Source organism: Ursus americanus, chromosome 11 (assembly GCF_024610735.1).
Source record: "Ursus americanus isolate L20-20 chromosome 11, mUrsAme1.1.p, whole genome shotgun sequence".
In the NCBI taxonomy this organism is placed as follows: domain Eukaryota; kingdom Metazoa; phylum Chordata; class Mammalia; order Carnivora; family Ursidae; genus Ursus; species Ursus americanus.
In genome coordinates this window covers 50,821,859-51,975,291 of record NC_142137.1, presented here as the reverse complement: position 1 = coordinate 51,975,291, position 1,153,433 = coordinate 50,821,859, and the positions used below count along the sequence as shown (strand labels likewise).

At 40.0% G+C, this 1,153,433-nt stretch overlaps 9 protein-coding genes, 2 long non-coding RNA genes and 1 pseudogene across 25 annotated transcripts in view; 5 read left to right on the top strand and 7 right to left on the bottom strand.

Annotated features, from left to right (window-relative positions):
* Positions 1-233,470: 233,470 nt before the first annotated feature.
* On the bottom strand, positions 233,471-247,944 carry LOC123800428 (uncharacterized). The gene is made up of 9 exons (XR_006781917.2): positions 247,899-247,944; positions 245,179-245,452; positions 239,849-239,989; positions 238,514-239,319; positions 237,262-237,346; positions 236,458-236,527; positions 235,664-235,742; positions 234,272-234,339; positions 233,471-233,900 (listed from the first exon to the last, which is right to left on the bottom strand). It is a non-coding gene; the product is annotated as an uncharacterized LOC123800428 (long non-coding RNA).
* Positions 247,945-288,673: 40,729 nt separating this feature from the next.
* Positions 288,674-289,181, top strand: LOC123800437 (large ribosomal subunit protein eL21 pseudogene; annotated as a pseudogene).
* A 60,520-nt stretch (positions 289,182-349,701) lies between these two features.
* LOC148109284 (uncharacterized) lies at positions 349,702-360,741 on the bottom strand. The gene is made up of 3 exons (XR_015726014.1): positions 360,615-360,741; positions 352,287-352,346; positions 349,702-349,807 (listed from the first exon to the last, which is right to left on the bottom strand). It is a non-coding gene; the product is annotated as an uncharacterized LOC148109284 (long non-coding RNA).
* Positions 360,742-391,346: 30,605 nt separating this feature from the next.
* Positions 391,347-393,764, top strand: CITED2 (Cbp/p300 interacting transactivator with ED-rich tail 2). The gene is made up of 2 exons (XM_045814746.2): positions 391,347-391,597; positions 392,064-393,764. The coding sequence occupies exon 2, from the start codon at positions 392,072-392,074 to the stop codon at positions 392,891-392,893; it is 822 nt and encodes a 273-aa protein (XP_045670702.1). The 5' UTR covers positions 391,347-391,597; positions 392,064-392,071; the 3' UTR covers positions 392,894-393,764.
* A 54,665-nt stretch (positions 393,765-448,429) lies between these two features.
* On the top strand, positions 448,430-491,919 carry TXLNB (taxilin beta). The gene is made up of 10 exons (XM_045814730.2): positions 448,430-448,588; positions 450,854-451,294; positions 459,293-459,384; positions 464,471-464,641; positions 468,012-468,206; positions 470,049-470,168; positions 473,941-474,015; positions 480,219-480,311; positions 489,389-489,484; positions 490,753-491,919. Exons 2-10 carry the CDS (start codon positions 450,868-450,870, stop codon positions 491,545-491,547), a joined length of 2,064 nt encoding a protein of 687 aa, XP_045670686.2. The 5' UTR covers positions 448,430-448,588; positions 450,854-450,867; the 3' UTR covers positions 491,548-491,919.
* A 37,172-nt stretch (positions 491,920-529,091) lies between these two features.
* On the bottom strand, positions 529,092-581,656 carry HECA (HECA ribonucleoprotein granule regulator). Of its 2 annotated transcripts, XM_045814713.2 has the most exons (7): positions 581,575-581,656; positions 579,785-579,948; positions 579,552-579,661; positions 575,614-575,767; positions 543,137-544,177; positions 535,741-535,895; positions 529,092-532,720 (listed from the first exon to the last, which is right to left on the bottom strand). In XM_045814713.2, the coding sequence occupies exons 4-7, from the start codon at positions 575,687-575,689 to the stop codon at positions 532,556-532,558; spliced, it is 1,437 nt and encodes a 478-aa protein (XP_045670669.2). In that variant the 5' UTR covers positions 575,690-575,767; positions 579,552-579,661; positions 579,785-579,948; positions 581,575-581,656; the 3' UTR covers positions 529,092-532,555. The 2 variants fall into 2 exon arrangements, with proteins under 2 accessions (XP_045670669.2, XP_045670668.1); XM_045814712.2 differs by lacking the exons at positions 575,614-575,767; positions 579,552-579,661; positions 579,785-579,948; positions 581,575-581,656 and adding an exon at positions 574,877-575,446.
* A 55,870-nt stretch (positions 581,657-637,526) lies between these two features.
* Positions 637,527-649,613, bottom strand: ABRACL (ABRA C-terminal like). Its single transcript, XM_045814747.2, has 3 exons — positions 649,451-649,613; positions 644,074-644,140; positions 637,527-638,124 (listed from the first exon to the last, which is right to left on the bottom strand). Exons 2-3 carry the CDS (start codon positions 644,132-644,134, stop codon positions 637,940-637,942), a joined length of 246 nt encoding a protein of 81 aa, XP_045670703.1. The 5' UTR covers positions 644,135-644,140; positions 649,451-649,613; the 3' UTR covers positions 637,527-637,939.
* A 27,913-nt stretch (positions 649,614-677,526) lies between these two features.
* On the top strand, positions 677,527-758,686 carry REPS1 (RALBP1 associated Eps domain containing 1). 5 transcript variants are annotated; one of them, XM_045814702.2, is made up of 20 exons: positions 677,527-678,297; positions 718,986-719,109; positions 720,675-720,871; positions 721,001-721,154; positions 721,663-721,724; positions 722,300-722,462; positions 722,744-722,807; positions 724,013-724,167; positions 735,007-735,128; positions 738,493-738,573; positions 744,335-744,422; positions 745,818-745,919; positions 747,690-747,762; positions 749,247-749,365; positions 750,372-750,436; positions 752,336-752,521; positions 753,389-753,484; positions 755,337-755,485; positions 756,344-756,449; positions 758,418-758,686. In XM_045814702.2, the coding sequence occupies exons 1-20, from the start codon at positions 678,145-678,147 to the stop codon at positions 758,484-758,486; spliced, it is 2,328 nt and encodes a 775-aa protein (XP_045670658.1). In that variant the 5' UTR covers positions 677,527-678,144; the 3' UTR covers positions 758,487-758,686. The 5 variants fall into 5 exon arrangements, with proteins under 5 accessions (XP_045670658.1, XP_045670657.1, XP_045670655.1 ...); XM_045814701.2 differs by having other exon boundaries at positions 721,663-721,787; positions 747,693-747,762; XM_045814699.2 differs by having other exon boundaries at positions 721,663-721,787.
* A 1,608-nt stretch (positions 758,687-760,294) lies between these two features.
* On the bottom strand, positions 760,295-825,577 carry ECT2L (epithelial cell transforming 2 like). Its single transcript, XM_087865528.1, has 21 exons — positions 825,457-825,577; positions 824,187-824,299; positions 805,517-805,679; positions 802,070-802,322; positions 801,042-801,210; positions 800,159-800,297; positions 798,351-798,519; positions 794,368-794,496; positions 789,212-789,304; positions 787,442-787,624; positions 785,802-785,905; positions 783,874-783,999; positions 779,217-779,303; positions 776,614-776,828; positions 775,432-775,579; positions 773,753-773,826; positions 773,498-773,654; positions 772,534-772,599; positions 771,057-771,145; positions 762,518-762,690; positions 760,295-761,072 (listed from the first exon to the last, which is right to left on the bottom strand). Exons 1-21 carry the CDS (start codon positions 825,556-825,558, stop codon positions 760,945-760,947), a joined length of 2,880 nt encoding a protein of 959 aa, XP_087721654.1. The 5' UTR covers positions 825,559-825,577; the 3' UTR covers positions 760,295-760,944.
* A 10,846-nt stretch (positions 825,578-836,423) lies between these two features.
* CCDC28A (coiled-coil domain containing 28A) lies at positions 836,424-848,832 on the bottom strand. 2 transcript variants are annotated; one of them, XM_087865527.1, is made up of 6 exons: positions 848,563-848,832; positions 846,503-846,702; positions 845,642-845,805; positions 842,513-842,667; positions 840,427-840,449; positions 836,424-837,033 (listed from the first exon to the last, which is right to left on the bottom strand). In XM_087865527.1, the coding sequence occupies exons 1-6, from the start codon at positions 848,815-848,817 to the stop codon at positions 836,934-836,936; spliced, it is 897 nt and encodes a 298-aa protein (XP_087721653.1). In that variant the 5' UTR covers positions 848,818-848,832; the 3' UTR covers positions 836,424-836,933. The 2 variants fall into 2 exon arrangements, with proteins under 2 accessions (XP_087721653.1, XP_045670678.2); XM_045814722.2 differs by having other exon boundaries at positions 836,424-836,988.
* Positions 848,833-848,874: 42 nt separating this feature from the next.
* NHSL1 (NHS like 1) lies at positions 848,875-1,138,949 on the top strand. 9 transcript variants are annotated; one of them, XM_087865523.1, is made up of 10 exons: positions 848,875-849,104; positions 915,291-915,364; positions 917,387-918,643; positions 1,075,102-1,075,254; positions 1,099,270-1,099,397; positions 1,117,488-1,117,680; positions 1,121,914-1,122,045; positions 1,127,935-1,131,177; positions 1,131,679-1,131,811; positions 1,136,158-1,138,949. In XM_087865523.1, the coding sequence occupies exons 3-10, from the start codon at positions 918,361-918,363 to the stop codon at positions 1,136,891-1,136,893; spliced, it is 5,001 nt and encodes a 1,666-aa protein (XP_087721649.1). In that variant the 5' UTR covers positions 848,875-849,104; positions 915,291-915,364; positions 917,387-918,360; the 3' UTR covers positions 1,136,894-1,138,949. The 9 variants fall into 9 exon arrangements, with proteins under 9 accessions (XP_087721649.1, XP_087721652.1, XP_087721650.1 ...); XM_087865526.1 differs by lacking the exon at positions 1,121,914-1,122,045; XM_087865524.1 differs by lacking the exon at positions 848,875-849,104 and having other exon boundaries at positions 915,272-915,364.
* Positions 1,138,950-1,152,539: 13,590 nt separating this feature from the next.
* HEBP2 (heme binding protein 2) overlaps positions 1,152,540-1,153,433 on the bottom strand; it is an 8,673-nt gene continuing 7,779 nt past the window's right edge. Inside the window, exon 4 of the mRNA XM_045814745.2 lies at positions 1,152,540-1,153,335. Coding sequence (XP_045670701.1) covers positions 1,153,137-1,153,335 — 199 coding nt within the window. The 3' untranslated portion in view covers positions 1,152,540-1,153,136. The remainder of the gene's footprint in view (positions 1,153,336-1,153,433) is intronic.

Below are 1,153,433 nucleotides of genomic sequence, written 5' to 3'. Positions count from 1 at the left end.
TCTTTAAGAGAGAAGCTAATACAAGTAGAAATATAAAGTAAAAAGAGAAGGCTTTATTGGAGTGGAGGAGAGCAAATCATTTATTAATTGTATAAATAGTAGGTATGAGCTGGGGTAATTTATTGACAGACAGCCCTTAGTGGAAACATGAGAAAATGAGGGGTAAAGAAACTCAACAAAGAACTGGAGTGACCAGGACTGTGCTAGTTAGTCAGGATTTCTGTGTTGTGGGGAAGAGAGGTGCAACCTTTGAACTCGATAAAAAGGGGAATGTGAAGAATCCACATAGAAAAGATCTTGGCTTTTGGTTCTGTAAGAAATCGTCTGTCAGGTACCAGGTGCTTTTTTGTATGTCTTGCATATGATTCTCACTCAATGCTTATAGTTACAGCTAATACATACTACTTAATGTGCCAGGCATTTTTCTATGGGCTTTCTATGTATTAAGTCATTCATAACTTTTCTACAATGTCAACGTTACTCCCTTCCTAAAGTAAGAATAATGAAAGAGTTCAGTTGGGTTAAGTAATTTGCTGAGAGTCACAAACTAATAAACAGCACATCTGGGTTTCAACTCCCTGAGTCCAAAGTCCATGCCATTTCCATCCTATCGGATTACTTGGCTTGAATAAGGAAGAGGAGCAAAACAGAACTAGGAAGTGAAATCAGAGATAACCGTCAAATGTTTAATTTAATAAATGCGCCAGTCTCATTTTGGCTTAGATATGCACAGACAGTGTCCTGAAAATAGCTTTGCCTAAAATTGGCTAAGGACTAGTGGATTCTGCTGAAGCCAATATTTCAAGGAAAAAGAGAGACTAAGACCCCGTAACTGTGATTGTGAGTGAGAGAACTCTCTCTCCTTCAATTTGTTTAAGTGGTGGGGATTATTTGAAGCACTGGGAACACTGGATCTTACCCCTCTTTCCGTCTCTTTTCCCCAGCACATTGAAATACCTCTGCTCAATGTTCACACTCAGAAACACTCACTTGAATATGAGGTTTTTTTGCAAAAAGAAAGAACAATCATATAGCCAAAAGAGAAGATCAGGTCTACTTTTTACTCTAATTCACTTAAATATTTGCTTTTTGGTTTTTTTGATCTGCAGCTAATTTCTACCATGGTTACCTCATAGGTTCATGGTGAAAATTCAGTAAAACAATATATGCATAAATACTTTATAGACTATAAAGTGATATACGAATGGGATATTCTTAGTCCCCTGAATATTCAGATTCTAAGAGACTGTCCCACACTCCATGAGTTCACTAACTTTCTTTTCAACTTTCTCCATTTCACATCCAGCTCTCACTATTTCCCAGAAGGGACATACTCTATGCTCACCAGTGATTATTGCTGATTGCTAAAGGCTAGGTGGCAAAGAATTGTAGAGATATATTATTGATATCAAAACTCAGGGAAAGCCAAAGGACCTAATACTCAATAATATCGAGGTAACAATCACATTTCAATCTTAGATGAACATATTTCTATATTCTAACATCTCTGAAATCTAGATGCCATCTTGTATTAATGTGATAAGAAACCATAATGTGGTATAGATCAAATCCAGCCTACCACTTGTTTTTGTATGGTTCTAGAAATAAGAGGTTTTCAGTTTTAAAAGGTCGAAAAAAATTCAAGAGACAAATAATGGTTCATGACATATGAAAGTTTTATGAAAGTTAAATTTCAGCATCCATAAATAAAATTTTACTGAAACACAGACATGTCCATTTGTTTTTGTGTTGTCTATGGCTGCTTTCTTGCTACCATGGCAGAATTCACTCCCTGCAACAGAGACCTTATAGACCTCAGAGCCTACTATCTGGTCATTTACAGAAAAAATTTGCCAATTCCTTCATATTTAAATTGACAGCATTTTATCTTTCTCAGTGGTAGTACTAGTCAGGATTCTTTAGTGAAACTGACACAATAAGAGATATGTAGAGAGAGATCTGCATCTATCTACCTATCAATCGATTGAGAGATGGCGAGAGGGAGTGGGAGACTTACTATGTTTATTATGAAGAACTGGTTCACACAAAGGAAGCTGAAAAGTTTCTTGATCTACTATCTGCAAGGCTGGAGACCCAGGAAAGCTGATGGTGTAGTTCAGTCTGAGTCCAAGGGCCCGAGACCTGGGGGAGCCAGTGGTGAAAGTCTGACTGTAAGGGCGGGACAAGACTAATGCTCTAGCTCAAGCAATCAAGGGGGAGAATTGTCCCTTTTCTACCTTTTGTTCTATCCAGTCCCTCAATGGATTGGATGATGCCCTCCACATCAAGGAGGGCAATCTGCTTTACTCCGTCTACCGACTAAAGTGCTCATGTCATTCAGAAACACTCTCACAGGCAATAACATTCAGCCAAATATCTGCGTACCCATGATCCAGTCAAGGTGACACCTAAAATTAACCATCATAGGAGTGATACAATAATGGTGCATTTTATAACTGAGGGCCTCTTATAGTCAGTGAAATATGGTAGATTCTCCATGCTAGTAGCTTTTACTGAAAGTTAACTTTTCTTTTACTCAGGGTATGGTTTACTCATCTGAGGAAATAAAAAAATGACTGGGCTTGATTGACTTCAAGTCCTCCACTTTTTTTTTACCTGACAGTATGGTGATAATATTGGGAAATTTATTTTTCTAGACATTTCCAAAGCACAATAGCTGATTTCATGTGTTCCTCTTCCTTAGAGTTCTTATTCAGATGTATATACTTTTCCACACGTTAGAGTAGAAAAGTTGGACTTGGCAATCAGAGAGATGTAGTCTTGAATCCTCACCTTATCCCTGACACACTAAGTGGCTGAGGAGCTATTCAACTTTTCTGAGTTTCCCTCATAGAAATTGGGGTTTGACACGTGTATAGACAAATCTCTCAGATTTTCCAGTGTCTAAATGGTGATAACAGGGCCCCCAAGAAAAAATATTTCTTAGGAAAGAAATCTGGCATAAGAAAATCATTTCCACAGTGTGCCCTGGAGTTTGAGAAAGAGCACAAATTATAAAATTAGTGTGTCAGTTGAATCCATACCAATCCAAGCTAGTTTGCCTGAGTTAACCAAGATGATAAATGGAAAACTAAAAGAATGTTCTCATTAAGTGAAGGCCCACACCACCCAGCTAGTGGACGCTCTCTCTGAGTATTACATCAGAGGCAGGGAGTATTTGTGTTTATCGATTGCAGAAGACAGCAGAGCAGTTTCAGCCTGGGATGGAGAGCTCAGAGGCTGGGCCATCAGGAAGAATCTGCACCTTGGAGCAAAAACACAAAGGCACTGTGAAAGGACAAAGGAAGGACAAAGGATTTTCAAATGGAGACTACATATATTATTTAGAACTCTTTTGATTACATATGAAAGAAACCTTTTAAATAAAAACGTGAGTTTATTGGCTCCCATGACCAAATTATAGCAAGAACAAGGAAAGCAGAAAATAAGAGGCTCTCCTACTTTCAGGACTCCTGAGGGAATAACTCTTTATGTTTGGTTTCATTTTTCTCAACGTTCTCTTCTCAGTGTTTGAAGTGCCTTCTAGGCTTCTAAGTCCCTCTCTCCTTTGGCTCAGATTTAGGAAAATCCCAGCGGAAGCCTCTGATTGGCTGATTTAGGTCACATTCTCACTTCCTGAATGGATCTTCTGGGTAGGAGGTAAGTCTCTCAGTGGGACCGTGGAGAGCACGTACTCTAAAACCCCCAAATGTTGTTAGGCGGGCAGGCTGGAGGAACTCCTGTTTGGACCTCATGCATGTCCAGATGGAGAGCAGCTGAGGAAGAAAGGATACTCCCCAAAAGGAAAGAGGCACAGATACCGTCCAATGTAAAGGAAGGCCAATGTCCATGTTCACGACAACAGGATCTTTTTAAAATTTAGGGTAATGGGAAACAACTTCATTGATATGGTAAAAATGGCGTGTAGAAGATATCTACTGTGTAGAGGGCTCATCTATGCTACCCTAATCCTATAACCATTAAAAACATACTTTTTCACTAAGACGAATTTACAAATTGTAGAAAGGAGATTTAATAGAGAAACAATTTGTAGTTGTGGTAGTTGCTCATGATTCAGATTTCCTGGTGTTCATCAATGGATACTCTAGTAGTCTATGAGCTCTGTTTATGAGAATTAAGGACCCCTGCCTTAAGCACAGTGCAGACTGCATCAATGGATGACAAAAAAACAAACAAAAACAAAAATAAAAACGAAAAAACACCATGAAAAATTTTAGGATCAGTGAAGGGAAGCTAGGGCCACTCCTGAGCTTCTCTCTTTGTGTTGAGGAGACTTGTCCGTCGACACATCATTAGAAGGATCTCTGGGAGGTTTCGGCTTCTGGTCAAGGGATGACTCAGCCCTTATACCATCTTGGTCCCTCAACTCTAATACACAGAGGATGTTGCCCTTTTGTTAGTATAAGAAGGACCCAATATACAAATATTTTAAACAAGACTCATTTCTAAACTGCTCAGAGACATTTTTTTCCTTATTTTTCTTTCCATAGCTCTCTAATTTCTTCTTAACATATTTTCCTCTAAGCCTCTTTATTTTTAGTTTCAATGCCATAATTTTTTCCTACTTAGTGATTAATTCTTACTAATCCTTAGTTTTATCTATTTTTACACTTAAACTTTTTATCTTTTGGGTTTAAGTATTTTATCTTATTCTTTAATCATCTCTAGTTTTATAATTTTAATGATCCATCCTTTTATCTTTTATTTTAAATCTCATTTGTTTAATCTTATTTTCAAATTCAACATTTTATTCTACTGGAATTTTAATTCTCTCATACCCACTCTTACTTTATTCTCTTTTCTACTATTCTCAATTTTTACATTTGATTTTCTTCTGTAAGCCTCTACTGCCTTAACATTTTTTTTTACCTTTTTTCTTCTACTTTCTCTGTTTCTTTTTAAAAACATATTTTTATAATGGCTGACAAGATAAGTGCCAAAATAACAATAATGATTATGATGATGAAATTGATAATTAATAATAATGATGACATAATAATAATAGAGGGCTGAGATTGAAGCCCTTCTTTTTCTACATGCCTCTTTAGGCCTCCACCTTTTCCTCCAGGTGAATCCCTAAGTCTCTTTCAAGGTGATCTCCCTTGAGATATATACATATACTCATACAAAAAACTTACTTCAGGAGATTGGAAATATCTTTAATCAATATCCTCAAGATTATTATTTTCTCTACATAGAAAGAGCAACTCATCTATTGAGATATTTGTATTTTCTGAGATCTTATACCATGTTGGTTTTGGCAATTTGCAAGCTTTGGCAGGCAAGTGAAAATGGTTGGTGAGACATCTTGCCTGAGGCAACATCCACTATGCAGTAACTCTAGCCTGAGCTTCTTATAAACACTTGGCCACCACCAAACCTTCCTATACCTGCACATGAAAAGACACCTAGTGAATAATTCATAGCTGGGCTCCTGCCTCTGCTTGGACAGACTGCCCTCAGAAATGGCAGTGCCTACCTTCTACACTTTTATGACGGTTAAGTGAGTTGGTGTTCATAGACCCCTCAGAAATATGCCTGACATAGAGTAACTGCTATATGTTAATTAAATTTTAAACATGTCCATTTAAAAATGGATCCCACATGTTCAGTGGTATCATAGACAAATCCTCTCTTGGGTCAGGGAACTCAAGTTCTATTTTGTCACTGTGAGGATTAAGGAAAAGCTAATCAAAGCAATAGTCAAGAGGTTTGTTGTTGTTATTTGTTTTGTTTTTGTAATGGGGTCACCTGGCTTCTCTGGACAACCTTCATAGCTTTTTAGAACCTATATTATTCAGATCAGACAGTTCTTACTTTTTCATCTTTTTTCCCTTGGGCACAGGTAAGTGCCTGAGGCTGACTTTCTTTAAGGATCTTTTCTGTCTCCTTATGGTACGTGTGAGACCAGTAACTTGGGGAATTTAGACAATCTAAAGAAAGAACAAATGACCATTTATCTACCTCATAGAGATGGTGCCCTGTGAGTTTGAACTGATTATATTACTACTAAATGAAATTTTCCCCCATCAGGGATCTAGTTGGGGATCCTTATAATGCCCCAACTAGAAAGAATTCTCTCCCTACAAGGGCTTTGTCACTTTATTATTGGGTGCCTCCCTCCCCAGCCTTTAGGGAATTGACATTTCTATCTTTTTCTGCATGAAAACTGGACCCTCGGGTCTTTCTCAACCATTATTAAACACTCTCAGGCAACAAATAACTCTTCAGCTGATTTGCCAATAAACCCTACCTCAACACAGATGACCTACTCTTGAACACCTGTAGAATGCTCATTTCCAGAAGGTACTATCTTGTATATATAGGTTGTCAGGTCTGGGTAATTCTTCTCTGCTTAGGACAGTTCTTTACCTGGTGATAATCTACCTACAAATATTGACAGTTACCCTTTTTCAATTAAGTAAATTTCCTATGACTTTTTCTCTCAAAAGCAGTGTTTTGTTTTGTTTTTCTCTTCTGAGACTCAGTGCCTCAGATCTTACAGTCTTCTGTATTGTGGTAAAACCATTTCTTTGGAAGAGAGCTGAATTTTAAAACATCCATCAACCCATATCTACAGTTTCTGAATCATTTCTTTTTCTGGTAGATTTGTCATAATACTTATCTTTATTTTCATACATATATTCCCCAGTCAAGGCTCACTCTGTGTGGATATATGATTGTCGTTGAACGTTCCTCTGTACTATCTACAGCAGAGTCAGGCACCTTGGATATGAACACCAAGACTGCTGGTGGCTCACATGTGGAACACCAGGGCCACTGGAAAGTGAATGGATTGCTTCTCCATGCTTCCCCACCTGTTAAAGACCAATTTATTTATGAAAATATTTTTAAAATCACTAAAATTATGTATGAACAGAATACCGGTGGTGCTGAGTGGTAACATATGGAATAAAACCAGAGTTTTCATTTTCCCCACATTTTAACTTCTGGAGTGGCTCTGACGCAGTATGTCTGTGATCCTGGTTGGACAGCAGGAAGTAAGGAGACTGAAAAGTGAAAACTTTACAGATGAGGAAGTTGCTCTCTAAGCAACGTTAAAAGCTAAGCATTGACACCATGAAGAAGAGATTGCTTCTCCTATTAATGAATAGTTGATAACTTATGCTGTTTATACTAAAATAACAGGAGTAAAAGAATAATATCTTTTCCCCCTTCTAGCAAAATTACTACTAAGGGAGTGTCTTTGATTAAGAAAATATTTTATTATATCATTTAAAGTATCCTTTAAGAAAAGAGCTCATGAGAAGGTTTGAAGACTTTGTTTTTGTTCTGGAAAGGTGTGGGAGAGAAGAGCCAGAAAAACTGGGGGAGATTGCAGCCTGTGTACAGAGGGAGCAGCCAGGAAACCCCTCTGGAGACACACAGTGGCTTAGTCAAACACCTGCTATAATTTAATCTCCATGAAGGTAGGAATCTTCGTCAGTTTCATTCACTAGTAAACCCCCAAGCATCTTGAACTGTGCCTGGCACAATGTAAGGACTTAATAAATGTTGTAGAAATGAATGAATGAATGAGTCGGAATTTTCAGTGTCCAACTTGAAATCATTTGTGTTGTTGGAATGTAAACTCTTCCCCAATCAAAAAAAAAAGGTCAAATTTACTATATTCCAAAATTCTTCATGCATTAGGAATTTGCAGAGGAGATTGAGGCTGAATTTCACATCTGGTGAAGTGGTGAGCAAGAGAGACACCATATGTGGGAGAGCGGAATGATCTCAACCAAATTAATTCAGTGAAGGCAGGGACCCTAAGTCTGAGGTAACTGTGAGAAATAAAACTTGAATGCACACACAGAAAGAGTGAGGACAGTTTTGGAATACCACAGGCCACAGAATCAGGCTTCAGGCTGATCTTCGGTAGAAACTAAGGGATCTCAAGTTCCCACCAGATACCTAAATTCCACCCATGGGGACTAGATCAGGACTTCAAGAAACAACAACATAAAAACACATAAACATACACACACACCACCAAAAAAAAAAAAAAAAAAAAATGATAAAGTTAGTGTCGTGACTTCAAAGAGAAAGGTTTCGGAGTTCATTATCCCAAGAAAGCATTAATTGAAACCATACTAGTCTAATGAAAATATATTTTGTCTTTTTAAATCCTTAGAAAAAAGAGTTTTCCTTTTAATTGGATGTTCTCCCACTGTGTTCAGGTAATTCCCGCCACTTCCCTTCCCCCCCCCCCCCCGCCAGAAGAATAGCCACACTTTCTAAACACCAAGACATTCAACATCCTTGTCTTTCTTCTGTCTCTGTGGGATTCTCAAGGTGGAACTGAGGTTGGGGTTGACAGATGGGGGTGGGAAGAGCCATCTCACACATACATACAGCTCTGCCCTCCTCCCTCAGATTGGCATTCTGCTCATCTGGGTTGAGGCTGACCTTACATGGAAGTAAACAATGTTCACAGCCCTATGTTGGCCCTTGGGCTGCTGTCCATGCTGATGCAAAATACCTCGTCACCTACAGACTCTGCCCAGACCACGAGTCACGGCCCCATTTGTGACACTAATTCACCCATGACCTCCAATCTCTCCATGGGGGACAGAGCATTCTGCTGCCAGTGACCAATGTTCCTCTTAGTTGATCTCACAGTCTCTGCTGTTTACTTCTCCAGATGTTGGGGAAATGTCACACTTTTCTTACATTTGCCCTTCTGAAGAGATGCCACTAGATCTGAGAGTCTTTCGGGCCCTAATGATACTCTTTGATTCGCCCCTCAGCAATCTGACGTCTGGTCTTATAAATCTTTAATGTTTTCTGTGTCCCTTAATTTCTTGGGGCACAAACATTTTTCTCCCCAAGGCCCATGGGAAGGGGAAACTGAGTCTATGCATTACCATTTATACACGATTTAGTGTGAAAAGAGCACTTGCTAAACACTGTTCCCATAAAACACAAACTACCTCTTCCCGGCTTCCTCTTATTTTTATATCCCTATTTTCCTTGGGTCTTTTCCTCCATCCGCTTATTTTCAATTGATGTTATCTAGCTGTATTAAATATAATTAAAGTGTTCTCCAGCTATTTCTAGAACAAGATGGTATAAAATTAAATAAACATATCCATACAGGCATATGCTCATGCCAAATGCAGCCAGGCTTTTCACTGAATCACTGGGGAGCGGGACATCGTCTTCACTACAGCTTCACTACAGGTTCATCAGATGGTCTTGACTAGCTTGCTTCCCCCCCTTTGTTTTCATTTACTCTGGCGTAAAGGGGTATCATAGCAGTTAACCTATCTCCGGGGTGTGTTCAGGTTTAATGAATAAATGTGTATAATGTCTTCAGAGTGCCTCACGTGAGATGTGCTGTAACTGCACGTTATTAGTGCTGCTATTACAGCACCGCCTTGGGACCCTCAGCCTCTAAGCTGGCTCGAGACAGGAGGTCTCGGAAATAATAACAACTCTTCTCCCAATGTGCCTTTCTCCCTGAAACCTCAGAGAACTTAAAGGCATTACCTTATTAATGTAAAACCCAGCACGAGATGGATGGGAATGACTACTGAGTATTTCCCGTTTCCAGGTGGGAGACATTAAGGCAACCCTTTCGCGTTTACACGCAGCTCACCTGTAATGGAAGCACTTACCGACATTCTTCACGCAAGAGACACAGCCTACTTCACTCTTTCTCCACCGAGGCATGGCACTGGGTAACGCTGCTGGGAAAAATGGGTTCCAGTCTGCTATTCTTTAAGTTTCTCAAGATAGTGATGAGAGAATCAAGCCACATTTGCATATAAAGAAACCTAATGGTGATCATATATTTTTATTTAGCCATGGTTTGGTTAGCTAAAGAAAGCATCCAATTTCTCTTTTTTTTTTCCCCTATAGTGATCTCAGTGAAATGAACGAGACACCTCTATTTGTGGTTCTATAGATTAATTTAAAATGACTGACACATTGGTGTTAACGGGCACCATTTGGTAATCAAAATATTTAGTTGATAAGAGACATTTAAAAGATAAGAAATCACCGGCTGGGGATCGAGTGTGTTTGCCTATAACTCCACCACTTGAAGGATGAGGAAGCTGAAGACTTTGGTTAAAATCAGCCTGCTTAAAAGTAATTCAACGACACTTCTTAAAACTATAAACGAGACAGCCCTTTCCTGCAATTAGTTTAAACTGGGAAGCAATAATAATATGATTTTCAGCCTCAGTATTGTGCTATCCTTGATACCTGTTATGATCTATCCTGATGAGTCAAACTCCCTTACAGCAGTAGTGTTCTTTGGGCTCTTCAGTGATGAAGTCTGTTGGAATTGGGCTGCAAAGGACCCGGTTGGATTGGTCTCTTCAAGGGTACAATTACTACCCCTCCTATTTGTCATGGTGAGCCCTTTTTACATTAAATTTCCTCCAACATTTTTATAAGTGATTTTTCAAGTAAACTCCATAATTTCACTGTAGAAAAACTGGCATTACATACTGAGATGATGGGGATTTTAGTGAGTTGTCTGCTCATGCCAATATGTATTGGAAATAGAATGAGCCCCTGGGCTCTCTGTCACTTGGTTAAACCTCGGGCATTTAGCTGACATCATTCTTTGGCATTTGCCTTTCTTCTCTCACTCCTGTACCAAAGGGTAATGGAAATACAGTTGTCAGCTTCAAATTATTCAAATGTGAAGAAACTAACATTCTGCCTTCCCCATCCGAGCCCCACCCAGCCCCACCCAGACCTGGCACCTCTATTCTTTAATAGCTAGTGGGAAAAGAGCCCAGACAATCTCCATGTCAGACATTTAACTTAGTCTTAGGCCACTTGCACTGACCAATTCCTCATGCTTCACGTAAAAGCAGAAATAGATGGGAATTTGCCTGGGCCGGTTATAATGATGTACGTAATGGAAACATTCCTTTTTGACACCTGAAGCAACTAGCTTCAGCTTTGAAGCATGAGATTTGCTTTCCCCATTTTAGCATACAAGCTTACAAATACTGTTATTGATCATAAAATTATCCAATCTTTTTAAAATACAGCTATGCTCTTTGATTAAAGTGCTTTCTACTGCCATAAATTTCAGACTGACTCCCCCTCGGTGCAGAATTTTCTTTCCACTTAGTTTTTTAAAGCGTCGGCCATTAATTTTGTTGAGCAATTCTTTAGTCTCATGTCAGTGGATGGCTTAAGCAGGTGGAATTGGCAGGTTCGTTTTACTCTCAGCTTAGCAGGGTACCAAACTGTCTTCTCTAGGAAAATACTGAGTTATGCTGCTCTCTGACTTTCTGGAGAAAAGTGCATCCTGCCTTCTATTGGGCCTGGGAACTGGAACTATAGCAAATCCTGTTGTGATTCAGACTTGGTCACATCACTCACTCCTGTGCTGACATGACTCAGCTCTTCCTGGGTCCTGACAAGCACACTCGCTTCTCCCATGTCAAAAAGAATCAGTTCACCCAACTGGGCCGCCAGTTGTCTGCATGTGGCCGAAGGGAACCGTTATTGTTTGCTGAGAGCCGATTGTAGTACTTGTGTTACAAATCAGTTCAAGCCGACTCACAGCTTTCTCTCATTCCAAAGAAAGATATTGAGGCCAGTGCATTGTCAAGTAGATTTCGAATTTTCCTAGGTTATAACCCCCATTCACCGCTAGCCAAATCAGAACACTCCAGATTATTTTTAAGATCAGTACTTTTATTAAAACAATTAGAACAATGTCCGAGTAATTTGCATTGAAGGATATGATTTCCTCGGGAATATTTTGAAAATTAGTTTTTAGCATTATTGGGGTAAGTTTTTATTTTTTTCCACTGTGCTATTTTAGATTTGGCCTGAGGAAATCTTTTGGAACATCGCTCTTGAAAAAATTCACTCCTAGCCAGCGATCAATCACAATTTCAGAGTGCTTGATTACCAAAAAGACCGAGATAGAAAAACCTGTCATTACTCTTCATGTGAGCACGTGTCACTGCTGACAGCAGTTGCTGCCTATGTTATTGGGGGTGATTGAAAAGATAGATTTGATAACAACATTTTTTTCCCAATGTTTTGGACATGGAAAAATGGCCTTCGATTTGTGGCTATGGAACTTATTTGATGGACCCTGTATTGCTTTCAGTGAAAAAGGAGCAGTAGTTAGTAATAATCAATGTGATTTTAACCCCCAGTGTTTTTATTTATCCCAGAGATCAATATCTCTATAGGAGCACTCCCTTCAATCAAATACACTATGGAGAAACTCTGTTCATCATCTTAACCATATCCATTTCTCAGAACCAATGATTAAATAACTTCAGCATGTATGAATTTGTTTGGGGTGTCCTTAAAGTAGGCTAATTCTGTTCCAGTTGAATGTCCTTGATTATATGGTACTCAGAAGGAGATTACAAAACATTAGAAACTGTTCAAATGTCTTTGTGTTAATTAAATTGCCAGAAATTTTATCATGAAGCTGTAATGATTCCAAGGCCTGGCAGGATGTAGCTCCTTTAAAAGGAGCAACACACTGGAAAGGCAGCTTCCCTTCGCTGGCTTAGCAGGGCTGAAATCAGCCTGCCTGCTAGAGCCCCCGGGGACTGGGCAAAACAGCCCTTTGGTACTAAATCGATGTATGAAAGTTTTGCAAGGAAATTTTAAAAATGCGTGCAGCACATCAGACCTTGAATCTGCTCAAATCAGGACAAGGTTTTCTACCTTTTTTATTTCAAAGTCCAGAACTACTATTAGAACTTGGCAATGTGACTTCTCTCCTCACCTTCATAGCCTGCTAGAACTCATTTCATGAATAATATTTTGGGGACTTTCTCTTGATTCTTATCATCGTACTTTTTCTTCCACTCTTTGGAACTTGATGGGAAATGTCCCATGCATTATTCTCTTTCGTGTGAACTTTGCAAAACCCTCTGGGAGAGTGTTTTCCCATCGCTTGGCTTTGAATGTGGGAACCTTATGATACGATGTGATAATGAACAATGTAAAATTGTTGGTACAGTGATAGCATCCAGGTCCATTGAAAACTCCTGTGTGTTTTAAGGAGTCTGGATGGGTTTCCATGAAATGTGTCTCCCTAGAGGTTTTATTCTCAGTCAACTGTCTCTTCCAATAAATTACCAAAATCAGAACCTGGAATTTTCCTCAAAATTACAAGGAGCTTTCTGGCTTGGCCTGCTGAAACTTTAACACTTGAAATTTGAATCCAGGTAAAACTTACAGCTTTCTTTTGGAATCTGACACTGCCCAGTTTACTAAGAGATTTGCCAAGATTTGATGAACCTTTCTATGAACCTCGGGAAATTTCACGCTAGGGCTGAAACCGGAAACAAAGCACATTTCACTAGGTGTCAGATTTCATCCTGACCAGCTCACCAGGCTCTCCCCCAGGTTGTATTAATTATTTCCTGCCTCAAGATGAGGGAGAAAGATTAACTGGCCTCACACTACAAAATAAAATAGTCCAAGGAAAAAGGAGTCCCATCGAATATTATCTGAAGAAGTTGACATCACAATATGTCATCACAATATGTCATTTTCATCTGAACTCATTATTTGACCAGTGGCTTTGTCACAATGCAGATAGTGTTTGTGAAAATAAAAGCATAGAGAAGGACTAAAATTATGACTCATAATGAAAATAACAACAAGCTCCACAATGATAGTTTCAGAAGGAAAGAAGAAAGGAGTAAAGAACTTTAACCCCATAAAGCCCTTGATGTGGAAGAGGGAATTCAAAGGCAAACATGCAGTGTATAAAACTTCACAAACTTGGTATATCTCGGCTAGTAATTGTGTATAATTCTCTTTTCAAATAATAAATTTCTATGTGCCTAAATAAATGATACTTCTTCCTTAAATATGTTACTCAAGCTTTCTCAACCTCAGCAATATTGACATCTTGGACTGGATAATTCTTTGGTGTGGGGGCTTTGTCCTGTCCACATTGAGCAGCACCCCTGCCTTCTATCCACCAGATACCAGAAGCAACTCCCCTACGGTCATGATAATCAAAAGACATCTCCAGACATAGCCAAATGTCCCCTGTGGGGCAAAATCACTCCCAGTTGAGAACTGTTTGTGTGCCCTGTGTCTTCAAATACCTCCAAATTCAGCAGTTTGTTTCTTTCCATGAGTTCAAAACACTATACACATCAAGACCACAATTGCTAAACAACTTCAAGGAACATCTAGGCACAATCATAGAGTCAATGAATTGGAAGGGATCTTAGAAAAAAAGGGGGATCATAACAACAGCAGCAGCCACAATAAAGTAAATTCTAAAGTGCATATCTATTAATAAGGAAACAAAAATGTCCTAAAAAGAAAATGCAAAGATTAAGTCCTTTTAAACTTTTTGAAGAGTCAGCGTATGAAAATGGTTGCTGGCTCACTCTGCAAAATGTTAGAGCTGCATTGTTTAATACAGTAGCCATTTACCATATGTGATTACTTAAGTTCAAATTTAAAAGAAGTAAAATTAAATTGAAAATTCGTTCTCTTAAGTCACTAGTGCCCAAAGCTAAATAGTGGCTAGCGGTTACCATATTGGACAGTGCAGATAGAAAACACAAAAAAGAATTCTACTGAAGAATGTTTCTTAGATGCAGGGGCAGTGGGTAGAAGTTCCTGTAAGGTAAGTTTCAATTTAATAAAGAAAAAACATTACAAAATTAGAGCCTTGCAACAGTTATCTTCCCAAGAGCATGAACAAAGTTTGAGCAGATGCCAAGAAGGAATTTTTGCTGGGTAGACTACTACACCAAATGAACAGAATCCTCTAACTCAGACTCAAAAGGGCCTATGTATGAGTTTTTATAATGTTTCATGTAATACGATTTTCATCATTTCCAAACACAACCTCATGGAACCAGAAGAAACATTCATATTTTAAAATTGAGACACTGCAAATATTACATAACTTCTAGGGCAAAACTATATTCACAAATTGAAGACTGCTTCACTTTGTTCTGTGGTGAGTTCTGTTCCCTACTTATGTGCCTTCAATTTTTTTTAAGTGTATATTATTACATCAATATTTTCAAATTAATTCCTGACATTTATAAAGAATGAACCTTAGTCATATGCCATTTTAGTTCATACAATATTCAAATGCAAGATTTAGTTCTGTGTTGCAGGGAGTGAGAGACAAGGGCTTAGGATCCTCAGAGCATGAGAGGGAATTTGAGTGGAAATCCAAGGCCACAGCTCCTCAATGGAAAAGGTATTGCTCTTATATTTGCCAAACAATTTCCAGTTAAAGGAAGGAGTACTCTGGGAAGAAATTAAAATTCAGGTAATAATTGAGGATAAATTCTCAGAAAAATCCAAAATAAACTATATATAGTCATCTGCTTATCTATGAGCCTTTTCCCCCCAAAGCAAAAAGTCCAGTCATACACACACACACACACACACACACACACACACACACACACACACACATTTACAAATCCAGTTCACTTAATTTCAAGGAATCAACTAGTACCTATTGAGAACTTTGTTTTACTTATGGTCTTTATTTATTGTGCTTTGCTCTATTGGTTAAGACAAAGAGAAGACACAATCAGCATTCTAGGAAGCTCAGTAGCCTAAGACAAATTAAGGCAACACACAAATACAATGAGAGAGTGATGGTAGGTAATACTGACCACAAGGACAATTCTCGTTAACACCGTAAAGTGACTGCTACAGCTAGAGCAGTCAATGAAGGCTTCAAGGAGAGCATGACAGGAGGAGAATTTAGATAAGTAGATGAAGAGGTGGAAAGGAAACCCTGGGTAAAAAGTGGAAAGTGCAAAAGCAAAGCAATATCTTGATGAAGGCAAAAAAAAAAAAAAAAAAAAACCCTGCACATTAGGATGGGGGTTATGATAATGAAATAATGGTTGAATAATGAGCAGAGTCTAAGTGTGGGTGACCTTGAAATCCAGGCAGAGAATCATAGACCAGACATGCTGTGAAACTGGAAAACAGGAAGTCTTTACACACTGTACAAAATCAAGTGGCACATGATCTTGCTTAAGGAAGATCACTGGATGCAGCCTGCAGAATGAATTGGGCAGAGTGGGTTGAGGAGGAGGAGAGGAATTATGATAACAGCCTTGTCAGAGGGCTGATTGAGGCACAGCATGATGAGTGCTGGGATATGGTTGTGGATATGGCAAAGTCTGAGGAAGAACGTTCTAGTAATGAAGAATGTTAAACATTTGGTATGGATTATAGTCAGGAACTTGACATCTCTACTGGATAAATTCACATACAGGCTTCACTACAAAGAGATAGTGGGCTGTTAGGTTCTCAGAGAATCTTTCAGCCCTATGGTGCTCTGATCCTCAGCAAAAGAGAATCACAGAGGAATTAGGTTATTTCTTTTCTTGATCTTTATTCTGCTGTTCCTTGCTGAGCTGCTGGAGGGCCAAAGGAGATCACATGCTTTCTCTGTGCCTCAGTTTTAGTATCTATAAAATATAAATTGGTTTGTTACCCATCTCATGGTGATGCCGCAGGGTTTGTGAAATATTGGACCCTGGAAAATATTGGGCATTTGGAAAAAAAAACTTGTGATAAATAGTAGACAGAAGCCATCTAAAATTAGATATAGACTTTTATCTTTGAGAGCTGCATATTTCTTACTCTGAAGGTTCCTAGAGTCCATCATGAACAAATATATTCGCATATACACACTATGAACAGTATAGAATATTAAAGTCCACAAATCTTTTAAAGTTCCAGAATCTAAATGACAAGTTATACATGCAAAAGCTTAAAAAGAATCTCTTCAAGCTAAGTGATTTTTCTATGCATTTAATACTCTAAAAAGGAATATGTGAAACAAATGTTAAGACAAAATGAAAAATCTTCATGAGCAGTCAGTAGGAGGTGAAAAGAAGTAAATCATTCTCTTATAAACAACACCACCGAAAAATCAATTACCATCTCCTGGTCATCAAGCACAATGCTTCCAACCAAGGAGAAGACTATGTGTGATACCAAAAAGCCACACAGGAAATGCCTTATTAATGGCTGGAATTAGCTGATGTAAAAATATGAAAAAACCTTGGGGAACAGCTAGTTCCACCCCTTCACTTTCAAAGGATGAAGAATCTGATGCTCACAGGATTATGTGGTAACCGTAAGGTCACATGGCTAATTTGTGAGAGCTGAGACTTGGACTCCCAGTCCAAGGACACACTATTCACTTTTCATGGCTCAGAACTGGTCTTGGAGCCATATAGAGAGTAATCGTGGGTATATAATGCTTTAGATAAAGTGATAATATTTTTCTCTCGGGGGTTCCAATCTTGCCAGAAGACCAAAACTGAACACTGGCAGCAAAGGGATGGAAAAGAATGAGTAAGAAAAAGATCTGGAACATTCAGATTAAAGGTCTCTTTTGAGTCATCTCCACTATTTGTCCTCACTACAACAGCTGGTCTTAAAGGCCAGCAGGAAGGAAAGGGAGGAGATACATTATAACTTGTAGATAACATATATCCTAGAAAAAAAGACGAACATTAAGGGAAATTTTCCATTTTTTGATGTATTAGAAAGTATGAGAGGTTGCTACCGAGAAAGCAGAAAGACCGATCAAAATTGAACTGAAGAAGTGAAATTAACCTCAAGACTTTGGAGAACAGAATATGTAACAAAGAGGAGGAGAAAACCTATGTGATTAGATCCACATATTGGGCATGAGAAACTTTCCCAATAAAGCGAACCAGGATCTTCTAAAGAAATATGTTGCTAGGTTCACACAACATTAAGAATGCTTAACAAGTTCAAGATACCTTTGAAATGAAATGAGGTATGTCTGTTGTCTAATAGTGACGGATAACCCTCAGAAGATGAATTTAGACCGGTTCATGTGTCAAGTTGATATAAAATAAAGTAGAAGTAAAATAATGTGTAACATCTGGTGGAAATCTTGCTTGTATTTCCGGAACCCACCAACCTCTACCAGTTGTGCTTATTCACACGAAGCAAATAATAAGGGGGACAAATAATAAGGCAAAACATATTGGGAGAGACAGAATCTATATCTGGTGATTTTGATTCCATGAGGAGAAAGATAAAAATGTGAAGACCCGGAACACCTGGATGGCTCAGTTGGTTGAACGACCCACTCTTGATTTTGGCTCAGGTCATGATCTCAGTGTTGTGAAATGGAGCCCTGCCTCAGGCTCCATGCCCAGCAGGGAGTGTGCTTGAGATTCTCTCTCTCCCTCCCCCACTGCCCCTCCCCCTACTCTTTCTCCTTCTCTCTCTAAAATAAATAAATAAAATTTTTTTTTTAATGTGAAGCCCCATGGACTATTTGCAAATTTTCTTCAAGTTGAGTCTCATGGCTTAATAAAAGAAAGTATTTAGATGATGTTGAATAACTACTTGTTTTTTCAGAAGCCTATCACCCATTATGTTAAAACGGGCAAAAAAAAAAAAAAAGGTTGGGAGTATTTATTGAATTATTATAAAGAAAAAGAACATTGTGGCTTCAGAACACTGGAATAGAAATAAAAAATCTGGATTTAAGTCATGCATTTCTTCTTCTATAAAGAAGAAATAATTATACTTCTTCAGCCTTTCTCAGGAGTTGTTGGAACACTCGAATGCAAATATAAAAGCAATTTTGCATGTATGAAGTATTAAACAAAAGCAATTTAATATAATTATTTGTAGACTTGATCTGAAAAGTGTTAACCCAAAATTTGAAAAAGAGAGATAATTACTCAGATAAATTGATGAAGCTGGGAATAATCAAAAGCAGCAGATATATACGGGAAGCATATGTTTTCAAGAGCAAAGTATATTTTCAAGAGAAAAGCGTAACACCAGGGTAATACTAACAGTTTCAGATGATTATATTCTAAGTCCAGAGAATGCTATAGGAAGTCAAACTTGAAATTTTTACAAAAGACAGTATGCGAACCTGGTGTGTTAATAAGATTTGAAATAGAGCAATGAATGGTGTGTTTACCAAAAGCGTACTTATTAAAAGTAATTAGATTGTAATACAATAGACCAAGACTTGTGAAATTACATAAAATTCCATGAACTGCCAGAGTAAACTAGAGAAGAGACCACTTAGGTGAGAATTTAAAAAGAGAGAGAGAGAGAATGTAACAGAATGGGAGGACACTTCTGATGTAGGAAGACAACTTGTCCTTGTTAGCCTTAATAATCCCAGTGTATGTCTGTTTTCCAAGTGTAATTGCTAATAGCACATCTTCCGCTCTCAGAAGTGTCCTGATTTAAATAAAAAGCATGTGGTGCTCCTGGTGGAGTGTAAATATAGACTGCAAACTTAGATTACATTTATAAATGCATAGTGTGCCAATGAAAAAAAGAAAAGAGGCTTATTGTATTTGAGCCACACGCACAGTGCTGTGTTAAAACCTGGTTCCTATACATTAAAACAAACAACAAACAAACAAACAAACAAAAACCCCTAGGGTAACTAGGCTAGTAAAGGGCTGCAAATTCTATCATAAGATAATCAATTTAAGAACTAAAACAAGAAAAGACTTAAGTCTAACATGATAGTGTCTTCAGTGTTTTATTGGTGTTTCATGAAATAATGGTGATTCGGCTTCATCTCTAACAGTGTAATAGGAAGATGTAGGATTAATAGGTAGAATTTCTGGAAAGGTCGATTTCAATGGACTGTGAGCAAGCTCTTTCTAACACTGAGAATTGTTCTAAAAGGGAATGAACTGCTTTGATAGCTAGTGAGCATCCTGTCCCTTGTTGAGTTTAATCAGAGGCTGGACGTCTGCCAGTCGTGCGTGATATAGAAGCAAATCTCACTTTCCTAGGAGTCTGGACTTGAGTTCTCATAAGACTCCATGTATCCATAGCTTAAGTCTTCAGCAAATGAAGTGTGCTGCTTCTTTGAGCTCTCAGGAGCTCAGGAAAGGCAGATGGCCAATAGCCACTTAGAGCTGTAGATTCATAAACAAATGAAGTTATTGTTTATAAATGTACAAGTAAATAGTTTTTATTAAATACCCACTTTATACCAGAGCTTTTCACCTGCAGTAAGACTTTTGATTCTCATCATAAACACATGAGAAAATCACAGTTATCCCTTCCAAATAGAGAAGGAAAATGAGGTTCAGAAAGCTTCTGATGTGCCCAAGGTTATTCAGTTAAAAACTGGTAGAATTGGGATTCTAGTAAATGTCATGTGAAACACATCTATTCAAGCTGATTTTTATTTTCTGCTCCGAATGCCCCAGCAGTGTACCCTCCTGGAAGAGCGCTGAAATGCTCTATTGTTTTACCTCTTTCTGTATTTTCCACAAAATCAGTACAGCATCACTCTTTGCAACAGAAAATTAAATACCAGATGATACCAGAGGAATGTGCTATGGAAAGAGTCTTTCTCCCCCTCTCTGTGTATGTCACCTCTTTTGGTGATACACCTCTCCTCTCTCCTACAGCTAAAATTAAACCAGTGGAAAATGTTTGCCTCAAAGTACATGGCCTCTCTTAATGAAACGCAACTGTAGTTAAAGGTCAATAGATTAACAAGGGAACACAAACAGACAGTGTTCCTTATCGGGAGGACAACGAGATGGTGCTAGTATTGGCATTTGGGGAATAAGAGAAATAGGATTTTGGTGGGGGGCGGGTAACATAGAACAGGAATAGCAGGTGAGGTGAGAGAACACTGAGGAGACAGTTGAACAGGGTAAGTGAAAGTCATATTCAGCCTAATAGGAATTCAGGGCCCCGCAATGATATGGTTTAAGAAATCATTTGTCCTAGAATTACAGCAAAATTAAAAAATAAACTTCATATGTGTGCAGCATTTTATGCTTTACAGGACACGTTCACTTGCATTATCTCACTGGATTGTCATGGTATTTGAGAAAAATAAGTGTAATTGTCTCCCATTTTAAACCAAAGAGGGAACTGGGCTCCAGAGACACAAATGACTCAGCAATGTCCATAATTTGGGAGCAGTCTAGTGATAATGCTTTTCCACTACATTCCTTTTATTCCACAAATACATTATTTGCTCCTTTGGAGATCATTTTGTCTGCCTGTTATAGAGTTGCATATAAAAATAGAGTTTTGACTCTTATTAGACATTCTGAGCAAACAGATGTTAATAAAGGGACCTAGGTACCACCTCTATTTTTAATACCACATAGATTTGCTTTTGAATTAATGTTTCTTTTCTCTGTGTATAATTATACTGAATGAATACTTTTACTTGGTGGTTACAGATTAAAATCTTACGGACTTATAAAGAAAAAAGTATTGAAATGAGCTGGAGGATTATCTTCTGGTTAGACTCTTGATGCATTCATTCCAAGATGATCTATCTCTTGCCTGCCAAACCAATCTTTGCTGGTTTAAATTTTCATTATTGAACCAAGTCATTTAAAGTACTCCATACCAAGGATCAATGAAAGTCACAGTTTCCTTGTCAAGAGCAGCTTTAGGGAGCAAAACACAATTGGACTATTTTTACAACCAAGAAATGATTTGTCAGCCAACAATGTGATTCACTGAGTTGAGCCATATGATTTCCAGCAATATTTTGTCAAGATTTTCTTCCATCCCTAAATTATCTTGTAAATGTCAACATAAATAGCAATATAAATAGGATAAATTTGACAGTGATTTCTACCCGTCCTTTTGCAAAGGGAGAAAAAATAGAGTCATTGTCCTGCACATTGACTAAGAGGCATGACACCAAGGACTTTGAGACAATTGAGTACCCTTCCCAAATAAGATGAATGGAGTCAAATTAGAAGGGGTTTTTTTTGGTGTATCATGATTTTTCTGAGTTTATTCTGTCACGTGTAGCACCTTCTCGTGACCTTCAGATGGAATCATCTGAGAATCAGCGGTGTTTACCAAACCACCTTACATTGTTAGTACTGGAGCATTAAAAGTTTTAATGTGCTTTATAAGAGCTTCCAGTGGAACCCTGGAGATGGGGATGAGAGATGTAGCTTTATCTTGGCATAATTCTATAACGGCCTTTCCACATGCACAAATGTATTCTAACACAGAACATTCATTCTTGTAGTGATTCAGAGATTGTGGAGGAAACTGCAAATTGCCCACCAAAATATACTCTTCCCTTCTTCCATAAATTAGTCCATGACTGCATTGCTGCCCCTGTTTCCCAGCCTCCCTTGCAGTTAGATATGGGCAAGAGCTGCATTTCTCACAAATGGATTATTAGGGGAAGTGACGTCTGCCTTTGCCAGGTCTGAATTTTAAAATATTGACTGTGACTTTTCTATGCTCTCTTTCTTCTACCTGCTAGCTGGAACTCAGAACATGGCAGAACCTTGGACTTGACCATGCAGGCTTGGAAAATGCCCAGATGATGGCGGATCTCCCCACTCCCGCCCCCCACCCCTGGTCACCTAAATTGGTCACGTTTTGCTTAAAAGCAAAGCTAGCACATAAAAAGACACTCCAATTCTTCACAAAATCTGTGTATCTTTCTTTTCCGTGTACGAGAACTATGGCCATTTTGAAACATAGACTGATGGTGGGTGGAATCCTCTGCTTCTGGGTGAGTAGTGGCCAACTGCTCTTAGGCTGTCTGCGCTATTTTGCCAGATGCTGGAAACAGCACCGTGACCCAGTCTTCAATGGAGACATTAACTAAATTGAAGGTGATGGCATAGAACATTATTTCCTAATGAGGTTTCCTTAAAATGAGTATGGGCCAGGTATTTTTTCACAGAAGCAGAGGAATGTCCTTGAGTTAGGAAAGTGCTGAGGTAATGTGACTTATGTATAAGACCTGACAGATCACTTTTTATATTCTTAACTGCACTGGAAAAGTCAACAAGCAGTTTTCAGCCACCTACTATGTGTAAGGGCTACACGGACAAAAACAAAAACAAAAACAAAAAACAAAAACAAAAAAACCCACCAAGCCTACCTTAAAGAATTTATAGATATTACATTTTCTCCACAGCAGAGCTACATATCAATCCGTGTTTCCCAATTCTGACATCAACACTCAACCTACCCTGTTCTACATCTCCATTTTCCAAAGTACTATTATCTTTTAACATATTATGTAATTTACCTGTCGCATATATTGCTTTGTCCCCCATCCCACTAGAATTTAACCCCAAAAGGACAGAACTCTGGTTTGTTCACTTAGGTATCTCAAGAATTAAAACCGTGCCTGGGACACAATAGGCACTCCGTAAATATTTGTGAAATAGTGTTGCCCAAAGTGGGTGACAGATACAAATGACTGGCGCCAAATGGTATAGATACAGGACTTTTTGGGATGGCAAGGAATTACAAGCAGAGAAATAGTAGAGTGCAAGCAATCATCTGACCTCCCTGACCTTGCCACTTAGGACAGTCACAAATGATCCTTATTTACGTCCTCTGGCTAACATTCTAGTAGAGAGGGTCCCCCACTCCATAAAGCGTCATGTAGCAATGGCTGCAGAAGCAGCCATGTTAAAAAGTGGTGCTTTTTCAGCCTGTGATTGCTATCCTATTTAAGTCTAACTCAAACCTGCTGAGCCAACCCTCAGCCAAACTACCAAAAGTGGGAAGAATTGGAACCTCCAGAGCATCCGATTTTCCTCTCACTAACAAATATACAAATAAATAATAAAACAAAGAAAAATTTGATCTCTTTAATCTACTGATACATGGGCAATGGTTTTTAGTCTATTTCAGGCTGTTTGAGCGAAACAGGGAAAGGTTTAAGGAATCCTTAGAAAACTCGTACCTGTTTCCTGGCTCCATAGGAAATGAAGACCAGCGCCCATACTTACCATCATGGATCATGACCAGGCTTTTTTTGGATAAAGACCCGTTTCATTGCCGATATATTGAGGGCCCCATACTCAATGCCTGTCTTAGAGAACTAGCAAAATGTGGATCTGATGGTGATGTTTCTTTTAACTTCATTTTACAGATTTCAGTGATCTGCCCATAAAACAAAAAAGGTAGCAGGGGCTTTATTTGAAGATGTTACTCTATCAGATCAAAGAAAAATGGCTACGTATGTAAAAATAAGATCAAAAGGAATGAATTTAGTTTGATTTCCAGAATTCAAGGAATAAAATATATACTGAAGTCCATCAATGATTTTCAGTGAATTTAGTACTACTATTGTGTATACAGGTCAAAAATTATTAAAATCAAATCTTAATTTTATCTTTTCTCCCTTTTTGGAGTTTCCCATTCAATCTCTACCATTAAATTTTGTATTATTACTATATGAGGGAAGGCAAAAGTGGCTACATTACAAAAAAATCTGGAGATAGACCTTTTACTTACAGAGGTAGGAGGGTGTAACTTGTATGAAGAAGGAAAATTTATTTTTAAATAATTCAATGATTCTACTATGGTGTGAAAAATAAACCCCCTCCTAAAACATGATCTGGAAGAAAACTGTAAAACAAAAAGATAATCAAGAAAATTAAGTTCCTATTGGCAGCACACACAAGAGAATAAGGGGCACATGAATAGTAAGAATTGGTGAGAAGGAGCCAGAGAGACAGGTCGGTACCAGCAACAAGGAGGAGACAACAGCAGATGGAGGGACATGACCGGTGAAAAGTTCCCAAGATGGGAGATGCTCAGTACATTTCTGCTATCCTATTTGACATCAAATCTGAAAATAATGCTGCTTTATCAATTAAATAGCCTCACCAACCACAAACTTGTAGTAAAAAGTATGCTCTATGCCTTCTGTTAATGCTGAACTTATTTTCTGCCCGGTGCTATCTGTCTTCAAACATTCGGGTAAGCCACATTGATACTCCACGTCTTGGGTTAGTGGTACCTAAGAGTAATGCAAGAATGAGGGCCGGGGGATGAGTGAAGAAAGCAGACGCTGAAGGATATTTGCAAAGTAGGAAGCGGACTGCAGAATAATCTCACCAGAAGAACATAGAAATAAATTCACAGAGACATGCTTCACCATGTTGGATATTAAAGTCAGGGGTAACCTCTGAGGGTTACAGGACACCTGAATGTTCTGAATCATACCTGGCAAATTTGTCCGGAACTGCCTTAAGCACCGGTGAGGACTCTCCAATATCCTGAACCAAACAATACCCAAGATTTGAGCCAGAAGTGTATCCTTACCACAGTTACAAACCGGGAGCTGAATGGTCTAGGAAGTGGTATCACCCAGCAATCCGGGGATGGTGTCGGCATCTTCCTTATCAGGCCAGAATTGGCACATTGTTTTAGAAGTTTTTTTCCTAAAGGCTTAGCCTCTATCTTGTAACACCAGTCCTTCCAAGGATTCCAAGAGCCACCCTCCTTGTGTAACTAGGTAGAGTGGATTCTGATGTTTCCAGGTAGGAAGCTTGACAAACATAACAGCCTAATCCTGAACTTTAAAAAAAAAAAAAATATTATTATGGTGAAATACACATAAAATTTAGCATGTTAATCATTTGGAAGAGTATAGTTAGGTGGTATTAAATATATTCATAAGACTGTGCAGGCATCACCACTGTCTCCATAATTCATTCATCTTCTAAAACTTCAACGATACCCATTAAAGACAAACTCTCCTTTATCCCTTCCTCCCAGCCCCTGGCAATCACCATTCTACTTTCTGTCCCTATGATTTGGACTACTCTAAGTACCTCCTGTAATTGGGGTCATGCAGTATTTGTCTTTTTGAGACTGGCTTGTTTCACTTAGCATAATGTCCTCCAGCCTCATTCTTGTTGTAGCATATGTCAGAATTTCCTTCCTTTTTAAGTCTGAATAATATTTTATTGTATGTGTATATCACATTAAAAAAAATCTGTTCACCCATCGATGGACACTTGAGTTGCCTCCACGTCTTAGTCCTTGTGGACAGTGCTGCTATGAACCTAGATGTACAAATACCTCTTCAAGCCTGTGCTTTCAATTCTTTTGATATATACCTAGAAGTGGAATTACTGGATCACAACTCTGAGCATTCTGCATAAGAGAAGTCTTCATTTGATTAAGGTCTGGTGGTTAGACTTCTGAGATAAGCAGAAACCCTGGTTATTTGGCTTCTATCATAAGCAGATACTGTGGAAACCATTAGATAGAAACCATGTAAAATGTTTTAAATTATGCACCAAAGAGAGGGAGAAGAAGTCTTCCTAATACGCTAATATTAGAACACAGCTAATATTAGAACAAGTCATGTCCCAGGCTTATTTTCCTCCAAGTTCACCATATTTTCATAGTTCACTTTTAAAAACATTATAAAATATGACCTTCTCTAAGCCATGTTAACTACATATGCTCCTTCCCCTCATTTTCTCACCCTTCTGCTTTTATTAGTTATATCATTTCTACAATTTCATGGTGTAAAATTGTCATAGTTAGTTCCATAAGCATAATTCCCACAGTTGTTAGCATTAGCTGAACATTTAAATGGATTCACTGCTCACCATGACTCCATGTATCTTGACTTATAAATTTATATTTTGGTTGGCTGAAGTCTGTCCTCCAGTAGTTTTTACAAGAATGTTTATGGAAACAATATTTCTTGATTTCTTGTGTGTTTGAAAAGACTTTCCCCTGGTTTTTATTATTGCACAGCAGTATAGCTGCATATAAAATATGATGATGTTCCTTTTCATCAGAACTTTGTAGACATGGCTCCATACTTGTTAGCATTGGATGTGATTCTGGAGAAGTTTAAATCCAATCTTACTGGTTTTCCTACCTAAATATCAAGCTCTATTTTTCCTGCCTTTGCCAGAGGCTCACAGGAGCGTTCTGATATGGTTACATCCAATAGCTTTTCTCAGGAAAGACTTGGAGTTGATCAACCTGCATGAGTTTTTCCTGTGACATGTTTTGCTCTCAACTGGAGAATGTCTTCGATTATTCCAGGAAATTTTTTTTAAGGTATTAGTGGAAATTTTGTCTTTTTATTGGGTATGGACAGTTTCCATTCTGTTGGTACTTCAGAGATTTTCACATTTTCCTGCTAATTCTTTGAAATTGTCTTTTTTTTCTACCTAATTTTGCTCATTTTTAAAATCAAATATCTGCTTTCCCTAATTGTATTTTTAGCTATGTCTATAATTTTATCTGTTTCCAAAATATAGTTTGGATCTAAGGTGGTTTTATTTTTTCCCTTCCATTTTTCATTTGGTGGTGGTTGTAATTGTTTATGACCTCTGTGTTTACATTTTGAATAGGTAATGCATGAACAGTGTTCAAGCTTTAAGCAGCAGAAGCTCTATCCCCCAGGACTCTCATTCTAGTCCCCATCCCTACAGTGAATGCAGGTCTGTATTTTCCCTGATGTGCAGCAATAAAAATATATATCATTTCCCTCTTTACACAAATAGTGGCACACCCTATACATACTATTCTAAGTTTTGATTTTGTGTATATTTTAAATTTATCTTGGAGATCTGTATTAATATATTAACAGCTTCTTTTCCTTTCCTTTTTTCTTTCATTTTTTTTCTTTTCTTCTCTTTAATTCTTTCTTTCCTTTTACAGCTGTATAGCATTCTTCGTATTTAATTTATTCAGACTCCTGTAGGCAGATATTCAGGTGGTTTTTATTCTTTTGTTATTATAAACAATGCTGTACTGAATAACTCAGTAGGTATGTTATTTCATAAATGTGCACACATATTTGTTAGGTGCATTCTCAAAGGTGTAACTGCCGACCTAAAAGGTATTTGTTTTAATAATTTGTATAAATATTGCCAGGTTGTGATCAGTAAGAGCTGCCCTAATTCACACTCCCACCAGAAACATACCAGTTTTCTCACACCCATGCTAACACGTGTTATGAAATGTTTGCTCTTTGCCAATCTGATAGGTAAAAGATGGTTTTTATTGTTGTGTTTATTTGCATTTCTCTTATGAGTGAGTTGAGTACCTAGTCACATGCTTAAGAGTCAATTGTATTTTCTTTTTCTTGAATTTTTCCTAATATCCCTCATTCATTTTAATTGGCTTATTGATTTTTCTTATTTTCTAAATACATTATAGAAATTATAAATAGTAAAAAGTTTTCTGCAAGTTTCTTTTTTGTCTTTTAATTTGATTAATGGTGATTTTTCTCTAAGTATACTTTGTATGCCAAATAATCTTGCAATCTTCATCTTTTTATGATTGTTGAAATTTATATCTTACTTAAAAGTTCTTGCCACGCTAACATCATTATAATTTATTTCCATATGGCTATCCTTTTTTCAAGCACAATTTATTCAGTAATAAAAACTCAAGACTTTATTCAGTTTGTGCATCTGCACTGAGATGCTAGGCTGTGCATTGAACTATTTCTGGACTTTTATTTCTGTTCCATTGATCTATACACTTTTTTTTTTTTACCATTGCCATGTAGTTTTGATTTAGATAACCACATAATATGTTATTCTTTTATTCAGAATTTTCTCTGCTTATTTGTTTTTTAATATTCATTCAAGATTCATGTTGTCTACATCCCCCACTTAACATTTTACTGCTATTGTATTATATTTACTTAGAGCCGAGATGCCATTCAACAGATGCCTGGATTAAGAAGTTGTGGTCCATATATACAATGGAATATTACTCAGCTATCAAAAAGAACAATTTCTCAACATTTGCTGCAACATGGATGGCACTGGAGGAGATAATGCTAAGTGAAATAAGTCAAGCAGAGAAAGACAATTATCATATGGTTTCTCTCATCTATGGAACATTAAGAACTAGGAAGATCGGTAGGGGAAGAAAGGGATAAAGAAAGGGGGGTAATCAGAAGGGGGAATGAAGCATGAGAGACTATGGACTCTGAGAAACAAACTGAGGGCTTCAGAGGGGAGGGGAGTGGGGGAATGGGATAGTCCGGTGATGGGTAGTAAGGAGGGCACGTATTGCATGGTGCACTGGGTGTTATACGCAACTAATGAATCATCAAAATTTACATTAAAAACCAGGGATGTACTGTATGGTGACTAACATAATATAATAAAAAAATATTATTATAATATAAAATAAAATAAAATAATAAAACGAAAACTGATGTTTATATTATATTGATCTTCCTATCTAAAAATGTCATGAGGTTCACTGCATCACTCAGGAAAATGCCCAAGATTTCTTTATAAAGATCTTACACATTTCTTACATTTATTCTACATATAGAAATCTCTGTCCAATCATTTGATGATCACTAATCTAACCCAACAGACTTCAGTAGCCACACCCATCAGAGAAGGCAGATTTTACAGAGTTGGGTTAGTTGAGTCATTCAGAAAACAAACAACAACAACAAACTCTGAAGAGGGGAGTATTTAAGATATATCTTTTATTTCTGAACAAAATTGTGAGGCACGCAAAGAAACAAGCAAGTATGGACCATAAACTGGACAGAAAAAAAATAGTCAATAGACTTCTGAGTCTCACAGGGAACCCTGAGGAACTCACAGGGAAATGAAGAATAGAAAATGGAAAAGAAGAATAAAAAGACATAAGACACATAGCAAACAAATAGAAAAATGGCATATGTAAATCATACCTTATCAATAACTAAATTAAGTACAAATGGATTAAATATTCCTATCTAAACTCAAGATTGGCAGAATAGACTAAAAATATGATCCAAGTATATGCCATCCATACAAGACGTAATTCAGATTCAAAGACACATACTTTAGATTCAAATACACAAAAAAAATTGAAAGTAAAAGGATAGAAAAAATACATCATGTAAATAGTAGCCAAAAACTATCTGAAATATTATATGGATATTATATAACATATACTTGAAGACAAAAATGATGACTGGAAACAAAACAAAAAAGGACATTTCATAATGATAAAGGTTCGATCCATCAAGAAGATATAACTTTAATAAACATATATTCACTTACCCAAAGAATCACAAAATGCATGAAGCAAAAGTTGACAAAACTGAAGGTAGAAAAAGACAATTCAGTAATAATATTTGAAGGTTTCGGTAGCTCACTTTCAATAGTGGATTGAACAACTACATAGAAGATCAACAAGTAAGACCTGAACAACATTTTTAACCAACTAGTCTTAATAGACATCTATAGAACACTCCACCTAAAAATAACAGGTTACATACTCTTTCTCAGTGCACATCGAGCATTTCCCATAGTTTAGGCCATAACATAAGACAATAATTGTACAAATATTCAAATCATACAAAAAGCAATGAATTAGAAATTAATAACAGAAGAAAATTGGGGAAATTCACAACTAGGTAAATTAAACAATATGCCAGAAAAAAACAACTGGTTAAAGAAGAAATCACAAGGGATATTAGAAAGTATTCTGAGATGAATGGAAATGCAGACATAACAGAACAAAATGTAAGAGATATAGCTAAAGTATTGCTTAGAGGTAAATCTGGAGAGCAAACTAGATCCCAGTAAAGTAGTAAGAAACAAATAATAAATATCATGGGAAAAATAAATTAAATAAAGAATTAAAAAATGGAGAGAAAATCAATGAGTCCAAGTTTGTTCTTTGAAAAAGTTAACTAACAAAACTAAAAACTTTTAGGTAGACTGACCAAGAAAGGGGAGTGAAGACTCAAATTACAAAGATCAGGAATGAAAAGGGGGGACATTACTACTGACCATACAGAAATAACAGATTATACGAACAATTGTGTAGTAACAAATTAGATAACCTAGATGAAATAGACAAATTATGAGAAAGGGAGAAACTGCTGAAACTTACTACAGAATAAACAAAAATTTTGATGGTGCACCTGGGAGGTTCAGTCGGTTAAGCATCTGCCTTTGGCTGAGGTCATGATCCCAGGGTCCTAGGATTAAGCCCCGCATCCGGTTCCCTGCTCAACAGAGAGCCTTTACACTCACAAAGGAAACTCTTCCAAAAAATAGAAGAGAAGGTAACCCTTCCCAATTATTTCTATGAAGCAAGTATTATCTGGATTCCAAAACCAAAGACATACAAGAAAACTACTGCTCAATGTACTTTAGGAATATAGACACAAAAATCTTCCACAAAATACAAATTAAATACAGAAACACATAAAAAATTATACACTATGAAATAAAATTTATCCCAGCAATGCAAGATTTATTAAGTATATGAAAATTAATCAATGTAATAAGCTGTGTTAATAGGATAAAGAATAAACTACATGATTGATAAGATCGCAATAATGCCCAATAGGGATTCAATGAAATGTCTATCAAAATCCTGGTTGCTCTTTTTTGTAGAAATGTATACACTGATCTTAAAATTCATATGGAAATGCTAGGGACCCAGAATAGCCAAAATAATCCTGAAAAGAACAAAGTGGGAGGACTCACATTTCCTGATTTAAAATTTACCACAATGCAACCGTAATCAAGATAATATAACATTGGCATATGGGTCAATGGAATAGAATAAAGAGTATAGAGGGGAAAACCCTTACATTTATGGTCAATTGATTTTTGGCAACGGTGTCAAGACAATTCAATGGGGGGAAGAACAGTCTTTTCAACAAATGATACTAGAAATAATGGATATCCGAATGCAAAATGGATATCCAAATGCCCCCAACTCATACCATACACACAAATTAACTCAAAATGGATCAAAGATCTAAATGTAGATAGCTAAAAGTGTACAGTTCTTAGAAGAAAACATAAGCATAAATCTTTGTAATTTTGGATTAAATACTGATTTTTTTTAGATACAATAACAAAAGCAAAGTAACGAAAGAAAATCTTTATTTTTTTAAAAAGATTATTTATTCGGTGGGGAGGGACAAGAGAGAGGGAGAAAGAGAATCTCAAGCAGACTCTACACTGTGCGTAGAGCCCCACACGGTGCTGGATCTCATGACTGAGATCATGACCTGAGCCAAAACCAAGTGTTGGATGCTTAACTAACTGCGCCACCCAGGTGCCCCCAAAAGAAAAACTTTAAATTGGACTTCATGAAAATGTAAAACATTGTGTATTAAAGGACACCATCAAACAAGTGAAAAGACAACTCAAAGAATGGTGCAAATTATTTGCAATCGTATATCTCATAAATGAACAATACCTAAAATATACAAAAACTCCTATAACTCAGCAATAAAAAGACAACACATTTTTTTAAATAGGCGAAGCATTTGAATGGATATTTCTCTGAAGAGGATTTATAAATGACCAATAAGCACATGAGAAGAGGGAAACACAAACAAAAAGTATAATAAACAGAAATAAAAAGTACTGCCTGACACCTACAAGGATGCCTATAATTTAAAAGATGGATAATAACAAGTGTTAGTGAGGATGCGAAGAAATTGGAACTCTCATTCATCGCTCAGAAATGTGAAATGAGGGGCGCCTGGGTGGCACAGCGGTTAAGCGTCTGCCTTCGGCTCAGGGCGTGATCCTGGCGTTATGGGATCGAGCCCCACATCAGGCTCCTCCGCTATGAGCCTGCTTCTTCCTCTCCCGCTCCCCCTGCTTGTGTTCCCTCTCTCGCTGGCTGTCTCTATCTCTGTTGAATAAATAAATAAAATCTTTAAAAAAAAAAAAAAAAGGAAATGTGAAATGACATAGATGCTTTGGAAACATTTTTTTAGTTTCTCAAAAAGTTAAACAGAGTTATCATAGGATTCAGAAAATCCATACCTAGATGCATACACAAGAGAATTAAAAACATGTCCATGGAAAAATTCATACTCAAATGCTCATCGCAGCATTATTCATAATAGTTTAAAAAAAAGAAACAGAAACAAGCTAGCCAATTAATGGATAGACAAAATGTGGTATATCCATACAATAGAATATTATTTTGCCAAGAAATGAATGACAAACTGACACATACTACAACATGGATGAGTTTTGAATATGTTATAATATAAATATATTGTAAAAAAACTAATCCAAACACAAAGGTTACATATTATATGATACCATTTATATAAAATATCTAGAATAAGCAAAACCATAGAGGTAGAAAGCAGATTAGAGGTTGGGGAGAATGGGGTGTGCCCGCTAATAGGTACAAGTTTCTTTTGGTGACCAAAATATTCTAGAATTAGATGGTGGTGATGGTAACACAAGCTTGTGAATGTACTAAAACCACTGAATTGTAGACTTTCAAAAGGTGAATTCTATGGCATATGAATTATATCACAATAGAAGATAAGTTAAGGTGTGCTACCTTTTAGGAGAATTGTGTATTTCACCATCTTGGCCCAATGTTTTCAGCAGCAGCCCTCTTGTGGTGTCACTTTCTCTTCTGTTATGCTAGTCCACCTTTCACTGTGCTTAGCCATTCTTCTTCAAATGTTTTAGATCAGAATTTTAGGTTTTCCATAATTTCGTGGAATATAGAGCCTCCAGTTTTGTTTCTCACTCTTTTTCATTTTTCAATCTATTTTTAAGGAAAAACAAAAGCTAATTTATAACCTTCTTCTCTTATATTCTAACAAATGTCTGAAAAATTCTTTTCCTTTAATATTATAAGGCATCAGTTCTCATTTTTTTTTTTATCTCAGGACCCCTTTGTGATCTTAAAAATTATTGAAGACCCCAAGGAACTTTTATCTCTATATGTTATATGTTATTATAACATAGCAGAAATTAAAACAGAATATAAAAAAATAATTTATTAATTTGTCTTTAAATAACTCTAACAAGCACATTACCTATAACATTTTTTTTACAAAAATAGGTATATTTTTTAAAAATAGTGAGAAATGTGGCATTATGTTACATTTCTACAAATACCTTAAATGTCTTGCATAATAGAAGCAGCTGGATCCTCATCTGCATTCCATCTGTTGCAACAGCAAACATCTTGTCAAGCCACTGGAAAATTCCAACAACCATTTATGAGAGAATACATGAAAAAAGTAAATGACAATTTAGTATTATAATAAAGATAGTTTTGATAGCATGGTGTCCCAAAATGGTCTGGAGGAGCCCTCAGAGTCCCCAGACCATACTTGATGAACTGCTGTTCTAAATTATATTTATTGTACCATATACTTCTTCCCAAGCCTATAAAATTCCATTCTCAAAATTCAGGGATTCTGTGTCTCCCCTGATTCCCCATCTCATGTTCTCCCTATCTCCTTGGACATATCAGAAAAGCAGGAGAAATACCCCCAGCAGTGAAATTCTTATGGTGAATTGGTCCTGTCAGCAAAAGATATTTTGTCACCTCTGCAACTACTATGTCAGACATAATCCTGGCATAACAGGAGACTCTCCCAAGGGTAAGAGGCATCCTTTCACATTGCTTAAGCACTCACTGGCTTCTCGGATAATATGCCAGACCGTGGGATATATTTCTCAAACATACTCTCTGCTCCAGTGTTTTGAGTCAACTCTGCCACTCTTTGCTCTTCCCCATCCTGGAAGCCTCTACTCTGCTGCCAGAAGAAAAAGAAGTGAAGGCTTCTTCCAAAAATGTATTCTTTCCAGAATCATTTTGCTTATTGCATGTTTTTTCAGGTAAAATACACTTGACCCAATTACTTTAGGTTTTGTGACTTGACAACATCTTTTCAGAAAGCTAAGGGGGTTGGGGGAAGAGAGACTAGCATGTACTGCTACCCTGCTATTTTTACGTGGCTATGAGAATACAAGCTCGTACCTAGTGGTGCTGTGCCTCAGCACCTAGGACAGCATCTTACATATGGCAGGACCTCAACACATGTTTGTTGAATGACTAAGTGAATGAATGATGGTCTCCCAGCACCAAAATTTGGCCTCTCCTTCCAATAAAATGGCATAGCTTTCTGGCTTTTTATTCTGCCTTTTCTTACATTAATGCAATGTACTCCTCTCCCTTACTAGCTGTGATTTTAAAAATCTTGTATTGATTTATATACAATATAGATATCCATAGAGGCAAGAGGATACTTTTATGAATTTTCATGGAAACAATACCGTCAATCCATGAAAATAAAGTCTAACAATGAAGACAGCAGTCACTGCAAATGGCAAAAATAGTCCAGACAGGGGAGTTATTTCTTGTACCTCATAAATCATGAGAGAGAAAAAATATCTTGTCCACCTCTGGATAAAACAGTTGCAGCTAAATCCTGTGCCTTGGAAATCTGATGGTGTTTTCTTTTTAGTTATATATTTCTCCTAACTCTTTTGTGGAATGTATGTCAAGGACGCTGCAGTGACATTTCTCTTTAAATATTATCTCTCCCCATTTTAATATTCCAATTAGGATATCCTTACCAGACTAAGAGGCAGATGTTGATCTTCTCCATGAATTATTTTCATAATTCAAATTTTCATAGAATATTTTAGGTGCCATGTAGCCCAAAGCCTACCAGGATTGCCTTTTGATCTATTTATTTACAAAAGGGGAATAAACAACAGTAACTTAAATTTATATTTAGTCCACAGGGGCACACACATGCTTGATTTTGATAACTGTGATGTTTACATTTGGAAGCAATGAAATGTAGTGGATATGCTAAGGGGACCTTAAGTCAGAAGCCTGAGTTTTACCTTGGGTCTGTGTCTAACCAGCTGTCCAAACTTAGGCAATTTATTCAGCACTCCTCCTTCTCAATTTCCCCATTTATAAAGTGATGATAGTAATAATAACACCATCTCACAGTAATATTATGAGTTTTGAAGGAAATAAAAAATGTGAATATGCCTTGTAAACTATGCAGCATCTCATGGATATGATTTGGTGTTATCTATCCCGATCCATAGCTCAGCCATTCTTGACCTTACTTCTGCTGTACCACTGGAGATGGGTGATGTTCACGTACACGATGCTCTCCCCTGTTCAGGCTTCAGGATTGGACAGAACTGCATTAGAATCTTTGATCTGCCATCAATTTATCATCCCAAAGTGTTCATTTCCTATATAAAACATGGCAAAATAATAATATTTAATTAATAAATTTCAGTGAGAAATAAATGAAATAACGTATAGAAAACATAGTGATTGGCACATAATGAGGACCAACAGATGTTTAATTACCACTTTAATTCCAACCACACTTCCTTTAACTCTATCCATTCTCCCCTATGCATTAAAAAAAAAAAATGCCACAGTAAAAGTGGCACGATTTTTCAATACACCACCAAAATGTGCCCAATTTAGACTTTATTTGATCAGTCCCAAATCTGGCACTTGATTCTTTTAAAAATATGATTTCTGATACATCTCTTGATCAACTTTTGTACACCAATTTTATACAACTGACCGTGAAGAGTCGAGTTGTATGTCTCTGACTGATGAAAGAGCTGTAAAATTATTGAAACATGCCCTAAGTTTTAACTGTAAACTAACTAAATAAAAATAAGACTATTATTAAATGGGAGTTCACCACATATTTTAACATTTAACCTGGTTAAAAATTAAAATATGAAGAGGCTTGGAGGCAATACCTTTCAGAAAATTTCCAAATGACTGAAACATAGCCAATTAATTTACATCATCAAAATTCTAACACTGTTGTAGGCTGGGGGAATACTTAATCAGTGTTGCTTGATGATGGTTTGATGGAACAATGCGAGATGAGAACAAAATTAGGAACCTGAAAATTAGAGGTGATGAATTCTGACCTAGATGTCTTTTCTGGTAAGCATTATGCTTCTCTAAAATGTTGAATTCTTGATTGAGACAGCCTCCACTAAACTCCTCCTGGTCAGAATTATTATTATGTTGTCAAGGTGCTGCTAATGGATCAGTGGACAGATGCTTACTTAGATGAACACTCATTTTCATGATAAGAGATTATGATAAATATAAGATAAGCAGAAGCCAGTCTGAAGATGCCAGAAATGATGGTAAGGTTAGCTATACATTATTACATCTGCACAAACATGTTTGTTTGAAGTTAGAAGTAAAAAGAGGAAAATCAAGGGAAGTGTTCTAGGAGAATTTTTCGATACACCTAAATAACTACTTTGATTACATTTTTCTTCCTTTTTTTCAAATCAATTGCCAAATCAATTTTGTCAAATCAATTGTGTGTTGACTGAGATTCAAAGCAATAAATCTTTCTATAGATATATAGAAGAATAGATAGATCAATCTATGTATATCACATTGGATTGGGGATCGGAAATTTGCTGACGTTTGTGGGACTGGACAAGTGAAGTTGAAGGAGAATATATGGGAAAAAAGAACAGATGGACAAAGCTGAGTCAAAAACTTGTCTAAGTTATATGAACTCAATTTTACTGATGGTGAATTTCTGATGCTTAACCCAACTGTTGCTTTCAACAGTCAAAACCTTTGCATGGCAGCCAGAATTAAATCTTCTGAATCAAAAGAATGAAACTCTAACCATCTCAGTCAAAACTTTTTCATTTTGTCAGCTCACAGCAGATTGAAAATGTTACCAAAACACAATTTTCCTGCCATCAGCCCACTTGACACAAAGATTATCTCACTTAAGCCTTACCACAATTCTGTGAAGTAGGGATTAATACTATTCCCATCTTATACACGAAGAAGCCAAAGAACAGAGAATAAATTGCCTGCAGTCACATAGCTCACAAGCTTCAGAGCTGACATCTGAACCCAGGGAAGCTCATGAGCACACTTGTACTCTTAATCACTGTATCTATACTTCTTCCAAGAATAAAGTGCTTAACAATAGGATCCTTGGTATATAGATGCATATTTATGTTACTACAATTACCTGGAAAAAGTTTGGAACTCTTTTTGGAATTATATTTATAGTAGTTCAGCAGATCTTTATCTATATATCTATATTTTTTATCTGTATCTAACTATAAAAGAAATTCTCATTACTTTCTTGTTACAAAGAAGTGAAAGTTCCTTTTTTCTCCTCCTTTCTTTCTTAACTTTCTCAGTTTGATTTGCTTAACTCCATAATACAGAGCTTAATAATAATAATTTTAAAAAAGGTAGGTGGGAAAGGTAACATAGCATAAAGAAAGAAGTTGTATGGTTAACTAAAGATTAGAAGTCAGAAGGTCAGAGGTTGGTCTCTCACCTGCTGAACATGCTCTGACAACATGGATGTGAGTATAATGAATGGGAATATTTAGGAGATCACACTAAGGCAAGTACTAATCTTCTACACACTATGTGATTAAATGCTGATATGCACAGAAAGAAAAAATATCAGTCCAGATTAGAGAAAGATCAATGTTAGAATCTCTCTATTGTAAATGGAAATTAAACTGGATTTTACAAGAATGGGGTCCATTTGAAAAAGTAGAGAAAATGAAGGTGGGACCTCCAAGCAGAAGGGATACCATGAATTAGTGTGATATGTTCACAAGACACTGAAGAGAAACCATGTACTAGAATGTTGTGGGCATTTTTTTGGAAATAGAAGATAAAGTTAGGATTGGAAGATAAAAAGCTGGTCAGAGCTGAATTATTTAATGTTAAATATTCTGGTATAACTCTTTACACTTTAATTTGTAAGCATGGTTAGGCAATGAATGACATTTTGTGCCAGTTGAACTGATGTGAGGAGAAACTAGAGTAGAGAAAGAATTATGAAATACTTGCATATTGAAAATGTGAGATGACAAAGTTCTTGACTACAATGGTGGCAAAAGATATAGGGACAGCAAAACAGCTGTGAAAAAATTTTTTAAAGATTTATTGTTTATTTTTGAGAGAGAGAGGGGAGAGCACACATGAGTGGGAGAGGAATGGAGGGAGAGAGAGAGGGAGAGAAATCTCAGGCAGACTCCCTGCTGAGCATGGAGCCCAACGCAGGGCTCTGTCTCAGGACCCTGAGATCATGACCTGAGCTGAAATCAAGAGTTGGATGCTTAACCAGCTGAGCCACCCAGGGGACCCCATGACAGATGGGAAATGTTAAAAGAATCTGCAGGATTAGTGACAGATGATCCATGGGAAGTGAACAAGCAATAAGGATTCAAAAATAACTTTCATACTAAGACCCTGAATATCTGGTAAAAATATAATAGTGCCTTTGGTGGACCGTAGGAAAACAGAAAGAGGCTGTCAATTTTGACAAGAAAGAAAGAAACTCACGTGGAATTGTCCAACATGCAGTTAGAAATCTAACAATAGCGCTGAGTGGGAGGTCATAGATTGAGTTCATCTTTAGGAGTTAGGCCCACAAAGTTAAATACTGTGTTTGTATGAATGATAGGTCCTTCAGGAACAGTTGAGAAATGTTCTTCTGACCATGATGAATAAACAGAGATCGGATTTATACTTCTATCTTAAACAACTAAATAATATGAAACAAGAATTCTGAAACATTTGACAGCACACATTTCAAGACTATGATCCCTGAAAAAAAGGAAACACATGAAGTGAACCCTACAATTGTCCCCACATTTCTGCCTGCAGTTCAAATAGGCTAAAGTAGCTACAATCTATAGTTCAGACTATCAGAGAGGAAGGCACAAAGAGATTGCTCACAAGGACCGTGTGAGTACTGCTCTGCACGTACAGAGCAGAAACTACCGAAGGCTGAAGAAAAATCTACTGGAAATCAGTAGGTTGCACCAAACTCCCAAAAAGTTTCAAATGAAGCTTAAAACTATCAATTTGATTCCAGTAAATGTTCATCAAGAAAAGTAGAAAACAAATGAATGTCCAACATTTATTAATATAACATTCACAATATATGACATCTAATTGAAAATTTGCCGGATCTAAAAAAAAGCAAGAAAATAATGACCAGTAGAAAAAATAAATCAGTAGAAACAGACAGAGATTTCATACATGTAATAAAATTAATGGACCAAGAATTTATAATAACTCATATATATATACTCAAATATTTTAAACATATGTATATATTCTCTATATTAAAGAAGGTAAAGCATGAAAGTGATAAGGTAAAAAATGAAAGTGATCTAAAAAAACAAAGCCTTATGCATGTGCAGGGTAGAAGGTACATGGGAAATCTGTACCTTCTGCTCGATATTGCTGTAAACCTAAAACTGTTCTAAAAATAGCCTGCTCAGAACAAAACAATAAGAATTAAAATAAACCCCAAACTTCGACGTGAAAACTACAATATCTGAAATAAAAAACACACCGAATGAGTTTAATAGTAGATAAATGTTGTAGAGGAAATGATCATTAGCTCAAAGATGTAACAATAGAAACTATCCAAAACGAATTGAGAAAAAGAATACAAGCCTTTAAAAAGCCCCCCAAAACCAGTTTCAGCAATGTGTGGGACAATACCAAGCAAACGAATGTACATAAAATTGGAGTACCCAAAAGACAAGAAGAGATACTAAAAAATATTTTAAGAACTATTGGCCCCAAAAGCTCCAAATTTGATGAAAACTACACAGATAACTACACATAAACTACACAGATCCACAAATCCAAGGTCAATGACCATCCAGAAGTCAGAGAAGAAAAGACACATTATGGAGGGAGGAGTGAAGACCACTAACTTCTCATCAATAGCAGCATTAGCCAGGAGCAATGAAGTGATACTGTCAAAGTACTCTAAGGAAAAAAAAAAAAAAAACTGTAAACCTAGAATTCTGTATCCAGCAAAAATATCAATCAAAAGTAAAAATGAAATAAAGACTTTTTTCAGACAAATAAAGGTTGAGAAAATTAATTATCAAAAACTTGCAGTAAAGGTATATTAAAATTATTTGGGCAGAAGTATAACTAAAAAGCCAACTATAGAAATAAAAAGGATTCACAAAAATAATCCAATAGAAGGGAGCAGAAAAAAAGGCTGGGGGGGGGAAGGGATAAAGAACAATCAAAATAAAAAGAAAATAAATAGCAAGATGTTTTAAATTCAATCACATTGATAAGTATATTGAATGAAAATGATCTAAGTGCTCCAACTAAAGGCAAATATGTCAGAGAGGGTAAGAACGCTAGGCCCAGGGGCGCCTGGGTGGCGCAGCGGTTAAGCGTCTGCCTTCGGCTCAGGGCGTGATCCCAGCGTTGTGGGATCGAGCCCCACATCAGGCTCCTCCGCTATGAGCCTGCTTCTTCCTCTCCCACTCCCCCTGCTTGTGTTCCCTCTCTTGCTGGCTGTCTCTATCTCTGTCGAATAAATAAATAAAATCTTTAAAAAAAAAAAAAGAAAGCTAGGCCCAATTACATATTATCAACAACAACAACAACAAATATTTTCAAAACATACAGCTCACAAAGGACTCCCATCGAGTATATATAAAGAATTCATACAACTCGTTAATAAGACAAACAATCCAATTAGAGAATGGATAAAAGATTTAAAGAGACACTTCTCCAGGAAAAAAAAGAGAGAGAAAAACATGAACTGATACTCAATATTAGTTACCATTAGAAAAAATGCAAATTAAAGCCACCATGAGATACCATCATAGGCCCACTAGCATAGCTCAAATTCAAAAGGATTGACAATACCTAGAGTTGGTGAGGATATAGATTAGAATTCATGCACTGCTTGCGTGAGTTCAAAATGGTACATCCACTTTGAAATAGATTTGGCAATCTCTTATGATGAAAATATATATGGCATATACCAACAGTACCTCTTATAGGTATTTACCCAAGAGAAATAAAAATATATTTTAGCTGTTCAGAATACCTTTATTCAAAATAGGTCAAAAATGTAAACACCCCAGTGTCCATCAAGGAGTGAATGGATAAATAGACTTGGTATATCTTAAAATTAAATACTACTTATCAACAAATTACTACTCAGGAACAAATCAGCAAAACACCCACAACATGGATGGATATCTAAAACATTACTTTAAGTTAAAGGAGCCAGACCTACAACACTAAATGCTGTATGATTAAACTTATAAGAAATCTTATAGCAGGTGAAACTCTAGGCACAGAAGACTGGTGATTGGCAGGGGCTAGGCTCATGGAAAGGAGATTAAGTGTAAAGAAGCAGAAGAAACCTCTTGGAGTGACAAAAATATTCTATATCATGATTGTGGCGATGGTTGTAGGGCTGTGTGCATTTAAGTGTGCACTGCACACTTCGAATCAGTAAACCATACTGTATATAAATGATGCCTCAATGAAGCAAAGCAGAAGATAGGGAAAGAGGTGGGGGTGGGGGGCGAGGGAGTAATAGGTAACCCAGGACCATGCCTTGAAGAATGGCCATGGTTGAAAGTGCATAGGAGAAAGGAGACAATAGCCCATTGAAAGAAAAAGAGGGATCAGATAAGCAGGAAGGGAAAGAGAAATGCCACTTGAGCTGAAGATGAGATAATCTAGAATACTGGTTCTTAGGAGGCCCCACACCACCCAGTGAGGGGGATTTTAGAAATTTTTGGTTGATGGCAAGAGTGGAGGATATTTTTACATCGTGTGTAGTGATGGGAGTTGGGGGAAGAACGCTAGACATCTTGCAATGACTGAGACAGTCACACATAATGAAGAATATCTTGAAGATATTATCTTGTATCAAACAAACTTTTGAATGATTCATGAAAATTTACATACGTGAAAAAAAATGTTTACATTATTTCAGGATAGGACCTAATCTATTTCATAAAAATACAAAGGTTTTTGCATATTGTTAAATACACAACTACTGTGTTGTTCTTTATTTTTCTTCTTTTTAATTTTTTTTTTTTGAGAGATTGAATGCATGAGTGAGGTGGGAGAGGGAGAGAGAGAATCACAAGCAGGTTCCATCCCCAGTGCAGAACCCAATGTGGGGCTCAGTTTCACAGCCCTGAGATCATGACCTGAGCTGAAATCAAGAGTCGGACCCTTCACCACCCAGGTACCCCTTTATTTTTCTTTATTGAAACCATTATCAAAGTTCGTTCATCAGTGCATGAATCATATTTTTGATGGTGGTGCTGCTAATGATATTTGAATCACGTTTATATCAATCTGCATTTTTATCTTGTATTAATGGTGATTCTGTGTATAGATGCATATAATTTTATTATGTTACTTTCCTTTAATTTTCATTTATATACATTGAAGGCACTATGCTGAATTATTAAAATTACATGAGTAGGAAAGTTACATTGTCAATGCATTTTATTTCAGGACTTAAAGCAGCATTACAAGCATCTGTTCTAAAAGGAATTGAAGGTCTGGTGGGATTGAGAGTGATTATTCTAGAAGACAAGATTGTTAGAAGAGCTGAATTTCAAAAAGACATCAAGAAGAATCAGGACTTAATATTTAATATCAGGACAAGAACTTTTGTCTATCTGAAGCTAATCAAACTTTTAAAAAATGAGCAGTTACTGAGAAACAGAGAGAGAACATATAGAAGATGCACTTAAAGTCTGGTCAGTAAAAGAGGAGAGATAAACAGAATCATTCAGCATATGCAACAGAATCAAAGGAAGAATTATCAAGTTGAATGAACTTATGTATCCTCAGCCATGGGGAGTAAAGAAGTAGAGAAGAAAAAAAGCCAGAGAATGTGCCAGAAAATCACAAGAACAAGGTCTGTCCTGAGGTGAAGGGAATGGGAGAATCTCTTTAGTTTGAAGATTTGGCTTTGAGCCAATCCGCAGGGCAGGCTGTCCATGTACAGAGACGACCAACCCATGAGCTGGTGTGATTTGAGGGCTGTTGCTCTCCAAATGCCTTAGTCCTTTTGCACAGTGCCTGGTATCCCACGATTATAAATGTGTTTCATTGATATCTGGATTTTTGATCCTATTATATAAAAATTTTAAAAGTCCTGTACTGAGAAAAATAACACTGCGCCTTAAAGATTTTTACAATTCCATGTTTCTTAGGCCCTTCTCTGAGCTCAGATTTTCACTGAGGAATGTAGGGTAGTGTATGGAACCCGGACTTCTGAAACAGAATGAGGGGAACCCTGAAAGCTGAGAAGGACAGCAGCGCCCAAAGCAACCCCTCCGCAGTCCTACCAGTGAGCGTAGGGAAGTCAGTGAGGGGCAGCTCTTCCGGCTTTGGGCAGGGCAGTGAGGGAGCTGGGAGTGGGGAGGTAGAATTTACTCAGGTGAAAAGGTGGTATCGCATGTCAGCTGATGTCAGTGTTTTTACTGGGATCTAAAATGGTATCGTTTACCAACTGCATTGAGGACTTGGAAGAGAGAATGCCTGGAATGGCTCCTGAGAGTCTCAGAAAGAGGTGCCTGGCCCTGTCAGCAAGCAGATATGACCGCTCAGTTATCGCCGGGGGCCTTGACGCTGCTGATGGCCAGAGCCGCGCCGGCCTCCATCTTGCTCGAGGTCTCCTCTAGAAAGCAAGAGGAAAAGCAAATAGAGGGGGTGTGATAAGTGTGACCAACCCAACAGAAGGAACGCTGGGCTGGGCTTCAGAAGACAAATTGTGATCTCCTGTCTGTAAATAAGAACTTACTTGGCCTGAGGCAAGCCACCACTAATATTTCTTCTAGAAATAAAGTTTTATTACTGATTTGACCATGAAATCTGTCAAGGGAAGGAAATCTAAATACAGAGTAAGTGGCCGATAATTCAACTGAAACAGAAACAGATAAGGACCTGGAAGTTTCAGTGAAGACAAGTAGAGAAATCACTTAGCAAAGGGGAAGGAGAGAGATGCCAGGCTTCAGAGCGTCTTCCTTTCATTCTTTTGCCAAGCAGGTTGGGGAAGCGGTGAAGAGTAAATAATTTGAAAGTCTAAAATCCTGCTCTGCCTCTTTTAACTATGTGACTCTGGGCAAGTTACTTATCTCTCTGGGCTCCAGTTTCTTCGTCTATTAAATGGGGGTGATAATAATACAACTTGGTACACACTCGATGTGCCACGATGCACGGCACATGTCAGATCTTTCGAAAAGGGCTTAGTACTCCAAGCATAAATTGTTCCCTTTCTCTACTCTGTGTTCAAAAAAATTTTAGCTCGAATTCCCTTTTTCTGAATTCCTATATAGTACTTCTCGTTTCTGCTCCCATAGTTACTCATTAAACAAAATGCTCTGTTGCCTTTGTTCCTGAGAAGATCCGTGTATGCATTTATCTGTCTGTCTGTCTGTTTTCTCAGCCAGACTGCAAGCTTTTGGAAGTAGCAAGATATGTGTTAGATCCCTTGTGTATCCCTTTCAGCTTCTAGAATATACTGTAGCATTCAGCAAATACTTGTTAAACAAATGAGGCTGTAAGTCCTAGAGAGAAAACTTCCCTGTGCTCCATATCAATTACCCAGCTTAGGAAGAGGCAGGTGTAGAATAATTTAGCTAGGGTTTGGTGTTTTTGTTTGTTTCCAGTTGGTCTGTGACTATACATAGATTCAATCATAATGAAGCTGACAAAGGAGAGATGACATTTTGGAAACAGAAAAGGAATTTGGGATATTACAGCCCAACATTTGTCACCTCCCTGGCTGATAGCAGCACACGTTCCTTCGTTCCCTTTGGCTAAATTTGGATCAAATGCTGGCTGAGTGCGCTAAGCAAGCCAGAACCACATTGTACCTCTATTTTGTGACATATGAGCTCCCTGCTCTAATCTCCCCTCTACTGTATAAAAGAGGATCTGAGGCTGTTAGACTTCAATCCGGTGATTCATGCAGCTGGTACACAATAGATTCCACCTCTCTCCTCACTGCTGCACAATATCAGGCTAAACAAAATGTCTTAGAAAGCTTCAGTACATGTAGTTAGCCTGTCACGGATCTCCCCCTCCCCACACACACGCTCTCCTTTTTTTTTTTTTTTTTTCCTTCTGCGGAGCAAAAGAGTCCAAATGCCCAGCACCTGCGTTTTTACTGACATTTCCACAAAGGTAAAGGAATGAACCTTTTGTCAATTCCAACCCAACGATCTGTTTTGAAACAATGAGATGAAAAGCCTGGGCCCCTCTCCTTGCTACTGGATTACAGTGCTGAGGCTTAAAATAAAGGACACTTGATTTTATTGATTTAATGAGGGATGGAGGCTTTTGCCGAGCAGCCCTCGTGCCAGAGGAACAAGTCTCGTTGGCAGGTACCTCCACTGAGCCACTTCTCCTCCATTTGTTTGGTTTTGCGATGGTGCTTGTTTATGGGCTTGGCTGTGATGACCCACAGGGCTCCTTCCGGTGCCGCACGAAGCAGTCGAATGCCTGCAGTGATTTCGGTGTGTGTCTCTAGACAGGGAGACCGGAGGGGAGGCAGCACCGGCTGCAGGATGAAGCTGCAGGAAGAGGTGACAGGGGGAAAGCACATCTTTGAAAAAAAAGAAGAGTCAAATAAAACAGACTGGAAAAGAAATAGCACTTCTAGCTGCAAAAGAGATTGTGCTCAAAACCTATTATTTCTCGGCAGAGCTGTTTCAGCTAGGTTTCTAACCCCCTCTCTGTCCACACCGCTGATTCCCCCACCCCCCACTCTTCTCCCTCCCCCTCCATTTCCCAAGTTTGAATAGTGAGGAGGCTAATGGGGTTCATGCGTGAATCTTTTTTTTTTTTTTTTTTTAATTGTGGACGGGTCCAGACACAGCTAGATAATCTTTTTGCTTTTGTTCTCTTCTTCTTTGGGGTCTCTTGTGATATTATTATTGACATGTTCATATGGAAATTTTTGCAGTTTCTTCCTTTATATTTGCCCTATTTTTTTCCATACAGTCTGACTTCATTGTCCCCCGCGCCGTGTGAAAGGGACATTGCCAGTCACCTGCTGACCAAATGTAAGCAGCGATCTACTTTTAATACCGAATTGGACTGCCTGTTTGTTAATAGACATGTGTACGGCCAGGATTCCTGTTAATATGAGCATGTGTCTCTATCCACGGTGTACATTTATCTCAGCGTATTTATACAGTGCACCCATAGAGGAAACCCCCCAATTCCCTCTGGTGTTACTGTCTTTCTGATTGCCAGCTTAAAGAGAAACAGTTCCTAGGAGCATATGGTTTCCAAAACCCAGCCCTTCCCCCTCCTTTTCAGTTTACACAAAATGAGCCGCTGCCCCTCCCCCGACATCCCCCGACAGTTTCTCCGCTCTCTGCCCAGAGTGAGTCTGAAACCGAGGAGGGGGGGGGGGGGCAAAATCATTAGTTCCCAATTACCTTAAGCCATGCAAGATAACCTCTCTCAAGGGTTGTTGGTAAAATATGCACATGGTCCCAGTGTCTAGACAGTTATGAAATATAGGTGTGGGGCTCAGCCACCACGGAACGCCAATGCATCTCAAATGAAGTGCTTTTATTAAAGAAGTATAATCACCGGGATAACTAATTACGTCAATACCACATAGTTAATTAAACCCATTATAGTTACGACTCCCATGGAGAGGAGGTCAAATAAAGGCACCATCTTCTTGATTCTACTGTCCAACAAAAGAAAAAGAAATTAAATAAAACACAACACAGACCTCTTCATTTTCGATCTTTTCCTTAGATGCTTGATAACTACCTCGTGTGTCATCCAGGAAGATCTTCAAGTGCAAGCCGTACCCAAAGATTGCTGGATTGTTCAGAAGACCGCTTCCAAACTTCCCTCTACTTCAATTAAGCGATTACCAACTGTTTGCTTGATGGGTGCAAGAAGTGACAAGTAAAAGTGAAAAACAGAATGAACAGCCACTGTGTTTTTATTACTATCTTGCAGGGAAACATGATGGAGGGCAGTGCTTATGTTTCAGTTCAGTCTGGCTTCATGACTGACGACAGGGAGGGGCCCGTGTACCCCTCCTGACCCTAGCCAGGGACCGCCAGAGTGACGCACTAAGGTGAGGTATGAAAGCTCATCGACCAGGCAGAAGTCACACAGCTCCGTATCCTACAGTTTCAAAAACAAAGCTTCCTTGCGCTGACACTCAAATATTAAGGATCATTCAAATGTGAACATGGAAAAGGAGAGAATTCAAGAACTCTCTACATAGGCTGTTTGCCAGAGGAAGAACATGGGCAAAAAGACACACATCTCCACACCCACAAACACACACACACACCCCCTTCAAATACTAATCTCTGGAAAATAAAGCCAAGATATTTTGATTTTCCTTGCCTGAAAATTCACCAGGTCATTATATCACTGTCACACCTTCCTCTCAAAGCCGTTCATTGTACATAGAGAGGATTTGCATGTACTTCTGATTAACAAAGAAAACTTTGTATAAAAGGGCTATGCACTGAGACGTGCAAATGTGGCCAGCCTGACCCCCTGCAGGAGAAGGCAGACAAGCAGTAGGGAGAAGAGGTAGATGAGGAAGGGGAAAGAATGCTTTGATCCCAGTGCGGCACACACAATGGAGCCGGCGGCACCCCCAGCAAGCCCTGACCCTGGGCAGGCTGAAGTTTGGCATGGAGTCACCGGGCGGGAAGCAATATAATGAGGAGCGTTTCATGTGATGGTGAGCAACAGAAGGCTGTGAAATCCCTGGCCTTGCTGGATTTTCTCGCCACCGTGGCGGCCACGGCGGCCACGGCATTGCTGTGGTGCTGGTGCTGCTGCTTTCCCCGCTCAGGAAATTAGAATATTGTGACAATCGCAAGGGAGGCCTACTTATTTTTCAGTGAGGACATGCTCATGAAATCCAGGCCCTGAGCAAAAGGCAACACCATCCCATAGGCCGCATGAAAACCAAAAGGTCAGGTGTTAAATCTTCTATTTGTCCAGTGGTTTAAGCTGACATATGTGGCATTTAGTTTAGATGTAAAACCATCTTTTATTCACCATCCACAACCCTCACCCCTTCCCCAAATCTCCTCCTCGGACTTCTTTGTTGTTCCCGTGGAGCCACCAGGCTACCAGTCTGTCCCTCCCCCAGAAACACTAGGGAGGGGTCTCGTCCCTTTTTTTATTTTTTTAACTTCTCCTTTGCTCCTTTCTCAAATCAGTTGCCAAGTCGAGGGAATCTCTTGCCATCAACCACTTCTTTCTAAAGCCCCTTCCATCACCACCCTCAACACATCTTTTTTCTCTCTGCCCTCCCAGTCTCCACTCACATTCCCCTTTCGGTTCCTGTTATACAACTCACCAGATTGATCTTTCTAAAGTAGTCTTCTCATCGGGTCGCTCTTTGGCTCAAGAGCACACATTGATCGCCCAGGGCTGTTTGACAGAATAAATTGTAAATTCTCACTTTGCCTTTAGGGATGTCTCCATTCTATTTCTGTTCGCTGGGCAGATTTGCCTCTCAGGACTTTCCTACCTGTGACCTTTGCCCCTTCCCTGATCTGGTCTCACACTCCAGAGACTCGAGGCCTTTGCCCTATATATGCGCTTCACCCCCAGTCTCCTCCACCTCACATCCTTAAATTCCTACACAGTGTTCCATGTTCATCTTAATGCCTCCACCAGGAAGCCTTTTCTGATGTGCCTAAACTACAGATGCTGCTATCACTCTGATTTTCCAGAACATGTTTTTTTTTTCATAATATGTATTTGATGACCATTATCATAATCTGCCTGTAATAATAAGGATTGATCATATCATTTCTTCAGATTTTAAACTCTAAAAATTTGGAGACCATCTCTTACTGATCTCTCTAAGAGCATAGCTAAGTATCTGTCTACTGGAATTGAATTAAGATTATGAAGTCTTCTCAAAAGCAGGGTAGGTAGCCATCTACTTGGAAAAGTTTTGTACTATCATACTTCAAGGGAGTGAAATAAATGGTCAGGGCTTTCCATCTCCATCATTTTATGATATAAAGAAAATGAGTTTCATTATTCTAGTTAATTCTTAAAAGAAGTGGGGTGGCCAAACTAACCCATAAATTATCCAAAACTTATTTTGACCCACTAAAATATTTTGTAATTTTGTTTGAAAATTTGTGTTGATAAATTGTTAAATTCCAGGACTTATACCTTGATACCTGAGCAGACACAAAAAACCCACCTTGTGACTACAAAATTTGTAATAGTTCTCCACCTCCCCTGATCTGTGCCTTCACAACTTTCATGTTGAGCTAAATTCACACCCTGAAATTATTTTACTCAAACTTCAGAGACCAAGGCAATTGATTGGGTATGTTAATTATACAAAAGGCAGAATAATAGAGAAGAAAGATCAGTGTACAGACATCCCCAAGTTAAAATGGTTCAACTTATGATTTTTTGACTTTACGGTGGTAGAAAAATGATACGCATTCAGTAGAAACCGTACTTTGAATTTTGAATTTTGACTTTTCCGGGGTTAATAATATGCAGTGTGCCCCTCCTTTTGTGATGGCAGGCAGCTCACAGCCAGCCATTCGATCAGGAGGGTAAACAACAAGTACACTTACAACTATTCTGAGCCCGTATACCCATTCTGTCTTTCACTTCAATATAGTATTTGAGAAATTACATGAGATATTCAACACTTTATTATGGAATAGGCTTTCTGTTAGATAATTTTACACAATTGTAGTCTAAAGTAAGTGTTCTGAGCATGTTTAAAGCAGGCTCAGCTGAGCTACAATGTTCCACAGGTTAGCTGTATTCAATACATTCTCAACTTCTGACATTTTCAACATGCAACGGGTTTATCAGGACATAATCCTACTGTGAGTTGAGGAAGATTTGCATGAAGACTTGTGAGATCTGCATTCTAGTTCTGACTCAGCCTCCTCACAGATTGGACAAACCACATAATATCTAGAAATCATTATGAGATTCCACACACACACACACACACACACACACACACACACAAACACACACACACAAAGCCATAATGCTGGACTTTCTACACTTTATAAAAGAAAATACAATAGCCTTAAGATTATTAAAGTAAGCAAGCTGAAAATAAAGAACACATTTATTCATCATTTTAAATTGCATAATTTTATAATTTCATATTATTTTGGACAACCACACAATTTTCTGCCCCTTTGTTATTATACGTATATGATTGATTCAAAGAAAAAAGGCAAAATATAATTAGAAAAAAGAACCATAATACAAACCTGAAACAATACAAAACTAAAAACAATATAATGTGATACAAACTCAGAACAATAACCATGTCATGTCACCACTACCACTTGTATGTAACTACAGAAGAATGTAAAATAATAACTAAATAAACCAAGGGCTGCATTGTGGATACATGATGATAGTAAAACAAATCCAAGTGATTCTGAACCAACACGGTAAACCATGGGCTGTTCAACAGTTTACTGCTTATAGAATTTCATTTATGGGGCTCTTGGGTGGCTCAGATGGTTAAGCGTCCGCCTTCGGCTCAGGTCATGATCTCAGGGTCCTGGGATCAGGTCCCACATCGGGCTCCCAGCTCAGCAGAGAGTCTGCTTCTCTCCCTCTCCCTCTGCCTCTCCTCTTACTCATGCTCTCTCTCTCTCTCTCTCTGTGTATCTCTCTGTCTCAAATGATTAAATAAAATCTTTTAAAAAAATTTTCATTTAGTGATTGAAAAAGCAATTATTTGGGTTGATAATGATTTCATTGTTTGAAAACTGACTTCTCTTCCTATTGAAAAAATTAGGTACAAGCTACTGAAATACAAAAAGAAAAAAAAATTCTGAGTCTACATGCTTAGAATTCTGACTCTGTCACAGCTTGAAATGAGCCCCCAGATAGTTCAGGGTTTACCAGTGAAAATGGTAATGATACAGAATATGAATTGCTATAACCCCCTCTTCACCCAAAAAGATCTGCTAGAAGGGAACAAAAATATAGAACTAGTCTCTGTATTGAAGGAAAGAAAGAAGAAAAGAGGCAGGAATGGAAGGAAGAAAAGAGGGAAGGAAGGAAGAAAGGAGAGAGGGAGGGAGGAAGGGAAGAAGAGAGGAAGGGAGGAAGGGAGGGAGGAAGGAGGGAAGGAAGGAAATAATGGGCAGGGAAAGAGAAAGACAGAGAATGAGGAAAAAGAAAGAAAGAGGGAGGCAGAAGGTGGGGAGAAAAGAGAAGAAACAATATATAAAGGAAAATCTGAAAGAATGTTGAGAGATTGACAAATCTGGAGAACATTTAAGTGACTCCCCTAAATTTCTTTCAGGGTCTTCACCTTTTCTTTTCTTCCCTACCTGGATTCTGGGCATCTCACTCTGATAATAGCCTTACTAGCAAAATGGTAGTGCATGGATGAGGAATGGCCATGGATAAAAACAAATGGCAGCCCTAAGCCTAATTACAATAAAACCTTTTCCTATGAATGTCCAACAAGCCCATGTACTTAATCTATTCAGGAATACGCTAATACACTTAAGGCATCACCACTACTACACATAAATATTTCCTTCCAATGGCTCCCCATTTTCTGCAAGATCTATGATCCATAGGCTCTGTAAAAACCAAGCACAGCTGAACTCTGAAACCTCTTTCTCTGCTACACCTCCACTCTCAAAATATTCTGTAGAAGTACAAAAAAACAAAAACAAACAAAACAAAACCTTACAATTTCCTGTGGACGTTCATCAGGGAACAAAGGAGAGATGGTCATTTTAAGCAAGGGATTCAGTGTTGACTCGGAGGTGTCAGAGGGTCTAATCCGTCCTCTGTGAAGCCTCCCTTGACCTCCTGCGTGAGGTGGACACTCCCCTACTAGAAAACCTCTGACCTGTAGCTTTCTTCTCTTAAAGCACTTGCCTCACTCTATTGGGTTTCTCTTTTATGTTTATGCCTTCCCTACCAAACCAGAAGTTCTGAGAGAGGTGGGATGTTTAATCATTCCTGAAATCGGAAACCCTCACAATGTGCCTGATAGATACGAACAGCCATCGTAGTTACTATATGCCTCGGGCCTTCAGAAGAATTCTGCTCTCGTGAAACTTGTACTGAGCTATAATAGAAAAATCCCCTCACTGCTTAAAATTCTCTCACAGATATTGTCATATTTTATCTTTAGGTCCATGAAGACATTTTTTATCCTCAATTTCATGTGGACGAAAGTATTCCAGAGCCCAATTAACTAGCCGGATGAGCTGAGATTAACTAATTGTAGAATTTTTAGAAAACTACTTAACTTTTCTAGGTCTCAATTTCTCTACTTGTAAAATTAAAATATTTGATGTGATTCTCTTTAAAGTCCCCTTTACCTCTGTGTTATTGCTTATTTGATTTTAGAATGTAAGAACCATCTGTAAAGAACTAGTTCTTAATCTAATTCAATTTCAAAAACACTGGTAGGCTGAACTCTAAGGTACTGCTTATACACAAAACTGAAGGTGCTCTGAACACGTAAGAAGAGACAATTTAAAGAATTAACAAAGAACAGAAGTCTCCTGGAGCAAACAGCCAAATGGAAAAAATACAAACAGCCAAGATTGCATTGTATTAATGTAACAGAAGAAGGGTCACACAAACTCACAGAAGGGACAACAATTATAATTTCCTACAGTTGCTCGCTCTTCCTGTAATCCTACAGATGCTAAACAAGAAAGGGAGGTTTTTAGATTTGGGGAAGGACCGAGGAAGCATGAAGGAGGACCAAGGAGTTGTAAAGAGTAAAAAAGAGTTGAAGATGAATAAACTTGACATACAGCTGTCTGGAAATCTTTTCACTCGACAGAGACTGGCCACTTCTTTTTTTTTTTTCTCCAGATATCCATGGGCTATCCAAAAAAATCCACTGAGTAATAGGTTACAAAATAACTTCAATAAATCCCCCCCAAATCAATATCATATTGACCTTTTGATCTGATTGCAATGCAATAAAATAAAAAAATTACTAAATGACAACTTTCAAAATTCCATGTTACTGGAAACTATAGAACACATTACCCAAAAATGCAATGTAAATGTAATATGAAGAGAAAGACACGTGAAAAATTGTGAACATTTACAGTTAAATAACTGAAAATTTAACAGGTCAAATTCAGGAAGTAGTACTGAGAGACAAGTTTTCATCTTAAATACATTTATCAGGAACCAAGAAAGATTTAAATAAATGAGGTACGTGATTACTCAAAGCATAGTAAAAGACTGACCAAGTAAACCACGGAAACAAGAAGGAAATAATAAAAGATAACAGCAGGGAATTCCAGTTAAAGATGGGGGATTGGATGTGTGCCTTTTATCCACCCCCTCCATAAACCCCATAAAACAATGGTGAAGGGATCTTTTGAGGCATAAATCTACAAAGACAAAGAGAACAGAGGATGAAAGAATAGCAATAAAGCTTCAGATGATGGGAAACAGAAGAATGTGTATTAAATGGCTTAGCAAACTAAAAAAGAGAATCCTAAACTGGTAGCAGAGAAATCTGAGAAACTTTCATGTGTCTCACAAAACCTCCCTTACACTCAGATATTTTCAGCACCTGCATCTCTAAAAGTGAGGGTGAAGGTAGAACCAAACAAAAACAAAAGATGACTGATTAACACTGTTTATGAAACAGATGTCTCTATGGCCTCCTCCGCTCTGTGTAAGAATCCCTACTCCACCCAACAGAAGAACTGGAAGCCCATTCTCTAGAGATAGGAAAACAAAGATTCCCTGACTTTGGGAGCATAACATCTAATGGAAAAAAAAAAAAATGTGCATGCTTCAAATAGTGGAATTAAAGGAAAGTTTATACACTGAATTTGAGATCTTCATTCCTCTCTGTACTTAGTTACTTAGTGAAGGATGCTAATAGCCCAGCCTTATAATACTGAGGCTAGAAATTAGAAGATTTTTCCCTGGGAAAACTGATAAACCAAAGAGGAAAGGCATTAAGATTTTGGTATTGCAGGTTCCCTGACAAGAGAGCCAGTAGGCTACATTAAATCCCACAGTTGACAAGTTCCAATCATCTTTACAAAACACCACTCTTAAATAGGACAGGCCTGGGAGATGAGAGAGATGAGAAGCAAGTTGGAGGAAGAGGGACTTTGTGAGGAGAAGAAAACTCAACAAAGAAAGAAAGCTACTGTTACTTTTAATGAGGTAAGAGAAGGTATTGCACCTGTGAATCAAGAGGAAGATTTTCGTCACAAAGGAACAATGTGAAAATATAACAGAGATCTTGGCTATTAAAATTATAACAGTCAATATAAAAATGCAACTGAAGATCTGACATGTATCGTTGGCAAAATCTAAGGGACAGTAGAGTAGACTAAGAGATGGAGAAGAGGAGAAAAATTATTAAAATATTAGAGGATCAGTTGCTAAATAATAGCTGAAGTCTAGTAAAAATACTATAAACAGGGGCGCCTGGGTGGCACAGCGGTTAAGTGTCTGCCTTCGGCTCAGGGCGTGATCCCGGCGTCATGGGATCGAGCCCCACATCAGGCTCCTCCACTATGAGCCTGCTTCTTCCTCTCCCACTCCCCCTGCTTGTGTTCCCTCTCTCGCTGGCTGTCTCTATCTCTGTCGAATAAATAAATAAAATCTTTAAAAAAAAATACTATAAACACCCATGAACATCTAAAACAATATCAGGGGAAGAAGCAAAGTCATAATATCTCATGATGACTGTGCAGCAGCCAATACCAGTGGAAGAGAATGTAGAGCCCAAGAAGAGTCTCTGGTTTATATGGACTTGGTATATGATACAGGTTGGCACCACTCATTTAATCAAGGAGTAGATACACACATATACAGAAAACATTGCATATTTTTCAATTATATATATATACATATATATATAATTAATAACAAATATGGATTGGAAAGAAAGATTTGGTTGAATGGCATGAAATTGCTGATATTTGACAGTTTTTGACCTACATAAATATCAATTTCAGAAAGTTCAATCTAATACACTGAACGATTAATGATTCCCTGTAAAAGAAGAGATACAGAGGAATGGACTAAAGAATATAACAAAACAAAAGGATGGCCTTTTCTGGATGTGTGAGAAGCTATGAAGCGGAAATAAGAATAACTGAGTTCTATGCACCAAGAGGTAATGATGGTTGTAGGTTTGCAGACTAACTTACAAAATTCTAACAGATGGAAAAATTATCAAGATGGAGTTCAAAGTTATTATGTGAAAAAAAAACAGCAAAAATGTGAAAGAGAGAAGACAGATGAGATAAGAAATGATAAAGCTGTCTGGGCAGAGGAAGAGATATTTAAAAGACGGATAGTCGTAACTAAAAGAAAGGGTAAAATCAGCTAAGTATGCTTTCAGGGAACAACAACAACAAAAAAGCAGAAAACTCAGAGGACAAAAGGAGAGTTAGACCCAAGAATTTTTAGTAACACTTCAGGATACTCCCTAACCAGAACTGAAAGACAGACTGTCACACTTTCCTCAGTGAGCTAGTGGTACTAGTGAAAGCAAGGCAGATGTCCAACACTTTTTTTCCACCTCCTACCACCGTGGCCATCATACTCAGCATCGTGTCCAACACATGCTAAGTTCACAAACTGTGCTTGGTGAAATCTAGGGGGAGGGGGCATTGCAAATGATTTGATTTTTCCCCTTGAGAGGGATTTTCCTTTGGATTGTACAATTCTTAAGCTCCAGATTTAGAAAAAGACACATGCTTCCCATATTTGTCTGGATAAGAGTGATTTTTCTTGCCCTCTTCAACAGACACTTCTGACAGTGAGAATTAAGCCTGTAAATTACATATATTAGACTTGATCATGACATGATACATCTTCTACTTATAATTTAGATGATCTTATATAATGTGCCAGACAGTAATGTTATCATTATTTACAGAACCTTGAATGCAGCAGTAATCATCAATCTAAATGTCCGTGCATTATTTTTAACAGAGAAGCACAGTGATCTATTCCAGGTTAATGCACAGTGAGTAGGACGAGGGGATTAAACCAGGAGATAGAGATTTCTCTGCAGCTACAATAATGATCTTCTGAGTACTCACCTACTCCCCACCCTTCCCTGGACCACTCTTTCCTCACTTTGGTGATCCATTAAGTCAACTTCTTCAAATATCCATTTACAGTAATCCTTTACAATTTTCATGAATAAAGTAAAAGGTGTGGTAAATTACCAAGAACATTAATTATACAGGCAACCTAAAATGTTTGCACATCATATTCAATAATCTCTCAAATGAAGACAAAATTGTTGCACTTGCACTTACCCATACTGAAACTCAAATTCTTTTACAGTTTTAATAGGCTTTAACATTTAATTTGCTTAAATTATTACTTTGTTGATATAAATAGGATGTTTATTTACTCTAGCCTAGCAATAACTGAAAGAGGAAGCCTCTAAAGACAAAATATTCAATTACGTTCCATACCAGGAATCTATGAATCATAACATAATAATTGAGGCAAGTGTCTTCCATCAATCTCAGAGTTGCTGTCCATTTGCAGCGTGAGACCAAAATGAAAAAGGTAGGTAGCTCTCCAGTTCCTCTTGGATCATTTTGGTGTATAAAACCTGGTTATCTTGATGGAACTGCCAGAGTATCTGACCTTCCCCAATTTTGTGTTCAAAGTCACTCTCCAGCCATGATAGAAAATGCAGATACTCATAGATACTTGTTGACTGAATCAAATGAGTCTAACACTTCCAGCTACTTACACCATTTTTGCTCACATTAACCACAGACTGACCCTTCCTTACCTTTAAGATAAATAATAATACCCCCAAAATAGTGTGAATTCTCTGAATATCTACTATGAACATATTAACCAAAACACAAATGAATTTGTGTTTTCTTTTAGGCGGGGATTTTCCTGTGTCATTTCTTTTTACATATGCACACATGAACTTTTCTGTGTCCAAATAATTAAGTTCTAGCTCTATGTCTTTAAAAATTACAAAAGGTGTTCTAAATTCCAGAGCCAGAGGAAAAAGGTGAGTGATGGGAATCCAATACCTTGAAAGAAATTAAATATATTTTTAAAAGTCTTCTAATTAAGGTCTCATCAAACAAAATTTAAGATGGAATTTATGGAATTTATATTTAATTTATGGAGTTCATATTATATGAATACATTTTTGGGGAAAAATATATAGATATATATTCAGGCCCTGCTAATTGCTATATGATCTTTGGCAGCATACTTAATCTCTCCAAACATTAATTTCCTGGCTGATAAAATAGAAATAGCAACAGTTAACTTGACGGGGTTGTGGTGAAGTTCAAAGGCAAGAAGGAACGTAGAAGTAACTTGTTCATTTTTAAAGTCTTATACAAATGAAATTAGTGTTTGTATGCACCACCTGCTATGGACCCAACAGGCATCTTGAAGTTTGGAGAAAATATAAGAGGAGCACAAGGTAGAGGCTCTTCCCACAACCATCCTAACAGCCACTTGGAATCAGGAAATAATTAGAAAATGAGATGAGACGGTATAAAACTAAGCTGTGTGGCCCAGGCTGTGTGTGCAGTAACAACTCTAAGAAGGGAGAACTTAAAATGGGCTGGAAGTGATGAATATTTTCTTTCTAAATGGAACAGGCTACGCTTTGCCTGAACAAAGAGGCAGAGATATCTGACAGCTGCTTACCACTCTCTGTTGCTTAAAATATCAGAGCAGTATGAGGTTTAGGCAGCTCTGAGGGCTGAGTCATCTTCCTCCTTACTTGGTATTTATTCAGGACGCAGCTCTAACCCTGATGACAACAGCATTCCTGACCTCTGAGCTGCTCAGAATGCTGAGATGTTTCCCAAGGTGAAACGGACGCCGCATCCAGATTCCCGTGTGGTCGCCGGTCCCGGTGAGGCTTCTGCGGCCTCCTTGTTTGGTCGCGGCCGTCGTTCGAGGTGAGGGAGTTCCGGACAGCTGAAGAAGAGGAACGAAGGCCCAGTGAGAAATATTCGAGATTTTCTTCTCATGACAATGCTCAGGGCTCACAGCTGAGGTAATTCTAGAAAGAGCCGGAGCCTGGGCCTCAACCTCGTACCTTTGGAGCTTGTATATCATCTGGTTTGATCAATTCAGTTCAGTTGCTCAAGTTCTGGGAGGGCCTATTTGGGACAAAGCTCTGTAAGTGTTGGATCCGGGAAATTCAGCAGGGGAGAGAAAAGATAAAAAGATATTTATTGTGACAGACAATCCCACATATATTTTAGGTCCTCATCTGATCCGGTACTCTGTGTAGACGGGGCTTTTGTCACTATTTTTTTCTAGGTGAGGAGGCCGAGGCCTAGAGAGTTTCCATAACTTGCCCAAGATCCCGCAATTTCTAAACTACAGAGAGAAAGTTCAAACCCAGAAAATCCCCGCTCTAAAGCCTGTGCTCATTACACTTAAATTGTCAGAGGGAGAAATACGAATAAATACAGGAAAGTAAAAAAAAAAAAAAAAAAAAAAAAGGAGGCAGGCTCAGGGAGTAGGATATTTCCACTCTTCTAGATGATGGGACATTTTCACAACGGAGGAACTGTGGAGGAGGAGGCTGAAAAGAGGTTGAGGCCATTGATGGAGAACTTTGTTAAGGGCCATCGCTTTGCACTCAATTATGTCAACCATGGGGAGTTACCAGTGGCTGACTAACTGTGGAGTTGTTGGGAGTAGTCCTGGGTACAGGCAATAGGTGTGTGGGGCAACAACCCTGTGCATAGAAAATTTTGAACTACAATAATAAAACCTAGCCATTCTGATTTTAATCATCACCTCATGCCTATAATTCTAAACAAGGAAGTGATCAAATACTCCTCCTTTTCAAAAAAAAAAATATATTGTGTAAATTTTCATTTTAAACAATTGCTGCCATTAATGTTGAGTTTTAAGAATACACTGTAAGGTTTGAATTACCACATTTCAATTATTATCCTTTACTAATCACTGTGTTCTTCATGGAAGTTATTTCAACAAACTCCCAGTTACACGGTTGGCCCCCAACACACCCACGGGCTCAGCTGCATGAATCCAAGAGTAAACTGGGAATTTTTTAGTTTGCCTTGGGCAGGCACAGCTGGGATTGTTGTGTCAAAAAATCAGAACTTGAGTTACTTCACTTATGTCCTTCTATGGGACCACTTGGACTTTTCTACTTTTATTTAAACGCAAAATACAAGTGTAATAGTTTTCCCTGAAAAATGCATTTTAGTTCATACATACAATATCCCATGAATTTGAGTCATCTTTAAAATTAAAATCATTCATTTTGTGTGTTGTTTTAAAACAAAAGGTGAAAAAAACGATGTTGACTATTATTTACCACATGAAAATAATTTCATCACACAGCAGGGCTGGGGAAAGGGTGTTATAAAAATGACCCAGTCTAGGTGTCAAATATGTTAGGAATGCCACTGGGAGTCACTGAATGTCTTTCATGGGCGGAGTCACAAAAGAATGGCCAGTGTGAATCATAAAAGACACCATCGCCTATCTCTACGTGCTCCTTGTAGCGAGACAAGGAAAAGCAAGGCCTATGCTATAGAAACGATACAAATATTGGTCGTGGAGAGTATTCTGCGCGGGCTCTTGATAGGCTGCTGCATCGTCCGGGTGGGGTATCAACTCTACCTCCAGCCGGTCTGTCCTTGAAAGCAGACAGCTCTCGTTTTTAACTGCCAGCAGAGAACACTGATTTCAAGGAGTCAGTAGGAAATAAGGCAATTTGGAGGCTTTTGTCACCCAATATCTTGGGTAATGTCCACTGAGAAAATCATTCTTTAGAGTTTTGTGTTAAGGATGCACGGTTGTCAGACCTTGTACTGCTGTTCTCGATATTCCACGCACGTCCCTATGGGAAGACTACACTTCCCCATCCTAGAGAAGACCGGCCTGGCTCCGTAGCTGACTTGCTTCCGCTAGTAAAATGTCAGTAGATGGAACAAGTGTTTGGGGCAGTTTTAAGAGTCAGTGAGTGGTTTGCAGTGTATTTTCCACCAGTCTCTGTGCTCGTGAAAGCATGGAGTCGCTCGTCACCTGGGTTCCTGAACGACTGCAGTGGGCAGTACTCCCACGTCAAACTCTGATGAACATACAGCTTGGACAAGAAATAAACATTGATATTTTCAACCGCTAAGATGGCCTGGTTGTTTGTCATCCCAACACTAACTGGCCCAACTGAACTGACAGAGCAGTTCTTCCATTTGGGCAGATACTCTCAAATCTCTACCCCAATGTAGCCAGACCAGGAGAAATTACATTCGTGGCGCTTGCTGGGTAGATATCAGTAGAATTGCTTTGACTGAACAACCGTTGACGTGAGGATCATTCATACTGAAAGCCACTATAAACACGCCTCCTAAAACTCATCCTGGGACACACGGGAGGATGTCGTCATGGTTTAAGGGCATTTTGCTGATGGAACTTGCTGAACAACCTCAGAAGAAGCTCTAAGCTTCCTGGCAATCGACCTGAAAAAGATGAACTTGATCAAGTCTACGACACGCAGTACTGAAGACAGAAATAGTTGATTTGGCTCAGGAGAACTTCAGCAATCCTCAACACAAAGCCGAGGCGGAGGGGGAGAAATGTCGAGCCAGGTCTATTCATCACTATTCCTTCAAAGCTTCCCTTATCACACGTTCCTCCCCCTCCTCCCTTAAACATGAAAAAAAAAAAAAAAATCCAGCAATTAAAATGTCTGGCCCAGGGAGACAGAGAGCTGAGCCCCAGTGCCTACCTAAAATTGGGCCTCAGGACCCCTAAGGCTCCATTCTGGTGTAGGTGCCGATCTGCCATTTGCTGACAGACCCTTTCCCAGCACCAAGTATGTTGGGGTCACTGGGAAAGAGGAAACTTATGAATAAATCTGAAAGGGGGTCTGAAAATTTAGATGAATGCCAAAGGAGTCCTTTGTGAATAAAATTAAGCAGTCATCGCCACAGAGGACACACATTGTAGCTGGCTCGGCTTCACGGCTACCTCCCAAGGCTTCCTCCGGGAGGCAGACGCATGGGTCTGTGTTAAATGGCTTAATTTTCTTAATCAACTATTTCATTGTGAGTTTTTAATTTCATTCCCATGCTTATTTTTTTTTTTCATTTTGCCATAATACAGCTCTAAGTACCGTGGCAAACATTTGACAGTTTGCTCAGCAGGTGCTGGGCTCTGCAGAGCTTACAGAGCTCTACCTTTTATTAATTGGGTTTCAAAATGTGTTCCTGTGTGAACAGAAGCTAAGATGGGACTATTGTACCTGTCAACATGAAGCTGGGCGAAATAAAATATTTGGAATGTGTTTTAAAATAACTCATTGTGAGCTTGATTGGTTGAGAATTTAAAAGCAGAAATATTTCTTAATGTTGAAATAAATAATCACGCAATCAAAACGGCAATAAAATTAAAGAAACAATGGGGTTTGTTCAAGGTGCTTCAGTATTTGATAACGATGAGAACATTTTCTTTATGCCCACTCGGTTATGCATTGAAAAGGTAGTTCTGAAAAAGCATTTTAATAAAAACTCTAGGGGCCTGGGGAGGTAGTTCCTACTTTGAAAACCAACAAGGAAGGCTCTCTAAATACTTCTGATGTTTCCAATTTAATTTTTGTTTCAGTTTGGAAGGGTTTTTTTTTCCCCCTCATCAAGAAAGACTCTCAATCCGAAATTTCAAATTTTAGTCTAAAAGAAACCCTGCCAAGCACTGACGTTCCGAGGAATGTGTCTCTCTTTTGATGAAGCAGAAGTACTTTTGTGACTCTTTTCTCCCTTTTTCATGTATGTACTTCATAATTCAATGAACTCTCACGACATATATTCTAAGACTTCCACTCAAGGCAGAAGATAAGAGGGAGGGGAAGAGAGCACAGTAAAAGTTGACCAAAAAAAAATCTCAGTCCCTCTCTTGTCATTAGCACAGTTATTTCCATCATTAATTTTGCTCAACTCTGAAATAATGAATGTTCTCTGTGGCTTCCCAAGGGTCTATCTATAGGCAGTTCCCCTAAAAAGGGTTGTGTTCTGAAGTTTAAGCATGAGGAAAATAAAATGAAGCCACAACAGTCATAAGACAAAAGCCTAGAGAAATAATATATATATAGTCATGCTTGTTTCTGATTTTAAAAAAATACATATCATCATTGTAAAAATCTTAAAAAGTTGTGGCAATGGGCAAAGTGAAAAATGAAAAAGCCCTGAAATTTTGCTCCCAGAGATGGCCACTGTTTAGTCTATTCCTTACTGGACTCATTCCATGCATTTACACACACACACACACACACACACACACACACTTTTTTATTGAAAAACAAAAATAGAACCATGTCAAACAGTGTGTTTCAACTTGCTTTATACACTTGTCAATATATCAAGGACAATGTTTTTGTTTGATGTATAGAACTGCCACATTCTTTTGATGTCTGTCCAGTATTTCACTGAAATCCAATATGTAGATGGAATGTAATTTTTTAACCAATTCCTATTAACAAATGTTTCCAATGTTTCTGATATGTCAATATTACAGTCAATGGGTTGGATATTCCCAGAGGATAGATTTCTAAAAACAGAACTAAGAAGTTAAAGTTAAAATATTGCTACATATTTCCAAGTTTCCTCCAAAAAATGTTGTAGCAATTTACATTCCTATTGACAATGTATGAGAAAATATGTCACGCCACCTATTTTTAAGCTTTGCTAATCTGAAAGATAAAATGTATCTCATTGAGTAAATTTGCATTTTTAGTTATCCTGAGGTTATTTACACATATTTACTTGGAATCTTCACAATATTGTGTCATCTAACCAAGGAATACAGGACAGCTTTATTAAGTCTTCCTTATTCTTTCAGGAAAGCTATATTATTTTTCTGATAGATCTCTTGCAAATTTCTTATTAAATTTCTATGTATTATATATATTTTATTATTGATGAACTAGGATTTTTTTCATTATATTTTCAAGTGATTTTACAAATATAATAAAGCCTATTGATACTTGAATTCCTATTTTATTTCTAGCCGCTTTCCTAAACTCTATTAGTTTTAGTAAAGTTTCGTTTGTTTTAAGCTGTTGTTTTTCGATGTTGTCCTTCAGTAAACTGTCATACTGCCACTGGTCATACGTTTTGCTTTTTATCTTCCAATAAGGATGCAGTAATAGCAATGGCCATTCTCATCTTATTTCAGAATTCAGTGAGAAAGCCTTTAGTTTCTCATTAGAACATTTTAGAATTTGGACCACTTTAGGAATCTAATAAAAGTTATAGACCCTCTTTCTCCTTCCTTCAAATGCATGTGCTGCACAAACAATAAAAAATTTCATATATTTTTAGTTGATTCCTACACCCCTTGAGGCTGATGAATACACTCGCACAAAAACACACCACAGGACAGGCTCGACTGACATAACTAAAGTTGCTTCAACAGGGACCGGCCAAAGGGAAAACTTCCAAGTAGGCGAAGGGTGTCGATGTAATGCAGCAAGCGTTTGTTGAGCTCTCATTAGGGGTTCTAGTTACCCAACAGAAGGGTTAGCTTTCCAATGCAATTAAAAACAGACACTCTGCAAAACACTGGCTATAAATCCTCCTTGAATTACTCTCTGTCTCTCCAGAGAGAGACAGATAAGTAAGCAAAACAACACAAAAAAAGGTGGTATTAAAGATGTATGGTTCTGGGGGAGAGCATACCTGAATGCCGTTTTCATCAACTACGGGAAGTTTTACAGAGAATGTGCCTTTTGGAGTGAGATTTTAAAGATGGTTTTGAAGGGGCAAAGACATTCCAAAAAGAAAAACAAGGAGAGCAAAGGTAGTTTGGCCTCAGATATTTGTAGAATGGTGGGTAGTCCCCTACGCTTGGAACACAGAAAAAGTGCAAAGACTTTCATTGCATGGTTTGAAATGACTTTGTTTTGATGGTAGCCTCAGCCAAAATAACATAGTGTTACCAATCTTGCAAAATAAAGATTCCTCAGAAACCTCACACAAATTGCATAACTCTTGAACTATTTTTGTTTCAGGGTAGAAACCTCATAGATATGCTCAGTCTTACCAATGGTTTACCAATTTAGTCCTATTGTTCCTTTCTTACTTAATTGATCCAGAATATTGTGGCCTGCTGAGAATGCCTGAGGGCTTTCTTTGTCTGGTACCAATTTCAGAGACTTCTAACTGAATGCGTAGTGGAAGTTGTTAGCAGTTGTTGGAAATTTAGTGTGAAAAAGCTGGCTTTGGGGAGCTTAACCTAGAAACCAATTATCTAGTTTACATCCATACATAGAAAAAATATGTCTCTTAGAAATATTCACTTACATTCTACTCATTTTAATTAAATTCCTTGGACATATTTATCCATGAATGGCATGCTTTTCCCCCCATTGTTTCTGTCAATCCATTGTCTTTTCTATCTTGTCCCCTCTATATTATAATTTTCTCGTTGGCTTTTCCTCTCATTCAGTATTTCTAGGTCATCTCCAGTGCTGGTCACCAGACCAGAGTTTGCAAACTGAACATCTGCTCCTCTGATTTTGCCCAAAGATGGCATTTTGTTTGTCCTTCAGTCTCAACTGAATCAGAATATGCCAGATCAAGGTTGTTTGGGGGCATGGGGAACAGGGGGAACGTGGGTATAGTGGACATCAGTCTTTTTTAAAAGCTTCTCAGATGATTCTCATGAACAGTCAGAATGAAGAACTACTGGAACCAAGAGCATCTTCCTCGACCTCTGCCACTCATCCCCAAATAGGCTTTAACTAACTACATCTAGCTAATCTGGAAAACAATCAATAGTTGTGTTCTATGGAAATGACAACTTCTGCATTAAATTTTCTCATAATTATGACGTCCATTGATTTTCACAGTTGCTATGCCAAATCTACATATGTAAAGGAAAAACATCTTTAATAAAAATATAGTTTCCTCTTGGTTCTTTTCCCTACCTCTAGCTCCCCAGTGTAAAACCACTCTGTTCTCTTTATGCACTATCGGTTGGTCGTTTGTCTTGTTGTCTTGTCTTTGATTTGTGAAGTCATGCAACTGGGAACATATCTATAAAGTATGACTACAATGGCACCAATTCTCACAGCAATTTTGGTGTTCAGAGCATATTAAGGAAAGAAAAAAGTAACAATAATGCCTAGAAACTCCCTAAAGAATTAGTTGGTCTTTAGAAAATGCTTCAATGTAAAATATTGCCTAAAGGATTCTATGCCAGACACAAACTGCCGCTATTTGGGTATTCTTTCTCCTATTATTTCCTTAGCTTTATCTTTCCCTTTAAATCAATGTTGCTTTGATAAACTCTTCATTAGTATTTGTCAAATTATTGTTATATTCAGCTACCTTCTGTTTGGTTATTAATATAGTTATATCCTCAAAGTGTATTTGTAATGCATTCTTCACAGATGATCCTAAAACAAGCTGTTTTTAAGCATATCATTACAGCACACACACCAGAAAATTTATTTGCAGAAAATGTCAAATAGCTCAAGAGGCCTCTGGAGAATTCTTAAAGATATAATCCAAAGCCATCGTAAACCTGTTCTTTTCTTTTCAGAGCTTGTACCTCTTGGTTCTAGTCACTCCCTGACCCCTTTTTCGCCAACCATCACGCAGGAAGTTCCCACTGGACTTGTGGTGAACATGTGATTGGAGGGTCAAATTTGGTCGTGTTCACTCCATCAAACTCTATCCTGCTCCCAGTCTATTACTAAGCTCGTTGAATGAATTCCAATTGGATGATATTGCTTTAAGGGCAGTAAGTTTCCCCCAAACCAAAATGTCATATTTATGCTTTAAAGCAATTTAAAATAATTAAAAATAATGGTAGGTCAAAAACAATTTTCCTAATCTTAATTGATGTCATGCCCACAAATAGCAATAATTTATTTCTATGCAAAAGCTCTTCAACCCTGCACTAAGAGCTAAAAGACCTGAATTCTATTTTTGGCTCTAGTACTGATTTCCTGCTATAAGTCTTTCAGTTTCCACGTTTATGAGACCAGCAAGCTAGAGAAAAATAAACTGTTGTGTCCTTGGGGCATAAGGACCTCAGGAATTAATGAGTTAATAATTTACACACAGCACGTGTACCTTAGGGGGGAATAACACAACAAGTATAAAGTTGAAATAACTAAAGATGATAGACATAGCTAACTCCATTTATTTTCTAATGTGTATGGTATTGTGATTCTAAAAATTCTGCCCTAACATGTGGTAGCATTTAGCCAATACTCCTAATAATATTTATAAGTAGATTGAGAATTAGCCCGCATACAATTCAGGAAGTTTATTCTGGTGATTTGTTTTTCATGTTCTGTAAAATGAATTGCATTAAAGGTCAGAAAAAGTGCCTGAAAGAACACTTCTTTAATATTTAAAGTGCAGTTCATCTTGTTGAACATTATAATAAGATACACATAATTGGCTTCTCTCCTGGGAGTCAAACTCAGTAACTTTCTGCCCGATTAGCCAAACTGTTGCATAATACACAGAAAGATGGCAGAATGCAGAGCAAATGGTTTCTGTATTTACTGTTGCTCATTTTTAGCCACAGGAAAGAGGTAAAGAAACTACTGTATGTGTTGACAAAGCAGGAATCAGGACCTAACTCCGTCGCGGGCTAGATGCTCTGTTCCCACAGATCTTCGCAACATGAACGCAACTCCCACCAAGTGTATTTAATTTGATCCTGCGACCTCTTGACGTGTTAGCGATTTTTTTAGAAAAAAAAAGAAAGAAAAGAAAAAAAGAGAAATAACTGTTGTCAGTCAAACTGAAGGCAATTGACTTCCAAGGTTGACATCAGCTCCCTGAACACATCACCACAAACACACCTCCAAACCTCCATTTTCTCCTTCAAGACCCACCCTCCATATTCCAGCCATTCCACCCACAACACACACACACACACACACACACACACACACACACACACAGGCAGATGGAACCCTACAAGTATGTCAACAGCCTTGATACAATTTAGCAACTTAGAAAAAAATGTAGAAAATGTGAAAGAGGAATCAACTTGACAAGATAGTTTTTTTTTTTAAGGGAATACAAATTCACATATATTTTTCTAGGGAAATTTTCTGAGTCATGACTTTGCAAAATTTCTATTTGAAAAGGAAACAATGTACTTCATACATTGTTTTTCAACTTTAGTAACCACTTGAACATGCTCTTAATTTCAAAATGCAATTAAAGTTCAAGTTTACTTGTGACCTACTTAAAGAAGCTTCCTGGATCCGAAGTAAAAGAATGCAAATGCTTCTTGAGAAGTCTGTAATATGCCTTAGACATCAGATATCCTAGGATTTTTGGATGAAGTGCTCTCTTATAATGAAAAAACTATTATATTGAGTGTAAGTCAAAAACACACATTAAATGTTTACTTTGCTCCACAAGAGGGGAAAATTTTAAATCAAGTGGATAAACATTTTTTTAATAACTCAGCAAGAGATTTCATGGACTCCTCCCATATTTATAAATATTTTGAGATTTTGACATCCCTCTATATGGCAATAAGTTGTCCATCTCTAATTTTCATTTAATTTATTCTTTTCTCTGCCAATGAATTTTGGCTTAAAGCTTCCTTTTAGAATGTGTAAACAGAAACAAATAAGCAGATGATTGTTATTGGACCTACTCTAACTAAAAATAACTAAGTTAATATTAAAATAAAACATATACACCACAATTTTTATGTGTCAACCTTTTTAGCATTCACTTTCTGACACATTTTCCCCACACTGCAACTACCTGAGACTATATGCTAGAATGTACACTTTGCATGCCTATAAGAGCCCTTAAGTATTAGAAGTATATTCATTCTACACTCACCAGAGTATCAAAGCACTTGGAACATTAGCGGTAGAGTTACGCAGATATCAAAGAATTTCCCCACAAAAAGAGTCTAATGTCATCTGAAAACAAATAATTTTCATCCCTCAATTACATAAGCAAATAAGCCCTCCGGGGAACTGAAATAGTTTTCCTGACATCCAGGTGGTAAAGCCCATTCACTTCATAAGGCATTATTCTCCTGTTTCCAATTTTAAGAATGTTAGCTATGTACTTCCTAGACCGCGGTAGTTTAGTAGCTGTAAATGGAAAAGGGATAGAACTGAGTAACAGAGCAAGCACTCCAACAATGACAAGGATAAATAGCTAACAGAAAAACTACTAAAAGCAGACAAATAAAATATAGTAATTTGAGATGATGTAGAGATTTACTGAAAGGCAAAACTTCTGCAAACTTTTAATGGGTCGTAAGTGCATTGGTACATTTATATTTATAGTTATACTTGAGTCCTAAGACATTATATTTAATATGCTCTTTAATATGTTTAAGAAAGCAGAAAGATTTCAAATATAATTATAAATGTTTTCAATAAAAATAATCAGAATTTTTTAAAGTTTTAAAGTTAAAAAGTATAACTTTTAGATATTGAGGAAATTTATTTTTTCAGAACACCTCTTTTTAGGGCAGCCACAGAAGTACATAAGATATTTGGCATGGATGTAATTTTAAAGTTCAAATGATTACTTTGTTGAGGTAAAAAGTTATCAGAAGTTCAAGTAAAAGACTAGAAGTTTTATCTAGAAGAGAATAATCCCATTGTCACACTGAGAATGTTTTGCTGGTCACAAGACAAACGCAATGAGTAAGGCAGAATTTTGTTGACTATCCTGGTTTTATTGTTTTTTTAACCAATTAGCAATGTTTACAGAGAGAGGACAATAGCTAAGTGAATCAAAAAGATATGAGGGTTAAGTCAGAACAGGGTGCCTGGCTGCTGACTTCATTTCCAGGTTTGGCTAGAGCCTGCATTCTTCTAGTCTCAGAAGATTCTTTTTATTTTATTTTATTTTATTTTATTTTATTTTATTTTATTTTAATTAGACAGACAGAGAGACAGCAAAAGAGGGAATACAAGCAAGGGGAGTGGGAGAGGGAGAAGCAGGCTTCCTGCTGAGCAGGGAGCCCAATGAGGGGCTCCATCCCAGGACCCTAGGATCATGACCTGAGCCAAAGGTAGACGCTTAACCGACTGAGCCACCCAGGTGCCCTAGTCTCAGAAGATTCTTTTATTTTCAAAACCTATTGGTTCTTTTCACGCAATCCACTGATACATAAATAAGTGCTATGCCAAAATGGAAGTATAAACCACTCTTGGTCTTACGTTTTTCCAAGGGGCCAGGAAGGAAAGTTTGGGCAGGATGGTAGTTTTTAGGTTAGGCACTTTAGAAAGCAAGCAAAACTGGTTAAATATGAGTTTTACTGAGCATAGCAATCAGAAAACACTTTAGTTAGCTGCTGAACCCGGTCCATGGTAAACATTCACTAGCTACTTTTTGATTTGGTCATGTTCTCTCCGATGCGACACCTCTGTTGTGGTCACCATTACTCCATGCCGTTACGGTGCGTGTGCTATCGCCCCTCAAGCTCTGCAGCAGAGGGGCAAACAGATATCACAAAGTTTCAGTAACATAATAACACTGAAGGTCTACTGCTCAAAGGGGGCCGAATACTCAGTGCCAGTTGGGTCTCACTGGCCAAGCCGATGGCTTACATCTGATCCAGATGTCTGAAGCCATTTATAGCCAGTTCTCTCGTCTAGCCAATTAGTCTTAACATTGAAACAATTGACTTACCTGCTGACAGCCTGAATCAACAGATAATTTATGGCTTGAACTTCTGTAATTATTTTAATAGCCTTTTTATACCCTTTCCATTCTATTTATCATAATAAGAGTATTTAAAATGAGAACTCCTCACTAAAGGGAAGAGATGTGACGGTCTTAAAGAAACATTTTATTAAAGAAATCAGAGACCTGCCCTTTTAAGAGGGTCCATATTGGAAAAATTCCCCTCTTCTTTCTTTCAATTCATCCATGGAGAAATAGACTGGACTCTTTTTTCACCATTTTAAATCATTACTATCTCTTAAATTCCGACTTGTTTATTGCCTGTGCTAAGACCTTCAAATATCTCAAAGTCAACCTGCTGTGCATTGTCTTGCTATTATTAACAATGGCGGCTGAAAGAGAAGCCATTCCGTGAAGCCTGATTTCTCCTCCCTAATCAGGCCGAGGGATCTTAACTTCAAGAGGCCCGTTTGTCGCCAAGATAGTGCCAGCCTGTCTTCATTCTGTGTGCGTGCACTTTCTGCTGCTCACCACAACCTGCAGGAGGGTCCTCCCCACATCGCTAACATTGATGACAGACAAATGTCATGGCCATCAGACGTGGGCTAAGGAAGAACACAGAACAAGGCAAATTTTGTGAAGAAACATGAATAAACAGTTTTAGTCTACTTAGCTAAGGAGAGAAACTATGGCTCAATATTGAACTGCTATACTTTACAACATACCATAGAGGATACCAAAAAAAATATTGCCTGGGGAGATACATGCTCAAACCTTCCCATCTGCAGCTGCTATCAATTATTCTGCCCTGATGTGACCAGAAATCTCAGTTTTCAATAGAGAAATATGAGTTGTAAAAGAATCCTTATTGGCCAACCTTACATTCCCCTCCCCACCCCCACCTCCTGATTCTGTTTTGCTTTTCAAACATTTGAAATGTCCACATACTTTGTATCCTCGCCCACTGGGAAGTTAGAAAAGCAAACTTAGCTAGTTTCAGGGCAGAGGAGAGATTTTGTGGCTTTCCGAGAATCTCCATTGGATTACAAAGGCTCATAAAAGGGTACCTTCACCCTAAATGTTATATAAACAGAAGTCTGTCTGTGAGTGATTTACACTCTTATTGAAGATCTTGAATCTTCCTTCTCTTCATGCTAGAAGATAAGTGAAGGACAAAAAGCCTATTTAGAACAGTTAACCTGATCATTTTTTAAAAGATGTGTGCAAATCACTGGGGCTGGGATCCCGTTTGTCAACCAAATTGTCAGGAAATAATTTATTACCGACAAGAACAAAGTGTGCAGCTGGATACCCCCAAACAACGGCATGCTAAATGAGCCAGAGACTTGTTATAAATATCTTCCCCGGGACTGCATTTCCTATAGTCTAAAATTATTCTAGAAGCAGCGTGGTATTCATGGAAAAAATAGTTGTACTGGGCATCACGGTGTCAGAGTTTCTTTTGCCTGTTCTAGTAACTAGCTTTGCTTATCAAGTTAGGCCACTTTCAGATTTTTGTGAATAATAATAATAATAATAATAATAAAGTAAAAAAAGACAAAGAAAGAAAAGAAAAGAAAAAAAGAAGAGAAGAGAAAGAGGGAATTTATACTGGATGACCTCTGAATTTCTTTTGAGCTCTAAAATTCTACACTGACATCACTGATATCCTATCATTGAACCCAAATGCTCTACCAATTAGTCTAGGCTCATTCAAAAGATGAGAAAACTGCATTTAGAAAAAGGGAAACAAAGGACTGTAGTAAAATAGGTGTTTGATTTCTGTGTGAATTATATCATCAAGAAATTGTTCTTCAGGCACGATTAATATAGTTAACTTCGAGAGGTGAAAAAAGTTAATAACAAATCAAAAAAGACAAAGTAATTGGGAATAAGACTTCACTTTAAAAAATAAATGTTTAAAAAGAAATGGTAATAAATGAAATCCCTCTTCTTTAGAACTCCCAGTCTTTTCACTTTTGTTATATTCCACCCTGTGTTAAAAGTTCCTATGTGTCTGTCTTCTCTGTTAGACTATAAGTTCCTAGATGTCAGGGGCCATAATTTATTCATGTTTGTATCTGCCATGTTGATTTGCCCAGAAAGACACTCAGCAAATGTTTGTTGAATTGAATCCTATTTTCAATATATTTGATAAAAGTGGAAAATACTGAGATGGAATAATTAATCAAACTTCACTGGTAAATCTAAATCTTATTTTTTTTTTAAGATTTTATTTATTTATTTGACAGAGATAGAGACAGCCAGCGAGAGAGGGAACACAAGCGGGGGAGTGGGAGAGGAAGAAGCAGACTCATAGCGGAGGAGCCTGATGTGGGCCTCGATCCCATAACGCCGGGATCACGCCCTGAGCCGAAGGCAGACGCCCAACCGCCATGCCACCCAGGCGCCCCAGTAAATCTAAATCTTAGATGAATCTCCAAACTTCCTTCTTTTACAAATGACTTGGGAGACAATGATGTCATGTAGAATCTGTGAGATATCTAAGCAACTGGAGAAGACTTCGTATCTTGAAAGAAAGAAAAATATCAAATTGCAAGTATGTAATTTTTTCCTTATCTATCAGTATTTCTCGATGGCTCATTCATTTTTTTATCCATTCCTCACATATTTAGTGGGTATCCAATAGTCTGGTTGTACAACTATGATTAAGATGTGGTTTCTGCTTTCAATACAATGTTTCTCGCTTATGGAGAGAGGTCAATTACAATACAGTGGGGCAATTGTGATATTCGCATGTATACAATAATACATTGATAGCACATAAAAGGGATGCCTGAATGAATGTTTAGGGTTATTTAAAGCTTCTCAGAAGACAAGATGCACGGCTACACTGAATAACGAAGGGTAATTCTGAGTCAGTCAGGGCAGAGATCTAAGACCTGTAGACAAAGAGGGTGGCATTTTATATTTAGTTAGGAAATTTTAGGTAGTACTTATTGTATGCCAGGCATTTTTTCCGATCACTTCAAAAACAGTAATTCCTTTAATGCAACATCTCTATGCAGGAACTATTATCATACCCATTACAAATGAGGAAGCCAGGGCACAGAAAGAATAAGTAACTTCACTAGGTCAATTAGCTAGTAGGTGACAGTGCTGAGATTTGAACCCAGGCGCTGTGGGGTCAGAAGTTATGCTTTTAATCCTCTTGGTTATATGTTGTTGCTCTATGGCTGGGGGGCAGAGAGCCTGGCTCCTCCCCACTCACCTCTTCTTCCTTTATTCTCCGCCTCAGCATTCTATACATCCGATTTTGTAAGGACTTGTGGTGTACTTGCGTGCTTCTGTCTTCCTCATTACGCTGCAGCCCTGCCGGGGTCCTCATTGAGGGGTTCAAAGCAGGAGAGTCATGCGGTCATATGGGTATTCTAAAAAAGAGCACTCTGATTAAAGCAGAGGGAAAAGATGTCATTTTGGTTAGAATATCTATGATGTACCTGATATTAAAATAGAGTTTCAGCCCAGGCACATTTCAAAACAGGGAAATAGACTAAGAAGTAAAAATGTTTCAAAGTAAGAGGCTAAAGTCTGCTTTAGATGACTCTTAGATGTGTCAACCACATTAAAGTATAAAAGGGTCTAGCTGGAGATTAGAAGAGAATTTTTGGAGAGGAGAAGATTTATTTGAAGAAGCCTTTGCTCTGAGTCACAACCGCCCCACCTCTGGTCCAAGAGAGCAGGAGACAGCCCTAACTTCAAACCTAGTCAGAGAGGTTCAGGTGATAACTCAAGAAGAATTTTCTGGAGAGAACAGTAGAAGAGACTGACCCTAACTCATACTGAAGAAAAGCAACTTTACTAGGACTACTCCAAGCACTTAATGTTTGTCCTCTGCAGGTTAGGGGCTGTCTGACTCCCACCCAAAGCCCTAAGGACAAGATGGGCTGGTCCCCTACAGAGATGTAAAGCAGCCTGCTGTACTGAGATGGGGAAGCAGGCCCGCCATGCTGGACAGGAATATATGAGTGTGGACCAAAGACTGAGGGAAGCATGCAGAAGTCAGCACAGTGGTGAGCCAGCAAAGGGCTTTCATAGGTCCCTGCAGGAGGAGCGTCCAGAGGGTCACTCGGTGTTGGCAGGAGCTGGAGCTTATGCCGGATGCATCGGGACTAAGGGATGAGTATGTAATCAGGCTAAGTTTTCTCAAGAGGAAGCACAGGTGAAAGACCCTCACTGATTTGGGGGTGAGGCGGGGAGGAGCGTCTTCTACGAATGTATGAAAGTGTCCATGATAGAATGAGCTCCTTTCACCCACCTGCCGAGTGCAGACAGAGGGTAATGCCCGATCATCAGGAGAGGGTCAGGTGAGTGAGGACTTTTCCTCTCCACTTTCCCTCATCCCCAGTATGGGAGGGATTCAGAATCTGAAGGTAGCCAAAGAGGGAAGAGAAGTAGAAATCACTGCATGATGAAAGAATGAAGAAGCCAACCTTACTCCCCTTACCTAATAGCAAATTTTACATGGGACGTCTTGATGATTCCAATTTGATAGTGTTTGGTGACTTAAAGTAAAGGTAAGTCTCTTTATTATCTAAATGTGACCACAGGATTTTATGGAGGCTGCCAGGCACTGTAAAGGGAAGAGCTTCCCTCACTGAATCAATTTAAAGGGATTAAAATGCAAATGCTTGGTGATACATGACCATCACAACTGGTATTCACCAGAAAGAAGAGATCCACTCACAGTATGCTGCCCTAACCCAGCAGGAGCCAGATCTAGGGCTTACAAGAGCTTCCCGTACACCAGTCACCCTTGAACTGTCCGGGGAATCCCAGGTCCCACTCTAGGTTACCCACAAAGCACATTTAAGTCCATTGTTTTCCTGTGGCAAATTACCATGCCACCTGTAGCTTTGCAGCCTACGTGTTCTGTCTCAGTCCCAGCCTCAGGGCCTGACGAAGCAGGTTTCTCCATGACGTCCCCACTGAAGGCTGAGGATGCTTACACTGCTATTTGGCCCAACCACAAGAAACAGGATTTCAGCCGCACACCTGCTGGGTTCTTGATCCCTCGCCATGACAGTATCTTCAGCCTCGTCTTCTGCCACGTCTCCTACTTTGCTCCTACAATACAAGTACTGGTACTACTCATAGTTCCATCAACAGAAGACGAGCTTCAGTTCCTCCACATGTCATGCTCCTTCACCCTTGGGGGAATTTACAGTGCTGTCCCCACATCTAGAACCCTCTCTGATCATTTCCTGCCCTGTATATGGAAGTCGAATGTATGATTAAGAACATGACTCTGGAATAAAACACGCTGGCTCTGAAACTGACTTTTTCTACTGAGTAACTTTTTGACCTCGGATGACGTACTTAGTTGTTCTAACCTCAACTTCCTCATCTGTAAAATGAGCGTAATGATATTATTTACCTCATAAAGTTGTGATGAGGATTACATGACATAATGAACAAAAAATATTCAGCCTATGGTCTGGCACATATAAAGTACTAAGAAATAAAGATTTGTTGAAAAAATTGAATAACTGGGTCCTGACACATCCAGTTTCCTCGTGTTGGAAAGCCACTCCCTCCACCATCTGCCTGGCAAGCTCCTACTGACCCTGCAAAACCTAGGGCAAGTGACGAGGATTATTACAGAGAAGGAGTAACTTCTCCTGGTATCAATGCCAGGATACACCGTTAGGTGAGAAAAGCAAAATGCTTAACAGCGCACATGGCACCTTTTGTGAGAGAAAGTTATGTTAGCTTTTGTGTAGAAAGAAGGGGAAAGAGGGGCGCCTGGGTGGCTCAGTTGTTGAGCGTCTGCCTTCGGCTCAGAGCGTGATCCCAGAGTCCTGGGATCGAGCCCCACATTGGGCTCCTCCGCTGGGAGCCTGATTCTTCCTCTCCCACTCCCCCTGCCTGTGTTCCCTCTCTCGCTGGCTGTCTCTCTCTCTGTCAAATAAATAAATAAATAATCTAAAAATAATTTTTTTTTTAATTTAAAAAAGAAAAGAAAGAAGGGGAAATAGCACATACCAGGGACTTGTGTGAATTTCTGCCAAGTAGAAACACTGAAAAAATAAGCTAGAACCTACAAGTAGTGATATTTGAATTGAGCCTCGCAAACAACAAGGTCCTCTTTGTCCGTGCACGTAAGTGATGCAGATTTTCACGCACTGATGGCAGTCATTAGCTAAGATTCTAATTCTGTGCGAACCAAGCCACTAGCTGACTCAGTTAAATTCATTCTAGAAACCTATATTCCAAGCAAGAAAGGAGAAAGAGAAGAGAAAAAGACCTTGGCTTGTGCCAGGCACAAGTTCAGCACTTCCTGTACGTTAATTCATGTGATCTTCACAAACCTACCAGGTGGTTACTTTGCAAAGGAGGCAACTGGAGGCCAAGGGCCAGACAACTGGAGACAGAAATGGAGCTGAAATTCAAATTCACCTCTGAGTCCCAAGCCCTGCCCCCCTCAGCCACACAGTATAGACTCCATATATCACCCAGTCTGGTGAATGACAGAGAATTGGTAAACATGACTCACCCCTACTTCTTCCCTGAACTTGTTAATAAAGATAATCAACAGTGCCAGCCAAGTACAGACTCCTGTTGCACACCCATAGGGACCCTCCCCATGGAGCATAGATTATTTTATGACCCTTCTTCCACGCAGCTCTTCAAACAGTTATGAATTCACATAAACACGCTCTCCCCTGACTTGAGTTCCACATATTTCTACATGTATAACCTAATATTCCATTAAATTTCACACTGAGGACTGAAGACTATAAAAATGCAATGAGTTTATTTTGGCACGAATTATTTTAATAAGTCAGTGCTGATTTCTAATTATCATTGTTTTCTACTCCCAATACTTCCAAGTCATGAAAACAAGCTGATATGCTTAGTATAATTTTCTAGAAAGTCTTTAGAAAATTATATTAAGGTCATCATCTTCTCTTTATTTTCTAGAGTTGCCAGGAAGGGGGGGAGGCATTGCCCATAGTTTTCCATATCAGACACACTTTGTGAGGCAATATTAAAAATTTTTGTGTTCCAAAAATGTACTTTTCTGAGTTTAGAGACTTAACATGATTTTTAAAAGATATCTCCTTACCATCACTTTACCAGTTTAAGGCCTCAGTTGAATCATAACAGTGATGTGCGTTCATGACTTTCCAACGTGAAGATCCTTGATATCTCCGAGAAGATGTCAATAGAACTAATTAGCTAGTTCTGCTTTCTCTGTGACATTCATTAAGGTTACACTATTTGTGCCATGACTAGGTCTCCATTACTCTTCTTTCTCTCAATATTGCGTCTGAAGTCATTTTTGTATTAATTAGTATTTTTCACAAGCCTCAGCTCATTCTCAACTTAGACTTCTTAACAGTTTTGAGCTACTTTTGCTGTTGGTGATGGTGGTCAGTGATACAGTGTCCCTCCTCCCACCTTATTTACACACCCTTTTGAACTCTGGCATCGAGAATGGGTGAAGTCACACAAGTGAAAATATTTCTGTAAGCCAATGTTATTACAGTCTTAAATTTAAATGACATGGTCTGATTGGTAGAAAAATTTAGGGTTTGAAAATATTATCAAAACATCATAACATTAGCACATCCTTCACTGCTTTCCTTCCTCCTGTTTTTCATTCCCTGTAATTCATGAATGATGACATTGAGAATTAATCTTCCAAACAGAGCCTATCAACACAAACATCACATGGGAAGAGGGTATCTCTGTTTCCATAACCCAGACACTCACTCATCTGGTGCATGCAGACTGGGGCATTTTTGTAATTGCCAGTTGGAAAGTTGGTATTCTTTTTTCAGGGATAGATTAATTTGTTTTGGAAATCAGATTTTGGGAGGGTCAGAATATAGGATAGAAACAAATCATTTGCTGCACTGGAGAGATTATTCGCTCTCCTGGGACAATTTTCATTTGCCTGTCCTTTGTCTTCCTGTGTCAGATGGGATTCAGTTCATCTTTCCTCGCTTGTGCAGAATGTATGTGGAAATTTTAATGTAAAAGGAGATCAATGGGAAGTCAGTAGCTTTAAGCACAGAAAGCCATCACTTTGTTCACGTAATTATTTTGGGGGGGGGGAGGTCACTTTGCCTTTAGGAAAAAAAAGAGTTCAAAGGGGGCATGTTTCCTAGACCAAACCTAAATGAAAATTTCTTTTTTATTATTATTAAGAGACAGTTCTCTTTGCTGTACTTTATCCAAGTGACCACAAGTTCTTTCTCAGCTGAGACATCATCTGCTCTTCTTTGACTTGTCTTACAACCAAGCAAGTGTTTGCAAAAGGATTAAGAGCCTTCAAGACATTACAAGAAGCATGGGGAGCCAACCTGACACAGCACTGACTTTGACACCCAGTTTTCCGGACTGTGCTATTACGAGCACTGTCTTTTTCTAAACCTTTTTCCACATCCATGCACAGATGGAAAGCGAATTTCTAAGACAGAATCTGTTTATTTCATGAAAGAAGAAATTGACAGCAGTTAATGTCCAAAGGAGGAAACTGTTCTTTGGCCGGTGCTGCATCAAGGCTGCTATAAGAATGAGTCATGAATCAAACTCCTCTTTCTTATATATGTGTATATCTTTACAATGTGTTGTCTTTTCGTGACTAAGAAGCTTGCTAAACATCAACAATGTGAAGTAATGAAAAAGAAACCTCTCCAAGGGCAGCACGTACCTTGCGGCAAGTTTGTAAAACCAATGCCCAGCCATGGACAGCACCTGGCTGGCAATATGTTTACGAAATTAATTCTTTTCTAGATTCATTTTGTTTCTACTGAATTAAATGAAAGGGCATTAAGAAGGCCATCTAAAACTAAGACATTCATAAAATAAAATTACCTTCTGTCACTTAAACTAAAAAATAAGCAAAATAGGTCAGAACAGAGAGACAAATTCCCCAATGGCTCACAGCCTTGCAAATCTGGTTCTAGCCCTCTCATAAATTACATAATTTTGAAGAATTCACATAACTTCTGTGAGACTTACTTTCCCACCTACAAAATTAAGAGGTTAGCCTAAAATATCTCTAAGCTCCCTCCCAATTCAAACATACCATGTATCCTAAACAACTCCTATAAATGCCTCAACAAGCATTGTCCAGCACCAGCTTTTATGGGAATTCTATCCCTTTGAGGGGAATCGATGTGGGGAGCCAGGAATTTCAGGATGCCCTGCATTTCAGAGTGCTGTATTTCCCATCTATTGGCTCAACAATTTTTACTCTTCCTATTACATCCCTCCCCTCCTTTGTGAGCATTTGGTTCTTTTCATAAGTTGATCAAAGAGCTGAAAGGGGTAACGTGACCTACCCAAAGTCACACAAAGTATCTAGAAATGAAGTCTAGATTTTTTGTTTTTCTTTCCCAGGTTTCTCTTTGTGTTAAACGTGGTTTTATTTTATGGTACCTTATTTATCACTATCATAAGACTTTTTGGGTTCCTGCTGGGTGCACAGCAAGGTACCAGACCCCATGGGATTTATGTGGCTCACAAAGGCACGACTCCTACACATGCACCTTCAATCTAAAATAATCCCGTCTGTTTGACCTTTAGAGTGTAGTACATAAACATCTCTTTGTCCTCCAGTAAGCAAATAATACCACTCTAGCTCAATTTGAATGGTATTTACAGATGAAGAAACAGAGATTCAAAAGAAGTGAATTAATTGGTTCAAGACCATATGGCTAGAAATTGGTAGAATTGGAATGAGAATTCAGGGTCTTCTTTCTTCTTGTTCCATTTATTTTAATCTAAACCATTTTACTTCTGAGCCGTGTGGTACAGAAAAAAAAAATTCAGAATTCTGCACAACTCAAAATTCTTATTCTTACACATTAAAATGACCTTCCCAGGTCTCAGAGATCATAGCAGAGACATTTTAGATCAAGCACAGTGAGCATTACAACCTGTCCTGGATGAAATGGTGGACTTCAATCATTAACTAGCATCTTCTAAGGCTGGGCAAAAAACTAGAATCCCTGAGAGTCACGAGTAAGAAAAGGTTAGCCATGAACCATGCCCTCCATTTGAAAAGGCAAGGCAAATGAACTCTTAATAAGATACCTTGTCATGTAAGGTAGTAAACGAATGGAAAGTGGCAATCTTCCAGGTTCACTTATTCACATATTTAGTGCCTTCTATATTTAAGTTACTGGGTGTACTAAAGGCTGCTGAACATCTTTTAACAGTGTTAAATAATCCCTAAGAGAAAACTAAAGAAATAAGCAAGCCAGTTCTTGACAAAAGGGCATTATACAGGGGTTCCATGAGCCTGTGTATGCACCTGTGTACATTTGTTCAATCTTCTCACTCTTGCTGCTTGTAGGTATCTTAGTAACCCTGTCAGGGGTACTAACATAGTGGCAGAACTGCCCAGAGACCCATAAAACATTACAGATGAGAAGGACCTTATTGGAGACTTAGCCTACACTTCTGCCCTTCCTTCATATAGAATTATTTTCCTCACATCCTTCACATGGGTGTTGAGCCTCTGTGTGCCTGTTTCCTTTGGAAAGAGGTTATTCTTTCTTGAGCTACGTCATTCCCCTTGAGACTAACTCTAATTATTAAAACATTTTCTTTATGTAGCAGGAGTCTTAAATTGAGCACTGAGCTATAGCAACCCTAGGCTTCAGATGTGCTTGTCAAGCCAGTAGAGGCAGTGGGGTCAGGCTAACCAATAGAAGAGTGAGTCAAGAAACATAAATTTGACCCAAAGGCAATAGTGGGTGTCAGACATAAGGCCATTTTGAATAGAGCACATTGTCAGTCTTCCATGTTTCCCTCTAGCCCAGTGGACTCTGATAGACTCAATGAATAGACTGAGTCCTTTGAAGCAGTAAGTGCACTGAAGAAAAGAAAAAAATAAAACAGATCTCTGTGTAAGACATTAAGATCACAGGGTAACATTGGCTGATTCAGCTTGCACTGAGGGTAAGACGCCAGTTGACCCTAGGCAGCACACCAGGGCTGAGATTCCTTCTTGAGAGAGAACAAGACCAGACCACAGCTGGGGTGGAAAAGAAGGACATAAAATCATCAAGTTCCTCTGTGCGTCTGACCAAACTTTGGCCTCAACGGTAGATATTGCCATCATGAATCAGATCTAGACAGGGTTTAGAAATAGATCAGACTCTTCACTACATCATGCTGTGTCCTAGAGTAGCATGCAAAACATAGGTTACATAAATAGTAAATCAAAATCTGCCTCCCTAATATTCCACCCACCCTCCTGAGTTCTGGCTTTGGAAACAAATACTGTTTGTGGGCTACTCCTTCTGCCATGTGGCAGCTACTGAGGGGCTGAAAAATTCTTATCAAGGACTGCACTGAATCTTCCTCTTGACCTTAGGTAGCCCAGAGTCCAATCTCAATCAACCTTGTGTTCCTCCACAGGGAAGTCTAGTTTGTCAGTGTCCCCAGCATTCTAGATGTTCTCAGATTTCTGCTAAAAACAACTTTCCCACTCTACCATCGTGCTCCCCTGAGCTCTCAGGACTTCTGCATGTTGCAACAATTCCCCATTTTCCCGAAGTTTGACATGAGACACCGACTGCCATCCTAATGTACACGCTATGATAAAATATTAAACTTTATGCATAATTGATGATTACTTTATAGTCATTCAGTGTCTTGATTACATAAAATTCACTTTTTACAATTTTCTACTATACTAGAAACAAATTGTCTTTGTTAATATCTCTCTGTAACTGCTTGACCATAGACACATTTTCCTAGGCAGCATTCAAATGTTTAGATTCTTCTTGGTTTACAATTAGCATCAAAATTTTTGATAGATGGTGTTTGTTATAAATATCCTTTTGCGTAACGAAAAATGTCTACATCTATATTACTCAGAGATATTTATAGACTGATACAGTCAGCCTACACTGTGCCCTATCCATCCTAGCAGGAAGCCCAAGGTATAGATTCCACATAGCTGAACTCTGCTACCATCTGTTCAGGGCTCTGAGAGGCTGTGGCCTGTGCTTACAGACTAAAGAAGATGTAAAAATGGAATACATTTTTCTATAAATAAAAAATTAACATAATTTGAATTTTTTACATTATTTACATTGAGGAACAATAGAAAGGTTGGAAAGTTCTACCCTTAGCACATGTACCTGTATGTTGAAGGAGAAAGGATGGTAAACTGACATAATCTAGAAAACTTGCCAAGTCATCCACTCAGTGAAGAGAAGAGTGCATAAGAAGATCTCCTTTGTTCACTGCTGCACTAATGTATAAACTCCCTCAAAGAGAAGAGAACAGGGGCAGCCCATTTCTGCCCATCCAGGAGAACATGCAATTTCTAGATTTAAAAAAAAGGACACTCATGCTTACTAATGTGAGTAAAGTTCTTTCCTACCAGTCCTAAGCTTTCTGAGGAGCTTTCTGATACCCTATCAACCTATGGGGTAGATAACTCAACAACTAATAAAGACTAACAGCCACACAATTTCACCAAAAAGAAACTTATTTTAAGGAAGACATTACATTTTCTGACACTTGTTCAGCTATAAATGAACTGGGAAATTAGTCATGACAAAAAATTACAAAAGGATTCCTGATAATTTCTTAAATCTGTGTATGCAGAAGATATCATTATTAACAGTCCGTTGTTTTACTGATTTTTAAAAAATCATGACACAAAACCACATAATTTAATCATGAAAAAGTACATCTGAGCCATTTGGTATCTTACTTTCCCAGTATCTTTTGATTTCCAATGAAAGAAGCAACCCCTAAGGCATTAATTGCATGCTACCCTTTATTTAACAAGCACATTGAACCATCTGACATCAATTGCTGTCTTTTTTAGTTTTTAAATATGCACTGTTAATTAGCTTTTTACATTACAATTATTCATAAAATCTTTAAGGGCAAATACCATTTCTCATCCTGTTTTCTGTCTTTCCAGAGCACCTAAAATAGTGCCTTCAATAATTACTCATTCACTTATTCATTCAACGGTCTACATGTTCACTGTGTGCCAGTGGCTGGGGATACAACACCTGCCCTCAAAAAGCTCTCAGCAAATAATCTCCTCTGAAACAGACAGGAGAGGCCTGAGCCCAGGTCACCTGGAGCAGGGGAGGGGGGAGACTGAAGAAAGCCGAAGACACGGAAGTAAGGGAAGTGAGGCTTGATCCTCTCTAGGACAGATGAATAGGAATTTCCTGTGGAAAGCAGGTAGGCAACTGATGCAAAGGGGGTTTTACACATAGTAGGCACTCAACAATTGTCTTCTTGTTCCTGAAAAAGTGGTATTGACTTGAAATTAGTGACCTCTCAACCCTAAGATTCTATGGGTCTCTGACTTTCTTAAACCATGAGAGGCCTATTTATTAAGTCAGTGCTTCAGGCTTTCTTTTCTCCCAGGACAACAGACCAGAAAACAGGACAGCTTTTTCAGAAAAGTTAGGGGGGGAAAAAAACCCTCCTCAGGCTCGATGTCCATATGTCCATTCTAAAAGTAATATACACTAATTATGGTATTTGGAAAATGAAGAAAAATGAAAGGAAGGAAAGAATCACACATCCCTCCACTGAGAGTCAACCATTGTTAACAAAATGGTGGATTTCTTTCCAGTCTTTTTTGATTTTGCGAAGTTTGGGGCTTATTATTTTGTTTGACATAGTTACGATCGTATTAATTAACAGTGCATATTTAAATACTAAAACCCACAGTACTAGATGTCACATGGCACAATGTGCTGAATTGTTAAATAAATGCTAGCACGTTATAAATGTTAGGAGTTGCTTCTTTCACGGGAAACCAAAAGCAAGCTTGTTAACATTACAACAAAGCATTATAACTATCAGTTTTATTGCCTCCACATCCCATGGAGATGCACATAATTTAATCAGTAATTCTGTTGTTAGACATGTAGGTTATTTCCATGAGTTCAGTGTTCTAGATAATTCTGCAATGAGCATATTCGTATAAATGATCTTTTCCCCGATATTTTGGATTCTCTTTTAGGATCGAGTCCTAGAATTAGAATCAATGGATCAAAGACGATGGGGTTTTTTAAGGTTCTTGATACATAGTTCCAAATCTCTTTAAAAAAGATTATACCAATTTTCACTCCTGCCATCCATGAGAGTGTTTTTCGACGGCTATCCGCGCTGAATATGATCACTTAAATCTTTAATTTGATAGCTTCAAGAAAGACTTGTTCAAATTTCCGTCTATTCGTTTACTAGTGAAGTTGAGTATTTTCCCCTTTGTCACTTAGTTTTATTTATTTGGGGGAATCTAAGGTGGAACTGACACTAAGTCAAAATCGATAGCTCAGGTCCTTTTCGTACAGAACAGCATGAAGGGTTCCGCTGACTGCTATACCACCACCCCATGTGAAAACTAAAATAATCTCTTTGACCACAATGTTGCTCACTCACTCCATGTTTCAAAAGCACTCCGGGCCAGGTACAATTTACACCAGAGCCTGTCATAGTTTCCTAGACTTCTACTTGTATAAAACTACTTGCATAAAAGTCCTCTCTTGGTGCTTATTTTTAAAGATATGTATTTCCTGCTAGACTCCATGCTTCACAACGCCCAGCACTTGGCAGTTTTGTTCACTGCTGTGTCCCCAGTGCACCATGCAGTGCCTGGGAGACAGCACCAGCTTCCTCTGTTCGTCAGACTTAATGTCATGTGGGAGAAGTCAGTCTGGAATAGGACAGAGAAGCATCTCCAGAGAGGCTAACGTCCTGAATTTCACCTCCCCCACAGACATACCCTACAATAACTTCTATTAAGTGTTCACTGCTTGGGAGCACTTTTGTCCTTCCTTGAAGAGGTATTTTGGCACATTGAATGCTCCCTCTATTTATCTGTAAATTTAACTTGACCTTCCTAATCATTAGGCACAAAGCAATCATCTCTGTGTTGCTGCTCAGGACATGAGATAATTAGCAAAGAGAAATTCCTCCTGCCAGTGTGTGCTATGAATAGAAAACTTTTATTTGACTTCCTGAGTTCTATCCAATTGTGATCCATCTGAGTTTGCATCTTAACTTCATGAAAATTCATATACAATTCATGATCTTAACCTCAGATTTATGTAGGATATACTATTTGGCAAAAATGCATTGGTTATAGCAAAAGAATCTATTTCCAGTTTCAATAAATACTGTCTCACTCTGTGATTTTCTGGTGGGCTGTGCATGAAATTACTTCTTGGGAAGATCTATTCTATCAAACTATTCATATGTCTCAATGATTTAACTAACATTTACTAAGCTTTTGTGCATGCCTTTCACTGTGCTAGTTGCTCGCACATGCTGTTCTATTCAATTTAAAAAATAAACCATATGATTATTTTTCCTATTTATTTTAGATGTGGTTAAATGACCTCCCCTGCCTCATCCAACCAGATAGCATCCAAGAGAGAACGTAAACTTAGATCTCCCAATCCTTAGGCCAGAATATTTTTTTTTTTTTGAAATTAGGCATGATTACTCCCCATGAACCTTTGTATGGTGATATCTCTCCACTGTGTGCCATAATGTGCTATGTATGGTATGGAATATTAATGGTAGTGTTCATTACACCGAAGTTACCGAATTACTTGCCCACCTCCCACTGTAGGCTACAAGTTCATTAGGGCAGAAATCATGTTCTATTTGATGTTGTAGCCCCCAAGCCAAGCAGACTACCTAGAATTAGTATGTTTCATAATATTTTTAACTAATGCATACTTAAATCAATAGACGACTAGATAAATCACGGAGATGGTAATATTTGGGTTACGTGCTGCTATGTTTTACACATAGAAATGTCTAAGAACAACTCATAGTTCCCTTCTTTTCATCTATATAAAGTTTATTTTACATTGAGTGTCTATTAATTAAAACACATCTCCAACCTCAGTTATCCTACTCGGCCTTTGCTAATTTCAACCTCCAACAAGTTGTAGAAAATTTCTTACAAGTACCCCACTGTTGTTTTTACTTTTTCTTTTTTTACTGCTTCATGTGAATTATCACCAAAATCAACCGATTCATCTATGTATAACAGAGTACAAGCAACAGAATTATTCAACATTCCTCCCTCTTTTTCCTCTACCTCCATTCTTAAATTGGAAAGGAATTCTGAAACTTCACTGACACTTCAAATACTCAACTAGATTTCCCTGGATAATATCCCATCCAAGTAACTTTCCAACACCTAAGGAACATGGAACGCACTTCCTCTTAATGGAATTTGTTCCATATTTAGTTTTCTCAGACAAGAAACCGGGAAGCAATGAAACATGTTAATTGGTAGATGTGTGAAATTGGTACAAACTTTCACAATGTAAATCATGAGACTTTAAAGTGTGCATACTTTTTAAATCAGGTAATCCTAAAAGTCTATCCAAAGGAAATTACCAAAGATATACGTCATGATGCATATTCCAGGTTGTCCTTTGCAATGTTATTTATAATAATAAAAAAGAAAGAAAACCGAAAAACCACTTGATTGCTCAACTATAAAAATGGTTATAATGAATGATGGTACATGTTTATAAGAGTACTGGGCAGTTCTTTTAAAATTATACTTTATATAATATTTCATGGTATATTGGTAAGTAAAAAGTTAAGTTACAGGACAGTATAACAATATCTGCACAACACAAAATATTTTTTAATGATATTCACGTGCACAGAAAAAAGTCTGGAAACTTACAGAAAGTGTTAATAGTTACTTTTGAGCAGTGGGATTATGAGTAGTATATTTTATTTATACTTTACTCTTTCCTTACACACTTTCTAAAAAAATTGTTACTTCTGTATTCAGAGAAAAAGTAAATTTAGAGTAGGTCCTTCTTTGAATTGAACTAAAATTTCTCTTTTTTAAAATAACTTCAGCATATTTTATTTGAGGATATAAAAAAGAAAAAAAATCCTTCCTACTCATAAAAGCACTTTAAACATTTGAAGCAACTGCAATGCTCCTCTCCCTACCCCTCACCTTCGTTTCCCAGTTGAGCATCCATGGTGTCTTCAAGTCCGACCCTCCCCACCGCACCTTCTCTGCATAGCAGCTAGAGTGGTCCTGTGAAATAGAGAAGTCATTTCCCTGCTCATAACCTCCCAACACCTTCCTATCAGTCTTAGAACAAAAGCAATGCTCATTTCAGGGCCCACAAGGCTACCTCTCCAATCTCACTTTCTATCACTGTTAATTTCCTGTTCTGCTTTAATCTCAAAGTTTTGTTACTCCTATGTTCCCACCGTCTTAACCCATTTGGACAGCTATAACAAAATAGCATAGACTGGGTGACTTATAAACAACAGAAACTATCTCTCACAGTTCTGGAGGCTGGGAAGTCCAAGATCAGGTCACCAACAGATCCGGTGTCTGGTGAGAGTCTACTTTCTGGTTCAGAGACAGCTGTCTTCTCACTGTGTCTTCACATAGTGGAAGGATGAGGGAGCTTTCTGAGTTCTCTTTTATAAGGGCTCTAATATTATTCATAAGGGCTCCCCCTCATGACCTAATCATGTCCAAAGGCCACCTCCAAATGCCACCACATTGGGGATCAGGTTTCAACATTTGAGTTTTGGAAGACACACACCATCTCAGAGTCTCTTGATACGCTTCAGGGAACCCATAGCTCCTTCCCTCGCTTCATTCGGGTGTCTATTCAGCGTCACCTCATCAGAATGGCCTTCCCTGAACACTCTCTATAGCACCCCCATTACTCTCAGTCCCCTTATTCAACCTATTTCTCTTCCTAGCAGGTATCACTACATAATAGCTTCATGTTGATTTGTCTGATCGTTTATGGTCTGTCACCCCAACTAGCATGTAAGTTCCATAAAGACCAGTTTTCTTTTTCTCACTGCTATAATCCCCATTGCCTACAGAAGTCTTAGGAGCACAATACATATGATTAAATTAATGAGGGAAGCAGTTTCAGGTTTCCTCACCCAGCTCCTGGGATTCCAAGCCCCCTGCTCTGAAGTCAAGGTGATGCCAGGTAAGCCCACCATGCTCCAGGTTTGGTCTGGCTATAAAGAGTAGCATGTCCCTCCCTCCTCCTCTCTCCTCTCCCATGTGGTTCTCCCACATGCCATCTAAAGTCCAGTAACATCCCCAGCAGCCACATCACCCTTCTCACTCACACCAAGCATCTAATGAGCACAACTGCGGCAAAACAGGTACGAACCACAGCTCCCAATATTTATGTGCTCTGGCAACAAATAAAGGGAACTGAAAATACATATTTTATTCTCGTGGGAAATTTACACAGAGAGATCTTTCCTTTTAGAAAATTATGTGGAAGACATTCTCTCTGAAGTCAAAAACATTTAAAAAGGAACGACGAGAACGAGAGCGTAGAACTGAATACCTGAAGCTCTTAGAAGCTTTAAGCCCTGGCCCCACTGACAGATTAAACAATGAACAACTTGTTTGTGCACCGTCTTGGCAAAAACACACAGTTGGGGAAGGGATGACTCAGAGAACAAGGAACAGGACATGCAACAGTTATTCAGGCAGATCCACCCCAGGCAGGCCGACGGGCACCCAAGTAGCTAGTATTTCGTCAATAATGTGGAACAAACAGGTATATGGGGATGAGGACACTATCTAAAAGAAAATATGCACTAATTAGATGACAAGCTTAAATAAGTGTTCTTTTCCTTTGCTGGTGCTCCTGGGTCTCTGAGTGGGCTGTCCTAGTAGGGGAAAACCCTAGTGATGTTTTCTGTGACTCTTTCATATGATCTTAAAATGTCTCCATTGAATAAAAATGAATCAGTCACCAAAGTAATGTGAACAGAAAAATGTATTCATTTTGCAATAACTTGTGAGATGATGTCATTTAAAAAAGTGGAGCTGTTAGCCACTATTACTAATGGGATTCTTTGTGAAGAAGTCTTGTTTTGATCAAAATGGGCCTGCCTTTCTCCCAAAGTCTATAACTGCATTTAAGGTTACAGTGCTATGAAAGACTACGCAAAAGACCAACCAGGCTTGGGAAGGAAAGTAGGATTGAGGATAGATAAAGGGGAGATTTTCATTCTTATTCCATTAACTTCACAAAAATTTTTAAACAAATTTTCTTTTGATAAAATCCATGTAACAAAAAATTTCACCATCTTACCCATTTTTAAGTGTACAGTTGAGTAGTGTTAAGCACATTCACATTGTGGTGCAAGCAATCTCCAGAGCTCTTTTCATCTTGGAAAACTGAAACTCTATACCCATTAAACAATGACTTTTCCATTAGCTTTTGTATGGCTAGAATTTTTTAAAATTAGAATATGTTTTTATTGTAAAAAATAGAGAAGGGAAATCTTGTATTCCCAAAGTGAAAGAAGATAACATTTAATTCATATTTACATAGGAAATTCAATCCTGAAATAAAAGGGCTAGTCAAAAGTCTGGGAAGACAACAAATTAACAAAATTTTTTTAAAAGTTGGTTTCGTAAATATATTTACCAAGGAAAAGTTATCTGGCTGATGAACAAATATTTGAACTACAGGTTTAGAGGCAGAATAAATACTAAGCAGTTGTTCCAGTCTTCAGAATGCAATGCCAAATCCATCCCCTTGTTACTCACTAGCAATTTCCATTGACGGCAAGTACTCACAGACAGATATTTGAATAAAAGCCTATTACTAGTAGTAACATGAGCTCTCCAGCCAAAGGCAGCAGAAGCATAGTCAAAATCTCCTCTTGGCCATGCACATACTGCCTTTGAAAGGACATCTGAGTATCAGAGGACACTGTTGACTTATCCTTCCAAGGAACTTGGCTTGGGAGCCTAAGGACTAGCAGTGGCCCTGGATTCAAATACCTATCTATGGGTTTTCCCTTAATATCCAATTTGCCTGGAATTTCCCCAAACACTGAACAGTCATTTTCTTACTGTATTATCTCTGCCAAACTCTCTCTATTCATAGTTACATTACTTTGTTAGGGTGGGGGAGGGAGTAGAATGTCTAAATATATCCCTAGAATTCTGCCATTTTATTATCTGTTCATGTATCATTTTTGTACTTACAGCCATGGTCAGATCCATGCTATTGAAGAAAAATCATTTTTCACTGCCCCCTTTCCTGCCACCTGAAAAGAACAGTTGGATAATAAAACTGCATTTCCTCTGTGACGGACTGGAAGAAGGGGAAAATGTGTGGGGAGGGGCAATTATAATTTATTACCAGCTACCTAAGCTTCTATACCTAAGAGATAATCGTATACAACATCCCAATCTAATTAACAAGTACTCTTTGCCAAATTCAAAGGATAAAAAAATGTTTAAACTTCATGAGAACCTCACACTCACTTAATCTCAGGAACTCTTAGTTTAATTTACAATTAACAAAGTTAAAAAACTAGCACCTCATATTTAGATAGAGTTTTAGAGGGTTTGCAGTGTTTTCATGAACATTGTCTCATTTTGATCTTCAGAACAATTCAGGGTGGTACATATTGTTATTTCCATTTTACAAATAAAGCAATTAAGATGCAGACTATTCAAGTAAATTGCCCTAAATTATACAGTAAGCATGTGCAAAGCCAGGACTTAAACCCAGGTCTTCCGGAAGCAATTCTATCTCTTACCCCAATATGAGACTTTCTTGCAGGTCCACTCAGTAAACATTCATTTTTGGCACATTCCAACACTGTTTTTAATCCGTAGGAAAAAAATATATAGACTTTTTTCCCTTGGGCTAAATCACCCCATTCATATGCAAACATTAGATTTATAAAATGATTGGTGTAGATCCCATTAATACTTCCTTTTTTTCTTTCTTTAATATAGGCTGTCCACACAGCTGATTTATGCAGATGTTATGATTTTATCATCTCTGTACATTTGAAATTAGTTTGAAATGTCAAAGAGATTTGATATTTTAGGTTTTACACTTCGTGTATTTCTCCCTGTGTATTATGGTTTCTGCCAAGCACCAAATTTAGCAGCTTTTCAGAGCTTTTTCTAGCCTGCCCCAAACAAGAAGCACTAGAAATTACTGAAGACAAGTTGGCCTTGTAAGATTTCCAAACTAGTTTCTAAACCAAAGAAATTGAGTGAGATAAATTTAGAACACTTGGGAGCTTTGAAAGTCTATTTGGATAAATTTCGGTTACTGCCAATGAACAAGCATGTCCTAGAAACAGAAAAGGTGATCAAAGTCTCACCTCCCAGTAACATTCATCCCTCACAAAATGCACAGGGCAGACTTTGCTTTGTTAGAAAATAACACATTGTTTATTCAGAAACCAAACACATTTAGATGGTTGGAAAGAGGGATTTGGAGTTGATTTTATTGTCATTATTACAGTTTTTGTTATTTGGAGTATTTTTCTGTTTTTCATCAATTTATATTATCCTGGGGTTTTATCTACACCTACAATCAGATCCATTTTTTTAAATTATTTTTATTCTGGCCAGTAACTGTTTTACGAATTGCAGGTTGAATAGAGAATGTATTGCACTTGAGTCATTTATGATAGTGAATTCATTATAAGCTGATCAATAAAGCACTATATCTGTGGCCCATTAATCAAGGCAGGGAATATTTTCGTTAAAGTAAACTCTTTGTAGAATACCAGAAATGCCATGGATTTTTTTTTTGGAAAGCAAAATGTCAATATGCTGAGGGTTCATTCCTTTTGACCCAATAATGAATTCTAGGAAACTGTTGTAATACATCAGCCCTAAATACTAGATATAACATAGACTCCAAAGATGTTCATTACTGGCATTATTTATAACAGTGACAAGTTGTAAACACCCTAATTATCCAATAATAGAGAAATATTTAAGTAAATTATAGTATATTCGTAATAATGAAATATCATAATGTAGCAATTAAATACCATTATGAAGGTTTATGAAGTCATAAGGATGTCCTTTGAGTCAGACAGATTGGAGTTGGAATCCTGATTCTAATACTTTATTTAGTTCTATGAAAAAAATCTCAGCTTTCTAATTTGTCATGATATTTCCAAAGGCATAGTCATTTAGAAATAATATACATAACAAGTAGTACAAAGTCTGACACATTGCAAACACTCCGCAAAGTGTATTTACTATAGAATATTAAGGTGAAAGAAGGAATTCAAATACATTTACATATTATAATCTATTTATATAAAAATGCATGTGGATATAGGAAAAAGACTGGAAAGAAATATTGAAATATTAAAAAAATAGAGATTAACTCTAGAAAGGACAGCTATAAACTATACATATTTATAACAGATGTGTGTTGTACACTTACATATACATACACATATATATACATACATACTTTCTATATTTTTTCAGATTTTCCCTAAAAAGTATTCATTTCTTTTATAACAAGAATAAAGAGATGCTATAACCATTTAAAGAAATATGTTCATTCAACATTTTGGGCTTTAAAATTAGCATAGAGAATATATTTTTTAAATTTCCAACTTCAGATGATTTCCCATCCCACTCAAACTCCATTTGCCTTAGAACATTTTCTGAACATGCTCATTTAGTCTTCTGTACCTACCATCCATAAGCTCCATGACAATCCCTGCTCATCTTTAAAGGCCAGCTGAAATATTTCCTTCTTTGTGAAGCAATTTTAAACTTTCTGAAGCAGTATTAGGTCCTTTTGCCTCTGTGTCCCGGAGTATTCTGCTTGGTATACAGCCAATGCAGGGTGTCATCATCATTACCATCACACATTAAACATTTACTAACGTTTTACCCTCTAATACGTATACCATAGTATTAAATTCTCACAGAAGTTCTGTGAGTCAGATAGCGTCATTGTCGAACGGACACTCAAAGAGAGTTGGAATATTCTGATTCCAAATCCCATACTTTTAGCCACAGTGCTATAGGCTCTTAATTCTCCTTACACCCTTAAGCTTGATATTTTGGCAAGTAGAAGAGATTAGTGGCATCTCCAGTCTATGTAAACCAGTAAATATCACTGGTTTACTTTAATAGGATTTTCCCTGTATATATCCTCTATCATCTCTGTCCCTTAAAACCTTTATACCTATTTTTTTTCCTTAATTACTTCTTTGTGATCTCCTTCCTATGGAGAAATGTTGCTTTGAGGAAGTGAACATGAAACTGAGGTCTAATAGGGTGAAGAGAGGGAACCATCAGGATCTGAGTTGTGAACATGTAAATGTGAGCTGATTGCTTATCATTGAGAAAGCCAATGGATATATTAATCTTTAATTCAGTAAAAATTAGCTGGCCTAGAGATAGAAATTGATGAATGGTCAACATGTAAAAGCATTTAAAGCATTAGACTAGAAGAGACCTTCGCAGAAGTTAGTGTAGGTAAGAGAAAGGGGATATCCAAGATCTTAAGCCTGTAGCAGCTCGACAAGTAAATATCAGGGACATGAGGCGGAATGAGCAAGAGAAATTCAGGAGAGACCGTGAAGTCAAGTGAATGCAGAAGACTGAATTCTGGCCACTGAGTGAAGCAAGTTTTTCAAAAATGAGTGAGTGACCAGGGAGGGGGGAAGGGTGTCAAACACTGTTGATAAGTCAAATGAGATAGGAACTGAAGATTGACCACTTTATTTCACAACATGACTGAATCTGAGTTCGAGAGTGAATGAAAGGAGATGAATTAGTGTTGTGAATGTAGAAAATGCTTTTGAGTAATTTGGCTATGAAAGGGAGAAGAAAAATGGAGTTGTGGCCTGGGGGGCAAATAGGAAGGGAAGAAAAGATTTTTTTCTAAGGATGGAAGAAATAGTAGCATGTTTTTATGCTGATCAGAATAATCCAATAGATTGCCTATCAATGACACTGTGAGACAGAGAAGGGAGAGATGCTGGGGCAATGTCTCTGACTAGGCAAGAAGGGATGGGATTGATCAACTACAGAAAGAAAAGGGAGTAGCCTTTGGAGCACAGATGGCTCATCCATAGCAACAGAAGAAAAGGAAGGGGAAATAGGCACAAATATACTAAGTGAGTAGAATGGAATGGCAGAGCTTGGGGAAGTTTTCTTGTGATCGCTGCTATTATCTTGGTAAAATCAGCAAATGAGAGTGAAGTCTTGAAGATAAAAGAGACTACGTGAAACAGTCATCCAAGAGAGAGACAATGGATGTACAGGGGGATGTAGCTTGATTGCCTGGCAAAACTGAGGGATCATGTTAAGTTAGCAGACCTAAATTTAAAATGAGAAGGTTGGGTGCTTTTTTTCAAGCCTGTATTGGAGCCAGTGCAGAGTTGACAAGGTAGTTAGATGGCAACATGGTTGGTTTTGCCGGAAGAGTATAAGGAAGAGAGAATGAGGCAAATGGAGTTGATGGAAGGTAAGAAGTGAGAATACAAGGGAATAATGGATAGTGGGAAAAGGTGGATTAGAGTTCCTACAGTACTGTTGGAGTAAGACCATTAGAGAAAATGAGAAGGAAGGTAGGCGGTAGTAACTGGAGACGAGGATGCTTGAAATGGTAGTTAGGGAAGGGTTACAGGTATTAAAATGACAAAGTACAGTCAATTATTAAAGTTGAAAGTGGACAAGGAACTGAAAGGCCAGGAATTGAAGAATCATCTGTGTGGTATAGAAGCCATAAGGAATTATGATGAGAGTAGTGCTAGAGAGAATATAGGAGTGAGCTAAAACCTCTCACATCAAGGAGCATCAGAGAAGATGTGATAGTAAACAAGGGTTCTATGTGTGAGGCAACAAGGAAAGGCAGAGGGAGTATGGTCAAACAACTTGGGATTCAAAGGTGTGATTTTAGGGAGGAAAAGGAGAAATAATGGCTTGAAGTTGAAGTGAGGAGCAAGGAGAACGCCTATTGTAACCTTCCGCATCCTATTTATGCAGGGGTGTGGTAAAGAAAAGAGCTACCTCCTGAGGAAGTTGCAAAGGAATCACTATTCTCAAGAATCATGGTCCTTTCAAGCTGAACTTTCAAGTACTAGTTCATTTGTGTTTCTCAAGTTGAACTGGAGACTGATAATCAGCTGAGCTAAAAAGGCACCCTCTTCTCAATTTTGAAAAAGGAAAAAGAAATTGCAACAGAATGGTAGTTGAAAAGCACTCTAAAATTGTGAGTGAATATCCTGGTGTGCTGATAAGCCACAATATATCACAGATGGAAAACACAATGAAAAGCCAAAGAATGTTAACAATCATCCATTAAATAAGTCAAAGACTACAAGCAAAGTCTTTTCAGGAAAGAACTCAGGAAGTGAAATGGGGAACAAAAATGAATACCTCTATTATTAATAAAATAATGACAGTTGAAGCCAGATTAATGGTTAAGGATCTGGCTGGCAGAATCCTAGGTTTCCAAGAAGCTAGGATAACACTCTGAATATAGGCAATACTTTGACTCTAGTATTTCCTTTATTTTTCCCAATTCTCATCACTTGTTTCCATGCCAAACAGAAGGAGTTATGGGATATTACAGAGCAGGGTAATACAATAGGAATGTCAGTGATGATGGAAATGTTTTAAACCCACACTGTCAACACAGTAGCCATTAGTCACACATGGATATTGAGTCCTTGAAATGTGGTTAAAATGACTGCAGAACTGAATTTTAAATTTTATTTAATTTTAATTAAATTTAAATACCCAGATGACTTCCAGTTTCTAGTCCTAAGAAGCTTGAAACAACAAGTAAAAACAACAAGTAAAAAGCTGAACAAACAGAAATCAACAAGTCTTCTTAGATCCCTAAGAGAAGTGACATTGCAAGGCAAACTGCTGCCCTCTAAATTGGAAAGACTGACAGGAGGATACAGAGAATCACAACTTACCTGAGCAGAACCAAGTAGTTGCAACCTCTGTGGAAACCAGTATTCAAGTAGGAAATTGTAAACTATAATTGACAAATTGCTGGAGACTCAATGCGAACAAGTCTGAGAGAAAAAAACTCTAAGGGGACCCAGTCCCTGGGAGTGAGGGGGAACCCAGTCACTGGAGGGAAGGGGGGCACACTTGTAAGTTTTTACCCCCGGGGGGCTCTACTAGGTTCTCACACTGAATATCAGAGAAATATCCCTTCATGCTTCCAGCATGGGGAGGAGAATTTTGAATTCTGCCAGAGTATTCTCTTCTTGACAAGGTCTGCCCTCAGAAAAAACTATTTAACCAGAGCCTAACCTGCCAGGGCTTTATCAGAGCTAATGATCTGGAGGAGGGCAAATACCCAACTTCAGCTGACTCCAGTCTTCCATATGGAGGCAGGGAAATACCCCAACTCCAGTAGCGATCCTGCTGAGAAACAGTAAGGCTCACAGTCAAGAGGCACAGATTCACTAAAAGACTGAGACTTAATCATAATACTATAGAACACCTCCCTTGCCCCCACACCTTACTACCATATTACTAAAAAATTATTTAGAGCAGTTCTTTTTACCCAGTACACCATGTCTAGCCATCAAGAAAAAGCTGTAGTGCATAATAAAAAGCAAAAAGCACAATTTGAAGAGATAGAGAAACATTAAAACCAGAACTCAGATATGGCAGAGATGTTGGAATTATCACACCAGGAATTCAAAACAACTATGATTAATATGTTAAGGTCTCTAATGGATATAGTAAACAGCATGCAAGAACAGATGGGCAATGTAAGCATAGAAATGGAAATTCTAAGAACAAAGCCAAAAAAATTGCTAGAGATTAAAAATACTGTAACGGAAATGAAGAATGCCTTTGATGGGCTTATTAGTAGACTGGACATGGCTGAGGAAAGAACCTCATAGCTTGAGGATATCTCAATAGGAAAAAAAAAAAAAAAAAGGAAACAAAAAAAGAAAAGGAAAAGGAAAAAGTCTGACAGAATAGAATAAGGACTTGGTACAACTATTAAAGGGGTAACATAGGCATATCAAAAGGGGAATATCAAAATACTTTTTGGTAGATATTTTCTACAAAATACCTGTTAGGAATACCAAAAGGAAAAAAGAGAGAGAAAGAAACAGAAGATGTATTGAAAGCAATAATGACTGAGAATTTCCCCAAATCAATAATGTCAGATACCAAATTGCAGATCCAGGAAGTATATTCAATTATGTATGCATATGTATAAGTGTGTATATATATATATATATGTGTGTGTGTGTGTGTATATATATATATTTATTTATTTATTTATTTATTTATAAGTGAAATGAATTACAACAATGATACAAGAAACAGGAGGGAAGAATTAGGATTATATTGTCATTAGAAGGTACTTGCCCTACCCATGAAATGGTATAATGTTATCTGAAAGTAGACTTGGATTGGTTATAAATTTTGCAATATTTAGGGCAACTACTAAAAATAAGAGAAAAATAAAACAGATGCTAAGGAGAGAAAATGGAATCACATAAAATGCTCAGTTAGAACCACAAACAGTAGCAAAATGTTGGAAGAAGAAAATAGGAAAAAAAAATAAGGGCAACAAAGAGAATACAGTAACAAATACAGTAGATATTAATCCAAATATATCAATAATTACTTTGAACATCAGTGGTCTATATGCACCAATTAAAAGACAGAAATGGTTAGAGCGGATCACAAAACAAGACCTAACTATTAGTTGTCTACAAGAAATCCATTTTCAGGGGCGCCTGGGTGGCACAGCGGTTAAAGCGTCTGCCTTCGGCTCAGGGCGTGATCCCGGCGTTCCGGGTTCGAGCCCCACGTCAGGCTCCTCCTCTGTGAGCCTGCTTCTTCCTCTCCCACTCCCCCTCCCCCTGCTTGTGTTCCCTCTCTCGCTGGCTGTCTCTATCTCTGTCAAATAAATAAATAAAAAATCTTTAAAAAAAAAAAAAAAGAAAGAAAAAAAGAAATCCATTTTCAATATGAAGACACATACAGAATAAAAGGATTAAATGGATGGAGGATTCTAACACTAATCAAAAATAAATAGGAGGAGCTACATTAATTTCAGACAAAGATTTCATAGCAAAGAAGGTTTTCAGAGATAAACGGGACATTACAAAATGATTAAGGGATCAATTCTCCAAGAAGATGTAACAATCCCGAACATGGGTGCATCTAATGGAAGAGTGTCACTGTATGTGAGGCAAAAAGTGGTAGAAATGCAAGAAGAAATAAATAAATCCACTAATATAGTTGGGAACTTTAACTCACTTGTATCAGAAATGGACAGATCCAGAAGGCAGAAATCCAGTAAAGACATGGTGGAACTCAACAGCACCATCAATCAACTGGATATCATGGACATATACAGACTACTTTATAAAACAGCAGAATACACATTTTTCTCAGGTTCATCTGAATGTACACTAGGATAGACCACATTCTAGGCCATAAAATATACCTTAACAAATTTAAAAGAATAGAAATCATAACATGTCTTCTCTCGGACTACAATGAAATTAAACTAGAAATCAGTAACAGAAAGATAGCTAAAACCCCAAAATACTTGGAGGGTAAATAACACTCTTCTAAATAACACATGGGTCAAAGAAGAAATCTCAAGAGAAATTTTAAAAATATTTTTAATTAAATAAAAACAAAAACAAAATTTTGGAAGTGCAGTGAAAGCAGTGCATAGAAGGAAATTTATAACATTGAATGCATATATTAGAAATGAAGAAAGATCTAAAATCAATCATGTAAGCTTCCACCTTAGGAAACTAGAAAAACAAAGAACAAATTAAATCCAAAGTAAGGAAAATAAAGGAAATAACAAAATTAGAGCAGATATCAATGAGGTTGAAAAGAGGGAATCAATAGAGAAAATCAATGAAACCAAAAGCTGCTTCTTTAAAAAGATTAATAAAATTGATAAGCCTCTAGGCAGGCTAGGAAAAAAAGAGAGGACAGAAATTACTAATATCAGCAATGGAAGAAGGGATGGATATCACCACAGATCCCATGGACATTAAAAGCAAAACAAACAAATAATATAAATAAATCTATGATTACAAATTTTATAACCTAGATGAAAAGGACTGATTCCTTGAAAGATACCATCTGCTAAAATTCATACAAGAAGAAACAATCTGAATAGGATTATATCCATTAAAGTAATTGAATCAGTAATTGACAATCTTTCAAAACAGAAAACACCAGGGACACCTGGGTGGCTCAGTCGGTTAAGCATCTGCCTTCGGCTCAGGTCATGATCCCAGGGTCCTGGATCAAGCCCCACATCAGGCTCCCTGCTCAGCAGGAAGCCTGCTTCTCCCTCTGCCTGCAGCTCCCCCTGCTTGTGATCTCTCTCTGTCAAATAAATAAAATCTTTAAAAAAAAACAACACAAAAAACAGAAAACACAAGGCTCAGATGAGTTCACCGATGAATTCTAAACATTTAAGGAAGAAATTATGCCAATTGTCCAAAATCTCTTTCAGAAGATAGAAGCTGACAGGGTACTTTGCAACTCATTCTATAAGGCCGGCATTACCCTAATACCAAAATCAGACGAAGACATTACAAGAAAAGGAAACCACAGACCAATATGTCCGATAAAAATAGATGCAAAAATCCTCAACAAAATATTAGCAGATCAAATCAAATAACATTAAAAAAAAAGAATTATATGCCATGACCAAGTGGAATTTATCCCAGGTATACAAGACTAGCTCAACATTTGAAAATCTATGTATATAATTTATTACATCAACAAACTAGGGAATAAAAATTACATGGTCAAGGAGGGCACGTATTGCATGGTGCACTGGGTGTTATACACAACTGATGAATCATCGAACTTTACATCAGAAACCAGGGATGTACTGTATGGTGACTAACATAATATAATAAAAAAACATTTAAAACAATTACATGGTCATATTAATAGATGCAGAGAAAGCATTTGAGAAAATTCAACACCCACTCATGATAAAAAATTCTTGATAAACTAGGAATTAAGGGGAAATTCCTCAACTTAATAAAGAAAGCTGTCAAAAATCTACAACTAGCATCACACTTGATGAGAAACTCAAACCTTCCCAACTAAAATGAGGAGAACAAGGCGACGGTGCCTCTTCTCACCACTGATTTTCAATATTGTATAGAAGTCTTAGATAATGCAATATGAAAAAAAGGGGAAATAAAAGATATACAGGTAGGGAAGGAAGAAATAAAACTGCCTTTTTTCACAGGTGACATGATCATGCATGCAGAAAATCCAAAAGAATTGACAAAACATGGGGTACTTGGGTGGCTCAGTCGGTTGGGCATCCATCTCTTGGTTTTGGCTCAGGTCATGATCTCATGGGTCATGGGATGTAGCCCTGAGTGGGGCTCTGCACTCAGTGGGGAGTCTGTTTGAAGATTCTCTTCCTCTGCCCCCTCCTTGTGTGAGTGTGTACATGTGTGCATGTTCTCTCTCTCTCTCAAATAAATAAGTAAATTTTAAAAAAATTGACAAAACAAAAAACAGAAAACAACTCCTTTAACTAATAATTATAGCCAGGTCGGAGGATACTGGGTTAATATACAAAAAGCAACTGCTTCCCTATACACCAGCAATAAACAAATGGAATTTGACATTTAAAACACAATACCATTTATATTAGCACCCCCAAAAGTGAATTATTTAAATATAAACCTAGCAAAGTATGTATAAGATCTATATGAGGAAAACTACAGAACTCTGATGAAAGAAATTAAAGAACTAAATAAATGAAAAGATATTCCATATTCATAGATAGGAAGACACAATATTGTCAAGATGTCAGCACTTCCCAACTTGATCTGTAGAGTCACTCAGGTTCAGTAAAAATTCTCTGTTTTGTGGTATTGACAAACTGATTCCAAAGGAAAGGCAAAAGATCCAGAATACCCAACACATACTGGAGGAGAAGAACAAAGTTGGAAGAGCAGCACTACCCAACTTCAAGACTTACCATGAAGCTCCAGTAATCAAAACAGGGTGGTATCCATGAAAGAATAGACAAAGAGATCGATGGAATAGAATAGAGGGGCAGAAGCAGACCCATGTAAGTAAAGTAACCAATCTTTGACAAAAGAGCAAGGCAATGTATTAGACAAAAGATAGTTTTTTCAACAAACGGTGCTGGAACAACTGGACATTTACATGAAAAAAAATTAATCTATCCACAGAACTTGCATCTGTTATTGCAAAATAACCCTCAAAATTGAACACAGACCTAAATTAAAATGCTAAACTATAAAAGTCCTAGAAGATTAAATTGGAGAAAAACTAGATGACCTTGGTTTGATAAGGACTTGGTACAATGCATGAAAGAATTGAGAAGGATTTCATTAAAATTAGAAGTTTCTGCTCTTTGAAAGAAAGACACTGTCAAGAGAATAAAAAAGACAAACCACAGAATGGGAAAAAAAATTTGCAAAGACCTATCTGATAAAGGACTATTATCAAAAATATACAAAGAATACTTAGAATTCAATAATAAGAAAACAAACAACCCAATTAAAAATGGGCCTATGACCTAAATGGACCACACACCAAAAAAGATACACAGATGACAAATAAGCATGTGAAAAAATGCTCTGTCATGTGTTATCAGGGAAATGCAAATTAAAACAACAATGAGATTCCATTACACACCTGGTAGAATGGTCAAAATCCAGAACATGAGCACCAAATGCCAAACAACTGGAACTCTCTTTCATTATTAGTAGGAATACAAAATGATGCAGCCCCTTGGGAAGACAGTTTTGCAGTTTCTTACAAAACTATATAGACTCTCATGCAATCCAGCAATTGTGCTTTGGTGCAAAATTGACAAAATTTGGAAGTAACAAGTCCTTCAGGAGGTGAATGGATAAATAAAGTATGACTCATCCAGACAACGGAATATTATTCAGCACTAAAAAAGAAATGAAGTATCAAGCCATGAAAAGACTTGGAGAAAACTTACATGCATATTACTAAGTAGAAGAAACCAATCTGAAAAGGCACCCTACAATTTGATTCCAACGATATGACACTCTGGAAAAGGCAAACTATGGAGACAGTAAAAAGATCAGTGGTTGCCAAAGTTAGGGGTGAGGGAGAGCTGAATAGTCATGTACGGAGGATTTTTAGAACAGTGGAAGAGTTTTGTATGATAACATAATTCATTTGTCCGTGCCATTACACATTTGTCCAAACCTACAGTAGGCGCAACAGCAAGACTAAATTGTAATGTGAACTATGGACTTCGGGTGATAACGATGTGTCAGTCAATGTAGGTTCATCAGTCGTGAAAACGTACCGCTCTGAGGAGTGAGATGGATATTGGGAGGCTATGCACGTAGGGGGCAGGGGAATGCGAGAACTCTCTGCGCCATCCTCTCAGTTTTGCTGTGAACTTAAAGCTGCTGTAAAATATAAAGTCTATTAAAAACAACAGCCACAGATTGGCTGCTATGGTGGACAGTACATTTTCAGAGCTTTTCAGCAAAAGCAGGATAGAAAGCAGTTTGGGGGCTAGGTCAGAAAAGTCTAAAGAGATAAATAGGACTAACTTCCTATCTTCCTCCTTCTTGAGGCTTATTTGTTAGCCATGTTAGCTGAAGAGCCCCCAGGCTCCAGAACACGCACCTCTCAGGAAACTGTTTTTATCCTCACTCATCGTCCTATAAGATCACTACCAAGGATATCTTTATTAAATAGATACGTTTAAAACCTCAGCCTAGGTTAACAAAGCTATGGTATGATCTTATTTTAAACTAAGTTACTCTGAAACTACAAGAAGCTCAAAATGAATGGAGAAACTAAACAGTTAATTTCGTAGGAAGATTATTTATTTTACAAATGGATAGATTATTCATATGAGTTATTAGGAAAATACTCTAATTTGACTGGTGGTGGGGGAAAGTCATTTTTTAATGATGGAAATGGAAAAAACAATACAGATTTTTTAATGAGAGTTTATTTGATTTTCCTTTTGCATAAATGGATTTTACGTACTGAAAAAGTAGCTAATTTTGATAGATATGACTAGAATTGGTTTTACAACTGATGGCTATTGGAGCCAGCTTTCTCATTCTAATTTCTTTTCTGAAACTTTCAATTGAAGATGACATCAATATTTATGTGAACTGGGAAAAAGAACCAAGGCACAAGGTACATAAAACTGATTAATGTAAATGGGAGAGGAAAACCCTAAAACCAAATCTAATGATCCATCAAACAACAGTCAGTCTTCTTAACACTGTGAATGCTGCCAATTTAAAGTAGCAGCTTACATCACATAAGATACCAGAGGATAGCAAATATGTTGCTCTCAAGAAATAAAGTATAAAATCTTATTAAAATAAAAAAAGCAAAAGAATAAGAGTGAACTCTTAGAACAAAACTGGCATCATTTTCCAATTAACTGAATACCTTAGAGAGGATTGTGTGCCTGTGTGCTATATTTAAATTAGCTTTACTTGTAAAATCGCTACATGCCACAATTCAAAATGCAGCTGAGAAATCACCCTGTTTGACGTACAGATGATAACCTAATTCCAACTATTTTTATCTACTTTGTAATTCAAGTGATGCATGCTGTATATTATTTCCCTACGAGTCAAAATTATATTTAGAATTAAAATTGGTTTTATGTAGTTCAGGTTATTGCACCCGAAAGCAATGAGTCATGCACCAGAAGTACACAGATTTGGGAGGCAAATATGGAACCATTAACTGCTCAGCGAGAGCTTGCTCAGCCCCTCAGCTCTAAGAATAAGCTTTAAAAATACTGTATAGTTAATGTGGGTTGTAAGAAGGTCACCTCTGTTCCTTTTCAAAGGTGCCATGGGCTTTTTTGTCTTCTACCTTAAAGCCATGGGACAGAATCAGGCTTGAAGAAAGTGTCAAACAGCTTTGCGTTATGTCCTATTCCACACCTCGTACGTGAAGGTGATGGTACGGACCCACCTTCCAGGCACAGTTTTAACTTATTTTTCCTTGCCATGGAGGTAGGTATTCATGGTCCTTAGGCACAAATTTTCCTCTGTTACCTCATAAATACAATATAGAGGCCATTTTATTTTATTTTATTTTTAATTTTTTTATTTAAGTTCAATTTAGTTAACATCTAGTGTATTATTAGTTTAAGGGGTAGAATTTAGTGATTTATCCGTTGCATATAATACCCAGTGCTCGTTACATCCAGGGTGTAGAGGCCATTTTAAAAGATGATGAGGGAGAAAGGGAGGGAGAGAGAGAGTAAGAAACAAGAGAGAGCTGGCTGGCTCACACAGATTCTTAACCCATGACCCAGGCCTCATTGTCACATAGTTCTAACCAACTGGACTGAACTACCAGCTGTCAAACAGCCTGCAGTGATATATGTACCTTTCACAATAGTCACTTTTCACTGTCACAGCGACACAGTGGAACAGAAGATGGGGAGAATTCACGTTCATCAGGCACCTACTCTGTGCTATATACATTGTGCTCATTTCTTTTTATGGGTCTTTCATTTAATCCTCACAAAAGTCTTGTGAGGAACAGCCACTTCACAAATGTGAAAATAGAAGCCTGAGTCACTAAATGTCTTTTCCTAAGCCACATAACTGTTAGGAAAAGGGGCCAGGACTGGAAGACAGGTGACTATGACCATGAAGCCACTGTTCTGTTGTCTAAGCTCACGGGTAGCTTCTAATCACTCCCACTTGTTTTGTTCTCCACAGTGCTTACAAAGAAGGAGGGGATTTTTACCAAGAGTGAGATCTCTGGTGCTCGTGTTAGACACAAGTTCCTGGGAAAACTTTATCAAGAGCTTTGAAAACCCAAAGGGTTTCATAAAATCATATATTATTTGGGGAATTACCAAAAAAAAAAAAAAAACCTAATTTCTTACACTAATTTCAAAATACCTTTATTTCCCACAATCTTAGATAAGATGCCTCAATATTTGATCATTAAGACCAAATCACATAAGGATATGCATAATTATTTCCAGTTGATGAGAACTAAGAAAAAAGTAGGAAACCACACTCAAGCTAAGTCATACTCCAAATCATGAAAAAAAGAGTCAAATATGAGAGATTTATCTCTGGAAAGCAGCACTCAAAAGTGCTCGATATGAAAAATGTTACTTTCAACTGTGACAGAGCTCCTTGTCAGAATAATTTTCCTATCCAAAACAGACCAATTCTACTCAAAAAAAAAAAAAAATAGGTAACACTACAAACAAAAATGTTTGAAGATATCAGAGATTCACCAAGACATCAGGACTTGAGGGCAATATTCTGGAGAGAAAGCAAAGCACAGAGGTGAATGTGATCTTCGCTACCACATTTCTTCTTAAAATATTTGTCTATTAGTGAGTGGCATGGGGCTAAGAAACCAAGCAGAAAATAGCAGCCTAGAGGTTTAAGCAAATCCACAAGTCTGTAGGGACAAAAATGTATTACAAGGCTACTAAGCTGGTCAAAAATAAGGGACCTAGGTTCTGGAGAAAAGGGAACCACGTGGAAGGAAATTCAATATTTTGACATTTTTCACCACATATTCTCTCTTTAGCATTTAAAAAATACTAAGCTACATAAGGTGAGAGCCAGAGAAGTCACACAGAAATCTATAGCTAAGAGGTTAAAAGCTATTTGAAGATTTCTCTAATAGTATCATGCTGGAGAGACAAAAATTGAATACTACATATTGAAGACAAGAGACTATAAAAAATTCCCCAAACTTTCAGTTGGGACGTATAAGGGAAGAGATCCAGGAGTAAAGGTAAATCAGAAGTACATCCGCACAAGAGGCACAAACAGGACCTGGAATCATCTTAACCCTTGATTGAACTGAGATGATCTTCCATGCCTCTAACTACCAGGCAAAAGTAAAACCAGTTCTCCCTGGAAGAAAATAAAATAATGTAGTCACAGAATGTCTGGCATTCAATCCAAATTTACCAGGCATACCAAAGGACAGGTCCAAATAGCCAAAATCTAAAATAAAAACACAGACAGTAAAAACAATCACACTACAAATAAACATGAATTTGGAGTTAATCAGACACTGATTTTAAAATCATTGTGGTTAGTATATTTGAGAAAGTAAGTAAGAAGATAAAGAATGCACCAAGGAATTAGAATCTATAGAAATGAGACAATAAACTTTTAGAAGTAAACAATAAAATAACTAAAAATAATAATTCATTAAATAGATCTCATAACATATTACATACATCAGGTATGAGGAATAATAAAGACCAGTAAAATATTTCCAGTAAGAAAAAGGATGGAAAATATGAAAGAGAGTATAGGTACATGAGGAAAGAGTCTAACATGTCTCTAATTGGAATCCCAGAAGAAACTACAGAAAGAATAGAGCAGAAGCAATATTTGAGAAGGGGTTGCCAAAATTACATGATATCATCAAGTCACAGATTCATTAAACCCTAAGCAGGACATATGTAAAAAAACAACAGCAACAACAAAACACATAATTAGACACCAAATATTTGAACTACCAAACAATGAGGATAAAGAATATTTTAAAAGGAGCCAGAGAAAAAATTATCTTACTTGAAAGGAGAAATAATAAAACTGACAGTTAACTTTTCAACAGAAACTAAATGAACTAGGGTGGAAAAGAATTAACAACCTTCAAATGTTGAAAGAAGATAACTGTCAACCTGAATTCTATACCAGCAAAAATAAAGGCCATATTTACAGACCAAAAAAAAAAAAAATCTGAGAAAATTTATCTCCAGGAAATCCACATGAAAAGTACATTTTCATGGCAAAAGAAAAATAATCTCAGAGACAGGAAAATGCAGGCAGAAATGAAGACCAAGGAAAAAACAAATAAGTGGGTAAGTATAAATGAATACTGATTGTTTGAGACAGTATTAATGCTTCACGAAGTTTAAAATATATAGCTATCTACTTAAAGCACAAAGGTAAGAGGAAGTAAATGACATGAAAATGATTAAAGGACCTCATATCTTCTATAAAGTGGCAAAAGTACTAAATTATAGTAGACTATAATAAAGAAAGAATGTTGTGTTCCTAGTCACTAAACCTCTTAAGTAATTATTTAAAAAGCACAACTAAAATATAGCTAACTAATAGAGACAGAAGTATAATCATAAAAATTTTTTTTTATTAATACAAAAGAAAAGAAAAGTTAAAAAAAAACACAAATGGGAAAACGGATATAAAATAGTAACATGGTCAATTTAAACCCAAATGTATCAAATTATATAAAGTATAAATGAACTAAAAATTCCAATTAAAATACAAAGATTATCAGACTAGATTTTCTTTAAAAAGCCAACTTTATGCAATTTAGAGAGACACCTTTAAATATAAGGACACGGAATATTAACCATAAAAAGATGAAAATTCTCTATCATGAACACACTGACCAAGATTAAATCAACCTAACTTTGCTATTATCAACCAAAGCAAACTTTAAGGCAAGAATTGCTAGAGATAGATCATGTCATGAAAATAAAAGATTAAATCCATCAAAAAGATGTAACATTCTATAAATGTATACATATAGATTAAAAATTTATAAAGCAAATATTAATAGACTGAGAAAAAATAGAAAAATTCACAAAATTAGTTGGACCATTTAGTATATTTCTTTCAGTATATGATAGAATAAGAAGACCCCCCCCAAAAAAAAATAATTTATAGAGATACAGAAGATTCGAATAACAAACTGGGCCTAACTGACCTATAACACTATTCCCCCCTACTCTAGAGCCCACTTTTTTTTCCCCCCAAATCCACATGAAACATTTGCCAAAGGGGACCATATGCTCAGAAGAAAAATTCTCAAACATTTCATTAGATATAAATTATGCCAACTATATTTACTGAGTGGACTAAAATTAAGCCAGAAATCAATAGGAAAGAGAATTAAAACATTCTGAAATGTTTGGAAACTCACCAAAACTTTTCTAAAATAATCTAAACTAAAGAAATAATTTAAAAGGAAATTAGAAAATATGTTGAATTGAATAATATCAAAAAAGTGACACATCAAACCTTGGATAATGCAGCCATAGTGCTTTGAGGGAGATTTCTGATAATAAGCACATATATTAAAAAAGAAGAAAGGCAAAACAACAACAACAACAACAACAACAACAACAATAAAAACCAGTGATCCAGGAGTCTACTTCAAGAAGTAAGAAAAGCACAGCCAATTAAATGTAAAGAAAGTATAAGCAAAGAGGGCGCCTGGGTAGCTCAGTCAGTTATGCGTCTGCCTTCGGCTCAGGGCCCAGGTCGTGATCTCAGGGATTGAGATCTGCTTCGGGCTCCCTGCTCGGGGGGAGTCTACCTCTCCCTCTGCCTCGACCTGGACTCATACTTGTGTGTTCTCTCTCTCATTCTCAAATAAATAAATAAAATCTTTAAAAAAATGATAAAGAGCACAAATTAATAAAATAGAAAACAAATGTACAACAGGGAAAACCAATGAAATTAAAACTTACTTTCCTGAAATGATACACTCTAGCAGGAGTGAAAGAGAGGGGGGGAAAAAGAAATGACACAAATTACCAAATTGCAGGAATAAAAAGGGAAACATCACTACATGCCTTAAAACCATTACAAATAATAAGAAGAATATTATGAGCAATTTAATGCCAATACATTTGAATAAATAGCTAAAATAAAGCAAAAAATTCTTTGGAGAACACAACTCACCCAATCTCACACAGAAAAGAGAGAGCAAATATGAATAGCCCTTTAAATAAAATATATCTGTAATAAAAAAAAAACCTCTGGCAAAGAAAATTCAAGGTGCAGGTATCTTCACTATTGCATTATTTCCAACATTTCAGAAGGGAAAAAAGAAAGAAAAAAACAAAACAAAACAGCAATTTTACACAAACTAATGAACAGAACCAAAAAAATGGAGAACGTTTTCCAAGTTGCTTTATTCGGCTGGCATGATTTTGACATCAACACCTGGCAAAGACATTTAAGGAAAGGAAAATTATAGTCCAATTTTTCTCATGAATATGGGTGAAAAGTCTTGAACAAAATATTGGCAAATTAAATCCAGCTATGTATAAAAGGGATTATAAATCACAACCTTTTTATTACAGAATGTAATATTTTAATATTCAAAAAGTTAATGTTGCTCATGTGTTAACAGAATAAAGGAGAAAAATATAACCATCTGAAATGATACAATTCAATTGGAAAAATTCAACATGTTCATGTCAAAAATGTATGGCAAGTTAGGAATAGAAGGAAACTCTCAACCTGATTGAATATATCACTAAAACTCCTACTGCAAAAATCAGACTTAGCTAAATATTAAAAGCTTTATTTTTTTCCATTCAGATACAAAAGATAAGGATGTCCGCCACCAACTTCTGTAAATTATTTTACCATTATTACTAATCAATATGATAAGGTAAGGAAAAGGCATAAAGTGTATAAAGATGAAAAATGAAGAAACAACTATCCCTATTCATGGTGCTATGCTTGTGGACTTAGAAAATCCAAAAGCATCTACAGTAAGCTATTAAAACTACTACATGCCTTTGGCAAGGTTGCTAGATGTTAAAAACATATAAAAATAACATTTGTATATACAAATAATATATACACAAATAATGAAAGTGAAATATTAAGTTGATACTATCTACAATGCATTAAAAATATCAAATACTTAGAAATCAAATACTTATTGAAATAAAGAAAAGCCTTTACATTAAAAATAACAAAAGGTTACTGCAGGAAACTCTGAAGGGTTAAGTAAATGGAGGGATACCATTAAATAAATGCTTGGGATACCATTTAATTTGTAATAATGTCAACTTCCCCCAAGTTAATTTATACATTTAAGAAAAATGCAGTCAAATCCCAGTAGGACATTGAGTGGGTGTGGAAATCAACAAGCTAATTCTAAAACTCACATGAGCGTATGAAGAGCCAAGAATGACCAAGATAACCCTGAATAAGAAAAACCTGGGAGAATTTAATCTACTAGGTATCAAGACTTACTCTAAAGCTCTTGTAATTAAGACAGTAAACACTATGACATTGGGACAAAGATAGATATTAGATCCATTAATCAGAATAGAGTCTAATACTAGACTTGCTGAATTAGAGTGTAGAGAATGGATAATCTTTCCAAAAATTGGTGCTGAGTTAATTTTCTCTCTGTATGGGACAAAAGTAATGACCTCTACAATACTCTACAGACAAAAATCAATGCCAGGGGATTGCAGAGCTAAATTTCACCTTTCAAGCAAAATAAAAAGCCTTCTAGGATAAAACATTGAGGAATATTTCCATAATCTCAGGCTAAACAAAGATTTCTTAAACATGACACAAATAGCAATAACTATAAAGGAAAAGATTGAAAAATTGGTCTTCATTAAAATTAAGAATTTCTATTCATCTACAACTACCATTAGATGAATAAAAAAGCAAGGCACTGAGAGGGGAAAGATATTTGTAATAATATTCAACAGGAGATTCTTATCCAGATAGATGCATTATTTACTTACACACTCAGGTATGTGTATGTATGCATATGTATGTATGTTTCTTACTTCAGAATAGCAAGGTAAAACAGAAAATTGTCTTAACTCCATAACTTAGAAATTCCTCTACTACATATATGCCCAATCAATGAATACATATGTGTACCCAAAGGTAAATACAAGAAGGTCCACGGTGCGTTATCCATAGTAGCCAAAAACTTTTTAAAAATCGATCAAAAGTGGGATCTATAAATAATAATAGGATACTATACAATGATTAAAATAAAGGAAATACTGTTCTATGCAACTACATGGATGAATCGCATTCATGTAATATGGAACAAAAAAGCCAGGCATAAATCAGTATGTAGTATACGACTCCATGTATATAAAATTCAGAAGTAGCTGTAAAAATATGTGGTGGTAGAAGTCAGAAGAATACATCCATGAAGTACAAGATGAAGTATGACTGGTAGAAGGACAAGGGAAGCTTCTCGGTACAGACACTTCTTTTTCTTGATCTACATGTTGTTTGCATAGGTATGTTCACTGTAAAACTTCATTGAGTTGCTCACTTACGATTTGTGTATTTTGCTGAATAAATATTATACTAAAAAGTATACTTTTATGAAACTATGCATCAACACATATGTGCACATCTATATACATAAACAAAGTTTATGAGGATGTCTCACAATAATTTAATTGTTTATCCACATTAATAGTTGGTCGAATAACACTATCAGTCAATGGCTAGAGTAAGAACGGTAATATCTTTATTATGAGAGGGCTGTCTGTTCAATCTCATTACATCTCATTATTAAAGAACTTCATTTCATTTAATCCTTACACCAAACCTCTGATTGTTTTTTCCATATCATAGATGAGTAACAGTAAACAGAGTAGGAAGAGTTTAAGGAATTTGTCCATGATCACACAGTCATGAAGTGGTGGAAGTGAGATTCAAGTAGCAAAAATCAATCAGCCAACTTTTATGAGGCAAGTCCCTTGTCTTGTACAAAGAACTTCTTACTGAAAAAGTGTCTCTGGATCAATACCCCATAATACCCAGTAATTGAAAGGTTATAGTTGTTGACCTTTAGATACGTTAAAAGCAACAAGTATTTACTGGGCTTATATTAAGTACCAAGGCTTGTCTGAGGTCCCAAGACCTCACAATTAAATAAGACACCATTTTATCCTCAAATACCTTACAGATCCAGTAGAGAATATATATAAAAAGAAAGTTCAGATCAGTGCGGCAATTTTTAAACATGGCCTCCAATGTTTTTGATACTTCTCTTCATTGAGTGGTGGGGTCTCCAGACACATACCTTGAATATGAATGGACTTGCAATTGTTCCAACCATGCAAAAACAAGGGAAATGAAGGTAAAGGCCATATAGCTTTTGTCTAGTTCTTTGGAATGCTTGCTTACCTGGAAGTCTCCCGTTCAACGACCAGATGCCATGCTGTAAGAGGTCCAAGCCACATGTAGGTTCTCGTGTTGACAGTCTCAGCCAAACCCAAACTTTGAGTCATCCTGGCCAAGGAGCCAGGCATGTGAGTGAGAAAACCACAATGCAAGAGATCCTGTGGCCTATCTATTCCAGCCCAGAGCCATTCAAGTCACCCTAGACCTCTGGGTCTTCCTCACTGAGACCCCAGCTAGCAAGAAACAGAGCCAAGTCATCCCTGCTGTGTCTTATAAAAATTGTTGACCTTCAGCATCCATGGGCATAATAAAACAGTTGTTTTTTTATGCCTCTAGGTAGTTTGTTTATGTTACCAAGGGTAGTTGGTCATACAGTAGTAAATAACTGGAACGGTCATTTCTCCAAAGTTTGTTCCTCATACATCTGCATCACAGTTATCTGGAGTGCCTATCAAATTGGCAGTTTTCTGGATTCCTTCCTCAGTATCTTTGAATCAGAGATTTGATTTACTTTGGGCTTCTAGTAATTTGAGTATTTTCCACACCTGGGCAATCCTTACGTTCAGTAAGTTTGAGCACCACTGCCCTAAACTGAGCTTGTGATCAGCCCCAATAAGAGCAGGACAGATATTTATTGATCTCTAAATCTGTCAGACATCAGTATACATAAAAAGAAAAAGACACCTGGTTCATGTATTAAATATGAAGAGTTAAATCTGTACAGACTAGTGGTTATAAACAATTTGTACCATAATATTTCACAGGACACATAAAAGACTTGTGCACAAGGAGGCAAAAGAAGAGAGTGGTTTTGTCTTCCCATGGGTTCAGGAAAGTCTTGAGAGAGGAAAGTCTTGGGCTTATCCTGAATCCTAAAAGATGTGTTTTCATGTATTCTTTAAGAAAGTAAGGCCAGAAAGTCTCTAAGTCGAGGAACCAGATTCAGCAGCAGCAAGTGGGCGATCACCTGAGGCTACCTGAGGGCCTCCACCACCAGACCAAGAGATGAGACTACAAAAGTGACATCGTGAAAGACCATCTTTGCCAGGGAAATTGTGCTCATGCCTCAGGGCAATAAAGCCTCGGAGGGTTTTTAATTGGGGGAAACTGTGACCAAATTTGCACTTTTCAAAAGCTTTGTGGTGACTGCGAAAAAAAATTAGGCAAAACAATCAGAATGTTATTATAATAGCTCGGGCAAGAAAAAACTACGACTAGTTGTCAAAGTAGAGAAGAAATAGTGAAATGATACACCTCAAAAAGGAAACCCCACAGGTCTCCACTCGGTCTCTGACTGAATGAGGAAGGCCAGGCTAGGGTCTATGATGATTTCTAGGTTTGTCATGAAATTTTTAAAAAAGAGAGAGAAAGAGAAGGTATCACTCTCCTTCTTGAGACTATAATCCCATAAGTAAAGGAACCAGATTAGCTCACGCCTCTTCCAAAAATAAGAAGATGTGGGAACTATTTATTAATACCAAGTGTCGTTGTTATACCACGAGCTCCCCTTAGATGCTTCTTTTGGAGAATTTTCAACATAACTGAAAAAGAGGTACGGCTTTTTGCAGATTCCTGACCACTATGTCTAACAGAGCTCATTTACTCTGCAGCCCAATTTGGAATTAGAAAGAGAAGTAAATATGCTAACTTTGGATGGCTCCATTTAACTGTTCACCCAGCTGCTGCCTTCCTGGTGTGCAAAGTGGGACGCTACTGGGGCTGTGGTTGAAATTGCACAACAACAAGGGAGAGATGATGAAATACATATCGTTCTTGATTGGGCTGTCCACTCAGATAACTAAAGACAGGATATGTGTGATAATAAAATCTTAAATCTGTGAAAGTAATTGCTCCTGACATCTCCGGCTAGGCAGCAGACTGCTCAGACAGTGCTGTTCAGTCACAGATTCTAAGCCTAATGAAGTGAGAAGACCACAGTATAGAGACAAATTAAAATCTACTTACCACGAAGAGTCAGTATTTTTTTTTCTTTTTTTGCTTTTTTGTATACTTCCTTGTTTTATGGAGAAGGAGGAAATATCTGTTAGGAATGATCACCCTTTTATGTTTTAAGTCAACACAATATACCTGCTATTAACCACAGGAAATAGCCATCCAGTAAGTCTAATCTATTATTGAAAACTTTGGCTCCTCTAGAACTATTTTAAGATTTTTAAATGATTATTGTTAAGCAGGTGAAATACATTTGTGAGAGAAAAAAAAAAGGACCTGCTTAAAATAATAGCCAACCTATTGCTTTGGTATTTTTGACCTTTTTCTCCAGCACATTTGAAATTTTTGAAGGCACAATTTTCCTATCAACTACACTGCAACTGATATTGTACATCTGAGAGGAGCCGGAACTTTAGGACGGGGAATGTAACATGAATGTAACTGAATTGTAATGAACTCTGATGTAAATAACTAAAGATTGTGAACAGCCATGAATTCCCTTTCCAATGATCATATGTTCTGCTTCTGATGTGAATTGTGAGTAACCTTGTTGTTAGCTTAGGAAAAAAAAAAAATAGAAAGCCTCCTACAATATATGACTCAACCTAAAACCTTGCTCAAATTCTTTTATACCACCTCTGAGTAAAATAGACATTGAGATGCATCTTCTGTGACATGGAACCTTTGGTAAGGAAACAAGGCGTCATTAAACATAGCAATAAGTCATCTATCATTCGAAGACCAATTATATGTTGGCAGCTCTAACTTAGACTTTTGTGGCTCAAATAAGTCTCTCTGGTTTTGAGAAATCAGATGAAAATTCATACAAACAATTCTACTTTTGTTAGTGCAAGGAGGGGAGCTCTGTTATAACTGTTTTCCAAACTGTGGAAGCAACACTACACGTGCAGGGCATTTTTCAAATACAAGAGTGATTCTTGCATTGCAAGTAAGAAAGATAGCATGGTCTGAGAAAGAAAAAATGGAATTGGGACCAGATGGCTTGGGTTTGAATCATTGCTTCACTAGTGCCGTAGTTACTCTGAGAAAGTCAATTACACTCTGATATTAGTTGTCTCATCCTTAAAATTAAAAAAAAAAAAAAAAGGTGCTTCCCTACATACTCTGTATCAAACTTCAGTGAAATGATGACATGAGCGCATCTGGTACAGAACTGGCTCTTTAAAAATCCTAGTATCAGTGGAACAGCCTGGAGGGGATCCTAGAACAGAAAAAGGAAATTAGGTCAAATCTAAGGAAATTTAAATAAAGTATGGACTTGAGTTAATAATAATGTATCAATATCGGTTCATTAATGATGACAAATGTATGTGCTAATGTAAGATGGCAATAATGGAGGAAACTGGGTGAGGGGTTATGGGATTCTCTGTCTATCTTTGCAATTTTCCTGTAAACCTAAATCTATTCGAAAATTAAAAGTATTATTTAAAAGGAAAAAAAACAAAAAAACAAAGCCACCTAGTATCCATCCCCTTTTCTTCCCTTTTCAATGTTAACCCCTTAAAGTCTAGATTCTCTTCACTGGCAGTGTTATGTATGTACATTAAGTTCAATTCTACAGGAAAAAAAAAATACGTCACATATTGGCCTTTCCATCAAGACTGAAGGATGTCTTCCATTTCTCCTGATACGTAAGGAACTCAGGGGAATTAGAAAACTAACCAGTCCTAACCATCCCTTTAACTAAGGAGACTTCTTTTGTCTCTTCAAACAGCCAGAAGTTGGACCTGGAATCTCACGCAGGCTTTGCCATAACAAAGAGAAACACTTGCTTTCTGGCCACCACAGAGCTGCTGTGGCTCGTTTGCCCTGGACATTACCTTTCTTCAACCCCCTTCCTTGCCTCTACTCCACATCATGAATACTGCTGTCAAAATTGCATAGACACATGTCTCAGTTTCAATCAGGATTTTATCAATAACAATAAAATTGCAAAGATAGAGGGAGCCTAGACATGGCCCTCAGGCAGATTATTAAGATACATGAAGTGCTCACCTTAACTAGGAAGACACAAAGAACACCAGGAAGAGAACTCTCTGCCTAAATGCATTTGAGTACTTTTTTTTAATGACTACTGTCAAAAGTTCTAATGATAATGAAATCTAATTTTTAAGAGACCCTACCAGATGCTGACATTAAAAAAAAAAAAAAACTTCTAATATTTTTCTATGTTCTATGACTTCCTACCAAATGTAAAGAGAATGGAGGGCTTCAAATAAGAAGAAATCAGTGTCACTGGGAAGAGAGCAGGATAATTGCAAAAGAAAAAGCAAGAGTTAGCAAGTATTTATTGACTAACTGCTATGCCCTTGGCATTCTTGTTGACATGAGAAATGTAAAACAAAATGAGCTATGACCTCTCCTTTCAGTAAATTTGCAATACCATTCACAAACACAGTGAATAATACCATAGAATAGTTCTTCAGTTCTTCCTACTTTTTAGTGTCCCAAGGGCACAGCATACATGATCTTTTTCAACATACCATTCAACGGTCTGGAATGTTATTCTACCCATCTTCCACATTACAAAGCTGAGGCTCAAAAAGACAACGACAATGACTCCGGGTCCACACCAGCTAGTAAGAGGCAGGGCTGGATCAAAACCCAGGACTATGATACCAAAGCTTATATCCTTAATCATTATGATATAGCACCTCATTTTCAAAAGTTAAATCCAGCCACTTCTTTGTAAACAACTTTCAACAGCTTCCCTGAAACCCAAATAAGAACATAAGCAACATATCTCAGTAGCAATGAGAGAATATACACAAAGAGGAAAGTATCAGCTGCCCAGAGCCTTGTTAGCCAACACCTTGAACTGCCCTTGAGAGTGACGTGGTCATGAACGTCAGTTCTCCTGCACCATAGGTGGTAAAACAGTCTTCTAACGATTGACACAGTGAGCTGGTTTCAAGGGCCCAGAAAAGTTGAAACTGCCATGGCATTCAAGCTCCTTAACCATTCTGCACATTCCTAAAGTGTTACCATGATAAAGTGTTCACTGATGCACAGATAACGCCAAAGCCGGCAAGGGAAACATGACTTTTAGAACAACATTTCAAGGTCAAATGTTACCCAATTGTGCAGGACCATGTTCAACTCTTAGATTATAAAAATGCAGATCCAGTTTCTCAAGGTCTCTAGGATAAAGTTCAAATTAGGCTGTTTAAGAGAGGGCCCTTATCAGTTGTATGAGCAGCTTTCTCCAGAATTTAGCTAACTCATTTGATAACATTGGACAAGAGGAATTTTCCAGGAGTAGACCCAGTAACCAAACAGTGATGAATTAAGAGCTATATTCTGTCCTGATGCAGACGTAACATTTATTTATCCCATGAAGCTCTTCTCCAAGGAGATTAGAGTATACAATTGCCTCTTGGGACTCACTCCAAACCCACTGGGGAATCCCCTGAAGGGCCACCAACCCTCATGCTCCCTTACTCTTAACATAAAAATGGTATTGGTTCATCCTCCCTAAAGGAATTTTGCCCAGAGTTAGGAGTGTGGCCAAATAGTATTTATGAAGAATTTATAGCTACTATTTAACAAGTGAACTTTCACAGTTCTGGAGCCAATCTGAATATGGCTAGTGAATTGTTACTTATTTGGCATCCCTTTGCCAGGAATCTTTACCCTCATAATAAGGCGGGTTAATACCTTGAGATATTAATTTGGATTTTGTTTATCCCTGATTTTTGTTCACATTTCCCTTTTTTTTTTTTTAAGATTTTATTTATTTATTCGACAGAGATAGAGACAGCCAGCGAGAGAGGGAACACAAGCAGGGGGAGTGGGAGAGGAAGAAGCAGGCTCATAGCAGAAGAGCCTGATGTGGGGCTCGATCCCGGATCGCCGGGATCACGCCCTGAGCCTAAGGCAGACGCTTAACCACTGTGCCACCCAGGCACCCCTGTTCACATTTCCCTTATTCCAAAAAGGCAGCAAGGCCTTTGTGCTGCTTACCTCAAAGATTTTTGTTGTAGAAGTTTCCTGAAAACATCTCTGCCCACTTTCTGACTTTTGCATTCAGAAAGCTTGGATTCCTTAAAGAGATTAAGCTAAGGGTCACAGAGGGGTAAAGAGGTGAGTGCTTTTGATGGGTAAGGTGTGGAAGCAGCTGTGGGAAGCTGGACACTGCCCTGGAAAGGGAATGGAGTGGAGGGTCCCCTTGGTGGTAAGGCTACATGCCTCACTTTCTGGCAGTACTTTGAAAGGTAGCAAAACTTTTTAAAGAAATGGCTCCCTTGTATATCTAGAATCCTGGGTCCTAGGAAGTGCGGCTCCCAGCTGAAGCAAACGTCATCATAGCCTACTTGGCATTAGGACAGCAGAGCCATCCACATTCAAGGACCAGTAAGGCACAGACAGTGAGGATCCTAGTAGCAGCCGTGAGGCTCTTTCACAATTTTTTAAGCCCCATTTTAGCTTTTTGATGACCCTAGAGTCCCAAAATGACTGAGATAGAATCTTTCGCCCAATTGGAGAGAGTTTTAATTTGACTTAGAGGCATGTGACTCTTCTTTTCCACCTAAATTCCAGCTGTAACAATAATTTGAGCTTCAATACTCTTCCGGTTCCATTCTGTGCCCCTTCCCTTCCTGACCCCAACTCTACCCCTTTACCTCCCCATCTTCCACACAAGTCATCAGAGATCTGTCTATACCATTTTTGCTTGTGGATGATAGAGGGATTTTTAATTTCCAGTAAAAGGAAGTAGTCACCCAAAACTTCTCAATATGAAAACCATAAAGATTTATCTTCACTTAAATATGCAACTAGAAATGGCAAATAATTTGCCAATTCATTACCTTTTGAAGAATATCCTGGAAAATTTGAGCTGAAATTAAGTGAAACTTTGGCCAAAAGGAACATTTGAATTTTGCTTTATTGAGCTATTAAGCTAACATATTCTCTTCTTTAAAGTTTCTGCTGTGGTATGTTTGATTCAAAGCAATCTTCCAATTGTTTTACCATTAGCTTGAAGCAAAGGAAAATGAAAAGCATGACAAGGCATAAAATTGGCCTTAGAAATATCTAAGCTTGGTTCAGCCGTGACCATTATCCTCAGTGCTCTTACAGTCTGAGCAAAACAGCCATAAAATCGGGTTATTGTTTTTAATTTTACAACCCATGATTTATTTTGTTTAACTTTAGTGACAGCCTGTGATCTCAGTAAGTGTCTTCAGTTAGGAAATGCAAGCAGGAAATCAAGGCCCAGAAGTCATTAGTCGTAGCATGTAGTCATGTCATTTATCTTCCTGTATCACCACCAAAGTGTGATCCATGTGATTCCTATTATATAAACTAACACTAGAAATTCTGAAATCAGAATAGCTCATAGAATGAAACAGAGTTCACATGGTCAGCTTCAACTTCCCCTGCACTCTGACTTAGACCCTGGACAGCTAGAACTTGTGTTCTATAATTTACCTTCAAGCCCCTCCGCCAAAACAAAATGTTCAAATAAGGGGTTATAAGCTTACTGGTTAGGAAATAACACAGCTTACAAATTGTCAGGAAGACCTGACCTTTAACAGCTGTATACTCTTGGGGCACTATATTTAACTCTTTGAATCTCAATTTCCTCATCCAAAAAAAGTAGGAATCATAACATTATCTGCCTCATATGGTTATTTTGAGAAATAAATTACATAATACCTGCAAAGTATTTAACAAAGTAAAGGTTTGCCATTATTATTACTCATTTTTTTGTGATGATGACAATGAATGAATGAATTTCTAATCCTTTGTAAATGTCAAATTAACCAGTTCTTTAATAGAAAGGATATTCCCTTTTCCCATTACAATGGTGGTGTTTGTGGCATCATATGGGACTGTGATCCAAACTTATCTGCCTATTATTCTGAATTCGTTTTAAGTAAACGAGAAAATTTATTCATCTTTATACCCCCATGTGACTTATCCAGTATATAACAAATCACCCCAATGTTTCATGGCTTAAAATAATAATATTCACCTACCCAAGGTTTCTCTGGGTCAGAGTTCAGGAGTGGCTCAGTCAGGTAGCTACAGATCAAAGTTTCTCATGAGGTTGCAGTCACAGGTCACCGGGAGTTGCAGTCCCCCAACAGAAATGGAGGAACCAGTTTCAATGTGGCTCACTCACGTGGTTGGTAAGCTGGTGTTGGCAAGGTAAGTCCTCTCTAGGTGGGCCTCTCCACAGGGCTGCTTGAGGGCCCTTACGCAATGCCAGCTAGCTTCCCACAGAGTTGCAAGGCCTCTTAAGATCTAACCTCAGAAGATGTACACCATCTTCTCTGCCACAATTTATTGGCCATACAGGCCAGCCTTGATTCAGCGTGGAAAGGTGCTATGGACTGAATATTTGTGTGCCCCGCCCCCAAACTTCCAATGTTGAAACCTAATCCCCAGTGTGATGGTATGTTGAGGTAAGAACTTTAAGAGGTGATTAGCCATGAGATGGAGCCCGCATGAGTTAGAGCCCTTATAAAAGAGACCTCAGAGCGCTCCTTCTCCCCTTCCACCACGTGAGCACGTAGTGAGAGACTTCTGTCCGCGAACCAGGAAGCAGGCGCTCACCAGACATCAAATCTGCCAACATCTTGATCTTAGACTTTTCAGGCTCTGAAACTGGGGAAAATAATTTTCTGTTCTTTAGAAGCCACTCAAGTCTATGTTGTTCTTTTATAGAAGCCCAAACAGATTGAGACAGAGACGACTGCAGAAGGGTATGAATAGCAGGAAATGCGGATCTGAGGCACGCACGTGGAGGCAAGCTCCCACAGCCCAATACCAGACTCTCAGTGATCCACACACTCACTCTCCTCACCCCAAGGCCACTGAAGTTCTCATCCCATTACAGCATTAGGTCAGGCTCAAGGTCCAGGATCTCATTCTCTAGCACACATGCTAACTCCTTGATTGGAGCATAATCCTACTTCCGTCAGGGAAGGTTTTTCAATGGTTGCTGGCTCTTCTCTCTGGGCTCTCAGTTTTGGGATTTTGTGCTTTGTTTTTTTGTTTTTGTTTTTATTTTGTCTTTGTTGGTGTGTGTGTGTGTGTGTGTGTGTGTGTGTGTGTGTGGTTTTTATAGCATCACTCTAGGGTACCAAGTGCTATATTAGTTATTTACTGCTGCATAATAAGTCACTTCAAGTCTTAGTGGCTTAAAACAACAATAATCACTTACACTCTCTTATGGTTTTCTTATATCATGAAGTCCAGAGCAGCTTGATTGGGCATTTTTAATCCAGAGGCATTCCTAAGGTTATATAGTCTTATGTTAGCTGGGGTTACAGGTGCCTGAAAGCTTAACCAAAACTAAACGATCTATTTCTAAAATGGCTCCATCACATGGCTGTCAAGTTATGGGCCTCTTGGCAGGACTACTTGGGTGTCCTCATGATACGGTGGCTGGCTTTCTCCAGACTGGGTGATCTGAGAGAGTCAGATGGAAGCCACAGTGCATTTTATGAATCACTCTTAAAAATCACACATGTTCATTTCAATCCATATTTTATTTGTCACACAGAACAGCCCTTATCCACCTGAAAGGCATTACAAAGAGGAATGAACACTGATGCTCACTGGAAGCAGGCTACCACATATCCCTTCCAGAGAGAAAATATTTTTAAGACTTTTCCCTAAATTGAACTATAACTATACATTTATATTTCATAAACAGGCCTACTAACAAATCAAATTTCTATATACAACTACCAGGAATTGTATTTCTGTAAAGGAACTTTCTACCCATAACCATATTGAAGCAGTTTGAAGAAAGGTAGGCTGCAAAGTCTCATGTCTTGGGGTAAACTGGCCACTCAGTGAGGAGTCACAAAGCCGGCATCAAATTGGGGAATTCATCAGAGTCTAGGGTCTGACCATTAGGCCTTATGGTATGGAAATTAAATTTTCCATCCCATTAAGAAATAGTTCACCTTTCTAAGGTTGCTAAAGATTGAATTTCCATACCCTCCCCCTCAAATTCATCTGTTGAAATGTAATCTCCAATGTGCTGGTATTTGGAGGTGAGGCCTTTGGGACGCAATTGGATCATGAGGGCAGAGCCCTTATAAATGGGATTAGTACCCTTATAGGAAAGGACCCCAGAGAGCTCACTTTCCCCCTCCACCATGTGAGGACATAGACATCTGTCTATGAGCCTTACCAGACATGCAATATGTCAGTGCCTTGCTCTTGGACTTCCAGCATTCAGGTCGGTAAGAAATAAGTTTCTGTTGTTTGCATGTTACCCAATCTACGGCATTTTGTTCTAGTTGGACAAATGGACTAAGACAAGGGTAGATTTACATTAACAAAGCTCCCAAAGACTAATGTACAGAAAATCACAATAGCCTATTTGTTTATTTCAGATGAGGCCCCGAATCATTAGACTATGTATGCTCAATAGGGTTCACTCCATAGACATATCTACATGGGAAATAAAAGGATTACTAGAAAAAATGTTATTATTTGTTGAGCATGGAGCCACATACAGCAAGGGGATTTAGTTGGACCATCATCAAACTCTCAGAGCTGTATGCTTTTATCTCCGCTTACGGGGACAGATTTGCCACGCTGGCAAGCAGTTCAGTCCTAGGTCAGGTTGCCCGGAACCATGCTTGGATGAAGACCATTGGTCTTACCTCTGTCCCTCAACCTTTTCAATGTTTCCATAGCTGACCAATTTCTATTACTTTCTGTCCTCACATCTATTATCTTTCTTCTTTTTATGGACAATTTTGCAACCATTCAGTCACTTGAAGACAGGGAGATTCACATTTTTTTCCACCCCAGCATACTTGAGAGGAGTGATGTGTTATCACCAATAACTGTGGCTAAATGACAGTACTGAATTTAGGCGGGGGTGAGGTAGAGGTGATTTTAAAAATAAGATCATTCTACTATGGTCATGGTAAAGAGATAAGCCCGCTATTGCCACCATTTTGAGAATTGCAGTTAAGATAAATTAACGTATTTCTGATGTGATCCGTTGAATGTGTTTATAGTTCAGCTGTTAGAGATATTTCCTTATATTCACATTTTAATAGGGCACCTCATTTTTGCTTCCAGATCTTACCTACAAGCCCCCATTTTTGGCTTGAGCTTGGAAATAGGCACATATTTTCTTCCATCAAACTGGATTACATACTGGTTCAGTGTGCTAACTTTAGAAGCAGAAATCTGCCAATTGACCCTGTCTCAGAAGCTTCAAATTATCCATTTCACTGACTGACATATAACCACTTACACCCGGGTGTTTTGTGAGCTTGTTCCTATAACTCACCTACTTCGTGGTCTTGGGAACTACTTCATTTTCTGCTGCCCTTTCTGCTAGAAAGCAGACCAGCCACGATCCTCCATCCAATTTCTAACCAGAGCAAGAAGTCATCGAATTCTCTGTGTTTCCTGGAGTTTCCACTCATCCCACATGGCATCCTTTTCTGTTTCCCAATTGAAAGTCAAGTATAAGCTCTCCCTGGCCTTATACATTTATGAGAGTTCTGGTATCTTTCAAACATTTAATTTAATTGGTGTTAAGATTGTAAAATTGCAATAAATTTACATGAACACTTCCCTCATTCTCTTTTTCTCTCTCTTTTTTTAAGTTAAATATGTGATCTTTAAAATAAATGTATATAGTACTTTGTTACCAGTTGGCCTCTCCTCCTTTCTAATTTCATTGGCCCCACCCCACCCCTGCCTCATTGCCCGGGAATAATATTCTCCCATTTTGAATAGCAGCAAAAATAACAATTTACAATTATGTAACTTTGCTATGAAAGTTACATAAGTAGACCTAACAACCATTAATAGGAAACAAAATTCCAGACTACTAGGTGTTATTTCATTAAGAAATGTCCACTGTGGTTACTTATTTAAATGTTTGTTTTCATTCTTCCTAGATATAAGGCATATTTCAAGACACCTCTACAGAAATACTAAGTTCTCCTTGTTACGAGTACAGGGCGAGGTGCTGAAGTCAAGGAAGGGCTCAGGGACTAGGTCTGCATATTGCCTTGCAGCATAATCAGACCATTTAGCAGGGGATGTCAATACTGTTTTAAGGAAATGCGCAGTGTTCACACTGAACTTCTGGCCGGTCATCATCTACACAATTGTGAACCTCTCCCAGGCAGAAGTCTGTTGTGTGTTTACACCCCACCGTTTCCCAAGTTGCTTAGAAGGGCTCAGCACCCTCTAATCTGTCTCACTAGTCCCACAACCAGCAAGGTCCACTCTAGTTGCTCAACACAGATTTGATAGAGGACCCGCTGTACCCTGGCTCAGTGGAAATTTCTCAAGGACTGGAAAAGAATTCCACAGCATCTCTGACTGTCAGGAATGGTGGGGCCTTTTATATTGATAGAATGACTTACATAAAAAGTCCAGAAAGCAATAAAACTTTAAAAGTCAGCTAGCCTGTGACATAGATCTATCAGTCCAGTCCCATGAGAAAGCTCTGTTTTGGCAATTTGGAGGCTGAACTCTCATGATGGGTCCTGTCTAAATGCTGGATTTCATTTATTCTCAGCTTCATTCAAATGTCCAATTTTCACAAATGAAGTTCAAATTACCATACCATTCAGTCCCTGTTTGTTAATGCAAGATCTCAGCTTTAACCTTCCCTTTAACACCACCACCAAATCTGTTTAGGATTGTTTATGGAGCTTCCAGGGAGATAGGGGGATCATGAGTTCTCAGGATGATTATGTTGTTGTTTCCCTCCAAGAAAGCACTACCAGCTCTTGATGGTGATGGTCCAGAGCCTTAGAGGCAAAGCTGTGCCCTTGGTGGTGGTAGACAGGGAAGCTTTATGTGGGTGTGTGATATGTGCTCTGTGTGTGTGGTAGCAATGGGGTATGTATGGTACGTGTGTGTGATATTCATGTGTGATACATGGTGTGTGAGTGTATGTATGATATGAGTAGTACGTGTAAAATGTGTTATGTGTGTGGGTGGTATGTTTGTGTGTGATGCATTGTGTGTGTGTGTGGCATGTGGCATGACTGGTGTGTGTGAAGTGTGGTGTATGTGTGTGGTATGTGTGGTATCAGGGAATGTATGTGGCTCCCTATTTCCAAGACTCCATCTGCTTTACATCTGCCCTTGAACGTCTGTGACTTGGACGAAACTCCCTCTACTACCTCTCTGTCTGCTCATGCTCCAGGTCAGTCCCTCTGGTCCAGCTAGGCAGGAATGCGAACATTTCTCTAATCCTGTAAGTTCTCGTTCCTTTGCCTCCTTCTTAGGTGGCCCTACACTCCTCCCCACAACCAAATCTCAGTACTCCCTTAGTCAAAAAAACAAAACAAAACAAAACAAAAAAACAAACCCCACATTGATAGATACAAGGTGGGCTGGAGAAGGGGATAACCCAATACCAGATGCATCAAAGTCTCCGTTCCAGCCCAGCGAGGGCTTTGTGTTACATCAATCTATCCATTGATGAAATAATTTAATTCCTCAATAAATAATTCTGAGCTCTTAACATATGCTCAACAATGAGCTGAAAACTGAGATACAACCATAAGTAAGATAAATGAGAGGAGTCTGTGGACACTGAACCCAGTTTAAAGGGAGATACACACGAGGAAGAGACAGTTACGACGCCGTGCTCTCTGCACCTGGCTGGAGGAGGCAGGACCCTAATGCAGGGCACTGAGAAGACATCAAGCCCATTAGCAGCTTCAGCAGAGGCTTCCTGGGGAACAGGATGTCTGGGTCGAAATCTGATTGGCAAACAAAGATGAAAGAGAAGGCTGCAGGTAGAAGACCCAACATTTGTGTGAGGGCCTGACACATTGAAAAGTTTAAGTAAGTTACAGTAAGCTCCGAGAATAAAGTGGAAGGGGAGAGTGCAAGAGATAAATCTAAAAAAGGAAACAGGAACCAGGTTGGTTTTCTCAAAATATAGTCCAAGGACCTCCTGAAAGAAATTACCTACTCTAACTTTTTTTTTTTTTTTTAATGCTTTTAGCTCCACACCAGATTCATTCCCTTTGAATCAGGGGCACAGGAATGTGCATTTTAAACAAATTTTTTCAGTGTTTCTTCCAAGAGTAAAGTTTGAGAACCACTGACTACACCAAGCAAGGCCAGTTGAGTCACTTTCAAGAGTTTGGACTTACCCAAAAATAAATGGGAAGCCTTGTTATGCAATGCAGTGACGTGATTAAGATGTGTGCTTTCGATAGCTCTTTAGAGAAGCAATTAGAGAATGGACAAGTTGACCAACAGAGACCTCTTTGCCCATTTTTAGCTGTGGTCATTAGGTTGAAGTCCAAGATTTCAGCATATTTGAATATTTGGATGACCAAATTATATACCCAACTAAAATCCTATCCATTTACATTCTCAATTTATGTTAGCCTGCTGTAGGGTGATCAACTGTCCTGTTTGCCCAGATCTGAGGGATTTCCCAGGAAGTGGGACCTCAGTGCTAAAAACAGAAAAGTCTCAGGCAAACTGAGATGAATTAGTTACCCTGTAATTACCAAGAATAATCCCCACAATAATCTATCAGGTCACACAGAGTTCTCATTATAGCGCTCTTCTTTAAAAAAAAAAAAAACAAAAACAAAAACAAAAAACCCTGAGATTAAAAGCATCTTTTCGAAAGTGAGAAGAGAAGGTATTAAAGAGAATGGAATTAAAACAATCATTTGTATTTTAAAAATAATAATAATCCCACACACACTGTTGCTTGAATGCGAATTTAAAGCACAAATAAAAATTCTGGCAGCACCTTTTAATTTGTAAGAGCAGAGGCTCTCAACCATGGTGTTGCAATCAGTAGAGGGGCGTGTTGCAAGGAAATTGTTTTTTACTATTCATAATTAAAGGACTGAGTTTGTAAATGATTTACTCTTAAAAATACAGCGAATCAAGGTTGCCTCACTTGCATTCTGTTATACTTTCTTCAGCAAGAGAGCAAGTGGTGGAGTTATGGCACACCCAGGCAGAGAGCTAATGATCATTCATCCTTTCTACATGGAGAAAAGGGGATTGAGAAGTACTTCTTAAGGGGTCAGTTGACAAGTCAGTTCACCGTTTGCAAACTTTAAAAAGGAAAAAAAGAAAAAAAAAGATTAAAAAAAATTAAAAATACTTTCCCTTTAAATGCCCAGTCGTTATACCAGGAGAGTTTTTACCCAAATATTGGTAATCCGGTTGATTTTAGGTGGTACAAAGATAAAGCATTTCGAATTGTAACACTGTAAAGGGAGTAAGGGGTAATGGGAAAATATTGAATTAGTACATGACATCTGTCATTTCACAAATATTGTTGCTTAAAAATGGTTAAGTACAAACGTAAGTCAATGAGAAAGATATTTAGTAAACAATAGGACAGGTGGCAGACAACAGAAATTTGTGAAAGTGCTATGGGAACACTCAAGTGTAGGTAATGCTATACTTGTCTAAGTAAAAGCAGAGAAAAATGCTACATCTTCATCTTATAAAGGGAAAGCAACACAAAATTCACATTTCAAGGCAGAATCACTTAACTTTTACATAGTAGAGATGTCAGCTCATATATTTCCACCAGTTTCAGTTGTTACCACAGATAGTTTCAAAACAACTGTCCAATTGAAAAAAGAACAGATCAAAATGAAAGGAAGCATGACTCTACAACAGAAATTTTAAATTATGATTTTAGCACCAATCAAATCATAAAGAATATCATTTCACAGCAACTGTGTGTCATCATCAAAATATAATAGCAGCTCAAACTTTCAATCCATTTGATTGCCTGAATGGATAGCAGCCATCCAAATAGGTCAGAAAACAAAAATTTTTGAGTCAAAAACAAAGAAAAACAGACAATTGTTAAAAAAATTAAAGTACTTTGACTATTGTATATAATATAGCTCATCTCTACCACACACGTTTGTTGGGCAACAAAACCCATTACATTTGTTAACAACTATGATTTAAAATCATTCCTAATATTTCTCCAAGTATCTTATAAATTTTTCTAAAACTCTATTGCAAAACTCTACAATGCAAAAAATAAGCTTTAAAATGCCTGCTGTCAGATTTTATTTTCTCCCCTTTACAATCTAATTATTTATCATGAGACCACATTTTTCAGTTGAACTCTACTTTATGATTTGACGGTTGGATAAATGCAGTTCTCCTGGATTTGAGCAAAACATATCAGACTGGACTTTGAGACTCAAAATGTATTTTCTTAAGTTAACTGGATTTTTCTTCCTGGAAAAGGTAGCATTTAAAAAAATGAATAAATAAAAGAAAATGAAAACATAAACCATTGCAATTCAACCTAACGTCTGTTCTCTAACTGGTCCCATGTGCAATTGTACAGTTCCAGAAATTACATTTTCATGATCTATAGGAAGTCAGCAATTAAACTGTGATTCTAAATCCTTTGTCGATTTATTTCTAATAAACTTCAATGTTCCTATGGAGTTAGAATGCTTCTCATGTCAGATCATCCCTGAGAAGGTTCTGAGACCTTAGGGCATCAGGTTTTATACACATATCTCTGCCATAAATAAAGTCTCCAAGAAATATTCTTATTTCCACTGACTACAACAGTCTCTCTTCTAGAAAAGAAAAGCATAGTATAGCATAATAGTGAAGATGCCAAGTGTTGGAAGCAGATGCTTTGGTTTGAATTCCACCTCTTGCACTCACTAACTGTTGACCTTGGGCTATTTACTTAACCTCTCTTTTCCTCATCTGGAGAAAAAGGATTATAATAGTACCTGCCTCCTAAGTTGTTATGAGAATTAAAGAGACAATGCTCATAAAGTAGTAGGAAAGTGTCTAGCACATAGTTTACTCAATAAATTAGCTTTTATCATAATTACTAACCCATCACTCACCACCCTTGTACAAACTGTCCAAGGACTTCTCTGGAACACTATTTTCAAAGACCCATTTCCTTGAAAATACACTGGGAAATACTAACAGGAGATTTTTATTTAAGGCAGTAAATGTGCACTAAATATATGACAATTAGATGACCCTAAAGTCTTCTCAACATTGAAATTAAATTAATATGGACTGTTGTTAAAGGAGAGTAAAAGGGCTTTCCTTTAATTTTCTACACCTAATTATTCTTGGTCTCAATATCATCAGTATGGCGCTCACTAGCAAGGTAGTAGAATTACTTATCCTTTGGGGGTAGGGGTGAGGAGATACCCGGGAAGGTCCCCAGAAACCAGATTGGAGATTACAGAAGCCAAGACTGCCCCCATTTCTCAGGAACAAGCAGACTCACATTAGCCGAAATGTGAAAACCAGAAGGACTAAAAGGATTGAAATATTAGAGAGTTTATTAATAAATTCATGACATCAATAAGCTGAAGTTGATGTATGGAAAGAGCTGAACAACTCTCGGTGAGTCATTATTCTTTAGTAAATGAGGATTAAAATAGCTACTTTTAAAGATAACTCTGTGCAAGAGCGAGAAACCTACGTCATTTCATATTTCTACACTGAATATAGAGGAGCCATGGAGATTTGCTGTTTAAATAAAATGGTATTTAGAAATAAAATTTCAGGTGATATTATTAGACTTTTATCAAAGGATCATCAGCACAAAGTACATATTTGGCGCTTTGTGCTATGAAGTGAATTGTCTCCACAAATATCTATTTCTTCTATTTCTTTATCTCCAGTCAAATATTACCATACTTCTCAGCATCTTACAATCATAGTAACAAGGATCTCTTAGTTCCTTTTTACCGTAGACGGGGTTCAAGATGGGTCTACTCCATGGTGCATTCTAAGGATAGCAGAACATATGTTATGGCGTTATTATTGCAAGTTCTCATGGCTTTTTCCCCCTTTGTTGGAATATAGAATAAAGAACAGAAATACTCTTTTCATATGAGTGCCCTTTGAAATGAGGACTGTTGCTCCACAGAGCTTTTTCTTGCATGTGAAAAGTTTAAATAAAGAACAAAAAAAACTGTTCTCATGCATTCCACATTAAAACAACAATAGAAATAAAAATAATTCTATCCCATCGAGGCATTTCAGAGTCTCAGCCTTTGATTCAGTTGAAACCTAGTTTTGGTGCCAAGAGATTTCAGGCTCCAGTGAAGGGAGATAATCAGAGCCCATCACTGATTCTGGGTAATCTGGATAATCTTGGATGAGGTTCAAAGTATTCAATTGGATCTAAGATTGGAATACAGGATTATGCAGCCAATATCTTGTTTAAAAGCAATATTTTAAAAATTATTTCTTCCATTTTAGAAAAGCTGCAGACCATGCAGCATTAAGGCTAGCTAGGTACAAAGTTACGTTCCCGTCACGACACCGCGCGCCTACACTTTCCTCAGAAAATGAAGGTATGAAGCCCGCAATGATACCTGTAAATAATCCAGAGAAAACGGATTTTTTAAAAACCTGTGCCTTGTCCTCAATTAACTAAATAATTCAAAATACTCACTTTCACCTGAAGTAGTGGGGCTAATTAGAGCCTAAAATAGGTTTGGCTTCAATTACCTAGATAATCTACTTGTGTGTTTATTTAGTCTGAAATTAGAAGCTTAAAAATGAATCAACTTTCAAGCGAAAGCTACATGACTTTGAAAACTCACTTCCAGAACAGTTTGACTTTAAAATGACCTCTCTGGGTGGCGTAATTGTAAATATACGTAATAAACACTGGTCTTACTTATTTTCGCCTTCACTTCAAAACATTAAAATATTAACAAATTCAAAAGCACCTCCTAACCTGCCCATCATGAATAATTTTACACACACACACACACACACACACACACACACACACACACACACTGTATGCCCCCATCCTCCTGCTCACCTTAGCCTCCTTCTGACGGAAGCACAACATTCTGCGAATGTGTGGGATTAGGAGTCTCAGTTTGTCTGTACATTAGAATCACCCGGGGGCTAATACTTAGGCTACACTGAACACCAATTAAATCAAAGTTTCTATCCCTGGGACCCAGGCGCCATGTTTGTAAAAACTTTCCAGGTGAATCCAAAGTTGAGGGCCACTGTTTTAAGAATTGAATAATTTTTCTATAAAATAGCCTGGAAAAGACAAGTCAAAGCACCAGATTTTTCCTCCCCACCTTTGCCTCCATTTTTTCTCCTTTTCTCCTCTACTGTGCTTAACCGAACTCAATCATTCTAGATATAGAACAGACAAGAAAGTAAAAAAGGCCCTACATCACTTCAATTTCTTTTTCATTTATTCAATCAATAAATATTTCCTACATATCTACTATACAAGTTAGGCTTTATGAGAATTTATTAAAGCATAAGCTTTTCCCTCAGGGATCTCACAGCATAATAGGGAAGATGGTCAGGAACACAATTAAGTATGGTATTGGGTCATAAGTGCCAATACTGAGGTAAAAAGGAGGCATAAAGAACTGTTTTCCTCGTAGGCATCGTGAACAGCTTTACAGAAAAACTGCATTGGACTTGGTCAGGAAGGCAGAGTTGGGGCCCTTAAGCAAACAGAGGGGGAAATGGAGCGGCATTCCAGGCAGAGAGAAAATCTATGTAAAAGCATAAAAGCATGAACAAGTCGGGTGAGTCAGGAACCCTAACTAGATTGGTGTGGCTGGAGGGCAGTGGGCTCTGTGTGTGTGTGTGTGTGTGTGTGTGTGTGTGTGTGTGTGTGCGCGCGCGCGCGCATGTGTGTGATAGAGACAGAGACAGAAACAGAGACAGAGAAATTATGGCACTCTTGTCCAAAACAAATACTTACAAGAGAATACTTACAATTAGAAATCGGGTGATTCTTCGGATTTTAAGTATGCAATTGGACTAGAAGGTAGAAAGAAAAATGCAGTCCTTTTAGATGTTAGATATTGGGTGAACTGACTATGGTTTCAGATCAAAAGTTATTGTCTTAAATCCCACAGCACACACTGAGAAGACAGAGACAGCAGCACATTTGTAATATCCCCCTCAACATACAGGGTATGTGTGCACGGGCGGCTAACTAGTTAAACTTTGTATTTACTACTTGTGATCTCACCTTACTTAGGATCTTGCTTCTATTTCAACCATCCTTATCCATTTCCTCTTGTGTAAACCATATCCTGTTCAAATCCCAGTTCCCCTAGCATTTTCTCAATCCCTGCTCCCATCACATATCCTGAATACAATCTCTCCCTGGACTCTACCAGCATCCGGGTATCTGTATCTCTTCTTGCCTGGTACCATTCGCATATATCATCTCATTTAATCCTAACAAAAGCCAGTACTGTAACTTAGAAACTACTATCCAAATATTCAGATGATGAAACTGAAGCTCAAAGAGTTAAATGACTTCTCCAAGATTTTACAACTAGAAAGTGTATGAAGCACTTTCTAAATCAAATTTGGAAACAGGTTCTCTTATCCCAACTATAATGCACTCCTTAATCTTACTGAAAGAAAGAGTCCAGCACCATGTTTTGAACAGAAAAGATAAACAATAAATACGTGTTTAAAGAATTGCTTCTGTCTTGCTTTGGCTGTATTTATATGAGTGTATGTCTAAATATGCAAAATACACCCACGCTCATTCTCTATGTAGATTTATTCAGGTGCACCAATAATTCCCACTTTACAAACTGGATATGTCCCAGATGTTTGATTACAAGTCAATTTTTGAGATGCAAAACACCTTTTCTGCAGAAACAATGTCATACAAAGAAGGTAAGACATGACGTGAACCCACAAAATGCCTTCTGAATACAGAAAGTATCAGAATGCAAGTAGCCACCATATGTACAATCCTTCACTTGAAAGTATATTCATAGTTTTATTTTCTCCTAAACCAGGAGCTGGGAGTTCCCATCATCCATACTCTCCAGCTTGTGAAGATGTGAGAAGGGGACTCTTTTCCGATGTGTAAATGCTCCAGATTATAGACTGTAAATAATGCCACACGATGCATATAATATATGGATATCTGTCATGTACACTCCAAAAAAACAGAGATTCTTCTTTTGTTCACTGACATAACCCAAACACTGGAATGGTACCGAGCACATAATAGACTCTTCATAAATATTTTTAAATAAAAAAATGAATACTCCATGGGTCTTGTTAGCAGCTTCTTCCCTTTTCACACTACCAGGTGAAAGGCAGTACTTAAACACTAGATTTAATCATTTCAAAGCAAAGTCTTAAAAATGGAAGGTCAGTCTTTCTGGCTTGTCCTAGAATTAGAACATAAAAGGCAATGTACATTTGACCCAACAGGGTTCAGACCAACTCATGGCCACATAAAATCTTAGCATTCACAGTTTTAGGATGAATAAGATACAAAAATCTAAGAGCTCCATTAACGTGGCTTATAAGAATGGAAAATTAAACCCAGAAGATAAATGGTCTTTAAACATAAGTATTTGGTCTTGTTGAGAGCTAACCTTACATAGGTATAGAATCTATGAGTCATCTTGGCACAGAGATGGCTGACTATCTGAGCTTTCTCTCCAGTGGAGACAGGACACAAAGTTCTAGATTGAAATTGCCACATGAGCACGGAAAAAGATTAATTTAAGTTGGATGGAAGGATGTGTTTCAGTGTAGAAACTATGATCTGGAGATTTAGGTTACCAAGATAAATTGTGGATTTTAAGAATAGCAAAAATGTTCTTTTTAAAATTACATAGACACCACACGATTTAGAGGCAGGGGCGGGAGGAGGTGATCTTTCAGGGCATTCACTAGCCCATGAAACTAGGAATAAAGCCAAGTTTTAATGAAATCTCACATAGCTTTGTTCTTATTTCCCTGGAATTAATATATTAAGTGAAAACCTGCATATATGTGATGTCTTATCAATATAGAGATCTGAAATAATTTCTCCAGGGAACAAGTAGCATTTCACTGAGTTCCTGGGGCAACAGGAAGTGAATACATAAAAAGAATTACCAGATTGAAAAGCTCTTCCCCTAACCTCTTGTAAATCCAAAGTAGTACTTATAATGAGAATGTTCTTACAATTCTCTAAAATGATGTATTATTTACCTACCGGGGAGAAAATTAATTGGATATGAAAATAAATTTTGAACTTCAACTTATTCTTAGTTTTTTATCTGATTGTTTCACTGTTGTCATAAAGAAATTAATGTAAAATACAATAATGTAATCAGGTTAGATTCGTAGCATGCTTCTGTACCCTGAGCTGTCTGTAATGGGACTTGGAACATGGGGAAAATCACAGTTTAAAAAAAAAAATCCTTCTTTCAAATGCTTTCGGGTTAGAATAAATTCAGGAAAACGGGCATGATAAAAAAGGGACTGGATTGGCAGTCAAAAGTCTTGGATTCAAGTTGAGGTTCCATAACACAGGAGCAGAACTTAATTTTCTTCATCTGCAAAATAAAGGTAATACTATCACAAGAAGTTATTGCAATAATTTTCAAATAAGTGTGTGAATGTGTCTAGTAGAGAGGATACTTGATGTTGGAGTGCTGTTGTAAATTATTTTCTTACTTTGCTTGAAAAATTACAACCTCCTTTAATAACAAAAGCAGAGAGAAGTGATAAGAAATCGGCAGGGATTTTGTGGAATTGTACAGTGATGCAGTTGGAGGGTCAGTTTACCAACCCAGTACATACACGCAAGTTCACGGGTCCCATGTTCTGTGTCTCTACCCAGTGCTTCCTGAGCCATCAACCAACCATCTACCCCAAGCAGTTTGGGGTCCAGGGAGCATCATCTTGCTGATTCTACCCCAGAAACACCTCAGAACCAATTGCAACCACGGTGCCCTCCCCCCAGTTCTCTAGCCACCTGGTGTAACTCTTCAATCTCCAAATAAAGTGACCCAAGCCCCATTTCTGGTACTATGGAAATTCTGGCACCGTTTTTAACATGTCTTAGAATATCTGAAGCATGGAATTAGGGATGTACTCATTTTTCTATCGTGTTCACTGGGAATTTCTGCTCCCAACTCCATTTCCTGCACTCTCCATCTCCCTTCTCTGAGCTGTTCTTTCCTCTCTAGGTCTGATTTACACTAGTTTGGCCTGGTCTCTTCTGCTCCCTCAAAGAACCTTTAACACAAAGCTGTTTTGCCTAACAGACTTCACCCAAGTTTAAGGATAACAGGAATAATTACAACACAGAACTGAAAATATCTGCATAGTGAATTTCAGATGTTAATTTTCCTAGATATCTATTTGTCCTCACTTCATAGAAATTTATCACTGACTATAAAAAGGGGTTTATAGTCTGCATCCAGGCTGCTGGGATCTCTTCTTCCTAAATCTTCAACTTTCTTCTCCTTTCATCTTTTCCAGAGTCAACAACAGAGAAGCCCTAAATTCCTGCCATAGCAGAGCAGTTGATCCTCTATTTCATAGAGCGCTCTCCCATCTAGACTGACACAAGGGCCTTTGGCCTACTTTTCATGGTCAGGAGAGCCATTAAGATATTTTCTTACGGAAAGAAAAAAAATCTCCCTAAGGGGAATTCTTCTGGAACAAACAGCTCAAACAAGAGTGAAATTAAAAAAAGAAGAAGAAGAAGAAGAAGAAGAAGAAGAAGAAGAAGAAGAAGAAGAAGAAGGAGGAGGAGGAGGAGGAGAAAGGAAAAAGAAAAAAGGAAAGAGAAAGAAAGAAAGAAGAAAGAAAGAAAGAAAGAAAGAAAGAAGAAAGGAAGGAAGAAGGAAGGAAGGAAGGAAGGAAGGAAGGAAGGAAGGAAGGAAGGAAGGAAGGAAGGAAGGAGAAAGAAAGAAAGAAAGAAAGAAAGAAAGAAAGAAAGAAAGAAAGAAAGAAAGAAAGAAAGAAAGAAAGAAAGAAAAAGAAAGAAAGAAAGAAAGAAAGAAAGAAAGAAAGAAAGAAAGAAAGAAAGAAAGAAAGAAGAAAGAAGAAAGAAAAGAAAAGAAAAGAAAAGAAAAGAAAGGAAAAGAAAAATGAAAAAAAGCTTCTTCCTACTTTGCACAATTTAGGGTAATAGTGTCCTATTATCAGATTTAGGCAGAAGGGATACACTAATCAGGCATGTCTGCCAAGGGAAAACATTGCTGCCAGGAGGGAAGAGTAGAAAGGTCGTAGGTAAATGTTTTCTTTAGCTTTTGTTTTTCACAGAAAAGATAATGTTCTCCAAGGTTTTCCATTACCTCCACATACTCCAACAATTCTGGTTATAAAGAGCACATGACTAAGCCCAATATGGGCAGAATAGAGAGTACAGATCGCAGAAAATGGAAATAACCACGAAGTGCCCTCCAGATAGTAGAGACAAGCTTTGCCATGCAGTTTCTGAAAGAGCCAGATCAACCCATGTAAAACCAGAGGACTCTGGCTCAGAACCCCCCATGTCCAAAAGCCAAGGTGGAGAAGGCAAAAGTGATGAATAAGGAAAGTTGTGGAGAACCCATTTTATTTCCTACCCTATCAGGAGTCCATACATGGAAAGAGAAATGTTCCAATTAAGTGTAGGAGCTGCCAGTAAAGCTGCTTTAATGAAATATACATACACTTTGCCAGATAATTGCTAAGAAAATCTAATCACTCCCTCAGCCCCGGAAATTTGGCCACTTCTTTTTACATCCACGTGGCATCACCTTCCTAGTCCAAATTCACATGAACTTTCTCCTGGAGTTCCGCAATCATCTATCTAATCTACCCACATCCAAACTGGCCTCCTTCCCATCTGTTTTCCAAACTGAAGCTGGTGTGATCTTTCCAAATCCTGACTATGATCAAGATCAAGCTCCCACCTTGCTACAAACCATTGCTTAAAAGCTTCAGTGGCTTAGTATACCTATTAAGATAAAGGCAAATCACCATAACATGGTGTACCAGCCCATGGATGGTCTAGCCTTCACCTGCCTCACAAACGTTGTGCCTCCATGCTCCTGTTGGTCTGTTCAGGCTACAGAGGCCCTTCCTCACTCCCTCTCATTCACTGCACCTCAGCCTGCCACAGTCCGCTCTGCTAGGAACACTCTCTCTTCCCTCTTTTCCTTGTTAACTTCTATTCTTCCTTCAGGTGTCAGCCCAGGTATCACTTCTCAAGGAAGCCTCCCCTATCTGCCTTGAAGGATCTGCTGACATCACAGTTGCAATTTTACATTTGTTTGGGTATTAGTTTGATAAATATCTTGCCCTCTCACAAGACTGTAAGGTTCATGAAAATGAGACTGTGTCTGATTTTTTTATCAATGTATTCCTTTGTTCAACGAATGAACAGCAGCTCAGTAGTCAACAGAACTTTTTTCTGTATCTAAGAAATTATGAAATTTCTCAATTTGATCACTTTTCAAACAGCCGTAATGTTTTAGAGTTATGAATGACGAGTGCTGTCGATATGAAGATTTGCTATGATTAGGTTTATTACTATTATTATCATCATCATAACTAGTTTATTGCCAATAACATTGCCTTCGTAACTCAACATTTTATAACCATTATTACATTCATTAATTAGATCTTATCCTTCAATTATTTATCAAATGTTTTTTGTGAAAGCCAAATGCCATTGAAAAGAGAATATATGAAGGCTCCAGAAGTGCCCTACTGTGGCTGGCGGGTCACTTTACAATGAAGAGTTGTCTCTGGATCCACTTGATTAGGATTTCCAGGATGTATACACCATTTGGAAAATTAAGGCCTTGAGAGAGATCAAAGCAACATTTATAGTCACTTAAGGAGTAACCCTTTCTAATGATAAACTCATCACATTAGATTTGGATGGGACCTTAGTGGTCCTTTACGCACATTCCTTATTTTCTACACAATAAAGCAAACCCTGGACTTCCATAAGGTAATATAGCCAAGGCAAGCCCTGGGTCTACTTTTTCAAGTCCTCTACCATATATTAAATTAATTCCAAGCCTGTTACAACCAAAGATCTTAACTGTTCATATCCCACTGTCATAGCTAGAATGTGAAGAGCTTTCCGGGTTATCTGGCTAGAGTTCCACATAAATGGACACTCATCTTTGTTATTTAATTCCAGTCTACATTTAGAAACTGGCTTCACAATATAATTCTGCACATGAAGAAAAAGATATTTCAAGATCATTTATATAAGTCACTTTCTTTAAAAAGCCTTCCACTTTAAATAAGTATGCTCCTACACTATGAAAAGGGTATGTTCCAGTATGACCCCAAGGTCAGCTGCACACTCCCCAAGGTCAGTTCCTCTGTCTGCTGTTTTCATCTACATCCACGTGTGGAACTCAACACCTATTTGATGTCACCCAGAAGAATGCTTTTGCTCTAATGTTAATGAGCAGTGCAGACTTTATTGAAGATCCTGGAAGAGGAAGAAGGTGGCAATAATCCTCACTAGTCTCTGCAAACTAACTTAAAACCTTAGCATAAATATCCTTCCCTCTAAGTACCTCTCCAGCCAAGTTGCACTGGGTTTTTTTTTATGTTTTCTCTTCCCTTTTACAGTGTGCAACCTCATTTCTCCTCTCCTCCCGTCCAAATTTTCCCTTCGCTCAGGAATGCTGAATTCATTTCCCACCCATCCATCCCCTTTTCTTTTCAGAGCAATGTACCTGCAGCCTAACTACTTTCAACTTTCCTATCCAACTCACCAAGGAATGCCACAAACCAAAGGGACTTCTGGTTAACAGGACCCACTTTCTTAGAAGACCATTTAGGTCTTTTGTTACTTGAATATATATATATATATATATATATATATATATATATATATATATATATATATATATATATATATATATATATATTTTTCCCCCTGTTCTTTTTTTTTTTTTTTTTCCCAAAAATTTTCCCTTGGAGGAATCCCAGCAGTTGAAATTTCCCCATCCTATTGGAGCAGTAAACAGAAACCCTCCAGTAGTGATCTGAGCTGATTCCTATCAGGGCCACTGCTGAGATAGAGGAGTTTTCTATAGTTATTTTGGTTTTTAATGAAAATTTTTTTAACTTAAAAATTCCTCAAAGGGAAATAAAAAATAACAAAAAATCTTCTAATTTCTTCTCCCCAGGCTTTCAGAGTCCCAGTGCCTTTGGAAAAAAATTCACTAAGTCTCATAATTGACACACAAAAAAACAATTGCTTCCCCTTCGGAATCTTAGTCTTAGGAAATGATTTTAAGAGTTGAAAAGGTAGACACACGGGGCCTAGAATCCAGTAGTTTCACTTCTCACTCCTTTCACATGCTTTTCCCTTAATAAAATGATAAGGAAATGATTAGCTTAAAATCCAATACCTGTCTTTGTCAACAGCACAAATAGCAGCGACCTTTATCCCATAACCAGAGGACTTCAAGCCATCAAGAAAGTTTCTAATGAAACTTGGAGGGAAAAAGTCTCTTACAAGCAAATGGTATGCTGGCAACCTTTGCAGTCCAAGAATCTGCTCTCATAAATGCTAACAGGACAAGAATAGGGGATAAAATAGATAATATTGACAGAAAAAAAAAATGTTCTTTTTTAGTTCTCTGAGGAATTTTTAAATTATAAGTTTTCCTTAAAAACACAGATACCTTGGAGAACTCCTTTCACAAAATATAAACATTAGCATCAGTACTACTATTTTTGAAAGTAGAGGATAGGCCTTAAGGAGATGGAAAAATTGGGGGAGGGGGAGAATGAGTTAGATAAATAAAATCCTTAGTTTCTATTTTATGCCACTTTTTAAAAAATATTTTTAGATAGATTATAAGTGGAAATAAATATTAATAATCTATGAAGGTAAGAATGAGACTTGTTCATACTTTATCTTCTTATAGAATAGAGTTTTACACTGGATTATCTTTATGTGGCCAAATGCTTTTTTTTAAATTCTAAGATTATTAAGACTTCAAGATAAAAATTCTTCTATGTGCTTCTGCTAATAATATTTTATTATAATACTTTAAAGACAAATGGATTTTTTTTCTTATTTTTCTATGTAGAAAGCATTTTTAAACTTATTTTTACTTATTTCTTCAAAATGTATAAGAATAAAACGTATAATTTTTAACTACAAAATTGAAATTCCAAATTAAGTAAATGCATTTCATTTCTTTATGGATAACATTCCAAACTCATCATTCTACTTTGCAAATTTTGAAAAACATTTGTTTCAGTCATCCCTTCGTGTAACATTACTTCACAGCACCAAAAAACCTGAATGGGCCAAATTTGTTAATCAAGAAGGATAGCTAATTTGAAATGAGTCCTAAAGTTTTCAATATTCTATCCTCCATAGCAACATAGAGTCATTCCTATTTAATTAGGGGAGCCAATGTATTTGCAAAACAATTAAGAATGCAATTTAACTTAGGGATTTAGTAAACATCTAGGAATTCATTCATTATGACCTCCACATTGGGTTTACTTTGTAAAGCAGCATAAAATTAATCATTTAGAACTCTAACACATAAGACCCTTTTTTATCCATAGGCCTTATACATTATATGTGCCTTCCATGCTTACGCTGATTCTGTTTATTTCACTGCCTTTCAAAACTACAGTTTGAGTGAGTTAATAAATTACAGCCATAGCAGAGATGCCAGGAGCGACTGGCAAGCCCCGAGTGGCTGTGAGGAGGGAGGCGGGGACACCAGGAACCCTGGAGCACAGCTGTCAGCATGTCCCAGCAGCACTAATCTGTAACCCACCTGCTGACCCGGTGCTGGGATTTTCCTCCGGAGAAACAACCATCATCTGACTTGAATCAAACTATTTAAAGTATGTGTTGTTCTAAACCAGAGGAGGGAGCGGGAAACCAGTCTACCACAAACATCTCAGCACTGGGTTCATTTTGAGACAGATGTTTATGTAAACTCCCAGGTCGAGATGCTAACTCCTAGTGAATTAATCTACGATGCCACCTACCCCCTCATACTGATGAGTCATTATTTTCATCCGATGAAATCAGAATATGGGCCCAGAGGCCACGCACTTTCGTACTGTGAGACAATTCAAGTGTCTTCTTGTTCTCAGATGCTCTCCTGACTACTATTCATGTCTGAACATTGTGAAAAAGGAATTGTTTTCAAATGATCACTGCAATGGACATTTGAAATCAGCTCATGTATCTGGAGCCAGAGACCAAAGTTACAAAGTTGGAACAACAATCCATGAAGGGTGACTTTGAATTCAGATGCAGAATAACTCTATATTGCTATTAGACAGCTAATAAATAACACAAATATAGATCATAATATACCAGCCTGAACAATGACTGTTTTATTTCTTTGCTTCATTATATTAAATTTAGAAGTAGATGAAAACAAATTTTTTTTAGAAATAACTAGCTAAGAAAATAGAATAAAGGCTGAGAAACTTACTCAACATCCGTGATTAATGGCGAATATGTATAGAGAAGAAAATCTTACACTGCCCTTATTAACACAATGTCATATACCCTTAGATGATCAATTTATGAACTGAATCTCTGGAGCGCAACTCCTCATGTTTTGCAAGTCAACTTTGGAAACATTGCCTATTTTGCATACCAATAATACCCCTTTAAATATTTTGCTTTACTACCAACCATGGTTTGTTTGGTTAGGCTGTAGCAAACATAATCTAGGATATAAAATACGTCTAATGGTACAACAGCATCGTACCTTCACATAGTATCATTATCAGGCCAATCAGCAATTAATTACTCATTGTCTATAGTCATACACATAAAGTTAACATCCACATGGCTACACACATTGTATTTCTACATGTACACACTGGAATGCATGTGTTTGTGTTTACATAAATGATTCATTCACCCAAATTGGCCTTATGAAGCAGGCTTGTCTACTTAGACTAGAGTCAAGAGCCCAAAAAGATGCCACTAGACTGTAAATTATGTAAGTCCAGGAATTTTGTCTTATTGTCCATTGCTGTATTTTTCTAGAACCCAGAATAGAGTCTGGCATGAGATAGGAAATTGCTAAATGTTTATTAAATAAATGAATGTTACATTGCCTATGCACAAAAGGTCATACATTTTGCTCATAGGGGAGTGCCCCAGGCCCAAATCTGGAGACTGCTTGTCTTATGCAACATTTTAGCAAGCTTAGTTTCCTGGTTTCCCAGGCTACCAAAAATAAAATGCAGCAAATTACAAGGGCATGGGGGAGTACTGCTAGAAGCATACTCAACATAATGAAAAATGAAAACTGACATCCTATAGCCAGAGAAAGAGGCAGAGAAACTATAAAACTTAGCTACAAGTCCTAGGAAGAAAGAGAGAGAAAGAAAGAAAGAAAGAAAAAGAAAGAAAGAAAGAAAGAAAGAAAGAAAGAAAGAAAGAAAGAAAGAAAGAAAGAAAGAAAGAAAGAAAGAAAGAAAGTATGTTTAACATTTGAATTCTTCAGTGTTCCGGCATGTATATAATTTTACCATATGTATGTGTCCAAACACACTGCAGGTTTGTTTTGGCATGTTTCTGAACCTTATATAAATAGAATCACACTGTATGAAGTCTTTCAGGACTAGCTTTTATCATTCAAAATTATTTTTGAGATTCATCTGTTTTGATGCATTTAGTTTATTTTCACTACATGTGAAAAGACAACAATTTATCCATTCTCATACCAATAGACATTTAACCACTATTTCCAATCCTTTGCCTTTACAACCAATGTTTTGGTGAACATTCCTATATATGCATGCTGCACATATACAATGCAAAAGTTCCCAGGTCTTTACCTAGAAGGGAAATAGCTGGATTGCAGGAACGGCACATTTTCAGTTTCATATGTTCTACCAAATCAATTTTCTAAATGCTTGTACCACTTTGCAATCACACCAGCAGTTGAGTTCCCAAAACTCCACATTCTTGTCAACATTTTATATTTACCCAATTTTTTATTGACCAATCTTGGTTATGGAATAGTATCTCATTGTGTTTTAAGTTTGATTTCTCGGGTTCTTTTTTTTTTTTTTTTTAAGATTTTATTTATTTATTCGATAGAGATAGAGACAGCCAGCGAGAGAGGGAACACAAGCAGGGGGAGTGGGAGAGGAAGAAGCAGGCTCATAGCGGAAGAGCCTGATGTGGGGCTCGATCCCATAACGCCGGGATCACGCCCTGAGCTGAAGGCAGACGCCCAACCACTGTGCCACCCAGGCGCCCCTGATTTCTCAGGTTCTTAATGCTGTTGGGCATCTTTTTTTTTTTTTTTAAGATTTTATTTATTTATTTGACAGAGATAGAGACAGCCAGCGAGAGAGGGAACACAAGCAGGGGGAGTGCGAGAGGAAGAAGCAGGCTCCCAGTGGAGGAGCCTGATGTGGGGCTCGATCCCAGAGCTCCGGGGTCACGCCCTGAGCCGAAGGCAGACGCCTGAGCCAGGCGCCCCTGTTGGGCATCTTTTCACACACATATTAACCATTTTTCTTTCCTCTTTGCGATATACCTCTTAATGTATTTTGTATATTTTTATCCCAAGTACTTAAACTCACTTTTATTGATTCTTAGGAGTTCTTTAAAATGCTCCATGTTAATCCTTGGTCATTTATATTTTTACAAATTGTGGCCTTTCTTTTCATTTTCAAGGCAGCATTTGTAAACAGAAGTTGTTAGTTTCTGTAAGGTACAATTTATCATATGCATACCTTCATAGTATGCTCTCTTTTTGTCCAGTTTCAGAAGTCATTACTTATCTAAAGTCACTAGATAATTTTTTTCTTCTAAATATTGTAGAGTTTTCCTTTTACATTAAGACATTGGCCCATCTAGAGTTGATTTTTTATACATGATATGAGAGAGATTTCACAGGGTTTTTAAATAAACTTTCAATTCAGAATACTTTTACATTTACAGAGAGGCTGCAAAGATAATAGAGTTCTCCAGATAGCCCACACCCAGTTTCCTCTCATCAAATTCTTTAATTTGTATCCTTCCGTCACAACAAATGAACCAATATCGATATTTGTTATTCACTCAAGTCCATATTTCATTCAGATTTATTTCATTTGTATCCAATATCCTTTTCCTGTTCCAGAATCCCATCTGAGATGCCACATTATCTCTGGTCTATGTCTCCTTAGGCAACTCTAGACTGTGACAGTTTCTCAGACTGTCCTCGTTTTTGACGAACCAATTTTGAGGGGTATGGTGAAATATTTTGTAGAATGTCTCTCAGTTTGGATTGGTCCAATGTCTTTGGCATTGGCATGATTAGTCTGAGGTTGTGGATTTGGAGGAGAAAGACCACGGAGGTAAAGGGCCATTCTCATCACACAATATCAGGGGTACACACTTAGTATACTAACATGACTAACGCTGTTGAGAAGTGATCGCCTGGCTGAGGTAGGTTTGCCAGTAAAGTTACCCTTTTTTTCCTCCTTCCCATAGCTGTGCTCACTGAGAGAAAATCGCTGTGTGCAGTCTGTGCTGAAGGGTGGAATTCATGCTCCACGGCCTTGACGGAGACATGGCTGCCTAAGTTATTTGGAAATCTTCTGTATGGGAGATGTGTCTACTACTCTCACCCAACTTATGTATTTATTCAATAATTACTTATGTCAGTATGTGTTCACAGGCATTTTATTTTATATTTTGGATTATAATGTAATACTATATTATTAATTTTTTTTTCTCAAATTATGCCACACTTGGCAATTGGGTGTTCTTTCAGTTAACTTTGGTTTGGTGTCTGTCACTAATTTTTTGAAGTTCTCTGCCATTATTACTTCAGATATTTCTTTTATGCAGTTTTCTCTTTCTTTCTTTCTGGTATTCCAATTATGCTTATGTTACACCTTTTGATATTGTCCCACAGTTCTTGAGGTTTCTGTTTTTCTGAGTTTTTCCCCTCATTATCTTCTCTCCTTGCATTTCAGTTTGGGAAGTCTCTATGAACCCATCTTTTTTTTTTTTTTTTTTAAGATTTATTTATTTATTTGAGAGGGAAAGCAAGAGACAGAGCATGAGCAGGGGAAAGGGGAGGGGGAGGGGCAGAAAGAGAAGCAGACTCCCCGCTGAGGGAGGAGCCAGAGGCAGGGCTCAATCCTAGGACCCTGGGATCATGACCTGAGCCTAAGGCAGATGCTTAACTCACTGAGTTACCCAGGCGCCCCTATATTAACCTATCTTTAAGCCTACTTATTCTTTCCTTGGCCATAGCTTGCATTTCTCTTTCATTCTTTCTTACAGTTTTCACCTCTTGGTTTATATTATCCACCTGGTACTACATAGTGTGAGAGACGAGGAGAGTTCTATAATTATTTTATTTAGTCTCAAACTTTTAGTAGGCTTGTGTCTCCAGCCTGTGGCCCTCATGAACATCTCTGTCTCTACTCCACTGCTGTAGATTTTTCCCCCACCCTAGCAGCCCCTCCTCTGGCTGTAATATTCCCATTTCTTTGAAGAATTTCTTGTGTTGACTATGTTTTCTTTTTTTCTTCACAGGTAATACAGGAGGGCTGGTGGAGAGTAAGAGCGGGGAGGAATTCTTTCCACAATTTGGGATAAGGTTTCAGAATTGTGCTCTGGCAAAATGTCCTTTTATGTGGAGAGTAGGCCCTTGAGATGGAAAAGCTTGAGACATGTTTTACAATAGTTACATTTCCCCATTCTCTGCCAGTGCCTTGAGGGGATCTTTCTCACATAAGGTTTCTCACATAAGAGGTTCTCACTCTGAGAACCTTGTGAGGTTCCTGGAGGGAAAGCCCACAGCAAAAGTATGCCTGCCCCAAAGACTGCAGCCTACCCCCCCACCCCCCACCCCCACCCCCACCAAGAAGGTTTTCACTCCAAAGCTGGTCTAAATACAGCTTCCAGCAATTCGTCAAACTTACCATTTAAGTATTCCTACAAGTTCATGGGTCTCTTGACTTCTGCTCTAGGTCATCAGATCTCAATGGCTGTAACCCTTTGGATGCATCTGTGTCTCCAGTTTTCAAGGTGGCTGTTAACTCTACAATCTCATTTCTCTGATTCTTTTTTTAAGGTTTAATAATATATATACACACATGCAATAGAGTATTAAATGTGTGTGTATATATGAATACACACACAGACACATTACACTTTCTTTATCCACTTATCCATCAGTGAATGGTTAGGTTGCTTCCAACTCCTAGGAATCGGATTCCTACCACCACTGCTTGAGGGTACCAATTTCTCCCCATCTTTACCCACACCTGTTATTTTTCATTTTTATGATAGTGGCCACCCTAAGAGGTATGATATAATATCTCATTGTGATTCTGATTTGCATTTCAAGGATTACTAATGATGCTAAGCATTTTTTATATACTTGTTGATCACTTGTATATCTTTTTTAAAGAAATGTTTATTTGAGTTCTTTACCCATCTTTTAATTGCATTGTTTGGGGAGTTTGTTGTTGTCATTATTGTTAGATTGAAGGAGTTCTTTATATTTCCTGGATATTAATCCCTTACCAAATATATGGTTTGCAAATATATTCTCCCATTAGGTTCCCTTTTGGCCTGCTGATTGTTTTTGTTTGTTTGTTTGTTTGTTTGTTTTCTACACAGAAGTTTCAAAGTTCAATCAAGTCTTATTTGTCTATTTACTTTTGTTGTCTACACTTTTGGTATCATCTAAAAAATCATTGCCAAATTCAATTTCATGAAGCTTTCCCCTGTATTTTCTTTCAGAAGTTTCATAGTTTCAGGTCCTGTATTTAGGATTTTAATTCATTTTGAGTTACTTTTGCTATATTCTGTATTAGAAGGGTCCAATTTTTTCTTTTGCATGTGGATATCCAGGTTTCCCAACATCATGTCAAAACACTATCTTTTCCTCATTGAGTAGCTTTGACCTCCTTGTCAAAGACCATTTGATCATATACATGAAGGTTTATTTCTGGGCTCTCTATTCTGTTCTATTGTTCTAGATGTCTGTCTTTATGGTAGTACCGTATGGTTTAGATCACTAAAGTTTTGTAATATGCTTTGAAATCAGGATGTATGAGGCCTCCAGCTTTGTTTTTCTTTCTCAAGATAATTTTAGCTATTTGAGGTCCTTTGAAATTCCATATAAATTTTAAGGTTTTTTTCTGTTTTTCAAAAAAAATGCCATTATGATTTAGGTAGTTATTGTTTTGAATCTGTGGATTGCTTTGGGTAGTATGGACATTTTAACAATATTAAGTCTTCCAATCCATAAACATGGAAATTTTTTCCATTTATTGTGTCTTTTTAAATTTCATTCACCATGCTTTGTAGTTTTCAGTCTACAAGTCTTTCATCTCCTTGGCTAAGTTTATTCCTTCATATTTTATTATTTTTAATGCTATTATAAATGGGATTGTTTTCTTAATTTCCTTTTTGGATTGTTAATAACATGTAGAAACACAACTGATTCTTTATCACAACTGGTTTTATATCATGAAATTTTATTGAATTTGTTTTAGTTCTTGTGTGTGTGTGTGTGTGTGTGTGTGTGTGTGTGTGTAAAGTCTTTAGGGTTTTCTCTATATGATTAGATTATCTACAAACAGAAATTTTACTTTTTCTATTCTAACTTGGATGCCTTGTTTTTTCTTGTCTGATGGCTATGGCTAAGATTTTCTATACTATGCTGAATAGAAGTGATGGAAGTGGGCATCTTGACCTTGTTTCTTTTTCACCATTGAATATGATGTTAGCTATGAGCTTCTCATATATGACCTTTATTATATTGAGGTAATTCCCTTCTATTCCTAGTTTGTTTACTTTTTTCATAATGAAAGTGTGTTGAATTTTGCCAAATGCCTTTCTACATCAGTTGAGATTTTCATGTGGTTTTTGTCCTCTATTCTGTTAATATGGTGTATCACATTAATTGATTTTCATATGTTGAACTATCCTTGCATTCCAGACATAAATCCTGATTGATCATAGTGTAAGATCCTTTTAATGTACTGTTGAATTTGGTTTGCTAGTATTTTACTGAGGATTTTTACATCAATATTTATTAGAGATATTCATCTATAATTTTCTTTTCGTGTAGGTCTTTCTCTAATTTTGGTACCAGGATAATGCTGGCCTCATAGAGTGAATTTGACAGTATTCTCTCATAGTCAACTTTTTGGAAGAGTTTGAGAATTGTTATTTCTTCAAATGTTTGGTAGAATTCTCCAGCAAAGCAATCTGGCCCTGGGCTTCTCATTGTTGGGAGGTTTTAGATTACTGATTCAATCTCCTAACTAGTTATAAATTTGTTCAGATGTTATATTTCTTCATGATTCAGTCTTGGTAGTTTGTGTATTTCCAGAAATGTATTCATTTCTTCTAGGTTATCCAATTTGTTGGTATATCTCTACAGGTTTTTGAAACTAATATTCTGTTCCTGGCAATATATGAAACTACTTGTATCATTGCCCTTCTCATTAGTATTTAATTTTTAATTTTTTACAATTTATTAAAATTTAATAGGTGAAAAAAGTTGTACTTTGTAGCACTACTTTAAGCAAATGTGAACCTTTTTTCCTCCTTCTATACTTGTTTCAAATGTCCTAAATATACACTATCACTTTATAGAATAGAAGTGAGAAAATGTGGTAGTGGTGGTATAATATACCAGGTGATAGCTTTTAAACAGTGTTTGGACAACATTTTCTTTAAGTATCAGATATTTCCTGAAGTATCATCACCAAGTATACTTTCCTCAGAATGCTTTTCTGAGTTAGAAATGAAGCAGGAAAAATTGCTTTTTGACAGAAAAAATAAATAAATTATGGCATAAGTATGGCAGATAACAAAAATCAAATTCATCCATAATATTTAATTTGCTTATAAATTATAGACATATATAAGTTAATACACATTAAACTCAGTGTTTCTAATTCAAATACACTTTTGTTAGGAGTCAAAAGCCTTAATTAGGCAATAATATCAGGAATGGAGGAATCACTGTGCATCACACACAAAGTAAATATTCCACAGATAATCTTTAAAATTTTAGGATTATAGACATACACAAATATGCATATACATACATAGGAAGAGAAGGAAGAAGGTAGAAGGCACATCTTAAAACTCAGATTTTTATAAATTAAAACTATACCTTCAGGCTTAAAGGAAATTTTTAACTATACTGGCATGAAGAAATCAGAGAATCCTCTCTTCATAAGACATATATAAGCTGGACAAAACTGTCATAAACAACCATATCAGAGGTCTGGAAAGTGACCAAAGAAAGACAACAAATTGAGAAGCATTTATTCTTGAGCTTTGGGTAAAAGCAGCTGTAGTCTGTGACCTTCTTGCCTGGGGATATTCCCATTTTTGCCCTCTTCCCTTGCTCATTTGGTGACTAAAGCAGAGCTGGGCAGAAAATCAGCAGCTTTGCTACCAGAAGAAGGAAATTTGCTTTGGAACAGGGGAAAAACTAATTACTCTGGCAAACAATATAAAGAATAAATGAGAAAAACCCACATCTCTACTAGCTTGAGGCTGTGGTCATGTTTGGGGCAAGCAGTGAATAGACAGAAATTATATGGGGAGATCCTGGAAAAGAGAGCACCAGTTACAGACGAGATAAGCCTTCTGCATGCTCACAGTTGACTGGGAAACTACAGGTATACATAGGGGAAACTGGAGAGAGCCCAGCTCAAAGTTAAAACCAAGGGTGACTTGAGAACCAGCTAGATCATGAACATGCTCCCTAAACCACATGCACATTGATTGCCAGAAGGTGGATATCTTATGGGCTGACAGTGTTTGAGTATAAATTCTAGCCAAATTATTGACTGTCCCCTAAGTTATGCAGATAAAAAGGTAACACCTATGAAGCCAGGCTAAAAAAATCAAAGAATAAAAAACTAAGTAGAGACACTAGCAGCTCCCTATAGGGGGAGAGATTTTGCATTTTAAACCCAGACAAGGTACAAGGTACACAAAGGGGAAAAAAAGCAGAAAAGTAAATCAGAACCCAGAGTTGCTACAATATGTTATCAACTACAGTATATAAAATGTCAAGTTTTCAGCCAAAAATTATAAGATAATCAAAGAAAATTTGATCCATGCATGGGGGGGAAAAGGGGATGCCATCAATACAGCCTAATTCTGAGTGGGCACAAACATTGAGTTTAACTCATGTGCAATTAATTAAGGTAAACTATAAGAATAATGCATCAACAAATAGGAAATCTTAGAAGTAGAGAAGTAGAGAAAGGTGTACCAAAAAAAAAAATGGCGATTGGAAACTTAAGAATTGGAAATATAGTAATTAAAATGAAAAATACCTTACATGGGCTCAAGAGCAGATTTGAGGTGACAGAGAATCAATGCTTGAAGATAGATTAATAGATAGCAGAGCCTGGGGGGCTCAGTCAGTTGAGTGCCTGACTCTTGATTTCGGCTCAGGTCATGATCTCAGAGTCATCAGACAGAGCCCCATGTTGGGCTCCATGCTCAGCATGGAGTCTGCTTGTCTCTCTCCCTCTGCTTCTTCCCCCAGCCCCACTCTCTCTCTCTCTCTCAAATCAATCAATCAATAAAATCTTTTTTAAAAAAAAATGAATAAATTTTATTCAAACTAAAGAATAAATAGGGAAAAAAAACACCAAAGACAAACCCTAAATAGAGTGTCAAAGACTAATTGGTAATGCCAAGCATAATAATCTTCATGTAATTGGATTCTTAAAAGCATAGGAGAGAAAAAGGCAGAAATCCCTATCAAAATCACAGCTGGTTTACTGAAAAAGTTGACAAACGAATCCTAAAAATGATAAGGTAATACAAAGCAACTAGAATAACCAAATCAATTTTTTTTAAAAGGACCAAATTGGAGAGCTTATACTGACTGATTTTAAAACTTTTGATAAAAGCTACAATAATCAAGACAGTGTGGTATTGGCCTAAGGACAGACATAGCAATCAGTGCAACTGAATAGACAGAAATAAACCCTTACTCTGTCGACTGATTTTTGACAAAATACTAAGACAATTCAATGAATAAGGTGCAGTCTTTTCAACAAGCAGTGTTGAAACAATTGGATATCCAGGTATTAAAAAATGAATTTAGACCCTTTATTCACCCCAGACACAAAAATTAATTCAAAGTATAAGAGCTAAAGCTATAAATATTCTAGAATACGACATAAGAGATAATTTTTGTGACCTTTTGTCAAGCAAAGATTTCTCAGATATGACACCAAAAACATAATCCATAAAGAAAAATATAATAAATAAATAAATAAAAAATAAGCCACAGACCAGGAAAAAATATTTGCAAACCATATATTTTATAAAAATATTTGTGCAAAGAAAACATAGAGAATTCTTCCAACTTAATAATACAAAGAGATAAAAATGAAAAAAAATGAAAAAAGATTTGAGTAGATATTTTAGCAAAGAAGACATTTAAATGGTTAATTAGCTCATGAAAAGACACTCAGCATCATTAGTCATCAGGGAAAGGCAAATTAAAATCACAATGGATTATACTACACATTTACTAGAATGGCTACAATCCAACAGACTGATAATACCAAGCATTGACTAGGGTGTGAAAAAACAGGATCCCTTATATATTGCTGGAAGAAATGTAAAATGGTACAGACACATCAGAAAATAACTTGCTAGTTTCTTAAATAGTTAAACACACTTACCACATAACCTCGCGGTTCTACTCCTAGATATCTGTCCAAGAGTATTAAAAACACATGTCTATACAAATACTTGTACACGAATGTTTACAAAAGCACTCTTGATAATAACCCCAAACTGGAAACAATTCAAATGTTCATCATCTAGTGAATGGATTAACAAAATGTGGGATATCTTTTCAATGGAATATTATTGGCAATAAAAATGAACACTGATACACCTACAATATTAATAAACCAACAAACCATTACGTTAATTGAAAAACAAGTCATACACAAGACTATATATTATAAGATTCCTTTTGTATGAACTTTCAGAAAGGCAAAACTGGGGTGCCTGGGTGGCTCAGTCTTAAGGATCTGCCTTCGCTAAGAGCCCTGAGTCAGGTTCTCTTCTCGGTGGGGAGTCTGCTTCTCCCTCTCCCTCTGCCACTTCTACTTGTCCTTGCTCTCTCTCTGTCAAATAAATAAATCTTAAAAAAAAAATTTTTTTTTAATATTAAAAAAAGAAAGGCAAAACTGTAGAGACGAAAAGCAGACAGTGATTGACGAGAGCTACGATCTGGGCAGAGATGGACCACTGAAGGAGCCATGGAAGCTTTTTGTTTGTGGTGGTGGAAGTGCTTTGAGACTGGATTGTTGAGATAGTTGAAATTTTAAGATTCTTAAGAAATCATCAAACTGTACTACAGTGGGTAAATTATATGATACAAAACTATACCTCAGTAACACTATTATATATGTTTACACAGTTTGACCCTTGAACGACGCGGAGGTTATGACCCCCCTCACAGCTGAAAATCTTCTAACTTTTGACTCGTCAGAAACTTAACTACTAATAGCTTGCTGTTGACCAGAAGCTTTACTGATAACAAAAACAGTCACTCATCATAGATTTTACATGTTATATGTATTATTATATACTGTATTCTTACAACAAAGTGAGCTAGAGAAAAGAAAATTTTATTAAGAAAATCATAAGGAAGAAAAAATGCATTTACAATACTGTAATACAGTTATCAAAAAAGATCTGCATATAAGTGGACCTGAGAAGCTCGAGGACCTATGTTGTTCAAGGGTCAACTGTATATGAATATTCATATTTTACTACTGGCCTTACTGTTATCACATTACTCAAGGTCAATCAAAGAAATTCTCTCTCAGCTCCTCCAATTATTAACATTTCCCACAGCCCTACACTTCCAATTCTGTCTCAAGCACCATGAAAGAATTCATGACAGTATCACTATTCTTTTTCATTTCTCTTCTGGCTGGTCCACTTCATCCTTTTTAAAGTTAAGACATTTTTCTTAGCAGAAGAAAAAGAGGATTCCCTACTACCTGAGTGCCAAGTTGAGTATCAGTGTTTTTTCATGTCATTTTTTCATATGATATTTGTAGTGTGATATCAAGTTATAACAGATTCGATAAGGCCTTTAAGAAGTACTGTCAGGGCGCCTGGGTGGCTTAGTGGGTTAAGCATCTGCCTTCAGCTCAGGTCATGATCTTGAGGTCTTGGGATCCAGTCTCATGTGGGGCAGGAAGTCTGTTTCTCACTCTCCCTCTGCCCCTTCCCCCACTCATGAGCTCTCTCTTTATCTCTCCCAAATAAATGGATAAAATCTTAAAAAAAAAAAAAAAAAGGATTGTCTACAAACAATAACAATGAGTACCAGAGCTTATATTAAAAGCCAAGTCTGGCTGACTACATACCTCTTGCCTTTAACTTTTACTTTATCTGTTCATTCAGTTTCCTCCTTCCCATGTTTTTGCCGTGGCCCCACTTGTAGCCCTCCATATCACAAGGGAGATGAGAGAGGAAATTTTTACTTACAAACCCCTAAGTATATAGTTTCAGGACCTGCAAACCATAGAAAATACCTCTGAACTCTCATTTTTTAAAAAAATTGAAAATAAGTATCTTTATATTTGAGTTTTTTTGCTCAAGGCCAAATTTAACCTGGGTGGATGAATTCCTGATTAAAAGTAACTTTTGCAAACACCACAAATTGATCTCAATTTCAGTGGTAATTAAGAAAGACTAGGATAATATTTTACTAATTTACAAATTTACTTTATTTTGTGATTTACAAAGTGATTTTTCGTGTAATGTTATTAATTTTTCAAAGGCGTCCTGTGAAGTAGTTACCAGTAGCCGGGTTTCACAGGCAGAAATAATAAGTTTAACACATCATCCAAAGATGCATAAAAGTAAATGGTAGATTTGTCTCCTAACTCCAAATTCACTCTTCTTAAAATTAAACCATTAGACTGATTCATTGTTTCTCATCAAAAAATTGGGTAAATCACAATGGCTGTCTTCCCTACTGGAAGTAGGAAGAAGATTGAAATAGCTCTGTTCTACAGTGCAACTCCAAATTTTGATAAGCAGAGAGGCTGTTTATACTGGAACATCTGGTGAAACCTGCGTTTGTGATCCCACGAGCACAGTAGCACGAGCGACAAAGGTGCAACAGTATCTGGTTACTCCAAGGAGATTCTGTTGACCAAATGTTATCATCTTGATAGATCTGTGAACATTTCCTAACATGGAAACATATCATCTTGATGGATCTGTGAACATTTCCTAACATAAGACTGAAAGGTCTTTTGGGAATACTGTTTATCTTCAACGAATTTTAAAGGTGAAATTTAGCATGCACTGTACTTTCTTATTTTAAAAGATACAAGTCAATTCTTCCAACTGAGAAAAGCAATTAGGAAATTTAGTAATCATGACCTGCTATGGGGCTAATTACTTGTTTGTACTAATATTCCAGTCTTCTTTAGAGATGCTACCTGTCAGTCAACAAATGTGTGAGTATTTGATAAGTATGTATAATTTTGTATCTTTTCTCCAGTTGGATGGCCAATTTGTGCTTTGCAAGAGCCTACAAAATCCATTATTTGATTGCATCCTTCCAATAGGAATGGCATGCCAGAACACAGTCAAAGAGGTAGATTTCTTCTTGGATTAGGAAACTCTGGGTCAAGAAGTTCATTATTTGCTCAAGTGCTTATATTTCTCAGAAGAGGCATGAATTAGTAAAGTTTTCACATGGCAGTTATAATTAAGGAATGATGTATTACTTAAGCTACCAAATGATTATTCTATAAAATAGAAATCAAAGCAGGACATTGAATAATGAAGCTGAAAACCAGTTTTCCTTGCTATAGACATTATTTTAATTACTTGTTTTATTTATTTACTATTATTAATAGCTCTATAAATTGAGAGATTAATATGTGTTAAACATTTTACTATGCATTTTACTTGTAATATTTTACATGAATCCTTTCTACAAAAGATTATAAAAGTATGTTTATCCCCATTTTAAATATGTCCCCTAAGATTGGGGGGTGGGAAGACTTGTCTAAAATCACATAACCAGGGCACCTGGGTGGCTCAGTCAGTTAAGCAGCCGACTCTTGGTTTTGGCTCAGGTCATGATCCTAGGGTCCTTGGATTAAGCCCCGCACTGGGCTTTGTGTTCAGTGGGGAGTCTGCTTCAGGATTCTCTTTCTCTCCCTCTGTCCCTCCCCTGCTCTCTCTCTCTCTCTCTCTCTCTCAAATAAATAAATAAATCTTAAAATAAAATAATATGAAATAAAATAAAATCACATAACCAGTAAAATAGCACAGTCAGGATTGAAAGTCAAGTATTTCAGATTCCAAAGAACTTACTTCTAGCCAGTAAGTTATAATATAGCAAACACCAGTTTTTAAAACACCACACACACCTATGCACAATGGGTATGTACACATTGCATCCACATACATTTGTGCACATGTATGTACACATATCTATAAACAACTTTAAAGTGTCAATTGTTATGTGTGCAAACTGCCTTTTCTTCTTGCTGTTTTATTCCCCAAACAGGCATAGCTATTTTAGAATTATAATGGCTTTACTCTCTGAGAGCCATGATACAAGGGACTGCAAAGACTCTAAAGGAGCTCTTTCATTCCACAGAGACCATATTATGCATGTTACGAGTGTTTAAGATAGAGTGCACAGTCTGTCATGTCAACTCTCATCCACTTCAATGACAGATTATTTTTCTTCCAGCACTAGTGGTTTGAATACATCAGCTACCAAAGAGGGGACATTTTTCTTGGAGTTCAAACACACACCAAAAATCATGAATTCAAGTAGCATTAAAACGCTAACTTAGACCCACAAAAACAGGGAAATGTAGCATTTCACCAAACAATTCAGTGAGCATCAGAGTCCTTAATTCACCCTCGATAATATCAGCTACACACAACACACATGAACTCACATCTATTATTACTATACGCCAGATACTATGTTAAGTGCTGCACATGAATTATCTCATTCACTCTTCACCGGAACCCTGTAAGATAGAAATGATTATTATTTCCTTTTTTCAATCAGAAGAAACTGAAGCTGTGAAAGATCATGTTAACCTGTTCAAAGGCATTCAGCTAGAAAGAGACTGAGCTGGGATTCCAATTCTGGTTCCAGAAACTGAGCTCATAATCTCTGCGTATAGGTACACATACATTTGCATTAGAACTAAGAAACCAAATTTTAGCACCAGAGAAATTCAAATTTACAAAGGGGCAAACATCAAAATGTCCAGAAGTCAATTTGTTTGACAAAATATTCAAAAAATGAAATCCATTCACGAGACATATCTGGCTTCTAAAACATCTTTTTTAGACTATGACTTCAAGTAACATTTGTCTATTTCTGCTGGAGGCTCTTGCTGAGATCAAAACAGCAAGGGGGAAACGTTTGGAAAGAATAAAGGAAGTACACTTTCTAGAATACTTAAAACTTTTTTTTAATGGAAAGCCATATTTGATCCATTCGTATCCTAGATTTGTTTTGGCGAATAGCTCTCATCACTTGTGCCAACTCTAACTAACCCATGCACCTTGAAACAAATCCTGAGATTGTGCCCAAAAAGCAGTGATTGATTAGCACTGTCTGTCATGGCAGGGGTGTGGCAGTGTGCATGACCTGTATTTGACAACCCTCCCTGCCTTAGACAAATAAATCCACCCCTCCTGAAATATACTCCAAAGTAGTCTGTCTACAACAGGCGCAGTGGAAGGGGGCGGGGGGAGGAGGAAGGCAGGAAGGCAGGAAGGAAGGAAGGAGGGAAGGAGGGAAGGGGGAGAGGAAGGGAGCCAGGCAGCAGGGAGGGGGAGAGGCAGAAGGAGGGAAATAAGGAAAGAAAGTCTTAGGATGACTACGTCTGTAATTTGAATAGATTTTAACCTGAAATGTCCAGACTGACTAACTACATGGATAACATTGATTTAATAATTGCTGAGCATTCCACACATTTTGTTTTGTATCTATCTATCAAACGTCTCCTTACAGTCCTGTATGAAGAGCACACTGGCCCTTGCCACCATAACTTTGCTCAGTCTATTTTTCCTTGTTAGTATATCCCTTCTACTTTTCTTCCATGTAGCTATAGTCTCCCCATTCAAGTCCTGCCTCCATGATGAATCCTGGCACAGGTGTTCTTGGGGAGAAGAGCCGCTCTCTGTCAAGTGGCCTCAGAGAGGCTTCATCTTGGTGATTTCACCACAATTCCCAGGGAGGGGCAGGGTGGAGGGCGGGGGGAGGCTTACAGCTCTACAGATAAGAACTCTGAAGGTCAACTAGCTGGCTAGCCACGGAACTGAGTATCAAAACTCAACTTTTCCACATTTGGATGATACCAGACTATTGCTTCTTAACCAACCAAATATAATCCTTCACTAGCAACTGGAATTCTGGCTTTCATTCTCTAAATAAATCCCTTTAATTTCTTCTTATTATTCCCTGGCTCTTCCATGTGAATCGATTGTCTTCCCAGGGAGACTGTAAAACTCTGTGGGCTGAATAGTTCGAGCAGGAGTGTGGAGCAGTGTGGAAGGAAAACTGGGTTAGCCATCAGAAGATCTAGCTCTGGTTCCAGCTCGGCCACATTCTAACCATGGGACCTCGGTTAAGTCATTTCTCTAAAATTGAGCTTCCTCATCCTTAAATTGGAATGGATAATTACCTCGTCTATTGCCCAAGACTGTTGGAAGAACCAAGTTTATTAAATACCATACACATTGAGGCAATCTGATATTTCCTTTATGCCTTCCTGAGCCTTAGCTGCATTGAGGGGGCAGACATCAGCGTCCTGGACTTCTGTCCTTGAGCCTCTAAGGACCGTTCCACACATGAGCCCTAATCAGCCTGGGCCTTCCCTCTGGGCCCAGTCCCAGGATCCTCACCCAACAAAACTCTTCACAATGTCAATATGACCTCTGATACAATATCTGTGGGGATTTTATTTTGTTTTCTAGTCTTTGTCAATGTTTACATTCATCAGAAGAAGGACTGTTTTAATACTTACTTAATACCATGTGGCATATGATGAAACTCCATCACCACCATTTATAAGTTTATTCTGAAGAAAATGCAGTTCTCTACCTGCCAACATCTGAAAGCTATAAATAGTGAGAAAAATAGAGAAGCCTTAAAAGTCCATTGAAAAGTATTGGATTTGGAGAGTTTCTTGGATGGCCAGAGTGGAAAAATATTTTGCTAAAAAATTGGGAGTGTTGCTCCTACTGGCATACAGGCAGACAGTTTAGTTAGTATTTACCCAGCCTGTGGCGAGGGAACACTTGGCTGTTTATTTCAGTGGAAGGGATGTTGGGAGATGCTGTTTGTCTAGTCAGAAATGCCCTTTGAGACTGCAAGGCTACCTGTGACCAATTTTCAACTAAATTTATCTTTGGACTTTGTGTAAGTAATCCAGCCTTAACCAAATCCATTTGGTTTTCTCTATAACCATGTCACAGAATCTTTACCAAAAAATCTCCCTGCTTTGGTCCATAATGATGGCTTCTGATTACTCAGCCAAAGCTGGATTTGAAACTTAAATGTGAGTTCTGGATAAGTAGGCTAAGTTTTATTTAATGTAGGAAATAACTATCACTTATTAAATAAAATGGACTGATATTTAACCATTTTCAAACATCTCTGCCCTTTGCTCCATGGTAGAATAAAGAACACATACTATTGACTATTAATCACTTAGCTAGCTTTATTTCACGAAGCAATTTATGTTTTATTTCATTTCTTCTTTGCAAGCACAGCTCAGGTTTAATAACTACCCTCATTGCCAATCTGATGCTGACATGGTGAAAACGTGGGAAATGTATTATTTTTCCATCTCAAACATTTCAAGTTTTATGCTCTTTTGATAAAACTCAATAATTTCAAAGACGGAATGGCTGTAATAAAGTGCAAACACCTGTTTCCCAGAATGTGATTAAGTAGTGATTTACTATTTGTTAATCGGCTTTGCTTATTTCCATTGGCTTTAATTTTCATGTGCAATCCCACAGGTTTGTTTGTGCTTCGTTTTTTGCTTTTGTTTCCGTTTTGGCCATTATATCAGGCTGCTCAATTTGAAAGACAGTTTTTCTGAGCCTGGCAAGATAATGAGGCTCAGACCGTATCTCCTTAACAGTTCAGAGTTGTTTGACCAGTGTAAAAATCAAGCATAAAGATTTGTGAAGCAGAGCCTTGATTCGGGGATTTTCACCCCTTATTGGTTCCTATTTTCCTGTTTACTTCCACATCCTTGTTTCTGCATCATTAACCATTCAATCTTCTCAAACTTCTTGTGAATAGTTATTATGACCCCATTTTATAGATGATAAAGTATAGTCAGATGATAAAGATCCTAGCATGGTAAGTTACATGGCTAGGACTTGCTCTGCTCTGAGTTTGACTTTTATGCCCAGGCTCTTTCTGCAAGGCCTCAGAAGCTCATGAGGGCAGAATCTGCAGCCCCAGCTTCCTGTCAAGTTGACAAATGTGTTAAATCAAAGATAAAAGCCTCCATGTTAGGCTGTCAAGGGGTCAGTTCGCCAAAACCTTAATGTCCCCCTTAGCTCTGTTCCCATACAATATAATTCAAATGTGGGGAGTCCCAACTTCAAGGATTTGGGCAATCGTGCTAAAGCCCACGTAGGATGGGCTCTGCGCGTGCGGGTCGTAGGAGCTGTTTAACTCATACCATACCAGAGGAACGAGGCATCCTAATTAAGAACTACTGCCTGGTGGGACACACAGAGGGAAACTACTACTCGGGAGGAATCCATGCAGAAGAACGGAGAATTCCACACAAAAGAAGAAGGTGTACACTGCAAATAAATGAAATTTGGAGAACCTAAAATTGGAACAGCACTGAATCAGGTTACTTCCAATTTGTTGTTCCGTTGTCTCCCATTAGCTTCTTACTGAAAGCCTCATACTATACATTTCAAAAATAGTCATCTTTAGGGGTGCATGAGTGGCTCAGTCAATTAAGCATCCAACTCTTGATATCAGCTCAGGTCATGATCTCAGAGTCGTGAGATCCAGCCCACATCAGGCTCCCCATGAAGCAGGGAGTCTGCTTGAGATTCTCTCTCTCCCTCTCCCACTGCTACCTCCCCAAAGAAAAAAGTGATCTTTAGATACTTAATCTTAAGATTTCCCTAGACACTGATCACTAAAAGTTTTTTTTATTATTATAACCCCTTCAACTATGTTGAGATAATGGTAATAATAATAATTATTGGCACTACTATCCAGGAGTCAGTCATCTATTTCTTTGGCTTTGAATGTCAATATCAAGAATTCAATAAAAGCCAGATATGTCACCAGAAGCCACTGTTGCATAAGTTATGGGAAGGAAAGGAAAGGAGAGGAGAGGAGAGGAGTAGGGAAATACACAGAAAGAAGAGAGAAAGTGAGGCAAGGAGCACAGAATCATGGTGTCAGGAAATAGCATGTCATTGCAGAACGCTGGGGGCTTTGGGGCCAAGCAGATCTAGGCTCAAGTCCCAGCTCAGAAACTGCACAAGATCTGGGTTATTCAGCAAATGATCTAACCTGTCTGAGCATCAGCCTCTTCCTGGGTGAGAAATAATACCCATCTCATGGAGGTATTGTGAATAATGAAGAAGTAAAAGCAACAGGTTTGATCAGTACAGCTTCCAGCCTGGAAAGGCACACTAGACGTCACCGGTGAGGCTCCCCACTGTGTGTAGGCACTCAGATGTCCCGCACTCTATCAGAGGAAAGGCCCCTGAGAAAGAATGGCCTTGTTTTTCTCTGCTATACTCATTTGAAATGTATTCTTAAAATTAAGTCGATTTTCCCTTCACCCTAACTTCAAAATAAGCCTCTTAAAAGGTGGGACTGGGACTGCGCACACTGTGCCAGAGGGTCTGCATCCCCCCTGTTCTGGAAGCTCTGGTCCATGTCCTGGGGAACCCTACGCAGTGGTGCACAATCAGCTCAGCTCCTGAGCATTTCCTGACCCTGAAAGCTCGCAGGCTGTCATCTCTCCCCCATCCTATAAGTGTGTAGTTGATTTGTATAATTTTGTTTTCTACTCACAAAAGTCATCAAGGCGGCACAGTTTAAAAACAGAGAAAAAGAAAAAGAAAAGCCTAAAATTTCACTTTCGGTATTAACATTTTGGTATATGTCCACCTGCTATTTTTCTTCCATGCACGAATATTTATTTTTCACTGCGGTACGATGGTGTCGTGCTACCAACACCATTTGATAGCCTTGTTACTCTGTTCAGTTAACTAGAAGATGGAGATACCAGAGCTCAGGGGTTCATCACCCTCCAGGATGAAGCGACAGAGACTGATTGAAAGGGAAGTGAAGGAATTAGACACCCCCTACATAATCAAGTCTGTTTATACGGATGGGTTAATTTGGGGATTCAGTCTTCCAACTATGAATCTTGACTACAATTTGTAATCTTAAGAGTGCTTTTGGAGCTGAGAAAATACTGGGAGTTTTTTAGGTTTACCTAGCGAAATAGTCATTAATGTCAAAGAGGCATAATCTTACATTCATCTCTAAGGTTCACACAAAAAAATCAAAAAAGGCTGTCATATTCTCTACTGAAATTCAGAGATACTAAGTATCTATAACATACCTACAAATACTTGACTAATAGCTCCATCCATAAAAGGAAATTAGGTTAGTTTTGTAATCCTGGAGGTTGTCATTGTGCCTTGGCTGTTTATTCACAATAAGACAAGGCAATGTGGATAATCAGGCCCAAGAAGGTGACCCAAGTACTGGGTGTGACGGGCCCTTGGGAGCGTCTGGCTCTCAGAAGAGGTTCAGCAGGGCAGGGGAGGTGTGGTGTCCAAAACACCCTACGTCTCTAATCCTCGTTCAGACAAAGCAACTGAGCACTTTGGGAAAAAGGACTGTGTTAGAATCATCTCTGTGTTCCCATGGCCTTTCTTAGAGACTAGCATATCATAATAAGCCCAACTGGGAGTTACTGTGTGTCTTTTCTATTCCCTGCTCTGCTCCAGATAACTTACCTGTGTAATTTCATTCAACTCTCACAAAATCCTGATGAGACGGGAATTGCTAACCACATGGTAGAGATAGGGATTAAAGCCCATGGAGGCAATTAATGTATGGCCATGTAGCCAGTAAGTACAGAACAAAGATCCATTCAGTCATTCATTCCAACATTTATTGAGCACCTACCATACACCAAGAACTATCCAGGCGCTGGGGATAGAGCCCTGCTTTCATGAAGATTACATTCTGGGAGTCAAGAAAAGGGAAATAAACAAGGGAAGCAAATAAATACACACAGTATTCTTGAGGGTATTTATTAAGTGCTAGGAAGACAAAAAAAAAAAAAAAAACACCATATTGATGAGGACTGAGCGGTGGTGGCGAAGAGGGCTGATTTAGACAGGGTAGTCAGGAAGGTTTCTTGCTAGAGGTTACATTTAAACTGAAACCTGCATGAAGTGAAAAATCCAGAAATGTGAAGATCTAAGGGAAGAGAGCAGGCAAGTTCAAAGGCCTTGAGGCAAGAACAAGTCCGACTCGTTGAAGAACAGAAGTAGGCTGTGGCCACATTATGTTGATCTTTGCAAGCCATGGAAGAGAGTTGAGATTTTATTCTAAGTGTGATGTAAAGCCTTTAGAAGATTTGAAGCAAGAGAGAGAGATGATCTGACTTCTATTTTTTAGAGATAAAAATCTCCGTCATTCTTATCCTGCTCTTCACCCTAAGGCAATAATGTGTTTCAAAGAGTTGGTGTCCAATTATCATAGAATAAAGGAATTACAGTGACATAGGTCAAAAAGCTTCTGCACAGCCAAGGAAACAGTCAAAAAAACTAAGAGGCGGCCCACGGAATGGGAGAATATATTTGCAAATGATGCTACAGATAAAAGACTGGTTGGTATCCAAGATCTACAAAGAACTTCTCAAATTCAATACGCGAGAAACAAATAAACAAATCATAAAATGGGCAGAAGATATGAACAGACACTTTTCCAATGATGACATACAAATGGCTAACAGACACATGAAAAAATGTTCAAAATCATTAGCCATCAGGGAAATTCAAATCAAAACCACACTAAGATACCAGTTAGAATGGCAAAGATTGGCAAGGCAAGAAACAACAATTGCTGGAGAGGATGTGGAGAAAGGGGATCCCTCCTACATTGTTGGTGGGAATGCAAGTTGGTACAGCCACTCTGGAAAACAGTGTGGAGTTCCCTTAAAAAGTTAAAAATTGAGCTACCCTATGATCCAGCCATTGCACTACTGGGTATTTACCCCAAAGATACAGACGTAGTGAAGAGAAGGGCCATATGCACCCCAATGTTCATAGCAGCATTGCCCACAATAGCTAAATCGTGGAAGGGGCCGAGATGCCCTTCAACAGATGACTGGATTAAGAAGTTGTGGTCCATATATACAATGGAATATTACTCAGCTATCAGAAAGAATGAGTTCTCAACATTTGCTGCAACATGGACGGCACTGGAGGAGATAATGCTAAGTGAAATAAGTCAAGCAGAGAAAGACAATTATCATATGATTTCTCTCATCTATGGAACATAAGAACTAGGGAGATCGGTAGGGGAAGGAAGCGATAAAGAAAGGGGGATAATCAGAAGGGGGAATGAAGCATAGAGACTATGGACTATGAGAAACAAACTGAGGGCTTCAGAGGGGAGGGGGGTGGGGGAATGGGATAGACTGGTGATGGGTAGTAAGGAGGGCACGTATTGCATGGTGCACTGGGTGTTACACACAACTGATGAATCATCGAACTTTACATCAGAAACCAGGGATGTACTGTACGGTGACTAACATAATATAATAAAAAAATTAAAAAAAAAAAAAAAGCAGGAATGATCCCACTGGGGGGAGAAGAGTATGAGAATCCAAAGCAGATGTAGTCCATAAAAGTAGTCTGCATCTGAAGGAGGACCACGCGGAGGTTTCTTGGTCCCACCCATCACGCAAGGATGCAGACCCTAGAGACATCACTGGACAAAAGCAAGCCAGCAGCCAGTTCTCGGATGGGCAAGGTTCTCAGAACAGGACCAAAGGGAATGTGGCTAACTCAGAAGCCCAGGATGTATGGGTACTGAAAGGAGACAAAGCCAGTTAAGGAGGCGTCAGGATGGGGAACTTGGAGAGCAAAAAGTGCAACTCAGGGACTGACAGGGAGCACCACGACCAGTGCTTCCCGTTCTCCTGGTAGGATTGACTTCCGGAGAATGGTGTGTAGAGCTTGGAGACTGACCGTCACATTCTGTCTCGTATGGGTGGTGCTGCATCTCTGGGTGACATGAGGGTGGATTCCACTCTGGGGAAATGAGAAAAGACAAGGCAAAGGAAATTGAAAAGGAAGGGCGCTCCAAGTTGAGCATGATTTTTTTTTTTCTTAATTAACCTTCTCTGGTTCTTATTAGTCATCTCCTTTATTTTGTCAAGGCATACATTATGTTGACTTAATAGCCCGTCCTGAAATTTTGCAGGATTATTGAGGTCACAACTGCAGGCAAATTGAGTCGTGTGTACTCTGCAAACTTCAGGTAATTTTCATAAATCGAAGGAACCTCTTACTCTCTCTTCTTGTTTTTTTCTGCTCTAGTCTCCCTTCTCTTTTCTTTGTCCCTCTAACTCTCCCTTCCTTCATTTTTCTCTTTGCCCCTCCCTGCCTCCTTTCTCCTTTGTATTTTTGTATACGGATAGACAAAATAAAATTTAAGAAAAAAGTCTGCAAGGAATCAACATGAACTTGCACTTTCTGTGAGTTTATCTTTTGTATTTCTTTCAATATGAGAGCAACGTTTGTTCTTCTCCAGGCTTCAGGCACATTTCATATTATCCAAAATTTCTTAAAAAACAAACAAACAAACAAAAAACTGAAAATAATTTCTCCTCAGTGGTTTATCGGTCATTTCTGCAAGTTCTTTCAATATTGGGATTTAATTCACTTAGACCTGAAAACATGAAATCATTTCTATCAGCCGGGGGTTCCTTCCCTGACTATTTTTTCCACGGACCTGTGTTTCAATTTCCCTTTATTAATAGTTCATTTGATGCTATTTAGTGTGAAGAGTGTTGCTGGACCGTGTGGGGTGGGGGGGGGGGGGGAGGCGGGAGCTGGGAGTTCTGCTTTCTGCCTGTCTGCTAACATTGCACCATCTGCCCCAGGCAACTGGCCTAGTCCTTCCCTGTTCTCTTCTGCCGAGTAAACAAATTTACTCAAAGGAAAAAAGATAAAAGGTAGGAGAGAACAAAAGGTGTGCTACAAAGAGGTGGGGAGGGGGAATGGTGCGACACCCTTTGGCGCAGGGTCAGAGGCTGTTTACCCGCTCCCGTCAGGCCCCACAGCCACCTGCTCGCTTCCATATCTGCGGCAGCCTCTCTGCACTGCTCCCGCCAAAAGTCATTACGAGGAAACGGGGGTAATATTGCACAGTAGTTGGCTTTATCTGTGAATGCCATAACTGCCGCACAGAGAGATCAGTCTTAATCATCTTGCGCTTTCAAAACCTAGCTCAAACAGTTTCTTCACTCGGCAACCTTCACCATACAGCACCCCCACCCCACTCCACCCCACCCCAGCCTGTGTACACGTCCACAAAACTCACAGCCTTCTCTGGGCTGCATCTGGACCTTGTACATGTCTCTGCTATGAGTCCCATCACATTAGAACATCCTATTCTTATGTCTGTCTCGGAGTTGATTAGGATTAGTGTATTACTTCGCTAGGGTTGTCATAACAAATTACTACAAACTGAGTGGCTTAACCACAGAAACTTATTGTCTCATAGCTCTTGAAGCTACAAGCCTGAGATCAAGGTGTCAGCAAGGTTGATGCCTTCTGAAGGCTGTGAGAAAGAATCTGTTCCATGCCCTTCTCCTAGCTTCTGCTAGCTTGCTGGCAATCTGTTGAGGTACCCTGTTTGTACCCCCATCTCCACCTTCACATTCTTGTGCCCTTCTCCCTGTGTGGAGGCCTGTCTTTGTATGGCATTCTTTTTATAAGGACACCAGTCGGTGGGGTTGGGGCCCATCCTACCCTAGTTATGATGTCATCTTAACTAATTACATGTGCAATGAACCCTCCAAATAGGGTACTGAAGGTTAGGATTTCAACATATGAATTTGGGGGGAGCATAGTTCAAATCATAACAATCCGTTTCCATGCTTTATTCATCTTTGCATACCTGATACCTAGCACAGTGCCAGGTCTTGGCCAGGTCCAAGGCCTTCCCTAATATATGTTTAATTGGCTTAAATATCTCACCCACTTTTGTTTTATTTTAAGATTTTATTTATTTATTTGAGAAAGAGACAGAGAGAGTGACAGAGATAGCAAGGGAGAGCATGAGCAGGGAGGAGAGGGAGAAGGAGACCCCCCACTGAGCAGGGAGCTGACGCTGGGCTCCATCCCAGGACCCTGGGATCATGACCCGAGCCAAAGGCAGGTGCTTAACTGACTGAGCCCCCCAGGCGCCCCGCTCTGGCACTTTTGTTGTAGATGTTGGCCACATTGAACATGGGATCGACTTTTTTTTCTGAAAGGTAAAACCATCAGGAAGCCAGAAAATCTCTGATAAGAGAATGGGTCCCTCTGATCTCCAGAGACATCGACGTAATCATCCGAGGCTTGGATAATAACATTCCCCTCAGTCCTCATGTAGGGGGCACTTCATGTGACCATGTACCTTTAGCCCTTTATTTGGCACACAGAGCTGACCAACCCTCTGCCTGGCTCCCATGATCTAACCCATAAAGAATGAGGCTTTTGAAACCTGCAGACCACATTCATTCTGCAGATACCTGCAAAGACAGATCCCCACTCCTCCTTCATTTCACCTTGTCTTCTATTAGAATCCAAAAATGATGAGATCAGAGATGAACAGGGCACACGGCTCTCTTAAAGAGAAATGCCTGATGGGGAAATAAAACGGTCTGGTGGGGAAATAGAATGGGACAAATCTAACAGTGTGAGGCCAGAGTGTAGTGGGAAGTCAGAGGCCATGAAGATTAGGAGGGATCTTCAAAGGAGAGTAACAGTGAGCCAGGTGAGGAGATGGACGAAGGTCTTTCCAGTCAGGGAGCATCGCTTTACAAAATCCCAGAGGTCAGAGGACAGCAAGGACTACCACAGGGCTGTCAGGTGCCCGTCCTAGGAGGCTGGGGTCAGGGATCAGAGCATCAGGCAAGCCATGTTAAGCAGGCAATACTGAAGGGTTTTAGGCACCAGACTAGCACTACTAGATTTGCAATTTGGAAAGATCACTGAACACAAGGATTGACTAGAGGAGGCCTGTGGGAATCCAAGAATATAGGCTGGGAACCCATGACATCTTCCGAAAGAGAACCAGCCACAGGGACGTGAATTAAAGGTGGACCGTGGTGGGCAGAGAGCAACAGGAAGAGGTTGTGGACACTTCCTGTGTCCACCCAGATCCCCAGTCATCCTTGGTAACACTTCCTGGGTACCCCCTCTTGCTGTACATGGGCTTGGATGCCCACATCCTCCCCTCCCCACCTGTGCTTCTCCTTTAGAGACACTGCTTGGCCACTGGAGGGGTTGCTTACAGGCATCAAGAGCTCAAAGTGACTACAAATTTACCCTCCATCCCCCCCCACCGTGACTGCCACCAACCCTTCAAATCCCACAGTCCTCAGCCAGTGACTATAAAATATAAAACATAAAAGCCTAGTTGCTTTGATTCTGCTTGGGACAAATTCCAAGGCATAAGTTACACTTCAAAATTCTCCCTGGCACCAGCTGAACCCATGCCCTTCCCTGTCTTTACTTCCCTTATGCCCCTACCTGCTTCTCCTGGAAGAACCTCCGTAATGAATCACTCACCCAGGAATCTTTCCCCCGAGATGGCCTTCTGGTGAACTTGTCCTAACACAGAAGATTTGAAAGCTATCAAAAAAACACGTAAAGTACAGAGCTCAGCAAGTGGATAGAGGTAGGAAACTCTGATATGAACTAGAAGAAAAACATGCAGTGAAACACAAACTTATGTTTACAAACATGTATTTGGGGATGAAAAGGACAAATGCTATTGAGGTAGAAAGTTAATTTCACACGTCTAATTTTTATTCTTCCATGAACTCTCTGGGGGGAGAAAATAAAGGCTTTTGATCATTAAACTGCTTGGGCTTTGTTACTCCAAATTTAGGGCACCGAATAGGGCGCCATGGAAATCCATATGTCTTTAGTAGGCTTTAAGCGTAATTGCCTGTGCATCCAGAAGGGGAGAACGTGCCAGCTGCCCGCCGGCCCCATGGTGTTGTCCCTCCTTGCCCCACTGCTCACTGTCCCTCCTCCCCTTCTCATGTTCCTCGTGTCCCGGGAGTTGGCTCTGCACAGCGTTCAGCACTGACTGTTCCCGTTCTGGCTCCCCTTGCCCTGCTTTTAATTCTGAGCAATGTACTTTCTCTTTTTTTGTTTGTTTGGTTTTTTTTTTTAATTTGTGAACGAATGAAGGTGGAACATGTCCTACCTTCTATGAAGTCTGAGCTCCTGAGGTCTGACGCCGCAGCCCTAGAAGGGCTTCTGTGGGATCGTGCGTAAGCTTCATAGTCTGTAAATGTATCTGAAGCCTAAATGAAGTTCACTATTGCAGTCAAACAAAAGTTACAGCAGACTCCATCTGATATAAATGGAATGACAAGGATAATAATATGTTGCCAGGTGTTAATAAACCAGAAGCAGCTCCCATAAATGTCTCTTAATATCTAATTTTTACATAGGCAAAGTAAATAGGTTGTTTTTAAGCTTCTTTTAGAGAGGCTGTAACCAGGATTCAGGTGAATCAACAGCCTTCCAGTCACATACATGATTTAAACAACACAGTTCCCAGATTTTACCCTCCAGTTATCATTACCCAGCTACAGTTGAGAGCCTGCCCTATGTCAAATGCCGTGCAAGGTGCTAAAGACACAAGGAAAATGGCAGCATGGTGTCCATCATCAAGCAACCTGGGTTCTCTAATTTTCACTCCCAGCCCCCAACATCTAGGACCGACATTTCTTGGGTTCTGCTCCTACCCTTCTGTCTCCCCAGTTCTCTCATTACAAGACTATTCCCTCCCTCAGAACAGTCCCGGTCCACTGCCTCCTTGGTGTCTGTCCACAAACTCCACCCTAAGGCCTCAAGTCTATGGAAACTCCATCCATTAGTTCGTGGCTTCTCTGCTAAGCCAAGTGAGTGTCTGCGGGATTGTTACTCTGTTAGTCTCGGGATGGAGTGGGCACACAAAAAAAGACAAGGCACAGTGAAAAAGGGTTCAGATCCTTAGAGGTGAGAAGTACAGGGTGAGAGGTGGCAGGGCTATGAGAATAGCGAAGAGAAAGGATGGGAAAGTAAAAGGTCAGGTGGTCACATAGATGCAAGCTTTGCCAAGTTCCCCCTGGAACCCAGGAGCTGTCCTCACTGGCCAAGGTTAACAGGGCTTTTCTGAGGAGAACTGAAAGGAATCGAAAAGTGAGTGCCGGGTTGATAGAACAGTAACAGTAGTGTGTATTCAGGGCTTGCTATGAGCCAGAGACCTAGCCAAACCCTAAATTCATTATCTGTTTAATTCTCACAGCCACACTCTGAAGGAGTTACTACTGCCATTTTGCAGATGGGAAAACTGAGACTAAAAACCATGCCCTGAATCCAACGGGTAGTGAGTGGCAAAACAAGGCTTTGAAACCAGCTTTTCCTAAATTCAAGTCAAAATTCCTGTTTCACTTGACTGCCTTCATAAAAGACACCCAGGTCTACTCGTCCTGCTTGAACTTATATCAAACTACAGCACGAATGTTGACACAAAGAAATGGCGTCCCTTTTCTTATTGTTGGCTTTCTGGTCCCAAAATAAAATTAAGGAAGAAATATTTCTTAAATAAGAGGGAGTTTGAGAGAAGTAACGCATCAGTGTTAATAAGATTTGATCAAAATATAAATGGCAAGATGAGAGGTACTGAGATCAGGAAGGACACCATCTCTAGTGAAAAGGACTCAGAAAGCAGAGATTGGCGATGTCAAGCTACATGTCACTGAGCTGGTTCTTTGGCCAAGCCTGGTCATATGTCTATGCAGCCAAACACAGGCAAACAGAGGCTGCATCCAGAGGTTCTTCATGCTTCCCTGGGCCCCGGGACCGCAGACTCTGGTGCGGGCCCCTGCTGAGGAGCTTGCTGTGACTCTGGAGGCAGACAGGGAGAGCTCCACTCAGCTTTAGGGGTGAGGGGAGGCATCCCATGAAGAGAAAACACCACCGTTTCTCCTTGTGTCCCCATGTTAACACCCGTTCCAGCAGAGGCACTACAAGGACGAATAAGCCTGAGACCTAAACTTTTAATACTTGTCCCCCAAGTTCATTATCCTTCTGCTGAGAGGGAAGGATAGTGACTTGGGCTTCACCTATACCCATCCTTCTGGGACAGAGAGACTGAGAAAACTGCACTCAGTTAAGTAACTAATTCGGAGATATAGATATATTCAAAATTTCAAATACCATTTTTGGTTGAGCACGTGTGCCGCAAGGTCATTCATCATCCTGGTGAATTGACTGGGACCCAGAGCATTGCCAGGAACCCAGCCAGCACCGATGTATGAATTGTCAGCACATCTCCTGCAGGGACAGTTCACATTTACCAAGTTCACAGGATAGATATATAAACCTGAAAGCAATTTATTAATTATGTGGAATGAGCAATGGCCATCGCAGGGACTGAAAGTCTTCAAGTCCACACGGCTGGGACATCTCCTGTGGTGGGCACACCTCTGTGGAAAACCAAATCACACTGCAAAGTTTGCCTGGGGCCCTGGGAAGCCAAATGCAGAGAGTTAAGGAAGGAAATACTTAATGGCATCAGGCTGAGATGGCCAGACGCAACCATCTCTCAGAACAGAGGCCCGTTAGCTCGGATTCCCTCTCCCTAGAGGCCTGGTACTTGGGTGTGTCGACAGGCACTGGCCAGTCAGCAACCAAGACTTTTTTTTTAATGTGTTCATGGCTAACCAACATTTTTGTCTTCTTCTTTTAAAATAATACATTATATCTGTTATCAATCAAATCGTATAGGCCTAGGAGCCATTCTGTCTTTTTTAAAGTTACTTCCATTCTTAGTTGTTCTCATTTGTTTCTTTTAGAAGTAAATTCTCTGACAATCTTACATTCCCCTTAGAGAAAGCCTTTCCGAGCTCATAGAAAAAGTTTTACGTAAACCCCTACACATGGACAACAGTATGCCTTTTAATATTGTTGGCGAACAGAAAGAGGATGAGAGGCAGAATAGTAAGACCAAATAACTTTCCCTAGGACACCAAGAATTCAATCCTGGCAGACTATATCTATATTGTATAGCACATTAATTCATTCATTCCACAAGCATTTAGTGAGAACCTACCATTGGCTGGCCATGTTCTAGAAACAGGGCAACAGTAATGAACCAGACTGACAAAGTGGCCACCTCCACGGGCCTTCAATTCAAGTGAGAGGCAGGGAGACAGACCACAAACAAAATAGAAAATAAAAGAAAATAGCAGGCAGTAGCCAATGTTCTGATAAAAATAAAACGTGTCTTACACGGTGACTGGGCCACGTGGTCAGAAAAGCTCACGAGGTAATGACACATAAACTAAGACCTACATAACAAGAAGGAAACAGCTACATGTCAGTCTGGGAGAAGAGCTTTCCACACATCAGGTACATCTGGTTCAAGGCACACATCTGTCTTTATGCTAAACATCTCTCATTAATGGGACTTTCACAAAAAAATTCTGTAGGCAGCAATTGCATTGCAGATATTCTCTGGAACACTGAGAAGAGAGAGCCTAAATGTCAGATGCTTTTTGGTTCCAGGATACCAGCCGTGAAACTTCTAACTGTTGAGACAGAACAATTTTCTCTTTATTCACCCAACTATTCTACACATGGTAGATGATAAAGACGAGAAAAGAGACCTGTACCCGATTTGGCTGCTTTCCTGCAGCTCAAGCTCTGCTTCCCCAACCAAGAGCCTTAAAAACCTGGCAAGATGCCAACACTGTTCCGAAGCCTGTATGCGATACTGATACAAAGTAGCGATACGGACCATCGGCGCTCTCATCTAAGCACTGAATTTTCTGAGCAAGGAGAGACTTCCTTGGTTAGATGTGAATCATCTTCATGACCTCTCTCTCCCTGTGATGGCACCAAAAAGACAGCAAACGCTACCAGCTTGGGGCACCATCCTCTTGACAGGCAGTCTTACTTCAGCTTCTTGCTCCTGATTTACAATAACTGAGGTCGTGTTTCGTTCTTGTTTTTCACGTAGGGTTGTAGTGGCCAAGAAAGAAAACAGACACTAGGAAGAAAACGTAGCTACATTTTTAGTGCCCTGACTTTTTTATGGCAATGATATTTAGTGCTGGGCTGAAAGCAGCCCTCGTGAGGGCACAGGGAGTGAGCATTTTGTCGTGGTCAGTCCACATGGTGACAATGTCTTAGCTTGTGGTTTGTGGGTTTCCTTTGGCATATTCTGTCCCTCTAGATACTTTGCTGTTGTTTCCTAATTTAAAACTTACCATTTTAAAATGCTCTATGTTTTCCTACTTAATGTAGGAAAAGACCCAAAATATTCTAGTTTAATAGCAATTTGTTCTCAAAACATGCAAACTCGTGGTTTAGGAGCGCACTTCACAGACATCCACATTGTGTCACTTATAGTCAGATTTTAGCACAATATTCCCCAAATACATTCCTGTTGCATTTGTGTGATGGAATTCACCTTACCCAAACATCTCCAAGTATCTCCATAAGTGATACTCCAAAGGGAATTAGCCATCACCATCAGAATGAGAAAACATTATAAAACCAGATACAGACCATAGATTTCCAAGTCTTTCCCTACACTCACCCTTTACTCTTACGTAACAAGATATAACTTTGTTTACTTCAGCTGTAGCGAACTGAAATTTTACTGGGACTACACTTGCATTTCCTTCCGTTACATAAACCATCCTTCTCTACTTGTGTGCCTCTCTGACTTCTCCTTTAACAGCTAGGACTGTGGTAAGCAGTGGCAGAGTGTTTCTAAACCGCCTCTGGAGTGCTTAGGGCCGGACTTTCTATAAGAAGTAACAATGGTTTGAATATTCTTTCCCAAGAACTGCAGAGGAAGTTCCTAAAACTTCTTGCAAAACATTGTCACCTCAGTCAAATAACTCAATTATATATTTAGTAATTAAATAAAAGTGGTTAAACCTAAAAATCTGCAAACAAATATCCTCAGTTGGTCTTTATCTGAATCTTCAACAACTAAGTTGTTTTATAAAAGATCCAGATTTTCTGCACAAGGCACAGATGCAAAGATTTCAATATTAGAGAATTTTGAAAGCCATGACAGAATTGTTAATGAAATGTATAAAATTTATATCCAACTTAGATATGTAGACATCAATTTAGAGTATCGATATAGCTTTGATATCTCCTCTTGAGAAATTTTAAAACTATTTGGGAATATCCATTTACTTTCCTTTGCTTCGAGTGATTTACTAAGACCTTGGGCAAGTCAATTTCCTTCTGAATACCTCAGCTTATTTCCATTTGTGAAACAGAATGGAAACAGCTCTAAACAGATCTGTCCATCAAGTTCTGAAATTGCTTCAAATGGAGTTACGTAAGAAGGAAGAGTCTCTGTTGTTGTTTTTATTGAGTGATCCCAGAAAAGCACTTTCGATGACCACAGTACAATCTCTTATCAGACACTGCAAGATATTGCCAACATGACTGGGTGTTGAACTCCAGTTTGGGTGGGTCTATCTCCTTAGCTCCTAGTTTATTAGCACATTACTTAGAGAAGCCCATCAACTCTTTCAAAGGGAGTGATACATTAAATGGAAATTAAGTAACCCATGTGAGTAAGTGGAACACCTCACTGAATAAGAAAAACACTGCGCACCCTGAGCCTGATTCTGTTCTTGCCTTTGATCCCAACTGCCTGCTGTGGTTCCTGACGGAGCTCTACTCTGTATCTCAAGTATCTGGCTCTGCCTCCCAGAATCCTTCAAAATGCCTACATGTGTGAAGCCTCTTTACCTACCCAGCCCTCCCATGACGCTGCCTTTTGGAGTTCACGCTCCCCTACCCAGAAACTTGACAAACAACTCAAATTCTGGATCAAAAGTTTTAGGTTTTTTTTTTTTAATTTGACTGATGAAGTTTATTCCAATTAATACAGTTCAATACATTATTGTACTCTTAGGATATATGTATTTCCTGCATATTAACAAATACTGAAAGGGCATCTACCATATGCTAAGCACATACAGTAAGTTTCTCTCCCTAGTCTGTATCCATGTAACATTTTCTATCTTTCGAGCGGGGTTTATCTTACTCTGTCTTTTCCATTCAGTATTAAAGTAGGCAGAATGCCGAAATGACCCACAATGACCCACACTCTCATAAAATCTCTTCTCCTTGAGTGTGGGTAGGACCTGTGGCTATGGTGGGATACCCTTCCCATGCTTAGGTCATATTCTATGTCACAGTTGACCTTATCTGACCTCCTCAGTGAGACCATAAAAGGGACAGGTGAAAGCGATTTGAAAAGTGAGAGGGATTTGACCCAAGGGGGGATTCTCTGATGCTGGCTTTGAAGATGGAGAGGGGCTCATGGCAAAGACCTGAGAGTGGCCTCTAATTGCTGAGAACCATCCCTGGCAGTCAGGAAGAAAATAGGGACTCCGTCCTACAACTGCCTGGAACTGAGTGAGCTTGGAAGAAGGCTCCAAGCCCCCAGATAAGAACTCAGTTCAGCCAACACCTGGAGTATGAGACCCTGACACAGAGAACACGGTTGAACCACATGACTGCTAAATACAGAACTGTGAGTTGATAAATGGCTGTTGTTTTAAGCTGCCAAGGTCCTGGGTAATTTGTTACACAACAATAGAAAATTAATATAAGTGCCATATCCCATAACCAGACTGTAAACCATTTTAAACCAAGCTTTTGTATATATCTATATATCCCCTAGATACCTTTCGGAAATAAATGCTCTAGGTTGACAGTGAGAACCACTTCCTACGTTTTTTAACTGGCTTATATAGAGAGCACTTAAAAGTCCTACTAGTATAGAATCATTGCTTTTAGACCTAGATTCTTGTTCTGGTTTCAGAGAGACATGGATCAACTTTTTCAAGAATAAAAGAAAAGGTCTTTAGTGTTTCCAAGTCCTGCAATAAAAAAAAACAAAAACAAAAACAAAACAAAACAAAACAAAAAAAACACAAACAGGCAAAAGGCAAGGAATTGGAGGGCTTCTGAAACTTGTATTTCTTCCCCATGATTGTTTTGTTTCTCCTGCCGGTTTTGACATTATATAGGAGGAACACTCACAGAGTTTTCAAAGACTCAGGACTTAATTGGATGTAAGAGTTAGCCAGCTGGAAGTTAGCCAGGAACAAAGAGGGGGAAGAGCATTCCAAAGAAAAGGGATATTTTGTGAAATATCTGGAGAAAGAAAAATCAGACCTGTGCAAGAACTCTCAGCATTTCAGGATGACTCCAATCTAGAGTAGAAGGGGAGAGGGCAAGTTCTGGGGCACGAGAAATAAACAGGAACCAGAAGACTTTGACTTTTCCTTTGGCCCTAAGACCACCTTTTAGTGCTCTCCAAAGCCCAAATATGTGTCTACTCTGGTGTCAGGTAAGAGCTGATGAGCTTGAGTCTGCTCATGGGTGGGTGATCAGTGCAGGAGCTTCTTGGGGTTTTGGTGGCCTCATGAGAATGTCTTACTTGGGTCCAAACAGCACTGATCAAAATCCCAGAGAACCATTCCCAAGTGAAGCCCTACCATGAGTGCCTTCTATCTTGGCAAATGGCAAGAAATAAATAGGTTTAGATTCCCAAGATCTGCCAGAAGGTCAAGAGCAGTAATGGGTTTCAGGGTTCCCCAACCTTAGAAGAGTAGGAACATGGTAGCAACATGGAGAGCTTTCTTTGTGTCCAGCTAAATTACCTATCAGTTCTATTGGAAAAATATATCAGGAGACAGTCCATAGATTCAAGACAAGTTAATTTGTACTCACTCATTCCTTAGAAATTCTTCTAAATTAGCCCAGGATGGATTTACCTGGTTGTGTATAACAGTGTTAGCATTTCCATTTTTCCCAAGGAAAACCTACAATTTCACTGAAGAATAACTCTTATTTCTATGTTTACTTCAAGAGATGGTGATCTTTCTTACAAGTTGATATTTTCAAGGGCAATTAGACTGCTCTTATCCTTCACAGAAAGAAGCAGATTTTTTTTTCTGTGGTTTTGATTTCTAAATAAGGTTCTGCTCCTTGCTATCGCTAATGTGGAACAGGGCTGGGGAGGATGGGGTTAAGGTAAGTCAGGCACAAAGCAGGCAAGGGGGTGGAAGAAAAAGTAGCTCTCTCTCCAGAGAGGTCTTTGACATGGAAATGTGCCTCCTGAAGACAATGGGGAGGGGAGGAGCCCTGCTAGTTCAGGGGTTGAGGAAGATGAGCCCCCCAAAACAAACGCCATATACCTCCCTAAAACAAACAGTAAGAATGAAAGAATTCACTGTTGTGCTCCTCACAACCTCCTCAAAGGAGAGAGGAGGTGACAGGGCACTTGCTCTGCACCAAGCCCTTCGGAAAAGATACTGAGGCTACACTCTCAGATGACAGCATCTCGCACACAATTAGCACAGTGTAAAGCTTAGGTAAGTTGGATTTCTTACTTTTCACATTCAGATTGTGAATAAAGGGGGCCCTGAGAGGCGAAAAATAGACTTCTGTTATTTTATCAATGGTTAATCAGTGAAATTCTAGAAAGAGTTTCCCACACTTCGTTCCACCCCACTTAGGATTTTCTGGCTTTGACCAGCTCCTTGTCACTGTTGTTTAAATTATACTGTGGCCTGCTGTTTCTTCCCTTCTTCAGAAGGGGCCCAAATAATGTCAGTTGATGAGCAAACACGGGAACCTGCCTGAAATTTCCTCACCTTCTCTTGTGTAAGTGTAACTGTTACTTATGTTGTCGGTTTAAAAGTCAGCTTTTCAGAGAAAAATTTATCACAGCAAGTACACAGGCTGTTGGTCATGGAAAACCAAGGAGGGCCAAAGACTGGAAGCTGACTAACCCTGTGACATTACTGATGGAAAGTGGTTAGGATGGAACAGGACACATACTAAGGACAGATTCTTCTAGCACGCACCCTCCACACCCCTACTCAGCACTTCCACTGAAATCACAGGCACCCTTGCAGGGAATGGGATATTTCTCCAAGTGTTAGAAGTTCAGTCCATTTTCCCCTTCCTCCTAAAGGAATATTGGCAGGAAGATGGGGGAGGGGTAGTTTGTGCAGGAAGCTGATTGGCACATGGAAATCCGGGGTGGGGGAGAGAGGGGGGGCTCTCTTCAACTTCTCCTTTTCTGGATTGTTCAGTCACTTACATTCCAGGATCCTTCTTAGGGAAGGAGAAGATTGCTACTCCCTACTTTCTGTGCAAAAAAATGAAAAGACCACGGTAGAAGGCAAAAGGGAAATGAAGACTGCATTATTTCCCAGATCTCTTCACATTTATATAAACCAGATTCTAAGGGATATCTGGGGAGGCTCTACTCTAACCACTTAGCTGCTGTGGGTTTCGGGGTTAGTATCTTTCTTATTTTGAAAGCTAAAAACGATTTTCATTGATAGAAAAAAATAAATACACGCACACACTTTTTTTATATGCAGCAAACCCCATATTTCCTCCCCAATAGAGGCGGCCAAGGTTAAACTTGGTTCAGCTTCCCAGTGTGCATGTGTGATGTGTATGGTTGATTCCATTTGGCTCACAAGTAGAGATCATACTGTACACAATATTTGTTACATGCCTTTGCACTTAACAGCATTTCATGAACAAATTTTCCTGCCAGTAAATATTCTTCTATATTTATTTTTAAAGGCTGCATGTGAATTAATCTCTTTCTGATGCTGGATAACTCCTCCTCACCAGAGTTGAGAGGAATGCATCAGCGGCATGTCTAGAATCCCGTAATTGCTTTGTCTCTGACATTGACTCACCTGAATCAAGAGTGCATTCAGGGTGAGCACTAAGGCAAGTCCCTGCTCCTTCAACCTCTTCCTCAGTCTGATGTGGGAAAGGAGGCAGCCAGGAGTCTGTTGCCAAGTGGGGCTCCCTGATATGGGAAGGCCAAAGGGTGCCCAGAGATGTGAACCATAAGAACTTCCCATACTCTTATTCTTCCCTTAGAGGTGCGTTGGGTTTTTTTGCCAACCCACTGACACTTAACCTATGATTCCTTTCCTAGGTCCTGAATTATTATTAAAGCCCAAAATAGATCAAGATAAACATTTTACAGTTAGAAGTTGACTGCAGATGTCTCTGTTATCATGACCTTCATATTTTCAGTGCGGTCTAGACCACAGATAAGTCCACTTCAGAATGCACAGGAAACAGTGAAGAAAAATTGCTTATCTCTCTGTATTTTCCTCTTTTCCTGGTCCTGAACAAGGAGAGCTGCTTCTCTGCCCACTGTTGTCAGCCTCAATTTGCCTTACGCCTTTTCCCCAAGGTCCCAAAGCAGCATACAGGGCAACCTGAGAAGGCCTTCTCCAGCTCCCCCCATAGCTCCTGAATGACATCTCCAGGACAGGAGCTCCCTCGTTCTGCAGCCATGATTTAGGCACTGGAGGTAGGGCAGAGGGAGGAAAGGAAGGCAGGGCAGGGGTTGGTCAGACTATCATTCTAAACCTTAATTAACACATTCTCCCAACTTCAAAGAGGTTATGAAGGTTACATGGTTCTATCTTCAAAAGATCTTAGATTTTTAAGTTCTCATAGGTTGGGTGCAATGTAAGAAAGTATTAATTAATTAAATAATTAATTAATGACAGATAGAAGAAAATAGATGTTCAAACATTGATTACGACTAACTGACCACATAACTCAACTGGCCCTATTACATTTCCAAGTTCCTTTTTAAAACTGATAGATCTCAGGGGCAACTTCATACATTATCTCAAAGTCTGAGACATAGTAGAAGAAATCAGTCACAAGAAATAAAATATAATAAATGCTGTGGTAACAGCTTGATTTCTTGCTTTGCTTACTAAATGACAGAATTACGTTCCATAGGCAAATAGCTGAAAATAACTCCAATATAAATAATGACATAATTATATAGTATAATAACTTTCAAATCCACTCCTTATTGTCTCTTCTTACCGCTGCCCTACTAATAATACATAACATTATTGAGTGCTTATGGTTTGCAAGACACAGATCTCAGGGTTTTACACATATAAATTCATTTAATCTTTACAACCCAATGAAATAGCTGCTATTTTGATCCTTGATTTATAGAGGAGGAAACTGAAGCATAGAGAAAGTAAGAAACTTCCCCCAAGGTCATGACTTGGAAGTCCAGGATTCTGAGTCACATCATGAAGCTTCCTGGGTGCTCTGCTGCACCTCTCACTAAGAATTGGCTCTTATTCCTCCTCCCCTTTCCTGATTGATCTCCCTGCCTCTGCTCTCTCTAGCCCACCATTACAGAGCTACCAAGGTAGTTATCCATATGCAAAATTACACCATGTTATCATGCCTGGCTAGAGCTCGTCAATGATTGCCTTTCTCCTACAGAACAAAGTCCAGCCTGCTTAGTGTAGACCCCAGCATGTTTCCTATTCTCACCTGAAATGTCCTTTCAGTGTCATTGTCTTTCCACCACTCACTGCATACATGTTCTCCACATTTTCTTATCTCTAAGATTTTACATAACATTCTCTTCCTCAATCTTTGTCACTATTTGGAATCCAGATGAAATTCTAGCTCCTCCATGAAGCCTCCCTCTATCTCAAAACAAGAAACAACTTCGCACTCCTCTAGGCCCTCACTATACTACATTCATTTCTTATGATCTTTTTTTTTTTTCTTTTTTACAACCTTCATTATAACTCTTTAGGTGCTTATATGGATTACAGCTCCTAAAAATTAAAGACCTGGTCTGTGCAACTTTCAACTTAACCATCCCTTATAATGCCTTGTGCACAGTAGATGCTCAACAGATGTTCCTTGAATGGAAATTCCCTTAGATTCTGTATGGGACAAGAATATCCTGTTTGCCACTTGGGTCTGTTTTAGCCCACGGAGCAGGGTGGGAAAAGTTTGTTGCGGCCATGCAAGAAGGAAAATTCCCAAAGTTGAGAGGAGACCATGACTCAAAATATAATGTCACTGAGTTATCAGTTGTGGTCTTATATTTCTGCTGCGTGAGTAAGAAGGGGAAACTACTCTGCAGATGGCATGGCTTTTTTTCTTCCACCGCTGTTTACTCCTCTTCTGAATGGCCCCATCATGATTAAGCCTAACCGACCACTTACAAAAATGTCTCCCCATTCTATACAATGCATATTGGCTGTCGCGGAAAAAGCAAATTCAGTCATGGCCCCATCCCTCTGCTCCTTCTACCTGTCCAAAATTCTCTTTGCTCCCAAGAAGGCACTGTTTGCAAGGGTGACCAGTAGCATGTTATTAGAAGGAGATAGCACAGGTAACAAAACATTTAAAAAAGAAAAAAAAGAAGAAACAAAATATTAAAAATATTGGGCATGGGGAAGAAACAAAAATTGTAAGAAGTGATTTAAAAAGCAAAAATGAAAAAGCAATGGGGCACCATCTAAGGAAAAAAAGAAAACCCACTCCTCCTTTTTTTCCTTAAAATAGTATTCTGTCCTTTGCTGAAACCCGGAGCACTCCATCTGCCTTTACTTCCCTAAACTACACTTTCTCAGATGTAGCAATAATAAACACGTATATCCCCAGGATACCTGGGTGGCTCAGTCAGTTAAGCATCTCACTCTTAATTTCAGCTCTCAGGATCTCAGGGTCATGAAATGGAGCCCTGCATCGGATTCCCCACTCAGCGCTAGTCTGCCTGAGATTATCTCGCTTTCCCTCTTCCCCTCCCCCTACTCGTGCGCATCCACCCACTCTCTCTAATAAATAAATAAATTAAAAATCTTAATAAAAACAAACCCTGATATCCCCAATATCCCAAAGAGTTGAAATGCTTGCCTCCAAATTACCAAACAGCTTCATAAAGACCCTTATCTCCCACTTAGATAAGTTCCTACATTTTATTGCTTGGTCATGGGTAAACTTTGCATTGATATTATACAGATTAATGGAAAAAATGACACTGCTTCCATTAAGACAATATAACTGGGTCTTACCTTTTCCCCACTCCCTCTTCACCAGCATAACATGTTCCTCTAATTTTGTCTCCTGTCAACCATCATAAACAGTAGCTACACATTATACAAATAAATTTTAGTTCAGTTGAATAACACTAAGATAGTCATCATAGATAAGATGTAGAAAATCTCAACAAAAATCTTCACATTTATGCAATCCTCCTGGCATAGGTTCAAAACATTAATGGTTCTTTCCAGCAATTCTTTTTCATCACTTTACTTTAACCCAGGGACTCTCTATGTCTTTGTTTCAGAGCCTGCAAACCAGTACATTCGCGTTCCACACCAAGAGTGCAGTATTTTCTTAAAATATTTGGCGTGCTCATGTCAGCTAGGTCTTTACTAGTTGAAGGTTTTTGTTAATATTCTTTTCTTTCCTTTTCTTTCTTCTTTATTTTCTTTTCTTCCTTCCTTTCCTTCTTCCCTTATTACAACCATCATATTTTCCCTCTACATCATCAACTTGATTGATCTTTCCTAAGGTCTATTCCTAGAAACCTGATTTTCTCCCTACTCTTTCTTCCAGACTTTGATTCTAGGTACCTCCTAAAATCTGTTAGTCCATTGCGAACTAGTGAGCCCTGGTTAAAATCTAACCAAGTGAAATTCAATTTAAAAAATAAATTAAAATTCAGCAACTAAAAAGAAAAAATATAAACAACTGCACAGACACAAGATGGGGGCATAGCTTACAGCTACATGCGTAAGGAATATGGGGAGATTTTACTACTTTGCACGCACTATGACAGGCCGCAGTGTGGGGAGCCTGATGGAAAGGAATGTGTTTTTATGCTACATTCATAGGAGCATCAAGACTAGATTAGAAGAGGGAAAGTTCTACTTTACTCTGCATTTTTCCAAAATTACCTGTAATATTGTCTTCTGGTAAAGTTAATACATTTGAAGAGGTATAAAGGCAAACTAGAGAATTCCCAGTGCAGAGAGTAATGAGTAAGAAGTAACAGATAAATTGTTCTGACCCAGATGGAGTAACAGGGAGCAGATTTGCCATCCTGCCCAAAACAAAACCCAATAAACTAGATAAAATATATGACACAAATTTTTAAGACAATGGACCTCAGGTAACAAAGGACAGTGATTTTTGAGAGATGATAGGGGGGAAAAAGGTAAATTCTATCATTATTCCTGGTTACTGTCTTGAGAGCAATATCAGCTAGTGGCTCAGGGTGAGGAAAGCCAGATGAAACTTGATGGACACCCTGAGTTGAGGATATAGGACTGAGAGTCAATGAGATCACAGTAGCTAGAGTTCACAGAACAACGTACTAGAGAGGAAAGTGATGAAAAGAAAGAAACTCCTGGACCTTCAGAAGATCCTCCTCAAGTACTGAGCAGACTACTAACCAGATTATACACGTGAGGAAACTACTTGATGTTGAGGAAAGAACCATTTGAAAGGATTAGAGCAAACAGTTTCCAGTGTTCATAGTTGGCTGGGAAAAGTGCCTGTTCCCATGAACCAGACTAGAAAATCTTAGAACTTATAGGGCATGGGTAAATTCAAAGGGTCCCAACTCAGTAATAGGGAATAAATAACCTCAGAGTAAATGTTACTCTGCTTCTGACTAACAGATCATAAAAGAAAGACCAAATAGATACAAACTGTTTCCACATTATTTAGCTGCATCCCAGAACAAAGCCCAAGAATATTTTTAGTAATATAAAATTATGCAGCACCCAGGAAAGTAAAATTCACAATGTCTGGCATTCAGTCAAAGATTACCAGATATGCAAAGAAGGAAAATAGGATAAAACAAGGGGGAAATGCCATTGAAACATTCCTAGAATTAATGACAGATGTTAGAATTAGCAGAAAAGGACACTGAAACAGTCATGATGAATGCATTCAACATGCTAAGAATTTATGTAAAGGCATAACAAACTTGAAGAAATGAGAACTATATAATGCCTTAGGTAAAAATACAATGAATGAGATTTGCAAACTTGTAGATGTAACAATAGAAACTTCCCATATGAGGCACAGAGAAAAAAAAATAATTAAAAAAAGAAAAGAAAAACAAAGTGTATAACAATATCACAAAGGTCAGGAGGAGTGAAATGGAAGTACACTATATTAAAGTCTTCATATTATTTATGAAATGGTAAAAATCACTTAAATGTAGACTGAAATAAGTTAAATCATATACAATAAATCATTAAGCAACAACTAAAATAACAAAGCAATTATAATAAGCCAACAAAGGAGATAAAATGAAATCATTAATAATATTGATACAAAAGAAGGCAAAAAAGAGGAGAAAGAAAGGGGAAAACTCCATTGAAAAATACTTAGAACTAATGGCAGATGTTAGAATTAGCAGAAAAGAACATTCCAATTAAAAAGTAAAGATTGTCAGATGTACCAAAAAAAAAAAAAATAGCTAATTATATGCTACCTATGAGAAACATCCTTTAAATATAAAGGCACAAATATGTTATAAATAAAAGTATGGAAAAGGTTATAGTATGGTAACACTAACCAAAAAGAAAACTGAAGTGGTTATATTAATATAAGACAAAGTGGATATTAAATTAAAAAATATTAAATAAAAAATTTAATAATTAAATAAAAAAATATTTAAAAATGAGGATAAAAATCATCATTTCTTAATGGTTCATCCAGAGGACATAAAAGTGTTAATATTTATGCATTCAATAACAGAGCTTCAAAATATATGAAGTGAAATCTAATAGAACTGCAAGAAAAAAATGGAGAAATATAAATTATAGTTGAAGATTTAAATTTACTTCTCTCAGTTAGTATCCAAAATATAAAAGGAACTTATAAAACTAAACACTGAAAAATCAAATAATCCAAATTAAAAATAGGCAGAAGACATGAACAGACATTTTTTTCCAAAAAAGACATACACAAGGCCAACAGACACATGAAAAGATGCTCAACATCACTCATCACCAGGGAAATACAAATCAAAACTGCAATGAGGTATCACCTCACACCTGTCAGAATGGCTAACATCAACAACACGAGAAACAACAGGTGTTGGTGAGGATGTGGGGAAAGGGGAACCTCTTACACTGTTGGTGGGAAAGCAAACTGGTGTAACCACTCTGGAAAACAGTATGGAAGTTCCTGAAAAAGTTACAAATAGAACTACCCTATGATCCAGCAATTGCACTACGAGGTTATTTACCCAAAAAATACAAAAATACTAATTCAAAGGGATACATGCACCTTGATGTTTATAGCAGCATTATCTACGATACCCAAATTATGGAAACAGCCCAAGTGTCCATTACCTGATGAATGGATAAAGAAGATATAGTATATATGGAATACACACACACACACACACACACACACACACACACACACAGGAATATTACTCAGCCATAAAAAAGAATGAAATCTTATCATTTACAATGTGGACAGAGCTGGAGTATTATGCTAAGCAAAATAAGTCAGTCAGAGAAAGACAAATACCATGATTTCATCCATACATGGAATTTAAGAAACAAAACAAATGAGCAATGGGAAAAAAAAGAGAGAAGAGGAAAACCAAGAAACAGACTCTTAACTATAGAAAACAAACTGATGGTTACCAGAAAGGGGGGGGGATGGATGAAATAGGTGATGGAGATTAAAGAGGGTACCTATGATGAGCACTGGGTGTTGTATGGAAGTGTTGAATCAGTATATTGTACACCTGAAACTAATATTACACTGTATGTTAACTGGACTTCAAAACTTTTTTTAAAATTTTAAAATATACATAAATAAAATAAAAATAAATTTACTTCTCTCAATATTTGATAGAACAAATAGAGAGAAAATTATCTAGGACATGGGATACTTGAACAACACTATCGGTCAAATTTACCTAACTGACACCTATAGAACACTTCTCTCAACAGTAGTAGAATACACATTCTTTTTTTTTTTTCCTTTTTTTTTTATTATTTTTTTTTTAATGATTTTTTATTATATTATGTTAGTCACCATACAGTACATCCCCGGTTTCCGATGTAAGGCTCGATGATTCATTAGTTGTGTATAACACCCAGTGCACCATGCAATACGTGCCCTCCTTACTACCCATCACCAGCCTATCCCATTCCCCCACCCCCCTCCCCTCTGAGGCCCTCAGTTTGTTTCTCATAGTCCATAGTCTCTCGTGTTTCATTCCCCCTTCTGATTACCCCCCTTTCTTTATCCTTTTCTTCCCCTACCGATCATCCTAGTTCTTATGTTCCATAGATGAGAGAAATCATATGATAGTTGTCTTTCTCTGCTTGACTTATTTCACTTAGCATTATCTCCTCCAGTGCCGTCCATGTTGTAGCAAATGTTGAGAATTCGTTCTTTCTGATAGCTGAGTAATATTCCATTGTATATATGGACCACAACTTCTTAATCCAGTCATCTGTTGAAGGGCATCTCAGCTCCTTCCACGATTTAGCTATTGTGGATATTGCTGCTATGAACATTGGGGTGCATATGGCCCTTCTCTTCACTACGTCTGTATCTTTGGGGTAAACACCCAGTAGTGCAATGGCTGGATATAGGGTAGCTCAATTTTTAACTTTTTAAGGGACCTCCACACGGTTTTCCGGAGTGGCTGTACCAACTTGCATTACCACCAACAATGTAGGAGGGATCCCCTTTCTCCACATCCTCTCCAACAATTGTTGTTTCTTGCCTTGTCTATTTTTGCCATTCTAACTGGCGTAAGGTGGTATCTCAGTGTGGTTTTGATTTGAATTTCCTTGATGGCTAATGATTTTGAACATTTTTTCATGTGTCTGTTAGCCATTTGTATGTCTTCATTGGAAAAGTGTCTGTTCATATCTTCTGCCCGTTTTTTGATTTGTTTGTTTCTTGTGTATTGAGTTTGAGAAGTTCTTTGTAGATCTTGGATACCAGTCCTTTATCTGTAGTGTCCTTTGCAAATATATTCTCCCATTCTGTGGGCTACCTGAATACACATTCTTTTTAATTGCACAGGAAACATTTAACAAAGCAAACCATATCCTGGGCCATAAATTTAGTCTCAATAAATTTAAGAGGATTGGGGAATCTGGGTGGCACAGTTGGTTGAGCAACTGACTCTTGGTTTTGGCTCAGGTCATGATAAAGCCCCTCATCAGGCTCTGTGTTCAGCACAGAGTCTGCTTAAGTTTCTCTCCCCCCTCCTCCTGCCCCTCCCCCTCTCTAAAATAAATAAATAAATCTTTAAAAGCAAAACTTAAAGAGTAAATAAATAAATAAATAAATTTAAGAGGATTTAGGTCATACAAAATGTCTGCTCTGACTACAGAGGAATTAAATTAGAAATCAAAAACAGAGCTCTAGAAACTAAGTAACAAGCTTCTACATAACCCAAAGGGCAAAGAAGAATTACAAAAGCAAATGAAGAAGTATTTTAAGCTAAAAAAAAAATATGACATATGAAAATTTACAAGATGCTGCTAAAATATTTTTATGGGGAAATTTATAGTGCTGAATGACTATATTAGAAAATAAGGTTTCAAACCAATTTACTTAGTTCCAACCGTAAGAAATCAAAACAGGGTTTGGCAAACTATGGCTCTTGGGTCAAATCAAGATCACTGACTGTTTTCGCAGAAATAAAGTTTTCTTAGAACACAGCCATGCTCATTCTTCTATATTCTGTGGCAGCACACATGCTGTGATGGTGGAGTTGAGTAGATGGACAGAGAATGTAGGGCTCACAAAACCTAAAATATTGCATCTAGTCCTTTGCACAAAAAGTTCATTCAACCCTGAACTAGAAAAAAACCAAAGTAGATGGAAGAAAATGAATAATAAGGATCCCAAAGAATTCAGTGGAATTTAGAAAACAAAATGAAAAGTCCATACTTCTTGGAGAAAATGTATAAAAGTAATTAACTATTAGCCAGATTTATCAGAAAAATGAGGGAAGATACAAATTACCATTATGAGAAATGATAGAAGTCATATCATATAGATTCTACAGATAAAAGGAAACTAAAATATTTTTAACTTTGTGCTAACAAATTCAACAACAGATGAAATGGACAAATTTCTTGAAAAACATAGGTGACTAAAGGTCACTGAAGAAATAGGTAATCTGAATAATACTGTACTTATTAAAGAAAATAAATTTGTAATTTAAAATCTCTCAAAAGAAAATTCCATGCCTACATGGCTTCACTGGAGAATTCTTTCAAATTTTAAGAAAGAAATAATAACAATTTCATAAAATTCTTCTAGAAAATTGAAGAAGGATTCTTCTCATATCAATCTGTGAGGCTATCTCCCCCCAATACCAAAAGCAGACAAAGATGCGAAGACCAAAAAATTCTATACCAATATCCCTCACAAATAAAAATGCAAAAATACTTTTAAAAAACTAGCAAATCAAGTCTAATGATATATTTAAAAAGATAACACATCATGATAGAGTGGAGTTCATCCCAGGAAAGCAATGTGAATGAGCAACTTTTATCTAAAATGTGAAAGTCAATTAATTTAATTTATCAAATTAATATGCTAGAAAATAAAAACCATATGATTATTTCTCTCAAAAGAAGCAGAAGTAACATTTAACAAAACTTAACATACATTTCTGTTAAAAACTCTCAGAAAATTAGAAATAGAAGGGAACTTGCTCAATTTAATAAAAGGCATCCATGAAAACCTACTACTAATATCATACTTAATGATGAAGAAATAAATCTTTCCCCCTAAGATCAGGAAAAATATAGGGATGTCTGAACTTATTATATTTATTTAACCTTATATTGAAGGTTCTACATAGTACAATTAGGAATGAAAAAGAAATAAAGGCACCAGATTAGAAAGGAAGAAAAAAGTTCTCCTTACTGTTAAACAACATGAGTGTGTAAAAAATCCCTTGGAACCTATAAAAAAGCTGCTATACTTAATAGTATGTTTATCAAGTTTGCAGAACACAAAATAAAAAATCAACTGTGTGTTCAATATTTTGGCAAAAAATTGAAAATTAAATTTTTTAATATTTTATTTATTTACTTGAGAGAGAGAGAGAACGTGAGTGAGAGAGAGAGATCACAAGCAGTGGGGAGGGATAGAGGGAGAAGCAGAGTCCTTGCTGAGCAGGGAGCCAGATGCAGTACTTGATCCCAGGACCCTGGGATCATGACCTGAACCGAAGGCAGATGCTTACCTGACTGAGACACCCAGGTGCCCAAAAATTAAAATTTTAAAAATAATTTAAAAATACAAATCTTGTAGGAGTAAATTTGACAATACATATGCAAGACTGATATGTGAGTATCTACAAAACACTGCTAAAACAAACTGAAGAAGACCCAAGTAAATGAAGAGATAGCAACCCTCCATTACGATGTCAATTCTCCCCAAATTGGCCTAGATTCAGTGCAACCCCAATCAAAATCCCAGCAGGCTGTTTTTGTAGATATTGACAAACATTCCAAAATTCATATGAAAATGTGATGGACCTAGAATAATCAACACAACTTGAAAAATGTAGAATAAAGTTGGAGAACTAATTCTACCTGATTTCTTCTTATTGACTTATTATATTTTTATAAAAGATTTATAAAACTACAGTAATCAAATTGATATGGTAGCCATTTAAAGACAGATAAATCAGTGAAATAGAGTTAAAAAATAGAGCTTTACATATAGGAATAACTGATTTTTAATCGAGTTGCAAAGACAATTCAGTAGCAAAAGGATATTCTTTCAATAAATTGTGCAAGAATAATTGAATATCCATATGCAAAATACAATGAACTTCCATCTTATCCAAAGGCATATATAAAAATTAATTCAAAATTGATTATAGATCCAAATGTGAAATCTAAAAGTATAAAACTTTTAGAAGAAACTGTAGCAGAATTTCTTTGTGAACTTTGGTAAAGAGAAGATTTCACAGATAAAATACCAAAAACATGATCCATAAAATAAATAATTGATAAGTTGGATTTTGATAAAGTTAAAAATCATTTTCAAAAAACACTGATAAAAGATGAAAAGACAAACCACAGACTAGAGAAAATATTTTCAAATCGTATGTCTGATAAAAGAACTGTATCCAGAGAAGAAAAAGAACTTTTAAAACAAAAATCCAGTTTAAAAAGATGGACAAATAGTGGAACAGATATTCACCAATGGAAGTATACAAATGGCAAAAAAAGCACATGAAAAGATGTTTAAAATTATTAGTCATTAGAGAAATGCAAATTAAAACCACAAATAGCACTAGACATCTATTATAATCACAGACTGATCCATCCAAGTGTTGGTGGGGATGCAGAGGAAGTGCAACTCTCATAAACTGCTGGTAGGAGTTTTTTAAATGGTACAACCACTTTGGAAAGTTGTTTGGCAGGGTTTGTTGTTGTTGTTGTTGCTAAGTTAGATCATAAGTACATATGACCTAATCATACAATCCTAGTTATGTATCCAAGAACAATGAAATCTTATGTCTATACAAAGACTTGTATATGAATGTTCAAAACAGTTTTATTTGTAATAACCAAAAACTGGCAAAAGCTCAAATTCCATCAACAGGTGAATGAACAAACACATGAGGTATAGCCATACAACAGAACGTTATTCAGCAGTACAAAAAAATAAACTACTGGTATACCCTACAACAGGACTAGATCTCAAAATAATTATTCTGAGTGAAAGAAGCCAGACTTCCCAATCCACCCTCCTCAAAATAGTACATATTGATTGATTCTACTTATATGAAACTCTAGAAGGTACAAAATAATCCACAGTGACAGAAAGCAGGTCAGTCATCTCCTGGGGACTGAGACAGGCTAGAAGGAAGAGGGAAAGTATTAACAAGGGTCATAAGGAAAGTCTTGAGGGTGATGGATATGTGCACTATCTTGACTGTGAGGATGATGTGTGCATATATACATAGGACAAAACTAACCTAGTTGTACACTTTTAACATGTTTAGTTTATGGTATATCAATTATACCCAATAAGCTGTTTTTTTAAAGGAAAAAAGAAATAACTGTTAGAAATGTTTGGCCAAGAAGAGAGAAAATTTAAGATGAATAGGATAAGCATCCTTAAAAACTTGAAAGGCTATCTCTGAGCCAGATGGCTCTAGAAGAACTTAACAGGAAGAAAAATTGGGGTTATACAGATGTGTAACCCTGCTAAATCCATGCTCTACATAGTCGAGTGTTAGAATGGTGCCATAATCAAGAGACATAGTCCAGCTAACAAAAAGGAACATAAGAATAATTCCATTTCCTCCCTTGCATTTCTTGCACGATATGAAGTATATAATCTCCAGTGATTCTTCTTAAAATTTCCTTTTTCCCTCCAACATTTTTCTCATACTCTGTTGGTTCTGTGCCATATTCCCCTAGCCCATCTGCTTTTTATTCTTCTCTTTACTGTTCCTCATTCTGCATCACAAAAGTCTAAACAAATAGTCTGGCAACAGCAGATCTGTCCTTGGACAATGAAGAAGGGGAAAAAACTGAGTGAGTGACCCTAGAATCTACTTGACCAATCTAAGGGTGAGAAAAACTTTGGAACGTTCACTCAGTGAGGGGAAGAACACTGATGAAGTTAAGAGCATGGCCTCCAGAGTTAGAATTTTGGGGTCTTGTGCCCTGCTCTATTATGTACCAGCTGTGTGTGACATTGACAAGTCTATCCAACCTCTCTGAGTTTCATTTACCTCATCTGTGAAATAGAGATAATAATAGCCTCCGAAGGAATCTTTGAGCATTAAATGATTTAATACATGTAAGACACTTGAACTAAACCTGGCAATAGGAAGCTCTCTGTAAGTACGAGTTATTCATATTGTATATTAATAATCTTGACCCTTTCACACCGAAGATATTTTTGGAAATCAGTGCTTAGCCAAAACGGAATGGGCAGCCTCAAGTGGCAGTGAGCTCCCTCTTTCTAAAGGTGGTCAAACTGATGCTACATGAGTACTCCACAGGGAAACTGCACATCGGATTAATTCATGTGATACTGACTAGACCAGGAACCACTGAAGTCTCTTTCATATGAGAGTCTGTATCTCCCTGCAGCTTTTTCTGTCTTGGTTATTTTTTTCCTGCTTTCCCAATTCACCCACCCTACATCAGAACATCCTGAATTCTCTTGATCCTAGATTTTTTATTTTAGCTTGAAGGTGTTTCATAAAAAGCCTTCTTTCAGATGACAAAACTGACAATTCATAAAAGAGAGAAATAAAAATATGAAAAATGTTAACCTCACAGGAAATCAAATATTTGATAATATGAAGAATGTCCCTGCCTTGTGTATACACAAGTTTTTAAACCACTTAGATTTTTATAAAAAATGTAAAGTGTTTTCAGCCAACTGACACCTACACGAAACAAATCTTTTTGCAAGATGGATGAAACAGAAAAACAAATTTGAAGTTAATATCTTCCAAGTAGAGAATTGACAGGTATTTAACTACAAAATTCATTTCCCTGTTTTCTTTCTTTTTTTTTTTTTTTCCTACTTCTTCTGCATTCAGGAAAATTCTAAGTAAACAAACAGGTTTTTCTACACTGGTGTTCAAAGGAAAATCCATTTTCTAATCAGAGTGAAATCAGTAATAATTATCAGACTTTGTCCCCACATCTGACTCTCTCTAGCCCCAGAATGTGGGTGGGGTGCTTTTCCTTCAGTTAAAGGCTATCACCACCTCCTCTGAGCACTCATTCCCCCTTTCCTATGCCTTCGATTTTTCTCTCTATTCTGACATTCCCCCAAACCTGCAAATAACTCCATGTTCCTCCCATTCATTAAAAATCCTCCTTTAACCTTGGCTCCATCTCCAGCTACCAAGCAATCTATTATTTCTGCATCTTTGCTCATTTTGTCTGTCCACTACCTCCCTCTTCTCCTCTTTAATTCTGCTGACTGTTATTCCTTTGTAAGAATGATTTCAGATTCATGTCCTAACTATGATACCAGACACTACTCCAACCCACCAAGAGCGTTAGATGTCTCAGGAGGGCTCCAATAATACCCCAACATACTCCAGTGAAATTACCAGTTTACTTCAGTAGCCTTGAGAGTAGGGCTACTAGGCTTGGCCCATAGTAAATAAAGAGATATACACAGACTTTTTACAGAAGGAATGAATGCCCCAATCCTGGACAAAATGCATATGAAAAGGAACTGATGTAAATTTTTGCTCTAACTTTAATATACAGTCTTGGCTATTGGGGTTTTAAAATTTTCAGATCCAAAGGGAAAGTAGTCAGTAATCTGTTTAGCCCTGAGTTCTGTTTCTGTATGCAACAATGTGTAAGCTCCAAATACTCGTCATTTTTTGGTCCCCACCAATCAGTAATTCAATCATGAATACACATTTTTCCCTAGGCCATTTGGGCTAATCTTGCTGTGATCTACAAAACTCCTTTGACCTTGTCCTCCACATTCATATACCAGTGTACTGCCATGGGCATCCCCGGATTGTCAATTACTCCCTGGCTGGCATAGAATCGACCAAAGTAATATACGCCTTCATACTCAACATCATAGACTTTGAGATATAGGATTATCTGGAGATAATATTTAAGCTTTATTTATCCGAGGCCACATAATTTGATTTTTTTTATTTGGAGACTTTTGAAAGTTTAAACATTTTCATTTCATGTATCTTATTTTTAAAATGTCCCTTCTTGAGGTTCATTGTGGAACAGAACTATCTAAAGAGCTTTGCTTACATTTTCTTATTTAATATTTACAAGAACCTTATCAAGTTTACATTATAATCATAAATTTATGCCCATTTTACAGTTGAGAAAACTGAGGTGTAAAGAGATCAGGAAAGTTAATTTAAGCCATATAGCCTGTGAGGCTTGAGTCAGGAGAGGCTGTTTCTGCGGCCCACGCTCTTAACCAGTACTCCACACTGTCTCCTGGCAAATCCAGGAAGAGATCCTCAGAGAAAAACTGACTATAGATACTTAAGTGTGTAGTTGAAAAGAGAATAAAGACTGAGAATATATTTCTTTATTATTAATAGAGTGCGTATGTTTTTTAAAAGATAGAGTGACATGGGGAAAGAAGAAAAAAACCGAAAGATCTCAAAAGTAACACTTTGGTCTAAAGAGGCTCCTCAAAGCAAGTACTTGACTCTCTCAGACCATTAGTCATGGATTTAGATTTTCTTTCAAGCTATTGATAGCAAGTGAAATGGCAGTTTACAGATTTAGTTAATCATTGTTCTCTCAGTGAGCAAATTTTTCAACCTCTTTTAAAAACAGTCAAGTAATAGAACTAAAACATATTAAGCCAACTTGGATGGGAAAGGAGAGTCTTAAAACATTTGCACTGACATCATTGCTTACCTAGTAGAGACCCTCCTAATATTCTAGGAAAAACAACTCCTTGAGGAAGGGTTTCAGTTCTCAGAGAACATTCCACAAACCTTTATAATTAAGAAGAAAATGCAAGGCCCAAGAGACTTTACCCTACCAACAAAATCATCCTAAACATACATGAATTTATTTTCTAAAATAATAAAAATAAGATAATTTAAATATGAATAAATGGAGGAGCGCTGTTGTCTGTTTTCCTGTTATATGAACCCATCTCTGTCTTCTCTTTGAGTTAATCGTCATCAAATTACACTAAATCAGAGATGGCAGGGGCTGTAACTGGCTGGATACCAGTGTTTCTCATTGTTTGGTTATCCTGGAAAGTCTTTGGAATGAGCTTAATCTGAAAGACTTTTAAACCAGCAATTCTCTTGGACTTCTAAACGTCAGAGGTTTGGGGGCTTCTGTTTATTTATTTTTTGGGTTCTGGTGGAGAAGACATGAAGGGAGGAGTGTGTTTATGTGTGATATATTTTTTTTTCTTAAATTAAAAATAAGACAATAGTAAGATTCTTTCTCTTTCTCCCAGCCCCCTTCACACACACACACACACACACACACACACACACACACACACACACACACCCTCTTTCCCTTACACAATTTGTGTTGCTTGGAAGCCTAAAAGAATGGGAAAGGGGCTCAGGGGTGTGAAGATGGAGATGTTCAATTTTAATTTCATACATTTCTGCTTGTTTGCTTTTTTTAACCATGTTTGTGTGGTATTTTCAGTTAAAATAACCTTTCTGGACGCTGAACAAAATGAAAAGGCTCAACACACACATACACAGGCAGCTGTTAAATAAAGAAGGAAGAAGGGAAGTACAAGCAAAATATTCCAAGATGGCAGTGCCGTTAGTATTATTCTCTGGCTGAAAAGTGAAGTTTTTCCTGCGGGTTTAGGTTGTTTTCCCTCACTCAGGGGTGGGGTGAGGGATAAGGAAGGCAGATTTGCATCTGCAGCTGATTGGCAGGTTCTGTGAGAAATTATCCACTCCAATAAGTTTTGTTATTTTGGCAAATTGATGGTGCCCTTTACTTTCGGGCGGGGCGGGGTGGGGGGGAGGGGAATGGGATGTTGTTTCTAGTGACTGCTGGGAGAAGGGAGTGGGGGGCAGCTGTCTGACTGAGAGACTGAAAAGGTTCCGGGAGAATGGAATGTTGTTGTTTCTCAGTTTTTGAAGCCACTTTTCTTTTTGATCATGTTTGTACTTTAAAATCTCACACCGTGGTCAAACTAGGCAAGATATAACTTCACATGTCCCCCATAAACACTGGACAGCCACACCTGTCCTGTGTGCACACAGGCACACAATTCTTATGGACATTTAAGGTGAGTACCTTGGTCAGGAGGGAAATCACATTTTAATAACCAAAACGTGACAGTCAAATATTTTAAATGCAGCCTCTTTTTTGCCTTTCCTATAGAGTCTTCTTACTTTTTAAGAGGTAACACATAAATCCAAGCGCTATCCTTCTCCACTATAGTTTAGAGTTACACTGAAGAAGACGGTTATAAATAAAATAAAGTTAAAATATATATTTCAGATGAAGCATTCCACTGAGACATAAAAAAGCAAGCTTTAAGTTTACTAAAAAGGAATATTCCAGCAATTACCAAAAGATTCCACAGCTGCTAAACTAGAGAAACTATTTTTCTTTCTTTGAGGCTAACTCATCATCTCTCACAATTACCTCATAACTAATCAAAGCTTTTATGAAAACGTTAGTAGCCAAAAGAGCCACTTTGATTGCCTTCATTCCATTGGAGCACTATTTACAGGCCTGTTTACTGCCACTAATAACTTTTTTTTTATTTTAAAATTTGCTCTCCTGAAATCTGCTTTAACAACAACAATAAAATATGGTCTGAAGTATTAACATAGTATATGGATAGAGCATCAATTTTCTTAAGCATTTCTTTACAACATATAATAAAAAAGTACTCTGGGGAAAAGAAAGAATGCTAGTTGTTGATCTTGATGACTGCTGTATCCAGGTTTGGTGGAACCTCTTCATGTTATTTGAGGAAACATGCTTGGAGGAGCTATTATGAGAATATATGTGCAACGGGGTGCCTGAGTGGCACAGTCAGTTAAGCGTCTGACTTTTGATTTCAGCTCAGGTCGTGATCTCAGGGTCATGAGACCGAGCCCAGCATAGGGCTCTGCACTGGGTGTGGAGCCTGCTTAAGATTCTCTCTCTCTCCCTCTCCCTCTGCCCCTCTTCCCCTTAAAAAAAAAAAAAAGGAATATATGTTCATGACTTATAGAAATTCACGATCAATAGCCATACCTACATTAGATTGTGATCCAGGCCTGTATTCATGAGATGTTTGACCGAGCCTTTACGTTAGGTTTTGCTAATACAGTCATGTATCAGAGATAGATACTGCTCTTAAAATGCATATAAGGATTTTAAGGAATTGTTCCTTTCTAGTAGATCCTAGACCCTCATACCAGTCAGCTATTACCAAAACAATGCTGCATAATTAAACTAAAAATCTTCACATTTTGTTGGCTTATAAAAATAAGCTTTTTTTTTTCCTTGCTCATAGATCTGTAAATTAGGCTCAACTGATATAGGCCAGTCTTAGCTGGGTTTGGCCCCACACTCTGGGTTAGGCACAAATCTGCTAATCTCTCCATGAACCTGTGGCTATGGAAGGCATGTTTTCAAAGCAAAAGAAAAGAGCACAAAAGGGAAAGTTCCTCCACATATTTTAAGCACCTGCGACCGTCACATCTGCTGACAACTCATTGGTCAATAAAAAATCACATGGCCAAGGCCAGCACCAAGGGGACAGGAAAGTAGACTTCTCTCATAGAAAAAAAAGAAGAGAGTTACACTTGCTAGACAAAAATCCAATCTCCCAAGACCCTCTTTTCTTTTCATATCATTCTTTCTTTCTCTACAGGTCTCACCAAACGCAGAGATATCCTTCTTATCTATGGATTATCTATGGATAATTCACTAATTATATGTCTAGGGTAGAACTCTCATCTTAGTTCCAGAGGTTTATGACCAAGGAACCACTTGGCAACCATACTTGGATGTTTTTAAAGACAGTTCAAATGTAATATGTCTTAAATAAAGGACTCTGATAGACCTCTGATAGACCAAAATTGACATTCTTCTAGCATTCTCCATACCACTGAATACCACAATATCCATCTATGCGAACCAGAAATCTAGGAATCTATAATATTCCTTCTCCTTCAACTGCCAAGTCCAATTAATTGTTAAGATTCATTTTACCTTCTGCATGTATCTTGAAACTTTCACTTCTGCTTCTCTTCATCTCTACCAGCAACCTGTTCCACCCTAGCATCAATTTATATCTGCTAATATCTATTAGAGGCCAAGACTGGCCCTATTTAATTTGGTTTCCACTTAGAGCAATATTTTTGAAAAGCAATCTGATTATGTCACCATTCCTGTTTAACACCATTTAATGGTTTTTGTGATTTTAAAATATGTCCCAAATTCCTTGACACTACTTCTTTCAAAAAGTGGAGCTTAACTGCTCTCCCTTTGAATGTTCAGAGGAATTAGTGATTTACTTCTAACAAATAGAACATGATGGAAATCCTATGTGACTTCTGAGACTAGCTCGTGCTCTCTCTTGCTTGCTCGCTCTCTCACTCTCTCCCTCTCATCAGTTGCTCTGGGGAAGACAGCTGCCACGGCATGTGGATACTCGAGCAGCCTTGTGGAGAGTTGGATATAAAAAGGGCTGACACATCCCACCAAGAGCAGTACCAATGTGCCAGCTACGTAGGGGAGCCACTGTGGAGACCCTCAGCTCCAGCCAAGATTCCAGATAACTGTAGAGCTTTGGCCCACATGTTGACTGCAACCTCATGAAAGGCCTGAGCCAGAACTGCCCAGCTAAGCTGCTCCCGGACTCCTGATTCACAGAAACTGTGAGATACTAATTGTTTTTTATTTTTTAAGTCACTTAGTTTGTGGCAAGTTGTTACACTGCTGTAACATAACTTCCCATGGCTCTTAGGACAAAGAAAAAAAATACTTAACATGCTTGTAAAAACCTGTGTTCAACTCCCTAGCCCCGTCCTAGAACATATCTCCCCATTCTGCCTCCCAGACATTCAGGCCTTCTTTCAATTCTTTGCACACACCATGCTCCTTTCTACCACAGGGCTTTTGTTCGTACGCCTCCTTCTTCCAGTAAAGGTATTTCTTTCTATAGTCACTGAGTTATGGCCTATATTTCCACTAAATTTCAGCAACCTTGTTACTTCCTCAGGTATACTTTTCCAGATAACACTGAGCTGGAAAATTCCCTTATTATAACCTCTCTCTGTGGCAGATATCTCATTCACCTGTATATGCATTCATCATGGATCATTTGATTCCTCTCTCTTTTCCCACTAGACTACACGAGTGCAGTTTACTCACCACTGTAGCCGCCGTACCTATAGCATGAGAGGCACAGAGCTGGCAATCGAGGACGATGTGTTGGGCGCACGGATGGACCGACATGGATGCACATAGGAGCACAACAGCACCAGGCAAACACTGGCAGGTTCAGAGGGACCGGAGCTGGAAGTTAAGGCAGACTTTTTATCAAACTGACCTTTTATCTCCACAATTTCTGCTGCCTCTGTCTTTCCACCTCTCTTCAGAGGTTGCCTTCCCCTTCCCCCGTGCTTCACCTTAGAAGTTTCCAAAACTCCTATCTCTATTTTCCCTGTTTGTCAACCTCAGCTGTCAACAAAGGGTCAAATAAAATAATTCACACCAAGGTGCCTGTCGCCAGCATGCAATCCCATTATGCTGGAATACACAGGAGGGAAGTAGAGAAGAGGAAATGAGCTGGCAGGAGGGGCAGACCCCAAGACAGAAGGGAGGCCAGGTAAGGGCTGGCAACTCTGGAGTAAATCCAGGCCAGGGAGAGCAGAAGACAAAGGAGAGGGTGGCAGGGCCGGTTCAGACCAGTGCCCAGCAGGACTCCTGACCTGAAGATGTTCGAGCTAAGAAACAAGAAAGGGATACAGCTTCCAAGCTGTAGAGTTACATCAGAAGTGCCCATGGCAGAGCTGGGTTCCACGTGGGGATGAGCTAAGGAATATGGGCGGGACAAAGTCTAGCACTGAGGAAAGAGGACTTTAGGAATAGGCAGGAAAGTCAAGACCAGCACCCCTTTGGGCATGAGAAAGTTGGAGGAAATCGAGATGGGGGAAAAGGCCTCCCATTTAGGACACTGTATCCACAGACTCAACATTCCATCCCAGACTTACCTCTCCCAGTCAGATGGCACAGAAGGCTGTCTCAGCACCACGTGGCCAGGGGCAGTTCTGTTGGTCTTATGCAGACATCTTTGCAGGTTCCTCTGGGGCAACAATAGATGGTAGGTGTTCACCGTCTGTCGGTGGACCAGAGCTCCCAGGTGTGATATACTTTAACAACTAAGAACGATCCTTTTGTTTGTTGTTTTTTCAACTTAAAAAATATATTTAAGTTAACTGAATAGGCACTGATAATGGACTTCTACGCATAAAATAGCCAAGAAGATGACTGCAGCATGCATTAGGAACACAGGTGGGCTCCGGAAGACCTGCTGATACCTGCCGGGAAGCAGCTACCTCCCTTGGCCGCTGAGTGTGGTCATGAGCTGAGCCCCTGAGCACTCCCTGATGACCCGCAGTCAAGGCGACTATTGCCAACATGAAACAACCAGCGAAAATTCTGAAACAGATGGCGAGGAGATTTCAAGAATCACATTTGAAACAATAAGTTTACTCCCTGCCTTTAACTTAGTAAACTCTAAAGCCTCTTCGTGGCTTTACTGCGGTTTGTTTATTAGAATACAGTGTCATCTCCGTAACAAATAGGAGAAAATTGAACCAAAGGACCACTGATCTAGGATTTTTAATTTGCAGTTTTAGTGACTGAAAAAGATCAGCAAATGGCCCCAATTGATTGTTATTGAATGGATCATGCAAGATAAAAATAAAAAATTCTGCATTATTTGTTGGTTTTGCAACAGTTTGTTTTGTCATGTGTATAGACAGAACCCGTTTAACCTCTACCGTGAAGAGAACAGTGCCTTGTCTAGCAAACGCTCTAGTCTTTGTGTCACCTAAGCTTACAGATTCCAGAATGAGAATACCCCACCCCAACCACCACCACCCCTGGCCTAATGGACAAATTTCCCAGCTACATTCTTTGCCATGTTCTGTTGGAACTCAAAGGCCTTCAGAAGAATTGTCCTGAGACTATCAGGTTTGCCTTCAGAACTTCCCTCTGGGGCTCTGTGAGAGTGCTGGGTGGCAGAGAGAACCCTTCCCGAGGTATCAATAACTGCTGAGACCAACCATACTTTCTCATTGTTAATGTTGGGAAAGTAGGAGGGCAGTTCTGGTTGTCTCCATTTATGTGGCTGGTGACACGTAGAGTCATTAAAAATAAAAGCATAAAATCAAACTTATTTGCTGTAATTTGTTCCCAAAGTGATGCATTAAAATGCTATGTAGGGGCGCCTGGGTGGCACAGCAGTTAAGCGTCTGCCTTCGGCTCAGGGCGTGATCCCAGCGTTGTGGGATCGAGCCCCACATCAAGCTCCTCCGCTATGAGCCTGCTTCTTCCTCTCCCACTCCCCCTGCTTGTGTTCCCTCTCGCTGGCTGTCTCTATCTCTGTCGAATAAATAAATAAAATCTTTAAAAAAAAATAAAATAAAATAAAATACTATGTAGCCTTGGGAGAGTGTGAACTTCTCAAGGATGTCTCTGACAAGCTTTTGAAACAACTCATTGTCAACTGCAATGAAACAGCCCAGCAGTCACAATCTATTTGAAATCTTTCAGGCATAAGTTGTAACAATAAGAGGTTTCAAAATATTTGCTCTTAAGTAAATTACACCAGATTTGGATTTTCCATACAACCATGTCATTCACTCGTTTGCATCCTCTTTTATTCCCTTGAAAGGGGAGAAAGATGCGTAGATCCAGTTAGTGGGGGAGCCTACCAATCAACAATTGCCAAATATTCTCCTTTCCTCCCTTCTCTCTTCCAGGAAAACTCCCTCTTCTGAGAAACATGGGTTTGGGACATTTTAGTTGTATATCCCTGTGGCAGGGTGTTCCCTATGAAAGTGTCATTAATTGTGTATCTCATAAGAAAAAAGAAGGTGATCTCAGACACTAGGTCTTCTTTGAATAGTTAAGAGTATCTGAAAAGAATCGTCTGTCTTCAGCTTAGATTCCAGAGTATCCTGAATTAATGCAACACTATAGCCCTTGCTTCTCACCTGCTCAGTCTGTCCATTACAGTGGTCATCGCATTTGACTGCAATAATTATTCACATCTGTCCCCTCACTAAGATGACTAGCCTTGAGAATATGAATGTGTCTCTCTACCTTTGTGTTCTGGGTCCAGAACAGTGCCTGGTACATAATAAAATTTGATAATGCTTATTGGATGAATGAATGGACAGACAGATGGATGGCTTGATGGATACTACGTAGAGTAAATGCAGAGGACAATGTCCACCTAAACCACAAATGCTGCCTTCTTTTATTGAACTTGGAAAGTCCTGACAATGTTTTGAGAACCAAGGTTATGTTTTGACAAAACTAATTTAGTGTTTTGCGAAGCATAATTTTGGAGCCCAAATGACTACGTTTGACAGCATCTCTTTAAGCAAAACTGCATTTTGTTTAGCCCAGGGCATCATGACTGACAAGTTATATTTTTTCTTTGTTTGAAAGCCTTTGCAGAAATGTATGACTGAACCAGCTATGGATTCTTTTTGGTTTCTGCTGCTTTATAGCCTCTGACAGAAAGATCTTGCTTCCAAGAGTGCAATGTCTTAGTGGATTTCCCAGAATCCTTAAAATACTATAAGAAGGCAATAGCATTCTAAAGGGTACCTGAATTCTGCTAAAATGATTTTGAAAAATGTGAGTTCTTTTAAAAATATGTTTCTTTAAGAGCTAAAGACTGGAAACAATGCCACGGGGACCTTGATGGGCCCCACTGAGAGGGCAGTGGATGTGTGTCGTTTGAGGAAGGGCTTAATTCATAAAGTACTTTACTAAACTCAATGCAAGCAAACCATATGACTCTGCAAATTTGTCTATGAATTGAATCATTTGTTCCAATTCAGTGTCCCAGACTTTCTGAGAAGAATATTTCCAAGAATACACAGGAGGATTCAAAGTGTGAATAAATCCAGATTTCTCTCTCTTCTTTTAAAATAAAAAATGTAGGTAATAAATGACAAATAAAAACATTTGTATTTTATGGTTTAACATAAAATTACACAAATTGATTACTTTGTGACAAGTTTTAACTTGAGGCATATAAAAAAAAATCAACACTGACTTTAGAAGATGGTGTAAGTGGAAGGCAGAATTTAGCTTATTGTTTGACTTTGGTTTCTTTTTCCTGTGCTATCTTTATAAAGGCTCTAAGTAGCAGCTTAGAGATGCTGGAGAGATTTTTTTTTTTTTCCCTCTCTTTTCTAAAAGAGGATTTGGCCAGAAACTTCATTATTTGCATGTAGTAGGATCTTGACATATCCTGTGCATTATCCTGTCCACATTATAAAATGTAACTATGGACGTTCGGATTTCAAACAAGTCAACAGTTGCCGAACTCTGCCCTGAAAATGCATTCATTCCAAACTGAATTATCATTGCCGGTGACGTTCTCCTCTCGAAACCTGAAAAAGCTAAAAAATGGTAACACAAACCACATGGTTGCTTCATTCCACCACCACTCTTGGCAGAACAAGTGCTGCCTGGCAACCTTGCTGTCAGCTGGGCCCGTGCTAATCAGAGCAGCACTGGCCTGTAGTTAAATCGAATGCTTTCTTTCTGAGAACCCTTCAGTGAATGCTTTTCCTTCTTATCAGTCTTCTCAGTACTGTTTGAAAAGGGCTTCTGTGGATGAGAAGAACAAGTCCTCATAAAGGGAGCTGCTGAAATAGTAAAAAAAACAATCAAGTATTCTAGTGACTCTGCAAAGAAATGGCCCGCAAGGACAGCCTGGGTGTCACCTTGGACTTGGGCCCCACAGATACACGGCCCTACCCTGACTGCTCGCTCAGCACCTACTTCCTCCCTCGTCCCAGGGCTTCCCTCCCTATGCAAACCCAGACAGCAAGAATATAATGTATGGAACAAGGAAGTTAGGATCTGAAGACTCAAAATACAAACGTGGCCTTCTTGCATTTGCCTCTGGAAGCAATGACACTATCTTAATTCCCACATACTTAGGGGGAAAGTATGTGTTTGGAACAAAACAGATGATGACGACATCCCTTCGAGTAAGCCTGGTTAAGACTAAGATGACACAAATTTGCTAAGATAATTGAGCACGTGAAAAGTGACACTTCCAGGAGAGAGGGATAGCCAAGCAGCCAGAGCCATAGGGATGGTGTCTAATTCGAGGGAAAGTCAATAGGAAATTGGATTCACCCGGCGTAGTTTTACTTCACTTTATAGCCAAATTGCATGAGCAAAGACATCATTCAATTCTTACTATTCCCCGATAAACAAAATGATAGCATACAAAGTGACTGGTCCTATCCCTGTACATTGTTGGCACTTCATAAATGTGAGTTAGCTCTTCTCCAATCAGGCAAATTTCCTTTGAGAACCTGGGGTTCAGAGCCCCTTTGGTGCATATGATGCTCAGCAGAGCTCTGTGGGCATTCTTCCTCCCCTCAAGCACCTCCCATTGTTTCAGCTCCTTTCCAGAAGCCTACAATGACTAAGAGAAAAGGATTAATCTGAAAAGGAGCTGAAAAACCCAGCCCCATTCCAGCTACTTTTCTGAGTAACTCTTCTTAAAGCTCCTCATGTGCCCTGAATATCGGGATCCTTGAACCCAAGACCTTGGATAGACTTTATTCTAGAGCTAAGAATACCATACCCCAGAAGGAGTATGCAAATGGTTCAAAGTCAAAGAACCAGGGGATAGCCTGGCTCTTACGAATTGGAGAGCACAAGTGATTTTGATTTGTATGAGCTCATCTTCTACAGTGGCTAGTCACCTGGTGAACAGACAAAAAATTATACATGTGTCTGGAACTAACAGTATACACACATCAGAGTTTACGCCATAACTAAAAACATGTACATATTTTGGATATCTGTTATTATTGGGCCTTACTTAATATTTCTATTCCAGCCTTTTCTTTCACAAGTCCACAAATACTTAGAAATCTACCTACTGAGTGAACAGGCACCTGTGGGACTCACATGCTCTGGCTTGTTCCATTGACCATTTTCCTTCACCTGGCCAGTAGGGAGACAGTCAATCACATCCCAATGTTTACTGTAATCACTCTCTGTGTGCAAGGGCACAGGTTTACCTTTCAGGGCTATTATTTGCCATTCAAATAATAAACGAAATTGCTTATATTTGCATATGTTCTAGAGTTTCCCAAATGTTTTACACTTGTTATCTTGTTTGATTGTCACTTCTGTGAAGCAGGCAGAAATAGATATTAACACCCTTATTCTAGTGATAAGGAAACAGATATAGAGGTGAGGGGGGAAAAAAGGTCTTAGGGAAATATATTTGATGTAGACTGTCACCAGGTGGTGGAAGGCAAGAAGGTGACTTCTTTTTTTTTTAGTTGAGATTCCTGTGATGGACACAAGTGAGCCAAAGTCAATGAAATTTAAAATATATAGCTCATTATTTTAGTTATAATGCATTTCATACAACTTTTAAATGGCATAAAGTTGAATTTTTCATAAGTACTTTTCTAAAAATCTGTCTCTATCACCATTGAATCTAACCTTCACCTTCCCCCCAGACTTGATTAGGCTGCTTTTTTAATCCACACTGTATCCACTGCCTTCAAGCCAGATTCTGCGTAGGCCTAACCCCAGGTGCACCTCTCTACCTGTATGTGGTCTCTTTTCCCTTATTAGCTTTCTAGAAACAATTAAACACACAGCTTTCATTTCCTTTCCAACCCCTGTGCATTAGCTGCAGGGCTCTGTTCTGTCTTGAACATCTCTCCACACATAAAAGAGGCACAGGTTGATCACTGACACTTAGAGCATCCCTTTATTTCTGCAGAACCCCTCCCCCCACCATGATCCACTCCTCCCAGTCCAAGAAAGCTTTCTCTTGGCGTTGTTCTTTTCAGAATATTAGGGAAAGCGTTCCCTCCTTTTCCTAATTCCTTCTTTGATTAGCAGCTGCAAGCTAGGTATGATGACTTTCAACTACAAAACATCTCTGAAGCCTGTTGCTACCAGTAACACAACATACAACCTTTAAACAACTCTGTCTGATACAAACTGTTCTAGCCAAGGAGTTCCTCTGAACTGGTTTCTAAAATGGGAGATATTCTTCCAGAACAAAACGTTTTATGCTAGATTTTTTTCAATGGTGATTTAGATCATTGCATGACCCGTTTATCCTTAAAAGCTCAACTTCTTTCCTGTTATGCAGCTCAGCTCAGTAGTGATTTCTAGCACAATGATAATGTAAGGGTCCCCTATGACTTCCAAAATGCTCAGAGTGCTTGTGCATTTGGTTTTAGGAATCCTCGTGGGGTCCTTTTTAAGGGGAATGCAATAGGTAGGTGCATCTGTGTAAATTTGGAGAAGAGCCAGTGAATGGTCAAACATCTTTTTTTAGTGGGTTTTAGCTTTATTAAGACTTTTTAACTTATTTCCCAGAAGATTGTGTGCATGTCATTTACCCCACATTTCTCCTATTTAAAATGGCAATTATCTGGAACTCAGTTGCTTCTTCCTTTAGTTCTACAATGTATAAGTAGTTAATAATTTTCCCAGGCTCCACCTGCTTGCCTTCATTATATCTTACTAGGCCTGTCTCTCTGTACCCCTAAACCTGTACTATCCAATACAATGACCACATGTGACTATTTCAATTGTGATTTAAATTAATTAAAATTAAATAAAACAGGCAAGTGAAATAAAAGCAAAAATAAACTACTGGGACTCCAAATAAAAAGCTTCTACACAGAGAGAAAAACAATCAACAAAACTAAAAGGCAAACTACTGAATGGGAAAAGACATTTGCTAATGACATATCTGATAAAAGGTTAGTATCCAAAATATGTAAATAATTGATACAACTCAACACCCAAAAAAGAAATAATTCAATTTAAAAATGGGCAGAAGACATGAACAGACATTTCTCCAAAGAAGACATTCAGATGGCCAACAGGCACATGAAAAGTTGCTCAACATCATCCATCATCACGGAAATAAAAGTCAAAACTATAATGAGATACCACTTCACACTTTGTCAGAAGGGATAAAATAAAAAACACAAGAAATTATAAGCGTTGACGAGGATGTGGAGAGAAAGGAACCCTCTTGCACTGTCAGTGGGAATGCAAACTGGTGCAGCCACCCTGGAAAACAGTACGAATGTTCCTTAAAAAATTAAAAATAAAACTACCCTATGATCCAGTAATCACACTACTGGGTATTTTCCTCAAAAACACAAAAACACTAATTCAAAGGGATACATGCACCTCTAGGTTTGTTGCAGCAGCATTTACAATAGCCAGACTACGGAAGCAGCCAGCCCAAGTGTCCATCAACAGATGAATGGATAAAGAAGATGTGGTATATATATACACTGGAATAGTATTCAGCCATAAAAAGAAAAAATCTTCCATTTGCAATGACATGGATGGAACTAGAGAGTATTAAGCTAAGTGAAAAAGTCAATCAGAGAAAGACAATTATCATATGATCTCACTGGTATGTAGAATTTAAGAAACAAGGCAGAGGATCATAGGAGAAGAGAGGAAAACAATGAAACAAGATGAAACCAGAGAGGGAGACAAACCATAAGAGACTCTTAATCTCAGGAAACAAACTGAGGGTTGCTGGAGGGGAGGTGAGTACGGGGATAGGGCTGCCTGGGTGATGGACACTGGGGTGGGTATGTGTTATGGTGAGTGCTTTGTATTGTGTAAGACTGGTGAATCACAGACCTGTACTCCTGAAACAAATAATACATTATATGTTAATAACAATAATAATAATAACAGAGTCTCTCGTGCCCTATCTCTCTGCCCCTCTCCCACTCGTTCCCTCTCTCTCTCTCTCTCTCAAAAAAAAACAAAACAAAACCTATCATTGGGACTAAAGGTTTTTTGGTTACTCTGGTTAGTTCTTCATTAATTCAATACTCTATTGAGTTCAATATACAAAGGATGAAAAACAAAAAAGTGGGGGAAATATCATTAAAGTACTCACCACACAAGAACTTCTTTATATAAAGGCAGTCCCTAATGAGAAAAATGCATTTGGCTTCAAGAGTTATAAGTTGTTTGTTAAAGTCAACTTTCCCATAGAAACAGCATCCCGCGATGTGAGGTTCCAAGAACAGCCTTCCAAAACCAATGTCATCCATCCCATAGGTGAAGCAGACAGTGAAGACCACGTGTACCACTGATCTATGGGGAAATACATTCGAATTCGAAGTCAGGGTGACTGAATAGAGGCCCAGCTGTCTCTGCCTGCCTTAACTCTGCATGACTGGTGGGGTTTCTGTGGCCGTAGGCCAACAGGGCAAGAAATGAAGCAGAGACCCAGAATGAAGATGTGTGAGGAGCTCTAGAGTAAGGAGTAGGATCAGCAAGTGTGAGAAGCAGAAATAGGGCATCTGGGAGAGCCGAGGTAAAGGCACAGTGGCAGGAAAAAGCAGCCATGGAGGAACGAAAGGGAGCATGCTTTCCCCACTTCATACCACCATCAAAGCGCCATGACCCGTCTTCCTCAACACACACAGCACTGTGAGAAAAGCCGTAAATGGTGCATGGCTCCCCAGTTCTCTTAGGATAAACTAGAATCCTACTTTGACCCCAGATCCATTTGTCTGGCTCTTCTCTGGCCACAGCTGTCACCAGGCTGCCCTTGACCTCTGGTCCTCTCTCTGTATCATCCCCCTGCTCCAGTCCACCTCACATCCTCAAACATGCTACTTACTTAACCTGGAAGTTTCTCCATTTCCTTCTGGGATGAATTAATTCCTCTCCAACCTTCACATTTCAGCTTTTATCACTTCCTCAAAAAAAAAACAAAAACAAAAACAAAAACAAAAAAAAACCTTCTTTGAACTCCTGGATCAGATTCAATTTCTCCTCTTTACTATTCTTACAGCACTATGTACTTTTCCCCTCATTGCATTATCAGAGTTGTGATTTTTACATCTATTCATGTAATTGTTTGATTAAAGGCTACTTTTGCTCTTCAGTCTAGACCGTAATCTCCAGGAGGTCTCTATCTGCTTACCGCTGTGCGTGGCACATAATAGGGATTCACCACATATGTACTGAATGAATGCATGAATAAATGAATGAACGAAATGCAATGAGGAGAGACGGCTCTCAGGCTTTAGATGAGGGTCTTTAGGGGTTAGCCCCTCCTGATTATAGAGGAAAAGGCAAAGAGGGGCGATGTTTAAGTGTACCCAGCTGTTCATAAATAAGGAGTGACCGCAACTCAGGCATTGCCTGTATTCATTTTAAAGTTAAAATGTTTATGCAATTCAGTATGTTTTTCCATTCTTTCTCTCAAGCTATCCTCCTTTCCATTCATATGTGATTTATTCTAAGAGGCTTGGGCTGAATTTTTTAGTGTAATTGAGAAGAGGGGAGTTTCTGTCCTCCAATAGAACACACACTTCCTCTCCTTAAAGAGAAAAAAATACTTTAGAAGGCTAAACTGTTCACAGAACCCTCGATTTAGAATTGGGGGGGGGGGGGGTCAAATTAGAAAGTAGCTTCTTTGCCTTACTTTTATGATTACAATTAAATAACAGCAGATCAAGAAAGTAAATGGGCCTAATTGTGTGGTTTGTAGGACCTTGATGAGTTTCCCGACGGGGAGCAACGGTCTTCCTAAATGGAATTCACTCTGATGGGATTAGCCTCCCGAGATTATACTAGTATTTACACTTTGTGCTTCTGACCCTAAGGGGTTAAAATGGAAAGCAGGAACATTTTCAGTACTCATTGTGTTATGTGCTGCTCAAGTCAAAAAGAATTGCCTGTGAAGGCACAAAATGTCACCATTTTGGCACTTCCCCTGACCCCAGCATCTAAAAATACAAAACACCGGAATTTCTAGAGCAGGTGACTTTAAAAAACAAAAAAGTTAAAGAAGGCTAATTAGTTAAGATCTAAATGTAGTCCACAGAAGACAGAAATAGGGAGGTGTCTCTCCAAGTGACCCAGCCTGCATAAACCTGGGCACGCAATTCATTTTGAAAGACTTTTTGTCTCTGCACTTTTAGTTTAAAGAGAAGCATTTCGTTTTCAGCATAATGGATAACGGTGTCATCTTGGCTACTTTCTGTCTACAAGTGGGGTTAATTTTAGTCCGATCCTTATTTTGAGCACATGGAAGATTTTATATTACTCATCAACCTTTGCTAGAAGCCCAAGACAGCCCTTAAGTCTTGGAGAAAGAATCTTCTGTTTGAAGAGATTTTCCCAGCACATGCTAAAGCAGGAAAGGGTGGTTGTGGATTTAGAAAAGGTTGCACCTGTTCTTGTATGTACCATGAGTGCTAACTCCCGCTTGGCTTTCAATGTAACTTTTCTTTTCCCTTTGATATGTACTCTACTTCTTAGTTTAAATACACATTTCAAAACACTTCCTTTGGGTTCTAGTGTGAAGGAAATTGATCACTCTTCATCTGTATGTTTTTAATTGACTTCCTCCTTCCTGGCTAGGAAATTAGCTTTCAGTCCTCCCTTATTTGATCTGTTGAACAGTGTATGTGACACCTTCCCAGACAACAAGATTTAATGAATCCTAAATGCTGCAGATTTCACCTGGCAGACTCCACACTCCCACATAACTTTTAAAGATATAACAATCAAGCTCACAACTGAATTCTTGCTGCAAAGCGTACTGACTGGCATCGTTGTCCATAATATATCGAAAAAGATTGTCTCATTTCTTCCTGGTTGTTGCAAGGCGCTCTTTAAAAATCAATTGCCTTCTCCCTGTGCAGAATTGCTAAAAGTGGGTATCTGATCCCTGAACTCTAAAAGTATTTATTTATTTCTAGTCTCCTATCGGTTGTTTTTATTCCCATTAAAATCGAACTCTAACGTTTGAACTGAAGGATCAATACCGTCTGAGAACAACTATGCCCGGAGATTTCACAGTCCCATGCAAGAGGCTGTTTTTGTTCGGACTGGTTGTTTGCCAAACTGCCACCTGGGCAACCAGGTTGGTGACCAAACAGGTGATAATGTTCTCACGGTGCACAGGAAACACACCCTGCACTCGTATTGCCACACTGCCATTCCTCGACTTTGAGTGCTTTATAGATTTTCCTGTTGTTCATGTGATTATAGTCCACTAGTGAGATAAATAAGCTCTAGAATTCCCGATCACAGCCTCCTAAGGTGGAGTTTACTTCTCAGAAGAAACCCTCCTCCAAATCCCGGAATAGACTATCATTCTGACCTCCAGGGAATTCCGCTGCCTACAACAGCCTATTTTCCTAGGAAGGAGACTTCTAGATTCTCTTTAAATATTCTTCACCATGGGGAAATTCTGTGACTCTGACCTCCTCTCCTGGATTCCTCCACCCTGTTGTCTCAGCCAATCACAGAAATATATCAGTTCTTTCTCTCTCACTCCCTCTCCCTGTCTCTCTCTTAGACACACACACACACACACACACACACACACACACACACACCTTGTGTGCACATCTACTCTGACCTCCCCCAAAGACAGAAGTTTTCATGGAAGTAAAATTTTTCTTAGTAATCGATTTTCCTGGGATGAATTAAATTATTTTGCATCCTCTTCCTCAAAGGCTGCTTCCTTCTTTTACTTTTCTTTCTCTTGCCAGAGTTCTGTCCTATTAATTTTTAAGACACAAATGCTTTTACTTTTACTTTCCTAGCTTCTTTTATCATAATTTCATGGTTGTTTTTTTATCTTCCACATTATTCTTTCAGTTTGGTTCTTAAATAGGTCTTCTAATATCTTGGAAATAAAGGGTCAGTTGGGGAACAGGAACAGGGGAAATGGAGGCTTGTCCTGTTTGTAAAAGAAAAGATGAAGCCAAATGAAAATTGCAAGATCTGTTACGTTAGTCCTTCCATAATTTTCCTCTGACCAAGTGTAATACTTCAAACTTTCTCCCTGGTTCTAATGGAACTGACACACTGCAGGTGCCACAGTGAAGATTTAACAATGAAAAAAAGTCCATTTCTTTTCTCGTCCCATACCAAAGACATCACAAAAGATAAAGTTATCATGAGCTAATTACAGTCCTTGAAAATTACCTTTGTGCTTTGCAAATATGCTTTTTTTTTTCTTTGCTGGTGATGAAGAAGTTGGCAGTTTAAATAAAAAACACTATTTAAAGTAACAGAGTACAGTTATATAACCTTTTCACATAAATCACACAATAACTCTTTGTGCCTTGAAAAAAAAAAAGAACTGCAGTGCTTGTTAAGAAGATTTATTTATATAATAATCTATGCAAAGGGCTTTTTTTTTTCCTCTTATAAAAGTGGGATGTTCCTTTTTTAACCTCTGGAAGTTACAGACTAGAGGGCAGGAATATCCTCCAATCACTGCATTTAATGGCACACGCCCCAGCTACTAAAGGCTCGAGCTTAAGTAGTGTTTTGGCATTACCCCACATCTTTATTTCTAAGCACACGGAAAACTTCACGAATAGTCTGTGCCTACTAAATAAATAAAAAATATAGAGTCACAATCCAATCCACTAAAAGGATTCCTTTGCATCTGCAAATCACCCCAAGACCTTCAATCATTTTTCTCAGTTTTTCAGGAATACGATTTCTTCAAGTATGTTCGATTAGTGAAGGGGGCGGTGAAATCTATGGAATCACTCATGTCCTACAGTTTCTGCACTGATTCTCTATAATTCCTCCATCAGGCTCTTGTTCCCCCGTTCAGCTTCCTACCCATCCCTCATTTGCTCCCCTTAAAATTATTTGCTGATTTAAACCGAGAAGCAGTCGTCTTTCATTATTTATAACGTCGTCCCTACCAGTTGAAAATATCCCCCATATACAATGTCCTGACATCAAATTCATCTTAGGTTACTGACCAGTCCACCCTGAAGAACCAGGGCCATACATATAAACTGCTAAATGTGAATATGGGCTCAAACTGACCCACTTAATCCTCAGACCAGAGGATCACTCCCAAGAAGAGTTATCCTTCCATGGAGATAAACCTAGTGGAGGTATTTTATTGGTCAAATATATCTATTCTAACTCTTTCTGAACAGTGGGGCTTCTGAAGACAGGGAAACCCACAAGGGCTTTCTTGTGTGTTCTTATCTTTCATTGAGATGCTGACCTAACTTTTAAAAGCTATCTCCATGGAAAATTCTGGGCTCTACTCCAAAACCAACCAGTAGGAGGTGGCTCTCTTAATCAGTGGCAGTGTTCCGTCTTTATATAAACAGGTTAAGCCAGCTGCCAGAGCCTCTGCAACCCATTCCAGCTCACATTACCCATAGCTGGAAAGAGGGGCCTGAACCAAAGCTACATTATGAAAGCAGAGAACTCGACCTCTCCCAGGTTATAGCAAAAGAACTTGTTGTCATCTAGGGGGACCAGAGTCATCAGCAATCTTGATTTTGTTCCTCATGAAAATGACTAAACTCTGGCACACGCTCATCCCCAGAAGGGGCAATATTTTACCACCTGCCATTTGGAAGGAAAGGCTCAAAAGGAAAAGAGGAAATTAGATTCTTCTGGTTGACACATCACGGTTGAGCTACACATTCTTCTGACATAGTGGGAAAATAATAAAAGCAGAGGTAATTCTTTGGTTGTATACGGAATGGAGTAAGTGTTAGGGTAGGATTTGATTAACTGGAAAGACGTCCTCCCACCAGCTGATCCAGAAAGGGCTCTCGTTGCCCTGGATGGAATTCAGAGTGTCAGTGTGTAGAATCAACAGGCATGACTAACACCAAGAAGACACTGTTAACAAAATCTGTGACTTTCCTAAGACAGGCACTCTCCTTCTTTGACCCTGAGAATGCTCCTCAAAGTCATGAGTTTCCCCAAAGTGGCAACAAGCCACGTGGAATAAACTAAAACCCTGGAGTAATTAAACAGGCTTCTGAGCTATACTCACAGACGTTGGCCAAAAACAATCAAGGCAGGAAAGATGATCCGTCATGTTCATTTGCCTAAAAAATTTTAAACTTGGTTAGGCTTAGTCATTACACAGGAGCATTAAAAGAAACAAAGCAAACAAACAAATGAAAACCTTCCCGTGCAGTGTGTTTTTATAATGGACTAGTAAAGAATATTCTGCTTACATTAATCATTACAATGGTAATAATTAGGAATTCTGGACCCTTGCTTCTGAAAGAAAGGCTTTCCCAGAGAAAGGATTTTACCATGCTATCACATTGATTTAAAATCACTGAATTAAGGCCACCGGTTTATAGGTCAAGCCATATTTGAATGGCTGAGAATAACTTTTCTCTCTTTTGCTACCAGAACTGAATGCAAAGCGTGTAAGGCTCTTCTGTTGATCTTATTTTCAAACACATGCAAGAACTCCTGCAACTCCAGTAGGATTCCTCTGTTTTTATTTTGACAGCATAACACTACACCCATGGGAGCTGAGCTTTTCAGGTGTTAAAGAGGATTTGTTATAAGAAAACGATTATAATAGGATTTAATGTAATTTAAAGTCAAGGTACAGTAGCCATACAGTGTATCAGCGGGTGTCAAAACTTGCAGTGAGGGTGGAGTGCCTTTTGCTAAGTAAACAAGAAAAGTGGAGAGAGAAGAAAATATTCTCTGCACAACAGGATCTACGAGGTTGGCCAACCTGATAAGCCTGCCCCACCACAGTGGGTAGCAAATTCACAGGTGCTACAGTCCTTCTCCAGCAAGAGGGGCCATGAAGAGCTCCCACTTTCCCACCCCACAAGAATGCTTTGAAAACAAGTTGTATAATAACCTGAATTCTTGTCTAGAACTAGGCAATAACCATAGGCCCTCTGAGGCTCCAGGAGGGAAAGGCCTATCCCCGACTCATTGCCCTGGCCTTTCTAGTCCGAGACACTAGTGTCACTCTGCATCTTGTCACACCTTTGGTAGGTTTGCTGATACAGGTGGGCACGAGCACTCATGCCACATGCATATATAAGACAAGAACTGGCAGGCTTTCTGAGGTGTTGCTCCTTTTCTTGACAATGCCATTCTCTCCCCAATAGCAATGGGTTTATCAAACATTAGAAGACTTTTCCATGGATATAGGCCCATGAAGAATGCACATATCCTCACCACTCAGGCATCCTAAAATAATCGCAAGCCCTCAAGATCAGAACTGGGTGGTAGCAAGCAGAAGTAGGAGAGAAACAACTGTTAGTCCTCCTCTCTATCATTCTAGGACTTTTTTCTTCCCCCACATTTGCTTTCTGGCCATTACAGGATGTCATGAGGCAACTTGGTCATAACTTCTATCAGTAGCTGTATTTTGGTTGGCTTTTCATTGTCATCTATGATTCCGTACATGGGCAGAAGAAGGAGCTGAAGTGTAAGGTTCATCTTAGACAAACAGCTAGAGAACATTCTTTGCAATCGTTACTGCTAGTTCTTCACAGCTGTGGCATCCCATAACAGACTTTGGAGAAGAGACATTAGTGTAGTCAAGACAGGAACTTTCTATCATTGCTGTCAGCATCAATGTATATATTGTATTTCTCATGCATGAAAGTGGTTTACAAAGAGACACAGGACAGCAAATGGCCCACACGGACTGGAGTCTAGGGTTTTGAGGTGCTCTTTCTTCACACCAAGTGCTTTTTCTATCTGCATTCCCAATCCACAGAAATTTAAGCATCCTATATTATGTTTTAAATCTGAAGGTTTTTTTTTCTTCTAATTGTTGTCTCTAAATAATTTCAAAAGATTCACATCACATGTAAGGAATTTTGTCTTCTCCCTTCTGCCTAGATTCTTCGTATTTTTAAATTTGCCACCAACATTGGCTGTCTTTTCTCCTCTGTAGGGTTTCACTTCATTTCTATGCTAGCCAACACTCTAAACACACCAAAATAAAGGACAATAGTGAAAAATAATCTAAAATGTGAATAAATGTAAACATCACTAGTCAGCCAGCACTGGACCTGTGTGTGTGTGTGTGTGCGCGCACGTAAGTTTATGTTTGGCATTTTGAAAATGTTTCTATACTTACACATGAATATATGTTTTCAGTGATTTGGGAATTAATATTTTACCCTACATCATGATGTCATTCTAAGAACAATGTATTCAAAGGAACTATAAAGCCACTGTATTTAGAACTACTAACCTCCCAGACTGATGACAGGATACCACATGAAAGCAAAGTCGTTGTTATCTCTATGAAGCAGGTAATCAACTAATTACATGTTTTGATTCAAATATCCCTCTCTTTTAGAATTTTCATTTATTCTACTGGGTTAGAGTAAACTGTGTAGTGAGAATCTCATTAAGTAATAAATGTTAAGGTATGCCACCAGCAAAACCAATTTGTAAGACCAGACATAGAAATTCAAATATTTACTATACTTTCTCGATCTACTTCCCTGTGGTTTGTTACATCTCCTCCATTTGAACACATCTCTTTCATTCCAAGCCTGCTTCGCCATGCCTCGTCTAGGTTTATTCTACTTTAAACACAAACGTGACTTCCACGTCAGAATCCTTAATAAAGAAGTTCTCTCATAAACCATTTGTTCCTTTGATCACCGTTCTGTGTTCTTTCATGCTTCATAAACTTTAACCTCAGTTCATTTTGTTTTGTTCCTTTTGCACATTCTCAGTGCTAAGAACTCCTACCTGCCAGTTCTTCCATCATGGCAGCCCACCAATTCAGCACCTGCCAGATATTCTCCTCTTCCTTCACCCTCTCCAGGAAAGCTCCCTCTTCCAACAAATATATGTGGCCAAATCCAAAATCAACTTCAGTTTGTTTGTTGTTTTGCATTTTAGAATAATTCCTACCTGGGGGCCCCTGGGTGGCTCAGTTGTTAAGCGTCTGCCTTCGGCTCAGGGCATGATCCCAGGGTCCTGGGATCGAGCCCCGCATTGGGCTCCTTGCTCTGCTGGGAGCCTGCTTCTTCCTCTCCCACTCCCCCTGCTTGTATTCCCTGTCTCACTGGCTGTCTCTCTCTCTGTCAAATAAAAAAAATCTTAAAAAAAAAAAAAAAGAAGAAGAATTATTCCTACCTGAAATTATAGTATGGATTTTAGTCTCCGAGTTTAAAAATGAGCATGCTAATGATGTTACATTTGTGAAAATCTAGTATCATAACAATTTCATAAATATTCAAGACATCCTCCTTTAGGTCACAAGTGGAATTGCTGTCCTTTACCCCCTGTGAACTTAGGCATAACCATGTGGTTTGTATTAGCCAGCAAAGTGATTAAGAGACAAGGTATAATTCCCATTTCTCTCCTCCAGTGATGGGGAGCCATGAGTCTAGACGGTGTTCCCAGCAGCCTGGATCCCTTGGTGATTGTGATCAGCAGAGCCCCCACCAACTTGCATTGCCTTATAGCACAAGTAAATCTTTGGGATTATTTGTTGCCACGGCAGAGCCTGTATCATCCTAACATAGAGATAGTAACTTGTCCTTTCCCTTAGTGTCACTGCAGACCTCAACTTCGTAATACTAATGTTGTGTATTTCAAAGCTTTAAAGCATGTTTATCACTTATTTTCAAGGTTTTCCTTTTAGGTTACCACTTTCAAGTTTCAGGTGCAAAGCCCAAGACATAGAAAGGAAAATGATTCCATCATTTCTAAAAGCAATCATTTCTAAAAGCAATCATTTCTGAAGGGAGAACTAGAACAGACCTGATGTCTGGCCAGTGCTCTCTTCTCTGAACCAGAAATTACAAAGAAACCCCGGTTATAATCCAGTTAGAGGGATAGTCATAGAGGCAGAGACTATTAAAGCTGGAAGAGCTTCAGAGCTCCTCTGACCCAGGCACCTTGTTTTAAGAAGATCCTGAGGCCTAGTGGGTTTAAACAAGTGTTTTGGCTAAGATTACACACCACCTAGGTAGAGGTTGGGGAGCACAAAAACTCAGACCCATCTGACGGTGTTTTTCTTTGATAACATAGGTACCCTGGATGAAAGAAAACTTCTTGAGCATTCTGAGAACATGTATGCATAGTCTCAGCGGATTAACAAAATCTTTGAATGTATCTTTCAGATCGGAGTTATTGTTATAAAAAAAAAAGTTTTGCTTGGAAAAGTAGATAACCATGTGCAGAAGAAGAAAATTGGATTCCTCTCTTGTACCACTACAAAAATTCACTTGAAATGGATTAAAGACTTAAGTGTAAGACCTGAAACCATAGAATTCCTAGAAGAAAACATAGGGAAAAAGCTCCTTGACATAGTCTTAGCAACTGTTCTTTTTGATATAAAAGCATAAGGAATAAAGGCAAAAATAAGGAAGTGACTATATCAAACTAAAAACACGGCAAAGGAAACCGTCAACAAAATGGAAGAGCAGCCTCCAGAATGGGAGAAAATATTTGCAAACTACATGTATCATAAGGGGTTAGTATCCAAAATATATGAAGAGCCTATACAACTCAAGAGCAAAAACAAACAATCTCATTAAAAAATAGGCAGAGGAACTGAATAGATGTTTTTCTGAAGTACACATAATAAAATGCAAATCAAAAGCACAATGAGTTATATCTCACACTTATGAGAATGGCTGTCATCAAAAATGACAAGAAACAACAGGTGTTGGTGAGGATGTGGAGAAAAGGGAAGCCTATGCACTGCTGATGGGAAAGTAAATTGGTGCAGCCACCATGGAAAATAGTATTGAGGCTCCTCAAAAACTTAAAAATAGAGCTACCCTATGATCCAGCAATCCCACCTCTGTGTATACATCCAAAGGAAATGAAAACAGGAGATAACTGTATCCCCATGTTTACTGAAGCATTATTCACAAAAGCGAAGATACAGAAACAACCTAAATGTCCATCAAGATAAAGAAGATGTGGTAATATATATATACACACACATATATGCAACGGAATATTATGCTTTAAGAAAAAAGGAAATCCTGTCATTTGCAACAACATGGAATGGAACTTGAGGACATTATGCTAAGTGAAATAAGCCAGACAAAGACATACTGCACAGTATGACTGATATGTGGAATCTAAAAAAGCCAAACTTGTATAAACAGTATCGTGGTGGTTTCCAGAGCCTGGGGAGTAGGTAGAGGAAGTAGGGGGATGTTGGTCATTGAGTACAAACTTCCAGTTATAAGATGAATAAGTTCTGGAAAGCAAACACACAGCTTTGTGATTATAGATAATAGTACTGTACTATACACTTAAAAGTTGCTAAGAGAGTAGATCTTGAGTGTTTTCACCACAAAATAAGGAATGGTAATTATGTGACATGATGAGGTGTTAGCTGACACTACTGTGGTAATCATATTGCAATATCTAAGTATATCAAATCAACACGATGTATACCTTAAAGTTACAGGATGTTCTATGTCAATCATATCTCAGTCAAGTTGGGAAGAAAAAGCTTTGTCTTTATAACTAGTAAAATGACTACTAAAATGTACTATCAAAACAAAATTTTTAAAAAATAGAATTCTTCTGGAATACTCCATCCTTGAAAATCCTTGGATTCCAATTGGGGAATGCTGCAGTAGACTCACTCAACAATGTTGTGTCGAATTCCCTCATTTTTTATGTCTATAACACCCAGCCCAGGGACAGGACAGAGTAAGTGTTCATGTATATTTGTGGAATAGATGCGTCCCCTTGTGATATCCCATTCGATTCTCTTTCCAGCACATCACGCTGACGTTAGTAATCAGTGGATAGTGACTCTGTTAACTGATCACCTGGACGACAGAGGTAATGTATGGGCACTGTACCAGCCTAAATGATTTCTTGGTACATACCCGTAGGAGACCCTAAGAAAAAGGAGAGAAAAAAGGCTTAGCATATTTTTAACAGATTAGAGGAAATGTTGATTGTCTACAATGAGTATAAATACCACCTCCCAACATACACACACTCCAATTCCATCTCCACTAATTCTGGAAATTAAGTTGTCATATAGGAGGCATGTTCTCATCCCCCAGTAGAGTTAGTCACTCCCCAAGATGGAACTCCCTATCTCAAGATGAGGGAATAGATGCTGTGTGTCAGACATTGTATATGGATTGCTTCGATCATGGCTCTATATCTTCACTTATAGAGAAAGAAAAGTTTACAAAGCTAGGAGTGAGTCATTTGCCCAGGCTCCTTAGCTAGAATATAGGAAAGGAGGACTTTGAACCCAAATCTAAGAGCAGAGAGAATAACAGAATTGTCCCACTGAATGAGGTTGCTTCTCCCCGCAAAGCAGCCTTCTTTTACGCTCCCTAGGACTGCAGCTCTTTGGGGGAACTGTCACGTAACTGCAATCCCTACCAAGAAGACTCAGTTCCTGAAGATCCTTGTTGGCACTTCACTTTCATCCCTACCAGGTCAACAGTGAAAGGACAGCGTTGAAGAGAATGGCTATCTCTAATCTAAAAGCATCAGAAAATAAGAAACTCACTCCTCTGGCCCTCATCATGTAATTCTAGTGTGGGTGCAGTTAAACTCAGTAGTTAGCCTCATGAGAGCGCAGACTTTGGCTGTTCTGCAACTATTTAAAGGTTGCTTTCTGGTTTCTGTGGTGAAGTACCTTGAAGTCCTGCTTTCATAAGTGGGTAGGAGTTGAATTGGCACAAAAAATCAAGAAAGGTTATAAGTCTTCTGATCCACCTTTCTCAGGTAGAAGGGGAAGCTTTGAGGCTTACACAGAACTATCTTTGGACCCTCAGTTTCCAAAATTCCCTATCATTCACCCTGCACCAGTCCCCAGGGGAACTTCCAACACTCAAGAAAATGAACAATTTGAATCAGAAGTGGGGGTGGGGTGAGGAGGTTCCCCTCTGCTCAGGATTTTTAACATCTCTCCTCCTCTTGAGGCTACCTTTCTGTTTCTCAACACAGATTGGAAGGGACTGGGGTCCCAGGGTGGGCAGAATGGTTAGAAGTTGCAAGTAATTTAAGTACACCGACCAGAGAAAATTGATATTAAAAATATAAGTTTTCCAAGCTGAAAGTTTAAATTTTTAAAACATAAGCTGTATAAAAACAAGCCATGTTATTTGCCCTGTTATTAAAGGGAAGATGAAATAATAATCTGGGCTCAAAACCGTTCCAGAAGACATAATATTTTCACTCGTTCTATTGTTTGATCTGCACTAGAGTGAGGAAGCACTTCACGGGCACACTCTGCTCAAACAATCTTATTTTCCTAACACTTCCTTCTAATGGATTTCTGCACAACAAAGTTATCAGGACATTTTAACACAGGCTGCCTTGCATGTGGTGAGATGGAGAGACCCTTAAGGAAAGGAGAATGGCCAGGAAGCGAATAGATTTAGGTTGGAAGCAGGCAAAAGGCAAAAGGCAAAAAAAACAAAACAAAACAAACAAACAAAAAAACCCACCACCCTAGGAAGAGATTCAGAAACCCGGGGTTTGGAGTAGCCCGTCAAGAGCCAACCCAGGAGGACAGACACTCAGTGAGGGAGGTTGGGAAGGATCACAGTCACGATATGGCCTTGTCCTTCCCACCTGCCAGGCTTTCATCTCCTGATAACCTATGAATATGTACTATTCCTATTCCTATTTCATATACCAGGAAACTGAGGCCTAGAAGCTTTGTATGCTTCATTGTGCCCAGTTAAGTAGAAAGGAGAAACTTACACCCTCACTTGGCTGAACAATTATTTATATGCTCAGTTGATAACCCTAACATAACAGAAAATTCATCAGACCCTCACATTCAGGGATGAACGTAAAGAGTCCCTAAATACTTTGAAATTGTACAGGAAATATTATGTGTACATTCTGGGGGCGGGGGAAGTGTCTGAAGGATGTACAGAGTGTTCAGAGGCTGGTTCCCACACCTTCTGCTGGGCTGTATGATCTTGCAATGGCAGTTCATACCTCTGAATATCCATTTTAGATTTCCAAGATCTCTTCCATCTTTAAAATACGATGGTTCTGTTATCTTAAGCATCCTAAGGAATAGCGAAGAAGTATAACAAACTGTCCTTTTGCCTTTTGTGACCCCTTTCCACCTTACCTTCACCCCCCAACTTCATACTCCCACCCCCTACTAGATCACCTGTTTGTATCGCTCCCACAACCAGACAAAATATATCCAATTGCCATGTGCATTCTTCACAGCCTTTCCAAACTCTGGTTATATGATGCATGGAGTATGAGTCAGGCTAGGGGGAAAGGGGGCCTCTTTTTAAAGTTTATATGTAACTGTGAGAGCATTCAAGCATGTGCTGGCATGCCAGCCCTGTTGAAAAAAAAAAAAAAAACTGTTAGCAACAATGTTTTCCTGCTCAAAAGTGGTTGGGGGACATCAGAACCTGAGAGTGGTCTGTGTAATGGGGAAGGGGGTGCATGCTCAGGGGTCCTTGGGGGGTACCATAGCCCACAACCATTTCTCCACCTTCAATTTCTGCTACCAAAAGGTTCTCCAGCTTCATTCCCCTCTGAAGTCGAAAGCTCCAGTTTAAATTCCTTACTTGGAAGGTCATTCATTCTCTCATAGCCAAAAAGCCTGTTTGCTTTTGTCTTCCCACTTGCTTTCAAATGAAAATATCAGACTACAGACCATCTTGCTTTCCCAATGCAAAAATTAATTACATCGTGTCCAGAAGTGAAGGATGTTGGACGTTATTAGTGTATTCTTTGAGAACACTCTGCATTCTGATACCTTTTACATGAATGCGCAGCTGCCTGTTTTCAGCCTGACCTGATCAGTAGTTCTGGATGGTGGGGGGCAAAACCCATGGTCACGTATCATCCACTTCAGCCCCTCACTGTGCTCCTTCAAAAGCACAATGTCAAGTACATTTTTATTATCGTAGAGTGTATTTATTTATTTTCCGGTGTTTGTCGACATCTCCTAGAAGCTTTTAGAATAGGACTTCTTAACCTGCCAGTTCCAGCCGTTTATGTCTATCAACCATTATTTCTACTGCCCTGGGATTCTAATAGACCTTGAAATTAGCACTGCGTTTCTGTGTCGTGTGTGCATGCTTGCCGGACGTGGCATGCCAAGTACATCAGCTGGACAACAGACTCCAAGTCATATGTGGCCTGGGTACCTACCCCGGCCATGCTGGGCAGGGCTCCAGCCCCGGGGCTGGGGGGTCACATGTGTCCACTAGCTGTTGCCCTGGAAAGAAGAAATAAAGGCCCAATTGTTTGGGGGCAGGGCTCTGCAGACGTGGGGCAACAGTGAGAGCTGAAGCACTTTTAGGTAATTTTTCAGAAGTAGATTTAGAGAGTATTTTTTCACCACTTAAGGCACAGTCCGGACACATAATCTCTCCACATTTAGGGTGAGGCAGGAAATGACTAGGCATGAAACCATGATTATCCGAGATTCTCTGTGAGCCTACTCAGAGCCCATCCAGACACAGGGGGCACATCGGGGTCCAAGGCTTTGGGGAGCGAGTGACAGGTTGATTCCCCAGCAAAAAATAAAAACAGAAATATCAGAACACAGTGTGACAGACTGAAAATTTCAAAATGTCCTTCCTCACAGAAGTTCCCAGAAGCCCTGCCTTGGGCACATTAGGGAGGTGTACTCCCTACAGGGGTGGAGGAGACTAGGATGGAATGTTATAAAGTATCACAGGAGTCAGTGTAGTTAGAGGAACTGAACTGTGGCGACAACAAGGCAGGGGCTGACTTTGGGAGCAAATGGACCTGGTTTGAGTTTGAGATCTATCCTTTGAAGTTGACCTCTAAGCAGGATTTAACTCCCCATGCAAGGTCTGACATACTCCCCTCTTCCGCAGACCCTCATTAGGTGCCCCCCATGCCTGTTTTTCTTAGTGCCCCAGGCAGGAATTCCTTCTTAAATTCTCCTAACAATCTGTGTGTACGTGTTATTATTGATGCCCATTTCTGTTTGCCTCATGCCACATTTCCATGGAAACACGCAAGCAGTCTGCTTCATTAGATTTGAAGCATGATGGGGGCAGGCATGGTGGGTGGCTCAGTCAGTTAAGTATCTGTCTTCAGCTCAAGTCATGATCCCGGGGTCCTGGGATCGAGCCCCACATCGGGCTCCCTGCTCAGCAGGGAGTCTGCTTCTCCCTGTCCATCTCCCTCTGTGTGTCCGTGCTTGCATGCTCTCTCTCTCTCTCAAATAAATAAATAAATCTTTAAAAAAAATAGCATTAAACAAACAGATGTTCTCTAAATATTTCTATTTTTTCTGTAAAATGGAGACGAGAATGGAACTTGCTTCAAGTGTTACACATCTGAAGTGATGTCCCACGTTCAAAGACCTCAGAATAATGCCTGGAACACAGCAAACACTCAATAAACTTTAGCAGACATTAATATTCAGAACATCAGTTCATTTCCTCAGAGCTTGTCCTCAAATTAAGAAGTTAGGTGAATCACTTGAACTGTGTGCAAATTTGTGTGTACATTTTTCTGGGAAGAGGATCTTTGATATTCCTCAGACTCTCAAATGGGGACTATTTCTCCACCCTCCAAAAGAAATTTAGAGTCATTGCCATAGAGACAGATAGCAAATATTAGGCTATATTCTTTACCTAAGAGTCTAGGGACCACAATGTCTAATGTTCACTCTGACTGAACTTGTTTTAATGCTCAATTAAATCTCAGAGTGCTGAACTAAGAACCAGGATACATGGGCTCTCATCTGAGTCCTTTCACGTTGTGATCTTGGTTAATTCACCCAACCTCTTATTTTGTAAATATTTTTGCCCTCATCATGCAGAGATAATGCAAGTAGGAAAAACTTTAAAAGAAAAAAAAAAACCTAAAGATAAGAAATATAGAGCTACATGAAAAATACAAGGTCTGTAAGTCAGAAGATCTCTTACTCAGAACATCCTGTTTCCTACTCTGTAAAATAAGTGAGTTAAATTAGATGACATTTAAGATTTCTTCTAACTGCTCTCTGTAATCCAAAGATTGAAATATAAATAGTCTCTGTTCTGGGGATTTGTTTTCTATTTGAGTTTTCACTGTACTAATTTACACTCTTGCCCACATCAAGGACACTATTTTTATTGACCCATTTGCAAAACTGGGGTAGGGGTGGGAAAGTAAGAGGCATGTTCTGCTCTTTGCTGATTTCAATTTCATATATTTAACAGTGTATTGGGCTTCTTGGACTTGAGCTAAGTAAGGATAGTAAGAGGAACCCAAGAGCTGATGAAGCCAAAAGCATTAAAATTCCAGCTCAAAATATCTACCCATAGGGCCCAGCAGACTACAAATGGCAGATGAGCCGAACTCTTTGGCATGGGAAATTCTGTGTCCTCCTTCCCCACCCCCTGTGAATCTGTTTTGCACACTGAGGTATCGATGTCTTTTACTGCACAGAAGATCCATCTCAGGAAATATGAGTTTGGGAAGAGGAGAAGGAAAAAGAGGCAAGTGGAGGCTATTCACTTTCAATAATAGGACACCTTAAAAATTTTCATACAGGAGGGGTCAAATGTTCCGAATGCTAGGAGACAGAATATGACCCTGCAAGGCCACTGGAAGGAAAGGGAAGGGAAATGGAGCTAGAGCTCTGCAGCATGGACTAGGTTTCTGGAAAACCATCTCCATCAATCAGCCCTGGAGAGCCCACCAAGGCCAGTCACAAAGGACTGAAAACGTAAGCTTCACTCTGGCTAGCCGGGGCTTTCCAGAGAGAATCCAGACTAATGAATCTAATCACTTCCAGATCACTCTCTAGAGCTCTGCTCATTGTCTGTTCATTCAGCTCCTTCTTCAAAGCCCGTTATTTGGGGGCACATAGATAAACTTGATATCATCTCAGGTAATGACACACCCAAACTTCTCAACCATGAAGACAATTTTCTATATTCTGCTCTGATATGAATCCTATACCATTTCTTTGCTGACGGCCCAATTTCTCAGTGAGGAAGATTCCACTCTGGAAGATAGTTGAGCCTCGAGTGCAATGAAATCACATTGCCTATAACTCACATGGTCTCACTGACCTGATTTCTATAAATAGATAAATTCGTCAAGGAAAAACACAGGACTGAAATCTAAAAGCGAACTCAGGAAATCATTCGTTTCAGACTTTTGCCTCCGGTCAAATTAAAATTTCAATCATCCCTAAAACCATGTCTGTGTTTTTTAATAGAGATTCAGATTAAATAAGCTTCCTTGATAACTTCTAATATATGATCAATTTTTCTGTCACAAGATTTCTTTTTTATGAATGCAGTAGAATAGATGAGAACTGGATAAATCTTCTAGACTGTGGCGGATGTCATTTTACAAATGACAACACGGAGGATTAGAAAAAAAATTGATGACTTTCCTGAGGTAGTATACATTCATTCATTCATCCATTTTTTCATTCATTCAACATTCACTTGGAAAATATTTATCGAATGCCTACTCTATCTAGTCACAGGTGTAGATGCAAAGATGCGGCAGTCTATTACTTTGCTGGGGCTTCTTTAACAAAGTACCACATGCCAGTAGCCTAAACAACAAAAATGTGATGTCTCACAGTTCTAGAGGCCGGAAGTCCGAGATCAAGGTGTCGATGGGCTTGGTTCCTTCAGAGAGCTGTGTGCAAGAAACTGTTCCACGCCTTTCTGATAGCCTCCCGTGCATCGCTGGCATTCTTTGGCAGTCCCTGGTTTGTAGGCACATCACCCGGACCTCTGCCTTCATCTTCACATGACATTCTCCCTGTGTGCATGTCTCTGTGTCCAAATTTCCCCTTTAATAAGGGCACCCGTGATGCTGGATTAAGGTTCATCTTCAGTGTCACCTCATCTAATTCATTACATCTGCAACAAACCCAATTCCAAATAAGACCACATTCTGAGGTACTGGGGGTTAGAATCTCAACACATAAATTTTGAGGAGACAAACTTCAATCCGTAACAAGCAAGAACAAAATAAAATCTCTACAACCAGGGCGCTAACATTCGAATGACAGGAGACATTATGTGGGGTGTGGGGTGTGTGTGTGTGGTGTGTATTATCAGGCAATGAAAAATGCTAGGAGGTAATAGAGCAGGGTAGGGGTACAGTGCAGTGATGGAGTTTAAGGGTAGCTACTTCAGATAGGCATCTTTCTGACGAAGTGCCTTTTGAGCAGACCTAACTAAAGTGAGAGGCTGAGCCAGGGGAAAATCCAGAAGGAAGCACATTCCAAGCAAGGGTACCGGTGAGTACACATGCTGGGGACCGGACCTCTCGCTGTTGCCTCTCAGGCAAAATGACCCAGGGAGTGTTAATTACGTCGGGAATGATATATCCTGGTACTTATTTCACCACTAGTCCCTAGTCCTTTCCTCTCTCTTTTGGAGATCCATCTCAATAAAGAGTTATTGAGTATCTATTATAGTCCAGGCATCGCTTGGAGCTGGGTGGGAATCAAACTGGGAGTCCTCCTTGCCCTCCTGGAGTACGTTTAGGAGCAATCACTTAATATTAGATTGGATGAGCCAGAAGTCATTATAATTTTTATGTGGCTCTAAGAGCAAGAGGGACCATGCAGCCCCTCGTCTCATGATAGAGCATTAAAACCACCGCAAGGCTCATTTTCCTGGGAGCAGCTCACTTGTTAGAACTGTCCTTTATGTGGAGCTAAATCTGACTTTCTGACACTTACACCTGTTGAACCTAGACCAACACAGAAGAAATATTATTCTTCCTCTTCTACACGATCATTCTCAAAAGTTTGCCGCGAATTAGAATTTCTATTCATTTCCTCATCCCCTTCCATCAGCACACATAACCCACAGTCTCTGCAGGAGTTACCTGCCTCTAGTTCTCTCTATTTGCCCAAGTTTTTGAAAAATACTGGGTCTAGGAAATATGGGCTCCATGTATGTTTTGAACAGGTCCACGTTCAGTGGGAGTACTGCTCGGTGTGATATAGACGTGCTTCCATTCATCCAGGCCAAGATTAAATTAGCATTGTGCGTCATCATAAGGAAATGTTGGCTTCCATCAACCATTCAACCTAAAACAAACTTTTTACTTCAACGTTAGACTTTACATTCATCACCTTCGTATTTCATCTTATTGGTTTTGATCTGGCATTGTGTGTCTTGATATTATTTCTAATCATGACTCCGTATCTGTTGCAGTGTGACAGAAAACAGAAGTCCCCAGATTATTCACCATATGACTCTGATTGAGTCATTTGATTTCCCTGAACCTCAATTCTGCTCACTGTAAAGAAAAATGGGGGGTAGGCGTGGGGAGACGGGTGTGGGAACTACTAATAAGTCTTCTTAAAGCATGAGAATCAAGTGTGACAAGCTAGGGGAAAGTATTCCATAAAATAGGACACACTATGCGAAAGTTAGTTAACATTAGTTAATGGTAATAAGACTGGCTTTTCTCCTCAGTTTTGAATCATTGATTCAAAAGTTAACCAGATCAAGGCCAAAATATCAATCGATATGCTCTAGGTTTGTTTTCAACCTGTTGTGAATCTGCCTAAAGGTATTATGACCCAGCCTGTGTATCCTTAGCTTACCTTAGCCTCAAGATCTCATGAGCTGTATGTTAACTACAATATGGTGTAGTTGTTACTATCAACAGCTTTGGTCAGACGAATCTGGCTTCAATTCTACCTCCGTTACTCACTAGTAATATGACTTTGAGTAAACGACTTGTTCTTACTGATCCTCTGTTTGTTATCTATAACAAGGGAGATAAACTACCTACCTACCTGCTAGAATTATTATGGGAGTAAATGAAACAAGGCAAATAGGGCCTGGCATATAGGAAGTGTTCAACAAGTCATTCTATTTTCATATTATTGTGAAAATTTAATTTTCCTAGTCAATCCTTTGATCTTTTATAGTAGCTCTATTCCAAAGGCAAGAAAATAAATTAAGCCAGCATAACATGATGTTCCTTATAAACCTATGTTCACTCCTAGTAACCACCACATTCCTTTTGTTCATACTCACAAACCATTAGCTTAAAAATCCATTCTTGCTTTGTTCTGGGATGGCCTCTCAGACAAGCTGACCTGTTTATGGATTGTGGAATCTCTCCCTCTTTTTGAAAAATGGGTTGAGATTTGCCTTATTTATTCATCTTTTGGTCTCTGCAATATCTCAGTAACTCCTGAGATTAGCCCTTAGTTCACACATTCAAAAAGGGTATTTTGAGAATCTACTCTTGGCCAGCACACCCCAGTCTCTGAGCAGCCCGGCATCACTTGCACCCAGTGATGGCAACTAAAACTCATTTAATATGACCAGGCTTTATCTGACTTCCACTCATTTGCATAGAGTGGCAGGCCACTGCCTCCTCGCATTGTTTGTGAATGTGGACAAGTCATTTAACGCTGAGTCACAATTTCCTCCTCTGTAAAGCAGGATAATAATAACTAGTGTGACTACCTCACAGGGTGAAAATACAAGGAGGCAAAGTGCAAAAGAAGAAAAAAAAAGTCCCCAAAAAACAAAGATTCCAAAAAAATAATTCAAGGTGTTATTCGTTCTTACGCTTCTAGCCTGCAGACCACTTTCCTTGCTGCAGAACTTGAAAGCAAAATACGAATTGAATAGTTTTATTATCTGTTATCATTACACCATCTGCCACAGGCAGCCTGGTGATCGCTTCCTTGTTCTTCTATTTTCAAACACAGATGAAAATATCTTTTTGTGGTCTTTAATGTTTTCAACAAGCCCAAAGTTTATTATGTATTTGTTGTTTATAAATCTATGACATTCTATATTAAGACGCTAACATGATCAGATCCAGCAAAACTAGAAAAAGATGGAGAGATCAAGAATGAAAAAGAAGAGATGGATGGGTAAGAAAACTCTGGCTAAATATAATCTGTGCCATGGAACATATACTTAGCTTCGCTTTTTGGAAACAGTGAAAATCCTGGACTGGGAGGCCACACAAGAGGAGATACACTGAGCTCTCTGGTTAATTACAGGAAGTGTAACAATAGACACACTCTGTCATGGCACTAAATTCTAAGTGGAATCCCTGACAGAGTTTCCCATAAAGGACACAAAACAATCTAATGGAAAGTGTCTCCAACAGCCATTTCACGAAAGAGGAAATATGTTCTCCAAGGGGTCACTGTTATATATGATCCTTAATACAAGATGAAGTTGTGGTGTCATGCTGTCATTCTGTGAGGATCCTTGGAGAAGACGGAAGGTAATACTGTACACATGTGAATAAATGTTCTTATAACCTGGCTTCATGCAAAGCTGAACATTTTAAAATCCAGAGTCATGAATTAATGATTGTGACCAGTATGTGCTTGCCCTTATCATGTGTTAGCCAGCCCTTGACAAGTGGGGAGGCTGCTGATATATCGAGGCTGACGCTAGACTGGAAATCAAGAATATGGTTTTTCTGTCTTGCTGACGCGATGAAGGGCTCCAAGCTTTAAGTAACGGGCGTGCCAGTGGCAATGATCGATTTCAAAATGTAAGGTCGTCTCGCCTAAAAGGGAGCAATCCCATCACCTTCAGGGAGATAGACAATCAAACCAAAATTTCTCATGGAAAATAGTTTGGAACGTGGTGAGAACCCCAAAGAAGGACTTAAAACCAGGCAGGTCTGGGGCGCCTGGGTGGCGCAGTCGTTAAGCGTCTGCCTTCGGCTCGCGGCGTGATCCCAGCGTTCTGGGATCGAGCCCCACATCGGGCTCTTCTGCTAGGAGCCTGCTTCTTCCTCTCCCACTCCCCCTGTTCGTGTTCCCTCTCTCGCTGGCTGTTTCTGTCAAATAAATAAATAAATAAAATCTTTAAAAAAACAAACAAACAAAAAAACCCAGGCAGTTCTACATCATAAGAGCATGGGCCAGCAAACTGCGGTTCCCAGGCCATATACCCCTGCCGATTGTTTTGTTTTGTTTTTAAGATTTTATTTATTTATTTGATAGAGAGAGAGAGCACAAGAGCAAGAGAGCACAAGCAGGGGGAGCTGCAGAGGGAGGAGAAGCAGACTGAGATCATGACCCGAGCTGAAGGCGGACACTTAACCTACTGAGCCACCCACGCACCCCACCACCTGTTTTTATAAGTAAGGTTCTAATGGAATGCAGCCACACACGTTGGCTTATGGACTGTCTATGGCTGTTTTTTCACCACAGTGGCAGAGTTGAATAGTCACAACAGAGAACACATGGTCCACAAAACCTAAAATATTTATTATCTAGCCCTTTGCAGAAAAAGTTTGCCAACCCCTGCCAGAGAACAGAGAGTGAGAATTCAGGTTTAAAGTGGCTTGACAGCTATGGTTATGTACCCACCATCAATTTTCACTATAAAATGGTGTAATATAGTCCTTGTAAATGCTTTTATTTTAAGCACTGCAACATCATAAAGGGCTCCCCGTGATGAATTAGCTCACAATTCACACCAAAACAGTAACTGAATTAGGCTTCAAGTAGTGAGTTCAGGGGGTAAAAACAGACATGTGCTTGGACTGCCTTTTCTGTTTCACTCGAATTTTAATAATTTAATGGCACTTTTCTATAAACAATGTATTTCCCCCTGTTCTAGGGAAGAGATGAATAGACATTCTCTTCTAAGCAGACACTGAGTTTATTGCCATGAACAGCATGGCTACAGATCAAGCTTGCCCTGATTAGTGCCAAGAAGGAAGGGCTGCAGATGAACGTTGCTGAAACCTAAGTCATTGCTTTTGGTGGGTCTGATCTACGGTCATCCTGTACAGCTGGTTTGTCAATGGTTTCTGCAAGTATAAATTCTATAGCTAGTTTATATCAGGCACTACATCAGGAAGCTGTGTTCCTCAGAGACACAGATTTCACTGATGTTTTACTGATTTATTTTCAATTCAGGCAAAAATGATTGTTGCGATGCTCAATGTCAAGATCTTTGGGGCCTTGATCTGGCAAGGCACTGCCCTGAGAGACTCAAATCACATCCTAGGGGATGTTGTGGGGGAAGTTGACTTAGAGCCCCCCCCCCTTTTTTTTTTTTGGTATTAATGACAAGAAAGCTCAGGGACCGCTGCATAGCCAACCCTGGTGAGGGTGAGGGACCTTACAGACAGCAGTCAGCCTGACCCACTCCTGGCTTCCTTTAGTTTCTGAGTCTCGTTCTCCCCTTGTTCTCCTTTCCTCACCCCTTATTTTTCACTTTATTTTATCTTGTGTGGTATTAATCGGGAATCCACCTTAAATCCGTTCTGGAATAAGACTTGGTGTAAGTAAACAAGTAAAAATGAACTCACCTGTTGAACGGAGTTATTTAGTATTGTCCCCCTGAATACTGAAAAAAAAAAAAATCTGCTGGAAACAATTCTTTCCTTCTGGCATGGTAGCTCTGAGGTTTACTTCCAAATAGAAATTGCTCAGGGGCGCCTGGGTGGCTCCAATGGTTCAGCAGCCGACTCTTGGTTTCAGCTCCGGTCATGATTTCATGGATGGTGAGATCTAGCCCCCTCCAATCAGGCTCCACACTCGGTGGGGAGTCTGCTTGAGAGTCTTTCCCTCTGTCCTTCCCCCCACTATCTCTCTGTCTCCTTTTTATCTCTAAAAATGAATAAATAAAACCAAGAAAGAAAAAAGAAAGAAAGAAAGAAAGAAAGAAAGAAAGAAAGAAAGAAAGAAAGAAAGAAAGAAAGAAAGAAAGAAAGAGAAAGAACAGGTGCAGGGGTTTCTGGCTGCTCCTGCAGGCACGTGATGTTAGGACTGTGCATCCGGAGAGAGGCGTATGCTCGCGTTGCCATCTGTGATGGCGGAAAGGTGGGTAACCCAGTGCTATTGCATCAGCAGCAGAGAGATCGTCAATGGAAAGGGCCAACGTCATTTCTTCAGTCTCTCTGGGGGGAAAAATGTCTTGGGAATTAGTATTTGAATAGTGCTCTACAATTTGCAAAGAAGCTTATACATATGGCATCATATTCAATCCTCACAATAACACTGTTAATTTGGTTTATGACACTTTGTTTTCAGTGGAGGGAGTGGAGACTCTCAAAGCCAAGTACAGTGAGTAGAGGAATGAGCATTGAAGCTTCATCTATGAGGCCATGTCATACACTCTATTTCTCCATGCTTTCCCCATCCCTTCAACATATTTCTTATCATTTGATCTCAGCACGATAAAGTCTGGAAGGCTGCTATGTGATACGTCATTGTAAAAGGCTTTGGAGTTAGACCTGAGATTAAATAATAGATTTTTCATTTTCTAGATGTCTCTTTAAGTCACTATATTAAGTTCCTAAGACAACTGTAACAAATTACCACAAACAGGGTGGTTTAAGCCAACAGAAATTTATTCCCTTACAATACTGGAGGCCTGAAGCCAAAACCAAGTGTCTGCAAGGCCACAATCCCTCCAAAGGCTCTAGGGAAAATCTGTTCCTTGCCTCCTCCAGCATCTAGGGGCTCCAGTCGGTTTTTTTGGCCTATGGCCACCTCCTGTCTCTGTTTCCTCTTTGTCTTCTCCCCTGTGTGTCTATCTTATAAGGATATGTGTGACCCATTTAAGACAAGCTCTTCCTCTCAAGATCCTTTGCTTAAGTATATCTTTTACCATATAAGGTAACATTCACAGGTTCTGGGGATTAGGATATGAACATACCATTTTGGGGGCCACCATGCAACCCACTAAAGTCACTGAGCCTCATGTTTCCCTTCCATTAAAATTAAAATAGTATCACTTATCCAAAGGGTTAAGATTAAATAAGATAATTTAAATAAAACTTTCGAATATATAATAGATACTCAGTAGAAGGGGTTCACCCCTTTTCCTCATCAGGAAAGCAGTCAATATAATCACACTACTTTTGAGATAATTTCCCTTATTTGTCCCATTGGAATAATAGCCAAATGTATACTCAAATTCCCCCATTCTTTCATTTTCTCTTTAGAGTCCTTTTCCTAATAAGCTATATTCCAAATAGCAGTACACTTTTTGAATTCTATGTTATCATGAACTATGATAGTGCCTCTCAAACATCTGCCATGAAGGATCAGTTTTAATTTTGTAAAATAAAATTAAAATGTTGTGATGACAAAAATTGCTATAAAAGTATCCAAATACTTACTTTGATCTTGTTACAGACCAATAACAATTTGCCCTTGTCTGGGACATCATTTTGAAGATTAAAAATGTGAACATTAAAAGTGAAACACTTATCAAGTACTTCAATTTTATCAAAATTAATTTTCTAAAAGATAGTCAAATTCTCTCATTCCTGCAAAGGATTACTTCATACCAACATTTAACCCTAAAAACATAATATCTATATTTTTCCTCTTCCAACAGGGTCTGAGTGGTATATTTTAATGACAGTAAATTGGTTGACTTCTTTTTTGCTTGACCTTTGTTTCCATCTAGATGCATACTTTCATCATACATAGCACAATTCTATTTTCCTTCTACCCATATCAGTTTTTTAATAAAGTACGTTTTTCTCTTGATAATTTTAGTCTGCGTTTTATCCCATTAAACCTAGTCCTCTCAATAACACTGTTTATTTTTTTTGTTTTAAAACTTTGAGTTCTTTTGCCTCCTCCTTTTCTGTGTTGACATATGTAGTCTCCTAAGATCACAAATATTATTTTCTGAGAGAGAGAGAGCAAGCAAGTGGAGGGAAGGGGCAAAGGGAGAGGGGGAGAGAGAATCTCAAGCAGGCTCCATGCTCAGCATGGAACCTGATGTGGGGCTTGATCCAATGACCCTGAGATCATGACCTGAGCTGAAATCAAAAGTCTGACGCTTAACTGACCGAGCCACCCAGGTGCCCCCATACATACTGTTCTTAGTGAACATCTCTATTATTTGTTGAATAAATGAAAGGGTGATAATTACTAATGACCACCTCCACTATACAAACCCTTTCTCTGGCATGCCCACTGTCCTTATTACCTACTTGGTAGTTGGTCTTGGTTTTTCTCACTGCCCTTTATCCATTCATCTTTGTTAAATATGTTCTCCACTTTGATCCAGTGCCCTTTTCCATTTTCAGTAGTTCATCCTACTGACAGTCCTATCATGTTCCAGAAGACAAATTCTTTCCTTTAGATACCTTCTACATAACCAGCTATTACCTGCCACCTTCTTCCAGAGTCATGACCACAAATGGAAGAAGACAAAAAAAGTCCCACCCAACCTTAAATGTTTTCCTTTTCCTACCTGGTCCCAGAGATGCAGATCCTGTGATGACAACTTTTGTTCCCACAGGAACCATCAGAGTAGCAGGGATCGGGTGAGGTTGGTGATCCTGGCAGGTCCTCTATCATAGCTGGACGCCTGCTCTGAGAAGCTGGAGCATGTAGACCCATGACCACACCAGGTTTATGCATGACCACCTCCTCCCAACCAGCGGAGAGTTCACTATCAGATAGTTATGATATGTGTGTTTTTATTTGATTAAGAGTTCCATCATTTTTTGAATGCTTAGGAATCTCTTGGAATCTCTCAGAGGCTGGATAATGCCTCTACTTGAATATGTCTGGAATTGCCCTCCAGGAGAAGAACCTCATAAAGCTTCCATGCAGCTTAATTTCCTCTTGCTCATCCTCAGCTGTGTCACAGTTGTCACAGTCCTTATAGGCTCCAGATAGTCAACCTTCGAAAAACAAAACAAAACAAAAAGCTGTGCCCTTCTACTCTATGTCCTATGATTTGTTTCTTTCCAGGGTAGGCTCTGCCTAGGGTATTCTACAGAGCACAATGTGACTCACCCACCTCCCCCCTTTCTTGTTATAGCCCAGAATAAGTACACAGGCCCTTCCAGTTTAAGACAGTATTATTTATTACTATGGAGAAGTAGATGGGTTAATGACAACAAAATGTGAAACAATTACCCCCAAAAGTCAAGAAATCTAAGAGTTTTCCTAGCTATTTTCCTTGGCATGTAATTACTGACTTCCTTTCTATCTAGTATACTTAGAAACGAGGGTGAGGTTTTGTGGATTTTTAGTGTCTTCCACAACTTACATCCTAATATCCATCCCTGGTGTGGGGCTTCGCAGGTTGATCAGTCTGGCATTCCTGTGGGGCCGTATCTGGGGACAGAGAATAGAAATATCTAAAGATTCCTTCACAGCACTTCAGTGAATTTGCAGGTATGTCTTCACTCTTCCTGAGACTATCCCACTCTTCCAGCCCTGCAAGCCCTCCTTTTTGTCTGTCCCATTACCCCAGAGAGAAAAGTGTCTTCCTTCTAAACTCACTGAACATTCATCCCCTGGAGAATCCCTCTCCTTCCTTGACCAGTGGCCCTATCATTCACCCTTCTGGGAAATCTGCCCTATGCAGTGCCTGCAACACACTCAGAGGCCAGGTAAGATGAGTTCTACCTAAAACCAGTGCTTGCTTCTTCCCCTGCTGTTCTCAGATACGAGCCAGTGCAGCTTCTCTGAACTTGGCTCTTGTGGCTCCCATCACCTTATTAGTAGCCAGGACGAGCTACCTAATTTACAGGGCCCAATGTAAAGTGAACTCGTGGGTCTCTGTTCAAAAATTATTAAGAATTTCAAGACTGCATTAGGACACCACAGACCACATGCCAGGCCCTCTGACTACAGAATTCCATGCGACTACACAGGCTGCACTCCCAGGAAGCCAGCCCTGCTAGGAGCATGTCTTTTTCTGGAATCTTGTTCTTGGGATAGTCTCCAATTTTGTGCACCCTTCTTTGCCTCGAGGTATCATCTTTGGCTAAATTCACCATATTCATGTTTCAGATTGTCAGTTTATGGTAAAAGAGGTTATGTTCCTCAACTAGTCAAAAATCTAGCCCTACTCAGGTCAGCTTGTTGGTTCTACTCACCCCCTAAATTGTCCGAGATGACCCACAGGGGTGTCCCATTCCCAGAGAAGTGACTGTTTTAGAATTAAAATTCTATAATATAAAAAATAATTTCAGCCATTCATTAGTCACTTGTTGTGACACTATTCTGTATCCAGCTTGATGCTAAGGATACAAAAAAAGAGAACACCTACCCTCATGTAGTTCACAACCCAGTAGTGGTAGGCACACTCAGAGAAAGGGATAGAAAACAACTAGAGCAATGTCCTAACAGAAGGATGCAAATATAAAAACCAAATCAAAGAGAAGAGTGAATAAGCCTAATTCCTACCAATGGGAAATCCACTTAATTCATCACATCTACTTGTTGACAAAGATTTCCTTTCTCCTCCTCCTTATTTTTTTCATCTGACTTATTTTTTGTGTTAGTCCTCGACACATCCTTCTCACAGTGTGGAGTATACAGACGTGTTCCTCAAGCCCTTTCACCTTCTCCTTTAAGCAAGAAGCCAGGTATAATTACCACAAACATTGTTGGCCAACCCCTCAAGCACAAACGAGACATATCATCTACCTACCCTGCCACAGATTGCAGCAGTGGCTTTGCTCTCAGTATTTCTTCACCTTCTAGATAAAATAGTAGTGCTTCTGAAATGGCTGTAAAAGAAAGCTCCTTCTTAGAAAATGTTTTTATATACCATGGATCATGCTATAAATTGGCCATGTCCTTCTGCCCTAGGTATCTACAGTAAGTAAGAGGGGAGGTAAATTGCTGGCACTCCAGGAAACTTCCCGAACTCCACAACCAAAAGTTTTGGACTTCAATAAAGCAACAGATATGGAAACAGCTTTAGGAAAACCTCCTCAGATCCTACTGGCATCACAGTCAGTCAGTGGACTACTTTTTTAAAAAGGTGCTGCATTTTTCTACTGCATTGCCTAGGCCGTCAGTCTTCATAATCATTCTTTCTCCCCCAGGAAGGATCTCTGACCAAGTTACAATGACTAAAGGAATCATCTTGGCCTTCCTCTAGAGAGGCTGATAGCCCAGCTACAGGAAAGAAAACGCTTCCACCCACCCACCCCCACCCCCAATGCCCCCACCCCCACTGTCAGCTTCAATCCAAATGCCAGAGTCCACAGTAGAATGACTTGGAAGATAACAGAGCAACAACATGCCAGCAAAAGGACTCTTGGGTTTGGGGGTTTTTTCGTTTGTTTTTTGTCTTTTTTCAAAGGCACACTCTGGTCAAGCACCTTTCAGCCACCTACATTAGCTGTCCTCCATCAACCTCCAGGATCAGTCTCACCCATGAATGGCTCATGAATAAGTGGTCACTTATGTCCTAAACATCGAAGGGTGTTAAGAAACCTCTGCTGCTTTGAAGTTTCATCTTCACTTGCTTCCCTTGATTCTTGAAATTCCACCATCAGAGTCATTCCTGCAAGTAATGATATAATTGATTAGATTCTTTCCAGGTGATAGCTCGCCAGATCAGATTGTGTTAAGGGGAAAGTGGAAAGAGTATGAAGGTTCAGTGTGCTGACGGGAGAGGAATTTCCATAATAGAGACAAAAGCTCTGAAAGGGAAGCCTGTATCCCAGAAAATAATTTACAACTACACTTAGGGCCAGAACCACTTCTATCCCACCAAGAACTTGTTCTGATCCCGTCAGTTGAGGTTGTCTTGACTCAACGCCTTATAAAAAGACCCCAACTAAAGATCATAGGAAAGCTCAGGCTGATTCTATTTATTTCACTGCACCTGATATAATAGTGTGTGCGTATACTTGATCCCCTCAGCCTGAACAGTTGGCAACTGGCTGAAATTCAGGCAATACAGTGAGAAAAAGAAGACACTTTGCTCATCCTCAAGATTCTTAGAGAGATGGGTTAGCCGAAGGCAATGGCCTCCCCCACCTCTAGTTGGCAGACCACTGAAAGAGTTAGTATTCTCTGTGCATATTTACCTGTGCGGATAGGCAGTAATGCTAGACGTTAAATTAGCCTTCTCACCTACTGGAAGCAATAGGTTTTAATGGAAAAAAGCATGGATTTGGAGTCACGTAGATCTTCCTAGTGCTGCTATTTATTACGTTTTTGACATTGGTTAAATCACCTAAGCCCTCTGAGCCTCTGTTTCTTCATCTGTGAAATAGGGATAACTATGCCTACCTTGTAGGGCTGTGGGGAGAGTATACACGGAGCCCGGCAGACCACAGGCTTTCAACAGATGCGGTGGTCTTCCTCCATCAGTTCCCTATTGGGGTGGAGCACATGAGATTACAATGTTCTGCACTATTAAAATTGTTCATCCTAACCCAGAAAAAGAAACCTTTTTAAAACTCTTCCTTGCACCTTAAATACTCTAGTTTAACTGTCGTCTCACTATCTCAAGAAGTTATGTCCCCCAAGATCAGAGAATGAATTTGAAGCTTCTATTTTTTAACATAAGCTTTTCTTTTTTTTTTTTTTTTAAAGATTTTATTTATTTATTTGACAGAGACAGCCAGCGAGAGAGGGAACACAGCAGGGGGAGTGGGAGAGGAAGAAGCAGGCTCCCAGCGGAGGAGCCCGATGTGGGACTCGATCCCGGAACGCCAGGACCACGCCCTGAGCCGAAGGCAGACGCTTTAACGACTGCGCTACCCAGGTGCCCCTATTTTTTAACATAAGCTTTTGATATGACCTGTATGCATGAAAGTAAATGCAGCTCTCTTCCACGTGAAATGAGAAACATGGGTTATGGTACATATTTACTTAGGTTCCCCAAATCAACTATTCTAATGTAGTCTAAGAATTCCAACAAATGAATTTATAACGTTCTTGCAATGTTACTTTACTGCACTAGGAACATCAGAAGAAAGAAAGAAAGAAAGAAAGAAAGAAAGAAAGAAAGAAAGAAAGAAAGAAAAGGAAAGAAAGGAAAAGAAGGAAGGGAGGGTGGGAGGGAGGGAGGGAGGGAGGAAGGAAGGAAGGAAGGAAGGAAGGAAGGAAGGAAGGAAGGAAGGAAGGAAGGAAGGAAAAACAAAAGAGAAGAAAAGAAAAAAGAAAAGAAAAGAAAAGGGGGGGAGGGAGGAAGGAAGGAAGAAAGAGGAAAGAAAGAAAGAAAGAAAGAAAGAAAGAAAGAAAGAAAGAAAAGAAAAAAGAAAAGAAAGAGGAAGGAAAGGAAAGGAAGAGAAGGGAGGAAGGGAGGGACGGAGGATCCTATCAATTTATTGTGTGAACACCAAAATAATACTTAATATTTCAGAGAAACAATAGAAAAGTATCCTGACCTTATGCCTGCAAAAATCCCTTCCCCAAGAAGGTCTAACTTATTTATGCAGTTCAAAAAATAAAAAAATGTGACTATATTACAAGCCTCTAAGGCTTTCTCAAAACAAAAATTATCCATAGCCTGGACTCAAAAACTAAAAAGACTTACCACAGGCTTCAAATTCCTGAGGTGGGAGTTTTCCATAGATCACAGGGAACTGATCATGCATAGAAAGGCTGACACAGCAAGGGTCACTAAGGAAAGGAAGAGAAACACAAGGGAGAAATGAAAAAGAAAAGAAAGGAAGAAAAAATGCTACTTTCTCTTTTTTGGCATATATAATTTCTATGAAAGAACTTCTGAAGTGTTCAACCCTAGGTAAATATTCAATCAGGTAATTAGTTTTGAAAAGCTTTTCAAATTCCAGATAATAAGGGAGTTGGGCAAAATGGTGTTTCTTTGGGGCCCTCAATGAGAAATAATAAATTCTTGGTGATTAATGGCACTTATGTGCTCTTGGACATTAAAAACATTTTCTGCTCTTGAGTCACAACGGAAGCTACAGCTTGAATTTTATTGTTCAATTTGCCTTTTCCTTTCCTGGGTGAGCCAGCCCTGGATTTAGAAGTTGAAAGTTTATAGAGTCAGCAGGACCCCAAGGGACTGAGAGCTAAGCTGAGCCAATGAGGATAATGCCAAAGATTATCTACCCTCCGTGAAAATGCGGGATTCAGAAAAGAAAAAGAAGGAAGAGTGATTATAAAGACTGACAGTCTGTAACTTAGACAACATTTCTTGGCGAGGTTGGCAAATCTCGTTTTAAAAAAACAAACAAACAAAAAATTTCCTGGTTCACAGTTGCTGAAGCTCTTCTTTTTTTCCATCTTTGGCACATGGTCAAAGGACAAACCGGTGTCTTCGCAGAGGCCTGGAGAATGCATGAGTCTTCAGACCCGGTGCAACAAGGCTCGCAGCTAAAAACAGAGGGTTGAGAGTTAAGAAGCTTTCAGGGGTAGAAAGGAAAAGACTGATTTTTGCTCAGTCAAAAATTGGTTTGTCAGTGTTGACATGTTTTTCCCTGCGTCCTTAAAGAAGTTCCCCAAATTGGACCTTGGGCCTTATCTAAACACTAAACAAGACTATCTTTCTGTAAGGTTCTTCAAGCACATTTTAGTTACGCTTTACTAAACCATCCTTGTCATTTTCCCCAGTCTTGGCAGTGACTGAAAACAGTGCAAAACTCGAAGAATTTCCCGGAAACAGTTACCCATATCGAAACCTAATACAGTTTTGCCAGTGCTGTAATGTGTTTTCTCTAGGCTTAATCTCCCCATCTGTAAAATGGAGAGAACATCTAGGTCCATAAAGACCACAGGTACAAGGTATCCAATTTACAAAGACCAGGAGCTAAGACTCTTCAGCAATCTGAAAGAAACAAAAACAAACAGGCAAACAAAAAAAACATCTGAAGGGAGTACTGGATTATGGTCTCAACTCTCCCACCTCCTGGGACGGCCCCATCCAGGAGTTTCGATGAGGTCCACGGGGGAAGGTGCTTCTTCTCCCGTTGGGTAAGTTTACTGAAAAAGCGGGTAGATTCCTCTCTCTTTTTCTCCGTGTCCCAATTTCCTGTAAAGGATAAAACTGTAAAACAAAAAGTAATAAGATCCAAATCTTCCTGCTGGGGACTTGATGAAGATGAATTAGACACTGACACTCAGGAAAAGATGGAAGTCTCTCCATGACAGAGGCCAAACTAATTCAAAATGAAAATCATCAATTTGAGTGTGCTCGCATGTTACTTAAAAATCAATGAAGAAACAAAGTGAGGGAACCCTGAAGCCATTTTAGCACCCCCGCTTTTGCACTCCACTCTAACTTAGCAGCCTTGAAATCTCTTGGCTCTGAAAACCCAGTCAATCATCATTAATAATGATATTTTTATAGCACTTTAAAAATTGGAATTTCCAGAGCCACTTTGATAGATGCCCTGTCACTACCTTGCCATTTGCGTAATTTTTTTCTGAGTTGTTTTTTTCCCCTGTACTTAAAGAATTTTTTAACAGAGAAGAGGAGGATTTTTCTTTTGATTGAAAAAGTCATAAGCAATGGCAGAGCTTGTCCTTGCTATGAATCCCTTACTAATGAGCAGTGTAATTTAGCGATTGTACAAGGACTTTCAACTTTAACGATTCCAGAACTCGAGTTTACTTAAGGAGTTAAAACAAATGCCTGCCTTTTGCCTTCAGATCTGGAATGAGAGTTCAGCGAGTTTGCACAAAGATGAAAAAGATTAGAAGCAAAAGCCAGGTTGTTGTTTTCTCTGATACACAAACATCTCGAGCGATTTACCTGTTGTTTATCTCACTATGAACCTTAGGAATTACTTAGTACCGCCAGTGTGACTTGCCCAGAAAATTCAGAATATTCCTTCAAAATATTTTAATTCATTAAGTTGTAAATAAATTAGGCAAATTCTCATCTGCTTCTGGCTTTATTTATCTGCTCATTTCTTACACACACACACACACACACACACACACACAAACACCCCCCAAACAGCACTGAGTATTCCTTGCCTTTGAAAATGCAGATGAAATTTCTTATTTCTGTTTTAACTTCCACAAAACTATTCAAGCTTATGAAATACGTAGGCCGACTCCAACTTTGAAAGGGAACTTAAACAATTCACGTTTAACCTCTGAGCCAACAAAAGTCTGAATTTTTTTCAGAAGTTTGTATTTTGGGGGGGCTCCCCTCACCCCTTGTAGCTTCTTTTATTCTTTGCCTCCAAAACTCTGCACAGGAATTTTTATCACCACTGGGGGCTTAATACTGGTGGTGAAAAAAACGAGTTCCTGTCCTGGTGCTGAACTAAAAAGGAATAAATGTCTTGGATGTATCAGGTTTCTTTGTCAAGCAAACAAAAATAAAGGGATCTAGTTCACTGGAATAGTTGCAGTGCTCATTAAAATTGATGACTTCGAAGATTCTGTGCCTCTCTTCCTTTAACCAGGGCCATCAGCCAAGAATCTGCTGTGCTGTTAAAGACATCATGTTATTGGGGTGTTGTAAAACAGACCACTGCTGTTGCCTTTGCTCACCCTTCATGTTTCAGTGTGACAGCAAGAGAGGCCTGGGGGCACTGGGAGTGGATGGGCCTCGCCATTTGGCCAAGGGCCGCCAGCAGAATAGATGTATGGGACTAAGACGCAACCTGGTATATTTTAGCCATGAACATCAAGTTCGAAAGAGAAAGAAAAGGAGCTGGATTAGCATGAGGCGGAGTTCGGTTTTTCTTAGAAATGTGCAACTCTGCAAAAGTGTGCCTTTATTTTTGGCACAAATTGCTATAGCAAATTACATAGCTTATCAGATGTGGGTTTTTGGGCTCCGTGGAGAAGCCACTGCAGGGACTTGTTCTCTTTGTTGTTTGTTCCCAGTTGGGAATTTGGGATAGATCAGTGTCCTCTCATAGTTCAGGAATAGGCTTGAATAATAAGTGCTAACAATATTTGTGATCCAATTAAACTCATATTATTACAATTGACCAAATTAGACCTTGGACTTACAAGAGATTTCCATTCTGACCTAAGGGAAGTAAGATACAAAGTTTGAAACTCCATGTCACAGATTAGCCAATAGGCCCATGTAAACTTTGGGGGGAGTGAAGAGGACAGAGCAGGGCAGGAGGTCAATCCCAGTGAATGAGGAGTTTCAGAAAGAACATTCTCAGATCTTCTCACCAGCCCTCTCTCACCTTTATTTCTTAACCATCTATGTAGATTCACCCTCATATAGCATGAGAACCCAGGGAGAATGTCACTTTTGATATTATTTCTATTTACTTTGTTGCCAAAAATGGAGAATAGATTGAAAACATAATTTTAGAAACAGAAATTTTCCACTAGCTAACATAACCATTGAGTATTCACGTGTTGTTGGTTTATTCACCCATTTATACCAAGATAAAGCACATACCAGGGGAATGCAAAAGAAGTATAAAGATAGGGTTCAAGGAGGCCAATTTATTAAAAGTACAACGCAAGGCAATAGGTAAGCAAGTGCATCACACCCAGGAGCACAGTGTCGAGGGTAGAGGGAAAAGTCAATGTGGAAGAGAAAGGCTTAGTAAAGAAAGGAACAACTCCTGGGAAAAGATGAGTCTTAATTGGAAACTTCAATGCTACATAGATCTTCAAGTGCTTTTTCACGTTGGAACCCTTTTCTTCCAGTGAAATCTTACACAGAAATCCAATGTAAAGCCGTAAGAACAGAGCCCAGCTCTCACCCTCTACACTTCCCATACTCCTCCCTATGTTTCCCCTCCCTTCAAGGTTCACAATTTGAAAATCATGGACTTCAAGAAATAGCAAGTTAATGAAGAGAAGGAAGGCAGCACTAGGTGTGGAGAACAGCACAAGTAAAGCTGAATCAGGAGGTAGTGAGAGAAATGTTTTGAATGAGTCCAGTGAAAGCATTCAGGCAAAGAAATCTGCCTGAAGTTGATTCCATAGGCTTTAGCGGACCACTGACGATACTCAAACTGGAGAGTGATGTGATAGAATGAACACCGAAGAATATTAACATGGCAACTCTATGCTGATGGTCTGCAGTAGACAGAGTCCAGTGAGGATGCAATTGGAATAATCCGAATGTCAGAAATAGAAGGCCCCCAACAGAGCCGCAACTTTAAAAATAGGGGTGCAGCCAATAGGTCTCAGTGACTGATTAAATATGGGAGTAAAGGAAATACAGGCTTGAAAGTCATTTTTACTGAGGTATTTATATTATTCACTTGTAAGAATCTGTAGTTTGTCCATGGTCTTTATCTCTAGTAGTCATTATACGTTTGCGTGATTATTTTACTAGTACGTTTCTACCCCTGGACTATAATACTCCATGAGATTGGGGACTCTGCCTGTTTGATACTAGAACTTAGTATAATCGGTATAAAACAGACACTCACATTTGTGAAATTAAGAAACTCAATAAATGGGGCGCCTGGGTGGCACAGCGGTTAAGCGTCTGCCTTCGGCTCAGGGCGTGATCCCCGCGTTATGGGATCAAGCCCCACATCAGGCTCCTCCCTGTGAGCCTGCTTCTTCCTCTCCCACTTCCCCTGCTTGTGCTCCCTCTCTCACTGGCTGTCTCTCTCTCTGTCGAATAAATAAATAAAATCTTAAAAAAAAAAAAAGAAACTCAATAAATGATGGTGTCATTGACTTTATTAAAAGAGCTAGAGAAAAGTAGTTGAGTTCGATTTTTATCCTATTTTTCTTGGATGAGGAAAATAGGTCTAAATTCAGATTTCTTACCCCTGCTTACAATATGGGGCTGAAGAGTAGTTGAAATGTCAGTGACGGGTGTAAAAACTGGGCCATCAACAGCAATGAAGCCATGAGTATGAATTAGTTTACCCAGAGAGAGTGTGTGTTTAAAGCCAGAAGAGCAGAGAGAGCTTGAGGATTCTCATGCAAAAGTCAAATGGAGAACCGGAACAGTCAAAATTAAAGAATATTTCTCTGAGGGTAAATTTGGAATGGTTTGCCATACACCCACACTTTGAGACATTTATAAACTATAACAGGAAGAAATCCTCTTTTTAAAAAGTTTAAAACATTAGGAATTTTGGAAGTGGGGATAAAATGTACAATTAATCAAGAGGAATCCAACCGATTTTCAGTCTCTATCAGAATTTTTTTATTGTATTTGTAAAATATGACTGACCACCTTACCCCAAATGCTCATGGTGTCCCTGCTGAGAAGAGTGGCCCAGACACAGAGTTTTTGCTTTGCTTTGCTTTTTTTCTCTTTTCTTCTTTTTTTCCTCTCCTACTTTCCTTTGATAGCAACATATAAAACTTCTCTTCCTTAGAATTATATAAGCCACATGAAATTCTCAAATCTCATTTGCTGATCTAATTTTGGTACCATTCCACCTAAATCCTCATGTTCATTGTTGTTTTCATTGTCGATGCCCCTACTGTTGTGAGTTGTTGTTTTGTTTTTAGAGTTTTTGTTTCGTTCTCTTCTATTCTTTGGGTGATAGAAAGGAGAGAGAGAAAAAAATGTTTGAATGACACATACTGTGATTCCTTTGCAGTCGAAGAAAGTGCCTGTATCCCCTGTCCATTCTTACTTAGACCATGAGACAAACAGATCTTTCTTTTTTTTTTCTTAAAAATAGCAATAGCCCCAAGGACATTACCATGACAAAGTTACAATGTGAATTTTCTTCTATTTTTTTTTTTTCTATTTAGTCCTAGGAGAAATTATGCATCTTTTACCCAGAAAATAAATAGGTATGGATTTTGAATGCTTCACATGCTAAGTGCTGTAATTCATATAAAAAATGTAAATGTTAAAATTCTGAAGGTATTTTAAGGTGAAGTCTAATATGAATAGCAAGGAGTATGAGAGAAGAAGACTCTGGGAAGAAAAAGACATTGTAGCCACCAACAGTATTTCTCGAGCAGAAGCCGCACAGGCACTTTGTGGTTTCAGGTCTAAACAGTGGTTTTGTTCCAGAGGAAACACCAAAGTACCAGAACTTGAGATGGGTCCAGGGACAATGCAGAGCCCAAATGATTCTCTGCTAAATCTGGAAGCTCGGCTTCAGAGACTGTGCCTCTGCTTGAAGCGACCTCCAATCAATAAAGGCCTTTTGGACTTTGTTCATTTATTCATGTCCACAAAGCTCTAAGCGGTCACCTGAGACACGTCAAGCGTGGTCCTAGGCCACAGAAGTAAAGAGTCCCAGTCCCTGGTCCAGGGAGCTCACGCCGGTGGGAGCTCCTCTGGAACCACCCCCAACGGTCTTTCCTCCTCACCTTTTGAAAGATTTGGCAGTGTCTGACTGGAAACAGGTGGCTCTCTTTGTTGCTATCAGTTGTGTGTAAGAGCACATAAAAAAACTTATACAGCTGTGACTTAATCTCATTTTCCAAGATTGTCACCATGGTTTTCGTATCCCCTTATATTTTCTCTTCACGTAATTCCAAATCGCAGATGGAGCCAACTCGCCTCTCGGGGTGCTGTCTGCCCAAACACGTAGCAAGAAGCAGGGAGCATCCAGAGGTCCTCCTCCAGAACACTGTGAAAGTCCTGAGGAGAAAGAATCATCAGTCATGGGGCAGAGAAATCGTCCAACTTACACCAAGAGTCAGGCTAAGGAGGAATAAGTGGAGACATACATTGCATGAATTAAAAAAGAAGACGAGCAAGAGGATTAAAAAGAAGAAATCATTGAACACATCATGCCTGCTTTGATAGAGCAAGATAAGAATACGATGGGTAACCTGACAGGCAAACAGGAAATAGTGCGGCATGCCGACTGCTCGCCAACACCGAGCGGGCCTCTGCACTGCAGGCAAAGTACAGTCAAATCATGATTTCAGGTTTCCCAAATGCTGCTCTGCACACACACCGACTTCATAACAACTCCACCTGTGCTGACAACAGGGAATGTCACCCAGTGTTCTATTTCTATTATGCTGTTTCTCAGGAAGACATTCTTTCTTAACACATGCAGCTATCCTATTTTATCAAGATGGCTTCTCTTTACATGTGTGTTTTATCCCATGTGCATAATTAGAATGATCTGGCCAGGTAGCTTGCATGCTCTCTACTTTCTTTCTAACCTTCCTTGATGCCTAGCACACCAAAACCACCCAGTAAGTGTTGTTGAGCAACAGGTAAATTTTTTTTTTAATTTTATTTATTCATTTTGGAGGGGTGAGGGGCAGAGGGACAGGGAGAGAGAGATTCTCAAGCAGACTCCGCAGTGAGCGCAGAGCCAGACGTGGGGTTCAATCCCACAACTGCAAGACCATGGGTGACCTGAGCCAAAATCAAGAGTCCAACACTCAACTGACTGAGCCGCCCAGGCACCCCAACAGGTAATTCTTTACAAAGCGAAAGGCCAGGCCACAGTGTGTATCACGTACTAATGAGGTGTCCCCAAGCACTGTTCATCAAAGCTGCTGTCCTAAGAAGCAAGAATTTATGAGCAATGAGCAGGTAGACTCCATTGGTGTTGGAGCCAATGGTGGCATCCATGAAAAGAACGCTCAACTAATCTTTGCTACCCAGCCAGTCTGCACTTGCTGGCGGTTCTTGTTCGTCTGGGTTTCTTCCTGCTTCCTTGGCACGTCTTGCTTCCGATGATCTGACACCTGGACTGTCTTCCCCAATTCAAAACATAGCCCTTCTCCACAATCCAGCCTAAGAGGCACAACTTCCGTGAATTTTTCAGGTCTCAGGGAACGTGTTCTGTTCAGGATTCACAGCCAATGATGGTCTGTATTTAGCATCTTTACTTACTTTCCATCCATACTCTTCCATATTTTCTGGGCCCTTGTCTTCTCTATTTCTTATCTAGATTCTAAGCACCTGAGAGTTTATTGCCTCACAGCCTAGGACTGTGATTTTATAAGTGATCAATAAGGGATCAGTTCAACGTGCAGCTTCTCAGTGCACCAAAAACTGGGTAATATGAAAGTATGCACACATGTGCACGCACACACACACAGGAGACCTCGTCATCGAGCATTAGTTACTTTGTGTATTATCCCGTTTAATACAGCAACCCTATGTACACATAGGTAGGTACGATTCCCATTTCCATCTCATTGATGAGGAAAATTTACATATTTTGCCCAGTGTCATCAAGTCACTGACAGGTATAGACCACAGATTTTATTGTCTTCGATTCAAGATAGTGTCTCCTGACCCACATATACAATCATAACAATATAATAGCTACTGTTCTTAAAAAAATCTTGTTAAAGTATGATCTGTCTCTCCCACTCACCCTTCCTCTACTCTTTCCCCTTTCTACCTTGAATACTGAATATGCCCAGCATATGGACATTACCCAGCACACCAGGTATAAGTAAGGAAGTGTTGCTGTGAATAACAAGAGGATCAGCTTCTCAGTGTTCATCAGTGTAAAAACCACAACACACTCTATATTTTCCAGCAAATGTATCAAATGGGTCAGTCCACTCATTGGCATGTGGACTTGTTCTTACAGCCTACTGAGTCAGTCAGAACTGGAACATCTGAGTGGCTGTGTGTCAACCTCCTTTGAAGGAAAAATATCAACATGAGCAATAAAATTTGTAAATATTGAGAATCATGAGGTTCACAGACTCTCCACGAGGATCACTTAATTCTGACACATATGAGAGGCAGACAACAGTCCCCGTGGACGTGGACTATTCCCGATTTACAGGTGAAGAAAACAAGGCTGAGAGAAGTTAAGCGATTTACTAAAAGTTAATAAGTTAGTAAGTGGCAGATTCTTAACCGGAATCCAGTTTTGCTTTTTTTTTTTTTTTTTTTTTTTCAAATTGTGATCTTTCCCCCACATACCAGGAAAGGAGTTGAATGGAATGAAACTAATCACATGACAGGGCCTGGACAAGGGTAAGCATGCATGAGAAGCGAAGAGCCCTCAGCCGTGTGAGGAGAAGCCCCTTGAGTAAGAGAAGAAGACTCCACACCACCTGAGAGAGGGAGGAAGGGAAACGGGAGGGAGAGTAGGCACCTGCAGCTTGCAAGTTGGCAGGAGAGACAGTGTTCTCCAATGTTCCTGTTCAGAAAGGAAATGTATTTGAAATGCTGAGGACTCCACATATATTCTGTTAATAATTTACCAACTGAAGCCATTAAAGATGTTGACAAAAGCTTTCCATTTACTATGGGCGTCTATGGGTGATTTGAAAACACTCATTACCTTTATAAGCTTCTGGGTTATTTCTGAGTGTCCCCACTAAGCAGCAGCAGCAAAGGCAGCTTGGACCAGCGGCAAATGGAGTTTTAGTTTGAACATACAACCACCCCGATTCCACACTCAGGCGTTTTGCCACTAATTCACTGAGAGACTGTTGGCCCGGGGTCTCCGTAGGCAAGTTTTATTTGCCAGTAGATGAAATTTGTACTGTAACCGGGTATCCCTGAATGGGAAGCTCAATATTAAGCTTTCTCAGAAGAAACCCATCAAGATGTCATCAGAGTCAAACATTCAGTAGACACAAAGAAGAAGAACATTCCTATATCAAATAATTTTATATTCTTCCAGAACTTTCTAAGTATACAGAGACTAAAGTTCCTAAAATGAAAGGAACAAACTGCCCTTCCCATGCAGGATGAATTAATTCTTTTCAGCTGCTATTTGTAAATAAAAACCAAGCAGGATATTACTTGCTATTTTAAAGTTCTGGATTCTTGTGCCATTTCTAACCCCCTTGTATAAGTGTTTTAGTTAGAATGCATCTGGCTACAAATAACAGGAAATGCAACTAACAGTGGTATAAGCCATGAAGGCATTTATTATTTTTCATCTCACAAAACCCAGAGTTATGGAAGCCCCACTGTGTTGAAGTTGACAGCTCTGTGACTGGTGACCATTTCTCTACCCTGCCATGCATCCTGGACAGGTTGTCCCTCCGTACTCCTCAGGTGGCTACTTGAAGGATCCACGTCACGCATAGATCATGAGATCCAGAGACAACAAAGAAATATCTACCAGTTGTCTCCCTTTTGTAAACTGAAAGAAATTTCTAAGAAGTTTGGGCGGACCATGCCCTGTGCCTAAGCATAAACCCAATCACTTAGCAAGGCTCATGAATACAATTTCCATGACTGACTTAGCCTAATCAAGATACACTCCCTGGGGCAGAAGAGGGAGCCCAGCCTGCCTTCAAGCATGTGGCCACTCAGAAGAGGGTAAACAAAATTAGAAAAAAGGAGGAAAGGTCAGTTTTGCAGGCAACAAGGATTATCTGCCATATCAAGAAATCTCCTATCGTCTTTATGGCTCATTTTCCCTGTGTCACTGGGTAAAAACTAGGCTAGAGGTCACAACTAAGATTCCTACAACTGCCAGAATTCCACGATTCAAAGATGAAAATGACTCCTTCATTTGCACCATTTTAATGGAAGAATCAACATGATTCAATGAAATAAGATTTTCCCAGAAAACAGTACAGGTTAGAAGGAATTAATACACAATATACCAAACAAATGACCTCACTTTTAGGGTCAAGTGTACCATCCATTGATCTTTGTATTTCTGTGAGATAAACAAGAGATAAGCTGTATCATCAGGAGAGGTAAACTGAGGCAGAGAGAAGCATAAGTAGCCCACAGCTCCATGCTCTGACTTTGACCAAATCATTAAGTCACACTGAGGAAAGTGGGAGAAGGTCATGATACAGCAGTGACCTCCATACCGGGGTGTGCCAGCCATGGAGGATGCAACAATGATCCGTCCAGACCTGAAAAGAAATGCTGGAATTTCTATTTATATTTTTGTCTCATCTTTTAATTTATATGAGTAATATTTTATAATGTGCATGATGCATTAGCCAAGTAGTAGTGCATGCATATAATTTATAGCTATGTAGAAAGAGGAGATGTGGGCTGATAAATTTTTTACTCATAGAATGCACAGTTAAAAACTTTGGAGACGACTGGTATAGATCATACTAGCATTTTGATGGCTTCAACTCCAGCACAGAACTGGAAGGGAAAAATACATGCAGAAACTGACACGACTGCATCTGTGATTGGCTCACAGTGATAAAACAAGCCAGCCCTGAATCTGGGTTGAAAACACTCAATTTCCAGTAAAACAGAGATTCCCAGATTATTTTTATTTGTTGGCCCTTACAAAGGCTCTCACTTTGTTTACCAGGAGACCACTTCTATCATTGTTTTCCTCCTCCCCCTCCTCCAAAGTATCTCCTGTTTTAAGAAGTATTAGGCTTGCTCTGTCTGGCTCAGCATAAATGGGGCTTCCTGGCTCAGTCAGGGAGTCAGAAGAGCTCCGTGGGCTCTCACAGTTTGTTTGCTCACTTAGCATCTCCTAAGTGCTAGACGGGATGCTACAAAGAGTCGTCTCTTTGGAGTCCAGTGGCTAGGAGGAGTAGTGCCCACTCGGTAGAGAGTCCAGCCAAAAAGGTGGTACAAGGAGAGGATAAAAAGGAGAAGACTAAGGTCTGAAAGTCAGAGGTCGATAGGTGTGGGTGTCAGGAACGGCCCCCACTCCCAGAAGAAATGGCTCCTAACCTTTTACTGAGTCTTGAAAAAGAGAAGAGCAGGTCAAGCGCCATATTCCTGTCATCAGGAAAAACAGTAATGGTGGCCCGACCCCACCTGAGGAAGGAAATACGGTAGGGGGAAGGAAAGGGGATCCCCTTTTTCCCTTGGTAAACCTTAGCTCTGTTTCCCTCCTGTCTCTGAAGGTGTGGCATGGGTGTGGGCCTTATGTTCAGTGGAATGCCGCTTTTCCTGGGCTCTCTGGAGCTGCGATCCCGGTGCACCTCAGGGCCCAGGAATACAGGCCTCCCCCCGCAGCTGCCGAAGTGCTCAGAATTCCAAGGCAAATATGTTTCCAGGGGCCTTTAGCAAAAAGAAATCAGATAGCAATGGTTTTGATAGATGAGAATGTGGGGGAGTGGGCAGAATTTAATCTCCACATATATGCCACGTAACAGGTTAGGAAGGGTTTATTCAATGAGTTTAATCACAAAATCCACTATAAGAAAATTGTAACCTGAACCTCAAATTTATTCCAGTGAGTCAGCACTTTTAAACTATACACAGGAAGAAAGACTGGACTTTTTACTCAAAAAGTTTGTTTTCCTTCAGTGCTCTTCCCTTCTTCCACACTTCTGTTTTTCCAGGGATTAGTTCAATAGTGGCTTAGAATCAGGCTTCCTGCCTTAACTCAGAATGCTTTGGGTGGTGTAGAAAGGCATTTATGTCATGACGCAGCACAAGCGGCCTTAAAGACACTTTTTTTGCTACTTTCAGAAGAAACATGACAGGATTGCTTAATTGCTCCTTCCTGAAACATGGAAGGAAGGGATGCAGGGAATGAGGAGTCAGAAGGGCAAGATTAGAGTTTTATTAGAAGCAGAGAAAATCTTTTTTGTAAGAAAAACAAAGATTTTACCATCAAAATAGGAAATCCATCAAAGCACTGTGGTGCTTTGTCCCTGGCAGTCAAAACAGCTGGGGGGATGGGGAGGGAAGGAAAGAAGTTAATCCATATCCAGAATTCTTTAATTAGATGATTAAAATCAAGGCAAAACAAAAAGGGAAGAGAGAGAGAGGAGAAAAAAAAAAAGCTTTGCAGTCAACTTCTGAGTGGTGTGCAAGTTGAACAAGGAAACTGGAATTTGAACTTAACTTGCAAAGTAGGTGCCCTGAGCGAGGAAAGCAGCCCGGGGTCACTCTGGAGCCTTCCTTCAGTGCTGGAGAACACCTAACAACTTCATCTAATCTCCAAAATGGACGTTCATTTTAAATACTACATGTAAAAAATTTTAAAACAAATGCTCAGGCATTTTGCCTCAGTTGACAAAGGTTTCACCCAGAATATAGTGCCTACATCGTTTGACAAAAGATTAGATTCAGCACCTCTGAATAGAGAGCCCTCCTTTTTATCCGTCCCCTCTGTCATTGTCGGATATGAGGTGTACCTAATATACTTCGAAGCCAGCCTTAAAAAGACAAGGGTAATGGGCGACCTTGGCAACTTCCTTAGTAACTGTGAAGGATAAGGAGAAACATAGTTGCGTGCATTGGGTAACACAGCTATAAATGCAGCTGTCCCGAGTCTCGTTAATACGCACATCTCAGTCCCCATGATACCCCTCTCCACCCCCTCTTTTCTCCCTCCCTCTCTCTCTCCCTCTTTCTGTCTCTTTCTCTGTAACTTTCAATATGTAGCTGAAATTTTCTGATATATTTCCCTAGTTGATTAAAAACATCCTTTTTTTAAATTAACTTATTTTTTTTTTAATTGAAAGCAAACATGGATGTTGACTGCATTTCTGAGTGGATTCCATCTCAGAAAACAGTGTTGCGGGACATGTCAAAGCTTCAGTTTCAAGGTGTCTATGTTGGCAGGCCCCAGGCTCCAGGTAGATGCCATCTAAAGCATGTAAAGAAGTTTGAAAGATTAAGCAAAACTATGTTATTCTTCAATGACATTTCTTTTCTTGTGTGTGTGTGTGTGTGTGTGTGTGTGTGTGTGTGTGACTGTAGCCAGAAAATTTGAAGCTGAGGTAAAAATTAAGAGGACAGGGTGAACATGCTTTATTGTCAATGTGTTTCTAATTTTATACATTTTTCCAAAGTTATGTCTTTAAGGTGGATGTCAGCTTACAAAACTAACAAATAAAGTAATGGTCATAATCTCAAATTCTAATCAACTATTTGCTTTTCATTGTAAATTTTTTTTGGCCGGTGCTCCCTTTTTCAAACTATTTCTCTATTTCTTTGAAATTATAAATATAATAGAAGTGGAAATATATAATTTCAAAGTTCTGGACAATTTCTTTCTTCCTGTTTCTCTCTTCAGTCAACTCCTCACTGTTGTCAACTGAAAAAGAGTCACCTACTCACAAGGCAAATGGAAAAAAAAAATAAGATTAAAAAAAAATGACATTGCCCAGAAATGAGAAATGTTGTTGAAATTTAGGAAATAATTTCCTAAATTCTAATTTGGTGGGCCACTGTCACAGCTGACTTCCCTAGGGTGCAGCTTCCAGCCCTGACTGCTGACCTTGTTTCAGCAAAATGCACATTAGTGTCACACTAAGTCCTTGTGGCCGGATCACCTGACACGCTTGATTTAAACAAAATGGAGCAGGGACTCAGAAGTTCTAGGACAACATGTGAGTCATAATAAACACACTCTACTTTGTCTTTGATTCAGCTTGTCATTTCCATCGCAGAAGGCTTCTTTGAGAATGCTTGTTTTTGTTACTCGCAATATGTTTGGTCCCTGGACTCAAGGGTTCTCAATCTAGGAGATAAGAGATGGCAGACAAAAAGAGTCCACTCTCCACAAGAGAGGCAAACACACATTGTCCTTCTCCTTTCACCTTATGGGCATAAAAGGATCATCAAAACAAACCAAGCAACCAAAAACAAAATTCAGAAGAGATACATAGGAGACGACTACATAACTATAAGCTGTTAAGAAAAGGGAATCAAGAAATAAATAGGTAAGCTGCTCTAATTTACAAGAGAAGGCCACAAAAGTATGTATTGTCCCAAGATTAGGGAGGTCAGGGAGATGTCCCCTCGTCCATACAGAGATATAAACAGAAGTTCAGAGCTGAGCCGAAGAACCTCAGCTCTGGGTAAAATCCACCTGAAACCCTTAACAACCTTCAGCCTCATGGAAGAGAAAGGGCTTGGGGAGCACATCACACAGACATACATGGGTCATCTTAATCATGGTAACGGCCAACATCTTTTCAGTGCCAATTATGCGCCAGGCCCAATTGCCCAGTGAAGTATGATTATCTACAGTTGGCAGGTGATGAAACCTCATCTCAGAGGGATTAAATAACTTCTCAGTGAACTGGAGAGCGAGGACTTAAGCCTCCGTCTGTCTGACTTCAAAGCCACAGTTGACCACTTCAGTGCACTTTCTCCCTCTCTCTCTCTCTCTTCATTTTTTTTTTTTTTCAAGAAACGCTTGGCTTGGTAAGGCCCATGACTATCCTCCTTGGCATCACTCCTGTAGGCTGGACCTGCTTCTATTTTCAAAAGTTCTTATAATTATTCTTAGTAATTTGTTAAACACAGCAATATATATCATATATCCCACCCACACCAACTCTGGGGGTAAAAACGCCCTGGGTTTATTACTAAATGAGGGCATCATGTCCCATATTTACTTGGCCAGTTATGATGTCATAGGTCTTCATCTCAGCCTTTTCTCACACTTTATCTTTAAAATAAATTCTTTCTCCCAAACTTTCATTTTCATCTCTTTTGCCATATTTATCACGAATTTTCTTCTATTGGTTGGTTCTAACTTAAATTAATCTGACTAGAACTGCCCACAAAAATGCAGATGTAAATGCATCCTAATTATAATATAGGACAATAGGACAACATTTGGTTTGGTATTTCACAACTTTTTTTTTTTTACTTTCTTCTTTGAAGTTTCCTCTTTGAATGGTTTCTGGATCTTTAGTCTCTTTCCTAGTTTCTATTCCTTTATCTTCTACATATTTGATGGGTCCCCCAGAGTGATGGTAAGGCACACAAGTGTTGAGTCAGGATCCCTAGCTTAAATCCAGCTCCACCATTTGCTATTTGTGTAATCCTGAGCAAACTTAACTATCTGATGTCCATCATTAATGAAATGAGGATAATCATAGCACTAACTTCCTATGGTGATTATAAATCTAAGTAAAATAATGATGCCAGTGCTTAGAAGAGGGGCCAGTACATGGTAAACTCCTGATAAACATCTGGTTTTGCTATTACCTAAAACCTCTCCATTGTCCCAGTTGCCATGTGTATCTCTACTTAACACCAATTTGTGAACTTTCTGCATTTGTCTCTTTTTTAGTTTGTCTTCCAACCCAAAGAAGTTTTATGTTATTCACAAATGTAGACACTAAAATTCATTTATAAGGAGTCTGATTAAAAGCAGGACTTGAACATTGCTCCCTTTCTACTTCCCCATTCTAAATCGTCTGTTTACAATACCCTTCATTTCCTATTTTTAAGTTGGTTCCCCAGCTGTGACTAATCATCCTCTTTTCCCCAGGGAGAAAATCATTGGGATACTCCACTGAAAATCGAATTATCAAATACATTATGAAAATCTACATATGCTCCACCCACACTTTTCTTCTTATCTGCATGCAAATTTACATCATAATGTAAGGCAATTATTTAGGGCTCTTAATTGCCTATTGGAGAAATCTTTTCTCCCTCTTTCCTATATGTCAGTGTTGAATGATCCTAGTGTGGTAGAGAGACCATAATCTTATGGGTCTGCCCTAGATTTCTTCTTGCTTCTGAGCCTAAATTATAATCTGTTTAAGATTACCAATCTGGCCAAGCAGTTCCTCAATATCTTCCTTCAACTCTTTCAGAGAAGCTCTGGGGAATCCACTTTATTAGTTCAGTCTTCTTGTCACAGGTCAGTTTAGAATGGTCAATTTAAAGCAAAGCAAGGAAATGAGTTTGACAGTATCCAGACAAGGAATCGAGAAGAGGATGGAAAGAGACACCCTGGGAAAAACACCATCCAAAGAATTCCTTCGCTCTTTTCAAGGACCCAGTAAGTCCTGACTCAGAGGTTCTCTCACATACTGACCTTCACATCTGGGCAGTGCTCCTCACTCGGTCATCCATAAGCACCTGTTGGTGCTGGGCACTGTGCTAGCAGACTACTGCAATGCACTGAGGGACAAAAGAGAACAAGTCCTAACCTTCACAGGGTTAAGATTCTAATGGAGACACACAGACAAGGGAAAAGAAAGAATTTTAAGATAGTGTTGGTGATTGAGTGTAATGAATAAATTATCAAGGAAATGTAATTTTAAACAAAAACACTAAATACTCCTGGTTAGGGGAATCTACCAGGATTCAATCTTTGAACTTGGAGATATTAGAGAAGAAACTGTTTCCAGGGAAAATCATGAGGACTTTTGACCTGACAGGCTGTCTAGCAAACAGTAACACTGAGTAAAGGGCTAAGAGGATAAGTCAAAATTTCAATATTAGAGTAGCATTAAAGTATGCAATTGTCCTGGACAGCTCGGGCTACCATCACAGAAACCATAGATGGGGTGGCTAAAACAACAAGAATTTATTTATTAGGTTTATTTACTTTGGTTCTGGAGTCTGGGAATGTCAGAATCCAGGGGTCAGCTGACTCAGTTTCCCCCTGAGGGGCCTCTTCTGGCTTGCAAATGGCTATCTTCTCCTGGTGTCCTCACAAGGTGGACAGAGAAAAAGCTCTAGTCTCTCTTTCTTAGGGCACTCATCTCATCATGGGGCCTCACCCTCAAGACCTCATCTAAACCTAATTACCTGTCAAAGGCTCCACCTGCAAATACCATCACATTGGAGATTAAGCATATGAGTTTTTGGGGGGGCTGGGGCGGGGGGAGATGCAAACACTCAGTCCATAACAGCAGGTATGAACATCCTACAAGAGCATCCTTGGAAATGCTTTGTCCTATGTGTAGAGACTAGAGCTTTCCCACCACAGTCAACGGTCTGGCTCCAATAGTAAAGGCAGTCTTTGCCTCTCCCCTCAGGACGCCCAGGCAGATGGGTCCCCAGCGATGCCCGGCCTCAACCACCCATGCACTTCAGTGTGCAGTTTCTTTGACAAATCCCTTGTTATCTTCAGGCAAGTTTCCTAGGGGGAGAACTGAGATGCTATATACAAGTCTGTTTTAATGTTGCATATGAGGAATATTACTCTCAAGCATGCTCTTTCTTACATGACTGAGAAAAGAGGAAAAAAATAGTGTATTTCAACAAACTTTGATACAGTTACAAAGCAACTTAAACGCCTATTCATTCTAATCATGAGAAACATTAATCGGGGTCAGACATGTTTCTGTGCTTTTAACATAACAAAGAAAAGAGAGTACATTCTATATACATTGATAGTAATGGACTTTAATTTTTAGGTGCCCATTTAGAGCTATAAGGAATGTTACTTTGTAGCAGGATCAGGGATAAATAGCAGAACGCTTCATTCTTTGTGGATACACATGCTATGCTAATGCTTGAAGGAATCTCCACTACTTCTCTCCTTTGTTATTTTCAGAAGTATGTACATGGACTAAAATTAATGCCAAGTTATTAAATAGCCTTAGAGAATTGGGGGTAGTAGCATACAGATAATGCAAACCAATTATTAATGATAGTTCAAAGTGATAGAGTAATACAAATGGGGAATAACGTGTCCTTCTAGTAATGCTGCAGAAACTATTTATGATCACTATTGAAAAAATGATTCTAAAATAAATGTAGTATGTCCATCATGGTCAAATGCACAGAGGGCTGCAAAGAAATTGGGCCACATATAACCAAATCAGGGTGTGCACCAGTAAGAATGCTCAAAACAGTGAAACTGGAAACCGAGAGAGTCCCTGACATCGGCTGCCTCAGAGCTGTTGTAGCCGGTCGCACTACCTCAGAGATGAAACGGGGTGCACTGAGGGGGGCAAAAATGGCAAGTTTGCTGATACGAACCCCCAACAATGATGAACAATTGCCTGGCACTTTGGGCAAGTCTGCCTTGAATCACCCTCCCACTCAATATGTTTACCGTGGCTGAATGGAAGAAGTAAGTAGGGCTTCCTCCCGAGAGAACTTGTGAATGGTGACAAACATTAAACCTGATGTCAAAGTTGGGCAGGGAAGCTGTGAGGAGGTCATGAAGGTTTGTGGGTCTGTGTGTCTGTCTGAATTCATGAAACACCTATTTTGTTGGAGTTCTGGATTTTGCTAGGATAATACTGACGTTTTCTTATAAGCTGTTTGGGAGCATGATTGCAAAAGAAGAAAACCCATTTGCACCCTTACTGGAGAAGACTAACGGGTGCCAAAGACACCTCTGGGTACATTGAGCAACACTGGATGGTGGAAAAAATAAGGCCAAGGGATCAGGCTGCCTGGGTGGGGACTCTGATTCCACCAGTAACAACTCGTTGAACCAGGCCATTCACAATTTTCTGGAATCACAGGCTTCCTCATCTGGAAAATGGGGTTGGTTGTACTATCTTTCAGGGTGGTTGTGAGGCTCTGTCACCCTGTAAAGAAAATCTCAGGTTATACCCATCCCTCTTGCCAAAAGGGGTCCAGATACCTTTCACTGGTGGGAAACATTTGAGCGTCATGACCTGATATTATCAGGAGGTGTAAAAGAGTATTTTTAAAAGGAGCCTCTAATAGGCCATCTTCAGGACAGTAAAGCAAAACAATAACAATGATTGTCTCTGGAGAAAAGCTAGATTGTTGTGGGATGAGGTTGAAGGGAACTGGACTTCTCATTGTGTACTCGTTTGAACTGTGTATCATCTGGATGTTCAACCAAATCAAAGAAGAATAAAATGTGATTTTTTTTTAAAGTAGCCTTTGAAACTCACCCCGCTTTGTGTGTTTACTTCTACTATTGGGGTAATCATGACTTAGACCTTGACTCTGCCCCTTGGACATCAGTGTGAAAAGTATTCCACATGAAGAGTAGATGGGCCCCTACTTCGAAGAAGGAATCAAGTCCAACAATTATTAAAAATTGTCTTAATAGGCAAGGCAAGAAACAATTGTTGGAGAGGATGTGGAGAAAGGGGATCCCTCCTACATTGTTGGTGGGAATGCAAGTTGGTACAGCCACTCCGGAAAACAGTGTGGAGGTCCCTTAAAAAGTTAAAAATTGAGCTACCCTATGATCCAGCCATTGCACTACTGGGTGTTTACCCCAAAGATACAGACGTAGTGAAGAGAAGGGCCATATGCACCCCAATGTTCATAGCAGCAATGTCCACAATAGCTAAATTGTGGAAGGAGCCGAGATGCCCTTCAACAGATGACTGGATTAAGAAGCTGTGGTCCATATATACAATGGAATATTACTCAGCTATCAGAAAGAACGAATTCTCAACATTTGCTGCAACATGGACGGCACTGGAGGAGATAATGCTAAGTGAAATAAGTCAAGCAGAGAAAGACAACTATCATATGATTTCTCTCATCTATGGAACATAAGAACTAGGATGATCGGTAGGGGAAGAAAGGGATAAAGAAAGGGGGGGTAATCAGAAGGGGGAATGAAACATGAGAGACTATGGACTATGAGAAACAAACTGAGGGCTTCAGAGGGGAGGGGGGTGGGGGAATGGGATAGACCGGTGATGGGTAGTAAGGAGGGCACGTATTGCATGGTGCACTGGGTGTTATATGCAAATAATGAATCATCAAGCTTTACATCGGAAACCGGGGATGTATTGTATGGTGACTAACATAATATAATAAAAAATCATTAAAAATTGTCTTAATAGGAACACAGAATGTGTTAACAAGTGAAACTCTGATATTTTATAATTGGTCCATCCTACCCAAAAAGAAAAAAATTCTTATGTTATAAACTGTTCCTTCCTTCTTCTCCAATCAGCTGTATTTTCCCTAGTCAGCTGCCTGGTTTTCTCTATAATGAAAGTAAGTCATACACCTCCTTACTTTCCCTCATAGACAAAGACTAACTTGCAACAGAAAGGAAGAATCGGTGTCATTGGGACAAGGACAAAAAGTGTCTTAATTTCCTTCATTTGGAAAAGAAAGATCGAAGTTACTCTTCAGGCTCCCAACCACGTTGTCTTTCAGACTTCAAGTGTCCAAAGGGGAGAGCATTTTCCTTTTCTTCAGCATCTTAAACATGGTCAAGTCTACCTATATTTAAAAATAAATACTGTTTGAAAATAACATTATTTATTCTTTATGTGACTCAGAAGCACTATTGCATAACAACTGATTCCATAGCAAAGCAAAGCTCCCAGTGATATTTCATTAAACCCACACGCTGTCAGTGCATCGCTGGACTCACCACCACCATATGCACCAAACCGCAGTCCTGTTTAGGACAAGGGGAACTGGGTAACATACCGAGTCCTATCCCAGGGAAGCTCCCAACCATGGTACCCTCCACACTAAATAGTGATCCCCATGCCCTTCCCATGGTTATTAAGAAATCTCCCTCAGGGGAAACAACATTCCTCAACTTTTCCCTTTCTTCACCTTTGGAATATTTATTCATGCATGTAATCATCAGCCTATTGATACTCTAGAAACCTGAGAACATCTCTTCAGGAAGGTAATGAGAAGCAATGCATATTTCTTCTATGTTTTAGAGAAAAGAAGATTTGTGAGAACCATTTTCTGTGCTATAGCGCCCGGACCTCCATACTGAAAAGTCTACGTAAGGCACAAAGATTTGTGGAGGAAATCTCTTAATGCTAACAATAAGGGTTGCTTTGACTTAATTATGTGAAGGAAGCAGTATTTTAGTGATTCATGTTTAAATGAAACCATTATTTTCTAGATCCTGCCAAAAACCTACCACAACTCATTCATGTGATTTTATTACAAATTAAGATTCCCATAATTTTGGAAGAGAGACGTACATTTTAGAGTCTCTTGGGAAGGGAAGCCCTGTGCTTCCGGGCAAGGAATTGCCCCGAAAAGTGGAACAAAATGAAGACCTTGTTATAATGCTGGTAAGCAGAGGACCAGGCTTGCCCTCACCTCAGTAGTTCTAAGTGATGCAGAAGAGGAACTCTGTGAACCCTAATGTGGTGGGGGACACAGCCAAGGCCTAGTGGGATTTACTTACAAGGAAGTACAAAAAGAGAGAGTTTACAAAAAGTTTAGAGATTTTGTTTCATTTTTGGTTTTTAACCTATGGATGGGTCAACCATCTCCATAGCCTAGTACCTACAAGAAATAGGAAATAAGATTGAGAAAAGGTTATACACAATATTTTTTTTTTCTTTTACATTTACCTGGAGACAGAAACTTCTGGAACTTGTCAAGGGGTAGAGAGATGGAAATAAGAGGATAAAAAAAACAGCGGGGCACCCTCTCCCCGCCAATAAGCCAGGAGCCCCGCCACTGGACTCACATGGCCTAAGAAAGGCACAGAACGTGGGAAATTTGTCCTTTTTTGCACCTTTCTCTAATATTCAACCCTTTCCCCCCATATCAAATATTTGCTGCCATCCTATTTAATTTTCTTCATTCACAAAGACCTGCGGGCCAGGTCAGTGATGATTCAGCATTATCTGGAACAACAGTTTTCAGTATAGTGTCTCATTACTTTACATAACAGGTAGGTATGCTCCATATACACAAGCACGTACTGATTATGTCCACAATAACACCTCTGGAAAAAGTGAAGGCATCAGTGAAGCACTATGAAGACTTCCATGTAAATAGGCAAAACTTGAGAGCAATTTCTCAACATTACCAGCCCTACCCTATTTTCAGCTCCAAGAACTCATAGAGGCACCACGTTTACTGGAAAGGGAAGTAGACTGGGAATCCAATGGCCTGGGTTTGCAATATGTTAGCTGTCTAATCTTAAATGTCATCTCTCTAAAGATCTGTGTCCTTATTTAGAGAACAAAAGTGCTCTTGGGTCCCTTCTAACTTAAACATAACATAACCGTGTGCATATTCCTATCGATAAGTCCCGGTAAAATATCAACCCCCATTCAACAGTGCTATGAATTATAACCAGGAATGACAGCGACAAAGTGACAAAAATATGGCTGCAATCATCTTTCTTCCCTGTGAAATTAGCGATTATGGCAATATCTCCAAAACTTAGTGCTAGATTTTCTCACTATGTCAAAAGAAAATATATATACAGAGAGAAGTCTAGTGCCCCCACCAGGGAAAAAAAAATCAATATGTTACCTCATTTGTGGAGTGGTGACTTCCCTGAAAGTTGGAGCAATCCAGGCATTTTAGAAAGTTCTTTGTCTTTATCCAAACTCCACAATCTGTGTCAGAAACTGTGGTTTTATTTTCAGTCCCAACCCACAGTAGTAGCTGGTTCCATGTATATAAATAAATTGTTTTAAAAGGTATCCAAGTTTTCAGTTTGTTAATAAGACATGACTCCAGATTTTATCAGCTTTAACATCCCACCATTGTTTCCCCATGACCTACAGTACACCTGGATTACAGGAAGGTACAGTCTATGACTGTGAAGGAACATTTCATCATCAACAGAAAAGCATTTACTAAGTTGTAATTATAGCTAGTGCTTCACTGATCAAAGAAAGAAAGAAAGAAAGAGAGAAAGAAAGAAAGAAAAAGAAAAGTAGTCTTATTCTAACTGTGTGGTCTATTACTGGAATAATGCTCTGCACCAGCAGCGATAGGAATATACAGATAGCAAAACAAAAACCGCAGTTAATCAAGGAGGCACAGACTTACACACAAGCATGAGCAGTAAAGGAGGGAGCAGGGAAAGTATTCGATGCATAACTGAGATGGGAACAATCAATATCAAGGTCTGGAAATGTTGAGACAAGATAAAACATTTGTGTTCTTATCAATCTGGGAAGACTTCCTGGAACTGGTAGGGCTTTTCAGTGAGGAAATGTACTTTGGTAGGTGGACTGGGGGTTCAATTAAATAAAGCACATAAAAGCAAGTGAGATCATCAATCAAGAGGGCTTTCACCTCACCATCAGCTTATGGAGGTCTGCTCCCCCTGGAAAGCCACCCAGAGCCCTAGATCCAGCACACGATCTTTGAAGGACCAGTAGGAGGCAAGAAGTCTGACCAGGGCGCAGAGACAGTGGTCCTGATTAAAGAGGACGAAATTCTGCATCCATTGAAGATAAAGAGCGAAGAGCCAGCTGTCTGTTCGGAAGACACTGAAAAGGAAGGCATTCTCCTAAGCAGCAAATGGCTTGTGATGTGTGTCACCCGCACCTTAGAGCATTGCTTTAAGAAGCCATTTGCTCCTGAGTACTTTAGCATTTAGTATCCAAGAACGGTGACCCCTTTACCTCTAGTGTCTTAATATGCTGAAACGCACCACAGACTTGAAATGTCTGTGGGATATTACTGTGAAATGGGCCCCATCCCTAAATCATTCTTTCTAAACTGCTCCTCAAAGGCTTAAAAATAGCACTTCACTCTTAGAGTGATTCCACTGGCTTAAAATAAGTCACAAATATCTTCCTCCAGGAAAGTAGGGGAACGACAGGAGGTGGAATGCAAATCAGCTAACAGGTTTCGTCAACACGAAGAGAGGCAAATAGATTGGAACTAACCGATCAGAGGGATCTGGGGTTAGCAGTACAGCTGATGTCATCTTGATCAGATTACCGCAGCCAGGAGTTGGTGGATTCAGAGAGTGGAGAGGTTAACAAGACAGGAACATGGGCCCTGGACAATAAAAACTAGGTAGATTAAGGAGGTGATGATCAAGGGAGGAAATTCCTCTTATCTCTATTAAGCCACATCTACGTGGAATTAACAGTCAATAGACTTTCTATACCTATATGAGAGCAATAAATTTCCCAAGGAAAGAGAGTACCCGAGCACGAGCACCTGACAGGGAAAGGGGTGAGCAGAGCAAGTGTTCTATAAACACTACAAAAAGACATTCTTCTTTCATTTGAAAGCCATATTCTGTAAAGTTATCAACTAATTCATCCATCCACCAGACATGTATTTTACACTCATCACACATCAGGCACTATATGAGGCCCTGAGGATACAAAAGTGAATAAATAATATAATCACCACAATAGCTTCCATTCTTGGGTAACCACTATGCACCAGAAAATTCTATTTCCACGATGCAGTGGAATGCCCACAATGAACATGAGGCTTTCTGTTCCCACTCTGCCAATGAAAAACTAAGATGAAGAAACGAAGACGCAGAGAGTAAATAAAAGTGAGAGATCTCTCAAGGAACTCCAGTGCAAGAGTGAGATAAGCAGAGTGATGTTTACAATATTCTATGGTAAATGCTAAAACAGAGATTAAAAAAAAAGGAGGAGCTCCTAACTCAGCAAAAAAGAAGGGAGATAGGAGGGGACAGAGGGCGGTAAGAAGGACCGCGCATGCATGCGTGCGTGCCCGTGTGCACGCATGTGCGTGTAACCCGGGTAGTGGGCAAGGAGTTCAGGAGGATAAACTGTCCAGAAAGAGAGATAGGGGTCATATCAGCTGTCTTTCAGCCATGGCCACAAAAGTTCCCCTCTACATTTCTGCAGGATGAAGAATGTTACTAAGAAAAAGCAGCAGGGCTCACACAGTGTTTCTGGGAGGACACAAGAGGCTCTGTCAAGACACTTTGCATCAGCCTGAAGAAGAGGGGGCATTTATCATGACAGACTAATTGCTCACTTTGAGGTAGATATTGTTCCATCTATCTATGCACCCTATGTGACTACACAGTAATGACAGGTTTTAAAACAAGCAATCCAAAGCTTATGTGTCCGAATAAATGCTCCAAAGTTAAGGTGACTTAAGTCACCTTAAGTTTAAATGCGAATTTCAGGGTCCCCACCACAGCACTTAAAGCATTTCAGGTGCATCTCTTTTGAAACTGCCTTCGAGCGTGTAGTATGTTCTTTTGGTTATCCTTCATGGTGGCAAATTTTCACCATTTAAAGTGCAATATTTGGGGCTTTAAGTCAAAAATCAGTTTGAGCTGAATCCATGAATGAGTGATTAAACTGGGTAAAAGTTACTGAGAATGCCAGATAAATGCCAGGCACTAAGCTAAGTGTATTTTGTAAATCATCTCACCTATTAAATTCTTACCACAAATCTATAAGGTGGATATTAGTGTCTCCATCTAATGCTTCTTTAATAATCATTAAATTAGTACACATTCACGGAAGGAAGTTTGGAAAATCTAGAAGAGTAGAAAGAAGAAACCAAACCTCGCTCAAGGTCTCACTGCTCCAATCTAACCACTACTGACAGTACCAGGCTTATGGGTTTAGTCTTTCTCCTATGAGTGAGAATATAAATATGCTCTGGCCTCCAAAATTAATCATGTGTGCATAACTTTATAATTTTTCACTTAATATCATATTCTGAACAGTTTTTCATGTCACTAAATTTCTTCTACAAAATCATCTGTACTCACTGTTGGGTATTCTCTTATATGGATATGTCATAATCTACTCAAAGAATTCCAATATTTCAGTGCTTCAGATGAACCCTTTTCATAGGTAAGTCTTTGTAGATTTCTGTGATCATTTCTTTCAGTTAATTTCCTAGAAGTAGAATTACTGGATTCAAGGCATGCATATTTTTAGAGGCTATTATAATTTCCCCAATTTTTAGATGAATAAATGAAAACTCAAATAAGTGCTTTCTGAGGTCATAAACCCAGAGTGTAGCAAAGGTTGGATCTGACCCAGGCCTGTGACTCTAAATCCTGTATAATTTTTTTTCACTCTGATAAGTGAATTTTTATCAAAAATGGAACATGTCAAGAAAAAAAGAATTTTTGAACATGCAACTGAAACTATTCCTGAAAGACCTTTTTTTAAAGGTATTTAAAAAATACTTTAGATTTGCATTGTTTCCCTAATGATCCTTTGAAGGATCAAGCTCATTTCTGAGTTTATATTTTTGTTATATTCATATTGAAAGCACTCACTGCACTTCACTGTTACATTCTTAGAAGATGTCAGTTCTGTCCTTTATGAATTTACAATACTATTAATATTCTGGCCTAAGCACTGGGCTTCTGGTCGAACTGCCAAAAAACATAATCTCACAGGCATTTAGGCAACCTAATTGGGACAGTCTTGGTTACAATTCAGGCAAGCCACAGCCAGGTGGGGAGTCCACACCCGCGTGTTTAGAATACCAAAGACTAATAGATAACCAGTCTTCTTTAAGTCTGGCTACATTCTGATAACAGGGAAGAAAAACATTTCCCACCCAAAGTTCTACTGGTTTGTTATAAACATATAGTCTGTTCTCCTGGAAGGATGAGTGGAATGAGCAATACAAGAACAACCAGCTTTCTTCCTTGCACATTTGTCATGGAATGTAGTTCAAAATGGATTAGGAAAAAAAAAAAAAAAAAACCAGACTGGTGGGGGAGGTGCGCTAGAAGGCATGGGTGGGGATGTTGTGCTGAAACTGTATTTTTTATAGCTGAGTCTACAAACATTTCCAAATTGTACTTAATTCTTCAGCCCCAGGCATTTGTCCCTCTTGAGGGACCAAAAGGATTTTAAAGATAAGGCAGAGGAGAGGATTTTAAAGATAAGGAGAAGATTTTAAGGACAAGGCAAAGGAAGGAGTTGATTTAGTAATTCTGACTCAAGGCTTTCAAAGCTTTGTATAAGGATGCCTTCCACCTCTTTGGGATCTATCTCCATGAGCTTTCCCCAGTGCAACAAACCGTCATCACCTCCTCATCCCCCACTTCAACCTATTCCTCCAACTTACCCTCTCAATAAATGGCACCACATTGCACCTACGTGTTTAAGTCCTCTGAATTATGCTTTTTCCCCTTAACCCATCAACCTATAGGCTTCACCAAAACACATCCCCGTTCCGTCCACTGATACTTCTCTCCATCTCCACCGCTATCCCCCCAATGGAAGCCTCAACAGAATGTCATCTGATTTTGTTTCTACCTCCATCCCTTAATGATGCTTTCTCCACACAAAAATCTGAGTGATCTTTCAAAACATAAATCAAGCCAGGGGCCTAATTTAAAACCTTCTGATGACTTTTTGTCACAGAAGGCCAGACTCCTTACCATGGTCTTCAAAGCCAAGTCCTTCCCACCTCTTTGCCCTCATCCTCTACCCTATGCCCCCTCCCAGGGCCCACCGCTCAGGCCTGGTTGTTTTTTCCGGTGTGGCCTTGCCTCGGCCTGAAACTGTTCCCACTGCCTGGAATACTCACCCCCTCATACTTTCAAGAAGATGCTTTATTTTTACCATTCAGACTCAGCTCAAATATTATTTCTTCAGAAGGCTTCCCTAATTCCCTCCATAAAAAGTTGCCCCATTCTGTTTTCTTTCCTAGTGGAAATCATCTTCTTTTCATCTATGTAATTGCTTATTGTTCTGTCTCCCTCACTAAAATATAAAGATGGACCCCTACAAGCGGGACTTGGCCACCTACTCAACATTCTGTAGCAGCACATAAAGCAGTGTCTTGCTGAGAGTAGGCACTCAGAAGATGCATCAAACGAAAGAATCAGTAAATGACATGAAGGCAGAACCCAATCCCCTACTATTGCCTTAATTCCTCAAGAAAACAACTATCTGATTTTTCTGAGGTTCAGGCTATAACACCATATCGAGTGAGATTCAGCCACTAGATAATTTGCTCTGAGTTGTAAATTACAGACTTTTAATAGTCACATCAATTCTTAGGCTATTACTACACTAAGATCTTAGTGGTCTGAAAACATTGACAAAGCTTCCAAAATACATTTCTCATGACTAGCAAGTTGGTGATGATAGAATCTGGCACACTGTATTTTATACAATTAACCCCTGTCGCCTTCTTGAATTTTTTTTTCCTCTCATTTTATTTTGAGGTTTTTTATTTTAGTTCAAAGTATAATTAAGTCCAGTATGCAGTGTTATACTAGTTTCAGGTGTACGATATAGTGATTCAACAATTCTGTACATTACTCAGTGCTCATCAGGATAAGTGTACTCTTAACCTCCATCACCTCTTTCACCCAACCCTCCACCCACCTCCCCTCTGGTAACCACCAGTTTGTTCTCTATAGTTAAGAGTCTGTTTCTTGGTTTGCCTCACTCTCTTCTTTTAACTTTGCTTGTTCGTTTTGTTACTTAAATTCCACATATGAGTGAAAAAATATGGTATTTGTCTTTCTCTGACTGACTTATTTCACTTAGCATAATACACTCTAGCTCTGTCCACGTTGTTGCAAATGGCAAGACTTCATTCTTTTTACAGCTGAATAATATTCCATTGTGTGTGTGTGTATAATACAATATATATAATATAGTATATATATAATATATATGCAACAATATTCCACTGTGTGTGTGTGTATATGTATACATATGATATATAAATATATCACATCTTTATCCATTCATCTATCAATGGACACTTGGACTGCTTTCATAATTTGGCTATTGTACATAATGCTGCAATAAACATAACAGTGCATGTATCTTTTTGAATTCTTGTTCTTGTATTCTTTGGGTGCCTTCTTGAATTTTAAACTAACTCTCTTTGCTTAAGGAATTCTGGATGTGAAAAATAAATTCTTAAGGTATATAACTATGATCTTAAATGAAAATGCATACATAATTGATAATATTAAGATTATTCATCTTTTCACCTAGAAAAAGTATGCATTTGCACCCAAAAAAATACATGTACGTATATACACTCACACATATAAATGCAGAGACATAAGAACATATTAAGCATTAACAAGTCCGCTGTATGCACGAAACTTTCTACAGTACATAATGCATGACTGGCAAAATAGGTCAAACAGTGGGAACCTCCACATCTTTGAAATCTTTATGAATACAATACTGTCCCCACATCACCTCTTGCCTAAGAGCTTTAAAATAGAGACTTGTGAGGAATGTGAAGCAAAAAAAAAAAAAATCCTAGCTCTTGTGGCAAATTAAAGCAGCACAGCAGTCTGGGGCTCCGGTGTCATATTCATTGGGACACATTCTTGTGGATAAAATAGTGCTTCTGTGTTGTCTGCTCTGAATGAAAAAGGATTTTCCATATGTGTTTTTATAATGAGTGTTAGGATTTGGTTACATATTTTATTCAAACTGTGAAAGCCAATGGTAGCAATTCAATATTCTAGCAATGATCTAAATGGCATGCTTACTTTCTTCATAGAAACATGATGGGGGAACACTCTTTAAGCCACTCTTTGATGCCAGGCTTATATTTTATTTTAGTACTTATGTCCATATACCTCTCCCCACATGAGACGCAGCTCCTTCCCGCTCCTCCCGTCATTTCAGTAAAGCTGTGTCCATGTCAGATAACCAGAAAACTGGGCTATTGAGAGGTAAGGAATAGAGAGGTATTGTGCAGGAATAATTGTGGCACATCAGATGTTTCCCGAGTTACTCTTAGGGGGTGAACATTCATTTCTCTGTAAGTCTCTAATAAAAATGTTAGCAACCACAGGGCTCATCTTTCCCAGACTTACCTCCTCTCTCTCTCTCAGGTCATTTTGTTCTTTTAAAAAACTGATTTCGCTGGCTGTGTCTGTAGCAGATGTTGCTTTATTGTTTGCTAACGTTATGCTAACATTACACTTACAAAACAGTCTGCAGAGCCTGACTTCTGTCAACACAGTCTACAGGTTACAGCACAAGCTGGGAGATTTTTCCCAGCTCTCATCAATGACTCCCTTTAGGCAAGTTGCTCAACATCATCAATTTCCACATATATAAATCGGGATCCATGATAATATATAGCTGAAGTCTTTGGAGGAAAGGCCACCTTCCTTGTTTTTCAAACTTTCTCCTTGCAGTAATGTTGTGTTAAAAGTCTTCTGGCTTTCCAGACAAGAGAAAGACCCATCATTTTAAAATGACCTTCCCTTGCTTAGCTGGTCAAGCATTTTTTAGACCTCTGCTTTTTAAATACATCTTTATCACTCAAGTATCCAACTGTCTCCTTTGAAATTTTCAAACTATTTTCCAAAACTTGAGTGTATGTATACTCAAAGACAGATTATCAAAATATAATTTTGGAGATAGAATATATTACCAATTTATTTTACTAGTAATATATAACTGTGCTACAAGAACCATGTTTGTCAAGCTGAGCAAAATGAATTGTTTATTCTTTGTTTTAAGGCTAAGTGAGGTTCAAGTCAACTGTCCTTGAGCTCAACCCAGTGCCAAGAACAGTGGAGAAGTGACTACAGGTAAGGCGTGGGCTCCTGCCTTAAGGAAGTGATGATGCAGAAGGGGACTGGGACTTGGAAAAACTGTAGTATACAGTACAGTAAGTGAAACCTAAATCGAAATGCAAACTTGCTCTGAGCCGCTCACTTGCTGAAATTTGAGACTGGCAAGCACTTCAGGAAGACAGTGACTTCTAAAGCGGGTCGCCAATTCAGAACCGAATTTCCACACAGAAAGCAATGACTAAAGACAGAACCTTGAAGGAAGTAGTGATTCTTGGTTTTAGAATTCTGTTTTTTGTCATACCAGGCTATTTCTAAGTGTTAAATGTTGCCATTGTTTTTGGTATACTAGTCTAATTTCAATGTTATTGAAAATCTGTAGTTCAAATTCACTTACATCATGAAATTATTACTGCAATTAAAAGTTCAAATCAAACAAAAGTCATTTATTGAGAAAGGCTTTTGACCACATTCCCTCACCCATGTGAAACCCATTCAAGATATGTTATTGTTGCTTTAATTTCCATTTCTGGAGTTTATATTTATCTGTCTCTTGCATTTCCTTCCAGAGGATAGGAGAAGTTAGGTGAAAACTAAATTGTATATGATGGAGCATTAGAGTAAAAGAGGAGGGGAGCCTCAGGCCCAATTCCATGCTTTCCCTCCCCATCCCCCACCCACACACCACTCCAATTTTCTCTTTTTTTTCTCAGAGCTGGATTCTCTTCATCGGAACCATTCCCTGAGGCTCCAACAAATTCCACTAGGATAATTTATGTTAGCCTACATCTTCTTCCCCAGTCATACTGCCTTGGGAGAATCCAGCGGAGCGCAAAATCTCAGGCTTGGAGACTGGTGGAACAGCATTTGATTAGGAAAAAAATATAATCAGAGCTCACTGTTCTATAAGGGTATCCTACGTACTAAATACCCAAATTTCCTATCTTTGTTTCACTGTAGAATTATCGATATGAATACTTGAGGCACTGACAATATTCTGTGCTTGATTGAATGGGCTTGGAGGTAGGGGATGAGGGACGGTATTTGGGACATACATTCGGACGTTTAGGACACACACTAAAAAGTTATTCTCTGTTTATCTGAAATTCAAATTTAACTGTAAATTCTGTATTTTTATTTGCTAAATCTGGCAATTCTAAATAAGAGGCCATTCAATTGGGAAATTACAAGGTCTCTGTGATCTTTTGAAAGATCAGTTTCCAAGTGAGTTGAGGGGAAGCCAGATTACCAGAAGAAAAGGAGTGAATAATTATAAGGAAGGGGAGACAAGTATAGAGCCCTTTTCCCAGAAATTTGATATGGAAGGAGAGACATGTGTTGCTATTTTATTTTTTTACAGACTTTTTGGATATGCCCAAAATGATAACAGGATTCAGTTAAATAAATAAATAAATCCATTTGGTTAACACCAGATATAATCATCTTAATAGAGAATTTTGCCAGAGAATGACAGAAAACACGTATCTGCCATTTTGCCTTTTAAAATAATGAACACACACACACAAATAAATCAATAAAATAAAATAAAATAATAAACACAAATGTATTTTACCATTTATAATTCTTATATTTGAATAAAAATTCTGAGTATTAAAATTAACTTAGTCTTACCTCTTTAAATATTAAGCAGAAAATATTTGTTTGCCTTGGTAAAAAAAAATTAAATAAATAAAAGACTATGTCAAAAGAAATTAAAAAGATAAGAATCCGAAAGAAGATATTTACAACATACATACATAATCAAAACAAGCACTTGTGTCCAGAAATAACTGCTAAAAACAGACAAGTAAAAGTCAACAACCCAATAAATAATAAAATGGTCATACAAAATAAACAGACATTTAACAGAAGGAGAAACATATAATCAGAAGCTCAAACTTTTTAGAAACAAGGGAAAATAATACTAAGTCTGCTGCAAGATATCATTTCACTCCCACTGAATTGGCAAGAATCTGAAAGTCTTACTGTACCAAAGGTTGGAGAAGATATAGAGCAAAAGGAACCATAAGCCACTGTTAGTGGGTGTGTGAACTGATTTACTGATTTTGGAGAACAGTTTGGCATCACCTGGCAAAGTTGCAGATATTCATATTCCATTTATCAGTGATTCCACTTTTTACACCCTAGTGAAAATTTGCTTGTGAAACAATGGGCTTTCAGTCAAAAAGGGAGTAAATAGACAACTTGTGGTATATTTATGCAACCGGATACTCAACAACAGAGAGAACTGATGAGCTACATGCATATGAATGAGTCTCATATATAAAATTCTGAACAAAGAAGCAAATTATAGAAAAAGGCATAAAATATTATACTTTTCCTATAAAGTTATAAAATTCATAAAATTAACACGATTTTGTTGGGAATATATGTACACTAATATCCTTTTGCTTATGGTTTTACTATATATTTTTACAAACATATAGTATATATATGTATATATTTACAGTAAATATTTATATATTGATATATATCATATTTTTATACATATTTGAGGACTGTAAGGAAAACTCTCAGGAAAGGATGGGAATGATAAACACAAAAATCAAGATAGTGGTTACGTCTGGAGTGAGGCAGAAGGAGAAAAAAATTATAGGGAGCTTCAAAAGGATTAGAGAAGTTCTCTTTCTGAAACTAGATGGTAAACGCAGGGGTAGAAATGTTATTGTTGTAATTTACACTTACTATATGTTTATGAAATACTTCATAATTTTTGAAGAGAACTCTACATAAATTCTCATTATCAAATTTGCATCCTTCTTTGCAGAAACTCAGTTTATTTGGGTAAAGATTGAAAGTGTGTAACCCACGTTCTTCAGCCCTCTCCTGTCAGCATAGGGTGAAAGATGTGTCAAGCCGCGTGGAGTTAGAGCATTCTGAATATTATGCAGATTTAGCATAGCTATGAACGTCTTGCATCAATGCTAATCACTGGCCTTACAGCTCTGTTTTGTGTTTAAGACTGAGCCTTTTAGAAACCACCCCACCCAGAATGTTACACAGAATCTCCAAAACATGTTTTTCAAGTGCTCTGAGAGCCAAGAATGATTTGGCATAATGACAAATGATCCAATGAGCACTGGGTCCAGAATAGTCTGTGATTTTAAAGACTCAGGTGCAGGATTTCAGAAATGGTGCAATCAGGTTTTCTCCTTGGAATATATTTATATATAGGTAGAAAGGAGATAATCAAACTGAACCCTTTTCCATTTTAATTTCATGCCAAGTAGAGTCCATAAAATCTAGATCCTGGAACTTACCAAGGGCCAATTAATGGGGGTCTGGCTCGCACCCTGCCTACTGCTCTCTGCCAGTGCTCCACGAGCTCAGTGAGGCTCCCGGGCCTTCTTCTCTCCTACACTCACCTCTGTTGCCATCATCTGGTGTTCCTGTCAACAAATCATTAGCAACAGTGTGAAGACCTGACAATTGTCAGAGGGCCAGCACGTATCTCACTCACTGATTGGCTAAGACTTTAGACTTAAGTTGAATAAAAGACAATTCGTTTTCTTTCAGAGGGGAGGAGGAGCTCTTCATTTTCTGATACATATTACTTCAGGGATTTCTTTCTTTTCTTTTTTTTTTTTTTTTAACCATTCCTGATATTAGTCTTCAAACTAGAGTTACAAATAGAAGTGTCTCATCGATATACAGAATACAACTTAATTCTGACTGAATCTCACTAAGAATTATCAGCACATCAGGGGCGCCTGGGTGGCTCAGTCGGGTAAGTGTCTGCCTTTGGCTCAGGTCATGATCCCAGAGTCCTGGGATCGAGTCCCACGTCAGGCTCCCTGCTCCACCGGGAGCCTGCTTCTCCCTCCTCTGCCTCTCTCTCTCTCTCTCTGTCTCTCATGGATAAATAAATAAAATCTTTAAAAAAAAATTATCATCACATCAAATTAATCTTGCATATCTATCACTACCATTTTGTTCCTTGTCTCAGAGCTATATAGGGTGGAGAACGTTCCCAAACTACTGTGAAAAAGAATTACAGACCAGTTTCAATAACTTGGCTGCTGTCATTTAAACAGATTTGTTTTTCCTGAGAATACTGAAAATCTCTCATATCATCTCAGCATTCACAGCAGACTGCTGTTTAGAGCTCTCTCCCCCTGTCCCCCCCCCCTTTTACAATGGTCATCTCTTCCCGATGCCAGTGGATTGGTGTCCTGTTATCATTTGTTTTACTTTTCACGTATTGCTTGGGTGCTTCAACTAGTGCTGTTTTATTCTTTTTTAAAAGATTTTATTTATTGATCTGACACAGAGAGAGAGCACGTACACACACACACACACACACACACGCACACAAACGGGGAGGGACAGAGGAAGAGGAAGAAGCAGGTTCTCTGCTGAGCAGGAAGCCCATTGCAGGGCTTGATCCCAGGACCCTGGGATCATGACCTGAGCAGAAGGCAAATGCTTAACAATTGAGCCACCCAGGTGCCCCTACTAGTGCTGTTTCCTACAAAGCAAGGTTCATGGGCTTTGTGACAGCAAGTCCCCACCTAGGGCCAGTCTTAGTGCAAATTTGGGATTGTGACTATATTCTCGGTGGCTAAGGTGACTGAAATGTACCCTCTTGAAAAACAAGGTAAAACAAAGCCCTGTTACAGTATGATTACTATAATAGCAGAAGTCTTAAGATGAGACTTCAAATACAGAAAGTTTTATGAAAGTTTTTATGTGATAATTTTTAAACAGTGTAATGCAAAAGCGAGGAAAAAGGACAACAGCATAAAATCAAAACAGAAATCTAGCATTTATACAAGTATAGCTATAACATCAAGAACCAAAAAGCTATGTAGGTCATATTTGTATGGTCACTGATGAGTATGAAGCTCTCACCCTCTCTTTTCTAAGTTTTCCACTAGTTAAACGGGAACAGTAACTCCATTCACCTCCTGAGGATGTTGGAAGGATTCATGAGGCAATGCTTGTGAAACACTCAAAGTCCTTTCAATGAAAGATCCTATGTAAACACCACCTTTACTGTTCTATCCAACCATAACCACACTCTGCTTGTTGAAAACCCAACCTTTATACCCCAAAAAGGAGAAGTGTACATTTCTAGTACTATACTATTTGTAGTTAGCTGACTCTGAGAAATAGGATGACATAAATAGATGGATAAAATTTAAAAAGTATTTTGAGGTGGATGATATCTCACTCAATCTTATTTCTTTCTCTCTACGGATTACCTACATAAATATTATTTTTAACACCAAAAGCTTATTTTTAATTAGCACCCTACTTTCACTGTCTCTAATTGTAGTGTTATGGGCAATATCAAATATCAAGAGTGCTTTGGATAACGTTGTTATTCTCATTGGACTGCGAAAGAGATTTAGTTAATAAAATGAAGTGGGGGTGCATGGGAAAAGAAGAGCTCTACTTTGATATGGGTGGAACTGCTGTACACAATAGGGAAACTAAAACCCATATCACCTCAGTTACAGGATGGAAACAGGAGAGAAAAGAAACTTATGGTTGGTTCCAGATTCCTGCCCCACAGCTGTGTTTTGAATTGCACCATGGATTTGATGTCACATCATCTGATTATCTGGTCTCATGGTTCTCCTCTCCACCCTCAGGAATTCTGGACAGTTCTTGTTTATGTCTAAAAGGATACAGTCATTACTCTACAGGGGCACTATTTTGTCCTTAGTTTCAGAAACTTTTTTAAGGAAAATTCAAGGATCTTCTTCCAATGAAAACTGAACAGAGAAACATAGTATAAATATTATTTCATCCAGAAAGCCTTAGTGAAATATTGCCCTACATATGAAGCACTCTGCGCCCAAATGTGAGAAGGTGGAAAGATAAAAAGTATTCATGCAAATGTCAAACAAATTAGTAGTTCACATTCAATTGAATTTATTAATAATTTATGGAGCTCCAGTATGAAGAATTGTGCTTGTTGCTTCAAGCAATGCAGAGATGATTTAGGTAAGACCTTGCTTTGAAGATTGTATTCCATCAGTGCAGGTGGCAGGATAGGAAGGGGGATAAAAAGGTAAAATAAGCACACAAGTAAATATAGTCAAGAGGATATCAAGGAGAAGTACAAAATGCATTGGGATGACCAATGAAGGCTTTTTATTTGAGTGAGGTATAAAGAAAATCTTCATAGACAATGTGGTGTTTGAAGTGGACCTTGAAATACAATTGGAATTTTATAAAGGAAGGATAATAGAAGAGAGAAAAATTGAGACAATTGTAGGAAGGAGAAATTTTTTAAAAAGATTTTGTTTATTTATTTGAGAGAGAGAGAGAGAGCACGTGTGTACAAGCAGGTGGGTGGGGCAGAGGGAGAAGCAGACTCCCCGCTGAACAGGGAGCCCAACATGGGGCTCAATCCCAGGACCCCAGGATCATGACCTAAGCCAAAGGCAGACACTTAACTGACTGAGCCACCCAGACACCCTGGAAGAAGAAATTTTTATGGTAGATTTGGAGGACAGCAAGTAGTCCAGTTTATCTGGAGCATGGAATACTCACACTGGAGTTGAGGATGATAGATGAAAATAGTGGCAGCTAAATTAGGAGGTGCCTTGCAGCTCACGATAAAGAATAAGAACCTATTAAATGGACAGGGGAGCTACCAAGGCTTTGGAGCAGGAAAACAGCCTGATTCAAGCTATGCTTGAGGATAAAGAATTTGTCTACAGTTGTATAGACTGATTATAGAAGGGGAGCCCATGAGTAGAGAAACTAGTTAAAAAGTGTTTGCAATATTCTAAGCAAGAAATAATGAGGGGCCAACCTGGGTGTAGCAATCCGTATGAAAAGGAGATGTCCTTGGTGGGACTCCCCAGGAAACATACAGAGACTCTGAAATGTTTATGCAGGGACTTCACTGAGGGGGGTTCTCAGAAATATCGTGAAGGCAGTGGGAAGTTAGCAGTGGGCAGAGAAAAGGTAAACTGAAATGCAGTCACAGCAGAGGACTGAGCCAATCCCAGGGGAGGTTCTGAAGCTGAGATGGCCCTTCAGAGGTCTCCAATTGAAGCAATGGGTCTGGCCCATGTACCCATCAAGTGAATTAGCCACTGGATGTAGGGAAAAGGAAAAAAAAGTTTGCTGAGGTGAAATTTGCATGAATTAGAGGATGATGTGATGTAAAGGTAGAAGGAGAAAGAAAAGGTCAGAGCCAAAGCCAGGTTTAGGAGCACCCCAGAAATACCTAGGAACGCACTGAAAGACCTGATTTGGAGGTGAAGGTGACAGCTTCAACTGGAGACATACTGGCACATTCTTATTTTCAGTAACATGGTCACTAGGATCATGTCTGGGAGGCCTACAGTTCATCAGACTTGGGTTCACTCAGGTGTATTATTGAAAAAGAAAAGACAAGATAACTTGAGCTCATATTAACTGCAAAAACAGCACGGGGGAGTACGAAAGGTCAAGAAGAGGATTCCAGATGGATATGCCATAAAAATTTGAAAATAAAAATTAAATTATCTCTATTTGTAAATGATATGATGGAATCCCTGGGAAACCATTCGGTGATAAGACAAACAATAAAATCCATAAGATACCAGAATACAAAATTAATACATAAAAATCAATGGCCTTCAAATATACAAACCATAACTGATCAGACAATTGTATGCTTTTGCAAGAGCCAAAAAAAGAAATATAATAATCAGGAATAAATTTAACACAAGTAATAAACTTAAATGAAACTTACATGAGGAAGATTTTAAAGCTTTAAATCCTGAAAGACATTTAGTTGACTTCAAAAAATGGAAACATTTCCCTTTCTCTTGGATAGGATGACTCAACATTACAAAGATATGGATCAGTTCTCCTCAAGTTATATAAATTTAATGCAATCCCAATAAAAATATCAATAAGCTTTTGCTGAAGTTAGTCAAGTTGGTTCTAAAATTCATATTTTTAGAAAAGGCAAGAATAACTAGGAAAATTCTGAAAAAATAAAAAAGAGCCAGGTGGGGATAGGGGAGGACTAGCTTTACCAGATTTAAAACACTAGAAAGTCTCTATAATTACAAAGATATATATATGTATATATGATACTCTAATATGAATAGAGAGATAGGCCAAGGAATAGAACAAAAAGTAGAACCAAATACATGCCAAAGGTACGGTCACTGATCTTATTAAATGGTGTTAAGGAAAATGTAACTTATTTGGAAAAAGTTAAAGCTAGATTCATACATCAGCATAAATTTCAAATATATTAGAGATTTAAACGTAAAACAATAATTCAAGCAGTAGAAGAAAACATCAGTGAATATCTTTATAATCTGGTGTGGGGGAAACTTTCTAATTAAGATTCAAATCCAGACATGAAAAAAACACACTGATAAGCGTATCTAAATAAATTTAAAAAAAACAATAACTTGGCGTGACAAAAAATCATAAATAAAATTTTAAAACTAATATCAAATTGAGAGAAAATAAAAGAAAGATCTAATTTACCTAATATATTAATTTCTGTAAAAATACCAGGACAGAAACAACCTAAAACCTAATGTGGAAATGAGTGGAAGGTCAATAGTTCACACACACACATACGCACATGCACACACACACACACACACACACACACAAAGATATAATACGAACATATGTAAAGATGTTCAACCTCACTCATAATAAAAGAAATACAAGTAAACACTACACTAACTATATACCAAGATACTTTCTCACGTATCAGATTGGCACAATTTCAAAGCTTGACAACACATTCCCTCACATCTTGTTTTTAAGAATGCAAGATAGTACAAACTCTATGAGGGAGAATTTAGTATTATCTAACAAAGCCACATATATACATCTTCCCTTTGATCCAATAATTCCATTTCTAGGAATCCACCCCAAAGACATGTCTTTACAAATCCAAAACAGCATATGCACAAGATTATTCACTGTGAAAATATTTGTATTATCAAAATACTGGAAACAACCTAAATGCCCATCTCTGAGAGATAAGGGAATACGCTGTGCGACAGCCACACATACAACGGAGTACTAAGCAGCTGCAAAAAAAAAGGGGGGGGGGGAATCTCCATGAATTGTTTTGGAGTGACATCCGGGACATATTTTTTAAGTGAAGAAATAAAGTTGCAAAGACACTATATAGTATGCTACATTTTATGTAAGAAAGATAAACCTGAAATTAATGAAAATAATTATTTGTAGTTGGTGGGCAGAAACAGTGGCAAGGATAGGGATGGAGATGAGACTTCACTATGAATATCTTTTGTTTTTTTCTTTTTACAAGTTTTTACTTTTGAACACATAGATGTTTTATTTACTCAGAAAATACAATTTAATTTGAAAATGATCAGAGAAAAGCAAATCCTAAGGTTGAACACAAATTGAAATAAATCAGTATCAAATTGATAGTATAACAACATAATAAAATTAATTTACATAGTTTTTGAAAATAGTAACTCAGTCCGGATGTACCCTCTTTGTGAACCAGTTCTCAACTGAGGCGGATTTTGCCCCCAGGGGACATTTGATGATGTCTATAGATACTCATTATCACAACTGGGGGTTGAAAAGGCAATACTGGCATCCAAAATCTAGAGGCTAGGGATGGTGCTAAACATCCCAGAATGCACATGGCAGCCCCCCAGAACAAATAATTATTCAGCTCAAAATGTCAATAGTGTCCAGGTTGAGAAACAGTATTTTGGTGGGAGACAGTCAAAGAACCAAAACACAAAAAATCATGAAGAAATTTTGAAGTTTACTATAGGTTTGTTGTTGGGAGAAGCACTGATGTAACAATTCTAAAAACTTTTGTGAATATTAGGTAACAGAGAATGAACAAATGTATACATATCATTGAGAACCAAGGTTCTCATTGCAGTAGAAAGAAGATACAAATATGGAGTAGGACAGTAGAGAAGTCCTGTGATTGTTGAGTATGAATTCCTGATTTAACAAAAACGCAAAAAAAAAAAAAAGGTATCTCCTAGCTTTTCTCACTGAAAGGGCCTGAGGTAATGACATTCCACAGCCAAAACAAAAAACAAACAAACAAAAAAACAAACAAACCACCCAAAAAATAAGAAAACAAAAACAAAAAAACACTTGGCCCCCAGATCACAGTTGCAAAAGGCCATCAACCACGGACTAGAACCAGGGTTCCTTGGAGAAGACACCTACTCAAGCCCTGAGCCACAAAGGTGAGCCCAACTGTCTGACTGGGCCAGAAAGCACAGACCTGCCTCAAGACCAGTGAGGACATAGTAAAAGGACATGGGAGCTATCTTGAAGGAGCTCACATAGGTCAAATTTGGAACAATGTGAGCCTGAAAAAGAGTAACAGTGATAACGGATTACGATACATTGAATCAAAAAAGAAACCATGAGTCCCTAGTGTTAACCCAAAAAAATGGAGGAGTAATTAAACCTCTTTTTCACAAAAAAATATCCACCAACTACAGAAGATATATTCACATTAGAAAATCACCACTTTGTGGGGCACCTGGGTGGCGCAGCGGTTAAGCATCTGCCTTCGGCTCAGGGCGTGATCCCGGCGTTATGGGATCGAGCCCCACATCAGGCTCCTCCGCTATGAGCCTGCTTCTTCCTCTCCCACTCCCCCTGCTTGTGTCCCCTCTCTCGCTGGCTGTCTCTATCTCTGTCGAATAAATAAATAAAAATCTTTAAAAAAAAAAAAAAAGAAAAAGAAAAAGAAAATCACCACTTTGTAACCAGCAATGTAATAATTGCTCCGGGCCAGATCAGAAGTGGATGCTAACACCTTTGGGGAGGGGAAAAGGTCCAAACATTCTCAATACACTACGCCACATGTTACTTCTTAGAAACAAAAGGAAAAAGTTCCCTTTGCTTTTGTGAAATCTGGCACACTTCAACTTAATCAAAGAATCAAGCTTCACATCACCAGTGTTGGGACAAAATGACTTCACAAGCCTCCTGATGTGATGCAAAGGGAAGTAAATAGCGTCATGTACAGAAAGTACCCGCGGGACCCTCCCCCACCCTGCCCAGCCACAGGATACAGGGCTCTGGGTCAAGGCAAACGTTGGTACCCATCCCAAAACAGGAAATAGCCAAAAAATTTTAAGACTAAAGGAATGTGAAATATTATGCATGATTTGTCATTGGCTCCTGGAGTTTTAAAAAATTGTTTTAAAAGACATTGGGACAACAGGCAATTTGTATACGGATTAATTGTTAAATATTATTTTCTTAATGGTACATTTATTTCTTATGATAATGTATTGTGAGTATGTAGAAAAGTATTCTTGTTCTTAGGAAATACATGCTGAAGTAAGGAGCACCTGGCTAGCTCAGTTGGTAAAGCATTCAACTCTTGATCTTGAGGCTGTGAGTTCAAGCCCCATGTTAGGTAGAGAGCCTGCTTTAAAAAAAAAAAAAAAAGTATTTAAGGATGAACTATTATGATGTCTGCAGCTTGCTTTCAGGAGTTCCTAGAGAGAGAGAGAAAGAGAAAGTAGATGTGACAGAATTTTAACAATTGGTGCATCTAGGTAAGAGATTTACTCTGTCAACTTTTCTACAAATTTCAAGTGGTTCATTTTAAAAAAGTGATGGAAAAAAGACTTATTTGAATCCATGAGTTGATCAAGAAGCAATACATGATTTGAAAACCAGTAAACAGAAGAAATCAAGCATTTATTCTGCTTTCCCTAAAAGAACTGTAACTCCACATAAACAAATAGTTAATTAGGGAAGTTTCTCTATGTGGAAGCCTTCTGTATAATAAATGAAGTAGAACAGCACCATTGGCAAACCTTAATGAATTAACGCATCCAGGCATAATTATCGATGACTGCCAGCACGCTGAAAAGAGAATTATCAGAAAGTGTGTACCTCCTGCAAGAACTAGACACCACCACCTATAAAATAGTCTTGCCAAAACAAAAAACAAACAAAGAAAACAACCCCGAATCGAATCTGACAAAGCTTCTAGATCTATCAATCCATAGGAAAACAAGGGACAGAGGAAAAAAGAAAACATCACCAGGAAGATGCAACACATGGGGAAGAGTCTCCTGAGAAAGCTACAGGACAAATAACTCAGTTCTTTCCCAAACTGTGGAGAAGGAGAGCTATAGATTATCAGAAACTTAAATGCATAGCAACCTATTGCAATTTATGGACCTTAATGTAGAGTTCTAATTCATACAAATTTATGGAGGCGGGAGGGAAGGAAATGTATGAAAAACAATTGGAAAATGTAAACATTACTGGGACATTCAATGATGTTAAGGAATGACTTTTAAGTATTTTGAGACTGTGTGGTTTTTGTTTTGTTTTGTTTTTAAAGATTTTTATTTATTTATTTTACAGACAGAGAGAGAGTACAAGCAGGTAGACTAGCAGGGAGAGGGAGAGGGAGAAGCAGGCTCCCTGCTGAGCAGAGAGCCTGATGTGGGGCTCGGTGAGATCATGAGACAAGAATTCCTGAGATCATGACCCAAGCTGAATGCATATACTTAACCAACTGAGCCACCCAGGCACCCCTGATTGTGCGTTTTTAAAGAGTTATTTTCTTTTGGAGATCTACCCTGAAATATTTATGGAGGAAATAATATAATATGCTGGGAATTTACTTCATAATAATGCAGAAAGATGCGTAGATGGAACAAGAGGGTCTATGCGTTGATATTTGTTGAAGGTATGTAAAGAATATATGGATATTAATTTATTTAATTTTGTAAACAGCTAGTTAATTGAAAGAGTAAAACAAAGACAGCATTGGAAACAAAAAGCAGAAGGAGGCAGGTGCTCTGCCTTCACTGAACTCCTACCATGGGTCACCACCCGTTAAAGCCTAGTCTATAGTATCATATCGAATCCTCACAAAGTCATACAATGACACAGGTGGGTATCGCAGATATTAAGCAGATCTCCCAAGTTCGAATCTCAGCTCTGCCATCACCTGTTGAGCCAATTAGCCTCTATTTCCTTATCTCTACAATGGGGATGACAATAATATTATCTACCTCATAAGATTGCAGGGAAGGTTAAACAGTGAATTATTTTAAGTCAAGTGCTTAGGACACTCCCTGGTGCATAGTGACACAATATAAATATTAGCCCTTATTATTAAAGAGTGATAGAACTAGCTGAACCAGAGCCCAGTATCCCCCATGATGCCGCCCTGAGGACGGCATGTGTGTGTCGATGTGCATCGGGTTTTTAGCACTCTCTGCCAAAGCCACTTTGTCCACCCTGTTGGGCACACCCTAAATTGTGTTCAAATATCAGCAGCAGAGTTTCAAATATGCCAAGAAAGAAATATAGGTGTTAATAGAATCGTCTGTAATAACTTAGGCAAATACTCATTCATTTGTCCATTCAATACACATTTACTGAGACTGGCTCTGCAATAGATGCTGGGGCTTTAAGAGTTAAAGTAGGTGTAGCTGCTGTCCTCACAAATGTACTAGCCAGGGACCATGCTTGAAGTTCCACCATCCAGCTGATTAGGAGGCAAAGGATGCCAAGTAGAGCAGAATGGGGGCAGGGGGTAGCTAAGCAGATAGATCTGTCCCCTGAGGCCAACCCAGTGTACCATACAGTATGTCCAGGATCTAGCCAAGTCAAGTATGGTTCTGGAAATCATTGGCACTGGTTAGGTCCAAACCAAGAAGCAGATCCCAGCTGTGATGACTCCAGGCAATGATCAAGTGTGTAGAAGCCAGGTGGGAGCAAAAGAGTTTTCCTGAACTCTGTCCCTCCACGTAAGAATTTTCTTAAACAGTTGAGGAATGAAGGGGAAGATTCTAATCCCAGGAAGGGTAATTGGCAAGAATAAAATAAAAGATATTTGGGGTTAATCACACCAGCAGTGTCCTAGTCCTGAGGGGTTTATGGTTCCAGCCAGGAGAAGTAGAGAAACTATGGCATTATCAAGGTCAGAACCAAGTTCTGAGGCCTAGGCCATGAAGGATGGGGGCAGGGAGTCCTGTACTACAGCAGCTGTTTGAGTGCTCAGTGCGGGCCCTTACATTCCACTTGTTCCCCAGAGCCAGACCCTGAGACAAGAATTCCTGCACAGGTGACTTATTAAGAAGTTCTCCCAAGAGAAACCAAGCCAGGAATGGAGGAACAGGCAAGAAACAGAACTTCTTTTTCAGCAGCCAAACAAGAGTACCATTTCAGGCAGAGTCCCAGAGCGTAGGTTCAGCTGGATCCTACACAACTCCTAGTCTATATTTTGCCTCCGAGTTTGTCCCAACTAGAGGCGAGAGAGCTGGGCTCTTCTGCTCCTACACCATACTATCACTGGCCAAGGGCCACCCCCGAGGAAACTAAGCCCCCAGACCTTTGCAGCTTTTTGCACTCGTGGCCAAAATGGTTCAGGTGGTCCCAAGGCTGGTGTCTGAAGACAGTCTCAAGTGTGGTCTTGACAATGCAAAAATCACACAGAAGTCAGGAGAGGACACAGGCTATTAAGAATGTTCTGAAGCGCTCTGGGCCAAGTACTAGTAGTGGCCAACTAATGCCTATACTCTAGGTTCTGGGTTTAATTGACAGTAAAGAATAATTTGGAGGATGTCCTTGGGCCCAGCCATTGTGAGCATGCTATAGATCATTAGTGTGCACCTCGAAAATTACTTGCTACCTCCAAGTATAATAGAGCTAAAATGCTGACAGATGGGGACTTGGAGAGTTGACTCAGATATGGGTAACACTGGGCCAACGGGTGCAGGGTGTGAGCTCTCCCCTACTCCTGTTGCTTGCAGTGGTCACACAGTGCTCTGCTGCCCTCAGAGGCCCTGAGAGCCCAATTTAACAGGCTCACTGCCCCTTTCCAATATTCCCAACCAACAAGTGAGACTTGGAATCACATCCATTGGGTGAAATGCCGGAAGTTTACAGAACCCTAAACATCTTCATAGAATTGGCATAAGGTTTTTGTAAACTTGACCCCAGAGTCAGTAAGAAAAAAGTCACTTGGCTTACTCAGTCATTATTCTTCCTGTGTCTCTTGGATATTTACTTTGTGTTTGGGCCCATGTCGCGGGTGTTGGATGATCCCAGATCGATTCTTAAGACACTCAGATCTTTCCTCATTCCTTTCAGATTCATCCCTTGAAGCTGGATACTCTTCCTGACCTTCATTTCTTCATATTATATCAGAGGTCCCTCATATAAGGCCCATGGAACTTTGACATCAGAGTTAGAGTAATCTGTGACAGCAGAAGAATGAGAATGTGCTGGTTTATGTGTATTTGTTGGGGGGGGGTTGGGAGTAGGAGGTGGTGGTGTTAATTCTGGAAGCAAAGGAGAAAAGACTGTCTACTTTGAGAGTTATCAACCAGAGTAGAGCCACAGATGGACGGGTCAGTAACACCTCAGGAGGGCACAGGCTGAAGGGGAGAATGGGACTCCCAGCAACTTAAATGTCTGAGGCCAAAAATTGTACTCATGATGACATTAAGGCCAAACCAGAGAGAAGATCCCATAGGTAGCCGAAAGGGCGAAAACACTGTTCAAAAAGCATCCCTCCGTACCCTTATCAGTTTTTCTTGCCTTTAGCACAAGGAAACGCAGTACTTTTTCTTTTACCTTAAAAATCAAAAAACCTATAAGTAATAGCTTCAACCCTTTAACCTCAACATTGATCAACACAAAAGATTAAATTGTTCACTCATTCACCAATGACTAGAAATCACATCATCTACTCTACATGTACTGCCAATGTTCCAGTTGGAATCACTGTGGTAAGTAATGCTGCTTCTTGAAAAGATTATGGTCATTCCAACAAAAGCAAGTTATTCTTACTTGTTTTTAATAGATTCACTATTCCAGAAGAATGTTCAATAAATTACTTAGAGCTGTCCTTTGCCCTTCAGGCTGGCAAATACTCAAATTATTTAAGGCAAGACTACATATATTATGGATCTCCTGATGGATGCATGTGATAGTACCAATAACATTGTCAAAAAAAAAAAAACTTAATCTGACCAAGGGTCTATATTTAACTACCACTTTATAGAAAATGCAAGTTCAAAGGAACATGTTAACTTACGTTCTTGAAATTACATCTATTATATCTGTATGGTGGAAATACTATGTAATGGTATGCTAGTGTGTATCTCTTCCCACTCCATTTCCTGTGACCTCACGCTGATAGCTTAAAATTGGCTTTGGTGGGAGTATCTACACCACAGAAAGTAAGAAGTGCTACAAACTAGGGCTTTCATTTCCTGAGAGTCCATTGCTAAACACTGAACAATACACCATGGCCTTAGCCAATTCCCAAAAATGTTCATTGCTAACAACACCCAACTTAAGAAAAAGAATGGCAGAAGGCAAGTCAGAGAGGAAAGTGGCAGTGGTCTTATCTGACTGCAGTTAAAATATCCTATTGTCCAATTTTACAGAGACAAAAGGCCACCACTAGAACCCCTCCCAGGAACTACAGGGTGAGCAGCCCTAAAGCATAATCTTCATTTGTTTCTTGATCTAGTTAGCTGATTCTATTAAGTCATTCAAATCTTGTTCAAATGTCACGTCATCAGAAAGTTTTCCCTAACCACTGTAGCTGACCACCCTCTTTGTCATTCTCTACCGTTCTATTTTTCTTCAGAACACTTACAACTACCTAGCATTACATTATCTATTCCTAATGGACTTAAGCCTTAGGAACACAGATTCTGTACTGTTTTGTTCAGCGTAGTATCTGAGCACTAAGCACAGTGCCTGGTAGGTTCTCAACAAACGTGAGGTGCATGGAAGGATGTCTATAAATTATTGTTGAATAGGGAAAGAAAAACACATTGTAGAGAGATACACAGTCAATCATCATTATTTACAGATTTCATATTTGTGAATTTGCCTAACCATTAAAATGTATTTGTAACCCAAAAATCAATGCTCACGGTGCACTGGCAGTCATTCACAGATACGCACAAAGCAGTGAAAATTTTGAATCACGTAATGTGCATGTTTCCAGCTAAGGCTGAACAAGGTGATGCTCTGTCTTATTTCAGCTCTCACTTTACAAACACATGTCCTTCTCATGGTCTATTTAGTGCTACATTTTTTTGCATTTGATTTTTGTTTATTTTTTTTTAAGATTTTATTTATTTATTTGAGAAAGAGTGAGAACACAAGTGGGGGGGGGCGGTGCAGAGGGAGAGGGAGAAGCAGGCTCCCTGCTAACAGGGAGCTCGACACTGGACTCGATTGCAGGACTCCAAGATCATGACCTGAGCCAACGGCAGAAGCTTAACCAACTGAACCACCTGGAGGCCCTGATTTTGCCATTTAAAATGGCTCCCTAAGTTGTGCTTAAGTGCTGTCTGCTGTTCTTAAGCACAAGAAGTCCATAATGTACCTTACAGAGAAAATATGTCTGTTAGATGAGCTTTGTTCAGACCTGAGTTATAGTGTTGTTGGCTATGAGTTCAGTATTAAAGAGTTAATAATATATAACGAATAAGGTGTCTTTAGACAGAAATACATACAAAACAGGTTTTTTGTTGATCAGTTGATGAAAATGTTATGACCAGAGGCTCACAGGAACCTAACTCTGAATTTCCTCTAGGAGCAACGGTTCAGTATTCACTAATTTAGTGTTTAGAGCAATTTTATAGAATATAACTATTGCAAATAATGAGAATTGACTGATTATAGTATATTTCATTTGTTTTAAGAAAATATGGATAGCTAGATGGATAGATGGATGGATGGCTGATTGGTTGAAAGACAGATAGATGGATAAATAGATAGATATAAAGGTAAATTTGTAAAGACATAGAAAAATACCTGGAAGCATATATGCCAAACTGTTAGCTCTGGGGAGTGGGATTAAGCGATATAAAAAGAATTTCACTTTGTGCCCTGTATTATACTTTTGTATTTTTGAAATGTTTTCAACAAGTAATTATAATTTTGCTTATTTTTCAAACAAATGTTTTTAATGAAATTAAAACAATAAATTCTTGGGGGACAAGGATGGCTTAGTCAGTTAAGCGTCCGACTCTTGCTATCAGCTCAGGTCATGATCTCAGAGTCATGAGATCAAGCCCCATGCCAACTCCACACTGGGCATGGAGCCTGCTTAAGATTCTCTCTCTCTCTCTCTCCCCTTGCCCCATACCCTACCTCTTTCCCTCTCAAAACAAACAAACAAACAAACAAACAAACAAACAAACAATAAATTCTTCTTTAAAAACACTTAAAAACTTAAGCAAGGACTAGGTAAAAAGCTCATGTAATCTTTGGACATTTTCATCTGAAAAGAACATCAACAAGAAAGTGTAGACAATAACAAAAGACCACATAAGTGACAGAAGAGGTAAAACAGTATAAGAAAATATCAACATTTCTTCACCAAATTGCTAAATAAGTAAGTGCACAAATTAAGAACAGATATCTGTGAGAATGAAGCTGCCTTTACACCAGCAAAGATGGGAATGAAAAACAGGTAAGAAAAGAGGAGGGTGGTCAGGTTTGACAGAACTCACATCATCAGAGGAGAACCAAGTCAGAAAAACAAAACAGAACACAAAAGCTTAAAGCAAACAGAACTACCTAATTCATAATATAGTGAAAATAAATAGGTGCTAGAGAAAAGGGATCTTCCTGGATTTGACTCTTCTCCTCATTCTACATTTCAACAGCTAGAAGTTTTCTTAAGTAGCATCGGATTCAACCTTCACAAAAATATTGGGCTTCTAATAAGAAATTGCTTTTTAGTTTCTCCAAAAATGAAATATATCACCTGTGTGAGCTTAGTTATTCTCTGTAAGAGCAGGTCATTTTTCATACAGTGTTGGACACTGAGTTAAGACAGGAGTGCTGCTAATTTATTCCAGCATAAGAGACTCTGCGCACGCACAGGTAGATGGAGAAACAAGATTTAGTCCCATTCCTAACATAGTGCCTTGGGGGGAAAGGCTGTTCTCAGAGTTGGAATCATTCTTCTTGTTTCATGAACAGAAACTCATGAGATAAGAAGAATCTGGGTGATGTCTTCCCTCTCTTCCTCACAGACAACAGTAATACACAACAGTCCCAGGTGGCCTTAGAATCAGCTAAAGGGCCTTTTGGCCAGAACCGCCGTTTTCCAGTAATTTGCCAAAATGACCAACACAAAGGGAAAGAGGAGAGGTACCTGCTATATGTTCTCTCAGCCTTTTAGGGAACGTGGAGTTGTTCCTTTGGCCACATACATGCAAATCCTGTTACAAGAAAGGGATATTGTGGACATCAGGGGAATGGGCATTGTTCAAGAAGGAATGTCCCTCAATTGTTAGCACGGCAAAACTGGAAGAGTCTACAGTGTCACCCAGCATGTTGTTGGCAGTGTTGCAAACAAACAAACAAGTTAAGAGCAAGATTCTTGCCAGGAGAACTAACGTAAGTTTTGAGCATATTAACCACTCAAAGAGCCGAGACAGCTTTCTGAAAAGCATGAAGGAAAATGATCAGAAAAAGAAGGAAGCCAAAGAGAAAGCTACTTGGGGTCAACGGAAGCACCAGCCTGCTCCACCCAGAGAAGCACACTTTGGGGGAATGGATGGAAAGGAGACTGAGCTGCTGGAATCCATTCCCTATGAATTCATGGCATGATAAATGTAAAAAAAAAAAATTAAAGACCTCAAGACTGTGAAAAAAAAAAAAAAAGAATCAGCAAAAGATTAACACTATTCTCCCCAGCTCCTCACCCCATATGCCCCTCACCACCACCATCCCCATAAGTTCCTTGTTCCACAGGGCTCCCTATAAGATGTCACTTTTAAAATGAATTCTGTGGATTAAACATTTGGACTGGTAGATTCCTAATTAACCCAAGCGTAAGAGAATCTAGACCATTGGAAAGGCCATCTTGGAGCTTCTGCCCTGGAAGATAAGAGAAACTGGAGGGGTAAATCCCCAATGAGAAACTGCTGTGGTTCGAGGGTGTCACTCAGGAAGATTCCCTTGTATGATGCTGGGTCAATGCTTTTACCACCATGGACTTGACTGGCACACTTTGCAATCACCCACCAAAAAAGCCATTCAACTGCCCTCTAAAGTCAAATATTGTACAACATGTTACAGAACAGAAATTAGGAATTTCAAATGAGAGGTTTTCCCAAAAGAGCCACAGGTAGCATGAGTACATGCCTGGTTAATGGGCATGAGATTATAGTATATTTCTTCCCCAAGTACATTTGTTTCCTTAAACAGGCGAAATTTCTCTAATTAAAAAAAAAAGTTTCCAGGGCATTTATTGATCCTTCATGGTGAACATTTATATTAATGGTTGAGAATAAAATGTGAGCATTTAAGGAGAGAAAAAAATCACTATGCAAGCTAATCTTACGCCAAGCCTGCAGCCAAGCTAATTGAATTTTAAGTACGGTAGCGAGTTCCTCCTTCTTCACACCGCTAATATATTTCACTGACTATAAAAATAATTTTCCACTGTATATTTTAAAAACACATAAATAGACAACATTATGGCTCACAGATAGACTAAGGAAAGTCTTCTCCTGGGGTTTTTGTTCTCCATCTTTCTTTATAAGTCTGCAAAAAGGAAAAAAAAGATGGACCTTTATCAGAACCTGACCCTCACCATCTTTAGGGCAGAAAAAAATGAGGAAACCTTCTAGAAGGCATCACTAATACTCAGTAAAACAAATACATTTCAAGAGCTCAGAGTTAAATTCATCTAATGAGCCGATAATGAAAAATTTTTTCTAGGACCGTTTGCCTGAGGGATTTGAGGCTTTGTTATTGGAAAATAAGAAATTCTAGACTCTGAGAAAGGCCACTTGGCTCAGCATGGCTGATACATTCGAATTCCCTTATTCCAGCTCCCTACAGTTTCTCAATTTACAAATTCATTTATTCATCTTTTTAGAAAAATAAAATGATGCTTCTAGCTTCTCTAGAGTTTTTTGGCAACTGCTTATTTGTGACATTTATCCTCCAGGTGAGAGCATTTTTGACAGGAGCATCTTTTTTCTCCTACTGTCCTATTTGTATAAGGTCAGATTGGCCTCTATACTGTGAGTATGAAGAGCTTAATTGGAACAATATTATTATCCTTCACAATTTACAGAAATATATTTGGCCTCTGCAAAGTGTCATTTTCCTCAGAGAGAATAAGCTGCTTCCTTATTAAGCCCTTTGGAAAAACAGAAATAGTTCTTCTGAACCCTTTGGTGTTGGCAAGGCATTCCATCGTGTTGCTCTTAAAGTAAAAGAACAGAAGAAACACAGTGGTCTTGAAATTTTATTCTAAAATGTCCTCAAGTGAAAATCTGAAAAATCACTGAGTCAGTCTTAGAATTGGTAGGTTTCAGAGGAAGAATACCACCGAACCCACATAGGAAGGGATCTGGTTTATAAGCAAGCAGGATCTACCCCTCCTCTGATCTGCATGTGTCACTCTATCTTGTCCCTTAAGAAACCCAATTTCACCCATTCCTAACACTTCAGCTCCCTTTTATGCAAGGATGGCCCCAGTTCTAGGCAGTCACATTTCTTGACTCTCTTGCCCTCAAAATTTTAGCCAGAAAGATTACAAAGCAGAAATTCCACCTCTCGAGATCAAAATTAGTGGGACCGTTTGCTTTCTTAATTCCTTTTATTATTCCACGGTTCGGATTCTTCTCAATGATGTTCGCATCTGTCACTTCACTTCAACGTCAGCATTTATCACCGTGTTCCCAACTACTGCATCTCCCTCAATTTCCCCATTTTTCCCTTTAGCTCTTTTCCACTGCCTCTTCTCTTCGAGGTACAGTATCTTACCATCTCTCCCTCTACGGTATCGTTCCGTCTCCCCCTTCCTCTATACTTCTGCAACCAGTGCCCAGCTGCATGTATCCTTCTCCTACTGGCAAATCCTAATTTGTGGTATTCAATTTACCTGCATCCAACTCCCTCCCCCACATCCCATCCTTTTTCAGCCCATCATACGCTGTGCACCATCTCTCTCCTCCTAAAATTCCATTTTCAGTATTTTGTCTTCTGGTCCCATCTTGTCCAGGCACCTCCGGCCACGTTTAATAATCTACGCGGACACAACAGCAACTGCCATCTACTAGCTGAGTGCCTGCGACAATCATGCTAGGTGCTACACACAGTGCTTTACAGACGTCATATTTAGTCCCCTCTACGACCTTGAGAGTTACGTTTTGTCATTCCCATTTTTATCATAGAGAACACTGGGCCTTAAAATGGCTAAGCAACTCTTCCAGTAATGCCTGGCGCTGAATGAGAACGCTCATCGGTTTGCCGTCCGAACCCATGCTTTTCCCTGATTATGAAGGTCTTCGATCGCCTAACGGAGCTCTCTGAACTCTTGCAGCCTGCAGTTTTAACATCCTCACAACCTGACCCACCTGGTCCACCGCAAACCCTGTGCTCCAAAGGATGGTGATTAAGGTCGTGCACTCTGGAAGCAGCTTGTCTGAGTTCAGGTCCCGGCTCCCCAGCTCACCAGTTTGGCCAGTACCAGCAAGCTACCCTATGTCTCTGTACCTCCACTTTCTCTTAAATTCTGATTACGCACTCATCTCAGAGAAATGGGAGATTAAATAAGACAATGCCTCTCTTTACATGATCCCATCTGTTTCCCTGCCAAGAATGATCTTCCTTCTCCTTTCAACTTACGAGGATGCAATACAAACTCATCATTAACTCTTAGTAATTAATTTCATTTTCATAATATTTCCTGTAGCTGAAGTTCCCTCATTTCATCTAAAGAGTCTCACAAACGTATTTAGAGTATGTCACATTATCTTGCTCTTGATCAGATATTACCTTGTGTCGTTCTCTTGTTCTTTCTTATCCAGTGTTTTTCTCATCCCAAAATGATTATAAATTTCAAAGGCTGCATACATTATCTCCTGTATGCCTTACAATAAGAACTTAATACGGTGCTGAGCACAAAACGCCTTGCCCCAAGCTGAGAACCTCAGATTTACATTTCATAAATTATTATTTACTAACCATAATATCAGTCACATTTTACTCTTTCTTCTCTTTGCTGTGGTCAAAGTCCTCCTCTAAGATGCTAATCATCTCCAGCCTCCATCCTAATATCCCAATCCCCCTGCCTGAGGAATTCGCTCCCTCATGCAGGACCAGTAACGGGGACTACAGGCAGGCCAGCATGACTGAAAGAGGAGAAGGTGAGAGGACACAAAGCAAGATTAAACCTGAGACGCAGGCAGAACCAGAACAGGCAGAACCCATCTGTTACCCTCGTCCTATTTTAAGACAGAACATAGTGGCCAAAAATACTCGTTCCAGAGCTGGGCTACTAGGGTCTGAATCCTTACTATGTCACGATAGGCTAATTACTCCTCCTCTGGGCCCCAGTTTCCTCACCAATCCAATGAGAAAAATTATGAAGTTGGTGTGACTGTCTGATTCCCTAGGAAACAGATTCTGAGATAGAAATGTGTGCAGGGAGTTCTCTCAGGAAAAACATCAGAAAGGCAGGGAGGGAAGGAGTTTGAGGAGAGGGTGGAGTGGAACTGGAACACAGTAGAAACAGAGCCTTAGCTGTTCCTACAAAGAGCTCTGGAGCTAGGATGGCCCTGCAGACGTCTCCTCAACTGAGGCAAGTCAACTGGACCTTTGTCCCCCTGAATGGACCAATGGCTGGATGTAGGCTATCCCTGGACAGCAAACCACCCCTCAGGAAATGAGAGAACAGACGCCTTGTCCTAGAGGGGAGATCTGTTGGCCACACTACAGCATCCACTACAGTTGGTATAAAGATTAAATGAATTAATATCTACACATCACTTAGGATGGTATCTGACACATTTTAGCTCAACGTTAAGTGTTAGCTGTTACATCAGCTTCATTGCCTACAAGGTCTCTTTGCTTTACCTCAAGATTTCCTGACTAAAATTTTAAAAGAAAGGTGACAGTACTTTTTTTTTTATTTCAATACCCTAAACAGCTACATGCTATAAATATTTATGCATTTTTTGATGATTTATGGGTTTGCTTCTACCTATTACATAACACCTTGGCTTGCTGTACTCTCAAAATGTTTATTTCTATACCGTCTATCACAGCTTAAGGAAAATAGAGGAGAACAGTGTCTTTTTAACTAAACATGGGCATCCCCAAATACATACCAAACAACTGCTGGTTATTTAAAGAGTAAATTAATAGAGATAGCCTTGAAAAGGAAGATGAAAAAAAATGTTTTTAAATGCCAAACTGAGGGGCATACTTAAATGTCAGTGCCAAGAGGACTAGCACTTGGCAAATCTCTGAATGGATACCCTGCCACAAACACTCTGGGACTTTCCTCTTCTCCTGGCAATATCCCTGAAGGCACTGATTTCCTCATCTTGAACCCTAGATACCCAGAAACCAAAGTCTGGGGACCCTGGTGCTGTTATTGCAGGGCGACTGATATATGTATGTAGCTACCAAACTTTAAATTTAGCAGAAAGTGATAGTATGTATCTCTCCCCATATATACCACAATCCCTCAAATTAATGTAATGCTCTGATTCACAACACATAAACTTATTTAATCACATTACTGAATAAATATGTAGTTTTCTATCACCGTGAATTTTCTTAATCAATCTTTAACAAATGTACAACTATTATATATTTCATGGTAAGAAAACATTCCAATACTCACTTTCTAGAGCTTTGCATTCTTCCTAATCCCCAACATCATGTGTCTTTTTCAACTGAAAGGCATCGGAGACATAGATTTCCCCTTAAGGTTAGAAACAATATCTTATTTGTCTATGTATTCCTACAGTAACTTTAACACACAGTAGAAAAAGCAAAAGAAAAATCGTAATTTTACAAATATTAGTTGCATACACACACTGAGCTAGGTGCTAGAAATATAATCCTGAACTAAATATATAAATTGTCTATTCACATGTAGAGAATAATCTAGTCGAAGAAACAAACCATCAAAGAAATGTATCTCTTATACTTTTTCTTTTTTGTCTTATACTTTTCAATAATGCTGTTAAGGAAAAATCAGGGTGTGATGAGTGATTATTTTAGGGGAAGTTGTTTGAGACTGGGTGGGCAGGAGCAAAGAGGAGATAACAGAAAAGAAGCAGAGACCAGCTGGGATGGAAAGTATAGGGAGGAGTTAGCCAAGAAGACATGGGTGGAGGGTTCCAGGCAGAGGGGACACCATGTGTAAGGAAATGAAGGAATCTTCGGTGCTACCAGCAGCAGAAGGACAGGACTATTTGCAATTTAGAATGCAATTCAGAGATAAATTTGATTGAAAGCTTAACATGCAGGTTTTTAAAACGTTGCTTACTTTGTAAACAATTCTAAAAAAAAAAACACATTTTTGGTTTGACAGTGAAATATTTAATTTTTTTAAAGATTTTATTTATTTATTGTGGAAGGAGCTGAGATGCCCTTCATTTTTTTTTTAAGATTTTATTTATTTATTTGATAGAGAGACAGCCAGTGAGAGAGGGAACACAAGCAGGGGGAGTGGGAGAGGAAGAAGCAGGCTCCCAGCGGAGGAGCCTGATGCAGGGCTCAATCCCAGAATGCTGAGATCACACCCTGAGCTGAAGGCAGATGTTCAACGACTGAGCCACCCAGGCGCCCCTCGAGATGCCCTTCAACAGATGACTGGATTAAGAAGATGTGGTCCATATGTACAATGGAATATTACTCAGCCATCATCAGAAAGAACAATTACCAACATTTGCAGCAACATGGACGGGACTGGAGGAGATTATGCTAAGTGAAATAAGTCAAGCAGAGAAAGACAATTATCATATGGTTTCACTCATTTATGGAACATAAGAAATAGCAGGGAGATCGGTAGGAGGAAGAAGGAAAGATGAAGGGGGAGGTATAGAGAAGGGGCAGTGAACCATGAGAGACTATGGACTCTGGGAAACAAACTGAGGGCTTCAGAGGGGCGGGGGTGGGTGACCAGGCTAGGCCGGTGATGGGTATTAAGGAGGGCACGTATTGCATGGTGCACTGGGTGTTATATGCAAGTAATGAATCATGGAACATTACATCAAAAACTAAGGATACACTGTATGGTGACTAACATAACATAATAAAAAATTATTATAAAAAAAACAACAAAAAAAGATTTTATTTATTTATTTGACAGAGAGAGAGTGTGCACAAGCAGGCAGAGCAGCAGGCAGAGGGAGAAGCAGACTTCCCACTGAGCAGGGAGTGGGACATAAGACTCATCCCAGGACCCTGGGATCATGACCTGAGATAAAGACGGACGCTTAACCAACTGAGCGACCCAGGCGCCCTGTGGAATATTTATTTCAGTAAGGATCAATCATCACAGTAAATGTTATGAATACAAGGTGAAGGAGAGAGCATTCGTCCTCCAGGAGCTTACAGTTCAGCCAGAAGAGGAAGTCAACAGTCACATGAAGAGGGGCCGGTGCTGGGGAAGGGTAGCTAGTACAGAGAGTGAAGACAACTCAGAAGGGACCACTAACTTCAAAGAGGGCCTCCTGATGGCAAGGAGCATATCATTGGACACGTGCTCTACAGTACCTGCTACAGTAGTGGGCTGAGCGAAAAGCTCAGAGTCCCTCATGGGAGAGGATTAGCTTGCCTGCAAGTGTTGGGACGCCTGAAAAGAGGCCCTGACCCAGTAGAAGAGCCTTGAAAGAGGACCAAACATGAGGGGACATTTGAAGGAGAGGATCATTTAAACCTTAAAAGGTTTGTTAAAAGAAGTGAAATAAATTGAATTGATAACAGTAAAAGAAAATAATTCCATGTCACTTGAAAAGCAAATCCATGTGATTCGGCCTTATTTCATTTAATTGTTCACAATGGGCTGCTTTTCTCAACTCAGTGATCGTGTGTGTTCCTTACATTTACTCCATTGTTTCTGTTTCCACCCGACTTCTCCTTAAATTTAGCAGAATTCATCTGCCAAATCACAAGAGAGCCAGTTTTACGTGTGGACCTTATCATATGTACCCCATACATTTTATAAAATAATGCTAACACCAATAATGGAAACCACACTATCTCCGCATTTCCTGAGTGCTGTGGCTTTGATAGTAGACTGTTTACAGTGTCTTGGCGTTTTAGATGGCGTTCATTTTGGGGTTTTGTTTGTTATCTCTTCAGACAGGACCCTCAGTCCTGGCTCTTCCTTAATCAGCTGAACTGTTCGATGGTAAAAGCCTCTTTTCCTTGGGGAACTAGACCACTGTAATATAATCTTTCTGCCATTCCCAACAAAAGACCGTGTCACCTGACTCCCACAGCCTCTGTTGGCCCTAAGTTTTAAAGTACTGATTCCACGCGCTTGTGAGTAAGAGAGGAACCCCCGAGTAAAGAAGAACAAAAGGCTGCAGGGGTAGGAAGCAGAAGACAAGAAAGAACAGAAGAAGGAAGAGTTTACTACTATGGAAAGCAGTCAGAAGAGAATGTCGAGGAACTTGAATGCCTTCTCTTTCATGTAAGTTACCAGGGTTTCTAAAGTCAGAAAAGTATTTACAGCTATTTCTTTAAAATGCTGGCCACATTTTATAATGATCAGGTATTCCCAGGTGTCTAAACGTCTCACATATTTTAGCGGATCAATTCAGTTCTGATCACAGTTCTAAATACACTAGTGACTCAATGAGTATTACTCAGTGGGCTTATACTAAAAGCAAGCCTGTCTCCTGGAGAACTCCATGTGATTTACCCCGATTAATCAACAGGCAAGCTAAGAAAAAGGTATAGAAATTACTGCTATTTGCACTTCAAATTCAAAGAAAGTGCTAGATAAATGTATTCTCATGTCTAAGGTCAAAAAGCCAATCAAGGGCAAAGCCAAGACCAGCTACCCTGCCTTGCCCAGTGGATTCACCCCGTTTCCCACCCCATATCACAAGGGGTTGTTAATTTAAATAAAGCCATCCTTCAGCCATAAAACAAACAAAAGAGGGTTCTTTTGTGATGGGTATTTTCTTTCCTTAAAAAACATCCTTTGAAGAAGGCTATTTATTTACCCTAGACATAGTGGAATGTAGCAAAACACTTATATAACATCTCTCTAAGCTTCCTTCTGCTAATAGGGAAAGACTGAACCATACATGGGCATTGCACAGTAGAAGAACCATCAGCCTCCCCTGGAATATTACCTAATATTTATTTGAAAAACAGTTTTTATTTGGATTCATGCTTCGCTTCATGCTTTCCATAGATCTGTATCTGAGAAGGCAGAGAGTTGATTGTCAGAAATTACTGCACACGCAACAGATTTCCATGCTGTGTTTGCCTCTGGTAAAGTAACTCAACTTTTGTATTTCGAATGTGGTCTCCTGGTTTCTCTAAGATGTTCTTGGGGACCCTGAACAATACGTGAGCTCCTGCCACTGCTCACAAAGGCACAGCGGTGGCTTTCAAATGGAGTCATTCCACTAAACCGGAGCATAACAATGGGAAGTGGAGGATCCACTCTCCAGCTGGTGTTAAATCGTGCAAGGTATTATCAAATCCTTTCCCCAAGGCTGGCATCTTCCCTTCTATTCAGTAAATCCCTCTACAGAATCCAAAGACTTCAGGGTGCAATTGTTGCATGGTAAGCATTGACAATCACCCTATACTTTCTGCAGGGGATATACATAGAGTGTAGGTGGCTCAAAGCTGTCAGCAATTTAGATAATCTCTATTAGGTCTTGCGTCCCTACAACAATCAAGTTTGATAACATTTGCCACCCTCCTATAACACAACGTGAGAGTATTTTACTTTATAGAATCATTGAATGTAAAAGGCCAGGAAATAATTTAGAAATAAAAGCCCGATGTTTTACAAACGGGGGAGGAGTTTCTGAGAGCTAAAGTGACTTGTCCAATGTTACATCTACAAATGGTGGCCCAACCAGGACTTGAACCCTGGTGTCTGGCTCCAGTCTGCCTCTCACTGTACCATAGTTCCTACACTGTAAGGTATGGGAGCACAGGGACCATACCTAGTCCATTCGTCACTATATATGTAGCTGTTAGCCCAGTGCCTAACACATAGCATGGGGGGAATATTAAATGGTTGGGTCCCAAATCTAACTCATTATTTATTTATTTATTTATTTATTTATTTATTTATTTATTTATTTATTTATTTATTTATTTTTAAGATTTATTTATTTATTTATTTGACAGAGAGAGAGACAGCCAGCGAGAGAGGGAACACAAGCAGGGGGAGTGGGAGGGGAAGAAGCAGGCTCCTAGCGGAGGAGCCTGATGTGGGGCTTGATCCCATAACGCCGGGATCACGCCCTGAGCCCAAGGCAGACGCTTAACCGCTGTGCCACCCAGGCGCCCCGCCAAATCTAACTCATTTTTTAAAAAGTCTTAGTGGGGATCCTGGGTGGCTCAGTAGGTTAAGTGACTGCCTTCAGCTCAGGTCATGGTCTCAGGGTCCTAGGATCAAGCCCCGCATTGGGCTCCCTCTGCCCCTCCCGCTGCTCGTGCGTGCACACTTGCTCTCTCTCTCAAATAAATAAACAAAATCTTAAAAAAAAAAAAAAAAGCCTTAACCCTTTTAGCTTATGTAGCTGGGTCTGTGAGAATGGGGTTATGGTGGAAAAAAAGACAGGCTCAGACAAAAGGGCCACCAGACACGTGAGGAATAGATAGGGTTTGCAGAGAAGGATAGGATTTGGGGGAAATATCAGCAGCTTATAACTGAGAAAAACATCAGGGTACGATGTCTGGCCCCAAAGTGTGGCTCTCTGAAGCCCGATGTCTCAAAGAAGTTGTGTAGTATACGAAGGGGGTCCAAGGGATCCAGGACAGAGCTGCTACACACCTTTCCCTACCAAGAGAGCAGCCCAAATCATGGGGCATGCGTTCTTCGAAGAGCTCACTGCCAAGTTCTGACCCACACACCCCATCCTCCCCGTGAGACTTTTTGGCCTCCTTGAAGCATTAACTGTGAAAGTGACTTGTACAGGGATGATTTTGAATCCCATCTCATTCAGGGATGTCATCCAGAGCCCGACTTACTTCAAATTCCACTGCAGGGTACAGAGGGAAGCAGAGCGAGTAGGAGCTCACTTCATGAGGATCCAGAGTTCTCCAGCATGCTGCCTATGCTCTGACCCTGGCATCACAACAGCCACTGTCCCTCCGTCCCCACCCTTCACCATGATCTATTTGACCCTACTGAAATGATCTCGTACTTCCCATAATCTCTTACACAGTCAGAACGGTTCAGCCATTTAAACACTGATGCATCTCAAGTATCTATTTTCTAGCTCAGCATCTCTGAGGACTTTCAACTACATGACTTAAAGGCACCTCATAAGCAAAATTTTCAAATCTTAAGTGAATGCAATAGATCTTCATTATTCGCGGATTCCAAATTGCAAATTTGTCTATTTGCTACCATGTATCTATAACGTCCAAATCAACACGTGGGATGTTTTCACGGTCTATCACAGACACATGCAGAATGGAGAAAAATTTAAGATGCTGGACCCACACATCCCCACTGAGGTAGAATGAGGGGATGTTAAAGCTCTCATACATGAAACAAGTGTTGTTCATGCAGTCTATTTTGTGCCACCTTTTTCACATTTGTGTGTGTTTTGCTGGGGATTTCACTTTTAAAATGAACACCCCAAACGCACTGCTGAAGTGTTGTCTACTGCCGCTAAGCATAAGACCATAATGTGCCTCTCAGAGAAAATACATGTATTAGTAAGCTTGGTTCAGGCATGAGTTACAGTGTGACTGGCTGTAATTTCAATGTTAATGAATCAACAATATATATTGAATAGAGTGTCTGTGATGGTTAATTTTGTGTGTCAATTTGACTGCCCTTTCAGGTGCCCAGATTAAACATTAGTTCTGGGCGTGTCTGTGAGGGTGTTTCAGGACGAGATCAACATTTGGTTCCTTAGACTGGAAGAAGGATTGCCTTCCCCAGCCGTGGGTGGGCATCATCCGATCCCTTGAGGATCTGAATGGAACAAAAGGCAGAAGAAGGAGGAAGTCAGCACTTTCTCCCCCTGCCTGACATGTGAGCTAGGTCTTCTGCTCTTGGGCTGGAATTGACTCCATAGATTCCCCTGGTTCTTAGGCCTTCAGACTCACGCTAGAATTACACCACCAACTCTTCTGAGTCTCCAGCTTGCAGATGCAAATCATGAGACTTGACCTGCATAATTGGGTGAGCCATAGTATATCTCCATAAATATATATGGAGGTGTATATATATATTTTTTCTGTTGGTTCTGTTTCTTTGGAGAACCCTAACTAATGCAGTGTTCTTAAACAGAAACACACACACAAAAAACAAGACTAGATGTTAATCAGTTGATGTTGTGACCAGAGGCTCCCAGGAACCTAACGCTATATTTCCCCTAGAGGCAAGGGTTCAATATTCACTAATTCAGGGTGTGTAGCGACTTTATAGAACATAACTGCCATAAATTCAGAGAACTGACTGTAAGTATCTCTTGAGTTCATATTAAATCTCCACCTTATCCACAAGCTCAAAGTCCCAGAAACCTGGGGGTCAGGCATCCTCCTCTCCATTCATAGTCGGTCAGCCCTCAGCCTAAATAAATGCATTCCCTCCTCAGGCCCCCCCACCCCCGGTGGGGTTCTCACCACCTAGTACCAAAATGATCACCGTGGTCTCCTAATTGGTCTTCCTACTTCCATCTTTTTTTCTGCCCTTCATCTCCTGCCCTTGTGAATGGACTGTGACTCTCCCCTGCTGGAAACCCTACCTCTGAGATCTCGCCAGGCCTACAGCCACACCTCCACTCCAAATTCCCCAGGGAGCACCGAAGCTCCTGTGAAAACAAACTGCTGGAGTCCTTCCTTTGCATTAGTCACCGCTCCCCAAGTTCACTCGTTTGCATCTGTTGATCTCCCCGCCTAGGCTGCCCTGTTCTTTCCTTTTTAAGTTACCGAACACCAACTTCTCTTTTGAGACACAACTCAAGTGGCACCTCCAACAGTGTTCCCTGATCCAAACACAGGAGAAGGCAGGCAGCGCCTTCCTCAGGGCTCCCTCGGCATCTGGTACATACTTTTCTAACCACCTTGACCACATCCGATGGTAATTGTTAGATTTTCCTATTCTTTTGCCCTATAGATAGATCTCGAGGACAGGAGCTGTTTTCTCATGCCTGATCTCACAGGAAGTTTCTGCTTAGAATATGGGACTCAATAAATGATGATGACAAAGTGGATAAGTAAAACAATAAATGACATTATCCCCCACAATGTCACTTGGACTTACTCTCCTGTTTCTTCTGTGACTCTCTTCTTGGTCTTAGCTCTCTACCTGCCTGAAGTCATCATTTGGTAACTACCCACTCAGAGAAGGGGGCAAAGTTTCTAAGCAAAACTGTAACTGCCAGGTGTTGACTATTTTAAAGCTTATGGTTGAAACCAGAAGAATACCTGGTCTCTTGCCTAACCTTCGCTTTGGCCTGGAAAGTCCCTGCCCCTTTGTCCCTTACCTACAATTTAGCCTTTCTTTAAGGTCTAACTCTTTTCTTCTCTAACAAGGCTTCCCAGCTACCTTCTCATCTACCCCCAGCCTCTGTCTACCTTATCTTCTGCGCTGCTTGAAAGGTTCCTGGCATGCACCAACTGATAGACCCGTCCCTTGAGCAGTAATGGAAGGTTCCTAAAAACAGGTACCAATGCATGCCTGGCACACAGTAGATGTGAATATGTTTGCTACATAAGTGAACCACAATAAGTCTTTGAGGTAGGTGTCAGAATAGCCTAAGAGTGGCACAGCATGATGATTGAGAACTTATGCTCTGGGATCCAACTGCCTGGGTTGGGATCCTGATGTGATCACATTCCATCTGGGAAAATGTGACTTATTAAATCTCTTTGTGCCTCAGCTTCCCCACCGATAAAATGGGATTAATGACAGTATATACCTCACAAGTCTTTGTCATGCTCGAAAGAGAGAATGCATATTAATCACTCAGCAAATTCCCTAGCACAACACTTGGCCCACAGTACATACTCAATACATCATTGGCTATAATGAATCTATTCTGTATAAATGAGAAAACTAGTGCTAAAGAATAAATTATCCAAGATCACTCAGACATTAATTGTGAGGTGGGGTTAAAGTAATGGCAAGTTAAGGGGGTTTCAAAGAGTAAAAGGACAAAGCTGATTTGAGAGTAACAAGGACGTGCTGACTCCAAAAGGAAAGGCTCAGAGACAGCCTTGTTGGATCACATTTGTACAAGGCAGAAAGTGCGTGCATAGAGGCCTCTCGAATGCAGGAATTCTGAATGTGCAAAACTTGGCACTAAGGGATACGCAGTGCAAAAAAGGAGAGTACATTCCAGAACAGGGTCCAAGGGGATGCTGGCTCAGAAAAAGCACATAGGGTTAAAGGGAGGCCGAGAAGGGCTGGGAAGGAGTTTGAGAGTATCACAGTCTGGGGGCAGAGGGCAGGATAAAAGTGAGCTCCCCACAATGGGTGCTCCCCCAAAAGCTGAACCCAGCGGGACAGCCTGTGACAAAGAAGTGTCCGGAAGGAACTGTGCATGCTTTAACCTGAGGAAAAGAGACTCCACTGTGACGTTTTGCACTTGTACTCGCCCAAGTTATGTTCCCCTGGGGTGAAGGTCAGTCATGTACTTGTGCCAACCCCCAGCCACCTTCTCCCTTACCCACAGGACATAAGGTGCCCAGGGGCCGCAATGCTTTTAGTCGTGTATGAAAATGCTTTCACCTGAGTTTCTCTTAAAATCAGAAGAGAAGAAGAATATAATAATAATGAATACATAAAAATGAATCCAGTCTGGATTATATTCATCTTTATACCAGTGCAGTCACAAAATACGATCGTCAGTGCGGAGGAAGGGCCCTTGAAGACAAAAGTCCCCAGCTAAGTAAGTGAACCACTTACCAGATAAAGCACCAAAGTCACAAGGCGGCCGTACCAATCACATGAGCTAGAATCCAGGGAGCAAGAAAAGGTAGGAAGGAGAAGTCCAGAACACGAGGGGCCCTATGTTTGGGAAAGAAATCTCTCTCTTGAGGCAAGACAAAGAAGTTTTCACATCTTCCCCACACCCCACTCCCCCCCGGCCCCACCCTCACCTCAGCAACAATGTAACTCCTAGAACACTGGGTGTCACAGATGTTAATTACACCTATTGGTCCCTTCATTCATTTTATGCAACATCAGTGATCACCCAAACACTTCCCCAGTCTCACTTCTATCATTTTGGTCAAGCTCCTTCTCCCTTTCAGCCTGTGCAATAAACACCTAGCCCATCGCCAGTGCCTCCAAATGTTCAAAGAATGACTGTATCATGTTTTGAGCTCTTAACCATAAATTTCAAAAATTAGAATTCTCATGCCACACACTATAACCCATACACCTATTCCTACGAAATATTAGGATCATTTAAGAACAGCTCTCATCACTGAACCATTTTAACTGAATAAGAAAGAAAAGGGGACATTTCTTCCTCTTATTTTGCACTGAACAGTCCATTGAGGTTTATAAATACACTTTATCAAATCCCTCTGTGCAAGTAGTCCTGAGTGTTCCCCCACCAACCCTGCACCATGAGAGAATGAATAAATGAATATCTAACAGGGCCCACACAATACCCATGAGATAATCGGCATTCTGAAAGTGTCTGAAGATATCATGTATGATAGACACCAAAGGCTGACCCTGTGCATTTTACTCCTGAATTACTGGTTGGCAGAAATGGCTGAGCAATACAAACAGATCTGAGCAGGACACAACAGATAAATTCAGAAAACAGGGTCAGCACGATTAGTTGATGTCAGAAATGATACTTTTCTGTCCCCCGCCCCCTTCTGATTTATGCAGGACACAGTTTCTGATTTCCTTTGTTTTGCAATCCCCATAAATTCTAGCTCCTTACTCAATACAAATGGCCACACTGTTTACTGAAGGCTGGTGTGTCAGTTGTTGAGGGAAGAAGAGACCCGAGCAGGGCCCACCCCCAAAGCCCAGTTCCCAGCCCCATGGACAGCTCTTGAGGGCTCCAGCCTCCTCAGAGCACATGGAGACTGCCAAAGGTTGATCTCCGAATGGAGTAGCTGCAAGGCTAGTTTGCAGCGGCCTGACAGTCAGAAGGGGACACTGAGGTAGCGTCCCCAGGACAGCCATGCTGAAAATAATTATTCTGATCCGCACACACCAGCTAAGCTATGAGAATGCTCTTGTAAGTAAGGTCTGCTTTAATAGAAACATAAGTATTATGCATTGCAGTCTATTATAAATTGGTTGTAATTTTCTCCTGACACTTTCTGAATTAAACTAGTTAGTATACAAAATAATAATAATAATAATAACAAATGCCACAAAGCAAAAAGCAAACTCGGTGTCTGAAGGTTAATGATTGCTCATGAAAGCCACAGAAATAAATTATCTGCCTAGGGACACTGTCACATGATCAGCACAAAAGCTGCAACAGCCAAAAATGTTTATGTAGAGGAAAAAAACACTGTCAGCGTCACAGAACCCTTCCCCCCACAGCTAAATTCGAGTCCCGAGCCAGCCAGCTGCTCCTGACTGCTTACATTAAACCAATTTGTGCTGCTACATTGCAGCTGCTTAATTTTTAGTCTGAACTTTATCGCCAATAAGTGTTACAATAACAAGCGATATGATGGTATCTCTGAAGAAATATCCATCAACCCCCAAACAATGACAGCTTCAGAAGAGTCGACTGCAGAAAAACAAATTTACAAAAAGAGAAAATTACCCCCACACTGCCTCTTTAAAGCGGGGGGAGGGGCGAACTTTTAGTGGGAAAGGCTTTAAAACGCTGCTTTGTTCCAAAGGCCATTCTGAAATGAAGAAGGGGGATGATTGAAAAGGTTAGCGAGCAGGGGAGGAGTTAACAAGTAAGATGTGCTTTTGCGAAGAGAGGGTGATTTGCAAGGTGAGAGCCTTAGAAGGGAGAAGGCAATTTCCCTAGGACAATGCGGTCCGCACTCTCTCTTGCTCACTGCCCCCCAAAATGTTATGCAAACCCAAATTGCAGCTTGGGCAGTAATTCCCTGAGTTGCTCTAAACATTATCCTTTGGCCAGCCGGGCACTGCAACTTACAATATTACTTGTTGTTCCCCATGTTTCCCCGTGTTATTTTCCTAGCCCAGTGTAAATGCAGAAACTCTTCTTTGGGCAGAAACAGACACTGACCTGAACTGGTTTAAATTCCTGCCAAATATGCAGGCACTGTTTTTGCTACATTTTGGAATTTGGCTTCGACCATATGTCAGGCATTTACTTGTACTCCAAGCTAGAATAGAGACCCAACAACTCAAAAAATAAAAGATTGAAAAAAGCATTAGGAATGCACTGAAACTTTTCCATTATTAATTAATCTGAATATGATGGATGTTTTTCGTTGAGATATCTCATTACACTGTCCTGCTTACTGTAGGGGGTGGGGGACAATTCAACTTCACCCCGCACAGTAATTACAAAAACAATTCCTTTGAAAGCAGGGGAAGAACGCCCATGTCAGCTATTTACAGCATTTTTTAAATTCTGTGGTTTTCAGAATTAAGGTTCAAAGTGAGGGTTATTAATGTTGAGTAATAAAGTAGTTTTTCTTGCACAAAGATATCCTAAATTTAAAAAGAAAAGTTTACGCTGGAATAATTTTCTCAGGGCGGGAGGTGGGGTGGGACAGGGGGGAGATTAGACCCACCCTTGTTTTTTTCTTTTTCTTTTCTTCTTCTTCTTCTTTTTTTTTTTTTAGAGATTTATTAATTTATTTGTGAGGGGAGGGGAAGAGAGGGAAGAAAACTCGAGAGTGACTGGGGGAAGGGCAGAGGGAGAGAATCTTGCAAGGAGACTCCCTGCTGAGCATGGAGCCCCACTTGGGGCTCGATCTCAGGACCCATGAGATCACAGTCTGAACCAAGTTAAGAGTCGGTGGCTTAGCGGACTGCACCACCCAGACACTCCCCCACCCTTGTTTTTTTCTACTTGACATCATTATACCTCATGGTCCCAGCTCAGGTCCTAGCAGTATTTTCTTTTTTCAGACAGCTGCTAAATCATGCTCCAGGAATGACTCAGTATATGCCATGGGACAGGGCCCTGTTTCCTTGGGTTTCTGTTGATGACCCTGTGCTGTGGCAGGGTGACTGTTTGCAATTGTTCTCTACGGGCCGATCCCAGGGGACCCATGGAGGAGTCTCTGGAGCCCGTCAGGATGGCTCTGCCCCTGTGCCAAGTGGGTCACTATTGCACAAGGCAAGGCTTTCTCTCCACCCAGGGCTCAGTGGGATGCCTCTGTCGGCTGTTGGCAAGGCTTTAAGACTGCTGGGAACTCAGATGCAAGCATCCTGGGGCCTGGAGGTGTGGCAGGTGTAGCGTGAATGAAGTCGACTTTTTAAAAGGCACCTCAGCAGAGGCAGGCAGGGAAGAACTCAAGATGGGAGAACATTGGAAGAAAGAATCTCTGAAGGGCAACTCACTTTTCTTAATGACAGAATCAGCAGCTTCATTTGGTTGCCTTGAGCAGGCTAAGAAGGCCTTCTCCTTGCAACTGGAGGCCAGACATCCTGTCAAAACTTCAACTGTGAAATGAGGAATTAATTTGATGGAATGTATCAGTCTATCTTACTTCTCTGTTTTCTCAGAGCTGGACTAAACAGGTCTGACTGGGACACTTCCAGGCTTATGAGTAAGTTCACACACTTGGTGTGAAAGGCTGGTATAGAGACCTGGGTGCCGGTGTAGATGTACGGAGGCACATGTGGATAGCACATGTATGATTCAGAAGCAGTAGGTATGAAGATATTCTTTGCTCCCAAGCAAGCTCGACGATGACAGAAAGAACTTGCTACCGGCCAGGAATGATCTCACAGAGTTGAGCAGTTTGAATTGGCTACTTTCCTGAAAATCTCTAGAAACAAATCTTTTCGATGTAGCCTTTTCCAGAATGGTGCCAAATTAGAGCAGACTCTGCAAATCCTGAATTAGGATCAGAATTCAGGAGCGTGACAATTTTTACCTTCATGAGCTCTGTAAGTAGCAAGGCCCTGTGGCCACAAGCTCCTTCATCGTGCCTCCAAACTTCCCTCAACCTAACTTTGCTTTTTAGCTAGAAATTATGCCTTTCTGGCTTCTAATTGTCAGAGAAATGGAAACAGTTAATGAGGTATGTTGTAATTTCCAATGCACAGCATTAACGCTTATGGTCATAAGCTTGAAATATATCATTATTCACAGAGGCCAAGCATGGAAAGTAATATATATGACTAAGGAGTACAAATTATGGTTTACATTTTTGCCTCCACATGAGAGCATAGGCCAAAGTGACAGAAGTCAGATATAACTACTCATTCTTAGTATTATAAATGACAAATAACTTATCTTGAATTAAAACCACTTACTATTGCTATTTTTATGTATTATATAATATTTTTCCTCCTAAGATCGAAAATGATTTTATTTGTCATCAAAAGGGATAGTGTACCTCTACGTGTTTCACAAACTGTAGATGTTCTTTAAGCGTTAAGGAATATTTATATTATTTCATCTGTCATCAAAATTTAACCATAATCTATTCTGTCTCGTATTTGCAACATACATAAAGATATATTGATCAGGCAAAATATTCCAAGAAACAGGACTGACCAGAGTCTTCATTCAACTAGGAAATATTGTGGGTTTATTGTGGATACAGTGGGGGGGGAGGGGGGGCTATACTGAAGTCGTGTAACTTGAGAGACACTTTGAATAATTTCTTCCTGCTCAAAATAGGTATCCAGTGTAAAAGTTTCCCCCATTCAAACAGCAAGAGATTAGACAAAAAACAAAACAAAACAAAAGTAGCCTTTATCTCTGAAATCCTCCAGTTGGCATGCACTTGGCTCGCTGAATCCAATGTGGTGAATGATGGGAAAGATTAGATAGACATGCCCATTAGCAGAGCCAACCTATCCATCAGGCATACTTGGCCCATGATATGTTAAGGTACCCACAAAAATGTTCTAATTTCTTTTAAAATCAGAAAAAAAAGGGAATTTTAGGTCAAAGAGTGTTTTACTATATGATATTAATACATCTTTTTACCAACATAATCATAAAATATAATTTTTAATATTTTTTAATGGAAGAAAGAGCCAGGCAAAATTGCCCATATTAGTTTCCTATTGCTGCTGTAACAAACTAGGACAAATTTAGTGACATCATTATCTTACCGTTCTGGTGGTCAGAAGTCCCAAACAGTCTCACAGGGCTAGAATCCAGGTGTCGACAGGATTGATTTTTCCCCACAGAGAGGAAGAATTGAGGGTCTACATTCTATTAGGCCATGGCAAGGGCCCTATTGAAGTTAGAGGCCAGCTTTTATTGGGAACCCCTGGTACTGTACCATCTGGTAGAGGGGTATGAGGGCTCCCACCCACCTTCTTCACATAAAGACACACTGCTCCCATCAGAGCATTCACTTTAGATTAAATTTTCTAAAGCCAGTGCAAATGGCGTTGGGCAAATGCAACATGATTATCAAGATACCTCCACTCAGTTCCCTGAAAATTTTCCACTGATAGACTCTCTTTTTCCAAAACTGGTTCTCTGAGGGTACAGCAGTGTGATCTTAAGATGATCATTAAGAATCTGATAGACACATTTTCAGGATTAGAATCCTAATTACAAGAAGAATGTGGAAGGCAGCCATTCCTGGCACCATAACAGGCAGGATAGTGATATTTGAAAACAAACAGAGCAATGATCCAAGAGAGTTCATCCTGCCAGAGAAGACCATTGAACTAACACACGTTTCTTACCATGAGGGATTTTTCTCTACATAATATTATGTAATTGATTCATATCACCTCATTTTGCCTTTACAAACCCAGACACAGACCCAGAGATGCTAAGTCCCTAGATATTTCATTTTTTAAATCAGATACTTGACATGCAGAGACATAGTTGCAGTCAACAGTTTAAACTAAACAATGGTCTTGGTACCTTTGTGATTGTAGGTTCTAATTTCAAGTCCCCTGTAATCCATACCTCTGTATTACCATCTATAAAATGGATATAGCAATAATAAACCAAGTCATGAAATTATTTATGGGTATAACCATTGATGGGATTGTATAGCACTTTACACATATAAAATCCTAAATAGTCCAAGCAATAAAAAGTAACATTTTCCAATGACATCTCCATGAAAGCCACTTTCTTCTGAATAAGTACAAACTGACCACAGAGATGCCTAACTTACAACATTGCACAAATAGACTTGCAATGTAAACCCGATAGAAAAACAGAAACATAACTAAATCTGAATTTGAAAATTGGAAATGTATCACAATCACAATACATCTTACATTCTTATTTTTGTTGTTGTTGCTGCTGCTGCTGCATATTGTTTTACTCACCATCACGAAGAAAAAATATCACGGGAAACTAATTTACAGACAGATTACCAAATACTTTCTGAGTCTTTTGGCTGGTGAAAGATTAGTTTTTTCAAAAAACTTCTCTAATAGGAAGCTCTTTGAAGTGCTTCTACTGCCATGTAATCACTGGAGATTTTGATTACTTTCATTATGTCATTTTATTTTTAAAATTTTGATTGATTGATTGATTGATTGAGAGCCTGAGCAGGGGGAGAGGCAGAGAGAGAATCCCAAGCAGACTCTGCAGTGAGTGTGGAGCCTGCTTCGGTGCTTGATCCCAGGACCCTGAAATTGTGAGCTGAGCGGAAATCAAGAGGCAGACGCACAATTGACTGAGCCACCCAGGCGCCCCTATTTGCATTATGTTAACATGTCTTCATTTTCTAAAGCCTGATAATAGGAGGTATAATTGTGGGAGACACTTTGATAAATAAGAGAACGCTATCAAAAGAACAATGTGAAATGCATTTGGAATTCTGGCTGAAGAAAATTGAAGTGGGGAGGCTGTCCTTAACATGAAAAGTTAACAACTGAAATCTGGGGCAGTTTTATTTTTAAGGGAAAAAAAAATAATTCTCCACCATTGATGTGTAATTTGTACAAAGATGAGGTTTTAAAAAAAAGTGTAAAAGCAAAGTCAGGAAGGTCGGTTGGGGTGTTAAGTGGGATTTCTGCAGAGAAATTACATAATAATACTTTGGAAAGAAGACTTAAATGAAACTGGAATAATGACATCCTAAATACTGTTTGGCCACAAACAGTAGAAATTTCTCCCTTCGTAATGCTTTCCACCTCATCTCTGCAAGGCAGGAGAGGGAACAGAATGAACTGTGAACAGCAGAGACCCACATCCAACCTGCCCCAACAAAGAGACAAGACGCCATGACAGTGGGATGTTGTATTATCCCAGAGTATTTTTTAACATTCTCTAGATTTTTTTCCCATTTTGCTACCATACTTGCCCAACCATGCTGGGGTGTTATGCTGTTTTAGACATGAGTTAACAGGTCTCTTACAGATGCACATTTCCACATTCCAATGAAACCTATTATATCCTTTTCCTCCCTACACCACCCCTGCCACACACACACACACACACACACACACACACACACACACCACTCTCTTTCTCCCCCACACAGTACCCTTTCCCTCTACTCATTTTTCCTTGTTGTTTAACACTTCCCAGTTAGTGCATCCAAGGCCATGCAAACCCACAGGACAGAGGAAGTGTTCCTACCATGGTTGATTCTGCAAAAGGAAATGGCTGCAGCCAGAAAGCGGGTAAAACAGACCAAATGGCAAGAAAAAGGAAAAGTTTTTGTTCTGCTGATGGTTAAGGGAGAGGGTAGGAACAGCCTCCTGCCGGGATCCTGCAGCCTTTGCTCTTCACCCTGTGTTGTAGGGACTAGCAGCAACTGCTGGGATTGCATCAGAAATACAGAAACTCAGTAGAGCAGAGCTGTAAGTTCGAGTCCCACATTGGGTGGAGAGATTACTTAAAAATAGAATCTTCTAAAAAAAATACAGAAACTTGGGGCCCACTCTGAATCAGACCAACTGAATCAGAATCTGCATTTTAGACAGACTCCTAGATAATTAAGATACACACGAAGGACAGAGAAACACTTCCCTGTGTCGCTCTCCGACCACCAGGAAATGAAAGAAACCTGTCATTGCTGTGAACATTTATATCCAGTAGAGGGAAATTTTAAGTTGCCATAATAACAGATGTCAAGAACCATTAGCCTTAGTAATCAAGGTGCAGTTTCACTCCTCAGCCTCTCCCCTACTACTCTTCTCAGAACGTACTAGGACTGTCTTTGCTATACATGCAAGCTCCCTTTCTCCCAGCAGCTTCACCGCAATATAAGAAAAAACAGGGAAATGGCCAGGGAAAGGAAGAGTCCCAGAGACAAACAGTGGCAGGGCCCATCCAAGCACCCTGGGGAAGGCACTCTCCATCTCTTCTTCATCAGACTGTGAGTTTGAGCATTTCCAGTCCCACTGAAAATTCATCCTTACGGTGGAAATGGATACACAGACTCTCTCTGGTCCCACTCACAAGATCTTTCTTATCATGGTTTGGAGGTTTCAGGGTAACTTAACCTAAAGCTGCTACTCATCCAGTTTATCTAAATCCTACTTGAAAGATTCTGTCTTATGAATAATTAATAAATAAATAAATATAATATTACTGAATTAAGATCTAACTTTCCATAAAACCTAGCAAGGAAAGGGGCTAATCATGTGGATTCCACTCTTGTGGTTCTTAATGCCATGTCTTTTCACAATGAATGAACTAACTGTCTAAAATATATACCAGTCTTAAAACCTGGTTTAATGTGAGTCTCTCCATGAGAAAGGGACACTCAGCCAAGATGCTGGCAAATCATCTTCCTGGGCTACAAGCCTGGGGGCTAAAGACAGACATGATAACCTAAGGCCCAGTGGCTGCTCCAGTAAGCTTGACAACAGACAGTCCTGGACCCTTAGCTTCCGGCGACTACATCATTATTAACATAGGATTATAATTAATCTCCAAGGTCTGTGATCCATGAAACTTTCAGGACTCTTTAGAACTATTTGTTCCTCATACAGTGCTGGGAATTTCACGGGGATATCAAAAGACAATCATAAAGTCATCAGGGGGGGGTGTTCATCTATATATTTTTCAAAAAATATTTTCTGTGTTTCTCCCATGTGCCTGGCACTGTGAGTGAATCAGGAAATAGACAAGCAAGAATGTACAATGTAATGTTGTTAGGGCCATCAGAGAAGAATATAAGAAGAAGATAAGAATATCACATAGGATGAGAGGTGTCCAAATCTTCCTAGGAGAGTCAGGGCAGTTTTCCAAATGAAAGTTGTATTTGAGCTGAGACTTGAAGGGTAAGAAGGATTTGGCCAAGTAGGTGATTTGGAGAGAGAACCTGACTGGTTATGTGAATAAAAATGGCTAAAGCTATGCAGCAATTAACACGGAATGAATGGCAACAGGAAGGAATAGCTGTGACTCAGTTGGTAATTAAGGAATTGGGTAAGAATAGATTCTGCAGCCTTGCTACTAATGTCTGGTCTGTGGATCAGCAGCATCAGCTGGGATCTCATTAGAAGTACAGACTCTCAGGCTGCCTCTGAATCAGACTCTGCATTTTGGCATGTTTGGAGAACCATACGTATCTCCATAGAGTTAGGTGGTGAAGTCATTAAGGAGTAGAAGATGGGCTTAATGAGTAGTGTTCACAAGGGGTCATATTTGCCATACAAAAGGGTAACTTTAAGAACTCCAGACTACAGAGATACTAAATTTGCATAGTCAATGTGTCTCTAATAGTAGGATGGGAAATGAACTGAAGCTAAGATAAGTACTAGTTCTGGCAAAAAAAAAAAAAAAAAAAAAAAAAAAAAAGTCTAGGGCAGCTTGGCTGGCTCAGTGGAGCATGTGACCCTTGATATCAGGGTTGTGGATTCAAGCCCCATGTTGGGCATAGAGCTTACTTAAAAAAAAAAAAAAATCTAAACTAAGGTAGGGGCAGTGGAAGAGAGATTTTGAGAGGCTTTTAAGAGACAGGACAAGAACTGACCATCGACTAGTCTGAAGAACACGACTCCCAAGTTTCTGATTTCGATACCTAACTGGATGGTGACACCATTCATACAGATAAGGAAAATGAGAGTTAAGTAGATTTGGGATGTCAGAACAATCTCTTCCAGGTATGCTGAATATGAGGAGCTTTGTATACAGGTATGCAGAAATATCTGCCCAGAGTTATATATTTGAAACTGGGCTATGGAGAGATCCAGAAACACAGGTCTGAAATTCATCAATGCAGAGAATAACTGAAGCCATTAACAGAGATATCGTTTTCCAAGGAGGTTGTATAAAGTCAGAAGAGAACCCTTCCTGTGCTCATTTCTCCACAAAGTCTTCTGCCCCCACTACCCCCCCAACACACAGAAGTTCCAGAGCAATGTCACTGTTACTGGTGAAGAGCAAGTTCTAGGTTGTGCAATTTTTTGTGACATTCCTAATTATCTGTAAAATATTTCTGTCCAAAATCCCATTTCATTATGTTTCTACCTTGGATCAGATGATTGTACATGAATCTGATTTTAAAATGCATACTAATGATTTCTGAAAATGAACACGTTTCCCATCCTAAGAAATGCATGTGCATTTTACAAAATTGTTTACCTAGTGCCTAAATTTAGAACAATACACCAAAGGATATTTAATTCGGTGGTAATTTCCAACACCATGGCCAATAACAGGCATTCTTAGGAAACAGATAAATTTTGTGTTGGCCCTCCTTCTACACCACTAAATGGAAAGCTACTGGTCTTCCTCCACCCCCACAAAAGGCTACTAAAACCAGGGATGAATATCAATATCAATGATGTCTGGGATTGCCTTTAAAATAATCCAGTGGAGCTCAAAGAGAGATAAAAGAAAATATATATGCAAACAAGACTGGTCATGAGTTGATAATTGTCAAAGCTGGGTGAACAATATTTTTAGTTACTTTTGTATATGTTTGAAATTTCCATAATATAAGGTTTTTTAAAAAATACCAGGAATGTTGATTGAAGTTTAGACTTAATTTCTTGCTCTGAACCAGTCAGATTGGACCTACCTTCTTGCTCTGGTCAGATTAGGTCAGATTTGACCTAATTTTTTGTTCTGGACCAGTCAGTTTTCTAAGGACACAAAGTAAATAACAATTTTATCTTTGAATTGGCCAACAGTCTCAAACTATCACTCTTTGCTTAAGGCGTTTTTGTCATTCCAATTAATCCAACATCATTCAACACATTCATTAACATTATACTTATTACATCTTCCAAATCATAATTAATAGAAATAAGACCAAGTATTTTATGGTGGTATAAATCACTGGGAGAATCTTCTCAATTATATAGTTGATGAAAAGCAATAAATGATAATAATTCTGCAAATTCACCTCAAGATGATCCTCAAAAGATCCATAAGGTGCATTCACTTAATTTAAATTCCTACATAGCACATTGAAATGTCTCCAATATTTCAAAAGGCAAAGTTAAAAAGAGAAAATATAATGGCAGTTATGTCTAATTTGGCTTTTAATTTATTGGAGAGGAAAGATTCTTCATGAGAAATGCTTATAAATATAGCCTCAAAGTCTCTCTCTTAGTTTGCCATTTAGAAACAAACCAGAAAAAAAATATTTTTAAAATATTGAATTCTTTGTCACAATACAAGAATTCCTGACATAGAGTGAGCAAAAAAAATGTGTATTTTCGATACCATAGCACACCAATAAAATAATATAGGAATAAAGAATCAATAGGGCATTGGCCATATTATCTATTGCTGTGAAAAGGATTTCTGAATCTAAGAAGGCTGAGAACTTATTAATGCTCTTCTTCAATCCACAATGATATTCTCACCTAAATATACCTGAATAAATGTTGTATAAAATAATTAATATGGGAGCGCCTGGGTGGCTCAGTCGGTTGAGCATCCAACTCTTGATTTTGGCTCAGGTTATGGTCTCCGGGTCTTGAGATGGAGCCCGCGTTGGGCTCCTCACTCAGCGGGCAGTCTGCTTGAGACTCTCTCTCTCCCTCTCCCTCCCCTTGTGCCCCTCACCCTGCTTGCACTCTCTATCTCTCTCTAAATAAAATCTTTAACAAAATAATTAATATGACTAAATATATCTAAAAATAATTTATATAAAACTGGACTACTGCATGAATGAATAGATTTTTCTCTTTCTCATACCATTTGTTCAGGTCATTTGTCTGTTTACTCTCAAAACTATTCCTGATTGTCCTTCAATCCACACTGTATTTCATGGGGTCAACTCTGTAAACTGCAGTTCCGAGGATCCTTTCAAAACTGACTTCCTGTTAGGTTTGGCTAATGGGAGGCACTAGTGGGAAATGTGAGGGAGAGAAGTAGAAAGAGTAGCCAGAGTATTTTTACCCCTCATTCTACTTTGGAGTGTGACTCTGTCGTCTGCCAACCAGTTTCTACCTAAGAGCCTCCACCTCTGTGGTTCAGGCCCTACTGGATAGCCCTTCCCTTGTGCCTCTAGGCAGTACTCGTTCCCATCGCTTGGAGCCCAGGTAACACCACCTAATGCCTTGATTCCTCCAGCTGTAAAGGTGATAGAACGTTCCTGCTATTGCTAATCTCTGGGTTGCCTTTCTTCCCTTCTCTGACTTTTAAGCCTTCCCAACACCTTTGTAATTATTTCCCCATAATAAATAGGTTTCCTGAAATACAGCTGGTACAGGCTCTGTTTTCCTGACTGGCCCCCCACTAATACACTCTTCATCTTTAATTTTGCCATTTTATAGTCTTTAAAAAAAAAAAAAGCCAATACATGTGCATCATTTTCACCCTTACAGAATGAATCTATTTATTGTTTACGATCCACTGCTTCTTAAATAGTTGTGAGTATTCTTACGAGCAATTCTATTACTTTGTGGGGTACTGATGAAAGACTGTTTCCGGACTTTTGGAAAAGATGTGTATTATAAAAATCGGTATCAGTGTTGTTCTGTTTTGCCCAGCATGTCTGTCAACAATTATTTATTAATTTCTTACCACATATGCAATACTACAAATAGATTTTTAAAATATGAGCTTTCCTGAAAAAGAACTTCCGGACTTGCTATAGAACATTGGACACATTCATTGAAAAGGACTACAGGACATTAGTAAACATGTTTTCATTACAACATAATATCTATCTACACCTTTACTTGCTTGTGCAACCACTGCATTCCTAAAAAGTTAAAATGTGCATCAAATCAAATATCACTTTGTTATGTAATGCAAAATGTAAACAATATAGACTAAAATAAAAGTCCACCTTTCCATCTTCAATTTTCTCTCAGCTTTGCAATTGCATTACCTAGAGGTGGATATCATTAACAATTTCGTGTGTATTCTTCCAAACAGTTTTCAATACATATATTAATTAATTCATTTATTCAACAAATATTTATAAGTATCTACCATAGGCCAGGCACTTTCTGTCCCAGGAGATAGAGCAGTGGACCACACCGCTACAGAAAGCTTATATTCTGGCAGGGAGGCAAGGGCAATCAAACATACACATGAACACGTGGTAGACAAGTAGCAATAGAAGCTAATAAAATAAAGGAAAATAAAGCACAGTAATGGACAGAGACAACAGGGAAAAGGGAATGCGCAGGCTTTCTATTTTAATGTCTTCTTGAGAGTAGGTCGCCCTGCAGATTTCAGGGGGTTTCCCTTGAATACAAATCTTTAAATGGCTGACAACTACCTCTTCCAGTGTCTTGGTGTAGGAAAATGATGTAGATAATCTCTTGAGGTTCCTTTTTGCCCTATCACTTTGTTATCAACAACTTCACAATTAACCACATAATTCACTCTCTTTTTAGAAATTTCTTCAAAATTTAATATTTATGAAATCCTAACAGTTTCATGGTCCTTCTTCCTTCATTCTCTTGCTATTCTAACAAACAGATTCCTTCTCTCTTCCCTGGCCCGCCAGCCACACAAATTACTGAGTTGGGTCACACAGGCATTCAAGGTAGAAATAAATCAATAATATGTTTATACTGGAAAAGCAATGCAGTGTATCTGACAGTTTCACTGCACCCTTCTCAGATTCTCAGAGTGACACACCCAGAACTTTTTGCAGAAAGCTCTTGATTCATCAAATGCTAAGTATTATCACAACCTGGCCATAAATTATGAACAGGGGTCAGCCTCCAAGTCAAGCAAGGGCAGCTGGCTCCAGACCAGCCATCAGATCATGCAGGACCAACACTGAACATCTGCCCTAAACTAGGTGCCTTAAACCAGGTCCCAGTGGATACTATTTAATAGGGAATGTAAATCTGAGGCCTGCAGCTCTGTCAGCAAAAGTGCAGTAGATGTCGCGAAGCAATGCAAGCAGCCCATAGTAAGAAGGTGTGTGCTATCAAAACTAAATGTAGAGAGAGAATTCAACTACGAAGAGAAGGCAGGCAGAGGAGTGCCGTCCCGAGAACGGCGTCCGGTGAAAGATGCTATTGGATCACCAGGACTCCTGCCAGCCTCCTGGGAGCATTGCTATATCCCAAACGCCAGGAACTTTCTGGTCTGTGTGTGAGTTAAGATAATCTTGGGTCCTCCTTGCTTCCCCAGGGTTTATCCTTTCTTAAAACTCTGTTAGCTGAAGTCACCTGATATCTATACAGCAGGATTAAAATTGCATGTAAGGAAGTTTGCCAACACCATTTATGCAATATGATAACCCTTGCTGTCTGCCTAGTGAGGTCAATTATCACTAACACATTCCAAAGGTCTACTATATGCAGAGCAATTTGGAAAACATCAATGACATAGCCTACGGGGACATTATGACCCAATGAAAGGGAAATGTGTAAATAATAATGCCCTGGATAAAATTTAACACCAAAAAAATTGCATCATTGCAATGCAGTCCCCATGAAGAGCACAACTCTGGACCTACACTGCCAGGGTTCAGTTCCCAGCTCCCAGCTGAGAAGCTGTTTAACCCTGGGTAAATTACTTCCATCTTTCTATGCCTCAGCTTTTTCATTTGTAAAATGGTAATATTAATAGTTTGCCTGCCACAGAGTGGTGTAAGGATTAAATGAGTTAATATATGTAAAATGTAAATCGTTACACTAATATTTATAGCTTATGATAGTGGGAAGGATGAACTGTACAAATATAAATATTGAGAATGATAAAAACAAAAAAAAATCATTTCAATTATATATTCATCTTTTACATTTGTGCTAGCGTTTTAACATGCATCCATGCTCCTGGACAAGACTGCAAACTCTGGGAAGTTAGGGACCATGTTTAATTTGCCTGTCGTTATCTCCCAGCAACTATCACAGTTTCTGGCACGTAATAGATGCTGAATAATATTTGTTACATTAGTAAATGGACGATCTGAGCCCACGTCTGGATGATCCTGTGGTCAACCCGCTCAATTAGTAGTCCAGTGCTAGCCCATGTTTTTCCCTTTCCTCTGTCCAGCATAGGTTTTATTTCTTTGCCTTGCTGTTTCATTTATTTCGTGACATGTAAGCAGGAGTGCAAAGGACTCAAACTTGCTGTGGCTGTACTCCTGCTTGATAAAGCACTTCTCCCACATACAAGTCCCTTCTGTGTATTTTCTAAGTGAAAACACTTTATTGCCTCTATTCTTCATTCTAGATTCTACCAGAAACCAAGTACAAAACTCAGTATCACCCAGTCCCCAGTCTGTCCCTGGGTCCCCCATAGATGGTCTCTCAGTTTGCTAGAATTGATTAACCATGAGCTGTGTGCACGAGAGTGGTGTTGGAAGTCCTTATGGCATCCTTAGATCTTTTTTGCCATATCCTTTGCCCTGACTCTAAGAGGAAGCCAACCATCTCTCCTCTGGCCTGTGCCACAGATGTCTTCCACATCAATACCATCTGTGATCCCGACGGAAATGATAGTTAAATTTTCTTGCATCTGTTATTGGACTTATCTTTGTAGTAGGAGTAATGAAATTTGGCTTCCAGTCTAATTCATCTTTTATGCAGATAGCCTAAAATAACCTGTAACGAAAACACTAAAGGTAGACACAACTGAGAGAGACAAAATGAATGTGGGAAAAAGCCAGTTCTTTTTCAATGAAGCATGATGGTTTTGAAAATATCATTCCGAGAACTATTTATAATCTAAATAAGTAGAAATTAAAATTATGGAAATATCACTTTTTGTTAGTGGATGTGCAACTGTGGAAATGAGTGTTTGATAACCTGAAAAATGCTCTTTCTAAAATACTGTTTTTATGAGAGACTATGGACTATGAGAAACAAACTGAGGGCTACAGAGGGGAGGGGGGTAGGGGAATGGGATAGGCCGGTGATGGGTAGCAAGGAGGGCACATATTGCATGGTGCACTGGGTGTTATACGCAACTAATGAATCATCGAGCCTTACATCGGAAACCGGGGATGTACTGTATGGTGACTAACATGATATAATAAAAAATCATTATAAAATAAATAAATAAATAAATAAAATAAAATACTGTTTTTGCAGTGAAATTGGGATGCGGCTATTGTTTTGTTATCATTTTATTTGTGGACATATGGAATAAAGGCAGGAAACACAAATGTGACTACAGTTAAAGTATATCTAGAGGAATTCATTACATGTATTTTCTAAAGGAACATAAAAATGGTAATTCTGTCACTCAGAATTGAAGATGTTTAAATTATATATTAAATTGATAATTTTTAAGATTTTCAAATAGTGTACTTTATGTTGATTAAACAAGATGTCAAGAGTTTTTGAATGGCAAAATAGTTTAACAATCTTGATGTTTTGGTGTTTGTCAAAAATATATTTTTGCAATTTCTGAATTATGTTAATGTCACAACCTTATGGATAACAAATTTCTCACCCTAGAAGAAAACTGAATCCTATTTTATTTAGTTTTGCATACACTTTACATAGATAAGAACACTTCTCTGGTTTTCTAGTGGCCTCATACATGACTGGTAACAAGCTGGACTAGAGCCCCATCCCTCTACTCCCCATCCAGGCCCCTGAGGGTCCACCACCCTGCACACGAAAGAGTGCAGACAGTTTAAACAATAAGCCAGCAAACCCTGGGAAAGCTATCTGAGGATCAGACTACTCAAAGTACATGTGCATCACCACTGTAACTTTACTAATGGTGAATATTTCTTTTGCCAAGAGGGATAAAATAATTTTTGCTTTCAACAAAAATAAAGACTTTGCAAAGCAAAGACTTATGAGAGAACCAAAGTTATTCTGGTTAGGAAAGGCTATAAAGATTACTGAATAAAACATTCTTAGGGCCATCTCACAGCAAATAATCAAAAGCTCTATCTTGAGAAGAAAAAACAAAAACAAAAATTAAATGCTATTCTAGAGAAATACGTTTTGAGTCTTACCCCTTTCTATTGGTTGCACCAGGTCTCATAATTAGGATTAAAATGTCCTTTGAAGAAGTTTATCAGCATGATTTATAGAATTACATGAACATAAATGAAGGGAATACAGCTCTGGGATTAAGATGTCTGGATTCAGATCCAGATTCTATCATTTCCTAGCAGTACATGAGGCAACTGCTTAATCTCTCTCACCACCTCAGTTTCCCCATATGGAAAAAAAGTACACTAATATCTACCTTGAGGGACTGTTGTGCGGATAAGAAAGGTAACATATAAAGTTCTTGGAACTGCCTGGGTACCTAGTGAGTATTTATTAACTCTTAAGTCACTATTATTGTTATTGTCAGTATGAAGTTAGTAGGTCATCAACAACAAATATCAATGGAGTGTGAATGCTTTAGAAGACACGGTGTGATGTTGCAAAATATATATATATATATAAATATGACTATATATATGATTCCTTAAGATTATGATACAATGGAAGAAGGGAAAATGCAAATATAAGTGATAAACACAGAAATATAAATGGCAATGAATTCTAAGTAGGTTAAGTGGACTAATGTAAACAAATATTACAAATGTTAATTATTATAATTACCCTACTACTTACTACCTATTAATGATCAATAAATTAGTAAATTATACCCATGCTAACACTTTTACTACCATCACGATTGTTTTCTAAACAGGCGGCTATAAAATTTTTAAGAAAGTCTCATTCAAAAAACATTTTGAATGAAAACATAGGGGCAATTGTTAATTACTTAGCATAAAAAGGAACATCTATCTCAAAATAGCAGCTAACGTAATATATATCTGTGAAACACTGGAGGCAATCTCTTTAAAATGGAGATATCAGCATTGTTAATCTTGTTCTTGGCATTCTAGTCACTGTAATAAGACATGAAATGGAAATAAGAGGCATAGCTATTATTATTTGCCAGTGGTGCTGTGGTCTACTTAAAATTTCCAAACAATAAACTAAAAATTAATACAATAAAAATTTTACCAATACAGTTGAAGACAAAGTAAATATAAAAATCCAGTAACTGTCAGGGCACCTGGATGGCACAGTTGGTTAAGTGCCTGACTCTTGGTTTTGGCTCAGATTATGGTCTCAGCTCATGACATCAAGCCCCATGTGGGTCTCCACACTCAGTGTGGAGTCTGCTTTCTGCTTGAGATTCTCTCTCCCTCTCCCTCTGCCCTTCCCACTCATGCTCTCTCTCTCTCTAAAATAAATAAATCTTTTAAAAAATTCAGTTACTATCTTAGATAATGCCATTAATAAGAGTAAATGTAAGGATAAAAAGATTCTTTCCACAATTGCAATTTAAAAAGTTAAACACCTAAAAATCACTTAGGAAAGAGTAGGGCTTCTAGGGGCACCTGGGTGGCACAGTCTGTTAAATGTTCAACTCTCGGTTTCGGCTCAGGTCATGATCTCAGGGTCAGGAACTCAGACTCGTGAGTTCAAGCCCTGCGTTGAGCCCTGAGTCTGCTCAAGATTCTGTCTCCATCTGCCCCTCCCCCTGCTTGTGCTCACACACACACACACACACACTCTCTCTCTCTCTGTCTCTCAAAAATAAAAGCAAAAAAGAAAGGAAAAGAAAAGAAAAGAGTAGAACTTCTACACACCACCAACACCTCCCCCCAGGGGGAAAAAGAAAAACCCTTATAACAATTTACCAAAAGACAAAAGTAAAGTTGAATAAAGATGATATACCATATTCCTAGATGGGAGAGTGAATATTATAAAAGTACCTACTTTCATGGATTGATTTATAATTTTCAGGTAATTATAGTATCAGTGAAATTGTTTCAACGTTGGCAAGGTGATTGTAATATCCTCCGAAAGGATGGCTGTAGGATAAGGTCAGATTTCATTTGGATTTAAGAAATAAGAAAACATGTCTTATACATCCAAGCTTATAGAGTAAGGATCATACACATACATATGCATAGGAAAAGTCTGGAAGAAAATTACTTTAAAAATGTTTACCTTTGGGTGGTGAGATTATGGATGGATTTCATTTTCTTGTTGTCCTTCTATATTTGCCAAAATCTTTGCAATAACTACTTATTGATTTTAGAATCAGTGGAAATGTACCTTTTTAAGAGAAAAGAGGAAACAAAACAATAAAGAAATAGCTTGGGCTTTGGAAGCAAGGTTGAACTCTAACAAAACTGATAATTTTGCCACACTCAATAAAAACTGAATTGATATGCTGAAAAGCCACTTATGAGGACTGTAAGCATAGACTTATGATTAAATCCTGTGCTGAGACTAGGCAACCACATGGCTATCATCTGTTAACTTGTTAATTATTGACAAAATACCTTTTAATGCCTAGATTTGGCATGAAAGGAGAAGAAAAGGCAATACAGGTGAGAAATGCCTAGAAATTTTGCAAAAATGAAGATGGCTTTTGAGAAGATCAAGAAGTTGGGGGTTTTGGGGGGGGCACAGGAGAGTCCTTGGACAGAGAAATGAGATGTGAAGTCACTGCCAATGAGAACCAACAGATTTTGTGGATTCTGTCCTGGCCCGGGGTCAAGATGACCAAAGCCCCTTAGTCAATTTGATTCCACTTTACAAGGATTGACAGAAGTCTCCCATGAACTCAGCATATGATTAGATGCCGCAATCGTCACAAAACCAGTGGGAAAACATGGCCCTTGATCTCCAGGACCTTTCAGTCTGGTTGCGGAGGCAAGATAACACGTGAACAACTTGAAAACAACACAAAAGAATAAATAGATTAAGTGCCCATATGAGAGGTTCAGAGAATTGCTGTAATAGAAGGCCACTGAAGGATAAAATTTAGGGGCCAGAGTAAAAAGGACAATGTTCATGCCCCAGGAAACATGTTGTGGCTTGTGAGTTGGTGCTTGAGTCCTCCATTCCCCCTTTGATGTTGCAGAAGAATCTCCAGTCCTACGAGCTAGCCCGTCTCCAAACTGTAAGGCCGTCCTTAGAAATTGAGCCTGTCTCTTAAAAAAACAGCTTTGTTTCGAATCACATTCTTTAAAAATCCTATCAATGCTTAATCACAGCACTTTTCTCTGACAAAACCCTTACTTGTCCTAAATTCATGAAGCCAGGATGCCAAGATATTTTCCACTGAAGTCGATTTAGCCAAGCTGTGATAATGTAAGAGACTCAAGAGAAACTGTGTTTTAAACAGCTTTGAATCAGATACAAAAAAACCAGTGCGGGCAACGATCCAGCCAGAGAGCATGCTTTTCACATAGACTACTCTTGAGATCCATGTCAATATCGGATTGCATCAAAAATTTCACAGGGAATTGGATTATTTAGTTTTCTTTGACTGGAATTCAGAGGCAAATGGAATTCAGGGTGAGATCTGAAGAGATAAGGTCTTTGTTTTTGAAGGGATACCAAGGCCTTAAAGTGATCAAGAGATCTCCAATGGAGAAGGGTTCAAATTATAGACAGAACTAAGCCTAACACACACAATTGCATTGGTTCCCACAAAATAAACATGACACATAGCAGTACAGCAGGTTGGCTTAATAAAATCACAATATTACTCATTACAGCAAGTTTCTCATTATGTCATATGGGAATGAGATCTATAGGAATTGGTGTGTTCTTTTACAAGGAATTAATTTAATCATCCAGGATATTTCTAGTACATGATGAAATCAAACCTGGAGTTGGAATTTAAGCATTCCCAGGATGAAAATACTTGGTCTCACAGTCTGTCCTTGTGTCAGGCAATAACACTGAACATAAAACACACTCAAAGTGTACTTCAGCTTCTTTGGTAGAATTTCTTTGACACCTGTTAAATTTTAAAGAGCTCTGTGAAAAGCATTTTCTTAACTATTCAACTGGCTCTTGATTCATTTATGTGCATGGAAATGCTCTGACAGCTTAAAATTGAAAGTACACTGCTTACTAACACTTTTTTTCTCTGGTGTTCGTTCTCACTCTTCCTTAATATGGGCCTACTCATAAGTGGACAGCCTATTTGAAATTCTTATGGGCCTGAAATCCGGGGTAATTTAAGCCCCGATTCAGGATAGTAAAAACCAAATCTTAAAGCTATGTCTATATGATTGAAATAACCAGATTTCTACCAGCTCTGTTACTCCCATATCCTTTACCACTGATGTGAAACACTGAGCGGACAACTGCATAGACGTATCATACTGATAAAACCCAAAGTATCAAATCAACCATGTCTCAGAGAAGTTGACGACCACACAGATTCTGAATGCATACACAACAACCTATAATTCTCTCCAATGGGTCACATTCTTTACCCTTCTGTGTCATAAAAATTGTCCTCTCCTGCGATGCCTTTCCCTTCTTCCCCTGTCTAAGCCCTTTGGAAACCACCACCTCCAGAATGTCTTCTCTGATTGTGGGGTGCAAAGATCAGGCTCCTCAACACTTTCCTTACCCTAATGCACCTTAAGCAAACACTCCCAAGGAATCAGGCAACTCGAATTCCAATCCCGGATTGGTCATTTGCCAACTGTGTGGCCCAATGCAAGCTTGTGTCCCATGTAAGTTGGAGATAGTGGCAGCGCTTACCTCCTAGGGTGGATGTGAGGATTAAAGGAAGGATATTTACATGAAGCAAAGAGATGAGCCCACCACAGGGCAACATCTGATAAAGACTAGCCTATGGACATTCAATCAGACTCACTGTTTTTCTTTTAATACATGTAAGTTATTTAATGTTATTCAAGCTTTTTTGTTGATATTTTGCATGTTATGTTATATATTATTAAAACATTCTTCAGAAATTCATACAATCCAAATATATAATGTAAATTCACTTGTTAGACTGTTGAAATGATTTTATACTGAACGGGGCCAAATTATTAGTCAGGACAAGCCAGTCTTCAATTTTATTAAGGAAATGAGTGAAAATATAGGCTTTGGGGCACAGAAAGTAGATTTTTCCCCTGCAGGAATACATAGGTTCTATAACCTAAGTTTCTTATGTCTGGCTATAAATAACTATATAGACTACATGACCAGAAAAAAAAAATAACATTATTTCTAGATATTCAAGTCTGTTCAGTAGGAAAAAAACAGAACAGCTAGTCATGACAAAGTATACACAAATAACTGTTGAGAAGATTTTTTAAGATTATGGACCTACAAATGTTATTTCTCCTTCTATGCCCATTGTTTTGGTTTTTCTCACAGCCTGTTAGTTTTTTTTTTTTTTACTATCAAGCAAAAAATAATGATAAAAGAAAATTCAGCATCTCCTTGATATGAGAGCTTTAAGATCCAAGAATCTGAATGTCCTTTCTTAAAATGGCTGACAAAGTACTGAGTCAAAAAATTTTAAACAGCAAACAAACAAAAACACAGATGAATCCTAGTGAGAATACTAAACTCCAAGGACAAAGAGAAAATCGAACAATTTTCCAAGGCAGGGAGGAAAAGGGTTACCTAAAAGAACAAAAATCAGTTTGCCATTGTATTTCATATCAATGACTGAGAACTAAAAGATAATTGAGAAATGCTTTTTTAATCTAAGAAAAAATGACCTTGAACATAGGATTTCATAACCAGATAAAAATCAATCCAATATGAAGAAAAAGAATAAAGATATTGCTATACATGCAATGATATATGAACGTTACCACCCAGGCATCTCCTCTGGTTGTAGAAAATACAAAATACAAAAGAGGAATTTAAAACAAAAGAGGAATTTTTAAGAAGTACAACATGTTACAAAAGGATAAGAAAAAAACTAGCACTTATAATTAAGTCTAAATTTTTTTTTTGATAATGTGGCTAAGAAGCTTGATGCAATTATTAAGACATGCCAAATGAAACAGAGGACTAGTGTTTTAAAAATGAGTAAGCCTAGAAAAGTCCAAATGATTTAATCAAAATAAAGGAAGTAGCGGAGGAAAGGGAAAAGTAAAAGTATCCTACCAATCTTGTCATGTTGAGGGAGGAGAAAGAAGTTAGAGATTCAGGTTAATTCTTAATTTGATTAAAATATATAGATTTAACTACGCTAATTAAAGTTGTATGGATGGGTAGCCCAGATTTAATGTGGGAAGGTTCTATCTAAGGATGTGACTATGGGAGGTATGATTCAGTGGGGGCCATCACTGGACACCAACTGCCATAAGGAGAGTCTATCAGATAATTTATGTTTAACATAGTTTATGATTCCTGACCTAGGAACTCTATTTCTAGGAACTTAGCTACAAAATTGCTGCACACAGGCACAAAGATATGTGCATAGTTAGCATTGCGGAACCCAATCCACATGGTCTTCTAAGTGGGATTGGTTTATAAAGTATGTACTTCTGAACATGGAATACCTATGTAGCCATTAAAAAGAAAGACTGAAGTAGATTTATTAACACAGACATGGGAAGATATACTGTTCCAAGAAAAATGTGCTAAAGCTAGTATGTAGGATATGACCTCAGTTTATGAAACTTGAAAACTCAATATGTTTGTGTTTATGCACATTTATGTTTAACAATGCAAAGAAAAAGTATCACAAGCAAAAGTAGAGGAATAGAAGAGGAAATATGTGACAAAGAAGGATTTTTAATTTTACTAAAAATACATTTGTATTCTGGATGTTTTTTTACAATAAATATGTGTTACTTTTGTAATTTTATATACAAAACAAGAAAATCATATCTATCTATATAAACTTTAGTGATGCAAAGTATTGTATTTTACTGTTTAAAAACTACAAAACCAACCCGTTTTAGAAAGAATGGAGAGATGGAAATTACATTGTTAAACATGGAACACATGTTAGATTTTATGTGACATCATCATCATGCAGTGAAATCCAGCTAGTGGAAGGAGGGAGGAAGGAAGGAAGGAGAGAGGGAAGGGAAGGGAAGGGAAGGGAAGGGAAGGGAAGGGAAGGGAAGGGAAGGGAAGGGAAGGGAAGGAGGGAGAGGGGAAAGGTAGGAGGGAGGGAGGGAGGGAGGGAGGGTAGCAAGCAAGCACTTGAGATGGGCAGATACTGCCTCACAACAGAAAATGGCCTCTTTCAAACCATCACATGGCTTACATTTGTTGTAGGGTTCTAGTCTGTGAATTTTGGTATCTCTCTCTGAATAGATTAAGGGTCTCTTCAACTAAACTTTCCATCTGGACCCAACAGTTAACACGAAAGTGAGAGGGGAGCAGATACAGACTGTCAGGGCAGCAATTATTTTACCTTTGGGAACTGAAACTATTTTTGCTCAAAAAGAAAGTTTGCAGACACAGCATTTCACATTCGGCTTCATAATGCTACACACACAAAAATGATTTGCTATGGAAAACATGTAACAAAGTGGGTGCAAGCCAGGTGTCCTAGAAAAATGACCCAAAGACAATAATAGCCAATATGTTTATCAGTCTCTTTGTCCACATGTATGGAACTTCCATTGTGTGACAAGATACAGGGGCGAAAAAGTTGACAAGGACATCATCTGGGCACTCAAGGAGTTGACAGAAGAGTGATGGGTATTCTCCTAAGTAGTTAATTATAGAGAAATTTGAGAAATTCCATAACAGAGGCAAAAAAAGAGCATCCTGACTTGTTATGTAGCTCTAAGCACCTTGCTTGATCTATTTGTGCCTCAGTTTCCTCTTTAATAAAATAGAAACAATAAGTGTACTACTTGGTAAGGGTGTTCTGGGGATAAAATGAGAGAACACACAGATATCCATGCACAAAGTAAGCTGTCAGTAGAAGTTCACTACTATTATTTGGGGAGGCAGAATTTGGATCCTGGACTCAGACTGCCTGGGTTTGAAACTTGATTGTGGGAACCTGCTACTTAGTGCATTGAGTCTTGGGTTTCTCACCCAAACATGGCGTATGATACAAGTAAATGCGTCAGAGACTGCTGTGCGGATTGAAGGAGATCAGCTATGAGAAGGACTTAGATCAGAGACTGGCACCTACAATTCATGTTAGTCATTATCACTATCAAAATGCTTCAAAAGGCAAAAGGAAATAATAAGGAACTCTTCCTGAGGGTAACAGAGAATGTTCTGAAGAGGAGGTAGAGACAACAGGAGGGCTGTTCTTGAATAATGAGCAGGAGTGCTCCAAACAAGGAGGTTGAGGGAGGAACACGGCGTGCCAAAAACACAGCAAGAGCAAAGGCAGAGAGAATTTAATGATGAGGAGGAGGAGGACGAGGCAACATAAATGTCCTTTAGGTTCTGAGAATTATGAGCCAAGTTCAGTGAGAAATGATAAGCCAGACAGCTTAGTCAACACATTCGGGGTTGTTGAACAAGTTAAGAGTGGGGCCAGTGTGTGTCCTGTGAGCAAAACGTAGATAGGTCCCCGGAAAAACAACATCAAAAGGTGGGAGGAAGCCATGGAAGCAGCCCCAGAAGAATCAAGAGGAGGAGACGCAGAGCTGATGGAATCAAGAGGAGGAAAAGGCAAAGAGTTTCACTAAGAAGCGGCTGGTCAACTGTGGCAAACGTTGCATAAATATCAACTTAGGTGACAAGGAAAAGTGAGACCATTGAACTGGCTGATGAGAAAGATGCTGGTGAGAAACCCTTTTTAATTGCGGTGTTGGCGGAAGCCAGACTGTAATGGGTTGAGGAATTAATGAGATGTGAAGACACTAAGTATTGGCTAAGTATAGACCTCTTTCAAGAAGTTTAGTGATTAAGGAAAAAAAAAAAAATGGAAAGAAGCCAGTCTCCTAGAAACTAGAAGATGTTCATTTTTAAATGTGCAAATAAGCAAAATGAACTTTTGGGAAAAAGGGTAAAACTTCCCAAGGCATCCAAAAAAAAAACTACGGGCAGAAAGTTGAGACAAAGGACCATAATACTTGGTTGAAATGGGATTAGGGGATTAGAGTCAACTGGGGTGGAGGGGGTGCAGAAAGTTGAAAACCACAGAACTTGAACTGACTAGGAAATTAAGATTCCAAAAAAGAGGGGAAAGGGGAGAGTAAGGACAATCTAGTGGATCTGCTGAAAGAGCATGGGGTGAGCTTAAAGTGCAGCAGGTGAAGGGATCCAGGGACAGAGCTCCCCTCCGCATCTCTCAGGAGGAGCCGGGGACATGGTAGCTTCAGAGAACATGGTGCTTCTTACTTAGAATTTGGACTCCTGTTTGCTAAATGGTCCTCAGTTCTAAACATGAAGGCCTATGTTGGCAGTGACAGGTTTGTCCATAACTAGAGTTAGGGTCCCCTTCAGCCAGAGCCGGACTCCAGATTCTCTTGTGGAATATTCACCCACCCAGAGCACTTTGCCTAAAAGTAGGCCTGTCCTGAACAAGCCAGCGTGAGAAACTGAAATCTATAACGTATCAGAAAAACAGGACTGCCAGGCAATCTAAACAGTGGAATTTTGGAATGAAAGAGAATACTGGATGTTTTTTTCTGGAGTATCTAGAAAAATCTGCCTTGGAATGTTTCAATCAGCTCTTGGATCAGAGGCCAAGTGTTTTTGGAAAATATGATCAGTCGCTCTGCTCTGTGTGGTTCCCAAGTCCCACATCTGTGGGCTGAGGAAGGTTCATTTTAAGTCCCACCAACTCTGCACGTTAGGAAATCGAATGACTCTCTCCTTTGCATTTCTTTCGTTTTCACGGGAATGTGTGTCCCCGGTACAAGGCTGATGCCCTATCTTCCTAACCACATTGTTAGCCCCAATTTTGTTTTGGTTTCCTTCTTTTGTCTAAAAGGAGTTAGAAAATGTGTTAAAAGATAAGACAGTTTTAGGACACTCTGGGTGAGGCCAGCGCTAATCCAATCAGAGAGCTTTTATGTGGAAAACGCCCCTCGCCAAGGCTGAGCCTCTTGGTTCCAAACAAACATTTTGATGAAACATTCTGTAAAGAAGAACGGGTTCTTAGGTGAAGGAACTGGTGCTTACACCAGTATGACAGCGAACTCCTTTCCGAAACATTTTTGTTGTTGTTGTTATGTAAACACTACCTAAATGGGGCTGTTAGAGATAATTGCCAATATTCTCCCAGCCTAATGACTTGGAGAGACTAGAAAAGATGCGAATGATTAAGAGGAGCTAAGGAGGCAAAGGAGGAAGGGCCAGATGACTGGTAACAACCAAATGTCTGTTTTGTAGGCCGGAGATTCTGAGAAATTATTTTTATACCTGGTTTCTATTTCTATTTCTATTCTGCTTCCTAGGTAGACAGATGATGTCTCAGGATCTCTCTGAGCACTTTCCTGCATATGTTATGTGTGTTCAGAATGCCTTTCGGGTCTTGAAAGTAAATGTGGACAAAGCTCCTATCTAAGACATGATAATATTTAAATTGTGAATACATAATTTTTAGAGACAAGGCTTTTTTTTTTTTTTAGAACATTTTAATCTATTCTCACCATCTTCTATTTTACTAACTTCAGAGAAAAAGAGCCAAAGACTTGGCTTCTGATCAGCCAGCCTCATAGCAAGGAAGTAGAAGGCCTTAGCTGCGAACTCAGTATTCGGCAAATGATATCCGCCTTCCCTGTTTATGGGATGGCCAGTATCTGTGTAGACTCCGTGTTTCAAGCCAGAGACTCGAGATGAATGCTCCAGGTTAAAAAGGGTCTGGCGGGGGTTGCCATGGCTCTGCGCCCCCCGTAAACCACCTGAGCCACTCCGTCATCGCCGCAATCCACGACTGGAGCTCTCTTGGATTTCCATCAGCCAGCACTCCTTGCAGGAAAGGCTCCCAGGGATAAGACAGAGCTCCTTCTAAATTATTCGGAGTCACTCGGTTTTTCACTGCCCTTTCAGGAAAAAAATGTCATGTTTAACACGCACTAAAAAAACAAACAAAAAAATGAAGAGGGGGCACCTGGATGGCTCAGTCAGTTGAGTGTCAAACTCTTGACCTCAGCTCTTGTCTCCATCTCAGGGTTGTGAGTTTAAGCCCCACGATGGGCTCCAAGCCAGTTGTGGAGCCTACTTTAAAAAAGACAAAACAACCTGCAAGAGGGCAGTGCTAGAACACTGTCCTGCAGAATTTCCAGCGCTGGCCAGGATGCTAGTATTAGTTTTGCCTCCGACTTGCCGGGAGACCTGAAACCACCAGCAAAACAGCTTGGTGACTTAGTTTCCCTCTCCATGAAATATTTGCCTACTACTCGAGGTTGTGAAATAAAATGTCCTCGGAGTGTTATGAACTTCCATGTTTGCATAATCTGTTCCCTAGCATTTAAAGTCTGTTGAGCTAATCCAGATGGAGGCATGCAGCAAAATCAGAATTCAAATGAACCAGGTGGGAGCGAGTTAGTGTTATTGTGTTATGAATGAGGCTGCACCAAACTGAGTTACATGAGCAAGGGACAGCAGCCGGCACACCTCTGTGAGATGCTGCGCTTTCTGGTGGGAGTTTTTGTTTGTTATTCTTGCTGGGTGAATCCTTCACAGAATACACTTGGGAGACCAGTGTGAGACAAAGCAGGTTTAGGCTTTGATTTTTCTTATATTCCGATTAGGGGAAATAGTTTGAATCCAAAAGGATGTCATTGAGTGCAAACACAAACCTGGAGCGGAGCCCATTGGGCACGAATCTCAGGGGCTATTAATCTGCAACCTTCAATTTGTAAATATGCAGGAGACTGAGTCAGTAGAAAAAAAAAATAATTTTAAACATCTGTGGTATTCTTTCTGTTCCAGATTAATTACACTGCTTGTTTGTTGACGCTGACCAGAATTTTCAATCTTCTGATGCTATGCTCAGAACGTCATAAGTATTTTTCTATGTGTTTATCACTTACCCCCCATGAAACTTTATCTCTGCCCCAGTCTGTCTCTCATAATTTATTTTAGGTCCTAATTTTGTTCTTTTGCTCACCTGCCCTAGACTTCTTTTCCCTTTTATGCTGAGCAATACGCAATTCTTTCTCATCGAGTAGTTATTATTACTTTGAGGAGACACCTTGTTAATACACAGTCCCACACACATACACATCATTCAATCAAAATAATGATATAAGTGAAAATCCGAACATGCTGTTTAATCATTTAGAGAGGTTGCTAATTATTTTCAATCAGCTAGAATTGCTCTGCCTGTTCAAAGAATTATTAATGAGAGCCAAATTTGTTAATAGATTGTGAGCAACCGTTTTTTGTGAGTGGGGGAAGATGTCAGGAAGGTCATCCTAAAAGTTGCTATCCAGCCTTAGGTCATACGCTCAGGAAGCCCATCCTCTCCTTCTGAGTTTCCAAGAGCCCAACTGCTAAAATCTCCGCCCTATGATCCGTGAGGTTACCTTGCCTGAGCTGAATCACTGACAGCTCTAAAGAGAGGAGAATCACAAAGATTTTTGTTGGTTTTTTCCTAAAATAGCCCAATTTGGAAGTGAGAAATGGGCAGGTCTTTTGCAACATTTAAAGCAGCCATAAAGCTCACCTCCAACTCCAGTCTGCCTTGACAGTCATCGTCCCTTTTCTTTTCCCTCCCCCACAACCCATGTCCTGTGTCTTCTCTGGCCCCAAGATGACCAGAGAGCCCCTGTTTGGGGACTCAAGCTCCCTTCCCTCACTTTTGGCCCCAAGAGTTTCTCTTCAAACCCCAGCCATCTCCCATGATCTTCCTTTCCTCTTGTCCAAAAACTCGAGGTCTTGGCCAGCTTTGGGTTTCTTTTTAACCCTGCTATGATTTAGTCTATTCCCTGGAGTTTTCTCTCTCCAGGCCAAGGCACACAGCGGCTCACTTCGTTCCTCCTCCTAATGATAATCCCACAGCTCTTTTAGTTTTGTGCGCTTTGCTGAGAATCACCAAGGAGAAAAAGAGAAACAAAAGAAAACCCACATGGAAGAAATGTGACTGTGTAAGAACCCTTATATAATTGCTTCGTTCAATAATAACTTTTATTGATCCCTCCCCTACATGTTGAGCACTGCCTTCCGGAATCTAATAGCTACTGTTTCTGCACTACGCTTCTGGGATGATCTTGGAAGCCCCACTGGCCACCCACTCCCCATGGCAAATAGTTCACTAACCTCTCCTCTCAACGAGGAGGGCAAAATGAAAAGCAGGTACTGCTCTCTCCTTAGGTAATTTTTCTTTCTCTATAGCTCTTCAGATGGATAGCATATGCATCATCGGTCTCCTACCCTATAGATATTAAGATCATAACAGAAGCTAAATTAAATTAAATTAATACACACACCCTGTAACCCACCTCACCCGATCCCCTCCTACAATTGTGTTTTGACTAATGAGGGCTTTCTGCTGGATGCTAATAATTTAGCATCTATCTAGGGATGTGCTCATAAACTGGCTCTCTGAAAAGGACAAATACACAAAAAGCCCTGATTCACAATGTTTGCCCATTGCTGTGTTGTAAACACTTTTACCGTGGTCCATTTCAAGCTACCAATGATTTAGGAACCAGCTGGTAAGAGCTCTTTCAAGCCAGTCAGAACCAGTTTCAGCTTACAACTTACACTTCCAGTCTCTTCTCTGCTCAAAGCTTGCCTTGTGCTTCATTTCCAAAAGACTCCTTTGGAACTGCCTTTCATTTGCGAAAGCAATATAATAACTAAATCCCAGCAGAATGTGAATGGCTGAATGAAAAGTCTTGATGTTTTTTCCCTGCCAGGGTCATGGGACTTGTCATGGAGGGCTCCTGGGACGAGGCCCTGACCCAACGAGTGAAATCTGCTGTCAGCAATGGTGGGGCCTCTAGGCAAAAGGTGCACCCCTCTGTGGCAGCACAGGGAGGGACAGAGGAATGCCAGGCTGGGCACAAGGAGCTTAAGAGCTGGGACTCCGAAGCCAGAACACCAAGGTTTGTGATACTGGACAAGTCACCTGACCTCTCCGTGCCTTCGTTCTTCATTTGGAAAATGAGGATAGTAATATTCTATTTCATGGAACCTGAGCCATCATCTATTGTAAAAAAACACCATTATTTTATGTTCCATTAAGAAATGCTACCAATTAAACTATGACACGCCATTAAAAGTAAGACACATCCCAATTTCACAGATGCTAAGATGTGAGAGAAAAATCTGTTTTAGAGGCGATGGATGATGGTAATAGCTTCCTCGCAGGGTTGTTGGAAAGATTAAATGAGCTGCTGTATGCTTAGAACAGGGCCTGGTGCATTGTAGGAGCTATGACTTCGCAATTATTATAGAATTTGCTATTATAGGATCATTATTATTGCAAAGAGATTAAGGAAAATAAAAAAGATGCAAAATATCTGACTCCAACATTAACACTTCATATTTCCTCGCAAGACAAAGTATGAGCACAAGTGGTTCTAAACCACCATTTTTCAAGCTATTTTTCTTATAACCACATAGGCCTCGGGGACAGCAAGAGAAAAGAACTAGTGGTGGGAGTAAGGGTGGGGTGAAAGCCAAGCAAGAGAAATTCTCAGTCCCTGCCGGCAAAACTCAACCAAAGCAGCTCCATTTCTATCAGCAGGAAGGATTGGAGTCAGATGTAAGCTTTCATCTGCGTTGTATTCCTGGGCTCACATATATATGGGTGTGTCCAGCCAGCTTACAAAACACGTGCCCCCTGGTAGGTAGCAACCTTGGCAGCCGCACAGGGATGATCTTTCGCAATCGTAAGCTAAGGCTCACTCGGACTCGCAGATCCCTGAGTCCAGAAAGTGCAGGCAGGAGCCGCCCCTGTTCCTTCTCTCCAGCGGCGGGCCCTGGCTCCTCCATCCACCAGTGCCCTCCACCTGCCAGGCCATGGCCATCACCCCATCACCCCAGGGACATTCCTATCTGCATCAGAGCTGTTCAAATGTTCAAGTCCAGTAAGCAAGGAACGTAGCAAGAAATTTAAATACAAGAGCAAAGTTTATCCCTAAACGTCTCTCTTGTGGTTCCCTTAGCAACAGCTCTTACTTTTTAGGGCTCACCTTGGCTACAGGCTGCTTTAGCAATTGTTTGTCAGACCAATTTCCAAAACAGCTCATGTCCTGCTCAGAACCCAACCGTCTAAGCAGGAGCTGAAGAAGGAAACATCACACATTTTTGAACAAAGGTTTAAAATCTCCTTAAAAGTACTCATAGCCTCCCTCAAGAGCCAGGTCAATATATATATATATATATATATATAGAAACTAAGTGGGGACAAACGAATGACCAAAGCTGTGTACTGTGATTCCAAATACCTAACGAATGTACGTAGACACGAAGAACAATATCTGAAAATGAAAAGAGCTATTTTGAGGCATTGTAAAAGTGGGAAATTAAAGAATAATTTTATATTCTTTTTTAATATTGTTGGATTTGTTTTTTATTAAAAATGTCAAGGGGCACCTGGGTGGCTCAGTTGGTTAAGGATCTGACTTCCGCTCAGGTCATGATCTTGGCATCAGGCTCCATGCCCAGCAGGGGGACTTCATGTCCCTCTCCCTCTGCCCCTCCCTCTGTTCATTTGTGCGTGTGCGCACGCTCTCTCTCTCTCTCAAATAAATAAATAAAATCTTTTTTAAAAATGTCAAAACACCTCTCATACATTCTTTCAACAAATATTTGTTGTACACATAACTTGTGTTTACCTTGGTTTACTCCACCCCATCCTCGTGTTTTTTGCACTTCTTTCATGTTCCCAGGTATTTCAGTCTGTCCATATCTGTGTCTTGGGTGTATATGCTTGACCTATACTGTCAGGCTCTTTGATGGCAAAAGATTGTCTATTTTTACCTTAGCTACTCCCTCCCATGGGTAGTGTAGTACTTGAGTTACATAAAACAAAATACCAGATGAATTACAGAAAAAGCTCTTCAAGCTTTCCCCCAAGTAGGGTTGGTGATCCCCAAGACAGTATAGAGAACATCCGAAACTCCAGGGCCGCTGTTTGAAAAGGGATGCTGGTATCTGTTTAGGGTAAGAACAGTGGATCCATCAAATTCAGTTAGAGAAACAAATCTACCAGGAAGGCCGTAGAATAGAGATTTATGATAAGGGCTAAACTTCACACAAGTAGGGGAGCTGCTAGAAAAGTCCGTGTATACAAATTGCTTCTGTGGCTGTTGTTGGGCATGAGGTTGCCATGGGCGGGGGCCAGGAGTCAGGAAGGAGAACACAATGTGAAGTACGGGAGAGCAAGGACAAATTAGAACCTGAGACGATCAGCTGGAACCTACCAGGACACACTGGAGCTCACGTCTGTCTTTCCTCAGTGTCAGTGTCAGTGATGAGGTGATCTGCATGGTAAAGCCAAGGCAATGTACCACACAGGTGCATGTCCATCTGGCTAGGGGCTCATGCTGGAGGAGCTGTGGCCTTGGGTGGTCCACAAGGTGAGCAAGCCGATCAGCATCCACACGAAAAACCTGCCGTTGTACTTGGAGCTCCAACCCCCACCCCTCATCACTTGCTTCACTTACACCTTTCTTTAAATGTATCTTGCGCTCAGTAGTAACCTGGAGCCATACAGGGAAAGGGACTACGGAAAAGGGACTATGCGACTTCTGGAGGAGCGACTAAACAAAGCCACACCACACACCTCCCCACTTCCCTCCCTAGAGTGAGTTTATAGAAACAATGACTACAACAATTATAAATTCAATTTAATGCTAGGCTTGGTACCCAATCTGGAGGCCCTGGAATTTCTACAGGAATTACTTAGAGGTCTCATTCTCATGCCTAAATTTAGGAATGAAAAAGTCAGTGCAGTGGAAGAACCTTATAGAAAAGGAATAGACATAAAGTATTCATATTGGGAACTATTTGAAATTATACTAATGTTCATGTCTTCTGTTGCATAAAAAGCAACTACAATTGCCCCCCCCATCTGCAAGAGATACCTTCCAAGACCCCCAATGGATGTCTAAAATAACCCTATACATACTATGTTTTCTCCTATACATACATACCTATGATAAAGGTTGACTTATAAATTAGGCACAGTAAGAGATTAACAACAATATTAAAACAGAACAATTATAATAATACACTATAACAAAAGTTATGTGAATATGGTCTCTCTCTCTCTAAATATTTTATTATACTGTATTTACCCTTCTTGTGATGATGAGAGATGATAAAATGCCTATGTGATGAGGTGAAGTGAGGTAAATGACACAGGCACTGTGATATAGTGTTAGGCTACAACTGACTTTCTGGCAATATCTCAGAAGGAGCATCAGCTGCTTCTGGACCGAGGCTGACCACAAGTGACTGAAACCCTGGGTACCTGAAACCACAGAAAGCAAACCAGGGGTAAGGGAGAACTATTGTACCAGTAAAGTATTAAAGAATTTTCCAAATGCCTTAATTGTCTCTGTCTCCTCCAAAAGAAAAAGAAAAAAAAACACAGAGAATCACGGGGTGAAGGAGAAGGTTGATCATTGTACGAAGAAGCCATTCATGTATTCATTACAAAGAGCTTAACCAAACATTGCCAGAGTACCTAACTAGTTCCTCTCCTGAGCTGGACACTGTGCCGATACAGTGTCCTCCAAGAGGACGTCTTAAGGAAGGATTGGGATGAGGGTCAGAATCAGTTCTCAACATGTTTGAAGGACAGCTGCTGTGCAACAGCCTTGCCCCTAAACAAATTACTGGCCACTGGCCCTAAACCTGGACGTGGCCAAGGGTAGGTGCAGACCACGGACACAAGGAGCATTCTCTCAGAGGTAAGACAGAAGCCCACTACCAGAGTGCTATCTGAGCCCTTTAGATTAAAAATTAAGTACAAATACTCATCAAAAAGAGCACCCAGCTAAAAACATCACCATCATCATCATCTTCGTCTTGACTACTAGTACCCATTAGATCTGCGAGTGGCAGGACATTTGTCCTACACAGATGTGAAGTCCAGCCAAATATCCATGTGGGCTGGAGCAATGGCAGGTCATAGACCCAATCAATAGAGGCGGGGCTACTGGATGAGGGCCAGAAAATTCTCTACTTTTAATTTTTCCACCTGGTAGAATAAGAACACTGCGCTGCATTGGTAAAGACCACCTTTGTGCCTCTTACCTTTCAAAGGCAGGCTGGATATCACTATTTTGGAAACATGACATTTTTCATATTCATGAGTAGGGCTGGGTTTTGTTTTGCTGGGGTTGTTCCCGTATAATGATTATTCACATACACCTGACTAACCACCTGTCAAATTAAAAGTCAAGGGCCTCCCGTCAGGAATTCTGAGGATGGATTTTCTCCACCATGGAGGCCTCATCAGGAGTTACCTGTTAGATAGAACCAGCTGGATCGCCCCAGCTGATTGCGTGCTCACTCTTGCTCCGTGGTCCTTCCCACCACTCCTAAGAGTCCAGGCAGATTCCTGGGAAATCTGATTCCACAGCGTGGGGATTTAGTTGAAGTCAACCAAGAAAATGGTGCCATCTCTCTCCCATTTGGACGCAATTTACCAGGCATTAAAGAAATATAATCAAGCAAAAGCAGCTGTATTGAAACATTCCTACAAACTCTAAGTCAGCACATTTGGTTTCTTAGTTATTCCTCCATGGCGAACCAGTAGGTATTAAATGTGTGTATGGTAAGTGGTAACAATTCTTCAACTTAAGTGAAACTCTAGTCATTTCAGTATTTCACTAACCTATAAGCAGCTGACTTTAAATTCATCTCATTTTTATTAATGATTATGGTGATATATAAAATGCTCATCAGTATAAAATAGATAGATTTGCCTCATCAGCATTTTATACATTTATTTATACATTTTATAAACTATAAGCACCCACTTAGAAGCATTTCCTGCTATGCTTCACTAGAGAATAAAAATTCTACTTTTGAAAAATTGTATTTGTTTATTGGTCCTTTCCTCTAGTCTCCTAGTTCTCTGACAAAAAAAAAAATTATCCTCAGTAATAAAACATAAATATTCAGAGCTTGAAAACACATGACAATGAAGCAATGATCACATTTATATTTATTAAATATAATAAAAAATGTAATATACACCATCACTAAGAATTCACTATATGCCAGGAGCTGTGCTAAGCACATTATGTCTGTTATCTCTTTTAATCCTCCTAACACTCCTATATGTAAGTGCTATTGGTATTAGACCCATTTCATGCATGAATAACATAAGATATAGGGGAAGAGAAATATTCAAGGCTACCCCAATTGTAAGCGGTACAGCTGGGATTTCAGTCACAGTTCTGATTCTAGAGACTGAGCTCTTTGGCACCCCAGCTATGCTAGTGATAAATGAGTAATCTTAACTTGTAGGATCTTAACTTGTTATGGATCACTCTGAGATTCTGATTAAAGTTATGGAAACTCTCAGAAAAATCTCTCTCTGTCTCTCTCTTGTGCGCGTGAGCAGACACACACACACACACACACACACACACACACACACACACTGCATACCATTTCAGAGGATTTCTAGACCTTGAAGACCATCCAGAGTTTTCTTGGAGTCCATAAGCCCCAAATTGTAGAACTCAAATTTCAGTATTTCCATCAATATCAGCATGTGGGGAACTGGGTCGCTGCCTGTTGAAGGAGCTGTGCTGTGAATGAAAAGGTTACCTGAGTGTGGAGAAAGAATGGCCTGGATTCTCGGACACCCGAATGCCTACCAATGGCCAGAGCAATGAATTAAGACAAGACAGAGTGGACGAGGAGAGAAAGCTGGTGGGAATCAAACCCACACATCAGAATTAAGGAGTCCTGCCTTAAGCATGTCTGTGTCAGGTACTTCTAGGTCCCAAAAAGAGATGAGGGAGGAATGAATGGTTGTTGTAAGGATAAACCCTAGAAAAAGAACCTCACAGAAATAAGAACAGGAACTGTGGTAGGACCAGAACTTTCTGAGCATGAAATTGCACCAGAAGACTGTGCAGGTCCCACCCAGCCATCCAGATGCCAGCAGCAGGAACATACTGGTTAGACCACTGTGGTCTTTCTCTCCTTGTCCGCTCTGTTCTCGTCTTTCTAACCTGCTTGTTCCTTACTCCAGATCACTTAGCCCATCCCTCAGAAACTCCTAGGTGTGAGTAAAACCTTTTGGTTTTTGCACACTACGGTTTCTGCTTCCTTATAACTTCAGGTTACTCTGACACAAGTAAGGGCAAGTAAGTAGGGGCCCGGTCAAGATTCATCCTCTCTGTTTCCCTATTGGCCATGAGTTACATAGCCAGATTTTGATTTTACAACAGTTACTGTAGTGGCTGCTTGGAGAATGTGTATCAAGAGCTGAAGACTGGAAGAATAGGAACAAGTTAGGATAGTTCCTAGTTCCTACCTGACTTCGGGGCTTCTTTCTCATGTCTTTTTTCAGCTCCTGTTGCCACTACCAGAATGAATAGGGTTAGTTGCCCCATTCTTTCAGTATTTCCCAGTTCAAGAGCTTGATGGCAGCTCATGTTTTTTGCATGAGGTCATGCCACAGGTTTTTAACGAGCCTTAAATTTGACTGTGATTGTGACACATGCCACCTTAATCCAGCCAGCTGCAGCGGGTGGCAGAGAGGGTAGGCAACTCCTCTCTAGGACTGGACACGTCTCTGCCAGGCGCGCGTTCCTCATTAGAAGATGTGGGGCAGAGAATTTCCTGTCAGCGTCCAGGGACAAACTACAGGACAGACCCTCGGGACAGGCTGCTGTGGGAGACACCAGGACAACTTCCCACCCCTCACACTGGGTCCATCTACTATTGGGGGAAAACATCTACATCTGACATCAGCCCGGTGTGCCCTTCAGTTGTGCGCCATCCAGGAGAGCCGTGTCATGCTTTGGGACATGTCCTACCTCTCAGGATGTTCACCAGTTGCTCACTGAGTTTTTGAAGGAGGAAGTGGCATAATGGGCACTGTGACACATGCAGTACAATAGAGTGACACAGGTAGGCAGGACTCTAAACATCATCTAATCCACCCACACATTCTGTGGAGCGGGAGGCCGAGCCTACGAGAAGTTACGTGCTCGGAGAGACGTAGCTTGGAGAGTTGATGGCCAGGCCCCGATTCCCAGGCCACTTCTCCCTTTATCACACCTGTTCTGTTAGCCACATTGGCTTTTCATTTCCCTCGCTATCATGGAGCACTAACTACCATTCTGTAGCAAAAGAGAAAAATAGAAAGGCCTATAAAACATCTCACACTATAAAGATTCCATTGCAACTTGTGTACATCTATACGGTCTCTGTGACCATAAATATATGATTTATGGGAAATAATCCTAAATTAGAAGACTCACTCTGTCACTCAGACATGTGAGTTCACCTCTATTTCTTCTTCTGAGCTCTAGCTATTTATTATGCACTCATCATTTATCTAAAAAACATTAATGGGGTGTCTGCTACTTTTTGAGCTCTTAGTGTAAAATCCTATAGAACAATTGTTTTGTTCCTCAAAGAGCTTTTATATTCCAGGAGGGCAATATTAAGAAGCCTGCTGCGCCCGAGGGGTCACGGAGGCAAAGGAGGAGGCGGCAGCAAACTCGTGGCTGGAAGGGGGTTGTGCAAAGCCAGCCAGATGGACACTTGAAATGTGAAGGCATAGGTAGAGGAGAGGTTAGCCAAGCAGGGCAGGGGGCTGGGCAAGCAGATGACGGGGAGCACTGTGCATCTGGGGAAGGCACGCAGTATGGCCAGAGCAAAGCTCAAGGGGAAGTCAGGGTGAGAATGGCAAGAGATGAGGCGGGCAAGTAAGTAGGGGCCCGGTCAAGGGCCATTCTCTCTGTTTCCCTATTGGCCATGAGTTACATAGCCAGATTTTGATTTTACAACAGTTACTGTAGTGGCTGCTTGGAGAATGTGTATCAAGAGCTGAAGACTGGAAGAATAGGAACAAGTTAGGAGCCTGTTGCAATAATTTAGGAGAGTGATGATGGTGTTCTGGCTTATGGCAGCAGCAATAGGACTAGAAGTGGGCATATTCTAGAGATTTTTTAAAGCTATTATTTAAAGGGTGTGGAGACTGATTGTATGCCCTGGGAAAGCAAGGCTGTGCCGGGAGGGGGAGGAGAAAAAGATGCAGCACTTTCCTGACCTGGGTGGGGGGAATGGGCACGAGGAGGTTTCATCTGGGACATTTGCATGAGGTTCTGATGAAACAGCCAACCACAAAGTTCTGGTGGAAAACTGGACAGGAGATCCAGAGTTCAGCAGAGAGGTTGGCCAGGAATATAATCATCAACATATATAGGTAAGTGGTACTCAAAACAAAGAGTTACCCCAGAGTCTTTTTCCAACTGCACGCACCATCCCCTTGAAATTCTCCAATGCCTCTCCTCCCCTGCCCCAGCTGGGGAGGGCTCTCCACTCCCAATTCTTGAGCCTGTCAGCCATGAGAAGAGTAAATCGCCAACACCAGTGTATAAAATGAAGGAGAAGAGAACAGGAGACAGAACCCTTAGAGACACTGACATTTAAGGGATGGGTTAAAGGAAAAAAGCAGTGATAGAACCTGAGAAGCATCCAGGGAGATGGACAGAAAACTATTAGAGCCAAATCTCCCAGAAGTGGGGAGAGGAGAGGATGTCACAAAGAAAGATGCAGCCAATCATCATGTCAAACACGGCAGATGTGAAAGAGACCCCAGAAGTGTTAACACACAACCCCACAGGGCTGTGACAAGGACCACGTGAGCATAAGCATATGCAGGTTCCTACAATACAAAATAGTACACAACATAAGCAGTTATTATTATAAATTAAGACTCAAGTCACTTCCCACTGACTCGACGCGTCCCTCCTTAGACCCTTCAGCCTCCCTCCGGAGGTTCCCTCGACACCAAGTGTAACGGGCCTGCACCCAGGGCAGAGGCTGTGTTTAGTGGGCCTGTGCTCCACACTAGAGCAGTGCCCAGCCTACAGGAGACAGGGAACGCGTGCTTGCAGAATGAATGGACAGTCAGGATTACGTCACTGCATTCCATGATTCTCTTCATCACGGAACAGATTCAGGTTCAGATTGCTTTTTTCAAAAATAGAATCTAATGTGCTTATTCCTTTTTCCTGGCATCTCCTTGTTTCTGTTTTATTTTATGCCCTCTCAGGTTAGAAAAAAATGAATCAGTCCTCATTGTTATCAAAAAGATACATTAAAAATTATTTCCTATAGAAAAAAATTATTTCCTACAGAAAAAAAGCTACCTAAAAAAATATTTCCTCCCTTTCATAACTTCCATTCTGCTGCGTGTCTTGTATCTCTCGAGAGCCCATGTTTGTTGTCTGATCTCCAGCATGTTCATATCCAAATCAATCTGAACTAATTTTGCAAGTAAAATGTTTTGAGAACTCACCCGAAGTGCTTTCCTAAATTCTAAACATTTAACATCTGCTTGGCTGGACTCAGTTCCTCATCTTTTTAGTCTACTTAAATCTACTAATTTCACTTGTCATAATTTATCATTTCAAAATCTCTATTATTTATTGCCCTTGATTACATTACCACAGGTGTTCTGTACTATTTATGTTTCCCTCAATTTTCCTGATATTCTTTTGTGAAATCATCATATCTAATTTACCAGGGCGTCATTCCTACTCTTTCTCCAGATTCTGCAAACTTATTTCTGACTCTCCTCCTAGCTCTCCTGTGCATTTTTAAGGATGATAAACTCAAGAAGTTCATCTTCCAGACTTGGAGAAAATCAGGGCATTTACATTTTGTAGACCTACTTTTTATGAGCACATATTTTTACAAGGTGATTCTACTAATCACCTATTCTTTATTCGCCGGAGCTTTTTCAGTTTTTCCAGGGCTGAAGATGAGCCTCCCCATACTCAGCGCAAGCACCCCTCCCCCCACCATGCTCCCAGGGTGCGAGCTCTTGGCTGAAGCACTCAGGCCTTCCTCTTCCTCCTTTCACACCCAGCAGGGAGCAGTGAGGAGACTGGCCCCACCCTGCAACCTTTGGTCGGAGCCATCTATTGCTCTCAGCCTCACCACCCACCCCTTTCAACCTCAGGATAATAGCAGATAGGGAAGGAGGAGTCCGCAGTTGCCTAGCAAGTATCATGGTAACATGAACAAGTTTAAGAGACTCTCATGGCCTTCTCTGTCTACCCCACAACCTACAAAGATTGTATGGATCTCTCTCTCTTCCTGCGCTCATGAAGTTCAAGGCAGAAGAAAGATCGAAACAGAAGAGCTGCACATGCCTTGCCCAGGTGCTATACGGATGCCCAGAACTCTACTCCAACCCCAGCTCAGGATTTATTCAACACCGAAGCACAACACATCCATATAGGCAGAGAGATGGATAACTGTCAGAAGTCTCAGGAGCAGGCAGCTTAGGACCAGCCCTCTTCCATGCTAGGAATTTATTCACACCCAGGTCTTCCCATGTCCCTCTCTCTTGATGCCATGCTCACAGGAGAGAGAAGCTTACCTACCAGGCTTGAGTCAAGAATTTCGAGACCAGTCAGCTAATTGTCAGGAGCAAAGGGTTAATATAGATGGACATTGGGGAAGTTATTATGGACCATGAAGCCAAACTAATTTGTACCTATTGCGTCCTAAAACCTCAGCTCTTACTTAGAGAAAATAGTTGTTGCTCGCCCTCCCACATCTCAGCCAACGGGTTTCAGTCCTCCCAACTGATATGTTTTTCTCCAGCAAACCTCTTAAACAGCCTTGTCCTTGGTCAACAGTGGAAATAAAAACTCTTGGGCTGCTCCAGTTCTTTCAGTCTTTGGGAAAACAAAGAAAAAGAACAACTTGGAAAAGCCATCAGTTAAAATTTTGGAATGCAAGTAAGATAAGATATGCAACATCCTGAAGCCTCGTTTTGGTTATTTATAAAGTGGAAATAATTATATCTGTCTCTTAGGATTGTAGTGAAGCCTGAATGACACACCTCATGTAAAGCACAAAGCATCTTGCCTGGAAAGAGCTCAATAAACACGAGCTATAATTATGTATGCGTGTATATACGTTATCTTTCTTTAAGATGCATTGCTTTGCTAGCAAATACACCAACAGGATCACCCTAACCTCAGCAGATAAACAGCTGAGTTTCCAATTCCTACTAGGAATTAGATCATTACTATATGTAGTAATAGGTCCCCTCGTGTTGTTTAAGTTACCTTGTCGGTTGGAACCCTGATTCCACCTATCTCTCTGGGTTCTTCGGCTCTCTCGGGCCTTCTGCTGTACCCCAGACCCTCTCCCCTCTTCTATGCCTGGTACCCAAAGGTCCATAATGGGTAAGCAATTTATTTGTGCCTGAATCTTATCGGAAGGCATTCTACTAACCTAAAGGAAACTACCCATCTGGCAGAGGCACTCTGACTGTGGAAAATTACTGATCCACACTGAACTATATAAAAATCCATTCGTAAAAATCCTAAGAAGAGCAAACACTTCACCTGGCAAGTTCTCCGGCAGGGTCCTTGGCTGGCATGAGCAACCAGCCTCACTAGGCACCAAACGAAAGGCCAGCCCTGAGCGGTGACAAATCTGGAATTCTCTGGCAGATGCCAGTCCAGGGCCTACTGCACAAAGGGGACCCTTCTTACTAACTCAGCACTGACTCTGAACACACTGAGAATTAGTTTTGGCTGTAAGGGAAAAGCCAATGTGGAAAATATAATCTGATGGACAGGATTTGAAATGAAAGACACAATACAGCCCAAGCTTCCAGGGCCTAAACTCTTACAGGGCAGAAGTGTAAACACTTTTTGGAAGCTGAGACCAGGACACAATATGATACCACAGCAAAAACTCTAAAGTAGCAAGGGGTTTGAACACTGAAAGACGGACTCTTATTTTCATGCTGTGAATCACCAGGCTCTAAGTAGAGAGGAAAAGGTGTTATCAGCCAGCATTGACCTTGTCTTGCCTGTGCTGAAAAACTCTCCTACTGCCTGCACCGCTTGCTCACGAGAAGATGACTAAGACAAGTTCTGGCTTTTGAGGTGTCTGTACCTGGTGGGGGGGGTTGGCCGGTAACTAAAATACAAGCCTGACTATGGAAAGGGCCAAAAGCTGAATAAAAGCAAAACGAGCAGAGGAGCAGATGGCTCTTATCTCCAGGGGTACGTGAGGGTCCCCCCAGAAGAGGGGCCAGCCCATCCGGGTCTCAGAGAGACAGCAGAACTTGGGGGAAGGAGAGCTCTCTAGGCAGAGAGAACAGCGTGAACAGAGGCAGCTCAGAGGGGGAAGGACAGGGCGTGGGGAGGAACTGGGCTCAGTCTCGCGGTGGCAACAGCCCAGCCAAGTGGGGGTGGGGGATTGGGAATGGACTGAATATCCAGGAAGATTGGCCTTGGCTCCCTGAGCCTTTGGAACATTTCAGATCTGCTTTGAAAAGGAAAGTCTCTGCCATGGGTGTCAAGAAGGAACTGGAATCAGGAAGAGAGTTGAAATGTGTATCTTTGCATATGTATTTTTTTTTCTTTTCTGCTATTTGAAAAAGCGATCACAAATGCAAATTGACAATTGTCCGGTCATTACAGGCAGCAAGCACCTATTCCTGGACATGTATTTACTCTCTAAAGCAGGGGTTCTCCACTGTAGGGGATCCCTCCACCCCGGCTGGTCTCATTCCACCTGACTTAGGGGTCACAGCTGGCACCTTCTTGCCAAGGGTGCCCTACAGGCTTCTCCCACCTCCAGTCCAAGGTGGCTTACGCTCTCTGCTGTATCTAGCTCACTGAGTGTGGGGTAGAGAATGACCCTCTGATGGGATGAAAAAAGTGGTGTGATAAAGGTGATGCAAACAGAAATCCTTCTACTGCTTTGTAGGCCATATCAGACCAGATCAGCTTTTGTCTAGACATTTGCTTTTCCATGTGCTCCTGGCGCACGGAAGGCTGACCTTCACTGCGAAGGGGTCATTACTGCCACTGCAAGTGCACAAGTCCCCACGATCATGTATGGTTTTGTCTCTGCTTGTTTTTTGTTTGGTTTACTGGGTTTCCTCAGTGAATTCCAGATGCAAATAGAATTAAAGGAATAATTCTAAAGGGATGTTATTAAGAACTGAGCTTTTTATACTAAAAACACAATCCCATGCCTTGTTGCTAAAATGGAAACTTTTGATGACAATTTAAACATGAAATATCCAGCAGAGACAAACCATGATTATTTATAAAAGGCTCTATCAAGAAATTATTTACTTCTTTAGGCAATTTCCGCTTTGCTTGTGATTTAAGTCCTAAGAGTATATGCATCTAGTTACTCATGCAAAGTTAATGGAGCTGTTTCTCATTATGTTTTTGATAGTACAGCATGTCGAATCTGACTCTCATCTTACTTTTCCTAATTATTTGTCAGCTTTCCTCACCCGTGTTTTATTTCTTGCAGAGTCTTTTCTCCTTTCATAAGGAAGGCAACGTGGGGAGTGTTTGATGTGCTTGGGAATGTTCTCTAATGCTGAAGGCCTTGTTCTGGACCAGGTGCCAACCACTCGGCTTACAACAAAGAGAGGACTAATTTGTAAGTGTCTCCTGGAGAAACTCTTGTGCTGGGCTACCAAATACGATCCTCTGCACCTGATTCAAAGAGGCAGGATCTCGGTGGGACCTGTTATACTTTCTCAAAGTGCCCCTAGTCATCAAAGTGCGTCTTTGTCTCCTCAGTGTGGAAGTCACTGTGCTCTTCCCAGCCATCAAATTAAGAAAGAAGCAATTGACCATAGGATAGGTCATTGGCCAGAAACTCGCTCCTACGGTGGTGACAGTGAGGAAAGTTCTGGCACAACACTTCAGACTGAAGAGAGATTTATGAGAGATGAAGCCAGGAAAGTATGTTATTTTTCTAGCGCACTTTCAAGTTGGATGAACACAGCTGATCTCTTAATTCCCAAACCAATGGATTTTAAAGGGCAAACTGTCCCACAGAGCATCCCAGTGTCATCTTCAGCCACTGGTTAAGATGAGAGTGTCTTGGAATCAAAACAGTGGTAAAGAGAATACGTCTTCCACCAACCACATGTGGGAAGCCAACACCTTCTCAATGCACCGCAACCTGTTCCCACTGTATGGAGTCCTAATGGAGAAATAAAGCTGTCACATAAAAACTTCATTCCCAAGAAAGCTTTATTATCCAACGAAGGGGGAGAGGGCAGAAAAGAGAGATGAAAACTAACATTTTCTGAGCATTTCTACCTCAATGCCAGGCACTTTCTCTGTTATCCCTTTCAATCCCTCAAAAAACTTGTAAGAGGCCCTTATCCCATTTTACAGAAAAAGAAATTAAGCTTCAGAGAAGTGACCTAAATAGGCCAAAGTTACAAAACTCCTAAAATGTCATATCAGGTTCCAAATCCCACACTCCCTTATCTCAAAGCCCATCTTCCCTTCAAGGAGCCATGCTGCCTAATTTTAACTTGTTGCAAGTCATTTGGTATTGGGTGTATATTCTAAATAAGAGAAGAGGGTCGGAAAGACAGGGAGCTAGAAATCCCCCAGTTTTTCACATTGCTGGTAAGACCAGTATTCAAGATTATTGAGGAAAAGTCTACAAAATAAAAGTCACTTATAGCTGGTGTTCAAAAACATTACATAACCATATTTTTGCAGCAGCAGCAGAAGTAAACTTACTTTCCTTAATATGTTCTGGTTGTACTAACACTGAAATTAGACCATGGGTGCTGAGCATGTAGCAACTAATGGAAAGGCATCCAAGAGCTTTTATAGAGAACCAGTCTGGAGACAAAGGCTTTGCCACAGCTTCCTATGGTAGGAGAAAAATGCCACATGAAGTCCTGGGGACAAGGGGTGGGGAAGGTGGGGGCCAAAGCAAAGGAATTCAGAAATACAGCTTTCATCTTTACATCCTGTCAATTATATAATCCGAATATACACAGGCAAATTCCCCAGGAACTTCGGAAATCGTGTGTGTGTGTCCTCGTGCATGCATTTGCACACTCTTGTCCTATTGACCTTGAAAGAAGACTTACCTAGGTTGCACCCAAGGGCCTGGCCCATTTCTAGAAGATCAGTTGATGCTAAATCAGGAGCTTAGAGCACAGTATGCTAATATTCACCAGTGTCAGTAGAGTCTAGGGAAGAACAAAAAAAAGATTTTGCACTTGACCAATGTTATGCTGTGGGAAAAAAAATCTCCCCACCATCATGAGCAGGGTGGGTCACCAGCTCTCTAAGGAAATCTTGTGGCCTCTGAGGATAACTCTGTTATCAAGAACAACAGTGGTGACCATCAGGTACACATTCAAGTAAATTTCTTTTAAACCGTCATTTTCCTAGAATGGCAAATATCCCATCGTGTGTGTATCTACTTAAAGTAATCAGCACAGTAGACATTCCCAGTGAAGACCAGGTGTGTTCCACATGTTTATTTGAAGTCAACTGTTTGAAATTGCTAACGCTTTTTCACACACACACACACACACACACACACACACACACACACACACACGATGCCAAAAAAATATTTACTACAAAAGTCTACAAAAGAATACTGAGGAAAAGGCAAGACACCAAACTTTGTGTAGATTCTTTTAACCTTGGTCTCCTCGTCTGTACAATGGGGGTAATAATACCCTCTGCTGCCCGACCTCACAGAAGTATTGAGAGGAAATTGCAGAAAATGTGTCAGTGAGCAATACAAGGCTTTTTAATCTGACTCAGCTCATAAAATCGGCATGACACTGCATGGAATTAGCCTCAAGTGATAGATAGTTATGCCAGCAGTGAAAAAAACTAAATAAGAAATTGTAATAAGGAATAAATACTTAGCAGCATATTGAACACAGGAGCTAGACCGAAGACAAAATAAAAGCACCTCTTTTTTCCTTTTCTGGTTTTTTCTTTTTATCCCTTGATCCCATCACCTTCCAACATGCTGTGGAAGTTAGTTATGATCTTTCATGGGCGTAGCCTGCCTCCCCTGCTGGACTGCAGGCTCCCTGAGGACAGGAACACTGGGCAGCTTATTCACTAATACGCCCCAGGCATCTAGCAGAGGGCACCTGGCACATGATGTCTCAGTAAATTCTCTTCAACAAATGAGTGTATAATGTGCTCGTGATGCAAGGCACCCAGTGCACCTTCAAGAAAGACCAATGAAACGTATTTCTGTGGGCCAGTTCCTTAACAGACATTCCTGGGAAAACCTGATGGCTGCTTGCTTTCAGTCCGGACTGCGTGATCACAGAGAGGTCTGGTATTGCTCTGGACGGGGCTAGATCTTCAGGAGCTGGGGTTGTGCTTTCTGAATGGTGCCACACCATGTTTCACTGTGAATCTTTGGAGGGAGAGCACTCCAGTCACACTTCGTTCACGCCACCTGCTTCTCCTCCCACTGGGCAGCACACCAACACCCTCTTTGCTCCTTCAACTACAAGGACACCCAGCACCCCCACCTGTCGTCCTCTTCCTTCCCCGGGGCCTGTTGATGAGATGTGTTTTCCTAAGCAGGATCCCACCTACTTTTCCTGGAACTGCTGTCTTTTATCTACAGGCACTGAGCTGGGGGGCAGGGAGGAGGTTGCTGTGTGCAGTGCTCCTGACTTCTCAGTGAGGGCAGGATGCCCAGCCCGCCTCTCCCCTCCGGGCAGGAAGAAGAACGGTCTGCCCATTCTAGCAGGAGCCAGTTCTGGGACCCTGCTCTCCGGCCCTGCTGAAGTAGTTTTGTTCCAAAGCCTTGCTCCTCACCAACATTCCTGATTTAACTCATTGAATTTTAGAGCTATTAGAGAACTTAGAAATCAAATTCAACTCTTCCATTTTAGCTAAGAAGAAACTGAAGCCCAGAGAGGAAAATTGACCTGGCCAAGGTCACACAACCAGCGAGTCAGAGGCAAGGAAGCCTTCTCCACTTCAGTCACTCCTTTCCCTGTAATGCCAGGAATGTCTGCGAAAGTCACTTTCTTCCTATTAATGCACCCCAGCAGTATTGTCAAAGCAGCAGCAAAAGAATGCATACATTTGTAGGAATGAATCGGTTTTTCGTAATTTTTGAGACGCCTATATCCAAGTAAATCCAGTAGTACTAGTTACTCGATCTATTTAAAAAAATACCTTTTTTTCCCAAATGCTTTCCTAGCCTGTTGTTTTAAATAACTTGTTCTCCCTAATGTATGTGAAATATGGTTTTCATTCACACACTTTACTGCTATAATCTCAATGCACAATGTAGTCTTGTAAAGTGTGATTAAACTCAAAATTTCTTGATATAATCATTATAACAAACACAACTCAAGAGACATGACTAAGTTTTCCAAAATTCTCATTATGGGTTAATAAAGTTAGGCTTGAGGGGAGGGGCATATAGATGAAATAAAGTCAGTAAACAACTCCAAACAAATGTTTCTGCAAAAATAGGTTTATAAAGTGGTGTCACTAAGGCTGTAGGGGTTGCTTCTAAAGTCTGAATTGGCAGATTAAAGAAGACACAAAAAATGAGAACGTTCAGACCACGGTATTCTAGAGTTGAAAGGCCATGAACATGTATTATCTAGTCCAACCATTTCAAAGTGTGGATAAGAAAACAAAAGCCCAGAGCAGGGATTGGCTCACCCAAGGTCAGCGAGGTCTGCTGCTTCCCAGTCGGGTTCTCACTTTATCATAGTTTTCACACTGGGTGGAAAAAGAAGGGAGTAACAGGGTAAGACCAGAGAGGAGCATGGAATTTTCAGGAAATGTCATGCGTTCCACCCAACCAATAGGGAAGCTCTCAAAGTGTTTGTGTCAATTCTATTTAGCTCTGGCAAAAGAGTAAATGGATCTTTCAGATTCCCTGAGGGGAAAAAAGTGTAAGCAAAGGCTGGGTAAGCAAGCAGGCTTCACTGGAGGCAAATTTATTTCCAGGGATCAAGACAAGGCTAGGGAGAGATTGCCCATGGGAAGAAGAGTGAAGTTTGCCAAAGCCCCTACCAGAGTGCTGAAGCGCATTCTTAAGAAACTTGCCTCTAAGTCAGGCTTCTAAACCCAGAGACTCTGGGCAATGTTTTGTAGGCATTTTTGGCTGTCACAGCTGTGGAGGGGGCTGCTACTGGCATCTAGCACATAGAGGCTAGGGACGCTGCAAACACCTACAACACACAGGAGAGCCCTCCCCCTACACAAGTATCCGCCTCGAATGTCAAGAGTACCAAGGCTGAGAAGGCTTCCTCTAACTGCTACCCTGTCAATCAGTTTTGTGCTCAGATTTGGTATTACAGCACCAAATGATCCCTTCGAAACCTAAGAAATCCAGTAACAATTCTCAGGACTCATCTCTCTCTCTTCCGATCTTTAGATTTTTAATCCCCTCCCCACAAAAATCCAGATGAAGAGGAGGCAAGCAGAACAGGAAACAGCAATTTCAATAAAAATACTTAGTGCTGAAAATATATGCGTAGGAGAGACTATTTTCCATGCACTTATATTTTCCTTGCTCTTTGTTGTCGTTCCACCATCCTTGGTAAATTTGTTTTCATTTTAAGTGTTACAAGCAGTTATTATGTATTCCAGGCAGGGCTCCCAAGCTGTGACAATTTAAATGAGGGAGATTTTTTTATAGGGAAAAAATGATAAAAGTATAAATGGTTTGTTGAAACACTGAAGAAAAGCTTACCTCAGAGAGCAAAATGCTTTTATATGTAGTCTTAATATTAATCCAAAATGCAAATGTCCTTCACTTCAAAAGGGTAAGATTTGGCAGGTGTAAGATATAAAAGGGCAAGGATATGTCCCTTCCACATTTAGAAATGCACACCTCCTGAAAAGGCTTTGAAATAAACGGCATATAAGAAGCTACAAGTAATTTTTTAAATGGCTTAAATCTTTTACATGTTCAACTCAAAGGAATAGAAGAGCTCACAATGGCCCAATTGGAAGAGCAAAAGGGAGCTTGGATGAAGGATGTGAAAACTTGGGTTCTAATCTAGGGTCATTAACGTTCCCCGTGGCCTTGGGCAAACAATACTTCTTATGTGTTCCTTTACTCTACAATTTAATAATAATAATAATAATAATAATAATAATAATAATAATAATAATAAAAAATTGCTTCACAGACCTCATAAGGTTGTTGTGAGGCTCAAAATGCATGTAAATGTAAATGACAGCATGTAGCCTCCATACTATCCCCCCATCGGACCCCCCCCCCCACGGCACCAGCACCGTGGAGCCCTTTCATCAAAATGAGGAGCAGCCATCACTGGCGAGCTCCCGGGGCAGGACGCCACCCAGAGCCATGACAAAGGAAAGTTTTTGATGGATTACTTACTGCACACTTTAAAATTTCCTTTTTTTTTTTTAATTAAAAAGACATTTCTATAAGGTGAGGAATTATTGGAGTAGAATGAATATGGCCCAAATAAATATCTTTATAGAAAAAAAGTCCCGACAAGGGGTCATGCCCCTGAAACCAAAATGTTAAATGTTAACTACCAAAGAGAAAATTTGCTTTCTTGAAACTTCCAGCAAGCTGGCGAGTGAGTGAAAGAGTTAGCAACAATTCCAAAGGGGCCAACCAGTGGAATTTATTTACTTTGTAAAGTAGCTCAAAATCTCATCGGTTATGTCACAGCATTAAAAGAGACAGGGAATATGTCTTCGGTTTGCAGAGGGGATGATACAAACAGAAAATTAATATTAAGGGAAAGAAAAGAAAAAGCAGCACTAGATGATATTTGGCATACCCAAAAAGGAAAGAGAGAAGTTTCTGGAACATTTGGAAGTTGTTATTTTGTTTATGAGCCTTTGGTATGTTTAATGCAAAATTTTATGGAGGCAACAAAATGGCGGATAAAGGAAAACTAGTAGATGTAATTTATTTAGGCTCTCAAAGGGCTTTTGATGAAGTGCTACACAAGAGACTGTTAAGGGAACTTGCCAACCACTGGGCAAGGGGTAAAAGGCTGTCAATCATGAGTTAAAAGTGAGTTAAGAGATAGAGAGGGAACCAAAGAATAAATGCTCCCAGCATGGAAAAGAGTTAATAGTGGGGTATCAGCAGTCGGTGTAAGAGTAGTATCCTCCAGGATATTTATTAACACCCTTGAAAATGAACTAAATAATGAGGAGCTGAAATTTGCCGACTAAACAAAACTATTTTGGTTCCCTAAATCTATACAGATGGATGTGAGAAACACAGAATCCAAACTCAGTAATTGGGTAAAACAGTGGCAGATGAAACTCAGAGCAGACAAGTGCAAAGTATTGCATGTTGGAAGTAGCAATTTAAATTACTCATCCACTCGGGTGAGCTCTGAATTAGTTCTAAACTTACAGGGAAAAGATTTAGGCTCAAGGAAGACATCTTAATGAAGATGTATGCATGATGCTTAGGAGAGTTTAAAAAAAAAAAGAAAGAAAGCAAATACGCTATTAAATTGCAGTAAAAATGAAAGCGAATATATGCCAATGTCATTATAGAAATCAATGGTGCCTGCTTGTTCTCCATTCAGTTAAAATCACCTTGTTTCCAAAGGAAGATGGTAAAAATAGAAACTTCTGATAACACCCAGGAAACTCATTACAAGCACTAGGAAAAGACATGCAAAATCTCATACAGGAAGTATTTAAAGTTATCAATTATTAATAATTTGAACGAAGTGAAAATGAACATAGGGGGCACATGGGTTTTCCATAAAGGTAAAAACCTATATTAATATTTTTGCAACTTAGTTTGCAGGGAGACTAGAAACCATCTGTAAATGGCATCAAAGATAAATTGACTTTTCTTCTAATAAGAGATGCTATGGGCTGGTAGGGGTCTCGGTTCTGCCTCATGAGATCTAGTCTGTCTTCTTACTTCTAGTTGTCATTTGTCATTTGTCCTAAGATGGGAAATAAGTAAATGTATGCATTATAAAGTCTCATATATATTATTTCAAATACCATTTGCAAATTATTTAGATCTTCCTCCAAGCCCAGAAAGATGCACAAAGACCTAATATTGAAATCATGTACCAACTCCAGTAAAATAAAGGTCAGTGTCAGGTAAACACGATAGTTAAGTCATTGCATTCACCTGACCCTGTAAGTTCCCGAACACACAAATCATTACACACTCCTTTTTCCATCTTCCCCAAGAGGCAATTTATCAATGGATCTGACCACCAGGAGCAATAAGACTGCCCACCCCTGTGCCCTTCTCTTCTCCCCAAATGTTTAAGTGAGATTGGCAACTGTGGTTACCAGGAGGTAATCAATCCCCAGACTTCCAGAGATCAAGCGTCTGCTGACGGAGGTCAGAAAGCAATGCTCTCCCACAATGCCAAGTACTTTATAATTGACCCAGTGCTTGTTGAGAAAATGACATCCTCACACTCAAGCTAAGGATCGCACAACTGGGCAGGTACATGGAGGGCAGGGGACGATGGTGGAAACAGTTACTGGCTGATTCCCTTCCTGCAGCATTTAGACCTCGCCAGAGAATTGGGGCTGAGTTATTGGAGTCTTGGCCTTTTTTAAGCCTGTATTTACTATGTTGAGGCAACTGATGTGGTATGGAACTTCAGAAGTATTTTTCCTTGTTTGTTTTTCTTCCTGAAACCTAATCCCTGAGTACTGTGGTAAACAAAAATAAACGGAGAATGACTAGCAATAAAACATGAGCAAGAACAAACCAAATATTAATGTAAAAAGAGCATTAACAGAAGCTAAAAACTGAATTTCACCACAGAAGAATCACAGCATAGCATGTTTTTCTTTTTTTTAATCTTGCAAGTGGAGTGTAATTATTCTGTAAGGGATCAGCTTATCCTTAAAAAATGATATATATTTTTTCAGACAGGCATTTGAATGCTTAATGAAACATTTCAGATGACATAGATATTTTCCTCTTCAAATATGTACATTCTTTCTAAAAGAGGGCATAAGGTAACATTTCCACAGCAATTCTGCAAAGTATGAAAGGCAGAACAATTCGCTGGGTGTTGGCATAACACAAGAGCATTATATCAAGTGGAAAGTTACTGCCACGGGTCACTGTTTACATAAGTATCTTCACCTCTACACTCTTTGCACCTACATATCTTATAAGCTTCTTTCAAAAGGTACACACACACACACACACACACACAGGCAGCTGTTGAATTCTTTGATATTTTTAGATTACATCTTCTCCTCATTTATCTTTGTTCTACCAATGATGACTTGTAGATATCCATATTGCCATCCCCACCCCTCACTTGACCCCTCCCCAGTCCCTACAGATGCCAGATTTTGTGAATGACAATATCAACAACTATCACACACCAATGGAGTGAGAGAGACATATTCAATTGCTCAATGTTGGTCATCCAAAAGGGCAATTAAAATCGCTGTATGGGGGGTACCTGAGGGGCTCAGTCGGTTGAGCGTCCAACTCTTGATTTTGGCTCAGGTCGCAATCTCAGGGAAATAGGATCAAGCCCTGCATTGGGCTCCACGCGAGCAGGGAGTGTGCTGAAGACTCTCTCTCCCTGTGCCTCTCTCTCTCTTCTCTCTCAAATAAATAAATAAATCCTTAAAAAATTAAATTAAATTAAATAAATAAAATCCCTATATGGTAAACAACTCATTCAGGTAGGTGGATATTACTTATCTGAGATAGTAACTCTCCAGAATATAACCACAAAGAAAAAAAGAGTTCCTTAACAGCCAAAATAGATGTCAAAATCAATCCAATTCCCTTTCAGATGAATCTTTCAGGTTGTTGCTCAAAGCCAGTTTGCTTTTTTGTAAGTTAATTAATATATTGAGATTGTATAAGAATATTTTCCTTGGTTCAAATCATTCCTATAGTCTATGAATTAAACCTTCATGGTAATGTAACAGCTTTACAGAGATATGATTCACACAGCATATAATTCACCCATTTAAAGTATACAATTCAAGGCTTTTTAGTACATTCACAAAAACACACAACCATCACCACAATCCATTTTAGAACATTTTCATCACCTTAAAAAGAAATACCATATCCTTTAGCTACCATTCCTCTATTCCCTTGCTCCCAACCCTACCCTAGCCCTAAGCAATCACTAATCTACTTTCTGTCTCTATGGGTATCCCTGTTCTGAGCTTGCATTTGAATGGAATCATATATGATCTTTGTGACTGGATTCTTTCACTTAGCATAATGTTTTTAAGGTTTATCCATATTGTAGCAGATATCAGTATTGTATTCCTTTTTACGGCCAAATAATAATCCACTGTAGGGATATACCACCTTTTACTTCTCCATTTGTCAATTGATGGACGTTTAGATTGTTTCTATTTTTTTGGCTACTATGAATTAATGCTGCTGTAAACATTCACATACAAGTTTCTGTATAAACATATGTTTTCATTTCTCTTGGATATATACCTAGGAATGGAATTGTTGGGTCATATGTATGGGTCTGTGGATCTGTGTTTAGTTATTATCTGTGATGAACTGCCAGACTGTTTTCCAAAACAACTACACCACTTCACATTCCCCCCAAGTGTGTGAGGGTTCCGATTACTCCACATCTTCATCAACACTTACTATTGGACTTTTGGACCATAACCATTCTGATGAGTGTGACGTGGTATCTCATTATGGTTTTCATTTCCATTTCCCTGATGGCTATTGATGTCAAGCATGTTTTCATGTGCTTATTGGCCATTTGAATATCTTCCTCGGAGAAATATCAATTCAGATTCTTTGCCCATTTTTTTTAAATTGGGAGCAAGTTTACATTTACTTTATACATTGTTTCAACAGCTGGTTTTTCAGCTAACAGATAATGAGAAATAGCAAATAATAAGTGGGGAGGAGCTATAAGAGACAGACACACTAGCTATTCTGCTGTAACAGAGAAGTAAAAAAAATTATAAAAAGCAAACATAAAACCTCAGAAAGCAAAACATTCTCTGGTCCTATATAGAAAAGATAGAATGGGAAAGACAGTTTCACTGGGCCCTGGCAATATCTTTGTGTTGCAATATGGAAAATGATGGAAGTTTACGGTGATTACCTTAGATCTTTTTTACAGGATCATTTCAAACTCTATCTGGGCTCTTTATAAAGGCTGGGAGGTCTATAATATAATTTAGGGCTGTAGCAAAGGGGGATTAACACTTGTTACCAACAGTGTACTCTTAATTTTTAACAGCCAATTCTCCAGGGAGAAGACAAGGTCTGATTTGTACTTCCATAGCTGATTTCAAGCTACCAAAGTGATGTCGACTGGCACAAGAACCTCCTGAAAATTTAACAGTTGGCTCACAAGCCAGCGGAAGCCAACTTGGACACATCACAGCACGATGTGTGACTGATATGCACTAGACACTGTGTTAGTCTCTTTACATACATTACCTCATTTACTGCTCTGAATAATCTTTAAGAAGAAATAAGTGTATTCATCCCCCCAAATAAAATGAGGCTCAGAAAGACTGTATAACTTTGATCAGGGAGACACAGCCAAGAAGACCATTCTGGTCTTTCCAAAGACTGTGTTCTTCTTGGCATACTAAATTGATCCCTCATTTTTAAGTTAGTCAGAAACAATTCTTAAATTGGATTAAAAGGCACTTCTGAAGGAGAGTTATCCATTACTCTGAAAGTTTACTCCTTTGGAGTACCGCAAGCCTTGATATCAATGAGCAAGTGAAGTGTCATACAAACGTATTCAGAATGAGAAGCGGCTCACTGCAGCTTCACCAGAAACAAATGGACAGAGGCCTGTTATGTGATAAGGCCAAAAGTCAGACAAGAGTTTGCAAACAAAGCTTCCCAGCACTCCAAGCAGTATAGAAAGTGGCTCTGAGTTATCTAGCAACAGTCCCTTCAAGTTTTGCAATCAGCGAGAGCTCCTGCCAAGACCAGCCCCTGCCAGGGCTGGGCATGGGACTCTCACCACGTCAATTCTGCATACCCCTGGTTCATGCATGCCCACATGCAAAGTCAGAGTATTATGGCAAAATGCAGGAAATGCCATTTCAGCATAAATTATGTGACAATATTCCCCCCAACCTGCACTGTGCATCAAAAACCAAGGTAGCGCCTGACCACACTTCTTGGAGGCAGGGTAGGTATATCCTGGAACTGAACATCACCAGGATCCTATTCATATAAAACACAAAATTCTCCACCCAGAAGCTAATGATCACTATACTTAAAAATTTGTAATTAGACAAATTGTGTGGAAGGAATCACTTATGCAATCAGTGGCAAGTTTCAACTTCTGTTTCCAGCCTGTATCAAAGAGCTGGGTTGATCCACCACAGGATAACACATTCCCTTTGCCCTCCCTGGCACCCACTGTGGAATATATTACTCCATTATGGAAGCTGCTATTGTATGCCTGTTAGGTAAGTAGGATTTGTAATTCAGCAACCAAGCTTTGGTAATTATCTCTATACCAGCCAAGGCTCAAACCTCACCACATACCAATGTCCAAAAGGCTTCAGTTCCCTAAATAATCTCGAAAAGATATCAGACAAGGCCTTGGAAGGTCTACTTTTAACTTATGGCAAAAACATACAGCTATAGCCTCTCAATATCTTCAAGAAGCTGGGACTATTAATGTACAATACCCTTCATTGTGTTTTGCTCTGCTCTATATTAAAACCTGAATGAACTGGATAAAAAAAAAATACATGCACTTTTCTTTAACCTTTCACCCAACAAAGAATACAATAAACAGTAGCCTCATTCAGAGGTCTTTGGTACAAAGCAGAATGTTTTGACACTTAATATTGCCATGATTATAGGCTTAGTAGTAGACATGCAGGAGAATAAAAGGAGAAAAGACAAGAAGAAAGCGGTGATGGACAAAATTTAGAGACCACCCCCCATCCTCTCCTTACCACAGCCCACATCATTGGCACCCATGTCCACCTTCTGTGGATGGCCCATTAACAACTAAGACTGCTTTTGCGGACATCACAACACTCTATACCCACCTTCATCATGCCATGCTCTCTTCATCTTCCCTCTATTCCTCTCATGCTCCACTTTGCAGGTTAGCCATATGGAATCTCATGTCCTTAGGGCCAGGCTTTGGTTGTCAAGAATACAGTACACCAGTCCAATGAGCTAATGGGAAAAGAATAAAGTAGATGGCATCACTCATCCCCTTGCTTCCTATAGGAACATTCAAACTGCTCCCTGGGGGCTCCTGGAGATGATGGCCATGTTTTATTGACTCACCCCAAGAGGGATCCCAGAGGTGAAGATCCCAGTGCAGACTATAAGAAAAGACAACACCATGTCAGGCGTCATCCTTTGTCACTGGGATGGAGTACTCAAAGTGAGGACTGGGTGACCTGAGATTACATGGCTAGACCTGACCACATCAGCATGCACCTTTCTCAACAGTATGCAGATGGCCAGGCAGAAACCCAGCCAGCCTTCCTCGAGGGACTCATTTCCATTCCCATGTCTGTGCAGATTAACCACAATCAACATTTGAGTCACAACACCCAACAAAGTGCATGGCTTGTAGAAAACAATGTTTTAGAATGCAAACACCAGAAACACCAGTCTCTAGCAACAACCCTTATCATAACCAAGATGTTGTGAGTTGTGCAACCAATTTCATGTGGCTGGAAGGTTCTTTTGTTTGCCAGCCAGGTAAAACAAGGGTTGACTCTTTTAAACAATCTCCCTTCCCCTACATACCCGTCATACACAGAATTCCTTTTGAAGCCACTGAAAATCCCTGTCACAGAACAGAGGGATGAGAACAATCCGCTTGTTTCTATATAAACGTATGCACTCCCTCCAACTATTCTAGCTGGTTGCCTTTTCTTTTTCAGACCTCTTGTCAAAATTCTCACATTCCAGGAAGGCTTTTCCTACAATGGGTCTCCTCTAAATCAAAATGGCTCCAGTCCAAAGGTTGTGCCAAAGAAAAATTCAGCGAGCTGCCAGCAATGTCTGGCAGTTTGAGTGACCTTTCCTTCCTCTCTGTTTTTATTTTTTAATTGTCATGTCTATCCCAGTTAAGTGACAAACATGTGAGGTAGGAATTGCTTTTATCCTTGTGTTTTTACAGTGCTTCAGCTGATGACTCTACTCAATAAATTGAAAATCATTATTATATACAAATGCATATGCTAATGCATGACCTGCAAGCTCAGATGGCAGAGTGAATAAACAATTACTGGCAAACACCATGGCATGGCATTTCAATGAAGTCATCACAGAATCACTAGCAATTATCTTTGCAAACTTAAGGTGAGGTGTCTGTGGACTGAAAAAGAGAGATGCACACTTGTGCTTTAAAAAGAGAAATAGGAAACCTCAAAAAATCAGACTCAACGCCTTAACATTCAGATCCAGAAATACATTACAATCTTATCAACACACACACACACACACACACACACACACACACACACACACATACACACAGGGGCATGCTGGGTAAAAGCATGGCAGTTTTGTCCAAAAAAGAAATCCTATCACATTAGTCAAATGCTATCCCTCAGAAGCATGACGAGATTGATGAAACCAAGCAGAAGGCAAAGACATGAAATAGTTTGACTATTGGACAGTTTTAAGTTTTGTCTTGCTTGGCATTGGGCAATTAAAGAATACATTCTGAAATTATCTTCTCATCAGGTGGATTCATAGTGTTTAGAAGGCCTTTCTCGGTAAGTAATTATTAATGGTCCAGTGTCAGCCTGGAGATGCATACCTCATGGGATTCCAAAGCAATTGGTCTTTACCTGATGCTATTTTTAGTAGTGACTTAGATGGTGGTAGAGAATATGGTTATTAAGTTCAGGGATGACATCAAACCGGGTGTGGTACATTCCACTTTGGAAAACTGGATAGAAGCGCAAATGATCTTGATGAGCTGGAGAAGTGGGTGGACATAAACAGACTGAGGTTCTATAGTGTAATTCACATGGGAAGAAAAACAAACCACACAATTGCAGGATTCATTTTGTGACGTCATAAAGAAAACGATCTGGAGTTCACAGTCAACACAAACTATTGGTGTTTCTCCTTTAGCCTTAAAAGCGTGATTGATTTAGTAAAAGAAAAACAAAAGGCCTTTCCTTGATGCTCAGTAGATATAGGCTATCCTGGAATATTCTGTAGTGTCCTTAGCCTCACATTTTTACAGTGGGTTATGGAGAATGCGAGGCATTTAAGAAGAAATCAAGTTTTTCTTCTTGATTACAAGTTTGAGAAACAGCCCTTAGAGAAAATAACTAAAATAATAAAGCTATTTAGCCCGGAAAAGGTTGAGGAAGGGACTTGAACATTTTCAAGCCTAGAAAGAGGAAGAAAGATGGAAGGAAATCAGTTTTAATATATCAGAAAACCTTCCTAGTAAAAAAAGCTGTGGAAAACCAGAAAGCATTGCAACTGGAATCAGACATTCATCACTGAAAACTTCAAAGAATGGGACTTTCTTTGAATTTGGGAACAGCTTTATAAGTAGACAGAAGATTAGACTACCCATGTGAAAGTAAAAACAAAAGCAAAAATGGTGTTTCCTGTTTAACTGTCTCCCCCTCCCTTTTATTTAAAGGAAAGTGGTGGGAGGGAAAGAAGGGGAAGACCTGTTCACCATGTTTGGGGACCATCACTTCTCCTTATGAAACCAGATGGCAACTCACACTCCATCACCCATCCATGCTTCTCCAGGTCCCAGCACCGCACTGTTCACACGCTTTGTCATGTTGTTTTGGGAATAGCCTTCACAGGTAATTTTGAGCCCCGAAGTACTACACAACACCCAAGCCCTGTGCCATGTCTGAGCAGAATGTACCCTGATTCTTTAAAATTACACTTTGCTCAGTCCCATCACTGGGCTTTTGCTCAAACCTTGGGCCCTGATCTGGATGCATAATAACAACCTTTTGTCAACTTCCTAAGAACTTCCTACCTTTCAAGACCAGATACCAACCCACCTCTCCTTGCCACAGCAATTTCTCCTTCCTAGGAACTCAGAGCCTTTAGGTACTATCAATGGCATTCATTTATTACATAGTCACACACAGCCTTGTGACATCTCAGATGCTCTTCCAGCTCCCTTAACATGTACTGTGGGTCTGCACTGTACTCCTTCAACTGCAACCTCTTTGATGGTGAGGATTATGTGTTAAATTGTCTTGTATCCTCCTATAGCACCCAATTCAGCAAGCGCTATGCTCATGGTAGGGACAAAGTCAATATTCGCTTCATGAATGAAGGAATGATTAACGAGAATGTTTAAAGTAAATTTGATCTCACCTAGAAAAGTTGCCTTCTAGAGGCACCTGGGTGGCTCAGTAGGTGGCTGCCTTCAGCTCAGGTCATGATCCCAGGGTCCTGAGATCGAGCTGTGTTAGGCTCCCTGTTGAGTAGGGAGTCTGCTTCTCCCTCTGGCTCTCCTGCTCATGCTCACTTGCTCTCTCTCTCTCCCGCTCTCTCTCTCAAATAAATAAAATCTTAAAAAAGAAACGTTGCCTTCTATCTTAGAAAACTATTTTAAAGGAGGGATAATTTCATGAGAAAATAATAACCAATTAAGGGGAAAATACTTTATAAATTCTTAGTGAGAAAAGTAAATATTAACATATAAAACTCAATAAAACAGTCACAATGGTTCTTTACAGATAGAAAATATTAAATTGCAGAGTCTCTGAAATTATGTAGATCATAAAAATTATGCAGTTGGTGATATTTTCGTGAGTAAAACATTTCTCATCAGCACATGCAATTGTAAAAGCAAAAAGAAGCCTGTGTGTGTGTGTGTGTGTGTGTGTGTGTGTGTGTGTTATGATTTGGTCTAATAAAATGTGAACACTTTTATTTTTTTAAGATTAACATTTAATGTGCATTTTACCTCAGCTCACTACACATAGTATTTCTGCTGAGGTATCAGAGGTGGAAGCCATATTTAAAATGTATCTAACCACATCTTAGATTTCGAGTTAGAACCGTGGTTCATTTTACAAAGATCAATATGACATGATAGTTACTAATCTGGGTTGCACTTGAACCTATGACCTAGAACCTAAAAGCACCATATCCGTAGCACCTTTTCAAAAATCTCGGCATGAAGCATTATCTGAGAATGAGCAGACATTGCTATTATAAGCACTGTTCAGTTGTTTGTTATCTAAATACCGTTAGATGGTTAGGTGTTGAGATCTTTGAAAAACAGCAAGCAGGCGTTATGATGTACATTGGTTGAGGAGGTTGTTTGACATCCAAGTAAAACTTGTTCTGTGCTTGAGTTACACTTTGAAGTAATTTCCCAGGAACCTATTGCACATAGTAACACAGAATATTCCCCAAATTTCCAAAATAATTCAGGGTGTCCAAAGTTCTTGTAAAAGCAAGTGGAGTAGGATGGGGGTGGGGAAATGAATTTTGGCATAAACTGTGGGTTTGAGAATCAGTCAAAAATAATAATTTCCTGCCAAAATCTACATTACCTTGTTTCTATCTGAGACTGTATGATAGAAGTCTGTTTCTATACTAACTCCTATGGGATTTCCGTTGAAGGCTGGCTACCACCCCCCATAATTCAGTCACGTATGTTTGTCCAGTTGCCCTGGGCGGATGGGGGTGGGGCAGGGGGCAGCTACATTTTTGACTCTCTTTAGGGCCCTGAGCAGAGCAGTCAGCTGGATGTAATGGAATGCCTGCATCCAGCCAACTATGGCTGGACCATGGAAGGGAGTGCCTAGGGACCTGGGAATAGAATGGGTCCATAAGCAACAGTAATTCTTGTTGGTGGTGCTTTACCCATTCAGAGTATTCAGAAAAGGGATCTTCACTCTCCTGATTTGAGACTTGAGATTTTCAGTAAGGAACAAGTTATAAATTCAGAGGCAAAGGGCTGGGGAAGGTTCTAATCCTCTCTGCCAGACGCGGGCAGAAGATTCAGGCTGAAGAGGGTGACAGCTGAGGAGCCGGCTTCAGGGGTCTGCCATCAGCACACTCACCAACTGGTGACTTCATGCCTTCATCCAACTCAGTTAGCCTCTCTTAACCTTAGGTTCGTCATCTAAAAATAATCTTTACCTCAGGTTGACATGAGAATTAAGTGAAATAATATTTGTGCAGTGTTTATCACAGCACCTAGCACATACTAACCTCTCAACTAATTGGGCCTTGTGGGACTATCACTGTTATTTGGTATAAAGAAGCTCATAGAACACCCAGGGCAGCCAGGATAACCCGCACTAAAGCCACGTGCACTGAGGCAAGGCCTGAAATGAAGGATATCTCTAACCAGGTGTCTGGATAAACAGAACAGAGGCTCTGAGCTAGCGGCAGGGGGCCTATCTTTCATCTGTTTTCCCAGCACCTCTGGCAATGCCCTAGACACAGGAACATTTTTTTCCAAGTATTTCTTGAATAAACTGTACAAAAGAACAGGGTGCAAGGGGTAGGAGCAGAAGCAGCATCTTGAAGACTCTTAGGGACTATATAAAAGCAATTATAAACTAAAATTCTGGAAACTTCTCTTCGAGTCAATATTCATTCTCTTTGGGTGCGTTACCTTGACACATTTTTCCCTTCTCCTTCCTACTGTCATCTTTTGGCCAAGATTTGTGATCTCCAAAAACCTCAACCAGATGTAATGCATGACAACAGTTGCCAAGCATGCTTTCATGCCTTTTTCATTCAATATTTGTGAGCAGGTCAGAGTATGACAGACACAGCGCTAGGTGCTCAAAAATTGTGACCCATTTCAGGGATTCTTCTTGTTCATTCAATGAATGTTCCCCCGGATGAGAAAAACCACAGGCCATGAGGAGGAAATGGGACAAACCCAGCAACAGCTCCCTAAGTACCCTTTATTCTGGGCCGGGTAGCACATCAGACCTGCTTTTGCTGTTTGTCTGCCACTGGTGTCACTTCCTGGCCATAGACCAAAGTGAGAGAAGAGGAGGAAGTAGCTGACTTGGGGGGTCTTTTACCAGTAAAAAGGTGTATGGATGTGGTTCATAAGTTCTTCTGATGGGAAATAGATCTTTCCTGTTTTCATCCCACTTCCAGTGCTTGCTCTGTAATTTCAGTCCTTCAAGTGCTGAGGATTTAGGAAGATTGGCTGCAACTGAGCCAAGAAGATATAGAATAATTATGAGATAAAAAGAAATTTTGCTTTGTTTTCTAATTGAGTCACATACGAACACAGAATTTTCCCCCAAGTTCCCAAGATATTTCATGTGCAATTGACGCTCTTCAAAAAAAATTAATCCTGGACATCCCCTCAAAATTTTTCAAAGCCAGAATGTTAGTTAGAAGATTTTAGGTCCAGGAGCTATTAAAAAAATGGTGACCCAAAAACCCAAAGATCAGTTACATTTCAAATAAAATCATAATTTGGCATTTAGTATCAGATGTATTAATTTCAACAAACAGTAGTGTGACATTTATCAGAATGTAAAAGTAATTTCAAACTTGGAAATACATGTTAAATAAATAGTAAAGGGGGATGGTACAAAAAGTTTCGTGAATTTTCCACCTAAAACTATGGCTATTCCAAAATTATGCTTAATCCAATTGACATTTATTACAATAGCACAGAGTAACTGGAAATCAGAGATGAATAGGATGCAGTCATTGCCTCACAGAGCTCCAACTCACCCTGGCTGCGCAAGGCAAGAAAACAAGCAAGCAAATCGGTATTATACAAAGCAGTGCATGCTTATTGTTGGCAATCATCCCAGAATGATCTCCTAATCCAATCTGGGGAAAACTGGGAGAAGTTTCTCTGAAGATTATGCATAAGAAAATCTTGAAAGGCACAGATGAATTTTCCAGGTGGGGACATGGCAGAAAGAGCAATGGCAGAAACCATCATGGAACTTGAGGCTGTTTGGTGAGGCTGGAATGAAGCATCCATATTGTGTGGGTGGCAGGGAAGGAGACTGGGTAGAGATAAAACTGGAAAGTAGGTGAAGGCGGGGACATTGAAAGTCTTGAAGTGATTGGTAGGGTGGAAGTATACCCTGTATCGCCCAGGTAAACTCAGTTTATACCTGTAACCTCAAGGTAATCATTAACAGTGTCCCCTTGCATGCTCAAAACTGTTCCAAATTGATTGAGTTTTTCAGTCTTCCTTGTGATTGGCCATAGAGATCCAAATATAAATAAAACCTAATCCCTGCCCTCAAAGAGCTCACAGGAATGGAAGAAGACATGGAAAGAACTAATTATAATACAAATTAAAAGATAATATGCTATAAGAATGAGTAAACACTCCCCACAAGTGACAACATTTGTGCAGAGCTTTGGAGGACAAGTAGAAATTATACAAGAATGCAAGACCATTCTTGGTATAAAAGCTCATGCCATGTTGCAGAAAGGCAAGTATCCAAATTGGCTGGAAGAGAAAGGACTCCATAGCCCTAGTGGCAACTGAAGCTGAAAAGTTAGCCTTGAAGACAAATTGTCAAGGGCCTTTGAACACCAGATCAAGAAATTTGGAGTTGAAAATGGCAGCAATGAGGAGCCCTCAAAGATTTCTAATCAGGGGACTGATGGGATCCAATTTGGCTTTTGAATCAGAAACTTCAGCTTCTCCGCGGAGGATGAACTAGAGGGAGGAGATACGTAATGGCTGCACTTCAGATGGGACAGAATTCGATACTTCAAATTTCAAAAGCCTGATTGTGATCTTCTATGAAGCTTGATTACTATGACCTTGGGAGTCCATAAATGAAGAAAAGAGTAGCTTTATCTATGAATGATGGTAAGCAAGAAATGGAAGAATATTTACAATTCTAGGAAGATGTGTCAGCCAAACAGGACAAGGGATTGAGGAGATATTACAAAAGATTTGATGAGTTTACTACTCCAAAGGTTATGGCAATGTTTACACACTATAAATTTTATAATAAATCATAAGACCAAATGAGCCCATGGAAAGGTTTGTGACAAACCCAGAACTACTAATGAAGGAACTTTTGCCTTCACTGGAAGGGATGAAATCATTTATAATAATGGCGTATTCTAAACCAAGTCAGTGAAATACCTGGCAAATTGGGAATTTGGGTTTTATTTCAACAAAGTAGCCTGCTGGCTGTTTTCATAACCAAAATAGACTGGCCAGAAGCCATAGGAAAGAAAGAAAAACTCATTTGTCTCCTTTGCTCTCTTACCTTTTATCTTTTCTTTCTTTTATTTTGGAAGATGGTGACAATGAAATTTTTAAACGAACATAAGTTCAAGTCAGTAAGCTATATCAAATCTAATGATCAGCAGATGGCAGACAAAGAAATGAGATCACTCTCACACCCAATTGTCAATGCAAATGTTAAAAAAAAATGTTCAAAAGAGAAGCCATATTTGCCCAATAATAAGATAATTTCCTCAGCTTTCTGGAAAGAAGATTTGGTACAGATAAGAAGGTTGTGGGCTACATGAGTCCATTAACAAAAGCACAGACTTTCCCATATTTGTACCATGATGGATAACTTTTATTAGGAGTTTTTCCCTATGATTCCAATCTTTGAGAAATTTCTTCTATGAAATTAGCAGTATTTAGGTAACAGATAAATTATTTTTGTATTGTTTTATTAATCACCCATAGCCTTTCCTGCCAATCAAAGTTTCTGATCATTAAAAGAAAATCTCTGTCACCACACCAAATTGATATGATTTTAGCCAAAAGCAAAGAAATTTCACATTTTATTTTTTAGCCTATGGGGACTTATCAGCTTAATGTAATGATTTCTGTTAATTTTTTTGAAATACCAAAAATAGCTCAAGGTGTCCATTACAATCTTCAAGGACCCTGAGGGATGTAGAAACCTTTCACAGAACGTTCACACCAGAGAACAGACTTTCAGAGGGTGACTAAGAATAAGCACACCTTGTATGCATTATATTCCCCCCAACTCCTGTCCATTCATTCTTTTTTTTAAGATTTTTTTTTTATTTTTTTGAGAGAGAGAGAGCATGAGCAGGGGGGAGGAGCAGAGCGAGAGGAAGAAGCAGACTCCCCACTGAGCAGGGAACTAGACCCAGGGCTTTATCCCCGGATCCCAGGATCACAACCTGAGCCAAGGCAGACGCTTAACCGACTGAGCCAGCCAGGAGCCCCCTGTACATTCATTCCTACATTCACTCCATTTGACAAGAATTTATTGAGCACCATTCGTCATGTATTAGGCACTGAAGTAGACATGGGGGATACAAAGACAAAATTCCCTGCCCTCAAAAAGCTCACAATCTAGCCCAGGAAATCGAAATATGAACAAACCCAATAAAATTTAACAAGAGCTCGACTGCACACACTCATTCAGCAGTATGGCTGCAGAAGCATTGTTTCTTAACACCGCCTTGGGGAGCCTTGGAAGTTTTCCAGAGAAGTTAACAAGTGAGCAGAGATGTTACAGCAGAGAAGGAGCCAGCTCATTCCACAAATGGGGTAGGCCTTTCCAGGAAGTGGGAACAGGACATAAAAAGCCATAAGACATGGAAAAGAATGAACAGGATGTCCAGAAACAACTAGCAATTCAGCAGGAGAGGCAGTGTGCAGTGTCGTGGTTAAACCCACAGACTGAGACATCAGACCACCTAGGAGGAGGGACCCTGGGTGCCACCACTTAGAAGCTGACGACTTCACATGAGTTCTTTCACCTCTCCAGGTCTCTGTTTTCCCATCTGTAAAATACGGACACCTCCTTCTTGGGAGTCCTTAAGAAGATCAAAGTGCACTGTAAAACATCTAGCTCTGTGCTTGGTGCTTGGTAAATTGTGCTTATTGCACACAACACCATACAATAGTGCTGACACAGTTGCTCTTAGAAAGCATACTGATTGTGCGAGAGTGACGGTGGGCAAGATGGCAGCAGCTAGTGCCCGAAGGGTTTCTCTGCCATATGAAAAAGGTGGCCCTGCCTCCTGTGGGTCCTCAAAGAATTTTAAGTGGGGAGTAAAAAGTGACATGATATGATTTAGAGAGATCACTTTAGCTGTAGTGAGTGGGTTGGATTTAAGAAATGGGAGACTGAAGGCATATGGCCAACTAGGGGATTATTGCAAAGACACCAGTGGCACTTAGTATCACTAAGTGGTAATAGTTATAACCGTGATTGCCAGGCTGAATCTGCTAAGGAAAGAAAAATATTAGTTTCGTTCAGTCACACCAGGTCTACAATATTCTGTGAGAACTTCTCTTCCTGAAGTGTTTGTTTTTCTCCTTAGAGCAACAAAGCATCTTTTGAATTAGCATAGCAACCAATGTGGGAACTTTGTTGTCAGCTCAGTGCTGGGGAATGTATAGAAAGCCCTTTCTAAAGAGTTCCACACCTGTAAAAAGCTTCTTTGCCTTAAATGTGATGACTTAACTAATGGGATAAATAAACCCTCTTTGAAATGCAGAGGCAGCTTAGAAGGAGCCTCTAGGAAGTCGTATTTGATATGCACAAGCATCTTGAAAAATAGTTTCCCTCTCCCAGTCCCCACTGGGTGGAAGACAATTCTTCAAGCCAGGCAAGAACACCAGCAGAGCTGGGTCTTCACAGCTTGGTCTCCACCCCCCAGCAGCTGGGCTTTAAGAAGAGTACATATTGTAAACTGCCTTTGCCAGAAATCTCTGACTTCAGGCTAACACAAGGCCGCCAAGGGAGATGGGGAGCTTGGGAAGTGTAAGCCAGAAAAAGGAGACCACCAAACTTCGGGAATCTTGAGGAGACGCTACTGAAGGGATTCTGTCCACCAGGAATATAACTCTACCATCAGTTGTGCCATTCCTCTAAAAAGGTGTACCATAAAAAAAAATGTTTTTAATAAAAAAAAAAAAAAAACTCCTACTGGATAGAAACTTAGAAAGGGAAAGCCAAAACAGCTTTAAATAAAAGTTCTTAGGTAAGGGGGTGGGGAAATGAGAAAGTATTTGGAGAAAAGGAAAGACCCTTACAGCTGAAAGCAAAGCGCCATATTTGAAGCTGGTATGTTTTGCCCAAATGGTTTCTTCATGGCCTCTTAACTGACAGCTTTTTCCCCTACTGAAGACCACCCAGATGTGACAATTTGGTGTTGGACTTGTCTTACTGGCATTTAGAAAGGCAGCTGCCTGCAGCCCAGGGAGTTAGAAGCAACCCACAGGGCAACTCCAGTCAAATGTAAGTTCAAGGTACATGGTGTTGCAATCACCACTGCTGGAGAGAGTCACGTATTTTTCACCCCAGTCTTCTCTGGAGGCCTTGGAAACTCCTTCTGAAAAGCAGTGGAAGAAAAAATCCTACAGGATCAACTTTAGGAAAATGGCATTTTTTGTTTCTTTTTCTTTTTTTTTTTTTTTGACATATTACTCTTTATTAGTTGTTTATGGAAGTTATATCATTGTTTCTTTTTCTTTTTAATATCTGTCTGTATTTTCCGTGAAAGTTACTTATTTACAATGGAAAGTTAATTTTCCTATAATTTTACTCTTCTATAATGTGTTCACATCCGTTGCTTTCATCACAATCATATAAAATTTATTAGAAATCAGCTATAAATTGTGCTGTTATAATATAATCTCCCTCTTCCAGCAAACTTCAGTAAAACTTACTCTACATGTGAAAGAAGGAAAAAAAAGCTATACCCCTATATAAACGTCAGAGGTACACAAAATCCATGGATGCAGAAGCTGTCCTCAAAGAAAGTAGATGTAGAAATACAACTGAGGAACTGTCACTAATAGGAAAAATAGTCGTGATGATTCTAATAAACGAGAAAAAGAAGAAATGGATTATTCAAGTCCAAAAGTAAGCATTATGTGGAAAGTTTTGATTTTTGACACAGGAAACAAGAAACAAAACAGAGGGAGAGAAATACTTGTGAATGGTTCAATCTGGAAGTATAAATAGGAGCTTTATTGAGAGAAACAAACATATCAGTGGGTCATAGGGCAGATGAAGAGATATGGTTTAAGGAGTAAAAATCAGATGTCTTGCATTATTGCTATTTCCAAAGTAAATATTGATAGTGGATTTTTTAAAGTATAAAACATTATGAAAATCTAGTCTGCATGGAAAGATCCTTAATGTGCTGTATAGTGTGTGTGTGTGTGTGTGTGTGTGTGTGTGTGTGTGTGTGTGTGTTTCATGCAAAGCACAAGGAGCCAGCATGGTACTTCTTCATAGGAATTTTCAATCTAAAATGTAGCAGGACAAGAATAAAGAGGCCAACACTATAAAACTATGGAGAAATATTCTGAACAATATCATGGAAGAAGGCTATTAAAGACTTTTCTCTGATCAGTATATCAGAAGTTAGTGTGCCATGTTGAATAAACAATCAGAACATAAAAATTCACCTCTTAGCCAGAGCTGTCTGTCAAAGAGACATCTGTAATGGAGAAAAAATTATCTTAGCTGTATTTTTTTAATAAAATTATTCTCTAGTATTTTCTCACTTATGTCATTCAATATTCCTTGTAAGATAACTTACATGATAAATTCCTTTCAGAGGTATGAGTAGCAAAAAAAACAACAAAAAAAAATGTATCTTTCCTAACGAACTAGTAGTCCTTTCCTTATTTGACAATGAAAGGCATGTAACACAACATATTTCTCCCTTTGCCTTGGCTACTAGGAAGCTCTGAGAAAATTTTTGCTTCCCGAAGGGTTTACTGATATCATTATCCATTGTTCTTCCTCCTTTGATGTTTATCTTTCACTGTTTTATTCTTGCGTTAAAATTCTTCTTATTTTATCTTTTGAAGGCTGTTCTTTCATTCAAAGTTGGAAGGGAAGATGGAAGGTAGAAAGAAGAAGAATGAGCATTTTGTTTTGTTCCATTCAGGATAATGCGGATTATTGTCCTTTCCTCAAAGTGGAGAAAAGGATCATGAAAAGCCAAAGAATTTCAGAGCAGTTTTTCTGCATTTGGAGAAACAATAAAACACAACCCTGGCTTTGCAAAACTTAACTTTGGTCTGGAGTCATATTCCACCCCACTGTCTTTTAAAAGTAATAAGCCATAATAGAAAGCCTTTTGACTATGGAGTCAGGCAGACTTCCTCTGAAACCCCAGCTCTGCTTGGCAGCTGAGTAACTTCAGGCAAACCACTTCACTCTCTGGACCTCTGGTAAGAATACCTTTTTCGCAGAGTTGATACTGAAATTAAATAAGACAATGTGGATGGAAGTGCATGGCATACCATATGGCATGTAAGGGACACTCAGCAAGTAAAGTCTGTCTTCTTTTTTTCTTTCTTTTACTTCCCCCCAGGGGCACCCTCTTTTTCAATTTCTAAATCATCAGACATGGTGTTGTTTAAGGAGGAGAATCCAGTATGGCAGCTGATGACAGCCAAAAGCCAGCACCAAAGACCTTCTTTATTCATTTTTTCTCCAGTAGAGCCTATGTGGGGTTTTTTTTTTTGTGTGTGTGTGTGTGTGTGTGTGTGTGTGTGTGTGTGTGTTTTGGAGGGGGGCGGGGATCTGTAGCCAATTGAATGAATTAATAATTAATTTTCCTAGTCTTATTAAATAAAATAATACATAATGACCAATTACAATGGCAGCTTGAGATTCCCATTGTTACCAACATTTGCTGAAATAAATTAAGTCAAAAGCAAAAACAACTAAACCTTTTAAATAACCTGAACAGCCTTATGACCTATGGGGTCCAGGGTTCAAACGTATTGAAAGGCACTAGAAAGTTTGTCTTACTACCTTAGCTACCTTGTAGGAGTCTGAAGAGCTTCCAGTGGGACATCACTATTATGGTGGCTAATGTGGTAGCTGTTTCTGATAAAATTGACTGGGCCCGAGATACACTAACATTAATGGCATCAGAAGCAAAGGGTGAAGTCTTCATAGAGAATGAGCTGTGGGCAGTGGTCACCATGTGTTAGAATATGATGTGATGAGCACTGGGTGTTACATGCAACTGATGAATTACTGAACTCTACATCTGAAACGAATGACGTACTATATGTTGACTAATTGAATTTACATTTTTTAAAAAGGGGGAAAAAAGAATGTGATTCTTAGTTTTCAGGTACAGAAACTCAATTTTTTTAAGTGCTTTGCAGATTCTGTGGTCTGACACATCCTACCCAATATTCAGTTGAAATATATGTTCATGTCTAAATTTATTAATTTTTAATGGGAAAGGGACATGATTTTTCAGTGGCTGAAATACTTACGTCTACCAAGTAGAATGTCTTTTTGCAGCTATCACCCTATTCTGCTTCTTTTTCTTAAATATCTTACAATTTTATTTCTCAATTATACTTCAATAAAGCTGAAAAAAATACATTATTCTGAGAACCATTTTGTAGATCTACACAGACCTAGCTAGCTTATTTCTTTTAACTGCTATATAGTTTTCTGTGGTATGGCTACAGCATATTTTATGCATTCCCTTCTTGTACATATGCACAAGAGAGCCTCTAAAGTATACATCTTGAGGTAGATTTTCAAGTTTGTAGAGTGTGGGACTTCTGATACGACTGCACCAGTCCACACTCCAGCAGCAACATTTACGTTTGCTTCCCAACATTTTCACCCATATATTTCTGAGGAACAAATAGTATTAGACTTTTTAATTTTTCCAAACTCATGAAAGTGAAACTAAAACTCATTCATATTTTATTCTGAATTTTCCTGATAACAAGTGAATGTGAGCATCATCTCATATATTTACTAATCATTGGATTTCTTGTGGCTTACTGGGAACTGCTTGTTCATTTTTTTGCCTACTTTCCTATTGGGTGTTTTTTGTTTTGTTTTTATTAGTAACTTGATGGCATTTCGTAAACATATTTTTACATATTTTACATAGTTTAGATAGTTTAGATAATAATCCTTTTCCTATTGTATATGTTATAAATAGATTGTTTTAGTCTGCTATTTGTCTTTCTTTTTTTTTAAAGATTTTATTTATTTATTTGAGAGACAGAGAGTGAGTGAGAGAGAACAGGAGCGGGGTGAGTGGTAGAGGGAGAAGCAGACTCCCTGCTGAGCAGGGAGCTGGATGCAGGGCTGGACCCCAGGACTCCAGGAACTTGACCTGAGCCAAAGGCAGACACTTAACCGACTGAGCCACCCAGGCGCCCCATGCTATCTGTCTTTCAACATTATCTCAGTTGTCATTCAGAAGCCTAAATTTTAACATAATCAAAGTCCTCAATCTTTTCCGATGTAATTTATGCTTCTCATATGCTGCTTAACTTTTTCCTTACCCTAAAATCTTAAAAATATTCCTTATATTTTCTTCTAGTTGTTCTAATTCTAAAAGTTGAATTATTTGTCAGGAATTTCACTGATAGACAAAGAATCAGCACAGGGAGAAGAATGATCATGGGAAATAGTTGACAGACACTATGGTACAGCCACTGAGTAAACTTTCCCACACAGTGGAGGACACTTCTCAAGGTACCAAAATTTGGGGGTTTTGTCCAGGGCAGCTAAACACAGACAAATTCTTACTCTTTAGATTCTATTTCATCTAGATGTCATGCTGACCTTCAGTTAACACCTCTGTCTTCAGACAACTCATTAGACCTCAGATTTCACAGGTGATTTTAATCATTTATGCAACTCTTTGGCTTTTCCAAAGTGGTATCATTGCTCTATTGTCATAAGAGTGCCTCCCTGAGATTCATAGCCTGGTCAATATTGACTAGACGTGAGTGATTCCTGTTCTCCCCAGCCAGATGTGTATAAATAATCTCTTGAGGTATTTCTCTAGATAGCTAATCTCACACAATATGTGTGGTTCTTCCTAGTTTCATTCACTGTCATTGTCTACTTACACTTCAAAATTCCAGTGATGCCTTACCTCACTCTATGTTCTGAAAATTAAAAGAATTTTGTAATAAACAGGGGAGTTTGGAAAGAACAGTGATCAAGTGTTCTCTCTGGCACTGATAAAGGGACACAATTGAGTTAAGAGAAATGCTTGGTTAACTTGTCAATATAATCCATATTGGGCATTTTTCTTTTTCAGATTTTATTTGCCCACTGAGCAGTCTTCGCCTGAGTCAGAACTGTGATCTTGCCTCCAGGTGTTCCAGAATCCCAGTTGTAGATCCTGATTCCCACCTTCTAGAGCACCATGTTTGCCCCTGCTATTTTCCAAACTAGTGTTCCTGCCTACTGTAAATGGTTCTCATAAAATAATCTGAAAGCAGGGGCGCCTGGGTGGCTCAGTTGGTTAAGCATCTGCCTTTAGCTCAGGTCATGATCCCAGGGCCCTGGGATCAAGTCCCACATCAGGCTCCTTCCTCAGCAGGAAGCCTGCTTCTCCCTCTGCCTGCCACTCCCCTTACTTGTTCTCTATCTATCTATCTGACGAATAAATAAATAAAATCTTTTAAAAAATCTGAAAGCAAAATATCAAGGTGCTATCAACGGACTGATTCTATACCTTTGTCTGAACAGGGGTCCCTGCTGTTTTATCTGCCTCAGAGGACACTCCTGGCCACCAGCATGATGTACACATATGCGCTGGCTCCAGTTCTGATAAGGATTTGGCTTTCTAAAGATTCCTGAGAGCTAAGAATACTGGCAGTGGCATAACGGCCACCTTTGGTGCATATGTGAGGGAAGGGTTGAGTTTCAGGGAGGTTTTCTCTATCAGTGTCAGTTGTTCCCTTCAGGTTTGTCAACAAGGCATACTCAACAGGGCATGAATTCCACTAGATTGTTCATACAATCTTGTGCACCTCTTTCTGGCTCTTGAGTCACTCTGTGTCTGTGGGCAAGTCATTTCACCTCCCTTAGCCTGAATTTCTATAATCTCTAAATGAAATGGGTTAGACTAGGTGGTTTTCATGGGCCCTCCCATCTGTAGCTTCCTATGATTCCATGAACCCTATGCATTTACCATTATCAACATTCCAGGTGTGGCGAGAATCAAGCACATTTCTGCATGTGGCTTATAAAATCTCTCCCGTTATTTTATAGTCACACTGTGCACCAACTACTAGATAAACTAGTCAAGGATTATTTTTACTGAGATAAAATTGACATATAATATTACATTAGTTTCAGGTGTACCACATAATGATTTGATATATGTATACATTGCAAAATGATTACCACAGTAAGTCTCATTAACATTCATAAACACACACAGTTACAAATTTTTTTCTTGTGATGAGAACTTTTAAGATGTATTTTTTTTAGCAACTTTCAAATACACTATACAGTATTAATAATCACAGTCACCATGCTGTACAGTATAAGCCCAGGGTCTATTTATTTTGTAACTAGAAGTTTGTAACTTTTGACTATATTCACCCATTTCACCCACCCTCCACCTCCCATCCCCCACCTCTGGCAACCACCAATCTGTTCTCTGTATCTATGAGTTTGGGGGTTTTGTTTTGTTTTGTTTTGAGTTTTGTTTTGTTTAGATTCCACATATAAGTGAGATCAAATAGTATATTTCTTTCTCTGTCTGACGTGTTTCACTTGGCATAATATACCCTCAAGGTCCATCCATGTTGTCACAAATGGCAAGATTTCCTTCTTTTTGATGGCCAAATAACATTCTAATGTACATGTATGTGTACGACATCTTCTTTACCCATTCATCCATTGATAGACACTTGGGTAAAGATTTTTGAAAATGTTGGTAACTTGATGAAAACCAAAAACATTCTGGCTCTAGCTGCCTAGGTTCTTTCAATTTTAGAAGTACAGCCACATCAAGTTGAATCACTACTATTATGATTCAGTTGTACACTCCTGGTGGCAAAGAGGGGGTCCAACAGAGAACCACCAATGGTGATCAGAGCATAACAGATTGCAGCACAGACCCAAACCTTAGTGAACCTCCATAGATCTATGAATAATTAGTAACTGTAAGAGTTCCTTCCTAAAGAGTTTTGTAAAGCCAATTTATCCAGTTTGCTGTTTACCAAATTAATAAATATCTGAACATAGTTTCTGCCCTTCATTGAATTTTCGGTCTATATGTAAACAAATAAGACATTTTCTGATCTACTAGTGAAACCATTTTTACTTCCTGAGAATAGTTTTACTTATCCGAGTCTCTCCTCCCCTAGATTAATGTCCCTCTCTCAGTTAAGTACAGTCAAAAGGGAATAGGTTTGGGTGTTATACAAAGCTTGTTCTGAATTCACACTGTGCCAGGAATTAGGACACAAAGGAAAATAAGTTATGGTCCCCAGGCTGGAGGAGATTGTGGTGGTGGCAGTGTGAGTAAGGGGGTGACATGTAGGAAAACTGTTCTCTGTCAGAGCTGGCTGACTGAGTTTCGCTTTGTGGGTTCCAATCTTGTGGCTTGTATCTAATTGCCTCAGATCTCAGAGAGCAGAGCTCATTCCTCCTCGTGAACTCTGGACTTCGTTCCTTATGTCTGCACTTTTTTCTTCTACCTCCTTTTCAAGGAGGCTCCCTGCTAAGCAAAAAAGACCACAGAAAGCACTGCTTGTTGGTGTTATGATGCTCTGGAACTTACACCTAAATTACTGCTTCATAGAGAGCGTCACGGTGTCCCACTGCTGCACCAGATAGCATGGGAATACCTGAGCTTACTGCACACAGGTTCTTCTGTGGGACCCACTTTTATAATATCCTCCTCTTACATGTAGAAAGAAACAGGGTTGAGGAGCCCCTCCCTCCAGGCAGAGAACTGATTCTTGCTCAGAATTCTCTTCCTCCTGATGATACCATGAAAGATTCACAAAGCCAATAAAAAACACAGGAACAGTGGCCTAGAGAGGAGAGTTTAAATTCGGGGGGCGGGGGGAAGGAGTTTGGAATCTTGAAAAGGTTGTACACACCAGAGGACTAAAAACATTTTGACAATGTAAATAATAATTTTATTAGAGCCTTCTAAATTATTTAACATAAATCATCAATTTAGCGAAAATTTTTAGAGGGTCCACAGAGTAGCCAACTAGAAAACTGAAAAACATTTTCAATTCTTTTTTTTAAAAAAGGAGGTTTCAGATTAAATCTCAATTGCTTAACTGTAAGGATGAAAGGAATTAGAATTTTTAGGTTCATGATCATGCCCTCTGCATCAGGTAGTGTTCTTGCACTGGGGATACAATATTGTAACACTGGGATAACTAGAAGTATGGCCCCTGCTCTCATGGGGACCGTAATCAAAGAGTCACAAAATAAATGTGTAACTCCACTTTGTGAGAAGGGCCATGAAGGAAAATCACAAGGCATTATATGTAATAGGAGCAATAATGGGGGGCCTACACTGTCTGGGACAAAATCACCATAAAGCCTTATAGTATAGTAAGGCATATAAGAGATCAGTAAGTAGGATCCTGTTGGTTCAGAATGTCAAATTATTTCAACAGACCCATTAGAGTTGTAGTTCAGAGACAATAGGAAGGGAGGAAGGCCAAAGGATCATTCACGGCACCTGTATCTTTCCTTTGGCGGTAACACCAGACACCCAGGCCTGATCTTCAGCTCAGTAGTCCATCCCTGTAGAGCTGTACTAGTTCCCACGCTCATTAGACCAGGAGAGACTGATGAAGTGCAGTTTACTAACTTACAACAGGGCTACGCCCTTCTAGCGCCTGGGATTCTTAGGGCTACTAATTCTCAAAGTACCCTTTCAGGCCTCCGAAGGCCTCCAAAACTGGGGCTTTCCTGCTGAAGATGCTGATCCTATCTTGCACATGTTCATGCTCCTTTATTTCACTTCCAGAACATAATCTTCTCTCAAAGTTCTGAGGGTGCTTCTCTGGTGCCCCTGCGTAATGATTCCAGAATCTAGGCTGCATATCAAATTAGCTTAGAAATCCCTTGCTCACTACAAATTAATGGTGTAAACAAGATTCTTTCAAATACTTAAAGAACTAAAGTACCTATAAGCACTCCAAAAATACCACTTAAAATACAAATATTTGACACACTAACACAAATCATTCTTATCTAGTTATTATACAGGCATTTGAATGACCGGAAGAAGGAACTAATGAATCAACAAGCAAAAGAAGATTGAATTCACTGACAACTTTGGGGTCATGTCTTTATTTGATATAGGAAAGAAATCTGCTTTTTGCTGTTGTTGTTTAATTCCAGTGTAGTTAACATACAATGTTATGTTAGTTTCAGGCGTACAATATAGTGATTCAACAATTCTATACATTACTCATTGTTCATTGCAATACGTGTACTCTTAATCTCCTTCACCTGTTTCACCCATCCTCCCTCCCCCCACCTCCCCTCTGGTGACCATCTATTTGTTTTCTATAGTTAAGAGTCTGTTTTTTGGTTTATCTCTCTCTTTTTTTTCCTTTGTTCATTTATTTTGTTTCCTAAATTCCACATGTGAGTGAAATCATATGGTATTTGTCTTTTACTGACTGGCTTTTTTTTTTTTTTAAGATTTTATTTATTTGACAGAGAGAAAGAGAGCACAAGCAGGTGGAGTGGCAGGCAGAAGGAGAGGGAAAAGCAGGCTCCCCACTGAACAGAGAGCCTGACGTGGGGCTCGGTCTCAGGACCCTGCGATCATGACCTGAGCCAAAGGCAGATGTTTAACCGACTGAGCTACCCAGGTGCCCCTGACTATTTTGCTTAACATTATACTCTCTAGATCCAGCCATGTTGTTGTAAAAGGCAAGATCTTTTTCTTTTTCACAGCTGAATAATGTTCATATATATATATATATATATATATATATATGAATATATATATATACATATACACATATACATCTGTATATATATATATATATATATATATATATATATATATATACACACACACACACACACACACCCCACGTCTTCTTTATCCATTCACCTATCAATGGAAACTTGGGCTGCTTCCATAATTTGGTTATTGTAAATAATGCTGCAATAAACAATCTCTTTGAATTAGTGTTTTTGTATTCTTTGAGTAAATATCAGTAGTGCAATTACTGGATTATAGGGTAGTTCTAATTTTAATTTTTTAAGGAACCTCCATACCGTCTCCCACAGTGGCTGCACCAGTTTGCATTCGCACCAACAGCACACAACGATTCCTTTCTCTCCATGTCCTCACCAACACTTGTTGTTTCTTTGAGAATCTATATTTTTAAAAGAGAATGGCTAACTTTCCAACTTCTCAGTAGTTTAAACTCCTCATTCCCTCCCCTACCTCAGCCACTGATCCAAATTATTTATTATAATAATTATATGATCCAAAGTACTTTTGATATTAAAGCTGGATACCACCAAAACCAGTTTTTTTTTTTTCAACTGGAGGTCAAGAACCCTTCATACTATTTAAAGTATTGGGGGGAGGGGGAATTCTCTTTTCCTCTTCAAGAACTCTTTAATTTCATGTTTTCATTTTGTCGGTAATTTTTAACAAATTATTGCAAGCATAATGTGCATCATCCAAACGACCATCTTTCAAATTTGGATTTGTGATTACAACTGTGGTAGTGTCAAGCCATATTACTTTAAACATTAAACACTAGGAAGAAAAGAACAGAGGTGGTTTTAAAATGTAAGTGATACGTTCACACCAGGTGGAAAGCAAGTGAGGTTATGGTGCACTCTATACAAGTTTTTGTAGTGGTTCAAATAGAGAATCTCATTGCACAGCATGCTATAGCATCAGAGGGCCAAACTTGGTAGACTAAAAATGTATTCTTGTTGCTAGATTCACACCACAAGGGATGATTTGATTTTGACAAAATCCGTCATTAAATGCTGCTAATTTTGATTTTTATCGGTTCTCCAGTTTTATTTTTTGTTTAGCATGTAAATAAGTTCTAGTATTACAGTTGTATAGGAGCTATAAACACAAGGATGTCACATACTGTTTTTTATTTTTACATACTTAAGAAATAAAATAAAAATAATTTAAGTAAACATTTAAAGCCTTAGAGATGTTTTTCTCTTGAAAGGGGTCCATGTATTACTCTCGAGAAACACTATTTTAAACCAGCATTTTTTTCCATACTTCTATCCTGTGAGTCCTCTTCCCTATTATTTCATGAGCCACTTAGGCATTTTTTTAGTCTTTAAAAAAATTTGTGTATGCTACATAAAAAGAAGAGAGTTCACAGAAACTATTATGTTTTAAATAAGTATATTATTGAAGTATATTTTGTGGAATTTATTTTAAGCCGATGTTTGATAATATTTACTACACAAAAATATAAAAACAAAATATTTTTGTCTTCTGTTGTGGACTTTTATTGCATGATTTCTTTAGAATCCATTATTAAGGAGGGGCACCTGGGTGGCACAGTTGGATAAGCTTTCCACTCCTGGTTTTGGCTCAAGTTGTGATTTCGTGGGTTTTGAGTTGTAGCCCCACATTGGGCTCCCTGCTCAGCATGGAATTTGTTGAGATTCTCCCTCCCTCTCCCTTTGGGCCTCCCACTCATGCTCATGTTCTCTCTTGGAAATAAATAAATAAATCTTAAAAAGAAAAAAAGAATCAGTTATTAAAGAAAAGCATCATTTGTTGACAAACTGAAAATTGACAGTATCTTCTCTTTGGATTTTGTATTAAATGCATACTTAAGCATAGATTGAAATATAACTACAGATAGAGACATCAGAAATTGACACAAAATACTTCCATTTCTTGATGTTTTTAGTTCTTCTTTTGTACTTAAAAACCAACTGGAGTTTTTAAAAAGAATTTGTTTTGTTTGTAACTAATGAGATAAGAGGAAAAGAGTTTGAGGCTTTTATTTGTAAACACACCTCTACTATTGTTATATGTGGCAGTTGAATCTTTATTCCTAATAAATTGAAGGCCAACTGTTTTCTCTTTCATCTCTGAGTTTTGAGTTCCAGAGTTGTATTGGTGCTGCATAAGAATTTTCATTATACAAACATAACCTTTGCATGGGGTGAGCATCCTCCTAAGTCATAGGCAGAAAAATTGTCACAACTATATTTCTCATTGATTGTGTTATTCAGGGCCATTTCTCTTCTATCTTAAAAAAAAAATCCCTAAAGGAAAAATAAAATAAGATAAAAACAGAGAGAGGGGTGAACCATAAGAGACTGTAAACTGTAGAGAACAAACAGAAGGTTGCTGGAGGGGAGTTGAGGGGGATGGCGTAACTAGGTGACAGGTATTAAGGAGGGCACTTGATGTAACTAGCACTGGGTGTTATACACAACTGATGAATCACTAAATTCTGCCCCCGAAACTTATCGTACACTATATGTTAACTAACTTGAATTTAATTTTTAAAAAAGAAAAGAAAAAAGGAAAAAAAATTTTCCTATGTGAATGAGAATTAAAGCAACTCAAAGTTGTACAACAGTAAATATCACCCTCTGATGGGGTATTTAGCTAGAGAGTAAGCAAGTTCACTGCCTGCCTGCTCATCAGATGAGGGGTGTCTATGATCCGCTCAGTAGGCTCGGCACACACTCAGAGACTTTTAAATTTCCATTTTGAACTGCAAAAATACTTTTAAATGATTTTATTTCCCACTTTTTAAAAAGTAGAAATTGATATAGATCCTGTTACTGCCTTTTACAACGCACCCACCTGTAATACAGAGCGCCAGTTGGGAAATGCTGATTTAAGCCATTCAACACATCTCTTATCCTATTTCACTGAAGTCTTCATAAAGACTTAGTTCCCTCTGATAATCTGCTCTGGTGTTTTAAAATCCTGATGTTAAGGAAGTCCTTTACTGGCAAGTCACTTAACCTCTCAGGACCTCAGATTTCTCATTAGAAAATGAAGGGGTTTGGATAAGATTCTTTTTAAAGTTCCACCTAGAATTAGAATGCTATGATTTTTGTGTTATCCAAAGCTTTAGTTTTCATAACTGTTTAATATCAGAACAAGGTTTTAAAATAAATTCAAACGAGAAATCCTTAATATATAAAGCACGTAAAAGTGAAGCTGAGAACACTCAAGGTCTGCAGAACACAATTTGAAAACCACTGATCTAAAGCTCTTTTAAAAATGCTTTCCTTTTTTCTTTGTCTCAGTGGAAAAGGAAAACATCTGGAAAGGATCCACCATATTAGTTTCCCTATGTGTACACCAGAACATATGTATTAAGTCACCTGTCAGCTTTTCTTCTCCAGATTAAATAGCCATCCTAAGTCCCATTTCCCATCCCTTTAAAACATATTCCCCCTCTTTTTTTAAATGAACCTTCTTTAGTCTCTGTAATTCTTTATTAAAATGTAAAGTTACAAACCAACCACAATCTCTGAGAAGAGCCAAGTGTAGCAAAAGGATTACTTCCAGCTCTATCATGTGATATTCTCACTCCCAACACACTCTAAGTTGTTTCCTTTTTAATAACCACATTCCATTGCTGTCTCCCATTCAACCAACAGCTCAGCTGGACCCACACTTGTTTTTTCTTTTTTCTGTTTTTCTTTCTTTCTTTCTTTCTTTCTTTCTTTCTTTCTTTCTTTCTTTCTTTCCTTCCTTCCTTCCTTCCTTCCTTCCTTCCTTCCTTCCTTCCTTCCTTCCTTCCTTTTCCTCCTTCTCTGTCTCCTTCTTCTTCTTCTTCTTCTTTTTGCTAAACTTGTTATATCTAGTCAAGTAATTTCCTACCTAAAACCCATGGAATTTGTTATTGTCCATTAAAAACAGAGCATTTCCCTAATTAGTTAAGGTCACTGAAGTTTTCTTCTGCCTTCCAGCATACCTCATCCAACTTCATAACCAATGTGAATGTTCTCTAGTTTCTTGGTGAAGCTGTAGACTAATAAAATGTCAATTACCTAAAAAGAAGCTACACAGGAGGTGGGTTATGGGAGGAATTGCATCCCATGAAATTATTTGTTGAAGCCCTATCCCCCAGTATCTCAGAATGTAACTATATTTGGATATATGGTCTTCAAAGAACTGACTGAATTAAAATGAGGCCATTTACGCCTGGGTGGCTCAGTGGTTAAGCGTCTGCCTTCTGCTCAGGGTGTGATCCCAAGGGTCCTGGGATCGAGCCCTGCATTGGGCTCGTCAGCTGGGAGCCTGCTTCTTCCTCTCCCACTCCCCCTGCTTGCGTTCCCTCTCTCGCTGGCTGTCTCTCTCTCTCTCTGTCAAATAAATAAATAAATAATATCTTTTTAAAAAAAATAATAAAAATAAAATAAAATAAAATAAAATGAGGCCATTTGGGTAGGTCCTAATCGAATCTGACACAAAGAGACAGCTGGGGCTTCAACACAGAGATAGAGAAAAGACCATGTGAAGACGCAGCAAGAAGGTGACCATCTGCAAGCCAAGGAGAGAGGCCTCAGATGAAACCAAATCTGCTGATGCCTTGATCTTGAACTTCCAGCCTCCAGAAATGTGAGGAAATAAATGTCTGTTGTTGAAACCACCAGTCTGTGGTATTTTGTTACAGCATCCTGAGCAGACTAATACAAGCTACTCTATGCACGACACTGTGCAGCCCCTTGGGACTCACCAAGGAGTCTCTACCATTACAGAGAAGACTACAGGAGGGCACAAACTCCCATAACTCAAGCCAGAATGAGTTATAAAGGAAGATCCAAGCAAAGTGCCCTGGGAGCAAAAAGGAAGCCAGAATACTTTCCGCTGGGGGATTGAGGCTTGAAACAGGAGATGTCACCTGAGCAGAACCTTCAAAGATGGGCAAAATTCCAATCATGGGAGGCAAGGGGGTAGGGCGGCACTTGGTGGGGGGGGGGTTGGGGGGAGGGACAGAGCTTTATGAGTGTAAACTATACTCACACTATACCTGGGGACAAAGTCGGTGGTTTGCAAACCTGTCTAAACGTCAGAACTGACTGGAAGCTTTTTAAAAAATACATAGATCCGCAGACCCCACTCCTAGTCTGCTGAGTCAGGAACCCCAGAGAAAATGTTCTGGAATCTTTAGTTTAATTAACTTCTCAGGTGAGTTGTATCAACTTCACCAAGTTTAAAGATCCCTTTTGAATAAAAACATCTCACTGCCTGCTCCCTCTCCCCTGGTAACCACTATATTTCTGTTGAATGAGAAAATAGAATTTGTATTTTATTACACAGAACCAAATCCACAAGTTTAAAACTGATATAAATATATCATTTTTACTTAAGCCCATACATATAAGACATTATTTATTCAACTTGCAGAAATGCAAAGTCGCATAGAGGGCTTCTACCTCCTTATTAACCATGAGTCCTAAGCGTGATACTAAAGTCCATCCACAGTTTCTGGATCAGGAACAATGGGTCCAGTGAAAGCTCCTACCCCAAATTATGCTACAGACCAGTAAAATATTGGAATTTTCCATCATAGACCCTGCAAATGAGGGAAAATAGAAGTGGAGGGGGAGAAGGCAGGAATAGGGACTGTTGTCACAGCTCATCTCAGATAGTAGATCCTGACTTATTATGGTGGCCACATGGAAGGTGACAGCAGTGTTTTTCTCACCAGCTAAGACCTAGAGCCAAGGTCTTAGGAGGAGGGGAAGGGGACAAAGGTCCCAATTGGTGTCTCTCTGGTTTTTTTCTCTCCGCTTTTCCCTAATCGCTCTGAGAAGGTGGTCATCTTTTTTAACTTTTTTGATTTTTCTAACTGAAACTCAAAATTCTCCCTTCTGAAGTGATGAAAGTAATCCTACTTGTTAGGGTACAGAGTAGGTGAGCTCATTTATAAAAAGTACAAAACCTAGTATTGGACTCCGCCCTATCCGCCAGCCCTGCTCCCACCCCACCAACACATGTATAAACTCTTCCATATATATTTTTTAGCTGGGTCCTTTAAGTGGCCTTTCCTCAACTCGGGGTTTGCTGAAGCCCAAAGCTCACCTCAGAAAAGCTCTTTTGCAATCAAAATTCACACCGATAGGGGCCTACTTTCATAACTCAACAGTAAACCCCAGATGAGCTATCTTCCCAAAGGGACCACAGTTTTGCTCAAGTGCACGAGAGGCCACATGCAGACAGCGGTACCCTGCTGTTCTTTCTAGATTCTTCTCCCTCCAGCCTTGAAAGTCACCTTCTCCAGAAAATCTTCTCTGACATCCCCTCTCATAAATCCTTCATTAGTTTCCCACTAAATATAGCAGATATTTCTTTTTCTTTCTTTCTTTCTTTCTTTCTTTCTTTCTTTCTTTCTTTCATTCATTCATTCATTCATTGATTCTTTCATCTAATGAGGAAAAGACTAATAATGCCACGAGTTATTTTAGACACTGAATGAACAAACAGGCAAGGTCTCCGCTCTCCTGGGGCTGCCATTCTAGGAGGGGGGAAGAAAGTAAAAAATTCAATATGCATCATGTCAGGTGGAGATAAATGCTAAGAGGAAAAACAAAACAGTGTAAGAAAGCAAATGGGGATATTGCTATTTGGGTAGGACAGTCAGGAAGACCTCGCTGAGGTACTGTCTGAGCAGAAACATGAAGAAATGAATGTGTAGGCCAGCAGGATATCTGGAAAGAGAGTTCCAGGCAGCACCTTTCTTCCCCACAGTGGCAAGGGTCTTGTGTTATTTAGTTTCTCCACCACTGTTACAGGTTGAATTCTGTCACTCGAAAAAAAGATATGCTGGAATCCTAACTAAACCTCAGTACTTCAGAATGTGACCTTATTTAGAGATAGGGTCTCAGCAAAGGTAATCAAGTTAAAGCGGGGTCATCAGGATAGGCCCTAATCCAATATGACTGCTGTCCTTATAAAAAGGGGAAATTTTAGAAGAGATATGCACACAGGAAAACACCATGTAGAGATGAAGGTGGAGATGAGGTGATGAGGGCCAGCAAATGACCAACTTTAGGAGAGAGACATGGAATAGATTCTCCCTCACAACCCTCAGAACCAGCCCTGCCTGCACCTGGAAATTGGACTCTAGCCTCCAGAACTGTGACAATAAATTCCTGCTTTTTAAGCCTGAGTGGTGTAAACAAAGTTTGTAGTACTTTGTCATGGCAGCCCTAGGAAACTAATAACAGCCGTCTATGCCTGTGAATGTCACACACAGACCACTGCCTTACCTGGTTCAGAGGATAAAGCCCTGGTTACATGGGGCTCTGTGTATCCCTAGATGACTATAACAGCCCCTAACTGAACTCCCCGTTTCTAGGCTTACTTTCTCAATCCAGTCTCCACAGTCCTGTCCTGATCTCTCTAAAATGAAAATGTGATCATCTCACTGGTTCACAAGCCTTCACCTGCTTCTCGTTGTCTTCAGGATACAATCCAAATTTCTCAGCTTGGAAACCAAAGACCATAGGATCCAGCCCCAATTTACCTCCCCAACCTTGTTTTTCTCATCTCTGCCCCCTTCAGTGGTGGCCTAACTTCCACTCATCCTCAGACCTCAATTTAGTTACCACCTACACTGGGAAGCCTTCTGAAGACCCCTAAGACCAGGTTTGGTGTCCCTCCTATGTATTTCCAGAAGTCCTTCTGTTGAAAGCTGTTGCATTTGTTACAGTGTGCCCAAGGCCTGTTGGGCCCGTTTGTCCATCTCCTCTTTTTGAACATGAGTTCCTATATTGGTTGTTTTTCTAGGCACTAGGAAAGTGCCTGGCTCTTGGGGAACATTAACTGGACAGATGAATAAATGCACAAAGCATGCCGTGTTTGAACCAGCTGGTCCCAGAACTACAATTTTTTCTCTTTGAGGGGTGGGGGACGGGGAGATGACCTTTCAAGAGATTTCCCAATACCCTGTGGAACCACTGGACTTGGATGAAGCTGCACCTTTCCTTAATGATTCCAAGAGGAATTTAGATTAGACAGTCAAGAGCTGGTCCTTGTGTCGCAAGACACTGCAGTATAAGGAAGGGAAGTAAACAATCAGACAGTTTTTGAGTCTGGGGTTGACCAGTATTTTGGAGCCTCTTTTTGGAAAGGAAGTGGCACTTGCAGGTTTCTTCCCAGCCTCTGATTCTGTAACTACAAGTGCATGACCTACGGGTAAAAGTGGTGGGTGGACAGGAGAGTAGGGTATTACTGCAACCAACAATGCAACGTGTTCTGCGCACAAGGCTCCAAAAAGTAAATATTTTCGAGGTTTAAAAATCATTGCACACACACAAAAGAAATTATTTCACACACAGTTATAAATGCTGAAGAGCCCGGAAAAGGAAAGAGAAGACAGTAACAATGTTTAAATATATATATTATTTATATTATATTTGTATACTAAGCATATATGTCTGTATATCCAACTAGAGGAAGACAGAGGGGTAAGAGATTAACATAATCAGAATTCGCTCTCTTTTGCAAATTCCTGGAAGGGGAAATGTATGTATCAGAATTTCCAGTCCTCAAAAAATAGGGCCTAAAAAAGTCCTGTGAGCAAGATGGGAGAAAAGGAGGGGTGGAAGGCGGGGGACTAGCTCTTTGCAGCAGGAAGTCTTCAATGGCTATCGAGTTATGAAGAAACAACTCTGAACAGAAGTCCTTATTCGGAGCGCTAAACTCGCTTTTACCACATAAAGAGCAATATAAAAGCTCGGAGCAGTCTCATCATGGTGTTGGAGAAATAACTCGGCTTCCCCATGTGAGAAAGCAAGAGAGCTCCGACCGGGTAGTGGCCCAGACCGGTGCAAGGATTTTTATTTGCAAGTCAATGAGCCAAATGGACGACCAGGCTACTTGTGCCGCGTCCTGGGAAGCAAGGTTATTATTATCGCCTATTGCCCCACTGAACAATTTCACTGAAAAGGAAGAGTCCCAGCAGTGTGTGTGCGCACGGTGCCATACGGGACGTGCAGCTACGTGCCCACCTCCAGAACGACTTTATTTACAAAGCGATTACCATGTTATCTATTTGTTTTCCTTTTCCAGCAACAGCAGCTTCGCTCAGCCCTCGAATTTCTTAATTACAAACCCGTTCGCTTCTAAATCAACCCCAAATCGTCAGGCAGAGCCCAGAGGGAGGCTGTGCAAGTTTGCACATACCCCCACCTCCCGGATCAAGGGCAACAGCAGAAGCAAGAAACTGTATGTGCAAAAAGGTGGATCTGGGGACGAGGATCGCTGAGTTTGTTTACAGAGCAGAGACGCCTCAGCTCAGATGCCAAAGCTACCAAGAGCTGCAAACGCAAACTTAGCAGAAGCACACGTACCCCGGGAGCGGCGAGCGGTCCCGAAAGCGCGGACCGGAGTCCCCGGCCCGGGAGCGGAGGCGGCCGGGCCCGCGAGCGCGCTCTGTCCACCTGCAGCCTCTGCCGCTCCCCGCCCCCAGCTCCTGTCCTTGAAAGGAGGCGGGGGGGGGCGGGGAATGCATCTGCACGCAGAATATGTAGATCAGGTTTACCCAGTGCCCCTGTAAAAACACAAAGGCACAGCCCAGGAAAGTGTGCTCAGGGAAGGGGCATTATTTGTCAGGGGATTTAAAACCCCACTCGGGGAAACACAGCCATTCTTCGCAGCCCGGGGTGGGGGGTGCAAAGCCAGGGAGGCAGAAGGGCACTATGGAGGAAGATGGCCCTGAGAGAACCCCCTTTTCCCGTAGAAGCACCTCAGCTCGCTAGGTGAGCTGAGCGGGAGAGCTGGGGGTGGGGGATCACACCAGAGAGGAGCGGTGCGTTTTCCTCGCTCCTCTCAGGGCAGGCGCTACTTTGGGGCTAGGGGTCCCGGGGGCATTTTCTCCCCGCTCCGGAGGCAGCCGGGCTGGTCCCGCGTTTAGGGGGCGGGAGGAAACCGGAGTCAGCGGCAGCGAGGCGGCGCCTGGGCCCGCAGCCTCTGCGCACGTGCCTCTGGCCGCGGGGACGCGGCTCGCCTACCCGGTCCGGTGTGCCCGGGGCTCCGGAGTCCGCTTTTTGGCGCCGCCCGCCCGGGAGGCTTGCTCCGCCCTTCCTGAAATCCCTTATATTAACTGTGGCCAAAGCCCTAAGAAACACAGCTCATTGTTGGCAGCTGCCGGGCGGTCTTACCGAGCTGTGAGGGCAGCAGGGGGGAAATAAAAGGGAACGGCTCCGATTCTGCCCCAGCGGCCACTGCAAGACCTCGGTGCCGACATCGCGACAGCGAGCGCCCTGCACACCAGGAAGGCCCCCTCTATGTGCTGCTGAGCCGGTCCTGGACCCGACGATCCCGCCCTCGGTCTTCGGAGCAGAAATCGCAAAGACGGAAGGTAAGCGCGGCGGGCGAAGCTGGCTGGGGCGCCTGCCAGCCCAGTCCTCCGAGGGCTGGGTTTGCCCGGAGGAAGAGCGTGAGGCGGAGCTGGGGAATAACAACAGGATGTGCAACAACAGGATGAGGAGGGCTGATTTAATGCCTGAAGTTCGCGGCAGGGCTACGGGGCACTTCCTTTATTAGGCGACTTCGGGGAGCAGAGGCGGGTGTGGGCTCGGGTCCGCCCGCCCGATCGCAGGGGAAGGGGCTGTTTGTTCAGCGCCCAGCTCTGTTGTGGGTGGCAGGTCCGCCGTGGTGGCGAGTCCGGGTACACAGGCTACTAGTAGGATCCCGGGGAGAGCGAGTGATTTCGCAGCCGACGTGCGTCCGGGGAGCCTAGGGGGCAGAGGCGAGAAAAAGTGGGGTGCGCCGTGGTGGGCTGCACGTGTGGCGCGGGTCTTACCGTCTGCCCTTTTCACTTTCAGGACTGGAAATGGCAGACCATATGATGGCCATGAACCACGGGCGCTTCCCCGACGGCACCAACGGGCTGCACCACCACCCTGCCCATCGCATGGGCATGGGGCAGTTCCCAAGCCCCCATCACCACCAGCAGCAGCAGCCCCAACACGCCTTCAACGCCCTAATGGGCGAGCACATACACTACGGCGCGGGCAACATGAATGCCACGAGCGGCATCAGGCATGCGATGGGGCCGGGGACTGTGAACGGCGGGCACCCCCCGAGCGCGCTGGCCCCCGCGGCCAGGTTTAACAACTCCCAGTTCATGGGCCCCCCCGTGGCCAGCCAGGGAGGCTCCCTGCCGGCCAGCATGCAGCTGCAGAAGCTCAACAACCAGTATTTCAACCATCACCCCTACCCCCACAACCACTACATGCCGGATTTGCACCCTGCTGCAGGCCACCAGATGAACGGGACAAACCAGCACTTCCGAGATTGCAACCCCAAGCACAGCGGCGGCAGCAGTACCCCCGGCGGCTCAGGCGGCAGCAGCACCCCTGGCGGCTCCGGCGGCACCTCGGGTGGCGGCGCGGGCAGCGGCAACAGCGGCGGCAACAGCGGCGGCGGCAGCGGCAGCAACATGCCCGCCTCCGTGGCCCACGTCCCTGCTGCAATGCTGCCGCCCAATGTCATAGACACTGATTTCATCGACGAGGAAGTGCTTATGTCCTTAGTGATAGAAATGGGTTTGGACCGCATCAAGGAGCTGCCCGAACTCTGGCTGGGGCAAAACGAGTTTGATTTTATGACGGACTTCGTGTGCAAACAGCAGCCCAGCAGAGTAAGCTGTTGACTTGATCGAAACCCCGGCGAAAAGAAATCAAACCCTCCCCCCCCCGCCCCAACTTCGGTGTGAATTAAAAAACATTCCCTTAGACACAGTATCTCACTTTTCAGATCTTGAAAGGTTTGAGAACTTGGAAACAAAGTAAACTATAAACTTGTACAAATTGGTTCAAAAAAAAATTGCTGCCACTTTTTTTTTTCTGTTTTTGTTTCGTTTTTGTAGCCTTGACATTCACCTCCCTTATGTAGTTGAAATATGTAGCTAACTTGGTCTTTTTTGTTGTTTGTTTTTACTCCTTATTTCCTCACTTTCTCCAGTGCTCAACTGTTAGATATTAATCTTGGCAAACTGCTTAATCTTGTGGATTTTGTAGATGGTTTCAAATGACTGAACTGCATTCAGATTTACGAGTGAAAGGAAAAATTGCATTAGTTGGTTGCATGAACTTTGAAGGGCAGATATTACTGCACAAACTCTGCCATCTCGCTTCATTTTTTTAACTATGCATTGAGTACAGACTAATTTTTTTAATATGCTAAACTGGAAGATTAAACAGATGTGGGCCAAACCGTTCTGGATCAGGAAAAGTCATACTGTTCACTTTCAAGTTGGCTGTCCCCCTCCCCCATATGTACAGACAATAATAGGGTGTGGAATGTCGTCAGTGGCAAACATTTCACAGATTTTTATTTTGTTTCTGTCTTCAACATTTTTGACACTGTGCTAATAGTTATATTCAGTACATGAAAAGATACTACTGTGTTGAAAGCTTTTTAGGAAATTTTGACAGTATTTTTGTACAAAACATTTTTTTGAAAAAATACTTGTTAATTTATTCTATTTTAATTTGCCAATGTCAATAAAAAGTTAAGAAATACTTGCTTTCTAGAAGTCATTTGGGGGGATGGTGGTTGCTTTCGGTGGCTTTTTTTTCCCTCTTTAAGTTGAACACTTTATTGATGAGAGTAAGCATTCCAAAGGATAAATTACAGGACACTAAAACAGGTCATGATGAGCTTAAGTGGAGAGCAGGATTTAACATAATTGGCATAATGCTTCATTGTTATCATTGTAACATGCCTCTTGGTGTGGTTTAATCAGAAGCTGCAAAGTTGTCAAAGAGCATTTTTTTTCTTAATTGCCATCATTTTCAAGTGTACTCCAGAGTGGGAAAGGTTTGTAACACTAAATATCATAAATATTTTTTTCACAGTGTGGGAGGGGGAAAACCAAGTGTTTCTGGTTATACCTGATTCAACTACGTAAATGAAGGTAGATCAGGATAATACACTGGGAGATTGATGAGGATGGCATTAAACATAAATCTACCTTTATCTCTAGTGACGAATTTTATTTCTCAGCAAAAGTACTAAGGAGAGGCACACATTTTCTAGCTTAATCTCTGAAATAGCTTCTGACTGGTTTATAGTCCTAAGAGGAAGAGGGGGCAGAATTCCACCTTGAGGCTTTCTATTTTGTTCTATAATACTTAAAATTTACACAGGGAGGTTGATTCAAAGGTCAAATTACAGTCTTCACAAGATGTTCCCTCTCAAGCATGCCCTGTTTTCCAGAATTCTAACCTTTATCTGTTATAGGCAAGGGGTGTAAAGGACATAAGGATAAGATTGTTTTAATTCTACCTAAGCGTGTTATCAAGAAGACATAATTATGGTTAAGTAGGTGTCGAGTTTTGCCTTATATAATCAAGTAAAAGTCATATTGTTAAATTCTCAAGTTACCCAGTTTGAAGATGGAATTTTGTTTTCCCTTTCATGTTTTCCTAGCTTATAAGAGCAATACATCTACATTCAAGAAAGAATACAGTCTTTTATATTTGACCCACTGGAGAAGTAAAGAAATAGAGGTGGAGGAAAATCTCACAAATAATACTTTAAAAGAGCATTTCATTTAGACTCTCAGATTCTAATCTTAAATCCCATATTTCATAATAAAAATAAAGAAGGAAACAGAAGTGTTAAATTACCGTGAGTCTGGTGTAAAGGCTGGTTTCAGAATAATTCAGATCACCTACATTCTATAATTCTATTTCCAAATCAAGCCATTAAAATTAAGATGCACACTCCACTGGGCTCTTTATACCTCTATAATTGACACTTCCTTATTTAAAATGATGTTCTAAATAAATAATTTATCTGAAAATACAAAATCATTCGAAACTCTTCACCCCATTTTTAAAAACTCATCCAGATTTCCCACATTAATAGTTCGAGCTGAAGTTTTCTTCAGCTAAAATATGTCAATACCAAATCTGCAATCAGCAGTAAATCTTCCTGGCTAAGCATTTTTGCAGTAAGTTTTTCTTTTCTTTTTTTTTTTTTCCAGAGGCTCAAGTGAAAAAATATGTTTGCATACATATTAATACAGCCATTCGTGTTCTTTTTCACTTGTGCCAGGAAAAAAGGAAAGCTATTGGAGGCATTGTTTTTTTTTTGCATAAAGAAAGACGCAAAAGAATAGTCTTGCCACCACCCTTCACCATTTATTCTGCCAGGAAATAAGCCACAACACCTGCTCTGTCCCTAAATTCCTCCTGCTGCTCTAACACCGGAACACGTATGTGGAGATGCAGAGCCCAAGTAACTATTATTAGATGAGCCCGTCTCTGCCAGGACAGAGGACTCAAACAGAGGAGCTGGTTTTTAAAAGCACAATTTCTCCTCAGTGCAAATACAGACCTCCCCCACCCCCATTCATTTGAATGATCTCTGTTTCATGAAAACTCGTTCTTGATCAACAATTGAGCAGCTTCTATGTGATATCGGCAGGTCTCTTAAGCAGAGGAAAAATAACTCCTTGTTTGAACAACCTGATTAATGAAACCTGTACAGTGACCTAGATCACCGGGCTACTGGCGGACATTTGCAAAACCTTTTGTGGTCTTGCTTCCTACCAAGTTGCTTATAGCATATGGGGAAATTTGACCTCTGTACCTTGGCTGTTTTTCAAAAAGTTCTAATATGGGTACAAGAGAGCTTCTGTTCTTTAAGCTTTGCCCACAAATAGACACTCCACGCTTGATTTTCAAGATGAGATCAATGATAAGCAAGAACATCATAGAAACATGTCAGAAAAATAACACATTGATTAAAAACTCGTCCCTCTGCCTTGTGGCTGCTAAAATCCTGGTGGCAGTATTTTTGCTGGAGCTGATAAAGGCGTTACAAGTATGGATGGGTCTTTGAAGGACAGTTACCTAATCACCACTGTTTATGGGGTGCTAGGCTAGAGCACTCGTACCAGAAGGCTGACATCTATTGTGAAGTTTATGGTCTCCGTGACTTTTACTACTGTAAACGCCTGAGATGGCTATAAATTGATGTCAACATTAAAGGCCAGATCCTTTAGAGCAAAATATTAATCCACTAATCTATTATGGGTGGCCGGCTTTGAAATATAAACTTTGCAGTCCCAGACCATTAGGTGTTTTCGCCCCCTTGTGGAATTTATTTAGAAGGTCAAAGGAAAGCCATTTGCTCAAGAGGGATTTTTTTGTTGTTTCATCGTTTGTTTAGCATTTCTGAATGCTCCGTTTTCCTTCTTGAAGCAAACAGCACATATTTGAGCAACAAAATTTTTAGCAAAGAAGATTCCAAAGTAAACCCCTTTATGCAAGCGAGAGTATTTTACTTACTTAAGACCTTAACTTACGATGAAACGTACATAATGCAGATTTGCCTCACATTTCAAAATAGGCATTGGTTAAGGGATTTTGTTATAAAAGTATAATGAGCAATGCTTTAGCCTGTCAGTTAAAGTTGATACTCTGCACCCTCACAACAGAACTGTCGACTGGGGACAAGCGCAAATAACAATGCGTCCAGTGGTAAGGGTTTGGAAAGGCGGAGGGAACTATCTAGGAATGCAGAATGCAGTTATCTGTGTTGAAATGTGACCAAGCCACAGGCTCTAATCTTGTGAAAGGGCCACAGGATGTTTAATGAGAATGAGTGTTGCTGTCTAATTGATTCAGTAAAATTTACTTTAAAATAAGCTTGGCAGATAACATTGTCTCCAAAAAATAAATAAATTTAGAATTCAAGGAATTTAGGACCCAAGCCATTTGCAATTTTCTCTTCTCCAACCGGATTGTTTTGCTAGCTCAAAAGAGGTGTTACAAAGCTTCAGAGATGGTATTTATCATTTCAGTCCCGACCACTATCATCAGAATCAGAGCTCCCAGGCAGGTTGAAGCAAGAACAAGAGGTAGCACATCAAGTGACTTAGCCAATAAGCCCCTATTATCATGTGTTATGTTTGTCTTTTCCCCCCAGAATAGAAGAAACAATGCCAATGTCAGAATTTTAATTGCCATGGACTGGCTTAAATTACTTGACCTATTTTTAACCAGTGAGGAGAGAAATGATTCTGTTTTTCCTGGTAGCAATACTTCTAATTTAAATTGGAAAAAGAAATATAAGGACATTTCTCTTTCAAATACTGTACTGCTCATAGAAAGTTGTAGTTGGCTTTATAGTAAATCAGACTCACACACATTTTTGAAAAATTTCAAGACACCCGAAATAAAGAACTTTCCCCCCTCTCTGGAGAACTTAAATTCATAAGGAATGCTAAATAATGAACTGAAAATATTCTAAGAGATGCTGGTGCGAATTCCCACAGTATTTTGTATTTATGAACATGATTAAAGAAAGGCCAAGAGCAATTGGGGTCTACTGTGTTGAGGATCTGCACCCATGTTGGTCCTTGGGAAAAAGAATATCAACCAACAACTTCCATTCGATCTCAGACAAAGAATGGCTCTTTGTTCAGTGCCTGGATCCTCATCAGCTACTTCTTTCCCCAGGATGAGCACTGAAGTTGTCAGCCCCAGGAGCCAGTTGGGGGTGCTTTTGGAGAATTCTGCTTGGCTACACCAAGACATGCAGAGTGAACGAAAGCAGACATAAGGCGAACAATGAGTATGATTACTAGCTTTATATGTTGTTGGTTTTCATTAGGCTGAACTAATCTGAAAGATTAGTGATGCAGGGAACAACGTGGGTGAGGACAGTGGTTCACAGGATTCTTGGAATTTTCCCGTGGTATCACCAATGTGCTCCACCCTGAAATCCTTCCCCTTCTTCCCTCTACAGTGGAGAGGTTCCTTGATCACATTTCGGGTTGCTGCCGAACAAAGCAGACAAGGGATTCTGGCTCCAAAGTGGCTTGTGGCCAGCCAAGGTTAGTGTGGTCTGCCTTGCAGGAGATATGCAAATAGGCCAGTGGCTTTTGAAAAGTTAATAGTGCTGAAGAATCCTGTTGGTCTCTTCTTGAAAGCTGGGTGGGGAGTGAGATTTAGGCTTGAGTAAAAGTCAAACTGGCATGAAACCAGAAAAAAAGTCGTCAGAGGACAACCAACTCCAGGGTGTGATATTATTTTATGAACGCTTGTAGGGGACAGGATGCTAGAGTGGAGGAAATGTGATCGGGGCTATTGAAGCCTTTTCTCTTTCTGTCTCCCTAGGGACTGATAGAAAATTTGGCCTTGCAGTTTCTTTAACTAGTTTGAAAACAGAGCTTTTTAAATTTCTGGTAACCCACCTTTTTGTTGTTGTTCCCCCTTTGCTTCATGACAGTATCGCCATGCTGACAAACACATAGCATTTAAATTGTGCATAAAAATCTGTAGGCCACCTTGTAAATATTGTCCTGTTACATTTACTTTGGATAACTCTTTGAAGGAAGATCTTGGATGCCAAATGATGGCTAGTTCCATATTTCTTCTGTTGATCTTATGTGTTTAGCAAATATATGGACAATGGAGCCAGTAAGTGAAAAGTGATTGAACTGGTATGCTCCTAATATGAACCTAAAATAAATATCTAAATGTTTCTTAGATCCTGTCTGCTACCATGCTTAGGGCAAAGATTCTCAGCTAGATGGGGCACCCCTCTAGGAGGCAGATCAGAATGGGGAGAAGGTATAGAGCAGTAACTTAAAAAAATTTTTCCACACTATTACGTCTTTGGAAAAATGTTTTAAATGCATATTATTTAAGACTTTTTAAAAATCTCCACCAATAGGGCATGGACTTTAAACTGGTGAGAAACACTGTTTAGGCTACATGATTTTTACCAAATCAGAGAAATTCACCTTTCAGCCAGCATTACTTAACAAATCATTTTGTTAGCTTTCTGTGACTGAGCTGACTTTGCTGAGCACCTACTATGTGACAAGCATGGTGATGGGCACTTTAGGTGCAGAATCTTCATTGATCCTCACAATATTCCTACAAGGTTCATGTCATTATTCCAATATTAGATAAGGAACTGTTATTTGGAGAGGAAGTAAACTGCTCAAGGGCAATAGAGCAGGTAGGAGGCTGAGTGGTTTCTCCAGACCTCCCTTCTAATACATAACACTACCATTCTAAACCAAATTACTCTTATTCTTGGATGTCATGATTGTAAGCTCATCAGTCAATTTAATAATGTGCTTCGGGGGGGGGGAGGCACTACATTATTATACACAAATAATAAAGTATACTAACACAACTGTGACATGGAGCTATTCGTATAATAACATACCATTTCTTTTTGGGATTCACTACATTTGGGTCTACACTTCTCACACCCAGTCTAAAGATTCTTTTAAATTTAAGTTCGGCCCAGACAGTGCAAGAGTAGCGGAGGTGGTGAGTCTGCCTAATTCCTTCTTAACAGCTTCACCTGGTTCATACTTCAAGTCAAATGAAATAGTACCAGTGATTACATTTTGATTTTGTTTTTTATTTCTTAATTGAATTACATATTGCTGGATAGTAAGGTTTCTTTCACAAATTAAAGGAATACCTTAGCTTTGTCAATTTCATAACCTATTAAATCAGAATGTCAATGGCTAAATTCTTCCATGTAAACAGAACCACCTCAGCACTTGGCACACTGCCTAGAAGCAACTCTGATTTAACATTGTTCATAAGAGTCAGGCTAATTTCAGAATATCAGCATGCAAAAAATAGATACATCTCAAAATAAAGAAAATATAGCATTTAGTTACTTTACGCTTAAATAAGCTTCCTCAATCTATCTAAACTTTCTTGATGGAGGTATAAGCCCATTTCCTCTTACTTCGGTCTTCTATGGAAACAGAAAACTTTTCCATTAATAACTGTAGTAAAAAGAATAGTACAGCAGGAATAAAAACCATGGGTCATAGCCTTAGCTCCAACCAAATAGCTGGGTAACTTAATCACTGTTGGCTCAAGTTTCTCCAACTTGAGATATCTCCAAAATGAAGATATATGTTTAATTAATATATCCTGTATTCAAGTTCTCGAGAAGGAAACATAAACCCATTCCTATCATTTTCTTCCTCTGGAAGACTGCAGTTGAACCCCTTCAAAATCTTTACATCATTTCTTGCCATTCTTTTTCAAGATAAATGTGAGTCTGGGGATGTGTTGCCTGTCAGGTCAACTTCTCAATGGTTGGAATCATCTCTATAAATATCCCCCTTCATTGCTATAATAAACACTAGAGTTGGCTACTGGGATTTCTCAATCTGCAAGCAAATACCAAAAAAAAATTGCCACTTGCAAAGATACAGGTGACTATGTAACATTCTTGGCTAATGCGGTTGTTGAAGTACATATATTATGTATTGAAAATAATTTGATCAATTCTTCATTCAGGTTCTGCTCTATTTTCTTATGGATTAATTTCATTTTTGAATTTCATAAATATCAGATGCAGAATAAATATTTGGGCTCTCTTTTCTTCAAACAACTTCCTGGACCATCATCATCATCATCATCACTGTTATTGTTTATTTTCTGGAAAAGACAATCCTACATATAAGGCTAAAGTACAGGAACCTAGCAGGTGCTAAACACTGTGAGTTTTCAAGCAGGTAAGAGGTACACATCTATGCCCTTTTATTTCTTTTTCCCCAACTTCCCAACACACACAGTCTCTTTCTGTTTTATACCACACATCCTCCAGTTTGCGGAATCAATTATTTAGCTAGATGAAAAATAGAGTCATTGGAAATAGTTATACAGAGGAAACTGTCCACTATAATACATAACTACCCAAGGAATAATTACTGACTGACATGAAAAGGGGAAGTAGCTGAAAAACCATGACCAACTATTACAATAAAGTATTTGTTCCTTTCACTACTTGGCCACTAGGTGTAGCTGAAGGTCCATAAGTTCATATTTACACTTCAGTCACCTACTAGATTGTCCCAAGCGTAAAGAACTTGCCTCCTGCCCCTGTTGTTTATTTTATTTATTAAAATGTAAGACGTTCCATGTGATCTATTATAACTAAAAATTAAAGATAAGCCAATGACACCTCAACACGCTCTGCCCAGACACCATTGCTAACTACAGTCTGATAGAAATTAGAAAAGGATGAAAGGTATCTTTGAACAGCTCTCCACTCCCCACCATCCCACTTTATCTCCTTCCTTTTCCAAAGTGCTCTCACCCTGCCTTCTGTTCACTCAGGTACCAGTGGCTCAATTTTCTGCCCTACTGGGAACTTTTATATCTTAGGAGAGAAACTCTGGAGAGAGTACAACATTTAAACTGAAGGAGCAAGTTTTGAATGGTAGGTTTTTGTGCACCAGTCCAAAAGTGATTTGAAGGTTGCTAGGTAAAGCTTTCTCTGTCTTTCTCTGACCCTTAAATCATTCCCTTCTCCTGTTTCTCCTCTTATCTCTCAAGCCAGTCCAGTTTGATGTCTTATATTAAGCCCTTTGCTCTTCCCTTAAGTATTAATATTCACCAGACTTCTCACCTCACCCTACTTGCTAATTCCATAAATTCCTAAAGGTTCTGATGCCATCAGAAAGGGTTCTAATACTGAGGATTCCAATACCTGGATCTTCAGCCCCAGCCTCCTTCCCACATTCTGCCTGCTACTGAATGAACACATGAACACACACACACACACACACACACACACACACACACACACACACACACGATGACTTCTGGTAAGTATTTAAGCACATTGTGTCCAAGATTCATTTAGTCCTCTCTCCCTTGCCCCCTATGTTGCATTCCTAGTAATGGAACTACCATTCTTTTAGAGTCACAAGCCAGAAGTCTAGAAATCCTAGATTTCTTCCCCTTTATCCACCTCAGCTCCCATCAATCTAATTGGTCAATGCATTCAATAAGTTCTTTGCCCTTGCTGTCCCTCTGCCTGAAATGTGCTCTTCTTCCTGAACATCCCTTTGCTTCTTCAATGACCACATTAATTAAAATGGAAAGCTACTTCCCGTTTTTCCCCATGGCATTCCCTGTCCCTTTAATCCTGTTCAGTTTTTCTCCAGAGCACTTATGGCGGTTTTCAAATCAATCTATAAAGTCCTGGACGCTCATCTCATCAGAAGGTGGATTCCCTGAACCTACTACATAGCTTCAGAGGCTGAGTCGGAAAATACCATATAGTTTCCTTCTAGTTCTCTTGGGACGCTTGCCCTTGGAGCCCTGAGCTGCAATATAAGAAGCCCAACTATCCTGAGGCTGCCATACATGAGGAAGTCAGACCACTTAGAAAAGCCATGTATAGGTGTATCTACCAACACACTCCTACCTGATAGCCAGTAACAACCTCCAATGTGAGTGAAGATGCCTCCACGTGCTTCCACTCTCCAGCATTGAGTTGCCCTTAGCTGTTAAGTCTTTCCAGCAGAAGCCCCAGACATTAGACATTATAGAGCAGAGACAAACCATGCTCCTGGTACCCCTTCTGAATTCCTGTCCCACAGAATCCATGAGCATCATAAAATGGAGAGTTTTGGGGTGATTTGATAAATAGCGATCATAACTGAATAGCACTTATCACTATCTCACATAACACATAATTTACTTATTCAAATTATTTCCTGATTCTGTCCCTACTTTAAATTATGAGCCCTTTGAGGATAGGAATTGTTGTCTATGTTGTTCATTATACCCAAAATAATACTGGTATATGGTAGGTAGTTAATAAATATTTGTTGAATAAATGAATGAGTCGATGAATGAATGAAATCATTTCACCTTTGTTGTATCATCCTCCTCTCCACCCCCTCCCCCCATTGTCTTAGTTCAGGCACTATTTCTTACTTAGACCACAATAACTTCCTATCTGGTCTCACTTCCTCCGATTTTACCTCTTACCATCCAAGCTTCTTGCTTCAGGAAGAGTTATTCTAAGACATAGATTTGATCTTATTACTCAGGCCAACTGAAATGGTTCATCTAAGCAGTCATGTTCATATCATAATGACCCTGTCTTCCAATGACACGAATGATTGGACCATAGGCAAGTAGCTGTCCAAAGGCTAGTACATTGGCTGGCCAGGAAAATTCCAACCAAGAGACAGAGAAACTGTAGTCAGATCACAGTGGTGTTTAAACTGAATCATCTTGAGGTGAGTCCAGGATGTCCTTTTGGGGTCATATACGCATATTGAAAACCAGATAAACTAGCTTGCAGAAGTCCACAGGAGAAGAACACTGGGTCAGAACAAAGCAATACTAAAAAACCATATGACCCCAAATAAAGAGGGAAAGAGAAGATACATCTGTCCCCAACAGATTTCTAATTCCTCAATTCAGTGTCCGTGACACCCATCTGTGCATTGTTCCCATGAGATATCCCCAGACTTTTCTTTATTTGCTCTAACTTGAGTGATTTAAAGAGGAACACCTATTTTATTTCTCTATGCTCTTGTATATGCTGCTCCCTCTGCCTGGAAGGCTCTCCTCATCTTCATCCCCTTATTGAAGTGTCCTTCAAAATCCATTTCAAGTGTCTTCTTCTCCGAAAGACCTTTTCATATGACTCTCTACTTTGTGACACCCTTATACATTGTAGATACCTCTATTTATTTGTATTTATCACACAATACTACAGTTATTTCATAATAAGCTCCTCCTTCACACTTTGCAATTGGAGTAATCCCGCTTTATCTGTGGTTTCACTATCCATGTCTTCAGTTACCTACTGTCAATATGGTCCAGAAATAGATGATGATATGCCAAAAGGTCAATAGGAGCCTAACACTAAGTTATAATGTCTACGTCATTCACCTCACTGCGTCTCGTCACATAGGCATTTTATCATTTCACATCATCGAGAAAGGAAGAAGGGTGGGTATAGTACAATAAGATATTTTGAGACAGAGACTACACTCATGTAACTTTTATTACAGTATATGGTCATAAATGTTCTTTTTTTATTAGTAGTTATTGTTGTTAATCTCCTACTGTGCCTAATTTGTAAATTGAACCTCATCGTAGGTATGTACGTATAGGAAAAAACATAGTATATTTGGGTCCAGTACTATTCGTGGTTTCAGGCATCTACTGGGGGTCTTGGAACATATCCCCCATAGATGGGGGGGACTACTGTATATATATCAAGAAATATGCAGCTACAAGTAACAGAAACCCTGACTTTAGCTTAAACCATAAGGAGATGTATTAGCCATCCTAAGTCAATGGAAGGAAAAGCTCTGAGGTTGGTTAATTCACTAATTCAACAATGTCAACAGGGACTTGTGTTCTTATCTTTCTAATCGGCTATCCTCCATGTTGGCCTCACCTTAGACTGGTGACAGGTAGCATTAGCAGAGCATATGTGACATAAAGACCCAACAATGTCCAAAAGAAAAGTTCTCCTCCTTCTGTGGAAGAGAAAATTTTTCAGAGAAAACGTCATTCCCCTGTGTATCATATCACATAGCCCTTTCTGAACCAACCACTGGGATTGGTTTTACCAAGGGATGGAAGTAACACAGTTGACTTAAACTAATCACCTGGGAGTAGAGTAGATAGATATTGAACCAGCAACTCTAACACCAGAAGAACTCAAAGCTAAGCTGATCCTTTCTAAAATGGAAGGCAGAGTTTTTCTGTTGGGTTTTTTGGTGGGTTTTTTTGTGTGTTTTTTTGTTTTTGTTTTTTTGCTGGAACTGAACAGGACTATTTTTAAAGTTGTTATATTTTCAAATAGGTCTCCTTCATATAATAAAGATATATAGCCAACAAAATTATACTGTAAATCACTCAGAGTAGATTTATTTGGTAAAGGTGGAAATGCCTTCTATAAAATGTTATTTGTTAATATAAATAAATATCCTCTTAAAAAGTAGATAATCATTATGTCTTCATTTCTAGCCCTTAAAAATCCCATTGTTAATATGATTAATAAACAATTTCTCTGAGCCAACAAAATCATGTACATGTTGGCAGGTGATTAATCTCAGTTCAAAATGAATGGAACCTAATATTTATGAACAGTTTACTGATAGCTAGCTACGTGGTCTATTTCCATGATTAGATACACTGGCCCATACGCCAAAGCCAAAAAGAAAATAACATTAGTCTAGTAAGACTGAAACAAGGGGATAAGGAAAATCTAATACACGACATCTTTTGTTCTATCCACTCATTGCTTGCCCTACCCTTCCACAAAATACCCCTTTCTGCATTCCAGTCATGTCCATCCACTCGAGAACTCCCATGATCTTACTTGGCCCCAGTGACTGGTTAGGGCTACCCAGGTAGACTTCACTGAACCAGTCATCATACCTTATCTTCCTGGTTGCAGCTAATTTGTCCACAGTTAACACTCGAACCAGTAAAAACCTCTCCCAGGAAGTTTTTCACTTCACAATAGAGAGATCAAGTTTTAATCCCTTTAGAGTGATGAAATTGAGCCTGGAAACTGCTGTGAGCCATATTTACAGCTGTGTAGAAGAAGCCAGTCTGGGACAATGAAGACAATATGAAGAGAGAAGCAGAGACAAAAAAGTGATCTGTTACTGTCTAAGTCCCTGAGGTCTACTTGCAATTTTGCCTTTCCTGGAGTTTGGTTACATGAGACAATACAGTTTCCTGTTTCTGAACTAATTTTAGTTGGGTTCAATTACGTGAAACAAAATCACCGTGACTAATACATACTAATGCAAGTTTCATCTCCATTTGGGTTTTTTTAAATGTGTCATTGAAATGTATGTTTGAAGGGGAACTTCTATTTTAGACCTATACTAGTGAGTGACTTAAAAATTTTCTTTTTTATGAACAACATGAGGTATATAAGGTGCCAGCATTAAAATTCACTTTTTTCCCCTCAGATGAAGCTTCCAGCATTCTCTTCCACTAATATTACAATTAGCAATGGATGCGGCCCAGAATTCCCTTCAGGACTAAACCTATTCCCTCAGTTGCTGGGAATGCTGCCAGCAGACAGCCCACAGCTGACAACTCTCTTTCAGAAGGTCTCATTACTTTGCCCAAGGTCACATCCCTTTCCCAAGGCAGCCTGCTTCCAATGACTGGTTAATGCTCAGTATAAAGGCCTGGCTCCCTTGCCCCAACTCAGGACAACTCTGAAAGGCCATCCTAGTATCAGAGCTTTGCATGGCGTGGGCTGAGGATTTCGCTGGGGCTGCATTAAAGGCCATCTTCTCCTCACCCCCTTGGCTCCCTTCCCTTTCCTTCCATAAGCATTGCTTCCAATAGCACTTCCCACTCAACTCCCAGCCTGCCAATCTCCATCTCAGAGGCCTCCCCCTGAGAAACCCAACCTGCAGCACAGTGCTTTTTAAAAATCATCAACCATAAAGATATTATATGGCCCTTTAAGAAAAACTCAATAACTATTTAATGGCTCCTTAAATTTTCCTAGCACTATTCTAAGCATTACAGAGCTCACAATAAAATCATAAGTCACATCGCCTGCCCTTAAGGAATTCACAGTCTCACTGGACACATGCAACTTAAGCAATCATTTTCATACAACTCAGCAGTGTGCTCATACGAGGAAAACTAAAACCAAGCCCAAATTGGCACAGAGTAGATGATTCATAAATATTCATTGGATGGATGGGTGGATGGATGAATGGAAGGATGGATGGATGGATGGATGGATGGATGGATGGAAGAAAGCAAGGAAGGAAGGAGGGAGGGAGGGAGGGAGGGAGGGAGGGAGGGAGGGAGGGAAAGAAGGAAGGAAGGAAGGAAGGAAGGAAGGAAGGAAGGAAGGAAGGAAGGAAGGAAGGAAGGAAGGAAGGGGATACCTGTGAGCTGGGATAGACCAGAAAATGTATGTGAAGCCTATCCACATTTGCCACAGCCACCTTCTATTTGTTAACCCCCTTTATCATCTCCTACTTTTCACATCAAAAAATAGAATAATCAACCCAAGTGAACACACAAAATCCTACTAGGAACTCAACTTTGGTTTGGGAGAATTTGGGGAGAAAAGAGCCTGCCCTTTGCCCCTGTGCCAGAATCTAATCTCTAACATACTCTCTGGATGGCCAAAGTGAACCAACCACATTCCTGCTTCACAAGCGAGTGGAAAAAGAGAGCTATTCTATAGTCAGTAATGATCATTCCAACATTGATAATAGTATCTTATATCACAATAGTGTTTTGTGGACCTGACTCTTACCTTATTTGATCCTCACATCATCCTGGGAGGTAGAAAGGGTAAATATCATTGTACCCCCCTTTTACAGATGGAGAAACTGAGGTCTAGAGGTCCTACATATTAGAGCAGAAATTAAAATGAAGTCCTACTTCCATTGCAGTCCTATAAACTATTAGAATTTACATAGACTATTCATGGGGTTCTATCTCTGAAGGCTACCAATAGAGAATTATTTAGTAACAAGATAATTGATATTTTTAGTTTCAGTAGCACAATTAGTTTTGGACTCAGTAAAGGTCAGTCAATCTTAACCAAGCAGAATTTGTATTATTGCATATATTATTCAGAAATGATGTATTTGAACATAAGCCTTGAATTAGAAAAACAGAAAGAAGTTTGTCCAATTAATTGTATCCATATTTGGACAGATAAATATGTGTATTACACTCTAGGTAATAAACATCTTTATCTTCTATCTAGGATCTTATTTACAATTGCACAATTCCCCAGGAGACAAAAGCTAGATTCTATCAGAAACCTATTTCCTGGGCACCTGGGTGGCACAGTGGTTAAGCGTCTGCCTTCGGCTCAGGGCGTGATCCCGGCGTTATGGGATCGAGCCCCACATCAGGCTCCTCCGCTAGGAGCCTGCTTCTTCCTCTCCCACTCCCCCTGCTTGTGTTCCCTCTCTCGCTGGCTGTCTCTATCTCTGTCAAATAAATAAATTAAATCTTAAAAAACAAAAAAGAAACCTATTTCCTTTTCTACTCAGTTGTATGGCACAACATTCTATTCGTAACTGAGATACACTTATTTTGGATGTCTACTTCAGCAGGTCTCTTGTGGGGTACAGGAGGGGGTGGGAGTAAAAGTTGATGGGAATAGAAATTAGGCAGCCAGCTCCTGCCATGCACCTTCAACTCAAATCAGCTTGCTATTTCCTCTACATGTCTTCAGCCAGCATATGGCAAAAACATCAGTTCATTTTTTCTTCCCTTCATGAGTGAATTGAGGTCATCTCTTGTGCAGTCATTATTCGGTAAGGATTATTCTGTAGGATGATTTGATTTCCTATTGTCTTGTCTACTCTTGTTTCCACCTATATTTACATCTCATTGACTCTCAAAAATAATGTCTTACTCAGCTCCATTCCATCTGTTCGTGTGTATAATGAAGATTCAGTTTCTAAAGTGTTCTATTCCTGAATCTGAGTCTCCTCCAGCAGTCTCACTTATGGACTATACGACCTTGGCCAAAACAATTATATCATCATTGGCTTTGGCTTTCTCTTCTAGACAAAGGGGGTAATTATAACTGTTACATTTATTAATGTGCTTTGAAAAATCACAGGGGATCATTGGAACGTATGGATTTTGTCATGGCTATGCATTCACACATAATTTCTGACATATTCAGTAGATTGTCATTTTGATTCTGTGGGTGTTTAAGGATGATACCTGAGATAGTCACTCAGCGTGCCTGAGCACCTGGACTGTCCAATAACTAATTTGTTCAGGCTCTGTAGTTCCCTTCTCATCAGTAAAAATCAATGTTGAGCCAAAGAAACTTTGTTTCTTTGTTAAACATGGACACCGTGGGCCCAAGCAAGCCATATGCAAGTGTTGTCGGAAAAATTGAAGACAAAGTAAAGAGTTAAGAAAGTAATGATTATTAGCCAGAAAAATTAAGTTTTAAAAATATTAAAGAGTAGAATCTTGAATTTGGCCATGGTTAGTGACTCCATTATGTGAAAGACTCTGCCATATTTATTGAATATGAAAGAAGAAAAAGTGATTGAAGAAACTATTTCAGCTAGAGCTTTAGCCAGTGCAAATATGGAAATTTGTGGGGGGAAAACTATATGTTAAAGTACTTTTGTAACTTGAAAAATTCCAGATGGGTTCAGATGTATCTTTCTTGAATGTTAAGAACCTGCTATACAAGGCAAGGCAGTATGGAAATTCTGGACATGTTATTATGGTCCCACCCCATGAGATAATGCTGATCGTATAGAAACCACTTTTAAAGATTTTTTTTTTTTACTGTTACATAAAAAGACTAAGTATTTAAAACCTCCTAGTGCTCACATTCCATACTTCTGACTGAGAAAATAGTAAGCAGTTTAAGTGACTCCTAAGCATTTGTTTAAAATTATTGACTAATTTAAAAGTGACTATGACTGTATAAATGCTCCTGTCTTTCTTCTGTGAATCTATCCTAAGAAAGTAGTCTATCCTAAGAGAAATGTTTATTCATTACAGTATTTATTGCAGCATTTTATGTAGTAAAAAACTGCTGGAAATGACCTAAATATCCACTGTTAAGGGGATGGTTCAGCAAATTATGGTGTAAACATGAAAGAAAAATGTTGTCATTTAAAGTGATGCTTTAATAGACTTTAATGAAAAGTAGAAATTCTGTGACAAACTATTTTAAAATTCAGACTAAAAACCCATTTTACTATTTGATTTCAACCATGTAAAGATGTGTATTCATAAAAGTCTGAATGTAAACCTGTAAAAAGACAATGGTTTTCAAACACTAAAACGAAGACTTCTTTATATTTGATGAACTTTCCAGTTTCTCTGTGATGTATACATGTCACAGTTACAGTCAGGAAAAAGCTAAAGGAAATTTCTAAATAATCTATCTTTCTTAAGAATAACAATATTATCTGGAGGAATGATGAGCTAATGAAACACCACCCCAATGTCAGAAACTGAAATAGTGGTTGACAATCCACAGCACCTGTGCCCTACAGGCGTGTAAATGCCTCCCAGCTTCTTGTCTGCCACTTACGAAATGTTTGTTTATAACACTGGAATGTTTCCATAGCTAGTAAAACAGAAATCACCGACAATATCAAGAAGGAAATTTGCAGGTGCTTTTGTTACTATCCAAAGTAGTTATTTATTTACAAATATCGGACTAACTAGATACCGGGTACCGTGTGTGTTAGGCGCTGGGGAAATTAGACAGGATGACTACTGCAGAGTTTACAGTCTCATGGTAGAGCTACATGTGAAGCAAATAATCATTTAACCTGAAGCTAGAAAGATTAGCGAGTGTTGGCAAAGCCAAATTGGGGGCGAAGCCGGGCATGGGACAGTCTATGCAACAACCCTGGACACAAGGAGAGTACCTAGTGTTCTCCAACATCCAAGTCTCCTTTTTCTTGCCTATTCACAGAGGATTCTACTGCTCAGTTCTTTGTAACTGGGCAGAGTGATGTGGTTAATTCTGTCTGCTAAAATGTGAGCACAAGTGACACGCAGTACTTCCAGGATACGGCAGTCTCTGTCGTCCTCTGACCTTTAACAGAAGAGGTCCTGGGCATGCCTGGGTGGCTCAGTCGGTTAAGTGTCTGAGTCTCGATTTCGGCTCAGGTCATGATCTCAGAATTGTGAGATCGAGTCCCAAGTCAGGCTCCATGCTCAGCGGGGAGTCTGCTTGAGAGTCTCTCTCTCTCTCTCTCTTTCTGCCCCTCCCCCACCACTCATGCATGCTCTCTCTCCCTCTCTCTCAAATAATAAATAAGTAAATCCTTAAGAGGTCCTGTGTTCCAGGTGACAGGATCATGCCTCAGTCACTGAATAATGACATGGATGCCAGTTGTCCTAGAGAGTCACATGGACCCACAGCTGATTTTGCATTGATAAGAAATAATTGTTGTGCTCAGCTGCAAAGAATGGGGAGTTTTTTATTTCTAGTGTAACTCAACCTATCCTGTCTTAAACAGAGATTTTATCTGTCTATTTATTTATTTGAGAGAGGCAGAGGGAAATAGACTCTCACAACCCTGAGATCATGATCTGAACCAAAATCAAGAGTTGGATGCTTAACCGACTGAGCCACACAGGCGCCCCTTAAGCAGGGATTTTAAAGATCAAAAAAGTATGATTGAATCAAGTAGAAGGGATGTACATTTGGAAATAAGAGTGTTAATTGTCTCAGCTATGGCTGACATCGTTATTATATGTTCCCCAGGGAATGAATTCCCCAGTGTTATCAGTTAGAACTCACTCTCTCTTTCTTGATTCTCCCCATGACATGTCTCTGGAACACATTTTTTCCCAGCCCCATTTGCTTAATTTCTGTTCAGACCTCACCTGTTGCAGTTATGTTTATAGTATACTTCACTATAGACTACCACCAATCCCTAACAACTCTTTCTTTGAAGACTCCTCTAGTCAATGTAAAACTCAAATTTTAATAGCCAGTATGAGGTTTCTTTGCTTCACTTTTCTAGAACACTGTCATCAAATCAATTTGCAAAGTACAAGACAAACAACTTACAGAGGAGCCACAGGAAAGACCATCATGTTGCAACACAGTCAATTCAGAGTAGTACAGTCGAGGGGTAACTGGCTGGCTCAGTCAGTAGAGCATGCAACTCTTGATCTCAGGGCTGTAAGTTCAAGCCTACACTGGGTGTAGAGATTACTTTAAAAAAATAATAATAAAATCTTAAAAAAGAAAGAGAGACAGAGAGTAGTACAGTGGAGAACATTTGGGGCATGCTACAGAAACATGCATTGCCGTCAGTGCAGATTACAGTCTGCTGAATTAGTTATCATTGTTTAAATATATAATGATAGTTAACATTACACAGGGCTTACCATGTGTTAAAAGATTAGAATAGAACAACCACCTCCATCAATCACACAAAATTGAGAACTGTAAGAACTAGCTCTAATTTCAACTTTAAAATATCTTGGGACTCACATAACAATTCTTTTTTCATTAAGAACATTATGGCACTTGCATCAATCCTCACTTCAAGAAATTAACCAAAGACCATTCCCACTTACGATATCCTAAAACCAAACAATGAACAATAAAAACTGTAGAGTTGGGGCGCCTGGGTGGCACAGCGGTTAAGCGTCTGCCTTCGGCTCAGGGCGTGATCCCAGCGTTCTGGGATTGAGCCCCACATCAGGCTCTTTCGCTATGAGCCTGCTTCTTCCTCTCCCACTCCCCCTGTTTGTGTTCCCTCTCTCACTGGCTGTCTCTATCTCTGTCGAATAAATAAGTAAAATCTTTAAAAAAAAAAACAAAACTGTAGAGTCATTTCCTCTAATGAGATGCCATTTCAGAACTGAAATGTTCCCCCTTGTTTCTATAAGTTTATATCGTCTCTTCATTTATATTATAACTGGTTTCTTTACTTAAAGAGGAGCTTCCTACAGTTTGGAGGACTTAGCAAGATTCAGCTCTGACTTTCCTGCCACAGACCAGGACCGCTGAGTCAGACAACTTCTGTGTGCATTCTTCACGGCCTTGCTAGTCTCTTATGCTTGAGATTCCTGGTTCTGCTGGAGAGATGAATCATGTGTTGGGTCTAAAATATTTCATTGCAGCTTCCAAAAATAAAAAAATTATTTTTTCTTGAGAAAATAACATTTTATTCATTCATGTCTTGAACTTTCTGATCAGATCTGTGCTACAAAAAAATTCTTGGTGAAAAAAAAATTCTTGGTGATACTGTGTTCTCTTACTTCAACTTTATCTTGTTATATCTTCTCATAAACATTATTTGTTGATTAAAGGGAAAACAATATAGAATGATAAATAGATCGAATCCCAATAAGTCTAAGTCCATGACAAAAACTGGCACCATGGTCTTCTGCTTATGGCCAAGATAGAGTAACAGATACCAGATTTACTCTCTTGCCTGAAACAACCAAAAGAAATGGACAAAATATATGAAAGGAAGGGATTTCAAGATCTTGGGCATCAGATGAAAAACACTGATGGCTTGAAAAATGAGAAAGAAATCCGTTGAATCCTGTGATTGCCTTAGCACATGGCCTTAAGGAATTTCCAGGCCACACAACAGAAAAAGAATCCAGGAACTCAAAGCAGACTCCTTGCATTGAGGAGATGGAGCTTAGAGTCTCAGGAAAGCAAGGTGGCTAGAGTTGACAGGGCAGAGTAATAGAAATTGCTGCTGGGAGCACCACAAAAAGGATTAGAACTCACAATGCTTTGTGCTCACCCAGGACAGGGAATAATGCCTGTTCCCACTAACTAGACTGAAATACTTCATAATTCACACACCATTTGGTAAAGCATCTTGCTTTAGTAGTGTGGAATGATTAACCCTAGACCAAACCCTACACTAGGACTGCTGAGCACATCTTAAAAGCAATTCATGAAAGAATTAAACTTTTTCCAGTAACTTAACTGCATCCCAGAACAATGCTCGAGAATATTTTCACTAATATAAGAATATCCAGCACAGACAAGGAAAAAATCTACAATGTCCTGCATCCCATAAAAGATTATGAAGCATGCGCAAAAAAGCAAAATACACTCTTAATGAGGAGGAAAGTCAATAAGCTGAAAACAACCAAGATATTAAAATTAGCAGAAAAGGACATTAGAACAGTTATAAGTGTTTTCCATATGATCAAAAGTTAAGGACAGACACAGATGGCATAGAAAAGACTTAAATCACACTTCTAGTGATAAAAACTTTAGTGATGAGATGACAAATAAATCAAGTGGAATTAAGAGTAGATTAGAAAAAAAAGAATAGATAAGATGCTTCACAACAATGTGAATATACTTAACACTATTGAACTAATACTTAAAAATAGTTAAGATGGTAAATTTTATGTGATACGCTTTTTTACCACAGTAAAAAAAAATTATTTTAAAGAGTTGATTAGAAATTGCAGAAGAAAAACAGTGTGTTTGAAGACAGAGCAATAGAAACTATCCAAAATAAAGCAGAGAAAGAGAAAAAAAATAAGATGATCAGTGAGCTGTGGACAACTTGAAGATACCACATCTACGTATGTAATAGAAATCTCTGGAAGAGAGGGTGACAGAAAGAAATTTGAAGAAACAATGGCCAATAATTTTCCAAATTAAATGAAAGCTATATATCTGCATATCCAAGCTCAATGAATCCAAGACACGAGATTTAGGAAGAAAGAATACACCATAATTGAATTTTTCTAAATCAATGATAGAGAGAAAATTGAAAAAGCAGGAAAAAAGCAGAAAAACCCATTAAGTACAGAAAAATAAAGACAGAGAGATGATAAATTTCTTGTAGGAAGCAATGCAAATGAGAGGACTGAAGCAACATCTTTAATGTATTGACAGAAAAAACAAAACAGAAAAACCTGTCCACCTAGAATTTTATACTAAGGAAATATCTTATAAGAAATAAGGTGAAATAAAGACTTTCAGATGTACCAACGCTGAAAAAAATTCATCACCCACAGACCTGCCATATAAGAAATGTTAAAGGAAAGTTTTCAGGCAAAGGTAAGAGGACAAAAAGGAAAACAGAAGAATTGGAATAGAAAACAAATGGCAAAATGACAGACTTCAACTTAACTAGATCAATAATCACATTAACTATTAATTGTCAAAACATCCTAGTTAAAAGGTAGAGATTGTCAAATCAGACTTCTAAAAAAATGTAAAACTCACCTATATGCTGCATATAAGTACTGCATAGAAAAGGATAGAAAAAAATATACCCTGCTAACGCTAAGGAAGAGAAAGTTGGAGTGACTATATTAGTATTGGGCACAACAGATGTCAAAGCAGAGTATTATCAAGATTTCTTTAAAGGTTATTTCATAAGGATAAAGGGGTTAATCCATCAAGAAGGCATTAAAAATCTTAATATTTATATAATTGATAACAAGATACATGAAGCTGAAACTGACAGAACTACAGAAGTGGATTAATCCACAAGAGTCAGATATTTTAATATTCTTCTCTCAATAGTTGATAAAAAAAATAGAAAATCTGTAAAGTCATAGAGGAATTAACAATATGATCAATCAACTTGACTTGATATTTTAGAACACTCCAATGAACAAACGCAGAACATCCCTTCTTTTTTTGAGTGTTCATGAAACATTGACCAAGATAGACCATATTCTGGGCTGTGAAAAAGTGTCTCAATAAATTTAAAAGATTCAAGTTATACAAAGGATGATCTCTGACCATAATATAGTTATTAGAAATTAATGACTGGAAGATCTCCAGAAAATTTCAAATATTTGGAAACTAAATGATACTATTCTAAATAACCCATGGAACACATAATAAATCAATAAGGAAATTAGAAAGTATTTTAAACTGAGTAAAAATAAAAAGAAACTATTTCCAAATTTGTGAGATATGTTTAAAACAGTACTTAGGGGAAATTTATAGCATTAGAAAGTGAAACCAAGTAACAGAGGGAGAAACAATAAATCAGATCAGAAAAGAATGAAATAGAAATACAAACCCCACAAAGAAAAATAAATGAAACAAAAAGCTGGTTCTTTGAGAATATCAATAAAATTAGAAAATCTCTAGCCAGACTGACTAATCAGGAAAATAAAGAAAGGAGTCACAAATTACCAATATCCACAGAGATGTAATAACAGTCTAGATTCTACAAATATTAAAAGGACAATAAATTAATATTATGAAGAACTTTATGCCAATACATTTGACAACTTAGAAGAAATGGAAAAATTTCTTGAAATATACAAACTTCAGAAAAAATAGGTAACCTGAATAGCCTTATATCTCTCAAAGAAATTGAATTTGGAGCTAAAGCCTTTCCCACAGAGAAACTTCAGGCCCAGATATTTTTACTGGCAAAATTTAGCAGACGTCTAAGAAAGAAACAATACCAATCACAAAATATTGCAGAAGGTCAATGAAGAAGTAATACTTCCCAACTCAGACAATGAAGCAAGCATTATTCTATATTAACACAAGACAAAGACTACAAGAAAAGAACACTACAGAGCAATACCTCTCATGACATACATACAAAATTACTTAACAAGGATTTTAGCAAATTGAATTTAAAAATATGTTAAAAGGCTACCTTGACCAAGGGGAAGAGAGTTATCTCACAAATGCAACAATGGTTTATCATTCAAAAATCAATTAATGTAATTCACCGTATCAACAAACTAAAAACAAAAAAAGATACATGATAATCTAAATAAATGAAGAAAAAGGTATTTAATAAAATCCGATTCCTATTCTTGATAAAAATGCACAGCAAGGGAACGTTTTCAACCTAATAAGGGAAAAAAGGACATCTATGAAAAACCTACAGCTAACTTCATTCTTAATAATGAAAAACAAATGTCTTTCCCCTATGATCAGAAATGGGACAAAGATGTCCACCCTCACCACTTTTAACCATCATTTTACTAGAGGTTCTAGCCCATGCAGAAGGCAAGTCAATCAATCAATCAATCAATCCAAATTGAAGAGGCAGAAGTAAAAGTCTATTTGCAAATGACATGATTTGAAAAAATTTTGACAAATTTGAAAAAAAGCACAAAGTTGGAGGACTCTCACAACCATATTTCAAGAACTAGTACAAAGCTATGGTAATCAAAATGGTATGTGTTTAGCATAAAGACAGACAAATGCATTAATGGAACAGAATAGAGTCCAGAAATAGACCAACAGATAGATGGAAAACTTATCTTCAACACAGGTGCAAAGGAGACAAGATAATGTTTTCAACAAATATGCTGAAATAATTGGATATCACTGTGCAAAAATATGGACTTCAATCCATACATCTCACTATATATACTAATTAACTCAAATGAGATCATAGGTCTATATGTAAGTCTTACAACTATGTGACTTCTAAAAGAAAACAGAGCAATATCTTTATAATCTTCGGATTATGAAAGATTTCTTAGACAGAACCCCAAAAGTAAAATGTGTTTTCTTAAATAGTTTAGAAATTATGTTCTTTGAAAGACATGAAGAGAATAAGAAGAAAAGCCACAGACCAGGAGAAAATATTTACAAATCAGATATCTGAAAAAACACGTGTTCAGATTACATAAAGAACTTCCATAACAACCCAATTAAAAAATGGGCAAAAGACCTCATTGAACAAATTCTTCACCAAAGAAAATACACAGATGGTAAATAAAGCCAAAAGATGTTCGATATCATTAGTCATTAAGGAAATGCAAATTAAAGCCACAATGAGGCCCTATCACACACTTAATAAAATGGCTAAAATTAAAAACAGTGACCATATGAGTGTTGGTGAGGTTACAGAGGAATTAGAACTCCTACACATTGCTGATCAAAACGTGAAATGATGTAAAATGGTACGACCATCTTGAAAAACAGCTTGGCAGTTTCTTAAAAACTAAATATACCCCTACCATACAGTATTTCTACCCCTAAATATTTACTCAAAGGAAAATAAAGTATATGTTCACATGAAGTCTTGGATATGAATGTGCACAGCTGTTTATTTGTCATAGCAAAAACCTGGAAAACACTCCTATGTCCATGGAGAGGTGAATGGGTAAATAATTTGTGGTATACCCATATAATGGGATGCACATCAAAGACAAAAACAAATGAACAATGGAGCTATACAACAACATGGGTGGATCTCAAAATAATTATGTTCAGTGAAAGAAGGCAGAGAGGAAAGAATACATACTATACTCCATTTATGTAAATTTTTAGAAAACAGTGACTAATCTATAATAATCTATATAATTTATAATAGTCTAATTATTATCAAGGGGCATGGAGAATCTTCTGGAAAAGATGGATATTTTCATTATCTGGATTGTGGATTAGTTCACCAATTTATATATGTCAAAGCTTCCAAATTTTATACTTTAATTATGTGCATTTTATTGTATGTCAATTATACCTCAATAAAGCTGTTAATAAAAATCTTGCAAGCTAATGCTCCCCATTGGATGAAATTTACTTTGAATCACCATCCAAAAACTTTACAAGGTTTATTTTTCCTCTTTTCTGCGTTTACAACCCTGGGAGTTAATCTGGGAGGTAAATCTCCACAAATTCTATCTGCCGAAGACCACAAATTATCAAATCTGTTGTCAAAGATGGATAGCCACTGGTTTAGGGCTTGATATATAAGCTTGGAACCGACACATTAAACTGAGCATGATAATTTTCCAGAGGGAGCCTCAGTTCAAGTTAGCACATCTGCCAAGCCATTACTGCTTCTTATATGCAGTATCATTGTTACTCAAATTCTTGCACACATCTCACAAAATGGCGCTATTTGATCAATGATCATTTGGAATCACAGGGATTGCTTTGGGTGAAATCTAGATATTTCCCAAAACTGTCCATCTTAGAGTCATCTTAAAGCAAATGGGTAGTCAAATCCCTAATGTTAAATGTACTGTCTTTTTATGGATTGCCATAGAGAAGCTTCTAAACAAAATTCCAATCCTCTAATAACTTTAATTACAAGGGAAGCGCCAAAAGCCCATAGCTTCACAGACACTGTCTTTTGATCCAGTGGCAAAGACCTACCTTGCCTCAAGGCTATAGCAGCCACTGCCAAATTTATGATGGCTTCTGCTGGCACAGTTTCAAGGTCTTCCTTGGAACAAATGCTATACAATTTGGCACTTAACTGAAAATACACGTTTCCAGCAAACTGGCTTAAATCCTATAAGACAGTCTTGCTTACTCCTTATTGCTTTGAAACCCTGTCTGGAGTTTCATGGGTGAAATCTGAAACTGGCCCCTGAACTCAGAGGGCAGAGAGAGACTGAAGAAAGCGGCGACCACTCCAGGTTGGTAGGAGGCTGATTTAAAAAGCAAAGGGAACTTACATACAAGGCTTGTCTTGGGCGGCATGATGAGTGGATCCCCACGTCTGTCCGTCAAATCTTAAAAAAGTTTATAAAGAGGCCCTAACTGGATTCAGTCATGTATACCCTGCAGATGTTCTCGACACCACATCACTGTCTCAAGGCTGTGTCCTTGGAGCAGCCTCTGGGAGCGAGAAAGGCAAGCAGAACCCACATTCCAGGAAGGGTGGGCGACCTGTTACGCAGATCCAGCTCAGGGATCAACTGGTGGTCATGACCTCTCCAAACACTCCTTTATAAATTAGTAGCCACTGTTTTAACACTTCTACCTAGCTACTTCCCTTCTCAGAAGAAGGAGAAATGCATACAATGGGGGGGTGACATCATCTATGATACCTCCTTAAAATTAGATATCCCTTGAGCAAGATTGATATTTAGGGGAAGAAGCCTAAGTTGAATGAGTTTACCCTGAAATATTTTTAAAGTCCTGATTTGATTAGGTTTATTCTGAATTGGCAAAATTAAATTTTTCATTAGCTGGTGGAAATTAACATTTATGACAGAAATTAATTTTGACTATAAAAAAATTGGTAAAGCTGTATTTTATGCACAATTAGGTCACAGACTGCTACATTTGCATCCATTAAAACAGCTTCCTTTCCTGCTAGGAGGAACCAGGCTCCTGGATGGTTTCATTCGGACAGTAATGGAGTGAATCCTACAAGCTCCTAGATGGATCTCAGGCTAGAATTTAAAATAATTCCACTGCAAGGATAAAGGAGGTTATAGAACAAGCTGATTGAAGGCTTTGGGACAGAAATGGGAATCTAACCCAGATTCACATCCAAGTTTATTTGAATCCAAACCCATGTTATCTCTCTTTCTAAAGAGGTAGCCCAGGGTTTGAAATCCATTCACCAGTTTGGTGTCTGGGCATCATGGCCTCTTATGTAAAAGAAGAGATTACAGTGATCTTGAAATATGAGATAGCAGCTGGAAACACCTGCCCTCAGCAAGTGTTTAACACCTTTATTTAAAATTACAACCATGTAGCAGAAAGTTAGGTGATATGTGGAGAACTTGCGGGACCAACCAAAAAAAAGGAGGCTTTCGCACCTAATGATCAGTTTTCTGGTCAAGGAGAAGTGTATTCAAATTGGCAGAAAAGAGGCAGAAGGAGTTTTGAACCTGCTGCACATGATTAAATAGAAGTCAAAGAGAGTTAGAAGAATATTTATACTTGCTTTCTCAGCTCCTGTCTACAGTGTTACTTGCTGCATAAATCTTGCAGGGGCTTTGTTCAGACGAGTTCTGAATGCCTGCAGAGCTAATGGCCCCACCTTTTGGAGACTATTACTTCACCTACCTCTGTTGGGAGACAACTAATAGAATTTCCCATTAAAGGCATTTCTGGATCTGAAATTTACTCATTTTCTGCTGTCGTCTGATTTGATCTCTTTACATATTCACCAGTGTTCAATGATTTCAGTTTGATTTATTCTTGTGTTTTACCTTGACTCATTCCACTCTATTCACCATCCAGCTTTCCCTGACCCTCCCCACCCCAAGAACAAAAACAAAAACAACCATCCAAAAAACCTTTCTGAGAGTATGTTTCTAAGTAACAGCCTCACCAGTATGTTACAGCCTCTAAGATTATAAAATCAATACAAATATTTTTCTTTTGAGACAGATTTCATCATCGCAGCCATGAGAGAAACATAAGATGATTTTTAGTGTTGATTTTTTGAAGATGAGGACGCCTAGGGAAAGGTCTGTTTGTTGGAAGATGAGTCACATTTGGCAAAGGTTTAAATGAAACTGCGAATTTGATAAATCTGTCCAAGGTTTAAGAATATTCAGACACCTTTCTTCTCAAGAAAATCCCCATGGATCTCTTCAAGAACAAAAGCTTCTCTGCAATGGCTTCAAATGATTCAGACATAACTTCCTGCATATGCTACCAAAGGGATTTCTTTACTTTTAGTAAGACCATTAGCTGGCTTGCCAAATTCTTCAGCATAACAAAATTATAGGCCGTTTCTCTCTTGGGCATGCTGAAATGGTGAAAATTGCCCAGAGAAAATTGAAACCCTGATAATTGATTTTCTTGCTGTTTCCAAAAGACCCAAACCTTTCTACGATTAAGTTGAAACTTTTCAGGAAGAGCACAATCAAGACCCTAGGGAATACCGCTATATTCTTAGAACAGTTTAAACTAAAACCTATACATGACATTTCTCCAGACACAGATTTAGAATTAAATTATTTTTCTAAAATAGAACTCTTTTCTTTGGGCTTATGCAGAATCAGCTAATTTAATTATGTTGTTCGCTTCGTCCTTGGAATCTGGGAGCCAAGAATTAAAAATGAAAACAAACAAACAGGTAACTATTGGCTGTGAAAAGAAATACTTCACATTATAAACCTGATATTGAAAAATAAATTTTTCTCCCCATTAGTGAACTTCAGATAGGAACTTTGTTGACAAAATGACTGAAATGTGAGACCTTTAGTTTCCTCATAAAATACACTTCTAAGTGATTAGATCATGTTGTCAATGTGATTCCAAATCATGATACTTTGTGGTTGTCCACAAGACGCAGATTGGGTCACACAATACCATTGTTAGTTGATATGTGAAAAACATGTTCTGCAGTTGAAGGAAACTTTATACATATACGGAGGTTTTTACCATGCAAACACTTGGTTACCTTTTCTAGGATAACTGTGTTCAACAAGAATATTTGGGCTATTAAGAAAAGTTCTTTGAATCATTATTTCTTGAACATAATACACCAATATGTAAAATCTCAACTAATATTAATGCCCTTTAGTCCCAAGACCTAGATCAGAAGAAAGGGTTCATGAAGAGGCCTATAAGGTCACTGCCTTCAAATTCTGGCCAGCCTTGCCCTTGGAACATCCACATTCCATCTTAGAGTGGATATTAGTTCTTTTTGCCCAGAACATCCCGTCCCCCTTGTGGTGGTAGGTAACAATATCCCAATTTTCCTTTAAGTGAACAAACTCATCCCCAGTGCATGTGTGTGGGAATAGTCACTTCACTTTACTTTAGATGTGAGGCCTAAACCAAGTTGCTCATTTTGCCTGCCACATATTCCCTGCCTAACCAACTAATTGGTTGAAGGATGAGATGGGTCCAGTAACCCAAAGTGAGACAGAAAGAGTATGGGTGTGCATCTCTAGAAGTATGAGGAATCCACAGGAAGTGATTCTCCCTCTGGAGAATTTAAGAGTAGAATAATATGGATCTGAATCTGTTGTGGGCTACAAGTAGAACCTAGAAATGGACCCTACTGGTACTGTTTGAGCACAGAATCGAGCAATACCTAAAATTAGCTCCATTTCATCAAAAGAAACAATAAATGCTAAGTCAGTTCAATCTTCAAATATTTACAATGAAAAAAAATCCTAACTGGCATTTGAGCTATTCCACTGTTCAAGAAACAACATGTGCATTTTATATCTTAATAAAAGTATTCTTAAAAACAAGTTTTTGAAGGGAATTTTCATTAACCTGAGAGAAAACAAACAAAAATATAAACAGCTATGTACGTAGTTTATAAATTATGTATACAACTATGAGTTTTATAGTAAAGTTGTGATGTATTAAATTCAAATACTTGTATTTTAAAAAAAACTATAATGAAGGGTCTTGAATAGAGTCAATAGGATCAATAATAATGGTAGACTAGGAATAGTTCCCATGTTATGGCTTTCATAAGACCATCATAAAAACACAAATTCCAATTTTGACCAACTATTTTACTGTTATTTTACTCAGCTTTACAGGCTATAATCATCTCTCCTCATTCTATAGCTCCAAGACATTTTCCCATTTCATAGTTTATTTGAACGAACATTTATAGCTGGATGATGATATCTACTCAGTCACCTCAAGAGGAATGGAGACTCAAAAGACAATCTTTTGCTTATAGAATCCTTTAGAAACTGTCTTGAGGGTGGGGTGCATGGGTGGCACAGTCGGTTAAGCATCTCTTGGTTTCCACCCAGGTCCTGATCTCATGGTCGTGAAATCAAGCCCTATATTCGTTTCCAAGCTCAGCACGGAGTCCGTTTGAGATTGTCTCTCGCTCTCCCTCTGCCCCTCCCACTAATGCTTGCTCTTGCTCTCTAAAATCAATCAAGCAATAAATCCTTAAGAAAAAAATAAACTATCTTGAGTGACATGTCTCAATCCTTGCGAATTCTTTACTCTCATTATCATCTCAGGTATAGTTTCCTCAGAATGGACTGTATGGAATCAATCTTCTATGCAAAAGATAATTCTGTTGTCACTACAAGGTACAAATTCTTCTTTAGAAAGTGTAGGACGGATTTCAGACGCCAGGTCTGGGTTTTTTTGCAAGGGAAAAAAAATGACCATCCGACCACAAAATATTTTTCCTTCAGTCTCATGAAGTATTCAAATTAATGTCAGAATCATATTGGTATTTATTAATCATTTTAAATGGTGTTCTTTCCACTTGTATGATCTTGGTATAGAAAATATCAGCCTTTAAATTCTTTCCCAGCTGGTATCTTAACATTCTGGCAAAATGAAAATAGACAAGAGTAACATTTTGAAAGACACAATTTTAATTATAATGTCTTCGAGTGCATTTTGCCCTTTCAGTTTATGTGTATGTATGTATGTATGCAGCTGTGTGTGTAAAGGGTATTATTTAGATCTTAGTTAAATAATGTCTATCCAGCCTTCTGAATAGGAAGATGGCCACATGGACAATAAGAAGAAAATTCTACATATCAGGTCAGTTGATCCTGAAGATAATGGGATGTTTGGCAAATCTTTCTTAAAATGTAATTCTAACCAAAATCAGATTTAGAATAATGCCCTACTGAACCCAGAAATTCAGGGTGGAAACTTGAGTAAGAGGCATAGAAAAGAATGACTTTTTTCTGTTCATTTTAGGGTTCCATTACCATAAGTCACATTTGAAAAAGTATATATTGATTTCTACTTATCTCTTTTCTTAATAAAGTTTGCTTTTCTCTCAGATTAGTTCATCTCTCAGAAAGCAACACCCACATAGTATCTAAATTCCTCACTGAAAAGCCTTTACGAAAGCTTAATACTATGTTTTCAGTATCTGTCAATGGTCAATATATAAAAATCGTCATTCATAGAACTTTTTGTGTCTTCTATAAAATAATATTTAAAGGTAATGCCTACTGTGTTATCAATTGCTCCTCTGTATGGATCCATGCCAGGAATTCCTCCTGGAATATGCCTGCCTTACGATGTTAAGAATACTGTTTGCTTGTTTGTTTTCTTACTGTATACATATGTTTCTTTTATAATATCTAAAGAGACCTCTAGAATCCATTAGGCTTCCTTTTTGGTCTTGTCTACCAGGAAACTAAAAAAAAAAAAATATTGCTAAATTTAGGTCAAATTATATTTATATATTAAATTGCATTAATCATACAACGTTAGATTCCTGTGGCAGTAAATTTACTTCTATTAAATTCTGACCATTCTTTTACTCTTCATATTAATTGCTTTGTCGATGTCTGGGAAATATCTTAATAGTAGGAAATTTCCAAATTTTATTTGGAAGTAAGGGTAAAACAACATATTTTAAATATATGTTACCTTCTAAATTTATATATAGTTAAATTAAAGTTGAAAAAAAGTTATGTATAAGAACTTTTTGGTACTAAAGCCAAAAGCATTGTGGAAATGGAGAGTACTATGGAGGTTTATAAACCATAAAGAAAAGGCTAAAGCTTTTTCCTAAAAACAGGTGAGGAAACACATCTAAGTGGTGATTAATAGTAAATGAAGTAACCTGAAATGAAATGCCACATGTCTTTTGATATTGATACTCTAAATTTTGCCTTTATTCATTGCTTGATTTATATTGTATATATACTGCCATCAGGAAAAAAAAAAAAGTTTTCCCTCTCTCCAACAGAAGTTCAATCCTTTTAACATACATGGAACTGTGAGAGAGGAAGGGGATACTCTATTCATCCAGTAGTGTATTCATTCTTCCAACTAATATTTATTAAGCACTCACTATGTACTAAGCACTGCATTTGCAACCCTATTCTTACGGACTTCCAACCAAATGGAGACAGATATTAACCAGACAGAACAAAAATGTCAGATAAATATATCATTACAAAATCAGAAGTGCTACACAGCATTCAAAAACAAGGTGTGAAGAGGAAGAAGACAGAGAAGGCAATATATATCAGGGGATCAGGCAAAGCGACTCAGAGAGAATGACATTCATGCAGGACTCCTGAAGAACAGTATGAGTTAGCCTAGTCAAGGAGGGCAAGAGGGAGAATATTCCTAGCAGAGGAAAAAAGCAGACAGAAGGGCCAGAGCCAAGAAAGATGCTGGTGCATTTGAGGAACTGAAAGACCAGTAAGGCTCAGCTTGAAGAGTGAAGGCAGAGTGCAGAAACATGGTACAGAAATGAGCACCTGTTAAACCACCACATCAGTCAAATAAAGCCAACAATAAGGCAGAGAGCAATACATATGATGGACTGATTGCTTTTGGACTGATTGCTTTTAGACTCTCACTGCTATGTGACTAAAATAGAAATTGATATATGTGTCTACTATAGTCATAATTTTTTTGTAAGGTGAGTTTTTCGAGAGATAATAAAGCCCATGGCTGCTCAGTGCTATCTGAGGCTGAGTTGTTCTCTAATTAGTCAACAAATATTTATTGTACTAGGGCTGGGTACACAAAGATGAATAGGATAAACACCTCTCCTGCCCTCGTGCAGCCTGAAGCCTAGGGAAGATAAAGCAAAGCAAGCAGACAAACACTGCGGACTTTCTGATAGATGAGCAGTGGTGGAGGTGGCCATTCCATGGTGGAGGGAGGGGAGAAAGCAGTGGTGAACAATGAGCACAGTTCTGTGGTTGAAGCAGGTGTGAAGGTTGGACAGGAACCCAAGGCTCTGGTGGGAGAAGGAAATATTCCCCACCCAAGAGACATGGACTGACAGGTATGGGAGGGGGGCTGTTCTGATGTCACCACATCGGTTTTGCCTGGAGCAAATCTATCCTAGTTCTTGATTATCCAAGAACACTTCATTTGATTTCCCTCATAAAAAGGAGGTACTACTGACTTGGGGAATCATTCAGCTTAGATTCGGGGTTTTTTAATAAACAATTTTTTAACTACAATGTAAAATATGTGACAATTAAATGCCAGATTATTTGACTCTGTGTGTTTGCATTTGAGGGAAATGGTGGTTATAAGTGGGCATAAAAATTAACACCCCTTGAAGAATGAGGAAGTGACTCTTGCAGTTAGTAAATTGTTTCGGTCTCTGACCACAGCAGCAGAGGCTAACACCAAATCTGATTTACAAAGTAAATATAATTTCTACAGTTGGGTTCAGCCTGTTGTTTCCTTAAAGGATATATATTTTAGTTTGCACTGTGAAAAACACAGATTAGCATTTTTTCAGAACATTAGGAATCAAACACAGTATCATAAAAGGAACTCATTTTATCTTCCAGTCACAGATGATGTTCCCAATCAAAACAATATGTGACTACTACTCAACTATCAAATTTGTGGGGCTCTGCCCTTGTCCACATATTATTCCATATCTGTTTCTTTATAGCAGCAGAAGACAAGACTCCAGCACTGGTTCATCTGTGTGATGAGAATATGAATAGCCAGAATTTTCTCTATGCCATTTGATCGAGAACAACAGTTTCTTAATATTCTTTACTCTGGAAAGTATTGGCATACCTTTGAATTCAACTCAGGATTTTTTTTTCAAAATAGGCCTTCATCATTAAAAAATCATTCTATATTCAAATTAAAATAATTTTAATAGAAACTTCCATTCCAGAAACAATAATATACAGAGCAGGGCATTTCACAAACTGTGGTCCTAAACTAGTCACAGTATAAAAATAAATATACACTAAGTACACTAGTCAAACAGAGACTACTCTCTGTCCCTTGAGCTTGAGAGGTTGTTGGACAAACTTTGGGCAGGGGTTTCCCAAACCAAAGTTAAGCTCAGGCTGCATGTTTAACATTTGGTGCTAGGATGTGGTGATCAAAGATAGAAATCATAAATCAATGTCCGTGTCCCAGAGTGCTTTTCTTTCTTTCTTTCTTTTTTCAAAGATTTTATTTATTTGACAGAGAGAGAGACAGACAGCAGGAGAAGCAGACTCCCCGTTGAGCAGGGAGCCCCATGCAGGACTCAACCCCAGGACCTGGGATCAGGACCAGAGCCAAAGGCAGACAATTAACTGACTGAGCCACCCAGGTGTCCCCAGAGTGCTTTCCAAAGTCAAAAATAGAGTTGTAAGAGTTAAATACACAATAACCTGAGCAGAATCCATCTATATGGAGATGACAATAAACAGGGTGTGTTGGCGGCGGTGGGGGGAATCCTATTCCCCTTTTCTCCTAAAAGCTCCTGAGGATAGATTTTGGTGTATAGGACCCTTTCAAAACCCTACAGGCACTAGACTGGACATGGGGTGGGCCCGATAAGGGCAATCCATGGACTATCCCCTACTGGAAACTAGAATGGACCAATTTTGAGAAATAGAGGCTGAATCAGACAGAAGTGAAGGATGGGAGCAGATGTGAAAGGAAGCGCTGTAACAGACTAAAGCCTTTGCAAACTGAAGAGGAAACAGAAATTATGAGTAAGCAACGGAAGTTAGTAAGCTTAGAGAGGAAAATGGAGCAGATGTGCAGAGAGAAGATGCTGAGAGACAAACTATGTGCCTCATGTTCTTGGTGACTTTCCCATTCATACCCAGCTCAAGTCCACATATTTCCCAACTGTTATGTAAGTAAGTTTAACAGTAAACAAATGCTTTTTCTTGGGGTCACTATAATAAATCTCTAGAAGTTCCTTACAAACAAAGAGGTCCTAACCATAGACCAATCAATCCAAGTTTCTACTTCATCCTGTGCTGACCAGAACAGCAACGCAGAGAAAATGATTTCCTGTGTCTTTAACTGAAGAAAAAGCATAGTCACTTACCCAAAATGAAGCTTCTTACTGAAAAGACAACCAAAATTACTCCTGACCTCTACAGAAATCCTGACTTAATATTTGAAAATGAGGAAAGGTGCAGAGGACATAAAGGGATTTAGGGAAACGGACATCCAAAAAGTGACTGCCCTAAGAGTCTCTGTCCTGGGACACTCACTGTTCAATGACCAAATGTTTATGCAGGATTCAGCAGGGGGGAAGAAACTGACAAAAATTCCTGTCCCATGGAACACACAGACTAGAAGAGAAGAGACAGAACAAGCAAAGTAAATAAGTAAGATATACAGTGTGTTAGATGAGTGCTAAAGAGGGAAGCAAAGCGAACAATGGAGATACAAAGCTGAGGGTGGGGGATATTGATATTTTCAAGAGGTGACAGGGAGGCATTTGCTAGTAAGGTAACTTTTGTATAAAGAACTGGAGAAAGGGAAGGATCTCTCCTTATAGACATCTGGGAAAACAGGTTTTAAGACAGAGTAAATGCAGAATCCCTGATGCAGGGTGTTGGCATGTTGGTAGAAAAACAAGGCAGGGAGCATGACTGCAGTGGAGTAAATAAGGCACAGAGGTGAGTGAGGTCAAGGGGTCACAGGGGACCAGGCTGTACAGGGTTTATAGGTCATTGTACAGGTTTTGGCTTTTACTTTGAGGGGACGGGAAACCACTGGAGGATTTTAAGCATAACAGTAATGTGACCTAATCTACATTTTAACAAAATCATACTGACTGCTGTATTGAAAGTATATGGAAGGGGGCAAGGGCAGAAGAAGGTGGACAAGTAACAGATTATCTTAATAATTCGGGGGATAAGTGATGATTGGAGCAGGGTGATGGCAATGAAGATGATGAGAAGTGGTTGAATTCTGAAAATAGAACTGATAGGACTTGTTGTTGGATCAGATGTGAGAAAGGAAAGAAAGAGGGAGTCATTTCGTCCGAGTAACTAGAAGAATGGAGTTGATATTTTCCATAATGGAGAGGGCCGGAGGAGGAACTTCTTTGGAGGGGAATATTAAGGGATACACTTTGGACATTTTAAATTGCTTATGTCCATTAAATATGCCCCAGTGTTGATGTCAGTAGGCAGCTGGATATATAATTCTGGAGTTCAAAGGAGTGATAGGGGTTCAAACATTTAGATGGAATCAGTATAGACAGAAAAGTGGTCCAACCACGGAGCTCTGAGAAGCTCTGACACTGAAAGGCTGTGTGTCATTTAGAATATGATCCATTGGATACAACAGAAAGCCCAAATAACAGTATCTTAAAGAACGTAGGAAACTGGAAGTAAGCCTTCCAGGGCCAGTAGGCAGTCTGTGATATCAGCAGAGACCCTGCTCCTTTTCCTCTCTGCTCTGCCATCCCAAACACATGGCATCCATCTCCACATCTGCCTCAGAGGTGGAATATGGCAGCCATAGCTCCTAGTGATATACCTGTTTCAGGCAGGAAGAAGGAGAAAGCGGAAAGGGGCAGAAGAGTTCTCCTGGCAGTGCCACCCAGTGACTCCTGCCTACACAACATGGAGAGAAGAGAAACAGGCTCTGGAAGCAAACTCCTGGGTGAGAATCCTGCCTCCACCATTCACAGATGCAAGGTCTTGGGAAGTCAAATAACTTGGGAAGTCGAATCAATAAGTTGATTAATCTCTGCCATAAATTTGTCTCCCAAATATAAGAACAATAATAGCTCTTACATCGACGTTGGTTTGAGGAATAAATGAGATCATATGCTTGGAAAATTGCCCTCCCACAGTAAATGCTCCTGAATGGACTCATGCAACTATGTCTCATTTATTTTTTATTTTTTTAAAGATTTTATTTATTTATTTGACAGAGAGAGAGACAGCCAGCGAGAGAGGGAACACAAGCAGGGGGAGTGGGAGAGGAAGAAGAAGGCTCCCAGCAGAGCAGGGAGCCTGATGCGGGTCTCAATCCCAGGACTCTGGGATCACGCCCTGAGCCGAAGGCAGACACTTAATGACTGAGACACCCAGGCGCCCCTATGTCTCATTTAATAAGCTAAGGGGTAAGGGAGACCAGAATACAGATTTTTATAAATTCTATGTAGACCACTAATAGTGTCTGCTATAGAAGAGAATGATGTAGAAACCTCTAGACTTGAAGTCCTACCTCTGGTGCTGCTACCTCCTCAATGTGGCACCTTGGATAATTCAATTAGGCATCTGTTAAAAAGAAAAACACCTGCCCAGGTTTCTTCTCTAGGATACTGTGAGGATCAAATGAACCAATGTTTGTAAAACTGCTTGTGTAGTATACAGTATTATATGAAGTAGAGTATTTTCTTAAATGTCATAAAATTCCTTCCCATTCTAACCCTACATGTGCTTTCTTCCACCGATGTTACAATTTACATTTTGTAATTCAGTAAAGTATTCATAAAAATAACATACTTTTCTTGGAAAAAAATGAAAAATACAAAAGTATGTGTAGACAAATAAAAATTATCCATAATCCCACCAGTGTTGCATGCTTCCTCACATATTTTTTCTGTGTGTGTATATAAGCATTCACATATATGCAAAGATATTTTTCATTCTACAAGAACAATTTTTTAGTTGATGAATATTGATATTTTATATCAGTTTCAGGTATACAACATAATGATTTAATATTTGCACATATTAAGAAATGATCACCCCAATAAGTCTAGTTAACATCTGTCACCATACACAGTTATAATTTTTTTCTTGCATTGAGAACATTTATAATTTACTCTGGTACAACTTTCTATTATGCAATACAGTATTGCTAACAATAGTTACCATGCTGTACATTATATCCCACGACTTATTTGTTTTAGAACTAGAAGTTTGTACCTTTTGATTGCCTTCATACATGTAGCCCACCCCCTAACCCCTGCCTCTGGCAACCACTAATCTGTTCTCTATTTTTGTGGGGGTTTTTTTTTATTCTACATATAAGTGAGATCATGCAGTATTTGTCTTTTTCTGTCTGACTTCATTTAGCATAATCTTAAGGTGCAAGGACAATTTTTAACTCATCTTTCCCCTTGATCATACATCACAAGCATGACCCCATGTCATTAAATGGTCCTTAAGAGCTGCAAAACATTCCTATTCATAAATGTGCAATAATTCTATTTTTATCCTGTATTTCAGTTGCTTTCAATTTTTATTATTACAAATAAGTCTGCAATGAACATTCTTGTGGCTGTAGATATTTCTGCATCCCCTAATTATTTATTCAAGATAATCAGAAGCAAAATAACTAAATTCTGGGAATGAATATTTTAAAGCTTTTGCAACATTTTGCCATATTGACCTCCAGAAATCTTGATGAATTTTTACATCGACGCATTAAGAATGTGCTATTAAGGGGTGCCTGGGTGGCTGAGTCAGTTAAGCATTCAACTCTTGATTTCTGCTCAAGTCATTATCTCAGCGTTGTGAGATTGAGCCCCACATTGGGGGCTTTGGGCACAGAGCCTGCTTGATATTCTCTCTCTCCCTTTCCCTCTGCCCCTCCCCATTAGTCCGTTAGTGTAGTTTGGAGTAGGAGACAGATAATATTGTCATCTAGTTCTTAGGTTTCCAGACCAAGAGGAGACACTTGGATTTGATGTTAACCCTATGAACCATCCCCTAATGAAGAAACAACCCCACATGAGAGACACTGGAGTTTGAATTTCATACCGTGACTGAGTGGTATTACCCTCAGAGAAGGGCTGAGTATATTTTGCATGCAGGAAGGAAAGTAGCCTGAATTTAATTACCAGAGAGGCGGCTGTGGTGGTCATTTGTTCCCATGGTAGATTTGTACTTCCCCTGAAAGTTGAGGCCAAATGACTGGCAATGGCTAATGAAGTGTGGATGGAAGTGATGATCTCTTCACTGGCTACAGTTACCCAGGGAAAAAAGTACCACTTTCCCTTTTAGAAAGTGGTACTTTCTGATGTCTGCCACCTTTGTTTCCCATCTCTGCATGCCCCATGACATATTCTCCATCTCCTTCAGTAATTATTCCTATTTGTTCTTAGTCCTGCTCACTCAGAGGAGTGCCCTTTTCTTTTGAAGGTGAATATTACATGGTAATTTCTAATATCTTCCACACTGGCCCTATTTGCACCATCCATTCTTCTCTATAACACAATACCTTATTAAAGGTTTCCATGAAGATTTTGCTGATCTCAATCACTTTTGGCCATACTTACATTTAATACAGAGTTTGTAGGTTTCTTTCTTGAAGACCATGTGACTGTAATGTGTTTTTAAATTATTTTTAAAAGAACCATTATACAGTAAAATTGAACTTGAGGGATTATATAAAATCCCAATATGTAAAAGTCCATATTCCACAAGGGTTACACATATTTGCATAACCACCACCATAATCTATATATGGAACAGTTCCAACACGCCCAAAACCTCCCCTGTGTTATCTCTTTGCAATCTACCTTCCCTACCCTTAACCCCTTGCAACCACTAATCTGTTCTCTGTCACTACAATTTTGGCATTTAGAGAATGTCATATCATTAGAAACTTGTACACAAGCTTTTGAGACTGGATTCTTTCACTCAGAATAATGCCTTTGAGATTCATCTAAGTTGTTGTATGTAATAATAGTTGCTTCCTTTTTATTGCTGAGTAGTATTCCATTATATAGATATACCAGAGTTTATCTATCCATTCACCCATTGAAAGACATTTTGTTTCCAGTATTTTGCCACTATGAAGAATTCTATAAAATTTGCGTATAGGTTTTTATCATGAATAGGTGTTGAATTTTGACAAATATTTTTTCTGTATCAATTCTTTAGACTATTTATATGACAGATTGCATTGATTGGTTTCCAAATATTGAATCAGTCTTGAATTCCCAGGATAAACCTCACTTGGTTGTAGTGTATTATTCTTTTTACATATTACTGAATTCAGTTTGCTAATATTTTGTAGATTATTTTTACATCAACAGTTTTCTCCTGTTTTTCTTTTTTGGGTACCATCTTTATTTGGTGTTGGCATCAGAATAACATTGATCTCATAAAATGCCTCAGGAGGCATTCTCTTCTCTTTGATCAATCAGGGGCTCCACACAGGGCTCCACCTCACAACCTGAGATGACAACCTGAGCCAAAACCAAGAGTTGGGCGCTCAACTGACTATGCCACCCAGGTGCCCCAAATAGTAGCTACTTTTCAAAAAGTTTCTCTAGCTTCTACTGATCAAGGTTTCAAAAAGCATTAGGGCCACATTGTCAACCAGTTCTTGATGACACAAGACAGGGTGGGTGGGCAGAGGGGTATAGGGCTGGCTAGCTCATCTGGAGGCTGGAAAACTTGCATTCTTACCTTAGCTCTAGATTAACTGTTATTTAAATAATGATTTCATTGGTTATTATATATTAGTATTTACTAAAAAATGCAATAAGACCTGACAATGTCTGGCAGTGAAGCCAGAGTGGCAGTTAAGTTGCCAGTGTGATAGTAAAATTTATCCAAAAAAAAAAAAAAAGACACAGAAGTGTCCTTTTAATAGTTAAAATACTTCTTTGCGTAGCTGGGTGAGCTTGCTCTGAAGTCTTCATAATTGGAAAGATAGAATGGCGATACTTTAACTGCCAGAAATTTATCTCTGATAGAATGAATGGTGGGCGTAGGAATTTGTTTTTAGGATAGATAACTTCTTTTTGGGGAGGTATCACTTAAATGAGCATCTCAAAGTCAAGAAACTCACCACTTCCCTTGGGATATGTCTGGGCATGGCTGGAGGAACCCAGCTACAAATGCTTCATGCTGAGACAGTAAGTGTTCTGTTTAATGATGTTGAAGACTGCCCCATATCCCATTTCTAATGAAGGCTGTTTTTACTCCAAACTGATTGTCAGTTTCCCTGCTCTAATAAGAAAAAAGGTTGGGGGAGCAGAGGGCCTGGGTGAGGAAGGCAAAGGAGGAGGCGTGAGTGAAGGATAAGAATGCTAAGGACACTGGAGGAGATAATGCTAAGTGAAATAAGTCAAGCAGAGAAAGACAATTATCATATGGTTTCTCTCATCTATGGAACATAAGAACTAGGAAGATCAGTAGGAGAAGAAAGGGATAAAGAAAGGGGGGGTAATCAGAAGGGGGAATGAAGCATGAGAAACTATGGACTCTGCGAAACAAACTGAGGGCTTCGGGGGGGGGGGTGGGGGAATGGGATAGGCTGGTGATGGGTAGTAAGGAGGGCACGTATTGCATGGTGCACTGGGTGTTATACGCAACTAATGAATCATCGAACTTTACATTAAAAACCAGGGATGTACTGTATGGTGACTAACATAATATAATAAAAAAACATTAAAAAAAAAAAGAATGCTAAGGGTATACCTGCTCTTACTCTGCCTGGATCCTCTGCCCTGGTCTTGGAATGGCTAATTCTGTCTGATCATTTGAATTTCAGGTCAAATATTACGTCACCAAAGAGAACTTCTTGAATCGCCCTGTGCATGGCAGCCTCTACGATGGCTCCTTATTGTCAGGGTCTTCAAGGAAGGAAAGGAAAGAATTTTTAAATACATCACCAAAGAAAAAAAATTTACCGCAGTTTATTTTTCCCCTCCTTGGTATGTAGGAGTATCATTTTTAATTGGTCACTCTTAGAAATGTATGGCTCCAAGCAAAATTTCAAGAAGAAATTCCCATATTGTTTGTTGGATAAGAATAAACATATTGAATTCCTCCTGCCATCTAATGCTGAGATAAAACACACTATCTTTGTTCCCAAGAAACACAGTCCAGTGGGGTCATAGGCAAATAGATTATTGTAATGAAATTGGATGAAAAGCTACAATCATGGCTATTCTCCTAGGTAGATCTTTGAGTTCCTACTTGACCCTAATATTAATAAATTGTTTTGACCTTTTTAAATTTTTCTCTGCTTAATTCTAAGTCTTCTGGGGATTAAAAGATGCATACATATTGAGAAAGATGATTCCCTTTCTAATTAATTGAGATTATTTACCGTTAGAGACAAATGGAGGATCTTTATCCTTCTCAAGACCTGAGGATTAATACAAAAACTCTACTTATAGTAATCACACTAATAATTTCACAACTCTGAGAGAAGTGATCACCCAGCTCACTTTCCTGGATTTATAAACAATTTCTAATTCTTTCATCTACCTTTAGAAATCTACAGATCCTGTCCAGGATTATCCATTTGATGGGCTTGGGATTCTTAAGCTATGTAAATATCTCACTGACTCTAAAGATTTACAAATTGAAAATATCATAAAATATGTAGATGCCTTTCCATTTAACTTTTTTCATAATCGAAATTTTTGTTCCATGATCAGTCCATAGATGCTATGAAACTACTTGTAAGTAATTCTTAATATAAACACTGAAAGTTTAAAAATTCATGAGTTATAATCCATAGCAATTTTTCCAGTAACTTTCTATCTTAAAATTTGTAGGCATATTGTTCTTAAAGGATCTCAAATACCAATATTTTAAAATATTGATAAGCTGTTAGACCTAATTTCCCCCCAACTTATAATTTAATGCATATATACAAAAATTTCTACTCTTTGACAGCATATGAAAAAAAGTAATATGGAAAACTAGAGTACCACTACCAAAGATGTCACATTTCTAATGGAAGAGCTAAAACAGGGAGCAAGCATTTGGGGAAACAATTCTACTTTAAAAATGGATTTAAAAAAAGGAAGTCATGTGAAATACTTGTCATACCGAAAACATGATTATGATTTTAAATTGTTCTTTAGTTACACTGCATATTGTAGGCTATTCAAACTGCACTTCTGCAGCCTGTGGAATGTTAAGTTGACACAGAAGATAGTCATTTACTTTTTAAAGAAAATTTGCAGTGAAAGAAAAAAAAAAGCACCTACATAAATATGTAAAAAAGGGGGGAGGGGCAAGTAGAATAAGGGATGGGATTTTTTTTCCCCTTAAAATGTCTTCCTAGAGGATGCCTGGGTGGCTCAGTGGGTTAAGCATCTGCCTTCAACTCAGGTCATGATCCCAGGATCCTGAGATCTACTCCCATGTCAGGCTCCCTGCTCATAGGGGAGTCTGCTTCTCCTTCTCCCTCTGCCCCTCCCCCCTGCTCTTTCTCACTCTCTAATAAATAAATGAAATCTTTTTTAAAAAATGTCTTCCTAGAGCTACCAATAATTTGTATTTATATAGGATTGGTACAAATACCTCTGGAATAGCAAGAAGAGACATCCAAGAAACACAGGAGAGAGCTGGTATATGACACTAACTGGACTTCACTTTTAGTTTCTCTGGTTTCTGCAGGGAAGTCTTCTATAGTTTCTTGGTGAGCCACATCAGCCTTTTATTTTGCATTTATTTTTGTCTGAAGATTTGTCCCATCCTGTTGTCTTTTTCTGGCTTTTTTTCAATATGCACGAGCAGGCTCAGCTGACAGCCTTGCTGTTGCCCCTTCAAATATTCTTGTCCTGCTCCTTCTGTTAAATTGACCTTCTTTTGCTCCCCCATGGTGGTATCTGCCTCTTCCATTTACCTTTAAAGACATTTGCACAAGACACATTCTTTCCCATTTGCATCATTTAAAAAGTGATGCAGATGAATTTTGGAATTTGGCTATTGACTGACTTAAAGTCACAAGTTAATGGAGTCTTTCTACCGACATTCTTACCTTATGTCAGAAAATGCCTTCTAACTGATACATTTAGGATCAGCTAATTTCTGTAATCTTTATAGATACAATAAATAAGCCAAGTAAAAAAGAAGGCTCAGCAGTAATAAATTCTAGTCCCTTCATCTTCTTTCAAATACTTGATGTGATTTTTTTTTCCTTTTTGTTCCTCATTAGGGAATCATGGCTTTTTAATAGATTAAATGTATTTAAGTTGACTGGATGATTTGCTATCATTTTTAATGTCACAACTTTGGCTAGTGGCGGCTTCATTTAGGCAGGTTCCTGTCTTTCTGATTGGACTTTACTTTGAAAGCTTTCTTGCTTTCTGGCACAAGACGATCCAAACTATCCAAGCTATATGTCTAGACCATGCATAGACTGAGATGTTTCTCTAAGGATACTTAGTTTCTTTTAGTGAAAAAAATGGAGACACCAAGAACTGAGTAATAGGGTGCAACATGGGGTAACATTGTTCTTAGGTTATTTCAGTATCAAAGCTACAAAAGTTTTCTTTTCTTTTTTTTTATTATCTTTTTTTAAAGATTTATTTATTTATTTTGGAGAGAGAGCATGGAACCAGAAACAGGGCTCAATCCCTGGGCCCTGAGATCATGACCTGAGCCAAAATCAAGAGTCAGACAGGTAACCAACTGAGCTACCCAGGTGCCCCAAAAGTTTTCTTTTAAAGCTTACATTAATATTTCTAATCCTAAAATTACAATGTTCCTCCTCAATCTTATGAATTCTATAATCGCAGCACCTTTTCTCTTATACAAGAATAATTTTTTATTTCCTTTATTTGACTAAGAGTTCCAAGAGACACCAACATCAATATGAACAATAAAGTAGTGAATGAAGCACACCATTCTGTATGTAGTCACTTTTGTTTTGAAAGGGGGATCCCAGGAAGGATGTGCATTCCAGCTACTCGGTTCTAGGTTCTGCAGTGTTCCTTCTTCATAGCTATGTAGATGCTTGTTTGACAAATGGTGTAAGTTTCACTTGTTTCAACTGGTTTTGAGTCTGAAATCTTTGGCATCCTCACAGCTGCCAATTCTGTGTCACAGGAAGTGGAGGCTTTGGGTCACTACTCCTTTCTTGGTGCCAATATTCAGCTTTGGAAGAGAGGCCAAGAACTAGCCCTGTCCACTCTGGGAGGATAGGAAGAGTTTTAACTTGTGGTCCACTACAACTTACTGAGCAATTAAAATTTAAATTCATTTATCTAAGTGCATGCTGGGCAAATTGATTCTTCTTAGTCCTCTTAATTTCTAGTAATTTCTATTTCACACATTTAATTAAATGTTAGCTCTCCTAAATTTTGCCTTTCCCCAATACTCTTTAAATGTATCTTACTCTTTTTCCTGAGCAGCAAGCACATCCTTCTGTATACCGTGTACAGTTTCCTCACTTCCTTAGCAACCTAACATATCGCGAAATGTTTTATTTGCATTTTATGAATCCAACTGATTCTCCCAGTTCCACTTTCATCCAGGGCCAGGTCAGGTGAAAGTGTTTAATTTTCTGTAGGGAGATCAAGGGAAGATTTTGTGTGCAAATTACATTACAAGTAAATTTGGGTTTTTGAGGTTTAGGCACAAAGTCTCTCCTTTGACCTATGATCAAAAATTCATGTATTTTGAATGTATCATCTGATAAATTTTCATTTACCAAAAACACATATGTCTTTAATTACAGATGACATAGAACTTGAGTTTCTCAGGGGCCTTTGAGTAAATAAAAGTATCCATTATTTAATATGTTATGAATTCAAGCTTCCAAAAACGACTTTAGGATATCAGAAAATAAGCAGAATGTATCAAAATAAGACAGTTTGATAGAAATATTATATACATTTACCTGACATAATTGTATACTTTCACTTGTTTTTATGCAGAAATCTAATTTTGTGTCACTTAACCTTACAGAGAAAAACACAAAAATACATTAAATTCTCCAGTTTCATTATACAATATAGGTATGATTACACTTCAAAATTTAACCGATTTTTACATCACTACATCAAAAACTAAGGATATACTGTATGGTGACTAACATAACAAAAAATTATTATTAAAAAAAACCCTAGAAACTAATAGAAAAGATTAAACAGATTTGAGTACAAAAAAAAAAATTAACCGGTTTTTAATACAGAATTACCCAATTTGGGAATAAGTAGTATAGAAAACCCACCAGATTATGTTTTTGTTGTTGCTGTTATTCAACCCTTATCTTTCTGGAACTGGGGTTTTTGCTATTAGGACAGATTTCAAATGGTCACTTTTCCCCCCCCTCTCAAAACTTGACTCAGGCCCAAGGTTCCTATCTCTTCCTTGGCCTTATTTTTTCTTACTAGCACAAAGTCAAATGTTTCTTTTTGAACTTAAATCTATGACATAAAAAATATTCATTTGAAGCAGCTTAATTCATATAATATTTAACTTCACCAAATACATTTCTGTTGTAATCCTATTTTTTAGGTAAATACATATAACTCCATTCAAACAAAATAGTCAAATACAAATTCTTCATACACGTTTTTGACCAATAAAGCTTCATCATTTCCATTAAATGTATGTTTTTTTTTTTAATTTTGGCTTGTTGGGGCATCTGGGTGGCTCAGTCTGTTAAGCAATTAGGTGGTAAAGAGCCTGCCTTTGGCTCAGGTTATGATCTCAGGGCCCTGGGATTGAGCCCTGTGTCCTCGGGTTCACTGCTTAGCAGACAGTCTGCTTCTACCTCTCCCTCTGCCCTTCCCCCTGACTTATGCCCACTCTCTCTTTCTCTCGTTCTCTCAAATAAATAAAGTCTTTAAAAAAAATTGTTGGCTCATTTTTGCCTCCTTCCAAAAGACTCATTCTTTAGATTCTAAGATCTCTGGATTTTAAATTTTGAATTTTGAAAAGTTATGTCAGTAGCCTGTTTTGTTTCATTTTCAGGCAGTGTTCAGGCAGTGTTCAAGCATTGATTTCTGGAAAGAGATTTCTTCTGGTGAGGGCCCTTTGTCCCATTCAGTGTGGGACACTGCAGGACAGTACTTCTTTTGGTGAGGACCCAAACCCAATAGTGTTAGGTTGTCCTCTTCTAATATGGGGAGGTAGTGATCATGCCTCAGCAGTTTCTTCTTATTTCTAGACAATTTATGGAAGACTTCCCAGCATCCGTAGAGGAGGGATATATGATGGTTTGTGGGATGTCATAGGAAGGTAGATGGGGGCAAAGAACAACAATAGAGATTGCAGAGGTTGACAGGGGCACTGACATCCCCAACAGTCGGCTATCACTACTTTTTAGTAATAGTTGACATTTTTCCCTATAAAGTGCTAAAAGATATTATCTTTGGCCCTTGGGGGCACTATGCAGATACCCAAGATGATTCCCTTGCATTTGTCCTCCATGTTTTTATTTATTTGTTAATTTATTTTTATCTTTATTTTTTTAAGTACGCTCCACACCCAATGTGGGGCTTGAATTCACAACCTTGAGATCAAGACCTGAGATCAAGAGTCAGACACTCAACTGATTAAGCCACTCAGGTGTCCCCCCTTCATGTTTTAAATATTTTGCAAAACTCTTTTGGGTACCTATAAGAAAGGCAAGTAGGAATTTGTCCTTCCCAGATACCATGATTCCATCTGGCCACAGTCCAGGTTGAACCTAGGACCACCACGATGAACAAAGCTGGAGGAACCCTTTATTTTGTTTCATTGATGACCCCTGGAGTTAAACAACAAGCCAGCTCTGACAGGATCCAACTACAGTTTGGCACCATTACTGATAAATTCACTTCCGAATGGATACAGAATGTGGTCCACTAAATGATTTAAAGAGGAATAGAAGAAGTGAGGTGCTTCTTCCCCAGCCCTTGAAATTGAACTAAGGAAAACAAATGGTAAATGAATCTAGTCTAGAAACAACCAGTCACATAAAAGATTATTAAGAGCTGGAAAAGCTCTTAAAGATTAGATAGGCAGATAGACAAACTCAGTTAATGATCTGTCTCCAAAACAACAATGCCTGGGCATCCCACACCACAAAGGGGACATAAGGAGGAGATGTAATAAGGAGGATAAAAAGGTGTCAGTGGTCTAAGCATTTGCTCACTCAGTCTTATTCCACTCACCCCACCTGCCATTCTCAGGGTCTGTGTTGTTCTAGATCCTATCCAAACTGTATCAAATTATTGTGGAGGAAAAGGCCACATACTTAGTATTTAAAAATAGGTCCAAACTCTCTGATAAGAACTACACTGCAAGAAGGAAGGAGAAGAGAACCCACCAGCTTGTAACTAGGTGACCACCACACCCGTTTTTTGACACATCAAAATGACAGGCTTTTCTTAAACACGAGTTCAACCTTAGACCCTTTCTGAGAATTGCTCTGTGATCAGCGGGGGAAAAGGGGCCTCATGACACTCAGGTAGGGGAAAGAAGAACTCATGACCCTCACAGAAGGTAATCAAAAGAACCTTTGATACTAAACAGAGAAAAGAAAAATGAACCTTGTAGTCATTAGTTACTGAACCTCAAAAAAGTGTTTTTGAAAGAGAAGCCTTTGTCAAACCTTTGAAAAGAGACACAATTGCTTAGGGTAAAACACCATGGATCTGTCATTTTGGAAGACTTTATTCCTTTTTTAACACTTGACAAGTAGTGCTGTCTTATTAGGAAGGGCTGATGATTTTTTTTTTTTTTCTTGCCATATGTCATCTACCTAATGGTCGGTCAGGGTGGTTCTGGACAAAACCCCTGAGTCCAAGGGACATGGTAAGATGATCTGTGAGGTCCCTTCTCTTGCCAAGATTCTACAGATGTCACAGTAGTCATCAAATCCCAGAACAAGAAGGAACGAGAAGAAGGGAAGAGTTGGGAGGCGGGGGATCTACCTGACAGGGAGTCACAGTCCAAAACCATGGGTTGGCAACCTCGAAGTTGGGACCATCAGCAACTGGCATTTTCAATCTGCATCATTGCGTTCTTGTTGCCATTAATTTTGTGACTACAGTTCTTTCAAATGGGATGTATATCCCAAGTTTTCTGTAGGAAACATGAGCCAGAGGAAGTGGGACACCAAAAGTTACGATGCCCCTGGAGTTCAGGAGATTCTGTCCCCAGAGTTATGTTATGAATATTCACACGTCAGCAGGATTTTCCTGCTTGTCTGTAGCAATAAGCAAACCCTTACCCTAGGAACATCCTGGAACTCTGCTGGGCAAATTGCTGATGACACATGCTTTAGACAGGACTGGGGGAAAATGTCTCCATGCTTCAACCATGCAGCCTTCAAGCCCCCTTGTAGGCACTCAGAGGTTGGAATGGTAAAGCCTGTTTCAGGAAAATGTCATTGCTGCAGCCCCTGGCAGCCATTAAAACTCAGCTCTACCCTCAGTGGACACATTCTAAATGAACAAGGCAACACACAGTCCCATGCTCCCCAATCTCTACTACATTCAACAATGCAGTAAGGAGGGGCTTTTCAAAGATGAGAGATTCAATACTATACAATGTGACAGACTTTATTCTGACCTTCCTTGGACAAAATACTGACACAAGCCAAATCTCCCTTGTACAGTACATGCAGCAAAATCTTAATTCAGATTAAACAGAGAATTGATGTAAAGAAGCTTACTCTAAAATGCATCTGCATTATTTATAAGAAGAAATTCATGATTAAATTATTATCATGAAAAAAAATTAAGTGTAATCAAATAAGGCCACTTAAGAAGTGGAGCTCTTTCCAAGCACAAGTGTAGCACCCAATATTTATGCAAATTTCAAATGATTTATTTTATTCATGAAAGCTAGTTCACATTGCCCTTTCTAGAGACAATCCTTGTTTGGTTAATTCTTGCTTAGAAGTAATAAAACCAAAGTTTTTTCACAGGATATGAAACACAATTTTCACTTCTGGAGACCAACAGTACACATCAAGTACAAATTAAAGAGGAATCACCATAAGAATTGAACACTGTAACTTGCTGCGTGGGTTTTTGCATTTAGACTAATTGCAAATAATTTCTGCTTGGCCACAATCCTACATTTTCCTCTTTTCCAGAAACACAGAGGTGTTGCTGATGAGTAGGAACAGAATTTACAAAGATGTGCTCCTCACCCCACGCCAATCTAATCCAGGTCAAGTATATACGATGACCAAGATATAATACAATAGATTCTCAGACTTAACCTTGCTTCTAGGCAGCAACAATTTCAAAAAGTATAGAAAATATTAATTTCCATTTCACAGGCTTCACTTCAACATGTCATTATTGGAATGAATTAACATAGATTATGTGTACATTATATAGACCACATTTACTACATTAGTCTCATAACAGTCATATAAAATAGGGAGTCCCATTTTCAGAGAAGGAAATTGAAGCTGAAGAAGTTAAAATATAGTCTAAGGGTGCACAGTCAGAAGAGCATGCAACTGTTGATCTTAGGGTTGTGGGTTCAAGCCCCACATTGGGCATGGAACCTACTTAAAATAAATAAATTAAATAATCTAAGTAAAAGACAGATCTGAAATTCATATGCAAGCTGCCTGATTTTCAGACTTACAATCTTAATTATTACATGATTTCTGCTTCCCTTAAATCCACAGTAAAAAAGTATAGAATAAACTCATATTTGATAAAGGTCTTAAGTGAGTCATTTAATCTAATTCGCCCCCCACCCCATGCAGAAATTTCTTCTTCAGTATCTCTAAAAGAAAGAACAACCAAGGCTCTGTGATACTTCTGGTATTCAAGCTTCTGATTTTGGCTGATATATCATTTCATTGTGGACCACTGTGATGGTTAAACAAATCTTCCCGACTCCAAGATGGCATTGTAAAAAATCTTTCTGATCTCTTTTTCCTCTAAAAGTCTATAGCAAACAAGAACAAGAAGTAGAAACTTATAACTTCAATGCAACCAGAAAAATTGAATCTATAAACCCCAAACCATAATGAATAAGGACTAGAGCAAAAGACATAATAGTAAATAATCGAACAGAAAAAGAATGCTTGACAGAAATGGGTTAGTGAGCTGAGGGAAAGGCAGCAGGAAAGTTAGAAGCAACATTAATTTTCCTGGTAGACTTTGAAAAGACTAAAGAATTTGAGGTTAATACTCAGCAAATAGAGATACTATCAAAAGTAGTAGTAGCACTGTTTTTTGTTTGTTTTGTTTTTTTGTTTTGTTTTGTTGGGTTTTAGGTTTTGATTTTTAATTAAGGGAATGAACAGTCAAGCCCATGGGTCCCCAATCCCACCTCACAAAGTAAAGTAACCTGTCTCTACCCTTTCAGGACACCTAAGGAGTGTTCTCTGGGGAAGCTTAACCAGAAAGACTCTGCATTCAGGGATATGAGGCCCAGAGGAGGAAGAAGGTGAGTAACAATGATGAAGGAAGAAGGAATTTAAAGCCATAAGTCTCTAGATTTAAAAATCCATTAAGCATCCAACACAATAAATGAAAAAAGATGCACATCAAATTTTATCATTGTGAAACATCAGAATATAAGCGATAAAGAGAAGACTCTAAAGGTTCCATAATGGTGGGGGGGAGCATCATACAAGAGATCAAGAATAAAAATGGTGGGGCGCCTGGGTGGCTCAGTCGTTAAGCGTCTGCCTTCAGCTCAGGGTGTGATCCCAGGGTCCAGGGATTAAGCCCTGCATCGGGCTCCCTGCTCCACTGAGAGCCTCCTTCTTCCTCTCCCACTCCCCCTGCTTGTGTTCCCTCTCTTGCTGGCTGTCTATCTCTCTGTCAAATAAATAAAATAAAATAAAATAAAATAAAATAAAATAAAATAAAATAAAATAAATCAAAAAAAAATAAAAATGGCTTTCCACTTTTAAGGGGAAAAAAAGGAAATCTAAAAGACAAGGGAATAATGCCTTTAAAAATTCAATAGATATGTAAAAAAGTTTTATCAAAAAAGCTTTTTACATTTTGTAAAACAGTTTACATCTAGCCAAGCAATCAAGTAAGTATAAGGGTAGCAAAAAAGGCATTTGAGACATACAAAGTCCCCCATAAGTTCTTTCTCAGAAAGCCAGCATACAATATGTTTCACAAAATGAGGAAGTACACCAAGAAAGAGGAAGAATGGGAATCAGGAAACAAGAGAGAGATAAAGGGAATTCCCAGGATGATATCAGGGGAAGTGCTAGGACCACAGCTGTGCAGCAGGCTGAGAAAGTAACCAAACCAGACTGTGGCAGGAAGTCAAGTCTCTGGGGATGTTTGTATATGGGGGTGATATCTCCAAGAACATACTAGAATGTATAAATTATCTGAGAGATTTTACCTTGGGGAAAATTGCATAGCAAGGCATTTCCAGAACTTTTGTGCAGTTTGGGAAAACAGAGTACTCTCAATACTCAACGAATGAAAAGGTAATCATTAACTCCATGAAAAACAAAAACTTACAAAAGAATGGAATTACCCATTCTTTTACCCACTGCTTTACCCAATTTAGCAGTGAACCTTTTTTCAATAATGAAAATATAGAATATTAATTAAAATGAGTTACATTTTATGAAGAAAATGAGGAAAAGGGGGGTATAACTGAAATCTTTATTATTATGGGAAGACAATAGATAATGTCAAAAACTGATGAGTTGACAGGCAGAAATCTAGGCATCTTATTTATAAATGAAAAAGTAAACCACAGAAGAAATATCTGCCATAGTTTAATATTATTAACCCTGGGGATCATGACAAGGTTGGAGGAACAGAGTGGAGAGGGGTACAAGGGATTATTGTTTCTTGTGATAAACTTTTTCGTATTGGCATTAGAAATTAGACTTTCTATTTTCTTATAACATTTGCATAAAAATTAAAATGTTATTTTCCAAAAAATTCCTTTTAATAGAACAAAGGTTTATTTTATAAAATCACTGAGTTCTGGGGCACCTGGGTGGCTCAGTCAATTAAGTATCAGACTCTTGACTTTTGGCTCAGGTTATGATTTCAGTATTGTGACATCAAGCCCTGTGTCAGGCTCTGCGCTCACGGAGCCTGCTTAGATTCTCTCTCTCCCTCTGCCCCCCCCCCCACCTGCTTCCTCTCTCTCTTTCACAAAAATAAACAAATCTTTAAATAAATAATAAAACAAACAAATAAATAAATGAAATACTACTATTATTAATTTGTTTTATTTACATTCCTAGTTCTTTGGGCCTCTACCAGGCTACAGATGGATTCTAGAGAGCTACAAGTTTGTGTGTTTGTATTCATTTCAATAACATTTGAAAATGTATAAGCTTATTCTGGATCACCTGGATAACTGTCATTTGGTGCCATCACTATCATGTGTATATCTATCAACTTAGCTCAAAGTAGCACTACTTTTTTTTTAGTTTTAATTTCAATTCCAGTTAGTTAACATACAGTGTAATGTTAGTTTCAGGTGTATAATATTGTTATTCAGCACTTCCATACAACACCCTTGCTCATTGCAAGTGCCCTCTTTGATCCCCATCACTTATTTAACCCATTCCCCCACTCGCCTCCCCTCTGGTAACCATCAGTTTGTTTTCTACAGTTAAGAGTCTGTTTCTTGGTTTGCCTCTCTTTTCCTTTCCTTTCCCCCACTTTGTTCATGTGTTTTATTTCATAAATTCCACATATGAGTGAAGTCATATGGTATTTATCTTTCTCAGACTGACTTATTTCATGTAGTAGAATACACTCTAGCTCCATTCATGTCATTGCAAATAGCAAGATTTCATTTCTTCTTGATGGCTGAGTAATATTCCATTCTTTTTATTTTTCTCAGATCTAGGATTAACGTTAGGGTTATGGTCAGGTGGGGGTATGCAAGTAGTACTACTTTAATAATTGCAAGAAAATAAGAAAGAGCTATCAATGATACATCAGTATCAGAGGAAGTGCAGTTGAAATTATGGCAGGTATGTAATCATTTGGATGGACCAAGTGTTGAAAAAATGGAGTCATTTCATAAGGTATACTCTAGAAGAATGTCATAAACTCAATAGGACCAGGAGGCAGTACCATATTCATGTTGCAAGTAGCAATTTGGGTTCAGCAAAATATTATCTGCCACATAAAAGTAATGTTGTTCATTTGAATTGTACTTATTCATTTCTTAGGGTTTTTAAAATAATATATATTTATAATAACTTATTTCAATCATGGTAAGTTCTTTTTTTTAATTTCAACTTTAAATTATTCTGTTAAAAGAATACATACATTACTTAAATTTGAGAAGAACTGACTTACCTTTTGTATTCACTGAGAGTTCTAACTATGTCAGTTTAATGCAGTCCAGTATGCCATCGGTGGCCCTCACCAAGGACACATTCATTTAGGAAGAAGTACTTTTTCTCTAACCCATTTTAGTTCACCAACTTTATCATCAAATGATGCAGCAAAGAGCCTAGTGTCTTCATTACTGGAATTTCTTTATCATGACCCTCATTTGTTGGGAACAAACTATATATAACTTATGCCTCCCCTGAACTCAGAGAAAGGTATGAGAAAATGTTTGGGGGCAGAATATTTTAGTTTTCCTTTACTACTGTAACAATTTATCATGAATCTAGTAGCTTTAAAACAACACAAATTTATTATTTTACAATTTTGGTGGTAAGAACTCCACAATGAATTTCCTTGAGCTAAAATCAGGTGTCAGCAGAATTGCATTCCTTCCGGAGGATCTAGAGAATACTCCACTTCCATGCCTTTCCCAGCTTCTAGAAGTTTCCCAAATCCCTTGGTTTGTGGCCCCACATCATTCTGACCTCTTTTTGAGTCCTTTTCTGACTCTGACCCTCCTGCTTCCCTCTTTTATTTTTAAGGACCCTTGTGATTACACAGGGCCCACCCAGATAATTGTGGATAATCCCCCATCTCTAGATCATTAATTTAATCACATATGCAAAGTCTCAATGTCTCTTTCATCTTGTAAAGTAACATGTCACGGGTTCCTTGGATTAGGATGTGGACGTCTCTCTGGTGGCACTATTCTGCATACCACAATGAGTGTCATCATGCCCAGCCAGTCCCAAGAGCACGAACTTTGATGAGAAACCTGTCTTGGAAATGTGTGGGAACACGTTTTCTAGAAACAGAAGGAAAAGGGCATGGACGTAAGGTAAGAGAAAGAAGCATTTTATGGTGAATAAAGAGAGGGTTCTTTTTCTGAGGAGGATTAATAATGGAGCAAGTTGAAGACGTAAGAAGGGTGGAAAATTTTGGAAAAGCAGCTGGTGGAAAAGGCCGCAACTCAGGAAGAAAAAGTGACCGCCTCCCCAAGGGCTTATCTGAGATGTGAAGGTGGTGACATGCTCAAGATATGGGCTCTGAGGCCAATTACGCCAATTACCATGTCCGTGAAGATGCCACCAAACCCAGTGCCAAGACAGCCACCTTCATTCGTATTTCCCATTTTACAAACAAACCAATGACATCAGAATTCAAGTAGTTCTCCCACCTCCTTTTTGTTATGCCATTGGATTTTCCCCCCATGATTCCTATGAGAAATCTCACACTAATTAGACTAGCATAAGAAGGGGGAAAAAAAAGATGAATCATGGACCACACTGGAAATAAACTAAGAAATAAGAAAATATGATCTCTGCCCAAAAGAACAACGGTGAAAAACTGCACTAACAGAGAGGCCTATAGTGAGAGTTTAAATTTTTTAAAGGGTAAAACATGGAGAGTCTGCTAAGATCTACCAGCTGTTTCTCTTTCCTCAGACACTTGCCCAGGAGACAGCTACTGAAACTTGGGTGTTTTTCTCTCTTGCTGTGTCATACACTGTTCCTTTCCCTCCCCACCCCCTCCCTGCTCTCCTGCCGCCTGGGTGCCTGTGTGTGTGTGTGTGTGTGTGTGTGTGTGCGCGTGTGGTTTCTCTCTCCCCTGTAAGAACACAGCTGCCTGCCTGTCTCCTGCTGCCGCCGTTCCTCTGACTAGCTTTTTGCAGCCTCTTCCCTCTCCTTCTCTTTCTGCTTAGCTCCTTGTCTTCTGGTAAGTGCGACAAATGCTCCCCCATGCCCTGTGAGAAGTTGTAGGGTGCGGTTTGTGGTGTTTGAAACTTGCAACTTTGAGATTGCTGTGAACTGTGGAAGAACTTTCCATTGTTTTATTTATAAATGAAATGTGCTACTCAGGAAGGGATGTGTGTGATAATCTGCAGGACTCCCAGTACAAGTGAAAAATTCTCAGAGGAGCAAAGCAAAAAAAAAAGGCAATAAAGTGTATTAAGACAATTTGGAAATAATTTCTCCTGTCAATTAATTCATATGGAAAGGAACAATTTAAAAGTAGCAGAGTTCTTTGACTTTTTTTTTTTCCCCTCTTGTTGATTTATCTTGAGGCTACTTTTAGGAATTGAGTTGTCTTGTGGTTTACAATGACTCAGTTATTCTCTTTTAAAGTAAATTGTGGGCTAGGAGCTTAAAGGATATCCATTGAATTAATATTAAAAACATCAATGGCTGTGGCCTCTGAGGAATGAAGAATAAATCAAATACAACCCAACTTCTGCATTGAGACTAACCATACTAAAACTCCTGTGAAAAGTCAGTTTCAAATTCATTGCTTTGAAGTTGCGGCTTACTTTAAATTTTATTCCACCCTCAGAAGCCTCCCTAACACTTCAAAACCCACATATGTATTTAAGCCAGTGCATGTTTACTGCTTTTAGTTTTGATTTTAAAAGGATTCTCTTCCCTTGATTTTCAAAGAAGTTGTGCTAAATGCCATGGCTCCTTTTAGAAGAGCTTAAAATAACTTCTGGCTGGACAGCAGGTGCCATGTATCTTTCTGCGAGTTTAGGGGAGGCATAAGTTATATATAGAGGAGGGTGCCCAACAAGTAGGGGTCAGGTTAAAGAAATGCCAGTGATGAAAACAACAAGGCTGTTTACAGCATCATTTGATAATAAAGTTTGTGCATTAAAGTGGGTAAGAGAAAAAGGTACTTTCGAAGTGAATGAGTACTTGATGAGGGCCATCAGTGGGTGGCAGAGGCTGTAGGTTGACTTTTCCGTTCTTGTTGGGGTCCCAGCACCTGACCTCCTCTGCCCTGAGAACAAGAGGAGGAAGCTGTGTAGTGCATGGAACAGTGTGTTTTTGTTTCTCCTCTCCTGTCACCACGACAGCAAAACCCGTGCATTATGAGAACCAGGTCATATTTTTACACTGTTAATTAGAAGCACCACCATGAGATCCCATTTACAAATAAAATGCACCATCACTCAAAGGCCTAAGTCAACTCTACTGCAACCGGAGAAATGGAGAGAGCCAGAAATCCTGGAATTCTTTGACTCAGCTTGTACTTCAGCCCCTATTTCCAAAGAGGCCATATTATATGTGGATTATTTCCCAAGTTCATTCCCTCCCTATTCATTTAACATTGCTATTTCTTAAAAATTACAAAGTTACCCTAGAGCTTCTTGACTGAGAAAAAAAGAGTTGTAATCTATTTTTGTTTTTCCCAAAAAAGAAAGTCAGTTTTTATATTGGAACAAAAAAGTATTATAGAAATTCAAGAAATTATTATTATGACCAATACCATGGTTCCAAATTAGTTTGTTGGTTAATTTGTACTTTCCTCCATTCTACATTTTATCCCAAAAATTAAGCTAGTTTGAACCTCAGAATATGCATTTTGCTGATGGATAATTATGTGTTGCTCATCTGAGAAAAAGGAAAATACCAAAAAAGCAAGAAAGTATTTTCTGTATGTGGTATAATAATACATTTATATCAATGTACTCATATTTATCAAATCTTCACTTACGGATTAAAATAGAGTTTAGGACTGCTTTTGTTATGAGTGATTTTAGTAAGTTCAGTAGCTCTTGGATTAAATGTTTTAACTTCGAAAAAGAAAATAACACCACTTTTAACATTTTAAATATAGACATCCACCTACTTTCAATGACTGTGAGTCTACATAGAATAATGTAAGAGAATGATAACACAAGTTGGCTTAAGCAATATGACAAATATAACATGAAAAAACAATATCTTGAATTACTCCATTAATGTCAATCATAGAATTTATACTGGAATTTAAAGACCAAAACTAAAATATGCTACTCGTGTGACTCACTTTGGAAAAATGGCTTCCCACTGTTTCTACCTAACTAATTACAATATCTATGGTTTGTGAAAGTACATTCATTCTACGTTAGAACTGTAATTAGTAGGTGCCCTTTTGGGGATATCCTTATATTTTACATGTAACTGCGTTAACCATATAAAACTTGACTATGCTTACCACTAGATATTACTCCCAGTATGGAGATGAATCACTCTGTACAGCTCTCAGGAGAACCCCAGTCAACACCTCCAGGGGACAGTTCATCATTACCCAGTCAAAATGGCTTGGAGAAGCAAGATAACGATTCCTCAACCCCACTCCAAGCACCAGAGGGGAAGACAGATGTGCAGTCTGAACAGGGAGTTCATGATATCTCTGAGGAGTTGAATCGACAACTGGAAGACATCATTAATACCTATGGGTCTGCTACTGAAAAAGAGGGCTCCATCCAGGCAAAGGAGCAGCCTGAGAACATAGAACCAGCTGACAATGAGGATGGGGACTTCGATGAGGCCACTGAAGAGATGGAGAGAGAACCCATGGCTTCTGGAGAGCCAGCCACAGCCAAAGATCCTGTCAGCAATAAAGAGCAAAAATTGGAAAAGAAAATCCTAAAAGGATTAGGCAAGTAGTTATGTTCTAATGTATGACTTTTCTTTGATGATTCCTAAAAAGGGGCACTTCTTCCAACCTTTACTAAAAGCCACATCTCATTTTTGGGTTACTATAACAGCTTCCTTCAGGGTCTCCCTACACTTCCCTTGCTATACTTGTGTTTAGCCGCTTCCCCTCAAAAGAGAGAAAGTGAAGTTTTCAACATGTTACTCACCTACCCTGTCTCCCCAATGGTTTCCCACTGCTCTTAGGACAAAGATTACATTCTTAACATGGTCTTTCGGGCCCTAATGGTCTAACCTAAACCAGTCTCTCCAGCTTTATCTCCCATCACTCTACCCACGCAATATCTCCTTCCTGAACTCTCTGCCCCTATCACCACCACTACTACTACTGCCTAATTGTTAATCATTCTGAACTTCTCTATCAGTTTTTTTTTAACATACCATGATCCCACAAAGCCCACATACATCCTATTTTCTCTACCTAGAAATCCCTACCCATTCACCCCTTTGGACATAGCTTAACATTTAGCTCCCAATTCAAATGGCATTTTCTTAGCCCAACCTTAGATAAGGTCTTCTTGTTTTCTGTTTCTGTTGTACCATGTACCTTTCCTTCTGAGCATTTAGCAGCATTTGAGAGTGTACATTTACTTTTTGTGATTATTTGCTTAATACATGTCTTCCCTTCTCCTAGCTCTTTTAGATCAAGAACAGGGACTGTGTGTGTATTCAGACATCATTGGATGCCTAGTGTTTAAGATAGTGGATGACACACGCTAGGTGCTCAGTAAATATTTGTTATAAGGATGAATAAGCAAGTAAATGAAATGGAAATTGCTTAAAGCAAAGCTAGTGGAATCTGGTTTAAGCAAAATATAAATATAGACACGGTTTGTATATAAAACGATTGTCAGTTAGATCCCTGAGTAGTATGTTCTATTACCATATAAAATAGTTTTGATTTCACAGAACTCTTTAAAAATGTATCAATTATAGAATGTCAAAAATTACACAAAATATTTTTACTCACATAGTTTATTGATTCAGCAAATATTTATTAATGCCTCGTCTTTATGAGGTACTGTGCTAAGTACACAAAGATAAATAAGTCATCAAGTCCCTTTGGTTAAGGAGCTCTAAGTATGGAGAGAAAAACAGACATGTAATCTAATTGTTATGTAGGATAAGTGTTAATAACAGGCCCAGGAAATTTTTAGGAGACCATGAGGAATTTTACACCAAAAATGTTTGTGAAAGAAGGATGAGAGAGTTAATTTTTTAGCTACTAGTAAAAGCATGTTACTGTACATAGGAGAGTCCCTCTGCCTGGCTTCCTTGGTAAATTTCACTGTGACACTCAGTACAAATACCACCTTCTATATGGTACATTCCCTGACATGCCCAGCTAGAGTTAGCATCACCTTCCTTACCTCTCCATTAAATTTTCTGCATCAATCATTTGTTTATATACTTGCCTCCCCAGGGAAGTAGAGAATCTATCAGGGACAGCTATAATATCTTATTCATTTCTGAAAGATAGTGTGACAAAGTGAAAGATCATGGACACTGGAGTCAGAACTGGGTTCAGATTCCAATAACAAGCTATCTGTGAATTCCAAAACATGTCTCTGTTGGCATGGGATATCAATATGGTACTTAAAACCTATTGCAGGCAATGCTTTCAAGAAGGGCTAAAAGACACATTTAAATAGGACACTTGATTCACCCAACATAAAGAATAAAATAACCCAAATAATACTCTAAAAATATCTACCAAGTTGCAAAGTGCAAGACTGGAATCACTCAAGTGTTTTGGATCTTTGGGAAAGAGAATAAAGTTGCTCTGTGTTCAAAAGCTGTTTTTCCTGATCTATCCAAGACATCTAGGAAATGTCCCTTCGTATTAGTCATTGTTAAACTTCCCATAAGACAGTACAAAGTCATATCGTGGATGGTTATGATTTCAAGTGTTCCTAACCTGGAAAGTTCTTTTGCTTTATCACTTTACAACTACTTCTACAGAAGGAATATGAAAAAAGTAGGGGTAAATTTAAAGATGACCAATTGTGGTTTTTTCCCTGTCCTCCATGAGTTATTTCAAAATCTATATTAACCATCTAACTACCAAATAATCAAAGAAACTGTAGAGAAAGAAAAAATTCCACAACTCTAATTCTGCCACTATCTCCAAGTTACCAGATTTCAACTGAATGTTTAATCAGAACCAATGTTTGTGAAGCCAGGTGTGTCTGTTTTAACTTCACGTGTGTGAACGTTGACCCTTCCATGCCATTCCTCTGAACACCATCAGCATATTCTTCTAAGTGCTGTCATGTTTTGGCTACATTATGACTTAAACATTTTTAGGCTAATCAAAATATGTACCACCATTTTAAACATGATTCAGCTGTCTGCAGGTAGCTTTAGCAGGCTTCTTAGCTGTTCACCAATTAAATGGCACTACACTATCATCTAGACCAGTGGTGTTCAAACTTAACTCTGCATTAGAATCAAATACAGAATTAATCAAAAATGCTGTTCCTGAGTGGAGAAATTCAGAATTGGGAGGATTGGAATAGAGCCAAAGCACCAGGGTAATTTTGATACAGACAGATTGTGGAAGCAATGATTCTGCTATTTCGGAAAGTTCTTCCTCCACCCTTTTGAAGAAAAAGTGAAGTGCTGGCTGTGGTCCTCTCTAGAATCTATTTGGACCTTTTATAGAATTTCAGTAAATCATTTGACCAGTACCTAAAAATATATCCTTAGATTTTGCTTAGGTACTTGATCAAAGATGAGTCTGTCATTATTGCATGTTTATCAGATAATATCTGCCTTTTTGGTATTTTTGAGATGCTGAAATGTTCTGGCTCTCTAACCCAAAATTTTCCATAGTATATACTTTGGGATATTTGAGATTTCAGACAAAGTTAAAGTTTCCCTACTGCCAGAATTCTCTGACCTTTAATATATAAAACAATGAAAATCTCCCATAGAGATGGGCATAGTTTACAACATGTCCTGGATTTACTTGGCCAAAGAGACCCTTCTTTCACAGAACACCTTTGATTATTTGGGAAATGTCTCTACTACCCAAGTACCCAGGACTTGTTTTTCCTTCAGAGACTGCATATCCTCCCACAATCAACACACCACACTACACACCAGAGCAGTTGGAGGAATATTTTTAAATCTCTTTAGTTGATAGAGTCACTTTTCCCTTGGCATCTGAACTGAAAGAAACAAAAACAGATTCCCCCTTAGCATCATGACACATCCTGTCAACATCTGAAGTATATGCTTACCTCCCCCACCCCATCCTCCAGACTCACAAGTGTCTTATTAATCACTTCTCTGCCCACAGTATGTGGGCTGCACAAGCACCACATAGTAATAAGCACAGAACAATGATAAAATATAATATACATTCTAATATTCAGGTTGATAACTGATTGAGTAGGAAATCAGAGGTTTGAAACATAAGCCTGGGAGGAAAACAAAGCTGATCCATAGGTCCAGTCTGAGTTCAGAATACATCTAGTCAACCCACTAATTTTATAGACATGGAAATTGAAGCTTGTAACAAAAAAGGTTACTCAACTAGTTGATGTGATTGTGAGATTAGTCATAAAGAAAGCAAGGGGGCAGAGCTGAAGTCACTAATATTGCAGGATTGAAGATACATACAAACTAATTGGAATATTGGTTAAGGAGCATTTACCATAGCTCAGTTAACAGGCTTTGTCTTTAGTTACAGGTGACTTTCAGTTGTACCTTCTGAGGACCTTGACTAGAACAGTGGATTCCGAAATATCTTCAGAAACCCATTTACTTACTCTTCCTTAGAATGGGCACTTTCCCAGATGATATGTTTCATCCATTTTAGTTTGATTTCTAGTTTCACTGTGAAAGGGGAATAAACTGTTGCCTTGATATAAATACCTAATTTTTGGAAGAGATGGTAGGAAACCAGAAGAATTCAGGGAAGAGAGGAATCAACAGAGATTGCAAGGTTCATGAGTAGATTCAGAGGGAAGCTAGATTTTAGGCCAGGTCTGAAATGGGGAGAGAGAGGTTTAAAGAAATAGGTCAAATGGGAGAGAAAAATATAATTTGAGCAAAATGATTAGCACTCTCTTCTGATCAGAATTAGGAGTGGATGTATTCATTTCTTACTGTTCTTTCTGGTATTTTTCTTTTTCATTATAAGGTTTTGCTTTATTTTGTTTTCCCTGGAATAATCTTCTCATTATTAGAATCTTAAAGTTTTTTTTTCTTTTAAGAAAGTTTTCTTTATAGTCATAGCCAAGAAATTGCTAATAGTTCAAATATATCATCAACTGACCTAATAAGAAGTCCAGGTCCACTCCACAACTGAGAGGCCAAAGTTCCAAGTACATATAACAAGGTGACTAAAACACAAAAGATATAAAATGTTGGCCAAAAAAAACCCAATGTAACTAGAAAATACAGAGTAGGCAGTATTTTCAAAACTGATAAGCCATTAAAACTAAGCAAAACAAACAAAAAACAGAGTATGAGAGGTGACAATGAAGGATAAGCAAATCTCAATAAATTTTAACTTTGTTGTTGTTTTTTTCCCCAAAACATTTTGGGAAGACAAATATACATCCAAACATTATTAATTTTGTTGTTGTCTAAATCAAGCTAAAAATGGTTAAAATTATTCCAGTCATGGAATCAACAAATCCTAAATGCTAAACTCAGAACCCATGTAGTCAACTTAATAATTTTATAGAGAGGGAAATTTAGACCCAGAGTTGAAGACTCTGTAAAAAGTATTTCTCAGCTACTCAGTGACACAGTCTGTTCTAGAACCTAGGGTCTAGTCCTTATCCTTAGTCCAGTGTGAATTTAGCTACACTGTCCTTTTTATTAACATACACAAATCATATTTCTCTCAAAAGATATCTATAGATACTCAGGAATTATTTGTATCATAGTCACTATTTTTAAATTGTGTTAGAAAATAAAATTAACATTGAAATTTGAATCTGGGTCTAACACTTGAAACAGAACATCCACGATCTTTTCCAGCTTTAAGCTTCTGGCACATCACATGGAAATCAGGAAGGGGGAAGAGAGGCACACTTGTGTATCCAAGACCAAATTTTAGCCCCAAATTTCTGGAAGATAATTTGGGAAGAGAAAAAGGCAGGTTTTAGACACTCATCAAATCTACATAAACTTAGTATAAACAGTTATCACTATGCTAAAAGTTTAAGAAAAATCTCAGTCCTCATTTATATAGCTGATTTCATTATCTCAATTTAAGTGTTTTAATTTCTTTGATGTAAAAATCATTCCTTTGTATTACAATACTCCTTCAGTCTACAGCTGTGCCATTGGCCATAGCCATGTGTGGCATGGCTGTTCTTGTTGCTCAGGTGGTCCTACCTCCTTGTAGACTTACTACTAAACTGAGTATTTGGGGGGGGATGGCCATATGCCCTTCATGTGCCTTCCCCAGCTTTAACGGGGACTTCAGGTGTGTCCCTTGCTTTCTTTGTGACTAATCTCACAATCACACTGCTTTGGAATGACACATTGGGGAAAAGGCAGGTCATTCCTTCCCAAAAAGATGTCCCTGAAAAAAGTTAGTCTGTTTCTTGTGTCTGACACTATCATCAAATGACCCCATTTCTGTGGAACTGTAATTACAGCCTTTATTAGAAGATGAGCAACTTCTCTGTCTATTCCTCTCTCCACAATAATCCTGCACAGCAAACCAATGGAAGTTTAAAAACTAAGCTCCCTGATGTCTCAAATTTATTCATTCTGTACATGCCTATGTCCAATTTCCTGGATTTTTGTGTTGTTGTTGTTGAAGGGCGAAATCATTTTTGAAGGACAGACTGATGCTTCTAAATGTTGACCTTCTATGCAAAATAACAGGATATGAGAGTGGAAAGGTACCTCAGTGAGTGTGCCCAAAACAAAACAGAACAAAACAAAACAAAGCCCTCTTCTCACAGTTAAAGAAAATAAAACGGAAAGAAGATACTTAGTGTGGAGAGAAAAAGAGACCTACTGGACTCACTCAAATGTTTTTATCCCCCCCAAATGAGACACATAATGGTTTTATGTGACCATACTCATACCGAGAGTTATCCTAAACATATATTCAATGGCACAGGCGAGGGTAAGACCTGTCTGTCTTCTAATCAATCACAGAGTTGTCTTCAAGACAGTGTTCATTTAATTTACATGCTGCTAGTGGGCACAGGTTGGCTTTGCTTTGTTCTACTACTACTGACATTTACTGAGAACTTTCCATGGACCAAACGTGATCTGGTTCCTGGGCCAAATCTGATCCACAGCAATCTCTTTCCTCTAAGAGACAACACTCACTCAGGACAACAGTCTTCCTGTGGGCCCCTTTCCCGGACTGAAGACAAGGATGAAGGGATGTCCTGACCAATGCACATCTCTCCCTGTTGCTTGAGAAATAACTCCGAGCGCAAGCAGAGCGGAGGTGGGGCAGCAGAGATTATCAGTTTAAGTGCAGCACGATACGCCACAGGCCATAACTGGAGAGCTGGTGGGGCACCTCTCACACCTACCTTCTCCCCGTCTTAGTCCAAGTCTCTAATCTGAACTGACTCACTGGGCAGAGATGGACAAAACCAGCTGTTAGGAATGAGGTCATGTTTTTTAAGAAAAAGTTTCCTTTTATTTCTCCGGGTTTCCTGGCATCCAAATTCCACATGGGAATGGAGTGATTTAGAGCAAGTAGACAAACCTTGGATTCAAGCCTTGGCTCTGCCACTACTAATTATGTAACGTTGGCCTTTGCTGGGCCTTAGATTTTTAATCTATAAAATTAACCAGTTGTCTGGATGCTCTTTAAAGTCCTTCTAGACCTAAAATTCTTTGATGCCATTAGAGTTATCAGATTTGGCAAATAAGAACATAGGATGCCAAGAGGAATTTGAACTTCAGTAAACAATGCAAAATTTTTTTTAGTACAGTCATGTCCCATGTGCTGTATTTCATCTGGCAAGCCTAATTCCATGATTTATCTGCCTCTCCAGGATAAAAGCAAATATTCTAGCAAAAGGGAAATGCCTGTTCTTGGGGAAAGATTGTCAAAGTTGTTAATATTCTTACGTAGATTTATATCAGGAAACGTGGCCTCTACTGTGTGGCTTGACCTTCCTATTCTAATTAGACAGAGTGGCTGTCACTCTGTTCCACCTCTGTCGGACTCTGAAAAGATATCATCGGTGGTACCTGCAGGCCCCAGGGTCCTTTTCCTCCCCACTAACACTCAGCCCAATGGCTACTTGAAAACAAAATTTCCAAGACCACACAAAGGCAAATGGGGAGGCTGAGTGAAGAACACAAAAGGAAGAACAATGAGGAAAGAGAAGAATCTGAGATTCACCATCAAATGATCATGAACAGATGAGTCTTAAAATGTAGCATAAACTCCAAGTGGGACCAGAAAAGGTCCCTGCCAGCAAAGATTAAGGCCTGGGTGGGAAGAAGGAAGGCCCAGGAAGGCTGAACCCATTATCACAGAGACACAAAAAGGCCTGTGGAAAAGGCCCTCCATGTCGTGACTTGGTTTTCCTTCTATGTTGATTTTATTCTCTGCTACGTAGGAAATATGAGCAGAACATTCTGACCCAAACGTTATGGAATGCATTCATGCACAGAAACAAGACAATTGGTTCCCACCAAAAAAGAGAGAAAGAAAGGTACTAAAAGAACAAAACCAAAGCCCAAAAATGGCAGACTAAACTGTCAAGTTTCTGTGCTTTGGCCTGGAATTCTAGAACTGCATGTGTCAACGCTGGCAGTTAGGTGGGAGTCAGAAGTTTTGATTGGCTGCTCTGCTTCATTTTTTTAATTAATCAGCGCGGAAAAATGGGTGACTTATTCTTATAAAAAGTCAGCATTTTTTATTCTTTTGAATATTTTCAAAACATTTAAAACATTTTTCTAAATGTCTTTTTGGTTTTTGTTTTCTTTGAAGGCAAAGAAGCCAACCTGCTAATGCAAAATCTGAAGAAGCTGCAAACACCTGAAGAAAAACTTGATTTTTTATTCAAGAAGTATGCTGAATTGGTAAGATCTCTGATTAGCTCCTTGTGTCAGAAAGATTCAGGCTCTGGTTAGAGCTGAGAAAAGGAGGCCATTCATTTTTCAGGTACCTCATTAGAGACCATAGCTGGTCACCTCACACAAGCCAAAGCGAGAATCCATAAAAGCAGATTTTTTTTAAAAGGAAAAAGAAACAAAAACTGAGGAAAAAACAGCACAACAATGAAAGAGGATAGAGTTGGAGTCTACTCTGCACAATTCTAAGTATAATTTGGGGAATAGAAGAGAGAATTAGAGATCATTGAAAATTGCAAATATTTTAAAGTTCTTTTTGAGTTTGAAATAAAACAGAAATATACTCAACCTAAAGGCAAACTTTCACTCAGTTCTTGTGCCTAGGTGTTTTGACGGGCCCCCTCAGGAAGGCAGAGGGATGAGTTTATCCTACCTTCAGCTTATGACACCTTCTCATTTGGTCTTGAAAACTCTTATTTGTTCATTCATTCATTCATTCATTCAACCATTCATTCGTTCTCTGTGATCTACATTCTTCTCCCCACCCCCACTGTGGCGCTGTTTGATGTGGATTGCTTTGTGCCTAGTTCTAGGTACCCCCCAGGCAGGCTCCCTCTGGATAGGGCCATTGGGAGGCAGGGAAGCCACTCAGAGACCCTCTGAGGCCCTGGACGCAATTCTCTTAATTTTGGGGGGTTTTTGTGTTTTGTTTTTAAAAGACAGCCTCCAAAACTGAATGAGCTTCAGGCGCACAAACCCCTCATCTTATCCCTATTGATGGAGTGGAGTTTAACAAGTGACCTTGTTTTCTTTCTTTTTCTAACTATTATGAAATATAATTATAAAGACTAACTACGTGGGAAAGTGTCTGTAGTATGAGCCAACAAAACCAGATACCAAATTATATATGTACCTTATGATAGCAATTGTTATGAAACTATCTCGGCATATATAGCAGAACTGGGAATGAAGATGGATAAATCCAAGTTTGTGTTTTAGGTTATGGGATTAGAGATATGTTTGCTTGTGTCTGCAGCATTTCTCGTATCATCATGATGTGGGGTTTATGTGATTAAAAAACAATTAAAAAGTATTAGCAGAGTTAAATAACCAGCCAGTGACTCAGGGTTTCAGAGTCCCTCTGGCTCTACTGCATGACAGTTCAGCCCAAGAGGATGAGTCAAGGTGACAGGAAGAAAGGGACAAACAGGAACCACAGGACAAGAGTTTTAACAGTTATGTCTTTTTCCAATGGAGTGGCCATTATCTCCTGGTTCTCTAATTTAGGGACATTAGATTCCTTCCACTGTTTGCTTTACCAAATATTGCTGCACTGAACATCGTCATGCATTAGATCTGTTCCTTCCCCTTCATTTTATGATGTATGATCCCAATCCAGAATTGGGATTTCTGAATCAAACAATACGAATGCCTTTTGTTTGGTTAAGGGTTTTTTAAATGGTCATAGTACTTTCCAAAAGGATGGTAGAAATTTATAAAGTGAGTATCAGTGTATCAACTTGTTTTTATTGTAGCTTGTTTAACATGAGCTATTAATTGTCCATGAGAAATTTCAGCGCCATAAAATAAGTTAGGTTTCAAAAATATTTTTCCCAAAATTAAGGTCCCCATTCTCACCCTGTCTATCCTCCTTCTCCTTTTCCGCATAGTTCGTCCTTTGCCCCTTCAATTTACCTCCTTCTACCAAAGCCATTCATGTTTCGTTTCTAGTGCCATGCTCCGTACTTGGCTGGACTGGGCAGCATTCCAGCCTCGTACAGGAAGCCATGTGAGGTGCTGCAGCCCACAGCAGCACAACCGAAAAACATCACCTCTCCCGTCTGCCCAAGATTTTCTTCCTGAGCCACAGCTGTTCACCCTGGGAACTCCTTCCACCTACTTACCCTCCTAGTCAGGAGGCACCCAACAGAGTTTATCTTTCCAGAGAGCCTACCCAATTCAAGCCTTACTTACTATACTTTGGCATTTATATCATGTCCTGTAATAAACTTTAAAACCCAAAATATCATTCTAGAAAAAATGAATAGGAGAAAACTGGCCAAAAACCCATTACATTTCCTTTTCAGAAAGGAAAAATTATGAATAATCTAAGTCTTTTACCTGGAGACTAAACCCTATTTCATTGCTCACTGATTTAGATATTAATATAAAAGGTGTTCACTGTGTAAGTGTTAACATAGAATAAATCATCAAGTTCAAAGGTGTGAATCAAACTGCCACACTCGCTAACTCACCCTTTTAGATTCTGAATCCTGTAATATTACCTACTATTGTTTTTATTAATAAATAAGGATACATTTATTAATAAAGATACCACATGACCTGGAAGAAGTAGTTTTTCTAAGATTCCTCAGTTTTAATGTAGTTACAACAAATCACTAATACTATTCTGATTTAGTACTTGGCATTAATTTTACTTTTTTAACTTAATAATAAAAAAGGGAGAGCAAGAAAAATAGCAGATAAAAAATCCAATATGCCTGTTACAATTGTACAGAAGCACTGTGGTGTTTAAGTGCATCATCAAATCACTAAGCCAGGAAGTATTTGACTGAAATTGTCTCAGTCGCAGTATGTTCATTTTCATTCATTAAGAAACCATATATGTATTCACAAGCCTGAAGTATTTGAATAAAATTAGCCACGTTCTTAAAAAAATTGTCAGAAAGTTAAGGGTTTTTATTTAGAGCATATACAAGATAGACCTAGCTAAATGTCAAATGTGTATGACTTTGCAGTAAAACTAGAACATTACATGGTTGATAGGCAAGCAAAGTCATCTCTTCCAACTTATGAAACACGTGTAGGGTATCTTCCTCCTAGGGCTCAGGTAAATCCATATGGGGCAGTGCTCCCCCCTTCAGGGGCAGTTTTGCCCACTATGCGCCAATAGTTGATGTCTGTCTGGAGATATTATGGATGTTACAATTGTGGGGGGTGCTACTGGCATCCATTAGGTCGGGGACAAGGATACTGCTAAACAGCCTACAATGCCCAAGATAGTCCCCTACAGCAAGAAATCATGGGGCCCAATATTCTAAGTGCTAAGGTTGAGAAACCCTGACACGTGATTTAATCTTCAAAGGATTAAGTTTAAATCATAATGGCAATAACAATAATAACAATACATAAATTTCAGAATGAGACAATAGGTATTCAAAATCCAAATATACTCTCTCTAAAAAAAATTTTTTTTAATTAAAAAAAATTGGGAAAAAAGGGGCGGAGCCTGGGTGACTCAGTCGGTCAAGTGTCCAAGACTCTTAATTTCAGCCCAAGTCATGATCTCACAGTCATGAGATGGAGCCCTGCATGGGGCCCTGTGCTTAGCAGGGAGTCTGCCTGAGATTCTCTCTCTCCCTCTCCTTCTACCCCTTCCCCCACTCTCTCTCTCTAAAAAAAATAAAATAAAATCCAAATGTAAGCACAAATATAACTATACTGCAAAATGAAAAAACTCATCCATCCTGTTAATAGGAGGTTAGCATGAGAAGCATATAATAAAATATCAATGATTTTCCAATTGAACCTCAAGAAGGAAATCAATTTCAGTCAATGTTTATAGTAATACGGGTAGAATTTTTCCTGATGCTAATTCTCAATAATAAATAAAAATTGCTCATAAATGTGAAGATAGAATATCATGTATGAACATCTCCAGCTTAATCAGCAATGATCATTTTAGTGTGGCAGGAGGGAGGGAGGAAGGGAGGAAGATAAGATGTGAACTGAAGAAAGTGTGACAGTCTTGTTCAGCTAATTCGGAAAGAACAAATGCTTTTTCAAGACAGGGAAATTGAGGCATACATGAGGGTTCATATCATGTGTATAATCACTTGCATCAGGCTTTTCAAGGCATCAGGAACACCTGGGGCCCAGAAGCCCCAACAGTTTCCCAAGGGCCTTTCCTCCCCTTGAGCCAATAAGGGCTAGGGCTGCCCTTTGTTTACAGCCTCACCGACTGTCCATCTGAGATCAATATGCCTGGAGTGTGCTAGTCTTTGGTGGCTTCTGGGGGTTGATCCCCAAACTCCCCCCACTGGAACTAGAATTCCATTCAAACATCGCCAAATTCAGCAAACAAAAATATAGAATAGTCAGTTATGTTTGTGTTTCAGGTAAGCAATATTTTTTTCTCAGTGAAAGTGTCCCATGCAATACTTTAGAAATACTTTTACTAAAATTTAATTTCTTAATAATTTGAAATTCAAATTTAACCGGATGTCCCACATTTTACCTTTCAACTCTATCCCAGAAGTGTAGCACCCCAAGATGGAACATCTCATGGCCCACAGGCTTCATTTTCCATGCCATCCCTAATACTTCATGGTAGCTGCTGGAGGAGTGTGAGAAAAGGTCCCAGCTGTGGCTGACAAAAGCATGTGTCATGATTGATTGGCCATAAGCAGAGAGGGTGGGGGTGGTCAGAGGGCAGGGCGTGGTATGGACACTTGCCATTCACCCTGTTGACTTGTGCAGCGGCTACTTCTGAGGCCCTGGTGGAAAATCACTAATGGTAGGTAGTCGAGAGGTCCTTTCTCTTCTCCCCTTGTTTCACAAACCGCAGACTTCATCTTCCATTTACCAGGAAGCTGTTTTATGCTTTCCTATTTTTTTTTCAAATAGTTGCTATAAGCTTGTTTTGAGAAAGAATTGGGAGAACAAAATATAAACCAAGCAGACATACTGTTGACCACTGCATCAGTGCAAGGCATTATCATGAATTCTGACAGCCTACAGGTTCCAAGACATGCCCTTCCAGATTGACCAGTATCACTGGATAGACTCAAGAAAAAGAAAACGATTTCTAAACCACCAAAAAGATCAGAGTAAGAAGGGATCATTATAACTATGAGGAAAAACCTATAAATGATGTGCTCTAAAAGCCATATCTACAAGTATCGACAAGTCCCATTTGTGAAGTTTATTTGATTGCAGAGGGGTGGTGGCGATAGCAAAAATGTTTCCAACAGCCACAGAGTGATCTTTAGGTATTTCCTCTTTTGCTCACTTTTCTATCAACTGGAAAACGATTCCTGCCATTTTCTTTTATGTTTGCACCCCTCGTGTCTAGCTGGACGAGCATCGCACTGAGCAAAAAAAGTTAAAGCTCTTACAAAAGAAACAGGTACAAATTCAAAAAGAAAAGGACCAGTTACAAAGCGAACATAGCAGAGCTATCCTCGCTCGAAGCAAACTGGAGAGTCTATGCCGGGAGTTGCAGAGACACAACAAGAACCTGAAGGTATGTATCACCACCGTTCTGAATAACACACTTTCTGGCATGCTGCATAGACACAGGCTTCTGCCACTCAGAAAGAGCGTGTTTCTGAACTTCAATAAATTATTTTAACTCCCCAAGCCTGTTTCCTCATCCCTAGAGTGGGGATTACACCAACTTCACCGTGTAGCCAGGGAAAAATTAAATGAGGTCATATACATAGGGTGCTCCATAGCACCCGACACAGAGCAGGCTTCCAGTAAAATATTTGCCATTCCCCTTGCCTTTTTCTTACCTCAAGTTTGTTCTATTTTTTAAGGTAAGACTCAGTTCCACTCTTTAAAATATGAATTTGTAAAAATTCAACAGTTTTTGTAGTCTAATGAAATCTCCAGCACACGAGAAAAACAGACACAGAGCTAACTAACATTAGACAGCAAGATTGAGAGCCAAAATGTCAATACTCAGCTGAAAAAGAAGCTACTTGAAAACACACTGAAGCTCTTCGGATTTAATTATTCAATCTAAAAATAATAGACTGATCACTTCATTCAGTCTGCATGGGTTTCATTAATTACAGCATAAGCCTGTAGCAGTGTGCCTAATTTGATTACACATAGGCACTAGCTCCATTCAATGAAGCAAGATGCAAGGCTCTCCAAGGTAATACTGCAGGCGCCCACAATCCCCTTTCTAGCTAAAGATCTTAAAGCTTTTGACAAACAATAATTAATTAGACACCAATATTTCCATGAGATAGTTATTATTACATGTGTATAAAAGGAGATACTTTAAGAAGCAGAGAGATTAAGATCACTGCTGAGTTTGCACAACAGAGCTGGGAAGAAAGCTGGAAGAGAATCATGACTCTTCATATTCCAGATGGGAATTGGAAGGCCAGCATGATGAACTAGAACTCTTAAATCACAAGTTGTAGGGGAAGGACTTCTGGTATCTCTTCAATCATTGCATTAGGGACAATCAGAAATGCAAGTTAGATGGCGGCCTGGGGGTGGGAGCATTATTCTCAACTGGAGATACATATTCAAGTAGATAGCACCCTGTGTTAACATAAGTAGTGTTAGACTGTAAGGAGATAAAAATTAAATCAGATACAGTGGAAAGATCATCAACAAAGATATTTAAAGAATGCGATGGGGCGCCTGGGTGGCTCAGTTGGTTAACTCTTTTTTTTGGCTCAGGTCATGACCTCAGGGTCTGAGATCCAGCCCCGTGTGGGGCTGCAGGCTGGGTGTGGAGCTTACTTAACATTCTCTCTCTCCCCCTGCCCCTCCCTACCTCTCTAATTAAGAATGGGATGATGATGATGTGGCTTGGGCTTTTTGGGTAGCATTCGAAGACAGAATGATGGAAGTTGCAGGAGATCCTATATGTATAGCCACACACCCTCACTAATGGCCTCCAGTTATGGACAATGAAGTAAAGTATCATGATTATGCCAGGACTTTGCTAAGTGCCTTACATATGTTATTTTATTTAATCTTCATAACAACCTTGCAAGGGTTAATAGCTCCATTTTATTGCTGAACAAACTGAGACTTGGCAATCCAAATCAGTCATCCAAGGGTATGCATATATTAAGTATCAAAATCAGGCTTCAAATTCAAAAGACCCACTGACTTTTTTTTTTTTTTTTTTTAGATTTTATTTACTTATTTGACAGAAAGAGAGACAGCCAGCGAGAGAGGGAACATAAGCAGGGGGAGTAGGAGAGGAAGAAGCAGGCTCCCAGCGGAGGAGCTTGATGTGGGGCTCCATCCCAGATCGCCAGGCTCACGCCCTGAGCCAAAGGCAGACGCTCAACGACTGAGCCACCCAGGCGCCCCAAGACCTACTGACTTCTAAGCTAAGCTGGAGCAGTAAGGAGACAACCACTATCATATGTATATTCAGTGACTCTTAGCAGATGGCTATAATCATGCTTAGTGAAATATATATAGTGAGTGTTAGCATACAAAGATCAGGGAAATAACATCTCAGTTAATGTCTTCAGATTAGGAAGTGTGGATACTTCCTACAATACCCCGAAGAAATGTGTTTATGACTTAATTATGATTCAGGTATCAAGAGTTCTATTGGAGTAGGAGAATATGTTAATATTGTAGAAGAAAGAGGATACCTAATGATAAATTAATGTATTTTCAGAGCATAATTCTTAGCATCAGCTTTTATTTTGATCACATTATTCTACTATCATAATAAGGCTTTGCACAATTACTTCTATTTAAATCATTATTTCTTTTTAAAAATCCTGTTACATAATTTGATCACAGGGGGCAAGTAAATGCAGTATAATTTTACTTGCCAACCATGAAGCAAGCTTTCATAATAACAATTAATCAGAACTGAAAGGCATCCTAAAATGTCTACATCATTTTTCAGCAGTGTCTCTATCTTTGGTATGATATAGCAAAATTAAACCCTTTGATTCTAAAAGAATGAGAGGAATCATCACAAAGCAAATAATTCTCAATATAGATATGGGGGAAATTTGGGCACATTGTTGGTAGTTAGCAATGAAGGGAGGGTTTTGAGTTAGGAGAAAAGAGAATAGAAATGATATAAAAGTTAATTTCCAATTCTTGAATATGTTAACAAAGCAGAAGAGGGGAAAATTAGATGTTTCATTTGAGAGTTAAGGAAAATTTGAAACTTAAAATCGCTTTCAGATTCAAAATTTATATTGAACATTTCAATTACTCTATGTGACATGTGGGCTGATTGTTCTTTCAGAAATAAAATATCCAGCATTTAAGATTTCTTTTTACATTCTTGAATTGCTATAATTCATCTATAGCTATCTTCGTTTCCTTTTCGAGCTTGCTGATGAAAGTTTTTCTTACTAAGGAAAAGTTTATATTGTGATCACTTATATTTATAAAACTTGGGTTATACAATTATGTGGTTAACATGGCATAGGTTTTTTTTTTAATATGGAGGAATATAAGATCTATTATTCTTCTTTCTGTACCAAAACAAGGCAACATGGAATCTGTCTCATCAGTCAGTAAAGCTGAGTGTCCTTTCTTCCAGGCCACAGCCAAAAGATCGAAACCCTGTTACTGCATGTTTGTTAGAAACTGGTGTAGTATATGCACTCAGCAGGAGACCAGTCATCTTTAAAACAAGCCTATTCATCACTAACTATCAGTTTCAAGGCCCTCATTGCACCTGCTCTGAGTAACTGTGTATTTACATTGGAAACTTTTGCTCATACATTTATTTTGGGGCTGAGCAAAGTTAGCTCCAGAGAACTGAGAAAAAATATCCTACTTAACCCTGCACACTGATCTTTCATTGACCTAACCCTGAGTTCTATAAACCTGGATGCACATAAACCAGCATAACAAGAGACTTTGCTTTTTATCCACAGGAGGAAACACTTCAGCGGGCACGAGAGGAAGAAGAGAAAAGGAAGGAGATCACAAGTCATTTCCAGACCACTCTGACAGATATCCAGGGCCAGATTGAACAGCAGAGTGAGCGAAATATGAAGCTGTGTCAGGAGAACACAGAGCTTGCAGAGAAACTGAAAAGCATCATTGATCAGTATGAGCTCAGAGAGGAGGTGAGAACCACATCAAACAACTTAGGGGCACTATATATAGATCCAGATCGGGCTGTGAAGGTGGGGGACTTGGTTAATAAGAAAGTTATGGCCAGCCCTCTCAATTGATTAATATTTAGGATTGGATTTCTTTTGCTAGCCAAAATAAAAACACGTGGTATTGCAAAATACCTGGCTGAAAGCCATATGGGATTTCTTCGAAACTGGAATCACTGCAAAGCAAAGGCAATAAATAGGAAGTAGTAGGCCATGAGCACAGTTACCCTTGAAAATAGTATTTCTCAGCTTTTTAAAAACACTCTCTACAGAGCTAGGAAACATCTCATAGACTCCCTCTTAAGAATCATCATGTCATCTAAATGAGCCGTCTGTGTTCTATATGTGCCCCGCAAATCAATATTATTATTAATATAATAATTATAATATTAATGGTATTATTTATTCACTGCTGAGTTTGTGCCAGGAAAGGTGCTGAGTACTGTACTTTACATACAATATGTTATTGCATTGTCTCAACAATCTTATCCATTAGATAATACCATATCCACATTATATGGGTGGGAAGCAGAGGCTGATATCAAATTACTTACAAAATCACTTACTCTTTTATTCACAAAAGCCAAAAGAGTTTTGCTTTCAGTATTTTACATTAGGGAGACTATGAGGATCTTTTATTATTCTAAAATTGTATCTTAATATTTAATATATTTTTAAGATTCCAGAAGCCCTCTCAGGGTTTTTATATATTATATTATTTACCCCATCCCACTCAAATTTTAAATGTCTCCCTTAAATGTCACAGAACATAATCAGAGTGGCTCGGTTGGCAACATGCTAAGATTTTATCAAGAGAAAAACTGAGCCAATAGCACAAGGAAGGAGCAGTTAGGTAAATCAAGAAACCCCTCACAGTAAGCCAAAATGCCATGCTACCATTTTATCTTGTCACCGAGATCAGTCCTACTCCAGAGTGGAGGTTCAGGCAAAAGTAAAAGGGAAGAAGCTTAAGAAAGGAAAAAAAAAAATGTCCATACTCTTAAGAGAGATCCCAGATAAAAATGGCCTGGTAGACCAGTTGTACATTCTTGAGATTGATTCTAGACAAGCCCCAAGGCTAGAATTCCATAGGTCCTCTTGGTGATGGGACTTCCTAACTACCAAGAAATTCTTTACACTGAAGTAGAATTTGAAGCTTCTCTTCACTAAGCTTGTTGAGAGGTCAAAAGATGTAGAGGAGGCAGGAACACATTTGCATAGCAATTAATCTGTGACCCTTGGCCTTTGTCTTGCCCACCAGAGCAACAGAGTTGAAGTTGGGGGGCTCCCCCCATAGTCTCATACCCTGGGCCACAGGCTGGTCCCCCAGAACTGCCTCACAACCCTTGAGACAAGAATGTGGAAGAGAATTCACTATGATAAATTGTATGAATATGATTAAAAGCAGTTTTAGATTCATAAAAATTGCCAAAATACTGAGTGATGGTGCTGTAGCCCCTGCAATATACATCAGTCTGCCATCTGGCATAATAAGTAGCATCATTATCTAGTGGTTACTAAGTTTAGACACATACAGTTGGGAGCTTCTGGAGCTAACATTACTGAACTCTCGCACCTCTACCTTATGTAGCTACCACTTTGCATAGTGCCAAATGCAGGGGACTTCACCAGTTTGTGACTTTTATACAAAGCCATAAGTGATGCCAGTGCATTTATTCTTCCCGCCTCCCTTTTCTTTAAATCTCAAAACCTGGAGAACATGTGTGTCGATGTTACTTTTTTATCTTACATTTCTCAGCACCAATAAGTAATCAAGCTTGATATGTGTCATTTCTTTTCCTTTAGCATCTGGACAAAATATTTAAACACAGAGAACTGCAGCAGAAGCTGGTGGATGCAAAACTGGAACAGGCCCAAGAAATGATGAAGGAAGCTGAGGAGCAACACAAACGCGAGAAGGAATATGTACTTATCAGTGTGCTTGTCTGGTCTGCCTGGGGGTCAGAGAACCTCTGAGAAAGTTGTTTTTGATCATAGTCACAGAGCACTAGACTGATGGAGGGAGCCTGAGTTTCCCCAGAGAACTACAGTGGCCAGCCCACAGGAGGCACTGTACCTACGTGGTTTTTGATATAAAATCGTTGTGCATCCATTCAACAAACCTCTTTCAAGGACCTGTCTTATGCTTAGCAGCATCCTAGGTGCTGGGGGATAGCAGTGAGCAAGATCAAGAAGGCCATGTCCCAGCACGGAAACTAGAATCTAACTAAGACAAGACAGGCAATAGGCAAGCAAACAAAGAAGGAAAATTCCAGATAATAATCGGAGCTCCTAGAGAAATGAGGAGGAACTGAAAAGGGGCAGAAGGAGGGGGCTATTGTAGACAGGGTGACCAGGGACCAAATTGCATAGCTTTGTAGACTTGGAAAGTAGTTTGGATTTTATCCTAAACATACTGAGAAAGTCTGGGCAGTTTTAGCTAAGGAAGTGACATGATCTGCCTTGCATCTTTGACAGATGAATTTGGCTCCTGGGTGGAAAATGAACTAAAGAGGGACAAGGTGCCTACTGCAGCAATCTGGAGGAGGCATGATGGCGGCTTGGGTTGGGGACATGACAGTGGACAAGGGGAGGTGGACATGGATAGAAGTTACATTTTCAGTGCAAAACCAACAGTCAGTGCTCTGAACTGAAGATGGTGACAGTGAGGAAAGGGAAAAGGGAAAAGTCAGGGATGATTTCTGAGTTTGGGGTTTAAGAAACTGAGTGGTGGCTTTTAATGACATCTCGTTAACCCCAAACATTCCGAAAACAGCTGCAGGGCCATTCTCCAGATGCAAGAACTGAGGCTCATAGAAGATCTGCGACTTAAGGTCACACGCTGCTAAGTGAGCAAGACGTGTTGGTCCCACTTCCAACACATCACATCTCCAGTGTGTCTGTCTCCAAAGGCTAAGCTCTGTGTTTGTGTGTCACACTCAAAGGTGTGCTTCAGAGGTATGAGTCAAAGTGTGCATCTGTTGCTGGGGAGAGAGATTTAAAATGCAATCAGTGGACCAATCGTTCAAATTTGGCCATTTAACAGTTGATCATGAACTCTGCAATTACCTAAAATCAGACTAGAATCACTTTAATTTGTTAGAATAGTAATTTAATAATAACTTTTGTTTTCAAACATGGCAAGGAAAGGACGAATTTTGGAGAACATATCCTGATGGACATTGGATGATCTCAAATCAGAAGTCCATGGGCTCTTAATAAAAAAGATTAAGTTGTTAAATCCATCTACAACCTAGCTCTCAAAATAAGAAACAAAGCATTTAATTATTATTCAGAATCCAAGAACATTGATACTCCACTGTTGGCATAATTATCCTCTTAGGCAAACTATGCTCCCCTCAGGATAGCAGTACCTTTGATATAGAACATGAGACATGACAAATGAATAACTAGGCAGAGCTTCATTTCAAAGAGTAGGGGCAGTTTTGAGGTGACCCAGCCTTAGCAAGAAACTAGCGTGCTGCCCTATTTTCCTACCCTGGTTTAGCAAAGCAGCAGATTTGAGTCCAAAAAAAGTAGCGCCCTCAGTTCTTCAAAGCTGGCCACCTACCCAGGTTCCAGCTGTGATGCTCCTTACTGAAAGTGGTGAAATATCAAGTCAGAGCTGGAGGGCTCCTTTATCCCAAGCAGAACAGGCAGCCACCTTCCTCCCTCTCTGTCAGGGAACCACCCATCACCACTGGGCTCCTCAGCCTGCTCAGTGAAGCAGGGGCTCAGATGGCCAGAGGGCAGCCTACAGGTCTTATACTCCACAGCTGCCTCAGCCCTCCATGGGATGAGCTGATTGCACTCCTACAACAATTAACCTTCACTGCTCACTGGGAGGCATAGAGGAACAGATATAACCCATTTTACAAATGGAAAGGTTGAGCCATGTGACAAAGATAAACTTGAATACAAAAGAAGATGCCTCCAAGTTTTTTAAAATGATGACTTTATTGTTTTTTGTTCTGATTACAAAAAGTGGACATTTTTTAAAACAGGAACAAAGAAAAAGAAAATATAAATCAGCCTATCTTCAAATATACTAGAAACTTCTTAAACTGATGGCCACCTAATTGACTAACCAGACTAATCCATGATGTCCACCATTCTCTCTGTAAACACACTAAAGATGCCCACTGCATGTTGAATCCTGTGGCTACACAGCCACTTGAGTGTCTACACATGGGTTCCCAAGTTAAGTAAGATGGCACTGACCAAGAAACAGCTCTTTGCTCCCAAACCTTTTCTTTCAGTTACCCTTGCTTTTATATTATGAAAACCAACAGAATGACACAGAAACTGATGAAATGTAAGTGTGAAAAGAAAGAGTTGTTTCTACAAAAACTATGCTTTGAAAGACTAAATGTAGGCAAATAGCACAAAACAATTGTCAAGTTAGAAGGGAGTAGCTGTAAAAGACTAGGAGAAAGCTGTACAACTCCAGAGAATTATCCAATCAAGCTTCTTCGCAAATATGTTTAGGTCTGCAGGTTCTAGTACTATTGTTTAAAATGTAAAAAAAAAAAATTATAAATCTTATGTGGTCCATCATGGAAATAATTTTTATAAAAACAAACAACAAAAAGCTCCTCTGAACTCCCACCAGAAGACCCATACCCAAAACAAAGAGCAAAGCCCTCTATCAAAACCAAGAAATAAACATACATCTTAAGTTAAAATAACATGTTTTATTATTTTTATAAAGATTTATGTATGTATATATGTATGTATTGGAGAGAGAGAGATCACGCGTGTGCGCGCGTGCATGCGCGCACAGACTGGGGGAAGGGCAGAGGAAGAGGGAGAAGGAGGAAGCAGACTCCCAGCTGAGTGCAGAGCCCAAGGCAGGGGCTCCATCTCATGACCCTGAGATCATGATCCGGGCCAAAATCAAGAGTCAGGCGCTTAACTGACTGAGCCACCCAGACGCCCCCAAAATAACATGTTTTACGTATGTGTGTGTCATTTTTATGCCTAGAACAATGTTTTCAATTTAACTTACCAGCTCCCAGTTCTGACTATCTTTGATATGAGGGCCTTGGTTGTATTTGGAAGAGGGATAAGACTTATTGGGTAAATCTTCTATAAGATTTGGAATAATAGGTCAAGTTTCTAACCCAGTGTTTCTCAAAATTTAATCCATAGAATACCAACCTCCAAACCGTCTTGGGGATTTGCTCTCACTATAGAATTTAATCACACCCTGTACTTCCTAGTTTACATTCTTTGAGAGGGATCTGCATTTTAACATGCTCCCTAGCAGATTCTGATCATGCGATGGTGAGAACCATTGTCTAGGAGAATAACTTTGAGTTTACTATAAAGGGACAGCTGCTCACAACAATGAACCAGATGGGGGTGTTCTGGAAATGTTCAAGCAGAGGCTGAATGATGATTGAGCAGGATTGTTAGACAACGTTCCAGAATTTGGTGGGAGGTTAAATTTTGTGTGATTCATGCTTGAGTTGCAGATTTTTTTTTTCTCTTTTTTATCCATTAGAACCACAAATTTTTAGTGGAGAATTCAACTGTTTAGCTGTTTTCTTAGCTTTCCTAGATACTTAGCAAATTTTCCGAAAAGTTACTGAAGAGGGTTAGTTAGCAAGTCATTAAGTTTTATACACAAATTATCCTCAAATGGTGACATAAAGGGCAATTTGACAGTCTTTCCATGCATTCTCTCTCCTCACAGTTGCTGAACCAGGCAGCAGAGTGGAAACTTCAGGCCAAAGTGCTGAAGGAACAAGAGACAGTCCTGCAGGCTCAGGTGACCGAGGGGGGGGGGGGACACGGACAACAATGCGTGGGGCGCGCTCTCCTCACTGTTCCTAGGTAAAAAGCCTGTGAACCAAAGCTAGTCTGCACCAGGCCTTATGTGTGGCAGGGGCAGGGGGTACAGGAGTTAGAAATGAACACTAACTTCCTATTTGTTATTTTAAAATAAAAAGAAAAGCACAATATTATATCTAAGAAAAATAAATGCTCCACAACAACAACAACATCCAGTCAGAAGGTTTGCTGACATAACCATGAGGGCCCTGAAATGGCCAATCAGAATGAGCTGGTGTCCGGGTTCCTGCCTATCTATTCATAAATACGTCCCCTCACTCTCCTCCCATTTCCCTACTAAAATAAGAATAAAATGTGAACTGATCAAATGCACCACCTAGAATATCTTTGCTTGCTTGATGTTATTTATAACAAAAGGAAATTAGAAAAATAAAGTCAGTGCCAAAGTTTTCATGCTACCAGACGTTGGTCTTGTCAGTGGTTAATGACTAGAAACGACGGACAAGTAGGGAACAATTTTGATTGGCTTTGCGATGTCATGTATGTTCTGAGACTGCAATAATTCATATCTCAGGTTCAAGAATAAAGCCTCAGGCAACAGATACCTCTATCCATCTTTCCCATGCCCTTGGGGCTCTGCCCCTTCTGGCAAACATTCCCTGCTGTGTTCCAGGTGAGGCGTCCGGGGACTGAGCTATAGAAGGGCGGTGGCTCCCCTGCTAGGAGTCCCAGTGCTACAAGGACTATAAGTCACAGAGAGCAAATAAACTCACAGAAGGTGAGGGAATCACAAGCCTTCCAAGCTGGGCAGTGTTAATTTCAGATTTGGGTAATTCACTTGTAAATGTTCATGTGCGGACTGCTATATGCTTATTCATGACAAAAAACAAAACCAAAAAACTTGGTCCTTACATGAATGAACAAGTTTCAGTTTTTCTTATTTGCCTCTTTAAAAATGAACAAGTGTTCACTGAACTTGTTCATTTTTAAAGAGGCAAATAAGAAAAATAAGAAACTTAAAATCACCAATCCTATCACTGCAGACAAAAACACAGGTAACATTTTCATATCTAAACTTCCTAAAGCAGACTTTTCCAATGTGTGAACTGAATGCAATGATAATTATTTTCCCTCAGTAATATAAAATAACCCGTCAAAATCATTTTTAAATACTAATTATATAGGAATTTGAAGCATGATGTTTCTTACTGTTCATAAAATCAAAGGATCCAGAGTTAAAAGACTAAACTCTAGAGTTACAACTCAAGATCATCCTCTAGGTCATCACAGAGCCACCACATCATGGTTGTGGGGTAGGTGGTAGGCAGTGGCTGCTCTCTAACCAGAGGCTGGCAGGAGGAGAGGAGGTGTGACCTTACAGTCTTGGAGACAGTCCAGAGAATCAGGGCAGGGCTCCTGGCTCCGTCTTTGCCCCATTCGCAGCACAGAGCTTTGAGGGGTACAATAGGCAATATTTGAAGATATTCCTTCTTCATATCATTTGTGACAAGCAATCTCTACTCCTCTATACTACACGGTGATAATGAACTTGAGAAGGGTAGGTTAATACCATTAGACTCTGGGCTAGAGAGGCTGGCATCAGAATCTAGGCCCTTAAAGACTTGTGGAATAAAATGTAATGGTGTGATCCAATATCCCACCAATACCCCCTCAAATTCAAAAAAGCTTCTACCAGGGGTTTTAGACTTGCCCATGTTCCTCGCTCATCCCTCAATACTGGACTGAGTCCAGGGACCAAGGCCAGAGTCCTGGCTCTTCTGCTCAGAATTTGTCTGACCCTGTGCGATTCATCTGAACCTCCCTACACCTAAATTTCTTTGTCTGTAAAATAAGAGTACTGTAATGCATCAGTGATCCCAAGCTGGAGTTCTCCGACCTCTAAGAGGCTCATCACTTTTCAGTATTTCCAAAACATAACAGCATATGAGGCGGCAGCTATTATCTAAGATATAGTTGTTTTTGACATTTTATCAGCTCTCCCTCAGCAGCTATGGATGGCAATTATTCACGTGTTTGGTTAAGTTTATAAAAGGAAAATGAGTTAATGAATACATAACATATGCATTTTGTTTTCAAGTTATGCATGCAAAGCACTTAGCTCCATGTCTGGCCCATAAGAAGAATAATTAATTCAACCAATATTTATTGAGCACTCACTCAGTGCTAGGCAAGGTTCCAGGTGTTGGAGATATACTAATCAATAAGAGAATCAAAAATCCCTGCATAAATTCACAATCTAGTGATAACAATATTAATAAAAATGCTAACAATTAGTGTATAAGCTAATACAACTATTATTTCATAGGTGAGGATCTACATAGGGATGTATGAGACAAAAGGAGTCTTTAGTTGCAAAAAAGTTGAAGAACTCCCGGAGAAGATGATCTCCAGACCCTGTCCAGCTCCAGTTCTTGAATGCAGAGAACTCCAGAGTTGAAGCCGTGTGGCCCTAAGCTAGGTTAACCTTGCCCTCTCCTCCACTGCTTTGTTTTCCATCGTGCGGGGCTCTCTGCAAGGACCCTTCCTTGTCTGTCTCTTGTCTTCAAGGCACTCTTCAAAACTCCAATAATAACTTAATCTTCAAGAAGACTATAAAGGCCCCCAAGCCCTATGTGTAATCATGTTTAAAGTTCCTCTTGAAAAGTAGCAACATCATATTTTTAAAACCTTTAAACCTTGAGAAACAAAATCTACCACAGGTTAGTGTGTGTAGCCCTTGAACACTTCCTTTGGTTTTTAGTTTCTTTAAAGGAGTGGGGTGGTAGGAGGCAGAGGTCTTAAGTCCCCATTTCTATGGTCTGAGCAAGGAAAATAACAAGGACAGATTGTATTTTACTAGACGAAGTCACTTTCATCCGTACAACAAGAGCTTGCCAGTATGGGGCATGGTTTTCACTTAGGGAGAGATGTCTGGCTCTCAATTATACAAACCAAGGCAACAGAGTAAATGTCAGAAATGATCAATGGGATACAACTGTCACTACAAATAGAGTATTCATTGGATCGATACGGATGAAGATGGTAGATGTGGAAAGTCAGCAAGACTAACAACGCAGCCATGTGGCCACAAAACTACAGCCCAAGGGGAAAGATCATCGAATACAATGTTAAAGACAGTAATCATAGCCTTTAAACCTAGAGGTTCTCACCTTCTGTATAGAGGATGAGAGGAGATAACTCTGCAACTACTATTAGAATTGGACTTGTTCCCACACCAAATCTCACAAGTTTGCTAAGACAATTCCTGGACACGCTTCTGTTTCCTATGTGCTATGAATGTTTGAAATTGAAATTCTGTGCTCCATTAAAAGAACGTGTGTGTTGCTCACCCACTTAAAAGTGAAAATGTTGGGGCAATTGTTGTTATTACTGACCCTAGAATATTTTGCTTCTATCTCTGCCTCTGGCAGGAGTACTGTGGGTGACCTCCGGATATCCCTTCCATGCTTCTCTGAAATACCAAAATAAAAGCAGGGATATGACACATGAAACCAAACATGCATCACATCAGCATACTAGTGAGAAGGAATGTACTACCAAGCAAATATGCATGAAGTAAACAGGAAGTGCCCATTTTTAGTTAGTATAAGTAAAGACTGCTAGAGTTGGTTACCTGAGAAAAGTATAATCCACACAGATTTTGCCACCTACAACAAAGAGGTCAAATAGGAAGAAAAGCTGAGTATGAAAAACAGTTATAGAAGGGAAATGGGGAGTTAACTGTTTCATGGGTGTCGAGTTTCAGTTTTGCAAGATGAAATAGTTCTGGAGATCAGTTACACAACAACGTGAATAGAGTTAACGATACTGAACTGTGCACTTTAAATAGTTGAGATGGTAAATCTTATATTACATGTATTTACCCTAATTAAAAAGAAAGAAAAAAAGTTGAGGGAAGAAAAAAACGGTCGCTAGAAAAAGGCCAGGCGAAGTGGTAATGAAATGAGACACCGCTTCCTGGCACTCTGGGCGTGTCTGCCTTCTCCATGCCACAAGAAAACATGCGGAAGGGAAACAAAATCTGCCCAACGTATACACCCGAAAGAGCATTCTGCCCAAAGAAAGGGCAGAAGCTGAGCGAGCTGGGTGAGGTTGCCCCTGCTGAAACTGACAAGACTGTGCCTGGGAGATGGCGCATGCGCCCATTCCTGCTCCTCCGGTCGGCAGCCTGTGACTCCAGGGCTGCAAAAGCGTGTTTGGGAGGACCTGCTCAGGAGACCAGAGTATCTGCCCCCGTCCTCTAACTGCAGAAATTACTAGAAGCATGGAAAAGAAACGAGAGAAAGTCAGAAAAAGAAGCTTAACAGATGTGACCCAGAATGCAAATGAACGGATTTTGTGATAGAAGGTGAAGAGGCTCAGCTCCGAGTAGCTGTTCCCACTCTAGACCACTAGATCATGTGCAGTCTAGGTAGCTTGTCCCATAGAAGCGTATCCTGGGATTAAGGGGCTTGACCCACTCATGGGCCCTGAAATCAATTCAGTGGATCCCAGCCAGTACTTTGGGGAGAAAAAATGAAACAATGAAATAGGATAGGTCAAGAGTGTGTTGCACATAATGAGTTCATGAGTAAGGATTATCTTACGCACTCTGTGTGTGTGTGTGTGTGTGTGTGTGTGTGTGTGTGTGTGTGTGTAAAAGCCTGGGGTACTTTCCCGGCCATGACTTCCCTGATGCTCCTTTACTCAGTCTTCTTTAATCTCTGTGCCAAGGAATCATGAGAAACAAATTTTAGGCCACCAGAGTTGCCCTGTCACATATTCATGAAGCTAAGGTGTGATTTCAAGATGACGGTCAGCTGTTTGACTTTTCTTTGGAAAATCTATCCTGTGGAAACGTTTTATGTTATCATTTCATTGTTCTTGTTTACTGTGGTAAAATCTCTGCTATTCTAAAATATTTGAGAATAAGCCATTCTAGATAAGCAGATTCTCTGCGTTTTGGGGGTTGAATGCCATACTCTCTCTACTTCTCACCCCAAGACTGAGAATTCTCTAATCTACTGGCTTCCAGTCAGTAGTTTTTCTCTGCTTTCAAAATGACAGTGTCACAGGTACCACCAGCTAGTCATCTGGAGCCCATTTGAGGAGTTGGAGCTGCTCCAGCCATTCAACAGTACAAATACGCGTTTGAAAATGCAGGCTTTACTAACATGTATCACCCATATTAAATCTCCACTCACTCAAAGCATGCCATTCTAAAATCATTTTCAAAAGCAAGATTTTATTATTGCATTACTGTCACTAGCAACGCACTCTCCTTCCTTGCCCTCCTTTATTCCCACCCCAAATGCAAGCCTTGGAATAAGGATTAGATAGAGGTACAAGGCACTTCTCCCCTGGTGAGCCACACACTTGCCAATACTAACCCATATGATGTTTTATACTGCATGCACATTAGAAATGGCATTCCTTCCTCAAGAATCATCCTTTCCATCTGTAGAAAATTGGTAATAATACACTGATTTTGATGGAAAGGGACATCTAATTGCTATTGGCTAGAACACTGTATTCATAAACATACAAAACCAACTTGACTAAAATGTAAATGGCAGCTGCTCAGTGTGGCACAAGCTGTGTAATGGCAGCCGCCCATGTTTGGTCCGCTTTTCCTACCACTTCTTTTCATTAGTCTACATTCTCACTCCCTTCATTACCCAGTGCAAACCTAGCCTTCTCCACAAAAACATGACTCACATGATCACCTGCCATGCTCACTTCCTTCTCTGACTGGCACTATACTTAATGGACTTGGCACTTTGCATTCACTGTCCCACAATCAAGTTGTCTTTGAGATTATCTTCCTATCAGGAGCGTGAGTCTCTCAAAAACAGTAGTCATGTGTTAAATGCTTTCGTACATGGAGTCAGTGCATACGTTCAACGCTCAATAAAAGTTTGTTGGTAAAAGTTATGATATAATGAAATGGCGATGACACATGTTTTTATTTCATTTTGCTTTAAAGATGTACTTCAGTTATACTCACTGACTTAGGTTGATCTCATAGTAAATAAAAGAAATGAACATACTACTAACATTGTATTGAGAATTCCTTTAAGTCATTTTCCTTCTCAAATAATGAACAATGACATGCTGTTTTGTTCTGGAAGCATTCTGAAAGCAGCCCTAAAATAGAACCATTCTTTCCCCTATTTACAGCTGACTCTCTACTCTGGAAGGTTTGAAGAGTTCCAGAACACACTAACAAAAAGCAATGAGGTGTTTGCCACTTTCAAACAGGAAATGGATAAAGTGAGTATTACTTATCCTCCACAAAATCCTGACATTTTCTATTTTGACAGGCAATTCTCCTTTGAGTTCATTTTTCTCTCATTAAGATACTTCAGTGCTTTTCATGAAGCAATGAAACATTTATACATGCAAATGAGATTTAGACTGTATTTTTTTTTATGCTAAGTATCTGGTGAATTAATCTCAGGAAGAGTTCAAAAACACTAGGATACATTTCACTCTGAGAAAGAATATTTTCTTTTTCTAGCCCATGGAGAGCTAAAAAAAAAAAAAAAAAAGCCAGCAATTTAACATTAAATTGTTTATACTGAAATTTTTTTAAAAACTAATTTTTAAAGATTGAAAAAACAACTTTCATACAAACATCCAAGAGTAGAATTTTAGAGTAGAAAAACCATTTCATACATTCCTTCTTAGAAGAGAATATAGGTAGTATGTTATAATTGGCAGAGTCTGGAATGAGAAGGAAGCCTAAATCCAAGTGCTGGGTGTGCTGCCTCTCCTCAAGTAGCACCGGCCGGTCCACTTAACTTCCCTCTAACTTTATTTTTCTTATCTGACATTAAGATACCATTTCCCTTGCCTACTTCACAAGATTGTGAAGTTCAAATAAATTAATGTATTTTAAAGGGTTTTAAACTTTCTTATACTCTTTTACAAATATGAGGTGCTATATATTATTATTGGGCATAATGACTAAATTTTATTCAATCCAATATTTTCCCAAAATAAAATCAGCACCAGAATTGTGTTTCTTAACATGCATTGGCATCAACCTTTTTTAAGTGCACAAAATGTCCTTTTAAAAACATTTTCTTGGGGCGCCTGGGTGGCTCAGTCGATTAAGCATCTGCCTTCAGCTCAGGTCATGATCCCAGGGTCCTGGGATTGAGTCCTGCATCAGGCTCCCTGCTGAGCAGAGAGTCTGCTTCTCCCTCTCCCTCTGCTCATGCTCTCTCGCTTGCTTACTCTCTAAAATTAATAAATTTTTTTAAAAAACATTTTCTTAAAATTATATGATTAATTTCACCATTCAGTGAACATACATAAATAGGTCAACATTTGTTAGCTTTCCCACTCCAGGACAGATCATTTTTCTTTTTTCTTTTTTTTTTATTTATTTGTGTATTTATTTGTCCGAGAGAAAGAGAAAGTGAGAGCACAACCAGCAAGAGTAGCAGACAGAGGGAGAAGCAGGCTCCCCACTGAGCAGGGAGTCTGATGTGGGACTTGATCGCAAGACCCCAGGATCATGACCTGAGGCCAAGGCAGATGCTTAACTGACTGAGCCACCCGGGCATCCTGGATCTATCCATTTTTCAAAAATCTTTTTTCACTATAGCGTTTAGAATAAATATTAGAGCAGAAAACTGTATTTACTTATTTTAAATAAATACTAGAACAGGAATTTTTAATCTGGGATTTATTTAAAGACTTTAAAAGCCACCCTGAGAATCAGTACACACACACACACACAAAATTGATGTGCATACTACATTTCTCTGAGTGTGGTTCCATAGATTTTATCAAATTCTTAAAGAGGTTGATGACTTTAAAAAGTTTCTAAACTACTAACTTGGTTAAGAAATGATCAAAATTAAAAACCATTCAAGGCTTATCTAGCTTCTCTATTGAGCCCAGGGGCTGACAACCTGGGCCCAGCCTCTGGCCTCCAAGCATTCACAGCCTCAGACATCATGGCACAAAGCAGAAAGTGCCCAGGTGGGTTCATCCAGAGAAACTGCACCTGATTACATATCTGACCTTCACTTCATCCAAGCAGAGCAGAGATCCAACAAACAGTTTCAGGTTCAAAAAAGATGGGCTGCATTTTATTAACTTCTATATCCTCTACACCCAGCTCCTTACTGGTAACCAGCAGACACTCTGCATATGTTGCATTAAATGGAATGAAATAACTCTAGTCCCACTCTTCTGCTAACTCATCTGAATATTTTTCCACCTCTCTGAGCCTCAGTTTCCCCAGTGATAAAGTGGAGGTACAAACAGAACATTCCTTATGGGACTGTTTCAAGGATGAAATGAATAATGCATGTAATCCCATTCTATGAATCCCACCACATTCTACAAATGTGAAGACAGAGGGAGCAGGAAGATGGTGTTGGAGTAGGAGAACGCTAGGCTCACCTCATCCCACAAACACAACTGGATAATTATCAAATCAGCCTAAACACCACAGAAATTGACCTGAAGACTGACAGAAGGCTCGCCCTTATCCCACAAACACAACTAGATAACTATCAAATCATCCTCAAATACACCGGAAATTGACCTGAAGACTGACAGAATGAACTCCACAACTAAAGGGAGTGGACAGGCCACATCAGAAAAGGTAGGAAGTTCAGAGCCGTGGTTCAGGAGAGAAACAGATCACAGCTGCTGTGGAGTGGAGGGTGGTCATGGAGAAGGATGAGAAAGATAGAAAGGGGAACACACAGGGGAAAGCACAATAAGAACATTTCCCTAAAGCCATTGGCTTGGAAAATGAGAGGGGCTGAATTTTGTGCGTTCTTGCAACCAGTGGGTCTTAAAGCCTGGAGTTTTAAAGGTCAGAAGTCTTGGCTGGAGAGATGCAGTCAAAAAACCCAGGATAGACAATGTGGAAATGGCAATGTGAAGAGCACCTGGGCACACAGTAGGGAGAGAGTATTCACTCTTCTCAGAGTGTGTCCCTGAGGGGCAGCATTCAGGAAACACCTCTCTAGGAACAAAGGAGCTGGCCAGCACCATTTCCCTCCTCTGTCCCTCAGCATAAGCGCAAAGCCACCTGTGGGAAGCATCGCAGCACAGACACCAACCACCACAGCACACACTGGAGATCCTCCCTGAAGCACCATGTTCTGGGCACTACATGACCTCTTCTTCATAAGGCCATTACTTTCAGGAGCAGGAGACATAACTGGCCTTTCTAACACAGAGAAGAAGACAGAGACTTAGACAAAATGTGAAGATGGAGAAATTAATCCAAAGTGAAAGAAGAAGATGAGACCACAGCCAGAGACCCAAGCAAAACAGATATAAATAACATGCCTGATGGACAACTTAAAGCAACAGTCATAAGAATACTCACTGGCCTTGAGAAAAGAATAGAAAATATCAGTGAGACCCTTACTGCAGAGATGAAAGAGTTTGAAAAGAACCATCAGAGATGAAGAATGCAATAAATGAGACTGGAAACAGGCTTGATGCAATGAACAGCAGGTTGGAAGAAGCAGAGGAACAGATTAGTGACCTGGAAGACAAAGTAATAGAAAGTAAAGAGGCTGGACAAAAGAGAGAAAGAAGAATTATGCAACATGAGAATCGACTTTGGGAACTCAGTGACTCCATCAAATGTATTACATTTGTATTAGGAGTTCCAGAAGAAGAAGAGAGAGAAAGGGGGACAAAAAATTTATCTGAGGAAATAATATGCTGAAAACTTCCCCAATCTGGGGAAGGAAAAAGATACCCAGATCCAAGAGACACAGAGAACTTCCAATAAATTCAACAAAAGCAGGCCAACACCAAACATACTGTAATTATATTTGCAAAATACAGTGATTAAAAAACTTAAAGCAGCAAGACAAACAAAGTCCTTAACTTACAAGGGAAAAGCCATAAGGTTAGCTGGAGAGTTCTCAACAGAAACTTTGCAAGCCAAAAAGAAGAGGCATGATACATTCAAAGTGCAGAATGGGAAAAATCTGCACCTAAGAATACTCAATCCAGGAAGGCTATCATTCAGAATAAAAGGAGAGATAAAGAGTTTCCAAGACAAACAAAAACTAAAGGAGTTCGTGACCCCTAAACCAGCCCTTTGAGTCCAAAGGTGAGACCTAAAGTGACAATATGGAGGCAGGAAACATAAAAGCAGTAAAAATGAATATTTCTGTAAAAATCAGTCAAGGAAATTTCACTAAAAAGGTATAAAATATAACAACATATACCGAAAATGTGGGGAGGAGAGGAGAAAAGAATAAGTTCAACCCTGAATGACCATCATCTTAATATAGGCTGCTATTTGCAGAAGAGGTTAGATACAAACTTAATGGTAACCATATATCAAAAACCACTAATAAACATGCAAAGAACAAAGAGAAAGAAATCCAAATATATCACTAAAGAAAATCAGCAAAACACGAGAGAAAGACAACAAAGGATCAGAGAAAATCTCCAGAAACAACCACAAAACAAATAATAAAATGGTAATAAATACATATCTATCAATAATTACTTTGAATGTAAAGGGACTAAATGCTCCAATCAAAAGACACAGGAGTCAGAATGGATTAAAAAAACAAGACCCATCTATCTTCTGCCTACAAGAGACTCATTTCAGACCTAAAACACCTGCACATTGAAAGTGAGGGGATGGAGAAACATTTATCATGCAAATGGATGTCAAAAGAGAGCCGGAGTAGTAATACTTGTATCAGACCAACTAGACTTTAAAACAAAGACTGTAATAAGGAAAGAAAGAAGGGCAGTATATAATAATAAAGGGGATGATCCAACAAGAAGATATAACAATTGTAAATATTTATGCACCCAACATAGGAGCACCCAAATATATAAGACAACTCATAACAAACATAAGGGAACTAATCAATAATAATACAATAATAGTAGGGGACTTTAACTTACATCAATGGAGAGATCATCTAAACAGAAAACATACCAGGGAACAGTGGCTTTGAAAGACACACTGGACCTGATGGACTTAACAGATATATTCAGAACATTCCATCCTAAAACAGAATACATATTCTTTCCAAATACACATGGAACATTCTCTAGAATAGATCACACATTAGATCATAAAACAGGCCTCAACAAATACAAAAAGACTGAAGTCATACCATGAACCTTTTCTGACCACAATGCTATGAAGTCAATCACAAGGAAAAAATCTGGAAAAGACCACAAGTACATGGACATTAAACAACATGCTACTAAACAATGAATGGGTCAACCAGGAAATAAAAGAAGAAATTTAAAAATACACAGAAACAAATGAAAATGAAAACACAACAGTCTAAAACCTTTGGGATGCAGCAAAAGTGGTCCTAACAAGGAAGTATATAGCAATGCAGGCCTACTTCAAGAAGGGAGAAAAATCTCCAACAACCTCACCTTACACCTAAAGGAGCTAGAAAAAGAAGAACAAAGCCTAACACCTGCAGAATGAAGGAAATAATAAAGATTAGTGCAGAGGATGTGAGGGCGATCCAGCTGTAACATCTGTCACTCATCGATTGCCAGGGTTGAATCAGTTGATCTGGCTGGCTAGGCAGGTGTCCCAATAGAGAAGGACCATTCTTTAGTCAGGGATACATGAGTAGCTACACGCCCTTCCTAGAACCTCAAACAAGCTCTCAAGGTCCATTTGTAGGAGAAGGTAGGGTAATCAAGTTTCCAAGACTCCAGACACATCCAAATGAGGTTCTACATATGATAATCTTTTCTTAAAAATAAAAATAATAAATAATAATAATAAAGATTAGAGCAGAAATAAATGATATAGAAACTAAAAAAGTAGAACAAACCAATGAAACCAGAAGCTGGTTCTTTGAAAAAAATTAATAAAATTGATAAACCTCTAGCCAGATTTACCAAAAAGAGAGAAAGGACCCAAATAAATAAAATCAAAGATGAAAGAGGAGAAATAACAACCAATACCACAGAAATACAAACAATTATAAGAGAACATTACAAAAAACTATATCCCAACTGATTGGACAACCTAAAAGAAATGGATAAATTCCTCAAAACATATAAATTATCAAAACTTAAACAGGAAGAAACAGAAAACTTGAACAGACCGATAACCAGGAAAGAAATTGAGTCGGTAACAAAAAAATTCCCAACAAACAAAAGTCTAGACCAGATGGTTTCACAGGCAAATTCTACCAAACATTTAAAGAAGAGTTAATACCTATTCTCCTCAAACTATACCAGAAAATAGAAAAGGAAGAAAAACTTCCAAACTCATTCAACCAAGTCAGCATTATCCCTAATACCAAAATCAGATAAAGACACCACTAAAAAGAGAACTACAGGCCAATATCCCTGATGCAAAAATTCTTAATAAAATACTAGTAAATCAAATCCAAAAATACATTTTAAAAATCATTCATCATGATTAAGTGGGATTTATTCCTGTGTTGCAAGGGTGGTTCAATATTTGCGAAGCAATCAATGTGATACATCACATTAATAAAAGAAAGAAAAAGAAACATATACGATCATTTCAATAGATGCAGAAAAAGCACTTGACAAAGTACAACATCCACTCATGCTAAAAACCCTCAACAAAGTAGGTTCAGAAGGAATATACCTTAACATAATAAAGGCCATGTATGAAAAACCCACAGCTAATATTATCCTAAGTGGCGAAAAACTGAGGGTTTTTCCTCTACAGTCAGGAACAAGACAGGGATGTCCACTCTCACCACTTTTATCCAACATAGTACTAGAAGTCCTAGCCACAGCAATCAGACAGCAAAAGGAAATAAAAAGCATCCAAATCAGTAAAGGAGAAGTCAAACTTCCACTATTTGCAGATGACATGATACTATGTATAGAAAACCCAAAAGACTCCACCAAAAAACTGCTAGAAGTAATAAACAAATTCAGTAAAGTCATAGAATACAAAATCAACATACAAAAACTTGTTGCATTTCTATACACCAATAATGAAGCAGCAGAAAGAGAAATTAAGAAAACAATCCTGCTTACAAGCACCAAAGCCTATATGATATCTAGGAATAAACCTAACAGAAGAGGTAAAAGACCAGTACTCCGAAAGTATAAAACACCGACGAAAGAAACTGAAAAATGACAGGGGCACCTGGATGGCTCAGTCATTTAAGCCTCTGCCTTCAGCTCAGGTCATGATCCCAGGGTCCTGGGATCAAGCTCCCAGCTCAACAGGGATTCTGCTCCTCCATCTCCGTCTGTTGCTCCCCCTGCTTGTGCTCTCTTGTGTTCCCTCCCTCTCCCTCCCTCTCTCTCAAATACACACATTTAATGCAATCCTTATCAAAATACCAACAGCATTTTTCACAGAGCTAGAACAAACAATCCTAAAATTTATATGGAACCACAAAAGACCCCATATAGTCAAAGCAATCTTGGAAAAAACAAACAAACAAAGCTGGAGGCATCACAATTCCAGACTTCAAGTTATATTACAAAGCTGTAGTAATCAAAACAGTATGTTACTGGCACAAAAACAAACACATAGATCAACAGAACAGAATAGAGAACCCAGAAATAAACACGCAATTATATGGTCAATTAATCTTCAACAAAGCAGGAAAGAATATCCAATGGGAAAAAAGAACATCTCTTCAACAAATGGTGTTGGAAAAACTGGACAGCAACATGCAAAAGAATGAAACTGGACCACTTTCTTACACCATACACAAATATAAATTCAAAATGGATTAAAGACCTATATGTGAAACCGGAAGCCATAACAATCCTAGAAGGGAACACAGGCAGTAACTTTTTTGACATTGGCTATAGCAGCTTCTTAGATATGTCTCCTAAGGCAAGGGAAACAAAAGAAAAAATGAACTATTGGGATTACATCAAAATAAAAAGCTTCTGCACAGCGAAGGAAGCAATCAACAAAACTAAAAGATAACCTATGGAATGGGAGAAGATATTTGCAAATGACATACCTGCTAAAGGGTCATATCCAAAATATATAAAGAACTTTTAAAACTCAACACCCAAAAAATTAATAATCCAATCAAAAGATGGGCAGATGACATGAGCAGACATTTTTGCAAAGACGACATCCAGATGGCCAACAGACATGTAAAAAGATGCTCAATATCACTCATCATCAGAGAAATACAAATCAAAACTACCAGGAGATATCACCTCACACCAGTCAGCATGGCTAAATTTAACTCAGGAAACAACAGATGTTGGCGAGGACATGGAGAAAAGTGAACCCTCTACACTGTTGGTGGGAATGCAAACTGTAATGGCCACTGTGGAAAACAGTATGGAGGTTCCTCAGAAAGTTAAAAATAGAGTTACAGTATAATCCAGCAATTACACTACTAGGTATTTGCTTAAAGAATAGAAAAATACTAAAAATACCTGCATTATCTACAATAGCCAAATTATGGAAACAGCCCAAGCGTCCACTGGATGTAGAAGATGTCGTATATTTATATATGCAATGGAATACTACTCAGCCATAAAAAAGAATGAATTCTTGCCGTTTGCAACAACATGGATGGAGCTCAAGAGTATTAAGGTAAGTGAAATAAGTCAGTCACAGGTAAATACCATGTGATTTCACTTACACGTGGAATTTAAGAAACAAAACAAATGAGCAAAGGGGAAAAAAAGAGAGAGAAAGAGAGAGAGAGAGGCAAAGCAAGAAACAGACTCTTAACTAGAGAGGGCAAACTCATGGTTACCAGAAGGGAGATGTGTGGGAGACGGGTGAAATAGGTGATGGGGATGAAGGAGGGCACTTGCTGTCATGAGCAGCAGGTGTTGTATGAAAGTGTTGAATCACTATATTGCACACCTGAAACTAACATTACACTGTATGATAACTTACTAGTATTTAAATAAGAACTTTTTTAAAAATGTAAAGACTGAGAAAATAGAAAGTTGCCTTTGTGTAGCCACTTCTCAGATGTGCCCAGATAGTATCAACATCTTAACGGCTAAAAAGCCCATCCAGCCTTTTCACCGATAGTCTTCTATTCAATAACACAAAAAATCTAAATTGCAAGCTTATTCTTGCAATTAAATAAAGCTACTTTTACTTTAAAGAAAATGCAATGACAAAACAAGGTGGACCTAAGGACTTTCCTTCTTCCTGAATTGGCTCTGGTGCCAATAAGTTTGTTCACCACTAACCTAGATAATTCGGAAATAAATAGGACTCTCCCCACAGGATCTTCATTCCTTGACATCAGACCTGTTTGCTTCAGCAGCTGGTAACAAAAGGACTTTTCTTGGCATCACATATGGAACTAATAGCTTTTTTGATATATTAAGTCTTCAGGATTAACATTAAAATGCTCAAATTTCTGTAGACAACTAAGAAAATGAAGAAGTTAGAGAAGGACACAGCCACGTGGAAAGCCCGGTTTGAGAACTGCAACAAAGCTCTGCTGGACATGATTGAAGAGGTAAGAAGGCTCCCCCCAGCTTATTTTCCCCTGTCTAGTCCAAATATTCGTACTCAGAAGATAATTATGACCTAATAGTACCAATTATTATCTTTGAAAAAGAGCCGATATTTTCTGAGATGTGACATATGAAATTATAATCAAAATACTTAGAGCAAAATAGAATGGGGTCCGGACTCACAAAGAGCTTTGTGACCCTAAGGCACATGCCTACTTGCTGAGTCCAAAGCTATCCTCAAATCAGCACCATGCCTGCTCAACTGCACTCCTTAGAGACAGAACAAGTGTCTTACTTGTCTTTGAATTTCCCCAGTGCCTGGCACATAGCAGGTGCAGAATACATTAGTGAGTTGATTTGAACACATGAGAGAAGACACCAGCCTGAGCACCCAGGGTAGGTGCTACTTTATAGACAGATATGGAGATGTATTGTTTAATTCTTCCAACAGGCATTTCATTACAGACATTATGTCAGGCCTTGTAGGTGTTGAGCCAAAGATACATGGCTATGGATCTGAGAGGCAGAGTTTGCAGGAGAAAGTCTCTCCATGTCAACCATAAAAAAAAACTTAAAAATAAAAAAAAAGTCTTAAAGGGTACAGAGTAGCACAAAGGTGGGGGCAAGGAGTAGGATGATTAGGAACGATTTCATGCACAAACACACCAACATTTCTACAGAAAAGGAGGAGAATTGAACAGTTTGAGCAAGCAGCATCATGAATTAGTGTGTGGGGAGTTTCTGTCGTTATAATTACTGTTCTAACAATTCATCCCAAATTGCAACCAATTCCAAAGAGATGAGCTTATTATTCACCAACATAAATCAAACAGTTGCTAGATTAGCAGACAGCAGTTCATCTATAGACTAGATGAGGTATTCCTGACAGCCAGGTCCCCTGCCATCTCATTCATTGTGCCACTGGAAGACTTCTAAGTCTTGGAAGCAGAAAATGCATCTACTTTAAGATTTTGAAGGCCTTGGACTGGAGCAGAGAAAAGCTTTGCCATCTTTCACTCCCAAAGAAAAGGATACAGTGATTAAAATTCTACCAAAGTCTCACACACAATGGAGAAATGGCAATGATGCCCCCAGCCAGGTGTCTGTTCAGCCACCACTCTGCGGTCAGGCCCCAGAGTCTGGTAGACAGATTCCTGGACAAATGGTTTTGCTTGTCTCCAGGGAGCATCCTGGCAATTTTGCTTTGCTGTTTTATGCTTTTTTTTTTGTTTTTTTTTTTTTTTTGCTTTCTATTGTTTTCAAATCACAGAAAGCACTGAGAGCTAAAGAATATGAGTGCTTCGTCATGAAAATCGGGAGGCTGGAGAACCTCTGTCGAGCTTTACAAGAAGAGAGAAATGAACTCTACAAGAAAATTAGAGACGCCAAAAAGCCAGAAAAGGATGACCAAGGTCAGCACACCTCCGATGAAGAGCCTGAGTACTCTGTGTCTGAGGGGGTGGGGGTTGATACAGAGGAAGCCGAGAGTGTTCACAGTGCTGTGAAAAATCTGGCCACAGCCTTCATGGTCATTCATCATCCAGAGTTGACCCTTGACCAGGCCAAAAAAATCCAACCAGAATTCAGCAGTCCTCAAGGGGGTGGTGACTCGGCCTTCAAGGAGCCGGAACAATCCCCTCTGAGCCCTTTATGCCATTCAGAGAGTTCCCTGCCTCCCCCAGCTCCTCAGGCAGAAGCCGAAGGAGGCCATGAGGCAGAACTGCCCCCCAGGCCCGGGAATCCCCCCATGGGGTCAGGAGCAGAGGCCCAAGACTGCGGTCTCCTTGCCACAGCCCAGACGGATCAGCTACCCCAGAAGTCAGAGGCAGAAGCTTCTAGTCAGGCCCCGCAGTCCCCAGCCGAGGCTGTGCTACCAGCGATGGAGGCAAATGGCCCCACTCCACCCCCCTCGGCAGATGAGCAGATTTCAGCTGGGGTGCTTGGATGTGGCCCCAGTAGGGAGCCGCCCCCACTGGAAGCAGCAGCAGAGGGGCTGCCAGCAGGGGCCTCAGTGGGGCCCCAGCTGCCCCAAGTGAGTGACACCAACCTGGAAGGAGTAGACTAAGCCTCATGGTGCCTTCCAAAGCTGTTCTCCCTGACGTTACATCTGCATCATAACAGATTATCTTCTGAAAAGGCATTAAGGGCTAGGGATGTCTAAGGGAAGAAACTTAATTAGAATCAAGACATTTTCAAATGTTATGCAGAGCACATTCAGCCTATGTTATTTGTTCTCAATTTATAACTGATGTGGAGATTTTCTATTTAACACTGGTTGATAGTATAATTTTCCCGAATGGCCACAAAATATACAAATAGAAAATTCATATTAGTTTTCCATTGAGATGGTATTTATTTCAATTTCATAATCAACAGTAAGATTTGGTGTTTCAAGACTTCCACTACAATATATAAATACAGAAAATGTGATGTTTCATTTTATTTCCCTATATAGGTTTAATAAGTTCCATAGTAAGTAATGGATGTCCAGGTTCCATTTAAGCATCATATACATAATACATGCATACATGTGGATGTATGTGTGTATGTGTGTGTGTGTGTGTGTGTGTGTGTATATATATGTATATATGTCTGAATGTATACACATGTGTGAATATATACATATATGAGTTTATGCACCTATATATACATATACATATTATACATCTATTTAATCCCTTTTTGGAGTTCTCTCATGCAAAATATTTAGATGGTAATCAAAAAAATCATCTCTTACTTGCTTGGGATGAGAGTATACTAATGCTCTATGAATCAGAAGTAGGTTCAGAACACAAGTATTTAGGCCATGTAATGTTGGGCAAAAACAAGGAACCAACGGTAGATCAATAAATCCAACCAATTGATCAAATGACTGAACAGCAGTTGGGTTCAATTGCAAGGGTGCAAACACATAGACACGAGGGTGCCACAAGAGGTCGTAAACAGAAGAGGGGAAAAATCACAGCTGTAGACCACTCATATCTTCCAGCTGCTTCTCAGACATGACTCAGCGCATTGCCTTGCTACCTGTATGGAGAGGCAAGCAGTCATGGCTACCTGCACGGAAAGGACCGGAAGTGGGAAGCAAGCCAGGGCATGGAGGGATTGAGGGCCCTCAGACTGAGACGAGGCTATGCTCTTGCCCCCTGCCTCCTGTTCTATGGGAGTCTTGAGAAAGAATGTTCACCTGACCCTGCCAAGTCCCCAGTTCCCTTGCTGTCATCTACTGCTCTCTCTCCAGAGGGTTTCCCACCACTTCTTGCTGTCACGGCTTTAATCTATAATCTCAAAGCACCTGCCCCTTTTTTCCAACTGCCCCTGCCCCCCAGACTTTGCAGGAAATTATACCCAGCCTTCATCTCAATTATTGCTAACTAAAAGCTATTATTTTCCTAAAACAGAAGTCCACATAGGGTCTCAAGATTAGTGATGAGGCATACAAACCAACACATTATCTGCTTTGCAGAATTCTCTACAAAGAACAAAAGGAGTCCTACTTGAAATGTTCTGAAAAATAGAAAAAGACGCAGAAGAAGGCAAAAGCTAGAGACCCCTGGGGTTGTCTACATGAGCATTACGTTACCGTTGCTGGACAAGAACCTCTACTACAGCTGACAGCATAAATTACTCCACCTAGGGCAGAGGGAGACTGGAACAAAGGAACAGGGAGCAAGGGAGGACAGGAGGGCAAAGGAGAGAAGAAGGGGGAGTGGAGGGAGAAAAGGGAAAAAAAAGGGTCTAACCCAGCCCTACCTTAAAAGTTGAATTTAAGTAGAAGGCTGAAAGCAAGATTCTCTACTCTTCATCCAGAAAACTATTCTTCAGTGTCGCGGGTGGCTGTCTGCCAAGGAACACATAGTACTTGTAGGCAGCAACCATATGCTCCAAGAATTGTAAACTGCATAAAATTTGTTTGAAGTAGACAGTGAGGGTAATAACAAAATGCTAATCAGGAAAAAAAGCCTATCACTATTTGAGAACCCATGTATTTTTATTTATTTTTTTCCATGGGTTTTTAAAGGCTCGAAATATTATAACCACAGACGATCCAGCCAAATTCAACATTACTGGAAATCTTAAGAGATTTAAACATTCATTTAATTCACAGCCAAATACTCACCATTAGCAATCCAGGAGGGTCTCCTTTCCCACTATTTACAGAAGCTAAACTTCCAAGAACAGAGTTAAGATTAGATAATCATAGTAAAGTCTCAGTCTGAATGTTCCTCGCAAGAGAAACAGGCAGGAGAGGAGCCAAAATCCGGTAAATCAAATATTCTAATACCCAAAGTTCTTTTTTTTTTTTTTCATCCAAAAACTTTCACAGCAACACGTTACTTACTACTGTGTATATCTTTGGCCGAGCTTCAATGCAATACGTTGCCTAAAATTTGCAAAGCTTAATATAGGCTCTGGAAGGATTATTTTAATATTCAAAAAATGTTTTATTATAGTCCTTTGTGTTAAAATTTGGCCTAATTATAACAATAACTCATAAGACCTGAAAGAATAAGGAATTTCTATTCTTTATCAAGTTCATGTAACTCTGTCTAGAGATGCCAAGTCTACTTTCCAGAAACACCAGCACTGTTTTCTGAATTAAATAACTCTAATTTATGTATCTATTGAAGTTACTTCTCTTCCCGAATGCCTACTTTTGTCACTTCTATGTGTCAATAATACCGAACAAAGATTATGGCTTTATTTTGTTGTTAGTTACATGTTTGGTCTCTGAGTAGAATGTACATGTAATGAAGACTTTCAACACCCTGGTGTGTGCGTGCGTGCGTGCGTGTGTGTGTGTGGTGAGAAAAAGAGAAGGAGGGAAAGAAGAGAGACAGAACATGACTGCCCAGAACTAATGAGAGAGCAAAAGCCCAGCTCCTCTGCCTGGCCCTCAGCTGCCGGCAGACAGCGATCACATGGCCAATGTTTCTCTTCGGTGCCGGTCTCCAGTGAGACTGTTTCCACAGGTTTCTCTGCCGTGTGAGCTCTCAGAAACACTCGGAGGAGTAAGGGAGCAGGTGTGGAAGGTGTCAGCTCATTTTACTTCTACCTGGTCCTTCTAACTCTCCAACAGTTTCTCTAGTAAGATCCCTAAGAGGCCTGACGGTTCTGCCTTTTGCTTATTCTCTCTTCCCAGTCTATATGGATCTAGGAGGGGCTCTTGAACAAAACTTTTCCTACTATGCTGGGAGAAGAGAATTATTTAGCTAAAATGGAAAAAAGATCAAACCCTGACCTTAAGGCTATTTTTGCTCCTTTTTGCCTGGTATAGATACACATTTTTAAAATAGCTCTCTCATTCTCTCTCTCTTTTTTTGAGATAATAAAGTATTATGTATTTGCTCCAAAATTGAAGCTGCTTTTCACTAAGACTAAGATATCGTTAGAGGAGAAATCATTTCAGGAAAATGTCCTTAGCCCCTTCTCCTCTAACCAGCAGTTAAATCCAGTACTTAGGAAAAATAAAAGTAATTTAAAATGTAAAGAATTGGGGTGCCTGATGGCACAGTCGGAAGAGCATGAGACTCTGACCCTGGCGTCATGAGTTCAAGCCCCACGTTGCGTGTAGAGCTTACATAAAACGTAAAGAATTTCTTAAGATAGGAAATAAAAATGATGACTCTGGTCTCTAACACTTGTTGCCATTGTAAACTGGCAAGTAAGATTTAGGGTGCAAGTAGGATATATGGGTAAATTTTTACAAGGTTTAAACCATTTATATTTCTGTACTTTATGACCTAAAAATTAAAGTCATCATTAGATCAACCATAAGGGCATTCCATTTGAATAGAAGCATTCATAAATGATAGTATTAAAGATTTTTCTCAGTCCTGTGAAGCCGTATCTTCCATACTTGAAGTGAAGTCTCCTTGGTGGTATACCGAGAGAAGTTCTACAAATACTAGTTGCTGCTGTATACATGTGTGTGATTCACACACACACACACACACACACAAACACACATGTACAAAATCTGTCCTAGATTTGATGCTGTTCCTGTCAGTGAGTTTACACCTGTATTTTCAAAGGCTATTACTATATTACCTTTCCTGACAAGGACAAACTATGAGAAGAAACCATTTCCTGTATAAATAAGAATACCTGATAGAAACACTTAATTAGCAAAATAAACCTACAGGTTCATTGATTCATGGCATAAAATTTATCCACAGAAGCTGATTCATGCTACCAGGAGATAAGAAGCGAGATAAATTTTTTTACAAAGTGATAATAATGTTCAATTACCTCATGTCATAGTTAAAACATACCGAGGTATAAAACTCCTTATTTCAGTGCTGACAGTCAGTATGACATTTTATGTCAAATAACACAAAACCACCACAGAAGCCAAGTAAAATCACATTATGTTAAGAGAGGGAAAGAAGAGACAAAAAGAGACTTTCAGTCTGAGAGCTCATACAAAAATGAATTGGTGGGCCCTTTTGTGAAAGCGAGATGCCACCAGAGGGCAAGGCCATACTGGCATTGATACAGCTTCTCCCAGCAGCTTCTTACAGACATGCTTCTCAGTGTGGTTGCTTTATTGTTTTTCTTCTTGTTTGCCTTTCTTCTAAAATAATAAATGCATTCTTTTCAGTAAAAAAATAAAAAATAAAATTACATCATGTGACATGTAGAAAAGAGAGCGAAGAGACAATTACACCTAATTCCATCACCCTAACTTTTTTTTTTTAAGGATTTTATTTATTTATTTGACAGAGAGAGAGACAGCCAGCGAGAAAGGGAACACAAGCAGGGGGAGTGGGAGAGGAAGAAGCAGGCTCATAGCGGAGGAGCCTGATGCGGGGCTTGATCCTAGAATGCCGGGATCACGCCGAGCCAAAGGCAGACGCTTAACGACTGAGCCACCCAGGCACCCCCCCCATCACCCTAACTTAACCAGGGTCAGCATTCGCTCTATCATCATACACTTTATATCATCTATCTTTTTTATTTAATATGATGTGAGTTTGTCTTTGTGGAAGGGAACAGTAGTTCAACTGGGAGTAATAGCTATTAACTGCTCCCAGATTTGAGTGTTTACACTATGTATTCAAATCTCATACACTTTACCATATAAACATGGAAGCATAGTATGTTATGTATAGAATAAACAGGACTATGCAAATACAAATACACAGCATTCTCGCGTGTTGTTTGGAAAAGTCATGCTGTGCATTGCACTTGGACGTTCCACCACATGTATACACATTTCCAAGTAAATCTGGATATAGTTAAAGTGAACTTAACACAGCTCAAAAAAGCAATAAATGAATAACCAACTCTAGAGACATTCAAATGCAGTAACTGAGAAAATAAGAGAAAGGGTTAATCTCTGGTTTATGAAGTGACAAGAAACATATGATAACACCACCAATCATAGCATTGGCTAAATAAAGGTCAATGTTCTAAAATAAATCTATGCTATTCGACAATGATGAGACAGTTAGTGCCTCTGTTGCTCTAATGAAATGATGGTCACCAACAGGCTAGGGCCAGGCTAAAAACCGATGTGAACCTGAGATTGATCTAACATCTACCAGGCAGATGCAACCAGCCATGGAATACTCAGAGATCCCATAGACTAAGAAAATTTGAAAGTCAGGATTCAAATGTATAGGAATATCACAAGAAGGATGCCTTTCATTGAGCCCAAAATCATGAGGTTAAACATACGTCAGCTGTGATATCACAGGCTAGATTTATTAGAATATAGCAAAGTTCTGCCCAAACTGGTATAATCCCTCACAGACTATTGTAATGCTCTGTGTAAAGAAATTCATGTTCAGTCACTTGTTTTCTTAACATTCTTATCAAGAAGTTATTCCCTGGAATAAAATCACTTACGTTGAAGCAAGGTGAAAAGTGTGGGATAGCACGAGTCCAGGAATCAGGCCATGGAGTCCCTAGTCCCTAACTGGGTGACTTCGGAAAAATAACTTAACATCTCTGGACCTCAGTTCATTCACCTATTAAATGAGAGCCTTAGACTAGATGATGTCTGAGGGTTTTGGCATCTCTGATTAAATCCTCAAGAGACTTAAGAAGTTATATAGGGCTTTGCACTTCCCAGGGAGAGTTTTATTCTAAGAGATCTGCACATCACCTTGGGCACTTCTATTAAAAGTCAGGCAAGGGGGAAGAGACAAAATATTACCCAAATAAAAGAAATGATTTTAATTTTAAAAATTAGAAGCAGTATTAAGGAGGAAATCACAAATTCTTGGATTTCTTCAACAAATACTGAAGACTATCTATGTATAAGGGTCTGTGCTAGGCACTGCTAGGATGAAGTGGTTACAAGACTAAATAAAGGATCTCAGGACCATCCATAACTTGACTCTATCTGCTCAGGACCAGAATGCCTGGTTGAGCCTGAGGATTCCTGGGGACTCAGTACCAAGGGAAGGAGCTGCAAGAGATGCTGAGAGGCCCCATGTCCCCCTAAATGTTCTGCAACCAGAAAGCAGGATGGTGACCTCCAGCAACATTTTATCACAAATGGTACCCAGATCTCCAAGTGGAAAAGATGTGTTCCTGGTCAAGAAGGAAGGCCTTATGGAATGTGTGTATAGTTATTTGTGGGAATGTATATGAGTGCATACTTGTATGTGAGGGTTCGTATGAGCATATGTGTGTGATATGTGCCAGTATATGTGCATAGTTTTATGTGTGTCATATGCATATAGTTCTATGTGAATGTTTACAATTATATGTGACAGTATTCATGCATAAAAAATTGACACAAGCCTATATAAGTGTGTGTAGTTGCAGTTGTATGTGAATTTATGGTGTGTGTGTGTGAGAGAGAAGACTGGGAACTGAAAAGCTCAATATCACAGATGTGATTTGAGTCGTGTGCCTAGCTTGTTTTTCATGGGATCATGTCTTGTTGCAGACTTTTGTTCACACAACTAATCCTCTTTTGTTTACAGTGGCATAAGGCTCGTTCTTTTTGGCTGACAATCTGCCTTCTAAGCAAACAGGCAGGGGGGGTGAAGCTGCAGGGGCAGCGGCAGCTAGTCATGAAATAATTGCACACTCTACCAGCCCCAGCTGATAGACCCCACGAATTCACAACTCATCCTCAGGCAAGGCTATGGGTATGTCTTGAGAAATTCTCAGTGCTATTCTTCACATAGACCAGCCACAGCTTGAGCAAGGAACATTTGCTATTACAGGAAGTAATAGCAAACAGGCCAACTTGATTCTTGTCTTTCTAAATAAGAGAGGAGATCCTCACATGACCACTATTTCTAACAAAGTTGGGATTCTTGGAGGCAGAGTCATAGTCTCTGCCAAATATGTATATGATAGATACATAGATAGATATAGATAGATAACTTTTACTAAACTATCATCTAGCTGAAATCAAGCCCCTGAATATTAAGAATGTTTCTCTGAATTAAAAACCAAAGAGGAAGTGCCCAATCCATTTATGCTTTAATCATAAATGGAGGTAGCAAACCAGAGTTGATTGCAGATGCTACCAGCCAATCAGTCATGCCCATGACTCATCCCTGTGCAGAGAGATTTTTTTGCTGTGATATAATTCATCTCCCAAAATATCTAGCACTGACTAGCTGTGTTGTCATAGCTGGGCCATCTGGCTTCTCCCTTGCCCATTATTAGAAAACTGATCCAGAAATCCTCCAAATCAGTCTGGGAGTAATTTAAAGCAATACCGAATGGAAAGAGAGTGAAAGCTTTTTATAACAAATTAATTGCCTGCCATGCAAGTTAACTGACGATCTTCAAAAGTTAAAGGAAACAAAACAACTAAACATAAACAAAATTTGAGACAACAACAGAATGGGAAAAAATAGTCACAACAAATAGAACAAAGCATTGATATCCAGGATACAAACAGAAATCACAGAAAGCAGTAAGAGAAGACAGACAACCCAGAAGAAGGTGGGAGAGGCCGGGGGAGCAGCCTACCCGGCTGCAGATGATGAGGGGCTGGGCAGCGTCTATAGAGAATTTAAAAACAGAAAACCAACTACTAGTCAGTCTGCTTTTTACCGCCACCCTGCGCAGCAATCCTGAATAACACCAGTGGAAAGCTGTCCTCCCAGAGATGATCACTCCCCCATTTGCATACCACTGGCATGAAATATGATGGGCGGTTCATAGAAGAAGAATTGCAAATGACCAAAACACATGAGGCCAATTTAAAAAAAAAGGAGATATTCTATCACTTTTGCCCGTTAGACTGACAAAAATTTAAATATTCATAATATTCCATTTTGGCGAGGATGAGGGCAAATGGATACACTCAAAAACTGTTGGTACAGGGGTGCCTAGGTGGCTCAGTCGGTTAAGCGTCTGACTTTGGCTCAGGTCATGATTCCAGGGTCCTGAGAATGAGCCCCAAGTTGGGCTCCCCACTCAGTGGGGAGTTTGTTTCTCCCTCCCCCTCTCCCTGCTCATGCTCTCTCTAATATAAATAAAATCTTTTTAGGGCACCTGGGTAGCGCAGTCCTTAAAGCGGCTGCCTTCAGCTCAGGGCGTGATCCTGGCGTTCCGGGATCGAGTCCCACATCGGGCTCCTCCACTGGGAGCCTGCTTCTTCCTCTCCCACTCCCCCTGCTGTGTTCCCTCTCTCGCTGGCTGTCTCTGTCAAATAAATAAATAAAATCTTTAAAAAAATAAAAAATAAAAAATAAAAATAAAAAAATAAAAATAAAAAATTGTCGGTACAATATTGGGTCATCTTTTTCTTGTCCATTTGTAGGAGTTCTTTGGAAGAGCAATTTGGCAATATGTACTCAATTTTCCTAATGTGCAAAAATAAACATTATTTGGCAAAAACAAACATATGGTTCTTGCCTACCCACATCTCTTCCTTGGAGGAAGCACTGTGCCCCAGATACATACAATCTGGATGGGGCCATCAATCAGAGAATCCTAAACCCCTTAGCCAGGCCCAGCCTCAGGGCTGGGCCTAAAGCAGCAGAACACTTTATACAGTATTTAGTTCAGCCAATGACAGCTCCAGGATTTCCACAGACGTGCTTCTGGAACAACAATCTGCTTGAAAGAAGGGCAGGAGGTTATTTGACTTATCTTGAAGCTGCCGTTGCTTCATGGCAATTGTACTGTTTTTGCTCATATGTTATCTTGGGGTTCATGGGCGCTGAAAATCCTCCAATCCAGCGTGCCTAAATTCACCACGGAGGGTCCAGGCTAATCGAACTGTTGGTTCTTTCTTCTGGAATTCTGCTGACCACATGGAGATAGTCCATGTGCAGGATAAAGTCCCGAGGGAATGAATAGAGTCGAAAGATGAGGAGAAACACAAGCCTGGTAACCCTATGTGGGCCCTGGATCCAGTTGGTCTTTTCGATCAAATAGTTTCCCTTTTTGTTAAGAGGATGTGAATCAGGTTGCTGTCTTTCGCAATCAAAGAGCTCTGAGTTACAAAGATGAGGAGAAGTTCAAATAGGTGAAATGTGGCACACCAAGAAGAGCTTAAAATCATAACTGAATATATATTGAAATGTTTTAAAAATCTCATTCCTCTCTGTAATTTTTCAGCTTCTCTTTTGAAGTTTTTTATTGCAAAAATGATGAACTAGTACAATGTAAATTCTTCCATGTAATCCACAACCCAGATCAAGAAATAGAACACCGCCCAGCATTGTAGAAGTTCCCCCTTCCCTTCTCCATCACCACTCCCACCATCCTCTCCAGAGGAAACCACCCCCTGATGAATAACATGGATTTGTTTTTGCCTGTGTGTGTGTGTGTGTGTGTGTGTGTGTGTGTTGTTTTGTTTTTTACTTTATAAAAGTATTATTTTGTGTCTGCCTTTTTTTTTTTTTTTTTGCTCAAACTGTGTCCATAAACTTCATCCATGTTACCCTTGGAGGAGTAGTTCTTTCATTTTCATTGTCATTTAGTAATCTATTGTAGTACTATACCACAATGTATCTATCCTTTCTAATGTTGACCGACATTCAAATTGTTTCCACTTATTGGCTACTACAAATAATGTTGCTGTGACATTTCCTAAGTGTATACTTCAAGAAATTGTGGGGTTATATGGCATATACCAAATAGTCTTCCAAAGAGATTGTACCAATTGTTTCAACTACCAGCATGTGAGAGTTCCAGTTGCTCCCTGTCCTCCTCCTGGGATCATCAGCCATTTTAACTTTAGCTAGTTGGGTGTGTGTAGTATCTCACCATAGCTTAAATTTGCCCTTCCTGGATAACTAATGAGGTTGAGCCATCTTTTCTTACAGTTATTGGCCAAGTGGGGAGATCCTCTTTTGTGATACACACATTCATGATTCCAAGCCCCCCCCTTTTTTTTCATATTGAGTCATGTGGCTTTTTCTTGTTCATTTGTAAAGTTCTGTATACTTCTAGAAAGACTTATTAATTAATATAATGACAAATTCTTCTACTCTGCGGCTCTGTGGCTTTTATTCTCATAATGATACATTTTGATAAACAGAATTTTTCAATTTAATGATGTCCAGTTTATCAATCTTTACCTTTTTGACAAATACATGTGTTTCCTAAGAAATCTTTCTTAACCTCAAAATTATGAAGCTGTTCTTTCATGTTATCTTCCAGAAGCTCTATTCTTTTACCTTTTATATTTAGATTAACAATCTACCCAAAATTAATTTTTGAGGAGAAAGTGACATAGAGGGTCAGAATAATTTTTTTCTAAATGGATAGGCCATTCATCAAGTACCACTTATTTAAGCAAAACATTTCCCTCCACTGCCTTTTTAATGCTCTCTTAGTCATAAACTGAATGTCCATTTGTGGGTAGGTCTTTTTCTAGATTCTCCATTCTGTTTCACTGATTTGTTTTTCCTCGCACCAATACATTGTTTTAATTATTATAGCTCTTTTTTAATTTAAATTCAGTTAATTAACATACAGTATATTATTAGATTCAGAGGCAGAATACTGTAGCTTTATAATAAGTCTTTAAAAGCAATAATCCAATCTTGTTCTTCTTCAAGACAGTGTTGGCTATTCTTAAACTTTTTATTTCCATGAGTAATTTAGAACCAGTTTATCTACACAAGTGCGTGCACGCGCACATGCTGAGATTCATGAGGATTGAATTTAATCGATAAATCAGTTTGGGAAGAATTGATATTTTTATAATATTGAGTTTTCTAATCCATGAATGTGGTAAAAATCTCCACTTATTTATGTTCCTTTGATTATTTTTCAGTAATATTTTAGCTTTTTCTGGTGCATTTGCTCATTTTTCATTAGGTTTAATTTGGTGTTTTGTGAATGATATTTAAAGTGGCATTTATTTAAAATGTTACATTAACTTTGGAATAAACTCAACTTGGTCATGAAATAATATCCTTTTCACATTCTTGGATTTTGTTTGCTAATATTTTGTTTAGGATTTTTGTATCTATGTTCATGAAAGAGGTTAATTTTAATTAATCTTAGTTCTCTTATAATTTCCTCATTATGAGCTGGGAAGTTTCTTTACTTTTCTTTTCTTTGGGAGAATTTGAGTATGGTAAATGTTTTTTTTTCCTTAAATGTTTAAAAGAATTCTTTGGTTAAGCTATCTGATATTTAAGTTAGAGATTTAATTTTCTTTAATAGATTTGCCCATTTTTTGTATCAATTATTGGGTGCTGTATTTTTCAAGAAATTAATCCTTTGCATCTAAATTTTCAAATTTATTGGCACAAATTGTTCATGATATACTTTTAAATTTTTTTAAAATTCTGCAGTATCTGTAGTATTTGTTACTCCTGATAGTGGTGATTTGTCTTCTCTCCATGTCTTTTATTAGTCTTACCTGAGTGTTATTAATTATAGTATAGTGTTCACAGAACCAACTACTGGCTTTTGGTTTTACCTATTTTATTTTCTCTGTTATACATTTTGTTTTCTGTTTCATTAATTTGTGTCAATTTCTTGATGTTTAATTGGCTGTTCTTTCTCTAATCCCTTGAGATAGATGTTTAGATCACCAATTTTCTTCCTTTCTTTTCTAACATATGTATTTAAAACTACCTAAAATGGCTTTTCAACTGCATCCCACGAGTTTTGATCTATTGTATTTATTACCATTCCAACATTATTTTCTAATTTCCAATATTTTTCTTTGACATATGTTTAAAGGTATACTGATTCATTTCTAAACAGAACATTTTCTATTTATCTTTACCTTTGAATTAATAGCTTAATTCTGCTATGATCATAAACCATATTCTATATGATTCAATTTATCTGAAATTTGTTGAAACTTTATAGCCCAGCATATGGTCAATTTTGACAAGTATTCCATGTGTAGTTGTTGAGTGTAATGTTCTATATAGACCAAATAGGTCAGTTTTTTGATCATGTTGTTCAAATCTTTATCCTGTTTGATTAACTTATTGATTTTTTAGGTCATTAGCTCTATTGGTTACTGAAGTGTGTTAAAATACCCTACTATAATTGCACATTTTTTAAAGTTTTTATTTAATACAATTGCATATTTTTGTATTTCTCCAGTTTGTTCTTCAAGTATTGCCTTGTATCTTACTAGGTGTATAATTATTATATCCTTATGTTGGAATGACCATTTCATTATTATGAAATATATTTTTTATCTTTAGTAATGGTTGTTGCCTTAAAGTCTACTTTGTCTGATGTATAAGTAACTGAGCTTTCATTTAGTTAATATATACAGGCAGTATCTTCTTCCATCCTTTTATTTTCAACTTTCCTGAATTCTTGTAATTTGCACCATGCACTTGTGCACAACATTGAGTTTTGTTTTGTCCAATCTGACCATTTTTGTCTTTTAAAGAGAATTTTTTATACCTTTAGATATAATGTTATAACTGCTATATATACATTTAAACTCACTATCTTGCTATTCATTCTAAATTTGTTTCAACTACTTTGTGTTACTTTTTTTTCCCTTTCTTTCCATATCTTCTTCTGGAGTATGAATGTTTGTTATTTTTATTACCCCACTTCCCCCCTTGGTTAACTATTTTTAATTATACAATCTTTCATTAAGCTTTTAGTGGTTATCATAGAGACTTCAACATTCACCTTTAACTTAGTCAAGTCTAATGAATAGTATTATATTTACTATTTCCTGGCCAAAGCAAAACCTTAGTACATTTAACTCCATCCAGTCCCTTTCTATGTCCTCTGATTCATTTTCCACTTTATGATCTCTCTCTTCAACTATATCTAAGCCATGTTAAAGCACTCTATTGAGTTCTCATAGATATTAGATATGAATGGTCAAATTTAGATATTCCATTTGCTTTGTTATAGTTTCCTGTGCAATTCTCTATCTCATCATTTACATTCTTGAACATACCAATCACAATTATTTTAATATCTTTGCCTGATCATTGCAATATCTAGATCTCTTCAGGGTTTCCTCCTTGGTTTTTAATAATTTTGCCTTGAGATATACTGGATGATTTCTGTTTGGATGAAGGCATTTTCTATTAAAAATTTTTTTGAAAAATTAAGTTTTGGATAGTGTCATCTTCCTGAAGGGAGCTTATTTATGCTTCAAACAGGCAGTTAAGGTACAGCAGACTACCTCATCCAACCATAAATTGAAGTGATTTGAAGTTGAACTTCTGCCTTTTAAGAGTCATCTATTTCTTATGGTTTATGGTGTAGTCATTTAAGGGTCCCAACCAAAAGCCTGGAGTGTTTGCAAGGACCCTAAATCATTGGCTGATGCTAAACTATAGTTTTTGTTTCTGATACTTCATAAAACTGCAGGAAGCTTTACTGAGGTTCTCAGCATCTCAGCCACAGCTTGGATATTTGCAAGTGCCTGGAGGGGAAAACCAAGCTCAACATCACTTCATTTCTCTGGGGGTTTTTTGTTTGTTGTTGTTGTTATTGTCTTCCTTTTCTTGAGGACCTTGTCCTCTCAAAATTTTGCTTCCCAGGTAGCTCTCCAATGCCTTCAAACAGATATTGTATGTATTTTCTCCAACGTTTCTAGTTGCTCTTGGAGGGAAGATCACCCTGTAACAAGTGATTCCACCTTCACCAGAGGTAGAATTCCCACCCAGCTTGTTTTTTGAGCATCAACTTCATTTTCTTGAGATTCTGGAGATTTATCGTATTTCCTTTGAGCTCTCAAATTAAATGATTCCCGATGACTTTGTGTCCCTGGAGTTTCTGTTTCTTTTAAGAATCAACAATGGGGGATCTATTTTGTTTTAGCTAATATTTTGACCTTTATTATAATAATATAATGAAAATATTAAAGATCAACCATGGTTTGAAGTGAGAAAAATAAGTTTTAACCCATGTGCCAAAGAGTCTGAGGCCACAACTGGTCCAGCGGGAAAGTGTGCCATGAGAAATTAATGATGCTTCCCCAAGAGAGGGTGGTGGCAGTGTATGTGCCAGGCATTTGTCAGACAATCCACTTGTGGATTCATCTCTCTGAGAAGTTGCTTTGTATCCACTTACATTTTAAAGAGATTCAACTAGTGCCTCTCTCTTACAGTGGGTAAGGATTTGTTAACATGAAAGATATTCCTCCCGTAAACTACGAGACTAGCAACAACCAGATCCCAATAACTCATGGTTTCCCATCACTTTGTATAAAAGTTTAATAGGTTTGAATTAGATAGAAGGGGTTGGAGCACATTGTTGGTTGTCTTAGTCCATTCAGGCCGCTATAAAAATTATCATAGACTGAGTGGCTTAAGAACAACAGAAATGTATTTCTCATACTTCTTGGAGGCTGGGAAGTCTAAGATCAAGGTGCTGACAGATTCAATGTCTGGTGAGGGCCCGCTTCCTGGTTCATAGATGGCCATCTTCTCACAGTGTCTTCATATGGCAGAAGGGGCAAGAAAGCTCTCCTGAGCCTCTCTTTTAAACATTCATGAGGGCTCCACCCTTATGACCCAATCACCACCCAAAGGCCCCACCTCCTAATACCACCACCACACTGAGGGTTAGGATCTCACATATGAATTTGTGGGGGAACACAGTCCAGAAAATGGAGGGTAATTATGGTGTCCATATTTTCTAAACCCCGAGTAAAGGTACTGTCTGACACCGGCTAATACTCTTATATCAGCAATAAGAACATCAGAAATCAAGACTGACCAGGAAAAGCCTACACAAAGGTACAAAAAGTACAATTCTGTCAGTAGTTCAAGATATTCTTGATTTTTACTAACTTGACTCCAAGATGAGGTTTTAGAGAGGTGGCCATTTTGATGAGATTTTCCAGAGCTGTTACGGGAGGGAAGGGCCTGCCTGGAGTCTGGCCTCAGCCTCCAAGCTGCTCCTGGACCCGACTGCAGGGAAACAGATAACTGACTCCTAACCCACTTATTTTAGACAGTGGCTTTGCTCCTTGTCTCCAGTCTCCCAGTCAGCTCTTCCAGAGGCCTTTACTCTGAAACCGCCCACGAGCAGGGACGGACGGCAGCAGCTGCCACGGCACTGATAATGGGTTTGTCCTGCTGCTTGCCCACAGAGCTACTTTGAGTTGACGATTTGCATTCCCGCCTGCCCAAACCCACAGCCTCCGCCACGGCTGCCACTTCGACACAGAGAGAACGGGAGTGCCACCTACTGGAGCACTGGGGATGTAGCCAGCCCCTCGGCCAGCCCAGGCCTGCCTGTCACCCAGCAACGGGATTCAAAACCACCTTTGTACAGCGATTAAGTAGGCCTCGTCTTCTGCCAACTTTAGTGACTGTTTACCACAGTCAGGCTGAAAAAGTCTCAAGGAAGTTTATTCTGCTCTAAACAAACGAAACCAAACTGCAGTTGGGATCCAGGCTGTATTCCACTTCAGTGAGAAGTGGGCAAGCCAGCAAATGCAGAGTGTAACACAGAACACAGTTATTAGGTACTCACCCTGTGCTGGACACCGGCGAGGCACCAGGGTAGAAGTATGAATGGCCTGCACTAGACAAACAACGGAGAGATGAAGAACCTCTATCTGCATTCCACGATGAACATAACACACTCAAGAAACCCAGCCGGGGTTTACTCCACTCAAAGTATGGAATTTGGGGGATCTTAATTTTCTGTTTTTCCCTGAGTTCTATGGCCACTGTCACAAAGCTCTGATCAAGAAGTCATGATGGGGGCGCCTGGGTGGCGCAGTCGTTAAGTGTCTGCCTTCGGCTCAGGGAGTGATCCCAGCATTCTCGGATCGAGCCCCACGTCAGGCTCTTCCGCTGGGAGCCTGCTTCTTCCTCTCCCACTCCCCCTGCTTGTGTTCCCTCTCTCGCTGGCTGTCTCTCTCTCTCTGTCAAATAAATAAATAAAATATTTAAAAAAAAAAAAAGAAGTCATGATGACTTCTTTATTGTTGTCAGGCTTTTTGAGTCACCAATTAACAAATGATATATTTGGGATTTTGTTCTCAAAATAGCTGCTTTGCAGATGCGCTAAGCAGCGTCTTGGCCTGCTCTCACAGAATCTTGCCAGGACAACTCTCAAAGGGCTAAATCCTTTCCCTGTATCCACAAACTCTTCTGCATGTGTTAATAGCACATTTCTGACAATGATCAGTAAAATACATTTGTCAATATTTTTAATGTCTAATGACATCAGAAAATCTTACTTGAAATACATACATACATACTTACATAAGTTAGTAAGTAAACACCCTAGTAAGTCAAGAACCCAATGCAGTGACTCGGTGGCACATGAGCAGCTGGGCAGCAAAACTGAACACCCTGAGGGGGCCCTTCCCTCGCTGAGAGACGCTGATGCTTCAGCCATTGTGTGTGGCCATCTTCCAAGCATATTTTAATGAGCGGTACAGTTGTGCCTCCTCCATTAAGAGGAGATCAGGTAAATACAAATGATAGGAAATGGGCAAAGAAGTGTCACATTGGATGCAAGATACATAGATTTACGGAAGAATGCAATATTCATAAACTCAAATTTCTTAAGCTACTACTGTGAGAGTTATATTTGACGCCCTGCTAAAGTTTCTGGTATTTTACTATGATTTTACTTTTAATACATAATATGTTATGTATTAAGTATTTATGTTAGCACACAGCTCACCCATAAATAATCAGCGTATTTCCCACCCACCCAGTCATTCAACTGCTGACCTGACAGACTTTTCTTACATGTCTCATTCCTTAGGTCTCATAAGTCAGTTCAAAGGGGGCTCCTAGAGCTGCTGTTGGCCACTATAAATCTGTATTTAGACATAAAGTGAGCTGCTGGGGAATGGGCACACAACTCCTTGTACATCCCTCAGAACCTTCCACAAATCTCTAAGGCCACTGCGGCCCTCATTCCTGCCTGAATATCTGTACTGTTCTGAGGACAGGCCTCATAGTTTATGTCCTCGATTTCTGAGGTACACAGACTAGAAAGCACTGGGCAGGACACAGAGGCTGGTCTCGACTTTCGTTCACCTCTTCTTCCCTCCATTCCTCTCCATTTTGCCTGTCCCTCACACTCAGCAAGAAGCTATTCCTTGTCACCTGAACAAGCAAAAATACTCAAGCTTTGGGGATAGCCTTGGTGAAAATAAATAGGAAATGACACAAAAATCAAATAAAATAATCACAGATGCTGATAGGCGCAGGAATCTCAAAATGCCAACTCAATCTCTGATCTTACTCAGAGCTTTAGGGCCCTCTACACTCCCTGCCAAAAGGTCATCAGCACTTTAAAACACTTTAGTGTTGGGAAATTCCTCCAAAGCAGCTCACTGGATGTTTAGATGATTCTTCTTACATCAGCCACAATATGATGTAATAACAGCCTACATTTGTTAGATACTCTATTTTGTATGTACAATAGCTTATTCTCCTCGATAATGCTGTGAGGAACATGTTAATATTATCCTGGTCTGCACATGAGGAACTGAGGCTTGGGTTAAGCAGCCTGCCCAGGGTCATCCAACAAGCAAGAGATGATGTAAGGTTTGAACACAGGTGGTCTGACTCCAGAAGTTCTCTAAATTATGGGTTTTGCATAGTATGATTCCCACCTCCTCCAACTTCCACTAACGGTCCGCGGTCTACCCCTCAGGCCACAGGAGCATCTAAAATTTCTCTTCCACATGACAGCCTTGGTGCTTAGCATAGAAGAGGTACTGGCTCTTCTCCCAGCCAATCACCCAGGTCCTTCAACACTTCTTATACAACATGGTTTTTATTTCTCTCCTTCTCCAGGCCCTCTAATTTGACATGCTCCATTTGGTCTATGTCCCTCTGAATGTGTTCCCCAGATCTTAACATAACCATATCCTTGATGTGGTTTGACCAGTGCAGTGTTGAAAGCATGACCAGAGCCTACATTCTAGACCAGAGCCATCCAACAAAACTTTTTGTGATGTTAGAAATCTTGTATGGTTGCTCTGTCCTACTCAGGAGCCACTGGCCACTCTTGGCTATTTAGTGCTTGAAATATGGTTACTAAAACTGAGGAACTACATTTTTTTTATTTCATTTAACTGATATTATTTTTAGTGGGTACAGAGTAGAGAATGCAGTTCTAGATTCTGTATTTCTAAATCACATTCTGACCCATGTTGAACTGAATGTTCTCAATAAGTATGCCATCCCTGGGGCGCCTGGGTAACTCAGTCGGTTAATCGTCCGACTCTTGGTTTTGACTCAGGTCGTGATCTCAGGGTTGTGGGATGGAGCCCGGCGTCAGGCTCCATCCTCAGCACTGAGTGGGCTTAAGATTCTCTCCCTGGCCCCTGCACCCTCTCTCTCTCTTTTTCTCACTCTGACTCTCAAGTAAATAAGTCTTTAAAAAAAAAAAAAAAGTATGCTGTCCTCTGTCCTCATCCTATCTCAGTTGGCTTTTGGGACTTCTGAGTATATTTTACATTTATCTTTGACAGATGTTACTTGGTGATCATTTCAGTCTTTTAAAATCATCCCCAATCTGATACTGTCATTCGCAGTATTTAGGGTCTCTCACGCTCTGTGTCACCTGCGAGTTGGCTAAGCATACTTGCTATATCTTTACAAAACACAGCTAATGATGTGTGAGTAACAATGTAGTTAACATTTACTGAGGACTTTGTAAGTGCCAAGAGTGGTGCTGTGCACTCCAGCACTCTACATACATATCCTCATCGACACCCAGGACTGACTGGATCCAGCGCCCACACTCACCTGACTAGACTGCCTTCCACACTGAGGAAATACATTCATATACATGGGCGTACACACACGCACGCACACATACACCCAGAACAACACTAGAAAGCCTCTTCCACAGAGACATCAGTTATGAATCTACATGTTGCACACTGTCATTCAATCACAATTGTCCTTGCTTCCAAGACAATGTTTTTATCACTTTCACAAGAATTGCCTGAGAGTTCTTGTCAAATCTCTTGCTGAAGCACATATTCACAATATCTGTAAACGCTGCCCCGAACTACCTAACAACCTATTAAGAAATATAATGAGATCAATCTACCCTGATTTTTTCTGACTCTGGGGACTATCTAATGGTCATTCCTCACTTAGTAATTCACTCAGTCAAGGACACATTCCCCTGTCCATCAAGAAGAATTTAAAAACTGAGACATTAATGAAAATTTTGCTTCAGCAAACTGTCTAGCTTGTCAAACAGCAATAGAGATGCATTTAAAGTTCAGAGAAAAGAACAGTTTGGAATAAAAATCAAGACTTCAAGGAGAACATTTTTTTTTTAAGATTCATTTATTTATTTGAGGAGTGGAGGGGCAGCAGGAGAGGGAGTGAGAGAATCCTTAAGCAGACTCCCTGCTGAGCACAGAGCCCAACATGGGGCTCAATCCCAGGATCCTGAGATCATGACCTGAGCCAAAACCAAGAGTCGGACACTCAACTGACTGAGCCACCCAGGCACCCCCAAACAGAACATTTTTTAAATGATCATATGTCTAATAGGGCATTAAATGAGATTTTTTTTGCCTGTTGCCCCAATTTCAACTAAAGGCCCAAGATGGAATACAAATGATAATGCACCCCCTGGTCTTGAATCTGGACCGTCTTTGCAGAACTTTCTTAAGAGGTGGCCTCAAACCCCCTTCAGCAGTCTGTCAACTGCCTATAGTCTACGTGTGAGAAAATAGAATGAGAAAGAAAGAACACATTGGTGGGTGAGGATGTCTTGGCAGAGTTGTCAGACTGCTGTGCCATCTCTCTCCTCTCTACCACAGGTGGTAGTAGGAGAAGACATTAGAGGTGGGTAGAGAATGTCCATGAAGCATCTGAAGAGGGAGAAAGAAAATCAGGAGAGTGAACGGTCATGGAAACCAAGGGAAGGAACTGTTTCAGGGAGAAAGGGAGCAGGCAGCTACTGAGTGCCACTGCAAGGTTAAGCTAAGGAGCAAAGGCATTCCTCCTATTTAACAATAATGGGACACTGGCTTCCTTGATTAGAGCAATTTCCTCCCAGTGGTTAAGAGTGGAGGTGACATCGCTTTAAGTGCTAACGACAGAAAATCCAGACAATTCTTTGAATTAGGCTGTGACAGGGGAGAGAGAGAAAGACTGCTCAGTGAAGGTAAATGTAAATTCCAGGGAAGAATGTTTAAGATTTTAAATTATCAGTATAAAGCCGTCCAGAGAAATCGACCTGCAGTTTTACACATGCTCCATGGAGATCCCACGCTGGAGTGTAGGGAAAGTGATGAGCCTTGAAGAGAGCTATGCATATACACCTAAATGGGTTGTTGTTTTTTTTTTAAGATTTTATTTATTTATTTGAGGGAGAGAGAGAGCGTGAGCAAGAAAGAGAGAGCGCGCGTGCGTGCGCTTGAACAAGCGGGGGGGAGGGGCAGAGGGAGAGAAAGAAGCAGGCCCACCTCCGCTAAGCAGGGAGCCTGATGCAGAACTCGATCCCAGGACTCTGGAATCATGACTTGAGCCAAAAGCAGCTGCTTAACTGACTGAGCCACCCAGGTGCCCCACCTAAATGTTTTAATAATCTTTAAAACAGAGATCAAAGTTCATTTAAGTCCTGCTGCATTAACCAAAATAAAAATAAAATAGAAAAGGAACTGGAGGATCATTCAAAGTTTGAAATTCCTGAAATGTCCAATTTATGCAACTGTGGAAGACTTTACCAAGGTTTCTGAGAAGCCCGGGATTGTTTCAGTAAACTACAGGCACAATTTGCACCTGCAAAACGGTCCCGGGTGAGCCCAATGAAATAAAATATATGACCACATACACATGGATATCTTTGCCGGTGAGGTTATTCATAAAGTCAGTCTCAGGTTTCTAAACTGACCTGCATAACTAGACAGATCTAAGAAACTTTCAAATGGAAATTTTACATAGTGTCATTTCAATCAAAAGAAAATAATGAAATCAAGAATACATATCACTAGGGGGCACCTAGCTGGCTCAGTCGGTGGAGTGTGCCACTCTTGATCTCAGGGTTGTGAGCTTGAGCCTCACGTTGGATGCAGAGAGGACTTAAAAATAAAATTCAAAAAAATAAAAGAATACGTATCACTGTTGGGAGAGGAAGCAATGTGCTATGGTGTGGGTCCTGTGGGGGGGGGAGGGGCCAGAGTACACATGAAGGGTTAACTCTCACTAAGTAGGAAGCATTTGATCTTCTCTGGGGCTGGTCTAAGGCCCCTCTCCAGGCTGGCCATCCAGTGTTTATCCCAAAGCGTTTCAGTTAGCTAGTTTGAGAAGGGGGTTGTGCTTTCCGGTTTCAATTCCTTCTTTCACAGGGCCAAACAAATAAATCAACCAAACCTTGAGAAGTCAACAGACAGGGAGATGTGGAAGAATCAGGATCGAGAATCTCTGAGGCAAAGGAAGGGAACAGATACTAGTACATTAGAGAGGAAAAGAGCCAACCATTTAAAGATAAGAAAGAAGGAATAAAGTTACAGATGCTGTGAAGTTTGGGGACTTGGTAACAAGAAGTTGAAGGATTTATCATGTGTTGCCTTGAATTTCAATGTGAAGTCAAAGGCAAGGTCCCCTACGAACAGAGAGCGGGGGCAGGGGTGGTGGGAGGTGTTTTAAGAGAATAGAGAGGTTTTTTTTTGTTTGTTTTTTGTTTTAAATAAAGCCTACCATGGAGTACATGGCAGGGAAACTAATTTAAGCACAAAATGGTAGAGCTGTTGAGACCTGGACAGAGACCAGGAAAGTGAAGTGCCCCCAAATGCACAGGTTGGGGGGGGGGGCTCTCCAGCAGCTGCCCAGGGCGTGTGAGGCCCCGAGGAGGTGCTCTAGGAAATGCCAGCCAGGATACAAGGAGTAGCTAGGAGAATGTTAGCAAAACAGGAATTGAAGCACTGGGCCATGAGGTCTAGGCTGGATTGGAGTACCTCTTACTCAGTAAATGCTTGTTAACAGAGAAAGAAGAAAACTGGAAACCCAATAGTTATCCCTCTTCCCGCCAAACGTAATCGCCACACCCTCCTGACTTTATGTTGTAAATACTTCTCCGTTCTCTCCACTCCTCTCCACTTCTACAATCTCACCCAGTATCCCAGCATTTCCCACATTCACCACCGCTCACGGCAATGAGAAATCTTTTCTTAAACACCTAAACGTGCCTTCTCAACTCAATATCTTCCAGGAATAGGCCAAAATGACCAACTCAAAGGGGAAGAGCAGAGGCCCCGCTGATTGTTCTCTGGGCCTTTCAAAAAACACGGAGTTGTTCCTTTGCCACATACATGCGAGTCTACAAGAAAGGTGATCCAATAGACATCAAGGGAACGGGTACTGTTCAAAAGGCAAGGCCCCACAACTGTTAGCACAGCAAAACGGAAGTCTACAGCATTACCCAGCATGCTGTTGGCATCGTTGAAAACAGCAAGTTAAGGGCAAGACTCTGGCCAAGAGAATTAATGTGCTTATTGAGCATACAGAGCACTCTAAGAGCCAAGGCAGCTTCCAGACACATATGATGAGAAAGATCAGAAAAAGAAAGAGGCCAAAAAGAAAGCTACTTGGGTTCAACTTGGCGCAGCCTGCTCCACCGAGAGCAGCGCGCTTCATGAGAACGGACCGAAAGGAACCTGAGCGGCTGGAACCCATTGGCTCTGAATTCACAGCACAATACGTGTTCAAAACAAAACAAACCCAAACTCTGAACTGTTGAAAAAGAAAAACAAAACGTTAACTTACCTTGCTTTTTCCTGCTCAGACTTCTTCAGTGGTGTGTGAGAAGCAGCTTCGCTGAAGATCAAGGTATTTCAACGACACAGCCGACGAGATGGTTTTCCATTTCTCCCACCCTACATACCCTCTAATCTGACATGCCCCAGTTCGTAAATGTCCCTCTCAAAGGTGCTGCCCAGATCCTACACAAGAGGGGACTGAACATGCAAGGAGGCTATCAGGGGAAACGCCTGGGAGAGAAAATGAAGGAGACGGAGGAGACTGGGGGAGCTGAGGGGCCAGAATGCGGTCAGGCCCCCAGGGAAGGACGGACGGGAGCCAGGTGGGGGTGCGCCTGGACTTGCACGCAATCTCCGGAAGGTGGGGCAGGCTGCAGGGGAGTCGGTGAGCTCAAGGCGGCCGTGCAGGCACCCCGGGTCTCCCAGGGAAGGGCCCGCCTTGATCACCACGCCGTGCTCGGCCACCGGCTGGGGGCATCCTGCGCGAGCAGGACTCGGCGCAAACACGGCAGCTGGGCCCTTGGTTTCCCTCCCTGTTACTGGAGGTCTGTGCAGCACCTTCTTAGGACCACCTTGGGCTAGTCTCAAATCTTTAATAAGTGTCACAGGAGCTATAAACTCTGACCTTCGCCCACCACTCCAGCCTTACCCAGTCCCGTTTTTGTTTTGTTTTGTTTTTGCTCCAACTCTATCAAGACTTCTCTCAAGTCCAGAACACACCATGCTACTCTTTACCACGGCTTTATGCATTCTGTATCCGCTAACGAGAAAGGTCATCCTGATTCCATCCACACCTTGGCTAAGCTATCTTCTTTACTCAGCCTTTACTCTTGTCTTCACTTAAACTCCGTCTCAACTCCCTTGCCGCTCTCCCTCAGACAGGATTACGTGCCCCCTGACGCGCTGCCGTGACGCACTCCCCTGACGCGCTGCCGTGACGCACTCCTGTGACGGTCAGGCCTCCGATATAGAATAGGTCGGATGAGTAGGCATCTGTCTAGTGTCTGACTTTGCTGCCCTATGAAGGAGCTGCATGACAGGTGAACCCATCCGTCTCACTCCCCGCTGGACCCCCGGAGCCTAACCCATGGCCAATGCTCAAGAGATGCAGTAAACCATCTCGACTGCCTGCCCAGTGAAAGGAGATCGGGTAGACGGTAGCCGCTAGCAGGAGATCAGGGCAATCACAGTCCTAGAGTGCCAGGTAAGGTTAAGGTTTAGGAGACAACTTTAGTGCGCGACCTAAAGCAGGAGGATTAGAATAGAAAGTCAAATAAAATGGTCTATTTTGTAAAGAAAAGTTAAGGCAGAGATCATCCTAACAATGTGATTGTTTTGCTGAACTGAGTGTGAGTCTGGGCTATAACAATAGATATTTTTCAAACAACATGGCACCTGAAGGCTGTATCAGTCAGGATTAAATTTAGCTGTGTATAGCAGGGAAACTAAATATGAAGCTCTAGCCATCAGGGATCCTAGCATGAAACAGATGGCACATTCAAAAGGGTTTCACAAGAACAAAATTTAAGGAAGGCACTATTACAGAGGTGTGGCTGGATTAAGGAAACCAATAAAGAACGGGTGGGGAAACTCCCTGGGGTTAGCAACAGCGGGAAGCGTTACCACTTCTGGCCGAAGGGACAGTGGAGGAACGGCGTTACTGGGGCCCATCAAGAACTGGAGCCAGGGAGAAGGGTCCACTAGGAGGGAGCTCTCGCCACAAAAGAACAGAGCCTCCGCTAGAACGGAAACAATGCAAGCAGGGTGGGAACAGAAAAAAAAATCATCGTTTTCTTTTCCCCATTGATCTGCCAAGTGCCTCAATTGGCCAAACCCAGCCAGAAGCCAAAGGGCAAGGGAGCCTCCTAGGGTACAGACCATGGAAGACAGAGTGGAGAATGGATGTGGGGGAGAGGGCTGCAAAAGGAAAATAACCAACACAGCAGCTTATGATCTCACATTACAGCAGATCCTGCTGTAGGTGCCCCAGGACTAGGATGCCAGCTCCATGGTCTTCAGGCACCCAGGCTCCCTCAAACTTTCTGATCCATCGTCTTTAACAGTTGGCTTCCTTCCTTACATTCACGTCATGGTAAAGATGGCTTCTGGTGCTTCTGATAACCATTCTTATTCCAGGAAGGAAGAAGGAGAAAAGGGAGAAGGCCAAAAGGGGCCTTCCAGTTGAGCAGGGCCTCCCTGAAGGAGTTCTCCAGTAGCCAACCCAGGACTTCCACAGATAGCTCATGAGCTACCCACAGCTGCAAGGGAGCCTGGAAAAGGTATGCAGTACTTTGGCTCCCAGAAGAAAATCATGGGCTTTTAGTAAAGAAAGGGCAGAATGAATATTCTAGGCCTTCCTTGGAACAATCATTGAACAACATTGTCAGAGACGTACTTACTGAGAGATGGTATAAATTTTCAGAAGAGAAAAACTTTTTTGCCTCATACAACAACTTTACCACCTAATATCTATTTAGGTTTCCCCAGGTTCCTGTGATTCATAATCTTCCTAAACCACAGAGACTATTGCTTTACATCTTCTTATTGACATAATTCTCAAGGAATATCTGTCAATTAGTGATCAGCTGATTGGATTCTAAACATATTTTGATGGCTGAGTTGACAAAATTTTCTAAAACATTGGATATAGAATATGAAAAGGAAGAGTCTGGCATGATTCCAAGCATTTTGGTCTAAGCAACTGGAGTTGCCAGTGATTGAAATGGGAAGGAATGCAAGAAGAGCTGTGGGGGGAAGATCAGGAACTCAGCATCCGACATGTTAAACCTAAAATGTCTAATACACGTTCTGCTGAGTTATGTTATTGTTCAAAATAATTCACTCCTTTTCCAGTTGATGGAGTACACCTCCTTGTCACATTGACTTTGGTCTTGGCCACATGACTTGCTTTGGCCAGTAGAATGTGAGATGTGATATACGCCATGTTTAGAGGCATCAAAACTTTCCACCTGCCCTCTTGTTCCTACTCTCTGCTACAAGAGAATAGTTCAGGCCAGATAGAGGTGATGGCTTCAGCCGGTCTGAGGGGTCTGAGAATGAGAAGACAGGGAGAGAAGATCCATTTATGGGACAAAGAGAAGATGAACCCAACCCATAGCCTGGAGCTGAGATGCAGCTAAACGGCAAATCCATGAACAAGATATAAATGTTTGTCAGCGTAAGCCACTGAAATTTGGGGGCTATATTCTTTTAAACTAGTGTAGTCTAGGGTTTAGGGGAGAAGTCCAGGCTAATATATCTATAAAGCCATAAGACAGGATGAGATCACCAAAACAATGAGTATAGATGGAACAAAGAGGTCAAAGGCCGCACACTGGAGCACTCCCTTCTTAAGAGATTGCGGAGATGAAGAAGAACCTGCTAAGGAGATACTGAGAAGGAGCTAGCCAGTAAGGTAGGAGGAGAAACTGTAACATGCAGAGTCCTGGAAGAAGGAGTGATCACCATATTAAGTGCTATTCACAATTTAAGTATGATGAGGACTGAGAGATGACCACTGGTTTTAACAAATGGAGGTCAATGCGAACTTCTCAATAATTTTAATGGAAGGATCAAATGGAAACATCACTCTTTGTGATCATATTCACCTATTCATTCAATAACTATTTCTTGAGTATCTACTATGTGACAAGCACTATTCTAGATATTTCATATATACCTGTGAAACAGACACCCCCCCTCCTCCCCACTTCTCCTCCCCCAAAAAAACAAAAACAAAAGCCCTGTGCCCTCTAGAGGCTTAGATTTTAGTGGGGAGAGACACATAAACAATAAGCATAATAAATGAGTCAGAAGGTGATAAATGCTATTTAAAAAATAGCGCAGGAAAAGGGAAATCAGGAATGCCTGAGGGGTTGCAATTTAAATAAAATGGTCAAGGTAGATTTCATAAAGAAGGTGATATTTGATTTATAGATTTAAAGAGCTGATTCTCTGATCCAAGACTTTCTCCAGGATTTTACTTCCCTAAATGCCCTGTTTACAGCCCTCAGCTGGCATTAAGTAATCCAGTGCATCTACAGACCTGTGACTCTAAAGGCTGAGATGTTAATTAGTTGAATAAATAAACCAAGAGTAAAAATCAGGATGCAGTCTCCACTTACTTTGCCGTTACCATTAGAATAATCCAATTATTATTCTGAGCTATCAGAAACACCAAAGAAAAATTATTTCCTATTAAGTCTGATGATGGTTCATAAAGCATTACCAAGTCAAAAAATCCATCACTATTGGATTATTTAAAACCAAATCAAGTATATGTTTAGTGGCTCATAGAAGAGACTAAACTGAGCAGGGATGTTAAGAATGCCAGCTTAGGAAATTCCTTGACACAAACCTGAAATTAACCTTGGTGTTCACATGAGGCAGACAAGGGCCAAACAAGGCCTTTTCTGTTCCTTCTCAGGGACATGGTTCTGTGACTGCTCACTTCAGGCTGTTAACATCTGAATGAACCATACTCACCCTCCATGAGCTCCTGATACACCTCCCTCCTAGGATAACCAAAAATGAATAATAAGTAACAAGATCATTTCACACACTGTTACCAGTTTTAAATCATTTATTGAAATATATGGTACGGAGTGAGGGGCCGATCATCAGGCACCCATTCATTAACTGGAGAAGAAAGAGATTTGGTGAAAAGGTATAGTCCAGCACGATCCAAGAGAACTTTCTCCAGTGATGGAAATGTTTTATAATTGGTGCAGTCCAGAATGGTAGCCACTAGCCACGTGTGGCTATTGAGAACTTGACATATGGCTACTGCAACTTAGGAAGTGGATTTTTAACTTAAAAACGTGTTAATTTAATTTGAATGGCCACATGTGGCTAGTGTCTACCGTACTGGATGGCCCAGTTCCAGAGGCCTTGATTCTAAACAATCCTTGTACTGTTTCCCTTTCTTTCCAGAAAGGACTTTTAAGGCGCCTTCTATTTCTGACATTCCTAATTTTTAAATCTTAACTATCTAAATAATCTTAAACATGATTACCTTTATTCTAAATGTGTAAAAGATGAAGTGATTTTTACCAATGGCCCAGAAAGAGGTCAGTTCTTATGACCCAGATATTTTCTTTACTTTTAATATTTTGATATTTGATTTTCCAAAAGGAATCCCCAAAGGAGCAGGCATCAAAAATGCAAAACACGGTATAATGTAGAGTACACTAGGTGAAAAGAAAAATTGTCTGAATTCTCCCATAGCTGGCTTCATTTATGCCTCTGACATGCAGTACTGCCAGTACATTCACTTAACATGTAACAGATAGCTAATGTGTAAGGCCCTGTGCTAGACATTATGAATACACAATGTTGAAAACATAGTCCCTGCCCTTAAGGAGAGCATAATCAATGGCATCTACATGGAATGCCATCATATAGTTTCCACAGCACAACAGCCTAGCAAGTTCTCCATACCCCACATCTGAGCAACTTCATGCCAACAAATCATCCTTGCTAAATGCTAACATTGCAATCGGTCAAAGCTCTGTTTTCATCTGGCTCTGCCCTTCCCACTACACACCTGCACCTCCCCACCACATCCCGCCACCAGCTGCAAAGACAGTATTGTCTTTGAAGAATTGAAAGCTTTCTTCCTTGACCCATATTAGAAATGTGACCTGGAAGCATATATATTTAAAATGAGCACATCTCCACAAGCCAAGAACTCCATTTACTTCATGACCTTTCTGATTTCCTTTCTTTTGGGTGTAGTAATAGATACTGAAAACTTCAGACTCATGTTTAGTATCTTGTTAACTGAACTTATGTATAAGCCAAGAAAACGAAAAGTGCCAAAGTACTTGCTCCAACCTCCAAATAGAGGCAGTTCTAATAACAAAAAAACCTCAACTTGATCATTTTAAACATTATTCTGGTTGGATAAAATCATCTTTTTTGAATTTTAAAGCTTAGCAATTTTGAATAAGCTTAGATAATTTGCTAGAGATATTTTCTTAAAACTTTCAATAATGCAAATCTCAACATGCACGTCAACTTCACGAGAAATCATAAAGTTTTCAGCAACAGAAACAGACTATGCCTATCACCTCTTCTGCAATGTTTTTACCCCCAAAACTGTAATAAAACATTAATACTTCTTACACTAGGCTTCACATAAAGGCTTAATGTTAAATAATCCCAATTCCCAAAGAATAAGAACAACAGCCCATACCCCGCCTACACAGACAAGAGATTAAAGACATCTGGAGAAGGACTGAGATTCCAACACAATTCTTCAAAAAGCTCTTGCTTCTCTGCACACAATGTGCTCCATACGCATCAATAAACCTGACAAAAATGTACATGACAGATATGCCAGGACGGAAATTTCTTTCAGACTTTTTTTCAGTCTAATAAAAATCTTCTTAACCTAAAAACACAAACCTTGTAAGTCAAACGCTTTGTCAGAATTTCAATTAGTTCTTTTAAAAAGGATCTACATTTAAACTTTCATTTCAGTGTTTGGGGAGATCACCGATGAACACAGTAATTCTCAGCAAGAACTATTTTAGGTATACATAACCTCAAGGACTTTGTCACCTCTCATGGAATGATGACACTTCAAAAGTAGAATTCAGTAAGAGTTTTTAGAAGATTTTCACGGCTATTGACAATCAGCCTTCTGAATAAATAGTCATACTTTTTAAGCAAAAAGTATGTGCACGTAGTACATGCCCAATAAACAGTACATCTCAGTACAAGCTGAATTGCTAGCATTTAGCATGTCGAGGGTGACATGTGAAAGACTAATTCTAGGGACACAGTCACAGCTCTTTAACACCCGGGATCAAAGGCATCTGGGATAGACGCTACTGTTTTAAAGTACAGCTGGGGCACCTGGGTGGCTCAGGAGGTTAAGTGTCCGACTCTTAATTTCAGCTCAGGTCGTGATCTCAGGGTCATGAGGTCGAGTCCCGCATCGGGCTCTGCATGCTCAGTGTGGAATCTGCTTTTCCCTCTCCCTCTGCTCCTCTCCCCCCCCACCTCCGCTTGTACTCTTGCTCGCACGCTCTCTCTCAAATAAATAAAAATCTTTAAAGTAGAATTAAATGGAATATCACCAACTTGTTCATTTTAATAACACCTTATATCTATTTCTCACTGAAGAGCTTATAAACTCATTTAGCCCATTAATTCATTAAATCTTACTCTAAGAATATTAGAAAGTTGGTATTTGTATTTCCATGCTCTAACAGAAAGCAGGATCCAAAAGAGGAAGTGTTTTCCTGAGTGTAAGAGGCACAATTTCAACCTGGTCCTCCTGCCTCTGAGACCAGCACTGCTGCCAGCCACTGGCCCTGCTTGGCTGAGCGAGCTCAGATGCTTGCCAGGGGTTAATGACCCTGCAGCATTTCAGAAGGTGCGTCTTGCACCTAGATCCTCCACGCTGGATAGGGCCAGTAGAAGCAAACCCCCAACACTAAAGAGCATTATCCTTACTAGCAAAGAATGATCATGATCTGTTTTTATGACATTCCAAGCAAGGGTTATCATTTGCAAGTGGCATTCAGGGCACTAAGCCAGGAGTGTGGATGCCATCCTTCATGGGCACGCTTCGAATGAAGAAACAATCACTGTAACAAAACCGATAGCCAGTTGTTTGTTTTCACCACACAGAGGGAGAAAGGTATCGTTTCCCACGGGAGGAAGAAGTAGGTTTTGGAGTGTAGATCTCAGTGTGAAGCTAAATCCAAGTGGGGAAAAACAAGTATGGCTTTCACAAAATTTCTAACCCACCCTCCTAAGTCAGATTGAATTTGTTTATTCATCCCACAACCTTCTCAACTGCCTTCTTACCTTGCTGCCTTGCTTTGCACACACACTGATTTTAAAATGTTCACAGCTATGGAAAATGAGCAGCCTTCTGAACGAGGAAGGCTGCTCTCGGAAGCTGTTTTATGAGTCTAACACAAGGTCTGCACTTCCTCCACAGTATCAGAGAGCTAACTCCCGAAGTTTTTAGGAGCCCTTTAGTAAGAAGCCTCCAGGGAGCCTCCTTAGGGTTACCCACTTTGGGTGATACACAAGACCTTCAACCCTGTATGCTGATATGTTGAACCATCTTCCTCCTCTGTAAAATAAACAGTGTGAGTCAATCACTGGGGTCTTTCCTGCCCTACCATTTATACATACCATTATGTATGAAATAACATACATGAGCATAATAAGGCACATTTGCAGCACTTACTACATGCCAGGGATTGCAGAGAGCCCTTTATCGACACTGTTTCACTTCAACCTTAATAATACCCCTGGCCCCAGGTAGGGACTCTTAATAGTTACAGACGAGGAAAGGAAGCATTGAGAGCTTGAGCAGTAGACTCTCAACAGACGTTTGTTAGCCAATCCAACAAACGCACTGACGCTAACTCATGTCATAAAGCTGCACTGTGATGAACACCTGCGGCTTGCAGCCTCTCTGCATACAGTTCCCCCCCCCACTGCCCCCCCACAGTTGTGTGCTAAGCAAAAGTTAGTCCATGTTTTTCCCAAACTTGTTTGTGCCAGTTATATTTGTCCCTGCAATAATGTAATTTAATAAAAATAGTATGTGCACCGATCACATATAATTATAAAAAGAAAATACCATTTTGATAACTCAGTAGGATGTTTGGAAATAAGGCAATTCACACACACCCACACACACACACACACACACACACACACACTGTTGAATTAAATGTCAGAATAAAACAGTAAAAGATTAGGGGACAGAAATCCCAAAAGGGTAAAGAGTTGCTAGAGTTATGGTTTCTCATGTGTCTTTAAGTTCTTGTTCCATTTTAAAGAAAAGCAACGGGAAGTTCTTAGAGAATGCATCACAAAAGATTTTGCAGCCAAGACAGCACGGCGTCATTATTGCAGGAATCACTCATGAAAACAAACGAACAGAATCTGTCATGAATGTGTATTCCCGATTTTAATTTAAATAAAATGTTTATGGCATAGGTCATCCCTTGGGGAGAGTATTTCTTCTGCTTTATGAAGGTATAATTAACATACAATAAATCACACATTTAAAGTATACAGTAAGTTTTAACAAATGTATCCACCTATGAAATCATCATCACAATCAAGATTATGTACACATCAGTCACCCCCAAAAGTTTCCTCCCACCCCTTGGTCATCACTTTCTCTCTCCCCTTCCCATTAACATCCCTCAGCCCAGCCCCAGGCAACTACTGAGAGCACACTATAGATTTGTCTGCATTTTCTCAAGTTTTATATAAATGGAATCATAAAGTTTGTACTTTTTTCCCTCCGGCTTCTTTCGCTGCAGTGTAATTACTTTGAGATTCACCCATGTTGTTGCTGTTACCAATAGTTTGCTCCTTTTTACTGCTGACTAGTATTCTACTGTATACATACCCCACATTTTGTTCATCCATTCTCCTGCTGATGGACACTTGGGTTGTTCCTGTTTTGTGGCTATTACAAATAAAGCTGCTATAAACACTCATGAACAGGTCTTTGTGTGGACACACTTTCATTTCTCTTGGCTAAATACACAGAGTGGAATGACTGGGACATAGCACAGGCATGCTTAACTTTTTAGGAAACTACCAGGCTGTTCGTCATCAGCAGTGAAGGAGAGTTTGGTATCTCACAGCATTGCCAGCAACTGGTATTCCTTCTATAATCGTAGTCATTCCAGTGGGCGTGTAGTCGTGCTCCATTGTGGCTTTAATTGGCATTCTCCTAATCACTATTATGTTGAATGCCTTATCATGCGTTCATCTATCTTTTTTTTTCTTTTTAGCGAAGTGTCTGTTCAAATATTTTGCCCTTTTTTTAAGTGGGTCATTTTTTTTTTAACATTTTGGGAGTTCTTCATAGATTCTGGGTAACAAGTCCTTTTCTTCCAGTCTGTGGTTCATCTTCATTCTCCTAACAATATCTTTGAGAAGTTCTTAATTTTAATAAAATACAGCTCATCCATCTTCAGATTTTACATTTTTTTTTGTGGGAGATTTTTTTTTCATCATAACTGTACTCTTTAATCCCCATCACCCATTTCACTCATGCCCCCACCCACCTCCTCTCCAAACCATCAGTTTGTTCTCTACAGTTAAGAGTCTGTTTCTCAGTCTCCTTTTTTTTCTTTCCCTTTGCTTTTTTGGTTTGTTTCTTAAATTCCACATGAGTGAAATCATATGGTATTTACCTTTCTCTGACTTATTTTACTTAGCATTATACTCCTAGCTCTAGCCATGTTGTTGCAAATGGCCAGATTTCATTCTATTTTCATGGCTGAATACTATGCTATTGTGTGTATATGTACACACACACATCTTTATCCATTCATCTACCAGCGGATACTTGGGCTGCTTCCAAAGTCTGGCTATTGTAAACAATGCTGCAATAAACACAGTGGTGCATGTATCCATTTGAATTTGTTTTTGTATTTTGGGGGGTAAATACCCAGTACTGCAATTACTGAATCATAGGGTAGTTCTACTTTTAACTTTTTGAGGAATCTCCATACCATCTTCCAGAGTGGCTGCACCAGTTTCCATTTGCACCAACTGTGCACAAGGGTTCCTTTTTCTCCACATCCTTGCGGACACTTGTTGTTTCTTGTGTTATTTTAGCTATTATGACAGGTATGAAGTGATAACTCATTGTAGTTTCCTTTCTCATTTCCCTGATAATCAGTGATGTTGAGCATTTTTTTCATGTGTGTGCTGGCCATCTCTAAGTATTTTTTTGGAGAAATGTCTGTTCATGTCTTCTGCCCATTTTTTAATTGGGTTATTCAGTCTTTGGGTGTTGAATAGTATCAGTTCTTTTTATGCTTTAGATACTAACCTTTTATCAGATATGTCAATTGCAAATATCTTCTCTCATTCAGTAGGTTGCCTTTTAGTCTTATTGTTTTCTTCGCTGTACAGAAAGTTTTTACAGATTTTACACTTCGATCTATTATCCACTTTGAATTTTTTTAATACGGTGTGAGTATAGATACAGGTTTAGTTGTTTTGTTTTTTGCATATGGATATCAAATTGTTCCAGCACATGTTACACTGCCCCTTTCTTCACTGAATTCTCCACCTGTGTAAGTACGGGTCTACTCTATTCCTCTAGCGATCACCTAATTTGTCTACCTCTATGCCAATTGTAGGAATCTATTTTTTTAACTAACTTTTTAAATTTATTGACCAACTCATGTCTGGGTTTGTCAGGGGGCTTTTACACCATTGTTCCAACGGTTAAGAACCTTGATACAACAGGATAGGCAGGAGAAAGGACAAGGTAGGAAACAGAGATGGGCAGGTATGGAAAAGATAAGGCAAAAGTATCACAACAGATAAAAGGAAAAGGATTAGAAAAAGTAGACACTTCTAAAAAATGGCATTTTCCCAACTCTCCCATCACCAAAGACCACCCCTCACCTAACTTGACCCTATCCTATTCTGAAAGGTTATGTCTATAAAGTAAACAGCATTTATTAGGTAATAATTCATTTGTGTTCTCATATATTATTCATCAGAGACATATGCTACTGCCTGTGTTTAATGAGCTAACCAGGGTTGCTATAACTCCTGCCAAAAATAAATTGACCTTTTAGATATCCTGTGCAGTCTCGTGGTGGGCAACATTACATCCCCATTAAGCTTTCTGAAATATTCACAATAGCCCCCAGGACTGCCACCATTTTGCTCCCTGCCCAAACCACTCTCTTTTTAGAGCCATGGGGTTCTGGAGCCTCAGACAAATTCTAGCCTAGGGGCTTCACCTTAGCTTTACTTTTTCATCAACCACATGCTACGTCAATGGAACTTCAAGAAATGTGTGATTTGTTAACGTGATGAAAACAAGTATAAAGCACTGATTGCCAACTCATGCAATAATTTGGAGTATCGCTAATTATTAGCTCAAGAGATAGCCCCTATACCATGAAAAAATTTAAGTTTCTAGAAGAAACATATAACCAGCATTTTCCCCTCTAAGGCTGTGTGGAATACAAACAAAGAGTGCTCAGGTTTAGCAACTCAAAAAAGTCTGAGAGGGGCGCCTGGGTGGCTCAGTGGGTTAAGCATCTGCCTTCAGCTTGGGTCATGGTCCCGGATTCCTGGGATCGAGCCCTACATCAGACTCCTGCTTAGCAGGGAGCCTGCTTCTCCCTCCCTGCCTGCCACTCCCCCTGCTTGTGCTCTCTTTCTCTCTGTCAAATAAATAAAATCTTAAAAAAAAAAAAAAAGTCTGAGATACCAGAGCTTCAGACAAAATAGTAAGAAACCGAAAATGAAACACACCAAGAGAAACTGTTTGAAAAGTTAGTCAAAAAGGAAAACCCTGCCCAAATTGCAGAGACCAATGCTATCAAATCTGACAGCTGGACATGTTTGAATCAAAACACAACTCAAAGTCAGATCCCAGCAATGCTTGAATAAAAGGGAACAAATGTCAACAAATTAATGCACGAAAAATGAGGCAAAAGACACAACTACTGATTTCGAATATTCTTTTTCCCTTTTATAAAAGTGATCTTCTTTGGTTTTTTCCTCCTAAAAATAGGGGATGCTTTCAAATGTACTTGTCACCATTATACAAGGGCTCGGCGAAACTTCTCAGAATTACAGCCATTTTAGCACCTGTGTGGCTAACGCGAGGGCTACCATACCTTTTAAATCTACTGTATTATGAAAATAAACCCCAAAATATCTCATAGCTGAAAACAAAGTACCCACCCATTGATCTTATTTGGAGGACTAAGAGGAAACCCAGACTTAATACTCTTGGTTAGCCATTAACCATGTGAATGCATTACATAGATTTAAATTTCCTAGGCCTCCATTTCTCTCTAAAGTAAGAAAATAGTAACGCAACTTAACAAACATGTACTACTGTGAATACAACCAAAAACATAGCCCTTGCTCTAAATGCTGGCACCTCTAAATTCTAGACTTTTATGGCTACGATATTTACTTTTAGATTCATGAGAAATGTAACTAGATAGTTCTAAACTTGATTTTAAGATATGATCTAAGTCTCCAATCGCGTGTATCAGAACCACTTGGCACAGTATCCCTCACCAGGAAATGATGCAATGGCAGCGGATTCCATTTGCTGAAACCAACCACGTGAACAGTGTCGTCCTACTGAACTCCATCAAACCCAGTACTTGGCTAATTTTTATTTTGCGGTCCCTGAGGCGGAGCAACACTAGATGGAGCTCGTACGAAGTCATCACCGCAGTGCCAAAGGGCACCGTTAGAGGGAAATATATGCCTTAAAAAAATTATTTAAAACAGTAACTATCTTCAAAGGTATCTCATATTCATTAAATAAGGCTCATCCCCACTATGGCCAGCTAACAAAACATGAAAAGAACACAAGCTCAAGGCAAGCTTTCTTTTCTTCCAAAATTTAACTCTTCACTCAAGAAACAGCCTGCATAATAGCAATCTGACTGCTGCTAAATTGAAGTGAAAACAATATAAGCCAAGAAATGGAAACCACTACAAACCAATAAGATTCTTCTCCCATTAAATTTAATTCTTATCAATCACTGCTTAACTTCGTTTCTTCTTTCTGCTCTGCCACGGTAAGAACTGTATTTTTCCTACAATTGCAAAGGAATTTTGTTGAACAAATTACACTAGCAGAAACCACAATATCCTGAGTCCTTGGGTCTTTAAATACAATAAAATTTATGCCTAAGATGTCTGCGGTGCCTGGGTGGCACAGCGGTTAAGCGTCTGCCTTCGGCTCAGGGCGTGATCCCGGCGTTATGGGATCGAGCCCCACATCAGGCTCCTCCGCTATGAGCCTGCTTCTTCCTCTCCCACTCCCCCTGCTTGTGTTCCCTCTCTCGCTGGCTGTCTCTATCTCTGTTGAATAAATAATAAATTAAAAAATTAAAAAAAAAAAAGATGTCTATAGTAAATAAGTGGGAAGACAGGCCTTTGAATCCACTGGCAGGCTGGAGACACGTCCCTCACCTACATTTCTACATCTTATCTTGTGCTCCAGTGTTTCTGGGGGCTTCAATCCACTAGCTGAGAATGATAGTTGAAATGAAAGGGACAACAAGATTTAAAAGATAAAACATACCTGACCACAGTCATAAAGTCACAAGAGGCTTAATGATAATTCAGTTTTCATTTTCTTATAATGAAGAAGCATATGATCAAGTCTTTTCATTATGAAAATTGTTACAGGCCTGGGAACCTAAGAAAAATCTGTAGAACAGGACTGTCTACCCATTCAATAGAATTTCCTATAACCGGAACAATAATTTTGGACTATCCATATGGAAGAATTTTGTTATATAGAACGCTTATTCTATTGTGAAGGTAGGCTGCACGTGACCCACCACTATCGAACAGCATAAAAAGTCCATGGTTCTCGTGACCAGCAGCAGTGACAGTGAACAGACTATGATCAAACCCCAGAAAGGCTTCCCTACTATCTTTTCTGATCAAACAGGCCCAACCTCCAAAATCCTGAAACCCAAACAAAAAATAAAGTGACACACCAAAGAGAGAGTACAACGTTAGTTTCTGAAATTTTATTATTTTTAATACATACATTTCACAAACAGAAACCTTCAAACACCACACACAATTCCATAACCAAATGTTTCAGTTTTATCAACATTCTTTAGCTATTTACACTGTCTTCCCTCAACAAAAGTGCAATCCAAGACATCTTGACAAGAAATCTTTAGGACAAGAACATATTTTGGAGCTGGTTTTAACGATGCCCATCTGTTACGTTTTCTTTCAATTACCTGGAATAATAACAAAGTCAACAGGACATAGAGATGAGCTGGGTTAGGCGGCATCCTACTAAAGGAACCAAAACACTGAACAGGAGCGCTTTCTCCTCAAGTCCTCCCCAAACGTCCAACTAAAATTGCTCAAGAGCTGCAACCAGGAGACCAAAGAGGAGAAGCCACATGGAGGTCCTGACCCAGGCACAGGAGAACAGAGTGTACGTGAGGCGTTGGTCTTATAGGACAAAACACAAGATTTCAGCAAATTAGTTTTCATGGTCCACTAAGTTATGCACCAGCCTGTTAGTTTCAGTATTTAAACACCTAATAATATTCTCTCCTGATGAGTTAATTTCCCCCCAAAAGATATGAAAATACTTTTTACTCTGAAAATAACCTTCTTTTGCACAACGTGGACATGAAAGACTGGCGAGAGCTCTGTCTTACTTAGGCTGGAGTAATTCATCCCACTGCCCAATTTCATGGCTAATGTCTATCTTTTAATCAAGCAGCTGATAAACTTGGTACATCGCTTGCTTCGGATGCAACCACAAGAGAGTGGAGAACTGAGTCAGCCTGAAGAGGAAACGATAAAGCCTTCAGAAATGGTTTCTCACTGAACTGAAGCAAGTACAATTTTGTTTGTTCCAGGTACAGAACTCTTAAAAATAAATGATTAAAAAAAAAATTAGAAAAGATGAAAAATCACTTTGAAATTATTAATCACTTGCAAGTGGTTCATTTTATTGAACGCTATTTATCAGAAAAACAGAAAATGGATCTCCTGGATGACGAATATCCTTTAATATCCAAACCACAACAAAAAATAGTCATCTTTTTTTACATACTCCAATTTCCACCAAGGTATTCAGAGCAAAGTACTTTGAGGGAGTGTGGTGAAAATACTAAGGTCAGCAGATTTCCAAAATAAGATTTATTCTCCACATTGTTGCATACTCATTATATTTTATTCTCAAATAAGCCACATTTTCTACTTTACATGAGAATGTGATGCCTTAAAGGCAAACGATACTCTCAGATGATACCCATGCCTCTCCTTTTTCAGAACTGTCGCATCCACAGAATCCTAACTTTGTGGTCCAAATAAAGGCCAGGAGCAAATTTTATCCAATTACAGGGAAAACTCCTCCTACTTATTTTTCAGAGAGCAGAAACCAATCGAAGGAGAAAATACTGAATGCGTCAGACACCACACTCACAGCAGTTTTTGACCAAGGGGCTTGTGAATGTGATCTGTCAACTTTAAGATCTAGGACAATAATACTAAGCAGGTTTCGCTATAAAATTTTAGGTGCATTAAAAAACAGCATTACAAATATTTTACTCCTCGTTTGAAATTCAGAACTGAAATTCAAATGTTACTCTCAAGACTTGAAAAACTTACCAATTTTTATACTTGGGTACAGGAGAGAATCAGTGGGGAACCAGTTAATTCACAATTACAGCTCTGTGTGTGAAGGACAAATCTGCAAGGGCTACGTCCTACAGACCTTTTTTGGTTGCATCAAATACTGTCTGACCAATATTGATTTGCTGCTTTGTAGAGGCCCTGAGCATTTCCCCCCACTGTGAAATATTTTTCAGGCCATCAGACACCAAACTAGATGCAGTAAACAGAATTACAATCATCCAAACTGAAAGATAAGAATATTAGTTGATATATTGGTTCTTCAATGCTCTGTTGTTTCAGACAAAACATCAAATATTTCATACAGTAAAAGTGAAACTTGCTTGCAGTTATACCTAAACACTTCTGAGAGGAAAAACAGCTGTTTTTCTGAGAAAAAAAAAAATGGTATAAACCAAACAAGTAAAGCAAACTGTTCATATAACCCCGAATTTGGCTACCCATAAAACAGACTGTACTTTCAACATCCTATTAGCATATATGTGTAAAATACTTGAAACTGCCAAATCCATTCTTGAGAAATTATATTCCAATTCCAATTCTAACAGTATGGGTGTCAGTCTATTTAAATCATCAAGCTCTAATTAACAAAACGCTGTATTTTGGAAAGCCCAATGTCCTGACTAATCAAGTTACACAAATTACCATCTTTTTTCACTAATGGTGAAGTATCGTGGAGAGCTTTAGAATGATCTATTTTCAAACATACTGTTATACATTACAATCCGCGGTTTTGAAAAATACTTTAAAAAGGAATATTAAAATTATTATTCTCTTCCTCATATCCTCACAAAGCAATTTTTTCCTTTCCTTCGCAGGGTCAAACCTATGACGTGGGAAACCCAGCATTAAATGGGTAAAATGTGGCCATAACAATTTCGTGGAAGATAAAGCATGGCAATGATGGTTCTGAAATTCACCAGTTAGGGTCTATGGCTGTGAGATTTACCTGTGAGAAGGATCTGACATGAAATGGCACTTCGACAGCGCAACCTACATAAATCAGTACCACCCAAATCATGTTATTCATGGATTCTCCTTAAGAGCTCATCCGACCAACTTCAAAGACACAATTCCAACGATAGGGTTCTGCCTGATCTTGCCCCCTTGAGTCCGTGTGCATCACTTCCAAATTCATGTAGTATATTCTCTCTGTTACAGGTCAGTTTACCCAAAAATATTTGCAACACCACTAGTTTCCATTGGTCTCATAATTTGGATAGAATTTTCCATAGGAAAACTACCTGCTAAGTCACAGAGGTGATAGAAACAGCACCCGTGTCCACTTTCAGATAATCTGCAGGTCAGTGTGCATGGCACAGCACTGAACCAAGATGAGCCAGTACACCCTCAGCTCTCCGGGCACAGACTTACATTCACGGCTCCCATGTTTTTCCCAAGGCCCAGAGCAGATCTAAAAGTAGGCCTTTAGACAGTTAACATTTTAATAAGAGTTTCCTTCCAACTCCCACATGTTTTTAGTTGATAACCACATAATCCCTTTACTAAATTCACCCTATCGTCCCCGCCACCTTAAAAGCCGCGCGAGAGACTCTTAGTGCTAGTGAACCGCTACCCCAGACTCACGGGATTATCCATTTGGGCTCTGGTCAGGACCACAGACTAACACTCAGGAGTCAAGAGAGGGCAAGGGGCCAAGCCCATTTTAGTGGCACACATACACGAAGGAACTCTCCTTTAAATTAGAAAAGAAAGTCATGTCACAGAATGTTTCCCTATAAAAGATATGTAATAAAGAAATAAGGTCAATAAAATAGCTATTACTAAAGCAAAGCTTTCATCAATAAGCTTCAAGAACTTTGAAGGAGGAGAATGGCTTCACGAAATGGTAGTCCAGGTTCCCACAGTGCGGACACTGCTGGACGTTGCTGTACTCGGAGAAGTACTGCATCCCGATCCGCACGTCGATCACGGGCTTCCCGCAGTGCTTACAGTTCAGACGGGCCTGCGGGGGAGACACAGACGCGTCAGCCACCGTGCCCCTCCCTCCGCCGCCCCACACCGTCCCAGTCACCCTGACCACAATGCAGCACAGTCATGTCTGAGGAACGGATCAAGAGTGGGGCCAAGCGTCCCTATTACCAAAAGCAGGGTAAGCAGAGCAGAAGACAGACATTCAAAGACTCATCATCCGTCTGACAGTTTGACTCCTCAGTTCCCTCTGGATCTGCAGCAGTGTTAGCACTGGCACCTACTGGTAGGAAGAAATGCCCAACTCGCACTGCCTGAACCTCTCTCCACGGAAGCTCCCCTCATAATCCGACACCCCTTCCCCCTGGATTGTAAGGGGCGGCTGAAGCTGATGCCCCTCATTCAAAGCCTTGTGGAACTTCGTGGACCGTGCTGTTTATTTTTTAAAAATTCATGTACATTTCTCATTCTGATGTTACTACACTTGTTTTCTTTGATGTAAAAATAAAATTTCCTGAAAATACACCAGCAAAACGAACAATCCAGGAAGAAGTGCTCTGTGTATCGTGAGGCTTCTGGGAACCACCACACACCAAATCTTCATTCATGCCTGGATCTCTAACAGCACAAGACTGGAATCTTTTAGCAAAAGGTCCAAGAACTTAAAGAAATAACCAGAAACGATAAATACAACAGTCTCTCTATGTAGATTCATTCTAAAAATGTAATGAAAGAACTTCAGATGAAGAAACAGGCACATAGTGATAGCAACATGACCAAGACCACACAGTTAGGAAGCAGAAAGCCGGGGGATTGAACCAAAGTAGCTTATTCCAGAGCCCACATTCTTAGCTATGACATGGACGACCTTTCCGTAGCTAAGATAAATTCCCTTTTAGTTGATAATCACTCTGAACAGCAAAAATGAAATTCTGGGCAAATCTCTCTCTTTAGTCATTCCCTTTAATCTGTTATCCCTTTCAATTAACCATTAAGCTTATTTTTGGCTCAAAGTCTTAATAGAAGACTTTTGTTGATTCCTTAGTCTCATCTAACATGTGCACCTTCAGAGTGAATTCAGATTTGGCCCTTGAACAACACGGGTTAAAATGCACGGGTCCACTTACAAGCAGATTTTTAAAAATAAATACAGTACAGTACTATAAATGTATTTTCTTTATAATGTTTTATTTCCTTTACTTTATTGTTAGAATATAGTATACAATACACATAACATACAAAATATGTGTTAATCAACTATTTATGTTATCAGTAAGGCTTCCGGTCAATAGTAGGCTATTAGTAGTTAAGTGTTTGGGGAGTTAAAATTTATAGACAGGTTTTCGACCGCACAGGGGATCAGTGCCCCTAGCTCCCATGTTGTTCAAGAGTGAACTGTAGTTAACTGACATTTTTTTAAAGCCAAAGAGTAATCAAATATGTTTTCTGCTTTAGTTGGAGGCTAGAAAATAAAGGTCTGAGCTTATATTGTTTTAAGGTAGAAATACATAATGAGTACCAACAGGTTGGCTATGGCAGGATGCCATTCTGCTTTTCTCCCTAAAGATAAGGAAAGAATCCCTTTCAGTGGTATAGTAGAAAGAACAGCAGGCAGGGCATTCAAGGTTCTAGCATGGCTGTGACACATTTGTAAAGACCTAGGTAAAAAGACCGCCACTGTGTGTAGAAAACAAGGAGGCTCAACTAGCTCTCCCAGGTCCTTTCTAGCACCAATGAATGGCCCCAAATTCTTTTACTTTCTTATTTCTTTGGCAGAGAACCCTCTCTTGTGTGTGTGAAGAGAGAGGAGCCACTTCCTTCCGTTTCTCTCATCTCCAGCGCTGGCACTGTGGCACAGCCGGGTATTATAAAAAGCCACAGTGTGTAACTGAAAGACTATGAGATCTCACTTCCAAGGCTAATGGATTTTTAAAATGGAAATGTGGTCAATATATTGGAATAGCGTACAAGTAGTCAGTCCTACCTGGAATCAAATGACAGGCCAGGAAAGGCCATTTAGGTCTCTCTTGACCATACTCCCCTTTTGAGAACGCAAGTACAGACACAGTATATTTGAAATACCCACTCTGCCAACCTTTTAATTCAACCAGCACAGCTTATCACAGATTATTCTTTTTAAAAAGTCAAACCACAGTGCTAAAGATAACAAAGCCATGTAGTAACTAATAAAGTGTTTCACACTTATTTATATTAAAAGCCAGGCTTGGCGACTAAAGAGCAAAGTAAAATTCTCTCCTACCCATGAATATGAAGGAACTCTAAAACAAGGCCTTCTTTTCCCCCAAGCACTTGGAAATAAACCAAGATACTTCCAGGGATTTTGTTTTGTCTCTTGTGTTTCCATGGACTTATTTAATGTGTGTTCCCAGACTTCCCTTTTTTCTGGTGACAGATGAATTTTGGAAAATGCTTCCTCTCAGCAGTGCTTTAAGGATTCCAAATCTTTCATGGTGGCCTCCAACACCGTACAGGCAGGCAGTTCCTGGGTAACTGCGCTACCCACAAAAAAAGACACAAAAAGAAAATCCCATCTATTAAAGAAAGTAAAACTTTCTTCTTCCTTTTAAGTAATGATTTGTTCTTATTAGAACCTAAGTACAGGTTAATCACACAAAACATAAGAAAATACAAGCGAAAGGAACCACTCCGCATCCCAGCATGCGGACACAGCCTCCGACTTACGGGTTAGCAGATCCCTTTCCATAGTCCCTTTTCACAAACAGAAGCATACTATTACAGCATTTTATAAACTACCTTTTTTACTTAATATACTAAAAATATTTCCCATTAAGTATACATTATTCTACAGTACCTCCCTTTTAATGGCTGCAGAGTATTCCAGCAATAGCTTTGTCACACTGTGGCAAATCAGCCATCAGTCCTTGACTCGGGGGGAGGTGGGGTGTACGGCCGTTCGCTGTCTTCCTCACCCTCTCCCAAACTTACGACAGTGCTCCCTCTATCTCCTCTATGTTCGCCAGGGGGCAGAAGCCTGAGATCATGCACTGCTCGCCCTGCGGGGTCAATACCAACCTGACAGCACGGAGAGGCGGCCAGGATGTCGTAGGTGTACATGGTGCCCAGCTGGTGCCAGCTGCCGTCCCACCGCGACTTACACTTGATGCAGATGATCTTGTGAACCCCTTCCAGGCAGTCCACGCACACCGCGTACAGGTGCATGAGCCTCCCTGTGCACAGAAGACACAACGCTGAGAATGGCCGTCGTCAGGGCTAAAAAAGGGGCTGATCTATCAATTATAAGCAAACACGTTATCATTCAGATAAAATAAGAAGCAGAATAGGTCATATTCATCCCATACCCCCAAGCTGTCCTTCCAGAATAATGATGAATTACTAACTACTGCTGAGTGGACATATACTTAAAAGTTCTATCTTATTAAATATTGCTTCAATTCACTTTTCTAAAAAGTACTGCCAAATATACAACGTGGACATCCAATTCAAATGACCAAGCCACAAATGCTACAAACCAGCCAGTGGTCACGCAGGACTCTCTGCTCAGAAGTCTGTGTGTGGCACGGAGTCTGAACCAACAACGCTGGTCTGCAGTCACGGGCTTTTGTCCACCAAGTCCCATCATAAGAAAGTCCACAGTCTGTCTTGGTATTGGTGGCCCAGAATTCTACGGCAGCCACAATTCCTGTGTTAACTGTCCCTGTCTCCAAAGCTGCTCAGCCTCACCATATTTAATTAAGGAACCAGGATCATTACTTGTAAGTGGTTATTTAAACGGAGTCCAATGTCTTACTATTTACTGGACTCTTAAGAGACACAACTCCGTTCCTCCATCATTTGTTCACATCTAATGCTTACAAAGGAAAAGAGGTCACCCTTGTTTACATTTATGTTTGAATCCTAAGAGTTAGGATTCAAATCAGGAGGAAAAACTGGGCACGTCCAGGATCCACCCAGACAGCGTGGAACAGCAACACTGCCGCTCTCTACGATGGGATCAGGGAGCTCCGGTGCGCCGAAAACTACGCTCAGGAGAGCATACTCCTTCAGAATGCGCTGCTCCGTGCCAGCCGCCAAACCACGGCTCTTCACCTTTCGATGCTAATACCAGCCTGCTCCTTACTCTCTGGAAAGAGGTCAACAGTACTTACAGGGTAACTCTTCACTACATTTGCTTACAAGGCTCTCTCTGCCTCCTTGAGGGTAGGAACCATGTTTTCTCACACACACACAACCTACTTCTCAGGCCTAATTTTCACCTTTCTCCATCCATTCCCGGAAGGTACCCTTCAGATGTGGTCCTGGGCTCTGTCACATACTCTTCCTTTTCTTTCTCTTCTCTCCCTATTCAAGAGTTCTTCCAATCTTAAGATCTGAACCACCCTTGTTATAAAATAAGCTCCCCAGTGTTCGTCCCAGATGCTTATTTCTAATAATGCTCGCTAGACAGACATCTCCACTCAAAGTCCCAACACCCCTTCAACCCCAACACACACCAATGCCCTCATCTTTCCCCTAAGACAGGTCTCCTTCCCAGTGTTCTCCACTCCTGTCCATGGCAGCATCCTTTATCTGCTCTAGAGCCAAACTGAGCCAGCCAGGATGCAGCTTCATCCTTGTAGCTATAGACACATCCTCATTGTCTAGCACAATGTCTGTAATGGAGAAAGCACTTCATAACTATATGTTGGGTAAATGGATGGGGTATATTAATAGCCAAAGACATTATAATCTTGGAGGCCTCAATGCCCCCCCCCCCCAAAAAAGGCAAGGGTGACAAGAACTTCTTTTTTTTTTTTTAAGATGTTATTTATTTGAGAGAAAGCAAGAGACCGAGAAAGCACAAGCAGGGGGAGCAGCATACTCCCCACTAAGCAGGAAGCACGACGCGGGGCTCTATCCCAGGACCTGAGATCATGACCTGAACTGAAGGCAGATGCTAAATCAACCAAGCCACCCAGGCGTCCCAAGAGCTTCCTGTAATAGTGCCCATCTCTGCTCTAAAAAGCTGAAAAGAAAAAGATTTCATATGCCATACCCACTTGGGAGTGGCCTCACAGCTTTTCATGATATCAGTTCAAGTATCCAGGAACCCACTAGAAAACACATTTCCAGTCTCCCTCCTAGATTTACCTGGGGCAATTCTCTAACATTCAAAGATACCCAGTGGGCTGCCGAGAAGGGTGGGAGGAGGGACGGACACAGAGAGGAGGTGGTAGCAGCAATAACCATGCACAGAGCTGATAGGGAACTTTTACTGAGGGCCCACCATGCACGGGTCAGGCATGTGCTCTAAGGAGGCCACGTGAGTCATTTCACTTAACCCTCCCAGCAACACTGTGAAGTAGGCAGTACTGTTATTCCCGCCCCAGACTGGAGGAACTGAAGTTCAGTGAGCTGGCGTAGCTTGCCCAAGCTCACAAAGATAGTAAGTAGCAACGTCCAGACTTAAATTAATGTCTGTGTGACACCAACTTCTGGGAAAACTCCTGGGAACTCCCGGCCTAGAGTCTCTAGATTTGTTTCAGTTATGATTATACTTGTTGTAAACACAGAGCATTTTACATGGCTAAACTGTAGGGTTGTGAGTTCAAACAAAAAGGAGATTCCTGAAAGAACAGTCACCTGTGGTTCTCAGTAGTAAAGAAGCACAATAAGAACTTCCTAATTAGATCAATCTTAATAAATTATTAAGACCAAACAAAACCATCTTCTCAAAGGAAGAGTCAGAGAACAGAGGCTAGAGTTGGAGGCTGCAGGGGGCAGTGATGGGTAAAGGGCAAGCATGGCAATGACCTTCCCCACTTGAAATTACAAGTGATTTCAGCAGTGTATCATCAGCTGCAGTATGGACTACTGCGGCCTAGAACATGGCCTTTCTATTGTCGTTGAAGATGCTTTTAAGCCATACACAGTGCGACTCTGGGATGAAGAAGAGGTAGACACTATCTAGCGACAGTGTGTGAACTTCCATGAGATGTGGCAACAGAAACAGAGACACATGGCAAGGCTCCACGTGAGCCACCCACCTCTCTGGTAGTGACAAACACCTTAGCTCCAACTTTTGTCATCAACAGTCAAACTTCTTAAGACCTTTGTAGTGCATGCCTAACACATCCATTAGCTGTTTGTAACATGTATGTACTCATGTACACACACACACACACACACACACACACACACACACACATACACAGTACTCGGGCCTATCTAATTTTCACCTTTCTCCATCCATTCCCTGAAAGGTACCCTCCAGACGTGGTCCTGGGCTCTGTCGCATACTCTTCCTTTTCTTTCTCTTCTCTCCCTATTCAAGAGTTCTTCCAATCTTAAGATCTGAACCACCCGTGTTATACAATAAGCTCCCCAGTGTTCATCCCAGATGCTTATTTCTAATAATGCTCGCTAGACAGACATCTCCACTCAAAGTCCCAACACCCCTTCAACCCCAACACACACCAATGCCCTCATCTTTCCCCTAAGACAGGTCTCCTTCCCAGTGTTCTCCACTCCTGTGCATGGCAGCATCCTTCATCTGCTCTAGAGCCAAACTGAGCCAGCCAGGATGCAGCTTCATCCTCTATAGGCAAGTTGCCCCCAAAGCCACAATTTTTTCTTTAATCTCTTGCTGATTTTCCTACCTTTCAGTTCCCACTGTTAGCAGCCAGCAGTCTCTCATCTCTTGCCATCGAGGTGGGAGATTTAAGTTCCACCTCTCTGGAGACAGGTCCCCCCCCCCCCCACTTTCAAACAACTTTTCCACCCAAGCGATCATCTGCTCTAAAGAAGAAAAAAAAAATTAAACTCTTCAGGTCTTATAAAGAACATTGCAAAGCTCTTACCATGGCTTGAAAGGCCAGCCACAATCTGTTTTCCCTGCCTACCCTACTCATTTTCCGCTGTAGAACCCCCACTCTCACCAATCTGTTCTCTCCAGTTTTGTGTCTCAACTTTTATATTTTAACCACCGTTCCCTTGCGCACATCGCTCCCTGTCCTTATCAACAAAGGCCTTACATGGCCAGACCCTCTGCTTATCAAGGTCCAGCCCACCTTCTGACATCCGCCTTCCCACCGCCTTCTTTAATTAACCGGGCCAAAGTGGCCCCTGCCTCGTTAGAAAGTACGGGATGCTGAAGTACATTATATCCAGGTATTATTAATTCCACAGGTGATACTAGTGCCTTAAGCCTGATAAAGTTACATTTTTATAAAAGCATCTTACATCCTAAGATTATAAATTGATGAAAGGCAAAGACCCAGCCCATGTATGAAATTAATAAATTTGATTCACTGATGAATGGGGTAAGTGAAAAGAATCTGTCCATCACAAATAGAATAAGAACAACACTTCTCTCCTGTATGCTGAACCCCTGTACTCTCATTCATCTTCATAGAGAATACTCCCAGTCTTAAAGTGAAAGTAGTTTCCACCTACTTCCCTCTAAAATTAACCCCAACCAGTATAAAGAACAAGAAACAAAACACAAACTCCATCTTCCAGGAAACTATGAGATACCCGCAAGCCTGAACCCAAAATAGGAGGTCAGAATGAAGGAATTTTAAATGGCTTAGATCTGAAACTGGACAGCAAGCAATGAGGGGGGTGCAGAGTGGGATGAGGTGCCAAAAGGGAAACAGGGGAGTAGAGAAGTAACCATAAATTCTATGCAACTTTTTCCATCAAGAAGTAGTCTATTTAATCATCCCCTACAACTTATTTGAAAACCACAATGTGATGGAAGTGATGATACTCAGTTCTAAGCTTACACCTCTTGAGAGAGAGTGCAGCCCCCACCCTCACTCCCTGAATGCAGGAAAATGCCCAGTCTAGCCTACTGGAAGATAAAAAACCACACCAACCAGGGATGAGCCACTCACTCCAGACACGTGTCAGAGGCCATCCTAACCAACCAACCCACAGAACCGTGGGAAATCATAAATCATCACTGGTTTAAAACATTAAGTTCTGGAGCAGTTTGCCTTTAACAAAGGCTAAAAGACATAAAGGAATAGATGAAATTCTAGAAAAGGAATGAGACTGCTCCCTGCAACCTCTCTTTCTCTTCCCTGTTGAGAAAACAGTTAAAACAAGAAACTGCATCCATGAAACAAGAACAAGACACTATTAAAAAGTGCTCTTAAAATTATAATCTATATATTTACAGAACAGAAAATCTTAAACTCAGTAAAAATCCTGGGATATAAAGCCAAAGAAATCTTCCGGAAGGCAGGATAAAGAGAGAGATAAACAACAGGATATAGAAGAGCTGCTTCCATCTCAAAAAAAAAAAAAGATCCATTTTTAAGAGGTCCAATATCTAACAGTTCCACAGTTGTTTTTAAAAATGAAAGAGGAAATAATCAGAGAAAGAAATCAGAAGAAAATTTCCCCAAACTGAAGACCATAAGTTCATACAGCCAAAATCCCAAAAAAGCACGCTGCACAATGAATGGGGGTGAAGGGGAAGACCCATGTCACAGTGAAACGTCAGAACACTAGGGATAAAGAGAAAATCTTAAAACCTTCAGGGGATGGGAGGGGAGAGCAAAGGGACAGCAATAACATTTTGACTTCTCAACAGTGACACCAGAAGAGCAGAGACAGTGAAGAAATAAATGCCTTCAAAATCCTAAGGGGAAGAGAGTTATAACTTGGAAGATTCTACCCAGCCAAACAGCAATCAAGTGTGAAAACAGAATCAAGATATAATCAGACTTCCAAAGTCTGAAAATACCCTTTCCCATGCTTCCTTTCTCAGAAAGCTCCTGGGGATGTTTCTTAACAAACTGAGGAAATAAACCAAGAAAAAAGAAAACATGAGATCTAGGAAACAGAAAATAAAAAACAGAAGAGCAAGTAAAGAATTCCTAGATGGGCAACCATGTAGTACAGCAGCTAATGAGTGCAGCCAGCCAGACAGGGGCAGCCAGACAGACAGGGGCAGCCAGACAGACAGGGGCAGCCAGACAGACAGGGGCAGGGAGATGAAAGGCTCCGTGAAGGGAATTTAATTTCTACAACAAGAAGTTCATTAAATGGATACTAGGTATGTGCAAATGCTTCTGAGAGCTTTGTGAGAGCTGCTGGAGAGTGGGAACAACCAGCCAATGTTTCCAAAAAGATTAAGAAAATGAAACTGTGGAAGAATTATTAACTGTAATAACAAAACAAAAGATGTCCTAGAATATACTGTACTCTATGATAGGAAACACACCTAAACTCCTTGCTCAACACTAGGTATTTACGTAATCATAGCAGTAAAAACATTAAGGATTTCACAGAGAATTGTGATATATTATTCTGAGAGAAAGGGGAAGATTTAAGAAAGCACAGTCATCCACCTGAAACGTAAGTCAATAGACAATATCTAAAATTGGATATGAAGATTTTCAAATTATGATGGTGGGACGCCTGGGTGGCTCAATCGGTTCAGCGTCTGCCTTCAGCTCAGGTCATGAGCCTGGGGTCCTGGGATCGAGTCCCACATCGGGCTCCTTGCTTCTCCCTCTCCCTCTGCCTGCAGCTCCCCATGCTTATTCTTTCTCTCTGACAAATAAATCAATAAAATCTTTTTTAAAAAAATAAAATAAAATTATGATGGTAAAAACCTGAGAATCAGTTATAATTGAAAAATGCTGTCTCGACAGCAGGTGGTGTGGGAAGAAGATAGGTGGAATATATCATTTCTACCACAGGCTTTTCTGGCACACTTTTAAAGGTACAAACATGTTATACGTCATGTATCTCACCTTTATATAAATTCAATAATTTTACATGAACTGACAGATTGCTCATTTATCCTGACCAACCCCCATCATTCAAGTTCTGGCTGAAATATCCCTACATCCTTGAATGTCATCCACAGCACTAAGCTCCCCCTGCCTTTGCCACCCAGGTGATGCCTCAGCTTTCAATAATCTTCCACTTTCCTTTTGCTGTTATAGAGAAAACCTGATCTTCCACAAACTTCAAGATTAATTCAACTAATCTAAAAACATGGTGGCCCTCTCTGTCCCACCCCCTCCCCCTTACTCCATTGTGTTTACAAGAATCAAAGCAAATACACAGCATGCTGGGCACGTTAACACAGGTTTCAAAGGCAACTATTTGACACCAAGTGACATAAACATGCAATTCCTACTCTAAATTCCCTCCCAATTATGGAAAACTATACATGAGGAATCCTCCCTCCATAGTACAGCAGAACAAAAACATAAAATGACCCACCAGAACAACTGTATTTGGTACAGCGGCATCAAGAGTAAAGAAAAAAAACCCACCACCACCTCCACGACCTCATTAATGGGCAAAGCTGAAATACTCCAACATGGCCTGGCACCTAACTAGAACAAAAGGCACCATCCGTTAACATGAAGCCAGAAGAGAGCAATCCCATCTTGCTTTTCGGCTTTTAACAAGGAAAGCAGGCAAGGTGAACGAACACCTGTACCTTGAAGATGACACGGCACATCATATTCGATCTCATCGTGTCTCGACGGGCTTAAGAACAGAGTTCCGTCCACCAAGGGGAACTGTTCGAACACCGGGAGCGCCCGGTGGCACAGCGCACAGTTGACAACATTCCTGTGGCTGGCACTGAGGGCCGCAAGAATGAACTTCCGCAGGTCCTCGCCCTGGCCCATCTGCGCATCATCTTCCATGCGCACGTGGAAAGTGTTCAGCTTATGCCTGGGGATGTGAGTGAGCAGCTCAGACAGGTCCAGGCGCCGCAGGAACTGCACGGGCGCGTCGAAGTGGCCCCCCCTGTGCACCGATAACCCAGCCGGACTGTAATCAAAGTGGGTGTTTCGGAACACGTGCCCCCCAGCCATGGCCTTTTTATGAGGCTCCAAATGGATGGCGTTCTTTAGGAACTCCCCGAGGTATCTCGAGGAGCGGGGGCCGCTGAAGTGGGCAGGGGAGAGGATGGAGTAGCCGGTGGGCGGGGACTGGCCCGGGGAGGCGCAGGGGGAGCGAGCCCCGTAGGCGGCAGCGCTGACAGCCTTCTCCTGGGAGTTCTGCCTGTCCACGGAGTGCCGCCGGGGGAGGTCATGGCTCAGGCCTTTCTGCGGCTTGTTCGGCGGCCGGCACTTCTTGGCCTCCTCCCCCGCTTCGCCAGGGGGCCTCCCTGTGTTCTTCTCCGAGCCGGACTTCTTCTTCTTCTCATCCTGCATCCGCTTCACCTGGTACCAGTCCGTGTCCTTTTTTAGGTGGCCCTGTCCACAGCGGCAGGAACAGAAGCGGAAGGCCAGGTCATAGCCCTTCTTTGTCCACATGTTTTGGCGGCACTGCTTCTCGTTCCAGCTGCGGGCGCGGCCGATGCAGTTGAACTGGACCAGGATGCTGCTCTCCCACTCGTAGAAGCACTGCAGGTGCATCCAGCTGCTGCAGGGGCAGTGCTCGTTGTTGCACACCACCTTCTGGTAGTCGTCCTTGTCCAGGTCCACCGGCCTCCCGAAGCTGCAGATCAGGGGCGTGGCGCAGGGGGCTTCTGCGGAGAAACACAAAGACGAAGAGGGTGAGCATGCAGAAGCTGGGGTTCCCGCTGGCGCCGCGTCAGACATCAAAGCTACCATTCCCCCTCCCCCTGCCATGAGCCCATTCATGCCAACTGTACAATTTTCCGGTGTCAAAATTTCCACCGCTGGAATAACACCAGAGAGGATTAAAAAACATTTACTACTTTCTTCTGGTATAATGTTGTGCCAAGGGAATTTATTTTCAGATATTTGTTATCTCCTGAAAAACACAGCAGTAAGCTTCAAAAAGTCCAAATCCTTTACAGTGCAATTAGCCGTATGTCAGTACTTCCAACAGTATAGTGTAGTATGAGGTTTTCCTAAGATGTGCGTGTAATGACGGCTAGTTCCAAGGTTCCTTAAAAAGGAATCACTCCAGTGAACTAGGAAATAATGTGATGAAGCCACTTAACCAACCAGCTCCAAAAGGACCCTCAAAGCCCTTTATCACAAACATTAGATTATCCTGAATACCACAGAGACGCTAGAAAACAGAATTACCTCATTCCCAATTCTCTTCTAGAATGGCCTGATACCTAATGGTAGGAATGTTTGGTCAAAGTATTTGTTGGTCTACACAGAATTACACTGTCAGGACATGAAGGAAAAAAAAAACAAGCAAACAACAGAATTCTCCTAAAGCTATCACAGGACAGAAACTAGGAACACCAAGATACTTCTACCCTACCCTATTTAACTGCATGCCCCATAGGTCATCTAAAAGGCCAATCAGTTTCCCTAAAAGGAGGGAAAACTTGGTGACACAAAGTAGAACCCATCTCTTAAGAAGTAAATAGGATTTATGGAGATTGGAATTCCACTGGATTCCGGTTACTCCAACACCTGTAACATTTTCAAAAGGCCCTTTTGGGGTTTTTTTGTTTTTGTTTTTTTTAAAGATTTTATTTATTTGACAGAGAGAGAGAGACAGCCAGCAAGAGAGGGAACACAAGCAGGGGGAGTGGGAGAGGAAGAAGCAGGCTCCCAGTGGAGGAGCCTGATGCGGGGCTGGATCCCAGAACACCAGGATCACGCCCTGAGCTGAAGGCAGATGCTTAACAACTAAGCCACCCAGGCGCGCCTCAAAAGGCCCTTTTGGAGAGCAGTAATACTCCTAGTTGGGAACCGCTGGGCTTGATCAGGAAGGTTCCATAGGCCAAGCTCAGTTCAGACTTGATGGGTTGTAGCTGAGAACCCTCAGTCAGAGTTCTGTTTTAGAAAGCTCCCCCCTGGTGGCGGGAGGCGGGGGAGGCCAAGAAGGCTGCAGGGTTGGGGCGTGTGGGCAGTAATCCAGGTGAGAGATGAGTGCCTACCTACTGCAACAGCAGAGTAAAATGGCGCTTACTGTTGGACGTGAGCAAACGCAGATGGACAGCAAGCATGGGAAGGACAGGTTTGGACAAAGACGACTTTGGGCTGGCCTTATTTTGGGCCCGCTGAATTGAAAATGCCTATGTACCGATGAGGTGGAGGAAGACAAGACTGAAGCCAAAAGACCTGGAGCCTGAATACAGATGTGTAGCCACGCAGCCAGAGGTCGACATTGACTCCCTGGACTGAGGAGCTAGCCCAAGAGGCATGTGAGGAGAGGAAAAGAATCCTGAGAAGCAACATTAAAAGGCAGGAGGAGTCCTCCACAGAGGCTGGTGACGAATGAACTGAGGATTCACTGCAAGACAAGTCAGGGGAGAATTGTATCAAGGCAGTTGGAAAATTATAAGAACAGAGGACTGACTCAGACAATAGTGATACCCAAAACTGTCTGCAGACATTGCCAGATATCCCAAGGGGAGAGGGAGCAAAACTGCCCCTGGTGGTATGTCAAAGACTGAAGAGTCCTCATCAGAATGATCAGTGAGCCAGTAGGTGACACCTTGGTAGGAACAGTTCCAGTGGGATGACAAAGGACAGATCGGAGATGGATGGTGAAGAGTGGATGATTAGGTAAAGAAGTAGAAGCAGTTCAGATGATCTTCCAGAAGACTCTTCCCAAAAGTACAAGGAAGGGAAGGAAAAACAATGGGAAGAAGCCAGCAAGGGCTGAGCCCTACCTACACGTTCACTTCCTCGGGAAATGAATGCCAAAAATTCAGGCCAGCCTGAAGAGGAGGAGGCAACAAGCTCTGCAACTCCAGGACTCAAAGCCCTTCCCAACCTCACCACTGCCCTCTGAGTTACAAATACAACATTGCACCAGCACAGCTGATGGGACCCAGAAAGCCTAGGACACTCAGATTTTACAATCGTCCCCTTCAGTGTGGGACTCCAGGGCATCAGACAAAAGGCCCTAACCAACTTGTCTGCCTCCGTTCCTTTGATCACTGTGGCTCCCCCCATCTACTTCCCGGGAGTCCACGGCCCTGACTCTTCATTTATCCAAATCCCACTCACCTAGTGCAGCGACTCACAGCACACACTCTCAACCAGACTGCCTGAGCCAGAATCCTGGCAATACCACTGTTGAGCTGTGCGCCCTTGGACGAGTTACTTCTTTTTATCTTCATTTCCTGTACAGAATGCAGATAACTCCTGAATGTACTTCATATGGTTGTTACAAGGATAAAATCTGATACACAGGTGGCGCTTAGAGCAGGGCCTGGCACCTCGTAAACCTTCACCCCTTCCTCCCATCCTCCGAGGCCCACCTCTAGACACTGATGTCACCAGAACAAGCCCTTCCCCGCATAGTCTGGTCTGAACCTTACTTGTGTCCCCACTGTGGTCCCACCAGGTTGATGACTCCAAAGAGGATGCATCTTACCCATCTTTGTGTTCCTTGCACCATTGGGCCTAGGCCTGACACACATCCCACGCTGAATAAAGCTGCATTAAAACAGCCACACGAAACCCAATGTGACCAGCCGAGCAGAAGGAAGCCAGCTGAAACCCTAGACAGACCTACATATACTGAAGCGTACCCAAAAAGAAGTAGAAAAATGGTCTGTAAACTGAGTAAATTAACTGCAATCACCTGGGCTGTGACCTTTAGTGTCCTTTAAAATGTTAATTAGTCAATTAAACAAAGTTCAGTTGCTTTTCTCTTCAACCCTTCAGAGAAACAGCCTTGGAGGGAAAGTCTCTGAAATGTAATGGCAGTAACCAAAGTGCTGTTAACCCAGGACTCGTGAAATCAAACTGAAGAATGGCCTCTACCTTTGCATTTACAATAGCCAAAATTTTAAATTTTAAATGTTGAGACTGGCTTGATATTTCTTTTTAAAGTATTTTCACATTAAAGAAGGTAGATTAAGAGGGGGAAAGCCCTTTTTATAGCTTTCTCAAAAAGCTGCAAATGTTTGATTTAACCAATACTGAGCACTTCCTATGTACCGGGTCTTTGGAGCTGGAAGAATCAGCAAATGGTGCTAAGAGCTCCCACAGAAATCTCTGCGGGAATCACAGAGGAGGCAGCGTGGCTCCAGGTCCCTGTCTCCCGAACACTGCCCATCCTCACCACAGCCGTCCTCACCTGCCTTCTGGCCTCCACGGCTCAGCAATGAAGAGCTCCCACGCCAACCTGCCAGTCAGCCTGTTTACATCTCAGCCACTCTGATGTGGTCTTTGCGGCTAGGCCTCAAAAACAAAGACAAGGGCTTGAGACCAAATATGTGCAACAGACACCTCACCCTGTTACACACCTCCAGCCCAAGGGCAAGGCTCCAAGAAACAGGGTGAGTAACAGGGGGAGCCTTGGGTACGACGGCTTCTGACAGGCTTTTCCATCTCATGCAGCCTTCTGATGAGGCCATCATGGGCTGGCCTCTGCACTCAGACAGGATTGCCTTCAAGGCTTGGTTCAAACCTGCCCTCTGCCTCCCACTGCCCACACTGGAAAGGCAGCTGGGAATAGTGCGAGCGGGGTTTGGGTGACTCGCTGTTTGACATGGAGCAGTTTCCTGCTTCCTCATCTGTAAAGTGAGGACAACAATGCTTGCCCTCATTCACCGCAAACACATGTGAAGGCGCTCTATGAAGTTCCCTAACAACTCTCCCCGGCTCCCCACGTCTTCTGTAACTTGATGCCTGTGTCTCTGGCTCCACAACTAAATGCAAACTGCTGCAAGAGATTTCCTACTTTTTCTATCTAATGTTTTGAACCAACAAAAGGGGTTCAGAAAGTAACGAATGAGGCCATGCCTCTTTTCCAATTTCCTAAGTCTTAAAGGTTAACTAAAGCATACAGAAAAAGGGGCGCCTGGGTGGCACAGCGGTTAAGCATCTGCCTTCAGCTCAGGGCGTGATCCCGGCGTTATGGGATCGAGCCCCACATCAGGCTCCTCTGCTATGAGCCTGCTTCTTCCTCTTCCACTCCCCCTGCTTGTGTTCCCTCTCTCGCTGGCTGTCTCTATCTCTGTCGAATAAATAAATAAAATCTTTAAAAAAAAAAAACATACAGGAAAAGATTTTAGAACTCTAAGAAATAGCATGAGTGCCCTTCAGATCATACCTATAACAAATTAGCAGTCTTTTTTTTTTTTTAAGATTTTATTTATTTATCTGAGAGACAGAGAGAGGGCACGAGCAGCGGGGAGGAGGCAGAGGGAGAAGCAGACTCCCCCTGAGCAGGGAGCCCAACACCAGGCTCGACCCTAGGACCCTGAGATCATGACTTGAGCCAAAGGCAGATGCTTACCTGACTGAGCCACCCAGGTGCCCCCACAAATGAGTGGTCTTACAGAAATGCGTTTGATTGCTTCCTGAATGTGGTCTCTAAATTTATAAAATTCCTAGCTCTTAAGAATCGCAGTCCCACAAAGGTAAAGGTATAAACAAAATATAGACTGATACAACAAAACTGTTCGTGAGAGAGGGGGATGGCACGGTCAGTGAGGGCCTGTGTCACATACATCCCTTAGGACATTGGTCAAAGCTGTGATAGCCTAACAAGCAATATGAGATGTTCCTTTGTGCAGTCAGCACTGCTTGTACAAATGTATATAAACCTGCCAGTATGTTTTTACAGCTTCATCGTCAGATATTCAGGACTCAGCTTCTATTTCTCCTTGCCCAAGTGAAAAACTTAGGGATCACTTCATTCTGGGCAAAAATCTCAGTAGTTTCAAGTCTGGACAGTAAGATAGCTAGTCTGACATCACTTGGGCAAAGTCTGTCACTCTTCCCAGCCTTCTCATCCTATATCCTGCCTCCCACACCTATTAAAAGGGAAGGATCTGACAGCATCATTTACACTGGCCGCCCTAACAAACCCAAACCCTTTGACACACCCATTCACACGAACAGGAGCCCCATAAACCAGACAGACGTTGCCATTGTCAGTTTTTTAACTGTAAAATGAATGCTTTCACCCCTCTTAAAATAGTTGCAAGCATCACAAGCAGGTGGGGAGTTCAGCAGGGTAGAGGGGTAAGGAGGGTCTTCCGAAGTCATACAAGGCTTTCTAGGTGAAATCTAAGGTAGGCACTTGGTCACATTCAGCCTTGTAACCCACTACTGTGGAAATCATATTGTCTAATTAATATCTTATTGAAGGAAAGTACAGTGACTGAGTGCTGAAGGATGGGAAGGGCGGAAGGGTGAGCCCTTGGGGAGCACTGTTCTCATTAGGTCTTCCAGACTCAGCCTAGGACTCCCACCAATTTCAGAGCACAGCCTGGCCCTCACCCCCACAAACTTACCATAATCTATTCTTATCCTCCTTCAGATTGCAGTTACCAAATGCAAACTGTAGGGTTTCTGAACCACTATTTTATTACATGTATCTTTTCTGTACAGTAATTCCTTTTACATGGGAACACATCCCCTTGTTTTCAGAGCAACTTCTCCTGATGGTATGAAGTTTCTGACTAGAGGATCCTCAGCTCCAGCTTCCTGAAAGGCCACAGAGATTGGTCAATGGGGACAGAGACTGTGAAGCCAGCCAGCCTGGATTTGACTCTCAGCTCTGCAACTTAATAGTTTTAGGATCTTTGGCAAGTCACCTAACCTCCCTGTGCTTCTGCCTTCTTAATGTGTGGAATGGCAGAAATAAGAGTACCTGTCTCAAAGGGTTGCTGTGAGGATTAAAGGAGTTATTAAAGCAGTTCACACAGGGCCTGCACATAATAATCACTATTTAAACATAAGCAATTATTATTAAAAGCCCTATCACTTTACATTACTTGATGTAAAGACCAAAGAACTCTGAAATCATTTAGTGCAAATCTACAAGCAGGAAGTGACCATCGGCCTTTCCCCATACATACATAAGTGCAAGAAATGTACTTCCTCCACACGACAAAGCAGGGTGGCATACAGAATAATTCACTAAATATTCACTGACAAGTTTTAAAGAAACAGATGCAAAATTTTCTTCTTCTAACCCCTTAAAGATGTTCTACTGTGCATCAGACAAATAAGTGCCTTGCTATAGGCATTTTTTCAACCTTAGCAATCTTTTCCAAGCCTAGGTAACAGGGTTTCATAAAGCATGGCTGCATTTGATTCATGGGATGTGTCCCTGACGAACTCACATAATTCAGAACTGATTATCCCACAGTCTGGGGGAAGGGTGTGGGGAATGCATCCCCAGAACACATAAATCTACAGTCACTGTGTTGTATTTTTCTTTACTGTTGCTTTTTAATATCGTCATTATCTCTAATATTTCTCAGTTGTAGCTCATAAATTGACAGCATGGCATATCGTAGTGTATTTTATCACATTTCTGTTCAAAAGTTAGTGATTTTCAGGATGTTCTTCAGTACCAGTATTAGCACACCTGGATATTCTGCAAGATAAAGACTTAAATTATAATACTTAATTTTAAAATAATTACACAAATGTCACCAAAATCCTTGAAGAAGTTCTATAAACAACAATGAATTCACATAATATTGCCAAGGGTCCTTAGGTATTTCTCTTTATAAGAAAAGGTGATGCCACTGGGTATCAAAGCATTTTTATAATTCAGTTGACCTGCTAGCTTTGAAAATATGACATAGCTTGATGCACAATTTGGAGGAATGTAACCACTGAAATTTTGCACATAATGTGAAGCTTTTATTAATAGTATTTGTGTCATTAGTTGAAATTTGCATAATTTAATTTGCATATAATGGGATCACACTGTACTAGGAAATAAATTAGCAGGCTGCCTTTTCTTTTGCTTGGAGATTTTTTTTGATCCTGAGGGCGCTGGATCACAGAGAACCACACAACACACTAGCATTACATGTATTGCCGGCACTCACCCTGAGGGAAAGGTAGATTCAGGGGCTCTCAGAGCCAAATCACAGTATCATAAAATGGGAACACAACTCCAGATTAAGTATGTGTGCAAATGCATGAGTGTGTGTGTATTTGTATGTAACTGCAAAGAAAATGCCCAATTGTTAAACTATCCCATTTCTTTTATTATTGGGGTATAATTGACATGCAATGTTTTCATTAGTTTCAAGTACACAACATAGTGATTCAACAATTCTATACATTACTTGATGCTCACCGGGGTAAGTGCAGTCACCGTCTGTCACCAAAGTTACTACAGTATTACTGACTATGCTGTACTTTTCATCCCTGTGACTTATTTTAGGACTGGAAGTTCATACCTCTTAATCCCCTTTACCTATTATGCCTATCCCTTCACCCATCTCCCACATTTAACCAGTTTGTTCTCCATATTTAAGAATCTATTTGTTCGTTCGTTCATTTTTTAGATTCCACATGTAAGTGAAATCATATGGTATTTGTCTTTCTCTGACTTATTTTACTTAGCATAAAACACTACAGGTCCATACATGTTGTTGCAAATGGGAAGATCTCACCTTTTTTTAGACTAATATTCCGTTGTATATATTTACCACATCTTCCTCATCCATTCCTCTGTGAATGGACACTTGGGTTACTTCCATATCTTGGCTATTGTAAATAATGCTTCAATGAACATAAGGGTGCATATATCTTTTCGAACTAGCATTTTTGTTTTCTTTAGGTAAACACCCAGTAGTGGAATTAACGGATCAGATGGTAGTCTGTTTTTAATTTTTTGAGGGACACCATACTGTTTTCCACAGTGGCTGCATCAATTTACATTGCCACCAACGGTGCAGAAGAGTTCCCTTTTCTCCATATCCTTGCCAACAGTTGTTGTTTCTTGTCTTTCTGACGCTAGCCATTCTGCCAGGTGTGCAGTGATATTCTCTTGTGGTTTTGGTTTGCATTTCCCTAATGATTAGTGATACTAACCATCTTTTCATGTGTCTGTTGGTCACATGTACATCTTCTTTGGAAAAATGTCTATTCAGGTCCTCTGTGCATTTTTTAATCATATTGTTTGTTTTTTTGGTGTTGACTCGTGTAAGTTCTTTATATATATATTGGATATCAACACTTTATCAGATGTATCATTTGCAAATATCTTCTCCCATTCAGAAGATTGCCTTTTTCAACAATCCAATTTTCAAAGACTCTAGAAAAGACCTCGTGTCATCCAATTTTAAAGTATTTTCCTTGCTCTTCTGAAACACCATAGAACTTGATTATTTTTGTCAATGTCCTCTCCTTTGCCAGCACAAATATTCAAAACGTGGCCATAATCAAAACTCCTACATTTTTTTTTTATATGTGATACCCATTTCCCACCTAAGTTCTAGCACCGCATCCCCAAAATGATGGCCCACCTCTTCTCTCTTGGTGGGCACAAAATGGTACCTGGAGACCGAAGACTGGAATCCGCCTTCTCCCCTTACCTCTAGATTCTGATGTGGTTCAAGGAAGGCCACCCCATAATGTGCCACATTGGCATGCAAATTACTTCGAGCTTAAGATAATCAAGGCACAACAGACTCAAGAAGAGCTTTTTACCTACCCTCCTCAACTATCTAAAAAAATTTAGACAGGAAGTCTGTACCAGGAGGAGAGCTATTACCCAAGATTTTTTTTTTTTTTTAACCTAAGAAAGACCTCTCTGCAGGGTAAACAGTTATTTACCAAACATTTGCTCTTCTCATCTTCCTGTAAATTGTCTTCCCCCATCTGAAGACCCAGACTCCTTATACCTACCTCTCTTTAGTGGTGGCATATAAACTTCAATTGTCTGACTGTCAGAGAGCCTTTCCTGTCTTTGTGGGGCTCCCATACATATGTAATTAAATTTGTTTTTCTCCTATTAATCTGTCTTATGTCAAATTAGTTATTAGGCCAGCCAAAGAACCTAGAAGGGAAGAAGGGAAAAGCTTTCCTCCCCTACAATTTCCAGGGGCCTTAGTTGAAAAGACAAATGGCTTTATCTCCTCCCTCGTCTGTCCAGCAGGTAAAACACACGGCGGCATGATTAACTGGCAACATGGGTCATGTGCAGACCAGGTAGCTGTCAGAGAATACAACCCATAACACATTGCAGTTCAATATTTTCCAAAGCTCAACTGAGAGAAACAATTTTTAAGAAAGATTTCATAGGTGATGTCCACGCATTCTAGATCAGAGTTCCTGTGGGGCGTTTTGGCCTGCAGTGTGACTTCTTAAACCAGTACAGCATTTTTTGTAATAGAAGATAAACCCTTAGGGGCATCTCATACTCTCCAGGTCATCCAGGTCTCCACTCCAGCCCCATTCACACTCATTCATGCCAGGACTCTGGAGGCATCTGGGTATATGACTCCTGTGCTAGATTAAAGCTATCCCTCGGCTAAGCTAGGTGTCACAGAACTGGTTACCCAGACCATATTATTTCATTCTCTGGACAGACTGCTTTTAATGATGCAAGCAAGCCTAGTAAATTTTTTTTTATTTATAAAAGGATACCGTCATGAACTTTGCTCAGTATTTTACAATGCCTTATAAATGTCTAAGTGACTGCTTTTGTTTTTTTAATCTGATAGACACTGTAAAGTACAGCAATGCTTCTGTTTGCTTCTTCCTTCTGTGTGTTAGAAATATGAAAGCCAAATTTCTGACCTACCTCTTGTAATGACTCAGGACATCCATTATTTTTCCTAATAGTACTGTTCCTAGTACTAATATTCTCATTTATTATTTATCTTACAGTATTACAATGTATTTTTGAAAAACACTGTATTTTAGGAAGGAGAGTATAAATGAAGACAAAGAAAAAAACCTATCCACCACCTCTCTCCTAACTTTCCAATCAGTTTTGCCTAGTAGATATTACAATCTGTACTTGACGGGTGCCAAAGTACCCCCATCCCCTCCACTTTTCAAAGTCAACCAGAGAAGGGTGCAAAGGGAGAGGGGAGGCCAAGGTGACCCACTGTCCTCAGGGGTCCCATAAACATAGGACCTTTCAGGAGGCCACCCTCTCTGCCCTGCCCTAGGCTCCACTCCTCAGAGGGGCACCCTGTGAACAAGCCAAGTGCTCTCCGTCCTTGAACCACTCACCTTATCCACTGCACACCCTTGCAAATCCTCTCCTTCCCCTTGGCTAATAAGCTCCCTCAGCCTCAGACTCTGCTATTCATACCCGGGTCTCCCCCTATTCTTCTTTCACCTGGTTTCTCTCTCAGCATTTCTCTTCTCTCAGACACAGCCCAGGCTGCTCCTGTCACTCTGTCCTGCCCGCCAAGCCTGCCCTCGGTCCACCTGGTCCATGAAGGTGCCTCTCCAACCCTCCTCCCACCACCTGCTCCCACAGCCTCACTGGTGAAACTGAGGCAATAGTGAAATGGGCTCGGGTTGCTCCCAACTCTACCGTGCCTGGTCTTCTGTCAAGGGTCCTCTCCTTGGCCCTGACCCACAAAAGGCCAGACTTCTCAGGGTGCTATCATCTTCATGTGGGCCCAGTCTTGTCTCCACTTAGCTCTCCTCAACAGCATTATCTTCATGTCCTCTGAGCCTATTCTCCTCCCTTACCTATCAAACTTGGAAATTCACATCCTACAAATATGAAGAGAGTGTCATATGTACCTCAGAGACTAGATCTATGAGGAGAGGCAGACAAAGAGCAACGAACTGAGAAATGACAAGTGATAAAGAAGTGGCCACATGATCTGAACCCACACCTGGATCATACCACCACTGATGACAGGAGTCCAACGAATTCCATCATCTTAGGATGACTACTTAAGAAATGTCAATGTAGGGTGCCTGGGTGGCTCAGTTGATTAAGTGTCTGACTCTTGATTTCAGCTCAGGTCATGATCTCAGGGTCGTGAGATTGAGCCCTGTGTCAGGCTCTGCACTCAGTGTAGAGTCTGCTTAAGATTCTCTCTCTCCCTCTCCCTCTGCCCCTCCCCCTTAAAAAAAAAAAAGAAATGTCAATGTAGGGGTGCCTGGATGGCTCAGTCGGCTGAGTGTCCCACTCTTGATTTCAGCTCAGGTTGTGGTCTTGGGGTGGTGGGACTGAGCCCCGCAACAGGCTCTACCCTCAGTGGGGAGTCTGCTTCTCACCATCTCCCTCTCCCCTCCCCCCACACTCATACGCACTCTCTGCCTATATAAAATAATCTTTTCTAAAAAATTGCAATGTAATAACTTAATAGGGAAAATAAAAGATTATTGAAGCTATCTAGCCTTCATCAATGGCATTAGCAATTATAATGGCAACTTGTTTTAATAAGAAAAAAATCATACTCACTGGTAAACTAATCACAGATACATGTACTCATATATAAGAACTGTAAATTTATAACAGATGTCAACTGAAATAAGGCACACACACTCACATATGTGCATGAGTCTATCTATGAATAACTAGAGATACAACCTTCTCTGTGTAAGTTTATACACATGTACATGCGTCCATGTGCACATGCATACAGCTATCAACGTGCTATTTCCACAGGGAAAAACAAACAAACAAAAACACCCCTGCATTCTACTTTTACTTGCTCTAGTGCAAAATCCTCTTTCATAGGAAAATTGCTTATTAGGTTCTTATACATTCACAAACAGAAAATTGTAAAACAAAAACTAGAAAGACAAGGGCCTTCAACCTTTTATAAACCCGAACCAGTCCTCGAAAGGGAATGACAGTTTTGCTAACCAAGTTCCTTAACAATTAAGTTTTAACTTCATGATCCACTGTGAATCCTAGTCATTTTTGGCCTTGTTTACAATTGCCAGTAAACAACTGTTTACTTTATGGGCTGGCCAGTTCAGCATTAGCCACTGCAGCAATCTGTCATCACCACTCGGAATTCTGACCACATTGTCAAAGATCCTCATCAGTCCCTGCCTCCCTGGCTGGCATCAATGCAAAGTCAGTGAGCATCTTCTCCCTGTAGGGACACAGGAATCTGAAGCTTGCCAATCTAGCAGGCTTACTTCATCTTTTTTCAGATGCTGGAGTAAAAGAGAATGATGAAAAATATACACAAATGAGTATTTGGAAACAGGAAATATTGATAACACTGTGCACAGATGTGATGACATCAGTATTTCCAGTTTCCTTTTTTCTGCTCCTGGAATGAATCAGGGAACATCAATATAGTACATGACAACCCTGAATGTCTTCCATCATCACAATTGATCATGAAAATGGTAAAAGTCTATCATCTGCAAATATTAAGGATTTGAGGCCAGATTTTTAAAATCAGCAAGTGCTGATAAGTAGTCTTAATTCACTAGGTCTGACACACCAAAATCCTCTGAATCATTAAATAAAGAAGTACAATACGAGTACTTGACTATAGGTCACTAGAGATCTGGATATCTGCAAAAAAAAGTGTAATAGTTATATTCTCAAAATGCTTTAAATACTCAAACTATAAAGATAAATTCCATACAGAAAACATTTCAAAATGATCTGGTCTCTGAATAAGTCAGTTTTCTTGGCAGGTTTACTGTACATATTGCCTAAAGAAAGAGCCTTCAAATTTTCCAGGAAACTAAATCAACACACATTTGGGAAAATGTATGGCCTTTTTTATTATTATTATAATTTTTTATTATGTTATGTTAGTCACCATACAGTATATCCTTAGTTTTTGATGTAATGTTCCATGATTCATTATTTGCGTATAATACCCAGTGCACCATGCAATACGTGCCCTCCTTAATACCCATGTATGGCCTTTTAAAATGTCATTTAACAAGGACCCTGTTCTAGGAGACATCATCAAAATACCAAGGTTTGTCTTAGGGTTAAACACTTATAACAGAAGAAAGAAAATATGTAGGGGCTCTCAAAATCAGCTAATTATGACTACCCGCTAATCAACGCACAGTAATTCAAATGTTTCTGAACACCTTTTATGCGGCCAGTGCAGAGTTTAGCATAGGAGATGCAAGTGCTGATTAAGATCATAAGCCATACTTTACTATTTCTTTGAGTATCATACTTTTGTTGAAAACTGAGCACTTCAAAAAATATAAGGTAGCAACTCTGAAAACAAATTCCCTCTCCTCACAGGACATGCTGTTGTTGCTATTGCTGTTTCTTTGTTTAGTGATTTTCTTGGACTAATTCTGTAAAGTCTGTTTGGGTTTTTTTGGTCATGTTCAGCCACTGAAGTCTCTGCTCAGTTAGTTTAGTGATAACTGAGCTAATACCTGAGTCTCTGACCTTCACAAGGGGCTCTGTGTGTGTGTGCTGGGACATGCCTTCAGTGCTTCAACAGTTCACAACTGTTTCAGCCTTTACTTGCTGCTTGTGCAGAGCTTCAAGACCAGAGGTGAGAACGAGGGCCACTTCAAGTATTTCCTGGGCAAGCATGCAGCCCTGCCCATGGGCATATAATCTTCTAGAGTACCAGGAATATATCAAAGCTTTTCATGATCTCCCTATGGACATCTCATTCCCAAGATTTTCTTTTTAAGTTTTTTGGCCAACCTCCTGTTTGCCCCAACTGATACCGCTGACACAGGCAGCTGTGATGTTAAACAATTGCTGTTGATTGTTTTCAATAGATATCCTAAGAAAAGGACTTTATCACCGGGCAATTTTTAAGCCAGGTCAAATAAAGACAAGCCCTATGAATGAGCCTTTACCAGGGGGCTTCCAGACAAGTAAACAGTGACAATTCCCTGGAGCTCTGGCTTTTGGGGAAGTAAACCTGTTCTTCCCCTTCCAATGACTACTAGGCTACTTGTTTAGCTACCACGGAGCCAGGGAGAGGGAGTGGGAATAGAGCAAGTTAAAACACAACAACATTCACTGTTCTTACCATGATTCAGTCCTTTTCCTTGAATATACACTCCTAGGATTACTGCAAGCCTATGGTTAATTTTCAGAGTTCTGAAAAAGTTGAGTTTACTCATTTTTGCCTTTGTTCTCATTGCTTTTATGGAGAAGCAGATTTCTAGAAGTCCTTACCCTGCTTTTCCAAAAGTGCTTCTTAATATAAACTTAAGTTTATATACATACTTTGTTACAGAAAAATATGATAGAATAATCAATAAAAGACTTTCAAGCAGGACAATACTTGGTCTTAGAATCCAATTCTGGGTAAGAATTGAATAGAAATCAAGAAAAAACATAAAGTTTCTGACTATTATTTTTTTAAATAGCTAATAAATGGTTATCAAGTTACTATGATATTGGGATTCTCTTTAAATACATTTAAATCATGTCTACAATACACTGGAAATGGTATCCTCTGCATTTATTTAAACCTTTAAAAAATTGGGTGTAACAACATTAAATGTGCAAGAAGAACTGTGTTTTCAAATTCTTTTAGAAGTCACACAAGCAAAGAAGTTTGACTACCACTTTGAAATCAGCCTTCTGAAAATTACACTATGATTACATCATACACACGTTCAGGAAACTCAGAAACTCCCAGACTAAAGCCCCTAGTCCTCTGAGTATGTTCAAGGAGTTTCAAGATTAGGCCCTAGTCTGGCCTTCCCACCTGATCACCCACAAGGCCCAAAAGCAAAGCCTCTGCTTCAGCCTGGTCTCTCTCTGTGGCCGCAGTGCAGAAAGCAGAGTAGAGGGAAAAGAGTGGACACAGACTGAGGGAGGCTAACTGTAGCCCCCCGTTGCCCCACACCACACCTCAAAATCACTACGGGTTTGCATATCATTTCTTGATTAACTGCTAAGTATTTTTTAAGTGAAAACTAAAAAGTTTTCTTAACTTCCTCAAATATTTTGAGAACTTTACTACATAAAAAAAGACACTCTTTTACATAAAGGGAAGTTGATATAAAAATATTTTGTCAACTTGTTTTAATTAGTATAGGAGCTACAAATAAGCTCACTTAAGCACATCTGTCTTAACCTCTGATTTAGTTTATCCTCCCTTATGTTATTTTAGTAGCTAAGACTGCTCCAAAGTGGGTAGCAAATCGAGTACACGGCGATTACATTCAATTAAACATGGTTTTATACTTTGAATAGGGTTTAAACACATGCTTTTACTCAGACAAGCCACTCTATACAAATAAACATGGAAGTTTTACATTAAAAAAAAAAAAGAGATCTTCAAGTCTATTTAACGACTTGGGTTTTTAACATTCTCTCAATATATTGTTTATTCTCTTAGACCTATTCTTTCCTCACTTTCAATTAAAACCCACGGCCTACCTAGCCTCAGGCTCAAACTAAATTGAAAGCTATAGGCTTCTACTGTACCTATTTTTTTATTTCTATTCTGGCTTTCACGTTCTGTTATTGGTAAAAAATCTGTATCAATAATGACTATAAAGTAGAAAATTCATTTTTCCTTTTCTAACAGAGGCCATGTCAAGATCCCAAAGGACAGAGACCCAAATATGCCTGGTTTAGGCTGAATATCAGAATGAAGATAATGGTTCCATAGTTTTCCAGAATGTTTCTTAAAAATACTGAAGTTACACAGAATAGAAATAAGGCAATCTCTCCATTCATATTCTACAAACATCTCCTGAGACCATATGGGATCCTTTAGTGATCTGCCCAGGGTCATTCAGCTAGTAAGTGGCCTTCCCTCTTCCACTCTTACCCATAGCGCACACAGATCAATAAAGCACATAAAGCCACCTTATAAGAAGAGGCAGTGACCAACAAGCTTTGTGTAACCAGATCATAATAAGTAGTTCTATAATTTGGAATGGTGTCTTATTCAAAATTATAGCACTTACTGTGATCTGATGACCCAAAAGCTTATTCAAAATGTTCAATACTCATTTTAACACTCAGACTTACCTTAAAACTAGGTATAAGGAAACCCAAATTAAAGAAGCAACTGCTTAGGGGCGCCTGGGTGGCTCAGGGGGCACCTAGATGGCTCAGTCATTAAGCGTCTGCCTTCAGCTCAGGGCGTGATCCCGGGGTTCTGGGATCGAGCCCTGCATCGGGCTCCCTGCTCCATTGGGAGTCTATTTCTTCCTTTCCCACTCCCCCTGCTTGTGTTCCCTCTCTCACTGGCTGTCTCTCTCTCTGTCAAATAAATAAAATCTTTAAAAAAAAAGAAGCAAGTGCTTAAACCCAATTATGATATAAAGGTTTCCTGACCCCATCTTTGCACTCCTTAAAAACAAAGATAGAGAGGGGCGCCAGGGTGACTCAGTCAGTTAAGCATCCGACTCTTGATTTCAGCTCAGGTCATGATCTCAGGGTCCTGGGATCAAGCCCCAAGTCAGGCTCTGAATCTGGCAGGGAGTCTACTTAAGGAGTCTCTCTCCTTCTGCCTTTGCCCCTCCCCCTCGCTCATGGCCATCTAAGATAAATAAATCTTTAAAAAAAAAAAAGATAGACAATGGGATAAATCTACACTAGCTAACAGAATTGATAAACTCAAAAAAAAAAATGTCATGAGCAAAGGCTTACATTGCCATTAATGAATAAAGCAATTTTCCTTAGAAAGAACATAAAGAAACACATCATTCTATCAGTATGGAGACTACTGAACTAGGCAGCAGAAAAACCACATGGACAATGAGAAAAAGCTCAGCCTGTCTTGCCTGAACCCTGTTTGGGTCAACAGACTGGGTCAACATTATCGACTCTCGAGATTATTTAAGACTAGTATATTTAAATCAATAAAATCACAGTACACCGTAACAAAATTCATTTCCCTACCCTATCCATACCCCGAATTAAACTTAAGTCCTTATACTCCTTTGTTTTCCCTGTGCCTTTTCTGCCCTGTTGAGCTCCCTGAAAAATACACTTTCTGCTCCCTTGCCTTCCCTTCAAAATAAACCTGGGAAAATGCTTTATGGCGATCCCTCCCAGCCTGGCAGTCACTCTGCTAGGATCCAAAGAGAAAAGACAAAGCTTTCGCCTGGGGGCCACAGTGGTCTATTTCTGAAATGCTGCATCAGCAACCAAGAAGAAAGTTACGGAATCTGTTGCAACAAGGGAAGGCTTGTCAAAGGAGAGAACATGCCTAAGTCTTATACATACCTCAGTAAAAATAAAAACTAGACTCAAGAATCAGTCATGTCTATGTCCTGGTCTGGCATTTTACCACATATTCACACTCAACACAACCCGCTGTAATATGACTTGTTTTCAAGACAGTACTTTGTAAGATTTTCTACTGCTAAGGAAACTCAAAGTTATAGGCCCCCACTAAGATATTAAGCCAGTGATATCATTCTAACTAGACATTCATTCTTTTTCTAATTACTTCTGTGGGACAAAGATGTAATTTTATAGTATGGCCACACTCAAATACTCAAACTATTCATTACTAAACTAGAGGAAAAAAATAATACACCATTTATAAAGTTACCAAAAATATCTGGAAATTTTTTGCTATAGGAGAATTTGTCACAGTAAATAGGAGTCTATTGAAATATATAAATATATATAAATGTATATGATTATAAACTAAATGAATTCTAAATAGTATTTCCAATCTGTCGAGAGAAAAACATTTACAATTAATTCTTTAAAAATTCTTCCCAGTCATCTTTAGATCACATCTCATGGAAGATTAAAGTTATAAGGAAAACTGACTTAGTCCAAAGTCAAAAGTTTCAAATCTGAGTATCTCAAAGATGAAGTTTACAAAGTGTTTTTAAATCAACCAAACCTCAAGAAAAACAATCATTCAATATAAACATATTAACACATTTGCATGCATACATTAATACTTACACACACCAAGCATCATATGCCTATATAAGTTATTTTGATAAAATCCATACTATAGTTTGATATATCCAAAATTCTTCAATGTAATTTAAAATGCAAAATCTAGGGACACCTGTGTGGCTCAGTCACTTAAGCATCTGCCTTCGGCTCAGGTCATGATCTCAAGGTCCTGGGCTCAAGTCCCACACTGGGCCCCTTGCTCAGTGGGGAGTCTGTTTCTCCCTATACCTGCTGCTCCCCCTGCTTGTGTTCGCTGTCTCTCTCTCTGACAAATAAATAAAATCTTTTAAAGAAAATAAAAATGCAAAATCTAAAAGGGAGGTAAGGAAACAAACGAAAGCCACATGTAAGCATTTCAAACGCTTTTACAGCAACACTTAAACTTCCACTCCTAGGAACCTAGAGGCAGGTGAAGAGCAAAAAGCAGAAAGGCCTGAGTGAATCAAGGCACAAACTAAGTGAGGCATAATTACAGATACGGGCGCACACACGTAAATCATGCAGCACAATAGCCAAAAGCAAAGCTTTGTTAATAAAATGGTTAAAATCATAGTGGAATTTGCTGTTATGATGAAACCTGGGGATAAGATGATTCACAGATCACAACAAAACAATCCCCAAGTCAGCTACCCTCACTTTGCTGAAAAGAACCCTGCCCAAGGCTTCACCACAGTCCTTCCTCATGGTGGGCTCGGAAAGCCCTTGCAGAAACTCCTAAGAGCCCCTCCCTCAGGGAGCTGGACTTGCCCTGAGAACAGCAGGCAAGCACCGCAGATTTGCCCGAAAAATCTGCACAGCAGAGCTCCTAGACCTGAACGTGGAGAGAAACTACAGGCTTCCCCAATAAGGATTTCGGAAGAATAACATTTGCTGCGAACTCAAGCGGGGAAAGCCAAGGCCCGCCCTGGGTTCTTCAACAAATCAGAGTGTGCATTCGACTCAGTGGGAAGCAGCCACACTACCACAAAGGTAACTAAGAACCAAAAATTCACCCAGAAAACACTAAAACCCCCAAATCATGACCCAACAATTTGCTTTTTCAAACAGCTCTATACTTTGTTTTGCAAAGAGTTGGTCACAAACAATATACCATATCATCTTTATTTTCTACAGATAACATTTGTGCTGAGGGGCACCTGGGTGGCTCTGACTCTTGATTTCAGCTCAGGTCATGATCTCGGGGTCTTGAGATCGCTCGCTCTCTTTTTCTCTCCCAAGTAAGTAAGTAAATAAATAAATAAATAAATAAATAAATAAAAACCTTTAAAAACAAAACATTCAGGCTGAGAAAAGTTCATTGGTCTTGCAAAATGCCAGCTCTCAAGTTATGACCTCTATCTGTCAAATCTCACACTCTTTAGAACAGGCAGTGAGTGGGAGAACCTCTTCCAAATGACACCCATTTGAGAAGCACAAGGGCTGACTAGATCAGCATGATGCACGGGGGTGCAAATAAACTTTGGTTCGGCTGAATGCTAGATCTTCGTTTTAGTAACATACAAATGTAATTGCAGTCCAAGTGCCACACTGAGAAAAATGAGAACTTTCTTGTGACTTGGCATTTAAGTGTGTTATCACGAAGAAGTTATGGGCAATTCAGCCTTAAGAGGACTGTGTCTGCAGCTTTATTCTTGAGAAGAGGTGATAAGTAACTAATGGACTTTTATCTACATGTTTCAAAGTCCTATTAAGCTAGAATAAAAACTGCAAGGGATTTTAGAAATGTGCAAGACGTGACAGGTGTTGAGGACTGCAGCCCAGCTGTCAAGTGGACAACAGAGGTCAGGGGAGTGGAGGGTCAAGGAAGGCAGCAGAAACGGTAACCAATTCTGTGAAAACAGAGCCTCGAAAATTAAATACTAAAAGGAAACAGAACCTTACTACCGTAAGAGCACTGCCGCACACTGATATCCATGGGGACCTCAATCATTAACCTTACGCCATGCCCACACTGCTCTTCCCGTGAAAACGGGCTCCTTTCCTCAAGCTCCTTGCCTTTCTCTACAGTTCTCTCCCTGTGTGGATGTTCTGTGATCATACAAAACCATAACATTTCTAACCAGCAAGGACACCTGAAATAAGGCAAAAGATAAACAATAAACCAGGGAAAATGTACATCAAAAAAGTATCCTGAATATAGAAAAACTTTGTGCAAATCAGTAAGAACACAAATATCCCACTAGTAATATGAACGAAAAGCACAAAGAGGAAAACACCACAAATGAGCAGTATACACACAAAGGCACTCGCTCACTGGCAATCCAACAAATGCAAATAAAAATAACAATGAGATATAATTTTTCACCTATCTGATGGGTGGAGTTGAAAATGATCACATCAAAACCCATGCTGAGGACTGTGAAGAAAGGGGCACCCCATACAGGGCCAGCAGTCGTGCAAACAGCTCAGTCCTTTCTAGAGGGCAGTTTGGCAGTTTGTCTCGAAGCCTTAAAAACCACATGCCTTGGGTGCCTGGGTGTTTCAGTCAGTTAAGCGACTGTCTTCGGCTCAGGTCATGATCCCAGGGTCCTGGGATGGAGCCACATGGGGCTCCCTGCTCAGCATAGAGCCTTTTCTTCCCTCTCCATCTGCCTGCAGCTCCCCCTGCTCCTGCTTGTTGGTGCACCCTCTGTCTCTCTCTCCCTCACTCTGACGAATAAATAAAATCTTAAAAAAAAAAAAAAAAACACATACCTCGTGATCCCACATGTAGGACTTTAGCCTAGAAAACTATGGTCCATTAAGAACAGGAAGTGTCAGTTCAAATGTTCACAACCTCCACAATTCCAAGACCAGGAAATCCTTCCATCAGAATGAGAAGGAATCAGATCAACATGAATGGAAAATGTATGAGCGAAGGGTTTCCTTGGTCAAGTGTTTTGTTTCACAAATTTAATTTCAGTTCAAGTACCCAAATGATAAGCATAAGGCCTTTGAAAAGTAATTTAAACGGCCCTATTGTTTCCTTGATGTTTTTATACTGCATTTAAGACCTCTACTTAAAAACGTGTTATTTATACACATGCACGGGTGTCAGTCAAGATGGGCCCAGTATCACACAGGTTCAACTGTGGCATCAGGGTCAGGCACATCTCTGTAACCCAAACATGCCTTTTCTGCAAAAAGGTAAAGAGGCCGGATCAGGAGCTTAGTGTCCTCATCCTCAAGCGCGGACTGCCGACTGCTGGGTGTGGCGCCTGGCTCTTAGAAAGCACTCGATAAGGGGCAGTTGTGGTATCATCACTGTTCCGACTGCCGGAAGCAGCTGCTTCTCCTTTCTGTGGATTCTATGGGTTCTGCAGCCCCAACACACCCAGCACCCAGGAATCTTACCCAATTTGCTCCGGAAGCAAGACATTATCTGCACATCTAAAGCTAAATGCCTAATATAGTGGCACCACATCACAATGGGGCTAATGGTACTGCAACATGTCAGCACTGCCCACCACCTGGAGTACTTCTTGGAGCTGCCTCGTATGTTAGATGTACACATTTCTGCCTCTACCAGAGAAGGACACCTCCTATTTCTCAATGCCAGGCTCTCTCCACGGCTTCTGGCAGCACGGTGTGTGTTCAGTAACAACCATCACCCACCATCCTCGGCTCAGCCTCTCAGATTACAAACTGCACATGCTGCCAATCAAAAATAGCCAGAACTTGATTCTGTACATTCCCCAGTTTTCCATTTCTGCCCAGACACTGAGCTTTGTCAGGCATTGAGACATAACAAGTAATGTGTCACTTCAATTAGAAGCTGTATTATAATAGAGTTCTACTAAATATTATACTGAAAAAACCACATTCAGGAGTGCTCATTTAGAAATCTTAAAGAGTCTGTGACTCAGTTTCAACATCAGTGTCAAAAGACTCTCCTGAGATGCTTTTATAACTTGAAAGGACATGATCTGAAGTATCATCAAACTTATGCTTATCCCTAGGGAAAAAAATCGACATTTTAAATCTGGCAAATAGCTTCCTTACTTATATGAGCAATTTGATACCCTGTTAACTTTTGCCTAAACTTATCATTTTTCTCAGTTTTATAAAGGCATATGCTTTAAGACCATCTATTTCTAATAAATTTCCAACAAAATAAAAAGAGAAATCCTGAATTATGACACCATCTTTTGCAATCTGACTGCCTGTAATTGCTATTACGGGGGTAATATGATTTGAACTGCAAAATATTTTGAAGAGATCAAGAATGTGCCACTGTAGCCTAAAAATTATTTTCAGCTGAAGGCATTTGAGTTCCTGAAATCTCTTATCTGCCTAAAAGCAGAGCCTCTCAAAGGAACTGACTTAAGTTCTCTCCTAGCAGCTATCAGGGAAGACTGACTCCTCATCACCAGCGGTAAGTCTCCACACCACACCTAAGCAGACATTGTCACAAAACTATCATCTCTCTCGTCTATTCTCTAAGGGCCCATTTATCTTTCCAGAAAGTTATTTCTTTTCCTATAGGTGCCCGTTTTCCTCTCCCCTTCTCTTAATAAGAAGTCATCTGTTTTCCTGTGTCTTTCTCCCCTCCCCTTCTCCTGTTACGGTGGTCTATAAGCCACAAATTCTAACCCAGCACTTTGAGTCACATTCCTATCCTGTGATTAAATCTGTCTTTGCTCTTGTTAATTTATCTTTTGTTGGCTTAATTTGCAGGCCCCAATTATTACACCTAAGAGGATGGAGGAAAATCTTTTCCTCCTGACAATTTAAATCTACGGATTACGTTATATATACGAGTGTATATGAAAATCATGCTAACTTTATTAACTGCAGTCAAAGCAATTATATGATTAACATTTAATACTTCCTCTTTAAGTCTTCCTCTTTTCTTTAAACTTCCTCTGAATCTTTGTTTCTAACTCTTAGATTATTTTCAAGTATTATCCTCATAAGTATAATTTAGCAGAGAGAATTTGTTTCCCTTTTCTACTTCTAATAAATCGGGACATAGAATAATTAAGCATTAGAAACACTACTCTTTGCCATTTTATAAAAACACTGCAGCACAACTGAACTGAAACATCCTGTTGATTAAATAAAGCAAGTTGCTATTTCACCAACCACTGAGAACTGGAAGCTTTCTAAAATATACAGAATTAAGACACACACACATATACACAAAGTTACTTTGTACAAAACAATGAGAGCCAACCGTAACCAGAGTTTGTTTTAAAACTGATCCAATGATGATAAAAATAGAATGACAAACCAAAAAAATCAATCCAACCTGGCACAAAGATATATGTACGCGTTCTACAGAGGTATGAAAAATAAACCATAGAGACAACTCTCCCTCCAGAGAAAACCCTTTCTGTCCAGATGGCCCCAACTACTCCCTTGGCAGTTGGTTCTCTTAAGTTAACCTCACTTAGCTAACCTCCCAGGGCTCAGAAAGCACAGGGACACTGGTGCCCACAATGAAGACTCTCCAGATGCTAGCAGCCTTGGGTGCTGTGGCACCCATGTGTCTGCTGCTTTACTGAAAAACCACAATCAAGGGTCCATGGCAGGTTGGGCCAATAATCCTTGACTAGCTGTATCAAAAGAAAAATTGCTAAAATACATTCTATTGAAATTACAACTTCACCAACTTGTCAACAACCTATGATGACAAACCAAGCTAAATGAACCTACGCCTTTTGCAGGTGCAGTTGACCATATGCCTGCTTACAAACCTCAGGGATGGTCCTCTACTGGCTACAAAACATCCAGATTTGACTGTCTGGCCCCACTCCCTTTCTAGCCTCCTGTCCTACCACTGCACCTGAGACCAGTCACAAACTCCTGGCAGCAACCAGAACTTAAGACTCTTTCCCAACTCCCTCTGTTTGAAACATCCTCCCCTTGTTTTCAGAGCTAACTGCTTTTCTTCCTGTAAGACTCAGCTCAAATATCCCCTCCTCCAGGAAAACAAATCATTTTCTCCACTGGGCATCCATAGCACATTATCATGGCTCCTGGTGTTCACATGTCTCTGTCCCAACTTCACCATCAGCCTGTAGGAATGTAGATTCTGATGCCTTCAAGTACAATTCAACATTAAACTTCCAATCATAGAAGAGACAATAGGCACATAATAGATGTTTAGTAATGAGTGTGTACACAGATGAACAAAACAATGAATAAGCAAACAAACGAACACTCGAACTAATGAACTTTCCAGTTCTGGCCTGGAGAGAAGGGATATTAATATTAATATGTCAGTAATATTAAGCCCTGGCTGATCCCCAAAGAATACACTGAGCTCCCTACCTCCTTTCAGCTATTCTTCAACTCCACATGTTTATTTCACTTCTCCATATCATAATAATACAATCCCATCTTTTTTATTTTTAAGATTTATTTATTTGGTGGGGGGAAGGGTGGGAGGGAAGGGCAGACGGACAGGGAGACAGAATCTCCAGCAGACTCCTCGCTGGCCGCGGAAACCGACACGAGACTCGATCTCACGATCCATGAGATCATGACCTGAGTCGAAATCAAGAGTCAGAGACTTAACTGGCTAAGCCACCACAATTCCCATCTTTAATCCAAATTTTTATCACCTCAGAAACTCTGGCTCTTTATTTTTAAGCTACCCTTGTGTAGTGTACCTGTAATAACCTACTTGTACTGGTTTCTATAAAGGCTCCCAAGTAGACCATAAGCCCCTTGGACCCAATTCTTTTGTCCTTGTAATCCCAGAGCCTAACGTAGTGCCTGACAAACAGCAGGCACTCAATACATGAGATGAATAAAAAATGAAGAAAGGAGGATATAACAATTTTCACATTTTACTTTTTACTTTTTTTCTTTTCTTTCTTTTTTTCTTTTCTGCTAAATCATCTGATTTTTCCAGGTAAACTACAGTCAGAAAGAGATGATGAGGGAAGAATAAATCACTTGTAATCAAATCAGTGCTTGAATAACAACCTGTATGAAATCAGATTTTCTTATATGAATATTCACAGACCCTTCACCACCATCTTATTGTCTCTTGGTCTCTGCTCTCAGTGCAGAATAGTTTAAAAAGTCTTGTAATTGAATGAAGTTGAACAAATCACAAAACTTATAAAGCTATTACTGATAGTGCCCATATCTGCCAGGCCCTGAGCCAAGATCTTTAATACAGTTTTTCTTCATCTTCAAAAACACCCTAAAGGGTTGTGTTTAGAAAATGGAGTCTGAGAAAGGTTACATAACTTGCACCAAAGTCACTTCGCTAGTAAACTGGGGCACCTAGGTTTTGCACCCACACCTGTTCAGACCACATACTTATTGACTAAAGCTTTAAAAATTTTAAGTCTTATTTCTTAAGATTAGAATAATGGTGCAGACAGAATTTCAAAAGCCTATGTTTTCATCTTCACTATTCCCAACTGCTAAAATACCATTCACCATTATTAGATATTTTATTGAATCCCTGTTAGGCACCAAATCACTAAAGAACACAGAAGTCCCCAAAAGATATAAATGCAGCTTTGGAAAGTCCCCTAAGTGTGGTAGCATCCGCTACTGGCTCTTGATTCTATTGGGGCCCTCTTATTGCTGAGACAGTCGGGGATACCAGCAATTCTCCAGCATGCCTTTAAAACTAAAACTAGAGACTAGCGAGGCTATGGGGAAAGGACACTCTGACCACAGCAGGGTCAAACTGCTACAACTTTTCTACAAGACAATCTGTCAGCATGTATTAAGTAATAAAAAAAAATGCATATCTTTTGACATAGCAAGTCCAGCAAGTGTACAAGAATATGCATCAAAATGTTAACAATGGTGATCTAAGTGGTAGGATTATGTGCTTGACTAGAAAGTCAAAGAGAACTTCGCCTATCTTCTTTATCTTTTTTAATTCTTTTTCCACAATGGCCATTTTATTACTGGTAAAATAATGAAATAACAAAAAAATTTTAATTAAATCAATCCCTTAAAAATGCCAAAGAGCTCATGAGCAAAATCAATCAGAACAGATGTCTTTCCCCCCTAAAGTTTTCCTTTTGATGCCTTCAAGTTTTTTAAATTGTTCATAGCTAAGCCTGGAGTGAATTCATAGGAGGATTAAGCTGCAAGAGACTTTCCAGTTTTATCTCCTGTTTTCAATTCTCTACAGAATGATATATATTCTTGGACTCACAGGAAAGCTGACATTGAAGGTTTAGTTTCTAGAATTTAAACTCAAGTCCTCTAACAAGTAAAGAAAGAATAAGGACTGTGCACAAAACTCCGTTAGCAGAACACAGAATAGTTCCTAAAAGTGCACAAGATGAATCTTTGATGGATGAGGCAATATTTTCTACCAGTACCCATTACAAAGGTGGATTTTAAAACACAAGGTCCAAAAGTAGGAGATATTTTTTAAAACCTGACAAAATTAACTTCTAAATAAGGCAAGAAGATGTCTTCCAGGATGACAACCACTCTCAACATACCTTAGACCTGCAATAAGTATTCCTTGATTTGAAAATAAACAGCAGGCAAATACTCTTTTTTCTTCTGATGAATACAGATAATTTAAATGTAGTAAGAATTCAAGTAAACACCTAAAAACAGAAACTACTTAAAATATACTACAAACCTGGGGTTATACAAAATGCGTTCACTGGCCTAAATATGCAGAAAGGCACAAATCTTGTCTATAGAGAGCAACTGATGTTACAAAAACCTATTTGTAAAGATGTATGGAATTCGGAACACATTTCCCATCAAAACAATGTCACACTGGTAGTGAACTCCCAGCCTGATCCATAAAGGGTAGTGAGAACTATTTGTCCCACACCTGTGTCTTAAGTGAATGGCACTAGTCGTCTGAATGAAGAAAAAGATAACGCTAGGGGAATTAAAAGGGCTCTCCTACCCTCAGAGCAGAAAGCTCTCAGCTGAATCCCTCTCCACAGAGGCTCTCCAGCTGAGTTGCCACTCCCCAGGTCATACCCTCTTTCTGGGGGCAGCCCATGTCCAAATGACCAGTCAATGAGGGAGGGCGAGTTTAAAGGCCCTGCCTCCATGCCTCAGCATGAGATAACTCTGCAGGACCATTCCAGTTCCAGAGGTCCCAGTTGTAACTGCACAGCAGTTCAACTCCTCCCTCTGCTCAATCCTGCTTCCCTAACTGCCCAGCTAGCACATTTCCAGTAAAACTCCTACACGTAAAATCTGTTTCAAAGGCTATTTCCAGAATCTGAGACAAATAACACTTAGTAAGCTCATATTGTAAGTCAAGCACTGTATATGTATATATAACATATAAGTAATATGTCTGTAATATATGTGATAGATCTTACTGTATATGTATGGACAGGTACTATAATTCCATTTTAAATATGCAGAAACTGAGTCTCAGAAAAGTCACATGACTTGCCCAAGATCATATAGCAAGTAATTTGAGGAGACAGATGGGAATCTACACGTACCAAATGCACAACTATTCACTATGTAAACCAGCTCCATTTACTATAAAGTGTTGCTGAATGGATTAAAGGCAGATTCAGCTACCCAGGGGCTCTGGCGGCAGTCAGGAATGAGTGGAGTGGTGAACCACGGTCATCCATAAAACAGAAATTAATAAAAGAACTTGGGAACCAGGCCCACTGAAAACTAGATACTATGATCAAGGGTTCATATATTTTTAGGCCTTAAGGAAAAAAGCAGTAGCCTAATGGAACGAGAATTCCAGAATGAAACTGTATAGTTATAATCTACGGCATGATCACTAGATCCTAAAAATAATGATTGGCAAATCTTGTCCACCTACAATCAAAATGCTACAATATGTGCACAGATGTTTACTATGTAGGAATAGGACGGCACTTCACCTTTTACTCCAATTCCTACAAAAAGCTTCATAAGCCAGTATCTAAAAGTGTACTAATAAACTTCTTATTAGGTGTACAAAGTCCTTACAATTAATATTCATCTTACCCAAAATGCACAAGTGCAACCAGTTCAACTTTTTCACCTACGACCACAACATGGCTTCCCCAGCTTTCCCTAACTAGCAGTCTTCTTTTATAGAATAAGCAGCTATTTATACCTACTGACAAACAGCGAACAACTAAGAACTAATATTACTCTTCCCTGGTGGCCATAATGCCCAAGAACTACAAGACATAAAACAATTCCATAAACTCCAAACAAGTACAAACTGCCACTACTATTAACTTCATGAGACTGGCATGCTTGCAGATGTAAATCATAACTGAGTTGTACAGTGAGAACAAACCCTTTAAAAGTTTAACAGAATTCCGATTTATTACATCCTTAGAATTGTTTGATTTGTAATATTCATAATCACAAAATCTAATGTCACAGTTAAGTAAAAAAAATTGAAATATACTTAGAAATACTATACTGGTCCAACTGATGTCATTCTAAAATTCAAAAATAATTGGACCTTATCAGTTGATCCTTGAGAGTTTGTGTATCTGTTGTCCCTTCCTTTAAAATTCACCCATGCCACCTCTCCCACCCCAACATTATAAAGCACAGCTTTAAATGGAAAAAAAGAAAAGAAAAAAGCACTTGTAATTCCCTTACTTATAAATTTTGTACACAGGAGGCCTTAGCATCCATGTTCAGTTATCAACTGCAGTGAGAAGTTCTTCAAATTCAGGTGGATCATTTACTGAGACTTCATACCATGTCAGAACCAAATGTGGCATCATAAAATACAGCTCACTGATCAAAGTTTATACCTTCTCTAACCTAACCATGGCAATATTTGGCCCATTTCTTCCCTTTTTCCCCATTCATTTCATAAAATAAGCTCCAAATCAGAAATACACAGCTTCATACAGACATATACAGAACTACTAAATATACCTGAGTTTTGCCATTTCAGAGTAAAGTAATAATAGGGACATCATAACCAGCCTGAAGTTTACAAAGGGGGAGGTATCACCAGCCTACGAAAAAAATTTCTTTACAGCACCTTAAAGTTATCTAATCTTTTTTAAAGATTTATTTTATTTATTTTAATTCAATTAATTAACACAGAGTGTATTACTAGTTTCAGAGGTAGAGTTCAGGGAAAGTGATCTAATCTTTTGAAGAAAAAGGAAACAGCCAACTTGAAGCTTCCATACAGACAAAAAATAAAAGGGTAAGCCAGACCACCACCAGAACTGGAATGCAAGATCATGAGGACCAGGATGTCCTCTCTTGATTACCACTGTACCCTTTACTACTCAGCACAGTAGTAGTAACATTGTAAGTGCTTAATAATTTTGAAGGAGTGAATGGCAGCTATCATTCATTGATCACTTTTTTTGAGGAACCTTACTAAGCATGTTAGAAATGTAACAAGATTTTAAAATAAGAACTGCGAACTGGGCAAGAAAGTGACACTCCTAGCCTCACAATAACCCTATGAGGGAACCAATGCAATATATATAATTTTTTTTTCAATTTTAAAGGCGAGGAAATCAAGTCTGAGAAAAACCAACCTTCCCAAGAAGGCAGAGCTCTAAATGGCTGAGCCACAAGCCTGTCTTCCTTTCCCTCTGCCACATCAACACCAAAAAGAAGTTAGAGCTTGGGAAACAAAAGAACATGGAGAAGACGGCATAGCCGAAAACTGTATTATCACACATTCAAAACCAGGATGTCTGTTTCTGGAAAAAAGAAAAATCTTCCTACTTCAATATTGTAGAGACACAGCCAAAGTGGCCTATGGTTCTGTTCTTAACAGGCTACACTTCAATCTTCTATCTTCAGAGCACTGTGGGGTTCTTCTAAGCACAGGTGCCTGTTTAAAAAGTGACTGATCTGCATAAAGAATGGCTTCAAAAGCTGAAAAGCTACAAGTTAACAGCCAGATAAAAAGATCCTCATCTCCCTTCATTAAATTATACCTCTATTCCCTTCCCTGAAAAACTGCCTGACCAGAGGAATGCAAAGAACTGTCCAAGTAAGAAAAAAGTGTTTGCCCAGCATCCTGTTACGAAAACCATGTCTCTGTAGTGACAACGGCAATCCTGTCACATCTTCACTATTCCCTAAGTGCCCCCCCCCGAGGTGCATTCAGGCACTACCTAAGATTAGTAGGCTTCCTTCTAAAACTGTGAAACAGAATCATATAGAGGATGATTTTTTTTTAACTCCGGTCTGAGAACGGAAGTCAAGTTCAGATTCTCTTCCTTCCTCAAGCGAGCAAGAGAATTAAAGAGCGCGCGCGCGCAAAAGCACACACACACACACACACACACACACACACACACACACACGCCCTATAGTAAAAATGTCTCGGGGCCTCTTCACCTGTGGCAACTGCCGCAGCAAGCCTGGATTTGCTGGGATTTAAGGCTCTTCCTCACTCGGGAGGAAAGACGGGGGGGGGGTGAGAGGGACACACGGAAGAATGAACTGGTGTCTAAGTTTCCGATGGGATCATTCTTTTTCAACTTGGGCAGCTCTTTCCTTCCCCCCTTCCCCCACGGCCCGGGGCACACACTCGGCCCCGCCAGCACGGGCAGGGCCCTAGGGAAGCACGGCCGCCGCCTAGCACCCGGGGGCCCCTCGGAGTCGGAGACGCAGCCCACTCCGGGCACGCGACCCGGGAGCGGCGCAGACCCCAGGAAGGGGCCGCGGAGCCGTCGTCCCCGCCAGGCGTGGGGACCGGGAAGGGGCTGCCGCCGCGGGGCGGAGAGGCGGGGTGAGCACTTCCTGACTCTCGCATTGTCCACGCACAGCCCGCGCCGCCCCAAGCCCCGCCACCGCGCCGTCCCCGTCGGGGAGGAAGTTGGCGCTCGCCCCGCCAGCCCCGTCTTACCGTTCTTGGCGTCGCCCGCGGCTGCAGCCCCCGCGGCGGCCGCGGCGTTGGCGGCGCCAGTCCCCGCGCCTCCGGTGCCCGCCGCGCCCCCGGTGCCCGGCACTCCCGCCGCCGCCGCTCCGCAGCCGGCCGCCGCCGCCAGGCCCCCCCCGGCCGCCGCGCCCGCCGCGCCCGCCGCTGCCAGGGCCCCGGCTCCATTTTCCTGCTCGTCCCCGCTGCTGTTGGCGCGCTTGTTTTTGCGGCCGCCTTTGCTGTTTTTGGGGTTGGGCATCTCGCGAGCGTCCAGGTGCCCGGCGTCAGCGAAGGCGGCTCCCCGCCGCACGGCCGCTCCCGGCCCGCGCGGAGCGGGCTCCGGGAGCGAGAGAATAGAGGGCGCGGGCCGGCGGCTCCTTCGGCGCCCGTCTAGCCGCGCGGCCCGCGCCGCGCCATCCCGGCCGCCGCGCCCTCTCCGGCTTCCTGGAGCCGGCGCTCGGCCACCCGAGGCTCGCAGCCGCGCGAGCGCCGCGGGCTCGGGACGCGAGCGAGGCGCTCCCGAGCCAGAGGGAAAAGGCGGGTCTCCGGCTTGTTTTGATTCGGCTTCGCTGACACGCTCTGGCCCCGCCCCCGCCCGTGACGACACTGGGGATTCGGCCTGGCCGCGCCCACCGGGTGACCTCACGGCGGACTGATCCGCCCGCGTGACGTCACGCCCGCGCTGAGCCGGCCACTTTCGAGTGACGTCATCCTGGCGCACTCACCGCGGGCCTGCGGAGCTACTGGGCATCTGCGGAGCGAGCTTCGTGAAGTGGACCCCTTAAGCCAATCTGGTGGCATCTCAAGTAATTATTCGGTGGCCTCCTGACCTTGTGGTTGAAGCTTAGAACAATATGGTACGGAAAAACGGGCGGGTGACTAGAACAAGAAGTGAAAACAAAGAATTTCGGGTTAATAATCCATCAAAACACCTTACCCTTCAAGATCAGTTTTAGGTTCAGTAATTACAGAGATAAGATTGAGTTCCCAGACAATGGGAATGAACAGCAGGGTGCCTGAATGAGAAGCCGGCACGGTGTTGTGGTGAAAGTAGTTCATACAAACAGGACGCACCATCCAGGGATAAAACTAAATGTTGCCTGTGATCACGAAGCAGGTGGGGGAAGACCCAACCCCCATGGATAGGGCTGAGCTGCCCTGAAAGAGAGATGGCTGCGTTGTGAGCAGGCTAAGATTAGAACGTGACACCTGTGAAGAGAGGCAATGGCATGAGGGCAGGAGACAGACCCCTCGGGAGAGTTTTACATTGGTTCCCATTTCTGCAATTAAACTGTCTTTTTACAGACCAGCTCCTTCCGAAACCTCAGGTCCCAGATCAAACACACTTCCTTCAGGATGTTGTAACAGAAACACCCTCCCTTAGGAGCTATCAGATGTATCACTGTTTGTCTCATCCATCTCTCATTAAGTTGTCAATGTACATGTTTACTTATTCCCTATCTCCTTCTCACTCACATGAAAGCTCCATAGGTAGTAGATTTTATCAGTCTTGGGCACCTCAGGGAACAACAGCTAGCTTGTATTTGTTGAGTGTATAAATTAGTTTCTTTTCCCCGTGAACTAAGGAGGAAAAATATTTTAGCTGACAATTTACAGTTTTCCCCTCCTATAGTGTAATTTTCTTTAATTAACCCAGCTCTTCAGTAAAGGCTCATTGGCTGTATTGCAAAGCATAGAGACAGAAAGGGAAGCACAGGGAAGAGAACCCTCCCCATGCTCCTCGCCTAACGGAGGGTTTCTGACTGGGAGCAGAGTCCATAGCAGAGCTTGGAGCTACAGGGAGGATGGCTGGATACTCAGGAGCAATTGCTGGTTGGACTTTTCAGCAGGAAAATGATGAACCATTTAATTCCCTAGTATATATTGATGGTTACATTAGATAGATAGATATTTTGTGCCTATATTTTCACATCTATTTCTACCCCACCCTGACTTCCTCTAAGCACTGGAAGAGCAGGGATTGAATCTATCTTTCTACCTAATTCTGCAGAGTCTAGCAGAAAGACTGACCCACAGCAAGTGGTCAGTAAAAATCTGTTGAGTGGGGGATGCCTAATGCACTCTTCTTCTGGCTACATCTGTCTGAACCTTGAAGTCTCAACTAAATCATCAATTCTCTAGGAAGTCTCCTCTGATAGCCCAAGGGTAGATTTGCCCCCTGTGCTCCCTGTACCTTCCCCCACTAAAACAGCTTCCACACAAAGGAGTTGAAAATGCCTGTTTACTCATCTGTCTGGACCCTTACTGGACTACCACCCCTGTGACGGCAGAAACTGTGTCTATCTTAGTCATCGCTGTATCCTTGGTGCCTAGCACAGTGCATGGTACACAGTAAGTATTTATTAAATGCATGACAAGTACATGAATAAATGAATGCACAAATGCTTTGAAGGTATATGCAGCAGGATTTGGTCACCACCTGGACCTGTGAAGTCAAAAAATTCTGAAAATTGGAGGAAATGCTGCCGGTGGTTAATTAAATGGAGACTTCAGGGGGAGGACAGAGGAGCTGGGGATGAAGATAATGAGTTAATGTGGCCAGTTCCGACTTAGCTTAATTTCATTACTGGGATCCTTCACTAGAGGCGGCTGAGAGATCTCGCAGTATTTTGGTGACCTTGGCTTTGGCCTTGCTTTTTTTTTTTTTTTATCTTTTTTTTTTTCTTGAGTGGTGCGAATGAAGAAGTTTTTTTTTTTTTTTTTTAAAGATTTTTATTTATTTATGTGACAGAGAGACAGCCAGCGAGAGAGGGAACACAGCAGGGGGAGTGGGAGAGGAAGAAGCAGGCTCATAGCAGAGGAGCCCGATGTGAGACTCGATCCCGGTACGCCGGGATCACGCCCTGAGCCGAAGGCAGACGCTTTAACGACTGCGCTACCCAGGCGCCCCAGAAGTTTTATGTTAGAATACAAGAAAACTGAGATAACCATTTTCTTGAATAAGCACATTGCTGTCATGCCATATTGGATCAGAGTAAGTATGCATGTACCCTGCAGACAGATATTCACACCAGCTGCCTCCCACCTCTACATAACTGAGACTTAAGAATTGGAAGCTTTCCCACAAAAATATCATAATTGGCTCAAAGCACACAGTCATCCAGCCAGTTGTTGTTCTTGTTCATTGTGTAAGCCACCTCCTTCTCATTCAAACTAAAACAAAATCAAAAGGAGGAAGGAGAAGCTGGGCCACTTCTTCCATGCTTAACCTTGCTCATCTATTTTTAGCCTTAGTCAAATTTGATGCAGAGGCAGTGGTTCCAATTTTATTGCTGAAAAAAAAAGAGTACTAAAATCAAGATATTAGAAATAAAATTTAGATAAGGTTAAGGACTCCATTTCCTACTTCCATACAACATATGGAATTTCCTTGGAATCCTAACCCTTTTATCTTTGCCTTTTCACATCATTTCTGAAGGAGAGAGAAAGGGAGAAAGCCTGTCTAATGAGCAAAAGATGGATGGTGACACAAAGCCCTCCCCTAAGATGCTTCCAGAAGGAAATATGAAGAGCTCTAGGAAACCATGGGAGTCACTATGCTCTGTACATCCACACCTGGCTTCCCATTCTTTAATTTCTCTGATCAACCCGTGCTCTCTGAAATAAATTTCAAAAAATGTATACCTATACCCAAGGTTTCCTTCCCCCAAACTTCATCACCCACTTCATACCCAGGCGTTTGCAAAACTGAGTAAAACAGGGGCGCCTGGGTGGCTCAGTCGTTAAGCGTCTGCCTTCGGCTCAGGGTGTGATCCCGGAGTTCTGGGATCGAGCCCCACATCGGGCTCCTCTGCTGGGAGCCTGCTTCTTCCTCTCCTACTCCCCCTGCTTGTGTTCCCTCTCTCGCTGGCTGTCTCTCTGTCAAATAAATAAATAAAATCTTAAAAAAAAAAACAAAACTGAGTAAAGCACAGCAACAATCCAGGTCATCAAAGGTAAACAATTTATACCCTTGAGAAAAGGGACAAGCCATTCTTCAGGGCTGGATCAGAATAAGTGGTCATTGTTTCAGTGTTCTAGTTCTGTTTGCATTTTTGCTTGATATGTGTACCTGTCTTCTAAACTCTTGAGATCAACTAAGTCCTTTGAGCCAGAATTAGCCTGATCTGTTAAAGTCACTTTAAGTAAATACACTCTTGAACTATGCCTATTATCTCTATGTACCAGTTTCTCCTAGAAATAGCCTCTCCTATGCCCAGAGGTTTACTTTGAGGAATAGCAATAATTGTGATTATAAAGAATTTTGACAAAAGGGAATACTAATGCAAATAATGGTATGAATTATTAAATGCTGTAGATCTGCTCTCCTATTAAACTATTCCCAATTATCAATATTAATATTTTCTCAAATAGGTATCATCATAATCTGTTTTCAGGCCTTTAGTTTGACTTTTATATTATTTCCATAATCTACAAAGCAGTCATATAAAAAATCAGAATTCTGTTCTTCAGTGACCCCTGAACTTCCTGCTTACTCTAACCTCTGTGCCTTCTTTGCTCATACTGTTGTCTGACCTCAGCATCAACACAGACATGGACCCCAATAATTGAAATAGGACACTTCTTTCAAGAGATATATCAATTATCTTTTCCAAGACAGACATCTCTGGACTCATAACATTCAATACTCTTTTACTTTTACCTCTGTGTGCTCACCACATGGCTATACCAATGTTTTCCAAACTGTGGGTCATATTCTCTTAGCAGGTCATGAGATCAGCTTAGAGGGTTTCCACCAGCATTTTTTGAAAACTGGAAGAGAAGAGAAAGTATCAGAATGCATTCCATATAGAAATTAAGTATTATTTTGTAAAACATTATTTTTGTAAAATTTAGTTTGCACACACACGCACACACAAATATATATATACATACAGAGTCATGTTGTATAGTCCATTTCTCATTGTGGTTGCAAGCCAAAAATATCTGGAAGCCACTTGCCATACCATACCATGAAGTATTTGATTTATATGGGCTGTCTTTCCACGGTTTTCTCACCGCAGGGAGAGCATTTTCTCTCTCCAAGTATATATTAAATTCTGCAAAGACAGGCATCATATCTTTTATCTTTTATATTTCTTTCAGTGAAGCTACCATCAAGAGTGTTTTGCTTACATGTTCCATACATACTATATATTGAGTTTTGGTGTAAAAACACACCAAACTCAAAAGCCTGGGGAAAAGGAGGAGTGTGCAACAGAATAACAAACACAAAGGGAACAGATAAAAATCAATTAGTAGCCTAAAAACAAAGAAAACAAAAGATGGGTAAGTTGTATTTTGTTTTGGTTCCTTTCATTTTGGAAGGGGAGTGGTCCCCTCAGATCCCCAGAAGATAGAGGGATTAACCGAGGCTAAATTGTCAAAGAAGCCTTCATGGGGAAGCCATGAAGATCAGTCTTATAAAAGGGCATGAAAGCAGGAGCACCTGGCTGGTTCAGTTGGAAGAGCATGTGACTCTTGATCTCAGGAGTCATGAGTTTGAGACCCACGTTGGGTATAGAGATTACTAAAAAAATAAATAAATAATCTTTAAAAGTTAATTAATTAGTAATAAAAGGACATGAAACAAGAATGAGTACAGAGCCTACAGAGGGAAGTGAGGAAGCCATAGAGACTCTGGTGTTTGTTGGGTAGAGTTGGAAAGCGGATCACAGTGGGCCCAGTACAGCAATGGACACACAGTTGATTATAGTCCAGACCTGGTACAGAACATAACTGGTACAGAAGCTAGAACTAACCCTCCATCTCTCCCTTGCTTTCTTTTTCCTGATAGTACTTACTTACTATCATACATATTTTTAATTTTTATTACAATATGGTATATTTTATTTTTAGTTTATTTACTTTGTTACTTTCTGTCTTTCCTCACTAGAATGGAAGTTTCAAGAGAGTGAGGATTTCCCCGTGGAATCCTCAGTGCAGGGGCCCCTGGCGGGCTCAGTTGGTGGAGCATAAGACTGTTGATCTCATGGTTGTGAGTTCAAGCCCCATGTTGGACGTGGGGATTACTTAAAAATAAAATCTTAAAAAAAAAAAAAAAGTATCCTTAGTGTCTAAATCAGCACCTAGCATATAGTAAGTGTTTCACACATATCTGGAATTAAAGAACACATAGAAGAACACCTAAAAGAAATAATCCAAACCAGACCTAAAAAAAAAAAAAAAGAAACTTTCTAAACTTTCTAAACCCACATTACTATGCTGTTGGCAGACATAACATCCTTCCCCACTAGCTAAAATATTTAAACCAAAACAGGTGTCTCTTTTTCAAGGCCATCTTTTACAGCAAGGAGCCAATTCACAGCAGTATCTTCTTCAGCAATCACAGTGGCCAGGCAACTATCAATTTCTACACCTTGTATTTCTGATATCTCCTCTGGAAGTAGCACTGAAAATTCAGATATGTATCACCTAGATTTCATCTTCAGGATCCTCCATGCTTTTTCCCAATTAAATCAGTATTTTTCTATGCTGCCAGTCCAAAGCACAATTTAACCACAGTGCGTTAGTCCTTCTTTTGGCTGTCTGCAAGGTTTGACTTGGATAATACAACACTGGCCCTCTCTAAATACCTCTTTTAATTCTGCACTAATTATCTATCGCTGCCTAACAAATTACCCTGCAATCTAGCAGCTCAGAACAACACACATGTATTATCTCACAGTTTCTGTGTCAGGAATCTAGGCATGGCTTAGCTGGGTCCTCAGGCTCAGGCTCTCTCATAAGACTGCAGTCATGTCGAAACTCGGCTCAGGGAGAATCCATTTCCAGACTCACTCCTGAGGTTGTTGGCAGGATTCAGTTCCTCAGGGTAGCTGGCCAGAGGCCTCCCTCAGTTCCTTAAAATATGAACCTCTGCATAGAGCAGCTGGCTTCATCCAAGTGAACAAGAGAAGGGTAAGCAAGACAGAAGCCTGTCTTGTTTGTAACCTAATCTCAGAAGCAAGAAGCAAGTCACCAGGTTCAGCCCCCACTCAAAGGGAGGGGATTTTACAAGGGCATAAATACCAGGGGATGGGGATCAGTGAAAACCATCTTAGAAGCTGTCTACCACAACTAGGTTAATATATTGCTTGCAATCCAAATTCTAATTCCTAAGGGCTTCAAATTTAGTTTATAAGAAAAGGGTGGATTGTGGTAATCATTTCATAATATATACATGTGTCAAAACATTGGTCTTTGTACACTGTAAATATATGCAATTTTTATTTGCTAATAAGACAAGAAGAGAGAAAAGGTATGAACTTATTCTGGTTCTTCCTTTCTAAATTACTGTTTCAACTAATTAATCTTTGATGATCTTGGATGAGTCAATTTCATGAATCTAAAATAACTTCTGCAAAATAATCTTTATTTAAACTGTTTCAGTCCTCTGTAGTCAAAATACTATTGATGTATGGAACGAGCCCAACATTATAGTAGGACTGAGGGCTGGCTTTACAAACACCTATTTTTTAAGTGCTAAGGCTGCACTCTGCCTGTTTGTTGAGTTAATTTTGATTGAACTTGAATAGAATTCTTTCAAGATTCCTCCTCCTCCTTTATTTCCACTTAGAACAAGTTCTACCAAGAGTGCCCTGAAGAATACTAGTTATGTAAGACATGCCTCTATTTCTGTGGTTAAATAAGTCTAGGAAACACTGTAAACTTTATTAGTCATAATATACATGACTATAGTCAAGACCCTAAAAAATCCAGCAATAAAGAAACCTGCCTACTCTCAACATAGAATTTCCCAAGCTTATACAACCTATAGATCCTTTTACATGAAATACCCGTTAACATCCTGTGAAACTAGAGTTCTGCTAAATACCTTTTTTTGGAATATAGTGCCTTAGAGCAAAAAATACCTACTTCTATCTTTAGCATTCAGGTGAGTTGATGCATTGGCGAAAATTCAAGTGAGAAGATAGGCACTGGATCCTTCTTATAAACAACCAGTGCTTTAGAAAATGTCTTGAGAAATATCTTTAAAACTCTATAATCTCCAATAGTTATAATGATATAAATGCAATGAGTACTAATGTAAAACAGTTGACTATTCACAATACTGCTTCCGTTTTCAGAAACATCAATAATGTCATCATTGTTCCATCAAAAAACAAAAATTTATGTCAACAATCTAGTAAGGACTACTTTTTTTTTTTAATGGAAAGACATCATTACCAATATTCTAACCAGAGAAGCAACTTCCAACTTTTGTTATGAATCTTTGATCTAACAAATACTGTATAATCTAGAAATACATTGCTTTGTCCGTATATGATGCGGTTCTTTTCTTTATCATCATGTAAATAATCTGTTTCACCTCTGGTCTAGTAATAAGGGCTGTTATGTCTGTTTCTGGAGTCAATTTTGATTGATGTTCGATAGAATTCTCTCTCAAGATTTCCCTTCCTTCTGCAGGATATTCATACTGAATCCTTGAATGCAAATATGCTACTGCATGGATTAAAGATGGCCACAAGTTGGTTACTTCTCTCTCCAACATGTGGAGTCTATTTTCCCTCCCCTTGAATCTGATCTGGCCTTGGGACTTGCTTTGATCAACTAGAAATACAGCAAAAGTCATGTTGCTTTGGTTCCCATGCCTTTAGCTTTTGCTCTTACTCTCTTAAAGCCAGCCATCATGCTGTGGAAGACCTTGAGCTAGAATGGAATGATGACAGGCCATTCGGAGGAGATGGCAAAGACTCTCTCTTTGACCCAAAATTGCATCAGGCTCCTCTGGGTCCTTTTTTTGAAGAGATCCTAACCCTTGGCTCTGTCCTTGGTCTGCTCACTCCCAGGTTAGCAAAACTCCTGCTGAGTCAGTCTATTGAAAATACCCCCTTCTTGATACCTGATCACCCTCAATATGTTATCACCCTGGCCGGCCTTCAGCAAGAATCCTGTCGAGTCAGTTTAGCCAGGGTCTCCCTAACCCTGATGCTTCCTCTTGGTGATTTTTCCATCCACTGACCCCCAACCCTGCTCCTTGGCTTTAAATTCCCACTTTTCCTTGTTGTATTCAAAGTCGAGCCTAATCTCCCTCCCTTACTACAAACTCCATTGTAGTGGTCCCCCTGAATAAAGTCTGTGTTATCATCTTTAACAAGTATTGTGAACAAATATCTTTTTAACAAAGGATCCTAGACATCAAGAAGATGAGAACTGTCAACCTAAGGAGGCAATAATTAAGCCAGAGCATTTTTTTGGGATCAAAGAATTGCAATTCAGGGTACACAGATTTGGGTAGCAAACCAAATAATGTCCCACTCGGGAACAAAAGTCAGGAGTTTTTAAAGCAAAAAGGGAATGCTTGTATACATCATTCACAAAAAATTTTTGATTGGTGTTGGCAGTAGAAAGCTAACCTTGACTGAATATAATTGGTTGCTAAGGATATCACTATGCAAAAATCTCTTACTGTAGCAAGTTGCAGGTGTTCTGACAGAGTCCTTGGAATATTTGCAGTTTGGCCCAGTTCAAAAGTTCATGCTTCCACCAGTGAGGACAGGCATAGGGCCCACCCCCTTAATAGCCTCCTAACTCCATTTTAAAACCCCTTGACATAAGCGACTCCATTCAATTTTACCACTCCCGGGAGCCATCTTTGATGTTTCAACCTCAGTCAAGCTCCTAGCACAGTGATTCTCAGCCTGTGCTATTATGCCCCTAGGGACATTTTTGGTCGTCACTATTAGCATTTGCTAGGCAGAAGCCAAGGATGCTGCTAAAATCCTACAAAGCACAGGACAGCTTCCACGACAAATAATTCTCTAGACCCAAATGTAGTGAGAAGGTAGAGAAATCCTATTCCAGCCGAATGCAGCCATATGAGTCACCATAGCTTCACCATGTGGAGCAGATTGCCCAGATGAGCCCAGCCAATCCACAGAATTGCGAGAAATAATACATAGCTGCTGTTTTAAGCAACTATTGGGGTAGTTTCAACGGTGTGCTATTGTTAAACCACTGAAGGGGGCGGAAGAAGGGAGCCCGTGGTCTGAATACTCCTACCATGGCCAATTTTAGGCTACCAAGATGAGCCACTGCCCTCAAGCCTGGAAAGAGGTGTGCATAGTCAGCTCTGTGAGCCGGTGGGACTTGTTCGCCCTGCAATAGAAAATTGAGACAACATCCTGTGTACAATGTTTTTTTTCTGTCTGAATTCTAGGCATGGGCATTTCCTGTGTTGGGTGGACTGCCTAGTCAGGGCTCTCTACCTGTATATTACAGTCACATTTCTATTAGAAGCTTCTTAAAATGCCGACACATTGATTCTGCAGTCTTTCCGGCTTATGCCAGTTTTTGCACCATTAAAATGATCTAACTGAGTTTAGCCAGGAGGCTGCCGCAGAGGATCATAGCGTGGGCTCCACTCCGAAGTAATCCCACGACACTCTCAAAATTGTGGTGACCCACATCGGTAGTCCAATGTGGAACAAAGCATTGCCCTCACTAAACTGTGGGTTTTCTTGGTGAAATGAAACATCTGAAACAATAGGTGAAGGAGCTAGGCAGAGGGGAACCAGGCATAACAAGAGGACCAACCGCCCGTGCCAGGTTCGGGCCCACGCGTGAGCACACTCTTATGCAGAAAAAAGTCTTTTCCTTCCAGAAAGAGGCGATTTCTTCTCGCATACAAGCCTAAAACATTCTTTGTTATTTCCTAGGGCAGCCATTTCTTAGGTTTTTAGGGTGACACTAGATTTAGGTTCTATTAAAAGTTATTTTAGTTTTGTGGTTAGGAGACTATCCAGGCAGCCAAACTTCCTGGGTTTCCGTCTTGGCTTACTAGTTGTATGACCTTGGGCAACGTATTTGTGAGATAGGGATAATAATGGTATCTCTTTCAGAGTTAAGATAGACAATGGGGAGTGCCTAGCACATAGTAAACACTCAATAAATCGTAGCTATTATTATATTAGCAGGAGCATTTAAAGTTTGTATTCACAGTTGCCGGTTACTTTCCTCCTTCTAACTATAAGTGCTATTTCACGTTCCACGTTTTAACTGTAAACAAGATATTTTTCTAAAAGCAGGGCCGGCTCCAGGTCAAGGATAAGCTGCTTTCAGCACACAACTTTTGTCTCATCCAAGAACAAACCACACCCTGTTTCCTGTTGCATGCAAATACGGGTAACTTAAAGGGGCCGTCAAGCCCGGGGACCCGGGCAGGACGCTAAGACTGCCACCGAGCGCACTCTGGTGTACGCAGCTGGAAACCAGGAGGAGACACCATGCTTTGCCCAAGAATTTGATGTTGATTTGTGTGGACAGAAGTTATTGCAAGTTACTAAATTTAAAAATGAGGGGCGCCTGGGTGACTCAGTAGGTTAAGCGTCTGCCTTTGGCTGAGATCCTGATCTCAGAGTCTTGGGATGGAGCCCAGCCCCAGTCTTCCCATTCAACGGGGAGTCAGCTTCTCCCTCTGCCCTGCCCCCCCCTCGGGCTTTCCCTCAAACAAATAAATAGAATCTTTTTTAAAAATGATATGGTGAAAACTGTAGTTTTGGAAGAATAGTCTAACAGTAACATTCAGGATTGATTTGATAGAAACAGTAGTGACAGGGAGGCCAGCTTAAAAATCTATTGTATCACTGCTGGGATCAGATCTCGAAAGTTTGAGATTAGATGATTTAACAGGGGAATCAAGAGGAAAGGATGTACATGGCAGACATTTTGAAGGGAGCATCCATAGGACTTAAAGACAAAAATCTTTGATTTTAAAGAAAGGCCCCTCATCATCACCTTGTTCTGTGTGGATGGGTACCATGAATCTCAACTCACAAATAAATTGTGAGCATCTTCTATTCTAAGGAATCCCTTAAGGGTAAAAGAGAACCCAAAATTTATTATATTGGTTTGTTTGCTTTTAAAGGATAACATTAATTTACTATTTATCAAGATGTGAAAGTTCTAGGTAAAACTGGGCATTTCCGCCAGTAAAGATATTATCCAGTGATCTAGATGTCTTTTATACCAACTCTGGATTAGGTCGACAATTCTGACTTCATTGATTTCCTAAGACATTTTTATGTTCCTGTCTGAGACAAAAGAAGGGCCAGACATTTCCTGCCAAGCATTCTAGATGACTCTGTTTCCCCACCTAGTATCCCGAGAAGTAGACTTAGCTCACCATGTATTTATCTAGTACCAGTTTTTTACGATGCCCTGTACTGAACAGACAGCAAACACCTTTTATTTTCCTTAGTTTATAGGCCACAAAAGTGTCATGACCATAGCATCAACAGGTTGAAAAGAAGGAACTTTTTATTTAGTCTGTCTTTTCATCCTTGACTCACATAAGGAGCATCTTCCACCTTTTCATCTGTAGGTGACGGTTTGATTTATGGTCCTTTCCCTTTGTTTTACCATGAAAAAGAAAACTGTCTTTGCTCAAATGACCAGATGATTCTTTTCTATTTTATAATGGCAACTTCATTTGGCTTATTTTCAAATGTATTCACTGAGCATATAATGAAGTTCTGTAGCCGATCCCAATGCAAAGTGATGGAAAAGCCATCCCAGTTCACTTTCAAAGAGCTCACAAGCCTGGTGAGAGAAAGATGCAGATGTGTCTTTATTCTCATGCTTTTCTTCAAAAGGACTTGCAGAGAACAAAGAGATGTGCAACACAAGAAAATAAAGTATATTAGAAGCAAGTGAGGAAGATGAGACAAAAGGAACTCAACGATGGGATCATACAACAGAGTTGGGCTAATGCACAAAATAAACACAATGAAGGCCTGCCTGTATTTGCTAAGGATCCACCAGGAATTTGGCTCTAAGCTTTTTAGCATACTCTTTAAAAGGAGAAACATGATCAGTTACACAATCCGCAGGTCCCACCAGATAACAGCAGACCAGTTGCTCAGGAAAAACAGAACTAGTCCTGATATAAGGCCCAAACAAACCCTCAAGGGTCTTGCAAATACAATGCTATGTAATATACTGAAGAACACCGTCAATAATATCCTTATGCCAAATGGAGTGGAGCTGTTTCTTACAACACATCAAAGTATGGACTGATGGCTTATCATCAAAGTCCAGTTCAGTAAAAGCAATTTTATAGGTGTTCACTTAAGCAGAAAATTCCATCATAGCATGATATGTCTAGTAATAGAAATATGCATAAAGTGCTATGGGAGAACAGAAGGGGCACAGGTGCAATTTCATTATTCAAGGTTGGAGCAGACATCATCATCAAGGAGAGATTCTGGCACCTTCTATTCAATTTCCAAAAGAAATACACACGTTTTGTTGCAAACACCTAACTTTCTTGGAACTCCAATTATTTATTATGGATGGAATATTGTTTTAAAACAGCTTTCTCATCACAGCAAAATTCACATTAAAAAATCAAAACACACCTTCAGGGCACCTGGCTGGCTCAGTTGGTGGATCATGCGACCCTTGATCTCAGGGTTGTGAGCTCGAGCCCCACATTGGGTGTAGAGATTTCTTAAAAACAAAATCTTAAAAAGAAAAAAAGCAAAACACACCTTTAATTGAAAGATTCTCATTTTCTTTTTAGTTTACCTATCTTGGCTCACCCTTATTATTAAATACAATGAATAATAAATTATGAAAATAGAGTTTACCTACCTGAAGGGTGGGTGCTCAAAGAATCAGTGAGGGTTTAGAGTTATATCAAGTTTAAAGTAGGCTCCCCCAGAAATCCAAGACCACAGAACAAAAGGAATTCTTTGGGAATTAGTTTTGGTTCCATGTTAAACCACATTTTTTAAAAAAACGATAGGGTCAAGAGTTATATTTCTACTGAATAACAGAAAGAGAAAGAGCAAACAGAAAAAGAAGTCTCAACCGAAAAAAAGCACAAATTTTTTTTAAAGATTTTTTATGTATTTGTTTGACAGAGATAGACAGCCAGCAAGAGAGGGAACACAAGCAGGGGGAGTGGGAGAGGAAGAAGCAGGTTCCCAGCAGAGGATCCCAATGTGGGACTCGATCCCAGAACGCCAGATCAGGCCCTGAGCCGAAGGCAGACGCCTAACGACGGCACTACCCAGGCGCCCCAAAAACCACAAAATTTTTGACATCAAAGAAAAAGTCTTAGATTTCTAATCCATTCAATAAAAGGAGGTGACAAGATACGTCATGAAGGGAAGGAAAGGCAGGAAGAATGTAAAACGCTTCTATGGTTGGTTTTATGAAGATAGTATTTTTCTTCAGTGTTCAGCCAAGTGTAAAAGGGAAGTAGCATTTTCTGGCTTCTTTATACTGTGACTAGCTTCCTCATCAACGGGTACGAAGCCACCTCCGTGGACCATGGAGGTGAGTGGCCGAAAGGATCTCCTCCATAACACTAAGACTGGGGCTCACACCAAATAACGAAGGATAATGTTAAACCTCCACAAATAAAAATGCACAAAATGAGGAGGATTGGCACAGAGGCGAAATCAAGGGCGATCCTACTTGACAACCACCAGTCAGAGAGCCTTCAGGAACATTTGCATCGACTTCTCTATCTCTGAGCACATGTGATTGGTTGCTGAGATTACAAAAGGATATTTAAAATCCTCACCCAGCAGTGCTTTAGATGCTAAGCTTGACAACATTTTTGTGTGTGACAGAAATAAAAACCGGGTGTTTAAAATCCATCTGCCATCCTATAAAGGGGATGGATCTTTCAGTTTAAGGATCTTGTTTGCTGAGCACGAATGAAGTCATCTCAGAATTACAGACACCGCAGACAGTATGAAGCGATGGGGGAGGAGGGCTTGAGGTGAGGTACATTTCTGTGCATCAGAGAGTGGAGAGTAAGGGTGAAGGCTGGCGGTTTTATGAAAGGGAGGGAAGAGAAAAGATAGGGAGGAGGAGACTCATGAACTAGGGCAAGGCAGGGAGCACAGGAGTGATACTTGAAGAAGATATTTGTGGGAGGAGACCCACCTCGTATAATGAACTCTCTTGCTTGTAACTACCTTCCATCTGCCCAGTCCCGCCCCCCCACACACACACATAAAACCCCGTGGAAAAAACCAGCCTCTCAATGCTGGCTTGTAGGGTGGATTTTCTTTGATGGAATCAATAGTAGCCATCAGTCCTACTTCCAGAGAGCAGCAGGCTGCCCTGAGAGGACAGGTACATTCATCTGCTGCGTTTTCCCACCTCTGTGAGGAAGCCGTACAAGTAACTAAAAGGCTGAAGTCATCTTTGTCTCCACCTCATTTTGCTTTCTTTATCCATTGAGTTTCCAGATCCTGTGGATTCTGCTCCAAAGTCTCTCAAAAGTAGACTATTTCTGCCATTCTACTTCCACGGCCATTTTCCCAGCATGAATTCCCTGCTTGCTGGCAGAACCCAATCTCTCCCACCCCTCAATGCCCCTCACATTTTTCTGTGTGTTACTTACCCAGCTGAGCCCACTCTAACTTAATTTACGTGGATTGGGTATCTTAGCTGAACCTTCTAAGAACTTAAATCACGCGGCATTTATACGTATTCAAATACCAATACTTAGCCCCATATTTTTTTCCTACTCAAATACCTCTTCTATTTTATTTTTCTTTTCAGCCAATGTTCTTTATCCTTAAGATAATGGAAAAGTAGACTAACCAGTTTCGAGATTATTCAAAATAATTTCATTTTACTGTGTACTTCATTCACCCTTCCTATCTGAAGTATTTCATGGAGGCTAGTATATTATGTATTTTTAAATAATTATTTTTCTCATTTCTGTGGCTTGGAAAAATCTGACAAGACCCTGTGCAGCTGCACTGGTTCTAGTTTCTGACTGTGATCCCCAGCCAGGTGCAAAGACAATGGCTGTTTATTAATATCCTCCATGCCAGCTGTTATCCCAACATGTGCCACGCCCAGACACTGGGGAAGAGGGCTCTATTTTATCTGCAGCCTCCCCTTGTTTGGTGAGGAATAAACTTGGAGATCAGCTTTGGAAGAGCTCATAAAGAGTTAAGGAGATAAATTAGGTTTTATGCAATATACTTCTCATGCAACACACCAATGGTAGAAACTTTGCGTCTCTCCTAATGTCTGAAGTAGATACAGAGCACAGGACTTCAGGCTGCACAGGTTATTGGCGAACTGATTTCTGTGATTTCACTGGAGTCTGCGATGAAAATCAATCTGCCAGGAAAGTACCCTGTAATTGGGTATAATGACATAATGAATAGGTAAGACATGAAACAGAAGATCACACTGGCTAAGTAAGACAGAAGAGGGGCCAGGGAATACATGGGAAAGGAATCCGAGACAATAAAGCTGGGTGACGTTTCAGTTTTTAAAAGTACTAACACAGTTGTCTAAGGAATCTGTTAAAAAGAAAACCACAGGCCCAACATGGCCCACTTAGGCCCAGTCACCAAACCAGGGCTTAATACTTCACCTAATTGCACCTGTTTCAACCTCCCTTCCCCACCAAATGGAGTCTTTAACTGGTCAGTTAGAAATTTTCTGATCAGCACCAATGAGATAACCTATCACGTGGGCCCTTTCCATCCCCCAGAGGAAGATGAGGTAAGCCACCTAATAAGACCCCCTGTCCTCTCCCTTTAGGTAGCCTTGCCTGGAACAGTTTTTTTTTTTTTTCTTTTCACTTTTGCCAGTGACTTCTGCTCCACCCGCCTTCCTATAAAAAATCTTCCATTTTGTACAACTCCTCCGAGCTCCCCTCTGCTTGCTACATAGGATGCTGTCCCAATCGTCCATCACTTAATAAAGCCAATTAGATCTTCAGATTTACTCAGTTGGATTTTTGTTCTTCATTATCTCACTTTTGAATTAGTGTCTTTATTCATAAATACTTGGATCACTTTCATTATCATCTAAAATCAGAAAGGCAGCAGAAACCACTCCCGAAACCAATATTGCACTGTATGTTATCTAAATAGAACTTAGACAAAAATTTGGAAAAAAAAAAAAGTGGCAGAAACCAAAGTTTTCTGTCAGATTTACTTCAAAGTCATATAATCTTATATTGGTAAGAGACCTTGCAATCCAGCGTCCTCTTGAAACCCAGAGTTCTTTCCACAACATCGCGAGCAGATGATCATTTAGGCTTACCTTCGATTCTTCCCATGTTAGTGAGCTAAGTCCTCTGGAAGGCCCCCTACTACTTACTGGACATTTTTAGTTCCCAGAAAGTTCTCAGGTGAATATTTGCTATCTGGAGGCTGCTATGTTATAATTTGTAGAGAAGCCCTCAGGTGGACAGAGTGACAATCTAAGATATCTTAGGTCCAAAGAGTAGGGAATTTAAAAAGGTCAAATAAGATACTGTTAAAAAATAAAATTCAACTGAGTGAATTTTAAGATCTAATCGGCTTTATTAAGCAATTCATGAATTGGGAAGCATCGCATCTGGCGAGTAGAGGGGCGCTCGGAGGAGTTGTACAAAATGGAAAGTTCTTATGAGAAGGAGGGACAAGAAGAAGTTATTAGCAAAGGAAAAGGAAGGATTACAGGCAAGGTCACCTTCCCTTAGAGGAAGGAATAGGGGGTCTTATGAAGATGACCTCATTTTCCCTTAGAGGGAGAGGGCTCCTGTGACAGATTATCTCATTGGTGCTGACCAGAAAAAAAAAGAATTCCAGATTGATTGAATTAAAATTTCCACTCCTTGGAGAGGTTGAAATTGAAATTAAGTCTTGGTTTTCTGTCCTGGGGCAAGTGACTCCATCTTGGACCTGTCCTTTTCTTTTTAATAATACACAGTTTTATACGAAACAACATTTTTTTGGATCAAGGTAAATAACATAACTCATTATTCTAACTTACATGCAAGGTATAATCAAAGAGTTAGTATATATAGTTATGATTTAAGGGTATGTCACCGCTAAGTACAATGTGATACTTTTTCTAACTAGGCTCAACTGTCATCATTCAATTTCTCATGTTGTTGTGATTTCGCTCATCTCCCCAGCCTAAGATCAAGCAGGTTAAAGGCTTTAAGAGGAGGAGACATAGGGAAATAATTTTCCCAAGACTCTTTCCCCTGAAAATATTAGGGAATGGCATTTCTTTTTCTGTTTTGTTTTTAGCCCAATACATTTGATGTTGGAATTGTCACTTATAATCAGAGGCCTTGGGAGACATCTGCATTGCTCCAGGCTGGTGCAGAACTTCAGACTTTGCACACAACACGCTGACAAGCTACCACTTCCTCTTGGTTCTGAGGTTAAAAGCAAGTGCTTGTCCTAGATACTGTCACGCAGATCTTATCTTCTCTTGTTTTTCTTTCTCTGATAGGCTGCTCTGGTACTTCTCCAGGACAGAATAGAAAAGTGTTTTGTTACTTGCTTTCCTTGAGGCTCAAACTGAAAGAAGCCCATCAGGAGCCTTGCAGTCACACAGCCAGTGCAGGATCCCTTCCCCTAGGGCCTGGAAGTCCCCCCCCCCCCCCCCCACTGTGTGTCCAACTCTCCTTCCTCGGGTGTGACAGATAAATCACCATGTCCTCTACCTGCTTTCGGTTTGGGTAACCATAAATTCATAAAAGAGATTTGTTCACTTCAAGTAATTAACTCTTTTTTTTCCTTTCTCTAAACAAATGTTAAGACGGATATATGTTACACAGAGATTAGTTCTCTCATAGGTTACTAGTATACTAAATGCCCTTAGGGAGCAACAATGGAGCTTACATTTCTTTCACATGCTTCAAAGAACAGAGCAGAATTGAGGACAGCAATGAACTCTAGGAAGCACTCCAGATACATTTTTTTAATCCAACTGGCAAAACTAAGCGAGATTATGCTGGGAATCTGAGATATTTAAGGAACTGACAGAAGAAAGAAATACCTATTCAAATGAAAAATAATTAATTCCTTTCCCTTTCTCTTTCAAGGTCAGTGAAAAAAGGTTCTGACAAGTTTTACAACTATTAAAAGAAATCAAACTATGTAGCACCCACTTTCATAAATATTTATCCAATTTAATCCTCAAAACAAGCCCCAGGGCATTATCCTCCACATTTTTACAAATAAGAAAATGGCTTTAAATAGGAAGAACTGAGACTTGCCCAACATTCCAAGGGCCAAACTTGCAAGTCTCCTGACTTCAGAGCCCAGGCAGGCCCATTATCGCACAGCCGCTCCGGGGATCTGTGGGTATGCTTCCGGGCTGCTGTTGCACATAAAATTTGCTTTCCTATATAGTTATCTCCAAACATCTTCATCCTACTAAGTCTTGAAATTTTTCCAATTATTTTCTATATATGGGTGAGTGAGCTGGATCCTTTGCAGGAGATTTCTAAAAATGAATTCGAAGAGATGACCTCTAAGGTATGTTTTAACTTTAAAACTCTTGAGTCTATGAAATTTACACTTTCAAAGGCAGAGAAAAACAGAGGCTGAAATATATCAGGACTCGTAAGAGTCCTACTTTGTGTAAGATAGAGTCTTGTTAAAGAGGAAACTGCAAGCTGGAAATGACAGGATTTAGCCCCAAATTGGGCCTTAATACCTAACCTAACTGTAGTTTCAACCAGCCCCAGAAATTTAGTCTTAACTGGTCAGTCATGATTTCCTTTCAGTGCCAAGGAAGTAGTCTGCCTTGGGGGCCTTCTCCAACCCCCAAAGCAAGATGAGGTAATCTGCATGACAAGACCCCCTATTTTTCCCCTTCTCCCCTTCCCAGCCAAGGGAAGGCAGACCTTACTGGACAATCCTTTTCTTTTGCTAATAATTTCCTTGCCCCACCCTCCTTCCTATAGCTCTCTGCTTCCTATACAGCATGGTGCCCAAGTCATGAATTGCTTAATAAAGACAATTAAAACTCCAAATGTACCCTATTGAGTTACTTTTTAAATAGTCTCTTCCTTGGGCAAATATTAAAATGACCTGGAAATTAGGAGAAGAGGGAGGGGAGAAAAATAATAAAATGACCTAGAAATTTAAAAAGACAAGAATAAAAAAATCATTGAGAGCCTCGCTCTCAGAGATGATGATTTAGTTAGCCTGGCAAAGAGCGCCCAAATTAAACGTTTTTCTTAAACTTCCTAAAAAGAACTTTAAAGTTCCCCAGGTTAATTCTAATGTGCAGCCAGGACTGAGAGCCACTGATCTGGGGTGCGTTGGGGGTGTCTGGGAGGAGTTTGGAGAATAGAAGTTGGGCAGAAGAGAGTCTCTTCTTGAGAATCTACATTTCTGGGGTGCCTGGGTGGCTCAGTCTGTTAAGCATCTGCTTCAGCTCAGGTCATGATCATGGGGTCCTGGGATTGAGCCCCGCATTTGGCTCCCTGCTCAGCAGAGAGACTGCTTCTCCCTCTTCCTCGGCCACTCTCCCTGTTCATGCTCGCTCTCTCTCTCTCTCTCTCGTAAGTAAATAAAAATCTTTAAAAAGAGAGAGAGAGAGAGAATCTACACTTCTGTTTGTGTTGCAGAAATTGTGGGAATAAACACCACAACAGGAATCCACTGGTATTAGTCTGGAAAGGCTTTTAAAGGAGATGAAGCCTAAGCAGAGTTTCAAAAGAGAACAGAGTATAATTTTATTATAAAACTAGAGGAGCCAAGATTAGGTCAGGGACTTAGAAGAGGAAGAGTGAATTACGTCCAGAGCTGGAACAGAGCTTTTAACTGAGAACAATCAAGGAATACCAAGAAACCCATGATCAAAACTTTGTTTCCTCGAGGCACTCAATAAATACTAATTAAATTTCATTGTAATTGAGTTGAAATAATCTTAATGGAAAATCGTTAAATGGCTTGAATTAAGTTTTGTACTTATCACTGTATCCATTTGATCCTGGATCTGCTTTCAAAGGTTTAGAACTATTAAGTCCAGAGATCACTGTTCTCTTTTTCTTCCCACTGCATATTATCTTTCCAGGAGCACAATGAATGGAAATTCATACTCTTAGCACCTTCCACTCCTTACTTTCAGCAGCCCAAATGTTACCCTGACCCGATTCAATGAAAAATAACTTTGAGAGCTTATAAAATGTCCTGATATCCACCAACACAGTGGATAGCTCTTAAGTGTCCTATGATAATGGTCCCATGACCATAGGGAAAAAAGATATTTTAATAAAATATTTTCACTGAAATTTAGAATCTAATAGTACTTTTAAGAGTTATACTAGTTTCTTTTTAACAATTGTAAAATATTTCTCATCCTCTTAAATTTTTTTTTTAAGATTTTATTTATTTGTTTGAGAAAGACAGAGAGAAAGCTTGAGCGGAAAGAGGGACAGAGGGAGGGGCAGAGGGAGAGGGAGAAGCAGACTCCCCGCTGAGCAGGGAGCCTGATGCAGTCTGATCCCAGGACCCTGAGATCATGACCAGAGCCAAAGGCAGATGCTTAACCAACTGAGCCACCCAGGCACCCCTAAATATTTTCTTTTCAAGAGAGATTGGAGTCAAATATGGATAGTTTGTGAGATATATAAAGAAACTGCTGGTTAATTAATTGAGAGTGAAATACTAAGGAGACTTGCTTGAAAATCACACATGACCTTCCTGAAATATCCTTCCTTGGGGATTGTCCAATCAACACATCAAAGATCGGCAGCTGTAGCTCCAGCGGCAGATACGCTTTCGTCACCAGCCAGACCCCAAGACCTGAACTTTACTGCTCACCTGCTCGTACTTGTACCCACCAGCCTTTGTCCCACATTTCTCCTTAAGCTCTTCTTTCCAGTTTATCTCTTAACTAAGGGAGACACCCAAGCAGCATAGTGTCCTGCGACGGAAACCAAAACTACCCCTCAAGCAATAATGACTGTCTGGATGAAGAGCTCTGGTGGCCGAGACCACCTAGACCCGTTTGAGCTCAACCTCTGACTCACACCTGCACAGACCAACCAGGGACTGACCCAGGGAGCGACTCATAGTTACCTTTACCTCATTGTAATACCAAATCTCCACCCGAGGAGAAGCACAAGCCTCATTTACATAGCATACAATATATGTATAGGCCCAGGACATGGCTCCGCTACCTAAGTATTCATTCTAACCCTAAATGAAAGTAACACATTTGCCCTTGCTTGGGGAGTCATGGCTTTGGAAGTTGTTCCCTAGGATCTCCTTATTTGCTGCAAATAAGATTTCCCTTGTGCAACCCCTCTACCTGGTATAGTTTCTACCTGTGACTCACCAAGGAGTGAACTCACATTAGTTTGGTTACACTTTCACCGGCAGCCTTTGTCAACAGGTAGCAAGACATGGCAGAATTAAACAGACCATCCTTATCATCTTTAGGTGGAATAAGATGGTATAAGATATTCTAGACTCATTAATAGAATCTATGGGAATAATATAATAACTGACCTTGAAAAATATTGAAACAGCCACTCTACCTGAATCATAAATTCATTCATTCACCCATTCATTTATTCAACAAACACTGAGTCTGCTTTCCATGCCAGATGATGAAAAAGACAAGCTATTTTCTGCTCTCACAAAGTTTAATGGGGGCAAACCCAATAAACAGGTAAATCAATTAAAAATTATGATTAAAAATTGAAAAATAAACGTTGTGAAGGTATAAACAGCAGGTCACTTGAAGGACTAATAAGAGCGAAACACCCCTGCCCATAGTAAGGAGAAGGAATTCAAGCAGAGAGAAGGCTCTGGATGAGGCTGGAGAGTAAGGAGGTCATGACCTGGTTATACAGGACTTTTCTCTTCAGCCTGAATCCTCTCTGCTACCCAGTGCCAGTTCATGATCATCCAGGACCCAAAACAAACCCTTGCCTTACTGTCTCCTGTGGGAAAACTCCTCTGCTCTTGTGTGTGTCTGTGTGTGTGTGCTTGTGTTGAGTGTGTGTTTAGGGGGCTGATGTTGCTAGCATAATTCAGGCTTTTTAATTAAGTTCACTTTTTTTCCTCTCTCACAGCTAGAAACTTAATTTTTCAAGAAAATTGCCCAGGAAATAACTCTTGAGCATTGCTTGTCTGGGAAGCCCAAACTTACTGACAGTATGAAAGTTGCCCTAGTGAGACCTATGAATCCTCTGGCTTGCTGACTTTTGGGGGTGAGCGGGGCTCAGGTGGGGAATAGGAGTTCCATAGCAAGGGCTTAAGAGGCTGTGATGCATGTCAGCAAGTTAGGGAGCATCTCAGGGCAACCTGTGCAAAAGCCAGCTGTGATGGCTATGATGCTGGCAGTCCAAGTCCGAGGACCCACGCGGGGTCCTGCAGGACCAGGCAAGATGGTCCTTGGCTTTACACAGGGTGGAAATCAAATGCAAGCCAACAGGATGTGAGAGCAGAGTTTACTGCAGATACAGAGAGAGCACATACAGATGGAGCATCTGGGAGACTCAGAAAGGAAAGGAGCATGAGTCTTATCTTTGTTCAGGGTCTGGGATTTTTATTGAGGACGGTGGTCTGGTGTGCGGATCCCCTTAGGCATACAGGAACCAGTTAGAACAAAGATGAGGGCCCCAGGTGTTATTCCTTGGAGCCAGGGGCGTTGACATTGAGTTGTCTAGCACTGATGGTCTGGAATGCACAGGAGGTGGCCTGTCTGGTCATTCTCACCGGGCCCTTCCTTAAATGTTATCTATTCTGGAGAAATCACTAACTCCTTGTCCCTTACAGGGAGGACATACACTATTTGCATTATGAGGCATGTGTAAAGCGGGTGAGGTGCAGGTCCTAGCAAGAATAGAAGCAGAAAAAGGGGAAAAAAGCAGATTTTTATTGAGTCCTTCTCTTTCTCTGTCTCAGTACACCTTTTTTTTTTTCTTTTAAGATTTTATTTATTTATTTATTTGAGACAGTACAACTTGGGGGAGGGGTAGACAGAGAGGGAGAATCAGACTCCTTGCTGAGCAGGGAACCTGACACAGGGCTCGATCCCAGGAACCCGGGGATCATGATCTGAGCTGAAGGCAGATGCTTACCCAACTGAGCCACCCAGGCACTCCTTCAGTATGCCTTCCAAGCTTAGAAGTTCTCAACCTTTTAAACCCTATCTACTTTTAATAAACATAAAAAGCTCATATGCTCTGATATGGGTTGAATTGTGCTCCCCCTCATATGTTGAAGTCCATCCATCCCCAGAGATTCTGATATTAATCATGATAAGAGGGTATCCCACCTTCACACTGCACAGTTGAGGTTTACTGTTCTACCTTCTCTGAGTTAGATAGGAGTGGGCTCGAGTGCTGCCAGACTCCTTCCAGACCCAGAGGAGACCTCCATCAAGGTATGATATTGGGGGAGAGTAGTGGAATTCCATACAATACCCTCTCTGAAAGCTCCACCTGAAGATGCCCATAAAATACTTCAGTAGCAGATTGGACAACTATGTCTACCATTAGGCAACGGTATCCGAAAGACCACTCATGTAACAGAGCAGTGAGAACCAGAAATATCTTTATACCATCTTGGGCGCATCTGAGCTTGTCATCGGGTGGGAGGAATTCATCTTGTCTTAGAACTAAAGTTTAGGTACAGTATTAGCTTCCTAGGGAAGCTATAGCAAAGTACCAACAACGAGGTGGCTTAAAACAATGCAATCAATACAGATGTTTTTCCTCAAAGTTCTGGAGGCTAGAAGTCTAAAATCAAGGTGTTGGCCGAGTTGGCTCTTTCTGAGGGCTCTGAAAGAGAGCCTTCTACCCTCTGGTAGTCTGAAGCTTGTAGATACTCTTCACATGGTGCTCTCCCAGTGTGACTGTGGTTATGTCCAAATATATCCTGTGTAATAAGAACACCAGCCATACAGGATTAGGGCCAACCCTAATAACCTCATCTTAACTTGATCATCTGGAAAGACCCCATTTCCAAATAAGGTCATATTGACAGATATTGGGGGTTAGGACTTAAACATATTTTGGGTGGGGGGCCATAATTCAACTCTTTTTTTTTTTTTTTTTAAGATTTTTTTTTTTTTTTTATTCGACAGAGATAGAGACAGCCAGCGAGAGAGGGAACACAAGCAGGGGGAGTGGGAGAGGAAGAAGCAGGCTCATAGCGGAGGAGCCTGATGTGGGGCTCGATCCCGTAATGCCTGGATCACGCCCTGAGCCAAAGGCAGACGCTCAACCGCTGTGCCACCCAGGCGCCCCTAATTCAACTCTTAATAGGTACCAAACTGACACTCCATACTGTGCGAGGCTATAGTCAGTAAAATTCTCAGATAAGGACCTGATCCAGCAGTTCCAACTAATCAACCATTGGAAAGAAGCTGCCATGAGGTTGCTGTCTGTGGGCGCCCCCTGCTGGAAGAGTCAATGATGTAGTTAAACCTCTCTAGCTGCATTATACCTGGGTCTCCAGGTAAAATTAGCTAATAATTATCGTTTCTTATTCAGTCCTTGAAATCAATGTTGGTTACATTATTCTCATAAAGTGAACTGGGGAATTGTCTCTATTTAACTATTCTCTGGAATATTATATATAAGATAGAAATTCTGCTCTGTTGCTTGAAGATTCAGTAGAATTTGCTTATAAAACAGTTTTGGCCTCATGTGCTTAGTTTTGTTTATAGGTAGATTTTTTAAAACTATTAACTGATATTCTCTCTCTTTCTTTCCTTCCCACCCTCTCTCTGTGTGTGTGTCTGTCTGTCTGTCTGTTTCTCTCTCTCATTTCCTGTCTTCTTTCTAGTGAATTTAATTTTTTACATTTCCTTATATTCCTATTTCTTTACCTATACTTCACCTTTTCTTAAGTTTTACCATGCTATGGCAGGTTATGGGCAAGCTGGCTATACCTAACTGCTCTTCAAATTTGAAACCCCGATGACTGACTGCATGTTACCACAGCCTAGACATTGTTACAAAACTGTACCCAGAACTGTTCAATGACATAACCGTATAAAGGCACAATGAAACCATAAAAACTAAATATGTTGAAATTTGAGAAACTGAGGTATAAGAGGCTTGGTAAACATTGCTTTGCCTTCAACAGGCAGACCACTATTGCCTAATGTAAGCACGTCTATGAAGAACTGACGGAGACTTGAGAAGCCATGCTCACTGAATATCTGTCTGTCTGATGTTCTGTTATGCTTGGAGTTTATGACAGTAAAAGGCAACGAGGACACAGTTTATTAGTCAAAATCCTCGTTTTCATCAAGACCTAGAATCAGTCCTCTGCAGAACTACTTTGCCAGTAGATACCTTACAGAATCTAAATTAATCACTATCTTAGACCTCCTATTTGACAGTAAAAGTACTTGGAATACTGACACTCTAAAAACTCCCCCCCATCTTACATATAACTGTTTCTAGTATACCTTGTTTTTAACTCCACAAATAGATGTTGCTATTTGTTTTTTAGACTGACCTAGTTATAATCTTTTTCGTATTTTAGTTCATTTTGCATCTTGCATTTCAAATTCCTGGGGGCATGAATCTTCTTGTTTGTTGTATCTACTGGCTCTCACCCTTGGTAGCTTGTTCCCCTGTCTGTTTTGCAACTTTCTGTGTAGGCCAGTGAATTTGTTTTAACAGGTTTTATTCTGTTGGAATCCCATTCAGCCTAGGTTAGGACAGTGCCTCCAAGGGAGTTTTGTGTTTTTCTCTTCTCTGACTTGAGACCAATTCTTACGTCAATTTCTGGATTAGGAGGGCCATGTATCACACAGCAGGCAAAGAATCAAGTTATAGCAGACATAAGAACTTAAGATGTGATAAAGAAAGCCTTACAAATTAGATGAGATGAAAAGAATTTATTTTTAAGTAAGGCTGGGAACAAAAAGGTGCAATAAAGAGTATATGCAAATTAAAACAGAACTATGGGGGAGGAGGTGTCCCCGGATGGAACACAGAATATGACAAAACAATCTAACTACAATACAAATATATGAAACAACCTCATTGAGAGATGTTGGGGGTGGAAGGTGGGGGGAGGTGCTGACCTCAAACTTTGGAAATGAATAGGGTCTATAAAACTACAGGCAAAGGAAACTATACATAGCACTGTACTCTAGTTGATAAAGTTGTTTCCTACGGAGTTTAACATTTCTGCTACTGCTATACAGGTATACTGGATTTGAACAATTAAGTAAATGGATGGTGAGCAGTGGGAGCCTGATTTCTGACTGTTGGAGTGAGAGGTAAGCTAGGGGAGGTGGGTGCCTAGAATGCTCCATGTGGTAATGGATTAATATCGGAGATTTCAGTATGCATTCTTTTTATGTTTAGCTTCATACAGATACAGATGGTTAGAAATATGCATAGATATGTATATATATACAGATTAGCATACACACATACATGTCCTCACACTCTGCTGAGAAGCAACAATATCCTAGTATCAACAAATATACGTAGCACCCAGATCTTGGTTTCTAATATTATTCTCTAACAAAATGGAAAAGGGCTCCTTGGTGAAGTGACTGATTCTAAGACCAGAGCAGGAAATTTTAAAAGATGGGCCTGGAACATTCAGTAAAGCCATAAAGAAAAGAAGTGCTAACACATACACATACACACACACACACACACACACACACACACACACACAGTAATGAAGGTAATTCAAAAAACACAGGAGCCAACGAAAGAGCTCCCAATGGCCAATAACTTGTGCAAAAAAACCAAAGCAGTATTAGATTATAAATCAAAGTATAAAATAAATATTCATGAGTTCATAGTAATATATATAAATGATATAAATAAGTGGGGGGAGGAAGACAAATACTCCCTGCAGAAAAATTCCAACTTGTGTAGCTACTCTACCCTCAACATAGGGGCATATAAGTCCCAGCTCCTTACATGTGGACTTTGTTTGCCTAGTGACTCTTCCAAAGAACACAGTACGGAAAGGGGAACACAAGTCACCTCACAGTAGAGAAACATGACAAACACTACTTCAGCCAGGTGACCAAGGTCCCCAACAACAGTGATAAGTCATGTTAATAATATGTATTTCTGATATGATATGATGAAAGTGGCACCTTACCTTTGCAACTTTCCTCCTCAAAACCCATAACCCCAGTCTAATCATGAGAGTAGTAGCAGATAAATCCCAATAGAGGGACATTCTACAAAATACCTGACCACTTCTCAAATCTGTCAGTATCATCAAAAACTATAGACTATAGTTTTTATAGAGAGTATAACAGCCAAGTAGAATATAAGGAGACATAATGACTAAATGTAATATGTATGGTATCCTGGATGGAATCCTGGAACAGAAAAAGGACATTAAGTAAAAACTAAGGAAATGTGAATAAAGTATGGACTTCTGTTAATAATAATGTATCAGGTTTGGTTCATTAGTTTTGATGAATGTACTATATTAATGTAAGATGGTAATATTAGGGGAAACTGAATTTGAGGTTTATAAGAACTCTCTGTACTATCTTTGCAACTTTTCTGTAAATCGAAACTTGTTTCTAAAATATACAGTCTATTTTTCATAAAGATAATGCTGTAGTAAGTTTCCTTTACCAAAAAAAATGCTGGGAAATCTTAAAATCTAAAAAAAAAATTACATATATATTTACCTTCCTGCAATATTATTCCAAAATAAAGATGATGTTAACATTTTTAGCACTGGGGTTCCTGGGTGGCTCAGTCGGTTAAGCAGCTGCCTTGGGCTCAGATCATGATCCCAGGGTCCTGGGATCGAGCCCTGCATCAGGCTCCCTGCTCTTGAGGAGCCTGCTTCTTCCACTCTTCCCCACTTGTGCACGTGTGCTCTCACTCTCTCTCTCTCTCTCAAATAAATAAATAAAATCTTTAAAAAAATTTAGCACTTATTCTGGAAAATTTATTTTAAAAATGTTTAATTCCAGGCGCCTGGGTGGCTCAGTAGGTTAAGCAGCTGCCTTCGGCTCAGGTCATGATCCCAGGATCCTGGGATCAGCCCTGCATCTCCCTGCTCATTGGGAGTCTGCTTCTCTCTCTCCCTCTGCCTCCTCCCTCCTGCTCCTGCTCTGTCTCTGTCTCTTTCTCTCTCAAATAAATAAATACAATCTTTAAAAAAAAACTTTTTTAACTTACAGCAAGTCCACACCTCATACCATTTACCAAAAGAAAATTTAAAATTCAGTATGACAAAATAGACAATTAAAAGGACAATATGTGATAGAACTATTTTTGCAATGATAATGACAAAAAAGAAAGAGTCTAAATTTATAAGAAGTTCATAGTTTTTCAAAAGAAAAACACCAAAAATCCCAAAAGAGAAATAGAAGCATTAAACAGACAATTCACAAAGAAAGAAATACAATAACTACTACATATTTAACAAAACGTTTTACCGTCACTGAAATAATCAGTAATTGTCAAGGCAGAATGCTGAGCACAAAGGATTCTTTGTACAACTCTCTTCACTTTTGTATAGGTTTACAATTTTTTCATAGCAGAAAGTTAGAGTAAAATTTTCACCTTACTAAAAATTATGGCATATTTTAATAGATTCCATATCTATGAAATGGCATAGAGTTTTGCATGTTTGTTTAATAAAATCCAATTGTGTAGATGCTACACTAAATAAAATATTACACTGATACTCAACTAATGGAAATGTACATTTGCAAAACCTTCATGGAAAGCAGTTTTGTCATATATGTGTGTATGTACGTATGTCATATATATATTATGTCATATGTGAGACACACATGTATGTATAATATATATATTTCAGTTTTTATTTTAATTCTAGTTAGTCAGCACACGATGTTTTATTAGTTCCAGGCATACAACACAATGATTCAACAATTCCATACGTCCCCTGGTGCTCATGACTACATCGTGCCCTCCCTAATCCCCATCACTACTTCACCCATCCCCCCTGCCTACCTCCCCTCTCGTGACCACCAGTTTGTTCCCTACAGTTAAGAGTCTGTTTCTTGGTTTCTCTCTATTCCCCTTTTGCTCATTGGTTTTGCTTCTTAAATTCCACATTGAGCGAGATCATATGGTATTTGTCTTTCTCTGACTGACTTATTTTGCTTAGCATAACACTCTCTAGCTCCACCTATGTTGTCGCCAAGGCAAGACTTTATTCTTTTTTATTGCTGAGTAATATTCTATCTTCTTTACCCACTCATCAATCAATGGGTACTTGGACGGCTTCCAAATCTTGGCTATTATAAATAATGCTGCTGTAAGCACAGGGGTGCATGTATCCCTTTGAATTAATGTTTTTGTATTCTTTGGGTAAATACCCAATAGTGTGATTGCTGGATAGTAGGGTAGTTCTATTTTTAATTTTTCGGGGAACTCCTATACTTGTTTTCAAGTGGCTGCACCAGTTTGCATTCCTACCAACAGTGTAAGAGGGTTCCTTTTTCTCCACATCCTCGCCAACACTTGTTATTTCTTGAGTTTTGATTTTAGTCCCTCTGACAGGTGTGAGGTGATATCTCATTGTGGTTTTCATTTGCATTTCCCTGATGGTGTGTGATACATCTTTTTAAAAAAGATTTTATTTATTTATTTATTTATTTATTTATTTATTTATTTATTTATTTGAGAGAGATAGCAAGCACAGAGGGAGAGGGAGAAGCAGACTCCCCGGCTGAGCAGAAAGCCCCGTGCAGGAGCTCAATCCTTGGACCCTGAGATCATGACCTGAGCCAAAAGCAGATGCTTAACTGACTGAGCCACCCAGGCACCCTGTTATTTATCTTTTTAAATAAATGTATATATTGGGGCGCCTGGGTGGTGCAGTCGTTAAGCTTCCGCCTTCGGCTCAGGGCGTGATCCCAGCGTTCTGGGATGGAGCCCCACCTCAGGCTCCTCCGCTATGAGCCTGCTTCTTCCTCTCCCACTCCCCCTGCTTGTGTTCCCTCTCTCGCTGGCTGTCTCTCTATGTCAAATTAATAAATAAAATCTTTAAAAAAATAAAATAAAAAATAAATGTATATATTATATATATTCGTGCACGCACACAAACTTAAAAAGTTCTTCTAGGTTAAGATGGCAGACTGAGCGTGTGTTTATCACCATTTCATCCCAAATCTCATTGAATTCTATAAAAGATACATGGAAAAGACTACATGAAAGAGTACTATTAGCTATCCAGAAATTTTGAAGAATTTCTGGAAGACAGATAGCAAATAAGATCAAGTTGACAAAGAAACTACAATAAAGACATGCAACTCAAAACAAAAATTAGATCGGAGGAGGCCGCCTCTCTCTAAGACCTTAGTGGAAAACTAACAGGACTCCAAGCTTGTGATGAGCGCTGGGTGTTACACGCAACTATTGAATCGTTGAACGCTACATGAAAACCTAATAATGTACTGTATGTTGGCTAACTGAACATAACAATTTTTTAAATAAAATAAAATATTAAAAAAAAAAAAAAGAACTCCAAGTTGGAGTGAGAAAAGGTAGTGACCTGGAATAAATCTTATGGTGATCATCATGGTAATTAATTAAAACCTTGGAACATCTAAGCCAGCCTCCTAAACATGTATCTCTCTTCCTTTCTTGCAATTGTAATGGAATTTGGAATAGGATCTTAAAATGATTCTGATTTTTAGCTAGATAAAAAAATGAGTGAGATTAACTTTTTTTTGAGATTAAGTTTTAAAAGTAAAAATCAATGGTAATATGAAAACACTAGACTTTTCAGCTGTTAAAATATAGCTCATGAGACTTGTCTTGGTTTAAGAATAAACAGATCCTGAGAGATCAATTTACAAAATAGATTGTCAAGAATGTCTTTGATCATTACGTAGGCATTAAAATTCAAGTTGTTAATCTGATATGGAATCTGATCATACCTTAATCTAAACTGTGAGACTTTTAACGTGCTTTTACTACTTTTAGTCTTTGGCATTTAGGAATTTCTCATTCTTCCTTGTGAACACAAGAAAGCATTAAAAAATTTATCTGAGGAGCACCTGGCTGGCTCAGTTGGTAGGGCACTTGACCCTTGATCTCAGGTCCTGAGTTCGGGCCTCACAACGGGCGTGGAGTCTATTTTAAAAATGAAAAAATATATATCTTCAAATTTATTTATCTGAATCCATTCTAAGAGGTGAAAAATGAGTGTATAACTCCTTCCCCCCGGAAAGAAGACAAACAGCCAACTGAAGATTGAATCTCCTAATTCGACTCTTTACTTCCTCAGGGAATGGAGCTGGTATCCTAATTTGGGACAGAACTTCACCTCTGACACAACCAGCTGTAGCTTGAGTGACAAAGTCATGTCTGGGAACATGGCTGCTCCCACTGTGACCTTAAAATCGAGTGAGGAAAGAAGAGACATTCCCAAAAAACAAGAAGTAAAACAGTGGGTGCAAAGCATTTGTAAAACTTAGAGTTAAGTTGAAATGATTGTTGATAATGTGATTTCAAGGTTCAGTGTAATTACTAAGAAAAACTTTTAAGAAAAAAGAAGCATAAAATGATTATAAGGAAATAAAAGTCCAGATAATTGCAGTAGGAGAGTTTTATTTGTTTGGAAGGGAGGCTATATATATATTAATCACTTTTTAGTAGAAAGGTATAAGCTAAATCTCCTGTATTTCATGACTGCTTTATAATAAACAATTATTACATTTGCAACTTTAAAAGATAATGAGGACAAAAATGTCCAAATTATGTGATGTACTTATTTTGCTGTTAAGAATCTATCCTAAGAAATCATTTGAAATGTCAACAGACATATGCACAAAAGGTTATTATAGTTGTTATTCATTTATAAGCATAAAAAATTGAAAATAGCTTAAATGCCCAGCTATGGAGAAATTATTTTAAATAACTTGATATAGTCACAGAATGTATGCTATTAAACCATTAAAAATGATGTTTACAGAGCACTGTTACTAATGAAAAAAATTCTTAGGCTTAAGTAAGAAAAACTAAATATGAAATTGTACAAGCTCAAAGAAGTAAAAAAAAAAGTATTTTATGATGGAAAAAACCACATCAAAATTCTAGTTAGATAGGCCCTCAGGGGAATAAAGAATGTCAGCAATTCTTGGGGCTTGTTGGAAGAAATAGGTGAGAAGTTAGCCGGTACAAAATGACACATCCATGTGCAAAATAGACAGCCGAGAATATCTTTGGCCTTATGTAGACATTCGAAGTCAGATTCTTAGGCCTGTACCGAATCCTAAAACCTCCTTTATCCATGGCTGCCATCGTTTTAACTCGTACATTCTCTACTCTTGGGTTAACTTTACCAAAATGACCTATTTAAGAAGTAGGAGAATGCGAAGGCTTTCAATATTTTGCTCACTTTTGCCCCTGCTCAATCCTGGCTTTCTCTGACTGGATGCAGCTCTAAACCATCAGAAGGGATGCTCCCAACACGAGATGAGGACCATGGTGCCCTAAGATGACAGAGGCGGTGGCATGCTTCTTCCCATTGCTTTTTCTCAATGACATTGACTTGTTGGGCCAAGGCAACTGCCAGGTGCATAAATGAAAACTGGTGTTAAAGCACAGATGTGTGACTTGATGAGTTTGGTAGCACAAAAAAGAATACTTGGACCACTAGTCCAGCACCCTTTCTCAAGAGGGGTTCTAGGAGAAAACGAAGCCCTACAGAAACTGATTGTCAGAGTGACTATTCTCAATTATCCCCCTGATGAGCCATGACTAGCGCCATTACAGACACAGGGAAGTTAACCCGGGGTATACACTGAATGCTTTAAAGCTTGACCCTCTCATGAAATCATAGTTGAGAGGAGCTGGGGAGAATAGCTAACATCGACTGCACTTCTCCCAAGCAGAATGCGCTGCTTTCACTCAGCAATTCGATGTTTCAATCCACTAAGTCCTGGGCAGCCAAAATAACCTCTTTTATTATCTGGGTTATGACTTCAGGAAATCTTGTGGCCCAAAAACTTTAATGGCCCAGGTTTGTATTAGTTTGCTAGAGTGGCCATAAAAAAGGACCACAAATTGGGTGGTTTAAACAGCAGATATTTATGGTCTCATGGTTTTGGATGCTAGAAGTCTGAAGTCAGGTGTTGGCAGGGATGGCTCCTTCTGTGCGCTGGGAGGGTGGGAGCTGTTCCAGGCCTCTCTCCTTGGCTTGGAGATGGCCATCCATCTTCAGGTTCACACGGCATTCTCTCTGTACGGTTATCTGTGTCCAAATTTCACTTCCTTAAAATGACACCAGTCGTGTTGGATTAGGGCCTATCCCAGTGACCTCATTTGAATTTGACGGTCTCTGTAAAAACCTTACCTCAAAATGAGGTCACAGTCTGGGAGACGGGGGGGTGAGGACTTCATATGAATTTGAGGGGGACACAATTCAACTCATAATAAGGCTGTCAAGAATAAGAATAAAGTTGTATAAGCAACTATTCAATTTACGTGCTCAGTATCACCGCACTTTCTTCCCGAACAGAAATCTTTATAGTAATCACCACTAGTTGTAGGGGGAGGCATAATACAACCTGACCAATCGGAAAAAGCACATCTCCCTGCGCTATGATTGGTTCCGGGATGGGCACGTAGCTCCAATCAAGCCAATTAACGTTCTCACTGGAACTTTCGCTGTAACAACCAGGAAAGATTGCAGCTGCTGAAGACCACGTAAGCCTCGCTGCTGGTGGCCGTCGTCGGTGGCACATGGAAAGACAGTGCTTGAGAATAAAGTCAACCAACTGGGTGCACGGCACTCTGCCCAGATCGTTGCTCTGGAACTAGAACATTTATTTCCCCAGTTGCTTGGAATATTGGCAAACGATGGCTCTCGGCACACCCTCAGCCGAATAGCCGCCTGGCCCAGGGACTGCATCATGTGGGGGCTGAGGGTTTACAAAGGCCCAGACCCCTTCCCTCCAAGCAAAGCAGCCCTAAGGAGTTATCCAGAGCTACCCACAGAATCAGTGCCTCCCTCTGCTCAACCCTGCTCTCTTCACTCTTCTCGCACGGTTTGATAGCAAGAACACTCCCCAATAAACTTCCCAGATACAAATCTTTATCTCAAACCTATGACACCAAACACAGAGGAAAGCAGTACTACAGGACCCTGATTACCGTGTTTGAGGCCACAGACGCAACCCTCAGACCTCTTGGTTATATGAGCTAATAAATTTCCTTTTTTATAGAAGCTACTTAGTTTTTGTTGTCTGTCACTTTCACTCAAAAGAGACTTGGTGAATTAGAACACTTTGGATACAAGTTTCAGAAATCATCTAGTGTGATCAGGAGAGGAATGCATGTAAGTTCATTCAGCAAGAATTCTGGGGTGTCTACACATCTATGTTGTGCCAGGTTCTGTTTCTGGCTCTGGGGACACAGAAGTAGGTAATTCAACATCTCTGCTCTCAGAAGGCTTACATTTCAGTGGGGAGAAGAGAAAATAAGCAACTAAGAAAATAAACATTGGGTGGGAGTTTAAATAAAGGCTACCCATCCAGAGTTGGCCGTGGGGGATTGGAGCTCCAGAGATTGGCTCTAGTGGACTGGATGGTGTTATATTCGAGTAGAAGAGGCCGCTCCCAGGTTCTGACCTGTGCCACAATGTCTCTCTGGAGGGCTACTATGGCCTATTTAGACTCATCCACAGATTACTAGTGGGGCCTGGCAATCCGCATGCTACCCCCCAGTGCTACCTTTGACCAAGGCCTAACTAGGCAATTCAGGAGATGACTATATCAGATCTTGACCTTCCGAGAACTTTTTCTCCATCAACTTCATCCCATTTCTGCCTTTCTCAGATCATTCTAGGTGCCTTAGGTAAATGATTTCATTTACATTCAAAACCACCTTGTGGGGTATTACTACCTCCACTGATAGAGAAGAAATTCAACTCACAGAGGATAAGTAATTTCTCCAAGGTCAAACCTGTATTGAGTGGATCTGAGTCCAGGCAGTCTGATTCTGGAAACCTCAGCAGACCCTTGGAAAGCCTGCATGACTGGGCAATTCGTGGCCCAGGGGTCATACCTATCAGACTGCCTGTCAGATCTGTCTCTAGGTCTGCATTTCTCAGCAAGGTCAAAAATCACAAGAAAAGGATTAACATTGACTGGGCACCTACCTTGTTCCAAATACTTGACATGTGTAAGGTCATTTATCTTAAAAAATAAACAACCCTGCAAGGTTGCCATCACTATCCCTATTTTAGCCATGAGGAATTAATGCCAGCATAGGTTAAAAATGTGCCCACCTCTCCATCTAGTGCTAGAGATGGATCTCAGACCTGGATCTGGCTCATTCCAAAATACGTGCTCTATTATGATTATAATGACGCCACACTACTTTTCCAAATAGATTGTCTTCTGGCTACACTGAGGGTTAGTTGTTTACTGTCATCCAGTTTCCTCTGAATGAAACTGATGTTATTGAAACATCAGATGTTATTGAAACATCTGAACAGAATTCTTTCTTTTGGAAACTGAGAATATAAAGAAATCAATTAATAGGAATCCAGGCTACACTATGGATTTGCCAAGCTTTTAACTTGGGCATCTATTGGTATCAATAAAGAGGAATACACAGGAGTGACTTGCTTGCAGTCACCACGTGCTTTCATACTCATTTCCAGCCGCAGGTCAGTGGGGACGCAGCCTCAGTCCCAGTCATTGTCCTCAGCCTTCTGCTCTCCTCGATTGTAGGCCTGATCTGGCCAGATTACTCTGTCTCTTGGGTTAGTCATGACTTTGCAAGATTCTCCCCAAATTCCCTCAGGCGTTTTGGCTTTCCTCAGGTGACCATGCTTACTTCAACGCTTTTCTACCTCTTCTCACTGCTGGTGTTCACGTCCATTCGTCCATAATTCTAAACCCTCCACTGAGTGCACGATCTCTCTGTGAAGTCCCAAAGGTAGGATACCTGGTTTCATCTGTGATTCTTTGTCCTTCATTCCACCTTCTCAAAACTGTGCTTTCCCTCTTCTCAGTAGGGCCCAGAGACGATCTTCAAAGGGAAGACACCTTGGTTACAGGACCACAACCCTTTTCTGGCCTTCTTCAGCCTCTGGCGCTTTCTTACCATCAGCCTCATTGAGCACCTGCTTTTTCGCTGGCTGTCGCTATGTATCACTCGACTTCTCAGCAATCGGGGTTCCTGTTGTCCTCTAGATTCATGGGTTCCTGCTCACACCTTCCTGGGAAGAGCTATTTCTACCAGTGCCTGTAGCTTCTGGAGGGGAGGATTAAGTCCCTTAGGAATATTTGACTCCTTTCTCTATAGTTGCTTCCTGGATCCCTTTTGAAAAGACCTCTCTTCTTCCACAGCTTCGAGGCAAGGGACAAAAAGATTTTTACTTAATATGCAGACCTTGCAACCAGTCCTCTAACTGCTATTCCTGCAGAAAGCCCTTCTCAATACTTAAAAAAATTCTGTTACTTTTTCATGCTCGGCCACTTTGCATACGGGTTACACATTTGTCACAATATTATAACCTATTTAATGTATCTTCCAATATATTTAATGTAATGACAGTGTACTAAAAGAGCTAATGCTGCTCTTTAAGCCTCTAAGTTAACTACGAAATATAGACTTAAACTTTGCAGCTGATAGTAAACACCATTTTCTCGTTATTTTATCATGAGATATTTATAAGTACTCTGATAATAACAGATCGGTGTATGCTTATTCTTAATGCTATTTCCTCCAAAAACCAACCCTTAAAAAATTTAAACACAATTCCAGTCCATTAAAATGTCACACTGTAGTTTGTAATCATTCTGTGAGAAGAAAAGAAATAGCTCATGTTTCATGAGAACGTACTATGTGCCACGTTCTGCACCAAGCACCTTATAGACATTATCTCATTTACTCCCTCAGCGACTCTAAGAAGCTGGTATGATAATAATAATCTCTAATAAGCTAGTTGAAGTTCAGAGGAGTTAAATAACTTTAGCAGAGTCCCAGAACGAGATCACAGTGGAGCTTGACTCCAAAGTCCAAACCTAAGCTATCAAGTGACTTTGCCTCCCAAAACTAAGTAAAGAAAAAATGTGTGTGTGTGCGTGTGTGTGTTAAGAGAGAGAGACAGACAGACACAGACACACACAGAGAAATATATATAGTAAGAAGTCCTTCCTCATCTTCATACCCTTCTACCCCAATCAGACTCCCCTCGGTAGAGCCTTTACCGTAAATAGCAATGTCACTATTGCTAAACACTTGGAACGTTTCATTTATTTGGTCTTAGAAAGGACACACCTCTTTTCTCTTTTGTGACCACTGGAGGGAATTTGCCTTTCGTTCTCCTGTGAAATAACCTCAAAGCTTCCTTTACTCATGGTCTGTATTTGACCACAAATGTACTCAGATTCAAAGCTATGCACAGTGCTCAACCTATGAAAAGTGTGCATGATCTCCTACCGTGCTGTTTTGTTTATTGTGACGTTGCAGACTTTACATAGGCTGGCATTTTTGCTACATATAGCCTGTCATTCATTTCGCTGTATAAGGTTGCAAGAAAATTTCTTGAGACATAGTACCAACAATTGGGTCTGTTGTGATTATTTAACTGTGGTCCAGGAGAAACAAAACAGTGAATGAGCCAGATAATCCCTTAAGACCAAACTGTGTTCAGGGTAAGGTGCCCAGGAAGTTGAATTAATTTTTTCCATCTTTCAGCCTACAAAATTACCGTGTGGTGTATTGCAACTTCAGAGTGACAAACAGGCCACCACTTCACCCAGATTTCATTGTAAAGAGGCTTGCGGTGTTAATAATAGCATTGGTAGTGAGTCATTCTGGTGGTGGCAGCAGCAACAGCAATCCTGCTACTATATTTATTACATGGAGATGGTGTTATTAAGGCTACAAAACCACACATGGCACATCCATCTCATCATCCTGCCATTTATCTGGAAAGAAGTAAATGACTCCTGTTCCGTGCCAGAGTACGTCCAGAAAGCCCTAATTTGCCCCTAGACTGATGGTAAATGATAAGGCCTCTTTAGTCTCTCTCCCACATTGCTCATCCAGGGCTGGCTTTCCAGAATTGTGTGGGCACAATTGCCTGCCCTTGCCTACTGCTGCACACTGACATTCACAAAAATTCCTTTCAAGTGCATAAGGGGGTTCTGGAATTTTCCAAGTCTTCATAGCTCTCACCTAGTAAGAATTCACAATTCCCATTGACTGGCAATCATCATGTGCTTCCTGTTCTTCTCTCTTCCAAATGATAACATTAATTGAAGTTACCCTGTTTCTTCTACTCCGTTGTATTTTGGGCATAAGTGGAGGGAAAAACACTTTTCTATTCATTTATGGTCAACAAGCCAAAAGATCTACCTGCAGCCTGGCTGGAGAGGACTGCAAATAAGCCAGAGCTCTTGGATTTTGAACCAGTTGTAGTTACTGGAAGGGAGTTTGAATTGTCCCTGTTAGGGAAGGAGTAAATGGTTCAATGAGTGGAAAGAAGAACATGCGTAGGCAGAAGGCAAGTGGGGAGAACTATGGCTGAGACTAACTGTCCACTAAATCCATTTCCCCTTTAAAGACAGAGCTCCCAGGGCGCCTGGGTGGCGCAGCGGTTGAGCGTCTGCCTTCGGCTCAGGGCGTGATCCAGGCATTACGGGATCGAGCCCCACATCAGGCTCCTCCGCTATGAGCCTGCTTCTTCCTCTCCCACTCCCCCTGCTTGTGTTCCCTCTCTCGCTGGCTGTCTCTGAAAAATAAATAAATAAAATCTTAAAAAAATAAGAATAAAAATAAAGACAGAGCTCCCAAGTTCCAGGGGGCATAGGACTGCCAAGGTATAAAATATATCTCTCAGCAGACCGCACAGTTGGTGTCATCATATTACTAAATTGGGGGCAATAGAATGTGAATAGAGGTAATTTATACCTCTTTAGATTGGTATCCCCCCAAAAGGAAGCCATGTGTGCTCTCCTGCCCTTCCCCCCTTTCTGCCGTGTAGGAGATGATGAGCTCTGGGAAGGAGAAGACACTGGGTATGGCAGAGCTTCCCACTGGCCCAGACCTGATTAATTCTGGACTGTTAGGTGACAGAGTTATACTGTTGTCTTATTCAGGCCACTGTATAATTAAGTTGCTTTGTTACAAAAGTGTATCTTGTATTCTAATATCTGTGGTTTACTATACTAATGTAGAAGCAAATACAAAAGTTAATGACTAGCAGACTGATGGCAAAGTCTGACTAAACTAGAAATAACAATTACCAAAAGAAAATAAAAATTAGAACCACATGTAATCATTGTCATCGTTACCACTAATTGCAGTGGTACCAATAACGGCGTATTGTTAACAATAATTGTAGTTGTTGCCACTACAACCCCTGGGGTCTTGCATTTCTGTGCATCTGTGGTCATCCCGATGGCATCTTTATTTCCATCTCTTCCTTCTTCTCAGACTCTGGTGTCCTCACGATCTTTCCATTGACCCCTTCTCTGAACACATCAGTATAAATGGACACTAGAAGACAACTCACATATACTCTGTATTTTCTCTATGCCTAACATTACACATGATGTGAAGTAGAGAGTATTATCTTCATTATTTCTCAGGTGGAAAGGTGAAATTCAGAGATATTTATTAACTGCTCTTAAAGTCACATATCTAGTAACTGTTGGGACCTGGCTGAAAATCAGTCCCTCTCACTTTAAAACTTAAAGGTGTACAGTTATACAAGACTCTATTAGTGTAGTTTCAAGTGTCTCTGAGTTGTATAGAAAAATGGGTTTCCTATTTGTGTTCTGTGTGGAGCCACTGAATTGTGGCACAGAAATATTCACACACTTCTGAAAGCATATGAATACTTTAACTCCTTTGGGGGCTTTTAACTAATGCATTAATGATGCTAATATAATGCAAGTGACTATGATGGCTTTTTCTTGCATTAATGATTAAACACTCTTGGTATTTCCCAATATATTATGTATTCTCTTTCCTTTAGGAGTGTCTAGTCCAGTGCTTTCCATCCTGAAGATTTATTGAAGAAAGCATGGCATCCTAATGAAATCAATCCCATCACAGCCCAGTCTTAACAGAAACTTAAACAAAACATAACAGAGTAGACCACAAAATATCAGACTATGTTGCACACAATATAGGTGAGCGTTATTTTGTGAAAATATTGTATTAATATAGATTATATATTTTTATATATTTTATTTATTTGTTTATTTGTTTATTTATTTATTTGACAGAGAAGGAGAGAGAGAGAGAGAGTACACAAGCAGGGGGAGTGGCCAGCAGAGGGAGAGGGAGAAGCAGGCTCCCCGCTGAGCAGACAGTCCGAGACTTGAGCTCAGGACCGTGGGATCATGAGTTGAACTGAAGCCAGAAGCTTAACTGACTGAACCACCCAGGGACCCCGAGAGAGAGATGCCTAGTATAACAAAGCACCACAAACTGGGTGGTATTGGCACAGCCATGTTCTCTCTGAAGGCTCTAGAGGAGAATCCTTCATTGCCTCTTCCTAGCTTCTGGTGGGTGCTGGCAATCCTTGGTTGTTCTTGACTTGTAAGCTGTATAGCTCCGATCTCTGTCCCTGGCTTCGTATGACCTTCTTTCCTGGGCACATGTCTGGCTCTGTACCTCTTCTGCTTTTAGAAGGACACCAGTCATAGAGATGAAGGGTCCAGCCTAATCCAGCATGACCTCATCTTAACTTATTACATCTGTAACAGCCCTACTTCCAAACCAGGTCACATCCTAAAATTCCAGGTGAACATGAATTTAGAGGGGATGCTATTCATCCCTGTAGAATGTGTGTGTGTGTGTGTGTGTGTGTGTGTGTGTGTGTGTGTGTGTGTATTGGGCCGATTAAAAAAAAATGTATTTCTTCCTGTGGATCATGATGACAAATATGAAATTCTCTGATTCTAGTTGAAGGGGGTATGGCATCTGCTTATCACAATGCTGGCAAACACATAGCAAACACCTAAGTCCTAAAGGGATGCAAAGCAGAGGAGAGGAGTGAGGTGCGTGCAGTCCAGGCAAGCACTGAAGACAATGCCCACTCTCACTCTTATTCGACAATAGATGTGCAGTTGTCTGGGTCAGTGAATGGAGCTCATCACAAAACTTTGGAATCAGACAATGTTTTAAATTACTCTAATGATGGTCTCTACTATGTGCTGGTGAACTCCATGAATAGTAATTATTTTGCCGCCACTGTGAGGATCATAATAAGCAGGGTTTGAGCTAGTAACCTAGGAGTTTCTTGAGCATACTGATAATACTGCACGGACTTCAAGGATCAACTTAGCCATAGTGTGAGAATGAGAGACTCCAACTGTATATTATTATGAAACCCACACAACTAAGGACTAGAAATTCACTGTAAAACATAAGTTTCAGGCATTCAATGAGCAACCCACGTATTTCTTTTTTTAAAATCTATCTCACATACCAAGTTCTCCTAAGCTAAAAAAACTTCCAATATATTGCTGGTAGAGTTAGAAATTAATTGGGAAAGAGCTGACGGAACTATAACAAAATGGTAACATTACATTTTGGTGACTCAAGCGGGGACCCTTCTCATAATATTCTGTACATTTTTTTGTAGTTAAAAGCATCGCTTTCTTACTCTTTTGAAGTGATCGGTTGTGCCAAACAGTGTTATTGTGTTTATTCAGACCTGGAAGACTCAAGGGTGGCTGCCGGGTTCCATTTTCAGAGCCCCTGACTCCCTTCCATGGACACCTGGACAAGCTCTTCCTGACCCGTTCTCTTGCTCTTGAATGGCACTCACGGTCTTCAATTTCACTAGAAGACTTAGGCTTTGAGTCTCTGTTGTTGGATGGCTTCCGGGCTGATCCTGGATTGTCTTCTCCAGCCATTCCTCGGTCACTCTGGTTATGCCTCATGGCCTCAGAGTGTCTTCAAAACTAGCTTTTTGACCAGCCAGCCCCTAAAAGAGCTCTTTACAATAACTCCACCTTCTAGAAAAAGTGTGGATCTGGGGGCTAACCCGGCTTTGCGGGAGGGGCAGGCATGGGAGCCAGGTGTATGTCGTGTATAACCCACCCATGTGGGGCCTGGAGCCCGGGAGGCTCTGAGGGAGCGGCTCTCCTTAATGACAGTGGTCTTCAAACTACATTTTGCTCCACACCCTAAAAACCTTATGAGTTGACACAAAGATTTTCTAAAATTATGTATCCCTTCGCACATTTTAAAGCTGATTCCAGGAGTGCTTGTTATTTTAAGGTTTAATAACTGCACAGAATATAATATCCAGCCTGCATCAAATATTGATACATTTGTTAAAACTGTTACATCACTCTTTTAAAAGTAGCCAAAGGAATCTAAATATCCTAGCCATTTGATACCCACAAGTATCTGTTTTTAAGACATCTGAACAAGAAGTTCCTTTTAGCAGTCAGAAATTTTAGTTTGTTCCTGGCTAACTCCATTCTACCTCCTCCGCATAAATTTATCCAAATGTAATATCATTCTAAGCTTGAAAGTCTTTTATAGATCACCATATCATCTTATCTGCAACATAAATGTATATATAAATTGAACATTTTTTACTTTATGTGCCTATAATGCTTTAAATGTGAAAATCTTCCATCATTATAATTACTAGTACACAGCTGATCAAAACAACATCGATATGCTGACACTTCTGATAGATAATTATTAAGCAGAAAAGATTTTTTTGTTGGAAATGCATCTCTTAATAAGATGAATGAGGCTGTGTTTTAAAAATTAGTTCATATATTCATCTGTGAATATTATTATTGCTGATATGAGAAAGATTTGATATCTCTCTTTCCCTATTTTTCATTTTTGTGAATGTAAGGACTAAGAAATCTTGTTTAGAAATAACTATGGGGGGATAGAAAAGGTTTTGCTGAAACAAAGTCACTTAATTCTTTGAATTCTTTCTAAGTTTTGTGTCAAAAATCACCTACTGATTTGTCATTAAATTATTTTTCATGTTCTATCAAATGACAACTTGATTATGCTTGCCTTCAATTTTGTTGTAAGAAAAGAATTGAAAACCACCTGGCTTGCTACCAAATTTTTATCCAGATATTAGCTCTTTTACCAAGAAAGCTTTGCCAAGACCTATCAAATGACTTTTAATTATATATGTTTCTTTTGACTTAGAGGAATTTTCTAAAATAAGGTATATACAAAAGGATTGGGAACATAAAACTTCTCTATTTTAACAGTGTATATCTTTGCAGTCATAATTAATAATAAAATTTTTTTTATCTTATCACGCGTTTTAAATATATTTTTGTCCAAATTTTGATGAGCTAAAGCAACAGATTTAGCTCACTGAGTTTGGGGAAAATGTTCACCATCTAACCAATTGGCAAAATCAGTCATATCACATGCAATCTCTTTCTTCAGAAACCTGATTTCAGTGATCAATTCAAGTAAATATGCTAGAATGGATTTTAAGCAATATCATGAAAATTCTTTTTTTATCAAGAAAATTCTTGAAAAATAAATGATGAAGTCCATCTTACAAAACAGATTGCTAAAAGTAGTTAAGTCGAGAATACAAACATGTAGTGGTATTAGAATTCATTTCTCATTTTTACAATAAATTATAAAACAAGTAACACATTTCTCACGACTGATCTGTAGCCAAGTGACAGACTATTAAATTCCGGCTCAGTAGAAGTATGTCTTTCTCTTTCAAGTGGGAGAAGGATTTCTGGGAAAGGGGACGCTGGAAGGAAGAACCCAGATAAACATGCCAGCCAGTTCTCAGGTGGATCAATTTCAAAGAAGAGTATATTTGGGAAGTGAGAACCTGGACAGTGATTCCCTGAAAACTCTCTATGCTCATATGCCCCTTGGAAAGTCTTCTCCATCCAGGAGCACCCCAGTGTGAAGAATACTGCTATTAAGAACCAAATAACCAATCTGATTTGACACCAAAAGAAACCAGGCATAGAATCATTCACAGTTAAGATGATGAGAAGGGCCAACTGCTATATATAGGACAAGGACTCCCAAAATTATCATCAGTCATGCTTTTTCATGATTTTGAGATGCCAGCTGACTAGCGCAGCTGGGTGACTCAGAGTCACCGCGAACACAGCACATCCCTAACTGAACTCATTGTCTCTCCACTCAGGCCTGCTACTCATCGTGCATCGCCTGTCGTAGAGCATGAAACCGACATCCACCTACACACCCACGGGGGGGGGCGCGGGGGGGCTCAGTCAGTTAAGCAACTGCCTTTGGCTCAGGTCACGATACCAGGGCCCTGGGATGGAGCCCTTCATCTGGCTCCCTGCTCAGCAGGAAGTCTGCTTCTCTTTCTCCCCCTGTTTGTGCTTTCTCTGTCTCTGGCTCTCTGTCAAATAAATAAATAAAATCTTAAAAAAAAAATCACCCATGGAAAACATCTCTGTTGAACTACTGTTTTGTTTGGAAAGGAAATATACCCAGTTTAAAAACTCCCTTGCAGTCAAGGGTAGCTATCCGAACGAGTTCTGACTAATGCCTATTACAAACACAGGGATGGGACCTCCAGGAAAGCTCTTTTACGATGGGCAGACTCAGCCTTTTGTCCTTCCCTCTTCTTCTTCATCAACCTGGTCCTGGTGTGATGTGTGGAGTAGCTCATGCTTCTTGCAGTAACGACACGATAACAGCAGGAGGATGGAGGCCCGTGCTAAAGTCAGCGGGGCAGAAAGCTGGGAGGAGCCCTCCCCCCAGCCACACCACAGCCCGCAGAACAGAGCAGGAGACAGCACTGCCAGCTTCTTAGACAAGTGGCAACCTCGACACCTGAACCAACCCAGAAATCTGGACCATTTCCCAATGCTCCGTTCCCTGCCTCCCCTCGCCCACCTGGCGTCCAAGCCCTGATGATTCTCTCTCCCTCACATCCCTATCGACCCCACTCTCTCTGTCCCACCACACTGCCTACCTAGTTCAAGCCCTTTCCTTTGGTTCGGCCATTTCCCTGAGGCAATGTGTTCTTGCTAGAGTCTCAACTTGCCACCAAAGCTTTAAATGGCCTCCGTTGGTGGTAGAACGAAGCCCCAATTTCTTCAAATGAAGTACTAAGTCCTAGGAGGTGATCTGACTCTTGCTTGCCCTGCTAGATTTATTTCTGACTTTGTCTCTTCCACTCTTCACTCCAAACTGAGTTATACTAAGTTGTCCATTGTTTTCAGACCTTTTCGTCTGCCCACTTACTTCATCCCTCCTGAAGACATCATGGCAAACATCTGTTCTTCTTTAACATTCAATTCATATCCCTCTTGAAGGTTTTCCTGATTTCACCCATCCCTTGCTAAAGCACATAAAGAAAGGACTTAATAAATTTTGATTTAATAATCATTTTATTCTTTTTTGAGAAATGGGAATTTAAAATGCTACAATCTCTACAATAATGTAGAAAATTTGCTTTTTATATGAAATATGTATTTTATATAAGTATATAATAAATATATTGCAATATATAATAAATACATAAAATACATATTTTAATACACATAATGTGTTTTATGTTTATAACATGTAATAGATTTTTTGAAATCTATATATATTTAACCCAAACTATACCCTAAATTAATCCTGTTACAGCTCACATAATTGTTTACAGATTTCATAACTTTGTTGAAGTTAGTATCTTCACAAAAGCTAGTAGTAAAATGGAATTATCCCAGAACTTTCTAAAAATGCCATGTCTAGCAGTGTCATTATTTTGTATGTCATATTAACATCATGGTTTATTTTGAATAGTGATAGATGCCTGGGTAGTTACCTGTCTCATTAATTTGGTTTATGTAGGGTCTAATCAAAGTTTCATTAGTATGTTAGCATTTAATAAACATTTGGGGATGATAATTGAATACTAACAATGTGAATTGTTCATTTAATCATCTTAATGCACTCACCATCATGCCGTATGTGCTGATTATGTACTCAGACTTGAGAAGAAATAATGATGCCCAGATTTATGTTTGACTATATTAAAATAAGCACTGAGTCTGAAACATCTGGCCAGTCTTTGTTTCCCTATAATATGCAGTGATTAGTAACTATTTTTAAAGGTCCTCTGTACAATGCTAGAAACCCTTTTATCACAGACACACCAAGAAAGAGGACGGGACTTGAGAAACTATTTCCTTAGTTTCGTTGGGTATTTCTTTTTAATTATCATATAATTAACCTAATTGGAAAAAGTGGCAGGGCACGATGCTCCAGGAACGTGCTGTCAAATACAGAGTGATGGCATCTCTCTGCACCCCTCAGGACACAGTGTGAGTATGAGTCTGGGGAGGCTGCTTCAGAAAGGGCTCGCCCCTACTGTTTTACACAGAATGACTCTTTCCACCTTCTTGCCCTCAAAGACAGCCCCAGTTCAATGTGTCCCCATTCTCATTCACAGCCCCCCCAACCAAGCACAGTCCCCTGCTTTTAATTCTGATTAAGCGCTTTTCCTGGGGATGAGATAGGCAGGATTGTCTGTGATTCCTGCGCATGGAGAGGGAACTAGAAAGAAGTGGGTAGAGGTAAGGAGGAGGGGGTCAGGAAGGAGTTAAAAGAGAGACTTCTATTCTTGCTAAATCCCTCCTCCCCATTTACCTTCTTTATGAAGAGAAGTGGTTCTCAAAGAGAAGGTGCTAGAAAAGGAAGGGAAACCACTCCTGGCTTACCTCCTCCACCGAGGCCTTCAGAGTCTGCATCCCAAGGCTCCTGCTGGCTCAGTGGTAATGCTGGGACTCTCCTGGCAAACTGAGGCCCAGGCATGGGAGCCCTCACCAGGAGAATGGAGGCAGGGAAGACGTGCTTTCACTGAGCTGTTGGTGAGAAAACTTGCTGCCAGGGTGACAGTAAGGAGGGAGTCAGACAGACTGAGGCAGGAAAAGAGAAAGAAAAAGGAAGGAAGGAAGAAGAGAAGGGAGGGAAGGCAGATGGGTCAAAGAAGGGGAGAGAGAAGAGATGGAGACAAGAAGGAGAGGCAAGCAGATGGGCAAGGAAGGGGAGGAAGGTTGGTGACCTCTCTCTCCCTGCCCCCCAAGGGGGCTTCTTCCTACAGCCATGATGGGGGAGGATCTGGAAACTGCAGGGGGCGGGCAGGGGTCATAGCACCATGGAGGCTGTATCTTCTTAGCCCGAGGAAGAGAGAAATAAAGGGCTAACTGACAGACGCCCGGTCTGTTCTGGAGCCCCCAGCAAGGAGTCACAGAGGATCTCTCTGACGGGGGCCACAGCGGTAACAGGACAGTGAGGCAGCCAGGGAGTGGCTCTGGCCCCTGGGGAGCACAAGCCAGGGGATACCATTACTTTGCTCTCACCAAATCCATTTGTACGAAGTTGAAAAATAGGCAAAACTAATTTATGGTGATTGATGTCAGAAGCCTGTTTCCTTGAGGAAGTAATATTCCCTGAGAAGGGGCCTGAGGGAAACTTCTGGGGCCGGCAGTGTTTTATATCTTGGTATGTGTGTGTGTATGTGTGTAAAAATTCATGGAGCAGTATATATAAGACATGTGCTTAATCAGCTATTCTAGAAAAATCAAAGGCAAAATAAATCAATGTATTTTCTTTGAAGTTAACCTGTTTAATCAAAATTTCTAAGGTAAGAACAATTCCAACGTTTCCCGATATCGTAAGAACTGGGAAGGTGGGAGTCCTTTCATGCAAGATACTTGAAGAACACAGTGGCCTATAACATAAGCAATGCCTGGGGAAGGGAAGACAGAGCCCGTGTTTCTCAAACCATGGTCTGGAGCCAGCAGTAAGGGCATCACCTGGGAGCTCATCAGACACGCAGTATCTTGCGTCTCACCCCAGACCCTGCTGAGACACAAGACTTCCAGGTGATTCATATGCTCTGAATGGAAAATAGAAGCACCGGTGGAGACAACAGTAAGACTGTTTTAAGATTATTTATTTATTTATTTATTTGACAGAGAGAGAAAGAGGGCACAAGCAGGGGGAATGGCAGAGGAAGAGGGAGAAGCAGGCTCTCACTGAGCAGGGAGCCAGATGTGGGGCTCAATCACTCCCAGGACCATAGGATCATGACCCGGGCAGAAGGTAGATGCCTAACCGGTGGAGTCATTCACGTGCCCCCGTTTCACACACTTCTATTTCAACTTCCTAATTGTAAACTGCTTGAGGACAATGTGGAGTGGTGATGGAGAGATACTTCCTAGCTGAGTTCCTTTGGGAAGTTTCTAGATTCCCTTAAGCCTCAGAATATAAAGTGAAGGGGCGCCTGGGTGGCTCAATCAGTTAAGCGTCTGCCTTTGGCTTGGGTCATGATCCCAGGGTCCTGGGAGGGATTGAGGCCCACTTCTGGCTCCCTGCTCAGCGGGAAGTCTGCTTCTCGCTCTGCCCGTCCCCCAACTTGTACTCTCTCTCTCAAATAAACAATCAAATCTTTTTAAAAAAAGAATATAAAGAGAGAAGGATATTATTATGATTAATACCTATTTCGTGGGTGTTGTGAATATTAAATAAAATAATGTATGTAAAGTGCTTAGTATATTGCTAAATATATAGTAAAAGAATAAGAAATGTTAGTTATTACTATCATCTTCGTCCATGATGCATGAGGTGAAGGACATTTATTCATTTAGTCAACAAATGTTTATTGCATGCCGACTACACGTCAGGTACTGTTTTAGGCACTGAGATTGCAACTCCGAACAAAACAGACAAAAAAAAAAATCCCTGCCTTATAAATTTTTTTAAATCCCTGCGTTGCTGGAGTTTCTGCTCTAGCGTGAAAGGAGGTGATAGTGTAGCAGATGAGAACGTGAACAGAAGGAAACGGGCCACTCTCGGGAGATCTCCTATTTGAGTCCTATGGTGTCTGGCATCACCATGCACTGATTTTTCCTCCCAGATGGGCTGTGACCACTGTTAGTAAAAGAGATATGCCACAATCTTTTCACACCTGCCCTGGAGACAGCCTACGCCAGTGAAAGACAAAATGTAGCACCTGCAAATTTCTTGCTTAAAACTCTTTTTCAAGAAATTCTTGTTCTTTTAATATTTGTGCCTCTATAAATAAACTGGGAAGAAACATCTCCATTTGCACTTTGAACAAAGGAAAATTATGAGAAGATGTCACATGGGTGCATGGTTTCTGCTCCAGGGGAGGTGATAACAGAGGTCATAACCCTCCCCTCTTTGCTGGAACAGGTACCCAGGTGGGCACAATGACCTTGTGCTCACCTTCTGTCTAAATAAGCACCTGTCCTAGGGTTCCGGCCTCTCAAAGCCCTCCACTTTCAGCTGAGGGCTGATAGCAATGCAAATATTACTTGAACATTTAGTATTTGATTGGATGTGAGAATAAAAGAAGAAAAATCCTCTCACAGCTCTCTGACTCTTGGTGTTCTTCAGTTTTTGTCCTGTTGTACTTTAAAAGAAACCCAAAGTCTATCCCAAAATAGAGTCATCTTGGATTTTGGCAAATCCTAAAAGAGAGGCTAGTGAGTTGCTTTGGGGAGGTTTGCTTTTTTGGGTTTTTTTGTTTTGTTTTTTTTTGTTTTTTTTTGTTTTTTGGGGGATTTTTTTTCTCTCCTGTTCTTTCCCTTTCTTGCTCTTCTACTACGTGAGTCCCTGCATAAAAAGCCACTGAGAACACCTGAACCGGTTCAGAAAATTATTCTGGGCCTCAGACCTTCATTGTCAGCCTTCTTGTCCTCCCTTCTCATGTTGTCCCATTTATTGTTGGGTTGAGTTGAGCCTGGTGACCCTGCTAACACAGTGGAGAGCAGTCAGACTTGGAATATAAATAATCCGGAGGCATCCATTCTATTGCCTAGTTGGAGATCTAAGATTGTGGGCTGGAATTCAGGCTTCAAGCAGCTCCCAGCATCAGCATCTCTGAAGTGTAGGGAATGATACCTTCCACCCAGCTGGGTCAGCTTGGAGTTGCTCACATACCCAGATATTGTGACCTCTTCTTAGAAACCCAGTGCTGTAGAGATGTTTGCTTCCCTAGCCCCAGGCTTACCAGCTCTTTGCTTGCTCCTCTTTCTGTCTGCCCGATGCTGCTCTATCATGCTTTGCAATCAAGTCTTGCTGAACCATGAAACCTAGTACTTCCTAGTATTTGATAACAGAAATGACGTTAAGACTCTTATCATAACATAATAATTTTCATAAGAATTTTAGCTTTTAGGACATTTTCCTTAATGTCACTAACATACAACAAGCAGTTGCCCTTTGTTAAAAGTTTTATCAAGCTATGGGTTTAAACGTTGTAGCTCAAAGTTCTTGAACCATAGTACATTTAAGTAGGATAATGCCCCCAAGCACCACCAAATAGTCTCGTTTTCCAGTAGGAGAAAAAATAGTGATGAACTATTGTTTTACAAGCATTTATTGTAGATTTCATACACACATCTTCTCTAGAAATAGAGTAGACGGTTCACATGTCAAAGCTCAATTTTAGAGAAAACTGTCGGCCACAAATACCGTTGTCTCAAATATGTGTCACCACTTGCAAATGTTCTGATTGTCAAAAGTTCATGAATAACAGAAGTAAAACAAAGAACTTCCCGAAGTAGTAATTAGTAAAGGTTTACTGTGCATACGCCAAAGAGACGGTTTGCAAACAGGGAGCATTCAAACCAAAACATGGAATGAAACTCAGGAATATATTGCTACAAGCCTGCTAATATAATGAGAAAGCGATGATTGTTCATTCTTCCCAGTGATTGGTCATAATATTAGAATTAGAATTAAAATAATATTAGGATTTTCTTAAATGATAGGGAATTGGCTAGTGGTTACCTCATATCAATTTTGAAAAACAGTTTAAGTTTTTTTGTGATTTCCAGAGGCATAAGCAAGAAACGACCCAGGTCAAGCTGGTCTTGCAAAATAAGCTGAATTAAGCTTTGTTTGTATGACCAAGCTGGTTTTCATCTGCTCAGAGAATTTTCAAGGCTGGTCTCAGTTTATTTTTTATTTCAACATAATAAAACAAAAAACAAATCAACATGTTTTAACATAAAAAACAAGCAAATTTATAACAATGAAGCTAAATTCACAGCTTGTCATTAAGTAGCCAGAATGGGAGTAATTGGAGATCTTAATCAATACAATAAAACACTGATGATACACCATTAAACAAAATGCCCCTTCAAACGAGCGTGGGAATTCCAATCATCATTCCGCGAGTGCAATACGAGTTGCACAGCACATGCACTACTGAGTGCCGACTAGACTTATCAGTAGGCTACTGAGTTAGGTGCTTTGTCAACTCTAATATGCATTACGTTTGGCTTACAAATAACTATGTTTAGCAACCCTTAGCTTTCTTAGCAGGTTACTATACTAGTAAGCATCTCTCAGTCCTATGTAAAATGGAAGTCACTTGTCCTGAAGTACCAAAGAAATACCTGGCATATTTAGACCAGTTTGAGGCTCTTCAAGGGGACCCTGCAAATGGACCCCATTTGGAAAAAAATGGTACTAACATGGAATATGCAAACAGCTGTTCCTTTAGGCCACGTGCTGCCCATTGGTATTGGTTCTATTGGTATCTCTGCCCCACATCCCCTGCATAAGCCCCCCTTTCTTATTCTGACTACTCTGACCTTTGTCATTCCTTCTCTCTCCCCCCAGAGGTTGGAGTCTCTCCAAACTTATTGTTATTCCAAAATAAATGTTCTCCACACTTTTATCCAAATCTACCATTGCCTACTCTTGTTCTTTAATCACTTTGGGAATGTTTTACTCAACAACAACCTCTTCAGCCAGGCCCATTTATCGTGGAGACTTCTATAGGCTGCAGCTCTTTGGGAAGATGGCGTCCATCCTGTCCCCAGCCCACTCCCCAACATCACAAGCTCCTGTGTATCTAGGGCTCTAGTTCCCCAGTGTGTTCAAGCCTAAGACTAGATTGTTCTGGATTCACTCCAAAACTTTTCAGTTTTGGCTTAGCCTTGCAAAGTCTCATTTTTATTTCTATAATTTTGGAATATATTCTAAAAATCCATCAATGACACGAAGGGTGTGTTATTTCATAAAATGCAGGAGCCATGTGTTACCTTTCTGTGAGAAAGTACTCATTTATCATCCAAACACTGTACAATAAAAGCTGCCAAAATGCTGATTAAAAAAAACAACACAACTAGAGCACACTGCCAAATCGAAGAACCCTAACTGCCAACCCATATTCTTTCTTATTATTTTAAGCTATAAGTGACCATGAGACATGAGCATTCTCCTGATGCTCGGAAGAACCACCAAGTTCTTCTGCTAAATTCATCATCCAGCCAGCCTTTCACTCATCCATCCCTCAACAACTATTTATTAAGCACCTATTATGCGCCAGTACTGTTCTAGGTACTGTTGATTCATTGGGGGACAAAAGGACAAAGGAACCATAGGATGGACAAAGATATGATGTGTGATGGGAGGTGGAGATTTGGCCTTCAAGCAAGAATTCACCAAAAGAAAAACTATCATTTGTTACAGACTGAGGGCTTCAGAGGGGAGGGGGGTGGGGGAATGGGATAGACCGGTGATGGGTAGTAAGGAGGGCGTGTATTGCATGGTGCACGGGTGTTATATGCAAGTAATGAATCATCGAACTTTACATCAGAAACCAGGGATGTACTGTATGGTGACTAACATAATATAATTAAAAAACATTAAAATAAAAAAGAAAAGAAAAACAATCATTTGTAAATTTGTCTCTGGATTTAGGCCTCTGACTTTTACTAAGCCTTGTTTCCTCCCCTTGGAATCTGATGCAGCGAGACCTTGACCTTGACCACTTCCCTTGTTTGCATTAAGCCATCCTTGATGCTCGGGTTACTTTCACTACAGCATGAAAACAAATAATGATAACAATTACAACTCCAATAACAATGTCCCTGCCAAGATAAATAATATTGGGGCACCCGGGTGGCTCAGGTCATGATCCCAGGGTCCTGGGATGGAGCCCCACATCGGGCTCCCTGTTCAGCAGGGAGTCTGCTTCTCCCTCTCCCTCTGACCCTCCCCCTGCTTGTGCTCTCTCTCTCAAGTAAATAAATAAAATCTTTTTTTAAAAAAAAAGACAAATAATAGCAACAACATTTATTGAGCAATTACTTTATTTTAGACATTGAATCCTCACAATAATCCTAAGAGCTAGGTATTATTATTATTATTATTATTATTATTATTATTATTATTTCTCCAATTTTACAGATAAGAAGAGATGAAGGTACGGATTTGTCCACCACTCCAAGCCAAGGATCTAGTTCTTCGATTTGCTGAATGCCTCCCGGCCACACGATGGTGGTGTGACAGTCCTGAATTCTGTGGTTAACTGCAGCTCCAAAAATACCTCACCTTTCTCATGGGTTCTTGGCACTAATACCCTTTGCCTTTCTGCAGCCAGCTGTCAGCAGGCTCCTTCTCTGCTGATTACAACATCAACAAACAATAAATATTGAACATATGTGTAGACTGCTTACTATTCTAGTCAAATAGTGCATTCCACAAAGTTAATTTGGCACCTATTTAATGAGACACATAATTGTTATTGAATTGCTTGACAATTAGGTAAAGTTGTTCCAATAAATTCTGTAATCAGTCCCTAAATAATTATCTTATGTTTTCTACTCTCATTTATTTATTTATTTATTTTTCTTTTCTTTTTTTTTTTTAATGGTTTTTTTATTATGTTAGTCACCATACAGTACATCCCTGGTTTCTGATGTAAAGTTCAATGATTCATTAGTTGTGTATAACACCCAGTGCACCATGCAATACGTGCCCTCCTTACTACCCATCTACTCTCATTTTTTAATGTTGCAAGATCTACCATTTCTTGATATGATGTGCTATTACTTCTCCTTTTCTTCTTATACTTCCTCTTCTGTTTCTTGAAAACACACTCACATGAGATAAAATGTGGTAAGCCTAGATTATACTCCCAGTGTCCTCAATCCCACATTTTTCAGGGATGAGCTCTTTCTGGGCTTCTCCTGATACCCCACACCTCCTTTCCTGATCATCTCTGCCTGGATGATCTGGAAGCTGAAGGATTCAGAAACAGCAAGAATCAGGCAGAGCTTGCCTTGAGAAGACTACAGATGTGTTACATGCTGGAAAATTGGCATGACAGTGACCTTCACCACAGCTGATGACAAAGTAGAGCTAAAAATGAACTCTGGGTTTCCTACATCTTGGATCTGAGAGTCTTAGAACAAAAAAGATTAGAGAAAACAGTTTAGGAATAATCTAAATAAAGTAAAGATAGTAAATTGATCAGTTTTGAAATATTCTCTTACTCTTGAACCTGTTCTAAAGTGCAACAAATAAGTGAAAAAAGCCACAAATTCACAGGGACAGAGAACGTGAGAGGATACAATAGCTGTTGAGAAACATTAATAATATTGGGAGGTTGGAAAGCAGACAGAAGAATGATAATAGATTTGAAAAAGCTGCCACCTAAGCACCTATGGATAGGGGTACTAGCAGGAATTGAACCAAGCCACCTCCTCAGAGCCCTGGAAAGGCTCTGAACATGATTCTTCCTGGGAACCCTTAAGGCAGAAATGAAATATGTAACTGAAATTAGGAAGAGTGATTGATCATCTATACACTGAGCTGGTAGACCTTCTCCATGAACCCAGAAAACTATCCATCCTCCCCAATACATAGAGACCAAGGTCTCTGGGAAAATGGAGAGGAAGTATCTCATACCAGAGAACCCCAGGTATGTCAGAGAGCAGAGTTGAAAACAGAAGAATGAGTAAAGTGTGCTAATTGACGAGGTGGACCCTCAGCCTGTTCCCTTACTCTCTTTCCAGAATGCTGGTGCCTATGAGACACATCCAGACAGAAAATAGCTGAATTCTTCTCAGGAGAAACCAAATGGCTTTAGGTTAAAAGCTTGCCTGCCATCTGATTACCATATAGCAAATCTCACTAGTGTGAGTTGGCAAAAACAGTCCATCGTTCCAAAGCCTATAATTTTTTTAGTGATTGACTATTAAATATTAATGGAGAGCCAAAGATTTCTAAGTTGTTTGAGGGAAAACTCCAGCAAAAGCACACAAAAATGGAGATACAAATTGAAAAAGAACTTCAGTTGAAAGAGACAATACAGAAAGAAGAAAATATCAGTGAAACCACAATTAATATCCTCAGAGAGATGAGACATGAAACTAGAACAGAATGCTATTCTTTAAAAAAGAATTGTAGAGGTGCCTGGGTGGCTCAGTTGAGCATCTGACTCTTGATTTCTGCTCAGGTGGTGATTTCAGGGTTGTAAGATCGAGTGCCCCCACCCCCACCCCCATGGGGCTCAGCACTCAGCATGGAGTCGGCTTGAGTTTCTCTCTCTCTGCCCCTCTCCCCACTGGAGCATGCATGCCCACAGGCATGTTCTCACTCTCTCTCTCACTCTCTCTCTCTCTCTCTTTCAAATAAACGAATAGGGGCCCCTGGATGGCACAGTCAGTTAAGCTTCTGACTCTCGGTTTCAGCTTAAGTCGTGATTTCAGGGATATGGGATTGAGCCCCTCGTAGGGCTCCATACTCAGTGTGGAGTGTGCTTGGAACTCTCTCTCCTTCCTTCCCTCCCCCTCCTCAAATAAATAAGTAAATAAATCTTTAAAAAAAATAAATCTTTAAAAAAATAAAAAAAGAATTGGAAATTAAAATATCAAAAAAGAATTTTAACTATTAATTTTAAACAATAAAGCAAAGTAAAATCTCCTAGGAAGGAGAATGAAAAGAGACAAAAGATAGGAAGAAATCATTAGAAAATCAGGGTATCAATTCAGAAGTGCCCAACATTTGGGGCACCTGGGTGGCTCAGCTGGTTAAGTGTCTGACTCTCGATTTTGGCTCACGTCATTATCTCAGGGTCATGGGATCAAGCCCCGCATCAGGCTCTTTGCTCAGCAGGGAGTCTGCTTGAGATTCTCCCCCTCTCCCTCTCCCTCTTCCTCTGCCCCTCTCTCCCACTCACTTGCGTTCTCTCTCTAAAATAAATTTAAAAATTAAAAAAAAAAGCAGTGCCCAACATTCAACTGAAAAGGGTTCCAGGAAGAAACAAAACAGAAGAAATGAAGGGAAACAAATTATCAAAGAAGTAACACAAGAAAACTTCCTCAAACTAAAAAAACTTGTTTCCAGATTGAAAGTGTCAGTCCAATACCCAAAATAAATGTACAAAAATTATCCATACCAAGGTACAACACAGCAAAACTTTAGAATACCAGAAATAAAAAGATCATACAAGTTTCCACAATGAAGAAAGTCAAATAAAAATGATGAGGAATTAGGATGTCACCTGACTTCACAATAACAACACTGGAAGCTACAATCTACTGATGCTATTTTTTCAACTTGGAGCTCCATTCTCTCTCTCCCTCTCTCTCCAAAGGGCCATGTCACCCCAGGAATTGTTGGCACTTATTTTTTGACCAGGAGAAAAGACTTAGAAATCAATGAGACTGATATCACAGAAGTCAGCATAGAGAAACACGAAGAAACAAAACAAAACAGGATCTGGGGGACATCGTTGATTTGCTTGATGAAGCCATCCCTGAAGCCCTGCCTCCCTCTGAACATTGTGCCAGGTGGTTGCTCTTTGGTCATCTGTGACCTACCCCCAGAAATCTCTAGCATTACTTCCACTGCACTCTACTTGTTAAAGTAGACACAAGCCTGTTGGGGTTCAAGGGGAGGAAATGTAGAACTACCGCCGACTCTGAGAAATGAAGATAATGAGTAGTAAACCCTGAGGCTCAAATGCAGGCTTTCCTGATATAGGATATGTAGTTACTGTACTACAAAATCCTCCGTAACCTGTGGGCAGAGCACCCGTAAGAAGCCGCAGAGTTAGTTCAAGGGGTCCAGGAAACCATACAAGCACCAAGCATTTTCTGTAGATAAGTGATATGCCTTATATACGTAATAAATGTACTATTATCTTTAAAGTGTAACACTACTCTTATGATTAATAACATACAAACTCTTAAAACTTTTGCTGAAGTCATAGTAGCTTTTTGTATTTTGTGTGTTTTGTATTATGTATTCTCTCTCTTTTTTATGTTATTTATTTGAGAGAAAGAGAGAGAGAGAGAGAGAATGCATGCACACGCATGAGCAGGGTGAAGGGCAGAGGGAGAAGCAGACTGCCCGCTGAGCAGGGAGCCTGATGTGGCTGGATCCCAGGACTCCGGGATCATGACCAGAGCCAAAGGCAGACGCTCAGCCGACTGAGCCACCCAGGTGCCCCTGTACTATGTATTTTCTTAATCATGGACTCTAAAAGTGCAACTAATGTGCAAAGGAAATATTTTTATCTTAAAGGGGGTGGCCATAGCCTCCAAATTGAAAAGTACTGTCTTCACATTCTATCATAAATCACAGAGAGTCTCTGAGAAAATTGTTAGAATGGCATCACATTGCTTCCCAGACCCACAGGCACATCTTAGGAAGCTCAAGGCACAGACCTTGCTCTAAGCAGTAGCTCTGAAATATGTGCCCGCCCACCCCTGCCCACCTATCAACCTACTCATAACTGATTGCACTAGGGAATTGCAGCTGACCAAATCAATTCTTGAGCTGGCCAATGACCTACGGGCTAGACTGGCACAAAAAGTTCTGACAGCTAAGGGCGAACTGAGCTAGTCAGACTCATCCTATTAAGCGTTTTAATTTACACACACAGACATCCAGCACATGAGACAGCTAGAGGCGAGAACGGACACTAGTAAATCAAAGTAATGAGGGAGCAAAGTAAAAGTCAAGTAGAAGCTATGAATTAGAAAAAAGACAAAGGATGAGGAAGCTAATTGGAAGCAGGAGGAGAAGCAAATAGAAAGTGGCTCCATGAACACAGCTGAGTGGTATTAACAGGGGAGCTGGAAGGCAGCCCAGGAGGGATTCTTCCCGAGAGCTGCCCATCAGAATCAGTCTGGGAGGTGCTTCCTCGTGGAAACGCTTGGGCCCATCCGGATCTACTGATCAAAATCTCTGGAGCACGGAGATGTTGAAAACCACAGAAGCTATTCTGTCTTAGGAGTCCCCCATCTCCAGAATCCCCGGCACGTCACATTTCACCATCTTGGATTTCAGTGAGTAACTTTATCTTCCTAATTGCCCTGTATCCATCCTGATAGTTAGTCCCTGTTAACTAGCTAAGTGTGTCCCCATTCCCTCTAACCAAAAATGTCTCATTAAAGCACTCACTAAACGCTCCCAAATTCTCGCTAAAACAAAAGGAGAACTATGGGGGGAATAATTTAAGGAAACCTTTTTCTGAGGCTGTAGAGATAAACAAAAACCACGGGAAAGGGGTTGTCATATGGAATCATCTTCAGGAAAAATGTGGTCATTTTTGATATCTCATCATAAAAGGCTTCTGAGGAGTGAGTTTTCTTTGAAGAGTTATTTATATCTTTTGTTAAGAAAGAGGAAACTCGAAGACTATTTGATTATAAATAAGTTAAAGATACAGGTCTGTCTCGTGACTTTTTCTAGATATATGAGGCTATAAATTAATGAGTCCAATGCCACATGCCCCACAGAAAAGTGGGCTTGTTCCTTTGCCATCACATATGTTTGTATTTTGTCTGTCAGTCTGTAGGCTTTTCTCCTCTTATTGCCTGGAACCAGGGAAGCAGCTCAGACACCAGGGAAATCTGGGATGTTGGTGTTCAGTTACGACAAATTCCTTAAGTCAGCAGTTCTGTGACTTCTTTTCAAACCATGTCTGCAGGACACAAGGGGTGCTTGGATTTCTTATGATGGGAAATTAAGGAAATTTGAGTATGCAAAAGTGGTCACTTTCATCCATTTTTCAATTAACGGTCATTCTCTGTAAAGATGATAAGCCGTAATTATAGATTGTCTTACATAATCACGATATACAAAATAGCACTGTTAGGGAACTTGCAAATTAAAGTCACTTCATAATTAGTGGTACCTATCACATTGTTTTATTTTTTTTAACAGTTCTTTATAATTCACCATTTTTAAGACATACACTTAGAATTGTTTCTTCTGTCTTAAGAGTTCAGAATAATGCCCCAACCTGCTTTTCCAGTCTCTCTCACAATATTCCTTTCCTTCCTTACCTTAAGCTACTTGCCTTTCTTTCCCTTTGTAACCACTCCACCAGGAAAAACCTTCTCAACCATTCTGCTGCTTTAAGACAAACTTCGCTTCATCCCAGTTCCCCCCGGAACAATTCATCATCAGTATACCTGTCTCCTCTATCATCTCCCCAAAGCTTCTTCTGTATTTAATGTATATTGTGCAAATCATTTGTTTCTCTTTGAAGACTGGAATCAAATTTTATTACTCTCATTTTGCCTTGCTTTAATAATCCCTAATGCCTAGCACAGTGACTTGGAAAAAGTAGATGCTATACATTTTTGTTGCATGAAGAAATGCTTGTGTACAACGGTTCATAATTTCCAACTCCCACCCACCTATAGTGAATGACACTCATTACTGAGACGATTAACTGGAATGTAGTTTATGGTCAAGGAAGATTATTTTCACTGTGAAGCTGGCTTCAAAGAAATCAAATTTATGGTTTTGAATTTTTAAGGCCATAATCCAAATAAGAGAGAACTATCCAAATACGAAGTCATTAAAAAGGAATTGACCATCTCAAATCTAAAGGAAAATATGTAAAACTATATCATGGATGTCAGTAGTAGATAAGAATGCTATGGTGTCAATTTTCTCAAAATGACTAAACAGTCACACGGATGTATCTTTTCTGGGAAATTTATCAAATTCTAAGTCGTTATGGTTTGCAACTTTGAAACTTCATTTCAAACTCACCAAGAAGACACTAAACAAAATGACAGACTGAGTGACTATTTCAACTTAGTTCTGCAGAATTGTTAAGGAAGTCTTTGATTATATGAGGTCAGCCTCCTCTCCAAAAAGCTCTGTCGGACAGGAGTTTCCCAAATTGCTTTCATCTAAAGCTTGCTTCAGTTTCTTAGCCTGGGCTTTTACAAAGCCTGTACATTATAGGTCTTTTGTGTTTTCCAAGTGCCTGATAATAAAAATGTCAAGTTAATGATAATAATAAAGGCAGAATTATGGTTATCTGGACATACCAAAATTGAGATGAAATCAACCTTGAACCATAATTCTCAAGCCTGTTTATACTCCTGAACCTTCATCAAGTTCCAGAACCAAATCCTCATCTGCTTACTATACATTTCCACACTAACCACCGCAAGTTCACCATGTCCAAATGAAACTCTAAAACCAGCCCTCCTGCTCCATCCAATTTCTGTCTCTGTTAACAAATTATTTTCACTCACTGATCCCACATCTGGTGTGGCTTTTAACCAGACCTTCTCCTTTATCTTTTATTTTCTGCTACACAGTTCAAGGATTCATCCTTCAAAAGGTAGCTTCTATGTATAGTGAACTTATGTTGTTCCTATATATCCAGCATCTTTTTTTTTTAAAAGGAACTACCCCTCTCCTATTTGAGGTAAAGCTGTGAAGCACAGCACCTACCCTGTCCTCACTTCAACACAAGCTTGTGACCTAGGCCTGTCAATTCACCCTACCTTATTTCGACAGCAAATGTTATTGGTCAAACGGGTAGGTTTATGCTGCAGGTGGGGCCAGAGCTCCTCTCCTAGAATTCATAATTAGGTATAACAAATTCTCTTTCCACTAGGGTTGTTAATCTAGCAGTATGTGAATTTGCAACTACCAGCAGGCATCTTCCTGGCTAGATGCAGGAGGCCTATTTAAAGTAGAAAGAGAATGAGTTTGAACCAAAGAAGGCATCAGTACCTATGTGGAAAGCCAGAGAGTTTTGACATTGTTTGAACCCCTAGAGCCAGCCATGCCTGAAGTCCATCCCATCCCGGTACTTGCCAGTTAGATGATTCTGACTTGCCCATTTCTGGCTAGGTGAACTTGGACAAGCTATTTAATTTCTCTATGCATCTCCTGCCTCATCTATAGAATGGGAGATAATATCAATACCTACCTCAGGCTTATATGAGGATCAGCATAGCAAATGCTCAATAAATGCTTCACTATGAAGTGCCAGTGAATACTATTGTTGTTTAATCTAGTTGGAATTGGGGTCTTGTCATATCAAAAGGGCATTGATGAGAGTTTCAGCTTCTTTAAAAATGCACTCGAGTCCATCCTTCCTCTGCTTTTCCATTATCACCACCCCCATGGGTTCTAGAGCAATGTTTTAGCTGGCTTGTCTGACTGCGTCTTTGCTCTCTAAAATCTTCCCTAGTCACCAGTGCCAGAGCCACCTTCACAAAACGTCACTTTCATCATGCAACTTCCCTGCTTCAATTTCTGTTCAGACTCCTCTCCGTAGGTTCCCAGGTTCCGCCTTATTTATCCAATCTGAATCACCTCTCTCCCTAACATTCTAGTCAATCTGACATCCGACCTTTCACAAGAGCGAGCCTTGCTAATTCATGTCCCCCTGCCTTACCTTGCCTGAGTCATCACCATCATCCATCCCATCTTTTTCCTTGATGGATAATCAGCTCCAATCATGCAAAATCTAGCTCTTCTATGATACCTTTTCCAACTCTCAGAGTCTTCATGGATTTTACCCTCCTTGAGATTCTGTATCATTTTTGATTCTGTACCAGAGGCTGCAACATGCATTTACAGACATTTCTGAGTTGTTCCAGCTGGACCCAACTAATTCAATTAGATAGTGAAATGTTTAGGTTATGTTTCTTTTGGCACATCCCCTAACTCAGTGGTAAGCACGTAACAGACACCAAATATTTTTTATAGGGCCTAATCGTAACACATCCCTACTTTTAAATTCTGTAGTGTTAAGGGAATTTTTCTTCAAATTTTGATAATTTTTATTGCAGTTATCTAATCTTGATGCAAAAACTTCTGAGAGGCACATAAATCTTAAGTGACAAAATAAGGCAATAAGACAACTTTAACATGGTTACATGTTTTTATTACATAAACATTACAATATTCCTTGTGGGAGCTGGTCTTCAGCTTTGCCTCTTGCTTTTATGGAATGTCAAATATCTGTAGAAATTGTCTAAGAATGATTTATGAAACACCCTTGCCTCACCAAAAAAGCCTCACCACCAAAAAAGCCTCAACCTACATTTTCCCAATCAGATTCCTGAGAAAAAAATAATAGGTTTTGTTTCTTTTACAGTTTAATACATAAATTTTCTTTCAAGGTATAAAAGAGGACAGACTTTTAAAATAAGAGTCTCCTTTTGTTTATAAAGTTCTATAAAAATACATCAAGTATGCTCATGTTTGTCCTTTGACTTAATATTCCAGTTTACCAGAAACAAAAAATAACAGTAAACAAAGATATGCAAACCACATTAATCCTGCAGCAATATAATGTCCACATCATCGTGAACACCCTGTAAAAGGAGCTCTCCTGGGTACGTAACAATCTTCCTTCGTTTCGCAGCCTTGAGAGTTCCTACCAATGCTTCAAAGAGGTTGGCACATTTGTCATCTCGGAAGAGGACCCCAAATTTCACGCTCAACTTCCCATCAGCATCTAATTTGAGAAAATACAATGTTAGCCAATGCAAAGTCTGTTTCTCGCCCCCACATACGGCAGATTTACGTAATCTTTAAAAAACATCTAACTATAGGTTAACCAAGACGACAATTTAATAGTTTACACTCATAAATGCAATGTCATCTCTTGCCAGACCCAAAGTGATGAAATTAACACAATGTGTTGTACACCTCCCAGCCTTAGGAGCATCTGGACAAAGACTAGAGGCAAACCAAAACCCACTTAAAAACAGTGAATGTGTTACAGTGTCACTACTCTGGACCAATTCCCCTCTGTCTACATTTTGATTTTTTTTTTTTTAAAGACTTATTTATCAATTTGAGTGAGAGAGAGAGAGTGTGCATGCTGCGTGCCCACATGAGTCGGGGGAGGGGCAGAGGGAGAAGGAGGGAGAATCCTTCAGCAGAACCCCCGCTGAGTGCAGAGCAGAAAGAAGCGGGGCTCAATCCCAGGACCCTGAGACCATGACCTGAGCTGAAATCAAGAGTCGGACACTTAACCCACTGAGCCACCCAGGCACCCCTACATTTTTATTTTCTAATTGTGGTGTTGTCGAATCAATAAAAAATAACAAATATAAGAGAAAGTTTGGGTCAGAAGCAGTGTTTCTCGAAATGTGTTCTAAACACACTCAGAGCCCCAGGGAGGGACTGGTGACCTTAAAAATGAAATCTGTATTTACCAGATCCCTAGATTATCCAGTTTGGAGACCAGTTTTTAATATAGATGTTAAAAATTAAGGTAAACCCTAAAAAGAAATGAACCATCAAGCCACGATAAGACATGGTAGAACCTTAAATATGTATTACTAAGAGAAAGAAGGCAATCTGAAAAGGCAACGTGCTGTATGATCCCAACTATAGGACATTCTGGAAAAGGCAAAACTATGGAAAAAGATAAAACTAAATAAAAAGATCAGTAGGTTTTAGGGATTGGGGGAGGGGAGAGATGAACAGGCAGAGCACGGAGGATTTTTAGAGCAGTGAATAGACTCTGTAGGATACTATAATGATGGGTACATGTCATTAAACATTTATCCAAACCCACAGAATGTACAATGGCAAGGGTGAAGCATGAACTATGAACTGTGGTTGATGATGTGTCCATGTAGATGATCAGCCGTAACAAATGTGCAAGTCTGCTGGGAGGCGCTGATAATGGGGGAGGCTACGCGTGTGTGGGGGTAGCAGGTATACAGGAAATCTCTGTACTTCCTCTCAATTTTATTGTATCCTAAAACTGCTCTAAAAAAATTAAGTCTTGGGGCACCTGGTTGGCTCAGTAGTTAAGCGTCTACCTTCGGCTCAGGGCCTGACCCCAGGGTCCCGGGATCCAGCCCTGCATCGGGCTCCCTGCTCTGCTGGGAGCCTGCTTCTTCCTCTCCCGCTCCCCCTGCTTGTGTTCCCTCTCTCACTGGCTGTCTCTATCTCTGTCAAATAAATAAATAAAATCTTTAAAAATAAATAATAAATATTAAAAAATTAAGTCTTTTTTTAAAAAAATAAGACAAACAAAAGGTGCATCTTTGATTAAAACTCACTCAACTGAAAACTTGTAGATAAGAATAATACGAAACACCTCCCCGTTGTTGGTTGATTCCTTTGATCTCCCTGGCTAAGCTTCTGACTCCCTTCCTTCAGCACTGCTCCACATTCTCCCCTCCAACAGCTGTGCCTGCTGTCAAGGACATGGCCATCACAGTGAGGGGGACTATTCCTTGGCCAAGGGTTCTCGAGTTCCCATGCTCCCCTCCTAGAACTTCTAACCTGCGACTTAGTATATTCCCACTGTGAATGCAGCACTGTGCTGGGCACTGGAGGCAAGTAGAAGAAGTATAGAATCACTTTCTAGCTTTCAGAGAAATGGCTTCTGTTCCCACGAGGAAATAAGAAATATACACATAATAAGTGAAGCAACAGGACAAAGCAGTATGAGACTGATGTCCAGTAAGTAGCCAAGACAGGACATCTTACAGTTTGGAGAAGGGTGAGATGACTCTGGGCTAGAATAGAAAGGGAAGACTTCCTGAAGGAGGCAGTACCAGTCCTGGCTCTTAAAGAGTGTAACATGGAGGTTTTCATTTTTTTAAAAAAGATTTATTTTAATTTGAGAGACAGAGAGTGGGGGGAGGGGCAGAGGGAGAGAATCTTCCAGGAGACTCCCCGCTGAGTGCGAAGCCTAACATGGCGCCTGATCCCACGCCCCATGAGATCATGACCTGAGCCGAAACCATGAGTTGGATGCTCAACCAGCTGAGCCACCCAGGCGTCCCCAGGTTACATCTTTTAAAGGCACAAAAGGCAGAAACCTGGATATAATCTGGGAGTTCTGCCCACTCACTCCTCAATCTCATAAGTGATTCCATTTCCTTTGTATCTTCTGTTGCTCTAGCCTCTTCTCCATGGACAAATCATTTCTTGGTTCAGGCCATAATTGATTCTTATGCAGACAACTGTAAGACTCCTTGCCAGCCTCCCTTTCTGCATTTTTGTCCCCAATACATCCTCCATATTGGTGTGGAATAAAATATGTGAAAGAAACCTTTAAGGTGCAAATCTGTTTGATACTCTTTTTTTTTTTTTTAATAAACTCTACCCCCAAGGTGGGGCTTGAACCCATGACCATGAGATCAAGCGTCACACACTCCACAGACTAAGCCAGCCAGGCACCCCTGATTGATACTCTTCTACTCTAATCTTTCAGTGGCTCCCTACCACCTTCAAATAGTGATGCCCTTGGTGTTCCAGATAAGACCCTTCATCCTCTGGCCCTTGCACTCCTCTCCCACCTCATCTCCTACCATATCGTTCTAGGCACTTTTTGATCCAGGCAAAATCGATGACTTGCTGTTACCCAAGGTGACATGAGAGACCCTCCCCTGGCAGTTTTGCCCATGTTGAGCCCATGTTGAGCCATCCGCCCAGCATCCCAGAGCGCTTTCTCTGGCTAATTCTTTTTCTTCAAGACTGGGCTCAAATGTCACCTTTTCCAAGAAGCGCTCTGTGATTCCCTCAGTCGAGTTAATAACTTCTTATAAAAGTAAGTATATATCAAAGCACTCACCATCAATGATAGTAATAATAGCTAATAACTATTTAGTCCTTGCTATGCTCCTAGAACTGTTAAATGCATTTTATAGTAATTAAAACTCCCTTAATCCTTATTTCATGGAAAGTGAGGCACAATTCATTGCAAGAAGCACCATTATTTTATGTTCCAATTAAGCTGCCGATTTAACTATAGCACAACATGGATTATAAGATGCATTCTTATTTTAGAAATGTTAAAGTTTGCAGTAAAAAGTGTCTTTGAATTATTGAAATGGAGTATTATTTTCTAAATAAGGAAACCAAGGCATAAAAATGGGTAGTAATGTGCCCAAGGTCACACAGTAAGTGGTAGGGGAGCTGGGATTCATTCCTAAAGAGCCCGACTCCAGAGCCCACGCTCCTAACCACTTCCGGCTACACGCTTCCAGCTCATTTGCCTGTCTTCCCACTACCTAAAGAGGCCCACAGGGGCTGAGATGGAATTTTGTTTATTTTCACACATCCAGCAATTGAGCACAAAGACGGCACTCAAGAAATATTTGTTGAATGAAAGAATTTAAATCTCCAAATAATCTTTATCCCCTTAATTTTTTCCCACTGGATGAAAAATGAAAGACTTTGAAGAATTTCATTTTAAAAGAAACAGATAAATAGATTAACTAACTAGAATTTCAGTAAAAATTTGGAAAAAGAATAAAAGAAGTAGATACAAACTAAATTCATCAATTTCCAACTTCACCTACTATATCATATTTAGATTAATCTAAAAATGATTCATCTAAATCATAATTTAGTCAAAATTATCCCAGACACAACTTATATCATTAACCATAACCTGTCCATAGATAACCTATCTCCATAGATGCTTTCCAGCTCAAGAAGTCATTTATTTCCAGGAACAGGTAAATCAAGAGGCTTGGGGAAGGTGCAAAGTTCAAAACGTTTCATCCTTACAGAAATTATGATAATTACTAGGTGGTCTTCTAGGTTGTAAAGCTGCTAATTTTGAAGTTCATGTTCAGTTTGCCCTAGTAGAATAATAACTGTTCTAGGGTGAAGGTCAGAATTTTAAATGTAATTGAATCTGGTCAATAAACACTAGGCTAAAATGGAGACAGATCTAAGAGAGAAGAAAATCCTACAAATCATTCGAAATACATCCTTAATATTTTTAACAATCTAAAAAATAGTATTACTCCCAAGAGCAACATGACCTCACAGAGCTCCAAAGAAACTGGAAAGGTAGAAATGAGGAACACAAGTTTCTTTCACTACTGAAAATAAGATTCACAGGGCCCCTGGGTGGCTCAGTTGGTTGGGCGTCTGCCTCTGGCTCAGGTCATGATCCCAGGGTCCTGGGATCGAGTGCCGCCTCAGGCTCTCTGCTCAGTGGGGAGTCTGCTTCTCCCTCTCCTTCTCCTTCTGCCTCTCCCTGCTTGTGCTCATGCTCTCTCTCTTTCTCTCAAGTAAATAAATAAAATCTTAAAAAAAATAAAAAGAAAAGATTCACAACAGCCATGGAGAACTAGTACAGGGGACATCTGATACTAATGGCTCAATGGAATTTTCCAGGTATGTCTTATCTCAAGTGATTTGTAATTCAAAAGCAGACTGAGTTATAAGTAAGAAAATTCAAGCTATAATGACAAAACAACTCTTAAGAGGAACTTTTTAAAGCTGTTTTTCACTTACCGTGATGTAATTTTATTTAATTTTTTTATATGATGTAACTTTAAAACTTTGAGTTCCATTATCCTAGTTGTTGCTGAACATGTCTATTGCTCTTACAATTTTCAGAATGTTCCTGAACTCCTGTATGTCTTATCAGAGATGTACAAACACCTACAGCTACAAACATCATGGTTACTTTCATTACAACTTGGAAAAGGACACCAATACTACCAATTTCACATGGCACTAATTTCACGGTAGCTGCTTATATGCTGCTGAAGAAAAAGCTGGTTTAAAAAAAACACATGGGGCGCCTGTGTGGCTCACTCAGTTAAGTGTCCAACTCTTGATTTCGGTTCAGGTCATGATCTCAGGGTCATGGGCTCAAGTCCGGAGTCCAGCTCCATGCTCAGCAGGGAGTCTGCTTAAGATGCTTTCCCTCTTCTTCTCCCTCTGCCCCTCCCCCAGCTTGTGCACTCTCTCTCTCTCTTCCCCTCTCTCTAAAATAAATAAGGGGCACCTGGGTGGCTCAGTCAGTTAAGCGTCTGCCTTCGGCTCAGGTCATGATCCCAGGGTCCTGGGATCGAGTCCCACATGGGGCTCTCTGCTCAGCGGGGAGCCTGCTTCTCCCTCTCCCTCTCCCTGCCACTCTGCCTACTTGTGCTCTCTCTCTCTCTCTCTGTCAAATAAATAAATAAAGCCTTAAAAAATAAAATAAATCTTAAGAAAAAAAAACTATGCAAAGGATATGGTTTATTTTAGTTACATGTACATAAATACCTGATTATGCAAAACTCAAGAATTTGGAGAAAATAAAGACAATTTAGTATAATTTTAATCTAAGTCCCTACTCATTTGAAAGTTTATAAAATGGTAAGATAAAGCAGAAAAAATGAATTTTAATAGTGTGACAAATAAAAATTTGCGCATGATTCAATCACCAGATTTCAATGCAGCCAGATTAAAGAAGCACAGAAATTTTCCTTCCATTGAAGGGATGATGGAATATCTCAACCATTCCTTGCCTCGGAATCACAATACCCCAAAGGCCTTGCCCCCAGAAGTCACTCCAGGACTGAGGGCAGAGCTGCCATAACTATGTCCTGAAGTCCTGGGTGACCCCCTTCATAGGCTTCCACCAAAAAGGAGGCCCTACCTGCTGTGAGGTAAACTCAGAATACTGTGGTTGTGTTAGAATACTTACTTTTTGAACCCAGACGATGAATTTCCTCCACTAAGAGGTTAATTTCATGGTCCACATTCATTGCTGCCTGAGGGAGAAAAAAATGCCTATATTATTACAATTTCTATATCCCATTAAGCACATCTTGCCAAATCCAAGGCCCATTTCTTTTTTTTTTTTCTCTGTTTCATTTGTCATTGTTAATTTGCCACATCCCTCTTCCTAAAACTACTTGTGTGATGTACATGACACCGGAGTCCCTCCATTTCCCCTCGGTCTTTATCCCTGCCCCTTTGTGCTGACCCACTCTTATTCTACATAGGAATATGGGGGAGAATGCAGCAGCCACGATTATACTCTAAACCCATCCTCATGGTGCTCTGCTCTGCACCAAACACACGAAGGTGAGTGACACAGGACCTGTCCTCAGGGAACTCACTGTCCAGAAGCAGAAAAAGCCCTGGAGTGAAAAACAGCAATGTGACAACATTCTTTGAGTGATAGATCCAAGGCATTATGGAAGCATAAAGGAGGAAGCCACAGAAGACTTCGTAGAGGTCACTGGAGAGATGTGGACCAGGTAGACAGTTGGCAAAGGGTGCTCTGTGAGTGGGGAAGAGTGCATGCAAAAGCACAGAAGCAAAGGAGAAAAAGCACAGCCCATCCGAGGCAAGCCCTGAGCTAGACGCTGGAGTAACAAGACAAAGGAACACGCTCCCAACCCTCCCAGAGCCTGCGGTCTAGTGGGGAGAGCAGATCAGTACAGGGCAATTGTAATACTGTCAGGTTAGCGCGATGATGCCTGTGGGTCACATGCAGGGAGGGCGCCATGTCCTTCCCTGGGCAGTGCCCAGTACAGCCCGACTGCAATGGGGAGCTGGTGGCAAGGACCATTCATCTCAGATAAGGAAGAGTCCATGACTAACAGGAGCTGTGAGACCGACCTTGGTTCACTAGGTCTTCTCCAGCCTGGGTTGCACACAACATCACAGCCTCCTCCACCCTGCCCCCTTGAACTCTGGGCTGCAGCTACATGGAGCTTCTTTGAATTCTTCAAACGCCCCTGGCTCTCTCACCTCCAGCCTAACTCCCGCACATCCAGTCTCACCTTAGAAATTACTTCCTCCAGGAAGCCTTCCCTGCAAGCCTGGTGGAGCAGCCCTCCCCCAAAGCATTGTGCACCCTCTCCATTTCACTTGGCTGGGACTACCAGTTTCTCGGCTTTCACCATAAGATGGTAAAGACCCTTAATGCAGGAATTCGACTGTAATGTTCACTGCTGGGTGACACCTGGCACCAAGAGTACAGGCTCAATAAATCCTGGTTTTGAACTGAACAGACAAGGGCATGAAGGGGGATGGAACGACACCTTTGGATATTGTCACCCTAGTTGCTGAATTGGAACAAGAGTGTGCAGAGACAGAAAAGGGAGGTAAAGGGGCATGGCAAACAGCTACAGAAAGGGAGGGGAGAGCAAGACATTGGGAAAGAGCAGGTGAATATGGAGGAGGGAATCCAACCATGCAGGGTCAAAGAAGTAAAGGCAGTAAAGAGTGTTTCCTTAAGAAGGCAGTAACTCAGTGAAAACAGAACACGAGAGTCAGAAAGTATTAGCGACTGGCAGAATACGCATCAATTCTGTCTGTTCTCCAATCAAATAAGGGACGAAAAAAGTGGGGTTGTATGAATGGCTTACTTTGGAGTGATGATTTGGAAGAAACAATTGTATCCAGACAGATTGTAACCAATTCCTGGTAACTTTGAAAAACAAGAATGATATCTACATTTAAGTGATATTGATTGGTACCCCAGCTTTTCTATCAGCACATAATTAAAAGCACCACTACTATCTGCTACATTATTCATGTGAATATTATAATTTAAGAAGTGTTTATTGCAGCAGCAGCTCTTTCTGCCTACAGGTCCTGTCCCCATGCTTCAATAAAACCATCTTTTTTGCACCCCCCCAAAAAGTGTTTATTGCAATAAAATGCAACATCTTGAGTTAATGCATTGCATAAAATTCAGTATCAAAAATTGTAGTTTCCAAATATTGAGAACTTTGTGTTGGTGAAATTGTATCTATAACATTATATTCAATTTAATTTGAAAGATGCTAAAAAGTTAAAAATATAATCAGAAGACACAACAGAAAGATACACCATGAAAATAATGGTAGAAAAAACCCCTGTAGATGTTAGTGTGGTGGACAGCTGTCATTTTTACCTACCTAGTGCCCATTCCCCATTCCGGCTCGAGCAGTCTCATTTTTGTTTGGGTCCAATCTTTCCTTCCTTGTTCTAAACCCACAAACTTCCGTAGAGCCTCACCCTAAGTTCCAGGAGAGGGTCAGAGCCAGAATAATTGATTTGGGGCATAAGGTCAGTGATCTCATCCTAAACAATGAGGTTCAGCCCAGAGATTTTGCCAGATCAGTAAAACAACACTCTCCTACTAGGTTCTAAGATGTAAGGTTAGAGCCCCTAATGTAAACTGGGACTATGTGAAAAGAGCCTTTCACGAATAAAGTTAACACTAAGAAAAGCCCAGCCAGTTTACAATGACTGAGCCTGTATACGACCCCGGACTTTCCAGTTTCATGAACTAGTCTTTCCTGGTTTTGCTTGTGCTGGTTTGATTGAGAGTTTCTGTCACTTGTACTCTAAAGAATCTTGACCCATAAAGTCAATCTAGAGACGACCTGAAATCATTTCTCCAAATTAAAGCTTCTTTTATGTATTTATGTGATGGTGTTGTTTCATGCTGCTTCACTGGGTAGGACGGAGAGATGTAATAAGCAAATGTGGGAGCCATATAAGAAAAAAAATTTCCTAACAATCAAAACTGTCTAACAATGAATAAAGTTTGCACCTGTTACTTTGATTGTGATGCTGTTACGTTTTCTAACAGCACTGTAACACGCTGTTACAATAAGTTGACAACAGTGATGCAAGTAGTATGGATCTGTGAGGGTTAGTGAGGAAATCAGCCTAAACAGAAGGGAGAATGAAATGTCCAAGGGGATTATAGTCCTCTCCAGTTCTCAGGTGTTCTGATTTCCTCCCACTCTGAACATTTATCTGTTTAACACTGCCCCCCGTACAATCAGCAGCACACTTCAGACCTAGCTCTCCTTTAATAATGAGACTCAAAGAGGAAATCCCACTATTAAGTAGTGTGAACACCTGTGTAATATTAAGCAGACCGTATGCAGATCCAATTTAAAGAAAGGAAGGCAACCAGCATTTCTTTATAACTAATTACACACGAGATTCCTTATTTTTGTTAATCCATATCATCCTAAGAAACCTTGTAACGTATGTATTATTTAAACCATTTTATAGGGATGCCAGGTGGCTCAGTTGGTTAAGCATCTGCCTTCAGCTTGGGTCATGATCCCAGAGTCCTGGGATGGAGCCCCACATCGTGCTCCCTGCTCAGTGGCTCAGAGGGGAGTCTGCTTCTCCCTCAGCTCCCCCACCTCTGTGCCCCCACCCCTGCCTGTGGGGTCTCTCTCTTTCCCTCAAATGTATAAACAAACATCTTTTTAAAAAGGGGTGCCTGGGTGGCTCAGTCAGTTAAGCATCTGCCTTCTGCTCAAGCCATGATCCCAGGGTCCTGGCACCAAGCCCCGCATTAGGCTCCCTGCTCAGTGGGAGTCTTCTTCTCCCTCTCCCTCTGCTGCTCCCCCGACTTGTGCTCTCTCTCTCTCTGTCAAATAAATAAGTAAAATCTTTAAAATAAAATCTTTTAGAAAACCCATCTTATGGATGATGAAACTGGCTCAGAGGGACTCCCCACAATTAAATGCTGTTTCTACAACATCATTCTATTTTTTCTTTTCCTCTTCTTCATCTTCTTCCCGGTCATTATGCAAAGTGTGTTAAATACAATAGTGAGTCGTGTTTGTATGGAATATTACATGCTGAGTACATACTAAGGCAGAACACTTGCAAAGCAAGAAAGGCTCCCTGCAAGTAGGAAAACAACAGGCTTAGGAGCTATTGCTAGCACACATAATTTGGCATGAGTTATTTATTTATTTTATTATTTAGCGGGGACAAAGCAGGGGAATATTCATTGCTGTTACACAATCCTTGAGCCCCATGACATTTTATGACAGAAGGCTGGGACTGGAGTAAGCAGCAAGATCAAGAACAATGAAGAGAGGCCATCAGCAGAGCAAGTCTAAGGGGGAGAAAGAGATTTTCAGTGCAAGCTCAAGACAAGGCGGTAGCAGATGCTAGTCGGGTCTTCTAACTGTGTCAGAATCTAATTAGGCATTGTGCGTGGGAATCACAAAGAAAGCGGAATGTCGGAGGATCGGGCCATATGCCGAAATGCTCCACCATTAATATACACTTAAGAATGTATTTAAAGGCCTGTTTATAGTTTCTGTTTTGTTTTGTTTAAGTTTAGAGGCAATACGTGAAGATTTTCTAAGGTTCGAGGAATAAAGCGTGCTGGAGTGGGGGCGTCTGGGAATCGGCAGCCAGCGCTACATCCACACCCTGGAACCCGCCACGTTTCTCAATGGTCCCTCGCAATCCCGGACTAGCAGCTGGTGGGGGTCAAGGGATGACTTGGGTTCCTTCCTGCCAGCCCGCGGACGCGCACACGCACCATATTTGGTCATCCCTGCTCCAAGTTTGGGAGCTGGCCCGCAAGGGGGTCGGGGAGGGTGCAGGGTTGGGGAGCGCGGGACTCTGGGGGCCGGGGCGGCACGGCGACTGCAGGGCAGCCCCCAAGGGCAGGGCCGCGTCCCGGAAGCCTTTGTCTCCGCCAGTCCCGCGCCAGCGCCGCCCGCCCGCGCTCCCCGGTAGCCGGTGCGCCCCGGCGAGCCGCGAAAGCCAGAGCCCCAGTCTGGCGACGGAAACGGACCCCGCCCGGGGCTCCCCGAGCCCCTAGTGTCTCTCACCACCCCCACCCTCCGCCCCCACGGTCTGGAGCGTAGGGAGCCGCACCCCACCGCCGGCACCGCAGAGTCCGCTACGCGGGGGCCACTGCAGTCCTCGGGGGAGCCTCTCCCCTAGTGCCCAGCTCTTGCCGGCCCCGCTCCGCAGAACGCGCTCCCGCGCCACCTGCAAGTGCAAAGCGCACGAGCCGCACCGCGGAGGAAAGCTCCGCCGGGCCGCCGGCTTCCCGGTCGCCCCGGGCCGGCACTGTGTCACGTGAGCCGATGCGGAAGTCGGCGGGAGAAGCGGGGGCGTGGGGGCGCGCCCACCGGTCCCCCTCGCCGGGTCTCGGCCCAATTCCAGTTACAGCCTCCACGCGCCTCGGCTCCTCCCGGTCCCAGCTCCCCACCCGCCGCCCCCGACCGCCCGTCCGCCTGGCCTCCGCCGGACACCCCCGTCCATCCTTTATACCTGCCTGTCACCTTCCCGGGAGACCCACTCACCGATCCGCCTTTTTTTCTTTTCCGAGGAAAAGCTGGTGCAACGTTGGTCCGGACCTGGTTATCTTCTTCAACACACCGAGGAGGAAGAGGCTGAGGAAGGAAGTGACTGAGGCAGAAGAGAAAGGCGGGTGTGGAGGAGGGGGGTGGGAGGTAAGAGTTTAAGCGCTCGAGAAAGGGGCCGCCCACGCTCCCGGGGACAAGCCTATGGGGAGGAAACTCCGCAGAGGAGACGCCCGGGAAGGGGGCCGACTCCAGACAGGTGGCAGGGCGCCCAAGGCTTCTAGGAATACGGACTCGAACTTCGATTACTGCCACCTTTGCCCTGCGCCATTTGGTGCCGATGATCCCCAACCCCCGCATCTGATCCTGGGTATAGATTTCCTGCCAGGATCTCTCTCCCAGCGTAAGAGATGAAGCGTCCCCAGTGTGATGACTGCTGCGGTCTAGAAGGAACGTGACATTGGTTTTGTGTGCTAGGAGCAGGGGTCTCCGGAAAACTACGAACGTGACGGCATTAGAGTCTGATTTGGGGGGACGGGGGAAGCATCTTTAAAAACCAACTTGTATTGCAAAGAAATTTTACTCAGATAATGCTAGTTCTTGATCCTGAGTGAATATTCGTCTCTTCTTCATTCATTATTTCCTACATTTAACTGCATAGTCAATCGATCTATTTATACTCCCTTTATTTTAGTCACTCAGTGTGTTTTACTCGCGCGCCAAAGAAAGACAGGAAATGCTTGCTATACTCAGAATCCCTTAAAAAGGGAAACTGAGGCTCTGCTGAAACTACCCAAACTATTCCTAAGGCAAAGGTTGCACAAATAACCCAAAAAAGCACCACCACCGCCACCCCCGAAATAGCGGATTAGATTAAGGGTGATCATGTGACCCAAGAGCACACAATCCATAAACTGGCCATCATCCTAGAAGGTGACCTGGAACAAACGATCCCCACCAAACAGGGACTCTGATAATTAAGCCAATCAGATTGTCCCTTGGAAACTGAAAGGGGAGAGCAAAGAAGGAGCTATTCCATAGAAAAGCTTAAGCTGAGAGAAGGCTTGAGGCTGGAGCAGAGAAAATGGGCCTCCAGAAAGCAAAACACTGGAGTAAGCAGACCCCTCCCCCCGCCCGGGATGAAGTAGAAGGTGGGTGGGGGCAGAAATGGTAGAAGCAAACTCTAAGAGAAGCTGAGACCTGGTGATGGAGTAAGAGCAACAAACACCTGCTCCCCAGGGAGATCTGATTATCCAGGTCCCCCAGGCTGCACTGGATCCAGCCACTCGCCACACTGTATTCTAGTTACCCTTTTATAGTAAGTACCTACCACTCTGGGCACCACTTTGAATGAGTCTCTGTTCCCTTCCACCAAAAGACTCTGGTTCAGCCTAGGTTTCCCATGCCAGATGAAGTATAAAGTGACTCTGAGATCCTTTGTGGCCTTTTTCTCACTAAAACAAAGCTGAGAAGTTAACACTTTCTATCTTTCAAAGTCTACATACTGCAAAATTATAATTCAAGAAATTAACATGTTTAGCAATCCTCCAAGCAGGGCCTGGCTTTTTGTCCTGTGGCAGAGATCACAGTTCCTCATTTGGATAATATCCAGTGATATGAGTAATTAATATGTAGTGTGCTACCCCTGTTATGACTAAGTAATCAGTGTTGCACAATACTCTACCAATGGGGGGAAAAACACATTTCACCTAAACAAGGAAAAGTCCCTATTCTTATAAAAATGGATTCAGTCTTTGAAAATACTTTGTTTATACACATGCTACACTAAGCATAACATAAACTTCATGTGAATCTATAATTACAATTTGAGAAAGTTTTTTTGATGAAAAATATTAAAAATTTTTGTCAAATAATATTTTTCATACCCAATTCCTACTCTTTCAGTTTCTACGCAGACTTTTGCCATCTTTTCTTCTTCTCTTAGGAATGTTATCATCATGTAGCTAAACAATGTGGAATTTTTAACTTAAAAAGCAGAAAAAAAAAAAAAAGAAAAAGGATGCCTGGGTGGCTCAGTCCATTGAGCGTCTGCCTCTGGCTCAGGTCATGATCGCAGGTACCTGGAATCGAGTCCCACATCGGACTTCTTGCTCAGCAAGGAGCCTGCTTCTCCCTCTGCCTGCCACTCCCCCGGCTTGTGTTCTCTCTCCTTCCCCCTCCGGCAAATAAATACATAAAATCTTAAAAAAAAAAAAGCAAAAAATTGTAACTTAAAAAGCAAAAAGTAAAGTTTATTAAACAGTTAAGAAGTATTTATTAAATATCAAGACTATGCCAGCAACAGTGTGTCAGTATTGGAAAGTACAAAGTAGCCTACAGCATGATCTTTGTCAAGAAGAACTTTCAGTAAGGTACATATGAAATGTTAAGACAATCTTTATCCATTTATTTAATTGCAAAATATAGACCAGCCCTGTCCAATAGAAATGTAATAATGAGCCACATATGTAATTTAAAATTTCCTATTAGCCACATTAAAAAATGTGAAATTAATTTTAATAATATGTTCTAATGCAGTATATCCAAAGTACTATCATTACCACCTGTAAAACTTATTAATGAGATACTATACATTCTTTGTTTTGTACTAAGCCTTTGAAGTCTACAGTGTGTTTTACACTTATAGAGCATTTCAGGTGCTCAATAGCCTTATATGGCTAGTGGCTACTGTATTAGTCAACGAAGCTATATAGATAATTCCAGGATAAAGCAAGACATATATGCTAATAATTTTACCTAAGAAATTACATGGTCCTGGAATGAGAAAAATTATTACATTATATTTAAAGGTACATGACAAATTGAGGTATTCATTTTTAAAAACATAATTGTCTCCATTGTAATGAATAGAAAGCAGTATTTGTAAGAAATCTTGAGGATAGCAATTCTATCCTGAGTATATACCCAAGGGAAAAGGCACAAAGATTCATCAAAGGATATGACAGAAATAGTCACAATAGCACTATTCATAATATTTCTAAACTAAAGCTACCCAAATGCCCAATAACACTGGAATGGTTGATAAATCATGACATATTCATAAGCCAGAAAATTGTCCACAAAGGAAAAGACACAGCCAATATCTACGTGCAACAATAGAAATGGATCTCACAAACACAGTGTTGAGTGAAATGATCTTGACTACTCTTCTTTTTACAACAAGTTTTAAAAGCAGACGAAACTCATCAGGGGTGTTAAAAGGTTAGGGTAGTGGTTATCTTTCCTGGGTGGTGGGGTGACTAAAATGGGGCACTATGGGGGCCTTAGGGGGGTGGTGATAATGTTCTGCTTCTTGATCTTGGTTAAACAGATGTTTTGTTTGAGAATTCACTAAGATAGACACAATTATTTTTTTCTTGTACTATGTTCTTTCTTAATAAAGCATTAAAAAATATAAAGTATAGAGTATCGTGACCCAGCAAGGCCTATTCCAGGAATGTAAGGATTATTCAACAACATTCAAAAATTTAAAAGTCCCCTATGGCTAAGAGTCTTCACGTTTTATCTTATTCTGTAAAGTGAGATTTCTCAGTTGGACCTGTCATTCTAGTTCAAATCAACATCACCGTGTGTTAAAGATGATAGTACTATTAATGATGACTGATGTCTTGGGCATTAATTCTGGATCCAATTATGGTACTTTTGAGTGCTTTGGGTGACACAAAGAAGTGAAAGTAAAATCCATGCCCTCAAGAAATAATGAAAAAGGATTATATATCATAATCAAGTGGGATTTATTCCAGGAATGCAAAATTGGCACAACAAATGGAAAATAATCAATGCAATACAATACATTAATAGAATAAAGGGGAAAACCCACATAATCATCTCAGTAGATGAAAAAGATATATGATAAAACACAGTACTCTTCTGCAATAAAAACCTTCAACAAACTAGGAAAAGAAGGGAATTTTCTCAACCTAATAATAATAATGGCATCTACAAAAACTCATAGCTAGCATCATACTTAATTGTCAAAAACTGAAAGCATGTCCCCTACAATCAGGAACAAGACAAGAAGGTCTGCTAGAGAATTCACAAAAAAAAGCTATTAGAGACAATAAGCCAGTTCGGCAAGGTTGCAGGATATATCAATATATAAAAATCAGTTGTATTTCTTTTTTTTTTAAAGACTTTTTTCTTTTTTCTTTTTTTTAAAGATTTTATTTATTTATCTGAGATATAAAGAGATAGAGAGCATGAGCAAGAGGGAGGGGAAGAGGAACAAGCAGACTCACCACTGAACAGGGAGCCCTAGGATGCAGGGCTCGATCCCAGGACCCCGAGATCATGACCTGAGCCTAAGGCAGATTCTTACCCAACTGAGCCACCCAGATTCCCCATTCAGTTGTATTTCTATATACTAGCAATAAATAATCTGAAAATGAAACCAAGAAATAAATTCTGTTTATAATAACATGAAAAGAGTAAAATACTTAGGAATAAGTTGAAAGAAGAACAAAACTTGTACAATTGTACAAAATATTGTTGAGAGAAAAAAAAATTTTAAATCAAAGTAAATGGAAAACCATCCTGTGTTAATAGGTTGGAAGGCTTAATGTTGTGAAGATGGCAATATTTCCCCAAATGATCTACAGATTGAAGGCAATCCCTATCAAAATTCAAACTTTTTTTAAACAAACTGATCCTAAAATTCATAGAAATGAAAGGGATCCAGAAGAGCCAGAAGAAGAAACAGAAGATCAAAATTGGGGGACTCACATACCCTGATTTCAAAGCTTATTACAAAGCAATAATAAGTAATGTAAAACTTATGACAAAGGACAGTAAGTGGTACTAAGATATGTAGAAAATGGAATAGAATTTATAGTCCAGTAATAAACTCATTCATTTATGGTCAATTGATTTTTTTAATAAGGGTGCCAAGCCCATTCAATGGGGAAAGAATGGTATTTTCAACAAATGGTGCTGGGACACTGGATATCCATAAGGAAAATAATTAATTGGGTCCCTATTTCATATAATATGCAAAAACTTAAAATGTAGAAGTGGAAACCATAGATCTCTTAGAAGAAGACATAGGTGTAAATCATCATGACCTTGGATCAGGCAACATTTTTTTAAATATGACACCAAAAGCACAAGCAACCAAAGGAAAAATAGATAACCTGAATTTTGTAAAAATTAAAAATGTCTATGCATCAAAGGACAGCATCAAAGGTAAAATCTGGGACAGCCCCAGTTAATTTAGGACAACTGGTCACCCTATCCATAGTTCACCCTTCTCTTTTGTAGATTTGTTTCATTTGGCTTTCAGTTCTTCTGCTTTCTTTTTCCTGAGTCTTTGTTGTAGCTCCAGTAAGGGAGAGGCTACATTATCCTTTATTAAGCCTGGGCCAAATGGTCTGTGTTGCTAGCTGAGAGTTAAAATTTCAAGATCATTGAACTTTGTCACAAGAGGTTTAATGCTATGTGCAAAGAGCAGCCAGACAGGCAGCTCTGGTGATCACAGTGGTGCTAGGCGGGGCAAGGTGGGCACTGGAAGAAATACAATTGCTAGGCCAAACGTCCAAGGTGTTGTCTGAGGGTTACAAAGGCCTGGAGTGGAAGAAGTTAATGCCACAAAGCAAGACACTGGTGGTTAATCTGACTACACGTTAGAATCACTTGCCAACCTTTAAGAAGTAGTGCCCAGGTGCTACCTAAACTAATTAAACCATAATCTCTGAGACATCTCTCTTTTAAGGTCCCAAAGTAATTCTGATGTGCAGTCAATGTTGAGAACCACAGGTCTGTCAAGCCTGTGAAGCCAGCAGCCAGAGAAATCTTGTGGCAGCAGTTGCTCCAAGGAATTCCAAGAGACTTCTGCTTTTCAGCGGCTGCAGCTACTAACATCTTTTAGTCAATCCCACAGAATGTAAAGGGTCTGTTCTAGTCTCTGCTCAGGCTCCTTCATTCATGTTAACTGTAGTAGGGGCACTTTCCTCGAATGAGTGGAGGAAAATCTGATACGGAGGCAAGGTAGGGACTCAGCAAGATTTGAGGGGTGCTCAGGAAGGTCTCCTATCCCCAAAGTGTCTCCTTTAGCACTATAATTTATGCCTGCAACTCCAATCACTATAGGTTGCTTTAGTACAGAAGTTGCAAATCCAAATGCCTCTAGAGATAGACAAATGAATGCAGTCTTTAGGTATCTCAGTTCCAGATTCTTGAAAAAGTATAACTGACCCAGTTTAGATTGATTACTATTGATTATTACTTTCAGTTCAATCTGGTATGTCCAATTATTATGACTGCTCATTCCAAAAACTGTAAATGAGATAAGTTTCTCTACCAAGGCGGTGTGGGAGAGGAATCACCCCAAAATATGTCTACCATAGACAACAGCAACTCTATAGATCTGCCTTGTACAATAATTAGCTACTAGCCCCATATGGATATTTTGATTTACATTTAAATTAATTGAAATGAAATAACATTAAAAATTCAGATCTTTAGCCACAATAGCCTCATTTCAAATGTTCAATTGCCATAAGTGGTTAATGGCTACTGTCTTGTATAGCATAAAACATTTCTATTTTCCCAGAAAGTTCTATTGGACAGACCTGTTATAGATGGCCCCAAAAAATCAACAAAATCTGGAAAATTTCTAAGAACCTTAATGAGATAACCAATATTTAGCTTTTGCAATCTTTCCCCCATTCCCAACCCACCAATCAAAAAAAATTATGCAAATTATTTCTGTTCTAGGCCTCCTACTTTTCTGACAAGAAACCTAAATTCTTATCCCACAATGATTAATCCCCTAGTTTAGTCACTATCCCTCCCCTCAATCCTCAATCCTGCTGCTTGCTTGAGCTTTTGTTTTCTGTTTTTCTCAACAAATTTCTTCAAGGAACACTTTAGACTTGCCACTGCTATACCTCACCATCCACCATTTATTTTACTAATTGTAATCTGGCTTCTGCCTTCACTTTTTTACTAAAGCTATTCTCTCTAGTCTAAGGTCACTAATGACTCCCAACTGGCAACCACAATGAACTGTTCCCAGTTCGCACTGTCACGCGGCTGTCTGTAGCGCTTGGCATTGTCACCAGTCCCCTTGGTTGTGATCATTACCCAAATAAGGGAGAGTAAATGGCGCAGGTGCACCACCTGCTTGAAGTCTAGGCTGCTGGAAATCAGGAAGAAGTGGACCCCTTAGACGGGACGCTAGGGAGCAAGCAGGAGGCAGGGGATGAAGGAAACAGTGTCAGCCAAGGTCTCCTGGGAAGGAAGTAATAATGTTAAGGCCGAGTCCAAAAGAAGCACAACTGAAGTGATTTGGAGTTGGAGTTCTTGTCCAGAGGTTGCGACCAGGAGAGAAGATGATACATGGTTGTGTGCCTAGCACAGAAAACACTATATAGATCTTGCCACTGGGTCCAGGACTGGTGATTGAGGGAAGGAATCAGAGCAGGAAACTCAGGGCCCGGCGGAAGAAATCAGGGGCGAGACTCCCGATCTGCACACCTGAAAGCTCTCAGCGGGATGTCAGCAAATCGTGGCAAGCTTGATGGGCACTCTCCCCTTCCAAGGGGACTCTGCGGGAGGCTGGAGTAGACAGCCTCAACTTCCTTTAATCAACAGTGGGAGAGAAGTGGGACCAACAGCAAACACTAGCATGCAGGGAAGCAGAGAAAGGCTGGAGAAGGAAGAAGAGCTCACCAGCTCCTCCATTTGCCAGCATCCAGGAATTGTCAGAGAGCTACCTCAGTGCTCCTCCTGTCCCGATTTCTCCCTTCTCTAACTCCTTCACTGGCCCCTTTTTACTGCCCCGGGGCTCTACACTTGTCTTCTCATTCCCCCAACCACAGCCTAGGCCACACCCCTCTGGTATTTCTCTGTATGGAGGTCTCCCCTGGCCCACCAGCCTTTCTGTCAGAATCGCTAAGGGAGAGAGCTTGTTGGACATCCAGAATCTCAGACTTACTGAAACTGCATTGGCGTTACAGTCAAGTCTGGGATGCCCTGCTGTGTTCCACTCTTCACCTTCCTGCTGGGTTAACTTTCTGCAAGTGCAGCTTTAATCTGTTACTTAAACCCTTCGGAGTTTCCTGATGGTCTATTAAATTGAATATACACTTTTCACCATGCCCTTTAAAACCTTTCACAACTTGGCCTCTACGACCTTCCAGATCCCTGACCACCCAAAACCATCTGTGAAAACCATGAATCAGTCAAGTTGAACCCCATCCTTTTTCTGTACCTGGTCCAGAGTATAGGGTGGGGATGAGATGCAGATTCGTTTTGTTGTGTAAATGTGTAGTTTGCACTTTCTGTGTGCTTGGCATACAACCTTGTACCTCTTCTCTCCCTGTCCTGAAACCACCAAATCCCCACTTTCTTGCCTTTGCTCAGATTTTTCCCTTTGCCTGATGAGTCTCCCCTCCTGGTCCCCCATGATATCTTTGTCTACTGAATCCAAGACCAAACTCGAATGCATGCTCTTGAACAAAATTCCATATGTGGGTAAGGCAGAGGTGATCCAGGTGTCAGTCTGGCTCCAGTCCTGACTGTGTGCATCCTTGGGAATGGAACTATGTTCTAGGTGCCTCAGTGTCCTAATCTAAAAATTAGTGAGACCAAAACCAACTTGCTGGATTGTTGAAATGATTAAATAAAATTGTGTCTCTTTTAAACATCCCTCTTCATTGCAAAAGGATTTGACAGGAAATGAACTAATATAGGAAACATGCCCAGCCCTATTCTCTTCCTTCATTCCAATCCTCTCTGCCCCGAATGTGTCATATCCCCCTTTGAGAGTCCTCCAGCTCTTTGCACATGTTTTAGGACCATTACATCATTCCACTTTATGAAATGCAAATATCACCATCATCTTTGAAATTTAATAAAATCAATTCAAGTTCACTACTCCAATCTAGTGCTCTGCCTTATATTTTTGCAAATTCTCAGGATGTACATTCTCCTGCTTTCTGCTGGTTCTGAGTTCTTTCATCCTGATTACGTCTCACACTTCAGGATGTTCAGAAACTCCCCAACCAACATTGGCATTAGGTGAAGAATGTCAGGGCAGCTGTAATTTACAACACAGTGTGGATTTTTTAAAAAAAGATTTTGTTTATTTATTTGACTGAGAGAGAGAGACAGCCAGCGAGAGAGGGAACACAAGCAGGGGGAGTGGGAGAGGAAGAAGCAGGCTTCCCAGTGGAACAGGGAGCCTGATGAGGGCCTCGATCCCAGGACCCTGGGATCAGGCCCTGAGCTGAAGGCAGACGCTTAATGACTGAGCCACCCAGGCACATGTGAATTTTTAAAAAAATACATACAGGGGTGCCTGGGTGGCACAGCGGTTAAGCGCCTGCCTTCGGCTCAGGGCTTGATCCCAGCGTTGTGGGATCGAGCGCCACATCAGGCTCTTTCGCTGTGAGCCTGCTTCTTCCTCTCCCACTCCCCCTGCTTGTGTTCCCTCTCTCGCTGGCTGTCTCTATCTCTGTCAAATAAATAAATAAAAATCTTTAATAAAAAAAATGCATACAAAGTTTATTAAAAATAGATTGCAAATGACATACAGTCGGAATGGAACACTGCAGAAGTTTTGATGATTTTTCCATAGTAATACGCAGTAGTGAAAAGCACTTTTACCTGGTTGTCCAAGGATGGCCAAATCCACTTGTTTATGGGTATTACAACCCCACCTACAAATATCCCTGCAAGTAGATATTTACATGTATTTGCATATACTTGTATGTATTTGTTATTTTCTACATATCAACAGAATAACAATTCATCTACCTCTTTTTCTTTAAAGAAAGTGTGGGTTGGGGCACCTGGCTGGCTCAGTCAGGAGAGTGTGGGACTCTTGACTTCAGGGTCATGAGTTCAAGCCCCACATTGGGTGTGCAGCCTACTGAAAAAAAAAGAAAGAAAGAAAGTGTGGGTTTAGGCCCCACAACGCTGCCTGTATTCTCAAGATAAAATTTAAGGATAGAAGCAATTTATATTAAAGCAAAGCAGGCAATTTATAATGGAATATGAGCTATCCTGTTTGAAAGTCCTTTCACTGCCCTGTCTCTGGAATTGCTCACTGGCCCCTCGCCCTGCAGCTCCAGCCTCCTACCTGCCGCCAGGCCCTGTCCTCACATCTCCCTGTGTGTTTGCCAAGGTCTCACTTCTCAGGCTCCAGAACCTCCAGTTCCCTCCTTTATTATGAAGAACAGGTTAGCTTTCCAGTTCAAATTCCAAAGTCTCCTGAATGTGCTCTGCTGAAAAAAGCACCTTCTTGGCCCCTGAGCAGCTTGGAAGACCAGAAGGAAGCTTTAGAATTTGCCTCTGTTTTACTTTCTTCTTTCTTTTTCTTCTTCTCTTACTCTTTCCTTCCTTCCTTCCTTCTTTCCTTCCTCCCTTCCTTCCTTTCTTCTTTCTTTCTTTCTTTCTTTCTTTCTTTCTTTCTTTCTTTCTTTCTTTCTTTCTTTCTTTCTTTCTTTCTATCTCTCTCCACCATGAATCTCTATCAATGAAACTAAGCTCACAGGAACTTCTTTTCTGTGATGTGAATTATGACAAAACCCTCTTAAGAAGACAAAAGACGCTACAGTCTATTGTTTTAAAAAGCATGTTTATTGAAATTTGTATTGGAACTTGTACCATAGTCATTCCCCCTTGGTAGACTATAAAGTTCTTGAGGGTAGACAGTGTCTTATTCATTTTGTATCCTTTGAAATGCTTGGCACCACGCCTGGCAAGGAGTGAGCACTCCACAATTGCTTAGCTAAATGGACTGGAGGGTTGACTATCTAACCTCTTGACTCCTCTCAGGGCTATTTAAAATGAAAGATTAGATGTATAAACCAGTCATCTTAGCCATTGTAGTCTAGATCTTTTTCAATTTCACTGAAATTTAAACAAGCTTCTAGGAAAGAGGTAATTAAAAAAAATCGAGTATGTATTGAGTACATATAATTATATGTGTGTGTGTGTGTATATATATATATATATTTTTTATTTATTTTTATTTTTTTTTAAGTGTGGAAACCCAACATGGGGCTTGAACTCACAACCCTGAGATCAAAAGTCAGATGCTCTATTGACTGAACCAGCCAGGTGCCCCTCCGCATTTATATTCTATTTCCACTGTCCTTTTATTGTGAGATTGATGTCTAGTCTCTACCCTCAGGATCAATGTCTCTGGATCACATTCAATTGAAATAAGCTACTAAAATGTGAAAATTAGTTGAATACATTTTTAATGGGGTAAAGGGAAAGTTTCATTGATATTGTAGTTTACAGCATCATGTGAATTTTAAATGTTGTTAATCACGTAGAAAAATTCTTCATAATATCTACCTTTTTTCTAGTAAGTATTTGTCATAAACATTTATTAAGTCTTCCTGAGAAACATTTCAGAGAAATGTGATTTGATGTTTTGTCAATATAAATTTAAAAGATGTATCTATGAGTAAATTTTAGAAGTCTTTTTGGCAGTTGTTCCGTGGATATAGTTAAGGGATGAATCAACAGAACTGTGTGGAGAAGGCGTATGCGCCACATTTACTCCTTTCTCGTCTCAGCAGCGTTGGAGAAACTGTGATGTTCTAAATAAAAGAATTATTCAATAAATAGAGATATCTTTTAGGACTAATTCCAATCTCTTCATTGATTTCTTAGGAACTCAGAATGTGGTTTTTACTGCCACAAATTTCCTTAAAATAGCTAATTATTTCCTTGCGCTTATAAAGTCTGATGGAGTTTGACAGGTTATGTCACTCAAGCATTTAGATTCTGATTTAAAAATTCAAACATGCAGATGTTTCTAGATAGGCTTCTCTTCTGAGTAGTTAAGTGGCTTGAGGGTGCTCCTCCGAGTTTGACACTTCTCAGAAAGACTGGCTAATGTCAGCCAAGTGCTCTAGGAGAGACCTTTGAAATATCAATATTATTATGTAGTCGGAACTGTAACTGTAAGAAAGTTAGATTAGTTACCCACCTGGAGGCATCTACGATTCGCAAACAATTACCATACTTGCACAATCAGGTTGGTTTTTACAAAGGGGCTTTCATAAGGACAGAAATAAAGGCAAAACAGCAGGGAATTTCCTAGAGGTTGTCGAATTCCTGGAACCGTAATAGGAATTCAAAGCGTGTGAGAGGAAAGAAAGCGAGGGATGTTAACAGTAATGAAAGACTTTAATATTAATATTTTGTCAGTTCAGTTATATCTGCCATTGGTAATTTTGACCATTAAACAAACATTTATTGAGTACCTACTCTGAACTTGATCCGTCGCTCTTCTCTCTAACAGGGATTTTGGGTCTGCTATCTAGGACCATTGACTCTGTTGAAGAAATATCTACTCGACAGTGCTTGAGCTGAGATAATGTTAAGTCTCTTATCAAGCTGTCCCTTTCCAGTATTCTATAATGGTCTCCAGAAGCTTCTGTTTGTAGTTGTTAAACTATTGTTCTGTTCCCCAGGGGTAGAGAGCCTCTGATAGTTAGCTAAACCCAGGCTTATTTTCAAACCAATTAAGGGAAGAGAGACCTTCTCTTAGCTATCAGTGTGGCAAGATTGGACATCAGACATTAAGAAGACTGGTGGCCAACCCTTGTCAACACACGTATTTGCATTTCTACAGGCAAAGGGTTGGAAGCTGACCATATCAGAAAGGTCACTTTGTTATCAGTGAAACATTGGTATTATTTTGTGATAATGCTTATTTTCAGTTAATGTTATTCCGCTTTTTAATGATCATAACTGTTAAGTATGTGCATGGTTAATTAGAAATGACTTTTAATTAAGTATACCATTATTAATTTAGTGTATATCATTATATATTTACATTGATTTGATTTCAGGCTCCATAATTTTCTACTAAGCCATTGCCAAATGACATATACTTTTGAAAATACCTCAAATTTGCTGTATGGTAACATTTACTTAATTACATGCTCCCATTGCATCACTACTGTTTATGCTGGGCAGTATCGGGTATGGACAGGGAGAATGGCTGTTTGGTCCCTGAGCCTAGGCAAGGGGCCTCTCCAGTGAAATCAGGGGCTCTGAGACTCGTGACTATTGTGACCTTAAACACTGCCCCTCTTGGGAGTCCCTTCTGTTTGCTCACCCTGTTTTTCTTGAGCAATGGCCCAAAGCCTTCTAGGCCACCTCTAAGATCAACTCCCAGGCCCCCAAGGAGCCCTCCGATAAGCTCCTCTCATTGGAAAAATCCCTCCTCCCCTACTCTCTGTTTCCCTCCCGAGCATTGTCTTCCTTCATGTCACCGTCTTCTCCTGTGGCACTTGCACAATAGACTTGATCATTTAGAAATTAATATGTTAATTAAAAACTGAAAATTCAGCTCTCCTTGAGAGCAGGGAAAGCTTAACTTCAAATCTTCCGTGGAGGTGAGGTGAAATATTTGCATTTCATCATTCCAGGGCAGACAAGGCTTTCATAGTAAGCAGCCTAAAAGTTCGCAAACTACAGCAAAATGTTCACATAAAAGGGGATAAAGGCCATTAGAGGAGAGCCAGACATCCTCAAACTGGGAACACAGCCAACCTGAGACTGAGAGGTGGAGTGTGGGGGTGGGGAGGTGGACAGATAGAAAGTTCAACGCAGGGAACAGGAAAATTTTAAGAAATGTGTATCTGTCTCCTCCACTAGACTATAAATTCTCAATGGCAACATTCTGTTCTCAGGATCTAGTACAGTTATTAATGGATAGTAGATGTTCAATAAATGTTGGCTTGAAGTGAACTGAACTTACCAAACTGTTTTCTTGACAGGAATTTATAGGTATGTGCAAAGCCCCCAGGTTGTCTCAAAAGCCCTACCGATCCCAGACAAACCCTGAACCTTTAGAGTGTTAGAAACATATTGAAACCTTAAATAAATGCATGTCAGAAGAGAATAGAAAAGTATGGAATGGCTGAGAAAAAGGAGCTGGGGGAGATGCATAGGGAACTCAGTGCATAACAACTATAATCTGAAGAGTAACTACAAAAAGAAAAATTAGCAAACATAGTCAGATTACAAGTGTACGAGCATGGGACGAAGAGATCTTCGAGGACTGCTATTTTGTGAGTTAACATCACACAGTTGTAATAGTGACACCTGTGCTCAAAACATAAGCAGCTTCAAATTGACTTACCAATCTTAAAATTTGACCACAAGTACCGTATATATACAGATCTGATATAAAACCGAACTTGAACTGCATAGTTAAAATTACCTAAGTATAATGTTGAGGTATATGCATTAAATATGCTTGCACAGTAGAGTCTGGATGGTTACTGTCTCGATTTGTGATTGAAAGCTGCCTTTCTCTTCACTTTGGATCTTGTACATATAAATTTTTTCTTACAAACTAAGAAATAGAACATTTTATTTACTTATTTTTAAGTAATCTCTATAACCAATGTGGGGCTTACATTCACGACCCCAAGATCAACAATCACAGGCTTCTCTGACAGAGCCAGCCAGGTGCCCCTTGAATTAAAACTGAGAAGAAAAAGAAAAGGAATACATGTCAATGAAGGTCCTAGGAAAATGGAAAGAAAGACAAATATAAAGGAAGCAGGCAGAAAATCCCTGGTTGTAAAAAATAAAGTAAATGGTTACTCTCTTTTCCAAAGCTAGTCACAACAAACAATTCCTTTAAGTTAACTCTAGTTGGTCTAATTGGAGCTGTCATAGAAACATCCGATACTAGTCTTACTTCCAAAAACCCCCAACTTTTTCTTAAAATGATGACGGCAACAGAGCAGGATTCATAAAAAGGAAAACGTCAGGTAGATTCTGGAGTCTGGCTGGTATGAAGAATCAGACACCACTCTCAGCTAAGTTCAGCCTGGTCAACACAAGGATTGGTGACAATATTGTTGTTGCTTTTAAGTTATTGCAGTAAGGACACCTAACGTGAGTTCCACCCACTTAAACCTTTGGGTGCATAACACAGTGTTGGGAGGTGCACCCATGTGCTCTACAGCGGATCGCTAGAACTAAATCATCCTGTGTAACTCTCGTCCACCCTTCTCCTCCTTTTTCTTGCTTTCACTTACCTTGCCGTCAACATCACCTCCAGTCCAGCCTCCATTGTCCCATCTCAGGTGACCTAATTTGAAATGTCATCACTTTTTTTTTAAAACAATTTATCCATTTTTTATTCCAGAGAGAGAGAGAGAGCATGAGCCTGGGCCAGGGAGGGACGAGGGCGGGCAGAGGGAGAGGGAGAGAGAGAATCTCAAGCAGACTCCCTGCTGAGCGTGGAGCTCGACTTGGAGCTCAATCCCACAACCCCAAGATCACGACCGGAGCTGAAACCAAGAGTCGGACGGTTAACTGAGTGAGCCACCCAAGCGCCCTGGAATGTCATCACTTTAAACTCTCACTTGTCCTGTTCTATCTATCACAGAATTGATAATCACCCCACAATTTCCCCTAAAGGAGAGGCCCACAGCATCTAAGACTAACTTGACCTTACTTTCCACCACTCCAGGTCTATATACGGCAACTTTTCTGTATACCCGAAGAGTATTCTATTTCTGTCTCCTAGACCATCCACTACATTGTATTATTATTATTTACTGCTAGTGAATGTCACCCTCATTAGCTTCTTACCCCTTTAAAGGCAAGAAACATTTTCTTCAAATTCTCAAACTTAGCATGCTGCCTGACATAGAGTAAATATTTAATAATTGATGAATGACAGGGAGGGAGGAGGGAGGGGGAAAAAAAGCAAGGAGAAGAGGGAAAGAAGGAGGAAGAAAGAAGTTAGTTAATTAGTTGGGGAATTCTGTTCACAAAAGAGGAGACTGTAATACTGAATTTGTGGAAACCAATTATTCATAGACACGCTGACAACAAAATCATTGTCACTGCTCCTTGTCCTGGTCCCTTGAAATGAGCTGGCTAGTTAGGGAACACAACCTGAAGGGGGTGGGAGAATCCAACTTTCACATAAGCCAGGTATGTTCCAGCCTGCAGAATAAGGTAGAAAATTAAAGCAATCATTTTTTTAAGGGTCCCGAATTTTACAAACACAATCATCAACAATAAAGCCCAACTAAGCCCAACTAAGCAAATAAACAACAAACTTCATTTTGGTGATAGGCCATTTCAGGGAAACATTTGGTTTGACTCCTTACCTGCATTTCTCTGTTTTGCTTATTTCTCTTTGTACATAAATGGTTATTGTAATGATTGCCTTTCTCATAAATAATCCTTTGAAAATTATTGTCTTTGAGTGAATGAACTGGTTTATGGTGTTAACTTTGGTAAAATAGCTTTCTGTCTTTAAATCAAAGTATTGTTCTAGAACGTATGGGTGTTGTGAGTCCTGGAACCCCTGAGACTGAATCTTAGCATGCTTATCAAGTTTTTGTTGCATTGACCTTTGATGGGTTTCTTTATCATAAGCCACAGAAAGTAGCATGCAGTTAATTTTATAGTTCTTAGCGGAAATAAGCTTATTTTGGTAAAATCAGCTTTGCTACTGACCAAGTGGTATATTTCATGATGAAAATTTTTAAAAAGTTTTTTTTAAATACCCTGTAAATCTATTTTTAAATTACCCAAAAAACAAGTTAAACTTACCTTTTATCCTGAAACTTAATATGTTCTGCCTTTAAAATAGTCACAAAAGACACATTACAAAGATTGATGTCAATTTTAAAATCTCAATGCAATGGATACATTTCTGAGAAAAAAAAATTTACTTAACAAGAAAAAGAAGATCTCTATAGGCTGATAGTCCAGGAAGAAACTGATAAATTGGCAAAGAAACACCATGCAAAAATGCCAAATTGTTTTATAGGTGATCATTCCCATGGTAAAGAGAAAGACTGTCCAGTTAATTTGGAGATAAATATAATCTTGATAGGGAAGAGACAATATAGTATAGTGCCAACAACAGAAAGATGTGAGATTGAGTGAAAGAGAGAAACCCAACCTAAAGTAAACCCACTGGTTAGTTGTGTTCCTTTTTTTGTCAGTTATAGTATATATGGTTTTCAAAGACAAATCATTTTACCTGGCTTACTTATTATAATGAAAAACATTGGGCGCTTCCATCAAGAGGTGGGATATAATTCTCTCATTAAATCAGGGCTGGCCTTCATGACTCACCCATGATCAATAGAATGCATTGAAATGATGCTCAATGATTTCTGCCTTGATTTCTTGGGACACTTGCTCTTTAGATGCTCCCTTAAAACCCAGCCATCACGCTGTAAGAAGCCGAGCAATGCAGTGGCCGGCCATAAGACAGTCCAGGAGAGAGCCCTCAGTGGGCTCCCAGACAACAGGCAGCATTAACCATATGAGTGGGTCATCTTGGACAGTTAACCCAGTCAAGCCTTCGATGACTGCACATAGATCACAAAAGCAAGTGCCTGACAAGCCCTCCCCAAATCCCTGACCCACAAAGTCATGTTTAGTGTCGCCATCTGCTTAAGACCAAAGTCTCAGCTCTAAGAAACAATCTACCCACCTCCCCCCATCATGCCCCCACCAAGTTTCCATATAGACAAGTGAAAGTACCAATGGGAGGACTGGTGAATGACAGAGGCCACCAATACAGAGACTTAATGATTAGAGTTAGAGGCTACAGGTGATTTTGTGATGATGCCCTAAAAGGCCAGACTGGACCAGCTAACTCTGAGGATACCTCAACATAGACTTGGGGACCAGGTCACACCAGCCACCTTGCAGGCGAACCGGAGGAGAGCACAGGGACTCCAGCTTGCAGATTAAGGCCCCTTCTCTCTCATAGTCCAGAAATCATGTGAGCTATCTCCATCCCCTACCCTCATATACCACCCCCCCACCATGACATCTGAGAGAAGAGCAGGGAAAAGAGGAAGAAATGTGAAGGGCTGAGCATTTAAGTGAAATACTGAACTACTTAAATGATTACACTTTTAACAGAAAGATCCTGAGATATGGTAACTGGCAAAATTGAGTTAAACTCCATGCTGCTACTGAGGAAGATTATATTCATTAGAGGAAATTAAAAGCCACTTGTGGTGTTGAAAATGTTTGACCCCACTATACTTATGTGCCTGTATAGAAATAATTATTTTTTTAAAAAGATAAGTAGATTTTAAGCACTAAATTCTTACTAGGATTAACATGTGTTGAATGTACACAAATAACTAGATACAGGTCGGGTTCTTTTTATCTGGAGGGTCTACAGGATAGTAACAGCTTGAAGACTAGGAGGAAATGAGTATGACAGCTGATAATGATGTTTTAAATAATTATTTATATCTTAATAAAAGATGCTCCCTGGTTGTTTGAATTATTTAAACAAACAGCAAGAACAAAATTTAAAACAATCCAGATTTTATTTTTTTGAGATTTTATACATTTATTTGAGAGAAAGCAAGAGAGAAAGAGAGAGTAAGCACAAGTGGGTGGGAGGGGCAGAGGGAGGAGAAGCAGGCTCCCCGCAGAGCAGGGAGCCCGATGCGGGGCTTGATTGCAGGACCCTGGGATCATGACCTGAGCCGAAGGCAGATGCTTGACAGACTGAGCCACCCAGGTGCCCCGAAAAAGAATCCAGATTTTAATTGATCATGTTTGCCATTGATAATAGCTGCTAGCTGTTAAACACCGGTTGGATAACAACGTTTTATATACATTCTTTCTTGTTCTTACATTGGCCAACTAAATCATCCCATTTTACAGAAGAAGACTCAGGCTGACAGAAATTAAACCTCCCCTGGATTACAAGGCGAATAATTGCCAGAGTCAGGTTTCAAACCCAGGTGTATTTGACCTCAAACTAGGACCATTGTATTTCTATTACAACTTGATACCCTCCTATTGCTACAGCCATTAATTAAGATAAGTACTCATTTCACACATTTTTAGTTTTTAAGATTGCACAGAGGTGACCTTTAAGCTTCCTCAGATAACGAAATATTGACAACAGCAAAGCATGACATAGGATTTGAATGGAAAAAGATTTCACAAAGCAGAAACACTACAGCTCTTAAGCACCATGAACAGTTATGGAATTCATGACGCTGTAAAACATTTCTATGGCAGGGTGATGGAAGTCAACAGAAACTAATAAAGGTTGTGGAAAGAAAATAAATGACAGATTATCTTGTTTTACTTTTATTAAATTAATAGTTTAAAAAGTTGATGTGTTGGAGATGACTCCATGCAAGTGCAGAGTTCCCACTTTAGAATATGCTACTAGTGGGGGCACCTGGGTGGCTCAGTCCGTTAAGCATCTTTGACTCTTTGATTTCCGCTCTGGTCATAATATGAGGGCCCTTGGATCCAGCCCCATTTCAGGCTCTGTACTCAGCACAGAGTCTGCTGAAGATTCTCTCTCTCCCTCTGCCTCACCCTCCGCTCAGCTCTCTCTCTCTCTCAAATAAACAGAAAAACCTTAAAAAAAAGAAAAGAAAATGCTACTAGTGGCAAGCAAGAGTTACTTCTACATGCTTTAATATTACAAATAATAGGAAAAAACATTTTGATCTTTTCTATGTTAAAAATTCATAATATTGAGAAAACACTAAATTGGGAATGTTTACAAAAGAAACTTAGAGGGAAAAACTGCCCTCCATAGAGTAAGCAATAAATATTTGTGGGGTTGATTTTTATTTGGAGAAAAGTGCTTTTTCATTTTTGGCTAATCTCTTCTGAGCATTCTGTTGATATAAAGAATTGATTTATTTTTGCTGTGCCAACAATTTTGTATAGATTTCTATGCCTTTGCTCCTGATGAACCTCGTGCTAATATGAAATCTTAAATTTATTTGGCATATTCTATCTCATTATGGAAACACTGATTTACAGCTGCAACATCCAAAAAAATAATCATTTTATGATTCCCTTCTAGTTAGGTAATGAAAATAGATCCCATTGGTAATAAAGTACAAGATTGCCTTAAGTGGTTTCTGGAGGATACAGTTGTGTTTTTCCGATCTGTTAATCTGATTATATCATTTGTATTGCTGGCTCCAAGAAAGGAAAAGAAAGAAGATTCAAATTAAGTTAAGAGAAAAGGACAACTCTTTTTACAAATACAATTTTGAGTGAAAAAGCCTTGCTACAAAGGATTATAAAGAAATAGGCATATGATGGCAAATAAGGGGATGAATTATATATATACACACATATATAATATTATATATATAATACATAGTAATGTATAATGCATCCATTCAATTGATATATTCGAGTATATAATAAGTAGTAATGTGTACTTATAATGCATGTCTATATATACATATAATCCATCCCTTTATTTGACATTGTATGCTTGTATGCCTATCATTCTGTGTGTAATTTATTTTATTTTAGTTTTAAAAAGATTTATTTATTTATTTTAGAGGGAGAGAGAGCATGAGCAGGAGGGGCAGAGGGGGAGGAGAGAGAATCCCAAGCAGACTCCACGCTGAGCTCGGAGCCCAATGCAGGCTTCAGTCTCACGATCTGCAGACATGACCCTGTAATCGCCACCCGAGCCGAAACCAAGAGTTGTCTTAACTGACTGCGCTACCCAGGCGCCCCCATTTTGTGTCTATTTTAAACAAATGATGTCAGAAATATTCATCCAAATGTTAATAGAAGTTGCCTGCAGATGGCAGGATTCCAGGTAATTTTTATATTTTTCTTCATTCTTTCCTGAGTTATTTTGTTTTCACAATAAACGTGTATATTTTTACAAAAACAATAAGAGATTTTTTGAAAACAAAAAACCAGAAATTCTGATTACATATAGGAAACTACCCTCTACTCCGAACTCTACAATCAATTAAACAAGCAGCTCATGCTGAATCCGCTGTGTGCCTGGCATGTAGATATGGTACCGTTGCTTCCAACCCCTGGTCTTTCTTCATGAGTTCCACAGCCCATTCAACAGCAACATTTCTTAGCAACTTACTATCATCATGTCTTTCCAAAACATCGTTTTTGGTTTTTATAGAAACAAAAACCCGGGAACCTGGGTGGCTCAGTCGGTTAAGAGCCTGCCTTCGGCTCAGGTCATGATCCTGGGGTCCCGGGATCGAGCCCCATGTCAGGTTCTGTGCTCAGCAGGGAGTCTGTTTCTCCCTCTCTCTCTGCCTCTCCCCCCTGCCCATGCTCTCTCTCTCAAATAAATAAATAAAATCTTAAAAAAACCCAAAAACCATCTTCCTGTTTTCATAATTAATTTGCTTATGTAACATTTAATCCAATTATAACAATTACAATAATAAGTACAACAGGTTGGTAAGCACTAATTAACTCAACTTACTTAATAGGAGCAGAAGTATGTGGGTGGCTTAAGTTGGTTTCCCCAGGAAACACACTGAAATGAAGATCTGGGTACAGGAAGTTCATTGATAATTGTTGTCAGGAACAGCACACATACAGAAGTGAAGTGGAAAAAGCCCATAATTGAACAGAGGGAGATCTGTAATGTGGTAACAGCAGAGGCACCAGCCAATTCCTGGAGGAGCTCTGGAGCTGAGATGGCTCTTCAAGTTGTCTCAAAACAGTGCAAGGACCAGGGCACCTGGGTGGCTCGGTCGGTCAAGCGTCTGCCTTCGGCTCAGGTCATGATTCCAGAGACCTAGGATTGAGTCCTGGGATCGAGTCCTGCAAGGAGCTCTCTGCTCAGTGGGGAGCCTACTTCTTCCTCTCCCTCTGCCTGCTTGTGCTCTCTCACTTTCTCATTCTCTCTCTCTCTCTCTCTCTCAAATAAGTAAGTAAGTAAATAAATAAATAAATAAATAAAATCTTAAAAAAAAAATAATGCAAGGACGTTTAGGCTCCTGTATCCACTGACTAATGTGCTGCCCCCAGGACTCGGGTGTCACCTTAGGTGAGGAATCTTTCTCCCAAGGGCAATCCCTGGTGAGGGATTCAGCTGTGAGCCCCTGATCTCCAACATTCCTAACAGTTGAAAGAACAGTGTCTCGGTCCTGAGGGGTGTAAATTGGGTAGCATGCCACAGCAACCACCACAGTCCATACCACTCAGATCCATTTGCTTCATGTCATGTAATTACCCACAGGGGAACAACTCCCCCTGGATTCTTATGGTTGTTTCCCGGAAATTTTTGCGAGAGCGAAGTTAGTGGAGCGAACTCTATCTGCCACCATTGCAGCTCACTTCAAGGCCACACCTGATGTTCATTGTCTCCTCTCTACTCATTCTAGATTCCTCTTGACCTCAGCCAACACCTCTGCAGCTCCAGGCGACTTCCCTTGTAAGGTGACACAGGCCTTTGTCCCTAAGTGGTCTGAGTCCCTTGTCACCATACCCCTCAGACCGTGGCAATTAGACTTGTCCATTTATCATTAAAACTGAACAGAGGACTACCAGGAGACACCCCAGTGGTCTTCTGGGTGTGAAACATATTCTTTCCTACTTCAAAGTTTCGATTAACCCCTAGTATGTTGATTCTTTTCTTCTCTACTAATCTATTGGCAGGAGGTGCCCTAAGCGACTGGACAGCATTTGTAGCTTCAAGTTTGGTGGGACTGGTAATAAGCCTCCTATTAGTGGAGGCACTTCCCTTTGAGAACCAGGGCCTCCAGATGCTCAAAACTGAGAGGATGGGAAGTGCAAACTCCCCCAGATAGGTTGCTGAGGGCAAAGGCAAACAGGGGCCAGTTTGACTCCTCCCCGGTGGTTTCGTATCCCACATAGTCAGGCTACCTACTGGCAATGTGGCAGCATAGCAGGCCGGTAATGCAGTGCGCACACTGCGTCCGGGAGTATAGGGCTCCATGTTTACGGAGTATCATCTGCAAGCTGACACAACAACTGCACTTCGAAAGGCCATTCTGTATTCTCTAACTCAGCAGCTTCTGGATGATGCGGTGTGTGAGACCTGTAGGTGGACCTACAGTAACGCATTTGTATTACTGGAAAGTGAATATCTCAGTCTGAAGTCATGTTACATAGATTCTAGGTTGCTGATAAAAATGCTTAGACCCTCCGATAGTATTGCCAGCCGAGGCTCTGCAGACAGAAAAGCAGATTTATGTCCAGAATATGTTTGATTCTGGTAAAGATCAATCAACTTGTCACCACGTGTCTGATCGGTCTCCCCTGAGGGATGATGCTGCATCAGAAGCTTGACTTGCTCTTCAGCTGGCACCAAGCTGAGCTGAGCGGAGCTCAACTCTTGCTGGCAGGTCGACGTTTGACCTTGGTAAGTGGAAACCCATCATGTGGGGCCCACGCATGCCTTCCATTGCTGCCACGGTAGCTATTCAGTTCCCGAGCAAATGTGCCGACACCAGGTGGCTGCTTGCAGAGGTCACCTGGCATCAACTAGCCAGGCCATTTCGCCCACTGGGTTGTCATGTGCCTCCTCGGGAAAACATAGTGGATGTTTTCCGGTGGGTGTCAGCACAAAACACAAAGATATTCACGCTTCATGCTCCTTTCCATAGGTTCAACAACAAGCTTTTCCCTTAGACCGTCTCATTCCGGATCTTCCAAACTGCTTTCTTCCAAGGTCCTGCGCTATCAGCCCAACCATTAGCCACTCTTCATGGGTTTAATGTATATTCTTATCTTGGGCAATCTCTCTTATACAAACTTGATGACATGGATTTCCCCTCACTAATGTCTTTTAGGATCACTCCTGCATTGGACTAAGAATCCTACTCTGTAAAAAATAAAAAGGCAAGCCACAGACTGTGGAAAATGCCATCAAATCACGTATCCGACAAAGGCTTGTATCAAAAATGTACAAAGAATTTTCAAAACTTGACAATGAGAAAACGAACAACCCAATAAAAAATGGGAAAAGTCTTCAATAGACACTTTGCCACAGAAGATATTCAGATGGCAAATATGCACATGAAAAGATGCTCTATATCATTTGTCACTGGGGAAATGCAACTTAACGTCACAGTGAGAAATCACTATGCACTCATTAGAATGATGTTAGAATGGTTTGTGAGGATATAGAGAAACTAAATTTCTGTACATTATTCATGGGAAGGCAAAGTGGCATAGGCATTTTGAAAAAGAGTCAGGCATTTTTTAAAGTTAAACATATACTTACCATATGACCCAACAATACTCCCAGATATTTACCCAAAGAGAAAATGAAGACTTAAGTTCGCACAAAAAACTTGCATACATGTTTACAGCATCTCTATTAATAATCACCTAACATTGAAAACACCCAAATGTCCTTCCCTTAGTGAATAGATGAACAAACTATAATCATTCATACAACAGAATACTATTTAGCGATTTAAAAAAATGAACCATTATAGAAGCAAGAACATGGAAGAATCTCAAATGCATTATGCTATGTGAAAAAAAATCCAGATTGAAAAGGTTACCCATCACATAATTCCATATAGGACATTTTGGAAGAGGCAAAAGTGTAGAAGTAGAAAACAAATCAGTGGTTGCCAGGGGCTGAGGGTGGACGCAGGGGTGAGTTAAAAGGGGCAACACAAAGGAATTTTGGGGGGGATCACAGAGTGGCTCTGGATCTTGATGTTGGTGGTGGGTACACGACTGTATGCATTTGTCGAAACTCATAGAACTGTATACCAGAAACAATGGATTTTACTGTATACGGTTTATTTTAAAAGCCTGGAGATTTCCAGTTAAATAACAGTTGATGCATCTGCTGGCCCTAACCAACTGTTTGATCTTTCCCTGAAAACCAGCATCTGTAAATTTGTAGCTATATAATATAGACCATCTGTTTTAAAATAGCTTTCTCATGATGTCACTTTTTAAAATTGATATGTTTAGAAATGTATACTAGGAAAAAATTAGACTTGACCTCCAAGAACATGTGTTAAATTGCATTTTTTCCCCTTTCATATCTGGAAATACAAATTTAAGGGACAGATACAGAGAAAAATCTCTTTCTTTTGTGAAACTGTCGAACTCTCCAACACCAAACCCACCTGGAATATAGCAGGAGGCTGGGAAGACAGAGTCCCCCAGAGCAGGCCTCCCTGTCTTAATGGGTGCCTGACTCTGTGGGGAGTATGTGTTTGTTTGGAGGGTTTCTTACACAACCACCGTGCTCCTCACATGGTGAGTGGTGTTCGGGACTCCTTCACGGGCCTGGGGAGTGGGTCTGGGGCTGAGGCAGTGGTTGCTGGCAATAGGGCCCATTTCACCGCTTCTTGGTAAACCCTTACGGGTGGGGGTTTGACCTTGTTGTTCATGTGGTACGGGTGACTGACTTTTGTCCTCTGCTTGGTCTTGCTCATCAACTGGAAAATTTCCACTCTTCTATCCTATTACATTAGGAAGGCCTCACAGAGCAATGGGACCACAGAAAGAGTCCACCTCAACATTCCGTAACTCACATGTTGTGGCCAATTCAAGTTTAGCACTTGGCAAGGGGTGAGGGGAAGGTCAACACAAGAGGGAATCCAGGGTGCTAGCCAGGTGTCCTTGACATGACATGAGGTCCCTAGATGGATGATCTCTGAGGACAAGATCATGCAGTTTGTTTTACACTGAGTGTCCAAGACACTCAAAGCGCACCTTGAATGCATGAAATATGTGTTGGAATTAGCAGAGAAGAAACTGCAGGTTGTAAGGACCAGGTTTACTCAAGGAACGGGAAGCGAGAGTAAAAAAGATAGCACCTTATGGACTGAGAAGGAAATCTCAGAATCCCAGAACTTGGAAGGAAAACAATCCTGTAAGTATTTTAGGTTGCTAAGGAGGGGTAGGGTTGGAGGTTGCGGGAGTTAAGGGAGCCAAAGGGTACTGATTGGCTCATCATGTCATTAGTTCATTTGTTCATTCATTCATACAACAAATAGTTCTTGATGAGAATTATGAGCCAGATATTAGGCATTGGAGCCACGGCAATGAGCAAATATTATCTGGTAAATACAGGGATGGTAGTTGGGGAGACTTAATAAACAAGTAAGAAACGCTCTATAAGACAGAGATTTCAGATTTGAGATTTCCTGGGTTTTGAATCCCAGATCCAGGCACTTAATAACAATCTGACTCATAAGTTATTTAACCCATTTGTGCCTCAGTTTCCTCATTTGTCCAATAAAAATACTAAGTGCCTACTTCAAAGGATTGTTGTGATTAATGTGGTAATTAGTGTACAGTTTTAGAACAGTACCTGAAACATAGTAAGCACTCAATAACTATTAGCTATTAAAAGTATAAACAGATGTATACTTTAATGTCAGGTAGTGAAAAGGACTATAAAGAAAAATAATTCAGAGAGGGGTACAGAGCAGGGCTGTTTCGGATCAGGTGTTGAGAGGAAGTTATCTCTGGGGAAGTGACATATGAACGAGGACCTGAATGGTGTGAGAGAACAAGCCGTGCAAAGATCTGTGGCAAGAGTATTTCAGGTAGCAGGAACAAAGGCCCTGGGGCAGGAAAGACCTTCAAGGCCTAGGAAAGGTGGTGGAGAAAAAGATGCCGAAGACAATTGTTTTGTTTTGTTTTTTGTTTTTTAAGATTTAATTTATTTATTTGACAGAGAGAGAGAGAGCACAAGAGGGGCAGAGGGAAAGGGAGAAGCAGACTCCCCGCTGAGCAGAGGGCCTGATGAGGGACTCGATTCTGGGACTCTGAGATCATGACCTGAGCCAAAGGCAGCCACTTGACTGACTGAACTACCCAGGCGCCCTGCTGAAGACAATTGTGATCCAATCCCCACCCCATGTGCTCCTCCTATCTACACCTTTGGAAGACAAGCCATCTGTGAGGCTCTGGTCACCTACAGCAGGTCCCCTGTACAGGTATGTGAGATGTCCATGTGACAAATTGAAAGTTCTAGAGATTGGGCAACTTGAGCTTAATGGCATGTCGTGTATATATATATGTATCTACCTAAAATGCTACTGGTCAAGTTAGAAAGTATTTACAGCTCCATAGTCATATGTGTGTGTGTGTGTGTGTGTGTGTGTGTGTGTGTGTCTGTGTGTGTGTGTGTATTTTTAAAGAAAGGTAAAAAAAAATTTAAAATAAAATATTTTAAAGAAAGTTAATAAAATAAACACGTGTAATTACATACTAACATCCTATTAAGACCTGGAGTAAAATGAGTAAAAAAGATTGACACTAAGTGGCACAAATAAGACTATAAATAACTTCATGTGAACTAAGATTTTTGTCTCCAGATGAGACAGGGCAGGTTTTGCTGCCAAAGTGCTGCAAAAAAAACCAAAAAAAAAAAAACCAAAAAAAACCCCACAAAAACCTTTTGGGTTTTCAGTGCTTTTTGATTCTGGAATTACAGGTAAAGGATTGGGAACCTGTAATGATTTCCTCCCATGGGCCATTTATAGGGTCAGAACTCTGGGGAGCAACATGTAGAAGACAAAATAAAAACCAAAATAGAAAAATCTGTGTAACAAACAGCCTTAGCCACTGAAACAGTTCCTATTTGCTAAGTATAAACTCTTCAGATATTCTTCTCGAGCTATTTTACGACTCTCCTCTTTCAGGTAGGTGCCAATCAGAACAGTGTATGATTTTTGTAAAGGAGGGAATTAAAAGTGGCAAGGAGCCCCTGAGGTCAGCCCAGGGCCCATACGGGGTTACAAAGTTGATGGTATACATTCAGGGCGCTAAGTTCCCGGTGACCAGGACGACCTTGTACATAGAAGAAAACTTTGTGAGTTTTTCCCTCTATTCAGCAAATTTTGTTTCTCAGGTAAACATGTTTTGGAACAAGAGTGGGAGTTCAGCCTCAGTGTTAATGTCAATATGAGAGTTCCCAGATAGATTGAATCTTCATAGCTCTTTGGAGCACATAGAAATATTGCATTTATTCTCAGTAACATCTGACATCTAGAAGGTACAAACAGATAAAATAGTAATAACCTGAACAATGTTCCTCTTTCAATGAATATTTATTAAACCGTTCGTGTCGGAAGCTTCGAAACAATCTAAACAGAAACGGGTATGTAGGTTGCCTCGGTGTTAATGAGCTGCTGCTGTGGGCCCCTGGTCCTCGCGTCCCCAGGGTCCCAGCTCCTCCTCCCGGGGCTGGGGGCCGCTCGGCCCTCCGCAGCGGGGCTCCGGCCACCAGGGGGCGCTGCGGCCCCCTCTCCCGGGAGCGGCCGAGCCAGCCCGGTGGGTGTTTCTCTCCCTCTCGCGCTCTCTCCTCCCGGCCTCACATCCGGGTCTGGAGCGCGGCCGCCGCTGTCAGTGTTGGTGCGGGCGCGTCGGGGGCCGGGCCGGGGCGCAATAAATGGCGGCGGAGGGAGGCGGAGCGGCGGCCACGCTCAGCTCGGAGCCCCCGAAACTTTAGACTCGAAGCCCCACAACTTTCCGGGAAGTGCCGCCGCTCCGGGGGCGTGGACGGAAGGGGAAGCCGAGGCGGGAAGTCTGGGGGGAAGCGGCGGGGAGCCGGGGAGCCTCGAACCCGCGGCGGGGGCGGTGGTGGAGTCTGCCCGTGCCTCGCGCCGCCGCGGCCCCCGCCTCCTTCCCCGCGCCCTCCCCTCGGTCGCGGAGCCGGAGCCGCGCGCCGAGCCGAGCCCGGGACTGCGCGGGGCCTCGCAAGCGGCGCCGCGCCGAGCCCAGCCGGGCCCCCTCCTCGCGACCTCCGGGCCCTGTTGCTCGGGCGCCCCCCGCGCGCGTGAGGCCGGGGTTGGGGCTCCTCGCGGCTTCTCGGGGCGAGGAGGAAGCCGGGCCGCGCGCAGCCCCCGCCGTCCCGGGGTCGTGGGGCCGGGTCCCGGGTCTTGCATGCGGGGCGGGGCGGCCGTGAGCCGGAGGCGAAGATGGAAGGCTTAACGCTGAGCGATGCGGAGCAGAAATACTACTCGGATCTCTTCTCCTACTGCGACATCGAGAGCACCAAGAAGGTGGCGGCCAACGGGCGGGTGCTGGAGCTATTCCGGGCCGCGCAGCTGCCCAACGACGTGGTCCTCCAGGTAACGCCGCCGCCCTCGCCTCTGGACGCGTCCTGGGCTCTGCCGGACGCCGACCGGTTGCTTCTCGGCGGCTCCGGCCTCTAGCCGCCGGCCTCCGGGGGTGGGGGGTGGGGGTGGGCGCCGTTTCCAGCAGCAGCGGTGGGCTTGTGCCTCCAGGCTGGGGCCGCAGGTGCCCGGGCGGCCGGGACTCGCGCCGCGGTCGAGGGGGAGGGGTCGCTGTTAGAAGACAAAAGTCATGCGGGGATATGGTGGGGGTTGGGGGGCGGAGGTCTGTGTATTATCTCTCAAGAGCCTAAGTCCAGTATCTCTCGACTGCCCCTCAGAATCTGTTTTTCAACACTGGAAGAGCAACTTCAGATGAAGGATCTTGGATTGTGACCATGTCTTTGAATCCTAGATCCTGGTATATAACATAGCTCTCCGGAACCTGCAGAGTAGTAAAGTTACCAGTGTAGGTAAAATGGGTTTTTGTTTTGTTTTGTTTTGTTTTGTTTTGTTTTTAATTCTTGAATTAGCCAGCAGACGCCACAAAGTCGGTTTTGTAGGAATCGAAGAAGCAGTCTTCTTAAGGCAGCTGAATTCTTGAGGAGATAAAAATTTTTAATTTGTAGCTAGTAGTTTGCGAGTAGATATGTATGGAAAGAACTTGTAATTAACTATAGAACGTGTGGCTGATGTGAACTGGACAGTTTTCGATTGCCATTCGGTAACATTTGGTGGAACTTGTGGGTTCGGGTTGGGAGATAAGTATTGAGCAGCTGGAAGTCAAACGTGCATATTTGCCTCAATCAGATCTGTAGCACTAGAGGAGCAAGCAGAGTAAATTTTAAGCTTTCTCGATCACATCTGTTTTTAAAATAGAAGATTTCCTAGAAGTTCTTATCTAATGTATGTGGTGAACATTGTTGTTACTCTGTTTAATGATTCATAGTTGCTAGTCTGTCTAAACAGTGTATCAGGAGCAGGTTTTAAGCTTTCATCTTTATGATGATCCAAGCCACTTACCCACATCTTTAAAACTTAAAGCCATATGCTTGAGTATAATGTAGCATACTGCAGAGAGCACTGAATCAGTTGTTTTGAGGCCTGGATCTTTGACTCCATTCTGTTGTTCACTAGCAGTGGAACTTTGGGCCATGCACTTCCATTCTTCAAGTGTAAATGTGCGTATCTAAAGAATGAGAGTCAGGTTCCTTCTAACAGAAATTCTGGAAGTATAAAAATGTCCACAGAGGTCTCTATTTTGGAAGTTACCTGTGCATTAACTATGACTAAATTGAATGAGTTCTGTCTTTTTGCATAATCTTGTATGTTTTATATTGCTTTTTAAAAAATATTGGGAGAAAAAGTTGGGTGTCTTAGATACCAACAGCTAGGAGTCTCGAATTTGTGCTGCTGGAAACAGACAAAAATTAAGTATTTTAGGCTTTGCTGGCCACAAACAGTGTCTCTCCAATATTCTTTGTTTTTGTTTTTGCAACCCTTTAAAAATATAAAAACCATTCTTAGTTCAGGGTCCTATGAAACAGGACCTATAGTTTGCTGACCCCAGCTAAAGAATGGTGGTGGCAGCGTGGGGTACTATACTCACCTCATATGGCTTTGGAGTTAGAGGTCTGGTCAGAACATGTTCATTAATGGTATTGCCCTTTTTTTTTGTAGCAATAGCAAAACATACTTTCAAGTCATTTAGGAACTAAAATTAAGGCGGAACTTTCCAAGTTCTATTTTGGTTTATGTTTTTAGGGTGAGGGGAAGCTGAAATAAACTGACTTTAATATTTTTAATGGTGCTGGAAGACTTTTGGACTTTTAGTGTATTATTTAGGATAGATTAGCATTAATTAACCTTTGCTTGAAATACGTTTAATCAAGTTGCTTTCGCATTATGCTCAGTTTTATTAACATTCAAAAATAAATTTCGGTTGCCTTTCAGTATAAAGGGCTTAAAAGTATAAATATTAAGGATTCAGGGGCGCCTGGGTGGTGCAGTCATTAAGCGTCTGCCTTCCGGCTCAGGGCGTGATCCCAGCGTTCTGGGATCGAGCCCCACATCAGGCTTCTCTGCTAGGAGCCTGCTTCTTCCTCTCCCACTCCCCCTGCTTGTGTTCCCTCTCTCGTTGGCTGTCTCTCTCTGTCAAATCAATCAATCAATCAATCAATCTTTAAAAAAAAAAAGGATTCAGTTACAGGTTAGAAGCTGTAGGAGCTCGCTGAAGCAGAACTCTTAACAGTAATATACTAAACAGTATTTTGGGTATCTTGAAAGCAGTTTACTTAAAAATTGGCCTAAGACATAAAATGTGAGACGAAGGGGAATATGGATTTAGTTCTCTTAAGAAAATTTGGGATTGTGTGAAAACACAGCCGCCTGTTGCTTTCTAAGTGGGAAACATTTGGGTCAACTCGAATATATTGAGTTAGCTATTTAACTGGGCTGCGCATCGCAGGGCGTCAAAAGAGGAGTTAAAAATCTCTCAAGGACCTTGTAAACTACAGGGATACCCATGTGTAACATAAAGTACCATGTGAATGCATAGGAGAGGTACAAAGGAGGTATGATAAGGAAAGTCTCCTTGACTTAATTGAAATGGACTTTAAATTCGTATTGAGGGAGGGCAGTGGGATGGAGGACTTCCCGACAGAAAAAAACATGACGAAAGGTGGAAAGTGTAGGAGCCTTTTCAAGGAATAGCAGATTTTTCAGGTTTTGCTGAAGCTGGAGTATGTCTTGGGGACAATGGAACATAGAGTTAGAAAGAGGCCGTCTTATATTTAGAAAGACCCTAAAGAACATGTAGAAGATTTCATATTTCAATAGGCAATGGAGACTCGTTGGTTTTCGGCCTTGAGTGAGAAGAGTGGAGTCAGGGGAAGGGAGGCTTGTGCAGTGGTCTGAAACAGATGCTGGGTAATGGGTGTCCAAACCAGGGTGACAACTGTAGAATGGGAAACAGATCTGGATGAACAGGTCTGAGTTACTGAAGGGCTGCTGGGTAGACACTATGTGAGGTGCTTTGTTGGATAATGTTTAATTGAGGCCAGATTATCAAGGCTGGGTGGAGAGCTTTGAACTAATTGTGAAGGTAACAGGGAGGTGTAGTTTAAGAGAAATGACTCATAAAAGCCGTGCTTTATAAGACCTTTAGGAGATCAGTGCAACAGGAGTTAGAGGGAAGAAGCTGGAGATGAATTTGGGGATCCATTCTCTGTTGCATGTTAAAAGTGGTGAGGAACTGGGTCATGGTGCTCAGATGCAGGAGTTGGGGGACATCGTGGGGAGGATGATTTTGCCTCCCCAGGGGCATTTGGCACTGTCTGCAGACCTTTTTGTTGTCAAAACTTGCAGGGAAGGAGCAGTTGTACTGGCATTTAGGGGCGAGAGGCCGGTGACGCTGCCAGGCATCCTACAATGCACAGGACGGCCTCCACAACAAGGATGATCTGGGCCCAAATGCCAGTCAGTGGTGCTGAGATTGAGAAAACCTCACCTGGACTCTGGTGGTAACAGTGGGACCGAAAATGAGGCAAGAAATTATGAGAGTAGAATTGATGGGCCTGGGTTACCTGGTGATATTTAGATGAGGGAAGAATAGAGCAAGGATTGGTCTCTGTTGGACACCACTCCCCACATAGAAAAGGGGCAGGAAGAGAGCCCGATTTTAAAAAAGATACTGGCAAGTTTGATTTCCGGCATTTGAGATGGAAGTGGAAGTCTCTAGGAGATAGTTGGAGACTCATGGACATTTGTCCGCACAGAGTGCTTGTTCTTACAGTGAAATTCAGGTATTTGGGTCTCTTCCTCTGCCTTTCTCACCTAAGTATCTCAGGAGTAGGGGACGGACAGCTTACACTGTGAGCATGCATGTACACATCAGGGCTTTGATTGATGTAGTAGTTGTCAGCATTTGTTAATAAAAGTCATGAGAAGGCTGAGTCATCTGGGGGAATGAGTATAGAGAACAAAGAACAGAGGGCCCAGAACTGAAGGAGGAAGGAGCTGGCGTGTTATGTGCCTTTTACCGGGCAAGTCATTTTCATGCAGGAACTCTTTGATCCTTACAAGAACACGGTGAAGGGGGTGTTATTTTTATTTATTAACTAGGAACATGATAGGCAGAGAAGTTAAATAATTTGTTAGTGAATAAAGCATCTCTCCTTTACCATTATTCCTTGCTACCTTTCAGCTTTTTCTTACTTTCACTGTTCATGTGATTGGTTTGCCCATAGCTCTTCTGAAGAGTAGAGATTAGAGATTGTTTGATTTTGAGTTATGTATGGATTTCCTTCTTTGCATAGTGAATAGTTTTATGTATGATGCTGTCTTGAGACACAGCGACTTAAGAGAAATAGGAAGATTCTTGTAGTTGGTATCTTGTGCACACAGAGACACAATTTATATTACAACTGTCAGACAGATATCTTAAAGTATATTCATTACACTGGTTTTGGAATAGTAGAGTAAGACTTGTGCTGAGTTTAAAGGTTTGTTTTTGGAGACAGTGTGTCAGTAGACAAAGTGAATGAGCTGAAGCTTTGTAGAATTATGCTCCACAGTTGGGGCGCCTAGGTGGCTCAGTCGTTAAGCATCTGCCTTTGGCCCAGGGCGTGATCCCAGGGTCCTGAGATCCAGCCCCACATCAGGCTCCTCCACCGGGAGCCTGCTCTTTCATCTCCCACCCCCCCTGCTTGTATTCCCTCTCTCGCTGGCTGTGTCTCTCTCTGTCAAATAAATAAAATCTTAAAAAAGAAAAAAAAAGAATTATGCTCCGCAACAGAGAGGAACAGGACTGAGTGGAGAAAAATTTGGTTATAGGATTTAATCATGAGGAATTTTGCTCTTTGCTGAGCAAAAAAAAAAAAAAAAAGGCATTTATTGTCTTAAAAATCGGAAGTAATTTATTTTTTTAAGATTATGGAAGGTATGCTACTACACTAATAAATACGTTTTGTTAGCTTTTACTTAAAGCCTCTATTTTGGGAAATGTTTTAAAACTTAATATAGACTTTTGAGAGCATAATAGCTTGATAAAAGTTCTAGTACTAATCTTTCATTGAAGGTTATATCCAATGTACCCCTATTCATGAAGCTCAAGAAATCTTTAGGTCATTTGTGTTGAACAACATCTTGGTAGAATATTTGAATAATATGTTAATTTAATGGATGAAAAATGACAACAATGAAATATAAACCATTTTGTCTTTCTCTTGAAATTTGTTCAATTATAAGATCTACTCATTAGTGATAATATTAAAATAGGGAAGCAGAGCCTTGTTTGTTGAAAGTTTTAAATTTAATATAAATAAATGTCAGGCTTGTTATTTTGGAGTAGTGATTTCTTTTTTTTTTTTGTAATTTCTGAATCACGATAATAATTACAACAAACTACAAAAATAATCTTGCTTAATCATACACTTTCTATACACAGTTGAAAAAACATATCATACTGTTTGTGAGAGAAGTCATACTTTCTGTAGTGTCATATTTACTTTTTAAATTCCTTTTTCCTATATCAGATCAAATGCTGGTTTTAGTCTTTTCGTTTTGTTTTTAAATTAATAGCCCAGAACTAGAGTCTTAGTGTTTGGGTCAGCATTTTGATGGAGCTGTAAGAGAGGCTGGTAATGAGGAGCACCAAACACGGGAGGCAAGTTCCAGTCCTGTCTTTAGCTAGCCTTGTGACGGTTTTAAACAGATCACTTAATGTCATGGATTTTCGTTCTCACAGCCTGAAGTGATTGGATTGGGTTTTTCAAACAAAGGTGTTACAGTGTCGAAATGGCCCCTCTAGTCAACCACACCCTTAAGAACATAGCACACAGTGTTGAAATTAGTTGTTCCACAGTTTTAACGCATTGGTTTGTTACATTCTTGTGGAGATTCGAAGAGAATCTCAGCCTGGGTTGCTGAAGTGACTCTCTCTCTCTCTCTCTCTCTCTCTGAACTAATGAAAGGGTTGTAAGGCCCATGGTTTCTCATTCTTCAAGATACTTGGCCAGTGAAAATTTGAAGTGGGTGGTAAGAGTTCGCACTTCTCATCTTTTCCTTCGTAGATATTTCATTTTCTGCAGCCTTTCCTGTGATAGATGTATCTTCATTCATCTTTTCCCTCCTTTACCTTTATATAAAGAATCTATGTCTGATGGGTTGCATATGTAGGCATGACATAAAAATCAGTATGTAATAAGAACTTTGGGTCAGAAATCTTTTTTTAGGTTCATACCATATACTAAGTTTCATTGAGATTTAGTAAATTATGGGACTTAGGCCTTTAAAAAAATACTATATCTATCTATCTATCTATCTATCTATCTATCTATATTTTTTGAGATTTTATTTATTTATTTATTTGAGAGAACGAGAGTGAGAGAGAGAACATGAGCAGGGCGGGGAAAGGCAGAGGGAGAGGGAGAAGTAGACTCCCCGCTGCACAGGGAGCCCTAGGTGGGGCTCGATCCTGGAACTCCAGGATTATGACCTGAACCGAAGGCAGACACTTAACTGACTCAGCCACCCAGGCATCCCCCCAAAATACTGTATCTTTTCTTCATTTTGTTTCAAGAATTGACTTTATGTTGAATTTGAGTCTACCTTGTTAAATGATGAAGCCAGAATTTATTAGATTATGTATCTTCTAACTCTTTTGGATTGCAGTTTCCTTTGAAATTCTGGTGCACATATTAGACATCTACTTAGAAAACACAGTTCACAAAATTGTGCATATAATTTGAGGTTGCTAGCCTTCCTCCAGTTTAGTCAAGCTCATCCCACGGACCTCTGCATTAAGAAAGTTTTGAGGAAGAGCAAACCTGTGAAGTACTAAACATAATGTCTTTCTTAAGTCAGTTTTGTATATTTTCATGAATACTTCTTGATGGCTACTATTTATATTCAGGGTGTATATATCTCTATAGATATATATAGCAGTGATAAAAAATCAGAAATCTTTCCTGCCTTCATGGATTATGTTAATGTTAAGAAAGAAAAGAACTGTGTACAGTTAATAGAGAATCATTGCAGACTCCAGGGGTCTACTTAGTTTTAAAGGAAGGTTCCTCTGAGGAGACGTAGACAGAAATAAGGGAGTAAGAATGAGATGTTTCACAAAGAGGGAAAGCATGTGAAGGGCCTGAAGCTTGAAGAGCTGAATGTGTTGGGGGAAATGAAAAGCTGGAGCGCTATGGTTGGGGGGGGGGATGGACATAGCAGGCACTGCGTACTGCAGGGTCTTGTACACAGCATTAAGGAGTTTGGATTTGAAAATATGAAAAGTTTTTAGTAAGGGAGTAGCATCATCTGAATTATGTGTTTTAAAGATTACCCTGCCGTGTAGAGAAGAGAATACCGGGACAAACAGAAACAGATTGGCCAGTGGATATGCAGTAGCTCAGATGGGAGACGATAATGGCTTAGATTAGTGAGGTGGCTGTGGGATTGAGAGGAGTGGACATATTTGAGATATTTTGAGGCAGCAAAAATAGGAGGACATGATAATGGTTGGATACGGAACATAAGGGAGAACTCGGAGATATTGCTGGAGGTCACCATTATTGGATGGCGGGACGAGGTGTTTTCTTTTTTTTTTTTTGTTCTGTTTTGTTCTGTTTTTTGGTGGAGGAGTAATGGTAAATTCAGTTATTTTTGTTTTTTGTCAGTCATAGGTACTCAGAATCCTGTATGATTGTCAGGTGGGCCTCTACCAGAGAGGATCAAAGATATTTGGCTTGGAGATGTCAATTTGAAGATTATCAGTGTATTATTAGTGATGCTTAAAAGCCATGAAAATAGTTGAAATCAGGGAGGAAGGGAAGGAAGTGACCACAGAGAGGGAAGAAGGATTGACTAGAAATAGAACCCTGAGGAGTCCACCACATTTCTAAGTTGGGTAAACTGGAAGGCCTCTAGGAAGGAGGCTAAGAAGGATAGTCAGAGTGGTTGTAAGGAAATCAGGGATGTATATCGGATTATGTCATGGATCCTAAGTAATGCGAGTATTTCAAGAAAAGAATAGTTAACTGTATTAGTTTGGTGGAGAGGTTGAGAAGATGTGGGCAGAAATATGGCCATTAGATTTGGCAGTCTGGAGGTCATCAGTAACTTTGATGAGCCAGTCTCATGGACTGGAAGAGGTGGAAGCCAAATTTGAGTGACTTGAGGGATACCTGATGGCCCAGGAATTAGAGATAGGGTGTATAGATTGCTTTTTGAAGAAGTTTATAGATGAAATAGGCATGGGGTAGAAGTTGGAGGTATATGAGGATATAAAGGAAGTCTTTTGTTTATTTTTTTGAGTATAAAAAATACTGCAGCATGATTTTAATTGTTAGGATTAATAAGGGAAGAAAGGAAGATGAGGAGAGGATATTGAAAAAAACAGGGTAGTTCAGAATTCTGACTACAGGATGGTCTTAACGGAAGAGGGATCCCTTCCTCAATTTTAAAAGGGGAGAAGGAAGAACACGGGTATAGAACCAAGTAGGTACATAGATTGAGTGGAGGAAAATTAGGGTATTCTAGCCTAACGGTTTCTATTTTCTTTACAAAGTGAGGCAAGATTAACAGTTTAGTGGGAACAGTCTGAATATGAAAGTAACAAAAAATCTATTTACAGTAGCATCAAAAAGAATAAATATTTAGGAATAAATTTAACAAAAGATGGGGTACCTGGCTGGCTCAGTTGGTAGAGCATGCAACTCTTGATCTCGGGGTTGTAAGTTTGAGCCCCACAATGAATGTAGAGGTGACTTAAAAATAAAATCTTTCAAAACACCAAAATTTTTATATTACAAACCATTACTAAGGGATATTGAAGATTTAAATAAATGGAAAGGGTGACACAGTTGGTTAAGCATCCCAACTTGTGGTTTTGGCACAGTTCCAAATCTCAGGGTTGTGCTCTGCGCTGATTGTGGAGTCTGCTTGAGAGGATCTCTCCCTCTCCTTCTGCCCTCCTGCTCTTGCTTTCTCTCTCTCTAATAAATAAATAAATAAATCTATAATTAAATGGAGAGACAGTCTGTGTTCATAGGTTGGAAGATTGATGTTGTTAAGATGGCAGTCGTCCCCAAACTTATCTGTAGATTCAGCAAAATCCCTATCCAAATCCAACGAGGCGTTTTTGTAGAAATTTGTAAAGCAGAGCCTAAAATTTATAAGGAAATGCAAAGGACCTAGAATAGCCAAAACAATTTTGAAAACAAATAAAATAGAAGATTTGCTCTCCCTAATTTTAAAATTTACTATAATCTATGGTAATCAAGACAGTATGATTGACGTAAGACTAAGCATGAGGGACACCTGGGTGACTCAGTTGGTTAAGCATCTGCCTTCAGCTCATGTCACGATCCCAGGGTCCTGGAATTGAGTCCCGAGTAGGGCTCCTTCCTCAGTGGGGAGCCAGCTTCTCCCTCTGCCTGCCTCTGTGTCTCTCTCCCTCTCTCTGACAAATAAAGTAAAATATTTTGTTAAAAATAAAGTTGTTGCCCATCAGGGAAAAAAAAAAGACCAAGCATGAAAATTAATAGAACAGAAATGAGAGTCCAGAAATGAAACTTTAACATTTATAATCACCTGGTTATTGAAAAAGTGCTAGGATAGTTTAATGGGGGAAGGATAGTCTTTTCAACAAAAGGTGCTGGGACAATTAGATATCTGTATGTTTAAAAAAAAAATGGACTTGGGCATATTGTTGTATATACTTCACACCATATACAAATATTATCTTAAAATAGATCATAGACTTAATTATAAAATCCAAAACTATAAAAATTCTAGGAGATATTAGAGAAAATCCTTATGATCTTGTGTTAGGCAGAGTTCTTAGATGACACCAAAAGCATGAATCATAAAAGAAAATACTGACAAATTAGACTTCATTAAAATGTTTAAAAACTTTAGCACTTCAGAGGTTACTTAAGAAAGTAAAAAGACAAGCCACGGATTGGCGGAAAGTAGTTGCATATTACAAACATGGTAAAGGTCTTTAATCTAGAATATATATAAAAAAATTTTACAACCCAGTTATAAAGAAAAAAAAACAATAAAAAATGAGCAAAAGATTTTAATAGATATTTCACCAAAGGAGACAGTATAAATGGCCAATAAGCATGTAAAATGATGTTCAACATTATTAGTCATTAAGGAAATGCAGATTAAACCACAGTGGTGTTGTCACACACCCACAGGAATGAATATAATTAAAAAGACTGACATTACATGGTGTTGTGGAGAAACTGGAACTCTTATACACTGCTCTTGGAAATGTAAATGGTATAGCCATATTGGAAAACAGTTTGGCTGTTTCTTAAAAAGTTACAGATAAGCTTATCTTATGAATTAGCAGTTCTACTCGTAGGGATCTATCCAAAAGAAATGAAAATGTGTACACTCGAAGAATTGCTAAAGTCTGTTAGCAGCATTATTCACAGCAGTCAAAAATTGGAAAGCAATCCAGCTGTCCATCAAATGGTGAATGGATAAACAAAATATAGTATATCCATACAGTGAAATACGATTCTGTAACAAAAAGGAACAAATTACAAAATACTACAACAAAGATGAATGTCAAAAACATAAGTGATAGAAGCCAGATACAAAAGAGTACATATTTGTGGTTGCATTTATATTAAATGTCTAGAAAAGGCATATCTATACAGAATAGTGGTTACCCAAGGCCAGGGTAGGACTGGAAACACTGGAGGAAAACATTTGGGGTGACGGTAAAGTTCTAACATTGGATTGTGGTAATGATACACGACTCTATGAATTTTCTTACAATTCAATGAATCATACACTTACCATGGCTAGATTTTATGGTATATAAATTATACCTCAGAACTACACATTTTTTTTGAAAACAGTTTTGCAGGGTGAGGGGAATGTATGAAATAGTCATTTTGGAGGATGTGAAGGTGAGTGTGGTAGAGAATAAAGGACCCTCTACTGTCTGAATAATACAGTTCTAATTACAAAACCTCAATATCAATGTCACTTATATAATCTGACAGTTGTTAAGGGCCTTATGCTCTAGATATCATATGAAAGGTGATATATTGATAATTATGTGTAGAAGAGACTGCCATATGAAGATTCATTACAACCAAGTATATTTACATGAAGCACCAGTCCTGGAATAATAATTCTGTCTTACATTTATTCACTGCTTTCTTTGTGCTGGCTCTGCCTGCCTCATATATACTAGATTTTTTTATGTGTACGTTATTTAATAGATTTAGAAGGGGTTGAGAAAGTTGTGATTTAGAATGAATTAAGACCACTTTCACATGATGTGATGAGCACTGGGTGTTATACGCAACTGATGAATTATTGAACACTACATCTGAAACTCATGATGTACTGTATGTTGGCTAATTGAATTTAAATTGAAAAAAAAACAGGTTTTGTTGACTTTGGGTAGTATGCTGAACTTCTGTACACTTAATTCAGATATCTTAATTTTTTGGAAAATCACAGAAATGTAATGCCTCAAAAATAATCTGAGTTTGACTTAATCATGCCTGATAAGTAGTAATTTAATCAAATAGTAGTTTTAATCTACAGGAAGGACTACTTCCGGTCATCTTCTATTAAAATAATTACTGTTGGTACTCTTGGTTTCCACTCAGGTCATGATCTCAGGGTCCTGGGGTGGAGTCCTGCCTGGGGTTTGTGCTCAGTATGGAGTCTGCTTAAGATTCTCACTGCCCCTCACTACCCGCTCCCTGCACCCGCGCACATGCGCGTTCTGTCCCTCTCAAATCTTAAAAAAAAAAAAATCACTGTCACTATCATGAATTTTTTTGTAGGCTAAAAGCTGCCTTTTTTTCTGGATTTATTTATTTATTTATCTATCTGTCTTATCTAATCTAGCAGCGCGCTTGCTCACGGGAGCACAAGCAGGGGGAGCGGCAGGCAGAGGGAGAAGCAGGCATCCCGCTGAGCAAGGAGCCCAATGCGAACTCAATCCCAGGACCCTGGGATCATGATCTGAGTCGAAAGCAGAGGCTTAACCACCTGAGCCACCCAGGCTTTCCAGGCTAAAAGCTTCTAATGTTACTTTGAAGCACTGATTTGGTGTCTTTGTGTTTCTGAATTGTTGTATATCCAGTCTGAGTTTGCATAAGTAGATCTGGGACCCAATCCCCATAATCATATGAATATACTGCATTGGATAAAAAATAGCTAATAGCACTGATCTAAAAGTGATTATTGCTTTTTGTCCATGGATTATGTCATACGTTGTATGTGGAAATAGAAATCTCTGTGTCTTTGAAAAAAGAAATCATTGTCTAGAAACTATTTAAGTATTATTGATTTTTCTTTGTGTCTCATTTATGACTAGAAGGATCAGAGGGTTGTTTAAACTCAAGTGTTTATTGATATAGTATTTTTTAATAGTTGATTTAGAAGAATTCATATTTAGAGCACGTGGATGGCTCAGTTGGTTAAGCGTCTTGTTCTTGATTTTGGCTCAGGTTACGATCTCAGGGTTGTGGGATGGAGCCCTACCTACTTCGCGCTCTGTGCTGAGAATGGAGCCTGCTTAAGATTCTCTCTCCCTCTCCTTCTGTCTGCCCCCTCCTTCTCTCTCTCCTCTCTTACAAATTCTTCTTCTTCTTCTTCTTCTTTTTTATTTTTAGAGCACTTAATTATATCCCATAGAAAAATATTTAATTATAACACCCTTGTAATATTCTGTCAACAAGTATCGAGTATGGTATAGCCAGAATAGGAATGTGACAATTCTAGGTTTGACTCTCTGTTTGGTACTTATTAACTCTCTTGCTCTGGAGAGAGTTTCAGGAAAACTCTAAGGTCTTAAGTGAGAATACCTAAATCTCTATGACAAAAGTGCATAGAGACTTTTGAACACTCCCATTTCCTTGTTTGTGGACTGAGGATAATACCAGATAATACCAGAGTGGAGTGTAAACATCTAGCAAAGTGCCTGGTTCTAAGAGGGTGATCAAATAAGTTTCATTAAGTCAAGCTCTGCTTATATGAGAAAACTCATAATTTATAGGATCTTGGCTTTAATAGTAAAAGTCTCCCCATATTTCTTCTAAGCCTAGATTTATACCTTTTATTATTTTTGTTACGTGAAATTAATAATAACTGCCCCCAATCTTTTGATCCTATCAGTAATGCCATTTGTTTCACCCTTTTACTATGGAATTAGAGGATTTGTCCTCCTGAAATGAAGTGTACCACCAAAAGGCTATAATAAAGGATGATTTTAAGGATTTGAGCTGATGTAGCTTGCAGAATGGTGATAACCATTAACAGAAATAGAGAAGTGAGGAGGATTCTATAGTTTTGTGGGGAGACATTGTACTGAATTTTGGATGTGCTCAGTGAGATGCCATGTTCGGTCCATCTGTGTTAGCAAAAATCAGTGGGCATTTCAAAGCTTGAGAGTAGCAGCTGGGTGGCCTTAAAGCTTGTCCAGACTTGATGGTGGTTTCTGAATGAGGCCATTCACTAAAAATGAAGATTGCAAACTTCATTATATTTGAAATGTTCTTTCATGGTAAATGGAGAATTGCACATTTGTCATAGAGATTTAGGTATTCTCAGTTAAGACCTCAGAGTTTTTCTGAAATATTCTTGAGACCATTAACAAGGCAAGGTAGATGTGGAAGTGTAATATTTGCCTGAAATTAGTGTAGCCTCCAAAAAGTTGAACCTCGGATGTTAAATCCAGAAGCATTTACAGGTTTAATGTAAGGGGTTCACTAGCTATTTGCAAGCAGTCCCCAAAGTCATCCACACATGGTGTGATTGCATTTTGATTGAGGAGTACATCTTGGAGCTAGAATAGTCTAGCCTACCAGTTGCCATCAGCATCTCATTGCAGCTTTGTGGTTCTTATTTAACACAAGATCTCATTTAATCTTTATAATAAGCCTGCCAGGTATTGTTATTCCCGTTTCATTAATAAGAAAATGTATGCTTTTATGAAACTCTAGAATTAGTGAATTCTTGAAGGTTAGTGAACAAATTCCTTGAAGGCCAGTTACCCTGTAGCTGTAGCATTGCTATACCATTTTATTTTATTTTATTTTTTTATTTTTATTTTTTTTTAAGATTTTATTTATTTATTCGACAGAGATAGAGACAGCCAGAGAGAGAGGGAACACAAGCAGGGGGAGTGGGAAAGGAAGAAGCAGGCTCATAGCGGAGGAGCCTGATGTGGGGCTCGATCCTATAACACCAGGATCACGCCCTGAGCCGAAGGCAGACGCTTAACCACTGTGCTACCCAGGCGCCCCTGCTATACCATCTTAATTAGGGGATGGTTCTATTGAATCCTGCTCTCCGTATATTCAAAAGATATTTTTTCCTACTTAATATTCTCTAATAGCATTATTAATTAATTCAGCAATCACTATTAAACACCTATTATGCACCAATGTATGCATTCAGGGCACTGAGTATATAGAGATGAGTGAAATAGACTTGGTTCCTGCCCTTCTGGTAAACTTAAATCTTTTTTCCTAAGCTCCAGCAATCTAGCAGGGTAACTGTTACAATTAGGTTCATGACCGAATCCCATATATATTTTTGGGTAAATATTTGTTGAATGAATATTTGTTGAATGTTGAATGAGTGACCATAAATTTATCTTTTATTTTCAGAAGTATGTTTGCTTATCACTAACTTTAATAGATACTGTAATAATAATAAAATAATAACAGTATAACAAATGCTGTTGTGTAGTGCCTACTGTATGCCAGCTACTGTTTTGCCTCTTTACTAGTATTAATTCATTTAATTCTCAATGTGGGTACAGTTTATTATCCCTATTTTTAAAATGAAGACATGGAGAGGGTAAGTAACTTCTCTGAGATCACACAGCTAGTAAATGGTAGAGTTGGGATTAAGTAATCCTGTTTGTAACTGCTATGTTCTACTTCCTAAGTATTATATAATTAATACTTTTTTCAAGTTTTTATTTATTTATTTGGTAGGGAGAGTGAAAGAGCACAAACCAGGGGAACAGTAGCAGGAGAGGGAGAAGCAGGCTCCCTCATGCTCAGCAGGGAGCCTGACGTGGGGCTTGATCCCAGAACCCCAGGATCATGACCTGAGCTGAAGGCAGACGCTTAACCATCTGAGCCACCCAGGGGCCCCATGATTAATACTTATTATCCCACTTCTGTGCTTATGTCTTTGCCCTCTAACAAATCTAAAATCCTCTAAATCTCTAAATTTCCTTTTTGAAATTATTTGACATTTACAAACCATGTTGAGAGGCCCATACCTGCTTGCAGTCTGCCTCTAGTTGTGTGAGTCCTTTTAGAATCTAATAGCTGCAAGTCCTCTTTACCTGTGTCTTTCAGGCAGGTGTCTTCAAACATTTTGTAAATAAAACTTAAAAATAGGTTTTTCTGCTACACTGATTTAGGTAACACTGATTATTTTCAGTAGTTTGCTAAGTATATTAATAATTTTGTTAAAATAAAGGGATACAATTCAAAACTATTTTTCTGTAAAACTTTTATATAAAAACAAAGACCATTCTAATAGATTGTTAAACCGAACAGTTTTATTTGCTAAAGCAAAGTTAGTCAAGATCTCTTGAAATCTGGGTAACATTCATTCATCTGACTTTTTGAGGTCCTGCTCATTAGCTCCAGAGGGCAGAAACTTGGGAGAAAGTTCATGGAAATATGGTTTACATCTTCTTAACATAGAGGCGGCATCTTATAGCATAGATACGAATAAGATCATCCAGGATAACTTTGCTGAGTAAAAGAAAGGTAGCAAGAGGAAGCCTGAGGTAGCTGCTTGGGGCTCTGGAGGGAAATGAGCAGAGAAGCAAAGAAAGAAAGAACGTGTCATGGAAGAGAGTAGTCTGTCACATGCTACAAAACATGCTCAGTATTGGGTTTCATGGAGGTATAAGAGTGGAAGTCAGATTACTTGCTGACAAGTTTATTACTTTCAAAAATATTTTTTAATTTAGACTTCTGCTTAACTCAAACTAGATTTTTCTTGTATATTCTCCACATTGTTACTGAGGTTTTATTTATTCTTCCTTGGTATCCAGAACAGATCCTTCTCATGCTGAGTCCATTTCTATTTTGAGATATATGCAAACTAACTCATTTTTTAAAGTCCTTTGGTTTCCTTTATAGTCGTTATCCCAGACATCTAATATTTATCTAAATAATCTGAGTCATCAAGAACATCTCTGTAATGTTGTATTGTGTTCCATGGAATTAGAAATGTATTTGAAATAATAACTCAAAAACTTTATAATATACCACTCGTGCTTTGCTTTGTTTTGCTTTAATTTGACATCCTACTTCTTACTTTTCCCTAATCATCCCAATGCGATAACCCTCCTTCTATAATTTTCCCACACTGTTCTGTATGCTTGCACTTGTATACAACTTGTATACAGCCTCCTGTTCATGTGTGTATCTTTTCCTTGATAGGTGGCAAGCAACCTGAAAGCAAATATTAACTTACCTTATTTGTTTGCCTCACATCTCTGTTCACAGTAGGCACCCAAAACCTATTGAACTGGTTAGTTGGCACTTCAGGCCTTCATTCCTCATCAGTACATTGATGGGTCCTAGTCTGATGTCTTCATTGTATCATACTACTTTAAAAATTCCAAACAACAAGGACACCTGCATGCCTCAGTTCCTTAAGCGTCTGCCTTCCGGTCAGGTCATGATCCCAGGGTCCTGGAATCGAGTTCCACATCGGGCTCCCTGCTCAGCAGGGAACCTGCTTCTCCTTCTGCCTGCTGGTCCCCCTGCTTGTGTTTGCGCTCTCTCTCTCTGACAAATAAATAAAATCTTAAAAAAAAAAAAAAGTTCCGAACGACAGTGTATGAGCCTCTTTGAACAATATGAAAACTCTGAGACAGGGTTGTATAGATCTTTCAATTAGACTGAGCATGCTAGTTAATACTTTTGAAGTTGTTCGTGTCCTTCTAATCAGATATAGTGAGCATGCCTACTAATAACTTTTAAGGCACTGTACCTCAAGGCTGTTCTCTTAACTTTTAAAGATAATCGTGGTTCACTTTAGTAGTAATCTTATGAGTTTTTCTGCCCTTCAGAGGTGTAATTTCTAATTTTTGAATTTGACAATAAGCAGAAAGTGGTAGACAACCTAAATAAGGAAATAGGTCTGTAGTTTCTAATTTAATTTAGTTGACACTTTGGGAGGGAAAGCATAGCATTCTCATAAAATGCCTGGCCTGGCAGCAGAGCTATCAAATCTGAGTAGTCCTGTCCACCAGCCTTAAAGTTACCTACCAGCTCACCCCCACATCTCGCAATCTTGTTTCCGATTATTCTCTTAACGTGGACTGTGTGTTCCCACCCAACAAATCTGTTTTCTGTTTCTCACAGTTACTTGCTCTTTATCAGCTTCTTTTCATCATGCTCCTTTCTTTATCTGCAGTACCCTCCCCCAACTTGCATCCTCCCCCTTTTTCAGAACATGAGTTAGCTTTTGTAGACTTTGGAAATCTAATTTGAACAACCTCGCCCTCACTCTGAGACTTGACTTTGTCTCCTACCCTACTTTTGTGTTTCGCACTAGGTTGCTTTTTGTTCATTTATGTCATTGTTTAGCTATTTTTCCAGTAGATTTACATCTTGACAATGTTGTAAGCAAACTGAGTAAAGTTCACGTTTCTTTTCTTTCGTGACCTCATGATGTCCAGAGCAGAAAAAGCACATTGTAGATGTTTAGAAAACATAGCCAGCTTTTTCGGGTGAGCCAGTTGCTTAGCCCTGCTTATTGCTGCGCATTCATAGACGTGATTGGGATGATGAATTAAGGCAAGTCTGGACTCCTCACCCAGGGAAGGAAAAAGTGGGGGTGGTGAAGCTTGCAGCCTTGGATGTTCCTCTGCCAGCACTATGGGTGCTCTCTCTGCCCACCCCAGTCATTCTGGGCATGAGAAGAGAAGAGGAGGAGGTGGCAAGAACACGAACAAAGAGCACAGAATTCTCTGAGGTCTGACTTTGGTGCTTTGCTGACCGACATTGCCAGTTCCCCCTTCATCCCTTTCCTGACCTTCTCCTCCCCCTCCCCCATTTCTTTTTGTATAGCAGAGTGACTGTAAGAGGTTTAACAAGAAACAAAACTGGGGATTGGTGGGCATGGAAAGAAAGAAATTATGGTAGAATCTGGGTATCTTGGCACTACAGCATATACTTTCTTTTATAAAATGGAATAACGCACAACTTCTGTTGAGTTCCAGTGTCCCTGGCTGAAAGTGGAAGACCAGACCCACTTAAAAATGAGGGCTCGAGGCACACTCACATGATCTCACGCACAGATGGCACATTCCCTAGCACAGGCCATTGACACTTGTGCCACGTCAAAACGACAGGTTATACCATTTGTCATGGTCTGCATAAATCTCACAAGAATGATAGAAATTGCTAATGTGAACCCTTTGAAACATAAGGGCTTAGTGTTTTCTCTGCCTCCCTGCAAAAAGCTAACGAGTTAATAGCCAGAGGAAGGGAGTTTGTGTTGGCTTTTCTGTTACTACCCACAGTTTTGAACCCCTGGAGTTAGAAATCTTTTACTTTCCTCATCACATGTCTGCAGAGTCCCCCTAAGACTTGATTCTGGAGTGAATCCAGAGGTCACATTTCTCATTTGCATGTAACAAATGGTCAAAGTGGCATTGTCATAGTTACTAATTGTATCGTATCATGGCTATTTTCTACATAGTGCTCTTTTTTTTTGCTTCCTCTCTTCATTTGACCCTGCACACCCGTGGAGCTGCCTTCCCTATTTTTCTTCTTCCTTTTACTGCTAAATAACAAATGACCCAGATTCTTCTCTACTGCCTATATACTCTCCTTAGCCATTAGTAATCTAACTTTTGTATTACCCCCACTCTCCCTTCCTTTTAAAAAAGGATATTCGTTTTTTTTATTTTAAGGGAGGGGCCGAGGGAGAAGGAGAGAGAATCTTAAACAGGCTTCACACCCCACACACGTGGAACTGACCTGAGGCTTGACTCGGGGCTCCATTTCACGACCTTGAAATCATGACCTGAGCTGAAATCAAGAGTCAGATGCCTAACCGACTGAGCCTCCCAGGTACCCCTAAAAAAGGATATTCTTAAAGTTCACTTTTATCCTAGTCACCGAATTCTTAGATCTTACTCTGTTTTACCACTTCCCTTGCAGTACACTGAATTACTTCTTGGTGGATATTCTCTTTTTTTTGCTCACCATGATCCTAAATTATTCTGATATTATATGTCTCTAGCATCCTGACTGACTGACTGCTGTGTCTCTTGTTCAGAATTAGCTTCGACTCCTCCTTTGACTCCTCCTTTCCATTTTCCTCCGGCTCCATTTGATGCACCCTGTGAGATCCTTCAGATTTTCTCTTTGAAAGATGTCAGCTAATCATTCTTCTGTCTTTTGCATTACCCACCTGAGCTCTTGCCAGCTTGTTGCTGAGCTACTGTGGTAGCCTCCTAAATCTTAACTAGCTTTTCTGTAATTGGTAAAGAATAGACAAGGGAATTTCCAAAAACTTACATGGCACTCTTCAAAAATGCTCAGTGAAAACCAGTCACATTCAGAGCCCTTACCATTGAGTTCTGTCCGGTTTGCTACCTAGCCCCCACTACAGTCTCTGCTTTGACCTTCGGTGGCACTGCCCCTCCCCCTAGTCCCCAAAATTAGAATGCCTATCTTGTGTAGACTTAGCAAAAACCTGTCCATTCTTTAAGGTTCAGATCAGGCTTACTCCCCCCCCCCCCCCCCCGTAATAATATTTTCAACCTGTGGTAGTCCCTCTGTAATTCTTACAGTATCAAGCCCTAATTATGTAGCATCTATTATGAGCCAGATGTTGAACTATTTGGCATATGATTAATTTTAAACTTAGAGGACAGGCGTAATTTCTGTTTCATAGCCGAGAAACCTGGGGCTTCAGAGGTTATATGCTCAGCAGGAGCTGGGATTCAAATCCAGCTCCATTTGATGACAAAACTTTGTATTCAAGATGCCAACCATTTTGATGTGTAAAATTATAGCCTTATATCATGGCTTATCTTTTTCAATCGTGTGTTGTGTTTACAACTAGGTCAGAAGTTCCTTGTGAGCAGGGGATGTGTGTTAGAACTTTGCGTGCTTCCCAGGGCCCACTATGTACTTCGAACACTGTCTGGAGAACTTAGAGAACATTTTGATGAGGTGTTCCTGTAGTGCTACTAATTATAATAACCAGTCTGCCTCCTTTTTGGGTTAGAACATTCTCTAAAATGTGAGTAGAAGAAAGACTGCAGGCATGGTTGCATCCTTGGTTTAAGGGAGGCGGTAGAAAACCTTTGTTTCCTAAAGTGTAGGGTTATGCACCCAACAAGATGTGAAAGCACAGAGTAAGAAATCTGTTCGCTTTTCATTTGTTTTCCAGGTCTGATAAAGGAGAAATTTCAGTCCGGTACTAGTAAGTTTTTAACATCTTCCTAACACATGTTGCTGTCTTACAGACCTTGATGGAGCCACAAGCATACTTTGGAGACAGTGCTATTTAGCTGAAATTAAATAGCAGTTTTGTTTTCCTTGAACTTGTTATTGTTTCTGTTATCTTCTGTTTATTTCAAGTGATACTTATTTTTTATTTATGTTGGGATACAAGTTCCTTTTAAATTAGTGCATTAAGGGGTGCATATGGTTCAGTTGGTTAAGTGCCCAACTCTTGATTTGTGCCCAGGTCATGATCCCAGGGTCCTGGGCTCAGGTCATGGTCTCAAGGTTCTGGGATTGAGCCCTGAGTCGGGCTCCGTGTTCAGCACGGAGTCTGCTTAAGTATTCTCTCCTTCTCCCTCTGCCCCCTCCCCACTAGCACTCTCTTTAAAATAAATAAATCTTTTTAAAAAATGTTTTAACTTTTCTTAAGTGTCCCGATGTAACAAAGAAACATTAAGAACTTAATAGCACAAGTAGCCCATGGATGGGCAGAATCTGTGAAAGTGCTGTGTGGATGCCTCAAGTTTGGGAAACAGTGGCTTAATGGAAGAAGCCAGACTTTAGAGTTTCTCAAAGCTAGATTCATATTTTGGCCCTGTGGATTTTTAGTCTGTGATCTTGGGCAAGAACTTTCTCTTTGCCCATTTTGATTTGTAAAATGGATATAACAATACATACTTTTTAGGGTTGTTTGAGGTTCTTTGATATTATCAATTTTGTTATTATGTTTAGTATTTATTTCCTCATTTAGTCAACTAAAAATCTTTTGATAGAATTTTAAAGATGTAGTTTAATTGTTAGGATTTCTTACTCTCAAGCAATTACTTAACTACTGTGGGCCTTAGTTTCCCTGGGCATTAATTTTTTTTTCATCTGCACGTTGGGAATAATATAGCACTTGCCTCATAGGATTGTTTTGAGGACTAAATTAATTCATAAAATACCCAGAATAGTGCTTAGTACTCAGAGTAGCGCTAGATAGCTGTTAGCTATTATTGTTTTTATTTCCTTTGAAAGGATGTAGCATCTTGGAAGATCCTGAGAACGTTTTTCTTTGTTCTTATCATTCTGACTTGGGGATGGAAACACCTCTGCGTATAAAGCATTGTTGCACTGGGACTATGCATGGTTCACTGGCAAGGGAGAATAAGGAGGTCTTCAGCTATACCCTACAATGATTGCAGCATGCAGTTAAACTCAGCAAAAGACTTAACAAACCTCAAAGAATTGAGGGGACGAATGTTCAGTCACTGAATTTCTGTATGTTACAGCATTTTCTTTTCTTTCTCTCTCTTTTTTTTAAGATTTTATTTGACAGAGAGATAGCGAACACAAGTAGGCAAAGCGGCAGGCAGAGGAGAGGGAGAAGCAGACTCCCTGCTGAGCAGGGAGCCCAGTGCGGGACTCGATCCCAGGACCCTGGGATCATGCGCTGAGCCGAAGGCAGACGCTTAACTGGCTGAGCCACACAGGTTGCCCCTGTTACGTCATTTTCTATTTAAGTAAAATGCCACAGAACATTTGATGTTGAGATACATATATTATATAATATATATGTGTGTGTGTGTGTGTGTGTGTGTGTGTATAATTTATCACTATTCAGGGTAGTGTTGTGGGCTCCTATTAGTTTCATTGTTATATTTGCTGCTATTCTTGTTTGGCAGTTTTTATCTATTTTGTAAAATACACCTGGGTTTTAGTACAAGTAGAGTTTTTAAATTCTGTGGGTTAGTTATGTTCCTAAGATGTTGGTTGTAAAACAGATGTCATAAGCCAAAAATTTCCCTTTTTTTTCCCTCCCCCCTCCATTTTTCTGAGTAATTCAATTGGTACTCTATTGATAGAGGGGGAAATTGACCCTAAAACATAATACAAAACTAGAGTGCAGAAAGTTTTCATTATCAAATATTTAATCCAAAAATATGATAAAACACTCATTTACGGATTAAAAATACTGATGCTTGATTTTACACCAGATATTCCTTTGGAGCTGGATTTACAGGACAGGTTTTAGCAAGTTACTTAATTATTTCCACTTAAATCCCCTGTTCAAGCAGTGAATTTAACTTCTTATATTTTTGCTTATCATAACAACACATATTTAAATATACATCTGTGTCATTTTTTAAAGGTGGCACATAGCTAGAAATCTCTGGTACTTTGGCAGAAATAGATTTTTAAAAATTAGATGTTTTCAGAGAGTAGTTTGTGTTGTAATTATAGACTTGATATGAAGTTTGTATTCAGAGAAATAATATTTACAGTGGAAGGGATCTGAGAGCTAGAATCCAAACCATTCTTTTGCTTTGGAGGAAGCTTGCGATATATTATGTAATTTATCTATATTCACATAACAAGCAGTTACCAACACTTGATTCTGTGGCCTACCTACAAAAAAACCAGAAACTCTTGTTTAATGATGTAATATATAGTGAAGCTCTGGTATAATTCATTTTATTATGTGAATTTACCACTGGGCAAACATTATCCTTTGTAAAATAATGTAGTGGTTAACAGCACGGTTTCCATCTGTGTTCTGTCAGCTTGCTGTGTGTCCTTCAGCAAGCTTCCCCGGGTGTCTTCTCATCTGTAAAACTGTACCTACCTCATAGAGTGAGGAAGACTATATTGGTTAACGTGTTACTGAGTGTGGTTGGGTACCCGACATATATGTGTATGTGCTGTTAATGTTAGCTTATTACGATCATCATCGTTATTGTCATCATCCTTATCCTGTAACAACCTGCACTAGCCCGTGGCGCAGGCTAGAGCATTATCCTGAGTGGAAGGAATGGTTTCTGTTTATCACAAGTAACAGCAAGTTCCCAGGCCTGTATTTGCTGAGGCCTGACCAGTGGTGAAGAAGAATATATCTCACAGTTACATCACAGGTGCTCACCCCTGTTCGCTTGGACTCTGCTCGTGGACTGCAGACACTTCTGAGCTCCACTGTATTCTGTGTGTTTAAGAAGAATAATGGGCCCCCAGTCCTCCCAGTAAAAGAGCAGTAGTAGTAACAGGGTTGTAGGTAAGAACGCACTGTGGAATCCTCAGCTTCCCCACTTTTTTTTTTTTTTTTTTAAAGATTTTATTTATTTATTTGACAGAGATAGAGACAGCCAGCGAGAGAGGGAACACAAGCAGGGGGAGTGGGAGAGGAAGAAGCAGGCTTATAGCAGAGGAGCCTGATGTGGGGCTCGATCCCGTAACGCCGGGATCACGCCCTGAGCCGAAGGCAGGCGCTTAACCGCTGTGCCACCCAGGTGCCCCCTCAGCTTCCCCACTTAATTCAACTTCTCTGTCCTTTTGTTTTCTCATGTAAAATAGGGATAAGTTTGTGTTGAATAAAAGTTCCCTTTATGGAGACTAAATGAACTAATTTGTAAAGTTCTTAGAATGATACCTGGTCCACAGTGTTTAAATGTTTAACTTTTATTACTTTTTAAAAAATTTGATAAATCAGGAGTTGCTGTGGCTCTAGAATGGTCCATTAGGACTCCATGTAAGAAAATAGGGGTTTGATTACTAGTAACAGTTCCTGAAAAATATTACTCCTTAATCAAAAATTAATATTTAATAGAGCATATTTTTAGGAAGTGTTGGCTTTTCCTGTCACCTTCTGCATCTTACTGGTTAAATGGGATCATTTATCTTTGAAGGTGTTCTAGAAGGGCAGTTTTAAGTCTGGATTTGCTTGAGACAGTCTGGCTCATGCCTCCTGTCCAGGTATAAATAATACCGTTTCACTCTTGCAGACGTCCCAGGTTGCATGTACATTTTATAGTCACTCTAAGTATAGTTTACTGGCTGGATTTATTTTACTAGACTATTCCCCTGCCTCAGTATTTTCTAAAGGCATGCATTACTATTTTAAGCTTAAGTTTTAGATGGTTTATGGTATTTTTCAAAACTGCTTTTGCATTTTTGTTGTTTTTCTCCTTACCCTTAGTCTGTGTTTTAGTTTCTTTCTTTCTTTCTTTCTTTCTTTTTTTTTTAAGTTTTTTTGTTGATGTAGAAAATACAAAAAAAAAATTTTATTTGGGAATTTGGGACTTGAACTACCAATGAACTTTATAGGCAGTCATACTGTCTTTCATATCAGACTCCTTATGTTTAGAGGCTATCAGAAGTGTTTCATTTGTTTAGATAACTAATGACTGTGATACTGATTATAAACTATAAAATATTTATTGGTCCGTATGTACTATTATCACAGTAGAACTGTTAACAGGAGTGTATATTGCCCAAAGCAAGTAAAATTTATGGTTAAGGAATGAGGAATCAGATATTGCTAAAAGGAATCTCTTTAATTATTTATACTATCCAGAAGTTCAAATTAAGAACTCCATAAAATTTAAAAATCTGGGGTGCCTGGGTGGCTCAATCAGTTAAGTGTCTGACTCTTGATTTCAGCTCAGGTCGTGATCTTAGGGTTGTGAGATGGAGCCCAGTGCGTGGAGCCTGCTTGAGATTCTCTCCCTCTTCCTCTGCCCTTCCACCCCCGTCTCTCCCTCTTTAAAAAAAAAAAGGTTTATTTTTTTAAATCTATCTCAGTCCTCTTTTCCCCTTCTTCTTCCTCCTCCTCCTCCTCTTCTTCTTCTTCTTCTTCTTCTTCTTCTTCTTCTTCTTCTTCTTCTTCCTCTTCTTCCTCTTCTTCTTTAAGATTTTATTTATTTGAGAGAGAGGGAACAGAGCAGGGTGAGGGGCAAAGGGAGAAACAGACTCCCCACCAAGCAGGGAACCTGACATGGGGCTCAGTTCTGGGACTCTGGGCTTAACTGACAGAGCCACCCAGGTGCTCCTCAGTCCTCTTTTATGTTGACTAACTCAACACATTCTTGCTGGTTCTTTACTTTAGCAAGTAGAATCAAATCTGTCTTCCAAATATTAATAAGCTTCTAGGTCCTATAGCAGTGATCTGTTATAGTGTGTTCTTTTGATACATTTCTATGATAATATTAGTAGGTGAAAAAGCATATAATATATTTAAACTTTTTCTATTGAAAAGTTACAGGAGACATTTGTAGGTTTTCTTTGTATCGCAAATGTATTTTCTTTGTATTGCAAATGTAGAGAGGGAATTAATATTTACCCAGTACTTATCTGATATTTCAGTGCCTGATATATAATAAGGGCTCAAGAAAAGACTGATAAACTTCTTATTTTTGAGGTGGTCTATAAAATATTGTGTGCCATTGTCAACACGACAATGTGTAGACAATTTTTTAATTTTACCTAAGGACATACTATTGAGGAAAGACTTGGAGAACTCATACTTAAGAGGATAGAAAAGTGGCTGAAATATGAAATGGAGGTTATGCATGATGGTACAAGTGACAGAAAAGAATCAAGAGAATGTGTATTTACAGAATAAGGTAAAATCATAGCAGGAGAAAGCAGAGAAACAATGTGGTCTTGAACCTTAGGTTTGAAGTCAAAGAGCGTTTGAGTTGTGTAAGCAGAGCAATAAGCACTAAGGGTTTTGGATAAGAAAGTAATGTAGCAAGTGAGATGAGGTATTTGCTCTAATACAACTGCTAAGTATCTCAGAAAGGTTGGTAAGATTGCATTTCACTTTAGACCTTAGTTTACTAGGAAATTGGCAGTGGAGTTGGTTCCAAAGTGTTCGCTAAAGTCATTTAGGAATGCGAACATGCTTCATGAGTGTGGTAATGGATATGAGTTACTTGTTAGTTGGACTGGTTGGATAAGGAAAATACTAGATATTAGTGTGTCTACATAGTTTGTAAACAAACTAAACATACTTTATGTGGACAGCAGTGTTTGAAAGGAAGTCAAGTCATAATGGAATGACTGGGCTTTGATGTATGCCGCTGTCTTCTTTGCCATTGACTTTTTTACCTTTTCTGCTTGCCACAATGTACTGTAGTGCTGAAGGAGACATGTAAATGTGCATGGATCATATGTAATCCCAATTACCTTGCACAGAGCAAACAGTGTTTACTATTAGAAAGCATTTAACTTTTAAAGAAATGGTAAAAATGATCTTTCCAATCAGAAAGATTTAATTTACACACACACACACACAAACGCACGTGCGCGTGCACACACACACACAAGATTTAATTCAAATGAAGACTAAGACAATGAATTTGGTAAATCAGGAGGGTGTGGGCGCCATGAGGGAGCAGTTCCCTTCAGCGCTAAGTGCATGGTACAATGTCAGATCTTGCCTTGGTTCCAGTATGACTAAGTCATAGTCTCTGCCCCCAAGGAGCTTAGTAGAGGGAGGGGGTATCAGAAGTGTGTGGCTGGTTAACATAATTACACAGATAACTCAAGTAATTCAGATGGTAGAAGCTGGAGTACAAGTACAAAGAAAAAATCATTCACTTATGGAGTAGTAGGAAGGATGGAAAATGTTACAGGAAGGAGGAGGCTCTTACGGTGTTTGTGAAGGAAGGGGTGTAATTTTAATAGGCAGACATAGGTGATCTGGTGAGAGAAGAGCAAAAGCATGAAAATAGGGTGTCCAGTCTAGCTGGCCAAAGTAAGACTGGGAAAGAATTTTGGGGCTCTATTATGGAGAGTCTTGAAAGCTGGACTTAGAAGTTTGTTCTTCTAAATATAATAAACATTATCTGGAGCTGTATTTTAGGATTTTTAATCTGGTAGCCTTGTGTATGGGAGTGGACAGAGATTGCAGCAAAGTTGAGTAAAAAAAAAATTTCTTTTCATATATTCTCCCAGCCAACAGACATATTGATACTTGTACATCAGGAGTTGTTCTGGGTGCTGGGAATATAAGAGGTCTTCCTTATTCTTTGGAGTCTCATTCTTCTGGAAGATGTTGACAGTAAATAAGTAAACAGTAGGGTGCTCTAGAAAGGTCTCTTGAGATTAAGACACTTGAGCTGAGACCTGACTGGCAGAAGCCAGGCAAGCAAAAATTTGAGGGGCAAACAGACAGAGGGCACAGCAAGTGCAAAGTCCCTGAAGCAGGAGCAGTCTCGATTTACTGAAGGAAAAGAGGAAGAGGCGTTTCAGAACTCTTGTGTTATTTGTACTGTGGGAATGAGTGTGTAAGAACCGCACCTGACAGACCAGTGAAGGATGATATAACACATTTTCTTAGAATTAATTTCCCTTGGTTACTCTTCACTTGTTTCAGTACCTTGAGTCATTTTGCCAGATAACAAGATCTTATATAAAACCATTATATAATGATTCATTAATGGCCTGAGAATAATATTTTTCGGTGCATTCAGAATCTTAGATAGCTTGAAGCACTCCAGGACCATTGTAGAAGCAGGCAGGTTCATATATAATAATGCCTGTGTGTATGGTTATCGTTCATGAAATTTGGTCTCACTTCTTTTCTACTCTGCTTGCTATGGGACCTGAAGGGACATTATTGCATGTTTGCTATTTATTTTATGCCATTTTTCTAGTATTAACTATAGAACACCCTTTGGGGTATAAATAGGTGGCCCACATATTTTAGTTAGCATACGTTTAAAAAATTCTTTTGATTCCACATTAGCATCTAAAAATGATAACATATCATAGAAAATTTCGATTTCCAGCTTCAGAAAAATCTGAAGATGGCATCATTTGGCAGATATTCTTCTATAGTAGCAGTTAGTTAGAACTTAATAGCAGTTTCCTTCACACCTGCTCTCCTTAGTTCACTCTGTTCCTCCACCTGGCCAGTTCACTAATTTATGCTACTTGCGTGCACCTCTAGACATTGTGGTTTCAGTGGCTGTTCTAGGGCAAGGAGTAGATAGCATTGCCATCAAAGCAAGAGGTCCTCCTCTCACTGTTCTCTGCTTTTACTCTGTAGTAGAAGAGGGTATGCTCTGTAATAGCATTTCTCAAAGTTTGGTCTGCAGACCCCTGGTATGTGAGGTCAAAATTATTTTCATACTAATGGTAAGCTGTTTTTTCCCTTTTTTTTTTTTTTCTGTGTTGACTTTTGCATTGATAGTACAAAGTAGTGGCAGATAAAACTGTTGGTTCCTTAGCACAGATCAGTGCATTTACGAAATTTACTAGTATTGCACAGCAGTAAAGAAGCCAGTTTCACTTAAGAATGTTCTGTGTATAGAAAATAATTAATTTTATTAAGTCTTAACCCTTGAGTGTATGTCTTTTTAGTATTTTGCGTGAGGAAATGGTAAGTGTGCATAAAGCACTTTTCCTGCATACTAAAGTATGATGATTGTCTTGAGGGAAAGTACTTCTTTTATTTGAGTTGTGAGCTCTACTGTTTGTTTTTTGTTTTTTTTTTTCATGAAACACCGTTTTTCTTGAAGGAACAGCTAGCTTGGATAATGGGCAGATATTTTCTTACAAATGAAGAAAGTGTGCCTGTCACTTAAAGCAAGTGATACTTTTTATTACTAATGATGAAATTCAAACTTTCTGACAAAAATTAGGATTTTGAAAAGCTTTTGTCTATACCTGTGTGCTTGACTACTTCCCAATATTTAATGACTTTTCTGATGAAATTGATGGTGATATGTTAATAATGTGATTTTAAAAATATTTTATAAATGAAATGTATCAACATTGGGAAGATCTCCGTAACTCGATGAACTAATAGTTTGCTAATGACCAAGGCAGGATGCAGTGTGCCTGGTACACCAGTGCATTTTAATGTAGGGTATGCAAAAAGGTTTATTGATATGGCTTTGGATTCCATATTGCAACTAAAATTTAAGCAATTACCATTTGTTGAATTTTGATGTAGTATCAAAACATAAAATCAGAATTATCTGACAAGGTTATATAAGTTGTCGTGTGTTCCAATGTATATCGCTGTGAAGTGAGAGTGTTCTCTTATATTTAAAACAAAGCAACATATTAGAATCAATCAAATGTGAGGAAGGTATGAGAATCTTCACCTAAACTGGACATTAAGGAAAGTTTGCATATATATAAAACAATGACTCTTTTCACCCCGATTTTGTTTTTTTTTTAAGATTTTATTGGTTTTTGAGAGAGCGAATGTGAGCGGTGGGAGGGGCAGAGGGAGAAGCAGACTCCCAGCTGAGCAAGGAGCCAGATGTGAGACTCAGTCCCGAGACGCCGGGATCATGACCCAAGCTGAAGGCAGACGCTTAACCAACTGAGACACCCAGGCGCTGTTTGTTTTTTGTTTTAATGTAAGCTCTATGCCCAACGTGGGGCTTGAAGTCATGACTTCAGAATCATGAGTCATATGCTCTACCTATTGAGCCAGCCAGGCACCCCGTCACTCAGTTTTTTTAATTTTGGAAAACAGTTATTTTCATAAAATTTCATGTTACATGTAATAGGATTCTTATTTTTAAATGAATTTATAGCTGCATATTCTTAGATTTCCTGTTTAAATACTAATATGGTAAATATCAATAAATATGACCCACAAAAACAAAAGCTTTGGGGGAGTCCTCAGTACTTTTTAAAGCATATATAAGTGAGCCTGAGACCAAAAAATGTGAAAATCACTGCCCTAGGATATACAACATTGATTCCCAAAGTGTTTTATACCAGGCATCTGATCTGTGAACCACTAGTTCTAAAGCATTTTAATAGAATCTAAACCAAAAAGGGGTTTATTTCTAGGCTATAGGATTCTTTTAGTCCCTCTTATGGTCTAAAACTGCATTGTGTAGTCTCCACAGGGGCTGTAATGTCTCTCAACTTACTCAGCTACAGAGTCTTCAGCTTGACTGGTGTTCTTTGGAATACATTTTTGGAACTACTGCACCATAAGCATGCCAATGTTAAGAATTCTGTTTAGCTATGCCTTGGAGACAGCTGGGAACAGAGAGCTTTGGACTTAGACTAATAAGGCTTTGAATCCTGGCTCTGCCACTTATTAGCCTCAGTTTCCTTTCCTATTAACTGGGGATAATGGTAGCCAACATTAGAGGATTGTTCTGATCATTAAGTATGATAACAAGTAAACAGCCTTCCTAATCATAGGTACTGAGTATAATTGTTCCCTACTTTCTTTTAATTTCTCTAGTAAATGTGAATCTTCATTACAGATATTCCCATGTTAGTAAAGCTAATAAGTCAGAGAGGTGTAAGGACTAGTCTAACAAGTTAGTGGAACAAGAAGAAGGACACTGAGTGGTAGCCAACGTAGTGCATATGTGTAGACCAAGCTGCCTGGGCTTTTAAGCCAGCAAAAATACAGTCAGCTTTGCCACTGATTCAGTCCCATTTAACCTTTCCTTTTAAAAATGAAAGCAATGGAGTCACCTCATTTTTAACCTGATAATGACTATAAAGGGAGGATCTTTCTTTTTTTCTTAAAGATTTTATTTATATATTTGAGAGAGCGTGAAAGAGACAACACGAGCAGAGAGGAGGGGTAGAAGGAGAAGCAGACTCCCTGCTGAGCAGGGAGCCCGACGTGGGGCTTGATCCCAGAACCCCGGGATCATGACCTGAGCCAAGGGCAGATGCTTAACTGACTGAGCCACCCAGGTGCTTTAAAGGATCTTATTTTCTACTATATTTTATTGTAACGGTTGACCCTTGAACAATATGGGTTTGAATTGAGTGGGTTCACTTAACAGATTTTTTTTTTGATAAACACAGGCACAGTACTGTAAATGTATTTTCTCTTCCTTATGATTTTCTTAATAACAGTTTCCTTTCTCTAGTTTACTTTATTGTAAAAATGCAGAGTATAATACATTTAACATACAAAATATGTGTTAATTGACTTTATGTTTTTGGTAAGGCTTCTGGTCAACAGTAGATTTTTAGTTAAGTTTTTAGGAAGTCAGAAGTTCAAGTGTATTTTTGCACGGAGGTTTGGCTACCTAACCCCTGTGTTGTTCAAGAGTCCACTGTATTAAACATGCATAAAATTTCATCTTGGGGAGAATATAGATAGCTTGCTAAGGATGCATCTCCATATTATGTAGTTTCAATATAGTCCTCATTCTGTTTTTCTGAGTTCTTATATTTTGTAATTCAGCTCATGGATTCAAGCTCAACTAGTAATTTGGCATCTACTTTGATCTTTTTTCATTTCAAATAAGGAATAACTTCTATACACCTTTATTGTTGTTAGCATTCCTGTACCTCATGTTCTGAGCCTAGGATTAAAGAGCGTCACTTGCACATTTAAACTACTCTTTTGTTGTCATGGTATTCTAGGCACTCTGGGCTATAAGACATGCTCTAGAAGCTAGTGAGGGTACTTGCCCTGAGGAAGCCATCATTATCCTGGGAAAAGGACAATGTATAGCATGTCTTGGTGGAAGATTAAAGGTATAACTTTGAATTATAGTTCTGCCCTTTGGGCCCTCTGGCCTTAGTTACTTGGCCAGTCTGATTCTTTCTTCCTCTGTAAAATGATAATAATACCAATTCTGCCACATTATTTTTAGGATTAGATGGGAACACTTTGAGTAATTAGGACTGTGGTTAACATTATGTGTTCTCAATAAATGTTAACGCTCCTCCCCTACCAACAAATGTACCACCACCACTTTATTTGTGTATCTGGAAGTAAAAAAATAATACTCATGTACTTTGCTCTTTGGCGAGCTCTTTGAGTTACTATTAAAGAACTGTTTATTCTTGTTTTTATACAGTTTTAAAAGGTTCGTTCTATTTCTAAGCCATGGCGTGCAAGGCAGAAGGCCAGCAACTAGAAAGGCAGCTGACAGAGTAAAAGAAAGAGCTTGGCAACAAGGAAAAAGTCACAAATCATTAAAAAGAACAGAATAAAACAAAAACCGTGAATAGCATTAGTCCATTAGGTGAAGAAAAACATTCCACTTTTTCTTAGGGGTTCTGAATATATAACCGCAATATAGTACAGTATATTAATTTGTTTATAAAATCTATATTGTTGAAAATATGAGTCTGCTTATTAGATCTTTCAAAAATATATTCTTTTGGTTTTCATCAAAATAATATCTGCATAGGATTAAAAAAATCAGGGGTTGTAAGGGCTTTATGAAAAGAGCAACAATTTCCTCTCCTCCTGGTTTCAAGGAGGTTGATGCTGATGGGTTTCACCTGCAGCATGTTGTGATTCTCTGCATTTGCCTTCTGTTGGTCTCCAGTTTCAGGGGCAGCAGTTTGCTCTGTGACCTGACTTTTCTTACAGATCTAAGAAGAGTTCTTGGTTTTTCAGTTTGTTCGGCTTGTTGCTTGTTAGGACATAGTGTTGACTTCTAAGCTTCTCATGTACTAGACCAAAAACCAGAAGTCCATGCCTCTTTCCTTCAGCTTTCTCATCCTTCTCTCTTTGAACTTGTTAGCTATATTTTTACATATTTAGTATTGAGAACATTTATATCTTGTTCTAAAACCATAATTCTTAATTGTTTAATATGTTCTGACTTTAGATTGAATTTAAAAGTTGAAAAGCGGAGTGTGTTGACATTATGAAGATATAAATATTTTTACTGCAGATCCAGTACTTTGATATATACTATGATTCTTTTTTTTTTTTAAGATTTTATTTATTCATTTGATAGAGAGAGCACAAAAGCAAGGGGAGGGGCAGGCAGAGGGGGAGGGAGAAGCAGGTTCCCTGCCAAGCAGGGAGCCTGACCGGGGCTCCATCCCAGGACCGTGGGATCACGACTTGAGCCAAAGGTTGACACTTAAACTGACTGAGCCACCCATTTCCCTTACCAAACTTTCTCAGTTATCTTTTTATTTGTAAGCACTGTTTGCCTTTGTATCCATTCCTTCCTCTTTATTTTTATTTTATTTTTTTTTAAAGATTTTATTTATTTATTTGACAGAGAGAGACAGCCAGCGAAAGAGGGAACACAAGCAGGGGGAGTGGGAGAGGAAAAAGCAGGCTCATAGCAGAGGAGCCTGATGTGGGGCTCGATCCCACAACGCCGGGATCACGCCCTGAGCCGAAGGCAGACGCTTAACTGCTGTGCCACCCAGGCGCCCCCTCTTTATTTTTTAATAAATTTTTATTTTTTCTGAAATCTTCCTGGAACTTTCTGTCATTTTGCTCCAATCTGGACTGGTTGCTCTCCAGGTCATTTGCATAGCTGTCATCCTGCAGCCTTATTTCCCTGCTTTCTTGGTGCATATCTGCTTTTTTCTGGATTCTCTGTCTCTAAATTTCGCTGAATAACATCCTAAAGTATTTTCTCAATAAAGAGTTCATAGAAGATAAACTTTTTTTAGATCTGCATCTACGGATGTGTCTGTTCTTTCCATCATCTTCTTGCTAGTTTGGATATATAATTCTAGGTTGAAAGTAATTTATTCTTAGAACGTTGAGGGTGTTGCTTTATTGTTTTCTGATTCAGTGTTACTGATGAGAAGTCTGACTTTTGTCCATTTAGTATTTCTTGTTAGTGATCAGTACCTCTCCCCCTTCTCCACTTCCCGTACACATATTCTGGATGCTGTTAGGATCTTTGTTTTATCCTTGCTGTTCTGAAGCTCCACAGTAATGTGTTTAGAAATTCTTTAACCCATTGTGTTGAGCTCACAGTAGACTCTCTCAATATGAAAGCTTGTGTCTTTAGATTTGGGGAAAATCTCTTGTTCTATAATTATTACTCTCCTATTTTCTCTGCATTTTTTGTAGACCTCATTTTAATAAAAATTTTGGCCTTCCAAATTAATTCTCTGTTTTTCTCTCATATTTTCTGATTTACCTTGCCCCTTCCTACTTCTGGAGAAAATTTTCTCTATCTTCTAGTATTTCCATTGAACTTTGTGTATTTCCAGACATCTTGTTCTTTGGTTATTCCTTTTTCATAGTATCCTGTTCTTGTTTTATGGATGCATTACTGTGTTAAATCTGTCAGAGGATGCTCACTAGAGTATTTTTAAGTGCTCTTTCTTTCCTGAATTATATCTTTCCCTCAGAGTTTTTTCCTCTTTTTAAATTTGACAGTTTTCTTCCATTATGTAGGTTTTCCTCCGCTGCTTGTTGATCTTTGGTAACCTGTTTATATTTAACGCAACAATAGAATAACTGAGCTCTGTGTTCTTGCATTTAGCTCCTTAAAAGGCTGCCTTCCTTTGGGAGGAGTGGGTCAGATGCTGACTCTTACTGGATTGCTAAATGCTAGAAACAGGAGCTTTTCTCTGGGGCAACAACCCCTGTCCATATCAGCTGACCTAGTACTTCCCTACATTTCTTTCTTTAGAGACATAACTTCCAGTTTTTTGTTTGTTTATATTTGGAGGGTAAAGTCTGGTTGCTAATATTCTTTTAGCAGCTGTAGAGATAGGGATCTTCATCTCTGTCCCAATCTCACCCTTAGTCATACCTGGCATTTCTAGGTGAGTCCCTGGATTTTGCAGGGCAAATGGATTCTTCTCCATAGGTATTCTTGGCACTGATTTCGTCCACCTCCTTTATTAGGCATGATTCCATTTGCTTTCTGATTGCTAACATTTGTTGAGATTTCCTGCCTGCTCATTGTTTCCCCTTCTCTTATTTATTTTTGTGGATTTATTCCCTTACTATCATTTTAATAAGATTCCTGAAGGGAGAGGAGGTAATTTCCTGTGCTCAGTGTATTATCTTAAATAAGAACTTCAGAATACTTAGGAAGGCTTGAAAGCATCCTATGTTTTAGAAGACTTTTCATCAAAAATTATAATAAAACCCACTTTGGGGCTTAAAGGCATTAATTCTTGGCTCTCAGGAGAATGTGGTTTTCAAGAATGACTTTGTCTCTGAAGTCTCTGAATATAATACATTATGATCAGGGTAGTAAATAAAAAGTAATAATTATATCGTGGACCAGACACTTTTGTGTTTTATTAAATACAGCCTCATTGAATGCTCAGAGCAATCATAAGAGGTAGTATATTATTTTCTGCAGTTTACATAGGAGGAAACTCAGACAGAGTAAAGTAATATAACTTGCTCAAGTACTATATAAAAGATACAGAATGATTCCCTAACCACATTGATCTCTATAGGTATTAAAATGCAGTATTATCTAGTTTATCTTTTCTTCCTGGAAGTTAGCGGCTTTTTGATAAGTATTGTGGAACAGAGCATTCAGGAAAAAAGTCAATACTGACTTATTTAGGATTGATATCCTTGTGGAGCCAATAAAATTAATGAAAACTTTTGGCCTCTCTCTCTTCTGTCTCAGACCACATACCCACAATTCTTTGCTGGTCAGTAAGATGGTATAGTCATTCAAAGTTTTTTTGGAGTACTTGACTATGTTACATTTTAAAGTGTATTCCATTTCTAGAAATTTGTCCTACAGTTCTTCAAGTGCTCAAAGATACATGCATGGGAATGTTTATGGCATTATTTGTAACAGAAAGCTGGAAAAACCTAAGTGTCCATCAGTAGGGAATTGGTTAATTTGCAATAGGTATGTCCATGCATGGAATGCTATGTAAAAAAAATGAAAGAGACCTATGCTGATATAAAAAGATCTTCAAGTAATATTCTTTGTAAAAGTCATATACAGTATGACTCTATATGTGTAAAAAGTATATGTTAAGTATGTGTGCTCATATGTTTGCATACATGTGGAAAAGATGGAAGGAACATAAGAAAAGAATTGTTATTCTGATGGGGATTGTAGGAACTTTTAATTCCATATCCTTAAGCACCATTTTATTTCTTTTACCATGAACATGTAAATCTTATACTGTTACGAAAGTAAAGCTTAATGGTTTTCGGTAGCTGTTGGTAATATACCAGCAACACTAGCTGACCCTGGGTTTCCTAGGCCAGTTACAATCTAATGGAATAGGTCTGGGAATCCATATCCTAACAAGGGCTTTAAGTGATTCTCAATATTAGGCAGCTGTGCAAGTGTGCTCACAAATATGCATAATTTACACTAAGAGGAAGTTACCATAGAGAGGCAATTAAAAGAGTGAGACCACTTTGAATAATGCTGAACTAATAAATTTCAAAATTTGGAGGTGATAAATGATTTTCTAGGAAATTATCAAACTTTTTTTTTTTTTAATCAAACGTTTTAGAGATAGACAACCTAGTTTATTCCACCTGACCTGGAAGAAACTGAGACACACATCAGAGATATTGCTCAGCCCAAGCCATAGGTAAATTCTTCCAAATCTTTATGGAATGTGCAGTTCCAAATCTATTTAAAGTATTTCGGAGCAGAGAGAAAAAAAGTAAAACTTGTTAGTTGTGTTTACAAAGCCAACATAGCACCATTTCCAAACCTTTCAGATATAGGGGTCTTGGGGTTTTTTTTTGTGTGTGTGGTTTTTTGAGCCTCATCATTTTAAGATTGTGGTTCAAATTTTATAAATATTATTTGAAACAGTAATATACACCATGACTAGATGGAATTCACTTTAGGAATCAAAGGATGGCTTGATGTTAGGAATTCTATTAATAGAATTATGAATATTAATAGGCCAGGGAGAAGAATTACAGTCTTTTAGTTTTCTGCCCAAAAGTGCACACAATAAAATTAATGTGTATTTGTGGTTTTTGAAAACACAAAACCCCAAATAAAACTCTTAGACCAGTGGAACTAGCTGAATAGTTTTCTTTCTTTTTAAAAATCTTTCATTCATTCGTTCATTGAGAAAGAGAGAGCACACGCATGAGTGGAGGTAGGGGCAGAGGGAGAGGGAGAGAGAATCTTAAGTAGGCTCCACACCCAGCGCAAAGCCCCAACCTGAGGCTCGATCTTATGACCTGAGCTGAAATGACCTGAGTCGATATCAAGAGTTGGATGCTTAACCGACTGAGCCACCCAGACTCCCCATAGATGAATAGTTTCTTAACATAACAGAGGTGTTGCACAGTGTTAGCCAGTATCATGCTTAATGGTAAAACACTAGAAGTGATCTTGTTAAAGTTAGGAAAAAGATTAAAAATAAATTGCCATTCCAGTTAAAATCTCAATTTGTTTTGGTAAATAATTCTAAAGATTATTTGGAAGAATAAATAATATGAGAACAGTCCAGAAAATTCTAAACAAGAAAAAAACATTGAGGGCTGGGCTCATAACTCTATCAGATATTTATTTATTTATTTTATTATTTATTTTTAAAAGATTTTATTTGAGAGAGAGAACGAGAGAGAGCACGGAGGTGGGAGGGGAGAGGGAGAGGGAGAAGCAGGCTCCTCGCCTAGCAGGGAGGCTGATGCAGGTGGATCCCAGGACCCTGAGATCATGACCTGAGCTGAGGGCAGACGCTTAACCAGCTGAGCCACCTGGGTGCCCCTGTATCACGTATTTGAATATTATAAAAGCTGAAGTAAGGAATAGCTATATGAAACTGTGTAATACAGGCAGTCGAAAAACTACATGTAAGTGTGTGAGTGGCCTTTTCAGGTACTGGAGAAAAGATGAAAAAGAAACACTCTCATATTGATAGTGGGAGAATAAATTTCAGTAGCCTTTTTGAAAGGCATTTGGCAATAGCAAATGCATTTTTAAGTATATGTATACTTTGGTCCAGTGCTCTGCTTCTAGGAATTATTCCAAATATTTCTTTTGAGACAAATTTTGTCTAATTCCTAAGATTGTGATGATAAATCAGACCTCCTGATACTGTTTCATCAGGGATCGTTATTATAAGTTTGTATGTTACAGCTCCTTTCCTCCTCTGCTGCTTTCAAGGGCTTGCGGCCTAATTGGGGTAGCTTGGAAAGATAGTCATCAGTGACACATATACCTGACTTGGGCCACAAAGTGAGTTTTGTAGGTGATGTAGCCAGGATTAGTTATAGAGAAATAACTGCAAATATTTTGCCTTTGAGCTCTTTGATCTCCCTTTTCAGAACCTCATTCCCCTTTCCTGACAGGGTAGCTTAAAATTTTGTTATGTCTGAAACAGTAGAAAGATAGTATTCCTCCGTGCTTTTCTCCTCTCCACCTGTGCAACTCCCCCCCCCCCCCCCCAGCCCCAGCCCCTTGGAAAGAGCTTTGGGTTTGGAATCAAAGGACCTGGCTTCTTGAGCCAGTTCTTCCACGGACTAGCTCTGAGACTTAGGAGAAACAAGATTACCCTTCTAAACTTACTTTCTTTGAGAACCAAGCATTCTAACCTTTCTTTCCACTTATATTCCTCATGTTTATTCCTTAATCCATTGCAAATGAGATTTTACTCTACTGCATCTCAACTAGCGCTCAAGCAGCAAAAACCTCCTAATTGCAAAATATAGAGTGTGTTTTCTTTCCTTTTTTATTTAGCTCCACTAATTCATTTGTTTGGGTATTATTTATCAGTTTTCTGACTAAATAATATAAAATATTTTTGGTAGTAAATACAGACCCACGTGAAGAAAACGTAGAAATATCCCTTAATCTCAGTACCCAGAAATAATCACTGGCATATTCACTACCATTTATATGTACATATCTTAATAAAATTGGGATTATACTTACATATACCCTGCTTTGTATCTTGCTTTTTGTTTTCATAACAATACTGTAAGCAGTGAGTTTTAAATGTATGGGTTTCTCATTATATAGTTATTTCATAATCAGCTGTACCTATTTTGTTCTTGTGTTAAGTTTAGGTTGCTTCTTACTGTGAACACCTTTGTACATGAATTTGTATGTGCAGTAATGATTTTCTTTAAGGCTTACTCCCACCTTCCAGAACCTCTTTACACCCTTGATTTCCTCCTTCTGCTGGTACTTTTCCCCCACTGCTTCTTTCATGGGCTCCTTTTTATACTTGTCCTTAGGTTTTGGTGTTCCAGAGTTCCCTTTTCCTGCTCTGGGCTTGCAGACAGTCTCTTTTACTCCCTCAGCTTCAGCAATCACCTGTTGTCTGGTTCCCAGGTGTGGAGCACATCTCCACAGCATGCTCCCTTCTTCTGAACACCCTCTCTGCATTTCTTCCTGTTCCCTGGGCATTTCCTCCTGACTGATACCTGAAACGCATATAACAAGGGTAAACAAACCAACTATCTGAGATTTCTTTTGAGGTCTTCCTTTTATCAAATGTAGATCCAGGGCATATTTTAGATGTTTTAGATTTGTTTTGTAAGCAAAAGTATCTAAGATGTGTAATGATCCTTTTTACAGGGTGCCAAGTGGGCAGAAAAGAATCGTGGGAAAGGACAGTAAGCATAACAAAGTGCCTGCGTATCTTTCAAGGCTATATGGCCTTCTTAACTCTTGCCCTCATTTTCCTCCTAGTTCCCTAACGTGAACCTGGCCTCTTTAGCCTCCCTGCCGTTTTACATTTACACTGAAGTGGTGCCCCTTAGTGGCAGAGTAAGGAACTTCCTCCATTGCTGATCAATCACATAAAAAAATTACTGTTGTCTTCTCTGGTGCGTGTAAACAAGTGGTTATTGTGACTGTGGTACATTGCTTAACTGGTGGGGGGTGCTTTTTTTGCAATTCTAGTAAATACTTGTGAATTATTACCATAACATCTAGGTACCCTAATCTTTTGAGTGTTTCAGGAAAAAGAAAATAGACAAATATGCTCCCTTTCTACAGGAATTTGTATCTTTTGAGAAGGTGAGACAAGGATACTTGGTGTTTATTTAATTTTAAGATTACAATGTCTGTACAGTAGACATTACTCCAGCTTTTGGAGTTGTAATTTAATCTCATAACTGAAAATTCTCTTTTGTAGTCTCATACATACTTGTTGTAGCCAGTCTAGAAATACTTGTCAAATGACTGGAATGATAGGTGCAGATCCTTGAAGACCTTCGTGCTTTAAAAACACAAAGCAAACAAAAATTGTTTTAAGGGAAAGTAGTATAGCCACATTAAGTACAATCTGAGAAATAAGAGGAAAAACCCTACTCTTGATCTCCCTTAACAAAATTCCTGATAGATTTGTATATATCTGTTCTTTTTCAAATTTGTGTTTATGTGGTTAAAATTATGTATCCTGCCTTTTTTCACTTAATATGTCATTTTATGACTATTACTTTAAATGGCTGTATAATAGTCTATTAGTTGCAGGAACTTTTGGCCCTGTTGTAATGCACAGTGTTTATGGAAAGTGGATGGTACTTTGTTTCTGTAAAATAGAACTCTTAAGAAAAAATAGTTATTCTAATAAAATAAAGTTGCCTTATCACATGGATTTTACTAAGTAGGAGAACCATAACCTTCTTATTATAAGGTCAGTGCCTTTTTATTTTCAGAATTATTAACCTGAAAACCTGAGGAAATTCATCATCAGTTGAGTGTAATAAACCGTGTGTCAGCTATGTATTTTGGAGAAGTTATAAATAGAAGTTAAATACCTGCTTATTTAGAGAATTATTGTCATAAAACTTAATATTAACATTGTGTTCTTTTGTAGATTATGGAGCTTTGTGGTGCAACAAGGCTTGGTTATTTTGGAAGAAGTCAGTTCTATATCGCTTTGAAACTTGTAGCTGTTGCCCAGTCTGGTTTCCCTTTAAGAGTGGAAAGTATAAATACAGGTAAATATGGAATACATTAGTAGTGGAAATGAAAATAGACTTCTGATCACAAATGAAATAAAGTCAGTAGAATTGTTGAGTCTTCATGATATTTTAGTGGTTTTTGTGACCTTAAGTGTCATGACTTTATTCTCATTACCATGCTTTTTTCATTTGTGAGTATTAGAAAAATATCTTTCTTAAACCCATTATGATATCTGTGTACTTAATATGTATTTGATGATAATACAAAAATTGTTAAAAAGTGGTGATTTTTCAGAATTAATTCATTAAAAGTTGCTTAGAAAGAGTTTAGGTGATTAATTTTATCAAAGTAAATGAATTGTAGTGACTGACCACCTTCTTATATGCCTTCCTTATATTCTTCTTTTCTAGTAAGTATAAAACTACATAATACTTTGTGGGTTTTTTGTTTGGGAAAGCCGTGCATTTGAAATTAGAAAGTTAACTAAAACTTTCTGATTGATAGAGACAATGTTAAAATATTGGCAGACTAAAACCTATGTACAGACATTTGACTATCTTATACGTGTCACCTAGGATAATTAGTTTTTCTACAATTGGGAGGCTTATTGACACTGAAGTCAGTGGAAATTTTATAAAGGTAGGCACTTAAATACAGAGAGTTCTGTGGTTGTCATAGGGAAAAGAGGAAAGAGAAAACTTGAGGTTTTCTGTAATGTTAGAATTTTTATAAATAGTTTTAAGCAGCAAGTTCAATTTATTAGTCAGTGTGAGGTTTTCATTGTGGACCTCTGTTTTGCCACACATCATTCTTTCTAGAATTGAGAGTTTACATTCTTTTCAGGTAATTTTGATTTCTTTTACATAAATACTGAATAAGCTTAGTATTTCCCCTCTTTAGTATGAAGATTGAAGAGAGATGCAGATAGTCATAGTGGAGGGAAGTGTACTTTCTGTTAAAAATTCTGTTCCTGTGTGTGTTGTCTAGTCTAAAAGTATGAGCTGTGATTGACCTTCAAAGAAGTTCTTGGTCTTCTTTCTTCTGTTTACTTGAATGTAGGATATCTCCCTGTAGAAATGTCACAAGCCAGACTAAAGTGAATAGCTATCATGCCTTGTACTGTGATGTTGGTAGGGGAACAGTAAAATATTTTCAGGAATTTGTGCCATGAAATGTCTAGATTAATCTAGTCTCGATCTAGTGACATAGTCTCTGCTTTACTTATAGCTCTAACATCTTAAGAGAATCAGTATGAGTAGAAAAGAAATAGTCTAGGCTCTCAGGTCAGACTGACCGGAGTTCAGATTCTGTCGGTTACTAACTGTCAGTGACCTTGGCATCTCGTTGCCTCAGTTGCAAGCATAGAGCCAGACAGGACATTTATTATAGCTATTGTTACTGCCTTTAGAAGGACAGTTTAGTGTTTAGGTTAGAGTCTCCCTAAACAGTCTAAGGGAGGTGGTCTAAATGTAGTGATAAACATACGTGTCTGTTTTTGTATCCATTTTTGTAAAAATTCTTTCTAATATCTAATTCATATTTCAGTTTTAATGTGTGCTCTTTTTCATTTTAAAGTAATAATTATTTCTGTGGTTAACAGTAAAGGACCTTCCTCTGCCAAGATTTGTTGCTTCAAAGAATGAACAGGAATCTCGCCACGCAGCCTCATATTCTTCAGATTCTGAAAATCAAGGGTCTTATTCTGGTGTAATTCCCCCACCACCTGGCAGGGGACAAGTGAAAAAGGGATCTGTAAGCCATGATACTGTCCAGCCTCGTACTTCTGCAGATCAGCAGGTAATCATGTATCTAACATGTTATCAGTTGATGGCCTGTGTAGACGTTTACACTAAAGCATTTGTTAAGTGCCTTATTAATGAAAATGTTACCTTAAAAAAATTTAAGTCTTAATAATGCCCTTTCTAGGAACCTGCATCCCCGGTAGTTTCACCCCAGCAGTCCCCACCAACTTCTCCACACACTTGGAGGAAGCACAGCCGTCACCCCAGTGGGGGAAATAGCGAGAGGCCTCTTGCAGGACCTGGGCCGTTTTGGTCTCCCTTTGGTGAAGCACAATCAGGTATTTTGAAATTCTTTAGAAGTGACATTTATTAAGGAAATTGAAGGAAACTTGATAATATTCCTTTAAGAGTTGCTTCCAAGGCAATTTTTAATTATAAGTTAAGTACCTTAATTAGAAGCAAAAGCCAACTATGAAAGTTTGTAAGCAGTTATGTCACTTTGAACAATGGTAATTGCATTTACTTAACATATGATGCTTAGACAAAAGTTTATAGGTACCAGATTCTCTGAAGGTGAAACGAATAAATAATGATTTCCCGGAATATAAGGGATATATTATATTGTTCCAGTATTGACAAGGAAAGCACACTAACAATTTAAAAGATTTAAATGAGGTATAATTTTAAGTTGACAGAAGAGATTCACTTTGGAAATCGTTAACATTTCTTCGAAGTTAGAGTTCAAAAGAAAACATTTATAATATGTGTATGGGGAGTTATTGTAAAAACCTGGTAACTGTTTTCTCTCCAAAAGTGAGCCAGCATGTGTACCCGTTCTCCTTTTAGGCTCTTCTGCTGGTGACGCAGTGTGGTCAGGGCATTCTCCACCTCCACCACAAGAAACTTGGGTCAGTTTTGCAGATACTCCACCAACCAGTACTCTTTTAACCATGCATCCTGCTTCTGTCCAGGTGTGACATTTTATTGGTATTGCATTTTTATTTGCTTCATTCAGAGTATTGCTGCAGTCATTTTTTTTTTTTTATTTTGCTATTGTGAATTTTGTAAATGCAAGTTCACTCTTTTATAGAACCTGGAACTCTGCTCTGTGTCTTAAAGTCTGTTATCATTGGAATGTTTCACTAAAAGTTTTGGCTGATTTTCTTTCCAATTATTCAATGAAGTTTTGAAAGTTTTCTGCCCCTGGGAATATATTTGCTTGGCTTTCTTAGCACATTTTTCATAACTTTCTGTTGCTTACATATTGCTATCATTCTACGCACTTATATAATCATTGTGCAGAAACATTCAGTAACCTGATTATAACAAATATGTGGTTTTCTGATGACTTTGTGAAGACTTCTTATATTTTAAACATCCACAAAAAGTAAGTTTTAATTTCAAAGATGAGTAACCTAGCAATCTTGGTCCGTATAATCATATAGATAGATACTGTACTGAGGAAAAAAATGTTTCATTACAGGACCAGACAACAGTACGAACTGTAGCATCAGCTACAACTGCCAATGAAATTCGTAGGCAATCCAGTAGTTACGATGATCCCTGGAAAATAACAGATGAACAAAGACAGTATTATGTAAATCAGTTTAAAACCATTCAGCCTGATCTAAACGGATTTATTCCAGGTGAGTTGTTAAAAACAGAAATTCTTCTGGATGGGACAGGACAGAGTCTCAATTTAATAATTTCAAAGACATGGTTTTATTGGTCAGAGATTATAAAAGATAATTCTCAAATTGTTTGTCTAAAAAGAGTTTATAATCACTGGAGACAAAAACATGACATACAGATATGTTAAGGTTACCTTTTTCCCAATGAAAAAAGTCTTAAGACTCTTAACCTCACATTTTATTCTTGGATCTGTAAGTTCAGAATAACATTAAACAACACTGTTTTAATATTTCAGGATCTGCAGCTAAAGAGTTTTTTACAAAATCAAAACTTCCTATTCTTGAACTTTCTCACATTTGGTAAGTGTGGTGTATATCACATCAGTTGGGTAATACGGGTTGTTTTAAAGGAGTTTCCAGCAGGTAGATTTTCGAACCTTAAAAAATAAACTATTAGAGTAACCTTTTCAAGAATGTTCTCAAAGAACTCAGTATTGCCTTACAATGGTCAGCTTCTGTCTCACTCTCTGGAAAAGAAATAAGTGATGCCAGTACAGTAGTTCTTTAAAAAGTGCTAAAATTCTTTAAGCTGTATCTGCTATTTCTTGTTGCTAGCATAATGCATGGAATAAAAGCTAGCTGGTTCATCCATGGTTATGTGTACCCCATTTGGATTTTAACAAGCTTATACCTATTACATATTACCTACACCATTAGCTATACCTATACCTGTACTAAGCCATGAGCTGAAGAACAGTGCTGAGCTCCCACTGAAATCCAAACCAGGGCTCAGGATAGCTGCTACATAGTTGGAATTAGTCAGTCAAGACAAATTATAATCACAAATTACTTTTGAAAAACAATTATCAGATAAACATAAATGTTTTTTCTACTTTCAGTTATTTCATTAGTAGGGGTTTTAGTAGCATGGAGTGCTATAGTAGAAGGAAGATACATAATGCCTAAATTGAAAAAACAAGAACTAGCAATATGTACATACTATTTATAGTGTAAGATGTTAAATACAAAAGTGTTTGCTTCTGCATCTAGAAAGTGGAAGAATGGGGGGCTGCTGGGTTTGTGTGTGTGTGTGTGTGTGTGTGTGTGTGTGTGTGTGTGTTTATCAAGCCTTGTAATTCTATTGGGTGCTTTAAAGTGGATACATGTAGACCTTTGGTAACAATAAAAACAAAAGGTTTTAAAAATTTCGGTGACTTATTAAATAGGCCTGCCTTTAAGCTAAATTCTTTTACTTAAAAATGCATATGGATTAAAGGTCATTTTTTGGTGATCTTATTTATTTAGGCTGTTTTTTTAGCCTTTTATTCTAAGAATTTCAAGTATTCAGAAAAGTTTAAGGAATTGTGCCTTGAACACAACACCCATATGCCCACTGCCTAGATTCTGCAGTTGTTTTGCTGTATTTGCTTTATTATACTTCTTCCCATCTATGGGATTTTTAAAATTACTGATTGCACTTTTTTGGAAAAGTTTCTTTTTCTTCTTTTTGGGACATAAAGGGATCCAAAGCAGATGATTATATTTATAGTAAGTTTGTCTTCTAGGGAACTTTCAGACTTTGATAAAGATGGAGCATTGACACTGGATGAGTTTTGTGCTGCTTTTCATCTGGTAGTTGCTAGGAAGAATGGCTATGACTTACCAGAAAAACTCCCTGAAAGCCTAATGCCCAAACTGATTGATTTGGAGGACTCAGCAGGTAAGATTGGGAGCTGAAGGGACCTGGTTGCAGGCCTTGATAAACATAGCACTTGATTCTTTTTTTTTAAGATTTTATTTATTTATTTATTTATTTGAGAGAGAGAGAAGGGTAGAGTGTGAGTTGGGGGAGAGGGAGAATCTCAAGCAGATTCTGTGGTGACCGCAGAGCCCATTGAAGGGCCGGTCCCATGACCCCAGGATCATGACCTGAACCAAAACTAGGAGTCGGAAGCTCAACTGACTAAGCCATCCCAGCTCCCCAACATGATTCTTAAAGCAAAATCAAGATAGTTGTTAAAACTTAAGAACATAGACATTTCATCAAGAGCAAGTAGATTTGCCATCAGAATATACTGAACTTGGATTAATGGTTCGTTTTATTTAGTCAATTTTAGTAGGTTTATTTTTATTTTTTTAAAGATTTGATTTATCTATTTGTCAGAGAGAGAGACAGAGAGAGTATAAGCAGTGGGAGCAGCAGGCAGAGGGAGAGGCAGGCTCTCTGCTGAGCAGGGAGCCCGATGCGGGACTTGATCCTGGAACCTGGGATCATGTACCTGAGCCGAAGGCAGACGCTTAACTGACTGAGCCACCCAGGCATTCCCTGTTTAGTCAACTTGAAAGAGATAAATAGAGTGTGCTACTATTTCACTTTAACTTTTGACTCGCTGAAATTTTAAGAGTGTTTCACAGTATCTGGTTATTTTGCCACCCCTTTAATTGCATTATATATTCTCTGGGGTGGGCAAGGTAGCCTGTCCGCATTATCAACATTTTTCCATTGAGTACATCTTATTTTATTGAAGGACAATGCTTGGTTTATCATAAGACCAATGCAATCTGCAAGCATTTTCCTTTCAAAAGCCCAACTCTTTTCTTCTGACCCTAAAAAAATCCGGAAATTTTGTGTTTGATTATAGATGGTGCTATTTTTGTTATCATGTTTACAAGAATGCTTTTGTAAGTATTTACTGGTAGCTTTCTTTCAAAGGAAACAAGAATGTAAGGGGTAAAGAAATGAGTAAAATTCAGAATGAATAAAAGGAAATCTTAATGTTAAATTCTTAATGAACCTAATTAAAACTTAATTATTGTTTTCAGTTTTCTTATCTCAGTTTTCTTTTGGATGTTATGATGGAAGGAATTTTATACTTTTAAAAGAAAAGTTAAAACAGAATTTGGCTCTCAAAAGGGCATTTATCTACTAGGCAGTGTCTGTTTAACCCAGAAAGGCACATGATCTGACCTTGTTGCCTAAATTATACAGAAGAAATCATAGGCATGTTATTAATGTCACGAAGAGAACGGTATCCTTGGTGTTAGGAATCTGAGTCTGCTTGTAGTTTTGCTAATTATTCCTGTGACCTTGGGCAAGTTCTGACCATTTATTCTATTTTTTCCTTCTGTTTCTCCACCTGAAATGTGGATTTGATGCCATTCATGCTTCAGGACCTGAATTGTACACTGACCTTTTATCAACGAATACATTGATTAAAAACTTTAGCATTGATATTATGTTTTTTAGAAACCTTATCCTATGAGAATCCTAGGATTTTCTTGATCATTTCAGGTAGTTATTAGGTAACTTCTAACTTTAGTTGAAAGCTAAGTATTTTTGTTGGTAATTTTGCTTCACAGTACTTTGATTTACCTAATTAAGAAACAAAAGAATTTTGTCTAGCTTATTTGGTAGTAGCCAAAGGGGGAAGAAATTTAGTAGTTACATACTTGGTATATTGTTTTAAAAATTGGGCCTTGTTTCTGGAATTTTTCTGTGACTTTAATTCTTTGAAAACTGATGGCATACTAATACAAGAAAATAAGTTAAGTTTATTCTGTTGCGTTATTCTCTATAGACTTGTCTGAACCTTTTATCTGTTGCATTCAGATTGGTTAATCAGATTATTGCATGTCGTCAGTGGAATTTCTTTTTTGTTTGTTTTGTTTTGTTTTTAAAGATTTTATATATTTGAGAGAGAGAGTGCATGGGGGGGGGGCAAAGGGAGAAGGAGAAGCAGAGTCCCCGCTGAACAGGAAGCCAGATGCCTGGGCTCCTGGGCTCTATCCCAGTACCCTAAGATCATGACCTGGGCCAAAGGCAGCCGCTTTAACTGACTGAGCCACCTGGGCACCCTGTTATTTTTTGTTTTTAATTTAAATGAATTCTGGTTCTTCATAAACTTGATCTACTGCCTGAATTTTAAGGCTCATGAATGAAGAATTTCTTTTTTGGGCATTTGTTTTTTTACACCTGTTTAATCTGTTTAACAAAGAGACCCCCCCCTTTTTTTTTTTGCCTGTATTTATCTGTACAATTGCTCTAATTATAATTTTAAAGGTTTCAAAGAATCAAATAGTTTTTTCCCATTCCAACATGATATTATATGGTTTTCTGATCAAATTTATTATAAACGTTTGGCTACACAATATTAAATTCAGGTCTGCTTTGCCTACTTATAAATGATAAATGTAGAATTCTGTTAATTTTGGGGTGGGAGAAACTGATTAATCTTTTTTCACCTACCTCTAATAAGCTTGAGATTCATAGTACACAAAGTCCTTTGGATATAGAAATTGTTGCTTGACGCTATAGATCCATCAGTATCCACAAAAATAATTTAAAATAGCTGTGTTTTTAGAAGTTCACTTTAGAAGTTTTAGACATTGGAGCAACCAAGCTAGGCTTTCTGTAGGCATGCAAACATGGCTTGGGGACATATGTAATTTTTCCAAAATTATTTGACCAGGTTTACAGGATTACATAGATAAAACAGAATGACTAGTGATCATAGGCAGAGTGCTTATTTGGGCCTGAATTAAAATACTTAATATTTAACATCAGCACTGAATTTGGCAGCTAGAGTAAATACAAAGGGAAATTTTGTTTTTATTGTCTTACCAAAAACATACAAAAATTCATCTGTGGAAACACCTTTCTGAAGCTGTTATTCAGGGAAGAATGTTCATCTTCTAAGAATGGTTATCTACTTAAAAAAAAAAAAAAAAAGATCAAAGTGACCTGCTAACCAACCACAACACTCTATCTTAAACGGACAAAACCAAACATACTGCGATGCTGTACACCTTCAACTCAATCCACAGAGTTTCTTCTTTGGAGCACAGTTACTATTTGACATATAGCTTTTGTGATTATTTGGTAAATCTCTCTCTCTTAAACAAGCCCAGAGGATCCAAGGTGGGTAGTAACTGAATCAGTCTTGTTCATTATATCTCAGCACCTAGCAGGGTGCAAACTGAGTATATAAGTGGGCGTTCACATTTTTGAAATGACTAAATTAGGCCGAGCTACTTGTTTTTAAAACTGTTTCCTGTCTTCATAACACACCACTCATGAGCTATTCAGTAATATCTGCTTGAGATGCTCAGAGCTGGAGAGGAATTGTTCCCTATTCTGTCTGCTCCTCCATCATCACTTCTTCACACAGTAAATTTGAGGATGTTTCATTGTTGCTGATATGGTGCATAGCATGGATCCCCAAACTCCTAGCAGTACTTGTAATAGGAATATTTTTAAAAGCCATAGACTTTTTATGAATAGTTTACCAAAAATCCATACTTGAGACTAGCTTGATGCTAAATCACTGTTGAGTTTTCTATTCATCTGGAAACTTTTAACATAGAAAAGCCAACACAAATAACACATGCACTTAACTGTTTTTACCAAGTACAATCACATTATACATCCTTGTTGTTGTTTTTTTTATAGTGTTGAACATCTTTATACTCTATCACATATAGGGCTGTAACATTCTTTATCATGCAGTGTATTCCATAATATAGATGTGCCTTAATTTAACCAGTGTCTTAATAATGGATTTTGGGTAGTTTTTTGACCTTACCTTTATTTATTTTTTAAATTTTTTTTTATTTATTTGACAGAGAGACAGCCAGCGAGAGAGGGAACACAAGCAGGGGGAGTGGGAGAGGAAGAAGCAGGCTCCCAGCAGAGTAGGGAGCCTGATGCAGGGCTTGATCCCAGGACCCTGGGATCACGCCCTGAGTCGAAGGCAGACGCTTAATGACTGAGCCACCCAGGCGCCCCTTGACCTTACCTTTAAAACAGTACTGTAGGGGCGCCTGGGTGGCACAGCGGTTAAGCATCTGCCTTCGGCTCAGGGCGTGATCCCGGCGATCTGGGATCGAGCCCCACATCAGGCTCTTCTGCTGTGAGCCTGCTTCTTCCTCTCCCACTCCCCCTGCTTGTGTTCCCTCTCTCGCTGGCTGTCTCTATCTCTGTCGAATAAATAAATAAAATCTTAAAAAAAAAATACTGTAAAAAAACAAAACAAACAAAAAAAAACACACAACTTTATTTTATATAAAGAATTCTAAGTCTTTATTTTTGAAAATTCACTGTCCCAAGTGCCTTTAGTTGCAGAGGAAAAATAATGAAAATAGTCCTACTAATATTCATCATCAACTTTACACTTAAGGAATTGCTTCAAGCACCACAGCCCCCTCCACTTCCCCCCCCATGCCCCGCACACACATATACTTTCTTAACACTGGTGTCATTTCTTTCCAGATAGTTGGGTGTTGTAACTGACAAATCAGGACAATTAGAAATATTGGCAAAAATGCACCATTTAATGAAATTGGTCAGAATAATTAGAACTCCTCAAATTCCTGGCAAAGACATTAACAAGACTAGGTAATATTTGAAGGAGAAAATTCTTACAAGGATAACCCAATAGGGGCTTTAAAAGATTATGGTTTACATATCAGGGGATTCATAATAGTCCTTGGGAATAACTACTGATACTTTTAATTATTTTTTGTAAAAAGGACAAATTTTGTATTTTGTCTTTACAATTGTGCTGTGAAACTCAAAAGCGAAGTGAAGAACATCTGTCTTCCTCTGTTAGAAAGAGAACTCCATGGAAATAAATGGGAGCTTTGTCATCTTGCTCAATATTGTATCTTTATTTACTGTGTTTATGTTTAGGTCCTCTGTAAACGCTCACTGATTGAATTCTTGTTTTTATTAATTTTGCCATCAAATTACACCCCGAAATTGTAACATCTTTTATTCTTTGGTCTTTATACTCATTTTTACAATTTTCTGTGTAAGTTTTGAAAACAAAGCCCTAATTATTTTTCATTATGAAATTCTAGTTATCTCAAGTGGATTAACATTAAGTGGGCTTCTTCCATTTTTAGCTGTACTTGGATAATGAGGACCTCCTGTCTGTAGGTAATAATCTTTAAAGTATAGTAGCTAAGCCAAATAATAGTTCCTATAAAATGCTGACCAGTACTGCAAAAAAAAAAAAAAAAAAAAAAGTCAACAGGCTAGAGTTTAATTAGGATTTTGGGTGAATGCTTTGTTTCTTTCAAACCTTGTTGCACACATTTTTATCTTCACTTAAAAAAAATCCTTGAAAAAAAAAACTGAGAAACTTCTATGTAGAGTGTATGAAGTTCTGCTTACTCAATAAGTTTCCATTTTGTGGAGCGTTGAAAATTAAAATTAATTTTGCAAATAGAATGTAGTTTTTTGATGGATATGATACCATTCAGAACAAAGCATATTTTAAATTCTTTAATTTCTTTTTGAATTTTCATTGCTTATCCCGATCTTTTTTTTTTTTTTTTAAAGATTTTGTTTATTTATTTGAGAGAGAGATAGCGAGTGCATGAGAGAGGGAGAGAGAGAGAGAAAGCACGAGGGTGGGAAGGGGAGAGGAGAGGTAGTGCTTGATTCCCTGCTGAGCAGGGAGCCCAACCCAGGGCTCTGTCTCAGGACCCCGAGATCATGACCTGAGCCCCTGAACCGAAGGCAGATGCTTAACTGAGTGAGCCACCCAGGCACCCCTGCTTATCCCTGTCTTTGGAGTATGAGTGAAAAAGGTACCATTAGTAGTTTTCCTTGAAAACTTAAAATTTATCCACATCTGTTTATTTTTTATTTTAAGAACTTTTTTGGGCAAGCATAGTATTCACATTTCAAGTAAAACTTGTAGTTGCTTTTGCTTTTACAAAGCTGTTAAATGAGTTTGCAACTTTGACTGAGGCTTCCTGATTGAAGAATTCTTCCTAGATGTATTTTGCTACTTGAAAGCAAAATAAGTTTTAAACCATAGGACTTTAGGGAGTGTATATATTTCTATAAGATTAATAATAGCTGGCAGTCATTTTTGAAACAATGCTAGCATGTTCAGGGTAATACTGAAAAAATAAACCTAGAGTAGAGTTGATGCTCTTTAGGAAAGCGGTTGTTCAGGTACACTGTACTAAACTGAATCTGGCAACTTTTCAGAATCTTCGGAGGCCAGAAGGATGAAAACTACTGACGGTGTTATTATTTTATAGTGTGATCCTAAAAATGCAGTTTACACTCTTAATATTGTCATTTCTAACTTTAAATGTAGATTGACAGTATGTCAGTGTGATCACACCGGGTTGTGTCTTCAGACACACTTTTATACATGGAGATAACTTTTTGCATAAAAGCCCTTTCGGGGTTTACGTTAACAAATAATTTAGGCTCATGCTCTTCTTTTTCAGCCCTGATGCTCTGCTGATGTCAGGGGCAGAGCAGAACCATCAGGAGGGAGGCAGGGTTGACACAGTGTTCCAGCAGGAGGCTAGGTTGGAACACTGCATCAGGTAAGAGTAAAACTACACCCCTGCCTCCATAAGGATACAGTCTCAAAGACTAACTTTTGTGGGTGGGCATGAAGCTCTTTGTTGGAGATTATAGGGAGCCAGGTTGAAGGAGGTGCAGTTTATTTACACACCTGGTTCTTTTCCTCGGACTCAAGACTATGAGGACATTACCTTTCTAGAATATAGGTGATTTGTTCTTTTTCTACTACCCTTTGTTGTTGTGTATATGAAGCAGGAAAGAAGCCATGTGTAATTTTGTGAATTTATTCCAGAAATAATCTTTGGATTTTCTAGGACAGTGATTTTTCAAACTTGAAGTCTTAGGACCCTTTTACATTCTTAAAAATTATTGTGGACCACAAAGAGTCTCTGTTTACTAGATCTGTCAATAGTTACCCTGTTTAAAAAAATAGTTACCCTATTAGAAATTAAAACTGATAAATTATATGCTTTATTTTAAAGTAATAATAGTAAACCTTTTACATATTAACATGGATATTTTTAGGAAAATAACGGTTCTCCAAAATTAAAAAAAAAATCATTACAAAAAGGGTGACATTGTTTACATCTTTGCAAATCTCTTCAATATCTCAGTTAATAGAAGATAGCTGGATTCTCATATTTGCTTCTGCATTCAGTTGTTAGGTACGTTATTTTTTTGAAGTGTATCAGGAATTGGCAGACTAAGTGCTGAGAACCAAATCAGTCCCCTTTGTACAGCCCACAAACAGAGTGGTGATAGTTGTGTTGTTCTTAATCACTGGGGGGATAAAACAGTATTTCATGACACATGAAAATTCTATGAAGTTCAAATTTTAGTTTCCATAAATGAAATTTTATTGGAACACAATAAGCTCATTCCTTCCCGAATTATTGATGGCTTCTTTTGCACTGCAACAGTCGAATAGTGGCAGCAGAGACTAGACAGGCAGCCTGCAAAGCCTAAAATATTTGCTTTCTGGCCCTTTGTAGAAAAAGGTTGCCTGTCCCTAGTACACGAAGACGATGTGGCCTCAATGGTAAAAGGGAGGACTGTTTTCAGATAATTACAGATATTCTTTGGTATTACCCCCAAACTCAACAAATGGTAATTTCTTAAAGGTTGATTGCATTGTGAAAGGTGAAACCATATTAATAAACTGTTTATATTGTTACATTAAAATCCATGGGTCTGTCTTGCACTTTGAATACACTTTGAATGAATCTTTTACTCCATGCATGATTTTGTAACATAGTGCATTGACTGTTTGTAAAATACCAGTTCATTGAGTTATACAAATCTTTGAAATGTTGGGACGTTTTATTATAAAATACCAAAAAACAGATTTGTTAATATAACCTATCTTCTCAAAGAAGTATTGGGAAGCTCTTGAGAGTACAGACATAGATATAGATACACATTCCCCAAAATTCTTATTTTTGCTGAAAGCTCAAACTTTGTCATTTATGACAAGTACTGAAGACAGTTGGTTTCCTTAAAATGACAGGCTCACTAAATTCATTTTTGAGAAAATGCCTGCCTAATACCCAAGTCTGAATAATTATAGTTTATCAGCTGTTCTTTCAAGAAAAAAAGTGGCCTGTTCAGCTGACAACTGAATCACACAGGTACCTTTCCTTCAGACAACCATGGTCCTTGATGCGAAGCAGGATGCTTTATATATATTTCCCCATTTTTCCGTACAAAGTATTAAGAAGGTATGTTTTCAGGGTTGAGGTTTAATAAAAATAATTTTTACTGTGATAATTGTGAGCATTCCTCAGTGAAGTTGCCATGCATGTTTGTTTATTTTAACTGGAGTATGTGGGGTGAAGAATAGCACGACTAACATATTTTGGTGCCACTGCCTTGATTGTTGCTGATAAGCCCGCCGTTTTACCCACTCTTGCTTTTGCATCATCATTGTAGGTGCCAGCACAGAAAAAAAGCATTATTATCATTACAAAAACCATTTTGATGTTTCAGACCCCCCCCCCAAAGAGTCTTGGGGACCCTCAGGAGTCCATGAACCACAATTTGAGAACTGCAACTCTAGGAAAATAACTCTTAGCCTAATGATGAAGTGTATTTATTTGGGTAAATAACATTTTACTTCTCAGCCTCAAGAGGCTGGACCCACTGCAACTTTGTACCAGTGAATCAAAGAGGTTTCCGCAATCTACCCCAAACTGAACTGCTCTGAGGTGGCGGGGTACAATCTGATCCTAGATTTGTAAGCAGAAGACAGGAGGATGAAGGTCTGGAAAGCCAGACCAGGGGCCCAGTTTGCCCTAAGGTGACATTTAAAACTTAATTGATACAGTCTGACTTTAAGTAGGTTCTTTTGAAAATTAGTGGTTCTGTATAGTCAATACTATTTTAATTCTGTTTTTCTTCATATGAATATCTGCTTTGGGGGATCGCTTACAGACATTTCTTCATTCACCACCTTCATTTCACTTTCAGTAAGCTAGTCAAATTTATAGCCATTATCTTCCTTTTCTTAACTTCCTTTCCCTTGGTTATCATAGAAAAAAAGCCCATAATTTTCATTCACACTGAAAACCACAAGCTATCCCCATGAGGGTGTTGCTGCTGCTATTTATCATAAATAATTTTTTCATTAGTCTTTCTCTAAGAGCTTTGAGTCTTCATTGAAAATCATCGGAAATGTTGGTTCTATACCACTCTGACACATTTACTGAGAAAGGGATAGGATTGAGAAAAAAGGGCAGCTGTTCTTGATCTTAGAAAACAAAAATTCATCCAGATATGATGCTGGACTGTAAATTAGAACTCGCAGTGTGATAGGACTATAAAGAAGTTATGTCAGGATAAGTATATGGGGGAAATGTTTTGAGATAGACATGCAGCACAAATAGGGCAAAGAGAAATTTTGAGAACTTTTTCAAAATATCAGGTAATTTTTGTTTTAAGAAAATAACAGTAAAGGAGAATGAATTTAAAATGAAGGCGAACTTGAACTCAGATAAATACTTGAGTGCATAGTATGTATTAGGTCCTAGGATGTGTTAAGCACTAAAATGTAAAGAATTTACTTAGGAATAGATTGAAAGGTAAAAACCTTTACACTGCTGAATTATTATATGGCTATCTATTAAGGAATTTTAAGTACAGTGCTAATATTTAATGGCAAATGTCTTTCTTTCTGATGGAGAAACTCAGGTGCTGTTTCATTCAACTTGCCCATGGTCAAACAGTGAGATAGTGATGGATTTTAGAATCATATTTTTGATACAGAGTCTCAAAAGATTAGGTATTCCCCGTTAATTTGGTAATTTATGTGATTTCCAGACTGGGATTGTATTCCAAGCCATGTAAAATTTGGGAAGATTGGATTGAGAATTTAGTTGCGATTAACTTCCTTCTGTTTTTACATTGTAATGTAATAGTACATTGTTATGATAAAAGTTGGCTAATTCACTTTGCTCTTTGCAAAAGAAGATTGGATTGAGAATTCAGTTACCATTACTTCCTTCTGTTTTTACATTGTAATGTAATTGTACGTTGTAATGATAAAAGTTGGCTAATTCACTTTGCTCTTTGCCCACGCCTGGAACTCTTCCTTTCCTTTTGCTGTCTGCCTTGCCAATAGATGCTGCTTTTTGGTAACAGGAGAGATTTGTAGAGAAAATGTGAGTGAATTAGTTATAAATCAGCAGTTCCCAAATTATATTCCAAGGGAATATGGAGGGTTTTGTTTGATTAAAAAAGGTCTGTGTTGGGGAAAAAACTGATTTAAATAAAGTTTATTTGCTCTAGGACATTACAGTATGCATGGGTCCAACAGGGAATTGGACTATCCCCCCACATTTATTTGAACAGAAAGCCTAATTTTTAAAAGCACCTTAATGATTAATATTCCATGAAATACACTTTGGGAACCTGGTATAAGATTATTAGAAAATGATGCAAAGCATGTGCCCTATTGTATTATTGTTATGTGCAACACTCTTTTTTCTATTTATGCCTCACTAGATTTTATTTTCATGGAAAGCTGTGGTTTCAAGTAGACAATAAATAACAGGAATAAGTATTGCCCGATTGTTTGATTGTTAAAATGTTTATTTGGGGAGCATAAGGCAAGGAAAGTCAGACTATAAATTACTACTTGGGAAAATCTTCTGTTAGGTTTTCTTTTATAAGTAAATATTCCTAAACTAAAATATATTGTTTATAGAGAATTTCTCTATTTTTAAATTGCAGATGTTGGGGATCAGCCAGGTGAGGTAGGTTATTCAGGCTCTCCTGCAGAAGCACCTCCAAGCAAGTCTCCGTCAATGCCGTCACTAAACCAGACTTGGCCAGAGTTGAATCAGAGCAGTGAGGTTAGCAGAGCTTCCCTTTTCTTTTACTAACTTAAACTGTTTTAAGGTAAGAAGTTCCAGACAGAGTAATTTCAGCATCTAGCTTTTTTGGTATGCCTGTACAGTTGAGAGAACATACCCAATGTGACTGTGATGAATGTTTATAATTATGTGACTGAGGTTTTCAAAGTACTTTTTCATAATAAATACTATCGTTTGTTTTCCAGCACTCATTCCTGCTAACACCTTTTGAGTTAGATGGGGCAGACACATGAAGGCCCAAAGGGGTGCATATCTTGGCCAAAATATCTCATAGCCAGTGAGGGACTAGAGCTAAGCTTTAAACACAGATACTTTGACATTCAGTCAACTATGGCGCCCACTGTATCACACTGCCTTCTCATTCCTGTAAGCAAGGTATGTGATAATATATTTGGAATCTTAGCATTGGAAGTGGTGTGCGAGAAGTCACTAATCCAGCTTTCCACGTGAAAAATGCACTTTCTACAACCCACGCTATTTATAATAATTTAGTTCTATGCAATACAAAATGGAATGATTTCACTGTTAAATGCAGTCGTTAGAGAAAAGTCATGTAAGACCAAGCACAGCACGCAAAATGGAATCTGAGATGCATACACTGCGCCCCTCTCACTTTGGAACTCCATTATAGAACACAATGGAAGTAGGGCCACTCTGATTAGAAAGAGATTACCTGAGGCCCCCAGGCTGTTAAACCTTACTGCTCTGTAGAACTCCTATTGAAAACCACCGTTCCAGGCCAGTAGAGCAGTTTCCTTCGTGAACAAGTTACTTTTTCCCTTGTAGTTTTTAATATCACCTTTATAGTGCTACAATCTAAAAGCTTGTTGACTTTCAGGGAAAAAATTCTAAGCTTTCTATGCTTTCCATGTATTTTAAAGGCTGAAAAGCACTGGATTAAAGTGACACTAGTTAATTTTGGACAGTTAAAAAGCAGAGAAGTAACTGGCCAGTTTCAAGGACTTGCTGCTGCTTTAGGACGCGTTCACGGATACCCGTGTCTGAGGCATTATAACACATTTATCATAAAACAGCCATTTAAATGTTTTTTTTTTTAGAGGAAAGAGTTAAGCCTTAAAAGAATTTACTAGTAGAGAGCCTTTTAGAGAGTAGGCTCCATTTTCTTGAAATCACTAATTTTTGCTGCATTTATTCATTTGTCATTTTTTAAAAGCACTGTCAGATTAAGAGTATTTATATTCCCTTAATATCAGTTCATAAATAAAAGCAGCTCAATTCTAAAACCCATCTTCATTCTAAGTAAAATTGTAGTGTGATCATTCACGCCGAGGAGTGGAGTCCCTTCCAAATTCTGATTCCAGTAGTTTCATTTTCCCTTAAATATTCCTAGCAAGTTTCATTTTATAGCATTTGCTTAAAAGGTCATGAATGTCATAACTTTTTTTTTTAACTATATGTGGAAAACCAGAATTTTTATAAAAGTAACGTTGATTTTGGGACCTTTCAATAATAATATTTATAAAAAATACCTACTTAGGATATGGAATTTAAATTATATTTTAACTTTCTACCACGAAGCACTAATACTCTTTCAGCAAGTACTTCTTCAGCACCTGCGAATACGGAGGAGGCACTGGGTAACACTAATAATAATCCCTAACATCTATCAAGCTCTTTTGATGTGCCAGCTCTGCTCAGAACGCTCTTTACGTGTATTAACTCCTTAACATCTTCACAACAATCCTATGATCTAGGCATTATTAATCTCGTGTTATAGATGATGAAACTGACACACAGGTTAAGTAACTTGCCTAAGGTCTTACCAAATAACTAGCATTCCGGCAGTCTGGTTGCAGAGCCTGTGCCCTTAGCCATTATACTAAAGTTACAAAGATCAGGGTGTCTCTGCTCTCCAGGTAGCTTACATATAGTCTTACAAAACCAAGTGAAGCCTCATGCCACCAAATAGGATAGGTAGTGCCTTCTTTTTGGCAAAAATCTTTTACATCTAAACTCTTCTCCACAATTAAATAATTAGGATTTAAAAAATTCCTTCACTACCCCTGCAACAGTAATTATTGAAGAAACTAGTTATACTAACATCACGATAAAAGTGAATGATTGTGGGTTTTCTTTAAGAATCACTTTAAATGCATCAGTATTAGGTTGTTGAAAGATTATATTTTTTTTGTAAATAATTTTCATCAACACGTTTGCTAATATTTAATTTCTACATGTCTTCTCAAATTGAATATCACTATTTTAAATAGTAAGTCGAACTTTGAAGCATAAAAATGTATACTTTCCATACTGAGTTATAGAAAGGCTTTTGGTTAATAGAGTAGGTGTGTCTGTGTGTAAACATTTGTATGTATATATTGTATATGTGTAGATGTTTTTCCTTCTTCAGGGGATAACTCATAATTCTTAAGCAAATTTTAATGATATGTAAAATGCAATTTTAATATAAAAATCTTATGCTATTTCACTAAGATCTTCAAAACAAATGGAATTTACTAAAATTAGTACTGACTTGTCACTCCACCTGTTTTAAGAGGTATGATATTTGTGTACCTCTTTTAGAGGAGTAGTATTTCATATCAAAATAAGTCTTCTCTGTGTAACACATACTCAGATGCTTGATTTGCTCTCATGTGGCCGCATTCTGATTTTTCTGGCATGGGGCGGGGGACGGTGCCTGACTGGCGGTTCTGTCTTGTGGTCCAGCATGGCCCTGTGCGTAGCGCTGATTGCAGGGGTTGACTTGCTACAGATTGACATAAGCTCCAACATAGATTAATTCCAAAAATCTTTTCATTTTATCTCAATTATATTTTATTAAATATCTAGACACACGTATAAAATACGTGCACGTCCATAGTAGAATCATCTTTCAGGGGTCGCACTGGCAAGTCACACTGACTTGCTTTGTTTTGACCAAAACTTTGGTACGCAGGATTCGCTAGCATCGTCAAATTGGTACATTATCATTAGAATTTTGGAAGAAGGATTTGAAGTAATTCTTTCTCTAGTCAAGACAAACCCCTTTACATTTTTACTTTGTTGCCATTAATACCATTTAGACTCTGTTCCTATATTATGTTTTGAGTTTTAATTCTGTGAGACTTGGAATCTCTTCCACTGAGATTGTGATAAATTGTTATTATACGTTTGAGGGTGAAGCTGCTCACCTTACATTATAAGATGAGCCAGCATAGATAAGTATAAAATGTTTGTGGAAAAATAGAAATTATGGAATTTTGTCAGGCCTTTGAAACACAACTTGCAGTGCAACCTCTGAATTACTTTGCTAAATCTTCTCCAATGATCTTTTACTCCATCTTTCTCATCATGCTGACTTGTCTCTCCTCTGTCTGTTCAGCAGTGGGAGACATTTAGTGAACGCTCTTCAAGCTCACAAACTCTGACCCAATTTGATTCTAACATTGCACCAGCTGATCCTGTAAGTCAATCACTTAGCTTGCTTGTTTGAAATTAATTTTATTAACCCAAATTTCCATTCATTATGGTATTTAGCTGATATGCATGATTGAGTGGAGTGCTTAGAGGAAAATGGTGGCAGGCTTTTCAATTTTTGTGTGCTTAATGGTGGAAAGAACATTTTTTTAAATCATTTTTTTGTGTTTTCTAGTTATTTTGATGAGAGAAAACTGTATGTTTTTAAATTCTAGTATATGTGTCTAAGGAAGCATTTTGTGAAAATTGATTTAGCTGACCTTGTTTTCATTTGCTAACTAAGTGTATGTTCTAGTAAACATACTGTGTATCTCAGTGCAGTGACACTTAGTAAATACTATTTTATTTGTATGCTTACACATCATGTAATACGTACTTTGTATGTAAATATGCAATGTCATCTTTCATTTTAACAGTCTAGATGGAATGGCTTTGACTTAATTAATATGTTGAGTTCTGTTAAAGAGAATCAAGTTCAGCAAAAAAATAGAGTTGTTGGTCACAGATTCCCATTGTGCAAGGGAGCCTGTGTCTTGTCTTCCTGTGGCTTACTGTGTTGCTTTGAAAATGCTACAAAGTTCACATCCTGATTTAAAAAAATAAATTCTATTCCCACGGAATTCATTTCATATAGGCCCTACCCATCCCTCAAATTATTTGAAAACTTCAGAACCTTAGCTATTAATCATTCTCACTCTTCACTCCTGCTTTTCCTTTTATTTTTTTCTCTTAAAAAGGAGGACAGGCTAATAGGCACCTTTCAGAAAGAAAAGAGGAAGTAAGTAGGAAGGGAAGAAGAGAGTAAGGGTAAGATTTAAAAAAAAAAAAAGAGTGAAAAGATACAGAGAAAGTGACACAAGGCATTCTTTTTAGATGTTTCTGATCAAAGAGCCATTAATTTTGAATCAAGTATAGTAATGCCTTATTTGATGTGGACTTGGGAGAAATGGTGTGTAAAGATAGTAGTTCATCTTTAGTAGTTTAAATTAATGGATCTTTCCTGTGCTTTATAATTTTAAAGAGTTGATATCTGTGAAGTAGGATGCTGTTACGTTGAATTCAAAACAGATAAAGTGTGAACTGTTTTAAGTGCCTGTTTCATAGTTTATTAATTATTTATGGACCAATTAGTATGTAGATCATCTGTGCCCATTACTTTTCTTATTGCTATTTTGAAGGCATTAATCTTGGTTTCAACCTGAAAATTGAGGAATAAAAAAACAAAACATGATTTCTGCTTCTCATTAGTGGTTTTAATTAAGGTCTCTTGGGAAGTGACAGGTGCTATAAGCTAGAAGAAAGTTTACCTTTGCTCTAAGGTTTATTTCTCCGTATTATTCTTATCTCTTACTTACATAGTCAAGTTAATTTTGATTAAAATACTTAGTAAAAGTGCTTTATTGGAAAGGCAAGTTTGATGTAGGAATACAGAATTGCTCTGTTTTATTCTCCAACCCTTAAGAGCTGGTGAAAATAATCATTCATAGTATTATGATTTTTTTTGTCAGGCCAGAAAAGAGCATTATATGTAAAAACATAGAACATAGAAAAAACATAGAAAAAAATTGACTCACGACTGGCAGGAAATGCCAGGAAGTATTTGACTTCATCATAGTGATGTTCTTGTAACCTCTTAGAAAAAATATCCAAATTTGTGAATTCTAGCTCTAGTGTTTATTTATTTATAAGATTTTATTTATTTATTTGACAGAGAGAGAGACAGCCAGCAAGAGAGGGAACACAAGCAGGGGGAGCGGGAGAGGAAGAAGCAGGCTCTCAGCAGAGAAGCCTGACGTGGGGCTCTACCCCAGAACGCCGGGATCAGGCTCTGAGCCGAAGGCAGACGCTTAATGACTGAGCCACCCAGGCGCCCCTAGCTCTAGTGTTTAAAAGGATATGGCTCAGTACTTTCTTCCGTTATCTCGTTATCTCTAGTGTGGCAGGAGGCTGTAGGAAATTAAAAATGGTTAATTGCTATTTTGAACCTGAATTTAGATCTCTAAACGTGATGATAAAGTTGGCAGTCTTAAATATTTATACCTAGAAAGGTACCTAGAAATACCTTTTTTCTTTTATGGTGATAAACTTAAATCTTAACTTTTGCTCCCCAACTAGTGATCTCACTTCAAACTTGCCAGTAAGAGAATGCCCTGCTTCCATTGAGAATCTAAGTTCTTATCCTTCATTTAATACTTACCTGGCAAATTGCCTTCTGCAGAACACAGCCTGTACTCATAATCCCAAATGATCCTTTGCAAGTCTTCTATAAATAATTACAAGTGAGTAAATAAGGTCCATACAGGTTAGAAGAGAATCACCTAAAGAAAAGTGCCACTACAGTTCTAATATCAATTTACATATCTTACAGTGTTGAAAATATTTAATGGAATATTTTTAAAAAGCTAAAATTTGGTAATTAGCTATTTGATCAGTAAAGTGAAAGTCTGTAAAAAGCTCCACACTTCTCTGTAGCACTTAGAAACATCTATATCACACAGCGCAGTGACCTCACATGCAAACTGAGATGAATAATTGTTAGGCTCCGAGAATTGTAATGAAATTGAGTTTGTGATATCTCATTTCTAGAAACTTGATTGCTTTTGTTGAATTGCTTATCGTTAATAGCCTCTGGTAGAATCTGCTTCTGCTACTAGATTCTAGACTGATGAGAAGTGTAATGCAGTAGTCTTTGCCATGATTTATGCCTGATCTGGAGTGCTATAGAACTTCTGAGGAATTCAGAGTATAAAAAGGAAATTAATTTGATTACTGATTATGGCCAGCCAACTCACCTGGTTTGGTGGAGCCCCCTTTTTAGGTGCCTGTGATATTCTGTAGGAGTATAAAAATGTCAAAAAATTCTACTCTTAAGTAGACCATAGCTTAATCATGATAAGTTGATGGTTGTAATATAACTGATTGTGATAATTCTATATAGCTGTGAACAAAATTGTGGGCAGAGAACTGTGGGCTAACTCAGCCCAGTGTATTTGGCAAAGTTTTCACAAACGAGATTATGTTTGTATGCTGAGTTTTGAAAGAAACTATGAATTGGCAGAAGTGGACAAGGGCATTCCAAGCAGAGAGAATATCATAGGCAGGATCTGTTGAGTGTGCTGAGAGTATAGAGTAGACATGTGGATGGGGGATGATGGGGCTAAGGAGTGTGGTTGAAACCAGACTGGGAAGATCTTTGTGTGCTAGACCAAGGATCTGAACTTAATCCATAGACCTGAGGAACCAGCCAGGAGTACCATGACAAGATGGGGGTGAGAGAGAGGCAGTTGGGAAAGATTACTCAGGCAACAAACAATGTGAAGGATTGATAGGATCAAGAGAGAGCAAGATGATGAGTGACACAGAAATGGAAAGTAGAGGGGCTGGACTCAGGATAATGGGTTTTAAGGCAAGTAGAAAATACAGTAGATGAGCATAATACATTCACAAAAGTGTACATAAAATGAGATGCCCAAATATATGACATAAATGTGCCATGAGTGATCAGGAATGGGTTTCCTAAAGGTGATGAGGTGATTTGAATAGCTGGAAGAAACTGGGCAGAGCCTGCTCCAGTCAGTCTTATACTTTTTTCTCTATTTTTAAATTAATGGATGCTAATTTGGAGCATCTGATGGCTCAGGACTCAGAAGCGTATCGGCATTCATGATTCTTCATTTGGTTGTCGAAATGCTTAGAGTCACAGCTCTGTATCCTACTGCAAATCACAATCACAAATGGAGCTTCTGATATGTATACTAGTTGGAGGTTAGGCCTGTCATCTGAGTAAAGCTCTGCAAGGAATTGCCTTGTCCTGCTAGCAGCCAGATCTGCTGGACCAAAACTGGTTGCAGGCTCACAGCATCCAGCGGTTGCATGTCTAGTAGGTGATACAGAATTGATTTGCTGGCACAGAAACTTACGCACATTATTTGGAGAATGAATAGAACATGCATGATTTTCTTTTCTTAGAGTCATTATCATGCCTTTCTTGTATTGTACTGGAAATATATGAAAAGGTTACTTAATAGTTCCAACTGTCACAAGTTTTATATATCTGATTTTATCCACACAGAGAATATATATTCGATGAATATTATGAGTTAAAACATCTAATGATTTTTTTTGCATGTTTTTTCCTAGCTTGTTTTGGGTTTGGAATAAGAATTTATTGTCTCATGAGTCATCATTTTTTTCTCCTTTGATCTTACCTTATAAGGTTAAATTCTGATTCTTATGGCATTTATTTCTGCCACTAAAATTGTGAGTTAAGAAAGTAGTAGTTATTCCTAAAGCCGTGGTTTTTATAACCGTAAATACAACAAAGAACATCTTAAGTGTATTGTTAAAAATATTTTCCTGAGAGTAACTCATTATTTTGTGAGAAATCTAAACTTTTGTCCAGCTATAATATTCATCTTTATAACCGTAATTTTAGAGTTATAGGGGAAATGTTAGAGCTCTGTCCACAGTCTCACTGGTGTGGGGGCAGAAAATTACTGTGAATGGATCTATCAGTATAATTGCAACAAAGAATTTGTTATAAATTGGTTGAATGTAGGGATTATGAGAGTAAGCCAGGGAGACCTGTCAAACAAGAGACAGTATGTTGGAACTTCCTCTAGCAGAGGCTTGGTTACCTGGTACTGTCAACCAAAAATGGTGTCTGACTTAAACTGAAAAGTCATTACCTTCACACTGAATTATAAACATAACTCATAACTAGATATTCGAAATGTAGGAATCTCAAGGTCAGTCTTTAGCAGCAGCGCATACAAAATATGAACTGATGCCTCATTGAAGGAGCGGAGCCCTCTTAGCAGTACTAATCTATCGCTCTTAAACCAGATGCTTGATCCTAGTTTGGTGCCTCTGCTGTGGGTCTCAGCTCCCAGGGCCAGCCCCACCCGTGGCCCCAGGTGCACCTTCCTCATTTTGTTCTCTTTCTGAGAGGCTTTACTTCGTCCTCTCTTCTTACTTCGCTGTTTGCATTCTTTTCAAAAAGTCTGGACTGCCAGTTTCCTTACTCCTCTAACTAGACTTGCCACTCATGAGGTTTAGGGATATCAGATGTATTCCAGTCGGGAAAAGGTTTAAGAAAAATACTGGAATGTTAAGAGTAGGAGTCTTAATTTATGCCTCTCTAAAAATGCATGCCTTTGTGGAAGTTTTAAACAGCTCTGTAGAACTAATCTGTAGAAACTATGTATCATGCCAACCGCTATGATATAGCAAGCACTATTACTTTTGTTTTATATAGGAAAAAGTAAATGTCAGGTTTTTTTTTTCAGCAGTTTAAGGAAAAAGAATTCAGTCTGTTAGTCTTTGGGTTCTCATGAAATAGTTTACTTTAACCTCAAAGGTTTAGATTTGTATAGTTTCATGTGCTCGCTTCGGCAGCACGTATACTAAAATTGGAAGATTTGTATAATTTCGTGAGATCATCTCACCCTTTGCCTTTGAATATTGTCTTCAACTGTAGGTAGTTTTAGAGGTCTTTTTTCACTGAAATCTTTAACCACTCAAAAGTTAAAATGTACTTTTTATAAAAGAAATCAGATTATTAGGCACACATAGTGAACTTGATTTTTTACATGTAATTCTAAAACTTCTAATTAAGAAGTTTATTTTCGTGCTTGCCTTAGCATAAATAAGAAAGTCTATTTAAAGTATTGTTAGTTTTTATTATTTCATGGTATCAGCTTGGCATTTTTAATGCAAAGTCTGTATTTCCTCCCATTTGTCTCTAGGATACCGCTATTGTTCATCCAGTTCCCATTCGTATGACTCCAAGCAAAATCCACATGCAGGAAATGGAACTGAAAAGAACTGGCAGTGGTAAGGAAGCTGTTGCTGGCTTGTATTTTAGATTAGTGTCAAACCGAAATACACAAATAATTATTCTTTGATGGCTCAGATTTCTTTCATACTTGTTTATTTTTTAACTGTACTTTCTACAAGTATACGTACATATGTATGCTGGTATTTATTGTTCAATTTATATTACAGTTTCAAAAGGGAAACTGTTGAGGGGCGCCTGAATGGTTCAGTCGGTTGGGCACCCGACTCTTGATTTTGGCTCAGGTCATGATCTCAGGGTCCTGGGATCCAGCCCTGTGTCGGCCTCCAAGCTCAGTGGGGAGTCTGCTTGAGGATTCTCTCTCTCTCTCTCTCTCTCTCTGCATCCCTCCCCATTCTCCTGCAGGAGTTCTGTCTCTCCCTCTCTCAAATACATAAATAAATCTTTTTAAAAATTTTAAGAAAAGGGAAACTGTTGTATTTATGTTACAAAGTTTTAAAATAAGGACACTTGGAAAGGCGGCTTTTCTAATACCTTGTGGGTTTTTTTTTTTTAAGATTTTATTTATTTTAGAGTACGTGTAAGCAGGGAGTTGGGGGGGGTATTGGGAAGTGCAGAAGGAAGGGGAGAGAGGATCTTAAGTAGGCTCCATGCCTGATGCAGGTCCTGAGCCGAAATCAAGAGTGGGTTGTTCGGGATGCCTGGGTGGCTCAGTCGGTTAAGCCGCTGCCTTCGGCTCAGGTCATGATCCCAGTGTGCTGGGATCGAGTCCTACAGGACTCCTCGCTCAGCGGGGATCCTGCTTCTCCCTCTGCCTGCTCTGCCTGCCCTGCCTGCCGCTCCCCCTACTTGTGCTTTCTATCTCTGACAAAAAAAAAAAAAAAAAAAAGTTGGTTGTTTAACTGACTGAGCCACCCACGTGCCCCTACCCTGTGGGTTTTTATGATAACTGCTGCGAACTTACATTTAAAGTATGTTCAGATTTTAACTGAAGAGGTAGACCTTAAAATGAATTTTGGCTTTGAAATTGTTTTGCTTAAACTTGTGAAGTTTCTCCTCATTTTAGATTAAATGTTTTAGTTAGAGGTATATTTATTTTCTTAGAAGTATATTTATTTTCTGTATAAGTCAACATTATAAATTACTTATTTTATAACCATTTGTGTGATGTTTTAAGCAGTTACTTTGAAAGGATAAAATTAACAAAGTATGAACAAGTAAATTGACTTTTTTGTTATAGTCTATCTTCTGTTATGGCAGAAAACAAAATTCTGTATGAACAAGCTTATATTTTTATTAAAAATGCTATTTTGGGTTGTATCTCATGAGGTTTACCTCTACTTCTTTGGAATATGTAAATGAAATCTTATACTCTGAAGTTGATGAATTTATTAATTCAATTCTTGTATTTTTACCTATTAATTCTCTACTAGATCATACTAATCCCACTAGCCCATTACTTGTGAAACCATCTGACCTGTCAGAGGAAAGTAAGATAAATTCATCGGTGAAATTTGCTTCTGGAAATACTGTAGGTAAGTGAAAAATAACATTACAGTTTCCATTTGAAGTTGATTAAGTCTGGATTTAGAATCTGAATAATCAAATGTATAGCTATTTCATATTACCTTTACTGAATAGAGACTCTAGTAGTTAACGCTTTTAAATACCATATCCTCTGTGTGAGTAAATGGTTGCTTATTGCCACCTGGACCTGCTTTTCTTAGCCATCCCTCTCGGTTAGCCACGTTTAGTCCATGGGCTCTTCCCACTCGTTCCTTTGTCTCACGAGAAATTGTGTGTACATTCATATATTCAGCCTGTGCTAAAGGAATAGTATGTGGCAGGCTCTGTTCTAGATACTGGGGATTCAGCAGTTAAAACAGAAAAAAAATCGTTGCCCTTATGGAGCTTACATAATGGGGGATGTAAGAGAAAAAAACAAAAACAAAAATCTTAATTCTCGTCTTAGATAATTAACACACTGGATAAGAATAAAGCTAAGAAAGGGAAGAGGGAGTGATATCTTAAATAAGGTGGTCAAAGAAGACCTTACCAAAAGATGACATTTGGGTTAAAACTTGAAGATGAGGGATTTGGCTATGAATATCTGGGGGAAGGACGTTTCAGGCATAGGAAACAGCACATGTGAAGCCCTGATTTAGAAAACTGCCTTCTGCTGGGAACAGTAGGCAAACCACCTGGAATAGAATCAGTTAGCGTAGTTGGCAGGCAGAAGTAGCAAGTGGTAGAGGAGTAATCAGGGAGCAGTGTAAGAGTGACTTTTACTGAATCAGACAAAAAGCCATTAGAAGGTTTCGAATGGGGAAGTGATGTGGTCTGACCCCCCCCCCTTTTTTTTTTAACGAGGATCACTATGCTGTATTGGTAATAGGCCCCAAGAAAGCAAGAGTCAAAACAGGAAAGACCATTTTAAAAACAATTAGAATAATACAGACAAGAGAAGAGGATGACTTGGCCTAGGGTGGTAGCAGTTGAAGTGCTGAGAAGTGGTCAGATCAGATTCTGGCTATATTTTGTAAGAAAAGAGCATAGGATTTGCTTACCTGTGTGATACAGGATGGGGGTGGGAGGTCATGGGCAATTGAGGGAATTTTGGTCTGAGCCACTGGAACTTGAGGAAGGCTGTAATAGCAGTAGGTTTGTTGGGGGAAAACAACAGTTGAGTTTTGGACATTTCAAGTTTGAAATGCCTGTTGGTATATCCAAATGGAAATATGTTAGTTTTAGCATCATTCCTGTACCAATTAAACAATTCAGTTATTTGCTAAGAAAAAGGAAAGGGATACATTTTGAAATGAAACTAAACCAAATAACCAGTCCCTTCAGTTTATAATCCTTGAAAGTAAGTAGTAGTGTTCCTTCACATTGTCCCTGAGTTTCTATTTTAAAATTTGTCATTGCATCACAGCCATTAGTCTGCCTCTGGGACTCTGCTCCTTCATAAGATTTTCAGGATTTGGAAATGATATTTTCTCAGGTGAAAAATGGGGAACATCTGGCTAATCTCATAAATTTTATTGTCTAAGCATATTTTTTATTCATATATTAATTTGTCTCCATTATAACTTGCTTGTGTAGTATTCCGTTGTGTAAATGTGCCATGGTTTATTTGATTTCTATTTAATTTTTTACATTTAATAACACTAGGGTGAACTGTTAACCTATTAGCCAGTTTTTAAATATCTCTGATTTGAAATAATAATTATTATATTTGTTTAGCACATATAGGGTAAAAAGTGAATAAAAGATTATTATTAAATAGGATATATTCCATTTATCAGCAGATGGGTACAGTAGTTCAGACTCTTTTACTTCGGACCCAGAACAGATTGGAAACAATGTAACTCATCAAAGGTCAGTATTTCTGTCAATAAAAAGCATATTAAAATATCTTATTACAGGGGCGCCTGGGTGGCGCAGTCGTTAAGCGTCTGCCTTCGGCTCAGGGCGTGATCTTGGCGTTCCGGGATCGAGTCCCACATCGGGCTCCTTGGCTGGGAGCCTGCTTCTTCCTCTCCCCTGCTTGTGTTCCCTCTCTCGCTGGCTGTCTTTCTGTCACATAAATAAATAAAATCTTTAAAAAAAAATCTTATTACATTTTAATATTAAGAATTATTTTAGACCCAGGTATGAATTACTTTCCTCTATTCTTCAGTTCTCTGAAGGCTGTTACGTTACCTGTTGATTTACATAGAAGGGAAATAATTTTGATTTATTTCAACTTTAGTAGGAAAGCAAGAGGCACTTTTACTGTTCCCATGGTATTCTGTAGAAGGCCTAGAAAGAGCTGTAGTAGTATTAGCAGTTTAATACAGTCCTTTTTGTAGGTAAACAGTTGAGAGTCTGTTTAAGTAATAAATGTACAGATTTCCTTGTATAGCCTTCGGCAAGTGCCCACAGAATTCTGTGTTTTAAGATGCCATCTAGAAACACACAGCGTAGTGTTGGGGTACCTACTCTGAAGATCTGCGTTACATATAACTTCTCAGGCACAAATAAAGAAGGCATGGGATAGGGTGAAGGTGGCAAGGGATATGTCTGCCAGGGCTTAACCATCCACTGAAAATTGTGTGCGGGACAGAAGCATCTTTTTTCCCTCATCTTTTTACGTGCTAAGTATCCTTTTGCCATATGTTTGGAGTATATAAAGACTCATAATACAGAATCTCGGAAGAAGTCAAAGACTGCTTCTTTGTATAATTATATCTCTTCAGTCATCTTGGATTTTATTTTCCTTTTTATCTCTACAAGTGAGGATCAGGTTCCCAGAGTACATGAGACTCTTTTCAGAGTATAGAAGACTTTGGTGGCACAAAAGTGAATCTCTAGGGCGGGTCCAGAATGAGCACAGCCACCACTACAGTGAGATTGCCTGCGGGGATGCGGGAATGGGCGCCTCAAGTAGTTGAGCCAGATTTTATTTACCAAACTGTAAACTGTAAATCAGGTGAAAGCTAGCCATGTCTGAAAGTCAAGTTTCCCCTTTTAGAAAATGGTTTTTCAAACTAATTCTATCTTTAATTGAATGGGAAAATGTTACTAGGTCTGTAGTGTCTACCTTGAATTCATGTTAATAATGAACTTTCTTTTCAAATTTTTTTGAATTTTAAAAAATGTATAATTATGCTTCGTAAAAAAGGTTATTTGCCACATTAAATAATTACTTGTTTAATGCATATCATAAACAGTCCTGTCCTTATTCATTTTAATACTTACATATCTGCTTGAGAAAATGTCACACCAATAATCCTTTGCTGTGTAGCCAAGTTTGAATGCTTAAAAAGAAAAAAGCTCCAATACCAGTAGCATGACCAGTTGTAACGGGGTGAATTTTATAGGTCGCATTCAGGAACGTCACCTGATAACACTGCACCACCACCTCCCCCTCCAAGGCCACAGCCTTCTCATTCCAGATCATCCTCTTTAGACATGAATCGGACCTTTGCAGTCACCACAGGTAGGGGATAGAGAACCATAGTATCTATTATCATTTGATTTTAAAGTTCATTAAAGAGCACAACATTTTATTTTATTTTCTCTTACTCTGCCTTATTTTTTTATTTATCTGAAGAAAAACTTTGAGTTTAAAAGGTGTCATATGAGAGGGAAATTTTTTTTTTTAACGTGTTTGAGTGAAAATGATAAAGATGGGAAACCTGAGAGATGCCTCGAGAGATTTTAAAACAACCATGTGGAGAGTTCAAGGAGGGAGAGCTGATAGGTCTTCAGTTAGCTGACGAAGGAGAGAGAAGACTCATAACTTACTCCAAGGTTTTAATTTTTATATAACTGGTTTTATTGTTATTAATAAATGTTGATCAAAATAGAAAAGTTAGGACCAGAGGGTGATGATGTTCTGTTTTTGGATGTTATGGGTTTGGAATGATGAGGAAAAGGGGATGTAATAGTAGGCCATTGGACTTGGGCTAAGAAAGATTGTATTATTTGAGAATGATTTACATAGAAATGATTGAGTGAAGTATTAAATTCAAAGAGAAAATTTGGAAGTCTGCATATTTTGTAGCCAAAGAGCATTCAGAAATAGAAGAAAGCCAAGAGTGTTCAGTATTAGGGAAACAAGCATGTCAAGAGTGCCTTGTGCAATAGAATAAGAGAAGTGAGGTCTGAGGTAGAGCGCCTGGGTGGCTCAGTTGGTTCAGCATCCAACTCTTGATCTCAGCTCAGGTCTTGATATCAGGGTCATGAGTTCAAGCCCCACACTGGGCTCCACGCTGGCTGTGGAGCCTACAAAATAAAATAACTCCCTAAAAAAAAAAAAAGATATGAGGTCTGAGAAATGGCCAGGAGGCTTGGTCATTAGGTCATCTCTAGATAGTTTTACAAGATAATAAATGCCTTCCAATACTTATCAAGCATTCTTAGAAGTCTTTTTCATTTGATCACATTCCTTCTGCCTGTTTGTTCTACTGTTTACTAAAAAGATGGCTTGTGTATTTACTCAGGACAACAACAGGCTGGAGTTGTTGCCCATCCTCCTGCAGTGCCTCCAAGACCACAGCCCTCACAGGTAATTCTCCAGTGTGTTCATTACTGAACAGTTACGTTTGTCTGTTAGTGTTTGCTTCTACTCTAGAATTATTTTGAAGATCAGGAATTACCTAATTGTCATTCTCAATGAGCAGTCTGTTCAGGGACGCCGAGTCTTATTTTGGAAGTCAAGAATAATGATTGAAATTATTTTTTTGAAAGAAACTTAGAAGTGGACCAAATGATAATGTCTTGATAACAGAAGGTTTAGTGGAGAAAACGGTGGGTTGGAAGATAGGAGATGTTATCCCTGTGTGTCGTGGGTCTAGAAAAGGCTCCAAGCCCTCGCTGCGTCTCCCTGGAACTGTTACTCTGTCAGTAAAGGAAATGTAAGATGACGTCTTCATCCCTGCCAGGTCGAAGTTGTTCCCATCTAGTATGTTCTAAGACGGATTCTGGATTATAGCTGACAGTATTATGTGACTGACTGGCCGACTGCCTTTTATGTGAATGAATTTGTTTGATTTTCTGAGTTAGATTCTTACACTGAAGTTGGTTATTTGAAGTTGAAAAGATGGTTTCTTGGGGTGCCTGGGTGGCTCAGTCGTTAAGCGTCTGCCTTCGGCTCAGGACGTGATCCCAGCGTTCTGGGATTGAGCCCCACATCAGGCTCCTCCACTGGGAGTCTGCTGCTTCCTCTCCCACTCCCCCTGCTTGTGTTCCCTCTCTCGCTGGCTGTTTCTCTCTGTCAAATAAATAAATAAAATCTTTAAAAAAAAAAAAAGATGGTTTCTTAATCGTAAAAGATACTGAAATTTGAATATTTCGTTTATCTAAAGTACCAGCGAAAATACTTGTATTGGGTTGAGCTGTGAAACCCAGTGAGTTTGTCACTTGACTCAAGAACCAGTCCATTAGGGAGGATAGACCTATAAACAACAATTATAATAGAAGGGCTGCGCTAGATGTATTTAACAGCTTTACTAACTAGTAAAGTCAAGGATCACATTGGAAAGGTGTAAGTAAAATGAAGGAAGTGAGACTTTAAGCAGAGACTTGAGAGATCAAGTAGTAGTTCTTGGGGAGAGGGCACTCCAGTCAGAAGGAATGACATTGCCTGACATATTCAAGGGAACAGGAGTTCATTCAGTGCCACTGGAGTGATGGGGAGTGAGACTGAAGAGGTGGAAAGGGGCAGATACGTCTGTATTGTACTAGGAAGGACAGAATCCTTCTTCTAGGAGAGAGAATGTTTAAAGGGTAAGCAGGAAAGAGCCTGCAGATTGATTCCTATAGCATTCTGTACTTCTGTTGTCATGAAACTCCTCACACATAAGTCCTTGTGTACTTGTCTCTTACCCTGCCCTGATGTGTCCGCTTCATTAGGGCATGGGCCTTATTTGTTCGTTCACTGTTATTTCCATAGTGCTTGGCCAAAAGTTACATTCTCACATGTATTTTTGGATTGAAGAGTTTAGAAGGATTGCTCTGGCAAAGGAGTGGAGGACGAACTGAAGGGAAGCAGACACACGTTGGGAGGATAGTTAGAGCAGTGGTTTTCACACTTTAAAATAACCTTTTTAGAAACATTTTTTAAAATAACTTGTTAAAAGCACAAACTATTGTGTAGTAGCCTAATTAAGAAAAAAGTAGATGCAAGTGGAGAGTCAGAGAGTAGGGCCAGACCCTCCCTCTTTTTTGATGTACTTTCTTTGCAATAAGAATTTTGTACAAGTATCTTTCTTATTGTAGGTTTGTCATCTTAATTTTTTGAGTGTCTCAGCATTCCATGTAGGTTTTTAGAGCTAGATGCCACTGTCGCTCATCTCCCTGAATTTACAGATAACAAAGCATCTGTACAGTATGTTTTCAAAGCGGAAGACCGCTGACAGTGATAGACTAATAAGATATGTGCTCTTCCATCCTAACCTGTGTGTAGGCTCCTGGTCCCGTTGTGCATCGCCCAGTGGATGCCGATGGCCTAATAACTCACACTAGTACCTCACCTCAGCAGATACCAGAACAACCAAATTTTGCAGATTTCAGCCAGTTCGAAGTATTTGCTGCATCAAACGTCAATGAAGAACAAGACGATGAAGCCGAGAAACATCCAGACATCTTGCCGGTCAGTTTTCAAGGGCTTGTCTGATTTTCTGCTGGGAAGCTCTTTCCATGTTGTATTCATAAGCAGTTCTGTAAACAGAGGAACCTCTAAAAGAGCAGATACTAGAGTGGACATCAGCGAGTAAAACATCTTTTGCTTTAGAGAATTTATATTCCCTAGGTCTGTGCTTCTTAATTACTTAACTGGCCTTAGATACCCGCTGGTTACAATATAATGCCTAATAAGAATCAGAATCTGGGTGGGAGTTAGTGTCATGGGAAAAGGTACAAAAACACAACCATCTGGGCGTGGCTAAAACACCGCTCGGGGGCTTGCATCTGATGTGTGATTTGGTGAAGATTTTCATGTGACAAGTGGCTATGGTTACCATAGCTATACTCCATTCATATGATAGTAAGTCACTTTATTAGACCTACAGATTCAGTCTTTGCAGACAGTGTTCTGGGAGACGCTGTTCAGTTCTCGTGGCAAGAACTTCTACTAGCCACTTCGTCCAACCTGAAACTTTCTGCCTAGCCCTGGGGCCACTCGGGGTATGGCCTGTGCTACCAGGAAGGAGGGGAGGACCTGAAGGGAAGTATGGATGTGCACAGGGTACAGGTACTCACGCCTCTAAGGTGGAGGCATCCCCTCCCCCAACCACAAGAACTTGCCAAACGGTCCTGGCTGCATCCTCAGCCCTCCCCTGCTCTCTGCCCTTCCATGGTAGAGAATGGTCATCTTACGGGGTTTTCTCACATTCCTTATTCTCAGAATGAATATTTTCTTAACATTTTACTCTCTGATTTGTTAACATACATATTTATACATACTATATAATTGTATACTGCTTATGTATAATTAGGACAATAATATATTCATCTCTAGGTTGAAAAAGCTTCTGATTCTGCAAGTTCTCTTCGAGTTGCCAAAACAGATAGTAAAATTGAAGAAAAGACAGCTGCTAGTGTTCCCGCCAATGTGGTACGTGAAGTCTTCTGTATGTATTTTGTACATATAAAAAGTTAAATGACATTGTTTTTACTCTGTAAGATTTTAAAGATGATGAAAATCTTAGAAATAAAGTTAAGTGCAGAGAGCGTCTAAGCCATTCCACTGCCTTAAACTGTAATATATTTGGTCTGTCTCAGAACAGGGTCTGCCTGTTTAAAAATTCTAGGAGATGATAGTCTGTCATCTAGTATGTGCCATAGATTCTCAGAATTTATCTGGTAATGACATTCTTCCACGTATAGAAAGTAAAACTTCCTTATTGGTCAAATTTCGTTTGTTTTATTGCAGTCTTCAGTGTCAGAGAGAAAAATTACCAGCCCTCTAAGGATGTAATACTCTGTGCTCTTTTTCTTTGACTGTTTTGGGGATAATTTTCCCCCCAGCATTTTCTTATGAAAATATTTAAATAGGGGCACCTGGGTGGCTCAGTCGTTAAGCGTCTGCCTTCAGCTCAGGGCATGATCCTGGCGTTCTGGGATCGAGCCCCACATCAGGCTCCTCTGCTGGGAGCCTGCTTCTTCCTCTCCCACTCCCCCTGCTTGTGTTCCCTCTCTCGCTGGCTATCTCTCTCTGTCAAATAAATAAATAAAATCTTTAAAAAAAAAAAAAAAAAGAAAATGTTTAAACATACAGTAAGGTTGAGAGAATTTTACATTGTATACATCAGTAAGCCCACATCTTGACTGTACCATTAATATTTTACTATACTTGCATTATCACATATCTGACCATCTGTCTATCTATCTACATCAATCCTTCTTACCTGTTTTTTATATTTCAAAGTAAATTATAGATATTTGCATGTTTTTCCATTGAAAGAAATGTTTTAGTAATTTTTTTTCCTGTTATCACCCAGACATTCCCAATAGTTATTACAGCATGTGTTTCTGAGAGTGCTTAAATTCTACTTTCTGGACACTTTATTTTTTTACTATATTTCTGTGATATTTTTTAATAGTGAATTTTATTTTTGTCAGGTCACAGCAACAAGTTAAAAATAGCACTTAACTAAAGATATGGCAATTGAGTGTCGTTTTTATTAACAGATCAAATCAGGTTATGGTAGATACCAAAACACCATATTTGAATCTGTTGAGGGAAGATTCATAGTTTCCAACAAAATGTCCACTCATATTCAAGAGTTGCAGTTATTTTGTGCATCTTAGTTGTGAGTTTTTAAAGAATTGCCTAGCTTTCTACTTTATAAATTGCTTTATTAAAATGACATGTTTTAGTATTTTTGAATAGGAAATCCGATGTTGATAATGGATGCATATTTCTGGAGACTCCCCCTTTTTTTTTTTTTAAAGTATTATTTGAGAGAGAGCACGAATTGGGGGGGAATCGGAGGGAGAGGGAGAAGCAGGCTCCCCACTGAGCGGGGAACCTTACACAGAGCCCAATCCCAGGATCCTGAGATCATGACCTGAGCCAAAGCAGATGCTTAACCTACTGAGCCATGCAGGCACCCCTGGAGACACCCTTTTATATTTATTGAACAGTATATATATTGAGCATCTTTCTTGTTAATATTTAAATTGTGAACATTACAGTTTTGAGTCAGATTTAGGCCTCAAGGAGCTTATGTTACCCTTTTTTAAAAAAGTGTCTGGTTAGGTACATTTCACAGTTGTGATGTCAACCAGGAACACCCTTTTGCACTGAAATTTAACTTAGCTGTGTTACAAATACATATTAAAGTGGGACAGGTGACTTTTAATTTTTGGAGATGAAGCAGTTTAAAGAAAGCAAATGATGTTGGTAAAGTGCTGAGTAACCGTGAATGTCTTCAAGACATGTTAACAGACTTCTTCTCTTGTAGAGCAAAGGCACCACACCTCTTGCTCCACCACCGAAACCTGTTCGAAGAAGATTGAAATCAGAAGATGAGTTAAGGCCAGAAGTTGATGAACACACACAAAAGACAGGTGTCTTAGCCACTGTGCTTGCATCACAGCCTTCTATTCCTAGGTAATCAGAGCTGTTGCTGAACAAACATAATGACTAGGAGCACAAAGCCCAACAAGTAACGGATCAAAATGGAAGAAATGGCCAGACTAGCTCTCGTGGAGCAGAGGTTCTTAGCTGCTCTTCTTTCAGAGTTTTCTCTTATGAGTAGGTCTAACATTCTCCCCACATCCCCCTCTCCATTATCAGGTTCAATTCCAATTTCATTTTAACAACCTAAAAGCAAACCCTAGAGCAGATTTTTTTTTTTTTTATTATATTCGGTTAGCCATCATATAGTACATCATTCGTTTTTGATGTAGTCTTCAATGATTCAATAGTCTGGAGCAGATTTTTTAAAAATTAATAGTGTAGAGTAACACTAAGATTTTAACTATGGTTGTCCTAGAACAAGAATCGGCCAACTAGGCCTCGTGGGCCACATTCATTCCATGGCCTGTTTTTGTAAGGCCCAGAGCTAAAAATGGCTTTTACATTTGTGTAAAAAAGAGAAGGGAGAAGGAAAGAAAAGAAAAAGAAACCAAAAACAAGAATATGCTGCAGAAATCATATGGCCCACAAAATAAAATATTTACTATTTGGTTGTTGATAGAAAACAGTTGCTGATGCCTGCTCTGGACTAACTTAAACTCGGGTGATTCTACAGAAGAAGAATTAAAACAATAACAATAATACTTAAGCTTCTAAAGCTTAGATACTTTTGGTTGACCATTGAAACTGAGCAGGTGTGGTTGAGCTGTGCTGTTAAGGCAAAAGATGCTCCCTCTACTTTGTGGATTCAGACAGAGGTCGGGGGAGAATGGAGAGAATTTAAAGATAAGAAATGACAGTCATGTTTTCTTGCCCTCTTTATCTTCTCAGGTCTGTTGGGAAAGATAAGAAAGCAATTCAGGCATCAATTAGACGCAATAAGGAAACCAACACAGTTTTGGCCAGATTGAATAGTGAATTGCAGCAACAATTAAAGGTATTCTGAATCTTTACTTGGGAAGTTCCATGGACTCAGAACATCTCAGTTATCTGCAACTTAGAAGTGATCCAGCAATTCTTAGGCTAGTATGAAACTTCCAGGGTAGCAAGAGAAACGTGTATCTAAAATGTTCTTTACATCTTTGAATCTTTGTATATTAAAAGGAGCTTTGTATATTCAATTCTGATCTGATTATCTTACCATATATATATATGGCATCACTGTTCCTATAATGTTCCTGAACTTTCATAATGAAACCCAAGAGAGGAAATTTTGTAACTTTGGGTACCTCCAAGATCATATATGTGGTTCTCTACACTCTTACTTAATTCTAAGATGATTTGAGTATTGTCAGTTCATCCTTTAAAGACTACTCAGATTCTATTAAAGGGAGTTAAACAGGTCTAAAGAAGATGGGGACAGTTGAGATCATTTTGCGTGTGGAAAAGGTAAAACAGGCCTTAAGTAAAAATGATGCTTTTGGCCAGTGTGTACTCCCATCATTTATACTTGAGAGGAATGGGTTTGTTTTTCTTTCTTACTACTATGATTTCTTTGAATCTCTACAAATAAAAATTAGAATCATTTATGGTTTGCCAACATTAAGCATTCATATCTTGTAAACCATTGGCTCTCACATCTTAATGTGTATACAGTTAATCAGGGGTTGTGCTAAAATGCAAATTCTGATTCATATTAGGCATGGAGTGGGACCTGAGAATTCTGCATTTCTCATAAGCTTCCAGATGATGGAAATGCTGCTGGACTGTTGGTCCCACTTTGAGTAGCAAGGTTGTAAACCACAAAGATGAGGAGAAAAGAGCCCATGGAAGTGTAAAATGAATGCAGTTAGTTTGTTCCCATAACGTTCTGTTTGTATCCCTCATCTAGCATTTATCACACTATCTGGAATTATTATCTATGGCACATTTCTCTCTCTGTCCTACTAAAATGAACTTACTGAGAGTAAATCATAATTTTTTCTGTTCAGGGTGACCATATATATGTTGTCCAAACCAAAGTACTTTTGAGAGAGAGAGAGAGAGAGGGATGTGTTAATGTTCAGGCAGGACATCAGAAGTCAACTAGGACTCCTAGATAAATTCGTAATCATCTCGTCTCTATCCCCAAAACCTAGCACTTGTAGGATTAGATAAATATCTGTGAATGAATGATATTTTTGTATAGCTCTTTGATCAAAGAAGGTATCTGTAGTCATTCTCTGATTGTGAATTTGGTCTGTTGTAAAGGATGAATGTAAAAACTAAGGATAAGCTTGCCATACATTGACAATGAAAATTTTGTTGGCAAATGTTTTTTTGAAGAACTAAAGGTGCCTATAGAAACATGTATATAGGAGCTATTTTAAAAATCACTTTTCTCATTATCTCGAACAGAAAATAGGAAGTATGGTACGAAATAGGAGGAGGTAGTTCTGGTTGAAACACAAAACTATCAGCATGTTGAGAAAAAAAAGAAAGTAGGTGAGCTAGGATTCGCTGGCTATCTGAAAAGACAGCTCAAAATCAACAGTGATCAGAAATTCTGATTGCAAAAAAATTTATTCTTTGTGAAACCAAAACTGGAGGTTCAGGAGTTGTGATGAGCAGATGTAATCACCAGGGCAAAGAATCTGTGTGAATCGACTCACCTACTGCTACTGCGGGGGTGGGCTTTATGCAGAATGCCTGCATTAATAGCATCATTTGCGAATACTGGCTTTTCTAATAATTAAACAAGAAGGTTTTATTACCCTGATTTATTTAGTAAGAAAAAGATTTTAAGATCATATTTTAATATTACCTGCATATAAAGAAACTACTTTGCTAAATGAAGTATCCTTTTAAAATATGAATGACTCTCCCTTCATTTTCTTAACAAATTTAAATTGTTTTCTTGATGCTGAGTTGTTAGATGTGCCTTCATTTTTATATACTTTGAAACATAACTTTGCGTCTTTTTCAGGATGTTCTTGAGGAGAGAATTTCTCTGGAAGTTCAACTGGAACAGCTTCGACCATTCTCTCACCTATAAGCCAATTGCCGTTAACTGTGAACATACCCATTTTTAAGCAGTTTTGGGTTCAAGCCAGTTTGGAGACCCAAATGTTCAGCTCACTGCTTAATTCAACATTAAATTTTATGATTCTGTTTTGCCCTATATGTTCACCTGTATTTAAGTATCTTTTATTTTTTAATTTCAACAATAAAAGGGTCAGGATGATTTTTCCTGGAGGATATATTGTGTTTGTTGGCAGAGCCCACCCTTCTTATTCCATAGCGTCAGGAATGCATAACATTGGTCCAGTATGCTTATGTGGCCAGAGCCTCACACTGATTTGATTTACAGAATGGCCTTCCCATTTATATCTCAAGCACAGACTGAAATATTTGCAAAAGGAGACAAAATTAAATAAATTGTCAACTTCTTTTAGGTTTAATATTTTACATAAAACATCTATATTTTGTAAAAATCTTTAAAAAGAGTTCCTACTTCATATTTGATTTGAAAGAACTGAATCGGATGAGCATTCTTTAACCCTAATCAGTGTTCAAGAGTCACGTGGTACTTTCAGGCCCTTCCATGTGAACTTGGGGGTCAGATTTTATAATCTTCCCAGTGAAAATTGAGCCGTTTCAGCAGTAACCTAAAATTTTTGTGTGAGATTTTAACTCAGCAGTCATGTAAACTTAGGAAATAGCTATGAAGTCAGGTCTTAATTGTCCCCTAGAAGCAAAGGAAACCACAAACAACGTAAGTGCTGTCCACATGCAAAACATCACCATTTTTGGCATGATTTATACACTTAACTCCCAATTAGAAACTTACGCTTATCAGTCACTACAGAGATTATTTTCAAGTAATGTTTTAAAACTTCTGAGGGCATTAATTATTCATGGAATAAATGGAAATTCCTTGATATTTCTAGTTTTACATTCAGCTATCTTGTCATTCAATCTTTGGCCATAGAGACTGGTTTTTCCTATTAACAGAGCTTCTGAAGTGTGCCCTATTCAGGATGATAAAATGTTTTAGGATTTGTTTCATATTATATGATATATACATTTTGATCACATATGTAAATTTGCATTCACTGCTAACAGCAGATATTCCCTTTATTGGTTTATTCTGTCTATGGGATCATAGATGTTAAGCTGCATGGATATATCATAACAGAATCAAAGTGTGATTTTACACTAATAAAAGAGCACAATATTTTAACTTCTATACATTTTTTAACAAGAATTTAAATTTTTAAGAATTAGAAGGAACTTGTATGTTTGTTATTGAAAAAAGAATGTTTAAAATAGCCCAGTTCACAATCCTAGAATGTCGTAGTAGATTTTTATTATCTTAAAGGAGAATATGAAACAAAAAGGAAACTAACAACTGAAAGCTTCCAAGATCAGTATCGACTTTAAGTAAAAAATACTACTACTACTGCATACATCAGCAGAAGTTTCCAAGTGGCTAACAGGTTATGGCTTCAGTTTGTCAAATAATTAAATGAAGGTTTTAAAGGTACAGAAAACTACTGAAATTGTGTTTTGCTGTTTCTCTTCAAACGGAATTGTCTTAATTTCTTTATTTTTGTTTCTTTTTTTTAAATCTTTTATTTATTTATTTGAGAGAGACAGAGTGAGATCACGAGCAGCGGGGAGGGATAGAGGGAGAAGCAGACTCCCCACTAAGCAGGGAGCCCAATCCAGGACTCCATCCCAGGACCCCGGGATCATGACCTGAGCCTAAGGCAGACGCTTAACCAACTGAGCCACCCAGGTGCCCTTTATTTTTGTGTCTTAAAAGGTGTTTTGTTTTGTTTTGTTTTGTTTTCCCAACAGTGTTCTAATTTAACAATGTCTAATTTAACTTTTTAAAACTTCTTACCTGGAAGGTCTAAAAATTTTAATTTTGCAACCAAAAAACACTTACAAATCACGGAAGACTTTTTAGTGCTTTGTAGTGGTTTACTTTTAATGCTCTCTGGAGGAATACATTCATATTAAGGACATATGTGACAGGCTTTTGAGTAAATTGCCATTTATATTTCTTATACATATTTTTAAATCAATAATTATATCATGAAAATTTATGAAGATATGATCATTAAGTCAACAAACTATTTTTCTAGACTGATCATTTAAGAAACACTTTTTTTCGCACTTTTTCATTAGATCATAAAACAAAACTTTAAATACACAATTATCCTTATTCTGTCAAATTGATCTAAACAATACTGTCTGTGAAAAATAACTACCAAAAGAAGTGCTTGAAAATTTTGGACTCAGATTGTTCTTACTGTACATTTCTTCACATAGGTGAACGTAGATGATAAAGTTTAAAAATTAGGAGGGACTTTATGGGTCATCCTCCTATGGTTCATTCTCCTATCATCCATGACAGATCATCCTTCTGCTTCCTACTGGATCTTCTGGAACAGAGAATACATTGTGTGTCTTTGCCAGGGAGAATTAGCGCCCATAATGTTTTCTCACTTCTCCATACTCCTTTTGATTGCACTTTGGAGTACTGACAACCATAGGAATTTATCAGCCTCAGCCTCTGTAGCACAAATCCATTCACGTTTTGGACCATGAAGAATAAATGCATTCTTGATATCTGTAAAAATATTTGAGGTCCACTAATTAATCTTGGCAGGTCACAATCAAAAGAAAAGAAAATGTTTTAACATTCAAGAATTGACCAAGTCATCTTTAAGAACTTTGTGAAAACTAAAAAGGGATTCCAACAAATACAAGTCCAAATTAGAATATAACTTCCTAAAAATACTGAATAATTCAAATATAATCTAAAATGATACTGTCTTTGTGATTGTTTAATTCTAATTAACAGTTACTTTTAAAGACTGGTAGATGGTGTCATGTTCTTTAACTCTTTGTCTTGGCCACTCCAGAAGGAAGTGGAACCAGTAAAGGTCTGCACTAAGAGTTGGTGCAGGTAGAGATGCTGAGAGCTAGGCCTGGACCATCTTGTCGGAATTAAGCCAACTAGGTAGCTGAGTGCCAAGTGTCTAGCAGGTTACATAACAATGTTTCGACACAGCACAGTTGCCTAAGGGGAGATTGAAAGCAGATGTCCTACCTACCCTCTTTAATCATTCCCGGTGATTATAGATAACTAGCCCATGTCACCTGAGTTTGTCTTCTAGGTGGAAATACTTATTTTCACCTTTGGTGTTCATTTTTTTCTCAGGCTCAGATTAAAAATGAGGCTAAAGCTAAAGGGCAGGGCCCTTTTTAAAGGGTGAGTTCCTTCTCTAAGACCTTCGTTCCCACTTTAACCTTAAGTCCTACCTTGACATGTGGTGAAAAGTATTGGAACGAGAGGTATTCCGTTCAGATTGTCTGTCCTAACAGAAACTGAAGAAAGAGAGGATCCTTTTAGGCTTGGGAAATAGAGTGTAGGATATTAACTAAAAATAGTCATGGTAGTTTTAAGTAGGATTTCTTTTTGTAACAGACGATAGTTCTATTGAGGTTATTAATGAGTGAAATGTTTGTTACTAAACATCCTTTGCAAATCTGTCAATTACAGAAGGACTGGCAACTTGAATATGAATTTAAGGAAGAAAAGGTACATAGTCATCTGTAATAATCATTTCATCCTAGTGAAATGGAAACAGCATATAAAGATCTAAAATAGTAACATCTCTAGGCAGTTCTAGTGTAATAGAGTCCTCGTAAAATGGAAAAGTGATAGGTAAAGTATAAAATTGTAACATTTACAAGCAGTAGTGAGTAGTGGCTCTCCTGTCAGATTGCTTCAAAGAACTCAGGATGATGTCGGTTCATGCCTCCCTCTGTGATTTTTGAAAATTGTTTCCCTAATATGTAGGGTGCGTGTCTGACAGTGCCAGCATTCCTTTCTTTTTATTTCCGATAGATGAAAGCTTACATTAATCCTGAAAATATTTGGAGAACTATTTGCAAACTTGCAAATGAAAATTCCAGTCCTTTTCCTACTTTATATTTTAATAGTTAATGAGCATTATATAATACAGCTTTCTGAAGGTCTTTAACTCTTGGAAGAAAAAGAATACATACATTTGGAATCTGGAATATCCTCTACAAGCAGCCTGTGAAGGGCCACTGATGCAATGAACTGGTAGGTTGCTTTTGAAGTCCTCTCAAATGGAGTATGAGATGTGCCCCGGCTAGAAACAAGCAGTGCATCGTTGAAGAGGAAAAGACGGAGGTCACGGGTGTGTTCATAGAGCCTGTGTTAAAGTGGAGAAGGGTTACATAAGACACACACACACACATGCTTTATTACACAATTCACCATCTTTGCGTTGATAAGCCAATAGTTGAGGCTTTTGCCAAGTACAGACCTTTGGAATGGCTCGTGGAGTTCTCAGTAGTTTTTCTTCTGGTGTGAATAGTCCCTTCTGTCTTTCAGACCACTGCTGTGGATGGGCTCAAGGTTCCTGGTGGAATGGTTTGAACTTACCCACGGGACAAGCATTCAGTGTGGGAATGTGGGGGAAAGAGACATTGAACTTTCCCTCCTTTACAACATGAATCATGCTGTAGCTGTGTTCAGCTTCTGTCAAGTTTGATATTGTGTATCTGATGTGTTTGGGCAATCTGGGGAAAGTAAGTTTTTGTTTGGTTCATCTTCAGTGTAACAGGTTGGGGTAGAGAAAAGCACAAGAGCCAATATAGCGCAAGGTGTCTTAAGTACAAAGCAGGGAAAAGAAAAGCATTTACTAGGTAGGAAATTAGAATTTTTCTAATTTTGGTTGGAGGGAAATCAATAGGTAATACACTTCATCAGTATGAAAGGCGAGAGTTCAGTGACTTCATCCTCACTGAGGGTGCTGTGATGGTCAACTGTGGGCATGTTTGTCAGCAGGCAAAATGTCACGCCCTCAGCCTCCATCTATGACCCTCTTTAGGCTGTTGTGTTGTCGGAGCCCGGTCTCGTGCTTGGTGGGCGCCAGTGTACTCCAGTACGGGTTTGCTTGTGTGAGTACTCACCAGGGAGTCAAGCAACGTGTTGGGGAGGAGCTAGGAGGAGCCCCCCACCGGTGTCCCCAGCCCCTCTCCCCCCACACCAGGAGCGGCTAAGTGAAGCCAGCTCAGTGTTTTGTTGGAGGATAACCAAAACCTTTTTTCCCTTGGAAGCATCAAGCAACCCTCAGTTACTCTAAGGAAGGGAGTCCATTTACTAGCTTGATGTACATTTTTTTATTTTTTGTCTTCACTGTCTTTGTTTATTTTTTCAATTGTCAATTTAAATCTACATAAACTTTTACATAAATGCTAAAGTGGCATCAATCCATACCATTGGCTTTTATAAGTGTCCTTTTTTGTTTCACTTTTTCTTTTTGCTTGGCTCCCTCCTCTCTGCACTCAGGCCACCCAAGTTACCAAACTAGTACTTGTCTTTGTTTTCTTACTTGCTCGGTAATCACACGTGTGTACATGTATACCCATCTATTTACAGGTGGGTTGCCATTATTTTACAAAAATGGTAACATCCACACTTTTTTTCTGTTTTTCTCACTTAGCAATGGAAATCACGTCAAGTTAACTGGTATGGCTTTATTATTATTTTTTTAAAAGATTTATTTGAAAGTGAGAACATGAGTGGGAGGAGAGACAGAATCTCCAGCAGACCCTACACTGAGTGTGGAGTTCGATGCAGGGCTTGATCACAGGACCCTGAGATCATGACCTGAGCTGAAATCAAGAGTCAGATGCTTAACTGACTGAGCCACCCAGGTGCCCCTTTAATTCATTCTTTTTAATGGCCAAATAATACTTTATGGTGTGGGTAGACCATCATTTATTCAACTCTTCCCCTTTTGATGCCCATTGGTTTTGTTTACAGGCTTGAGTTTTTCCTCCTTTCTCCCTTTCTCTCTCCTTCCTTTCACTAGTTCTTTATGGCCACTGTGTGCAACGTTCAAATAAACTGATCTTTACTTATAATCAAATCTCTTACACGTGTTGTTATTTCTATCAGGCTTCTGAGGGGGGTGCAGATAGGATTGATTAGTCAAAGGTTTTATGTATCTTTATCACAAACCTCCAGATTGCTGTCCATAAAAGCTGCTATAATTACCATTTAGAATCCACTTTATATGATAATGGCTCTGACTTGTACGTAGTACAAACTTTAATGTCCTCTAAATTACCTCCACCCACGTGGAGATTTTTGTGAAAATGCAAACTTTGATTCGGTAGAGCTAGAGTAGCCTGAGACTGTCTGCACCTCTAACAGCTCCCTGACGATGCTGATGTGCAGACCACATTTTGAGGAGCGAGGCATTTAAATCGTCGGGTAGTTGCAGCCATGCCATGCTAGGCAAAGGGCTCGATCCAGGACTTAATTTGAGGAGTACTATATTTCAAGTTCAGCTATTTGGAGAGTGTTAGCGAGGTACCGGCTGTGTTAGGTGTGAGGATAAATAGAAATGCAGTGGTCACCCAGCCCTTACAGCCAGCTTTTCCTTTTTCACGCATTTCCTTCCCATCTCTATGTGGTTATGATTTAGGCTGGAAGGAGGGGGTGCTTCACATATACTGACATTTGCAAGAAACAATATTCTAGATCAAGTTGATAGGTTTCTGACAACAATGGTGCATACAGAACTAGGGATGAGGGGGAGAGGAAGGAAGAAAGGGAGGAGATATTTCGATCTGTGTGTAATGGTTAATATGTGGTGAATGGCCGCTCTGAGTAGGTAAAAGAACCTCACCCATATCCTTGCCCCTTTTTGGCAAATTTACCACATTACTGATAAGAACAATTACTTCTCCTATCATACCAGTTTAGAAAAATGTTCAAAGTTATAATAAAATTTTGCCTTTTAACTGAATTATCAGAGAATGTGGATACAAGTTTGCTTTAAAAAAGTGGCTTTGAAAGGTAAAAATAATCTTTTTTTTTCCTTTGGAAGGGGTAACACAGGGTGGAGATAAATGAAAGAATCCCTGTTTTTGTGACCCACGTGGAGCGAGCAGGTGGTTGGTCCAGGGAAGGGCAGGAGCTGGCACATTAACTCGGAGTTGAGGCCACTTGTAATCAGAGGACATGAACAGAGAAAGAGGCTTGAGAACACAGATTTTCATTATTTCAATCTGATTATAAGAATGCTATTTAAAACAAATGAGTTCTATCTAGAAAAAAGGTTTTTCAAAAGCCATTTACTAAGTTAAGCCCCTCCAGGGGCTCCTGGGTGGCTCAGTCAATTAAATGTCCCACTCTTGTTTTCAGCTTAGGTCATGGTCTCGGTCGTGGTATCCAGCGCCCCAGTCGGGTTCAGCGTGGAGTCGGCTTGTCCCTCTCCCTCTGCTCCTCCCACTGTTCCTGCTCACTCGCTCTCTCCGTAAAATGAGGGGTAAAATCTTCTAAATAAATAAATAAAGCACCTCAAGGTCTCCCAACAATTTTCATCCAAAGAAACACCAGAACCTTTTTTAAAAAACTTAACAATTCCTCTACATATGTAAAAGTAAATAACTTCACCTCTCATATTGACATAATAGAGCAACCGAAGTGGAAACTATGGATCCTAACAGGGTTTCAGAAAGTCACTTCTGTTCATGTTCTAAAGAACCAACTCCCAAGGTAGAGTTTTTTTCCCTGAACTTGGATAGGATTTCTTTTCTTGTTCAGAAGTAGGTCGAATGACTCAGCAAAATGTAACAGGTCTATTATAAATTCCTAACATCATTTTAGAAGTGTTTTATTGTTGTTTATTGTATTAGACTGCCAAAACAATGAAGTACCCAACTTCTACAAATACATAAAATCTTGAAAGGAATTTTACAACATTGGGCATGAGCAGACAACAGCGAGCCGTAGGTTCTCTGAACTGACCTGAGCCAAAACTGTAGCCCCTATACATCCACGTTCTGACTTGAGGATTACAATGGCTTTCTGAGTTTCCAGGCTAGCAGTCAATTCAGAGCCAGAGTCCAGTACCCCTGGGAAGTCCCCAGTACATAGCTACCCTGGTTACGGACTGTAGGTCCCTTTGGGTAAGGCTAAAAAGAAAGTTTACAGTATGCATTTTTGGCAGTATAATAGGGTTTTTCCTCAAGAGGACTCGGTCTGAGAAGTGGATGTCTCCCTTTGGTGATTCAAGGCCATGCCACTGTTTGCCAGTCCTAGAGAGCTCCACCTTTTGTCACCCCAGCATCAAGTGAGGGAAGGGGGAACAACAACAACAAAGGCAATTTAAAAGCCAGCAGGCTCGGGGTGCCTTCAGCTCAGGGTGTGATCCCATAGTCCTGGGATCTAGCCCCGCATTGGGCTCCTCTGCTGGGAGCCTGCTGCTTCATCTCCTGCTCCCCCTGCTCGTGTTCCCTCTCTCGCTGGCTGTCTCTCTCTGTCAAATAAATAAATAAAATCTTTAAATAAATAAATAAATAAATAAATAAATAAATAAATAAATAAATAAAAATAAAAAAATAAAAGCCAGCAGGCTGAAAGTCACATAAATGAAAATTGCTGTTTCTGGAAAGACAATATTATAAAAGTTCCAAATTACATAATATATTATAAAAGCTTAACATATCCCAAATACTGTGGGCTATAGCTACAGAGAGACAAGTAATTCCAAATTTCCTAGCTATAAATTGACCCTATGACTTCTCTACCCCAGAGGAAATTTTTTTTTCATTTATGGTGCAAATATTTACTTGTTTTTTCTGTGTCACAGCTCTTGTTTATTAGTATTTTGTTTAGCACTTGCTGCTCAGTTCATAAGTTTATTATGCGGAAGGCTCAGTTCATCTTTCCACCTGCTGGTCTAATCAGTAGATAGAGCACTGAGACTTGGTTTTGGATTTCAGACCAGCACTTATTCTTTGGCCTCAGACAACTTACTTAAATTCAGATTCCCACCCATAACAAATGGTTCCAGTCCTATTTGCCTCAGTAAGTGATTTTAATGACTGTATCGAATGAGAGAATGTAAAGAATATGGTAGGGGTGCCTGGCTGGCTCAGTCAGAAGAGCATGTGACTCTTGATCTTGGTGGTCATGAGTTCAAGCCCCACGTTGGGTGTAGAGATTACTACAATAAATAAGTAAAAAGCATTAATAAAAAATATGGTAAATTATAAAGCCTTTATACTCATGTAAGTCAGTATTTTATGTATAAATATAAGCAGAGTTTCCTCTGAGTAGAAATCCCTAATGGAAGTCATGGGAAGGGGATTTCTTGAGGTTTATGTGATTTTCCAAAATGATAGAAAACAAAGTTGCAGAGTAAATATTCTATAATATCTTTTGGAATATGAAGCTATCTTTCATTTACTTAATTTTAAATGTTAATGTAAAGTTACATCTACATTTATTGCTTGACAAATCACTGAGATGATGCCTATTTTAACATAACTGTACCTCATAATTAGAGTGTAAAATAATTTAGTATCCTCCCATGATCCTCAAATTCTTAAATGTATTCTCTGTTGTCCAAATTCTGAAGACAAACCTAAATTCTAATAAATGAGCCATCTGGTTTCTGGTTGGACACGTAAAGAGCTTGCAAGTCCCAACATCCATCCTTACAACAAAAAAGAAGCTGAAAAACTCAGCGTCAACAGCTCTTCCTTGATCCGTCGGAGAATTAAGGTCACAAGGTAAACCAGCACCCCAAAAGCTGGAGAGACACACTAATGATACAGAGAACACAGCTTATTGGAGTCAGAAACTCCATGGAGCAGTGAACTAGTTTTAAGAGATTAAGAACTCCTGGAAGCCTAGCCTTAGGGGAACATTCTCTCCCCACTTGCTTGAATTTAGAACTTGCTAGTGTTTTACTTCCAGGAGCCCCACCAGGTTCTTACTGTAAAGATCAAAGAAAAATGTCTTCATTCTTCCTGATAGGGAGGGGAAAGGTAACTTTTTTGAAATGTGCCTGAAGAGGTCTTTTCTTACCAAAGGACTTCCCTCAAGGGAAGCAATTTTACCAGAACCTAACCCATATGGGGGAAGGGAAATACCTACCTCCAGCCCCTCCCAGCCTTCCTGGGAGGAAAGGAAACAAAACAACAAACAAAAAAAACCTAAAAAACACTTGTGGAAGTCCTAGCTCAGGGGCACAGCTCACTAAAACACTAAGACCTAACCATGGAACTATAGAGCTCTTCCCCGCTCCTCCCTTCCCATTTGACACCACATCAATAGAATTCCTTATAATGACAAGGGATTACAACTAAAAAGAACTAGAAGGCTCAGACCCTATTTAAGGGATCTCTAGAGAAACTCGGTGATGACAGGGGAGACAAAAACAAGAACACCAAAATAAATTGTAACCTCTCACACCACAGCTACAACGAACAGTAAACACAGGCTAACATCTAGCTGTATAAATATAAAACCTCACACTGAAGACCTATTTACCTCTGTTCCTTTCACCTAATACGTTATGTCTAGCTTTCAACAAAAACTTACAAGTCATGCTAAGAGGAAAGAGAACCGTTTGATAAAGCAAGCATCAGAACCAGACTTTTATGGCAGGGATGTGGTTGGTATTATTAGACCAGGAATTAAAATATTTATAACAAATAAGTCAAGGACTCTAATGAAAAAAATGGACAACATGCAACAAAAGATGAGTAATATAAACAAAGAAATGGAAACTCTAAGAAAGAATTAAAAAGAAATTGTAGAAATTAAAAACACTGAAATGGAAATGAATAATGCCTTTGATGGGCTCATTAGCAGACTGGATGTAGCTGAGCAAAGAATTGCTTATTGAAGCCTAAAGATATGTCAAAAGAATCTTACCAAATGGAAAAGCAAAGAGAAAAAAAGACTGAAAAAGAAAGGAAGAGAGTATCCAAGAAATGTGGGACAATTACAAAAGGAAATATCACATGGAGAACAAAGAGGAACAGAAGTAATACATGAAGTGATAATGGCTAAGAATCTTCTAAAATTATTGACAGATACCAAACCATAGATCCAGGAAGTTTAGAGAATACCAAGCAGGGTGAATACCAAAAAATCTACACCTAAGCATATTACATTCAAACTCCAGAAAATCAAAGACAAAGATAAAATCTTAAAAGAACCAAAGAACAAAACCAAAACAAAAACCCACCTTACCAATGAACAACAAGAATAAGAATTACATTGGGTGTCTCCTCAGAAACCAGGCAAGCAAGAAGAGAGTAGAATAGAACAAGTGTTGAAAGAAAAGAACCTAGCAACCCAGAATTCTGTAGTCAGCAAAATTATCCTTCAAAAGTGAAAGAGAAAGACTTGCAGACAAACAAAAATCGAGGAAATTCATTTCCAGTAGACCTGCCTAGCAAGAAATGTTAAAAGAAGTTCTTTAGAGAAAAAGTAAATTATGTAGGTCAGAAACTCAGACTTACATAAAAGGAGACTGTTACCTTCATGAATACATGAAGGTAAAATAAATTCTAATCATAAAAAACTGGAATAATCCCTAGAATGTTTCCTACTACACCAGTATGTTTAGAATTGCTGGTTTGATAGCTAGTTTCCTTCCATCATTGCAGCTCATTTCTATTGCTACTGAACAAAGACAACAAAACGAAGAAAACAAAAACACTGTGATCATGAGAAAAGTAACACAATTATATGATTTGATTTTCATTTAGAACCACTCTAGGCAAGAATAGAGGTGAAAGCATTGGGTTTCTTCCAACCACCCCCCTGACCTACACCTTTGGGAAACAGTCATTGAAATATTCATTGAAATAACAGGCAAATCCACTTTATTTCTTTTATTGGAGTTGGACAAATTAAAGGAGTTGATTTCTCTCCATTTGGTTACTATTTGTTGAGTTGTCATCTTTGCCATCAATACTGAGAACATAGCTTTGCAAACAATTTTCTAAAATAGGTATCAGCAAATTATGGCCCTACGACTTGTTTCGTAAATAAAGTTTTATTGTAACACAGCCACGCTCATTCATTTATGTGCTATATTGTTTATGCAGATTGTATTATTCGTGTGTTGTATCATTATGTTGCTGTTTTTATGCTATAATGGTGAAGTAGTAGTTGCCACAAAAATCATCTGGCCAACAAGACCTAGGATATTTATGACCTGACCCTTTACAGAAAAAGTTTGCTCATCCTTGTTCTAAAAGAGGAAAGCAGATGCAAGCTTATGGAAATTGGCACCCTCCCATCTTTTGTTCTTACACTACTGTGAGCACTGTGCAAAACAGATATGGTGAGACCTTAATATAATGATGGTCTCTTGGTGAGACCTTTTTAATACTAACCTCAATAACTACCAGGATAATTAATTGGTCTTCTCTTTCTTATAGGTGAGCAAATCACTAGTGTGATACCCACAACACTTGGATCTCCTTTCAGTAGGAAAGTGACAAATCTCAGAATTCCTGCTTCTACGCAGTTTGTGGTTCTGTCAGAGACAATGTTTTTTCTCCCATTCTATCCACTAGCTGCCTGGAATGTGAGTAAGGTAACAAAGCACCTTACATTGCTTCAGGGAAATGTATGTTTAAGTTTTCAGTCCAATACAAAGACTTGTTGCAAACTTATGTCAGACATTGTACTGGATCCCAGGTACAAGAAGAGCAAGATGTAGTCACAGCCATAGGATAGTTAAATGTTTACCTTAAAGAGAAGCTTATTGCCTCATCACAGCAGTGAAGCTGGGCTACATCTTGGACTCTAATCAGATATCTGTTTTCTTCTGATAGAGTCTATGAAATCAGAAACAAAATTAGAAACATTCATAAATTTGTAGAAAATAAAAAGTCCAGTACTGCAGAAGTGTCTTCTATCCCAGAAGCTGTGTTGAGTAGAACTCAGTTTAATTATGAAAAAGTGAATGTTTTTGTTATTGACAAAACAGGTTTTCTTCAGAAAGACCACAGAATTCACAATGAAAACTATATTTGAGGATGTTGTCTAATTTTTAAAACTACCGAAATTACTGTTTTATTTATAAATGTTTAAAAATTTTTCCTATTATTAAAAAAAAGGGGGGGTGGGAGCAGGTAAGAAGGGATTTATGAAGAAAAGAAAGTGAATGGATTGTTAAAAATTCAGAAGTTAGACCCTTGTACTGACCTAGCCATGAGATGATCACTTGGTGTGAACATGATCCAGAGAGAAGTTTGGACTCTGTCAGTTCCAAGATTTTGGACTTTTTGTAATCCAATCAACTCCACTCTCCCTACCAAAATGTGCAGATCTAAATTCTAACAAAACAGTTCCATCTTGTTTCCCCAATTTGACCAAATAAAAATGTTTCCAATCAATTGGTACTTTAATTCAACATAATTCATATATTGAGCTCCTAGTATATGCCAAACATTAGAGGACAAGTAAATTGTAGCTCATGCCTGATGGAGTTCCCACCCAGTCTTATGAACTAAAGGTTATAAAAAAAGCGTGACAGAGATGTTCCGGGTGCTGCAGGATACCCAAGACGGGGATGGAGCGGGGGGACTCACAGCTGGAGATGTTGGGGAAACTTTACAAGGAAGGTGATGATTGAACTAGATTTTTAAAGGATGAATAGTTTATCCAGTAGAGTGGGAAAAGAAGACAATTTCAGAGAAGGAAAAGCATGGGCAAAGCACAAATGTGTGGAGAAAGGCTAACATTATTGGAGAGCTATGAGTAGATTTGTGTGATTTGATCATGAAGTGGTAGGCAAGGCAGTAAGAGAGAAGGAAGACTGGGACCAGATGATATTCTATAGGTAACAACTAACAGAGGACACCTAAGGTTTTTTCAGATATCCTCAGGGCACAGAATCCTACACCAGGTACTGTGTACAGGAAGATATAAAACAATAGAAGACACGGCCCCTTTCCCCAAGGGAGGTCATGTTCCCAGAAGTACCAATCGAGGAGCTAAGACTGCGGAAAAGTTATGGGATGGGGTCAAGTCCACTTGTGCCTCTTCTCATATGCAACCTTACAGCTAGCAAGGATGTGAAATGTGAAAGCTTGCCAGCACACAGCACGCAGCAGGCATTCAACAGATGGTAGCTGACTTGAAATATGCATGTTTCCTTTCGCTAGTCACTTGACGTTATATTCATGAGCATGAGATGTGGTGAGTATTTCAGAATACGTACCGGGCATCCGCAGACGATTCTCTGTATTTCTGACAGCTGATCTTTCATACTGATGTTTTGCTTCATCTAGTAAACAAAGGGATTTTAGGCAAACTAAATAGTGAAATTTTTATACATAAAAACAGATTTAAAATATATTATGGCACTTGATACAGGGCTCAGTATTTTCATAAACTTTAATAAGAATCTCAATTTCGTGTCCCCAATGTTTTAAAAACAAAGAGGCAAGTGACAAGACTGTATTCACAAAGTATCTTCAGGGCAAAATAAGTTATCAGTTTCCATTCAGCCTGGACGCCCATGTAATACGCACATCACAACAATATTTTCAGAACGACAGTACTGTCTTCCAAGATGCTGAATTCTTTCAGAGAGTAATTACGATTGCTATACTTACTGAGGCAGAAAAGTTAACTAATAAGAAGTACCTTCCAAAACAAAGGATTTACTTTTTTTTCTTTTAGTTATCTAGAAAAATCAATCCAAATATTCAATTCCTCAAACTTTCCTATTAATAGAAGTTTTATTGCATGTATCCAGATATCTGAAACTATTCTGTCTCGTGTTGTTTGCTTTGAATAGATGCCCTTAGTGCTATAAATCACTGAACCCAATCATTTCACATTAAAAGGAGGAAAGACTTTGAAGTAAAGAACACCACAAAAGGGGCGCCTGGGTGGTGCAGTCATTAAGCGTCTGCCTTCCGGCTCAGGGCGTGATCCCAGCGTTCTGGGATTGAGCCCCACATCAGGCTCCTCCACTAGGAGCCTGCTTCTTCCTCTCCCACTCCCCCTGCTTGTGTTCCCTCTCTCACTGCCTGTCTCTCTGTCTAATAAATAAATAAATCTTTAAAAAAAAAAAAAAAAGAACACCACAAAAGGATAAGGTATTTCAGGATTTTTGAGTCAGTTCCACAAAGCATTGTAACATTTGTAAAGGACACGAACTCTTATCAGCAACCAACCTGATCTATATAACTTTTATATTTTTTGAGTTGGTCGATTGCAGTAGTCAAGTGCCCACGGTCAACATGTTCTGCGGGAGTGTGAAGCCTCAGAGCATAGAGAAGGTTAATATATTCTTCAAATCTTCGGGATGGGTACAAAAGCAGCTCTGGGAGGCTGTAGAGGCATAGAAAAGGGAACCCTGGTCACCCTCTGAAGGTCAAAGTGTGCCCTGTCCTTGGGGTGCCCCCACTGTGCATTCCCTCAGAACTTACCTCAGCATTTTGGTAACAATGGTTTTATCATGTCTCTTCAGGAAAGCTCGGAAGGCTGGTATCATTTCTCTGCACTACAGGTGAGCATTATGTCAAAATTTTACTCTATAGTATGGTTGAAAAGCCTCTGTTCCACCAGACAAGCATGATCTATGAAGCACTCAAAGCAAAAGGGTAACAACTGCATCTAACCAAAGTATTACTAGTACTACTGGTGCTTAGTACTAATATATGAAGCACACTGTATTAATTATAAAGTAACCCTATTCTGTGAACTTAATCAGTATAGACAAAATGGACTTTGCAACCAGATAGGTCTGGATTAATGTTAAAATTCTAATTTAATTCTATCTAATTCTATGTGACCCAGTCAAGTTATTTAACTTCTCTGAGCCTCAGCTCTCATGGATTGCCCTACCTACCTCTTGTCAGGCAGTAAATGCTACCTCCACAGTAAGACTATTAATAGTATTCACTGTAATACGGCTGTTAACTATGTTTTCTGTAGTAACATCATGAAGGGCTCCACTGTGCTAAGTATCTGTTTTAAAATGTATTCATTCATCACCATTAGAACACTCAGGAAGTTACCTCATTTTTCTCAGTACATACATGCCTCAAAGATGCCAGTAATGCACCAAATATTCACTGGGTGTAATATTAACAGCTAAAGTTTACTATTTATCTGCACACCCCATGCTAGTGGAATAGATATCATTATTATCCCTAACTATAACAATTTTGGTATCAATTTATGATATCATATGACATTTTGCTTCCATTCTGGTCCTAAAGGTTGGTTCTCAAAAACTGCCTTATTCATGCAACTTTCACATAATTCGGTTGTCCAGCAGTATTTAAACTCCATGTGCGGGGTAAGAATACTACTACAAAGGGAGATGTCGGAGGTCAGGAATTGTCCAGAGGCCTCCCAGCCCCCAGGCCTTCCCCTCAGGGCTTCAGTACAGACAGGTGGACACAGCCAAAGTGAATGTAGTGGACACTAGCAGAAGCTCAAGGGACTCTCTTCTGCTGCTCTCTTGACGCAAATTGAAGAGGGAGGAGAGGGCTCACTGCCATCAGAAGAGATCCCAGCAAGAGCAGTGCATGACTCAGAAGGGAGCTGAATATTCCTGCCCAGACTACATATGGCTTCCATCACAAAGGGGAAAATTATTTATCATGAACTCTCTAAGGAATGGAAGACAAAAAAATCCTTATTTCATAGTGAGATTTCACAAATTGAGGGTCCTTATTCCAAGAAACATATGGATTATTAATTCCTTTTCTCCACAAGAGAGTTGAACTTGTCAAGGCCCCAGAGGACTGTTGGCCGACAAATCAGGGCTCTCAGTCTTGTTTCTACCTCATTGTTAAACATTTTTCTATGACTGAACCACAGGGTATCTGGGGCAGATAGATGAAAGGATGGCAATTTGTGTGATTAGTTCAGTCCAACAACCAGTTCCTGGGTCCTGCCGTATCAAGCACTGTGCTAACGCTTAGTGATACAAAATTAATAAGTCCGGGGCCCCGTCCTCAAAGAGCTCACGGTCAGCTGGAAGCTAAGAGTAGGGAAGAAGTCTTTCCTATTAATCCTAGTCCTTTGGATTGCACACAAAACTTCCTTTCAAGCTCAGAAAGTCTCATTCATGCCTGGATAGTAACTCAATCATTACCTTCTCCATAGTTCTCAGAACAACTGGGTAATTGTTGAAGAAATTGGTATATGTGTTCAACTGGCTTCCAAACTTGAGGAATATTTCTCCCACGCAGTGGGCTGGGCCCCATTCCTGCAGTCTGTCTCTCAGGTTGTCTAGAAACTGCCTGCCGTATGAGAAAAGCATGCCCATGAAATACTGGCCGGGGATAACCTAGAAACTTAAAAAAATAAAAATAAATTAGTTGTCATTAGTGCAGCCTGGCAGGGCTTTTGTCAAAATCTGTTTGCCTTGACACAGAGCAGGGCAGATTTGTCCAGAGAAGAGGAGGGGTGGGGGTGTGAGGAAGTCGGTTGACTCTGGTGGAGTCTCACCTCTTCCTCTTAATCCCGAGTCAGAGCCCCAGGCTGGCCTCCACAGGGCTGTCCCTGCCTGTCCCCCTCCCATGTGGCCAGGCAGCCAGGTGGTGAAGGTTTCTTAACACTCCTCAGGGGAGAGTGCTCAAGTCACTTCAAATGCCACAATTCCCCATCAGCCCACTGCTGTAGACCTAGGGTTGTCCATCATTCAGCCATCACAGGCCGCGAAACTGGGAAGAGGCCTAGTTCAACCTCTTCCTTTTGTAGCAGCTGGGACCCAGTGAGGGTGAGGAGCTTCTGAGTTACCCAGAGGTCAGGAATGCAGAGTTACCCAGAGGTCAGGGAGCAAGAGAGTTACTGGCGGAGAAGCTCAGTTTGTCTGTGCCGCCCGTACACGTGATCACTTTTCTTTGTCAACTGGCGTACTTGAAACAATGCACGGTCACTCAGCGGACCCCCAGCCTTGGCTCTCTAAGCATAGTATCCTAGTGACCTGATGCCGTGAAACCCTTTGTGTTCTTTCCCCTTCGCTCACCCAGACACTGTTGATTAAGAACAGTGCCAGACAGCTCTCCTTCCCCTTACCTGTGAGTAAACAGTATATGGAATACAGAACCCTCAGGCACTGAGCTCCACTCCTTGAACTGTGGCCTGGAAATGAGGCCAGGGTAAGCCTCCGGGCATCCTCACTCTTGATTGCAGCCCCATGGCAAGAGCCCTCTCTTGTGAGACAATCAGGGGCTCCAAGAAGGGGCTCCTTGGTACAGATTTAGAAACAATTAAGTGTGGGCTCCTCCAATGGCAAATGGAATATTTGAAAAAATAGCTCTTCAGAATTTACCTGTTGAGACTTAAAACTTGCACAATATCAGAGAACATGATGTGGAGGTTTGCAGCACTGAGAATCGCTCTGTTCGATGACAACGCGGCTTTCAGTGGCGTTACGTAGACATCTCTCACAATTTCCAGCATCCGCACGTATTTTCTCTCGCTCTGTAAGAGCTCCCTGACCACTCTCGATCGCTTTTCAGCTGAGTCCACCTGGAGTTTTCTCTCCTGTAGAAAGGCATTAAGAACTCATAGGGAAAGCAGAATGACCCCCGGTTTACAGCCTCAAAGAGCCTGAAAGTCAGAGGAGGTGGAGAAATGACAGGCTGGTCAGGCAGTGACTCTGAGAGTCCCCCTTTGGGGTTTGCAATAAACAACGTTGAAGGGAACCTTGACAGGGGCCTATGGTGGACCCTGCTGACCACTGCTTGACTCGGTATCACCAACTAGGCCCTCACATCAGGCCAGCCTCATGCCCTAGGAGAGATGGGGCTTTTAGTCTTGGATCCCGAGGAGGGTAGATTGAGGCCCGATGTTTATCCATCTATCCATCCCTATACCTATTCAGTGACATGCGACGGGTGCTGACTACACAATGGTGGGAGGACAGCCTTGCCTTCATGGGAATGATGGTCCATGGAGGAAGCCTTTGGGTTGCCCACTCTTGATTGCTTCCCTAATTCTTTTCCCCAGTATTTTACTGATTGATTTATGGTGTGTGCTTTTTTTTTTTTTTTTTTTTTTTTTTTTTTTAGGATTTTATTTATTTGACACACACAGAGAGAGAGAACACAATCAGAGGGAGCAAGAGAGGGAGAAGCAGGACCCTGGGATCATGACCTGAGCCGAAGTCAGATGCTTAACTGACTGAGCCACCAGGTACCCTGATTTATAGTGTTTTATTGATTATCCTGCAGACAGAAGAATTGAAATGAGCTAGCCCTCTCATTATCAACTACTCTGCTTTTCACAGGCATGTATGAAACACTAAACTCATGCTCTTCTTTCAGTATTTAGGAAAAAGGACCCTAATGCGGAACTGTGAATACATTTGGCTAGGTTGCTAAATATCCTATGTTTTCTATATTTCAAAGTCCTGTTTTATCCTGTAATGCAGAGGGAATAATCATACACTGGTGTAAGGAAACTCCCCACCCTATTGCTATGTATGCTATGGAGACACATGGAGAAATTAATTTTCAGTACTGGGACTAGGTAATTCTTTTTCTTTACCATATTTTTCAAACTTTGAAAAATGAGTATCTTTACAATAGAAAACAATTATAATATTTAAATTTAAAATTTTTAATGGCCTTGTACTTGAGCCTAGAACTATTAATACTCTTAGAACACAATTTCTTCTTTTCCCTTCAGCCCTAAATACACCCCACAATGCCCCAAATAAAATATGACAATACTAAGTGTAATGCCATGTAACCTTCACCCAAAACAAATCAACCATAACTTCATGAACTGAAATTAAAATGTAAAACAAATTTAAGAGAAAAATCAGAAAACTCACTCTATGAAATACTATAAACACACTGTTCTTGGTTAAGTTTTACCTAATGCGTTAAAAAAAAACCACAACAACATTTGCATCCACCTGGCAGCTGACTTGGAGCCCGTATTACATTTTTATGTGTAAAATTTTTTTAGATGTTGGAGTTCTCCAACATTTATAATCATTTTGGATTAAGGTTTCAGTTGTCAAAACTTTCATTGTTGTCTTAAAACTAATGTCAGGTGTTATGACCACCAGTGAGACGAGACACTATCATATTCCCGGCACGACGTGAACCCCCTCTTCCTGGAGATTCCGGGGGTGGGTCTGAGGGTGTGCGGGCTCCCACGCCACGAGGTCCACACCGGCACTGCGCGCAGCAGGTGGATTCGCCCAGCGTGTGGAGGGGCTGGGGAAGGAGCCCCGGGGCTGAGTTTCGGGGCCCCGGGATTCAAGTCTCTTTCTCCCCTGGCTGTCTGACCTTAGGGAAGTCAATTAAGTGTTCTAACTTGAGTTCCTTATCTACAAAAGGTGGTTGCTAATGCCTACCTTAAAGGATCCTGAGAAAGAAAATACGATGAATTCGCAAACAAGGGATGAAGAAAGGTGAAAGGGCGTGTGTGTGCTGTGTGCTAGGGCAGGACAGGACCAAGCCTCTGCCTGTCTGCACCCTCCTCCCCGCACTACCCTTTGCAAACAAAGGGCAGGGCCCTGAAAGTTATATTGATTATACTCAGGCTTTGAAGTCAGACCACCAGTTGGTGGGTCAGTTAGAAACTGTGACCCTTTATGTCCATGGGCCATTTCTTTAAATGCTGTCCTTGTGTCATTTTAGAAAATCAGAGTAGCACCAACATGCCTCTTGCTCCCAAGATGTTACACTTAACATCCTCTTGGTTCCACTTCTTTTCAGACCAGCACTTACTCAAAAGAAAAATTGACCTGTTGGATTCCCCCCTCAATTATATTTAGGTGTTGTTTTTTTTTTTTTTTCAATTCCCCTTAAGGGAAACTTTCAAGAAAAAAAGAACTAACCAGAATAAAGACTGAAGCCTTTTTTTGGTCAGGGGCAAAACAAATGGAAAATTCTCACTGGATAATGATTGGCTTACCAGCTTAACCAGCATCTCCAAATCTGGATCGTTTTTGCTGAGACTTGACTTTGTGTCCTGAGGGTTGTCTTCTAGAACATTTCTTTCCTGAGGATTCAAGGCAGACTTGATTATTTGGGGACAGGCCTTGGGATATCTGAATGCCCAGTGGGTGCTGTGCCCACAGGAGGCCTCCAGTAGCTGTCTGCCCTCAGCCTCAACCACACTGTACCCCAGACACAATGAGTGAAGCACTTGGCAAATGTGATGCCTCTCTTAAATTAAATCTTATGTTAAAAAAAAATAACCTTTAGCTTCCTAAGAACTACATTATACTTGAGGAACTAAATTCAGGGCAGCCCCCTTTTCCCCTGGGAGGCAGGGGACAGACACTCAAGGAATCCCACAAATTCCAGGCTTCTGCCTCATTCTGTCCCTTGTCAGCTGAGGGCAAATGGCTTATCTAACTTTTGAAACTGCCAGAAGAAAAAGCTCACAGCACTTTGTAAAATCCACCCCTTTTTTTATCTAATGAAAATGTGTCAGAAACAGTTCACATGCTCTCTCTAGACCTGTTTCCACATTTAAATATAGCTTAGTCTTTCTTCGCTTTCCTTGTTAGTTGTTCTTGTGGCTTCCATATAAATTAGCACATTAAAAAAAAATGGTCCTGGGGCACCTGGGTGGCTCAGTCGGTTAAATCCCCCGACTCTTGGTTTCGGCTCAGGTCATGATCTCAGGGTCTTGAGATGGAGCTCTGCGTCAGCCTTCATGCTCGGCATGGAGCCTGCTTGAGATTTCCTCTCTCGCTCTCCCTTCCCCCCATCCCTCAGCTCTATCTCTCTCTCAGAAAAGGTAGTCCCACCTGCTGCCGTCAGGTCCACTCTAACAATGGAGCGGTGGCCCCGCGTTTGCGGTGAGAGCGAATGGATGATTCCCGGTCATCACGGCTGCCCTTCCCAGTCAAAGATAAAACCACGCACGGTAACCCCTTGAGATCTAGGGGTGAGACTGGGAAAAAAACATCAACTGACAGCCAAGACCTTTTTGTTTCACCTTCACTCTCTTCCGACAAAATGGAATTTTTATTCCGTATGTGCCCCCGTCTTTACGGCGGCCTGAAGCCTTTGTCTAAGAGCCGCGGTCCCCCAGCGCCGCCGGCGAGCTTCTCCCTGGCTGCCCAGGCTGCCCACCGTTTCTTTCCTCCCCCGTTTGTGGCTGTCCCGCATCAGCCTGGCGTGCACTGATGCTTAGGGGGCGCGGGGACCTACTTTGAATTGTGACCAGGTCATTCAAAGTCTCTATGAACGGAGCACGCTCTCTTCGTTCAGAATCAGCACTAGCTGGTTATTTGTAGAGAGACGTGATAACTTCGAGCCGTTGGTGGCGACACCAGGAGTTGTGGAGGCGGAAGTGGCTGCAGCCATAAGATGAAAATTAAATTCAAACTGGCCCGAGATTAAGAGAACTCAGTCCGTCCAGGGCCGCATGTGGATCTCACCGGTCAGGGAGAGGTCTTATCTAGGCCGCCACCCTGTTGTGCAGGCTCACAGGCGTGCTCGCGCATGGCAAGTCAGGTGTTGAGCCGGCCCCCTCGACCACCCCGCTTAGGAGGAACCTGCTCGCTCACCCTGGGGCTTCGGCTCACCTCTGGCTCAGCAGCAGCCATCTTTATTAGATATAAATTTTTCTTTGTGGATAGGAAATTGATTTGGCATGGTAATTTTATTTGAATATAAAAATAGCAAGTTTTCTCATTGTATACTACCCATCTACTTTTTAAATTTTTACAGACTTTTTTTTTTGAAGAGAGAGTGAGGAGGGGCCAAGGGAGCCAGAGAGAGAGACTCTCAAGCAAGCTCCAGCCCAGCGTGAAGCTTGATCTCACCACCCAGGGAGGAAAGAATGAAAGTGTCTTTCAGAGGAAATGCTCCCAGTAACCATTCTTCTAGGTGTCAGAGTTTCCAGAAGTGATTCTTGCCAATTGTCTGGTCTTTCTAATGTAAAAGAAATACTTCAGAGGAGGAAGCACTGATCCTTTTGTCCCCAATGTTTCCTTCAAGTTTTCTTGCTTCAAAAAGGAACATTTCGGGGTCTGTGTGTCTGGGGTTGGGGGGTGACTGCTTCACCCTTAGGAATAAAGGGGGGTGGAAGAACTCCAGTAAGGTTTCCAGGGAGTCAGGAATGACACAGATGTTGTGAGGACTTCAGAAGAATTTGGACCCCATGTGATGCGGAGACATGTTGGGCATCCCCTTTAGGGAAGCAAGAGGAAACCAGTGATTCTAGAGCCCTGAGAGCTGTTTTCCAAAGGGTTTCATAGACTGAAGGATGGATGGAGATAACATCCACCTTTTTGGGAGACTAATCCCCAAGAATCTTAAAAGATAACAGCTGCCACAATAAGGCAAAAGGCCTCTGAGAAGCAGAAAGGGAATCTTGATTAAATACCCACTTTGGTGTTCCCATTCCCTCCTGCACATCCTAATAGGCAACAATCAAGCCGTGTCATCTGTTTCTGTGCAGCCTTTGTGTACCTTAAAGAGTGTCTATGTCTTATTTTGTTGTCTGTTCCAGGGTACAACACAGTGCCTTGCACGTGGTTCATTCCTGTAAATCTTTAGGGAACTGAACTGAGAAGTTGGGGGGGCAGAGTTAGCCTCTAACTGAGAAATTGTGATGATTAATTTTCTGTCAACTTGACTGGCCATGGGGTGCCCAGACATTGGGTCAAATTACTCTGGGTGTGTCTGTGAGGGTGTTTTTTGATGAGATTAACACTGAAATAGGTAGGCTGAGTAACACAGCTTGTGTTCCCTAATGTGGGTGAGCCTCACCCAATTAGTTGAAGGACTATAGAATGAAAAGCCTCAGCCTCCCTCAAGTAAGAGAGAGTTCCTCCTGCTTGATAGCCTTCAAACGGGGATGTTGGCTTTTTCCTGCCTTTGGACTTGAACTGAAACCTCAGCTCTTCCCTGGTCTTGAGCCTGCCAGCTTTTGGACTAGAACTGTACCATTGGCTCTCCTGGATATTTCCCACTTGTAAACTTGCCCTGAAGATCTTATGACTTCTTAGCCTCCATAATTATGTGAGCCAATTCCTTATAACAAATCTCTTTGTGTGTGTATATTTATATATATATATACACATACATACATGTATATGTGTATCCTATTAGTGTATATGTATACATATACATAGTATACTATATGTATATAGTATGCCATATATATGTACATAGTATACATTGTATAGTATGTATATAGTATACTATACAATGTATAGTGTATATAGTAGTATATATAGTGTATATACTAGTGTAACTTATCTTAGTGTATATATATGTATATATAATATACACATAATATAATATATATAATATACATATAATATACATAAAATATATAATATATATTATATAATAGATAATATATTTTATACATATACATATATATAATATAATATATATATACATAAAATATAATATACATATATATAATATATACATATATGTATATAATATATATGTGTATATATATTTTATATATATATATATATATATATATATATATATATATATATATATATATCTTATTTGTTCTGGTTCTCTGGAGAACCCTGATTGGTACATGGTCTGTGAGAGTTTCCTGAAAAGACATATTTAGGGATGGGGGCAAGCAGGGCTCTGGCTTATCGAGGGCTTAGATGTCCCTGGAAATGTGTTAGGAATCTTCTTGGAAAGAAAGCCTGTACTTGGGAAAAATAAATCAGTTTGGCAGGGAGGACGGTTAAAGCAAGGGTCCTTCTCTGGTAACGTCCGAGGGGTGGCTCTGCATACCTGCAGGCCTGTCATGTTGCTGAATGAGTCTGCAGCGGTGGCAGAGGGAACATTGCCACCAGCAGCCCTCCTTGTTTGCCCTCCCCTGCACTGTGCTATCCTCTAAAGAAGTGTGATCAGAGGCTTCCAGAATATTAGGTTAATAGGGCAACAAATTACTTGTCTGCTATATAGAACTCACAGATCTATTCCTAGTAATAGTTCCCATGGGGGTGGGGGTGGCATCCCCCAGCCTTCGATCAGCCTAGAGGTGATTTTTCTATGAGCATCACATGGTTCTGAAATGACATTTTCATAGAAACCAGCTCTCTGAATGACAAGGCAATTTTCAGTGTTTTCTGAATCCTGATTATTTCACTGAACCAAGGACAGCCGGATTCTGAACATACTACTGGCAAAATTATTCTGGTTTGCTTGAAGAACTGGTTTAAAGCCCACTTTTTTTCCTTTTATGAATTGGAATCTCAACTAAGAAAAGAAGAACATGCCCTTGTTTCACCAAAAAGTGTCCTAGGCTGCAAATGAGAACATCTCTGTAGTCTGTCCCAGGACCCCACTGAGTGAGCGGCTCGCTGCAAATGGCTGCCTGTCCTCCCGCCGGAACCGTGCTACTCCCGCCAGTGACGCAGCTTCCACTCTGAGGTGCCTTAAATGTCACTCTTGTTATGACACTACAAGACACCCTTTTTTATAACAATCCATGAAAGGCAAATTCTTAGGAGAAATGACAAGTTGAAGGCTTTCCAGGTAGAATTATCAGTATTGTTTATGAATTTCCTAACCACAGGTGTCTAACTGTACAGTGAAATAATGGCATAAAATTGCAGCAATCACTTTACCTTCAGGAGTAAACTGAACGCTGCCTTTGGATCACATTTTGTTGGAATAACGTTTTCTTCAAAATCCTTGCTCCCTTTACCACATTTCTTCAGCAGAAAATCTGACAAAAACTCCAGAGGTTTGTCCTAAAAAATCCACCCCCCCCCCCACCAAAAGAAAAAAGAAAGAATTTCCAGTTAAAACATTCACCCGGAATACAGGTCAATACTGGTGCAGCAGAAAAGAAGACATATTTTTAGTAGCGTTTTCTTCTTTCTACCTAATTAAAAGTCTAGAAAACAAAGTATTATTCAAGTAAAGTCTGTAATTGGGACTTTGTACTTAATCTCGGTTCTCTTATTGTCACAATCCCATTAGGATGCCAAGGTCTTGTGGGGAAGGTCTCAAAATCATCAGAACCAAAATGGCCCAAAGTGGTCCACGTCAGTCTTGAGGCCAGATGAGGAACGGGGACAGGAAGGAGCCTGCTTTATCTGGGGGGACAGAAGCCTAGGAGAGTCCCTTGCAGCAGGATGACAGAACAGCCTAGGTCACCCCCACATATGGTTCCCTCTCAGGCTACAGGTTTGAGCACCAGCAAAATTACATCATACAAGAGTATTTTTAAATAGCCCGGTTGGTGGTAGTACACTGAACCTACACCAAACACGTTTAGTAATTCTTTGGTCTTTTAGAGACGGTCCAGGATCTTTCAAGACCTCGGGGTCATCCCTGTGAACATCCCTGATCATTTTATCAGCAAAGCTCCCCGGGGCCTTTACTCCCCGGGCTGCTGACGGGTAGCTAGAACAGTGAGGGGCTGGGTCTTCAGAGAAGACAAATCATGGCTAACAGCAGCTTCTCAGACTCCGCGCTGTGCACAGCTAACTCTGGAGATGCCTGCTGCTTACCCAGACAGCCAACCTGAAACCAGGGCAGACCCCTGGTGGATAAAGAGCATGTACAAAGACGATGTTAAATTCATCCACAAAGTAGAATTACTACAGTGGAAGAGAGGGGTTGAGAATCTTACAGTGGGAACTAAGACCTTATGGAGCACCAGGGATACGAGTATCATCCCTAATCCTATCCTGTTCTCAGTTTCCCCACAGCAGAGCTGCATACATAGTTCATGGTCCTAGAGCCTTGCCATTGTCTCGGGGCAGATGGGCAAACTGTCTCTCCTCACTATTTCCTGATGTGTAGACTGACTTTTCTGGGACAGTAACCAAGATGGTTTCTGAAAAAAGTGCTTCTTCACACTTCCCCCATGCCTGTCCCCAACCAAATTATTGATTTGCTTATTTCTGTTCTTTTGTGTTCTCTTTCCCTTCCTCTCTCAGCTAGCCTTTTTTGCCCTTCACCAATTTCTATCTGGTTTCATGCTTTCTCGGTTTTCCTATCATACTATTAGTTGTTTAAACTGTTGAGTAATGTTTATGTGAAACATAAAGCCACTAACATGTTGTTTAAGGAAGTCACTTCTGACTGAAATTAATCACAAGATGGAAAACAGTGCACAATGTAAATACATTTTAAATAACCCAGAAAATTTTCCTATTTGTCTATTTTTCAAAAAAGATTTTATTTATTTATTTGAGAGAGAGAGAGAGGGAGAACACAAATAGGGGGGAGGAGGAGAGGGGGAAGCAGGCTCCCGGCTGCCCATGTGGGGCTCCATCCCAGGACCCTGGGATCATGATCTGAGCTGAAGGCAGATGCTTAACCGACTGAGCCACCCAGGTGCCCCTATATTTGTCTATTTTGTGTACCTAATATCTTGAGCCCAGAATCTCTCAGTGGCTGTTTTTACAACCTGATGTAATTTCTCGGAGGAATTGTGTCTCCTAAGGGATAAACTGGTTAAAAAAAAAAAAAATCGGCACAAACTAAAAATGTACTTAAGTGTTAGGTTGTTAAAGTTTGCTTTTTTCAAAGAAACACTCACAGAATTATCTTTTGAAAGTTCCATCAATCCATCTGCCAGAGTTTGTGTAATTTCTTGGTTATTCAGAATGTTAGCCATACTCATGTTGTCAAAAGTAAATTGCCCTGTAAATATATAAGGCCATATGCCTTGTAATTAATTTATGTAAGAGATGTGATCAAGAAGAAAACAACTCATTCCTCACACTTGCTTTTTAGTGGATTAAAAAATGTGAAGCATAAAAATTAAAATTCTATTATGCCATGGGATTATCCACTATGATAAAATATAAATTGAGCAAGAGTAACTAAATGTAAAGCATATTAAAAAGTGCCCACCCTTGTAAAGCTGGTATTAAATAGAATCTATAAATTGGACAATAAGGAGAGAACATGTGAAAATAAACTTCATAAGTTTAAATTTTAGATTTCATTTCCACCAAAACTTCCTCCTCACACCCCTGTATCTTTGAGTTCAAGACTTAAATACTTGAAGTCTACAGCAAATAACATACAACCATAGTTACACAGATATCTTCTTATATTTTTTAATATTTTGAACAATGTGCATTTATATGCAAATAATTTTATTCCATCTAACTTCTCATTTCTTACAAATATCATCAAAAAATACTTCTATCCTGAAAAAAGCTAATTTTTCTGCTTTTCTCTTTGGTCCTTAAAAATCTATGAAAAAAACCAGGAGAAATATTTTCTCCCTGTTTATAGCCTTATAACCTTTTTAAAATATTGGTTGAACATCTACTAATGTGGTCAAGCAGATAGTATATAAAACCAAGAAGACAGCAACCTGTTTTGGAGGCATTTATGTAAAGCGATGTAGGACATATATTGACAAAAATATCTACATGCATACTTGTGCACTATAGCTGTTGTGTAGACAGTAATTGTGGCAACAGGATCTTAATAAGAAGCAGGACAGAGAGGGAAGAAGGAAATAAGACAGAACTAAATAATGACTTGATATCGAGGGTATTTTAGACAGATGGGAAGAGTTAAGAATAAATTGAGTAGATAGTTAAAGATGGAGGTGGTGGTCATTTACCTAGATGATAAATAAACAAAACAAACAAAAAATTTCATTTTAAAGAACGGACTGATTAAGGGGAAGATCTGGTTGATGCCGAAAAAGGCTTCCAAGACTCTCTTGTGATAGATTAGTCATGAGTAGGGAGTGCAAATGGGACGATAAGTGATGTCCAATAGGCTCAGCAGAGGACTGTGGAGCCCACCACCAAACTGAATACTTTATATAGAAAATACATAGAACAATGTAATTAATGGGTGCTGTGTCTAAGAGGAGCTTAACTTTTAGAACAAATGGTGGTGGGAAGAAGGGCAGAGCCCACTGGCTTAGCAAACACTTGGGGAGTTTTGTCTAGGTAACCCACTGACTGGCACAGGATTAGTAAGACGCTACTATTTAAAAGGAACTATCTTCAGCATTTGGAAGATGAATGTATTTGTTGTCAGTGGATAGTCATTACATTTGAAAGGAGATATGAAAAACAAAGGAAATAAGGTTTTACTGAACAGGTATAGAAGCCAACTTCTGCCTGAGCTGTTCCTAACCTTGTATTCACTCTAGAAACAGAACAACCTTCGTAATGAACCTGCAACAGAAGCAGCAAGAGTTCTTACCTATTATCCTGGCACTGACATTCTTTTGCAACTCCTTGAAGAGAGGACTTAACTGTTTCCTTACTGATTTCAAGGTGTCTTCCAGAAAGTCCGTGAGACTGGCCCATGTCTGCAGCTTTGAGTCACTGAAGTAAATGGAACAGGGAGCCCTTTCCCACGGTCGTCCCAGCCATTCACTAAGAACTGACATGATTTTCTCGTTTTATTATTGAGGGCTGGAGCACAGATGAAAGAATTCTTCTTGTTTACGGTACCAAAAAACTTAGTTGTATTTACAGCAGGCTTATTCTCCTTTCTCATTAGAAGACTAAGAGAAACACCCATCGTCTGATTTCAAAGGTAAAATTAGAAGCTCAAGAAGGACACAATGAATAATTTCAAATGCCTATCTATTCTTTGACAGATAAGGTTAACCTGTTACATTTCAAATCAAAATTAAATAGCTGCTGGGTTTGTATATCAGGAAGCAGAGTAGGCAAGAATATGTTGCTTTTTCTTTACGTACTAAAATGAATATACAAGAAACCCCACTCTGCCTGGTTTCCCCACCATGCCATCCAAAGTCATCTTGGGCTAACCAGCCCTGTGGCTTCCTTACATCATTTCAAGCTGCTCTCTCTCTCTAAATATCTGTACATGACTGTAGTGGGTGCTTAAGGAAGTTCTCTCCTTGAAAGTCAATTACTGAATGCTGGGGCGTGATAATCTAATTTCCTGTCCTCAGTGGATAGATAGACTTATTTGACTCCCCTTCCCCCATTCTTATTGATAAACATGTGCAACTCTTTATAACATGATTTTCTAGAAGAAAACTAAGAAGAAGAGAGGGAAAAGGAAAATGAGCAGACGGAAGAGGAGACAGAGTAGGAGAAAAGGAAGATAGGCCACCCCATAAAGAACAGTGTTTGCACCCTGCTCCACCTTGCAAGGCTGCCGTCCTCTCTGCACGAGGCCCAATGTGCTATCTATCACTTAGTAATGTAGCTATAGAGCTAAAATTAAAAAGTGACTTTTGCTATAAAAATCTAGCAGGTCAATGTGCTTTTTTGTAGATACGTGGAATCTTTTCCCTTACAGGGTTCCAATCATTCCAGTTCTCCCCAGGCTTGAAAGTCCCTTGGCATTTGGGATTAGAGACATCATGCTTTACATGGTTTCTACATGGCCCCAAAGCCCGTGTCATAGGAGGCCAGGGAGTTTTAAAGGGGAAAAGGGTTCTCGTTACTTTAGCAGAGTGGTGTGGTTCTCCTGTCGGTCAGCCAATGTTACATTTGCATTTAATATCTGCAGCTTTAGTATCTAAATGAAACTTTGCTTTCAGGTGTATATTTTATCTTTGTTTTTCCTCTCAGATCATGCAATTGAATTGAACCTGAGCAAGCCCCTTCACCATCTCTTTATAGCTGCAATTCTTATTTCCAAATGAAACTATATTGATTCTATCTCCCTAAGAAGAATTATTGTTGGTACTTGTTATTTCTTTAGATCAACAACTATACATCTTTAATTATTTAAAATGATGTTTTCAACAGAGTTTGTGTACATGATGGTTTGAAGCAAATATTTGTAATAAATAATCCCTTTCTAAGCACATGAAAGCGCGGTGGGAAGTGACCTAGTTTGGGTAGTGACAGCATTCCTTTCGAGAAGGAATGGAAGACAGTCATTGGCATGGGCCAGAACTGGTATTATTAGCTGTGCTTTGTCTTTTGGTGACCATGGAGTTGTGGATGTTCCTGGGAACTGTGGTCAGCCCCCATATACACTTACTGTGTTGGTAAGAGCCAGTTGCAATGCCAGTGGGGGCAGTAAAGAACGTGCCAGTTAGTTGAGACAGCTGAGAAAGAACTTCCATTCCTGCCTCTGCAGAGTTAAAAATATTTTCATTAGTTTACTCATAGGTTTTGCCTTGGAACAGTTACATATTGCTTAGGAGCTAGGCTGGCCAAGAGAGGCCACTAGGATTTCTCATCTTCAATTCAAATCCCTCATGGAACTGTCCATAAGCACTCTATAGTTCATCCCCAAGTGCTGAAGTCTAAACAATTAATGAGGACTAAACAACAGGGTGGAGGGACGGGGCAGGAAGGTTGACCTGGTGCTTATTTTCAAAGTTGGAATCCTCAGGCCAAAGACAGAGAAAAGTCTATATATATTTTCTAAAATAGTCTGACTCAAAGGAGAAGTCTCATCGTAAGAGGACAGATTTAAAACTGTTGAAACTGTTAAATACAATGGTCAAAATTTAGTATGGCATTAACTTCACTCCTTCTTCAGTGACACAGCATGAAGACTGAATTCAGCATATGGAATGAGTTATTTTGAATGAAACTAATATATGGGTTATATACTTTCATTCTTTGTGGTCTAAGAATAAACAATTACTCCAAATTGCTTGGAACAAGATGGCAGTGGCTGAAAGTTTGGGATATCTCTCATTTACTGGGGTCTAATCGTTTAATTGGAGTGGATCAATGAAATTGAATAGAACCCATAGGTATACCTACATATATGTAGTCAATTGATTTCAGCAAAGATGCAAATGGAATGCACTGAGACAAGGATAGTCTTTACTAGGAATGGTGCTGGAAAAATTAGATATCCATATGTTAAAAAAACACGAAACTTGAACCCATACTTTTAAAACTGTATAAAACAAACAAATCCATGGATCAGAAATCTAAAAGTCAAAATTATAAATAATTTAGAAGAAATTCTTTATTTCTAAAATAAAGAAAATCTTGTGAACTTTAGTCAGATAGTGTTCAGATAAGACATTGAAAGTGTAACCTATAGAAGAAAAAAAACAGATAAATTTGACTTCACAAAAATTAAGAACTTCATCTCTTCAAGAGGGACTGTTCAGAGAAGGAAAACATAAGTCCCAGGGTGGGAGAAAATATTTGTAAATCACTTTTCTAGAATACATAAAGGGTTCTCAATAAGAAAACAGCCTAATTTTAAAAATGAGCAAAAGATTCGAACAGACACTGCCCCAAAGAAGACCAATGAATGGCAAATACGTGCATGAAAAGATGTTCAGCATCATCAGTCATGAGGAAAATGCAAATTAAAACCACAGTGAGATACTACTGCACACCCCCTTGCACGGCTGACAGTAAGAAGACTACGGACCCGGTCTGGGGATACTGCGCGACCAGAGTTCTCATACATTGCTAGTGAAAATGTAAAATTGCACAACCACTTCGGAAAACAGTTTAGCCAGTGTATAAAAAGTTAACACCTATCATAGGACCCAGCCATTCCACTCCTAGGTATTTATCCAAGAGAAATAAAAGCATATGTTCACAAGTAGGTTCATTGCAGCTTCCTAGGTTAAGACCCGGGAACTGGAAAGAACTCAAGTATCTGTCAACAAGTGACTGAATAAACACATTGTGGTATATACGTACAACGCAGTAATTCCCGGCAATAAAGAAACACGAGCCATCGATACAAGCATCGAATGGATGAACCTAAAATAATTCTTCTGAGGGAAGGAAGCCTGACAAGAATGCACATTGTATGATTCCATTTATAGAAAATTCTATAAAATACAAGCTAATACATTGTGAAGGAAAGGAAATCAGTGGTTGGTTCAGGATGGGGGTGGGGAGAAGCAGGAGGAAAAAATTGCAGAGTGGCATGAGGAAAATGTTGGGGGTGGTGAATATATTCATTATCTTGATTATTTTACGGTTTCACAGGGTATGTGAAAATTTATCCAAATGCACGCTTCAGATCTGTACAGTTTATTTTGCATCATTTATACCTTGATAGAGCTGCTTGAAATTTTTTTAGATTTTATTAGTTTTCTTATTTGTTTGAGAGACTGTGAGTGAGCAGGGGGAGGGGCAGCGGGCGAGGGAGGGAGAGAGACAATCTGCAGCGCGCTCCCCGCTGAGCAGCGGCCGCAGGAGCTGCACCTGGAAACTTGGGAGAAATGAAAATTCTCAGCCCCCTGCCAGACCTACTGAGCAAGAAGTGCTGGGATGAGACCCAGCAGTGTGTACTTGAAGAAGCCTTCCAGGGGCCTCGAATACATGGTCGCACTGGAGAACCGCGGGTATGGTCGGCGCAGAGGTGTATCGAGGTGAGTGTAGACAGGTGAGGCACAGTTTATGGTCTCTCTCGCTCTTTTTTTAGCACAGCACCTGGTACTACAGGTGTTCCTGATTTAATAGGAATGACCCGATGAAGAAGAGGGAGGGGTGAGGCTGTTGGAGAGAATTGAACGTGGGAATGTGGTCGTGAGGAGGCGAGAGGGGGTGGGATACAGAGCCCAAGGGGGCGCTTGAGCTCTGATTTGAGCAGAGCTGCTTCTTCCATCGTGACAGCAGGGAAGGCAGAGAATGAAGGTAAGAGGTGGGGGAGGTGGTGAATTTGGAGGTGGGGGGAAAATTCGCGAGTTTTCTCAGGGCAGTAAAAGGTGAGGTCAAGAGCTGAGAGGGAGGTTCTTGAAAGATCGGGGAAGGAGGAGAAGGGATGACTCAGTCATCTCAGAGGGTGGGAGGGCTTCACCGAGGGAAGGTGGTAGGGTCGCTTGTCGGTGCCGCAATCCCGTTTGATACTTACGCCGGCAGAGCCCGGTTAGAGTCATAAGAGAAGCCATGGTACTGTGCTCACCACAGCTGCCTCGGGGCAGGCTGGCAGCGAGCGAGCAGATGGTGGGGTTTAAGGAGCCCTGGAATGTAGCCCGAGGAGAGACAAGGAAGTTCAGATTCTTTGCACGAGAGTAATGATAACGATGAACCATTAGATCCAAGTTTAAGGAGGAAGGAACCCAGGACGAAGGCAGGGTGACAGAGGGTGACAAAATGGGAGTGTGTGCATTGGAGGTCTTGAGGCAAATAGCTGACAGAGTAGGGATATTTGAAACATGGGTGTTTGGAACATTTGGTACATGTTTTGGAAGTGGTACTCAGAAAAATGCTGGAGATCAAGCTTTCAGAGGCCGTACAGCTACCGGGGATGACAAGCTCTTGGAGTGATGCCTGAGGTGGCAGTAAAGAGAGTTTTGGACTAAAAAGCTGGGGGGGCGCCTGGGTGGCACAGCGGTTAAGCGTCTGCCTTCGGCTCAGGGCGTGATCCCAGCGTTATGGGATCGAGCCCCACATCAGGCTCCTCCACTATGAGCCTGCTTCTTCCTCTCCCACTCCCTGCTGTGTTCCCTCTCTCACTGGCTGTCTCTGTCGAATAAATAAATAAGATCTTAAAAAAAAAAAAAAAAAAGCTGGGGCCTTTCATCTAAACCAGGGTCTTGATGGCTCGTCCGGGTGGAAATTACATTTGACGAGGATTTTGGGGATGATTTGGGGGCCAAAATCGTGGTGAGAAAACTGTCGAGTGCCATCAAGTTTCACTTGAGACAATTTTTATGTCACCAAATCTATTGCTCTTCTCCCCTTTAACCCTTATTCTTGATTCCTTCCAATGCCTTACTTTCCCAAATCCTTTCTTTTTCTTCTACTCCAGTTAAAAAATTTGCTTTGCAGGGCATCTGGCTGGCTCAGTTGGTAGAGCATAAGACTCTTGATCTCAGGGCTGTAAGTTTGAGGGTGTAGACATTACTTTTTAAAAAATTGCTTTGTTCTCATTGCAAAAGTAATACTAGTTCATTACAGAAAATAGGGACAAATAGGAGATAAAAGAAAAGGAAAAAAATAAAAAGAAAGAAAAGTCACTTATCCAACTGTTCTTAACACCTTGGTATACATCCTTCCAAATCCTCTTCTATACATGCTGCCCTCCCCACACACATGCACAGGTGTTAAACAAAGGAATCACACCACCCATATTCTGATTTCAGAAGTAGGAAATCCAAAAAACACATCTGGAGATAGATGCTGTTAATAATCGTGTTACATTTCCTCCTAGATTTTTCTATGCACATTTTCTATAGTTAAGATTACATAATTGTCATAACTGTGTAAAAAAATTTTTTTATGATATTTTGTAATTCATGTTCTTTTAAACCCCTTCCCACCCTTTTGTTTTTCCCTTTCCCCTGGTTGAAGCATGCCAGAGGCATACTTGGCATGTATGAATAGTTCAGTGAAATCCGAGGATTAGAATGAACTTTAAAACTCACAGTTCCCTAAGGAATAGGAATAAGAAACTGTTTGAGAAAATTTAATTTTATACTCCCTCTGCCTTGCTCTGCTTGGCATTAGAAGAAAAAAAAAAAGCCCATGAATGTAGAGCTGTTACTTAACAGATGTCAAAAAGTGAGTTTGTCTTAATGTTTCTAGAGTTTCTCTTTAGGTACTGAAATCAACTTTGAATTATAATGACTGATCCTAGACAGATGGGCACTTAAAATTATATCAGTAACCTCCGGAATCAGCAACCAGTCTCCTCTTTACCAAGCACTTTGCCTGTTTTTAATATTCAAATCTTATTTAAGTATTTATATTATTTATTTTTATTGTAAGTATTTTTATAAGTATATTTATTATAAGTATTTACATTACTTTGTACAAGTCCTGTAAGGTAAAGTACCATTATCCTAACTTTCATGTGAGGAAACAGAGGTCCACAAACTTGCCTAAGGCCACACAGCTAAAGTGGCATGAGTGGGATTCAAGCCCAAGGTCCTTGGTCACCAAGTTCATGCTCACTCCTTCCAGGTCATAGCAGGGAGGCTTTTCTCAGACCTATTGATTATGGTTTCAGGCATTTTCCCCTGTTTAATAGTGGCTGGTTTTACTGTGTTTTCCAGAAGAGCTACAAATAATATCCCTGGTTGGCTAGTGTCACTAGTGAACTTATTCTGCAGGGACAGGTTACTCGGACCACTAACCCCAGCTTTTTTCCCCCTAAATACCTGAGTATGTGAGGTGTAAGAGAAAAAGAAAGAGTAAAATGTGACTGAATCATTTCTAAAATTTACAAAATATCACTGAGCACTGCCTTTCAAAACTGACCTGATGCTCCAAGCGGTACAAAGAGGTCCACGTGACCCCCTTCTTCTTCAGGGGCCACATAGCTTCCTAGTTTCTCCCAGAAGTCTCTCACTTCAGGCCTCAATAAATTTTTAATACCGATTTTATAACCTGAGGAAAAACTCAAAATGTCATATTAGTTTGTAACATTATCATGAACAGAAACTCTTCGCACTCTGTGAAAATGCAACCATAATCCAAAAAGCTAGTGTCTACACAAAAGACTCCAATCTGGAGGATGCCCCTGCTCTAGTGCTCCACCATATTAGGGCCACAAAAGGACTCCAACATGGCCGCACTCTCCTGGACGTTCTGGATTTATTGGACACTGTGCACTTAGATTTAGGACCTTGTCTCTCTGCCTCCACTGGGCAGCTGTGTGCATTACTAGGCTCACAGCAGGGTTCGGGGTAGATGGCCAGTCACGTCCTGGGATTTTTGCCACCAAGTTACAAAGTAAAGCTGTCAATCAAAAAATAGGTCATTCAGAACAGAAGGCTCCTGGAAGATGGTAAACATCACTAAAACTCTCACTTCCTGGGAATTCTGTTTGATGATTCAATGAATCTGCATGTGTCTAGACCCATTTCTGAAGGAGTCCTGGAGACTCTGAATTCTTAAATCCCAGTAAAGAAATGAAAAGAAAGTCAGGCAAGAATCCCAACATTTCACTTCTTTCTATTGAGAAGTCTAGATACAGAATGGAAGTATCTAGATACTAGATACTTCAGATGACTGGAGTAAGAGATTTCATTTTGTTGTTGGTTTTAAGGCAAAAGCTCTTGAGGAAACGCCACAATTATATAGACGGAAAATTTAGTTCTCAGGTATTTTGTTATGTTACTATTGATTTTTTATTTTATTTTTTTTAAAGATTTTATTTATTTATTTGACACAGAGACAGTCAGTGAGAGAGACAGCCAGTGAGAGAGAGACAAGCAGGGGGAGTGGGAGAGGAAGAAGCAGGCTCCCAGCAGAGGAGCCTGATGTGGGGCTCGATCCCAGAATGCCAGGATCACGCCCTGAGCCGAAGGCAGACGCTTAACGACTGCGCCACCCAGGCGCCCCACTATTGATTTTTTAAAAAAGAAAACAAGGTGGGGCACCTGGGTGGCTCAGTCAGTTAAGCATTTGACTCTTGATTTCCGTTCAGATCATGATCTCAGTGTCATGAGATCAAGCCTTGCGTCTGGCTCCATGATGGGTGTGGAGCCTCCTTAAGATTCTCTCTCTCTCTTCCTCTCCCCTTCCTCTCTCTCTCTCTCTCTCTCTCTCTCTCTCTCTCTCTCTCCCCCTCTCAAATAAATAAATAAGAAAAAAGGAAAAGGCAGAATTTGGAAATTTTTCTCATCTGCAGAACAAAAAGTCTGAGATGTTAGAAAACCGTAACAGTTCCTTCTACTCTATAAGAGGTAAACCAACTACACCACAGTATAAATTTGCAATCAGTAGCTCTCCATCATTTAGAGAAAAGCTTACCATGTAATTAATCATAAATATAAACCTCCACTAGTAGCTGTGCTTTACTTTTGGGGATATATAAAATTAGATGTGGAATACAACTTATTCCAGGCATAGGTAAACTAAACAAGAAAAGACAAAAATAAGGTAAAGATAAATCAAAAGTAGTGCATTTTTGTTAATAAAATTTACAAAAACTATTCCAAGCATGCTGAGTTTTAGCTGTTAGCAAGCCTTCTTGCTCAACTCTAGACCCCAGCAGTTAAAACCAGAAATAGACAAGACTGCTTAACTCATGCTTCAACTAAAATCCATTATGTGTATTTCTTATTGCACTTTCTTGAGGCATTGATGAGAAGTTTTGCAAAGACTGAAACATTCCAGTCAGACCAGAAGAGCCCTGATAGCAATGGCCTAGAAGACCACACACCACTTGTCCCCTTCCCTGCCTGTGATCCTGGGCTGAGCACGTTCTGACCCCCACTCATGAGCATGTGCTCCCTGCCTGCTCCCTTGCACGTACCCCCCTCAACTTGTCTCTATAAAACTCCAGTGTCCATCTTGCAGGTGGAGAGGTTGGTTGTTAAGGCTTGAGCCTGCCACCTCCCCTGCTACTGGCACCCAGAACAAACTTCTTCCTTTCTTTTTTTCCAAACCCTTGTCTCTTGAGTGATCGGTTTCTCTTGCCATGAGTTTATCCGAGTTTGTTCGGCAACAGTGTTGACAAACCCAGCCGGGAGCTAAGCCTTCCAATTGTACAGGATTCCCCCAGATGGAGCAGTTGGCCCCGGCAGAGCACCGGCTTCCCTGCTCATTTCTTGTGTTAGCAGCTGGGACTGATCACTGGGTAACATAGACACAGAGGTAGTAGTTTGATGGGTGATTCAAGTACCCACTGTGCCATTTAGGAGTTCCCTGCCAGCTGGATCTTTGGCCATCTCATTCCCTTTCTTCCCTCATCTCACAAAGAAGGAAGATTTCACACTAGTAAATCTTAAAACCATTCTATTTTAGGTATAACAAGGAAAGATGTAAGTTATAATATAAGGAAAAATGGAAGCTGAAACTTTAATTCTAAAACATTCATCATCTCCTTCCCTCCAAGAAAGATAACCATTGACATTTTTAAAAGATGACCCATAGTAAGTTAATGATATCAGCCAATCCTTTCCTTTGTGGTATAAGCCATTTGGAAGTCAATGAATGCTGTGCATGCACACCAATTTATTGATCTTGGGGTTTGCTGCTATTACAACTGCTACACTTTCATCAAACTTAAAAACTTTTGTGAATGAAAGAACATACAGAGTAAAAGGCAGCATACAGAATGGGGAAAATACTTGCAAATTATATATCTGATTAGAGATTAATATTTAGACTATATAAAGAATGTCTACAACTCAATAAAGAATATCAAGTAAACCCATCAGAAAATGGGCAAAGGACTTCGATATATATAAAGAAGATATCCAAATAGCCAATAAGCATATGAAAAAGTGCTCAACAACACTAATCAGTAGACAAATGCAAATCAAAGCCATAATGAATATCAGCTTAAACCCATTAACATAGTTACTATCAACTAAAAACAAACAAAAACACAGAAAATAACAAATGTTGGTGAGGATGTGAAGAAATTGGAGCCCTTGTCCCCTGTTGGTAGGAGCATAAAATGGTGCAGCCACTATGGAAAAATGTATAGGGATTCCTCCAAAAATTAAAAATAAAATTACCATGTGATTCTGCTATCCCACGTATGGATATATATCCAAAGGGATTTAAAGTAGAATCTCAAAGAGCTATCTGCACATTCACGTTCATAACTGTGCTATTCACAATAGCCAAGGTGTGAAAGCAACCTAAATGGCCATCAGCAAATGAATGGATAAACAAAATGTGGTCTATATATACAATGGAGTTATTATCCAGCCTTAAAAAGTGAAGGAAATCCTATCATAAGCTACAACATGGATGAAACTTGATGACATTATGTTAAGTGAAATAAGCCAGTCACAAAGTTAAATACTGTATGATTTCACTTATATAAAGTATGTAAAGTAGTCAAATTCATAGGAACAGAAAGTAGAATGGTAGTTCTTAGGGGCTGGAATAAGGGAAAAGGGAAGTTCTTCTTTAATGGTGTAATGGTTAATTTTACATGTCAATGTGACTGGGCCATGGCTGCTCAGATATTTGGACAAACATAATTTTGGATGTCTGTGAGAGTGTTTGGGAATAAGATTAATGTTTGAATAGGCAGACTGAATAAAGCAGTTTACGCTTCCCAGTATGGGTGGGCCTCATCCAATCAGTTGAAGGCCTGAATAGAACAAAAAGGCTGACCCTCCCTTGAATAAGAGGGAACTCCTCCTGTAAGACTGCTTTGAGCTGGGATATCAACTCTGTTAGCAAACTGAAACTTAAATAGTGCTCTGAAGGTCATACTTGTGGACAAACACTGCATTGTTGCAAAGTTCGTTGTTATTTCCAATCTCCAGGCTTACCTTGGAGTAAATTGATTTCTTGGCTGTCTCCATCACTAAATATCCCCATACTCTGTACCCTCTGCCCGTCCAGAGCTTTTTCTATGAGATAAAGCAGGCTCTCCAAAGTTAAGCCGCCATGTTCGTACACCACAGAAATGATACCTGCCTTAATGCTGTCCACCACCATCTAGAAAATGAAACCGAAGCCCATTATATTAGAATCTTTATTAATAAAATAAATACAATGGGTATGTAATCTCTGTGATTTTTAAACAGTTTTTCCAGAAATTATAGAAAGGACGATAAGCTTTATTATTCATTGGTTTCTTTTTCAATGATTTTATTTCTTTTCTAATTATGAGGAGAAAATTAAGTACACTTGTAACTCCAGCACTCAGAGATAAATATTACTGACAAGTTAAACCATTTTCTTCCAGCCTTTTTATCTTTGTACATACCCATGAAGAGATGTGTATGTAACTCTTAAAAAAAAATCAAATTGAGATCATATGATTTTGCAATGGACTTTCAAAATAGATTTAAAGTTTTCCTCTTAATCATGAATTTCTGAATTATCAATATTGATTTATTAAATATTTGCCATTTAAATAAATATGAAAACCACTGTGCTTTGAATTCCACAACCAAATAAACTTTTCATTGTGATGAAGTTAATTCATTAGCAGCAGACAGGTTGGAAAATCATTAAAGTCAATGATTTTTTCTTTCTCCCAAACCCCATGTCACTTTCTGAAGCTCACAGTTCAAACTGAGCAGAGGACTACCCCATGGTTATGTCCTACTTTTTGCCTAAACAACCATCACATTCATAATAAGATAAGTAATCATGGCATAGACTTATGTAAAGAAGACAAATAGGAGAATGGACTTACTTTGAACTAGATTTTTTACCCATACTCTGTCACTGGTTATCCTTTGTGCCCAGCCTGATGCCTATTATTAAACATTAGGGAAACTATCTGGGGCCCACATGGAGATCAAAGCTCTGACCTCGCTTTCATGTGGACCCAGGGAGCTGGCTGGTGTAAATGATCAGTCAATTTCTAGGTGCCCAGAAAGATACTGATTTCATATCTTGAAAGCAACCATTTTGTTACAAATAGGAATTTTTGAAAACTTTCTAAGTAGGCCAATGAATGTAACCTACTGAATGTCATCCCTTACACATCCCTCTTTGTGTCTCATATACACATATATCCATATGTATATGTGCATATCATATATACATATGTGTGTCATATATACATATGTACACACACATCTATAAAAATACATGCTTCCTATGTCTTCTTTGTGCTTCCTTTATTTTTCTTATTACTCATATTAAAATTAAAATGTATAACTTCATTATAGAAAGAACATAATTTAATGGCACCCTCCTTGAATAGACCACAAAATTGGATTTCTGACATTTTTCTTTTGAGAAATGATGGTTATATGATAGTATTTAATTCCTTGGGTATTGCAAAGAAGTTTTAAAATAATCCTTAATCACCTTGCTCTTTTTTGGGATAAGTGCAACAAAGTCAGTTCAATAAGAATTCATTGAACACTTAACTAAATGCAAGGTAGTTTTGGCCTTTAATGCTTTTTTTTAAAGCAATTTTGATTTATGGTTATCTTTATTGCTTTTGATTTTTAAAAGTGCTCTGGGTCTGTAAATTTCCACTTAGACCATTTTCCTTTTAGAAGAGGAATCATTTTCATACACATGGTGGCCAAAAGATTGCTATACATCCTCTTGTGTAGATGAAAAAAAAAAAACCCAATTTAGAAAAAGGCAGGCCTCCTAACATACTCTGTACCTCGAATGCAGGAATCCGAGATGATATTAATAAGAAGTGGGGCTGGGAAGCATATGAAGAGCTGTCATCATATTTATGAACTCCATGCCAAGCTTTCTTCAATAATAAAGGGTAGGAATGGCTTCCAGAAACATTGCTTCTATAGGGAAGAGAAGGGAATACATGAAACTTAAATTTTCTATTAATTGGATTTTGATAACTGAGCACCAACATGTTGTCTGAGCATCAGTTATACTGAACGAGGCACGTGGCCTTAGGACCTCCGTCTCTCCCTGCAATTTTTGGGGACAGCAGCAAATGGGGCTCCTGGTTGGGGTGAGGCCAGAGCTGGCCTCTGGGCCTCTCCTCCTCCATCCGCGGGATACTGGAAAGGTCTCCTGGAATTATTTAGCTTTTGTTGAGCACTTAAAATGAATGTAGTAACATACTTGGGGTTCAAAATGACATTTTAAAAAGGAACAGCTGAGAGATTTAAAATTTCCTAGATCATCTAGTCCTCACAGCTTTCTAAATAATGTCTCTATTCTCTTGCCCTTACCCCCCACTCCCGTTTGGATACACTTACTCCGTAAAAAAAAAAAAAAAAAAAAAAAATTCTGAAAAAAATGTTACTTTTGCTCAATAGCTTTGCGCAGAAAATGAACTACATCACAGCCTCTTTGCAGGGCCGAGAATATTTGAAATTTGAATGTTAGAGATTTTCCTCTGAAAACATGTCAAAGACCACTGCTCTTGAAGATTAAAGAGTTAATTCTATTGCCATCTCATAGGATATGAGCCAGATAATTACACAAGCTCCCTGCGTGTTAGCTAAATTATTCTAGAATGAATTCTTGGTATCATGGGATGGTCTTGAGCCTTCAGGACATGGAGGTTTGCTTACCGCTTGGGCAAAGCTTCTAAGGATGCCAAAACAAGCTGTTTCTCCAAAGCTTCCTGTAATCCCACTCGATCCCTCAGAGCCTGGGAGAGACGTGGCTGGCATTTGGATTTTAACGATCCAGAGCAGCGTGTTCCGCTCACCCAAGGGGGTCGAACTTTGAATAACTCCTCTGAAAAACAAACAGCAGCAGTCTCCATTGTTTACTTCATGCTTCTCTCAGCCAAGTCTACATAGATAAAGGCATCAAAAATAATGCTGTACCAGGGCACCATTCCAAATGGCAATAATTATAGCCCTTTTCACAGACTCTGGATTTCTTATCCTCTCAGCGCTGTGGCTGGAAGTTACCAGTCATGTCAGGCCAAGAAACAAAGCTCAGAGAACGAGCACCTCTTTTCTTGTGGAAAACAGTTAATCGATTTATAGGCTTCACATCCATGTCTGCCCTGCTTCTTGGCTTCAAGTGATCTCCCATTTGTCGCGATCTCACAGAGGGTGAGTCAGGGGAAAAAGAGATGGCAGGACTCAAAGCACTTTCGTTGTTCACTGTCGTGCACGGTGCAGATCAGAAGGTTCGCTGAGAGAGGCTCTTATCCCTCCTCCCTTCCCACTTTTCTTTTGATGCCCTTCTTCCTGCTTCTATTCCCAGTTTCACTTCTCCCCCTCTGTCACCAATCCCATTTCTTCTGTCCTGAACCTATTCACTCGCTTTTGCCTGCACTCATAGTTCCCTCTCCTTGTTTGGTTTTTTTCATCTCATAAACCTGAGAGTAACCAGAGCAATAATGGAGGCACTGATATTTGACTTTCTGTATTTCATCTGAAATCTTTTTCTCTTATTCATTAACTTGAAATATACATGGGGGTCGGGCAGGGAGGGGGAATAGCTTGTCCCGAGTATACTGTAGAGAATGCTACCTATAGGATATTCCAGAAAGACATAGCTATCCTCCTCTGTGGGAAACTGTATGTAAATCCATTTGTTTCTACGATAGTTGGGTACAATATCATTTTAAAATGCTACTCACTCTTACGTAGTAAAATTTTCTCCCAAATTATTTTTCTTAAGCCCTTTTCTCTTTGTCTCTCCTGCAGCTCCTCATCTTCTGCTTTGGGTTCATTCAGGGTCCCATAGATAGCAGTGGCTTCTCTTGGTATTAGCCAATCTAAGCTGGACACACAAGCAATGTAATGATGCTTCCAAGCACCATACTCATGATCCGTTGGCGTGTAGGGCAGGAACCACCCAAACCTAATGCATTTGGGCATCCATAAGCAGTCCTACAGAAAAAGAAATGAGAAAGATAAACTGCAAGAAAGTTTTAAGGACCGTTTCCTAGTAATAATGTTTCCAGGTAGGCAGATCATTTTTCTTTACATTGAGATTTCTGGTGCAGCTAACTTGTCATCTAAATTTGACACTAACAAATAAGAAGCATACCTTACTCCATACAAAATAGTCTTTGATGACAATATATGTTATATATGAATATATGTATTAGTCATCTTTGTACACGTGGTCCCATAGCATTTGGTTAACCCTAGATTCTGAGAATTCTGCTACTAGCAATAGTGTATCAGTTTGTTTCAGACCAAACCTCCCACTGGGAACACCTTTGTTGCACTACATGCTATTGCCAATAAGCAACCAGCTTTGATATACGAAAACAGCAAAGTTCATGTGGTTTAATTGAATCAAGCATCTAGACAAAATACTATAAAAACAATTAAGGAGTATAGTGCTATCAGTGCAACAAGGGCTCATGCAACCACAACCCCAAAGAAAAGGGAAACCCAAACAGGTAAGCCCAATATTTGGCATTACTTTTCACTTCAAGGCATTTGACAGTTCCAAAGTAAAGCTCAGGCTGAGAAGCAGAGCAGAAAGCTAAGGCTAATGACACGGAAGCTAAAAAGAATTTTGGGCATTCTCACAAGGAAGAGAGAAAACAAATTTAAATTCGGGGTTTTCCCTTAGCAGTAAGGCGAAAAGCCCTGGTAATCACACTAGGCTTTCAGCTGAGATCCTTATTAGTGAGGGTCAGGAATTAAACAAACTCTCACAAAGACTGAAACTAGTTTTAAAATATCTCCTTTTCTGATTGGACTTAAGTGATCTATTCCCAGCCTAACCAAATGCCAGAAGCAAAAACAAATTCTCTCAGGAGGAAGATAACATCATCCAGAGGCTCAAATTATTGCATCAGTATTTTATATCCAATATCTGGTAGTCAATCAAAAATACCAGGCACACAAAAGGATAACAATTGTTTGTTTCTCCTTTTGTCTTTTATTATCTTTTATTAAGTAGAGAGAGACCCTCATGAGCCATATGTTGTAACTGTTAGGCACTAACTTAAAAAATAAACAACCCTATAATTAATATGTCTAAGAAGTTAAATAGCTAGGTGAAAAATTTTGGCCAAAATAATCAAATGAACATTCTAGACTGAAAAATAAAATAACTGAAATTTAAAACTCAATGGACTAGTTTAAAAGCAAATTAGAATCCAGCTAAGGAGATAATTAGTAAACAAAAAGCTAGAAACAAAATCCAGGCGGAAACACTGAAGGCCAAAAGGATGGAAAAGACACATAAGAGGACATGAAACTTGTGGGGGATGGTGAGTCAGTCTAACATGTAAATTGGAATCCCACAAGAAAAAGAGCAAAAACGGGGCAGAAGCAATATATAAGGAGATAGTCTGTGAGAACTTTTCAAAACTGATAGACATTAAATCTCAAATTCAAAAATCACCACAAAACTTTACAAAACAGGAGAAAAACACACACACACACACTTCTGGGTACATCATAATAAAATTGTGGAAAACAGAAGACAAGACAGAGAAAAAAAATCCTAAAACCAGCTAGAGAAAATAAAAATATTACCATTAAAGGAACAACAATAAAACTTCTTACTTCTCAAAAAAAAAAAAAAAAAAAGAGGTTATGGAAGCCAGAGAACAATAGGAAAATTTCAAAGTTCTATAAAATTAACTGCCAACCTAGTGTTCAAATTCCCTGTGAAAACATCCTTCAAATATGAAGGTAAAATCAAGATATTTTCAGACAAAAATAAGAGAATCTCAGGAGCAAGTTGCACTAGAAAAAATATTCAAGAGAATTCGAAAGGAAAATGAACCCAAATGGAAACTCAGAGATGCAGGAAGGTATGAAAGGCAACGGAAAAGTAAATATGTGGTTACCTATAAGTAAATATTGACTATATCAAAGAATAGTCTTGTGAGGGGTGTGTGTGTGTGTGTGTGTGTGTGTGTGTGTATATACATATATATATATATATATATATAAATTATGTTTGTGTATTTTGTGTGTGTGTATAAAATTAAAATATTTGACAACAGCGTTGAAACTGGGTGGGGAGAGGATTGAAGGGGAGTAGATAGAGTTAAAGGGTCCTAAACTCCTTGCATTATCTCAGAAGTGGTTAAAAAAAAAAAGCCCTGGGATGAGTGCCGTAATCTTTAATATAGCCATGAGAGAACTGCTAAATAATTTATAATTAACAACCTAAAAAACATTTAAATACTCTAAAAGACAAAAAAAAAAAAGAAACAAATAAAACACCTGGAACAAACAAAAAATACATAGTAAAATGGTGGATTTAAGCTTAAATATATCCGTAGGTACACAAATGTAAATGGAAAAATTACCCCAGCTAAAAGCCAAAGATTGCCAAATGTTAAAAAACGAGCACCAAGAACCATAATCCATTTACAAGACATATTTCTTAAAGATAAGGACATAGGTTGAAAGTAAAAAGTCAGAGAACAAGACATATGTAAACACTTCGCCCAGGTTCTTAAATGCTATAAACCCAGGGCTCATGGTTGGTTTTGCACGTGGCCTCTCCACAAAGAGCTAGGAACTTTCTGGGATCAGAAGCTCAATAGAGGCCCACCCTGGGAAGTTTGCTCACATTAAGGAAGTAAATTATTGACTTGTACTCAAAGTCTGTCTGCCATTACATTTTATTAAATCTTTAAGAAGAAAATGAGACAAATAGGCCAGAGGCAGAATTAATGGCAGAGGAGGTTGAAAATCTCTTCAACAGATGTCAGCCAAACAGGGATCAGAGGAGGCTGTGGCTGTATAACAATTTTCAAGGTGAGTTATCATGGGTAAAATAATATCCTATAATAACTAAAGCTTACCTAATTTCTCATGAAAAAGATAAAACGTTTAGCCAAGATAAAAGGTTTTCTAAATAATTAAATTGAGTAATTTAAAGATTATTAAAATTACATGAATTATTAGAGTAGCATATGTCACCTTACTTACAAAATAAATTATTGTATTTAATTTATCCCCATTTTTTCTCCGAAGGGTAAGTTAATTATGGTTCAAATACCCTCAGTTATTAGCTTCAGGGAAGGAAGCTACCCCCATTGCCTCATGACAGAATACAGCGGTATTTGGGCCCTATTATTGAGAAGTGACAAGTAACAAACCTGTTCAGTTAAAAACTTCCAGGGCCAGCTGACTTGTGCAGCCGCACACAAATCCTTTGGATTCAGAAAGGAAAAGATATACAGAGAAATGAAGCGTGGTAACACTGTAGAGAAATCCACTTTGGCCACTTGCGTCCTTTCTGAAAACCAGTCTTGGACAAACCTAAAAAAAAGACACAGAATGTAGTTCAGAACATTAGTATCTAAAACCGACTGAAAATCCAGTTTAAATATTGGTCCTTATTCTTTCTAGAATCTTCTAGCTATATAAAAAAATGAAATCTAAATAACATAGGGTTAGATTTTAAAAAATACTGTATCTAGGGGCGCCTGGGTGGCACAGCGGTTAAGCGTCTGCCTTCAGCTCAGGGCATGATCCCGGCGTTATGGGATCGAGCCCCACATCAGGCTCCTCCGCTAGGAGCCTGCTTCTTCCTCTCCCACTCCCCCTGCTTGTGTTCCCTCTCTTGCTGGCTGTCTCTATCTCTGTCAAATAAATAAATAAAATCTTTAAAAAAAAATACTGTATCTACTTTCACTGATCCATTCTAAAGAGGAAGATGAATAATAAAAATATCTAAAATCCACAGGGAAAAAATGTGAAATTAACATAGTTATTTAAGCTGTAAATGTGGGTTTTCTTTTTTTTTTTTACCCCAAATTCAATAAATCAGTATGTCCCATCAGCTCTACCAATACGTATCCCCAGATCCAACCACCTCTCTTCACATCCACTGCTGTCACTCTAGTGCAAAGCTTCTCCACCTTCCTCCCGCACAGCTGCAACAGCCCGGCCCAAGATAGTCTCCCTGCTTCTGCTGCTCTTCCCTGAGCCCATTCTCTACACAGCAGCCCAGGTGGTTTTTTAAAAATGTAAATTAGATAACATTACTCCTGCAACTAAAACCCTATGACTTCCTGGTACAATGAGAATAAAAACCTATAGAAGCTACTTCACATTTAGTGGTGAAATATTAATTCCTTCCCCCTAACATCAGGAACAAAGCAAGAATGTTCACTATTACCACTTCAATTTAACAGGTACTGGAGATCTTAGCCATTTCAACAAAGCAGGAAAAAAAAAAATAAAAAAATATACATATTGGAAAGGAAACAGTAAAACTGTCTCAATTCATATATGTGGAATCAACAAAACAGTGATTAAGAACAACTCAGGAATCTACAAAACAACCATTTAAATTGTTGAACTTGTTAGTTTAAATTGTTATGATTTTCTTTGATCTTTTTCATGTTTATCAGATCTATAGCAATATTCCCTTTTTCATTCCTGATATTGGCAATTTGTGTTTTCTCTTTTTTTGCTTAGTTATTCTTGCTAGGAGTTTATCAATTCTACTATTTATAAAACAAAACAAAACCAAAACCAAAACCCAGCTTTGGTTTTCATAGATGTTCTCTATTCATTTTCTCTTTTATTGATATCTGCTCTTCATCATTTCTTTCCTTCTACTTAGTTTGGAAGTAATTTGCTATTTTTTTCTAGTTATTTGAGGTGGAAATTTAGATAATTAATTTCAACCCCCCCTTCTTTTCTTTTCTAATATAAAAAATGAAATTATATATTTTCCTCTAAGCTGTGCTTTAACTACATCCCATATGTGTTGCATTTTCATTATCAATTTGAAATATTCTGATTTCCCTTGTGATTTCTTCTTTGGCCACAAGTTATTTATAAGTGAGTTAATTTCCAAATATTTTGGGATTGTTTAGATATTTTATATTTTTTAACCTCAAATTTTATTGCATTGTTGTTAATATACTTAGATTTTAACAGTTTTGAAATATACTGAGTCTTATTTTTTGGACTAGGAAATTATGTAACTTGGTGAAAGTTATTTTGCTCACAAAAACAGATATTTGGAAGTTGTTGGGTTTAGTTTTCTATAAATATTAGGTCAAGGTGGTTGAGAAGATTGCTCATTCTATATTCTTACTGATTTTTTGTATAATTGTTCTATTATAATTCAGTCAGTTTTGTTTCATGCGATTTGAAATGGTATTATTTGGTACATACATATTTATAATTATTATGACTTCTTGATGAATTGATCCTTTTCTCTTTATAAAATGTCCCTCGCTATCTTTCTGGTAATATTCCTTGTCTTGAATTCCATTTTGTCTGCTATTAATAATGCCATCCTACTTTTATATGCTTGGTATTTGTATGGTATATCTTCTATGCTTTTACTTTTAACCAATTGATGTCTTTATATTTACAGTGTATCCTTTGTGGTCAGTATACAGTTTGATCTTGTTTTTTGTTTTTTTGTTTAGTTTTGTTTTGTTTTAAAGCTCATTTGACCATCACTGCCTTTTATTTGAGGGTTTAGTCCACTTATATTTCATATAATTATTGATATGGTTGAATCCAGGTCTTGATTTTATTTGTTTTTTTGTTTTTCCCATGTGTTTTATGAAAATTTATTCCTTCTCTCTTGCTTTGATTGGAGATCATGAATTTTTTTGTATTCCATTTCACTTCTTTATTGGCTTTTAAGCATACCTCTTGCATTATGCAATTAAGTTGTTGCTAGGAAGTGCAATATGCATCTTTGGCATTTCATAGTCTATTTGGAGTGAATATTCATATAAAATTAAAGAGCAGTGCAATGGTATAGTTCTTGCCATCCTTTATGCTTTTGTCACAGTACTGTACCTACTTATGTTATAAGCCCCATAATACACTGGTTTTGCTTTAAACAGTCGTATATGTTTAAAATAACTGCAAAATTTTATGGGTTTCCACACATTACCACTTCCTGCTTGTAAAGCCAAGTTTCCGTCTGGTATCAATTTCCTTAGCCTGAAGAATTTCTTTTAGCATTTCTTTATTGCACATCTTCTGACAACAGATTTTATCAGTTTCCTTTTATCGGAAAATATATTTATTTCAGCTTAATATTTGTAGTACTATTATGACCTGCCTTAATCAATTTTAATAATTATCATCTTGTAGCCAGTCTTGTTTCTGCTATATCGTCTTCTCCTCCTTCTCCTCCTCCTCTCCCTTCTCCTCCCTTTCCTTCTTCCTTCACTCCTATTTTATTTTAAAGCAAGTCTAAGACATCATATCACTGCATTCATCCGACCTACTTAGATGCGTTGTACTTTCATTATCATTCAATTTGAAATATTCTAATTTTCCTTGTGATTTCTTCTTTGATATTTCAGTGTGCCTCAGTAAACAATAAGAACATTTTTAAAAAACATATACTAACCATCATCATGCCTAAACAAATTCAACAATTTCTTAATGTGATATCTATTTTAAAAATTTTTAAAGATTTATTTATTTTGAGAGAGAGAGAGCACGAGCACATAGGGGGAGGAGCAGAGGGAGAGGGGAAGCAGACCCCCGCTGAGCAGAGAGCCTGACTTGGGGCTCCATCTCACCAACCAGAGATCACAACCTGAGCTAAAACCAAGAGTCAGTTGCTCAACTGCTCAACTGACTGAGCCACCAAGGCTCCAGTGTGATATCTAGTTTAAAAACTTTTTAAAAATTATGGCATCCATTAAGAAAACTTCTTTTGTTTTTTTTTAAAGATTTTATTTATTTGAGAGAGAGAGAGAGCATGAGCAGGGAGGAGGGTAGAGGGAGAAGTAGACTGAGCAAGGAGCACAATGAGGGACTTGATCCCAGGGTCCTGGGATCATGACCTGAGCCAAAGGCAGCCGCTTAACTCACTGAGCCACCCAAGCACCCCCATTAAGAAAACTTCTTACATTACTCTGCACATGCCTCCTAAACACAAATGGATCTTGAGTGAATAAAAAATCCAAGGCTCCACCAAAGCAATCACCTTGGGGGCTATATAGGCCTTAGACAAAAGAGACATTTTATGGCTCATGAAAGATACGCGGCTGGCCCTGTAGCCACCAATTACAAAAAAAGAGATACTTAATACCTGATTGCCCTTTTTAGGTATTGGCAATAAGCATCTGTTCTAGTCCCAAACCACCAAATAAGTCATCATATTTGAATAAGAATCACTAGAACATCAAAATTTGGAAGTAATCCACATATTGGTAAGTCAAACTCTTCCCTGAACCCCTAATCTCCTCCAAACTCAGTAAAATTACGGATGTTTGTGGCCAATCTCACAGCTGATTGGAAACTCTGGCAATAGGTATTTACCAGAAGTCCTTCCTTTCAAGCCCTTGGGACTATAGAACTATTTCTCAGTGCTAAGTGGCTACTGGTGCCCTGTTACTAGGTCCTAATGGACACAGATAAACTCACTGAAAGAAAAGTCCTATTTCTGAAGAACTCTCATTCTGCAATGTCTCTTCTCTGACTCTCTCTGACCTCTAAACGCATAACCTAAATTCCCGCAGGGGGTGTCAAGCCCCAGAAAGTTCCAGTGTGAAATGAAAATGACACCTCCAAGTAGGGACAAAAAAGAGCTTAGTTACCTTCATAAACAAGTTGCTGAACACCCATGAGACCCAGAGACAGTCTTCACCACTAATTTACCCAAACTGCTGGCCTAACTGGGGCCTCATCTATAAATCTTGGGAGGAGGAAAAAATTCTATCTTGTAACAGAACACCAATTAATAATACATGTAGAAGTGATTAAGAAGTTAGAAAATGAGCACTTGGCAGCTATCGCAGTAATAATTACATCAGAAGGGAATCATCAATGGAGACTAAAGCTAGTGGGTGAAAATCTGATGAACAGGGTATTTGCATAGATTCCAATACCTTTAAATTAATTTAAAATTAATCACTCAAAGATTTTTTAGTTACCTATTAATTATTAACAAAATACTTAATAATGAATCCTCTTAACCAAATGATAAGTCAACATCACGAGCCATGGTACAAACTGACGCAGTATGCCCCCAGTGTGATCTGCCGAGAACACAGTGTCCCTTCTGTGTTATTCTTGTCAAGAACGCATAACCGGAACGTAAGCTTGAGGAAGTATCAGCCAACCGCAAACTGAAGGTCATTCAACAAAGTAGGTCCATACTCTTCAAAAGTGTTAAGTAATAAAAGACAAGGAAAAACTAAGGAACTGCTCCACATCGAGGTGGATATAGAGACATGAAAATTCAATACAATAGAACACCCTGGACTGGATTCTGGACTGAGAAGGAAAGGATGATTATAAAGGAAGGTGTTGGAACAACCAGGAATACTCAAATGGAGTCTGTGGATTAGATCACAGTACTGTATCAGTGCTGACTTATTGATATTGGAGGATGTACTTTGATTTTTCAGCAGAATGTCCTTGTTTTTTTTTGGAAACCGAGATGCTTAGTGTGATGCTTAGCATCATGTTTGCAACATATTCTCATATGATTCAGAATAACAGACAAAAGAGTAAAGTGTTAACAGTGGAGGAATCCAGGTGAAAAGTATAAAGGAATTATTTGCACTATTTTTGCAATTTTTCTACAAGTTAAGATTTATTGCAAAATAAAAAGGGTTTTTTGTTTTGGTTTTGGTTTTTTTTTTTTTTTTAAGATTTTATTTATTCATTCAACAGAGAGAGAGACAGCCAGTGAGAGAAGGAACACAAGCAGGGGGAGTGGGAGAGGAAGCAGCAGGCTCCCAGCGGAGGAGCCTGATGCGGGGCTCGATCCTAGAACGCCGGGATCACACCCTGAGCTGAAGGCAGAAGCTTAATGACTGAGCCACCCAGGCGCCCCTGGTTTTGGTTTTTTAAAGAAAAGGCTACCTGCTTTGTCTGCAAGGTTTAATGACTGCCTATTATTTTGTGTGTTTCTACTCCTCTGACTTTATTTTAGGTCACTGCTTTTTCTTGATCCCTGTCCATGCAGCTATATCACAACCTGAGATAAAACAGAGTGGTTTAAAATGAACTTATTGAACAGCCCGCCTCCAAGCTTGTCCTACCATAGGGTCCTCCCTCAGACCTAGGAGGTCATACAGAGCTTCCTTACATCTTATAATTATTCTTCTATCATGTAGTTCTTTATATTAAACTTTCCATTAAAAGTAAATAAATAAAATGAACTTGTTGGATCTCAGTCATATGTGGAATTTAAGAAAGAACACAGAGACACATGGGTGGTGCAGTCGGTTAAGTGTCTGACTCTTGGTTTCTGCCTGGGTCGTGGTCTCAGGGTCATGCGATAAAGATCGACATTGGGCTCCACGCTCAGCACAGAGTCTGCTGGGTTTCTCTCTCCCTTCCCTTCTCCCTCTGCCCTTCCTCCCACTCACTCTACCTAAAATAAAAAAAAAAGAAAGAAAGAAAACAGATGAACATATGGGAAGGGGGAAAAGAAAAAAAAAGGGAAACAAGCATAAGTGACTCTTGAGGATAGACAACAAACTGAAGGTTGATGGAAGGAGGCATGGGGGATGGGCTAGATGGGGATGAGTATTAAAGAGGGCACTTGTGATGAGCACTGGGTGTTGTATGTAAGAGAGTAATCACTGAACTCTACTCCAGAAACCAGTATTGCACTGTATGTTAACTAACAAAATTTAAATAAAAATAAATAAAATGAATCTGTTGGGAAAAAATAAATGAAATGAGCCTGTTGGCATGCAGTCGAGGGAGTGTGTGTGTGTGTGTGTGTAACCAGGAGGGCAAAGAACAGGGCTGTGGATATACTGGCAGCATATAGTAGCCACAGATGAAAGTATCACAAGGGGATCCTCTCATCGTTAATAGATTAACATTCAAGCTGCATGAGGCTGTGACACCACCAAGAACAGTTAATCCCACTGGATCACTGACCTAACTCCCTAGGGTCCCAGGCAGGCTCCTTTCACTGGCCCATGCTCTCATTTAGAATTATAAAACAGACCCATAAAATAAGGTGCAAAACAAAAATGTTTTCTGCCTCCTTTTCAAAGATGGGTCTTGGTATCTTGAGTTTTCATTCCCACCCCACAGCTCTACTGTTCCATTCCAACCAAGCAAAGGAGAAGAACTAAATCTGAGTTGCTTTTTATTTATTGAATTTTTAAAAGATTTTATTTTTTTATTTTTATTTTTTTTTAAGATTTTATTTTTATTTATTCGACAGAGATAGAGACAGCCAGCGAGAGAGGGAACACAAGCAGGGGGAGTGGGAGAGGAAGAAGCAGGCTCACAGCGGAGAAGCCTGATGTGGGGCTCGATCCCATAACGCCGGGATCACACCCTGAGCTGAAGGCAGACGCTTAACTGCTGTGCCACCCAGGCGCCCCTAAAAGATTTTACTTTTAAGCAATCTGTACACCCAGCGTGGGGCCCGAACTCAACAACCCTGAGATCAAGAGTCACATACTCTACCGACTGAGCCAGCAGCCACTCCGAGAATACTTTTTAAAGTGGACCTCAATTCTACATGTTTTATATTTGTTCCTACTCTGCACTGTTACAAAGACACATTCAAGTATAATGAATCTTAAGAAAGAAGGAAAATGCTTCAGTCACATTAAAAAATATATACACACACACACACACACACATATATATATATTAGTACCCAAGCAGCAGAACTAGGGTAGTTTGTGGTAATGACATTGTGGCTCATTGCATTTTAGCTAATGTTACAAAGTAAGAAATCCGTGAAAAGAAATAAAACATGTAAGGAGACAATGAACAAAATGTGCTTTGCTCCTTTATTGTGACAAGGATAGCTTCATTTAAATAATTCATGACACTACTCTGCAGCGTGCTACTGAATGTACGATGTGTACTTTGCAAAAATAACAAGGCTTAGTAATACGGAACTTGAATCTAATTCTCGGCTCTTACATTTCTGATAAGAACTAGAAAGAAGCTGCCCAAATTGTGATGAAAATGACCGGGAGGAGAACTCGCAGAGGTGGCCGAGAGGGGCCAGTCGAGTCGGCTGAGGTCCCTGTTTTCTTGTCGCCTGGGCAGCCCCCGTGGTCTTGTCTGGGGGCTTTACACACACCATCTGGCATGGCCGGGGCCTGTAGTGGGTGGGTTTCCACATGGATGCCAGCGTCGCACAGAATAATGACTAGGTTTGGGGAACAAAGCCAGTGGGGAACCATGTGCTGTAGTCTTCAGTGAAGGAGAGAGCAAAGCTGGGTGTGGGGAAAGCAACAAGGAAGGGTGATTGGAGAGTGTTTTTAAAAAGATTTTAAAATAATTTGTATGTTCTGATTCATAGTTACATGGAGGCACAGAAGCATAAAAAGTAGAAGGTTCTATCTTGGTGGTGTGATTATGGGTGATTGATATTCTACTCTTTTTGTCTATTCACATTTTCCAATGCTTCCCCAAAAGCCTGGTATTATTACTGAATAGATAGAGAAGGCCCTAGGCTTCCACACATGTTGTCCCGGCCATGTGGCTCAACATCCTCCAAGTCTCTGCTTGTCTAACCTCCCAGGCATCCTTCAGACTCCAGCCAAAATGCCAGATCCTCAGGGAAGGCGGCGGCCCTGATCCCCTGGACTGGGTGAGGTCGCCTTACCTTTCCTTTGTCAGTTAGCACCATTGTAGCTATTTATTTGATACCTATTGCGCTGGCCAAGCCTGCTTGGATTGTGGGAAATAAAGGAAGAGGCATGTGCACAGACTTGTCATTGTTATAAAAGTGCTGTATGACTTCCCCTGTATGACCCAGATGGTATAACTTATGGCCAGTGAAGCAATATGGTGCTGGGGAAGGAGCAAGAAATCGTATCTGGAACCAGCATGCTAGATCTGTTACGTGGCTAGTGGAAAGCTGTTTTTGCAACAACATAGGTGACCATACAAGGTAATGATCGTTTATTTTAGGGTGATATTCCTGGAATACTGACAGAATCCCTCCACCTCCCCAGCAGGCTGACCATTCCCATTGCCCAAACACTTGCCTGTGGGAGGCAGCTACCCCACTCCCTCAGCTCTCCAGATCCTTCCTGCCTTCTCCTATCCTTTGCTGAAACCAGTATCCCTTACACTCTGTGTGCGCTCTAATGTAATCTAAGCATGAGTTTTGTGTTTCCATTCTTGCGGAGGCTCAAACTCAATCCATCTTGGGGCTCACTCACTATTTACAGTCTTTCTCTTCCACTGGACTACGAGCTGTGGGAAAGAAGGCACAGTGGTCGTCTTGTTTGCTGCTCTGTCCCCAGCACCTGGTATGGTGCTTCTAACTTGGTGGGGGTGAAATAAATATGTGTATGTTAGAATGAAGAATGAAAAAAATAATAAAAATAGAAGTTCACTGCTTATCTTAAATTCCTCTTCATTCTAACAATTACCACCGATGTAGTGGCCCAAAGCAGTGCACTCTTAGTTTCCCAGAGTTGTGGGGGTCAGAAGTCTGAAGTCAGTTGCACTGGGCTACATGCTGGCAGGGCTGGCTCCCTCTGGAGGCTCGAGGGCAGAATCTGCCTCCTTGTCTCCTTCAGGTTCTAGAAGCTGCCTGCCTTCCTTGGCTCATGGCCTCTTGTTCCATCTTCAAAGCCAGCAGCATAGTCTTCACACGTCTCCATCTCTCCCACTGCTCCCGACATCACGTTGTCTTCTGACTGTCATGCCTCTTGCATCCCATGCATGGACGGTTGTGGTTATGCTGAGCCCCAGTGTTGCAGGATAATGTCCCTGTCTTAGAATCCTTAATCACATCTGCAAAATGCCTTTGCCCCATAAGGTATCATCCACACTTTCCAGGGATGACGGTGTGGACATACGTGGAGGCTACTATTGAATCTACCACACTGCTCTAACTTCCGACACAGGGAAAACACTCCCAGATACTTACAGAGGTGCTACGTTGTGCTGTCACACGGCCGGTGAGAGGCATGGACGTTCCCTTGTCCTCTTTTACGACAAGGTTTGTTCCACTAAAATATGAACTTCAGGGGGCAGGAATCTTTTACACGCTGTTTAGTGTTGAATCCCATGCACCCAGAATTGTGCTTGGCACACAGTAGGCCCTCAGTAAACATTTGTTGAATGCTGGATGGACAGACAATACTCTTTTGCCACCCATTATTTACTTCCCCTTCTTTAGGTGAAATAACCTCACTTTCTCCATGGTGGTCCATGTGGTTCTATAGAAGCTGACTCCATTCTTGGCTCCAAAAAGCATATGATCAAGGCTAATTCAGTTCATCTGAGTCAATCTCCTGGCCACAGCAATGGGCAGAAGTGGGCATGGACCTAGACTAGTCCAACCGGAGTGACGCGCAAACAAAGGGATTCATTTCATTTCTGTACACAACTGAGGAAACATAATGATGAAGCCATGACCACCAAAGGCAGAGCAGAAGAACAGAAAGAATCAAGTCATTGGCTTAATTAATGAACCTCTGAATTGAGCTTCAACTGCATCCAAACCTACTCTAGATTTTTCAGTTATACAGAGGGAAGCATTTCCTATATTATGGGCGTTAACCTTAGGGTTACTTACAATGATACATTTGAAAATGACTTGTCAGTGCCAGAGAAAGGTGAGAAAGGGCATCTGCAGAAACTGACCAGGTAATTTTCATGGAGAATAGAAGGGGCGGGGCACTCATGCAGTCTGTGCTCCTGCCTGTAGAAGCGAGACGTGGAAGAAGCCGTGGGGCCTTCGGGTCACCCAGGCCCTGGGTGTCACACTCGGCCGTGTGTCACATCACTCGGATTTTTGAGCCCCATCCTGATGGGTTGAGCCAAAATCTCTGTGGCTGGGGCTCCGAGTCTGTGTTTTTACCAACTCCAAGTTTTTCTAATGGGCCCAGCCCTTCTCAGTGTCGGTGACCTTGACCTCCCACGGCAGCAGACCTTGATGCTCAGGCCAAGTCAAGTATAAAGCACTGGCTGTCTGTGTGGTGCTCTGAGGAGTAGATGTAGCTCCTTTTTGAGGCCCTGAGCTGATGAAATCCTGAGACACTGCGTGAGAGTCTAGTAGGCTGCCTCCTATGTATGAAGAGCATCAGCTGACCGCTAAATGCATCTTGTTTTTCTAAATGTAGCTGATTCACAGCTAAATTCTGAAGAGTGGATATGATCAGAGAAGGTACGACTAGATAAACAGACCATTTTAAAACCATTTATCTGCCTTTCACTTCAGCTATAAGGAAAATCAGAGCAACTCCAGGGTTAGTGAATTCAAGGACTCAATGACGTCATCAAGGGCCAAGGCTCTTCTGTATTTTCACTTTGCCTCCTCGGTAGTTCGCTCTGGCCTTTAGGCCTGTCCACTGAGGTGATCTCCAAATGACTCCTGTGAGGACTGCTCCTCACAGAAATCACAAGATGAAAAGGGGCATGTCCCTTCCTCAAGCCCCTATTTAAGTCCCTTTGAGCGTGAAGAAAACTGTCCCAGAAGCTCTCTAGCAGCCACTCCCGATGTCTCCTTGGGCAGAATTAGTATCTACACGCCCTTTCGTAATCCAGACACCCCCATGGGGCTGGAATCATCGTGATTCTGTCCCAGCCTGACTCACCCTTGGTGGGGCAGTGACAAGCCGCCTCTCAGACACACACTGCCTGGGGGGAAAGGGCTTCGTCAGGAATGTGGAGAAGAAACAGGGAATGGTGTGGGCAGGCGGGTAATCCACAGTGTGCCCCTGAAGCGGGCACTGAAGAAGGAAAAGGTCTACCTACCGCTGGAGAGTCCGATCTGCCCGACCTTCACAGACGCCTGCGCCTTTACTGCAGAGCCCTTGTTTATCTCCGTCCTTGCTCCCCTTTGCCCTGGAGATACGACCTGCAGGTATTTCTTAAACGGGTCAATGTGGCTTTACGATCTGGGAGTGTAACTCTTACTCTTTTTTTCTTTATATGTATACTTTTCTTAGCGGTTGCTATCCATTTTCTTTCCTGGATTAGCTTAGAATCAGTTTCCCAAGGTCCATAAGAATATCCTATTTGGGAATTTGTACTAGGATGGAATTGAACTTGAAGATTAATTTAGAGAGAATCGGCATCTCCAAACATGGCAGATCAATCTACTCAGGGTTGTTGTTGTTTAACTATCCTTTAACACAAACTTACAATTTTCTTAGTAAAGGTCTTGCACGTCTCTTTTTAGTTTTATGCAACAGACATTGGGAGGCGGAGCTGAGAGAAGGTGGGGTGAGGAGGGGCGCAGGTAGGCCTGCCAGCCCGGGAAACACTGTTTGAATCCAAGGATCCGGCCCAGCCTGAAACTAGACAAATCTTAAGCCAATACATTCCCATTTCTTCCTAAGCTGGTTTGAATTCCATTCCTGTTATTTGCACTTGAAAGCATTCTGACCATGACATCAAAAGTAATACATGGAGAGAGCAGGAGGAAAGGTGACCAACACCCACGGAATGTTTACTGTGCACTGGGGGCATTCTACTTCTGTTTCTCCTGTCGCCCTTCTGGACATTTCCTAAAGCGATTCTTAAATACAGAACAGACACAAATGTTCTCTTAAAATCTGTCTCCATTTTCCAATGATGTATCTGTGAATTTGACTCCTCCTATGCAGAGAAGTCTTGGTAGCTAAAAGGATTCTCGGTAGACGTGGAAGCTAATATTATGTACTTTATAAATTGGCTGTTAGTATTAATTATCAGGGCTGCTGCATTTGGGATACGGTGCAATGAACAGCTTCAAGAGGTGACATTAACACAGATGACAGTGTGAAACGCCACCCTTGGGTATTGTTACTGTGCATAATTCCTTGGAATTGGTTTATAGAAATCTCGAGTCAATTAATTAACCAAAAGTCTTGAATGAAGCAAAATATTAGTAATCTCCCATATTTGGGAACTTATAATATCTTGAAAAGTTTCTTCCTCCCAGAGAACTACACATGAAAAATTTTTTTCGGATTATTTTTTTGTTATTCTTGTCCTTTGGACTATTGTAGACATCATCCATCCAAGAAGCATTTACTGAGTGGCTACTGTGTACCTGCAATGGCCCTATGAGTTAGGGACGCAAAGAATCCCCAGAAACAGTTCTCGCCCTCACAGAGCAGGAGTCTATGGAGCAGGCAGAGAGCAGATCGGCAAGTTCTGTACGCAGCATGGTGCGGGGTGGTGCTAAGTGCTGTAAAGACAAGCTGAACATTATCGAGTGTGGCACCACCGTCGTAGAGACTGGTACCACTTGCAAAACGGGGCGTGAGAAGCTCAAGTGCACAGGCTTTGCCTAGCAGAAGCCGATGACCTTCCCACCAGCCACACTCCCTCTGTCCCCGTCCCCACCCAATAAAACAGCTCTGGGCTTTGGGTTTCTCCTACTCCAAGGATTTTCCTTCTTTGCTTCATCCACCTCTAAATAAACTGCCCCAATGACAAATTACGGTTGTCCGCAACCACCTGCTCTGTGTGAAGGAGCCTGTCCAAAATACGGGGCTGAGCAGAGGGAAGAGTCAGGATGACCCAGATTTCCAGACTCATCTTGGAGATTTAGGTGCGTTCGAGTGCGCCCCTCTACGGTCTGCTGCCTCCACACAGAAATATTCCCCTTTCAAATGGGTGCTCAGGAGCTCAGAATGACATAGCTGCTCTGTATTCAAAATTAACCCAGATGCATATCGTCTCTGAAAAAGGTGCACACCAGATTTCCTCACCGCTCACAGATGAGATAGACATCCTCCCCTGAGCTCTCCCTGGGGCTGCTTTGAAAGGGTGGCTGGGGATAAGTGGGAGTGGGGGAGTTCTCTCTTAAGTGTGCATGGATCAGTACATTTTTCTGCCCCACCCCGTTTCCAGTCGGCTCGGATGGAGACAAATGACGAGAGCTAATCCTTCACTGTTTGTGATCTCCCTCTCCCCGACACACACACACACACACACACACACACACACACACACACACACACGCTGGGGCAGACAATCCATCTGTGTCTTGCGATGGCAGTTGCATGGATGTTGCCCCAGGGACCCACTAGGGAAAGCTACAGGTTTGAACAGCTCCAGCCCTGGAATGAAAGGCCTTCGTGTGGGGTGTTGCCTGCTGCTGAGCCAAGGGTATTTGAAACCGGTCCCACCAGTGTGGTTAGGAGACGGGTGCAAACTTCTCATGGGTTTCTCAGAGCAACACACAAAGGGCCCAGTTTCCTTTACGGAGTCAGGAAAAGTCAGCCTGGTCCAGTGGCAGGGGGATGACGCTAGTGGAATCATTTAGACACGTGGCCATACAAGCATAATGTGCTGGGGGAAATGCCATGATAGACGTTTGTAAAACTTGCCGGCGGGGAGTGAGAGCCGCGAAGGGAACGCTTCCCGGGAGAGGGGCCATCAAAGTCAAGGTGAGGAAGAGCTTGCCTGAGCTATGGCTTAAGAAGCTGAACTTTTGAAAAATGTCTTAAATATCATAAAACTCCATGTAAGAAATCTTGAGGTTTTGTACTCATTCAATAAATTTTACTAGCACTCAATAAGCCTTGTTTTGCTGCCCACCAAAATAATAATAATAATAATAATAATAATAATAATAATAAAATAAATCTTAACAATATGGAATATAAGGACAGGAAAGAAAGATCTTAGATAGTGGAATATATCTCATCGAGATTAAGAAGAAACTTTCAAAGAAAACTGTGACAACACAGTCCCAACCAAACCACAATATCCTAGTTAAGCTTTCTAACTATAACTGCCTGAATTAAAATGAAATTATTCAGAAATTTTAAAACAAAACATCTAAACAATGGCTTCTCTGCCTTGAAAACACAGATTGCACAAATACGACCTAGTTTACATAGAAAGATTTCAGACATTCAAATAACGCTGAATTCTCTCAAGTATTCATCTGCTTGTTCAGCGATGGGGGAACAGGGACTATAGGAATAAATAGAGTTCAAAAGAAATGTTTAATAATTAGAAGTTGAGTGCACTGTCACTATTTGACCCAGCCATTCCATTCTTGGGAGTAGACCTAAAAGAAATAAAGACATCCATATAGAAAAACCTATATACACAGATGTTCACAGCAGCATTATTCATAGTAGCCAAAATGTGGAAACAACCCAGATGTCCATCAACTTAGGAATGGATAAATAAAATATGGTATATCCATACCATGGAATATTATTTAACAATAAAGAAGAAAGAAGTACTGATACATGCTACAAAATGGATGAACCTTGAGAACATTGTTTTAAAAAACCCAAAACCACAGGCCCCAAATGGTGTTACTTAGACCGAGTTGCCAAACCGGGCTTAATACCCAATCTAATTGCAGTTTCAACCACCCCCAGAAATGGGGCCTTAACCGGTCAGTCAGGAACATTTTTCTTACCACCTCACCCGGGTCCTCTCCATCCCACAAAGAAAGATGAGGTAATCTGTGTGATAAGACACGTTGCTTTTCCCCCTAGCAAACAACCTTGTTTGGAACAATCCTTTTCTTTTGCCAATAACCTTCTTGCCTCCACCCTCCATCCATAAAAACTTTACTTCCATTTTGTTTTGTATAATTTCTCAGAGTGCCGCTCTGCTTGCTAGATGGGGTGTTGCCCGATTCATGAACCATTTATTTATTTATTTATTTACTTATATATTGAATAACAATGTTTACTGCATATTTTTCATGAAGTCTTTATATACCTGAGGATATTTTTTTAATGATTTTTTATATATTATGTTATTCACCATACAGTACATCCCCGGTTTCCGATGTAAGGCTCGATGATTCATTAGTTGTGTATAACACCCAGTGCACCATGCAATACGTGCTCTCCTTACTACCCATCACCGGTCTATCCCATTCCCCCACCCCCCTGCCCTCTGAGGCCCTCAGTTTGTTTCTCATAGTCCATAGTCTCACCTGAGGATATTTTTTAAAAGATTTTATTTATTTTTGAGAGAGAGAGAGAGAGCATGAGCAGGGGGGCAGGGGTAAAGGGAGAGAGAGAAGCAGACTCCCTGCTGAGTAGGGAGCCCGATGCAGGACTTGATCCCAGGACCCCGGGATCATGACCTGAACCTAAGGCAGACGCTTAACTGACTGAGCCACCCAGGTGCCCTCATGAACCGTTTAATAAAGCCAATTTGATCTTCATATGTGCTTGGTTGCTTTTTGTTATTTAACAAGATTGTAATACATGAAAGTAGCCAATCACAAAAGACCACATACTGTAAGATTGCATTTATTTGAAAAGTCCAGAAAAGGCAAATTTATAGAAACAGAAAGTAGTTTAGTGGTTGCCAATGCTGGGGATGGAGATGCAGAGTTACGTCTAATGGGTATCAGGTTTCTTTTTGGGGTGATGAAAATGTTCTAAACTTAGATTGTGGTAATAGCGGTACAATTCTGTGAATATACGAAAACCACTAACTTTGTACCTTTTAAATGACGAATTTTATTGTGTGTGAATTATATCTCAATAAAGATGTTTAAAAGAAATTTGATTGCACTAACTTTAAAAAATAAAATGAGTTGGGCTTTTGGATTTAATCAAAATCAAACACAACTCCAATTGCATTAGACTCTCGGTAAACGGTTTCTGTAGACGTTGGCAGGAGAGAAGACATGGCTGACCCAAAGAGATGGAGAGGAAGGAGCAGAAGAAAGATTCAATCCAGACTTGGGGGAATGAACTAATTGATGTGCGACAACAAAAACCACCACTACAAATTAGAGCTGGGTTCAGGATGCCAACTCTAGAGACCAGAAACTGACATGCAATTTCTACAAGCCACAGTCCGGAATACGGAATAATAGCTTCATGCAACTACGGTATACAGCTCTCTGCAGAAAGACAGCTGCTACAGAACAAAGTGAAGTAATTCCACTGAACGGATTAGTTCCATATCCTTGTGCCATAGTAAGAATTCAGGTACCAGACAAAGGCTACAATTTCCAGTGACAAAATGTCAGGCCTAATGTTAATGAGCCTCAAAATATACCACAAGATCTCTAATGACCTCCAGTGGTTACAGCTAAAATTGCATGGTTTATGATACATGAGATTAGAACATGATGTACCACAAGCAATTATGGAGTTGGGGTTTGCTCTGTTACTTTTTTTTTTTTTTTAAGATTTTATTTATTTATTTGACAGAGAGAGACAGCCAGTGAGAGAGGGAACACAAGCAGGGGGAGTGGGAGAGGAAGAAGCAGGCTCCCAGCAGAGGAGCCTGATGTGGGGCTTGATCTCATAACGCCAGGATCACGCCCTGAGCCGAAGGCAGACGCTTAACCGCTGTGCCACCCAGGCGCCCCTGGTCTGTTACTTTATCTTGAAAGCTATAAAGCTGGAGTAAAAGGAAACCTAGCCAATGACTAATATAAAAAGTTTCCTTCCCTGATTTTTAAGCATTGACAAAAGAGCCTATTTTTCTGTGGCCTGTCTTTGCAGCCTCTTTCAACACAGCCAGGAAGGTGTCTCTCTGCCTCCAGCGACTTGGTGACTCCATCAGGGGTAGTCTCTTAGCCCACCATGCACCCCCGGATGCAGGAGAAAGCAGACAAGGGAGAAGGTGAGCAAGCAGGTAAGAGGGATGAAATGGCTGATTGAGAGATGGGCGAGAGGAAGTGGGAGAAAGAGCGGAGGCAGATATTGCAAACTAAAATAAGCCAATTTGGTTTTGCATGACTCCGATACTTTCTGGAAGCTACCTAAGAAGTTCAATGGCTAACCTCTCCCAACAACCTTACCACCAGGTTGTAGTGAAAACAACTAACCCCAAATGATTCTATACGTAGAGTTTCCCTAAACAAGCCTAGCAAACAAGCACCAACCACTTCATATGGTCTCCTCCTCGAGCCTCATGAAGTCCTGGCTCTCTGCTTTGGGCAAAAGGTTTACTCAGTTAAGAAAGTACAGTTTTCCTGAAACAGGATTCTACTGTTAGACCTCCTTGAGAGCCTCAGGCTACCAGAAATCCCCAGACTGACAAGGCAGTTTACTTGGGGATAAAGCCTTCCAAGCACCTGCTCCAGGGCTGACTGGATTCTTCACCCAGGTCCAGGCAAGTTGGAGGGCTCTCTGGAACATTTTCCATCCCACATCTGAAGACCTTTAATTTCACCAAAGAGAGTCCATTTCTAACATTCATCTGACAAATGAATGAGCCACTGGTTGCTCTGATAATAACTAATGTCTGATATTTGCTATGCTCATTAGCAAAGTATCTTGTAATAACTGAGACATTGTGACCTTTCCAATACAATGCTAGCTAACCACCCCTGAGTATTAATTCATGATCAAGACACTAGCTGTTCTTTCATGTAATTTCAACTAACACTTTCAAATAGCACACCACCTCTGCTGGAATATGTGAAAGCAAATGACAGACACTAGAGGAGGCCAAGGTAAGAATAAGGGCAAGGACCCATTGGCAATCATGGCCACCATCATACAAGTCTTATGCATAGTCCTAAATGTTGCTACCATGGTCACTTCTTAGGTATTTTTCAGACCCATCCTTTCATGTAACAATAATTTACAGACTGCCTATGTGCGAGGTATCTACTTGAAATATATTGTCTGTCTGATAGTTCTGAGGAGAATCCAATATACTAAGGGAATTTTAAAGATTCACTGGCTGAAGCTTTTGATGTTTGCAAAAACTAAACATCCCACTGTGGTAGGAAGGTGTTAAAGCCCCCAAGGTTCCGTCTCATCCTCAAGGAGGAAGCAGCACTAGACGATTCTGTTTATAAACCTTAAAATACCAATTGTTTGATTTGTTCTTTCTTGGGGGGGGGAGAAACCCTAGAAGGTTATATAAAATTTTACTATATTTCATTTCCTTTAAGAACCAATGATAATTGCATCCATAGGCTACATTTACCTTAACTGTGATTTGGTGCATCGTAAAAAAATCGTGAATAAGAATTCTTGACGTTGCTTGTTAGTCCAGAGGTCAAACCAATGACTTATGAGAGCAACTCTTTCCTGAAAGAGCTGTAAAGGGGAGAATATATCATTTTCCTGTAGAGTTCAATCTGTTCTTAGTTACTAAGCAATCCTTAGGCAATCTCGCAACCTCATAGCTACTATTTGCACAGCACATTACAGTACACAAAGCACTTTTCACTACCTAGTAGGGGTCTCTCCCTTCAGCTTAAACTGCTTTTATCTGGGGATAGAGACAAGCCCAGGCTTGTTGGGTGGGCTGGTGGGAAAGGCTGGCCAGGGGATATAATTACACTGGGGCCTTAGGAGGGCCTCTTTGGAAAACAAAGAGGTAATGAATCCTGGCTCTTGTTCCTACCTAAACGAATGTGGCCTGGGGAAACAGATTCCAAACATTTTATCTTGAAAACACATACAGGCTACACTTGAATTGTGAACACCGGACCATTTGAAGTAGGTTTGATTTTACTGACCCACAGTCCTACATCTTCATAGCTCCCACCAAAACCAAAGTTAATAAATATTGCTAAGGAGCCATTGTTAGACATGTCTCTAAGGAAGAGATACACCAAGGACCAGGGGCCCCCGCAAACCTGGCTTTCAGTCCAGCTTTGCTCAGATGACACATACAAACTCACTGGCTTTCTTACTGGGTCAGGCTTTGGCCCCAACCTGGCTAGTCTCCTTCCCTTGGGAACATGCCTGAACCACACATGCGCGGTCGGCCTTCACTAAGGGCCGGCAGAGCTGCCTGAGCCATTCGGTGACTACTTACTGACTACCCTTCAAAGGAGTGGGCATCCCCAGGCCATCGAGCTGAACTGTTGGCGCGGGAAGGAAGAGAGGATTAAAGAAATATGCAGAGAATTGATATACATTAATACTCTCCACACCAAACACCACCCAAAGCACCTCCTCTTGTCTCCTCCCCCAGCATACTGTGTGTTCTGGAGGCTTCTATTTTGTCCTTGGAGGTACAGAGGAAAGGGCAGACCTTGAGACTCCCCATAAAGTAGGGGTTGGGGACTGGGGTGAAAAGAGACTATCTTTGGGGCAGGTTTATTTTTGTTTGAAGTGACTCCAAAACTAAATTCTTGAGAGGTTTCATTGTTGCTGTTTTATATGGCAACATGAGACCCGATATATCACAGTAAAATTGACCTTACAAATTAAACTTGTTTTGTTTAATTGAGTATGTCACTCACCTGTCTATTTAATGACTTGTTGCTGAAAGGTGTCCAGGTACTGAATCTTGTGTGGAAGCACTCCATTTCCAAGGTTTTTCTAGAAGAATCCCCAGCTGACATCTCGACAAATTATTTTCTTCCAGCCCTAAGAAATATAGGTTCATTTCAATAATTGCTTAATGAAGATCACCTAGAAACATCCAGTATATTGATGTTGTCCTTATAGGAATGATATAATTGCAGCCATTCATTTACATCTCTATATTTATAGAGATAAAATTACAGCAAATCATATACATACATCTCCCGTGGAGGAAAATCCGTACAAATCTGCACAGGGAGTTCATGAACTCCATGTCATTGCAATTTACTCTGTCCTCATCTGTTTGCACCCAAATATGTATCTAAACCAGAGTTGTTTTTCACTTTGCTGGGAAAATGACTCAGAAATTGGAACGATTCTTTTACCAGCCAGGGATACTGACTTTTTCTTCCCCGGAAAGCAATAATCTGAAGGGCTTAAAAAGGGCACTCCACCTGCCTATCTTTGGAGGACACCAAGAGGATACAGAGAACAAACTTAGGCTAATGTATTAGTCGTCCATTGCTGCATAACAAATGACCCCCACATTTAATAGCACGAAACAATAAACCCTTATTATCTCGGAGTTCCCGTGGGTCAGGAATCTACGCACAGCATGGTGGAGTACGTAATCAGTCTGCTAGGGCCGCCATAACAAAATATCACCAACCGAGTGCTTTGAACAACAAAAATTTATTTTCTCACAATTCTGGAAGCTAGAACATCAAGGTGCTGTCAGGGCTGGTGTCTGATGAGACCCCTCTGCCTGGCTTGTACACAGCCAGCCTCTCTGTGTGTTCTTACAAGGTCTTTCTTCTGAGCACAAACTAGGTGGGATGGGTGGGGGCGAGAGAGAGAGAGAGAGAGAGAGATATCTTTGGTGTCTCTTCCTCTCCTTATAAAAATATCATCCTATTGGATTAAGGGCCCACCCTTATAACCTCATTTAACTGTCATTACCTCTTTATAGACTGTCTCCAAATAGAGTTACATTGGAGGTTAAGGGCTTCAACATGAAATTATGTCTGTGGGGGACCCAGTTAAGGCCATAACAGGTGCTTCTGCTTCAGAGTGACTCATAAGGCTGTAGTCAAGGCGTTGCGTTGGCTGGGACCCTAGGCTCATTTGAAGGATTTGAAGCTCTTTCATGTGGTTGTTAGCAGGATGTAGCAGGGAGCAGTGGCTCATTGTTTTAACCAAAGGATGTTGATGAAGTGAAGATGTGTGGCTTCTGGGCCCAGGCCTTAAGAAGATTTGCAGTTTGTCTTTTTGTACTGTTAGGATCTAGCAGCCATGTAAATAAGCGTGGGCTAGATTATAGAATAATGAGAAACCATATGGAGAAACAGAGGTTGAGCCAGCCCGAAGCTGTTTCAGCCACGCCAGTCAAAGCACCAGATGTGTGAATGAAGCCATCTTGTGTCTTCTGTTCCAGCTGAGCTCCCAGGTGAATACAAGCGTAAGAATGACCCCACACGATAACAGGCAGCAGAAGAACTGCCCAGGTGAGGCCAGCAAAGCCACAGAATTGTGAAAAATAAGGATTTCTGTTTCAAGCTACCTAGAATTTGTTATCCAACACAGACCGACAGAGCCACATGCTGGTGGCATCCAGAACGGTCACACACAGCTGGTGAATGTGCAAATTGGTATAAGTACTTTAAAAAATGGTTTGGCATTATTTCCTAAAGTTGAACATGTGCATACAATCGATTCAACAGAAAAACATGAACATGTGGACCAAATATATCCACAAGCACATTCACAGCTACGTTGGATAGCTCTAAACTGGAAACAACGCAATCATTCCCCAGCAGCCGAACGGATAAATATGTTGTCAAATACCCATGTGCTAGAATGCTGTACGTCAACGAACAAGCTGCCACTACACTCAACAGTGTGTGTCAATCACACAGATAAGACATTAAACAAAGAAGCTGGAAATAACAGACTACATTTTATATGGTTTAATTCATACAAAGATCTACACGACAGTGTTAGAAGTTAAGATGGCAGTTACCCCTGGGGAGGAAAGAATGGGTATGCCTGGGAGGGACATGAGAAGTGACGCTGGGGTACAGGTCCTGATCTAGCAGTAGGAACCCCGGGGAGTTCACTTTACAATTTACTGGGTTCTACATTTATGATTTGCATACTTGTCTACATCTTCTGTTTTGATCAAGAAGTTTTTTAAAAAAGATATCACTTATTGGGGCACCTCAGTGGCTCAGTCAGTTGAGTGTCCAACTCTTGATTTTGGCTCAGGTCATGATTTTAGGGTTGTGAGGGTGAGCCCTGCATCAACTCCATGGAGCCTGCTTAAGATTCTTTCCCTCTCTCTCTCTCTCTCTTTCTCTCTCTCTCTCCCCTTCTGCCCCTCCCCCCACACTTGCTCTTGCTCTCTCTCTCAAAAGAAAAAAAGATATCACTTATAAAACACCAAATGCTATCAAGTATCTAGAAAAAAATAAAAGTATAAACTTGAAGAAAATTATAAAATTTAGGGGTGCCTGGGTGGCTCAGTCAGTTAAGCACAGCTCTTGATCTCAGCTCAGGTCTTGATCTCAGAGTTGTGAGTTCAAGCCCCGGTTAGGCTCCACACTAGGCATGGAGACTACTTTTATTTTATTTTATTTTAAAGATTTTATTTATTTATTTGTCAGAGACAGAGAGAGAGGGAGAGCACAAGCAGGGGGAGTGGCAGGCAGAGGAAGAGTGAAAAGCAGGCTTCCAGCTCAGCAGGGAGCCTGATGGGGGACTCAATCCCAGCACCCTGAGATCACGACCTGAACCGAAGGCAGACGTTTAACTGACTGAGCCACCCAGGTGTCCTGTGAAGCCTACTTTAAAAAAACAAAACAAAACAAAAGTTAAAAAAGAAAATCATAAAATTTTATTGAAGAATATTTTTAAAGAACCTAAATAAATGGAGAGATATGTTTTATTCATGAATTAGAGAATTCAGAAGAATGAAGAGATGAATTTCCTCAAACAGATCCACTAATTCAATGCAATCTCAATAAAGAAAATCCGAAGAGATATTGTGGTATGCGTGTGTAACTTGAAAAGCTGATTCTAAGATATTTATGGAAGTTTAAAGGGCCAAAAACAGTCAAGTCACTCTGGAAGAACCAGGGAGGGAGATGTGTATCTAGATAGAAAAACTGACTATAAAGCTAGAGCAATAACATGACAGGACATTAGTACGGAGACAAATATCTAAGCCAGGGGACAGAAGAGAAAGTTCCAAATAGACTCCCGTATACACGGGTGCTTGTTAGAGGATAAGACGAAGAAGAGATGGATTTTTCCATTTATGGAAAACAGAGCATCTGTTTATAAAGAAAGAAGAAATTGGACCCCTTTCCCACACTGTACATGCATACACATCAACTATCTGAAGGCTTTTTATATATAAAATCAATTATACATGGTTTGTGAATCCCCAGAAGACAAAATTAACAGCAATGTATGATGTCAGAGAGACAGATTTTGGATCAATCTAAGTGGGAAAGCAATCACTTCGGCAGTGTTCGCTGTCTCGGGAGGTTATGTCTATTACTGGAGATATTAAAACACAAATTGAATGACCACTTGTTGGTGAGATTCTAGCTGGTATTCCAGCATCAGAAATGTCCAAGTTTCTAAGCAACCCTCTGTTGCTATAAATTCCAAGAAGAGAGAGAACAATGGGGCCCAAGGTAGCTGAAGAAACGTCATGGGAGAGCCAGAAGATTTTGAGAATAAGACAAACATTTGCAGGTCCTCGATTCTTACCACACTTGAGAGAGAAGGAAGTGTGCTTTAAAAGTGAATATATTGGAAAGGCATGTACCAGATTAGGAACTATTTTATTTTATTTTTGAGACTTTATTTATTTATTTTAGAGAGAGAGAGAGCAGGGGGAGGGGCAGAGGGAGAGAGAGAATCTCAAGCAGACTCCCCGCTGATGGCAGAGCCTAACTTGGGGCTTGATCCCACAACCCTGAGATCACAAGCCGAAATCAAGAGTCGGATGCTTAACCAACTGAGCCACCCAGGCACCCTGGAATAATTTTGGAAATATCACAGCAAGTAGCATGACAACACTGAATTTGGATCCCTGCTCTGACTCTCCTTTCCCCCAAGTGAAGCTTTACAAGTAATATAGCCTCTGAGCCTCAGTTTCCTCCTGTGTAAAGCAAAGCAACGCAATGCAACACTGTGCCTTGGCAAACTGCAGTATAATCATGTGTTGTTCAGATAAAAACCTCATGGCAATGTGGGAAATTAAATACCTCCTTCTGAATCAACATTAAATCAAAACAAATCCTTAGTTTCCTAAGATGCCCAGCTGTTGTTATGTGAAATCCCTCCAAGAGCCAACATAAGGAGCTTTGATTTAGCAAGTTCTTAAAATTGTTATTATCCTCTGTGTTAAGGGATTACTGAGTTACATAATGAGCAGAACATTACAGAAAGAATAGTCACTATCTCTGCTGGTGGGCTTAAATATCTGAGTACAGTACATCATATATAGATAGAAATATAAATATAGAGATAGAGATACAAATACAGAGATAGGGATAGAAATGTCCACGGGATTATTTACATTCTTCTAAGATGTCAATTTTGCTGATTAGTTATTCAACCCAGGGAGAAATGGCATGTTGGCAATCACTATTTCTTTAAACTGAATGATTTCTTTTCATATGTCAGCATTGCTGGAAATTCTCCAGAAATATATATTTCTCCAAATAGTAGTTTCATAAGATATTAATAGGCACTTCCCAGAAAAACAGAATCTGCGGTTAAATATGCTTGGGAAAAGATTGAACAAAATTAAACAAGTTTCTTTTTTATAAGATGTTTTGGAAAACTTGATATGTTGAAACTCATTGTGAATCTCCAAAAGGAGGAAATAATATGCAGCATTTCCCTTGTTCATTCTTACAGGAGCCTATCATAATGTGTATTGGCTCTGTGATATGGTTATCATGGTGGTTATCTAATGCTGTATAACAGCAAGTCCCAAAACTTCGTGGCTTAAAATAACAAACATTTATTATTACACAGTTTCTGTGTCAGGAGTCAAGCCATGGCTTAACTCGGTCCTTTAGCTCAAGTCTGACAACCAAATTTCAGTTGGGGTTACAGTCATCAAAGGCAGGACCGGGGAAGGATCCACTTCAAGAATCACGTAAGTGGTTGTTGGCAAGATTCAGTTCCCAGAGACTACTGGAACAGGGTCTCAGTTCCTTGCAGGCTGTTGGTGGGAGGGTTCCCTCCCATGTGAGCTTCATAGCTTATGAGCTTACAAAATGGCAGCTGGTTTCCACCCAGGTGAACAAGTGAAAGGGCAAGACAGGGCAGGCAAGATGGAAGTTGGAGTCTTTGTGAACATAATCTCAGAAGCAATACACCATCACTTTTTGATTAGTCAGAACATAGGTCAGCAAATGTGGTCGGCAGCCAGCCTGCCAACCACTTTTGTAAATAGTTTTATTGGAATACAGCTAATCACATTTATTTACATATTGTCTGCGGTCGCTTTTATACTGTAACAGGAAGAATTGAGTAACCGGGGAGAAAACATATAGGCCACAAAGCCAAAAATATTCACTGCCTGGCCCTTTACAGAAAAAGTTTGGCAACCCCTGCATTAGAAACAAGTCTAGCCCACACTCGAGGGGAGAGGCTTCATAAGGGCATGGATATCAGGAACCAGGGTGGTTAGGAGCCATTTTAGAAGCTGCCCACCATATAATGCTTACTCGGAGTCGGCACTTGGCAAGTATTTGTTGAATGAGTAAATGAATAATTGTTCACATCCCCTAATTTTCCAAATTCAAGGGCTGAAAAGCAAGTTACAAGCGAAGAAAAAGCCAAATTCCTTCACTGACTATTAGGATTTGACACCTGTGTCACAACTATGACAATTAGCAACTTGTGTAGATCTTACTAGTAATCTCCATCATGATGTTAAATGAGGTAGATGGTAAAATAACCTTAGAACTGAATTAATATGTACATCTGACAGATTATTCTTTCACAACATCAGCAAATTGGAGGAAAGGGATGTATTTTAGGGTGCTCATTTGGAATGTGAATTCTGGGGCAAGAATACTTCTTGTGAATTATGTTTACAATATGGCAGTCCCCAATATCTTCTATTACCAAGAATGACTCAAAACCTAAATGTACAAAACCAAATTCTCATCCATTCTTCATCTTTCTTCTGTGCCCTTTCTCCAAGAGCCAAAATACTATACCATGAAGTTCTTCCTTGATCATTTAGGATTTCTCTTGTTCTTACACAAAGTAGTGTGTCATGCCTGGAAAAGCAAAGGTCCAGCCGCTGCCTTGCTTATGGCCCAGGTGTCCACTGAATTGAGGCCCCAGTGTGGGTGACACCAACTGGATACCTCTTCCTTACAAGACCCTGGAAAACAAGGGCTCTAAATGTTTCTGAAGTGTGTTACAAGAAGGGAATGAAATAGGAGACCCCAATCTGTGGTTCTTCGCATTTAGAACTAGATCTAACATACATACTGTTACAAAATAAAAGTGGGGAGAGAGCCATGTAATAAATGCTATACATCTCTTAAGTTTTGTTTGAGCGGCTACTCTGACTTGCACTATGCTAGTCCATCTCTTCCCCATACACTAGCTCCATCACTTCTCACGTTCACCCTGGGAGTTAGATTACAGAGGAGAAAAGCAGGGGAAAGAAAATCATCTGAGGTCAGTCAGGGAATAATTGGTTATCAAGTTTAACAATTATACTGGATTTTCCCTAAAGAGTGAGTGTAACTTAAATTGGATGTATGACTGCTATGGGTTAATTTGAGAATAGAATTTCTTTTGCATGGCTGACTATACAACTGGCTGTTGACAAGGAAATCAACAACTGTCACTAACACTTATTTGCTTGGTGGGGGGAGGAAGGGGAGGGGTGTGGCGGGGTGGGGAGGAGCCTGTTGTGTGACAACCAAAGCCAGATTAAGGGTTGAGATGACTGGGCAATTGGCAGTCCATACAGACAGCTAAATCATCACTGGGGTAAAGCAGAATCCTGTTGCCATTAACTGTTTCCCCAGGTGATTTCTTACACGGGTGGAGCCATGTAAATTAGGCTAGTCCTGCTCCACCGTAGTAGACAAAATGACTTGAAGGGAAATTAGAAATAAAACATTGTTTGTTCCCCGCCACAGAGGTGCCTACATTTGAGTTCTCTTATGATCCACGCATGCAAGTTGTACCATGATTCATTTATTCTCTAAAATTTAGTCCCTTAAGCATGTTCTGTATTTTCAACATTTCAGAGGCTATGCAAAGTCACTTAAACTTTTAAAATATGTACCTGACATTACTCCCCTGAGAAATTTTTAGATTCTATGCACTGAAAAAAAATTTCTATAGAAAGTCTTCCTCTTGCAGCATGAAGAAGGAATAAATTACTAGGAGTGGGGAAGAAATCCCAGGTTAAGCCCTTAAATATGCCTCTCAAGAGTCATCTGGGGGGCGCCTGGATGGCTCAGTTGCTTAAGTGACTGACTCTTTATTTCCACTGGGGTCATGATCTCCCCTGAGCCCTGAGATCGAGCCCTGAGACCAGCTTGGGTCTGCCTGAGATTCTCTCTCTCCCTCCCCCTGTTCCCCCCACCCTTGCTCAAGCATGTGCGCGCGCTCTCTCTCTCTCTGTCAAATAAATAAATCAGTAAAATCTTTATAAAAACAGTTATCTGGTTATAAAGATTGCAAAAAAGAACAGAATTCAAGGAAAACGTGTGTGATTAGTGAAAAACAGAAACAAAAAACTATTCCAGTTAAGTTAAATGTCGTATTTAGGGCAAATAAAAACATGACTTATTTTGAACATACACTGGTCTGTAATTTTTATTCAATGCACAAATAAGTAACGGATAATGAAAGTGATGGCATGTTTTGAGGAAATCTGCACTATTGCTAGCACAGGAGGTGATAAGAAATGCCATGTTTGTGAGCCCAAACTGGACATGGTCAATGCTGGATTGGCTCACTGTTCAATAAGTTTAAAACTGTAAAAATTAGAGTTGCAACAAGAAGCAACTGTACTATTTAAACTCGTTCAGGAAAAATACCCAGTTAGGGCTGTTCTAAAACTTTAAAGTCCTTAATCCCTACTTCCTCCTTCTGAAATAACCTTTCAAGCATGATTTTTGAGGTTTCCAAGGTGCACAGATGTCAAGATGGGCCTGAAAACAGTGGCCTGGGTTGTGCTGAAGTTTGATACAGAGGATGTCAGGATATTCTGTTCTGATACTTATGGCAAGAATTATTAATAAGCGCAGCATGAGCACTTTTAAAAAGAAAAAACAAAGTATCATGTCTTTAATGATTTGTCCTGTTCATCAAATCTTAGCATATTAATTCCTAGAGCGATACAGTTCTAACCAGGCACCGTATTCACCGCTGTCTATATTCCTCCTTCACGCCCCCCACCCCCCGCGCCCCACTCCCCACGCCTCCGGACTCCGTGGTAGGAAAGACGGTGAGAACTGGCAGAAAGAGGGAAGGAGTTGGTGTGAGCCAGTCTGGGGTCGAATGAAAATCCGTGTTTTCCAAAGTGCTCAATAACCTGACTTCACTTCTACCCCAAATGAATGCTCTGGAGGAGGTTAAGAGCTTCCCTGCCACCGCCCAACTCAAACCTACGCAAAGATTGCTGTTGGTTCGGCCCAGAGCCACTGCGGCTCTTTTTGGATAATTGTGGGGCTGCGGATGTTCTCAAGGTCGTGGGGGAGGGGCGTGGCAGTGCCCTCCTCGGCGCTGCTTAGGGTCTTCCAGGGGTTGCGTGGGGAAGCTAAACAGGCCCGGGCGCTGTGCCCATGGGGTCCCGAGCAAAAGATGCGCGGCCCTGAAGCCAAGGGCTTTACCTCGCGCGGGTGGCCGAAGAACCGGGCCCGGAGCGGCTGCCTGCCTCCTCTTTGGACCGCGGAGTGAAAAGCAGGAGCTGGAGCACTCAGCCGCCCGGGCGCGGTCTCCATGGGGACGGACAACACCCTCCTCCTCCCCCACCCCGGAGCCCCCGCCCGGTGCGCCAGGCCGCCACTCGCCAGAACCTGCGCGACCGCGGAGTGCTGGCCCCGCGTGCACCTCCCGGGGCTTCCCCGCCGCAGGGCCCAGCCGTGGGGCTCCCGCCAGGCTGGGGTTCCGCTCCTTCGCCGTCCCCCAGGGTGCCTAAGGTGGGACCCCGGAAGGCTTCGAGCGGAGGGGCAGAAGCCAGGCAGCAGGACCCCAACCAAGAGGAGCTGGGACACCGAAGCCGACAATATTAAGGCCCTGGAATGGGAAAGCTGGTGTTTATCTTCAGCAAATCCTCAGACAATTTTAATACTTATCAATTTTAGCGTTATACAGGAGGAACCAAAATCAAAGTAAACAAGTTTAAGGGATCTGGAAGGAGCACAAAATATGATAAATGGTTTGCTCTGGAAATATTTAAGTCATCAGTAATTAAACTTTATCTACAAGGAATATACAACATCTATATAATAAATTTTATTCTAATACAGTTTTATTCTAATCTAGGCACCTCTTTTTTCTGTTGCCTTTCATTTGTTTAAGTTGTGTGAAAGGGTACAATTAGATAAGCTAAAATTTTATTACCTGAGGCCCCCATGGGGCCCCTTGACACAAAAGGACCAATGAACCAAATGAACAAACAAGGTCAATCTGATGCTCTGTCACTAATCCACAGGAAACAGCTTTTGCTTTACTCTGTCTCAGGACCCATCCAAGAAAAACATGTCACACAGCAAAATTTCCTTTTGCTCTGTCAGACCCTAGAATGCTATTTCCCCACCATGGAATCCCTGTTTTCTCAATCCAAGTGAAAAGTTTATTAGATTGTATTTAATGTTCTGCTAATTTTCTCATTTTTAAAAGAGATATCAAAAAGACCGATTAGTAAATTGGTCAAAATTCTTTGAGCTCAGAATACCAAAAATTACTAAAATCAAGATTTGTTTGTATCATTCAATGGGTTTCAACGCTCCCACCCTCAATTAGGTGCTTGTTTCTCTGTCCTGGAAACAAGGAAGAAGCATGGGGCCTCTTCTAGGACGTGAAGGCAATTGAGCTATGATGGAATAAACAAAATGTGGCCTATCCACACCACGGGATATGATCTGGTCATGAAAATGAATGAAGTACTGATCCACGCTACAACACAGATGAACTCTGAAGCCCTGAAAATATTACGTTAAGTAAAAGAAGCCAGTCATAAAAGACCAAGTATGATTCCATTTATACAAAATGTCCAGAACGGGCAAATCTATAGCCAGATTACTGGTTGCCAATGGCTGGGGTGTTTGGGAAATGTGGAATGACTGCCAATGAGTTTCTTTTTGGAAAGATGGAAGTGATGAAAATGTTTACAATTAGATTATGGTGACGGGTGCACAGCTGTGAATCCAGTAAAAACCACTGAGCTGTATACTTTAAAAGGTGTATTTTATGGTATAATTATCTCAAAAAAGCTGGGTATGAAATGGGCAACTAAACTAATGTTAGCTGATCATTATTGGTGTTAGCTGATGTGATAAGCAACTTATACACACTTTTTTACTTTCTCCTCATAACCACTATGAGTTGGTGATTAATCTCAGTTTCTAGATGAAAAACGAAAGTCAAACCCAAAGAAACTAGGTAAATGTGCACTAATAGAAAGCTAAGGGGCCGAATGGGGATTCAAATCAAGGTCTTTCAAGCCCATGCTCTTTTCATGACTGACAGCAATACTGAAATGTGCACGTGGTACAAAATCTGGAAGAAAATTACATAACCTAAAATTTTATAAACACAGTGTACTTTTGAGGATTGAACCCTTATATTCCCAAATTGAAGACGACAGGTTTCTTCAAAATAAAACAATAAAGACTAATTTAAAACAATCACTTTATTAAAAATAGCAAATTTCACAGATATTCATTTACCATTTTGTTGGCACTGGCCACTGGAAAACACACCAGTGTGTGAACTGATTGTCTAACGTAAACTGAAGCGGGGCTGCCACAAAAAGCCTGTGCATCACCAACTTCTCAACATGGGAGTAAGTGTGGTGAGCTCAGGAAGGATAAACCTTCAGCCCTATTAATAACATTCTGCACAACGCATTTCAAGTATAACCCCCGTAAGGCAACAGTAGAAAGCACAGCAGCACCACCTCCGCATCACATTTCCTGATTGAGCCTTCAACAAGGCCTAGGCTCCAGTTACGGCGAACAAGGGCAAGTCAAGTTCACTAAAAGCAGGAGTGAAAACAATCATTGCACTGGCACTTTAATTACTTTATTCCTTATTGTGGAAGATGATTCTGCTACTGGATTCAGCTGGAAAAGTAAAGAACGCTGCTTGTCTTCAAGCCACAAGAAAGCGACTGCATGTCATGTTAGCTGGTAGAAGTATTTGGAACATCTTGTGCATCTGCCAAATGTAGTTTTTGTCTGAGTTCACCGGTTAAGAAGATTTTCATTCTGTAATGAGTACTTCTTTTAAATTATAGGAAATTACACTCAGAAGCTAAGAGAGAGAGGTATTAAAATAAAGGAAGTATGTTTAAAGGGAAGGTTTCGCTGAGAACCCTGGATGTGATAAGACAATTTTTTTTTAAAGATTTTATTTATTTATTCAACAGAGACAGCCAGCGAGAGAGGGAACACAAGCAGGAGGAGTGGGAGAGGAAGAAGCAGGCTCATAGCAGAGGAGCCTGATGTGGGGCTCGATCCCAGAACGCTGGGATCACGCCCTGAGCCAAAGGCAGACGCTTAACCGCTGTGCCACCCAGGCGCCCCAAGACAATTTTTAAATATAGTGAAGTAATTATACTATAACCAGAATCTGAAGACTTAAAAAAAAAATAGTCACTAAATTAAGATTATGTTCCAGGTTCTAGTAGAGCACAGAGTTATTTTAACGTGGCAAAAATCATTTTTATGGTAAGGAACTGATGGGAGGCAAATATGAAAACTTACCAGATTAAAAAAAAAAATCATTTGAGAGGACAACCCCACTTTATCATCCTTGGGAAAACAATTTCTTTGTAAAAGTCAAAAGTAAAATCATCATAGGTCTAAAACTTTTCCTAGAATCCTCTGAATTATTCTTTTTTTTTTTTTTAAGATTTTATTTATTTATTTGCCAGAGAGAGAGAGAGAGAGAGCACAAGCAGTGGGCAGAGGCAGAGGGAGAAGCAGGCTCCCTGTTGAGCAAGGAGCCCAATGTGGGGCTTGATCCCAGGACCCTGGGATAATGACCTGAGCCAAAGGCAGACGCTCAACCAACTGAGCCAAACCAGACGTCCCTCTCTGAATTACTCTTTAAGAAGATTGGAAACAGGATGGAATTCCTGCAGGTATTATTCCCTTTCCTTCTTATCATCATTGCCTTTCATTTTCCTCTTTCATCTTTCTGTATGATCCACCTGCTACCCATTTTTTCAAGACCCAATTCAAACAATGCTCTGGATACACAGAACAACTAAATGCTAGTGATACACATATAGCAGAGGGTGCTAAAATATACAGACATGAGTATTGCCATCAGACAGTCTCGTCCAGTTAGAAAGCTGAGATTTAACATAATGAAAATCAACAGATAATGAAATAGGCAGAATGCTAGTTCAAGGTACAAATAAAATGCTTTATGGAAGTGGTCAGCTTTGGTGTTATTTGATAAGGGAAAGGGGAGAGCAACTCCTAGAGCAATTCGAGGAAGTACAACCTGAACAAAGGCATTAAAGTGAGCGTGAACATCATGTTCTTAAACATCCGGAGACCCAGCTCTGTGGCAATGAAAAATAATGAAAAATAGAAGAGGATACGTAGATTGTGATCACACTACTGAGAGCCTTTAGAAAGTCTGACATGGTAAAAAAACTTGGTCTGAAATAGGAATGGCAAGATGACAATGATGTTTTTAGGAAGAATAATTTAGGGGTATTGTCTAAAGTCTACAGCAGCACTGTCCAAAAGAAATATAATGCAAGCCACAGATACAATTGTTAAAATATATTTAATTTATACTAATATATAAAAAAACTATCATTTCAACATACAATCATTATAAAAATATTGAGATATTTTATTTTTTCATACTAAATCTTTGAAATCAGGTGTACAAATTATAGTTCTAGCACATTTCAATTCATATTAGCTGCATTTCACGTGCTCAGTAGCTACACAGCTAGTGGCTGCCATATTAGACAGTGCAGCTCTAGGGGTGGAACGGAAGAAATCCGAAAGCTTATGGAATAAAGTGATGAGGGTAGGGAATGAAGGAAGACTAAAAGGCAGAGCTGATGATACCTGACAACGAACTGTAATTACAAAATGGCAAATCATTTCCTGCCCACATCCAGGCTCAATGGCAGATAGTGCCATGATTGAGTAGCCATGTCTGGTAGAGTCATAGAAGGAATTTAAGTAATCTTGGAGACTGAAATAACAGAGGCAACTGATGACAGAGAGGGAAATTAGGAGGGAAAGTCTGAATACAGAGAGAGCAATTATTACAAATGAGGAAACTAGGGTTGCCAAACTTTGCTCAAAGTTACACACCTGCTTACCAAGATTTGAAACCAAGCAATCCAAAGCCATGCTCTTGTATTCTATCATGTTGCCTTATTCAACCATGGTGACTGAATCAAGCAAAGTGGTAAGATAAATACATCTAAATGTTTATAAAAACTCAGAGGATAGGAGATACTGATGTGTCATATGCATAGAAAGAATATAAAGCACAGAATATAAAGCTCAGAATGAATATAAGAAAAAGAAAAAAGAACTAGGAACTACTACTAAGAGAAGCCTTGTAATTAACTCATATCTAATCCTCAAATTTAAGTCCTTCTTGGCAATGATACTTTACATTAATGTCTCCCACAATTTATGTGGCTTCTTAAAACCTTACTTTTTTCATCTGTAAAATGATAAGTATAATACCACCTACTTATAAGGGTTGGACCAAATAAGAAAATGCATGTAAAGCTATTTGTACTTAAATAAGATAAACAATTGTTATTACTAGATTTGTATATACCTCTCTATTTCTTCACTGTTGTTACTGCATAATTTAGCAATTAATAACCATATATGTTACTAACAATAATAGTAATTTATATATATATTCTACAGTTTGGAAAATTTCATATACACATCATTACACGTAGCAACTACCCCATATTACAGAAAACACTCTGAGATGTTAAACAATTTACCCAATGTTAATTATCAAAGCCAAATTTCAAAAATCAAATCTCTTGACTCTACAGCCAGTATCCTTTTTAGTATCTCATTATTTAGTCCAAAGGGACTAAACTCTCAAATTATTTTATAGGTAGGATCATTTCCTATTGTTCTTACGTACCTAACGTTGTACCTAGGACTATGTCCCAAAACACGTTTTGAAAAGTTCCTGAAATAATTGCTCCAAACTGAAATGTCAAAACCTGAATATTTTACATGTGCCTTGGTGATTTCCTTTAAGCTAATCCTATAATACACTTTTTATATGCATCTAAAGTGTTCTATGCGATGATAGTAAATTAAGTATGGCATTTTATGTCTGCATATCCAACTGCTATTTAGCTTAAAAATCCAAGATTCAAAATAATTTCTATGGCAATAGCCTAATCCTTAATTCTCCTGATGAATTTTTTAAAAATTTGTTTTAAAAATCCAAAAACAATACAAAAGAAAGCAGAACATACCAGAAACAAACAAAATGGCAGCATACAAAAACAACTAAAAATTCCATTTGGAAACCAAAGGGGAAGAGAAATGGCCCCAGTAAATAACAGTAGGTGTCCTTGTTCACTTGATTGAGCTATTCACCAGAGTTATAATTTGTAAACTTTTCACTGCTGATATTAGGCAAAAGGATACATGGAAGAATTCAGTTCTTCTAACTGTAACACAAAGAAACAAATTTAATTTTAATTTTTATAAGAAAAGTATCTTAAGTAGATAATTGTTTACACACTTTAAAATAAACTATTTTTCATTTAAGCTTTCTTTAAATGAAAAAGTAAAATACTGAAAAAACTTTCTAAAAGTTTCCAGGCTGGGAAATTCATTTATGCAAAATGATTGGAAAGTACCTTTAGCATTTATTAAACACAAATATTAGAAGAGAATGAAACCAGGTAATAAAAACCAGAATTTTATAAGGATTCTTAAAACCATGAATAATTATAATCATCTCTATTAGTGTTAAAAAATTGCCATTTTAATGATCAAAATCTTTAAAACCTTTGTGGATTACAAAAAGATTTCACATATCATTCAGTTTTCAGGATGAGGCAGAATTAATCACACCTATTTTACAGAGGAAAAAATCAAAGTTATAGAAATGTTAGCTAAATTGACAAAGTTACACAGATATAACCAAAATGCAAACCCCAGACTAAACAAAGGCTTTCTGGTTTCAAATTCAGTGTTCTCACCATACCACAGTCACTTTCCTAAATGTACTGAGAAACAAGCTTGTATGTATTTGTTAAGAGGCACTACTAAAAGGAAATACTTGTAAGGCTGAACACAGTAGATGTGAAATAAAATACATAGGCTTAAAACTTTCAAAGTACGGGCATATCACTTCTCGCACATTTACTTATACAAAGGATAAAGAGAAACAACAGAAATTAAACCTTTTTGTCATTAGTGAGTATGGAAACTATTCTGAAACTAAAATACCAATTTTTCTTTATTTTTATTCCAAAAAAAAGGTTTTAAAGAGGCAAAGTTCATTAACACCTTTCAGTATAAGAATCATATGTAGTGTTATAGATGGGATTATGCCCTCCCAAAACTCATACATTTTGGTCCTAACTCCCAACACCTCAGAATGTGAGTGTATTTGGAGACAGGCTCTTACAAAGATGTAGTAAGTTAAAATGAGAGCATCAGGGTGGGCCCTAATCCAGTATGACTGGTGTCTTTACAAGAAAAGGAAATTTGGACATAGGCACCCACTCATAAAAGGTGAATGCCATGTAAAGATGAAGATGGCCATCTACAAGCCAAGGAGAGGGTCCTCAGAAGAAACCAACCCTGCTGACACCTTGATCTCCATCTTTGGGGCTCCAGAACCGTGAAAAATACACGTCAGGGGTAGCCAGTTTACGGCGCTTTGTTATGGCAGCTTCAGCAAGCAGATACACATAGCAATGTGCGAAATTACCTTCAACACCAAATACAGTTCTGTATTTAGAAATAAATACAGAACTGAGTGAATAACACAAAATGTATTAATCATGTCATGATCTTCTATATATTAAGATCTCATCATATATGTACAGAAGTGAATCTTTCACTTTTAGATTTGCCAGCATTCTCAGAATATATGCTTAGGGGCACCTGGGTGGCACAGCGCTTAAGCGTCTGCCTTCGGCTCAGGGCGTGATCCCGGCGTTCTAGGATCGAGCCCCACATCAGGCTCCTCTGCTATGAGCCTGCTTCTTCCTCTCCCACTCCCCCTGCTTGTGTTCCCTCTCTCGCTGGCTGTCTCTATCTCTGTCGAATAAATAAAATCTTAAAAAAAAAAAAAGAATATATGCTTAGATGTAAATACAACTTCTTTGAAATGTATTTCTTTTTTTAAAAAAAGAGTAGAATACAATATGTGTGAAACTTGAAAATATTACACTAAGTGAAAGAACCCAGTCATAAGAAGTCATCACATATTGTGTGGCTGTCTTCATATGAAATATCCAGAATTGGCAAATCCATACAGATAGAGAGTACATTAGTGGCTGCTAAGGGATGAGGAGAAGGGAGAATTGAGAGGTATAGGGTTTCTTTTGGGGGTGATGAACGTGTTCTGGAATTAGACAGTGGCAATGTCTGCAAAACACTGTGAATGTACCAAAAACCACTAAATGGTATACTTTAAAATGATTAAAACGATCAACTTTCTTTCAGTAAAAAATTTTTACTGAAAGAAACAATAAAGAAGAAGAATTATACTCACGTCAGACAGAAGCCTGTCCAGATTGGAGTCACTGGCGGTTTTTCTCTTATCCTCAGGAAGTTCCTCTAACTCCCCGTAGAGCTCCAAATTCAAGCGAGCTAATTTCTCCTGCATTCCCCGAACATGTTCCATCTGTTCAATGGAACATTCATTTCCTGGGGGAACATCCCAGAACATTAATAAAGATTAGGGCAGTTCAAACTAACTGCCTTGAGGAAAAACTTTTAAACTCAAGGTGCTCACAAGAAATTAGCTTTCTTTCTGTGGTAAATTACGTTGTTAATGACTGTATATTTTCTGTATATAATCGCAAATCAAATCCTGTTTTCACAGGAAAACAATGATAATCTTAGAAATGACTGTGGGCACTAAGAAAATCAGAGAGGAAAGATTTTCTGTAAAACACAAAATCATCGGGGCACCGGCTGTCTCCGTCAGTGCAGCTGCGACTCTTGGTCTCAGGGTTATGAGTACAAGCCCCACGCTGGGGGGTGGACATTGCTTGAAAATAAAATCTTTTAAAAATTAAAGAAAAACAAAGCAACAAAACCCCAAAATCATCCCTTAGGTAAAGAAAATTCTTTTTTTCAATAGTAATATCATTTCTAGAAGCAATAGCATCATCTAATCATGTTCAATTGGACAACTTGCATTTGAACTGAGTGACCTAACATTTTATAATAACGAGTGAATTTGAGAGTCCTATAAGAATTTCAATCATGATTCATTTTGCCACCAATTATGTATGCCTCCGCTAAGAAATACAAATGAAAATATTTATGAAGCATGAAGAATGTTATGAAGCATGAGAAACACAATGTAATATTTTCAGTTGTATACTCATTAGTGCAAGACAGCTTAATCGCTAAAGGACAGGTCTTTCGTTATTTATTGACTAGAGTTCTCTGAGGTAGCATTATCTGCTCACGGCAGCTAATATATATACAGTACATGACATATTACATACTTTAATACAGTTAAGTATAGCCTCTACAACCTCTTTTTTTTTTTAAAGAAGATTTTATTTTTTTAAGTAATCTCTACACCCAGCCTGGGGCTTGAACCCACAACCCTGAGACTGAGAATTGCACGCTCCACCGACTGAGCCAGCCAGGTGCTCCTAGCCTCTACAACTTCTTGATACTAAAATTTTTTTCTAAAAAATCTTGGTTTTTCTCAGAGGTATACTATAGCTCAGCTAAAGTTGAAGTACATATCTTGAATCAATAGGAATTTATGTAAATTCCACTGTAATTTTCTTCCAGTTAGCTTTGTATCATCTTCGTAAATCAACAATATTAAATTATGTGGACTACTGATAATTTTGAAGCTAGTTACAGCTTCTTTTTTTTTTTTTTTAAAGATTTTATTTATTTATTCAACAGAGAGAGAGACAGCCAGAGAGAGAGGGAACACAAGCAGGGGGAGTGGGAGAGGAAGAAGCAGGCTCATAGAGGAAGAGCCTGACGTGGGGCTCGATCCTAGAACTCCGGGACCACGCCCTGAGCCGAAGGCAGACGCTTAACCACTGTGCCACCCAGGCGCCCCAGCCACCCAGGCGCTCCGAGTTACAGCTTCTTAAAAGTCACCCTTTTCCTTAATGAAAATAGCTCATATTTCCTTTATTTTAATGATGTTATTCAACAATTAGTAGTAACCTGGAAGGTCAAGTGGAAGAAATATCCCGAGAGAGGTGTGTGTGTGTGTGTGTGTGTGTGTGTGTGTGTGTGTGTGTGTGTATATACTGGCAGACATATAAATGTGTTTATATATAACATATACAGATAGAGAGAAAAGGTGAGGGACAATATAGAGTAAAAATATAAAGAAGCAGAAATCATAAAGGATCCAGGTGATCTAACATGAGAACAATAGAAGCTCTAAAAGGATAAAAAGGAACAGATGGAGGAGAAATCAATTAACAACAGGAAAAATGTTCCTTCAGATGAGAATGAGTTGGTAGATATGAAAGGCTCACTGATTCCCAGGCAGGAGTAATGAGAAAAATTAAAGAAAAAAAACTTTCAAACATCGACTTTTCTAGTTTCATCAGCAACTCATGAAAGAACTCTTTTCTCTGAATTCCACCAGCAATAGGTATTACCAGTCTTTTAATTTTGCCTGTCTGTTGGTATGAGGTGGTATTTCTTTTATTACTACTGTGTTGTGTTTGTTAAGCAGCTGAACTGCTCTTTTCAGGACCTCTACCCAGTTTTCTATTTAGTTATTTACCCTTTTATTGGTGGTAGTGGCTTCAAAAAACCAGCATGTATGTTGATGACATTTATGCATCAAATGCAGATTCTGTATGTGTGCATTCAATAATTTTCAAATTGCTTTATAAAAAATACAGGGACATAATTTTATCAGACAAGACTTGTAAGGTAAGTTGCAAGCTGAATACAAAAACTCTGACTACATACTTTGTGAACTCATATACAAAGATACCACTCAGAGTTTTAAATGGAACAATCAGTTAACTTTATCTGTCTTCATGAAAGAACAAGAAAATCAGATTCTTTTAAATTCAAAAGTGAGGAATGGTGGGCAAGAATGAAGTTTAGGCTTAAAAGACTAAAGAAAAATGATCTTGAGACTTTCCCAAACTAAAACATTAAGCCTAAAATATTTAACTGATGAAGAATATTCCTTTTATTTGTTACTCTCAGGATAGTTATTCCATAATAGCAATTCTACTTTAATATTTCAACCAATCCTCCCTTCTTAAAAAAAAACTTTTTCCTAGAGCCTGAGTGTCTCAGTTGGTTAAACGTCTGACTCTTGATTTTGGCTCAGGTCCTGATCTCAGGGTTGTCAGATGGAGCCGTGTGTGAGGCTCTGGGCATGGAGGCTGCTTAAGATTCTCTCTCTCCCTCTCCCTCTGCTCCTCCCACCTCTCTCTCTCTCTCTCTCAAAAAATAGATAAAAAAATAACCCTTTTTCCTGACATTTTAGATTATAATCCACGACAAATGAAATTTAGAGTGATTGCATTTTATGCCTCTGGACTCCTTTTTATTTTTTAAATAAAAGAAAATGATACTTCTAAAAGGAATGGCAAAACAAATGCAGAAAATAGGATGCAAACATCTTGAAAAGAAAAACAAAGGGGAAGTATCTATGGCTTGCCGAATGCTTGAAGTTTTCCCGAGTGGAAATCATTCAAAAGGCTGAGAAGCCCTCTCTCCATCTCCTGAACGTCTGAGACATCGGTGAGGAAAGAGTGCTGAATGGGAGCCGGTTGTGCACCTTTTCCTTCTCCACCCTGAGGTCTGGTCTTTTCTTTCATCACTCTGAAAAGATGATGCAGTAAAAATATTAATTGTATGTGATTATCTTTAAAAAGATAGACTTATACATATATATTATATATATAAGATACATATATTATCTTGTTTTCCAAATATCTATTACCACAGAATACTCACATACATGCAGCAGTATTAGATATCACATTTAAACTTGTTGCTCCTGTATCCTTTAGAACCTCAAGACAAATGATGTTCACCAAATATTAATAATGAGTACTTCTAGGTGGTAGGATTTTAGTGTTTTAAACTTCTTCTCTGAACTTTTCCTGTGTTTGAATTTTTACAATAAATACAAATCATTTCTATGACAAAAATGATGCCACCCTTAAAAAAAATAAAATTACCAAAGCACACTTACCTTAGTTAAAAAACAAAACAAAACAAAACCTGTATATTTTGTTCCCTTTTCTGGCTAGTGCATCAACTTTGTCTATAAGTTTTCCCACTCTGTCTATTTTAATAGGAGACAAAGTAAGGGCCTTCAAACCAATCATTCATTCTGCATGTTCTAATCCCTACACATCGTAACCTTCATAATTTTTTTCTAAATCACACATAATACGTGCCTCAATAGTTCTAAAAGTTAAGCCAAGAGAAAAGAAATGTTATAAGAATTACTGGATTTAGTATTTACTTTGATAGCATGTTGCTGTGGTAATATGAAAGAAAAAGAATTCACCTTTTTAACTTTGGTCGCTGTGAAGTTGACTGTGATGCAGGATTTGAAAACCCTGTGCTTTTACTAACTGGAATGGCATTTTTTTTGGCATTAACAACCTGAGTAGAGTGGGCACTAAAAGACTTAGGACTCCTCCTCTTCACTTTCCGCTCCTCCATTATTCTGAGTTCCTTATTGCACCAAGGCCAGCTTCTTATGACCTAAGGAAATACAGCAAAATTATACATACATGCTAGAATATGCAAAACTGAAAGGGGTTTAAAGACCCACTTCACAGGCTGATATCAATATATCAAGAATTTCAGAAGTCATTAAAATTAGAATAAGGAGCCCTTAGTTTAACCTACTTTGCTATATATACAGAAGCCCTAAGCAAAATTGCCTGTTAGACAGAAAATTTTTTTCACCATTTTCCTTATTCACTCATCCCACAAATATTTACTGTATTACACCTGCCAGGTACTATTCTGGATATTGGGAAGAGGGTACTGAACCTGACAAAGTTCCTGTCCTCAAAAAGCCTACATTATAGAGGGGGAACAATACATAAAAAATAAACAAAATAGTCATGTGGTATCCTCAGCCTGACTCAAGCTCTGGGTGGTCTTTAGAACTCCCTGCTTAAATTTATTCTTAGAAGAACCAACTAGATTCAAACAGATGTATAACTGAAAGGGGTATATGCATTTTAACTAATAACTAGAAACCTTATTTCAACCGCTAAGCAGAAACTCAGTTTCTGCCTAGGGATAATGCTGATTCTAGTTCCTTGAGCAACTGAAGTTCTGTAAAATTAAACTTTCCATGACCAATTTGAATATACTTTCCCTATCTATTTCCAAGGATATATGAACCTGTATTATATGTTTAGGTTTGCTGGTATCAAAAAGTTACACTGTGAAGTTCCAGCTGGCCCTTCCATAGAGAACACAGGTCCAATATTTTCCCCTTACTGCATGTATTAATCAGCTTTATTGTTTTCCTAACAGCCATCTATCTAAAAATATCCTTCTATATTTTCTTTTTACTTATGCACACTATTAAATTCTTAATTATATTGTTTCGGGTATCATGAGATGAGAAATTTACATGGCAATTTACCTCATCAGACTGTAAAGCACCTTATCAGTGTTAGCCCTTTTTGTGTACACTGTGTTGAATCCAACCATGCTATGACCATTCCAAAAGATTCAAATCCACTGATTACACTCCTAACATAAGTGAGAATTTTAATGAAAATAGATTTTTTGTCGCTCTCTAAATTTGGTGCCACTAGCACTGGAATTTAAACCATTTCAGTTCAGTTGGCTCTGGCTGACTCTAGACAATCATGCCCGGAGCTATGATCCTTCCAACGAAGCAAAGGTTTTAAAGGAAAGGCTCTAATGACCGGTCTTTAATCCCAGATACCAAGTGTAAATTCATTCAAATCTCGGCTAACAATTTTTCCTTTAAGAAGCATTTTTAGTAACAGAAGAGACATTTGGGCATTGTTTCAGCATACAACACAAATTAAATGGAATTTTAATAAGCAACTGAATAGAGACAATGGGATATCAGTTCTCCAAAGAGGCACGGATCTGTATAAATTTGTGATACACATAAACACACTAGCCTTCGAATTTAATGATGCTGATTCGCATTTGGTGATACAAGAAAAAAAAAAAAAACCCTAGTTAGTAAAGCAATGCAAATAAACCAATAGTGGTTTAAACTATGATGTACTGACGGGCCAGGGCTCGAAATTCATCCGTTTCTGGAAGGCAAATCTCTGCCACAAGAGAACCGAAATCTTTCCTGTAAACCACGTAGCAAGGAGCGTTTTAGAGAAGGCCTTCGCAGACTGCTCACAGTTACTCACACACTTGTTTTGATTGCCAGGAACCCACAGTCTTCAAACAGGACCACTAGGAGTCCCTCTTGACTTCACCTCATTCCCCTTCTCCAATCAGCCGATACGGTGACCCTTCAGCTCTCCGAATTGAGCCGTGGCCAGAGTGAGTGGGGTGGAAGGGGCCTAACAGGGACACTGCGGGAGCGCTTTTGCTTCCACTTCATACCTGAGGAAGGAGAGGCTCGGGGTCCTCTTCCTCAACCTGCAAAGGCTCCGGAGGCTCCGAAGCCACCGCCGCAGCTGCAGCCGCCGACGCTCCTGCTGCAGCTTGAGCCGGGGTCACATCCCGGACCCAGCGCCTCCACAGCTCCTTTTGTTTACGGAAGTGATGTAAGGAGGCGGAGCCTCCGCGCCCCCGGCAGGAGCCTCTCCTCTTCCTGCCCCAGCAGTGCGGCTCCCGTCTCCGCCCTTGGCACCGCATTGCTTCCACTGTCTTGCCCTCAACTGTACTTTAGGCGGACGTGGAAAGGGAGACTCATAGTTGGGCTTTTACTTTGGGTTCTGTGGCCCAGAAACACAGAGGGTTAAGGGACGGCGGTAGAGGCAGAACGAGAAATTCGGTGCCCTTTCCGGAAGCTGCCCCGCCCCCTGGGTGAGTGTCAGTCGCCACGCACTACAATTCCCAGCATGCTATTCGAGCAAGCCTGGAGGCGGAACCGGAGTGTCGCCATAGCAACTGAATCAACTACCTCGCCGGGACTTCTCAAGGTAAACCAACTTTCTCTCGGAAGGCAGCGTGAAGAACCGCGATTCTGTCTAGGGACCCCAATCCCCTAAATGAGATTTCATTAATGATAAGAGCTATTCTGTTCGGTCCCTAGACATACGTTATCTCTCACCCTCACTACAGTTCTAGGAGGTAGGTGTTATAATCCCCATTTTAGAGGTGAGGACTCTGACACTCGGAAAGGCTAATAAATCCACGTCTCTCTGTCACCAAGACAGTTGTTCCATTATACATATTTCTTCTGGAGAAGGAATTGTGGATTGTGAGAGATGAACTATCCTAAATGAGGGGAGAGATCCGTGTTTCATTCCCTAGTCTGGAAATCATTTACCGTGTGGTGTTAGAGTTGGGGAGGTTTTAGGTTTGTAGATCTTTAGAGACTCTGGATGGTTTCAGGTTTATAGATCTTGTAGAGACTCCGGATAGTACCACATATTTCTCCTGAATTTGTTAATGAGGAAACTGTATCTAGAGATTGATATCAATATATCAATGCTAGAGAGGCAGAGTAAAGGAGAAGCCAAGTATTCTAGTTTGGAAGGTTTTGCCACCACCACTACCTCCATTTTTTAAAATCTGGAAATGTTTTAAAAAGAAAGACAGAGTGAACATTCATGTATCCACCATCCAGAATGGTATGATGTTACATTTTGTCATTTTATATTTTTAAATGAAAGAAATAGAACATTACAGATTAAGTGGGCGCCCCTATTCCTAGTACCACTCTGCTTCCCTTCTGAGAGGCAACCGTGGTCTTGAATTTGATAAGCAGCTTGCTAATCTAGGTTTGTATGCTTTCACTATTACTATGTGTTTATAAGCAATATATAGAATGACTAGGCTTTTGAAGTTTTACACGAATGCTATTATATTTCGTGTATTGATCTACAACTTGGCTTTTTCATTCAACTCTGTTTTTGAGATCTATCCACGTTGATACATATGGCTAGACTTCATTTATTTTGACTGTAGAGTATTCTGTCAAATAAATTTCCCACACATTATTTGGGAATTCCTCTAGTGATGGATAAATTTAGGTTGTTTCCTGTTTTTCACCATTACAAACAATGTTGTAGGGTACAATCTTCTCGATATCTTTTCTCAATGTCTCGTAACTAATCTCTGAATTATTTTATCTGTATGAGCAGAGCTTGCAAAGTAGTGATTCACATGCAATTCTAATGTTTTCAAATTGGTTACTAACAGTTAAAATGGAAGGAATAAAAAAATGGATGTCATCTCATTCATTTGGCATTCTAACAATAATGGGAAGATTTGAGCACACTAGATCTGCACTGTAACCTGGCAACAATAGGTCAAGCTGCTGAGCGACTGTTTCCTTTAGATCATTTCAGGTGCTTTCTAATTTTTCTCTAAGTCCTTCTGCCTTTAGTACTCATCTGAGCCCTGCGGTATTTACATTTGCAACCCCTAATATAATGTAGGGACACAAGAAGGTATCCTTACAAATGTACATATTTCAGGTCTTCAAAGTTCTGTATTGAGTCCCTATTTTGGTCAGAGACTATTATAGGAGGTCAGAGGACCTCTATGAACCAAATGGATAAGAGCCCTACAGTGAGAGATCTTATAGCCCCGATAAAGGAGATGAACAATAAATTAGTAAACAAGAGAATTTCAGTTAGTGAAAAGTGCTCTGAAATAACAGCTTAAGGTCATAGGGTGTTACTGTAAGGTGTGGGGTACTAAACAGGGAGTGTCAGGGAAGGCCTTTCTGAAAAAACAACTTTAGGGGTTGAGATATGAATGAAGTACAGGAACCAGCCATGGAATGACCTGAAGGAAGAACAACCTTGGGCAAAATATATGGTTAAACCACAGGTCTGTATGCACAAACGAGGTTGGCATGTTTGAGGAAGCAAGAGGTCTGTGTAGCAAGTTGTACTGATTTAGAGACAGAATGTGTGAGATAGAGCGACAGAGGTACAATTTGTAGTGTGATTTCTTTCAATTTTAATTTTATTTTTTAAAATTTAATTTTATTTATTTTAAATTCAATTAATTAACATATAGTATGTTATTAGTTTCAGAGGTAGAGTTCAGTGATTCATCAATTATATATAACACATAATGTTCATTACATCACATGCCCTCCTTAATGTCCATCACCCAGTTATCCCATCCTCCCACCCCTCCCCTCCAGCAACCCTCAGTTTGTTTCCTATGATTAAGAGTCTCTTATGGTTTGTCTCCCTCTCTGATTTTGTCTTGTTTCATTTTTCCCTCCCTTCCCCTGTACTCCTGTTTTGTTTTTTAAATTCCACATATGAGTGAAATCATATGATAATTGGCTTTCTCTGGTTGACTTATTTCATGTCATTGTGGATGGTAAGATTTCATTTTTTTGGTGGCTGAGTGGTATTCCATTATAGATAGATAGATAGGTAGATAGATAGATAGATAGATAGATAGATAGATAGATAGATACCACATCTTCTTTATGCATTCATCTGTGGATGGACATCTGGGCTCTTTCTATAGTTTAGCTATTATGGACAGTGCTGCTATAAACATTGGGGTGCAGGTGCCCCTCCAGATCACTATGCTTGTATCTTTTGGGTAAATATCTAGTAGTGCAATTGCAGGGTCATAGGGTAGCTCTATTTTTAACTTTTTTTTTTTTTTAAAGATTTTATTTATTTATTTGACAGAGAGAGAGACAGCCAGCGAGAGAGGGAACACAAGCAGGGGGAGTGGGAGAGGAAGAAGCAGGCTCATAGCGGAGGAGCCTGATGTGGGGCTCGATCCTGTAACGCCGGGATCACGCCCTGAGCCGAAGGCAGCCGCTCAACCGCTGTGCCACCCAGGCGCCCCTCTATTTTTAACTTTTTGAGGAACTGCCATACTCTTTTCGAGTGGCTGCACCAGCTTGGAGTGTGATTTCTTTTACCTGAAGTCTAGAGTTCTTCCCTGAGAGAAATTTTGTTCTTTGAGATTTACTAGAATTTCTTTACACTGCAAGAATGCCTCCTTTGGATTTACTGTTAAATGGACATCTTGTGTAAATCATGCTGATCAGATGCCTTCTTCTGAAGGACAATATTTAAAGGATAAGAGGTTTGATCAACAACACTCTCTAGCCCCACCACTAACATACTCTGTAGCATAGGTAGGGAAGGAGGAGTGCTGTTGGTGAGTCTCCTGGTAGTGACGGGGATGCCAACATACCAGTTCACAGGCTCTGGACGTAATAAGCCAGAATCTCTTGGGAACTCAGGAATCTCTCTTTTAAAAAAATATTTTTCTTATGGAAAATTTCAAACATATATCAAAGAAGACAGAATTGTACAATGAATGCATTGTACCCATTATCCACCTATTGACTCATGACCAATCTTGTTTCAGTTAAATCACTCCCCCTACATTTTTTTCCTCTTCTCTATTATATGGAAGCAAATCCCAGACATTATTTAATCTGTAATATTTCAGTATAGATCCCTAAAAGATAGAAAAAAATGTAACCATGATATCACTGTTATTCCTAAAACAGTAATAATTGCTTAATATTATTAAATATCCAGTCAGTGTTCAAATTTCCAATAGCATCATTAATGTCATCAGTTTATTCCACTTTTCATTTGAATCAGGAATATTTTTTTGTAAATCCTCAGGTGATGAATGGGTTTGGAAGCCAGTGTTTTACATCCTCATTTCTTGACATACAAACATGCATTGTCCTTCCCCTTGAGAAGGTCACATTCTAAAGGAAAAGGCAGGTATCTCAACCCAAAACAAATGGCTACTCTACCTCAGTGCCTGGAAAAGAGTCATCCCCTTGTTGTCCCTGTGGTTCTTAAAGGGAAGAGGTCTTGTTTTGTTTTGTTTTAGTTTGGAAGCCTATTCCTCATTCGCTAAGTGTTTCTCCACCTACTTTTCCTGCCATACCAGAATGCCTAGGCCAGGATACGTCAGGCTCAATGCTTCTTTGCATGCTTGGCTCTGGAAACAGCTAATAAAAAAATCCCTAAAACATAGATGAGCTTACCATATTCACAAAACTGAAAGAATGCCAGGGTACTGGTCTACTCTAAGATGTACATGTTAGGCGTTAGTGAAGGGGTCAAAAATAAACACAGATATTCTTATAATTGTATTTTACCTCTAGCTGCTTTGGATAAACAAACAAGGGGTAAACAACTGACCTGAAAAATTACAAAGACTTAGCTATTTACAGAATTCTTACATATTTGGTCTTTGATTTATTTGTCTTCTTCATTAGGCCATAAATTCCTTGAGGGCAGATACCATGTTTTGATTTTGTATTTTAAGCGCATTGCATAGAATGTGACATAAGGTAGATACTGATAAATGTGTGTGTTGTGAATTGATGAAGTTGTCTAGTTTTATTTCTGCAAGTAAAGTGATTTCCACAATGCCTTTTTAAACTCCAAAGTCCAAAGATCTAGGCCTAGTCTCAGTGCCAAACAGATAATGTCACTAATGCCCAGGAAAATGCTCTTTTTTTAGCTGGGCAATTTGTGTTTTGGTATACCAGCCTTCATTCCAAGGAGATCTGATTGAAGAAACTAATCCAAAAGTTTAGGGAAATTGTTAATTGAATAGTTATTTTTCAACTTAATATTTGGGATAGTTTTAGTTTATGATTTTCCAAAATTAATGTTTTAATGTGATTTTACATTTACACTTCCTTTTTTATGGCCAAGAGTAGTTAACAGGATTAGGGAATGGTTATCAGCAAGATATCAGCAAGAGGACAGTTCATATTTCCAATAACTTTTCTCTAAGTTCTTGTCCTAGGAACACTCCAACTTTAGAAGAAGGCTTGTGTTACAGGCTTAACCAGAAAACAAAGTATACTGTGGACCAGCAAATTAGCTGTACTGCATGACAACCCTTCCATCGTTTTCTGTCCTTTGTTGAATTTTAATTTAAGTTTAGCAGTATTACCAAAGAGTGCCACAAGAGTAGTAAGAAATGTTTATAGGGATAGCTTACAGTCTAGAAGAGAAAGTAGAAGGTAGGGAGGGAAGAAAGGCAGGGAGGAAGGGAAGAATAGAGGGGCCCTTGTAGCACTTTGTTTATATCTCTATCTAACAAGGAAATTTTAAAATGTTATTTAAAACCTAAATTGCTACCACTCTGTCTTTTAAGCGTTGTCATAATTCCTGTCAAGGAGGAATAAATCTTATATAGAGGGAAAAGGGTGATGAGACTCTAGGCAGATGTCCCATTGTGTGTCATAATGTGGCAATGAGAGTTGGATATGTGCAGGTGGGCAGGAGGCTGAGTTTGGGGATATGAAACTGAGAAAGTTATATTGTTCTATATAATAAAGTGGGAAGAATTGTTCACTGTAGTAGAGGGTAGAGGTTGGGAAATGTTGAGAAAAAGGACAGCAAAGAAGGGAGCAGAGTGAGAAAGGAGCGTCAAAGTGGTAGGAGGGAGTGGACTTTAAAAAGATCAATGAGTCTGTTGTCCAATTTGTAATTGTTAGTGTTGCTGTAATTACACCTACACAGACACACACGTCTTCCATGCTTTCAAGCTTCAAGATAAATCCCCTTCAAGCTCAAAGTTTTGTGTGAATTAATCATGAAAATCAAGGAAAAAGCATTGTATTCTGCATCTTTGGGAAATTTACATTGAACAAGAGCAATATGTGTATAGCAGTAAAGTGATCTATAAACTTCACTACATCAGGTGAAGCAGGAGCTTAGAGTCCAAGGTGATGGGGAAAATTACAAACCATAGTCTTTGTTATAATCTTAGAAAGAGAGAGAGAGATGAGTTTTCCACTACATGAAGACAAGTATTATATTAAATTTCGTTTCACTCTTTTTTAAAAAAAATTATGTATGTATGTATTTAGTTAGTTGAGAGAGAGAGAGAGGGCACGAGTAGGGGTAGGGGCAGAGGGAGAAGGAGAGAATCTGAAGCAGACTCCATGCTGAGCCCCAAGCTTGATATTACAACCCTGAGATCATGACCTGAGCCAAAACCAGAAGTTGGTTGCCTAACTGACTGAGCCAGGAGGCACCCCTCAATTTTGCTTCACTCGTAAAGGGTAAGGGGTACATGGGATGACACCTGATAATATGCTGGTGTCTCCTACTAGTCTGTTAGCTGCTCAAGGAAGGAACTAGGTTTTATGCATTTTTATATTACCAAAGCCTAGCACAGTGTCTGGCATACAATAGAAGATTAGAACATATTCATTAAACTAATGAATAAATGAGGAAAAGTCAGACCCATATGATGGCAAGTGGCAGAATGGCATTATTATTAAATCAGGTGTCACTGTAACTCAGATTACTTTCAAGAATTCAAATTTAGGTGGATTCTTAGTCATACCCGCCTCTGATCTGCAGGTGGCAGTATTATCTCATATTAAATTGTTTTGAGCCTAGCTTCCATTTAACTTTTGAGAATATAAATTAATTAAAATAAAAAACCAATTCGTAGTTTATTTCTGTAATGTACAGAGCCAAAGAAGAAATAAAATATAACTACATGAGATTATGGCCTTTTCCCCCCAGTTTCAACACAAGTGAGAATTACTGGTAGTTCCCTAATTCAAGCAGTTTCCAAAACATTGATGGTAAATACAAATTTGGGTACTTTGTTTATAAAACACATGTATTCAAAGTATGAAAACGTGTATGTGTGTGTGTGTGTGAGAGAGAGAGAGAGAGAGAGCGGGAGAGAGAAAGTGAGCAGTAATATGTCTGGAAATAAATCATCTCCCAACAAATAGGGTGACCAGATTAAATGCAAGATGGCCAGTTAAATGTGAATTTCAGATACACAAAGAATACTTTATTTGTATAAGCTCCATGCAATATTTGGGACATCCTGATACTAAATATTCCTTGTGTATCTGAAAATCACCTTCAACTGGTCATCCTGCATTTTTTTTTCCTAAATCTGACAATCGTACCAACAAATATTCTGTTGTTTTTAATTCCAAAATAAGCAGAACTTCACCAGTTCTGCAGGACACAGTCGTGTTTCCTTATTTGGAGAGATGGAAAGGAAGTAGCTCCTAGGATCGGCTTCCTTATTGTACGTCCAACCTTCTGCTCATTGTACGCTACCAGCGACCCCTGCAGATCAGAGTTCTTTAGCTGAGTAACTTATTTTCAGGAAACTGCCCCCTCAGGCAAGTGCAGATGGTATAGTCTAAAGAGGTTATTTTATACAAACACAGTGTTTTTTAGCGTTTGTGAGTCTGGTTGTAAAAGCCAACCTCTGTGAATAAGCAAGGAGATCCTGGATCCCTTCACCCCTGATTCATACTTTCAGAGATACCTGATGCATACCAGCTGTATCAATAGAAATAGATGAATTATTTATGGAATAAGCCCTATTTCAAAAAAGTAAAGAATTTTATGGTGAATTAAATCATATGTCCTGGTTTTATGCACATTTGCATTTTTAAAAAATTTATTTGAGAGAGAGTGAGAGCGCAAGAACACGTGCATGTGTGTGCGATCGGGGGGGGGGCAGAGGGAGAAAATGAGAGAGAATCTCAGGCAGACTCACCACTGAGTGTAGAGCCCAACTCGGGTCTCCATCTCAGGACTCTGAGAGCATGACCTGAGATGAAATCCAGAGTCGACTGCTTAACTGACTGAGCCACCCAGGCACCCCACACATTTGCATTTTTAATGTAAACATTCCCTATCTTCCAGATAAAATGTGCTTCAAAATTTCATTTGCAAATATTTCTGAATTCAAAATAAGCTTTCCATAGAAACATTATTGTGAATTAGATCTTCAGGTTACCTAGGGGAAGTGTATTTAATTGGTTATATGACTGAAACACTATTTGTAGTTAAATTCACTCTAAAGGTTAATGTAATAAAAGTATATATTTTATTTTATTTAAGATCTTATTCATCCATTTGTCAGAGAGAGCAAGAGCACAAGCAGGGGGAACAGCAGGCAGAGGGAGAAGCAGGCTCCCTGCTGAGCAAGGAGACCGATGTGGGACTCGGTCCCAGGACCCTGGGATCATGACCTGAGCTAACGGCAGACACTTAACCGACTGAGCCACCCAGATATCCCATAAAAGTATTTTAAAGAGCAAGAAATTGAAAATGTTTTTAAAATATTGAATATTCGTATATGAGGAAATACCAATGGTCCATGTTTATTTTGCTCTTGCTCTGTGCCAGAAGCCATTCTAAAGACTTTATATGGATTAACTCATTTAATCTTCATAATAATCCTAGGAGGTAGATTCCATTATGATCCCACTTCGCAGATGAGGAAACTGGGACAAGGGATAAATAGTTGCCAGAAGTCACACAGCTACTAAATAGAACTGGGATTTGAGACAGCCTGTGGCCACCTTAACCACTGTCCACCACAGCTACATTAATTTCAAGTAAAGAGGTAAGGGACTTGTCTGAGAAGATTTTGAAGGCGACACCTATCTGGTCACTGTCTAGGATAGTACACTATATCGTTCACTGAGCCTAGAACAGTTCAAAGTGAATTGGTGGGTCTTTTCTTAATTTCAGTGCAGTATGAACACTGCTTTGGTGCTTACCAACCATAATGGAGTTATTTTGGAGCTTTTAAGTGGAATGAAGGATGTCAGAAAGAGGGAGAAAGGTTTTCTCGAGGTAAGCAGATGAGAGTTAATGAGAAGTGGAAATGGATTGAAGTGTACATCTATGTGGAGTATGAGAAAGAGATTTCTGGGGTGGAAATCAGTTAAGGAGCGGAGACCTGACAGGAGGAATAAAAAGGAGGAGAATTTGACTTTGCATAATTATCTACGTGAATCGGGAAGGAGAGGTGGGAGGGATATTGCCCTGTATTATTGTTAATTCTATCTAACTTGCTTAGATTTGTGATTACCTGGGTGGTTCTTGTGCCCCCCAATTGTGGCAGTAGTGGACTTGCCAAAGGCCCCCTGCTCACGGCAGTGGTCTTTCACGTTCTGAAGGCAGAGTCAAGCTTCACTTCCCAATTGGTTGCCTTTAGACACTCTGCCTACCCTTTACCCTTTCCCAAAGAGATAAGAGGTAGTGAGGGTGGAGGGGAAGAGCCCTAAACTTACTATTTAGGGAACAGGGTTCTGACCCTTCTACCTAACTAGGTCTCCACACTTTGGCCTCTGTTTCCTAAGCTGTGAATACGGTGATGATTTTACCCACTTCGTGATATAAGCACGCAGCAAATGTTAGCTCTGGTCCCATTTAATCTTCACGACCATATGAGGTTTCATTCCCATTTTCCAGATGTGGAACAGGAGGCTCAGAGAGGTGAAAGCCCTTGTTTGAAAGCACACAAGGCTAACATAGTGGTGGAGACAGGCGCCCCTGTTGTTTAGCCCTGATGCTGCTGATCTTGCCCTTGCTGTGCTGCCTACAGCAGAAAAGGAAATCGCTGGAATGAAGTGGCTTACAGTGTTTTTCCAGAGTGAATGTTTTAAAAGTCTTTTGCTACTGCAGTCCTGATAAATAGGAAAAAAATAAGGAAAACCCAGAAATGTATTTTCCTAGGATAACAAAAATGGAAAGGTTTTTTAACAGAAAATATACTGTTTGTACACATTCAAGAAAGCTTTCAAATTATGATTAACTATACACTTGTAGCATTCATTCATTATAGTGATTTTTATTTAAAAATTATTCTTTACAGCACGGGTAATGCAAACTTATTCAACATGTATTTATTGAGCATCTACTCTATGCCATGTATTTTCTAGGCTAAGTGAATACAGACAAAGATCCCTATTTTCATGGAGCTTGTATTCAGATGTGAGCATGGCCAATTATGTATGAATTAACCAAATCATCGCTATAGAATAGAAAGGGATGAGTGTTAGGGGAAAAGGTCGAACTGGGAAAGGGAATAGGGTTGTGGGTGGGTGCTTGCAGTTTTAGATGGGGCATTTCAGGAACACAAAGACTTGAAGCAAAGACTTGAAGGAAGGGAGGAAATTGATCTCGAGAAAAGAGCAAAGACTTGAAGGAAGGGAGGAGATTGATCTTGAGAAAAGAGCAAAGACTTGAAGGAAGGGAGGAAATGGATCTTGAGAATACCTGGGGTCACAGCAGAGGAATAACCAGCACCATGGCGTAAGATGGGAGTATGTCCTGTGTGTGAAAACCAGAAAAGAGGCCAGGCTCACTGGAGGGGGATGAACCAGAGAAAGGGTGAGAAATGGTGGGGTGAAGAGAGAAGGCTGTGTGAGTGGAGGGTGGTGGGGAGGGCTTGGCAGAGTACATGGGACCCTGCAGGCTATTTTTTTTTAAATATTTTATTTATTCATTTGACAGAGAGAGAGACAGCCAGTGAGAGAGGGAACACAAGCAGGGGGAGTGGGAGAGGGAGGAGCAGGCTTCCTGCCAAGCAGGGAGCCCGATGCAGGGCTCGATCCCAGGACCCTGGGATCACGCTCTGAGCCAAAGGCAGACGCTGAACGACTGAGCCACCCAGGCGCCCCTCCTGCAGGCTATTTTAAGGGTTTGGGCTTTTCCTCTTTGAGAAGTGGAAGCACCTGGAGAGTTTTGAGCAGAAGAATGACATGATCGGGTCTATATTTTGATAGATCACTACATCATGCTGCTGTTGGGGATACACAGTAGAGAGTAAAGGGGAGAAGCAGGGAGGCCAATATGGAGAGCATTGATGTGATCCATGGGAGAGATGATGGTGCCTGGACCAGGGGGGCCGCTGTGAAGGAGGTGAGAAGGGGTCAAAACCCAGATCCATTTTGAAGGTAAAACTAACAAGGTTTACTGAGAGATTGGGTGGGAGCTGTGAAAAATAAGTCAGGAATGACTCCCAAGTCTTTAAGCAACTGCAAGAAGGATTTTCCATAGACTAAGATGGGCAGACTTGTGTGTTGGAAGTGTGTGGGACGGGGCAGGAAGTTCACTTTTGTTTGAGATGATGTTTAGACATCCAAGTGGAGATGTTGAATAAACATTGTATATTTAAGTCTGGAGCCCAGATCTTGCCTGCAAATATAAATTTGTCCAGCATATTATTGGTATTTAAAACTATGAGATTCCATGAGAGCACAAAAAGAAAAACAAAAAAAGCAGGCAGAGAAAACTACTAAGGACTGAGCTCTGGGAAAAAGGAGGAACCAGCAAAATTAGAAAAGGGAAACAGAAAAGACTAGAAAAGGAGAGAATAAAAAATATCCACAGAATGTGTACCATTCACATTTTGGCATGTATCATTACAAACCTTTCTTCCTTGTGTGTGTGTGTGTGTGTGTGTGTGTGTGTGTGTGCGCGCGCGTGTGTGTGTATGGCTTCCTTTTCTAAAAGTTAGTCTTAGAAATGTATTCTAAAATATCACTTTATAGATTTCTTCAGAAATAAATTTTGAGGAGATGAATGTATGTATGTAGTATTAAAGTAAAAGGTAGTGAAAGTTTTATAATGAAAAGGATCTCTCCTTTCCAGAGACAACCTGTGTTATTGATTCCATCTCATGCATGTATAAGTATATGAATATATGTGTCAGTCTGTTTATACAGACGTGCTTCCCCCACACACGTAGGATATGCACATTGTTCTGCAACTTTCTTTTTTCAGTTCACAATGTACCTTAGATTTTGTGCCATATGGACATATACAGAGCTGCCACTTTCTAAATATAGTAGTATAATAAGAATTGGTTAATATGATAGCTGCCTAGATTTTTCTAGTCACAGCTGTTAAGTGAACGTGCCCTGAGGGTCCCCACTCCCACTCCAGGGTCAGGCCAAACTTTTGGTCTTTTTTCCTTCTGATCCTGTTTTTCCTTCTGATCATTCAGTTCTTGGTTTCTTCTTTTTCTCCTTGTGGAAACATATCTACTAGGAATTGCATCCTCCCACAGTTTTTCTTGTTTTCTTTTTTGTCCTGAGACAATGTAGCTGTTCATTCACTAAGTATTTAAGCGTTTCCTACCTCTTCGGACTATAATGTGAGCTCGGGGACAGAGTCTACAGGAGCTCATGCCTAACGGGAGATGCAGGCTTGTAAACAAGTGATTACAGTGCCACGTGCAGGGACATAGTATGAATGGAATGCTGTGGAAGCATGGGGAGTGGAAGTGGGGAAAAGGGAGACTAACCTGGCATAAGGGTGAAGCTACTGTAAGATAACCAGAAGTACAATATACATGGCCGAACGGAATGGCTTCTGTCCTTGGGCCTAAGATAAGCAACAAATTCCCTGGCCGGGGTGAGCAGGTCCTTTATGACCTGGCTGTAAGATACCTACCTTCTTTCCCTCGGACCCTACTTGCCATTCTCTGTCCTTGGAGGCACTTCCATAACTCTGCTCTCACACATTCTGTCTCCTTAGCCTGGAATGGCCTTCCGTGTCTTCCACCTCTCCAGAGCTCAGAATTCTTAGTGATAGCGTCATCCTGAGAATGAGAAGAGCCAAATAAGCAATACAAATAATTTTAGTAACTAAGCCTATTATGCACAAATTTATAGTCTCATCTAATCCTTTTAACAACTATATGAGACAGGTACTGTGTTAACTCTATTTTAAAATGAGGATATTAAAGGTAAAAGATATTAAATAGACTACGGAAATCACACAACTAGTCAGTGGTGCTGCTAGGATTCTTACCTAGCTCCAGCTAATCCTAGAGCTCACCTCTTAACTTCTGTTGCTGCTCAGAATTAACGCTTTAGTAAGATAATTCTGCAACTCCGGTAGCATTATCTCACTTGTTTATACAATTACTTTTTACTTTTGTATTTCTAAATAGCAAAAGTTATGTCTAATATAGAAAATTTAAAAATACAAATAAGCAAGGTTAGAAGGATAAGGAAATTATTACCCATAGTCCCACATTCTGGGGGGAAAAACAATTTTAATCAACAGAGTTCATCCCGTATGATTCCATTCATATGGATTCTGGAAAAGGCAAAGGGAAAAAGAACAGTGGTTGCCGGAGGGTGGGCTACAAAGGGTATTAGGGCTGATAGAAATGTCCTGTACCTTGATTATGGTGGTAGTTACATGACTGTGTATATTAAGATTAATAGAACTATACACTAAAGAAAGTACATTTTACTATATGTAAATTATACCTCAATAAATCTGACTGAAATAAATTAACACCTTGAGGTATATCTTTTCTCACTTTTTCCTATGCATATATAATAAATATATATCTTTAAAACCAATTAATTTTTATTAATATATTTTTGAGAACATTTTAGATTTACAGAAAAATTGCAAAGTTCTCAAATCACCCCTCATGTTGTTAACATGCTACATTAATATGATACATTTGTTATAATTAATGAGCCAATATTGATAACCGTTATTTTAAAGTTCACAGATTATTCAGATATCCCCTTAGTTTTTGCCTAGTGCCCTTCTTCTGTTGCAGGATCCCATCCAGGATATCATATTACATTTATTTGTCATGTCACCTGAGACTCCTCTTGGTTCTGACAGTGTCTCAGACTTCTTGCGTTGATGACCTTGAGTACTGGTCAGAGATACCGGAAGATGTCTCACTGTTGGAATATGTCTGATTTTTTCTCATGATTAGACTGGAGTTGCAGGTTTTGCAGAGGAAGACCGCAGAGGCTAAGTGCCATTGTTATCACATCGGTATGATGCTTCATCACCTACTTTTCATTCAAAAATATATCAAAAACATATTTTTTATTCACTGCATGAATCTGTAGCTGTCTTAATGGTGATAATAATATTCTGTTGTATGGATGTGGCAAAATTCATTTAACCAGTCATCTATTACTGGACACTATAGTGTTTTTACTATTACAACAAATGCTTCACTATAGATACATTTGTGCAAAGATCTTGGCAAACTTGTCTGGTGATTTCCTTAGGCTGAATCCTGAGCTCTGAGAAGCTGCTGAGGTGAACTGTATTCACTTGTTGTTGTTTAAGGTTTTGGGCACACAGTACCACCGTGTCCTCCAGAAAACCTGTTACCAATTCCAGCTGCTAACAATGGTATTTCAGTGCTCTGTGTCCTTAGCATCTAGCTAATTCTGGATATTATTCTTTTCAACCTTTGTCAATTGTAGTCGAAAATGTATCATGTTGCATTGTACTTGTTTTCCCGTCGGTGTCTTCTGCCAGACAAGGAGCTCCTGAAGGAAAAAGACCATATCCTATTCATTTTCCGATACCCACAGTCTAAGTTACAGCCTGAAAGAAACAGGCATGCCCCAGAGGGGAGGGCGGAGGGCGGGCTGGAATCCATCCGCAACCGTGTGATCTGACAAGAGAATCCATGCTAAGGAGAGCGTTTTCACCATCACTGGGTGCAACTGTATACTCTGGGCCAATGCCCTATATGCATTATGTAACCTAAAGGCGTGGCTCTAGTAGTGTGAGCTTCAGACCAGGCAGGGGAGAAATCAACACTGGACCGAAAGAGGGTAAACAGGATCTTGCTGTTTTCCTCAAACAACGAGTGTGATGGCTGGGGATTTACTTTACCAACTCTGAAAAGGAGGATCACCTGATAGTTCTTTTAAGCTTACATGCAATGCCATTAATATATTCCCATATCACAGCTTTTTGAAAAAATTAAATATATTTGTGAGTTCCAGATCTTTTAGTCAGAACCTTCTGTATCAGGCATAACTGCCAAAAGTTTTATTATTCTTTTATTTTATACACTTCTCTAATATTTTATTTACATCCTTGTAAAACCTTGAATTTCTCCCCTTTCTCATACTTTGCTCTTCCCAAATCTCGGTGTCACTTATAAATGCATTCTATAACCATACTGGTAAATGCTATTGTTTCAATTTATCACTGGAAAAGGACACTATAGAAAAAGAAAAGGAAACTTTTTTTTTCATATTAAATATTTTTTAGTTTTGTTGTTTAGTTTTGTAAGGTTAAGTCACTAGTTATTAGTGTCTGAAAAAAGAAAAATGTTTTTGAGCCCTGTTTGTAACTCAGCAGACTTTAAAGATTTTTTCAATTTTCAGTGGGAGATTTTCTCAAGGTGATGCTATTTGGAGTATACCTCACATCTAGGAATTTCCTTATGTTGTTTGCAGAGACTTCCCCGTCCTTTCCAGTTATCACTTAAACTCTCTCCAGGGTGTAGGAGTGCCCTTCCCATCCATGCCACAAACAGTGGGGCCAAATTGGGGGTGGGATGAGAGAGAGAGCGAGAGGAGAGATCATTACATATATTAGGACACAATGAAGAGAAATTCGAAGATCCAGACGAGTTCCTGGAATAAGAAATGCTACAGTATTAAAATTAACTTTACACTTTGGATCTTTTTGTGATCTATAATCTCTTAGTAGCTAAATCTATTAGCAGAGGAAAATAATTGATGTTATTTTTTCCGAGTAATCTCTACATTCAACTTGGGGCTTGAACTCGGGACCCCTACATCAAGAGTCACATGCTCTACTGACCAAATCAGCCAGGTGCCCCTAGTTGATGCTGTTTTATTACATAGAGAGGTTTACAAATTGGTGAGAAAATATCTGAAACAAGTACTCTATAGTGAAACAAATCTAAGCATTGCTCCTATTAGTTAATTTATCATAAAATTATTTTTCCTTTATATACACGTGGAGCTGTAGGCATTTAAGCTGAATGCTTTAAAAATATGCCTTTAGTTTTATCTTCTGTCCTTAGTAATTGTCACGTTAATTGTCTTGGTTGGAATGACTTAGAAATTATTCAACAATTCCTTTCATGAAAACATTATCGATAATTATGGTATTTGAAAAGGTGATAATCTCTATGTTAAATTAGTTGGTATTTTAATAGCCTATTTTTGTTGCTATGAATAAATTATATTTATTATTCAACTAACAATGCTTAGACAACTTTACTCTTAACTCCTTTAATCTGGAATTTAGAATTGAGTTAAGATAAATAGAAGTCAGGAGAATAGAAGGTGGGAAACATTGAGGAAATTAAACATTTAAATTGTCAACATTTGTTTACCTGAGACTGTAACTAAGGGAGAAGGAAGAGGATCAGAATTGAGTTACAAGAAGTAGCTTCATACCGTTTCTATCTTTAAAGGATCGAACTTGATAAGGTTCTAGAATGTTTCCTCGACAATCTGAGGAAAGGAAATGTGGGCTCTACATCTCCTCTGTCACACTAGAGTTTAGGCATTTAATGATCAGCTGCTAATCATCAGACATTTATGGAAACTAAAATGAACATATCTGACTGAATCCCATGACTTTAATTCCAGAATATTTAATCTTTTAGAGTAGACAGGATACTACAGCTGCATTAAACCTTTCATACATGAAGTTAGACATAGAGATTTTCCAATAAAGTATTTTAGAAGTTTCCCAGACCCTATTAAGGCTTTTGGCAGAGTGGCCTGCAGAATGATGTCAGCCTGGTCAAATGTTTTGATAAAACAAGATCTTCGGATGAAATGATAAATTTAGCCATTTTATAAATCAGTCAAGATTTTTTGAACAACTGTGCAAACTGAAGATGACAGAGGCCCCCTTGCCCACATTAACAATAAGAAAACAGTAGGTAGTGTTCTCTGTTGCCATCATGTGTCTGCCCTGCTCAAAAGCCTCCTGTCTGTTCCTGCTTCTTAGAGAAGCATCTCCCCAAATCTGTGCCATGGAACACTGGTGTTCTGTAAGACAGTAATAGATTTTACTGAAAAATAGATGCCTGCGGAAAAACTTTTTTCTAAAATGTATTTTAAATTCTGTATATGTAAGAAAACTTCTAAACACCTTTAAGAAATTACTAACATGGGATAATCTTTGTTTAAGAAATGGAGTGCCAACTTCTGTGCAACCAAAGTCACTTCTAAAAAGTTAAAAAGCACCAGAGACTGAAGAAATTACATGCCACACATATAACAGACAGAAGATCGGATCCAGAATATATAAAACATGTAGACAAAAGATACAAACAGGTAATTCACAAAGGAGAAAATCCAAATGATCAAGAAACATGTGATGTTCAAATCACCAGTAATTGGGTGAATGACAATGAAAAGTAAAATAAGTACCATTGAATACTGAGATTTGCAAAAACTGAGAAGTCTGACAATATTGAGTGCTGTCAAGAATGTGAAACAGGAGTCTCACACTTCACGCGGGACTATAGTAAATACCACTTTGGAGAATTGATTGGCAGCATATCTGGTACATTAACAATGTGCTTAATGCATGGTCCAGTAGTTCTACTTCTTTTTTTTCCCCCCAGTAGTTCCACTTCTAGGTACACTCACAGACATGTTACTTCTAGGCATAGTCATACACAGTGTTCATTGCAACATTGTAACAATAAGAATTAGAAGCAAAATACATGTATAAATGTGCCTAAATTGGAGAATGGATATAGCAGGAAATAGTCATTCATGATTCAAGGAGCATTGAGCACCTGTGGTATGCCAGTGCTATTCTGGGTGTCAAGGATACGTCACTAAAGAAACCAAAAATATCTGCTCTCACAGAACTTACAATTCATTGAGGGGGAAGGTGTGGGGTGGGGAGGAGAGATAGGAAAAAGATGATGTGTAAGAGATAGTGAGATGTGTTATGGAGAATAATAAAGCAGAGAAGGGGATTGGGGGGGGGTTGGGTCATCAGGAGGATCCTACAGTGCAGGTGCCATGTGAGTGAGCCCTGGACGGGTGAGGCAATGAGCCATGGGAGGCGTGTCAGAGGCAAAGGAGGCTACAGTGTGAACACCTCAATGCAGGTAGATTCCTGGCGAGTTGGAGAGGCAACATTGGTGGGGACCGGGGTAGATGGGGAGGTGGCCAGTGCCTAGAGCCATGTAGGCCTGAGATCACGTTGAAGATTTTATTTATTTATTTGGGGGGGGGGGAGAGTGCGTGGGAGTGCAAGTGGGGGAGGGGGGATTGGAGAGGGACAAGCAGACTCCCAGCTGAGCGTGGAGCCCAATGCAGGGCTCAGTCTCATGACCCTGAGATCATAACCTGAGCTGAAATCAAGAGTCAGAGGCTTAACTGCCTCAGCCACCCAGGCTTCCCAGCCCTGAGATCACTTTGAAAACCACTGCTCTCATCACTGGGGCACAAGTTTGGAACACTCGCAATATGCCCAGCACCACCCCAAGCTTTTTAACAAAATATTTTGTTACTTAACACTCATGCCCGTCTTAAGTCTGCTTTAGCTATCCAGTCCCATTTCATAGATGAGGAGACTGAGTCATGAAGAGGATAACTTGATTTGGATCAGTAAGTCCAAATTTACTGTATTACTAAATTTACAAATTTCTCAGTCAATCCAAATGTGGTGTGCTGACTCAAACCCAAGCCGAGTAGCAGACGCTCTCGGCTGGTAGGTGGCCTGCCTCTTGCCTTTGTTCTGTCTAGTGCCACCCGTCTTTCCCACCATCCTCAACGATGCTTCAGGTCACCCACTGGTCTCGTTCACTGTCACTACCTTGAATGTTAGTCCCCTGTCTTCGGGAATCTGGGAAGAAATGGGATAGGACCGTGAACTTTTCCCCGGCCTCTGCATCCTTTCCATCTCCCCAGGACTAGCATAGCAGGCTGTACTGGTCTACCAGAACTTCCTAAGGAAGGGCTGGGGCAATTTCACAAGAGCGTTTCACAAGCTGGGCTCTCACTGGATTCTCAAAAGGGCCCTTAATTCTCAAACACAGGCCCTTAATTCTCAAACATAGGCCCTTATAAGAACGTCCCACTTACCACTTATCCCTATTCTAACCTGGTTCCTCTCTATTCCTGTTAGGCATCTCCTTCTATGTGGAATCTTGGATATTCTCTTTATTTTCTGGTCAAGAGCTTCAAACCTCATTGCCTCCTAATCACAATTCCTCTGATTTGTTAGTGGTTACTCTTCCATCTGCCACACGTATTTATGATGTTATTCTATTTCCACTATAAATTAAACTTTTCTAACTACACTCATGTTCCACAAATCTAAGGCTGGAAGAGGCCAATTGAAACAAAAAAACCATCTTGGGTGTCTCACACTTTCTGAATCCAAAAGCAAATCTCTGGACACTTCAGAGTGAAGCTGGACAGTGGCACCAGCAGTTTTTAAAATGCTGGGAAGTGAGGGGCACCTGCGTGGCTCAGTCCATTAAGCATCTGCCTTCTGCTCAGGTCATGATCCCAGGGTCCTGGGATCAAGCCCCCCATCAGGCTCCCTGCTCAACAGGGAGTCTGCTTCTCCCTCTGCCGCTCCCCCTTCTCTCTCTCTCTGTCAAATAAATTAAAATAAAAATCCTTTAAAAAAATGAAAAGCTGGGAAGTGAATGGCAAAAGCAAGGTCAGGGGAATGTTTTTGGAATATGCTGCCCTTTGGGGTATAAAGATACTGCCTACAAGAATATGCGAGACACTGACAGCAGCGGTTGTCTCTGGGGAGGTGAACTAGAGCATTATGGCTCACGGGTAGGAGGTGGGGAAACTGGCTTTTCACTCTCAACCTTTTGTACAGTTAGAAATTTATATAATAAATGTTTGTAAATGATTTTTATATAATAAAATTTTGTAAATGATTTTTGTAACAGCCTCTTTCGAAAGGTACTTTCGAAAGTACTTGGCTATTGCAATATATGCAATATTCCCTTTGCTCTGGTGCATCTTGTGAAATGCAGCTTTGTTTTGTGAGGACAAAATGAAGGAGTAGACTTGATGCAGCACCTGATGAGGACCTGACCCTCAGCGTGAGTCTCGATGTTAAGTGGCCACATTATGGGGAAAAAGAACGCTTTCTCATTTAATATTTTATGCATGTTGTATGTTAAACATATGGGAGATATTTAATAGTAGATATAATTGTTCTTATTAAACAGTTTTGATTTTTGTATGGATGAATGTTAAAAATGGGGGAAGAGCCAAATTTGATCATTTCTTGCAGTTCATCCGAGGGACAGTTTTGGCTGCCTACTTTAATTCAGGCAGGCACTCTATCTACCGATTTTCTGATGGTGTTTCATCAAGATGTTATTACAGTAAAAAGCATTTAACTTTTGATGGTCATCCATGAACACATCATAATTATAAAAAGTACTCTGGGGCAGTTAGCTTTGGGAGAGGATGAATATGAAACTCCTCAGCCCTTCTCTCTTTCTGGTTCCCATTCACTCTCCCCTTTTGCAAACCTTTGCTTTAGCCAAAATATTCTAGCCCTTGTCTCCTGGTTCCACCTCATTTCTTACATTTTCCAGACCTTGTTCTTATTCCTTCTCTCACCTGGACCCCCCTCCACTTTTATTATTATTATTATTATTATTATTATTATTATTATTATTATTATTATTTAAGATTTTATTTATTAATGTGTGTGAGAGAGAGAGCACAAGCAGGGGGACAAGCAGACTCTGCACTGAGCACCGAGCCCGATGAGGGCTTGGTGCAGGGCTTGGTCTCGACCCTGAGATCATCACCTGAGCCGGAATCAAGAGTAGGACGCTTAACTGACTGAGCCACCCAGGTGTCCCCCTCCCCTCCAGTTTTAAACCTATGCTTTCAGGACCAGAAGAAATCACCTTTTCCTTTAAGATTTCCCTGACCATCCCTAGCTGCAGTGACATTTAACTCCACCAAACTCCTATCAAGTACGATTGCTTTACCTCACTTGGTCATTATCATTTACTAGGAGCAGCATACAGAGTATACTCCCCCCCTCAAGATGTCCATGTCCTAATCCTTGGAACCTATGAATATGTTTGTTCCTCATGGTAAAGAGGAATTAAAATTGCAGGTAGAATTAAACTTGCTAATCAGTTGATTTTAAGGTAGGGAGATTATCCAGGTATGTCCAATGGGATTTTAAGAGTCGTTAAAAATGGAAGAGGGAGGCAGAAGAGGGAACCAGAAAGATTCAGTGTGGGAAGGACTCAGCCCGACATTGCTGGCTTTGAAGGGTGCCCATGAGCAAGGAATGTGGATGGCCTTAGAAACTGGAAAAGGCAAGGATACAGATACTCCGATGAGAGCCTCCAGGGGGAATGAAGCCCTGCTGACACCTTGATTTTAGCCCAGTGAGATTCATTTCAGATTTCTGATCTCCCAAGCTGTAAGATAAGAAATTTGTATGTTTAAGCCACTAAATTTGTGGTAATTTGTTACAGCAACAATAGAAAATCGGGGCACCTGGGTGGCTTAGCTGGTTGAGTGTCCGACTCTTGGTTTCAGTCAAGTCTTCATCTCAGGGTCATGAGTTCAGGCCCTGGGTTGAGCTCCATGCTGGGCATGGAGCCAACTTAAAAAAAAAAAAAGAAGAAAATTAATACACTAGGATTGCTTAGTTATTTTTTAGGTATTTTGACATCATCCTCTTAAATGATTTTTAAATTCTGAGAAGATGGCTATCAAGCCTTAAATATCTTTATAGGCCAATATTAAAACGTATATTGAGCAAAGAAAGTGTCAATATCCCAATTCTAAGAATCCAGGAAGGAGAGGGGAGAGTTAATCCATCGAGAGACTGTATGCTGACTTTGAGATGTCATACACACACACACAGCTTCTATACAGCAGGACAGTCATTCTCTGCTTTAAAAAAGTTCTGATAGTGGCCATGAGTATTTGTACTGGTATTAAAAAACTCTCCTGAGCGAACTTGAAGGACAGGAGTGTAATGTGTGCAGTTTCATGCTGAGTCCTTTATTCAATACACGTGATGAGAAGGCTTTCAGATAGCTATTTTATTTATTTTTTGAGAGAGAGAACAGAGCAGGTGCACAGGAGTGGGGGGCAGAGGGAGAGGGAGAGAGAAAATCTTAAGCAGGTTCCATGCACAGTACAAAGCCCAACCCGGGGCTTAGTCTCATGACCCTGAGATCATGACCTGAGCCGAAATCAAGAGTCCGAGGATCAACGACTGAGCCACCCAGGTGCCCCTCGGATAGCTGTTTCCGAAGGGGGTTCCATTGCTTGACTGATGTTTGCAAAGCCAGTAGTTAACATTTAACTGGTTCTTTAAGAACCAGGAACAGTTCTAAATGCTTTACATATATTACCTCATTTCACCTTACAACCCCCAAAGTAGGGTCTATTATCATCCCCATTCTGAGGAAACTGAGGGACAGAGACGTTATGTTGCCCAGTGACCTAGAGCTCGTAAGTAGTGGAACGGTGGTTCAACCCTAGGCAGCCAGTCTCCAGAGCCCAAGCTTTGAATTTTAACTTGGGCCCCCTTACTGGTTTATCATCCATTTCTTCCCGCTTAAGGGCCTGTGGTGGTTAGGTAAAAGTTTAAAAATCAATGTTAGGGGTGCCTAGGTGGCTCAGTCATTGGGCATCTGCCTTCGGCTCAGGTTGTGGTCCCGGGTCCTGGGATTGAGCCCCGCATAGGGGGCTCCCTGCTCAGTGGGAAGCCTACTTCTCTCTCTCCCACTCCCCCAACTTGTGTTCCTTCTCTTGCTGTCTCTCTCTGTGTCAAATAAATAAATAAATAAATAAAATCTTTAAAAAAAATCAATGTTAACTAAAGGTGGCTCTTATTCCATTTATCCTGTGGCTTTTCAATCAGATTTATTTTCTAAACTGTATTTGAAAATTTTTAACTCATTTGCATCTCAGCTTTTCCGCATTATCAGCTTTGTCAAAGTTCAGATGGGTGCAGGCAGTAATCCATCATAAAAGGTAAATAGTGCATACTGGGTTTACTCATTTGTGAAGATTTGGGTTAGAAATTAAATTTTAGGGGTGCCTGGCTGGCTCAGTCGTTAGGAGTCTGCCTTCGGCTCAGGGCGTGATCCCAGGGTCCTGGGATGGAGCCTCACATCGGGCTTGTCTGCTGGGAGCCTGCTTCTTCCTCTCCCACTCCCCCTGCTTGTGTTCCCTCTCTCGCTGGCTGTCTCTCTCTCTCTCTGTCAAATAAATAAATAAAATCTTAAAAAAAAAATTAAATTTGACATTTGTGTTCCCAAAGGCCATGTTTTTGTTCCATTTTTTTTTACATTAGATTCTCCTCTATATAACAAATATTAAAGTATAAACAGTGAATATATCCGTTTGGTGAAATTTTAAGTGATTTCTACGTTCTTTGACCTTTGTTTTCCAAATCCTTTTAATGAATGTGAAACTTTTATGATCCAAAATACTATATATAAATGTGAGATCACAAAATTACTCCTACTACACGAATTTTATGTTTTTCTACTTTACTGTATTTTAAACACATTCCCATCTTAGTGGTACTACTTCAGTAACATCATCTTATTCTGTAATATGAATGTGTTTGCCAGGATCTAATCACATTTTCTCATTTCAGTTGTGACAAACAATGCCACAGTAAACACTTTGTAACTAAATTTCATAGATTTCCATTATTTCCTTAAGATATATTTCTAAATGTGAAAATGCTGTGCCAAGGATTTACAGGCGTTTAAGAGCAAATTTTCATGGCATTTTAAATATAGGCCAAATTTCCCTCCAGAACATTCATACCACTTCTCCCTCCCCTTCTAGTTGTGCTTGAGAGGTTAGATTTCCCCCTTCCTTGACAACACTGGAGATTTTACCCTGTATTATTTGTGAGCTTAAACATTTCCTTGTTTTATATGTGTGTCTTCTTTTATTAATTGCCTGCTTTAATTTTTTTGCCTATTTAAAAAATCTGTTTATTTTCCTTATTGATCGATAAAAACTTCTATATTAAAGAAATTAACTCTTTGCCTTATATTTTTACATAATATCTTCCCTAGCTTTTCATTTGCCTTTGCATTTTGTTCATGGTGGGGTCTTTTGGTTTATTTGTTTGAACTTGAATCAGCAGGACCAACTATGCATACTTCTTTTTTTTTTTTTTTTAGATTTTTTAAATTTATTTATTCGACACAGATAGAGACAGCCAGCGAGAGAGGGAACACAAGCAGGGGGAGTGGGAGAGGAAGAAGCAGGCTCATAGCGGAGGAGCCTGATGTGGGGCTCGATCCCATAATGCCGGGATCACGCCCTGGGCTGAAGGCAGACACTTAACCGCTGTGCCACCCAGGCGCCCCCAACTATGCATACTTCTTGACCCACCTTTCTTACTGCTTCATTTAAGGCCCCTCTCATGGCGTAGCTATTTTTTTCTATTTTCCATCCTCCTTCTCCAGCCCTGTTGTCCTACACCTACCCCTGGCCCTGGGCTCCTACTCTAGAGTATGACATCTGTAATACAGGTCCTTGAATGCACATGTGTTCTTTCAATATATAGATATGGAAACGTATATAGTATTGTTTTATGTGTGCAACTGTTTTAAATTTTTCTGAATTATACTCTGCTGTGTAGACCATATAGATTTTGCTGTGTCCCTTTTCTTTCTCACTCAGTGCTGATTTGAAGATGAGTGCATGTTTTAGTATGTATATCTATAGTATTCCATAGTATAAAACTGCAGCATTTAACTTATCCATTTTAACAATGGATACATAGCTCCCCCGTGTGATAGACAATTTTGGCGTGACCATCCCTACATATGCCCATAGACTCTGCTGGGTGAGTTTTGTTCTGGACCTGATTCTCAGTTACTTTTATGCTATAACCTCTGTAGCAGTGTGGTGAAACCAATGGACTCCTCAAAATAGTGCTTTTAAATGCATAAGATAAAATACATGGGATTATAAAGAAATTACTTATATTAATATACAGTAAATGTGTGCTTCTTTATTGATGAATTAAATATGTAATAACAAGTAACTGACAATTCCAAAGTAGTGATAGCCATAAATAATATAACATGAAAATATTTGTTATTTTTATTTACCCCAATGTCGCAGATATTGTCAGTGTTAGTGTGGTTTGTTGTCTAATACATAGTCAAAGAAAATGCTAGATCTCATTGGCACATAGAGCTGTCTCTGGGAGGACTCACCCTGTCTGTTTGTGTGGAGTCATGTGTATCAGCAGCGCATTTTTGCCTCTCACTCCACATAGTGAGAGAACCTGTCTGACAACCAAGCCTGAGTTTTATCTTCCCCCATCAGCTGGGCAGAGGTACGAAGTGAGGCATTAGTGTACTAGGAGCAGGCGATAGGGGAGCTGGGGCCATCTGTTTATGTCACTTACCTGAACCCTGGGGCCATGCTGGAGCTTATCCTGTACCATTTGCCTTTTATGACAGACGACTGCTACACCTATCTGAACTTACTGTCTGATGGGTCTTATCGTCTTGAATTCATGATGGCTTGCCCTGGTTGCATAGTCACTTGATGGCCCGTGTCAGGAGCTCAGTCTACACTGGGGCCTACTAGCACACCAGCAGCCACTTTTCAAATGACGACTAGTTTTCTGCCACCAAAGCACCACTTTGCGCCATAATCCTAGGGTCTGAGTTACAACTTTTCTATTAAGGTTTGCCAATGATTCTTAACATCTTTAAATCCTTACATATCAAGGATACTTCTAATACTATTGGTTCTTCGTTAGCATATGATTTGAGTGACCTGAAATTGCTAATACACTTTCTCTTCCTCTAGGCCCCACTTGAAGCTGGCAGCCCTCTGAATTGCTTAATAAACAGGTTGGAGCAGTATTCCTAAATTCAGTAAATGCTGCCTCTAAAATCAAGAGGCCCATGGAGCGCTGTGCCTCCTAGTGCTAGTGGTGCAAGGTACAATGATCCGTCCTATCCCTTAGGTGGCCTATCTGTGACATCTTGCGCTGCTGGAACTCTAGAAGTCTCACACAAGTAGCTGGCCTGTGAATCTTTGTAGTGTTTATCTCCCACCCTCTGGCATGCAGGGGTCTTACTAGGGCATCCAGAGTACTTGTCACTTTCTATTTACCAAGTCTACTTATGATGACATTGTGGACCAGCTTGATTTTCTGGAGAATGTCACGTTGATCAGGAATTTTGCAGACGATCTTACGAAGAAGGCAGAAGACTTTGTATGGCCCTGAGTGAAGACAGTAAAATGTACTGCTGTCCTTTTCATATAAAGGTAAACTTTTTTGACCTTTCTTAGATATTGAAAAAAAACATGTTTGTAAGATCAAGAGCTGTATGTATAGCATATACCAGAGCTTATATTGATCTATTTAAAGATATTGTGTCCAGCCCATCAGCTGCAGTTGGAGCTACCGAGTGGCTAAGTTTAATATATCACCATCAACCACCATAATCTGTCTGTTTTTTGCAAAGGTCATACAGGTAAATTAAACAGGGATGTGATGGAAACCAACACCTCGGCATCCTTGAAATATTTGCAAGCTGTGTGAATTCCTGAAATTCTTCTTGGGATAGTTTTGGTTTACTGTCTTGGCATTTTGACTCTAGTGGGGATGGAGGGGATCATTTTCAAGGATTCCTTCATAGCCCTTCTTACCATGATGACTTTCACACAGTTGGTCAGGGAGTGTGAAATTTCTACCAAATGATAAGTACATCCACTCAAATTTCACACTGGGGAACTGGGAAAATAACCACAAAATAAGTTATTTTGTGTCTTCAAGATTCAATTCTGCAGCATTTTGGGGCTCACAGTAACATGGAAGTCTGCCTTTATCACTTGACAGCCATAAGTCCTTTCTCTACCCAGTGGTCTATGATGACATTTTGGGTTTGATTGTTTCAGTGGCAGTTCAGATCCTTTAATGTGACAGCCCTCAAAAAGTCTGGGAAGACTCCTTTTTCCAGTGGTCAGTTTCTGTAGTAAATGGCTGCCAGATTGGGGGAATATTTATTGTGCATCCTTGAGGAGGTATTCTAAAGCCCTTCCTCAAAGAGACCCATACTCCCCTTTTACCGTAGGCTCTGGTCTATGAGCTGGTTTAAAAATGGATAAGAGACCACAATATTTTTCCATTTTGTCAGCTGTTGTCAGTCTTCTCAACAGTTGTTGGTTGTTCTTGTTGTGTTTGTTGTTACTGTTTTACAAGGCAAGTAAGTCAAGTGACACCTTGATTGGATATCTGTCTTGCACCTAGGAATATCATAATCTATTAACCATCAGCACGGTTTTTGTAGGCTAAGATACTTTGATTGCCATTCCAGCCTTGCTGTCTATTATAGTAGTTATGCTCGTATTGACTCTGCTGGTAGGCGCCATTGCCTGGCCTCTGCCATTCTAGAATTCCATCATCTCTTTTGAAGGCTGGTTTCAAGGCTGCATTTCTTCAACATATAGAGGAAATGTGTCACTGAGTTTCTCAAATGACCCAATGCAAACTTCTTGGTGCACTTCTCATTCCCTTAGTGAAGTCGGTGTTCTCTAGGGCTTCCTGGGGCATATAGTCAGATCATGGGCTCTCTGATCATATGTAATAAGTGTAATAAATCTATTTAAAAATTTTTATCTCCCTGAGCCTTAAGACCCCTTCCTCACTATTCTGCCAAAGTAGGTCTGGCATTTCAACCTCATTTATAGCAAGAAATCTGTCTGGTCAACCTTCAGGAGCCTATCTCAGCGGTAGAAAGGATGACTCGAGATTTCCTTTCCAGGAGGCATAACCCCAAGTCACAGGAGAGTGCTTCAATGTCAACAAGTTCCCCACTATGCAGATTTATTTTCTTTCCCCTTACCACCACCCTGACTGAACATTCTCGAAATACACTCCCACACATGTTCTTCCAGTTCTTGCCAGCACTTATTATTCTGGTCCTGTAATTGTTTTGATTGTATAAGCTATTTCCTCCCAGAGTAGGAAATGTATTTTCCCAGTAGACACTTATTCCTGAGGCAATGGAGGATGTGGTGGCAGATCTTAGAAAAAAAAGCATTGTCTTGCAAGACGCCTGACTCAGGTGAGGTTTTTGCAAAGCTTCCAGCCATTGTAAAATTTTTCTCTTGAGCAAGGGGGAAAGGACTGCTTCTCCTGACGAAAGATTGATGGGAATCTGGGGATTCAAGATATTTTCGTTTATCCACCCAAATGTCACCATCCCAGATGCCAGGATACAACTGCTCCTACCAGGGCCTTGACGTAGGCACAGAAGACTGAGGCCATGCATTCACTGTCCTTTGCAGTTGTGCCACCCTTACAATTAAATCTGGGGCCTGATTTTTTTCAACAGGTATTGCCCTGCAGCCACAGGAAATGAAGGACTTTTTATTTTTTAATTTCTACTCCTTTTCTTCTTCTTTACTTTTTATCAAGGTGTAATTGACGTAGAGCAAAGTTTATACATATCAAGCATAGTGCTTAATATATATTTACCTTTGTGTACACCCTTATAACTATTACCCAATCAAGACACGGACCATTTCCAGCACTCCAGAAGGCTTGCTTCTTCATGACCCCCTCCCAGTCAACCTTTTCCCCTCAAGGATATCACTATTTGACCTCATTCATCATAAATGCATTTTTCCTGTTCTTTAACTTCACATAAAATAATTTGTGGCTTGTACTCTCGTTCATCATTGCATCTGTGAGATGCATTCATGTGTTGTGTGAAGCAGTAGTTCACGTTCCTTGCTGTTCGGCATTCCACAGCATACCACAATTCATTTATCCACGCTCCTGTTGATGGACATTTGGGTGATTTCCAGTTTGTTCTGTTATGATAAAACTGCAATGCACATTCTTACATATGGCTTTTGGTGAACATAAACACTCATTTCTTTTGGGATTAGAATTTTCCAGGAGTAGTAGAGTTGCTTAATTATTGGCCGTATGTACCTAAAACGTTAATACTATCAATCAGTTTTCTGAAGTGGTTGTACTGATTTAAATGCCCCAACAGCAACATATAAGATTCCAGTTGCTTCATATCCTGATCAGTTACTTACTTCTCATTGACAGCCCTTTTCATTTAAGTCGTTCTTGTGGGACTGTGGCAGTATCAAATTATAGTTTTAATGTGTATTTCCTTGATGAATAATGACATTTATCATCTTTTGTGATATGCATTTTGCCATTTGTTTATCCTCTGTGTGGAAGAGTTTTAGAGGCAGTTTTTAAAAATCTAACCATATAGGTTTCTTTTTCCCTTATTGATATGTAAGAATTCTTTATATATTCTGGGTCTAAGTGCTTTATTGAATAGATACTCCAAGTCTTGGCTTCAAGCCTTTTAACTCTTTTTTTTTTTTTTTTTTAAGTAATCTCAACACCCAACATGGGGTTTGAACTCATGACCCTGAGATCAAGAGTTGCCTGCTTTACTGACTGAGTCAGCCAGGCTCCTCGCCTTTTTTTTTTTTTTTTTTCAGGCTCCTCGCCTTTTAACTCTCTTAATGGTGTCTTTTGATGACCAGAAGTTCTTAATTTTAATGAAGTCCATTTATCAATCTTTTCTCACAGTTGGTGCTCTTTATGTTCTGTTTAACCCCACGGTCATGAATATGTTCTGTCTTTTTTTCCTGGAAGCTTTATTGTTTTACTATTTACGTTTAGGTCCATGATCCATCTAGAATTAATTTTAGGGTATCGTATGAACTAAAGGTCAAAATTCATTTTTTCCATATGGATATCCAGTGGATCCAGCACCAGTTATCAAAAAGATGCTGCCATGGAGGACTTTTTATTTTTATAGTGGGCTTTGAGTTGGTAGTTGGATGACATGAGTATTTTGTTTTCTTTTATCAAGACTTGAAAAACAGCTAACAAATGCCAAACCATTCTATAATTCTCATAATTACTATTGCCATCTATACTACTGCCAAATTACCACACAACCCATGCTTTGCCTTCTACTTTCATCATCTTCCAATCCAGCATAGATGATTGCAATTCGTGAAACCATTGCTATCAGAGATTATAACCATCTTACATACTGCCAACAATGGGGTTCTTTTTGCTGCATGACCAGTGGGCTATCCAGGTTTAGAATCCTGTCCTGAGGGTTTTCTTTCCATGGCCACTTCTGATATCAACTTGCTTATTCTGGGTTTCCCCAAAAGCACAACCTGGTCTAGGGTTGCATGGTGTTGGTTTATTTCGGATGAGATTCCAGGAAGTAGAAATGAGAAACCAAGAAAAATAAACTAGGGAAGGAGGGAAATGTAACACAAGACTGCATTATTAAGAGATTAGTGCTTGCTCCTGCTAAGAACTTCTGCAGACCTCTGTGGAAGGGACAGAATGAGAAGCGTTTCCCCCCACTTCTGGTGTGCACTTCTGTGTGCATTGTGTTGGTACCCGCAGGCCTCCCTTGTTGTCCTACCCCAATGCCAGAGAAGCCCAGGTGGGAAAAAAGAATATGAGACCCACTCTTGGGGTGAGATGCTGAGAGAGGAAAAGAGTCAAAGCCTGTGTGGAATTATTTGTAACACAATCAGATGTAAGAAAGGGAGATGTACACAGAAAGTTTCTAATAGGTATTTTTTTTATTGAAGTATAGTTGACCCACAATGTTATATTAGTTTCAGGTGTACAACATAGCGATTCAACAAGTCTTTACATCATGTTGTACTCATTACAAGTGTAGCTACCATCTGTCATCATACAATGCAATTATAATACAACTGACTATATTCCCTAGGCTGTACCTTTAAAAATTAAAAAAAAAATTTTTTTTGAGTAATCTCTACACACAATGTGGGGCTCCAGCTCACAACCTGTAGATCAAGAGTCACATGCTGTACCAAGTGAGTGAGCCAGATGCCCGCCATGCTGTGCCCTTCATTCCCACGACTTATTCATTCAACAGGTGGAAGCCTGTACCTCTCGCCCAGTGCATATGTTGACATAGCTCATGAGGCCCAAGGGAAACAAGGCACCAGGTATCAGAAGGTGTCTGAAGCTCAGTATTTGAAATCCCCTCTTCATATCTGCTTTTCTCTGTACATCTGCTTCATTTCCAAGTCCTGGCAATACAGCTTTCTTTGCTTCATAAGTGCATGGTGAGTAGGAAGTGACCGTGTCTGTCTTTTGTGTTCACGTGTTGCCTATTCAATATAGCAGTCAGACCGAACCAGAAGCTCTTTGTCCAAAGTCCAGATTCCCTGAAATTAAATTTGATTGGTTCAACTTGGGCCAGGTGTCTGCTGCTGATCTGATCTATTTGAACCAGTGGAGCTGGGTCATGTGGTTCTGAGGTAGCTGCTGAGAATGTGGTCCTATGGACTTGGTATGGATAGGGTTGTTGTCTTATGGGCTAAACAGAGTCTCTTTTGGAGGAGACCACCTTCTGTGGTATTCACTACATCAATCAAATCTCTCAAAATCTTATGACTTCTGTCGGTATAATGCTGAGAAAGTCTTTCTCTACCCTGTGATTATATAAACACATGTTTTATATTTTCTTCCAATTTTTATGATTTCTTTTTTTAGTCAAGTATTTAATCTACCTGGAATTGATTTAGGTACAAGTTATGAGATAAGGACCTAACTTTAAAAAAATGCTTAGTTATTTCATCACACCAATTATTTAATAATCCATCTTCTTAGCACTGATTTAAAATACCATTTTTTTATTGTACCAAATTCTATACACAACATTTGTGCATGTGTATGTAGATATAGTACTGTTTCTGGAGTTTTCCATTGGTTAGTTTATTGCTGTTTTAAAATATATATATTATTTATTTATAATTTATAATATACAGCACATATTATAGAATACTTCAAAACTAATAGGTATGCTATGAAACAAGTGCTCTCATTGGTCTTAAGTTCCTTTAGAAAGGCAACTGAATCTGTTTATATCTTTATATTGCCTAGCACGGGTTCTATGCATCTAGATAATGATGATAATAATTATAGTTTAAGAATATGTATGCATGATTAAATTTAAAAATACATATTAATTTATAGTTTTCAATATGCTTCATAAAGTGCTGTACATTATCAAGAAAAGAGCATATTGATACGTTAATACATTTCTCTGTTTGGTACAGTTTACATGGCAAGCTAGTAGATTTTATTATTGTCCCAAAGAATTTCCCTTCTTGCCAGAGAACTATATATCCCTGCCCATTATAACTTTGCAGTACCTTCTGTGAAAGTACACATCTTTGCTCCTTTGATGTTGGTCTTGGCCACGTGGCTTGTTTTGGGCAATGGCATGTGAGTGGATATGACCTACATTATGTCTAAATAGAAATGTTGATTATCATTGTGTGTTTTTGCCAGCCTTATTCTATGAGAATAGCATGTCTCTGATACTGAAGAAGACACACGTAACAGGAGAATTGCGATCCACCCCTGGCTGGTGAGCAACATGAATGAGAAATAATCCTTTATTGTTTTAAGCCACTGTGATTTGGGGTTTGTTCCTGCAGCCTTACTAGTAAAAGCTGACTAATACACAAGGCAGTGCTGACTGCTGACGATCATGTTTTGAATAATTATCAGGTGAGCAGATCTGGTTCACATAGCTCTCTTTTATAATAACTTGAAGAAGTTCTTTAACTAAAGCATCTTTATCGGGACCCTTGGCTGGCTCAGTTGTTAGAGCATGCAACTCTTGATCTCGAGGTCATGAGTTCAAACCCCACGATGGCATGGAGCCTACTTAAAAAAAAAAAAAAGTTTTTGTAAGTAGAGTACAAAGATTAATTAGAATACCTGAGACCTCACTGTGGACATGGACCACCTAAGCTTTACTCAGCGTTTACCTTATGTGCAGTCAGGGGTTAAGCTACTTAGGTTACAAATGGAGGACACGTTAAAATTAAAACAAGCCTAATAATGATGAAGATTATAAAAAATAGATTTGACAAAAAGAGAGATTGAATCTCAAAGAAACTCATGACCGATAGATGTCTTCAAAATCTGGAACATGTCGAAGGCGACACAGGGACAGTTATGTGTGATCACTCGAATGCTCTGGTATCAACATGACTTTTATACTCTTGATCTCTGCTTCTCTTAGTGTCTTTTTGCTCTTCTCTCTGCTACCAGCTGGCTTCCTTACAGTCTGTCCTGTACCTTTTCTCTTCCTCAAAGCTTCTTCTCAGTCTGTAATTTCTGATTTTTAATGCCTTCAGCTTGCTCCTAAGTTTAGTTTGCTCCTGGGTCCTTCTAGGACATCTTTGAAGCATCAACTCCCAATATTAGTTGCCTCATCTATGCTCTCACATTTCAAATTCTTGAGAGGATGGTTTTGTTTGACCCAGCTCTAGTGGGTTAGATAGTATCCATCCCCTCCCCCCCAAATCATGTCCACCCAGAATCTCAGAATGTGACCTTATTTGGAATAAGGGTTTTTGCAGATATGGTTAAAGTATGGCTAATGAGATGAGATCATCCTAGAGTATGATGACCCCTAAGTCCAATGATGAATGCCATTATAAAAGACAAAAAAGGAGAAGACATAGAGACGCCGAGGGGAAAAGGCCCTGGGAAGATGGAGGCAGAGATTAAAGGGCAGCCACAAGCCAAGAATGCTAAGGATTGTCAGCCCCCAGAAGCTGAGAGAGAGGCATGGGATGGATTTTCCCTCAGAGCCTTGAGAGGGAAGCAACCCTAGCAACACCTTGATTACAGACTCTTAGCCCCGGAACACAGAGTACATTTCTGTTGTTTTAAATCATCCAGTTGGTAGCAATTTGTTATGGCAAATTTTGGAAAGTAACACTTCTGCTCATCTCTGAGGGCCTTTAATGTTTATAGGCCATTGTTTGGGCTATGGATCGGGCACCCCTGGGTTAAATGCTTGGAGCCAGATTATTGGCGGTGTTGTGGACAGGGTGGTTTGCTTTGAAGATGCTGCACATGGGAGAAGTGTAACTTGTGTGTCTAAAACAATTTCATGCTTGGCGGCCAGGCATCCATACTTTCTTCTCTTATGGACAGAAGTGTCTCACCTGAGGTCCCCCCACTCTCCCAGATAGCACTGCCTGTGTCTGATGAGATGAACATCTGGGGGTGATGTCATAGGAGCATTTCAAAATTTACTTGTCATTATTAGAGTTCTTATTTTCTAGGCAATGTCCATTTCTCTTTTACTTAATTGAACTCCTGCTTAGTGTTACATCTTTGATATTTAGTATCCAAAGCTGAAACTGAAGTTCTCAAATATGAGTGTGATCTACTTTGAAAGGACTCAGATAGCTGTAGACCCTGAGTCTTGACTTAAATCATTTTAACAATAATGCTACCTTATGATTTGTGTTTTTAAAAATATTTTATTTATTTATTTGATGGAGAGAGCGAGCACAAGCAGGGGAGCAGTAGAGAGAGAGGGAGGGAGAAGCAGACTCCTAGCCGAGCAGGGAGCCCGATATGGGCTCGATCCCAGGACCCCAAGATCATGACCTGAGCCAAAGGTAGTCGCTTAACTGACTGCGCCACCCAGGTGACCCTTCCCTTGTGATGTGTTAAAATAATGTGTTAAAAGGTACAAACCTATAGAGGAGGGGTTGGCAAAGTGTTTCTTAAAGGGTCAAGTAGTAAATTTTTTAGGCTTTGTGGGCCATGTCATCTCTGTTGTGACTATTAGAGCACGAAGGCGGCCATAGTACATAAATGAATGAGCGTGGCTGTGTTCTAATAAGATTTTACTTGGGGAACGCTGAAATCTGAATTTCATATAATTTTCACATGTCATGAACTATTATTCTTTTTAAAATCTCCCCCCCTCCCCAACTATTTAAAAATGGAAAAACCATGCGGCGCCTGGGTGGCTCAGTTGGTGAAGCGTCTGCCTTCGGCTCAGGATGTGATCCCAGGGTCCTGGGATCGAGTCCCACATCAGGCTCCCTGATCAGCAGGAGCCTGCTTCTCCCTCTGCCTGCAACTCCCTATGCTTGCGCTCTCCCTCTCTCTCTCTCTGACAAATAAATAAAATCTTAAAAAAAAATGGAAAAACCATTCTTGCTAGTGGCTGTATAAACACAGGCCGTAGGACATACGTGGCCCATGGACTGAGGTTTGCTGACTTCTGTTATAGAAGATGCTTGATCTTCCTTATCCACCCAAAGTCACCCCTTTGTTTAAAAAAGGACTTTCATTTCCTTTTGGGAAACTTGCCCCACCCTCACCTCTCAGTGAAAGTTGTCTGTACCCTTCAGGGTGTACTGGAGGAGCTTGTGGCTGTGGCTGCAGTGCTCACTCCAATGGAAGTGATCACTGCAGCTGCGCGGGGTCTACTTTCTCTCCTTCCCCAGAAGCTTGTAGCAAGAAGGGAGACGTGAGTCCGGAGGTGCCAGAGGCTGCCGCATGAATCTGAAGAATGAAGCTGACACAGCAGAATGCTGAGCCAAGAAACTAAGAGAAATTGAATTTTTATTACATTTTTGGAGCTCCTGGATCAAGCCACTCATGACACTAAACAACCCCAAGGCTTTTCCACTACATGAATAAATACATTTTCTTTTCCATTTCAGTGAGTTTAGGTTTGGATTCTGTCACAATAACAAGATACGAACTGCAGCAAACCTCTTACCTCTAATGCTTATTATTAACTCTAAAACAAAAACAAAAATTAGGTGCCAACATAACTACCAAACCAGAAAAGTTCAGATCAACAATGTTACTTTTTGTTTTCTGGAGCTCAATTTTTCCTCCCCAAATGCCAAAGAACATGGCATTGACGAGTATGTCGTGGGTTGTTGGAGTTCTGCATACCTTTGTGTCCTACACATAAGGTGTGCTATGTCATGAGTCATCTCTTCACTGCTTTTCTCTTTTTGACCTATTGCAAAACCTTCATTCACAGAGTTTGCTATGACAACATTCAGCCTTCTCCTGGTACAAATGTATAATTTACGTAATAAGTCTGTTTCTGCACTTTGCTTAGTTTAAGCCAAAACAAAGAAGAACATCATTGTGCTTGCCTTTCAAATTATATTGATATCAGATTAAAGTCTCATTTTATTAAATTACTGAAGGCAAAGTCTTTGATCTGTGAAAATGTGTTTCAACTATGAATTGAAAAGAGAGGCTTTGTGTTTTCAACAGGTGTTGAATTCAGTTCAGCTGTGGTGATTGTGTCAGTTTGCCATTGGGACATACCAGCTCTCAGGAACTAGACAAGCCGGTGTGATGTCTAGACCTGCTTCATTCATTTTGGGCCCAGTTCCTGGACCTTCCTCTGACCCTACCGATGTCCCATAATTCCACTCACTAGTGTGATCTATGACTTCTACTGGGGATTTTAAACTAATTGCACAATTTGTTAGAGTCTCTTTATCTCCAATTGCATATAAAGTCCATACTAGTTTTTAGTTGGATTACTAGCATCTGTACATGTACTGCCCATTTTAACTAAGAATGTGAATTAGTCACTTATTGCTCCAGAAATCCAGCAAAGATCTCACAACCACTCTGGCTTATAACAGGAAGCCTATATATAGGCTGCAGGACACTGGCTCTTGGCTTTAGGTGAAGTGTGGGACTGCTTGTGTATTTCACTTTGGGGCCCCGACTGAAGGGACAGCAGCTAATTGGCATAGTCGGTCTTCATGGCAATCACGGGAATGGGAGACATTGAGCCAAAGGACACAAGGACGTTTAAGTTCTTGTGCGTGTCATGTTTACTGACATTCTGTTGACTAGAACAAGCTATATGGCACAATATCAGTAAAGTGGGGGAAACACCCATCCACTCTGGTGTGCTGTAGGTTTCCATGGCTGAGGGATTGAGGGAAGAATTGTGAACAATAATCCAGTCTGGTGCACATGGCTTCACTTTGTATGAACTTTGTCTCTGTTCCTCTAACCCTCTGTTCCCAATTTCTATTACTAATATGCCCTGTGGGAGTGAAAGGGCTTTCTATAGCTAGTTTGAATTTTAAAGGAAGAGAATAGTTCCCAGATAGCTTAATGGCCATAAATCCAGTAGCTGTTATAGCTGAGTTTTCATTTTGGCTCAACTTTGTGGCTTTGTTGATTTTTAAAAAGATTTTATTTATTTATTTGAGAGAGAGAGAGAAAGCATGAGGGAGAGAGAGCAAGCACAACCCAGTGGGGGTGGGAGGGGCAGAGGCAGAGGAAGAAGCAGGCTCCCTGCTGAGTAGGGAGCCTGATGCCGGGCTGGATCCCAGGACCCTGGGATCATGACCTGAGCCTAAGTGCAGACTCATCGGTTGATTGAGCCACCCAGGCGCCCCCTTTGTTGATTTATTTGATGATAAAATATTTTAAAATATATTAAGCTTTAATTTTTGTGTTTTCGTGTAGTAAAAATTAAAACCTACATGATTCTATCATTTGATGTATCCTTAAAAGTACCATGTAACTAGCCAGATTTGTGGGACCTAGCGTAGTGCTGGGCATATAATATATGCTTAGTAAATATTTGTTGATTGAAGTGTATTGTCTTCTTATTTACTAATGATTATCGACAGTAACTTGTACCTGAATAGACATTTTCTTTTTTAATACAACGATCTATGTATAATTAATATCCCCCAACTTCATTAGTGCCTGTGAACCACACCAAAAAGGTGTTTATAATGTGATGCATTGAAAAGTGATAGGTTTGTGTTTGCTCTTTTCAGGACCAATACAAATTATTGGTTCCTGTTTTTCTCAAGTTTGTTTTAAAAAGTATCTATTTACATAACCTTTTGATGTGTTAAGAGCCCTTAGGAGAATAAGTACATGGATAGTTAGAAATATGTACAAATATAGGCAAAAATCTGATTTTCAAGTGTATAAATATCAAACAGTGAAAATGCCATTTAAAATTACCTTTAAAAAGCATTTAAAATTAAAATGATGTGTAATGTAGATACAAAAAGCTCATCATGAATGAGAAAGGCAGTAAAGAATACGTGCTGCTTGAAGGGTTATTTCCTTCTTAGAAGGAAGTATATTAGTTCTTATAGTTGATTTTATGAAAAAATACTTCATAAAACAAAAAGAACTTAATTGAAAGACAGTTTGCTTTGCATAATAGGTCATCAGCTTTGGGTAAGAACAAGACCAAAGTAACAAAATGCGTTCTTGGGCTTTCTTCAATGATTCTGAAAGTTGAAGCGATTTCCTTTGCTTTCTTACAGGAAACATTTATTAGAGCTTGAACATGCATTAATGTCTCAAGTTATAATCATCTTGCCAGATATACTTATGACATAAAGAGAGGAAGGAAGCTAATATTCATGAAGTGTCTACTATATGCCAGATAAGGTGCTAGAAGCAAAGACTTGTTAAGATGAGAAATATTGTCATTTCAGAAAAGAGGAAACTGGGCTCTGAATGTTTAAGTGACAGAATTTTTCGACTCTAAAATCATGTTCTTTGGCATGAGCCAAAACCCAAGAAAATGTCTATTTGATAGTGCAGTAAACTGGCATGAACCCCACTTGCAAGTTCAATAATTATAGTGTAGTAAAACCAAGTTTTATTTAAAGATAAACAAACAACGACTATGTACATGTGTTTTGCAATAGACAAATCACAGTGGTCCAAAGTCCTACAGTGGGTATTCCCCAATGCCACATAAGAGGCCCCGAGGAATGGTTCAAATGTGGACCTACCCACTAGACGTTCCCCAGTCTTGGGCTTAAGTTGACACGTTGACTCCTCCTGGCTGGAATTTCTCCTTGTGGTTGTCCCTGCAGAGCCTGCAGCGCTGACCTTCCCCCTAGCCTCGAAATCCACTTCCTTTTCTGCTAGTGTCTTGTTTTTCTCATGCTTCTAGACCCATTTTCAGGTCTGGTGGTGTCTCTAGACGTCATTCTTTGACATTTCTTGACTTAAAAGACTTGCAAACTCCTTCTAATACAGGTAGGAGTCCTCTTTCATCAAATATTTTTCCTAAATAAGGGAATTCTCCTCTTGATAATCAATTATAAATATTTAGCAAGTGCTTATTGTCTTTACAATCTGTTTCTAATGTGTCCGTCCTGTTTTCAGAGAATTTATCATCTGCCGAAGAGCTATCACGTAAAAATAGAAGCTGCCAAGTGAGAGCTACAGACAAGAATAGTAAGCACGACTTGATACGAGGAAAGAATGAACATGGACTAACGTGGTTCTGAGGGAGTTGAGACTAGAGTGGGCCTTGAAAGCATGAGGTGACCACAGGTCGTCTACCCCCAAGTCTAACATCATGCTCTGGTTAGCATGAAAGGACACATCAAAGACGTGAGGAACACAATGGGGCTGCCATTCTGGAGGAACAAAGGCAACAACGTACTCTTTCTCCATGCTGAGTCATCTCCCCTCTCCCCCTGCAGAACTTGAAGAGGGTTTGCTTTCTTCTTGGTCCATGACTTCACTCTCAGAGTCTGCGCTTATGAGAAAACACGAGCGGCTCTGCTTGGGAACCAGGAGGCACATACTTGTGGCTTCTATGTTGTCCAGCCCAACTCACAGAGTAGGAGATAAATATTAGGCAGATTCTCTGGTCATAGGAATAACAAAGATGCATTTCTCTCAAAAGAGCTCTCTAGAGACCCTCACAGGAGGATGAGGCAGTATAGCAAGAAAAAATGGCTGAGGGCGCCTGGGTGGCTCAGTCAGCTAAGCACTGGACTCTTGGTTTCCGCTCAGGTCATGATCTTAGGGTCAAGAGATTGAGCCCCTCCCTGGGCTCTCTGCTTAAGAGGGGGAGTCTGCTTGAAGTTTCTCTCTCTCTGCCCCTTACCTACATGCATGCACGTGTGCACCATCTCTCTCTCTCAAATAAATCTTTTTTAAAAAATGGCTAATGGCTCGGATTTGGGGATGAAAAATATTGCCGCTTAAATAGTTGTTCTAAGTGTAACAGTAAGAGTTGAGATAGGTCCGGAAGGCTTCTGAGCTAAATGCAGAATTTTGAAAAGTATCAGATTATTATTCCATTGCTCCAGGTAAATTGATAGTCCTCAGCCCTCAGAATTGTTGATCAGAGGTCTTCTAGGTGCTTCGTACATGTTCATGGCAACCCCTACTTGGTGGGGTGGTAGCTGTATTACGACGGCCTACAGAAGTTCACTTGCCCACAGTTATGAAACTATTAAGTAACCGATTCAACATTTGTTGTGTTATAAATGTCAGTTCATAGATTAAACTCGTTTTTATTTAATGCAATTAAAGAATTAACCAGCTGAGAGTCAAATGAATAGTTCAGAGTGCTCCATGCTCTAATTCACTAATTTGCTAACTTAAGCTAATTTTTAATATGTATGAGAATGGTGATGACTTAATGTTACCTCTCCCAAGTAAGGTATTTTCATTGAAAACTGGCACTAGGATGGGGTGCCTGGCTGGCTCAGTCAGTGGAGCATGCAGCTCTTGATCTGGGGTTTGTAAGTTTGAGCCCCATGTTGGGTGTAGAGATTACTTAAAAATAAAATATTTTTAAAAATTTTAAACAAATAAAACTGGCACTAGCATATATCTTAATGCAGTAATTCTTTCTCCTCCTTCTTCTTTTTTAATGCAATATAAACTTGCCACAAATGAGAACTTACTTCAAAGCCCCTTGTATAGATGTTTTTACAGCACAGCAGCTGAGGCTCAGGTGTGATGGTGTGGGGGAAGTACTAGACTTCCAGGGTCTTTTCTTCCTCCATTTCTTTTTTCCCCAAGGTTGTCCCTGAGTGATCCCCATGGAACTCCATGCCCTAAATCATACATGTGATGACCAGCCCCTAATTTAATCCCAGGGGGTGAGAACTCTGATCTGGCAGTTCTCCAGAGGTCTTCAAGTGTACAGCCCACGAGTGGACACGGAGCCCTTTTGTGGCAGCTAAAACCTTGCTTATAGTTCAAAAGTCTCTTTCTTGTAGAGGAGATTGACCTAATTTAGATAGGAGACATTTTCTCCAACTCAAGGTTCAGTGGTGGCATTTTGATTATAAAAATTAGAAATAGCCAAGAGCTGTCTCCAAAATTCACATCATCTCATGGGTAGGGGGTTAGGGAAGGGGGTGGTTGAGCCCACTTATCTGTGTTTTGGTTCTGAGAGTTGCCATATTGATTAACTTCATCTACCCCTTCCCAGCCCCAGGATGAAAAACATTATGTAATTATTATGTTGTGATATTTCATCTTAGTAGTGAGGAATGTTTTTAACTTCTTTGGGGAAAAAATGGGAAAAACTGACTCTATTATATGTCCATGTATCAATTCCATTGGTATTGTCTTTTTTAAAAAAAGATTTTATTTATTTTTTTGAAAGAGAGAGAGAGCATGAGTAGGGAGGAAAGGCAGGGGAAGAGGGAGAAGCACACTTCCCACTGAACAGGGAGCCTGACTTGGGGCTCAATCACAGGACCCCAATATCATGACTTGAGCTGAAGGCAGACGCTCAACCGACTGAGCCACCTGGTTGCCCTGATATTGTCTTTAAATTATATATTCATTCTCCTTGAAAGTGAAAAAATTTTAAATGTTAACTTTACTTAAATGTTTCTGTCATTAAGTTAATTCTGATAATAAGTTCAGGGAAGCAAAATTCATATTGCCCATCACATAAAGCAAGTTTCTCAGGCTTTTCTAGTACAATTTGATAACACATTTTTTTCTTAGCTCCTTTATAGTCTCTGAAAAAAGAAATTACTATGTCAGAGAACAATCTCTTTTCCCTTAATTGTTACTTTTATCAGTTATAAATGTGTTTGCCTGCAAGCGACTGAAAGCCCAGGAAAGAGAAGCTTAGATAGGGGAAGGATATGTTTGCTTCAAGCAACAAGATATCTGGGGGTAAGCTTCCAGAGCTGGGATAATAGCTTAGCATAGTCTTCACGTGGCTCTCATTTTCAACATTGAAAGATACCTTCATTTCAGGCATCATGTTAGTTACAAGGGGGAGAAGGAGGAAGAAGGAAGGGCAAAGTGCAAAGGAAACTGCCAGACCAGTCTTTAAAAAAGCTTTTCTAGAAGCCACAAGCAGAGACTTCTGTTTATACTCTATTGGCTGGCACTGAATCACATGGCCACCCTAGTTCTATTCAGCCAATCTAGGAGAGCAAGTATCTGTTTCCAAGCTGCATACTAGTCAAGAGGCTGGTTGGAAAGGTGGTGAACCAAGCGATGAGGGAGCCAGCTTACACGATCTGCCACCACTGGTTAGGGATTCTTCTCTTGACCGATACCTTGTCATGTGGAATTATTTTAAACAAAAAGTTTTCAGTTCAAAAGTTCCAGTTGAAGAATGCAATGTCCTTACCACTTATTTCCTCTTTTAAATGATAGATTTGGGCTGTCTTGTCTCTAAATAGCTACTTACTGTAGCTTGTGTTTTGAAAGCAGCATATCTAAGATCAAATGACAAAATGAAGGGAAACATCTTGTGACCTTTTTGGTTTTAGTCATTTGGGATATATTTCTTCCCAGGACAGACAGTTCAGTATTTTTAAATATTCTGGTGTTTATTTGTTCAAGACCAAGACAGAAGTATCATGAATAATGAATATATGAAAAAAGAGCCAAACAATGAGATACACACTTTAGAAATTCACTTGATTCTATTGAGCTAAAACAGTTCCCATTAAGGAACTGTATTATGTTTGTCTAGGAGGCAAAAAGTTTGCTAATATCGATGAGTAAAATTTTACATCGTAGCTCCTAAACTCTAAACATTGTTGATTGATCATAAAAATATCTAATTTTGAGTTCATCCTATATAATTCTAGTCATCAGATTATTGCAACTCAGAGCTTAAACAATATTTCTTTTTACAATTAGAAGAAAACACTGTCATTAGGGTAACTCTGTAAGAGGAGAGATTTTTTCATACATCCACTATTATGACTACTTAACATTTTGGTATATTTCTGTTTGTGAAGAGGAAATAATAATAGCCAGTGTCCATTGAATACAAACTGTATACTGGTAATTTTATATGTATTATATAACATAATCCTCTCAAAAACTCTAGAAGCCAGGTTTGGTTTTATCCCATGTTTATAGATGAAGATAGTTATGGTTAAATAACTTGCTCAAAGTCACATGGTTAGTAAGTAACATAGCTGGAATGTGAGCTCAGAAAGTCTTCAAAAACCTCAAAATTCTCAGGATGTGAATGGGCAGTGTCAGATAGCCAGGAAGCTGAAACATACTCCAGAACTTGCCAATGCTTTTCTGTCCTTGTATCACGAGATTCAAGACTCCAGTTTCCAAGAAAGACGGATGGCTCAGCTGTCCATCAGTAGCCTGGATCCGAGAACAACTTGGTTCATGATCTTCCTGAGAGCTGAAATTGCATGTCTCCTTAGAATCCGTGAGCTCCTCTGTAGGGTTCAATCAAGTTTTGCCTGAATTTCCAGAGTATCTTTGATGCTTCCTAACAAGGAACACGGATAAAACAGGTTTTATGAAAACCTGAACATTTGTCCCATAGGAGAATGCACTGTTTTCAACAAGAAATCTATAGATGAGCTTAAAAACAATTCATTAGAAAATCTGATATTCTATTCATAAATATGACACATTATTATGTTCCTTATAGCCTATCCCAATCAATCCTTAAAACAGTTCTCTTTCTTAGTACTATTTGATCATTTTATTGCTGGAAGTTACGTGCATAGACCGCTAATACATTGACCCTAAGCTTGTGTACATTTAGGCATTTCCTTTTGGCAGGGACCTTACCTCTCTTACGTAATAACTAGTACGCTGTTTATGCTCAGTAAAAATTATTCCTACTCTTTCACTTGTTTTAGTTAAACAAGGTCTGTTGGGTTTACTCATGTGTGAAAACTTCAAGCAAAACAAAGGTGGACCGAAAATCTCCTTTTAACTCCTCCTAATCCTCATCCCCTCCTTGGAGGTGAACTCAATTATCCGTTGGAGGTGGAACCTTCTTGTCCTCTATACATTTACCTACATGCGTGTCCACATATAGAAATAGGTTTGTTTTGTATGTTTTATTTTTTAAAAACTTAAATATGCTAAAGAATGCAGTTTGCTCCTTTCATAACATGTTCTGGAGCTCTTTCGCACGTCAGTGCCCATGGCTCCGTTCTATACTTTGAAACTCCTGCCAGGTATTCGGTGATGCGGGTCTACAATGGATGGACAAGCCAGTTGTTTGCGATTGTTTATCATTACACGAAGCTGTGGCGACGATCCTTTCTACGCTTCTCCTTGTGAACACGTGCCAGTAGTTCTCTAGGAGGAACATTTAGTGGCTGATTTCTTGAGCTGAAATGTGTGTGCTTTAAAATTTTTAATCTATGGTAAAAATGAACTCCCAGCTAACTACCACAATCATGACCATATATCAACCTTTTTATTTCCCAACAGTCACTCTTTTTTTTTTAAGATTTTATTTATTTATTTGAGAGTGAGAGAGAGAGAGAGAGAGCGTGCATGAGTAGGGGGGAGGGGCAGAGGGAGAGGGAGAAGCAGGCTCCCCACTGAGCAGGGAGCCCTATGCTGGGGTCAATCCCAAGACCCTGGGGTCACGACCTGAGCCAAAGGCAGATATTTAACCGGCTGGGCCACCCAGGTGCCCCTCTCAACAGTTACTCTTACAATCATTCTTACAGTCCTTCTTTTGGTTCCTCTCTCTCATTCTTCCATTCCTCCAAATGACTCATACTGAAGACACATACTTGGTTGCAAGGAAAAAAAACTTACTCACACCAGCTCAGACAGGAAGGGTAACTTATTAGCTCATGTAACCAAAGTGTGGGGAAGGGCCCCGTCTAGCAGCACTCGAGGCCAGAACACTGCCAGGACTCATTCTGCTTCTCAGTTTCACTTTTTTACTGCAGAGCTATACAAGGAATAAAATAATATAAGGAGTTCTTTATATTCTGATACAAGTCCTTTATCAGATAGATATCCATGGCTTGTCTTATTCTCTCTCTCTTTTTTGGTGGGCAGCAAAGCAAAGTTTATTGAGCGATAGTACAAAGCTCCTGAAGAGGGAGGGGAGCTGAGAGGCTTGCCCTTGTCTTGTAATTCTCTTAACAGTATCTTTCAAAAGGCATAACTTTCCAATTTTTACCAAGTCCAGTTGATTATTTTTTTTTATGAATTGTTATTTTGGTGTTGTATGACCTAACTCAAGGTCACAAAGATTGTGTCCTATGTTATCTTATAGTAGGTTTATAGTTTTAGATTTTATATTTGGGTCAATGATCAATTTTGAGTTAATTTTTGTATATAGCGCAAAGTATGGGTGGAAGCTTATTTTATTTTTTGTAATGGATATTTGATTATTATAGCACTGTTTGTTGAGAAGATGATCCTTTCTCCACTGAATTGCATTTGCATCTTTGCTAAACATCAGTTGTCCATATATGTGTGGGTCTCTTTCTGCACTCTCTGTTCTGTTCTGTTGATTTATTTGTCTGTCTTTGCTTCAGTGTCATACTGTCTTCAATATTGTGCCTTTATAGTAAGCGTTCAAGTTGGGTGGAGTTAGCCCTACCTTTGTTCTGGTTTTTCAAAGTTGTTTTGACTTTGTCAGGTCCTTTGCATTTCCGTATGAATTTTAGGATCAACTTGTCAATTACTACAAAAATGCGTCTTAGGATTTTTTTAGGTAGATTTTAAAAAATTGAGATAAAAATTTATATCACATAAAATTCATCATTTTTGCCTTTCTAGGTGTATAATTTAATGATTTTTGGTGTATTCACAAGGTTGGGCAACCATCACCACTGTTTAATTCCGTCAGCCCCAAAAGAAACCTTGTATCCATTAGCAATCACTCCCTATTACCCTCCCACCAGCTCTTAGGAACCACGAACCTATTTTCTGTTCTTTGCGATTTGCCTTTTGTGGACATTTCGTATAAATGAAAATATACAATATTTGCCCTTTTATGTCTGTCTTCTTTCACTTATCATGTGTTCACAGTTCATGTTGTAGCATGGATCACCTTCTGGGGTTTTGATTGGAATTGCATTGGATTCATAGATCAATTTGGGGAGAACTAGCTTCTTAACAGTATTAAGTGTTCTGACCATGACAAGGTAGCTCTCCATTTATTTAAATCTTTATTAAAGTTTTTAGTTTGGAGGTCTTGCACAGATTTTGTCAAATTTGTCCCAAAATATTTTATGTTCTGATGCTGTTGTAAATCACTTCTTTCACTGATTTTCTCTATAGTTTTTCTGTTTTCTGTTTCTTTTATTTCCTCACTAATTTGAACTATTTCTTCTTCTGCTTACTCTGGCTTTGATTTGCTTTTCTTTTCTAATTCCTTAAGGTGGAAGCTGGATTGTGATCTGATACCTTTTCTTTTTTCTAATATAGATAATTAGTGCTATAAATTTTCCCACTAAATCGTTTTAATTTTCATTCAGTTAAAAAAAACTTTTTCAATTTCCGTTTTGATTTTGTCTTTGACCCATGGATTGTTTATAAGTGTGTTATTTTGTTTTTAAATATTTGAGGATTTGCCAGAGATCTTTCTGTTATTGATTTCTAATTTAATTCTTTTGTGGTCAGAGAACATATTTTGTGTGAATTGAATCCTTTTAAATTAATTGACACTTGTTTTGTGGCCAAAAATATGATCTGTTTTGGTGAATATTCCATGTGCAATTGAAAATATTATGTTTTTTGTTGCTCTTGGGTGAGGTATTCTATAAATGTCAAAGCAAACTGATAGGGCCATTCAATTTTTTTTTTCTTGATTTTCTGTCTACTTGTATTATCAATTTTTGAGAAAGAGATATGGATATCTCTGACTATAATTGTGGATTTGTCTATTTGTCCATGCAGTTCTGTCAGTTTTTGCTTCATATATTGTTGAAACTCTGTTATTAAGAGCATAATCACTTATGATAGCATAGGGCACCTGGCTGGCTCAGTTGGTAGAGCATGTGACTCTTGATCTCAGGGTCATGAGTTCAAGCCACACGTTGGGTGTAGAGACTACTTAAAAGTGAAATCTTAAAAAAAACCCACTTATGATGGCATGTCCTCTAGCTGAATTGATTCCTTTATCATCATAAAAAGACCTTTTATCTTAGTAATACTTAAAAGTATTTTCTTGGGCAACGTAGAATTTGTTCTTGTTTTATTTTCTTAAAATCCAAACTGACAATTTCTGCTTATTTTGGGGGACATTTGGATTATTTTAGTGTAATTATTGACATGCTTGATTTAAGTCTATCATTTTGCTATTAATTTTCCATTTGTTTCATCCATTCTTTGTTTTCTTCTCTCTCTCTCTCTCTTTCCATTTTAAAGTTTAATTGAGCATTACTTCTGTGGTTCTACTTTATCACCTTTATTGGCTTATTAGCTATAATTCTTTGCTTGGTTATTTTTGTGGTTGCTTTGAGGTTTATAGTATGCATTTTTAACTTATCGCAGTCTACCTTCAAGTGATATTGTATCACTTCACATGTTTTAAGTAACTTGTAACAGTGTACTTCCACTCTTCTCCTCCCAGCCTTTATGCTATTGGTATAATACATTTTAATTATACATGTTATTAACTTTACAATGCATTGTCATCATATTTGGTTTTTTTTTGTCATCATATTTGTTTAAACATTCAAATATCATTTAAAAAGATTTAAATAATGAGTGAAAAAAATCATATACTTTACCCATCCAGTTACAATTTCCAGTGTTCTTTATTGCTTTGTTTAGATCCATATTTCCATCTGGTATCATTTTTCTTCTGCCTGAAGGACTTTCTTTAATATTTCCTAAAGTGTGGGTCTGCTGGTGATAAATTCTTTCGGCATTTGTATGTCTCAATAAAATATGAAGTTTGTGGTTAAGATGATTTAGTCTTTGTCCTTAGGATTAGCCGACAATTTATTTATTTATTATAGGTTTGAATGTGGAATATTTATCCATGTTTATATTTGTATTTTTTAGCATAAAAATGTCTTTTTTTTTTCATTGGAAGTTTGTTAGTTTGAGTGCCTACAGTAGGCCAGGCTTTGTTTCTGTCCTAGAGTACAGGGAACAGCAGTTTTTGGCCCTCCTGGAATCTATAATTTGCCAGGGATCTCACAATCAATGCATCTAGTTCTCATTCACCATTTTATTATAATGGTGCCTAGATTGCCCCAAAACATCATTTTCCTTTTAAATCCTGGGAACCTTTTTGGGAAACCTTTATGGAATTATTTTCAACTTTTCTCCATCCCCTTCTTCAAATTTGGAATGTTCAATTGCTATTTTAGAATTCATTTAAACCTCTTTGAAATTTCTAAGATTAGAAGTTCTTGTAGAAAGAACACCAGAAATCCAAAGAAACGTATAGTTTTTGCAACTTTGTGGTATATTGTAGTGACCGTGTAGCACAGTTTTTCTCATCGGAGCCATCAGCTGACAGCTTCTAATTCTCCAAGGAACTCCATTTAGCAGAGCAGCTGTTGGTTTGTTAACCTGACTTTGTGTCAGAAATTCAGTCAGAAGGCGCTAGAGGTCACTTAGCGATGATGATTATTTTGTCAATGCCAATTACCCAGTAATAATTTAAATAAGTGAAAGTAATTTGAAAATATATACTGAGCAAAATTTTTATCTGGTTTGCCTATGGTATCAGAAGTAAATATATAGCTTTGTTTTACATTTGCTCAGCTAACAAATGTAATTGTTAAACATTCTATGAAAATACAAAAGCATCAAGACTAAACATATTATAAACCTTTTTTTAAAATGTTCCATTAAAAATTGATATATATATTTTTAAAGTTCATGTTGTTGATGGATAATGGGTGCCTGTGGGTTAGGGCACAGGGTGAGAGCCTTGACCTCAGGCCTGAGGTCCAGGCTGCAAATACAGAATGGAATAGAATGAGTCCTGGACAAGAGCAAATAGAGTTAAAGATACAGAACTTTGTATGAGAACAGTTCAAAATGGAAAAATGGAATGCGCTTTTCCATGAAGTGGTGAGTTTCATGAGACGTGCTCAGCAGGACATAGGCCATACGCAAAGTCATAGGATATACCTGTATTAAGGAAATGTGATTTCTAAAATCCCTCCCCATTTAAAAATTTTTAAAATTTTACTAGTGCTCTATATTATAGCAAATGGTTCGAAATAACACAAATGTTCAACATCAAGGAAAAGATGACACCAACTATGATTTACATGCCTTTTAGAATATTTAAAGTTACAAATTTACAGTCTCAGTCATTAATGACAAGTTCTACAGTAGTATTTAAAAAAAAAACAAAATGACAAGTTTATATTGATTATAGGGGTATAAAATATGCTTTTTAAGTTTAATTTAAGGAGATAAATAATACTTAAAAATAATAAAAATACTTGAAATAATAAAGATTAATGATAGGGGGATTCTTTAATTTTAAATAACATCTTTTAGAACCTTCGACATTTTGTTTCAAAAGAGAATCTATATATTTTATTTAACAAAATTAGCAGTCAGGGATGAACTAAGGTTTAATTGATTAATCCTCACAACAACCCTAAGAAATATTATTATATGTTAGGTTAAAAAAATAAAAGCAAGGTGCAAAACAGTGACAGAATGCTACTACTATTAACGTGTACAGATATGGACCTGACTTTGCATATGCATCTGGAAGAATAATTCTCTCTCTCTCTCTCTCTCTCTCTCTGTCTCTCTCACACACACATACACATACACACATACACACACACACACACACACGCCTCTGGAGAAGGGAACTGGGGTTCAAAATAAGTTCAATGCCTTTTTGTACTGTGCAATTAAAAAAATTTACATGTATTACTTAAGAATACCATTTAAAAATAACTGGGGTGCCTGGGTGGCTCAGTCGGGTTGTGTCTGGCTTCAGTTCAGGTCATGATCTCTAGAGGCCTGGGATCGAGTCCTGCATTGGGTTCCCTGCACAGCGGGGAGTCTGCTTCTCCCTCTCTCTCTGCCCCTCCCCCCACTCATACTCTCTCTTTCTCAAATCAATAAATAAAACCTTAAAAAAATAATGGTCTATGAGTCTATATTATAGAAAAAAGTCTTTTTTTCTGAATTTGAAGTCCATAAAAAAGGTCCAGTTGCATGACCAGAAGTCAACACTTAAGATGGGCTGAACAAGGCCATAAGGATCATATGAGCAATGCCATAAGGGTCGTATACCCAGGGAAGATCCAGACGAGAATGAAACCAGCCACCAGGTCATGAAAGAGATTAGGACAAAATAAGAAATTTAAGTTAAATGAGAAATCATAAATCAGGAAGGAGAACAATTTCTAGGCCAATGCCATATCAAAAGGTTCTAGCCTTTGGGTGGTCAGACCTAAGATGGTTAAGAAATTCACAACCACCACCAAAGGAGCAGAGGGTCAGAAGGCCTGGGAGTTGGTGTCCGTGCATCGGTTTGTTTAGAAGCAGCAAGCCTTCAGTCCTGTGACTGCTTCCTAATGGTGACCCAGGCACCTCGTATGCACCAAGAACATGTCAGCAGGCATAAACTAACAGACTTGAAAATCTGGGGAGAAGAGTGCTATTTGTTTGAAATCTTTTATTTTTTTAAGATTTTATTGATTATTTTTTTAAAGATTTTGTTTTTAAGTAATCTCTACACCCAATGTGGGGTTGAGCCCACAACCCTGAGATCAAGAGTCACAGGCTCTTCTGACTGAGCCAGCCAGGAGTACCCTCACTAAATCATTATTTTTAAAGATTTTATTTGAAATAGATTGAGAGCAAGAGAGAAAGAGAGCACAAGCAGGGGGCGGAGGGGCAGAGGGAGAGGGAGAAGCAGGCTCCCCACTGAGCAGGGAGCCTGACGATGCGGGACTTAATCCCAGGACCTGGAATCATGACCTGAGCCAAGGGCAGATGCCTCACCACCTGAGCCACCGCTCTCTAAGTCATTTAGTAAGCATACTGACCCTAGGGTTTCTACATTTGTGTTGTAGTTTAGTCCCATCTGGTTTACTCTGTCGTTGGAGGCCTAGCAAACATGTAGACTAACTGGTGTATTAGTTTTCTGTACAGCTGTAATGAAGTACCCCAAAGTGGCTTAAAACAACACGGATTTATTCTCTTCCAGTTCTGGGGGTCCAAAGTCCGAAATCAGTCTTGCTAGGCTAAAGTCAAGGTATCCAGAGGGCTGTGTCCCTTCTGGGGGCTTTCGGGGAATATCCCTTTTCTGCTTTTTTCTACCCATGTTCCTCGGCTTGTGACTGTAGCTCTTCTGTTCTCACATCTCCTTCTCTGACTCTCTTGCGTCCCTCTTTTCCCTTACAAGGACCCTGATGATTACATTGCACCCAGCCAGATAATCCAGAATAATCTCCCTTACATAAATCTAGTGATTATGGCCTTAGTCACCTCTATAAAATACCCTCACTGCAACACCTAGATTAGTGTTTGATGGGATAACTAGGGATTATAGCCTCACCACAAAGCGATCATTCTATTTACCTATTATTTTTCTTTAATATGACCAGGATTTAAATATGTTTACTGAAAAAGAAAAACTATTTTTATTACATGATGAAAAACCCATATCACACTCCAAAAACATAAAATATATGAAAATATTTGTTCAATTCCAGCTCGATACCACTGCCTGCCAAAGGCTGATCCTGTGGCTTGGTTTCATTGTTTACAAAAGGAGAGCACCAAGGGTTAGAGAGATGCTGACAATTTAGCACCAAACTGAACCTTTCTCTTTGATAGGAAAAGGAGGATTGAAAGACTTTCAAAAGAACATGACTTTCTCAATATTTAAGGAAGCATCTGTGTCCCAAATAAAATCCTATGACAGACTGCCAGAGATTCTGTTTCAAACTTTGGGACACATTGGCATAGTGTTTTCAAATCCAGGCTCTTGAGTGAGACAGGCTGAATTTAAATCCAGAATTTTGGGGTGCCTGGCTAGCTCAGTTGGAAGAGCATGCAACTCTTAATCCTTGAGGTCCTGTGTTCAAGCCGCACAATGGGTGTAGAAATTACTTAAAATAAATAAATAAAATTAAAAAAATCCAGAATTTTTCCTCGCTTACTAGCTGCTCACTGTTACACCACCCCTATGAATTCATTTCCTTACCTATAAAATGATAATAAGCCCTCCTTCGCAGTCCTGGTAGTTATTTAAATGACATAATGCACGGATGGCCCATGCGTGTATAGATAAAGGCAAAACACCCAGCACGTGGTATGTGCTTCAAAAATGTCAGTCACTTTTAAAGCAGAAAGGCACTGTCGTTAACTCTGATGTCGGGACACTTTACGGAATTGTTAACTTTCTTCCTCTCTACTTCGAAGTTGAGACACTTGGCCTTGACCCAACCTCTTCACTCTTGAGGTGCAGAAGCATATCACCGAATCTTTCATTTCGACTCTAGAATCGACTCTAGAATTCATGTCTAAGTGACTTTGTGGAAGGGGCTCAGAAGGGGATCCGGGTGGGAGTTGTGGGCAAGGTCACCTGAGCAGCAGCGGCACTCAGTCCTGGCTTGCCATAGTCGTCGTGGTACATCACCAACAGATGCTTAGGGGTGAGCACCTGCTGGGGGTGACAGCCTCGAGAGTACTATGTGAGGTGGCCTTTGTGAGCGTTAGACCGGATGTCTGCAGCTCCCTCCGGGAGGCCATCTGGAAGCTGCAGATCATGTGAAATTGAGCTACTTTATGGCCAAGAGGCACAAGCTACAAGGAATAAAATTGTAACTTGCTAGAATTGTACTCCACATTTCCTCTTGGCTGCCTCTTTGTTTCTTAGTATAATTTGAGATGTTGACTATGGTCCACAAAAATCTAGGTGGTTTGGGTACAGAGCTGTTTTATGAACTACCTTTTTCTTTAACTTCCTTGTGGCCAAGATCAGCAAGCATAGTTTAGGATTTAAACTGCAGAAAGAGTGGGGACACCAGGGTGGCTCAGTTGGTTAAACATCTAACTCTTGATCTCAGCTCAGGTCTTGATCTTAGGGTCATGAGTTCAAGCCTCACACTGGGCTCCATGCTGGACATGGAGCCTACTTAAAAAAACAAAACAAAAAAACTGCAGAAAGAGTGATCTTTGATGAAAGATGCTCATATTTTTAAATGTTCTGATTTGAGAAAACTTTAGTCTCCTTACATGTAATTTTTAATGGTTGATTTTTTTTTCTTAATATACTTTGTTTAGTTGGGGAGATCTGGGGAAGACATTATTTCAACTCTTTATAGACACACACTTTTAAAAAAATTGGTCATCTCTATAAAATCTTAATTGTATATTGAATTATTGCCAAGTTCTCCTAGTTTACTGGGAATTTGGCTAAATTATTAATAGAAGTTAAAACTTAATTCTTTTTTTTTTAAAGATTTTTATTTATTTATTTATTTATTTATTCGACAGAGATGGAGACAGCCAGCGAGAGAGGGAACACAAGCAGGGGGAGTGGGAGAGGAAGAAGCAGGCTCATAGCGGAGGAGCTTTAAAACTTAATTCTTGAAATTACAGTTGGACTTATTTGAATAGAAAGAAGGCCCTATTTTCCAAATTGAATTTCCATATTACTTTATTTTATTTTTCAAGATTTTATTTATTTATTTGAGAGAGAGAGTGAGCAAGAGATAGAGAAGGAGAGCGAGCAGGAGCAGAGGAGGAACAGCAGGCAGAGGGAGAAGCAGACTCCCTGCTGAGCAGGGAGCCTGACTCGGGGCTCAATCCCAGGACTCTGGGATCATGACTTGAGCCACAGGCAGACGCTTAACTGACTGAGCCACCCAGGTGCCCCTTATTTATTTTATTTTTATTTTTTTATAAAGATTTATTTATTTGTTTTAGAGAAAGAGAGAGAAAGAGCACAAGCATGAGGGACAAGGGGAGAAGGAGAGAGACTCTCAAGCAGACCCTGCCCCGAGGGCAGAGCCCTAGACGGGGCGTGATCTCAGGACCTTGAGATCAGGACCTGAGCTGAAAGCAAAGAGTCAGAGGCTTAACTGACTGCAGCACCCAGGTGCCCCATATTATTTTTAAAATAGCCTAATATAAATGACCCAGATAGGCATACATTCTTTCTCAGTCTTATGCAATTCAAACAGTATTTTACAGAAGAGAGCTGGCTTGCTGTAGTTACAGTCTTACTTTGGAGAAAAATAAACTGCTAAATCGCTTTTCATCGAGATGAGGCATAGATGCAGATTTTATGCAGCCCAAAGCTTATGCAATTTTGGAGTCCTTCTTGGAGGAAAAAAAAATACCAAACAATTGACTTTGCCAACTTTACAAAATTATGTGACTCTGTGGATACATTGGTAAGGTCCCCTTACAGGGCTTAGGAAACATCATGTGAAGGGGCCCTGAGGCTTCAGCTTCATTAACTCCATAGTAAAGTCACCTGTGACTAAGATATAGTATTGTGGACATTTCTGAAAATGTTCCAGTTTCCCAAATTAATTAAAAACCTCTTTGGGTTCAATCCTTGGGATGGGCAATAACACAAATAATCAATTACCTGCACAAGATGATGAACTATTCTGTTATTTTTTTTTAAGATCTTATTTATTTATTCGACAGAGACAGCCAGGGAGAGAGGGACAAGCAGGGGGAGTGGGAGAGGAAGAAGCAGGCTCCTAGTGGAGGAGCCTGATGCGGGGCTCGATCCCAGAACTCCGGGATCCTGCCCTGAGCCGAAGGCAGACGCTTAACCGCTGTGCCACCCAGGCGCCCCTGAACTATTCTGTTATTGACAGTGTTCCCTTATCATGTTTATTTATTGAAGCATGATAAAACAATTAAAAATTCTAACATTTTGCATTTTTCAATGGAAATAGCCAGAATTACAAGTAGTCCTTTCATAAGACGTGAGAAAAATGAGAGCAAAGGATTATACATATCTGAAAGCATTTTTTCCCTCAGTGTAGATTTTTCTCCCAGAGACTTACTAAGTAAGAGAATTATGTCTTACTTGTATTTACATAATTACTTTCTCAAAGATTGTTAAATGCATAAATTAGGTTTCACTAGTGGTTGAAAATAAAAAGAAAAAAGAAAAAAGAAGAGTAAATCAAGGAGACTAAACTTAAAGTAACTTTTCCATAACTGGGAAAGATCAATTTTCCTGATCGTGCCTTGCTTAGATCTCCATGATCAAAAAGTAGACAATTTAGATATTTACTGCATGTGGGAAATTTAGATATTTACTGCTTCCTGAAATAAGAAAATAAAGTCCTCAATTTTCCATTGTGACCAGAGGGACTTGGTCTCTGACTTCTTTCTTGTCTGAAGTACACAATTTTAACAGCCTAATGTTTGCTCATGTTTTATTGATTTATTTCTTCCTTCCTCCCTACCTTTCTTCCTTCCTCCCTCCCTCCCCTCCTCCTTCCTTCCTTTCTCTCTTTCTTTCTTTCTTTCTTTCTTTCTTTCTTTCTTTCTTTCTTTCTTTCTTTCTTTTCCTTCCTTCCTTCCTTCCTTCCTTCCTTCCTTCCTTCCTTCCTTCCTTCTTTCCTTCCTTCCTTCCTTCCTTCCTTCCTTCCTTCCTTCCTTCCTTCCCTTCCTTCCTCTTTCTTTCTTTCTTTCTTTCTTTCTTTCTTTCTTTCTTTCTTTCTTCTTTCTTTTCCTTCCTTCCTTCCTTCCTTCCTTCCTTCCTTCCTTCCTTCCTTCCTTCCTCCCTTCCCTTCCCTTCTTTCCCTTTCTTTTCTTTTTTCTTTCTTTCTTTTTCTCTTTCTTTCTTTCTTTCTTTCTTTTTCTTTCTTTTTCTTTCTTTCTTTCATGAAGAATGAAATCATGAAATGGCCAGAAGAGGGAGGAAGTAGAGGAAAGAGGCCAAGAATTAGGATCCTCAGTTAGAAATTGGAGAAGGAATATAATGAGTTTATTGAATAATAAATTCATCTGAGTCCTTTCATCATCTCTTGAAACCATATTTGGAGCATGGGCACTGGATAAGGGAGAGGTCTACTGTTTGGATAAGAGCATTTGGCACACCCAGATGGGGCAGGATGTGCTCAGTCTGGTCAGTCTGGGCGGTGGGGGATCACTGCAGTTGCCAGGGAGGCTCATTGGGTTCAGGTGCCTCCCCTTGATAATGCATAAACAATATTTGTGGCCTTGGAACATTAAAAATAATATGAGGGGTTAACTGGGAATGATGGCACCTGTATTAAAGAATTAATTTATAATTTAAATTTAATGCACACCTTGCCTTTTCAACCAATAAAAAAATACCATGTTTTTAAAACTATGGCCGTGAAAAATAGAGCAGAAGGTTAATAATTGTGGTGATGATATTGGGTGCCAATAGAAGACATATCCTGGCTAGGAGGGCACGGACACTGCCCCTAAATTTGTCTTGAAGTTTCACAGAGACCGAAGTGAAAAGAGAACTATGATCAGTTAAAAATGTCTAATTAACCATGAGAGAAAAAACATTTCTTCTGGGAAGCAAAACTTTCATAACATAAGTTTAGAAAGGAATTTCTCAAGTGAAGCTGTTGTAAACAATATTCATAGCAAACAAAATAACCAGTTTATAAACTGTTTTTTATATTGTCTGTTGATGAAGGCCAGCTGAGTTTTCAAAAACCTGCTGAGTAAAAACAGCTCCGCAGGGAGTAATCCATACCATGGAAAGGACCCAATATGGATTACTAAGCGGTTAAGCAACACGCTAAATATTTAATATGAAGGCAACATGCTAAAAATAATATGTATTAGTATAATACTCGTACTTCCAATTCCTTCTCAATAAGATGTTGGAGAAATTGGCTGAGAAATGGTTCTGATTTAGGTTTTCTTTTTATCTTTGCCCTTGTTCTTTGTAAACATCATGTATTGAATAACTGTAAAGGATTTGTATCTGACTGCTCTGATTGAGATTGAGGATTATTTATTTGCTATGTTTAATTTGCCGCTCTGTTTTCTCTCTGAATAATAGGTACTTCGTTAGTTCTTGCGGTAGTTGCTTCTAGAACAGAAGAATGACACCATGATATCAGGAAGGCATTTGATAGACTTCCAAGACAGCCTCATACACAAGATGGAGGAATATAATTGGGGAGGCAGATTTGTAGCAATTGACCAACTCTATCTCAGAAATGTTGAAAGATAAATGGCTGCCATTCTGGGGGGAGGACATAGGCGTGCTGTGAAGATTAGTCCAGATATTAGAAATGCTGAAGGAAGAGCACATTTGGGTGGGAGGAGATGATGTTTTGGATGTTTGTGTGGGACTGTCAGGTTGAAATATTTTTTTATCAGTTGAGTAAAGTGACTTGGAGGAGGAAGGGGAGAAGGGTGGTGGAGAGATCTAGTTATATAACAAGCATTTATTAATTACTAATTATATAGTAAACAATGTCTAAAGAATGGTGGTATCTTATGTGGGTTTCCTAACAACCATATCAGGATTATTCTACTATGACCTGTGTTTTACGGATGAGGAACTGAGCTATGACAGGTGAACTACACGGCTGGCAAGTGGTAAGAGCTGAGATGTAAACCCCGGTTAAAGATATACGGAGTTGGGCATTAGGCAATAGCTGAAGTCAGAGGCATGGTTGAGTTGCTCGGGGAGTCTCTACGAATTGAGGTACATGAGCTCCTTGAGGAACCGTGTGTTGGCTTTAGTGGCTCAGGAAAATAAAAGTTGCCTTTGCTGTGTATCTACATTTTCTGAAGAATATGGTCATAGCTTTTCACCCCCCAGATTGGGAAAATATGATACAGAATAAGTAAGGAAGAGCATGACAGAAACCTGGAAACTGTTTCAGGAAAGTGGGAATGGTCAATAAGGTGAGAGACCATGTAGGGTCAAAGGGTAAAGCAAGCAGGAAGTGACCTCAGCAGAGCCATTTCAAAGGAAGGAGAGGTGAGAAAGCAGATTGTAGTGGCTTGGTTTGTGGACCTGGGGACTATGAATGCAGACTATTCTAGAAGCTTGACTATGAAGGGAAAGAGAATGGGGGGGGTTGCTAATTATATTGGGAATCAGGTTGAAGGGAAGGGGTATAATCTTTTGATGAGAGAGACTTGAGTGTGTTTTAGAGGCTGAAGTGGCCCTTAAATGGAGAGAGATCAAAGATACAAAAAAGGGGGTAATTGTAGGAGCAAGGTGTTGCAAGATGTAGGAAGGGATGAAATCCTAAGCACAGGCAGATAGGACATCCGCCTGGACATGAGGCAATGATGAGTATAAATACAAGTAAATTTGAAGGTAAAGGAGAATCCTCTATACTCTTTGTCACGAGAAAATAAGGCCCAGATAAGCTAAGTGATTGGTGCAGTGTCTCACAGCCAATTTGGAGCACTTCTGGAGCTAGAATTCACTGCTCTTTCCATGACATCATAGGCTCTTCCAGTGAAAAACTCTCCCCTTCCTTGACTTCCAAGACACTAGGTTCTTTGGGGATTCTCTCAGGCTTATTTGAGGAATTCTTTTCTATTTATTTTTCTGGATCTTCCCCCCCCCCCCCCCATCATTTCAGCATGGTCTTTGCGCCCTGGGAGTGTGATGTAGTTGAACACTTACGGATCTTGGTGCCTTACCTGGTTTCAGACTCTCACTCTATTCTTCCTAGCTTTGTGACCTTGGGCAAGGTGCTTAACTCTACCGAGCCTCTCCGTTGCCTCATGTATAAAGTGGGGATGATAAAACTGAACTTAGATTGTATGAGGATTAAGTGAGGTACTATGAACAAAATGCCTAGCACAATCCCTCATACAGAAGAGGTGCTCAGGAATACAACTCCCTGTGTATTCTGTCTTCTTGGTGAGCTCCCTAGAAACCCAGGCTCTTTGCCTATATGCAGTTTTGAGAAAGTCACTTAATTTGCCAATTCTGTTTTCTCATGTCAAAAATGGAAAAAGTTCTCCTTACTATACAACATTGTTGTTAAGATGAAGATGACTGGAAATCTCTAGGAGGATGGTCAATAAATCTTTGTTGAAACTAAATCTCATCCACTTCCTGAGTTTCACTTAATTACTCCTATGACCTCCTCTCCCAGGCGTATTTTCCAGCCTGTTCTTCTCACTTGAGCACTAAGCTCTTTTCTAACTACTTGTTGAATGTTGCCTGGATCATCTACCAAGGCGTATAGTTACTTCTACTTTTAACTTGTTATTTTCAGAACTCATCTTCGATCTCTTCCTCATCTTAGATAGTTGGCAAGCCCCTTCTCCTGACTGTTACTTTCCCTGGTGGCAGCCATGTCTTCTCCCATTTCTTCTCATTGTGCTGGTCATTTTCTATTTATCCTCTATCCATCACTGCCATGAAGGCTAATTCCTATGCAGCGCCTCTCAGTCTCCCTTGTCAGGTGGCTTTTTGTTGGAAGCCCTTGTTCACAAGAGAGAAAAAGCTTATGTTTTACTAGAAACCATGGTTCCATTAAATTGGAAGCTCAGACTACCCGCTTGGTTATGTGGGGCTCCTCCTGCCACGGGATGTATTGGCTGCTCTCTAAGGAGAAATTTCGTGGTTGATTCACAAAATAGTCAATGGAAAATTGTTGTCCTCAGGACTCAGATCCTGCAGGAATAAAGGTTTGGGTCACCCCAACCAGTGCTGACCATGAGTAAAGAGAACATGGAATGGATGGTAGACGGGACTTGTGATTATCAGCTTTGACCTCAAGACTAGTATAGAGGTGGGTGCATAACTTCTGCTAACGGATTTTGTTCTTTATTCTCCCACTTTCCTGCTACCCTGTATGAAGTTCTGAAGGTAGTTATTATTACAATTTAGGTCTTTCTCAGAATATGACCGAATTGACATCATCCTATGGCTGGCAGTAGCTCAAGGTGTTTCTCACAGGTTGGGGATCAGAGTATTTCCGTCTGAGGGAAGAGCAAAATGGATGCTAAAAGGCAAAACTTGTGGGCTTTTCTGGTCAACCTCCATTTGTGCCCGCTCCTCTCTCCTCACATCTCTTCTCGATCTGTCCTGCCCCAGGACTCTGATCCCTATGCATTACACCTCCCGGGGGCTTCCAGCTGTGTGAAGTACAGTCAAGAGATACAGAAGTGGGAGGGGAGGGGTGTTTCTTCCTCACTTTTTGTCTGCTCCAGTGCTACACTTTGGCAGTGAATACACTTCGTTTTTTATACGTGATCCTCTTCTCCGTGGTGACAGCTCTCACAGTGCTTGGGTAACACTTTCTTCCTCTTGACCCTATTTCCAGGTCAGGTTCTATGGGAAACAAACTCTGATCCTCTGCCTCTAGGAGGTTTCCTGGGGAGCGCTCCTGGGGTTACTACTTGAGATGGGAAAGAGAGGGACACAGGATTGGGCAGAGTGGGCTGGGATGGCTCTGCAGTTAGTTGTTTTGACTTGGGGCAAATGGGCTAGACCTTCATATCTCTGTGTAGATCAGTCAGTGATGTAGTTGCTGGGGGAGGGCATGTCTTTTGGCTAATACCTGTTGGCCACTAGTTCTCCCAACTGCTGCTGGATGAGTTCAGTGCTCCCCTTACACCCTTCAGACTGAAGGGTCCTGATGGCTTCCTACTATCGCTGGTCGTTAGGTGTCTCAGCATCTATTGTTGGCACTCTTAATTTACACACACCTCTGTGCATTGTCTCTTTGTTAAATTTTCTTAATTGAATGATCTGAGTTGATTTGTTTCCTTTCCAGGCTCTAATATAGATAGTAATTTAAAAATCACATGACTATATAAATACAAATTCTCAGATGTTCAAGAAGAAATGAAGTATCCTATAATAGGGAGACCTGATCTGGCTGGGGAAGGGAGGGCAGGTTTTGTCAAGGAAGTGACATTTGAATCAAACTCTGAAGGGCACATGTGATGAGCACTGGGTGTTATACGCAACTGATGAATTATTGAACACTACATCGGAAACTAATGATGTACTATATGTTGGCTAATTGAATTTAAGTTAAAAAATGAGAAAAAAAATCTGAAGGGGGAGCCAAATTAACTATGAAGAAGAGTATATGAGAGAGAAAGAGGGGTAGAGAGGGAGTGGGGGAGGGAGACGGTGGGGGGGGGGCTAGAGAAGTAAGAGAGGGAGGGAGAGAGTGGAAGAGAGGGGAGAGGGAAAGAGACAGAGAATGTACTAACTGAAAAAAACAGGGGCAGGAAATAAAGCTGGAGAAAGACTGGGAAAGCACCCTCTGGGCTTTATGGCCCTCATTAAGGATAATCCTAAAGATAATGAAGAAGTTTTGAAGGTTTTCGAGCTGAGGAGGGACACAGATTTGCATTTGAAAATCTCTCTGGCTAATCGAAGACCAGTGTCATTTTTAACTTGGGGAAAATGACCACTTGCCTGCCTGTGCCCATTAAAAGCAGAAAAGACTTTTTGGTTTCTAGCTAGACAGAAGCTGCTATCACTTGGCAAATCGTACATATAAACTAGAGTAGTTCATGGACAGAATGCTACATGCCACAGTGCCTGGTGTATCTTTTTTACACCATGATAATTTGTTGCTTTTCCCCCCTGCTGGGTAAGATAATACTAACAACATACCAACCATTAGACCTTTAATACAGTAACAATTTGTACTACATATCAAAAAGTTGGGGGGCACCTGGCTGGCTTAGTCGGTGGTGTGTGTGTAATGCTTGATCTTGGGGTTGTGAGTTCAAGCCCCACGTTGGGTGTAGAGATTACTTAAAAAAAAATCTTAAAAAAAAGTTGGAAAATACTATATACTCTATCACAACTCCTTATTTTACTTTCCACTTATTTTTGGAGTCCTTACAAAATATACAAACTTCTACAACTTTGGTCTTAGAATTGACTTAATAGGATTTCTCTTTATTCTCTCTTCAGGTATGTTAATGAAAAAAATGTAACTAGGGAGAGCTAGTCATGATTTCACAATCAGATGTAGCCCAGGACCTCAGGGCTCCTTTCTTGGTTTCTCAGTTCTTGATGACTAGTGAGCAGAGATTAACAGAGTTCCCCTGGCAGAGCCCAATCCGTTGCCTTACTTACCCAGAGAGGTCCAGACCAGGACCTGGGAGTAATGTGCCGTTGTTTTTTTGCCTCTAATAATTTGAGCATGAAGATTCTTTTCATCTAAATAATTAACCTAAAAAGTCTGTTTCTGTCATCTCACTAGGTTGGTGTTATTGATTGAATTTTGTCTCTTAAAAACGTATGTTGAAGTCTTCCTTCCCAGTACCTCAGAATGTGACCTTATTTGGAAGTAGGATATTGGCAGATGAACTAAGTTAAGATGCAGTTTGGGGCGCCTTGGTGGGTCGGTCGGTTGAATGTCTCGCTTTGGGCTCTGGCTTAGGTCATGATCCCAGGGTCCTGGGATAGCCCTCATTGGGCTCCCTGCTTAGTGGGGAGTCGGGGTCTCCTCCTCCCTCTGCCCCACCCCCTCCCCCACATGTGCTCTCTCTCAATCTGCTGTCTCTCTCTCTCTCAAATAAATAAATAAATAAATAAATAAATAAATAAATATCTCTTTAAAAAAAGATGGAGTTTTACTGGAGTAGGGTGGGCCCTTAGTCCAGTAAGACTGACATCCTTATAAGAAGAGGAGAGATACAGATACAGAGACATATGGGAAGAATGTGGCCATGTGAAATTGGAGGCAGAGATTGGAGCGATGCATCCACCTATAAGGCAAGGAACACCAAAGATTGTTGGCAAATAACAGAAACTAGAGGAGGCAAGAAACGATTGTCTTTGACAGGTTTCAGAGGGAACAGGGCTCTGCTGACATCTTGATTTCAGTCTTCTAGCTTCTGGAACAGTGTGACAATAGATTCCTGTTGTTATAAGCCACCCAGTTTGTGGTAATATGTTATGGCAGCCTGAAGAAACTAATATAGTTGGCTTCAGTTTTTATCCTAAGCCCTTGAGGTGAAGCCCTACATCTATTACCATTTAAAGTTCCAGTTATATTTGGTAAAATTTACTGAATACTATAGGAAAAAAATTTATTGAGCACTATAGAAAATATTTTGTTTTAGGGTGGCTCAGTTGGTTAAGTGTCTGACTCTTGATTTTGGCTCAGATCATGGTTTCAGGGTTGTGGGACTGAGTCCAGTGTGGGGCTCCTTGCTGGGCATGGAGTCTGTTTAAGATTCCCTCTCTCCCTCTCCCTCTCCCCTCCCTCGTGCACTCTCCCTCAAAAAAAAAAAAAAAAAAAAAAAAAAAAAAAAAAAGAAAATACTGTTTCAAATGGGATGAGTACTTTATTTCTATTAAAGGTAGACTTTAATTTTTACCTTTTGGATAATTATCAAGAATCCATCAAACTGTGCAGTTTGCTTTTTTTTTGTCATTAAGAACATTTCTTTTTTATTTTTAAATTTAAGTTCAATTAATTAACATATAGTGTATTATTAGTTTCAGAGGTAGAAACATTTCTTTTTTAAATTCACACAATCAACCGTAAGTCATTGTTTGATCTCTGAAATTTCAAATTTGGTGCCCCCTTTCTAGTGATCATGCTCTTGCCTATTTTCCCCTCAACTCCTTTGCAGACACTGAACATTTTCTTGGGCCTTCCCTGGATTGTATGTGAAACTCTCCTGTTGTATTTAGGCTGTTTACTTACTTTTGTCCACCACATTCTTTAATCTACCGCACACTCTGTAGTCAGCCTTTTAGTGCTGACCCTCTCCATTACCTTGAGCCCCCACCTCCAGCTGATGCTCGCATTGTGTTGGCCTGCAGCTGGCGGCTATCTCCGTTCTGGGGTTCTAGAGTGCAGAGGGTAGATCTGTGTACATGGGCCTCATTCCCTACCGAAGCTGTCCGACTTCCCAGAGCCCTCATTCGGTAGTTCCTTTATTCACCACTTGCTGAGTTGCTAAGGAACTCCTCACCACTGCCTCTTTCTTAGATCCACTCCAAATACTATTTTTGCTCTCCTTACTGAGACCTAGGCCGTGTGGCAATTTCCCTTGTACTCTCATCCTTCCATATTCATCTAATTCTTTCCAGAATCTTCAATCCTTTGATCACCTACTACTTCTTCACCTCATAAATTCCTATGTATTCAACTGTAACAGAAAAACCCAACTAATAGGAGTTTAAGCGAGTGTTTTTCAAGCTGTAAAATATATCTGAATCACCAGGGAGCTTGTTGAAATATAGGTTTTCATTTAGTTGGTTTGGGGTGGGCCCTGAGAGTCTGTATTTCTTGCAAACTCCTGGGTGATGGTAATGCTCCTGATGCCCAGGCCATAGGGATTTACACCTTTTGTGCGTATGGAGTCATCCTTCTGGGGTAAGCTCAGTATTTGCATGATAGCTTTGATTCTCCTGGTCTGCCCCTCATGGTCTCAAGATCCTGCTGTAGCTCCAGATGTCCCATTCTCACTTGAGTGCATCCAAAGGCAACAGGTGGGGGTCTGGCCAGAGATGAGAATGAGAGAGCCTTTCTCCCTTCCCCCTCCTCTCCTCAGGGAGGCAAATATGTGTTAAAGCCTCTCAGACAATTCATTGCCTTGGAACTGGATCACACTGGACCAGTCACTGTCAAAACAGAATGGGATAGATGAATTACGACTTATGTCAAGAGGCTGGACATACTGGTAAACAAGGAAGTCCTGTCAGCAGAAAGAGGGAGGATAGCCCAATAGGGTAGGCAGTTTCAGCCATATCTGGTTTTCATCTTGAGGCAAAAAAGAATTTTTTTTAATAATATTGCTTCATCTAACCAGTTTTGGAACTTCTTTTTGGGCAGTTTTCTCTGTGAATGTTCTAGTTTTATCATATGTATATCCTCTCTATTCACATGCCTGAAATCTGACTTTTGTCCTGTCATAAAGCACTGGCTCTTTTGGAAGTTGCCAGGAACCCCTTCCTTGCTTACCTCCATCTGCCTCTGTTGGCCACCTTTTCACTCTTAAGCCCCTCTACCCTTGGAATTGGTGAGTCACCACTCAGATTTCCTTCTCCCCCTCGCCCACCCTTTTCCTTCAATGCTCCTCTCTTCTCCTCCTGCCCCCTGGCTGGGGGCTTGCCCTCACTTGGACCTTAGCTCTCTGCTCATCGTCCCTTATACTCACCTAGTAGCTCCTGGGACATCTCTTCTCATGGATCTAAGTGTCACCTCTCTGGCTCCCAATCCCCGTGTGAATTTCACCCTTGCGTCTTTACCCCCCCTTCAGATACTTCTAACTGCATGTCACACCAAACCTCTTCTCTCCCAAACTGCTTTCTTTTCCCATTTCCCTTTGGTAGGTAGCATTAAATTCCTCTGGGGATAAATTAGCAAAATGTTTTGTTCTGTTCTATTATTTTATGGGATGTTAAATGTAAGTTGTGACTGCTGCAGCAGGAATGACAGATACTGGATACCAAAATGAGTTGTGATTCAGACTAAAATGTGGAAATTTCAAAGTAATTGAGAGGGCTGGTTAGCTTCTCATTCATGCAGAGGGTTCAGGAGTGAGGTGACTGAAGATTGGTGGGGGAGCTTGAGATTTTATTTGGAGAGAGCCGCACTGGGAGTTCTGCCTTCACACTCCCCGCCCCCACCCCTGACTGTGGGCAAGAGCACTGGCATCTCATACCGAACCCAGTGAGGAGGGCTCCCCCAGGACCTCTGAGAGCTTGGCACAGATGGTGGCTACTAGATTTCCACTTGAGGAAGGTACTGCATCCTATGGCAGCAGAGTAAAGGGCTATGCCTGGGATGGGGGGATGATTGTTCTACCTTTTAACCATGAACTTTCTAAAGGTGTGTGAATTTCAGAGACCACAGTTAGAGTCCACAGTAGGAAGTCATTTTAAAAGAGATTCTGCCTGGGGGTGCCTGGGTGGCTCAGTGTTAAGCCTCTGCCTTTCGCTCCGGTCATGATCCCAGGTCCTGGGATCCAGTCCTGGGTGGGGTTCCCTGCTCTGTGGGGAGCCTGCTTCTTCCCTTCCCTCTGCCTGCTGCTCTCCCTGCTTGTGCTCTCTCTTTCTCTGTCAAATGAATAAATAAAATCTTAAAGAGAGAGAGAGAGATTCTGCCTGAAAGGTCTCACTGGAGGGTTGATAGGACCCCAACAACAAGAGTCTTTGTGGAGTAGACTGAAGGAAAACCAAGACTGAGGTAGAATAAGTAGTTCGAGAGAATTCATTGGCTGTATCTCAGGAAGTATGGTCAGACATTGCCAGTACGGGACCACAAAAGTATTCACGGAAAATTCAGCTTCAGATATCCACCAGGCTCAGAGGGTGTGATGCCCTTTTGTCTGAGTGCTGGTCTAGTACAAACGTCCCTGCCCCGCCACTTCTCACTCTGCATATTATTGTTAGCCAGCTGGCCAGGACTGGGTGAGATGGAGCAGCAGCAAAGAAAGTGCCTTGCCCTGACTTCTGCCCTGAGAAAATGCCTGCAGGGAAAGGAGCAAGATTTTAATTACTGAATTGACAGCATGTCTTATCTTTTAGAGTAACAGTAGGGTTTTCTATTACCCAAGAGAACAAGATAGTTGTGGGACTCCTTGAGTTGTCATTCAGTTGAAGAACTGCCCTCCTTGAATGGGACACCAGGCAACAAAACTTACATTATGGGTACTCTCCATGAATCCTACTTATTCCGTGTTCTGGTTACACATAGTTTCAATTCAGCCTCTGCAGCAGTGAAATCATTTGATCAAAAAAATTCTATTCATATTACCCCAGGATTACAAATTTACAAACATGTCCTTGGCTCCTCTTACATTAGTTTATGTGGTTACTGTATTTCTTTTCAGGCTAAGAAGCAGTCTCAAGGGATGAGGATGAATGCACAAGGAACAACGCTTAGCCACAAAAGACTGTTGAAGCAGTAAGTACATGTTATACATGAGAGACAACATGTAACTAGACTATATAAGGCCTATTACATCTTAATAAAAAAAGACAATAATCCAATTTAAAAATGGGCAAAGGATCTCAACAGCCACTTCTCCAGACATATGTTATCTTCTTCCAAAAGAAGATAAACAAGTGGCCAATAAGCACATGAAAGATGCTCAAAATCATTAGCTCTCAGGGAATATAAATCAAAACCACAATGAGATACCACCTCACAACCATTAGGGTGGCGATAATAGCAAAGACAGATAATGACAAGTATTGGTCAGGATGCAGAGAAGGTGGAACCCTCAGACGTTGCTGGTGGGAATGTAAAATGGTGCAGCTGCTTTGGAAACTGGTCTGGCAGTTCTTCAGAAAGTTAAACATAGTTACCATATGATACAGCAACTCTAGTCCTAGGTGTATATTCAACAGAACTGAAAGCATATCCACACAAAAACTTATACATGAATGTTCACAGCAGCAGTATTCATAATGGCCAAAAAGTGGAAACCCAAATGTCCATCAATGGATGAATGAATCAACAAAATGTGGAATATCCATACAATGGAATCCATCCATAAAAAGAACTGAAGTTCTGATATATGGTACAACATGGATGAACCTTAAGGACATATGCTAAGTAAAAGAAGACAGATACAATGAGGCACGTATTACATTATTTCCTTTATATAAAAAGTCCAGAAGAGGCAGATATACAGAAACAAAGATGAGTGAGTACTAAAGAGAACTGTTTGGGGTAGTAGGGAGGATGAGGGGGTGAATAAAATGTTATAAATTTGCTTGTGGTGGTGTTTACATAACACTGTGAATATATTTTAAAAACACAGAGTTGGGACACCTGGGTGGCTCAGTCAGTTAGGTGTCTGTCTTTGGCTCGGGTCATGATCCCAGGGTCCTGGGACTGAGCCCCACATTGGGCTCCATGCTCAGCGGGGAGCTTGCTTCTCCCTCTCCTGCTTTCCCTGCTTGTGCTCTCTTGCTCTGTTAAAGAAATTAAAAACAAAAAACAAAAAACAAAAAAAACCACACCAGTTGTACACTTTAAATAGGTGAATTGTATGGTATATAAATTTGAAATGTCATTTATGGTCCATTAGACTGGGAGCCTCATGATGGCAGGGATGGAGCCAGCTGTGCACATTACCTTATGTCTCTAGCCAATGCCTCAACAGGCACTCAACAAATACTTCCTGAGGAGACAGCACACTTTTATGCTATACCGGACGTTTATACAGTGCTTCATAAATTCCAACGCATTTTTTTTTTTTTCACTGAGAGCAGCAGTCCCCTTGTGCCTCATGACAACTCCGAAGGTGGTCAGAGTAGGTGAATATGTGACTGTTATTCGCTCATATTATGAAAAATGATCTGCTGTACAACAGGGGAAAGATCCCAAAACATTTCTGTCTACTAAATTTTATCTCAAGATGCTGTCTCTCAGGCCTGTTTGTCTTGCATTTCTTGTGTCTCCCGGAGAGAAGAATGCATTTCATAGTACAACCAGCACAGCTCTGATAGACTGGTTCCCAAACTGCAACCCAACAGCACAGCAATTCGGGTCACTTGTGGGGCAGAATCCAAAGAACCGAGATTCCTTTTTGGCGCATAGTGATGAGACCAGTAGGATTTTAGCTTTGGGATCTTGGACTCAGTCTTCTCAAATACTTCTAACCGTAAGGTTTGAGTCGGTCCCACAACCATCATGTCAATAGTAATTAATTTATAAGCACCTTCCGGGCTTAATTCAGGTTTCTAGGTTCTGGTCCCCTTCTCCCACTCCCCATTCCCCCCAAACCCATGGTTGGAAGAAACTCAAATTCCACCAGAGCCTTCCCAGTTGGAGGAACAGGAGCCACCTTGCTAAGAAAAACTCACTTGAAAGCCCCTCAGGAAAGAGGTCCTCCGAGGTTTTATCAATTGGGACGTGGACTCCTAGTTACCTACAGAACCCCTGGCCACTGTGCTATTTCACGATGTTCTCCTTTAGGGCCACCCAAGCGGCCAGAAGCCTTGGCCGACTTCCAAGGTGGGGCTGGGAGACCCTCAGAGGCCCCGGGGCGTTTCCAGAGCGGCGGGGCGCGCTCGACTCACGGCCGCCGCGGGCAGGAGCGCAGGTGAGCAGCCAAGCGGGGTTCGCCGCGCAGTCCCCGGCGCCTCCGCCTCCGCGGCGCCCGCGCTGCGCTCCACCCCTCTCCGCGCCGGGCCCCGGGGGCGGGCGATGGCTCGACCCAAACACCCGTGGGCTTTGGAGGGAAGTGGGGCGGCGACGTGGGAGCCCCCGGACTGCGCGGCCGTGCCCGCTGCAGCCCGCAGCGCGGAGACGCGGGGCCGCCAGCTCCCCTCAGGCGCTGGGCGCGGCGGCCGCGAGAGCCGCAGGTGGTTCCCCGGGCCGGCCCTTTTCTCCTCCCCCTTTCCTTTCTTTCGCCTCCCCTCCCTCTCGCCCGGTGTCGGCGGCACTTCCCCCGCTTCCTCCTCCCTCTCCAATCGGGAGGGAGGGAAGGAGCCGGCGGCTCTTTCCTGCCTCCCTGCAAACTTGAGCGGGACTCCCGTCTCCACTCGCCACCGCGGCCACCGCGGCCACCGCGCCCCGCGCCCGGGAGCTGCTCCTCGAACTTCCTCTCGCCGCGCGGCCCGGGCACCCCGGCGGTGGGAGGACGCCGCTAGGCGCCAGGCAGCCGCGGCTCCGACCCTCCGGAGCCCTTCCCCGCGGCTGCCCGGGCTCCTCTGCCTCGCCGCCCGGCCGCCCGCGCGTCCGTCGGTCCGTCCTTCCTGCCCGCCTCGCCTCCTCCCCGCGGCAGGAGCCACCAGGCTGCCCCACGGCGCCCCGCCGCTGCCCGGACTTTCCTTTGTGTTGGATGCGCACTCGCGCCCCGCGCCGACGAGGGGCGGACTGAGGGCTGCGCTCGCCCCGGGCGGCCCGCCGCGCCGCGAGCCCGCGCCTCCGCCCCTCCGCCCCCCGCCATGCCCTTCCACCAGAGGACCGTGGAGCCCGCGCGGCTGCGCCGGCCCGAGGCGGCCGGGGCCGCGGGCGCGCCGCTCTTCCGCTCACTGGAGCAGGTCAGCTCGCACGCCCTGGTCTGCCTGCTGGCACAGCTCGCCGACCTGTCGCGCTGCGCGGGGGACATCTTCGGCGAGCTCGAGGGCCAGGCGGCCGCGCTGGGCCACCGCACCGCCGCGCTGCACCGCCGCCTCGACGCCCTGCACGCCGCCGCCGCGCGCCTCGACCACCGCCGAGTGAAAATCCGTGAGTGGCCGGCGGGTCGGGGGAGGGGAACGAGGCGGGGAGGTGCCGGGCCAGCTGCTCCCTCCCGCCCCCTGGCGGTCCCCGGTCGGCTCTCGGGCCGCCGCGCGGAGCCCCGGACCCCCAAGACCCTGCGAGTGTGGGCTTCTCGGGTGGGCACGGCCTGATCCGGGCCGGGGCAGCGGTGCAGGTGTCACGGGGCGCGGCGCTCTTCGATTCTCGGATTTTGGGAGGTTCTTGGCCGCCTGGGACGAGTGGGCGCGTAGTGTGGGAATTGGGCTGGCCTGTCCCACTGTCCGGTCCTTCTCTCTGTCTGTGTGGGAGGCTGAGAGGAGACCCGGGGGCGCTGTAGACAGAGGAGGAGCCAAGGTCGTGGGAAAGGGTCATGGGAAGGTAGCCTATTCAAAAAGCCAGGGTATGATATAGGTATGGATATAGAATGATTACAGTTCTTGAGACTCCGGCAGGATCTGTAAAAATCTCTGGGGATCTCAGCGAGCTTTGGGGCTGCTTGTCACCTCTCTCTCTACCGCGTTTGGCGCTCTTACCTGCAAACAAAAGTATGCAGACTTTTAGTTAGGGTGTGTGTGTGTGAGGTGTGTGTGTGTGTGTGTGCACGCGCCCGCGCTATTTTGCTTTCGAACCCCCGAGCTCTTTCTGATTCACAGGACCTTGACCTTGAGCTCAGACTTTGAATCCCATTCATCTTTGTCTGACCTCGTCCAACCCTGAAAATCAAGTCTATGTCCTGACATAGTGATCTCCCCAGCACCCATTTCATTTCAGCAGCCTAACTATCTCCAGTGAATGAAGTAACTGGAATTTCCTGCTGGCCCAAAGCAGAGAAACTTTCGGTATGATGTTTGTGTGGTTTCTCCCCTTTTAGTACATGGACGTGGTCATAATTCTAAGTGTAAAGAATAAATTGGAGATGGTTGATGGATTGCAGGGTGTGAGGGGAGGTATTGGTGAACACACGCCTAGATTTCCGCAGCTCTGAGTGAAATGCTATCTCTCTTACAATCACTTCCTATACAGTCTCAAGTAGCTGGTTTTCAATTTTTTTCTCTTGCTAGAAAAACTTAGTTATATTTTTAATTACCTTAAAACCGGAAGTGTTCGAGTTTTCAGTACATTAATACTGGTGAGATTGCTTGTTGTAATACATCTTTCTCCAAGTTGTGAAGTTATCATGTGATGACTTTACATCTCTTTCATTGTGTTGTCAACAGATCCTCCTAAATTGTGGACAGTTCCCAACTGGGGAGAGCTTACTCCTCTCCCCGCAAAAAACGAGAGGGGAAAACAATCAAGGTGGTCTCATAACGTTGTTGGACAGAATATATCTATTGATTGTGAATAATGACCTTATGCATCAGGGTATACTGTCCTAGTGGAATGTCACAGTCCTCTCGGCGATGCCTCATTGCTTCTGTGGCTTTTTTGTGTGGAGTGACTGTGTGGGTGAACGAGAATTCCACCCTTGAGGAATGATGTGATGAGGCAGATCTGACTGGTAGGTGAACTGATCTGTGGGAATTAAAAAACAAGAAAAACCTCCGTGAAGGTGAAGAACCCCTTCTTTTGCCAGTTTTGTTTTGCATTTAAGCAAAACAAAGTTCTCTCTTTGTGTGGCTATGCATGAAATTAATGTCCAAAGCCAAAACTGCCCAAATGCCCTAAATTAACTAAAATTGTCATAGTGACTGATATAACTCTTTTTAAAACTTAACAAGTTTGTTTGAACCTTAAATAGCTTTGATTTTATACCAGAAAACCTGGCTCATCATTTTTTTTTTTTTATGATTGAGAAAGAAGGCTTTTATTGAACGTAATTATGTGTGAGAGTGGAAGCGCACGTAGAGAGAAGGAAGCCAAACTGTAAACACATTAGTTTTTGTGGTTTTTCACCTTCATGCACTTAATGCTTTTATTGCTAAAAAGCAATGTAACACCTGTGTACTTATTTTATTTAGCTTCTATTAGGATTTGAAAAAGAACTGCCTCAAACTTTGTTCCTGAGTGTAAGCTACATTTTGAAATCATTTTGGTACCTTTTTAGGCAGGCCTTCCGAATAACATGCTGCATTAGAATGGACAGGTAGACTTTTAGACTTGGAGTTGACTGTGAAGGCCATCTACTTCATTAACTTAGCGAGAGAGGAAATTGAGTCCTAGAGAGTTGAGATGACTCACCTGATTATGTGGTGGGCTCCTGGCACAGCCTGGCAAAGCCAGGCCTTCTGATAGGCTCACCTGCTTGTCCCGCTGGTATATCCCTTACTTTTAGGATCACATGGGAAATAGAAACAAAGTTTAGATACATTACACAAATAGTCTGAAAGATAACTATGACTGTTAATTTCATTCTTCTTGTAGATAAATCTTTTAATGAGTCTCCCACGGAGCAAGTAACAGAACTGAACAGTTTACCGGAAGCCGACTACAGTGGGAGATTATGCCTATTTCCTTGCCTGATGGTCTCTACCGTAATAAAGGGTGTGAGCGCAGCTGTTTTAAAAACATATAGACTTTATCTTTGTAATAGAGAAACATTTTGGTGCTGTGGGTAATGATTCTAAGAAATATTTCATCAAGTTTGCCGTTCCTCAAAATCTCATAGGTTGATAGTTGTCCAACATAACTTCTTATCATAAGTTGGGGAGAAGGTACATTACTTTTTCTCCTAATTATCTTTTTAATTTTTTTAATTTTTAAAATTTTAAATTCATTTAATTAACATATCGTGTATTAGTTTCAGAGGTAGAGTTCAGTGGTTCATCAGTCTTACATAACACCCATTGCTCATTACATCATGTGCCATCCTTAATGTCCATCACCCAGTTACTCCACCCCCCTACTCCCTTCCTCTCTAGCAGCCCTCAGTTTGTTTCCTATGATTAAGAGCCTCGTACGGTTTGTCTCCCTCTCTGATTTCGTCTTGTTTTATTTTTCCTTCCCTTCCCCTATGCTCCTCTGTTTTGTTTCTTAAATTCCACATATGAGTAAGATCATATGATAATTGTCTTTCTCTGGTTGCTTTATTTCGCTTAGCATAATACCCTCTGGTTCCATCCATATCATTGCAAATGGCAAGATTTCATTTTTTTGATGGCTGAGTAGTATTCCATTATATACATATACCACATCTTCTTTATTTATTCATCTGTTGCTGGGCATCTGGGCTCTTTCCATAGTTTGGCTATTGTGGATATTGCTGCTATAAACATCGGGAGGCAGGTGCCCCTTCAGATCATTGTATTTGTATCTTTGAGGTAAATACCCAGTAGTGCAATTGCTAGGTCTCTCCTCCTTATCCTTAAAGACTCCCCTAATGCTTTCCCGACACCCCCAGGTTGGAAGGAGTCCTTCTATAGCATCTATTATGGGCCTCCGGGGTGTCTTTCACCACATTTACCAGCGTGGGCTGAAACTGTGTATTTACTTCTGTCCCCCTCTGCTAGATAGCAATGTGCTTGATGTCCAGAATGGCTGTATTTTTATTTTTTCAAAGCTCAGAACAGTGCCTGGAATGGGATAGGTCAGTAGATATTTGAACTGAACCAATGTTTGGTTTCTTAGTGCTCAGTGTCGAGAAGAATAACTACAAAAATCTTTGGGAGGAACTGTGATACTGACTGCTACAAATCCACGTGAATAAGACAGTAACTTTAAAAACGAAACAGTAAACTTTCACTTTTTAAGGTTTTATGCTGAACCACTAGTACGCTCTTTTCTCTAGAAGTCAAACTTCGTTGATTTTGCTGCAAGATAAGTGCTTATTGAAAAGAGTACCAGTAGCTAGAAATGTGAATAGTTATCTCTCAGCTCTGTAAACAATCAAAACAAATTTTCCTATGCAGAAATCAATAGACACTCAACCTAATAGCCTGTTTCATTACTAAGCCCCATGTGATTTGTTTCTTTTTATAATAACACTACACTTATGGAGTGCTTTTATGATTGAGAAACAGTTTTTCACATTCATTATTTGACTTGAAATCTTGTGAGGTAGGAAGGCCAGGTTGCATTATGTCCATTTCACAGACAAAGAAATGGCAGTTCTGGAACTATGAGGTATACATTAAATCGACATGGAGACTTCTGATTACTTCACCTTAACGGTACTTCCTGGGTGAATATGAAATGTAATTGTGGAAAACAAAATAGGAAAAAAGATGCTTGCTGGTTTTTCTTTTTATAGGTCCAGAGAAGTAGAAGGTTTTTTCCTCCCTTAGATTGTAGAAACGTTCTAAGTTCAGGGAACTTTGTTGTGTTGCACAGCGGTAGTGGGCCCCGTTCACATCTGGTGTATGTGAACTCGCATGGAGTTGTTGTGGGTCTCAGCCTGGTGAACTTCTTGTGGTGGTCTTGATAGTATAGGATTTTTATGGGAGAGATGAATGGTGTTGCAGATAGTTGGCTGGCAGAAAGACTAGAGAGACACCATCTATCTGGCATTTGCTAGATAGTGTCTGTGTTAGGCAGATGCTATAGCCTAAAACTGGATGGTGCTCTAGGTGTCTGGCTGCATCGTCCTACATCCCAGCAGACTGCCCCTTGACCCGGCCAGAGGGCTGGTTGTCCTGATGTCAGAATATCTTTGCTTCTTCCTCAGAATGAACCTTTTATGCAAGGTGCTTGTCAGAGTTCTAAAGACAGAGTGGAGGCGTCACTGCACTTCTAAGAACAGGTAGTGTGGTGGTGTTTGTGCCTGCCTGCCTGCTGAAAAAATGTTTGTATTTCTGGTGAAATTGACTTAAGACTGGCTTTCATTGAAACATACCACATGCTAGGGAGGGTGTTGGTATAGGAATGTGGTCTCCACCTACCTCTGATCCCTGGAGGGCCCCTAAATGTATTGACAGAAACTGAGGGTAGCTGAGCAGCCAGATTGCACCTCAGGGTTAAGGAGGCTGTATGAAGTGAAGCAGTGTTTTCTCTACTTGCCTGACATAGAGAATTGTCTAGAACTCTTGTCAGAGTCACAGATTTCCAGAACCTTACAAAGCCTTACTGAGCCAGAGCCTCCAGTATGTTTAACAGATGCCACTGTGTACTTGGAGGACTTCGAGGAGCATTGAAATAGACAGGAAAGCTCATTGGATTGAGAATTGGGAGACTCGAATCTGGCTTCATCTCTGCCATTGTCTAATGCAGATCTCGAGCAATTTACTCAGCCCCTTCCGGCCTCAGTTTCCTTATCTGTAAAATAGAGACTATGACTAAAATAACCTTTACTGGCCTTTCCAATTTTGTCATTTTGTGATTCTAATGAGGGGTTACTATTTGATAATATCAGTAGCTCAGATGACCTTGCAAATATGACTTTCATCAATAATCCTTTTCTGATTCTTATGAATAGGGATTTAAAAAGTTTTATTGTGTGTGAAACTCTTCATGACTGTAGGGACTCTTTCACATCATATTGGACCCACATGGGGTACATGGAGGTTCATGTCTTGAGGGGTTAGGGGTCTCATAGCTTCCTCCTCATCTTTAAAAAATGCTAACATCATTATGGAAAGAGAATTGTTGTTTAAATGCATTTGCAAATGTCAGATTTCTAAAAGAGAGGCTTTGTTTTGTTTTAAATTATGAAGGTGTACTGTTTAAGCCAAAACATCAATTTACTCCTTGACTCTTGGGTGTAATGCAATTACCTGGTTCAAAGAGCTACCTACATTTATGTTGAAATGTTATTCTAGCAGTTGTTTAATTTTCCTCTGTATTAGAGGAAAAGTCAATATTAAAAATTCTTCTGTATGGTTTTAGGATTGGGACTAGCAAATGGAAAAAAAATTTAAAAACAAGAGAGAACTATTTGAGATTTTTAATACTTTAGAAGAAAATTCAGAAAATGATGCAGTGTTTTCCTCTGGCTATCATTTTAATGTCTTAAAAAGAAATCAAGTTTTAAGTATAAGATGAGTTATACCTAACTGGGCACCTGGTGATTTTCAAAATTATTTAATTCTGTTTCTCCTCAAATTGGCTTTTATCCTGGGATGAATGATTTCAGCAGGATTTGTGGTTCAAAAGCAACAGGACGGTGCTGTTGTCAGTCTTGCTTTCACACGTTACCTTTGTGGTCGGCACTTCTCAAAATGCTCACCTTAGCAGTGCCTTGGACAAGTGTAGCAGAACCGATGGAGCTTCTGTTTCTGAATGAGGGCTCTTCTGAGCAAAGGTCCTGGAGGTCCCAGCCTCAGTCGCTTTCCTTGTGGATTGAATGACATGTCTGTGAAAGCATTTAGCATCCCTCAAACAAAAAATGACATTACTGATACCAGTATCTGTGCAGTAGCAGCAGCGCAATTCCGGTTTCTGGCATCAGGCTGTCTTTTTGGTGGCTTTGTACTGCCTGGGAAGGCCAACAGCTGCCGTTGGAGCACTTGCTATAGGCCAGACACTTGAATTCAGCAGTCTGGCCTTATCCGTGGGGGTACATTCCAGGACCCGGAGTGGATGCCTGAAAGCACGGATGGCGCCAAACTCTATGTATACTATGTTTTTGCCTGACACAGCGTTCGGCTGCTATGGAGCCTCTGAGTGTGGGCCAGAAGGAGCATCGTCTGCTGTGAACCGTGGTCACCGCGAGTAACTGAGACCACGGAAAGCTGAACTGCGGGTCGGGGGCCTCCTGGATGTACAACAGCTCGACAAGGTGGAGACTATTATTATTTCTCGTTGACAGAGGATGAAGTTAAGGCACAGAGAATTTGCCTACCCACGGTCACAGCTCGTAAGCGGCGGAGCTGGGGTTTGGACTAAGACAGGCTTGTCGTGGAGTCCGTCCTAACCGTTCTGCGGTGCTGTCTCTCTTGAAATTATGACATGTTACTGAGGTGAGGAAAACCGACCCCAAGAAGATGGGGCGAAAGCCTGTCCCGTAGCTGAGGGAGAAGGCCCTGGCTCTCGGGCTTTTCCCTTTCCCTTTTCCTTTCTGTCTTGAACGCACTTGAACCACTAGCGGACGGCCAGGAAATCTGAGACCTGCATCTGAAGTACCTCGCCCAGGGCCTGGCGCGTCGCTCACATGTAACGCTTCCTGTTGTGTGGACGACTGAGCGGCCGAGTTAGCATCTGCGTGCACACTGATGTCCACGGAGTACCCCGGTCGGCCCCGTCCGTGGGAGGCTGACCACCTTAGAGGGGAGCTTGGGTCCGAGAGAAACATCATTTGAAAACCAGAAGGTTCTGCCCAGGGATCTTAGAGTGTATGTGGTTCCTAATGGCAGCGTGTGAAGGGCTGTTGAGAGGTGGGGGTTGAGGCTTGGGAAAGCGAGCCCATCTCCTGGGGCCTTTATGTATGTGTCCTCTTTCTCAGAGCCCTTGTCACCCCCATTTCCTCCTACCAGAGGAACTGCATACCTGGCTCAGCTCTCACTTCATTTCCTAGATATAAGTGCTTCCCCTTTACCTTGGTTGCCCAGGAGGCTCCCGAGCCTCCGTCTACACCTGACTCCCGCCTGATTTCATGTTCTCACTCCGAACTTGAGAGACTCAGCTCAGACCTCAGCTCTCCTTGGGCATCTTGGAACTCAGAGCACATGTGAGCACGGTTTCATTCATTGCATGTTTCCCACACTTTCTGAATCATCAGATACACCAGGGGCTTGTTTAAAAACAGATTCCGGGAGATCCTGGAGATTTTGAGTCATCAAGTCTGGGGTGAGGCCAGGAACACGCCTGGCCAACAAGTACCCCCAGGTGATTCTGATTAACCAAGTTTTGGAAACACCAGTCTGTGTTGTGTGTTAGGAATCTTGTCCATGGAGGGTGGAAGGATATTCTTCCATTCATGAAATGTATTTTGGGTTATTCTGCTAGTGCGAGTTGTGAGGATTACAAAATGAATATATTACAGTGTCATGTGGATGATCAGATATGTAAATAAATATTAAGGAATAAAGTTAATTATTATTTGTAACATTATTTCTAAAAGAAAATCTGTTTTGAATTCCAAATTGCCAATTTAAATTGGATTTTTAGAAGCTCTCTGACTTAGAAGACCTGCCTGTAAACATGTGGAACAGGTGCCCTTCCTCACACACAAAATACTGATTTTAAATGTTCAGAGCATATTTTGCTTAGAAACTGTGTTCTGAAAAGAAATGTAAACCTTCTGGAATAAGAGTTTTTTTTCCTTGTGGGTTGGTGGATTTTTCTTTTTTTAGTAATGCTTTATTTTGACTTATTTTTCTGATTTGTTTTACAAGAAACTTCCTCCCATCTAGAAAAGCAATGTCTTGCTTTGGAAGGACAGACAACTGTTTCAGGTTATTCCTGCAGGGATGTCCTCTGTTACACTTTCCTCTATTCCCTGCTCCTTTTCCGATTAAAAGCTGGTAAAGATGTTATCAGTAACATGTAGGGGACTATGTGGTAATGGGCTGGTTTAAATTGTAGTAACACACAGTAAAATAGAATGGAGGCTTTCTACATGACAATATTAGCCATCTGATAAACTGTTCTGAGAACCGAGGGACCACCATGTGCAGCAAAGGAAATTGAATTAAGCAGATGCTATGCTATGCAGAATCAAATTATGCCTGATTCTCTTGGCATCTGAGAGCTACTGCTGGGGAACACTGTGGTTTCCCAGCTCACGGTCTGGCTGCTGTGACCATCACTGAGGCAAGGGCACTGTCCGCCTCTCTCAGGATCTTCCAGTCGTGCTCATAGCTGGTTTCTGGCATGACAGGTCCAGAAGCTGCAGGCAGCCTGACTCCACAGCCAGTGTACTATTTATTTATTTATTTATTTATTTATTTATTTATTTATTTAAAGATTTTATTTATTTATTTGACAGAAAGGGAGAGCACAAGCAGGGAGAGCAGCAGGGAGAGGGAGAAGCAGGCTCACCAAGCAGGGAGCCCAATGCAGGGGCTTGATCCCAGGACCCTGGGATCATGACCTGAGCCAAAGGCAGACGCTTAACGACTGAGCCACCCAGGCGCCCCGCAGCCAGTGTTCTTTACCTCTACATTAGATGAGGGCCAAGGTTGCTGGAAAATCATGATGCAGCCCGATCATCTTAGCCTAAATTTTCATTTAGTTTCTTGAGCAGGCAATACATTTACATTCTTGGAAAAAAACAGATACAGAAAGCTATGCAATGAAGTCTCACTTCTGCTTCTGTCCCCTCTCTGCTTTATCTCCCCCAGTAGAATAATCACTTCTATTAGTTTCTCCTTGTTCTTCCAGAGTTTCTTTATGCAAGTATAAAAATACTATTTAATGTTATTTTCCTTCCATTAGCCACACACGTAACTTTGGAATTATCCTGTTGTTCTTCTTTATTCGTATATGTAAGCCAAAGTGATGATTTTAATTATTTTTCTATATGCCTTTTAGCCAGTTTCTATTCTCTTTGTGAAATTGCACTTTTTTAAAAAAAGAATTTATTTATTTTGAGAGAGAGAGAGTGCATGTGCATGCAAGCTTTGGGAGGGGCAGAGGGAGAGGGAGAGAGATTCTCTCAAGCAGACTCTGTGCCTAGCAGAGCCGGATAAAGGGCTTAATCGCATGATCTGAGATCACCACCTGAGCGGAAACCAAGAGTCGGGAGCTCAACTGACTGACCCATCCAGGTGCCCTGAAATTGCAGTTCTTTTTTTTGTCAGAAAATGCAGTTGATTTGGTAAAAATAAGATTAATTAACATTGAAATGCAGTGTTAATTTAAGCTCTTTCTTAATTTTTTGCATTGCTGATGCTTTAAGTTTAGGTATATTTTAAGGAGCTTCTTGAGAGATGATTAATCTTTTCCTGTATTAAGAAAGAAAAAGGGGGTGCCTGGGTAGCTCTGTCAGTTAAGCATCTGCCTTTAGCTCAGTCATGGTCCCGGAGTCCCAGGATGGAGCCTTGCATCGGGCTCCCTGCTTAGCAGGGAATCTGCTTCTCCCTCTGTCCCTCACCCCACTCATGCTCTCTCTCTCTCAGATGAATAAAATCATTAAAAAAAAAAGAAAGGAAAAGGAAGGAGGGACTTCTATTAAAGTAACAACGCAGTGTAAGTTGAGTTTATTTAAAAGTGGGCATTTTCTGCCGTCCACCTGGATATCCTGCGTGCTGAATGTGAATTACTTCCTGGCTTGGGAGGGGACTTCTACCAATATAGAGCTGCGTTTGAATTTCAGTGTGGAATGTTTTACTCTGACGTAGTGATTTCATTTGCTAAATAAATGCATTTGATCATGAAGTCCGCTTGGGATTTTGATTTCACTGGGTGGGTTATAACTACCTTGCCTGTAGAGCCCAGTACAGAATGACATTGATAGACATGTGAAGGAAGCAATATAGTCATTTGAATTATTTTTTTCCCATTTGTTAACTTGCTTAAGACCAAAGGTTTGTACTGAATTAGTATAGAAATGATCAAAGCATTATTCATGAATGTAGCCTCAGAAACATAACACATTCTACCATGTAAGTTTTGTGTAAATAAAAGTACTTAAAAAGCTTTAACTCATGCGGGGCTCTTGGGTGGTGTAGTCGGTTAAGCCGACTCAGGGTTTGGGCTCAGGTCATGATCTCAGGGTTGTGGAATAGAGCCCCATGTGGGGTTCCATGCAGAGTCTGCTTAAATTTCTCTCTCTCCTTCTCCCTCTGCCCTTCCCTGTCACACATTGCTCTTTCTCTCTCTCAAAGTAAATAAATCAATCATAAAAAAACCTTTAACTCTTAGGAAGTATGTCATAAAATAGTTCTGATTATAATATTAATATATATTCATCATAAAGTTCAAACCTATAAAATGCAGAATATATGAGGAAGAAAATTATCACAGCCCAGAGAGTGTCAGATTCCTCTCTTTTTGCTAATATATCTATACGAATCTATATGAATGGCTTTATAGCAACAGATAGCATTTTTTAACAGAACACAGGGCATCACTCTGTAAATAGTTTTGTGTCCTGATTTTTTAAAACTTAGCTTATATTGTGAGCATTTCCCCCGTGTCATAGACATCCAGAGACTGTTTTAAGAGGAGAGCCATCGGGGTACATGGTTCTGACGCTCTCTTACTTTGCGTTGGCTCCCCAGGGAAGTCCTTTTGATGTTCTCTGGAGTCTGTTTACACAAGAGTTATCCTGTGGACAGAAGTTTGTTATCTTCTGGGGCTTCCTAGGGTTTCTCCTCGGTGTTATTTGTGAACTTTTAAATTGTACTCATGAGGTAGCATTTAGGAGAAGATGTGCTGGAATTCTATCAGTCCAGTAGATTGCTCAGTCTTTGTCATTATCCCCTTTCTGGACAGATTAACCCTATTTTATACTACGGTTGTTGACCCACAATGACAGTTCTCTATCTTTATAGCAAATAGGTCATTGAGTCAAAAGATGGTTGTGTCCTTTCCTTATTGGTTCTTTAGTTGAGTAGTGTGCCTGTTTGCTAATAAGTTATGTTGCTTTTGTTTTTTTTAAGAGAAGTTACATTTCTTTTTCCTTAAAAAAAAAAAATAAACATTTCCCTTCCCCCTCCACCAAAATGTCAATCAGACATCTGTCTCTAGGTTTCTCACCTCAGCCGGTGCCTGTTCTTGCAACATAGGGGGTCTGTTTAGATTTAGCTCAACAAGTTTTAAAAACAAAGGTCTGTCACCTATCTCTTGATGCAACTTTGGCTCTTGATTTGTGGGAAGATGAGGATTAAGCTTGTTCCTTTCATTCTAAATGTTGGGTGATTTAATTGAAAAATTAATAGTCCATAAAAACATCAAGGAACTGGGTAAATTCACCCATGATAATGGTGGCAGGGAATGAACTCATGAAAGGGGGTGGGAGAAATGTTTTTGAGTGCATTTAGTATATTTTACATAATCTAAATATATTGCTTGCAAATTGCAAGGTCTGCTCAATAAAAATATTTCATATTAACATTTATGGGATAACATTTATAGCTAACATTTATAGGATACTTACTATGTGCCAGTTTCATTGAATCCTCATAAAAACTGTATGAGAGACATAGTACCACCCCCATTTTATTGATTTTACTAAGCGGCTATAGAGAGGTCAAGTAATTTGCCCAAGGTCACGCAACTGGTAAGTGGTAGAGACAAAATACGATATAGTGGAGCTCTGTGTTTAACACTTTATTTGAATAATTGTAATTACTTTTTGGTGAATTTTTAAGTTCATTTTAACATCGAAAAACTTCTGAATTTGGCTAGGAGTTGGTTGGTATTTTCTGTTTTATTTTGGTTATTTTAAATCGTTGTGCCCAGTGGCATGACCTGTGGAGGTGAATTAGTAGCTCATGTGATAGTGCCGTAGAGAATTAATCACGTTTATTTGGTTCTTTGAGCTGCACTTATGAAAGGTATTTTAGTCTCTAATATAAAGTCCTTTTGTTAATGTTTCCCATCATTCTGGCTTCTTTTCCTTTGCCAGACATTCATGATCAGTGTCAGAAGCCAGGTGATGTAGGAACAAAATTCAATTTCTGGCTTCTTTTGATTTAATATATTAGGGGAAACTTCTCTTTCTCTGCTCTCCCCAAGCTTGCTGTCTTTAAATGGTGTGATGCTGTAATGCGCTCTCTCAAGGCTGTACCGCGAGGGTATTGCTTAGTTTACTTGTTGGTGATGGAGGATAGGAGGAGAAGCTGTCAGGAGACTAGCTGGCCTTTCCTCAACTCTATAAAACGTTTACCTTTGTTGACAGAAAATACCTTCAATTATGTGGTGCTTGCTGGTGGTACCAGCCAAGAATTTAACTTAAATCAGCAGTTCTCAGTGTGTGATTCCTGGGTCGGCATCATCAGCATCTCCAAGGAATTTGCTGGAAATGCAAAATCTTGGCCTCACACCAGACCTCCTCCATCAGACTCCATGGGGATAGGCGCAGCAGTCTGCGTTTTAACAGCCCTCCAGGTGATTCTGATGCTGAAGTTTGAAAACCACCATCTGCAGAGCCAGAGGGGTGAATCTGCTTAGAGACCTACCGCCTTTGCTGGGCTGTGGGCCATGAGTGGGGCTGCCAAAGCTCAGTTCCCAGAGGCATCTTTAGAAGCTGGACCATATGGTCCAGGACAGTATGGGTTTATGAACCAATGCTTCATTACCGTACAACAATGAGAGTCTTGCTTTAAGAGTCTTTGAATCCCTGCCAATTCGTGCTTTAGAGGCCCACTTGCTAGTGGGCCTTCACCATTTGGAGATTAGTAACCTGGCCCTGGGCTTGTTTGTCATCCTCAGGGCTGAAGGCAGCCTCTCTGATTTCCCCTTTCCCTAGGAACTTTAAACAACATCCAGAGAGCAGGGAGGTGACTCACCACAATCACAGGGTAGGGACATACTTTCTAAACAAAATCTTGAGGAGAGAGGATTATTCTCCCTAAATACTGATTATATAAAACCCCCATTTCTATATTTTAGTAAGTGTCTCCTAGAAGACGTAACTAGGAAAACTTTAGGCAGACGTGGGAAATCGTAGTTGTGGAAGAGACATACACGTTTGAATAAACGTGAGAAGAATATACAAGTATGAATGTACTGAGTGGTTTGCTGTTGCTGGTAGTGGAATCCTACTTGGCTTTACCTGATGTAATTCAGCTTTTCAATTTATGTAATCTGCCCATAAAGTAGCTGTTAGTACAGTATAATCCATTGTAATTTGGAGAAGTGAGAGGTAATTGAAGCAGTTTGGTAAAAGGCAGCAGAACATAGTGGTTAAGAGACAAGATTTACTGGCTGTGTGACCCTGAACAAATTGCATAACCTCTCTGTGCTTAAGATTTTTTTCCTCTGTAAAATCGGCACCATGCTAATGGTTGTGCAGATAAAATGACATATTTAGAAAAGTGGCTGGCCCATAATGAATGATAAATATTAGCTGATAGATACTTTGGACTGGCCCTTATTTTTTAAAAATATTTTTACTTATTTTTTCCTGAGTGTATTTTAAAATCTAAACGTAAACAAAATCAAGACATTGGGATAAAGGACTGGACTTAATTATTTGATTGAACTCTTAAAATTTCCTAATGACTGTGCCTGTGTTCTGGTTAAGTGAGTTTTCTAGATAGCTGGTGGCTGGGTTTGATAATTGGATGTAATGTGGGAGTTAAGATCATTGTTTTGGACATCTTGATAATTCAGTTCGGAAAGTCTAGAAAATTGGATTAAGTTTATTCAGCATGTTCTCTAAAAATGGCATTTTGGTTACATCTCTGATACGAGTTTGTCTTGATGTTATTTTCCTCTTTTCAAATTGAAATCAGATAAAATCAAGTTAGGGGTTTTGGTTTGTTGAGTTCTAGTGAATTGGTTTATTACACATGTGATCTCTAATTTAGAAACTTGTCAAGTTACAAAAGTTAATTTGTAAGTTGTTTTAAGCTTACAAATACATTTCCTCTTATAAACCATGTTTACAAAGCATCATGACCAGGCCCAGGGCAGTCCTCCCAAGCCTGTTCATCCTGAACATAGATAGCCAGACCTGCAGTGCTGCACGCCCTCATCATCGTGGAAGAATTTTCCATGGCAAAGTGGATTGTAAATGACGGCCAGGATACAAGATCACATTTTTCTGTCCTCCCAACCCCTTCCCTAAGCTATGTGACCCAGGCTTCATCTACAACAAAAATGATTTAGATCAGGCCTCCAGGTTCCTTTTTTTGGGGGAGGTGGGCTTCATGATTTCATGATAGCAGGATAAGTGAGTATAAAGCTTGGGAAGCAGGGGATAGGAGCATTTCCAGAGGGTGTGGGTGCCCGAGACTGAGCACTTTAGATCCTGTGGTCAGCCAGACTGTTGGCTGGGGACACGATTCCAGGTAATGACAGCTCCAGGCCAGCTGAGGGAAGGTGAATTACCAGCAGCCTGCCGGTTCACGCGGGGCAATTGGCAAATATATGCAGAGTGTTATATCTGTAAGTAAGAAGCTACATGTCTTGCTTCTTTTAAATTTTTTTCTAGAAGTGTTTAAGTGGATAAGGGTGAGTAGTTTTATCAGTTTGAAAAGCCCTCTTAATTTTTTTTTCCTTTTACTTACCTCTGTTTTATGTGGATATGCATTTACATTTGATTTCTGTTCAAAGGTTGTGGGTTTTTTTTTTTTAAGCAAACAACATGCAAAGCATTAAAGATCCTTTCCACTTCCCCTGTGCATTCTGTGTAAAAGGATCTGAATTGTTTATACAGTCCAAAGCTTTTGGTAAAGTACATGTTTTTAATTCATGTTGAACACATAAAGAAAAAACAGACTTGAGCTTGTTAAAAATTATTCCTGTCAAGTCCCATGTAGCGTCACATGTCAAACAGAACATGAAAATGCTTTCCCCAAGTGGCCATGTCTTTACAGTTTATGTTCTTTAGGGAGTTCCTTGGAAGGAATTAAATTCTGGGAGGTCACATTTTTCTTTCAAGTTCGATTTCCAAAGTGAAAATGAACTTCTGTTTTTTAACTTGAACTTTGAAAAAAATTCAATGAAGAGCTTTGAGAACTGTGAGATGATTGTGTTCTATGGAAGTGGGCTTCCCCATCTCTGTAGGCAGAAATGAATCTTGACAGTTTTCTTTGTAGCTGTAAAAATGAAGAGAGAAAGGAAAGAAGAGGTAAAAAGTGCTGAGTCTGGGAAACTGTTCTAGTTACTTAAATCTTAGCTACATAAGTGTCTGTTTATATTAATGGGGCAGGACCAAAATAACAATAGTCTTCTTTCTTCCAGTTAAATTTTTCCCCACTGGGAAATCACTTTGCAAATGCCTTAGGCTTTCTCATTGAAAGCATATGAATAGCTAAAATTTAATATTTAGCATAATTAAGAAATACAGTATTTACTGGTTTCCAATCATAGTGGCATATTTGGTTATTGAATTTTTTTCTTGATTATTTGGGCTAATGGAGAAGAGGTAATAGGAAAAATCTAGAAATATCTTTACTGTGCTATGTCCTTTATGTTTTGAGACTCATAATGGAGTACTTTAGGTTGATCCATGGTCATATCTGTTTTAGAAAGAGTTGGAAAGTGTTCTGAATTACCTAATGTGTCTCTTTTGTTCAGTTTTGTTTTGTTTTTTTTGGTACCCATTTCATATTACAAATAGACCATATCACCTCTCAGGTGGCATTGTGGATCTAGACCAAGCTGAAGTATCCTTTTCATATATGGTGGGTTTTAGTTTCCTGGGTAGAGATAATAGTTAAATACTTTAATTTTTAAGTTTTATTGTTGAGTGGTGGGTTGTCAGAAGTATAACTATGAGGGGAAAGAAAAATTATAGGAAGGAGGCAGTGATAAAATTCTTCATTGATTGATAGTTAACTGCAGTACTTCAAAAGGTAGTATTGTCCTTAGCATTCACTAAGATGCCACCACTATGGGACAGTTAAACCACCTGCTTTGACTTTTCCCCAATGGCTGTGGAGGATTTATGGTGATTCATTTAATACCATATACCTTTCCCTTGATGATGAGCTGGCTTCATGGCCATGGAAATGAGCAGTGTGGGTTGGCTAGAGTGGACAACCTGTGGACATGGATAGTCATTTAAAATTTTTAGCTTATTTTTTAAAAATTTACTTCTGTATCTTTAAATGTCATGCTGGTTTTGCTATTTCATGTTTCTGTAGTATTATCTGTTGACTTCTCAGGGTGAAAATTTAGCCACTTTTGCTTCGCTCCATCTGAACCCTGCCATATGTGTTTACCTCCTGTCCCCACATCCCCCCCCTCCCGCCCCGGACACTTACATTGTAGTTTTGTTTAGTTCAGCATTCAGTGTTTACAATGTTATGACTGCATACACTGTTCAGAGTGGAGCCATGTCATCAAACATGATTACTTTTCCTTTACTGTATGCCTTCTGTTTTCCTTGGCATTAATAGTGGCCCTTTTTGGTGTGTGTGTTTTATGTGTTTGTTATTATCTCAACTTCAAACTCTACCCTATCCATATCTTTTTTACCTTAAAAATTCTATCAATTTCATCTTTTTTGAATAAGCTTTTCTTCCAGAGCTTTCTGATCTAATCTAACATAGGATAATTTTTCTTTGTGGCTGGTGCCTGTCACTATGTTCTCCTTCACTGTCATTCTAGAGATTTCTTCTCTTTTTTGATGCCTGTCTCCTGTAACACATCCTTCTTGGTTTAGTCCTTCATTTTGGGGGAGCTCTACTGGTAGTGTCCTAAGAAATATTGTAGAACATGCATGTTTTTTGCTTGTGTGCCTTTTCATTTGTTTGATAGTTTTGCTGGGTAAGGAATTCTAGGTTAAGATTTTTTTTGCTTTTTCTATTTTGAAGACATTGCTCTTTTAGTTCCTTTGGTCCTTAGTTTTCTAATGTTGGTGTTGAGAAGCTCAAGACATTCTGATTCCTGATCCTTTGTGTGTAACTTCCTCTTCCTCTCTGAAAGATTTATAGTCAGTTCTTTAACCCCAGTATTCCAGAATCTCAGTGCTGTCCTTTGGTGTGTATGTGTGTGTCTTAATTAATATTGTTGGATACTTGATGAGACCTTTCAATCTAGAAAATCTTAGTTTTGAGAGAAGTTTTTGAATTAATTTTTAATTTCCTCTCCTCAATTTTCTCTCTTCTTTATGATTTCAGATGTTAGATTTTCTGGGCCAATCCTCCAGCTGTATCTTTTCTGTATGCTTTTCTATCTCATGTCTTGTTTCACTTTCTGAAATATTTCTTATTCTTGCAGCCCTTCTATTGAGCTTTTCGTTTTTGCTATCAGGTTTTTAATTTCCAATTGTGTGTGTGTGTGTGTGTGTGTGTGTGTGTGTGTGTGTGTGGTGAGTGCCCCTTTATGTAACAGCCTGCTCTTAATTCATTGATGTACCGTCTCTTCTTATCTCTTTGAGATTAGTAAGGTTTATAAGTTTTATTCACCTTTAGCAATGTTTCTTCCAAGTTGTTTTTTTTTCTGTTTTGGTCTCTCTTTTATTTTAGTGATTTTCCTGAGATGCATGGTAATCTTTGGTTGTCTACTCATTTATAAGTGGGGGAATGAAAGGCCAGTTGGAGGATCTGAGGGTTTGGATAGAGCTTGTTGATTGGGTGGCAGATTTTGTGCAGGATCCTTGTTGTCTACGAGATCACTGTAGGCTGGTTAGATTCCCCAGAGAAAACTTGCATAATCTCTTAGCTGGAGGGTAAGTCCTAGCTGTTAGCTTTCCAGGGACTATATGGAAAGAAGGCCAGGTATCTCAGCATTCAGAATGCCTCTGTTTACTTAATCCCTCTGCTTTTGATAGGTTCTCAACTGTGCCTCGTATTCTCAAGCCAGAAGCCCTCTGTTTTAACCTCTTTTGAGAATTAGCTTCCAGTCTTCGGGCGGGGGATGTGTGAGGGGCTGTCACTGGAGACTTGGAGTGGGATGGGGGAATGTTAGCATTCAGACTGCATAAGCAGTTTTGAACCAATCCTTATTTTAACTGCTACCCCCTTCCCGAGAAAATCAGTTGACTTCTACTTTCGGAAGCACTTGTCATGACCCATTCTGAGCTTTGAGAACTCTGCAGTGTAAATTGAGTAGGTCCTTAGTTTTTCTCCAAGCTGATTTAGGATTGGCTTTATCAAGTCTCCAGTGAGGTACTGCTCAGCTTGTTTCCTATTCCGGCTTCCAGAATTTTTCTCATTACCTGCTCCGTTCTTTCCATCTTCTTAAAACAATTCTTTTGTTGTAGTTTTAGTGGGGCTTTGAGAAGGATCTAGATTTGATGCTTGTGTTCATTTCACTCCCTTTGCCTAGAACCCCTGGATGCTTTTTGTGTGTATGTCTGTCTTCTCAAACAGAACATCTTTCCCTCATACTTCCTCCTCCTTCCCTGTTCTGTTGGGGTTACCGCCATTCTTCTTGCCATCAGACAAGACTGATAGGGTCAGCCTTGATTTTTCATTTCCCTTCTGGCTCCCATCACATAGAGAAGCAGTGAGCAATTTCTCTCTGAACAAGGTCTCCCTTATTCTGTAGTATGAGTCATGGGGCCACATTCATGGAAGCACCATAAAAGTAGCAGAGTAGACAGGGGCTTAACAGCCTGTCTTAGTGAGCCTCAATCCATTCTTAAATTGAGGGTCCTGTCTGCTCCCAGGAGAGGAGAGATAGGAGCTATGTCTTCAGGTTGTCTCATTTTTTTCTCTAGGGGTAGGTGATGTCTTCTGGGTTGAGTGGGCACTCTCCATGAAGGGCTGATAGAAGGGGGAAAAAGCGCCTGTTTTTTGGGGGCAGTTTTATCATGTCATCAGCAAGACTAGCAAACCACTCAGCATTTCTGACGCCAACTGTGTGGGTAGTCCCCTTTCATTAAGGAATTCTGACACTAACTACCTGGTGCTATTGGAGACCCCAGAGGTTAAAGGCTCAGTCCCAAAACACTGTCCCCCTCTTCAGATGCCAGCTGCAGGTCCCAGGTTGTCACCCATGTTTCTGACCAACTGGCTATAAATTGGGAATTCTCACAACCCTTTCTTCTAGTTTGATGATTTGCTATAAATTCACAGAATTTAAGGAAATGCTTACTTACTGTGTATTGGTTTATTATAAAGGATATAAGAAAGGGTAGAGATGAGGAGCCACACATGGAGAGCACAGCAGCTCTGTCCCCGAGGAGTCGTGGTGTACTACCCTCTGGGCATGTGGGTGTGTTCGCCAACCAGAAACTCTCCAAACCCCATCTTTTAGGGTTTCTAATGGAGGTTCCATCACATTGGCGTAGCTGATTAAATCATTGGCCATTGTTGGTTGAACTCAATCCAATCCTCCCCCCACCCCCGTGTCTTCCCCAGAGGTTGTGGTGGGAATGAGAGTGGGTGGGGCTGAAAGTTCTTTTTTTTTTTTTTTAAAGATTTTATTTATTTATTTGACAGAGAGAGACAGCCAGCGAGAGAGGGAACACAAGCAGGGAGAGTGGGAGAGGAAGAAGCAGGCTCCTAGCGGAGGAGCCTGATGTGGGACTCGATCCCAGAACGCTGGGATCACGCCCCGAGCTGAAGGCAGACGCTTAAAGACTGCGCCACCCAGGTGCCCCGGGGGCTGACAGTTCTAACCCTCTAATCATGTGGTTGGTAACCAGCCCCTATCACCTTGAGTCACCTGATTGACATAATTTCGGGTATGGTTGAAAGGGGCTTGCAATGAAGAACAAAGATCATCCTATCATTGCCATTCAGAAAATTCCAAGGGTCGTGGAAGCTCTGTGCCAGAAACTGAGACCATATACATATATATTTCTTATATCACACTATCACAACTAGAGATAGGCCCCAATATTATACTTACCAGCTCCAGTCATTTTGGAGGCCACATCAGTCTTTAAGAATTTTCCCTCTTCTTGGAGTGCCTGGGTGGCTCAGTTGTTAAACGTCTGCCTTTGGGCTCAGGTCATGATCCCAGGGTCCTGGGATAGAGCCCTGCATCAGGCTCCCTGATCAGCAGGAAGCCTGCTCCTCCATCTTGTCTCCCACTCCCCCTGCTTGTGTTCCCTCTCTCGCTCTCGCTCTCTCTGTCAAATAAATAAATAAATAAAATAAAATCTCCAAAAAAAAAAAAAAAAAAAGAATTTTCCCTCTTCTGTCATTCCTTGGTTTGTCAGATCACCTTACGCTTTGCTTCCAAATGAATGTTCATGAAATAGTCATCCTTATAATTTCTTTTATTGAAGTATAGTTGACAACAGTTAACAATATTAGTTTCAGGTATACAACATAGCGATTTGACATTTATATACATTATGAAATGCTTACTGTAAGTCTAGTTACTATCTGTGGCCATATAAAGTTATGTTATTAACTGTATTCCCTATGCTGCATATTACATACCTGTAATTTATTTATTTTGTAACTTGAAGTTTGTGCCTCTTAATTCTCTTCACCTATCTTGTCCGCTCCCAACCCCCTTCTGATTGCCATCAGTTCTGTGTTTATGAGTATTTGTTTTATTTGTTGTTTGTTTTGTTTTTTAGGTTCCACACATAAAGAAATCATAAGGTATTTGTCTTTCTCTGACTTGTTGCACTTAGCATACTGCCCTCTAGGGTTCATCCCTGTTGTCTCACATAGTAGTGTCATTCTTTTCTTTATGGCTGAATAATATTCCATTGTATATACATACCACATGTGTATTCATTCATCTGTTAATAGATAGTTGCTTGCGTATCTTGGCTATTGTAAATAATGCTACAGTGAACACAGGAGTGCATACATCTTTTCAAATTAATGTTCTCATTTTCTCTGGATTAAATACCCAGCAGTGGAATTGCTGTATCGTATGATATTTCTATTTAATTTTTTGAGGAACTTAATATTGCTAAAACAGTCTTTATGTCACTTCTTTGTTGAAAACTCATTACCTATAAATTAAAGTCTAAAGTCTTGATATATAGGGTGCTTTCTAATCTGATGTATGACTTCCATGGTCAATAGATGGGCTTCTCAGTTCCCATTGCTGGCTGTATGACCTGGGCCATGTCCTGTCACCTGTCCTGGTTTCCTCCTCTGCGACATGGAAGGATTGTAATGTCCAGCTTCCAGAGTTGGGTGATGATCAAATGAGATAAATCTTTTTTTTTTTTTTAAGATTTTATTTATTTGAGAGAGAAGAACGAGAGAGAACACGAGGGGGTGAGGGGCAGAGGCAGGGGGAGATCCCAATGCAGGGCTTGATCCAGGACTCTGAGATCATGACCTGAGCCCAAGGCAGAGTCACCTGGCACCCCCAAATGAGATAAATCTTAGGAAAAAATTTTATGAGCTAGAAGTCTTATAGAGCTTTAACTTTTTATTCATATTATTTAATGTCGAGGTTTATGTCCTATTTTTTTTTCTAGCATTAACCCCTTTTTTCCTGAGCTAGGCTAGTTTGTCACAGTTCTCTGACTACAACTTGCTCATTTTTACCCCGCGTCTTTCGTTTCTGCCATTCTAATATTGATAAACAACTGGATCAGTGGTCAGTTGTTTAAGACTGACTTCTGCCCTGGCCTGTCAGGGTCTGAGGTTGGGGTATGTGCTGAGAGTATTGCTGAATGTTAGAATATGCTCCTAGTTATATTTGATCCTAGAACGACCTGTCCTTTTCTGTGTATCTGAAATTGTACCTGTATTTCTGGGCTGAGTTCAAGATCCCTTTCTTTCTAAATGTCCTTTTTTCCTACTTTAATAATAGAAAAATTAGGGAATGGTTTGCTTTGTTATATATATCTTTGAAGTCCAGCTAAAATATAAACTCAGTGATGGGAGCTGCCTTGTGCTTCGTAATATTCTTTTTATTTATTTATTTTTAAAAAAAGATTTTTAAAAAATTTGCTTGAAAGAGAGACACAGGGAGCACGAGTGGGGGAAGGGACAGAAAAAGAGGGAAAGGGAGGGGCGCCTGGGTGGCTCAGTCCTTAAGCTAGGGTGTGATCCTGGCGTTCTGGTATCGAGCCCCATGTCAGGCTCCTCCACTGGGAGCCTGCTTCTTCCTCTCCCACTCCCCCTGCTTGTGTTCCCTCTCTCACTGGCTGTCTCTCTCTGTCCAATAAAAAAATTAAAAAATCTTAAAAAAAAGAAAAAAGAAAAAGAGGGAAAGGGAGAAGAAGACTCCATGCTGAGCGCAGAGCCCCACATGGCACTCGATCCCAGGACCCTGCAATCATGGCCTGAGCCAAAGTGAGACGCTTAATCTACTGAGCCACCCAGACGCCCCTAAACATTGTTTATATACCCATATAAATATTCAGACAGAGCGAGATCCAAATGTAGTATCAATGGATCCGGTTGAAAGAGTGTTGGAATTTTGAAGATTTCCATTCTAGTGCATGACAGACACTATGACACTTGGGAAAGTTATGTCACCTCTCCAGGCCTCAGTTTCCTCATTTGAAATGTAGGTGAATGAAATTACATGATCTCTAGAATCCAAAGTAAAAGAAGGGGTGTTTTTTGTTTTTGTGTTTTGGGGATTTGTTTAAAAATTAAGTAGCTGCACAAATTGTGAGAGTCTGAACTGACATCAGAGAGAATGGATGATAGGGAAAGAATTGAATTTCCGGTGACTTCATTACATAGTGTGACTTTGGTCACTGAATACAGTCAACACTTTTCTCTATTTGGGATACTAAAAGGGAATTATATTTTCCTTGGAGGTCGAGACTGTGCATGTTGGTTTAATATTTGGCATATATATCCCTTATAAAGAGTTCTTCCTGAGTGGTCCTCAGTTTTTCACACAGTCTGTAAGGAAGATATTATACTTTTTTTTTTCAGAGGAAGAATTAAATATTAATTGCTGAAATTGTGGAACTGTATAATAATGAGCTTTCTTCATAGTCCTCTTTCCCAGATATCTGCTATTGGCAGTCAGTGTATAAGAGGTTTTGAAAATCATGGGTGTTTTCCATTTGCCAATATCTCATTTGATAGTTCCCTTTCTAAATTAATGTTAATGACTATATAGAAAGGATATGAAAGTAAAGATTAATGAATGAAGTGAGGATATATTCTTTGAGCAGGCAATTAAAGACTCTAAAATTCCTTCTGTTAGTTGCTCTGCATTTGACTTATTTGGGATTTGGTGAGTGAATGAAATTGTAGAAGAGACTGAAAACACTGTGGTTGACTGAACCTTGACATTTTATCCTGCCTCTTCTCCCCATGTTCTTTAGAATACTGTCCCGAGTATATGCATTTCCATTCAATCCTTTCTAAGAGAAATTATGTTGTGTTGAGTGATGGTCATGCTATCCTCCTCCATTTTTTTCTATACAGCAGAACAGAGGCTTCACTTAGATGATTTCTTGCATTGTCTCGGGTTATAATATTACTTGAAAATCCAAAATTTTGGTGTAGACTAGAAGGCAATTCTTTGTGTTGAAGTTTTGTTATTTCAAGCTATCTTTTAACAATGCCAGAAGTTCCTTCGTTGTTGTTTTGAGTCTTTCTTTCCTTTTACCACCTCATCTTGACCTGTCGTAGAAAGAAATATTCTTTAATTTCAGTGAGAAAGACATTGTTATATGGCAGACTGTACCTTTTTACTGTCCTGCAAGAAGCCTTCAACCAAACAATTGATGTTGTAAACTGTTATTGGACTTTAAACTCAGAAACAGCCCAGGAATAGTTATTTTAATGTTCTACTTTGGTTTTTCTTGTTAGGCTTGTGCTATTAATTAAGTTCGGAAGTGGGACTCTGTTGTTCCCGCATTTAGAGCTCTGACTGGGCTTGCAGTCCTCTCTTCTACTTTGCCTTTGTGAAGAAATTGCCCTATACATTACAGGGGTATTGAGAGCAGTAGTAGTGATGGCCCCACATTTTCTCATGGAGCACAGTTCTGGAGCACTAATAATTGCAAATAGAAAGATGCAATTTGACATTTAGAAAAAATTGAACAAAAATATTCTGTACATTGCAGTGAAAGCATTCTTTTTATAATAGTCATGTTGAAAGAGCGAATATTTAAGCTAGTGTTGTTGGTATTGGTATTGCTAAAAACATTGTCAAATTTTTTAAAAATTGAATCTGGAATCTGTTAGCACGTTGATATTTTCGGTTTGTATGCATGTATTTTGGTTTCTATGCATCTCCTATTGATAGACGTCTGGGTGGTTTTTCAAATTTACCAGTTCAAGCCACGATTCAGCAAAAATCCTCATACCTATCATCAGGTATGTGATGTAATGGTGACATAGAATGAGAGTTTCCAGGCTTATTCCTGTTGTAGAGCCAGGAATGAGGAACTGGCATTGGGGGACAGTTTTGTTAGTCTGTGGACTCTTACAGCTTAAGCTGCCCAAGGGGTAGTCAGTAGGATGTTCGTAATGGGAGTTTTTTTGAAATCGATTTTGGGTTTAATCTGCATAGTGGTGCTAGCTGAAGCCATGGAAATGAAAAATTGCAGTTAGATCCTGAGTTGTTAGAAAGTTAAGTTGTGGGGCACCTGAGTGGCTCAGTTGGTGAAGCGTCTGCCTTCTGCTCAGGTCATGATCCCAGGGTCCTGAGATCGAGCCCCATGTCAGGCTCCCTGTTTCTTTCTCTCTCTCTCTCTCTCTCTCTCTCTCTCAAATAAATTAATAATAATAATAATAAAATCTCTAGAAAAAAAGTTAAGTCATTAAGGGATGCTTGGCTGGCTCAGTCGGTAAAGCATGGGACTCTAGATTTTGGGGTTGTGAATTCGAGCCCCATGTTGGGTATAGGGATTGCTTGGAAATAAAATCTTAAAAAAAAGAAAGAAAGAAAGAAGAAAATTAAGGCATTAGAAAGTTAAGCCCCCCCAAAATCTGAGCATCTGAAAGCCCTCCTCTAACAGTAGGGTCAGTAGACAGGAGGACTGAGAAATGAATACTGAATTTGGGAGACTGAAAAGAGAAGATGGAAAAATAGACAAAATTATAATGAGGGGCTGAAGAACTCCTAATTTTATTTCCTTTATTTCTTATTTTGCTTTTCTGATGTGGCTTTTGTAATGGTTCATTTTATATGTCAGCTTGGCTAGGCAATGGCGCTCAGATTTTGGTCAAACATCCATCTCGATATTGCTGTAGTGTATAATTAGTTTCAGAGGTAGAGTTCAGTGATTCATCAGTCTTACATAACATCCAGTGCTCATTACATCATGTGCCCTCCTCAATGTTTATCACCCAGTTACCCCATCCCCACACCCGTCCCCTCCAGCAACCCTCAGTTTGTTTCCTATGATTAAGAGTCTCTTATGGTTTGTCTCCCTCTCTGATTTCGTCTTGTTTTATTTTTCCCTCCCTTCCCCTGTGTTCCTCTGTTTTGTTTCTTAAATTCCACATATGAGTGAAATCATATAATTGTCTTTCTCTGATTGATTTATTTCACTTAGTGTAATACCCTCTAGTTCCATCCAAATCATTTTAAATGGCAAGATTTCATTTTTTTGATGGCTGAGTAGTATTCCATTGTATACATATACCACATCTTCTTTATCCATTCATCTGTGGATGGACGTCTGGGCTCTTTCCATAGTTTGGCTATTATGGACATTGCTGCTATAAACATTGGGGTGCAGGTGCCCCTTTGGATCACTACATTTGTAACTTTGGGGTAAATACCTGTAATAGCTGGATGGGATTAACTAGGATTAACATTTAAATCAGTAGACTTTGAGTAAAGCTGGTCACTCTCTGTAATGTAGTTGAAGATCTCAACCTATCAGTTGAAGTTCTTAAGATTAAGAATACTGAGGTCCCCCAAGGAAGAGGAAATTCTGCCTCCAGACTACCTTCAGACTTGAGCTGTGACATCAACTCTTCCCTGGGTCTCCAGCCTGCAAGACTGCCCTGCAGATTTCGGACTTGCCAGCCCCTGTAACTGCACGAGCCAATTCCTTAAATATCTTTCTCTCTCCATGGATGGATATAAACACACACACACACACACACACACACACACACACAGGCATATCCTATTGGTTTCGTTTCTCTGGAGAACCCTAATACAGGTTGCAACGTAACTAGAGTCAAGTTGTATTTTTCTTTTTACTGAGTTTGTCTTTAACATTAAACTCAATCTCGATTTTTTGAGTCCTTTGACAGACAACTCTCCTCTTAGCAGGCAGTTACCCGATTCTAACCTTGCTCAATAAGTACACTGTGTATACCTCTCTTGTGCCATTATGTTATTGTCATTGTTGGCATGTTGCCCCAAATGAATCTGGAGCTTCCTACAACTGAGGATTTGCTCCTACTCGCTTGCATGGCCTGGGTAGCCAGCCTAGGTGGCATGTAAGAATTCGTCAGTATGTGTCTATTGAGTGAAAGAGTTTAGCTCTTGCCTGATACTAGAAAGAAGGTGAAAGAATCACCAAAATGAAAAGTGTGACCAAAATGCACCAGGAAAGGTTAGCAAGCGCATTGGCAGTATCTTCTGGATCGCGGCCTTGTCCAGGATGGCAGGTACGAAACATATTGTGGCTTGGATACCACAGCAAACCGTTATCTGATCAGTATTTGTTTTAAAGTTTGTCCAAAGTGATTCAGGCATGGCTTCACTGGTCACGGCTGGATAAAGCTAGACTTAAAAAATATTTCTTAGAGACATTTTCAAGGAAACACAGAAGCATCAAGAAGAAAAAAGAAATGCTTGTCACCTCCGTATTTACAGTTAACTATGAGTATTTTTGGTATAGAGCTACCTAAAATTTTAAATATACTTAGACATATGCAATGATAGTATATCATATATGCTGTTTGTTACTTTCTTTTTTGAAGTAAATATGGCATGTCATCTTCTGCTATTTTTAACACAGATATATTCTTAATATCTTCATGGGCATTGTAGGGCAGTATATATTAATCAATTAATCAATTCCCTTACTATTAGACATTTAATCTCTCTCTCTCTTTTTTTTTTTTCTATTTTAAACATGGGCTCACTGAACATATTTGCATATTTGTGTACTTGGCTGTTATTTCCTGAGAATGAATTGTTAGAAGTAGACTCTGGATCTCACGTAGCCAACTTCGTTTTTACTTATTTATTTATTTTTAAAAGTTAGTTTATTTTAGTAATCTGTACGCTCAGTGTGGGCCTCAGACTCGCAATCCTGAGATCAAGAGTCAGATGCTCTTCTGACTGAGCCAGCCCAACTTTATTTTTAAAGGAGATTTTTGCTATACATTAGTTAAGTGCCCTTCAGAAATGTTTTATCAATATACATTAGTTCTAGTGGTTTATGAGAGATCCATGAAAAGTGTTCTTAAAACACGTACAGGTATGTAGCTGATGGATTATTTTTTCTTCTAGGACATGTTGCTTTTTCTTAAGCCTAAAATATTCTGCATCAGATCTTGTTCAACCTGTTAAGCCTATTAGTGATTCTACCAGGATAAATTAATAGTCATCATATATCCATGCTTGTTTGAACAAAATGCTCAAGCATCCAAAATATGAGTAGCCAGTCTGACAGCATTCACGAGTGACTCACTTGTTTGTCTAAAATGAGAAAAGATGGGAGGAGGTGAGTCAAATGACTATGAATCTTTTTAAAGGAGCCATAATGTAGTACGTAAGACCCAAGGACTCGCCCCGACCCCAGTCCTTGTGGGAGAGAGTAGAGCACATTAAATCATGATGTGTTGTCACAAAATTTCAAACTATAAGTGATACAACTATCAGTTGAAAATAATGGTTTTTCAAGGATCAGGAGCATAACGTTTCAGGTAGTACCTTAATGTGTCTTTGATAAGAAACGTTAAAAGAGTAATAGTGCTGCCTCAAGTTGAATTTTTTCTTGTACAGATTACAATAAACTATACTTGTAATATTGCTTAATGATGATCCAGGAATCTTTTACAACTGAGAGGAGTCTATGAAAGTTATGGTGCCTATTCCTGTTGTTTTTGTTGTTATAGTTGATGTTTATAAAGCCAAATTTATTTAACCTGAAGAACTATCATTTATTCTAAGATTTTGTTTGAAAAACAGGTTTATTCTAGGAATAAATGTGTTTTCTCATTGAAATTCTTCAAGACTCTTTTTCCTGCTTAGATTTAATTCATTCTCTATTTAGCTTGGGAGGGGGGGTTCTAGAAACTTCAAATTTCTAGCCAGAAAATGAAGATACGGTTTCTTAGGCCCAGCCCTGCTGTTTCTTATTTCTGTTTATTGCAGTTAGCAAATGTAATAAAAGGTAAATCTATAATATGAGAAATGAAATTTAAATTGTCTCATGTTTAACTGGTTTTTTTTCATTAAGTAACGTTAAACAATTATTGGAATTTTGAAAATGTACAGATAAATGTAAAGTAGTTCCAATGGTATCTATAAATTAAGGGGGCATATGGAACTGAATACATCTGGCTTTCTGTGTCTATGGTCAGAGTTCTATATTTTTCCTTTTATAAAAAACATTTCTGTGTAATCAGGTTTGTGAGTTTGATTCCTTAAATTCCTTAAATATTCCAATGGAAAGTACTAAGACACACATTAGCCTGAAATTTTCCTTGCTCAAATTCGAATTATAGGTCATTGAAACCTTAGATGTTTCAGTAGAGCCCAATTAAGAGGTAGAGGAAGCATAAAATCTGAACAAATGATTTAAAAACATAGTACTGATCCTGGGTGTGCTACTGCAGAAGAGGAATTATGTAGGTGTGGTTCCTGCTGTTGGTTGGAGTCAAAACTGCTAGGTTGAAACCATGGGCTCCTGTGTCTCAGCTGTGTAGCCTTTATAAAAGATGTACTGTTTTGTATCAGCAGAGTAATAATAGATATGTGAGGTGTTATGTGAAGGAAGGACATCATAAAAGTTATGTATTTTAGAAAGGGTGTGGTAAGGGAAAATACCTCTTGTTCTCTTAATTAGCTTTTTATGTTAGTTGCCTGACCTGACTTCAGATTATATTCAATTATGGTAATAAGTCATGAAATATTTTTACTAGTGGGTATCTTTGCGATTCCTGTGCTCCTAAGTCATCACTGAGTCAATTGTTAGATATTAGAGCATCATCCTCTTATCTCCAGATCCATAATTTGGCAGGAGATGCCCAGGATTATCTTGGCTTTTCTGTGATTGTAGAGAAATATAAAACCTCTGACATAGCTGCCATTGAAAAGTATCTTAATTTATTTATACTTTCACTAGCAGTCAGGAGAAGTATGAGAGTGATTTTATAAGAGAATAGTTAAGAATTATAGGATCTCAAGCATATCATGCGTGTGCTACTTCCTGTTCTCTTGCCTGTTGCCAGTATGTGTAAATGTTGAGTACGTGTGTCAGTCCTGTCTTGGTGTGAGTACAGCTCAGATTACTAGACTGTAGACATAATATATATGGGAGAACAGGGGTACAACTGTAAATTTAAAAGAAACAAAACATAATTAAAGTTTTTTTCCTTCCTGCTAGCCCCAGGAAATCCTTTTGTCATTAGAGTGGATTTTGTCAAATTGTTTAAAATTCATTAATTCTAATTTAAAGTTAGAAGGACTCAAACAGACCATAATAGAACTCAGTGATAGCTCCAAGTTTCAGTTTTAGGAGAGGACTGTAGATGGCAAAAATTTTTGCCAAGATGGTTTTATGATTTCCTCATCAGATACTCTTCAACAATATATTCAGGAACTTTTTTCTTTTAACATTTCCAAATATTATATCTTAAAACTCCTTTTTTGCAGTTGTTTTCTCATTGAGATCATTTATAGATTTTTTTTTCCTTACCTAGATTTAATTCATTTTCCAGGTAGTTCAGGAACATTCTAGAAACTTCCAACTTCACAGAAATTAAAGACATGCTTCATAGATGCATGGCTCAGTCTTGGTGTTTATCTTTTTCTACTGCTGTTAACAAAAGGCAATAAAAGGTAAATTCTTTTACAATCCAAATGTGAGAAATGAAATTTAAATTTTCTCATGTATTGATAATTTATATTATTAAAACAAATTAAGCATTGGTTTTGGTGCTGACATTATGCCAGGAACTGTTTATCTTTTAAAATGCCTGGACATTGGTTTTTGTTGGGTGACATGATTTTGGTCTCTAAATGTGGAGTCTTCGGCCCTGAGCTTCTAAGTCATCCAAGGCAATGAAAATTTCCTTATAAAACTTCTCTAAAAATATATATGAATTTCTTTATTTTTTTTTTTTTAAAGTTGTGGAATTGGGGGCGTCAGGGTGGCGCAGTTGGTTAAGCAACCAACTCTTGGTTTTGGCTCAGGTTATGATCTCAAGGTCTTGAGATCGCGCCCCGCCTTGGGCCACATTCAGCATGGAGTCTGCTTAAAACTCTCTCTGTCCCCGCCACTCCCCTTCTCCCGCCACAGCTCCCCCCTCCCACGGCCACACATGTGCTTTCTCTGTCTCTCAAATAAATAAATCTTTAAAAAGTTATGGAATTGACAATTAAAATGTAAATAATAAAACCTGGGTTGATTTTTCAAGTACCTTGACATAGGTACCTTTCTGTTGTTTTGCCTGTAAATCATGCAGCCCTCTCAGGGGGATGTGTTAGTGAGTGATTGCCCATTTTTGCATGAGTGTGGTTAGCATGGAGAATCCAGTTCAAACAGTAGAACATCAACTTTGAGTTGAAATATAAGAGTGTGTGCATGTGTGTGTGTGGGGAGGGGTGGAGAACAATGCGTGCAGATTGAAGCAACGGGAAGTCAAGCTGAAATCCTCTACGAGCTGATCATTGCAGCTGATAAATGTGGGACTGGATAATAAAACATGGCATGTAAGGAAACATACATTTTCTTCATGGCTGTCCTCTTAGGATAATTTGTGGTGTTGAGAACGTACCTCAGGTTTCTTAATACTGTTTTCTTAGCTGGCTAATTAGGATGTGCTACTGATATGATCAAAAAAGTGGTTAGCTCCAAAAGAAGTTGCCAAAGAAAGGGAAGCCTAGGTATGTGCAAGTCAGGGAATATAATGCCCATTTTATTTAGGGGTGACTAGCGAAAGTTATCACTGGTGTGCCTGTGTGTATCATCCCAATGTGCCTTGACAGCTTTGTCCTCTACTCATTTACATATTGTTGTATTCCTTCCATCAGATCTTCCATTTCCCTGTATTATTCTAGATCCTCTTAGAGTCTCAGCAGGGGAATTCAGTGCTATGTTGCTGATTTTCCCCCATAGATGATACATCACTAGGAATGTTTTCAGCTGCAACAGACATTGATTTTTTTTCTCAGGTAATGGAGGGTCAAGCAGGTAGGCAGTCCAGGGTCATGCAGCTGCTCTACGATGTTAAGCACCAGCTCCTCCTATTTGGGGGGTGGGCCATCTTTGTCACGTGGGTTCCTCCGTAGAGTCACTAGTGGCTGTTGCGTCACTAGGATTTATTCACAGCTGAAAGAAGAGGAAAGAGGGGGGTGGGCTTTTTCTCCTAATGAGGCTCGTTTTGGGAGAGATGATCTCTTCCTAGTGACTTCTGCCTCCACGACATTGGCAAGAACCGTGTATGCCCACCACTGGCTGCAAGGGGGTCATGTGCTTTTATCTGGGCACATGGCCTCTCTGGATATTAATTGGTGCTGTGTCAGTAAGAATGCGGGGAATGGATACTAGATTGTCAACGCAGTGTGTGCCCCAGACTGTTGCTGTTCTGATGATTTGACTCTGGGTATGATCCTTCTGAAATAATCGCTCACCTAAAATGATAGTACTTCATGTGCCTTTGCTTGCTTGCTTCTTTTAGTTTCAAAGTTAGAATGCAAAAAAGAAAAAAAGTTAGAATGCAAAGTTAGAAAACAGCAACAACAAAAAACCCTTAGTATTTTATTAGAAAGGAAAGACCAGTTGTAATTTCATTTTCAGCTCTTGCTGTTGAACATGGACCATCTTTTCTCTGACTCATCTCAACCCTGTAAACTAGTTAAGAACTCATACCCAGTGAGGTATTTGTGTCACAGATCTTTTTTAAAATCATCATTCAACAGCCTCTTACTGAGCAGCAGCTCTTAGAGGTGGAGTGAAGAGTGGTCAGTGGGCGAGATGTGGCCTCTGACCTCACAGAGCTTCTGAGCCGGTGGGGCAGGTTGGCCGGCTGCTGAGCACGTGAGAGGGAGCACAAGGGACAGCAGGGTACAGAGGTCAGAGGTAATATTTTCACACATGTTGTGGAGGAGGGTGACAATGGGGACCCAAGTAGTGTTATTGTTTAATTCCCATGTTTTAAATTGTCTTTTTTATGTATGTTTAATTCTTACGTTAAAGAGAGATCTTGTCACTTTAATTAGGAAGGAAAAGGACTTTTATGACTCGTGTCATTAGTACCTAGTCCTCCTCTTACTGTCCTTCCCTCCTTGTTTTATAGCTTTGTCAACAGGCTGTACTCAGTCACAGTTCTCAAAATAGCCACTTAAGGTTTGCGAGTATGTTGTGGTTTTTAGTTTCCCCAAATAGAATGTTAAACTAGTAAAATCCAATCACTAATATAGAAGAAATTCTTTTAAAAAAAATCAAACAATATTAGAACTCATAGGACAGAAGTTGTAAATCTGTCTTCCAATGTCCTCCAATTCCATACATTCACGGGCACGTGCACCACAGTGTGGCTGGTTTATTTTCACGTGATTGCAGTCATGCTATAGGTATTGTTCTGCAACTTGCTTTTTCCCCCTTGTAAGACATTTTGAAAAAATCCCTTACAGTACACATGGAATAGTGGTTTTCTCACTCCAAGATAGTACCACTTTCCCCCAGGAAGTATATTTAAACACATAGGGGCACTTTATGAAGAAATAGCCTGCTCAGAATGCTAATAGCATCACATTGAGAAACAACGGTCGGTATAGAAAGACCTTGTCTTTTGGACATTTCTTTATGAAATTAAGGAATGTGATTGTACCAAAAGTTTTTCCTTACCAGTGGTCAGTGTCCTGAAACATAGATCTCTGTGCATGTTAGAGCCTAACATAAATTACTGGAAGAATTGCTGGGTCAGAGGGGTTTTCATGTTTAAAATTTAGTTATATGCTCCCAAATCATTCTTCAAAATGGTTGTACAAAATTACAGTCCTAATAAAAGTGCACACATTTTCCCACATCCTTTCAACACTTGATATTATCAGTTAAAAATGTTTTGCCAATGTAATAAGAAAAAATGAAGTATTGTTTAAATTTCCATTTTCCTGTCCAAAAGGGCCTATTATAGTACACTCTCATTAGAGTGATAAGTGACTAATTTGCTTTTGGAGATGCACAGTTAGTGCTCATCTGTTCTAGATATCCTGCTGCCTGTTTCATTCATGTTTCAAAAACAGTCCTATTTACAAATCAGTCAGCCCCTTTGGAGTGTCTTTTTAGTCTCATCTGCAGGGAGTGTCATACTGACACTGATTGGCAGGAGTGATTTTTATGAAGAACTATGAATTGGTATTTGTACAGAGGGAGCTGTGTTTTCCAAACTCTGGTTGCTGCCCAACCAGTGGGTTGGCGAAACCGAATTAGGGACCATGAGCAGGATGAAAAAAGAAACAGAAGGGAAAAAAATGGAGAGTCTCATATACACTAAAGGTATGACATGTTTCATGAAACATGCATTTTGGTATGTGGTTTGGATTTGAATATGTCTTTATGTTTGTATATGTATGTGTGCATAATGTCTGCTGCATTGCGATGTAAAATCTCTCTCTCTCTCTCTCTCTCTCTCTCTCTCTCCCTCTCTCGGTGTTTTGAGGATTGCTGATATGGAGAATCTTAGCTTTAAAATTTTTTCAAAGCACAGTTTCTTTCTATCCTAACTGAGGCAGAAGTTTCATACTTGGTTGTGACTTAAAAAAAAAAAAAGAATAAGTTGCTAATAGTATCGATACATTGCAAAAGGTTAAAAGCCCAGGCTTTTAAAGGAGCTTAAATGCTTAAAGATAGATGTCACCTAATTGGACTTGGAGATACAATGGGTGTGGAAAGCCAAATTGGCTTGGGTGCAGGATGAAGAAATGATGAGTTACACCCTACTCAAGTTAATTTCACTGAGCAGTGTAATTTATCTGCTCCCGACCTGGTCCCTGCTCTTGACTCTGTGGTAGTTGTATCACTGTGCAGGCAAAAAAAGGCAGAGGAAATCCTGATGCCCAACAGTTTCTCCCTGTGAGCAGGCACATATGCAGCTGATCATCTAAGAGTAGTAGCTTGAACTAGTTTCGAGTGTTTAGCTTCCCTCAGCTCCAATCCAGATCTTGTGTTGCTTAGAAAATTACCTGCTGGTGATGATAATAAATGGTGATAATTAAAAAAAAAAAAAAAAGCGATGGAACACTCTGCATGTGGGTGTACTTAATTACCTGGCAAGTGTTCATATTTCTAGAGTGTGAAACTTATGGGTAAACAATGGCCTTTCTGTTAAAGATTCTACCCACACTTTTGTGTTTCTTCCTTTTCATAGCTGGGTATTTTCCATCACTTAGCAGCAGTAATGATTAATCTGTATTGTATGATGTGTTTTCCAAGTGCTTATATTTTTCATTTGTTTTACCTCAACCAAATCTAATTTTCTTACTCAAATTATTACTCAGTAATTGCATCTTCATAAAAAAATGATATGAATGGAAACTTTCAATCTTATGTTCTGGATTTATAAATAATGGTGTTAGAAAATTTGTGCTTTTAAGGTTCTGTGATGTAACCATAAATTAATTTCTTTTGAATTTTATAAGGCATTACTGATACATTTTTGGCAAATGTAAACACAAAATAATGAATATTATTTCACAGACCAAAGAAGATTGGAAGTGAAAGGTCTATAAAGACTATCAACAATGCATATTACTGGGTACTTATGCTCCAGATTGTTACTATGAAGCATAGAGAGGCAGTATTGACCTTGAGTATACTTATTGTGTTGCTTTTAAATTTAGGTAAAATCTTTTAGTCTCCAAAATGTTTAAATAATTTTATACATATTCTTATTTCATCTAATCCTATCTATGAGATGGCATGCTGGAGACAGAGCATGAGTTTTTCTGTCCATCTCAGTGTTTGCCCAGTGGTACTGAGGCAAACCTCAGTACCTTGATACCTTGTGATTTCGGGTCAGCATCTTCTATTAACGTAACAGAAAGTTTGCTTATGTAAGCGCTTTGAACTCTTTGCCAGTGGTGAATATAATGGCAACATTTCTGCCCTGTGTCTTACGGAACTTCCTTGGGTGGTGGTTCTCTAAGTCCATGTTTATTACTCTCCCTTCTCCTTGAAAATATTCCTTGCCATTCACCGTTCATCTGAAGCAGCAGCAGCATCAGGAAAGAGAAGACAAGATATGTGGCCTGAGTGGGTGTTGAAGTTTCATAGTTACTGCTGCAGCCCTTCTCTTTTGTTAATTTGTATACTTTGTGTAGTTACTTGAAAATGATGCAGATGCTAATTCAACCAGTTGGCTTGATGAGAGCATCTTGCACTCTGGAGGAAGAAAGTCTTATTAGCAGATGTTTGGAAGTAACAAGGAAAGCTAATGTTGTAACACACTCTGCTCCATATGTTAAATGGAAGAAAATGTATTTTGTGAGTTTCTTTGAATAGAATTCATTGTGTTCTTCAACAGCCTTTTTGCTTTTTCTTTTCTTTTTCTAAGGTATGCTCTCCTTAAATTTAAATAATAAGAGAAAAGGGACAAGTCTACATTTAGAAAAAACTAAAGAAATGCTGGTAAAAGTTACAGCATATATGGGTTTTTTTTCTTTGAAAATATTAGATATCACATTAAATTGGTTGGCATATGTAGTTAAGTCTTAACAGATGGGTGTTATGGCATGTTATCAAAATATGAGGCAATTAAAACAACTTTATTATGAATAGTTTTAATTTGCTCTTATTAAGGAAGACCCACACAGAGACTTTCAGTAACAGAATTCCATGGTTCTTTCCAGTGGCTTCCACTAGAAGGAAATAATGATCTGTATCATATATAGGTCTAATTAATGGGAGATCTGTTCTGTATTAAGTTTCAGAATGGCTTCACTGACTGGAAGTAAAGCTACTGAATAGAAATGGTATATGAAATGAGGGTATTCTCTGCCTTCCCCAGTGAGGGACTGGAAGGAGTTTACAGAACCCACCCCCGTTCAGGGTAATGGTCTGTGAATTATGGATATGAGGGTTGAGCCACTGCCTGCTATTGTCCCTCTTGTTAGCCTGACAGCCATCCTAATGGCTGGCTGCAGGTGTAGTGTACATATTTTCCTGTGATAACCTGTGTATCATTCCCCTTGTTCAGCTCCTCGAGGATTATGTGATAACATGATAAATAATGGCCAAGCTTCTATATGCAGCTCCTTCTTAATTTTACCAATAAATGATTTAGCAATGAAAGAAAACCCCACATATGTTAAGATACAGATTTTTATACCAGCTCTGTTCAGTTAACGCTTTTTCATGGTTGAGTGTATTCATCTTACCGGTAAGGATTTTCTCCCTTCCCTCTCCTCCCCTCCCTCCATCTATTAAGTCTCTTTTGCATATTTTGCCTAGCCTTTTTTATTCTTGCCTCTTCCATGGTGCTAACCCAAAGACATACAGTGTAAGTTCTGAAGGTGGAATATAAATGGCCCTTATGGTCTGTTCCATCAGGAGGCTCTGATAAACTATTCCTCTCGTATTTATACCATCGTGTGGGCCCCTCCCCTTGAATCTGGGTTGGGTCTGAGACTTCCACAGACAGAATCAAAAGTGACAGTACGTTCTAGGCCTACGCCGTAAGAACTCTGGGCAGTTACATCTAAGAAGTCCAGTTACCCTAATGGCGAGGTCACACAGATAGAGAGAGGCCCGACTCTCCCAGCGTCCGAACTGGTCCCTGCCCGCTCAGTGTTAGCCTCACGTGACAACTGGCAAGATGAGCCAAAAAGAACTGTCCAGCCAAGCTTAGCCTAGATTGCAGAATTGTAAGTAAACAAAACACCTGTTTTTACAGCCGCTAAGTTTTAGGGTAGTTTGTTATACAGCAAGAGAAGTGAAAAAACCCCTACATTAATAGACACTGATAAATGGATTTTAATAGCTACTTGGCAATAATTTGTATTTATGTGGTAGAAAGGTAAAACGTAAATTATTGCTAATCAGCTATTCGAATAGATTTATCAATGTATTATGTGCTCTGTACTAATGGAGTTACATCAAGAGGGAAGGAAATGAAATAGTCATTGTAGAGGTGTGTAACTCAGTGCTGTTATAATTAAATGCAAGCTTTGCCATCACTACTGAAGTTTGGCTATAATTTAGACCACAAAGTTGGAAGAGAAATGTATGTGAGAAAATTAAAAATATTATTTTCCGATGGGATGAGTTTTTCAGTTCCTTTTTCTTCCAGAATCCTTTTTCTGTTTCCATTGACGTTTCAAGCTAAATGGCTCTGTAGGTTGACTGATTACAAATGTTTTCACTCAAGCACACTAGCTTTTAAATCTGTCTGTAAGCTGCTTTCTTAAAAAAGTGAATAAGCTTAGGAAATAATTATTCCTCAAAGTATACAAAACTCCCGAGCAAGCTTTTGTTCTGTAGACAGATCTGATTCATCAAGAAACATCAAGATAATTGTCACGATTTAAATTTTTAAAAGAAACCAAGAAGCCTTTGGCTCAAGTGTAAAACTTTCTGTTGCTTTCTTGGCATAATGCCTTGAATTGAATATTTTGTGCTGTACGTTGCTCCATTTTTTGTTTTGCTTTGTATTTTTGCCCCTGGGACAGGAAACTACAGAACAAAATATATTCATTTTGGTAACCAGTGCTGGTCCTTTGGTGACTCACTCTTCTTCAGTGATTGGTACAGAAAGGAGAGGCTGACACTTGAATGCTGCTCCCTAGTGGATGCAAATGATGAGCCAAGATTTTATTTTTTTCATCACAGATATTTTGTAAAACTGGGAATCACTGTTTTGACACAGGAAGAAGAACGTTCACATTAAAGCCCTCTCCAGTTCATAAATTACTTCTTTTAGGTGGGGTAGTATGCTCCCTTTTAATTAAAATTCTTAATGGGATCAAACAAACGGTTTACATTTGAATACGCCAGTGCTCCCTCTCTCTTGGGATTAATCTGTGTGACTGTGTAAAAGTAATTTTATAGAAAAACATTTTCTTAAAAGACTGCAAGCTTCACGATGGCAGAATCATGCCTTACTTGCTGGAGACTCTAGAACTCCAAATCGGGGACAGGTGTTAGCATTTGTAAGTCTCAAATTATTTTTTGAATTTAGCTTTTTAAAAAACATTCTGTTTTTCAGGAGTTTCTGTGTAGATAGAATCTCAACAATTCCAGATTGGCCTATTATGTATGTTGAAAGGAATCACGTTTTTCAACATCTTCCTCGGTAGATATTCACCAATTTTTTCTATTCCAATTCTATAAAATATAATTTTTAATTCAAGTATCTATAATATTGCTGAGTCTTTTCAGTATATTATTTCTAATCTTACAACAGGTCATTTGGAGTTAGGAGTTAAAAATATTGTGTAGCTGATTTTCTTATAATTCTCTAGTGAAAACCTGTGTGACAAAGGATTTGTGTGGTATGTTAAGAATGTTTAAATGTTTCTGGAATTACTGAGTTGGAAGATGCTTGGGTAAGGAAGATGCATTGGGAAGGCTTTTGTATTCTTATATTTATATGACAAGAGAAAATTTTTTAGGTTTGGGGGAACTTTACTAGGTTTCTGTGTTAACTGCTTGCATTTAAATTTTTCTCCCATGCTAAAGAATACAAATAAATTTTGGTTCCTAGGTTTATCTTTTTGCTCAGATTATATCCTACTCAATTTCATTTATTAAAACACTTCAAAAAATTTAAGCAGTACATATTGGGCTATTTTATGCCAGATAACCTCTTAAATTCTTGAGGTTCCATAGTGAACAAAAAGACCAAAATCCCTACTCTGAAGAAATTTGGCTCCCAGCACGGGGAACACACAAACAATGAAAATAACAAAAATAGATATTGTAGAAGATGATAAAGTGATAGGGTGCTACGGAGAAAATAAAGGAGGTCTAAGTCAAAGAGAGGGAGTGAGTTATCATCTTAAATAATCCAGGCAAGCCTCATTAAGAAGGTGACTTTTGAACAAAGCTGGAAAAAAGTGAGGCAGTGAGAGAGGAAAATGCTGGGTAGGAGTACCTTCCCTGCAGAAGGAAGGGTAGGGGAGCCACCAGCGGGGCAGGGAAGGGCCAGAGCAGAGTCCTGGGGCCCAGGCTGCCTCCTGCCTCTGAGGAACGCTTTGATGGTTCAACTTAGTTTATGTTGCTCTTAGATCCTGCTGGACCTTACTAGGAATGATCACTGTGTATCACTACATTACCGTTCATCCATTCATAAAAGAACACCAAGAAGGAAAATTACTAGAGTAGAACCACATAATAAGACGTGACACTGAAACATTTCTTTTGTCCTTTATGGTTTTGAGCACGTGTATAAATCGTACAGCGCCTCAGTGACAGATAACTGTTGTTGTATAGGATTCCGGGGCAGGCCCCAGAGGCCTTTTAGATGTTTAGGGTTCAAAACTATTGACCTCGTGTTCGAGGTTAGAGACCATATAAATGAGCTAATTAGAATGAAAGGAGTTGGAGTATGAACATTCCTTGTATCTGTGCCTGTACAGAGCAAGTACCCTACAAATATTAATCGAATCTAGAGCCAGAATTTTAAATGAGAGGATACATTATAATATTTATATACCTATGTAGAAAACGTGTCAATTTTTAAGTTAATTTTTATTTACAGGTAATATTTTATCTTTCGTGTTTGTCTCTTATCACCTTACTTCCTTACCTCCTAGTCCCTGCTCGTCCAAATCAAAATCAGGTTGTGAAATGATGACAGTAATAATAATAGCAATGCCTGTGTCTCCTTTTTGGAAACAGTGTTCTATTTGTGTTACATCTTTTCAATAGGGATGATTTTTAAACTAACTACCTGACACTTCAGCAGAAATTATTTCTTCATGTACGTTATAATAAAAAAAAAGTGTTTTTGAGAATTTTTTGCCGTCGTCTTATTCTGTGACATCCTGTGATTTTAAATGACTAATACGTACCAATTTCAGAAATGTTTTCTCCTCTATTGAAAGTATAAATCCTCAGGTTCTGTTAAAATGGTACCTAATTAGAACATAATTTTGATGACTGAGCTGTATTTATTTAGGGCGTACTGTGTGTCAGGGATTGTGTAGGTGCTAATATTGGTGTATCTCCATCCTATCTAATCCATATAGCTTTAAAAACATACATAAATGAGCGTGCATTTGAATATTGGCCCTGCCAGTTTTAAAGATGTGTCATTATTCAGGTGAATTACTTATTTCTGTGAGACTCCATTTGCCCGTAATGAGAAATAGAACGAATGATACGTTCATCTTCAGAACTGTGAGGAATAAAGATGATGCTGCAGAATGATCTGCAGAATGGCTAGCAGAGTGCTGACACAGTGTAGGTCCTCAACGAATGGTAGCTGCTGTTCATCAAAAGAAGTCGTCCTGTCCGTTACTGGCTGCTGTTTTGGTTTGTTTCCATCTTTGACATGTCTCTACCTAATATGTTAAGCTTACCTGTGCCTACCCTGTTCTTCAGTCTTTTGAAAATAACCACCTAAGTATTTGATGAGTACGTTTATGAAGCAGATCCAATATTTAAAAGAATCTTAGAGTAACGTATTTTGAGAATGATTACCCTTTAATTACAGTGTCCTTCTTTGAACTCTTGAGTTTCCTTTTTATTATCTTTTTTCCTCCCCTGCTCATGGCCCTTATCTCCCTGTGCTCAGCCTCCTTTTGGATCTCCCCTCTAATTACTACCTCTGTCCCCACTTGTATTCTGTCTGCATTGTTGCCAGACTAAATTTTTTGAAACAACACTGTGCCCCTTCTTTTATTTTCTTAAAAAAGTTTACATTGGCTCTTTGTTACCAAGTCCAGACTCCTTTGCCTACACTTCATGGTTCACTACAGTCTGAAACCATCTTATTTCTTCATTTATTTTAATCTTCCATGATTCCCTATCCATTTATTCAGTGGGGACTGTAAACGGCGGTATATATTTCATGTGTGTTCCTATCTTGAAGCTTGTGTGTGTGTGTGTGCCATTCTTTCTGCTTAGATCGTTCTTCCTTGTCTTCTCTACCGTTCAGTCAAACCCATGTTGTCAGGGTGTATTCAAGTTCTGTGGTCTCTTCAGTGTCTTTTTCTGACTCTAATTTCAGTGATTCCCATCCCTCCCCATGCATAAAATAGTAAAAAAATTAGAGGATGTATTTGTAAAGTACTAAACACTCATTTTCGTCTTATCTCTTGAGGAGAGAGATATATTCTTGTAGAATCAGGTAGCCAAGTGCTGACTACTCAGTGAATATTTGAGTGATTTCATTCTCTAAACTCCTTTCTTTAACCGATATTTATATGAATTTGGGAGTGTAACATAATACGATTTATAAAGGAAATTTAATCAGATGATAACCTGAAAGACTATTAAAAAAAACTCATTTGGAATAAATGTAAAACATGATACGTTTTTTCTTTGTGGGTATTTATTTGAATGTGTTGATTGCCAGTAGGCAGAACATCTGAGCTGGGAATTTGGTTTGGAAGCACTGAGAAGCAGGTGGTACTTGAAGCTATGGTGGTGTTAAGATTGCTCAGTGAGTTTATAAAAGATGAGAAAAAGGCAGAGCGTAAGCCCTGGGGAAAAATTACTTTCAGGGATATCCGGAGGAAATTGATCCCAACAGTAAACTGAGAACAACATGGAAACTGAGAACATTGCCTGTCGGTGTCAGCAAACCTGACAGTTCACATGTTTTTGGAGAGTTCAGTCTGATATTATATCAGCCCATGTGCTTGGAAGGGTTTCAGACTGAAGGCGGCTTCGGTTTTACCCATCAATCAATATTTTTAACACATCTACTATATACGAGGCATTTCAAAAGTGCTGTGAAAATATGAAGAAATTACAGAATAAGTTTGGTTTCTTTAGCCTAAATGTCAAAATACTAGGTTTCTTTCACTTATTAGCTATGCCATCTTATGCCGTAAGATTGTAAAAAATAAACATACAACGGATAGATACTTGATATAGACAATAGACCTGTTAAGACAATAATAGGTAGTTGATATAGACATTGACACCTTGGAAGTAATAAAGGGAAAAGCTCACAAATGTTCATGCTTTTCCAGTGTACATGGTAACTCAAGATGTTCAAAGGTAAGGCTTTTTGCAATTCTCCCTGAGATTAACTATGAGTCTTACTTGATGAGAATTTTGAAATGCCGATAGAGCTCTACCAGATATTTATGATGAAATATAGTATTCTAGAATAGTATTCTGGATAAAAAAAAGCTGAGTTTCTTCAAAACGTAGCTAAAATTCAAAAATTAGTTTATATATAAGGTTAAGGCATTTGAATTTATTAGTGTTTTAAGCAGTTCAATGAATAAAAGTTATTATATGGCAATTACTTATTTTGTGGTGAATGAAATATACTTATGTCAGATTCTCAGGTTTTTAGGTAATGCTTTTTATCCTGAAGATGTTTTCAGGGATACCCTTAATTCTTCCCAAGAGTATAGATGGGGGAAAGAAATAATTGGACAGAGTTTCCGAATGGCCATTAAAAAAATAATAAATTTCCTTGAAGTTCCTGATTACTAACACTATGAATTTTGTTGTGTCTCCTCTTCAGACAAATCAAGTAATTCTGATGTGAGTATGAATCTGCTTTAACCCAGATTTAATGTTATTTAAACAGATGGTACAAAAGAAGAAAAGTCTTTTACCATCCCCTATGAGCAAAGCTTAAACTTATTTATCCTCATCCAAAGGCAGTTTCTCTCTGTTTTGGCCTGACTTCTGGGAGCCCAGAACTCTTAAAAGATGTTTTCTCGAAAATAGTGAGCTCTTTTCTTGTCTGTCCTAGTATTCTTGGCTGGGCTTCTTATATTCTGGCTGCTTTTACTCATTAATATTCAGCTTGATCCATAGTGACTGAGGAGGCAGCAAAGGGCTGGAAGTTAGTGCAGTGAAAGGTCCTATGAGGGCTTTCTGAGGAAAGATGCAAATGTCTCCAGGAATAGTGTAACCAAATTTCATCTTCTCAAGTCGGTTGAATGCTTGAGGCTTTCAACTGATTCAAATAGGGTTTTTTTTTTTTTTCTTTTCCTTTTGATGTAGATTCAATTAGGATTTAACCTTTCTGCCTCCTTTAGAGTTAAGTATGCTTTTCTTGTTGAAAAGAAAGTAATGAATCAGGTTAAGAGAGGCATAACACTTTTCTTAGCTTAAGGATATTTACATAGATTGACAAATTTTAAATTGTTTAAGAACTGTTGTCAGCAGTGGGGTTGAGATGAAATTGATTGTAAAAAAACGGAAACTGTATAACTTTAGAGTGGCTTGTTTCCTCTTTAGCATTTTGGAAAAAACATATTTAGCTCTTCATCCAAAGATATAATTATTTCTTTCGAAGACTGCTTTGAAAAGAGTCATCAACTTACATAGTTTACAAGGTACTACAGCGTAGCGTCTTTTAATAGAATTTTTGGGTTGTTTTCAGGAGAAAGTGATTGTGATCTATTGAAAAAAAATCTGAAAAAATACGTAATTAAAAAGAATGGTCATTATTTCTCCAGACTTACTACTTTACAAAGCCTGCTTCCACAGAAATCAACTTCTAATTACTATATATTTGCTTATTAATATTTGAGGCTTTGGTTAAGTTTAGAAGGAAATCCTGTTTTTCTAACCATTGCCTCCACAACTTAATCTGTGCGTTAAAAAAATAATAATAAAATCTGGTAATTGCTTCTCTTTAATTTAATGTAATATTGATATAAAAGTTATTGGGCTACAAATAAATTTGGTACTTTCAAGTCATAGTGGGATCTGGCCCCCATTAAAATAATTAGGGTTGAAGAGTCCTTGTTAACTCAGTTCAGTTGTCCAACGCAGTAGTAGCTTCTGGGTAGGGCTGATTGGAGGAAAGTAGAAGCCATTGTCTCCCCCACTTTATTCAGTTACACTATGAAGAAAATATTCCTACATGTACAGGCAGTGGAGCTTCCTAACATTAATTAAGTATTGAACACTTTTTTTGAAGTTGCTACCGTGGAAGACAGCTGTGTTTTATCATTAGAATTCTGCCAGTGCCTCTCAGAGGCTGACATGGGGTGATGGGAAGTGGTTGAGCTCCATATTGATGTATCTGATGTTTTCTTTTAACCCTGTCAGTGTTTGATAAAAATGTCAAGTTTATCCAGCATTCATTCATCCTGTAGATGTTTACTAAGCACTCAATTAGGTACTAAGGTCAAAAATTTCTTGTCGTTACTCAGTTTCTGCAGTAATAGTTTCTGCTAACTAGTGTGGCTTCAAATGACTTTAATCTTGGTCAATGCCTCCTGTAGACAGAGAATGGAGGGACATTCTTTAATTACACAGAAATAAGTCATTCAAAATCAGTACTTTAAGTTACATATTGAATAATTCTTCTTGGGGTACTCAGGGTAACTTAAAATATTGAAATGGGAATTAGCTTAACCGTAGGATGTAGTATTATAAAATGTAAAGATAAAGCTGTTGGTTGTCAACTTTGTATAGCAATTCAGATTTGTCTTGTGTCTGTAATGCCAAACATTAAAATAGTCTTTAAGATATCTATATATCTATATATATATAAAGGAGGGTGTATAGGAAATTAATGTATAATATATATTGATCATAATGAATGATTATATTGATGTATATATTTTATGTATGTGTACATATATTTAAAACCTTAAAGTAAATTAAGCTTTTTCAGATAAAATATGTTGACAAAAATATTTTAAATAAGTTGCAAAACTTACCTAAATAAATTTCCTATACCTAGTATACTACTACTATGTTGTAATGAGTACTGTGAAAATTAAGATTTTTTTCTTCTTTGATGAATGAAGAGCTCATTCAGTTTATATTGTATGTGTGTGAGTGTGTGTCTGATACTTTGTCCTGATAGAAAATCAACTGCGGTAATCATCAAACCACTACTATGTTAGTAATCTAAGGTGATCTACAGTGGGCTGTGTAAAACTTAGTGTTGTTGTCATTACTTTTTGTACCTCTTATATAGGGAACCCAGAGGAAGCAAATAGGGAAGCTACTATTGTAGACTGAGTTTTCATGTACAAAGGAGAATAGATTCAGGAACATTCCATGTAGTGATATTATTGGTATACCTCAACCAAATTTTTTGTATATTAACTATTCATGCTTAAAATAGAGGCTAAAAGAAGGATAATTTTCTTGATTATGTTGACCTGTAGAAATTAACAGACTTCATTGAGTGTAGTTTGAGAATTGAATTTTCTAGGTGTAGAATTTTTGTGTAGAATTAACTTCATATTTTTGCAGTGAGAAATATGAGTAGAGACAATTATATCTCATCCTATTAATGCTATATATTACCCTTGGAGGGGAAAGAAATAGCAAGTATTCTAAATTTCTGTATGGAGAAAGTAGGAAGTAGATTGTTTTGGGTATTTTATTACAGCAGAAAGATTAGTTAGAAGTCTACTGACCGAGTTAGAATGTGTATGTGTTATACAATAATGTTTTTGTTTAGTGTTGATTATTAATAGTGATAGTTAACAATTTTCAAAACATGTCTGATTATATAAGCAATATTTGCTAATGCTGAAAATTTGGAAATACAGCAGCCTACCACAGAGAGTTGGCTCATGTCACAGTCTACTTGAACCGTCGTGTTCTGGCAGGGGCTTTCACGTCTTCCATTCTTCTTGTAGTTTTGTCTCCGCCACGTCATGCCAGCGCTCCTTCTTTTGTTTACATTGCTGCTAGCTTTGCATTTATATATTTACTTATTAATGCTGGCTAGACAAGAACATTTAAAAATAGATTTGCTTTAAAGCACCTGGAGGTTCTTTGCTTGATTCCCTAATAGCTAGCGTGTTTTGAGCATCCACTATCCACTATGGTAGTTACTTTTCTGGACCTCATCTCATATACCCTTCATAGGATCCCTGCAAGGTAATTCTCATTTGATAGAGGAGTGTCTCATTTAACTGAGGCATTCAGAGGTTGGAGCTGTTCCCAGCCTCATAGGTGAAGGACCCAGCAGGCATAGGGCTGTCTACTTGGTGGGGCTGGCGCCAAAGCATGGCCTTGCTGTTAGAGTGACAGTGATATCATTCCTCTGTTTTGGTTTTTGCACATACTGGATACACTGGGACTAGCCCGTGAGTTTTCGTCTGCATGTATTTTTGGTAGGTAATCAATTACATTAAAAAAATTTAATGGTACTTAAAAAAATAGGTCATTCATTCCATTTGTTTTCTTTTATGTTTGACATATTTCACAGCTAAGCTACCAGATGTAATTGAGATATTTATGTTCTTCTCCTCTATCCCTATAGTTTTTGCATTTTCTTGCTTTTGCGCTTCTGGGCTGGACTTGAAACTCTGACTTTCCATGGACCTAAACTGGAAGGTATTCTGATTTATTCTAACTAGGCAGCTCTGAACTTTCCATGTATCTGACTCGTGTGCCATGGGCAGTGTAATTAACTTGTCAACAATCTGTGCGCAGGATTCAGTCGTCTTTAGATCTCTTACCTCTGATGTTAATATGTCAGTAGTGACTCTAGGGGGAAGTGGCAGAGCGGTAGGGGCCACTCCTGTGGGTGCTACTGTGGCCTGATCTGTCCCATACACCCCTCCTTGCTGTGCCGTCCCCCCCAAGACTAGCTCCTAGGGCTGTTCATGAAGGGCTGCTCATACAGGGGGCCCCCTCACTTACCCCATCTCTCCTCCCCAGCTGTGGCTCACGTACGCAGCCAGGTGGAATTGTCCAAAAGGACTCCTATCTCCACTCCCTACTTCTGCCCAGAAGATACACAGTACATTGAATGAAATTTGAAGATTGGAGGCTGGCTCACAAGGTCATGAAGGGGAGGATACTTGAGAGGTGACCTGCTTGTCTCAGGCCTCTGTAGCTCTCTCCCACCCTGAGACACTAGTCAACGTTGCAGTGAACTGGAGGGGGTTGTATTTGCTGAGCAATGATCATGAATATTATTACATGTTTTTTGAGAGTAGAATCCTCTCCCCTCGCAGTTCAAAGATATATTTGTTCTAATGTTAGATGGTTGTGTTTTTAGCATGCTTTTAGAATGCCATTTATAGACCAGAAAAGAAAGAAAGAAAGAAATGCTTATGTTTCCACTTTTCCCATTAGCACTTGTAGTAAAATTATTTGAATTAATTCTTCCTATATTGTATTAGCAGTCACTGTCTTGACTTCTTTTCTTGAACTGATGTAGAATGTAGTTTTTTGAGTAAGTCACATTCTGTCATTATCGTAATGGGATCCTTTGTGAAGTTCTGTTGCTACCCCTTGCTCTTCTCAAAATGACTAATGTTTTAAGTAATTATAACATTTTGTTTACATTAAATTCTTTTGGGGGCACTGTATCTCTTTCATAAATACTTTCTGCTCTGTTGCTTTTGTTGTGACCTTCTCAGATGTTAGTCTTGTTGACAGATTGTTTCAGATCATTTAGGTCATGAAATACTTTGTTCCGTCTTCAAAAAGAACAGGGTTTTGCCTCAGTTTTAGGCTTTTGGTGACCATTTCCTTTGTGCAGATTTTCTTTCAAGCTCTTCTTTCTCTTCACCTCAATCTGAGGGTTCTTTTCTTTGCATCTTAAATGTTATCTCATCTTCTTTCTTGGCAGGAACTGAGGAGTATCTTGTTGATTTTTTTTTCCTGTGTGTGTATGTTTTTAAAACACTGTTCAAAACCTTGATCAGGGGCGCCTGGGTGGCTCAGTCGTTAAGCATCTGTCTGCCTTTGGCTCAGGGCCTGATCCCAGCATTCTGGGATCGAGCCCCACATCAGGCTTCTCTGCTAGGAGCCTGCTTCTTCCTCTCCCACTCCCCCTGCTTGTGTTCCCTTTCTCGATGGCTGTCTCTCTCTCTGTCAAATAAATAAATAAAATCTTTAAAAAAACACAAAAAAACAAAAAAACCTAAAACGTTGATTAGTAGGTTATGATCGTTTTGCTATTGTTTTTGTTTGGGTGACTTTCACTTGAAGTTGATTCTTCATAAGGACTCTTCCTTTTTAGTTCTTAGAAATTAATATATATATATATTTGCAATTTTGGTTCACACTGTTCAGTTTCTCAAATCTTTCTGGTCTCCACAATTTTCCCGGTCCAGGAATTTATTTTGTGTTGTTATCATTCATTTGTGCACATTGTACCTAGTTTCTTTTCAGCTTAGTGTATTCTCTGGAATGGAGTATGGTTTTGATTTTGTCGGCTTAGCTACAACTTTAGCTTCTTTCTAGAGGACTAGCTCTTAAACTTTTTGGAATGGTGGACTCCTTTCTGGGTTTGAACACAACTTGTGATGAGTATCTTACAAAAAAACTGTGAACTCCCTCCCCAGAAAAAGGGGAATGAATACATAATTTCAGAGTTGCATAGGTCCCGAGTTTCTAGAGGCTTCTCCCCTCCTTTTTACAAACTTCATGGAGAACATACTATTATATGTTACTGCTTGAACTTGCTTTTTCACTTAAACATATATTGTGGATGTCTGTGGCGGGTCCTTTAATTAGGTAGGAATGGTGAGTATGAAAAGTAGCAGCCCATCAACCCCTCCCATAATTGCTAGAGTTAATTTAACTAGCTTTTAATAACCACATTATCATGTCCTTCCTCTATAAATAGGCACTTACCTTGGGGAAATTTTGATGGGCCATTTCATATTTATACATTTTTCGTGTTATTAATTTAGGTAGCCCGTGCCCTCCTCTTTCTCACTCTCGTAGATGTGGGCAGTACAGAGGAGAGGAAGGGGCTCCTGAGGCAGGTCCAGGGAGAGCCAGGCCTAGGGGTGAAGGCAGATGAGAGGGTGGTGGGGACATTCTTAGGTGAAGCTTTATATGTATTTTTATAATTTATTAAAAACAATTCCCCCAGCTTTATTGAGATGTAACTGACAATACGACATTGTTTATATATTTTTAATATCAAGCATTACAAATTAGATTTTACACACAATTTTATCTCGGACAGGTGTCCCGTTTCATTTTGATGTGATTGGAGGGATTCCTCCTGACTGGCAGGGCGTGCTGGGCAGCTCATTATGTCTTTCTTTCTCACGCAAGTGTTTTATTTATTTATTTATTTTTAAAAAGATTTATTTATTTATTTATTGGACAGAGATAGAGACAGCCAGCGAGAGAGGGAACACAAGCAGGGGGAGCGGGAGAGGAAGAAGCAGGCTCCCAGTGGAGCAGCCTGATGCGGGGTTCGATCCCAGGACCCTGGGATCACGCCCTGAGCCAAAGGCAGCCGCTTAACCGCTGAGCCACCCAGGCGCCCCCTCCCCCCCGCCCCAACACACACGTGTTTTAGAAAAGCATAAAATTTTGTAGAGGCAGAAGAAAGAAGGAAAAATATTCTTTCCTGCCATAATGGTGCTTCTTTAGTTCCCTTTATCCCTTCCTCTTCTGAATATTAAAGTTGAATATGTTAATGAAAAAACGGAGTTCCTGTCTCATTGTCAAGATTTCATATACTTCTCTGGTCATGTTAAGCAGGTGAGTGGTCTTTCTACAATGATCTAAGCTGCGCATCAGAAGATGGTATTTTCAATCAGTGCTTTGCTCAGCTTGGTGTATATGTTGTTTGAAAAGTGCTTCCTCTTTGTAATTGGACAGGACTTGAACACAACTGCTCCTGGGTGTCCTGCAGGTTGCCCAGTGGTCTCAGTCGTTCAAGATCACGGTTTTAAGCCAGGCCTTCACTGAATGCTGGAACCACGGAGGAGCTTCTCTATGCCACACATGCCCGAGCATTGCTCTCCTCCCGCTGATTGAGAACCGGGGGTTGGGCCCGGGCACGCAGCTCTTAGCAGGATCTCCTTGGGTGGCTCCTGTACAGCCTTGATGAGGAAGGACTGATCTCACAAGGGTTCTTCCTCTAGCATTACCGAGAATGTTTTCAGAGTTTTTCCCTCCAGAGAAAAGAGCCTCCATTATAAGTTTCTGTAAGATTAATGCTTGTTAGCTGGCTGCATACAAAATCACGTCTATGTGAAAGTATGCATATATCCCTAATTAATGAATTTGCTAATGGATGTTTTCTAGTTGTGAAACTTCCCCTGAGCTCTACCTCTGTGTATCTACAGTGTTTTAATCAAAAGCTGAAGAGGGGGCACAAAGCTTCACGAGAAGTGTTTGGTGACCAAGAGTCAAGACATGCGGCAGTGGCCACCACAGGCGTGAGGGTGAAGCTGTCATCACCCTCGGCTCCACGGCGCGAAGCTGTTTGAGCAGCAGGGGCGGTGCTGGGACGGGACAGGGAGGGGACGGTATGCTTTGCTGTATGACATAGCCTGTCTTCCAGGACACGGGAAGGTGGTGCCTGCCGTCCTATTGTTATTCTCTGCTTCACAAGCATGACTATCTCAGCTGTGCTCAACACAGCAGACTCGTGTTATCCTAGAGAACAGTGTTTCTCTATAAGCAGGTAGTGGAGGGAGGGAGGGAGGAATAGAGTAAGAGCTGAGTGAGTGAATGAAAGGTGTACTTGGTGTCTTTGAATGGAGAGAGGGGGCTTGTGGAGGTTCAGATGAGGAAAGAGAGAAACAGAGATGGAGGCAGGCAGTTGACTGAGTAGTCTTTCCATTGAGTCTGGGAGGTGAAGTGGATTTCAAAAGGGTGGGGGGCTGTGATTTGTCTTGTTTCTGTGAAGTTCTTTTGTCACAAGCCAGATCACAGACTTGACTTCATCCATGTGCTGCCTGTGCCCCTTCCCACTGCCTGAAAAGATCTCATCCCACTCTGACTAGCCAGCATTTCTGAGCCATAGTCTCAACCATCACCACGTTGGTCACCCCTGCCTCTAGAGACTGGTCTTCCTCCTCTCTCCTGATTTAGTACCATGGTATTTGAGTTGCCCTTCCTACTTTTGCATTTAATTATAGTCTCTCTTGATTTGCTTCTTGCTTTATGTGAGTGAGGTAATTTATCTTCCCAAGCAGACCGTAACCTTACAAAGAGCAGCCCTGAATGTTAGGTCACTTCTTCATCCCCATTGCATCCGAGAGAGCAGTGCTCGAGTGTCCAGTTCCTGCCCAGAGCCTCCGCAAACTGCTTCCTTTGGGCTTATGGCTTGATGGATGATGGATGATGTGCCCCAGACTGGATCAACCCTAAGAAGAGTGGTTCGTGTGACTTGAGTTTAGTGTGTTTCTTTGACCTGGTTCTGGCTGACGAGGCTGTTTTCCTAGAGAGTTTACTCCCTTGGCTAATAGTCTTGGTGGGAGGAGGGGAGGGGATATAGACTCGTTTCAGAAATTCCAAAGATCTAGTAAGACCTGTTCTGGGCCTCTCCCCTCAGGTTCAGGTTGTTGTCAAGTGGGCCCTGTGGTCTGGTTCATCCAGATTTGTAGGAGCTTCCCTGCATTTGCTAAGCATTGACCCGAAAACTTGATGTGATGAGGTCTGCTGAAAGAACCTTTTCCTGTCCTCTGATTTCTGTCTCATCTTCCATTACTCCCTCCCTCCTTCTCCCCATTCCCACCCTCAACCTCTCTCACTAGAGAATTTGTAATATCAAGAATTGTCCTCCTCTGCTACCCCTACTATAAGTTTTGCTATGCAGCAGAGTGAGTATTCTACTTGAAATAATCGTTGTCCATCGACTAGTGTCTTGGTGTTTAAGCAATGCAGTGTAGTAAGCTACATATCTAGTATTTATGAAGTCACACTGGTGATCTTTAAATTTTATGTAGCAACTGTACAGCAGTAATAGAACTGGGCTACAGTTTGTATACTTTGCATGTGGACTGTTGAGTATGTATTTCAGAAAAAATACTGATAAGAAATAAAATCCACTTATGAGTTATTTCTTTTTTGCTCTGCTTAAAGAGAATAGCAAATCAGATATTAGATTTATTATTTCTGGGGTTTTGGTAGATATGGTTAGAGTAGATGTTTTGAAATGGACTACTAAATCTGCTTCCATGTCAGTAGAGACATAAGCAGGAGTCGTAGGTATTGGCGTGAAGTTGGGCATTGTACCTCAGATCAGTGGATGTCGGTTTGAATTGCATCTCCTTTTCCTCCTCTGCTATTATTGTTATTATTATTATCAGTAGTAGTAGTAGTAACAGTAGTAATTTTAAGAACCTGGCTTGCTTAATTCAGTTCTTTCTGTATCAGAGAGTAGTTTCTTTAACTGGCCACTTCTATTCATCTATAACTTGAATGTCTTCTTATAGCTAAAGAAGATGGGGAGTAGGTCCAAGACTAGAATAATCATTTTCACCGAGAGAATAGCTGCATTGACAAGAAGGGACTGAAAGGCAACATTTTAAATACATTGTAAGAGACCTTGAACCATGCAACAGTGCAGTTTTTGGAGGGCATGGTTGGAAGTCTCTCCTTAATGGAGAGAAGGCTTAGATGGATGGCACGACCTGGTTCATCCTGTGCAGCATTGACATTGGAGGCTGAGACCTGGGGAGAGCTGGACTTTCTTGCTCTTTCCCAGAGCCCTGGAGCAAGGTTGTTTGAACTCAGATCCCAGCTTTTCCATTTTCTAGCTGTGTGATCTAGGGTTTATTAATGTAATCTAGGCTGTCTCAGTTTTGTCAGCTGAAAATGATGCATATAGTAGCTACCTTGTAGGGAAGGGATCAGTGAGTGACTTAGAATAAGGCCTGCTGTATAGCAAGTACTTGCTTCCTTCAGTCATCATTTAGCTGTAAGTAACAGATCCTAAGCAATGGTGATTAACACGTTTGGATGTTCATCAGGCTCCAATGTTTTCCACTGTGCTATCCTTAGCTTGTGTCTTTGTCACCTCGAAGTCACAAGGTGGCTGCCTCAGCTCCGGCAGGAAGATGGTCCCAGAAAGGAAGAAGGGCAAAAGGCACCAGGGCGAGCACCAGCTGAATTGCTTCGTCTTATAAAGAGATTTCCCAGAAGTGCCACCCATCAATTTTCCACATATATCTTGTTGGCCAGAATTTTATCACATGGCCTTACCAGTAAGGGAGGAAAGGAAATGTAGTTTTTTAAAATTGGGTATTTGATCATTTTCAACAACATCAAGCTTGTTACTGGTAATGAGGAAGTAGGAAATGGATGTTGGGTAGGCCAACCAGCAGCGTCTGTCACGGTGCTCCGTATTCCCGCAGAAAGTATCCTTGAATGAGACTGTCCCCAGAGACAGGAACCTAGGAGAAAGGCGGTTTCAGGATCCCATAGGAATTACGGAACTATGCAGACCTTCTGGAGATTGATTCATAGACCGAAGCAGCAGCATTCATTTCCGGCCCTCCCAGAGTAGACATTGAGTGTCGCATTGACCCATTCCACAGCTGTCTCCTGGTTTCTCAGCCTTGCCCACCTCCTTTCCCCTATTACTTCCCAGGGGACTTTAGTGTCCTTATCAGACATTCTTCCTCTTTTGTGTTGTCCACACGTTCCAGGGTGCTTTGCTGGAGCTCCCGGAGGCAGCAGCCGGCTGTTAGTCCCGTCAGCACCCAGCACTGAAGCCAGGACTCGGGGTGGCCCGGTCCTCCACCAGGGGTGGCGAGCAGGCAAGTGGCATGCCTTTGGGGGAAATTCCCAGGGTCCAGCTCTCCACTTGCTGTACTTTTTCCTCTTCTAATCGAATTCTTAGGCCTGCGTATTTCCTCCGTTTTACTGGCATTCCATTCCCATGCTGACGGTTGATGAAATGGAAAAAGAGCCTTTGCCTGAATTTGTCAGCAGGGGGAAACTTGGCCCAGGGTCTTGGACCCAGGCACGGTGTTTCCCATCTGTGGGGGCCGTCAACCAGAGGGGTGCGCCTACCGTAAGGGATTCTGAATTTTGGGAAGGGCAGGAGGCCAGATGTCATCATCTAAAAGTTTACCTCAGTCAGAAATAAGGGAAGATTTCCCAGCATGGAAACAACTCCTTAAACTTAGGCTTGAGCTTTGTGATGGGCCGTTTTAGTAATAGCCAATATTTTGGCCTGCATTTCGGTAAAAGCACACCGCCAGCCAACGTTTAAGCAGCTTTCCATACCTGTTCGCAGTGGCCTCACTTCACCTCCAGAATCCATAAACTTTCCATGAAAAAAAGGCCTGGTATGGTGGTTTCTTGAGATTTGCTTAAAATCTTTTAATTCCATTAGTTCTCAATAGAGAGCCAATACGGGTATGATTACAGGTCACTCATGGAGGCATGAATACCTTGTGGTCTGGCTGAAACTAAAAGTGCTATCTCCAATCCCTTCTCTTTTTAAAAAATGATTTTTCCCCCTCAATCAAGTGGCTTGTAAATGCATAGATCAGGAAGGGAATTCCATTTTTTAAATATATATAATTTGTTTACTGCTCTTTAAATTCTTCAGACCAGCTCATTTAGTACAGAGAAGATATATTTAAAGTCCACAAGTAAAAGGTAAAGGTCACTGTGTCAGATTAATTCGAAAGGAAGATGATCGAAAGACCATCATCAATTCAGTTACATTTTTTGCACACGGGAGCTTTCTCATAGTAAAATATCAAACAGTGTAATTCTCCTTGTCTACCCTACCTACTTCTTAGTCCCCTCCGCAGAGGTGAGCAATATTTTCACTCTGTCGTGTATCATTCCAGACTTTTCTGTGCATTTAGGTTTACCTATGCAAATTATCCTTAAAATCGCATATAGAATTATACTGTCCATTATGCAACTTTCTGTTTTTAACAGAACAATGTATCTTGAAGATCATTACATACTAGTACTTGTCTCATTCTTTTTTATGGCTGTGTAGTATTCCATGTTAGAGCTATGCCATAGTTCTGGTCATTCCTCTGTGGTTGGGCATTTAGATTGTTGCTAATAGTTTCGTTTCGGACATTGTTTTGGGGAGAGTATTATAAACAATGATGTAGTTCTCGTATTTGTCTTATTTTATATACGTTTTAGTGTCTCCCCAGGAGAGAGACGAAATGTTTTAGACATAGAGTATGCGCATTTAACATTTTAGTAGGTGCTTCCACATTGTCTTCTAAAGTGGCTGTGCTAATATACCCTCCCAGTAGCAGCAGATGAGAGTTTCTTTTTTTTTTTTTTTTATGATTTTATTTATTTGACAGAGAGAGAGACAGCCAGTGAGAGAGGGAACACAAGCAGGGGGAGTGGGAGAGGAAGAAGCAGGCTCCCAGCGGAAGAGCCCGACGTGGGGCTTGATCCCAGAACTCCGGGACCACGCCCCGGGCTGAAGGCAGACGCTTAACGACTGAGCCACCCAGGCGCCCCACTTTTTTTTTTTTTTTAAGATTTATTTATTTATTTTAGAGAGAGAGAAAGCACATTAGCAGGAGGGGCAGAGGGCGAGGGAGAGAGAATCTCAAGCAGACTCTCCACGGAGCGCAAAGCCCGACGTGAGGCTCCATCTCAAAACCCTGAGCTTCCCACGTGAGCCGATACCAAGGGTCAGATGCTTAACTGGCTGAGCCACCCAGGCACCCCTATGAGAGTTTGAACATACTTTTTAAATTGGCATTTCTTTTCTATGTTTTTAAACAGCCATTAGTGGTTAGCTTTTGTGTACGATTTTATTATATACATGTTCTGGGGCTACAGATTAATTAATTAAATACTCAGTGTATTTAATAAGGCCTTTACTTTCAAATGGTGGTAACTGTTAAATTGCTCTTGTTCCACGAAGCAGTAGACGTACACTGGGAAACTGTGTCGCCCCAAGCGCTCTCCTTGGGTGAGCTATGGATGTGTGAAAAGCATTATTAAAATGCTGCTGTTGGTTGCTATGTATAGTTGGCACTGTGAGTTGCCTCCCAAGCATCCTTCCTCCCTGTACTTTTCTTCTTCGCAGAACCTTTAGTTTACTTCAGGAAAGTGACCCCGATTCGGGAGTAAGTCATTGAAATACCATTTCCTTGCCACTTGAGTTTAGGGGTAAACATAGGGTGTAGTTCTGACTCACGAGATGTGGCCAAACACATGCTGAAGGATGAATGGGAATTTCCTCTACAAAGAAAGACTCAGGAAGGGAGGCACTCTTAATTTGCATGTATCACTTCTCATTGTGACCTCTGTAGCACTTCCCTCCGTCTTTTGGTAAGAGCAAGATGCTGAGGGAAGACAGAAAGAAATTGGGTCTGCCACAGCAGTTAGGATTGCTCTCAGCTGCAAGTAACAAATTTAACTGAAGTGGCTTAAATTGGGATTTTTTTTTTTTTTAATCTTGACTCAGCTTCTCAGTGATGTCATCAAGGCTCGGGTTTATCCACCATCCACATGCTGACCTTTGTCCCTTATGCTTGTTACTTCCTGGTCATAAGACTGCTGTCTCAGTTCTAGGGAGAAGTGGCTCCCATTGAGCAGAAAACCAAAGCCTTTAGCAGACAGGCTCTTTCATCGTATTGTCAGTACTGGGTCGCAAGACCATCTATACCCCCAAGGGTAACTTGGAGGTCAGATATCAGGCATAGGGGGAAACTGTTTTCCTGATTTGCTTATTAGACCAGTCATGATTTATCTCCTACTGCAATCTTTCCAGTCTTACAATAAATAAATTATCTTTCTGCTTGTGCCATTTTGGGTTGGGCTTCTTGGCACTTGTAGCCAAAATAGTTCTAACAGATTCAAATAAACAAATAGAAATATAATGCCAAGAATTACTGGGCTTCTTTAAGGCATGAATTTAGTTATGTGCTCTTTTGATGGCTAAGTGCTATTTGTGCCTTTCTAGCATACATTCCTTACATTTTCTGTTAATACTGCTTTTACCTTCCTGTGGGAGACCTCCTGTCCCATTCTGGGTTTATGTGACTTTGGAGCAGCTGAGTGACCGCGAGCGCTAGGCCCAGGCCTGGACAGAGTTAGCACCTTGGGCTCCCTGAGCCAGCAGCAGTCAGTCTTTGGCTGGAGCTCTCGGAACAGGATGAAATGAACACAGGGCAAATGCAGCAGGGAGGGGAGTTTTGTGATCAGGTCTTTTGAACTGTCCCTGGACACTTCACTTTTTGCTTATGCCTTTTAAGGTGTATCTCTAGTATTTGCTGCTGAACCCCTAACTAACAGAGCCTCCAGACCTAACTTTTCTTTTTTCTCAAATCTTAGTTGGCTCGAAGATTTGTTTGGTACTTTGGGAGGAGGCATTGGTCGAGTCCTGTGCGGGTAAAGAGCCAACCTCTCTCTTGTTATCCGAGTGGGAGCAGCTGGGGGTGAGACGGGGAAGGAAGCTGACAGCGTCCTGGTGCATCCTCAGGTCAGAGAGAAGGGAGGAGTGTGGCGTGGGGCCAGGAGCCCGAGATACAGGGGACAGCTGAGCATGCCTCTGCTGTCAAATGGACATCTGCAGGGGGCGTGCGGTGGCGGTCCAGCAACGTTGGCCGGAGTCAGACCAGCGCCGCGGTCACTGTGGAGCATTGCTGTGTGCCAAGCGCTGTGCTAAGCACTTTTTTTTTTTTTTTAAGATTTTTATTTATTTGACAGAGACAGCGAGAGAGGGAACACAAGCTGGAGGAGTGGGAGAGGAAGAAGCAGGCTTCCTGCGAGCAGGGAGCTCGATGTGGGACTGGATCCCAGGACTCTGGGATCGTGACCTGAGCCGATGGCAGCTGCTTAATGACTAGAGCCACCCAGGCGCCCCTGTGCTAAGCACTTCGCATTCGTTATCTCATTTAATCTTCCTAACAGCTTCTGAGGTAGCTGAAACCGATATCACACTTTTGTAGAGAAAAATAAAGCAGCTTGGTCACAGTCACGCAGTCAGTGGCAACAGTGGGACTTGAGCTCAGGCAGTCTGATTTGGGGGCCCTTGGTAATCTATTTCCAGCTTGCTTGAGCAGCCCATACTGTGTCCCGTTCTTCCCACTGCTGCTCAACCTTGGCTTTGGTCCCCAGCTCACCTTCCCACCATCCCGTGTACCGTCTCTATTAGCTTTGGCCTGTGCAGCTCTGCCCGCTTTGAAGCCTGTGGAAAATCTACTTGCTTATCCACCTTTCTTGGTCACTTTATTTGAAAGTTACATTTTTCTTAGGAACTCTCCAGCATATATTGTCTGTATCAGCAATTCTTTATCTTTTTGGATTGTGCACACTTTGGATAAGCTTTGTTCTTCCTACAGAAAAATGCACATATGCATGTAAATTTGCATATAGTTTCATGAGCTCATAGTATGCTGAAAACCACTTTTTTTTTTTTTTACATGCCTAGCATCTTAGAGCCAGTGACAGAGTGATGTATAATAATATAGTGGGGATGAACAAAGTGTTCCTATCATGTAAATCCTTTTCCTGTATTTAAGATTTCCTAATTCCCCAGAAGAGAGGGATAGTCTCAGTCTTATATCGAATTTATTTGCATGTTATGATGTAATGAGCACAGTTATTTATCTTATAAATTATTTTATTTCTAGCGGCTGTTGGAGGAGACCCCTCTGCTTTATTTTTGCCAAATCAAATCATCCTTGCTTCAAATAGTAACTGCAGTTTGTAGTCCAGAGTAATGGATTAGGAATTTTTTTATAGAAAGTTAAGGGAATTAAAATGGAAAGTTTAGTAGAAAGACAAGTTTCAGTATGGATAACAAGTTTTATCAAACCTAATAGGCTCAAGAAATGAGTTTGTGCATCAGACCTATCTCATTATAGCAGTGCCTGTTTTATAGAGAAAGCAGGAATGCTTGGACACATATTGCGTTGAAATGTGTATAAAATTTTTGCCTCTACTCTTTTACCAGTTTGAAGTTGACTTGCACATATGGAAGCTGAAAATGAGCTCTTTTTTTTTTTTTTTTTAGGATCAACTGTTAAAATTCTGTTGCATATATGAGTTATAGCTTTTGCGTTTGGATTATTGGTGCTAAGATTTAAAAACCTTGAGACTGTTTTGTTGTTGAAAACTGGCTTCCTTTACCTCAGAAATCACTTGGTATGAAAAACATGTCATTCAAAGTAGCTTTCATGATTCTCTGACAGACAGACATGTTAGCGCCTTTCAAACAAACTAAAGCCTTCATTTAATGTGATTCTGCTCTTGTGAACTAAAATATGTGCGTAGACAAAGCAGTATCCTGGTCTAGAATTCTTTTGTTGGGGCTCACTGCCGTGGAACAGATCTTCCTGCCCCGCGGCTGCAGCCTTGCGCTGTGGCCGGACGGGGAGTACGGCTGGCAGGTTGAAGGTCAGCATCGAGGGCCTGGGGGGCAGCAGCTCTCCTCTTAGGAGGCTCCAGTAACACCACTGCATCTCCCCACAGGACCTCCAAGAGACCTGAGGGCCCGGAGAGGTGGACTGCCACCTCTCGCTGTCACCTGCTGTTGGAGCCTAGGTCACGAGACTTAATTTTATTTCCTAGTAGGTATGAGTTTAAAGACATTGCAAAGCATCCATTTGGTCTCTCCAAGTGAGTAGTTGTCCTTCGGAATCTCAGCACTTAGCTTTAAGACCATGTGGGGTGGCAGGAGGCAGATAAGAAACTCCACTCTGTGGTTATAACGGCTGACAGTCCTCACCTTTATGAGGCATCCGTCACTGCTTTTGCTTTTGTGCGGTGCAAAGCAAGTTGTTTTTCTTGAGTTCCCCAAGCTTTTGTAAGCTGAAGAAAGGATTGGAGCATCCACATTTTAAGCCTGATTACATTCCATCTCTCTTCCAACTCAACTGCAAAGAAACGTGCACAACTTTAATGTGTAATATGTGAATTGAAAATCATTGCTATGAGACTCTTTGCTTTTTTGTTCAGGGACCGGATGAGGTGTTTCTGCCTTTTTTTTTTTTTTTTTAAGATTTTATTTATTAGAGAAAGAGAGAGAGCGGGGGAAGAGCAGAGGGAGAGGGACAAGCAGACTCTGCTGAGCGTGGAACCCGATGGGAGGCTCGATCTCATGACCCTGAGATCATGACCTGAGCTGAATCAAGAGTCAGACGCTCAACTGACTGAGCCACCCAGGTGCCCCGAGTCATCGCCTTCTGATCTGTTTCAGAGATGATCTGTGTTAGCCTTTCTTTTTCTTTTGGTTGGTTGTAGTAGATGTCAGTATGGCGAGAAGTAATGTTCATTGCAGTGACGCCAGGAAGTTTAATTAGGTAGTGTTGTTCTTAACGAGATGAAAGAGGGGGAAAAGAAAAGGAAGTAATTCCTAACTGGTAGTAGGGAGCGTTATAGGCAGCTGCACAGGGTCTGTGGTAGCCCTGGAGAGCATTGTGTCCACTTCTTGGGCACCTCCCGTTGGAGGAGAGTCTGTCTTAGGTAATTAAAGAACTAACACAGGTAAGCCAGATGAGCGTGAGCAGGGGCACCGTGAGTCACAGAACACAAAGGGACAATAAACTTCATGATTCATGCGGGGAATGTAGATGCTGGGGACGTGATGCTAGGTGGCTGGTGGCCTGAGACCTCTAGTAGGCAGGGCCTAATCATGGAGGGCTTCGTATGGCCGATGGAGGAGATTTGGTTGCAGCTTACAGAATTGGCCTGGAGTGACGTGGTCTGTACGCTGTAGGCTTGTTCAATGAACACACATTGAAAACGTCCATCATGACGGACACTATTGGGCTTAGTGTCATTTTGTTGTTTTGAAATTTTGCGATGATGGTTGATCTATTCATTAATCATAGTCTGTAGCAGATGGAATGAGACAATGGTAATAGTCCTTCTCTGTGGGGAATGAAGTATTTTAGTTGTGAGAAGAGAAGGGGGAGGAGGAAGAGGAGGATGAAGTGTTGATTCTCCAGGCTGGAGTTGGAGGAGGAGAAAGAATGCTGTTTCTTTTTTTAAAATTAATTATTATTTTTTTAATAGAGCGCATATGCAAGAGGGGGTGGGGGGAGGGGCAGAGGGAGAGAGAAAATCTTAAGCAGGCTCCATGCTCAGTGTGGAGCCTGACACGGGGCTCAATCTCACAACCCTGAGATCATGACCTGAACTGAAATCAAGAGTCACACACTTAACCAATTGAGCCACTCAGGCACCCCTCGAAGGCGGGGGTTTGTGAGAGTGTCAGGCACAGCAGAGGGCTGCTAGAAGCAGAAAGTACTTGAATTCAGGAAGTTCTTCACTGCTTTGTGAAGCCCCTTCACCTGTATTATGGATCTGAGCTTACAAAACCCCCATTTAAACAGGGGCGCCTGGGTGGCTCAGTCAAGTGTCTACCTCTTGATTTCAGCTCAGGTCATGATCTCAGGGTCCTGGGATGGAGCCCGGCGCTGGGCTCCGTGCTCAGTGTGGCGGAGTCTGCTTGAGATTCTCTCTCCCTCTCCCTCTACCCCAGCCCCCAGTCATGCTCTTTCTCTCTCTAAAATAAACAAACAAACAAACTCACTCTTTTTTAAAAAGCAGAACACTAATTCTCTTTGAGTTACAGTTGAAGTTAAGAGAAGTGAAGTGAGATGTTCGAGAACATGCAGTTAGGAATTGAAAGATAAGGTAAAATTTCTCCAGTCTGTGACTCTAGAACTCATGTGCTTGCTGCATGACTGCACTTATGCCCTGCTTGGTGACCACGGAAGAGGTCCTGCCCCTTCCCTCCCAGCATTGCAAGCAGCTTCCTTTAGCAGAGAGACTGCTGTGTGGCGAGACCGTCAACAGTGTAAAAACTCTAATCAGGTGAATACGGTGACAGGCCTGCTCTCTGGAATCATTTTGGTTATATGACACCTCACTCTGATGGAAATCTAGCCTTTTTAGTTGTGCCTACTCTCTTAGAAATACTCTTCAAATCAAATAATAAATGTGGGAAAACAGAGCTAAGAGAACCAAGATCTTTGTCTTTTTTCCTGCTCCACAGTGCCTTGCCACATACCTAGAGCTGATAAATGTCTGTTCTATTTTCTATTGCAAGTGTTTTAATTCCGGCAAACTCTTTTGAGGTAATAATGTGAGCTTTTACATTTTTGTTTGTTTACATAAAAAGGTAATTAGATGAGCATATGCAAAATGGTGAAATGCGAGTGAGGTCTGTTGTCTTGTTAACTGTGCTGACCAGTTTCCTGCTTCTGATCCTGTGCTAGAGTTCTACGACGTCCTCAGGGTGGGAGGCCGGGTGATGGGCACACCAATCTCTGCACTATTTTTGCAACTTCTTATGAGTGTATAATTATTTCAAAACAGAAAGTTAAAAAGTAGAGAGGATACGTCACTAAAATTATTAAGGAAATCTGAGATTTTCTTTAGGTTTGAAATAAATTTGCTACAACTAAATTGTAGTACAAATTACATACTCATAATTCATTCATTCACAAAATATTTATTGAGTTCTTTGCTTTGTGTCCTGCATTATCCTACTTGGAGAATAGTGCAGAGGTGCCCTTCTTCACGGAGTTAGCCAGGAAGAGCTTCAACTCACCTCCTTTGTTTTGTGCTGTGGAGCTGGGATTTTTATCCTGAGGTACATGGATTTCAGGGATAACATTTGCGTGTGTATGTGCTTCCTACAGAAAGTATCCTTGGTGATCATCAGACTTTCAAAGGTTGAGGACTGCTGCCTTGGATGATTACTTCCCTCAGATAGATTTTGAAAAGCACTGAAGACTGTATTGGCATTGAACACATTTTTTAAAAAAGATTTTATTTATTTTATAGAGAGGGAGAGTGTGGGGGGGACGGGGAAGGGGCAAAGAGAGAGAGAAACTTAAGGAGACGTGTGCTGAATGCAGAGCTGGACATGGGGCTCGATCTCACAGCCCTGAGATCACGACCCTCAGATCACCACCTGAACTGAAACTAACAGTTGGATGCTTAACCAGCTGTGCCACCCGGGCGCCCCAGCACTGAATATATTTTTATTGCCCTCTCCTTTCCATATGGCCAACTTGCTTAAAAAGGTCTGCTATTCAGAATCTGTGTGGTCTATAAAATTAGTTTCAAGTAAAGCTTAAAATTCACAATGTATTTTACATGTTCTCTCTTCTATAGTGGTTGGTAGGTTGGTACAGGTGTGTGATTTTTCTCTCAATGAAACATTAAAAATTGATCTAGAATTTATATTGAACTACATTGCCCTGCAACTCTAGCTGTGCTCCTTGGTAGCATTTAGTGTGTATGACCTATTTGCATTTTAAAGGGGCGAGATGTTCTTCTATAAGAGATTCAAAGTGAGAGAAGGGGATTTTGGACTAAAATGAGTCTGGTTACATGTGTAAGAATTTGTAATGCTAACTCTTAAGCCAGCCTTCTGTCCTTAGACTGTAGGCCACTTGAAGGCAAGGGCTGAACTCAGTCACAGTTGTTTCATAGCATCTAGTGTGGAGTCTAGCACACAGTAGGTGTCCAGAAATTATTAGATAAAAGACCTTCTCACATAAGCACTATTTCTGCTGTTCAGGTCCCACCGAACTTCATGTTTACCCGTGAATGCACAGGAAATCTTTACACCGATCACAGAATCATACCAGCTAGAGCACTGAGTGATGTTTTGATTTCAAAATGCTCAAAATTCTCAAATGGTTTCCTCTAGAGGTACATAAAATATTATTATTCTTCATCAAACTATTTCATTTAAAAACTTAAATCTAATAGTTACAATGCAGTTAATTTGGGGAGTTGAAGGCATCTTTCTCCTTTCCATTAAAGGGAACTGAGGCCAGCAGATAACAATGTGAACTGAATTAATTTTGGTTCATGTTGACAATTTCTCTGTTTGTTGGAGGGCTTTCTCTATGGGTGCTTCACATGCTTAACCATGATGATGTTCTTTGTGGATTTATGAACTGTCTGGGAAGGCATTCTGTTTTAATTTCTCACAGCAAAACAGTGTCTTGAATTTATGGATTCTTAATGCATATGATCATGAACATGTAATTCTAAATATTTATGTATACAGATGATAAAAAGAACAAAAAGCATGGCATATTCATTCCAAGTAGATTCTCTTACCTGCATTATCCATGGAGAATAATAAATGCCCCAAATTGTTGGAAAAAATCTGAAATTAGATTGAATAAACATTTAAAAATAATTCTGCTTATATCAAAAATCCTTTGCATTTCTGTGGGAACTGAAATTAAGACTTCAATACCCATATTTGCTCTGAAAAATGAAGTAAACATGTACAGGCTCTGTATGCTGAGAGTTATACAATGCCAATGAAAGAAATCAAAGATGACCTAAATACATAGAGATATACCAGGTTCATGGATTGGAAGATTTACCATATTAAAGATGTTCGTTCTCCTCCAAATTGATCTTAGATTTAATGTCATTCTTATCAAAGTATCAGCATTGTTTGTTTTTGTTTTGTTTTTTTTGTGGAAACAAACAAACTTGCTCTAAAATTCCTCTGGAAAAGGAATGGCCATAGAATAGCCAAAATAACTTTGAAAAAAGAAAAAGAAGATGGGAGAAATTACTCTTCCTTATGTTAAGTCCTACTATATAGGCTGCAGGTATCAAGACATTGTGGTATTGGAGATGGGTAGACAACAAATAGATCAATAGAGCAGAAGAGAGGGCACAGAAATGATCCATACAGATATGCACAGGTTTTGACAAAGGAGAAAGACAGTTCAAGCCAGGAGGGACTGCCTTTTACATAAATGATGCTGGAGCAACTGGACATCCATTGGCAAAAAAAAAAAAAAAAAAAAGAATCTTGAACTAAGCCTTACGCATGATACAAAAATTAACTCAAAACGGATCACAGATTTAATGTAAAACAAAACTATACAACTTCTAGGGAAAAAAAAAAAAACATAGAAAATCTTCAGGACATAGAACGAGGCAAAGAAGTGCACAGACGTTTACCTGAAGAGAATATATAGATGGCAAACAGCATGTGAAAAGATGTCTAACATCAGTAGCCATTAGAGAAATGCAAATTAAAACCATGTGACTGAAAGAGTTATCACTACATACCACTTAAATGGCTAAAATAAAAAATAACACCAAATCATTAGTTAGTGAGGACACTGAAAAACTGCATCGTTTCTGCATTACTGGTCCAGCCACTCTGGAAAATAGTTTGGCACTTCCACTTAAAAATAAAAATGGACATGCACTCTTAGGCATATATCTCAGAGTGATAAACACATTATGTTAATAGCAGCTTTATTTGTATTAACCAGAAAGTACCTAAATGCCCTTTAGTAGTTGAACAAACTGTGGTACGCCCATACTATCCATATCCAGTAATACTTAGTAATAAAAAAGTACAAATGATTGATACACGAAACAAAACATGGATGAACCTTAAGAAAATTACGTTGAGTGAGAAAAAAAAAGTAAAACATGCTGCAGGATTCCATTTATATAACATTCATGAATTAATAGAATGAGAGCAGATTAGTGGTTGTCAGGGGTTAGGGATGGGATAGGTGTGGCTATAAATGGGGTAAAGCATGAAGGAGCCTTATGGTGATCATATATAGAACATGGTGGTGGGTCTGCAAAGTGACATGTAAAATTGCATAGAGTTACACATGTGCACACACACAGAATGAGTCCATATGTAACAGGCAAAATCTGAATAAGAAGTGTGCATTGGAGGTGCCTGGGTGGCTTAGTTGGTTGGGTGACTGACTCTTGATTTTGGCTCAGGTCATGATCTCAGTGTTGTGGGTTCAAGCCCCGTGTGGGCTCTGCACTGGCACTAAGCATGGAGTCTGCTTGTCTCTCCCCCTGCTTGCATTCTCCCTCCTTCCACTTGTGCCACTCCCAAATAGATAAATAAATAAATAAAATCTAAGAACAAAAAAAGAAGTGTGTGTTGTACCGTTGTCAATTTCCTGGTTCTGATACTGTGGTGTAGTTAGAAAAGATGTTAATATTGGGAGAGGGTACATGGGACTTTCCTGTACATTTCTTTGTGCCTTCTGGGAAATTGATAAGGATTTCAAAATAACAAATTAAAAAAAAAAAAAAAACCTGATGATTCATCTTTGCATCTTAAAAAAAAAAATTCCAGCTTAATTCTTAGTTATCATTTTTCAGTGTATGCATGGTGCTGACACATTGTAGTCCTACGGTGTAATGATACACTTATCATGATTTAGGGGTTTGTAATCTGATAGATGCTCTTATGAAAAAATTAAAGCATATACATTTCCTTCTTTAGCCTCAGTTCTTGTTTTTAAAATAAATGAATTCCTGAGTTTTTGTAGTGCTATTGCCTGATTTAAGAAAAACTCCAATAGTCAGTGTTAGCCATTATTTTAGTTTCACCAAAGAGTAATTTTTTAAAAATAGTATTCCTCTCACATGTGTTTTCTTCAAGGCAGGTGCAATTGAGTAATAGCAACACGTGTCCAGAGATGGAACTGAATGTAGCACAAAAGGTGAAGGGGGTTTCAAAATCTTACAGAGCATATTTTACAGTTCCTTCATGACTTAGGTGTTGGTGTAGCTTGAGATTGGGTATACGTGAAGCTAGAGAACATTAACTGAACAGATTGCAAAAATAACAGTTGGTATGGTTGCCGTGTTAGAATGAAAGAGTTAAAATCAGGCCGAGGAGTGTAATCAAAAGATGCCCAACAATCCTGGTGAGGTTTACGTTAGATTCAAGTTCCAGGATGAGGGGCACTGGATGGCTCAGTCGGTTAAGCGCCCATCTCTTGATTTTGGCTCAGGTCGTGATCTCAGGGTTGTGTGACGGAGCCCTGCATCGATCTCCACCCTGGGCCTAGAGCCTGCTTAAGATTCTCTTTCTCTCTCTCCCTCGGCCCCTCCCCCTGCTCATTCTCTCTCTCTCAAATAAATAAATGAATCTTCAAAAAAAAAAAAATACTTTTAGATGGTTAACGAGTGACTTAGAAATGGCAGCCCTTTCCAAGTAGCTATTGTATTTTGATACACAGTGATATGTGTGTACAGCTCATGTTACAAACTGAAGTGGCCATTTTTGTGGGATGAATTTTCCAAAGGACGTTTTGCAATATTGGAGGTTGGGGGTATTATAAAGCATCATTTTTCCTCTCATAAATTGAAGTTTTTGATCCCCATAGTTGCAAAAATACAGATTCTAACAAGAATTAAGATCCAGGTGTCTGAATTCTCTGTTTACTAGAAACATTAAGGTTATTAAAAGTATCAAAAATTATTTTTCCATTTAAATTTACTGTAATTTAATAAGAAAGAAATGATCTGAACCCAAAGCAGCATGGATTGCAATTGATTTAGCTTAATGATGTTCTCGTTTGATTAAAAAGTGAAAGTTTAAAAACACCTAGAAAGTTCTTAGGTTTGTGTCACTCAGCAACCTAGAGTTTAATGACTCTTTATAGGCTGATAAACACTTCATTTTTGCAGCAGGCATTGCTAAATTAAGTTTAAAGAATGCAGCAAGAGAACGTCAAAACACCTCTGTTACTGCTTCATTTTAAATTTACTACATTCTTCATTTGGGTATCCAGAGTTTTATATTCTGAATTCTTTTCAGTACCAGTCAACAGAAAAGACATGTCGATGACATTGGAAAGTTATTTTCTAGCCTTTCTACAGGTACTAACCTCACCTAACCTGAGACCTGGCCTTGAGATCAGATTGGACCCAACTGAACGTCTGCCATTGGCTAATCACAAGGTATCTTAAGCGCTGGAGGATTCCAGAGTATCTAGGTTACACACGTGGCTAGAGAAACCCATCCTAATTTTGTTAGCACCATTATTTCTGCATTTATTATACCCGGAAGAAGAAAGACGGAAGCGTTCCAAATCCTTTTCATACATGCACATTACCATAAAACATCATATGGTGTTGAATTCATGTTGAAAAAAGTACAGAATAGAATTCAAAACAGCTAGGTAGCTCAGAATGTTTGATGAGGTTATAAGGTATCCCTGTGTTGAGAGGTAAGCAAATCTGATCCTCATTTCACAGCTGAAAAAACTTGAGCACCCAGAGAGTAGGTGGTTTGCTGACATCAAACAGGGGATCTGCCGGAAAGCTGTGGTCTGAACTCTGAACTTTGACTTTCACATCTTGTGCAATCGGATGATTGTGAAAACATGAGAGTGACCTGAATTAAAAAGAAATGTGCAGAAGGCCATGTACTGTAATTTCATCTTCATTACAGTGCTTCCGGTGTGAGGATGCTACCATTCTAGAAGGAGCAGACTCAGGACTCAGCACTGGGTAGAATTGTACGGTTTCTCCCGCGCCGCCACGAGGAGAAGCTGCCATCCTTCTCGTTGGTTTGCACAAATCTGCATCTGTGAGCATTGTGGAGAAAGGACCCATGCTCAGGTATTTTTTTAGTAGTACCTAGAAAAAAGACAAATGATGTGTAGGAGGGTGAAAGCCAGCTTCACCCCGTGCCGGCTCTGGTAGGGCTCACGGGCAGCATCTGGAAGAGCTGACGCAGGCGGGCAACTACGTACTGAAGGCGTTGGGACACCCTTTAATTGGTGGTTCCCGCTCATCACTAATATTTTGTGATCTCCTTTTCCTGTCTCGAAATGGAAATTCCCTACGCATTGCAACCCATCTATACACAAAAGTTTTTTAAAAGTCAGTATAATACCTTAACTGTAATGTCAATGAAAGGAAGACCATGCATAGTTTTTCGTATTTGTTGGTCTGGCAAAACTATACTAGCAGGTGTCATGAGACGATTAGAGGCTTACATGGTGGGAAAGCTGGTGACTCAAACACTGTGAGCAGTGGTGTCACTGATGCAACTTTCAGAAACGGTGAACAGTTACTGATAAAATGCCAAACGAAGCAAATCTGAAGCGATTCTTCCAACATCAGTGCTATCTGTATTTCTGGAAAAATTAGCATACCTTAAAGTCAAGCACAAAGATTGTATTTTTATGTAAAGTGGAAATGAGTTTCTAAGCTCAGATAAGATGGAAAAAGTTGTTTGTTTTTTCTGACTGAAGTCCAGTGCTTTTGAGATCTGTGAAGGGTGCAGGACTATATACCATCTCACGCACGGCAAGATGTCCAGTATCCCTGCTGCCTGTCCACACAGTGCCAGTCATGTGACAAGCTGAAATGTTGCACACGTTTCTCAGATGCCTGCTAGGGAGAGATACTCTTCCCATTGAGAACTACTGTTCATTTCCTGCTGCCTTTGATGATTTTCCTACTTTTCAGATGAAGTCACACTGTCATACCTTCTCCTGATTTCTCCCATTCTCTTTGGATATAGTTGTGTGGGTGGGGGAGAAAGAAGGTTGTAGTGGGTAGTGGTGGAGAGTATTTTGGTGATTTTTGCATTAATTTATGAGGAAGTGGGTCTCTACTTTTGATAGTGCTTTCTCCCCTGAAAAATCATTGGTCTGACTTCATTTTCTTCATTGTTAAGCTGGAGAGAATATTTAAAAACTGTTGTGAAAGGATTGTTCATTGGGGTTTTTTCAATATTCAATATTATTGACTATAAAATTCAGTATTTTCAATATGCAAATTTCAATATTTTCAAAATCCAAATTTTCAATATTCAATATTATTGACTCTAAAATTTCAAAGCCTTGAAACCACCTAGTTTTGGTGGTCAGAACAGATTTGGTCATTGACAGCCGAGTGTGTCTCTGTAACTTATCAGAAGTGTTGCTCTGCTTGACTAGTATGTACCAGCAATCACCTGATGGAGTGGACACAGTATTTGCCATAACATAATAGCAGTGATTTGTTATAATAGTGACCCCAAATAATGTTAGTCATGTTGCCTTTCATGATTTCATGAAGGTGCACTCCTCTGCATGCCCCATCCCCCAACCCTTGATCCCCTGAGCCAGGGTTGTTCAGGGTGCCTGATCCCCAGATTCAGCACATTGGACTAGGTTGAACACCAATCTCATGCTCTAGTCAGTTTCTCCTCTTGGGAACTGGTATTATAACAGAGAGAAAGGGAGAGGGACAGGAGGAGAGGGGAGGAGAGGGAGAAGGAGGGGAAGAAGCGGGGAGAGAGATTTAGTTCCTTTGTGTAGTAGACTTGGGTGCTAGGACTGAAATAAGGTGTTTGCAGGGTTGGTTCTTTTGGAGGACTGAGAGAAGGAACTATTCCAGGCCTCTTTCCTTAGCTTGTAGACAACCATTTTTACATTGTCTTTCTTCTATTTCTATCCATCTCTGCGTACAAATTTCCCCCTTTTATAGGGATACCAGTAAGACATTGGATTAGAGCCCATCCTAATGGTCTCATTTAAACTTGATTACCTCTGTTAAGACCATATCCTCAGATAAGGTCACATTCTGAGGGACTGGGGTTTACGAGTCCAATGTATCTTTTTTGAGAGAGTGGGGGTCACAATTCAACCCATCAGAGATGTTCTAAGCCTGTATCTTACCACGTGGAGTGGGGGGAACAGAAGGATGACTTGCAAAGAGAAAAAATAAGGCACAAAAAAGACATGGATAGAAAGAATTTCAAGGATTCTTGACTTGTCATTTCCATTTTTTTTCTGGAGCTCTCTTGTATTCCTAATGTTGGTTTCTATGAACTACCATTGTGGCCGTCCAGTACACTTCCCTTGTTTAAGTTTGTTTAAACTGATTACTGTTATTTTTAGCCAAGGGATGCTAATTAATAGAGAGCCCAACTTGAGACCAGCATTGTAGTATGCTACTTTAAGAAACTGGAGATTACCGTGTAGTTTTTGTGAGGTGTTCACTGGGTAAGTGGACTGCAAAAAGGACGTAGGAAATACCATTAGAAGCCTGCTGTAATCAAATCATGAGGTAATGGAGGGAAGGTTGGAAAGGAGCCAGTAGACCTTGGTTCTTTTCAGAGTACCCGTTACTGTATTTTATAGACTAAATATGTTTCCCCAAAATTGATGTGTTGAACTCCTAACCCCCAGAGTGATGTTTTAGGAGGTGGGGCCTTTGGGAAGTAAGTCAGTCATGAGGGTGGAGCCTTCACAAATGAGATTAGTGCCCTTTGAGGAAGGGCCGTGAGTGCTTGCTTCTCTCTGTTCTCTGCCATGTGAGGATTCAATGAGAAGACCCCATCAGCAGACCAGGAAGCAGGCCTTCACCAGACACTAGATCTGCCTAGTTTAGCGGCTCAGTCGGTGGTATGGTTGCCATAGCAGCCTGAACTAAGGCACTGTATGAACGCTTTCATTTAATTAGGCTGAATTAAAGATGTCGATTAAAGAGATTCAAAGAAAGAAGGATAGTGAGGAGTCCATGTTGACTTTGAACGCTCTATCTTGGGCAGCAGGACTGATGGATTTGATACTAACCAGCCAGAGGACTGTCTGTGTTTGAGGAAGGACTTTGAGTTTTGATCTGGGAGTGCTGAGCTGGAGGGCCTGGAGGGTAGTCCGATGGAGAGGGCCCCAAAGAAGCTGGAGGTGGTAACTGGAGGGTGGGTGCTGGAAACATAGTAGTCATTATAGCCTGTGATGGTGGTGGAAGCCATGTTGACCAGAAGAGATCACCAGGGACTAGAAGAGAAAATCCCGGAAAGAGCCATTTATGAACATCACCATTTGAGGGGCAATCAGAAAAGGATCCGCAAAGAAGGCTAAGGTGGAGAAGCAACCATCTCATGTAGCAATTAGGTTTCAGCGGACTCAACAAACATGGCGCAATGGCGACCAAAGTTGTGAAGCTGTATTACTGTGCATTGAAGCAGGAGCCGGGAAAATTTGAGGGAACACAAATTGTTCCTTCAAGACTGCAAGCAGGGAAGGGAATGATTGCTCACAGGATAGAAGGAATGTTTTCACACGAAGGCGGAAATCCATATTTCTTCCAAGATAGCCTTCTTAAAATAGCCATTATTCACTGAGGGTTGCAGAGTGTTTGGCAAAAGGCTCTGTGTACATTACCTAGTGTAACGTTTCCACAGACCTGTGAGACTGGAGAGAAAAAGTTAAGCAGGTAAACTCTTCCTGCCCTACTGCAAATTCATGCAACTTGTACAGTGTCCAGCCAATAAAGCAGCCCTGTGTTTCTGAATGCAAAGTCACCCTGTCCCTCACATCCACCCCCCCCGAAAAATACAACAAAATTAATTCAAAGAATCAGCTAACTACAGGAAAATGCAGAAAAGGAATGTAGGCTGTCTTCTGGAATTTATAAGATGGGATTTGGCACACGTACTACATTATTGAATTAAATGAACATAGTAAGTTGAAAAGAAAATTGTAAATGGTATTAAGAGGCACAGAGGTCCTGTTTAGTTTAGAATGAAATTGGCCCCGGGGTTAAATGTGTAAATGAAATAATAGGGGTGGAAACTAGAGATTCTTTTGGGTGGGGATCAGGAAAAAAAATCAGGTAATGGAAAGTTAGATGAGCACTTTCGGTAAAGGTCAGTAATATAAGAAAGGTCCCCACTAAGAGAACAATGAACCAACCTAGACACGCTTGTCAGAAAGCAAGAAAGGCATGAGTTTGAAACTGAACTAGGAGATGAGAAAGTCAAAGATGAATGCAGGAAAATTGAATAGAAAGCATATCATGAAAGAGACCCCCCTTGCCACGAGCGATAAACATCTATTAATAGAGAGGAAAGGGGAGAAATTAATGAAAAGTTGTTCTCCACTGGGGAAGTCAAAGGAAAGTGTAACATTAATGCGTATCACGTCTTTTCTGCTCTATGTAAAAGGGCACTTGTAAAATAAAATCATGCAGTTTGCAAATTGAAAATTATATCATTTATTGTAGTAATGCCTACTCACATTCCCCTGCCTTCCTGACCAGGAGCCCTGATCAGTTTCCCAAGGACCCCGCCCCCCCTCCCCCCCCCCCCCCGCCACTTCTTACTCATCCTGCATCCTTTTCAGGTCCTACTCCACTACGTAGTGGTCCTCAATAAATACCTGTTAATTCTATGTGTTCTTTCGTTTCCATCTGATGCAGGAAATTTAAGAGATTAAAGTCTTCGTTAGAGGATTTTTAGGTACATGATCGACAGTGCAATAGCTCAGTAAAATAAACACTATTTTAAACTAAGAACTAGGGAGTCTTAAGTTTACATTAGATTTTCACATTAGAAATGATGTCGATTATCCCTTGGTTTTTGATGACAAATTTGTATCTCTCTTCATTGTCTTATTTTTAACCCAAGATATCCTGTTGGAAAACCTATTAGATACCTTTATATTTAAGTGTAACTTTGTCTAATTGATACAAGACTGTTACATAAGAGAACAGTGTTCTATTTTGTCGTTTCTTTTGAACTTTCCCTTGAAAGCAGACATGCATATAGGCAGCTGCATCATATTTCCATGCTTTTTAACTTGCAGTGTCCTCTATGTATTGAACAGTTTCAAAGTAGAGTTCGTTTGTCGTGCTTCTTGCACTTTAATGGATCATGAGATTCACCTTTAGGTCTTCCTAATGCGGAAGGAGGCAAAAGGGCGATGTTAATATTCAAATAACACAAAAAAAGGAATGCTATTTACACGGGACCCACTAGAAGTAAGGCATATTGGGCTTTTTGTATCCTACTCAATATTTGGAGGTTTTAACTTTTTGATTCCATGGTAGGAATCTTGTGCACTTGAAACTTTCTTTGAGAGAGTTTTTTTGGTTGAGCTTAACTCATGCAAGGTAGGAATAGTTTGCTACTGCTGCCTCTTAAGATGATTTTAAAGGGTTATTTCATTGTAGCTTTAAGAGTCCTCCCCCACCTCTCCAGTTGAATCTAGGTGAGAAATGGATGTGAACTTAAAAAGGTACGTGACCTCCTTAATACTTAGGAGAAGCTCTGCTAAATTAATTGTAGCAGACTCTGGGTTGTGCATTCATGGTGCTATTATTCTTTCAAGAATCTTGGATATTTGGCCAAACATAGCACCCCTTTATGATCTTAAGCCTATTAACAAATGGAATCCTGTTCAGTACATGTCATGATAGTTGAGCAATCCACTTAGTCCATCAAAATCCTATTTTGACACATCTACATAATCCTTTTAGTCTATTTTTAGATTTATTAAGTGCTTTTCATGCAGTTGATGAAAAAGCTTTCATTTAAGAAATTATTTCCACATGACCCTGGAGGCTTTCCATTGTAGTTTAACAGTAGTTGACATGTTGCATTATTTGTTCGGAAGTGCAAAGTAGACTCAATGCTGGGATGTCCGGGAACCCTATCCTTAGAGCTGGACCTAGAGGGTCTCAGGGGTGGTAATAGAACCTCTTCATTTTACAATCACAAACCCTGAGAGTTGCAGCACCTTATCTAGGCTGACTCCACTGGTCAGGCAGGGTCGGTTCTGACCCCAAGGCCCTGTTATTCTGCCTACATCAAATTGACCCTTGAAGACCTATGGACTTTCAGATCTTTGCCAAAGAAATGCCTTTCTGGTTGCTTGGCATGAGAGCTGCAAAGGAAGAGGTACTTTTGTCCTGGATATTCTTGTTTTAAGTTTTCAAAGAGAGATTTATGACCCTTTTTTTCCTCCTTGGGGTGGGAAGAAGGCACTGTTAAAGGGAAGGGAGACTCAGAAATGCTACCATGCTATTAATAAGAAGGAGAAAGGTAGCCACATTAGACCTGTGTCCGTCTGTCAAGTACCCGAGTGCTGTAGCGCGTACGTGCGCAGAAGTGACAGGGTAGCTGAGAGCCCTGGGAGCCTCAGACCCTTCACTTTCTCTCACGGCTATCTCCATCAGGACCCATGGTTTTGTTACCTAACCACTTCTTAGCTCCGTCTTTATGCTGGACTATTTTTACTCATTCAATGTGCCTAGATACCTTTTTTGCTGATTAAAGAAATTCAGAAAGGACAGAGGGGGAAATTCTTTTTATATTCTATTCCAGGATCCCCTTTTTTAAAGTTTTTTTTTTTTATTAATATGTCTTTGATTTAACTCTCTCCCTCCTCTTGTCGAAGCCTTTTTCTGACATACTCTGCTTAGGGACTATTTGTATAAGGCAGGCTAAGTAAATGTAGTTTAAGATGAAAACTTTTTCAGAAATCACTTTCTCTTGCAGGTGATTGACCTACTTATGAGACCTCTAGAGGCCTCCATCCTATGCTGGATAGCATACAGTAGTCCCAGCTTTAGCATGGTAGACATTCCTGGTTTTGACTTTCTCCGGTATCATCCAGAGAGATTCAAGACATGTAATGAAATGTTGAGTCCCCAGTTAGGGTCATGCACTGGGTGGGCCGTGCGGGGGAACAGGGGCTGAGGCATGTGTGAACCCACAGACCCCCAGCTGCAGCCATCAGCACCTGCAAGAGCTTTGTGACCGAACACTTCTTGTTCTAAGCACTGTACTCCTCTCAAAGTAATAGTTTCTGTTTGCTTGTGAAAAAGGCCCAGAAAAGAAAAGGGCCACCTGCAAATGCTATTGATTTGTCTGTAAACTTGGGGACTCATTAAAATGTTGCTAGGTAGCCCTTCCCTTATTAGTGTCAATGTGCTCAATTTATGCTACATGCACAATCAATTATTTGTCTATTGACTTCATCTTCTAGGAAGCAGAACGGTGGTTTTCAGCTCTGGCTTCTGCTCTTTGGGAATCATGTTGGATTCTGTAGGTTTGGCATCGGGCCATACATCTGTAGAGTTAAAAGCTCCCTAGGTGATTCTGATGTATGACCATGGTTAAAAACCACTGAAATAGACTAGAGCATGCAGATCAAAGAGTTCAGGGAAAATACGCAACTACTCTGATTCATTCCGCAGGAACAGGTATAAGGGCTGTTGCTTAGTGCCAGGGAGCGATTTCGGAAGCCCAGGGGAATTGCCAGTCCTGTTGGCAATGAGAAGTTAAGCTATGAAGGATTTAGCTCGGTTAGGCTCCTTCTAATTCCAATTTGACTTAAAATAGAGACTCTCGACTTACCCTGAAATAGTTGTGAATGGGAGTCTACTGTTCTCTGCTACTAAAGATAAAAAATATACGATGTTTTTAGAAAAGTCGTTTCTCCACTCTTGCTTAGAAGGTACTGAACCAGCATAGTGTGTTTTTCATATATTATTCCCAACCACCACCTTCCCTCCAGATAATAAATGTGACCAAATAAACTGAAATTTCCCCCTCCCCCTAGTCTTGGAAATTTACAGCATCATTAGCATATCAAAGGCGGGGAGAGTCCTGCTGTTAACAAGATAAAAAAACTTTTTAAAACTTTGTTTGAGTTAAACAAACTTATTTGCATACGAAGAAACTTCTTGCTTCTATACCTACAGTGGGGCACCTTTTTCCCTTAACACCAGTTTTGGAAAGACTGGCCAAGTCACTTTTTGATTCAGTAATTTTCTTACAGTTAATTTCTGACAGATGAACCTCTTTTTAAAATCCCCTTTGAAGTTGGACTGAATTAACAAATGGAAGGCTTGGCAAAGCAGTTTACTAATTCATAACTATATCCCTCTGCTTTCTTTGTGTTGCTAAGTACTATAATCTTTGACCTGAAAGGAAGAATACTGCTAACAAGTAAATATTTAAAAGGCCCCATGGAGTATAATGTGCGTGAGTTTGTGTGTGGGGAGCCCGTCTGCTGGATGAAAGAAATGACTCACTTTTCATCTCGTAAATAGGCTGTTGTTTTACAGTAGGTTGAAAGGAAGTATTAAGTGCTAAGAGTGAGATCTCTTTTCATTTTTAGATTTCGTTAGCCATTCGCTTCACAGATTTGAAGGTGGCATGGTAAGTCATGATTCCTAAGTGTGTTAGTACCCTGGACGGGTGAGTTAGCATTCCTGTGAACGCATAACCTCTGTGCTACCAAAGACGACTTGGAACCATTCGAGGAAACGGAAACATGACTCATTGATGTGCTTGAAGAGTATCAAGGGGGGACTCACTGACTCCAGAGCCAGCCCTGAAGTGTGGTAGGGCAGGCAGAGCCTGGATGGGGTGATGCCAGGGCTCTGGTCCCCACCGGGCCACTGACCACCTCGGGGACAGCAGTCTCAGGACCAGACATCCCTTCTGATATATAATGGGAGGTGTGCATTATGTGCTGTTAGCATAGCTTCCAGCTTCAAGATTAATGAGTCTTTGAATTCTACTGATTTTCTGGTTTATGCGGAAGTGGGTGTGTGTGTTTTAATGACCTTCAGATGGGATTCCTCAAGGCTTCATGAAATAAATCTTTATTTTTTAGATTTGAAGTGAACTGCCATGACAGAATTTGACTAGCAGAGTCTGTAACAGAAAGTGAGGAAGCAACTAACTGATTTATAAGGCTGTGGGCTACTGATTTTCTGTGGCTGTGGCACTTGGTGTATAGAATGATGCATCTGTGATCCTGTTGAAGAAAGGTTCATTATTGTTTACAGGCGAATGTTCTACTCCATTAGAATTTCTTTTCAAAAGCTATAAAATAGCTCCGAGCTACCTTGTTTGATATGCCTTACTATGTTTTTTTTTTTTAGAAAATATTTAGATCACCCTACTGAAATATATGCCAGATATTTCTCCTTAAGGAATTCTTAAGAATAGCAACATGGATATCTGACACTTTGCAAGTTTTAACTCTTGCTACAGAGTTTCTGCAGTCATTATTGTATAAGAATAATCTTGCATTCTATTATTTTCATCTCGTGGTTTTCTTTCATGCAACCTAGGTTGACAAGTACTGTGAAATGCTGTGCTTATTAGAAATTACCTATGTATTCTTTAAAAGTGATAATCTGGTTTGTCTGGTATTATGTTTGGGGAGCTTAGTAAGTGCCATTTTCTTGAGGGTCATGATTAATTCTCCTTAGTTTATTTATGGCCATGAGAATACATTAATTGTCAGAGAATAACTGTGCAAGAAAAACCCCAAAATATTTCATATGGCAACTTTCAAAGTTAAATGTTTGATTATTTCTGTTATTTTATCTTTTTTTCTGGAGCTTAACCCACAATGTATTATTTGCTACCAGTTTCCTTCTTGAAAAACTTGTATCGTAGTCCTTTACCTATTCTTTTCTGACTGTATCCTGCAAATTCTCAAGTTCAAATAGATGTCTGATAGTAATGGTTTCTGTCTTCTACAGTGCTACGTGTCTGACTCATATGCCCACTAGGTGGCGATATTGCTATTCTTATTTTTTGTTTTGTTTTGTTTTGTTTTCTTCCTGTAGGTGGCGGTATTGCTCTTGTTTTTTGGTCTTTTTCTACGGGGTTCAGAGAGACTTGCTCAAGACCAACTTGTCAATAAATATGTGTTGAAATCAAGATTGGAATCCAGCTTTGCCTCATTCACATATTTGTAGTTTTTGGCTCATACCTGCATTCTTTTGGGAGGGAAGAGTAGGAGGAGGAAAGGGATAAAGCCTTATTTCTTACTTTATCTATTAAGTAAATTTTTACTGAACATCCACAGGCTTAAAATTGTTCTTCCCAAGGAATTGCTCCTTGTTTGTGGACAGGAGAAAGGATATCGGGGTACCTGAGGCACACTAAGGAATTCTATGTGAGTTTTCAGGATGGAGTGAATAGACAGTAGTCACTTGGAAGGTCAGAAGTGATGCTACAGAGGAAGGGGCACTGAGATGAGTCTAGACGGGCAAGTGGACTCTGTCGTGGGGGCTTAACTCAAAGCTTGGGTTTGATTAGCAATGGTGGCTCGGGAGCTGGGTGTGACAGGGTCAGGGCTGTGGTCTGAGGCGGACGTGGCAGGACGTGTAGGCCAGAATGAGGTACAGAGGTGGATCATGAGGCCGAGTGCTGCTGGAGCTTTCCTGAGGGGAAGAAGGGAGAAAGGCAGAGAGACATCTTGACTGTTCTCAGCCTTGTTCAGACTCACTTTTGTTCAGAGGGAGGTTATCTTTGCCTTGGGTACACAGGTGGGAGTCAGGCTTTAAAGGAGGAATAGCCAGGGTGATGTGGAAGGTGAGAGTGGAACTGTTGTAGAGAAACAAAGGCCCAGTGGAGGTGGGCAGTCAACCTGTGGTGAGGAGATTCTCTCCATGTATGAGGCGGTTTGAGACAGGACAGAGGAGGTGCCAGGTTGCACCGTGAGGAAGCGGGAGTTTGGTGAGGGGGGGGTGCGGTGGGGGGAGTGGAGCCCTGACTTCCAGCTCCAGACAGGATTTGTAATGAGGAGCAGAGCAAGGGGGTGGGGGGCGTGGTGTTGAAAATGCAAAGTAGGGAGCAAGTTCATGCTGCAGACAGCAATCAGGAGGCAGAGATGAACCAGGAGTGGGAAGATGCGATACATGAGGCTTTGAGGTGACCAGGAGGGACAGGGAAGGGGTGGGCGGGGCAGCCCCCCCCCCCCCAGTGGAGGAGGGCTTGCCTGGCAGCCATGCTGCCCCTGCCTAACCTGTTGCCGGGCAGTGAGAGATTTGTTAGCCCTGCCCGCCATTTGTTGCTTCCCTCACCAACTTGGGAAGTGATTCCTCACCTGTGGGCGGGTTATGACAATAACCACACGTTAGGTTGTGGAATACCTGACCTTCAGGTAGGTAGTTGGGCAGCAAACTTGTCTGACAGGCCCCCCGGGTGATCCCCTGGCCCTTTCTCCAGAGATTCTGTGTGTCTGGAGTGGGGTCCCAGGGCCCGTATTTTAATAAGCACCCCCAGGTCATGCCGATCAGCAGCAGGTTTGAGAAACACTGATCTGGGTGCCTGGGTATGCTACCGGCTGGACACTGGCCCCTAATACTTTCTTAGCTCCTCACCAGTGCCGGCACTGGAAGTACAAAAGACACGTCTGAATTTTAGGCTGTAGGTTATTGAGGTGAATGGATACTTGACTGTTTCTATTTTGTAAGATACTTTCAGGTTCCTTTGCTGGTTCCTAACCTAGTCTTTGCGTGTGTTGAAAGACAAATCCTGCTTCCCCTTGAATCCACCCAAGCCTCTACAGCCTGGGGCGTTATGGAAAATGGGTTGTTCTGTGCTGCCACCTGCTGGTGGCTGCCTGCAAACCATGTGATGTTTTGAGAATGGCCCCTGTATATGTAAGGCAGCGCTGCAAATGTGATTCTCAATGGACCGTAGATGAAGCAAAAAGCCTTACTTCTAATTGAGCCATCTGCTCTAATTTAAACCTTTTACACTTAATGTTGCAAATCTGACACAATTAATTTCCTCTTCTCCAGAGCTTTTTCCAGCCCAGGTGTTAAAATGTTAATAACAACGTGTTTTGCGATTAGTTTGCTGTGTTAATCTCAGAATGTTTTTTTTACATGCTGCATGTCTCTTCTATGAACAAATGATTCTGGTGATTCAAGGCAGTGGTGAAGACGGATGGGATGCACGTTTCAGAGCTTTGGAGAAGCTTGATCTCGGAACATTGCTTTACCTCTTGGAATCGGTTGGTTTTCAGTGTATAGTCGCAGTGTACCATCATCAGCATCATTTTAAATTGTGCCTGGCTCTGGGTCCCAACTTGCGCAGTGACCTACACCTGATGATTTCTAAGCATGTTATGGTGAACCTATAGGGCTCAGGGCCACACAATGTAAACCACTTAGATGTCGTTCCTACAGGCACGGAGCTAGCATCACAGTGTGGCAGACAACCTCTCAGATTCGTTGTTTCCTTATCTGCAAAATGAAAGTGACAGGGTCATCTCTAAGATCTCCTTTGGTCCCAAGCTTCTGTACTTTAAACAATCAGCACGAAGTGTGGGACTTAGTTTTCCTAGTGACTGTGGAAGGCAGTGTCTGCTCCTTTGGTTGGGTGCCAGGCTTTCATATTCTGGGCACCACTGACACCAACATGTTGTCAGGGTATTTCTAATTTCATGCTTTGCGTTCAGTGACCTTTTAAACACTTTTTAAAATTAGAATTGGAAAAATGGCAGGCTTTTTCATTTTCTTTTAAATATTATTGATTGAAACAGAGCTAGCATTTAGTTTAGTTCTATCTATAAACAAGATATAGACTTTCTTAAAGATTAATTGATTCTTTATTAGATGTGGGGGCAATACCTTACATGAACCACGAAGCTTTTTAAAAACATATGTGCCAAACAGGGGCGCCTGGGTGGCTCAATCAGTTAAGCATCTGCCTTTGGCTCAGGTCACGACCCCAAGGTCGGGCTTCCTGCTCAGCAGGGAGTCTACTTCTCCCTCTCCCTCTGCCTCTCTCCCTGGCTTATGTTCTCTCTTTCAAATAAATAAATCTTAAAAAAAGGGTGCCAGACAGAAACCCTAAAACCCAATCTACACATGACCTATTGAATAAGAATCTCTTCTAGAAGATGCTTCTGACGCGAAGCTGTGATTGAGAAGGAAGGCACTAATACAGTGTCAGTTGGGCCTGACTTATCTTGTGTCTCTTTGAGCCTGGCTGGGCCGTCAAACATCTGGGGGCTTGCAGTACACTGTGCTGGGCCCTGGACCCTGGACACCTGTAAATACTTAGGGATTATCCCCTCTGTCTGCATCCTTCTCTCCCACCTTTACTAGGCTGGTGGCAAAACATTTTATTAGACTATCGATTTCTTTTTTAAGATTTAATTTATTTATTTGACAAAGAGAGAGAGAGAGAGAAAGCACAAGCAGATAGAGTGGCAGGCAGAGGGAGAGGGAGAAGCAGATTCACCACTGAGCAGAGAGCCTACCATGGGGCTCGATCCCAGACTCTGGGATCATGACCTGAGCCAAAGGCAGACATTTAACTGTCTGAGCCACCCAGTCGCCCTAGACTATCCATTTCTTTAGTCATACTTTGGTATGAGGCCATCTCCTAGTTAGGTAAATTAGATTTTGATCTTTCCTCAAACTTCATTGTAATCTTATAGAGGACATACTTATTAATTCTTAATTAGGTAATTCTTTTTTTTTTTAAGATTTTATTTATTTATCTGAGAGGGAGAGCACAAGCAGGGGGAGTGGCAGAGGGAGGGGGAGAAGCAGGCTCCTCACTGAGCAGGAAACCTGATGTGAGGCTTGATATCAGGACCCTGGGATGGTGACCTGAGCCCAAGGCAGACACTTAACTGACTGAGCCACCCAGGTGTCCAAATTGGGTAATTCTTAAGTGATGTCACTTTCCTAAGTGACATCATTTGACCTGATCTCAAATGTAGACTATAACCTGCTGTAATTTTGTATGTGCTGAATAAGTAGTATTGAACTATGTGACAGATTAAAAGTTATTTGAGACCGTGGGTTTTTTTTTTTTTCTTATTGTGAAATGTAACTTACTTTTAGCTAAGAATTTTCTTATCAACAATAACCAACAATGTATGTTTTATGGAACTATATGTAACTGGTATTTTTCTTCTGTGCTCATTTTTTTTCCCCTAGAAAAATTATTAGCAAAGCAAACTTTAGAAAATGCCTGGAACACATTTTGAGAGAAGAGAGTGGTAGTTTGACAAAATTTAGCATTTTCTATTTCTTTTTTTTGTTTTGTTTTTTTTTGGCCATCTAAAATAACTGTCATTACCAATGAGGTAAGTAGCTATACTTGTGCTATTTTTGTAATTCCTTTTAGGTTGTCAGATTTCACACTTTTCTTTGAGCCATTCATTGCCTCCTTATCATTTTGGGGAGAGAAATGTGTCTCATGACTGTGAACAGGACACAAGTGCAGTGACTTGAGAGTTTTGTCATTACAGGTGAGATGGGTGCACTCAGTCCTTTCCTTCGAGATCGTAGTGTGAGTGAACTATTTCCCTGAGGGGAGCCGGGCCCTCCATTCCTGCTCCCCGCGCCCTCACTGCAGGTGCCAGGCACGATTTGAATATCTGCTCCTGGCCTTACCTGTCACCTCGCTTGTCCTCCAGCAGTATCTGCTTCATGACCTATAAGGTCAATGGCTACCTCTTTGTTGCTACAAATAACCTGAGAATTACTGAGTGCTAATGATGTCAGCATTTTTTCACTCAGTTTTCATAACAGCCTGAAGAGAGTCCATGGCATCTCCAGCTTGCAGGGATTTGAGCATAGGAATGAGAACCGAAGGCATTCCCCATCTGGGTGCCTTTTGAGGCCACACCGCCCAGGTCTGCCATGTTTGAGGGGGACGATGGAGGGGCTGGGCGGTTGAGAGGGGACTCTCTCTAATGCCTTCATTTGTGCTTGCTGGTGTCTGTCAGCCCACTCCAGGCTGCCGTCAGTGGAAAGGCTCTAGTGTTTGCTTAGTAGAAGGACTTCATCCTTTGAAGTTCTCTTTGATGGCGTATCTGCGAGTAATGTATTAGAGAAACAAAGGTTCTCTTGACTTAACTGTCCGTATTTCACCCAGGGGAACAAGTGTTTCAACCAAAAATTTCTGAATGTCTGAAGTGTTCTTTAGGTCTTTTGTTTTCTAAATTTCTCCTTATCAAGATGAGTTTATTATCTGAAGACTGACAAATGTGATTGTACAGGGACAGCTGAAGTAGTCATTATCAAATTGGATTCCCCTTCTCTAAATCTCCCTTTTACTTGGAGACTTTGATGACTGTCAGGAGAGTTGGCAGTGGCTATGACTGTAAAAATTGTTGAGCTGAAGAGAAAAACATATCAAGATAAAGCCGTCTTTATATTCTGCTTGTTATGTTTTCATGAGTTCCAGAAAGGTTAAATTTGTTAGGCTTTTTAAGAAAACATTCTTAGGCAATGAGTGAAGTTTTAAGAGACACAGTATATTCCAGAAACACAAAAGGCCATGCCCTTAAGCAAATTTGCACATCAAGTAGAGAAACTTAGCCATCAGTTTTTAGATATATCCTGCTGTGAAATGTTCCTTTAATTACCTGAATGAGGTTGTAGGAAAGGGATCAGGTAAATTGGTTTATAAAAGGTACCACCATGTTTCCTTTAGTTGCAGAGTGAGTGAAAAAGTTCTTAATATTAACTATTTTACAAAAATAATTTTAAAAATGACTTGGGCAGTATAATACCATTTATGAAACTTAGAGAAAACAGTATTATATCTTATTGACAAATACACTGGTATTCAGAAAAAAATATGAAAAATATGTTTGAGAATGAGACAAACCAAATTTAGAATAATGGCTACACTGGGAGACTTGGGACAGGAGGGAAATTTATCTCTAACATTTTATTATTTAAAAACTGAAGCAAAATTAATAGCGAAATGCTAACTATTACATCTGTGCTGATTTCTCTCCTTTTCCCTATGTTTACAATAACTCTGAGTGAAAATTAAGCATTAGATGATGAAAAATTTTACAGTGTAGGGGAGCCTGGTGGCTCAGTCGGTGGAGCCTGTGACTCTTGATCTTGGGGTTGTGAGTTCGAGTCCCATGTTGGATATAGCGATTACTTAAAAAAATAAAATTAAAAAAGTTTACAGTGTATGTTTAGCATACATATTACAGAAAAATAGAAAATCCAAAATAAAAAAATTAAAACAATCTGTTTTACTGTATTCTGCTTATAATATCCACTGATAATATTTTCAGTATATGATCCTAGTTTATGTTGTATGCATTTGGTATTATATCTGTGATGTTTAGACATTTTCAGTGAAATTATGAGTAGAGAGTTAAACTCTGCATATTTACTTGATATTTTAGTATAATTTAGGTGTTGAATTTAGGTGTTAAAACTAGTGATTTTTGAATTTTAATATGCAGACGACTCATCTTGGAAGCTTGTTTAAATGTGGACTCTCAGGTTCTCTCCAGAGGTGTGTACTAAACAGACTCCAGGAAAGTGCATTTTTAACAAGCCCTCCTGGTCCCCTCACTCCCCCACCCCAATTTATGGTGATTCTGATACAGGTGTCCTAAGGAACACAGTTTGGGAAACATTTATGTGTAGTCCACACAACTCTGAGCACCATTTATACTTCTTTTTCTAATCAAAGGTCATTAAACTATATTCTGTGAACCAAATACAGGCCACCCCACCTATTTTTGTAAGTAAAGCTTTACTGAAACCCAGCCACCCTGATTTGTTTACTTATCATCTGGCTACTTTTTTGCTACAGTGTCAGATGAAGAAGTGGCAAAAGAGACTATAGAGCAGGCAGAGCCTAAAATGTTTACTGTCTGGCTCTTTCCAAAAAAGTTTGTTGACCCCTGCATGTAATCTAGTATTTCTTGTGGGAGAATATCAAAGAAAGTCCAGTAAAGAAACCGGAGTACATTTAACAGGAGAAAGTTGAAAATGGTGATGAAGGGCATGTCATTGACCAGTTTAATTTAACAAGCATCGATTTAATCGTTACCGTATTCCAAGTACTGTGCGCTTAATGACAAAAGGCTTGGTTTTTCCAGTTTACAGTCTTTAATGACTCAGATGTGATAGGGTAAATGCAGCATCTCTCTTTATGGGGTACTTTGGAAACACATTAGATTAGGCAGGGCACCTAACAATCTAATCCTTGCAGTCAGGAACGGTGTCTTAGGAGTCTTTAACCCTCGGTAACTTGCCCGGCAGGTGCCCATGGTAAATAAGATTCAAAAACATCCGTCTCTTCCCCCCGACTTGCCCAGATGAGTGGAGAATATCGTTGTGCCCCAAGCCCCGTCACATTTGGCTTGCTTTGGCCAATGGAATGTTAGCAGCTTTGATGCAGAAGAGGTTTGGGTAGTTGAGTTTTGCTCTTTGGTGCCACTGCCGTGAGAAAGATAAACTTGGACTGGCCTACTGGTCTTAATGCCCATCAACCAGTTATCCCATCCTGTCATCCAGCTCCCCTCCAGCAATCCTCAGTTTGTTTCCTATAGTTAAGAGTCTCTTATGGTTTGCTTCCCTCTCTGTTTTTATCTTATTCTATTTTTCCTTCCCTTCCCCTATGTTCATCAGTTTTGTTTCTTAAATTCCACATATGAGTTGACATCATATGGCATTTGTCTTTCTCTGACTGACTTATTTCGCTTAGCGTAATACACTCTAGTTCCAGCCACGTCATTGCAAATGGCAAGGTTTCGTTCTTTTTGATGGCTGAGTAATATTCCACGGAGTATATACACCATATCTTCTTTATCCATTCATCAATCCATGGACATCTGGGCTCTCTTCATATTTTGGCTGTTGTGAAATTTTAGAATTTTAGCAGGCTGGTTGTAAATTGTTGGTAGCTTGAATTTGGCCATAGTTGGGCATGTTTACCCCATGGAAATACTGTGAATCAGGGCTTCCCACATCCCTCACCCCAGATGGTTTACCAAGACACCATTGATTGGCCAAATCCCCTGATCACGAGGAAGTTCTTCTGAGAGTACTTCTCACCCTGCAGAACCCTGTCAGGGACCCTACTTGACTTAGGTCCCTTCTTGCTTTTTTTATTTTCTTTCTTGCATTAAGTTAAAAATAGCTATGTGTATACCTTGTGTCCTAGAATACACTTTAAATTCCCATAGGACACGGTTCTATCTTCTGTGCTTTAGAATGAGCCTAGCTGGCTGATCAGATCAATAAATACTTGAACTGATCCCTTTATCTGGGCTCTTTCGCATTACCTACTGGAGATACTAAAAAACTGTTGGCTGGGGGGAATTGCAATAGTCCTAAATGTATTTATATATTTGCATTTCTGTCTCTTTCCTGTTTGTGAATAGAGGGTACCACAAATGTATGATTTTTATGTACTTTATACCTAATTTTATTTTCTCACATTGTTAGAAGTAAGATTTGTCTGGGTCAGTGGAATCACTGAAGTATTAGTGATGTCTAACACATGTCATGGTAGTGTAATAGAGGGTAGCCAAATTGATAAAATGCCTGTTGAAAAACCAGACATATAGGGCCACAATGAATATGGTTTTACAAAAAACCCAAGTGATCCTTAGAGGGTCACTTAAAGGTTGATGGAAAATTTTTCTTGGTCTTAAACAGATACCAGGAAAAACTGATGTAAAAAAAATTTTCCACTGCCACAGAGCAACTAAATTCACATGGTGGAACACAGGAGGTCCTGGCCTATCTGTGTAGATTATCAGATAGAATGTGGGCTGCATTTCTAAATTTGACTCATTATTGATTGCCCCAGCTTCTGAGCCAGATCTTTGGATTCTGGAGTCTTGGTGAATGGAAGCAGTGCAGAATGTCCTAACAAAGTAAGAAAAGCATAGAGCCTTGCAGTTAATGACCCTCTTTCTTCTCAAAGTGAAGCAGTCTAACTAATAGAATTGTATTATTACTCTTTAATTCAGATTATATATATTTTTGGTCAGCTTACAAATTTTGCTTTTTGGAATTTAGTGATAAAGGAATGATTGCTATAAAAGTGTCATTATCTCCTTGTCCTGAAGCATGTTAAGATCAAAAGAAAGAGGTACATGGAAATGAGTAGATGGTTCTATTGTTCACTCTTTCCACCAACACTCATTCCTCCTGGCTGTGTGTAGATACTGTTAGAGATACGGAGATCAAAAGATGAGATCCCTGCCCCTAGGGGGCAGTCCAGTCTGGTACTGTGCTAACTCAAAGTTGATCTGGGGACTGGCATCACCTGGGCCCCTTGAGGAGTTCTGAATTCCAAACCCTGCTCCACACCTGAATCAGACTCTACATTTTAATAAAATCTCCTGTGATTTATGTACATGACAAAGTTTGTGAAGAAATGATTGAGTAGATAGAAAAAATAATAATTACAAGGATGACTGGAAAGGCACATGAAGTACAAAGGAGATCATGATTTTAAAACTTTTTTTTTAATTTGGAATTTTATTTTAGTCTCAAAGTTGGTTCATCCTTGTTCTTATATGAGAAGAGTCTCAATGTCGGTGCTCACTTTTACAGGACCTTTTTAGCTGAACCCGTTGGATGGGGGCATTTTCTTGGTTAGGGCTGGGTAATCAACTCACCAAGCCTCCGACACTCCATGGCATCCATCAGTCAGTGATGGCTTCTGTCCCAGGGCTTTATCCCCTTGCCACGTGCGCCGCCCCAGGGGGCTGAGAGCGGTAATGTGCTGCCATATTGCTCCCATATCAAGTGATCCCCAGGGAACAATGTGGTGAAGGCTTCGAGCCTCAGATCATTTCAGGAGTCCCTTTCAGACACGAAGACATTGAAAAGTGGGATAGAGGCTTTGGTGATACATAATTACAAATGTTTGCAATTAATCTTTCCTTTTGAGGAGACCAATACGGTCATTGCACTGAAAGGAACGTATTCTGTCTTTTAAAGCTGCAGCTTAATAAAAAGGGAGTGCTTTCCTCTCTTTTAAATATTGAAGCAGTCGCAGGTGAGGGAACCCTGAATTGTCTCTGAATAGGTAATTGGCCAGGTTTTGTCTTCCATGACTTCCTTCTTGAGTAAATCAGTTTAATTCCTGAGGGGTTGGGAGGTGGATGACAAGGAGGATTTAGTGTACTGTGGGAGTTGGCTCCCTGTGGCCCTGGACCTAATATGTTTGTTTTGTTTTGTTTTGTTTTGTTTTCTTATTACAAACGTCTAGCTCCAATTGTTTACTTCTAGATATTGAGATAAGCTTTCATCATTAGTGTGTACAAATTACCTCATAGAAAGTTTGCATTTAAATCTACTTTTAAATTATTTACAAGAGCCGACAGTTGGAAAACCTACTGTACCCTGTCCTAGACGCTAAAGGTCCCCGTGGGTTGTCTGGGTGATTCATGTGGTAATCTGATAGGGTGTACACTTCACTGCTCCTGCCCGGGCAGGGCTGCTTTAGAACATGACCCAGTTTCGAGCAACTCTTCTCACTGCCATGTCACCTTTGTCTCTGTTCGTGGCCTTCTGTGTGTGCACCCCACTCCCAGCCAAACCAGCCCACCTCACCAGCTCCACCAGCCCACGCTGGTCTCTACTCGTTTCTAACTTCAGGGTTCTGCCTCTCTCATTCCTCCTTCCAGGTTTGAAGGGTGGGGGTCAGGGCAGGAAAAGTACACACGGAAATGAAAAGCCACAGTGCTCATTGGTGGGCTTTCAGGCCAAAAAACTGATGGCACTTGAAATTAGTTCCTACTTTTGGCTGGCATTTTACACAGATGGCAAATGGGGCAATTACATGCCTGGGTGGGTTGAGGGGTCTGTCTAATCCTATGTCTTCTCACGTTTAACAATTTTTACTAAATCGAAGACTTCCGTTTGAACGAAACTCCTTTTAAAGGATGTCCCAGTATATATTGAAACAGGAAATGTTGTGTCTTTTGGCTAGGGCTTACCAAATGTATTCAGTCTATCCATTTGACTCTTGGTAGAAACATAAGTAAATCTTTCCAAATTAATGGATATTTGACTTAGGAATTCCCAAAGAAGTTGATGATCCCAGAACTTCCTTTAGGAATATGTTCTGGTGCCTTCCAGTTTTTATCGTTAACTTTTCATTTTTAATGTCTGACTTCAGCCATTCCCGGAATAATATAATTCCTTGTCCTTTTGTCAGTAGCGATGGGTAGATTTCTCACCACCCTGAAGTGTCAAGAACTTAACACAAAAGAGGCAGTGAGTCATAAAGCTGGTATAGACCCGCCTGGGGGCTGTTACCCAGAGGCTACTCCTTCTGCCATTTCAGCCATGGGATGCCCACCTCACCAGTCCAAGGGCGAGGGTGCCGGCCAGGAGGCAGCTGTGGGAAAGCCCTTGTATTTCGTCCTGGGGGTGCTTATCCACTGCCACTAAACACATATTGAAGAAAGATGATTTTTTAAAAAGATTTTATTTACTTATTTGACAGAGAGACAGCAAGAGAGGGAACACAGCAGGGGAGTGGGCGAGGAAGAAGCAGGCTCATAGCAGAAGAGCCTGATGCGGGGCTGGATGCCAGAACGCCGGGATCACGCCCTGAGCCGAAGGCAGACGCTTAACAACTGAGCCACCCAGGCGCTCCGAAGCAAGGTGATTTATCTGATTCCTTGATGCCTGAAGCCCGGCGGTGGCGAAGGGGTAGGCAGGGAGCAGTTACTGGCACCTACCGCGATGACCGAAGTTTCAGTTTGACAGCCTGACAGTGAGGGAGGAGGTGAACAAACCACCGCACAGTTAGGGATGCAGACAGAATCCGTGCAGCAGGGCTGGTTCAGAAGTCTGAGAAGAGTGTATTTGCTTGTTGATTTTCACGGGGGAAAAAAGTTAAGTGAAGATGTTTGATCACACTGACGATTGCATTTGAAGAAACAGGTTAGACTCTTGCAGGGATTTTCCACAGCGGGGTTACTGTGAAGATTAACAGTGATCTACGTGAAGTGCCCGGCACAGAGTAGCCTTGACCCTGTCCCCGGGAGCGCTAGGTTTGTGTGTGGCTCTGGGATCGGGTGATTAAAATGTGTGGTTCATTGTAGTTGCTAAAGAAATATCGTTTGAATGACTATAATGGCTTTTCAAGCAGCCCACTTATGATTTTTCTAAGCTAATGGGTGTACATACCTAACACGGATAGTGAAAACCTAAATATTTCCCCCAAAGCTAATTTAAACCATGACGTCTGTCTTGGCCATAGAGGAATTCTGGTCCAGTTGTAAAGGTAGTTAATGTATTTGACCTTCTTTTACATAAAGGAAGATGTTAATGATCAAGGGCCAATATGACAGAAATGCGGAATAGCTAGTCAATAGAGAATTCATTATTGTGCAGACTCTCCATAAGTCTCGTGAATAATGGGAAATACATTAAGTTGGAAGGCCAGCATAAGTGTGTACTTACTTTGAAGGAGAGTTGTGAATCTAGTCCCTGGATAGACCAGTTAGCCATCGTGGCTGTTTGGCCGTGGGTGTTCCTCCAGCCCCTCTCTTGGGCTTGCTCTCAGATGTGTGTAAGGATAGGAAGTACCGGAGGGAAACACGCTGCTTACTGATGACACCTATTTGTCTATGCTATGTGTATGTAGGTGCACACACTCCAAGGAGGGTGGGTTGGAAAAGCATTCAACAGTACTCCCTGAATGCAAAGAACAGCGCAAGGGTTTTTTTAGAGCTTAGGTATTCCTAAATTAAAAGTCTAGCTGTAGGATGGAGACATCAGCGAGGGAACAATGGTATTCTTTTTCAAGGAGGTCTATAGATCCTTAGAGAATGCATACGTGGGTGTCAGGGGTTCCCCTGAACCTCTGAAATGGAAGGCAGCATTCAGGATGTTTTTATATTTTCTGGCACAGTGGTCTTTTTTTTTTTTTAACTTTTTATTTTACATTTTGAGATTCTCAAAAGTGTCTTTGACTCAGAAAGAATATTTGGGGAAAAAAGGAAGAATATTTGATGTTTGAACTTTTACAGGCACTGGTGCTCTTCGTAATTATATTATTTTTGCCTTCATGGAAGTGATCAAAGTAGAAGTATCATTCCAGTTTAATACCTCAGAGTGCTTGGTGATGTAGGTGGCACCCCCAGTAAGTGGCAAAACTTTGAATCCAGTGGTGTCTGACATGACCTGGTCCCATTCCTGACTCCTCTGTGTGATATCGGGTATGTCATATGCCTTCTCTGGGCCTGAATTTCTTCATCTGTGAATTGAGGGGTTTAAACTACATGAGCTCTTGAGGACCCTTTTAGCTTAAACTGAGTCTCTATCTGTTTTCCCTAGACTACTTCAGCTTTGCCCTTAGTTCTCACTGCCTGTTCTGTGTCACGGTTTCCGCGGCAGTGTGAGCTGTCCATCTGAGGAATGTTTTGCAACAGCTCTGTGTTTTTCTTCTACAAAGTTCTCAGTCCTCGTAAGCTTTTAGAGCCTTTTCCTTAAAATCTCACTGAACAGTGGTAGATGTATGATGCAAAATCCCTCTTTTATAATTTTTAATCAAAGTTTATTTTCTGTTGCACAGTGTTAGTTTTAATATGTTTGCTCATTGCTGAGTAAAGGGAGATGGATCCAGTTCTCTACTCGTGGCTCATTAGCCTTACTCTGAATGACACTTTGAGGAGGGGATGCCTGACCCAAGTCTCTGTGATGGAAAGTTACAGAGACTTTTAATGCCCGCAGGACCATGGAATGATGTTGGCCTTGGGTGAAATGCTGCGCCCAGTGCATTCCAGCATGTGGCTCTAGGTGTGTTGCATGCCATGATTAATGGTTTTATGAGTCTCGGGGCTGGAGCCTGCAGCTAATTGCTGCTAACATAGCTCTCAGATGATGTTTCTCCGTGATAGGATGATCTTTCAAAGCTGGAGAGGAATGACCCGTAGGGGCTGCCAGTGGGGATGCAGAAGAGGGCCCTCCGCCCCACCCCACACTCTGTCTGCTGGTGGCAGATGGGAGGGGCCACGGCAGGTGCAACAATGGCTGCATTTCACCTTCACGGAAAGCTGGGAGTGAAGGAATAGCTGAGTCAGGTTAATTCTGTTCGGAAATACATTTTCTTAGATGATGACATCCCTAGATCAATCAAGGAATGCTCGATGTTTATAAAACTACATGCTCTTTTAAACTTCCTTTTCAAAATCTACCTTCAGAAGTGTGGTCTGATGATTAATAATCAAGTTGTTTGTTTGTTTGTTTGTTTGTTTTTAATTTCCAGAAGTCTGTATTCTGCACAGACTTGCATGTCCCAGCTTTGCTGGAGTTCAGAAGTTTGAGCTGCCGCTGAAGTGGTGCCTGTGGCAAGGAGGCGGGGTTTTCTGTCTCCAATGAGCTGCCTTCGGTGTGGGGCGAGCCTATCGCCTTTCACCCGAGCGCTTACCCTGTAATCCAGGCACTAGCCACGCAGCCTGTTTTATTGTTTGTAGAGTCCTGTGGAGCCTGAGCGGTTCACAGACGGGAAAGAGGGCAAGTGGGCGCTTTCTGATTCTGCTCTGTGCTGCGACAAGGGAGCTGAACTCCTTGATTTCCCCCGAGTCACCTGTGTGGGTGAAGTTTGAGCGGGGCGCCCGGGGTGACGCCAAGCCTCTTTTCTCCAGCCGGAGGAGTTCTTCCGTCTGTCTGCGCGACGGCGGCTCTCGCTGCGCTCTGCCCCTGTGGGGAAGGATGCTCGGGACGGGAGCAGGATTACAGTATGGGGTGCTAGGCACACACCAAAGAGTCGGAGTGCCTTGGTTCTGTTCTTCTCCAAGTCCTGACAAGTGTTCCTGAAATGAACACCCTGCTTCATTTTTAAAATTATACCAAACCAAGTGCCACAATGTGGCTAGGATAAAAAAAAAAATTTTTTTTTGTTTGTTTCCTAACCCCTCATTTTCCTTTTCTTTGTAATTGGGTGACCTAGAAGCAGTCTTTCTGCATCATGCCGTGCCTGACTCTCAACATTGTCTGATGAATAAGTGGGAAGGAGCGGGTTCCTGTAAAGGCCATGGAAGGACTGTAAAACCGAGCTTCTTGTTTGCTGGGCTGTCCTTTGTCTGTAGTCGGTGTTGGTGTGAAAGAAGATGAAAAAGGAAGGCTCTTTCAGACTCAAGTCAAATTCAGGGTCTCTCTCACGCGCTGTGAGTTGGATAAATTTCTCCTCCTTGTCCAGGCAGACAAAGAGGCTGTTTCGCAGTGATGGAGAGCTCTCGGTTTGTGGGCAGCAGGTGGAAGCAGATGATGAAAACTGGAATTACAGAACCCAGCCCAGAAAAGGTGACTTGATTTTTTTTGTTGTTGTTGTTTTTATTTGAACATTCTTAGAAGTTTGCGATGTAGAATTCGTTTTCTGTTACTGATTTCCCTTCATGGTTTTTTGGCCCTGTTAGGAGTTTTTTGTTTGTTTTTGTATTGGAATTCGGCATCATTCATGTGTTTACATGTCTAAAATAAAAGTGCTTTTCCAACTAGATTCAGCTTAAGGTTGTGTGCTTCTGAGAAGGATGAGAGAGCTGTTAGTTGTCCTCAGCACCCTTCCCCTCAGCAGATCCACACACCCAGGTGACTTGTGGAAAGTTCAGTGGTACACCACCCGCATACAAGCAGTCTTCTCCTCTCACAACTTGAAGTTGGGACGTGGAGCTCTTTACTGAAACGGTCCACTGAGAGAACTTTGGGAACCATGAACAGTCTTCTTGCGTCTTTCTTTCGGACGGTAGATGAAGGACACAGACACTTGAATTAAACAGGTAGTAGAATGACATCAAGGAAAAGGAGCACATGAAGGGCTTGCCCTTGATACTGTGGCCAAAAGCAGTTTTTGGATTTCTTTCAAGTTCCTTTTCAGACCCGTGTCGGTCTCTGTGCTCGGGGTTAGCATGTTTTGCCTTCCCTGGGCTGAAGAAAAATACCAGTCCTGGCGCGAGAGAGGGAAATATTTCCATCTTTCTTAACACACCCCAATATTTTATATTTAGAATTTCAGAGTTCTCCCTTACAATGTTTACTGTAGAGACTGGACTATTAAGCTCTAAAATGGTTTCCCCATTTGGTGCTGTGGCAAAACCCAGTAGGGGGGCGCTATTTAAGTATTACAAAGGAACTTAGTCCAGACATTCTGCGTGATTGTGTTTTCCCTGTTTATCACATTCTTCCTGTGCCAAAAGAAACCTCGCTAGAATCTCTCAGCGACCTGTTCTTTCCCTTCTTTGGGGAAACAAAACTGCTGAATGCTGAGAGAGTACATTAAGTGGTACAGTGTTTCTAGTCCATGGGGTGAGAACTGAACGGAGCTCTTCCGCGCGGATAATATGTGTTAAACAGTTCGGTCTTCTCTATAAGTGTGGCACGAGATGGACTAGTTAATGCTCTTGGAAGATGTCAGTTGTTTATTATGTCAGGAAGGGGGTCACCAGTGGTCCGCTGCTACTGAGCTGAGGGGTGCAGGTTTTTAAGTTCAGGTGTGGTGCAGTTGGCATGCAGAGAAGAGGCATCGTGCTTTCTGGCTGCAGTTGTGCGGTTTAGTAAGTCCACAGACTTTGCTCTTCTAAATCAGGAATAAGCTGTGGTTTTGGTCAATGGGTAGGTTGTAATGTTTGAGGCAAAAATGTTTGAAGGGCGGTTACAGTAGTGCTGTGGTTGTCAGAGGGTGTAGTTTTGATTCCGTTGGCCTTTGCCAGAGGTTGTTCTTTTATGACTTGTTTTGTTTTAGATCCACCACTGTCAGGTTTCCATTAACGACTGTATACATGTGACCATATGGCTTTAGGATTTCTGTCGGAGGTACTCCATCTAAACGAACATTAAAGGGAAAGAGACTGCGAATATGCATGTGTTAGTTTTAGCTGGGAAATGAAGCAAATACTGTACACTTGACTTGTGAAGAATAATGAGGTTATTGTAGAGAAGAGGGGTGACTTATAAAGGGAGAGAGGACTTGTTTATGCAACAATACTAAAGATTGTGCCCTTTATCCCTTAATGTAATAGGGGATACAGTAGCCCCATCAAGAGAAATGGAGGCATAATACAGTGTATAAATTTATATGGTTCTTAGAAATAATTGGCCATGGGTAATATTACCATTTTTGACAAAGGGAGTCAGGGGGAAATCCTTAAAAAAGCTGCCTGTAGAAGAAAATTTTTGCATTTGACTTACAAAAGAAAATTGGCTCCCAGCTTTGACATACTACCCCAGGGGCATATCGTTGACAGTTGATCTTTATTTCACGTAGTTCTTCCCTTTGGAGAAATACAGGAGTGACATTTGTTTACACTTCCAGATCAAAAGAGGATCCATTTTTCACAAAAATTATGCAAGTTTGGAGTTTTTTTCTTAGGAGTATCATGTAAGCTGAAAGTCTAGCAGGGATTATCAGTCAGCACTAAGAATGCCAAATGGCCATGTTAGGATTTGGTTGCAAATAAATATGCATTGAAGACATGTCCGTCTGATGGGAAGTGTATAGCATCTTTCTTTTACTTTAGATCTGCCTGCCCCCACCACATACGTTTGAGACCACATACTTCCCTTCAGCCTGCTCCCCAACTTGCCTCCCTTATAGTAACACTTTTTAATCTACATAGGTTTCTAAAAACCTGCTGTCCTGCCTCCCCTCCCCCCCCCATACACCACCACCAAGGAGTGAGAGCTAGAGGTAGGGCAGTGTAGCTTAACAAGTCAACCTTGCTTCAGGGTTGTGTCCTGTGTCCTCCCCCCACCCTCCATGGGATCTCTGGCTGCTGGGGTGTCCGGTTCTGCAGCCTTACGCCTTTCTCCCTTCCATCCAGCAGTTGCTGCAAGCCCAGGGTGCTTGCCTACTCCCCACCCACCGTCTCCCCGTCACATTGCTTTTCGTAATTAGCCCACTGAATCCTTACTGTCCTGTGGATAGTATGTTGTATGCATGCTCATTTTATAAAACAGTTCTTAGAAGCTCTTTTATAGTGAATCTCCATACTGGATTGCTTGTTAGGGCCATCAGAATAAAGTTTTTAAGTAGTTACCTGTATGGATGTCTATCAAGACACAAACCTATAGGCTTGCAGTTTAATGTTGTCACATATACTCAAGAAACTAAGGATAAAACTACAGTGCTTGAAAATTCTTGAAGAATGTTTTTTATAAGATTAGATGCTATTAATAGGCATCCTTCCGATTAGACGACTTTTCCTGAGCCTAAAAAGTAACCAGAAGATACATACTGGTATGTCCAAAGCAATCGCAAGTAAGCACCTGCATGTTTTCTTTTGCTCCAGCAGCTGGCAAGTTCCAAAACTTCAAAACTATTGACATTTGTACTGAGGAAGGTAAAAGCGAATTAAGTAACAGCAATTATCAGTTCTTATATTCTTAGTGGGATATGACCCATTATAATAGCAGATGATGTTTTGACTTAATTAGCCATAAAAATCAAGGGTGTGAATCAGTATCCTCTTGAGTCTAAATTTAGTGAATCATGAGTTGTTTTATTAGATGTCTACGTAGTAAAAAAGTAGAAGTCAGTTGTAGGTGAGACAGTATGTAGCTTTTCACATTGAGTTGTGAGAGCATTTATTGAAGGAATTTTTAGTATTATGTGCACAAAGAAATATAGCACACAGCCTGGGAAGTCATGGAGTTCGTACTTAAATGGAGAAGCAGATAGGACATCGAAGGGGGAATTATAGGGGAAATGCAGGATAATTGTGAAAAGTGTAAAATGAATGGCTTAGATGAGAAGGTCCAGATAAAGAAACTTTATCTTGGGCATTTTCATGTTTTGCATGGTCTTCTGGCTGTTAGCATTGATTTGCACAACATTTAATGAGCTCCTGCTTTGTTTCCAGCACTGTGGAAGGTTCTCAAGGGAAACTAATGACTAGTATTTATTCTGTGCTCCCCCATCTTGCTCACTTACCCTTCTCTTGTCAAATAAAACCAAAAGAGGTGGAATAATAATGGGGTAGCCTCTCAGGGAGCAGAGCATGTTTTGTTGTATCTCTGGCTCTGTTCAGTGGGGCAGAGGCATGATTGATGATCCTGGTATTGGCAGGTCAGCGCATAGAGAGGGTAATTGACATGCAAAACCTCGATTTAAACAATACTTCATTCTCTTCTTCAGGACTTTTATCATATGTGCTAATAACATTATCAGATTTGATTCATTCGAATTTCAGTTCTTTTCCGTCCCAGGAACTGCAAAAAATGACCAGAGAACGGCCTTATTAGGTATTAAGCGTAATGAATAATCCATACATTAGATAATCAATTGTTGAGTGTGGGAGTTGGCTGTATCTAAACTAATTTCATCCCAGTGTCCTCCCTAGTAAAACAGTTGCAGAAAACAGGACCCTTGTGCATAATTAGATTAGCAAGGATCTCGGATGTTACAATGGAGAAAAAATGGCATAAAAGACCAAAAGCCACGAGGTCGAGATCCTGTTTCCATGTAAATAGCTGTGATTTATTTCTGATCATAAAATCTTTAAAATTGTTGGGATTTAAGGGCATTTTCTTCATGACATTAAAGAAACCTAAAAAGTAGTGGCAAATATTGCTAAAGTAGCCCCCCTGAATTTGAGAGTAAAACTAGATAAATAAGTAATATTTACTCGGACGGTCACCATGTACATTGGAAAAAGAGCTAAATGGAGTTTATCTTGGAGTCTTAATAAAAGGGATGAGAAGAATATTCTCGGTGCAGTGAATGTAATGTTTTCTTTCTTACTTTTTACTGAAGCTGACATTCTGTGAAAGAGGCAAACAGTGAGTGCCACTTAATATTTTATCTGGTTCATTGAAACTGCCCTTTATTGACCTTTGATTATTTTTTCTTTTGAAGATGGGAATTTCTGTTGTTTCAATGCCTTGTTTTATTGCAAAATGATCTTGTTATTAAATTGATAAAGTTCTGTTGAAATGTTCTGTTTTATCTAATATCCTTCCTTCACTTGTCTTAAAAAGTTTGTGGATTTATTTTGATAAAGACACTTATTTAGATTACTAGAAATAGAGTATTAAAAGAAGTAACATATTGTCAGAGCATTCATTTAGAAGTTAGTAATGTATGTTCTTCATGGAAATGTCTTTACTCAGTTTTGAAAACTTTTTTGAGATTGTTCTTTTCAAACAGTTGTTTTTAAAATAATTTCAAAAGACCCTGCACGTTAATTAAGGTTAATTTTTATAAGTCTCTTGCAATTGTTTTAGAATGTCTTACATTTGTATGTAATTTCAAGGGTTTTTGGTTTAACCGTCATATTTTCCATCAAAGCTTTAAATAAAGGGTTTTATTTTTTTTTAATGACATGATTTCATATGAAATACTTCAGTTAACTCCAGTCTTATCAGTTTTATCTCCTCCAGGTCTATCGTGTCTGCACGTTCTTATCCATCCAAACTGTAGTTCAGGCCTTCCTCTGCTCTTACCTCACATTCTGAGTGGCCTTCTGAGTGGTCTGCTCTTTCTTGTTATCTTCACTCTTGTCTCCCTTTGAGCCATCCTTGAGTCTACACTGTAATCAGAGTCATCTTCCCCAAACACAAATATAATTGGGTCACTCTTGTGTTGTTCCCCATTGCCTACAAAATGAAGCCTATCTCACTTAAGTAGCCTGAACCCTGCCCCTCTGACTCCTCCCCATCCCCTGCCCTTTCTAACTCCCCAGGTAGCAAGTGGATGCAATGCCCTTTCACCATGCTGCAGTGTATCTCCCATGCCCTGTGCCACCATGCTCCAGTCCCCACCTCTGCCTGCTGACTTTCTGCTGGACCTTCTCTGCTTTCTTTAGAGCTCTGCGAAGCCTTCCCTAATCCCCTAGGGGCAGAGCTGATACTCCTTTCTCTGTGTTATTTCTTCACCTTCTACAGACCTTGGTAATTATGTTTATTATAAGCTGGATCATATTTATATTTTATGTGTCTGTGTCTTCAGCTAGACTGTGAACTCTTTTAGGACAGAGACCAAGTCTTACTTATTATCTTTTTTATTCCCAAGGCTAAGTGCTCAATAAATGGTTGCTGACTGTGTAACCATAGCTCACCTGGGACCATGTTAATAGTGCTGTTTGCAGAGGCCACCGTGCCAGACAAGGGTGGGGCACCGGTAGCACAGGGTGCTTCCTTTGGCCAGTGTACTGACGAATGTCACCTTGCAAGTGCTCCCAACCCTGAAGTTTTTTGAGGGTAGCAAAAGAGAGCGTTCCCTGTGTGGGAACATAATTTTAGTGGCAGTCTGCTGTTTCCTGTTGCTCACTCAGACTGTGTGGATCAAATGCTTCGTAGAAACGTTTGATCACGACAGTTTGAACCATTAGGGAAGTTGGCTTAGGAAACAGAGATGAGGTATGAGAGGGGATGACGCCATGTCTGATAAGTCTTCTTCACCAGTATCCACCCTTGCTCTCCCTGCCTCCGGCCTCCCCGCACCCCAAATAAGGCTAATCTTGTCAGAGGAGCCTCAGCAACCTTGCAAAACATCAGACATAAGTCATGTCATGTAACTTCACTGCTTCAAACCCTTGAGTGGCTTCCCTCCTCAGGCAGCTTGATAACTAGTCTTTAGGGTGTGCTGTGTGGCCCTGCACCATCTGCCTCCCCAGCGGCATCACCTGGGCCTCCCCCTCACCGTCCTCTAAGTCACACCAGGCCCCTTGCTGTTTTGAAGATGCCCTGCGACTTGACCTTCCCATCCATCCAGGGTCCCAGCTATGCGCACTGCTCCCTCTCCTCTCCTCTTTCAGCTCTCTGCTCAAAAGTCATCCGAGTGACCCTATGTCACCTCTGACCCTCATCCCAACCTTTCTATTCCCATCTCTGTTTTTCTCCAAAGCACTTACCACCATCTGATATACTATATACTTTATGTATAGTTGATCCTTGAATAAGACGAGGGTGAGGGGTGCTGATCCCTGTGTAGTCAAAAATCCCTGTATAACTTTCGACTCCCCCAAAACTTAACTACTTATAGCCTACTTTGACCAGAAGCCTTACCTCTATCATAAAGAGTTGATTAACATATTTTGTATATGTATTACATACTGTATTCTTACAATGAAGTAAGCTAGAGGAAAGGGAATAATAAAATCATAAGGAAGAGAAAATACGTTCATAGTACTGTATTTGTTGAAAAGAATCCACATATAAATAAGAATCCTGCACATTTCAAACTCCTGCTGCTCAAGAGTCAATTGTTTTTATTTTCAGTACTGTCTCCTGAAACTAGAATTTAACCTCTAAGACGGGAGAGAGGGTTTTTTGCTTTTTGGGTTTTTTTGGGTTTTTTTTTTTGTTTGTTTTTTGGTATGTTTTGGTAACCAGGGTTTCCCCAAACCTGGCACATAGTAGGTATTTAATAAATTTTAGTTGAAAGAGAGAATGAATGATACAAGGAGACCTAGGTCAGGTAACCTGGATGTTTCGCTTCTGTGACGTGCTAATAATGTGACCTGGAGCAAGTCACTATCATCTGTTTAAACGCTAGTTTTCATTTTGATAAAATGGGATAATAGTTATTCGTCATATGTATGGGTAGCAGGTGCAGCTTATTTCTTGAATTAATGTTTATATGTATGTTTATAGATACTGTATCAGCTTACCAGTTGGGTCTGATTGTATGTAATGGTACTGCCTAGGGGTTGGCAATCTCTTCACTACTGATAGTCAATCAAGTCAACGATGTCTTTATCCTAGTATAGAATATACTATTCTGTAGAATTTTCAGTATAGAAATAAATGCTTTTAGAGTTCTTCTATAACCTAGCCAACCCAACTGAAAGCTGCCACATCCTTTAGATAATTCTTCAAGTAACATAACCACAGTTTTTATGTCAAATCCTGAAATGGTTAAAATACAAAATTGAAAGTTGAGTCTAAATCAGTCCAGCTGCCCATAAGTATTAATAATAGCTAGCATTTAATGAAGGCTTGCCATGGCTAGACACTATTAATAACACATTACATGAATGAACTCATTTAATAAATATTTTCTGGATACTGCGAGTATTCAATAAAATAATAGTTTGATAGCAAGGAAGGGTCATTAGGGAGAACTGAAAACCAGGCAGAGAAACTTAGATGTGGTGAGACTGGGAACCAAGTGTATTTCTTCAGAAAGAGAAAAGACGTTGAAAGCACTTAGAGCATCTTGGGGTCGTGGACCCAGTGTCTTCTGGTTCAAGGGCGCGTACTCTGCTTTGAGACTCTTTGGGCATGTGCTTCATACTTCACCTGAATTTGAAGCTCTTTGAACTCTAGTCTGTCTTATCCAATGTCTTGCACTTTGCAAGATAGTGAGTGGGTATTTCTTGCGTGAACACATGGTCAAGGCAACGTTAAGGGGAAACTGCTTAGTTATGGCACACAGAATGGATCGGAGCATGGGAACTAGAACCTGGACTCGAGCCTGATCACGTTAGGCACTTTAGTGGCTGATAAGTGACAAAGCACTGGTAGAAGTGATTATACAGGCACATGAGGAAAAGCGGTTATGGAAATACAGTTTTTCATGTGAGATTTTCTTTATTAAGGGAAGTCGTAGGATTTTATTGTTAGTGTTTTTGCATAGGCATTTGTGATTTTCATAGGCATGGGTATATGTTTTCTAGCTTTATGAAATGTGGGTAGTCTTCACATTGTATTTCTAACCTTCCTAATTAAAGATGATATTTATGGTGATCACTGTCTTAATAAATGCGATTGGAAAACTTACATATGATCAGCATACATGTTGTTCATACACAGAGCTGCACATGGTGTGAGGCTGGGCAGGGGGCGGAAGCTGGTTGCAGTGATGTCTCTGTGGTCTGCTCCTCTTCAGCTTTAGTGAACCTCTCTTTTCTGTACTACTGAATTTGGCATCACAGACTGTTCTCTGTCATTTATGGCTGACATCTGATGACAGTTAAGAGACATTCAGTCAGTAATTATTTACTTAGTTCTTGCCAGAACTCATCACCCTGCTGGATGCATAACATTTTGGCTATTTAAATATGTATGGTACATGGTGGGCACTTGCCTATCAGGTGTCTGAGACTGTCTCTCTGGGGGGATTTGTTAGCTAGAGTTCCCAGCTAGTGCTGTCCCACTCCCTTCCCCTCCTCCCACCTCCCACTTCCCGGCCAATACTACCCTTTACTAGACTCATTCTCACCATCTGGGTTTGTCTTAGGGATTCTTACATTTTGAGAGCTCCTATTGCCGGGTGGACTTGATATTGAGCAGTGCCTTGAGAAAGCCACATACAGGAGCGAGCCTCTCTCAGATTCAAAGAGAAAATGGCTTGAGTTGTGAGTAACCTGGAGTGACCCTGCACACAGGGCTTTCCCTAGAGCAGGCACTTATTAAGGCTGGGGTAACAAAGAGTGACTCCACTCTGCCATTTTCATGCCCTACTACTTTTGAAAACATGTGTTGGGGGTGGTAATGAGTGGAAGATAATGGGAGAAGGTGGCAGTAGACTGGAGGAGGGAAGGAGCTGGGATAGGTTATACGGAGAGAAAAGCTAATGAGTCTCCATTCTTCTCCATGCTGCCTTCCCTGTGCTAACAGTTTTCTGATCCCATCTTCTAAATCAGTAAAGTAATGGTAGTCTCCCGGGACTTGGTCAAGTTTCTGAATATGCTGTTTGTACAACTAATTGTACACTTGTAATAATTTTGGGTTGTTTTCAAGACATAGCTTAATAAAGTTTCTATACATGGTTGGAAACGTGTGGAACAAGGATAAAGGCTCATCTATTCACTGGTTAAAATAATTTTAGTGGCACATGTAAATTACCCACTTGGGTTCACTATATGTTTATCCTTGCCTAAGAAAAAGCCCCATTTGTAAGTAAAAGCCACCGGCAGTTGAGATTTCAATAAGCCATATCACTTGATGTTTTTTCTTTTCAGTAAACTTTAAAAGAGAGAGTGAGAATAAATATATTTTATTGTTGGCACAGTTCCCTTGCCCCTATTTCTGAAGGTTCTCTTTTACTTTGTAACTGGAAACGCCTCAGCTAAAGTAGAAACTGGGTGTCGGGTGTTTCTGGATTACATTCGAGATAAACCAGAATTCCTACCTGAACACAGGTGTGTACTGCTTCAGTCTTGATTGGTTGGCGATTCTTTTACAAAGCATACAAAAGACAGTTTGTGAATTTATCTTGGTGGGTGGTTGTGGCTGGTGCTGGCCTGGTTGCTGTGGTCATCTTGACCAGTAGTTATTTATTTACATAATTTTTTCACCCACAGAAAGTACATAGAGTACTTTGACTTCCTGGAAAAAGAACTTTGATTTTTACCTTAAAGTAATTTTATTGCAGAGTTAGTCAACATACTCTATTGCTACAAAAAGATCTTTTAATTGGTTTTCTTTTTTGCTAGCTATCCAATTCTTTGTCCTTAAGTATGAATGCCTGAATGTTGTTCTGTCCTAAGGATCTCACTGTTGTTTGATTTGATTTATGAGCCATTTTTGAGACACCTTGTTGCATTTGGGGCATTCTTGGGTGCTGCTGCTGTTTTTTGAAGCTGGCAAGGTTGGGATTTTTCTCCATCAACATTCCTTCAGATCATCAGACCTTGGTTACATCCCACACACTGGGGTATGTGTTAGTTTATCCACTTGATCTGTGTGCGTGTGTCATTGAAACCATGGAAAAGTTCCGTAGCTGACTTTAGAAATCTTGAAGGTTACATGTCAAATCCAACTAATAAAGGTTGGAACAAAAATCCAATTAGTAAAACTTCCTCTGATTTCTGAGCAAGTTGAGCTAGGTTGTTCTGTAACAAATGCTTGTTTAGGTTGGAGTAAAGAATCTTATAAAGTGGAACTCTAGTATGAATGTCTTGAGTTTTTCAGTGCCTTTAAAAGTTTAATTATAGTTGACTTTTTAAGTCAGTGACTTTCAAAAGTTTTGCCTGTGTCTAGAGTAGTAAGTATGCTTTAGATTGGTTTGGGCTCCACACATTGCACATACAGTTGACCCTTGAACAGCATGGGTTTGAATTGCACGGGCCCGCTTATATGTGGACTTTTTTCTGATAAGTTACAGTACAGTACTATAAATGTATTTTCTCTTCCTTATGTTTTTCTTAATGATGTTTTCTTTTCTCTAGCTTACTTTTATGTAAGAATACACCATATAATACATAAAACATACAAAATATGTATTAATCGACTTTATGTAACCGGTAAGGCTTCCAGTCGGTGGTAGGCTATTTAGCAGTTGGGTTATGGGAGAGTTCTAAAGTTACACAAAGATTTTCAATGGTGTGGGATTGGAGTTCAAGGGGGAGGAGTTGGTGCACTCAGTTCCCATGTTGTTCAAGGGTCAACTGAACACACGCGCACACACACGCACATAAAATGAAGCAAAAGTTTCGCGAAGCTACTTCATTATTGCATGACTCCATGTGGTATTATTTTCTCTTCCGTTTTACTCTATGTTATTAGGCAGAAAATGTCAGTCCTGACCTCCTGGAGTGATGACTGCCTTATTAGGTCACAGCCTTCAGTGGCAGAACGCTGCTTTCGGTAGACTTCACTTCTTTTGGTAGGTTCTTAATAAGCTTGTGTACCAGGTCGCTCCTTCACAGTGTTTAGAAGTTACACACTATGATGGAGTTCCGTGAATAGTCCACCATCGTACCAGTGTGGTAGAGAGGTCTCGCATATCTGAGGTGTCTCGAGATGCAGCGTGGATTCGTGGCGCCTCTCAGAAATCGTCTGCTCTGAGAACTGACTGACGGCCATGAGCTTGTAAGCATTCACCGCAGTAAGTCCTCTTCTAGGTTGACCTCTGCGCCCCTCGCCCGCGACCATGTCAGTGCATAAGGGTAAATGCTTAAAAATCAGGCAGGACTGAGTGATTTCTGGTGCGTAAACCTTGTTGCCTGATGGAGCACAGAGTCACAGAGCCCGCCCTCAGCAGGTGGTGCACACCTGCTAACCCACGCAAAGGAAAGCTCGTGGATGGCAATGTCTGATGAATTTCTGCCTTATTCTGGAGAGTTCTCTGTCATTATGTTTACTGGCCTACTGTCTGCCCCCTTAGAGGAAAATCAGTTGAGAAGTTGAGGCCATTTAACTTCACTTTCGAATTGTTGGACTCTAGCCCATATCTCTCAGACATCCTATGTCTGAATTGGAGGGAAAGCTGTGTTTTCTTTGAAACATAAGATTACTGTAAAAAACTGGTAATTGGTTAGAGATACTTTTCTAAATTGTGATCATATGGACTACGTGTTAGCTTATATAAAATGTTAGAGGAACATGCCTTTTATTTATTTGTGTTTTCATGTAACAGAAGTTTGCCTCATTCATCTTTCAGAATTTTAAAACAATTAAAAATACAATTTTTATGAACATCGTTCTGGTATACTCTGCACATAGAGTCTGTTTGCAGGTTGTGGTTTGCACAGTATTCACACAGGTGTGACCTTATCCCACTGTTGTAACAGTCCTGTAAGATGGGCAGAACAGATGGCATTATCCCCTTTTGTGGCAAGAAAGCAGTCCCTGAAAGATTAAGTGACTTACCTGAAGCCATGTAGATAATAATGCTATAGACTGGATTTGAGTCCACTTTTTGTGACCTAGTCCCACACTCTTTCATGACACCGTGAAATATCTCTCTCAATCCTCAGCACAGTGGAACCTTGTTTTGATGCTTTGGTGTCACTGTGAATAGTCACTGAGTCTGTAAGAACCTGGTGACACCCTGGTGTCTTTGCTTTGGCATGAAGTGGGTCTCCACTGCCTGCTGCCTCTGCCACATTTGCTGTAAGGCTGTCAGCTCTCTTTCTCTGTATAGGTGTGCCCACCTCTTGTCCTTACCACTGTCTGATTTGGTATTTCTAATTTGTTACCTGGTGTGGAGGGTCTGGGCAAAATTCAGTTTATTGCATCAGTATCGGTCAAAAGATGATAATGAGATCCTGAGCCATAATCCTATGAGTGATGCTCTCTTGGCCGTATTTTGAGTGGTTGAGTTTGTCTGAAAAGTGATCTCTTGATAAGTAGGATGTGACTGTAGAATTTAAATGTGTTTTTTACATGTTTATCTTCTGTTGGCTTTTCTTCTTAGCACAGTTGAATAAAGCACATGTTTGCATTAATATTATGAAATTGTGACTATATTTGGGCATCCCAGTTCTTTTTGTAAACGTTAGATTTTAAACACATCTATAAAATCACTCTGAGTTTTCAAGTAGGATTACTGCATTGTTTGACTTGATAAGCAAGTGTAGCTTTGCTGCTTTTAAGCTGGGTTTCACCATTAACTGCTTTCTCTAATAACGTGTTATGTTCTCGCTCTCTTCTCCCTCTCCTCTCTTCGTCCCAGCTGATATTGCGACACCACATATATTTACTTGTTTTTCATATGGTTGAAATTGCCTCCCCAGATATTCAATTTCACATCTTCTCGTCATCTGCTTCAAAAAGTAAAAGAAAGAAAGAAAGAAAGAAAGAAAGAGAAAAAGGTGAAGATGAGACCATATTTCTGAGTGAAACCAATTCTCCCCCATTGAATATTTTTAGTCAAACACTATAAATGGCATTTGATCCTCATTAACACAAATGGGAGTTATATAAAGTATAACAGAAAAAGCTGATTTGACTCTGTCTTTTCTGTGAATTTCTTAATAAAGCACTAATATCCCAATACTCAGAATTAACGCACTCTCTTAATAGTCTGTTCGAAATGCTGCAATCCCCGTTTTGCATCCTAGGCCCATAGTAGTAGCTCAGTGAATACTTAGCTTCATACATAGGAGAGCTTCAGACATGTTGGGATGCAATTTGCATAAGTTGAAAGTAGAGTTAAAAAAATTTTTTTTCCTGTGACTCAAGAAATGAGGCTCAGAGAAAAGTAACAATTTCAAAAAGCACTATTATCCTTTCTCTCATTCTCCAAATATTAGAGAATGAATAAAAGATGCTCACTGCTGATGTCAAAAGCTTTTGACACCCAGTATAGTTATTCTACGTTTTGGTTGTAAAGTCTCAGAGATAATAATTGTAAAGATGCCTTTCTTTTCAGGTAAAGTGAAATTTCAGATAAGTCTGTTTTGTGTATACCTAATTCAAAAAGCCAACTTTAGCAATGATTTAGAAGTAGTGACCACATATTTTCCCCTCGTAGTGTCACTTAAGAGCATTTTAGTAAGTATTTATATATAGTCTCTAAGTCGGAGCTATGAGGGGATCCAAGCAGTTACCTTAACAAAACAAGACTAACCTGTTAGGGCCCGGAGGAACCTCAGAGAGGACTCTGTCTGCTTCCTTGTTGGACAGGTAAGAAGTGCGGATCCGGGTAGCGCTGCAGACCTCCCAGCAGACCATGGCCCAGTTAGGCTGTGTCCTCACTTTCCTTTCTCCTCTCTTCAGTAGTTTTGAGACTTTGTTGCTTTCCATGCCTTTCTTTCATTTTGACATTCCTGATGGCTCTGTGAGGGTCAAGCGACAGATTCCTTTGCTGACCTTACTTACAGAGCGCGTTTTGGAAGCTTTTCTTTCACTCTGTGTAGCACACAGAAAGTTTTCTTAACTAGATCTGCAAAAGATAGGCAACTTACTAATGATAGCAAAGGCAGAAGAGGGACAACATCAGCCTTGAAAACAGGCTCTCTGGTGTCACTTTTATTCCCTTACAAAAGTATAAATTCATTTAGGTTTCAGAGAATTGAAGGAAAAATCCCAAACTAACCCCCCCCCCCCATACACACACACAAACCAAAAAACAAACAGAAAGCCGCAAGGGCCCTGGGCTGTCGCCTTTCTTTGGTTTGAACTGAAGTCCTTAGAGACAGTCAAATAACTTAATAGAGCTGTTAGAAGCACATCTGCCTCAAAATAAGTGCATTTTAAAACTTTATACGTAGTATTCTACTTCTGGCGTAAAACTCGTTTCCTCTTGAGGGGCCGTAGATTTATTGTCGTTAATAGCTGAATTTGCGGAGATGCATTACGTAAAGATAGAACAGAAAGGAAATGCCAGCCGTTACGTCCACAGTACTGTAGGTGACTTCAAGTAGGACTTACCTTTACTAAAGGTAAGGGAGAGAGAGAGAAAGACGCACAGGGAGGGAGTGAAGGAGGAAGGAGGAAAAGAGGAAGAGGTAAAACAAAAATAAAAAAGGAAAAGGCTTAGATCTTTTTAGCACGATCAAAGAGGAGGATCAGAAAAGATCTCGCTGTTTCTGTGGCTTGCTGTGTTCTCTGTGGATCTTGTAACTCTGTGATTATCATGCACTGTGGCAAGACGCCACCCTCAGATTGGTCTGCCAGTTTGAAGAATCATTTTCTTGCTTATTTTTAAACTCCTAAGGACAGGGAAAAAGACGAAGGGAGCTGAATGGTGTGGTTTCCTCCAGCCGTTATTGTTGTAAATCCTGCGGGTCCTGAAATAACTGGCTATTCCTGAAGTTTCAAACTGCCTGGCTGCTCCGAAGACTTGGCACTTGAGCGGGAAATGATTAGCTCCTTCCTTTAAGCCTTGTCACCACGGTTTAAGTGGGTCACAAGTTGGAGAATGTGATTTCAGAAATAAACTACCTTTTTATGGAAATCCTCTAGTTCTTTATACAACTTTGCGTTTTTCAGATACCTAGTTGGCTATAAAATAAAGTGTTTCAAATTTATAAATCTTAAGCAACTTAAATAGAGTAGGTATTCAGTTATCTGTGCAGAAATTGTCAGGAGCCTGGGCATTTTAGCTTGGTACCTCTTGCTTTACATTTTTGTCTTTTTGCTTGATGATTAAAATTAGCAACAGTCCATTTACTCTCTGGTTATGGGCTTATGTTTTATTAACAAGTAAATTGTGGCAGAACTTGTGTTCCTCTTGGTTGGCTGGTACATGATTTTGAATAATTCTGATTTGTAGACTGACTTCTCTTTAGAATGATTTAGGAGGGTAATTTTGTGGGCGGAAGAGATGCACCTGTTTTTGAGGCTGAAGGTTGGTGATTGTTTTAACTTCCTCAGATTACTCAGATGTTTAGGGGAAAATGATACAAATGACCTCTTTATTTTAGGTTGGCTTTTTTTTTTCTTTTTGAGGGGGTTGCCATTGATATGTTTATTTTAGGAGTTACACATTGATGAAATATACAGCATGAAAGGATATGAGGTTATTTTTATGTGCTTTAAACTTAGACTCTCCAAATATGCACATATTAGGCATTTTGACAATGGCAAAGCTTTAAGAAAATGACATTTAGACTCTAGGGGTTTTGTTTTTCTCCTATAATATGCTTCATTATAAGTCTACTAGGAAAGGGGACTTGGGGTCATTATTATGATATCTTTTGGTATCCTCCCTCCAGCTGGACACACTGACTTCAACATTCTTGTATGGATGCTTTGAAAAACAATTTTTTTTTCTTTTCCACTTCCGTGATCCTTCAAACATTTAATTAGGCTGAATGAGAATAGGAAAAACTGCTTTCTGAGTTTGTTGGAGAACTTGCCTTCAGACAGAATGGTATTTGTGTTTGTGGCTTTGAAAATGAGGCCTCTTTAGACTATCAGCCTTTTTTTTTTTTTATGGTGTATTTTTTTTATTGAGACATACTTTACATATTATATTAGTTTGAGGTGTACAATATAATGATTTGGTATTTGTATATATTGTGAAAGGCTGTTAAAGAAATGATGATTTAGGGACACCAGGGTGGCTTAGTTGGTTAAGCGTCTGCTTTCAGCTCAAGTCATGATCCCAGAGTCCTGGGATTGAGTCCCACATTGGGCTCCTTGCTCAATGGGGAGCCTGCTTCTCCCTTTGCCCTTCCCCCTTGCTTGTGTACTCTCTCTCTCTCAAATAAATAAATAAAATCTTTAAAAAAAATGATGATTTATAAAAATTCTACCATCAGTTTAATTCTTAATGATCAGTAGCTATTATTTAATAAGGAGTTTCAGTAGAGTTATATGTAGGGAAAATAGAATCTAATTTTAGGACTATGTTAAATATTTTTATGATGTCTCATAGCAATCATTATGCTATTGGATATATATCTCGCTCAGGTTTTATACAGTTTCCACTGTTTTGCTTTTGAACGAAATATTGGCGTAATAATAATTGTGGTTTAGGCACAAACATTGATCATCCATTCTGTTTCAGGTATCCTACAGGGTGTGGGAGGTTAAGGGAGAATGAGCAGTTCCCTGCTTTGAGGACTTCTCATTGTAGGTGGGCAGACAGAACTGAGACACTGTGATCGCTTCCATGGTGACTTAGTGCGAGGAGAGACTGAGAGGAGCACGGTCCGAAGGCTTAAGAGAAGTAAAAACAGGTGGTGGGGGTGGAGGCTGCATTTCAGATGAAGGAAATGATTGATAAAGATGGTGGAGGTCTGAAGCCATACAGAATAAGGCACAAAGTCTGCTGACAGGGCCCCTGAAGGGGGAAATGGCCAGAAAATTTTGGGAAAAGAATTGCGTCCAAGCGTCAGACAGGCTTTTATTGTTAGATGAGGAATTTGGGATTTATTCTTACCTTGTGTTTTTTACGTAAGTGGAAACATCATCATCATCATTGTCATCATTATTGTTATTATTATTATTGTTATTTCTTTTCCTAAAGGAGAGAATAGAGCAATTGGAGAAAAAATAAACTACTATAAAGGAAGCAAGGAATGTTATAGCTTGGGAGAAACATCTCAGCCATGGGTAGTACCTTTGGAAGCTCATCGGGCAGGATGGACGGAGCAAGGTTGCACCTAAAGCCCCCTCCCTGCCGCTGTGGCTTACGAGGTGTACCGTGTTTCTAAGGCAGTGGGTGGAGTTACAGACGGGAGCCCAGTGGACGAATGGCAGTGAAGTTAGGGCAAGTCTGCACAGCGAAGACCAGGAAAGGCTGTAAGATCATCTAAGCTGAGAGCTCAGGTCAGCTTGGAAACTCATTTTTACCTTCCCTGGGAAAAAAGAACCAGAGGGACCCAAGAGTTCTTCACAAAAAGAAAATCAAGTCATTTGGCTGTTAGGAGAGCCAGAGTGGCATGAATGAGGTGAGAGACAGACTTCACGGTAAGGAGCCAAATGAGGGCTGCTTTCTTGGCCGTGATGTCATGAAGTCCAGACTTAGCTGTGAAGGAAAAAAAATGGAAATAACCCTAAGAACTGGCTCAGGAAAGCGTATTTTAAAATGTCCAGTTAGAGCAGAACTGCCATGATTCCCGGCAGAAATCTAGTGACCTGCGTTAAGCTCACTGAGGCCAGAAGGCCCTGAGGAGCCCTAGCTAAGTGTTTGCTGTTCCCTCGCACTCCGTAGTGGATTCGGTTCCAGCACACAGTAACCTGTCTCTTCAGCGAGCCAGGGTTCCAAAACTTCTCACACAGTGACCGCCCTGGGATCAAGTCGGTCATCTCTGCCTCCAGAGTGCAGAAGAACCCAACAGGAGACCGGGTCTGATGATGATAGGAAGAGGAGTGGCTAGGACAAACACCCGGGTCCAGGTTTTTGTGTGATGAACTAACCCTGCTCCAGAAGGGGCCGGACTGGGGCACCGCAGTGCGGGAACTCGCCAGGGCAAACGTGAAATGAGCCAATTTAAAGTTGTAATGCTGTACTATTTTTTCTTCTTTCTCTTGGGCCTGTGGTAGTAATTAAATACGTAGAAAAACTCAGAATGTTGGTAGAAACTGAAGTACTGTAGGACAGTGGGGGACCTGGGAATGATGAAACCTTTTGAAAGATCTTCAGATGGTGCCTCTCAGCCTTAGCTACCAGAGGGGCTTCTTCTCTGGTCTAATCTTAAAAGTATCGGAGGGTTTTAGCATCTTCAGTCTCTTGTAGTATAGGGGAAATGGAACATGGTGTTTGGGAATATGTCTTTCATCTGACATTTAAAGCACTGAGATGCATGCCTAGAGATGGAGGTATGAAAACAGGCTTTACCTGGTGGAATACTTTTCTAGTTCATGTGAAACAAACTCTGGAATGGGTGCAGAGAGGGGTTTTTTTCATCTTTGACTTTTTTGGTAAGAATAAGAGGCCAAGATGCATAGAAAGAAAAACTGGTTTGCCTGTTTTTCTGGTATAAGTCTGTCTTGTGTTTTGCCAGGAGCAAAGTAGAATTTTGAGCCTATCTAGATTCACTAATTCTATGTATCATGTGCATTAATTCCTGATCTACTCATATCCTCACTATTTTATTGAAACAACAGCATTTTTTTTTTTTAAGCAACGAATTTCATAGCACTGGAGTGGTTTGGAAGATGTAAGGATCTAAAAATTTTTGGCTGTTTGTGTGGCTACCACTCCCTCTGGCAGAGATAGTAATGTTAAACTTTAACGCGATGCTGGATGTTGTAATCCTCCAAGGGAGAGAAGTGGTTGTGCTCTAAGGTCATGGCTGGCAAAGCACCTGCGTCCTGTCCGGAGGGCGGTGGATTCTGCAAGCATACATCATTCCAGGCCTGCTTCCTTCATGCAGGCTTCTCAGTAGCACTGATTGGTGGTGATGGATCATGACCATCTTCATGGGTCGTTCTTATTTCCCCCCCCCAGACTGAACAATGTGCCTTTTCATGTTTTATTTTTCAAATTATTATTCACAGTTGTTTGATGGTGAAAGTAAGGGATTTAAAAAATATCTATATATAATTTTATATTTGATATTAACAAAAGCATATTCCATTTCCATGGCTTGAGTTTAATGCCGTGACCTTTTCAGATCGGTGATACCTATCATTTCACTAATTTAATAGATGATGGTATTCGTGCTGTTTAGGAGTATTATAGGAAGATTTTTTGTTTTTCCAGTAAAAATTTAACCGCAATGGTATGGAAGAGACAGGTTTTATGCCCATGTAATTATAAATTGAAGTTAGTTTAAAAAGAAAAAAAAATTGTTCCCTTTCTCCCAGAATGCTTGCCTCGCTAAATGTCTTCGTTTCCTAGGGCTGCTGTAGCAAATTACCAAAAAATGGGCGGCTTAAAACGACGGACATTTATTCTCTTACAATTCAGGAGGTCGGAAGTCTGAAATCAAGATGTCCACAGGGCCATGCTCCCTCCAGAGGCTCGAATCTTAGAGTTAATTTAGTTCCCACGTTTGGTCGGCATGTTTACAGCTCAGGAATTGCTGTAGAGACCAGCTGGATGATGCCATGGATGTGGCTGCACTCAGGCTCTCTTTGTTTTCTAGTTCAGTGTTCTTTCCAGCATATAAAGTCGTCTCTATATGGAAGGGTTTGACTGTGAGTATTCAGAATGCTGGTAAAAGCATATAAGCCCCCAAACTCTGTGCACTGACCTGTGTTTGGAAGTCTTAATTCTCTAACCTGTGGAAGTTCTCTCTCTGTGTAACTTAAAAAGCCAAATCCAACCCAAAAGAATACTTTCAGGGATACCTCTGCAATTCGTAAATTGCACAGGAAACTCCCCCCTCCACGCCCCCCCCCAAAAAAAAAAACCCCAGGAAAGGACAAGGACTGACTCTGCCCATCTGTGGGGAGGGTCATGTAGTGAGATGGAAAAGGCTAGGTCAGGTGGCTTGATTTTGATCTTAACTCAGCTCGCTGCTGGTTAGTTGGGCAAATTGCCTCATTTCTGAACCCTTTTACCAGATGAGATGAGCGATAAGGTTCCTTCCAGTTCTGTTCTAAAAGTTAGTATCACTGTTTGTCATTCCACATGCAGGGTTTTTTCAATCCAGCAGCTTCTGGCTAGGGACCTCTTAACATTTCTTTGTGGTCATAGCAACTAGTGCAATGACTTCCTCCTGGCTGGGAACTCATTAACCAGGCCCCACTGGTAATCCTGGAAGACGAGGAGTGGAAACCAAATGAGGGTATGCTGAACTGTATGTTAGAAGCAGAAGACACAAAGCATCTACCCCGTGTCAGAGGGGCTGCAGCGAGCACCCCAGGACACAGACAGATAGATTGGTTCTGTGAGTCAGTTTCCTGCAAAAGGAAGGCCTGCACACAGCCGCGGGCCTTGCAAACAATGGCCGCTTCCGGTGGCCAGGGGGTTTGAGAGTCTCTGAGCATGTCGGGGGCACTCACAGTTCAGACAGTACTTTCAAGCAGGGTGCTCCCGAGGCCACATTTGTAGACCATTTCTCTTTAGATATGCAATAAAATCCCTTCAATGGCTTTTTAACCCCTGCTAACAAGTTTACAGAAATTTTGAACTCAGCGGAGTGAATTTAGCTTTTCGGTGAGGAGAAATTGAACAATCCGATGATGGCTGCAGCAGAGTGAGAAATTCACATCCTCTGATGCCTAGTTCAGCGGACTGAGCTTCGGTTCCTCCTCAGAAATGGCAATGCCATGGAAGTGTAACATGCCTCAGATTTGTGTCCTACCACTCAAGTTTATTACTAGCAGTGGTAGTAATAATAACAACAGTCAACACTTCCACAGTGCTTACTCTTTGTTCGACACTGCGGAGTGCTTCACGTAGACCCACCCACTTACATCGACTCCGACAGCTGTATGCAGGGTTTCACATCATAATGTTTCGTGCTAATTATGTCCCAGTATATGAGTTGTTCTATACCAGAAAAAAAAAGTTAAGAGTATGAGTAACAAAGGAATAATGAGGTCAAAGAATAGGAGTCATAATTAATAGCAAAGAGTTAAACTGAATCAAGTGATTTCCTTTTTGTGTTGTCGATCACGTGAGGTCCTGCATCTGGTGCAATGGAAAATGCTGATAAGACAAACAAATGGGCTTGCCCTTACGCGGTTCTGCACTGGACTAAGTGAACAGTGACTGCTCACCCCCGGCGCCCCTCACTTTCCAAGATGATCCTGGCTGATTCCATGGTGTGAAACAGCGTATGAGAGATAGGGAGGTGTCAGCAGCTCAGCCCAGAAAGCCGGGGACTGGGCAGTGGCTTCCTGTAATCATAGTTGCTGGCTGACTGCCCCACTCTCTGGCAGTGAATGTGGGGAGGTGGGCTGGGAGACAGCTGTGCCTAGCACTGCAGGCTACATGGGACCCTAGAGCACCAGCCCCTCCATGGAACTGCTTCAGAATGTTCTGCCTGAAAGGTGAGGGGGCTTTGGGTCCGTTTGGGTGGTGAAGTTTTAGTTAGGAAAACTATCATCTAGCATCAGCGTCTAAGTCACAGGGCTAGCCTAGCACTATTAAAATCAAAGTTTGGGGGAGTTTGTAAGTATGAAAGTGAAAAAGTCATTGTTCTTTTTTGTTGTTGTTGCAAACAGGAAGAAAGACCTCCTGCTGGGGAGATGGAATTTTCTTTTAGACAGAAAGGACATTTCTGTGTTTGGATGTGTTTTGTATGAGTTTTGTCATAGACAAAAGTAGTTACAAGTTTAGAATTAAGGAAACTTAATGAAAGTAGGAATGGTTTACAGTGTAGCATGAATTCTGTCAGAGAAGTTTTTATGGGATAAGTTGCCCCTATAAAGGATCAGAGTGAATGGGAAGGGGAAAGCAGTTCTATTGCTTTAAGCTTTAATGTGTGAAATCAGGAATGAAATTAATTTTATTGTGGAACATACTTCTTGTTCTAGCTATGGATGGATGATAGTGCTTACTAAGTACTGTAAGATGGTGAACATATGAGTATATATAGAGACTCCCTGATTAGTTAGGGAGTGTTTCCTCTTCTTAGGCAATTATTTTTTTCTTCAAACTCTATTTTTGTTCCAACTCTTGTCTTAATGTAATTAATTTAGACATTTAAGAGTGTGTTTGTCTATGAGATTGTTGGAATGGAAGAGTTAAAATTAATTCTCTTGGAATCGGAGTAGACTATTTTGTTCATATCTTGCAGTGTGTGTCATTCTGTTGATGGGAAATTCTTGACAGCTTTTCAATTTTTGGAAATGAAGTGGTCCTGGCTGGCTTGCTTTTTGCTGATTTCTCCTTTGTCCACAAAACCCATTAATGAGTTCTAGACATGGATTCTCTAGTTTCCACCTTTACAGATTTAACTCTAATTTGACACGTGAGAAACCACCAGTCTTTAATATGAAACTTTGAGTTTGGTATATTTGTTTCCATGGTTGGTACAGATCTGATTAAATCAAGGGGTAAAAGCAAACAAGAACATCACATTTTTCTCTCCCGAAGAATTCAATTAGTTCTTGCTATAGAGACTGTCTAGTTGCAGTGGATTTCTGAAGAGCTCTGTAAGACTGAAATGAATTTGAATAGTTCTGAAAAATAATTTTAGGCGAAATGAGTTATGGGCTCTCATGATGCTGCTTGTTAAAAAAAATTGTTTGCTCAAAAAAATGTAACTATGAAGAGCCAGAATTCAGTATTATGGGAGGAGGGTGTATGCTAACCTAGTGTAATTTCCACAGTGCAGTTGAAATCATTATGATCTAATGATAGCTTAAGGTTTAGGATTTTTAATTGAATGCAGGTGTGGAGTTGTTGCAGGGTATGACTTCTGCAGCTTCAACATATTTGTCTCCACCCATTCCCATAACAGCAATTTCATTTTATTAAAGAATCTATCAATTTCATGGACTCTTAGTTTCCGTGGTAACTTAGGAAATTTTAGAAAGTCAAGTGAATGGCATGTGATGACAAGCAAGTGCTTTCGTGCTGAAGTGTATGTTCAAATCAGGAATCCACAATCCCCTTTAAAGCCCACTTTCTGATCTGCCAGCAGCCAGGACAAACAGTTGACATAATGATTTTTAGGTTGGCCTTCCGTGCTTCGTATGAGGCAAACTCATGAGAAAGTAATGGTGAGTGAGACTGAACACAGAAATACGAAGGGCTACTTATGGATGCTTTGTGTTTCTTACAGCGTTTGTGTTTCCCTCTGTTGGAGACCTTTTCAGAGGCTTTCATTAATTGGCCTATTTCAATGACTAGCTGAGGTTCTAGGGGCTCTTGAGTCTGTGGTTATGATTAGCATTGACGTTAAAGGAAGCATGATTGCCCTTCGTTTGGGTAAATCATGTTCCTGCGTATTTTTTTTTAATTGTTGAGAGAAAACATTCATATCAGATGGTCTCCCACATTGCTGCAGGGTTTCCTCTTCTCCGTTGAGACTGTTTTTTTCTAAAGTCATGTCCACTCAGCTTTTGGTCGATTTGGTGCTAGAGAAAGTGCCTTCTTGGAAGAGAGTTGTCATCTTTGTCATTCCCATCTGCTATTATAACTCACATAGTTATAGTCACTCTCTATTATTGCCATTGAAGTAGCTCAGATCTATTCACTCCGCCCAAGTTCATTTTGTATGAGCAGAGTCTGAGCTCCCAGGCTCTGAGAAGATGTTCTCTTAAGTTCTGCCAGGGTCCCTGTGGTTAACAAAGCTCTGGTGTGTTGTTCCTTTATTGTGTAATCAGTGATCCACCATGGTCTAGGAAGTAAGTTTCCTGCTCATCAAGTAATATGATTAACAGCTAACTACCATGCATGTATTGTAAACCATTTGTGGATTACGCTATTCAAAATATTAGAATAAAATATTTTTACCACTAATACAAAGTGAAACACAAGTTTCTCTGAGACGATTCAGAATGCAAATTTCTTAATTACAGCTCTCCAGCTTCATCTTTGTAAATATTAATTATCTTTGCAGTGTATCTCTAACTGTGAAGACTATTTTTTTTCCTTTTAATTTCCAGTCCATCACAGACAGATATTTTGTGAAACAACATTATGTGCTGTGTGATGTCACCACCATGTCAAACAGCTCTACGAGTCCTCAAGCACTTACTCTCGTTTCCTGTAGCACTCTTGTTGCAGACTGGTGGCAGAGCACTGGCCAGCCGGCACTGGTTAGTAGACAAACCTGTACTCTTCTCCTAGAGCTTCTTGAACAAATTAGCAGTAGGGAAGTGGCTTAAAACAGAAATTTCTTCTCTCATATTCTAGAGGCTAGAATCCAAAATCAAGGTGTTGGCAGGGTCACATCCCTTCTGAAGTCTCTTATGGAGAGTCTTTCCTTGCTTCTTCCAGTTTCTGGTGGCCTCAGGTATTTCTTGGCTTGTGGTAGCATCTCTGACCCTGTTTTCACATGGCCTTCTCCCTGCGGTGTCTCTGTAATTTTTATACAAGGACATGTGTCATTGGATTTCAGGCCCACCCTAACCCCGGTATATGACCTCATCTTACGTGATTCCATCTGCAAGGACTCCCTTTCCAAATACGGCCACGTTCTGAGGTTCCTGGTGGCCGTGGATTTGCAGGGACACTATTCAGCCCATTAGAGTGGACTATGTGTAAAATCACGTTGATCGAAGGTCGCCTTGTAAGAGGTGTATTTAACGGCGAGTGCGGCACTGTGAGAATGACTATCCGGCCTAGCGGCCTTGACGGTGCACTTGAAGCTCACGGCGGTGCAAGCTCAAGACGGGTTTGTACGTGCGGGTAGAAGGGTGAAGAATGTACCCACTATGGTCAGTCACCCTAAAGAAAATGTTGCCTTTTTCTTTCCTATAAACGATCCAGTTTTCGTCATGAACTCTTACCCTGCTGAGAAAGGGAAAAACAAAAAACAAAATTGAACTTGGTTCACTGCAGTCATCTCAGTGTGAGCCAAAATTTAAACAGTTGCATTAGATAGCTCAGTCTGCTGGATGACTCAGTCTTTCAGAATTCTCCTGTTATCCTCCTTCTCTCCAAAGTGGATTTTGTTGTTAAGTCTTCCCCTTATTAATATGGCACAAGTGATGCATGCTGAATTACATACTTTTGAATAATTGTCTTATTCGCGATGTAATTTTAAAAATTGTTAAGCAATTTATGTATGTGGTTGAGTTTAAAAAATAAAGTATTGGGGCGCCTGGGTGGCACAGCGGTTAAGCGTCTGCCTTTGGCTCAGGGTGTGATCCCAGAGTTCTGGGATCGAGCCCCACATCAGGCTCCTCTGCTATGAGCCTGCTTCTTCCTCTCCCACTCCCCCTGCCTGTGTTCCCTCTCTCGCTGGCTGTCTCTATCTCTGTCAAATAAATAAATAATTTAAAAAAAATAAATAAATAAAAATAAATAAAAAATAAAGTATTATTTTTAAAATGTCATTCTTAATGTGGAAAGGAATAATCCATATATCCTTTTGTGGTCCAAGAATAATTTCAGTGTGTTTTATGAGTGTCATGGACCTTTAGTTTCTGAATTTAGTATTGGGTTTTACCTGATCAGCATTCTCTCCGGGGATTTAAACCTGCCTTTGGTGTGTTGGACTAGATTCTTTCCCTTTCTCAGCTCCTACTGCCATTCGAGATCTAGAAATCCAGTTCCATGGACTGGAAAGGTGGTAAATTCTATGGAGTGGGTGTATCCCAGCTGCCTGCATGCTCAGCATGGTAGGGTCCTGTCTTTATCTTTTTCTGCTTCACAAGTTACAGACTTAGGAAAGCCTTTAGGTTGTCTAATAATAGCAAAGAGTTATGTTGGAGATTACAGCTATGAACTATCTCAGGCATGTGCTTCTGCTCCCACGAGGGCCGTTCTTACTAGAAACTCAGCTCTCTCCCTCCTCGTGAATCCTGGAACAGATCACAGACTGCTTTCCAGTTGTCTCGTGTATGTTGTGCATGTAAAAGAATTCCTTAGATTCTTTTCTTGGCAGCATTTGGAAAATAATGTCTGGAATCAGAAACAGATTTGTTATTTCTGTGCTGAAACAAGTGTATTTTTCAAGTTAGCTAGCAAGTAGCCATTTGCTCTGGAAGGTTCTCCACCCCCTTCTTAAATCAGTATTAAACTGTCAGGGAAGCATTGAGCAAAGTTCATGCTATTTTGCTATTTGATTCTGAGCATCACTTTTAAAGACTTTAATAATCAAAATGCAAAGTGATCTTGAGAATGTTGTATCTTTGTGAATCTGGACATTTTACTAAGCATACATTTAGATTTTAAATTTTACTTAAATTAGCAGCAGCTTTTAGAACTGTGGTCCTTCAAGTTTTTCCTATTTTCCCTCCTCCTTTCATTTAAAAGTCGCATATAATTGTTAGTCAATAACCGACAGCTACCAAGGGGAATTCACATTTCCTCAATCTGCAATTTAAAGTAGCACTTTTAATAAACACACTGGTGATATCATGCATTTTTCAAACTGGTGGGCAAAGCCCTTGAAATTTAATAAACCAAACAAAGCTAGCCGTTTATTTCCTTTGTCTTTCCCTTGAAAACTCTGTCATGCTTTCTAGTTCTTTCTTCTTGTGCCATTAAACAAAACCTTGTTTTTAAGTATGTTAATGGAAGGAGAAGGCAGATCACCATGCTGAATAGATGATACCATATAAACTAGGAGATGCTATCCTTAAGGAATGAAAAGACAGTTAACAGAGCTTTGCGGCATGAGGCTCACAGAGCTAGGGGTCTGCTTATTTCTGGAGCATGCTCTGTGCACAGATAGGGCTCTGGGTGATTTGGTCGAACTGAATCAAATGACTCAAATTACCAGAAGCACTGGTAAAGGTTTCATTCAGTTAAGTTCTCCATTTTAATATCTCCTGTTCCATTTTTACCTATTCTTGTCTCCTCTTGTTTTCTGTCTGTCTTTTCTAGTTTTTTTTCCTCCCCCCACCCCCTTTTCCTCTTCGGATTGCCCGTTGGGGGAGCTGTATCATACCTAAGCGGGACTGAACTCCCTCTAGTTACAGAGGTGTGATCAGTAGTCTGCACGCGCGTTAGTAAAGGTGAGAGTTAATAGACGAAGGCAAATGGATCAGTGTGATGAAGGCAGTTTACCACTCGGGACACCATGTCACCGCCGTCAAGCAGGCACAAAGGTATGCAGGGGTACGTATTTTCCCATTTTAAACATCAGAAGGAAACCCCGCTTGAAAACAACCTAAGGGTCTTTAAGCAATTACTAGCTTTTGCATGATTAAGCAGCTTGTCAAGATTTTTTTATTGGGGGACACTGGGTGGGAAGGTGGATATTCTTAAATTGAAAAATGTCAATTATTTTATAAAATCATGCATAGCAATTGTATTTGAAATGAGGAGGTCTTAATTTGACAGGCAATATAACGACACACTATTTGGTATAACATTAGCAATGTTTGTCCTCCATGTGCTGATTACATGACACTTATCAGGTTATATTAACTTCAGGTTTAAATTTTTTATTGTTGTTACTGTCAAAACGTGGCTGATATCGAGAGCCTTTGAGACAAAAAGCCATGCTGACTAGAACTTGGGTTTAATTTGTGTGTTGGGGGGGTGCACGGTAAGAGAAGTGTGAACATTCATGACCACGTTTTCTTTGGAATGTCTTCTTATAACAAAAAGATATAAATAACAGAAAGTGAGTTTTAGGAACTGTGTGAAGTATAATGTAAGTAAATTTCTATTTAAGTGGAGAGTGGTTTTCAAAGGTCAGATTATGGATGTTTGTTCTTGAGAAATTTTGCAAGACAGCATTTGAAAACAAAGAGAAAAATCTCTGCTTTGGGGACCGCAAGAAGATACCTGTGATCTTTCTTTCAAAACTGTGCAAGCTTCATTGTTCCTGAAACTTTGGAATGAAAGTTGTGACAAATGCCTCTGCTCTCCCAAGTGAGCCACTGTTCACAGTAGGAGTGGGCTTGAGGGAAGGCTGGACCAGGGCTTCTGAGGGTGTGCTCAGGAAGGGGAGGCAGAGGGTGTCCCCATTGTTCAGGGACGCTCAGGAGAGAGGCAGGAGTCTGGGAGATTCTGGAGTTGGCGGACGATCGGAAACTGATTTACACCAGAAGTTGAGAGCAGTGACTTTTCTGTTTCAAACAGGAAAAGTTCCTCAGCAAATGCCTGGAGATGAGATGATATGGCAGGGCAGAAGAAAATGAAGCATGTGGAGGCCTTCGCGCCCGCTGGTACTCCATTGCTCCATCCCAGCCATCCGCAAATTGCATTTTTGCTTTATCCAGGCCCTTTCCTGATGATCAGAGGACAAAGGAAGCTCTGGTCCTTCTTTTTTTTCCTGGAAAAGTGTTGCTAAACAGAATACCCAGCCTTACGCAAAAAAGGCTAGTACTATCCCAAGTGGCTAATTTGTATATCTAAATTCATCCAAAATCTGTTGATATTCTGAAATACCTCTGCAGTTCATCTTATCTGGCCAAAATGTTTTGATAGAATTTTATGTGTAAGAGTTTATTCATCAGGGGCACCTGTGAGGCTCAGTCAGTTAAGTGTCCAACTCTTGATCTCAGGTCAGGTCTTGATCTTAGGGTCGTGAGTTCAAGCCCCGAGTTGGGCTCTGTGCTGGGTGTGGAGCCTACTTAAAAAAAAAGTTGTTAGATATTGATGGGCACAGACCATATGCCAGGCACGCCCCTTCCTCTGTCTCCAGGAAAGCCTTCCATCCCTGATGCTCCTGGGTTTCTTCAGCACCCAAGACCTCCGGCTGCTTTCCTGTCCACTTGCGAGCAATTTTGGGCGTTCCTCTTTCCCCAAGATGGACTTTGAGAATAAAGCAAAGGCAGAGACTTTTTAAAGGGTTTTCCTGCCGATTATGACACAACTAACAAGAGTAGTTAATAGGTTAATGAAGAAGATTCAGTAAATCCCAGCTCTGTCCCTTAATAATATAAGCTTGAGTAAAGTATCCTTAGCTATTAGAATACAACTACCTGATAAAATATTGAGGGTTAAGTAATAACATATAAGATGCTGGGCATTTTTTCACAAGTATATAGTAATGCTATTTAAATTTGACCTGAGTGCTTTATAAAGTTACTAATTAGACCTCCCTTGGGCTTGTGAAAGTAAAGACTAATTTGTACCTTAATATGTGAGTATGGTATAACCGTACAGGGAGAAAGCTATTCTTTTGGCTTTGTATCACAGTGTATTTGCACCAATTTTTGTAAAGTTTTCTGTAATTACAGTTGTACAAATACACCCGGATGAATACAAAGTATTAAAAGTCACATTTACTGGCAAATGTACGTGATAGCAGTACAAGTATTTTGAAAGCTGTGGAAGCCAGCGAGAGTATCCTGATACCAACCTGATTCTGACTGCTTCAACACCAGTGTTTGCTGCCACAGCAATTGATACAAAACCTTTCCTTTCTGGAAATGTTTCCTGGCAGAACAAATACTTGCTAAAAAATTGAAGCAAGATTTGGACTACTCATGATGCCTTTTATAAAATTGTTCTGTTTTCACACAATCTCTCCATAATCAGAATGGATGGATGGATCTTTACATGGGTAGCAGTGTCCTTATTTTAGGTTGACTGCTGAGTGAGGAATTGGTAATGAAGCCTCCTTATTGCTGGGTTATTTCTCTTCTCACTATATTCCTAATTCTTCAGTAACCGGTAGCTCACCTTTCATCTCAGAATAGGCTGGTAAGTGTGAATTGTCGGTAAATCACAATGGAAGTTTAAAACAGATAGCATACCAGAAAGATGACATTATATACCCATCCCTCCAAAAATGCAGTCCATAAACACCGAAAGGACTGAATACAGATGAGTACGTTTTTGATGGCTTTAAGCTTGTTTTGAGTATAAAATATTAGTTTGATACTTACCATCACTTTTAGATTTGGGGTTATCAGACTGCACCTATAAGAGACGGCTTCTTTTCAGTTCCCTACCGAGAACATCTAAAGCTTAAATGTCCAGTGTCTTTTCTGCTTCCCACAGAGAGTTAAGGTTGGTATGGCAGATGTTACGAATCTTTATGTGCTTTTTGTCTTATGATAGCAGATTTGGCTGGAAATGAGTTTATGTTACTTGCTCCCTGCCCCTCACTCACCTTCATGAAATCTTTGAATGGATCCATTGTTGGCATGTTATCTGCAGAAGATAAAGTATCTGGGAGCCGAGGGGAGAACAGGAGCCCCTGAAATAGATGAGATGCCTTTGGCACATGACGTACCAAAGGGTTCTCCCAGACTACTATTTTGGACTGTGTTTGACTAGATTTTCTTTGCTTTCATTTCCCCTTTCCCTCATTTTAACATTGGAAAGTGACCTCCATGTTCTGTGCATGAAAAGCAGCCACCTTTCTTTGTCTCTCGCTTGATATTGCCCCCCAGCAACAATTATGTCAGGCCATATGGCTGCCCCATAGAGAAATGAGAAAACCGGCTTCCCTCTGCCAGAGTAGTGCTTCCCTCACACCCAACGAGAATCCTTACTTGGGATAATTCTCTAGTCAGTGTTGAGAGTCCTTTGCTGTTTTCTAGTGAGGGAATCTAGTATTTGTGATATGCTGGTGGCACCCAAATTTCTATTTGGACCTCTCCCCTAAACTTCAAATATGAATAGCCGTCTGCCCACTCCACATTTCCAACTGGATGTCTAGTAGTGGTCATGAATGCATCACACTTTTTTTTTTTTAAGATTTTATTTATTTATTTGACAGAGATAGAGACAGCCAGTGAAAGAGGGAACACAAGCAGGGGGAGTGGGAGAGGAAGAAGCAGGCTCATAGCAGAAGAGCCTGACGTGGGGCTCGATCCCATAACGCCGGGATCACACCCTGAGCCGAAGGCAGATGCTTAACCGCTGTGCCACCCAGGAGCCCCTGCATCACACTCTTGGTTCCCCTCATGCTAGCCCATATCTGTTCCACTGTAGCCTTCCTCATTTCAGTTAGGGGGCAAATGCATCTTTCCAGTTGCTTAGGCCAAAACCTTGAAGTCCTCTATGCCTCCTTTTTCTTTCATACCCCACATTCAGTGTGTCAGAAAATCCCATTGACTCAATTTTTAAAATCTTTTCCACCATCCGACTACCTCCCAGACCGCCACTGCCCCCCCCCCCCGCCTGAGTCCCGCCTTAGTTTCCCTTTACAGACTGTTTCAACCCAGTGGCCCGAGTGAACCCTTAAAAACATATGTGGTGGTTCCACTCCTTTACTCAAAACTGCATTTCACCTGAAGTAAAAGCTCGAGTCTTGGCAATTTCTCTGTATTTTGGGGGGTGTCATTCATGGACCAAACCTAAGCCATAGAGAAGAGGGGGTCGTTACCTCAGCTCCAGGGCTTACAGCTGTATCAAATCCTTTAGTCTGGTGGAGAAGGAACAAGATCCCAGGTGAGTCATGTTCTTGTTTGATGCTCTTAGAAGGTGTGATCTTTAATGGGTTCCTTCGTCTTCTCTGCAGTGGGAATGAAGATCATTCTGCTCTCATTTTAGCATTAAAGGTAGCAATCTGTGGATTTAATGCAGCTGCCGGAGATATACCTTTAGTCTTTACTAAATAGGTTTGGTAAGAGTTTTGGCTGGGATTTTGGAAAATTGATCCCCATGGCTTTTTTGTTAGGGAGCCTATCCAAATTAGACAGCTCACTTTGATGTTTAATAAGCAGCTCAGTTTTTATTCTTATCCATATATTTGTTTTGCTGAGCTTTGTGTGTTATAAGGAATAGCAAGAGTCCTCTCATGATAAGTGCAGTATTTTACTCTTTTGTACTACCACAGCTTCCTCTTTCACAGCATTGTTAAAATGGAGGGCAGGTTCGGACCCCTCACTGAGTGTGATTTGCGTGTTCTTTGGGACACGTACTACTTTTTCTGTGTGGTAGTGATTGATGCTTTGGCTTCCCTACTAGATTCTAAGTTCCCTGGGGGCCTAGCGCATTAGCTTGACCACGAAAGAATTCCAGTTGATATTTGTGGATTAAAGGCATGAAATGTAATATGTAACCTAGTTTAGGTGAAACGGACTGTAGACATCACTCCTCCTGAAAATAAATGGGCTTTTTTTGAGGATAGCTTAAAATATAAAAGTGGATTTTTCTACATTCAGCTGAAAATACATAGGCAATAAGCAAAGCAAGAAAGATTTTTAACTTTCAAAGTCTTATTTCTTATTTTCTGTAGCAACTGGATAGAAAAATCTAATGCAACAATTTCAATCATAAATGGCTTGTAAGAGTGGGAAGCTGGTATAAAGGAGAAAGGTAATGTATTTCTAGAAATTCAAACATTGTGGTGATGGGGAGGGAGGTGTATTTCTCAGGTGCCTTCTTGGTCTTTGAAGTGGCAGGTCACTCTGGGAGGTGGCCAGTCCCCTCCTGGTTCCTCCCAAGCCCCATTCTGAAGGGCTTACGCTTCTCTTGACTAAGGGATTGAGGACTTATTCACCAAGGAGAAGCACACCCTGATCCAAGCACTTTCTTACCTCTTAGGTTTAAACACACACACACCCCCCACCACCACAAGCACCACCACTCCAAGGCATAGTCTGGTGAAGGGGCAGTTGAGCATGGACAAAAACAGAAAAGTGGTAAAATTGTCTTTCGAAGTATGGATTATTTTCTCTTAGCAGATCATTTAAATATGTGATGTGTTGTTGTTGTTGGTTTTTTTATTTTTTATTTAACATCTGTTTAAATACTTCCATTGGACTTTTACTTCCTTTGGTCTTCTCATCCCTTGTTCTAAATTTTCAGATCTGCTAGATGATTTTCTAGGGTTCCCTGGTATGCAATTCGTTCTATCTCCATTATAACGTTTGTCTCCCATGTTCTCTGTAAATATGCATACAATATGGTCACTATGTTTTTCTGTCTATACTAGGACCATGAGAACAAGCTGGGTATTATTTAGGACCTTACGTCAGAGTACACCTAGAGGTGCTCTATTAATATCTGTTGAGTGAGTGAGCGCTTAGCTGCCTCAGGACTTTATTCCTTCTCTTCATTGCTGCTATGGTTATTAAAAGTTACAAGAACTTTGACCTAGAGGTTGTCTTTTCAGCTTAAAAAGATGACAGATCCATCATTTTAATGACCAATTGAGATCTTACTAAAATGCCCATTCAGGATTATGAACCTGAAGTCTTCTTAATGTTTTTAACTGTGAGTAAAATTTCTGCGCGTGAGGCAGAAAGACTCTTAACCTGGGAATCAGACAGAGTTTCTGATCCTGAGTCTATCATTTACTGACTGTAAGGAAGCCACTTAGGCTCTCTTGGCCATTTTCTCCATCTAATAAATAGAAGTGACTGCCCTGGGGGGCGCCTGGGTGGCACAGCGGTTAAGCGTCTGCCTTTGGCTCAGGGCGTGATCCCGGCGTTATGGGATCGAGCCCCACATCAGGCTCTTCTGCTATGAGCCTGCTTCTTTCTCTCCCATTCCCCCTGCTTGTGTTCCCTCTCTTGCTGGCTGTCTCTATCTCTGTCGAATAAATAAATAAAATATTAAAAAAAAAAAAAAAAAGAGAGAAGTGACTGCCCTGCCTGCTTGGTGGGGTGATTCTTTGGGAATCAAATGAGATGAGGCACCTGGAATGTAGTGGGAAACCAGCAGTCCTCTGTCTCCTCCTCTCCCCTTCTCCTACACTTCCTGTCAATTCTCCCTCTTGAATATGCTCTGTCCTCTCTGTCTCCTAGGCCAGCACCGCCTTAGGGTGCTGACGAGTAGTATTTTATTCTTTTTCTGTCTTCTCAGTCTCTTAATGCCCTGATTTTAGTGTGCTTGCTCTCAGGACATACCCAGACTCTCTCCAGGATGTGGTTTCTCCTCCGGTAAACATTCCTCCGTCCCCTCACCATATCATTGTTTTTAGCATAAAGTCAATTTCCTTACCATGATGTAGACAAGCCCTTCATGAAAGAATGCCTCCCTATTTTCCTCTTCAGCTTCAGTTCCCACTAGCCACTCTCCCTTCTATATTCACCACTTTTGTTCCTCTTTCTCTGCACGTGCCAGGACCCTCTGCTTAGAAGGAATCTCTGTTTCTCCCCTGGCGCATCATCCTAACATTTCGATTGGACCAACAGGACCCTGTTCAGACATTACCTCCTGCAGAAGTCCTCCACACTAACGTTCCTAAGCTGGTCTTAACTTCTCTGGGCCTCCTGCCACATTGTCATCCAGCAGTTTTCTTGTGCTAGGCAGTAAGGCAGGGAACGTGTTCTTCATTGTCCTTGATGCCAAGAACCACATCAATGTTGGGTGGTTGCATTAATTTATTAATACTCAAAAATTTTGAAAAATGCGAGGGAAAATTCTGGTGTTTCATCTGGCTTTGTATTAGAAACAAAGTAGAAAACATTACCCTACCCATGTATAAAGTTATAAACTTTCACACCTGGGATACCGTGCCTCGTTCCAGCTGTTCTCTGTAGATAAGTTCTAAGGCATTGGAATGCACGAAAAGTTTCAATTAAGATCATTTGCCTTGGAAGGAGAAGTAACTATGCCAAGAAATCCTAAAATAATTTGGATTTTATCCGGGAAAATCATGTTTGGGATGCAAGACCACAGTATTCTATGAGAGTAAGTGACATGGAGGTGGTCAAGCAGAGCTAAGTATTCAGGACAAGGGACGTGGTGTTCATTCCCTGGAATGGTGGTGCAACCTAGAAATATTAACTCATTCAGGAAAAGTGCAAATAATTAATGATTGATCCATAACTGATTATCAAGGTGAAATGGTTTGAGTCTTCTGGCATTGAAGGAATCCAAATAATGGAAAACTCCAGCCTGCCAACTCTGATGGGCAAAATTTTAGCCCCAGGACTTTTATCCCCTGATGCCAGGCCTGTCAATATGTTCTACGTGGCAAAACGGGACTTTGCAGATGTAGTTAAGGTTACTACTCAGTGACCTTAAAGGGAGATTAGCTTGGATTGTCCAGGTGGCTCTGATGTCATCCCAGGAGCCTTTAAGAGCAGTGCTTTCTCCCAGCTGCTGGCAAAGGTGAAGTCGGGGAGGTTCTAAGCCTGGGAAGGATTCAGGGTGTTGCTGGCTTGACTACGAAGGGAACCACTAGGAAACCGAGAGAAGGAACTGAATTTCACCAGCAACCTGAATGAGCTTGGAAGCAGATATTCCTCCACAGTCCCCAGATAAGAGTCTGATCAACACCTTGATTTAGGCCTTGTAAAATCTTAACTAGGGGACCCAGAAGCCTTCTGGATGTTGGGCCTACAGAACCGTGAGAATATATGGGTATTGTTTTAAGGTGCCAAATTCATGGTAACTTGGTAAAACAGCAGTAGAGAACTACTACACCAACAAAACAAAAAATGGGGCTGGGGCATGGGAACTTCTTGCTTTGGGGACCTTTCTGTTAGGAAGACTTGATTTCCAGTGGACCTTAGTACTAACTGGACCAAATTTGAAAGCACTAGACTTGAATGCCCTTTCTGGCAGTTGTAAGGGGTCTTTATTTCTGGCTGATCTGAGATCTCTCCCTGACATCTGAAGCATCAGAGTTGATCCAAGGCATGCCGTGAGGGCGTCTCAGACTTCTGTGGCCTCTACGGGAAAATCAAGGCTGATCGTGCATTATATGCCGACTTTGTCCAGGAACAGTTAACCGTAATAAATCAGAGAAACGAAGATTGTTTTTGGTAGTAGAATATCAGAGGCTCATTCTCTTTTTTTCCAAGTAGGACATCTGAGATGTTTACTTCTTTTTAGCACTGGTTTTCTAACGTTGCCTTTGTGAGAGCCATTCTGTTGGTCAAAGGCCCCCTCAAAGCCCAAACGCTTGAAATATACTTGGTTTTTGTTAATAAAAAATAGAGGAGTTGATTTGACAGCCTTTAAGAAATACTGTACTCTCATTGCAATTCTAAAAGCCACTTCTTTTAGCTGTGCTGTGCAGGACAGGCAGAAGTCTAAGTCTGGGCTCTGCTTTGCCGACGTGGTGCATTTATCTATATGAAATATCAAAGCAGTTGGTTTGGTATCAGTTGGCTTGAAATATGAGAACAGTGGCGTCTGCATAGGGTAATAATAATAGAGTCAGAAATTAACGGAGCTGATAACCCTACTTAATCGTTCACCTTTGTAGGAATTAAGTGATAAGTGCCTACATCTTTTGTAGAGGAAAAATCATGAATTATATATACATTTATTCCTCTCAAACATGAAATAACAGGCTCATAAATAATTCTTTTAATGACTAGTCAAAGAATGGAAATTAAAAAGACAGGCTGCTGACTTGACGGGCCACTGCTGCCAACGAAGTTTGAAAACCTGACAGTTTTTTGTTTGTTTGTTTGCTTTGGTTATTTTATATGTGTAACAAATTTCAGCTGTAATGCTTAATTTGGAAATGAGCTTTATTTGTTCAGCACATTAATTTTGTCATTCAGAGATTGTCTACGTTTTCTTTTCTAAGCCAATCTCTCTTCTGTATCTTAGCGTATTTGATTTTTTTTTTTTTTGAAAGAAACATTTACTTAGGGGTGCTTGGGTGGCTCAGTCTGTGAAGCGTCTGACTCTTGGTTTCGGCTCAGGTCATGATCTCAGGGTCATGAGATCAAGCCCTGCATCGGGCTCCTGGCTCAGCATGGCGTCTCCTTGAGTTTCTCTCTCCCTCTCCCTCTGCTCCTACCCCGTGCATGCACGTGCACTCTCTCTTTGAAATAAATAACTAATCTGAACAACAACAACTAAGAAACATTTACTTAGTATGAGAGAAAATCCACTGCACGGTAGTGTTCGAAGGCCAGGCTGGCTGCTAAATTTTAGTCACACTGCACTTCCTTTCTTCCTTGATCCTGAAATACCTGGCACAATTATTAACCTGGATCTGCTTTGATTTTTTTTTTCTTTTTCTTCTAAATATGTTCACCTCTTCTTTCTAAATGGAAACCTTTGGCTCTTTCTCTCCATCCTACTATTCTCCTTTACTTCTGTCTTACTCCAATTATTCCTGGAGTGTTAGGAATATATTTTTAAAAAGTAAGTAAAAAACAAAACAAAACAAAAAAACCCTTATAATTATGTCAGATAACTTGCTTTCTCCCCATAATCCTCCCATCTGAGTCTTAGATATCCAACTTACCAGTTCCGAGTAAATTACAAAATGTGAATTGGAAAATGGCCCATGGACCTCAGAGGAGGAATCAATAAGAAGAAGGATGTAGCATCTTGTTCACAGGTTCTTGTTTGGGGCTTTCTAATCCCTGGGAACTTGGGCTCTACCAGTAGAACTCTGTGGCCGTGGGGCAGGTCACTTAACTTCCCTGCCTCTCTGCTCTCTCATTTCTAAACTGCAGATGCAATTCCCTCACTGATAAGATTTTCATGACCTTTAAATGGGCTACTACATGGAAAGCTGGCCTGGAACCTTGGCTCGACCCAGTAACTGGTAACTGACATTTTTCTTTTTGCCCTGTGTGTGTTAAATGCTCACAGCCTCCGCACTTCTAACTGGTATTTGTCACACCGTCGTGCCAAACAGGATCTTTTCACTTTGGGTTTTCAGTTTCCTAAGTGGATTGGTAAGGGTCCCAGTGTACCCACGGCTCTTCTACTTTTCATATGCAAATACCCTCCGCGAATGCCTGGACACTGGTAATCCTGCTGCACTCTGACTTGCCATTTAACGTGAGCTATAAATTCAGCTGCTCTTCACGGATGTAAATGAGGGAATTTGTTTTCATAGTGTGACAAGCCTTATAAGCCTCATAAACTCTTTTGTCACTTCAGGTTTTAAAAAGAATTTTTTTTTCGCTTTCTCCTTCCCAGCTCTGCAGTCTCACACTGCTGTTGTGAGTACAGTTGGAATGGCCATCTCAATATCTGTATGGTTTTTGGTATTTCACAGTGATTTTTTTTTTCCTGTGTACGTAACTAAAGTTTCCAAAATATGTAACTATGAAAAAAATCCTTATCTGTACAAAATCCAGTGCAGCCTCACAGAGCTGGTCTGGACCTCCTCTGTCCAGAGGGACAAAGGGAAGGAGACAGAGGAGGTGAGACTGATTTGTCTACTGCTTATACAGCTGGCTCAATTTGCTTTTCCTGTTTAAACACGGCAAAGCAAAGACAAGCTAAAGTTACACACATGACTGGGGATATTACCTTTTAAAGCATACCTTTAAGTGCAAAGAGGCAGGATAGATGCTGGGGGAAATAAAAAAAAAAAGTATCAAGAATGACTAACTTCTTATGGATACTATCAAGGTGGATTTTATTCAACTTAAGACCTTATGTCAGGTTATTTTAAAATTCATTAGTATTACAGATAAAAAGAACGAAGCGAGGATATTTGAATATAAAAGTAGACTCTTTAGAAAGTAGTGATACAGAGAAAGTTAAATTTCAAAACCCATGGGATGTAGCCAAAACTGCATGCAGAGGAAAATTAGTAAACCTACATGTTTTTATTCGTAAACAAAAAAGAATAAAAATCAAGCTCTTGACTTGAGGTAAAGTATAAAGGAACATAGTGATTGAAAAACCTTATAATAAAAAAGGGAGAAAAATAGTAAGCCCACTGGAATGAGTTTCATATGTCATAGGTGTTCTGGGTAAAAAAGACGGCAGGGAGGTGTCCTATATAAAAAGGAAGAGAAGTGAGAGCTGTATATGGCATAATATGATGTTTTAACATTATGACTCGGGAACCCAAGAGCACATTTTAAAACCTGTTTTTAATCTTGGGATCATTTTGGCCAGATATTTTCCAGTATTTTTTTTTCTAAAAGACTTCCTTATAAGATCCCCAGAACATTTTTCCAACATGTAAGTTGTCCTTAGCACTCCCCTGCATACATCCCCGCCCAGCTAACCTCTTTGTTTTGTTTTGCAACAAAAGTATATCCATGGTTTTATATCTTCTAGCTTTGGGTGCAGTATATAGTAATTGTATAGGACTGAATCCTTCTGTTTCTGATAAGCCAGAAGCCTTCTCTCTTTTATCTATCTATATCACTTTATTTTGTGCCCAAAATGGAACTGGGAGCTTAACTAGTGCCCTTCTATCGTTTCAGATGTGAAACACCCAAGGCCCAGAAACATTGAAGTTCCTGGTCTCACAGAGAGGGTGAGAGCTAGAAATTGCTATCCTGGGCCAAAGACTACTATCTCCAGCATAGTTTGTGGACAGCCCAGTTGCTGTATACACTGACCCTTTCAAGCCCCTTTCAACCAGTTTTCTTTCTCTTCAGCTTTTATTACATGGAGTTTGGCAAGCAGGGCTTGCATTACTCAGATGATTTTCAGAAAGACTCTCTTCCTAGTTTATTTCTGATATTTAAGAATGGCCCTGGGATAAGTTTTATGATAGCCTTCAATATTTTAAAGCTCTGTTTTTACTGTAGTGCCCATATACTATGGGAAGAAGACCGTTAAATCACTGTACTAGCTTTTCCTTTTTGGAGGACTTTTTGGTAGTATTTGCTGTAGCTGAATATACGCATTCCCTATAAACCAGCAACTTCCCCTTCTAGGAATGTGCCGAACATCAAGGTATAAATGTGTTCACCAAGTGACATCCATGAGATGTGCAAAGCTGCACTATTCATAAAAGCCCCAAACTAGAAAAAAACAAAAAACAAATGGGCATTAATGATGCGATGGATAAGTGTTCTCTTCACCATACAGCAATAAGAATAATCAGACCGCTGCCACATGCATCCCATGGATGAATCTGTGGAGTGGAATAAGCCAAACACAGAAAGTATGATTCTAATCATACAAAATTCAAAACCAGACAAAACTGACCTCTGGTGACTGTGTCAGGGTAGCGGTTACCTTCGGGGATGGCAGCAGTGACTGCAAGGCCATGAACAGAGCTCTGGGAGCTGGTCTTCATCTACGCCTTGATCTTGGTACGCTCACGTGGTGGCACACATATATCTTGTGCACTTTTCTGTATCCTATAAAAAGGTTGCTTGAAGTCCAGGCTTAATTTAAACTTTCAGTTCTCCCACTTCGTTTGAATCTGTCGGGGGCTCAGCTCTCTGCCTGCTTTGCTAAGTGCTCATTCCTGCCTTAGGTATTCCCAGAGGTCCTATTCCATGGTGAGTGGGTAGGAGGAAGCCTCCAGCATAGCAGTCCTGGTTTGAATTCTTGCCCCACCATTTGGCATGCTTATGGCTTTTGGAAATTACTTAGCTTCTTACTGAGCCACCATTTCCTCAACTTGAAAAATGGGGCAAATACAAGCTCCAATACCCTAGGGTTGTGATGTGAGTTAAATGAGATACTGTGCATGAAATGCTCAGCTCAGAGGAAGCACCATTTGCTTCTAGCTATTATTTTTCTTTTGTTTCCCTACAGACTATACTGTGCTTTTAACATATGGAGCATTCTTGCTGTTTGGCACCGGGCTGGACCTACAGCATAGTCACGGGTTTGGGCTTTCCATTCTTATGTCCTTGGAGATTTCACACTCTCAATTACTTCTCTGCTGTAGTACTTCATAGTCTTGATTCCAAATCGGTTAACCAATCAAGAATTCCTCCTTCAGTCTACTGTCTTCTATTCCTGGAGCTATTTGCTTCAGCTTTTTATCTTAAAAAAAAAATTCTCATTAATCCACTGCTCCCCCTCGCCTTAATTTTTTCTTCATAAATAGAAAAAAAAAATGCTGGGTGAGCTGTAAGACTTGTGGGCAGACTTTCCTTAATGGCCTTGAGGGGTGCCTTCTGCCCAAATGAGTGACTCTTCTCAGGAATGTTCGGAACTTGAATCCAGCCATTGTTAGTTGGTGGAAAGATGGTGTCTGCCAGTGTTGTACAGAGAGGTCATGAAAGGGTGTAGGGGTGGGGAGATGGGGGGGGGGGGCCCTTTCTTTTTTCGATTAATGAAACTCATTAGTTCAGAAAATAATTCCCAGCCTTTCTGCCTGAAGATTATTGTCATTCATTAACCCAGATTGTTGAATCCTGTTTCGTAATGTGAATCTAAAAAAGGCTGTGCAGTGGCGTGTGGACTCAGAAACAAATTAAGAGATCTTGAAGAAAAACCAAACATTTTTTGAAAAAGGAAATTATAGGGACTTATTTCAATTTTTGAAATTACTTGACCTCACCTATCCTTCAATAGAGATATTTCTGTCTTTTTTTTTTTAAGATTTTATTTATTTATTTGACAGAGAGAGACAGCCAGCGAGAGAGGGAACACAAGCAGGGGGAGTGGGAGAGGAAGAAGCAGGCTCCTAGCAGAGGAGCCTGATGTGGGGCTCGATCCCATAATGCTGGGATCACGTCCTGAGCCGAAGGCAGACGCTTAACGACTGCGCCACCCAGGCGCACCACATATTTCTCTATCTTGATAGCAAAACTGAGTAATCAGTCAAGTGGTCTACATCTGATCTTCCCACTCCCCCAGCTCCTCTTCACTTTTTCACACGTCCCAATCTGGGTTTCTGGCCCTCCGCTGCACTGTGCATTCTCCTCAGGGAAACTAAAGCTTCCATGTAGCCCGATGCAATGCTCAGGGTTCTCTCTTTGCCTTATTAACATTTTCTGTGAAGTTGCCTACTACCTTTTCCCTCCTCAAAACTATTTCCTCTCTTAATTTCAAGAAACTACTACTTCTGCCAATTCTGGCTCCTGCAATGAATCCTCCTCTTTTTCTAAGGAAGAACCTCAGGGTTCAATCTTCTGTTCTCTTGTACGCCTGCCTTCTTTCCCTAAGTGCTCTCAGTCAATGGCTTTAAGTACCTTCTGTAAGCTCATTTCCACGTTGTTTTTAATCTCCAGTCCTGGCCCCTCTTCTGAGCTTCATGCACCTGCCCATGTGAGAGTTCCACTTGTGTGTGTCTAACAGACTGCTCGCATGTACAGTGTCTGGGTTCTTTCCTTTCCAACCATTCCTCCTCCCGGTTTCCCTTCTCTGCAAAGGGCATCACCAGTCTCCACCCATGCACCTTCCAGGAAAAAGTGGAGTTCTTTCTGATCCCTGCCTTTCTTTCTACCCCACGTCTATCTAATCTTTCTGTTCTACTTCCAAAGTCTATTTTGAATCCACCCATTTCTCTTTTTTCAACACTAGTTCAGGCTGCCATCATTTCTTGCATAGTTTATAACAATAGCTTCCTAATTCTACTTGCCTGTCTGTACACAATCTGCTCTCCACACAGTGGTCAAAGAGATCTGATTGAAGTTTGTGTATGTGTTGCAGAAAGTTGAACTCAAGGTAGAAATGGCCAACTTATCACTTAGGCTCTGTCACAGACACACATGGCTCTGAATGTTGTTTTGTTTGCTTTTTAAGATAGAACATTTCAGCAATATAAATGTGAAGAAAAACATTGCTAATCAACCATATCTGATTTCCTGAAATGGGAGGGAATAGGAAATACTGCCAGTGTATTCTGGATCTTTCTCCAGCGAGCTGGCTAGAAACCACTAGCTGTGTGTGGAGGAGTGTCCTTTCTGAAGTACAAGGAAAAACTACCACAGAGAACAACCTGTAGACACTGTGCTTGTTTTCAAAAATTGCTTACAAAATTCTCCCTGCTCTCCTGCTGATCTTCTGTTGGGGGTCTATGTATCATGGGCAGTAGGAAAGACGTCTTATACAAATGTCATAGTAGCCTTGCAAAATTAAATTATTCATGTATCGAGATGGGAGCAAATTACTTTCTTTATCCAAGATGATAGCATTAATATTTCGTGCTTTTATATCATGTCTGTGTGTTTATGAAGAAATAAATACTTGCAAGTAATGAGATACATAGAAATTCCATTTGATTGCCATTGTTTCTTGATAAAAGTTAAACATCTTCACTTTATTAAAAGAAAAATTGAATAGCAGAGGAGACTTTCTTTTGAAGATTTGCTTTCTATTAAATTAGTACCACAAATTATACTGCGAAAAAATACTATCGAAGATATTACCAAATACATGGTAAAGCATTTTTATTCTGCCTCATTTAGAGAAGGTTTATTTATACAGCGGTGCTCAGAAAAGTTATATTTTCTCAATAGATGCTTATCTGTAGAGTGTTTTATTCTTCAGTGGCATTTTGTTTTTAATTGTATTTTTTCATTTTTTATGCTGTTCATATTTGAATTTTTTAAATTTATTTTTAAATTTTTTATTTAAATTCAATTTCTTCAGTGGCATTTTAGAAGTGTAAGTAATGCAGTTACTATGTCATTGCTTAGAGTATTCGTGGTCTTTTCCATAAGAACTCATACATAGTGGAGAATTAAGGCCAAACTTCGCTTATTTTTTTTTCCAATTTTAAGTACATAAGGTAGTTGGAAAAGTGATTTCATTGAATTTGCTCTTTTAATTTGTAAAGTCAGGTTGCAACAACCTGTGGAATATTCTGGTTTCCTGAAAAGCATTACTGTGAATCTTACACCCTTAATTCTATTGCCAATATTTTTCTTAATGACATGACATGAATTTGAGCAGGTCTTAAAAAAAACAAAACCCTATAATTTTCTTTTTTTATGTTCTCATGAAAGGGAGCCCATGGGAAGAAATCAATCCTGGACTGTGTTGAGTTTTTCTACTCAAAAGATGACAGTGTTGAATACTACTTGGTGAGTCTTGGGACCACCAGTACAATCTGGGTGAAAGAAACTTCCGTCTCAGCTTCTGATTCTGGGAGTTCTGGCGCAAATAAACATTCCTCTGGATTTGAATCAAAACTGAGATAAGAGACTACAAATCCAAATTGATTTTGGACTACATTAGTGATTATTCTTCCTGAAGATCTTGGCTAAAAATCCTGCAGCAGGTTCTGTCATTGGCTCACCCAACTCCCATCTGACACCTGCCTGGCCCAACTCCTTCTATCAGGGTTGCTAAGCAAATGCCTTTATTCCCAGACTCCCTTGCAGCTAGAGTGCAGGTATGTGACCAAGGCTCTGTCAACGAGTATTGAGTTTGGTTGCAGTATGAAAATTAGGCAGTAACTGCATAGGTTGTTGGCATCTACTTGTAAGCCTAGCAGCACTAGCCTCTTGCTCTTCTGACGTTGACTTCTGTGGACACTTAGCATCTAAGCTTGCACGTGATCAGTGATGACAGCAGGTGGCAGCAATAGCAGTGTTTCACTGTGAGAGTCTTGGCAGTGTGGCATGTCAACTTACCCTCTGGCCCTTCTGGAAATTCTGAAAGCTCCTTAATATCTCTTAATAAGTCATTTTTGCTTAATATAATGAGTAGATTCTGTTGTTTCCATCTAAGTGTTCTGACATAGCCTTCATAGCCACTTAATAAGGTGCTGGCTGTCTTGTTTCAACAATCTGATGTTCTTTCCCTAAATACTGATAGTGGTTAGATGTTCTTGCGTGTTCATTATCAGAGTTTATGTAGATTCTTCAGTTGTATACAACTAAGATTGGGGGAAAGTCAGCATTTTGAAAATAAATATGGAGAATATGTTATTTTTCAGTTATGGGCTTTGATCATGACCCTATCATTTATGCAGATCCCACTCCTAGAAGAAAATCAGTTTGTCTAGGTAAAAAATCATCAGGAACTAAAATATTTACTCAGAATTGCCCAACATCATGAAATCCAAAGAGAAACTAGTAAGGCAAGAGGCTAACCCAAGTCAGTGGGTGGCCGCATCCTACCCCTGCACTGTTGGTGTCCTAGCTGGAATGGATAAAGCATTTAAGAGAGGCAGGAAGTGTTATGACACAGCCAAAGGTTAGGCATGGGGGAAATCATTAACATAAGGAGAACAGACTAATATTTACCTCCATTCCTTCTTTCATCAATATCAGTTCACCTTGAATTTATAGAATTTGCCTAACTTTTCAATGTAGTTTTCCTTTGTCTCTGCAATTCTTCCAAAACACAGACCACTATCTTGTATAAAAACTTTGGATGTTTAACCATAACTACCTGACTGAGGCCTAACCTCTTTGACTTGACAGTTCCTCACAACTGGTCCTTACTTTTCCAGCTGTGATCTCCCACTGCCACTCCTACGAACCCCACTTGGTCATCCCAGTGGGCCAGCAGATTGTCTCAGGCAGGTTAAGCTGCAGACAACAGTGTAAGCAGAAGGGGATTTAACACAGGGTATGTGGTACTTACACGATCATTGGAAAAGCCTGGGGAACAAGTCCAGGCTGAACTCCCAGGAATGACTCCCAAGATACCATTTCAGAACTGGCTTACCAAGAGCTTCCTTGGTAGGGATCGAACACGGAGACTTAATTATCACTCCTACTAAGATGTTTCAACAACCAGACTTACCAGCAGAAATAGCCAAGGGAGCAGGAGTGTGGACTCAGGTTCTCCGTGAAATTCGCCAGGTGTACCAGCTTTGCAAACCAGGTGTAAGGGAGATTGGGAAATGCAGTTTTCAGCTTCTAGACATTCACATCAGTGCACCCTACAAGCTGATTTGGGGCTATGAAGGCAACGTACACCATCCGTTATACACCTCACGTAACGTAACTCGGTATTCCCAACACACAGACGACTCGCTCTCTTCGCTCTCTTTGCTCTTGCTCTTTTATTTAGTTGGAATGTGTTTCATATCCTTCTCCATCTAGCAAATTCTTATTCATCCATCACATATCACCTGCTATGTCATGTTTTCTCTGATATTATTTCCTTCTAGTTCCCATTAGAGGGCACCCTCTATTTAAAAATGTGTCTTATTATCATTTGGTTGTATCAGTCTTCCATCCAATGGAATTCCTAACAGACAAGGAATAGGTTGCTTATTCATTCATTTTGCTCTTCAATCAGCAGACTTACTGGCATCTCCAAAGCCAACGAAGGCCAGGTTCCTGTCCTCAAGAAGATAGATAAGTTTAATTATGGAGGGATAAGCCACAAAGGAGAGGATAATGACTCTTCTGGGGAGAATGCATGGGAGACAAAATGGTCAAGGAGGACTTTGTAAGAGAAGGTTGTCTTCATCTTTGTGTCTCCAGTGCCTAGTGTTACGCTTGGTGCTTAGTGTCCTTAATGAACCAGTCAAGGCTGGAAATGAATGAAATGACTTTTTTGAAATGTACCTTCGTGTCTTACTAATGGCTGTCTACCACGACTGTGATGCTTTAACAAATTAGTCATTTTTTAATACCATAGAATAAAGCTAAATTCTCTGGAGCTCATTTTGTTTAAACTTTTCTTTCTATAATTTATTCCTTTAATAAAATAATAATTGCATGCCGACTGTATATCAGATCTGGTGCTCAGCCCCTAGGCCCTGTGGATCCAGAGAGCCTGGCCTTTGTTCTGTGGTCCAGATCATGTGTCTAGTGGGAGATAGACTCACCAAACACACAACTGTGCCAAACAAGTAATAGTGCTCTAAGAAAAGTCTTGATGAGAATGATGTCTTGATGGAATAAAAAATAGGTGGTGTCAACAGAGTCAGAGGGTCAGGAAAGGTTTGCTTTCCTGAAGAAATTGTCAGTTAATCTGAGACCCAAAGGATGACGGGTAGAGGGCAGGTTAAAGGTAATTCACTGGTCCTTCTGGCTCCCATTTTTCCCTAGCAACAGAAGAGTTTTTCCTTTAACTCTTACTTCTCCCTGTCCTCCAGCTCCAGTAGATCATTTGGTTGCCAATACACTTGGTATTCAGGAAAATAAATTCCAATTTCAACACACAGGGAAGCGTTTCAAAAGGCAAATTTGTGGGGCGCCTGGGTGGCTCAGTCAAGCGTCTGCCTTCGGCTCAGGTCATGATCCCAGCGTTCTGGGATCGAGCCCCCATTGGGCTCCCTGCTTGGCGGGAAGCCTGCTTCTTCCTCTCCCACTCCCCCTGCTTGTGTTCCCTCTCTCGCTGCCTCTCTCTGTGTCAAATAAATAAATAAGATCTTAAAAAAAAAAAAAAAAAAGCAAATTTGCGAAGTGAAAGTCGTCATCATCGGGGTGGGAATTTTTATTTCATTATTTGTGAGCTATTTCCTAAGAGAAGTTTTCATAGAGGTTAGACTATTGTGGCATAATATGACAGATGCTTTTAAATTCTCCCAACTCTTTCCCTCCTTCACCCATTCATAAAGATGGGTGATTATCCCCTTTCTTTGAATGTACTCATGAATGTTACGTGTTGTCATGTTGTATCAAATTGAGGAGTATTTGCAAAGTGAGTACTTGGATTTGGCTCTGGCCCTATAAAAATGTCAGAGGAGGGCTTGCCATGGGTGGAATACACAAAGCATTAAGTCAAACAGTTTCAAAAATTAACCTAAGAATGGCTCACTGATGCTAAAGTATGAATAGATTTAGAGTAAGTACATTTTATTAGGGAAGTAGGAAGAAAATAAATGTGTGTGGAGAATGGAGGCAACTTTAAGGAAACCCCATCCAGACAGGGGAATTAGCTAGTCGTCCTTTGATCAGTGTGGGAATCTCCTGAAACCCTTCTCTTGCCATTTGCATCGACCTGAGAAGAATTTGCAGGCTACTGCTGAAAGGAGTCCTCTGCCCCAAGACTCCCAAATGATCCCCTTTACCACTGTGATGTTTTTAGGGCATTCTACACATTTTAGTTCTCTCTGAATGAAGCATTCATGTTGCCATTCAACATGTCTAGTTTGGGGTGTATTCTAAGTCAAATTATACAAGAAGCTATTTGTGGCATTCAGCAGCTGCAGAAAGAAGAGGCTTTTTTTTTGCGGGGGGTGGGTGGGTGCAAGGGAGAGTGGTGGTGTTACAATGTAAGTGAAGCTGGAAAGTGCAGAATATAGAGTTATCGTTGTTGATGGGCAGTTGTGATTGTATGACAAGAGGAAGAGGAAGGTTACTGAGTGCCGAAGTGAATTTTATCCCATTTCAACATGGGACGCCCTGCTGGCATGAGCCCTCCATAGATGGTCTGGGGTTAATTTTCATAATGAATGTGATATATCCTCCGGAGTCTGTGGCTGATTCCTCTATCCAGTGGGGTGCGATTGGTGAGTATTTCTCTTCAGAAAGCAGTTATAATAAAATAATTCCATTCCATCCTGTGGTGCATACACATCGAGACATGTGGAGCAAAGTGTGGGTGCTTTAGGACTGTCTTCAGACCCGAAATGTTTACTTAATTAAATATGGTTCGCTAATGAAAATTGATTGTGGCAGCTCCGTTTGAACGTGTTTTATCATGTAATGATTTATATGGACTGCTATGCACAAAGAGATGGGTGTTTCAGATAACGGGATAAAAAATGGGTTGAGCTGAGACTTCTGAGAGCCGCTGTACAATTGGACAGAGGCTTGGGAAAATCATTCGGCATTGTAAGACCCTCCCTGCTTTATTTTCTCCCCAGATATCTTTTGTTTTTATTTTGGTTCAGGAAAACATTGCATGTCTTTATTGTCGGTCAAATTTTTATAGTGCTTTCTACTCCCTTCTGCCTTTTTTCCTTAGTGAAAAAAGCAAAAACAAAAACAAAACAGTGTATGAAACTACTAACTCTCTGCACCTGTCTTTACAGTTCCAAGCTTCCTACTTTTGACTACATGTTGAAACTATTGTTGGGGTGCATGAGAAAAACTACTAATCTTAATCCTTCCTGTGATGATTTTATTAGCTAAGATGTGAAGAATTCCATGATTTTTTCCTGCTGTTTCGAACCCTGATGCTACTGAGGGGGAGGAGCTAAGCATATCATTTTAACAAAGTCAGTGGCCAGCCATTACCTAGCATCAGCATTCTCGTTTTGATTACCATTTGATTTTTCTCAAATTCTGTGTGGGCCTAATTATGTGGGCTCTGCAATCAGCACGCCTCCCTTCCCTCCAGCTGTGCCCTCATTGTATGGCCCTCTGGTACCCGGGCATGCCAGCAAGCATGGGGGCCCTTCTGTGGTGTCAGGTCAGATATCTGCACTGTGAACTCCTTGCTTTCGAAGTATCAGGTTACTAGAATTTAGAGATACTGAACATATGTCCCCATGCAATAACTGATGTTTTTACTCTTGTCTCTTGCTCTCATTTGTTGTTTACTTATTAAAATTATCCTTATCTCTTGCAATTGAAAAGAAAAATCAAAGAATATGAAACATTGAGCTTATAGGAAGGTTTATCCGTGTCAAAAGTCTTTGCTTGACTTTAATGAAAATTCTGTACTCCCTAGACGCATTCTGAATATCATTTTATGCCTGGCTGACCTTCCTTTGCTCCCGCTGTGACACCTTCAGCATAATTACAGATCCTTCATAGCACTCTTGCTTAATACGAAGCTAGGGTTTCTCCGTTTGAAGAATTCTGCTACTGTCTATCCAATAGTTTAGGACACTGTATTTTTTTTTTTAAACCAACCCTAATGAGATAAATGTTATCCTTGCCGAGGTCAACCCTTACCATTGCTAGAAAACCAAATATAGTTAGACATTTAGTGTTGCTGTCATTTCCTCAGCAAACCGGAGCGGTCTATCTTAATTTGTCTAATTATCATTTTGCAATGGTAATTGCAAACCAGCTGGCCTCTTAACAAAAGCAGTTGGTCATACCAGTTTATTAATTGTAGCGCTCATCTTAACCATATGTGAAACAACAGAAGAAATCACAGGAAGTAGAGAAAAGAAAAACGGAACAGTTTGTGAGATCGTTCCACTGCTTACAAAATAATGAGTCCAAATGATGCTTTTCTCTCAATCTTTATACTTACTGATCATTAATTGTAATTAATGTAAGCAATGATAAATATGATTTTCCTTCAGTCTTTTTAAAGTATTTTTTTGTGTTTGTGGACAACCTGGCTTCAGAATCCTTTTCTCTCTAAATGAAAACACTCTCGTTTGGATTTCTGTTTTGCAAGATTGTATGTTTTGGTTGTAAATTGATGTGGACCTCTTTTTTCTCAGCCCTTGTTTTTCAGTTAAATGTAGCTGTCCCGATAGATTCAGAAATGGTTTACCTCATTCACGGGTGCGTGGTTGCAGATGCTAGGTAGTTTATGGAAATTCACAGATTATACAGTGTGGGTCTTCCTTCGTTGGAGGAAGATGCGCACATTCTTTTGAGACGTGTTAAATCAGAGGCATTTCTCCCAAGCTCTTCTGCCAAGAGACAGTAAGTAGCAGGAGTCATTTTCCTGTGTGTGTGTGTGTCACTGGCTACTATGTCCCCCTGCAGGTGGCGACCTTCTACTTTATATCGTCAGCCGCCCCCCCAACCCCACCCCACGGAGAGTCTTCATTAGGATGTCCCCTTTATCCAATTTTGAAAGTACAAGAGAGCCCAGGGTATAAAGCACTTTAGCTAATCACATGACTCTTAAATTATATCTCTCAGATCATCACATTATACTCTGGCTTTTCATTCTACAATGAGATTTTTTTTCTTTCTTCCCTGAAGATTTTTAAAGGTTGAAATTGATTTTTTTTTTCTTTTTAAATTTAAGGTTCATTTCCCTTTATATTATTTTATTATAAAAGGATATAATTATGGTAAATTTAAATAGCACAGAGAATTAGTCTCTCCTCTAAGATATGATAGACCCCTAATATGCATTCTGTGTTTTGAATGATTGAATTAGGAAAGGCAAAGTAAGTTTAGAATTGAACTAATTGATATGTAGCTCTACTCATATACACTATTTCTCTCCTGAATGAGCCTTTATATGCCTAATATAGGCTGAGTAGAATGAATTAGATGAATCAGTACTAACGTGGGTGGATGGATTAGAGCTATACATGTCATGAAGAATAATTGGTACAAGCGTAAGAGGCTTACTGTTAATGAAATTTGTTCGTTCTCTTTTTGTGGGACAGACGTAGTTCACTTTTGAGGAAGTTCTTCTTGAAGTAAAATGGCCTATATTTTTGAAATAAAGAGTTACTAAAGCTCTGTCAAGGAATGCCTCTTAAGGAAGGTTAACATTTGAAGTAGAATTTGAAAAACAAACAGGGGCGTGCCAAGTCAGGGCTGGGTGAGGGATGGAGCATCCCAGGCAGGCGGAAGAACCACCAGTGCGGAGGCACAGAAGCAGAAGTGAGTGTGGACGGTGCAGCCCTGACCCACCAGCCTTTTCCCAGTCAAGGTAGAGGCAGCGCGGGAGGGTTAGCGTGGACGCCGGATAGCTCCGTGATGTGCGTTAGGTCACTTCTTTTGTAAAAGAAAAAAGAGTGGATGGGATGCTCTTTGGGACTGTCTTCAGCTCTTAACTAGGAAAATAGGAAATCTCCCTTTTTCAACTTGCCCTAGCCAGATCCCTGCTCACCGTGACGTCCAACCTTATGGCCCGTTCCCTTCAAGGAGCTCTCCACCATCAGCCCCACCTCGGACCCGTCATCTTGGGACAGTCTCCAGATTGTCCCGCGCCCTGAATAAGAGACATTGCATTCTTCCAACCCTGCAGGGCTGAATTTTACAAGCTGTGTCAGCAGGGCTCCCTTTGTGTTCTGGACTTTTGATGGGGGTTTCTTTTTCTCATAGCATATTTTCTATCTGCCTCACCTTTCATTTGTTCAGCATTTGTCACATGAATATTGTGGCTTGACTAAACTAGTCACAGTGATAGCAGACGTTTTTAAATTGACCGAGCAGATGGTAGCAATGGTTTTAGACTAAATTATTAACTAGGCTCCACAGCAGAAGCCTTTAGCTTCAACACATGCAGAGTAAAAGGTGTTTCCTAGCATCAGAATTAACTGGTCAAGTGGATGCCAGATCGGGTTCCTTCTAAAGAACTGACACATTATCATCTCCTAAGGTTTCCCTTTCTACATCAACCAACTCCCCTCACCAGATATTGATGGAGCGATTTCCATCGGTCTTATTTTCAATATGCCATATGATTCATCATTAAAGATTAATTCAGAAGCAGAAAGAAGAAAAGATCATTGTACCATTGAAGTTCTAGAACATTGGGGATTTTTAACATACCTTTATGAAATAACATAACCCAAGGGACAATTAATATAATTCTTCATGAGCGTCTGTCATCAGACATGTGTTTTCATTCCGGGACAGTATTTCTACAACATCACCTTGTAAATGTGTGTGTATGTGTGGTGTGTGTGTGTGTGTGTGTGTGTGTGTGTGTGTGTGTGTTTAAACTCCTCATCCAACCATAGAAAGCACAAGATCAAAATCACACCCGGGGCATAACTGAAATTTCCCCACTTGTCTATAAAAGGCCTTTCTTTATAGCTGGTTTGTCTAAACTAGTATCCTATCCAGGATATGCATCTGATTGTATGGTCCTCAAATCTCCTTTAATTTGGCACATTCCTCCTCCTCCTCCTCCTCCTCCTCCTCCTCCTCCTCCCCCCCCTCCTCTTCCTCCTCCTCCTCCTCCTCCTCCTCCTTATTATTATTATTATTATTATTATTATTATTTGACATACCAGAGAGGCCAGACCCGCAAAGTGTTCCACTTTTAGTTTGATGGTTTTCATTTTTTCCCTCTAACTCTTGCATTCCCTGTAAACTGGAAAAATTTAACTTGTCAGCAGTGTTTAACTTGATTTTACTGTAGGTGATGCCTATCCTTGGTATTGCGTCACATGGGGGGGGCATGATATTGCTCGTCCAATGCCACTAGGGTCTGCTGGAGTCGGAAGATGGCAGCTGGTCCTTCCACTGTGCGGTTGCTCTCATGTTCCTCTTACAAGGCCCCTCTTGAACATAAAATTGACAAGTGAATCAAAGAAGTTTTAAAAGGGTAAGGTCTTAGACTGTTGAGAGAAGAATAGTAGAAATTTGGAGGAAGAATGCTTGATGTGAAAAAATAAGAGATAGATCCTTATGCACATGTAACCGACTCACCTTTTTGGGTTGTCTCTAATCAGTTAAATGCCTAACAGCTAGAACTTGTAGTCAATTCAATTTGTCTCGAATAATATAAAGTGTATTTTTTCATCTGTGTGTTAAATCCTAATGGCTGTTTTTTTTAGTATCATAAATTACAGTTGTATTAACAAATGAATTATACTGTAGATTTTTAAAATGTCCTTTAATTGTGAAATTTTATCTCCCTGAAATTTAACCTGATCTCTGGGCATGCTGTATTTTATCGGACAGCCCTATTTTTTTAAAGTTGCTCTCTTATTTACACGTTTATTGATTGTATCAATTCATCTGCCTGTGTTATTTGCTTCACAGCTTCAATAATGATTGTAATTTTGATAGATAAAAATTATAGACCATATAGAATTGCCCTCAATGTGAAAGTGTTTATAGAAACAAGAAACACAATTTTTACCTCCAAAAGTTAGAGTTGTGGGAAGACTTTGTTTCTTAATAAACGGGATAGGACTAATCTATCTATAGCATTACTAAAGCATTATTATGAATGTTTAAGTAGATTATGTTGCTTGTTAATTTTTAAATATTTCTTTTTTTTTTTTAAGATTTTATTTATTTGACAGAGAGAGAGAGTACAAGCAGGGGGAGTGGCAGGCAGAGGGAGGGGGAGAGGCAGACTCCCTGCAGAGCAGGGAGCCCCACTGTGGGGCTCCCTCCCAGGACTCTGAGATCATGACCTGAGACGAAGGCAGATGCTTAACTGGCTGAGCCACTCAGTCTCCCCTAAATATTTCTAAAATCCCTTACTATTAAGTGTACACTTTTATAGGCCCAGGGGCCTTGTATTGGATACTTTCTACTATGATGTTTTCCAGTGCTCTGGGTCTAAGAAGTACAAGAATGCTTGGGTGTGTCTGTGGATTTAAAAACTGTTTTCAAGTATTCTAACCATGTGTAAAGTTAACGAGGACACCTAAATTAACTTAGTCACGTACAATCTTTTATTTTAGATGTCAAGCTTGATTTTTAAAAATAGCCTAAAACAAACCAACAGTCAGTAAAAGTCCTGTTTATAGATAAGGTTGGGCTGAGAATTTTCATATTTCGAAGAGGTAAAATTCCTTTGAGAAGAACTTAAAAATTATCTTTTGGTACATGGTCCTGAGGAGAACTACATTATATCTGATTTTTCTTTCCCTTCCTTCCCAACTTAGAAGACCACAGTGATCTTAATTGATTATATATCCCATTTTCAGTTGATCAAGGATTCAAATTTTCTGTGATTCAAAACGTGTGTATTATATGGCATCGTACCTGCATATAACTCTTGTGGACCGTATTTGAAAATGTTCCTTTTTAGTCAATACTAATTAATGAAGTTTGCTAAAGTTTTTTGGATTCAACATAAAGATTTTAATGCCCTAACCTCACTGAATGCACAGAGGAGGGCCTGAGGTTTTGTGTAAGTGGAGATGGGGCCATTGGGGGGGGAGGATTCACGGGGCTAGAAGGCTTATCTCTGAGTCCTGGGATCCTTAGACAGCTCTGCTCTTAAAAAGCTCTCAGGTTTAAACATATAATCTTTTGTCCTTAGTAAAAATAATAAGGCTGTATTTTAAGGTTGTACTCAAGATGAAGACGTGGGTGTTAGCAGAGTCATTTATTAAACAGCTAGGGTTTAATTTTAAATTTTTATACCTTAAGTGTATAATGGTTCCTGAAGTTATAGACTTAAATACGGGCCGGTAAGACCAAGGTAGTTATAGAAAAATGGCCCTGAGTGAGAACCATTCGGGCCTCCTCACCTCTGGCATGATTGCTACACCAGTTCCCACCTTCTCTTTCTGCCCTGGTCAGGTCCATTCACAGCTACTGCTCACCTTGCACTAGTGATCTCTTTGAAGTGTGACACGAGCCTTAACAGCTTTCCCTTTTCAGTTCCATCAGTGACTCCCTGGCCCACCAATGAAAACCCACCCCCTTATGGGAAGCGAGGTCCTTGAGGGGAGGAGGGTGTCTGGCCCTGCCTCTCTCCACCCCCCCTCGCTGCCTTTCCCCGCATCACTTCCCTATAAGCTTATCCTGAACCTCCATGTGACCATGGCTGTGTTTTATCTAAGAGTTCCCTCTTCCACTCTGTACTCCAAATGGGGTGGGTGCCCTTTGCCATCTTTGCCATTAACATCATAGTCTTATCTCTTTCCCTGTGCTTGTTCATTACTTTATTATTCTTATCTCTTTGGGTGTGTTGCTCCATTGGACTCTGACCTTCGTAAGGTCAGGAACCAAGTTTGATTTACTTTTAACCCGGATGTAGGTTGTGGAACACGGGGCAGTTAATAAGTTCTCGATGTAAAATAGCTGAGTGGTTGAATGCAAATGCATAGTTACAGTTAAAATTTTTACACTATGTATTACTTTGCAAAATATTTCTGTAACTCTTTGCTAATAATGTTGTATACCTACTCCTGAAAAGTAAGCAGATCACTCTCGGAATAATCAGATGATTCCTAGAAGAAAAATATTAAATGCTGGTCAGAAATAAAATTTCATTTCAGTGAAAGACTAAGCAGAAATGTTGGAACTTTATAAGGATGCAAATATTTATACAATAGTAGTGGTAATAGAATTCTCAACCAGGATAAGCCACCAGGATCGTTCAAATGATGGGGAGCATATTTTTCTGCATAATATTTGGCAGTATTTTTAGAGAATAGTGATTCTCAAGTATTTTTATTATTTATGTGTCCTAATAAGGACCTTTTTGTAAGATATTTTGACTTGAATGTACTAAAATTATCTTTTCCCAGCTTAATACGTGCTAATGAAAGAAAAATCAGGACACCCAGATTCTCATCTCAGCTCCAACATTGCATTACCTTCTAGATCTCAGTTTTCTTGTTTTTGACTGAAGATGAAATCTACCTGTCTAGTTCATTGAAAATTTGACTATAATAGTCCTTATAGAAATGAGAAAGTTCTTGATAAACAGCTGGGCGGGGGGAGCATATTGGCTTAAATTAGACATCCAGCATGAGATAATGTGAAATTTAAGTAGAGGTTAGCAGTATGGATCTGAAGGACAGACAAATGAAAGACAGTAGCGGGAGAGGAAGATTGAGCAGAGTGTCAAAGGCAGTAGCATAATCCATGGATCATCAGTCTTTTTCCCTAAAGGTCCAGATAGTAAATGGCTTCAACTTTACAGGCCATACCGAGAGCAGCCATTGACAATAGATGAACTAATGGCGTAGTGATGTTCCATTACAACTTTATTATTGGACACCGGAATTGGAATTTCATAGAATTTTTCACATCATGAAATAGTATTCTTTAAATTTTTTTCAACTATTTAAAAAGGGGTCAGCTAGTTTTGTCCGAAGGGCCTTAATTTGCTGACTCCTGCCTTTCTTCAGTAAAATCATTAAGGTTTCCAGAGGGAATAAGTAAATAGCACAGGACAAATGTTTAAGGACAGGCTCACTGAAGCTTGTTAAGAGTTTGTTAGAATCCAGAGAAGGAACAGTCAGATGTAGGAAAGGAAAGAGTGTTATACAGTGTTGATGAAAAGCTCAAGAACTGGGTCATTAGTGGTATATAATTAAAGATAATTAGAAGAGGAGAGAGAAGACGACCATTGGTACTAGTGAGAGGTGCAGCGGTGACACTGGGAATTTTTTGTAAATGAATAGAAAGAATTTTAGACAGTAGAAAAGATAGTGCATAGCAGCTGGTAGAGAGAGGTTTAGAGCCATCTTTCATGAGCTGGTAGTTTACGTCTAAGACAAGTACAAAGACCGAGGTCTGTGAAGTTGATTTCCCTTCTGTGAAACCATGACTGACCCTTCATTAAGCTTAGGGCTGCTTAGCTATCTCTTAAGATTTCACTCATCTATGTAACAAATAAATACTCTTATCACAGACCAGATACTGTTCTAAGGACTTTATCTATAATAACTCCTTAAATTCTCATAATAACCTTGCAACATAAATACCATTATCGTCTCATTTTACAGATGAGAAAACCAAGGTATGGAGCGGTCCCTCCTCTAGTAAGTGACTAATATCTTGGGTGGGATGGCTCCAGTATTGGGCTCTTCACTCCTTCCTACCCCATACTGTCAAATTTTCCATGTCAGGGGCGCCTGGGTGGCTCAGATGGTTAAGCGTCTGCCTTCAGCTCAGGTCATGATCTCCAGGTCCTGGGATTGAGCCCCAAATCAGGGAGTCTGCTTGTCCCCCTCCCTCTGCCTCTACCCCTACTTGTGCTCCGTCTCTCTCTCTCTCAAATGGATAAATAAAATATTAAAAAAAATTTTTTTCCATGTCTGGGATATTTGAACTTTTCTTTCCCCTGCTATTATAGGGCTAAAATTGGAAGAGGAAGTACCATGGATTTATATATTTTCTGTTGAATGTATAAATAGAGCAATTAAAAAATACTAGACACTTTCATAAAAACCTGGTTCTTCAATAACTATGACATTGAGGCAGTGCAAATTTATAAGCCTGTTCTAATGCTGATATGCAGACTATATAAGAGATGTTAAAATTATTGGGGGAATCTTTGTAATTAATAAGCCCTTTCAAAACATAACCTAATGCGTAATGTGGTAAATACCATAATTTATTTGGCTAGCATCTGAAGATCTGGACTGGAGAGGGGGCAGCATGGAATGATGAATAGAGGACGATGTACCCTGGATGCCTGGATGGAAGCCTGCTTTCTACTCCTAGCCTCACCACTGACTGGTGTGCACCCAAATAGTGGTATCGTCTAGACTCATATAGCCACTTACGATCAGACTTAATATCAAGTGAGAAAGGAAATTCCTCCACGTGTGACTCCTACTACAGCTCATTTGCTTAGAGCACTCCTCCGACTAGTCCTAGTGGGCTCGAAGTGTCTCCCTCTACCCCCCCCCCCCAGTGAACATATCCCCTCTTTAAATGAGAACCAATGGATTCACTGTAGATTTTTGTTTTATTGCCATCTCCTCCTTAAGGTTTTTACCCAGATCTCACCTTTTCAATGAGGTCTACCCTGACTCCTATTTAATACCGCAACCTGGCTGCTTCCCCAGCCCTAAAACCTTTTTTATCCGATTCAGCCTTTTCTTCTGGCTATTCACTTACTACCTTCTAACATGCTATACAATTGTAGTTAACAGTCAAATCATAGAAGCTCCGTGAGGGCAGGGATGTCATGGATGTACCCCAGATGCATGGCACTTAGTACGCGCTTAGTGTTTACCTTTTGAATGAATGTTTGGATGGCGTCATTGGGTACCTGAAAAGCTGCGTGTTGTTTCCAACCTTATGTACAGGGAGTGACATTTACTCTCCAAAACTTGGGGTTTATGAATCGGAGAGCTTTTATCTGGAAGCCCACCTGCTACTACCTGTCTCTCACGCAGTGAGGCCGAGATGGGGCTCCTGAAGCAGAGCGAGGTCACTCTTGCTTATAAATTTGTTTTCCTAAGGGGAATTTCGCTTGCTAATTTAAGGCAGCTATATAATTTAACTTTGGAGTCATTTCTCATTTGAGTCATTTCTTGTTTGCCATCTGGCCATGTAATTACTTTTAAGTAAAACTATGTACAGGATGAAGGAGCACAAATTGGGAATCTGTGATAATATGGATGGTGAGATGATAATATGTGGGTTTTATTTTTTTGTTTGTTTGCTTTTGCTGTTGTTCAAAAAATAAGATGGTGGTGGGGGGGGACATTTGAGGAGGAATCATTCCAGTGTTTTTCCTAGCGGGAACCCCTTATATAAATTTTCTTCTTTGACTAAGAGCTTTTGTTATAAACTAAATGTTTTGAATTAGTGGATTATTACATTTTTCCATTAATTTATAAGTCTGGCCCTAAGCTATGAATCAAGAGGTTGTCTAACATGTCTCCAAAGCTGTTCTGCCACGAAGTAGAACTGGGCAGAGGTGTGCACATCATTCTTTTCCTTGGTCTGTTCTCTTAGTATTTTCCAGTCTGTATTCTTTTACTTTTTGTTTCAGTCCCTTTACCCCGGAAGTTATTTTCCTAGTGCCAGCCAGTGTATTATTATTTCTGAATCTTCCCTTTCACTTTGCTTCCCCTGTTCTTAGAGGTTAATTGCAAATGGACAAAAGAACCAGAACCCAGTACTATATATTCAAGTTCAAGAGAAACCTAAGTAATGTTTGGAATTACTGTTCTCCCTCATGGGTAGAGGCTGGGGGGGGGGGGGAGGTGAGTGTGGAATTTTTAAACCGGGTGCTTAGAAGATAATTAAATTTAAAATACAGATTTAAATCATTAGGGTACAATTGCAATGCTGATGCTCAGTCACTGGCAAAAAAACAAAACAAACCCAAAACAAACCAACAAATAAAAAACAACTGGGTGAGAAGACAGGAGGTACTAATTTGCATGAAAATGCAACCAAGTCATCGCTTACAGCTCGGTGGAGATTCTGTTGTAAAGTTTTACTGCTTGTAAATGTTCCTTTGGTGTGGGAGGCAGAGCCTGGGGGCGTGGTCGGAGAAACAATAGTTTGGCTCTCCCCCCCCCCACCCCAGTCAGTTCAAATGCCTGAATTAACTGGAGAGTCGAAGAGTCAAAACAGAGTCGCTGTAAGACTTGTGGGCTCCAGTAAACAGATCTGGATGTTCCTAGTAGCCTAGTGAAAATGGGGAATACATTTGTTTTACCTTGACTTGCGTAGAGGAAAATCTGCACTATTTTCATGGACTCCAGAGAGGAGAAACTTCGGATCTGTTGGAAAGTGAATAAATGAGCACCGAGGCAGAAAGACTGATGTGGCTATCATGCAAATAAGAACTGTGATTGGCTTTCTCTTTCTTTCTGTACACTTTGTCACTGCAGCTCTCAGCCTTAAAGATTAGGTTTCAGTGGGAGCTTTTCAGGTTCAAGGACTGTTAATGGCTTGTAACTGCCTGACAATAAACTCAACTTCAACATTACATCAGCCCCAGCAGATGTCTAAGGATTTGAGACGAGAGGAAGAAAGTTAGAATCGGGAGCAGAAGGATGCAGCTTACCACCTGCCTGCTGGGCTGAGCTTTTAATGTGATTTAAATTTCTAAGCTCTGTGTAGGCATCCTGGAAATGGTGGTCTTCATTAATGCAAAGATCAAGTCTTTAATTAAACTTTTTAAGAAAAAAAGTAAGTAATTTCTCTTCCCCTTCCCCCTTGGGGTGTGTGTGTGTGTGTGTGTGTGTGTGTGTGTGTGTGTGTGTGTTTTGTACTACTTCATCTTTTTGAGTGATGGAATTAGAATGTGAAACAACTTAATGAGTATAAGTTAAACTCCATTCTCTACCAACTTGTTCAGATACTTCAGACTTTTATAACTCTAGGGCAGAATTACGTGATTTTAGCCTGCCTTATTTATTTACGGTTGGGATTTTAGGTGAATTCACTTCTTTTGTGCTTCTCAAAAGAAGCCCTTTGAAAAAAGGCTGGGGGAAGCCTTGTATTTACCTTACGTCTGCCTTGATACATGTTTTTTTGCTTCCTTGGCTTACCGTGCGGGAGGCTGTGTGCGATCTATCACGTATTTTTGATTAGGATGATCCTCTGAAACTCCTGGAACTCTGTTACGTATTGCAGAGCTCCGGGACAAACTCTGCCTGGACTGACCAGTCACTGTGAAGTGCACAGCATTTGTGGCGTGGCCTCCTTGTGGACTTACCATTGGTGTACATGCCTTTAATCCAGGCGCTTCTTCATTCTCTGCGGAGTATAAATTTTACCAATACATGGTTTTCGTTTTTACATAGCCGTTGGCTTAGTTTAGTTTAGCCTTTGGACCAGTGATTTAAAACTAGATAAATGTGGATGGGTATGAACATTGGTAAGAGAGACATTGGAGAAAGCAACAAAGAACAGCCCTCTGGGCTCCTTTTCTGCAGCTCCCTCGGTCGGAGGCTGTCTTTGGACGGACTGATTAAAATCTGCCCTGGCAGGAGTGAGATGCTCCAGAGAAGAGACAACTGTTCTTTCATAGGAGCCAGTTGGTAGCAGCACAGTGGGGCCGATGGTGTGATTGCACAGACACAAGTACCATTACTTGGATTGGATTTGTAATTGGCAAATAGGAAGTTTCACTTTTCAGTAGTTTTCAGCTATGAAGTGTGGTAATTCAGTCTTCCAAATAAATGCACATCAGCACAAAACATTGCAGTTAACCATGGCTACTCTTTGGGGGACATATGGTGAGTTCCGCCCTGTTCGGGATGCTCAGGCACGTAAATAAGGGCTATATCTGATCTTTGTGGATTTTGTATATTAAGATTGATAATTACATGCACCATGCAAAGAATTTGTTCAACAAGAGGTTACGTGAAATACCAGGTGCCTAATTTACATGCTGCTTTTGTCAAACATTAAAAGCAGAAAGCACACAGACAATTCTGTTTTTAGCTTGATGTCTAGTTCATGGTGTTTATTTTCCCATTTAGCAACTTATGGAGAAGTTGGGATGATTTGAGAAATGAATTATTTGGCGATGAGGCTTACAGAATTTAGTAGCTGTAGAAAAGATGGGCTATAGGCGAGTGCTAACCTGTGACTCAGGTTCCTAGGAGCGCGGAGAAAGGCCAAGTTCCCCTTCAGCCATAGGTCTGAAGTCAGGGGCTCCATTAGATTAATTTTACTGCTCCTGCCACAATCATGCTTTATATATATTAGTTCATTTGATCGTTGCAGTAGCTCTAATACTGTGCTATTAAGTACTTTGAGTTAATTTACAATATGTTCAAATAGAAAAGATCAACAGTTGATGCATGCTTGTTCATTGTACTTGGAGAATCTGTTTTATGGTCTCGTTTCTAGGGCCATGCTACCTTGTATAAACGTGTACGCTCAGTGTGCACTCTATAGTATACATCAGAGTCAGGGAAGACTTGCCCCTGGCTCACAATTCTAGGATCTGCTGGTTTTACTTTCACCCCCAGGAAATGTTTTAGCACAGGGTTTTTCTCTTAAACTTCCCTTGTCTCTCCCTGTATCTGGCTTACAGCAGCAGATACATAGAAAGGATTACAGATTGTTGATGGATATGTTTGGTGCTGTCAGCTTCAAGTTGGGCTCCACTGGTACCTCCAAATCAGTCTGTATTTCAGGAAAAAACAAAATAGACACAGAGATCCCAAGGCCTAGGGGGTCAAGGAAAATTATTATGGAGATTGAGGGTACTCTCATGATTACCTATCGTTTCCCCTCTGATGTACTCTTTTGTATTGGGAAAACTCAGTTGAATTGGATTATGTTGGGAAGGGTCACTTGCATTGGAATTTTTAAACAAGTATTTTAATATAATAGTATTCCATTAAAAAAAGAGTATTCCATGAAAGCAGGAAATGTAGAGAAAATTTTATAGCACAAATTGATTTCTACTTCTATTAGATATGCTATTTAAATATATTTCACTGAACGTTTATGCTTACTTTTTTCTAATTGAGTTTATTACAGTGCTGTTTTAAAGTAATGCTTTAGAGGGGAAAGATTGGGTCTCTACCTCTTGGTAGGAAATTTGTTTCTGTCTTGACAATGTAACATTTACTGTTGCAATGGCATTGTGCAATTGGATAATAAATACTCATTGTGGCAGAGTTAAGTAGGAATTGGAGGTCTCTATCAATTTTCTTAATTGTTTTCTAACTTTGGAGTAGAGGGAGGGCCTAAAATGCTGGGAAGCAATTAACCGAGGAAACAGTTCTACCAAAACATTGTGGGCGATGATGGACAGTTTCGGCTTTTCCTTTAGAGACAGAACACGGTGGGAAGGACCCCTGGAGCCTAAGATTAAACCTTACTGAGAATTTGCTCCATTTCCCCTTTGTTGGGCCCTACCTCATGGATGTGTTAGAAACCAAGAACCCATCTTGATGGAAAATATTTGGAGCCACTGAAGCTTACTTTGACACCAGAATTTATTCTGCCTTTCTTTCTGCAGCGGTTTCCAACCTCGATGAGGAGAGTAGATGGACAGTCCACTACACTGCTCCATGGCACCAGCAGGAGAATGTGTTCCTTCCCACTACAAGACCACCCTGTGTGGAGGACCTGCACCGCCAAGCCAAGCTCAACCTCAAATCAGTATTGAGGGGTAAGATTGCATCCTGCAAGCTTGCTGTTCTTGGGTTAGTGACCGTTAGAATTGAAAGCACAGATGTGATTGCTATTTGTAAAAGAAGATCTATTTGTAGTGAACACACAGTGTGCTGTTTTTTTAGAAGAGATCATAAATACTTCCAACCTAATACATGCCTAATAATGTTCTGGTCTCTGTAGAAACCTGCCGACTTACTGACATGCAAGTCTGTCCTCCCAGAGGCCACCCCTGCTTAGAAACTCTTCAGCATGTTCAAACCACCAGTACTAATGTCATCCAAATAAACCCCTGCTGACAGGTGAAATTTTGCCACTGCCTTTTTTAAACCATTGTAGGTATTCAAGGCAAATTTGTTAAAGCTAATACTTTGTAATGGTTTGTCCTGTTTAGTTCAAGTTGGGTAGAAAGGGGACCTATATATAGACTTTGAAAGAGTTCGAAGTGGTTTGTTTTCTCAGAACTTGGGCAGCACCCAGCTGCTCTCCTATTAAGCATAGGGTCTGTCAGCAGGTGGGTGGAGTTCACTGTGGACAGTAGGAAATACAGGAAGAGTAGCCGCCTCTATCTAGTTTCAAAGTTTCATTTTTACTTCAGTTTACTGTGGATGATAAGAAGTGTAAATGTGTGACAAGGAGGGCTTCTCTTAAAAGTGGTAAAGAAGTTGTTCTTTAAAAGAGGAAGGAATGTCTTTTAAGATTCAGTGACTTTTTCCTTAAAAAAGCAAACTAATGTTCTTATTCTGCCAGATGCTGCTGCCTCTATCAGTTTCCTCCTCCAGGCAATATTTGGGACATCATTTTATTTAAAAAGTGTTTGTTGGGGTACCTGCCTGGCTGGCTCAGTTGGAGGATCATGTGTCTCTTGATCTCAGGGTCTTGAGTTTGAGCCCCACGTTGGGTATAGACATCACTTAAAAAAACTTAAAAATTTCTTCTTGTTTTATTGTTTATCTGAAATTGAAATTTAATTTAACTGGTTGTGTCCTGCATCTTATCTAATTGTGAAAGACTTAAATCTAGAAGAAAATCTGTTATTGATTCAAGGAAAACCCAGCATGAGGACCCCAACTAATATTTATTAAATACTTGTCTATATGCTAGATTCAGTTCTAAGCCCATTACTCGTATTATATCATTTAATCCCCAAGTAATCCTGTTTACTATTATTATACGAATTTTACAGGTGGTGAAACGGAGACACACAGATCTGAAACTTCCTGAGATCTTAAAGTTAGTTAATGGTAAACCAGGATTTAAATTTGGAGAGTGAGAGGCTGCAGAGCCCATGTTTTGCTGGATTACATTGCCTTCAACATCCATTTGTTGGAAATCTTTTATTCTGGCAGAAGTGTAGGCTACAAAGGCAGGGTCTTGGCTCTTAAGGAATTTATACTTATTTCTATAGTACAAATAGCAATGTGAAAAATTCTCAAGAGATGTGCCAAAAATTGCTATATAGGAGTTAGGGAAAGCAGATAATTTCTGCTTCGAGAAAGAAGGAATAGCTATCACTAGACTCGCAATAGGTTTGGTATTCTGAACAGAACTATACAAACATTTTAGATGATAGTTTTACTTTTTCTTGAATTTTTTCTAATGCTTACATTACCTCATGTATCTTACGTATCTCATATCCCACAGCCTTGGCTTTGGACTGTCCAGAGCTGAGATTATTGGGTCCCCCTTTTCATGTGGTCTGCCTAACCTATATATTTAGTGACCGTAAGCTTAAATGGAAAGAGTTGCATTAGTTGGGCTCTTCTGTATGGCCTTGGCATTGCACTTGGACTTTGTTGCCTTCATGATGTACCTAAATCCAACTAAAATTTCTTCTACATCCCTTCCCCACCTAGCAATTTATCTTCAGGACATTTCGACCAAGAGCTTCTCTCCTTACAGCTCACCTTCTTCCACCAAATAATTAATAAGAATATTAAATGGCACAGTTCCCAGGACAAACCCCAGAGGCAGTGGCATTGTTAACATTTCTCTCTGAGCTACGAACAACAGAGCTCTGCATGGTCTGGCTTGTAGAGAGCGCTTTCAGGAAGCTGTGTGTGAGTCTGGGTATTCGGGCCCGGCTGGTTTTTTGATCACTCTCCAGGAAATTGTGCTTCACTGACTCTTTCTTTTATTCGCAAGTATCAGATCAGAGCTTCTCTTTTCTTTCCTGAGAAAACTGAACATCTGTGTGTAGATTTTCCTGATTTTATTTTCCCTTTGATCATTCAGTAGAGCCATGTGAAATATCATCACCACTGGTTTTGCCTACACTTGAATTTTATTTTGAAAAGGTAAATGCTTTAGCAGTTGCTCTGAGGTCCTAAAATGCTTCATCTAAGGGATTTACCGTTAATAAAGTTAATAATTTTGGAAGATTCTTGGAGCTCAACTTTTAAAGTCTGGATTTAAATACTCCTGAAGAGATGTTTAGATAAATAATAACTTTAAAAACAGTGATTGAAGATGAGATGAGAAAGAGCATCTGAATTGTTTTCCTCTTCATTTATTTACTTTTAATCGCATGCGTGGAACTTCCCATCCCACACTTCCCATACACCATGTTCACAACCTGAGTTAATAAACACAAGTGCAGAGCATTTATTACCTCCTTATCAGTGAAGATTAGAAGAAAAAAATCCAGTCCCTGAATATATGGCACTATTAAGGTGTATAAGGTATATAAAGCTATCAGTTTAAGTTAATTTGCCCTCAGTGTTCTTTGCTTAAAAATAGAGAAAAGTAGCTTATTATTCACAATGAGTAATCTGCTTTGTTCCTTCTCTTCTTACTATGACCTTATCCATAATTTTAAGGAAGGAATACTGTTCTTCAATGTTAAATAGGTTGGTGCTTTTTCATAATCATTAAATGCTCATCGTGTTAGTTCTTCTGTCAGGTTTTAGGGGCGCCCAGCTGTCCTCTCGAGGATCATAAAATACGGAGGGAGATGATATAATGAGTACTAGTTAAATTAATAAATGTTGTAAACATTTGCTTATTAAAGTAATACAGAAATGCTTAAGGTCGGTAGAGTGAGGAAGGAATGGGTTTACTAAAAAAATGTTTCTATGAAAAAGCTGTTTGAGTTAGCACATAAAGACGGATAATAGATTCAATTTATTAAGCGTTTGAGCGTCAATTCTGTACTATGCTAGGAGTTTCTTGTTGTTTGTTTGCTTTTGTTCTTTTTTTGGGGGGGCGCTGTGCCAAGAGTTTTTAAATGAACTAATAAAAGTTCATGGGTCCCTGACTTTAAAGAGCTGAGCCTGCTACTTTGTGTCAAGATTGAAGTAAACAGACAATGGTGTAATGGAGATGTGTATGGTGTACAGCGGGCAGGTGGAGAGCTCAGTCAGCTGGAAAAGAAAAGCATTGGGAGACCCCCTCCCCACTTGCCCACTTTGTCATCCTGCCATTGAAGAGGAGGTGGGCATTGTGTGGCATGTGGAATGCCTGGAGAGGTGTCTTCTATGTGCAAGTCTTCTCCATTCTGGTCCAAACAGAGCAGAGATCTTTTGTATTTGTTGTTGGCTACTCTCTGGAGAATTTGATGGAATTTGATGACCATGCTCTTAAACCAAATGATTAGATTTTATTGATTTGTTACTAGAGATGTAGGTAATGATTTAGTGCTAACGACAATACAAACATGTACATAGACTTAAAAATAGTATTTTGATACTTGGCTCAACAGGACATCTGTCTGTCAGTGAATAGTTAATTTCTGAAGATGGATCCCATTGTCTATAACACTTATCTTTTTTTAATAATATTTTTTTATTATATTATGTTAGTCACCATACAGTACATCCCCAGTTCTCGATGTAAAGTGCCATGATTCATTACTTGCGTATAACACCCAGTGCACCATGCAATACGTGCCCTCCTTAATACCCATCACCAGCCTATCCCATTCTCCCACCCGCCTCCCCTCTGAAGCCCTCAGTTTGTTTCCCAGAGTCCATAGTCTCTCACTTTATCTTTTAACTGAATTTCCAGAAGAATTCTACCCTTTCAATCTCAGTAGTTGTTGGAACCGTTCATGAACTTTATCTGAGTTAGATGTGATGATGGGTAGCCCTTATCTAACTAAATATCTATCTGGATAATTTTTAGCATTAGTTAAAGGGCCACATTAAATGGGAAGAGGGGAGTTGAGGGATGGGGGTGAGCATGGTTAGGCTGAACGAAAGGTTCAGATTTTATTTCTTTAGAACTGTAGACCTCATTTGACAATTATGAGCATATTGAAGCTGAAATAAAAGACATGCTATTTTCAAGGCTCCATCCCCCAAAAGCCCAACCTGGGAGAGAGAGAAACACAATCTCTCACAGTACATTTAACAGGCAATTTAGTTACTGTGTCCATGTCCACTCCTGCCAGAATTAGTTCACAGAGCATCTGTTGTTGTATCGAAAATGTTCTCCAGTCACAGCTGTCCTTCCTGAAGAAATACATTTTAGCAGGTCAGCCCGCTCTATGGCTCTAGAATTAGAAGTGTGAGCACAGGGAGGAAGGGTGGATCTGGCCTGCGTTAATTCACAGTCAGTGGGTTATATTTATTATAGGAATTGAGGATTTACAATGTGAAGAAATGACTGTTCATACCAACCGGTTAAAAACAGTGGTTTTTGTGTGTGTGCACGTGTGTGCTCACCAGCCTGTTCAACGCTAGAGAATGGCACACCTTTCTTCAAATTACGGACAAGGTTTCCAAGTAGTTTCAGCCAGGTTCCTCTGACAGTTCCTGACATACAGACTTTATCTAAGGGTCACTGCCTCTACCGTTTATATCAAGAAGCCTCCTAGTTCGCCTTTGGCTTAGATAAGTCTGTTCGGGAAAGGTGGTGGGATTCTCTCTGCATTTGATGAGGTGACTTGGCTATTTTCTCTCTCTGCCTTGGGCACGCAGGTCCTGTGGTTTTGTCTGTAGGTGCCCCTCCTGGGTGCCCCACCTGTTGTAAGGTGTCACAGGACTGTTTGGGAGATGCCTTTGTTGGTATGGCCTTGTGGCTGTTGGCCGAGAGCTCTCTTTCCTGGAATAATCCATCTCCTCACCGCCTCGGACATACTCAAGATGAACATCTGCTTTGCCTACCTGTGCTAAACATTGAATTATTTTTCCTTTTTGTCACTTTTTAAAAACTATGACATATAACATGAATACCTAAAACATTGTGCAGTTTAATAAATAATTATAGGGGTGGCTGGGTGGCTTAGCTGGTTAAGCTCTGCCTTTGGCTCAGGTCATGATCCCAGAGTCCTAGGATGGAGCCCCGAGTCTGGGCTCCCTGCTCAGTGGGGAGTCTGCTTCTCCCTCTGCCTCTGCCCCTTCCCCTACTCGTGCACACTCTCTCTCTCTGATAAATAAATAAAATACTAAAAAAATAATTATAAAGCAAATATCAATAGAACCATTACCTTGGTCGAAAAGTAGAATATGACCTAAACTCCAGAACCCTCATACTCTTGCTTTCCAGTAGGGAAAATCCAGGTTTAATGAAAAGAGCATGTGTCACATCTGGGTTCAAATCCTGCCTGTTATGTACTAGGTATCTCTGATTTGCGTTCAGTTTTGAGTTTTATTTCCTTGACATTTTGACCTTGTTTTCTCATCTGTATTATAAAGATCATCATATCTGTGTTCATGGGAATAAAATGAACTTACTTTTGTAAAATATCTCAAAGTACCTGCCCCTTAAGTTGGAAGCAGTGTTTGTGGAGGGAAGGGTGCATTTTAAGTGCAATGGAATACAGATACGATTTTATAAATCTCAGCCCTCTTTCCCAAATGGCTGTCCTGATTTAGCTGATGCTTTCTCTCCTACCTGTTATGCTCCAGAGATATACTGTGGGCAGGGGGACGAGAGAAACAGAATCAGAAGCATGGTTAGATGACAAGGACAGCCACAGACACTTGACACCCAGGTTCATTTCATCCACATAAGCAAGGTGACTTTTTCTCCCACCCACCATCAGCCTCTGAAAGAGCCTCGATTGCTAGAGCTGGAAGGGACCTCCCACATCCTCTGATTAAGCCCACTTTTGATTTTGTAGATAAGTAAACCAAGGCCCATGGAAGTGAAGGAATTAGTTTATGGCTACTTTGCAATTGATAGATGACGACGTCAGGATTTGAAATGAGGTTTCTTGCTCAGCCCACACCTGTCTGTCTGGATCTCAGATCCTGAAGGCACTGAGGAGATGCTTTGATGCTTGCCATCAGCTTTCAGAAAGGTCGTAGGGGCAGGGCTCGCTGGAATATCTAAAGGCCGAGGGCAGCTTTGGTTTTGTTAGCCGATTCCCTTAGGGAATGCAGATTCGCCTGTGGATGCCTAAAGGTGGGGCTTCACTGTTGCTCTGGAAATCCGCTCTTCACTCAGTCCTGCTTTCCTTGAAACGCAGGTTTAAGAGAAGAAAGGAGGGAAGCTACATCTTGGGACATAGGGTGTGTCAAGTATCTGTAACTGTTGTTTCATTCTAATGGTATTTGGTATCTATTTTTAGGATGCCAACAGGTCTTTAGTACTTCAGTGGACTTAAAAAAGACACAGACTTTAGAAGGGATAGGGAAATACAAGGGACCAATGACAGCACTCTTTGCCTGGTCATTACCTGTGCTCTTCCTGAAGAATCCTTAGGTAAAATGATAGGTAGAAGAAGGGGAAGTATCACTGTTTAAAGAAAGGTTGTTTTTAATATTTTATAAGTAAGAAACGTTAAATAACATAGACTCATTCGTATAGAATTTTAACTTACTTTCTAGTTTAAATAAAAAGAGGTCTAGAATTCAGGTGGGGAAAGTGGTACATTATTCAGAAAAAGCCACTCAACAGGGATAGGGATATATTGTCTCAACCTTCCTAAAACATAGCAGCATTGACATTTTGTTGAGATGCAAGGCCAGAATTCTGATTCCAGTGCTGCCAGTAGCCTGTGGGATGTTGGAAAATCGTATCCCATTTTTGTCCTTGGCTTCCCACTCTGGAAAACAATTGATGATGTCTAAGTTCCCCTCCGAGCTCAAAAATGCTGCGTGGCCTCTCGGTAGCTAGCTGCTTAAGGGTGACATACGTGAAGTTTTTTGACACCAGGATAGAAGTTGCTGCTGAGCGGAAGTCCTGACAGACTGGGTTATCGACTATCTAAGTTCAGTGCATTCTACAGGTAAGCCCTGGGCTGGATGTTACGGCTGAGTCAGAGAGGAATGACGTTGCTGCTTTCCCCAACCCTTAAAGCGAGCCAGAGAGATAAGATGTAGGTGTGAGTAACAAGGTTGATGAGGGTGGTATCACGGAGCCTCACCCCTGCCCGTGGGTGTTGTCTTTAAAACATAAATCTGATCATGTCTCTCCTTTGTTAAAAATTCCTTAAGAGCTCCTCTCACACACACAGCTCCTTAGCACCTAAGAACCTTCATGATCTACCCTGTTTGTCTAGCCTCATGCCGCCTACCCCTTCACCCACGCTCTTACCTGTGCCTTCACCTGTAAGGATAAAGTCCTTGCATTGGAATGCTAGCTTGTCTTGTGCTCCCTTTCTCCGCCCCGTGCCCTGGTCTCGCCCTTCTTCCTACTGTATCATAATCTCTTACACTTGGCTGACTCCCATTTCCCTGGAAGCATCATCTTGTGGGCGTCTGAGCCCCCACGAGGTTTTCCTGGACTCTCTAGGGCAGACTTGGACACTCCTTCTACACTTTCCCATACATTCCCACAAAACCTTCTAGTGCTCCTTTCAACTGCTTCGTCTGTGCTGTGGAATGGTGGTCACTCATTCATCTCCCTGCCTGACAGCGAGACCGCTGGGAGCAGGACCTTCTCTTGTCATTTGTGCGACCCCAGCACATAGTCTGGTGCTTTTCTTAATTAGGTTGACTTTACAGAGACAAATGGTAATGTTATGAAAAGCTCCTCTTTTTCTATGTTTGGTATTCCATCGGACTGTAATCACTGTTGTGTTTGTGGAGGTCCTGGAAAGGTCACCTAGAACTCGGGAGAGGGGTGAGGGCCGAAGCCACAGCACGAGGGGTGCAAATGCAGGAGTGAGGAGATGGAGAGTGGTGGGAGCGCAGGGTTGAGCCTGGAAGCCTTTATTTTAGGGGGCTGGGAAGGAGAAGTTGGTAAAAGAGTAATTGGGGAAGAAGAAAGTCAAGATGGGCAGTTTTCATGAGGCTCGCAGATGGCAAGAGAGTCTGAAGAAAGGCTACTGAGCTGGTCATTAAGCTGCCATTGGTGACCCTCAAAAGAGCAGTTTCAAGGAAGGTGTTGGATGTAAGAAGCCAGATAATAAGCAGAAAAATAATGCAAGTAATTTTTTGAGAAACAGGAAAGTAGAATAAATTGATGTCAGCAAAACAAAGAGAATAAGGGACAGTATTTTGAGGTGGTGGCCAGATAGAGGTAATATTATTGCTTGTTGTAAAAACTAGAGCCAATTAAAACATGGTTGTAGACAAAAGGAGCCGGCGAGGAGGGGAAAGAACACAGATACCAAGAGAGAACATGGAGGGTGTTGCCTGAGGAGGCAGGAAGCAGTAGGCCCTGAACTCGGGGGTGCAGGCAGAGGTCAGGTTTCCACCTGTGTGTCCTAGGCAGAGAATTGGGAAAGTTTTGAGATGGAGCGAAAGAAATGGTGAAGTTGTTCATTAGGTGGTGTCAGAGGTTTGACAGAAATGTGGCCCCACTCTGTCGCTGCTGTATTGCTAGGGCTTTGGTGAGAAGAATGACTTCATTCCGTGCTCTTGTTCAGTGCTTGTGAATTTAATTAGGTTGGCTTTTCAAAGACAAATGGTCATGTTCTATGTTATTAAAAGCTTTTTTTTTTTTTTTTATGTTTGGTATTTCATTAAACTTCTTTTGGAATTTTTGTCCTTAGGGAAAGTGGCCCAACCTGATGAAACAATGGACCAAATTCTCTATTGAGGAAAGAGAAGAGCAGGGACAAAGATGAGGAATTAACAGAATGGAAATGATGGGCAAAAGAGCTTGTTTAACTTCTCTTGTTGGATTTGACGGCTCAGGAAATTTTGTATAATTAACCGACTACCCTGAGTGCAGTAGCGCTGAAAGAGGAGCTCCCCCGTGAGCGGGAAGTCTGATGTAAGAGCAAGGGAAAACGAACAGCCATTGCTTTTTCAGTAGGTTAAGAGACATGTTGCCTTTTTTTTCTTTTCTTTTTTTTTTATTGGTAAGCAACACACAAAAGGTAGAATAGCAAAGACAGTCATTTCAATGACCCAGGTCTTAACAAGGCACTACGGATTGTTTAAACAAAAGGCTTTTGTGTTGTTTTTGTGTCCATGGCTAGTCTGCTGTTTCAGCAATTCTATTTTAACTCCTGATAAAGTGAGTAACTTGAGTGGCCTCTATATTTCGCTCAGTGCAGCATAAAAATGCTACATTGAAGGTGCTGTGGATAAGGGTTGTTATCACCCTCTGTACGGCTGAAGTCTCTGGTGTTGGGTTAGAATCTTTGCGGGCTATTCGATACTGAGGCACCTTGGTGACGCGCCGCCACTGGCCGGCCGTGATCGGGCTTGCGCATTCTACAGTGAAAGGAGATCACCCCCAATTTGGCTGCACTCCGGTGCCGCTCAGCCAGAACTGGCAGACTCTTCACAGGCTCACGTTAGTCATGGGCACCAGAAAGCCTTCACCTTAATTTCAATCAGATTTAGTTCTTTGAGTCTCCTTGAATTAATTTGGGTAAGTGAAAAGAAGTGTTAAAAACGTGTTTTCTACAATAGCAAATCACCTTCAAGAGTAAATCCATGGTTTGCAGTGAAAAATAAAGCCAACAGTTTTATCCAACAGCTCAAGTTTTAATAATTAATTCCCTGTTTTTGAGGTTTTTGTTCCCCTCTCATAGAAATTAACCATAGAGGGATGATATTAGTCAAATGACCTTTTTAAAACACTGTCACGTAAAGTGAAATTGCCTATGGTGTTTAATGTCAGTGAGGGAGATGGTGGTACCAGGATTGGGAGTGGGGCGGTTCTTTCCAATACATGTTTATACATCAGTCACAAACTCATTTCCTGTTTGACTTTGAGCTGACGACAGAGTAATAGTGCATTTTCTCCCTCTGGTACTCCACCTTCCCTGATCACTTTATTTCCCCAAATGCACTATGTAGATTGAAATGAGAAGTCATTTGGAATTGTGTAAATAATTTTTAAGCATATGAATTCTGCAGTCTGCTTGTCATTCATTTTCCCCCTCCCTTGGCAGAGAAACCTGTCCATTCCATCACCGTCTCCTGTCTTCCGCCTTACTCCTACTCAAAACTTCTGGGAGCGCTCTCTGGTCCTGTCTGACCAGAAGTCTTTTGGGTATTATCCATAATATAGTTAGTTTATAAATACAGGATTTGATCAGCTTCCCTGAAATTCTAATGAGACAAAATTTCCTTGGACAGAAACCCTGGACATCATCTTCCCTACCTCATTCCCTCCCTACCTGCTTTTCCCTCATCCTCCTATTTTCTGAACATATGGTTGGGGCTCCTCCCCCTTTGAATTCTGTATTGATGCTGGCCCCAGCCCACAGTCCCCAGTTGTGCTTAATAAACACTGATGACATGGCCGGTATAGATGAGGCAGGTCATATGCCTTGGGTTTATTGTGGTGGAAAGCATGTTCAAGGATAAGGTACACGGGGGAGAGGAAAGGGACGGCACCTCTATCATGTAATCACAGTTTGCTTTCAAGTACTGATCATTCATTCACTTGATGAACTCACTGAGCTCCTGCCAGCCACCCACACAGAGTGAGATCATGCAGGGCTTAGAAACCATGAGGAGGGTGTTGGCTTTTACTTTCAGGATCTGGGAAGCCATTGGAGAGGTTTGAACTCAGGAGTGACATGATCTGATTCATCTCTCTTTTTTTTTTTTTTTTTTAAATGGCTACGTTGGCGTCCGTGTTGGAAGTTCACTGCAAGGGGTTTCGGGGCGGAAGTGGGAGACTGGGTGGTGATCACCACAGTGATGTGGTGAGAGGTGGTCGTGGCCTGAATCAGGAGGCTTCCTCCTCAGTTGGAGCTCAAATGGGATGTCAAAAGCAAGAAACTCTCCAAGCCTCTTAAAGGAGGCTTGACAGGGCACTGCTGCAGTAGCGAAGTTGAAGCTTTTCTGCAACAAAACAGTGTTCTTTAGGAACTAAAAGTAGTACCAGGTAGAGCATTTCTCCCCTCTACATTGACCCCCACTTACAAGCTCAGTTCTTCTTCATTCTTTGTTTCCTGTTCTCCTCTAAGGAACTCTGTTAGTGAGTGTGGATCGTTTGTGACAGAATAAGACAGATCAACCCTCTTTTCCCCTCAGGCCTTGGCATTTCTCACTTGGAATATGTAGGAAATGTCAAACAATCCTAATTCTGTTTCCCTCTTTTCTCATACTGTGGCTCCCAGACCAGCAGCATCAGCTTCACTTGGGAATTTACTAGAAATGCAAGTTCTCTGGCCCCACCCCAGATCTGCTGAATCAGACTCTCTGGGAGCAGGCCCAGCGATGGGGTCAACAAGCCCTCCAGGTGATTCTAAGGCACCTTAATTTGGAAAACTACGCCCTGTCAATTGTCACGGGAACTTGTTTATCCGTCCGCTGAGTTGTAAGCCCCTTGAAAGTTGGAATGTAGCTCTTCGGGTCCACTAGCTCCTTGCAAGCTGGGATTTGACCATACAACTGTTCACTCTCAGAGATTGATCTCTGGACTGCTGCTGTTCTCTCTGGCTGATAGCAGAAGGTGACTTAAGCAAATTGAAACTCATTCCCTTCAGGAGAGCTCCCTTTTCCTTGGCACTTGGGTGATAGTTGGCATAGTTTCTGATTGTCCCTCTCTCTTTCTTACCCAGTTAAGCCAATTATATTCTAGCACCTGGAACATTTTGTTGTACACAACACTCCATTAAGAGAGGAGACATTTGGGGCGCCTGGGTGGCACAGCGGTTAAAGCGTCTGCCTTCGGCTCAGGGCGTGATCCCAGCGTTATGGGATCGAGCCCCACATCAGGCTCCTCTGCTATGAGCCTGCTTCTTTCTCTCCCACTCCCCCTGCTTGTGTTCCCTCTCTCGCTGGCTGTCTCTATCTCTGTCAAATAAATAAATAAAATCTAAAAAAAAAAAAAAAAGAGAGAGAGAGAGGAGACATTTGCTTTCGGAACTTTATTTATTTATTTATTTATTTATTTATTTATTTATTTATTTTTAAGATTTTATTTATTTGACACAGAGAGGATCCTGATGGGGGGCTCGATCCCAGGACCGTGGGATCACACCCTGAGCAGAAGGCAGATGCTTAACAACTGAGCCACCCAGGCGCCCCTGCTTTCGGAACTTTAGAGATGCTTGGGCTTAGTCATTAAAGCCATAATATTTTCTCTTTATCCTTATACGTTTTGTGGTGCTTTGGATTCTAAGGATTATTGAAGTGATGAGGAAGTGATCTTGTGGACCCAACTATGCATTTGTTGGAAGCTGAGTTTACTACTTCACGTATAAATAGCATGCTTTTTATGCCATTATAAGTATTACTGTATAACTACAGAAAAACTTTAAAGAGGGAAGGAGAAGAAAAGAACCAATCATTAGTCTAATACTAAACCAAGGAGCATGTTTATTTGAAATCTGTCATTTAAAATTGCTATCAAATTATCTAGGAAAACACCCATATCAATATCCAAGATTTATATTAAATTCATGGTGTCTTTAAGATTTAACACAGCTTTTCAGCTCACTTGGTAGGCTACAAATAACCAAGGAACTTAAAAACATTTGAACGTCTATAATCTCTTAATTATTCTAATTCTTGATTCTTAAAAACAATTTAAATAAATTGAAGTTCAGCTGTTTTGAAGAATTTGCAGAAAATCCAAATGTATTTTGGGAACATCCAATATGCCTGATTGGCAAGGCAGAATCCAAACCATGGTATGAGAATGTTTTTTTTTCCAATGTTGCCAAACCCAATAAATTAATGAGCTAGAAGGTAAATCCCTTCTGTTTTAAAATGCATTTTGGTTTAATTATCTTAAGAAAATAAATTCTCCAGTGGTTACAAAGCATAATATTTAAGTGCAGCAGATTTTTCCCGTGTGCTTACTTGAAAGCTCAAATTAGATTAGCTATATAATACCCAATACAGCTGTTGGACTGGAATTGATTTTCTTTTAAGCATGCATGTTTATAGTCTTGTGTGTTCTCAGTGCCCTGCTCCTGGACAAATATATATAATAGAACCAGCCTTTTACCCTGTTGTTGATAATCTGATGGATAAGTAACTGGGATAGAAGTTTGAAAACCTGGATCTTCCAGAAACTTTAGACCTGGGTTTCATAATCCATAAGATACAGATAGGATCTGTTCTCCTTCAGTTCCCACAGAAATACTTTAAACACAAATCAAATAATGATGGCCAAGGGCTTTCAGTTTAGAAAATAATGCATTTATTTAGTGTCTGTGGGAATGGCTTTAAAAATCAGTGATCTGAAAAAAGGACTTTTTTAGATTATTGTTCATCATAAGACATTCTCACTGAAGCAGCACCTCATGACCATTATTTTTATAATTAATTTTGGAAGTGGAGTCCTCCCAATTTCAATGACCTTGAATTACAGCAGGAGGATTATGAAAGATTTAATACTGTTAAAAAGAAACCACATTCACATTTTAAAATATGGTGTATCTGGAATGCTCTGCTGTTGTAAAATGCCAAAATTGTGCTTTCGATTTGCATGTTTCAAAAGTGTTCTAGCAACTCGTATCTGCACACACCGACACTACCCATAGGACCCGAAGAACGACAAAATTACCTTTTTTTTTTTTAAGTTATGTTAGTCACCAGACAGTACATCAGTAGTTTTTGATGGAGTGTTCCATGATTCATTGTTTGCTTATAACACCCAGTGCTCCATGCAATATGTACCCTCCTTAATACCCATCACTGGGCTAACCCATCCCCTCGACCCCTCCCCTCTAAAACCCTCAGATTGTTTCCTGGAGTCCATAGTCTCTTATGGTTCGTCTCCCCCTGTGACTCCCCCCCTTTCATTTTTCCCTTTCTTCTCCTAATGTCCTCCATTCCTTCTTAATTGGTCCTTCTGATTTTACTACAGTAGCACTTGTTTCAAATTCTTCCTTCATCATTCCTTCCCGTCTTTTCCACATAGTCTAACAAGGCAGCCACCTTCTCGCTTTTTTCCATTAAGAATCCCCTTATACCACATCATTTCTCGGGAGAATAGAAAACCCCATTATGGATTCAGTGTCTCATCTCTTCCTTTTCCTTCTCATTTAAACAAGTCAGACTTATTAGTCATTTATTGAAGATAAGAACTTTGTTCTCTTTTAGTATATTGAATCTTTATAATTCATTTAATTTTTCAGTGTGTGTATGTTTTCTGTCACAGAATTATAAATACGAAAAAAATCAACTGTGGCGATTTCTACCAGTCAGTGGTAAAAATGTCCATGTGGTTTTACTGGCATCACCGAATGATTGGATTTCTCTTCCTGTGGGTAACAGTCAAACTCCTGTTTGATTTATTTGAAATTTATCTGTCTGAGTAGTTTTGAGCTGTGTCCCAGCCTCTCAGGGAAGTGGGTGGGCAGGAAGAAGGTGATAAATAAACGCAAGTAAGATGGTTTCACTTCTCTGCTCCAAGTCCCCAGAGGCTATCCCTCAGCTTCATGGTGAAAGCCAGAGTCCTTACAACCCTCCAGGCCCTAATTAGTCTGGCCCTCCTTTATCTGTCTAACTGCATCTCCTGCTGTTCTCATCCCACAATTTCTCCAGCTCTTTCTCAGGGTGATGGAACCTGCTTTCTTTGCTCAGATACCACTACTTAGTGAGGCCCGCTCCAAATGCCATTCCCCGTTCCCTTCTTCGCTTTGTTTTGCTCTTAGCACTTAGGACCTTCTAACATGCTACATAGCTTACTGTTTTTTCTGTTTGTTGTCTGTGCTTTCATTAGAACATAAGCTCCACGAGGACAGGAATTTTTGTTCTGTTCACTGTAGAAGCTTCTCTGCCTATCAGAGTACTTGGCAGGAGTAGATGGTTCATAAGTATTTGTGAATTAGTGGATAAACACGGGATGGGGACGCTTCACCTTGGAGTCATAATATGTGAGTTACCGAGGAGAAAGAATTGTCTTAGGAACTAAGGACTTTTTGTAACTGTGACTCTGCCTCTTTGGTATAGATGCTACCATGCCTCCCACTCCTTCCTTTGCTATTCTTTCGTGGAAACATCAGTTGAACCTCTGTACTGTGTGAGGCACGACACAGGTTCTGAGGAATATGCAATATGGCTTATAAAATTGAAAAATTCAGGCTACCACGGACGGCTGGAGTGACTAGGGAAGGCTTTGTGGAAGGTAGGATTTGAGGTAAGCTTCAAAGGCAGGTGGCATTTGGATTAAGCTGCCTTGAAGGAGCACAGTGCAGTGAGCTCCCCATAAGCATGGCCGCTGCCACTGCAGGCCGGTAGGACCTACGCTGCTGTCCTCTGTAAGGATTTGGGAAGTGATGATGGCGCTGTACACGCTGTGTTCATATGTATAATTAATAAAATTTAGGAATTTATAAAATAACTTCCAGAAGGGAATCAGAGGATTTTTTTTCCATCTTAAAATGCTGAGTCTGCTAACATTTTCATTACTTTTATAAGAGACATAGTATTTTCACCTGTAGACCTGCTTTGCCCTTAAGGAAAAGAGACTTTACCTAATATTAATTTTGAAAGACCTTAAATATCAATATTCTTTAAGATAAACATTTACTGACTTATTTCATTTCATACTCATTTTTTTATGAAAATGTAATGTAGAGAAAAAAACTATAATAGAGCTAGTTTAACCTCCTTTCTTTCTAGGAAAGAGCTTAAGGGCACGAAACCCCCAAACCAAAAGTGTTGATTTGCTAGATAAAGGCTAGTGTTCTTTTATACGTTAGGTGTGGTCCCTTGAGGAGTGGGGGCCAGTGGGTTCCCAACACATCACTGTAGTTGGCTGTGAGTTGTTTAACCTCAGGAAAGAACACCAGCTCTGGGGCCAGAGCTCCTGGATTCTAATGTGGGCTCCATCCCTTGGAGCAAGTTTCTTTTTTGTTCCTCAGAATTTTCGAGTGTGAAGTGTGGGAGAGCACAGTCCACATCTCTTCAGGTCACTGTGAGGAGTAAATGACTCACTGTGTATGAAGTGCTAATCAGGACGGTGCTATATTCGTCCGGAGCCCTCATCACAGTTCATATGCAACAGAGACTGCTCTGTCTGCTGAGAGCCGTTACCACATCTTGCCTTTCCCACCACAGAGGGTAACTTAGGACCTTAGAGATGAGTCCCTGAAGCCCAGGGTCGCACAGCTCTTCAGTAGCCAAATGGGCATCTCACAGTGTCCAATTCCTGTCCTAGTTTCATTCAATGATTCTTTGACACTCTTGACAAAGGGTGACCTCCCCCTCCCCCCATCTCCTTGAAGATCCTTGTAAGTTTCTTCCACGTGTTAGCATCTCCTGGTTCCAGACTATGTACATTTCCTAGGGCTGCCATGACAAAGTACCACAAACTGGGTGGCTTTGAAAACAACAGAAATTTATTGTCTTATAGCTCTGGAGGCTTGATGTCCAAAATCAGTGTCAGCAGGGTCATGCTGCCTCTAACCTCTAGGGGAGAATCCCTCTTTGCCCTTCCAGCTTGTGGTGGCTCTGGGCATTCCTTGGCTTGTGGCTGCATAACTTCTAATCTTCACCCCTGTCTTCATAGGCTTCCTTCCTTCTGTGTCTGTATGTCCCTGTGTCTTCACATGGTCCCATGGTCTCTGTTTTCTCTTCCTATGAAGACGTTAGTCATAATAGAGTAGGGCCTACCCTGATACCTTCGTCTTAACATTATTACATCAGGAAAAGCCCTATTTCCAGATAAGGTCACATTCACAGGTACTGGGGGTTAGGACTTCAACACACCTTTTTCAGGGACACGATTCAACCTATAACACAACCTATAATCCGATCAAAGGATCTCTCAATCCTTTTCCTCTCCTTCGTTTAAGAGTTACCATGTATCAAAGACATTTACTAAGCACCTGACTGATACTCCGCCAGTGTAACAACACCCGTAAGTATGAAGCTTCATGTCATGTAAAGCCGATTAGATAATAACCTTGTAAATTCAGCAGTTAGATCAGTTCAAATATTTTAGCTCTATTTTGGATTGAAAGTAGTTAGAAATAAATGCTCAAGCAATTGATACAAAATCCAAGTATCAGTGCTGTACATACTTAGGAAAAGAAATATAGCCTCATGATGTTTTGGTAAAGATAGAGCCAAAGGCTTGGTAAGATTATAGAATCTTGAAGAACTGTGCAGCCAAGCATATCTTGTCAGGAAATTGCTCATTGGCCTTTACAAGTGGAGGAGTTTGAGGTAGTTCTGGTTTATGTGTAAATTCTGGCAGCCATGTCCATTTTCTGAGCATCTACCCTGTGAAGGGTTCTGAGCAAAGCAGAGAAATATTAGTTGAAATATTGTGTCTCATGACAGCTTCTCAGATGTAGTAATGTCCCAGCCTTACAGAGGTGGAATCTGAATGTCCAGCAGGTTAAAATGCCCCGTAGACCTCACAGGTAGAAAGTGGGGCTGGGTCCATCCTGATTCCAGACCCTCAGCTGCTCCTCCACGTGCAGTCCCTCCCGATGCTTAACATCCTGTTCCAGCAGCACAGTAGCTTTTCATTCCGTTGCAAATTCCACATCAAAAGCCTCTCAGCCTCATTCAAGAAGGATCAGAAGTAAACATTAAGTAAGTGTACTAAAGATCTGGAAAGTCTTCGATTCAGTGTTAGCTGTCCATTTGGAAGAATCATTGGAGCAGCTTTGAATATTCTCATTTTCCCCCTTGCTCATGAAGTAGGGTTGTGCTTTCTTGTTTCCTCTGAAGTTAAATATGGTCATATGGCTTGTTTTGTCCAAAGAAATAGGACTCAAGTAACCAGGGGTTATTTCTGGAGGAAGTTTCAGGAGCCAGTGTGAGAGGCACCACATTCTCACTGTGCTGCCGTGTGATCAGTTAGCACAGCTCCTTCCCTCTTTCTGGTCCCTGGGGGACTGTGGTGAGCAGAGCTCCTGCTAGTTTGCCTGTACTGGGAGAATGTGCGGCAAAGATTCTTCTGGTCTCTTAAGTCACGGAGGTTTTGGAACTGTTTGAAACTGCTGCGTGTTCTAGCTCATTGTGACTGATTCAGTAAATTTAAAAGCAGAACATGGAAAGTGGAAATTCATCAAGGGTTTCCAGCAGAGAAAATTATTTTGAAAATAGCTCTTTAAAGCATCTTGGAGTAGACTCTCTTACCATGTCTAACATACTAACGTGAAAAGCCTAACGAATAACCAAGTGCATGAAGGTTTGGAGGCCAAGGCAGGTTTAAATTCAGAAGATGGTTAGATCACCATCCAGTGGTATGACATTGTTTTTTTTCTTCTATATTTAAAACTTTGGTTTACCAAGGAATGTTTGCCCACTGTTCTTGTGCTAAAGAAAATAGTTTGACATGAAAGGGAAGAGGAGGGAATTTGTGATTGGGAAACCAGAGGACACAATGAACAGTGATACCTTTATCCAAGCAGGACTGTGAGAACAATAGCTCGGTTTTACTTCAAATTTCTGTTGCAAGTGGAGTATGTGTTAAAGATAGATCTTCTATTACATTTAGTATCTCGTTTCTAGCCTGTAGCTGCTGGCATAACTGGCTTTAAATTATGCTTTGCCTTGCAGTTACTTTCAATGTAGTGTTGGAAAAGTCTCTGTTTATTCATGATGGCTTGCACCTACTTAGATCTCACTTTCCAGACAATAAACTCTGTTTAATGAACAAAGCCATGGTTTTAGAAACCGAGAGCTGTTGCAATTTGACAAGAGGAGATTTTCCTAGATTTTCCCTGGAGTTGGAATAAGATAAGAGACAATGGAATTTGATGACTTTCCTAGATTTCAGAAATTTGATAAGAGCGAAGAAATTGGTCATCCGCCATAAATGTATGCTGCCTAGTTTCACCTTAGGCCCAGCATCTTATTTCACGGACATACTACTATTTAAACATTCCTGTGATCAAGCTTCATTGTGGGGAAAAAAGAGGCATTGTCTTTTAAACTGGGCTCAAAAGGTGATGGTGGAAGTACTGATATTTGCCAGATTTTTCATAGTTTCATGGATGATAATTTTGCAGCATTTTGGTCTTTTAAGATTGAACATGTATCAAGTCATTTTAGCTATCTTTAATATTGCCAAAAAAAACATCAAAACCAGTATCACTTTTAGAGATGATCCAGCCAGAAGCCCCTCCTTATATTCTGGCAAGGAATCTTTTCAAAACACAACCTCACCTGGTGCCCAATATGTAAAAAGATTTTTGGTATTATGAAGGGTTGTAATTTTAAACTTACACTTCTTATAGGGTCATTTAGTGAGGGATAAAGACTAATTTGAACAACAGAAAGACTTAGTTTAAAGGGGCCTTGGCTTGAGAGGCCTGGCTGGCTCAGTCAGTAGAGTGTGTACTCTTGATCTAGGGCTTGTGAGTTCGATCCCCACATTAGGCATAGAGATTACTTAAAATCTTTGAAAAAAAATTAAAAATAAATAAAAGGGCCTTACTTTGTGTTTTGTTTTGTCAAGTATTTGAAAACAATGAATTACAACATAAGTCGCTACAAGTGGTAACAGTTTGTTTTGTTTTTGTGTGTCTGGCTGACTGCATTTCATTTTTTATTTCAAGTATAATTAACATACAGTGCTAGATTAGTTTTAAGTGTACAACATAATGATTCGACAAGTCTGTACATTACTTCAGTGCACACTACAATAAGTGTACTCTTAATTCCTTCATCTGTTTTACCCATCCCAACCCGTCTCCCCTCTAGCAACTACCAGTTTATTCTCTGTATTTAAGTCTGGTTTTTTGTTTCTCTTTTTGTTTCTTTGTTCATTTGTTTTGTTTCATAAATTCCACATATAGGGGCTCCAGGGTGGCTCAGTCAGTTAAGCGGCTGCCTTTGAGTCAGGTCATGATCCCAGGGTCCTGGGATGGAGCCCCCGCATCAGGCTCCCTGCTCGGCGGGGAGTCTGCTTCTCCCCTACCTGCCGCTCCCCCTGCTTGTGCTTGCTCTTTCCCTCTCTGTCTCTGTGTGTCAAATAAATAAATAAAATCTTTAAAAAAAAAAATTCCACGTATAAGTGAAATCATATGGTATTTGTCTTTCTCTGGCTTATTTCAGTTAGTATTATACTCTCTAGCTCTCTCCATGTTGCAAATGGCAAGATTTTGGTTTTTTATGGCTGAGTAATATTCCATTATGTATATATTTATACACACACACCACTTCTTTATCCTTTCACTGATTGATGGACACTTGGCTGCTTCCATAATTGTCTATTGTAAATAAAGCTGTAATAAACACAGGGGTGCATTTATCTTTTCAAATCAGTGTTTTTATTTTCTTTGAGTAAATACTCAGTAGTGGAATTACTGGATCATATGGTAGTTCTGTTTTTAGTTTTTGAGGAACCTCCATACTGTTTCCTACAGTGGCTGCCCCAGTTTGCATCCCCCCAGCAGTGCACCCAGGTTCCTTTTTCTCCACGTCCTTGCCAACACTCATTGTTTCTTGAGTTTTGATTTTAGCCATTCTGACAGGTGTGATGTAATATCTCATTGTAGTTTCAATTTGCATTTCCTTGATGATGAATGATGTTGAGCATCTTTCCACGTGTCTGTCAGTTGGCCATCTGTATCTTCTTTGGAAAAATGTATGTGTCCTCTGCCCATTTTTAATTGGATTATTTGGGGGGTTTTGGTGAATTGTGTAAGTTCTTTATATGTTTTAGATATTAACCACTTATCAGTTATTATCATTTACAAACATCTTTTCCCATTCAGTAGGTTTTTTTGTTTCGTTGATAGTTTCCTTCACTGTGCAAAAGCGTTTTATTTTGGTGTACTCCCAAAAGTTTAATTTCGCATTTTTTTTCCCTTGCCAGAGGAGACATATCTAGAAAAATGTTTTTATGGCCAATGTCAGAGAAGTTGCTGCATAAAATTCTAGGAATTTTATGATTTCAGGTCTCACATTTCAGTCTTTAATCCATCATGAGTTTATTTTTGTTTATGGTGTAAGACAGTGGTCCATTTTCATTCTTTTGCATGGAGCCGTCCAGTGTTTCCAGCATCATTTGTTAAAGAGACTGTCTTTTTCCCATTATATATTCTTTTCTCCTCTGTCAAAGATTAATTGACCATAAACGTATGGGTTTATTTCTGTACTGTGTATCCTGTTCCGTTGATCCATGTGTCTCCTTTTGTGCCAGTACCATACTGTTTTGATTACTATAGCTTTGTCATGTCTCTTGAAATCTGGCATTGTGATACGGCCAGTTTTGTTCTTTCTTTTTCAGGATTGCTTTGGTTCTTTGGGGTCTTTTGTAGTTCCATGCAAATTTTAGGATTATTTGTTCTGTGAAAATGCTGTTGGTATTTTGAAAGGCAATGAATTAAATCTGTAGGTTGCTTTGGGTAGTATAGACTTGTTTAACAGTATCGGTTCTCCCAGTTCATGAGCATGGAATATCTTTCCATTTGTTTGTCATCTTCAATCTCTTATCATGTTTTATTGTTTTCAGAGTACAGGTCTTTCATGAACTTGATTAAGTTTATTCCTAGGTATTTTATTCTTTTTTGGTACAATGGTAAATGGGATTGTTTTCTCTTTCTGCTACTTCCTCATTATAGATCTGTAACAGATTTCTGTATATTAATTTTGTATCCTTTGACTTTACTTAATTCATTTATCAGCTCTAGTAGTTTTTTGGTGTAGTATTAAGGGCTTTGTATATCTTGTACTATGTTTTCTACAAACAGGGAAAGTTTTACTTCTTCCTTACCATTTTGGATGCTTTTTATTTCTTTTTCTTATCTGATTGCTATGGCAAGGACTTCTAGTACTATGCTGAATAAAAGTGGACATTCTTGTCTCATTCCTCATCTTAGAGGAAAAGCTGTCAGTTTTTCTCCATTGAGTATGTTGTTAGCTGTGGGTTTTCATATATGGCCTATATTATGTTGAGGTATGTTCCTTTTAAAGTGGTTTGTTACACAGGGTTCATCCTGAATCCTTAGGAGAGTATAGTTTATAGGACTGCAGAAAAGTTAATTTGTTGTATCAAGTTAATGAAATGTGAATCAAGTATTTTTTTCATCCTAACTTGAAGGTAATTAAAATCAAATCACATACTTACAGAATCCCAAAACTTTCACAGAACACTGAAAACTACTAATCATGATTTATGTAATATTCTCTCTGTAGAAGGAGAGTATAAGTCTGATTGTTTTATTTAAATTTTTTAGAGAAATTATTAATATTGGAGAAATGGGGAAATATTTCTCACTGGGAAGGGTTAGATTATTATGAGTAAATGCTCATTAAAAAATACCCTCTGTTCTGGAAATTTCGGAATTAAAAATCTTTCCATTTTACTCAACATTTACGGTTGTTGACAGACGAGTCCACAAATTAGCCCGTAAGTAACTGAAGTAGTAGTAATTAGCTATCTTGTGATTATATAATGCATTTTTAAAGTTAGTTTGGCATTCTGAAAGATTCTCATGATTATTTCCTGAGGTTTTTAAAAATTTGATTTGCAATTCTGGATTGGAAATTCTATTCACCCCCACTGTGAGGTAGCAAAGGAGAGTAAGGATTTTTTCCCCTGGCTGGAGAATTTTTATCCTTTCACTGAAGCGACTATTATCTCCTCTCTGAGGGAGAATCATAGATCCTAGTATTACAAAGGCACTCTGAAGATGCCCTACTTTAGTTCTGTGCCATTAGTTGCATGGTTTTGTCAGGCTGTGCAAAGAGGAAACTCTTCCAAAACCAAACACATTTCATACTCCTTTAGCAAGCTGGATATTTAAAGGTACCCTGTAGTGAGTGAACCCTTTTGCGAGGCAAATGCTTCTCTAAGGTGCTGTTCGGGTAATAGGAAATCTCCTGGGGCTTTAAAACGCCATTAATACTTTCCTTGCTGCACTTGTCCCCACTGATCCAAGTAATTAGCACCATGGTTCCTACTTGAAGAGAATCACTGGTCTCTAAGCAGCCAGTGGCCCCAGCCCCGCTGCCAAGCAGAGCACCATGCTCCTGGTTACCCTCCACCCTCTGGTGCCAGGCATTTCTCTGTAGACTGGCAGACGTCTCACACTGCCACCTGGCTTCATAGTAAATTCCACTCAATGATTATAGCCTGTTTGGCATCAAAGTTAAGTTGAGAACTAAAAATAAAATGAGGGCATTGTTACCCATGATTTCTCATGTCACTTCCAGCTGATGAGTCTAGGGAAGAAGCATAGCATGAGAATTGCTTGTATTTTTTGATGAGGAGTTACATAATCAATTGCTGTATATAAAAAATTATAGTAATTAAGACCCTGGGTTTAAATTCTGAGTCCATTGCTTATCTGCATAATGTTACTGAGCAAATAATTTAATTACCTTAAACCTGACTCAGAGGGCTGTTGTGAAGCCTAAGGAAATCCCGTTACATGAACAGGGTGTATAATGTGTAATCGGTGTTTTGCTAATTCTTTGGTTTTTTTCTAAGATTTTATGTATGTATGTATGTATGTATGTTAGAGAGCACGTAAGTGGGGGGTAGGAGCAGAGGGAGAGGAAGAGACAGAATCTCAAGCAGACTTCATGCTGAGTGTGGAGCCTGATGTGGGGCACGATCTCACGACCCTGAGATCATGACCTGAGCCAAAATCAAGAGTTGGATGTTTAACTGACTGAGCCACCCAGGTACCCCTCTTAGTTGTTTTTGTCATCATTTTCATTATTAATAGTATTTTTTTGAAATCTTATACCTAGGAAAATATTACTAGAAGAGGTAAAAGGAGAGTAAACAAGTCCTGGTTTTTTATGCCCTTTCTCCCCTCCCTGGCCTGTACCCTCTGTAGAATGTGACAAACTGCGGCGGGATGGCTACCGAAGTTCTCAGTACTACTCCCAGGGGCCCACCTTTGCAGCCAACGCCAGCCCACTCTGCGATGATTATCAAGATGAAGATGAAGAAACAGATCAAAAGGTAAGGCTTCCCAGTTCAACATGGGATCCCGGACTGGGTCCCAGAACAGAAAAAGGACATAAGTTGAAAAACTGGTGAAATCAGAATAAAATCCGGTTTCAGTTAATAATGTTGTCCCAAATAAATTTCTTAATTTTGACAAAGGTGCCATGATTATGTAACACGTCATCATTCTGAGAAGCTAGGTAAAGGGTCACAAGGAATTCTCGGTGCTATCATTGCAGCCTTTCTGCAAGTCTAAAATTAGTCTAAAATTTTTTTTAAAAGGTAAGGTCAGGATTCAAAGAATTCATCAAAGGGTCACATTCAGTATATTTGTGCTTTTTGAATATTCTCTTTTGGATAGAAAAAATGAAAGTCTTATTTTTGTTGTTTTGGTTTTTTCATATGATCAAGAACCCAGTCAGATTCCTGAAAAAAGAGCTCTAAGTCCAACAGGCAAATGCTACTGTTTCACAAGTGGTCAGTGTTTTTCAGAAAGATTGAACAGAGGCAGCACTTAAATATTACAGCACCCGTCAGTTCACTGTGGAGATGCTGTTTCGTATATGCAAGTCTTTTTTCTCATGCCATCTCTTATGATACGTGCAAACTACTTAAGACAAATATATTTTCTCAGTAATAGATGCCCCTGAAAGAATAAAAATGTAAGGAGATTTTAACTTACATGGTTTTTTGTTTTGTTTGATGGACATGTTTTGGTTTAGAAGCTTGAAGTTTGATGGACATGTTTTGGTTTAGAAACCATTTTTAATTAACCTGAGAAATGTCAGAATTAGGTGAATACGTAAATGTGTTATTGTTTAGAGAACATTATTCAAAATTTATTGTCCTTCCTCAAATAAATAACATCAGAGAAAAGGGTGGATAACAGTTCATCAAAAATGGGAGATTACTACCATGATGTTTTAGTCTTCTGATGAAGATGGGACCCCATCTTTGTTTGTTGAGAATATTTTTTCCTGTTTCTTTAAAAATATTTTCACATATTAGTTTAGTTCCTTAGGACTCAAAATACACAAAGTTCTCTTACTGTAGTAGGAAAAGCAGCTACTTCAAAATTGATCTGGTTTTTAATTTTAAAACTTTTATTTTTCTCTCATTGACAAGAGTAAGGAAAATAGAAATTAGAAGATGAATTATGTAGTGAGGATTTTGTTCTATTCTTATTTTAAAAATTTTTTTCAGCCTTATTGAAATTATAATTGACAAATAAAATTGTATATATTTAAAGTGTGATGATTTGACATATGTATATGATCTTTTTTTTAAAGATGTTACTTATTTGAAAGAGAGCGCACGTGAGCAAGAGAGCACAGTGGTGGGAGAGGGGCAGAGGGAGAGGGAGAAGTAGGCTCTCCACGGAGCAGGGACCCCAACTCGGGCTCCATCCCAGGACCCTGGGATATGACCTGAGCCGAAGGCAGATGCTTAGCCGACTGAGCCCCCCAGATGCCCCTGACGTACTTACATAATTAACACATCTATTACCTCACATAGTTACCTTTCTTTTGCATGTGGTGAAAATGCTTAAATTTTCCTCTCTTAGCAGATTTTCAGTGCACAGCACAGTAGTATTGACTGTGGTCACCATGCTGTACATTAGATTCCCAGAGCTCATTCAACTCACAACTGAAGGCTGGTACCGTTTTTGACCGTCATCTCCCCAGATTCCCCACCCATGAGATTGTCTTTCTTTATCCAGATACACTTCAACCTTTGACTGATGCTAAGAGGAGGAAAATTGAGTTTATAATGGCCCAGTGAGACAGGCGGTTTGGTGCAGTGTGAGTGTGTAAGTTGTGAGTATCCAGGAGTATAGAGTCCCCTGGTGACAAATTGACATTACTGAGACAACATCCAAAGGCCTTCTGGAAAGTGGAATTGTAGTGTCTAAATTCTCCCATAGCTGTTTACTTACCGTGATGCTCACATCAGAGGGAAGTCTTGTCTCTGTGGACTAGTTTCTCTTCCTATGTGCATTGCAGTGGGCCCCTCCAAGCAGCCCTCTCCCGAATGTGTGAAGAAAGTAAAAAAATCTTTATCCCTAAGAAGACAAGGCTCCTGTCACGTTGAAAATGAGTCAGCAGATAATGATCATGTGAAAAAGAACATGTACATAAATGTCATCCTTTATATGATAGGACGTGACATATGACATATCCTATCAGACATAAGAAGTACCATAGTGTGACTTGGTAGCGCTGGGACCCACTAGAGCAGAAACCAGAGTTGTGGAACCGTAGATCTCTTCTTGGGGCCAAATGCTGCTTCTGTAAAATGGAGACATGGGAGCAGTGGAGGAGCCTTCGCTGGTGTGTGTGCTGGGAGGGTGAGCTGTTTCTGGGACTCCCTGAAAACCCCCTCTCGGTTACAGGCTCAATCACAATGTCTGGACTCCTGGCCTTCCTATATTTGGACCGCCATGAAAGCACATAGTTGCTTTCAAATCTTACCTTTCTTTACTGCTTTATATCCTTGGTTAAAAGTGTTTTTGAAATCCTTGAAATATACCGTTAGTGATATTTAAACGGAACTTCTTTTCTTAAATATATAGAGCCAAGTTGAATTATGTTCAGAATTTTTTATGTTATCAGGCTTGAATGTCTTCTCAATGTAAGAAATTTTTCAGAATAAAGTAAATATCAAATTATATAATGTATTAATTATGAATGATTATATACTAATTAAACATCAGCTAACAAACTATTCCATCATGTGAACGAACTAACTTCCTTCCTTCCTTTCCAAACCCTCCCAACTCTTTCTCAGGCTGCATCAGTCAGTGTTGCATTAACTTCTGTAATTTCTTGGTTTCATGGAGCGTCAAAAAAACCACTCGCCTCTCCCTGTTCCACATCCAGTTTGATGGTCTTGGAGCACAGTCTCCGTCTTTTTGTTTATTCATAGCTATTGGATTAATTACCATGTTTCCCACCAGACCATATGCTTTTTCTTTTTAATTAACTGTATATAAGTCAACAAGACCTAGTATTGCTTTCAGTGACAAAAGCCCTGAAATTGGTGTGGAAATTAACCTTTATAGGTCATTGTGCTTTTGCTACCACTTCCTATGGGTCCTTCACCCCAACTAGTGCTGCAGTATCTTCCAGTTGGGGAGGAGGTTTCATTGGTGTGCACCCCGTGCAGTGCTTAGTGCACGATGGGCTGCGTAGCTGGTTCATTCATTCAACAGTTATTCCGGAACAATCACTACCAAGTACATACCCTGAATCAGGAGTCTTTATTAAAAGTCTCTGTGACCCTCCCCTCACTGCTCACCGTATCATGAGGAGGCACCAGTGTCTCCATGCGGCGCGGCCATCATTGGTAGTTATTTGGACTTATTCCGTTACCCTCCTCGATGTGTTCCCAAACAGAACTACTTTAAGCACAGACTTATAATTCATTTTCAAGTCAAGTATTTATTACGCAGGTCCTGTGTGCCAGGGATTATTCTAGGTGCTGAAGACATAACAATGAAGCAAACAGAAGAAATCCTTGCCCTTGATAGTGGCTGATCTGACAGTGAGGCAGGAATACAGAAGCAGCGATGCTGTATTAGAAAGTGATGTAGGGGCGCCTGGGTGGCACAGCGGTTAAGCGTCTGCCTTCGGCTCAGGACGTGATCCTGGCGTTATGGGATCGAGCCCCACGTCAGGCTCCTCCGCTATGAGCCTGCTTCTTCCTCTCCCACTCCCCCTGCTTGTGTTCCGTCTCTCGCTGGCTGTCTCTATCTCTGTCGAATAAATAAAATCTTTAAAAAAAAAAAAAAGTGATTGCACTCTGGAGGAACATAACGCAGAAGGGGGCAGGGTGAGGTTGCCATTTTCAATTAAAAGGACGGGCCTTCCTGAGCAAAGACGTGATTGGGATTAAAAGAGTGAGCCAGGCAGAAATCTTGGAGAACATCCCATGAAGTAGAGTAGCCGGTGCAGTAAGTGTTTCTTAAGAATATATGCCGTATACCAGATACTGCCAAATGCAACGATTGGTAAGGTAACTATACTTGCCTCAAGGAAGTTACAGCTCTCTGGTAGAGAGAACTAGCCAGACTAAAAAGGGTCTTACACATTACCTGCTGCAGTAAGTGTTTGTCATATAGTAACATGCAAAAGAGAAATTCTTCTGGCTTGGGCAGTCGGGAAGTGGGGAAGGGCTGGGGAGAGGGTAAGATATGTAAGAAGAAGAGTCATAGGGCTGTTGTAATGGGCAGTCATACCAAGGACTAGACCAAAAGAATGGCTGTGTCAATGGTCAGAAAGGGAGACTCTAAGAGATGAGATTAAGAGAGGCATCCTGGGAGTTAGGAGATACAATTCATGTCTTAGCTCTGCCACTTTTTGGGTTTCTTTGGCTGTATCACTTGGGCCTTCCAGGCATTCATTTCCATATCTAGAAAGTGGGGAGTGGAATAAGGTTATTCTCCGAGATCTTTTTTGAACAGGCTGTTCATTCATTCATTGACTCAACAAATATTTACGCAGCATCTCCAACAAACCAAGCGTCAATACAGGTTCTGCAGACCCATCAAGTGGAAAAGACAAAGTCCCTGTCATCAGAGGGAAAACAACGGTAGACAAATAAATGGAACACAGAGTGGTGATACATGTTATGAAGAAAAATTAAACAGTAGTAAGAGAGTTTTAGAGTGACAGGGCTGCTCTTTTTTAGATGGAGTGTTCAAGAAGAGTTTCTGAGGGTGTCACTAAAGCAGACCTCAGAATGAAGTGTAGGAACACTGCATGTGACTGTCTTTGGGAAGAGTTTTCTGGGAAGAAGAGATAGTAAGTGCAGAGGCCTGGAGACAATAATATGGTTATCCTGTGGGGGGAAATAGCCAGACAGCATCAGAGTGGCTGGATTGAGCATGGTGAGGACTTTGGGTTTGTTGTTCCTGGGTGAGATGGGGAGGTCCTGGAGGAACTGAGGTGGAAAGTAGTATGATCTGATTTACTATTTAATGTGATGTGGCTACTGTATGGAGACAAGACCATGGAGAGTTGAGGATGGAAGTAGTGTGGCAAGTCACTAGGCCATTGCAGTAATCCTGGCAAAGATACAGACAGTGCAGGCTGGGACCAGGGTGGCAGTGGTAGAGATTCTAGCTTTATTTTATTTTATTTTTTTAAAGATTTTATTTGTTCATTCAAGAGAGAGAGAGAACAAATGGGGAGAGTCATAGGGAGAAGCAGACTCCCCAGTGAGCAGGGAACCCGACACAGGACTCGGTCCCAAGACCCCGAGATCATGACCTGAGCTGAAGGCAGATGCTTAACCATCTGAGCCACCCAGGTGTCCCAATTCTAGCTTTATTTTAAAAGTGGATCCTACAGAATTTGGTGAAATCGTAAGCAAAAGAAGAGTCAAGGATAATTTCATTTATTGTCTTTCCAGCTTAATCCCTCTAGAATCCCATTCCTTCCATCCTTCCCTCCTCCCACTCCTTCCTTTCTTTCTTGAATCCCATTTCAGACATTATTTGACCCCCATGAGAAATTCTGTTCCACTGACCCTACCCTCTTCACATCGTCAGTCATCCTTCCCCAGCTTAGATTACATGGCCCATAGTTATATTCACTTCTTTGCACACACTTTCAACTCTACTGGCCCCCCTCCCCTTCTGCCAGTTTCCTAGAGAAATCCCTCCCCCAATTTAATGCAGCTCTACCCCTGCTCTGTACTAAAGCCTGACTAGCTAAACAAGGCTAGAGAAAAACACCAGGTTATATTAGCTGGTTGTACCATAAATGCCTGACCTCGAACCTGAAGTGGCAGCAGTTAGCTCATCAATTCACTCTTCCACTCTACCAAGTCATATTTCATGCCTTCTTCTCAAATCTCCAAACACCATGCTTTCTGCTTGACTCTCAGATACTTACTGTCTTTGATACTTACTGCACTGGGGGGAGGGCAATCCAAGGGTAGGTCCTTTCACAACCAAACCTGTTGAACTGCTTGCATTGCAATGGGTGAATAGTCCTCGCTCCTTTCTGCCCTGTTGCATCCCAAGTGCCTAGGTTTGGGCTTGGCATGTAGTGAGGACTCAGTAGTTTTTCAGTGGAATGATTAAGGCCAACTTCTCAAGGACTTCATACTTGCAGTTTACCCCTCTCTCTTTTACCTGATCAATTTTCTCTTTTTATTGCATCATAACCATCATTCGAACATGCTGTATTTTCTTTGATCTTGAAGAAACCCTCCTTTGACCTTTCATCCCCCTCCAGATTCTGCCACATTTTCCAATTCTTCTTTATAATAGAACTTCTCCAAAGAACTGCCTAGACTTGCCATCAACACTGCCTTTTCTCACAATCTCCTTTGAACCCCCTCCAAATAAACTTTTATCCCCAGCACGCCACTGAAATTACTCTCGTTAAGTCTAATCATCACGTCCACCTTGCTAAATCCAATAGTTAGTTCTCAGCCCTCCTCTGATTCAACCTCTCAGCAGCATTTGGCATAGTTTACTATTCTTTTCTTCTTAAAATAATTTCTATACTTGGCTTTCATGAGACCACACACTTCTGGTTTTCCTCATCACTCACTAGCCATTGCTTCTCAGTCATCTGTTGGTTGCTCTTCTTCCATGTATCTAAACCTTGGTGTAATTCTGCTCCTCGGAAACAGGCTCACTCCTTGGGTGATTTCACTGAGTCCCATGGCCTTAAGTTCCATGCACTGAAGTTTCCTAAATTTCTATCGCTAGTTCAGACTCATGCATTTCTCTGCTTACTATCCATTTCCACTTGTCTTATGAGTATCTCAAACTTATCCAAATCCTAGTATGTGATTCTCCCAACCCTACCTGCTCCTCTCATAGTTTTCCCTACCTCAGTAAACCATAAGTCCACTCTACTAGATGCTTAAGTCAAAAATGTAGGGAACATTCTTGATTCTTTTATTCTCGCACCTTCAGTAAACTCTATAGGATTATCAATTATTGAACCACTACTAACACCTCACATCTGTTGCTATGTAATGGTTAAGCCCAGGGCATGTTTCTAAGAGTGAGTGGTAGAGGCATGTTGAAGGTGAGGTTGTGAAGGACCAGGGCAGGGGAGAGAGATGGATCAGCTCTGGAGTTACTGAGTTGACCAGTAGTGTTAACAGGGGTAGTGGTGGAGGGAGACTAGGTGGAATCACTGGGTGGGGGGCATGCTCAGTGAAGGAGGTAGCTTTTATTGCATAGTTAATAGGAAGTCACTAACATATTTTTTAAGCAGAGGACTGTATGATTATGTATTTATAACAAAAGTTATATATGCCATCTTTTGTTAGATCAAAGTAGATAATATTGAAACTGATTTTCTAATTTGTGTAATGTATCAGATCTAACTCTAGAACTTCTAGAAAGGGAGTGTTTTAACAGACTGATTTCTATTTTCAAACAATACGGAAATTTTATCAAAAATTCACACCAGATTAACCAAAAAAAAAAAAAAAAACCCACACACACAACAGGATAACTATGTTAGGTAATACATGGGCTTACTAATCATACTGTGGCAATCATTTTGCAGTCTATACATATAGCAAATTATCACATTATACACCTTAAACTTACATAATATTATATGTTGATTATATCTTGATAAAGCTGGGTAGAAAAATGAAGCCCATTTAAAAAAAGAAAATGGACCAAGTTGTGAAAAGCAACAAGCTCAGATGGTTTCATTTCATAGAGAGAGTTCTACTAAAGTTTTTAAAGAGTAAGTAATCCAATGCTTGAAACTTTCCCAGAGCAAAGAAAAAGGTTATGGTGTGATTTTTTTTTTTTTATTAAAAAAAAAAATCAGCTTAACCCTGAGGCCAAACCTGACAAAGACTACACAAAGCAGAAAATCAGCTGGCTGATCTCATTCACGAATATTATCGTTAGAAGTCATAAGTAGGATGTTAAGAAACATAATCTAACAGCTCATTACAAGACAAATATTAAAAAAAATCAACCTGGATTTTTCCCAGTAATAATGCAAGGATGTTCAGTATCGATTAATCTAATCACACAGTAACCATAGTAATAGATTTGAAGAGAAAAATCAGGTCAAAACCATAGATACTGACAAGGTATTTGATACAATTCAATAGCCATCCTTGATTTTTTAAAAACCCATACTATAGGAACAAGTAGATACTCATAACTTAAAATGTATCTGCTTTGTCACCAAATCCAGCATGATTTTAAATGAGCCATTCTTGTTAGAATGAGGCATAGGACAGCACATTGACTATCGCTGTTATTTCACTGTATGGGAAACACCAGCCAGAACGATCAGAAAAGCTCTAGAATAAGAGGCTCAAAAGTAGACTGAGATGATACTGTCATTCTTTGTACATGGTAAGTTTGTATACTTGGTGACTCCAGGAAAATAAAAATTTGAAACTGCTATCAATAGAATTCAGTGACAGAGTAAGGTATGAAATTGATGTATGGAAAGCGATAATTTTCCTATCTACAAAAGCAGGTTACAAGATGTAGGAGAAACCTAAATTTGTGCTAGCAAAGTAGGGATAAATTAATAAGTGTAACATCTATGTGAAAAAATTTTAAATTCTATAGAAGAACACAAGATTTGAATAAATGAAAAGACTATTATGCTCTTAGAGGACTCAGTATCAAAAAACTGTCATTTTTAATTTATAAAATTAACACAATACCGGTAAGAAGTTGAACAGTTTAGGAGAAGAGGAGGGAGAGAACCAGAGAGGCTGAATCTAAGGGTCATAGCTGGGAAAGCTGTAACACCAAGGAGCACTGAGGAAGGAGACCTGGCCTCACCAGGTATTAAAAATTGAGTCAGGAATTACTCAGTGTGGAACCTGAGTATACAGACCAGTGGAACAGAATGTTAAATATAGAATATAAAGTCCAGGAGTAGACCTAAGTCTTTATGGGATTCCGTATATGACCAAGTTGGCATTTGAAATCAGGTGGGAGTCCAGTAACTGTGAAAGGGGCTTCAAGCCAGCAGTTTATGGTTTCTGTGTTAAGACCAAGACCCTTAAATGCAATTTATGTTCTTAAAAGCCACTCTGACAGTTGGGGATATTTTAGATACAGTGTTTGTAGAGGTCAAATGTGAGGGAAAGTTCTGGGGAAACACTTTACTTTGTATTTCCTTGGTAAGAGATGGGGGGTGAGAGAACGGTAGACTGCATAGAATTTAACAAGTGCTTAGGCTACAAATGCTCTGATATTGAAAGAAGCATATAGAGTGAAAAGCATCTAATTTGCATTCAAAAATATGAAGCATCTATTATGTGCTTGGGATAGAAGCACTCTCCTAAAATGAGAGTTGCTAATAAGGTAAAGGCCAAAAACCTAAATTAGAACAAAGAACCTAAGGGACATCTGTTCTGGGTGTTTATCCTAGATCATTATTCTACAATAATTATCCTAATGCAAAATATTTACTAAGTAGGACTCCTATTTCTGGTATAAGGAATGGTGTTTTGCTAATGATAACCCACATGTATCTTTCAAAGTTTAACAAGAAAAATAATTAAAAGATTTCCAACAATATAGGTTATATATAAACCTGCTGCATGAAAATGCTGTCTGCAAAGGGTTTTAGAAATCTCACAAAGTACTTTTTTTTTCAACTGCGAAATCAGAGTAAGTCATTGCTTTAGTACTATTCTAGTCTTCACGGTTTTTGTTTTTTTCAGTTTTCAATGAGTACCAGGTACTACCAAACAGGTTTTTCAGGTATTTGAAGGAAGTTTAGTTATAGATGCCAAAACATTTCCCGTGAATTGATAGGGCATTTCTTCAGCTGCCATTGCTGGAGGTTATATTTGATGATATGTTCACTGAATCAGGAAAACATTCATAGAGGCCCCATTGTCTCAGCAGAAAGGATGTCAGTCATGGGTTACTCAATCTCTTGGGTAAAATTAACCCCCAAACACATAAATTAGACTGGGATTATGGCAATAAAAGGTTGGCTTTAATGGTATTGATAGAACCCCAAATTTTCTATTTCCTTTTACTCTGAACTGGCATCTCAGGTTCTGTTTCAGTCCTCACTGATGAGGGATATTTAAACCAAAGGAGGACTTTGAAGAAGACAAAAGGACAGGAGCCTTGCTGTGTAATTGCACACTTCGGAGGCTTATATCACATGATGCTTGAGAACACCAGTTTGGGGCAGCTTTTCCACCTGTTGAAGCTGAGTGGTCTTGCATAAATTGTCTTTCCATGAGCTTCAGTTTCCACACTATAAAGAGTTATAAGCCCCGTGTTTTGGTTTGCTCAGGACAGCCCTGGTTTACAGCTGCTATTCTGTGTAATTATTCAGAGCACCCCCTTTCACTTTCAAAGGAGTTCTGGTTTTGATAGTAAATTACATGGCTACCTTATCTACCTTGGAGAGGGATGTGGTGAGGTTGAAATGAATTAGTGTTTATGAAATTCTTCGTGTGGTGCCTGGCACACAGAATATTCTCAAGTAATGTTTAGCACAGTATTATTAAACTGCTTGGTTTTTCAAACCAGACTGTAAAGAACATGACTCCATGGACAGTGAAATTTCGCTACTCTCTCTGTCATCCTAAGTCTCTTATTCCACCCACTTAGAATTTCCTGCCTAAAGCAATGAATTTGAGAGGTTTCAGCAACTACTAAAACACTTCTGGTGGTTGTGTCTTCGTAGGTTATCGCCAGGTAGAGCTACTAGCGGTCATATTAGTACTAACTTTACAATAATGGTAGAACACTTTCGAACAGCTTCCAAATTTTTTCCCACGTTACATCTCCTTTTCCATGGGAACTCCTATGAAAGAAGTATTTTCATAATCATTACTATCATTTTTTAATTTTTTAAAAGGATTTTATTTATCTGTTTGACAGAGCACAAGTAGGCAGAGTGGTAGACAGAGGGAGAAGCAGGCTCCCTGTTGAGCAGAGCGCCCGATGCAGGGCTCAGTCCCAGGACCCTGAGATCATGACCTGAGCCAAAGGCAGACACTTAACCGACTGAGCCACCCAGGCACCCCCATTACTATCATTTTAATGATCTGGAATCAGAGACTCAGAATTAATGAAATTACTTTCCTAAGAGCATGTGGCTAGAGTGCGTCAGGGAGGACGTGAATGCGCGGCCTCTCACTTTGTACTCCATTTTCTTTTCCTTGCACCATGTGGGTGAAATAAAAGGGCGAGATTACTAAATTAACCAAATGCCTTCTCATTATGCCTGCTACAGTCATTTTTCATTCCACTGTTGACTTGTCTGGTATTCATTCATTCATGATTCTTGGTTTTTTGGTTTTTTCAAAAACCATTTAGGTGCTACTTGGTCTTAGTATATAGACATAGTGCCTGGCCTCAGGTGGCTTATGGTCTAGAAAACACTTATGATGCCTCTAGATGCAGTCATTTGTACTGGGTCTCTTGTGAGTAATTTCAGGGCATAGTGGGAACACAGAGGAGTCTATGCTAGCTCCATGTGTTCAGAAATCTACAATTTGGGACACCTTGTTACTCTGTATCTTGCAAGCAAGAATGAAAGTTTGGGGATTGTCATTTTTCCGGGCCTTGGTACATTCAAACCAGTGAGGGTGTCTCTAGTAACTTGTCCCAGTTTCTCTTGTTGTAAACATCCCATTACACTGGAATAAGGCTCTATTCACATCTGCCTTCCCCTCTGAATGGGGACACAGCATCCCTGTCTTGTTGATCTCTCTGTCATCTCCCAGTACAGAATCACGCACCAGCATGCAGAATAGTTCAGGAGCCAGAGACTAGGTTTAATGCTCTCTGTGAATCTACTTAGTACTTAACTGGAACCATGAGCGCTAGCTTGGATTGTGCGCATATCACAGATGAAGAAACTGTATTTTGGAGAGATTATATCATTTGCTTCAGATCACATAGTTTTAAAATACCAAAACTGAAATCTCTCTGTTTTAAAGCAGTGTTATTGAGATATAATTTACATAAAATAAATACACATATTTAAATTACACAATTTAATAAGTTTTGACATACGTCTACACACATGAGCCCATCACCACAGTCATGACAGTGAACACCCTCAGCATCCTTCAGAGTGAGCCGGAATTCAAATCCGGATCTGTGGCTCCAGAGCTCCTGTTTTTCCCTCCAACAATGAGTATATGGGGGAATTGAGCCTGCTCATCCTCACTGCCCACTTTCCGGAGTTGTGAGTGGTTGAGATAACAGACAGAGATCTTTTACAACCCAATTATCCATCAGTAAAAGAGTGAATACATAAATATGGTATCAGAATGGAATGAGTGCCCATAAAATGAATGAATTGTAGGCTCACACAAAAACAGGGGTGTGTCTTGGAAACATAAGAACACAACACAGAGAATGAAACCGTTTTTATAAAAGTAAGCAAATATAAATATGTAATGTACACATATTTGTACACACATAACGAAAAGTAAGGGAATGACTAATGCACAGTTCAGGAGAGAGGTTACCTTGGGGGATGCAGGGAGGAGCCTGGAGGTAGATGGCAGTTATTGGTAATATTTTATGTAAGTCATGGGTTAGGTAGTAAGTTCTGATGTATTCATTATGTTATGTTATATACTTTGTATATATCATTTATGAAAATTAAAAGACTATTAAAAACAAATACTGCATCATTTTAAACATTTATGTTCTAATTAAGTATTTTGTTAGGAAAAGATCACTTAATGCAATAGTTTAAATCCACAGCATTTTAATTCAGTAGGTAGTAGTGATAAAGGGGCTGGCTCTGTGGTAAATGGACTAATACACTGATGGGGAGAAAAGGAATAAAGTTATTTGATATGGTTACTCCATCCATCATGGAGTTGCTGGATGAACCATGAACTGTGCTTCTGTATGGATCCATGTCTACCATCCCTGCTTTTTTGGTTGTCGTTGGATCCAAAAGGGGAAAGAGAAATAGGAGAGAACAGAATTAAGTTAGGATTGTTTGTGTCTAAATACATTGAAGGTAGAAGAAGCATATAGCCAAAAAAACACTGCAGAAGTTTTGACACCTTATAAAACCATCTAAAATCTTGAAAACCAAGAGTAAAGAAAAATTTAATTCTGGGAAGAAGAACACCAAAGACTGAGTAAGTTTCCTGCAAAATGGAGTAGAGTATATATTGATATCTTCTTAAATAATGCTCTGTATAGTTTCATCTGTTCTGTATTTTCATGTAATAATTGCTAAATGAGATTTAAATTTAGCTCTGGTTGTAGTTCCAATTTCTAAGAGCATAGCAGACTTAACAACAACAACAACGAAAAGCCTGGGCTATTCTGCGATTCACAGTTAAGCCCATTTTTTGATAACTTGGCCAACTGCCAGAGAGACCATATTTCAGGCTCCACTGTCCATCTGGTGGGAGCTTGTCTGATTTCCAGACAGCACCTAGTAGTCTCTGAAACGCAGGTCTGCAGCATCCAAAATCTACAAAAACACTGCTGGTGTGGCCAGTGACTTCCCTTTCTAAATTAAGTATTTTGGCGCAAGGAATTGTGGTTTCTTGGTGCAAAGAATTGTGGTTTCTTGTTTCTTTGTGACTCTCCATTACTTCCAGGACTAAGATTTGAGGTATTGGTGAACATTATTGACCAATAATAGGTTTAAAAACTACATTTAAGTTCTGAAAGCAAGGCAACATTAAACTCAATGTTTAAAAAAGTAATTCACTCCACATTGAGGGATTCCATTAATATGAAGCATGGTGAAGCTATTTGAGTTGTTCTTACCCGAGCACAGGGAGCTCGAGTTGCTCAAAACCTATAACTAGTAAATGATAGAGCCAGGATGCTGATACTCCAGGGTATCGTGCTCCTTCTATTACACCACACTTCTGGCTTTTATAGATTTTTCAAAAGGTCTGTTCTTGAATAAGAGATATAAATGGAGATTTTTATCTTTAGATCAGACAACCTAGTAATTGATGCAAGTATTTCCAAGTTGTTTTTTTATGCTGTTTATTTTATTATTTTTTAAGATTTTATTTATTTATTTGACAGAGAGACAGCCAGCAAGAGAGGGAACACAAGCAGGGGAAGTGGGAGAGGACGAAGCAGGCTCCCAGCAGAGGAGCCCGATGTGGGGCTTGATCCCATAACGCCGGGATCATGCCCTGAGCCGAAGGCAGACACTTAACAACTGAGCCAGCCAGGCACCCCATATTTTACGCTGTTTAACAGTAGAGACTCTGGGGTCAAGTCTGGGTTCTAATCCCGGTTGTCTACTTGTATACTTCCCAAAAGTAAACCTACTTTACTCCATTTCCTTACTTATAAAATAAGGCTCATGCTATAAAGATGAAAATGAGGTACGAATTTCTTTTAAGTCTGCAACCCAGAGTGAGGCGTGTAACAATCAGTTATTAAATGGTGACCCTTTTATAGCTAAAATTCTGCAAGAGTTCTCCATGCAATTCTGATTTAAAGCTTCCTGGAACTTAAGTTCTCAGGGAAGAGATAAACAAGATAAATAACTAAAATATATGTATACTAGTGATTCATACTAAAGAGAAAAAGCAGAGAGGGGAGATACAAACTATTGGGGAGGAGTTAAAATGTTAGGGATGCTGAACAGGTAAGACAACAAGAAGGGGACTCCTGAGTAAACACCCAAAGAAAAATAGGGTGTAAATTTAAGGGAATAGCATGTCAGCCAATGGGAGCAGTAATTACAAAGTTCCTGGGGCAGGAGTGTGCATGATGTGCAAGAAAGTGCATGGAAAGGGTGGTGTGACGAGTAAAATAAGGAATAGAATAGTAGGAAATGAAGTCAAAGTTAGCAGTGGGCCACTGGCAGAGCATGTAGGGCCTTGTCGGTCATAGTAACGGTGTTGAAGGGGTTGAGCAGAGAAGCAACGTGATCTGACTTAAGGTTTGTTTTTTTTTTTTTAAAGATCTTATTTATTTATTTGACAGAGAGAGCCAGCCAGCGAGAGAGGGAACACAAGGAGGGAGAGTAGGAGAGGGAGAAGCAGGCCTCCCGCTGAGCAGGGAGCCCGATGTGGGGCTCAATCCCGGGACCCTGGGATCACGCCCTGGGCCGAAGGCAGATGCTTAACGACTCAGCCACCCAGGCGCACCAACTTAAGTTTTAAAAGGGTCCCCTCTGGCCTCTGTGTTGAGAAGTAGGCTGTTGGAGCAGGGGGGTATTCAGCGTAAACAGAAGCATGGAGACCAGTTAAGAGGCTAACGTAATAATCCAGACCATTAAAATATCCATCTTACTGGAGTAATTATAATGCGTTACACCACTGAGATGCAGGAGGCTTTTCCTGTGCCCCTTGCTGTGTTTATAAATACTAGGAGAGAGAGGAGTCAGGTGGTTCTGGAAGTCATAACTGTCCTGGTTTTAATTTTTCTTTCAAAAGTTGCAGCACTGCATAATAGTCACATTTGTGTATCACTCTATTCCGTGCCGTGCTTGGGGAATTTTTTTGCAAATGAAGGGAGCATTTTATAGAACAGATGACCTTTGAAAGTTGTCACACTGGAGCTGTCTGTCCCTGGTGGTTATTCCATGGCAACAGGCTAAACTGAAGTACGCTTTCATTGTGATAAGTTATCAGTCCTGACGCTATCAGCCAACTAAAAGCAAAGTAGGTTACTAGGGCTGATGAGCACCATTGAGAGGCCCACGGACTGTGGAACAGCGCTTCACCATCTCCCTTGGCAGACGTCACATGGACAAGGGAACCCTCTCTTCAGGATGTCACCGTGCTATTTATTCTCCATCAAGCTGCAGCTTACTTTTCTTGCTGTTAAACCTGTTTCGTTAGGATGTGCTTCCTGTGGCTTTCAAAGCTTGTGCCGTATTTCAGGATTACCTGAAAAATTATTTCTCTGTGTACATCAGAAAATTGGAGTAACCTCATTTACTAGGTTGAGATTCAATCTTCGATGTCCTGAAACTGTCATGAAATTCTCATATAAAATCAGTTGTAATTTACTTGTGTGTGCATATGTTAGTGTGTGTGGGTCTGCATCTTAAGGGTAGAGAATATATAAGTCTAAAATTTAACAAGAGTGTTATAAGAGCAAAAAGGCTGGAAATAACTTATTTATACCACTGGGCTTAGCCGCTGCTGCTGACCCCCAAATTCCCTTGATGGTCTTTCAAGGATCTGTAGGAGTTGTAACAATTTTCCCAGAAGTGGATCAAACATGAATGGATATGGTGTAATTTAGTATCATAATCAGATGTCAGTAACATATGCCCATCATAAGTTGAGTATATTTATTTGTCAGTTTAATTACAAACATTATTTCACATTTTCCTTTGGTGGGAAAGAAACTAGAATATCACTTTACATATTTTATGTATCAAGAATATGAAGTCAAAAATAGAGGTGTTTAAATTAATATTATTTTATATTATTTATTTCCCCACTACTTTTATTATTGGTAGTGTTTTTGCAATAAAAGCAAAAAACTGGGTACTTGTCAATTCATGATTTTGCTTTCCTAAAGTCACATTTTATGACCATCACCTTCATTTCCATAATATTTGTCATAGACACGCTCACAGATACCATTTCATGAGGTCTTAAAAGTAGCTCTTTGGGGGGATTCAGGAGGTAAACGTATAATCCCATTTTACAGCAAAGGAAACTTTAGGGTTCAGGAGCAGCCTGGAAGTCACTTGACTGGCAGGTATAAAATGAATAGACTCCAGTCTTTGGTTTCTTAGTCTAGACCCTGTCCCCAACAGCAAACTCTTCTTGTTGGCTCTTCCATAGTCTTTTTCAGATTGTGGGGGCCTGGTGGTTACAGAATACATACAGATATTTTGCAATAAGGTGAATCCAATAGCAATAAACAGTGATGATGGTGTTCTTCTAAGTGATTGAAATTTCTAACTGATGTATTTCTGTAAATTTCTTACCAGTGTCCTCTTAGAAATTTGCATTAAATCCAGAAAGGTATTAATGCCTGCTTTTTACAGATAGATGAATCCTCACAAACATAATGTTGAATGAAAGAAGTAAGTTACCAAAGGGAATGTGCACCATGATTCCCTTTGGTCAGGTAGAGGCCAACAAAGCTATGGTGTTAGAAGTCAGGAGGGTAGTAACCCTTGCTTGGGGCTGTGTGGTCTGGGGAAGGGAGTGTTGAACTGACTTGGGTGCTGGTGACACAGGTACTCCCTTGGTAAACTCTCTTAAATGCCTTATTTCCATAGGTAGAGAAGTTAGTTGAAATGCCTTCAACACGAGCAATTCTTAGACGTTCATTGTTTGTTATAAACTGCCATTTCCCAGCAAAAGCCAGTTACCCTTATTTGGTCATCGTTGTTGTTTGTGAGCACATTGTATTTCTTTTGAGTTCTTGGAGCTTCTTCATCTAAGAGCCGGCTGCCCAGCAGCCACAGTGAAGTCCATCATAAAGTGCTTGCCAGAACAGCTTTCTTGCTTATGCTTTTTAAGATGGTATGGGAAGAAAGGTATTGCAGAAGGGCTCCCCAGTTAGGATGTTAATCTGTCTCGAAACAGACACCACCAGAAATGTTTTCGTGGAATTCTGATAAGGCTCAGAGCAGAGAGCTTCAATCAGCTTCTTGGAATTTAACAATTTCACACTGATTTTTTTCATATAAATGGTTCAGAAGAGCACACATAGTTGAGCAACAATAGCTTTATCATTTCAGAAATATTCCTTGAGGTCAGTGCCTAAAAGGAATAAGGTTGAGGCTAGAAATTACTGTGAACAAATACAGTGTTAATAAAAATGGAAACTGATGGCCACAGCCATGATGATTCTCTAGGCTTCTCGTGGTAAACTAAATCTGCAAGCTTTCTGACCATAGTAAATACAGGAAAAGCAGGAAGAACTGAAAAGATATTGTGGGTCAGCAAAACCTTTTGCAGTCCTCACGGTTTCCAGACTGAGGCCACTGTGGGAATCGTACGTGTAACTGGTCATGCTCAGGGTGATGGGCAGTTTTCTTGCAAACCATTGCTTCGTTCTTAAATGTGACCTTTTTTTTTTGTTTGCTACTTTAAATCAGTTTAAAAATTTTTTAAAAATAAGGTATTTTTAAATGTTTCTGCCGGCTGTTTACACACTATAGCATCTTCTTCCTTTTTTCCCTGCAGTGTTCTGTTTCTTCATCAGAAGAAGAAAGACTTATTTCCATCAGGAGACCTAAAACGCCAACCTCAGGTGACTTCTCTGACCTTAATACTCAAACAAATTGGACCAAGTCACTTCCCTTGCCAACGCCAGAAGAGAAGATGCGGCAGCAAGCCCAAACAGTCCAGGCTGATGTGGTTCCCATTAACATAACTGGTAAGCTTTGCTATGCGGATAGGTTTCTAAATGCACTTGGGAGAATGACTGTGGCTTTTGTTTGTTATATGCTCTTAGTGTCTCATTTATACATTAAAAGGTAAATAGCTATATTCTGGCTTCCTGCTCTTTGATTAATGAAGGGACTACTAAAACTTACATATGTGCGTGCATATGAAATATTTCTCGCTTGTTACAGCAGTGTGTTACCGAAGGTTGATATCATGGAATTCATCAAAAGTGTGTGGCTTTTTTTTTTCATTGAATTACTTAAAATATCTTATTTTAAATATTTTATTTGAGATCATCTTCTAAACATGGTTCTGGGTAAGAAAACAATGACATGTTTCCCTTCTAAAGGACTATTTTATGTAGTATATATGGAAATGAAGAAATAACATTTTGTGATATTTCTAAATGATAGGTTTTCTTACCTTTTTGTCTTCTCAAGTAGAAAAGGGAAAAATCCTTAAAATAGCAAGTGAATTAGCAATAAAAATTACAGAAATATCGTTTTAAAGTTAATAGGATGGTAAAATTATATTTTGATCCCCATATATTTGAATTCTACAATATTCAAATAAAATCACTTCCGAATATAAACTTTTTAGAATACGTTATATTAAGTTGGAATATGAATATTGCCAAACATGAAATTCAAGTTCTTTTAGAATATTATGCTCAGATTTTAATCATCAGTGGTATTTAAGGGGACAAATAACGAGGCATGTAAAGCTCAAACGCAGGATTTGACAAACTTAGAGGAGTTGTTAAAAGACTAGAAGTCAGAATTTTCCTGCTTTATCAGTTGCAGAGCTCGCAAAGAAGACAGGTCAGTGGTTTGGGGGGGTTACCAAGTCTAAAACAGGTATGTTAAGAATTAACATTGGACAGGGTGTTCAAGAGAAACAGATTATTGATAATCATCATTGATAATTAGCCCATACAAAGCATGGCTGATAGGGCCAGAACCTAAAAAAATCAGGTGACCAATAAGGGTGAATTTTCATTAAAAGTTAGGTTGAAAACCCACAGCACCCTTGCTGTACTTCTGAAGATACTGCTGTCGACTGCTGTTAGAAAGGTTTTTACATTTTGATAGTTACTGAAGATTTTTTAAAAACCTTACAGCTGTTTAAAAATTCCATTTAGAATAAAAATGACATCTATTTTGTATTCCAGAGAAATATAGTAAATAAGTGCATGGATTATTTTAAATTCCATATACATTTTTCCATGTTTATTGTACTTAAGCCTAAAGGAATAGTATAGTATTTTATTCCATTTTCTTTGTAAATAACATTGTTGATCTTCCCGAATGTGATTCTCAGGCACCTAAGTCATGTATTTTAAGATTATTTTTATAAGTCGCTGTGTTTCAGCATAAAGTGTGTTTATTGCTTGATGGAATATGTGGACACATATTTTCTGTAAGAAAATGCATTACCTTATTGGATTGATTAAATGCAGCAGAAACATAATTATATTATATATGATTAAATGTCTCAGAAGTAGTATTAGAAGATAAGAAGATTGTGCTATGAGATATGACAGTCCTTGATGAAATTAGGATAAATGCATTATCCTGAGATTAGGAAATTTAAAACAGAGTAACTGTAGCTTCAGGAATAAAGAATTACTTGCAATGAAATGCATTGTTACAACGGTGGACAGTGCCATTTCTTTGAGCTGTAATTCTCTCCTGTTGATGACTAAGTGGATATGAATTACATAGAGTCTAAAAGGAGTCCTTCAAACACCACATAAGAAAGGTGAATGACACTAAAGAAGTGAGCAATATGAGTTATGTCAAAATGCAATTTACTTTTGAGTGATTAACACTGTCGGAAATGTAATAATTAAATACAGTACCTAATTACATATTTATTGATTCATCTTCTGGATCCGTGTGTGAACATACATATATATCTATTTCATAAAGAGATGATTTTTCTAATATTCTGATACAAAGCATTACATTTAAATTTTTCACTTTAGCAGTCAAATTGACATAGGCTATACAGCTTCCTGCTCTTTAAATGTTGTATTTCTGAAGCCCTAGAAGACTTTTGAGACTAAAATGTAGCTTTCCATAAGGAATTGTCATATGCTCATTTATTTGGATGAACATTGACCCTCTAGTTTGATTTTCAGTCAGGCTCAGCAGGGAGAAAAAATGTCGATAAATATACTGTTTGACATCCAGAGTGAAGCCGGCCAGGCATAGAGGTAGACCATTAGCACAATAAGCTGCCAGCTTGAAAATCAATTTAGTCCCTTTAGTCATCGTCCTGTAGGGGCTCATCATGTTCTAGGATTTGAAGAGAGAAAAATGTTTCAAATGAAATGTATGTATGCGTAGGTTTCACCTTCTGCCATGTGGGATAACAAGTCTTCCACCTGGAAGATGGAAGATAAATAGAGTGGGTAAACACGCTTCAACGGTTTTGACAAACTGGCTTTGTACTGATGTCTGAGTTAGCTAAGTTTATTTCTAAGTAGTAACCATGACTAAGGCTGTTTTTCAATGAATGGGAGTGATTCAGTTCCTCTCATCAGGTATTTATTAAATACCTGCATTGTGTCAGGCATCGAACTGAGTGACACAGGCGGTGCTAAGGTATGTGAATCATGGCACCTGCCCTCAGGAAATGTTCAGTCCACCAGGAGGGTCATGATCCAAGATGGAGAGTTTGGTGCCTTTAACGGCGTATGTCTTAGATGTCCGTTCTCATGGTTTGTTTCTTAATATCCTTGGAGTTCTGGTGGTTTATCTTTCGTTTTTTTTTTTTAGGAAGCAGAACTAGAGAGTAAATGTAACTATCAGTGTTTTGTCTGTTCTTAATGCCTTGATGTAAGGGAGTTGTTTTCCTCCGCTGCAGGAACTAATGGACCATTGAAGTCATGACCTGCCCTCACAAGCACCATATATGCTGTTGCCCATAGTGATGCATTTAGCGCAGGGATGGCACCTTCTGTGTCTCACTGTCTTCTCTCCATCATTTCTGGTTTTCTCCATTAGGAACAAAGTTGCCAGCATTTTCAAAGTTGTCAGCATTTATTTAAGTTTGTTGCTTCATAGGTGAAATGTGATTTGATCATTCAGGCCTTTTATCTTCTGTTTAGATTAGATGAGTTTCTATTTGCAGTTTATTCCTATTTAAATAGAGGGTACACTGTTTACAACATACCCACTTTGAATGTGTGTCAATATTGCTAAAAAGAGTGAATGTTTTTATACTTTTTTTTTCAACATAAGAATGATGGAAGTATATAATTTGCGTTATGTATATATTTTTAAAATATTTTTTGAGGAGAATAGCCACTTAATAAATACAGTACTATAAAACTTTCTTTAATTAAACTGGCTAGTAATTTAAAGCAGACCAATCAGTAACTGATACTGTATTATTTTATGGTTTCCCATTGGTTTGTTAATCACACAAGCTCACAATGTAGAGATTTAAAAAAAGTCTGGTGGACGTGGCATTCTAGGTTTGATTGCAAAAATCACTAGAAATGTCTGAATTAAGATCAGTTGTAAAAGGTGATTATGAAACAGAGAGAAAGCAACTCAGCTTTAACAACAGCAGTGCTACTGGGTCTCATTGTGGTCAAAGTACTTTATCATTATAAGGCGTTTTATTGGTCATGATAGTTTGTATCTCACACCATAGCAGTACCACAGCCTGTCCAAATTGTCAGCCTCCCTGACTGAAAGAAAAAGCTCTTCATCCAAGAATCCTTGATTAAGTTATTTGTATCCTCACAGAGGAGAAGACATTATATTATTCTCTAGAGATAACCGAATGAACCCAATATGCCCATTGCCGTCTCATGTACGCTGATGTAAAGAGTGATTTCGGTGACCAGAGGGCCTATGTAAAACACTTCCAAAATGACCCATTTTTTAAATAACACAGAATCACTCTTGAAGTGTGTTATTAACAGATTTGCACTTGTTACCCCAGCGCTTTTTGCAAATGAGATCAGGGTGTTTCCTTCGGAAGGACACACACCTGGAAATGAAAACAATAGCCTTATGATGATAATGTGCTTTCCTTCCTTTTTTTTTTTTTTTTTGTCCTTCAGCGTCATTCATCAACATATGACTGGCTAACATCATTATTAATACCTTCTTATCATTTTACAACAAGCTTTTGGAAGAAAGTGCATGGTGTTGGCTTGCTTGAAAATAACATTGCTTTGCTTGTTTCTACTACTCTATATTAGGGGAGAATTTCGATCGCCAGGCCAGCCTTCGGCGGTCTCTAATTTACACAGACACTCTGGTAAGACGACCGAAGAAAGTCAAAAGGAGAAAGACTATTACAGGAATCCCTGACAACATACAGAAGGAGCTAGGTATGGCTCATCAGAACTGTATTCCGTTGCCCCTCATTACTGCTCAGCATTACAACGCTAACCTCATCGTGGTGCTTATGAGATCAATACATTCTGATAGCCGTTTGGTGTCCCCAGAGGGACAGCTTCTCTCCTGAGTGAGGCACTGGGTGCAGGTCTTAACATCCCATGTAGATGATTTGTTGAATTTCGGTAAGAAGGTAACAGGAAGAGCTTACATGAAAACTGTTAACTGGGATGATGGAAATGTACAGTAACGTCCTCATCCCTGTGAGCCTGGCACATTGGGTATTTCCACAATGAAATTTCCCTTTCATTTAAATCTTAAGTTTTCATAAAACTGAAAACTCATTCCAGGACTTCAGATTGTGAGTATGGACTTCACTAGTCATACTGACAATGTTGGTGGCGTTTTGTCATCAAAGAGACAACAGTGTGGGGTAATTAGTAAATTTCAGTACACTAGGAAGTAGTCATTTGTGTTGGATAGTGCTTTAATGACACTTCCAGCGAAACAATTTCATAGGTTTTTGGTCAGTACTTTTCAACCTGTGATAAAAACAGAAAAAAGATACCTCCCCTTTTGGGGGGGGACTAGTGGAGAGTGTTATTTACTTCATAATTCACTTATCCAAATTATTTCTGCTTATCTTTATGCTTTGGATAATCCTTTGTTTCTCTATTCACTTCTTCTCTCTGGTTTTTAATGTGCCCATCGGAAATGTCTACAGAGGCAACAGAGCCTACTGGGTCAGGGGCAGGCACTCTGACGCCAGGCTGCGTGGATTTGAACCCTAGCTCTGCCACTTACTCCCTGGGTGGCCTCAAGCAGGTTAATTTACCTCCCTGAGTCTACTTCCTCATTCAAATAATGTGGTTGGTGATGCTAACAGACAATAGAGTTGTTTGAGGACTTAATGAATTTATACAGGTGAAGAGCTTGGAGCCAGGTACTATATGTTTACTGTATGTTACATAACAGCTGCTTTTATAATTATTGTAGAGAACTTAATACTACCTGTTTTGAAATTCGCGTCTTTCTCTTCAGCCAACCTATGGAGTTACTTCCTTACCGTTACTTTCATCTGATGTTTTTACTTGTATTTACTGTTAAAGGTTATAGTCTAGAAACTCAGAATAATTATTTCTGAATGTGCCCAGGAGTCTTTGAGTCAATATGAGTCCATCCTGCCTATGGTGATCTACCTGCCACAGCACTTTGAGGTGGCTTTGCAGCTTCCAAGTGCTACAGACCTTGTTCCTGTGTGTTTTTGCCCAGTGCCCCTGCTTAAATGCCTTGTAGTAGGGACGGAAGGCTCACTCTTCTTTACCTGGTATTCTCTCTCTTACTGCCATCCAGATTTACAGTAGGTATGCTCCATGTTCCAGACTGAAGCCACAGTGAGACAAGAATAGCGATGCTTTGCTTTTGCTCTAGGTAGTTCCAGTGACCCAGATGACACACAGGTGCCCGTCTTATTCCATAACATAGGGTCTTAGCACAAACAAAGGCAAGATTGCATCCACAGGATTCATGAAATTTGTCTTTGGTTCATGCCCCTGCATCTGCTTCCAGGTCTGGGCCAGTGCTCCCGGATCTCATTCTTTCAGACTCTTTATTATTTTTCCTCCTTTTAGGTGACAGCTAACTGATGTGAGGAACTAGTACATAACTCTTAATGTTCAGTAGATGCTTAATGGGCTAATTTCTTACAGCACCCAGGTAACATTTATATTTTCACTGATCTTGTAGGGGACATTCTTTAACCTAAAGGAGTGACTTTAAAGACAGACCCTTTGTAAGATAACAAGGTTGGTATTTCGAGGTAGTCTACATTTTAGTGGCTGTACAACCAAATAGGTGGTTTGGGATGGCTTTGTGCAAAGAGTATAAGAATAGTTTGGCCCAGGTAAAGATATACATACACATAAGTATTCAATAGGAATTCTCTCAGTGTCTCCCCCCCACTCTATACATACATACATATATATATATATATATATATATATATATATATATATATATACATATATAAAATACGATTTCTAGAACCTCAGAGATATTGAACTTTTTATCACTTTTATTACTGAACCAACCAGTATGGAGCCAATAACTCAGTTGCCTCTTTGACCTTACTAGAATGATCTGATCAGCTAGGTAAATCATGTCTTCTATAATTTTAATTTTAAATCAATGATTGATTCCCCAGGGCCCATGTTCATTTCTCTTTTGCATGTAACAAAGAAACACCAGTAATGCCGGAGGAAAGAAAACAGCTTTCTCCATATCATTGCATTGTGATTGCCAAACAGGAGACAGTTGATGTCATTTCATAGTCGATGACATAACCTGGATCCTAGTCTCAGTATCTAAGTTAGAGCTACTTAAAAAGAAAGAAAGAAAAGAAAAGAAAAACAAACAACTGTCATTGTAGAGATAAGCTTGTTGGAAGGATTGATAGAGTAAGGGAAAATAACATTTAAATACAGTAACATTTAACAGAAAATTTGGATCATATATTTTTCTTCATTTTATAACTTCTGATTGATCTTGACCTTTCTCCCCAATATTTTGTACTTACAGTGTCTGGTGTTTCAAAGCTTTGTACTACCTAACTAATGATTCTCAAAAATAGACACTTAGTATTTTCCTTAAAAATCAGTCTTTTCTAGATATGAAACGTGGGGAAGTATGGCCAAGTCAGACAAATCAGATAAAAAGAGAAGTGATTATCTGAAAAGAAAACATTCACTAGGAAAGATACTTGCTATCCAGTAGACCTTGCCCAAGTTGTTGGGGATTTGGATTTTTAAAAATCTAACCAGAGATTCTTCCAGAATTAGAGAGTTGATTCTGCTTAATTCTATGCAGATTTCACTTCAGAATCCATAAATAGTGGACTCTAGAGGTGAGCCACGTTATGGTGCTAAGTCAAGGTATAATATTTACTGTTTCAAGCAGTTTGTGGCTTATAATTTGTTGCCTTCCATTTAAATGAATCAGACAAAATTTCTAATTTTTCCTATACTCCTACTATCTTAAATGTACATAGAAACATATTTGAACAACCCATCATGAGTTTTCATCTTCTAGAATCGGATAGGATCATTTTGTTGTTATATAATTATATTTGGCTACGGAATAGTTTGGATATCCTGGAACAATATCTCTTCCCCCAGCAGAAAAAGCTTCATTTAAAGGAATCACCTTCTTGGGGCACCTGGGTGGCTCTGTCGGTGAAGCGTTTGCCTTTGGTTCAGGTCTTGATCACAGGGTTCCTGGATCAAGCCCTGAGGAAGGCACCCTGCTCCGTGAGGAGTCTGCATCTCCCTCTCCCCTTGGCTCACTCTCTCCTTCTCTCTCTCTCTGTCAAATAAATAAAATCTTTTTTAAAAAATAAAATAAAGGAATTCCCTTCTGAATAATTATTGATAGTTTGTACTGAGAACATTAAGAAGAACATGAGACCAGACACAACTTTTTTTTTTTTTAAGATTTTATTTATTTATTTGACAGAGATAGAGACAGCCGGTGAGAGAGGGAACACAAGCGGGGGGAGTGGGAGAGGAAGAAGCAGGCTCATAGCAGAGGAGCCTGATGTGGGGCTCGATCCCAGAACGCCGGGATCACGCCCTGAGCCGAAGGCAGACGCTCAACCGCTGTGCCACCCAGGCGCCCCCAGACACAACTTTTTAAAAACCCACATATTAAACCTTAAATTAACTAACCTGTAGATGTCTGTCATCATTGATCACGTGTTTTTTAAAAATTGGACATCCCCTTGTAGTATTATGTAATAAGTTAAAAATACATTATTTCTTTATATTATAGTAAAATCAGATACATCCCACCAAGATTTTTAGCAGCATCTCAGAGGTCTGTATTTGTTCGCAGATCCTCTTTATAGTCTGTTTCTGTTATTTAATTCTAGTCGAGATAGCATTCATTTGTGTCCTGTAATATGCAACACTTTTTGTACTGTGAAAATATTAGAGGATCTGTTTTGGGAATAGAACTTAAGTGGTCCCTCTGATCGATGATTTGTGAGTTGTTTTTTACATGTTTTTTAAAGGTCTTCAGAAAAACATTATTTTAATAAGAAAGTTGTGCTGGACTATAGATGGTGAAGAAATGGCTATAATTCCATTTTCAGAAGCATAGAATGGTTTCATGTTCAAAATTGTTACCTAAGAGAATCGGTACATTATCGCCCTTACAGACAGTTCAAAATCTACCACTGATCTCATGCAAAAATGACGGCAATTTTGAAAGAAAAAGCTGTTAAAATCCATTGTTGAATGGAATAAGGTATCTAGAATATTTGGAGCCAAACTGGTACAAACTGATACAGCCATACAAGTCAGTTTCCCACCATCTGAAATCCCAAGTGGCAAACACTTCATCTTTTGTTTTCTTTCCTCAAAGTGGATTTTTCTCCTGCTCTTGCCCATTGGCCCACTTCCTCTCTTTCTGAGGGAGAACCTGTGTCTGTCTGTCTGTCTTCAGTGAATATGCCTGGCAGCGGGTAAGGGAAGGAAATAGATGCTCTCTGCTAAAGATAGAAGTATGAAAATATTCTCCATCATCACAAGTGAAGGAATAGGCACTTTATTCCTCAGGGGATGACATCTCCTTTGTGGTTCATATAAGAACATCACTGCCATATTTGTAATATCCTTTGCTATTCGGATGAGCAAAAGGCTTTCTATCCAGTCAGGGACATGTAGTTAATTCATGCGGGGTAGGGAGGGAGTTCCCAGAAATCCCATCACCACCAGTGTCCTTGCCCAGATGAGCAGATGAGAGGCACTCAGCTTGCATTGCTCAGCAAAGCCCATGCTTGAGATTTTTTTTCAAGTTTTTGAAACAACGTAGAGAAAAACTGGTTATGCTGTTATTTTTCAAGATTTAATGTATCCTAATGGTTACTATGCATGAATTGATTTCTCTTTCTCTTTCTCTCTCTCTCCCTCTCCCTCTCCCTCTCCCTCTCCACTTTGGCTAAATTGTTGGTTTCATGATTTTTTTTTTTTTTTAAAGCTTCTGTTCCTTTCTAGGTAGCTTGAAATCTGTTATCTACACTTAAGGGTTTTTTTCTCATCCATTTCCATCTCTGGCCCTTCTTCTGCCTTTTTTTTTTTTTTTTTTATTTAAACATACCTACCCTCAGTTTGGTTGTAAAGCTCCGAGAAATGAATAGCCCTAATTTGAGGAGATGCTCACTGGATCAGTTCCTGCTGCTTTTTCCCCACCAGAACACAACAGATTGCTATTGGATTTTGAATGTCACTGACAGACAGATGACAGTGGTGTAAGATGGGTAGTGAAATGTTTGCAACACAGATGGGCCTGTAAATCATTTTTTCTTAGGCTTTCCTTCTGACATAAAAAAATTAATGTAATTAACACCGTTCTATACCAACATCCCTTGTAAATGGTCTCTCTGTAGCCCTGCGATTGAACCACTCCATTCATCTGTCTCTGGGAAAGACGGTCACAGCTTGTCAGATGCTCTGCACAGTCACCTGGTGGGTGACAGGCCACCTCAAAATCTTTACCAAAAGGAGGTGGTGTGAAAAGTAAACCTTCCACAGAGCACTCAGCCTTGACCTCAAAGAGAGTGACTGAAAATTCCATATGTAGCATTTAACCTATGGGAGGATTTCAAGTACAGATCAGAAGTACATGAAATTCATAATAAAGGCTTTTACTTTAGGAGCTCTCAGTGACTATTTAAACTCTCACTCAGGTGCCTACAGGAGAAAAGAAACTAGATCAAATGCAAAAAATACATATATTTAAGTACAGCAGGGTAAGAAGGGGATGAGGGTACAGGTGATGAACTAAGATATTTTTAAATAACAAGCTTCTTTCTGCTCTATCTCCAGCATCGGGCGCTGGCCAAGATGACATTGCTGGTCACTCAGTATACGCCCCAGACCACTGCTCTACACTAGGAAGGCTTGATAGCTATCGGTCTGTTGGGCAGCGCTCAGAAACCAGGGACTCCAGCTGTCAGACCGAGGAAGTGAAAGTTGTACCACCTTCAATGAGAAGAATCAGGGCCCAGAGGGGGCAAGGCATTGCTGCTCAGATGAGCCACTTCTCAGGCTCCTCTGGGAACATGTCTGTGTTGAGCGATTCTGCGGGCATTGTGTTCCATTCTCGACTCAACAGTGATGCCGGTTTCCACAGTCTCCCACGTTCTGGGGCGAGGGCGAGTGTTCAGTCCCTTGAGCCACGCCTGGGTGCCTTGGGCCCTGCAGAAGACCTGGATAGCACTTACCCCTACCAGAGCGGTCCCCCACAAGTAGATGAAAACTTAGGACGTTTAGGAGGTGCCTCAAGGACCGCAATGCTTTTGAGGCCCAAGTCCCAGGAGCTGAGGCATTTTGAGAATATAATCAGCCCAGCATGTGTGGTCTCTCCTCATGCCACCTACTCCACCAGCATCATCCCAAATGCCACACTCTCTTCCTCTTCGGAGATGATGATTATTCACACTGCTCAGAGTTCAGGACAGCTGGACAGTAAAATTACCAGTTCCTCTTCATACACAAAGGTAAAATCCAGAGACCAGCTCCTCTCCAGGCATGCTAGTAAAGAGGATCATCAGTCTCCCAGTGGTACCTGGATGGAGGGTCACCCCGGCGTTCTCTCACAGGCCTTAGATCCCCATCCCCCCGGTGCAACCACGCTCTTGTCCCTCTGTGACTCAGAGGTCTCTCTAAATACTCCAGCAAATCGGGAGAATGGATCCCAAGCCATGAGCTATAACTATAAAAACAACCTGAGCTCCCCAGTGCACGCCCAGGATGTGGATGGCAAGAGCGAGTCCAGTCATTCAGGAGGCACGGGGCCTGGCAGCTCAGAGCCCTGGGAATACGGTGCCTCCAGTAACGGGCAGGCATCCCCACTGAAAGCACACTTGGCAACTCCTGGCCACTCCCCTCCCGGAAGTAACGTGAGCAGCGGCAGTCTGGACCAAACATCCACCAAAGAAGATGCCAGGTCCCTGTATTCAGAGGAGCACGATGGCTACTACATGGCTATGCACCCCGGCCCGGGACACGGATCTGGAAGCCAGTACAGTAGCGATGGCTTTGGGAACCCCAGGCACAGTGTGGTCAATGTTTTTGATGGGAGAGCTCAGAAAAATCAGGGGGACCTGTCACATTACCATGACAAGTCCCTTTCGCGAAACATCTCTTTGAAGAAAGCGAAGAAGCCACCTCTGCCACCCTCTCGGACAGACTCCCTGCGCAGGATTCCCAAGAAGGGCATCCAGTCCAACGGGCAGGCGCTGAACGAGAGCCTGATCGCCTCGCTCCAGCACTCGCTGCAGCTGAACCTCCCGGGCAAGGGCGGCAGCTCGCCCTCCCAGAGCCCCTGCAGTGACTTCGAAGAGCCCTGGCTGCCTCGCTCCCGCAGCCAGAGCACCGTGAGCGCGGGCAGCAGCATGACCTCGGCCACCGCCCCCAATGTCTACTCCCTGTGCGGGGCCACGCCGTCGCAGAGCGACACAAGCAGCGTCAAGTCCGAGTACACGGACCCTTGGGGTTACTACATTGACTACACAGGCACGCAGGAAGACCCCGGGAACACCAGCGGGGGCTGCTCGGCCGGCAGCGGGGTGCCGGCGGGAAACGGGCCAGTCCACCATGTCCAGGAGGGAGCCAGGACCGTGTTGCCCCAAGTGCCTGGTGGCTCCGTCAAACCAAAGATCACATCGCCGGAGAAGTCCCACAGAGTCACTTCTCCGTCCAGTGGGTATTCCAGCCAGTCGAATACACCCACAGCACTCACCCCTGTGCCTGTGTTTTTAAAATCAGCGTCACCAGCAAACGGGAAGGGGAAGACCAAGCCCAAGGTGCCAGAAAGGAAGTCCTCTCTGATATCGTCAGTGTCCATCTCCTCATCGTCCACGTCTCTGTCTTCCAATACTTCCACGGAAGGAAGCGGGACAATGAAGAAGCTGGATTCGGTGCTGGCCTCTCCCCTTGCTGCTGTTCCATCCCCTTCTCTTCCCTCACCATGTCCAGTGGACAAGTCCCCTTTTCTTCCTCCTCCCCCACCATTAGTAGATTCCCCCGACGGCTCTCTGCCTCAGTCTCCCCTCTTCCCCCCTCCACCACCAGAAGTTCTCACTCCCTTCTCTCCCCCCACCAGCGCGTGCTTTCCTCCTCCCCCCAGGGCACTTAGCCCCCTTACTCTGTGTGCACCTGCCTCCCTGCCGCCTCCCCCCACTTCCGTACCCTCCTCAGCTCCCCCGCCTGCCCCACCCCTTGACCCCAAATGGATGAAAGATGCCAGGCCTTCTTTCAAAAAATCTGGCCAGTCAGAGTGCTCCCGGGAGGCCTTTCGGCAGCCTTCTAACAAGGAGGAGGGCAGCAGACCCCCCATGCCCCTGATAACCACTGAAGCATTGCAGATGGTACAGTTGAGGCCCGTAAAAAAGAACTCAGGAACCGAGCAAGCACTGTTATATGAACAAGTATCTCAGGAAAAACTAACTCCGGTTGTTCCCCAGTATCATTTAAAGCCATCTGCTTTCTTGAAATCCCGAAATAGCATAAATGAAATGGAGAGTGAAAGCCAGCCTGCCTCTGTGACAAGCTCGCCGCCGACTCCTGCCAAGAGCTTGAGTCAGGGTCACCAGGACGGTGCGGCCGAGCGTGGCCTTGCAAGCCGCAGCCCGGGCAGCACCGGCGAGGCAGAGGCTGGGCCCGGCCCCAGGGCCACCCCGCTCCAGGAGCCCCCCGGCCCTTCACCCAGCAGGAAGCCACCCCCCATTTCCAAGAAGCCCAAACTGTTCCTCGTGGTGCCACCTCCGCAGAGAGATTTCACAGTGGAGCCCGCGGAGAACGTGAGTGGAGCATCCCCTAGCCCCACGCAGGGAGAAGCAACAGAGAGTTGTAGAGCCAGGGCTGGTGCCGAGGAGCCGGGCTCTGGCAGCCCGGTCCTTGAGGGAGGAGCTGCAGGATCCGCGTCCCCGGGTGGAGTGAAAGCCGATGTCCCCATGGTGCAGCCCGATGTCTCGCCAGCCCCCTCGCAGGAGGAGCCAGGTGCCGAGAACAGTACAGACGGTGGAGGCAACGTGGAGAGCTGCCTGTCTCTACAGGACGGAGGGCGTGAGTATGCTTTTCTTTCTCATTCCCCTCCGACCACAGGCAGCCGAGGCAGAAGAGAGGGCTAGTGCGTGTTCCCGGGAAAGCCAGCAGCATGTGGGCTGCCCGTGCTGCCTCACACTTAGGTTACCAACTTGGCATTTTATGAAATTAAAAAAAAATCTAGATGTCAGGATATTGCTTACTGAACGTCAGGAGACAGAGGGGTAGGGTGGTCTGCAACAGACAGGGTATTAAATGGCAATGAGTAGTCATCTCCCTTCTAGAGAGCTGCAAAGAAATGTTACAACAAAATTTAGGAGAGATTCAGTAGTTCTAGACTTCAGCCCAAAAGAATGAGCTTTGGCTCTTGCGATCAATGAGGAGCAAACGACAGACCGCGCTGCCTGTCCTACGGCTCTTACTTTATCAGGAGTGGCAGGGACAGCATATCGGGAAGCCTGGCTGAAGACTGGAATTCAAGTCACTTGTGCGCCCTGTGTGTGTCTGTTTGCTCCTCTGTAGCTGGGGTGCCAGAGCCCGACACAGCTGGCTCTTCCTCGGAGGCCGGTGACTTCCTTAGGGAAGAGGGGAGTGATGAGGTGATGACCCCCAGTAGACCCCGGACCACAGAAGACCTCTTTGCAGCTATTCACAGGTATATCCAAAACTCCTTCCCCTTAATTGTGATGAGCTTTACAAGTCCGCCTTTCTAAATGGTTCCTCAGTTTGTCTTCCTCGCGTTTTTTTTCTGTCACGCATTAGCTTGATCATTTATTTTTAGTGTGTTTCTGTATTTTTATTTCCTCTGACTCCCAATTTCTGTTTTACTTTGTTCCACCGATTTTTACGATGACGTGGGGGACAGAGACTCCATGTGGTGCCTTCTGCTCGGCATTGCGCTTGCTGGCAAGAAAATGCAATGTGTCAGTCATATGATGGCGTGTTTACAAGACCTGGATTAGAGCAGCCGGTAGTCCAGTCCAGAATGGGTGATGCTGTGTTTTGTGGACATAAGATACACAGACCCGCTCTACAGGACTTTTTTCCTAGGGGTGTTTTTATTATTCTTTTTATTTTACAAAATTTCAGGGGGTTTTAGTGCCGTTGTCTTCGGCTACTTAAATGTTTCAATACAAGAGTACCATCTTTTCAAAGCAGGAGCAGAAGGAATTAATTTGTTTGTTCGTGTATACTGTTAGTGCCATCTACTGGCTTGAGAAATTGTTGGGTTTTTAAAAAAATAGAGTAAATTTTTCAACGTAACTGCCTGAACTGTTGTTACACTTTTTACATGGGGTCACCTTAGAGAACGAATATGATTTAGCACGAAAACTATATATATTACCTTTTTTTCTGGTTGTAAACAGCCTGTATTCACAACAGTGTCATTGTAAGAATAGGTAAGATTGTATATGGGCAAGTACTTTCAGCCACAGTGCTATATAAACCCTTTGCTTCCTTCTCGACTTCTTTACCACAGTATTTTCAGATAATTCTTACGAATGTCCATATGCTGCTAAGGCCTGTATACTGTGCTGAATGGAGGTCCATTTTCTCCTGCCTGAAACACAGATTTCCTATAAAATCATTTGATTCTCTGTGTAAATAACCTTGTGTCAGGACTGTTTTCCCAGTTCTTGGAATCTAACTGAAAAGGCTGTTGCGTGAGATGAAAAGCATAGGGCTGTCCTTATTTGAAATCCCCCATGCAGCATATAAATATCTAACTTGAGTGGGGGAGGGGAGGAACCAAGCTGGGGGATTAGGTGTTTGTCAAGAATTTTGTTCTTTACCTCTTGGCTCTAGTATTGGTATGATATCCCCAAAGACCCAAAAGACTGCCTCTTTAACAGCGTCTGACTGGTATCTCTGATCTCATTAGAAGTAAAGAGGTAAATGGTAGCCATCCTTCCTGATGGCTCAGTAAAATTAAAGAGGGCACATGGTAGGATGAGCACTGGGTGTTACATCCAACTAATGAATCATTGAACACTGTATCAAAAACTAATGATGTACTATACCTTGGCTAATTGAATTTAAATTAAAAAATCAGTCAAATAAGAAAAAAGTAACAGGTAGCTACTTACGAAGTTATTTCTGAAAACAGTGAAATGAAAATGCTGCATCCTTTGAAACCAACTTCAGTGGCAGTTCTAGAGGTTTACACAGATGTTTCTAACTCTAACCATGCTAGACACATAATAAGCACTCAATAAATATTTTCTGAATTAAATGAAACCCATTGGAATTTAACTCTTAGGAATTCTTCCAAGACTCGACGTCTTTCATTTAGTGTGGAATGCGCTGGGTTGCTAACCGTGTGGGCATATATATTTATAGTAGCAGTCCACGGAGAAGCCGCGGTGCTCGTTGCTCTGTGTGCTAAATACTTGGTCTCGGTGAGGAACCCAACTGTTGCGCGGCCAAGTTACTATGTGCTTTTCTGAAAAATATGCCAAAGGTCGCTTCCATATTTTACTTTGGGAAGCTTCTTAAGGAACTGAGAAATTTGTGGTTGCTCCCGCTAGTGAATTCTGTCTACTGCAGATGTGGGAATCAGCCAGTCTCTGTTACTCTGTGTACATGCGATAGAAATAAAGGCCAAGTAGGGTATGGATCGCAAAGAGAGCAAGGACACCTGCTAATTTTTGTGTTAGCATTGATAATGGGTTAGCAGACATCAGAAAAATCCATCTGAAGTCTGTGATTTTTAGGGCTTTGTTTTAGTTTATATTCTTTAGCACCTAAGCTAATAATTTAAAAGAAAGAGTATCTAAACCGCACCACAGCTTTCAAATTTTATAATGCAAATTAATTCACTTCAGATTTAAAGCCAGATGGAAAATGTAGAACACCAGTTGAGGTGTGAAATTTTTATATTTATTGAAGTAATTAGTTTTCAAGCCAGTGTTAACTGTTTGAGCACTTTTTATAGCCATCTTCTTTAGAAATACACACACTGTGTGTGTGTGTGTTGTGTGTATACACACACATACGTAAACGCAGAGAATTCATATGTTTAGATTTAATTCTCATTTGGGGGGGGCAGCTGCTCTTGAGAAATAACGAAACTTTTATAAATTCCCATCTCCTCTCTTCATTTGAAATCCACAGTAAAAGACTTGAATCAAGTGTAGCCATGGCTTGATGTGTGGATCTCAGCACACCCTCACCTTTTAAAAACCAACCAAAAAATGAGGCTACAAAGCAGTCCCTGCGAGAATCAGATGAACAGAGCTGCTCTTGGGAAGGAACCACTAGAGGCTGTGAGGGCGTGCAGTGTCGGAGCAAAGTTCTGGTTTGAAGCTGTGTGGCTTCGCTCCTTGGCCTCAGTTACCTTCTCTGGTCAGACCACATGAGCTGAAGGCATTTCCAGCTCTGAGATTCTGAGATGTTATTATTTCTGGGGTTTCTGTCGGCTGGTCATTAATGTATTCCAGATTGCCTCTCTTTGTTGACAACGGAGCAGAGCCATTGACCCAAAGTCTCGGAGGCCAGGCTCTGCAGGCTCAAAGGGGCTGGTGGCACATCAGCTCTGGCCACCCTTCAGACTTTGTTTTCAGTCCTCACCACTTCCTGTCTTCTGCTCTGGGAGCTTCTTTTTGGCCAGAAGCATGGACAGGACTCAGGGAGCACTGACCAGGGCAGCCAGGAGGGGCCCGTCCTCCCCTGTGCCTTGCTGTGTAGGCCAGGTCAAAACAGCACTGAAGCCTGGCCTGGTGGCAGGAGGGAAGAACTATTTCCATAAAGGACATCCTCCATGCCTGACACTTCATGGCTGTTATTTGCCTTCATTTTTATTGATAAAGTGTGAGCTCTCTACTGTCATTTCCCTTTCCAGATACGAGACTGGATCAGAAACTTTAGCTTGCCCAAGGTTACAGAGCAAGGACGCTCTAATGTGGGATTTAACCCAGGTCTTTGTGACTCCAGAGGTTCTTTATCTCACTGAATCCTCCCCAACCTGTGAGGTTAGTGTCCGCGCCCCCGTTTTGCAAGCACGAAAGCTAAGTTGCAGCGTAGATGAGCAGCTTGCCCGGGGTCGCACCGCTAGAAGTTGGTAGTGCTCAAATTCAGTTCTTCATCTGTCTATTTAATAGCACCCTCTTTACCTTTCCCTGCTGCATACTCTAGAATTTTATAGCAAACAGAGAGAGATCTTTATTAAACGTACCGAGTTTCCTTAAAGCACCTGCACTTCGCCGAGAGATTCCTTGCAGACCAAGTTGTTACTATGGGCCCCTTGGCTCATCTGCTTTATTACCCTTGAGTCACTCTCAGTACAAAAGCCATGGAACAGTGAGGTTTTTAGAGCCTGAGGATAAGAAACACCTCCAAGAAGCACTTTACTTTCCCTAAAGGCCCCTCCTCTTTCACATTCCACCCACATTCCTTAGATATTCTTGATGGGTTAGAGGTTTTCCGAAGTCAGTCCGGCAACAGGATGTGGTGTGGAAGGTTCGTTCAGTCTTGTTTTCTGGAAAACTGGATTTCGAAAAGTTGGACATATGGTCTAGTCAGAGCCAAGGAAGACTAATTTTATGTCAAACTCTAGAATGACTAAGAATACAGAGTTGTACGGTTGTTCTAGAACCTGAGGGGGGGCTTACCTCAGGATAGGGGATATTCCGGGGGTTTGGCCTATCTATGAGCCAAGGGCTAGCACCAAACAAGAAAAGATAGAGTAGAAAAAGGGGTGGTCAGCACTGAAATGCTCTCAGAATCAGTGCACTATAGGAGAGTTAGATAAAATATGACAATCATTAGAAACTTTTGAAGTGATCCTCACCAAAATAAGTTAATATGATATCTGAGACTGGTTTCAAAATAATCCAGTGAGGGTGGAGATGCAGGCAAGATGGCCGTGAGTTCATCATCATCGTAGCTGGGTCAGGGGCTCACAGGATAATAACAATGAACTATTAAAGTAACTCTTAATAGTGACTGACATCCCGTGGCCCACTGGGAATTGACCTTTATCTTAATGGTATTAAATCTCAGATCCAAGAGGAAAGTCCTTGGCCGTAAAGATTCCGATGACGATCACGCCCGAAATCATTCTCCCTCCCCTCCAGTGACACCCACCGGTGCTGCTCCCAGCCTGGCGTCCCCAAAGCAGGTGGGGTCGATTCAGAGAAGTGTCCGTAAGAGCAGCACCAGCAGCGACAACTTCAAAGCTCTGCTGCTAAAAAAGGGGAGTCGGTCGGACACCAGCGCACGCATGTCTGCAGCCGAGATGCTGAAGAACACAGACCCTAGGTTCCAGAGGTCAAGGTCAGAGCCTTCACCAGACACCCCGGAGAGCCCATCAAGCTGCTCCCCAAGCAAGAACAGAAGGGCCCAGGAGGAGTGGGCCAAGAACGAAGGCTTGATGCCTCGGAGCCTGTCCTTTTCGGGCCCCAGGTATGGCCGCAGTCGAACGCCACCTTCCGCGGCCAGCAGCAGGTACAGCGTGCGGAACCGGATCCAGAGCAGCCCCATGACCGTCATCTCGGAGGGCGAAGGGGAGGCCATGGAGCCTGTGGACAGCAGGGCTCGCTGGGCCCTGGGCGCTGCAAGGGGGTGTTCCCTGGATGGACTAGTGGGGGGTGAGACGGACAAGGGCAGCCTGCTGTGTGGCGGGGAGCCTGCCACCTCGCTGCCAGTACAGGGTCCTGGCCCCGCAGACGGGACCGTCGGCGCCCAGGGCACAGATCCAGCACAACAGTGTGGAGGTCCTGTGCAGGGAGAGAGCTAGGGACAAGAACGCGAATCTCCCAGGTAACACGAGGGAGGCGCACGACGCGTGGCTCTAGGAAAGCCTGACCGGTACCTTCCCTGCCTTGCCCGTGGATCCCACTCAGCGTGCATGCTGAGGGCTCGGGCGCCGCCAGCCCGGCAGCGGAAGGCCAGCATCACGCGGGACCCACGTGGCACTTGGCCTGTGGCTTAAAAGCAAGTAGAAGCTTAACTTCTGAAAGTGCTTCCTGGGGAAGATTTTTTTTTCCTTTTTTTTCCCCCTAAATGCTGGGTGTGTGTCTGTGTGGAGGGGTCTGTGTGTGTGTGTGTGCATTTTGAACACTTTTTATGTTTAAAAAAATACACACACATACAGCATGTACAGACGTAGGAGAAGGAAACACAGGCTGGGCAGAGTAATGGAGTCTTCTGGATGAGGTGGTCATAATTGAAGAAGGGAGAGAGAACCGTTCCTTCTATGGAGAGGGGCCGATGTGCGGGTGCCACCGCAGAGGACACGAGGGTGTGGGCCCCGGTGTGCTTTGGAGGTGAGCCGTGTCGTGATTAACCCAAAACGATGGGAAAGGGCTAACTGACTGGTTCAGGTACTTTTTGCGGGGGGCGGGGTGCGGGGGGGGGAGGAAAGGCTTTGTTTCTTTCTTGTGAAAATGGCAAGCCTGCGGAGGTGGCATGCTGTGGGTCGGAGCCTGCTGCTTTGCAGCACAGACACACAACTCCCAGCCTGACTTTGAGACATGTGGGTCCTTCTGTACCGCGGTTCCTCCTGGAGCAGCAGCGGAGGCTTCGGCCCAGCAACGACGGTGCACACGGTCGGAGAGGGTGAGCGAGGAGGGGGCACGTGGTACCCTGCTGGAAGCTGTTTCCTGCTTATTCAATGAAATTATTTTTCAGAATTAAATTTGAAAACTTGCACTACAGAACTGTGGGTAGAGATTTTCCTTTTACGACTGTTTTTACCAGAGTTTAAACTTCCATTTGGCAACTTCTTATCATTTGAAATGTCAACATTTGCTAACTTTTGGATATCCTTTTGGTTACACCAAAGAAAAAGGTATGGCTATTTTTCCTTGAACTGCCTACAGTATCATGTCCTCATTTAGAAAGGTTTATCAGAATCGATTATCTATTATCTTAACTTTGAAGAAAATGCTGAATAGCTCTTGTTAGTCAAATAAACTAATACAAATTGGCAGGGCTTGGCTATTAATTAGCCCTGGGAAATGAGTTTTTAGATTAAAAAGATTTTTTGCATCATTTGGTTTGTGAGTTTTATATTTTTTATAAAGAATTGAGTTGGCTAATTACCTTCTAATCTTCTCCAATTAGAATTTTAATACTTTCAGGCATGGGAGAAAAGTGTGTAAAGTATTTATTTTTATGTCCTATTCTTGTGACCTCCTTTTCCCCGCTTCCTCCCAGCTGATGTGTACGTAGACTCCTATATTTGTTGGCTAAATAAAACAAGTCTTGTCTTCTTCATTTGAAGGACCTGAGAGGACAATACTGAGACTCTTGGCCAATGTACAATGCAGCTGCCAGTGGTCATCTTTTTTGGTATAAAAATATCATCGAAAAGTTGGACTGCCCAGGCCAGATTTTCAGAGGGTTTGTTAGACATTACAACTTTAGATACCCATTTTAGACACATCTTTGAGACAAAAACAAACCTAAAGAATTAAGACTTCTTCCGTTCTCTGAAGAAAACAAAACACTTCTTTTCACACAACCAGAAATCAAGACCTAACATTCGCCTGAAGGCTAAAGGACTTTTTACCATTCGGAGCAATTGTCTACCACATTGGGCACAAGGATCTTTTCTTCTAAACTTTAGAAAAGTGGTGTTGGCTTTTGAGTGTGAAATCTTCTCATAGCTCCCTAAACGAGATGAGAATGTACGTGACTACCAGGAACCCTTAACTTAATATATAAATCATTTATGTTGAAGGTATAAAGTAAACAACATCAAAACTAATTATGAAAGTATTAAACCCATTTTTAAAGAAGAAAATATTAGGTTTTAAAATTTGCTTTGAATAAAACAATTGTAAAGTAAATATTTGAACGTTATTTCTTTTTGTTTGTACATGCATTTTTGAATAATAAGATGGGTCTCCTTTCACGGAACTGTTGAGTGCTTTGCTGGATAGAAACAGAACAGCAGTGAAGACCAGAAGGCGCCTGTGGGAGGTGGGGACCCAACAGAGAGGAGATAGAACATCGCAGACACTGTGGATGGCGCCGTCTAAAAGGACGTATGGAAAAACAACTCTGAACAATGTCCTATGGACTCTTGAATAAAAAATGAATAATGTACTGACTGATAGTTCAGGTGATGTGGCATGTGGAGAGCTGCGAGAACTTTTCACAGGCATGCATGAAATACAGGGAGACAATCTAGACTTACCCCGAAACATACGGCGTCTTTAGCTTTGTTGAGGTATTCCTCTGTGAGGACTCACTGCTGTTAACAGACCATATCATCTTTAAAAATTCAGTGAGTGTAGACGGGTGACCCTTCCTTATACCCTGAGACTGCAAGTGCCAGATGATCATAGGCAGAAGCCCTGGGGAGAAACTATTTCCACCTTATTTTTCCTGAGAGTTGGGGGAGAGAGAAATGACCACATGGTCTGCCAGTGGGAAGACACCTCAACTTTGGTCTGATTTCTGCCCTCCTCCTTCTGAAGAATGTTGATCAAAACTGTGGGGATGTGAGTATATTCGTTCGGGAAGTCACAATGACAAGGGGAGGAAAGGAGGCATTTCCGCAGCTCGATCTTCTTCCCCCTCAGCCCCACCCAGCACTGTCCCCGGCTCTGTGATGGGCATCCTGGTAGGACCGGTGAAGCATGGGATTGGCTTTATTGGTTCTGCCTTAATGTGTTTTCAGCACGTTAACTGAAGGTGAATAATCGTTTATGTTACTGAGATTCCATCATGAAATGAGTACAACAGGATAATATACTTGGGTAGATACTAGGATATTATCAGGGGACAGGGTTGGTAGGAGGGTCTTTTGAACAAAACATGGGCCTGACTCTTGAGGTCCGTTTGATTCTTGAGGCCTGTTTTTCTTTAATAAGCTGTTCAGTTACTGTAGTATATTCCTTCAGTGAGCTGCTCTAAACTACCTTCTACTCAGGCCAGCCTTTACTCATAGAAAAGGACTAGAGTAATCTGTAGTCATTTGTTTGGCAATGAAAAAGAGCCCTTTATTACAGGCTTCCAATGTGCTAGGGAAAGATGAGGGAGTCCTAAGGTTAAAAAATGTGGCTGAGAGGCTTTAGATCTAGTGAAAAAGACACGCAAACTGCGAACTGTCCTGTAAACTGTCAGAATAGACGAAAAGGAAGGCACGCTGGGCTCCGCAGCAAACCCTGTTGGGACCCAGCCCGCTGTGTGTGCTCCTTTACCATTGGAACACCTGACATTGACTCAGGCTGGCTATGCACCCAACCAGAGCACTACACCTCACAGCCTCCGCTCTAGGCAGGAGGACACAGTTCTGGCCGATGAGACATGAGCAGTAGTCTGGAAATCTCCAGGAAGGTTGCTGATACAGAGCCAGCCCCGTCCCTCGGGGCTTCCTTTCTCCTATTTCTCCCTGAATGAATGGGAGGCTAGAAGAGGAGCCGTACTCTTCCAACCTTTTAGCACCGATGGGTTGAAAGCCACGTGTTGTGGAAGGTGGAGAAGAAAGGAGCCCGGTCCATTGATTACCTCTAGAGCCACTGCACCAGCCTTGGGCTGTCTACCTCCAGGCACGCTGGGTAAGTCATTTTTCACTCACTCGCAGTTGAGGGATAAGGTTCTCAGAGGAGGGTGTCCTTGCTTTTGCCTTTTTTTTTTTTTTTTAAGATTTTCTTTTTAAGTACTCATGCCTGGTGTGGGGTTCGAACTCTTGAGTGAGCCAGCCAGGTGCGCCAGGTGTCATTGCTTTTGACTAGGTAGATGAGGGGAGGGATTGATGACGTACCTGAACTAAGACGTTATGGATAAGCAGGGGAGGCTGGCAGAAGGACACTCCAAATGGAGGGGATAGCATGAGCAAAGACACAGAGCCCAAGTGTTTAGAGGAAGCCATGTAGCTAAAATGTCTCTGGAAATACATAGTAGGACATGAGACTGGAAATGTCATCTCCGGCAAGAATGTAGAGGGCCTGGGATGCCCTCCCAAGGAATTTGGGTTTTGTTCTATAGTATTGGGAAACAGTGAAGGTTTTATAAGAAGAATGGTATGACCTGGCTTGGTTCTTTGCGTTCTAAAGTCACACTCTTCCTTGTTGACTATATCTAATCCCATAGCATTAAAAATACATATATGTGTGTGTGTGTGTGTGTGTGTGTGTGTGTATATATACTGGGAACTCCTGAGCTTCCGTCCTCACTTCCTCTGTGAGCTCCAGATGAGTGTACCTGCTACCTACTCAAAATCTGCATTAAAGGTGTTTTAAACTTAGTATCTCAAAATCATACTCCTGCCCCCACACTTACACACATCTCTACCTTATCCATTAACAGCATCACACAATGGCTCAGGCCCCAAATCTAGGCTCCTCCTGGCGGCCTGTTCCCTTCTCACCCACGCCTAAACCCTAAGCAAGTCCTGTCAACCATACTGCCAGAATATTTCACAAATCCAATCACTTCTCACGAGTTTCACTGCTCGCTCTCAGGTCCAAGCTGTTGTCTCCCACCCAGACTCTTGAAAAGCTTCCCAACTGATTTTGTCTTTAGGGTGCTTCTTCAGTCACTCTTAGTAAAATAAGCTCTTAAAAACAAATCATAGCGCTCCACTGCTTGAAACCCTTCACGATGATTACCGTCAGAATAGGATTCTAATGCCTTGCTGTGGCCTTAAAGATCTGCCACTGTTCCCCTCATTCAAAGGGTCTGACTTTATTCTCCTTTCTGTCCTTCACAGAAGCTACTTCCTACCTCAGAGCCTTTATTTTAACTACTGAAAAGGAAAGTTCCTGTATTTCTGTGCTGACTTAGGTTCTTCGGGAAGTAGACACCAAGACCATGAAGAATGCCAGAGGTTTTGCTGGAGCGTAAAACCTTTAAAAGGAAAAGGGAAGAAGGAAGATGAGGCCAGGAGAGCTCTCAGATTGCAGTACTGACCTTCCACGTCTGCCTAACCTGTGGGCACTGTGGGGAGAGGTCACTCACTAGAGGCTCCCGCGTTGCACAGAAACAGCCAGGTCCTTTATCACTGCTTTGCTTGGTCTTCAGTAAGAGGCTGCTCTGAGAGAAGAAGTGTGCCTTCAATTTCCACGACTTAGTGAAATCATCGGCCACCAACCCTTTCTGATTTGGGAATAGTATGACCTCAGCTTGAAAGCTAAGGTGGCCCCTGATGAACCCAACAGTTAGAGGCTGTCAGCCAACCACACTGTTTGCAGGAGGCTGGCCAGTTTTGAAAGGAGATCTAAGTGGCACATCTTCATGCCTGCCACGGTCCTCCCCTTGCACCTTATAGGTCCTCTTCCCACCCACCCCCCATAAACATGGAGCTAGTCCTCCAGGGCTCTGATGGCCTCCTCTTCCTGAGGAGAAAAATGTTTTAAAGGAGCATGGTGGGACCAACTACAGCCCTTTCTGCCATTGGCCTGGGGCCACATCTGATACTTGCCACGCACTCCACGTCCTTTACCTTCAACTGCCACCTCTGCTCGTCCCTGGCTCTCCTAATGGTGTGAGCCAAGCTGTCATTCCCGAGGGTTCTGAGGTCCTAAGAATCAAACCATTCTGGGACTGGGTTGTTACACTTGTCCATTCGCAGTTCCAGCTAGACAAGGAACACCAGGGGTGCCCCAAGTGGGTGCCCTGAGTTCCACACATGTAATAGCAGGCTTACCTCCTCTTGCACTCCAGGGTTAGTGAGCCCTGACCAGATGGGGACTCTTCTTGCTTGCTTGCCCTTGGACACAAGGAGTCCAAAGTTCCCAGGTGACAGCAATAGATTGAAGTTCAAGGGACTCTTCCTGTATTGCCTAGTACTTTTGAGAACAAGGACCTCTGGCTCTGTGGAGCCCAGAGTTGTAGGTTGGGAAGACTTACGCACCTTGGTGGTTCATTGGAGTGATGGTAAGTGTAGTCACTCTTGCTTCCACCCTTGGTTCCCAGCGTCACATATCCTTCCTGTTGTGGACACAGCACTATGTCGGATCTCTGATTTAGGAAATAACACTATCTTGGTAAGGTATTGCCTCCAACCATACCAGCAGCTTCTAGGTGGTGCTGTATGTGAGAGGACTAGTGGATCCCACGGCCATAGGTAACTCTCCCCGATTGAGTGATAGGATGTGTAGATCGCACATTCAGCAAAATCCATGCCAGTGGACCAGAGGTTTTGTAAGTCTCTAGATGGGGTTGCTGTTGAGGCCCTGTAAACAGGAAAGGAAACTGCATACCTAGAATAAGGGTCTGCCCTTGTGCAAATCAACTGCTGGCCCTTCCAGGAAAGAGTGGGCATTTGGCATCAAATGACCCGTTGATCTTACAACCTCGTCAGGGTCCCAGCATTGGTATCTATGCTGGCAGGTTGGACATTCGGAGTTAGCGGGTCTAGGTCAGCCTTGGTAAATGGGAGTCCATGTTGCTGGGGGTTCACGCATAGCCTCCATCTCTGCCACTCTTTACTAGCATGCGCGCTATGCCCGCCCTGGGGTGGGCACCAACCAAAGCTAACAGCACCAGGTGAAGTCACTTTGTCTGCTAGGTGGCTTCGTGCCTCCCTGGTGGTGGGTGCTTTCTGGGGGGCATTAACATGTGACGCAGTGCTTTTCGTGCTCTGTGCCTGTTCCCATATGTCCATCCACCTGCCTCTAGCCCCAGACTTCCTTGTCTCAATCATCCTTTTTTTCTTTTTCCTTTCCAAACTCCTGACCCATTGGCCCGGCCATTTACCATTGCCATGACCCCAAGGATATTTCACCTTTCCCTCACAAAGTACATGACCAGGTCCAGTACTAAAACCCGGCCCTATTTTTTTTTTTTTTTTTTTTTTTGCAGAAAGATTACAGGAATTTTTTCCCCGAAGTTGTCTTTCAACAGCCCCTGAGTGAGGGTGCGATGCAGCTGCTGTCCCTGTTGATCTTGCATCCTCAGAGTAAGCCAAGTCATCAGTATGCCAAGTTTAAGCTTTTCCCTCTTCCTTCAGCGGATCGTACATGTCCTCCAAATAACCAGAGGAAGGGAAGGGGGGATGGGTACAACCATGATGACACGGGAGTTTGGGCAACCTGCTCCTGCAGCTTGCCTGTGTACGCTGGTCCTGCTCATGATTGCACCCAGATGTATCATTTCTATCTTAGGATGAACTGCTACTGGTCCTACCACCTTTATGGCAGAACCTAGCTAAGATGGGCAGTTCTGGACACAGCATCACGTGGTGTCTCGTGGTTGTATCTCTCCCAGGGCGCAGTAGCATACCTGAAGCTGCATTTCAAAAAGCATGTCACACTCTCCTGCAGTTAGCAAGCCTTGCTTCAGGAACCCCAGGACCTGCATTGTGATTCTCCCCCTGGGGCTTGTCATAAATTCTACATTGCTTTTTTTTTCACCACTGACATAGGTCTGCCAGACCACATGGACCATGCTGCTAATTCCTTCCTATCTGTCACTTCTAGTTCTGTTCCTAATTGATTTTTTCCTTCCTAAGCATGAGTCACAATTTTCTATTTCTTTGCATATTTTTCTAGAATTTTTTAAATTGAATTTTGGGAATTAGGTTGTTTGTTGATGGATTTTGTTGTATTCCTTCAAATAGTATTGGGCTTTATTTTGGTGTACAGCCAAGTTTCTTGGAATTAGTTTGATCCTTTCAAGTCTTGCTTTTAAGCTTCGTTAGGGGAGGTCCAGAAAAGTCTTTAGTTTAGACAGTTGAACCTGACTACTAAGGTAATACCCTGTGAGGGCACTACCTGATGCCCATGCATTAGGAGTTATTTCCACTCTTGCTAACAAAAACAAAAACTGTTCCCAGCCCCAAATATGACCTGTGAATTATTTCTTCTACTGTTCTCGAGTTGTTCATTTCTTGGCTTGGGTAGTTCCTTCCTATACCTTCCAGATCAGTGCTTGGCCAAGAACTTAAGAGGACTCACTGTAGATATATAGAGGCATGTGTGTGTGTGTGTGTGTGTGTGTGTGTGTGTGTGTGTGTGTGTGTGTCTTAATCCTCCATGCTGCTGAACAAATTCTGTTCACTTTGGCATCCCCTAACACTGATCTCTGTCTTCTCAGCTCAGTGAGACTAGTGGTCTCTGTTTGGCTTCCTCCTCCCTGCTTTGCTGCCTAGAAACAGCCTTGAAGCCACAAGTTTGAACAGTCATTGAACTCACCTTTCCATATCCCCGCCCAGCCCTTCTCTGAGAGCAGTCAGGTGCTGTGGGCTTTCATCATCTTGTTCCTGGTTCACCACTCAGCTAGAAGTGGATGTTCACCTGGGGATCTTTAAAAACATTGCTCAAGGGAATACTGTTGATTTAGTGGAAAGGGGGTGAGAAGCTTACACTCTTTCCTTGGAGGTCAGGGAATCAATGTGGGGTTACCCTACCTTCCAAGTATGTCAATTATACATTCAGGGATTGAGGCAATAACCAGTGGTCAGTCTGCAGACCCAGGGGACCAACTGGAAGCAAACTTTGATTAGAATTCCATTTATTTTCTAACCTCCATATGCTCCCACTTTAATGGGGGAGAGGAACTATGATGACACCCTAGGTTTCTGGGCATCCAATGTCAATTTGGAGCCCAGCATATCTGGGTATTTCTCTGTCTCCAGGGTACAGCCACCTGAGCAAATGGACACAGGTCCCTTGAGGAAAACATTGGGGGACTCATTAGTGTGCACATTTACTGAAATATTGCGGAGACCTTTTTCCTGGGAACCCAACCACCTCTTCAGTCAGAGAGTTTTGAGTCTGAAAAGAGGCTCAACTCTGGAAAGTGGGTGAGGGATCAGTGTTGTGGGCTGGGGTGGGGGGCGTTGGGAGTGGTGATCTCCGCCCCCTGCTTATCCATTCTTGCTCTCTTTTGATTATGTATAAAGAGCATTATCCCTGTTGGCTACCCCATCTATTGTGTCCTTCCAGATGCCGTGTTCTAGTAACCATCTCCGCAAGACTTCACAGGATAGGCCCCCGTGGCTGCCCTTTTGACCTTAGTGGTTAATATGATCGTTAACGCAGCCTGGTTTCTGCAATGAGGCCTGCCACCTGGGCTCTTCGTAGTCTGCTCATCACCCACATTGCTGTCTTGGCAAGCCACGTTCCTCCCCGACCTGTCCTGCCGGCCTGCACGACAGAGGACAGCCGCTGCCGAGCCGTGTGGTTTTGCTCACACACCTCTCACCTGTGCCTTTCCAGGGGCACATCATTGTGCCACTTGCCGAACGGCGGGTCCTCTGGGCCTTCCCATGGAACGTAATTGCTATGAACTGAATTGTGTCCCCTCCCCCAAGTTCACAAGGCTGCCAGTGCAACTGTTGTTTGGAGATGGGGCCTTCGGAAAATAATTTGGTTTTGAGGAGGTCGTAAGGAGGAGGCCTCAAGCTGGGATTAGTGGTCTTACAAGAAGAAAAGGAACCCTCTGGTTGGCTCTCAGTTTGCTCGGAAACATCCCGGGTGTCATCTGAAATTGGTCTCGGAACACAGAGGGCAGGGAGAGACCAAAAGGAGAGGTAAACCGTTCCACATTGGTTGGTGGCAGTTTTAATAAATGGGGGGACATAGGAGGTTTGTCTTAGGTGGCTGTAAGACGGGCAGGTTTCCGTACCTGCCCACCAGAATCTCGAAAGTTTACCATGGACCCCTTCTCCGCGGCCTCCCCTCCCACGGCTTCAGGTCCCCGCACCCAAGCCCGGCAACGGAAGCTCCTCCGGGGTGAGTGTGTTCAGGAGGTCGGGAGCAGCCAAGCGCTGCCACACAGGCCTGTGTCACTCACGTCGCTTCATCTCGTCACCTAGGCATTTTGTCGTCTCACGTCCTCACGAGAAGGGTGAGTACAGTCCAATAAGGTATTTTGAGAGAGAGACCACATTCACATAACTTTTAGTAGAGTATATTCTCATTTCAATTTTATTATTGGTTATTGTTAACTTCTTGCTGTGCCTAATTTTTATAAATTTAAACTTTATCATAGGTGTGTATGTATAGGATAAACCAGTAGACAGGATTCAGTACTGTTGTGATTTCAGGCACCCGCTGGGGGGTCTTAGAATGTATCCCCTGCGGCGAAGGGGGCACGACTGTGCCTAGAGGCCTTAACTGAGCCCCATCCCCATTTCCATCCCAGGGCTGTGCCCTCGCAGGAGCATCTAAGAGCGGGGAGGGCGAGAGGAGCAGGCATTCCATCGACAGGGGCGAGGGTGGGGAGCCTCCAACTGCCGGGGTCCAGCTCTGGGGTCAAGGGGCGGTGGTGTGTTCCTGATGACCTCCTCCAACGCCTCCCCCCGGCCATGCAGGGGTATAGTAAGAAAACGGCTGTCTGCAAACCAGGAAACCGACCTTCGACAGGCACTGGCTCGGCCAACACCTTGATCGGAGGGCTCCCAGCCGTCGGCACTTGTGCGAAACAAATTTCTGTTGTTGAAGCCCCGCAGTCTGCGTGGCTCTTTACAGCTGACTAAGGCAAAACTCGGATGGGGCTTGTTATCAGCTCATTATCCAGCACGGACCCAGATATGGGGTTTGCGTCCCTTCCTCTATTATCTCTCCCTGCAGCTCGGGCATTTGAACATTTCCATTGCTTTTTCCAGGCTTCCAGGAGCCACCCACGCTAACGCCCTGAGTCTGCACCAGCCCCTGGAGTTTTGCTCACGGGAGTAAATCCTGGATCCTGAGTGATACCCCCATGCCAGTAAGCCTTCCCGTAGCCAGTCTTCTGTCCAGGCACCTCTGACTGAGCCCCTGGGGATCCTGGGCCCAAGGGCGCGATCCCAGCCCCCGCCAGTGCGTGTCGGCCAGGCTCTGTAGCACCTGTGGCGCGTTATCCACTTCGTCCTTCGTCGGGCCTGGCAGGGCCCCAGCCGGGTGATGCTATGACTTCCCCGTGGGGACAGGCCCAGGAGGTGGGGGACGCCAGCTTCTGGGGGCACCTGTTGCCTTAGGGGGACAGAGCTCTATGAACATTGCATTTCCTCCTGTTATGGCATGAGAAGGTGGGAGGGGTAATTCTAGTTCTTAATGGGGAAAGGCTGAGCCTCTTCTGCAGGCCCAGAATGTTCAGAAATGTTCAGGGAGTCGAAATTGTTGGGGGCATCCACCAGCTGTCCCCTTCTCATTTTCCAGGTTTGGTCCTGACCTTGGTGTAACAAACCTGGTTTGTTGAATGTTTTTTTTTTTTTTTTTTAAGATTTTTACTTATTTGAGAGAGAGAGAGAGCCAGTGAGAGCACGAGCAGGGGAGGGTCAAAGGGAGAGGAAAGAGCAGACCCCCTGCTGAGCAGGGAGCCCAAACTGGGGCTCAATCCCAGGACCCCGGGATCATGACCTGAGCCGAAGGCAGGCGCCCTAACTGAGCCACCCGGGTGCCCCTGGTTGAACACTTTTGGTGGTTACTACTTTTACCATCAAATCCTGTGCTGGACCTTCAGCTTTGTCTGCTTAACTTCTGCATGAGGTGAGGGCCTCTCAGCCAGGAGACTCTGGCTCTCACACCTAGTTTTAAATGGTCTGTTAATCGACCTCAGCTTTTCCTTATCCACCTGGAGGACATCAGGTTAGTAATAACCATTCGAGTCTATTGCCCTTGCACTCATTATCCACCCCTGCCCCATATTTGAGACCCGAATCATCCACCAGCCATCGTACGCTTCTCCGGAAGCAGGTCATTCCATCAAAAGTTTTAATAACTAGACAGCCCTCTAAGCCAGGAGCTGTCTACGCACCGCCTGTCCACCAGGGCTGTGAGCCTCATCACCAGCCACGCACTGAGTGACCCAGTGTCAAGATGCCATCTTACTGCCCATGATCGTGGGCCACTCTGATCCCAGGTTTGCTGGTTTGACCCTAGGATGGAGTTAGGAGCACAAAAAAAATGTATGACAAAGTTAGTCTCTGAAAGGAGAAAGGAAAAGCAAGAGTGTGGTGGGGGCAGCTGTCGTGCTTCATGACAGATCTGATGACATCTCTGCCGGTCCACCATGGAGCTCCAGAGCACAGACTGTTTATTTAGAAGGGGCCTGAGTTGGGCAGAAACAGCTAGGTCCTTGCACCACCATTCGCTCAGTCTTTGGCTGGGAGATGCCAGAAAACAGCAGACCGTCAGCTCCCACCGAATAGCCCCGAGAATAGTGTCCTTATCTTGAATCTGCAACCCGCCCTGAAGAGAGTGTCACCTGGAGACATCAGCTGACCACAGCCCTCGAAGCCAGGCAGCTGGTCGTTTCTCGAAGGCGGATCTGAGGAGCCCACCTCCGTGTGCTTGCCTTCCCCAAGGCCCAGAAAAGAAATGACCGGTCTCTGGCCACGCTTACGCCTAAGTACCAGAAACGATCAAGGACACCTTCACGTCAGTCCTCTCACCTTTGAGTCAGCCTCCTAAGTCCGGCTCAGCGGCAGCGGCCTCACTCTGGGAACAGCGCGTCCACAACAAAGCCGAGGGACTGTGAAAGTCCGCCAGCCCTCGCGCTGCGCTTCCCACAGCCCTGGACCGGGTCAGCGCTTTGCTTGGTCCAGAGAGGCTGCGAGCCCAGCTCTCGCTTGCTCAGCGAGCACGACGTGCAGCTTTTTGCTCTGAATACTGAAGGTGGCCTCTTCCTTTGACACGGGCATCTCTGCCCAGGATGTCCCTGACCTGCCAGGCTTTCATCTGACTGGCCCCTTCTCGCCCTTCCAAGCTCAAATGTCTCTTCCGGAGAGGCCTGGGCTGTCCCCGCTGTGTGACATCTACTGTCCCCGGCCATGCCACCCTCCCTCCCAGCGCCTCATTTCATTTATACTCTCTGCCTCTCTAGAACATAAACCCCATGAGGACACTCACTGCCGAATTCTCAGGAAGGAGGACTGAGTGGGAGAGAGGCGTTGTGGGGTTGGGTAATTACGAAGTTTCTGACGAGCGAGTGTGTCTGTCACCACCGTGTCCTGGCCCCCGTGTGTCGTGCAGTGCCTGGAACAGGGTAGGCATGCCACCAGGACTTCTTCAAGAGTGAAGGCAAGTAAATGACCCTTCAGTGAAATGTTTAGGAAGACAGGTTAAGTGATACCTAGAAAAGACGGAATGAATGTACTGAGTTTAAGTGAATTCTTTCCAGACTTGGTTAAAGATAATCTTATGAAAAATTGATGTACACATCGACATGTGGCTAGCTCTGTGGAGAGCAGTGGTGGGTGGGGAACGGCTCACCCTAATCCCTCTCAGGATCCCTGAGATCCCTCCTTGAAACCTAGAACTCCAAGGAAGACGTTGGCTCGCTCTTTCCAGAGAAATTGGATAATCCAGGCAAAAGAGAGAGGGGAATTGTCCCCCATAAAAGTCTTGGGGAGGAACAAGGATTTAATTCGGGGGGGGGGGTGAGGAGAATCAGGCAGAACCCGAACCTGTCGGTAGGCAGAGTGGTTGGAACGTGTGGTGCAGGACAGCCTAGAGAGGAGAGGAGAGGTGCTAATCGATGGAGCAAGAGTTACCCCAGCAGCAGAGGCAGAAGGCTTAGCCTGGGAGAAGAGCCTACCCATGAATCTCCTGTAGACGAGAGAAGAACAGTCTCCACAGACCCGTTGACAGAAGGGATATCTGGTAGTCAGTGCCAGCCATGTAACTAAAATAACCGATTCATTGCTCTGAGAAATGGTCTCTGGATTGATTTAGGGCTGAAAAATGTTTTAGTTTATGATTTATGGAAGAGACGGGGAAAATGGGATATCCTGGACTTGAATGGTAAAAATCCATTTTTTCTAAATGTTGATCATCAGAAATATGCCTCTCCTGTTTAAAATGGAATTTATTGCATAAGAGATGCGTATTTGTATAGAACTATGGAGCAAATATTAGAAATGTTTACCTCATACCAGGAGAGGCTAGTACTGTGGACATTCGAGGAGGAGGGCTAGAAGGGGTCCTCCAGTTGGGGTTTTTTGTATGAACTAAAGAAGAAATTTAATTTCTTTTTGGCAAGCATAAAAGGGCAAAGAACCAATAAGTAATCAAGGCAAGCCAATACTTTTGGAAAATAATTGCCTGAGATTTAAAAATTTTATATCCGTAAGAATTTCGAAGCCAGGAAATCTAGCTTGTTTTGTATAAAAAATTACAACCTGGAAGGTAGCTCTGAGGCCACAATCATATTGATTATGCGTGTAGGCTACGCAGGACGAATGCTCCATGTGGTCCCCGCCACTCGTGGCCTGAGAGATCTGCGTTCTTGAACAGCCGGCTGCCGGTGGGGCCTGGCGGTTACCACGCGGCCCCAGGAGTCAGACTGCCTGGGCTCCAGTTAGCCTCTGCTCTTACAGCTTCATCTGGAGCAAGTTACCTAACATCTCTGTGCCTCAACGTCTGTATCCGCAAAATGGAGCTGATGCAATGGGACACAGAGTCGTTCTGAGAGTTGAATGTCGTAATTCAGGTGACACACTTAGAATGGTGCACCTAGAAGGTACTCCAGAAAAGTTAGTTAGCTGTGGAAACCGTTAACTATGTCTTTGTCCAGGTTAGCAATCCAGGTAAGGGAGAGATGGGAATTGTTGTGCTGTGGAAGGGTTTAGGGGCACCGAGGGCTATGCTCCCTGTACGTATCCCAGTTGGGAGGTTAATTTTAAGAGATCCCACATCAGGTTGGGGTTGAAGGGACTTTAGCATCATCTGGTTCTGTCCTCTCACCACTGGATGCTCACATGTTTTCTAGAAGTGATCGCACGTTCTCTGCTTGAACACACACAGTGAGGGAAACTGAAAGTAGTGTCATCCACGGGCAGCTGAATTGTTGGGAAGTTTCTGAGCACCAACCTGCTTTTCCCCTTCACTCCTTTCCCCTTCACAACCGTCATGCCCTGGGAGGCCACAGTAGTTACTGCCTTTCCCACAACTGGCTTCCTGTCTGTGGAAGAGGACTTAAACTACCCCCATTTTGACCTCAGTCTGTACTTTCTAATTGATTCTTTCCAGCGTATCTGTTAACTCAGGCAAAAGACCAGGTGGGCAAAGTATCTCCTTATGGGAACTGATACTACCCGCTCAAGCAATAAAGACCCCATGTGATTGACTGCAAGACAATGATCGACCTGACCTTTACTGCCCACCCACATGTACCCCCCGACCTTTGTCCCACATTGTCCTTGTATAAACCTGGAAGCGTTTCCAGCGTGTTAGAGATCGTCTTTAGATGCTAGTGCCTGGTCTTCCCAGTGCCGGCCTCACTGAAATAAATTCCTTTCTTGTTTCGCCCCCTCTCATCTCTCTGCCTTTGGATTTTGTCAGTGGCAAGTGGCCGAACCTGGTCTGTTTGGGGCCCCTGGAGCCCGAAGAGCTTGTCCCCAGGACAGGCACATTCCAATACAATTAGGCACGGGTTCCAACCTCCTGATTGTGTGGCAACCCATTCTTTCAATAACTATAATCATTTTTATATGACCTCCAGAACTACATGAAATACTTTAAAAATGCACACGAATTTTAAAATTACATGTTTGTATACATGCCTTCGGGAGAGAACATGACTTTATTGAGTTTCAAAATGGGATAGAAGTCCCTAACTTCATAAATTTGTTCTTTGCCATGAAATATTAACCCTTTTGGGTATGGTGGGGATTCTCTTGTGCGGTGGGGGCTGTTGGGTGGATGGCGAAGAGGAGCCCACGGAGAATGTGACAGGGTCAGGTGCGAAAGAATCTGATTTTTGTCTCCAACTGAACTTCACCTCGAGACGCTTGACAGCCTCGCCGTGCCGCACGGGAGACCTCTTTAACATTTGTATTGATAATATCTGAAGGGGATAACTTCCAAATGACACAAATCCAAGTTGAAAAAGGCAACATGATGTGAAGAAGGGTCAAGTAACAGGACACTTCCCGGGAGCCTCATAGAAATAAACTTCTCCAGAGCTGCGACTGATTCACATGTTTCTAGAATACTGTCCCCCGCTCCCTGTGTATCTAGCTAAAGCTTCGAGCATTAAAAGGCACCTTGGGAATAAGCTCAGTTCATCGTAGTTCTCTCAGGTAGAGCGACTAGACCTGCATTTTACGGGTAGGTAGTGTTGATGTCTACAGTAAGCAGTGGAACTTCCTGGGTTCTTTCTCATTCATTTTCTTTGGAGGGTTCATTTTTCTGAATCAACCACACTTCATTATTTCTATCAAGCAACTTGAAAGGACTGTTGTAGCCTGCGGTGTAGTAAACCTTCTCATTGAAAACTTTTCCTTCCTCCCTCAAAGTGCTTGCTAACGTCAGAAGTTGTTCTTGATTTTTCTGAGCACTAGAGAATCCGTCGAAAGCCCTGCAAAGGAGAAAGTAAAGAACCGTGAATGACATTCATGCTGGTATAAATGTCAGGCTGGAAAGGAGAGCAGAAGTGGGCACTAGGAAGGCTGGCTC

What these genes read in the sequence shown, in the direction of transcription:
- NHSL1 (XM_087865523.1), top strand. Translation starts at nt 918,361, where the DNA reads ATGCCCTTCCACCAGAGGACCGTGGAGCCCGCGCGGCTGCGCCGGCCC. An exon ending in CCTCAAATCAGTATTGAGGG is followed by an intron (nt 1,075,255 to 1,099,269) that starts GTAAGATTGCAT and finishes TACCCTCTGTAG; the next exon opens with AATGTGACAAACTGCGGCGG. An exon ending in CAACATACAGAAGGAGCTAG is followed by an intron (nt 1,122,046 to 1,127,934) that starts GTATGGCTCATC and finishes CTCTATCTCCAG; the next exon opens with CATCGGGCGCTGGCCAAGAT.
- HECA (XM_045814712.2), bottom strand. Translation starts at nt 575,147, where the DNA reads ATGCCCAACCCCAAAAACAGCAAAGGCGGCCGCAAAAACAAGCGCGCC. An exon ending in CGCGGGCGACGCCAAGAACG is followed by an intron (nt 544,178 to 574,876) that starts GTAAGACGGGGC and finishes GTTTCTCCGCAG; the next exon opens with AAGCCCCCTGCGCCACGCCC. An exon ending in TGTGCCGTGTCATCTTCAAG is followed by an intron (nt 535,896 to 543,136) that starts GTACAGGTGTTC and finishes TTCTGTGCACAG; the next exon opens with GGAGGCTCATGCACCTGTAC.
- REPS1 (XM_045814699.2), top strand. Translation starts at nt 678,145, where the DNA reads ATGGAAGGCTTAACGCTGAGCGATGCGGAGCAGAAATACTACTCGGAT. An exon ending in ACTGAAAAGAACTGGCAGTG is followed by an intron (nt 744,423 to 745,817) that starts GTAAGGAAGCTG and finishes ATTCTCTACTAG; the next exon opens with ATCATACTAATCCCACTAGC. An exon ending in CTAGTGTTCCCGCCAATGTG is followed by an intron (nt 753,485 to 755,336) that starts GTACGTGAAGTC and finishes CTTCTCTTGTAG; the next exon opens with AGCAAAGGCACCACACCTCT.
- ECT2L (XM_087865528.1), bottom strand. Translation starts at nt 825,558, where the DNA reads ATGTCAGCTGGGGATTCTTCTAGAAAAACCTTGGAAATGGAGTGCTTC. An exon ending in CGTTCAGTTTACTCCTGAAG is followed by an intron (nt 779,304 to 783,873) that starts GTAAAGTGATTG and finishes TTGAATCCTCAG; the next exon opens with GAAAGAAATGTTCTAGAAGA. An exon ending in ATTGTTACCAAAATGCTGAG is followed by an intron (nt 773,655 to 773,752) that starts GTAAGTTCTGAG and finishes ATGCCTCTACAG; the next exon opens with CCTCCCAGAGCTGCTTTTGT.
- TXLNB (XM_045814730.2), top strand. Translation starts at nt 450,868, where the DNA reads ATGGAGATGAATCACTCTGTACAGCTCTCAGGAGAACCCCAGTCAACA. An exon ending in AGTATGAGCTCAGAGAGGAG is followed by an intron (nt 468,207 to 470,048) that starts GTGAGAACCACA and finishes CTTTTCCTTTAG; the next exon opens with CATCTGGACAAAATATTTAA. An exon ending in AGACAGTCCTGCAGGCTCAG is followed by an intron (nt 474,016 to 480,218) that starts GTGACCGAGGGG and finishes CCCTATTTACAG; the next exon opens with CTGACTCTCTACTCTGGAAG.
- CCDC28A (XM_087865527.1), bottom strand. Translation starts at nt 848,817, where the DNA reads ATGCGGTGCCAAGGGCGGAGACGGGAGCCGCACTGCTGGGGCAGGAAG. An exon ending in CAGCGACCAAAGTTAAAAAG is followed by an intron (nt 845,806 to 846,502) that starts GTGAATTCTTTT and finishes TCATCTTTTCAG; the next exon opens with AGTGATGAAAGAAAAGACCA. An exon ending in TGGACAGGCTTCTGTCTGAC is followed by an intron (nt 840,450 to 842,512) that starts GTGAGTATAATT and finishes TTTGTGTTACAG; the next exon opens with TTAGAAGAACTGAATTCTTC.
- CITED2 (XM_045814746.2), top strand. Translation starts at nt 392,072, where the DNA reads ATGGCAGACCATATGATGGCCATGAACCACGGGCGCTTCCCCGACGGC.
- ABRACL (XM_045814747.2), bottom strand. Translation starts at nt 644,134, where the DNA reads ATGAATGTGGACCATGAAATTAACCTCTTAGTGGAGGAAATTCATCGT. An exon ending in TCATCGTCTGGGTTCAAAAA is followed by an intron (nt 638,125 to 644,073) that starts GTAAGTATTCTA and finishes TTCTCAAATTAG; the next exon opens with ATGCTGATGGGAAGTTGAGC.